At 36.1% G+C, this 1090879-nt stretch overlaps 44 protein-coding genes and 1 long non-coding RNA gene across 68 annotated transcripts; 24 read left to right on the top strand and 21 right to left on the bottom strand.

The window, feature by feature from the left end:
* Positions 1–6087: 6087 nt before the first annotated feature.
* On the top strand, positions 6088–12123 carry MESR4 (misexpression suppressor of ras 4). The gene is made up of 2 exons (XM_073088280.1): positions 6088–6439; positions 6557–12123. The coding sequence occupies exons 1-2, from the start codon at positions 6389–6391 to the stop codon at positions 11843–11845; spliced, it is 5340 nt and encodes a 1779-aa protein (XP_072944381.1). The 5' UTR covers positions 6088–6388; the 3' UTR covers positions 11846–12123.
* Positions 12124–14178: 2055 nt separating this feature from the next.
* On the top strand, positions 14179–37892 carry Trxr1 (Thioredoxin reductase 1). 4 transcript variants are annotated; one of them, XM_073088103.1, is made up of 9 exons: positions 14179–14305; positions 16006–16074; positions 26176–26396; positions 33304–33664; positions 33971–34199; positions 34493–34580; positions 35097–35347; positions 35728–35919; positions 36489–37892. In XM_073088103.1, the coding sequence occupies exons 1-9, from the start codon at positions 14257–14259 to the stop codon at positions 36616–36618; spliced, it is 1590 nt and encodes a 529-aa protein (XP_072944204.1). In that variant the 5' UTR covers positions 14179–14256; the 3' UTR covers positions 36619–37892. The 4 variants fall into 4 exon arrangements, with proteins under 4 accessions (XP_072944204.1, XP_072944207.1, XP_072944205.1 ...); XM_073088106.1 differs by lacking the exons at positions 14179–14305; positions 16006–16074 and adding an exon at positions 24546–24717; XM_073088104.1 differs by lacking the exons at positions 14179–14305; positions 16006–16074 and adding an exon at positions 24924–25058.
* On the bottom strand, positions 22029–24868 carry sni (SDR family oxidoreductase sniffer). Its single transcript, XM_073088108.1, has 5 exons — positions 24735–24868; positions 24046–24097; positions 23761–23951; positions 22907–23056; positions 22029–22544 (listed from the first exon to the last, which is right to left on the bottom strand). The coding sequence occupies exons 1-5, from the start codon at positions 24849–24851 to the stop codon at positions 22320–22322; spliced, it is 735 nt and encodes a 244-aa protein (XP_072944209.1). The 5' UTR covers positions 24852–24868; the 3' UTR covers positions 22029–22319.
* Positions 37893–38019: 127 nt separating the features above from the next.
* Positions 38020–43104, bottom strand: LOC140753477 (matrix metalloproteinase-25). Its single transcript, XM_073088107.1, has 9 exons — positions 42885–43104; positions 42027–42176; positions 41466–41578; positions 40816–40977; positions 40177–40448; positions 39831–40033; positions 39369–39513; positions 38884–39144; positions 38020–38559 (listed from the first exon to the last, which is right to left on the bottom strand). Exons 1-9 carry the CDS (start codon positions 42987–42989, stop codon positions 38408–38410), a joined length of 1563 nt encoding a protein of 520 aa, XP_072944208.1. The 5' UTR covers positions 42990–43104; the 3' UTR covers positions 38020–38407.
* Positions 43105–43502: 398 nt separating this feature from the next.
* On the top strand, positions 43503–51554 carry LOC140753480 (cilia- and flagella-associated protein 251). The gene is made up of 17 exons (XM_073088109.1): positions 43503–43749; positions 44196–44342; positions 44643–44901; positions 45436–45551; positions 45715–46004; positions 46324–46475; positions 46750–46896; positions 47198–47306; positions 47618–47811; positions 48092–48243; positions 48643–48984; positions 49531–49755; positions 49915–50006; positions 50149–50383; positions 50589–50808; positions 50912–51021; positions 51318–51554. The coding sequence occupies exons 1-17, from the start codon at positions 43588–43590 to the stop codon at positions 51444–51446; spliced, it is 3081 nt and encodes a 1026-aa protein (XP_072944210.1). The 5' UTR covers positions 43503–43587; the 3' UTR covers positions 51447–51554.
* A 490-nt stretch (positions 51555–52044) lies between these two features.
* Positions 52045–55351, top strand: LOC140753147 (sulfotransferase 1C4-like). The gene is made up of 7 exons (XM_073087569.1): positions 52045–52171; positions 52592–52726; positions 53102–53201; positions 53283–53605; positions 54052–54146; positions 54244–54424; positions 54908–55351. Exons 1-7 carry the CDS (start codon positions 52087–52089, stop codon positions 55033–55035), a joined length of 1047 nt encoding a protein of 348 aa, XP_072943670.1. The 5' UTR covers positions 52045–52086; the 3' UTR covers positions 55036–55351.
* A 422-nt stretch (positions 55352–55773) lies between these two features.
* Positions 55774–58982, bottom strand: BCL7-like (chromatin remodeling complex subunit BCL7B-like protein). Its single transcript, XM_073087571.1, has 3 exons — positions 58733–58982; positions 58482–58666; positions 55774–57980 (listed from the first exon to the last, which is right to left on the bottom strand). Exons 1-3 carry the CDS (start codon positions 58819–58821, stop codon positions 57853–57855), a joined length of 402 nt encoding a protein of 133 aa, XP_072943672.1. The 5' UTR covers positions 58822–58982; the 3' UTR covers positions 55774–57852.
* Positions 58983–59437: 455 nt separating this feature from the next.
* On the top strand, positions 59438–70481 carry Marf (Mitochondrial assembly regulatory factor). 2 transcript variants are annotated; one of them, XM_073088335.1, is made up of 15 exons: positions 59443–59595; positions 59800–59847; positions 60924–61238; positions 63008–63134; positions 63504–63666; positions 64345–64575; positions 64958–65065; positions 65363–65513; positions 66011–66174; positions 66519–66671; positions 67029–67236; positions 67607–67839; positions 68518–68691; positions 69112–69308; positions 70243–70481. In XM_073088335.1, exons 3-15 carry the CDS (start codon positions 61034–61036, stop codon positions 70442–70444), a joined length of 2316 nt encoding a protein of 771 aa, XP_072944436.1. In that variant the 5' UTR covers positions 59443–59595; positions 59800–59847; positions 60924–61033; the 3' UTR covers positions 70445–70481. The 2 variants fall into 2 exon arrangements, with proteins under 2 accessions (XP_072944435.1, XP_072944436.1); XM_073088334.1 differs by lacking the exon at positions 59800–59847 and having other exon boundaries at positions 59438–59595.
* A 1497-nt stretch (positions 70482–71978) lies between these two features.
* LOC140753600 (uncharacterized) lies at positions 71979–72579 on the top strand. The gene is made up of 2 exons (XR_012103589.1): positions 71979–72074; positions 72418–72579. It is a non-coding gene; the product is annotated as an uncharacterized LOC140753600 (long non-coding RNA).
* Positions 72580–76923: 4344 nt separating this feature from the next.
* On the bottom strand, positions 76924–83013 carry LOC140753601 (germinal-center associated nuclear protein). Its single transcript, XM_073088337.1, has 7 exons — positions 82783–83013; positions 82402–82563; positions 79325–79486; positions 78835–79116; positions 78462–78599; positions 77854–78037; positions 76924–77202 (listed from the first exon to the last, which is right to left on the bottom strand). The coding sequence occupies exons 1-7, from the start codon at positions 82890–82892 to the stop codon at positions 77116–77118; spliced, it is 1125 nt and encodes a 374-aa protein (XP_072944438.1). The 5' UTR covers positions 82893–83013; the 3' UTR covers positions 76924–77115.
* Positions 83014–84080: 1067 nt separating this feature from the next.
* On the bottom strand, positions 84081–93052 carry LOC140753498 (2-oxoglutarate dehydrogenase complex component E1). The gene is made up of 21 exons (XM_073088135.1): positions 92956–93052; positions 92650–92775; positions 92414–92498; positions 91966–92057; positions 91506–91647; positions 91154–91232; positions 90720–90896; positions 90150–90298; positions 89530–89615; positions 89140–89319; positions 88462–88642; positions 87534–87752; positions 87081–87274; positions 86755–86883; positions 86473–86594; positions 86260–86372; positions 85812–85999; positions 85427–85523; positions 84983–85175; positions 84383–84679; positions 84081–84211 (listed from the first exon to the last, which is right to left on the bottom strand). The coding sequence occupies exons 1-21, from the start codon at positions 93019–93021 to the stop codon at positions 84112–84114; spliced, it is 3015 nt and encodes a 1004-aa protein (XP_072944236.1). The 5' UTR covers positions 93022–93052; the 3' UTR covers positions 84081–84111.
* A 375-nt stretch (positions 93053–93427) lies between these two features.
* Positions 93428–103218, bottom strand: LOC140753287 (sugar transporter SWEET1). Its single transcript, XM_073087779.1, has 5 exons — positions 103041–103218; positions 98640–98816; positions 97281–97560; positions 96179–96298; positions 93428–95044 (listed from the first exon to the last, which is right to left on the bottom strand). The coding sequence occupies exons 2-5, from the start codon at positions 98807–98809 to the stop codon at positions 94928–94930; spliced, it is 687 nt and encodes a 228-aa protein (XP_072943880.1). The 5' UTR covers positions 98810–98816; positions 103041–103218; the 3' UTR covers positions 93428–94927.
* A 567-nt stretch (positions 103219–103785) lies between these two features.
* l(3)80Fg (dnaJ homolog subfamily C member 16 l(3)80Fg) lies at positions 103786–115702 on the top strand. 4 transcript variants are annotated; one of them, XM_073088005.1, is made up of 15 exons: positions 103786–104170; positions 104946–105122; positions 105562–105648; positions 106501–106781; positions 107273–107453; positions 108144–108345; positions 109237–109438; positions 110213–110369; positions 110655–110754; positions 111815–111987; positions 112737–112877; positions 113328–113429; positions 113839–114040; positions 114418–114571; positions 114914–115702. In XM_073088005.1, exons 1-15 carry the CDS (start codon positions 103998–104000, stop codon positions 115012–115014), a joined length of 2433 nt encoding a protein of 810 aa, XP_072944106.1. In that variant the 5' UTR covers positions 103786–103997; the 3' UTR covers positions 115015–115702. The 4 variants fall into 4 exon arrangements, with proteins under 4 accessions (XP_072944106.1, XP_072944107.1, XP_072944108.1 ...); XM_073088006.1 differs by having other exon boundaries at positions 105565–105648; XM_073088007.1 differs by having other exon boundaries at positions 104946–105107.
* A 5665-nt stretch (positions 115703–121367) lies between these two features.
* LOC140753057 (MICOS complex subunit MIC10-like) lies at positions 121368–122985 on the bottom strand. The gene is made up of 3 exons (XM_073087428.1): positions 122736–122985; positions 122055–122229; positions 121368–121498 (listed from the first exon to the last, which is right to left on the bottom strand). The coding sequence occupies exons 1-2, from the start codon at positions 122818–122820 to the stop codon at positions 122081–122083; spliced, it is 234 nt and encodes a 77-aa protein (XP_072943529.1). The 5' UTR covers positions 122821–122985; the 3' UTR covers positions 121368–121498; positions 122055–122080.
* Positions 122986–123273: 288 nt separating this feature from the next.
* Coa8 (Cytochrome c oxidase assembly factor 8) lies at positions 123274–124472 on the top strand. The gene is made up of 2 exons (XM_073088203.1): positions 123274–123755; positions 124080–124472. The coding sequence occupies exons 1-2, from the start codon at positions 123474–123476 to the stop codon at positions 124290–124292; spliced, it is 495 nt and encodes a 164-aa protein (XP_072944304.1). The 5' UTR covers positions 123274–123473; the 3' UTR covers positions 124293–124472.
* Positions 124473–124765: 293 nt separating this feature from the next.
* Positions 124766–126838, top strand: LOC140753525 (uncharacterized). The gene is made up of 3 exons (XM_073088199.1): positions 124766–125038; positions 125322–126426; positions 126559–126838. Exons 1-3 carry the CDS (start codon positions 124933–124935, stop codon positions 126749–126751), a joined length of 1404 nt encoding a protein of 467 aa, XP_072944300.1. The 5' UTR covers positions 124766–124932; the 3' UTR covers positions 126752–126838.
* A 74-nt stretch (positions 126839–126912) lies between these two features.
* LOC140753527 (DNA oxidative demethylase ALKBH2) lies at positions 126913–132253 on the top strand. 2 transcript variants are annotated; one of them, XM_073088202.1, is made up of 4 exons: positions 126913–127322; positions 127500–127655; positions 127949–128112; positions 132086–132253. In XM_073088202.1, exons 1-4 carry the CDS (start codon positions 127150–127152, stop codon positions 132232–132234), a joined length of 642 nt encoding a protein of 213 aa, XP_072944303.1. In that variant the 5' UTR covers positions 126913–127149; the 3' UTR covers positions 132235–132253. The 2 variants fall into 2 exon arrangements, with proteins under 2 accessions (XP_072944303.1, XP_072944302.1); XM_073088201.1 differs by having other exon boundaries at positions 126914–127322; positions 127500–127679.
* Positions 128108–131775, bottom strand: Ttc30 (tetratricopeptide repeat domain 30). The gene is made up of 2 exons (XM_073088196.1): positions 131636–131775; positions 128108–130061 (listed from the first exon to the last, which is right to left on the bottom strand). The coding sequence occupies exons 1-2, from the start codon at positions 131687–131689 to the stop codon at positions 128127–128129; spliced, it is 1989 nt and encodes a 662-aa protein (XP_072944297.1). The 5' UTR covers positions 131690–131775; the 3' UTR covers positions 128108–128126.
* A 180-nt stretch (positions 132254–132433) lies between the features above and the next one.
* Rabex-5 (Rabaptin-5-associated exchange factor for Rab5) lies at positions 132434–143444 on the top strand. Of its 2 annotated transcripts, XM_073088195.1 has the most exons (12): positions 132434–132663; positions 133136–133265; positions 135075–135245; positions 135800–136023; positions 136409–136518; positions 136962–137128; positions 137896–138035; positions 139018–139128; positions 139473–139583; positions 140633–140767; positions 141483–141779; positions 142163–143444. In XM_073088195.1, exons 2-12 carry the CDS (start codon positions 133136–133138, stop codon positions 142973–142975), a joined length of 2409 nt encoding a protein of 802 aa, XP_072944296.1. In that variant the 5' UTR covers positions 132434–132663; the 3' UTR covers positions 142976–143444. The 2 variants fall into 2 exon arrangements, with proteins under 2 accessions (XP_072944296.1, XP_072944295.1); XM_073088194.1 differs by lacking the exon at positions 132434–132663 and having other exon boundaries at positions 133067–133265.
* Positions 143345–146600, bottom strand: LOC140753526 (E3 ubiquitin-protein ligase SIAH1A). The gene has a single exon (XM_073088200.1). It carries the CDS (start codon positions 146199–146201, stop codon positions 145356–145358), a length of 846 nt encoding a protein of 281 aa, XP_072944301.1. The 5' UTR covers positions 146202–146600; the 3' UTR covers positions 143345–145355.
* A 3510-nt stretch (positions 146601–150110) lies between these two features.
* LOC140753238 (uncharacterized) lies at positions 150111–181634 on the top strand. 4 transcript variants are annotated; one of them, XM_073087712.1, is made up of 11 exons: positions 150111–150334; positions 167442–167563; positions 170406–171218; positions 171577–171758; positions 172081–172733; positions 175748–175926; positions 176880–177104; positions 177352–177444; positions 177835–178066; positions 178446–178645; positions 179072–181634. In XM_073087712.1, exons 3-11 carry the CDS (start codon positions 170406–170408, stop codon positions 180227–180229), a joined length of 3735 nt encoding a protein of 1244 aa, XP_072943813.1. In that variant the 5' UTR covers positions 150111–150334; positions 167442–167563; the 3' UTR covers positions 180230–181634. The 4 variants fall into 4 exon arrangements, with proteins under 4 accessions (XP_072943813.1, XP_072943816.1, XP_072943814.1 ...); XM_073087713.1 differs by having other exon boundaries at positions 150112–150258; XM_073087715.1 differs by lacking the exon at positions 176880–177104 and having other exon boundaries at positions 175748–175863.
* A 310-nt stretch (positions 181635–181944) lies between these two features.
* Dnaaf3 (dynein axonemal assembly factor 3) lies at positions 181945–184894 on the top strand. Its single transcript, XM_073088192.1, has one exon. It carries the CDS (start codon positions 183457–183459, stop codon positions 184837–184839), a length of 1383 nt encoding a protein of 460 aa, XP_072944293.1. The 5' UTR covers positions 181945–183456; the 3' UTR covers positions 184840–184894.
* Positions 184895–197606: 12712 nt separating this feature from the next.
* Positions 197607–741627, bottom strand: mmd (disintegrin and metalloproteinase domain-containing protein mind-meld). Its single transcript, XM_073088069.1, has 23 exons — positions 741568–741627; positions 666368–666412; positions 594542–594679; positions 441404–441454; positions 410837–410985; positions 396057–396104; positions 355786–355865; positions 299460–299529; positions 272934–273080; positions 222780–222916; positions 217760–217973; positions 216575–216747; positions 212725–212873; positions 212301–212485; positions 209986–210153; positions 209373–209504; positions 208567–208739; positions 208108–208227; positions 207602–207779; positions 205950–206103; positions 200925–201024; positions 198795–198944; positions 197607–197685 (listed from the first exon to the last, which is right to left on the bottom strand). The coding sequence occupies exons 1-23, from the start codon at positions 741596–741598 to the stop codon at positions 197607–197609; spliced, it is 2871 nt and encodes a 956-aa protein (XP_072944170.1). The 5' UTR covers positions 741599–741627.
* On the top strand, positions 705856–706689 carry LOC140753150 (carbonyl reductase [NADPH] 1-like). The gene has a single exon (XM_073087574.1). It carries the CDS (start codon positions 705856–705858, stop codon positions 706687–706689), a length of 834 nt encoding a protein of 277 aa, XP_072943675.1.
* A 36790-nt stretch (positions 741628–778417) lies between the features above and the next one.
* mRpL21 (mitochondrial ribosomal protein L21) lies at positions 778418–779264 on the top strand. The gene is made up of 2 exons (XM_073087590.1): positions 778418–778620; positions 778732–779264. The coding sequence occupies exons 1-2, from the start codon at positions 778563–778565 to the stop codon at positions 779211–779213; spliced, it is 540 nt and encodes a 179-aa protein (XP_072943691.1). The 5' UTR covers positions 778418–778562; the 3' UTR covers positions 779214–779264.
* A 55-nt stretch (positions 779265–779319) lies between these two features.
* Positions 779320–782727, bottom strand: Rtel1 (Regulator of telomere elongation helicase 1). The gene has a single exon (XM_073087589.1). It carries the CDS (start codon positions 782534–782536, stop codon positions 779606–779608), a length of 2931 nt encoding a protein of 976 aa, XP_072943690.1. The 5' UTR covers positions 782537–782727; the 3' UTR covers positions 779320–779605.
* Positions 782728–782968: 241 nt separating this feature from the next.
* Elp2 (elongator complex protein 2) lies at positions 782969–790599 on the top strand. Its single transcript, XM_073088293.1, has 12 exons — positions 782969–783191; positions 783601–783892; positions 784195–784407; positions 784682–784903; positions 786398–786612; positions 787149–787293; positions 787627–787821; positions 788006–788122; positions 788467–788632; positions 789045–789309; positions 789854–790077; positions 790438–790599. The coding sequence occupies exons 1-12, from the start codon at positions 783066–783068 to the stop codon at positions 790568–790570; spliced, it is 2313 nt and encodes a 770-aa protein (XP_072944394.1). The 5' UTR covers positions 782969–783065; the 3' UTR covers positions 790571–790599.
* Positions 790600–791000: 401 nt separating this feature from the next.
* LOC140753584 (myeloid differentiation primary response protein MyD88-A) lies at positions 791001–800843 on the bottom strand. Its single transcript, XM_073088294.1, has 6 exons — positions 800533–800843; positions 798281–798495; positions 797425–797600; positions 793775–793940; positions 793346–793517; positions 791001–792958 (listed from the first exon to the last, which is right to left on the bottom strand). Exons 1-6 carry the CDS (start codon positions 800664–800666, stop codon positions 792532–792534), a joined length of 1290 nt encoding a protein of 429 aa, XP_072944395.1. The 5' UTR covers positions 800667–800843; the 3' UTR covers positions 791001–792531.
* Positions 800844–813495: 12652 nt separating this feature from the next.
* On the bottom strand, positions 813496–814819 carry LOC140753105 (GTP-binding protein 10 homolog). Its single transcript, XM_073087487.1, has one exon. It carries the CDS (start codon positions 814684–814686, stop codon positions 813526–813528), a length of 1161 nt encoding a protein of 386 aa, XP_072943588.1. The 5' UTR covers positions 814687–814819; the 3' UTR covers positions 813496–813525.
* A 226-nt stretch (positions 814820–815045) lies between these two features.
* Positions 815046–819157, top strand: PGAP3 (Per1-like protein PGAP3). The gene is made up of 7 exons (XM_073087488.1): positions 815046–815296; positions 815818–815975; positions 816526–816681; positions 816887–817011; positions 817440–817573; positions 818094–818301; positions 818978–819157. Exons 1-7 carry the CDS (start codon positions 815050–815052, stop codon positions 819042–819044), a joined length of 1095 nt encoding a protein of 364 aa, XP_072943589.1. The 5' UTR covers positions 815046–815049; the 3' UTR covers positions 819045–819157.
* LOC140753103 (uncharacterized) lies at positions 819153–823704 on the bottom strand. Its single transcript, XM_073087481.1, has 4 exons — positions 823530–823704; positions 822942–823030; positions 820293–822478; positions 819153–820190 (listed from the first exon to the last, which is right to left on the bottom strand). The coding sequence occupies exons 1-4, from the start codon at positions 823538–823540 to the stop codon at positions 819564–819566; spliced, it is 2913 nt and encodes a 970-aa protein (XP_072943582.1). The 5' UTR covers positions 823541–823704; the 3' UTR covers positions 819153–819563.
* Positions 823705–826679: 2975 nt separating this feature from the next.
* On the bottom strand, positions 826680–847460 carry Drep2 (DNA fragmentation factor-related protein 2). Of its 4 annotated transcripts, none has more exons than XM_073087482.1 (5): positions 847130–847460; positions 836394–836568; positions 834391–834487; positions 831922–832095; positions 826680–831828 (listed from the first exon to the last, which is right to left on the bottom strand). In XM_073087482.1, exons 2-5 carry the CDS (start codon positions 836412–836414, stop codon positions 830894–830896), a joined length of 1227 nt encoding a protein of 408 aa, XP_072943583.1. In that variant the 5' UTR covers positions 836415–836568; positions 847130–847460; the 3' UTR covers positions 826680–830893. The 4 variants fall into 4 exon arrangements, with proteins under 4 accessions (XP_072943583.1, XP_072943584.1, XP_072943586.1 ...); XM_073087483.1 differs by lacking the exon at positions 847130–847460 and adding an exon at positions 836995–837213; XM_073087485.1 differs by lacking the exon at positions 836394–836568.
* Positions 847461–848001: 541 nt separating this feature from the next.
* LOC140753563 (uncharacterized) lies at positions 848002–854429 on the top strand. Its single transcript, XM_073088260.1, has 4 exons — positions 848002–848193; positions 850927–851028; positions 851168–853410; positions 853488–854429. The coding sequence occupies exons 2-4, from the start codon at positions 850944–850946 to the stop codon at positions 854340–854342; spliced, it is 3183 nt and encodes a 1060-aa protein (XP_072944361.1). The 5' UTR covers positions 848002–848193; positions 850927–850943; the 3' UTR covers positions 854343–854429.
* A 2459-nt stretch (positions 854430–856888) lies between these two features.
* Positions 856889–871677, top strand: Hsepi (D-glucuronyl C5-epimerase). 2 transcript variants are annotated; one of them, XM_073087399.1, is made up of 8 exons: positions 856889–857125; positions 859175–859370; positions 861796–861941; positions 863115–863690; positions 863911–864045; positions 864386–864570; positions 868486–868650; positions 869606–871677. In XM_073087399.1, exons 2-8 carry the CDS (start codon positions 859262–859264, stop codon positions 869970–869972), a joined length of 1683 nt encoding a protein of 560 aa, XP_072943500.1. In that variant the 5' UTR covers positions 856889–857125; positions 859175–859261; the 3' UTR covers positions 869973–871677. The 2 variants fall into 2 exon arrangements, with proteins under 2 accessions (XP_072943500.1, XP_072943501.1); XM_073087400.1 differs by having other exon boundaries at positions 861799–861941.
* A 3650-nt stretch (positions 871678–875327) lies between these two features.
* Positions 875328–885153, bottom strand: BTBD9 (BTB (POZ) domain containing 9). Its single transcript, XM_073087953.1, has 15 exons — positions 884969–885153; positions 883855–883959; positions 883394–883557; positions 883090–883153; positions 882747–882903; positions 882332–882431; positions 882079–882204; positions 881501–881660; positions 880742–880964; positions 880084–880243; positions 879526–879653; positions 878942–879181; positions 878787–878865; positions 878482–878605; positions 875328–878013 (listed from the first exon to the last, which is right to left on the bottom strand). Exons 2-15 carry the CDS (start codon positions 883925–883927, stop codon positions 877889–877891), a joined length of 1923 nt encoding a protein of 640 aa, XP_072944054.1. The 5' UTR covers positions 883928–883959; positions 884969–885153; the 3' UTR covers positions 875328–877888.
* A 3395-nt stretch (positions 885154–888548) lies between these two features.
* Positions 888549–906726, bottom strand: l(3)mbt (lethal (3) malignant brain tumor). The gene is made up of 12 exons (XM_073087952.1): positions 906586–906726; positions 906097–906321; positions 905220–906023; positions 901732–903900; positions 901394–901619; positions 893030–893169; positions 892404–892575; positions 891359–891539; positions 890962–891027; positions 890815–890875; positions 890282–890467; positions 888549–889714 (listed from the first exon to the last, which is right to left on the bottom strand). The coding sequence occupies exons 2-12, from the start codon at positions 906247–906249 to the stop codon at positions 889523–889525; spliced, it is 4350 nt and encodes a 1449-aa protein (XP_072944053.1). The 5' UTR covers positions 906250–906321; positions 906586–906726; the 3' UTR covers positions 888549–889522.
* A 1062-nt stretch (positions 906727–907788) lies between these two features.
* On the top strand, positions 907789–914051 carry Prp19 (pre-mRNA processing factor 19). Its single transcript, XM_073088263.1, has 8 exons — positions 907789–907947; positions 908213–908362; positions 908533–908666; positions 909973–910113; positions 910439–910618; positions 911792–912033; positions 912221–912365; positions 912471–914051. Exons 1-8 carry the CDS (start codon positions 907929–907931, stop codon positions 912954–912956), a joined length of 1497 nt encoding a protein of 498 aa, XP_072944364.1. The 5' UTR covers positions 907789–907928; the 3' UTR covers positions 912957–914051.
* Positions 914052–914237: 186 nt separating this feature from the next.
* Positions 914238–922080, bottom strand: LOC140753567 (E3 ubiquitin-protein ligase RNF185). Of its 2 annotated transcripts, none has more exons than XM_073088266.1 (4): positions 921604–922080; positions 920910–921048; positions 916723–916885; positions 914238–916577 (listed from the first exon to the last, which is right to left on the bottom strand). In XM_073088266.1, the coding sequence occupies exons 1-4, from the start codon at positions 921756–921758 to the stop codon at positions 916480–916482; spliced, it is 555 nt and encodes a 184-aa protein (XP_072944367.1). In that variant the 5' UTR covers positions 921759–922080; the 3' UTR covers positions 914238–916479. The 2 variants fall into 2 exon arrangements, with proteins under 2 accessions (XP_072944367.1, XP_072944366.1); XM_073088265.1 differs by having other exon boundaries at positions 916723–916888.
* A 21702-nt stretch (positions 922081–943782) lies between these two features.
* On the top strand, positions 943783–952852 carry LOC140753276 (uncharacterized). Its single transcript, XM_073087762.1, has 9 exons — positions 943783–944341; positions 946565–946797; positions 947150–947253; positions 947740–947893; positions 948297–948470; positions 948934–949625; positions 949839–950184; positions 950787–951066; positions 951390–952852. The coding sequence occupies exons 1-9, from the start codon at positions 944133–944135 to the stop codon at positions 951421–951423; spliced, it is 2226 nt and encodes a 741-aa protein (XP_072943863.1). The 5' UTR covers positions 943783–944132; the 3' UTR covers positions 951424–952852.
* Positions 952853–953862: 1010 nt separating this feature from the next.
* Positions 953863–1007943, bottom strand: sprt (PDZ domain-containing protein sprite). 2 transcript variants are annotated; one of them, XM_073087763.1, is made up of 11 exons: positions 1007680–1007943; positions 985133–985227; positions 982746–982836; positions 979254–979304; positions 972338–972462; positions 971692–971913; positions 971143–971301; positions 959041–959175; positions 956496–956631; positions 955717–955878; positions 953863–955356 (listed from the first exon to the last, which is right to left on the bottom strand). In XM_073087763.1, exons 2-11 carry the CDS (start codon positions 985198–985200, stop codon positions 954052–954054), a joined length of 2454 nt encoding a protein of 817 aa, XP_072943864.1. In that variant the 5' UTR covers positions 985201–985227; positions 1007680–1007943; the 3' UTR covers positions 953863–954051. The 2 variants fall into 2 exon arrangements, with proteins under 2 accessions (XP_072943864.1, XP_072943865.1); XM_073087764.1 differs by lacking the exons at positions 985133–985227; positions 1007680–1007943 and adding an exon at positions 983107–983141.
* Positions 1007944–1022604: 14661 nt separating this feature from the next.
* Positions 1022605–1026171, bottom strand: LOC140753278 (uncharacterized). Its single transcript, XM_073087765.1, has 6 exons — positions 1025946–1026171; positions 1025414–1025579; positions 1025083–1025145; positions 1024477–1024618; positions 1024122–1024272; positions 1022605–1023993 (listed from the first exon to the last, which is right to left on the bottom strand). The coding sequence occupies exons 1-6, from the start codon at positions 1026069–1026071 to the stop codon at positions 1023034–1023036; spliced, it is 1608 nt and encodes a 535-aa protein (XP_072943866.1). The 5' UTR covers positions 1026072–1026171; the 3' UTR covers positions 1022605–1023033.
* A 277-nt stretch (positions 1026172–1026448) lies between these two features.
* Positions 1026449–1051812, top strand: l(3)80Fj (lethal (3) 80Fj). 3 transcript variants are annotated; one of them, XM_073087345.1, is made up of 37 exons: positions 1026449–1026600; positions 1026676–1026778; positions 1027229–1027427; positions 1027543–1027726; positions 1027810–1027974; positions 1028194–1028446; positions 1028599–1028777; positions 1029025–1029231; positions 1029631–1029792; positions 1030352–1030484; positions 1031090–1031422; positions 1031583–1031776; positions 1032260–1032444; positions 1032660–1032792; positions 1032879–1032959; positions 1033670–1033884; positions 1034596–1034792; positions 1035028–1035183; positions 1035956–1036086; positions 1036462–1036598; positions 1038211–1038442; positions 1038788–1039216; positions 1039383–1039511; positions 1039618–1039741; positions 1040254–1040490; positions 1040743–1040922; positions 1041232–1041521; positions 1041636–1041831; positions 1041941–1042455; positions 1042545–1042682; positions 1042814–1042966; positions 1048958–1049403; positions 1049511–1049841; positions 1049931–1050161; positions 1050273–1050971; positions 1051079–1051336; positions 1051608–1051812. In XM_073087345.1, exons 1-37 carry the CDS (start codon positions 1026586–1026588, stop codon positions 1051728–1051730), a joined length of 8073 nt encoding a protein of 2690 aa, XP_072943446.1. In that variant the 5' UTR covers positions 1026449–1026585; the 3' UTR covers positions 1051731–1051812. The 3 variants fall into 3 exon arrangements, with proteins under 3 accessions (XP_072943446.1, XP_072943447.1, XP_072943448.1); XM_073087346.1 differs by having other exon boundaries at positions 1027232–1027427; XM_073087347.1 differs by lacking the exons at positions 1026449–1026600; positions 1026676–1026778; positions 1027229–1027427; ... (4 more) ...; positions 1029025–1029231; positions 1029631–1029792 and having other exon boundaries at positions 1030363–1030484; positions 1031101–1031422.
* Positions 1051813–1056573: 4761 nt separating this feature from the next.
* On the top strand, positions 1056574–1064297 carry Dronc (Death regulator Nedd2-like caspase). 3 transcript variants are annotated; one of them, XM_073087274.1, is made up of 8 exons: positions 1056574–1056751; positions 1059839–1060043; positions 1060312–1060395; positions 1061107–1061205; positions 1061601–1061776; positions 1061979–1062208; positions 1062313–1062569; positions 1062719–1064297. In XM_073087274.1, exons 2-8 carry the CDS (start codon positions 1059872–1059874, stop codon positions 1062955–1062957), a joined length of 1257 nt encoding a protein of 418 aa, XP_072943375.1. In that variant the 5' UTR covers positions 1056574–1056751; positions 1059839–1059871; the 3' UTR covers positions 1062958–1064297. The 3 variants fall into 3 exon arrangements, with proteins under 3 accessions (XP_072943375.1, XP_072943374.1, XP_072943376.1); XM_073087273.1 differs by lacking the exon at positions 1056574–1056751 and adding an exon at positions 1056920–1059694; XM_073087275.1 differs by lacking the exon at positions 1056574–1056751 and having other exon boundaries at positions 1059983–1060043; positions 1060312–1060399.
* Positions 1064298–1066115: 1818 nt separating this feature from the next.
* LOC140753207 (uncharacterized) lies at positions 1066116–1070917 on the bottom strand. 2 transcript variants are annotated; one of them, XM_073087660.1, is made up of 5 exons: positions 1070680–1070917; positions 1069880–1069976; positions 1068151–1068356; positions 1067845–1067973; positions 1066116–1067755 (listed from the first exon to the last, which is right to left on the bottom strand). In XM_073087660.1, exons 1-5 carry the CDS (start codon positions 1070728–1070730, stop codon positions 1067015–1067017), a joined length of 1224 nt encoding a protein of 407 aa, XP_072943761.1. In that variant the 5' UTR covers positions 1070731–1070917; the 3' UTR covers positions 1066116–1067014. The 2 variants fall into 2 exon arrangements, with proteins under 2 accessions (XP_072943761.1, XP_072943762.1); XM_073087661.1 differs by lacking the exon at positions 1070680–1070917 and adding an exon at positions 1070313–1070673.
* Positions 1070918–1072812: 1895 nt separating this feature from the next.
* On the top strand, positions 1072813–1079618 carry LOC140753091 (uncharacterized). Its single transcript, XM_073087468.1, has 5 exons — positions 1072813–1073299; positions 1074598–1074828; positions 1075199–1075312; positions 1078764–1079088; positions 1079305–1079618. The coding sequence occupies exons 1-5, from the start codon at positions 1073162–1073164 to the stop codon at positions 1079616–1079618; spliced, it is 1122 nt and encodes a 373-aa protein (XP_072943569.1). The 5' UTR covers positions 1072813–1073161.
* Positions 1079619–1090879: the final 11261 nt, after the last annotated feature.

Genomic DNA, 1090879 nt, shown 5'->3' on the forward strand with positions numbered 1-1090879 from the left:
AGCTACAATTTAAAAATACAACCAATCCCAGAACTCACACTAAAGTGCCAGCAGAGCATACTAGAATAACAAAAATCGGATGGATTTTCGACAAATATTTTTTTTTCAATCATGTCCACGTAACCAGATGGCGGGAACTCATCGGTTTTATGTAGACTAGTAACATAGCTACAATTTAAAATTACAACCAATCCCAGAACTCACACTAAAGTGCCAGCAGAGCATACTAGAATAACAAAAATTGGATGGATTTTCGACAAATATATTTTTACAATCATGCCCACGTAACCAGATGGCAAGAACTCATCGGTTTTATGTAGACTAGTGCCATAGTTACAATTTAAAAATACAACCAATCCCAGAACTCACACTAAAGTGCCAGCAGAGCATACTAGAATAGCAAAAATCGGATGGAATTTCGACAAATATTTTTTTTTCAATCATGTCCTGGTAACCAGATGGCGAGAACTCATCGGTTTTATGTAGACTAGTAATATAGCTACAATTTAAAAATACAAACAATCCCCGAACTCACACTAAAGTGCCAGCAGAGCATACTAGAATAACAAAAATTAGATGGATATTCGACAAATATATTTTTACAATCATGTTCACGTAACCAGATGGCAAGAACTCATCGGTTTTATGTAGACTAGTGCCATAGTTACAATTTAAAAATATAACCAATCCCAGAACTCACACTAAAGTGCCAGCAGAGCATACTAGAATAGCAAAAATCGGATGGAATTTCGACAAATATTTTTTTTTCAATCATGTCCTGGTAACGAGATGGCGAGAACTCATCGGTTTTATGTAGACTAGTAATATAGCTACAATTTAAAAATACAAACAATCCCCGAACTCACACTAAAGTGCCAGCAGAGCATACTAGAATAACAAAAATTAGATGGATATTCGACAAATATATTTTAACAATCATATCCACGTAACCAGATAGCGAGAACTCATCGGTTTTACATAGACAAGTAACATAGCTACAATTTAAAAATACAAACAATCCCAGAACTCATACTAAAGTGCCAGCAGAGCATACTAGAATAGCAAAAATCGGATGGATTTTCAACAAATATTTTTTTTCAATCATGTCCACGTAACCAGATGGCGGGAACTCATCGGTTTTATGTAGACTAGTAACATAGCTACAATTTAAAAATACAACCAATCCCAGAACTCACACTAAAGTGCCAGCAGAGCATACTAGAATAGCAAAAATCGGATGGAATTTCGACAAATATTTTTTTTTCAATCATGTCCTGGTAACCAGATGGCGAGAACTCATCGGTTTTATGTAGACTAGTAATATAGCTACAATTTAAAAATACAAACAATCCCCGAACTCACACTAAAGTGCCAGCAGAGCATACTAGAATAACAAAAATTAGATGGATTTTCGACAAATATATTTTTACAATCATGTCCACGTAACCAGATGGCGGGAACTCATCGGTTTTATGTAGACTCGTAACATAGCTACAATTTAAAATTACAACCAATCCCAGAACTCACACTAAAGTGCCAGCAGAGCATACTAGAATAACAAAAAATGGATGGATTTTCGACAAATATATTTTTACAATCATGTCCACGTAACCAGATGGCAAGAACTCATCGGTTTTATGTAAACTAGTACCATAGCTACAATTTAAAAATACAACTAATCCCAGAACTCACACTAAAGTGCCAGCAGAGCATACTAGAATAGCAAAAATCGGATGGAATTTCGACAAATATTTTTTTTTCAATCATGTCCTGGTAACCAGATGGCGAGAACTCATCGGTTTTATGTAGACTAGTAATATAGCTACAATTTAAAAATACAAACAATCCCCGAACTCACACTAAAGTGCCAGCAGAGCATACTAGAATAACAAAAATTAGATGGATTTTCGACAAATATATTTTTACAATCATGTCCACGTAACCAGATGGCAAGAACTCATCGGTTTTATGTAGACTAGTAACATAGCTACAATTTAAAAATACAACCAATCCCGGAACTCACACTAAAGTGCCAGCAGAGCATACTAGAATAGCAAAAATCTGATGGATTTTCGACAAATATTTTTTTGAATCATGTCCACGTAACCAGATGGCGAGAACTCATCGGTTTTATGTAGACTAGTAATATAACTACAATTTAAAAATACAAACAATCCCAGAACTCACACTAAAGTGCCAGCAGAGCATACTAGAATAGCAAAAATCGGATGGATTTTCGACAAATATTTTTTTTTCAATCATGTCCACGTAACCAGATGGCGAGAACTCATCGGTTTTATGTAGACTAGTAACATAGCTACAATTTAAAAATACAACCAATCCCAGAACTCACACTAAAGTGCCAGCAGAGCATACTAGAATAGCAAAAATCGGATGGAATTTCGACAAATATTTTTTTTTCAATCATGTCCTGGTAACCAGATGGCGAGAACTCATCGGTTTTATGTAGACTAGTAATATAGCTACAATTTAAAAATACAAACAATCCCCGAACTCACACTAAAGTGCCAGCAGAGCATACTAGAATAACAAAAATTAGATGGATATTCGACAAATATATTTTAACAATCATATCCACGTAACCAGATGGCGGGAACTCATCGGTTTTATATAGACTAGTAACATAGCTATAATTTAAAAATATAACCAATCCCAGAACTCACACTAACGTGCCAGCAGAGCATACTAGAATAACAAAAATTGGATAGATTTTCGACAAACATATTTTTTCAAACATGTCCACGTAACCAGATGGCAAGAACTCATCGGTTTTATGTAGACTAGTAACAAAGCTACAATTTAAAAATACAAACAATCCCAGAACTCACACTAAAGTGCTAGCAGAGCATACTAGAATAGCAAAAATCTGATGGATTTTCGACAAATATTTTTTTGAATCATGTCCACGTAACTAGATGGCGAGAACTCATCGGTTTTATGTAGACTAGTAATATAGCTACAATTAAAAAATACAAACAATCCCAGAACTCACACTAAAGTGCCAGCAGAGCATACTAAAATAGCAAAAATCGGATGGATTTTCGACAAATATTTTTTTTTCAATCATGTCCACGTAACCAGATGGCGGGAACTCATCGGTTTTATATAGACTAGTAACATAGCTATAATTTAAAAATATAACCAATCCCAGAACTTACACTAAAGTGCTAGCAGAGCATGCTAGAATAACAAAAATCGGATGGATTTTCGACAAATATTATTTTTTCAATCATGTCCACGTAACCGGATGGCTTGAACTCATCGGTTTTATGTAGACTAGTAACATAGTTACAATTTAAAAATACAACCAATCCCAGAACTCACACTAAAGTGCCAGCAGAGCATACTAGAATAACAAAAATTGGATGGATTTTCGACAAATATATTTTTACAATCATGTCCACGTAACCAGATGACGAGAACTCATCGGTTTTATGTAGACTAGTAACAAACCTACAATTTAAAAATATAACCAATCCCAGAACTCTCACTAAAGTGCCAGCAGAGCATACTAGAATAGCAAAAATCGGATGGATTTTCGACAAATATTTTTTTTTCAATCATGTCCACGTAACCAGATGACGAGAACACATCGGTTTTATGTAGACTAGTGGTTGTATTTTTAAATTGTAGCTATGTTACTAGTCTACATAAAACCGATGAGTTCTTGCCATCTGGTTACGTCGACATGTTTGAAAAATATATTTGTCGAAAATCTATCCAATTTTTGTTATTCTAGTATGCTCTGCTGGCACTTTAGTGTGAGTTCTGGGATTGGTTGTAATTTTAAATTGTAGCTATGTTACTAGTCTACATAAAACCGATGAGTTCCCGCCATCTGGTTACGTGGACATGATTGAAAAAAAAATATTTGTCGAAAATCCAACCGATTTTTGCTATTCTAGTATGCTCTGCTGGCACTTTAGTGTGAGTTCTGGGATTAGTTATATTTTTGAATTGTAGCTATGTTACTAGTCTACATAAAACCGATGAGTTCTCGCCATCTGATTACGTGGACTTGATTGAAAAAAAATATTTGTTGAAAATCCATCTGATTTTTGTTATTCTAGCATGCTCTGCTGGCACTTTAGTGCGAGTTCTGGGATTGGTTATATTTTTAAATTGCAGCTATGTTACTAGTCTATATAAAACCGATGAGTTTCCGCTATTTGGTTACGTGGAAATAATTAAAAAAAAATATTTGTCGAACCTCCATCCGATTTTTGTTATTCTAGTATGCTCTGCTGGCACTTTAGTGTGAGTTCTGGGATTGGTTGTATTTTTAAATTGTAGCTATGTTACTAGTCTATATAAAACCGATGAGTTCCCGCCATCTGGTTACGTGGACATGATTGAAAAAAAATATTTGTCGAAAATCCATCTGATTTTTGTATTCTAGTATGCTCTGCTGGCACTTTAGTGAGAGTTCTGGGATTGGTTATATTTTTAAATTGTAGGTTTGTTACTAGTCTACATAAAACCGATGAGTTCTCGTCATCTGGTTACGTGGACATGATTGTAAAAATATATTTGTCGAAAATCCATCCAATTTTTGTTATTCTAGTATGCTCTGCTGGCACTTTAGTGTGAGTTCTGGGATTGGTTGTATTTTTAAATTGTAACTATGTTACTAGTCTACATAAAACCGATGAGTTCCAGCCATCTGGTTACGTGGACATGATTGAAAAAAAATATTTGTCGAAAATCCATCCGATTTTTGCTATTCTAGTATGCTCTGCTGGCACTTTAGTGTGAGTTCTGGGATTGGTTATATTTTTAAATTGTAGGTTTGTTACTAGTTTACATAAAACCGATGAGTTCTCGTCATCTGGTTACGTGGACATGATTGTAAAAATATATTTGTCGAAAATCCATCCGATTTTTGCTATTCTAGTATGCTCTGCTGGCACTTTAGTGCGAGTTCTGGGATTGGTTATATTTTTAAATTGTAGCTATGTTACTAATCTACATAAAACCGATGAGTTCCCGCCATCTGGTTACGTGGTCATGATTTAAAAAAAAAAAATTGTCGAAAATCCATCCGATTTTTGTTATTCTAGTATGCTCTGCTGGCACTTTAGTGAGAGTTCTGGGATTGGTTATATTTTTAAATTGTAGCTATGTTACTAGTCTATATAAAACCGATGAGTTCCCGCTATCTGGTTACGTGGAAATAATTTAAAAAAAATATTTCTCGAAACTCCATCCGATTTTTGTTATTTTAGTATGCTCTGCTGGCACTTTAGTGTGAGTTCTAGGATTGGTTATATTTTTAAATTGTAGCCATAGTACTAGCCTATGTAAAACCGCTGAGATCCTTCCCCCTGGTTACGTGAAAATAATATTAAAAAAAGTTTTGTCGAAAATCTTTCCGATTTGTACTATTCTAGTATGCTGTGCTGGCACTTTAGTGTGAGTTCCTGGATCAGTTATTGTACAAATGTATCATTTTATTACTAGTCTTTGCAAAATCGACGAGTTTCCACTTTTAAATAACCTTTTTCCATATTTTTTTTTTTGGTTAAATTTTTGTTTATTTATTTTATCTATAAATTATTTTTTAAGTTTATTTCGCGAGAACTATCACTGAAAACTATTAGGAACTCCAGATATTAGCTAATTACACTAATCAATAGCTTTTTTTTCAATTTTGTAGAAAATGCTCTGCTGTGTGAAGTTAGCAGAGCATTATTTCATTCTGCTTTATCTCCGTGAAATCGCCAGAACTATTCCTGAAAACTATCAGGAACTATAGAACTCATGTGCATGCGAATAGAACTCTTATTTTTTAGTGCTCTGCTGGCAAATGCTGTGCTAGTTTCACGGACACGTTATTCTAGCCATTGCAGGTGAGAAGGCACATCACTAGTGAATATAACTATTGCGAACTGTTGTTCACTAATCTTAAAATAAACATGAAAGCACATATTAGGAATCATTTATTTAATTATAAAAAGTACATTTGATTTATGAAACACTTTAAAAAGATATTATAATTACAATTGTCTATGGCAATAACCACGTGTTTCAAATTATTGGGGACATCTCTGGTGTTTAAAAAGTTAGCGAAAAAAATAAAGGTTGAGTCTATGGTAAATGAATTAGCTTCTAAACGCGCTACGATTTTCGATAATGTGTTTGGAAATAAACAGCTCGACGAGCTTATTTTGATTTGTTTGTGCATATGTGAATTTTTTTACAGCTGAAAAATGTATATTTACTGTGATAAGTGTGATTCAAAAGTGGTGCAACGCATCTGATATCACCAATCCTCGCAGTGCGAAGTGACGCCATTTTACGGGAATGACCAGCCCGCGGCTGCCTCCTATTAGGCCAGATGTAAGGAGCGCTTTACTCAAACGGATGTATGGAAACGAATCTTTATTGTTGCACTCGTACTGGACGTACGATTTTAGAGGTACAGTCGATATCATGCATTGTTGTTATCGTAATTCGAATCACAGTTTCGATTTCCTCTTGTTTGAACGTCTTTTGTTTCTCAGCAGTCAAACTAAGCACGTGTTTTGCATTCCAGAAAACTATGGAAGATGGTAATGTAGCCAATACGAAGGACGATAAAATCGCATCTGGTTCGTTGGCGAGTTTGTACGGTGACCGGCCCGTGAAGTTAACGGCGAACGGACACGATTTCGCAGGCGAGCCGTCCAGTCCCTCCGAGAGCGCGCGCGAGCGGCGGCCCAGCGCCGACGCGTACGACGACAAGTGCCGCAAGCGCATCAACCCGCTGCGCATACACCTCGGCAAGCGGCCCTTCGTTGACACTTCCATCCCTTACAACAGTGCGTGTAAAAAGAAAAAACCGTTTGTGAACAGACCCAGTGAACCCAGTGTAAACAAAAATACAGCCCCGCGAGCTCCCAAGCTAATCCCTAAACGAGTTGACCGAAACCAATTTCACAATGCTCCTCTACATTTGGACAATGAGCAGGACAAGCCGGTCCCCAGACTTGTTCCTAAAAGCCAATTACCGCAATTTAAAAAAGGTAAAGTTGAAAAGGGAACCCAGTTGAAGGAGTACGCTCAGAGTCTAGGACTTCAGCCTATGGTGAAATTTAAGTGTCGAAAATGTTGTTCCATGTCATTTAAGACCCTGGCAATGCTAAAAGAGCATCAACTCGTGTGTCGAGCACAAGCTAAAGAACCCGCATTAAGTCCGGAGGCAACACCGAGTTCAGAGACTGGCAGTGGACCATCAAGGGTCACACGCAAGGTGTACCTGTGCTCAGCTTGTGGCACCTATTATGAGAATTGGAATCTATTCCTCCACATGAGGGAAGTTCACAACAGGCATATATGTCTCTTCTGCTTAGGAATGTTTTCAAAAGCTGAAAAACTATCATCACATCTTACAAATAAACACAATGTACAGGAGTTCAATTATTCAAGCAAAGAGGAGTTCTGCAAAGTGTACAATGGGACCCTATATCTAATGTGTTGTGCTTGTGACGAGATCTGTAGTGAGCAGGATGACTTTTTCAATCATGATTGTAACAATGTTAAGCCCAAACCGGTTCCAATGCTCGTAAGTAAGAACACGGCTAAACCTAATAATGTGAAAAATATGAAAAGTGCAAGTGATCTAACAACAAATGGACCCACAGTAGGTAAGGATATCATACCTAGAACTGTTAGTGACAAAAAAGATGCATGTGAAGTTAAATCCGACAACCACCAACAAATGCAAAAGACTGCAACAGCAACACCCAACTTTGAACTGAATTGTGATGTAAGTATGATCTCAGAACATTCTAATGCATCAAGCAGTATGCACAGTAATGCATCTAGAATCTTGGATGTGGCTGCAGAACCTGATAATTCAAATCAATCAAGAATAAATCCAAGCCCAGTACATCACACAAATCAAAATGCACCTTGTCTTCCAAATGGGGATGAAAGCATAGATCAGTCAGATGAAAGTGATTCACCGGAACCTGAGAACCTGTCGCCACCCAGAGAGAGCTTACCTATTAAATCTGAGGAACCCCCTAGCCAACCCACAGAGAAAGAGGGTGGAATCAAATTAAAACTTAGCCTAAATAATGCAAATTCACCAGTTATAATAAACTCTACAGTAGATCCAACTGTCGGTCAGCAGTATGCCAATAAACCACCTACACGCACAAGACGACCCCCTAAGAGGTATGAAAAATCACTTCCAGTAGAACCAGTTCCACCAGCAAAACCATCAATAAAAATTACAATATGTGATAAAGCTGACAGCCCATTTGTAAAAACAACTATATTTGAAAACAACAAAGAGATGACATTAAAAACATTAATAAATAATAATCTTGAAAGTGAACCTAAACCTGTTGAAGCCAAACCTGAAAATACAATCAAAACAACTATATATGATAATAAATTAGAGGAGGTGAACACATTAAATAGGGTCCCGAAATTAACTGTAAGAGTTCCGAAAGAATTCTTAGATAAAGATTCCTCTAGTGATTATTCATCAGACAGCGATGGCAGTGATAAGTTGACTGTAGAGGATCATAAGCCTGACACTACTGTTGATGAGATGGATATTAGTAAAGAAGAAGCTATTCCTGAGCAGCTACCACAGCCATCTTTGCCATTTCAAGAGCCAAACAAAGAGGATGAAGAGACCACAAGAGAGTGTGAACTGGAAACCCATCTTCACCCCGAGGAAAAAGTACAAACACCAGAAGATACTATAGACCTTAAGCTAGAATTAAAGACTGAACCACCTGAACAAGACACATCAGCTGAATTAAATGTTGAAGACCCAGCCATACCAGATGATTGTGATATTCCCATAACTGAGCTGACATTAGACAGACCTATTGATAAATATCCATTGAAGGACTTACTAAAAGTGTTTTTGGCTTCGACAGTTTTTAATTGCATTTATTGCAATCATGTCAGGAAGATAGCTGTAAATTGTGAACAGTTGGCTCTTCACATGGTAGAAGAGCATAGATTTTCGGCCACGGTCAATAGCATAACTGCAGAAGAGTTGATGCCGGAAACTATTACAGCTAAAGTGAGAGCAGGAGCGGAGGAGATGTCTTCAATCTATATAAACTTAGAAACTTATGATAGTGTTGATAAGTGTGAAGATGTACAGTATAGTCATATTTTTGAATGTTTTCAGTGTTACTTCAAAACTGCTATTCACAAGGATCTCTATTTACATAATCGTAAAATGCACCAGAAGACAATCCTATTGTGTGTTATGTGTAAAAATAACTTTTATTCGTATAGTGAGTTGCTATGTCATTTGTGCCCTGGAACATATGATTCTGATTATGAAGCTAGGTTTAGATGTTGTTTTTGTAATATAGACACTATATCATCATCATTTAGATTAATGGTCCATCTTAGGAAGATACACCATACCTGTGATGTATGTTTAGAATTTTGCCAAAGTCAGGCACGTTTGTCTAACCATGTATGGAAGCATAAGTTACATCACTTATGTTACCGCTGTGGTATTTCATATAGAAATAAGCTAGATATAACTAACCACCTGTTTTGGAAGCATGGCACTGAGAGCGTGCTATGTAAGAGATGTTTGCAAAAGAAGTGGCCACATGTCTATCATTTCTGCATACCTCCAGCTATATTTAATTGTGACGAATGTAATTTACAATTCACGCGGGCGGTATATTTGAAAGTACACAAAAGGTTTCATACTGAAGAATATCCATATGTATGTACTGAAGAAGGCTGTACAGAAAAATTTGTATCTAAAAAGTTGTTAAATAAACATGTTGAAGAACATCAAAAGAAATTGTCAGTTGACATTAAAGAAGAATCATTAACTGTAACTAATGGAAATTCATCAGAAGAAACAAAAGAGCCTATAGCTGTAATTGATTTAGTTGATGACAAGCCTAAAGAGGAAGCTGGATCTTCTGAAGAAAAAATTGAGGCAGAAACTGAGCCAATATCAAAGAAATCAAAGAAGAAAAAGTTAAAAGACAAAGATGCTCTTCTGCTAGATATAAACTTGCCTACATTGAATCTGTCGGAAAGTGATAGTAGTGATGAATCTGATAGTGGCGCTCCTAATTCAATTAAAGATGAGAAACTACCAGAAAAAGCTTGTGAAGACACTGAAGAAACGAAAATCGTTTTAGATGAGACTAAGGAGTCGAGTGAAACAAAGCCGATCGAAACGACACTTAATAAATTAGAAAACGAAACATTAGAGCCTATGGATGACGAAAAGCCTGATGAACAGCAAGTTTTAGAAATATGGGATAATTTTAAGAAATATCAAGCAAAAGTAGAAAAGCAAAAGGAAAAAACACCACCACTTGTACCAATTAGGAAACATGTTTGTGAGTCGGATCATGATTATTGTCTAGTACCAACTGACTTAAATGGTGACGATGATATGTTTAGCTTAGATAAAAAGAAAAGTAAGAAATCTCCGAAGAAAAGACATGGTGATCTGTCATCTAGTAGCAGTAGTAGCAGTGATAGTGATACGAGTTGTTCGTGTGGGTCAAATTGCAGCTGTTCGTCGAGTAGCGCTTCCTCAACATCCAGCTCATCTGATTCAGATTCTTCAGATGACTCAAACAGCGAAAAGAAAAAGAGTAAACAGAAAAAGTCAATACCTAAGAGAAGAATTAGTAATGGCTCTAATGTTGACGTGATGGGAATGTCTGAAACTCCTGTATTAGTACCTGAAAAGCCCGAGCCACTTATTGCCGAAACCGATTTAGACACAGAAGAAAGCGAGACAGATGAAGAATTTTATGATAAGAATCCTCAACAACTGGTGAATAAATTGCATAACGAGAAGAAAAATCAGTTGATGATGTTGGCGTCAGTGGCGCCTTCTGATGGCGGTTCTGTATCGGAAGAAGTAAGTCGCAGTGCCACACCTATTAAGGCAGAACAAGAACAGGAATTAAAGGAACCAAAGGAGGAAGAGGCTGAAATGAAAGAGAAAACAAGTAGTAGTAAGAAAAAGAGTAAAAAGAAAAAGAAATCTAAAAGCTCCAAGAAACATGGACCTATTAAAATTAACATTCCTAAGGAAGTGATTGCTAAATCAGAAGTGGAAACACCACCGCCGCTAGCACCGAATAAAATCACTATTTCCTTGCAATCTAACACAGTACAAATACCTGAGACACCAAAACCTGTATTACCTACCACTAATACCAGTACCCCTATGACATCAGCGGAAAGCAAAAGAGCGTCAAAGAGAAGGCGGGTACCTAATAAATTTTACGGCTACTCCAGTGACGAGGAAACTCCGTCAAACGTAACAGCGGCACTGAAACCCCAATTGCCTCCAAAGCTAGAATGGCGAAAAGAAGATTTGCCCTCCCCAGTTACGCACAAACCCAAAAAAGAGGTACCTTCGACCGTAATACCGCAAAGATTGTATAATTACACAGAGCCAATTAGGTTGACAACACCTATACCGGATCCGGAACCACCGCGCATATTGATGAACACTGAGTCCATGGAATCTAGTGACTCGGACTCTAGCGGCGAAGGTAATCTAGAAATATATCAATCGAACAGCATGCAGAGCTCCTATCCCGTACCGCCTCCGACGTATCTGAATTCCGGGACGTCGAGTCTGCCATACCCGTTCCAGCGGCCCGCAGTGCGGCAGGCGCGCGAGGGCGAGAGCGTATACTGCTACTGCCGCTGTCCGTACGACGAGGTGTCGGAGATGATAGCGTGCGACGCCGAGGGCTGCACCATTGAGTGGTTCCACTTCGAGTGTGTCGGTATCATGGTACCGCCTAAAGGCAAATGGTACTGCCCCGAGTGTAGAAAAAATCAGAGTTTCTCAGGTTACAGATAAGTCTTATCGAAATGTAGGTGTATATAAACTATTCTGTATTGTTATCTGTATATAACTTATTGATGATTGTAGATAAATTAGCTTTACCTGTATATCTTCGTAGTTAGGTAGTATGTGTAAGTTAGAATACTAGGTCTGAAAAAAAATGTATCATTGTTATAAAAGTACATGTTATGCTTGATACTGGCTGTGCGGCCAACTCTGTAACCTGGCAAATTGTTAATGACATTAACGTATACAGCAAAATGAAAATATAAATCCAATTTTTGATACCACAACTGTCATTTTATTTCTTCCATTCTTACTGTTTTGTATGTGATGCAAATCAATCTTGACTTTTAAAAATAACGAGTATAAACTTTACGTTTGATACTTTACCATATATACAAAACAATTCCACTTCCTACATCTCGGCTGGACTGTTGCTAATGTTGCTATGTTGTCAGATAAGGCCAGAATTAATGAATAAATATAATTTTCAATTTCTATAATTAATTTCAATGAGATAACTATTTAGTGTAAATATAACGGAAAATTTCAGTACACTATATTTTTTTATCATTAATATCAACATATAAAATATAGTTTCCCTTCGTAAATTGTAGTTACGCATTTTGTCGCAAGAGGAAATGATGTATCGATAAAAATGGTACGGGACTCCAAACAGTAGCTGTTTACTCAATTACATTTCAGTTTTGCAAGGGTCATTTAACGGGCGACGCTAGAGACATTATTGGAGAACGTACAATGTATTCTGAACTTTGTGTGGACAACGATAACATTGAATTCCTTAGCAATAGAGAGTTGTTTATGTTTTGTATGCTTTGGGAACGAGGGGCACAGTTGTTATTAAAGGGTTGAGTGGGTACCTACTGCAAATAAATCTTGCGTAGGTAGATTGATTAAAGTTTACTAAGTATATTTATTTACTTTCTACTAAAGCTGGCAACCTTTGTAAATTGGCGTGCCGGTTAAAATTGAAAACAATTATAGTCTGAAATTTTAATTGCAATAAATATGAAATAGCAACCATGTAAATTGATGAACTGGGCACTGAGCACCACCACCAGTTCTTTCGGCTTCTAGCTTGCCTTTCGTTGCGACCAGTAGTTTTCATTCGCTGCAATGAACAGCATAGCGTCTACCACATAAAAGAACTTGGGATTTATGTTAGGTCAAAAGCCAGACCTGGGCTTAACATGAAATTATGCTTAAATTTGATATCAACGAATGAATCATGATAATTTGATAATATTCAAATATTTATTGTTACAGTTGATATTTATCAGACAATAACGGATTCGTTAACCATTTAAGTTAAATTCTCTGTAAAAACTAGGCTTAGTTTGTCTTGAAATTGGCCCTTCTTACCACAATCACAGTAAAAATATAGGTATAGATCCTTATGCTGTGTCACAATCAATACCGGTAATCGATTAAAAAATTATAGACCGGTGAAGTACGGGTAGTTGAGGAATTTGATTTTTTGCAAGTAGTGGAGCCAACTGTATGTGCCGTACCTAATGGACATAATTTTGTCGATAAAATTTAAATCAATTTCGTGTCAATCGGGTGGTTATACCCATGAAGTTATAGGTAAATATGGAGGCCAGACTTAGAACAAAATCTTGAGGCAAATACCTACGTATCTCTATCCCGCTTTCTGTGGGCCGACCTCTCTTTCTAGTGTGGACTATAGTATTGCTATCTTCTTCTTTAAATCTCCTAGAAAATTCTTAGAATTAGTAACCACACTAGCCTAACCAGAAGTTAAACACTGTCAAATAATTTACCTTTAAATAAATACTTGAACTATGATTAGTTCAATTGAAAATCCCAAAATCGTAGGTCACATGCATATCTGGGTTGGCAATTCTACGAATTATAATCCCATTTCTTAAGGATTCGGTAATGTGGCAACATTGGCCCTATGTGCCAAAATAAATAAAGGTTACCCTACTTAGACAGAGAGGGTCTGCCCACAGAGAGCGAGATGGTGATACATAGGTTTTGCTTCAAGTAGGTATTCGAAGTGTGTTCTCCATATTTACCTATAACTTCATGGTTATACCTACTTGCAATAAATGACATTTTATACAGGTTATAGATCAATGCTTGCAATTAGAAGCGACACTGATATGTACCGTTATTTTGGTTAAAACCATGGAACAGAAAAAACAAAACGTTATGTTATGATTCATTTATCTACTTTTATTAAAGCAATGGTTTATCTGTGGTAAAGATATATAATTAAAGAGTTTATAAGCCAATATAGTAAAGGAAAATAAAACGCAACTGACAATTTTATAGATAGTTGTTTAGGTGACAGTACCTCCTACATAGATGGGTCATACTTCAAATAAATATGTTTAATATTCAGTGAATAAGAGTAGATATAATAGGTACTTGACATGGACTTAACATCAATTTGTCTCAATAAAAATGCTTGCAACAAATTTGGTAAAGAATTAATTACTATGTGATATACTAGTCGATTGAGTGTATTATTTTACAAATTTGAAGTAAAAATCTGGTATCCACTTGCCTAGATGGTTATTGGCCACTAGCGGCCAATGCTTATTAGCTCTACTAGTATTCAAGTTCTACCTGAGATTACTCATAATCATAAATGCTTATTAGATACTTAGCCCATAGATGAGTATTACTAATCTATGACTTAGCCTTATAATTTAAATTGGAATGTCACCTGTGTCACACCAGTCAACAAAACACAGAAGTGCTTAAACTTTTAGTAATAGACAGAAATATATAATATCTAGACTATTCAAATTTAAAGTTAAATAAGTTACAAAATAGTAAATAGGTAACTAACTTTAATACTATTTATACTTATTATTACTTTTATTTTATGCTTGTTATTATGACGAGTAACATTAAATTGTGAAATAAGTGTATAAATTCGCCTGTGCTGACAAAAGTAGCTCTAGAAAGAACGCAGATAAAACAGGCCATGTTTAGGTAGTCGCATATTAAGCAGGCGCTTATAAATAATGTAACATAACAAGGTACCGTGCACAATGAAATTATAATATGTATTATTATAGATAAAATCATCATTTTTTTACCGTGCAACGGCTATGCCTATTAAGAGCTTTAATAATGCGCAGAATGAAATTATATAGTACGACGCTCGCTGAAACCAAAACGAAAAGTTGCCTACTTTGCTTTCATGTTTAACCGACTTCCCAAAGGAGGAGAGGTTATCTATCTATTCGTCGCGTATATATTTTTTTATCTAAAAGTTAAAGATTTACGATTAGAGTCACAAAATATATAGAAACAAAATCTCAAATAACATTAATTTATTTGATAAAATATCTCATTTGCTAATTTATCTGGCTTTAGTTAGTGGTCAAAAGAGACTAAGAAGTAAACGCACCTATGAGAAAAAATATACGTTAATAATACCTACGACTATGGAACGGTGCAAATTGTTATACCATTTACACGTCTATTAACCAATAAAGCATTAAGTGTCATCCTATTATATTTTATTATTTGAAGAGTTTCAAGCAGCCGTAGAAAGTAGATATAATTTAAAACGTGTAAAGTTCAGAGTTAAAACCTGATGAAATTTAAAGCAATAGGTAGGTATTTGACGGGACCAGAATAGGGCTACGATACCCCCCTGCTTATCGTAAAAAGCGAGTAAAAGGGGCTTCCGGGGTACGGGCGGCAAGAGTGGGAGCTCGAACCGCCCGGCTAGCGACCCCGCGAAAAACGGCGGTATGTGTGGTCGCATACCGTCATGCCCACCTGACGGTGTGGCGAACGTCACGCTCACCGAGGACTCCGATTACGTTCCTCTGGAGATCCCAGAGTTCTCTACGCAGCGTCGAGGACGTCCACCGGGGGTACCCTGTGCCGCTCCTACGGCATAGGGTACCTTTTGAAGGTTTCCCCCTCGAAAAAAAAGTAGCACTTATTTGATTTGGGCACTATTTAAAGGAGGAATGTCTATTGGATTTTTTTTGTTCTTTTTTAGCGATCTTTTGAGACAAATGATGACGATAGAACATCTCATTTTCGTCGCCTATAGATAAAATCTATCTATAGGCATTTTTTTATTCAAATCAATCAAGGACTTTACATAATACGTAAACCTAAATTAAATAATTATATTATTAATATCATTGCAGGTAACACACGGCAAAAACATTTTGGTTCCATTTTAATTGCGAGGGAATCCGTAATACCGGTTGCAGAAGGTAAGTACCTACACAAATTAAGACAACGAAATAGTAACGTAGAATTATTTCTTGATCATCTTGAAAAAATTCTATTTTACCTAGGCCGTAAAACAAAACATAGAGTTGTGATAACAGGGGACTTTAATATTGATATTTTAAAAGACACAAATATAAAGGAACAATTTATTAGAGTGGTTCAAGCGTTTAATTTTATTATACACATCCAGGAACCAACGAGGGGTTGTGCTTGCCTAGATCAAATATTGAGTAACATTCCCCACGCACAAGGCGAAACTCTAAATCTTAACCTGTCAGACCATAATACTGGACAACTATTAACAGTCCCGATACAAACAAAAAAATACATTCCTTATGCGCAATATATAAAACGTAGAGACTTCAATAAGGATAACATGTTAAAATTCCACGAATGCATTTCTCAACTCTCATGGTCTGAAGTATATGACGAGAGCAACGCAGACCAAGCATTTGATAGGTTCCATGATCTATTTACACTGTTCTACAATCTTTGCTTCCCAATCAAAAAAATTAAACTAAAACCAAAGACCAATAGGTTGTACTGGATAAGTAAAGGTATCAAAGTATCATCGAATACGAAACGGAATCTTAGATATCAGTACTATAAACAGCGTAACTTCGGATGTAAGCGAAAATATCTTAATTATAACAAAATTTTTAAAAGATGTTTACTAACAGCTCAAAAATTATGCAATCAAAAATTTATAGAAAGTTCTAAAAATAAATGCAGGGCATCGTGGAATGTGATTAAAGACAATTCAGTCATGATAAATAATGACAAACTTATTAAAAACATTAGTTATAATAATACTATTTTGAACGAACCACTTGATATTGCAAATCTTTTTAATAATTATTTTATAAACTTGACTCAAAGTAACGTAATTACTAATGTGACATATAACCATAAAATGGACATTAATAACCATTCAATATTTTTATCACCGACAAATGACATAGAAGTTTTGAAAATTATAATGAAACTTAATAGTACAACCTCAGTTGGATATGACAATATAACAACCAAAGTTATTAAAAATGTATCAAAACTAATTTCATCAATATTAAGCCACTTAATAAATTTATCATTTACATCTGGAATATTCCCGACCAAACTCAAAACGTCAGTAATAAAACCTATATATAAGAAAGGAGATAAATCACTATTAAACAACTATAGGCCCATTGCTCTTATACCGGTACTCTCCAAAATATTTGAAAAGGCAATATATGTCCGAATAGCTAATTTTATTGAAAAACATAATATATTGACACCGGATCAAAATGGGTTCCGTAAGAATAAATCCACATCTTTGTCAGCTTTTAACCTTATTAATAGTATCTTACAAAGCGTAGATAAAAGAGTAAGAACAACTGGTGTCTTCTTTGATTTAAGTAAAGCGTTTGATTTTGTTTCGCACGAACTTCTTTTATGGAAATGTGAGAAATACGGTATCCGTGGTTGTCCATTAGACTGGCTTCAAAGCTATTTAGTTGATCGAAAGCAATATGTAGAAATAAGTAGCGTTAATCCTATCACTCTTGAAGAAGAATATTTTAAATCGGACATAAAATATAATAAAGTAGGCGTACCACAAGGTAGTATTTTAGGGCCTCTCCTATTTATCATATATATAAATGACATTACAAAAACTTCAAACTATCAATATTCTTTATTCGCAGATGACATAGCTTTAGTTATTCCTGACAATCTCTCTGATAATTACAATGAGACAATTAATGAAACAATTGATAAAATAGTAGTATGGCTAAATGATAATAATTTGCAAATAAATGTGGCAAAAACTAAATATATCCAATTCGGAAACAGAGGTTCAAATAAACTTAATTTAAATATAAAATACAAAAGTGAAACCATAGCTGAAACAGATTCAATTAAATTCTTAGGGATACATCTAGATCGGTGTTGCACGTGGAAGGAACACATAGATAAACTGTGCTCTAAAATAAGTAGATTTGTGTACCCATTATGGCGTCTTCCAAAAATAAGTAGCTTACCAACAGCTCTTAAGGCATATCATGGTTATGTAGCCTCTAATCTGAGATATGGCATACTGCTGTGGGGAAATTCGGTAGATCATAACAAAGCTTTTATAGCTCAGAAACGCTGTATTCGTGCCTTATGTGGTGTCTCTCCAGAAACAAGCTGTAAGCCTCTTTTTAAAGACCTTAAAATCCTGACCTTAGCAAGTATGTACATTTATGAAGTCTGTATATTTGTAAAAACCCACATGCAACTATTTGATAAAAAGAAGGATAATTGTAATTTTTTAACGCGACATCCCGAAAAACTTTATCTGCCAATTAGTAGAACCGCTATGCGATCAAGGAACGCATACCACATGTGTGTAAAGATTTACAATAGACTCCCTGACGACTTAAAGAGATTACAATTGTTAAAATTCAAAAAACATGTTCATCACTGGCTATCAGAAAAATGTTTTTACTCAATAAAAGAATTTTTGGGATGAGATATCATTATTATTGTTATTAACTGACATAAATAGAATAAGATGATATTATATTTATATTTATTGACTCGTGTACCTAATGTAATCTGAAGCAAATTGACGTAAATATGTAACTTATATTAATACTTGTCGGAATAATGATATTAAATTATTGTAAATCTTAATGTAATTAATTATAACTAATAATAATTTGCACACCGAAAATGGTAAATGTGAGATTCGATATCTATAAAATCATTTCATCTTTTGTAACCACATTTAAGCAAATAAACGATTTGTATTTGTATTTGTATTTGTATTTGAAGATGTATAATGTTTTGGGTGCTTTTCCACTAGAGATCTGCCAGCTAAAGCACAAGCACAAAGTTGTTTTTATATGGATATGAACTAAGGGTTGATGTGACGGATGCGAGCTTAGGAACCGCGAGTAGTGAAGCTACTCGTACGTTAATATGTGCAGAATATGGTAAGTACTAAATTATATTATCGCGCTTTTTATTTCTTCATAGCACAGACTACCCGCTAAGCTTTAGTGGAAACTGTTAAATAATTTCGTAGCTTAAGTACGACTTGGTTCACTGCTTAGGTATCTCGCACGTCTCTGGTGGAAAATCATATTTAAAATTTTCTAAGTAACGTTTTTTATGACAATCAGCAAATTATTGTTTATTATTATTCTATTACTTTATCGGCGTTTCACTCTTGGCAGAATGATTTGTACATTATATTATTGTAACTCGTAACTGTATTGTGTAATGTGTAATGCATCTGGAGTGGGATATAATAATTTCATGTTCTAAATAGTTATAGAACTCGACTCGGATACTATTATTTTTTAATTCAGTGCTACAAATCAAATAGGACCTAGGCTGTGGATCTAGTTCTAAAATGTATGGTACAACCTAGGTGACGAATGCTTTTCTTTTTGATTTTTTTGATGGATAAGATTACAACATTCTGTAGAATTAATTGAACATACTCGTTGAAAATGCTACTACAAGGTAGAAATAGATATGTTCTTGTAATGCTTAAATCAGATCTTAAGAATCTGCTCTTATAAAATTGTGTTTTAAAATAAACTGTTTTTATTGTTGAAATAAAAGTTCTGTTTGGAAACATTCTTTACAATTATGACTTGTAGGCTTTCTTCAGTGGAATGATTGTTTCGAAACAAACTGTTTCAAAGAAATAACGTCCATTACAATGAACATAAAACGTTGGTTCTATTTCGAGTCAGTACGTTTGTACAATTTCGCCGCCGTTCTTCAAACGTTGCTACAGCGAAGGAGAGCAAGTATTGATTTGGCTTCAGGGAGACGGATTGACGAAATAAAAAGCGTGGCACCGTGATAACTTTTATTTTTGTTCGTGCAGCCCTACAATATCAGGGGTGGAACTTTTAACATCAAATAGAAATAACATCGTGTTGATTACAACGATATTTCAATTTCGTGATTTTTAATTATCAAACGAGTAAGCAAGTAAGCGCAGTTAATTCAATGTATTATACAGTCGTGGTCAACTAATTAGGGACATGCAAGATAGTGAAGAACAATAACCGGTTATGTACATACAAATAATAAACCCTATTGATTTCTCAGTAACTATTATTTGCATAATTTGGTCCGATTATTATGCTTTAAATGGCTGTAAATAAAAGAATAAGTAAATAGAAAAAAGTATTTAATATCAAAGGTTGAACATGTATTCAATTTTAAGGTATAATTCTGTAGCTGGACATTTAATTAAGGACAGTAAACTATAATGAAAAATAGAGTTAAACAAAACTAATAATCTGCAGTATTATAATATCTTTAACAGCTCCATTTTATTACGTGTAAAATCAGTACCCAGTAGCAAAACCTTTGTTAGTAATTACCGCTTGACACCGATGTGGCATAGACATTATCAGTTTCTGGCATGTTTCGACAGGAATGTTTGCCCATGCCTCACAAAAAGCTTCATTAAGTTCATCTAAAGTTGTGGTACGATAAGTGGCTACTTTTTTCTTGATTTCGTGCCAAAGGTGCTCGATTGGGTTAAGGTCCGGGCTATTTGCTGGCCAATCTAGCACCGATACTGACTGACTGGTAAGAAACGACTTGACTGAACGGGCGGTATGTTTCGGGTCGTTATCATGCTGAAACGTCCATATAATAAGGAGATGCTCCTCAGCATAGGGAAGCATCGTTTCCTCCAATATTGCCTCGTATTGATGTTGGTCTAAGTTACCCTGAACTATCTTTACAGGTCCCACTCCACGTCCAGAAAATGAACCCCACATTTTAATGTTTCCACCGCCATGTTTCACCTGCTTTTTTGTGAATCTTGGATTCATTTCCGCTTTTACTGGACGCCGTACGTATTGCCTTCCATCTGAAGAAATCAAATTAACCTTGGTCTCGTCAGAGAATAATACATGTTGCCATTGGGCGTAGGTCCAATGTCCATATTTACGTGCAAACGCCAAACGAGCATTTCTATGTTCTTTCTTCAACAACGGTACTTTGCGAGCCACTCTTCCGAACAACCCTGCTTCTACCAGACGTCGTCGAACGGTCCTCGCTGAGACACCAGCTCTTTCGTCTGTCGCAAACACTTCGTGTTTAATTAAAATAGAGCCTAGAAACGGATCTTTCTTAGCTAACCTGGTTATCATTCTATCTTCTTGCGGAGTTGTTTTTCTCGATCTTTTTGTTCTGGGCACATTTAAATCTGTGTTATTGCGTCTGACATGTTGCACTGCATTGTATACCATAGTTTTTGAACAATTTAAATGTTCTGCTATCCTTCGGTATGGCCAACCATGCTCGACAACAAACTTCATGATAATTTTTCGTAGTGTTGGATCGCAACTTTTATTTTTACCCATTTTTCTTCAAAATATTTTTCAAAACTTAAAAAAAATATCGGGATTGTCGCCAAAACTACCACGAAACAATGAGAAGAAGTAAAAAAGTATTGAGATTCAAATTTTGAAAATAGAACGCAATATCTCAGTGTCCCTAATTAAATGGCCAGCCAGCATTATTTGAACAAATAGCACTACGATAATCTATCAGCTATACTGTAAAGAGGTTTAATGTTTAAGAAGTTGTTATTGTTTGTATAATCGGGCACATAAATGACTAATTATACTTACATGTAAGAGATATGGAATATGGTTTAGACTCGTTGGAAAATAAAAATAAATTCACAATTCGGTTTAACCAAAGAGTGTCCCTAATTAGTTGACCACGACTGTATGTACTTGTAGTTGCTGTTTTAAAGGTGATCAATTAGTATTCAACTGTGTAAGACTTTACCTATCTTATGTAGATGTCGCATAATAGCATGATAATAACGGTGTAAAAATTGCGTAGGTAGGTAATTAACTGTTTCATGAACAACACATTTTTTAAATGAAATCAGGAAAATTAAACGATCCAGGATAAACAATAATTTACTTAAAAACTTTGTTTCATTTATTGACATAGAAATAAATGATTTGCTTAATAAAATATATTTTTAAACGGTGGGGGGCTCACTATAGGTTGCATGCGGCGACTCCTATTTGTGTACTAGCTGATGGCTGAGCCATTTCTTCGTAGGTATACAAAATTCACCTTACAAGAATAATCTTATTTATCCCCGCCATATTTCAGTATTTTGTTTACTAAGCTGTTATAGTATCTTAATATCGTCGTTTCGGCACACATGTACTTTTAATTTGGAAAGATTCGTATACATTCCTCACCACGGCAGAACTTTGCCATCGTATTGTAAAAATTTGCCACTGTCTTCTTCACCCAGCTTATCTATGGTGGCAAAAAGTCCAGAAATGCTAGTTTCGACGTCTAGAGGGGCATTTTTGCCACCCATATCTGTTCTTACCCACCCTGGATGAACACAGGCTACGAGAATCTTGTCCTTCTTCAAATCAATACTCATAGATTTTGTAGCTGCGTTCAAGGCTGCCTGAAACAGTTAATGTTGAATTGGTATTATTAAAAATACCTACACTTAAATAAATTGATCGACTGGACTTGAACTGTCGAAGGCCATACCAATCCTTTTAATGAATTATTAAAGAGGCATAAAAGGTTACGTTTTATCGATCGCTAGAGTTGGAAAAGTATTGAACAATTGTAATCCTTAAACCAAGTTACATTAATCGTAACTTATCAAAAACAAGTGATGAATGGTGATTTCTATAGGCATCTCATAATTCCGAGGATTTACAGACTTTATATTAATATATCTATCATGAAAGTGAGACCTTGTCATTGGTACTTTATTCAGCCTACTTAAGGAATGGCGGGATTGATTTGCAAGTTTACCTTTGAACATCGATACGGGTAGAAACCGCCCTGGTCATTAGCTTCTATGGATCCGAGTATAGAACTCATGTTAATTATAAGGGCACGTTGAGCTCCCATAGGCTTGTCACTGTTTGCCTCTGATGCTTGTTTCAATAGAGGATGAAGCGTCTGTCACGAATGTATACTTGGATTATTGTACAGTAATTTTGAACGTAGCTATTGATGGTGGTGGGATCCATCCTGGTTAATCTGAAGTCTTAAAACCGTCACACCTTTCTCTGCCCCGCAACAGAACTGCTGACTAGTGGTTAGAAGGGCAGTGGTTCATTGTATTATTCAGTTTCAAGAGTTATAGTAAACTTATGATTTCAATTTCAATTCTACGATTACATTTGAGTATTCTATCGGTTACTTAACTCACCCAACCCAAAACACAAATACGCATAACACGACTGATATTGGGCAGAAAAAGGTGTGGTGGTGTGTTCTGTAAAGATTGTAATTTTATTAAATCTTTAAAAATACGAAATATACTATTAAGCCATAATCCTATTATTAAGTCATATTTCAGAAGGTAGTAGAACCCTTCGTGGTTCGACTCCGGCGGTACCACCGCCACAAATTGGGGTAGGTACACATTGGGGTAAGCATCTACACGTGACGCCACGTTACAGGAAATCGGAAAATTGTTCGCGCTAACCACATTCGCCATTTCGCCTAGATATTTGGTAAATGTTGTACAGCCAGTTTTTATCGCGCTTCATAAAACGTTGAATCCATTATACTGTCCCCATTTAGGTATTATGGTCTCCCAGTTGTCCTGATCTTGATCGCCTAGCAAAAATGTTCCTAAGCGTAAGATAAGTTTATACCTTTGTCAACATGATAGGTGCTATTGTATTGACTGCCAAATTTTCTAGAAGTTGTTCAGCTTTTACCAAATTGAGTTTAGTAAACTTTGTAGTGACTCCGGCGTTATTAATCAAGAGGTTTAAGCCTTCATTTCCAACCGTCTTACTTATTTGATTCGCTATGTCCTCGTAGTTAGACGTGTCTTTAACATCTGTTTTTATAAACATAAAATATAGTAAGTTAATACTTATTTTAATAAATAAAACTTTAATTAATTTGTATACTATTTTCTTGCGTCTCAATACCTAAATGCAGGATGTGCAGATTTTTATGGTCGTGTGATATTTGCTTAAGCTCCTGAAAATCAAATTTAATAGTATTTTAATAATCTCGCATATTTCAAATAAAAAAACAGACTGGTTATAACTATTATAATATTATTTAAAATTGCACTAAAATATTATTTGTGTATGTAATAAGCATCTGTTATAATATTTTTATTATTACAGGAATTACAGCTATAAGCAAACACAAAATTTTAGTATTCAATAGTTTTATTCGTGCACTTTGCTATTTCATTACAAAATATAAAATAACGAAATTGATTAGCAAAGAAAATATTGTGCAACGTTAACATGCTTTTTGAATATCTAGCAAGTCATAGTACTAATAGTAAGATACGAGAACCGTGTGTTTGTACCCGCAATGATACGTCATGTCACGATGACGTCATGTGTCAAGTCATGCACGGACGGACAGCCAGTCGCCGTCTCTTTCTCGCATCGTATGTTCGAGCCACTTCGAGCAACGAACGTTGCTAAAAGCCTAGTAGTAGGCTTCTTTTAAATTACGCTGCTCTAACCGAAGCAGTCATCAATAGTTTGGTGCTTAGTGGACGTGGACGTTACGAGTGACAGTGTTACAGTGACGAAAATTAAATTAAAGTGCAAAGTATTAAAGTAAAATGGCACCAATAGGTAAGCGCACTAATTACCTCCGAAACATTCCTGCAGGTGGCGAATATCTTGTCAGCCTTGTCGTTTTTAGTGAGATATTTGATCATGCCGAGGCCTAGACCCCGGTTCGCACCAGTAACAAGTACAGATTTCATTTTATAAATTATTAACCTCACTGAACTCCTTGACGTTTGTTAGAAAGTTTTGATTCGTTCGCTTGTCGTGTGATTTTTCCTGTCTCTGTCACTGGATTGACGTCAAAATGACAATGTTCAATAATTTCTTGAGGATTAATATTTTTGCAAGGCCGATAAATCGTATCGGGAATATAGTGGTGGTCGCACGGCGTGCGCTGTCCAGCAGTAAGTCTCGTTTCCACAATCTTAAACTGTAGCCTTGATTCGTCGATTGCCGTCTAACCTTCCCGGTACAGTTAACCTACATTCAAGGTGTAATAATCCTTATTATCTATTGATCGAAGTACTATTTCGCTTTAATTACGACTTCGATTTTACTATTTCGACTTAGTTTTATTGTATTACTTGTTTTCTGTCTTGTAAAACAATTTTTTCCCAATGTCTCCTTGCTGTACTATATATACATTTTCTCAAAATTTAAATCTTGTTTATGATGTCATGTAGTGAAATTTTGTCTGTAAACATATTAAACATACATAAACTAAAGTATTTTTCCTAATTAATTAATCTATAATTGCCTAATCTTTAAGTGATCATTTATCAGTATTCACGTTTTTTATTTGTGATACATACTTTTCTTACAAATCTATAATAATACACTATCTTTAATTTACATTATCTCGTAATAAAACAGCCCATAGTAAAATAAATGTTATCAGAACTATGAAATGATATCAGTGTACCAACTAAGTTTCTTTTGATTGGCCGTCATGGCAGGTTGGATCTGTTGCCGAAAGAGCCAGTCGGTTACTCCCGTAGTGGTAGAGCCAGGTACAGTGATACATTCCCCTGGGCACCCGTGCTGTCGCCTTATATTATTTTGCTTTTACAGTGCACTGTACATCACACAGGAGTTAGTTCAGGTTAAACAGACATTTTGTGCCTTATATAATCTGCTTCATCATAATATTTGTCAGAAAACAATTAGGAGGGCAATCTTTAAAATGTAAAAATACTTTTTTAAATACATATAATTTGTTATGCTGTGATTAATTTTAAAGAATCATAGATTAAATTCTAGTAATTTCGTTGCTAATATTGTATTGAAAAAAAGTATTCAATAACATAATAAATGTTTATTGGTTTTAATTTGGTGCGGTAATATGTTTACTTTCACAAATTACAATAACAAGTAATTTTAATGAACATATTACATTGATGGGTAAAGCTAATATCAATATAGGGTTATAAAAACAGCAAAACACTTGCCTAATACGCACTAACTCTGCACTGTTTGTATAAAGATCTGGATGTTAATGTGGAAACATTATGCACATTTTAGATGGGACATATGACTATGACTTGGCCGTCATCGGTGGTGGGTCAGGAGGTTTGGCCTGTGCAAAAGAAGCAGTGAATCTTGGTGCTAAGGTTGCTGTGTTGGATTTTGTGACACCCTCCCCCCAGGGGACAAAATGGGGTCTCGGTGGGACGTGCGTCAATGTGGGATGTATACCGAAGAAGCTAATGCACCAGGCTGCAATACTTGGAGAGAGCATACATGTAAGTAGCATAAATGTTTTGTAGTGTTATAATAAGCAACATTGCAATTTCATTGAAGCAAACATTTAAGTTCTAAAATCTGTGACTGTTACTATTTTGTATACTACAGCTTATGAAATTAAAAAAAAAATAGCTTTAAAAACAACCCTTATAATTGTTATTTTTTTAGTGAATATTTTTTAAGATTTATTTTTGGTTATAGGTGGTAAGTGTTGAACCATTGGACTCTCCTTCCTCCTCCTATCCTTTGAACCTGTTCCTGACATATCCCCTGAAGTATTAACTCAAATGATGTAAGAATGATGTTTCATATATTATTTTCTTTTATTATTTCATAATCTTAGAGTTTTGAAGTTTGAGGATATTATTTATGTGTTATTAAATTGTCTATAACTTATGTGCTTCCATATACTGTGTCAACTCCAATTATTATTCATTCAAACATTCCTAATTTGGTTAAATATGATTTATATTTTTTAAGTATCTCTGATTGTTTTTAATACTGTTGGTTAAAAACTACCAGTGAAAAATATCACTTATAACTCGTCTGTATAACAGTACAAGGGCCACTTGTGAGTCATACCCCTGAAAGTGGTAGGTCACCTTACATTGGTTTTGTATTGATGTCAATAACAACAGTTATTGAAATCATTTAATAGTATTGTTTATGTTTCATATTGTATTACCACCTTATCAATAATGTGAATCACATTACATTCTGAACTGATGTAAATTAGGATCAGATGTATGGTTCACTGCCCTTTTAAATACCTGTTTAATTCTAGAAATATCTATACACTTTATAGTACATTTAAGTAGGTTAAATGATCATGACTGAATTGTTATTATTTTTAAAACATGATGTATTTTTTTAATCGAATATAATGCAGTCAAGCTGTTTAGAAATAAAAAAAAACCTTAAACCAATCCTATATTTTGGTAATCATCTTTTACCTCTGTTACTAAGATTATACTTATCACAAAGAGAATCGTAATATACATCACTTTATATAGGCCGCATTTTATGACAACAATCTAAATAATTTTATTAACGTAAGGACACTTAGATAGATTAAAAACTTATCATTAAATGTTGGCCATACTCTGTCATTGCTACACAGTCGTTAGAAAACATTAAGTAAGTGTACTAGGTATAAAGGAGTATTTTAAATTCTATTATGTTTTGTATTCAAATACCTGCACCTGATAGCGAATTGATTGCAGCATTGTAGGCGATATGGCTCATCCTATTGTCTTAACAATCTTGTGATAAAAATAAATCGAGAGTAAATAAAGGTACTCTAAAATATTCCTTCAGTCTGTGTTATGTTGTTATTAATGTACAGTTTTTGTTACTTTTGTCTTAGAATCTTGTGAGTAACTAGAAATTATTATAAAAACAAAAAAACAGTTTGCTTATTAATAATGAATGAAAAGGTGAAGAAATTAGAGAAATCCAACGACATCTTTTATGTTAAAATCCGTCAAGCCATTTAGACTGTAGGGCGTGTCAAATAATGGGACGTACATGCACTCGAAAACATTACCCTCCGCAATCTGGTATAATTCTGATATATTGTCTGGAACGTCACTAATTTATACCTTCCTTTACCAATCCTACTCCAACAGTAGTGTAGTGGACTATGTTTCAGATCTCCCCCAGTAGTGAGGATCCGTGTGTATTAGTAGGATAAAGATAAAAAAAGACTCGCTGGGGTAGTAACATTAAACTCCCATGATAGTAACATGACATTAATATTCAATGTTGCTGGAAAACTGTTGTCGGTGAGCCGAGCGCGTCAAGGATATTGAAAATTCGATAAGCTGTACACTGACGTGACATTATGACGTAGCTGTTCGACTCATCGAGGCAATATTGCTTTCAGTGTTATTGTACAAGCCGTTTCAATGGTGGTAAAGTTGAATAAATCTACTATAGAGATATAGACACATAGAACGCTCTTATGAATCGATTCACCCATTCTAAGGGCTGGTCTTAAAATCCAAACTTATAGGTTGAATAGGCGTTCTCCCTGTAGTCCCGGGATAAGAATAGGCCGAGGGTATCCCCTGCCTATCGTAAGAAGCAACTAAACGGGGCTTCCGGGGTTGCGGGCGGTAAGAGTGGGGGTTCAAACCGTCCAGCAAGCGACCCCAGCCCAGCTTTTTGTGTGGTCACATTTCGCTGTAATCACCAGAGGATGTGATAGAAGCGTAAATTGCTCCCCTTAGGGCAACGCCCGATAGAAGGGCATCGCGTTAGTAGGACCCCGTTTGTGTTCCGTTGGAGATCCCGGAGTTCTCCACCACACGCCGAGGACCGCCGGTAAAAGTCCCACATAACTCGGCGTCGCTCCCACGGCATCTGGTACCTCTTGAAGGTTTCCTCCTAGTAAAAAAAAGGTTGAATAGGCGTAATCGCATCGGATCGGATCGCATCGGATGTGCGCGTGGTGCGTGTATTATATTCGTAGTGAAGGAGCCCAACATGCCGAAGAGTTCTGCATTACTTACTCAAAGGTGCGTGAAGTCTACTAATCTGTATTTTTTTGTTTTGATAGGAGCCAAGCGCTCAGCAGTGGGACTGTGATAGATCTATGGAGATAACCATAATATATTATGTTGAGTATAAGGAGTATAAACGGTTACATTGTTTCTACGTTCGGATTGGATTACGCTCTCACGCTTGTCGTACAAGGCTGTAACGGTGGATTAACATAATTTACCAGGCGTAGAGTTTTTGTCGTGACCGCGCATAACTTTGAAAAGGGTCTTCTCAACAGATTAAAGGTATCATCATATTATTGGCGAACGTAACTTTTCAGAGGGGCTGTCATAAAAAGTTAACTTATCTACCGAGTTTTACAGTGCTTTACCTAACTCCGAATACATTTAGGTAGTCCTGATAAGATTCTTCTATACTTTCTTCAAAATGGTGAGATCTAGAGAAGATCCAAGTAACTTGGTCTGAGGTCTGAACTCTACTGCTTACTATCCTTTGCTTAGCCCGGTCGTGATGTAATGAACCTTCTCATTTCTCACTTTGATTGAATTAAATCCAAAATAAGAAAATAATGGATTTAATAAGTACATCACATTTTTTACCCTTTTTTGTCCATTCCTCTTTCCTCATCATAAAATTGTTAAGGGTGTGTAAATTATACACATCCGACAAAAACTTGAACCTTTCTCATGTTGATAGGAGATCCCTTGCCCAGTAGTAAGACAGTAATTACTTGTTGTAACTTTTCCACGTGGTAGTGTGAAGATTACTATTTCCGTTACTACGTTTTATTGCGTGTCAATTAAAATTAAGATTGAAGCTATTATTATTTGCAAGTCATGTTAACATAATATGAAGTACCTTTGTACTATATTTACATTTATGTAAATACTTGGTGTGTGTCGTCATCGGAAACAACATACTATATATGGAAAAAGTGATAATTAATAACTTATATATCCTAGTAATGCTCTATGAGACTATGATGATTTGTCAATTCGTCCTTCCTGTTTACGCACTGATGATAAAAATAGATCATAACGTGGTTACTCAGGGTTTATGCGTGTTGATAGAACCTTCACGACTCCGGAATATGGATCGTTTTGTGTTACAATTTGTCTGAGAACATTTGCAAAGTACTCGTAACTTAGGAAAGTTACGCTTGGAAAATTCTGCCCAAAAAGAATTGTTACGCTTCATTGTTCTTGTCGCTGTTTCTGTCTGGAATTTATATGAAGGTAGAATATCATTTCGAAGTTTTGGTTACACTTGACTTGAGGCAAATCATATGTAAGATGGAACAACTTGCCTACAATAATTTTATACACAATATAACAACAGTCTTGTGCAATAAGCGATCGCATTACACTAATGGCGATCAGAGATCGACACATTAATTTCCACACCATTGAACAGAGGCAGTTCCAAAAGAAAGCCTTATATTTCTGCCTTATGTCTGTAGGTATATTTCCAAAAGTTTGTGTGTAGTGTGCGGAGTTTGCTACTTCAACAGTTTTTGCCCGGTATTAATAATCAATATTTTAATTTTTTTTCTACCAAAGACCGAAATTTCACGACGTCTAAATGCAGCACTCGTCATATGTCCAAGTTTTGTAGGCAATTTTCCTATATTATGCGATACTTTGATTTTGCTTATGAATAACGGGTGTACCTAAACGAATTGCAAACGAAAGTTGCATAACACATTGATCTGTTGGAACGTAAGAGATTTTTGAGATGCTTGTGTACTAAGAAGTTGTACTTCCATTGGTAAGTGAAAGTAGATGACCTTGGTAAGTAGTTCAGATTGTGACATATTTATAGGAGTACGAGTATAATAAAGTTGTTTTTGGATACTTGTAAGTGACAATGTAATACAACTGTACATTAAAATCGGTAACAACAGGACTTTGAAGTGTTTAGATTAGGGGAAAATTGAATGAAATACTTAGCTTCTTTTTTTTAATTTTATGATAAGACAGGCCTGTCCGTGTTCTGACTGTGCTGTACCACTACCACCCTTCTCTTCGTCGATAGTGGTCTAGTACGGTGGTCACTTTATTGTATCCTCCTTTCAAGGCAATAATTATCATGAGCTGCAGTGGTTTTACCTATTTTTATCACACAATAACCCATAAAACGAGCGAAGTAAATATAGGTAGTCTAATATTTCCCTGCCACGGCATAATGCCAATATGCAATACATCAATCATACACGAAGGTTTCAAACGTATGATTCATTTGGGTATGATACGAACTGTAAACTCCAAAGATTTTCATGGAATTAGTTGTAATTGTTCCCTTTTTAGGTATTCCTTATTACATGAATGGATAAAAAATGTGTAAGCGTCCGGAAAACTTGTGTATGTGGAATTCCAATAAATATTAAAATTAAGATATATTTTATGATTGAGGATAAATGACCATTAACCATCGGTATTTCCCATCCTTATCTTTCATGACCCATTGGTGTAGCTGGTACTGATTTTTTTACTTTAGGTTAGGCTTTTAACTAAAATCCGGCTTTTTATTAAAAACGTAGGCATATGATCAGAAGCTGGCTTATACAAACTAGCTTATATATTCGCAATTTTTTCATGCTCCTAAGATAAATGTTATACTTATAGTGACAATATTTCAACAGTATACAAATACTGTTGAAATATTGTTGACACAAAAATAGAGAGGTGCCACTCCGTATATAGTAACAGCGTGACATTAATGGGTGTCGTGCTAACTACTCATGGTGGCCCTAATGGAATTAGATCTATTTCGCGTGTTGTGGCCTCTAAGTGGTCGAAGTACTCCGGATGATTAAGAGTTTATAGTTTAGTATCTATAGAACTCGAAGATGTTACGCAATAGAATGGCATTTTTTTATTTATAGTAAGCATAGTTGCAGTTAATGAACTGATGGACTTTCTCTTTGTGCAAAAATGTCCGAATCAAAAGCGCTCCAAAAGGCTACTAAGTCTAAAGAGAACGCGCTATAAGCCACAATAAAATCGTACGCCTTTGCAGTACAATCATAACATTTTAAAAATCTCTGTGGTATTATTATAGATTATGAAATGTCTAAGAAAGGTCAACGAACCCTCTTGATCTATAGCACTCCAATTAGGCGGTTTAAGGTCAACTAGGTATAATGAAATATCCTTTGGTTATTTTTATAAATTAACTTTATATGCTTATCTTGAATTATAAAAACTAGAACTAGGAGCATCCCGTTCTTAAATATTTTTTTGCGAGCACGGCCCGTGATGGTAAGTGATCACTGCCGCCCACTCGCATCTCTAATCAACTTTAAACGGGATTCGTGTTCTAACCTAGGTCGGATACAGATGCGTTGCTATTCCTTAGAGCGATTTTATTATGCCCCCTTTAATAAGTATCTCCCCTCCACTCCCTACCTCCTAGCCCTCCCGCACCCTTTATATGAGAATACAACTGAAAACTAGGTAGAGTAGAATGAGAACCAGTACAATCACACCGGGAAGGTACCTCCGCCAACTTTTTCAACCGTAAAGTAGTTCTTGCGTTGCTTTGCGTAGTGGAAGGGTGTGGAGTTGTTGACTCCGGCTGCCTATGAGGCGTCCTACGCGATTCATTTCTTATTTCTTTTCTTTCATCTTTTCTATATTCAAAGCGGACTAGCAGTTCTACGCGGACTATACCACCTATTTATTTATCCTAAAGCTGATCAAGTTGCAAAGATGATGTGCATCAGTTAACGTGTTCGCTGTATAATGACTCAGTTGCTATTATAATAGGGCAGTTGATTATCTCCTCGTGTATTATTCCACACGTCACGTTCACACACGCTCGATAGATTGCAATGTTGCTTATTTATTATTATTTATACTCGTGTAACTCAGGTAAAAAAATGTATGCTTTTCCATGTGTCATAGAATTCGATTTTCCATGTGTCGGGGGCGCTACCGAGTAGCGCGAGTACCGAGTACCGAGTAGCGTAAGCTCTAAGGTATTTTACGTAAGAGAAGTGTAGAACGTTCAATATGTTACATTGACAAATTTTGAAAAATCAATCGCTTGAATATGCGTTTTTTAATGATACCATGTAGTCAAACATATAATCAATAATCTAGACGACGCTGATTGATATTGAGTTCAATTAGTTTTTTATCACATCAGATTGTTAGATGTATCAACCACGTAACATTAATGCCTCGATTGGTCTCGTTCTCTAGCTCAAGAACTAGATAAAAACTTTAAATCGATTTTAAAATCCTATTATCAAACACATTCTTTAACTTTGCTGTACGCTGATAATAATACTATTAAATAAATCAATCATAAATTGATAAATACTTATTTTATAGTACGGTTTTACACATATATTATGTAATGCATAATGTAAAAATGTATATCCCATAATTATTCCAGGAAGCAGTCTCATACGGCTGGGAGGTGCCTTCGTTGGACTCAATCAAAATCAACTGGGCGGCGTTAACAGAATCAGTACAAAACCACATCAAATCAGTAAACTGGGTGACGAGAGTGGACCTTAGGGATAAGAAAATTGACTATATTAATGCTCTTGGCGCGTTCAAGGATCCCCACACAATTGTTGGTACACTAAAGAATGGTAGTACGAAGGAGTTGACCGCGAAGAATATTGTGATCGCGGTGGGCGGCCGGCCGCATTACCCCGATATTCCTGGTGCCATCGAATACTGCATCAGCAGTGACGACATCTTTAGCTTAAGCAATCCCCCCGGGAAGACTCTTGTTGTTGGTGCTGGATGTAAGTTCACTTTATTAAAGTAAATTAGCGCAATTTGGTTAGCGGCTGTCAGGAAAATACCTTACATATTCTAAAATTTTAACCTTATTGTAAACTTTATCTTGCGACAGTTGATTTCACATTGTCATATGTACCTATTTTAAAGAGTATCACTATTACAAGCTTTATATTTATTATTCTGTTATTGTTCCATTTCTTGGCACAGGTTTCTCAAAGTGTAGAGTTAAGGTCGCTATTTTGGCCAAGACGATATTGATACACTGATTATTGAGTAAACTAACCGATTTACATTTATATAATTTCCAGATATCGGTTTAGAATGCGCTGGTTTCCTGAACTCCCTGGGCTACCCGGCGACGGTCCTCGTGCGGTCGGTGCCGCTGCGTGGCTTCGACCAGCAGATGGCGCGCATGGTGACCAGCGAGATGGAGGAGAAGGGGGTCAAGTTCCACCACCGCTGCGTGCCGCTCTCCGTCGAGAAACTTGAAAACGGACAGCTGAAAGCGCGCTGGACTAACACTGAGACTGGGGAGCAGTGAGTTTTTCATTTCTGTTCCATACTTTTCTTTTTGTGAAATTGAAATAATAGATACTTCAGGTCGGGAATAAATGCGTTGTTACGCTGAGGACCTGCCCCGAGGACAAAGATAGAAAGAAACAATACAGAAGCGCATTGGAGTTCAATAGAACTCCAATCCGCTTCTGTATTGTTTTATCGTTCGTTTAGTCTAGACGGTACACATAGATCGGCGAACAGAGAACTTTAAAAGTAAAGTTCGAGATTTAAAATGCTTCCATATTATCAACTTTTCTTTGTAATATTTTCAGAGCTGAAGATGTTTTCGACACAGTGCTTATGGCGACGGGCAGGTACGCGCTGACATCGGCACTCAACCTTGGGGCCGCGGGTGTTAAGGTAAATTCGGATGTCATAATTTATTATAGAAACAAAATGAACAGTTGCAATTATAAATGAACTAATGATGTAAAGTTTACTCCTTATAGTTTAGTTTAATAGATTTCAGACTCACATTCATGTCATTACTTATTAATCCTTCATTGTGAAGTAATTTATGACTATGATGATATTTTGGATTAGGTATGATATATTTTTTAACATATACCCTTATATCCTAAACCAGAAAATTCTCAAATGTTATGTCATAAATATTTCTTAACTTTATTTTGGCACACCTTGGGACGGCCTTTTTTTCGTGGGGAAACCCTTCGTGGGTTCCTCTCAGCTGTTGGGGCAGTGGAGAGGATATGCCGGACTCTTACCGACTAAAACTAAAACTCCACGGTGTTCCTCTGAAAGTAATTTATCGGGACCACGAGTACGCTAATAGCACTCGTCCGCGGTTACCTTGGGGAGGCCTACGTCCACCAATGGAACGATAAGGGCTTATGACGATGTAATATTTGTCTCCAGACACTGTCAGAGAGCGGCAAGATAATAGCGGAGACGGAGCAGACCAACGTGCCTCACGTGTACGCGGTGGGCGACGTGCTGGAGGGGCGGCCGGAGCTGACGCCGGTGGCCATCCACGCGGGCCGCCTGCTCGCGCGCCGCATGTTCGCGAACGCCGCGCAGCTCATGGACTACGAGAACGTCGCGACCACAGTGTTCACGCCGCTCGAGTACGGTTGCGTGGGACTCAGCGAGGAGGTAGCCTTGCAGAGGTATGTTGGGGAGCAGTTGAGTTTTAATAAGTAGATTAGTGGACTTGTTATAAAGAGGTGTAAGGAAGAATTGAAAGTGGACGTGCCTGTAGATGAAAAAAAATTGAGGTCGATGTGGATGTTTATTGTATGTAGACATGGATTCTATAATATATACATCGGAAAAGTGGGTAGATAAGAATGAAAAAATGAAAAGATGAGTAAATAGATATAAAACAGCAATTAATGCTTAAAGTTCTACTTTGGAGTGGACTATTTTATGTGCTACGTGCAAATACAAAAAATGGATTTTATTCTTAGCTGCCAACCTAGTTTGTATTTTATAATTGCGTTCATCCTATCGTATCACACGTTTATAAAATGCATCTTTTCGCAACCAGGCACGGCGCGGATGCCGTGGAGGTGTACCACGCGTTCTACAAGCCGACGGAGTTCTTTATCCCGCAGCGGAACATCAAGAACTGCTACCTGAAGGCGGTGGCGCTGCGCGAGGGCCCGCAGCGCGTGCTCGGGCTGCACTTCGTGGGGCCCGTCGCCGGGGAGGTCATCCAGGGCTTCGCCGCTGCTGTCAAGTAAGTGTTGCCATATATTAATTTACGGCTATAGCTACCGACGTAACCATTGTAACACTGTAATACTTATTTTATTTTAAGGGACACCACAAACCAATTGAAGTATTCAAAAATTCGTAATCGGATATTTCTACTCAAATATCTTGTACATACTTTTTTAGCATAATATCATATTTATAATTTATTGTATCTAGTAGATGTATGTGGGTGACGATAACAATTATAGTCCGACAAACTTTTCTGCGCCTGTAGCGGTTTTCAGAAACGTTCCTAAGACATTTTTCAATTTCTCCAAGTAAAGTTTTTTAGTTTTTAAGTAAATTTAATAAAATTACGACCTCAAAAACTAGAACTTATTTATACTAGAAGTTATTTTTCAAAAAAATGTTTTTTTTTAATTCTAATTATTAAATATCTATAAATAAAATCGTTAAAAATTTCCAATTCTTAGGTAGCTTTTCAATATAGCAATGTAGTTATGTTCGCCAGTGGTGTCTTTGCCATAAGCGCAGAAAAGTTTTTGAATCTATATATTATTCTATTCCTAACCTTGACCACTTGCCCCCCAGGTGCGGTATTACGATGGAGCAGCTGATGAACACGGTGGGCATCCACCCCACGGTGGCGGAGGAGTTCACCCGCCTCAACATCACCAAGCGCTCCGGCAAGGACCCCAACCCCGCCTCCTGCTGCAGCTAGGCGCCACCACACCGCTAACGTACGGGCACAACACGGGAGCGATACTTGCACATACGTACATAACTAAATAAATTGTGAAACACATGTCATCAATGTTTGATCACAGTCACTACTAAATGCTACATAACGCTCCCGACTTCCCCATAACTAGCTCGTAATGTTATCTTATTGTAGAGTTATGTTAAACTTTGCCCCACACTCCTAGTTCACTCCGGAGTTTCATCAAGTGGGTTTCCTCTGGTAACTGAGCGGAGTGGCTTTCACACCTAACTTTAATGCTTAAGTTTATTCATAATTCTTTCACCCTAGAATTGTCACAAGTTTTATAGTTTTGTAAAACACCTATTTTCTAAAAGATAACATTGTATGAGCGAGTTTTGGGTACAATACAATTATTCTCTTGCCTTATTTGTTTCTGTGTATAGTACAAAGACACCAGTTGGAATAAATATGAATGTATCAGATTTATATTTAAGAACAAATTTATTAAAGAATTAAAATGATACTTATGAAAATTGTCTCTGTTATATTGATGTTATGAAATAAAGAAGGGCTTTAGCTCAAAACATTCGTACCATATTAGTAAATCATCATTCCGTATTATTAATTTGTCATAAATGAATATTTTACACTAGTAACATTAAAACCGTTTTGTTATATCTTTATAATTTGAAGCTTTTCTGTGTACACTGAGTGGCGACAAAAACACGAATCATATTAAAATTAAACATTAAAATTTTTGACTGCTTCTGTATAGAAAGCCTATATAATTCGAGTTCCTTCGTTGTTCTACCGATTGTGTGGTAAAGACGGCTGAAATAAAATTTATACAAACGATCTGTATCTTGCATAACAAATCGCCCCATTATTTTGTTACAGACCCACCATGTATAATTTCAACTTGTTTATGATGACATAGTCCTGTGTTACCATACCAGTGCCAAGCAAAGGGTTCCATATCATCTAAATTATGAATTACTGCTCTAGTTATTTGTGCTTTTTGTTCATTGTATACTTGTCCGTGTCCAACACGCTCACGAAGCAGGGAATCCTAGTGTGGGATTAGGAATAATCGAATATAGTAATTGTTTATGCTGTTTACAATTAATATTACTAACTACACAATGCCTGGGTCTTGTGGACCCCGGGTTCAAACACAGTATTACTCGTCTAACTACCCCGCCCGTTAACAACAGGTTATTATATTAATTCAATATTCGTCTTTTTTTGTAATTGTTGTGATCTAATTCTTGAATAAAACGATATATTTTTAATTAGCGTTTTTTTTTAACTTAAAAACGTTGAAAATAAATTATAATCTATTGCAGACGTGTATATTTCTCACTACGACGTGTATAGACGACTAGACGTGTATATTTTTCAAGAAGTAAAATAAGCAACTCACTGCAGTATAGCCTTTTAATAAAATATTAATTAAATAACACCTATCTATAGGGGCCCATACAAATATGACATTACAAATCGCTTCTTGGCACCACCTCTATAATACAATTTAAGAGGTCACATAATAATTACATTTAATATAATTGCATTATATATTGGATTGTATAAAGAGTAAATTAATATGGCCGCATACATATTGTAATTTCGTTCGTTCTTGCACAGTGTATGTATTTTCTTTTTTAACCAATTGTAAAACGAAATACTAAGGAGCACCTTTGTACTCTTTTTTTTAATAAGTAATTGCATTGCATCAATATGAACAACCGGCCATTCGGTCCACAACGTCACAGTCATTTATGGATGAGCCCTAAGTACAGAACTAAGGTTAAATCTCTTCATTGGTGGCGTATCGCATCATGTCGTCTGTCTCCTCGCACGGGAACCAGATCTGAGCGGTGGGCAGCGGGTAGTACTCGTGCGCCTGTATCAGGTTGTTGTCGAACCGCCAGAAACGAGGGCCACGGAAGAAAAACGTATCTGGAAATACGATGTATAAGTATGTTATGTACAGTGTACAGAGGCGTAAGGAACATAAAAAGTCTATGATAAGGAAGAATTAATTTAGAAACTTAAAACAGCTTTATTAAGCTCTGCTGTTCTGGTTTGAATGTTGTGGTGAGAAATGTACGCGGTATTCCAAGCCATTCACAATCGGCCCCGTAGGTTTCGTTCGGCATTTCTCGTTATTGTTGCCTGTTTGGACCATTCATTTTAAAAATGAATGAAATATATATATTTAATTAATTTTTTAAACTGCCCAATTTAAATGTCGATAATTGTAGTTATGATTCAATAATTTACCTCCTTGCCATATGATAGCAGCATCGACTGGATAGGGCACTTGTCGCCAAGCAGACATTTCCTTTGGATAGCCGCTGTCCATCGTCCATGTGGCCTCGTCAAAGCGCCAAAACCTCTCGTACTCAATGAGGTAGGTCTTGTTATTATAGTTAGAAACGAAGGCAGTCGTCAGCTCAGACACCTTCGGCGGGATGCGATATTCGGATATCCTGCCGCGCTTGATCAGGCGGAATCGAGAGCTGAATTCCCAGAAACTCCGGCCTAGAGACATTTCATATTTTACCCGTTAATTCATTTGCACTTAAAAAAAAGATTATTTTACGGGAAAAGCTATTTCTGTCAGCTCTGGTTATTTTAAAAGTGAAACAAATATTAAAAAGATAAAAGAAAAAAAACTTGTAAATATTTTATTTGTTATTTACAATAATTTTATAAACATAAAACGAAAAAACTTCTCCACTACTTACTATTATGTAGATACCTACCGTGGAATATGACGATATGTCCATTGCGTTTTTCGTAGATGGTCTTGATGACTTTTATATACGGCGGCAGACCCCTAAACGCTTCATGGAAGCGGCGCGGGTAGCCTTCATCTATCTGTTTTCTTTTGCTAAGCACCCACATCCACTGAAATGATGCAATATAATCGTGGTTATCATTATGTTTCACTTAAGTTGTTTAACTCAACGATCGTCATCGTAAACAATTTGCCTTGCCTTTCTCCACACATTTCCTTCATTCCGGTTCCGTAATGATGAAAAAAAAACATTTAAAATCAAGAAGACGATATTTTAAGGACTAAAAATAAAATATGATTATGATTGCCTTGCAAGTTCTATTTATATGACGTTAATTGCAGTTATCCTTATTTTATAAATCGTAGATATTACTTAGTTATTTGTAAAGAATTTAGTTTTAAGTTACGTAACAGCACATGCACTCACCTCTTCTTCGAACACAAAGATCTTGTTCTGTATGACCTGTATGGTGTCGTAGTTGGTGAAGCAGAGATCGGGGATCTCGTCCTCGTCCAGCTCCTCCTCGCCGCGGTCTGGCTTCGTGAAGCGCGGTACCAGCGACGAGTGTTTTACCACGGTGCTTTCCGTGCTCTCCACTGTTTCAGGCGCTTGCGGCATGTCGTCCTTTACTGAATTCACAAATAAATTGCTTGATTATCTTTTATAGTTAGATTTTAAGAAATTAATCGTAAACTTCGTACTTAGTGTATGGTTTAGATTCTTTAGTTAGCTACCCAGTTTCAAGTCTAGCAGTAGGTACATAAATACTTACAGTATAACTCCTGCATGCCCAATATGTCGTCAATGTGAAGTTTTTCGACAGGCACCTGATAATACGGGTACATGACTGAAGACTTCACGTTGGAATGGGACAGTCCTAGCGCATGTCCGATTTCATGGACCGCCACTGCGAAGAAATCTGTGACGTCCTCATTATCCTCATCAGGGTTGTCGCCCCATAGCTCGTCATCATCGAAGTGCATGCTGCCGTGCGGCGGCGGGAACGCGTGGGCCACCACGCGACCTGGCCCGTCAAAAGGAAACCTGAGTTAGAAAATAATTTACTTAACGCATTGTTTTTAAAATATTGTTTTGATTGCTGACAAGATGAGTCTTCGTAACTGACAAAAGAGATTGAATGTATTAAATTACGGACAAGAACTTTAATTTGGTAATTTCTATACCAATTACAAGGTTAGATATAATCATTTGAACGTTTTTAGATTATAACAGAAGAACATTTTAAATATTTTTTTATTTTGACTGCAGTCCATCCAATTGTGGGTTATCAATACTCGATATTAATATCGGTTGTTTGCACAACTAATTACCTATCTACGTGAAGATATCACAAAAACTACATCGTGAATCGTTGAAATGTTTTAAAAACGACTTTAAAGAATTAGCTTACCCATCCCCATGGTCTCGGCTGGTGAAGGTTACTTCTATATCTGCTTTATGGTCATCGACTGCGTCGAAGCGGAGTCCACCGTGAGGAGCCCACACAGCGAGCCCCGCCGCGATCAGCTCTTCAACGCGAGACTTCTTTAACGTACTTGATCCGTTTAGAACCCTGATGGAAAAAAGTCGATAAATAAATACGCTCAATCCAGTTATGCTTGGATCGGATGTTATGTATCAATAGTCGAACATACATATCTACTAACTTGTAGTAAGTTAGTGGAGCTAGTGTTAGAATAATATAAGTATACTGCATTTTTTCCTTTTACTCGCAATATATTTAAATGGTGCATAGAATCTAATGAGCACTACCACCACTGCTAAACCGCTAAACTCAACACAAGCGTCGTATTTTAACTTAGGTATAACTTAAAAGTCTTTAGTAAAGGAACACATCCGTGAAAACCTTATGTTGGACTCCCGTCTACTCTGAGCGTGATTACAATATATCTACTCTAGCAGTAAACACTTGCCACTGTGTGGAATGTATGCGTAAATGCTATTTTAATTTTACACAAAATAGCAAGTGCTAAGACTAATAGTATCAACCCGTCCCTCAATCGTGATTAATTATTATCGCCTGATGGAATAGGTACAGACCTATAGGAAATGCTTCGTCTTCCCCAGCTTTGTTGAATGACGTATCGTCGTCTTCTGCTCTTTGCTGTTTTGCTCTCTATATCCTTCACACCACAACGCCTTTTCTTGAAGAGCTAGAGTAAGGTAAAAAAACGTTAGAAAGGTGTGGTGATGTAAAATTAGGTACCACTTAAATATGTAAGCGTTTCAATCCTTACTTTTATTAATAAAATGTAAGGATCGTGACAATTTGATTTCCCAGAGGGTAGGTTCAATCAACAATGTATTAAAGCAGTTTCTTATGACGTCAATCCGTTGATTATACATTAAATACTAAGAAGTTAATTCAATTAACCTTACGGATGAGTAAACAAAGGATCATTTTCAACGTGTTAACTTTGGTCAGCGGCTAAAAATAAGTTTTGATTAAAAAATACTTTCTCGTGTGTGTCGTAAAATTAGTTTAAATAGTTATGTCCGTGTGTATTTCAAAAGTGACTCGGATTTATAAACAGTGCTAAATAAAACGTATTTTGTGATCTTTGCCAGTAATCTAAATATATAAGTGCTCTTATGTCGTACCTTTCTCGTTTCTGGGTCCAAGACACCTGTCTGCGGCAGGCCGGCAAACTGCTGCATCTTCTTTACAGATTCCGAAACAGATTGTGAAGTGTATGTCTTCTCGTCAGAAGGACCTTCAAGTAGGTAGCCATATCTCTTCATAAAATTCAGCTGTGGGTTTGTGAATGATATTGCTTTTTGATGATTCGTAAATACAAAACATAGAGGCCTTATGTGACTGTTTTATTTAAGTTATTCACAATTAATAGGTTTTAGGTATCAAAGAAGTTTGAGTTCAAAATTAAAAAAAAATCAATAATCCAAAATACTTTATTACGTTAACAAATTGTGTACCTACATACTTATGAGTTGGTGTTGGAGCATCCTTTTAAGTAAATATAATACCTGTGCCAGGATGCCCCGCTCTTCATTATCTTACATACTACTTATTACAATTTGCATTTACATTACATTACATACTATTACAATTTGAGTAAATCAAAAACGAATAAACGATGTTTAATTTTCGACACTGCGAAATAACTGTACTGGATAAAGAATTATTTTTATCGGGGTGTTTTTGGGGCAATTGTAATATTATCTATTGAAATTATTCATATTCATTTCCATGTACCTACTTTTCGACGTCATTAAACGAAAATATGGGAGAAAAGAAGAAAAACTGCTAGTAGCTAGTCTTCACAATTACATCTTGTATGTGTTAAAATTTGAACAAAACAGAATAATATTTTTTAAGAACTGCGATGTTTTTAAATAATGGGTTAGTGGAGCATAAGGTCGTTAAGATCACTAAAATCATTTTTCAACAAAGATAAGACACGAATTTGTGGCGCATGCAAAATAATAGACGCTACTGACCTCTTCCGGAGTTGGCGGGTTTTCCTCTATGAATATGGTCCTGCATATCACGGAACTCAAACCGACCGCTACGAGGGTACATAACACACACCACCAACTGCTCATGTTCGCAATTCAACTGACAAAGAAAGTAAAACACATGCGGACGTATTTGTACTCGGTAACCTTTGACTTGCCGATAAAGCTTCATTACGTTGTATAAATATACTTGGTAGTCGGTTGTACGGTGAACGCCCCTTGATTGTCTCTCAACGAGGGTTACTCATAAGGCTAATGGGAAGTGCATCAGCATTACTCATGCATTCATCGAATGCAGTATGTTATTATAACATGAAATGAGTTGTTGCTTGGATGTGCACCACATTCAACTCGACTTGATTTCGTTAACGATGCTAAATTTAATTTGCGCAAAAATGCAACTAGTGCATCCCCAGTAGGTACGCTACAATGCGAAGCTATGATCATTTTATTGTAACAATTTAATATCGCCACTGGAAAGACTAAAAGTCTACACGCAAAAGGGCCACTTTATAAAGTCCCAGTTTAATTTTTTTCGGTGTTGAATGGAAGGTTGAATGAATACTTATGTATAATACTGCCTACATTTTTATATTGAAAAAAAATGATCGTATTTGATTAATAGTTTGTCAGTACTTGTTTGACAACAAGAAGAGGAACATTTAATTATAATTACGATTTGAAAATGCAGCCACAGAAATCATTGGAGAAATTTCATTCGCTGCCAAACTTGGCACGCGGTTCATCAAACGTTGAAACGGAATTCCGAAGACTATACAGCCTCTCGCTGTCGCAGATCCAAAGACATTCCGAATTTAGCGACTACAATTACAAACCTGCTCCATTTGTGCGTTACTCTAATTTATTATTAACTCAAAAGATTGAATTTTCCAAAGGTATGTCAGGAAGCCGTGTTAGCAGCCTGTGTAGTACTTGTTCCATAGTAATTGCTCCAGCAAGCTACCGACGGTCCCTTCATGGTTCGACTGTTACGGTTGTCCCATGAGTATGGACACTGCTAAAGGTTAAGTAAGAATAGGTATGGACCTATTCATACTTAATCCTTAGCAGTGTTTTTTTCAGCCATGTTTATTAATGCTGATCTAAATATATTTCATTGCATTTCTTAAGTAAATTAGAACGTAAATAACAACGCATTAGCGGCTTTAAGTTTTAAATAAGTTCCAACTCCGATTGCAGTGAGTTAGATGTCTACGTGCGGCATTTACAATTTACCATATTGCACTGAATGTCCGTTGGCTATATCTATAACTACATACATGATTATTTCAGAACATTCGCTGGATTTATGGGTACAACCCGAAGGTTGGGGTGATCAATCTGAACGCCGAGGGCACCACCACAGCCTTCTACGCGGCCAGCAACTGCGGCGTGTTGTACAACTGGACCGCTAATCACATGAGGATACTGCAAGGCCATGTGAGAACTTCCTTTGTACCCTATCGTTTTGCCGTTGCATATTTACATTTGTAGGTATTGTAGGAGGATTGATTTATTAATAATAACAAACTTATTGTTAATTGTACAATAAAAGAATTTAATTAACTGCATAAAACACACTTAATTAAATAAGGATGTTATGGTAATTGCACAAACAATACTTTTTAACTTAAGATAATAGAAGCGGAATGTAATTAAGATACTTAGTTTAGTTTAATTTAGAACATCAATTCGAGAGAAATATCACACCGGGTCATACCTACCTAACTTCCATTTCAGAGACACATGGTAACATGTATAGCGAAGGATAAAGAAGGCAGGTGGCTCGTTACTGCAGATTCTGGACCGGAGAACATTCTCATCATTTGGGATAGTAGCGATTATTTCCCTGTCAGGACTATTTACACACCTCATGGCAGTGTCAGGCTTTCTAAAGTAGCCCTGAGCGCAGATGCAAAGTATCTGCTTACTTTGGGTTATCAGGACAAGGCCAACCTTCGTTGGTGGATCTGGGCACTTGGCAAAGACGAACCGCATGGTACGGAAGAAATTTTGAAAATCATACTTAAGCATTTGCTACTCTACTTTGTTGACCTTAAATCAGTGGCGAATTTAAAAAAATGTAAGGTCTAGGCTGTACAGTTTTCTGAACAGAGGTGAGGCGGTAGAAAAGGTTCAGGGAGAAGGTAATTTCCTGGACTAGATGGTTTCTGTTTATCGGACTAGGTAGTATATCGGACTATGATACGGTTCCCTTTGTTTTTTTTTTGCTCGTCACGCCGGCTCGTGACACGGTTCCCTTTTTTTTTGCTCGTCACGCCAGTTCATGACACGTTTAAGGCATAAACGAACTACCTTCCTAATTAGCAAAAAAAAAATATTCGGTAAATTTGCCGCCCAAAAATCTGCCGCCCTAGGCTGAAGCCTACTCAGCCTGCTGGTAAATCCGCCACTGCCTTAAATTATAAGGATATTTAATGTGTGGAAATTGATTTAAAACTTTGTTTTTTTATCTTATATAAAATTGTTTAGGACATATTGACATATTGACATATCGATATTTTTTCTACAGCTACAATCGATGTTGAAATTCCACAAGGAGGTGTTATCGACATGGCTTTCAATCCGTACAATTCGAAACAGTTTCTGCTGATGACCAAAAATGATATATGGATTGGTGTATCAGGTGTTAGTATGTTGTACACATTCTAAAGATTCGCGAGAATCTAGACTTATTTTAGTCGTTATCATATTCATGTTCAAATACCGTGGTACTACCGTCACGCATTTATGAAAGTCAGTCGGCATCTACACATGTTTATTTATATTTTGATATAGGTATAACTTACAGAAAATCTTTGTTTTCGAAAGAGGCCTGATTAAAGAGACGGATGATTATGAATTAAAGATTCGAATGCCTCCAAAGAAAATAAGTCCCGATTACGGCAAGCTGACTTGCTTCACGTTCGTGGAAGATACCTCTCAGATACTCGTCGCGACTAATCGAGGCGCCGTTCTGGTTTATAGCTACACAATAGAGTATCAAACGGACGTGGATGCGTCGAATTATGAAAACTTACGTTTCGTCAAGGTGTTGAAAGTTGAACAAAAGAAAATTCAGGTGATCAAAAGTGTGGATGGGTGAGTAACTTTTATGGAGTTTTTTTTTTAGGGCTATAGGAGAAACGTTGTGTTGCCATATAAATAAAAAAATGTTAAGGGTGAACCACCCCTATCACTTAGGGGTGTGAAAAATAGATAGTAGCCGATTCTCAGATCTACTGAACATGCATATAAAATTTGGTGAAAATCGGTAAAGCCGTTTCGGAGGAGTACGGTAACTAACATTTGTGACAATGGAATTTTATATGTAAGATTTTTCCCACTTTCGTCCTTTTAAGATGTACTAATTAAGTAAACCTACTTGACATCATAGTTGAAATCAAATATTTCCTCTCAGGGTGATCGTGACCGGTAACAGCGTTGGCGACATTAGATTTTACGACCCCCAGATGAAACTGTTGTACTGGGTGCATGGTTTTCAGGTGGACAGCATCAAAGACCTCAGCTTTAATATCTTACCGAGGAGCTATAAAATATTCGATCCAAAGTGTAAGTAATGAACCTAAGTACTTATAGTTTTCCGTACTTTCTACTTTACTTATATACTTAAATAAAATTTAGCATATCTGCGTATATTTGCGTTAGTGGAAAGACCTTCTATGACTAGTAAGTAAGTAAGTAAGTATATATGAGTAGTAATGCCCTTGTGGGTTGTATTATTTTTTATATTTATTTCTGCTTATCTTAAATTAATAATGCAATTCACTTGTGGTTCATTCATGTGTTCAAGAACAATAGGGGTAATGCGATAACGTACTTATAGGTAAGAAGATGTGCGTGTGTTGGGAGAAGGTAGTTTCAGATATTGATCCAGAAACTGGAGCAATTCGACAGAAATTATTGAAAATGAAAATACCTAGCGATGCCACAGTGGGTGGAAAGCCGTTCATCGTCAGGGACTTTATAGTTTGTAAGTAGAACACCTTTTCAAAATTAAATTAATACGAACATAGAGTAAATAGAGAATTATAGAGTATTATAGACTAGGTCAAGAAAAATAAATAGTTCTTGGTACAGAGGACTACTATTAATGATTCTGGAGGAGTTTCCCTGTGCTTCAAAACCAGAGAGACACAACTTTGGTGAGGAACATAACCAGTTCATGGTTATGTTCCTCACCAAAGTTGTGTCATATTGTAAGTACAATTAATACGTACTCATTACAGCATCTGATGTTTTTTGAAAGTCTTAATTGGTGTTAATTAATTTAGGTACGGGGCACCAAGGCGTTGGGTTTGCGGACTTCGTGACGGAAAAACTGACTACCATATTAGATAACAAGATATCTTACGCACTGTCAATAACAGTGCATCCAGACAAGTAAAGTAACAATTTTACCCAAACTTAATCGGAATCGCAATAAAGATTGAAGTAGGTATACTTATCTATAATTGAGAGTTTCCGATAGACAGACGTATAGAATTCACCTGTAATCATAAATTAACCTATGATAACATAACATTAAGTATCTTTATCATAATCGGCTCATTTCTATTAAATGTTTAATTGTGTATGGTATTAGCTCCGATCGGCGAGTCGGTAATACAGCGAGATAAAAATGTAAATTATGATTTGTACGCAATTATTAGGTTCATACGAATTAAAAACATTTCATTTATTATTTCTTTTAGACCATATGTGTGTATTGGATTTGCTGACGGTATAATAGAGATGCATAATTTTATCCAACACAAATTATTCAAAAGAATTAACCTGAGGGAACATTTCAAAATAGTAATTCCCCCCAAAGACGACTCGATCAAATGCAACACTGAAATCACCAAGCCACGCCTGGCCGTGACTTGCCTGAGGTATTCACCTTCAGGTTTGGGTTTTCTTTTTACATAAATTGAAAAGATAAGTTTTAGTAATAAATCTTAAATGTTTGCTTTCAATTGGAAGATAAAGTTACTACTTAATTTAAGAGCGATGCCGTAGCGAATATTCACATTGGGTAGTACAGAATTACAGATCTCTTGACTTCAGAACTGCCGTCATCTAGATAAATACCTATTTATTTCAACTTTCGCGTAATAATTATTTCTTAACGCCTTCAAAAAACGGGAATATTACATCACTTATAAAACTAAGCCATTGTTTTATAGGTTTACATTTAGCGTGTGGATTAAATACGGGTGAATTATTATTTTTGGATCCTATAACATTGGATATATTGACTAAGAAACCACACAAGGATATACAATATTCTATTAAGGAGATTAATTACAGTTGCGATTCCTTAACACTTGTTCTTGCAGTAAGTTGCGCAGTTTATATATATTTTTTTAGAAGTCATTATTATTATTATTATATTATAGTATTTAGAAGTCATTTTCGTTAGATGTATTAATTAAATTCGTAAGTAACGCAGCCTTCAGCCTTCTAGAAGAATCCACAGCTGGTTGCCTGTTGTAACTAGAAGAGCTTCAATTATGCTTTAGTTATTTCTATGATTTACGTTTTACTGAAATACATCGGATTAAATTTTTATTGAGTAAATATATTGTACTCAAAATGGACCCACAGTAATATGACGGACTGCTAAAAGTTGCTCGTAATTACTTCGTCGCACTTCGTCAGTCCGTTTGCAAAAAAAGTCCTTTCATCAGTGATTTATTAGTATTGGTAAAAGCAGCGTTAATAAATTGTTTTCTAGGATATTGGTAGAACGGTCGCTGTTTATAAGTACGACTGCGTTAATTTCGAGTGGCAGTTTATCGGCAAACATCGGGCTCACTATAAAAATGTAACAGCCGCTTTCTTCCTACCGAAAAAGAATGATGATGGAGAATACAAATTAGTATCCATTGGAGCCGATCGCATTATGGTAGAGTACGACATTGGGAAAAGCTCAGAAGAATACTTGGAGATCTTCAGCCTGGACAGAATTGAGCAAGCAGCTGTTCCGTTAACTGGAATACCTTGGCCAACTCCCAAGGATCTGGACCCAGAAGAACATCGCACTAATTTACCTTTGATTCTAATTGCCGATAATGAGGTAGATTATTGTTAATCAATATTATTTTATCTTTACTCACCCAGATCATGTTGAATTTATATTTTACAACAAAAAAAAAGCAGTGATAGCCTAGTGGTTAAGAAACGCGGCCTCTCGATCGAGGGGTCCGAGGTTCAAATCCCAGGCACGCACCTCTGATTTTCAAATTTATGTGCGTATTAGAAATTAATTATCGCTTGCTTAAACGGTGAAGGAAAACATCGTGAGGAAACCTGCATACCTGAGAGATATATAAAAAAAAACCTCAAAGGTATGTGAAGTCTACCAATACGCTCGCCAGCGCGGTGGACTATGGCCTAATCCTTCTCATTCTGAGAGGAGACCCGTGCCCAGCAGTGGGACACAGTAATGGGTTGATGATGATGATGATGATGATGTTTTTTTTGCATGCTAAGCCTCAGATAAATAAAATTAAAGGCCTCATAATTGTACCAATATAAAATTGGAAATTATTATTCTCGTAATTCGGAGTTAATTAATTCAGATTTATTAACTTTAAAAAATGATTTCCTTTGTTTATTGCAGCACAAATACAAAATAGTGAACTACTCAACAACAATGTCGCTTTCAACAGTTCTGGGTCCTCGGTATGAGCATCCTGTGAATAAAGTACAGCTGATCACAGTAAACAAGGAAGACAAGCAGCTGCAGTACCTTCTGTTCTCAACTAAGAATGTTATAGGTATTCAAAAGATGCCCCTGGATGGTAATCCCTGGAAACACGTGGGAATGCTTGGACACCCTATAGAAGTAAGTGACGTTGTAACAAAGTGCACTTTGATTCTGATTTTGGATTCTTTTCCCCATTAACCGCTAAGTCTTGAAAATTCTCCTGCTAATAACTCCAAAGTTTTATGAACATTAGAAAATATTGAAAATTCTTTTTTAATAATAGTATTTGAAATCCAGGTAATAAATATGTGTTTTCGCGAAGACAATGGAGTCTTATTCACTATCGGATCAAAAGACAACTGTATGACTCAGTGGGCAGCCAACTATAGGTAATTTTTCTTTTCATTCCACGATACAAAAAGAGAGTATTTAATTCTACTTTTTTCTCATTTCATTCAGACAGTTTCTAACTTCATGGCCAAAAGCATAGAAGCTTGAAAATCGTCCCTTTACCTATTCTTAATATTGCAGAGCGGTTGAAACTACAACGAAATTAGGTGGTGGAGACTTAGATCCATATTACTGCCTCATTGAGGACGGGCGTCCGGGCTGGCTGTTCCACGAGATCCGGGACCTGTTCTACTACATCCAGATCCTTTGCCAGGGAACCTTTTCTCCGGCCATGCGACGCGTTAAAGATTACATTCCGATAGATTCCCTACCCGACTTAATGAGGGCTCTTGGATATTTTCCAACTGAGTATGAGGTAAGTATATGAGTAGGTTATTCATTTCAATTATTCATGGAAATGCTGATTCGTGCAAATTTCTCAATATTGGTGTATTGGTCTGAAGAATGTGACGATCTAACTAGGTACCTAATAAAAGTTAGTCGCTAATGTGTATGTGTATTTTCATGGTGTATTTCAGCGAATCGAAGTCTATTTTTAGTAAACAGTGTCTTATCCTTAGGTGGAGAACTTAATCATAGAAGCCAAGTTCAAGGTGTATCAACGGAAGCCTTCCACCGAGATAGACTTCGAGGAGTTTGTCAAGTTGTATCTCAACCATAGACCAGCTTTCGGCGACAGTTTCAAGAACCTTAAGAATTCTTTTGCAGTCTTTGCCACTGCCCACCGAGACTCTTACGTAATCTATCGCGATGACTTTATTGACATGCTAACTAGTAATGGTGAGATGTTCAGTTTTAGTATTTTAGAGAGAATAAAAAGAAGCTGATATTCGATCGCTGTCTCATAGTGAGGAGTTACTCAGTTATTTATGTTTTGTTTAAGGTGAATGTTTTTCTCAAGAGCTGGCTTGGTATCTTCTGTCTATATTGTACGGGCACAGCTTTGAAGAGAGAGCAGCGATGACAGACAACGATTTTTCTTTTTTGCCAGAGGTAGGTTATATTTGGCAAGTTTAGATCAACCACATTACACATAAGTTACATAGTTTTCTGCGTACCAGCGCTTTAAATCTATATGCTAAATTAAAAACATTATAAGTATATTATTAAATTGTCGAGTACCTACTGTTTCTTCTTATCGTATAAAAGGCGAAGCAATAGTTTTAACAAAAATTTGGATTAAAATTCGAATTTTACGTAGTATTTATACTCCTTCGATATTTCAAGTACCTTCACAGTTATTAAATCTTAAGACTTTCAGAAAATCTTATTTGAAACTTCCTCTTCAGGAAATAACTTTTTCGGAGCTGGTAAGCAATATTATTGGCATCCAAGACGTGGAGAACCTATCGGAGTACTCCGCAATGTCGGCCGTCTTTCAGAGCGTCGCATCAGACTCTGACGAACTCAATGAATGACCTGAAGTTTTCCTTTAATACTTTGTTAATGATATGTTTTAGTATTTTTGTTATCTTTGGCATTACTTACCTTAGATTGTTTTATTAAAAAGGCAATTTTGTATGGCATGTTGATTATTTATTTGACTGTACACCCATTTATCACGGTAATAACGAATTAATATAATTTAAACTTCGATCACTTCTTATTAGTGATCGAAGGATTTAAATAAGTAATGTTTAATTAATACAAGCACCCATTTTTTATGTATCGTTACTTATGTGAAATTATGTATAGTACTATTTTAGTAGTAATGTGTGTCCTACATAGATAAGTAGGTACATTATTTTTTTTTATTTTACTTATATATTAGAGGTTTTATTAATATATCTACCTAACATACCTGAGAAATTTCATGCAGATATTACGATTAAACAACTTTTTTGACATTGTTCGATATTACTTGACTAAAAATATTTATATTTTTAATAATATGGTCTTTCACGCAGCAGTAGTACTTTATAATAATCTGATATAAAATGTTTTTATCTTATCAAATATGTTAGAGCTGCATTAGAATTACTTTGATGAACTTCGTCAGTACGTTAAGATATGAGCAGTTTGTGCAACGTAAATTTTAGTTTAAGAAACTCTGCAGAAATGGATACACACGGCCAAGAATTTCCGTTTGAAATCCTGGATGTGGAGCCAGTACTTGCTAAGGAATTAATGGAACATTATATTGGTGTGTTTCATTGTTTATTTTATTTATTAGTGCATTTAACGGTGTAATTTCCGTAAGATATGGATAGTTAAGTTGTAAGAAGAAAGTAACACATTATTCTTACCACGCTTTTATTAACTTGACCTGTAGTACATGTATGTCCTTATCTGGGTGGGTAACGGAATCTTCGAATTAGATTTTTTTCCCACCTTGTCCGGTCAGATTAACTACAAAATTTTAATTTTGAAAAAATATCAAGAACTGATAACAATGTACGATTTTAATTATTTTGTCGCATTCAACTCATTAGAATCGTCAGGGTATTGCTTGTGCGATTTTAACATTGCATTTTTACGTCATTAACCCAAAAAGAGGTATTTAAGTGACATAGACCTTTATTATTTTAAATTTAGTTCTTAATATAAGTTTTTGGTTACGCAGGTGAAAAAACGGGGTTTGTAAAAGTTGGCCCGAAAGGTTATTTCTTCCAAAGCATGTACAAGCAACAAGCAGCCAGCATCTACAGTATGCCGATCCGACCTGACGATGTTTTTGTCCACTCGTTCCCGCGATCAGGTCATACACCTCTTTCTAAATATATTAATATTAATAATTTAGTAAATTTTCATGTTATATTTTCAAATAATTATTATTCTCTAGATTGTCACCTTACTTGCTTTGCATATAAGGTACCTATCTGTTTACCTCTACATAAACGGTTTAAAGTATTTGACATTTTTACTAGCATAAATGACCAACTAAACCGATTTAGAAGAGATTAATAAAACAAAATTATAATTTACAGTAAGGTAAGTGTAATTTATACCTACCCGAAGCTAGCGATAGAAATAACCGTCTAACAGCCAAGAAAATTTGGAAAAACATCTACAATCTATCTATCAAATCAATCTATCTACATCGTTAAGTCTTAAACGCCGATTTCATTCACAGGTACAACTTTAACACAAGAGCTTGTGTGGTTGATACAGAACAATTTAAACTACGAGAAAGCTAGATCTACTAAATTGTATGCTAGATTCCCAATGCTAGAGTAAGTACCATCTGACTACTAAATTAAAATGTTGGGTATTGATATTTAGTTTTTTTTTAATAGTATTTATTATTTTTCCAGGTTTTCTTTGTCAATGCATCCTGAAACAACAAAGGAACTGATCGAGGAGCACAAAGACAAAGTAGATTGTTTGAATATTTTAAATACCTTTGCAACTCCCAGCGCAGAGAAGATAGCAAAGCTACCGTCCCCACGTTTTATCAAGACTCATATACCCCTCTCCTTACTGCCCCCGAGTTTGCTGGACTCTGCTAAGGTAGTGCATGTAGCTCGGGATCCCAGGGACGTTGCAGTCTCTATATATCATTTATGCAGATTGCTAAGGACTATCGGCGCGGCTAAAGACTTCAAAACTCATTGGAATTACTTCATCAATGATTTAAGTAAGAAAATTAATCATTCATTATTTTAGACTGTCTGTACAGAACAGTATACAACTGTCGTTTGACCTGCTATTCTACCAGATCACCAATTTTTGAAGCACTGAAGCGACCATTTTTGGCGCCCGAAGCAAATGACTGAAAACACGCCTTAAAGCAAAATAAAGGACGTGTGTAAGAATGTAAATCGATGTTACGAGGCTAGTCTTTTGGACCTCCAGCTAGAGGTCATGTTACTTAGTGTAGATCAAAATCGTGTTTGAGCCGACGTTGGTAACGCTGTGATAGAATCCAAAATTATGCCTCTTGCCTTATAGTCGAAATTACTTGGCCTGGGTCGTAACCATAAAAGTGTTTCAAAAAGTCATTACCTTTTGCAATCAACCTATAACCCTTTTTTATACCTAATGGCATTAAAATAAAGTATATTTTCTTATTAAATTGTACAGTTTATTGGGGCCCATATTTTGAGCATGTGAAAGAGGCATGGAATCTGAGAAATCATCCGAATTTGCTGTTCATATTTTATGAAGACTTAACCAATGTGAGTATTTGTAAGCCAGTAAATAATATTATGCTTAACTAGCATACTATACACGCACCCAGTTTTATTAGGTTTATTTTATAATATTATTTTTCAGAACATGCCGGTTGTGTTGCGGCAGATCGCTACATTCTTAGGGAAGTCTTATACAGATGAGCAGATCAATGAGTTAAGCAATCATCTGAGATTCGAGAATTTCAAGAGAAATCCGTCTGTCTCTCAAGAAGTCCCGAATCTTAACTTTCTAAGAAATGGGGAACAATCTTTTTTGAGGAAAGGTAAGGGTATATTTTACGTCATGTCTTATCATTGTCTTCTGGGACACCCTAACTATATGTGGAAACTAACTATATAGCAATTATCGCATAATCGTCAAGTTATACAATGTTCCGCATTTTTAAATAGATAAGATAATAGTCGTAAGCCTTAACGTAGTAACATGTATAAATTTATGTAATAGCATGATAATTTAGATCTCACAGTAAATATTTGAGGTTTAAATACATTTATTCATTTATACAATTATATCATTTTGTACAAAAGGGAAGTAAATTCTTGTAATTGACATTCTAACAAATGGACGTTGGATTCAATTTATTAACTAACCCGACCTGTTAGTCAATTGGATAAAAAAAATCTTGTTATTTACTTACAACTTAAAAAAAATATCCACCGAGCGGAGCCATCTGACCGAATGACTCTTTCCTCGGCTTGTGTGGCATTTTAAACGAGTGAGTTGCAAGAGCTTGGTATTTTTTTAGGTAAAGTTGGCGGTTGGCGAGAAGACTTTGACGATGAGATGCGGCAGCAGGCGGAGCGCTGGATTGCAGACAATCTTCGCGATACCGATCTACGGTTTCCTTCTTACTACAAAAATAATCAAGAATGAAAAAAATCGAGAAATCGGCTTTTGTAGAAAATTAATTTAATTTGATGCGACGTAATTTATAATTTACTTCAGAAGGATATATGGATAATTAAAAGTCGGCCCACATATGCAAGACTCCATTTAAAAATAAACGTGAACTCGAATTTCCACATAAAATCATATGAACCTTGTCAGTCTTTCAAATTTAAAAAGTTTCTGGACTGTCCGACAATTGAGTGGCGATTATGTACCTTATCTAGATCCTAACACGTGATCCCAAAATGATTGTATTTTAATCAGATGAGATTAAAAAAATAATAAACTCATATTTCATTTACCTATCTTTATTGTTATTTATATTGGTTTCGCTACTTATACTATATACTTATAACCTATAAGTATATAGTATATTGTTCACTGATTAAATATTTCACTTTTTCATGAATGGCAATGTTAAAAACTATTAAAACATTTGGGCTGTAAAGCTTGAAAAGAAAGAGATATACATATTATGTGGATGACTTCAGATAGGAATCTAATCTTATCTGGGGTTGATTAGAGATATCCATACGGCAGTAGTTTACCATCAGATGGACTGCATGCTCGTCAGCTATTCTCTTGTATTGTATAGGTATATAGAAAAACAAAATATTAACCTCAAATTAAAATATTATGTAATTTTGAAACAATATAGAAATTAGGGCTTCTGTAGAAATTGGTTCTACTACTTTTCATTTTGGATGCATAATAAAAAGAAACTTATAAATATTCATTTATTATATTATTAATTATATACAAAATTGCTTGTACAATATTGGCTGATGTAACACAGAATTGCCATTTAGTTCATTTCACGAGATTACAACAATACATCTTTGTACAACATGAAAATATTTTTTCTTTTATGTTACTTATGTTTAGACCTAAGATTTCTTAAAAATTGGTAGTTTTTCTACTAAGAACTACTTCAACATTTTAACATTCGTTGGCTTTATTAATGCTTAATGAATATTAAGCAATTATCATAGACCTTCTATGAAACTAAACTTTGGGTAACTTAATGATGGTTATCATTACAATTCTCATCCCTGCCACATTTTACACTATATAATCTCTACATAAAAATAAATTAATAGTGTTTGTCTTGTTTCCATTTTTATAAGCTTTCAATCATTTTTTGCATCAATTAGAACCATTAAAATTATCAACACAAAATAAAATATTTTAATTAAGAACAATATTGTGCTAGTAATTAATTTTCTATGATATCATTAAATCGTTACTCAGGGACAGACTGTTTTAATATGTTTTTTCTAATGATATTGGAGCTTTATTTTTATTTTGATAAAAAGTACAAATATTTTATAACTATATCTATGAGAAACAGATCTCCAATATTTCTCCAATACGCTACCCCTGATAACATGTTTGTAGTTTCATATGCCTAGACAATACGAGATCTGCTTTAGAGCAGATTTAGGGATTTAGAGATGATGGATGTGGTGACGCCGTATGCGTATCTGCTTGAGCGTTGTGGCAAAACGTCTAAAGCGCCTTGTGAATTTCTGCAGATGTTATTGCCAATGTAAGCAACGCCTTTATATGAGTCGGCCCTCGAATCTTTCATCAAATTGGACACTTGACACATAGATAATGTAATGCACACTTCTTTTCAAATGTGAGATTTATAAACTGAACTTTATAGCCATATCGTAAATAATATTATAGAGTTGACACATCCTTGCTTGTGACTAGTTATTATCAAAAACTATATACTTCATTTTCTCATATACGAAAAAGGCCTGCATAAAATATTGCTAACATACTTTTGTACATATAAACCTTTAAATTGGCAATTTTATATTTACAAATCAATAAAACATACTTAAACCAACCTTACATTAAATAGCAGTATAAATTTCGATAAAAACGTTAGTCAATGACAAAAAATGACAAATAATGTTTTTGCAATATTTTCTTCCAACTAAGCATTTTTTAAATTTTAGTTTTTAATAGATATAAAATCATGTTTACAATATTTTTGTCTAATAAAAAAACTCCTATATAAATCTGCTCAGAGTTGCTGGTAAAGTCCCTTCTACGCTCACAGTTAAGTCTTTCTAAATAGTATGTTTATAAATAATGGTTAAAGTATGGTTTGACTTAACAATACTGAGACATAACAGTTAAATTATAAAGAGTATTTGAGCAAGACCGCAATATAATGGCCACAAACACTACATATTGTTTTCATTCATCTCTCAAACACATATATGTACAGCTTAAGCTCGCTAGTTGACCCAATTAAACATTTACTTCTGATGACTTTTTTCATTCAGTCACCCTTATAACAATACTATTTTTCAAAGTGGGCTTATTTTTTATAAAATGGAAGCATCAAAACTTACAATTCACTTGAAGATACATATATTGATATCTGTCAAATAAAATTGGATGGTATTAAAATTAGTATACCTTAAGTATTTACTAGCTGTCTGACTCTTGATGTGGTCACATGCTTCCAAACACTACCTTAATAGTTAGCTTAATTATGTTACTAAGTAAGTCAACAGCACAGCGGGTTTATAAATACAGTAAAGTATATAAACATAAAATAGAGATGACAAGTCATTTGGCTTAAAAGTTAAATATATTACCATATGAATACACACACATAAGTTCAACATTGTCATATAAAATTGCAGCTCACCACATATTCTTTATAATAAAATTAAAAACTCGAAGCACTTTGCAACTTTAGTCCGTAAATCTATATTTAAATAGTTCATTTACGCATTTCCCATTATATCAGTTGGATTCTTCCTCGTGGGTTACACCTCAGTCTGTCTTTAACCGTTTGGCCGGTGTTGTTGTCCCACTACTTTGTGAGTTTGAATCCTCTGAAAAGTTCATGTGTGTGGAGGTGAAGTCAGTGGGACCTTGAGAGTCACTCACTGTAGAGAAACCTGGAAAATTATACACAAATATTTATACATTTTTTGTTATACGAAAAATATAAAAATTAAGACATGTAATAAATTTTCATTACTTATTTAATTATTCTGTGTATTATGTATGGATCTACTATATGAGAATATGTTACAAACTAAAATAAGTTGGCATTACATGGCATGTTATTCTACTACCATAAGTCTATTATTTATAATATAATTAGAAAAAAACATTTTTTATATTCCAAATTTTATAATACTTGTATTAGAAACAGTTAAAAAATATTATATCATTGTTTTATGTGAAAAATGTTAATGACAATTTTATTTATAAAGTGAAGCACCTGATTTGTGTATAATTATTATGGACTATTTTTCGGTAGTCTAAATTTCTTGAAATTATGGTGGAAAATAACTTAATGTCGGATTAAACTTAAAAGTCGGATATAACTGCAAAAGCAACTTCAGTCATACTCATTTAAATATTTCCAAAATGTTATCTGAACTGTTACTTACATGTGTTGGAGTCCTCGGCCATACCGAAGTTCGAATTGGACGAGTCGTGCATTTTCTTCGGAGTCAAAGCGTTTTCCTTATTTTCACGTTTCGCAGCGTGCTTCTTTTTCTGGTCATTTGTGGAAATCGGCACCCATTTATATATTTTCATGGTGGTCTCACCAATTGTCACCCATTTTTTCTCCCTAAAATTTAGTTATATTTCAACACAATTTTATAAAAACAATTTGGCAATGAAATATCCAACTTACCAATGGCGAACTTTCTCAACAGCCTGCATGACTCTTTTGATGTCATCTTTAACACGGTTTCTAGTTTCAGCGCGCACGGAACGAGACATTTTAGTTATTTTCAGAATCACAGTTACCAGGACATATACTGTTAAGTTATTTATTTAATAAAATTAATTCACACTTTCGTTTACTACGCTCGGCGTTCTTTTCAATTTCATTCGTCCGCCATTTATTTACTGGAGTGGACTTGACAGACGGACAGATTTGCTGATTTTGACAGCTACGATCTGTGGTATAAAAACTTATAAAAAGCAATAAAGTAATGAATTTAAAAAAATACGAAATAATAAATTACATGCAATACTTTCTATAATTTGTTATGCAAAATAAAGTAAAAATAGGGTTAGTGTTATTTTACTACGATATTATCTATGCAGCGAAAATGAGGTTTATTACTCAAAAACTTTTACTTTTGGTGATTATTTTTATATTTATACTTTATTAGGAAGAACTGGGAGTGAAACTTTAGTAGTAGTGCGTAAATTAGTGCGTAGTTCGTTTTTTGATAAAAAAAATTGACATTTGCTTTGATTGATATTTCTTTTTGTATTCAACATAGTGGTAGAAACGGAACGTACAAAACGTTTCATAAATTCATACTGTGATGCAATTGGTTAAAAATATTTTAAGCGAAAACTAACCAATTAGAAATTAATGATTGTGCTACCGAATCAAACGAATGGTCAGCTCTCTTCGTAAGTCGTAATCGAAAATCAAATATGAAAAAAGATTCTGAATGAAAAATTTTACAGGTATTTTTGCCGAAATAAAAATATAGTAAAACAATAGAAATATGTTGAAAATGTTATTTTAAAGCACAGGTAAGAATCTACGAAGTATTGTGTTTGTTTTATTATGGTCAATGTGTTCGAGAGATCAAGATATTCCTGAAATTCAGCGTAGATAAAATTTGACTTTATTAGGCGGCTGTCAGTTGTTTTACGTCTTAGTGTATTTTTTATTTACCGATATCTATTTATAAATATTCTAAACTGGAGAAAATTTTTCACGCTGCTCGGCTGCAGGGATGCGCTCTAATGGCTTTAGTGGCTATGATGCAACGAGATGACAAGGTGGTTACTTTACGTGATTACGCTGCTTTCTTCTGTGTTCTGCTTTTTCTTCTCTCACCTCACAGTTTAACCTTTTATGTTTTATTATCTCATCGATCCTGGGTTGAGTCAGTTGTCAAAACATAACCTTAAATGCTTGTATTAGGTTTGAGCACAACTATTTTTGTAACGAATTTGGGCCAGTAGTAGCTTGCTTCCCAGTCTCCAAATCTTGCCCCAGGATCGTTCAAATCATATGATTAGTAATCAAGAATTGTTATTATACATATAACTATTATAATGAGTTAGTTCAAATCAATAGCATTGAAATGTATGGAGTCTACTAATGTTAGCATGAAATTGTATACTTACACCTATTTTCTGCTAGACAACAGACCTTTTATTGAAATATTTCTGTATTTGTAGTTTATATATACATTATCACAGTAGGCTCTACGTTTTTTTGTTGTAAATTAAATAATAAATAAATTTAATGCATATTGCATAATTTACATTGCATGAATGTACAGTACAATAATATAATGTTTATATTAACAACTCTACAATGCAAAACCTGTCTTTATGATATCAGATGTATTTAGTGGTTACCATCAAGATAAATCATTTTTTTTTTAATTCCCAATTGATTAAAATTGATGTATATCATTTAACGTTAATCATGTATACCTCTAATCATGTATCACTAGTGTTCCATAATGATAATTTACCGTTAAGTTATTTCCACAGTTGTCCAAGGATAGCACAAGATCATACACATTAGCAAATTACAATAATTGATTTAATTAAACTAGATAGTAATATCAATAAAGCTTGGTTTATGCACTTCAATTCTGTTGCATTTTTCAATGAATTGGATGAAATAACAGAGCTCTAGAAAACCTTTCAAGTGCAGTAGACCACCTATCATCAACTTCAGGTAGGACTCATGTCCTATCTCGGAGTTGTGGACAGATGTCTGCTCTATTGATCATTTAAAATTAACTAGTTCTAGTTTTTAATGTCATAAAATAACCAAATTCCTTACTGTTCTGTTATATACTCCAATACATTCTCATGCCTGTTAATTTCTGTTGCAGTTGTGCCCTGCATGTTGTGTTTGAACCGTAGAAGTGGTGCGTTAAAATTATATAATTGGCATTGTCCGGCGTAAGGTTGGGCTAACGAAAAGTGCATCTTTCATTCCCGTATGGCTGCGTATGTTAACCGTACAATATCGATGATGGCTGGCGACGGACCCCACAACGTTGCGATGCTGAACAATGGGACGGTCCGGGTGAACATGTCCAATGTGGACTCTCCACTTCAGATATTTGTGAGGGCCAAGAAGAAGATCAATGATATATTTGTGGAGATTGATGATTATGTCAGAGATGCAGTGGTTTTTATGCATGGTGAGTCAATTTTTAGTCTTTTTAGGATTAAGTATGTGTATTCCACAGCTTGTTTATGGAAATGCATTTACAAATCTTTTAAATATTAGGATATTTACCAATACTTTTACTTTTGTTAGGTGTTACGTACATGATCTTGATCATGATTTAACTTTTATAAGTACATCTTCATCATACATTTAAACATGATAAAGATAACAATAAATTTTTCTGCATACTTGTAATTGAAAACATTGAATTTGTACCTTAATATAACAATTACATTTTGATATAAATTATGATTAATTATACCAGCTAGAATAGATCTGAATAGCTTGTATGTTAGTGTATTTATAACAAAAATGTGAAGTCAGTAACTCATAAAAACCAGGCACTATGTTGTAGGGAATCTGGGTCAATGTGCTTGAATAATTTTTATCTACAACTGTTCTATCTAATGCACTTCATCTATGTTTGTTTTATGATTCAGTATTTATCTAGTCTTATCACATATAACTTCTCTATTAACTCCTTTTAAATATATAGACATTACATACACTTATATAGTCCGCGTAAAACTGCTAGTCTGCTCTGAATATTGTAATGAATCACATCTCCATAGCAAATTGCATGACTACACCTGCTCGCAAATAACTTCAGAGCGGACTAGCATTTTGGCATGGACTATAACTAAATAGGATATAATACATACATACATAATCCATCTCTGGCTAAAGTTTTCTTTATACCACACCACATACAAGACTTTGTTATACCAATCTGAAATATGGATTTACAAATTAATTATTTTGAAAAAGAATCATTGGTAGAAAAGTCCATTTTATTTATTTGGATATATTTTACGTCAATTGTTTGCGTATTAATAAGTAAACCAGTGTGATATTATGAACAAATAAGAATGATAAATTCATGACACATTTTCAACAATTACCATAACCATTAACAATTACCATAGTATAGTCCACTCTGGATATAGAAATGAGTCGCATCACCATAGCAAATCGTATGAGTACACCTGCTCGCAACCACTTCAGAGGTGACTAGTAGTTTGGCGCGGATTATACAATCTAGAAAGCATGTGTTACCAATGTCATGTTTCATTGTACCTACATCATAAGGATTTCATTCATTTCATAAACACATTTAGGCACATTGACAGTCACACTGTTGTTTAATTGGATATTGTTGTGGTCCGTATGGGTCAAGGTCCATTCATAAAATGGTTTTGTGTGTCATGATTAGCTATTATGAAACAGTACATTGGTAGCATACATTCATAATAGGTATGTTGTACATTCATGTTTAATGGTAGTTTGAATATTTAATTTATTATAGGCTATTTGTTTGAAGAAGTATGTTAGTATTATAAAATATTAATTTGTTTGCGCCTCGCTTAGATCGTATCATGTGGCGATCGTAAAGGAAAATGACCTTGACCTGTCATTTTCATGTAATAAATATTATGATATTGAATATTATGCCAATTTCTTCTTGTTTTTGTTTCATTTTCATGAAGTGCACCAAGTCTGGATGCAACCCTGTTTAGGGTTCCATACCCAAAGGGTAAAAACGGAACTTTATTACTAAGCTATTATTTTGCTTAGGTACAAGTAGATATGGCATATTGTTGAACTCAAGTGGAAGGTTTTCAAATCCAATTCAATGATAGATCTTTTTGAACCAAATGACTGCTTTCCACTAATAACCATGTCTATATAATAATTCGATAATTTAATTCAATGTGTTGTATTAATTAATGTATTTTTCAGCGGTTTCCGGTGAAAACGGCATTGCGACCGTACAAGATGTGTCAGAAGTGGAAGGGTACGTCAGCAAGGTGGAGGCCATACGAGAAGTGCTCAAGCGAGATCACATGAAAGTGGCTTTCTTTGGCAGGTAAGATTATTAAATATTATTCTATCTACCTGTCTTTAATATAATAATATTGCAATGGTATACATTTCACACAAAACCTAACTATTGGTCTCATTTTGAATCATTGCAACTGTATTACTTATATTTGTATGCATGCATGCATTATATTTTTATGATGCAAAATGATCTGAAGGATTGTACTTATACATTCTTTTTGCATAAATGTTAGTTCCTTATAGAAGCTATATATTAAACCAAAAGATAGACAGGTGGTTGATATTACACTAAAAGTTCTTTGTTTTCTAGTTTTTGTACAATTTTGACCTTTTATGACCATGGTATATAACACTTTCTGTTGAAATAACTTAACTATGATAATTTTAATTTAAGGACGAGCAATGGCAAAAGCACGGTGATAAACGCCATGTTGCACGACAAGATCCTGCCAAGTGGTATTGGTCACACCACCAACTGCTTCCTGCAGGTGGAGGGCTCTGACACCGACGAGGCCTTTTTGAGGACAGAAGGCTCTGAGGAGAAGCTCAACGTGCAGGTTGGTTTTAATTAAAAGGCAATACAATATGTGTGCAGACTTATATAGTTATGTGTACACTTTGTTTATTTTTTTCATGGTGTAAATTAGCAAACAATACAAACTTAGCAAACAATACAAATGTTATTAGTACAAAATTGTTTACAAGCATTTGCTCATAGTTTGAATTTGTATAAGCAATGCAGTGTTATTATTCATAACAAGGTTAAAGTTGTTTGATGTAAGTTTTATTCATATACAAGACCATGCATAGAGACTAAAATTCTTATCTCAAGATTATCATTGAAATTATTTAAATAGCATTGATTTTCAAGACCCTCATCCTAGAACATCAGCATATTGTTCATTCAACACCGTCGCATTTATGCCCTGCATTAAAATTTACATTCTATATAGATTAGAGTATTTTTCATTACTATGTGTGTCCATGCTACTCGTAACAGACACACCTCGAGTGTAAAAAGTGTAATTTTCATTGATAAAGCATCCATGTACTTAATGTGATATTTTAAAATGTGTAACACGTACCTAATATAATGCATGATGTGATTACTCGTAATAGTAAGTAACAGTTGGAATGTATCCTTTGAGCTTATTTAAAATGTATTCATGTAAACACTGTTTCTTATGTGGGTAATCCATTTAATAAATAAATAAATCCACGGTGTTTGTTTCCAGTCGGTGAGCCAGCTGGGTCACGCGTTGTGCGCGTCGCGGCTGCAGGAGTGCTCGCTGGTGCACGTGTACTGGCCGCGCGAGCTGTGCGCGCTGCTGCGCGACGACGTGGTGCTCGTGGACAGCCCCGGCGTCGACGTCACGCCCAACCTCGACGAGTGGATCGACAAGTACTGCCTCGACGCGGACGTGTTCGTGCTAGTCGCGAACGCCGAGTCCACGCTCATGGTTACGGTTGGTTGACGTTTTGTGTAATATACTACTATGTACTAAGGAGCATGTAGCCAAACTAAAGAAACATCTGTGGACCTGTGTTGCGGATAGCGCAGTCAGTTTAATTCGTGTCGTTTGCGGATATAAGACAAATTCTATCTGAGGTTCATCTAAAATGAAAATATTCCTTGCTTCCTCTCCTGAATAGTTGTGCGTCTATAATTCTAGAAATAAATCAGTATATTATGTATTTGGACTATATGCAATCCCTGATTTTTTTTTGAAGAAAGTTGTATATATAAAAATGATTAAATCTAAACTATCTAGTTCTGCGAAATTCGTGCTTAATGTCGTCTATGTAATGTATTTCAATAATAATACAATGTATTTTATATATTTGCAGGAAAAAAACTTCTTTCACAAAGTTTCGACAAAAATATCGCAACCGAATATATTCATACTGAACAACAGATGGGATGCATCCGCCTCAGAAACTGAATACATGGATCAAGTATGTATAGCAAAGATGTTTTTTTTTGCAGAAATGTAATGATAAGGCTTACTGTAGTAAATCCCAAATATAATTGGCCTAATATGTATATAAATATTGTCTTAATGTCAAATAAACATTATATTTATTTTGTCTCTAAATAGTCACTAATAAGTTATTTATATGCAAAGCAGAGTAATTTTAAACTCATGTGACATCTTAGAGCTATTCTCTTTTTCTTCTGTTTTCATTGATACTATTGATTTTTAAATTTTGAATGTAATTTAAACTCATTCGGTCACTTTACCCACTTTGTAGGTCCGGACGCAGCACGCGAACCGCTGCGTGGACTTCCTGTCGCGCGAGCTGCGCGTGTGCACGCCGAAGGAGGCGGAGGAGCGCATCTTCTTCATCTCCGCCAAGGAGGCGCTGCTCACGCGCATGCGCGAAAGGGAGAAACCGGTCTCGTGTGAGTCACTGCTGCTTACTGAATGACTGATTGACTCACTACCTGATTGAATTAGTACTTAACAAATTGACTAATGTATGATTAATTGGTTCAGTGGACGATCAACTTACGCAATGATTGACTGTGATACTTTATTTAATAGTTTTGAAAAATTGATTCTACGATCCGTACTCTAAGTGTAGATGCAGAGCAAGAAATGGAACAGATGGGGTAGATAATCGTAAAAAAAATTCCATGTGGAATCCTTTTCTATACTAAGATCTCGGGAGTTAAACATGGTCCTTCGAGCCGGATATAAACGAGCGAGCTATGACGTACAGTAATCATATTTGCAGTTTAATAGATATGAAAAGATGGTTTGCGGGGTAGTTTACATGTAGCTTTTATCTATCCTCTAATGGGTGTATGGTCCCGCTGGCTTATTGTATAGGAAGTAAAACGTCGTTACACAAGCGTGTTTTATTTGTTAATTTGTTATGTTACATCGTGTGTCGCAGCGCCGACGCTCGCGGACGGGCACCAGGTGCGCTACTTCGAGTTCGTGGACTTCGAGCGCAAGTTCGAGGAGTGCATCAGCCAGTCGGCCGTGCGCACCAAGTTCGCGCAGCACTCGCGCCGCGGCAAGAGCATCGCGCACGACGTCATGGCCGCGCTCGACCAGGTAACGAACCCAGGCGCTTTGGCACTTGCCAGGCTAATGAGCAGAATAGAGCTGAGTTACGTACTTTTTCTTAGGATGATCAAGACTAATGCGGCTACAGAAATTACTAAAATCGGACAATGGGTGTTAATAAGAATTGTTGATCAGTAAAAACAGCCCAAAATAAATAAAATCCACAAAAAATGTAATTACTAATCTATTACTTGTAACTACATACCACTCTAGGGCTGTAGTGTTAAATATGGCGTGCCTTCAATGAGTATACGTTGGTTTTGATTAACGTAATCCTTTGTGTTTGTGTTTGATGCATACAATAGTAAACGTTTCATAATCTACATTCCCAGGTGTACAGCAGCGCATGTGATATAAAATCGGCTAAAGTTGAGAAACAGCGGGTGCTCCACGAGCAGCTGTCCGCTGTGGAGGAGCAACTGACTGCCATCACACGTCAGATGAAGGACAAGATCAACCGAATGGTCGAGAGTGTTGAACACAAAGTAAGATGATGCTAGTCATTATGATCTAGTGAATTTTTGAGATCTGTCAAAAAATTTTGGACTTAAAATGCCACAAAATTGATAAATGTATGAATGATAAATCATTGGTATTTTCTTAAGCAAACTTGAAGCAAAAAAATATAATTATACACTAATTTCTAATCTTGATTATGAACCTATTTTCGAAGTTAATCTTAATATATCTGTTCTCCACATTCATTATCCCCCACGCTAGACTTTTTGTATTATGCCGACCGTCCCAGCACCCGTATGATAAGCATCAAGATTGATTTATTGCTCTCTGGGTCGGTATACTTCAATCAAATTAGTCGTATTAACCTCTCTTTCACCCGCCAGGTGTCGCTGACGCTGAGCCAGGAGATCCGGCGGCTGTCGGCGCTGGTGGACGAGTACGACACGCCGTTCCGCACGGAGCGCGCCGCGCTCGAGCAATACAAGCGGCAACTGCACCGCCACGTCGAGTCCGGCCTCGGATCCCGCCTCAAGAAGCGGCTCTCCGCGGATATAGGACACGAGATGGACGAGGCGCAGAAGGAGATGGCCGGTGAGTGGGGATGATTAACTAAGATATTCGCGAAGCCGAGCAACTTGTCGAATATAAACGAGTATGTAAACGCCACGCATAAATGCAGACCCCTAACCCTTTGATTTGCGCCAAGAAATCTTTACCCTGGATTATGGCGAGGACTGCATTATGCTTTCTATACATTCGTATTCGGGCCTATTCCCACGTGGTCGGCAAGTATCTAAACCACGTTAGAGCAGAATGAGCGGCATAAACACTGACACCTCTAGTGTTAGATTAGTTTTTCGAAAAAACTATGCAGCTGTGTCTATGTCGGGGTGAGCTGAGTTTTCATTTGATACACACATTAAAATAATACTACAAAAATATTTTTAATATTGTTCTCTAGAGCGTATGTACAATATCCTGCCGATGCACAAGCGCGCGGCGGCGGCCAGCTACATCGTGCCGCACCAGCAGCCCTTCGAGGTGTTGTACCGCCTCAACTGCGACAACCTTTGCGCGGACTTCCACGAGGATCTCTCCTTCCGCTTCTCCTACGGGATCACCGCGCTCATACAGCGGTTTCAGGGCCGCAACACCAACAAGATCGCCTTGAATAACCCCCCACAATATACTCAGGTCAGTTGTACTGGTTTGTTCGACTATTTAAAGAAATTAACAGAAATCTACCTACTCCAAAGGTTTTAATAAATATATTAAGAGAGGTGTAGTGGTAATATAAATTATCAGCAATATGATTTGCCTCCTTGCCCCTGCAGAAATCCCTTGCGGTAGTGTCTCCTATGCCTCTCACGCATATGTAATGTCTGATATATAATAAATCAGTGTTCAGTAATAACAGCATATAATTTATTTATTTTCCACTATTAGTTACGATCTAGGAAGTTAACTGTACACTGGTATTAGCAGCCAATGTATGGTCAGCCGAAATCAAAAGTGTATATTAAATGCATAGATTAGTAAAGATTACCCACTCCTAAAAAGAAAATGGAACCAGTTTTGACAATTGAAATTTTCACCGTCTATTATTTTCGTGTTTGAAAAATATTAAAAAAAAATAGTTTTTAGATCATTTACAAATGAAACGATATTTCTCCGCACTTTTTCTTCGATTTCGTGTCTTAACTGCGCATGTCGGCATTGTTCCGCGTAAATTACACCATGACAGCCATTAAATCGCTGACAGAATTGTCAGTCGTTCAAGCCATTTAATAGCTTTCTTCAATTACAGGGCGGTGAGATATCTATACTTATATATGACTTAATGAATAATTGTAAACTCTGTCCAACATTCAGATCCCGCCGGCGATCGGTCCGGCGGCGACGTCGTCGGAGGTGTCGCGCGCGAGCAACGGGCCGGCGGCGGGGCTCGGGCCGCTCAGCGCGGAGGAGTGGGGCATGGTGTCCAAGTTCGCGCTCGGCGCTCTCACCTCGCAGGGCACCATGGGCGGCCTGCTGCTCTCTGGACTGGTGAGAGCTTAGCAAATTTTATGGAGAGAAAACAGGAATGAAAAAATACTATATTGATTAGAGTCTGTGGTAAAACTTAATTGTTATTATCCACTGTGCTATTTCTTAATTATTTTGTTGGTATTGTTGAGAGTTGAAACTATCAGTTTAGCATCATATTACGGCGGAATAATGTACATTTTACCAATGACTTTTTTTAAATATCTATACGTTTTCTTTAGCCCAAATCTTGGTACATTTAAGTTATATTCGCTTCAAAAATATATAGAAATATTAAATACAATCAAAAAAGTATAATAATAAAATTCACTATCCTTCTAGCAATAATAAATTATACAAATATTTATTTAACGGGGCGATGTTATAAATTTCCCTCTCATCATATCAGAAGCTAACTTAATATGCGTCATTGTATTATAGTTACTGAAGACGGTGGGTTGGCGCGTGGTGATCGTGACGGGCGCGCTGTACGGCGCGCTGTACGCGTACGAGCGGCTGACGTGGACGGCCAAGGCGCAGGAGCGCGTGTTCAAGCGCCAGTACGTGCAGCACGCCAGCAAGAAGCTGCGGCTCATCGTCGACCTCACCTCCGCCAACTGCAGCCACCAAGTGCAACAGTGAGTGTGCTTGCTATAACGTCGTCTTAGGTGACATTATAGGTTTGCTAATAGGGGAGGCCTGAAGTGATTTCACCGCGGTAGGCGAGTATGTTTTGGTGGAGAAATGTATGTGTTACTTTCTAACCTGTTTCGGGTGTTTGAAACTGCTCTTATAAAATCTTTGATAAGCTTTGACGTCGAGGTAGCTATACTCTGATTCATAATTAGGTGTCCAAAATGTAAACAAAGGTGTTGACCTATCAAGAAAATACGTTAGAAATGGTAGTTTTTATTTTTGTCGATATTAAAGTAATACAACAATGATAAAATAATAATCTAAATAGATTAAGATTAATTCACATTTTCTAATATTTATATCACCTCAATTTCGTTCCATACAGTAATAATAATAAAAAACAAAGTTTATGGTAGAAAATTAAAATGTGATAATGGTAACACAATCGGAATTCAAGACATTTCTTGTGCTGTCACTTTCAAGATTCTAACTGATATTATTAATTTTCGTGATTGTGATTGAACTCTAATGTGTTCTCGTTTACATAATGCGTTTGTTAAATTGTGCATATTTGTTAAATTTTCGTTTTTTGTTGAGTTTGTTAAAGTTTTTGTTTCTTGTTAATTTTGACAGTGACATTTCTTTGTTTACATTTTGGACACCTAATTATGAATCAGACTATATGTGCATTTTAACTGAGTGATAATGCTAGTGACTATTAAATAGTGTCGCGACAGATAGCGTTACATGACCCTAAATCACAAACAGCAATCTGGAGTTTTTATCCATTCGATCCCTTTGCCAAACATTGTGATTGTTAGATGGAATGTTTTCTTCCCTCCGATTATTTTTTCAATTTATATTTTTAATTAAATTTTTTAATTATATATATTTTTTTTTATCAATAATGTGTTCATGTATATTATTGTTTATCAGGGAATTGTCAACGATGTTCGCGCGGCTGTGCCGGCTGATCGACGAGGCGACGACGGAGATGGACACGGAGCTGTCGGAGGTGCGGGACGCCATCCGCATGCTGGACGACGCGGCCGGCTCCGCCAAGAAGCTGCGCAACAAGGCCGGCTACCTGGCGCACGAGCTGGAGCTCTTCGACGAGGCCTTCCTCAAGCACAACTAGCGCCCGGTGAGTACACCAGCCCACGTGGCCGCTCCGCCAAGAAGCTGCGCAACAAGGCCGGCTACCTGGCGCACGAGCTGGAGCTCTTCGACGAGGCCTTCCTCAAGCACAACTAGCGCCCGGTGAGTACACCAGCCCACGTGGCCGCTCCGCCAAGAAGCTGCGCAACAAGGCCGGCTACCTGGCGCACGAGCTGGAGCTCTTCGACGAGGCCTTCCTCAAGCACAACTAGCGCCCGGTGAGTACACCAGCCCACGTGGCCGCTCCGCCAAGAAGCTGCGCAACAAGGCCGGCTACCTGGCGCACGAGCTGGAGCTCTTCGACGAGGCCTTCCTCAAGCACAACTAGCGCCCGGTGAGTACACCAGCCCACGTGGCCGCTCCGCCAAGAAGCTGCGCAACAAGGCCGGCTACCTGGCGCACGAGCTGGAGCTCTTCGACGAGGCCTTCCTCAAGCACAACTAGCGCCCGGTGAGTACACCAGCCCACGTGGCCGCTCCGCCAAGAAGCTGCGCAACAAGGCCGGCTACCTGGCGCACGAGCTGGAGCTCTTCGACGAGGCCTTCCTCAAGCACAACTAGCGCCCGGTGAGTACACCAGCCCACGTGGCCGCTCCGCCAAGAAGCTGCGCAACAAGGCCGGCTACCTGGCGCACGAGCTGGAGCTCTTCGACGAGGCCTTCCTCAAGCACAACTAGCGCCCGGTGAGTACACCAGCCCACGTGGCCGCTCCGCCAAGAAGCTGCGCAACAAGGCCGGCTACCTGGCGCACGAGCTGGAGCTCTTCGACGAGGCCTTCCTCAAGCACAACTAGCGCCCGGTGAGTACACCAGCCCACGTGGCCGCTCCGCCAAGAAGCTGCGCAACAAGGCCGGCTACCTGGCGCACGAGCTGGAGCTCTTCGACGAGGCCTTCCTCAAGCACAACTAGCGCCCGGTGAGTACACCAGCCCACGTGGCCGCTCCGCCAAGAAGCTGCGCAACAAGGCCGGCTACCTGGCGCACGAGCTGGAGCTCTTCGACGAGGCCTTCCTCAAGCACAACTAGCGCCCGGTGAGTACACCAGCCCACGTGGCCGCTCCGCCAAGAAGCTGCGCAACAAGGCCGGCTACCTGGCGCACGAGCTGGAGCTCTTCGACGAGGCCTTCCTCAAGCACAACTAGCGCCCGGTGAGTACACCAGCCCACGTGGCCGCTCCGCCAAGAAGCTGCGCAACAAGGCCGGCTACCTGGCGCACGAGCTGGAGCTCTTCGACGAGGCCTTCCTCAAGCACAACTAGCGCCCGGTGAGTACACCAGCCCACGTGGCCGCTCCGCCAAGAAGCTGCGCAACAAGGCCGGCTACCTGGCGCACGAGCTGGAGCTCTTCGACGAGGCCTTCCTCAAGCACAACTAGCGCCCGGTGAGTACACCAGCCCACGTGGCCGCTCCGCCAAGAAGCTGCGCAACAAGGCCGGCTACCTGGCGCACGAGCTGGAGCTCTTCGACGAGGCCTTCCTCAAGCACAACTAGCGCCCGGTGAGTACACCAGCCCACGTGGCCGCTCCGCCAAGAAGCTGCGCAACAAGGCCGGCTACCTGGCGCACGAGCTGGAGCTCTTCGACGAGGCCTTCCTCAAGCACAACTAGCGCCCGGTGAGTACACCAGCCCACGTGGCCGCTCCGCCAAGAAGCTGCGCAACTAGGCCGGCTTCTAAGTAATAGCTGAGTTATACTTAATACACGCTTTAGCTATATTTGACGTGATATTACGATTTTAAAATAACATCGTCGTGGTATACATTTTAACATGTTGTAAGTTGCATGGACCGAGGCGACGGCGGTTCGTTTTGGAGAATGTTCACCTTTTTTATGTAATTTCGGATTAAATAAATAAATCATCACATCGTTGTAAATTAAAAGATTATGGTTATTTTATATATTTCACAGTTTTCATATTGTGTTTCACAAATTAATCCTTCATATTCGTTGTCCGCAGCGTGCAGTATCGACGTGTACAATGGCCCCGCGCCGGGCGGCGGGCGGCGGATTGAAGTAGATAAGCTATTTATTCACTTTGTTACTAGATGGGTCACTGAACAGGCGTTTTGAACGATACAATCATATAGGAATATATTGCAGAGATAAGTATAAGCGTTTGGATACTATGCGCAAGATGTTATGCAACTAGCGGGGTATGTGGTTTACTTTAACAGTCTTGGTTTCGATTATGGGCTAGGCCTTACATCTAGATGATGATTCCATTCTCGACTTGGATACTGTAGTGATGTATGTGAAACCTACCTAAATCATAAACCCCTAGGCGTTCAGAACGCTCTGTTTACATCCGACTCGATGTTGTGTTGTTCTTTCTGTTTCTACTTGCGTTAGTGAGCTCAGTTAGACGGGAGGACGGGATTGCTTTGCCATACGGATGCGTTGGCATACGGTACCGTGAACGTTATGTGTATAGGTTTTAGTTGAATGTCACGCCACCTATAATGCCGGCTTCACACGAGACCATAGAGGCATGCCAGTGAAACTAAATTAAGGAAGCTACCATATTTCATTGTTGTTTAGTGCTTGAATCAAGATTGCAATTAAATACATAATGTTTGTATCTAATTGGCTTCCATTTTTAAAATAAGTGCCTAAAAAGTATTACTATTTTTATTATAAGCTGTTTTTTATGATTAATTGAAAGAAAAATGCTACAACGTTTACTAAGTTAATAAATGCTAAAGCATACTGACTTTTTAGAATTTTGTAAATAACTACTGTATACTTGACTCGATAAGTAATGTAACTCAAAATGGTAGTTAGATGTTTCTCGCTCATATATAAAGAGTGAGCAAGAAGTAGATAGAAATGTTGCTATTTTGAATTATATTTTATTTAATCAAATGCTTCACAGACTTTATACCACATTTCATTATTATACTGGCATGAATACTGGCCTCGTGTTAAGCTGGTGTAATGGCAGTTATATGAAGAGGAACATAGTACACTTCAATCGATCGCCGAAGCATCGTCGTTTAGCGACACGAGTCTTAAAGCCGTTGCGGCAAAAGACGCAAGAAGTCCGAATTATGCCAAACGTAATCGAATGTACGCGAGCGCCATGTTTTCAAAGAAAAATTGATATTATAAAAGCGTCATAATGTATGTATGTTACTGACGGTTTTACAGTTGAGGGCTTGGAGTCAGTGCCGCTGGCTATACAAACGGCAGCACGTATTCTATACGTCGCGAGATATAACAGCGCTAGTACATTGCTACTGTATCGATAGTTCGAAATTTAAAAAAAAAATAGCAATATTTTTGTTCGGGTCGAAAATCGAACACTTTTCGCGGGGAAAACGGCACGTTTCCCTCGTCAAAGGTGAAAAGCGAGTCTAACTTTCTCTCAAATGTATAGTCAAATATAATATATTGTACATTTTTGTTGTTATTTTATTATTATTTAAACATGTTTTACGTATACGTTCGCGTTTTTTGTTTTTGTATCGCAATGAAATCACGCATGGACTGTAGTCTATAAACTTGTTGAAACTTGACTTTTTAGTTGTTAATCATTGATTTTATTTTAGTATATGCGTTCCCGTGTTGAAATGTTCACCTTCCTCGCGAACACCGTGGTGCTAATGCACGTGTATACATACATAAGGGGGGCACGTGTATAATACTATTATACTTTGGGGGAGGTCCATATTACATTCTCAACAATTTTTGGAAATTCAATAACTTCATCCTGTTTCAATTGCTTTGTATGAAAGTATTTTATGTTATTTTCTGTCACAAAATAAGACTTTTTAACACATATTTTAATATAAATGTATTTAATTAAATTCTAATTTCTATTTTGTGTAACATTTTTTTATTATAAAATTTTCTACTTGACTCATTTTACCATGTTCGTAATATTAGTTGTGGACCGCCCCTAAAAATACATTTCATGTAAACGTGTATTCAGGTATATATAGAAGTATTTCTTGTAATTTATAATACATTGTTGATATCCTATTAGGGAATAATACGTGGACATGTTACAATATAATAAAATGTTACGTTGATATTGTCTTATATAAATTGTAACTTAATAAATCGTATTAGCAATTATATCCGATATATAACTTTGTTACTTCGGGTCTTTGTGCTCGGACATTTCGCCCACAGTGATGTAATGGAAATGAAATGAATTAAATGTTAGATATAAATTTGAAAGTAAAATATTCTTATAAATCAAACATCGTTAACTATTGACTATGATAATCCGGTCTTTCTTTCTTATTCCTCAGCCCATCGCTATTTTTTAATTACTTTTGACACATGTGGAACTATTAGCATTGTAGACATGTTGTGTGCAATACCTTAATTTCAATAAGTTAGTTACCAACGCGACATTATTAAAGATTTGTATCCGCGGCTTTGGCTATGCGTTCTGTAGGTGACAATTTTTAATCATCAATTAATAATTTCCATAAAATTGTTACAGGCAACATTTCATAAGGTATATGGTCAAAATAGGTTTTTTGATGTCAGATAATTTGCCATCTTGCAAGAGGACATCCATGTATAAAACTTTTTATTGTGATATTTTAGCTTTATTTTAATAAACTTCAGCGATTTGTCTACAATAAAATTATAAATTGATTTATGTCATAATTATATTTAATTTTCATAAAAGTTCAAACATTTATATTTATATATTACAGAACACATAGTCAATGATACTGGATACTGTCGGTATAAACTAAATAAATATTCCTGTTTTTAAGTTTAATTTATTGTAACTGAGTGTGGTTCCGACGTGGGCATCGCCGGGAAATATAAATATTTTAATATTGAGCGTTATGCAAAATTCAGAAAACAAAAAAGAAAAACAACATATACAATGGGGTGGCGATTTGTTGCCACTAAATTCGCCTTCACTGTATGTCCCATGCTTTCTGAGGTTGTAATCTACATGTATCCTAAAGGCTGACAGTGAACGCGCAATTAGTAGCTTTCGGTCACCCTTATTGAATCTACTGGCATTCTACGAATTAATGAATTGATCAAATTATATTGAAAAGTAAGATTAGTTAAGTATTAAGGAGCAAGCAATACAGCGCACGGAAGACAACAATACATTGTTACCATCTTTTATATCTTTCTGAATCCAAAAGATAACATGCGCTGTATTGCTCGCGCGTTGTTGATAAGTAGTTTTGGTACAAACACAAATCTTAAAGATTTTTCAAACCGAAAAATGTGTTTGACAAATGATAATTATTTTTTAAGGAATAGCCGAGTCTAATATTGAGTAGCGTTTAGTAGCTGAACGTTATCTATTGTGTAGCTAAACTTTTTGGTTTTAGTGCGCCGTTTCATAATTATTCATTGGATTCCCTTCCTTGCTCTCGTGTTATCATGTTAGAATGTTTGCCTTTATAAGTGTATAAACGAATTATTTGTAAAAAGTAAAGCAATTATGAAGTAAATATATCTATGTTATATGTGTCTAGATTCTGTAACATCCATTATGGAAACTCGAAAAATTATTCCATGTCTTAATTTATGAAAGAACTTTCTACAATTTTGAATTATATTTTTTTAAACGAATTGTTAATCTAGACACACATAATATGTTTGGGAGGTAGTGAGGTGTATTGTGAGAGAAGATCAAACGTCGTGTGGCGAGCTGGGACTGGATTAAATATACAAGTCGTTAACTATTAAATTGTGTAAATCTACCCATTGTGAACATGTCCATTAGCATACTATTTATTTACATACGTAACGCGACGCAAGAATTAAATAATTTTTTTTTGGTTGATGGTTTGATTTTTATTGGTTGAAAAAATTATAATTATTGATTAGTAAGGCACTTTGCAAACAATTTATCAATATAAAATAGAACTACATAACATCGAGAACGCTATATTTAACCTGTTCATAAAACATTAGGTCATGTAAGACAATTTCCAAAATGTATGCTAATGGAGATGTTGCCAGTGGTATTAAATACATAAAGCATGTACGCAGAATACAATTAATTCGCTAGCCAAAGCTTTAATTCACATTATTCTACTAACATTTTATACTGTACCATTTTCATTATTTATTTTTATCATATTAATGGCGATATTTAGTAAGTCGAAAGAGTTTGTTTTGCTGCGGTATAGGATGTTGTATTGACGGGTCGCGAGCCATACATCCGTTTGATATTTAGATAGTTTTGTTGTCCAATGTAATTAGTCGTCATAATTAGGTGAATTTCTTATGTAAATAAAACAAATAAAGGATTCCTTTATAATATAAAAAAATGTTTTATTTAAACGAATCATGTAAATACTTCATTTGTGAACACTTAATTAAGCGAGATCAATGTTATATGCTAAAATTATAATCTTAATATATTTAGTACATATTTCAGGAACCTCAGGGTCAAAATTAAAACATACTTAAATGATTATTAGAAATAACATTTCGTTCTTTGTCTTATAAGAAATGTGTATATGTGCCTAAAAAAATTACCTAAACTAGTTTAAAAAGAACATTGACATGATCTGTATTCAAGTGATATATAATTTTCTACTGACCCTTATTTACTTTGTAAAGAATACATAACAATTTGTTTTAAATTAATTAAACCTCCTAAAGTTATGCAAATTCGATAAGATGTATTATTTAAATGTTATACATATTACAGTTACTACTTATCCAGATGTGTGTAAGTTAGTATATAGTCTATATTCATCTTTTGTTCCAAATGATCATCTTCTATTTTGCTTGGTGGAAGCTGAAAAGATATAATATTCATTAAATACGTATGGTATGACGATTTGTGAGTCTATAGTGTTTTAGATTCAAATTATTATTTGCTAGAATACGGCTATTATACAGATATTATGTACATACTACAGTCAAGTGTGTCCAGTATGAGGTTTGCAAAATACAACTAAATTATTATAAATTAAAATTAGTTACTAATTAAATAATTATAACTAAATTGAAGATACGTCAGTCGTTATACTGATTACATTGTGGGTTCCTACTTCAATTTTTATTCAAGTGGACATTCAAATGTTGAGATTACATTAGTTTTGGATATGTGTTTATGTACTTGGAAAGTAAGTCTTTTAGTTAATCTTAATTGTCATGAAAACAACCAATTTCCGGTATCTTATTTCGGATATAGGCCATGAGTGAATGAACGAATGAATTTACAAATTAAAAGGAATATCAAAATATACCTTTGTAATGCTTCATGAAATAAATACATTTATTATTAAAAAAAAGATTGCACCAAATGCACAGGTGTATCTATATCTGGGACGTCTTACACTCCGGGCGCACATATATTGCGGCAAAGTCAACATAAGGGCGGTGGGCAGGAAATTCGGGTCTCGAGGCATGCACAGACGTAACATAAATAACAAGTATGTCTCACCAGCGGCGCGTCCTCCCGGAAGGCCGCCCGTTGGCAGCGCACGTGCCCGGCGTCGCCCGCCACGCCGTAGTGCTGCAGCGTGCGGGACACGCGGGCGGCGGGCAGCCGCAGCCACCCGCGCAGCGCGCCGCCCGGCACGCCCGCACGCCCGCCGTACGCCGCGCACACCACGCGCAGAGCCGCCCTGACGACAAAAAAATATTTTTTATTTGTTTATTAATCAAACATAACTAACATTAAAGGCTAACCTACTATGTTAGTGTAGTGAACCAAAATTAGTAATTAAAACATTGATAATTAAATTAAATATGAATTGGTAATAAATTACAAACACCCTTGTGGCTCACGCTGGCACTGCCATTTCTGATATAGTATGAGCTAAGCACTGCTATATTCTGGTTTGAAGGATGTTATAAGGAACAGAAGGAAGTTGTTCTAATTTAATCCTCAGGGATCTTTCTTATTATTCTATAATTCTATTAATTAAATCATGTAGTCGAACTTTGGCCTACCAAATGATTTAGTTAGGTTAGGTGAGGTTATTAACATTGATTGAATTCGTTCTTTAAAGATTTAAAACATTTCAAATAAATAATAATGTGCAATACCTTTGTATCCTTGGCAGAAACAATGCAACAGCACAAAACATTAGAGGGCATAGTTTGTCAATCAACTTGCAAACTTTCACATAGTTCCCATGCAAACTTGCTATAGCCACCCTATATGCCAAACGTACTGCAGGTGCACTAAAAATATATAATTTTTAACATCAGTAAATGTAAATATATAACTTTTTACATCAATAGTATAAATTATTGATAAGTGTGTGTGTATATAAAGGGGTACCCCATTTCAATGTCTCATTGCCAGGCACAGACTTTAAAGTAGATTGGTAAGAGAGATATGTTAAATAACCTATGTGAGGCACAAGTTTCCGAATATATATATATTTTTTTTATCTAAAACATAATGTAATCTTACTTTCTTAAACTCTTTTTTAACCGACAAAGTCGCCACATTGGTGATTCATCATATAAATTAGTTAAAACATAAATTGCCTCCACTAGGCTTCGGTCTAGTCTCTGTTGTTTGTTCTCCAAACTACATATCAACATATTGTCCATGAGAATGTTTATGTCCAGTGGGTCTGCTGTGATCTTCATATCAAGCTCATCATAACTGTAAAGGCATGTCTTGAGGCATTCCAGGAGGAAATTTCTATTGAGGGTTGGTGAGTAATCATTTAATGATTCTTCACATAATCTGGAAAAAGTGAATTTTAAACAAATTTATTTATTTATTTTTAATTGTTGAATATAGTTTGCGAACCCAAATTCCATTGTCAGAGGTTATGCAGAAAAAGAAGTTGACAAATAAGCCTAATTACTGATTTTTAGTATTTACAGTCTAGATTATAAGACTAATTTAACTTTTAACATATTTAACATATTTTTTACAAACGTGTACTTACAAGTACCCAAAATAAGTGTGGAACCTAATCATAGGTTCAAGCAGAATTATCCTTAGGTTTGGTTTCAATTCCTGGATAATCATATCCTGCCTAACTGCTCTGAGGCGGTCTGTTACGAAGTTGTATATAACTAGTATAGGTACATCTGTCCTTTTAGTAACTCTGAAAATACCAATTATTTACACATTACTAGAGCACAAAAAGCATTTTAAATTACTGAAGAATCACAGTCCATGAAATTGTATCAATTTTTTATTTGACATATAATAGCTGTCTTGTAGTGAAAAGATTTTCAAAATGATTTTTAAATTGGATTTATAATTTTATTGTGTTAACTGTTGGTCATTCGATTGGTGAATTCAATGCATAAGTTGTTAGTTTGGGTTTTAAATTAATGACAAAGAAGTAGCAAACATTACAAATGTTCTATCAATTTTATTTATTTATTTATTCTTAAAACACCATTACATCTATCCTTACAGGCTAAACACCCAATACGACAGAGAGGCCTTATTTTAAATACTTAACTAAATTCTTACCTACATTCCTACTTCATTAAACATAATATATGAAGCACAACTATTGCGAATTCACTCAAGTTGCATGAAAATACGTCAAGCTGTTCATGCGCCTGGTTGAGTGTACAGAGTGCTCGAGTGAGAGGTGACTTAGCCAATAGCTCGGTCCTGGCTGTCGGCACGGCCAGCAGCGGCGGGCGCCGGCGTCTACACACATAGTCCTCTGGAGCACAGAGCTCCAGGCGACACAGTACCTCCGGATTATGAGCTACACCGCGCAACAATTTTACTAAATACGCGATTAGTGCGAACTCTCGGCGTACTCTGAGTTGATTGTAACCCACCATTCCTAACACGAACAATGTGGGGTACATTAACGGGTAGTATGGATATACACCGTATAATTTGTTGTATAGATGCCTCGCAAATTTATTTTGAACTCGCTCCAACATTGTTACATATTTTGCTTCATAAGGGGCCCATATGACTGCACTGTGTTCCAGATGACTCCTGATCAGTGAATCATATAACACCTTGATTGCGGTAACGTTAGTCATGCCTCGCGACTGCCTCAAAACAAATCCTAGGTTTCGGTACGCCTTCTTACAAACATTAATAATGTGTTCGCGAAACCTAACTTCACGGGTAATGGTAACGCCAAGATCACGTACCTGTGTTACTCTCTGTAGCGGCTCGGAGCCCATACGATACTCGTAACGCAGGCCGGCGCGTGCGCGAGTAAAGGATATCACCGAGCATTTGGAGATATTAAAATAGAGCTTGTTTTCACGGCTCCACTCTGTTATCCGATTTATGTCGTCTTGTAGTCGTTCACAGTCCCTTCTTTCTTTAACCTCGAGCAGCAATTTAAGGTCGTCCGCAAATAACAAACATGTGCCATGTTGAACGACTTCTGGCAAATCGTTAATCATTATTATAAACTCGAGAGGCCCCAAATTGCTGCCCTGGCTCACCCCTGACCTGGTGTAGTATGGCTCAGATAGGAAACCATTAACATCAACATATTGTTGTCTATCCCTCATATAGTTGGCAAAAAAATTTAAGAGATGCGGCGTACAGCCGAATTTTGCAAGCTTTCTTAATAAAACGTCATTATCGACTGTATCGAAAGCTTTCCTGAAATCCAAGTAAGCTACATCCACTTGCTTACCAGAATCTATGGAAGGGACGACTTGCGCCATAAAGCTGAGAAGATTAGTTGCAGTGCTACGCCCCGGGCTAAATCCATGTTGTGCGTCCGATAGTTGTGCTCGCACTTGTGCCTGCACGCTGCGCTGAATGGCGGACTCAAAAACCTTTGCCGCCGTCGACAGTACAGCCACAGGTCTATAACCGTGAATATCTGATCCAGGTTTGCCCTTAGGAATTGGGACGACTCGGGTGGTTTTCCACTGCACCGGATATTCTCCTAATTTCAGACACACGTTGAATACATAAAGCAATGGTTCCGCTAGTACTCCACTACAATCTTTAAAAAGAAACGCTGGTATGCCATCTGGACCCACTGAATTCTTTGGCTTGAGTTGTTTTAGCGCTCTTTTAATATCCTCAATCCTAAAGCTATCCAAATGCACTCGGGCACTAGTCGCTGCGCCCGCCGCCCCCGCCGCCTGCACATCAAGTCGCGGAGGCTCGATGCTGTACACAGACTTAAAGAACTCCGCAAACTGTTTTGCACATTCGCCATCAGTTAAAGGTTGACCATTGAATACAATAACCTGTTTATTACTAGACCCTCTCTTTGTCCTAATATACTGCCAAAATGACTTTGGGTCTTTAATAAACTGACCTTGTATTCGCATCTTATGCTCTTCGTGGGCAACCTCTATTGCTTTTTTTATATATCTTCTGCACTCAGAAAACTCCACGTAATCCTTTTCAAGCTTGGTAAGTTTATACTTTTTATGAAGCCGAGCTTTCATACTTATTTTTTTTATAATATGAGGGGTATACCACTCCGGGTACTTACGATTATTATTAACATTATGTTTAATTTTCCTTGGTACGCATTTGTCTAATATTTGATAAATTTTAAAATAAAAATAATTTAAAATGTCTTTTAAGTCTTGCATCTCATACATAGGACTCCAATCCGCAAAAGCTAACATCAAGTATAAAGTATGATAATCAGCCTTATAGAAGTTCCAATTTGGCCTACAATTACGTTCACTAGTGATGAGAGCATCACTGCAACAATTTTTATCAACAGTGAACTGGAAAGAAGCGGCGCCTTCAGCCGGGTGGGGTAAATTCAAGCTGATAGCCAGCGGTGGATGGTAAGGATCCACTGGCACGGGAGCCTCATCCTCCAATGTTACTGACACCTCAGTAAAGAAACTCGTACTCAACACTATATCCAGTTGACGACCAAGGCAATTAGGTACATGATTGTTTTGAGTGAATTCAATTAAATTTGAGAATTGAATTGAATTTGAGTGAATTAATATCATATTTGAAGATATGATGACAAGCCTGCACAAAGTAAGGATTATAACACCAAGGACTAAATTGGACTGACTCAAAGAAAATATTTCTTACTCAAACAGCAAGTAGTCCACAGTTTTCTTAAGAATGTAGAATGGCCGTAAGTTATGAGCTACGGCCAGGTTAGTGTCAGCGGCTGGTCTGGCGTAGCGCTTCACTAACTTGTGTTTATCCCCAACAACTTCTAGTACATGGACTAACTTCTCCTTCTTGCGTCTGTTAGAAATAAATGATTGTATAAATTATTTTGTAAATGAACAGTACCTTAGGACTATGCTAAAAAGGATGATTTTATTTAACGAGTCCTTTTCTTTAGATATCAATTTAACAAAAATATGTGCCTAATGAACCAACAATTTAGTCATTTTAACAAATGAAATTTCACTATATAGAAGGTATCTTATAAATAATGTGTACATAATGAGTTTAACGTACAAGATCACTTCTGCCTCAGGACACATCGAGCTGCAGGTGCCTTCTATAACTTTAATATCCTCTTTCGTATTAGTTCTACAGCTGTTTTGAAAATAATCCATATACGACATGCTTCACACAAATCCGTTTTTGAACCGTTTAATATTATAATCTCGCCTGTGTGTATGAATTCACTTTATCATTTACTAAATAAACAAAATATGTAAAATTCAAATTCCCAAAACCAAAATTGTAAAATAGTACATTACAATACGAGGACGAAAAATTTTTTTCTGACAAGTGTGAGTTTGCAGGCCGAGCCGCAGGCGAGGACTGCAATCACACGAGTCAGAAAAACATTTTTCGTCCGCGTGTTGTATAAAATTTTATATTACGGGGTCGGAAATGGGGGTTTTGCGCACGCGAAGCGTGCGTAAAACGTCAATTTACGCACGCCGTGATATAAACAAACATCATTGTCACTGTCATTGTTGTCAAAAATTATTGCCATTTTCCATTGTATAACGTAGAGTTGCCATTTGCTTCATCATACATTTGAATTTAAAAAAAGGTTGTTTTATGCAAAGAGTACCTATAGTAATCTATATAGGAAAGTTTTATGTAATGATTTTATTCTTCAGCAACAAACGAGCATGCAGTCCATCTGATAGTTCAAGTTAAATTTGAAACCCATCACAAATGCGTCGCTACGCCTGAGGATTAAAAAGTCACCTCATATGTAAGGAATATAGCCAGCTTCCAACGATACACAAGATCTACTTTATGCTAGAAATAACTAAAGCGGTACCTTTTCAGTTGAACCATACTGATTGTACTTTTCCAATTGCAAGTTGTTATTTAATTAAATAAACCGATGTCTTTTTTTAATAATATAGGAGTAGCAGATGAGCACGCAGTCCACCTGATGGTAAGAAATCAAGCAATGGTAAGTGAGCAATCAAGCCCAGATTAAATATTCCTATCTGAGATCGACCACAGATGCGTCGCTAACCCTGAGGAGTAAGCTGAAATTCAGCAAAAGTATGTCTCCCCTACCACACCCTTCAAACCAGAACACAGCAGCGCTTGACACTACTGTTAGGCCGAAATAGGTATAGCGGTAGTGCCGCCGAAGTTGAACCACAAAGGGTTCTACCGCCTTTGAAACTCTAAAATATTACTGCTTCCTGAAAGTGTTTTCACCTTTATCAAGAATTATTTTTTGCAGTCTAATAATCTAATAATCCTATAATAATAGAAAATAATCCGTAATTTTATAACTTATTTTGTTATTTTTTTAATCGAAAATAAATAATATAATAATCATAGCTCATATAATTTACAATATTTTTATACATCAATAATTTTGGCTTTAAGTTCTGTGAGTTCTTTAGCGTGCATCCATTTTATGCCCGTTGCAGACGCCGAGCTCGATGGTCTTGAAATACATCTGGAAATAATAAATAAGAATACGTAAACCAAATAATATCTCTTGTGATGAAAACACCTCTTAGAATAAAATAGGAAAACATATTTTCTTTTTATTCAGCATTTTTACTAAAGGCGCAAATTACTTCTACGTTTATTACTACATTTCAAGTGTTTTCTACAAAATACATACTCGATCTTCTTCCCAAAAAGGTTTTCTAGTCTGACTTTGGCGAAGAGCCATGGCCCCTGGTTTTTGTGTTCCTCTTGGCAGAAGGCCACCCTCGCTTTCTGGTATCTGCAGAACTCCTTTAGCACAAGGTCGTAGGGGAAAGGATACAGTTGTTCGATACGACACATAGCGATCTTGTCTTCCAATTTCTTCTCTTTTCGCAATTCGTCGATCGTGATGGCAACTTTGCCGGAACAGAAAATAAGCTTCTTGACTAAATCTGGATTTTTGCTTGCCGGACCACTCTCTCTGATTGCTCTGGAGTATCAGAAATTATTGTATACTGAATACAGATTGAGAAAACTGTGTAATTAGAATTGTGTACCTACTGTTGTACACAAGTTACCTACTACGGAGTAGGTGTTACTGTGACATCGATAGTAGCATTTTTAAAAAAAAATCTGTTTTCAGAAAAGGTACTTTGTAATAATTGCCTTATATACATCTACTGATACGGGTACAACAATATAACTAACTACTTCATACTCATACATTCTTCAACGGTTTGCTGTGGTATGTATTCCACCAAGCGTACAAAAAAGTAAGAGAATAAATATTTACCTCTGGAAGCAAGTTCCAGGCAGAAAGTCCTTAAATGATGACCTATAGAATGGATGCTTCAGACCAACTTTAGGGGTCATCAGAATGAGAGGTTTCCGGAAGGGCAGCGCTATCTGGCGCCGCATCAGGTGGAAGTAGTTCGCAGGCGTTGTCACGTTGCAAACCAACCAGTTGGCTGCTCGTAGCTGCTTCACTGTCGTATAGAAAAATGTGTAAAATTATTATTATAAGCACATCACTGTATTGTAAACTCCTACTACGTTTCGTAAAAAGTCTATTATTTTTTTTGGAATTCATAAAATTAACTATACCTATTTTATAATATTTAATAATTTTGTGATATATTAGTACTATATGATCACTGTGTCTACGTTGTAAATGGGATTCAGTATACGTGGGCACGTTTAAAAATATGTAAAATATTAAAATTTTAGAGATGCTCACATGCCATATCTTTGTCGTCTAGGTCTGGTAAATTGTCCTCATCGTCATCAGCCTGCTGTAGATACCTTTCCACCCGCCCAGACGAATGTTCTGGACCCTAGGAATCGAAATCGGAATAAAATCACATAAGTAGGTACTACTCTAGGCCATCTAAGAAAATATCTCAGCTATTATTAATCATACATGGACTGTTTGCCATTTCAAAATTCAAGTAGGGCAACAAATATACACAATGGAACTTTTTGTGCCTTTTATGTTCATAAGTCAGGCAAAATACGCCACAAATGAAGGCAAAGCAGACTTCAGAAAGCGCATACTTCATAGACAATTCCAACACCCAATGCAATGTGTCTAAAAGCATCAGCATTTTATATGCGGTACTCACAGCTCCATCAATGCCGTGCGGCAACTGCACCACGAGGCCCGACTGGCAGACCCACTTGCTCTCGCCGTTCGCGATGAAGGTGTCGAAAACGGGCTGCGCGGTGTCCGCGAAGTCCCCGTACTGCGCCTCCCACAGCGTCAGCAGGTACGGGCTGGAGTACGAGTAGCCCACTTCAAAGCCCAGGATACCTGGAGGATACATAAGTTTATTCCTTACCAGGTGGTGAAGCACTCGTTATATTGGTCTGACACGGAGAAGAACCGGGATTCGATCGCAGTTCAAGCAGATACCTAAATGATGAAATTAGGCTTCTATTCTGTCTGTATTTCTGTACCTCTGAACTCTGTATACTTTATCATTATCAGTATAATATAAATTGCATAAACTTCTTGTCATGTTTTTAGATTTTTAATACGTTATAATACTTCTAAAATATAAGAATACTAACCAAACTCTGAAAGAGAACTGTTGTGGAGACTGTACTGAGCTTGGTCAGGGTACAAAGTATCCAAAACCCTATAGGTCGCTCCATCGACGCCTTGGTGGTGGTACACGTGGTGCCTGCAAAATTGCTACCTGTGACTATACATACTTATTAAACGAAAGAAATCATAAAATTACCGAATTTGAATAAATGATCCTATAATGAAAATTAAGTTACCGATGAGCCATAGTGCCTCTCTCCACATCTTCTCCAGTTAGCCGAATATGGATCTTATCGCGCAACAGAGATCCATAAGCTAGGGCCTCACCCATTGCCCAGTCAGCAACTCCCTCCTTAACCTGAAACATAATATTCATAGTAAATGTACCTATCCAAAACTGTCGTGAAACTAAATGGACTTTCCTCAACATTAACTTGAAGCTACGGATAAAGAAATCTGTAAAACAAATCCATTTTACTTTTATATATTCGGTTTAAAGACAAAATTGAAAAACAAACCATTTTCTCTCTATTGGCCAATATCCTGTTAATTCCTTTGTGCACCTCGAAAGCCCATGGCTCTGGAGGTTTGCAGAAATGCTTTGAGATCGTGGATATTGTTGTTTCACTTATCCCTGTCTCTTCGATCTACAAATAAGTAAGATATAATAATTCATTTCACAGGAAGGCAATGCATCGAGCATTCACAATAATTATTCTAGCACGTAAATAACGTAAAAAAGAATGATGGGACTTAATGGGATATAATAGATATAATATATGATGCGATTTAATGTTATATTATCTGCAATATCTTCGAAAGAAATATTGTTCTAACAAAATACCTTATTTGGATCCCTGGCTTCAAAGAAGCCGGTCCAGGGCGTATCGATCCAGTCCATGATGCTGAGCTTCGTGATCTTCTTGGCGAGCTCAAAGTGCTTGTTTAACGTGTCCATGTATTCTTTCTCCCAACCCTTAATATCAGCGTCGGTGACTGTACCTTCCGCCTTCAATTTTGCGCCGTAAATTTGATCGACTAAAATAGTTTTTGTTTAATTACATTATTAATCTTGAAATTCAAAATTGAATACTTTTGAGCCTGTATAAAAAGTACCTAGATACTTATACGACATAAAAGTAAGTCTTCTATTATAATCTTCATTTACTACACATATCAAAAATCAACGAATTACATAAAACAGTCCTTACTACCAAGTGTTTACTAAAACTCTATGAGTTAAAAATGTATTTTCAGTTTTTTTTTCCAGTCCTCTGAAAACATCAGCAAGCCATACCAGTCTTCATGCTCCTAATCTTCTTGTACATAAACGGCTGCGTGAACATGGGCTCGTCCTCCTCGCTGTGTCCGAAGCGGCGGTAGCAGCAGAGGTCGAGCACCACGTCCTTCTTGAACCGGCAGCGGTACTCGATGGCGACGCGCGCCACGTGCGCCACCGCCTCCGCGTCGTCCGCGTTCACGTGCAGCACCGGCGCGTCCACGCACTTCGCCACGTCTGTAGTGGATTAACACGCGAATAATGTTTTGGGAGACACCACTTCTTTTTTTGTAGAGGTGACGTTACGTCATCGCAATTTCTTGATAACGTATCGATACAAGATGAAAGATCATTCGTCTCGGAGAACTGAATGCATTAAGGCTACGAAGAAGAACTATGACCTAGAATTCATGGAGCGTTATTGTTTCGCGTTTGCGTGAGGAACCCTAAGAGCTCTCTGTGACTCTTAATTCGACCCATATGTTTCTTTAAGACAAATTTGAAGCGTATATTTACATAATGAAATGACAGACATGCAACTATATACGTTTCAACTATAGAAGACTAAATTGGCATGCATTTAAAATCTTCAAAGATTTCTTTTATAATATAGGAGTAGCAGTCCACCTAATGGTAAGTGGCTACTGCCGCCCAAGGAGATCTGTAATCAACCTCAGATAGGATTAGATATTCTTACGTTAGGTCGGCCACAGATGCGCCGCTACCCCTGAGGACTAAGCTGAAACCGCCTCGGAAAAGTATTTGTCGCTGCCGCCCATTTTTTTTTTAATTATTTTGTACCTAATCCACATTAGGCAAAATATAGACCTAAAGCATAACGTATACCTTCAGTTAATCACAGATTTGTAACGAAGAAGAAGAACAGGGAAAGAACATGAAGAGTACCAACATTTTCTACTTCTAACTATTCAACTGTATTGCATACCGGAACAATACGGCGAGCTCCTGGCGAAGCGCGGGTCAGTAGTGTACCCTATCTGGTTGTTGCACACGATGTGTATGGAGCCGTGCGTGGTGAAGGCGGGCAGGTTGCCGAGGTGCATCGTCTCGTACACCACGCCCTGCCCCGCGAACGCCGCGTCACCGTGCATTATTATGGCCATCACCTAGCATATGACATAATATGTGCAAATCATAATGTAGTGCGATATATTTATATTGCACAACATGGGGAACCAGTGAGAAGTAAATAGAATGCCATTTGGGATTAAAATATCGATTGTAATGAGACATTAAGTTATATTAGATTTCTGTGCTAATTCAATGTTATTTTCTAGACTTTAGATTTCTACATTTATACAAGGCCGGATTTAGGTAAGGGCACACGGAGAATCTCTCCGGGACCCTACAATAGGAAAAAAATATTCAAATTTCAAAGGATCAGCAACTTATTTTTTTTTCCTAACCGTGTTAAATGTGTTTTTCCAAGCACTTTATTTGTAGGCAGTAATTTTTGAATTACTGTATTTTATTTCGAAAATAATAAGGGGCCTCCACCTCTTTGTTGCCCCAGGGCCTCCACACTTCTATATCTGCCTTTGAACACATTACTATTTGTACTTTATTCGTTACACATCATGAACTTCAATCAGTTTTCAATAACCTTATCCCCATTGGCGTCTCCTCTCCAGTGCTGTTCAGCGCGGGCCTTGCCGACCACGACCGGCGACACCACCTCCAAGTGCGAGGGGTTGCAGCTCATCGACACCTTGATGTACTTGTTGGTTTTGCGAATGAACCTATGTATGTACGTGCCCAGGTGGTATTTAATGTCTCCCGAACCCTGTGTAATAATAATAATATTGGACCGTCAAAATCTGATCTTGAATGCGCATAAATACAACTATTTTAAGTAGATACCTACTATTTAAACATGTCTACAAGCATCTACTTTTTCAGCAATTTTGTAAGTGTGTCTACACTAATAAATATGTGAATATAAAGAACTTGCTATGTTGTATTTCCTAATATACAACAAGTGAAATTCATCTACCGGTTCCTTAGGTTCCATAGGCTTAAATTGAGCGAATATATCAGTTAGTTGCTTCCGACACACGTTTACCAGCATGTTCAGACGACCTTCCAAAAAACAGAAATAAATTGATAGGTTTTTTTAAATTTATTTACTCATTATTAACCATGTTAAAAACAGTGTGGTGCAAAAGGCGGACTTAATGCTAAACATCATAGGTTCAGGATATACATTATATACCTTCCCCAAAAAGGTATTGCATTCCTTCGTTGGCTCAGATTTAATCTCTTTGTCATTTCCTATGATAGCCAATGGAAAATGTGCTATTTTAGGCCATTAGTATTAAGCGACTGAATGGTGCTTAAGTACCGTAACCTATAACTATAGTATGTAGTGTGCTTGCGCACGATCCTTATACCACGGTACAAATATCTAGTGCTTATACTGTGGCACGACTGAACAAAGATTATGGCCGACGCTCTGCCATAAAATCTGTTTAATTGTTGGTTGGTGACAAATTGCATGCGGTCGAGGCCATTCCTACAGTAACTGATATTTTGTAGATATTTAGGATGAGTTCCATGACCAACGGTTAGACAATACGGTGGATGATGCAAAGGAAAGTGGCAGGTAAGTCTCACCTCGATGCTGCATGGCCATAACTATAGACTCAACACCAAGCTCGGTGCTGGTGTCGACGATTTCCTCCAGCATCACGATCATTGTCTCCCCGCCTTCTAAACCAAATCGCTTTTCGGCTGGCCATTTGGTTGCGAAATACTTTTCCAAACTAAAATAATTATTGTAATTACATTTTATATATAAAATTCTCGTGACAAATTTTATATACATTCCGATTCCCAGTAGATCTGAGAATCTGCTACTATCTATTTTTCATACCCCTAAGTGATACGGGTTGTTCACCCTTTTTTATTTATATGGCAACAAAACGTTTACCTTTAATAAAGGCAAGACGACTATGCAAGACGAACCAGGTCGACAAATATGATGCACCTACGTATATTATGTCACATCTAGTAATAGTAGCAGACATTTTTAAATTGTTGGAATAAAATATACATGACGAATAGATTAATTCATAAGACTTGAATTCAGAACTGAGTGGAGATAGAAAACGTAAATTTATTAATGGAACCGCAAAGAGAAGATATCTTATGACCTAATTAGAAATTTAATCAGCATCTGCTCACAACACAGCTTTCGTTAGCCGTCGCATGATGAGCCGTTTCTCCTCCGGCGTCTTGTCAAAAGCTCCCGGCGTCTCCATACGTTCCCTGATGAAGTGCAAGCAGTCCAGGTCGTACAAGTGCATGTACTCCGCACCGATAGAACCACAGTAAACCGTCTCTAGACGACGGATGATCTCTCTGGAATTAAATTATCGTGTGTAGATTCTCTTTGTAAATGTAACAACTTCTACCTCCATTTTATCACTATTTTCTAGGTATTATTTAAGGAGTAGAAGAAAATTTTTCTGCATATTAGGAAATTTTCTAAAATCAAGAATATTTAGATATACACATAATTCACTTACGTTTTCATTTTAAATCGTTAGCTAAAATATTTAAGGCTATTTTAAAGGCCATAGTTCCGCAAGTGTATTATTTTTGATGGATGTCAATACCTTAACGTTAATGACTCTTCCTTCCCTCCAATGAAAGTTCTATCGGGCAATTTAAATACCATATCCATGTGTTTTTCACCTGCAGTAAGTAAAAATTAGTCAGTATTGGTTTTTTTTATCTTCCATCATTTCGTAATCATAATTCGAATTTAGATTAGGTAAGGTATTTACATTTTTCAAACGTTCGCTTTTGCATGAAAGTCACCTTCTTTTAATTTACTTACAACATAACCTAGTGCTTATAAATGTAAGATGCTTTTTGGGCCACTAATAATATTTAGAAACTATTGTTTAAAATTACCTACTTCTATTTTCTAAAACTACCCACCATAGTTACGAAATGCATACATACATAGAACAGTTCCTAATTCCCTGGCAACAATACGGCACTCCAGACCTTTGAGGTCAAGTGGTGCTTTCTGCTTATTCAACAACCATCTTGCGGGAATGGTCAGGGTTAAGGGATCAGTCTTTGACAGGAGATGCCCTCGTGCCTAGAATTAAGTCATAGATAGCTACAATGAATCGTCGTCGTGAAACCATTACTGCTGGGCACTGTGAGAGGTATCTCAGGGTAAGTTATTTTTCGAGCGTATGCGTCATTCTTTGACACGCCCTGTAGCCCAAATGGCTTGACCGATTTTTACATATGAGTTGTCGTTTGAATTCTGGGATTACTAGGGTATATTTTTAACCAGTCTAGTTTTTGCTTTTATAATAACTTTCTAGTTTAAGAATTTTCGCAGATGTAGATTTATGGAAGCAGATGTTGTGTTATTAAGTAATTTAAGTAAATATCACTTTGGTCTTACCTGATAACTTCTTATAAGATTCTGGACAGCCAAATGCAGTTTAATTTTTCTTGTTGTCTCTTCTTCATCGGCTTCTTTTTTTGGCTTTTGTTCTAGCACAAGATACGAAATAAATATTGAAGTATGTAATAAAAACATTATAAACCTAGCTTTACAACTCCATGAATAAGTTGTAAAATAAAATAAAATGTTTAAAAAATAATTAATCTGACACGTAGTAGAATCAGTGTGGTCCAATCGGGCGGCATCACCGCCCATCCTATTTAGTACTAGTGTGAACCAGCTCTTTTCGGGGGAAGGGTGTTGATACCGGCTGGCTTATATAATATAAAGCGACCATTTTAGACTATTATTTTACCACACAGGAGTAGCAAATCTCTTCTAAATGACGTTAGTTGCAGATGTCCATAGCCAAAAAAGGTGTTTTTAGATACTCCTGCATACGTACTGACTGTCGTAGGACTGAATTCATCTTCAAATTCTTCGATTTGTAGCACTGGACCATTGATACTCTCGTAGAGGCCATCCCATGACTGAAATCAATTATGTAAAATAAGCATAGGGCTTATCTTGGGAACGGCTAAGACGGCTAAGGTTTATATACCGGCTAAGGTGGTATACTTACGACGATATGTTTCAATTAGCAATCATAATATAATTTGAAAGTCATATAATCATACTTACCGAATCCACCTTGTCTTTAGTCTTCGCCCAGTCCAGGTACTGCGCTTCCAGGAAATTGGCATTGGTGCCGCTGAGGAAGGACTCCGCTTTGGATGACGATTTCCTTATCACCATCTTGTTCAGGCACTATAAATACTCGTAAAGTGAGTAAAATATATACCTACCAGAGTAAAGTTTCCTTAGTTTTTAATGGCAGTAGTTTAATCCTCCAAAATGGTAAGATCTTCAAGGCATTGTATCAAAACTTAAAATTTCTAAGCCCTGCGACTATTGAATTAAATATAACAATAATATAAGATGACTTACCGCAGGATAGTAAAGGCGAGTAATTTGCGCGGTCTTCAATATTTGGAAAGCCTTAAACAGAGCCATGTTAAGGTATTGATATTCTGCCAAATAATATATTAATAATATAAAAGTATTTAAAGATTGAATATAAAAGTAAAAAAATATGTCAATATATTGACAAAAAGTCGTAATAATGATAAATTGACGTTGCTAGCAGATGGGAGACAAGACAGTTTAGTAGAAGTTAGCCAGAATTTTTACAGGTTTATAACATGTTTATAAAAAGAAAATAAAAATTACATAAAAATAAATAAATCGAAAAATAATTTATATATAATTTGCTACAGGTCTAATGGCGCCCCTTAACCACAGTCATAAATAAGAGCTTCGTACTACATACTTTCAAAAAGAGTACCTACCTCTGGTAGTTTAGATAGAAGTTTAATATTTTGAAAAAATATTTACTTACGTTGAAATAAAAGAAGATAACTGTTAATCAATTTCTTTATTGCCAGGTCAGTTAACACCACCAATCGAATAGCATAACAACACAGCAGATAAACCACAGAAAACTAACGGATAACAGGAACACATGGTATGGAATGTTATTAAAATCTTAAGAGAAAACGACCTTGAGTAGTACCTACACAGTTCATATTATGTACAGTTCACAATTTTATTATTTACTACACGTACGATCACGATAGTAATCACAATCTTATCATTTCTTTTCTTGGCTATATCATGCTTATACATCATAAACTGTACAAAAACTTTTTCGCATAAAGAAAAAAACAAAAATATGGACTTAATGACCTTGGATTCATACATTTTGACCAATTAATTGTCGTTACAATAAAATATTATTTTTAAATAATAAATCACTTTTTTGTCGTAATTTGTAGAATTTAAAATGTTCCTGATTTACATATTATATTGTGTGATCAATATAAAAAGTAAAATCTTGTTACATATAAAATAATTAAATTTTCACAAGATAATGATACAACATAATGTTATAATAATTTCTTAACATTGATATCCACAAGCTATTCATATAGGCACAGATCGTTTACATAAAATAATTTGGCATTGAGCGTACAGCTGGTTTTAGAAGAAGAAGAAGCTGGTTGTAGAAACCATGCAACTTGTATATTCGTATGTTATGAAATATGACTCATAGCTGTTCATAAACGCATTTCTAGATTACAAAATGTATGTTTATGTATGTACGTTTTACTTCTTTTGGCGCTTCTTTTAGCGGGAGACAAAGATGTCCAAAGTAATGTTTTTAATATACTTAATTAATTTTTAAGTTCAGTTAAAATTTATTAAAATATTATTTTTTTAAAAACGCCAAAGAAGTACAAAATTCTTTCATACGTACATAAGCACTAATACATTTTTTTCTTTAGCTTAATTACACAAGATTCGAATCACCATGACAATAACCGATTATTACGATAAGAAAGGTATTTTTTAATCATAATAATTGGTAACACGAGGGAAGAGATTTTTACATACAAAAGTTTATCCAGTTAGTAACGTGAGCATTAGTATTTTTATTGCGATTTTGTACTGTCGATTGATGGCAAATATAGCATATGTATTAAAATATAGCAACTTTTATAGTTTATTTCATTAAAACTTTGCGGACATGTCGACAAAAGTGACTCCTGCGAAAATATTATATCACATATATTACACATGATTATATTTATTTATTTATATGATATTAAATACATTCTATCATAAATACATTTCATTTACTTTTAACCTAATAAAAATAGGATTTGTCGGATGAAAAAATAATGGTGATACAAATACCATGATATTTTAATATGATTCTTTACTATTAACATAGACTTATAATATAAAATATCCCGTCTATTTTGAGCTTATTTTACATAATATATTTAATATAGTTCAATAGCTTTACAAACTAGTAAGGCATTCGTGGGTCGCTTATAAAAATTACATTTTTTTATTTTTAGTCAGCCTTCTTGGCGTTCTGCTTAGCCTTTTCCTTTCCTTTGGGTTTTGAGGGATAGATGACGAAAAGAGATAGCTGCACTGCACATAGTAAGAACGCTACCACGTTTTGGATCTGAAAATTTAAATAGAAAACGGTCTTAGTTTTGGCAAAAAAAAATCTTCATTTTTATGACTTTATACAAAAAACTGTAAAAATTATCATAAAAAGTCATAGCAACGATGACTTTCGTGTTAAATCTTATCAGTGACGTTGTTCAGGTGACGTTACGATCCGGTAGTAGATTAAGAAACACTATCTACTACTAAAAGATGTTAGTACCATCTTTATAAATGTATTTATTTTTATAATAAATGTATTTATTTTATAGCACTTATAAAAATAAATACATTTCATTTACTTTTATTACACACAGACATAAGATTTCTATACTACGACTTTTTTACCAGGATTTTCTGTTATGGACACACACACACACGCAAAAAGACAACATGAACACTCAGAAAAACCAGAAATCAACAATCATCATTTACATATCTGCCCGGAAATCGAATCCGGAACCCTCCGGCTACCAGGCCAGCATAGTGACAGTCGCGTTACGTAGATCGTCAAATTATAATTATCGATATATTTATAATCTCCGATAAATTATAAAGGAAACGTGCGCTAAAACCGTACCGACTTTAATACGATAATAATTTAAAATAATTCCGATTGTACAATCAATACGCTTAATAACGTGATTGACCTAGAAATCTAATCATAACTATTTTTGTCTTATTACCGATAATTTAAATGAAATATTATTATTATATTTTATTCTCGATCATAAGCTCATATAGTGTACCTACGTACGAATATAGCATCATTTTATATATAGCTATTAATATGGCTCCGTCTTGATCCGCCTTCGCGTGCAATTCAATCTAAACTTGTTTCCATCACCACTTACAATTCCACCATTGGACATGGGTATGCCAATTTATCTTGAAAAGGGGGTTTTAGATGACACCCCTATGTGTTCTTAATTCGTAAGACACCGGTGTTCGTATTCTTATATTAATTCCTTATTTATTTCTCAAGACATTTACGATAATAGAGGATGTTGTTCTGGCTCATTCATGTTAGCAATAGATACAGATAATCTTATTATAGAGTCATGAGTGCAAAACGCGTTTATCGGCACACAGTACCATTTTAATACACTTTTTTAATATTTATCTAAAAAAAAGTAAATTGAATACTCACAACAAGGAACTTGTTCTTCAGTATGATGCCGTACAACAGCCACATGAAGGTGACGATGGTACCAGAGAAAATCAGCGGGAACGGCATCCCCTCAGTACTCTGGTTCTTGATTATATCTTTCTGTAATAACATAGATATAATTTAAAAGGCTACTTAGAATGCGTCACGATCTGTTCTACAAGTCGTATTGGCGATTTGCTTGCGCATGGTTCGTGGGTATTTTCTCTGACAGCTTGAAAGTTAAAACCTAAAACGAATTTCCATAACTTAGTTCTAGTTGACTGTAATTCAAAAACACTCTACTTCGGAATAATTCATTGTTAATATTGTCTTGGACACAAATGTTATTGCAATCCCCAAGTCATTGGTCTGAATCAAATACATAGATTAATTTGTTTCTGTGTAATAGCACATAGGCTTGCTCAGAGCCGGATTAACCTTAAGGCAGAGTAGGCAACTGCCTTGGGGCCTAGGATCGACAGGGGCCCACTGCAGACTCCGTACTAACACGCAGCCAACCCGCGTTGAGCACGCATAGAGCCTGCGTATGTCTGAACCCGCCCTTAGGACGTCATCCATGCCTATATCGGGAATTGTATTCAGGAATGTGGGTAGAAGGCAAAAAAAAATCATTATTTAGTCAGTCAGAGTAGGTAAAGAAAAGGGGCCCGAAAATTGTATTGCCTACAGGCCCATACAGGGTTAATCCAGCTCTGGGCTTGCTGAATACCTGGCGATAAGCCGTTACTATCAGCAGACAGGCACCTGTAATCAACAACAAATAGAACAGGTGTCCTATCTACACAAATTACAAATGCTTCTTCTGATAACTAACCTAAAATGCCTTATAGTAATGAATAACGATTTTCAGCTATTTTCGAACCGCAAGATTGGGGTGCGATTACCATATGAAAGAATAAGGTCATGTATCGACCCGGTTATGTAAAAAAAAATATTGTAATTTACTTGTTTTAGTTAGACTATACAAAATTAAAGCATTTCCTTTCAGAACAGGCAAAGTAATTAGAATTCACCTCCGAAGATAATAACTCGAAGACAATTAGACTACTTACATAATTATAGAAAGTAAAATTTCACTTACCAGTCCAAACAGTGGTGAGGCAATCAAGTAGAACATGAAGGCGGTGATTATAGTGCCGAACCTATTCTCGACCAGCGCGGGGTCCTCCATCTCCGTGTACGCTATGAGACCGGCCGCGATCGCGCCCCCGATGCCCATCTGCGCCCACACTTGCATCTTCTCCGTCGTGTAGTGGTAGAAGAACAACACGTATAGGATGTTTAGCGCGAGACCGATGAAGTTCACTTGGATCATCTTGTCATCGCCGAGGATGAAGCCGAATTTCAAGTTGAGGATGCTCCTGAGAAGAATGTTTGTTTTTAGATCGAGATTACAGGTGCTAACATATTGTTTGAGTTTAATGAGTAAAGTAGGTTGCTATTAGTCTTTAATAGTCTTGTAAAGTAACGCTAAATAGGATAAAGTGTAGGTAATTAACATAAAAAGAAACAGCTATAAAAACTACATGATATAGGTATTTCAAAACATGAACCTGTTGACAAAATTATGTGTAAGTTCGACGAACTCGATCTAGAACCGACTATAAATTACAAAGTGATATGCAAATATTTCATATTACACTTCGTGAATAACTACGTATTTTTGGCCTCATCTATTTTCCCTTCACAGACAGACAACCTAACACATTCTGAGAACAGACCCAAACCCAGTTATGGGACAGATACTTATGCATAAATCCATCTAGATTGATGACTCTTAATGACACTGCTACTCTAACCCACAATGAATTCATTCAAAAAGACCAAAAGGAAGTATCGTTTCGACCGTGAATGACGTATCATTCTCAGCGGTTAATAGATAGGAGTTATTGGCTTGATTAGATAAACGAGATTGCTGGCGTCAGTGCGAAATTGTAACAACAATTGAAACGGACAGCAGTTTGAGACCTAGATCAATTAGCTCATTATTACAGAGTGAGAATGTTCAAGGTGACTCAAATGTTTCGACAATCGCCGCTTAGTCAGAAACTAAGTTTTCGAACGTGATTTTCTAAGCGTATTCCACCAAAGTATGTGATGTTTTGCTCATTTACGAAAATCTGATGAAGCGTTGATAATTCGCACGGTTTAATTATATTTCAGCTAAAATCATAAAGTTCATCATGAACCTAACACTGATTCCTTTCTAGGAATGGGTCTCGCTCAGAATGAAAACCGTTAAAGCTACAGTCCTCGATGCTCGCCACCTAAATATTTTGTATCACAGTTTTTTATGTGTGACTTTAAAAATCTAGTCTGGATTTCAAATATAGAATTTAAAAATATATTCTCATGATCTTGATGAGTTAAAATGTTTTAGGATTTTTTGATTTTTAGGAATCCATAGTTGTGACACGCCAGCACCACTAAATACACTTACATAATAACACCACCAAGGAAGGGCATCAGTGTGGTGCCTTTAGTGTTTCCCTGCTTATAGATGTCGTAGCATATGAAGCAGCCGGCGAACATCTGCGCGGTGGTCACCACGGCGGCCACCGTGCCCACCAGCTCCTTGTAGGGCTGCAGGACATCTGCGAGCGCGTCCATGTTGATCCTGTGACAAGTCATTGGCATGTTACCATATTATATATAAAGTTCAATGTTCTTTATGTTTGTATCCGCAAAGTTTGAAAAATATTCGATGGGCTGACTTTGAATTATTCTTCGTTCGTTAAACTAGCAGTATTTAAGAGAGTATTTTAGGCATAAGAGGCTATTTTAGGGATAACATACACAATAAATACAAAAAGAAACGAAAAAAAGATGAATCGTACTCAAGAGGCGGTTTTATCGTTAAAGCGATAGATTAATATAAAGTGGTTTGATATCGAGACCAAACTGCGCCTACTGTAATATTTTATAGATGAACTAGCCGATGCGGCAAATGTTGTGTTGCCATATAAATAAAAAAATGTTAAGGATGAACAACCTTAGAGGTACGAAAAATAGATAGTAGCCGATTCTCAGACCTAATGAATATGCATATAAAAATTGGTGAAAGTCGGTAAAGCCGTTTCGGCGTACGGTAACTAACATTGTGACACGAGAATTTTATATATAAGATTCATTAGTAACATCTTTCCAATAATTCGAGCTGTCTATTTGCAACATGTTTACGAGAATAGCTGACTGTTGAAATATAACACCACCCAAAGTTATACATCAGCTAGTCACAGATGAATCGGTATAAAAACAGGGTCGTAACATTAATAAATATTAGGGTATTGGATGAAAAGGGACACTGAATAATTCATATACATAATGTCCTGACCGTTTCAAATTTTAACTAAAGACAATTTGAATTTTAATACCCTTACGTGCCTTCACACGGGTATAAAACCCAAATTTTATTATTCGTTCACGCCATAGGTTCGCGCTCATAAAAGTTACTAAGTAATTTCACCAAGCGCAACGCATATCACATGTATTATGTACTAAATAAACATATTTACTGCCCTATTGTAGTGTACGACTGTACTGAGTAGTGTTAAATAACATTAAACTCGACACCTACATCATGAGGATGAAGTTACGTAATTGTTTCATAAATTATACAAACACGTTTCAAATTGATCAGGAAAATCATTAAGTTTATTTCTTGTTCCATTGTAAACTGCACCGTCATGTACATCGAGGTAACAGTAAATCCACAAGGTTATAAGCACTGTACCTCAAAGATTACCACAGAAATTTGTTTTTGACAGGCTCTATAAACTAAATTAACCATGTTGTCCTTGGTCACATACAAAAATAAAAACAATATGCCCCTTATGATATGTAAGTGGACATAATACTCAACAATCACATCCTCACATTTTATTGAACTAAATGGGTCTCAATTGTTAAGCACGCAGTACACATAACGTCATGCAGGCACACACCCACAAACCGTAGACGTCACGAGAGGCGAGTAATAAGAACCGATATTCATCATTTTAATGGACGGTCAAAAGATTTTTGGTCTCATGAAACATAGCCCCAGTGGCCTAAATTTCTCTCTGAAAGTTCAACAGTGTCCAGCAGAGGGCCAGTAGAGACTAGAGGCCTATAGTAAACGTTCAGATGCTATTTTTGTTTTTAATTCTTCTAAAAAAGGTGAATGCCTATATGACCAAATTCGATAATAGTATGATGTTCTTGCGGTTGCTTTGTTTAATACTGAATTATGAAGCACAGGTTGACCCGTGTCTTGTAGATCGTAAGTTCGTTACCGTGTTACGAAGTTAACTGACGTGATTTAGTTTGGATCAACCTTTAGCTTATCAATTACAAGCGCGATTTTCTGAAACAAAAGCCACTCAAACGCAGAAATAGAGTTTTAATCAGTCGCCGCAAGGTTGTGGGTATTGTTAACCGCGGAAGATAACTTAGCAAAAAGACGTTCTTGCCTATCTCCTGTATTGAACTTTTAGTTAGTATATTTAGGAGAAGGGACTTGTACTATGCCAAGTTGGCACGATAGTTTTTTTTTATTTAGTTATAAAAAGATGGACATAAAAATCACGCGATAAGATTTGTTAGTATTCGATTTTATATCGCGCGATAAATGAGTTAAAAAAACCTGTTTGACGAAAACCAGTAGTGATGTTACATCGTTACATACGGGTCGTAACTACTTGTTTTTCACTTATTTTTAGAAAAAGGGTCTGCGCGGATACCGCGTCATGCGCACACCCACTGGGGTTTGACGTCACGGGTGGCTAATGACAGATAATGAGGAGTAATGACTCAAAGTGGAACCGAAACTATTACGCGTGTATTCCGATCTGCGCACACGCAGCACAAACAACACAATCTCCATTAAGAGCATGTTAATACTAATTTGTCTATTTATTTACCAAATATTTAAGTATTTTTAGGATATCTTTATTGTAATAAAATTAATATTATAGAAGGTGGTAGAACCCTTTGTGGTTCGACTCCGGCGGCACCACCGCCACACCTATTTCAACCTAATAACAGTAGTGTTAAGCGCTGCTGTGTTCCGGTTTGAAGGGTGTGGTAAGGGAGACAGACTTTTCCGAGGCGTTCCAGCTTAGTCCTCAGGGGTAGCGGCGCATCTGTGGCCGACCTCAGGTAGGAATATCTAATCCTATCTGGGGTTGATTACAGATGTCCATGGGCGGCAGTAGCCACTTACCATCAGGTGGACTACATGCTCGTCTGCTACTCTTATATTATAAAAAAAAAAAAAAAAAAAAAAAAAATTACACACAAGCATTTTTATAAAAATGCCTGGTATTTTCTAGCAGACATTTTCAGAATTAAAATTAGCAAATGTCATTCAATGTATCTTTTACTGTGGTGTGAACATTCTATTTTATTATTTATCCTAATGGTCATTTAGGCAGAAACTAAAAATAAGTTGTTATGTAAAACCTGATTGGTTGAGCAGTTTTTACATATTTGTATAAATAAAAAAGTAGTTCTTGAAATCATTTTTTTTGCAACAGTGTTATTGAAAAATGTAGTAAAAAGTTCTTAACAAATATACCTACAATTTATTAGTTTAAAAGATTACATACATACCACTTTACTTACATTACACACATACCATTTTTTGTCTTGCTATGCTTAAATTGATGAATCAAAATGAAATAACGAGGCAGTTAAATCTTTTCCTACTAAACAACCTTTATAACACATTTTTAATAACAATTCACACTTTCAATAACATTATTTACATAACTAAATTACCAATTAGTATCAATAATAGCAATATTATGAAGCAGTAAGTGTTCACAAAAGAATATTTTACCTTCTAAAAACTAGTAATGTTCTGAAGGTTATTATTATAATTACTTTGTGATAACTTTTATCTGTTTAACACATAACTATTAAAATTAATGGTATTCGTGATTCGTGACATGTTAAATAATCAATTGTGTTGAATTTATAACCAGTTTAAGTTTATAAAAACAGAATGTGCTATTCTAACTTACAAAATATATGTGAAGTGTTAATTTATTTTGAATATGAATTATTTTTTTGTTTAAGGTGTTTTATAAACGGTTATTTACGAGTACTATCTATTAATCAAATTATTATATTAATAATAGAATACAATTAAAGTTTACATTGTATGAGTTAGATAATGCATGTTAGACACTAGATAAGAGTTGATTGTCATATTTCAGTAATTAGATACTTGGGTATCTTGCATACTGAATGCTTGAGAACATGACTAGGGCATGTACTTATGATTATTTTAAATAACTCTCTCTGTATATGAGCATGGGCATTTTAAGCCCATTTTGAACTTATGCTACACCACTGTTTTGGAGCCCTTAACAAAGCTACACCCATGCTGTTGGGCACAGGTCTGTTTTCACTACCGTGGGAGACCTAAAGCATAATTCTTCATACAAGTTACAAATATAAGCAATTTGCTATTTTATAACATTTGTGTTTAGAAATAGGGAAGTAGTAAGTCGTTTATTTAAAAAAAAATACTTCACACATTTGGCCAATGAGGACTTTGGATTTATCCTTTTCTCTTGTAAGACAACATTCAGTCCACCAGTGGGGTAATTGCACTATCGGTAATGATTATGCGAAAGTAAATAATCCAGGTGTCCTGATATAATTTTATCTATAAAATAATTTATGGGGGACTTAGGTCACCTTATTTATGTATTGCATCGAAACTGACCTTAAGAAACGTGTTCTAATTGATAATTGTTATTTGTTTTACATTTTATAGACATATCAATAGTACTTAATTAATCTTAAATTCATACATAATAAATCTAATTATTTCATAAGCAGCACTACTTACGATGTCACGAAGTTTACAGTCGAGAAGATAGTGTCTTTATATTTACGACGTTAATATTTAATTAATAAAAAATATATTATCATTGCACAACACACTACAATAGCGATTACGAGTTCGTTTTCAATTCGACTGAACTTCACTGACCGGTGAACTTCTTCCTCGTAATAATTTCCTACTTTTGACGTCAAAGTCAATGATGTAATTTTCTATGACAGTTGGGTAACGTTCAGTAGCTTAATTTGTTGAAACCTACACGATTGACATGTAATCAACTTTTCCTTTTATATATTTTCAAGGTATACGAAAATCTTTAATGACGTTTAATGTAGACAGTTATCAATTATTATTTAATCTTTCAACTTCTTTATGACTTCAACCTCCATATTCAAACTCTTCTAATATTATAAAGAAGATAGATAAGGTTGAGAATTGAATACGAGCGTAGATATTGAATGCAAATTTCGCACGTACGATGACATGTGCAGACAGTGCAGACGCTGTCAAAGTTAACTTGGCAACAGAAGTGACAGTTAACGCTCCTTTCTACTGATTATGTTCAATATTACAAAATAGTATACAATATATTATTTTATTCTAGTTTCTATTCTAATAACAATAAAACATGATAATATATTTGCATTTTTTAGATTTTTGTAACAAACTAAGTTTAAAAATTGGTATAGCTGTAATTTTATTACATCTGTAATTGGTTGTACCAATTCCTCATCTATATTTTATTGAATCTGACATTTAGTAACTTCTAATTTTTCTGATTTTCCCGAATTTACGAATTTTGAGCCATCTCGTTCTATTTTAAGACGGATGAGTGATAAGACAAAGTAAAATCCCCCGTGAATTTGTCGTTAGTAACGTGTTTTGTCATGGAATGCGCGGCGACGGTATGAAAGCTATTTAGTGCGGTGGTTCTGTCGAGGGGTTGAAGACATCGGTAATAATATGCAATGGAAATGCATGGGGTTGAGAGGACGATGGCTGTGTGGATTGCTGGTGCTGCTGTGCTGCGTGGCCGCGGCGCAGAAGATCGGGGACCCATACAAGATCCTTGGGATCCACCGCCGGGCCACCCTGCCTGATATCCGCAAGGCCTACCGACAGCTAGCTAAAGAGTGGTAAGTTTGTTTAAGATAATGGCGTTATCATTAATAAGTGCCCTAGATAGAGCATTTTAATACAACAATTGCATAGAAACAATGTATCCTTGACAATCATTATACTAAGCTGCAGTTATTTAAGAATAGTTTTCGGGATCGATAACATCGCATAAATCAGAGGGATGTGCATTATCATAATGGTTTGTTCTAAGTATTTTAAAGTAACATTATAATTGTATATGTTACTTATAATAGTCATCTAATTAACTAAGTAATTATGGTTGGTATCCATCTGAATATTGGAGCTTAGTAAATTCCATAAGGCACTTTAATAAGTTTTTTAATTATTTTAACTATAAATTCTAGTGTAATAGAACCAAAAATTAAAGAATTTTGTGTTCAGTTTAATTGACCTAATTTACTATGAAAACTAGTAATCCTTGTGATACTTTTAGATTTATTTTTCTATATTTTATTTAATAGTTATTAAATGTAGATATTATAATAATATTATAGAAACTAAGCAAGGCAGGTTATGGATCCATTATGACTTCGAAATATACCTGTGTCAGTAGTATCTGCCTTCAAATGGAAAGTCTATGTAAAATTAGGCCAAGTTACGTGTCTTCTAAATAAATATTTTAAGACTGTTCTGTTACTAAGTACAGAAGTACAGAATTGATTGAATATAATATAATAAAATTTTATGTCATCTGAAGAAACAAGTCAGTGTCTGACCTGACTTCAGAGATATAAATAAAAAACTAATTTGTAAATCATATTTTTTCCACAGGCATCCAGATAAAAATGAAGATCCTACAGCAGAGTCACGTTTTGTGGAGATCAAGCAGGCGTATGAGTTGCTGTCGGACACCGAGCGGCGACAGGCCTATGACCTGTACGGCATCACCAATGAAGATGACCACATGTACAAACCTCGGCATGATTATAGCCAGTACGCACGGTTCAGGTTTGATACTAGTTTTTTTTTTCATATTAGGACTATTAGGACATATCAGGACTAATTAAATGGCCATTCTACCTATGTTGAGTAAGTAAAAAAAGAGTTCTATATATCATAATGCAAAAAAATACAGACTCAAAAAATACAAGAATAAAACTGAATACAGATCTTCTTAACAAAGTCCTTTTTGGAGTCAGGTAAAAATTTTGGAATTTACATTTAAATTGGTAATGCAACACATTGGAATGTGTGAAATGTGCATTACTCAAATGTTCATTCATTCATTCATCATTACTCACTCTCTCAGATATTTCAAGTATCCTGCTAATAAATACAATCATCGAATCATCGGAAAGCGAATCATCTTGGCACAATTGATAAATTCCTTTAGGAATAATGATTTGATTACTGGAATGGTTAACAAACATATATAAATTTGTTTCAGCAGTGACCCGTTTGAGTTCTTCAACTCCCACTTCCGGACTCCAGATCAAGACATAACATCATTCCACAAACTATCAGTTACAGCACGGTAAGTCACATTTTATGACCATAAATATAGCATAGTGAATACAAGTAGTTGAAGCTTGCATAACCAACGTACCAAAGGGTTGCAGTACCAAAGGGTTAATTATCACGACTCTACAAAAAAATTTTCGTTCTTTGTCCTAAAGTTTATACTATTATTTTCCAGTTAGTTATGCACAAAAACGAAAAGAAAATACCTTTTTTCGGTATAAAGTTTGCTTTTGTGACATCATGAATTTTGAACAACGCTATCAAGAGGCCAATACAATGAAAACATGATGGGCGACTATATTTGGGGTTTATTGAGAGAAAGTAGCTATGAACATAAAAGAAAAAGTAAAAGTGTGCACTTTTAAGTTATTTTCCACTTTTCAGTAAGCTAATTTGATAGTAAAACTTAATAAAAATAATAAACATTTTTATTTCAATAGTTTGATTTTCAATCAAAAATTAAAATCCGAGATTTTTAAAAATTTCGTTCAATCAGTCTTCTAAGCACAAAAGCAAAGTTTTTCATGCCATATATTTTTTTTCCGTCTTATTACGACCTAAACTACCGAAATTTAATGCTTTGCAATCAAAGTCAAATTTCATGTTGACCCGTGTTATGGGTGTATATAAAGGAAAAAATGTCCCCCACATTTTTAGTTCTTATAATTCTTGAATTATTGGAATTGTTGATTATGTCTTATATTTTTTGTTTTGAAAAGTGTATTGTGTGTCTTAACAGCAGTGCTATTTTACAAAATATCTATCTTAACAAACCAACAATGCCACATTTCCATCTAAATTCTAGTACCAGTCTTAATTGATATTATATTTGAAAGTGTACGTCACTTATGTTGTATTTGGACAGTCATTTCGAAAACAACATAATGGAGAAGAGCGTGCACACGCCCGCGCTGATCCTGTTCTACACGGACTGGTGCTTCGACTGCGTGCGCTCGGCGCCGGCGTGGCGGCGGCTGGTGGAGGCGCTGCAGCCGCTCGGCGTCACCGTGGCCACCGTGCACGCGGGACACGAGGCGAGCCTCGCGCGCCGCGTCGGCATACACGGCGTGCCGTGCCTCTCCTTCGTGCTCGATAGGCACAACTATCTCTATAAGGAGAGTCTGTCGTCCTTGCCCAAGATACTGGGTAAGTTATTGAACACTTGTTAAAAATGTGTATACAAAAGTCGTAAGATTAATTTTTTTTCTTATGTCCCACCCATTCGGATGTGCAAAATTAGGTTTTCTGTAGTGAAAAATTCAAAACATTACAATCTCTAGTTAAACACATAGTAAATTATTTCAGATGAAATGTTAAGACACTTATAAATAATATATAAATTGTTTCTATAAATATTGAAGTGTGGAAGTGTGGGATAGCGAAAATTCAATAAAAAATAAAATCTCTTTTTTTATGTTTTTAATCATTAACTAATTATGAAACTATTTGATTAACAAACATTTTGATTGGGCTTCATGTTGGTAACATAATTAAATATAAGTAGGAATTGTGGAGAGTAGGGGTCGCAAAATATGTTCGTTTATTAAGGGGGTCGTACCATGAGAAGGATTGAAAAACGCTGATTTAAGGCAATAAATTTATTCACAACAATCATAACTATACCATTACCCCCACAGAGTTCATCCGATGGAAGTTCCCGTACCGTCTGGTGGCGAAGCTGAACGACGACAACGTGGACGCGTTCGTGAACGACTTTGAGGACAACCGCGTGAAGGCGCTCATCTTCGAGGAGCGGCCCAACATCCGCCTGCGGTACCTCGTCGCCGCGTACCACTACAGGGACCGAGTGGCGTTCGCGTGAGTCAAGTGTTTGATCTGTTGTTTTAACAGTCTTTAAAAAGGAGAAGGTTATTGACGACCCGCGGCGAAGCGGTTACCATGCCGGTCTGACGCGTAAAAGGTTCCGGGTTCGATCCCCGGCTAGACGGATGTATTTTTATAACTGTTCTGGGTCTGGATGTTTGTGTCCTGTGGAATCCTAGTGTGGGGCTGTGAGTGTAGAAAGCGTTATTCTATTGTATTCGGCTATATCATTTTTTTCTAATAAAGGATTTTAGTGTTGTTTGATTATGATATAGGGTGGTCAGCATAAACCACAAAAGCTATGCCTAATTGTTTTAAATTAAATTGCATTGGAGATCATTACTCATATGTTTAGTGTATTATCATAGAGTCACTGTTGAGCACAGGATTCATCACAGAGAGAGACCCATTTAGCCCTCAGTATATCATGTTGACCAAGAATTGGTAGGCTTTTAAAAACTTCTTTAACTTTTCCACAACATATATTTTTTAAAATATTAAAGCATTTAATAATGAATGATGTAATTGAATGATGTAATGTATGTAATTTTTTTTCTTTTGGATCTTGGACATCTAACGTGAGACATTGAAATCCATACCAATAGTTGAATATACGAAAAGCAGAAAATAATTTCAATAATATTGATAAAAAAAAATTACAATCTCAACACATTTGCCACACAGATTCGTGGACCTAACAGCGGCGAACACGCAGAACGTGAGCGCGCGGTACAAGGTGCAGCGCAACATGGACACCATGGTGCTGCTGAAGGAGGACAGCGTGGAGCCGGCCGCCACCGTCAGCACCACCGAGATCCCTACGCAGACGCTGCGACAGCTGATCGAGGCTAACCAGATGCTCACACTGCCCAGGCTTTCTTCGCAGGTAAGGGGTTTCTTCCATAAGGATCGATGATTGGATGGTCTTGATTAACTTAATAATGAAGAAAAATATGACATTAGAAATAAAACAAATGGCGCGAAAATATTGTCACATTTTGATCTGGCTGCCTTGTTGTTAAAATGAAAATTATTTGATTCTGTTTTTATGAAAAAATAATTTAAAAGTGTGAAATTGATAACATTAACTACAACAAAATATCAGTTCAAATAACCGCCTTTCCAGTTGATGCACAATTGTGCTCTTATTCGATTGTTGTTAATGTTATTTCAATAAAAACATACCTACTTAATATTACCTTTGATCTTGTCTAGTGGGAAACTTACTCAATCTTTTTTTTAAAGTCTACAAATGTAACCATATTAGTCAACATTTTCATTCAGTAACTATAATATGATCACATACTGTCTTATACACTGGTCGCCAAAATGCGATTTTATCGTGATAAATTGCTTGCACATAGTATGCTTAAGGAAATACTGTCTTTACTTAAATACTATACTTTGCTGTCGTATATTCCACAATTTAAATGTTTAATACAAAGATTAGTAAAGATTAATCACTCCTAACAAGAAAATGTTACCAGTTTTGACAATTAAAATTGTCACTGTCATCTATTTTCGTGTTTAAAAAATGTTTAAAAAATGTAGTTTTAAGATGATTTACGAATGAAACGATATTCACTTTTTCTTCGATTTCGTGTTTTTGCACCACCTTACTGCACATGTCGGCATCGTTCCGCGTAAATTGACCCATGACAGCCATTAAATGGCTGACAGAACTGTCAGTCGTTTAATCCATTTAATGGCTTCCTTCAATTACAAGGCGGTGAGATCTACACTTATCTATGGTTTAATATGGGAACGTGTATTCCAGAGCGTGCTGGACACGGTGTGCCCGGTGGAGTGGCGCGCGGCGCGGCGGCGGCTGTGCTGCGTGCTGGTGGCGCGCGACCTGCGCGGGCGCGGCGTGCGCGAGCTGCGCCGCCTGGCGCGCCGCGCGCCCGAGCGCCTGCGCTACGCGTACGTGTACGCGCACGCCCAGCCGGACTTCGTCAACGCGCTCGCTAATGGCTCCGGTGAGTTTGGTATTGACAATTAAAATCTTATTTAAAAATTTTATCATGTAGCAGTGTTCCTAATTTGAAGTGTATTATTAATCTACTAACATATTTATTATTTTGAAATGATCGGTTACACCGCTCCTACTTATTTAACAATAGATGTGAACTCGGCAATAGCATTGTAATATAAACCTTTGTGGTTTTCTCATACTATTTTATTGTACTTTTTGTAACTTTTGTTAAATGATAAATAAATTTAAAAAAAAAGTGTAGGGGCTGCTGCCAAACGTCTGCAATAGTGCTGCTTCTTTCCCGCATTGAATATTGCGTTTGCCGAAAAAACAATGACAGTACAATGCGTACTAGAAATTAATTATCATCTGCTTAAAATGGTTAAGGAAACCATTGTGAAAAATTAAAATAGTTTTCGAAAAAGTCTAGTCAATTCGACCTTGGCCAGCGCAGTGGAATATGATCTGATCCTTCTCTTTCGGATAGGAGACCCATGCCCAACAGTGGGCCAGCAGTGGTTTGATGATCAATAATAGTTGTTGAAGTATTGAGCCATTTCTATTTACAAAAATATTTTTATAAACAAATATTATTATTATAATTTTTATAAATTTTTTATACACAACCTAAAGTAGCAAACGACCAAGAAGTCCGCTCGATGGTTGCTACCCCCTACATAACCAGCCCCAAATATATTTTTTTCTTACATAAAAACACTGACAGCTATTCTCGTCGCTGCTTACAAATAATACTTAACACATCGTGATATATCCCCAGGTATAGATATATCGGACGTAGAGCACCGCATCGTGGTGATATGGCGTCGCGAGGCGTCCCGCATCCAGTACGAGTGGCTCAACGAGAGCTGGCCCACGTGCGCGCACTGCTCCAGCGCAGACTTGGCGGACGGCGCGCGGGGGGAGGAGGCTGTGCGGTAGGTTCTATACACGATTTGGTAAATGTGTAAAGTCTCAATGCAGCTAGTGCTTTCTGGTATTATATTAGTTAAAGAACTCTTATGAAGCATTATTGTTCAAACCCAATTATATTTTTTTTCCATAAAAATAAATAATTATTAGGTCCTTCCAATAAACCTCAACTATTTATGAAGAATATCTTGTTTAGAATATTTGTCAATTTTTTTTTATAGTGAACTAAAAAAAACCTAATCATAGACTAGATGTTTTTTTTATAATTATGAATATTTTTTTGATTATAGGTATCACGAAAGACTAAACGAGACTAAAAGAGCGCTGGAACAGTTGGTGAAGAGACTGTTGAAGCCAAGTGAAGTTGTGCCATATGAGGCTCATGTTCAGGTAATTCATGTGTGCTTCTTTGTCTTGGTTAAATTTAGGCCAAAAATCGCCTGAATCTTTCGGTAGAGCCGAAGCATATTCTGTTAGTGAAATATCATACAGTTGGCCGTACGAGGATGTTTGACTAGCAAGCATGTCTTATCTATTTAAACTTCAGTACGCTGACGAGCCACGTGTAACGAGTCAGATTTATGTTTTTGTTTTTATATATCCCATTTGAACAAAAAGCCGATGTCGTTCGATAATTATTAATAGTCTATATAAATTTCTAGACTTTAAGGACTGTGTAAATTTTAATAAGTCTAAAAAGGAAAGCTTTTGTTTTGGCTACAACAGTGACGGACGTCGAAATTCGGTTTCGATTAAAACACCACCTTGGGTAGTTTCTAGGGGTGTGCGAATAATTCGAACTTACGAATTATTCGTTCCGAATCGAATATTAATATTCGATTCGAAACTCGAATCGAATAATTCGAAAATTCGAATTATTCGAAAATTCCCGAATAATTCGAAAAATTTCGAATAATCCGAAAATTTTTGAATAATTCGAATTTTTTCAGGGTTTCTTATTTTCAATTTTCGAATAAAAATTTAACAGTCAAAAATCAATATACATTTTATTTAAACCATATAGTTACAAAAATAGAACAATTAATATATGTAGTTTTTTTTTTAAATAATGAAATAATAAAAATTATATTATAGCAAATAAAGTATGTATTATGAAAAATCAAGATTTGAAATTCTGCTACAATTTTTTGTTCAAAAATAATAAATACGATACTGAATTATTCGCACACCCCTACTTTTTTTACGGCACTTCAAAAAATTACCTGAAATTCATGCTTCTAGACTAGAATACCCCCTTAATTCGCGAATTATTCGAAAACTTTCGAATTTTTCGAAGAATTTCGAATAATTCGAAAATTCAAATTATTTTCTCTTGTATTCGAATATTCGATTCGAATTTCGAATCGAATATTGATATTTGATTCGATTCGATTCGAACGATACTCGCACACCCCTAGTAGTTTCCTAGTATTAACGTCTCATCTCGCAGGAGTTGCTGGACGAGGCGGCGGTGGGCGCGTGGCGCGCGCTGGTGTCGGCGGCGGGCGAGTGGGCGGAGCGCGGCGCCGCCTTCCTGCGCACGCGCCGCGCGCTCTCCGCCGCCTCCGTGCTCGCCACCGTCGCCGCCGTGCTCGCGCTCGGCTACTTCATGGCGTACCTCGTGTGAGTAACGTATACTGTGATTATTCTTAAAGAGATGGCGCCACACGATGTTGAATCGCGCTATGAAAGGTTTTTCAATATCTTCCATATATACAAATTACGAACTGTGACTATCGGAGCACGGAAGGTCCAGCGCGGTGCGGCGTTCCTGCGCACGCGGCGAGCGCTATCCGCCGCTTCGTAACGTAACGTACAGTCCGCCTAAAACTGCTAGTCCGCTCTGAATATAGTAATGAATCGCGTCGCCTTAGCAAATTGTATGACTACACCTGCTCGCAACAACTTCAGAGCGGATTTTCATATAAACAAATTATGGACTGTGAAAATTAGAACACATTCGCTTCCCAGACGTGATCACTTAGCTTAGCGGGAGAGATCATTTTGCCCTAGTAGCGTACAAATGACCGTGGCGGTAGTCGCTGGCGACGAGAGGCGTGCGTCGGCGTGAGCAATCGTTTCTGTACTGACTTTCTTACTGGTGCTTTAATTGTTTGGTACTTTTGGGATGCAAAGTTATGATTAAATTGGATATTGATGCATGCTATCTATCTAATAACAGGCGATCACCGATTCCTATGATAGCATCAGATGTTAAATTCAAATAGAATTGTAATTCCGTATAAAATGGATTACCGAGAAATTACTGCTCCTAAAGATTGAATCTAATTCTTAACGAAAATACTCAAACATGATACATATTATTAAGTTGAGCTGCACAATATAATAAATGTGTGTAAAACGTCCAACAGTCGCATGGAGGAGGAGTCAGTGCAGCGTCAGAAGGAGGAGCGGCGGCGTCAGAACGGCAGCACCCGGCGGAACAACAACGACGCGCAGCCGCAGATGAGGCTGCACGAACTGCGCGCCGAGAAGTACAACGGACTTGTACGGTGAGCACTGTGATAATAGAGACTGTAGGAGACCTTTTAATATGGAGGATCGAATCGATCGATCGTTGAACAAAGTCTAGTTGTAAGCGGTAAATAACAGTTCGAAAATGTATCAAAATGGCGCTAGTGTACAAAATGTCCATAGCAGTTGTAAACAGTGTGAAGTTGAATGTTATAATAATTTTGGTGTATGAGTAGTTGGTACAACTGCAGTATACAAAACTTCAACTTTCAAAAACCAACAAAACCATTTAGGAAATGTTCTTTTTTTTCAATTTTCTAACTTGTTAACTTGCTGCACTAACGCCACTCTTATCAACAAATTTTCGACCGACACTTTTAGATAGATCAGTTGATAAGTGGTCCCCCGCCCATGGACCATGGACATAGGTTCTATGATTCTAACCGCAAGTATATATTATTATTATTAATTGGATTTTAAAATTTCAGATTGTTGAAGCCAGGCTGCCGCACGATTGTGTTGCTAGTGGACATGCAAAGCAAGGTGCAGCTACTGTCGAAATTCCACAAAATCGTATGGCCTTATCGCAAGTACGTAAAAAAATAAAAATATATAGAAAATATATAAAAATGCAACATTATGTAAACATTTTTAGTATTTACTATTTTATGAGGTTTACAGATACAATTGTTACATATATATAGTCCGCGCCAGACTGCTCTGAAGTTGTTGCTCATAACTACAAGCGTATATTCCGTAGCAACGTAAGAGTATACTAACACAGCTATATCCTCGTGGGCGAGAGCGGGCAGCGGACAGATGTTAGAGGGGTCTCGCGCTATCTTCGTCCCGCTAATATCATTCTAACCATCTACTAACCATTGAACATTTACAGCCGATTCAACTAACATAGTATACTTAACTGTGCAGGCATCACTGCCTCGCATGGTGCCACACATATGGAAGGTGGATCTTTATATGTACGTGTTGTGTTTACAGAAACAAGACGCTGGTGTTCGCGTACCTGTGCGTGGAGCGCGGCGTGGAGTGGTTCCGGCGCGTGCTGCAGCTGTCGCTGGGCGGCGGCGAGCTGCGCGTCAACGCGCGCAACTGCGTGGGCACCGTGCTCGCGCTCAACCCGCACCGCAACTACTTCTGCATATACCACGCCAAGCACCCGGAGGGCGCCAAGCCGCACAAGGTACCCCCTCCCCGTAATACTATTAAGCTCTGAACTGATGTGGTAGCAGATAAGTGGTTAATTACAATTAAAAGCTCACACAAATCTAAAGGCTGACACACATTAAAGATAGCGGCAGAGCGTGAAGCGGAATATGCGACGTAATTCACTTACGCAAATGGCGTTGTGCATATTCATTCGGTTACTTTGTGAAATAGTGTATCATTATTACTTATTTTAGTATATTGGCAAATTACTCTTTTAATTCTGACGCTGCGCATAGAATTGACATAAGTTGTTTAGTTGAGGGTATTAAAATAAATTGAATTATTATTCTGTGTCTTGATATTAAATATAAATATGTGTTTATTAATAAAATAAATTGATTTGTCTTGCAGCGCATAAACCGCATGACGCGGTCTCTGGGCGGCTCGCTGGGCGGGGCGCTGGGCGGCGCCCTGGCCGACCCCGAGGCGGGCGCCTTCATCGGCTTCCACACCGACCCGGACTCCTCCTCCGACGACAACGCCGACCCGCCTGTGCTGCTGCAGGGTAAGACGATCGCCATATATTGACACGCATAGACTATTGAAATAAGTATAAAAGATAGATATTGATTGACAAATAATAAATAAGCAAGACCAATGACGAACTGCCTTCTAAATTGATTTTTGGAAATCAAAATGTTTAATGAACAGATAATGACTTGTTGCAACTCGATTGTTACATTTACATAACCGTTTTAAAAAAATGTATTTATAACTTTTTAATAACTATAAATGCTAAAACCTAATGTTTATCTGTTTGCAACTTTTCTAGTACTTGACTACAGCGCAAAGATCTTCCCACACAAATAAATAAAATTAATTTAACTAAAATACATATAAATTGCAGAAAATCTCCTTGACGGGTTGGAGAACTGGCTGGACCGCCTGTTCGAGGGCAGCACGCATCGCTACTACGTGAACTACTGGCCCGACATGACCAACAAGTGAGCGCGCACTTGTACGTACACTACGAATATATACCGATAGAATGTCGAGCACGTCTAGATGTAAGGCTCGGTTCATACGCCATTGTACTGCGCAGTTTTGTTGTTCCATTTTAAACATGTTATTGGAGTGGGGGTAGGCTGGGTGCACACAGCGATGTCTTGGTTTTTAATCGTTCTAAATAAAAAAAAACATTACAACTTCAATACAAAACAGGCAGAAATTCAAGGCGTCACTGAAAACCGAATACGTCTTTTTTTCTCACTTCACATGTCACTTGAATTTTCCATTAACGTGATTAGCGGTGTATGTTTCCACAGTACTAACGTCGTGTGAACATTGCGTGTGTAGCAGCGTATGTATGTGCCATTGTATATTCGATAACATTTGTCCTGCTAAAAAAGTGCAGTAAAATGCCGTGTGAACCGAGTGTAAGGTATGACTACACTCATGAGATCAACGTCTAAGTACAGGTAGCTGTCAGCTTTCAGTGTTACATTGTGTTCTATGGATCCACCTACCCACAATCAATCGAAAAAATGGAAGCTTTATGTTCTGTACAATGAATACTACATACATAGATTAGTAAAGATACTTCGCCGCCTTGAAATTGAATGAAGCCACAAATGGCTTATTTTAGTAAGTTCTTTTTTTGAATCCTTGACAAATAAAAACATTTTTAGAGAAAAATTATTTTATTACGAATAAATAACTAATTTACGTAATTTACGTAATAAATAAATAATTATTTCAAATATTTTAGGGAACATTTTAGCACGGAGACGTGGCAAAACTTTTTTACGCAACTATTTCAATTCTCAAAACTGGGCACATTTTCTTGTTAGGCGTGAGTAATCTTTACTAATCTATGACTACATAAGATAGAATTGATACTAGATGTATCGAAAATCTGATTTGAACTATACAACGTGCGACAACGCCCGCGATCGCTTGAGTGTAGTACCCCCTTAAAAACAATCACGACTAGATTTCGAATAAATAAAGCATCTTTATTTGACTTCCTTATAAATTTTGATTTAAGCATTAAGCTCTTTGACCATACGTTAATAAGGACCAAATGAACTCTTTTGTTATTAAATTCGAAATCTACCGGACCAAAATGTGCTCGCAATTGTTTTTTTATTTGACTTTATGACTTTATGCCAATCTACATTGTTGAATTGCAAGATTAGATTATATTGTAATATTAGTTAAACCGATACGTATTTTCAATTTACTGTACTGCCCAGATTTTATTGTAAGATTTTTCCAAGTCCAATTTGGTACCTGATGACTTTTTCTACTAAAATACAAATACTCACGATGTTATTAAGGATTTAATAAAGTTACTAGGTCTTGCCATAGAGTTATTGTTATTTAGTATTAATAATATAACCGTTCTAAGTAAATATGACGATTTAGGGCGCTTTTCCTGTTGCTCGCGTGTAAGTTCGCACGCGCGTCCCACTCACACGTGAATTACGTCGCTGCTATGTACGAGTTACTCGTAATTTATTTGGCCTCCAGTGGCGTAACTATACCATAGGACACCCGTGGCGAATTCATTGCATAGGGCCCTAAGAATTTTTCGCTCATTAATATGTACTTTAGTGGTTGATTGGTCCGCCGCGCCGGGGGCCATGGCATTGTGCCAGTCCTGCCACCCTATAGTTACGCCACTTAAACTCGCTGCAGTGTCTTCAGGATCTGAGCATGGGTGCGGGTGACGCGCGTGTGAAAGGAGACACGCGCGACTTTTAAGAGCGCTCTTACGCGCGTTATTAATAATCGATCCATGTTTAGCCTACCAAAGATCGATATTTGACAATTACTTCATACTTGAAATTATCAATTTTCGATTTTTGGTCACCAAAATTTGGATAGAACGACTACGACGAATAACGAACATTAATGTTATTCTTTGCACGTTTCCTAGGCTTTTAGTAGAATCAGTCTTCAGGTTAATAAATCACTCATATTGTAAGTTTTCTTCCAATAACTGTTGAATTTTGAAAGTTATGATAAAAAATAGTGTAATTTATGGAATTTTGGTAGTTTTCTGTGAGGTTTGGACTTCCGGATATATTATTATGGATTGAATTAAATGTATTATTTTATTAATAATAATAAATACTTCCTATATTTTCTCTGACTGTACTATACAATATACATATTGTGTTAGATTAGAAACCAAATTATTTACTCTAAAAGTTATATATATGAACCGGACAGATGCATGGTTACTTTATAACAATTTTGCATCATTAGTATCAAAGTAACGCAATTACATTCTGTAAGAACATTTTTCATTGGTCGTAAAACTTAATAATCAATTTGTTTATTGAAACTCATTTTAATAAAGTTTATTAAAAAGCCATAAGACAATTTGATTGTTGTTCTTAATCAAACTGTCACTTTCTTTCATTTAAACAAACCGTCATTGAAAATAAATTGATGCAAATTAAGGCCTGGACACACAGAGCGCGTATTCTAGCGCCGAGGTAGTAGTAAATCCTGACGCCGCCGAGTTGTATTGTACTGAGTTACTTGTAAGCGATCACACAGAGCGCGTTCGCGTACGCGGGCGCGTCATTTTTCCCATAAAATGACGCTTGTATGCAAATCTGTAAAAAAATACAACGCCCGGCGACAAGACCGCCGAGCGCGACAAGCGTACGCGTACGCGCTCTATGTGACCGCTCAGTAGTAACCTAGTACAACACACCTCGGCGCTAGAGCGCGGCGTCAGGATTTTGTTCTAGCGCTAACTCCTAGCGCGGCGCTAAAATACGCGTTCTGGTTGGCCGGGCCTTTATGTTAAACTTATGCCTACGCGGTATTAAGAACTTAAAACCCGAATGTTATTATTTTTGTATAGGACTTTTCCGTTCATGGCATATGATTATTGTGTTACATTTGATTACAAAACCATATTTACCTTGAGAGCCTCATTCATTACATCATAATAATATATGTTACTACTATACAGAAGTAGTAATATACATTAAATTTTAATATTTAGCGAGTTTTTCATTATAGACTATTGTTTACGTATACGTTCAAAAAATATTAAGTCCCTCGGGGCGATCAGCTAACTATAAATATTGAATAAGGCTCCTAATTAGTTTTATTGTACAACAAACGAAGCCATCACCATTTCCAACATACAATTGTAAAATGCGAGATATGTATAAAACGGATCTGAATGTGTCTTCAACACTATTTGTCCTACCTGATGTATTCAAGTATTCACGTAGTTCACGTTTCGAGAAGCGATAGACGTTGTAGTTATTTTTCAATTCACAGTATCACTATCTAGTCGTATATCTCAACTAAGGACAGTATTATACACGCCGCACCTCATAGTTGGTAATGACAATATTTATTGTATATGCACGCCACCCGGAAGGGACGTCGGGCGGGTAAGAGTGCACGTTTTACGCACTTCCTTACAACATAGTATGTTGATGGCCCAGCTTCGTCCGACGTTACTTCTGAGTGACTTGTGCTTAAGGTGTCGCGAAAGATATTCGTGTCTATCGGCTCATGTTTTTCCCAGGAGAAATCGTTTTTTTTTAATTTGTTTTTGTGACGTAGTTCGATTGATATTAAAGTTTCCAACAGAAAGTAATTTTATAGAGTCTTTAATAATTTTAAACCTGCCGGAAATCATAATCTTCTCGTGTGTCATCAGCTTATTTTTATTTATACCTTCATGTTTATAAGTTTTTGTAATTTTCGGACATGACGGTAATTAATATCTTTCGCGACCCTCAATGTACACTTTACAAATTTTAAATCTTTTTACCTTCTATAGATAAATGTAATCTCGCTTCTTGCTATAAATACCGCTACTGCACATTAGTATAAGTTAATTATATAATGATAGGAAGTTAACATCAGTGCCTGAGCCGAATATCTTGAAGTTAATAAGTGGCATTTGATTTAAATGGTCTCGTGTGTCGAACATTTGTTAAATTACTATTGTTTCTAAAAATAATACAAGAATAAGACAGGTGTGAAGTGCCTACTTACGATGTCGTTTGATTTGTCGAGTTTCCGTTTGTCGTCAGTAGATGGCGGCACAAATATCCTGAATCACGCTGTTGAAGTTTTCTAAATGTCTTTCTTATAATGTCATTTTGTCATACAATTTTATGATGTATGATGTACCTGACTTGGTAGAATCTTCCTTTGTAAGGAGTAAACAATGACATTACGCATCGCTTACGAAAACAACTTGATGTTTTGTCGCAAGACTGCGCTTTCAATCGTGTACATTCGGATAAGTGCCTTATCGATTCATCGCATTCGATACAGCTACATGCGCGCATATTGTATATCGGTAATGGCTATAATTATGATCATGAATTACATTATGTGAAATGAAATTTAATTTCCTCTACATTTAAGAACAAATTCTACACGGGATTTTCAATTCAAGTGAAAACTCTTGAATTCGATTTAATGGTTTGTGTGTTTAAAAACATTTCAACACAAAAACAAAGTTTCGTATCGATTGTTAGTTTTCATCGTTTGTATTGGAATTATCATAATAATTTTAACCAATCGACTTCCAAAGCTTGCCATTGTTGCCAAATAATCATGACAAATCGTAGTGTAATCGTTTAAAATGTATTCCTAAAGTATTACTCGTGTCTTCATTATACCAATTGTATTAATTGTCATCGACCATTATTAAACCTTGTTCCTTAATAATATTTGGAATGTTAAGGGTTGAATACGTGTAAAAAACGCTGCTCCTATATGTTTATGAATTTTGGGAACAGTTTATAGATGTTTCAATGTTATACTAGTCAATATTGTGTTACCAAATAATAGCTGAATATTTCATTGTTATTAAGTTAGTTGTAATATTATTGTGGTATTTAAGCGATTTGTTTATTGTTAAAATGTTATTTAAGTAAGCATCTCCTATTTTATTATAATCACGAATTTTAAAATTGTAATTATTGTATAATAAATGACTAATTTTTCAGCGCTGTTCCATATAAGATCTATATGTGTGGAGCTTTGCCGAAAAGTAAGTCTTTACTTACAAGTTTAGGTTGTTTCATGCAGTATTGATAGACGGGACTTATGAATCAAGGCCGCTAGAAATAGTAAGAAAACACTTACATGTTGAAATAGCCATACCGGTTAATCAAGCTGTTCAATTAAAACATGGTCAAATATGTATTACATTTATTTAAGAACTTACTGAAAACATGAAAAAATATATCAGTTATTTAGAATCTCTCCTCGTAATAGACATTGAATATATAATTATTATTATTTAATTTCCAGTATTTAATCAATCTTGCCAAACAAGCCACTTCCAATTTTTCCGATACCTTTACTTATTTTATTATTATTATATTGTATTTTTTTTTTATTCTAACAAATGTTTATTTTAATCACTATTGTATCATTTTGCATAAGTTCATATTATGTACATTTTTAATTTAAATCAATCTCTATATCCTGTGAGCAAGGTGATGCTACAAAAATAAATATTAGTTTTTGTGTTGTGCCATTCATATATTTAGGTTTACATGCTAAGACGTCATTAAAATTATTGAAATCATGGTTTGTTCTGCATATTAATTGCATTTTAAAACAATTTTTTGATGTTAAAAGACAAGTGTTGTGTAGATGTGTTAAGAAAGGTTGATAAAGTAACTTTAATCGGAAATTTAATATTCAACATATTCGAAAGTATTTTCGATTTAGTTTCTTATAATATAGCATGCACTGTGCTCTTTTGTCTATGAACTGTGTTGCCATGTGTTAATAGTTGAATTTCCACCGTGTTTGGGTGTCTGTATATGGGTTGTTGACAGAGCTTTCTTTACACTTTACTGTTACTCCTAAATTATTTTTAATGTTAAGAACACTATATCGAAATTCTTTATCTTTATTCCAGTATCAATTTGTACAATAAAATATTGATATTGACTTGTGTTTTATTTAATAGGTACCCAGACTCATTGATACCATTTTAATAATAAATTTCTAGATACATAAATGAAATCATCAGAAATCTTACACTTTTACTTTTACTTTCTTCGAGTATGAAAAGTAAAATAACTGTAATAAACACAAGTTAAATTTGATTTTAAACTGAACTTTTGAAGAATAGAGGACATAAATATTTTTATTTTAGGTACCACAGAATAGGTCTGTGGTAGAGACTATAAATGCACCAATAACATTTTAATTTTTTTATGCATTTCAACTCAGTTCTAAATTTTTCCCAGATAAAATACAATCTTCCAACAGACTGCAAAAAAATAGGTATTAAAATTTATTTTAAATTCTCAAACGATTGCTGGATGAAAATAAAAGACATTACATGTAATAATAATTAAATAATTATTTGTACAACAACACAAAATTACATTATTCTCTAAATAAGTGGTCTACTGGAGTCAACCAAGACATTGTCAGCAACGTGTTTTGCACATGATTTTATTACTTCTTTTACCTGAAAAAATAGATATGAACATATCAAATAAATGTAGTGTGAGGTAAGGCACACATACTTTTTCAAAGCATTCCAGCTTAATCCTCAGGGGTAGCAGTGCATCTATGGCCGACCTCTAGTAGGAATGTAATCTTATCTGATTGATCATAGTGGTCCATTAGGTGCTATTAGCCACTTAACAACAGATGACTGCATGATTATCTGCTACTCTCATATTATGAAAAAAAGATTAAAAATGTTTAATAATTACAAGCACAGAATAATAACAATTGAGTTTACAATCTTTATTGATTCAGATTATAAATTGAATGCTGGATCATTTTAGCCATTGTTAGTGGCTGTTGTAAAGAAGTGGACATGTATAACCAACTCTAGTCAGTGACAACTTTTAAATCAATATACAGTATCATTTACATATATTGTTACTAGAAAATAGTTAAACAACAGCATTTGCTGTTAGAATGGATGTTGTGACCTGTGAAAGTGATGTGCTTAATGTTTATTAATATTAGATGATATACCTAGAAATATTTAAATAAAAGTCAAGTGTGAATACCTCATTTAGACTATAAACAAACATAACTAGGCAGTATTCTTCTTTTTAGGGTTTAGTTCATATTCACAATTAGCATATGCAAGCCCTATGCCAATACCCATGCCAGCTATGACTGGCCATCTCCGCCTCTTCAGGAACAACACAGAGGTCAGGGCACCGAGGAGCACTCCACTACCTGAAATAAATAGACACCATATTGAAGATTATTAAATGACTTTCTGCAGTTTTTCAGTCTTTAGATGTTTTAGTAACTGCTTTTAAGCAATTCTTATCCAATATGATACAAGCTTGGTCTATTAAAAGGTACTGTAAAGAAGAGATTTGAATATAATTTTGCATATAAATCAATAATGATGAATCTTATCAGTTATCAGAATGGAAACATGTATTAACATTGTTTATACAAGGGAACCAAGTTATATAAACCTTACATCAAAATGACTTAATAAACTTAAGTAGATATGAGGAAACTTAAAAATATCACTTCTATTTAATTAATAAAAAAAGCTGAATTATATAGTTTATGACCCAACTGGGTCATACCTATTCTTGGCAGTTTGATTTTACATCTTACCTTGAAATTTCAAATGAACACAACACAAAAAAGAAATATAGAAAATAATACTTATTATGCAAAAAAACATTTAATATTCTATTCGGGTATGAAACATAAAATTATACCTGTTTTTATAATTCCATCAGTAAGACACATGTCCAACTTCGCTGAAAACTCATCTTCTACTTCGTCCTTCTTTCCTTTTGCCATATCGTAGATCTACTTTAGTTTAGAATAAAATGCAATAAATTAAAGCGTAAGGCTTATACACTTGATAAATATATGTAAATAGATACAGCGGTATCAACTCGCTTTTACATAATTCGGCGCTGGAAGAAAATCCACTTTATTCATTCATTGACATGTGACATTGACATAACTAACAGACTACAACTACATTATCTTTGGTCACTATGGATAAATTCAATTATATTAACAGATTGTAAATACAATATAGATAAAAAGGAAATATATCATTTTGAATTTACGCAAATAAAATGCATTTGGGGATACTTTTATCTTTTCTCTTTCTACGTTAAGTGCATATAAATAATATAAATGACATAATAAAAGAAAGAGGAGGGAAGATACATTTCTAGGGGATAGTAATAAATAGTCTGTTGAATCAGCTGATTTTGAAAGTCATATAAACAGTGACAGTGACATATAAACTGTCATGATGTACATAATGTAATATGTCATAGAATAAAACATGTAATAACATTTTTAAGGCGATAAAATACAATGTTGATGAGAGAAAATAATTATGTAGGAAGAGGAATTAGATACCAAGACGTAATAAATAGTGTTTACATTCATTGATCATCAGTACTCAGTGAAAAATAGTGGGAAGTTTCATAACAATGTCTCAACGCATATGTATAGCGAGCAGGCCCAAAGTGTTGTTATTTATACGACAATCGAGCACAATAAAGTCGGACACCAAGTCAGAACAGCCGCCGAACCCGCACAAAATCACAAGTGATATGGTAGGGCCACCAGATCCTGTGTCGAATTTGCGAAAAGTAATATTTAAAAAGCCGAAGGATGAGACCGCCTTGGAGAAGAGGTACAGGGAAATGAGGAGCGAAGTGCAGGATTGGAATCAGAACTTCTGGACGCAGCACAATTCTAGATTCTTTCAGGTACTTTCAGATAGATAGATAGGTAGATTTTTTCAGGTTACTTTGTTACTTTGTTTATGTTACTACTTTGTTGTCTTGGCACATTTTACCAGTAAATTTTTGTCACTGTGTAAATAATATTGATGTAGAAAACCAGTCTGCGGTCCACCTAATGTTGTACCACCATCTCACTCTCAACCTCGGATGAGATAAGACTCCTACCTGAGGTCAGCCACAAATATGAATGTATAGCACTGCTGTTATTAAGCAGAAAAGTTGTGGCAGTCACACACAAAGTCTTTCTTCCATCTTTTTATTTTCTATCATCTTATACTTTAATTACAGGAAAGAGAGGAATACTTAAAGAAGAATTTACCAGAAGGAAAGGCAAATTTAACAGCAGATGAAATGAGTGTCTTCTACAAAGCATTTCTAGACAAGAACTGGAAGTCACACATGAATTATAACATACAGTGGTACAAGAAGAATGCAACATTATTAGGGCTAGCTCTACGAGTGAAGCTTAGGAGGATATTAAAATTAAAAGATGATAAATAAATAATTGTAGTTATTCCTCTTTATTGCATGTAATTAATAAATGACCTATCTATTGTAGTAACATTTTCTGCCACTAGAACTTTTCAAATTTTGATCTTTGAATTAGATAGGAGAATTATTAAAAACAGGCATATAAGATTAGTTGTAGATATTTTTGTTAAATAAAAATGTTATAATCAATTGCTAAAGCTTTTCTTTCAATGTGGTACTTGAAAAAAATATACTACCATTTATTAATCTTCCACTATTTGTCGTTTGTCAACAGTTTCTCCTTACCACAGTTGTCTCAAGATGACCATGATCCAAGTAATTAGTGTGAAATATTGGCATTAAATAAATAAAAATGCAGTATCAGTGTTTGTTACTGCTTGTGATGGAGAGTTTTCCTAAATTTTTATTTTTGGCTGAGATTAATCAAAAAAATAAATCAATGAGATATCATTTGTTAATTTTTTTATAAAGCAAAATCAACTGTCACTGGCCAAAAACAAAAAAATGTACCATATGTCCATGTTTGTGAAAATGTCACATATTGTCAACTTTTCCTATTTTTTATGGTTTCAATATAATGTTGAAAATTTATGGTACAAAATCTAAGTTTCAAATGATAATTATGCAATTAAGGTGCTGAGCATTTACAATGTATTTAGCACTGAGATGGCTCGTAGGTTTGAGTTTAGCCATGTGGGTGGCGGTATGTTGCATTGACTTGTACAATGAAAGTATTAAGGAAAATCAATACAAAGGTTGGTACAATGCCGCATTACATAACATATTATATAATTGCAATAAACATAAAAATACTGAAATAATATTCATAAGCACACAAACATACTCATTGACAATGTTAGTCTATAGTTAAAAATGCTTATGTTGGGTGTTAGATGTTGATTGTTAAGTAATATTTTATGCCCTACTGCTTCCCTCCCATAACTAACTGGTTTACTTTCTAGAACTCTTATTCTATTCAAGGAAAATCTTAACTATTAGTATATTTACTAACCCTTATCAATCATTTTGGTCTTTCAGGTTTCACTGCAGACCTATTTAAATCTGAGAATATCACGAATACAGTTAAAAGAGAGAGTGTAGAATTACAATTGAGAAAATCCATGAACAAAAATGAACATCAAAACACGGCTATGTTCCACTACGCTATGTTCTTTGCTGGTGCTCTTGCGGTATCCGTATTCAACAAGAAAAAAGAAATTATATTATTCACTAGACGAAAGATTATACATATTAATATTTATGCCGCAAATTTTTTAAGGGATATAAAATTTAAAAGAACCGCTTACAATGCCAGTGTTACAATCACTAAATATTTAGCAATACTCTGGGAGTATTGTAGGAATATAATAAAAAACTATTTAATTAAAAGAAAAACTCTGCTTCGTCATCGTAAAATTAATTTAGAATTATTAAAAAAAATTAAGGAATATGCAGAAGAACGAAAGAATTTGGGTCAACTCCTGATTTCCGCTATTCACGAAAACAAAAACATTAGAATGCGTTATCAAATAGAAACGATGGCTAAAGACAGACTTTTGAAATACATTGAAGACACCCAAAAACAAATAAAAGAAGACCGCTCCAAGTATGTCAGTTTTCAGCACTTGTATTTAGCTACACATCAAGATAATGTTTTTCTCAAAGCACGTTTAAAAAAGGTGTCTAAAGAAAAGGAGGAAATAGAAAAAAATCTTATCAGCTTGGTCAACGAAGTTTATCAGTCGAAGAGCAACGAATTGAAAGCGTATTGTAGTCGTTTTATTATAAGAACTAGAGAAAACCTGTTGCATAGTGACGTTACTGCAGAAATACAAAAGTTCTTGAATAGAACTACAGCATCGACGTCTAGTAAAGATAACTTTGACTATTCTAATTTAGAAGCCGACACTAGAATAGCCGAAATTGTGCCAGAGGACGAAACTCTCGTTCCATTGACATCTGAGGGGCCAAAGCTGAAAGGTCTTCCTGGTGAATGTATTTTGACTGTAAAAGATAAAAATGGTATTATAGAAAAGTTATACGAATGCGATTATGAAACTGACTTTGATAAGGGTGACACTATTAGAAGAATAAGAAAATATTCCGTATATCACGATAACGATTGTTTATTGGATTATTCTAAGTAATTATCATTAATTTTATTGTATTATAATATTTATATTACTACTTACATTATTATTATATTTACATACATTATTTTTATTTTATTATAATTGTATGTATTTCGAAATCTAATATTTTCGTATTTTTACAGTTCTAAAACAGCAGTTTACGAAATAAGTTCTGGGACCATCGCATTACAACAACAACAATATATGAAAGTGGAATATCCCATAACAAGTAACAGGTTTCTTACAGGATCGCCTGTATTTCAAAAATTCCTACAGGATAATCAAAACTTTATTCAACTTTCAACATCCCGTACACCAGCTTTGACTTGTGAATAATTTTATACCAATGTTTTATTTTTTGTAAAGAGGTTTAATTTGAGAAAATAAATTTATTTCAGTTTATAAATTTTTCCATTTTTTTACATAAACAATGCAACACTGGTCTAATTTAAATTAATATTTTTGAAGGTTGTCATACTGGTATTGTCACTTTATGAAGTAAACGTCTTTATAATTACGAAGAAAATAATATTATTCTAAAGCTTTATCGATCATACAATAAATAAATTTAAATAAAATAACTGCAGTGAGTGTCCGTTTTGAACTATTATATATTTTAATGAATTGAAACCAATTGAAACTACGAAGTGCTCGTTATTGTTGTTTATTGTGGCGTATAATGTTGCCATGATAGAAGTTAACTATTTACCCAAAAAATATTTTAAAAGTTGATAATGTCGGTTAATCTTAAAAACATAGATTTATCTTTACATACATGGAATCATATACAAAAACAAGGACTTGATCTTGATTATTCTGTACCGATACCAAGAACAGTAGCATCGATTTTATACAAAGAACTAGAAGAGTCAATAAAATATTTTACAGGTGACTTGGCAAAAATAAAGTAAGTGTAAAACTAAAAAAATATGTATTTGAGATATAATTATACCCTACCTACCTTTTAATTGTTAAATAATTTATAAAAAAAACAGTGCGAGCCTAGTGGTTCACGCTCGGCCTTCCGATCGAAGGGTCCGAGGTTCGATACCATACTGGTCTATCAATTAATATATAATTTTAGGGTTTTTGGAAAAGTGTATCTTTTGCCGCGGCAGCAAGTGGCTTATGGAGATCCCGGCATCACATACACGTATTCCGGTATTACCGTACCAGCTCTGCCCTGGCCAGCGCCGGTTTTGGCGTTACGAGATTTCATCTTCAAGTTAAAAGGCATCAAGTATGAATTTGTATTAGTAAACAAGTAAGGATGAATTAATACTTGGTGTTATTTGCTTGATACTCAAATTTTGCTTAATAATTGAAAAACATGTTTTCTAAGCTTATTTAAAAAAATATGAAATTTATGGGCACACTTTCTAATTCATCAGATATAGTTTTTGTCTATTCTACTTAATATTTACATACATCGGTTATTTTGTTTTGAAAGTGTGGGATTTATGGCTATCATAGTACGTACCTACCGATCAATATTAAAGCCAGCGCTTAATCTATACTTATTTTTTTAACCAGATATAGAAACGGCAACGATCATATGGGTGAACATAGGGACAATGAACCTGATTTAGATCCGGATTACCCTATAGCATCTGTCTCATTAGGTCAAGAGAGACCATTTGTTTTGAAACATAAAGACGCAAGAAAACCGGGTCCCAAAAAGAAAAATATACCTCCAGGTAAGTTAATTTTATTATTTCAAATCTTCATACTTATTTATAGTTACAGAGTCATCGATATTACGTAGCTTATAAAACATGTAACGCAATAGCCGAGCTTCGTAAGTAACTGTCTGCTTCGCTTTTATATTTACGTCTTCCTCTTGAAAAGGATTTTCAATGACTGTACTCACGCGTCTGCCGTATGTTTCACAACCTTCAAGAAACTGTAAGCAATCCTTTATAGTATTATCTTTAACGACGATCAAGTGTTTCGCTAGATTCTCCAGAAAAGATAAGAAGCAACGCTTAGCGTAAAACCATGTGTCGGTACCCAGCCGCTTATTAAATGGTTCCAGAGATTTTATCACTCTAGAAATACCAAACTCATAGTTACCCTTGGCGCAATAAAGAGTGCCAATCACTAGGTTAACGATACATAAATGATAAAACTTCTTTTGTGGATCTTCAAAAATTTGTTGTTCTTCTTCCTTTTCTATTTTCCGCATGATATCTTCAGCTTCTTCGTTTTGTGATGTCATTATATAAGACACGCACAGATTAGCTAAAACAACGGCGCTTACATCTAAAATATTATCATACTGTTTCTTAACGATGGGCTCGTAGAAGCTAGCCGCCTCCTTATATTTGTTTTCTTGCATAAATAGCACATGTGCTACGTTGAGACGCCAAACATCTGATTCATTGCAAAATTCCACTGATTTACGGAATATTTTTTCAACTTGGCCATAATTTTCCATGTCCCAATATATTTTTGCTTGAGCCATGACAACTGGTATGTATCTCTCTAATGCCTCCTCGTATTCAACTACAGCTTTTTTTACTTGGTCGTTATCGCCTTGAGAACGACTTTCTTGAACAACTTTTGTCAGTTTTCTTAGTTGCTCCGCGTGTTTTGAAGCTATATCTTCATATTTTTGAAAGGCCTCTTCAGGCGAAGTTTGGCTTGTAATTACGGCATCCAGGAAATCATACAAATACGGCGTAAGATACTTGTAGGTAAATTGAGCATTTTCAGCTAACACGTCTGCAGCTAGATCATAATATTCGAATTTACAATATAGAAGCAACAAGTTTGCAAAAGTTTCGGTGGGAAAAGGATCCTGTTGGAGTAAGAAATGCAACTTCTCGAATCCATCTGTGGGTTTTATATCGATCGAGGTGAGCGCCAAGTTGTGCAATGTTACGGCGTCTAGTTCGTGCTCATGTCTAGGGGGCATGTCTGCTAATGCTTCTCTAGCAGCTTCTATATTTTTGAGCTGATATTCAATTGCAGCCTTAAGGTTAAAAACTTCAGTAAGAGCTGTTTCGTGTAAGGTTAGAGTATTCCCAACTGATTTAACTTCGGACGTCTCTGCTTGCATACCCACTGCAAGCTCTGGATGGTCACGAATGCCTCTTTCTATAACCAAAGTAATGTGTTTAAGGGCTTGAGGATATTCTTTGAGTCGGAAATAGCATAGTGCCACATTGTAGTGCAAATGGGCATTAAAGCCTAAGATATTTAGACTCCTTGAAAATTTTTGTAATGCTTCTTCATATTGGTTTTCTTTATACAACAAACATCCCATATTGATGTCCTTATCGGGGTCTTCTTGAGGATACGAGTCTAATAAACTTTTTGCTGTAATTATGTCTTCTTCTCCGTACTTGATAGCTGATTGTAACTTGACCACTTTTCTTTCTAATTCGGGAGCTGTGACCTGCATAGTTACTTTATAAGCCTCATCGAACATCGAAGCTTCATACAACGCTTGAGCGAAGTAAAGTTTATACTCTGGCACGTCTGGATGCATTGCAGAGAGCTGTTCATAGCAATTAGCTGCCTCTACGAAAGATTGGGTCCTAAAATAACAGTATCCAAGGAGCGAGAGTCCAGCGCGATTTGGATTAAAATTTATGGCATCGTTTAATGCTTTAATCGCATCTTCATATCTCGACTCCTTTATCTGGAAAATTATATTTTAAAATTTAAAATAGATGTCTTTAATGTAAATAACCAATATGTTGTATGTATTAAATATAAAGCTATTATAGAACAATTGGCTATTATATTTGTTTTGTAACGTCTTCTTTCAATACGTACGATATTACAAAAATATTGATTGATGTATAATTAAAATAAAACTCTTTTAAGGCATTAACTTCCTTCAGAGACCTATAAACCAATCAAAATTATCAACCACTAAATCTAACGAAATGGTGTCGACATAACAAAAATATATATAAAAACAATTTGACCACACGGACATGATAATCTGAATAGATTAGTCAATTAAGTGGGACGAAAGGACGTCACTGTCGGCATGTGTTCGTCGAGTGCCGAGTACAACGATATCTCAAGATATTTGTGATAAGTTTACACATGGACATCATTTTCACACGCCATGTGACCTATATTGCCTTAAGTGTACCAACTTAGGAATTTAGTACGTCGTAATACAACAATGTCACTGTTAATTCTCTTCTTAAGGTGTACTATAGGTGTATTTATCTACATATAGCTTAAGAAGAGAACGAACAGTGATATTTTGTATGGGGCATATTAGCCTAACTTTATTTAGTGGCTACCGTATGTCCGAAACTATATCTGACTAAATTTGATTATTTGGGTTCCGGGTTTCTATTTCTACAAATAATGTGAAACTTATTTCTATTCTTTGTTTATAGAGCGTCCAACCTCCTAATGTGTATATCTAATAATTTAATACAATTTTAATATTGTATTAAGTCTGTTGTGTAAATTTCGCAGGTAATACTGCAATCTCACATTATTTATCGCAATAAAAACACTATCTAAGCAACAATGTATTGAAGAGCAAAATTTTGGGCAACAATAATAAATTCTCTATTATAATGCATAATATACTTAAAATAAAAGGAGCCGCAATCTGTTATAATTATTATTGTATTAACGTGTCGTCGTTAATCTTATCGGAGCTTCCAATTTAACGAACGCGCAATTTATTGATAACTTTCGTTTATCGTTATTGCAAATTCTTGTCTTGAAAACATTTCCGCATGGGTTCGGCACGATAGATTAACGACACCGGGTTGGGCCGTTATATCATCTCTTTTATCAGTTTTTTATGCATTATCCTTCACTAATCGATTACGGATTTCATACATTGTAACTTCGCTGATTGATTATATATTGATATGATATTGATGTACATTGGTATTTGATACATTATTAAAAATATATTGTAATTTTATGTGTATGTCTCTAAAACTCTATACATATTACAAAATATAGGTTTTCATAGTATAAGACAGAATATACTTTTACAAAAAGTTGCATTGTCTCTCCGAAACATAATAATAGGTACATGGGGGAAAACCACATTTGTAAATAAATTATAGCTAAAACAGATCCTTCTCTGCAGAAGACTATAATTTTGGAATAGGATATACAGATGTTCATAAATGTTGTGATTTTGTATTAAAGTTATCAGAATAAATTTATTCAATCCTTGCAATAAACTTAATAAAATCTAAATCTATCTTATTTTATGTTTCTTACCATTGTATAAATCGTTTTAGTGTATTGTCCATCCGATATTTGCAAATAATCCATTTTAATTATTTCGTTTGAGTAAAAGTGTTGAAAATTGTACGCAATAATCTGCTAATGTTTGTCGCTATTGTCAGCTATTGTTGTCGTAGCAACGACTGTCTATAGTTTTTACTATTTTATATATCAAAATATGTACTATGATTACGCATATTACGTACCATTATAAATACCATTATGTGATAATATTGTCATATAAGTTTTATAGTCTAACTTCTATCTTTAAATTTATTTCCCCTGGTAACGAAAATAGAGTAATTGTATACATTTGTTATAAATTACCCATTGTGGTGTATACGTAACACGTGTTTCGGATAGATGTTTTATTTATAAATGACAAAATGTGTTATATGTATATTGGTATTATATACGTAATGTGAATTATTCTCTTTGTTTCAGTAATCATAAACTTAGAACATGGTAGTATTTTGCTTATGAACCCACCGACTAACGAAGTATGGTATCACAGTTTGCCTACTCGTAAGAAATTGCCCGGACCCAGGATTAATTTAACTTTTCGAAAAATGTGTGTCAGGAAACAAAATTAAAACATATATAAATACATCATTTGATTGTTTATCTTTCTTTGTGTAATAAATTTTATGAATAAAATCCCTTAACATGTTTTGAAAAAACTGAAAGTAGTGTACTTAGGGCATAATGTATATATTTATGTAATAAGCATATAATTATAATATAATAAATAATGATTTTTGACTATTTTTATTGGCTGTATAGTAAAGAAATCTGGTTATACAATTTTAACGAGTTGTAGACGACTGACGGAAAATGACGTGAGTTGTCAAAATAAATATGTTGTGAACAGACTAGACGACGGAAATCTCTTATTTTTCAGAAAATTTATAATGTAATTACACAAGCATTCCCATTATACATTTTATTGTCTTTAATTTCTCCACGTAGGACAGTGAAAAACACCTGAATAACTGTTGCTGTCGTGAAATAAACGCTGCAAGGTGAGTGTCTTGTAGTTTCTCGTTCTTTGTATGTCTTTTATCGTTATACGATTTCGTGAAGTTATCGATGAAACTCAAGTACGATGATGATAAGCGTTGGATATATAACGGCGCGGGCCGTTCAACGCCCGCCGTTACTATTGCGATGAGTTTGGATTTTCATTACGAACACAATATCGTTATATTGTACGCCTGCGTTGAAGTATGGGCTGAGAATTCACCCGAATCGTACTACGGTAGACTTTTTGAGTGTAGAGTCTTGAAATTGACTTGAGCACGTACCAAATTTGAAACATTTGGAACATAAACTCAGATTAATATAAAAAAAAGTTGAGAGGATTATTTTGTGTTTTCACTGTTTGGGTACTAGTAAAGGAGTTTTCGAATATCAATAAATTATTATTGCTAAGAAGTAACAATGTGGTATGGCCCGAACCTGCAAAGATCTTACAAGTATATGATTGCGTCCAAGATGCCGTCCCTGCGCATCGACCAGAGTGACCTGAAGTGCAAGAATGGCTGTGACTACTTCGGCAACCCACAGTGGCAGGGCTACTGCTCAAAGTGCCACCGGGAACAGCTGCACCGGCAGAGACTAGCTGGTGAGTTAAAAAATATTTTACATGGATTTTATACACAAATCAATCAAAATATAATTACATTCTCTAATGATTCAGTACTATTCAGTACGCTTGGCTGCATATATTTTTTAATATTATTTTAATTTTGTTATTAAATCTGCAATTCAATATTTACAGTGTAGTAAGTAGTTTAATAGTTTTCAAAGGTGTCAGTTAGTTCATAGTGCAATATTTGTAACTTACATATTTTTGAAAATTTAAGCGAAGCCGTCTTGACTAGTTATCTGACTTGAATTAGGCAAAGGAAGTGTTATTTAACTACCAAAGGTATACTGAACATTACAATTCACACTTATACTATTAAGGAAGTGATATGTGGCAGCAGTTTAGAAGCCCTGAGTGTTTTACATTCATCTTGCTCAAAACTACATTGAAGATTTTATTAACTGGAGTAACATTCCAAAGATTGAAACGTGACAATGTCTAGTATGAAGATATTGTAAAATGCTCATTTTTGGTGGCTTAAACAGATTCATTATTAAACAGGCATAATAATTGTTGCAAGACATCCAAATAATCAAAAATTGACATAATTCATGTTCAATAATTCTGCTATTTATTGAAGGTAAGATGGAGAGAACAAATGCTACATCATGCACACAATTAAGTGCTGGTTGCAGCTACTTTTAGACACAAATTAATACAGTCCCTAAATGCTTATCACCCATGGTAAAGTAGCTACTATTCTAGGGTCATTACCAATCTGCTAGTTAATTGTAAATCGGTATAATTGAGGTCCACAAAATCTAGTATACTATGAATCGAGCCCATTAATAACGTTTTACACAACAACATGTACGTATTGTCTGCCCCCTGTTATATCCTGGAACACAGTATCAAGATTAACTGAACTTCACCTTGTACCGCCCTATTTATTATCACATATGCTTGTGATAAAGAATTTGACATAACATGTGATAATAAGCAGTAACTGTTAGACTCCAAGGTTAATACAGTAAAAGTATGATTGATAATGCTAGTTTTGAAATAATAATCATGAATTAAATAGATTGCATAGAAAAACAAGCCAATCCTTTATTTTCAGTGTTTATTTTATTGAAATGAAATCAAGTATATTTATGTCTTTTTATCATAAATAAATTTGGTACTATAATAAAAAGAAATATCTCGAATTTCTTTATATATACCAATCCACACTAGGCTAGTGATAGACTATAGCCTATGTCCATCTCATTGTTGAGGAGACCATGCCCAGCAGTGGGACAGAAATGGGTTATTGATGATGAAAAGTAATTTCGATAGGCTACTATGCTGAGAGTTTGTGCTAATGGTTCATTTTTATTTTGAGATAAGCCCTAACTCATTATTTTACATTTACCTCATTTAAAATATTTTACCCATTACTGTTCAATTACCGATAATAGTTCCATCGTGATATGATTTAAAGTTAATTGGGTTAGTTTAATTATGTATTTTAATAACACAATGTTGTGCAAGTCTATAATAGCGCAGTCTTACTTTGACGTGATCTGAAGACAAGTTAATAGAGAAGTATTGTGTACCTTAAAAAATATTTTTTCCTTGTATTGTAAAGAATTGACATTTTATTGATGTTTTATATCTAAATCTAAATAAATAAACTTGTAACACATTGTAAGAATTGTTAGAATATGTATGTATGTATATCTTATTCTTTGGCAAACCTATGGCTCAAATGGCTTGACTGATTTTAGTGATATGAGGTGAAAGCCAACGCTTTTTTGTTTGTATAATAACTGTTAGCGTAATTGTAAATTCATTAATTAATAGAAAAAGCTGAGAAGGCCTCATCAGGGACATTGCCGAAGCCGGAACAGAAGAAGGCTGGATCGAAGCTGGCCTCCCATTCCTCCTTCTCAAAGTTTGAGGAGAAGAGACTTCGACAGAGTGAAAAGAAGCCTAACTTACTCAAGTTTAATGTATTTAAGAAGATCAATATAGGTAAAGAAAAAAAAACATCTTTCTTATTCATTTACTCATATGTTTATCCATAATTATAATGCATACATAAAATATATATATAAATATTTAAATGCACTTTACTTTTATAAAAAAGGCTATACAAATAACAAATCACGAAACAGATATTGTTTAAAATGGGCATAATGACAGTATTAAAAAATCGAAGAATAAATGATTTACTTAAAAACGTCATGAAATGACGTCATTTTTTTGAAGTGTCACCATATTCCTTGAACTTTTCTATGGGATATTGAAGCGTGACGTTACTCGCGGACGACATGACACCCGTGAGCGTTTTCGCGCTTAATTCAAAATTAGTTTTAAAAATGCTAATATTTCCGTTAATACTGAATTTATTTCCGAAATAATACGATTTTTGGAATCAGTAGACATGTACCTACATTATAGAAGGGGAGTTCAAAATTTGTCATCATGCCCATTGTGTTAAAATACCGAAAATAAGAGACCTTTTCACATACCAGCCATAAATAAACATAATTGACCACACATATATATTTTTTTGTAATCCACAGATGAACAAGAACTGCTGGCAGAGCGCAAACCGCCCCAGTTCAAAGTGCCGGCTCAAGTGTACGAGAAGATGAAGTCGGACTTCCGCGCGCGCTTCCCCAGCCTGCCGCAGCAGGCGGACCGCGACGCCAGGGTCTTCGTGCACGGGTTCATCACTGACGTCATCAGCTACTGCAACTTAGTCAGCGTGGACGAGCTCTCCGAGAGGGTGCAGAGGCAGTATCAGGTGAGATGTTGGTTAGTTTGATATTTTTGGTGATGGACCAGCACTTGCCGTACAGGAGTGATGCGCAGAAGGTACCAGATTCGATTCAGCCTAATCTAAGTAATTAATTTTGCATATTTTTCTTGGTTTAGGTGTTTTTATATTTTAACTCATTTCAGTGGGTCTTTAACTATGAAGTTTAATACAAAACTTTGTTTTACAATTACAGGGGAGAAATTTTAAAATTAATAGCTTGCGGCAAAAACCCTGAAGGGCTAGACCCTTAAGGAGATTAAGACGCTTGTATATATATTTTTTTATATTTCTGTAATAAGTGATTTATGTTTCGTTGTCTCGTATACATATACAGTATGTTTATAATATACACATCCAAATTAATTCGCAGCGATTCATGAGGTACTTGGAAACGGCGGCCCCCTACTCGAGCATCGATGCGGAGACACGGGAGAAGCTGGTCGACTTCGTGGAGAAACACGCCATGTCCTACTTGCATGAGTGAGTTACTGCAATACATGAATGTGTAACTTGTCACAGTAAAGATTGTAATCTAAAATAGTGGCATCTGTATGTCACTTACTTGGTCTCTATATAGAAGAGTGAGAAACATAGTTAAGAAACTGGTATCCTACATAGTAACATTAATTATCAGTATTGAAAACTTATGATTAATACATAACCACTCTTGAAATAATATACACTTAAAACTCTGAGTTATGGTTGACAATTTTTTAACCATAATAATATTTTATGTGTGTATTAATTTTCTGTGTAAACTTTTAGTTTCGTAATGTTTTGTATTTAGTTATATAATATATATACATTTTCTTTATTTTATAATTAAGACCAATTAAAAAACAATAGTTAACACAAGACACAATACTCCTGAAATTAAGGGATATATCTCTACAACTGGCAACACTGACACAATCTTCCCGCAGGCTCCCCTCCGTGGTGTTCTCGCCGTGCGGCACGGACGACGAGCGGTTGGATCGCGCGATGTTCGAGCGCATCCAGCAGCTCAGCTGGGTCGGCGAGCGGCATCTGGAGTGCAAGCTGAACCGCAACAGCGACCGGTGTCGGAAGCTGCTCTATAAGGCTATCAGTGGTAAGGGCAGGAAGATGTTGTAAAAATATGGTCTTTGTGTTCTTGTTTTCGTGTCCAACACAGGAAATGGCACTAGGAGTATAGCATACTTAAGTAATATATATAAGAAAATGAAAGATTTATACATATATGAAGTTTGTTGCTGCAGTGCTGTCATAAGCGCGTCACAGGTAACAAGTGGGTTGTCCCTGTAGTTCCGGGACCAGAATAGGGCTACGGTATCCCCTGCCTGTCGTAAGAGGCGACTAAAAGGGGGCTTCCGGGGTTGCGGACGGCAAGAGTGGGAGCTCGAACCGCCCGGCCAGCAACCCCGGGATGGACGGCGGTATGTGTGGTCGCATACCGTCGTGAACACCAGATGGTGTGGTGAGTTTCAAGCTCACCTGGGCGGAGCCCGACGGGGCAACGCGCCAAGTGGACTCCGGTTGCGTTCCGTTGGAGATCCCGGAGTCCTCTATGCAGCGCCGAGGACGGCCACCGGGGGGGTTTTAGTGCGGTAAGAATCCCACATAACCCCGTGCCGCTCCCACGGCATAGGGTACCTTTTGAAGGTTTCCCCCTCGTCAACAAAAAAAAAAAAAAAAAAAAAATAGGTTAGTGTGGGTGTCACCACCACCCATAAAATACTTGCGTGTTGTGTAATAAAGTCCACTGTTACATGTACTGTTTCAAGTTGTGTTGAAGACAAATGATAAAGTGTCCTTCCCTGATGTATATATCACTGTTGATCATATTACCCTGACATAAATGTAAATGTCACCCCGTAGAGTTGCTGGGCATGGACAGCGCGGTGTCGCCGGGCAGTAAGCTGTATCGCGTGCGGCGCGCGTGCGGCCACGTGCTGGCGCTGTGCGGCGGCGCCGCGCCCGCCTCCGCCGACGACCTGCTGCCCGCGCTCATATTCACGGTGGGTGTCGCGCTCGCGGCGGCACGTGCCGGCGCTGTGCGGCGGCGCCGCGCCCGCCTCCGCCGACGACCTGCTGCCCGCGCTCATATTCACGGTGGGTGTCGCGTTCGCGGCGGCACGTGCCGGCGCTGTGCGGCGGCGCCGCGCCCGCCTCCGCCGACGACCTGCTGCCCGCGCTCATATTCACGGTGGGTGTCGCGCTCGCGGCGGCACGTGCCGGCGCTGTGCGGCGGCGCCGCGCCCGCCTCCGCCGACGACCTGCTGCCCGCGCTCATATTCACGGTGGGTGTCGCGTTCGCGGCGGCACGTGCCGGCGCTGTGCGGCGGCGCCGCGCCCGCCTCCGCCGACGACCTGCTGCCCGCGCTCATATTCACGGTGGGTGTCGCGTTCGCGGCGGCACGTGCCGGCGCTGTGCGGCGGCGCCGCGCCCGCCTCCGCCGACGACCTGCTGCCCGCGCTCATATTCACGGTGGGTGTCGCGCTCGCGGCGGCACGTGCCGGCGCTGTGCGGCGTTGCCGCGCCCGCCTCCGCCGACGACCTGCTGCCCGCGCTCATATTCACGGTGGGTGTCGCGCTCGCGGCGGCACGTGCCGGCGCTGTGCGGCGGCGCCGCGCCCGCCTCCGCCGACGACCTGCTGCCCGCGCTCATATTCACGGTGGGTGTCGCGCTCGTGGCGGCACAACCTGGCGCTGTGCGGCGAGGCCTTGCTGTGACACAATAGCCATGCTTCCCATATACTCCAGTGCAACGGGGGCGGATAACCTAGTCGTTGAAACTTTCAGTCGAGCGGTCCGAAGTACCAATCACAGGCGACATCTAATTTTGCAAGTTTATGTGCGTACTAGAAATTAATTATTATTTATTTTAACGTTAACGGTCGTGAGAAAACCGGAGATTAAAAAAATACTTCTTAAAGGAGCGCACAACTGTGGGGCATTGATGGGCTGATGTTTGAACTAAAACTTATCATTCTGTGCAGGTGCTGAAGGCGAACCCGCCGCGGCTGGTGAGCAACATCAACTTCGTGACACGCTTCTGCAACGCGCCGCGGCTCATGACGGGAGAGGCTGGCTACTACTTCACTAACCTGGTGCGTGTTCAATTTATGTTTGAAATATGCAGTGATAACTTTTAGAGGGTTTCTATTTGTAGAAATTCTATAAATAAAATCGATTTGATAGTTCCACATACAGCCATTCAAAAATTAGAAATTTAGCGATACTGTCTCATAAAAAGCATATTTATGATTGTAGAAAAAATAATAACATATTTTGAAATTACTGACAGTAAATATTTTTCGTATACAAGTAATTTTAGCAGTCATATACAGTATAATTTAAGTAATAAATAATTAATGAATGTAACGTTTGTTTACATTGAACTTTTCTTATGTAAATAATTATATTATACTTGCCTTTACTGTAATATTTTCAGTGTTGCGCGGTGTCTTTCATCGAGAATTTGTCAGCTGAGTCTCTCAGTATGGACAAGAAGGAGTTCGACTGCTATATGGCAATGCCGGCCTCCATCGGCGGCAGCGCTTGGGTAAGGACTTTTATATTGGAGTAGCATAGTATGGAGTTATTTCGATGATTGATGGCCATTACCCTTACGGTAGAAGATGGACATCTATAATTAGCCTTAAATAAGATTTGAGTTTTATCTTGTGTGGACTATACATGAGTTGTTACAGTGAGTTTTGAGGCTTCTTTATGTTTTTATCAAATCTCTCAAATCCGAATTCTTCTATTTATTCATCATTATCAGTTCGTTATTGTTCCATTACTTGGTATGGTTATCCTCTAATAGTGACTTCTTATTAAGCCTTTTATAGCATTGTTTGGTTATGGTCTAAGATCTCGATATAAGACGACCTTCACCGAGCTCCTTAATGGATGAAACGTTTTTTTATATTAAATTAAATATGACAAAAAGTATATTGCAAATGGGTTGCCTAAAAAATTTCAGTCCAGAATAGTTTCTCTTTCTTAAAATTTTAATTTTTATGGTTAATAGAAAAATTACAAACTAATCGAAAGTATGAAGCCATATAATATGTATGGACCATGGATGAGAGCGGATTCTTAGTTTTTAAACATCATTGATGCAAATATTTTAAGGACTTCAATACACACATAATTTTGAAAAATCAGGGGTTTATAATAACGTCTAAATTCCGCGATGTTATTAGTCTATAACATACATTAGTAAAGATTACTCACACCTAGCAAGAAAATGTAACCAGTTTTGATAATTGAAATTGTAACTGTCATTTATTTTCGTGTTTGAAAAATATTAAAAAAATGTAGTTTTTAGATCATTTACGAATGAAACGATATTTCTCCGCACTTGCTTCGATTTCGATTTCGTGTCTTAACTGCGCATGTCGGCATTGTTCCGCGTAAATTACACCATGACAGCCATTAAACGGCTGACAGAATTGTCAGCCGTTTAAGCCTTTTAATGGCTCCCCTCAATTACAAGGCAGTGAGATATCTATACTTATCGATGGTCATTATATTGTGATATGATTATATAATATGAAGCATTTTGTTTCCTTAAAGCAAGGTTTAATATGGTCGTGTGTGTGCCAGGCGGCGGCGCTGTCGCTGTGCGGCGCGGCGCGCGAGGCGGGCGCGCAGCGCGCGGCGGCGGCGGCCATGCAGCGCGACCTGCGCGAGCTGTGCGCGCGCGCCGAACACCTCGCTGACAACGCGCACTCCTTCGAGGTTAGCTTTGATGGATTGAGTTAATTGAGATTATTATAAAAATAATGGATTCGGCCGACGTAAGTGTAGTCACGAAATTGACACTCAAATTGTAGATCGTGCGCCGCGCGTTGCCGACCGTTAATTCCGTACCCCGCGTGAATATGTTAATATATCGATCTACTGTAAATATATTTATGTACATTATTTTGTTTTAGTCATAATAAACATTAGGATTGTTTCATAATTTTAATTTATAGGGTGAATGAGTAAGTTAATGTGTCTTAATTACCGTACATACACAACTTCAAATTATAAATAACCCTCTCACCAAAGAGTACAAATAGCTGCAATGAACATTGTGCATTTTCAACTTATTAACTTATTCACGCGTGGTACGGAATTAATGTAAAGGATTTTTATAAAATAAGGGATTATTAAAAAAAATATTATTAATAATTTAAAAATGGTTTCGTAAGAATCGATTATTGTTTTTTAAAAACCAAGAACTAGAACCCTTCCTGAACCAGGCTTGATCTATAAATCTCTAATTTGTCTCTTCTTAATTTAAAAGATAGATAAACCATTATTTTTGGTTTCAATTTAATTAAATGTTCTGGGTTTAAGCGTTTGGGAGTTAACTTAATATCCATATTGCTAATAGCTTACTTATGTATAATTAAAATGATAATATATCATAAAAATCATTTACTTTTTATTTTTGTTTTGTTTGCAGCAAGAAATCACCAAAAAAGTGGAGGACGTGTTAGCGAAAACGCCATTGACCATCCAGCCACGGCGGGAGCTGCCGCGCCTGGCGCCGCTGCGCAACCCCGCGCCGCTCGTGGACCTCGCCGCCCCGCCCCCGCAGGACGCCCCGCCCACGCAGCAGAGTCACAGGCCCTCGCAACCGAGTGAACCACCCCTGGAGCAGAATGACTCGCTCTTAAAGCAAGGTGACGCACTTATACGGCAGAGTGGTTCCCTACTACAGAAGGATGGTCTGTCTTCCACATCACAAGAAAATCCAGAGGTAAGCACACCTATGTCCATAGAAGTATTAGTGTATTTTTGCGTAAAAATTGTATTAAAAAGTGCAGTTGACGTGATAGGACCATCTGTTGCTGACGGGATCATCGCCACCCATGAATTCCGGAAAGAATTGAAAATAGAATAATATAATTTAGATCTTCCCTAAACTTTACCATTGCATTATTCTACCCCTGAAGGCTTAGTTGTAATGTCTAGTATAATAAGGACTATTACCAAATTCCTCACATTACTCGTATATTAGTTTGAATACATGCTATTATGCACAAATATTTTACGGTAATAAAATTACAATTCAAAAACAAGGAGTTCTAATATATCTTATAACAACAGGGTAATTTAACCCATTAAGTTATTCTTTGACAGGTTCAAATTATCCCTGAAATCAAGCCAGTCGAAGTAGAACCCATCATGGTCACATCCGAACCCAAAGAATCTGAAGAACAAAAGAACGTCTATCATTTCGATACGCCAAAACTGTCTCCGTCGAAGTCACCTCTCCTGGACCAGCCGTGGGTGATGAAGCAGACCAGCTCGTTGGAGCTACTCACACCTTCTCCGCTAGGATTTGCGCCATTCGACAGATCGATAGATGAACTGCTAACTCCTGATGAGTTCGCCACAGACCATCTCGCGCCCGGTTTGAGCAATATTAACTACGATATCGATTTATCAGACTTCAGCGGCGATAATAGTTTTGCAGAGGATGCGCCAAAGTCCGAAGCAAAGGACCCCTTCAGCCCTGACGGGTTGAAAAAGGGAGGATTCGATCCGTTCGCGCCACAGCCGTCCACAGCGGCTTACAGTGAGGTGGAAAAGTACGACGAGTTCAGCTTAGTCGATTCCAAAATGAATGCCAGTTCTGACCCTTTCGAGGTAATACACCGATCAGATGATCCCTTTAGCGCTGTTATGGGGAAGTTCGAAGATTTTACCCTAGTAGATAAGAAAACGAATCTCAATTCTGCTGCATTCCAAGCTGCACAACGGTCAGATGACCCTTTCAGCCCGCAGAACACGGTGCCAAGGGATCCCTTCAGCCCGCAGAACACGGTGCAGAGGGATCCCTTCAGCCCAGTCCACAAGGAATCAACATCAATTTTAGATGATAGCGGTTCACCAACGTCTGGGTGTCTACTACCGTCGCCATTGCAACCACAAACGAGTAAACCGTCTTAATCAGGAGCATTTGTATAGTTTTATCAAACCTTCTAGCCAAATTACTTTACCCGGTGCTATTGATTTGCTAGATTTCTTTATGTTAAATATGCTATATTTCCTTTATCTTTAAACACAATATGGTTTCAATTTTCTATCATTTCCATTAATTGCAACAGTTATTAATGTTTTATGGCAGTTAGTCTTGGCATCTAGCTTAGCCAAATGTCAGGATTTTAATTTAGAATTTGTTGTGGATGTTAAAAAAAAATCCTTAAGGTCCTTTAGATGAAAAGGAAATATCAATGTTAAACATTCGTTGGTCATGTATTAAAATAAAATTTTCTTTATTTATTGTTATCTAATACAGGGGTATTGATTAGGCATATGTTAATTATAATAATTTATTATTTAAGATGTCTGTGTCAAAAATATAATGCACATTTTATTCTAATATGTATCACCAGTAATAAAGGACATACATAATCCATTTGTTCTTTAATTTTACTGAAACTACAATAAATATATTACAAAAATTTATTTAACCAGTACTTTGAAAACTCAACCTAAAGATATAGAAAGGTTTAAATAATAATGCAATGTTTTCAATTCATTTGAAGTATCGAGAATGTTATGGTCAAACATTCAGTTGAGTGACTTACTTCAAACATCATTCCTACAGTTAAGTAACACAAATTGAATATAAATAAGATGAATTTAATTAAATCTAATAAACAATTAGAACAACCAATATCGAAAATACTGTATAGATTGAAAACAATAAAATGGTAATGTCTTGTTTTGTTACTTACAGTGTAATTATATTATACAATCATTATTATTATATCTGTGGCTAGTCCAAGTTAGAATGAGAACTACTAAGCTCCCATTTCACGCAGAGGGGATAATCACTCGAGATTTAACAATCTAAAATAAAGATAAATTGCCAACATCACAAACTTTGGTCTCTTTTATCTTTTCAAAATGTTAAATCAAATAATGATTATCACCACTGACTGATTTGTTTAAAAACTATAAATATAAATTAATTATAAAATGTTCAATGTCGTAATCTGACTTGTGGTTAGTGCATGCCCACAAACCAACATAATACAATAATGTATTTATATTTAGATTGTACATAAAATTTCAATATTTAAAGTTGCCTCGTAATAATCCATAAAAGTTACTTTCTAAAAATGTATTTCGAATCAAATTCAATATGTTCTAATTGTACCAAATCTCCTCCCTAACACAAACAGGATTTTGAGTGGTGATAGACACACGGCCAGCCAATGACATATCACCAGGCTTTCTATATAATACACTTATATAATACTCAAATAATAATTCAGTCCTAAGAATACATACTATGCTACTCTGCTCCAAATATAGCTGATTTATAGTTAATTGTTAGTGTTCATCATCTCTGGAGTAGAAGTAACCTGAGATCTGCCATGTCTTGGCAAAACATTTGTCCAACAGGGGCAATATCAATCACGACAATAGATTTCACAAATGATTTTAGATCGCCTACTCATACAATTACTTCTTATTTTAAGTTGAATGCATTTCATTTACACTATATTGCTGATAAACTAGTCTATGCAAACAAAGAACAACTGATAAATCTGATAACATAGATAAAGCAAAACAGACAACTTTGACAGGCAAATACTAATGTCTATTTAATTAGGATGTTAACTAGTTTTTATTTTAATGTTAGAATCTTTATATTCTTGGGATCCAAACTGTCATAAACTGAGAAGGAATTTATGAAATGTTTTGTTGGTATTCAGTTTAAATACTATATCATTATATCTATGCAAGTGTTAGATATATTAATATGCAGTTAATATTATCCAACCTTGCATAATAGGCTTACCAATTAGGCTGTAGGCATACATCATATCACACATAACTAATTGTACATATCCATATACTGGTCTGGCACATCTCTAATAACTCTCTCCTCATATCAGGAGTCCTCTTGTGACGTAGCAGACTTTTACCGCAGCCAATACAACACTAAATACAAATTGGTAAAGCAACAATACAAATTGCTCAAACTCTTACTTACAAACATAAGTTGAAGCATATATACACATTATTAAAATTTAGTACATATTATTTGTTCATCGTTTGGAATTAAATAATCACTTGACATGAGATATCATCAATTTGTTTCAAATGTTCAATAATTGAGTCCGACACCACTCACTGAAAAATTTTCTTTCCACTACTTAACACTAAAGAATTGAACACACATTTACATATCATAATCATAGTAATGAGAAAACAATATTTTTGGCTTACATTGATGTCGATTGATCAGGTAATTCATATAAAATGTGTCCTAGTCGGATAAACCGCAAATGTCACAAGAATATTCACTTGACTCTCATACAATCGATATGGTGACATTTATCCCGAGGTTACCATTATCTGCAAACAGCTGGGCTAAGGAAGTGTCAAACACCAGGCAGTCTGAATTCATTATAGCAGAAGAGACACCTTCGTGAATAGATCGAGGCATGGCTTCCCATGTTAGTCTCCTACGGTGTCCGTTCAGCTCCAGTCTATATGCAAAGTTTTCTGCTTCCTTTCTTGAACCTATAAGCTGAACAATTGCAAAGAACTGCTGGTGCCCATCAAACTTCTCCTGTTTCTCAAGCACTAACATGAAGTGATGATTAAAGCAAGACTGCATCATCACCCAGTCTACTGCTCCAGGTAGGTTTATGTCGGTCGCCAGGAACACTATGTCTTCGCCTTGCAGAGTGGTGATACTCTTGTGTGACATCATGAGGTGTGGCATCACTTGGTCCAGGCCTCCTTGCCACTTACACGACGCGCCGGGACACGGGCAGGAGTAGGGCCTGAACTCGCACGCTTCTTCGTGCTCCGCTTTCTCGGTGTGCACGAGGGTGACCGTGCAGCCGGTGTTGGAGTGCTTGCACGGGAACATGACGTTGCTGGCGACCTTCTCCATGGCCAGGTTGCGGATGTTGCCGAGCGGGCCGCGGCATGTCGGGCAGCAGTTCAGCTTGGGCCGGCAGCTGGAGCACACGAGGTGCCCGCTCTGGCACTGCAGGATCGGCGGCAGCACATAGTCGAAGCACACGGGGCACTCGAACAGCGAGGCGAGGTCGGCGGACATGGCGGTGGGCACGTTCACGAGCGCGGGCACTCCGGACGCAGAACAACTGGAACCGCTAGCTCCGCGCCTCTGTTTGTTTGTGCTCATGTCACTGTCATGCGCACGTAAAATTCCTCTTTCAGCCACTGACCAGGTCCCTCTGTCTATTATTAACCGAGATGTTACTTAGATCATTTGTAGCCTTCCTCAGCTGATGTTTTCCGTCTCGATGCAGCGTTAAAGTAAGATTCCATCACAGCTCCGAAGGCCAGTGTTTTATTTTCAATGATAAATGCAATTTGTGTCACCGATACAATAAAATTAAACTGTATTTTGTTAAGTGTTATGAACTGTACAAAATAATTTAGAAAAAGGGATGGTGGTTACAGATACGGAAATTAATGCAAATGTTCTAGTTCACGACAATAGGACGAGATTTATTATCTTTGACAAAATTCGTCGTGCCATTCGACGAATGACGGCCAACCTTAGAAAATTAAATGACAGATGGCATGATGGCAAACGATGTCATTGTTATTCTTTTTTTTTAGTTTGGCCCTGGATTCCCTCACTTTGCATACTTTAAATTCTCAGTTTAAAAATATTATTTATTTTTAAAAACACTTCTTAAAATACGATTTATATTACTTAAACTCCTTCGGTAATTTCGTACATAAAGATTGCATTATTATGGGAATTTAAAAGGGACAAATTTTAATTTTAATTTTAGGTTTTTTATCTGGCTATGGTGTCTCATATGACGTCACACCATTCACAAACAACGTTTTGACTTTCCAATATAAAGAAATACATTATTTCTATATGTATCAAGTAGTTTTTTTTATTATTATTATATTGAAGTACCATACGAGCAAGCAGTCTACGTGATGGTAAGTAGCTACTGCCGCTCATGGACATTGCGATCAATCCCAGATTAGATTAAATTCCTGTTCGATGTTAACAACAGATGCCTTTCTACCCTAGGGGATACAGTTGGAACCCATGTTGGAATGCATAGCATAAGATTGGTTTCCTTAGAACCCTTTAAAGACTAGAGCGGGGCTTAACAGTAATACCGCTGGTATTAGGCAGAAATAGGTGTGGCGTTGCCACAAGGGTCCTTCTAAAGAAACTTCTACCACCTTCAAACTTACCCAACAAGGCGGCCGCGTTACGTCAATAAATCAAGGATTATTTCAATAGACCATTTCATTATTTGGCCTCTTGATCGAAAGATCTGAAGTTCAAATCCTAGGCACACAACTCTGATTTTTCAAAGTTGTTAGAAATTAATTATCAATTGTTTAAACGGTGAAGTAAAACATCACGAGGATACCTTCACTTCATGTTCACTTCTAGAGAACTTCCCGAGAAACCAAAATACATTCTACCAATGCATATGCACTTGGCCAGCGCGGTGGACTATGGCCTAATTCTAAGGTCCCGTAGTTCTTCATGTTTTATGAAGACATACAGCACAATTATAGGGCAGATGGCATAGATGTACATAACTATTATTGCGACAAACACTATTTCCGCCCTGGGTGAAGCGTACTCACGCTGCACCACTACTTTTAAACCCACCCTAAAGATCGTTATAGCTACATTTATGGAAGACGAGTAAAATAACATACATATCGCGGGCCCCCACAAGTTAAAGTCCAGTTAGCGAAGTTACCTCCACTATTCTATCAATGGGCACTGATTGGTAACAACCAATCAGTGCCCATGTTTTTGGCTTATTGGCAATTTTTATTGAATGCTGGGTCAACAACTTCGAACATTTTTTATCATCTACATTCTACATCAAAGATAACCGCTTTCTGTTGCTCTCATCGTTATCAACTTATGTCTAGTGCAAAAGATAGTGTTCAACAATCGTATTTCTTGTTATTGTGACATAGAATTGTTGAAAGTGTAGGAATTGACATATTGTAGGCATGAAATAAAACTAGAAAGCAAATACGCAAGTAACTAGCCTTAAACAAGATAGCGCAAATTTATTATTTTGATATACATATTATGAGTTGAAATCTCTAAGAGACAAAGTTAAAAAAGCTGTTAGAAATTGTCTGTCTGTCCGACATGTGAGCTACATCTATCGAAAGACTCTTAGTAGAGTACTATTGGATGTACACAAGCCTTAGAAAGGAGACCTTTTCGTTCCTTAGTAGCTTGCTACATCCACAGGAAAAGAGGAGCAGTGCTTTATTGGCCCACAGCATCGCTCGGTTCGCAAATTCGTTAAATCTTTATTTGTATATAATGTGTGATTGCGTAACCTTATGGTTGATACCTTTACGGCATTTAACGTAAATGGCCCTTTGTCCATAAGCGTAAAAGGCAACAAGTGACATTTTATTCGGTCAGAGGTTATCCACTTTTACCTATTTACTCAAAGACATAAATGTACGTGGTACCACATAAGTACTATGCTACTATTATGGTATTAGTGTTATAGTTGTGGTAACCATTGTTGGCTATAAAACGTAATTTGTTAGGTAATACGATTTACATGGTACATAAAATTTCATATATCGCTGCTTTGCAAGAATAACAGCACAACTCAATATTCATTTTTGTGTTAAAGGTACAATTAAACCAAAATAATTTCCTATTTTAAGGTCTATCTGTACTGTGGTTATATATGCCTATAGCTCTACTCATACCTGTACTTTCCCTAACTTTAACTTCTTTTATTAAAAAGATCTCGAAACAAAAACATTGTTTAATTTTAAACTGGCTCCTCTGGAAAATTACCTTTTTTGAGTTGTGCCAATATTCTTGCAAAGCAGCGATATATTGTGTCGTATAATGCGGAGGATTCCGTTCTCGATTACGGGCCAAAAAGATTATCTGAATGACGAATTATGTAAAGTAATTAGTGCATTTGTCTTACCATGTGGGTATATCTAAAGATTTTATTCAGGTTCATTGAGTTATTGCTGTTTTTAGAAGGATTAGATATACAATTTTCGTATCTTTCGTAATTAGGTATGTAAAAGTAAAGTACGTACGAACACTACCTAAATAGTATTTTGTTTTTTTTTTTTTAATTTGGTAATCTACTCTGGTACATATTTTTACCAATGGTTAGAAACTAAGCATAGCGACACATCTGTGATGTTTTATTTGAATTGTATAAGGTACATATAAATAATTGATATACATTGCCATTCAGTTTACATTCTTAAAATTAATTATTTCACATAAAAAAACTATTAAAATCAGAGTAATGAATATCATCATCATCATCAACCTGTCTCACTACTGGACAATGGTTTCCTCTCAGAATGAGAAGGATTAGGCCATAGTCTACCGCGCTGGCCAAGTAGACTGCTGGCGTTGGTAGACTTCCTTTGAGATTTTTTTTTATAAATCTTTCAGATATGCAGGTTTCCTCCCGATGTTTTCCTTCACCGTTTAGCAAGTGATAATTAATTTCTAATACGCACATAACTTAAACTTAACTTAAAATCAGAGGTGCGTGCCTGGGATTTGAACCTCGGATCTCTCGATTGAGAGGCCGAATTTCTTAACCACTAGGCTATCACTGCCTAGTAATGAATATACTCGTAATTCAACTTAATTTATAGCAGTAAACGATTACCCAAGTATTCCCTATATGTGATAGAGACATAGAATCTTTATTTTACTTACTTTAAGCGAATACTGAATGAACTACTAAACTTTATTACGAGTAAGACAATCCTGGTTATCTAATGAAAGTCTATGAGTGTTTATCATTTTAATTGTACCCCATAATACTTTATGTTAATTTTATACTGCGCTATCTGTGACGTCTTCTACAGTTATTCCAAGCGTTATAACAACGTAAATTCTTATAATTATTTTGTAATCACACCTTTTCGTATACAAGGTATTGTTCGTAAACTCTAAAGACAAACAGTAACACTGGCTGGATATAGTTTGGTCGGTTTATGTTATGAGTATGACGCTGCGTGATTAAAAGAAAGTGACGTTGATTCTTGATTGTAGTTGGTCGTTTCGTATTTCGTTTACGTTTAGTCTCTGGTCTGAAACTAGTGTTGATAGACGCGTGAAGGTTGCGTCGGGCGCGCGGGAAGTTTAGAAATATTCGTATTTATTATTTTCAGTGACAGCGTTGATAAGTGTTTTTCAGTGTTCGCGCAATATTTGCACGGTTTGTGTTTTTTATTGTGTATTCAGCTGATTGGATTTATTAACGGAGATACGAGATATTTTCAACTGGTTTTCAGGTACCTAACAAAATTTTGGTGTTGTTTAATTTAAATTTAGAACTTCTCATAATTTGCTTAGTTTGGTTTGTTTTAATGCCAATTAGAATGGTTCTCTTAATAAGTTCCTTTTTTGAATTTACTGGGAGTTCGCTATGTTATATTGTTTTATTTGTACCGTAATTTATTAATTGAAAAACGTTATTTTAACCGTCTAAGATAATCTGACCGTAGACAATTACCTAGGTAAATATGAAGCAGGTTTTCTCTTAATAATTTGTTCTAATCAAAGATATTTTTTATTGAAAGTTGGTTTCATTAAGATGTTGGGTAGGTTTAAGAGATTCTTTTTGGAAGGATGTTTTTCATTATACGTTATGTAGAGTATAAACACCTAGATAGGTTTTTATTACTAAAATACTATTTATGACAAATTCATTTATTTATTTAATTTGATAGTGGATATAACACTAGCGTTTATTCTTACCGTGAAGACTTGTGACGACACGCACTTGGTCATCGTTGGCTATATTTAAAGTTTAAGACTTGGTTCAAAATTGAGCTAAGTTCAGATGAGTCTATCATCCAAAATTAGTACGAAGACCGCTAGTCTCAGACATCGTAGATACAGTTAGACTGGCGTACATTACAGGTGAGGTTTGCATAAAGCCGCGTACCCATTAGGGAGTGGTAACTGTAACCAAAAATGTTTATGTCGCTCGTGAGCCAGAGAATTATGAGGTTCTGTTAGACCTCGATTGTATCTGCTCTGTTACGCTCGGCTCACCAAGTTAGTACGCCACCGTAGGCCTTTCGCTGGACGTCGCGACCGAAGATTGTTTGATACGTACGCATTAGAGCACGTTTCTGTTTCAGTTCGGTTACAGCAGTATCTCCTTAATGAGTACTCAGCCTAAGTTCAGCCGTAACTTTATGTTTTAAGAATATTTATGCTTACTGCAGGCCCTTTGTTTTATAATTTAATATGAAAGGTTTTGTACGGTTTATCGATATGAGATATTTAGTGTGATGCTTATTACAACCCTACAACGAAACCAGAAATAATGTTTGACAGCCAGAACAACCAAAATAAAAGTACGTCAATGGTTTTTCCGGGTAACGACGGAAAGACTATCTTGCCTATTACCTGCCAGCTTTTTGTTAACAGCATTTTTTAGTTTTTGCCCAGCAACGTTAATGACAAAACTATTTGTAAACAATTCTTGGTTCATTCGTGCGAACTTAGATAGCAGCGCATCCAAACTAAATTCCTATTATATAGAAGTGGATGATTGATTTTGATGGATTTATTACAGAAGTTAGTAACCAAAAAATATGCCATCCGGTGGGTAGGATTGTCGGGTCATAAAGTAACCCTATATGGGTGGATAACCGCATATCGCAAAAACTGTTGTAGCTTATTGAGGGATTTTAACGGGTGGAATTTGTATATTTAAATACGACTTTTAAATACGAATAGAGTTTTTGAGAGCAAAATTAAGTACATCCATTTTAAAATAAGTCAACATTACCTATGTACTATGTATGTATAACCTATATATTGTAACCCAAAAATTTACTAAATAAAGATTATGAATTATGTATAATAGCGGCAATGATAAATAAGTCGTGTTGAAATTTTGTCTCTTAATGAATAGGTTGCTTTTTGTTATTTTTATATAACTGAACTTTTCGAAATAGTAAAAAAATGGATTCATTTTTAGAAATGGCCTGGCAACACTTACATGAGACACTAATGAGAAACAGTTCAGTTTTTCTATCGAGTGTGGAGAATGACAGCGTATCACGAGTCGTCCATTAATCATCGTCCTCGCATGCAATGTTGCAATAACTATGTCATTTACAATCCATATCAATAACATTAAAGTCTGTCTGTGTGATCGAAAACTGACGTTGACTAAGTTCGTGCTGGCACGTGCACCGCAAATAAATAAATAAATTTCGTTTTAATTTTATATTTTTTTGTTAAGCGCTAAAAACAAGTTTCGATGGGAGTCTCATAGAGGAACTTGTAAATAAATAGGATAAATTTATTCGGAAAAAGTATACGGTGATCACATGAAAACTGTAAAATCTTGCAAAAAGAGCAGCACGGGTAATTCGTTCCACATCTTGTACGCTTGAGGCAAAAATGTCTCAACAAGTTATAAATTCAAAGCAAAAGTATGTACAGCTTTGAGTTAGATTCAAAATTTCCCGTGTATACCTGAGAGGAATCTTCGTTATCAAGAGCGACAAAATCGCGTTATCAGATATCAGCAACTGAAAGCGATGATAAGTTTATGTTATTAATGTTGTTATCAATCGGACACAAAGCTGAAAACTGAATTCCGGTTGGTATATATTTTTTGTTAGGTTATACAGCTCGAATATCTCTCAGGTGGACGAGGATTTAAGCTTAATGATCTGCAGATCGGTAGCCCGTTGCGGAGATCTCTCGTAATGAAGATGTGGTGGAAGCCTTCGTGGTTCGATACTGGAGGCAATGCTGCAACTCCTAATACGCTAAACGCAATGTTATCACTCTGTGGTTTGAAGGCTGTAAGGAAGTACGGGAGACATGCTTATCCGAGGTGTTCCAACGTCATCAAGGGTCAGTCGCGGATCTCGGGTGGGACTCCAATGCTATCTGGGGTTGCTTATACTCGTATATGTCCCAGCCGGCATTCCGTAGGTACCTACTATCAGGCGAATACGAGTCGTGTACATAAACTTCATAAAAACACTATTAAAAATAATTCTACACATACCGGAATTGCCCAAAATGTACTCATCAACATATCTCATGATTATACGTTTAACTTTTTGTAATAATCATGTCATATTTTAAATAGTTTGCTATAAAAACATAAAAACATGTTGGAACGACGCAACGTCGTGGTCGTGCTTATAACGAATTAGAAATAAAATGTATTCATTTTGTATAGGACTATTTACAATTTTTTATACTATTGTCGTATCGAAACACGATCTTAATTAAAGATCTAGTAGGAAATTTTGTAGAATTGTCTTTTTCGTATTTTTAAGGCTCTTTTTTTGGCCTGTTATGAAAATCTGTTAGAGAGATTTTTGCGAATAAAATTAAAATAGTCTCCAAAAAGGATTATTATTGTTACCTGTTGTTTTGTCGATGAGCTTCGGACATCTCACAAAAGATTGCATTTAAAGTTTTACAGTTAATATTTTAAAGATAAAAAGTATTTATATAATTATTTTCATGTTTTTTTAATTTCACAACCTGTGTTTAGGTTCAAAGCTGGATCTTCGGACAAAAGATATTTGAATGATGAACTGAGGAAAACAAAAGAGTGGACGCTTTCAACACTAATACTCTACTGTGTTGTTTTTATTTTAATTTTATTAATTTTATTGATTTAAGCGGGTAAATAAATACATACGCTTTCTTTTGCACTAATAAGATACAATACGATTAAGAGCACTATTTGCAACTATTTTTTAAATCTTTATTATATTTCCTACAATAGTCAGCGTAGCTCCAGTGCCATGATGCCACGTGGGTTGCTTTTTCATTAACTATAACAGTTTCCTTATCAAGTTCATTAAATCTACGCTCTAATGGTTGTATAAGTTTATTTTCATATAAAGAAAATATGTTTACAGTTCGTGAAAACACACCTATTTTAATAAAGTTTATAATATCGTTGATTGTGAAGTGCCTATATGGACATGTTATAAGTATGATGTTGTTCTTGTGAATTTTGTAATGAAGTGACTCAGATCAAAAACGGAAGACAAAGCCTAGTGGACCATTGCATTGAAGCACAACTAAACTAAACAATAAAGTGACGGGACAAATGAGTTTCTTCTTTGTTGGAACCTAAGAACGCTATTGGAATTTATCATAGGTACGTGTGCAGAATTCGTGTATACCATAGTATTTGCACAAAGTATCTGTACAATTTGGCATGATTTAATACTTTTTCAAAATTTAAATGTTCATGTAAGTTAATATAACCGTATTACCCGATTGGAGAATACAAGCGATTCGGACAGAACCACTTATATTTTATGTTCATTTTTATGCGGAAACTACGGTAAATTTGGAAAAATGATCCGCTTAAAACATATAACCTTTACATTAACAGTTTCATCTTATATTTTTCTTCTTTCTTGTCACACAATGTCGTGACAACTCGATGATGTAAACAAAAAATAGGATAGAAGATCGAAGATTCTCACCCTTATCACTGCGGAATCCGAGTGGAACTGATTGTCACGACTAGAAAGTGTCGGCCATGAAGCACGCGCTAATGGTCCGGTGACGTGGTCCTTGATTAGTTTGCTCGAAGAACTGGAGAATGATGGTTCAATGATTAGAATGAGTGAGATCGGAACATTAAGGTCCGCCCATTGGCTATTAACACTTGGACAACAACTATTACGCCTTACTTAGCATTTGTATACTCTTTGATTATAGTATCTTTAGAGATTGAGTCGTGGTAATAACATTAAACTATTTTTTCCAATAATCGGTAACTTAATCAATAAATTGGGCGCCTGCGTAGCCTACGCAATTATAGCACACGTAGTAGTAGCCGATGAGTCTGCTTAAATGCCATTTTTTTTTTTAAAATAACTCTCAGCTTTTCTTACGATGTTTACATTTCCTATAACGGTGAAGAACTATTAATGGTAATTAATTTCTAAGTTTAAAAATAAGTGGCTTGCCTGGCTTTTGAACCTTAAACTTCTTAAATAAGAGGCCGAGTTTGTATCACTTCTTACTTGCCACTTACATGCGGTCGGATAAGTCGGTAATTGCCCATATTTACAGGGAAGGTGTTCGAGTGACATATTAATGGGCTGGTGTAGTTATCAGAAGGTATCATTAACTTATTCACCATCGATACAAGGAACTGTGAAGTAATTGTTTCAGAGAATCGTCTTATGGAACTTAATTTACGTATTTAAGGATGTAATGATCGGGAAGAAAGGTTCTCGAATGGTCATAATACTTCGGGAAAATGAACATCTTTGCCGACGGTAGCATGATGGAGTAGATACACGCTTGTCAGTCAGTTATGAGTGGAGCCAAATGCTGTTGAGAAAAATGTAGAGCAAGTAAATTTTCTTTGCGTGTTTTTATTTTGTTAGAGTAAGGGAAAATTATTTTTCAACGGTACATACTTTCATAAAATTAAAAGTGCCGGATCCGGCTATTAAAACACTTAAATTATTAATAACCAGCAATTATGTGATCTATATATGAATCAGTGTGATTTCACTGTAACACCGCCAGTCCGTACCAAAGAGTTCCAAAAAAAGTCTACACACTGCATAGGTAATGAACCCGCAAGTTATTCTGAGATTACGAGTAGGCAATCTATCTGATTTATTTGTGTAAAATGAAGATAAAATATGAGTTTAACTTTCTGTCAAAAAATGAAACTGTGATTAGCATGTCTTGCTTAGTTTTTGCGTTTATAATAAAACGGTGTTACTATTCAGGCATAAATAGTAACATTACGCATCGGAATAAATTATTCATCTCATTATCATATTTTATTATCATCACTCATGAGTATTCACTGTGACAAAACAGTGAGAAAGTCGCAGAAATGAGTGCGTTCGTCATTTCTTTTGATAAAAAAATTAATATAAGATACAATTAAACAATACCTAATTTCCTGTTTTGACAATGTTTCATTGCCCATTCACAAATTATAATAATACTACGAATATCAAAACCGATGGGTTATCGATTAATATTTATGATGAAATGTAAAATCCAGCTACATAATAGGAAGTGATTGTTCAATTAATAAGCGGACAATAGCTTCAGGGAATTCTGTGACGTAGATGTATTGTGATTGAGAAATGAGAAGTTCTATTTAAGTATGTTATATCTAAGTACCTAATATGAATGCGGATTTTGAGATAACTTTAGATAATAAAAAAATATACAGGAATTTCTTAAACAACCTTAGAGTTATTTAAAATGATAAAGAAGGGTTTGTTAGTCCTCAAGTACTTATCATTAACGTCTGCTAAATGATATTCCTTACATTTTAATCTTCATTTACTTTTATATCTTTATCAGCACACTAAATTATAAACTTTAATTTTAGGTTTATTTGTTACTACCGTTGTGTCATTCACCTATGCTCTCCTAATTTTCATGTTAAGAGAATTTGATTAATCCTCAAGGAGTATAAATCAAAATCTATCGATTCTTCTTTCGATTTTAAAATAAATGAATATAGTACAAAATAAGTACAACTATAAAGTACAAAATAATACCTAATATAACAGTAAATAATAGGAAGGTAGCCTAAGTAGAAAAAAATAAGCGATAAATTGATAATGGGATAATTTTCCACTTTTCTTACGTCGGGGTCAGTCATGCGTGTAGGCATCTCAGTGGGGACACATTCGCACATAACTTTCCTTTTAATTGTACATTAAGTGTGTTTCATGGCTACACTCGACTCTACATATGTTTTTCATCGTTTTAAGTTTAAAGGGTGCTTTGATACTATCGCCTTACTCTTTTCTACCTTACAGCAACGCGTCATTTATGCGCTGATGTTTATAATGTGTAATAGCGATGATTTAGTTTTTCCTCCCTACACTTTTATTTAATTCTCGGACTACCAACGCAATCTGTGATTGACTTTCGGTGTGACTTGTCTTAGATTAAAGTGGTTGATAATGTAGGCGTGTACTCGTATGTTCATGGTTGGTTGGTACGTCTATGGGTGGCTATGAAAATATCAGGCGATCTTTAATGTAGTCTCTGTATTACATAAACATGCAGACCACCATGTAACTGATAACTTTAATTTACTACTCATCGTTGTCACATTATGTGAGAATGGCAAGTCAAAAATATGATATTGTGTTCTACGTTTTAATGATTCACTTTCTTATGACACCCGACGACGGCCGAATAGATATGATTAAATTCGTCGAAAACTTTTAAGTGTAGTAATTCTCAAAACTGGGTGTGTCTTTGTGGTCACTGATCTATATAATATAACATAATAAATGTATTTGTATGTCATAATTATAAATGAGTAGCGAGATCAACTTTGCTCTACATTAAAGAAAAGGCTCGTGCCCAGCTGTGGGATTGTTTGAGCCCTAACATATCTGTAATTTTTCGTCGTAAGCATTCCAGTCACGTAGTTTAATTTGGGTTTATAAAACTTTGTTCTAATGAGTTTTCGTAGTAAGCGCAATAAAATGTGTTTATTTGCAGTCTACGTGCAGTGTACATTATGTATCTAGTTCCTATATGTGTGCATGTATAATTGTTTGCTGCAGCTTTTTATTTGTATAGGTGCGTCTTATCTCTTACGTAGACAGTTTGCGAATCTCCAATAACATATGTTTTAGCACGCTACCTCTACTCACACAACTTTGTTTGAAAATAATTTAAAGTATCCATTTATACCGGTGTCATCGATGTCGGAGTCTTTATGAGTATACGTAAAGTATGGTTAATTTTATCGACAAATTACCGATTATTTTTATTTTTTCTGATCGTACTATTTTGTCGCACACATACAGGTGAAGTAAACTCACTTATGTGTTATTTATACGTAACGGCATCATTAAGTCACGCGTTATAAATATAGAATAATAGTTTCCATTTATTGAAAATAAAGATCTCGTGGAAGTTAATAATTCCTATAAAATTTATTTTTGTTATATATACAAGTAAAGTATGTTATATAGGTTGTGTGTAGGTAGATACCTAAATAAATAAGTAACATCAATTAAGACCTCTCGTCTATCCTTTTTATAATATTTTCAAAAGATTAAGGCCTAAGCAACTGTTGAGTGTGTAGGCAGCACTCACTCAACAGTACCAACAGTGGCCCAGGCTTAAGGAGTGATGATGATGATGTATGTTTATGTAGACTTGGTGAGCACAAAAGCGCATTAAATTTTAACCCTTTCAACATTATGAGGTACATCCAACATCATTCACTTCGTGGGAAAATAAAATAGGAAATTTCCCACATCATAACGGAACTTTTAAAAGAAAAGCAGTTTAACACTTTCGGTGGTGCAACGTTTTATCACGTCAAAATCTATGTATGTGATATGGCACAACGTGCACCGACGTCAGAAAAAAAAAGTATTTTTTTGACGCTACGTCCAATAGCGCCAGCGGCTCTTAAGGTTATAGGGTAGTTACGTCATTGCGCCGTATCGCCAAAGTTTCCTAGACCACTACCGCCATACTACAAAATTCTGTTGATCAATTTGTGAAGGACTATCACGCACACGTTGCTACCTACGCACACATGCACAACTTCTAGTTACGTCTCCCCGTGCAACATTCGCCATACTCAGTCGCCTTGTGTGTCACTGGCGGGAGGCCCTATCGCCGTTGACGCTTTGAAACGTGCAATTTCACGAGGAAAGTAAGTTTTTTTATGAATATTTTGTGCATATTAGTTATATAATTGATTTATGTGCAATTCGCCCTATCTGAGATATTAGTTACATATAACTTTCGACTTGAATAAAGCTGATAAGTAATATTTTCGATACCAAAATCAACGTAAACATGTTGATACTCTGACAGCTCTGAAAGTATTTTTGACAGTCGAGTACGTAAAAAAAGGAAGCATACACCGGACCAAGACAACAGTGGAGATAATAGTGCAAACGCGGATACTGTTTCACTAAATTCTGCGGAATTTCCTGTATCACCCTCAGAAGAGATGGACAATAACCCAGGGTCACTCGCGCCGTTGCCTGAGGAGGTGGAGAGCAACCCAGAGTCACCAGTGCCCTTGCCTGGAGACGTCGAGAGTAACCCAGGGTCACCCGCGCCGTTGCCTGGAGACGTCGAGAGTAACCTAGGGTCACCCGCGCCGTTGCCTGGAGACGTCGAGAGTAACCCAGGGTCACCCGCGCCGTTGCCTGGAGACGTCGAGAGTAACCCAGGGTCACCCGCGCCGTTGCCTGGAGACGTCGAGAGTAACCCAGGGTCACCCGCGCCGTTAGGCGTTGACGTCATAATCCATTGTTACTTTGTATTAGTAATTTAAAAAAAACGCGTGTGAGGAACGTTTAATAACGTTGACGTGTACTGACGGTTGTTCCAGATTGTGTGTTTTAGTACATGTGAGCAGTGTTGAACGTTTATAAACGTCGTTTTTATTTGTATGGAGCAGGTATGTGCCATATAATGAACTCTGTTGGGTATGTTTGCAGCACCGAAAGTGTTAAGTAGAGTTTAATCTTCATAAATAGAGTCGTAAAAGATGTTTTTATAAGTAAACAGTTTTAGCGTAAGTTTCAACAGTTATTTACCTTTGGTAGTGACGAGATAATGTAATTTTGTACGCTTAGGGTATTCATCATGAAACATCAGACGCAACGGAGAAGTATTAAAAAAGTCTCCTAATATGAGATATATAAGAACTCATAAGTTCTTAATATATTGTTAAAACATTTTAAAGGTCGGTCGCAAATACGCTGTTCCTCCTAAGAACTAAGTTGCCTAATCTTAACCTAGTCTTCAACCATTAATTCAAATTCAAAATAACACATTCGTCACATTAGTATGCTATAAGTATATGTATCACGAAAATCTAATAGTGACGTTCTAGAAACAGAATATATTGGACATATCCGAAGTCAATCTTAAACTTCGGCATCTCACGGCAATATGGATGCAAGTACGTTCCGTGAGAATGAGCCCAGCCTTGGTGCTCTCGGTCTATTGTTAACACCAAAAAACGTGATTTTAAGGCTACGATAAGAAGAGATGACAATGCTAATTAAAATGTTGTATTATTTGGAGATACAATGTAGCAAAATATTTATTTGGTTACATGAGGCTTTCCACGAAACATGCTAAATTATGATGCCCTTATAAGTCGAGCTTGTTTTTGTCGAATTACTGCTAAATATGACGTTTCTTGTGTGACGATTGTTTTCTTAGTAGGTACTCAATTTTCCTTGTATATTTTATCAATTAATTGTAGGAAATTATTATAAATCATCTTCTTCAATTGTAATTACATCATCAAAGTTTAGGATGGTTCAACAGGCAGGTGTCATCGAACCGTTTATTTTTAAATTGAATCAGTTTTTTCGTTTCGGTAGAAGGGTGTGCTGTAGATGTCGATTTATATATGAGGTGGTCACTTAGACCTACCATCCTCCAAACGCATTATTAATCGCCTTCAGGTAGAACTCAATCCTATATGGAGTTGTCGATAGGCGATAATGGTCACCTACCATCAAGTAGATTGCACGCTATTGCTTAAATCTTTTGATATATGATACTCACGGGCTTCATTACAAAGAGCATGCACAATAAGACGGAAATTTAGATTCCTTAGTCAGTTTACGAGTGGGTAATGTGCGATGCGTCCCGTTAACCATCGTTTTATAGGCACGCTACTATGAAACAGACAAACTAACGATCACGCGATATTTATAGCTCATGTCAATGAATTTGGTGCTTTTGGCATACATTTTATTATGTAACGGGTACTCACGATATGCGTTTTTTATTGCCGATATTTCGACCCAGTTGCATGGATCGTGGTCACGGCGAAACTGAGGTGGAGGGGAGAAACCGTTGACAAGTACTAGTGGTAGATTAATCTATCTACCCTACGTCTAGTTCGTTTTTCTTTTCTAGGTTTCATATCACGACACACAACACTGACAATATCCTTAAAATGTCTCAATTCCGCTTTTGGCATACATTTAAAACTGCTAAGTCATTCTTAACCCATTTCACTGGGCATTGATAATTGATTTACATTTCTATAGAATCATGGATAAGTATTTGAATGTTACTGCAAAAAAGTAAATAACTTAATGCAACGTTTATATACTCGCCGAGTGCTTACGAATAGACGCAGTATGATATAATTTTTTCAGCGCAAATCAAAGGATGTCGCGTCTGTCCTCGTGCGCAGCGTTTACATATTCGTCATTGTTCAGCGAGGTGCTCGGCCGATTATATGCGAGTATTTAAATACGAAGTGAAGGTTGAAGCCAGCGAACGTATTTCTTCTTTTTTGAATGCATTTCTCAATTATGATTAACAGGTGCTCCATATTTCGTAAACTTACCACGGAAATCCGGTTCCGGGGAATTCCAATTTCGATTAGACGGATATGACACTTTCGGGCGTGATTCATGAATAAACTATAGGTATTAGATATTAAAGCCTAACCAAACCCGTTTTAAAGTAACCAAACCAGTTTTAAAAAATAAATATAAAAGTTAAAACTAAAGGCGAGGTACACCCATACTTCCTCTGTAAGAAACTCAATGTTAATTTTAAATACGAAAAAAAATCGTAGTATGCATAAAAATTGTGGTACGGAATCCTCCGAATAAATTCGTGTGTGATTCACGGTATGATATCTCGTTCTGATAGAGCTCACATGCCGCCTTGTTCTCGGTTATCAGTCTCAATACGTGACACCTACTTGTTACTTTTGCTTTGATAAGCGCCCAGCAGCACCGTATCTATTGCAATGTTTCTAGAAGTTTGCCTAACATTAGCAAATTCCACCATCTTGACATTATTTAGTTGAACAAATCTTGACACTTTCCTTAAGTTAATTACAAAGTATACTTTCATACGTAAGTTACTTTATTTGCCTTTCATACATTTTTTCTGACCATAGGGGCTGCTGGAAGAAATTCCAGGTTGGAATAAGTAGTCCTTTGTACTACATTTCTTTTTAATGCTCTATTTCTTTGTTATGTTCTGTGTACACAAATTTGTAAATAAAATAAATAGATAAATAAAAGTACTATACATTCATATCTACGCGAAAAAGAATATCTGAAGTATTGTTACGTATATAAAATAACTCTAATATTTCTTAAAATAATGTGTTAATAGGTAGAACCCTTTGCGGTTTGACTCCGGAGGTACACAGTACCAGTACACTTATTTCTGCCGACTAAGAAATGTTAGGCGCTGCTTCCGTTTTGTATTTTGCTTTGAAGGGTGTGTTAAAGGAGACAAAATTAACCGAAGCATTCCAGCTTAGTCCGCAGGGGAAGCAACGCATCACTAGTCGACCTCAAGTAGGACTCTCATCTTATCTAACGTTGATTACAGATGTTCATGGCCGGCATGATGTTATGAAGGTGGTAGAATCCTTTGTGGTTCGACTCCGGCGGCACCACCGCCACACCTATTTCTACCTAATAACTGCAGTGTTAGGTGCTGCTGTGTTCCGGTTTGAAGGGTGTGGTAAGGGAGAAAGAGTTTTTCGAGGCATTCCAGCTTAGTCCTCAGGGGAAGCGGCGCATCTGTGGCCGACCTCAGGTAGGAATATCTAATCCTATCAGGGGTTTATTACAGATGTCCATGGGCGGCAGTAGCCACTTACCATCAGGTGGACTGCATGCTCGTCTGCTACTCTTATATATATATAAAAAAAAAACTCTAATATTTCTTACAATAATGTGTTAATAGGTAGAACCCTTTGCGGTTTGACTCCGGAGGTACCAGTACACTTATTTCTGTCGACTAAGAAATGTTAGGCGCTGCTTCCGTTTTGTATTTTGCTTTGAAAGGTGTGTTAAAGGAGACAAAATTAGCCGAAGCATTCCAGCTTAGTCCGCAGGGGAAGCAACGCATCACTAGTCGACCTAAAGTAGGACTCTCATCTTATCTAACGTTGATTACAGATGTTCATGGCCGGCATGATGCCACTTACAATCAGGTAGACTGCATGCCCGTTAGCTACTTTCATAGTATAAAAAGCTACTACAATGGTATAAAATGTGTCGTGTTATCTAACATCGAATCGAATCGAGACACAATCGACAAATTTCCGCCATTTGTCCGTAATTCGGGTAATAATCGAAAATTTGACGGAATGAGAATGCGCCATAAAGTTATTTGCGGAGAATGCCACGCTGTGCCCATAAATGTTATTCCGATACACAGTTGTGACCAAGTCATAATCAATATATTATAAGTGAAGATGAAGATCGCTTATTACCACGGAGGAATTAGTTGAAACTTGTTTACTTAAAAGTCCAAATTAGGATACACCAATGGTTAATACTATAATACAGGAAGAAATGTGAAATAGTGACGTCACAGTCGAACAACCACATCTTCTATTTTTTTTTTTTTTTTTTTTTTTTTTTTTTATAATATACGAGTAGCAGACGAGCATGCAGTCCACCTGATGGTAAGTGGCTACTGCCGCCCATGGACATCTGTAATCAATCCCAGACTAGATTAGATATTCTTGTCTGAGGTCGGCCACAGATGCGCCGCTACCCCTGAGGACTAAGCTGGAACGCCTCGGAAAAGTATGTCTCCCTTACCACACCCTTCAAACCGGAACACAGCAGCGCCTAACACTGCTATTATTAGGTAGAAATAGGCGTGGCGGTGGTGCCGCCGAACCACAATGGGTTCTACCACCCTCAAAACTACTGGTAGTTGCCATTATTCGGTTGTAAAGACAACTCCAAATTAGCAACTAGCTACAGTTAAGTATCATGACTACTTCAACATTATTAAGGCTAGGGGGATTGTTACTTAAAAAGTTGTTTAATAGTTTAAAATCTCTACAAACCTTTATAAAATTGTTATAAGCCAAGGCCCCTGTATATTCAATATGATTCCGACCTTTGCCAGTAAAATTTAATTTCATTTCATTCAATAAGTCATCGAAATAAAACTAACTCGTCCAATAACTAATCGTATACTAGCGTCCAGCATGTTACTGTTATGAGTATTGGGAATGAAGCATTCAAACTAACGATAGAAAGCGATTGTATTGGAATTTAGGGTCTTAGAATCAATAGTGTGTGACCGCGTGATGTAATTTACAGTCGCAAGGTCACGAAAAGTAGCAGAATAGCTATAAGATGCGTGCAGTAGTCTATATAGACTTTTATAAGTATCTATCTTTTTAAGTCCATCTTTATATAATTAAAATTTAAGCATTATTTTAGTCAGTACCTATGCTTGGTAAGCATATGAATTATACTTTATTAATTACTTAAAATTTACGTCGAAGGAGTTATTTTAATGGCACTTAATTATTGTATTAAAAAATCGGCGGCATTTCTATTTACTTCATCCACATTTTAACTCATCTTTATTGAAATAAGTAATAAATATTTTATAATAATTTTTATTTTACCTGCAGGTTTCACTTTTCCGTTTTTAGAGCAAAAAATATTAGTACGACATGCATATTTCTAGAAAATTATTTAAAAACTCACTAAAAGTCTTGCATAACGTTTTGTGGGTGATAAAAACCAAAAAAATACAACAGGCAACATCTCAGCGATTAAAAAACTTCATGTAATTATAATGTTGCGGTAACCTTCATAAATAGATTCACACGTATATTTTCAGAATGTGTAACATTGGCGATCAAAAATCTTTTACATTTTGCGGAATACTGTCTTTATTGACTATGCGTTTACGTGAAATCAACTTTTGACACTGTTTCATCAACATTCGTTACTCAGAGTGACTCATTCGAGATAAAACCTTGTATTTACCTCACTGTAGCATCATGTTATACGATGTGTAACAATGCTATCTAAATATTTCCTTAGGAAGTAATGTTTCAACAAAATAGATTTAAAGGGACGAGTAAAAGATTTGTCTTGAAGGTAAATAAATATTATGAACAATAATACTGTATGTAAGGCATTACAACTCCATGGTGATACATAATAACTACAAGCAGTATTACGGCCGAGAAACATTTTCCCAGAAGTTCTACACTGAAAAAGTTCTGGTGGTGATGCCATTATCCTAGATACTAGTACTTTACCGAGCAACTTCGTTTGTCAGTTAAAATAAAACGTGGCACAAAATTTTGCGTCATATTCTGACATCCTTAACTTATTTCATGTGATTAAAACGCTGTCTGGTTTCCTAGCTTTCTTAAAACAATGCAAGATTTCTAAAGGGACATTGGTCAATTTGTGTGATTTATTAGCTTTACACTGGTTTGCTAAGGTACCTTAGATTTATTTGACCGGGTGCCTACGTTTGCCCATGTTTCATTGCAGCATCCTTCAAGGTATGAAGTTCTTATAAGAACATCCTAAAGGTATACCTGGGGTCGCTATGAAATAAGACTTTTCAAAACGATTACTAACGTTAAACAAATAAAGAGTCCTCCAAAATCGTCGTTGCTGGCGACTATTCTGGTTTTATAAATGTTAATTATAGAAAAGGTTCTATTTATACGATAAACTCGGTTGCTTGTTAGTGTAATGATAGGTATATTCTTTGGCAGAAACAATGGCATCGTGTAGGCTGGCATTACTAAACAATTAACATTTATTTGAACGTACAGGAAGTTTTCAATTAAGCCTTTATCTTTATTTTATTCCTTATTTAACAAATACGCATTATTGTCGGTTCGTCAACCTTGTTAAAATGTTCAAGAATAATGTCTTTTATTTACAGAATTGTGGAAAGTGAACATTTCAAACAGAGTTGGTGTACATGCTTTGCCGGTTTTGAAAAAGCAGAAAGCTTTTTTGCGATATATGCGATGCCTATAGAATTTTAATCAATTCCAAACGGTACTCAGGAGTTTCAAGGAGCCTTACATTTCTCTACAGTAAACAATTCCTTCCACAGGTCCGTCCATGACCCATAAGAAATAAAAACAACACGGTCTAAAGTGATTGCTAAGTATTGACTATCGATAGTCTTTTAAAGAAACTGAATAAAGTTAATAAGTCACCGTTCAAGGTGGCGATAAAAGACGAAATTGGCGAAATAAGCTGCCTTCAGACAATCCAACTAATGGAACCATCAGACGGATCATTATTTAGATTAATTGTGCAAAATCACGCCACCATATAAATTACAGAGACCATAGCTGTTTTTTTTGTCATTTGCGGGAATTTTATGCACGTTCACACTTAAAAATAAATATAGTGACATATCTAAGTTTTAGGTCGTGTTTGACTATTCCTGGGTTTAGGTAGGGTTCCTAAATTATTAGATGCTAACAGTCTTCATGTCTACACCGAATTATTATGTTTTTCAACTTTTTGATTTATTGCTTCGCTCTCGTTGATGGGGATTTTATTTTACTTACCATCTTGTTGTTTGTTCACTTTGTTCTACTAATAAAACATTTGTCATTGAATTTGGTAGATCCTTAACTATTACATGGCTGCCGTCAGGCAAGACACAGGTCGTAGATGGTTCGCTAACGAGCTTCTCTTCTCGCTTTGAGATAATGCTCATCGACTCCACAGGCGTCACAGACTCATTGTTAATTAGATACAGATTTCCATGGGCCTAAGTGACACTTTGCTTCTTGTTTGTTACTTTTGTAATAAATTAATAAAATGAACTTAGCACTCGTTCCTTATTCGAAGTTGATAATAAAATATACATCGGTCTATGTTATAACAATGGAAACTGCAGATTTTTGTTATTATTTTGTGAAAGTCTATTAAAAATTGTAATACGTGTCCAAAGAAAAAAAAGGAACATCATAGCCGGCTACATTTTTATGTGACAAGAGTGATAATGTATGTAGCACAAGCAAGTCAGGCAGATTATTTATGTCGTGTACATTACGCAATGCAGCATGGGAAGCGATATCTAAAGTACATTGTATGAGAAACTACTATTATTATATTATACGCATAATTAACATAACTAGTAGTCTAAATTAGATCATAAGAAACAAACGAAATTTCCGAAACAATATTGATATCATAATTGGGGTATGCAATGCGTATGTACTATGAGATTGGATTCTAACTTCATTTTAGTTTAATTGACCTTCCCAATAAGCTGTTTTAGTGATAAGGAACTTAGTGTCTCAATTTGTCACGGGTTTAAATCCTAGGAACGCATCTCAGATTTTTAAAGTAATGTGTGAAGGAAGAAGAGTAGATATATAGTGACGAAAGCTACAAATGCGTGTGAAGTGTACTAAACTGCACTTGGTCGGTGTAGTACTATGCCTAGAGTCTAGGTCCTAAACTCTCCCATTTAGAGGAGACTTGTGTCCAGCGGCAGCACAGTAATGGGATGTCGACGTAACAATCATAAACAACAATGTTTAAATATTATCTTGTTATGTGTCAGCGCCTGTATTATAGCAGCGATTTTATTTTTCAGACACCAAAACTGGAGGTGGCGAAATTGTCAGAATTTCTCGCCGGTGCTGCCCCCAAGCGGATGGAGGTGGGATAAAATGATCGCGAGCGGTCAGCGGACGGCGTGACCAACAGATAGTGAAGGTGAGTTAACAAATCATGTTCGTATTGGATTGACTTCAAAATAAACATTCTTCTAATCGATTATTTCTTCTATTCGATTCTAATCGATGTAATCGATCCAAGAAAATAGTGTCAGTGTCATATTTACACATATCCCAATATAATTTCTATCTGGATATTACATACGACGTATTAATATAAAAACAAAACCCGACTGCTTAAAAAAACCTATTTTACTCTCACAATTTCTATAAATCCAACCCTCATGCTCATCCAGCGGTCTGGACTGCACGGCGTGTCAAAGAATGAGACCTAAGTACATAGGTACATGTACGTACATATGTATGTACATATAAAAAACATTGTCTACCACAGTCAGGTCAAAAACAAAACCAGGAAATAAGTAATTATCGCTTGACAAAATCATTGAGAAAAAGATGCATCAATGGTTCTAGTTGTCAAAGAAATAGGACCTTGAGGTCATTTATATAAGCTTGCTCGCCTAGTGACCTTTATGTGTTGGGCCACTTAACTGTATTTTAATATAAGTCAGATGTTTTTTGTCCAATAAATGTTTAAAATATTAAAGATTTCAACGATGAATGCTTTGCTTAATAATATTTCATTAAAATTTTTCAAAATTGTAATTATTATAACGTGATTAATAATAAATGCGATTAAATATAAAATCCATATTTTCATTATTTTAGAAAGGTCTTAGATTTTCAGATTAGATCTTAGATTTTAAGAGTTTGGTTATATCTATCTCTAGTGTGTATAATAGTTTAAAAATGCAATTAGAAATCAGGAACAATAAATTTATAGTCAAATCGCCATCACGCGAGTATTGTGGCTTCAGACGAATTGCCTAGTTAAGTGTAGTGTCGTCACCGAGAGAGAGTGGTTCTGTCGGAGCGGTGTTCAATTATTGTTTACTTAGTTTTAGTCATTTATTATATTTCGACTATTTTCTAAAAAAGACCGTAAATAAGTTGTTAAGCAATGTGCCCAACGGAGGCTTGGTTAAATGGTGTTAAATTTTGGTAAATAAGTTATTGCGCTAGGTGAGATCATGATTACGATTAATTGTTTTCCTTTAAATCTTCATCTTGTTTGTTTTCTGTTGTTTTGAAATGCTTCGGGTATAGTGGATTGTGTTTGTAGTAGTTGAATAAGCCATTGATTAATAACTACAAACTTATCTATTTCTTTTACAGATTCAATCAGAGAGAATCAATAACTTTTTAAAATTAGAATTTCATAATAATTTTAAACTTTTGCTTTGCTTATTTAATACAACTATTTATATTTTGGTACACAGAATCATAATAATTATTAATGAAAATATTGTGTATACAGGCGAGTATTAATGGAAATTATTGAACTGGAGCTTGTTAAATTTAATTTCCCTAATTGTTATTTTGTAAAGATTTAAGTAAATCGGTGCCTGATATGTTAATAATTATTATTTCATGTAGTTCAGTAAACTCAGAAAATACTAATCATTTGAAGAAAATACTTTAAAAATAATTAACACCGCATGCCAGAGGTATTTAATAAATAAATAAGGGGTAAATTTAATTTATAATTTTGCTTTGAATGTTAATGAACGTGTTTATTGTAGTCTACTTGTGTAACGTCAACTTGTGTACTGTGTACTATCTTTATTTTAGAGCTACAATATCACCCATGATAATATAGAAAGTCCTAGTGTAGAGCTATGTAGAGTATAGCGAAACACCTTCCGAAGCGATTGCAGCTTATAGACGTTCAAACAGAGTTGTATAGGAATTTATTTTGTAAAGACTTTTTAATTGAATTGAACTTAAATTATTCAATGTAACTAGCACTAACGTAACTGTCTCCAGGGCGCATCTGTTGCCATGACTAGGATTGTTACAGACATTGTCTCGAACACAAGCACGTGCAAGTAATGCGGCGTGGGCGAAGCTGTCCCACTAGTAAAGAGGTGTATGAAGGCGGGCAATGAGAGAACCACTTTTATTTCGTGCCCAATACATATCATTATGTGATCTTTGTTCTGATGTTACGAGATACTACTTAATCGGGTTTCAACTTAGTTCAAACTACCTTTGTCAAATATTCATTTAATTGGAAAACATACAGTATATAGATTGTTTACATATATACCTATATGTAAATAATTTGTAGACTGCATAGTGTTAAGATTTTAAGTAAGGTATTACTAAACACTATGCAGTCTTCGCATATTGAAAAAAGCACGATTGTTTGCTCTACTAAACTTGAAAAATATAAAGAGTATAGTGTTATAGATAAAAATAATTAATATTATTTCTGTTTGTTTCATGGCTTGTGTAATAAAATTCGCTAAATATAAAGAATAACACTAAATTGCTGCTATGAGACAGAAATAATATTGACATCAATATTTAACACTGTTTTTAAAAGGTTGGGACACGAAGGTATCACACCCTTTAATTAACATTTTCATTACGTCTATAAAAATCTTGAAGATCATAAACAAAGTTTTCCATATTCCCTACAGAATATCCGGAAACATTGCGATCCAATTTGTCAATCAGTGGATAATTTCTGAATATCGGTTATAAACGTCGAGTGGGTGATTGTTGATATCTCTATTTCAGCAATCGATTAGATAAGCGGGGAACACAAAGTGAAGCCCAAAATGTTATTTGTGGATTCAGTTCAGGGTAGTCTGGACTTTCTTCTTGCCACGTCCGAGTTTGAACTCAAGATTTTCAGAAATTATTCTAAATAGTTTTTAAAGACTTACTTATTATTTATCTTGTACGTCGAAGAATTTTCTAGATTTCTTTGAATCAATATATTATCACTTTTAATATTATATTTTCAATTACAGATGCTTCAGCTCCATCAATTGGTTCACGCAACGGTACTATTACTCTTAGTATGGATCGACACACCAACAGTAGAGGCAATATCCGGTAGCTCGGTTTGCCCCATTGGCTTTAAGGAAATATCCCACGATGGCTCCACAATCTGTTATAGGAAAAAAGGGCCAGAAATCTTTTCAGATTTATACAAAGACTGCGCTCGCAACATTTTTTCATTGCATTTATATAACCAACTCGATATTGACAAATCGAATGCAGTATGGAGTGAATATAAAAATGCCTACCCTGGTGGACCGTTCCTTAATAGAAGATTTATAGATGACTTCGGTTCCGAGATGTCTTCGTCATATAAGGTACAACTCCAGAATCACAGTCTCGAAGTGGAAGAGGATTTGTGCGTGGTGGTAGATCCAGTGCGAAGCTACCTGGCAGTCAGATGTGATGAGAAGCATTACAGGTACTGCTTCGTTCCGCCGAGTACGTTCAAGGGTGATCGTTATGAGTTAACCAAAACACACTGTGAAGACTTGAAAGATTCGTTGGTCTTCTCTAGTCCAGTCCCCACTTGTTTGACAGTTCTATCTGGCACTAGTACGATGCCTGCGTCTACTGGCATCGTACCGGTCAGGGCGAGGTGGAATCAGGCGCAAGACATGTGCGGAAGGAAGGGCGGTTCGTCATTATTGAATAGGGGATGGCGGTATGCCAACCACCCGCGGTTGCATAGCTCTTACGAGAACAAAATATACCCATTGGGTATGATAACGACTTCTGACCATTCTTTGCTGAGATACGATGCGTTGAGCGATCACGCGGAGGTTAGTGTTTTAACGACACCTGTAATATTTTATAATTTTGATATACTTAATCTCTATTTGGCTGTAACGGCTTATCGTATAAAGCAAAGGGGAGTGTAATAAAGCAGACCAACTTACGCAACGCCTATCAATCCAGTCTAAAGGGTGTTAGCTATATTTTTATTTGATTAATTGGATAACATTCAGATCCTGAAGTATAAATGCAGATACATCTATCTTTGAACTAAGTATTATCTATTTTTGAACAACAGATATATACTTAAAATGCGATAGTTGCGTAGTAAAATCGTTCAAAATACGTATTACTTTCAAGGTAAGTATATCGAGCGATGTATTAAAACGTATTTTTCTCACCTAGATACCAAAATCGGAATGGAACTTCAAAGACCCTATAGATGACGCGAAAACGATGAACGCTCTGCTGGGCGCACTAAGCGGCGAACAGTGGGAGCTGGTCAACTCCTCTTACACATTCTTCGATGTCATCTGCGAACGTACGATCAAATCTCAGAACGTTAGCATACTGCTATATGTTGATGTGTAAGTTTTGTTTTTAAAATTACTAAAAAAATAAATATAAAGAAGAAACAAACAGTCCACTTGATGATAAGTGCTTACTGTTATCTATGGACATTGGACATCTGTATCAAGACGAAATATATAGTACTAAACAAGCTGCACGCCAACGAAAAGCTACTTTTAACAGTATTGTAATATGAAAATAATTGGTTTGGACTTTGGATCCAAACTGCCGTAGTAATATTACACATAAATTGTATAACTTAAAATTGATTTTTTAAAATTAATATATATCTTCAAATTTTTCTGTTTATCATTTATGATTTTATCTTTATTTTTCCAGAGAAAATAAATTGGTACTAAATGTGTCCGAAAACATCGATTCAAAAGACCTGTATTGCTTCAGCGACTCGGATTTTGATTTTCCAAATAGAGTTAAGACTCGTAAGGGGCCCAATAACAATTTTATATTAACGCCCAAATCAGAAAATGGCTACTACTGGTGTATTTATAAAGATCCAATCACGTACAAGTCGGTTGAATCCGATAAAATACTTTTTATTCGAGAGAAAGAATCCCTTGCAAACGTGTATGCAGTCAAAATAAGAAGTATTAGGGCCTATGACGATGGAAACTTTGACACGCGGCGTCATAAATGGAGAAAACACCTAAAAGAGTACATATACTACTCAAAAAAATATTTAATATACCATGATAAGATGCCAATCGGAAATAACACTGAAGAGATTTTGAAAAGTTTCAAATCAGCCAAGGGTATTGACGATGCGAAGGACGAGGACGTAGTGAGGGATACACATTTGAAGAGGAAATATTTAGATAATAGGACTGTCCTATTTCACGTTGATTTGTACCCTGGTATGGAGGCAGTTGCGCCGGGAAAATGGGACAGTATTGAGGTTATTTACATGAGACCAGTGTATTATTGTAAGCAATTTCTGACGGATCATTCAGAGATTGTCCCCGAAACCGCAATGGGTGAGTGAACTAATTATATAATTTATTAATAATTACTTTTTTGGTCGTTAAGTGCTTTAATAAAACCTGGTGGTGGCTATATATATTATCAAATCAAATCAAATCAATACTCTTTATTGTACCCAATAAAAGAAGACACATATAAAAAGTAGATAACTAATTTAAAAGACAATACAAAAGGCGGTCTTATCGCTATCGCTTATAAAATAAATAGCATAAACATGTTGGAATAAATAAAATATAGCATAAACTAAGCACAAGTAAAAGAAGGAGACTAAAATAGAATGGAAGAGCTGATTGAAAATAAAACAGCAAAGGAAAATAATAAATAATCATAATATAAAAAATAAAAAAAATAGGTAATTAGGTAATATAAGGTAATCATTTATTTGTATTTTTTTTAAAAAAAACAACGTAAACGTGAGGCATGTGTGGGATAGGTAGGTGTTTTTCTCCAAAAACGAAATTGTCCGAGTTCCAGCCTGAAAATAGGTTATTATAAATCACACCATAATGTTTTGTACTTTTAGTCTAGATCGTAACCGGCCTCATGGCTCTTCTAAGCATTTTACTATTCCTTGTACTTACGAATGGAAGAATCGTTGAAAATATCACCTTGTATGTAACAACAATGCAAGAGAGAGTGCTTGTCCTCGCCTACTTGTTCTCAACACACCGCATTCTACAAATATGACGAGCAAATAGCTTATCATGAGAACAATGAATCGGAATCAGATGTAACGTGCCTTAATGAGTCACCGTCCTAAGCAAGGCTTGAGTAGGTCGACGATGATCTAATTATCATCTCCGAGATCAAGGGTTAAGAGGTGCGAATGTCCTGATAATTACATTGTCATTCATTTGTAGAGGACTATTAAGGAGATGTTTATTTGTGTCGATTTTATTGTTCTTGTGTGGCTATTTTTAGGTATTCCTTGTTGTTTTATTTTCTTTCTCCTAAAGTTTTGATGCATATCATCTTATATTCTGTATCAATGGTTTCAAAATAGTCTTCCGACTTCCAAAATAGCCCAAGATTACTTACTTCTGAAAAACAGTGCTTCTGTTTTTCATAATTCACAAAAAATAGTACCTAACTTATTTGCCCTTCCCTCATATTATTTAGAACTAGCTTTTGCCCGCGGCTTCGCCCGCGTTTAAAAAAAAATAATATAACATACTAACATACATAAAACGTACCTTCAACTTTGCGAAAGATCATCACTTGATCAAATGCATAGGTTACGGTTATTTACGATTCAATCCTTACTAATATCGATTAAAATAATCGATGTTTTGGGTCCAAAAGATCGATTCTCCGATTTATCGATCTTAGATCGCCATCCCTAGTTCCCGTGGGATATCCGGGATAAAAGCTATCCTATTTCCTTTCTCGGGTCTCAGACTATCTTTGTACAAAATTTCATTAAAATCAGTTCAGTGGTTTGGGCGTGAAGAAGAGACAACCAGACAGACAGAGTTACTTTCGGATTTATAATATTAGTAAGGACGAAGTGAAGAGGACAATAGTATTGTAATGTGTTAGTATAAAGCATTTAAATAAATCATTAATAAATTAATAATAATTAATAATTGCAATGAATAAGCAAATTACGTAAGTAATAAGGATTTATAATGTTTAAAGATCAACATGGCCTTAACATGAACAATTAATTCCATCCGCTGTTCGGTCGTGACGATAATTAGGGTTGGGACATTCTTGCCGTATGCCTAATTGCATGATTATAGAGAGCTTATATTTGTTGTGCTGACGCAGAAAATATATTACGTTAGAGTTAAAATTACTAGCGAAAACTACTTCAATCGTAATAGCTTGTTAGATTCCTCGGCTGCGCAATCTTTTGTTTATTCGTACTTGTTTCCCGAAGAATTTCGGATCGGAGCAGGTCCCCGGCTTTAAAGGTTTAATGGTCATGCATTAGAAATTAATTATCAGTTTACGTATACATCTGCCTGATAGTTCGCTTATAATAGTAATTAAAGGTAGTAAATAAAGTAGTAGTGGTGGTATAGAAAGTAAAGGCGTGCACTTCTTGCGTTTCAAGAGAAATGTGTGGATGCCGGCTGACTAACATGTAAGGCGACCACCTACACCTCAGAATTGACAAGAAAGAAGAAGTCTTTAACTCTTCACTTACTAGCATGGTGAAATATGCCTTAAATATTTTTTAAACTGAGATCCGTGTCTAGTAGTAGAACAGTCTTGGGTTCTTGTGCTGCCTGGGATAGTAGTTTGCTCCAGGTATTTCCCTGCCAATCAGCGGATTTCCCCAAGTTGATTAACTTGATATTATTATGTCGTAATATCCGTTACTACGTATTGTGTTTTGAGGTGTAATTATTGTAACCATTGTTATACGAGTGCCTTAGGTTAGTTTATCAATGGCTTAGTTATCTTATTTGCAATGTTACCGCATTATCTATAAGTACATCTGCGTAACGAAACAAAAATATGAGATTCTGTGTTTTCGAAATTATTTTAGTGTGTATTCAGAACATATAACTTTTGCGATGCTTACGCTATGCGAGTGGTTCGAAGGTATCTAATTATGTAATATACGTCATACAAGAAGTCACTGTGGGTTTCTTTTTAAATCCAGTCTGAATGAGTGAACTTTTAAATCACTTCCTATTTCCGTATTTCGTTTTTACCCTAAGGGTGCAGGGGGCCCTGGGTATGGGCCCCTGGCATTAGAGGGTCCCGTAAAATCAATATTTATCTTCGCTTATACGACACACTTAAACGACACATTTAAGTTCAAGATTTTGCCTTACATTATTTCTTAATGTAGTGCGATATATAGCGCGATATAACACGTACAACGTTGTAAATAACAAACAGTTATACTACAAGAGACTGTTAGTATATATTTATATTTCATATAACATTCGTCAGGCGTTTATATTCCAATGCTGTTTAATAAATCGAAAAATATAGCATCCTACCGTTATATAGCATATTTGAAAACAACAATGTTTAATAATTATTATAGGCGGGAGCGTCACTTTGGACTGCGTGACATACAAGTGTATCGGCGACTTCAACGAGGGGGTGCAGTGGTCGATGTGGGCGCGGGAGGGCTGCCTGCGCTCCTCCACGGAGAAATTGGTACTGCGCTTTACCGACGACGTTACTATGCTTATGCCTACGCTGGTACCCACTGGCATTTCTGTAAGTTTGTTTATGCTTTTGTTTATTGACATATTGCATCCTACTCAAATTATAAACTACACACATAAGTACATAACTAACATACTCGTATATACGTACACATCATTTTATGTAAATGCTATCATTCGAAAAAAACTTTCTTTTTTCATATTTAAAAAAATCATCGTCTAATACCTAAAAATTAAACAAAATAATTTGTTATAATATAGCGTTTATAAGTTGTAGTTGTGATATTTTAAAATAACAATATTATTACGGTTGCGTCCAATTATATTTCAAAACTGATATACTCATCTCCCAAGAATTTCAGATTTACTTAGAATACTGGCAATTCTTCTGTTACAGTATTATTACACAGTATCACATACAATTAAAATGTACCATATACAGAGTGGCAGGTAAAACAAGGGACTTATTTCAGTATTCGATTCTCGTCCTGAACACGTAAATAATATGATGTTAATTTTTGACAGGATTATCCAGTAAAATATAAACCCCAATATTTTTTTACCCCAATAATTTATACTACGGACTGCCGTGTGTTTAGATTGTGTATTAGAACACTGACCGCGTTCAAAATTAATCTCGCTAATCAAAATCAAAGTTAATCTGTACTTTTAGTAAGAGTTTTCAATTGAGGACTCGATCAATTAAGGTTGACAACTAAATTTTTGTGAATAATTTAATTTATCGTGTGCCGAAGTAATAAGTAAATTTTGCCACAAATAAATTTTGTGCTTAATAAGATAGATTGTCCTTACGTGGATCTCCCACGACTTTTACGACATTTTATCGCGTTCTTTCTGTAATTTATTATTTTGTATTTTTTCGTTTTTTTATCACCTGTGAGTGCGAATGATCATGAGCTTGAATACTTCCTTCGTTTAACCTACCACAGTGTACACTGTCTTGTGACTAACAGCTTGCGACAACTAACAGTGACCGCTTTATAGACCCGCGCCCCGGAGAACCAGCCCCGTGACGTCAGCGAGAGCTCCGAGGAGGGCGATAGGCGGCCCTCGAAGACCACCACGCCTTGTGACGAAAACGAAACTACCATGGAAACCGTTATAACGGAGTCACTACCCACGGAAGGGACTGTCACTGAAGAGACAGCAAGCACTCCGGAGTTCACTACTGAGTCGACTCCGATGCCAACTGAACCTACGACCATACCAGTAAGTTGGTAAAGTAGGTACGGTCTATCCAGCGAGACAGGACAATATAGCGTTCTCTCTTTCTTACTTTTGTATGCCAACAAAAAGAATATGATGATGATATTTCTTACAAAATTGTATTTGAAAAGTTATCATATGTAGTATATTATAATTTCCATATTTAATTTTGTAAATTAATTGTAAGGATATTATATGAGGTTTTATTTAACCAAAGACTATTTACTGATTTTCTTTATTTCTTCTACAGCCTGAAGATCAACTTCAACAAGTTTTGGATGATTTGGACCGGCTGGTCAACGATACCGTGTCCATGGAGAATATTACTAATGTTTTCGATCAGGTAACGCCAGCTTACTACAGTTTATAATAAACAAAAATATGTCATCACTCACGCACCATAGGCACAAAAATATGTACCAGAACCCCCGGCTTAGGGCTTATATGAATCTTCACAAAGAGAAACAAAATTCTCTCCTTGCATGATAAGCTGACAAGGTACTATTGCGAATAACCATTGTATTATATTCCAGATTCTCCTTGAAAAACAAGGAATGAATTATCAATTACGGAAAAAAATTCCAAAGACAGGACAATATAGCGTCCTCTCTTTCTTACTTTTGTATGTCAACAAAAAGAAAATGATGATGATGATGATGATATTTCTTACAAAATAGTATTATACCGATGGTGGTACTCACAATTAAAATAAAGGCATAAATTGATATTCCAGGTAAACGACATCCTGGAAGAGCGCGAGCTGGAGATCCCCGGTCGGCTACTGCACCTGCTGGACCAGCTGGGCTCCGCGGTGGAGCTGCACGGCGCGCACACGGCGGCGGCGGTGGCCAGCAACGTGGCGCTGCTGGTCGGGGACGCCGCGCCCGACGCGCCCATACAGGGGATACGCATCGCCAACCGGGATAACGACGAGTTCACTAACGACACCTTTGAGATTATGAGAGGTAGGTTTATGATAGCTTAGTGGTTTTGAATGTCTCCCAATGCTGATGTCTGCGTTTCTAATCCCTTCCTTTTCTATTGCTATAAATTAAAAAAAATAATAATCTTGCGCGATTTTTTTTATGGGTACAATGGCACACTTCATACCAATATTCTGGATATGCATCTAGTTAGCAATTTTTCTTCAGGTCTGGTTTTGGATTGATTGCAGATGTCGATGGGCAGTAGCTACTTAACATCAGATGTACTGCATGTTCGTTTGCTATTCCTATATTATAAAATGTGATAGATCACATTACGCCATGTTCTGGTTCTGACGATTCATTTATAAGGCATAGTCATCAAATCATCTACTTTACCTATTATCGTTGTATCACCCAGAGCCCGCGAACTCGACAACCCTGGAGGCGGACAAGAACGAGGCGGTGGTGCAGCTGCCGGCGTCGGTGGCGCACTCGGCGCGCCGCGTCAGCTTCGTGGTGTTCCGCAACGACCGCGCCTTCCGCCGCGACAGCCTCCGCGTCAACAGCCGCGTCTTCAGCGTCAACGTGCAGAACCTCACGCAGTTCGCCGACGGGGAGGTAGAGGACTTTTATTTAGTAGCTAAATTGTTGCCGTATTTTTTTTGTTAAATATCTTCATTATCAAATTCCTCCTTAGTTAAGTATAACATATAGTATATATTCATAATTTTTTTACAATCTCACAAATAAGGAGGTTCTTGAATGAAGTTGGTAATAGTCTCTTATAAATAGTGATTTATAGATTTCATACAAATTTTAAAGTAGATATGGAACACTCTCTGATTTCCTCAATATATTTTTTGTCATGTCAAAGGAAATAGTAATTGACTAAGCTATCATTATATTGTTTGTGATGCTGGATTTCGTGTTGTAAGTCATAGCATATACAATAAGGGGATGAAATTTAGTCGTCCTCAGTCCTTTTCTGTTACATATATGCAGCTAAACATGATACTCTCTACATTAAACTCGAATAATTCCCAGGTAATCGACATCCACATAAGTCCAATGACAACAAACATCGGTAGGAACGAGAGCCGCGCGTGCGCGTTCTGGCAGTTCGACTCGGACGGCGGCGGCGAGTGGTCGCGCGCGGGCTGCCGGCTGCTGCGCGGCCGCGGCGGCGCGCTCGACACCTGCCGCTGCGACCACCTCACGCACTTCGCGGAGATCCTCGTCCCGCGCACCGCGTTCCCCGCGCGCCACGAGGCCGCGCTCGAGCTGCTCTCCGTGCTCGGCTGCTGCCTCTCCGCGCTCGGCCTCGCGCTCGTCGCGCTCACCGCCGCGCTCTTCCGCACCTGGCGCCGCGACTTCAGCAACAAGATCTGGCTCCAGCTCTGCGCGTCCATCGCCGTCATGGTGACCTGCTTCCTGGTCGTCGTGTTCGCGAGGTTCGACCACTACAACGTGGCGTGCATGCTCGTCGGCATCGCGCTGCACTATTCGGTGCTGACTTCGTTCTGCTGGATGCTGGTCGCCGCGGTCGTGTCGTACCGGCGGCTGGTCCTCGTGTTCACGCGAGATGCCTCTCACAAGCTGTTGAGGGCCTCCGCGTTCGCCTACGGGGTCCCCTGCGCCGTCGTCGGCATTCTTCTGGCGGTCGCGCCGCACTCGTATTCGGGACGATTCGAGGAGAAGACTCCCTCAGGATCGTTCTGCTATCCCACCGGCCTGGGGCTCTGGTTGGCCGTGTATGCACCGATTGCGATAATGCTGCTCGCGAACTGGACGCTATTCGGTCTAATAGTCCGCTCCGTGTTCGCTTCGAGAAGCATTCAAAGGCACGGCGACACGAACGAAGCTCTCAGGTGCGCTTCCGTCAGTTGCTTGCTGGTCTTTCTCTTTGGGCTTCCCTGGATCTTCGGGCTGTTCGCGTTCAACATAGGAGCGGCCTACCTGTTCACCATCACGACGACATTCCAGGGTCTAATTCTGTTTCTGTTCTTCATCCTGGGGAACAAGAAGACGAGAGATCTGTGGCTCAACAAACTGAAGATCAAACAGACTCGCAAGGTCCCGGTGACGTCGTCGACGTACACCAACCGCAGCACGGGCGCCCGCGCGCCGCCCGCGCCCGCCGCGCCGGCCGGCAAGCCCGCCGCGCCGCGCTCGCTCTCCAGCGACGACTCCAAGTTCTCTTGACGGTTTCTTGCTACATACACTATTAGCGATAAATAAAACCGAATTTTGTAATGATGTGCCGAGTCGGCCATTTTTGGTATTCGAGTACTTAAGTACTCATATAAAAAAGAATCGAGTCAGTACTCGAGTCCAGAGTATTCACAGTGTCGAGTTAGTTACGAAGCACTCGAGTACTTTGTAACACAGTCCAATAGCACGAATCCAAAAAAAAGGGTGCCTAAACTAAACAAAATTAAACAAGTTGTTACTTGCGCAATTGCTGCTGTATTCACTCGTATGCCTATATAAGGTATATGAGACTGGAGTCAGTGTACGAGTACCGTCAGTATTCAAGTATCACTGGTACTCGAGTACCACTTATTAGTACTCGAGTATGCGAGTTTATGTAAGTACGCGAGTACTGACTCGAGTCGTCCTGACTCGGCACATTTCTAGAATTATGGAGTAATGATTATATTGTCTAAAACCGTTACTTGATTGTAATGAATGAGATGCGCTGAAACTACTTAATTTGAATGAGTACGCGGCGCCCTTGTTGGCTAATTGATTTGAAAATATAATATTTAATGAATGGCGTGCGCGGCTTGGGTAATGCCGACTGCAGCAAATGCACGGTTGCAACAAATGCCTTATAGAAAGAAGCCAAAGAGAGGGTACTTGAATAGTTTCGAATCCTTACACATATAGTATTATTTTCGTTTTTAGTTCCTGTCGTCGGTCTCTAGTCCGTTTTTTCATATTGTTATGTAAATTTATAGTAAAGTAAATCAATAGTAATTGGTTTCGTTTGTATCACTACGGTGTTAAAGACGATCCTCTAATGTTGTGTCGAGCGTTTAATATTGTTGGGTAAATCACAAATATGATTTTAGCATGATTCAATAAATATTAATAAAAGTTCAATTAAAAACATCTGAGAAAGGTACCTCTAACGTTATAAAAATTCTAAGAATGTCTGTTGTGTATAAGGTTATATTTGAATTAGTTGTTATTGCTATATTTGTTACGGAGACTATAAATATTTAACTTTACATGCCGTTTAGAAAATATTGCCTAAGCGTTAGGTTTTAAAAATATTACCAAATGTTTATTAATTTTAAAAGATATTTCTATGTAATAAAGCAAAGCAACGGACGTACTATTATTTAAAAATAGATCGCGCTACAGCTCTACCGAAGTTTAACTATGTAATTGATCGAATATATTATTTATTTATATTAGTATTGTAAATAATTAGGTATAATAAGTTTAATATTATATCACTTGTACAGAACAAAATAATTTATAAAATAATAATTAAATGTTATTTGTACTATACGCAGTAAGAATTGACGCATTTACTACAACTTGATTATTTAAATAGTGTACTTATATTATGAATATAAAACGTATTTATTATACCTAAGTATTTGTCTTTTGTTTTATGGGCTGCTCCTTTTTATACGCTTGAATGTGTCCTATGACTCTCTATTCACAATTCGATAAGCCTTAAGCAAACTCTACATTCATATGGGACTAGTAAAGAGACGATTTCTACACTTACAACTTACCCCACACTAGGTTTTTTTTTATAATATAGGAGTAGCAGACGAGCATGCAGTCCACCTGATGGTAAGTGGCTACTGCCGCCCATGGACATCTGTAATCAACCCCAGATAGGATTAGATATTCCTACCTGAGGTCGGTCACAGATGCGCCGCTACCCTTGAGGACTAAGCTGGAACGCCTCGGAAAAGTCTGTCACCCTTACCACACCCTTCAAAACGGAACACAGCAGCGCCTAACACTGCTGTTTATATGCTATTAGGTAGAAATAGGTGTGGCGGTGGTGCCACCTGAGTCGAACCACAAAGAGTTCTACCACCTTCAAATAGGTTAAATTCAATTAGTTTCTCTGCGTCGTGCCATGGACAGACAAATATACTAACATGTGCGCTGGTGGTGTGGTAAGGCGTTCCATGTTAGTCCTCAGGGGTAGCGGCGCATCGGTGGCTAATCTCAGCTAGGAATATGTAATCCTATCTGGGATCGGTAGTAGCCACTTACATCAAGTGGACTTCGTGCTCGGCTGCGACTTATAATAAAAAAAAACTGTCTGGCGGGGCTCGAACCCGGTACTTTATAAAGCAAGACACATGTCTGTAGATAACTCGTATCAAATCTTTTCGAACGTACATAAGTTGACACTTGCATATGGCAAGATATTAAATTTCCACCATAGTTCTCTTTGAAAGAATTCGCTCGGCGAGAAAATACAGACGTCCCATATTGCCCTTTCGTTTATGTTTTCCACGTGGACCAGCCGTGCCATCGTGTGTGTATTGTGAAGTGCAAAGGTACTACTCAGAAAGGCCAAAGGTCGTGCCTACTACTTTGAGCCCAGTGACAGCGCGTGATTCGAGTCTGCAGCTCGACTTGGAAGGCAGGGTTGGTGGTGTTCTTAACTCATCTGCTAGAACGAGGATTGTATTATCTTACAATTATTTATGTACATCATCCGTTACATCGTTATACAGGCACTGCACTGGTATCTAATGATAACAATCGTGCCGGCGCCACGTATCTTGCGAAGCATGGATGGACGCGTGAATTTAGTCAATAGCGAACACTCAAGTAACTTCCCGATACCTTCAGAAATCTAAATTCATGGTTTAGATGCATGTTTGGTCAGAAATCGAATTCTTATAGTGGTAGACTGCATTGGTGTGTTACATTGAAGGAGTCTGATTTACTTCTTTAGGTCAGTTATAAAGCATTTGTGATTGACCTTGGATGCTTCTGCCAATCTATATGGAATTGATTATAAATATCCCTGGATGGTAGTGACTACATAACATCAGGTGGCCTACGTATGTATTAGCTATTTCCATTCATTAGCGAGATAAAATAACACAAAATATATTTTTATAACGAGGACGGATAGATTTAACCTTCTTATTTAGCATATTAGTTCACATATCGTGCCTATATTTGCATATTATAAAGTGCTTCTTGCTTATTATTGCCACTTGATCAGTTATCTAGAACCAGCGGATTGTAGTTAATTAATCAAACGTGCGCAGGTCGGCTAGGCAGGTAGATAAAAAAGGATATGACAATATGCATAAATAGATGGTTGCTTAGCAACGCCCTAGTGACACGCCTCATCAACCATTTGTTTACGTCGCCATGACATTGAAAATCGTCATTCCTTCGCTGTCACTCGTTACAACAATACGCGTGTAAAAATGTTTTGGGGCATCAGTCCTGCGCTCGACTTGCAAAAGGAGTATCTCAGGCACGGTGATGAAGGTGCATACGAACTAAATTTCTTGGTGATCGGCGGAACTGATGCCAGGCATCTTATTAAAACCTTGGCCCAAGCGTATCGACACAGCAGGCGATACATGAATATCTTCGTGGTTGATGGCTGTACGGAACTTGTGGCTCGACAGATTTTACTCCTCTCTTTAGCACTGGAAAAAACTAACAGATGCGGTCTTTTAGATAAAACGAGACGCCTAATGGAGGTGTACGGGAATCTTCTTCTGCGACCCTCAACGTCAAGATACTTAATTGCAAAGGCCCGGCAGCTGGTCGGTATGGTGACCAACCTGGAGTACATGAGCTGTCTTCTTCCGAGTATTTCTTTAGAACAGATGAAATTCCGTGAACGAGATTACATGGAAAATCTTTTCAACTTCTGGACAACGGGTAACACTAATCAGTTCAACGCGTGCGAACTTTGGGAGCATAGGATTAGGCACAGTCTTGGAGTCAGATATGATAATAGAGCTGGCGTCTACGACTGGGATTATCACATGCGCATGAAGGAAGTAGCAAGCCAGATATGCTTTCAAGAATACAAGCATTTTCGAGAACACGGCGTCGCTTTTACCTGGTTGGAGACTGAAGTCTGTCGTCCCAATGTTTCATTCGCGGCCGGAGTTTATAAGTGCGGAGACAGATATCTACATCGCGGTTATCTTGGAGATATGGTCACGTCACCGTATATAGCGTACGGGTTGAATTGTGAAGACAAAGATATGCTTAAATCCACGCATGGAGTTAATTTTAAACGTGCCACGGATATATCTGAAAGGAATATCATGCGAATGCTTTATGAGTTGGAGAATCGGGAGAAATTTGACGTGAATACTTTGAATCTGGACAGTCAGCAGAATTTGGGAGCGGTGGTGATGAGCGACCTAGATGTAAAAATTTCTGAGAGCGGTCCAGAAGCTCCCTTGCACTTGCGTGAAGATCGTGACACGTACATCTACGTAGATTTTGGTAAGGTTCATTTCTTGTCCCTTTCCGCTTTGGACCATTATCCCCATAAGCCGCAATTCCAGGGATTGTTCCACGGAGTTTTCGTGGGGCATAATATGCTGCCGCGAATAAAACCGAGTGTGTGGTCGATGGCACGCGACGACGCTTTTGTTATAATGGAATCGAGGAAGTATATGGTGGAATTGAAGAGAGATGAGGTCAAGGCCTACGGCGAGCAGATCCAGCAGGCCGCGGCTGCTGCACAATGTGAAAAAACGAAGTCGTTTAATCCTGAAAAAGATGATTTTGCCAAGTTTGTTATAAAAAGACGAAGTGAGAGTACAGATTTATCTACTTAACTCCCTACTTTGTATTACATTTATCGTAATTGCATATTTTCATTTTACTATCATGACTTAAATCAAATCAAATCAAATCAAAATTTTTTATTCAAAATAGGTTCTTTACAGATCACTTTTTGAATGTCAAAGCAACTACCACCACTTCACAAGGTGTTTCGTTATGGAGAAGAAGCGGCGAAAGAAACTCCTTAAGTAACTGCAGACAGACTTTTCCGAGGCGTTCCAGCTTAGTCCTCAGGGGTAGCGGCGCATCTGTGGCCGATCTCAGGTAGGAATATCTAATGCTATCTGGGTTTGATTACAGATGCCCATGGGCGGCAGTAGCCACTTACCATCAGGTGGACTGCATGCTCGTCTGCTACTCTTATATTATAAAAAAAAAAACTGCGGTTATTAAAATATTTCATATTATGTTGAAGGAAAAATGTCAGAGCTCATTTATTCTATGTACTTAAGTATTATAATAAAGAAAACTTTTATGTATTTATAAATTTTAATTATCTTGTGACCTCGTACCGATAGTATTATTACAAATATTATTTTTTTTTCAATAAATTTTACGTAAACCTGTCAATAACGTAAACAATGTTTATTTTGTAAGATCAGCTCAGTTAACAACGACCTCTTACATGAATGATCGGAACCACTGCATTGTTTCTGAGATAATAATGTGCAAAATGATAGAGCTTGGAACAGTGTGTAACGTACTTCGTAAGTTTTCATACAGATGTCGCTATTTTTCAGAGAAAATAAATATTTTGTGAAAGAAGAAATAATACAAAAATACTGTCTATTGAATGAGCTCCACTTTTTATTGTACTTGGAAGTGTTCATGAGATATCTATAATCAACCCTTAATAGTATCAGTATTATGCTCGTTAGTAATAATAAATAAATAATCAAATTATATGTATCGCAGTTCCTAATTTGAATATTTAAGTAAGCAAAAATTGGTTAAGATTGGTTATTTTAATAAGGAGCGTCACCCGCCTCCAATGCTGGTCCCTGAGGAGGAAGTTTCTGCTATACTCTCAACACTAGAGAGCACCACAACTTAACGTTGTTATGGCAGATCTATTTTTCATTGGCTTTAACTAGAAGTTCAATCGTAACTTAAACTATAAGCATAGCATAGCTTTTTAAATAATATCGTTAAAAAACCTAAAAATCGTGCAATCGTAATCGTGAAATAATTATTAGAATCGGTCAAATAGTTTTTCATTATTGTAGGTGTTTAGTATATGAATAATTTGTTCTTTAGGGATAAGCAATAATTATGCAGTGACCTGGAGGTCACACATACATGCATGGAGTAGTTAATACAGTTTATGGACACCTGCAAATCACTACCGAGACTTAGTACTACTTCTGGATAAATAAACTTTGTGGATAAAATGTTGGGTAGGTAATAGGTATATTTTTCTTTCACATGTTCACGGGAAAATAAAACAAAGAAGAAAATTTGTGTCATCTATTTTCTTTCATTAATAATATGTTACATTCATTTAATAAATCATATAGCAAATATATTTACAAGGTCAAAATCAAACGGAAAATGTCAACGTCTCAACGTTTTTTCGTTTAAAATTCGTATTTTATATTACATAATAATATCACTTAATTAACATTTTCTAAGTTAGTAAGGGCGGTAGTGATGTTCCGTGGGCGCGAATCATCGTAACTTGCTCCGAAAGTACAATTTATTTTATACTCATAATTATTATTATTCTGTCTCATAAATAGGATGGCTCCCTAAGTCTTACTGAATGTGTCGATTGAGAATTAAAAGTCTTTCCATCCCTTTTACAGCATCCTATAACTCTCCAAAATGTGTGTAAAAAATGAGTTATTTGAATACATCGGAATAGCGACAATCCTTGTCTTCCTATTATTAATATCGAGTAGCAGGACTCATATACAGAACTCATAGCCAAAATTCGTTAATTACTGTGTTACAGCTGAAATTATATAAATGTTTAATAAAATATTTGGATTGCTATGTCCTGCTTTTATAGGCCATGATATAATTTTAAATAATACGCATTATTATACACATAGATCTAAGCACAAGTTCAAACAGTTCGCTTAGGATAAATTATAATCAATGGCTATCTATCATACTATCACTAAAAGTTTCCTTCATTGTATAGTCGGCAATATTTGAAATCTTTTTTACTAATTTATTATAAGTAAAATCTGGTCTTATAGAATATATGTTTTCGTAGTACATATATTGTTAAATAGGCTTGATTACGCATTCTTACTTGGTTAAAACCATAGAAAAAAGGTAAGGGGTTTATAAGCATGGTAAAATAGTAAATTAATTTATTTTCATTTTCTGTGGGAGACATTACATTAAATACATAATATTACTTAAATTAATACTGTCATAGCACCAATTTTTAGCACTTCTTAATTTGTACCTGATTAAAACAAGTTAGAGTAGGCACATGGTTATTACATTTTGGAGAGTATAGTATGACCATAAATCACGTGAACTGGAATACTTTTATCATACATAACTATATAAAGAACAGGATTCCTCGATGTGTCTTAGCCTACGATTAAATTACGACTTAAACTACATTTATTAGCTACACGTGTTTTTCTAAACATTCACTACTATTTTGCCAGAAAGGAATATCGGTATTATTTTAGTTGAGTTTTATATTATAGTACTGACACTTCAAATTTCAAATACATGTATATATATATGTGTATATATACCTTAAAGTAATGAGACGCGTATATCCAATTTATACAAAATTGAGCTCATTTCATCATTCTTTGCTCTACACACACTCTTTTCGTTCATCAAATTAAAAACCTAACTAAAGTCAAATTGACTCAAAAAACAATCATTACAATCTGTAAACGTCAACGATTTCGGTAAGTATCGAATTCTCACTAATTTCATATTTTTACCGTTACTTACAGTTCTAATATAATACTATGATTACAAGATGGCAGTGTTAAAATTTTTAGTGTCCGAACTCTAAATATTTGGATGGTTGATTTTGGCGACGTCGTGAATGACACAACCTGTCCACATGAGATGATTTAAGTGCTCTGCTTAGATCGTTTTAGGATTAAAATCTTATGATTCGAAAACGCGTTACAAATGGTGCTATTTAAAAAATACGTTGCGAACTGTGCGATACATAAAACACGTTAAAGATCGTGCAATTCGAAAAATACATTGCGGATCGTGCGATTCAATAAACGCGTTAAGGATTGCACGATTCAGAAAACGCGCTATAAATGGTGCGATTCAAAGAACGTGTTAAGAATCGTGCAATTCGAAAAACACGTTGTGAATCGTGCGATTCGAAGAACGCGTTTCGGATCATACAGTCGCCCCGCCCGAAACACATTGTGACTAAACATCACTTGAATCGGCTCATTTTGACAGGGTCTTAGCTAAAAACATGTCGTTTACCCTATAACGTGTTTCTAAACATATATTTTTACCTAAGACGACCAATCAACATTTAATTCATTTATTTAATTGTCCTTTCGTTATGCGTGTAATTAGTTACTTACAGCTAAACAGCTAATTTATTAGGTTAGAATATTATTGGGTATACTAATGTTAATATTGTAAAAGATATCTTACCCTGGTATAGTGGCTAACTGTAACTGACATATACTTATATTAACTGACACGTGGACACTTGTCGCGTGAGTACCTACATCTAAAGGGTCCAACGGTGTCCGTATGAGCAATCACCTCGTATGAGGATGTAAGGACGCCTCAGACACGGTGTGACAATAAATCTTAAATTTAATTAAATCTATTCATATCATGTACACTCCCACTGAGGCACTGGTCATGACAACATTTTCATTCGCTATTTTACTTTACAGACACGTTATGTGAAATAACATTAAAAACAGGACCCATTGGTAATGTTATTCGTAGCATATTATTTAAATAATATTCGCGTGAAGACGTAAAGTGTACCTACCTAATAATGTTCGGATTTATTTGAAAACATTCCCAATTACACAGAGATATCTAGAATGGACTAAGTAATAAATAAATGAACATTGTTTTCTCCGAGTAATAAACAGATCAAATAACAAATTAATCTAAAATAAATCTTTAATGCTTATTATAAACGAACAAGGATTTAAATTTCACACAATTATATCAAACATAATAACGCTTTCTATCTTCACAGCTCATACTAGTATTCCCTGTATGTGTGTCATAACAATGAGCATACAAATAGACAGAACGGAAAATTAAATTAAAAATTAAATACGGGTTTTGAGTGTTAGGTTGGGTCCGTCACGTTAGTTGGTTAGTTACGATGATCCGCGCGAGAGCAGAGCACTACCGTGAGCAATGGCGATATTCGGCGCCGTTCGCAATTGACGTGTTAGGCCTACGCGGACAAACGTGTGTGCGATCGCGGTTCACAACTCACTGCTACGATCTCTCCTACGATCTACGTATAAGGATTGATGTAAAGTCGCATCGTCCGGTTTGAAGACGTATCGTCCTGGAGGATGTCACATCGTTTAAGTCAAGGTCCTATTGTTTGACCCGAGGTCGCATCAACCTAATTGATTTCGAGTCAATGCCAATATCTAACAGTCCTTTTAAATGTTTACTTCAACTATGTAGTAAATGCGTACATACATGTCTCTGTTTCTTAAGTGGTCAGTGCTAATGGTCAAACAGATTTTATGAAAGTCAATCACAGATACATTGCGAGGACTGAGATGAGGATTGGAAAAGTGTGTTATGCTTTATTGTCAAAATGCTGATGTTTGTGACTGACGCGAGAAGATTTTGCTTTCTTATGTCGTGGATATAAAATTTGTTAATCGACTCGAGATAATTCCACGTAGATAATGAGGAGAGATCCTACGGTAAGTCCCAAAACTCTAAGCGAGCGCACACACGGTTTGTTGTACTGAACGCGCGCACGCAACGCCGACTGGGCTTCGGACACTCGCACACACCGATATAGGATAATAATCTTGTGCAATTACACACGCAATATACACGATATACACAAGAAGTTATGTAAGAAAATGAGAGACAAGAGAAAAGTAAATATACAACTGACAAATATCTCTTTATCAAAGTTGATGACCAAGGTTTGTCAAAACGTGTTTGTTTCATTTAAATTGTCTATGAGGGTGGGTCTTTAATATTTAAAACATAAAATAACTTTAGTCACGAAATTATTTTATGTTAATGAAATAAATTTATAATATTTTAATATAATATATTTTCTCTATATTTTGTTTCGTGTATCTTAACCTGTTCTAATCGGGTGATGTGCATTACTTGACAAAATACCGCAAATCTAAAAAAAAATGCCAAAAGACCATTGCTCTAAACTGTGGGAAAAGATGTATGAAAAGATGTATAGAGGTTTGGTCTTATTGAATTTTCTACTCATAGGCTTTAAAAAATGTACGATTTTTTTCTTTTAAACAATTCCCAACTAGAGTTCTTTAAGAATTTATGAATCGGTTTTACGTTAATGGATTTTGAAACATTTTTTTCATTGTCACAATTGGGGATTATTTCGTTTTCTAAACTTTTCATTTCCAATTGTCGTTAATGTGACCTATTATATTAAAGTTCTTAATTTCTCGCAAATTAAATTCCTTCTTGTGTATTTGTATATACAATTGATCGATAGAGTTTCATCGGCTTAGCGCAGTTGGTGCAGATTTGAACAGTGCGATGTCGTTCTAAAATACTACATATAATGATGGCAGTTGTTCATATTGCTAATTCACATAATAATTCATATTAAATTTATAAGTACAATACAATATAACTTAGATACAATTGGTACAGCACAGACACCTTAGTTTTATGCCATTATCATACAAAATGCTTAACTTAAAGTACAATATCTATAAAACTATAACCAAAATAATTACGTTTAACAGTCATTCATATACAGTCAAATAAAATGACGTTTACACCGTTACATATTATAAACAATATATTTACAAATTAGGTACAGTATTGAACTTGAAAGTTTACGATCCACACATTCAGAAACACAAAACAGTTTGGAATATAAAAAATGCACAGATTCAACCTCATAAGAATATTTAGTGTTCCTTTTCACATTAAACTTTGCGTTGCGTTGCGTTACTTTGCATTAAAATGCGATTTATTTATTCTAACTAAATGTTCAACAACGAGACTAGAATACATGGTGCTTCCGTACATTTCCTATACTCCTTGCGACACACACTTAACCAGTAACAAAACAACTCAGCATCGGTAGCCGACATCACACCGCCGTGGAGTGCCCGCCCAGTTACAGAGTAATGCAATAATGTCTACCCTGTACGCGTTAACAATTATTATAACTTAAATATACATCATAACCAGTTACTATGAGATTATTCCCGATCATCGAACACTTGCTTCGACGGGGCCAGCGTTGGCGCAGCCAAGAATACACCGCGGGACATACACAAACGGGGGCTAAACATTACTCAGAGTAATATTAAATATTCTCAACGTGCGTCAACATTTAATACAAGTGTGCTAACCTTTACTTTAAAATGGATAAGATTCTTATTTATTACATTTAGGCTCATATTTCACTAACAAGTCGCGGCGATGCTCACAGAGTATGTAACTTTTGAATATTGATTGTAAAGTGAAACTTGATGAAAGTTTTGCAATGTCGACAAGTTAACAATACTCTAGAATATATCCTCTGGACTTGCTATTTTCATTTAGTAGCTCCGAACTAGCGGATGATATCGTAGCGGCGTGTCAGCGAGATGTGGCTCTTAGAATAGTTAGTTGCACAAAGATATCAATCGAACGTCCAATGTATAGTCCAGCTTTAGCTACGCCACCATTGGCCGGACCAGAGCTAGACGAATTACGTTAACTATTCAATAATTTAACTTTAAGTTATCTACGAGTTATATTCATGGCATTGCCACCTAGCCTAGCGTTAACCCGAATGAAACGATAACGTCCTAAATTGTCACAATAAAATAAACGGGAAACTATAACATTTGGGTGTCGGCCGGGAGGGGGCGAGTTGCAATGTTCACTTAGTCATTATAATAGTATATAGTACGTACTAGCATTACGAATACACTAACATCGAGTAACCGCGAGAGCTCCCCCCCTCCCGAGCGAGCCAGTCAACATACATTCATCGTCATTGGCGTAAATTCGTTTAAGTTTAATACAATTATAATAATATATATATCGTATCATACATATTCTGATAAAACTCGAAATAACTTTTATTCACATTAACGTTATCTATTTAGAATTGTATTTTAATAGCTAGATACAAAAAATTATTAGTGCACGGTGTTACGAGATCGCGGAGTATCGACTAGAATAGCGTCGCATACTGTCGCCGAGAGCTCCTAAATACATAATACCGGGAGGGTTGGTGTCACATAGTTTATTAAAACACTAAATTAATGGGATAAATCGCGAAGTTGGGCGCATATTCGGAGAGGTGATACAGATGACAGCGATAGTTCTCTCCGGGGACGGTAGCGATGCCCGCCTTCTGTCCGGACGCCGCGTCACGCTAGCGCCGGCCGAACTAGACCGTAACGTCATGGAGATGGCTGGAGATGCTTTTTAGTCTATGCATCTGAATTTGAGGGGAAGCGTCAGATCCCAATTACGAGATTGAGCTCACGCATGATTCTGTTGAGTTGACTATACTCACTTAATGTTATTGAGACGATCAAATTTGGGCGTGACGCTGTTGAATCGAAAAAGCTCGAATATGCCACTGCTGAATCAAGGGAACTAACGGGTCAAGCCGATAAGGCAGTTGATGTTATTGATTTGACAATACTCGTACTCCATTTTCTCGAGTTGAACGAGCATGAAACACATTAAGCTGGCTGAAGTAGTGACGTTATTGGTCTGATAGAACTTACGCATGAAGCTATGAAGCTGATCACGCGTGACGTTGTGGAGCGGGCTGAGCGGCGGGCGCTGCGGCCGGCAGCCGCGTGGCCGCGCGCGTGACGTCGTCGTCCGACCGAGCCGCGTCGCGTTAAAGCTTCGCTTACGAATACATTAGCTCAATTTGTTATACGCCTATCTAATTTGCAACTTCTACTCGAGCCTCGCGTCCGGAGGCCGCAGCTCGGCGCGTCGGGACCTCGGCACCGCACAGTACTTAACGCTACGTCATAAAACGATGAGTAACTTACGAGTACGCGGGGGCGCCCCCGCCGCCGCCGGGACCAACCGAGATAAAGAGTAAAGCGCATCGATTCCGAACGAACTACGAACACGAACACAAAGCCGGGCGGCGGCGGGCGCGCCGAGTAACACTAATCGCCTATAATAATCATCAGTCATATCGTAACGTACCTGTGCATAAGTTCAATTATTTACAATCGACGTCTAATTTACGTATTCACATGTGGGTCAGTGCGTGTACTCGGGGAAGGCGGCGGCGAGCGAGGGCCGCTCGCTGGCGGAGGAGGGCGGCGACGGGAAGTACTCGCGCGCGGCCGGCACCGCCTCCTCACTCGCCCACCGGGCTAGCTGTTGTTGAGCTTGAATAAATTCATCACTAGAAAATGATAGAAGAGGAACGAAGAGTCGGGTGAGCGCTCGGCGGCGGGCTCCGAGCCTCCGGACTCATCGTGCGACTCGACACACTTTGGAATTTTACATCACTATTCTCAATTTGCATTTGGAAATAATTTTGCTAATATTTTTGCCAATTGATAGAGTCTTATATTTTTTAAAACAAAATAAATTTTATTCATATCTAATATTATTAGTGTGTTATTATTACATTTATAGTATTTTTGATCAGTTTAAAAATAATTTATTGTGTTCTAAAGATATTGGGTCTTATTTGCTTCGAAAGAGCCCTATAATAAGGCTACGGAGCCCGCCAGTATATTATGTAAAATAGGTTAGGCTGCAAATAAAGGCGTTAGTTTCACATTTAACACAGTTTACATTTAAATACTTCTAATACTCTTATTTTGTAAGAGTACACTATTCTAACAGGCTCTTTATAAAATTTTACACATTGAAATGTGGTCAACATATGTTAACTAAATGCACATTGAAATGTTTTATTTAACTAAGTTTAAGGCTATCGAGTGATTGAATTCTAATCGGGTTAATAGCTCCTTTTTAAGCAATTGTTTAAAGCATCTAGTAGCCTCTTTAGAAGCAAAAGTATAATGAGTCTTAAAATTGCCTTATGTGTGTTTATTTAATTAATATTATATTAAAAAACTGTCGTCGAGTAGAAAATTTAAACTATTTAATTGGATACCTAATTGGCAAACCTAAATGTTTTTCAGTATTGTGTGAACTTAAAACTAATTAAATTTAGATTTCTTACCAAAATATCAGCTGCTTACGTTCAAATCGTTGGGTAGAAGTAATAAATTGAAGTAGGCAATCTACAAAAATTAGATAATGTTAGTCCACTCACCTTTTGTCTTTCATTCCGCGACTCTTATAATGTAGATAACGTTATATAGATTTCTGGACTTAAATGGTTAGATGATTGGGCACACCTTTCTTTTTAAGGTGATACTCGTAATGTATGTAATATAATGTACATTTGATGTAACCTCTAGAAATATATGGCCTCATCACTTGTTGTTGAGATTCATAAGGTAAATACCGACAATTAGAAATATTATATGTACTTTACATACCAAATATACGACGCAAGATAAGACTGATTATCGTTCGTTGATGGGCGTGGCTCACGTTCTCTTACAGGCGACGTGACATACGAGTATTATGTTGTATATGACAGATATGATGTAGTATAGTCTAATATATGACTATGACGATGTTCACCTCAGTCTCGTAGAGCGCGTCGTCATCGGACGGCGCGCGGTGCGCGTGGTGCGCGTGCAGCGGGTGTCTAGTGCGACACGGTGACGTCACGGGGGGGTGCTCACCTCTCGCTGTCGGGCGCGTCGCGCAGGCGCTCGGGGTCGGCGGTCTCGTAGAGCGCGTCGTCGTCGGGCGGCGCGCGGTGCGCGTGGTGCGCGTGCAGCGGGTGTCTAGTGCGACACGGTGACGTCACGGGGGGGTGCTCACCTCTCGCTGTCGGGCGCGTCGCGCAGGCGCTCGGGGTCGGCGGTCTCGTAGAGCGCGTCGTCGTCGGGCGGCGCGCGGTGCGCGTGGTGCGCGTGCAGCGGGTGTCTAGTGCGACACGGTGACGTCACGGGGGGGTGCTCACCTCTCGCTGTCGGGCGCGTCGCGCAGGCGCTCGGGGTCGGCGGTCTCGTAGAGCGCGTCGTCGTCGGGCGGCGCGCGGTGCGCGTGGTGCGCGTGCAGCGGGTGTCTAGTGCGACACGGTGACGTCACGGGGGGGTGCTCACCTCTCGCTGTCGGGCGCGTCGCGCAGGCACTCGGGGTCGGCGGTCTCGTAGAGCGCGTCGTCGTCGGGCGGCGCGCGGTGCGCGTGGTGCGCGTGCAGCGGGTGTCTAGTGCGACACGGTGACGTCACGGGGGGGTGCTCACCTCTCGCTGTCGGGCGCGTCGCGCAGGCGCTCGGGGTCGGCGGTCTCGTAGAGCGCGTCGTCGTCGGGCGGCGCGCGGTGCGCGTGGTGCGCGTGCAGCGGGTGTCTAGTGCGACACGGTGACGTCACGGGGGGGTGCTCACCTCTCGCTGTCGGGCGCGTCGCGCAGGCGCTCGGGGTCGGCGGTCTCGTAGAGCGCGTCGTCGTCGGGCGGCGCGCGGTGCGCGTGGTGCGCGTGCAGCGGGTGTCTAGTGCGACACGGTGACGTCACGGGGGGGTGCTCACCTCTCGCTGTCGGGCGCGTCGCGCAGGCGCTCGGGGTCGGCGGTCTCGTAGAGCGCGTCGTCGTCGGGCGGCGCGCGGTGCGCGTGGTGCGCGTGCAGCGGGGCGGGGAACATCGGCGGGTGGCGCGCGCCGCGGAACCGCCCGTACCCGAACCGCTCCTCCTCGCCCGCGCCCAGCCGCGTGCGGCACCGGCTGCTGTGGGGTACAAATATGCAGTGTTAAAGTTGATACTTTGATGTTTAGTCAAGTATGATGGTTTTATGCAGTGTGAAGGTAATCGTACAGTCAATTTGTCAATGTGATATTACTGAATGAGATAAATTCGAATGATCTCGAATGTCAATATTGTTTGCGCCTGTAATGTTCAATATTTGTATTATTCTAATTTTTGAACGAAATGCTGATGTTTCTTATTCAGTGATCGTAAAGATTCCGAAATTGAAAATTAAGAAATCAAATAAAGCAGCATAAATTAATACTTACGACGACACCTCTCCTGGTTCAATCCTATAGTGTCTTTCGGCCTCCGTTTCCGACATCCGAATGTCCTCAGAGCCGGAGGGACTCATGTGCCTACTGGAGTGATGCTCTAACTGCCTGATCAGATCCTCCAAGTTCCTGATCCGGATGGGTCCGCACTGCGGGCCCTCATCTTCCTCCTCATCACCAGCTCGCTGCCTTCGCAGTTCCGCTTCATGTATCTTCTCGGCGCTAGGCGCCCGTTCTCGCTTGTACTCGTATTCTTGCAGAGCGCGGAGGTCACCAGAGCCAGCCGAAGCTCCAGCACTTGCCCGTTGCGCTGCCGCTGTCTTCAATGCCACGATTATATTCTCATGGTATCCATTCAAATCCTGAAAGGTTTATTAATTTTTTTTAACTCTTATAAAGTCTTCAATTTTTAGGGTAGGTTATTAACTGTCTCAAAGTCAAGTAATACCTTAAATTTATATTCCATATCGGCAACAGCTCCAGATGGCTCCTGTCCATCGGACTGGCTGCCGGCCTCGAGCTGCTCGGACTGAGAGTCATCCCCCCACTTGTCCTTGCCGTCTACCGCACCGTACCCATGTTTCTTCAGGATTCCTTTCTCGGGTAATTTAGCCATCGAGTTCGGGGCTACGTCGATGAATGCTATGTCTTCCTCCCCTGAAGAGTGATGTACATTTTTGATGTTAACATTTGTTTACAATCGAATCCTTGGAACAGATGAAAAGAATAAGAGCATTTGGAATCGCGTAATTTGGAGTTAGACCAGTCAGGATACTTTACAAAGTCCTGATAAGATAAAGCCATAGAGTTAGCACTAGGGGAAGGTTGAGGACGTAATACGGATTGTCATAAGTACAAACCGTTATAATGTTAAAAGCACTACATAGTTTCTACTATCGTGTCCGTACACAATTGCCCAAACCTTTTAACTAGTGAGATGAAACGTTTGGGAAATTGTGACGAAGACAAGTTAATTTTGTTAGGACATTAATTTTTATGTCAAAATTTGTTACATCAAACAATCGAGATAGCCCCTTACTTGTTCACTTTCTTACCTGAATGAGTTGGCTCATCTTCGCTACCCGAGTGTACTCGTTTCATTTGCTTATGGTCTCTGTAATGTAACATATAACCAAAATACAATGACTGATGACAAAATTCATTGTAAGTCACAAGATATTTTTGAGCAAATGTGGATTGCGGTCATGCTGATGGCATTATTTAAGTTTCTAGTTGACTAAGGTTTGGACACTAAATCTGTCTATTTGAGAATAGGTAACAAAGCACTCAATTCATCTATCATAAGCCATAACTGATGATGATTCAACTAGATGAAATCGATTACAAACTGAATATTTCAGTGACTTTTTCTTTACTTATAGTTCGATTTATTTATTTTTTTGGATACTTACAATAAATAATTAGGGATTCAGTCATAATCTTATTTGAAATCAATTGAAATCAGGTTAATTTTGAAATTTCGAATCGGCAACTCACGGATATCTGCTAGTGGTGCCGCCTCCTGACATGTGATTCCCTTGTCTGAAGATCACTCGCTGGGAATCGCCTCGGCTGAGAAATTTGGAAATTCTACTTAATTTTGGGTTCCATTCCGTTCAAATTTTAGATTACTAAAAAGCTTCGTCGTCGATTAATTAAATTAAAGTGGGATTTTGCCAAATATCTCCGTCCCTCCAATCACTTTTATAGCAATTTAAGATTGCCTTTATTTGCTGGTTTATATTGGAACCAATTTTTCAAAATGATATCATGGATACCTTCTATTTCCACAACAATTTATATGTTATTGATGATCAATGGTTTGATATTCTAGTATATCAAACATTCTAATAAGATGCTAATTATTTTGCATATTGTGGTAAAAAGATTCAAAATGTGTACTGCATGAAAAATAAGCGTGTCGTTGAACGCGTGAGATGTGTTAATGTAGTTAGTAACACTATTCACACACCACTCGTGACAGTAGCAAGGTTCGCTTACAAAGTTCTAAGTCAAAGCATTATTGAATTGAATGTAAGCTTAGTGTAGGAAAAGCAAAAATCGTGTGTGCGAAAGACTTGAGAGCGTGAGACGCAGTTCCCGCGCCAAGCTTCGACGTACCTTAAGAGGTTTCTGTTTGAGTACACCAGATCCGTTTAGAAGAGAAAAACAAAAATGTGACTTTCAAGAAGTATAATAAAATCAGGTGGAAATGAGCAAGTAAAGTTGTAAGTGTCAGAGAGGATTAATGTAATCAAACTGATAGTTCCTAGCTATTGTTTATCAGCGAAGATGGCATTAGGGATAATTTATATTGGTCACCTAATTGACATTGATGTTTACGTGTGTTTTTGTTTTTAAATTGGAATTTGAGATATGGTTTTGAATATGTGTCAAATAAAGTGGACGATGAAAATTAAAAGTAGAAATTGGAACAAATAATACTCAGGGTTAATTTTATTTTGTGATTTGGAAAGCAATCAGATTCGAGTGCATACACATACCAAATAAAATCTATAGGATAATAATTAAGTTGATAAAACAAAATTTTCAGAAATAAACAGTTTCGACAAAGTGTTCATAGAAGTGTTCGCTCAGTAGGTATAGGAAATATACTACTTTAAGATATAGAAGTGTTGAATGAAATGTGATTTATCTACATGATATAAGTGGGTACGCACCTGAATGTGTTATTGAAGGAATGCATCTTGCCTCCGTCGAGGGAGATGTCCTCTTGCGAGTTGTTGGAGGCAGTGGAGCCGCCGGCGAAACTCTTGGCGATCGGTTTCTTCACGTACGGCGGGTCGTACTTCGGTAGGGTGCTCTTTTTCCTGATGCAGGCGTGGCGTGGGAACGCACACTCAGATCAATCGATTACGTTTACAACAAAGAGGGCGAGGAATCGAATGCGGAATCGAGAACACCTCCAGTTGACAAAGGGATCATAAATTTTGAATTCGTGTTTTCGTTTCCGATTGTTATGAGAGAGAGAGAGAGAGACTTTAGAACTGAGGAGGGAATGGAAGCTGACATGACTTTGTTTTGTGTGAAAAAGTTTTCACTGATTGGAATTGTTTATTGAAATACTTGAACCTTGTCGAAAGGTACTGTTGTATTTTAAATATAAAGCAAAATAAAAAAAAAAACAATTTAATGCAATGCAGAATGATAATAATGATGACAGAACATTTAATAAGTTACAGAGTTGAAACATCTTTTTGATGTTTGAATTCCATAACATAGAATGGAGAAATAATTATGTAAAAATAATGCATTTATATATAAATAATCTTACTTATTCCCATTTGGTCAGCTTTCACTCCTAACTCCTACATTTAATTTGAATTTACAAATCTTGTTACGTACCGTAATGGTGTTGATTACAATTTTAAATGTGTAGATTAAATTATGGACAAAAAGTATTATTACGATTATTGAATCTACTTTAATCTTTGAATCTATCAACACCATTATGATAGTGTCCAAGATTCCAATTGCAAAGACTGGCGCTTTTGGATATTATCTCAATCAATTCAAGTATTGATTTAATTTTTGATACTTTAATTTACTTTTCGTTTCATTCCTCATGGGAATTGATGTTATGAGGAAACATAATCAAAAGATTGATCTTAGCTTAAGTGATTATGGCCTTTTTTCATTAAAAACATTTAAAATGATTAATGTTTGCTTGTGGTTTTACGAAGGCGCTTTTTTAAGTATGTGTATTTTTTAGTTCATTTTTTTTTTATTTTTATAAGGAAAACAATGGTAGATCAAAAATAAACATTCTTAATGGAAAATGACCATGAATTCTTAAATATAATATTAGGCGTTGCTAACTAGATAGATAGCTGCTTGAAAGAAGAATCCGTGCATCGCACATTCGCTTCTCGTGCAAAGGTTAATATGTACGTATGTATAATTTGGTGGATATGGTTTATGATTGTGAATTCAGAGTTGAGCGTTCTATATCTTCGCATGTTCTTATATATTCCGATGGTAAACTTAGCTTTTCATTTAGTGTATAAGTACATACCTCTTTACATTACAGTTACCGGTCATGTGCCATCCACTCGATGATGTCATGGTAGAAAAAAACTAGCATAAAGTGTCGGTTCGGCGACTGAAATTCGAATTGAATGCATTCTCAGAGTGGGTGGCGCCGACCCTGGGATCGGAAGATATAGACGCGATCGCGCCGCCGGGGGGCTGTCACGGGCGCCCGGCGGCGGTCTCCGAGCAAGAAAGGAAACGAAAACGAGTCACAGTTCACATAAGCCAATGCATACATCCAAGAGCCCAGAATTTTAAGGGTTTGAGTCGAGGTGTCGCTCGAGTACAACGTGGAAAGCCTTGACGGCATGCAGCGAGGCGGCCGGACGGCGCCGCCTCGCGCGCGGCGAGTGGCGCGGCGCGGGCGGCGGGGCGGGGGGCGGCTCGGGGGCCGGGGCCGGGGGCCGGGGGTCGGGAGTCAGGGGGTCGGGGGGACGGTCGCGGTCGGCGCGGGGCGGCGCGGCCCGGCCGCCGGCGCGGACACAGAACCACAGATCAAATGCAGTTGGGGCGCGCCGACGGACGCCGACGCGCCACCCGCCAACTAGCTCTACGACCACAAAGTATACGACAATAAAAAATGTCCAAGGAACAAAACAAAAACCAATTGTTGACTTTAAAAACAGAAACACCAACGCTAACGTCTAAATAAACATACAAGTATACGGTGACGAATATTACTTTACGGTCTACCTTTGGTCTGTTTTCTGCTCACTAACCTTAGGCACAGGGAGAAGTTTTTGTGTACTACGACTGACCTGTAGCAGAGAGCGCTCAGGGCAAATACTATGAATACCCCCCCTACCACAGACATGAGCACCGCCACGAGGAAAACCGTGTTCGATCCGTGGTAGTTCTCTGCGCCCAAAGAGAAAAGGTTGAGTACGCGCGGGCCGGGAGTCGTTGAGGTCGCGTCGCGGGGACGGGACGTCAGCGGCGGGCGGCGCCGGGCGCGGGACATCACGACACAGGCACGAGACAACACCCAGGACTCGTTACCTGAAGCAGTACGCCATCCAGGCGAACCCCACGAACACGGACAGCACGACCGCGAGTAACAATAACACCATGTTGAAAGTGCTCATCTTATTCCCCTCGTGTTCACCTGTAAGAGAGGTCCCGCGCGTTAATGCGCCGGCGCCGCCCGCGGCGGCCACGCTCGTTCCGAGCAATGCCTCTCTAGCTTCAATCGTATCGTACGGTACGCGACGCGCTTCCCCTGGCGAGGTGCCGGGGAGACTTATTCACGCACGAAACGGACGTTGAGAGTGGCGGTAGGTCAATTTAAATTTTGAATTTAGAAGAGCAGTGCTCGGATTAGCCAATTATTTCACAATTTAGGATCAACAGAGAACAGTAGGGGGAATATTAATAGAAGTAAAAGACACCTGAAATCATAAAAGTTAACAGTAGTTAGTAGTCCTTTATTGAAGTACATACCAACAAACAGAAAATGAAACTAAAATAAAAATAAGAAAGGAGATTGCCCATTTTTTGGCCCAAATCGCACAAAATATTCAATTTAAAAAATACCAGTCCAGTCCAGTTGGTGTGGATGGAACTTTATCCTTCGGCGAGTGGTGCGATGGAGGAATGGTGACGTAGGTACCAGGTCAAATAGTTCCTCGGAACACTCACCATTATAAAGCCGGTAGAACACACAGAGGGAACCCATGTCCCTCCACAAACTTCAAGGTTCTAATCGATCGGAGATCACCGGGTCGTTGACGACTCAGACCGCGCGTTTCTGAATGGCGTCAAGTGGGTTAAGTTGGTATTTATTTATTTATTTATTTATTCGGTTTGCCAATGGTTACATCACATACAATAATAACAACACATGTATCTTAAGCCAATTCAAAATGAGTATGTGTATACCTTTTAAGGCAAACACAGCATGCACAATTTATTTATAGAATTAAAGTTTCAATGTTTTAAATGATTCAGTCGGTTTTAAAAGTTATACACTTTTTAAAAGCATTGATTGTGAGATGGTTTATATCCAAAGACCCATCGCACCCATTCAACAGGCGCATACAAAGGCGCGGAATTGCAGAATTTGATCCAAAAACTGTTTTACGAAACGGAACATAAAGAGGTTTTAGGCACTTTCTATAACTTCGGGGTACATTAAAATGAATTTTTTGTAGAAGGTTAGGGCAATCTATGTTGTTTCTTAATAATTTGAACAGAAAAGTTAAATCCAATTTGTTTCGACGATTTTCCAAAGATGTCATATTAAAATACAGGAGTCGCTTATTATAAGATGAATTTTTTTTGCTAAACCGACAGAGTAGGATAAGTGCCACATAAATGTTTTCTGTACCCGTTCCATCCTGAGAATATGTGTTGTATAATGAGGACGCCAAACAATTGAACTGTATTCCAATATACTTCGAACTAGAGAATTGTATATAATTATTTTGGTTTTTGGATTACTAAATATTTTTACGTTGCGAATAACAAATCCGAGCATTTCGCTTTGCGTATGATACTATCTATATGACCATTAAAAGTCAGCTTGTTGTCTAAAGTAATTCCTAGATCTTTAATATCGTTAACCTCATCAAGTTTGATTCCATTAATGCAGTAAAAAGTTGGTATTGTTCGCAATTTAATATGAATACATTTACTAGAGTTAAGGTTCATTCTATTAGCTTTGCACCAGTATTATTGGGGCGCCCCTGCCCTGAGATGCGAGCAGTACTCCATTTAGGGTCTCACTTGTGCCTTATAAAGCAGAAGGGGTTGCCTCGCACTGAAGTACCACTTCGCTCTGTTCAAGACGCCAGCTTCGTTGATGCCAACTTGGCCTTAACGTCCAAATGACCCCAGTACTGCATGTTACCCGATATGTGAACTCCCAGGATCCCCAAACTTTTAACAGTGGTGAGCGGAATTCCTTGGAATCGTGGCGCTATGACAAATGGGGATTTATGACAAATGGGGATTAACGGTAAAGGCATAGTAAATACTTGTGACTTCGTGGGGTTAAACTCAACAAGGTTAAGTCGACCCCATGTCGAGACCTGCTCCAGAGAGTCCTCGACACAAGTCTGATTCTGCTTTCTTCCCGAGAGGTGTTTGCGCGGCCGAGAGGTGTTACGTATACACGTAGCGTCCCTCGTACTATCATCTGCACAGCAATGTATGTTGCCTATTTGTTGCAACATATCATGGATATGCAGAATCAATAGTGTGGGAGCCAGAACTGATCCCTGGGGAACGCCAGCGTGTACAGGTTTCGTGTCAGAGTAGCACCCGTCGACAACGACTTTGATGTGCCGCTCCGACATCTGAATCAGAAATCTGGTTGCCCATGGGCAAAACCTCTCAGGAAGACCGTAAGATGGAAGGTTCATGAGAAGGGCCCTACGCCAGACCCGTTCAAGGTCTTAGCGATATCTAGGCTAAGCGCCAACGCCTCACCATTGCTCTCGATGGCATGCGTCCATCGGTGAGTGAGATACACCAGAAGGTCGCCAGATGAAGGGCCCTTGCAAAAACCATATTGATGATCGCTGATCAGGTGGTGATCCTCAAGATACCTCAGGATCTGTGTGTCTATAACACTTTTCACACATCACCTTTGAGAGCAGGGAGGTTAAAGCTATAGGCCTGTAGTTGGACGGGTTACTGCGATCAACCTTTTTAGAGATCGGCGGAAATGAGTTGATTCTCAGGCCGTATGGGCCAGAGAATCAACTGATTTCCGCAGGGGCGGTAGCGAGAAATTACCCTAATTAAATTCATTTCTCTACATCATCAATTAACACATTTTCGTCGTCCATTTATATAGCTCTCTAAGGTGTGCACTTGGAGCCGTAGTGACTATGAGCAGTGGGCATTCTCCTTTGCAAATAAATAAACTTAAAGAAGAAGAGGTAATGATAGTGGTATGATGGTCCTGGGTCAAATCCTGGGTTGAGTTTTCGAAATTATTTCGAAATTAATCACATACGGTGAACGAAAACGTCTTGAAGAAACCACCATTCCCGAAAGATCTTTATAACGCTATGTGAAATCTACCAATCCGCACTCGTCTACCTTGGTGGACAAGACTGGATCTAGTCTGAGAAGAGACCCTTGCTCAGCAGAGTTCATAAGTTAATGAAGATGATAAAAGAAAAATAAAGACAGAAACGAAAAGAAAAAAAGGGACACCTTAAAGTCATGATTATTTCGCAATTGCTAGTAACAAAATGTCTAGTCTGGTCATAAGTTTTTTATTATCTACGAAGTTTTGTTTAATACATAATGTGTATGTTTTTGACTTGAATCTATTTAAAATAGTTAAAGACGTAACGATGGTAGGAGTTCTTAATATTTCAAAACTCGAACCAGGACCACTAGGGATTCTATCTCACTCATAGATAGCGTACAGAAAAAATTCTAAGTCTATGTATGATCTCACTAGTGATGATCTTATATATAAAATTCTCGTGGCACAGTGTTAGTTACCGTACTCCTCCGAAACAGCTTTACCGATTTTCACCAAATTTTATATGCATATCAGTAGGTCTGAGAATCGGCTACTATCTATTTTTCATACCCCTAAATGAGAAGGGTTGTTCATCATTAACATTTTTTTAATATATATGGCAACAACGTTTGCCGGGTCAACTAGTTATCTATTAAAAAAATGAAACACTGATGCGCAGTCCATTCTTGTCGTGTGCTCGTGTTTCAATATGAATTACTCTTTGACGGGTACGATATGCGGGTTTTTAAATTTTATTTATTGTTTCTATTGTAATAAAGAAGATTGCATTTTCTTGATTTTTTCTTATTATTTGAAAACAAGGATAGCTTTCAAGTCTTGTTTCATTAAATTAAACGTTTTAAATAAAACATTTACTTTCTTAAGATTTATATTATTTTTTTGTAATTGGCTCTAATTGCATTCCATATGCTTCATAGCTCGTGACTATTTTGAAAAGGTGTGTTACCTCCATCGTTACAAATTATAGCTGTATTATATTGTTCAATTTTACTGATAAAAATAATGACCAGTTTAGTTATTTTGCCATCTTAAAACTAAACATATTAATCTAAATATTTCTTATATTGCTAATATTTTGTAAGCTGTCGTTTTAGGATATATGTCTTTATGTCTTTATTAAACTGCGTCCCTCTGCATCAATATTTGGTATGAGTCTCTCCTTATTGTATTTCTTCCTTATCTCCTTATAGTCTGCCACCTACATATTGCTGATCTAAGATGTTTTGGTCGAGGAGACTTCATATTGTATAGAAATCAAATAATTTTCTGAATCCTAATGTTAAATCTTTATTTAACTTAATCGAAATCTTTATTGACCCATTTTCAGCAAACAAAGAGAAACTTTACATTGTTTTTGTCTTTAAAAGTTTCAGGATAAAAATGTATCTTCCTTATCTCTTTTAGAATCCTGCTTAACAAATTCTACACTATACTTTCTACACTCATGGCCTCTGAACTAGGATTCTCTGTGTCGTGGGTGCCATGGTCACACAACATCGAGACCCAGAATCAGATATCCAAATTTATAATTTGAATGAGAAATAAATTTCTTAAACCGTATAATTCAGATGTCTGTCCGACCGGGGATCGAACCCGGAACCCTTTGCGCATCAGCCCAGTATGGTGACAGCTCGTATTGAACCATACAATGTAAGAATTCCGGAGAACTAGACATCCAAGTTCATTATTCAGATGTCTGTCTGGGGACCGACCCCGAAACGCTTTGTCTATTAAACCATACAAACTAAGCACCGCGTGTCCGATACTGGCAGCGACTCACCATACGGCGTTTCCTTCTTGGTCATGTTGTAGGCGGCCTTGGTAGAGTTCTCCGGCACCCAGGGCGTGGGCGACGGCAGCGCGGTGTCCATCAGCGAGCAGTCGGGGCCGGTGAAGCCGCGGTAGCACACGCAGCGGTTCGTGTTCGAGCAGATCTGGTCGGGTATGACAAATAAATTGATTATTGAGTTTCTTGCGCCGCTTCTTCTCCATAGCGAAACACCTTCCGAAGCGGTGGTAGTTTGTTGACTTTCAAAAAGTATTCTATATAAATCAATTTTGAATAAATGAGATTTCAATTTTATTTATAAAAATATACGTGTCGAATAGATAACCTCTTCTTTGGGAAGTCGTTTAAAAAAGTAATAATTTTTTGTGAAGGTTTTTTAATTCTTCCACTTTTTTTTTCCTTTTCAGTATCATGGAGATGTTTTAAGGGTTTATGTAATCTTTCTGTTTTCAATGGTAGAAAACATTTTGTGGCCGATTGGAGGTGATTAATGAAGTGGTATGTATTTGGTTTTGCTACTAAGATGGTATTGCTGGGAGATTTTATCCAAGACGTCTTGGATTGAAGTTATTTTATGTTTGTTTTATGTACAAAAAAAAAACAAAAACTTAATCAGTGCTAGTTTTATTGACATGGAAAAATGTTTATAGTTATTTCATAACTTTATTCCTAAATTAATGGAATAGGTCAAATTCTATTCCAACTCAGTTGGTAAATTTTTTTTTTCAAAAAAGATAAAGGCAAAGACAAACCACTTTCAGTTTTTATCAGTATAATATGAAAATTATCTATTTACAAATCTGAACTCTGTATTTTAGATTCAGTTAATGAAATGAATCGCAAGTTCGGAGCATCACGATCCAATACAATTAACTAACTGAATGGCGGAATAACTTAAATCCCATTGTAAGCTGTTCTAGACTGTTTAATATGCGAGACAAGTTTAAATAATTCAATAACAAAGTAAGGAGGAAACCTTCACCTCTGTAAATGTCTTCTAGTATTTTAGAACAAGAAAATGAAACAGCGTTAAACTTATAATTATGCACATTTAACTGTAATGAAAATATTGATCGAAATGTAATGTGACTAGCTCAAAATGAAATATTTTTGAGCCGACTGAGCCCAAAAATATTTTGAAACATTTGTGATTATTTTAATAAATTAAGAATAAAGTAATTAAATGTCTATGTTCGACCGTTTGATTGAAAACTCACGGTATTGACTGAAGCTATAGTGATGCCACTTGGCTGTAAACAGTAAATTAAATGTCAGCGGGATTTTTGTTTGGTGTCTCAGTTATTTTTTTTATTTTTACCATTATTTTATTAGCTTGACCTGCATGTAAGTAAGGGTATCTTTAACCAATATTTATCAACTTTGAACGGTCCTATTAATTTAAAATTTCGAATACTTATCAAGAACTGATGACAATACACGGTTTTAATAACTTTGTCCCGTTAATCCCATCAGGATCGTAAGGATTAATGATTTACCTTATTTGATTTTACCGTGGTTTTTAGTTTTTAAACTATAATTTTATAATAAGTTTATATTTGTTTTACTTACTTTAAAGCTGGCTGTCTCATCTATGACATGACATAAAACCAGTTCGTCACTATGATAAATAAGTAGCAACTCACCCCCTTAGCGGAGCACTCGTTGTTGTGCTGGTCGGTGGGGCACTTGGTGTGGTCGATGAAGGGGAAGATGGACATGCAGGACTGGTTGACGCACACGAGGTGCTCGCCGCACGGCGTGCCGTCCTGCACCAGCCCCAGCGCGCCGATCTCCGGGTGCTCCGGGAGGCCGGTTGTCGCTCTGCAACAGGTACTCTTGTTAGTACTCGCATTGACAAGTGCTGGGATTTTTGTTTGGAAGATTGGCGCATTGGAAAATTGGATTTAAGTAAGGTATAGATTAAAACCGTATTAATATTAAATCTATCCAATTTTTTCTTACCAAAGATCGATATTTAAAGATTTGGATAGATTGAGTATTAATGACGGGCGTAAAACACCAAGGAAAGGTATTGAAGGTATTAACGAGCTTATCAGGTATACTTATCGAAATCGCCCGTGAACAAAAAATCGATTTACTACAGGGTAGATGTGAAAATAATGATCCGATAGTAGTAAACGATTCTTACTTGCACTCGTATTCGTTCCCCTTGATCGTGATGACGGTCCTGGTGTAGTACTCGTCCATTCCGGGTACTACCGGATTCCTGTTACCGGACTGGCATTGTAGCGAGCCGCATTTCACATTTCTGTAGAGACAATATTAGATACTATTAGTATTAATAATGTTAAGTATTGTAAGCTTCCTATATGAGATACATGAGGTATTTTCTACCACGCTGTTCAAATGCGTATTGGTCCTCCAATAAGCATTTTGAGTCAACCTACTGATGCTGCCCATGGATATGTGTAATAACATTAGATTTGTATCTGAGGCCAAAAACTAAACAGGAAATACTTCGGAAATGTATATCTCCCTTACCGTACTAGCACACAGTAAAGTTTAACATCGTTATTAGGCAGAAATAAGTGGCCATAGAGGATTCTACCTCCTTCGAAAAATCAAATTAAGCTGCATTTCAACTCACTCCATATCACACTTAACGTAGTCCCCGTTGCTGGCCTTCCCGCAGTGCCCGGTGACCGCGCCCTTGGAGTTGAACTGCTCGAAGCACTGCGAGTCCGCGCCCACGGTGCCGGGCCCCCAGATCTTCTCGCACTGGATCGATAGCGTGGGGCACTGGCCAGAGAAGCAGTAGCCCTGGAAATAACATTTAAAAAAAAATGTAATAGGTTTTGCTAGCGACTTCGTACGCATAAATCGTAAGATTGTATAATATAAAATTTGAACCCCTTAGGGTTTATTTATTTAGGGGTTATATATTTCATAATATCTAACCAATAAGCTCAATAAAGTCAAATGCTTAAAGTTTTATAGAACTTGTTTCAAAATTGGTGGATTTTCATACAAACTCTCAACCCATGTACAGGGATCCTCGTAAGTACCACGATAAACTTAAGGGAACATGGATTAGGCGATAATCTCTCAAAAAAAAAACCTTAGTCAAAGTATTACTGCTTGTGAAATATCGAGTGTTTTATTTATTTTTTAATTCAGTTGTCTTTGTACTCCTTTCGTAAACTGTACCTACAAATAAGGTAATGATTTTTTTATTTTTTTCTGTAAAATATTATAACATTACATCGTTTTCTATATTTTAATGTATACTGGTTAAAAGATATTAAAGAATAATGAAAACTTAAGGGCTATTATGAGATTCAAAACTTTCTAATATTTTTTCCCAACTTACATAAAGTGGCTGAAATACAGAAATAGGCAATGAAATCATATACTGAAAGGTAGAAAAAGTCTTAAAAAGGGTAGAAGGTATACCTTGCCGGAGGCGCAGGACTCGCCGTTCTTCCGGTAGGAGTCGACGGGGCAGGAGCCGGACAGGCCGGAGCACGTCTCCTCCAGGTCGCACTCGTTGGCAGACTCGCGGCAGATCACGCCGCGCGGCTTCAGCTGATGACGTCATTGACTTTATTAGTAGGGCGTTCGGAAAAATCACAATATATCACGAAGATGAAGGAATGTACGGTGGGGTATCAAGTGGATTTAATATTTCGTTAAACGCGAGATTTATAAATTAAAAAGCAGCGTGTGGCGTTGAATCGCCATTACCAGGCAAAGATTTCCCAGTCAGTGCCAACCGTTCTGCTCGGTTTGCTAATTGCCAAAGTCCGTAATTTTAGCAACAAATTTTACTAAAAGAGTTATTAAAAATGTAAACAAAAGATATAAGTAGGTACTCAAAATTTAAAATTTCTTAGCGACACAACTTTTTCTTTCGCTTCGTAGCACTTTCAATTCGGACATAGCAAAGCATAGACGCAAAGGCCATTATTTGATATTACTTATTGTATTGCCACCGATTCCAATTTGAACACCTCGGACTCCACAAATTGGGCAACTCATGACTTCTATAGTATTAAAGGTATATCACCTGGCACTTCTCGCAGCACTCCCCCTGCGCGCACTGGGCCTCCTTGGTGAGGCGGCAGGTGAAGGGGTCGCAGCAGGGGTTGAGGTTCTGGCACTCGGAGATGGTGCCGCAGTCGCACTCCTCGCCCTCGTCCAGCCGCCCGTTGCCGCACTGCCGGTGGACCACCAGCTGGAAGACCATGGAATTATAGTATTTATTTATTAACAAAGTTTATAAATTAAATAATGTATGGTTCAATCTCTATTGTTCTTTTTTATAATATAGGAGTAGCAGATGAGCATGCAGTCCATCTGTCATCAGTCCATCGGTAAGTGGCTACTGCCGCCCATGGACATGAGTAATCGACCCTAGATAGGATTAGATATTCCTACCCGAGGTCGGCCACAGATACGCCGCTACCGCTGAGGACTAAGTTGGAACGCCTCGGAAAAATATTTCAGATTTCAGTTCGCTCATGATTTTTGGCGCATTCAGACTTCTTCTTATTTTTATGTTTTTATTGAACATGTCAAATAAAAATATTTTTTGTACTGAAATAAGTGAGCTTTTAAGGTTCAAACATCGTCGTCGAAATCGGCTAAGCTGTTTAACAGAAGAAGCATTACGAAAATACGCACACTGAAATTTTACGTATAAAGATATCGCTCAAGCAAGTTACCCTCAAATTGTAAATTCTCGCATAAAACCCGCCAACTCGAGCGTATCGCTCACAGGAGGCGGGAGCTCGCGTCTCGCTCCTGAGAGCTCTCTAGCCCGCGGTCTCGTACAAATGGCCACCGACTCGTAATAATTGTGTAACGAAGAACATACGAGTTCATAGTATGTACGACGCCGGATAATTATGATGTAATGCTATGTTACGTTTTAATGATTTGTGTGTATTTAAATTGCAGTGATAGCCTATTGGCTTAACACCAGGACTCTTAATGCAAACATCAAGATTTGAAATTCAGGCATATCTGATTTTTCAAATTAATAATTAATACCTCTTGTTTTAAGGCGGAATACATCTTGAGAAAACCAAGCGCCTGAGACACGTTCTTTAAAAACATTTCAGTTTTGGTAAACTATGTTTTTTTTTTAAGCTTTCGCACTTGGCCAGCGTGTTGGACTATCGCCGAAATCCGGCTGCTATACTACTATACAGCAGTAGCAAAATATAAAGGATGGAAGGGTATAATATTTGTCTACGACAAGACTCGTAGATAAAGCCGACGGATGAAAAAAATCAAAAACGAATGTTTGAGGAAATATTTTGGGATTTTTTAATTCAGACCACTTTCACAACCAATCCCCGAAATACTTTCGGAATAACGAAAACGAAAAGAACAAAACACTTGAAAAAGCACTCGCAACAAAAACGCGGGGCGAGTCTTAATCAGTATCAATAGAAACACGGATCGCGGATCGCAAAATAAAGCAGCCCACAGGCGCAATCATCTCCCGATAAATATGTAAACGCGGCAAATCGAAGCGGGAGTGCCGGTGCATTATCATTCCGTACTATGTAAATTTATTCCAATAAACTCGTCCGGACTCGCTCCTGTTATTATATATTCGCAAACGAAGAGATAATTCTGAGCGCGGGCTGCCCGCATTACCATAACTTTTATTAAAGGAGTGGTCCCGTCAAGGAGGACCGGCGACAAACAATGCGACCCGACTGATTAATTTTCGACGTGAAAATCTGTTTTGCATACGAATCAACCGTCAACGGAGTGGCGATGACGCGCGCAAGAACGAATCAAAACTTCCACGAAACCGGACGACATCTGCGGCGGATCGCGAAGGTATCAGTATAACTTTTAGTGCAAAGCCGAAAGCGTGCTAATTATAAATGGAGTTGTACCTCCAACCCCCAACCCTAATAGCTTTTTAAGCGAGTACCGCGGCGGAGAACGGCGACGAAATTTAACAAGTTTAATTGATATAATTGCGAAATGGCACTGCGTCGGTTTAAAAGTTATTAGCCTGTTGAAACAACACGAAAATCCACTGGCCTTTTCATTTACGTTTGTTGGGAACATCGGGTGTATTTTAAATTTTCATTAAAACTTCGCCATTGGTAATTATTATTTCTGTCCGCTGGTAACAATTGTTGATGAGGATCGGATGATTCAATTTACCGCCATTATTCAATATTTATTTTGGCGTTGAAAACCACTACCGCTACTTTAATGACCTCACGCAGACTTTTCATTGATAAATTCGTATGTACTGATTTAAGAGACTCTGTTTCAGAATAGAAAAGTTAGTTTTAATCCTAACATCATAAATTAATCGTCATTAAAAATCTAAGTTGAAATATTCCTCACCTCATTCGGTTTGTTGAGCAAACACAATCCTTCTCCAACTCTAAGTTCGTTGATGTAGTCGTTCTTCGAGCAGTCGGAGAACTTGTAGGGCTGAACATTCTCCAGCCCGACGATGGACTGCGCCATGATGCAGCCGTGCCAGTCCCTGCAGAAGCACTGCTCGCGACCGTCGTCGTGGCCCATCCCTGAGGAATGGTAAGTATGCACGTTAGGAATGTAAATAAAGTTAGCGATGAGAAAGCTGGTTTTAGAATTATTTTGACACTATTTCATTTTGTAGATGACATCTCACTGCATCTAACTTCAGAAAAGCATCGACCTAACCTGGGGACCTAACTTAACATCAGGTGAATGGCATTAATCTGAATGTTCGTAAATAGTGATATATTTAAAATAAAATTAAGATTTATTTTAAAGAACTCACCGATATTATGTCCGATCATGTGCGCCATGGTGCCGGCGAGGAGGTGGGGCTCGTACGTGTTGGTGTCGACGGAGATGCCCACGGACTTGGGCGTGCACATCGTGTCCGGTACGGAGATCCCGGACTCTCCTCCGGGGAATGTTAAGCCGCTGCAAGGATTTATTATATAAAATATACGAGTAATATAGTATTTATTTTGTACCTATGAGCTGTAGGTTAATATTTATAAGTGCTTGTAGGACCTGTTGATGAATCCTTGGAGGTTTCTCATGTTGTATTTTGTACATAGTTTAATTATGCGAAAGCTTGAACATTATAGCACCAGGTTGTCTAGTACTATGTATGTATTATTTTAGTTACCCCTAGTTCAAACAATGTAATATTAAAGCATCCGTAAAACATGAGCTGAATTTTAGGAGTTGCTCATATAGGTAAGGGTAAAAACATAAATGGTACAGTAAAATGTAACGGCAATAAATGCCCCAACATTAGAGCAAATATGTACATACATTTATTTTATTGATATTGCTCTCTAGATAAATATGGTATACTTTTACTGTATTATCATTTTAGGTCGTACAAATATTTTATCTGTAACATAGAATTGTATTGAATACGCGTTCAGCCCCTATTTAACTCTTTAGGGGACACATTTGAAGGAAATCTTTTTAGAAATTTCTTTATACAAAGAAATATAGAGCGTCATGTGTTTTTCTAAATCTATTATAACCTATTTAAAAAACCTTGTTATTCATTAATTTAGATTGTGAATTATATGTTATGTAATGTAATGTTATTTTCACTTAATACTTATGATTAAATTTAAAGCGTCAATTACTCGTAAGAAGTAATAAATGTACTTAAGTAAACACCGAATAATTGAACGGTAAACGTTTAATAAAATTGTAATAAATCTTATTACAAGTCAGCAATGAATAGAAACTTCTTAACAAGCTGAGATCGCCGCCGGCGGTCGCAAATTGTAACAGAGATAGCGAACTACGCAGTAACTTCGCGAAACTCGCTATCGAAGTGTATTCGTCGAGTTCCGAAGAGTACACGTCGAGTTCCGAAGTGTATTCGACGAGTCCCGCGCTACGTAGCGCGACGCCAAGTTTCGTAGCACTACGTAGCACGCCGTAGAGTTTTGACAAATCGCTAACGATTATTTATGATCCGATGCGATATGTTTGTTGTCGAAGTCGAAAACTTTGTATGTCATTATTGTTAAGACCCTTGTGTAACTGTAAAAGATATTTTTCAGCGTTCGGTACATCGTTATGCAAGATAAGCAAAACATTACTATTCACCTACTGGAAGTTGCCGCATATTATTAATTTTATATTGAACATCTACCTGGTTATAAGTATTTATAACTAATTGTGTTCTTTGAGAAATTATAGCGTCGTGGAATTTACCTACATTAATAACTCTAATAAAGAGTGTATTATGTGTTACTATTTGTAAGTTAAATATTTCTAAACTGCATTATTTGGTACTATCCGATTGAAGGTTCCTGTACAATAAAGTCCATGACATATACTTATACCGATACCTATACCAGTAAAAGATTAATGCTGCTTCCGTATGACTTCCCATTGAATTTCTCCAAAAGTGCAGTCGAGTTCGAAACGTCTCGTATATCACTACAATTTAAATTCGCTTTCGCATTTCTCGATCCACACCGCGGATTAATCTCTATCCGGCGGTGCGGTTTCAAAGACACATTAACGTAAATACATAAGCAGATTTGCGAGTTCTGAAACTAGGTTCGGGGCTGAGCTGATATCGCTTTGAATGCATGTGGGTGGTGTGTGAATAGGAATTAATTATCGCTGCGAAATGAGTAGAAGCTCGTGTGGATATTGGACCAAATTGCTGGTGATATGGAATTGACCAACTGATAGAGCTTTGCGTTTGATGGGCGTTAATTTGGAGTATGCGTGTGCTCTACTGTGCATACTTGCACAGTGTATTAGTATCTATGTTCTGTCAATGCTCTTAATAAAGGCGTTATCGTCCACATGTATGGCTTTTCTTATATAATTATCAAAAACTTCGAACAATATTTATACAACAGAATCTTTGAAGAATTTATGGTAAGCAAGAGAGCATGTCCAGTGGTGGGAGAATGAGCCCTTGTTGATAATGATAATCTAATTTAATATATATGATGACTATTCGTTTGCGGCTAATTGTATGCAAAAACATTAAAAATATGTATTGAAATAAAAGTATGAAAATCTCTTTACTCTTGTGCACAAATCCCAGTCGCCCGTATAAATTAAAATACTTATTCGAATAATTTAGGATCATTTGCTTAGCAGACATAAGAGGTCTCTACGGCTTTAAACAGAATTTAATCATTAAATAAAACACAAGCGCCTTCGTGTCTAAATTGTCGTCAAGACAAATTTTCACATTTCGTATTTTAAGGGATAAAGATCGGTAAATACATAAGCAGATTGAGCTGCGGATCCTGAGCTGAGCTGACGCTTTGTGAGTGTAAGCGCGTTGTGAACGGAACTTAATTACGCTGAAGATTTAAATGCTTGTTCAACGGATTTAAGATTTTTGTAGTATAAGTGGCTTGCGTTCAGGTAATTAAATGGAAGAGGAAATTACTTTAGATATTTTTTGCCTTATATATTTCATACTTTATGCTCGTACATTCACTCTCTGAAGTACCTCTCTGTTCCCGTTGGGCTCGAGTGACTAGTCTATTTTCTCGAGCACTCGGACTATTCGCATGTCCAAAATCTTCATTACAGTTTAGCAACATATCAACAAATATCCATTGGCAACGGATTCAATTAAATTAGCGGGTTAAGAATTCTTCAAGTATACATCCCTGTCACATTTTATCATTTAGCTCAAGAAGACTTGAAGCGTGTTGGGCTTGCCCAAATAACCACGTATCGAACTTAAGTTAATTAGGTCTGTTTTACCAGAATAGGTAAAGAATGTTGTTCTGTCAAGTTCTATATATTTTAGTAGGTCTTAACATAATAATAATATGCTATTTCGTTTCATACAAAAGCCATGAAAGATAGAAATAAAATTCAAATTCTTGTTGAAATAAGGCTTTTGAAAAGTAGATATTATATAAATATTACAACGCTCGAATTATACGAACTGTAAAAAAATATTTGAACCAATACTTGACAAAGAAACCGTGACTTGATCGAAATGAACACTAAGTATTTAATATTAGTCAGTTCAGAGAAACATTAACGTAAGTACATGAGCAGATTGCGAGCTTTGCCGACTTTGAGCTGAGCTATCGCTTTGTAAGCATAAGCGCGCTGTGAACAGAACTTAATTACGTTGAAGATTTAATGCTTGTTTAAGGGATTTCCAATTGAAAGGTATTAAAGTTTATTCTCGAAAAATTATACTGAGCTGGCTCTTCCTTTCATTATGGCGTAATAGGCAACTAATGGGTTTATGGATTAAGGATGTAGCAAATGCAGCACAGAATGGAATGGAATTTCATGGGAATTTCATCCGTACTGCTACATTTCTACATGTTCCACATAATTATTTTTAATGTGGTAAAACCCGATATGGTTTACTATATTATATGTTCCGTTGTAAGGTCACCACCAAGGGCACCATCTAAACTGTTATTTATCGTATATATCATGTAGCCCGCCCATTTTTATAGCCTTATTATGCCTTGGTAACAAAGTCAGGTTAATTGCAGGGACGAAGTAGAGAGTCTACATGATCAAGGCTTGATTTAATTCCCAATTTTCGAAGGATACTTAAGAGTTGTTCCGGTGAAATAAAGTTCTCGACAAGAGAGGACGTAAGTAATCAAACAATTTTGTAACATTTTGTACCATACCTGAGCAACTGCGTGGTGTCCTTCTCGATCTTGAACAGTTTCCTGGCGGTGTAGTCGCTGAACTTCTGGATGGCGCGCGTGATGTCCTGTTTCCTGTCGATGTCCGCCTGGTCCGCGCTCTGCCACGACTCGATGTAGACCAACGATACCCTGGTGTTGAGCGTGCGGAAGTACTGTTGGAAAGCGAAATGGTTATTGAAGATTTCTTAGATGTATAACAGGTCGTGAGACGCACATAACTATCTAATTTATCGTCTCCTCACTACTCCTAAAGATTATTAATTTATTATGCAGCTACTAACACCTCCACTCCTAGCACTCTAATAAAATACAATTTACCGAATGTTTTGCCAAATATTAAAACATGTCAATTTTCTAAAATTTCATTCTTTGGAATGCAAGAATTAGATTGATTGTTTTTAATAATGTCGTCGCAGGAAAGGCTAAACGTTTAACATGCAAGGAGGTCACTGCGTGTTAGAAATTTAGCCTTTCCAGTGACGATGTGTCAGTGAATTACTCCATTTATCCAAGAATTAAATATTAACGGAATCAAATTCATAAAACATCAGATAAGTTCAGTAATACCGTTCCCATAAGATAACACTCCAACTGAAGGCACGAAGGTACACATACTCGGAATATTTTAAAACTGTGGAGTATGTACTCGTATGTGGGGCCCGCATAGAGTGTGCGATGCGAGAATTCTTTCCCGTCTCATCGAGAATGCAAATGCAATTTCGTTTTTCGTCGAATCTTCTATTCCTTTTGGGACCGTGATTACAGGTCGAGGGAAAGTTCTAATGCTTCGTACGGTTAAGTACAGAATAAAGAATGGGTATACTTAATTCAAGAACAAATCCCTTAATTCATTTGTGTATAGTATTAGATAATAATACATTTAAGGCCTAATCCAAAATCCAATCCAATCCTAATCCAAATCCTAAAGATCCAAGATTTCCACCAAAGCATTGAAAAGCAAGATATTTTTCGTAAAAAAAGAAATTGCTCTCTTCCTGTCATTTATAATATTGTGTTTGGTTTAAGTACCTTTATTATCTAGGAGCTACCTACCGTTTTTCAAGAGTTCCTGACAATTGAGTGGGCTGAAATTAACCCGTGCACAATTGCAATAATGACGATAAAGCAGAAATAGCAAATCGTTAAGTGGACTTATAAACTTACTAAATCAGCAATATTGGCAACTTGTATCGCATCATGGACGACTTCCGACCGGGTGCTTCCGTTTCTTCTGTCAAACATAGCCTTGTCTATCACCAGGGCGGTCTCAATGTACTTGGTAGTCTCCCGCACATCTCGTCTGCGCCTGTTCAGAGACCGGAGACCAACGTTCTGCCACCACCGCCAGGACTCCTCGTCCGATGATGATATGGTCTCTCTGAAAATAATGATTGGTGCGATTAGTTGGCAACTTGAAGAGTTTCAGGTATTTGAGTTTGACATAAATGAAATATTTGAGTTATTGCATATTTAACCTTGGAATAGATTCCCAGATGAATTTAGATTAGGTAGTTTTTTTTGTTTGTGATTAAGGTAACCTTAACGGAAGTATACTAATTATAACTAATGTCATAGTGTAATTTAATTTCAATTAAATTGTTACGAGTATGAAGACTATAGAGCATGGACACTCTTATGGAGATTATGTTTACAGGAGTGATAATTTCCAGTAAATCGGGGTCAATTATATAATCAAGTGGTTGAATATAAAGCGCGAGTGAAATCAATCGAGCGACCCCGAGTCCCCGGCAGCGCGCGAGCCTGACGAATGTCCCGCAGATAAAGTTGATCAAGGCGGCGCGGGATTAGGCTCAGACAGTTGATAAAGGAACGCCTTAATCGTTTTTAAGCCGGACTCAGATGCAGGATGCTCTAGACGACTTCCCATTTTGAAGTTCCAGTACCCTTACCATGAGTTTTTACGTTTTGACAAATATGACTGTTTTGGTATTTGTTTACGGATTTGCCCATATAATTTCCAATCAGCGCCCCTAGCGGATTATATAAGAACTTGGAAATTGTATGGGCCAATACGTAAACAAATACCAAAACAGTCATATTTGTCAACACCCCAGGTCACATGTAACTCTGGTTTTTCAAATGTGCCGATCTAAATAAATAGCAACTATCACTTGACTTATTCATCAATCCTCATACGATTTCAACAACTTTTGACCCAAATTAATCTGTATGGAACATTATCATGGAATCGTGAGAGCGGAACTTAATAGCTGTAATAGACTAACTTAGAATGTTAATATTAAAATACCTTAACTAGAACAGGTAATAAATTTATAAGCAGCTCACCTACATTTCTTGGAATAATGTTATAATAGTACACGTATTTTGCTTTCCGGAAACATTGCACGAAACAAGTGGTCTATTCCACGAGAAACCGTTTTGTATTTAGCCCCTTTATTAAGTAGTGCCAGAAGTACGCCCTTGTTTCCTAACAGGGCGAATTAATCCTCAGGGATCATTTCCCGGAGTAGAGAGTGCGTGACTCAGAACATTTGTGTAGCGAGCTCTTCCTTACAAAATGCCTTCGGATGTTCCGTTGTTGTGTATTTTTAGAGCGTCTGTTTACAAAAGGTTACGTAAGGAATAGGAACGGACTGTTTCGAATAGATTTCAATTGGTATTCCGTTTTGTGATGTATTAGATAGCAAGCGTTTAAGAAGTAATATATTACGTGTTCTGAAACAATTATACGTGTTTCGTTTTTGACAAAAATATTTATTTATCTTATGTTATGTATCGACTTTATTTGGCAAAGCTTGCTGAATTGTTTACAATGACAATTATTTATTGTAATTTGGTCTATGTTATTTGTGTAAGATTTTCTGCTTTCACTTTCAAAATTATTATAAAATCTTTAATTTGCTAATGTTGTTTGTCCATTATGGTTTTTAAAATCATTTTTGATGAAGAAATGTTATCAAGATTTTTAGTTCTTAATTGTAAAAAAAGAGTTAAAGAGGGAGAGCGAGAGTGATAGTTATAGTTTTTTAATAAATTCTTTGACACAAAATACTGCGTTGGAAAAAATTTGCAAAGCACTTTGTTTTCTAATAGCGGGTATTTATTTTCTAGAAAATAAGATGTGCGTGACTGAAAGCATTAGTGGCGGCAATTTCCTCGGAAAATGGCTTCGGATGCTCTATTTAGTGTTTGTTGTTGGTTATTTGTCAAAGCTTTCCTAGAAAATGGTATTAAAGTTGTCTGTTTTAGTTTCTCGTCTGATATTTTTAGACAAAAAATGTTAATTTATATTTCAGTCTCAAAGCTTGCTTACTTTTTCGTTCTTTTACCATTTGAGTTACAAAGTATAAACAAATTTTCAGAATCTTGTTGCTTGGTTTTTCGATTCCAAATATATATTTTTTTCTGTTTGTTCTAACTCATGTTATGCCAAACGATATTTTTATGTACAGTACAGTACAGTACATTATAAACTACATTCGTGAAAAAGCGATATGAAAGAGTTTTCTGAAACTATCTTTAATAACGTTGTAATACCGCGAGGGATTGAGTCGTTATCTTCTCAAGCTCAATCAATGTCTTAAATTCCCTTACCATTTCCCCATAATCGCATATAATCAGCGATTTGGTCCTTAAAGAGGAGCACTGATTCAGAAGTCCCGCGATCTATCAAAATACCTTCATCTATAACCTCTGAAAGAGGCGTTTAACGCGAAATTTACAACGTATCTGAGGGTCCAATCGCCCAACGATAAGCCTCATTCCTGCTTTGATGCTCCCGGAGGATATTTTAATGATTCCTTTGACGCCTTCCGTTCAGCGAACTCTCGAATAGATATTGAAATGTTAACAGCCAAATGACCTGCGATTTGAGGTCGAAAAAGTTGACTACGGTTAATAAACATGATAAGGTCGCAATTGAAAATTATGTCGAATCATTTAATATCAGAGTACGGGTTTCACAGTTAATTAATTGTTATAGTTATTATATCCGCAATTTTCGACCATAAGCGTACACCATATCATTTGTAGGTAAGAAAATTCGTTTGTGATGCGACTCAGTGGCAGCACTGTCCACCCCTTTTCTGCCTAGTGTTAAGCAATCTTATTTGGGGTTTGTTACATAAAGTCTATAGGCGGCAATAGCTACTTACTAATTTTGCTGAGTTTACCACATCTTTAATATTCCCCTCATCCACTTTCGAATTCAAGACCCCAGCACTTTATAGACTCACTTTTCAGAATTATCTCTATTAACCATACCGTCTTATAAGAATCGGGCGGATAACCTATGATTATTGATACAGGCATACAGCCGCACGGCCATTGTGAGTCAAATCCGCGGGGTGTTGGCTATAAATCATTCAGTTGAGCCCAATTTGTAGATATCCTAGCCAACCGTTTTGGGTCGGGTTCTTTGTATTCTGGCGCGTCTTTTGAAGCGCTTGATCTTTGCGCTAAACTTATTTTGTTTATATCATATTTGTAAAATTGGGTTTCCTTTAGAAAAAGCTTGGATATCTGTTTGTTGTATTGTAAATTGTTACCATTTCTATATCAGCTTTTTGCCAGTGATTACAAATTACTTATCACTTTTTAAAAAATGCAGGGAAACACCGTGAAACATATATCCCTGAGAGTTCTTTGAAGAAAGTATTCGTGGATGTGTGAAGTCTGCTAATCCGCATTTGATCAGCACGGTGGACTATGACCTAAATCCTTCTGTACCTGAGAGGGGACCCGTGCCCGACTGTAGGAAAATAATTGACGACGACACTAGTATAGTTTGAGTTGTTTTTTGGTTTGCAAAGGGATGGCAAGCTTTATCAATTGGTCTACTGGTAAGTGTAATTAGTCGATGTAAGTAGGATCCTCCTCAGTTAGGACTGTTGCTTAAAAGGGTGTCAATCTCTACACAGCAGATACCATTTCACATTAGATAGCGCAAAAAGGTCGAATCTACCCCAAATTAGTTTACCTTAGACATAAAAAATATACTTTCAGATTTTTGGACGACACCTTAAATCAGCCAACTGAATCCGAAGTAACATTATTTAACCCAGAGGTCAAAGCGAGAACTCAAATTGAATATAATTCCCCGCAACACCGCGTTCAAATATTCAGTAAATTATGTATTTGCGAATATTTTTTCTGCGCGGACGGAATTCGTTAGGAAGTTTCCATTGTACGGCGACTTCGGGAGCTCGGGAACTTTCGCCCTGCATTATTCACTTGCGTTGTGATTTATTGTCGAATTATGATTCATTTATGTGGTATTATTTTTACTCTGCCGCTGATTCCCTACTTGAAAAAGTTGACTTTTTGCGTAGCAATGTTCTAATGTTATAGCACAATTGGATTTCATGGATATAGGTCTATCTTTATTCTACTCTGTTCTTGTATCTTACTTCTCATTGTACCTTTGTAATTATTGATTCTGTAGGAGGTACTAGTAAGTATGTTAAGAAAACCACTCTCAGGTTATTTATCAAATCAAATCAAATTTATTGTGGTTTATAAAAATGAATCACGTATTCTGCGTTTGATATCTAAACATTAATATATAAGAAGTATACAAACGTCACGAGATTCGCGACGGCACGGTCCCGTGACGCGACAACGCGTGTCCGTGACACGTGTCCTCGGCACGTGACGTGTTACGACGTAACACGACATGGGACTTGACTGATGCTTTCCTTTTTAGTTGACCTCCTTGTAATAGTCTAGCACTATTTCTTTATTCATTTTATAAGTGTGAAGTGTTATAGACTTTATTTTTGATTAGATTACATAAATTTATGTAATTACCTATCTTCATGTTATAAAATGCACGTTTAGTGGTTGGTCCCAACGGTTATCACTGTCAGAGGCATTACAGGTTTCAAACATTCCACATAGGTTAGATAATAATCTATTCACAAAAAAGCGTTTCAGATTAGATGCATGGCAGAGTACGCTTTGTAGGCGTTCCAAGTTATTAACGAAGAGATTAACAAATTGGAAATGGTTGCAATTACAACCGATTAACACTCCTAAGAAGTTTTACTTGTAAGTCAGAAAATATTTCAAGATACAAGGCCCTCCCTGGAGCCACCGGCAACAATCACTATACACTCTTGAATCTAACACAATTCGATCTATAGCATAAAATAGTTCTGTAGAAGATTTTAATTCCAATCAAAAGGAAGTTGAAGCAACTTACGCCAGCATTCCAGGGTCTCGTAGCCTCTCGATGAAGGACAGGTGCTTCGTGCGGCGCGTCTTCGGCCTGTAGTCCAGCTTGTTGGCGCACCCCTTGTTCGACTTGGTCCGCGCTTCGAAGATCACATGTGGGTGTTTCTGCTGAAACAAATCGATGCACACGTTAATTGCTGTTATGTTGGAGACTGGAGAGGATTCCGGATGAAAGACGGAGGTGTTGTGATGAGCTTATTTTTGTTAGGGTCTGGGTGCTTGTTTACGCCTTGAGTGTGTCCATAATGCAATAATTTTTGCTAGGTTGTTATCCATAAGTACATTTCTTAATATACTAAATCTGTATACAGAAACAAATTTTATCTAAGGTATCCTAATCATAAAACGGCTTATTGTAATAAAATTGAAGGTACTTAAATATATCGAACATTTATAAATGCACAATATTGTTTAAATTAGAATTCGGCATTAAATGAGCCAAAAAATCACAAAGTGAAGAAGTAGACGTAGAAAAAATTGTGGAAAAGCAACAATAGCTTACAATGTGAAGAGTGAATAATTAAATAGAATATTTTTATATCGAAAGTCATAACAATGTCGGCGACGTCTCGGTGTCTAAATTGTCTCTGATTACGTTTATTTTTGTCTGTTCCCGCCCTGACCGTTCAATTCGCGCCATTTTGCGCCGATTTGTTAGCGAAACGAATCACAAAACAAACGAAATGAACGAACGCAAAATCATTAGAAAAGAAACGTAGATAATGACTTCGCAACTCAATACTTGCCTAAAAATAATTTTTACGACAAAAAATTCAATGTGAATTCGGTAAAATTCCGCAATGGCTCTCAAACGGCTTAATTAAAGTCATTGCTTTGTCACATGGAAAGGAAGCCACAGAATAATTAAATGCTAGAGTTCATATAATGTAGATTTGCGTTAACCAAAAGCTATATTATTTTGCACATTACAAGTTTTTTTATATATGAAGTTGTAGTATGTAGTGTAGTATAAACAAGGGCATATTCATCCAGATGGTAAGTGATTCCTTTCGCTCGTTGACATTTGTAATCTACCTTAATTAATATAGAAGTACTTTAAGATTACAGACGGGTTGTTGCCTCTAAGGATTAAGTTGGAATGCCTCATTAGTGTTCTGGTTTTAGGGGTGTGACAAGACAGAGCCATTCCTGTTAATATACGAAACGTTAGAATGCAGTCTCCTAGGATAGGTATACAACTGCTTTCGGTAGGACTCCAACCCTATTTGTTACCATGGTCAGCTGTGTTCAATACTCAATACTTTATTGCAATCATGGTTAGTTTTACAATTGTTCTATAATCATTTACAATTCCAGGAACACATGAACTCGCAATAGGTGTAGCAATGAACGTGAGAGCGGCCGATTTATATAAACAATTAAACATAGTTATTAGATTTACAACAAATAGGTATAGTTTAACTAGTATTTATTTGTTTGTTTATATTATTATTATTTTTTCTTTTTTTTGTGTTCACTTCTCATCAATCATCATTAAAAATTCCGCAAATCTGATTGCAGTCTCACCGCTTCAGAATACTATAAAATATTATAAGGTAGAAAATAATAGGCATGGGTATAAAGGCGTAATTAAACATAGATTAATTCTACCTCCTTCATACTTTCAATTGAAATTGCTGGAGCTGGCGTTGACAGGTTCCACGTGTAAGCCACAAATACCACAAAACCGGAGTATGTAATTATGTTTTATTTGAGCAAAAACCAACCTTGTCGCTTCATTCACGCATAAAATATCTTAATAAAATTAACAATCATATTAATAAAGGAAGTTAATGAATAAAATAATATAATAAACACTACACTGTAATAAAAATACTAAGTCTTTTCAAATTACGAAGGATAAATGAAAGTGGATTAAAATGTTGAAATAGGAGAACGGAATTTATTTTGTATTTATCAATTTCACATAGATAACAAATGAAATTTGTTTTTTAAATGCTAAATTTTATACGTTCCTCTATTTGTATTCGGGTCTGTGGTAAGCCTAATTTTACCATTAAATGTTGGAGGTCTAATGTAAATAATATTTCAGTCCCAATAAAATCACTAATTATGTTTTTAAAATTTGAAATCATTTGTTGTCTTACACTATTGAAATAGATACTCATAAGATAGAAATTAGATTTATGTAGGTAGAATTTAATATTGGCCGATTTCTTAAAAACTGACGCGCAAGATGGCGGCTATCGCGGTGAGAAATGGCGCCAATTTACCGCGAATGCGGCTAAATTGGACATTTCCCGCGCACCCACCGGTGGACATATCGCGCCTTTCCCGTGGATAATGCTACACTTTTTACCTTTACGGGCCAATGTTTTATCCGGTTATGCCTTAAAAGTCATTTTCAGCACCATGAAATGAAAATTATACAAAAGTTATTACTTATTCATTTTTCTTCTTTGATTTTTATAAAATTTATTTTTAAGTAATAAATCTTAGATTATTTTTCATAAAATAAATAAAAAATAATATGGTGTTGTTGGTACCACTTTTGGAAAGGATTTTTGGAAAGGACTTTTGGAAAGGAGAATGCCCATTCTTGGTACTGAGTTTTCTCATGCGTCAAAATGAAAGTAATATTAAAATTATTATTTGATTTTTTTTACATAATTTGTCGATCAGAATAGTTTCTTTGAACAAGGGGGTTCCATTTAAGATAAAATAAGACGAAATGTTGATTTTTGTTCTTAAAAATTAAAATGGCGGTATTTTATACTTGGAATTCATTATTTTAGGTTTTTAGGATTATTTTAGGTTTTTTTACCGACTACCTTTAAAAGTAAATGGAATATGTTAATCGAACTACATTATAGGTACCTACTATCAGTTAAAACCGACCATCAATCTATCGTCGGATATTTTCGATTTTGAGGTTATGTAACATTTCGATAATTAACTTCAGAACCCGGGTGCTGATCTAAAAAATAATTATTGGTGGTAGTATTTGGTTAATTATACATCGTCCACAACAAGTTTCATACTTTTATCGGCATTGTCCTTTGAATTTCGAATAATATACTCATCAGTTTATTGTAATAAGTTTTATGTTTCTTTTTTTATATTTTTTCTCTAGATAATGATTATTGTTATTTAATATATTATAATCTGTTCTATATACTCTATCATTAGATTAGTTAAAGGTAATGTTATGAAATAGGAATGTCGTTATCTGCTACCAATAATTTATTCGTTTACTACGTATTAGGCTTATTAATACGTTGGAATTACTTTAAAAATATAGCTTCCGAATTCCTAAATATTCCTTAATTATTCTTTTCCCATTTTGTCACATAAAACTTAACGTAACGTTACGAAATAATTAGCGTATTTCTGCCACGACCCATTAAGACACTCGCCAGGCGCAATAGAACAAAATGAATTGCGATCATAACGGTGTATATGCGGTTGGCGCTTACACAAATGTCTTGGAAAATGTTCCACAAATCCACCATACGAACCAAACAACGACTTTGTTCCTTAAGAAATAAGACCCGAGGGTGCGCAAGCCCGAGACTGCAATATCGCGAAAACTTTTCATACAAAATATAATGCTGCTGCTTAATAAATTGCTCCTAGGTGTTGCATACAATGTTAGTAACAGTGACATATTGGGGCTTTATTCTTTATTTCTATGGAAATAGAGAGGAAAATTGCTTATTAGTACGCGGGACAAAGGAGTTTTCTCGTCAAAAAGGATGCTTGGTTTGTAGCGACACGTTTTTGATTCATTTATTTTCGTACGTTCACAGTTTTAGTACTAAGATGTTGTTATATTATGAACATAAACTGATGTGATAAAATTAATATTGTTTGGTTTATTGCTTCATTTTTTATCTTTTTTGTAACCTTTCAAGATGTGAGTTGCCAATTATATCAAATATAAAAACGTAAACTTGAGTTTTTAGACAATATCATTTTTTTTTATAATATTCCCTGTAAACAAACTATTTGTATTAAAAAGCGCGTATTCATGACAATTGTGTATTCAATGACACCCTTATCAGACGTAGCAACGTAACATCTGTAACCAATCTCATACAGATATTTGAGGTTGATTACAGAAGTCCAAGAGCGGTAATAACCACATACTAGCTAGTGGATACATTCCAGTAGCTAGTATGTGTTTATTTCTTTGTTACTAGTATGTGCTAGTATGTGTTTATTGTCGTTGATATTTTATATGAAAAAACATAAAATAATTACATTACGCAATATATTGTACATTAAACAACATATTTATATTCAATATCCACGTTATATTTATGTTTGCATATTCAAAAACGCCGGAACTCATTATTCGCGATCCCGTAACGGGTCCCGTGGGCTGATCAAACAATTGTGTTATTGAGGATTTTGCCCCAACTTCGGGGGCAAAAACCCTGAAGCGGGGCCCCAATTAGGTCAACCGTTTGATGAACTTTTGACAAATCGTTTGAAGGACGATCTACTTTGATCGCTTGTTTCTTTGAATTGGATTAACAATACTAGTTTAAAGATTAAACTGTACTTCAAAGAAGAGGATTAAGTTGGAAGCTTCTTGTTTCTATTTTACTTATGTTAATCTGTTGTCTGTTATTTTATTCGCATAAATCGTATCGAGTGGATTTTCACTGAAAAACAATGTATCAGTATAAATATTTTGGTTACGTCAGGGTTTTTTATCTCCACAAAGACGTACCACAATTTGATTTCTGAAATTTGAGTACGTAGAGCTTTTAAGGCTTTCGAGTATCAATTCACTAATCTTGATTACTAAATAGGATGTTAATTCAGAGCTTATTTTGTATGTAGAAACATTGTATGAGTCTCATTACCAGTGACCTTAGTAATACATTGGTAACAAGTAGCTGGTGCTGGTAGCTGGTAACTAGTAGCGCCATCTCTGAACTCTCCATTGAACTGTGAAAACCCCTTACTATTATTTAACAACTATAAAACAGCTCTTTACACTATCGATGTAGCTGAAAACAACTTAGAGCGGACCAAAGTACTTGATAACATACTACACTCACCACATTACGCGGTGCAATTCGAAGCTTCCGTACATACTGTCGATGCTAATAAGCATACCGAGTCGAACACATGCTTTCGGTCGAGCTAAGTGGCCGTCACTAACCAAAGTAACTTTGCTTGTCGGGAATTGTCTCAAATAATACGGAGTTCGAAATGGTTTGAATTGTAACATTGTGGTGTCGCAACTTATCCGAATAAGAAGTAATGGACAAGTCGAGATTATAATGTTTGGAAATCAGGAAAAAATATACCTTGCTCCTGCTTCCTAGAAGAATTATGTCCTGAATGTTGATGTTAGTGTACTCACTGCTGAAACAAGCATTTATGAATCAAACCCATTTAGGATGAAGTCTTATCTGTTGGTTGGTCACAGGTACCCCCTGAAGACTTTCTTGGACCGCTTCCTTAATCGAGTCTCTGTCTTACCACACCTCCTAAACTGCTCGGCATAATACTTATACAGTAATAAGGTAGGAATGGATGGGGCGGTAATTACTCTCTAATGAAGCCTTTAAAAGTTCTTTTAAATCAAGTTCCAGATGTTCGCTAAAGTAATTCAATTTCTACAAATAGGTACGCTATAATTCGAACGACAAAAAAATTCACAACTCTTTTGCCCACAATCACTATAAACTCGAACAGGTGCAAAAAATATCTAAGATAATGGTTTGAAAAAATATTGATAGCACCATTTGCGTTGTCCATAAATAAGGTCCAGGTGCGTTCGAAGTGAATGCAGCCACTTCCATCTAAGTTATATCCTTGTTCGTTGTGAGGTTATTGTTCCATTGCTGGCAATAAAGCGAGTGATCTAGACGGGGTTATATCGAATAGAGTAATGTAATGTTAAAATAAAATATTCCGTGAAGTATTAAATTTGCGGCTAGTTTTCTACATAGTGTAATTCCCGTAGGACAATAAAGTATCTTTTCAATTGGCTTGTCATCGTTTCTGAAATGTTTAGTGTAGTCAACTAAGTGGAAATGAAAAAAAAGCAGATATTAATTAATCGAGTGAAATTTTCATTAAACTAAATTTAACTAAAGAAGATGCATAATTAGATGTAACAATTTGATCAGCTCACACAAAATTCAAAATTTGTGAGATAGACAATGGTAACCCTATTTAAGTATTTATAAAACTGAGTAATTAGATATGAAGTTCTTAAAATATAAACGTGAATTCTTCTTTATCGAAAAGTTAAATAATATGCTTCGTATCATTGAAAACCTTGTGGATGTGAAACCGAATGGTCGTAATACAAAGGTTTACAATCGTAAATATCTATCGCCGCACTATCGAACAGCGCCGTGTCTAAAGTCGTTCCCCCAGAAGATCGTCTTATCTATCTTTCGGGAAACAATCGGATATAAATCGCGGGGCTTTTAGAGTGCAGTCGATTTGCGCGGATCCTGTTTATTTATTAACAAAAGGGATATGGATGGCGGCGTTGGTGTGACAGATCGTTGTTGAGGCGGACTCGGGACATTGTTGTATGTAACGGTTAGTGTTTTGTTTTATCTTTACAAGAAAAACTTTAAGTGTGTTCGTGAGATATGACGTTAAAGACATTATATTGATTATGTGTTACAACCCTTGAGTAACCTCGAGGTTGAAACATCTCATGTCTGTGTAATTTGAAAATAACTGCCATCCCTTACGTTTACTCGTATTTGCACGATTATTGAGTATTAAAAAGGACTTTTATACTTTTAGTGTGTTTGTTATTGTAAATGGTTGATCTTTTTATTAAGGTATATACGTAAAGGAATGCTCAAAAATATTCGGGGATCTGATTCGAGTTAAATTGCGTTACCAACGAAATGCGTTTTTAAAAAGATTTATTTCTAGTTACTTAAACTAATACAGAATTTATGGAACACGAGCGGTATTAAAAATGTGTCCGAACACCAAGAAGGCTCTGACAGAACTGCTTGTCCCACCTATCTTTCTCACCATCCACTCACTGTAACACTACACTTAATGTTTCCTCTTCTGAACATTACGCTAACGTAACTCTCGCAACATCTATTTTCATGAAGCAGTAAGTTTGTATAATATTATTCTTTGAAACAAGAACCTAAAAACATTTTTAAATAATTCATCCAAAGACATTCTGAGGCATCCAGTCACGGAAACCGCTGCCCATATCGTTTCTGTTAATAAATAAACAGGATATACAAACTGTTTGCGCTGGGAAAGATACGCAATTTATATCCAATTGTTCCTCAAAAGACAGATAAGTGCAGAGCGCAGTCCGACCATGAAGAGTTCCTTTGAAAACGGCTCTTCATTCAATTACCGCCCATCCCTAATCCATCCAAATCTAACGGACTCACCTTTAAGTCTAGGCTATTTAGGGCCGAGGGCCGGCAAGGCCGTGGGTCACGAGGTGTCCCGATCGAACGATCGCGATCCGTCATCGTGACAGTGACAAAGGGACGGGACAGCTCGGTACACGCCAGCTGGCAATGTGGGAAATGAATGTGGGAAAATGGGAATTTTATGCCATCTTCGTGACCCGGGGAAATTAAATATTTCTGTGGATATAAATGTGTTTGAAGTTGAGAGCGAGAGTAACTGGGTATTTTTACGAATGACAAGATGGTTAAGTTATATTATATGTGATTATGTAGGTGTATGTTGGTGGTAGGGAGCCATGCATATATTGATGATTTGGGCAGTAACGTAGCGCAGCTGTGTCCTATATAAGGATGGTTAAATTCGTGTCAAAGACACTGGTCATTTGACATAAGATGGATTACGTTACATCCATTGTTCTTAAGGAAGAATCTACAAGGTCGAAAATAGGTTCTTGAGGATTCTAAGGTGCATACATTTAGCAAATTTATCGTAACGTAGAATACGTCAATATTTTTGTTTCTTTATTTTGACATGGATGTTTCATCAAACTAGCTTCGACTGTTCCCAAGATCGGACAAAGGACGACAAAAATATAACTGAGAAGTTTTTAGTTCCGATAAAAAGGTACAATAAGCTTACTAGAACTCTACGAATATAATTCACTTGTATTTTTTTTGCAGGACAGTTCCTGCAATAATAATCCTCCTCTATTATTGATTTTATTGTACAAATGACCTAACCTAACAACTTTTCATATGGAGAATTTGACAAATCACCAGTATCATTCGCGATCAGAGCAGCGCATTTGGCGCTATCGCCAAGATATATCGCTGCGTTTTATCGCTCCACGGAAAGTGATTTTGAATGGCCCCAATCATTCTTATGACGGGTTTCATTGGGAACTTCTGAAAAGCAATAAAGGCGCATAATGTTGGGGAGAGATAAGGAATCTGACAAATTATTTATTTACGATGGTATTCTGTACGCGGAGCTTTTTGGTTTTGAAATTTTTTATTCAGATATTGTCATAATATTTTTGTAATACGTTATCGATTAAAACATGCAAGTGTGTCTGCAATTCCACTCCTTTTATATAAGAATGAATGTATAACCAGTATTATTCCATCGGGAGGTACCATTTCTAGCATGAAGTAGTTCTTGCGTTGCGATAGAAGACTGGTTAACTTGCATGTGAGGCGACTATCGTAATCTTCACGAGTGTTGACTCGCCTGTGATCGGCTTCAGGTAGAACACCGGTATTGAGTAGGTGACTATTCATTATTACATATCAAAAGATAGACATATTAAGTCCTCAGAGATATCAACCCCTAGCCACACTGTAGCCGACCTCAAGTAAAACCTTTACCTGGAGTAAATTACACAGATCCACGGACGGCACGGACGGATACAATAAACAAAATCGTATACCGAATATAATATATTAATTTAAACCGTATAGTGCAACCGAACCACAAATAGTTCCGTACCCAACCACAGTGCATGGAAAATTGAATGGCAAAGTTTGAACAAATTAGTTTGCCCAAAGTTAGGCCAATACTCGTAACGGCACGACTGCAACGGTGCACTGAATAGTTGATGCCACAAATCCAACTCATTGTTTGACGATCCATTGGTGCGTTTAAAAATTCATTGCGCCTCGGTTTGAGGTCGTTTAGCTTTGCTAATCTGTTTTCAAACTATTGCTATAGTGTATGTGTGTGTATAAGAGAGAGATAGAGAGAATTTGTGTCTGACTGTCTTTTTCAATGTATCTGATCGCGGGCGTTTTTGTGCGAGTTTGCGTGAGTCTATGTTTAACGGGTCACTTCATATATGGTTATTGCGTTTTATTTAATTTGTTATAATTGGAAGGATTACTTTTTTAAAGTTGTCTAATTAATTATTGTATTGTTAACACTAATAGCCGTTCACTTTGGGAAATCTTTTTCATTCATATTAACCATAAAAAAATCTTACATTTGTACATAAAATCCGAGTAAAACCAGGGAGATTTACCAGTATTCCTTAATCGCAGCCAGTCCACAAGGTAATCCGTATTTAACTAAACGTAACACAAATTAGCGTCGCCCGCCCACCACGAGTTCCGCGAAACGCCACCAGAGGGCGACTGCATAAATATTCTAGAAATATGGCGCCCTTTAAACCGCTGATAAAGAGGCCGTAAATTAGCAGCAAACGAGCCAAATTATAAATCGCTTACCGCCCCGGCTCTCTTCGCCTGTTTTTATAAAGAAACATCTTCGGCCTAGACGCATTTACTGAGCGCTTCGTGAAAATATTGTGGAAGTTTTTTTTCTTAATAAGCGCGCAGTTTGTGAGTCTAAAGTGCTGGTCGGAGCGGTGCCTTTAGTTTGTCTGTTTACTTACAGTTTACTTCATTTTGATCATCGGGGTGATCACTTTTGTATACTATAGTAGTAGTCACCTGGGAAACCATTCACCTGCGTATAATAAAGTTGACTTAAATAAAATTGTTATTCCCATTAGCTCGAATCATAAGAATAAGAATAAGAATAAGAATAACTTTATTCGTAACAAATTTCACTTACAAAACTTTGTTATACAAAAACTTAATTAAAACTAAGTACAAGTAAATAAAGTGTTGCAACTAGTGCCTACGCTAGGTTAGACCTGTGTTGTAGTCACCAGTACCCCACCCTTCGAATTAATAACATACAAATTAGTATAAGCATACATTATACTATCGGTAAGTTTTTAAGTTATTAAGATTTATAGTATTGTTAGTACTTGAAATAAGTGTGTGTATGTATGTATGTGTGTGTGATTATGTGTGTACGTGTGTGTGTGTGTGTGTGTGTGTGTGTTTGTGGTTTATAATATTATATATAAGGAGCTGATATAATTTTTTCTGTCTCATCATATGTGTAATTGAAGAGCCAATTTGTAGTACACTTTTTACACTTGTTTTTACAAAAGGAGTAAATTCCTAAATGCTTATTTGCTTTATTATATAATCTTGAACCAAGATAACAGCAGAATTTCTGAGCAAATTTTGTTTTATAATGCTTCGAATCACAAACAGCAAACTTTCGTCTTTTATAATTCGATTGATGTTTTGTGTCATATTTGACCACGGTATGCTGTTTAAGTATAGCGTTTAGAATAAATAACTGCCTTACTGTGAGAACCTTAGCATCTTGATAGAGTAAATTTGTCGGGTATAATCTAGGTTTAAACAAAGAAACTTTTAGAATTGTACGTTGGGCTCTTTCGAGTTTCAGTAAATGTGATTTGCTTGCACCTCCCCAAGATGTCATACAATATGTTATGATAGATTGGCAAAGGCTTACATAAACGAGTTTCATAATATTAATATCCGCTACATGGCGCAGTTTTTTAAAAATGTATATAAGTTTTTTAATTCTTTTTGTAGTTTCATTTATGTGATCATCAAATGTTAAATTATTATCAAATGTAACTCCCAGATATTTTATCTTATCTGTTTGTTCTAATGTGGGGCAAGAGCAGGAATCTAAATTACATGAGTCAAATGAGCATCTATGCGCAATAATTTTGTGGTTTAGAGATTGATTGTAAGAATAATTTCGGATAGAAAAAAGTATATATTTTGTTTTATCTATATTAAGGAATAGTGAATTTTGATTTAGCCATTGAGTGACTTTGTTGAAACCTATTTGTGCTTTATTTACAGCTTCATTCCATGAGTCCGCACAAAATGTTAAAGTGGTATCATCGGCATACGTTATAATTTTACAGTTTTCCAATTTCAAGCGGCAAAGGTCATCGATGTAAATGAGGAATAATGTAGGTCCTAATATGCTTCCTTGTGGAACGCCATACACAATTTGAGACTCGTCACTAATTATATTATCTATTTTTACAGATTGCACTCTTTTTAAATAACTTTTAAATAATTGTAGTTGTATTCCCCTGATACCTATGTTATCCAATTTTTTGATTAGCTTAGTAATGCAGACCGTATCAAACGCCTTTGCCAAATCTAAGAAAATTGTAACGCATTTTTGTTTTATGTCAAGTTTATTTACCAAAAAGTCAGTGAATTCATACACCGCATCCGCAGTAGAACGTTTAGAACGAAATCCATACTGTGCATTAGAAAGTAATTTATTTGTTTCCAGATAATTTATAAGCCTGTTATTGATAATTTTTTCTAGAACTTTTGATAATGATGGTAAAATTGCAATTGGGCGATAATTATTGATGCAGTCTCTGTCACCACTTTTATAAATTGGATAAACAAGAGCTTTTTTAAATGCTTCCGGGAATATTCCTGAATTTAAGCATAAATTAAAGATATAAGTAAGTGGGGAACTGATAAGGTGTTTGATATGTTTTAAAACTTTAGAGGATATGCCATCTGATCCCGCACTACAATTGGTTTTGAGATTTGTGATAAGCGTCTCAACTTCTTCACAATCGGTTTCTAACAAAACGAATGATTTGTTTGTATTACATCTGTTAAAATAAGACAACCCTTCCAAGGAACCACGGGTGTTTTGTGAAATTCCTTCGGCCAATGTTTTTCCAACATTAACAAAATGCTTATTTATGCTGTTAACTGATTCCATACACGTAGGCTTTAAATATAGAAGATTCGATGACGACAATTGATCTTTGTTAGTGTTTGTAATATTTTTGATTTCTGCCCATAATTTTTTTGAGTTAGTGCCAGCAGATTTTAGTTTGTCTCTTTCATATTGTCGTTTAAGGTTTTTAAGTATGTTATTGCAGAAATTTCTATAACGTTTGTATGTAATGTTTAATATAGTATTATTCGGATCTTTTTTAACTTTTTTATGCATATTGTCTCTATTTCGAATACAGCGAAGTAGACTTAAAGTAATCCAAGGTTTAATAATATTATTGCGGTTTGATATAGTTTTTAAGTGTGAGTTTTTGGATATAATATTATTCAAAGTTGTAAGGAATAAGTTCGTAGCAATGTTAGGATCAGACGAATTATATATATCGGAAAAATTATTATTGAGGCAGTCTTTTAAAACTCCTTTGAAGTTAACTTTATGTATATGTTTATAATGAAATTGCGATCTGGTTGCTTTAATTTTAAGTTTAAATAATATTGCTTGATGGTCTGTTACAGAAGAATTAAGGATAAGAGTAGATGACTGATAATTTGTTTTAACTATTACATGATCCAGACATGTCTTATATCTAGTAGGTAAATTATGAGCCGGATGTAATCCATAAAAACTTAGAAGTTCTATATAATCTATGGAAGATAAGTCAGTGTTAGCATCTGAGATATCAATGTTTATATCACCAATTATAATTAAATTCTTGTGTGAGGCTAAAGAGGAAAGTACATTGTGTAGTGATACCAAAAAGTTTTCTTTGTTTTTAAAACCACACGGTCTATAAATTGCCAAAATGGCCGTCTCGTTAGATAGTTTTAGTAAAAGGCAATTTGATTCTATCATAGGTACTTCTTCTACGCAGGCTTTTAACCCTTTTTTTATATACACTACAACTCCATCGTTTTGGTTAAAACTTCTGTTTGTCATATAGCCAGAATAGTCAGCTAGTATAGGTAAATTAGTCATACAAGATAACCAGCATTCGGTTAAAACAATTATGTCAAAACTAATATCGATATCCGCCATTAAAATACAAAAGCTATCAAAGTTGCAATTTATGCTGCGAATGTTTTGTGATATAATTTTTAAAGTGTTTTCCCTGGAAAAGAATATATCATGACATTGATTAACATCGCAAGTTAACACTTCCGACACTTGGTATTTTTCAATATCATTAATGAAGTTATTTATGTGCGCGAATTTTTATATAGAAAGGTATAGGAGTGATTAATAGGTATGGTGTGTATGTTATATTTACTACATACAAATACTCTGTTGACACAATAGTTACATATGGTACTATAAACTGTTATATTATTTAGGTTTTTAGTTTTAGTTTTTAGAACACAGCAAGTCAGTTTACAAATACCCGATACACAATGCAAGTAAAAAGATTGACTCACGTATAAAAATGATTTAATTTTTAATTGTATAGTTCTTATTAGTGATCGAAGTATAGGAGTAATAAAATACAAAATATATTTTTTGTTTAGGTACATGTATAATAAGCCTAATTTTAAAATATTATAGGAAGTTACTATACAAGTAGCAATGTTTATGATTGTGATATTGTAAGATATTAATAAAATGTAAAATTATTACCCATGTCATTAATTTTTCCTTGTCCTCCGGTCAGTATCCCTCTATCTGGAAGAAAGCCTTTGTACGTCCACTTCCCAAAGTATCCCATCCTACGCTCCCTAACCATTTCCGGCCTATATCTATTCTCCCGTTCCTTTCTAAAATTCTGGAAGCCTGTGTACATAAGCAAGTCTCTATTCATATATCGAAATATAACCTGCTGAGTATATATCAGTCTGGGTTCCGCTCCGGTCACAGTACCTCCACCGCTTTAGTCAGAGTGTGTGACGACGTCAGAAAAGGGATGGACGATCGTAAACTGACGGTGATGGCGCTTGTTGACTTTTCTAACGCTTTTAACACAGTCGACCACGATATTCTCCTCGCTATTCTTACTCACTTACAGTTCTCGCCCTCTACCCTGAATTGGTTCTCTTCATATCTTCGCGGGCGCCAGCAGTCCATCCGTATGGGTAATGCCTCCTCGGACTGGGCTTATTTAGATGCTGGCGTCCCGCAAGGCGGTATTCTCTCTCCTTTATTATTTTCTCTATTTATTGACTCCATCACTCCTTTTATCAACTGTTCGTATCATCTGTATGCTGATGATTTACAACTGTATGCTCAAGCCGAAGTTGATAACATCCACAGTGCAATAGGTGAAATAAACACTAATTTGAGTGCTCTCCGGAGTTGGTCTATGCGCTATGGGGTATCAGTCAACCCTGCCAAGTGTCAAGCTATCATCGTAGGAAGCTCTAGACTGTTGGCTAGGATTGACCGGAATTCTTTACCAGCGGTCATTTATGACGGTACGCAAATTCCAATATCGGAGTCGGTGAAGAATCTTGGCATATACATTGACAGCTCCTTGGGATGGACTAAACAAGTTACAGAGGTGTCTCGTAAGGTCAATGTTACCTTGCGATCTTTATACCGCCTAAAGCACTTCCTTCCCGTTAAGACCAAACTAATGCTTGTGAACACCCTTATTTTGCCTATCATAGATTATGCAGATGTGTGCTACCCAGATCTGACCGAAGCCCTTCTGAATAAACTAGAACGCCTTCTCAACAATTCTATCAGGTTCATATTTGGCCTTCGCAAATATGACCACATTTCGCAGTTTCGCAGTCAACTCAAGTGGCTTTCTATTCGTCAGAGGCGTAATTCTAGGATTCTCTTTATGCTTTACTCTATCTTGAATGATACGAATACTCCTCCTTATCTTAAGGATCACTTCCAATATAGGTTTTCAACGCATGACAAGACGCTTCGGTCGTCTAATAATTTAAGAGCTGATATTCCACTGCATTCTAGCGGTTTTTATCATTTCTCATTTTCTGTTCAGGCGGTACTGCTTTGGAACGCCTTGCCCGTGCATATCCGGAAAGCCCCCAGTAAAGCTGTGTTCAAAAAGCTTGTCCGTGAACATTATCTGAACTCCTCATCAAACTCTTAATCGACTGTTATTACTATTTGTGTTTATTTATTTAATTATATATATGATGAATGGTATTTATGTATGTATATATATATATCATAATATAATATATATTTATTTAATTATATATCTGCTGTTTTTTTTTATTGTTTGTCGCTTTTTATTTCTTTGTACACACCTGCTGCAAATTCTCTATATCAGCTCAGGGTTGACTGGTAGAGAATGCCATCAGGCATTATGTTTGCCCTTTTGTGCATTTCTTTATAGAGGTGATGCAATAAACTTTTAAATAAATAAATAAATAAATAAAATAAGATGTTTTGTGTGCTATTTATTTTATTGTGTATTTTGTGTAATTGGATTATGTATGGTAAAGTATGTGTGTTATATATTATTGTACGATATATTGATTGCTTAAAATGTAGGATTAGTAACAGTAAACGCAGAAATACACACAGATTATTATAAGATGCATTTAAACAATAAACAAACAGATATAGTCATTTCTTATGTTTGAGGTTTTCTAGATCCATTTCACAGCTTATACGAACAGCGTTTTCTCCTTCCTTCCGTCGTATATAAATCTTGCCGTGTGCTAGCCAACAGAATTGGTAGTTATTGTTTTTAGCAAATTCTCTAGTTAAATAGTGGAGTCTCTTCATCATCGGAGTTAGGCTTTCAGAGATGTAAATATTTTTTGCAGGTCCTGCTATGTGTAAATTTGTTGTTTTGACAAAATTGCCGTTGCTTCTTTTCTTATAGTCTTTAATTGCTCTTAAAATCTTTTCTTTTAAGGAAACAGATGTAAATTCGATAATAATAGGCTTTATTTCCCCTTGTTTATTGCTTATTCTGAAAACGTTTTTTACATCTGAGGACTTCACTTCAACATTCAACATGTTTCCCAAGTATACAATGTAGTTAAAAAGGTCTTCAGCACTTTCTGAGCTTTTAGAAGGTACATTTCTCATTTCCAGGCTAGAAAGTCGAGCTGTTCTTTCAAGGTTTTCGATGCGTTCTTCTAGGGAGCTTATACGGGTATTGTAATTCTTGCGTTCTTTTTCCAAATCATCCAATCTATTTTTTGTTTCTTCATACTGTTTTGATACAAACTCGATAGAAGTTGAAATTTGTGCATTCTGTTCTCTTAATTGTTCTAAAAAAATTTGCATTTTTTTGTCTTGCTGTGAAGTCCATTCATTGAACAACTTTTCCATTTTATATGCAAAGCTTTCAAAGTCATCACCATGCTTACGTTTAAATCTCTGTGTACCGCTTAAGCTTCTTTCGTCTGTTTGTGGACGTCCACTTCCTTCTGTTAGATTCGGAGCAGATCCCGCTTGTTTTAGCGGCGAAGTGTTTGGGGAGCGTTGTAGTGGCATGACTCAGTCCGTTATTTAGCAGGCAGGTTGGCGTAGTATCACCGTAGGCCTATTTGCGTACCGTTGACATGCAGTTGGTTGAGCGCTTTGTCTATGCAAATCGTCGCTAATTGGCCCCTACAATATATGCAACAGGTGCAAGATGCGCATACGCAATCCGCTCCTTTGTAATTCCTCTTATCAGAAAGGAGGCGTGGTTTCAAGTTTTTTATTGGTTTAACATAGCAGCAAACAGCGGGATAGTGTGAAATAAGTGGTCTCACTCACCCGTAGTCTGTTTGGGTAGGTCTCTTTCTACGGTTCACAACACTGTTTCGCGCGCTCTGCTATCCTGGTAGTTGCGAATATTAATTTACCAATATTTTTAAGTAATTTTTTGAAATAATTTATGCGCGGAGTAAACTTAAAACACGTCCGTTCAGTACGGGATCCGAGGGGGAAGGGATATTAAATATACTAAGTCAATTATTAAAGTAGTAAAATATGTAAGGCAACCTAAATGAGAAAAAATAGTTACTATGATGATATTACATATGAATAACAAAGAAAATATTTTTAGTAGCTGCATTTAATTAATATGCAGTTGTATAAGACTGCAGCAATGTAAACTTTTAGGGATGATCTCGAAGCAATAATCTGCTATAGAGTTGTCAATATCATATTCGATTTTATCATCAACATCGATTAGTTAAATCAATAAACTGCTGTCTTAATGTTAATTAACGACTTCAGGTAATACTCCGGTAAATGACATTGACAACCCATGATATGCAGTACCAGTCGGCTGTATGTTATTAGTTTAAGAAGAAAATCCTACGATTTATATAACGAAAATATCAATTCGTTCCACTACGGTCTAAGTAGCAGGCCGAAAATAAACCGCCTCCCGGCATGAGATCTAATAAGATAACGAAGATTAACTGCCCGCGTTTAAATTCGGAAGCGGGGATTGTAGGCCATAGATCACGTTCGGGAATATTCGTGTGGGGTGGGCCGATTGGAAAGTGTCAAAGTAAGGTGTTAACGTGGCAAATAGCGAGCTTGGGCGAATGTTTGAGCCAATAGTTGGAAGAGATGTTTTTGCCAATATTGTCATGAGTTCATATAGTTTTAATCTGGTTAAAATTACTTCGGTCAAAATATTAAGATAGTATTTTTTTTAAGTTTTATTCTTATTGTAACGTTAAGTGAATGTAATATGTTGGTTCTACGTAAGTTCCAATTCATTTTCTTTTAAATATAACCGACTGCAAATAGTAAAATTAATTTTGGTTGAATGGCTACGTTCCTTATTTTACTGCATAGGTTTATAGAGAAAAAAAATATTAAACTATGGAATTAAACTGTGCCTATAGTAAACTGAAAGAAGAATATTTACAATTCCATTTTATATAACAGCATAACAATTTCTGTGGCATGCCAATTAAAATAAATTTTCCATATTAACCAATATTTGACCAATATTGGCCGCGCGTTGGCACCAACTTTAGTTTCCTAGCCAATCCAAAGTTTACCCGACACGTTTGAAAGTTATAAATCACAGTTCAGTGTAAGTTGCGCACTTAACCAAATGACGTTCAGCGACCACCGAACCCTGACCTCAGCTCATAAACGCCAGGATTTGTGGTTGCATTTGGAAAATTCACGTCGGATTCGAATAGATTAAAATTCGCGTTCAATTGTAGTAATCATTTCAGAGAGATTTTTTATTTTTAATTTTATTTAGGTGTTATACTATGTATGCGATTTTATGTGAACTGGCACTGTGGTATACCTGTGGAAGTAGGGGAATTAACTTTGACAGGACCCTTTTGAAGAAAAGGTCTTTATTATTGACAAGACGTCACAAAGACCCTTTTAGCATCAATTTATTTAGAGTTCTTGCTTTATTAACAAAAAATTTGCATACGGGCATATAATTTTATTACGCGAATAATCCGCCAAATACGGATAAAAATATATCCGTCTATACATTCGTATTATGTGAACGTAAATCATTTAATATGAATAATCCCGTAACTCACGCGAAAATTAGTTACAGCTCGGAGATAAGACGTCTATAGGCGGCGAGTGCCAAATGCACCCGGGTAAGTTAATCGCCATAATCGCGTCTATTCGTCTGTACTCGGCGAGTAGCAATGTAATAGTCAAAATCGTCACTCCACTCGTCTATTTTATAATATCGGGTATCTGTGTCACGAATCTGGAGCGTTCATTCATTCATTCAATAAAGCACTCGGTCGCCGGTCGTGCGGCTCGCAAATTAGTTTTGTTTAGACCGACAGCGAGCCACTGAACTCTGAACTAGAGTAGTGGGGAACTGTGGATGGTATTTAACTTGCTTCGTGTTACATGGTTTAACTTGACTGTGGAAGTAGCAAGTACTTAAGGTCCGGGTTCACTTCCTAGTTCACTTGCGTTCGACGCCAAAAGAGGTGTGCTCTAAGTTTAACGTCTGCATCTTTATATTAACCGATGAACAAATTTTGATTTACTTTTTGTGTTTGAAAGGCGACTGGGTCATGAGTTATTTCGGCTACGATTATGATCAATTATGATCAAATCTTTTTTAGTTGGAGTCGCGTTTCCCTAATTTTTTAGCTTAAGCTTATATTATAACAAGAATTCCAATTCATATGCCCAAACATTGTTTGTATTCATCTTAATTAATAAAAGCATGTGAAATCATGTACGAAGCGTACCTACGTACGCTTTAAACCCATTTTTTTCTAAAAAAATACGTAAAATCCTTTTTCTTAGTTCTTCTACTTATTGATGAATACCAGTGCTTGTGACCAGTACCTATACCTGGGATATTCATATAAATAATAGAGATTTTCCTTACCAATAAAAATGAATACCGTTCATTCAATAAACCACTTTGTTGATCGATCGTTCAGCCGTGCATTCACAAATTATTCTAGTTCGAACTGCATTCGATCAAATGCTTTCCTGAACTCTGAACTCTAGTTGGGATAACTCGAAATGATAATAAAACAAATTACCCTTTCAAACTTCGATCAAGAATACCAACTGATCGAAGCTTTCAAAGCATTGGAGGCTTATGTGGATCTTACCAGATGTAGTAAGCAAAGCAACGCCAAGGTGCGGTCGGGAGTTAGATGGGTGGCCTTTAGTGGCTTAACATGCGCGTTATTGTTTCAGAGTGGACTTTAAGCTATTGTTGTACTTTAAGTTGTTGTTGTAGACTGCGATGGTTTAACCCTGTCCAAAGTCTTATGGCGATTAGAAAATATTCAACAAGGGTTAAATACTAACTTATGACTCCTTCAACCAATCTTTAATGTGGTGAAGTACGCACTTGTGTGGGGAGACGTGCTCCCAGCAGTGGACCAATTAGATAAGCCCTATCCACATTTGCTCGGCCAAGTGTTTCGTGTTTAGGATTAAGTTTATTAGTAAATTGTGGGCCGATTAACATACTGAAACGGTTGATTGCCTTAGTTAACAATTGCCCCGGGCTAGTTCGAAACTTTCTTGGCAAACTTAAAACCGGACAAGAATACTAATACACAATTTGGTTACATTCTGACCATCATATAGTATATACGGTATGTATACAAACACGATTCCCTGGAATTTTAAATTGGAATAAATACCAGGAGTGCAATTATGTAAGTGTGGGTGAAGTTTATGAACTCGCATTTGGCTAGCGCCGTGAGATGTGGCCTAAAATCTTGCTATTTTGAAAGGAGATCCATGACCAGTACTGGAACTGTAACAGTCGCTCCTTTAATACTTGAATCCTTTAATACTTAATAGTTATGACGCGGAAACGGTTCAAACGCCTTCGTAGTTCAAACATACAATTTTCACTACTTTTAACGGTTGCGCTAGTAACCTTACAATACATTCAGTATTCGTACAATACATACCATGTTTTTTTACTTGTGGTAAACAGGAAAAACGAGAGAAGATAAAACTAGAACTTAATTCCAAATTCTCTCACTTTTGAAATCTATTCCACAGTACAGTCCATCTGGTTTATTATCTTACTTATCGGAGCATATAGCCCGAGTTGGCTGATTCCGTATGCATGTGGGACGCGCTCGGAGCTGAGTTTTGCTGTTTTTGGTAGTATGTGCATACAGATCGCCGTCGGGGGCCCTTAGGTGCCATGTTTGTATTACCAACTTCGGATTTAGTTTGAATCTGCGGTTATGATTCTTGAAGAGTAAATTTTATATATATGACGTGTGTTTGTTTTGTATAGGCCTATTAAGTAGAACACTTAAAATCTATAATATTTTTTCTTACGGAACTACCAGATCGGAATACAAATACTACGAAGAAGCTTCGTCAAGAAGCAAAGCGAGGTTCTTTCTTTATATTCAACCGTGCGTATGTCAATCGATCATTACCTACTGATCTATTATCAGTAATCAGTTATTATTGATTCATATGACGGGTAGTATATATTTATGATGATAATAACTATTGCTTTATAGCAAGTGCCAACGAAATTAAGAATTTGGAACAGTAATAAAAACAACTATTTTTCCATTATACTCTGCAAACCCTTCAACCTAAAAGTTTTAAAGTTCTAATGCCCCAGTTATTACAGATTTCCCAATCCGGGACCAGTCGCCAGTATGTTTACGTTGCCGCCCGGGCGGGTGATGCAAAGCAAACAGGCTAGTATGAAACGTTTGATTAGTTACATCCAGCGCCCGGGGGGCTATCTGCCACTGTTTATGTTGCCCGGCTCAGTGGAGGTACAATAGCTGATGTGTTGTGATTTGTTCGTACACTTTGTTATAACTTATTTAATGAGGAATTGATGTTATGCGAAGGATATTGTCATGTCGAATGTGAAGGTGGTAGAACGCTGTTATGTTCTGGTTTGAAGGGTGTGGTAAGGGAGACAGACTTTTCCGAGGTGTTCCAGCTTAGTCCTCAGGCGCATAGCGGGTGCGGGTAGCGGCGCATCTGTGGCCGACCTCAGGTAGGAATATCTAATCCTATCTGGGGTTGATTACAAATGTCCATGGGCAGCAGTAGCCGCTTACCATCAGGTGGACTACATGCTCGTTTGCTACTCCTATATTATATAAAAAAATGTCGTAACGTTTTCGTGTGTATATCGGACCCGGCAATTATCAATCCCTAAGGAGTCAAGAATTTCTAATTTCTAATTTTGTTATTTATATGATTTTTGGATATGAATCCCCTAAGTGGATACAAATGATACAATTGGGCCAGGGAGCTGTACTGAGACTGTTACACCTATTTCTTCGACATATTCAATACTTTAAGAGCAATTCATTAACCAGACTTATCGACATGCATTGATGATTGATTATTATTTGCTATGGTTTTATGCATGTTTATTTGATACACTGTTATATTTACTTACATATTGTTTTTTCGAACGTGAAGACGTCGAGTCTATTGCCATCAAAATCAATGAATAAAATAATATATACCTTTATATAAGAAAAATGTATGTAGTATTTTCTTGCTACTAAGTCCTTTCGTTCAGTTCTTCGTGGAACATTACTTTCGAGAATATTGTCATTACAAGCATTGTCACTACTATATCATGTTTTTTTTTGATTTTAAATTATTCTGACAAAAATCCAACATCCTGTATTATTGTCACTTTTCATTTAAAGTTAGAACAATAGTTTTTCTTTCTCACAGTTTTTTCTCATCATCAAAGTCGACCCCAACAGTCCTTTCAGCATTTTTCGGTTTTCGTCGTTCACGTCCAGTTGAAAAGTTGAACTTGTAAAGACAATATAAGTGGTTTTCGATAAACCTAAGCATTATACACAACTTTTGCTCAATTATTTCTATGACACAATTCTGACAACACAATAGCTGGAAATTAGCCTAATCCAGCCATATTTAGTGTGTGACTCGGTAAATTATACGCATACAGCGTGTCCCAATTTGCAACGAATTGTTCCGTTCGAATCGGACCATATGGTAGTTGATTGAGTGGAGTGGTGATTTATTCACACCTTAAACTAAAATTTGGTGAATATTTGACGTAACACATCACAAATTATTTATTACTAGCTGACCCGGCAAACGTTGTGTTGTCATATAAATAAAAAAATGTTTTGGGAACAATCCTTATCGCTTGGGGGTATGAAAAATAGATAGTAGCTGATTCTCAGACCTACTGAATATGGATATAAAATTTGGTGAAAATCGGTAAAGCCGTTTCGGAGGAGTACGGTAACTAATGTTGTGACACGAGAATTTTATATATAAGAATTTACATCAATTTCTAATTACGATAAACTTTAAAATTTAGACGGCAAATTTTGTTAGCTCAAGTAAGCGGAAATGTATGATTTTTATGAACAAAATACTATGTTAAAATATCTATAACGGAAAATCTACTGAAATACGAGTAATATAAAAAAATTAAGTCTCGAAGTATTTTTAACTAAAATATAAAACATGAAGGTAAAATAAAAAAAACTTTCCTTGAAAGCTATTGTAACAAAAGTAATAATTATTCTTATACACCTCGAACCTGAATCAAGTCATGTTTGACGCGTGAAGTCAAAACTAAGATAAATTTAGTGAAACCACTACAATGTTTGTATTTGGATGTGAGCACAGCGATAGTATCGTTAATAAATCACAACGCCTACTGGATAGGACCGTCAGGGCCAAATGTTTGGACTAAATGGGTCATAAGTTACGCAGGACATAACTTACCCTGGACTGCACCTCGATTTATTATCCAGAAGAGGGTGTTCGTGTGGCCAATGTTTGCAATAATATGTAGGGAAAAAGATTCCAGACTTCAAGAGTTAAATAAATTGTTACGTTGGGTTAAATAAATTGGTACTTTTTTCACCATTATTGAAGTTTTAATTTACCCGCATACATTATTGTTTTACAATAGTAAAACTTAATGTTGAAGTATTCTTACCACAAAGGGGAGCCTTGCGCCACACCCACATTTTAATTTTGCAACAACAGTGCTGTTGGTTTCATGCTGGGTGTTCGTATATTCTTTAAGCCAAGTGCCAAGTGCAATGTTATTAAAACCGACATTTTGGCACTAAATATCCTACTTAACGACGATATTAGCCGTTTATGACCGATTAACAGTGATTTCATATTGCTTAATGCGTCTTTCTAGCAACAAGCTCAACAGTTACGTCTATTTCTATTAGACAATACCTACAAACTAAGTTTTCAAAGCCGTAACCTTATAATGCGATCGCGATCGCTAATCCGTCTTAAAGAACCACATCGAGTTGGAGTTCCTGATCTCTTGATCTCCGCACATCGGCGCCAACTAGATCCCGAATGTAACCGTTTAGGGGATTAGACGGGCGGTTGTTTGTCAAAACTTCGCAAGTCCGAGCCGGCCTTAAAATACTAAATCCTCGAGTTTATCTAGCCTGTAATGCCCTCTTTGTTTGTTGGGAACGTGGCTCGTGTGTAGCAGTAACGTGTCTAGGCCATGAAGTTGGTAGGGCTGAGTACGGAGCGGTGGAGATCACGGTTATTCAAGAAACGACAAAACTCGCGAGAAAACGAATTCGCGATTTCTGAATTGTAAAGTCATACATCCCATGAAAATTATTTAAACAATCTTACAACCCAAACAGTTGATTTATGCTTTTCTTGCAGTTGAAACGTGGATACCATATTTGAATTTCGCGTCGTTTACGCCAATGGTATCAAGTTCTGAGAAACGTTCTTCGTCGTATAAAACTTTAAATGCGAGTAGTACTTTGTATGATTCCTTATCCATATTCATTAGAAAATCTTCGTAAAAGTTATGCTGAAATATGCTAACGTATGAATTTAGCGTTACCGGTATAACTGTTGTCAAAATTAAACTTTCGAAGAAAACATAAAATAATGAAAGTAGAAAACTAATAGACACAAAAGTAGAAATTATATAAGAAGATGGAATCCATATAAGAAAAGTTAACCGTAAAATGGTTATTTTTAGCGACTTCCGTGGAGAATATTTCATTGCCGGCTGCATATTTATAGAGATTTACGGGTTAAATATAGTTCACTGGGTGAAAAAGTACTGCGGGCCGGAACATCCACCGTTTATTGGGGCATGCCTTAAGTAAATGTAAATGGCATTGGAGGTGATTCGTGTTTTTAATGGCCATGGGATACTAATTTTGGAATCTGTTGTTTATTCAGCCTTTAAAGGTGAGAATAAGGCTTCAATGAAGTTTAGTATTTTAATTATCATATTCTTTTACGCATTATGCGACCAAATGGTCATGAAGAAGACAGCGGCCAATTCCTATATATTTTAGGCACAACTTAAGTAACATAACTGGTGTACTTTCTTAAGTACACCAGTTATGTTACGTACTTATAGTGAAGTCAATCAGGAGAGGTCTGTGACGTTTATAGTACGGTTGGATACAATTTTCCTTCGCAATTGATAAGAAGGAATGTGCAGCGTAAATATAAGTTTTATTTACAGTTTTGGTCAATTTTAGAAAATTTAGTTTTTAGTTAAGTAATGAACTATGATTTTTTATGAATCTTCAAAAACTCAAAGCGTTTAATACAATCTCGCATTTCATTTCAACATCTTCATCTTATAAGATTTAGAACTTCTTGAGACCCAGCTTGCGTATCTAGTTGAAACGTTGTGACATTAGTACCGTTTTCGATCCCGCGAGAACGATATCGTTTGTTGACTTCGGCTCCAGTTTAATTCACAGGTGGTAGCGTTAATCATTGCTATTAAAATGTTAGTAGAGTTTTCCTGATAACGTGTCACTATAGATTCAATGATTTAAGATATTATAGAGAGAGAAAGTTGAAAAATATAAAGTTTTTTCGTAGTAGATTAATATGTTTCCGGATTTTTTTTCGACCAGCAAAGTTTCAATTAATATTGTAGGTATGTGTTTGAAGTTTGAATTTGTAGAATCTAGTTTTATGATTGACGTGCATGAGGTGTACTATATACCGTTTACAATACCTAGATCCAGAAGGTAAAATAATTTAAAATATTTTTAACGTCCCAACATTAAACTCGGAAATCTATTCTGAATAGGCCGTTGTAACGGTCACAATAATACGTGAGTCAGCAATAAAATCACTTCGGCATCATAGGCAACCGCTTATAACTTGTACCAACAAACCTATCGCTTATCTCGCGCCCTTCGCCCGCGGCACCGCCCCGCCAGCTGACAATTAAACTGTTCACCCCCTCTAAAGAATACAACCCCTATCTGGACATAACTGAAGAAATCATTTGACTCTTTTATGAGTACTAAACCCTTCGTTGTATACATAATGGGGTAATCTGTGAATTGTTTTATATTGTGTTGGTGAAATTAATGTGTTTTGTTGACGAGATTCATATAAAGATACTAGCTGACCCGGCAAGCGTTGTGGTGTCATATAAACAAAAAAATGTTAAGGGTGAACAACCCTTATCACTTAGGGGTATGAAAAATAGATAGTAGCCGATTCTCAGACCTATTGAATATGCGTATTAAATTTGGTGAAAATCGGTAATACCGTTTCGGAGGACTACGGTAACTAACATTGTGACACGAGAATTTTATATGTAAGGTTAAATATAGAATAAGATATATATTTTAATGTCTTTGAAGTCATATAATGGAGTGATAACAATCTATATAAATGAGTAAAATCGAATAGGCTGTACATAAATACGAAATCAACGCTATCTTCTCAGATCTACATAATAAAAACCTGTCTGTCTGTATAAATATTGCTTTACTATTAATTTCGACAAAGTATGTCGAAATTAATAGTAAAGTAATATTTAAAGAAAACGTTGTCATTTTTCATTTAAAATTATTTCTTCCATGTTGTATCGTAATATGTTTCTTTAGGTTTAGTTCTTACATAATTTATCATATTTTGGGATTTTAAAAATATAGACAAAATAGCTACTAGAAAATAGCATGTACCTACAGGAATTCGTCTAATACTTGTCTATAAGTATCTAATTGTTTATTATGAATATTCTATGCAGATTAACCTAATAAGCGCATAATAGTGTTTCGATCTAATTATATGCTTAATCTTTTTGAGCGTCAAATGCATTATTAGTAGGTCAGACTTAATATTTTAGGTATTCAATATTACCAATGAGCTAATGAAGGGATAAGCAGTTGAGGTGACGACGAAGTCCATAATCCGATAAAATTATGAGATCATTTTTATATTATATTCAAAATATATGGAAATCTTTTAAGCGACTACTAGTTAATTCCCGCTTATAATATGTATGTAGATTTTTCATAATTTTAAAATCATATTTCCTTTTTGAATAGTTTTAAAATATGTAAGGAATTTGTAGCTAATCATTTCAATCAAATAATATGACCTGGTCCGATTTATAACATCGTTAAAGTATAAGAAAATATGTTTGGTGTTATTGTAAAAAATATTGATGACAACATGTCTACCCAATATTTGACCTGTGGTCAGAGCAATCCGTGTAACGGGAAAAGCCGCCATGATATGTCAAATTTCAATTAGTACTGATGATGGAGTTTCATATGATTCGGTTAATTTGATACGAGGAAATCTGTTTGACGTGAAAATAATATCTCATTAGCTGCGGGATGCTGCGCAGATTTATCTGGGCTTATTGTGTCGTTTATTTGGTACAATAAAGTTTTGAATTCAGTTATAATGGCAGTAATGTATCAACACTATTAACATTTTTATTTGCGTCGAGCATTTGCCCGCGGCTTTGCTCGCGTTACGCAGTAATATTTTCATCCCCTATTGTATCCCCTTGGGGGTAGAATAGATCAAAATCCTTTCTTAGCGGATGCCTACGTCATAACATCTACCTGCATGCCAAATTTCAGCCCGATCCGTCCAGTGGTTTGTGCTGTGCGTTGATAGATCACTATGTCAGTCAGTCACCTTTGAGTTATATGTATTTAGATTGTTAAAAGGGTTCCACGAACTTTACCATAACGATCTGACAGGCAGTGGGTTCCGGATTCGATTCCTTGACAATAATATGCCTAAATAATAAATTAGATTCCTGTTCTGTGTCTGGATATTTGTGTATGACTGGGATTCTACCTATTAAAATCCCTGGGTGGTTTGGTGGTGGGTGTAACGTGAAAAACTTAATGATCTCCAATGGGCACGTGGTGTCCTGATCGGGCTCAATCCTAAGTTCTCCTTCAAGCGTCTACACAAACTCGCAACGTTTGCAGTGCGAAAACACCCTAAAAGACAGGGGTCAAATGAATAAGCCCTTACCAATCCAATAAAAGAGAAATATCTGGTGGTGCGGTGAATTAATGTCCACTTTGTAAAAAATAACACGATAATAATTTGTTAGGGGCCGGGGAGGCCGTAAGTCACACGTGGACGGTGTAATTTATTGCGTTATTATTGGAGCGGGCGCACGGTTAAGCTGGATTCATAATATAATAGGATTTACTGGACGACTTTCATTTGGGATTCAAGTGATAGTTGCTGATTTTGAAGTGCTTACTTTTTATTTATAAAGATTTAGATTATTATTAAAACTGTAATTGTACTCAGGCTCTTAATCCGGGGATCGAAACTCGAGACCTCTGATTTTTTTTCTAAATATGTATTTCTAACTAGATGGACAATAAGGGGTAGACCATGACGACGATGGATTTTGATAATAGTGGGTAATTATTTGTTTTGGGTAAATTTGAAGAATTTGGATGATAGTGTTTGGTTTTGATTTATTTAACACGCTTTTATTAGCTTCGGTTGTATGTATGTATGTATGTATGTATGTAACTAAATAACGGAATCTTTGAACCCGATTTCTATCTATTTGTACAAACTTTTTACTTGTGATTTATATTTTTCGTTTATGGGGATTCAAATAGGTATTTGTTTTGGATGTATTTTTGTATGTAAGGTACAAAAAACGTGCAATTCTGATTCTGTTTTCTATTCAAATCTTGCGTACGGAGCGATAGGTAGAATGTGATCAAAAATATTTATCTTACGAGTTGCTATTAGTCTCCGCAATTTCGGTCGGGCTTAGGGTCAAGTCATTCATAATATATGAAGGTATCTCGGCAGATTTATAGAAATTTGCTACTGGCTACTGCGTTATACGTTGGTCGGGAATAATTCACCTGATTGATAATATCGTGTCCTCTTAAACCGGTAATGTTTAATACATTTACGGTTTAAATTATGGCCTATAGACTTTGAGTATTACTGTAGATGAGATTAAAGTTTTATCTGAGGTCGGACGCAGATTACGCTACCCCTGAGAATTAAGAACGAAAAACGCTTCGGATAAATATGATTCCCTTATCACAATAAACACTGATGTTATAAACATAGGCGTGGCGGTGTTACTTCCGGAGTCGAACCCCCATTGGATCTACCACCACTTAATCATAACAAAAGTATTAATCGCTGTCAAATTTTAGTTCGAATTATTATCGGCTTTCCTCTTTTCTCCCTAAGTATTGGATAATTCTTATTTCAATTTCTGCTGTGTTTTGGTTTGAAGGGTGTAGTAAGGGAGACATAATTTTCCGAGGCGTTCCAGCTTAGTCCTCAGGAGTAGCGGCGCAACTGTGGCGAACCTCAGGTCATCATCATCATCAACCCATTATTGTGCCACTGCTGGGCACGGGTCTCCTCTCAGAATGAGAAGGATTAGGCCATAGTCCACCGCGATGGCCATGTGCGTATTGGTAGACTTCACGTACCTTTGATTTTTTTTTTAAGAATTCTCAGGTATGCAGGTTTCCTCACGATGTTTTCCTTCACCGTTTAAGTAAGTGATAATTAACTTACTATTAACTAATACGCACATAACTTTGTTAAATCTGAGGTGCGTGCCTGGGATTTGAACCTCGGACCTCTCGATCAAGAGGCTGCGTTTCTTAACCATTAGGCTATCACTGCTTGACCTCAGGTAGGAATATCTAATCCTATCTGGGGTTGATTACACATGTCCATGGGCGGTAGTAGCCCCTTACTAAGGTGGACTGCATGCTCGTCTGCTACTCCTATATTATAAAAAATGTATCGTATATGTACAGGAAAATTGCGGTTCTACGTACAAACACACGTCCTATTGGGGATGTTATTTAGATAGTGTGCTGGATGGCTCTCTGTTTTCCTTCCAGGATTTATTACGTGTGATAGCGGACATACAATCAGGTTATCAGAGGCTGATATATTGCAATGGTTTTTGGTTTCGGTTTAGAGTTCCGCAGCAAAAACTATTTATTATTAATGAAAATAATTCTAAGGTATTTAGATTTCAAAGATTTCCTCTTTTAAATAACACAATAATTTGGAGCAATCTTGATAGCTTTAGGTTTTCATATATGAGTTAAATTATTTGTTTTCATTGATAATAAATAAATTCTTTTGAAAATCAATTAGCTTTTACTTCTTTGCAAGGTATATTTTTGAAGAAAGCGCAAAGAACTTTAAAGACCCCTTATAAATAGTAGATTATAAAAAATATAAAGAATTTAATGTAAATGTGGTAGCCTGCCTAATTCTGTTTTATCATAGGAGTGACAGGGCCTGCTATGTGTTCTTATTTCAAGGGTGTTCTTATTTCAAGGGATGAATGAGAATTTCAATGGAGTCCTAGGGGCCAGAGTAGAGTAGTAGTAGGAGGTAGAACAACACATCAGTTCTCGACTTTTAAACATATCGATTTAGGTTGCGATTGATTACAAACGTGTATAAAAGGCTTCAGTCACTTATCATCACATAGACTACGTACTTGTTTGCAACTTCAATTTAAAAAAGTAAGTCAATTCGAATTCCGAATCGACTCGCTGCGAATTGTATCAAATCCTCGACGTAACTCGTCAAAATTGGTCACTCAAATGCAGGCCGATTGGCGAATTTTCACCGATCCTCCAGTAATTGACTGAGAATACCGTGAACCATTAGACCTGAGCCGGATTGGACCAATTGGACCAATTCCGAATCGTTTATTCGTTGCTCCAAAAAGACAAAGACACGCTCTCGTAGGGAATTTCATATTTTTTCTGCAGATGAAAGTGGAAGCGAATGGATAGTGGGCTTTGAAACACGAAATGTCAGAAATTTACACACATAGGTCATGGTTAATGCATTATATCTCACTGCTGGGTTTTAAAGCTGGTAGAACCCTTTGTGGTTCGACTCCGGCGGCACCACCGCCACACCTATTTCTGCCTAATAACAGAAGTGTTAAGCACTGATGTGTTTCCGTTTGAAGGGTGTGGTAAGGGAGACATACTTTTCCGAGTCATTCCAGCTTAGTCCTCAGGGGTAGCGGCGCATCTGTGGCCGACCTCAGGTAGGAGTATCTAATCCTCTCTGGGGTCGATTAAAGATGTCCACGGGCGGCAGTAGCCACTTACCATCAAGTGGACTGCATGCTCGTCTGCTACTCCTATATTATAAAAAAAAGTCTCTTCCCTGTCTGAGATGTGTTGGGCCGTAGTCCAGCGCGTTGGCGAAGCGCAAATTGGTAGCCTTTATAAACCTATGAGAAGTTTTTGTTAAAACTCTAAGTCCTGTACGTTTTCTTACAATGTTTCCCTCATGATTATGGCAAGCGATAATTTTTAATAGGAGACAATATCAAAGGAACAAACATGTATATAAAAATGGTGGTTTTGCAGTGTAAATAAAATCAATCTTCGTCACAAAGTTACATAAGAAAGAATAAGAAAAATACTCTAAACGTTACACGTCAACTCGTGACAGTTACAGGGAAGGAACGAAGGGGCTTAGAAAAACTAATTACAAGTTAATTTCCTTATAAAACCTTTACTAGAAAACTTCTCGGACCTTCCGGCCTCAAGCCTTTTTACGAGCGAAAGTTGCGCAATAAATCTTCCGTACCACCGACCATCGGAGACTGATTTCCGAACTCATAAATACGGCAAACCCCATAAATAAGGTTAATTTATTATCATCATCAAAACCCATTAGTGTTCCACTGCTGGGCACGGGTCTCCTCACAGAGTGAGAAGGCTTAGGCCATAGTCCACCGCGCTGGCCAAGTGCGTATTGGTAGACTTCACATACCTTTGCATACTTTTTATTTAATTCACAGGTATGCAGGTTTACTAATGATGTTTTCCTTCACCGTTTAAGTAAGTGATAATTAATTTCTAATACGCATATAACTTTTACAAATCAGAGGTGCGTGCCTGGGAATTGAACCACAGACTTTTCGATCAAGAGGCCGAGTATCTTAACCACTAGGCTATTACTGTGTTTTTGTTTTCCGAACTCATAAATACGGCAAAACCCATAAATAAGGTTAATTCGCCATAAATATTTTCCCAGTTGTCCATTACTGGGGCATAATAATGACAAAGTATCATGAAACAGCTGCTTTTTATAAAATATGGACCTCACGCCGTATCAAAGTTTAAACTGCCCTGAGGGTAAATGTTTTTGATATTTTTACAATCTAGCGTAATACTTTTATCGCTGTTGTTAAACTACGTCGTTGGGGTGGCTTTAGATAATAAAAAAATCACAATAAATTTCTTCCTTCTGACATCTGAATTTATGTACAGCTAGAATGACTTTTACGATATAATTATGGACGGTATTTAGTTACTATTTGTCCGAAAATTTGTATACAATTAATCTTTTAATGCTGCCATTTTGATTACAACATTAACAATTGATAATTTTTAATTTACAGATATTAGAATAATCTAAAGCTTTTATTTTTCAATGCGTAAAAGTAATTTTTAAATTTTATTTTTGGAAACAATGTAAAATAATGCTTAAGTTTTCCGTATTCTACTGTATGTTGATTAAATCCGCAAAAAATACTATAATATTTTCGCAAAACAACACATTTCGGATATTACTCGTAGATAGTACGAGTATTTTGCCGCTGAAATAAGCGGAAGTAATCGACAAAAGTGCGTAACGTAGTAAGTCTGCACTTGGCTTAATGAAGTTGAAGTCCCACTTATTTAAGTGATGGAAGCAGCTAACAAACATGCAGTCCCTTCATGGTTAGTAGTTGCTATTGCCTATCGACAAAAGTTCTAACTTCTAATTATAATTGAATTACGAGTATTGAACTCGGCCACTACTATACTTATGTTTACCTACTAGTGAGGAATGTCACTGTCAATTCCTTACCTCGCTCTTTAAAACTAGAATACAGTAGTGTTAAACCCTAATGATATAAGAAATGGTGTGGCAGTAGAGTAAACTAAGTCGAACCACAAAGAGCTTTTACTAAACGTTAGCAAGAAACATGTCATCTTTTATATAATTTTATCCGGACATGAAACTCATGTTAACTGTCTCCATCGAAAATTCTTGCACAATCTTACAGTATTATTCACTTGAATAGTTCGTTTATTTTTTCAATTGAAAACTCATAATTTCATTTAGATGTGACTTGATAGGCTATCGAAATTTCAATATCGTGCGAAAATCGCTACAAATTTAAAGCGAAAACATACGTGTGCGCCACCACTGGGGTAAATACACCAAATGTTTACCATAACGCTAATTCAATCGGAGCGTCGCGACGCTGTTTAATTCGAGAGGGAAATTAGATACGAATCCGAGATGCGGTGGAATGTTTGATTTGATTTAGCAGCGTGTGGGGAATGTACTGGAGCCGAGGACGGTTACCGTTTTTACCTTGTTACGGATAAGCCTAACTGGTAATATGGGCTCTTACCGGCGTAAAGTAAATCAAATTTCATCATGTGTACGTACGTTTGTGTTATTATAACATATTATATTTTATTTGTATAGTTTGCTAGGACTATGTACTTTGGGATGATCGGATCAGCAAATAATTGACAATAACAACAAATAATATTTTGACAAATAACAAGATTTGCGATTAAATATCACAAGATTTGTGATTTCGATAGTCAAAGCATGTAATAGATATGTACTGTCAACAAGTGTGTTGATAGAGTGATATTTATTCAAAGCTTGTAATACAAGTATTTAAAGAGTGAGTACGTTGATCTCAATCTGATTGGATAATATTAACAAATCGTATTTAAAAAAAATAGAAACATCACTGCGACATACTCAATTCGCATATGCCGAGTCCAAAAAGGGAAATTAAAGACGTTATTTTGAATTATTCTACTGTCATCGGTGCCGCCAAGACACATCTAACGACACCTCATTCATTATCAAATTTCATCTAGTCATTGGGCTTGTAACGTAGTAACGTAACCAAAGATTGGACTTACTCGAACATTTGAGTCCATTTAAATCAGAGTTCTTATCATAAAACGGGCATAATGAAAGCTGGAACCCCACAGCATAAAAAGCATCACAAACCCGACTCATTTCCGTACAATGAATAATGCACCCACAATTTGCCAGCCGATTTCACGGTCAAAACTTTCGGGTAGCTCGGCTAGTTTAACCGAAAATTGCCCTCCGAAGTTAGTTGGCACTTGTTAATCCGCAACTTTAAATTCGTGGCGACAAAAACAATCGCTGGGTGGGTGAAGGGCGAAAAATTTTACCGGCTCGTTACCCACGTCGGCGGCCAACTTTTGGGTGTTTCACCCTAAAAACGATAGCCGCTAATCAGGAGTTGTGGAGTTGTGGACGCGGGACGTGACAAGCGCAAGTCGGTCAGAAATTACTGGTTTTTATTTGCCATCTTGGTTTAGTTGCTGCTTTATTTGGTAGTCAATAAAATTGTGTTTGAAGGAACTCTAAAATATGTTCAGATATAGTGCATATGAAATTCTCCATCTTTCTCCTTCCTTATATGTACATGACAACTTTTATTTGGCTATCTAATCGTAACAACCTATGGCTCAACATGTCCTCCGAAACAAAGGAATCCGCAATAAGTTTAACCATCCAATTTTCTACCTTTCTTTCATTCATCTTCTTAGATCAATTACTATTAACCCAAACCTTCTTTGCTCTTCCTTATTAAGATATTTACACCAAACTTCCATATACCAACCTGCCATTCTCAATGACATAGTGGCGCGAGTAAATCTACATAACCATAATAATACCCAGGAGCGGCTGACATCGTAATGTAATCAGTCCTTGAATTATGTGCGTGAACTTCTAGCGATGTAATTCCACAACTTATAATTGCTTCGCTCAGCATAATCGGGGACAGGTGTCGGAACTAGAGATAGTTATGTTGGTGAGGAGCAAAGTTATACGCGTTCGGCTGTTTACTGTATAATATGTTATTAGTTTAAGCTGCTTCTTGCAGATAAGTCGTGTTATCGTAACATCGATTCGAATTAATTTAATGTTAATAACGTTTCTTGAAGTTAATTTACGTATTTTAGTATGAGTGTTTCTTCATTGTAGTGTGGGTGAGTACTGAAGCAATAAAAAGATTGGGTTGTTTACAAAACAGCGCCGTGCACCGTGCTACGCGCCACGTATTGCAGCGTTTGATTGAAAAATTGTTTTGGAAGCAACATGTTTTGTGATGCGCTATATATATGTAAAGGTGGTAGAACCCTTTTTGGTTCGACTCCGGCAGCACCACCGCCACACCTATTTCTGCCTAATAACATCAGTGTTAAGCGCTGCTGTGTTCCGTTTTGAAGGGTGTGGTAAGGGAGACATACTTTTCCGAGGCATTCCAGCCTAGTCCTCAGGGGTAGCAGCACATCTGTGGCCGACCTCAGGTAGGAATATGTAATCCCATCTGGGGTTGATTACAGATGTCCATGGGCGGCAGTAGCCACTTACCATCAGGTGGACTGCATGCTCGTCTGCTACTCCTATATTATAAAAAAAAAAAAAACAATTTTATTTGTCCAGTGTTAACCCTTAGAGTCCTGTTAGGACATCTTGGATAATATGTATCAATGTCTTCTGGTCTGCTACACCTACCAAAATAGTGTTGATAAAAAGAAAAAATAGGGCTATAGTTATTATAAATTAATGGAACTCCTGACTTGATTAACGTTGGTACCACCCAGGCACAGAGGGTATTGGGTTCGATTCTTAGCCAGACGTAAATTAAAAATAAAAGAGTAGTAATCGTCAATTTCGTATTTTTAGTTAGATGTATTGTTTCCGTGACAAAATATTTCGTGAAATGTACCGTCCGAATGGCATTGTCGCATCCGGGCTTTGTTTATTTGGAGGGAAAAATTAATATTCTGTCCGTGGCAAAGAGAAGCTGGCTGGCAGCCAGCGCCGTTGTATCGATGTCCATTAATTGCACTTTTCTATCGGCGCTTCATTCGCTAATTGCTATTGTTTCTTTGAAATTCTCTTACATTTGTTCTAGTGAATAGAATTTTGGTCGCTATAGTGGATTTGGTGCTCTGAAATTATCAGCGTTATATGAATAAGATTGACGATGATGTAATTGATTTTAAATGACTTCCCAAAATAAAGCGGGGTATTGAACTTTTCATTCTTTCTTTTAGGGTAAGGCAGCTGCTTCATTTTTAAATTAATTAGCTAATCGGAACGCGTAACTCATCCGCAACTTAGAAGTCAAAAGAAGGAATATCTCAACATAGAATGGGGTTTATGGTCGAAATATAACTTTCTTACCGCAAAAAAAGGTTGTAGTACTATAGAAGAAGATTTAATGACATATACTTAGTCCAGCTTCAAATCTTTGAAACAAGGACGCAGCACCAAAACTGCTCTATGTAGTGCCTATGGTATTGTTAAACCGTGAATCTTCTAACAGTTATCCGGTGATTATAAAACGAATACGTTAACGTTAACCGTCTAGCGTATCGTTACGGCTGTTAACGGAACCAGGAGTTCCGAATAACGAGACGGCACCGTTGCTGGGGAAATGAAAAGTCAACGGAGCAAATTTGCAAAAATTGCCGCGAAATCGGCGGATCCGCTCCGCTCTCGCCCAGCTCTTTGTAAATTGATACCCACCGTGTACCGTCGGAACAGAATAATGCCACTTTTGTTCCGATGATATTGCGTTTTGTACGTTACGCGATTCTTTATCTGCGTGACGGGTGTTATATTTTAATCTCGTATTGTGTCTGCGATGTTATCTGTTAGTCGTAATTTTGGTTATTGTGCAAACTTTGCAATTGTGTGAAGGGATAAAGACTTGTGCAATTGTAAGCGTGTTATGCTTTACTGGCATGGATGAGTGAATGAGAGAACCTGTAAATATTAGCACCTGACAGAAAAGAGTGTTTTTGGTACGATTTACCTACTTAAACTCAGGTATATATGTTAACCTATTTTAAAGGTTTTTCTTAATTTGGTTTAGGTTTTGTATTCGGGTGAAATTTTGTTATCAATTTTACATTATCTTCGATGAGTAAGAGATAACTGATCTTCAAAGACCTGAAGATTTTGTATTGCAGACAATATAACAAAATTACAAAAATGCTAGCAACACGAGAAATTGGGCTGTCCCCGGGAGAATACTATCTGTCTCCCTCGCGCTTTGTAAATTCATATCTGGTACCGCCGCCTCTTTATCATGCCGCTGTGGAACCGATTTCGCCTTTTATCCGATCGGCATTATTTTCGCGATTTGCCAGTTTCCAAATTGTGTTCTGCACGTTGTGGTTTTCGTAATGATTTGTGTTTTGCTCTCGATTCTAAGAAAGCTAATTTTTCGTTTTAATTTTGTTAACGTGGGCTAATAAAATCAAAATTACTTACAATCTCTAGAGAAGCGTTATGAAATTATATTAATAATTAATTATATAATTTTATAATTTATAATATTATTATGTTCTTTAAGTTACGTGGGCGGTACTTAAGGTCTTAGTACCGGTGGTTATCATTAGATAGCGATAGGGTTCTGCTTTTCACTGTTAAAAAGTGTATTGAATGCAGGAATAGTAGTCTTATTCATAGAAATAACAAAGACTTATTCATTCTCGGTTCTGCGCACTAGTCAACCGTGTATTAAAGTTAACCCCATCATTATACAGAAACTTGGGAATCAATCGATGTAAATAAATACAAACCTGCATCTTTCTCCATCAATCGACGTCGAAGAAGCGCCGAGGAGTCGATTAGAAATCGAGAAACATTTTATGGTAAGAAAACTCCCATGATCAGCAATCAAACATAAAGCGGATTGCGGTAGTGTCTTCACATTATTTAGTAAACAAGACGTGGTTTCCTACATTGAATAAAAAATAAAGTTCCAATACTCTAATCTACGTAAGGTTCATTGCGTTTCTTCTCACGCACTGTACCTACGTTTAGTTTTAACCCGGCAATATAAAGAGTGGAGCATTTCATTTATTCTTAAAGTATCTTTTAAAGATGAGTTAAGAAGAATTCCGTGCCAAGACGACGTATGTGACGGCGTGCATGCGCTTTTATATATAAAAATATGCGCAATAAAATATAGATCCATATGTCGTGGATAATAATATTTGTCAAGCTAGTTACATAACATTGGTAGAAGCTTTTTATTCGTCGACTATTACAGTACCATTCCTGCTTTGTGTAACTTCGATGACATTACAATGATATAATATTATTGAGCTGATTTTATAATCATAACCCGTACATTGGTTATTGCATTGCCTCTTTTGTATGCATGTATGTTGTATGTAGGTATAACTTGTATAGCATGTCAAATAAATGCTTTCTTTCTTTCTTAAACAAAAGATGACGTAGTATTTTGGCTTGTTGGGACCATCTCGATACGTCCCAACAATTTTACCTTATTTAAAATTTCAAATCTCATTTACTCCAGGAGATAAATAAAATAGTGTTTAAAATTGAATAAGACACCACTCCGATCGAATTAAAGCTCATTCAGATTCTACTCACGCACCACTACGCGTAGTTTAACGCGTAACGCGTGACGTAGTAAGGGGTTTTATAGCATCATGTAGTAATACACTTGACTTTTTACTACTACTCCATTTATTGCTTACGAACTTGTAAATACGGCTGTTACGTTTTGAGTACGTTAAATGGTAAGATTCTCTAAAATTTTGTATTTGGTAAGTTAATCAGCTTGAAGGACCAAATATTATTTTTAAGATTGATTGAGATATATATTTTGATGTAAAAATAATACTGCTTCACAGAATTTTGTTTCTTAACATGACATGATTTTTTATTTTTAACAATAATTGTTTTTTACTTACTTAACTATACTAATATACTTTTACTAAATAAAAAATAAAACAGTTTTCATTGCAAAAACATAAATTGGAACGTTCTCACTTAACTCAAATGTAGTAGCGCTTTTGTCATCGATAGGTTAGACTCTCGGCCTATTTGACATTAGTTATTTTTATTAGTCACTTATACGTGGTAGTTACTACTTAACATCACCTTAACTATATGCTCATTTGGTTCTATAAAAATATATTATAGTAAGTAAATAAATTCGCAGGTGATTCACATCGTATGATCGCAGTGAAACTGTGAACTCGTGCGTTGAGTGCAGCCGCGCGGCTTAAGCTGCTGTCCGAAGCGAACTTTGCAAGAGCTTTGTGTGTGCTTAAGCTCGCTATTGATACTGTTTATTTAGTTACAAAGCTTAAACTATGCAGATTAGTGTACCTCGCTGTAAAAGTTACTACGTGTGATATTGTCGTTATTATAGAGTTTTTAATAATATTTTAACAATTTTGAGCTGTGAAGTTTTTGCAAAGAGAAGCAGAGCGGCTTAATTTTGCGCCGTCCGAAGCGAACTCCGTGGGAATTAAAATATGTGTATACATGTTTGTTTAATTTATAATATCAAATGAGTACGCAGTCTATCTGATCATTTGGTCATTGATCTACAATAAACATTAAAAAGATTAAGAGTCGTTCTTGAAGTTGATTTAGAGGCGTCACTGTGCCTTATGAATGAGTTAAAACGCCTTGTTAAAACTTTACAACATTATTCAAATGAGAACATATTCGTACTTGAGATTGCTGTTGTAAGGTATGTCAGTAGTGCCCTTGCGCTAGTCTTGCGGATTGTACTACATAAGTATATCTTTAGATGGTGAATACTACAGATACGACAAAAATATAATATGATAGTCTTTAATGTTTTCAACATTGACGACCCGCGTGGCGGAGCGGCCACCATACCGGTCTGACGCGCAAAAGGTCCCGGGTTCGATCCCCGGCCAAACAGATACCTAAATGATGAATTTAGATTTCTGTTTCTAGGTCTGGGAGTTTGTGTATTTGTGTATTTGTATTTGTTTGTGTAGTGTCCATGGCACCCGCGGCACAGGGAATCCTAGTGTGAGGCTGTGAGTGTAGAAAGTGTAGAAAGCGTTATTTTTCCTACCATCTGTTTTGATTTCAGCATCTTTCCTATCATCTTCAAAAACACGTGTTATTATAAAGTTATTTAAGTTTCATAGCTTCGAATAACAGTAACGTGGAGCAACGAATTCGTGGAGCAATTGCGATCGGAGTGCAGCGGTGCTCAAACCCGCTGCGCTGTCCGGAGTGAACTTCGCGAGAGCTTTGTGTACTTAAGCTCGCTTCAGATATTGTTAGCTTAGACTGCATAGCTTAGACAGTAACTATGTAGAGGAGTGCCTTCTCAGACATTCAATGATGATCTTCCTTGTCAAAAATCACAAAAGATATCTTCTTTAATATCAAAAGGATACATTTGCGACATTTGGATTTTTCTAATTTTTCTTAGGTGATCCTGATATATATATTCTTAATATCGTGCAACAATTGTAAAATTTTACATAAATGAGTTTGATTCAAAGTTCTTCTCATTGCATTTGAATAAGCTTCCACAAAAAATATTTTGCTATTAGTTTATTAATAGAGAAATATTTATTTGTAAAATACCAGTACTAAATTTAGAGCCAGGATGGTATTTAAAAAATACCGAATATACTTGGAATGAAATTAATTAAGAATTATTTCTACACCATATTATTATACACTTATGTATTTGCTAGTTCATTCCTAAACTTCCACTATACTTTTCCATTTCCAGCACTCTTTATTCACCTTAAAACATATCTATTTCTGGAAAACTTCTTACAATTCCTTACAAAAGCAATGCTTACTTCGCACCTTACAGAGTAACTCGTATTCAGCGCCCACTTACTCGTATTGCGACGCTTCGTGGACAAAATATAAGCTGGGGCATTAGAGAAATATCTTAGGAATTTATTCCAAGATAATGCGGGAACTGCTTACGTGGTTCGAGGCATATTGCGGTGTGTTGGCAGTTACAAATTGGTCTGACGAGTGAAATCTTAAGGCACTTTTTGGATGCCGCGTCATTATTATTGTGATTATGACCACTGATTTGCAATTGAGCTGTTGTTCTGGCGGTTCAAGGGTACATACGAGTAACTAAGACTAGATAGTGACTGTGCTCACCTAATCTAAGTTCGGGGCGTGTACTACATAGAAGATTTCCAAAAACTTCAAAATCATGATTCACGATCATCTAGTGTTATGTCTTGGCAGTATGTCTCTGTAGTATCCGGGTTTTCAAACCCAAAACTCAGACGACATAGTAACGCCACGTACACGGGTCGTCAAATCGAATAATACGTATCTAGAAACAATTTGAATACACATCAAATTTACATAACCGTACCCCTTGATTCCGTTAAATATAACAGTAACATAACCGACTATATACATATAGTACACTATACATTAATACAATACCCACATTTAAAACGAAAATAGACCCTCCCGACCGGCGGCATTGTCTCAGCGCCATCAACAATCGGACTCAATATCCTGAGCAGGCACTACCGCAGGAGCCGGGTAACAATGGCCCGGGCAAGATAAATCGACAATTGTCGCCATTGTACGCACCGTAATCTCCCGGGCAAGTTAATTTCATAATTATAACTCGGGCTGGAAATTACAGGTGGGCGAAACAATGCGGAATTCAATTTAATTTTAGTTATATAACGATAATGGATTTATTGTTTATTTTCACCGTGCTATAGTGTGTTAGTTTGTTATTAGTTAAATCATAATAGAAAACTGATATAATGGATGTTTATTTTTAGAATAGTGCTTGTATTTCCAAATATTGCACATCAGTACGAAAATAATAACAGTAGCAGACAATAAATTAAAACATTTTCATCCTCATAAAATCATTAGTATTACTGAGCACTGGTCTCTTCTCCGAGTGCGAATGCTTTAGTCCCTAGGCCAAGTGCGTATTAGATGACTTCACATACATTTGAGAGCTTTTTTCAGATGTGTAGTTTTCAATTATCGAAGCAAGACAATTAAATTCTGAAAAAGTTCACTATTCATGATATCAGTATTATCGTTTATCCAGCGGCAATATAGTAGTTTAGTCAAGATCATCAGCCCTTTAATTACATCTTAACCCAAGATCATACCCACTAATCGGTATCCATAATCTAGAGATCCTTAATCAGATAGCCAGTACATCACGAGTAACCTGCAAACCATTGATTATGTCTTGTGCGGAACATAATATATTGTCTCCTGCTAGTCGGTATCCAATATCGTCATAGTAATTATAGTAATAACAGACGTGTCAAATTAATGTAATACCGACATCGAATATGTATTCTGTGTAATTGCTTGTAGACGCTTAATTAATGATAAGCGGTTTGAATATTATACGCAAGGCGTTGGCATTGTCTTGTTCTCATTTTGGAAAATGTAGATTGGAAATTCCTATTTAAAAGTCAGCGAAAATTATAGTTTAGATTAATTTTAACGGTTAATTTAAGACCGGTAGATTCTTATAGACAAATTTCATATTTATTACGATTTTAATCTTGCGATATGAAATTAAAAATGTTGATACAATTAGGCAGTAATATTGAACTTAATTCATAAAGTTGTCTTCTCTAAGAATAATATTTACCATTCTTTTTAAAAATAACTTTTATAATAAGTTATCATCAAATTAATTAACGAATCTTAAAGCTACGACAATATTGTAGATACTAAAGGGTTTGAAATTATATGGTATGGTGGCCAATTAAATGCCTCTAACGAGGTAAAGTGGGTGTTATTTATCGGAAGGGCTCATGAAATTGGGCCACTAGCGGTCACCCATCCAGTTTCGTGACCGCAAGGCGTTGCTTAACTTCGTAGACCAGATTGTCATAAGCAGCGGCATTCTTATTCATGACAAAGTTATCAAATTCTAATACACGGGGTCAACAAACAAAGCGTCAAGCGATCTCAAGCGAGGGGAAAGAGTATCTATAATTCTATAGTGTGGGAAAACTGCCCTATCCGTGTTTCTACGTAATCCGTGTTTATCGCGGTCGTCCCACATTCAGCTTTCCCGAGATTTCTCATGCGCAATGTTCAAACGTGCTGTCGTGTTGGGAAAGGGAATATTTTCTGCCTATGAATTTGACTTCCATCTATGTTGTGCTCAGTCAAATATAAGATAACGGAACGTTGTTTTCGTGAGTACGTTGATATCACAATTTCATGTAGGTATGATATTTATTTGTAAGATTGGAGTAATAAACAGCACGCTTCTATTACTGTCTTCCATGGACATTTGTAAGAAACTTCTTATAAAACCATAAGGCTTCTATATGTAGTGGATCACAGAGGCGTCGGCTCCTGAGGTCTAAGATGCTCACCTCATACATACGTGTATGTCAAATGTGTCTATTTTCGGTTTGTATTATATTCGGTTTTTGTATTATATCGTGTTATCGTGTTATGCTTCCTGTCAATATAAGACATAGAGTGTGACCGCATAATAATACGACTTATCGAATAATATGAACTTTTTGTCGGCCTAAAAATCATGGTATAAGTAATGTAAGCTTGTCCTATATCAATAAGAAATCTCTCTCAATTTAAAATTACAATACTTCTTATTTTAACAATCCCTTGTGACAGTCAGGGTACATCTGAGGCGAGGGGAAAGTTGTTCCGTCTGCGTCACTCATACTAGACATTTGTCAGCCCGAGATAATCCGTGCTTATTGCGTCGACCGACAGACGGTCACGCATTTTGTTTAAAGTCAAATATATTTTGTGTAGATTGTTGGATTTTTAATGTTTGCTTATAGGCGCGTAAAACGATCAGACTGTATTTTTATTTACGGTTATAAAAAAATAGTTCATTGTTATACCAAGTCAATGAGGATAATACGTATTTGGTGCCATAATATTAATGAAAGTATAAGGCAAGAGGTTGGGCTAAATCGGGTTGTATACGTTTCCTTGTATACAGTCTAATACAATTTTTTTTACAGTTTTATTAAGTAGAGAAAACAAAACTGTCTCTATGAATTTTAAATTCGTACATCAAGTAAGCCTGCAAGCAGCGTCAAATTTAAATTACATTAAAAAAAAACATTGTAACGAATTTTCAGAATAAATCTGCTTGTACGAGATTGGTACTCAGATTAGTTAAAAACACCGACAGATATCAGCAAGGGCAAAGTTGTCCTGTTCGTGTTTGTCATACATAGCGGACATTTGTCGGGGGCGAGATGATCCGTGCTTATCGTGACCGCCGCATATATTCAGTCACGCGCAAACATTCCACGTTTGCGATGTTCGAACGTGCAGAAACACAACGTGCCACCACTACGAGTTTTATTTAAGCACATCAAATCACAATAACGTAAAATAATACTTTCTTCTAACATCTAATACGGATTCGAACGCAAACGGATGCGTTCGAAACGAGTTATTGGTGGAAACTGCAAGTTTTGACTTGTTAACAGAATTTTATGACTTCATGTTTTTCCTGTATTAAACGTTTGCTCGGCGGTTTATGTTTCCACGGCAATAGAGACGTTCGACAAATATATTAATGTCGGAAAAAATGTCAGGAATTTCCCAGCATTACATTAATAGGTTAACCATAGCGCTGTGGCCATCCTTTTCTGGATTTAAACTCTCAGTTGCTTCTTACAACATACCCAAGACAGTGGGTATTCTGTGCCGATCTGACGAAATTGTGAAAAATGACCCAGTAATAAGATCTTGATGGTTTATTGTAAATATTTAGATAAACAGTAACACCTGTTTATTTGACACAGAATTCTAGGAGAACCACAACCGCTATGGCATTCGTTTACCGCTCGGAATCTCATTACGTTACGCACGATTAAAGTAATTAATGCCCGTTGACGATTATAATTCAGTTAGGCGCGTGCGGGCGTCACCAAATTGGTGCGTTTGCCACAATAGCATTCCAGTGTCAAAAATGTTAAGTGTGTTTGTGAAATTGAAGTTGCAAATGAACACGCACTCCGTTTGGCAAATAATCGTTGGTAGCCGTGGATTTGGTTACTCTACACTAAATTAGATTGGAATCTTCCCTGAGATCAATCACAGATGTGAACCTATTGAGACCTAAGTTTTATATGACGAAGAGGTAGGACGCAAACTATTGGCTGCAAATCCTTCTTTTTATACTTACCACGCTTAAATGCGAATGGCTCGTATGACCTTACCTAAGGCTAGCTATATAATGATAAGAATTTATGGTCGACAGTTTGCGAAGTTGTGGATATGAAATTTAGCTACTAGCGCCTGAAGTTTCTCTCCTTATTCTGCGGGGCATGTCTACGTTATTGTAATTATGCCTCTATAAATGTTTGTAAAAAATTGCGTATAATGGTAAACGGTTTCATAAAATTAGCTAAGTATGTAAAGTACATTGACATGACTTACCATCAAATTATTTCTGTGTATTTTTTTATCGCGTTGAAATTTATTTACCGCTCGGAATCTCATCAAGTTACGCACGATTACAGTTAATTACTGCCCGGAGCGGATTGTAATTCCGTTAGGGGCGTGCGTGCGCCGCCATATTGGATTACGGAGACGATGTTGAGTGAGATTCATTGTACGGCAAGAATCAAGGGTGCGTCACGCTTTATTTAGTTGCAGAGTGATTGTCGGGACTCGAACGGAACGAACTGGAACTTACTATTCTCCTATTTTTTATATCATCAACGTCATCATATGGCCAGGGCTTACGCGGATGTCGATAATTGTCGATATCTTCTCGAATTCATAAAACGTAATGTAATAGCACTTTTAAAAAATGACGCTCATAAAATATATTTTTTACATTTGTTTTTATAAAACTGGAGTAGCAAAGTAACAACAAGACCCCCTATTACTTTATGGTATATAGTATGAGGTTTGAACCACCCAAGGACGGTTGAACCCTAAACTAGAAGGCAGAATAGGTAGTCTGCTTTCTAGTTTACTTGATACTTTTAAAGACTGTGTTCCTTAGTCCTCAAAAGTAGTCCTTGGGTAAGTGTCATTCTAGTGTCTCCTTCACATCAAACCAGAATACAGTAGCGCTAACATTACTGGCGAATAAATTTCCATAAACGCTTCATAACACGTTTCAATGAGGCGCTTTATTAAATGTTTCGTAATTTTAATGAGAGCACTAATTAAACAGGATTTTAAAGCTATATCACCAATTTTATGAATATGATGACTATACGTTACTAGGTATATTTTTTGTTTTTGGTTAAGTTTAAATTTATTTTCCGCTTCGAAATTATCTCAACCTACCTATGACCTTATGCAATTCATTACTCCCCTAGAAGATTATATTTTCATAAGTGGTCATCTTATACTTGGATACCGTAGTTAGTTCCCTACGGCGTTAACTGATCAATACAGACACTGGCAATAACTATAACCTTTTTAATGTAATAAGTTATTTAAATGTTATATTTATAACAGTGTCGCTGTATTCACTGTACTGTAATGGAGTTTAATGGAGGGACATTAAGACACTATTTCCTCGCGTTGCAGAAATAATTGCATTTTATCGTACGTTTAACATTAAATTCAAATTACTTTTATTTTGTCGTTTCAAAAGATACGAAACACAGCATTTTGGAAATTGCGTATTATTAACGGCTCGTTAGTACAGTCGGCAGTAGCGTGAATACTATTTCCACAGTATAGGAAGGTTTCGAATTTATTTAGGTCATTATTTTACCGTCGTGTAGCTGTCGCTGTTTCTGTGTATGTTTTTTTTATAATATTGCCGTAGCCGACGAGCATGCAGTCCACCTGATGTTAAGTGGCAACTGCTGCCCATCTACATCTGTAATCAACCCCAGATATTCCTACCTGAGGCCGGCCACAGATGCGCCGCTACCCCTGAAGACTAAGCTGGAACGCCTCGGAAAAGTAGCAAAAAGAACACAGCAGCAACTAATACTGCTGTTATTAGGCAGAAATAGGTGTGGCGGTGGTGCCGCCGAAGTCGAACCACAAAGGGTTCTACAGCCTTCAAATTATATTTATTAAGTATTTTACGAAACCAGTGTTATTTGACGAAAACTTTTTGTATTAAATTGAATAGCCATGTGGTGCAGGGCTAGCGTGCCGGACTGACACGCAAACCTGGTTCTGGGTAAGTTCTGTGTAGTTCCTTAGCTAAGTAGATAATTTAACTAAATAGTAAATTATTAGTTCTGTTCTGGATATAGATTCTGCACTTTTGGCACAGTATTTCAGTATTCTCAAGAAGATTCATTATTTTTAAAAATTACGTCTCATTTATATTTCATGCGAAAAGAAATAGAAAAAAATGTCTTTGGAGGTATTGGATTTGAAGTAAGACTACAACTAATATTTAAAATTCATTTCATTTTCACAAAGGAGTAAGAATATTATGACTATTATTACATTATAGAAACATATGAAGGAGCATTAGACTCCAACTAAACTCAAAACATCATTAGAAACGGTACAGCGGACAAAGCGTGGATGCTTGAAAACAGCCAGTTACGAATTGGCATTAGTTGCAAGAGATAGCGGGGCCGCGAGGCGACTCATTGCGGGCACTCTACATTAATCACTCGTTCAGCGTGACTGGCAGTTTCAGAAGTTACTTCTACTATAAGATCACTTAACGATTTCTACACTCACAGTCCTACACTAGGATTCCCTACATTGTATGTGCCATCGCAACCCATAAATACGAATGCACAAATATCCAGACCCAAGGCGGAAATTCGCGATTAAGATGGCAGTCTGGCCGGGAATCGAACTCGGATTCCACTCCTATTAAGACTTTCAGGTCGTCCCCGATAGTCAGAAACCCCGCGGATACGAGCTTGTTTCGCATCTTGGGGTTGTATCTGAGTGGAGGGAATGGAAGTTATTGACTGCATGCCCGAGCGTGTCAGACCTCAGTTCATGCATATATTAACTATTAATAACTTTAAATTATTTTAAACTCGTATCTGAGGAAAGTAGAATTACACTAATTTTGAACTAAAAATAACCCAATATACTAAAATTTAGAGATAGGATGCGAAACGTACTTGTTCTGAGGGTATCTGAGCGGAGGGATACGAAGTTACTGAGTGCACGCCGGAGCGTGTCAGACCTCAGTTCGTGCATATATTAGATAGCTGTAATTTACAAGTCCCGCCCTGCGGTCTCATTCGCTTTCAATTAATTAATGTGCTAACTACTTGCTTGTCTGTTGTTAACGTACTCGTAATAAACATTGGCGGTGTTTAGCGTAGATATATAGAATTAAGCTGTCTTTATTTTAGACGTGTAGAAGTTTTAGCGAACATTTTCATCGAAGTAAAAAAATGAAATATTTTCTAGGCAGTAGACTTGTTAATCAGAAAAGGTTTAATAAATTATTAAATGTTCTTCTTTATTAATTGTTGCATTTGTTTTTAAAGATTTTCGTATGTTTAACAGATCACTCTTTCTAGCAATATAGGTAACTACAATAATTATTATATAATTTACGGAACATTATAATGCTTTGCAAACTATTTCATATTATGAGAATTTAATTCGCATCCTAGCGACAACATTTAAATCTTCTTACACTAAACATTAGGAACTCACACCTAATTTCCATTTCAACAATACGATCCCACACTATTCCATTTCATACAAGTAGTTTACACACCGCTCCAGATGCCCTCAACAATGCAAATTCGTACGAATTCCCAACTAATATTCTCCTATTTGTACGAAATTCCCAACTAATACTCCATATACCTTATGCTGTACTTGTACGAGATTCTCAGTAGCGTTTAAAAATGTAGCAAATTGGTGCACGTGTACATATTTAATGTTGCTTTCAATATCCCCCTTCCGTCTATTTTAATATTTGCAATTCAGAATAATACCTAGAAACACCACAAATTTTGCAGTTTTAAAGTATTATTTTTATTACAGTAATTCATTTGCCGCACGTCATTTCCAGTGATAATTCCCCGTCAGTATCTCATGACGGATGATATGTCCATCAGTCGGATGTATTCAACGAACGCAAATCAATAAAATAAATACCATTTATTCCAACTCGGATCAAAATAAACTTAATTTGGAACAGATGACCTCTTCAAATTGCTTTAAAATTCAATTAAAATAATACACTTGGATTGCAGTAATAATTTGCACAATGGAAATTTATGGCATGAAATGAGTTGTCATTGTATCTTCATTTAAATAGTAATTTGTTATGTCCTCGTACAATTATGTATGTTTAAATAATAAACGTGTTTGTTTTTTCATTGAAATAAACAGCCAAGTAAAAGGAGTAAAAAAAATGATTGATTAGGGAATAATTAAAATGAATACCTTTTTATTTATTCTTTATTCTTCTATTTGTTTTAATTTCATTCGCAATAAATTCTTTTTCTATTAATTTTATCTGCGTGAATAGAAATATTCCACGCTTATTTCAAATATCGAACGTATTCCGTCGTTACCCAGATTGTTTATTCTCAATAAACAAATTAATTAACATATGCGGCACCCCGTCTAATCGAATCGTGCTGCAAATCGAACGTAAACAAATGTAAACATTATGTTAACGTTGAGTTCAAATTGACAAGGTGTTTTATGTGTAAGTATATTTTTTTATTTCCATTTGCAAACCTTTTTAATAAAGGCGAATAATAATAAAATGATGCATAAAGATAACAAATTTTTTTTTTACCTAAAATCATTATTACTTCATTTTTTTTTATTTTTTTTTATTGTAGCGGTAGGTATTTGCGTGGAGTTGTTATAAAAATAATGTTATAACTCTGAAGGATAGGTAAACATTTCGCTGCTTGTAAAATTTGCTCCATGTTTTTTATTTTTATGAGTAAAGATTTATTATTTGTTTAGAGCGAAAGGTAACAAATCATAATTTGCGAATTTTACGCTTTTGTTTACGAATAGCGAATGATTATAACGTAGAGCAGGCGGCGCGTAAAAAAATGTTCACGGGACTGAGTAAATTAAAGTAGATTGCATGGTTAAAATATGGGTGAGTCGGCTTAGAAGAACGAGCGGCTTTGTGTTATGATTTATGGGACGGCAAGGGGTAAAAATTGCCCTCGGAATTGTAAGGGTTATATAGAAAACAAATAAAGAAGTATTTTTGCCGCAAAACTATATTCTCGAAAATCTCGATTAAATGTTATTAAATATTTATATTGTAGACCTTTTTTACACAAATTTAAATGAGTATAGTATTAATCGTAGTGATAACAATTTTGATTATAATTGGAGTGTAATACTATGTCATTTTGAACAGGTCAAAAGAGAAAAAAACATAATTTCATAACAGAAATTATAAAATAAGAGTAGAGGTAGTATTTATGTCTTTTGGGTAGGTCTTCACAAGTATAACTGATGTGACGTCAGCCGTCAGAGCGCCGCCTGTATTTTTATTTTTGTACTGTTACACTAACTACAAACATACCTAGAGCATCGTAAATTTTAAATAATGAACGTTCTTCTCCTTAAAACCGTTAACTCAACTCCAGTTTAAGATATAAAGGCATGCATCACTGACCGATAGATCGCCGCCGTAGAAGGGATGGATCACGAATGTCTCGTTCCCGATGTGGATGACCCCGGACACGCCGTTGCAAGTGTGGAAGGCGGCAGACGCCCCGGGGTAGTCCTTCACCGTGCCGTGGTAGTAGCAGTGCTCGATTTCCTGCGAAAAAAAATTAGATTATGTTTTAACAATATTACATTAGATTAGATTGCATTGCATCTTAACAGATTTTTCGAATAAATTACCTGTACCGTTTATAGACCATGTGCGGTCAATCTTAATTTATTGCAGCTGACTAAATGACGAATATTCGTACTATATACTCTATTTTTTTTTATTTTCTATTATTCTATTTATTTTAATTTCCAGCAACGCTTTTTGGCAGGCAATAAGGCAGGCCCTCCGAAACTCTGATTAGCGCATGAAATTTAGCAACTAATTCCCGACCGCATCCGATATTGGCTCATACATAGATTATTAACCTAATTCCATAACCCTATTATGATATTAATTAGGTATTATAAAATGAAATTAATTATTTTTAGAATTTCATTTAACCTTGTACATTTCGCTAACATAATTATAAAATTCAATATTTCTTGGCGAATTGAACGAAATTCTTCAATTAATCATCTTAGATTGTGCGACGAGGCTTCTTACAGAATAAGGTTTCGAATTTCTCAGTAACAAGGGCGGCGTTAATAAAAAATGGCGAAATTCAATAATTTTTTTCCCTGCTGAGGAGCAATTTCGTGCTCTGCGAGTTCTTATAATTTGTCATTCACAAGTATCGCCCTTTCAGAGGAGCGATATGACAGTGTGGCCACGAAAACGGCGGTGAGTGTAATCGTGTTTACGATAGTGGGTAAGTAGCGTGCTTGTAAAAATGGTTGTTTCTAATTTACCTGTTTTTAACCGACAGTGACGGATAATGTATTGGTATGTATGGTTCATTAATATGCACGTCTTACAGCGTAAAGGGTTGAAGATGAACTGTTGTTGAATTCGACTAAATTGTGGGAGTATCATAGGGTCGAATGGTAGTTTTATTTTATTAGTAATATTTTTGTCTGACTTAAATTATAGAATTATGTTCAAACAAATTATTGTAACCAAATATATTTATATTATTGTATATGTAGAGCATAGTTATATGTCATTGAAAAACTTAGCTTATTTTCAGTACCACATCGCTTATTCATCATTCATATTATAATACAATAATTTCAATTAACGCGTTATTAACTTTGTGTTTCACTAAACCACCAATCCTATCGATCGACAAAACGAGACAGCATGACAGACGAAGGTCGTACACCTTGACAAGTGGAGCGGGGTGTTTCATTAAAAATCTTTCCATTAGTTGCACTTACGTATCCACCAATACCTGTTCAGAATTAATAACAAATTCCATTACTCATTTCTATACGTAGAAGCGTGTTACCGCTGACTTCTTAGCCCCTTTCTGAAAGCGCCGTCGCAATTAGGTACGTTCTTTTTTGCTCTCTGCGGCGAATGGAACGAATGAAAGACCGGACCGCGGCTGTTCGCAAGAAATCGAAAAGGTTTCATTCATTTGAGCGACGTGGATGGAAAGTCGATTTGGCGGTCTATACATTTATTTCCGGTACTTATGTGAGTTCATTTTAAATCCGTATATTCACTTGTAGGAAATGGAGCTTAGTAAGTCTTTGTATGATTTCAATGTCTCTTTATCATAAATTATCTGATTATAGGTTTATTTCTTAAGAAATTGAATTATTGAAATGTCTTGATTATAATGTTTTTTTGTTTACTCATATTATGAGCAAGATGGTAGTTCTTGCGTTTCAGTGCAGAAGTGTGGACGTCAACTGACATCATAAATGTAGCTACCATTTGAGTCTCCAGGCATGCTACCGCATCTGTATTGGCTAGTACCTCTGTGAGTTAGAAGTCTATTGGCGACTATGACCATTTACCATCAGGAACAGCATACTAGTTTGCTATTTTGATCGTATAAGAACAACCTCTGTTCTTTATAGAGGTAGTTACAGGTCTATGATGACTACCATCAGGTGGACTGCATACTCGTCTGATATTAAAATCTTACAAGGTGAATCTTACAATCTTAAAAGGTGGTAGAACCCTTTGTGGTTCGACTCCGGCGGCACTACAGCCACACCTATTTCTGCCTAATAACAGCAGTGTTAGGCACTGCTGTGTTCAGTTTTGAAGGGTGTCGTAAGGGAGACATACTTTTCCGAGGTGTTCCAGCTTAGTCCTCAGGGGTAGCGGCGCATCTGTGGCCGACCTGAGGTAGGAATATCTAATCCTATCTGGGGTTGATTACAGATGTCCATGGGCGGCAGGAGCCACTTATCATCAGGTGGACTGCATGCTCGTCTATATTATAAAAAAAAACCTGTCAGGTGTCCGCGATCAGCATGCCGCCAGTATAGCGTAATCTCCCACCCCCGAACTCGAAATAGATCCGCACCGAGTGCCCTCATAAGCCCGTAATCCGTCGAGGAGCTTGATTGCCAACAAACACTCGCTAATGAAAAACGTGATGTCCGACCGGCACGCGGTTCGATGTTTGCCGAACGATGACGAAATTGGCCGAGCTTGGGCGAAGTTTGACGAGTGGTGACGAAGTTTGGGTAATGATGTTTTTTTTTTAACTGACTAAGCAAGTGTAGTCTACAATTTATATGAGAACAGATGCTACCAATTACCAAGTCTTACTGCTTTTCTAATCTTCTATCCTTCAGATTCAAAACAGACTCATACAAAATACCTGTCATAAAAATCTGATTACACCTCAGAAACCTTAACCATTCACCTTAATTCTTAGTTAGATTTTGTAGTTTCAAGTGGCAAAAACTATGTGAAATAAATATGTAAAAAATTAAGAAAAAACCTTGTTAAAAGTTTTTTTAATAAATATCCAATAAAATAGATAATTAGGTAGGTATTGGCCTAAAAGTATCCCGATCATCACATTACATGGAATAACACACATTTTGAAAATACAAAGAGAAGACCCACCATGGGGCATAAAAAACTGTATAACGACACAACTGCCGCCACAAGCTCATATGATACAGATTTGCATATTTTTCTAAACACAAACAAATTGGGCCATCGAGGGTTACGTGTCAATCAAAATTCATAAAACCGAACGCAAATATTTATTAATAGGCACAATTCAAATCTGTTCAACCGAAGAGCTTATTTAAATACGCATTCAATTTTGTTTTGTTATTTTTAAGCTTCGATGCGGAAATTGTTTGGTGTCCTACATATCAGGTAGTCATATATGTGTGTGTGTGTGTGTGTGTGTGTGTATGTATATACTCCTCGCCAAACTGCTAGTCCGCTCTGACGTTGTTGCGAGCAGGTGGATATACCTATAAGGTGTACCAAATATTTATGTCCCCTTATGATATGGGTATTAAATGAGGGTTTTTCTGAGTATAAGATATTTTTTTCGCCGGATGTTTCTCAGCCATAAGTGACACGAAATCCTATAAAAATCTTCTTTTTTTTTAAATTATCCAACATTTTTACATTTTTGCATTTCTTACAAAAATATACAATGTGGCAAGTAAGTATGTAGTTTCAAAAAGAATTATACTAAATAACTATACCTATTTCCACCTTATATCTATCTATTATGTTTAAAAGCCAACAAAATAAAATTAAGGCTACTGGGTCCACCTACAGCACTCAATCACGGGAACGGAAAAAACAAGCCCTCGTGGGTCATTCCAAGAACTACGGTCTATTTCCCTTCGAATTTCCTGCTACAAGGGTCCAACGCCGCGCAAGGGTTAAAAACGGCCTGCGTAGCGAATTTGTGATAAGCACAATGACTTTGTAGAATGATTAAATTATATGTAATCATGAATGATTGATTTATTGAGCTCGTGATGTCTACTTCGAGTCAGTCCGAGGTTCAAATCCTAGGCAAGAACCTCTGATTTTATGAGAACGTAAGGTAATTATTAAAAAAAAAAAATTGAAAACTGATGAATGTAAAAATCACGCGATCACAACATAGACTACACACCATAGACATAATTATATCTGAACTACGATGACGTATGGCGGTTTAAAGTGACTTTAAGACGTTTCTGCCTATACCACAAGAAAACTATTGTAAAGACTCATACTGACTATTGACAAGAACCTACTGACAAGAAAACTATTGCGAAGACTCGCACTGACTATTGACAAGAACCTACTGACAAGAAAACTATTGCTAAGACTCACACGGACTATTGACGAGTCGCTCACCGCTCAGTATTGACGGGCACGGGCGGGGATAGAAATAAATTGCCGGGACGCCTTGCGCCCCGGGGGGAGGGGTAAGGTGAGGAAATTCAAATTGGATTGAAGGAAGTTTAGATTGGATTGAATTTTCTTGCCACCTTGTTTAATTTAAGGGCGGATGGGAAAAATTCGACGATCGCGTCTTGTCGTTTGTTCCGGGCGATTGGTTTGCGAGCAGAGAGATCGGTGCAGATAGTCCCACTACTGGGCTTGGATCTGCTTATAATTAATGGCTTTGGTCGTAGTCCAGCACTCTGGCTAAATGGGGATTTAGTCCCCCATGGGGATTTAGTTTATTTAGGCTACACACAGGCTTTAGGACACACGTTTGAGCAATTTTAGCAAGATCAATTGGTATGTAGATGTCACGGTGTTATCCTTTAATATTAATGGTGTCTATTAATCTACAGATGTTAATCTACAGATATCGTTTGTGTTAGAAATGACGCAAAGAAAGTAAAAGTGAAAGACTGCGCAGACACAGGCCGTATCTGTCAAAATATTATACAAAAGATATGATTTGTCAAAATATCTGTCAAAATATTATACGAAGTTATGGCCATAAGCATGTTAAAATTTTTAATACGCATATAACGTCGAAAAAATAGAGCTGCCCGGGATTGGAACTCCGGACCTACAACAAAATTATACAAGGTTATGAGCGTCGTTCCAAATGTGAATGGAGATTGGTACACTAAAAGGAAATTTTTGGTACCAGATAGAAATTTCGAAAGTACACTAGTAAGGTTTTATTATATTACAGGAATTGAAGCAAAAGAAAGACGTTTTAATAACTCGCTTCCATTGTTCATTGGGAGGAAGATTATGTACGCGATGGGATCTTTACATAACTTACTTATGAAAATATTTAAGATCACGGAAATTGAAGCACAAGATAGGATATTTAATAATGTACTTTAAATTTGTAGGAATAAAGATGAAACAGGAGGAATAATAAAAGTCTAAAGATTTTTGTATATCAATAAATGTTTAGGAATATAGTCTGTTAGTATACCTCTGTATATATGTACTTTGCCTGTATGGGCTAAGTATGAATTAAAGTATATAGGATACTTTGATGTTAAATAATATGGGGTGAACATCTCAGTGCTTAGGATGGACTTCATGGTAGAATGTCCTATTTTATATAGAACTGGTTACAGACTTATCATGTAGGTAAGTGATGCTAGTAAGGTATTCGTGTGCTATGTTGTAAAATATTCATTTAATTTTTAGTATTTGTTATCATAGCGGCTGCCGATATACATACTCCGTAAATTTTTAATACGTCTGTCTGGGGCAATTCAAGAGATTGAGAACAGTCGGACAGGCAGCGGCTTAGTACGAGTAATTGGGTTCCTTTTTTATCTTTGACTACGGAATTCTTAAAATTAAGAAATATCCTAGCCATGATCAATATAAGCAATGAGCAAGTTGTTGCGTTTAAAATTACAGCTGGTAAATGACAGGTATATGAACAAATCGCGAACCAGTATACCATGGTACATTCTTCACACGAGTGTGTGTCCGTCACGTGTCTCGGTGGAGTGTGTGTCGCCACAAAAGCCGACAATTAAGTGTCCCTCGAGAAATGGGACAGCGAGCCGACAGGACGCTCGCAGACAATGTCCCACTTTCTCATAACTGGATGTACGGGTTACTCTGGATTTACGATGTTTGGTTTTAGAAAAATATGAAGTTCTGTGGTGATGGTATCCTGTAGTATCAGAATCAGAATAGAGCTACGGTATCTTGTCTGGAAGGGGTCTTCCGGGGTTGCAGGTGGCAAGAGGACTACGAAGATTGTGGCGCAACGGCAGGTGTAGGCATAACGGCAATCTTTAACGCTCGAAGGTGTGGTTCTTGTAATTGCTTACCAGGGCAAGACCAGAACAGGGTACCGCACTCGAAGGAAAAAAGGTGATGAAATGTTGCTCCAAAGAAAACTAAAGACCGCCGTAAATGGCATAATATTAAAAAATAGGAACAAATTGGAAAATACTAAAACAATAATGTAAGCAAGATTCAAAATCCTAAAACATTCAAAAAATCCAAATTTAATTTACGGAAATTGGATGGAAATATGATGTACGCATCCGACCTCCGGCAGGACTCCTTTAATCTGTTGTTGATGACAGACGTTCATGGGCGGCAGTAGCACACATCAGGTAGGCTGTAAGATTCTGCATGCATACATGTTCTACTTCTATTCCAAATAGAGTCAAATATTTTTGCGGCACACGATTAAGCGAGCGGCGAGTGGCGTTATGAAACACTTCATATTTCAAGCGGGCCATACATCATCGGCGGGGTGTGTTTCATTTTTCCTCACAACGTTTTTGAAACACACCCCGTGTTTCATTTTTCTTCGCGACGTTTCATAATTAGCGCCCGTGTTGTCACTCGCCCGGGAGTAGGTACGGTGTGGAGCATATGTGCACGATGTGAGAGAAATAATAATGCGCTGTTGGGAAATTTATATTTAAGACGCTTTTTATGATTTTAGACCTGCAAGAAAACTTCAGTATCGTGGATGTCATGGATATGGACGAACGAACTGGACAAAGAAGCGAAATATAATTATGTAGAAGCATCGAATAAAAATAGTAATAATTATGTATTATCAAATCACAAATTATTAATTTAATTGGTATTTGTTAATTCAGTTATTAGTTTGGTAGGGTAAATCTCCCTTGGCTACAATAAACGAACCGTGCCCAACTGTTATATTTAAATATCATTGCTATTATTAATGTGTATGTTACCTACTATTAGGGGTTTTATATTATTCGGTATACATACACATGTACAAATATGAGCAAAGATATTTCCATTGTTTGTTTTCCGCGCCTTTCAGCGGGGAATTACCTTGGAAAGCTTTCAAAATAAATCTGTTTATGGAACTCTCGAACTCCGAAAGAAAACAGACGCTCGTTAACAAAACATGGCGGGGGAATGCTTTATTGAATGAGCGATGACACGTTACCGCGGTAATTAATTAGACTGGCCACTGCTGCGACTTTGTTCATTTTAGAAAAGGTTCGTCCACTCTGTTTTGTATACGGTACAGGAGAATATGATTATTAAACACCTCATTTTTCAGAGAAATGTACATAAATCTTACTTAACTTCAATTTTGCCTTATGTGTGTTGTTATATTTTTAGGTTTCTTAAAGCGTAGATACATTACCCTCTACTCAAGGTTGCGCGAGTCATGAGGTTATGCACGTTTAATAATTATTTATAATTTAAATATAACAAGTTTAAAAATCCGTTTTAACATTGTAACCACACAAATAATTAAATTGAGCTTAATAATAAAACAACACAAAACACAACGAAAACCGATTGTAAATTCGTTTTTAATTTAAATAAAACAGAAAAGAAAATCTTTTTATTAAACGCATTTCCATATTTATATCCGCCGTCTTAGAATTAATTTGTGAAACGACAAAAACAGCGATGGATGTCACGAAAACATTGAAGTGGAAAAAGCCGTCGTCACGTCAAACTTCCCCTTTATTCGGGACGAGATTGAACGACGATAATATCCGTCAAAAACTCGTGCAAAAATACGTCTTAAAATTCGGCGGGCGCACCTGGACTGTGAAATATTAGATGCGTTGTGGAACATGCTTATCAGTCTGTAATCATTCATTTCTATAGGATTCTTTTATAATACTGAAGTAGCGAACTAACATGCGGTAACTAGCTATTCCCGCCCATGAACATATGTAATTAACTCCACATAATTAGGCCTATCTGTTGGTCACATATGCAATGCTACCCCTGAGGTGTATCTCTCGGTTATAAAAATGGATTGAGTGATCACAGGACTGTGAGCTAGTCAAAACATACCAGTTAAACTTGACCAGTACCCTTACCATGAGTTTTCAAAACACCCACAATTTTACGTTACGTTTACTCAATCCGTTATTCTGTTCCGTTTGCTTAGTAGACTGAGTAAACGTAACAATAAGTCAAGTCATTTTGTCTACCTCACATGTCCGCAAAAAAGAGGGACAAAACATAAAGCGCCATTTGTCAATTTAGACATTTAATATTACGTATATAGTTCTAATACAATCCGCTAGGGGCGCTGATTGGGCAAATATGTAAATACCAAAACAGTCATATTTGTCAAAACGTACAACCTTATGGTAAGGGTACAGTAACGGAGTGTTTCTATCCTACTCGTACTTAACAACGTTTCATGCTTGAGAACCTTTTGCCTAAGGTGTTGGTGCTATCATACTCAAACCATGAAGAATATTACCTTTACTACGCTGATTTATATCTTTACTGTTCTGATTTATTAAGTAAACTAACAGGAAAACTGTATAAATTATTATTCTACTTTATAAAGTACTAGCAGAACCCGCGGCTTCGCCCGCGTAAAAAAATATGATATAACAGACAAATACTCGTAACTGTAATCGTAAATTTGTACCTTTAACAATTTTAACGATAAAATAGCATTAATATTTAATTAATAAAAGCTTTTTTTCTTCACTGTGTAACTAAATTGGTCAAGCTTTCTTCAGAAACATACACTAAAATTCTAATTAGTGGACTGTAATGAAACTTTCTTTAAAATATAAGTTTCATGTAGGATACAATAATTATTATTTACTCTATTCCATAGGAACCGTCCATGTTATATGCGGCCTTACATACAGTGGTTCTTTTCAGGGTAGCTGGCTGGGCGGTTAGAGCTCCCATTCTTGCTGCCCGCAACTCCCGAAGTCCCCCTTTAGTCTCGTACGACAGGCAGGGGATACTGTAGCCCTGTTCTAGCCCAAAAATTTTAATCCAAGGTCTATGTGTCTATCACATAACCATCACTAATCCACGCATAACCACAACCATACCCCACGGCAGGACAAAATGTTGGCACGCAGTGTGTCCAAAGTAGTTGCGATGTACCTAATCAGTATACCAAAATTACGCATTATCATATATGAAATTTGCACCCGTCCACGTTGTCGTGTATTTGTCTGAATAGACGTTATCTGAAATTTTACGTTTCTAACTTCGAACCTAAAAGATTCCCGTATATATACATATAACACTTCTTTTACCTCCTTAGTAGAATTTCAAAAACATTCCTATGTACATATGTATCAATAAATACTTTATCATCAAATTTCTGAAAGCTAATTCAACACCTGCGGTCGGCAAGCCGACACCCACGGGTGGTGTATGGCCCGCGACTTTTCCTTGTGGCCCGCGAGTCTGCGCGTTACTAATAATTTACCAAGTGCAAGTCCAACCCGCACCTTGAGCATTCCGTACAACTAAAATTTTTATTTACACATTTTGTGAAAATTTCAACTGTCTACCTCTAACGGTTTAAAAGTTAGTTGGAAAAATATCGAATAGCAGTTTGTTGTATGGGGACCCCTTTTTGTTTTCAACTTTTTTATTTTTAGTATTTGTTGTTATAGCGGCCACCGTTATGCATCCTCTGTAAGAATTTCAAATGTCTATCTATTACGGTTCCAGAGATAGAGCCCTGTGACACACGGACAGACGGACAGACAGTGAAGTCTTAGTAATAGAGTTCCGTTTTTATCCTTTATGTACGGAACCCTAAAAAACCGTCGATGTGCACTTCAACACGCGTAATCCGAGTACATTCCCATGTTAAAAATATATGTTACGATGGCCCGTGGAATTTCACCCTACACTAAACCTCTCTGCACTCTGTTCTTTTTCCAGACACGCCAAAGGAAGTAACTTCAACAACGGTTTTTAAAGAATCTTCCTTTACTTATAGGTTTATAAAGGTGGTAGAACCCTTTGTGGTTCGACTCCGGCGGCACCACCGCCACACCTATTTCTACCTAATAACAGCAGTGTTAGACGCTGCTGTGTTCCGTTTTTAAGGGTGTGGTAAGGGAGACAGACTTTTCCGAGGCGTTCCAACTTAGTCCTCAGTAGACTTGAGTAGCTCGCGAGTGAGTGATATAAAAGATATATATCTTCACCAAAGAGCTAATCACTCATCAACTCCGACGAATTTGAATTATATCTTTATATCCGCGTCACATGGTTGAGTTCATAGGTCCATACGATTCCGGATATAAGATCTTCTTCAACTCAACAGTTTTATACTCGCTCGCGAGTGAGTTATGAGTCAAATGAGCGACTGACTGAGAGAGTCTGATTCGAGTCAAATGCATTACGTCTTAAACACTAATTAAAATCTTTTTTCTTTGCTAATAATATGAAAATAGGGATATACAAATAGTGTTGGCCGTGAAATTTATATATAATTTCTTGCCAGTTTTGTATTAATTATAGGAATCAAAAATGTTGTCAAAACATTTTGATCTGATTCTCTGATATACTGATATAAAATGTCGCTTATATCTTTACAGAGCTACTGAGCTAAAGTGAGTTACTGAGCTAAAAGAGTGATATATATCACTGAGTTGAAAAGATATATATCTCTCTTTTCACTTCAGTGATATATAATGCGCATCTCTAGTCCTCAGGGGTAGCGGCGCATCTGTGGCTGACCTCAGGTAGGAATATCTAATCCTATCTGGTGTTGATTACAGATGTCCATGGGCGGCAGTAGCCACTTACCATCAGGTGGACTGCATGCTCGTCTTCTACTTCTATAGTATAAAAAAAAATAGTACCCTAATGGTGGTTGATTGTTGAGTTGCTAAAATGCTTACAAACAGATGTGTAAACAGAAAGGCATAATGCATACACCCTTCTATAGCAGTCTTAAGGGTTGATCTAAAAATCTAAAAAAAACCGTGACTCAGATGCTTCATTGATTGTAATGATAATTTTTCATAGTGGTCGCTCCCGAATGAACGGAGTTTGAAATAAAATTCCAACCCCCATTTAACGACCTTAAGGGATGATTTTCCAAAAATAATGGTATAGGTGTTTAATTATTTTCTATCGAAAACCCAAATACCGATTTTTATACAGTTTACTTCAAAACTGGTGGACTTTCATACAAACTTACAACCCCTATTTTACCCTCTTGAGGATAGATTTTCCATAAATGGTGTTAAAAAAGTTCTATTATTTCCAACAGGAAAGCCAAATGCAAGTTTTTATAGTCCTTGCTTCCGAATTAACGGAGTTTGAAATAAAATTCCAACCCCCATTTAACGAACTTAAGGGATGATTTTCCAAAAACAATGAAATAGATGATTAATTATTTTCTATCGAAACCCAGATACCGATTTTTATACAGTTTACATCAAAACTGGGGGACTCTCATACAAACTTACAACCCTTATTTAACCCAAATAAGGGTTCATTTTCTAAACGGTAGAATTATAGTTCCACTGTATCTAACCAGTGAGCCAATGGCTAACTTACATAGTGCTGGCTTTCAAATTGGCAAATTTTAAAATAAGCTGTTAACCCTTATTTTACCAACTTAAGGGTTGATTTTCCAAAAATGGTGAAATAGGTATTTAATTATTTTTAATCGAAAACCTAAATACCGATTTTGATAGCGTTTACATCAAAACTGGGGGAATTCTATACAAACTTACAACCCTTATTTAACCCACATAGGGGTTGATTTTCCAAAAACGGTAGAACTAAAGTTATTTTATATCTAACCAGCAAAGCAATGGCTAACTTTCATAGTGCTGGCTTCCAAAATGGCAAAATTTAAAATAACCTGTCAACCCCTATTTAACCACCTTTAGGGTTGATTTTGGAAAAACCCTTAGATTACATTTTTATTACTTTAAATCAGAAAGCTAAATACCAATGTTCATCTAGTTTGCTTTAGAACTGACGGACTTTCATATTAACTTCCAACCCCCATTTAACCCCCTTAACGGTGGAATATCAAAAAATCCATTCTTAGTGCGCATCTACATTATAAAATGAAGCTATATTTCATAAAATTTTTTGGTCAAGTTTCAGAGTTTTAAAAGCGATAGATTGGAAGATAATTTTTTTTTTTAATTTTCAACGCCCCCGCACTCCCCTCTGTGGGTGGAATATCATAAAATTAGTTTTTAGTAAATTCAAACATGCCATAAAGAATATCCTGACTAAGTTTCATACCTATAAGAGCTGTAGTTTTAAAATGTGAATTTTTTTTAATTAACACCCCCGCAACCCCTCTTGGGGGTGGAATTTTGTAAAATCCGTTCTTAGCTGACCTCTACTCGGTGAAAAGAATATTCCTACCAAATTTCAAGTCTTTAGCTCTAATGGTTCCAGAGATATCGTGATGAGTGACTATATACGTGGAAATCTCTTATATATATATAGATTATTAGCGCAATATTCGAGTGAATCCCAAAAGTATATGGGTGGGGTATATCCATTCAGAATAAACACAAGCACGCCAAAATACCCCTTAGCCGGCGTGTTAGGGCGAGTTCGTTTATCACAGACTTTTATTTCTTTGAGACCTTTTCAGTGGCGTGAAAAAACCTGAAAGCCAAGCGACTGACCAATAGAAAATGTCCTTTAAAGCGCTTGATCCAATTTCCGGAAAAAAGATGTACAGAACAGGCAACTCGCTTGAATAAACCCGAAAACCGACTGGATTTCAAATTAAATACAGAGTACGGAGATTGTATTTAACAGATTTTTATACTTTTGAACGTGGAAACCTTTCAGGTTCGACTCCGAAGACTGCCATACCTATTTCTGTATAATAACGGTAATGTTAGGCGCTGGTGTGTTCCGGTTTAAAAGATGTGGTGATAGTGTCTAGTATTGCTGTTGTTTTGGTCTAAAGGGTGTAGGTAAAATGGAAGAGTATTTGCTTTAATTAGAGACTAGGTGATAAGATTTAACAAGTAATTATTAAAAAAAAAACACCTTATTTATAATTAGCTGAACCGACAAACGTTGTGTTGCCATATTAATAAAAAAATGTTAAGGGTGAAAAACTCTTATCTTATAAACTTAGGGATATGAAAAATAGATAGTAGCCGATTCTCAGACCTACTGAATATGCATATAAAATTTGGTGAGAATCGGTAAAGCCGTTTCGGAGGAGTACGGTAACTAACACTGTGACACGAGAATTTTATACATAAGATGATCAGTAAATGAAAATAATATAGTAACATACTTCAATTTAAACGAATCCAACATGAATCCTCATATGTTAAAATCCGTCAAGCCATTCGGGCTGTTTGGCGTGCCAAATAATTATACATACATACACACAAAACATTACTTTTCACTTGGGGTAAAAAAACATTATTGTAAATTTTTATGACCATCAAAAATAATTAGCCCTGGACCGTTTTGTAATCAACGTGCCTCACAAATCAAATACGTTTTATCCAATAAGAAATCTTGTTGTTCTAAACCCTAAACAAATTACCAGATAGAAATTGAACAATAAATCAAACCTAATCCTTTGCAGATTCCAACTTTCACCATTTATTTTATACTCGTGAAATTGGCCAGTCGCCTTCGAATAGATATCCCGTTTTTGGGTAAATAAGTACTTGTCTTATTGACGGTTAGAAGCGAGTAACTAAAAGTATTTACGACTTATGTCAATGTCATTGGCATTATTCAGAATTCTCAAAAGAGTTTTTTCAGAAAGGGGGCATGCAGTCTGTTCTCAAACAGTAATTCTTCTTGAAGTCACAAATAGACCCCAGCCTACCACTGGAGACCAAGTTGAAAGTAGAAACGCATGATATTCTTTATAACTTTAAAATTAAAATTATTTAAGTTCTAAAACAGAGCATGGACGTATATATTGAAAGGAGGTTGTTTCGTAGGTATTATCATGAAACGCGTGAAAAAATGTGCAAAATATGACTTTCATTTGAAAACGTTCTCTAGGCTACGAAAGTTCCATTACAAAAAATATTTCTTACATATTTATTTTGACTTATAACCCCTTTTGGTTGGTTCGTATTAAAATATCGTATGAAAATAATTGACTATATAATATACACTTTATTATTTCCTGGAGCCTAAGCTTTGTTGATCGTTTCATCGTTACACGCCTTTAATACCACAAGTGACTGAAACAGATCTCGTTTTTGGGGAATTATCGAAAAACAATCGAGGATTCGACCCACCGCTTAATCTTAATCCGACAGACTTGAAAGTTAAATTTTCTCAAAACTCAATAAAAACAATTATTAGGAACACCGTCCGTGAGGTGGAATGACGGATAAATTGGGACTGAAAGTTTTGCAAGTAGTAGATAGGTAGCAGAAAAATTGCAAGCCGAAAAATAACGTAAACAAAATATACATATTAAACTATTACTAACAAATATGTAATTAATGAAGTCAAGTCAAGTCTTTGTCTTTGATTAGTCCGTAAATAAGAATATATATTTTTTATCATTGAAATACATGATTTGTTTTGTGGTGGTTGTATAATGGTGTATAGTATATGTGTGTTAACGTCATTATGAATTACAATCTTTAAACAATACAATAAGAAAAACGCGCAGTTTATTGCAATTGCAACATAAATTACTCGTACATTCCAGATAATATTTTTATTACAACGTCAAGTTTCTTCATTATGAACAATAACGTGTCCTACTTTCCAGAAGACTGATAGAGGTATTACGAGCCTGTCGGTCCCCTGCAATATCATGCCCCGAAATGGTTTAAGTTTTGACGGTTCTCTATCATTCTGATGAACAGGTCAGACGTAGATGACCTCCAGGTTAAGTCTAAATTACATGACAGGGTTATTAGCTGCATGTCAAAATTTGAGCTCGTTTTAAGTGGAAGTGTACGAATATCCTTCCATTAAAATTATATCATCATCTACGTATGATATTTAACAACAAATAATTAATGTTTCCAGGTACGCTTTTTAACACTTTTTTTTCCCGACAGTGGATGGAAATGTGCTTAAAATGTAGCCTTTGCTACTACCGCAACTGAGACGAATCCTACATCTTATACCTATTACCTATGTTAAAATCCAACAAGCTATGTTTATCTGGACTGTAGAACGTGCCAAGAGAAGAAACAAAATACATCAAAACGACCAAAAACATTGCTCTACTCAGTTGGGTACTAAGAAATAAAAATAAAATATATAGTTATGTCCAATATTTATTTGTAAACCAACCAATGGTAAATTAAGCGCTCAATAAAAAAGTTTTACAACTAACAGTGACTTTATTTAGAAATCAATGAATTTGATTTGATTGATTTTCATAAAGGATGAATTTGATGAAATTCATGCATCCAATATAATATTGGAACACAAAGTAAAACAGTGAGTTTTTTTTTGTTGTTTTCTGTTATTTTTTTGTTTATTTTGCAATTATCTGAATGTTTTCTTTCTGTCTTTATTTCCTTCTTTAAATCGTACCAATTCATATTTAAATATTTCCCGTACGTTTTCCATCAAATTTCTCAGGGATAATGCTCAAGATTGGATTTGATCCAATGAAATGGGCTGTATTTAGAGCGCTAGGTTAATCCAAGCGAGATTTGGTTGAAATCTCTGTGATTCGCCTTCTAAGAATATTTCGATGAAATGTGAAATAATTTCTGTCAGATAACTTCAAAACATCACTTTTCCTACTTTTGGACTACTTGGGTGCCATGCGTCTTGTTCGGATTGTAAATCTTATATATATAATTCTCGTGTTACAATGTTAGTTACCGTACTCCTCGGAAACGGCTTTACCGATTTTCACCAAATTTTATATGCATATTCAGTAGGTCTGAGAATCGGCTACTATCTATTTTCATACCTCTAAGTAATAAGGGTTGTTCACCCTTAACATTTTTTTTAATTTATATGGCAACACAAAGTTTGCTGGGTTAGCTAGAACTCCTAAAGATTTCGGACGGAAAATTCCGGAAGTGGTCGAGATTTCGATGGGTGACCGTTAGTGTCAAAATATCGCCACTAACCCGTATCGTAAGTATTTGCGTTAAAAAGTTGCCCGATAGCGCATTTTTGAGGCTAAGTACTTTTGAATTCTATCGATAGAAATCCATGCCTAGTAGTGGGACGTTAAAAGGGCTTTACTTAACATAATATACGAGTACTAGTGTTGCTTGTGATAGCCAGGCAGTAAGACGATCGATTTTTTTCATATTTATCGATATTCTACACCATAGCACGTATTACTGCTAAAAAACTGAACCTCGATACTATAGATACTATAGATTCTTTTCAGAACAGAATATTCGATAGAATCGATATAGATAGTATTGATACTGTATTAGTATTGATAGTATTGCATCAAGTCAATATTATTACCATCTTCTTAACGTTATTACTTTAATCTAAAGACAAAGTTAATCCAATTATAGAATCTAGAATTTGAGTTAATTTTCATGAAACCTATTATATAGTTTAGTTTTAAAATATTTAAAACTAAACTATATAATATTGTTGGAGGGTTGTCGAATAAAAATCAAGAATGGGTATAAAAGGCGGTGCGAGCACGACGGTCGGTCATTATTATTCAAGACTTTGTGCGGAGCGGACCTCTTGTCAATTTTCATTAGGAATCTATTTTTGTTGAATCTTTGATTGTTATTGTTTTAATTACATAATTCATATGAAATATAGTTTAGGTTATTTACCACGTGTATTTTTTTTAATAAAAACCGCTTCTGATAGCTAATATCAGAAGTGGGATAGAACACTGCGCACTTTAAACGTTTGTTTACTCTTGTATGAGTGTCCGTGAAAGACAAAGTTGCGATTAATTATCATTGGTAAGGTATTTTTGTGTTGTTGTGCTTCTTTGTGTTGAGGTGTTTCGAAGCAGGTAGAAAATGGATTGATCTCGATCTCGCGAACGGCGTCATACCTCCGGCAAACGCCGCTCACGCAGCGAGCATTCTGTGACCTACCGTTCAAGCAGTTCCAACAAGGGGTACACCCCTCCGGTAACAGAACGACATCTTACTCGTAGTCCTAGCCGTAGCCGAAGTCGTGAACGTCATGGTAGACGTCACATGCGCCGTGACCGCCGTTATCACAGTCGCAGCAGCCGCGATCGTTGCTGCAGTCGTAACTACAGTCGGAGTCGTAGCCGCGACAATTACCGCTCGCAGCCGGCGGGACGACAATCGTGAGTTTAGTGGTCGCGAATCGTGGCACACTATTATGTCTCGTCTTCATGCTTTAGAGTCACAGGCGCCTGCTCAACATTTACCAGACCAATTAGCCTCTGCTGAGCCATCCCACACGAACGGAACTGAACAGATTGTCGAAGCCATTCAGTCACTGAAATCGGTAAGTACACATAGCTACTATGTGTCCAGTTTTGACCCTAACATACACGATGTGGATTCGTGGTTTGAAGAAGTTGATAGGACCAAGGTTGCAAATCGGTGGGATGAATGCGAGTGTCTTGCTCGCGTCGGTAAGTGTTTGAAAGGTGACGCAAGGTCGTGGTTGGACGAGCGGGTTACCAATGACCGCTCGTGGTCAAACTTTAGAAAGGACTTTAAATATTTGTGCGCTAGGAGGGTGGACCGAGCAAACATTTTGTATGAGGTAATGTCTACAAATTCTAACAGTTTTCGTACTTATGTGGAATATGCGCGCAGGACATTACTTCGATTGTTAAGGGTCTTAGTGATGACTTGGTTACTGACATTGTGTTGCGAGGGGTTATGGATCCTCAGGTTAAACCGGCGGCTATAAACGCAAATTAATCTGGTAGGTTACTTGGCTACTTCTTCGAAACCAGTAAATTAAGATGCACGTGTCATGCGCTGTCCGTTTGCGCAACATAGTAGCAGCAAAATGTCAGTTACCAAGCAATGGACTCAGGTCTCTGGGATTAGTGCAAAATGTCATTTATGTGGTGAGTTAGGACACAAGCAGTTGCAGTGTCCTAAAAAGCCGAAACTTGCCACCGCCGGGTCCGCAACCGAGGCGGTTCCGAAATTGACCACCGCTAAGATCGATCGCTCTATTCCTTGTGCCTATTGTAAAAAACTAGGCCATCACATACGTGATTGCTTAGCAAAGCAGCGTTTGAATTCAGTTCCAGGTGGTGACTGATTGTAATGTCTTAAAATCCACCCAAAATAAAAAAAAAGAGACTTGTTACCGCGTGTGGCAAGATGGTGGATTTACCTACAGGATTTTAATTTCACCATTCTTTACCGAAAGGGCACCATGGTGCCACACGCGGACTACTTAAGTAGAAACCTATGTAATTTTAACAATATAAAACGCCCACGTAATTGGGTTTATATTTCTGAAGCAGGTAAAGAGGAGACTCAAACTAAAATTTGATCATTTGAACAAGGTGAATTGGACGCGTCAAGGTATGAAAAACATAATGACATTGTATTACCGGTATTCACGGATTGGTGAAGAGCCGAGGCTCCTTTGCTACATACCGAATCGTTTGAGCCTCCTCCGTATCTTTCATGGTGAGCATAGCCATATAGGCAGATAAGGTAGTGAACCTAATTTTAAGGTATTTTTGGTTACCTAGTCTTAGGAAGTTTGTTCCTTCTCAGTATTTAACATGTATCGCCCACAAGCATATACCTAAAGCACCTTTACAGCTTATCACATCAATGGACAGGTTTGAAGTCTCCTTTGAAACCTTACATGTAGATGTCCTAGGGTTTCTTCCAGTGTCTAAGGGTTACGGGTTTGTTATGCTTGTGGTGGATGCATTTACAAAATATTGTTTGCTGACATCCTTATGTCGCCAAGATGTTGATGAATTGAAACTACTGTTCTGTACACCTAAGTTAGTTGTGTCAGATAGAGTACGTCTGTTGAAATCGATGGGCTTCACTTCGTGGATGAAGATCCTTGGTGTACAGCTTTATTACATTACTTCTGAAATGGATCAAGCAAACGGGCAGGTGGAACGCTACATCCGTACAGTCCTGAACATGCTTCGCATCGCTGTAAACCATCGAAAGGCTAAGCGGGCCGAAGAATTGTTTCAATTACAACTCATTATAAACTTGATGAAGCAGAAAACTACGCAGACTTGTGCTTTGAACCTCTTGACTGGCCCTGTAATCCGAACTTTGGTGCGAGATGTCGCATTGAATTCAACTACAAGCAACCGGGAAGCGAGACGGAAGATGCTCAGACATAGGACGGCCGAACGGTTGAAAAGCACTGAAAGCCTCCTCGTGTTTTCTAGTATAGTGACATGGTGTTTGTTGTCAAGTTTGCCCAATCTTTGGCTAAACTGTATCCTAGCATGCGTGGACCTTATATAGTAGAAAATGCTCTTTCTAACCACCGATATGAGTTAAAGTGTCTTGGTGGGTTTTATGGAAAGTCCACTTATGCAGCTGCCCAATATATGGTTCCATGGAAAAGTGAATGGACCCCTGAGACGTGTGAAATGTTTTTTGAAGGCGTGTGATCACCCTTTCAGTACCTATGTCGGTACCTTGATTTGTTTCTTTAAAAAGATTTTCGCATGGCGAAGAGTCGTTGGGGGAGTACATACTCCTTTTCCCCCAACGTGAAAGCTTTTCGCGTTGCGAAGAGTCATCGGGGGAGTACATACTCCTTTTCCCCCGATGTGAAAGCTTTTCGCGTGGCGAAGAGTCGTTGGGGGAGTACATACTCCTTTTCCCCCAACGTGAAAGCTTTTCGCGTTGCGAAGAGTCATCGGGGGAGTACATACTCCTTTTCCCCCGATGTGAAAGCTTTTCGCGTGGCGAAGAGTCGTTGGGGGAGTACATACTCCTTTTCCCCCAACGTGAAAGCTTTTCGCGTGGCGAAGAGTCGTTGGGGGAGTACATACTCCTTTTCCCCCAACGTGAAAGCTTTTCGCGTTGCGAAGAGTCGTCGGGGGAGTACATACTCCTTTTCCCCCGATGTGAAAGCTTTCCGTGTAACGGAGAGTCGCTAGGGGGTTTCATGCGCCTTGCCCCCTGGTGTGAAAGCTTTTCGCGTGGCGAAGAGTCGTTGGGGGAGTACATACTCCTTTTCCCCCAACGTGAAAGCTTTCCGTGTTACGGAGAGTCGTTAGAGGGTTTCATGCGCCTTGCCCTCTGGTGTAAAGTTATTTCCTCGGTAGGGCCCATACCGAGGAACCTATGAATGGCTAGGCAGGATTTTGATAATCATGCCTATGTCACATAAGAATTATGCATGTTTCTAGATGTTTAACTTGGGTTTGTTACAAAAACCTTAAGTTAAACGATCTGGTCACTATTTCCTTCTTTTATTGTTTACTTATAAGAAAAATAATGGTAAACGTATTAGTTAGTGTACTCAACTACACAAATTAATATGTGTAGGACTTTGTTCGTAAGTAAAGTTCGCTCTGCGGGTGCATATGAAACATACCCTAGCGAATACTGTGTTTTGCTTTGTATGCTCGGACGCTGTCTTGGAGTCGCTCAGACATGTGGTCCTGGAGCTGTGTACAACTGTACACGCAGAGTGAAGCCACGCACACCTGTGATGAGTCACGGTGTGTGTGTCGTTTGTGTTACAAACATTTTCTGTGTTTTATTGTTATTAGTTTGGGTTGGAACAACCTTTTATGGGTACTGATTCACACATGCAAAGTTATGTCTCATTCGGGGACGGGAACTGCCCCGGGTGATTGGTGCTCGTATCTGTTTGTTTTATATCCGCTGTGTTTAGACATTTCTATATGTCCAATTGTATCGACTTTAAGAATAAAGTTTTCGCCGTGGTCTGCATAGAGGTGGGCATCTTTATGCTTTACTTCCTATGCTTTGTGGTAAGGCTGAGGCGAATTCGGCCGGATTTTGCTTCTCTTACCGCATAAGCGATGTGTTGCTAATGGTCATTGTATCGGTGAGCATTGGGAACACAGCGTGCTCATTTGTTAGAACGTTTTCTAAACGGGTTAACCATTGTAAAAGTGTCGTGCTTGTGTCTTGAATTGCGCAGTTTGCGACATATGCAGTATGTACGACATTCATCTTTTTTTGTCTTCTCGTGCCTATCTTTATTTTATCTATCCCTTTTCAAAATTTCATATTGAATTACTTATTGCTAATGCTTGAGTGCACGCTTGCATCTGTAATAAGGGTTCTGAATTATTGTTTCTAATTACCTTCTCAAAAACAAAGATCTGAGGACATTACACACAAATAAGTATGAAACCTTAAATGTGTCTGCTCAATTACAGAAGGTGAACAATCTAATCCTCTGAATACACGAAACATGCCGCAGTTGGGTGATGAGGCAGTTGAGGACGCCTCGCCAACAGAAACAGCCGTATTACCGAATCAAAGTTCCTCTAATCAGTACTTGGCGCGAAGAAGTAAGATTAGAATAAAAAGGTTGAATTATGTCAGTTTTCTTTAAATCGTTCTTTCATCTACAGAGTTTGACATTGAAGACGACGCTACCTTGTCTAGCCGTGGCAACAGCTCCGTCTGCTACTTCAGTCAGGACAGTCAACGCACCTGTGCCTGTACTGCACGCGTACGAGGCAGTTCCTGGATCTACGAGGCGTCTGCAGGTGCATGAGAAGAGTGTGTCGAGGACGCCACACTGTCAGGAGAGGCCGTGTTGGAGGGTTGTCGAATAAAAATCAAGAATGGGTATAAAAGGCGGTGCGAGCACGACGGTCGGTCATTATTATTCAAGACTTTGTGCGGAGCGGACCTCTTGTCAATTTTCATTAGGAATCTATTTTTGTTGAATCTTTGATTGTTATTGTTTTAATTACATAATTCATATGAAATATAGTTTAGGTTATTTACCACGTGTATTTTTTTTAATAAAAACCGCTTCTGATAGCTAATAATATATTATCCTAAAATAATTCTTCTCAACTTGATAGTATTGATTTTACCGATTTACCAATCGATAGTACAACATCTCTAGAATAAAACTATCGATAGTTCTACATCGACGGTGTGACATCACTAGTACATATTATGCAATGCAGTGTAATCTCAATTTGTCTCTCGTAATGCATCTCTCGAGAGATGCTCATCATCCGAAAACTTTACAAAACTACTAATTACATTTCAGCAGTACACGCTTTTCTAATTTAAAAACTAATTTACTTCTTTTCGAAAACGGATGGGAATATATTCACGCAACAGTACAAAATCTAATTTTGGGTTGCGCTGAGCTACCTAGGGGATTATGGAAATTTCTATTTTGTAATAACTTTTACATTTGGTATAATCCCGTAATGTTGTTCTGATTAATTTCGTTACTTAAATATTAAGTTATTATTAAATCATACGCAATTTCGCTTCTATAATGGATATTAAGGAAAATTACGGAGCTTATTCAACTGTTAGAACTGAAAGTAACATTTAATTGTTAAAATGTTTAACTTTCGTGGTTCCTGAAGGCCTTTACACCTATTTTTGCGGGTACAGCGCTGCTGTGATCTCGTTTTACAGGTGTGGTAAGGGAGAGACACTTATAAGTAGCGTTCTAATTTAGTTGTCGGGATTCGTTAAGATGTCCATCGGCAGCAGTAGCCGTTTACCATCAGTACCCTTACCATGAGTTTTCAAAACATCTCACAATTTTACGTTACGTTTCCTCAATCCATTATTTTGTTCCGTTTACTTCAGTAGAATGAGTTGTCGAAAGCGCACCACTGAGTAAACGTAACAATAAGTAAGTGCTCAAGTGACGATTAACTTTTTGTCTGCCTCACATGTTCGCAAAAAACAGCGACAAAACATAAAGCGCCATTTGGTTAATTTAGTTATTTAATGTTAGGTTACTGACACTATAGTTCTGATACAATCCGCTAGGGGCGCTGATTGGAAATTGTATGGGCAATACGTAACCAAATACCAAAACAGTCATATTTGTCAAAACGTAAAAACTCATGGTAATGGTACAGGGCTGCATGGTCTTTAGCTACTTCTACAATTACATCGATAATAAGAGATTCAGTAATCGGTACTTTATAATTGGAAAATCACTAAATGAATATGTCAAATTGAAAAATAGCGAAAGGATAGATATAATATTTAACGTTTAGTTTGGCTAGTTCCATTCCATCCGAATCAATGAGAGTTGAACTTTGTGAACGGGCGACTTTAATTTAAAACATCACTATAATTTACCGTCGCGCTCGTTTTAACGTTCATTTCCCGAATACATTGAAACAACTCAATTTCGCGTTTCAATTTAAATAAAAAAGAAAAAAAACTCCAAATAAAAACGAATCAAATAACAGGGCGCGTTCCATTCAATCATTCGAGATCCGGACTTAAATTTTAATAAAGGTACGACGGGCCTTTATTTATCGGCGTTTAAGTCCAAAAATAGAGGACGGGGATTTTATTTAGCTACGTTTAAGTCCAAAAGTTTTGTTACGTTCGTTTGTTGTGCACGGGAGCGGAATTTTAAACGGGTAGAACTAGAGCGTAGCGTCTTTTTATAATAAGGAGAAGTAGCATATGGGCATGTAGTTCATCTGATGTCAAGTGACAACTGCCGTCATAGATTAGTAAAGATTACTCATTCCTAACAAGAAAATGTAAACACTTTTGAGAAGTAGTTCCGTAAAAAAGTTTTGTCACGTCTCCATGCTAAAATGTCCCTAAAATATTTGAAATACTTATTTATTTGTTATGTAAATTACACAGTATTAGTTATTTATTCGTAAATCTAAAAAAAATGTCTGACAAGTCAGCCTTTTGTGGCTTCATTCAATTTCAAGGCGGCGAAGTATCTTTACTTATCAAAGACTGCCGTAATGGACATCTTTAATCAGCTCCATCAGGGGCTCTACCTGAACTCGATCACAGATGCATTGCCACACCAAAAATTAAGAAGGTCACATCAGCAGTAATAAGTCACCCGGCATCCACATCATGCCACCGAAACGCAACTACTTCACGCTACAAGTAAGCGTGAATGAATTCACTGGTGACTTCATACTGCTCTATATCACCTTTCAAACGTGTTGTATATACTTACACTAACTCAACATAAACAAACTGTATAACAGTCTAAGTGGTTGTTGTCCATGTACGTCCAAAACCAATCAAAATGTAAATGGGTTTTACCAGGGCATCACAGCCCTATAGCTTCTTTATAGCTGCAGTGTTGCTCTGCTACCTTCTCTAACAGATACTATTAGGATAAAGTAGACAAAATCCCTTTAATAAGTCCTATATTTGAGAAACATATCATAACGATCTTTATTAGACGATCTTAGGAAGTAAGTCAAATTATGAAACACTATAAAAGGAATGAGAGTAGCCGTGTGTATAGCTATATGTAATCAAATACTTACACTGATTAGATAATCACCTGTACCTGTCCAGTGAACCTGTACAGTCATATGACTGTACAGGTTACACAGGTTGGCGTAGAACCATACAATACCAAGCCTATATCTATAAACGAGGCCCAGGCGATGAGCAGGAGGTTTCAGGAAGATGCCCAGAAGAACGATTCAGTGCCCTTCAAAAGAATGAGTTGGAGGAATTTCAGCTCCATCGCGCTAGAGTGAAGGTGCTTGTAGCCTCATTATTCAGCATAGAGTGGAATACCGTAGGGTTTTAGATAGTACCAATCTGGGGAGGGTAGGGCAATGCTGGCGAGGCCGTGATAAAATGTGACAGCGTGCCTTTAGTCTCATTAGCCACCATAGAATGGAATACCGTACGGTTTTAGGCGATAGCAATCCGGAGGAGCACGGGGCTAAATGAGCAATTAGTATTTTATCACAATAAACATATCAACTAAGGTTGTGCAACGACATTGTAAATTCTTTCCAGTCCCCCGCAAAACCAATAAAAATCAGCTTTAGAAGTAACGATACATTTCACACAAGACGAAGATAACTTTAAGCCGTGTTTAGTACTATCATCGCGAACTTTCCCCAATGTCCCACTGAGAGGGATTCGTTCGACAAATCCCCGCATCTCCCCTTTGAAAGTACACTTATCGCTGGATCATCTTTTGCTCGGGACGTGAAAGGTTTCTGTTTACGGGATCTTGTATATCAAATAATATTCGAATTCATATTTCACTAACAAGCGCTGTGTTGTTCGGATCCAGTAGTTTTGGAACTATTAGATTCTGTAAAAGCATTTGAAATATGATGATAAGTTGTTAAGGGTAATAAATGTATTAAGCTATTTGTAGATGGTAAATCCCTTTGTGGTTTGACTCTGGAGGCACCACCGCCAAACCTATTTCTGACTAATAACAGCTGCAGCGTAAAGCGCTGCTGTGTTCCGCCTTAAAGAGTTTGGTAAAATATACTTATCTGTAGAAGGTCATTGTAGAAATAACTAACGCAATTTATTGAAGACTTCTGCAGAAAGCTAGTGATTTAATAGAGAGCTAAATATCCTACAATTTCACAGAAATATCAGTTCCTACGTCAAACCTGAAAGTATTTGAAGTATCCGTAGGAGGTACTACGCGTGGGGAGACGCACGGGGAGGCTACATTGTTATTATTACCATCTAGTACTTTGTTGTGTCTGCGTCAATATTTATAGTTACTTCCAGGAAAGTTCTAGTGTTTCTAGCCAAGATACATAATTCGATTATGAAAACAGTTTAAACTTTAGTTAGTGTTTGAGATCATCTCGCTGAGTCTTAATTGCAGCTGTGGAAACAATTACTAAATTGGAAATGTAAGGCGAAATCAATTATCTATTTATAATGATCCCTGAAGTTGCTGTATGTACTATATAAAAATTAGAAAAACTATTAATAGTAAATGTGCTTTACAATTTCTTGTACGTCAAACTACAATTTTATAATTTGTCATTTAATTTGTGGAGAATAGGCAACGTACGGAATTTCATAACAAATGGAATTTGCAGTAATCATTCTTCTATTGATATATTTAGTAAAAGTGTTGCTTAAATTAATAATACTGGTAGTAGCCATTTCTGGTAGAGTCCATAATCTATCCCAGCCGTATTTGAAAGTATATTTGAAATATTTACATTTCGCATACGAACGGCTCTTAAGTTCAGCTGAAAATCTATTGTTGAGCACTCCTGTCCACTATGCTTTGCTCTATAAGAATCTTTTCCCTTACTGTTGACGCAGTCTATCTTTGGAAATCCCGTGGATTATTTATCAGATGTTTCGATATCTTACTACTTCTAAATCTAGTAAAATATTAGTAATAATCTTTTACTTATTTAGAACGTGTTCCAAATTTTTAAATCCTTCTAGAACCGCTATTTAGATTTCTGTTATTTTCTTACTTTTTATGCTGTCTATCTTTCGAATCTTAGTTAATTATCAGATATTTTAAATTTCTTATTTATTAAGTTGAGGTACATTAATAAGATTACTTTTATCAACTTACCGTTCTCACTTCGCTCTCTGCTCCATTTGCGAGGTATTGGGTTTGTTTCAAGTTAGGCGCTAGCAGTTGCCTGAAACAAAGAAATAATGGGTAAATTACTATTTACACCCTGTTAGCCTTAAACGAATTGTAATTTGTTGTACTAGTAAGATTCGTTGGACCGACGTGATGAACACGAATACCAGTACGCAAACTTACACATGGTATCATAAAGAAGTTGAAATAAATTCTTTGCACTTTAGAACGTTTAAGGGTAAATATTTATTATTTGTTGTTTATATTCGATCCTTTCACTAGATATGGAGCCATGACACATTATAACGACGAAACAAATCATATTCCTAATTTCGTGTGTGCTGTTTTGCTTATTTGGAATTATAAGTTACTTGCCGAACCTTGCCGGAAATTATTACACCGCCTGAAAGGCTTATGAGAAGATTCACCTACTCTTCTGCCTAGTCAATACTAATTGCTAGAAACAACATCCTAATGTACTCTGCAAAGTTGCAGCATCAGATATCACTACAAATGCACGCACAGTATAGAAGTCAAGTACCATCAAATAAACAGCTCCGAATCTAATGTGCGAATACTCCGAAAATTGCTTTACACTTCGCAACTTCGCTGATTACTTTAATTTACCAGCAAACACTTCGGTTATAATTTGTTGCCTCCAAAGCAACTTTCGCTTTCCTCCCTACAATTTTCTGCCGTTTATTGCCTGTTACAATTTGGAGTCGAGTAGGGATGGTGATATGAGATCGATTAATCGAAGGTTCGATCTTTTGGGCCAAAAAAATCTCCAGTATTGGATAGATTCAGTGTATCGTGTTTTCATCCGAGAAAATAAAAAATCGATCTTTTCGAAGTTGGTTGAATGTGTTATAGACATTTTTTTGATATTTATATTTATAGACGTATTTCAGGGCTTTTTTGATCCTTATGACCTTTAGTTTTCGCTGTCTGTCACCCTTTATAGCTGAAAAGATCGAAGATCGATTTATGGAGAATCGATTCTTTGGGCCTCGATTTTTTTGTGAATTCGTTTCGAATCGATTTCGATTCGAATAAATTGGAGAATCGATATTTTTTCGGAAAGAATCGCCATCCCTAGAGCCGAGTTTGTTTCCGAGCGTCGGTTGCGGCTGCGGTAAATGAATATTCATTTTATCGGTTACGTGCCCGCGATAAAGTAATCGACTACTTACTAATTGAAGATTTATTCGCGTAATAAATAGCGCGTTGCTGTCTTCAAAATGGATTTTTTCAATACGATCGCCCGTTTGTTAATAGTTTTATTTATCTTTTTGACTCTGTGGAGAGTAATGTTTTTCTAGCGTATATATGTACGTCCGTCTAAGAAGCGTCTTCTAATGGGAGTGTCGTAGGCATCATTACTTCCCGTTTCAGTTTAATTTCATTATTATCAGTCAGATGTTTTGTTTATATAACGATTACTAGTTAACTATATTTATCGTATGTTTAATTTAAGTTATAATTTGAGCAATAAGCAAAGCCCACTGGTATAAAATTAAGCCTCTCATTCTAAGGCTGTGGGATCCAAATTAAGGCCGGTATTTATTTCTGATTTTCAAAATTTGGTGCTTAATACATCAAGTATCAGTCACTTGAGTGAAGATAGAAATATTTTAAATAGGGTAGATTAAAACGTGATTAGATAGCTACAAGATCCACTGTACTTCTGAAAATTTGACTAGACTTTCTAACTTCGTAGATTAATTTACCAGAAACTTATTGAAATAATATTTGCCTTTCAAACTTTCGTTCCTCGCCGGAAAATTCCATTTACTACCAGTTATTACCAGTTATACACTTGAAGTTGACTTTGTTCGTCCGTTTATTACCAGATATTAGCAGTTATACCCTTGTTGAAGTTGACTTTGTTTGCTCGTTTATTACCAGTTATATACTTGGAATTCACTTGTTTCTCACGATTAAGTCTTGAAGGTGGACAAATATTCAATTCAAATGATTCGAATGTTTTATTACTTAGGGACGATATTATTCTCGACATCGTTGTTTTTGGATAAAAGAATCACAGAAATAAATCTATCAGGAAATAAATCTTACATTTGATTTGTGTTGTGTTCATTTGGTTCTTCCCTCAATGGAAAAATTAGAGTTTATTACGAATTAATTCAAAATAACATATTTTCCACGAATTATGTAGGTATATTTGTAAGTGGATATGTATTTATCGACCCGTTCAATGCATTGTTGAGACAATAGTTCATAATTATGCTAAAATTTAATGATGAATGAGCAGTGGTTATTAACAAATTCTGTATTTTGTATGTTCGAATTGTTCGAATAATTTACAAAATATTTGTATGTACAGTAATCTACACTGTACCACTTCACTTCACTTTGGAAATTTCTTGTCTCGTTTCTTTCGTTTAACAAGACATAAATATACCGCTTTTTATTATTTTTTGTTCGACTTGCGGTTTCACTGCCGTGCCTCTAGATTAGTTATGAAAACATGCTCATTACGTCATTTACCGTTAAAAGTAAAACATCTGTCAGTCTCGGTAGTGGTATATACTAATTAAATTTATAAAGCATTAATTGAAATGATTTCGCATTGCCGTTAATTTCATTACAATTAACCGCAGATACTGTGCATAGTGTTTTGTTTGCCCTAATAAGCAACGTGGGATATCCACAATCACGTGCAGTTGTAACCGCATTAATAGTGCAAATTTGGCTGCGCATGCTTGCACATAATTTATTAGATCGGACTTGCATGTGTAGTTGAAAGTAAGTATTGATTACAATCAGGGCCGGATTTTAGAGGTCTAGAGGCCTTGGGGCAACAGGAGTGGAGGCCCCCTGGCCCCAAATTATTTTCCGAATAAAATGAACAATTTTATCAGTTGATTTTTTCAATAAATATTTTATAATGAAACGCAGGTAGATTATTCTAGTATTCATGTTTGTACAAAGTACTGTAGATAAAGGTAAAACAGCGAAAAAGAATATCAAAGGAAAAAATATATATATTTTTTTACTAGTGTTTACTAGTCGGAATTAAAAAAAAAAATCTGACGTCTCTATTGTGGGGGCCCCTCTTTTGTGGAGGCCCCGGGGCTGCCGCCCCGGTTGCCCTCCCTTAAATCCGGCCCTGGTTACAATGCTTATTACATGAAGCAAGAAGCATAAAGGTGGTAGAAGCGTCTGTGGTTTGAAGTCCAAAATTTTTTTATAGAGTAGCATAAGAGCACACAGTCTTACCCTTACCATGAGTTTTCAAAACTTCCCACAATTTTACGTTACGTTTACTCAATCCATTATTCTGTTCCGTTTGCTTCAGTAGACTGAGTAAACGTAACAATAAGTAAGTGCTCAAGTCTTTTTGTCTGCCTCACATGTTCGCAAAAAAGAGACAAAACATAAAGCGCCATTTTGTCAATATAGACATTTAATGTTACGTTACTGACACTATAGTACTGATACAATCCGCTAGGGGCGCTGATTGGAATCTGTATTGGCAAATACGTAACCAAATACCAAAACAGTCATAATTGTCAAAACGTAAAAACTCATGGTAAGGGTACTGATGGTTAATAGCAGATGGCAGATGTGCCGCTACCTTTGAGGACTAAGCTGGAATGCCTCGGATAAGTATGACTCCCTTACCACACTCTTCCGACCAGAACACAGCTGCGTTTAACACTGCTATTACTAGGCAGAAGTAGGTGTGGTGGTGGTGCCGAAGGAGTCGAACTACAAAGAGTTCTACCACTTACATTGTATATGTACCACGTATATAGTAGGTATAATGTAATAAATAATGTAACAGTGGCAAGTCATTGTATTATATTGTAAATGTAATTATCATAATTGTGCAATGAATTCAATCCATTTCATAGTATTAACTGGTGACGCATCGGTTCCTTATCTTGCAATTAATTATTATATTGCAGTGTAATAATTAAAATGATTATAATAATTCATGTGAACATTATTCAATTTTATTGGTGTGTGATAGAGTATGAAATATTATTCGTATTTATAATATTTGTAGTTTTGTACTTGTGAGTATAGAGGTAGAATGGCGTGGTTCGACTGTGGTGTCACCACCTCTACACTTATTTCTGACGCTGCTATGTTCTGGTCTGAAGGGTAATGAGAGGGACACTTAGGCACACACTCCAACTTAATCTAATGGGTAGCAACGCATCTGTAGCCGACTTCGGGTAGGTCTTTAATCCTGTCTGGGGTTGATATCCACGTGCAGCAGTAGCCTCTTATCATGAGGTTTATAGATTGATTGGCTCCACCCACAATAATCTAATTATTCAATAAAGTACGAGTATGTATCCATTCTAGACTGCAACTAAAATTCTAAAATGTGGATCGATTTCAATTTGAAATACTCTCGCTTCAGCTCATAAATTGGATACACAATTTTCCCCAGACATATCTCACGTATTCCGTACCCCCGGGCGGGTTTAGGAGTCTGCAGATTTCATACGGCTATACCGTACATACCGTACGTATATACTCTTTTGATATTATTTAAAATTCTACTTCCAAGTAAAAAATACCTGATAATAGCTCTCTGGTTCAGGTAAATCAGAACTCTTCTACAGGGTTAAGTAACGTGGGCGTGGCCGGAAATTGGATGGGTGACCGCTAGTGGCCAATTTCGTTTCCATGTTTTGGAAGGCATGTAAAGCAGTTAGTCCCAGTTGTGGGGATATAACCTAAACATCCATCACAACTTGGCCACTGATCCATATTTTCCTCCAACGTTGACTAATGGAGGATAATAATTGAATTAGAAGAAGTTAAGCAACGTCAAGTGCGATCGGTAGTCGGATGGGTGACCACTAGTGTCTGAAATTTAAGTGCGCTTGCATGCTTCAGAGGGCACGTTTAGTTGTCGGTTCTGGTTAATACCTTTGGATAGCAATTGTCAAGGTTTAAAGACCTTATAGAGGGCTTGACAGAATCCGACACGTGTTGACCTAAATGTGCGTTGAAGCTCCAGGCTTTATTTCGGCATAGACTGACCATTGACATCCATACCTTACAGTTGGTAGTTTTTTATAATATAGACATGCCTGCAGTCCGCCTGATGGTAAGTGGCTACTGCCGCTCATGGACATCTGTAGTCAAACCAAGACAGGATTAGATATTCCTATTTGAGGTCGGCCATAGATGCGCCGCTACCACTGAGCACTAAGCTGGAACGCCTCGGAAAAGTATGTCTCCTTTACCACACCCTAACCAAACTAGAACACGACAGCGTTAAATGCTAAGAAAGAAGTAGGTGTGGTGGTGGTGCTGCCGTAGCCGAACCGTAAAGGGTAAGGTAGTATAGTCCGCGTAAAACTGCTAGTCCGCTCTGAACATAGAAATGATTCGCGGCGCCATAGCAAATTGTATGACTACACCTGCTCGCAACAACTTCAGAGCGGACTAGAAGTTTGGCGCGGACTATATCAACTTACATTTCATAACGTTTCGGTATTCAGTCTTCAGATCTTATCTGACACAAATAATTTGAATTATACATAGTAAGTTCTCAACTCTATACTGGCGTTAAACTTTACATCAACGATACATCATCTAAATTCTCGTAATAACGCGGTAAATGTCTTTATTATGCGTGTACTCACGAACAAACAACAAGGGCTTGAGTATTATCATATATAAGCTTGAGCATTTAATGCTGGGCGCTATAAAGTTCTTGGTTTTACACCTAAGCAACCCTACTTCACAGTAATATTGAACTATTCCACTGCTGGGCATGACTCTTTTTATAGGCGGAGAATTTTGAGATTTCAGGTCGTGGTAGAGCTGTCACCATACTGACATACAAAGGGCTCTGTCTTCGATCCCTGGTGAACCAGACATTTGCATGATTAGCACGTAACAAAAACTGAGGTGCGCGTTTGGATTTTAAGAGGTAATATTTGATAAGGAATATCGTAAGTAAATATTATAATATTATCAACCCAGTCCAATAACATAGCCAATTTACAGTTAAGACAATTTTTTTATCAGATCGTTAAATAAAATGTAAGACTTAACAATAAATGTATACAAGACATCACAACCACCAATTATAACCTAATCGTAATTATGACTTTCCTACCAAAAAACTGAGGCCTAATCGTTTAAGTTTTCCAACTTTTCCTTTGTACGCTATCAAGTTTAGTTATAAAGGAATTAAAGAACCTATCGGGCCTGTCAAAAGTTGTGATACCTTAATTAACATATAATTTGATTTTCGCCCGCGCTCTATAGGTTAGGGGTAGGTTATGTACTTAATTACATAGCTACTAGAAGAATTGTCATATAAGTAGCAGTATATGGTAGAAGAAGATTTGTCAGACTTTTAATATGTAATGGATACTCACGATACGCGCCTGTAATTTCTTATTTATATATTTCGACTCAATTACATGGATCACGGCATGATCATGGCAAAACTGCGGTGGCGAGTTGAAACAGTTAACAATTACTAGTGGTAGATCAGATAGATTAGATGCCCTACGTGTAGTTCATTTTTCCTTTTTAAGTTTCATATCACGACATGTCAAAACTTCAGAATTAAAAAAAATAGATTTTTATTGTGGATTCAGTTTTCAATAATATAAAACAACTAACTGACCAGGCAAACGTTGTGGTATGAAAAATAGATAGTAGCCGATTCTCAGACCTACTGAATATGCATATAAAATTTGGTGAAACTCGGTAAAGCCGTTTCGGAGGAGTACGGTAACTAACATTGTGACACGAGAATTTTATATATAAGATTTACAGAATAGGCCCCGTGAACACTCTCGCGTAATCTGCCTATAGTCATCGTTATTTTGTTTAGTTGATAGTTTGTTTGTAAATGGTAAAAGTTTTCGTATATCGTGTAGTTTGTGTAAATGCTGACCTTTTGTGAATAGTTAGAATGCCTAAACGTTCCCCTAGAACAACTTTAAACATATTTGCTCTAGGTCATTAAATATATTTGGTCGTTATCGAAATGAGGACAGAAAACAAACAGCCGTTTCTGAGAAGTAGAGTTAATGATACACAAAATTAAAAGTAAAATAATTTTTAATTACGGACTGAAAGCTTGGATCCAAAATTTGGTAGGTTACGTATTTTATTAGATTCGAAACTTAAACATTTATCTTTATCCTCCGAAATTTTGGAGGTTATAATACATTTTATCTATGCCTTTGAATTATTTCTATTCCTAAAAAGGAGGCAAAGATATTATTGAACATTCAGCCAAGTGTGACTAATGTTTTCATGTTATGTCTGAATATTATCTCTATTCCTATTACAGGCAATAGTTTCAGAACATTCAGCCAAGTTTTACTAAAATCTTGATGTCATGCTTGGCTGGATATTATTACTATGGGAATTTAGAGGACACGCAAAGACAAAAGTAATATTATTTTAAGCGAAGTATTACTGTTTAAGGGTATGAAGGCGTTATAAGAATTGGCAAGTTGATATGTTATCTAAGATATGATATTAATCACATTGTATCATTTATACTGACAATTTCATGAATGATTTGGAAGCTGTTGTGTTGAGACCATAACAATAGGGGCATAGAAAACCTTTTCATGTGTTAACTCACTTGTGTTGTTAACTTGCGTAATATATTAAGACATAAATTGAATTATTATCGACGAAGATTGTAGATGCACCGTCGTTACATCAATTTCGCAATGATAGCAATGTCAAGCGTTGATATCTTCTGGTTTGAAGGGTGTAATAAAGAAGACATACTTATCCGAGGCGTTCCAAGTTAGTCCTCAGATATAGCAATGATATAGCATTACAGTACCTTTACCGTGACTTTTCAAAACATCCCACAACTTTACGTTACGTTTACTCAATCGAATATTCTGTTCCGTTTGCTTCAGTAGACTGAGTAGCCTAACAATAAGTAAGTGCTCAAGTCTTTGTCTGTCTCACATGTTCGCAAAAAATAGAGACAAACATAAAGCGCCATTTTGTTAATTTAGACATTTAATGTTACGTTAGTGACACTATAGTTCTGACACAATCCGCTAGGGGCGCTGATTGGAAATTGTATAGGCAAATACGTAAACAAATACCAAAACAGAAATATTTGCCAAACCGTAAAAACTCATGGTAAGGGTACAGATGTCTATAGACAACAGTCACCACCTACCATCTCGCAGACTGCATTCGTTACTTCTATACTATTAAAAGTAACATTTATTCAAACTGCAGGATTTATTTATAAGATAAACTTTATGTATTCCTCAGCTCTATTTATCGAGGCTTGAGATATAACTGGGTCTGTAAAATCTATCGAACCGTTCGTTAACAGCATTATCGTGAACTGCACTGTAACTAACGAACGTCGACGATTCAACAAAATTCTGCTCACACTAACTAAATACTGGAAAATTTATTACTGTTTTAGTGTTTTAATCTAGTGTACTGAAGTTTTTTAGTGAGTTAGTTCTTTTTTTAAGGCATCTATTTTTGTGTGGCATCACAAAATAGATGGCGTTGGGGCAAATAATACATAGGTATTATTGAAAATTTACGTGTCATTCATCATCATCCCAACGCCATCTATTGTTGTGTCATATAACTAAGTATTGTTGAAAATAATAAAATGAATAAAAATAATGAACATTTGGTGATACGGAAGTATCCATGTGCGAGTTCGATTCGTACTTGGCGAATTACTACAGTGTAGAAGAAGCAAATGAGTGCAATACGTCGGAGAGTGTGTAGTTTATTTGATAGTAGGGCGATTGCCGTGCATAGACATCTGTAACACGTAGAACGGGGGTTCTATTTGAAATTGATCACAGTTGCGTTTCCTTCTGCTGTTCTAAGGACTAAGATGGTCCCCATATGTAAATCACCCGGCATCCACTTGCAAATGCAAGAATTGCTTCACGCTAGAAATAGGTGTGGTAATACCCTTTTGGTCTCACAATACTTATTCGACCATCAAACAAAAAAAAAATATTCCTATGACATGGGGCTATGACATGAGCGCTATGACATGGGGCTTTTCAAAAAAGGTGCAAAAAGAGCTCTCCTTCAAAGCCGGCGATGCGTTGGCGGCTCCTCTGGTGTTGCAAATGTTCATAGGCGACGTTGACTACTTTCCATCAGGAAGCACGTCTGCTTTATCGTTAGGCTCAAATATAAAAAAAAAATCTATCGACTAACTTAAAAAAGTATTACCCGTTATAAATAATATATTCTATAATAAAATATTCTTAAGTTCTGAAAATAGCTCAATTTCTCGATAAAATTCTCACTAACGAAGCATCCATTCACGTTTATCACGCTCATAAGAGCACCCTTATTTCTTACGTACATATAATTGTATAAGTAGGTACATCTTCCGAGATCATTTTCGGGAGTCGGGAATCCATGTTAATTCCGCTGAGGTTGCCCCTTGATATGATAATTAAGTCATTACCAGTTCAAATACGGCGGTTTAATGTATGGAGGCTGTTCAGAATATAAAGTGAGTTGACGATTTTCAAATATTTTTGATATTAAACGACGGTTTTGTAAGCGACATTACTAGTGTTGGATATATGATTTTAAACTAAATTATCGTGGAATGGAATGGAATTGAAATGTCGTCAATAAAAAAATTAGAAAACGGTATATCGCGAGTCTCTGTTACATAGTAAAATAGTGTTGGATAGATGTCGGGCACCCTTTACTGTCCCACTGCTGGGACACTGGGCACGGGTTTCAGTCTCAATCTCAGTCTCAGAGAGGAATCGGTCATGGTCTACTACGCTAGCCAAGTGTGTCACACGTGTTTCAGAACTTTTTGCATTATTGGCCATACAAGCGCCACAATCCTTGAAGACTAAGTTGGAATGCCTCGGAAAAATAAGTCTTTTTTACAACACCCGTCAAACCAGAACACAGCAGCGCTTAACACTGCTGTTATTAGGCAGAAAGTGGTGTGGCGGTGGTGCCGCCGGAGTCTAACCACCAAGGGGGTTACTACCTCTCTTAAAAAAATATTATTTTAATCATACATTGAAAATAATGTTTTAAGGAGGACGTGGTTCGAAACAAAATAATGTTTATGCAATATTGAAATAAAACTTTCCTGAACTATGATGGTTTTTCGAAGATGGCGGTAGGCCCCCAGGACTCTAGCACTTTAAAATAGTTATTTTGATCGTATGAAATCTGTAGTTACGTCCACTTCGTCCATTTCCTAGTTAGTCTCCGTGTCGGCCGTGTCCGTCGTGTACTTACAATGTCCGTTACGGACGGGATTACGGACTGACAGTTAAACCCTACTCTGTATGGCTTTAAGCCCGTCCGAAAAATTGAATTTGATTCCTTTATTTGACAGCTGTTTCGTGATACCGCAATGCAGCGGTCATAATGATATACTATGTAGAAGGCTCGGGGTTCGATTACCGGTTGGGTAGACGTCTTAATTATGAGTTTATACAGGGTGGGCCATTAAGTTATGCGAATTTTTTAACTTGTATACTTGTACTTCTTTTTAAACCTGTGGTGTTTTCTGTGTTCATGTGGGTATTGATACACTGGCATGGTGTGTATGCACATGGCACCCACAAAACACCTAGAGTGGGACTATAAATATCAATACTTTAAATTAAATTATTTCGCCATAATTACTTGACAGAAGGTCTTGGGTACCTAGCATAAAGTTCGCTTATTGTTATTGTTGTTTGTTACCACTTATTTATTGGTCAATAAAGTGTAACAAAAAAAGTCCCAGGTTCCGATCCGACTAGCATGAGAAATAATATTATAACGTACAAAGAGTCATCGTAAGTCTAACGAAATATATACATTTAATTTCAGGTTCTTGCCACTGCCTAAAAATTTATTCACAAAACAATACGTAACACCAACTCGAAAATCCCAATTCAAATTCGACGCCCCGACCGAGACTGAAGAGCTTAATTTTTTCAGCAACAGCGTACGACGATAAGCTAATCTGCGCAATAAAAACAAGCGTAGACTCTACAATAAAACGAGCACGGACTCTACAATGCAAGAGCCGAACCTCTGTAGTGTTTTCATGCAAATTAGCTTGCGAACAGAGTCGCCGGGCGAACTTATGCTTGAATATTCATGCAGACCCAAATCTTTCGGGTTTTATTTGCGTTATTCACTGTCCGTGTGTGTGTGTCGCCATCTTTTCACGTATGCTTATCATCGCGATGTGCGTGACCCGAATTTGTTCTTAAAATATACCTCCTAAAATAGGCACTTCCAAAAATATGGTAATGTTTTAGGAAATGCATATTCCTCCTTTCTCCTTCCTGTTTAAGAAAAGCAGATTTAATTTAACATCGTTATAGCATTTCACTATGTAATTTCTAAGTTAAATTATTAATTGATAAAAAATTATAAATATGCAGTTTAACATTAGTGAATGTAAAAGTAAGTGCTACCATATTTTCTCAGGCAAACCGGCGTACTCGTATTGCTTTATTAATAATTTTAAAGAAAAACATATTTTATTTTCATTAAAATCCAGATTAACGTAGAAATTGCGCGGTTGAATTTCGTTTCGCGTTTTCCGCCAGATAACCGCAGGGCAGTCGCAAAAATAATATTTGCAGAAACGTAAAAAATGCGAATATTATTCACAAACAATTCTTTCTGAATCATGATCTCTTCACTCCTGTACACATGTTACGCGTCACTTGTTACCGTCATGACATGTAACGCTCGCATGCCTCTAAAATAAATAATAAAGCTAAGGTTTTAATTATTTCGTTAAAACAAAACAAAACAACATATTTTGCTTTCCATTTCTAGTTACAACATATTCATGAACTCACTAAATCAAATTTGTTTTACAACTAGAAGTAAGCAAACATACTAAAGAGATTTTACTTAACAGAGTTTATTTTCTACAAAGGTAGATATTATTAGCACGCAGTTATTTCTGAACCCTGATCTTTTCACTCCTGTAAACATGTTACGCGTCGCTTGCCGCAGCGACATGTCACGCTCGCATGCTTCGATAAGCTTCTATTTAGGCTCTGACGCATGGACTCACTATAAAAGCCAGGTAAAGCTTCTGTATTTAATCGTACTTTATCAATATTTGAAGTTTCATATTTGTTAGTGACTGTTTTGTGTGACACAAATGTGGATGTACGCTTTAGTCATGGTTCAGTTTTTATTCACATCCACTATAATTTGAATGTGATTGGTCGCTTTGTGGTGACTCCGGTGGTACCACCACATCTATTTTTGTTAGCAGCAATGGTAAGCGCTGCTGTATTCTGTATTTAAGTATATGGTAAGTGAAGCGTTCCAACTTAGTTCTCAGGGGTAGCATTTGTAACCGGTAAATGTTATTTGAGACTCAACTTATTTGGGATTGATACATATTATTATGTCAATGAGCAGCAGTAGCTGCTTACCATCTGGTGAACTTCATGCTTGCTTGCTACTACTATATTATAAAAAAATATATATCTGGTGGTAAAAATACTGCCTTATAAGTGTCATAAAGTTTTTATAACATTCCCGGAACATTTTCTGGGTCTGGGTGTTTTCTATTTTAAGCTATGAAGTGTTATGTGTTAACTTTAATTGTTTTGTTTTTGTTGTTGTTGTTGTTTAATCGTGTAAAAATACTGTGTTATAAGGGTCACAAAGGTTGTAGAAATCTTGTTGCTTTTGCAGATAATGACCCATTCCCGAAAGATTTCTGGGTCTGGGTGTTTTCAATCGTTACGACGCAATTATAGAGCAGACATTGTTAATATACAAACTGTTATTACTACGACTATTCACTCAACACATATTTGAATAGACAACATTCTAATTCAACGGAATATCTGGTGGTAAAGGGTTAAATTCGGGGTAAATTAAATCAGGTGACGTCAGAGCCGTTATTCAATCGCTCGTGACGACGCAGCGCTTCCGTGCCGATCCGAACGCGTGTGGTACAAGTGACGACATTAAACGACAAAGTTAACTTTAATTGTTATGTGATGTTGTTTAAGTGTGTAATGTTAATACGAATAGAAGAAAACGATGCAGTTCTCCTTACAATAACTTGTATTATATAGTATTAACTAGTATTGTTTTAATTTACATGATTCTATCTAGCCCTTCACATCGTTATTGTATACATATTATGTTCTGCTTACAGTAGGAACAATTCTTTATTATAACTAGACATAAAGCAAAAATAAGTTTAAGGTTGCTGAGAAGTAATATATGAGCGACAGTAAGCTAAAACACGTGCGAGCCGCGCTAACGATCGTCGTCGACTAACGATTGTCGATTGTGATCGACGACAAACACGAACGCCATTTTAAGATCGTGTTTGTCGTCGACCGTCGCCGGCGTTTGTCATCGACAGCTGTCAGCAACCGCGGCCAACAGTCACTTATTATCACCAATGGTTACCGCTTGTTGTTGTCAACCACCGCTGATCACGTTCGCCAGCACGGGCTGTCGTTTATATAACAGAGCGTTATTTCAGCCACATCAAACCGCTATACACATATCCCGCTACCGCTCACACCTTACACCAACCAACTCGATATCGCACCGACTAATGAGGCGTGCATGTATTGCGTGAAGCCGGGATAAGCGCCGTGTATTATGTGTACAGTACATACACAAACTTAGTCAATCGAATTATAGTCGTGGGAACGTTGAGAGTAGGTAGGAATCGAGGATGATACTGAGAGTACATGAGGTGAGATTTATTGAATTGAATGAAATGAAAATATTGTTTGCAGTCGAATGTGGTACATGAAATAGAAATAGCAAACGAGAGGTTATTTCGAATTTGATGTCTCTGATTTTGTTTGATGTTAAGAAAATTCAGTTAGAATCAACAGTTTTTGATGGTTAGTTATTATCGTCGAAAATTATCGTCGTTGTACAAAGGATCAAGTTGGACCAATTAGGACTACAGTCTTCAATGATATCGGTCATAGCTGCGTTGCTACCGCAGTGGAATAGGTAAATGTAAATACACCATGAAAAAGTCTTGTTACTATACAGGGTGTCCCGTAAGTACCACGACAAACTTGGGGAGAACATAGGTGAGGGTCTGACCTCTCTGGGAAAAAAAAATTACCTTGGTAAAAGTGTCACAGTTTTTGCACTATCAATTGTTTTAGATTTTTTGAGAAATTCAGCCCTCTTCATCTTCTTTCGTTAACTGCGTGTACAAATTTGGTGATGCAGTGTTTATTTTTTCTGTTAAATACTATCAAATAGTTGGTCTATCATATTGAAATGTAAATTGGTTAAAAGATGTAAAGGAACCCTGAAAAAAATAGGGATATTTTTAGATTTTAATTTTTTTACTATTTTTCCGTCTACTTTGACTCGTCGCGGTGAAAAAAAATGTACAGGACTATAAGTGTACGTTGCACCAAAAAATATGTCCAGTTAATAGAGATTTCAAAAAGGTACCACACTTACTATTTAAAGTTGAAGAAAAAAAGTTAAGGCCATTTTTGCATGAAAGGGACTGAAACCAACTGAAGCGTAATGATAGAGTTTTTATTTAAATTACGGTTTCTACCGACTCACAACGTGTCAGGCAGTACTAAATTACATTATTACCTAGTTACACACTTAAAAATATCATTCTTCATTTGTAAAAAAACAGTTTAGTAACTAACTGACAAACAGAGTATTACAATTTATTAAGTCAATTTTTACCTACTTTGAACTGTCGTTTCGAAGTGAAACTTCGTACATGTATGTAATTTGAATGACAATACCTTAATTTGATATCTTGGAATAGATCTGATAATGGTGCCAGGATATGGATGGTAGATCTCTTACCAATTTAGCCCAAACTCGAGGGATTTACTAAGAAATGAACCATGCACCTGCTGGCTACATCATCAGATCTGTTCCAAGATGTCAAATTATGGTATTGTCATTCAAATTACATACATGTACGAAGTTTTACTTCGAAACGACAGTTCAAAGTAGGTAAAAATTGACTTAATAAATTGTAATACTTTGTTTGCTAGATAGTTACTAAATTGTTTTTTTACAAATGAAGAATGATATTTTTAAGTGTGTAACTAGGTAATAATGTCATTTAGTACTGCCTGACACGTTGTGCGTCGGTAGAAACCGGAATTTAAATAAAAACTCTATCATTACGTTTTAGTTGGTTTCAGTCCCTTTCATGCAAAAACGGCCTTAACTTTTTTTTTCAACTTTAAATAGTAAGTGTGGTACCTTTTTGAAATCTCTATTAACTGGACATATTTTTTGGTGCAACGTACACTTATAGTCCAGTACATTTTTTTTTCACCTCGACGAGTCAAAGTGGAGGGAAAAATAGTAAAAAAATTAAAATCTAAAAACATCCCTCTTTTTTTCATGGTTTCTTTACATCTTTTAACCAATTTACATTTCAATATGATAGACCAACTATCTGATAGTATTTATCAGAAAAAATTAACACTGCAACACCAAATTTGTACACGCAGTTAACGAAAGAAGATGAAGAGGGCTGAATTTCTCAAAAAATCTAAAACAATTGATAGTGCAAAAACGGTGACACTTTTACCAACGTAATTTTATTTTCCCAGAGAGTTCAGACCCTCACCTATGTTCTCTCCAAGTTTGTCGTGGTACTTACGGGACACCCTGTATATCTAAAACGGAAACAGAATCACATTGTAGTTACAACGCAGGTATAGTTCGCGCCAAACTGCTAGTCCGCTCTGAAGTTGTTGCGAGCCGTTGTAGTCGTACAATTCGCGATGGCGACGCGATTCATTTCTATATTCAGAGCGGACTAGCCGTTTTACGCTAACTATACATACAAGCATGACTATGACACCTCTACAATAAATCAAATCAACTAAACACTCTACCATCTTCAAACATGATTATAAACGTAAACATACACATGAAATGAAATGAAATGAATTGAAATGAAATGAAATTTATTTATTGCAAGAATGTAGTACATAAAGAAAGTTACAGCAATAGAAGTGCGTACATTCTACCATTACAATGGTGTGCAATCATATTGTCAAGTTGTAAAATTTAGAAAAAAAAGCATAAACATAAAAATTAAAAAATATATATATATCGTATTAAATTATTACATGTAATTTTTATTCTGTACATTGAAAATATTCATTGATGTCATAAAAGCAGTGTTGCATAAGCACATATTTATTAAACCTTCGTTAATGATTTAAATAGAAATGATTTTAATATATGTAAATGAAAATCTCTTTGAAAAACAAACTTACATTGAAAGAAAAACAGCTACAAAGTGCACCAAGTTAATATTAAATTCTATCAACGAGTCAATCAGAGAATGTAAATTCTTTTAAGAAACTACCTTCAAGAGCTGTTTGCTCTAACATGCATTAAGTTGTAAGAGAATATTTTATTAGCAGCCATTTTGTTACTTTAGGAATATTTTTCTTGAAGATATTAAATTTTAAGTTGATTTTTTCATGTCAAAGTTTGATAAAGGCTCGATGCTGGTTACACGTGTATCTACATCAGCTAATCATTGTCCCACGGCTGGGCACGAGTTTCTTCTATGAATGCGAGAAACTTAAGCCATAATCCACCATCCAAATGCGAATTGGCACACTTCGCTCGCTATTAAGATTTTTTTTAAATAACTTTTCGGCGATTCCTCACGATCTCACGATTCCTCACCTATTTCCTTACGATTCGACACGTTTTCTTTCACTGTTTTAGCAAGTGGTAATAAACTAGTAGCTTTTGAAAATTCATCGTTATAATTTTTGAACAAAAATCATCGGGGACCAGAAATCACCTTCGAATCCCTCGGGATTGAGAAAGTCGCATCCCACAAATATGGGTATTAAAAATTCCTTACGGGATTGCATTCCCTACTCTACTACTACGTATAGCGCGTACAAATACATAACTCACAGTAGTTATTACCACGATAGCTTCATTTTGCTACTTACAGCAAATTACCTTTTATCAAAGTAGCCGTTAACGTTATGAAAGCGTTATACAGCTCTATAAAACGTAATAACGCCGACTTTTGCGCTCTACACACCGTATAACGTTGAAGTAGCGCCATTATTGTATTCACTGCGAACTCTACTGTACCGCTCTACTACCGTGTGGTTTGCCGTGGCATGATGGATGTACTTGGTAATTGAAATAAAATCTCTTATCATCATCATCAACTTTATTTGCACACTGAAATGAGGGTTCAGGCAATGGTCCACTATGCTTAGTCAGCATGGACGTGGATTAGATCATACCTTTTACAAAATTTTCAGAAATGTATGAAGTATTTAGGTTTACTCGATTTTTTTCTTAATAAATATATACATAAATTAATATGTTTCAATTTTTTTTTGTACAAAGACAAGTTGCCAAAATGCCTAATGCTTTGCTTACAAACCCATTCTATACCCTTAGCATGAGTTTTTACGTTTTTACAAAAATGACAGTTTTTGTATTTGTTAATGAATTTGCCCATACATTTTTAATCAGCGCCCCTAGCAGATTATATCAGAACTGATTGCAACTATATGGGAAATACGTGAACAAAAACAAAAAACTGTCATTCTTGTCAAAACGTAAAAACTTACAGAAAGTTTTATTTTACAAACGCAGGCGCTAAGTAAGGATTACATTACAGAATCATTAAAACTCTATAAAAGTAATAATACTGACTTCTGCGCTCTACACTGTATGTTTAAGTAGCGCTATCATTGCACTTCGAACTCTACCACACTGCTCTACAATGGTTTATCGTTTTATGGCGCTATGTTTAATAAATATTACACACATTATATGGCTACATTCGCATGTTACATATATTAGTATGTACAAAATATAATGAACTTATTATGTTTTAATATTAAATGTATACTAGCTGACCTGGCAAACATTGTGTTGCCATATAAATAAAAAAAATGTTAAAGGTGAACAACCCTTATCACTTAGGGGTATGAAAATTAGATAGTAACCGATTCTCAGACCTACTGAATATGCATATAAAATTTGGTGAAAATCGGTAAAGCCGTTTCGGTGGAATACGGTAACTAACAGTGTGACACGAGAATTATATATATGATAAGTAAGTTGCGTGTAACTAAAGAAGAAGGTTTTACTTATATTCTTTAAGTGTTATAAAACATTTATTATAATTTAGTTGGCAATATATGAAATTGAGATCGCATGATGGATTATTTTACTATCTTTCGTATATTATTTCACACAAAATTATGAAATAACCTTTTCTTTCTCATAAGTATTGAATATACTTGTCTCTTTGCTTATAAAATAAAATTCTGAGTGCTTCCAGTAATTTATGTGTAAGTAAGCGATGTAAAGAGCCATAAGTAATGAAATAGTTGCAAACTCAATAACGATATTGCATCGCTTTTAAATCTTGTCATCGATTTGTCATCTATTTCTTTCTTGCTTCCTGATGTACTATTTGATGATGGGCTTTTTAAGTCTAAACTCATATTTAATTATTTTCTGTAAGAGTAGAAAATGTTTGATACTTTGCTTACAAATTTACATTCTGATTGCTTACAATAAGTTATTACGTTTGTAACTAATGAAATGGTTGCAAACTCAATAAAACGATATTGCATCGTTGACTCTCGCGTTCCACACACCGTGTTAAGTTGAAGTAGCGTCAATATTGTATGCACTGCGAGCTCAGCCAGCTCTGAAGTATGTGATCTAACGTGTTATGATACCGTGGATATTCAAATAACAACAGTTTTTGTATACATAAACAATATATTTTTTGTTTGATATTACAGATTATATTTATAGGCAACTGAAATAAGATAGAAGATAAAATACTCAATAGATTTTTATTCTTTGAATCTACGGTATTGGACAATATTTACACATTGTACTATTTTCATTAATTTCAGTGTGGTAATATAAAAAAGGGAAATCCTATTATGGATTGCCCACCATGGTCCTTCATCTTTTTTAATTTCCTTTGACCTAGAATATGATGATGGGCGTTTTAAATGAACACGCTAATTTTTAGTTCTTCTTTGTAAGTATATTGTAAATTTTTAGTTCTTCTTTGCAAGTAATTTGTAAATTTTTAGTTCTTCTTTGTAAGTAATTTGTAAATTTTTAGTTCTCCTTTGTAAGTAATTTGTAAATGTTTAGTTCTTCTTTGTAGAAACTGTTTGACATTTTGCTTAAATAATAACAATCTGAATGCTTACAGTATACTATAAGTAGTATGTATAATACTACTTATAGCATAAGTAGACATAAGTAATGAAATAGTTGCAAAGTCAATAAAACGATATTGCATCGCTGACTCGTGCTCTACACACCGCATTAAGTTGAAGTAGCGTCAATATTGTATGCACTGCGAGCTCACCCGGCTCTGAAGTATGTACTCTACCGTTATCATAACGTGGATATAAAAAATAGTAGCAAAAACATTCCATTTATATTGTTTTTTATATTTAAGTAATTTCAAACCCATACAAAACGTTTATTTACATTCGTAATAAGTTATTGATTAATTACATAATTAATTAAGTATTAAAAATATTTACCTAAATATAATAAATATGTTTTTTACTGAGCCTTGCGACACTTTTATAAATATTGCCCTCCAAGGGGTCGCGGCCTACACTTTGAGAACCGCTGATATAAAGTAATGAGCAAAATAAAATTAAAGTTGAGTGACCCCAGCCCAGCGGTGCTCACGCTCCGTGGACCACTCTCGTTGCTATGGCAACCGGCTTTGATGTTAAGTGGCGCTAAGAGAGCACTATCGAATTTATGTATTCTGACGAGGACTGTATTTGTATGCTTTAGAGAGTAGTAACAGTATAATACGGTTATATAAACACGTGAATGTAGAACGCAGTAATAAATTTTTGGTTCACCTTTGTCTCAATTCCCCCGATCAGCTTATATAGATTAGAGTCTTACTTGGCCACAGATGCGTTGGTATCCCAGAGGACTAATTGGAATGCTGATAATATTGTCTCCCCTACCAAACTATAAACCAGGACAGTATTCGTAAATTCAAAACATAGTAGAGCTTAACACTGCCATCATTAGGCAGACAGGTGTAGCGGCGGTTGTCCCTGTAGTTCCGGGACTAGAATAGGGCTACGGTATCCCCTGCCTGTCGTAAGAGGCGACTAAAAGGGGGCTTCAGGGATTGCGGGCGCCAAGAGTGGGAGCTCGAACCGTCCAGTATACTACCTCGGGAAGGACGGCGGTATGTGTGATCGCATACCGTCGTAATCACCAGATGTTGTAGGAGGAGCGAATGCTCCCCCAGGGCAGAGCCCGATCCGAGCATCGCGCTTGGAGGACTCCGGTTGTGTTCCGTTGGAGATCCCGGAGTTCTCCAACAAGCGCTGAGGACGGCCACCGGGGGGGTTTTAGTGCGGTAAAAATCTCACATAACCCGGCGTCTCTCCCATGTCGTCGGGTACCTTTTGAAGGTTTCCCCCTCGAAAAGAAAAAAAAAAGAAAAAAAGGTGTAGCGGCGGTGTCTATAGAGTCGAACCACAAAGGATTCTGTCTCCCAGAGTCCTTCTTGGCCACAGATGTGTTGGTACTCTAGAGGACTAATTGAAATGGCTCGGATAAGTTTTTATTTCGCCACTGGTGTTATACATCATTGGATGCATCTTTTTTAATTTTTTAAACTACCGTGTGCTTAGATTACGTTTTTCTAATAGAACTGGTTTGCTGATTTTTCGTTTTGCGGCCCTTTTGCATTTAATGAGCAATTTATGTATGGTCCGGAGATGATACCGCGGACCCCCATACATATACTCGCGGACCCTCAGGGGTCCGCGGACCATAGGTTGGGAAACGCGGCCCTAGAGGACTAATTGAAATGGCTCGGAGAAGTTTGTGTCCCCTACCAAACCTATAAACCAGTGCAGTAAATTCAGCTTAACACTGCCATCATTAGGCAGACAGGTGTATCAGAAAATGCTATGAATAATAATTAATGACACATTATTAACAAATATATGTATTTTTGTCAGAATATAATACTGATATTATAAGGTGTGTGACAGTGTAACAGGGGATGCTTTGCAGTTGAAATACGAATAACTCATTCATTTTTTACTCATTTAATTGAACTCAATTAAATGAGTATATAAGCTTAAATTGTGAAACTAGCTAGGTATACAAAATGTAATTGATTCTTTATTATTAACTTCATTCTCAGAAAATAAAACCCCTAGCTATTTAGGGATTCTCTTTCTCTAATAACTTTAACGTAATTTCGTCTAACTTTCTCAAACTTTCAAAGTCGACGTTACAAATCGAACTTATTAAATAAATGGTTCTGAAAGTGTCCAGACGTCTAACGGCGTGCCACTTCTACCGCTTTTATGACGTTCTTTTGTTAGAACATTGAGTAGCGACGATATTCCTTTGATCGGAAAATGCGGTGCATTTAAATTTAAGATTTCTCCTAATTGGTCCATCTATGATGCTCAGAAAAGTAGAATATCAACAAAAGAAATGCAATTGGGTCGTTTAATTGGGGAATAATTTCGATTAAATTAAATGTACATCTTCAAGTGATAGAAATAGATTTTACAAATCGATACTTTAATTCGCAAATCAGCCAACTCCACTTTTCAAAAAAACATTTTTTTATTTATTTTCATATTGTTCAACGCTATTTATTATCAAAATAAATAAAAAAAAAAAAACATTTTGACAAAAAGTGGAGTTGGCTGATTTGCGAAATAAGGTATCGAATTTTTTTACATTATTGTTAATGTTTGTATAGTTGCTGAAAGCAAAATTGAAATCCTAAAACGTTTATATTAATTTAACATATTAAAAAGCATATGTTTATTTTATTCACAGATTAGTAAAGATACTTCGCCGCCTTGAAATTGAATGAAGCCACAAACGGCTTATTAGTAAGTTCTTTTTTTGAATTCTTGACAAATAAAAACATTTTTAGAGAAAATTTACGAATAAATAACTAATACTGCGTAATTTACATAATAAATAAATAATTATTTCAAATATTTTAGAGACATTATAGCACGGAGACGTGGCAAAACTTTTTCACGCAACTATTTCAATTGTCAAAACTGGTTACATTTTCTTGTTAGGAGTGAGTAATCTTTACTAATCTATGATTTTATTGTAAACACGTAAAAAAATATAGCTACTACATTTTTTTTCATTTTTAAGTTAATACTATTTAAAAACATCAAGAACCATCTAAAACACAATTCATTTTATAATAGATCCAATTTACCGTAAATTGTCGCCATTTCTTTAACAACTTTCTCAAATTGCTATCGAACTGTTGAAATCGAAAAGTTATCAAACGGTTCTCAAAGTCCAGACATCTTTAACAGTTCCTTCCATTTCTTATGACGTTTCTTTGATCTCAACTTTGAGGACCACTTTCCATGTCCTTTGATCTCAAAGTACGGTACATTTTAAAATAGGAACATTTTATAATTGGGTCTAGAAAATGGATTATTTACTTGTCTAGGGTTGAGGTTGGACCTTTTGAACTAATGAAGGTCGTAATCAACGTAATTTTATTATCTTTTGTTAATTGTTTCGTAAACAAATACACTATCCTTTATTTACATTACCTATAATACCCATATAATGACAATATAAAGTTATGTATTGTTAGTCAAAAAGTAATCAAAATTGAATAATTTATAATTAAGATAAACTCGAAGTAGCAAAAAGGATCCCTAATAATTAAGAATATGTTTTGCAATATTTAAATAGGCAACAGAATTAAAATTGTAAAAATCCAAAATATAAATACTTTGAATATAAATCACTATAAAATAATATCCTTTTTAAGTAGTATAAGCTCATTATTCCTGAAATACTATTTTATATAATAAAAGATTCAATTACAACTCCATTATTTATTTTCTCTGACAATTCATTCCATGACATCTTAATTTTCTAAAAACAAAATATCCTTCTTTCTTTTTATTTACTTTCCCGCTACATCACCAGTAGTTAAATAGACTCTTATTAACATAAATTAACTAAAAAGTAAGAGATGAAGAGCTTTGTTAATTTTTTCTCTCTGTTGGTAGGTACCGAGTGTTGAATTCATATATTACTAGCTGACCTGGCAAACGTTGTGTTGCCACATAAATAAAAAAAAATGTTAAGGTTAACGATGCTAACATTGTGACACGAGAATTTTATATATAAGATGAAATTTCATAACGTATGAATTAAAACAATAATACATATGGCATAGAATTCTAATACTCCCCTCTGCAGTCTACCCGCATGCACGTAGGGTGATATATTATTCATCAAAACAGAAGTTGCGAGTAGTGTGGCCACGTTGTTTGCGATAGAAATAGGACTGAATGTTATTTTATTAAAATCTTTGAAAGTACGTTTTGTATGTGAATGTGGAAAGCGTTATTTGTTAGATATTATGTTAGCACTCTAATATTATGTGAATCAATGTACTCCTCATGTTACTATCTCCATATTGCCATACTTTAAACCAGCAGTGCGTAACATGGATGGATAACTGTGGATATGGTACCCGTAGACGCACCACGAAGTGTTCTGGCGTCCTTAATAAAATTGCATTATAACACGAACGTACCTACCGCAATAATGCTAGTCCACTAGTTTTTTTTGGAAATTTAGGTTAAAAAACATTTACAAAACCTGATAATCCTGTAAAAACTTCTCAAGAATGTGAGTTTTCAAATGTGAAATTGTTCACGGCCCATTATGGTCTAAAAATTTCTTATTTTGACATAATCAGTGTGACAATAATGCTTTGATGGGATTATACCATAAAATATGCTTCAATTTTTATTTTTATAGGAAAAACTGAATAAACATAAGACGGGACCTGTCCATTGCATGCCTTGTAGCGTGCATACAACAGTCTTCAGTATCTACGCGGGCGATGTTTGCCGTACACTCGAGGAATGCTGCGAGTAGTTTTAGCTGCACGTTTTATATTAGAAGGCTTTCTTACATATTAAAAAACTCTGACACTCTTTAATATTATGAAGATACTACATCTTTTGTGTTTCAACTGCGGAGGTATCATCGCCACATCTACAGTAGTGTTAAGCACTACTACGAAATATGTCTATCTGAAGCGTTCTATCTTAGCCCCTGTGGCCAAACTCAGATAGGACTTAAATATTATCGGAGATTGATTATAAATATCCATGGACGGAAGTAGTTAACTACCATCACATCAGGTTGTCTGTATGCTCGTTTGCTACTTACACATTATAAAAAATCGAATGTTTGAACAATATAAAAATTTACAGTAATTTGTAGTAGTTTCAGGTTTTGTGCAGACAATAATTAAAAGACGAATGTAACTTTTCTGCTGAAATATATTTTTCGATCTTATTTTTTTAAATATTTTTTTTTTTAGAAAATATTTAGGCAAAATTTATTCCAAATATTCTCAGGACTCGTGAGCAAAAATTAAAATACCATGTATATTGTTGTTCAGTGTTCACGCATAAAACATGCACAGTGCACACAAGTCCATACACGCTGCGAGCGCGCATTTCTCTCATTTCTCTAATCAAAGCGCCCTCTGTGTACGCTGCACTCGAAGTGCGCTGCATATTAGGCGAGTTGCAGCTTGCAGTTGTTTCAGCGGAATGTTGCAATCCCGTAATTACTGCGGTTGACTTAGGGGTTTATTTTTGGATTCAGATATTTAAATCTGTGTCTATTAAATTTATTTATTTATTCCTACCTGTAAATAAAAAAAATACGAGGTTATGATTAGCAAGTTGTTGAAAACAAAAAAAAAGAGTTTAAAAATATCCTGGCTGTTTGTTCCGACTAGTTTTTAAATGGCTGAAATATTTTTTTCCATGAATTCCATTTCGAGATAAAAGCACATTCAGATAATGTTTAAGCTATTTTCATACACGATATATTTAGAAATCACGTGCAAAAATTGAAAATATATGCATATTGTTGTTCAGTGTTCACGCGTAAAAACATGCACAGTGCACACATAGTCCATACACGTTGCGAGCGCGCATTTCTCTCATTTCTCTAATCAAAGCGCCCTCTGTGTGCGCTGCACTCGAAGCGCGCTGCATATTAGGCGAGTTGCAGCTTGCAGTTGTTTCTGCGGGATGTTTATTTTTCAATCCCGTAATTACTGCGGTTGGTATGTTTTGTTGACTTGGCGTTTTTATCTTTGCATTTGGTTACCTACTTAAATCTGCGACGATCATACACCTACATACTTATAAGTAAAATAAAAACGCATAGGACGTTACAATTTGCGAGTGATAAAAGTTATATAAAGGTGTTGAAATGTTTCAAATCTATTTGTCCAAAGTAACTTATAAAATTGATGAACTGTTTTTGACGTTACTAGATATTTTATTGCTAGATAGAGACCTTATTAGATCAAATTTATCAAATATAGTCCTCGAGTTGGAAGACATCATATTAGCATCACTGAGTTACTAAACAATTCTAATCATAAACAAAACTTTTCATTTCTTAGACGTATCGTATACAAATACTCGAAACAGTTATACCGCTGCAATCGAATCACGTGGTGTTCTATTTAAACACGTTCAAATAAACAGAAGCACTTCTTGAGCACGTTCCACCTTGTTCCAACCGCAACCGCACGTCTCATAACAAATCGAGTCGGTTGACGAACATGCCCGGGCGACGTTTGCTCAGTCGCGGTGCAAATTAACTTGTTAGCGCACGCCGCGAAGACACGCAACATGCCCGACTCTAATTATTTTAGTTTCAGCGTAAGAGCTGTTTCAGACGTAATGCGGCTTAAACGCACGTTAAACGCTTTATCTACGAAAATTAATGGCCATACTGAAAACATGATGAACATTATATCGATCTACACGGTTAAAATGACATAAAAATGCAAGTGTTTTTATACGACGTCATACGTTTTTTTGGTTCTCTAAATAACTAATGTAATATTACACTAGTATATCTCTTTTTCCGTCATGAAAATAGACTGATAAATGCACTATGGTACAGGATTGAAATTAATGGCAAATTGTATATAAACGGTCTTGTACATGATTATAAGACAAATTCCTTAGAAATTAGCTGTAATGATCTTGTTAATAGGAGAATTGAGGGGAATGATGCCGCGTTTGCAAGTTTTCCGTGTGACACGCCACAACATCATACTATTTATGGTGACGGAAGTTCGCAATGTTGTGTTTACTACACCGTAACAAGGTTCCGTGTTCAGGTTTCACGTCGTTTATAGTTAAATTTGTAAGTGCAAGTGCTTTTACTTAGCACGGTATAATAAAATATGTTTAAAGTAAGGTTTCATTAGGAGATTCTCTATGTGGATATTACAAATTTTTTTACCTAGTAAAGTAGAAGATGAGGGAGGCAATATTTAATTCTAGTTTTTAAGAAGTAATGCAACAAACTCAGATAGGGATTCAACTCTTATGTTTTGAATTAAAAACAGGAAGGAAAATCATCGCTTAAGTATCTACCTTAAACCTTATGTGATATGTAGGTACCTACACTAAAAGGGAGTTAAATTTCAATTAGCTGCGAAAAATGTGAAGACATTGCGCTGAAACTGCGAGTATTTCGTCCGAAACCCGCGAACGTTCGTCCGATAAATGAGTCTACGTTCGTCCGTAACGACACCTCACATATCCGACGCGAGATTTACGTGCAAATGAAATTCTCGCGGCCATCTTTGGTTTATTAGGGTACGTTTTTATAAGCACATAGTTTGGTCATGTATACATTTAACGGCGATATTTTTCTATGAAATTGAAATGATTTTTAAACACATAGCAACACGCTAGGATTTTTCCTATGTTGAGAGTGTGATGGACACACAAAAACGCATACACATAGACAGACCTAGAACACAATTTAAGATTCATAGTTTACGAGATAGTATCTTATTGGCCCGGGATCGAACCCTAAATTCGCTTCGTGTTAGACGGATATAATTACTGCTGCGCCATGCAGTTCGCAAACTGCAAGTCTTTCGTCCGAAACGTGCGTTCGTCCGACAAATGAGTCTACGTTCGTCCGTTACGACACTTCACATATCCGACGCGAGACTTACGTGCAAATGAAATTCTCGCGGCCATCTTTGTTTTATGGGCGTACGTTTTTTACCGGGACGCGAAGGGCATACTTTATTACTAGTGTTTAATTTTAATACTGCATTTTTGTGGGCACATAGAGTGTCCCGGGTTTAATCTTAGGTCAGGTAGACATTTAATGTGGATTTTAAATATGAAAATAAAGTAACAAGCGTGTAGTCTGTTGTTAATTGGTTTTCAGTATTAATCCCAGATAGGATTGAAGTTCTACTAAAGGTCCGCCACAGTTGTGTTGCTACTCCTGATAGTCCAGATGACTAGAAGAAGGCCACATGTAACTCTTTTCATTACTACACCATTCAAACCATCACCTTCTTTTTTCTTGCGGTGCCTCTCCAACTAGTGAAGGTCGGCTATCAGCTGTTTAAATATCTCACGGTTTTTTGACAGGCGATATAGTTCAGCTGCGCTTGCTATCCCCGTCCACTCTCGAATGTTCCGCAGCCAAGATTTTTTTCTCCTCCCTACTCGCCTTTTCCCTGCGACTTTGCCCATTATAATGAGCTGGAGAAGTTCATAACGTGGATGCCGTAGAATGTGACCCAAGTAAAAGACTTTTCTCTCTTTGATGGTAAGCATAAGTTTACGCTTTTGGCCAATTCGTCTTAGGATCTCGTCATTGGTCATCTTTTGGATCCAGCTAACGGAGAGCATGCGTCTATACGTCCACATCTCGAAGGCTTTTATCCGTTTTTTTAAATCCTCTTTTATAGTCCAAGCGTCACATCCGTAGAGTACAGTAGGCCAGATGTAACAGTGGAGTAAACGAGTACGTAACGCGATGTTAATGTTACGGTTGCACAGGACTTTTTTCATGTCTTTAAAAGAGTTACGAGCTGTTTCAATGCGTGCCTTTGTTTCTGTGTCACTTTTCCATTCCTCGGTTAACCACGTTCCCAAATATTTGTATTTTTGTACTCTTTGAAGAGGGTGACCTGACACGGTGATGTTGCAGTCAAGGTTCTTTTCTTTTGAGATAACCAGTAACTTAGTCTTCTTTGTGTTCATTCTGATGCCCGCCCTTTCCCCACACTCATTAACTCTATCTACCATACGTTGTAGATCAGCCACTGTTGAGGCTATCAACACTGAATCATCGGCGTAACGAAGGTTATTTATGTTTCGACCATTAATGCTTACTCCACACTTAAGATCGTGTAAAGCTTCTGTAATTATAGCCTCCGAATACAGATTGAAGAGTATTGGTGAAAGGACACATCCCTGACGCACTCCCCTTTGGACGAGAATTTCATTAATCTCCTCTCCTTCTACTCTGACAGTAGCACGTTGGTTCCAATACAGATTCTGGATGATTGCAACATCTTTTTCATCGAGTCCGATGTCCTTTAAGCATCATAGCAGCGTTTATCGCTCTTATTATAAGATAGAAATCGGTGTGGTGGTTCTACCATCGTCGAACCACGAAAGCTTCTGCTACCTTTATATTGATTTGTCAATTTACCAGCCTGTAAACTTCAACCTCAATTTAGGCGAAAACTTAAGAAGGCTGACAAATTTGATTCTTGTAGTTGATCGATCAAAGGACCTTGTTCAGGGCTAAGTTTGTGGCCTGTCGAAGGACCTTTAAATAAAACACGATTTTAATGAAGGCTTATCAAGAATATAATTGCGTCATACTAATTTTATTACTTGAAAGGAAAATAATTCGACATTATTATTTAGTAGGTACTTTTGATTATGAAATTCTTCAGGGGTGTAAAATAGTTAAATTATTGTTATTATTGAGTTATTATTATTAATACATCTGCTCCATATGTCTCTATGTGTATGCAAAACTCCTAAGGCAGGTCCGATGCGGATTAACTTAACTTCACACGTCTTTGAGAAAATAACTAAAATCTTAGGAAACCTAGGATTTAATGTATTGATATGATTTTAACGTTTTCCACTATGATTACAATGATTTTTTGCTCTATTGGCTTCGTACAATATACTTGTTTTCAAAATAATTTCCTTCACAAAATTTTTAGCAAATACATCTTCTGTAATTGTAATATCTTTAAATTAATAAGTAGATAATTCAAAATTTGGAATCTTATTTGGAAAATCAACATAAAACCGTAACAATACAGTTTGTTTTAGTGAAGTTTCAAAAAAATAAGATATTAAAAAATATTCAAAAGGGATTTCAGCCTTCAATGTCCCTAACACCGAACAATGGCAGACGCCAGAACTAGGCAGTTCTGATTTTCTCCTCAAAAATATGACTTCATTATGCGAAAATCCTAATTTTAACGGCATAGTAAGGTCCTGATAAGGATAATGACAAATTGGGGCTTTCATTATCCAGCGCCGCTCGGGTTTGAGGTCTGACTTCAATACCATTCATCCTTCTGAAATAATGATCTAAATTGAGTTCACTACAATGAAGTTATAAATTCATTATGTCTAAAGAATTTTTAAGCTTAATATAATTTTCGATAGCTGAGACGAATGGCTTGTACGAATGTTTATAATCCCGAAGTCCTCTACATAGTGCCGTGAAAAGACACTGTGGGGGTTTTAATTCTTAAAAATCCCGGTTATCCCGGTTTTGCTCTTATGGCACTAGGTACCCTTTGAAGGTTTCCTTATGTCACAATAAAAAAGAGTAACATGGCCGTGATAAAAAAACAGGACTAAAGACCCCATGTATTACACATTACATCAATTATGTACGAGTATATTAAAAAAAGCTGAGGAGTCAAAAAGACAAAGGAAATATTGAAATCATATAATGTCCTAATATCTTACGTGCTTCCTACCAATAAATGAAAAGAATAAACATTATTCCTCAAATAATCTTCAGAAAATCAATTACCAAGCAAATAATATTCAGTATTACGAACAGAGACTATATATGTAGTTACAATCACAAATATACCAAATAAAATAACTTACCAACAAAAACCACTACAGTTATTACATCTTAGGAGAACGTACTCGACTTTCGATCTTAAGTACGCGGCTATAAAACTGAAGTACCCGTTTCCCTTAAAATAATGGCCACAAAGACATCATTTATGGCATTTTTCCGCTTACGAAAGCCATTATTGTTAAGCAGAAATAAGAAAAATAACAGTCGGATGTTAACGACTTGTGCTACCGTAGGTAGGTAAGAGACGAGCGAATAAGTATCGTGATCTTTTTTGTTGCTGAGCATTTTCTTATGTATAAAAAATACCCGTGTAAGTTTCGAGTGTAACCTAGCTATCGACCCTCAGCTAGGAACCTAATCTTATCTGATTAGGTTTTCATCTAAGGTTGCTACTTGCTACCTCTGAGGACTAAGTTGGAACGCCTCAGATAGTACTCCCTTATCACACTCTTCACTATGGAGCACAGCGTTTAAACTGTACCCTTACAATGAGCTTTTACGTTTTGACAAATATGACTGTTTTGGTATTTGTTAACGTATTTGCCCATACAAATTCTAATCAGCGCCCCTAGCGGATTGTATTAGAACTATAGTGTCAGTAACGTAACATTAAATGTCTAAATTGACAAAATGGCACTTTATGTTTTGTCTCTCTTTTTTGAGAAAATGTGAGGTAAACTAAAATACTTGAGCACTTACTTATTATTACGTTTACTCAGTCTACTGAAGCAAACGGAACAGAATAATGGATTGAGTAAAGGTAACGTAAAATTGTGGGATGTTTTGAAAACTCATAATAAGGGTACTGCTGTTAATAGGCAAAATAGGTGTAGCGGTAGTGCCAATGGAGTCGAATTAACATTTCTAACACTTTTAGATCTTAACTAGGTGACCGCCAGTGGCATATACAAATGGGCACTTGGTACCTTAAGCCTCTGGTCATAGTTGCAGCTACTTTTTGGGATTCAGAAGGCAAAGCTTTTACCATTTTTACTGCCATACCGGATAGAACAGAGTTAAAGATATTTTTTGATTATTCGTTTGCCATACAACAAGTCCTTTGTAAGGTACCTTTAAGCCGTAAAGCGTGAAAACTGAAAAGCTTTAAATATTTAAGAGGATTTCAGTCTCAATTTTCAATCTCAGGATTTTTTATTTTCTTGATTTGCCACTTCGTTACATACGTTAGTTAAATAATTTGTAACGGCTTAGTTACAATACAGAATTACAAATACTTGTTGATGATAAATAACTGTTAAATGAAGTTTTTCTGATAAGCTTAAACCATACAAACTAGGGTAGATGCTTCAGCTATGAATATAATGGATCTTCAAATATTACTATCAAAAGTGACATCAATGAAAAGACACAGATGTCATTCAGAGAAAGACATGTACTTAAAATAATTCTTAATTCATAATTTTATTTAGTAAATTTTTGGGTTACAATATATAGGATGTACACATAATACAAAAAAAAAACTATAATACTTACTTATATACTTAAAAATTCTTACGAAACCCTGAGAATCATGCTTACATAAGAATACAAAAGAACGTACAAATAGCATTTCATTTTATAAGATAAAAAAAAGCGAAACAGATCACAACCAATTAAAAATAAAACAACGGATTGACCGAAACGAACTGCATCCCGAGCTATATATTTAAGCCGCAGCTCAAGCTTTATACGGTGGCTCATTTAAAATTACGTCGGATGGCGCCCACCGCGGGCCGAACGAATTGCGTCGCGTCAAATTAGATTGGAATCGATTCCGCGGTGTACACTGGCGAGCGGCCCAATGGAACCTCTGTTAAATAAACAAACATCGTTTTTGAGACGTTCGGGAATTATTCACCGAAAAACGGTTATTAGCATTCATTTGTCGAAGGTTACTGTTGAATTCGTAGGATTAAAGGTGTTTTTATTTTAACAATGATTCGTTCTTAGAGATTGTGTATGATAATATTGACGTAGTGTTTAATGGAATGAGCATTATGCATAAATTATAAATCTATAAATGTGATTTCGGTGTGAGTGTTAATGTATGTGCAATCTCAAACTCAATACAGTTGCTCATTTAAAATTACGTCGGATGGCGCCCACCGCGGGCCGAACGAATTGCGTCGCGTCAAATTAGATTGGAATCAATTCCGCGGTGTACACTGGCGAGCGACCCAATTGGGGCCCTGTTAAATAAACAAACATCGTTTTTGAGACGTTCGGGAATTATTTACCGAAAACGGTTATTAGCATTCATTTGTCGAAGGTTGCCGTTGAATTCGTGAGATTAAACGTGTTTTTATATAAACAATGAATTCGTTATTGGTCATTGTGTGTGATAATATTGATGTCGTGTTTAATAAAATTTACACTATATACAAATTATGAATTTATAAATGTGATTTAGGTGTAAGTGTTATCGTATGTAGCAGGCTCAAGCTTTATACGGTGGCTCATTTAAAATTACGTCGGAATGGCGCCACCGCGGGCCGAACGAATTGCGTCGCGTCAAATTAGATTGGAATTGATTCCGCGGTGTACACTGGCGAGCGGCCCAATTGGGACCCTGTTAAATAAACAAACATAGTTTTTGAGACGTTCGGGAATTATTCACCGAAAACGGTTATTAGCATTCATTTGTTGAAGGTTGCTGTTGAATTCGTAGGATTAAAGGTGTTTTTATTTTGGCAATGAATTCGCTCTTCATGATGGTGTATGATAATATTGACGTAGCGTTTAATGAAATGGGCATTATGCATAAATGATGAATCTATAAATGTGATTTTGGTGTGACTGTTAATGTATGTAGTAGGCTCAAGCCTTATACGGTGGCTCATTTAAAATTACGTCGGAATGGCGCCCACCGCGGGCCGAACGAATTGCGTCGCGTCAAATTAGATTGGAATCGATTCCGCGGTGTACACTGGCGAGCGACCCAATTGGGACCCTGTTAAATAAACAAACATCGTTTTTGAGACGTTCGGGAATTATTCACCGAAAACGGTTATTAGCATTCATTTGTTGAAGGTTGATGTTGAATTCGTGGGATTAAAGGTGTTTTTCTTTTATCAATGAATTCGTTCTTAGCGATTGTGTACGATGATTTTGTACAATGCAAAAATGACGTATCTATTTTGATTTCGGTCTGTTATTCAGCATTGTTGAGCTATTTATATGCGTGACAGATCAATCAGTGTTTGAAAATACATCTTAATATATTAGTAAAAAATATGTTAAAAACAAAATTACGGATGCAACGATACATTTAAATAGAAATATGCTACCGTCACGTTTCAGCATATATAAGTAATAATATACACTCATCTTTAGAAACAACTCGAGAATCGAACAACACGTGAGCTCAAACGAGCCCCGTTCATTATTCCACGCAGAGATTCCAGAAGCAATGCATTGTGGGAGCCACTGAAAAAATAATCAACACTGGTGAAAGTTTCGAACTGGACGAGTAATGAGAAGAATTTCTGAGCCGTCTAGCGAGTTCCGAACAAAAAAGTCGAGGGCGAAAGTTTTTCGATCGGTAACACGAAACCTGAAACTTTCGCGCGTAGACTGATGCCAAGTTTGGTCTCCGTTGACCCATTTTTTTCGGGGCGACCCGATGAAAGAAGATTTCTTTGTATCTGTTATGCATTTTCGAAGTTTCGATATTTGGTTAACGCAAGTTGCTCGCGTCAAAATATCCGCGATTCCTCGTTGTTCTATTGAATTTGCCGGTTTGTTGCTCTCGATTTTGTTTGAGTTCGGAGATAATCATGTTTGTGAGGAAATTGTCTGCGTTCTATGTTAACACGTTACGAATAAAAGATGCGAATTGATATTATAAGTATGTAACTTGACCTTCCTAGTTAAAAAATATTTCATTTAAAGTGTATAGGATTGAGCAGGTCATCAAACTACGAAGAACAGAAGGCTTTAGATTCTAAGGCTAGAGATAAAATATCTTCAAGTCCATACAACACATAAAATGGCAAATGGCTTAATCGTGTTAGCGTCGGTACATGTTTGAACAGGTCTCCAATGTTTTAAAGTGTAATAGGTTTATTTAAATAGGCAACGTTAAACATCATCATTGGTGGGAATGGCTTTATTCGAATTACTATCACTTTAGATGGAAACTATTCGTTCAGGTAAAAGACAAACGATTTAAAAGTAAGATCAGACCATTTGCATAATAATTGATTAGTATGGTTATTATAACATGATTTTATAAAATAACAAAGTTTCATCCTGTATTTACTCTGGGAGAGGAATTTCTAAAAAATCTGTTTAAGTGTTCTATAAAGGCCTCATGCAAAAAAAATTATCTTACTAGACCTGCTTGCTTGATCTGTACGCTATCTGTCATGTAGTTTTATTCTTATTAATGCCTTGGATTTTATTTCAGACGTCGCTTTTCATATGAATGCTACAATATTTCACTAAACAGGTAATATTTCTCTTACGCCCACCACGTAGGTAATTTTCCGTAAAATCCCACTTTTTCCTTGTCAAAGCAAGTTTAATATCCGAGGTCGTGTAATTCAGGGCCGATACAGTTATAAATTATTTACCGCATTGTCGTGGCAACCTGCGGCGAAAAAAGACTGAGACGATGACGAATACGCCGCATGAATATTGTGGAGGTAATTTATTTTTTGTGAACATCTTGGAAAAGGAGATCTCGGAATTTAACAGAGGAAAAATGTCGCGTTATTAGATAGTAGACGGGACTCTGAATCGGTAATATATTGCCGACTGGATGCTTTGCACGAATCTGTGCGAGATAAAATTAAAATTATTACCCGAAGTCAAAAAATATGTATAAAATATTTATTAAATATTTTACTCTTTTCGTGTTTTAATATTTCTATCAATGTGTTTGTATTTATATCGCTAGATAGCGACAATTTTATAAAAATAGTTTCTACAGGTAATTTTGAGTATAATTTCAACCAATCGCTGTGGAATGTGGAATCATTACAGAATGTCCAATTGAGAAAATATCTATTTCTACGACATTATCAAACCAAAATATTACTTATTATACAAGGCAAAAAATATAAACTTTTGTTATACAAATCGAGTCTGTTTTAGCATTTAGCACGGAAAGCAAGATTTCAGATTTTAATTATGAAGTTTTATTTGTTAGCTTACTTTGTGTAGTTCTAACTATAGCGTTTATATACTTGTAGTCTCAACCTAAGACAAAACAAACTTTATTGAGATTCAAACGGACCAAAGCTGTATCAAATTCAGGTACACCACTGAAATCTCTGGGGCTTATAACAGATAAGTCCGGACCAGTTCTCAGGTGCGTTACTCGATGGCTTACAGAATCGGTCCAGTCCAACGTAGAATTTGTTATAGCCAGCGGTGTATGGAAGAAGTGATGAGCGATGGAACATAATATTTATCAATTTTGACGTACAACTAGGTTTAGATTAGGACACATAGTTAAAAACTAAATTAATCGTATTTCGGTCTGCTTAGCACTTTCCAATTATGAAGAAGGATTTCAAACAGGTCTGAAGCCACGAATATATCCAGAAATAAATATGTCGAAAAGAAACAAGAAGAAGGTTATAAAATACCATATTATTTAAATTGAAGATAACAATTTATAAACAAGCAAGCTTTAAACAGAATAAATTTTACATGTGGTACTGAGGCCAAAAGGACAAAAGGAAACGGAACTGAAAGTGATGAGATCGATTGCAAACGCGTTGATGCATCTGAAATGTGGAATGCAACGCCTCGAATTAGTATTTTGCTAATCCTTAAAATTATCTTTCACCACCAAAATCATATTATCATACTCTACTTCCTGGATTCTTAAGAGTTTAAATTATCTTCACTCCTTGGACCTCACACCAATAAACAGTTCCGTTAGAACGCATTCAGCATTAGATAGTCGCATTTACCTATCTGCCGTTGGGACGCCACATAAACAACGTGGAACGTTCCACTAAGTCTGGGCTTGCCGCTAAGCTTGCTACGGCCAAGTGTGATAAAATTGTCACAATACTTTTAGAAAACGGAAGTTATCTTATTAGGGCTTAACTGACTGAAGTTGTTGGAAGAATCTAAACAAAACGCAAGTTAATTTTGCTGATATTATTAGGAATACGAAATAATTGTTTGACAAAGTTAATCATAAATTTTAAAAGAAATCATAAATATTTTGGTGTTTTCATTGATTTGTCTTTTTTAATTTCCGCTTTAGCGATGGTCAACTAATTAAGAGCCTTCATTTAACGTTCCTTTAGTTATTCAAATCAGTTTTTAACTTCCCAAAGGAGAGATGTTATCAAGTCATAATCTTTATTGCATGATGCAGTTATCACATACATATAAAGGCGCTACTCATTTTGATACAGTGGTATGAAACCCTGTAAGGGTGTGGCAATTTAAATTAATTATAAGTAAACATACTAAGCTTAGGTGGTTTTATTCCAATTTCACAAAGATTACTTATTTTCTTAAGATCCTTGATATTTTCGTTATTAAATAACGGTTATTTAACAAATGGGTCTTTACGTTCATAAAACATGAGAAATGTCTAAACTATAATATAATTACATTACCTGTTTTACATCCGTGAACAACGTAGGGAACCCTCGGAACAAGCTTAATGCCAGGTGAGGGATATTTTTTTATATTCACAATTTTTTCATTAACTCCACATTCAACATTTCGAGCACTCGCACTCATACTTGTAACATAAATTGTAACTGAGGCTCACCGTGAGAGTATTCCTGTTGAAATTAAATAAAAATCCGCTATGAAAATCTGTTAAGCAGGCCATTTTATTTCACCGAGATTTGATTTACGTGCATTAATTTTTGTGGGTTATTTAAATAGTATACAGCGCCATCTAGTGTGCTCTTTTAAATTTTATGTTCAATAGTTAAAAAAACTAGTTTCTTGTTTCGTGGTCGTCCATGATTTTTATATTGGACGACGGACGTCTTATCAGCGGACTAAGGTAGTTGGGGGCCCGGGGCGGAATTGTTAAATGTGGCCCCAAGTTTAAAAAGTTGTTTGATTTTCCAAAATTACAATCTTTTTTGTAGCTGATGAATACACACTTTGCAGATTGTTCGGTTCTGACGAATTTTTTTTAGTAACTGTGTTTGGGGCCCTCCAGGACCGGGGGCCCGGGGCGGACTGTCCCTTCCGCCCCCCTTATTCCACTAGAGCGTCTTATATTTTTATTAGTTTTGCTTTTTGTGAAGGTTGTATGTAGAACGATTCTTTGTTATTAATGCTATGTATAATACCATCTATCCGCCCGCCGGTTCTATTCTATGAACCATAACAATTGGGTCAAAAAACACAAAATAAATATTAGTACGACTTACCAGTCCTAGTAATACATAAGAAAAAAAGGAATTTCAAATGACCCTCAATACAAGAAACACGTTATTAAAACGTTTACTATTTTAGCTAATTGCGAGTCATGCTAAGAATCCGCCGAAGAATTGAAAACCACTTTTAAAACATTATACAGATTATAAACACTGATTAGATTCTCTCGTACTCATTACGCGTTGAATTCCTTATAATTAATTTCCTTGTCAACGTCAATGTATATGAATTATTTCATAATCAACGCTGTTATTTATTGGACAAAGAAGCCTTAATTGAATATAATAGTGGAACAAATAATGAAACACATTCCATATTGCCACGAGTATTGCAATGACAATTAAAAGTTGGGGGTAACTTTCAACAGGCGATAGAGAGGGAAGATACATCCCCCATGTGTGGGAAAGGGACAAATAATGTTAACGTGGGGTTTCTCCGCTTTGTAGGTCAATTGTAAACAGGAGAGGAAACTTTTAATAAGCCATTACGTGTTTGCGATATGATGAAATTCTGGAGGGTTTCAATAGGTTTTCATGTTTATATTCTTTTATTGTGGTTTGGAAAATAAACACATATATTTGAATGATAATTGCTATGTATATTTTATTATAATTTTGTTTAAGTATGGAGTGGGCATAGCGCATGTATGCCTGATGGTAAGTGGTGTGAAGTTGGTTATTTCAATGACACTTGTCGCCTCGTGTCCTCTTAAAAATGTTCCAACTATACTCGTTGAAAACTCTACAAATGATACAACAATATTTATTTTTTGAAATAGAAGTGGGAAACGTATGCAACCCCTTTGCTGGTAAGTGAGAGGAACCTGCCACCCATGTACATCTGTAATTAATTCATAGCAAGCTCGCGAATGTGTTGCCACACGTAATGATGAACTCCCATGAATACGACGAACTCCCATGAATAAATCAATCTAACAAATGTTTGCCTACCAAAGTCCAAAATTTTTCAGTTATTGACTGTCTAAGTTTGAATCGATTTCGAGCTTTACAAGGCAAAAGTTGGTTAAGACTGTATATTATTAATATCTAGCGTTTTGTCATAACGTCCCCACCACACCTTCAAAGTAAAACAGCAGCGCTTGACACTTACAAGGGAGATATTAATATATCGTATTACAAAAATAAAGTAGCACTCCCACTACAACGGGCCATAACGTTCACCGCGTTTTATTTATCATTTCCCGAGTGTCGCGACTGGGGACCGCCCGGTAAGTAGGCGCGATATTTTGGGGGCATTACTGTAAATTTCCCGAGAAGACGGCACAACCTGCGTATGCCGTTTGGGACGAGATGAGTTATGCGATCCGCTCCGACGTTTTTAAGCTGTGAGGAAAAATACGTGAATTAGACTCGAGTGGCTAGGGTTGGAGGGTTCTCGTACACGCCGGGAATTAAGTTTGTTTCGTATACGCCTACGTACACGCTCGTATATCAAATCTGTTCGCCATCAACCAAATGAAGGTGCTTGCTGGATTTGAGCGTGAGTACGTTTTGTGTAATGTAATGGTTTTAGTGAGAGCACGTTCCGCTTCGCGAATGCTGTTTGTAAATCTACTGGCATGTGTACACTTGAGAGCAACAAAATCAGGATCAGAATCGTTCTTTACGTCGAGTGCTATGTCCTCAAAAATGACTTCAAATTCTTTGATGGAGATATCAAGTTGAAATTGAGATATGAAGTTTAACTTATCATATTATTGGCGTTGGTTACTGCTTTCACGTGATTATTCTTTCCACGTGATCTAGATGACTATCTAGACTGTACCTTATTTACCCCACTGCTGAGCTTGCCTCAATGTTTTTAGAGAATATCTCTACAGTCAAAAACGGCTTGATGAATTTTAAGTACTTATATGACGTGACGTTCGATTCGTTTAAATTATGGAAGTAACATAAATTGTAGTAACATGTTTTGTAATATATCATTTTATTTCATACTAATGGTCGGAGTACGTTTTGATATTCAATGTACGTTTTGATATGCCAGTATCACTTCTTTTTATATTAATATGGTAACCCTGCTTCTACATTAAGAATAACAGCGGCTTGCGGAATCGATGATGCTGGGTACTACTTGTCTTCTTTATTGACACAATAAGCGAGGGATCGCCGCGGGTAGGGCATTAGGGATTTGAATACAAATTATCTGAAAGAAAAAATGATTGAAATGAATAACATTAAAATTTGTATACAGGGTGAATTTTTAAAACGGGCCTTCAGAGCCAAATCCGAAACTATAAGGATTAGCTAAAAATGCTGAAAGGAGTTACGAGGTCGATTTTGATAAAAACTAAAATTGCATCATTACTTTTTTAAAATAACTTTTTCCCTAGCCGGGAATCGAACGAGTTCATTTTGAAAAAAAATGCACCCTCTATATTATTCCACTATCTGATAGTGTTGTTTATAAGGATCAAAATCTGGAAAGTAATGATAAATGACAAACTAAAGGAAAAGCCTCAATTTTAAGAAAATACACTTTTTTTCATATTAATTTGGCAGTTAAGTTCCCGCCATTCATCAATTTAAACATTTTTCTTGGCTCAATATTCCTAATCATTCGAAATGGACGTTTTGTTTCCCAATAATTTATATTTTTATGTCCGACTTAGCTAAGGTTATTTTTAGGACCATTAAAATAGAATTACTTGCTATGGGCGGAGTTCCGTTTAATACAGATGTAAAGTTGACAATTTGCGAGAATTACTTTTTAGAGTCAAATCCGAGTGATTACTAAAAAAGAGATATAGAAAATCATATTTAACGTTGAAATGAAGTTGTAAACAATAAACAATAAGAATATACTATTTAATCAGTTATCTATTTTCATTAAAAAATAAATCCTAAAAACGGCGGTAACTTATTTGCCAAACTATTACTTTCTCATACTAAGCCGTGTGTCATAGTCATAACATCGAATAATTAGTTGATTAACCAATAAATTCTTCAATGGTATGACTTATGTCTGTTTCTAAAGAATTATACATAAATTATTTGTTATGTATAATCCTTAAGGATTAGTATGCCAATGTATGGAAAAATACGTATTTTCTTCAAAATTTTCCTTTTTCTTTAATTTGTCACATAACATTACTTCCCAGAATTTGATCCTTATAAGCGACACTATCAGATAGTGGAATAATATAGAGGTGTAATTTTTTTCAAAATGATCTCGTTCGATTCCCGGCTAAGGAAAAAAATATTTTAAAAAACTAATGATGCAGTTTTAGTTTTTATCAAAATCGGCCTCGTAACTCCTTTCAGCATTTTTCGCTAATCCTTATAATTTCGGATTTGGCCCTGAAGGCCCGTTTTAAAAATTCACCCTGTATAATACTTTTAAGTTTTGGTAAGAAACGGTATACATAAAAAATCGTTGCGATTAAATGAGTATTTGATAGTATTTTGCAACGACACTCAAAAACAGCCTAATTTTTATAGTTGGTCAATTTCATAGTGTATAGATTAAAATATTCATGATTTCAAAAACGATATTGAACAATTAGATCGATAAAAATCACAGATTATCAAAGCGTATATCGTTCATAACATAGTTTATCACAGAGTAACAGTATCATTAAATAAGACTTAATTGTGGTTAGAGACTAGTATTCTCAAAATTAAAAAAAAATCTAATTCAACTCGTAGCGTCGAATCTCATATTTTATTATTCCATATTTTCTAAGATAAATCAACATTAAAATTTTACGCGTTCCCAGAAAATAAAACCCAATATGTGATTAGGCAGAAGTGAACGGGTCCCGGCGAGAGAATAAGAAAGGAACGGGGGTGAAGTATCGAGCCTTGGGGAACACCCTAAATTCAGGGAACGAAAATATTGGAATATAAAGTAAACAAGCTTCCTAGTTGCTTATGAATCAGTTTTTTACACATGGAAATTCTGTACGCTTGAAAATTGGAATCTACGTTCCATGTAAACAGGATTTTTTTGAAGCAATTGTAATAAAACGCTTCAGAATGAGCAAAAAAGATCATTCAGAGCAAGAATAATAATTACTTAAAAGTTCGTATCATCTCGCACATACCAATCTTTATTTTGATTAGATTTTAAATATAATGAAAAAGTATTTAATAACGTCATTTTAACTTACATCGCACATAGTGAAGTGCTTCTTCTAACGAAATCACATAGCGAAGCAGATAAATGTTATGACGTACATAATATACAACGAGTTTGAATGAACTATCTTTATAAGTAAACGTAGTTTCACAGATATGTGCGATTAAAGTAGGGATTATACTATATATCAAACATACTTATCCAAGGCCTTCCACCATAGTTCTTCAAGTTTAGAACTCATCTGTGGCCAATCTCAAATGATTTGGGGTTACGTCCAGATGTCACGACCGGCAGTAACCACTCACCACGTGCATCGTAAGCTAGTTTGTTTCTGTGTTAAAATATATATGAGAAAGAAATGTTAAACCACTACCTCTATACAAAGGTATGAATATGTATTATGTAAGATATAAATATTATATTACTATACATAGTACACGTGGCAGTTTCGATTCCGTTCCACAATTTTCTTTGCGGACTCCGCATTCAATCTGAATTCAGGTCATGTAAATTGAGGTCGGAACAAACATAATAATATACATTTGCATTCAATAAAGTTATAATAAAACCGCTCCCACAAATTGAATAGTAGCGGCCCGCTCTAGTTTGTGGCTACCTGATACAGAATGACGTCATTGTTAAAGTATATTATATGAGAGGATATTACTTCCAGAAACCGTGCTGTGGTTGGAATTATTACCAGTATTGGTAGCTATATTTTTTATTATAATCTAGAAGTAGTAGACGAGCATGCAGTCCACCAGATGGTAAGTGGCTACTGCACTTGGACATATGTAATCAACCCCAGATAGGATTAGATATTCTTACCTGAGGTCAGCCACAGATGCGCCGCTACCCTTGAGGACTAAGCTGGAACGCCTCGGAAAAGTATGTCTCCCTTACCACACCCTTCAAGACGGAACACAGCAGCGCCAGACACTGCTGTTAGATGGCATTAGCCACTTACCATCAGGTACTCCACATGCTCGTCTGCTACTCCCATATTATAAAAAAAAATACATGATAAAACGAGAAGATGTGTGAGGACGCTATAATACTAGAATTGCTCTAGTCAGGATCACCAAGCAACACTTATTAACTTGCTAAAACTTTACTACTAATATCACATTGTTGATCACTTCCAGCCAATTATAGTCCATTCGGACTATATATCAGTATTCGCTTATGCATTCATAAATCCTATTATCGAGGATTATATCTAACTACGAAATTATGATTTATAGAGTCACTTTAGTCTTAGCTATTATAACAATTGACTTGGTATCAAATGGAAACTGATTTTTAAATTAAATTCAAGAAAATAATTCGATGAATACATATTTTCGTAGAGGTTAATCTCACTTGATGGTAAGTGGTTTCTGCTCCCCTTAAACATCAATAACTAACTGTTAATAGGATACAGTTGTGTTGTTACCTAAAGAGTTCGGCTATAATCTTATATATAAAATTCTCGTGTCACATGTTAGTTACCGTACTCCTCCGAAACGGCTTTGCCGATTTTCACCAAATTTTATATGCATATTCAGTAGGTCTGAGAATTGGCTACTATCTATTTTTCATACCCCTAAGTGATAAGGGTTGTTCACCCTTAACATTTTTTTATTTATATGGAAACACAACGTTTGCCGGTTCAGCTAGTGTCTGTATAAAAGTCTATTAAAACTAAAACACAACAGTGCTTGATTGCACGGATTGTTTGATATTCATTGAACGATTATATATCATGATGGCGAAATTTAACGAAAATAAAGCTATCGTATTAGTAAATACATATATCTATACTTTAGCAATCTCACATATATATGTTTGCTACTAACCGGCACCAAAGCCTTATAAAGACTTACAAAGTGTAATAAAATACCATAAAAATGTATAAATATTTTTCAAACTTTTGTCACAATTTAATTTTCATTTGAATTAAAAATGAAATCATCTTGTAGAACGACATTATGATTTTGTAACGGGCTTGACTTAATCCCCTTATGCGAAACGTTTATACATCTAAAGCTTGTAAGCTTCAATTAGTTGAAAGCTCGAATTGAACTTTAGCTCCACGAATGGATTAATTAAATCCGTAGACGAGAATGTAACTTTCAGTTCAATCTAATGGTTTGCTCTCATCATTGTGTACCTTGCGGAGTTGGGAATGTTTTATTAACATTATATTCCTTTCTTGTGTTTTATGAGAAATATAAAATTAGTTATTTTTATAGGACTACGGAGGTAAAAGTTTTTCGAATGTGTGTATGTGTGTATGTGTGTAGGTATGTATTGTTGTTGTCGACCCATTATTGCCTCACTGTTAGGAACGGGTCACCTCTTGGATTCAGAAAGGTTTAGGACATAATCCATCACACTAGTCAAGTGCGAATCGGTAGAGTTCACACAGCCTCAAGAACTTTGAGTGAAGATCAAGTTAGAATTTTTGAAAATGACAAACCTACCTTTAAAGTTTGGTATAGCCGATCAAAACCAAGCAATCCAAACCATTAAGCTAGCCTTATATAAATTTAGTATGACCCTAACATGGTCCATCACAAAATGAAATTAAATTGAATTATTACTTTAATTACCCGCATATTTTGTTATCAGTTTCAGTATACACCGTTATGAACTTAATTACACACTGTTATCCTGTAATTGTACATTATTTATCAATAAGTAGATTTCTGTAACAAAGAGATTAACGAAGTTTGATTTTATGCTAATTGCTTTAATTATTATCATTGATCGGCGGCGTAATGGGGCGTTTGATTCGCAATGGGCTTAATAGTCGATTTAATTACTTAATTGCAGCACATAAAAATAAATTTATTGCCGCTTTTGCACCTGTAAACATGTAAAATAATGTATTATTGTTTTGATGGCAACAATTGAATTTTGAAGATTTAATTGTAACTTAGTAGTAAAGAAGCATGAGATCCTCATTCAAAATTTCAAAGAGTTAGCACGAAAACATAGATTAGTAAAGATACTTCGCCGCCTTGAAATTGAATGAAGCCACAAACGGCTATTTAGTTCTTTTTTTGAATTCTTGACAAATAAAAACATTTTTAGAGAAAATTTACGAATAAATAAGTAATACCGCGTAATTTACAGAATAAATAAATAATTATTTCAAATATTTTAGGGGCATTTTAGCACGGAGACGTGGCAAAACTTTTTTACGCAACTATTTCAATTCTCAAAACTGGGTATATTTTCTTGTTAGGAGTGAGTAATCTTAACTAATCTGACACAAACTGTTCCTCGTTCAAATAGCTCAAAGTAGTATTCCTTCATGAAGGTTCTACTTTTAGGATATAGTATAAAAACATATCCATTTAGGTATTCTAAAAGGAATATTTAGTCCCTTTATTATACTAATTTAAGGCTATAGATTACTAAAGTGATTAAATTAACTAAAACAAAACTTGTAGATAAATAGATAAGATCTTTTCAGAAGTAATAAAGAAAGTAGTGGAACCAAATTTTATAAGGATTAAACTTATCTTATTTAAAGAGATTTATATTTATATTATAGAGTCGTAGTAGCAGTAATTTTCAAATAAATTAATACCGAAAAGTTCAAAATTTCTTAATCTCAATTTTGATTATAACTGTGCATTTTGAATGAAATTTGGACGAGAAATTTCTAGCTATACATAAGCTTAGTTATATAAGCTGAACCCTCAATGACTTACGACACCCAGGGGAAGGGAGCGAGCGACCTTATTGTTTGAAGGGCTGCAGATGAAAATGGAACATCTTGATTGATTGATAGATTTGGCAAGCGCAAACTAATGCGCTATTGAATATCTGATCCAAAATACATACATACAGTCAATAGAACAAGTAGAACAACAAATATAATAGAATCCTATATTCTGATCAAAGCTATCCACGAGAACTTAGTTCGTAAGTTTAAAAGGTGGTAAAACCCTTTGTGTTCTGGTTTGTGGTAAGGGAGACATACTTTTTCGAGGCGTTCCAGCTTAGTACTCAGGGGTAGTAACGCATCTGTGGCCGACCTCAGGTAGGAATCTAATCTTATCTGGGGTTGATTGCAGATGTCCATACTCTTATATTATAAAAAAAATGGGAATTCGACGCCTTATCAATTTATCTTAACCCTTAAATCTAGAACACCTTACCCTTAAGTTATAAGATAGAAATAAGTGGTGGTAGTGCTACCAAAGACAATCACACCACCAATCACGGAGACGTCTACCACATTTCAACTGTTAGTTAGGTTTGTTATTACTTGTTACGTATATTATTTGACAATTATGATATGTTATAATAATCACGTTTTTTTTATTTGGGCGGCGATAACAATTTAAAACAAACACATAATTGAATCGGTGCTATTATGATTATTAAGAATTGTGTGATTGTGACGGAAAGGTGTTTTTCGGAGTAATACTTTGTTGACTGTTATAGTTTAACTCTGTCACAAAATTTTGAGTCCCGAATTCTGTTTGTTACAAGTTAATAATTAAAACAGAAATTGCAACTTAGACATGCCAATAGATAAAACAGATAAAAGACAGTATTTCCAAATTGAGAAACGAGTAAATAAAGTTAAGTTGTTTTAACAGACCCGCCCCTCACTCGCTCCCGATCGAGAAAGCGAAAACAGACTTGTTTCTTCAAAATATACACAAAGACGGATTTAATAAAGTACGAACGACGCCATTGTCAAAATATTTATTCTTTAAGACTGTTCTTATAATGTAAATTGATGTGTTGAAAGTTTTGGTGATTCTGGGATAAGTCTGTGGGAGACGTCGAAAGCCAAATTTAGAATTTTTTACCCGATTGCGGATGGTAATGTTTTCCGAGTTTATGTATGCATGACACATGGCACGCCTTATATCCCAAGCTGCTCGACAGATTTTAACACATGAGGTGTCGTTGGATTCGATTAAATTGTGACAGTAAAATAGGCGCATTTTTAATTATTCGGAATTTAGTTATCATAATGATTTGTGTTGTTATTTAAGCATGTTTTGGCGTGGAACTGTCGGCACTCATACATAGTCCGTTCTGTCCCATACATAACACCGGTCTACAGAATTTTTGAGCATGTGTTATACATACGTTATTTTTATTCCTTTTATACCTTGAAATAAGAAAAAGAACAGAAAATAGTTCTGAATTTACTTTTATGTGTACAAATTGGAAAATTCAAATCAATGAAAATATAGGGTCTTCTAACAAGAACTTCCGAACTTTGAAAGTTGATAACGGTCATCTTACTGAAGCGACATCTGTCAAATTAGTTTTAATTTATTCAGTTTGTTTTGCCAAATTACTATGGACGACTATAGCATTCAACAACACGAACAAATAATAAAATTATTGTATCAAAAAGCTATTCTGTTCGGGCAACGCGTGCTACAATTGTCTGTTACCGCGTGGTCGCCATAATCGTCTTACCGACGGGACTATTCGCAATCTGGTGGATAGATTGAATTATACTGGGTCATTAAATGATTGACTAACATCCGTATATCAACGAAACGGAAGATCTGCCGAAAACACCGCCGCTGTCCGTGAGAGTGTGCACTAGAATCTGAGACAGTCGATTTCCCGTCGCCCATAAGAACTCTGCCTTTTGCAGACCATAACCATAAAAGCCGTGCGAACATTTGAACGATGTTATATTCTACACATAATGGCAGCAATAGGTCCTTCAAACGAATAAAAAAATTCGATAATATATCACACACAATTTGTTTTATATAATTTTAAAGATAGGAAACGCTCAATGAAAGACCCTATACATGAAAAATGGACACAGTTGATTTATTAAAAGATACACAAACATCAATTAATGATACATTCTTATAATAGAAGTTTTAAAATAGAATCCAAGTATTTATTAATGAACACTAAACAGTCGTTGGTAGGATAATATGTTTTCTTTGATTTTTTATCTTTGAGTGGATTCACAATACAAAAATAACAATCTATGCGATGATCACTGAGTATCCTCCAAATTCTTGGCACTGCAAACTTAATTGCTCTTTTTTCACCTCGGTACCAACCTACAATAAAACGTACCGTATTATAACCTAATTAAAGTTATTATAAAATAGTTATTAAAATAAAAAAAATGAATATAAAATCACCGTCCAGAATATTTCTGCAAGTGTTACCTGACACAATATGTGAGGCTCATATTTTATCTTGATTTTTAACAGGTATACAGTATACATATGGAAGTAAGTTGTTATGCTTCGGAAATCTTTAAATTTGTACATAAATCGTACTTTTTCCCTCTTTCTTTCATAAATTCGCCGCAAATATAACAAAATGAGTCGGCGTCTCGTTTACAACTTCTCGAAGTAATTTTGTACAGATTGATACAACGAAAAATAAAAAAATGAATTACGTTATTCCACTGAAATAAGCTATCACTTACTTTCGTACACAAGGAGCGATGCAAAAAAACTACACTCCGCCCCCTTGCCACTCTTTTGACAACGTAAGTGTGCCAAGACCGACTTTATTGGACTCGAAAATAAAAAAATGTTAAATTGCTCTAATTTTTATAAAAGCAAATATTTTCGATTTGTAATTTCATTTTTTTATATATATTTGCTTATATAATCAGAATATATTAAGTAAAACTCATGCATAAAAAAAAAATAAAAAATTGTTGACCTATGTAATAGTCGTAGACGTAGTTGTAGGAAACTTAAATGTTTAATGTTATGCGTTATATGTTTATCGTTTTGAATGTGGTAAAACCCTTTCCCCTTTCCCACTTCTCATGAACTGTTATTAAAATTTGGTAGTGGTATAAAAATATGTTGTTGTATTATTTTTAGCCATTAAATGCGTCCATGTGACCAAAGACATACAAAATACATACTATTCTATCCTGAACAAGTTCAACGCGATATTACTCGAAAATCAAAATAAAATCGTACATTATCTTCATAAAATCTTCAAGATCTACAGGATCTTGAAGATCTACATTTATTTACACTTGTCAAAAAGACTACTAGTGTTCAATAAACCGATTTTTACAACCTTAAACAACTAACCGCCGCTTAAATGTAAATGTGTCCATTAATTCAATTTTCCACTGTTGCGACGATAAAATCGGACATTTCAATCGCGCGACACGCGATACTGTCTCTTTTTATGGTCGAAAATCTACATAATTGCCGCAATTGTTCCACCTTTCTGTGTACTTTTGTCGTTACTTTTAATTGCTTTTAGATATTTTCGTTTTTTTGGTATTTTTATAGCTGTGGGGAATGTTCGAATTTAGTCCAAGTTCAAGATTTTTGCGTTTGTTGCTTTAAACAAAATCTTTGTGTACTTATAATATATTCAATTAAGTTTGAAGGTCCCGTAAAATATGTTGAACACAATTATGATTCATCATTAATAAAAAAGACAACAAATGCATTAGAATAAAGAAAACAATATTAAATACAACTTTATTTATAGCATACTTACAAAATCAGAAAAATTATCGCCTGTATTGCTACCGCAATAATAAGTTTTAAGAAGGGAAATAGGATGAAGCCTGTATTGCATAAATTTAACAAACAAATATATTAATAAAAGAATCACATACTCTCTAACTTAACAATGTATTTAATGAACTAATTAACCATTTCAACGCGTTAACTAGGTAGGGACTTAGGTATATATTGCCATAGGTATCTATTCATAAATATAAAGCACATATTTGATTTCTATTCAAAAAGTTTTACGACCATCAACTAACACTACTAGTTTCGCAGACGTAGCGACTTGAGGCACGGCATTGCCGGGGACTTTACATATACAATATACATAAACTATCTACTCGTAGATATGTTACAGATACGACCGCCTCGAGCGAGCCTTTGCCTATCCTTGCAAAGACAGAGGGTTGAGGCACGCCTCACAGAGATAATGTCCGACAAGCTTAGCCTTTGTCTACATTAACACAAAATTGAGATGTTACTTGAAATGCTTGGGCTTATATACGAGTAAATTGTCTACATGTGGCATCCTTAGAATTTCTATGAAGTTCAAAAATGATTGAACTGATATACTCGTATGTACATAAACACTTAATAAGTGACAAACAGAAAAAAAATAGTTTGAATGAAACAAAAAACACAATTAAAAATGTTCAAAACCACGACGGATAAGATGTACCTAATTGAAAAATTATAAAATAACTTAAAAACCCCCGACTTAAATAAATCACGTGACGAGAGATAATTTACGTAAAAAGCTCTCATATAAGTTTATAGCTCTCAACAAAGTCGCACATATAAACAACAGAGTATTCGATTTCATAGCACTTCCCTATGTACCTATTTAGTTCTCGAAGATGTAGATGTGGCAGTAACATTGGTATTCAACTTCCTATGAACATAATAAGAAACGCAATTAGCACTAATCGTTACCCTCTTTAAGCGTTTTAACTTTTAATGTATTTAAAATAAAATTAACAAGTTTTATCACCATCAAATAACACCACGAGTTTTGCAGACATCATAACGACTTGAGGCACGGCATTGCCGGGGACTTTACATATACAATATACATAAACTATCTACTCGTAGATATGTTACAGATACGACCGCCTCGAGCGAGCCTTTGCCTATCCTTGCAAAGACAGAGGGTTGAGGCACGCCTCACAGAGATAATGTCCGACAAGCTTAGCCTTTGTCTACATTAACACAAAATTGAGATGTTACTTGAAATGTTTGGACTTATATACGAGTAAATTGTCTAAATGTGGCATCCTTAGAAATTCTATGAAGTTCAAAAATGGTCGAACTGACGTATGTACTGATGCGTAACATACAAAATCACTTTGAACACTGACAAACTATCCAAGCGATATTGACTCTTGAGTAATTATCCTAAATTCCGTGTGTAACTAACGTAACGTGTGTGGGATTGATTTGATCTTTAAGTGAAAAGTTATTTAAACTGCGACTAACTAAGAAAATAGATTATTTATTCGTTGCTTACAGATTTTTTGCATATTGGACGCAGAAAAGAGTTACACACTGTCGACAGCAAATCGACCCTTAACTAGATTGTAGTTCTATCTTAGGTTAATCACAGATGCGCTGTTTCTCTTACAGACTAAATTAGAACGTCTCATGTGTTTCTGTAACAAATACTTTACAACAAAAATCATGTGGAAAGATCGATGTAATTACCGCTCTATTAATCAAACACATTTAAATTTCACATTTAAAAAAATTACATAAAACATATTCCTTCACTACAGTGTTATGACGTCACACTTTATGTCGTCATTAAGCAGCACATATGAACGCAAACACGGCGCTCTTTGTGAGCCAATCAAATTGCCGCGCACAAAGTCCATTTCACGTTTTTCAGTTTTGTTCAGAGCCTTCTTTCTGGCGGGAAAATCTGACGTGTCTTTGTACGGTGAAATTAACAGCGGGGTAATCTGCATTTGTGTTTTTCGGACGAGTGCGGGCGTGAAATTGTGTTTTTCGAGCGTGTACGGTTTTTCAGATGTCCGGTTTAAGTTAGTGTTTATTATTTCACAGTTTGAAATAAGGGATATGCTTGAGAATACGTCAACGTAGGTTGTTTTTATGAAATCCAAGTGTTGTAACTTGATGAAAATCGAGTTTAGCTGACGATAAATGGTTAAATGAGCTGGATGTAATAATATCATTAAGTCTAAATAGGACTGGAGTTTTTTTATATATATATTTAAGCCTAACGATAAAGCAGACATGCTACCTGATGGAAAGTAGTCAACGTCGCCATGGAACATTTGCAACACCAGAGGAGTCGCCAATGCATCGCCGGCTTTGAAGAAGAGCTCTTTTTGCACCTTTTTTGAAGAGCCCCATGTCACAGCGCTCTGGGAGTACCTCAGGAGGAAGTTCATTCCATATCTTGTACGTTCGTGGCCAAACGTCCGTGCAAACCGAACCGTGGAGGACCGCCACGAGTCCAGTTGGTGTGGATGGAACTTCATCCTTCGGCGAGTGGTGGTGGTAGCAGATGTCGGTGTCAGATGCATTGCTACCCCTTATATTTAAATGCAGCGCTTTGATTAAATATATTTGTCTACCCCCGTCAAACCAGAATACATCAGCGCTTGACACTCTTGTTAAGGCAGAAATACGTGTATTATAGAAACTATCACTGCCTTTTGTAGTCGAACTACAAATACTCCTACGAGATATTAATGTTACTTCTTCGTTATTTATAGGGTGCTGCTTCACGCTTCCTTCGTTTAGATGAAAGGGTATGTGTACAATTTTTATATATCCGAAATGTAACTTTGAATCCTTGTGAGGTAGTGAAAATAGTGCAGATGAACAAGTATATAAATACCGATGAGTGGTGCCCTTGGCAACCGGTCGACCGATATGCAGCACACACAACCTCGCGTCTTCCGAATAGGTCCTCCCGATATAGATATAATTAATATACCGTCTCGTGACTCAGTACTCCAGAGAGTAATGACAATGACCGTATGTTTTCGTATGTTATGTAAAAAACGTCAACATTTAAAATTTGAATTTACTCTATTTATTATTAGCATTTCAGCCAGTCCAAAATACTGAACAGTACCCTTAGTACTAATCAGTTATGACACAGTCCGCTAGGGGCGCTGATTGGAAATGTATGGGACAATACGTAAACAAATACAAAAACAGTATTTTTTTGTAAAAACGTAAAAACTCATACTAAGGGAAATGTATGGGACAAAACGTAAACAAATACAAAAATAGTATTTTTTTGTAAAAACGTAAAAACTCATACTAAGGGTACTGTATGGGGCGACCATCTTCTAGTAACACCGCTGTTCTGTATGGAGTTAGTCAGGGCTGTCTATAGTTGGCAATTACTACTACCACTCAGGTAGACTGCATGTTTTTTATTCCTTAAATCTTACAAAAAATAACTTATTAATAATGGTTACGTCACTGCAATTAAAATCAAATTCTAATCTATTTATTCAAGAAAATCTTAAACCATTTCAATTTTTAACGAGAAAATTAGATTATAATCTCAGATAGTTTCCGTGCCCCGTCCATAATTATGCAAAGTTTCATCTTTCTTCGAGAAAGATTGCTTGCTTTAAAACGGATATCTTGTTATCATATTAATTGAACTGCTCGCTACATTTTAGCCATTTACATTTTTTAAATTATATTCCTTCAGTATTAAAAATGTAATATTAGGTATTAAATACTCTGTCCCTGTAGTTCCGGGACCAGAAAAGGGTTACGGTATCCCCTGCCTGTCGTAAGAGGCGACTAAAAGGAGGCTTCCGGGGTTGCGAGTGGCAAGAGTGCCCGGCCAGCGATCCCGAGAAAGACAGCGTGGTCGCGTACCGTGGTGTACATCAGACGATATGGCGAGCGTCATGCTCACCTCAACAGCTGTGCTAAGTGGTGTTGAGTTCCGCTTTGAAGTGCTGTAAGAATATACTTATTTCAGGCGTTCCAACTAGTCCTCATTGTAGTAAGACATTTGTGGCCGACTTCAGGTAGGACTCTTATCTTATTTGTGGTCGGTACGGGAGCCTGTGAGCGGCAGTTGCCACTTACCATCAAATGAACTAGCTCATAATTGTAACTTGAATATAATAAAGAAAAAGAAACATTTAGAAATAACCCATGTTTACTTTTCCCACGAAACACTACCTGTAACAGGTTGGTCGTTATTTTTTGTGTACAAATATAAATACACACAGTCAAATATGTGGTATTTAACCTTTATTTCGTATCCTGGGTTTGGGAGCGTTTGATCAAAACATAAAAATATAATTTGCGTTCAGGCCGCCGGGCGATAAGGTATCGTATTTACGAGTTAACTTTCCGATGGTGATCTTTAATGGTATTGTTTTGGGGCTCCATAATAACCGAGATCTCGAATAAATATAACATTTAATGTGGTTTGGTTAGAGAAATGTTTTTATAGAATTGGTATGTTTTTGTTAAATAATTAGCAATGTAAGCAGGTATAATAACAACAGAAAAGATTGATTGACTGAAACCGACCACACGTATGTTGCGGCTCCTAAGGTCCAATTGCTTTTATCCCTGTAGTTCCGGGACTAGAATAGGGCTACGGTATCCCCTGCCTGTCGTAAGAGGCGACAGGCAGGCTTCTGGGGTCGTGGGTGGCAAGAGTGGGAGCTCGAACCGCCCGGCCAACGGCCCCGGGAAGGACGGCGGTATGTGTGGTCGTATACCGTCGTACGCACCAGACTAGGGACGTAGGGCTTAATATTGATGTTATTAAGCAGGTATAGGCATGGCGCGGTACCACCGGATGGTAAGTGGCTACTGCCGCCCATGGATATCTGTAATCAACTCCATATAGGTAGGATTAGATATTCTTACCTGAGGTTGGCTAAAGATGCGCCGCTACCCCTGAGGACTAAGCTGGAACGCCTCGGAAAAGTCTGTTTCCCGTACCACACCCTTCAAAACGGAACACAGCAATGCCTAACACTGCTGTTATTAATCAGAAATAGGTGTGGCGGTGGTGCCGCCGGAGTCGAACCACAACGGGTTCTATCACCTTCAAACCTTATTATTAGGTGAATGTATATTATTAAGTAATTATATACGTACTTTGCGAGGTGTTTCAATTTTACGTAAGACCTAATATAACCTAACCAAGCTGGAAGCATACCTATAGGAAACGTTAAAATCAAATTTTATCACTTTAAATTTAATTCATATAAAGCTCTTTTCGAGCGTCAATAATCTACTATCAGAAAGCACTTTAGAGAAGAAGTGGTGTAAGAAACTCCATACGTGTGCCAGTGTAAATTACTACCCATGGGTGCACATTTGCTATCGACGTGTAATAGAACCTTTGTTTATTTGGAGCTGGTTACAGATGTCAATGGGCGGTAGTGACCACTTAACAACAGGTGTGACATGGCCTTACCCTACGTATATTACCGACATAAAAAGCGGTTGAGTGTGTGGACGCAATAGTCAGTGTTCCGTATTCGGTACATTTATTTTATTGGCAAACATTCAGTTTCTCTTTCATATAATTATATTTTTCAACAACACTTTAAAACAGATATTTACGAACTCTATACTCACTAATATAAAAAAATGAGTAACTGATAAGTATTAAGTTAAGATTAAAACTACTTCGGAACACCTGATACAATTAATTATCTAATTGATAAGATAAGATAACATAGTAAAGTACAAAGGTTTGAAAGGTAGAAAATTAAGTACGGTACTTCTTTGTACCAGGTGCTTCGAGGAGGTATCATTGAATTTTTTACTAATTCTTAACTAAAAAAAAAATGTTTTTTATTTTAATGAAATAATTGGTTTTGGTAATTCTTGTTTTTCGGTGGAATAAATTCACATTGTATACTTTAATATATAGTCTGCGAAGGTACGCGTTTAGCCCGTTCAATGTCTATACGGTTTATTATTGCCATTTCACCGTGGAACCCTAAAAATAACACAAGTAGCGAGTACTGTTGACTAACACGTTACGAGTCGATCCGGAAGTGGGCAGAAACTCGAAAGTAAACAGTTCCCGATGTTCCCAAACTTTTGGGCTACGTGTAAATTGAATACAACAGTCTTACAACGATGTTCCAAAGATAAATGGATTCGAGGTCTCCGCTATACGAAAATCAATCAATATTGATACAGTTTGTATCTATAATGTCGGTAAGAAACTATTCCAGATTAATTTTATAACCTTTTATTTGAAATGCTTTGTAAGTACGTATGTGAGAGTCAAATCTCGCAACAAAATATTAAAATTATTTACCCTAACAGAATGCGTAGAATTTTACAAACGTTTGCATGACAGTGTGTAAGCTTAGTGACGTCATTTTAAACCTTCCATGGCGCCCCAAAATAGCGGATCAATTGCTTTTTAAGTTCCCTCCACCATGATATTAAGGGGATCAAATAAAACGGTTTGCTGAGAAAATTATGTTTTACATTTTATTATAAGTATTTTTTTTCGTTAAATTGAAAGTAGGTATTGTAGAAATATAACAATACTATTAATATATTGTAATTAAAGATATTGTCGTTGTTTCTAAATACGACAAAATTAGTGAGCTACTGTTTTTGGATATTCAATATTATATTAATAGAAGTTTTTAATGAGTTTGTAATGGGCTTTGTACATGAATAATATTAAACTAAAGTAATTATATTGCAAAACTAATTCAGAAACACCATTAACGAAGCGCTTTGACAAACAGTAAAGTCTATTGTTAACTAAACTATCAATTTAACAATAGTTTTGTACTGGGTCACTGCGTAGATTAACTTTAATATTACGTTGAAATATACAGTCAATACAATGCTGTAAATATAACCAAATTATGACGTCCATTGTACATTGTGGCGATTTTCCCAAAAGTGGTCCAGAGATGGCGCTACAAATATTATGTTATTAGAGTTTTCGAAAAATACTTTTTTTTATATACAAAGTTCAAAGTTACAACATTGAGCACGACCGTTCCTATATACGTTAACCTAGGAATTTTTATTCCTTTATAAAAAGTCATGATTCACATAATTTGAAATTACGACAAAATTCTTATTTACATTGCAGTATTTTTATTTACCAAATACTGTTACAAACATGCAAATAGGACTCATAAAATCGAAAAAGCCTATAAGCATCAACGTTAATTAGACAAGGATTAGTACAACTCATTTTTGAAATATTTTAAGGTCCCTCCCATGGATTAGCGGACGATAACGAACCGACTGTACTGTACTTGTACATAACTCAAGAAACTTTAAATTTTCGACAAAATGTACGACAAAAACTACGTCAAAATTGTACTCACGTGTTAAGCTCCAAGTCCAATCTAAACTTGTGGTTGAACGCTTTGATGAGGAGTGACGTGCGGTGAAAGTGTTTGCCGGTCTGTAACAAAGGGAATATTTGTTAATAAATTAGGTACATAATAATTATAATACTTGAAGGTAGATATAACGCTCTGTAGTTCGACTCCGACGGCACCACACCGATTTACAATCTAATAATAGGAATGTTAAGTGCTACTGCGTTCTGGTCAGGATGTGGTAAGGGAGATATGCTTTTCTGTGGTATTCCAGCTAAGTCCTCACTGGTAGTGGTGTTCTATGGCCGACCTCAGGTGGGAATTTAATCTTATCTGCGGTTGATTAACAGATGTCTATGGGCGGCGTACTATGTAATTTTGAAAAATTGTTGGTCTGAATCCTTATATTAATATTTTAATTTTACCGAGCGATATCCACTATTCGGAGAGTTTGCTTAGAGACAGAGAGGGAGAGAAAGAGATAGAATAAAGCATAACAAGCCAACAAAAGTATTCGCGGTTCACCCATTATCGCTTGACCATATTCAATGCAAATCAATTCTATACATGTTTCTCAATACACAAACTTCAGGGCTAATAGCCCTTCATGGAATATTGGTTATTATTGCCCGCCACACCCTTGACCCATTTAGCGAACTTGTTTTCGCTTTTGAGGCCACGGAAGGGGTGGATTTGTAGGGAGGCAAGTCAATTTCAGTGAGGGTGAGGGCATAAATGTGCCGATTAAAGTACACACTGTAAAGTACTGATTGATCTTTACTATTTAAACTTTAAATCTCATTAAAAATGTATAGGAATAACGATAGACTGCTACAATAGAATCGCAGTGAAATAAATTAAAGATACATTTTACGATACCTAAGTTCATCATTTAGGAATCTCTCTGGCCGGGGATCGAACCCGGGGCCCTCTGCGCGTCCGGTATGGTGACCGCTCCGCCACGCTAATCGTTAGCATACTTGGAGCGTGAATATCACAAAATAGAATAATGTAACATTTCCTTCTAATAAGGCTTAATCAAATCTATTTAACTCACTCTTATGTGTCCCTGTTGCTACAGGGTTAACAGCTGCTTCTAAACACAGAATCGTGTGTGCTTAGTCAATGGCGTCAATGTTACTCAACTCCCCATCGCGCCGACATTACTTAATTTTGAAAATGGACAACCGATTTGGTGCTTGGAAAATCGACGCCGTTAATCCCGAGTTCGGAAAGTAATTAAAGTAACATCAAATAATAATATGTTTCAATAATTCCCTTCTCGCAATTCTATCCCAAATATGTCAATAAATGAGACGTTATCAACCACACTTTGGATGAGGGTCCAAACCACTCATCCCGGGGGCCGGAGTAAACGCCACTTAATTGTATTTACCTTTATGTCGTGCCCAGAAATGAATTTATGAATTCAAATAAAAGCGGCCGTGACCGTTCCGGCCCTTGTTTGGACCTCGGTCCTTTGTAAATGGACCTAAGTCTGGTCCGCGTGTGTACAAACAAGTTTCGACGTTAGCTTGACGTTTCATTATTGGGGCTTCAATTTGTTTTCCTTTGATTGTGTTTTAGTGGGTTTGGATTCGTGTGTAAAGGCTGATTGATGGTTAGTTTTGGTATTCGCGCAGCTAATAGAAAATAAACTTAAAAAGTGTTATATATTTCACATACACGTTTCCATAGTAGGATTCCCTGTGGTTGCCATGCACACATACGAAGATGAGTAAGTAAACACCCTAACTTATTTAGATACCTGCCTGGGCGAAGATTGAACTCGGATCCTTATACGAATCGTATTCTCCTAGTAGATGTAATATTATAATATTCATCAATCAATTTCAAAAAGATCACGGTTGGCCATTATAGCCTCTTTTAGAGAAGTGGTTTTGGCGTAGTCACAAGTTTGTGAACGAAACTGTCGTAAAGAAATCTCACATTTCAGCGTTCTTTAAAAAATATCTCCAAGGTGTGTGAAATCTACCAATTCGCATTTCGGCAGCACGGTAGACTATGGTCTAACCTCTCTTACTGAAAGTGACAGTTGACGACGTATAACTTTGTAGGCAGAATTCTGATACAAAACTCGAAAATAAAATGAAAACACTGTCCACGACTACAAAGCGAATATAACTTAATTTGCTCCGTTTTTGATGAATTCAAGTACCCCAGTCAAAATCAAAAGCTGGGAAAATTCCCCGAATTCGCGGACCATTCATTAGAAACGCCACAAAAAGAGGCATATTTCTTTTGTTTATCAAAAATATAAATCAGAATAACCTATTACGGGAACAGTTGAGACTGAGCATAATAAGACCCAACATAATAATGCGTCCTCGACTAATCTAATAAGCTTTTTGGTAAAACAATTATTCGGAGAGACTTTCCTTTCAGAGAGGTCAACAACTCTCCATAATCAAATATGTATAGAGCCTTAAGAGGTAGAGCCCTACGAACCTGTCTCACCACGAAAGATTTACTAGTAAATGTTTTATGAGGTGGTCTTCATAACAGACGTGAATTCATAAAAAATTGACAAATATTTAATCACATTTGAAAGTGTTGCTCAAAAAATATATAACTTAAAAATATGACTATAGAGTATAAAGAATTTCAAAGCTATTGTGTAGCTATTCCAAAGCTATTTATGTCATTCCTAATCCATACTTAATATTATAAATCCGAAAGTAACTCTGTCTGTCTGTCTGTCTGTCTGGTTGTCTCTTCTTCACGCCTAAACTTCTGAATCGATTTTAATAAAATTTTGTACAAAGATAGTTTGAGACCCGAGAAAGGACATAGAATAGTTTTTACCCCGGAAACCCCCCGGGAAGTAGGGATGGCGATCTAAGATCGATTAATCGGAGAATCGATCTTTTGTATAAAAAACGATTATTTTAATCGATATTAGTAAGAATTGAATCGTCAACTATGCATTTGATCAAGTGATGATCGTTAGCAAAGTTAAGTTTGGCAAAGTTGTTGTGAGCCCACGAAAGTTTCAGAGTTGGTACGATCAATTTTCGCCAGATGGCGCCACTGCCATTCCAATGAAGTTACGAATTTTCTCAGTTTTATGTATGTTAGTATGTCATATTATTTTCTTTTAAACGCGGGCGAAGCCGCGGGCAAAAACTGGTATATCATAAGTTCAATACATGCTCTTGTATCTAAGCAAATAAATTAAAGCAATTTCTCTTCGCCCCATTAAAATGACCTTTGTTTTTTCGTGTTGCTAATACTTTCAGTGCTGCTGTTAAATTCTTTTCTTTATTGTGTTGTGACATCATAAATAGTTTTCGTAAATCTCGCTTCTCGATGCTCGTTAGTGGTACAACAGACACTTTAAGAGGCAAAACCTTATTTGACGAAATGAAAACTCAGGTTTCTTATTTCACTCGCGAGAGTTGTCCTCGAAATTGTATATTCGCAATTACGTTAAATTTAACAAACATCAAAGAATATCTTTGAATAGAACTTCGCTCAAGATGTATAAAATGGTTTATAATGAAATATTCTGTGCTGCCTGTAAGTAAGGCATTTCTCTGAATGTTTAACTTGATGCAGATTTTTGTCTTTTGTTAAAATTTTCATATATTTTTGTATTAAACGACTCTTGTTTTGTGGATGGTAATAAAATGAGTCTGGGTCGGTTCTTTCTCTAACTTAATACCTTTATTTATATGAGAAATGATAACAGTATTCACAATAGGAATTGCTTCTACTAGTTTCAGGTTTTTTCTAGCAAATAAGCATAAAGTACAATTGATGATAAGTGGTCACCGCCATCCATGGAAATCTGTAACTAAGTCCATATAAGAACAGGGGATCTACCCAAAGCCAATGACAGATTCGTTGCCACTTCCGAGGACTGAGATAGTCCCTTCATACGTAAGTCAGCTGGCATCCACACCCTTCCACTGAAGCGCAAAAACTGTCACGCTAGAATTAAGTTCATAATGAATATTCGATATTGGATCACAGTTCACTAACCTGTGACTACCTTTCGCTTGACAAATCAAGTTAAATCCCGGCATCAATTAAACATCAATGATGTTCCCAGAAATATAAATTGGACAACTAAATCCGTCTCACAGAACATTCCCAACAACAAAGTGGCGAGCAATATTGCGAATGGTACAAACGCGGCATCGTCGGTACTCGGTAGCTGTCTCCAATTAAATGTTTCACGGTCTCGGAGACACGACAAAGCACCGCCGAGCGTTGACGACGCGGGAATTTCAATTTCAGGTGTTCCTTTTGGAGATGAGGTTGTTATACAAAATCGATCTCTCCAACTGTTTGGAGACATGCTAACTTTAGCCGCAAAATTGCTTGCGTATTGAAATATTGACGTGATTGAAACAGTCAAAGGCATTGAGGAGGTCACGAAAAAAATCACGAAAAACTATTAACGAATATAATAGGTTTTTCCTTAGCGATATCAAAAATTGGATTTTAGGAAAAAGTAGGAGATATTTGGATAAATAATATTACAGATGGACAAGCTAGACCCGTATTTGTATGAAATTGAGTAAATAAGATCGTGAAAATAATATAAAGACCTACAGATGATGAAAATATTGTATTTGCTCAGACCAATTTTGTGAGGAGAATAGAGAGAAGGTTTGTGGACTAATACTTAATTAGGCTAATGTATTTTAGTGCCTTAAATTTTACTGCTTATCGAAAAATTTCTTTTTTGTTTTACCCCGCGCATATACGAGCGTGAATGATGAGAATGAGTTAACAAATATTATATAGAAATTCTGGACAGGCGCTTAATTTAAAACTATCTATAGAAGTAGAAAACTGGGCATCCAATCTAACGGCTCTATTTATCTTCACAGAGCAAAAAACGCATCCACGGAGCCGAGCAAAGCCGGAGCTTCATAATTATGTTGGCACGCCAGCGAAAACCCTGTTTGAATTGTAGCGGAATAAAATGTGCGGCAAAATAATTGTTATGAGAACTGTTATTTTCTTCTGCTTCATTATGTTCGCGCGTTTTTTAAGAGCCGTTTTGAATAACAGTTGAAATAAAACCGTGGCGCAACGTTATTATGCTCGAGGGTACTTGCACATGTAAATTATTCTGTTGGTCTTTTGCGGTGTACATTTTTATGGCTCTTGAACTTTGGTCACCTCGGTGAATGTTAGTTTTAGAACCGCGAATATAATTATGGCATTTAGAACACTGAATTTCTAATATTTGTAACAAACTGCGTTTGAAAAAGGATGACTCGAGTAATACTATTGACAAACAGATAACAGATCTTCAAACCCTGAAACGTCTATTTTCACTGATGTAACGCAATCACAGGCCGCAACGTAACACAGTTAAAAACTTAACGTCGTAAAGTGTTTCGAAGTGTTTGGAGGTCCGAACGTCGATCCGCGTTTCGCGGGTCACCGGCGACGAGGGTCCTTAATTTGATAAGCAGTGACCGGCGCCGGATTAGTATGTTGTCTCCCCTCGCTACAGCTAGGGACGCGGAAAAAGTATCGATAATTTGTAGTATCGATTACTTTTCCTTTGCTGATACTTTTGTTATCAATGCCACTAATGACTAGAGTATCGATACTTTCCATTCGATAACCGTTTGGAGTAACTCATTTGACGAACGACGTCGTCATTCTTTCTACTCGTTCGTTTCCGGCCGCGTAGTACGAGTATATCAGAGACGGTTCAGCGGTCTAGCCGTGAAAACGTAGCAGACAGACAGACAGACAGAGTTACTTTCACATTTATTATATTAGTATTGATTTAAAGAATTGTTTGATTTGGGATTTTAATGTTTTTTCATAATTATTCTTATTATTGTATTACAATTTATATTTATAGTACAATTCGTTTTTACATTAATTAGTACTACTGAAAAAAAATTGACGTCACTAACGAAAACAAAAGTATCGATACTTTGAGCGTCGATACATCTCATGAGTACAGTATCGATATTTTCCCTTCGATACCGTGTCCCTAGCTCCGGCGTGATAAATTCCATTAATGTTGAACATTCGACACTTTTGGCTTGTAAACATCGGCCCTGCATCATGTGGTCTAGGTTTCACGTGTTGAAGTTGGACCTTGATGACGCGTGAGTGGTTCTAGAATTGGAGACTAACGGTAAAGTTTATTTAATGATAAAAAGTAACAAATGGGAAAAATTAGTTTTTTTCCAGGTGGGGATCATCAAATGACCATGCAGATCATCTCAAGTGGACGACAGTTGTGTGTTGATTTATTCTTATTCAAATCAAATTAGATATATGTGTTTTTATTGGTCAGCTAGAAAGAACTCTCTCTTTCTCCATCATTTTCTTTCTATTCTCCTCCCTATTCTCTGTTCTTCAACCAGTTATTGGCAATTTCAAAGAAAGCCTTTCTATATGATTAAATCAATCAATCTCGTAACATACTCATTCTTATAAGCTTACCACGATGGACAATCTAAACTCCTGTAAATATTTCTTAGAAATTCCCATAATTGATGATTCACAAATTGTTTTACCTTGCGCTAAAATTTAATCGTTTCGTCAGTAATAGTGTTATGCTCGCGTTCAGCGCTTAGCGACGTGGACCTACATGTTCATTTTTTGCGGCAATTTCACCAAATGTTCGATAAAATATTACAGCGAAATTTTTATGAAAATAATTTTTGTAATCACATTTCGTACGTTGATGGATTGCTAATCCAATATTCATCGGTTTTAATTTTTTATTAAAAATGTAACTCTTTGGCGAGGGAACATAGGCTTTTGGGTATTGTACAAAGACTGGTGTAATGACTTTTTGAATTAACATAAAGATACGGTACATAATATAAGCAAAGGTTTTATCATGATTTTAAAGAACTAGAAGCAAAATCGAAAAATGTCACAAAATATTAATTACATTGGGATCATATTATCAATAACGTCCAGTTTCAACAATTAATGGAATAAACATTGATGTTTGTCGACTTTATTGAACAAACAGACCAATATAGAAAAGAAGACTCAACTAACCAAAAAAAGGACAGAAAAAACGAAAGGACGAAGGACAGAAAAGAATGTAAACAGCCCGTACAAGCAAACAATAATAAGATTTGTACTTAGTATATAAATATCAAGAGGTCTCTAAAAGAACTGAATGAGTGAGTGAGAGTAATAAGACCTTAAAGTAGCGATCGCCTAGTGGTTAAGAAAATCGAATTCGGAAAACGTCGTGAGGAAACCTGCATACCTGAGAAAACTTTAAAAAAAGGTTATCAAAAGTAAGTGAAGTCTACCAATTTGTACTTGGCCAGCGCGGTGGAGTATGGCCTAACCCTTCTCATTTTGAGAGGAGACCCGTGCCCGACAGTGGGACAGTAATGGGTTCATGATGACGATGATGATGATTAATAAGGTCATATTATTATATACTTAAGTAACATGACAGTAACATTAGTATGTTTTATGGTAACCATCTTGATGTTTTCCTGTTTCCTCCATATAATTGATGCTCAATTGTAAGGAATATGTATTATCTGGCTCGAAGGACCAAAGTAGAGGATCAAAAGCTGTACCAGTATAATAACAATAATATACTTATTATTTGATGAAATATTGGCGCACAGATTATATTTATCTCTTTCTAGGCAAAATCTATGCCCAAAAATAGATCAGCAAAGCAATAAAGCTTATATTAAGAAGATAAAACAATATAAAACTATACAAACAATTTAACTCGAGACACAAAGGCGAAATAGACTGACAACATGGTGCTCACTTTGCAAACTTTATAAATTGTTTCATCCGAGATAATGTCAATATCTTTATCTTTACTTCAAACGGCGATTAGACACCGCTCGTGATCATGGTTTATGGAAACGAGTCTTCATAAAAGTTTCACGAAAGCGAAAGAAGTAAATACAAAGAAAAGTAGTTGCAATATAAGCATGTTATGTCATGTAAACGTGGCAGAACCCTATGTGGTTCGACTCCAGCGGCACCACCGCCACACCTATTTCTGCCTCATAACAGCAGGGTTTAGCGCTACTGTGTGCTGATTTGAAGGATGTGGTACAGAAACATACTTTCCAACTTTGTCCTCAGGGGTAGCAACGTATCTATGGCCAATTTCAGGTAAGATTCTAATCTTATCTGAGGTTGATATCCAGATAGTCAGTACAGATGTACTTGGACGACTAGTGGCTATGCCACTTACCATCAGTTGGATGCCTTTTTTTTTAATATAGAAGTAGATATTATAAAGAAATGTGGCAAAACCAGTACTGTTCAACCATAGAAGAATCCTGGCCACACCTATATCAGATGTGAAGCAGTTCCTCCATATGAGGCGACCTTCTTCGTCCTTGGGAGGGCGAACACATTAGTTAGACTATATCATATGAAGTTGGTTGATGCATCATCATAATATATTTGTTATTTCACGTGAATTGTATGCTTCGTTAATGAAAAATGCAAAGCGCTTATTAGTGACAGGCTTATAAATTTCAAGAATCGTCGCATAATTAGCGGTTAAGTTAAGGCCCAAATTGTTAAGGGGTAAAATGTAGTCTACGTGACTTCCTGTACACTTTTTATCTTTTTTATCTTTGTGTAAATGTCCCACTTTACAACATTAAAGTACTGTTAGAACAGGCCAACAGAAGATAAAAATATTTCTATGACGTTGTAGTCCATAAGGAAAGAAGAATAAAATGTAACTGCCGCCCATGGACGACTGTAATAGACTCCAGATAGGATATTCGTACCGGAGGTCGACCACAGATGCGCCGCTACCCCTGAGGACTAAGCTAGAAAAAGTATGTCTCCCTTACCACACCATTCAAACCAGAACACAGCGGCGCTTAACACTGCTGTAATAAGGCAGAAATAATATAGTAGTAGTACAACATTGGAAAAACATAATAAATATTGAACTTAGTAGTGTTACATTAACATTTAAGTGTGGCTTAGGTGCTTACGGATTTTTTATTTAAGACTGGTAACATCTTCTATCTTCAATAAGCCTTGAATGTAATAAAAAGTGTCAGCCTTATTTTATTACAAAATATGGAACAACATCTAAATTTGATGTAACAAAGATAATAAGGTAATACAAAGGAGGTTAAAACTTAAAAAATAGGGTAAACTTTTACTGACGCTAGAAACTCGTGAAGGTAATGGGATTTTTATTTTACTTAGTTAGGGGCGAGGTTTCACGCTGCAGCGACTTCGGTGGCTTTCACATTGAATAAATATACAAAATAACGGTATTTTCATGGAGTAGAATTAAATTAAAAGAGAAATACTAGGGAAAATACTAGTGGTATCGAGGACTGTGTGTGTATAAAGCTGATTATGAGATATGATTTTCTGATGTTAATGGTCATTGCGTTCCATGATCTTATTATTAACTTATGCCAAATATGAATGAAATTTTGCTTGATGTCGATAGAGAATCATAACTGTATCGAAGTTTCGACCAAAATTTTCGGATATATTTCTCTGCACTTGAGGATGTCTGGATTGTTTGACATTTGATATCATACCCATAGAGCCATACCTCATTCTTAAAGACCACCCAAAAAATTAAAAGAAGTTGTTTTATCGGATATACCTAATGTAAAACTTTTAGGTGGCTTTAAATCTGTAGAGAAAAACTACACCATACGCAATCTCATACATTATTTACATACGCCCAATTTAAACGGCTCTTTAGCAGCGTCCTTCGCAACCGGCGACCCCTATTCACACGCAAATAGACCGCGAGTGACCCTCAAAATCTTTCAAACCGAACTGAACGGTTCGAGAAATACGAAAAAAGAAAATATAGCACATTTTATGGCGAAGCTGACTCAATTTGCATACGAGCATGCACTTCACTTGATGGTAAGTGGCTACTGCCGCTCATAGACATCTGAAATCAACCCTAGATATGATTAGATATTCCTACTTGAGTTCGGTCGGTACAGATGCGCCGCTACCACTGAGGATTAAGCTGGAACGCCTCTGAAAAGTATGTCTCCCTTACCACACTCTCCAAACCAGAACACAGCAGCGCTTAACAATAATGTTTGTTTATTTGACGGTAAGTTTTTCTATACAATAGCTAAAATAGGTTTTTATGCACAGTCAAAATCACGGATTGCAGCATGGATATTGGATCAGAGTCTGCCAATTTTGGTCACGAGCAATTATTTTGAAAAAAAGCAAAAACAATATACGTGAGCTTCCCAGTAAGAAAAAGAAAAAGAAAACATTTATTCATAACAACTGGGGTAAAATACAAAAGAAAGAATAAATAAAAATAATACATCCGATACCATCTTCGTATAATATTGTGTTTTAATTATCCCCACAACAATGGATGGGCGTATCGACGTATGGCCTACTCGGAGCTAATTAAAATCATTGGCCCCGGGTTGCCCCGGCCTCGGGGAACCCAGCCCGGGATAATGCGGTCCGCTCCTGAATTGATCACGGGATCCTGTGGGGTCGACTCTGTAGGCACGAAATCTGCAGTTTCGTACGAAGATTCGGGCATTTTCAACTTAATTACTTGTCCACTGTTTCAGACGAAGTTCATGAAGAATTAACAACAACGCCGTGCATGAGAAATAAGTTATCCAATGCAATAACGGTGTAAAAAAACGTGGGCATATCTATACGAATGAGAGTTATTAAAAAAATCTCAGTGGTGTGAGAACTCTACCAATTTGCACTTGGTCAGCGCGGTAGACTATAGCCTCAACTCTTATCGCTCTACGAGAAGTTAAAATCATAGTGGCTGATGTGTTCTGATTTGGAAGGTGGTGTAAGGGAGACATACTTTTCCGAGGTTAACGCCATATCTGTGGCCGATGTCAAGTAGGAATCTTATTTTATCTGGGGTTGGTTATACATAGATGTTCATGGGCGGAAGCAGCCACTTACCATCAAGTGTACTCCATGCTCGTCATCTATTCCTAAATCATAGAAAAGGCTTATGCTCGACAGTGGAATAGTAATGGGTAGACGACGACTTGATTAGATGCACGTAGACGACGACTTGATGAGATGTAGTTTATGAAGATAAAACAGTAATTCACGATACAATTACTGCATTGGTAACATACAAAATCCCGTCACAGTCTTCGCCACACGCCCGTATTTTAATAACGTTGGCAGAAATAAAGTTTCGCAATAAAATAAAGCAGAGCTGAAATTAATTTCACATCTCAACACTCGCGGCGGCCGCGATCGCCGTCACTTCGCGCCGCGGATTTCAAAAACCGCGGGGAAATATAATAAATGTTGCTGTGCTATGTTTTGTGCACCTTTTTGACGAAGTAACAAATGAGTAGTTTGTGGTAAGTAATCAGGTCTGGTAACATCATCATCATTCAACTTTACTGTCCTACTGATGAGCACTGGTTTCCTACCAGAATGTAAAGATTAGGGTATAGTCTACCGCGCTGGACAAGGCCGAATTGGTAGTTTTTACAAAAACCCTGTGGAAAATAATAAAAGATGTTGTGCTAAGTTTTATACACATTTTTGACGAAGTAATGGACGAATATTTGATGGTTAGTAAGCGGTGCTGCTAACGAACATTTGTGATCATCCAAATGGGATTAGTCTTACCTAAAGTCCGTCACAAATGGGTTAGGTTAGTTAAGTTGGTAAGCTGTGTATAATCGTCTTTCTCTTACCACACTTTTCAAACTTAAACACAGTAATGCTTTTTAGTGCTGTCAGGTAGAAATGGAAATGGCGGTATTATTTCCAGAGTAAAATTACGTAGATTACCCTTGTATGAAATTCAAATAACGAAGGTCTCCTTAAAAAATATTGAATTATGAAATGTATATGTATATGCTACACTAACTATAAGAAATCTTGTAAACTTAATTTGGATACTTTTACTTATCCATAATCAAATTATACTAACTATAAAGTTCTACGAATTTCCATCAAAAAATTCCGTAACGCAAAAATAAAAAATATTCAACGTGAAACAATAATCATACGCCATTTATATCGCTCTCGTTACATTATCATAAACAACAAAAGAATTACGCCACAACGCAGAGATCAAAGAAATAAGAAAAATGTAAGATTATTATTTGATCTCACGTTTTGCTTCATAAATCGTGCAATAAATATCAGAAAGATCCGCAATACAAAGCCGGAATATTCGGGAAGGGCAACATTTGCGGGCGAGTGTGCGCGAGATAAGTAGCCGGTTGCTTTTAGGCGATATTGCCAGTGTAGGGAATCGGCGATGATAATGTGCTCCAACAACAAATTGGGTGGGCGCGTGTTAGAATCCTTTCTGATGCTTCAAATAGATTTTTAGATAATTTCATTATTTATTTTACTAAAACAATATTACTTACAGTGAATAACTAAGCTAGTACGTTTGGCAAAATTTTGGTACGCTTGGGTTAGACAATATTAATATTTGTGAATGAATAAATACTGAAGTTTTCTTCAGTTAGTAATGAGAATAGTTTTGAGGCAGCAGTAAATATTGTACTTATTTTTATTGTAACATTTATGTTTTTATCGTATCAATTAAATATATGTTGAAACTTTATAATTCCAGTTTTGTAACAGTATTCCGTTGCATTCGAATTGACATACACATAAGATAGAGTTTAATAAAATTATTCAAAAAAACAAGTTACAACTTTCACGAAAACTATGTAACACATATTCGACGTAAGAAGTAAACGACGTACATAGCTACAGGATTGTTACATATCTACAGAATAAGATTTCTCAAAGCTAAGTAGGCATTTGCTTTTAGGCGATATTGCTTGAGCGTAAACATTAGGGCGGGGCTTAGTCAGGGCGAGGTTGAGATATACTTTGTAAATAAATTTTGTATCATTACGATGCTTTCATTGGTTAAGAGTAAATGTAATAAACGCTTTGTATACTCACATCGCCACACTAGAATTCCCTGTATAGTAGGTGCCATGGACACACACATAGATGAATACACAAACACCCAGACCCAGAACAGATATCAATCAATTCATCATTCAGATCATCTGATTGGCCGGGGATCGAACCCGGAACCCATTGCGCGTCAGACCGGTATGGTGACTCCGCCGCGCGGGTTGTCAAAATAATAATAGAATTCATTCAATTCGTGGTTCGCCTATCACTAGCTCGATTAGCACCATGTTCACACTTATATCATAATGGCAATATAGATTTGGATTCCGAATAAATGGATTTGAATTTTGTGATAACGTATATAATCGAGACGTTGAGATTGAAATTTCAGTAACTAAACTCATCTAAGGTCAGCAAAGGAAGACCTTTTATCTTTTCCCAATGGCAGGAAATATTTCTCTAGAGGCACTAGACTCTTAGAGAATTATCCGGGTATACTTTGAGGTACAGGAATTCTTGACCGAAGACGACATAGTCACACAATATGAACAAGCATTCTTGTCTTTGAGGTTACAAAATTTCAGCTAGGCTGACAGAAAAAATCTCACATATTTAGGGTTCCATACCCAAAGGATAAAAACATAACCCTATGACTAAGACTTCGCTGGCTTTCCGTCTGTCACAGAGCTCTATCTCTGGAACCGTAATAAATAGACACTTATTTTACATGGTTTACCACATAACGGTGGCTGCTATAACAACCAATACTAAAATAAAATAAAGTTGAATATCAAAGGGGGCCTCCATACAACGAACTGGTATTTTTCGGCATTTTTTGTTCTAATTGTTAAACCGTACTAGAAAGACAGTTGAAATTTATAATCCGTTGACTACTATAACTGCTTTCATAATAAATAAAACATTTGGTGCGAGTACGTGGCACGTGGTACGAAAGCCTCCATGTGCGATTTTCACTCCTACTTGGCGAATTACTTTAGTTTCTTCTGCCCATAAACATTCGCATATTTTTCTAATTCTAATTTTCCTTAAAGCATTTGTATAACAACAAAACTATGGAGAATTATGTGTATTTCTTCAAAGATAAGTGGCTAACCTTTGCTCAAAATAAACGCGGAGTACAGTCAGCGCCGCGCAATAAATCGTCTTGTTTTAGCAAGCGCTTCTGTACACTTGTACACATATTTGTCATACAGATTAGACGTCTGGAAGACTAAAAAAATACATGTAAAGAAAAAGTTAATTTATTTTTTTTATCTATGAACTTTTTCTCTATTGTCTATTTATTTGAGACATTAAATTCTATGTCACATATATTTAAATAGACAAATGTTTTAGTGGAATAAAAAACGTTTAATGTCGTTTTTCTATTTTACAGGTTTGTTTATTTATTTAATCATTTATATCATTTTAATTTTTTATTGTACATAGAATATAGATTAATAGAATAAAATTTCTATTTTACAGAACAACAAATTTCGTTTTCTTTTCCACAAGAAAGATCATTATTATAAAACGACATTAAACGTTTAAACGTTTAAACGTTTAAACGTTTTCCATTTACACCATATCTCCTACATGGAATTCATGGTGTTTTCGATTTTTGTCGAATAAAGTTTTATTATAGTTATGTGATTTCATCGTGTTATCCAGTGCTGTTTGTCTGTCTTTGATCCAATCATTATTAGATTTGTTTTCCTTCAATTCTTCTGGTAGAATTCTACTATCCGTACCATATAAAAGATAACTTGGAGTAAAGCCAGTAACCGTGTGATTAGTATCATTATATTTATTCACGCACTCTCGAGCTATTGTTGTCCACGCCATTTTCTTTCCTTTTTCATTTATTTTGCATCTGATTTTATTCACCAATGTTTGATTCAGTCTTTCATTTAGACCATTCGAGAATGGTGCATTTACTGCCGTAAAAACCACTGGTATTCTTTTTTCATTCAGAAAATTCTTAAATTCTTTCGAATTGATACCCGGGTATTGATCAGTGAGAAGCATACCAATATCTCCTGTTTCCAATGTATCTTTGACCAATTTTATAAAATCTCTTGCATTCTGGGTCTTTGAAGTCAAAATAAACGCATATCTTGTGAAATGATCTACCAACAGGTGTAGATATTTTTTTGTTGACCGTGAACCTCCGAAACCTCCAATTGTATCTATTGAGACAATTTCAAAAGGTTTTGTTGCTGGCCCTAAATGGGACATCAAGCCAAATTTCTTAAGTCCTCTTGATTTATTTTTTAAACAAATCTCACAACTTTTACAAATTATTTTTATATTTTTTGTCAATTTTTTTGCTGTATAGAGTGGACAAATTGTCTTTTGCATTTGTCGAATTCCAATATGGCATAAGTTTTCATGTATATTTCTAACGAGTTTAATGCTAAATTCTTCTGATAGTATTATCTTTTGCTGCCTCCTAAAATTTTTAAAATATATACCCTTATTTTCAATTAACTTGTTTATGTTATTTTGTATTTCCATATTCTTATTCTGATCCTTTAAAATATCTTCCATCTTTATTAAATTGACAATTTTTAATTGTTCATCTTTATTCTCATCGGGTTCTAATACGGGATTCCTGCTTAAACAGTCAGCTTCTAAATTTGTTTTACCTGGAGCATATTTGATTTGAAAATCATATTGAGATAAATAATATGTCAAATCTCCTAACTCTTCATCTGTTCTAGATTTTAGGTTCATATTTTCCAACGGTTTGTGGTCTGAATAAACTGTAAATGTTTTACCTATCAACCAATATTGCCAATATCTCACAGCTTCTTTGATAGCTAAACATTCCAAGTATATTGCTTTCTTTTTCTTTTGAGCTTCATTGAGTTTTTTCGAAAAGTAAGCTACTGGTTTTTCTTTTCCGTCTGTTTGTATTTGTTTTAAAATAGCACCAATACCTTCTAAAGAAGCATCAGTATAAATATTTATGGGTAAATCTTGATCGAATATTTCTAAGACTGGTTGTGAACATAATAGGTTTTTCATCATCTCAAATGCTTTCTGGCATTCAGCAGACCAAACAAACTTTTGATTTTTCCTGAGTAATTTATGTAATGGGTCTAATACTATTGCACTCCTTGGTATATATTCATGGTAAAAATTTATCTTTCCTAGAAATTGTCTTATATTTTTTTGCGTCTTTGGAACAGGAAATTTTTTTATCGAAACTAAATTGTCTTTTATTGGTCTTATACAATTATTTTGTATTATATGGCCCAAATATTTCACTGAATCTGTGGCAAATGTGCATTTTGTAAATTTTAACCTAAAACCTTCTACCTTAATAGCTTCTAACAACTGCGATAGGTGATTAATATGTTCGGGAAAAGTCTTTGAGAATATAAGAATGTCATCTATGTAATTAACACAAAAATCTGTAAGTTTATACTTTCTCAAAATATTTGATAATATCCTCTGAAAAATTGCTGGTGAAGTCTTAAGTCCAAAAGGTAGGCATGTCCATTGGAAATGTCCTTCCTGTGTTACGAATGCAGTCTTATTCCTATCTTCAATTCTTAGAGGAATCGACCAAAAGGCAGAATTAATGTCGAGAGCGGAAAAAAATTTACAATTCCTCGTCTTTAACATTAGATCATCAATTAACGGAAATGGTTGAGCTTGGGGTACTACTATTTTATTCAAGTCTCGGAAATCTATACACAACCTAGATTTCCTGTTATCTTCTTTCTTGAATGCTAAAGTCACAGGTGCAGCAAATGGACTGTAGGATTCTTCTATCAACTTATTGTCTAGTAATTTTGCTATTTGTTCTTCTATTTCCTTTTTATCCTCTACCGTGCATCTATACGGTCTCTTACTGCAATATTTATCCACTAATAAATCTATTCTCGCTTCATATCCATTGACAGTACCAATGTCATACTTACTTTTTGCAAAAACGGACTTATATTTGGAAACCAACATATCTATTTCAGATTTTTGATAAAGATTCAAATGATCAGTTTTTATTTCAAAATTGTCCTCTTTCACATGTTCATTAAAATTTATTTTGAATTCCTGTATAGTGCTGCAGTTCTCTCTATTTATTAAGTCAGTCTCTTGTTTTATATTGGCTATAACCTCTTGTTCAATATTTAGACCACTTTTCTGAGTGATTTTTAAATGTTCGTCTTGGATTAGTTTAAAGTGTATTATTAAATCTAATCCAATCAAAAAGTCGTATTTAAAATGTTCTCTATCCATGATGTATACATCAACCTTTTTTTCTATGTCAAAAATCTTTATTCTTAGAGTTGTCAAACCGTTTGTCTTTTTAACACCATTAATAGTTACTAAATTAGCTTCATTCAAAATATTTCTTTTTCCTTTTATTTTTAATAACTTAGAATTAATCAAAGAAACATTTGAACCTGAATCATAGACTCCATATATTTCTAAATCATTATTTACTAATAGTTTGACCTTTATTAATGGTGTGGTTATTCGTTTTTTTGATCGGTTTCATTCAACTCTGCTTCTATTACTGAATTGTTTACATGTTTGATGAAGTTCTTCTTCATATTAGCGTCTTCTTTTCTTTTAAACCAGCATGTGGCTTCAGGATGATAACGAATCCCTTTATTTAGATCTTCACAAATCTTACATGGACTTTTATTATCATATTTTGTCTCGTCTCTTACATATACATTACTTTTTTTACATGAGAACCTTTTTTTATTAACTATGTATTCATATTTGCTTAATTCATTAAACAAATCCTCTGTCTCTTTTAATATTCCTCTATCAATTCTATTAAGGATAAATTCAGGTAAACCGGCTGCAATGAGATCCAATAAAGTACCTGTGTCAATTGATCTTCGCATGTCCAATAGAAGCTTTTCTTTTCGTATAGCATAATCCAACAAGGACCCATCTTTATATTTGAATAATAATGCATAGGTAACAGGGTTCCATCCCTTGTTGACAAATGAATCACAAAATTTCTCTTATCTTAGAAATATTCGATCAAGATTTACCCATAAATATTTATACTGATGCTTCTTTAGAAGGTATTGGTGCTATTTTAAAACAAATACAAACAGACGGAAAAGAAAAACCAGTAGCTTACTTTTCGAAAAAACTCAATGAAGCTCAAAAGAAAAAGAAAGCAATATACTTGGAATGTTTAGCTATCAAAGAAGCTGTGAGATATTGGCAATATTGGTTGATAGGTAAAACATTTACAGTTTATTCAGACCACAAACCGTTGGAAAATATGAACCTAAAATCTAGAACAGATGAAGAGTTAGGAGATTTGACATATTATTTATCTCAATATGATTTTCAAATCAAATATGCTCCAGGTAAAACAAATTTAGAAGCTGACTGTTTAAGCAGGAATCCCGTATTAGAACCCGATGAGAATAAAGATGAACAATTAAAAATTGTCAATTTAATAAAGATGGAAGATATTTTAAAGGATCAGAATAAGAATATGGAAATACAAAATAACATAAACAAGTTAATTGAAAATAAGGGTATATATTTTAAAAATTTTAGGAGGCAGCAAAAGATAATACTATCAGAAGAATTTAGCATTAAACTCGTTAGAAATATACATGAAAACTTATGCCATATTGGAATTCGACAAATGCAAAAGACAATTTGTCCACTCTATACAGCAAAAAATTTGACAAAAAATATAAAAATAATTTGTAAAAGTTGTGAGATTTGTTTAAAAAATAAATCAAGAGGACTTAAGAAATTTGGCTTGATGTCCCATTTAGGGCCAGCAACAAAACCTTTTGAAATTGTCTCAATAGATACAATTGGAGGTTTCGGAGGTTCACGGTCAACAAAAAAATATCTACACCTGTTGGTAGATCATTTCACAAGATATGCGTTTATTTTGACTTCAAAGACCCAGAATGCAAGAGATTTTATAAAATTGGTCAAAGATACATTGGAAACAGGAGATATTGGTATGCTTCTCACTGATCAATACCCGGGTATCAATTCGAAAGAATTTAAGAATTTTCTGAATGAAAAAAGAATACCAGTGGTTTTTACGGCAGTAAATGCACCATTCTCGAATGGTCTAAATGAAAGACTGAATCAAACATTGGTGAATAAAATCAGATGCAAAATAAATGAAAAAGGAAAGAAAATGGCGTGGACAACAATAGCTCGAGAGTGCGTGAATAAATATAATGATACTAATCACACGGTTACTGGCTTTACTCCAAGTTATCTTTTATATGGTACGGATAGTAGAATTCTACCAGAAGAATTGAAGGAAAACAAATCTAATAATGATTGGATCAAAGACAGACAAACAGCACTGGATAACACGATGAAATCACATAACTATAATAAAACTTTATTCGACAAAAATCGAAAACACCATGAATTCCATGTAGGAGATATGGTGTATGTTGAAAATGGAAATAAATTAAACAGGAAGAAATTAGATGAACTAAAGATTGGACCATATAAAATTACTGAAAAGATTTCAAACTCAATATACAAAATTGAAACAGGTCACAATAAATCTGAATCAAATCTATTCCATATTACAAAACTGATTCCAGTTCCTAGAATGAGAATAGAAGATGAAGAAGAAGAGGAAAACGAAGATGAGTAAAATGAAAGATAAGAAGATGAATTAAGTTAACTTTAATTGTAATTATTATTAGTATTATTATTATTATTTTCTTTCTCCAGGGGGGGAGATGTAAAGAAAAAGTTAATTTATTTTTTTTATCTATGAACTTTTTCTCTATTGTCTATTTATTTGAGACATTAAATTCTATGTCACATATATTTAAATAGACAAATGTTTTAGTGGAATAAAAAACGTTTAATGTCGTTTTTCTATTTTACAGGTTTGTTTATTTATTTAATCATTTATATCATTTTAATTTTTTATTGTACATAGAATATAGATTAATAGAATAAAATTTCTATTTTACAGAACAACAAATTTCGTTTTCTTTTCCACAAGAAAGATCATTATTATATACATTTAATCTTATCTTACACTTGAGTTTGAAAATGTTATATACAGGGTGTAAGTATTAAACACACTTCCGTTTTCATCGCAAAAAAAGAACGTTACGGTCTAGTGATGAAAGTAGTACACGAAGAGTTGTAACAACTCTGTATTATTCAACTATAAAAGTATCATCACCAATATTTCTAGCAAAGTAGTAATGGTTTCGCTGCTGGGCTGTGATATAAGACGCAGTAAGATACAAATGATGAGATGTTATTACCACCAAAAATAAATCACCAATAAAAGTGTGTCTTTTTAGCATTAACTAAAAAGTTTTATCTGTGAACATGAATATAGAATATTATTTTACGTACAATGTTAAATTCATTTTTAGTTAATAATTCAAAGATAAAAGATAAAAAATATGAAAATGCGTTCAACCGAAAACTTATTGCTCAGATATTAAAATGTAGACGTTGTGACACGAAAAGTTGTCAGCTCGTTTTTCTCACAAGACATTTGTCTCTCCTCTTTCGTACGAAGCAAGGTAAATGAAATTGCGGAAGTACGGGTATACTCGTAACACGAGCAGTTTATTATTGTGATGTCAGGTGCTCTGTTTGTCACTGATTCCTATATATTTTTCGTCGTTTATACGTGACGATCTCTGGCGAATGTATAAAATACGGCGCCAAGTATACCTTGCATAAAATATATTTTTGCTGTCGTATCTAGTTCGGTAGTGCCATGCCATAGAAGTAGCAAAAGCAGTTTAACTGTAAGTGACTACTGCCGCTAATGGACATCCGTAATCAACCCCTGATAAGATTAGAATCCTATCTGAGATAGGCCACAGACGCGTTGCTACCCCTTTGGACAAATTTGAAACGCCTCGGAAAAGTATGTTCCTCTTACCACACTGAATACATAAATACACGGCGCCACATGAAGCATTAAATTTTCAAACTTTTTTGAACATCATGTATAAAAATAAAATTTGTTCTTAGTTATGATGACATTAAAAGTTCAGGTAAAGGCCGTCTATTGCGTATAATCAAAATTGATGAAAGATTTCCTTTCGAAAATACAACATACACTACCACAGACCCCAAAACATAATATTGTTAAATTTTACAGCTAAATAAAGATATAACGCGATTATAAGAATATGTAAAACATCTTTATCTCACGAACATATTGAACAAAATTCTTATAAAGTTCCCTTCATCCATCGCACTTATAAAATTTACGATCCAAGATTACATAATGTGATGCGAAAAATATCTTTGCGGCTTTTTGCTAAAATTATGATATTCTCAGATAACTTCTCGTAAAATTACTGTCATATATTAAAACCTTCGGGATAGTATACCAAAATATAATAGCTACTCGTACTTAGCGACATAATGTTTTCTTTAAGCCCATATACATTTTTATTATTTTTTTCCTACTTTTTTATAGCTTATGATAAAGTTAGAAGCACTGCCTAATAGTCAACTATACTTATGTGAGTAGGTGTTAAAGACTCGTGGATTTACATAATTATAGGGCCGTATCCAACAAAACTCAAATTTAAGGCGGTTAAATTTGGGAAAAACGCCGAAGTTTTAGATACAATATAGGCATAAGAAGAAAGGCAGCATATATCCATGACCATCAACAATGACCATCAGAGCACATCGATAACTTTAGAGAAACAACGCTGTTATGGAAACGGATATATTTACTCTTACTATATTTTAATCACAACAATCGACCAACAAAACTACTAACATGAATTGAAAGACATGATATAAGGTTGAATAAACAGTACACGAAATAGCACTCCATATACCGAACTAAGTTCTGCTAGGTGAAGTTGAGGAACGGGATAATTTGTCATAACATCCAGCGAATAAATTACACCCTGTCAGAGTCCCACCAACGCGATGGTTACATTCTAATTCCTCAGCAATACCTCGTCGGAACGCATCGGAATACATCTCGACTGGCGTCTTGTATAGTGAATTCCAGCTGCAATTGCAATTTCGTCGTAAAATATAAATCATGGCGGACGTCCCTCCGAGCACGAAACAATAAACGTCAACGGCAGATTGTTTTTGCGAAGATTCAGAGACATTACTCAGGAACACTAGTTTGGAACAAGAAAAAGTAATATCGTTATCCAAAGTGCCGTAGGGTTCAACAAAAACATTTTTGAAATCATCACTGTTGCTTTCAATTCTGTGTAAATAAAGTGTATCTGTTAATACTTTTAATATTCACAATAGAAATTTGTATTCGATGCATGTTTTACTAACAAGATTGTAATTAGGATTTTTAGCATATCATAAACGGAGTTACTTCCTTTAATATTTTATCCCTGTTTTTATTACTCATCATTTTGCCCGCTGGTTGATTATAAAAAATAAATAAACTTGTATTTTTAAGAAACAATATCTGATACTTATGTGTTCTGTTCTAATATTTGTATTTCTATCTCAAATATACTACTACTATTCCATTTCACTTGTCACGTTGTCTCTTATTCCCCTCTTTGTGTCGTCTCTAAACATCCCCGACTGCCTTTCACGGAAAACAACCACAAAATACCGTTTTTTCGGTAAGAAGTGTACGGGAGTGTTTACGTGTTTTTAGGTAAAACGGTTTCTATGTCCATCTTGGGTAAGATTTGTACCGGTTTTCCTGTTGTAATGCATCTCACGGGAGGCTTTACTTTTATCCTTTTTCGTTTCACTTGGATATCATGCTGATTGTTACGGCAGATTTTAAAAATGAAGAGATATTTTAAAATTGCGGTGAATTTTGGGTCAACGTTGTCGGGAGTAATTCATTTCTTTGTGTAATTGTGCTTAATGTTTTTCCGGTTGTGGAGGATATGAACGTTTTGTGAAATTTGTTGGATTATTCTTTATCATAAAGTGTTTGTAATTTAGAAGATTCTTTTTTATTTTTTGATATTTATATTTGCAAAGATATACATACTCCATCCATATTATCAAATTAAAGATGTGTGTTCATCGTTGATTATTGTACGTTAAGAAAAATGTAAAAGTAAAAAATATATATATTGGAGACAATTTTAAAATTATTTGTCAGTGACGCACAGTTTCGTTTACTTCTCAATAATTTAGAGAATTGTGAACCCTTGCGTGTTATTCCCATAGCGTATCAACCCAACCCCCTGCACCAATGATTGAACTATTACCGCTAATGAAATGTGCGTCCAAGTGAATTATGTGTCCTAATCCCAGAAAACTCTGCACGCCCGATCAGCCATACCCTTCGCCTTCGGGGTCTTCTAACCCTCACCAGCCTTTACACTTTATAAAATCCTTGCTACAACTGCTTAAGGTCCAACATCGTGTGCCTATCAAATATTTTTCGTACCATCGAGTTTTACTTTATCATGTACGGTGAAAGTTGATTTTTCTTTGCTTGGATGTAAAAATAGCGTTGTGAGGTTAAATAGAGCGATCGCATTGAACATTCGATTTATCCCACGCGTTTTGCGAGTCGCGATATCGCGTTTCAGTTCTATTTGATCGCGTGTCCGTTGAGACTAACGTTGGGTATCACATTTTCGAATTAGTCTGATGCTAAGCTCAGTGATACGACAGGCGGTTATTGAATCGTGGAGCGATGGATTATTATTTGTGCAGTGGTGTGGTTTTAGGTGATCCAATATCTTCTGCACTGTTTTGTTCTACTGTATACAACTCTCAGAATGGCGTGTAGCAAGCAATGCTCGAGTGGCATTTAATCTTATTTAAGTCTGTAGCTGCAAAAAATAATAATTTCTTATGATTAAATATAGCAAACCATCCCACTCTTAAACTCCATGGAATATCCTGTGATTTTGCGTTGGAAATCACTCTGGCTGGGTTCGTTACTTAGAGTTCTATTGTCATGAAAATTAATAATGTTAAATTAACAATCTTAGATTCTGAGAAGATGAGGATCTGTTAAAACTGTCAAGGATAAGTAAAGATTTTGGAGTACCTACTGCAACATCCCATAACAACCTTCTCTATTAGCTTCAATTTCTTTACAATGAAACAGGTCATTCCCCTCAGTTTTTCCTAATAGAAAAAACACATTTAACTTCTCATAAATATTAAGTTCAGTTTAACAATTTGCAATTTTTATGGAAAAACTTGCAAAAACTGATTTTATATTCAAAATTTCCAATTCATTATTTGAATAAGAAGTTGCGAGAAATTTCACAAAGTTGGCGGTAGTTCTTGTCAAGTTAGCCGTGTGCACTGAAGGCGATTTGAAGACAAAAAGATTTGCACAAATTTTACAAATAACCTTTATGTCTTTGTAACTTTATTTTAACTTTGATAAAAATGTTCCATTGTTGTAGTCTTTGTTCAACTTAGTTTAATTATATTATGTAAGTTGAGAAACGGCATGATGTCCATTAGAAGTCCCTACAGGTATAAGAAAGGTTTCCTTGCACCTCATGCCCTTCAAAGCTGTCTCAAATGTAACTAACTTCTACAAATTAAACCCTCTACAAATAAGCGACGCTTGTGTGCATGGACAACTACTATTGCAAACGTACACACTGTAATGAGGAAAAAACCGGTTTACACTAGTTTGCGCTGGTTCGGACAGCAAAAAGCTTAGAGCTTGCTCAACACCTATAAGTTTAGTATGATTTTTACCACACAACTTTATATTTACATTTATAAACTTGTCGTTATATGTTTTGTGTTATCAGACGCAAATACGTGTAATGTTAGTATCGATATTACCACAAGGAGTTTTAAATGTTGACCCTATTAGTAAATAAGTGACATCACGTGCCTTTTAACACTCGTTTGTTTTACATATTTTACTCTTTAACAACCAGTTTATCCATATAAAACTTACAGTTCATTTTTCGAAAAGGAAATAGTGAATATTCCGCACACTTCGCCTGCCTTGTACTTTGAAGGAAAGGTGAATTTGCTCAGACGTCAGATGCTCACAAAAGGTGTACTATTGCAAACCAAATGTGCGATGTACTTTGTGATTTTTGAAATACCTTGCGTTTGATTTTATTTTGTCGTTTCAAAAATGGCTGTACTATTTTGAGTGTGTTTTTTTTATATATTTAATAGATAGATTAAGATGGAGTCTATCTACAATAGTATCTATAAAAAAAATAGAGTATTATCTACGAACATCAGTAGCAACCTAGTTGTTTAAAATTCGCCCTTTCGTTTCGCGGGATCAAGTTTCAATCCCAGGCAAACCTTTGAATTTTTGTAAGTCATGTGCGCATTAGTAAATTAATTATTCTTTAAAGTTTTCAAAAGTGTTTGAAGTCTATCAACTTGGCCAGCGCGATGGATAAAGCCAAAACCTACCTAACTTTGAGAGGGAAACCATTACCAGAAGTGGGATGACAATGATTTGATATATATCTATCGTTATGATTGACGTGACTATAGTTAAATAAACCATGCAATCAATCACTAACGTTAATTACAAAAAATGTGAAATTTATTCAACCTTTCAATGCAAGTAATTAAGAATAAAAATCTAAAACAATAGTTATTCTTCGTCAAAACAATCATAGCAAACGGAAACAGCGAGCATAACAAAATGGAAGCTGAAAGAAAACACTTTATTATCAAACAAGTGAAAAATACGAAAGCGTTCAGAGTAGTGTTCAGTAAATCTAAAATACTGAACTACAAAGAATTTTCTACGGCACGATACACTATTTATATTTTTTCTCGAGAATACATGCTCGTTCGGACGGACCAGAAGGTTAATATGGCTTAATAACTGCTTGAAAATGGACTCGAATACCTTAACCAAAGGATCTATTTCGTTTGAAATAATACAAGGTATTGATAACGCAAATATTTTGAATCTTATTCCTTTACGGATAAGGCTGGATACAAACGTGTTCTCGGAGCAGGTGTGTTGAAACACGACGCATTCGAGCATCCTCCACGACGTGTCTATTCGAGTGTGAGAGTCCTTATTGGAAAAATATAGGGAAATCACATCGACCCGTGCTCATTCAACTATCCCATAGGAGAATCGAGTTGTCATAACAAGCGGGAGCAAACGGTGGCTCGGAACTAGTGTTTGTCGTACAATGGCGGACAAACATCGGATGTTGGTACGACAAAAATAAAATACGACAAACTAGGAACGTGAATGCTAAGAACGAAACTGTGATGTTTTGTTTTGAATAAAATAATGCTTGGAGACAATTCTCGATAGAGTAAAACCGGTAAACATAATAAATTCCGTCGCTTTTATTATTCGAGGGTATTTATTTTCTTTGTAAATATTTACATTTTTATTTTAATAAATACCTATGATTCATTTGAAAATTACCAGTACATATTGGTTGAGAGAAAAGAGTGTTACCAGATAGCGGACATATCGCGTTGCTACCTGAGAGTTAAGTATCTCTCATCTAAACAACAAACCAACTTAATAACAACTTTAACAACTCTAAATACTTAACCTTAGCTTTTCCTTCCTGCTTATGACCTATAGATGTACTATAACATTGTAATCTTATTTATGATATCCGAGGCGTTCCAACATAGTTCCAACAAATCCCAACATTAATTATCGGGGTTGATTCCAGATGTCTATTATCTGAAGAATTGGAAGGTGAAATATTTTTTTTCTTAATTTTTCATTCTCTTCTAGGTTTTATATAAAAACTTTATTTATATAAAAACGTACATTTTTGTTTAACAGTGTGTACTACACTAAATATAGAAAGCCAGAATTCGTACGTAAAAAACACATATCAAACATTCGCCAAACATCCAAACCCGCCCACACATTAATCAAACCACCAACAACAGTTCTACTATTTTAAAAACCGTAACATCTGTTTACTGGGAACACAGTGTGTTTGCGGAGGACATGTTAAACACACATTACTCATAACTCGCGTAATATAAAGGGCCATTGGCTCCGAAGGGCCGCAAACAACGCGCTCGGATTGGTTTGTGAACAGCAAACAGTGTGATGTATTAAGGGTTAGGGTGGACTTATTTATAATACTCCGTTATGTATTTATCATGTAAGACAAATATTATATTGGAATTATATTAATAATGCTTAAAAAGTCAAAACCTTGGCGGCTCTCCTTTGAAGACTTAGATAATGATTGTAAAAATAGAACACCCTATAACCTAACATACAGGATATGTTACTTCCACATTACTCTCACAATTTACATGAGTCGAAAAACACGTCATACGTTAAAATCCGTCTAGCTGTTAAAGCTGCAGGGCAAACCAAATAATACGGTCAAACAAACGCTCCCCCTTAGTTACAATAAAAATATAGTTAGTAAATGACAATTTGTAGATATTCCCACAGGCGTATTATAAAAAATCTGCTGCAATTTGTAGAATCAATCCCATTTAAGACTTAAATCTCGCTAAGAGTTAAATGGAAAACCCACTCGACATTCTCGCGAGAATCTCGAAAAGCACGAGAAGCTAGAATGTGGAGCCGATACGATGTACGTGTGACAGTAGTGCCATAGCTATCTGAGCACGAAGAGTTCTTTACCTGCTACACAACAATGCCAACGCACAAATGGGTTCGAACCCCAATCTTCATCGCAGATCAAGACACCACAACGCCATCACGCCATCCAATAATAGTTACCACTAATGAACAAAACGTTTTAGCCTGTTTTAATCCGGCTGAAGTCATAATTAGTGTGTCCAATTAGCGTAATTGAGTCCAGGGGTGATTGCGAGCTTGGGGGTGGCAACCGTTACAGTTGCTACTTGAACTCATTATTAGACGCTATGTTCTGATTGTCTAATTGATTTTTGTTAAAGTTATTTGTGCCATATTTTAATCAAGGCTTTGCCGTAAAACTGTAAACACTGTGAAAGTTAAAAATAAATGTAGAATTAAGAATGTAATTTGTTTTTTAAAACTGTGGACTTAATATAATGTTTTATAGAAAAAGAAGCAACTACTCAATAATTTGTAAAGTTTTCTTCTGAGATTCTTCATAGCAAGTAGAAGAAATAATAAAAGTTGCTTCATTTTGCCCGATGACATCCTTTTCCATCAAACAACTTTTAAGGTGGTAGAACCTTTTGTGGTTCGACTCCGGCGGCACCACCGCCACACTTATTTATGCCTAATAACAGCAGTGTTAGGTGCTACTGTGTTTCGTTTTGAAGGGTGTGGTAAGGGAGACATACTTTTCCGAGGCGTTCCAGCTTAGTCCTCAGAGGTAGCGGCGCATCTGTGACCGACCTCAGGTAGGAATATCTAATCCTATCTGGGGTTGATTACAGATGTTCATGGGCGGCAGTAGCCACTTACCATCAGGTGGACTGCATGCTCGTCTGCTACTCCTATATTATAAAAAAAACTGGAACTTTAAATAATTCGGCGTAAAACACGAAAATTAAACCTACACCGCGAATACTAAAAGGTCAAAGATAAATATAACAGGTGTTGAAACGTAATACGTAGTAGAAGAACAGAGTCGTTATTAAAATCCATCAGCCACGAATTTGTCGAGAACAAATCGACTCATCATTATAACGAGCGACAAACAAGCGCCCTCTATATATCACACGTATTTTTATTACACGTCAGTAAACAAATAATAAATATCGCCAGATTTCGACCTCAGCGCCGTTTCCGGGCTATTCAAAAGGTGCTTTAACAATGCTAAGATTAGGTCCAATATCGCACTAATCGACCCGAATGCCCTTGAAGAGATTCGATGGAGGAAAAATGATTTTACGAGCAAGTGATTAGGCTTAGTTTCCTTCGAGTGGGATGGGGTAAATGTACCGTAGTGGTGCCGTGGGGTTGTCAACATGATTTAGTAACGGTGGGGAGAATGAAAAATGGCGGTTTTCGAACACAAATCATCCGGACGCCTATTGGTCCAATGACGGACCGATAGGTTTGGGATTTAGCGGTTATCTGGGGCGGACAGGGCGACAGAGTTAATTGATAGCATTTGTCATAAATAATGAAGTGGCAACAGGAATCCGGGCACAAAGCTGGGAGGCTGAGTGTCTCAATCAATGTATGGGTCTTTCATGAGCAAATAGAGTAGGATTGACTTAACTTCCTTAATTGACTTATCTTTTTGATTATTTGATATATCGGATTTGTATTTAATGTGTTTGCGCACGTAAAACATAGAAGTATACTGAATATTATGCATTTTAGATTTTCTATTAAGAAAAATGAAATGTTACAATTTTTTTTAACTTTATATTTTTTCTTAAGCTGCAAAGGGATTACCGTTGTACATCATTAACGAGAAGAAAGCATATATTAATCTTTTACATAAAAAATGCCTTAAGCCTTTCCTTTTTTGGGATCGATAACTCTTATCTCTTTAACAGGTAATGCTTTTTACTCGTAGTCTAAGCACCAATTAATCGGATTCAGTCGACTGAAAAAGATGCGAATTAATCCGCTTTTCCGATTAGTCGGCCCATCCCTAGGCTTTATTCCATAAAAGTAGTAAGCGAGCACGGGATTCGACTATTGGTAATTAGTAACTACTGCCCATGGACACGTACCATCAAGTCTAAATAGGATGGTAGTCTTATAAAATAGTGTTTATATGGAAGACTAAATAATTTCCGAATTCAAATGTGGGTAGGTATGTGATTGGTTTTGTAATAACAGATAAATTATACGTCGAATCATATTGCGGCACCGTTTTTCAAGATTCTACGATACAATGTTCCTACGCGTATAATTTACGCTTACCTTTAGTTCTGTTAAAAAAAATATTATTTTCCCAACTCCGTTATACATATACCTTAGTACATATATCTTATGTTTGTGAAAAAATCTAACAAATCAAAATAAATTAGAACAAATCAAAGAAAATCAAAGATATAGAAAGAAACTCCATATTACCACACGACATATTAATAAGAAACACAATAATACAAATTTACAACTTACATACATGAACATCGCAAGTGGACTTAAAGCACTTTCGGCCATATATCCATCAGTACAAAACTTAGTTAACCGTTCCCAATAAGATACCTCCAGTTAACGGTGCGATCGATCGCGTCCCTATCGTACTTAGTGGCGAATTCCATTACATTATTAAACATCTTGAATTCCGAGATTTGCTCCAACCACTATCCGGATAATCGCTAGTACTTAATTACTCGTCTCATTGCCGACAGGTCAACGATATGTGATGTTTTTGCTATTTTTACAACATAATGGATTTTAATGGATAACGGATACTGTTAATAGACAGAAATATGAGAAGATGTTGTGGTGTGGTGCCGCCAGAGTCGAAACACAAAAGGTTCTACTACCTTCAAGTTCAGTTTATTGTATCTCAATTTTAAGAAGTTTTGTTTCTTCTTTTCTCTCTAAATACTTTCGATTTGCTCCATGGCACTCTTACCAATAATTATTATTAATTAAATATTAATGGAAAGTATTAATATGCCCTATTTAATTAAAGTTGCATTTTTATTCAGCTAAGCTAGCTATTCTAGTTAGGCAGTTAGGATGGGGCATGCAGTTTGACAGCTGATATGACGCATGGTGTGGTTTCCAAAATATGGTGCTCGTGCGCCATAACAAATCACTCTCATCTTTTTCAATAACTTATCACTAATTATTTGCAGGAAAACCTAAACGAATACATAACCTCATAAATCCCTAAGACAAAAGTAAAGCCCGAAACCATTTCAACACAAATTTGCAAGATCTTAACAAAGTCGCTAACTTATTTATCGCAACAGTGTACAGGCCACAGTCAAACAAGTCCTGGGGATCAAGATACAATAATAAAGTGAGGAACGTTATTAATTACGGACGAGGTTACAGAAGACTTCAGTGTCCATTAACAAAACAGATTCGCGAGGCGCTAAAGTAAACAATAATATTTGCTCGGAGAAATGGGGATACAAATTTAATATACGAGTACGGAGCTTCTTTGTTTTGCACCGTTTATTCGATAATGGCAACTCTATATTTATTACATTTAGGTATTGGCATTGAATTTTAACGGATATATTTGCGTATTGTTTTCGAAGAGAGATTACTGAGGTAAGGTATCCCACGCTCAAGCTCTGATCTACGATACAATCCACAAGTGGGGGAATTTAGACGTTTCCCTCTCATGGGTTAATTAAATATTTAATCATTTATTGCATTATTTATACATACTTTATGAATATGTAATATTAACCAGGATTATTTCTGCATAATAACAGCAGTATCGTGCCTTGGTATGGGGGTGTGTATGTGTGTTTAAGGGAGATATACTTTTTTGAGGCATTCCAGGTATTCCTCAGAGGTAGCGGCGCATCTGTGGCCAAGCTAAGGTAGGCATCTAATTTTACCTGTTGTTTATTACAGATGTCCAATGGCGGGAGTAGCCACTAACCGTAGGTGGATAGTATGCTCGATGATACTCGTTTATTATTAAAAAAAATTACATTATATACATAATAATTTACAATCGTTTTGTTTTTATGTGACGCCGTACGCACATACACACGTACATGTTATAGGTACACTTTTTATCCCTTATGCCGAATAAAAAGTACAACTTCACAAATATAATTCAAAATTAAATTTACCAAAAGCTTTCATCTCCGAGTCTTTATTTTCACTCCACTGGAAATAAAATGTCGTTGGGATTTTCTTTTGCGCTATTTTTCAAAAGCTCCAATTTTAGGGCTTCTAATTGAACTGTCTTTCAATTTCTGGGAACTATTGAAACGAGAACGCGTTGAAATGCTCTTAGGAGTATCTACTTCTTAGTAATAGGGGACTAGATAACTATTGTTAGATTTATGTACGAATTGATAAAGGATTGGTTGTGATTTCAAGGTGTTAACAATAAAAGTGTAACGTAGTTTATATAATTGTTTATGTATAACGGTTATGTCGCTAGTATTTATGTAGTTGAATATTATATTATGCTCTTGTAATAATACTAACAGATGTTTTGTTTTGTAAAAATATCCGACAATCAACAATCGTCACAATTTTGACAAGTAATGAAATATAAAAAATATTGGTCTTAGATATTAAACTTCCGAATTTGTTTCATCATAATTTCATACCTAATTCTGTTAATTATTGAGTTACTTATATTATCCCCAGTAATGTAGGGAACATTGTTCCATAGCTAGGCCTAGGGGACTCTAATATTTTCTATTTTCTTTTATTTTATATACTATTGTAACAGGCCAGTCACTGCCATTTTAATAATATAGCAGGTAGGCCACTTCCTAAAAATAACTTATCGCCAAACATGTATTTAATGGAAATTAACACCGAAACTTGCGAGCGCTATATAATTAAACTTCCAAAATATAACTCATCAAACCCATGGGGCATATTTCACTAAAATAACCGCTAGTTATGTAATGATATTCCAGTGTAATAATGATACACCAGAACTCCAATTTCCAGTCTCCCTCCAGAAGGCCATACTTAATGTCAATTACTTGAGTTAACCGAGCACAAACTCCGCCCCTTTATGTAGAACCGCTTGTAATGTTTCGGAAAATTACATTTTGCTCATTGTGGACAATGCCTTCATGAATATCTTTAACGTTTGCTGGATTAGGTTCAAGTTTCAATTTGGTTTAATGTTTATTTTTTATAATGCATCTTCAGGCTTAGTTTTTAAATTTTGAATCAAATATTTCAGGTTAAAACGTGGCTTATTTCACATTTATAAGGTAGAACCCTTTGTAGTTCGACACCTATTTCTACCTTATACGACTATCACTAGTGTTCTGGTTCAAAAGGTGTGATAAGGGCGATATACTTATGAGTGGCGAACTAACTTGTTCTTCGAAATACTAAGGCGTCTGCCGACCTCAGATTTCTATTGTTATCTGGGGCTGACAGATATCCAGGAACGGCAGTTGACACTTACCATCGTGTAGGAATTTGAGTTCAATCTATCGCCGGGTAACTATAATTATTTAATTTAGATGTTAAATCTAGGTTGCTAGTCGTGTATGTTCACTTCACTTGCTTCTCATAAAATCTTAGCGTGAGACTATGAATAATGTGAAAAAGAACTTTCATAAGACTTGGCACCATAGTGATCTTAATCATGTTGCCAGTAAAATCTTATGAAGAATTCATGTTTTAGTATAATAGGACTTGGAACTTCATAAAAACGCTATAATTCTAGTAAAGTTAGTAAAACTTCTACCTAAAATGTACTTGCAACTTATCACAATATTCTTTTTTGTGTTTTAAAGAAAAATGGCATACACAAACACATACATTCACACGTGACACACAAAACACACATATACACATGTGGAAACCAAAGGCCGATGAGGGTATTTTTATTGTCTCCAAACGACTGCAAAAGTACTTTTGTTAATAGAAAATATAACTTAAATAAACTTCTACACTAAACTGTATTCACAACGAAAGGATGACGTCATCGTTACCCAACATCGCTCCAATTGTCCAAGTTTTAAACTAAAGTCTTGCGATCCACAAACAATAATCCAGATGCATTAGCGAGTAGTTTGGAAACGCTAAACCACAATGGGCGTCGAAAACAAGCTTAAAAATAAAGCGGAGTTATAAATCCAGCACTATCGGTGTTTTAGGCAAATAATTCACTGGTAACGGTGCATCTATGTAAGAGTTTTCAAGAGCCTTGCCAAGCTTGTTTTGTTAGTGTTTGTCTAACCGATAGCGATGTGACACGCGATGTTTTTATGGCGATAATAAATAAAACAAAATAAAATTCTATACTCATACTAATACATATTTTTTTAGCAGATAGTTTTTATACATTTGGATTTTTTATATTGTTACATAAATATAAAAAATCCGAATTATTCATAATTGTATTAAATATGGAAAGTTGTGAGTGTCGGCGATATTACATTTGCCTTCTACATTGGCAACGCGTCTCTTACGCCATGTTCTACTCGGATTTAATTGAATGGTTAACTGCACGATTGTTTTGCCACTTTTATCTTATAAATATGTTAATGTGACGCCTAATACTAAGTACAATGAATAAAAATATCTTAAAGTTATCTCGAATACTACGTTTTATGTTAATGCTAAACAAAAAAATATTCCTACGCAATAATGCATGTTGCACCCAATGCGTTTATCGCTCGCGGTGCAACATGCGAATAAGAGATCTTAGATAAATTATGTTGTAGAAACTCTAGATTTATCACTTGCTCGGTGCGAATCTCGTGTAAAAACTCGCTACAAGCACATTTTCTTTGCTAGTTACTGCGCAATGTTAATAGTTTTTTTTGTTTTGTCCAGTACAATATCTCTGAATTGAATAGCGTCTTTGTGTTCTTTGGGTGTTTATTTATTTGTTTTACAAGCTTTTATTTAACTTGCCTAGTTAGTTTGTATGTGTGTGATTGTGGAGAATTTAGTGGGTATCAGTGTTGTATCCGTTAATGCACTTATAATGTACAATACTTACGATTAAAGAACAGTAATAAACGTAACGTCGATCCATACGGTTGTTTCATTATTGCTCCACACTACAAGACATTTTGCCTACATGTAGTATGTCTGACTGATCGTTTAAACCAGAACACAGTAGCGCATACCGTTGCTATTATTAGGCGGAAACAGATATGACGGTTGTGCTTCAGGAGTGGAAGCACAACGGATCTTACCACCTCCTAAACATTGATTTTTTTTTATGTACATAATTTTATACAGAATATCTAATACATTTTCCGTATAACAATTATTTAGCTCGTACGTTACACCTAGCGACTAGATGACGGATGGCCTAATCCTTTACAGCGCATTCACGAAGAGCTGGATCCATCAAATTTCCATCTAAGTTAATAATGGAAGGAGTAGGGGACTATTGCCGGATTTCCTACAGCACGGTCACATTGATCAAAGTCTATCATGTCAAGCACGGTCACATATCATCCTATGTGAAGGATGATTCACATTTTACCGTATTACATGAACATTTATTTATAAATAATGTTTGTTTAAATTGCAAATCAGCCCACTCCACTTTTTGTCAAAATGTTTTTTTTTATTTATTTTGATAGTAAATGGCGTTGATAGAAATGAAAATAAATAAAAAAAAACATTTTGACAAAAAGTGGAGTTGGCTGATTTGCGAATTAAGGTATCTACATGTTTCTCCCATACGCATTAAAGAGAACGGGCCAGAGGGATACAAGGGGATTGTGTTACTACGATCGAAGGTTACTACAGATTTAAATCCATAACAAAATAATTGATAAACTGATTTGACACTCATTTACTTTCAACTATGTTTTTACTTATTTGTTTATTTCTTACTCTTTTGTAATGCCCTAATATCCGTTATATAAGAGGGCACAAATTATGTAATTAAACGAGCTTTTGCCCGCGGCTTCGCTCGCGTTACGAAGTAATATTTTCATCCCCTATTTTATTACCTTGGGGGTAGAATTGATCAAAATCCTTTCTTAGCGGATGCCTACGTCATAACATCTACCTGCATGCCAAATTTCAGCCCGATCCGTCCAGTGGTTTGGGCTGTGCGTTGATAGATCACTATGTCAGTCAGTCACCTTCGAGTTATATATATTTAGATATATATTTAGATGTCACAATTTATTCAAGCAAACCCGTAAAAGAACTTCAAAGGTTAACGAAATTTCTTTTCCAAAAATATCTGTAAGGTCTGAATCATCGCAATAGTGTCAGTACAACAAATCCATTCAATGCCTACTCTAATTACAGAAAAGGCGTCGTCAGTTATTATAAGAGGCGGCCTCTGATCGAAATTATTCACCTCATGGTCCGTCTATGATTGAATTTGCCCCCCTTTTTTCTTCGATAAGAGGAAAATAACATAAAGGAGGGAAATAATTACGGAGCTCTCCCGATAACGTGGGGTGAGTTAGTAATTAAGATGGGGGAGGGGGGGAAGTTCCCTCCGAGGTGCGCGTTCCATTCTGTGATGTGGCACTATTTTTTTTTTGCTTTTGATTACATTTCAAAGGTAATATGCGTTTGGTTTATGTTTTAAGGATAAACTTGTCACCTTTTAGTACGACTTCAAATGAAGACGTTTGGCATTTAGACATGATTTTTTTTACTCTCACACTATTTTTTTGGTTGTTTACCCAATAGTTTGGAAAAACATTTCATAAATAATAAATTGGATTGAAAATGTATTCGATTGGCATACACTGGAAAAGCAAAACATTACGTACATTTATTAGGTTTTCTTCAAAGAGCTATAAAAGAATAGTAGGTTTCCCATTCTTCATATTCACTCGCTAGACCAAATCAAGGCGTTTGAAAACTTGAGCAGAAAGAAAATGCATTACGATCTTAAGACAAGAGGGTGTTATGACACTTTAAAGGCTTTTGCACTGATATTGTGATATTCATGACGCATAAAATGTCGTCCATTAAACGCTCGTGTTTTGGCTTCGAGACCACTATTACGGATCATGAATTTTACACTTATAGCCTCACACTAGGAGTTCTTGTGTTGTAAGTGGCCGTGATACACACTAATATAGTATCCAAACAATCAGACTCATCGCCCATGGATATCTGTAATTAACCCTATTAGATTCCTATCGAAGTTCAGCCATAGATACGACCACTAACCTGGAGGACTAAACTGGAACGCCTCGGATAAGTATCTCTAGGCATTTACCTTACCACATCCTTACCTCCAAACCAGAATACAGCAATGCTTAAAACTGCTGTTATTAGGCAGAGAAGGTGTGGCGATGGTGCCGTCTGAGTCGAACCACAGAAGTTTCTACCACCTTGAAAAAAATATATATTCCGTGTTCCCTACATGTTAATGTCTTCCCATGTCGTATTATTTCATGTCTTGTCGATGAACAATAGTGTGTTAGCGATAAAGTTCGAAAATAACAATTTCAATATCATTACTCATCGCTTAAATTAGTTGAGATTTCTTTTAGATATCCAAGGATCACTAGTTAGCTATGCTTGTTGTGGCACGAGCGAACGCCCCGCATACTAATCGAAGGCCGTACTCAATCCGAAAACCGCGAACCAATTATAACGACAACAGCAACCTAATATCAATCGGGTAAGATTAATATTTTTAAAGAAGCTTTCGACTTGGGTACTTAAAGCAATACATGATCATTTGGTTAACTTTATCCAATCTCTCTGGTATTCAATCTCAGGTATGCAGGTGTCATCACAATGGTTTCCTTCACCGTTAAAGCAAGTCATGATGGATTTGTAATAAGTACATAATGCGAAAAATCAGACGTGTATGCCTTGGATTCGAATTTCGGACCCCTCGATCTAGAGTTTCAACCACTAGGTTATCACTATCAACTAGAATAGGGCTACGGTATCCCCTGCCTGTCGTAGGAGGCGACTAAAAGGGGGCTTCCGGGGTTGCGGGCGGCAAGAGTGGGAGCTCGAACCGTCCAGCAAGCGACCCCGGGAGGGACGGCGGTATGTGTGGTCGCATACCGACGTGAACACTACATGGTGTGGGAGGAGCGAAAACAGCTTCCCCAGGGTAGAGCCCGTTGGGCATCGCACTTGGAGGGCTCCGGTTGTGTTCCGTTGGAGATCCCGGAGTTCTCCAACAAGCGTTGAGGACGGCCACCGCGGGGGTTTCAGTGCGGTAAAAATCCCACATAACCCGGCGTCGCTCCCACGTTCGTCGGGTACCTTTTGAAGGTTTCCCCCTCGAGAAAAAAAAAGGTTATCACTGCAAGGTCAACCTATTGAGATAAATTCAAGAAGATTAAACATAATGCGAATACCTTGTTGTTGCGGGAATATCATCATTGCATTGTCATTAACATTCCTTGAGTATTCCAAATTTCAGATTAATCGGTTAAGTGGAAGTAGTTAATCTTTTGCGAGTTTACAAATACATCCCCTCATGGCAAGTAAATAAAAACCTTGCAAAACGTGTTTTAGCAGCAACAGAGTTGATTATCCAATGGGGACGTATCGTTATAACTGAACATTTCGATCAATAGACGCCGCTTCTTTGGGGACGCATTAATGCCTTATGTAACCAATCTCTCATTATGAGACGAGATGTATTCGCTTGCGGAGTGGGCCTAAATCAACGGCTATACGGTTGCGATTCCTTCACTATGTTCCCAAGGTTGCGTTATACATGAGAACCGACGTTACCAGGTGTGATTTATAGGGATGCGAGGCTTCGAATTAAACCCTCGTCATAATTTCAGGTGGAGTGGCGAAGTGAACGTCGCGCCGGATTTTCGTGGTTAATTACATTGGCTTATTGGTTATCGTGTATCATTTGTTTGCTCTTGTCGGCAACAAATTAGATTCGATCGCGACGTGAATTAAAATTTAATACCGTTTTGTTGCTTTGTTTGGGATTGTGTACCGATTGCTGGTGCTTTGATCCAAATAATTTTACTTTTTGAAGGTCATAAAAGGCGTGTATCATTATATTTTGTGATATAAACAAATGCCTTTTTATAATATAGCAGTAGCGAAAGATGCCATCCGCCTGATAGTAAGTGTCTATATCGTGTACATCTGTAACCAACCCTGGATAAGATTACATTCCTGCTTGAGGTTGGCCATAGATGCGCGGCTACCCCTGAAAACTAAGTTAGAAAGCCGGATACGTATGTCTCCCTTAACACACCTTTCAAACTAGAACGCAGTAGCGCTTAACACTGCTATTATTTGATAGAAATAGATCTCGCGGTGATACTTACGAAGCACCTTCATCATTTATAAACATAGCACAGTACACACATATTAGTATACATTAATATGTACATACGAGTACGTACCGTAAGATGTTCAACCTCACGTACTCCCCACAAATCGCTGAGGTCTTTTCCCTAATAAATTGGCAACAGCAGCGACATCTGCCGACTTAATTAGAGGCAAGATTAAAGGCCTCCGTACGTGTGTTAGCATGGCGAAATTGCTATTGAAATTCAGGCGCCGAATTTTTCGGTTCGCTGCTTATACAACGACTTAAGCTTAACCCGAAGCTTCTAAGGCATATTGGAAAGCTTTGTGCTGGTGGAAAAGTAATGTTTTTGGTATTGCTTTGGATTTGTTTGCGGTTTTGTAATTGTGAGGAAGGCTGCGGGTGCTGATAGGCGCTGGTGTCCTAATGAACTTCATAAATTTCTGATTAACCTAGACAGTATAAATGTTAGCTAAAAACCAAAGATGGTGTGTTCATACTAAGCCACTAAATTAAAAAGATTGAAATACTATCGTTGTTAATAAATTGATCAATATATCCTATGTTTTGCTTACGTACAAAAAGTAGGACACTTGACAATTTGACTTTGGTAGGTAAATATTGTATAGATAACGAGCGTACCTGAATACAGCCTGGGATTGATTGGTAGGAGTATCTTGATAGTATTCGTTATGGAAGTTGACCAATGGTTCCTATTAACAATACCATTATAATTACATCAGGTGGACTACATGCTCGTTGACAATTTCAATTTCAGTTAATATTTCTTACTGCGTACTACAAATTATTATATATTATATACTGCATTAGTAAACAGAATATTCACCGCAATCTCTTTTCTTCAATCCGCTCAACATGTAAAATTCTCATCAAAATCCAAAACATTTTAGACATTTCCAACATTTATTTGGCAATTTGTATGCGAGTAATTTAATTTGTATAGAAGGCTTAGCGGTAAGTAGCATGTAGGTCACAATGCGGAGCTCGGGAGTGGGAGTTATATTTCATTTTAAAGCGGGGAAACTAGAATCTCATACAAGAGACGAGACTCTTTGGTCTCCGCCTCTAATTAAGCCGACAGATGTCGCGGAGAGCGCTCCACAACAAGAACACGATTTGTGGGACATTCATAGCTGGTATTATACAGCGTGGGTATATCGATGTCGTTTATATTAGGAAGTAAGGTAGTTTAATGTTTAGAAGCTTTTTAGCGTGGATGCTAGGTGACCTACAAGAGACTATGATTTTAGTTCTCAAGAGAACTAAGACATCTTAAGTTTAAGGTAGACCCCAGGCGGGTTACTACCATCTCTTAAAACAATATTATTTTAATCATACATTGAAATTTCGTACCACGACCTGTTTTAAGGGGGTTGTGGTACGAAACAAAATAATGTTGATGCAATATTGAAACAAAACTTTCCTAAAGTATGATGGTTTTAGGTTAAAAGATGGTGGTAGTTCTCTATGGAGTTGGTTATAGATATCCATCGGCGGCATTGACCGCTTGCCACGGATGTAGACAGCATGCTCGTTTGGTTAAATAAAATTGTTTTTTTTTTGTTTCAGGATCACACGAAGATTAACGGACTCATGTTGCTGAAAATTCTCATTTCACAAACATCACAAGATATCCGCTGGGTATTACGATTTACTCTAAAATGATTGTTATTTACTATAATATAGCAATACGAGTATATTACTTACCCTTGCGCGTGATCTGGTGCCTTGCTGGTAATCCGATCCAAATCGTCCCTGAAACAAAATAAAAATACAATTATTTACATAACTTACTTTATGATTTTACGTTAATATTTGACATAGTTAAATTACCCTTAAAACGCTTAAAATGGGATAGGTTATAACGGTTTTGAAAATATTGACAGGATTTGATTTATATCTACTAAAAAATTTATTTGTAATATATATTTTTTTCATTTTCATTGTAGAAAAGAATTTAAACGTCAGATTTAGCTGCTTGTATGTTGTTACATATCATCAATGGTTTGCTAATTATGTAACAAAAATCATATGTACAACATTAGCCACACTGTTCAACACCCTACCCTCGAAACCCAGGTATCGTATAACTAAGCCCTAATTTTTCACCTCACACTATCAACACGCCCGAAACGTCTGATCACATCAGACCGTTCATGTAAACACAGTACAAGGGGCCACCCTTTGTCACCGTTGTCGGGGAAATTGGATACCTTTCCTCCACTCATTTTCCTTCTGATTAAATTCGGACCCTTACGCGTTTCTTAAACAAGTGCGAGTTGGCAGGGAGTGCAAAGTGAATTATATCAAGGACACATTGTGACGTCATAATAATGGTGGTGAAAGGGTTGAGGTTCGTGTTTCAACAAGATAAAATAACTAATAGTATTGTAATTTTACATGGAACTAAAAGAAATGGCGATTGGTGGTCGAAGTCAATATGTTTTTATAAAGTAGTAATTTATATTTTACCAGATGTTGAATGGTCAGTACAGTTGTATTTGAAGTTGATCGCAAAGCATTGCTACCTAAACACTAAGACATACTCTTAATCTCAGATTATGTTACCTCTAATGAATGAGTCAAAACACCTCTTAGAAGTGTTTTGCTCCGCTACAAACCAGAACACAACAGCTGACCATGGTAAAGCAAAAAACTTATGAAGGTGAAGCTAGTGCAGTCGAAACACGAAATGTTCCAACCTTAATGATCCTCCTGAATGTCTTGAAACCCAAAATTAACTCATCACGTAAGCAAGTTTAACACGTTATATAAGTTTCAAGTGATCTTCCAGCTAAAACAGTTGTCACATCGTAAAGCAGGTGAAGTGAGTTGTTATCATAACTTTAATGTATCATGACGTCACGGTAACCGCACCCTGTTGACTGAGTATGTTTCTGCTAAGAGTTGAGAACTATATAAAAGTTTAACTAAAATACTGACAGATTATGAAATAGTTTTCTGTGAAAACATATACAATGGATTCGTTTTTGTTTAAGATGCTCCATTTATCAGGTTCGAAAAGCGTCCCACACTTTTTCTGATGATGTTGATAAGGACAATGGTACAAAATTATTAAAATCGTGTATTGTCATCGGTTTTTGATAATTCTTCAAAATTTTGAATTAAACTGAACTTTCAAAGTGGATAGAAATCGGGTTCAAAGATTCCGTTACTGTAACGTATATACATACGTACAACCCAAGCTAATAAAAGCGTGTTAAAAATAGGGATTTCCAGCCAAAACAGTTGTCACATCGTAAAGCAGGTGAAGTGAGATGTTATCATAACTTTAATGTATCATGACATCACGGTAACCGCACCCTGTTGACTGAGTATGTTTCTACTAAGGGTTTACGATACGTTGAGAACTATATAAAAGTTTGACTAAAATATTGACGGAATTTGAAATCTTTTTTTTAATGAAATTAAGTAAGCTATTTATTGACAACCGTGATCAATAAAAAATGAAATTATTTTTGTTTAATTTCGGTAACAGACAAAAAGTATTCTTTTATAACATATTTATGTCCAACGGACTGATAAAATATAATATTTTATAGAAAAATATAATGAACGAGTATAACAGTTTTCCACAGCCCGTGTCTGACATGTTTGTAGAAAGATTAATATTATAGTTTAAAAAACTGAACACCACACTAAAATCGTAGAAGGAAAATCTTTGTCGTTAGGAAATTCATCAACATGATGTGGAGAATGGGACTAAACTATTAAACTCTTGTATTGTTATCGGTTGTTTGATGATTATGAATTATTCTGACCGTTTAAAGTGTACAAAATTCGAATTCAAAGATTCAATTACATACCCAGATACATACACACTATGTGTATGTGGCCAAGATAGTAAAAGGTTGTTAAAAACCCTGAAATTTTCTGCTTTAACACACTTTATTCCATACACAGAAGCATCTAATACTACTGTCATTGTTAGATGACAAGTAAAAAAGTGAGTCGTAAAAGGTTGGACTTCTTTTACGACTCACTTTCAATTTATCAATATTAGTGTTAAAGCCCCTCTCAACCCGCTAAACCCAGGCGATGAAACGTCAGTTTAGTAAGACACAGCCACGATACCAAAAGTTAGCGTATTCACTTAGTTTGCGGTACGTAGTTGTTAACTGTTGTGAACAAGCGTGCTTGGTTGCAACCGCAGACGGTTTACGCTCTAGTTATTTCAATTCCGGATTAGGAAACCTGAGGGTGTAGACTTTACATGTTGACTCGTACAAATGTTAGTACCTATTTAATGGCGCTTGCTAGAGGCATTGTTCACATACTAGGATTGTCTGATTATGGTTACTGTGGACATATAAATACAAGATTATAGGAACACAAACATTTAGAAGAAAATTCTTAATTCATCATTCCAACTTAGTTTTTAGGCTTAGAAACGCAACTTCGAAGGGTTTTAAGTAGAATTTTTGTTTTTTTTTTCTAGTGAAATAGAGATCAGTTGTTAGTGATCACTTAACAACGTGATGTTAACTAAATGCCTGGTATAAGAAATACATCTGTAATTGATTCCACAAGTAAAGTGTACTGTGTGTACTGTCCGACACTGATAGCAATATTATTTGGCTCGCTAACGTACTACCATGTCCATTCGGGCCGACGGTCGCGCACAGACTGACTCACAGCTGGCACTCGCCTAATAACTGTAGACGTGCGCGCTCGATACAAATATTCACCTACCCACATACACTACATTAAGTTTAATTATTTTGAAGAATAAAGATATAACATCACTTATCCTTCCTGATGCGCTCAGTCAAATTGGAATCATCCTTCATCGACTTTAGAAACTTTACAAAGTTACTCTGCGGTTACAAGAATCGGCTGGAACACCTTTCAGCGGTTTATTTGACGAAGGGCAACTCAAACCTCCAAGATTGTCGGCATAATCAAGTTTTGGGGATAAAGGTCGGAGGTTATGGACGCACCGTGCAGAAATGATTTGTTTTTATGTTACGTAAATCTTAAGGAGTTTGCATCGATATTCTCTTAGCGAAGCTCTTTAACGCCTTTCAAAGTAGGTGGTGGTGATATGACTTGTATATAATTGATATTATAAAGGTATCTTATGCTGAAATCTGTATAGTCTTGCCGCAGTTGATCTACGAAGTGTTATTTATTTTTGACATAGTATTGTCTTACACAAAATATTATGATCTAACTCTAAGATATTAATTTAGTGGCACAAACGACTGATCATCTGGAGCGATATAAATTCTTAATACGCCAGAAGAACATTACATAATATTATCAATGTCAATAAAATCGACAACAATTTACCAACATTCTTCGAAGGAATCACCTGCTCCCTACAGTTTCATGCAAAGTACACACAAGCGACCAACTATGTCACGTGGGATAATTTTATTTATGCACGTAGCCCGACAAAACTTCGTCAAACATGGCCAACACTGAGTATAACTTTATCAAATCCGTGCACTTTAAAAATACAACTGGCATTTTGTGTAAAACTTAAACTTAAAGCAACATTTCTATGTGTTTGACTTTCATCCGCGTACGTGATTGTTTTATACGGAAGTATTGTTTTTAATATAAAATTTAGTAGATGTATTCGAGAAAGCTATTTCTAGCTACTTTTTGCTTATTCTATTTGAAACTTGCATCAAAAACGCTAACTCCTCCATTGTTGAAGAAAGCTGGACGTTTGTGTCCGTAGGGGCAGTAGATATAAGCAACAAAACAGCACATTCATCAACCGCTGGAAGCGCTCCAAGATCCCGCGAACATTGAAACGAGCGCTAAGTCGGCGCTGAAATGTTTTATGGGTATCGGGATTTGATAGCCAGGACGTGCCTGGTGCGTTCAAAAATACTAAATATTTTGAAAATTGTTTCATTGATACTCTGAAGCTTTTATTGTGGGTTTTCGAAGTTATAAGTACTTATTTTGTTAAGAGAAAGTGATCATGAAACGTTCCTTACTGTTACGGAAAATTTATGCGATTAATTACGGAGTTTCCCTTAGTTTTTTCCCTTAGTTTTAATTTTTTTTACAGTGACCCACTGTAATACCAAAATTTATAATCTTGTAAGATGAAGGAAAATGATATTACTGTGTAATTATAATAACTATATTAAAATTATATAACAAGTAATTAATTAAAAAATCAAAAAACCCGACTGCACTATAAAGCTAAAGTCGAATTTCCAAAAATTGTGAAATAGGCGTTTTATTATTTTTATCCAGAAAGCCAAATACATAGTTTTATAGAAGGTATCTGCTTAAAAATCAAAAGATCTTCAAACAATATTATCCTATTTTATCCTCGTAGAGCTCATTTACGCTAAATAAATACCCTATGAGTAAATTTCGAGCACTCTAAAGTACAGCGATTTTCCTTTGCGTTGATCTTTATCACAGCAACACTACTCATTTAGTCAGAAAGTCATCTCAATATGTTTTATATATGTATATATTATATAATGTATGTGTAATATCTTTTAAGTTCCTTTATTTTGATACCCTACTCGATAGGTTTGGATTTTTTTAAACGTGTTACTATTTCGCAAAAAAATATCCACCATTTACGATCTATAAAAGATCTATCCGGTGGTTATATTATATCGTTGGGGTAGAATTTCATTATTTTTATCGAACAACCCTGATACAACGTTTTATAGTGTTTGCTTCAAAATTGACGGTTGTTCAAATGAACTTTTAACCCTTATTTTACCCTCTACGGGGTTGATTTTTCGGGAGGGGATGGGGAGGTGTGTTCTTGTTCCTACCCAGAAAGCCAAATACTAAATTTTATAGTAGTTGCTTCAAAATTAAAGGATTTCAAAAAAACTGTTTTTCCCTATTTTACCCTCTTAAGGGAAGATTTTCCAAAAGGCCTTTCTTAGTACTTATTCACGCTATATAGAGAACCTATGTGCAAAATTTCAGAACTGTAAAGTCCTTGGTTTAGGCTGTACGTTGATTTCTGAAAAATGAAAAAGTCATTTAATTAGTCAGTCAGTCAGCCATCTTGCTGTTTTATATATATACAAATATATTTTTATAATCTACGTTTAATTTAATTTCATTTAATATCCCACTCGATAGGTTCGGTTCACTTTTTTTTTTAAATTTGTTACTATTTCGCGGCAAAAATTCACCCTTTTGATTTTTTTTTTCTAACACCTATCTAAGGACACTCGGGTCATTGAGACGAATGTAATGACACATTAACTGTCGAAATTCATCCAGCCGTTTGTTAGATCCGATCAAATAAAGAAAGACAAACATACAAGATACGCGCGAAAAACATAACCCTTCCTTGGCAGTCGGGTAAAAAGGCACGTATAAGTATTTAAATAACTAGCAAACTGAAGAAGATTACGCCATCAGTGTTAACAAACTTTTATTATTTAGAAAAAATGTAGAATGTACACGTCTGCTTACAAATATACATTTTTTGCAGTAAGTCATTCTGAATCGAATGAGATATCTCTTATATTTTTAGAATTTTATGCATATTTTTTACGTTTTTTAATTTGTTAACACATGAACACAATATGTATTACTGGTTACATAAGAACTATGAAAGTTATTGAAATTATTTTAGGTACATTTTTAGGAAGTTTTAGTATTTTTCATAAAGTGCACTACAGAATACAAGTTTGACGAAGTGCCACCCAAACACAAACTTTAATTTTAATAACTTTCAAAACTTCTGAAGTTGAACACGAAACAGATTTCCAAGCTAACCCAACCTACCTGGGTTACGAAGTTTCGATGTCCGCCATATTTACCGTCTTAGGGAACAACTTGCATAAATTATCCGACATCAAATAGTTGGCTTGTCATAGTTTCCGAGACGTTGCGGAGACCTTCCCTCCATAAAAGTTTGAAGTTGCTTATATTAGCGTTACGAGATTCTGGCTGATCTAACCGCTTTCTGTGGCTACAAGAGTTTAAAGGAATAAGTATTGAACTCTTATAAAGTATTTTGTTTTGCCTTCATAATTTCTTTATGAATTCAACAACTTACTTTTGATAACTATAGCTTTTTCAAGTTTAAACTAAACCCTTTGTTTGTTTTTGGCTTAAAAGTAGATCATGATTTTTTATAATATCCTTTAATACCTTTTAATAACATTTTCAAAGGGTATTAAAATTAAAATATTTCGGCGTTGGATTTGATTGTTTAAACGTAATTGTTTTCTATGATCTAGGTTGGGAATCGATGAGTAATCGATTAATCTTTTTCCTATATGAAGCAAGATCAATGTACTATTCGGAAAATTCGAATGTATAATTCACGCTCCATATTTCAGTTTAGTTCGACATACGTTGACAAATAAATCCCCAAGTGTAGTCAGTTATATTTGCTAAAAATATCAATTCCTTTTCAAAGCTTCAAAAAATAGAAGCTTTACCCTGTTTGTCCACCGCCACCGTCACCGAGCCGATACTGATAATTAATGACGATACCGAAACAGCGTTCATATATTTACTATAGCAGCTTGTCCACCGCACGCCCGTCACCCGAGCACCGTCATCCCGGCCGATATTTCGAGTAGATCGGCGTGACTGCTAGATTGGCACGGAGATTTTGACGGGCCGATGTGCCGGCAATATAAAACACATTGTAACTTGTCCATACACTGCCGTCACACGCGTGGCAGCTGGAACAAAATAAACCGCCAATATCGGTCGCGGTGGACAAACTACAACGCCACGACATATTAAAATCGGCCCAAAATCTAATCTAATCTCGTTCTGGGTATCGGCTCGGTGACGGTGCGGTGGACAAAGAGCCTTAAGGTGCAGGTCAGTAAACAGAACGAGACGTGGTAATCGAATAGCCAGCGTGTTTGTACGCGGACCAATTACGAAACTTCGGGCTGAGATTGCGAGGGGAATGACGGGGGGGGAGTTAAAACTGAAATTAATTGACCATTACCGTCGTATTGGTACTGAATGGCTCTATGGTTTATATAAAATGATGTTTAATGACGCGTTATCGGGTATCCGATCAGCTTGTAACATAAATATACCCGTTTTACCCGAATGCATGGATAATACTTTTTAAACGTATGTAATAAATGTATGTCTCAATTTTGGCAGACCTTGCAGCACAAACGGTTTGACGTAATTTTACTTATGAGGTGGTTTTGAATTCGTCTAAATTATTGGAGTGATGGAGTGATAAAGGCTATGCTATAAGATTTAGTATGAGAAACCCTAAGGTGCAGTGGGTCTTGTCCCTTTAGTCCCGGAAATAGCATAGGGCTACGGTATCGCCTGCATGTCGTAAGAGGCGACTAAAAGGGGACTTTCGCGGTTGCGGGCGGCAAGAGTGGGAGCTCAAACCGTCCAGCAAGCAACCCCGGGAAGGCCGGCGGTATGTGTGGTCGCATACCGTCGTAACCACCAGATGGTGTGGGAGGAGCCAAAAGTGCTCCCCCCAGAGCAAAGCCCGATCGGGGCATCGCGCTTGGAGGACTCCAGTCGTGTTCCCTCGAAGATCCCGGAGTTCTCCAACAAGCGCTGAGGACGGCCACCGGGGGGTTTCCATAGACCAATTACGAGATTTTGAGGCCCAGATTATTTGTGTATTGGTAAAGTTAGGGTTTATCTGTTCATAGACTGCAAACCTGCTTCAGATAACTGAAGTGTAGTGTTGCTGTGAACCACATTTTCTTAAGAAATCGAAGTAAAATGCTAGTATGCACTTTAACCAATGTTGAGTCACTAACACCCACTAATGTGTCATCACGGACTCCCTCAATCGATGGGTAAATACTTTGGTTCGCAAAAGATAAATATTGGTAAACTATTTTCACCGACAATTTGAAAAATAGGGAATTAAAAATCCGATTATTCAAACATTACGAACCCTCAAAGCACCGTGCGAGATGTATGTAAAAATATATCAAACGGTGGTTTTTACATCAAAAGGAGAAATATTTTTATGCGTCAAGTCGACGAGTTTCTTCGATCTTTGAGCGACGTGTGAAATATATTTTTGAACTCAGATGACGCAGTTGTAACACTTTGAAAATATAACATGCTGATCGGTGAAATAATTTTAATTTGATGGATGAAAGGTGTTTTATTTTTGTGTTTTCCTTTCGTCTTGAACTTTTATTATTTTTTATATTATTAAAATAATTTCGAGATTTAATTGCGTTGGTAACCGTAGGATTTAGAGTTGCTATGTTCTGATTTTAATGGTTTAGCATTTATTAAAGCAAGGTGTTGCAATGTTGTCTTTAGAGGTAGCAACCGTTCTGTGACGATTTTTATGTAAGCATGGGTAGCTCCAATTTTCTTTTGATTATAGATGTCCATAAGCGGCGTCCGCATCAGTTAGATTATATGCTTCCTACTACAATACAATGAAATAATAAGAAATAACCACATGTTGTAGGTACAATTTAAAGTATAAGTAAAAGTAATGAATCCTAATAAAAGATAGAAGTTACAGCCTATTTATCAGTCCAATCAAAATAGCTTAATGAAACTCCGAATAATACTTTAACATACGACAGAATCGCTGTACCCACATCCAACATCTACATAAAACTACAATCTTACACAAAGCTTATTATATCAGCGAGGTTTATTGCTAATAAAATATGCCTTCTAAAGCCATACATAAAATCCGCCAAAATTTCCAAAATGGCGACCCGAGTGTCGACAAAAGATAAAACGCGGACATAAACAAGAATAAAGCCGAAACGGTAATGATGATTCACGCACATACGTAGGTATTTGTTACAAAAATTCTCCCCCTAATGTTCTTAGTATAATGTGCGAAGGGATAATGGAATGCGAAAACTGTGGAGCGGACTTTTGAACAAAATTATTCTGCTATTAAAATGTTACAACTTTACATACTCGTGTTATGAGAATTGCCGCACTTGACGCCTTCGTGGAATAGATATTGGGTGTTTTTTGTTTTGTTTATTTTGTTACATTGTGGTTGGTTCCATAAAAGGCGGACAGCAATTTGGCGTCCATTCAAATTTGTATTGTTGGATTTGCGATAAAATTGATGAGTGTTTTTTTTATCGAGATAGTAAGCAGCAGTTATGTAGCAGGAAGTGCTATCACTACATCTATTTCGATCCGTTTAACAAGTGTTATATGGAACAAGCACAAAATAAAAAGGTACAAGAAGCTGATGACAATAAGGTTGCAACTGAGGAATAAGGTTATCGACTCATTTGTACCGCATCCACCCCTTTCCACTAAAACATATGAAACGTTTCTGTTGTAGGTATCTTCTTAGACCAACCATAAACATTCTAGGACCTTTCAAATTTTCGCACCTATTGCCGACCTCGAGTAGGACTGCTATTTTATTTGGGGGTTAACTACAATAGTCAATGGCAATATGAAGTAGGTACGTACTACACAATCTGATACGCTTTTGAAGTTCTTGAATTAATAAGTGTCACAGTATGGTTTGAAGACGATGATTTGAGAATACATGCCTATTTTCATTTAACATTACATAAACTTAGTTTGGCTTATGTAAAGCAGACGAAAACATAACTTATCACTCGTTGCTAAGCTGAACGTAAACGGCTCAAAAATATTTCCTAATTACTTCGATACCTGGAAAAGGCGTCGATCGATCTTCGCGAGTTTAAACAAGTTGGAGCCGAAGTTAAATTGGCTTCTGACGAATATTTGTGAGCTCAGGCGTTACGAAAGGAATGTTCTCTTTAATACCGCTATCGGTGGCGAGTTTGGGATTTTTATATATCGAAAAAAGTGTATACCACTTTTTTACTACACACGGAGTTTCTCTTGTAGCTTGTTGTTCGTAATGACAGCCCTTGCGATATGACAGAAGATTATTGACGTTTAAAAATAATTTTGTATGAATAAAATATTTTTGATTTCATTTGGACGTGCCAGAGGTATAGCATGTTTGCATTTAAGACACTATTACTGATGTTGATCCTTCTGGGCACAGGTTAGCGAAAACGGAGGAAGTCGTGGAGTGAAATCTTACTACTTAGGAAGTACGGGCTAGTCACCAAGCGGCTGTGAGTTTCTGAACCACCTACAAGCTCTCTAGTATGGTGTAACGATTGCTGTGATTACATTTATGGCTCAACAAATGGATGCAATATAAATAGCCAACAAAACAGCTTAATATGCTTTAAGCACGGAGTATAGTCATTAGCCCCTCATGCAATTTTTGATCGCGCCTGATATTGCTATAACATATATGACTCTACAAGTCGGTACACGTAAGACCCCTAATACCAAACAGTAATAACAATCCGAAAAATTCTTCCACCTACAAAATAGCTATAACACACATACTCGTAGCTTTAGCAATTCTACTCCAAGCTTTGAACGCCTCACCGGTAGGCAAATGCCGTCGCTTCCTTAATCCAAGTTGCGGAAAGCCACGCTCAAAATTGCCAATAACGCCTCACAATCTCTTTATTACAGACTAGTAACGCCCGTGGTTTCGTCCGCATTTTTAAAAAAATAACATGACTGCATAATTATCAATCCATTACTGTCCCACTGCTGGGTGCGGGTCCCCTCTTAGGATGAGAAGGATTCGGCCATTGTCCACTGCGCTGGCGAAGTGCTTATTAGTAGACTTCACATATCTTAAAAAACTTTTTATTTTTCAGATTTCTCAAGTATGCATGTTTCCTCACATTTTTTTCCTTCGCTGTTATGATTAATTTCTAATACGAATATAACTGAAATATGAGAGGTGCACGCCTGGGATTTGACACATTGGATTGAACATGACATACATACATATAACTGAAAATTTGTACCTTTTTGGAAACACAGTGGCGCCTGTCGAATATTGGTCGTACCAACTCAGAAACCTTCGTGGGCTCATGCACAACAACTCTGTTAAAGAGCATAGTTTACGATTCTATAAGGACATACAGACAAACATTCATTTTTATATATTTAGATTTGTAATATCTAATAAGATTTCACGTGTTTACCGAACTTCAAAGGGTTGTTTGCTCGCTCCGTGAACAAGAAATTTGGAAGCAATCAAAACTTCAACTTGAATTCGCTTTTGTCCGTGGATATGTAATAAATTGTGTCGGTTTATGTTATAGAAAACAGAAATAATAATTACTAGTCCAATGTATTAAATTATGTTGTAGGTAGGTAGTACTGATTTCACGCAATGTGTTTTATTAACTCTTTTTAACTGACTTGCCAAAGGAAGAGAGGTTCTCTATTCGTCGCGTATATATTTATATATTTTTTTATGTACGTCTAGCGATTTTTTCGCGAAGCCGCGACCGATTGACATGATTCAAACACCATTGTGTGCGGCTAGTTTCACAGGGGGTCTCATTACAAGGAAATGTGAATTTTCTTGCCAATTTTCCCGGAAAATTGGAAAATCCCGATTTCTTATAAAATAACTCGAGTATTTCTTAACCAATTTCAATTTTCTTTTTTTCATATAAAGGGGTGTTTTAATGCGATACTTTCCTACTTTGACATGGGTATGGTCAGATGATTAGAACTTTGAATTATGGGGTGGAACTCATCATCACTCAACCGTCATATTGGGCATGCTGTTTACGCCTTTATCCAACGAAATATATTGAGCGCCGACTTCAGAAATATGTACTAAACCAACATTTATTTGAATTATTTTTTACTTTGTAGTGGCATAGACGTCGGTTTTATTTTTTTGTGATTTTTTTTAACTTGCCTTGTTAGATCGTTAGTATATGAGTGTCAGATCTTGTAACTGAATGTAATACCAGTTAACTAAAAGCGATTGATCTAAAATTTTGCACAGACATTTAATTTGGATGATAGCGCATAATAACGTTAGTGGCGTGTTTTAAATCCAATATGGCTGACGCCTCAACAAGGCGGGCTGTTTATTTTTAAAGACTTTTTAAGTGAAAGATTTTCTGAAAAATATAGAAAACAAAATGCTGTTATTAAAGAAAATATATAAAATGTATTTCTCAGTAGAGTATGAAACGAAAGGAAAATTGGCTCAACCGATACTTACCCAACATTTTGTTACCAATAATTAATATGAAATTGATATCATATCCCTAAGAAATATCAAATTGTTATTGATCAATAGATACACACAGGTAGTAGAAACGATCAGTTATTAACTTATGGGAAATATGAAACACGAACTTCCGTAGATAAGCCGATTCGTCGAAGCAATCTTCCGAAAACGTTATTAACTTGAGTGATACTTGTTACTGACATGTTTAATATGGGACAAGTTTTACAAAGGATGAGTTTGATGCCCATAATAATAAGGGCATTAGGAAGACAATTTGTACTTTAATAATTATTACGTATTATATTATATTCGATCATTTCGTTTAGCCGTGAGTTTACACCGCGAAGAAACCTACGCTCTTGAGTTACATATAAAAATATTTTTAAAGATGTGTGAGGTTTACCAATTCCCACGTCGACGAACGAATATGACTTAAATACCTTTTTGAGCGAACATCCCAGCCCAGTAGTACAGTAATAGCTTCACTATGCTGCTTAAATTAAGACTCCAAATAAAGGCTTAGCAACATCGGGCGCAGTCGGAGTTAGGATGGGTGACCGCTACCACAGACATTTATATATATGTGAGCCTCACACAGACCAGAGTTCTGTGGGGCCACACTTATTGCTTTACCATACTATGCTAACTCAACATTATAATAAGTCCTCGCCTTGCTAGGCCTTAACAAATGTCTTGTCGCTACCATTGCTGTTACTAATTAATTAAAAATTATTTGACCTAACCTAACTTAACCTAACCTAAATCCGAATGCCGAGACACACTTTACGCGTTAACACCCAACACTCAACACAGATGAGCGATACACAACAAAAAACGTTCCGAGGGGAAAACTTGGCTAATAGAAAAACTCCGGCGTCCTCGAACCGGCGACATTAATCACCAGTACCGTGCGAGAACTTCTGCCCCATTGCCGAAGTGCGGCTTCGCGCCTTCAAAAGTACATGACAAATTTGTACAACGACATTCATTTCAACACCGATGGATCTTTAGTGTCAATGGGGGAAGAAAAACAACGTACTTTGTAATTTGACAAGAAAATGCTAAGTACGTTGCACAGATCGATCGCACACGATCGTAGACAAGGCTGTTCTTGATGGTCTCGACCCTCAGTCATGAGGAATCGACTAAGAAGAAGAAATTTGTAATTTTAATCTATTTAGTTTCTTTGTCTTATTAAGGGTTCTTTAGTTTTTAAATTATGCCTGTGGCCGGAAATCGAACCCCGTACCGTCTGCGCCTTAGCCCTGTATGTTAACCGTACCATCACGCAGTTCTTGAAATTGCAGTTTTTTTTACAACATAAGATAAGCAGACGAGCATGCAGTCCACTTGATGATAAGTAGCTACTGCCTCCCGTGGGCATGTGTAAAACCACAGATAATATTAGATTCCTACCTGAGGTCGGTTACAAACGCGTTGATATCCTTCACAGCTAAGCTGGAATGCCTCAGAAAGTATGTATAGTAGACATGGCACTTTCCATAAAATGTTATATGCTCTCTAGTTTTAACAACTGTATTTTCATAAGGACGCTAAAAACGTGAAATTAACAGTCAAGACGTATAAACGGTAATTTAAAATCATGTAACATAAAATGAGGTTACCAAAAAGTTAAAACTCAGTTAATCACTTAACGACTTAATACGGTTAAATTAAGCTTGTAATGAAGTTTAACCAAAGCATAACTCGTCATTAAGACGTAAACATTTTACGAATTTTGTTACGTTCGTGTTAATGTAACGAGCGGAATGTTAACGATTTTATCGCTCGTTGTTTTGTTATTGATGTTTTTGATAAGAAAACAATGTAAAGATCACGCAAGGAAAGTATTTCATTAAATTCGTTGGGTTAATTACTGGCAAACCGTATTGATCTATAAATATTTCTACTGACTGAATTGCTCTGTCATTATAAAAGTCTCTGCCAATTTACTTTGTAACATTTTGTATATTTGGATGGATTTCTTTTATCCAGATAAGGTTAGATTCCTACTCTAGGTCGGCCACAGATACGTGGACTGGGGACTAAGTAGGAATGCCACGGATAAGTCTCCTTTACAACAAACTAAAACACAACGGCGCTGAACATTGCTCTTAATAGGCAGAAAAGGATGAGGCGGTTGTGTCTCTGGATTCGAACTACAGAGGGGTCTACCGCCCACAACTTATGGTACCTTAATGCATAAAATAATACTTAGTAATTGAAGCAACGTTACCCTCGGATAAGTCAAAGGAGGCTTCAAGTACAACGTCCTTCAAACTGGAACACAGCAGCGTGTTATGAGATAGAAATAGGTGTGGCGATGTAAAACACGGTAGCGCTTAACACTGCTGTTATGTGGCGATGGTGTCTCACGGAGTCGAACTACACAGGGTTATCACACCTACAATTTATCTCGTCACTTAAGAAATAAGAGTATAAGAAGTATTACCTTCTGCATGTTGACCTCCCTCGTAGATATGCCCATCTTCTCGTGGTGGCGCAGCTGCACGGGGTAGATGATCTGGTAGTAGTGGGCGCCGATGTTGCGCACCAAATACTGGTTCTGGGGGTATTCGCGCAGTAGCCGCTCCACTTCTCCTGAGGACAAGGGAGATACTAAAGAATTGTACGCCTGGTCATATTAGGGTAGTGACAGTCTCTAAGATGTACCTAGATCATCCTGTAAGAGTATATCCCGAGATAAATCATGAAATTTTAGTTATAAAAATATACAATATACTATAATAGATTTTAAATACAATTTCACGTTTCTCGCTTTTATAAAAAATGCTATTTGATATTTAAATTTTCACAATGTATCATATAAACAGCTTTTATTTGTCTTATGGTATATATCGAGGTCCATAAACCATATTTTAAAAAGAGTAAGATGACACCTAACAGTGTAAATACTCTATTAATTGTACCGTAAGTAATATCGGTGCTATAGACCCACCAAACAATGATTAAACAAACACCCAAACCAGAATAGATATCTAAATTCATCATTTAGATATCTGTCTGACCGGGGATCGAACATGGTACACTACGAGTCATACTGTTACGGTAACCGCTCCGTTACGCAGCTCGTCTGATATTCAAAAATGTATTAGCGTATTCCTTAACTCTCAATTCAAAACGTTAAAAGTTTATCCACCGCTGTCACCCATTTTAAAGGCCTTAATTAATTGCATTCGCGAACAGCAAACACTGTGAAATTCCAATAATGTTGTCACAGAACAAATTTTATTTGGCCCTTGATCTCGACTGCCGCAAATTATCATAATATATTCAATTTTATACTTGCTTCGAATTTATCCGAGCGTCCCGAACGAAACTCTTTGTTCTCGAATTCGGTCACCGGATTTCAATGGCTCGGCTTAAGACAGTTGCACACTGACGACTTAGACGCCCGATTATGATGCGTTAAGTGTTTGTATTAATTTCTTGTATTTACTAATGACGACATTTAGAAAACAGGTTTGTATAAAAAGATGTAACCAGAATTTCCTGTCTTATAAGAATTTTTATTCCAGTGAAAAAAAAAATGTAATTTCTTATTGTTTCTGTCATTTATTAAAACAACAAAGACATCCGTGATCAATTGCCACAGATTGTAAGAGAAAGAGAGAAATATATTAATGGTAATTTTTAAATAACAGAATTTAATTTGGTAAAAGTTTAAGATGGTAGAGTACATCATACGTAAACAATATTTAGGATTTATTACTTAAGTAATTTATTGATTGTATTATTAACATTTTAATTTTTTGTACCTATATCGAAATCAACTGACAATGCAGTTAGCTCAAGTCGTCGTTGTAAATCCCGCCCGACCATGTCATGTCGGTGAAAACGCTAGTGTGTACCGGGTCTTAGTGTCAAGCCAGTCTAAGCTCAAGTCGCCAGTGTGAACGGGTTTAACTTGGACGCCGAGTTTAAATGTAAATATTTATGCGGTTGCTTGTTAACTACTCAATTTCGAGAATTGAGTCACGAGGGGAGTTCGTTCGAATAGGGTTGAAGTAAAGCTTTGAAAGAGAAAACTCGAATCTTATTGGGGCGTTGTTAATCCATTACTTTTTTTTTTATAATATAGTAGTAGCAGATGAGCATGCAGTCCACCTGATGGTAAGTGGCTACTGCCGCCCATGGACATCTGTAATCAACCCCAGATAGGATTAGATATTCCTACCTGAGGTCGGCCACAGATGCGCCGCTACCCCTGAGTACTAAGCTGGAACGCCTCAGAAAAGTCTGTCTCCCTTACCACACCGTTCAAACCGGAACACAGCAGCGCCTAACACTGCTGTTATTAAGTGGAAATAGGTGTGGCGGTGGTGCCGCCGGAGTCGAACCACAAAGAGTTCTACCACCTTCAAAATTACTGTCCCACTGCTGGACAGTTTCTCTCAGAGTGAGAGAGGTTTCCCCCATAGTCCACCACGATGGCCAAGTGTGATGGTCTTCACATCCTTGACAACTTTTTTAAGAAATTGGGCGTGTTCTAATCTACAAGATTGCTACGCGATGTTACGGTAACACATAACTTATTTCAATGTTTATAAAATACTAGCTGACCCGGCAAACGTTGTGTTGCCATAAAAATAAAAAAATGTTAAGGGTGAACAGCCCTTATCACTTAGGGGTATGAAAAATAGATAGTAGCCGATTCTCAGACCTACTGAATATGCATATAAAATTTGGTGAAAATCGGTAAAGCCGTTTCGGAGGAGTACGGTAACTAACATTGTGACACGAGAATTTCATATATAAGATTTTATGTTTATTTATAGATATACCCATGCATTAATTATATTACCTAACAAGATTGGAAATCGATTTTGTTGGGATGTGATTGTACCTTTTTTTTTCTCTTCTCGAGGGGAAAACCTTAAAAAGGTACCCGGTACCTTGGGAGCGTCACGGGGTTATGTGAGATTTTTACCGCACTAAAAACACCCCGGTGGCCGTCCTCAGCGCTGCGTAGAGGACTCCGGGATCTCCAAAGGAACGCAACCGGAGTCCTCTCAGCGCACTGCCCCGTCGGGCTCCGCCCAAGTGAGATTGAAATGTGATTGTACCTATAAGGCATCTAGCGTCTTGTTTTGTCTTATTGGGGCGTACTAAGTGTACATTATTTAGTTACGTGGGTAGTTACAATTCGCCGAATCGGTTGTTTTCGTCTCGCCCGCCCAAATATTTAGCTAGTTACTTAGAGTGTTCTAAATATAACGTATTATATTTATTATTCAGTAAAGGTCGCTCCTCAGACTGGGATCATAATTATTGAGTGCTCCAATTGCTTTAAGATCGGAGGTATTTTGATTAAACATGTTTTTATAAAATCTTCTTGACGTGTAACGTCATCTTTCATCAACTAGAAGAAGATGGTTTCATAATGATGATGATGATGGGTTTATAGACTAAGTTAATGAAGGGGCTAGTCTAGTGGTTAAAAAACTCGGCATCTTGATCGAGGGGTCCGAGGTTCCCAGGTACGCATCTATGGTTTTTTAAAGTTATGTGCGTATTAGAAATTAATTATCACTTGCGGTGAGCGGTAAACGGTGAAGGAAAACATGTGAGGAAACCTGCATACATGAGAAATCTTAAAAAAATAGTTTTCAAAGGTATGTAAAGTCTACCAATACGCACTTGGCCAGTGCGGTGTACAATGCCCTAATCCTTCTCATCTTGAGAGGAGACAAGTACCCAGCGGTAGGACAGCAATGACGTAAAATGTCCCTTAAAAATCAGAGCATAAAATGTAAGGTTAGTTATCTTTATGACATTCTTTGAATAGAGAAGCGAGTTATGATTCTTACAAAATCTTAGCAATGGTGTCGTAGGGTGGCAAACGCTGAGGACGGCCACCAGGGGGGTTTTGGTGCGGTAAAAATCCCACATAACCCGGCGTCACTCCCATGGCGTCTTGCGTTCTTGACGAGGGGGAACCTTTTGAAGGTTTCCCCCTCGTCAAGAAAAAAAAGGGTGGGAAGAAAGGAGTAAAAGAAAGAAAATAAAGGTTTTTGGATTAATAGCAAACCGCACTTCAATTATAATACAGATAAGACTAGAGTCCTACATGATATCGCCTACAGTTTCTTTGCTGTTCCTCAAGACTAATTTGGAATGCTTCGATATTCACAGTCACCCGTTCGGTACCTACATTGCCGTGATTAAATCTGCTACATAAATTATAAGGTCATCTTATGCTGTATCCACACGTTTGGCACTTTTCGCAAACTCCAGACCTCTACAAACGCACGTCTACATGACGCAAGCAACGCAAGCACCGCCTTTGCGGCAAAATCCCCTTGATATGCTCAGAAACTGACATTCCATTAAACTGAGTAAAAGCGCTTACAAACCTACACAAACCAAGTCAAAAGTTCTATCCACAAGTTTGAGTTTGTGATGGTTTGTTAAGGCAAGCGAGCGGACATTATGTCTTTCGAGAACCAAATCCATCACATTTGAAGGTAGTAGAACACTTTGTGGTTCGATTCCGGCGGCACCATTGCCATACCTATTTCTGCCTCACAAAAGCAGTGTTGAGCGCTGCTGTGTTAAGGTTTTCAGGGTGTGTTAAAGGAGACACACTTTTCCGAGGAGTTCCAGCTTAGTCCTCAGGGATTGCGACGCATCTGTGGCCGACTGCAGGAGGGAATATCTAATCCTGTCTGGGGTTGATTACAGATGTCCATAGGTGGCAGTAGTCTCTTACCAGCAGGTGGAATGCTCGTCTGCTACTCCTATATTATAAAAAAACGGAGATTCACTAATACATACGTGTCAAGTAACACAAATACGTCCACAACCACAACCACGACGTTAATACTTAATTCAACGAGTAATATCGATTCTACTCGAACAATATCCGATGTATCGAGTAAGATTATTAATTTACCATCGGATGACGCCTCCATTAATTAATTATTACTGATTGACGGCTCCGCGCCCGCCTTTCAGCGTACGGTGACGGTTCTACCAAGAATTTCGACGTACAATGTGCTTCGATATTAAATACGATATTTATATAGTATCGTACATCGTCGTCCGAAGTTATGTGCCTTAGACATGTACTAATTTATATTTGAATAGGGCACCATAGACTTGTTTTGTGATTTAAAAGGTTTAGTATGTATGTTTGAAGGTGGTAGAACCCTTTGTGGTTCGACTCCGGCGGCACCACCGCCACACCTATTTCTACCTAATAACAGCATTGTTAGGCGTTTCTGTATTCCGGTTTGAAGGGTGTGGTAAGGGAGACAGACTTTTCCGAGGCGTTCCAGCTTAGTCCTCAGAGGTAGCGGCGCATCTGTGGCCGACCTCAGGTAGGAATATCTAATCCTATTTGGGGTTGATTACAGATGTACATGGGTGGCAGTAGCCACTTACCATCAGGTGGACTGCATGCTCGTCTGCTACTCCACAAAATATTAAAAAAAACCACAGGCGTGTGAAATACTGACTAGCTTTTTCTCGCGGCTCTTTGCGAATAGTAGTGACGTAGACTGAGCTATGCTCAAACATTATTTGCTGACCCGGCAAACGTTGTGTTGCCATATAAATAAAAAAAATGTTAAGGGTGAACAACCCTTATCACTTACGGGTTCTAATAATAGATAGAATATTTGGAACTGCGATGGTAGCGAAGTTTGTCGAATCCAATGTGAAACATTCCAAAATCAACAACTACTTACGAATTAAAAATTAATTAAAAAACCATTCTCAAGTCCCCTTGAACACACACACAACAAATTTCATCAACATCAGTCCAGTCGTTTAGGAGGAGTTCAGTGACATACACACGCACATAAGAAATATATATATAAAAGATTAAGAAAAAAGCCTCTATTTCCGAATACCTAATTAAATCAATTCTAAATCAGATTGTAATAATCTGCTGTTTAAAAATCGAATGTAATTTTTTTTAAAGTCCTCTTAACTAAACGTGCCAAACAATTGTTTAACGAATTGACTTGGCACCGAAACTCAATTTAAGCGGCTTGATTGTGCTTGGTATTCGTAATTCGAATGCATTTAAAAATAAAAGTTGTCCACATTGTTTTTTTTCTTTTGATTGCCAGTATTTAGAAATGCTGTAAAGCTTAATCTTTTTAAAGCTTACTGTACAAGCTTAACATTTGCATGCTTTATTGAATGCAATGTTTTATCTGTGATTTTTATATACCACTGCTAGGCATAAGTCTCTCCCGATAGAGGCTTAGTGCTGAGCTTTATATCTCACTTCGCTGCTCTAATGTTATCGGTGGTTTTAGGGTTCCCTAAGTTATATTGAAAAATCTGAACCCACATTTTCTTCCGCAGATCAATTTAATGTAATGTGTTTTCGTTCTAAAATATGGGATTATTGCCTCCTCAAACATTTTAATTAAGCAAAGTACGCCAAACTTAAAATATATTTTGTTAAAATATCAAATCATAAGAAATAAAAATAACACGGATTTTAAGAGCCTATTTAAGAAGGCATTTATTACATAACATTTTGCTCTAAAATATTTATCTCCACTGGCATAAAATGTGTTTTAAAAAGTATAAATCAAATCCGCCTGAAAAGAGAATGTTATTTTTGAAAAAGGAACATAACTAAAGCGCCAATGAATTGTTTAACGAGTCGAGTTGGCACCAAAACGCAATTTAATCGGCTCGTATGCGCTCAGCTTTCGTAATGCACAGGTTTTATTGTGAGGGCCACAAAGGGAGTATTACTCGTGTGTCCCATAATAGTTACTGTATCAGACTGTGCAAAGTTCCAAGTTCGATTTTAGTCAGGGGCTATACAAATTGTAAATTCAGATTTTGCTTCTTTGTCTGGTATTTGTTTGCTCGTTTACATGCATGCCCCATAGTAACCACACTACAGGAGCTTTTACGTTTTGACAAATATGACTGTTTTGGTATTTGTTTACGTATTTGCCCATACAATTACCAATCAGCGCCCCTAGCGGCTGGTATCAGAACTATAGTGTCAGTAACGTAACAATTAAATGCCTAAATTGACAAAATGGCGCTTTATGTTTTGTCTCTCTTTTTGCGAAAATGTGAGGTAGACAGAAAGACTTGAGCACTTACTTATTGTTACGTTTACTCAATCTACTGAAGCAAACGGAACAGAATATTAGATTGAGTTAACGTAACGTAAAATTGTGGAATGTTTTGAAAACTCATGATGAGGGTACAGAATTCTAGTGTGTTTGCGTGTGTAAAAATATATTTTATTTTAAAATCATGCAGATAGTTAAATTACGTATATTTAATAGTCTGTCTGACTTGAAAAGGAATTCCAGCTTAGTCCTCAGGGGAAGCGGTGCGTCTGTGGCCGACCTCAGGTAGGAATATCTAATCCTATCTGGAGTTGATTACAGATGTCCATAGGCGGCCGTAGCCACGTACCATCAGGTCGACTGCATGTTCGTATGCTGCTACTGCTAATTACTTTGTATAATTTCATCTGGAATTTCTTCTATCTGGAAACAAGAATATCTGTACAATCTTATTTTATACCGATTCTATTACATAACAAACAATTTGTTCTCCGCTTTTGAATCTTTTTAAAAATCAAGAAGTACACAGATTTAAAAACCAATCGAACCTGTGCCGTTCCAATTTAAAAACCAATGTAAGTTGTTTCGTCGAAACATTTCTAATTTGCATTACACAGACGAAACGACGTTCGAAAACGACGTTTGGATTGAGCCGAACTACGATCGTTTTCAAAACGATTGTTTCTGTAACGGGACGAATAGAATATAAATCGAGTATTTACTACAAGAAGAAGAAATGATGTAGAGAATAATAAATTGGTGAATTCAATATTGGTTAAATAATGACTGTAGTTTATATTTTAATAAATTGTATGTTGAATGTAAAATAATTTAAAAATCAACCTCAACCTCAGATAAAATAAGATTCCTTCCTAAGGTCGCCCACAAATGCGCCGCTACCCCTGAGGACTGAGCTGGGATGCCTCGAATATGTATGTCACCCATACCACACCCTTCAAATCAGAACACAGCAGCGCTTAACACGACTGTTATTAGATAGAAATAGAAGCAGTGGTGGTGTGGCCAGAGTCGAACCACAGAGGGTTCTACCACCTTCGAAATTGTATTGCAACACATAATTTTATGTGTTACAATCTCTGTCTCACACGTCCGTTGTCTGTACATACAAAGAGGCTTTTTACGACATGCTTTTGATTGAGTTACCAAATTACCAGTCTTTTACAAAAGTAGAAATAGCTGAAGAAAAATATATGTCGGAGGAAGAGTCGAATATAACGTAGAGTTGTTTAATATAGCTTGACTTACTGTTGCTTAAGTATTTTAGTAATGTCATTGGTACTTGATCAATCGAAGGGAATATTGATTTAAATTATAATTAACACTCATTGTATAGCTTTCGTATTACAATCAGAGCAGAGACTTTTAAGAGATCTCTAGTGGAGTCGAGGTATGTGGCGGCGCGGTGCGGAAACATTGATAAGGACTGATGTGAGTGATCGAGGTGAATCATTATTTTGTTGTACTTTGGAGCATGTAGTCACTACCTTGAACCTGCTGCTCAAGTCCTTTGTTTGTAAAGTAATTATAGTAGTAGTATAGTATAGTTATTTTGTAAATCCGAAGTTATAAATGTAAGAACAATAAATACTGTGATTACTGTATTAGTGCCTGAATCTACCCTATGACAACGCCCACAAAACCCATAGATTCTATCAATCATGTCGAGGAAGCCGTCCTTCTCCGACATATATAATTAAAATCATCATTACATTAGCGAAATTATCAGCGACAAAGTAGGCGTGAAGTACGGCATTCATCTTTGAGAGCGTAAGCTACTCTACGTAGAGTAAATACCCGCTACTTTGCTACAGTTTTCGGGAGAGTTCATCAGCCAAATGTATGTGGTTGGCCCGAAATTGAAAACGTAAGATCGAGCGGGGAGGATTTCTTTTGAAGAACTTCTGTGAATATATTTTCGTTTTTAACATACTTGGTATTAAATGCACGTGGATTTATTATTCATTCGGTATTTTTAAATCTAAATCTCGGCATTACTTTAAAAAAATTCATTAACACAAACTAACGTATTGTAGCCTCAGGGAGGCCGGGGATCATAGAAGATAATCAAGTTCTTTCTTCTTGTGGGTAGCCTATGAGGGAACTAAGGAACCCACGTCAGCAGATAAGCGACATCCTTCTTCTTTAGATGTCATATTCAAATCAAATCAAATTCAAATCAAAATGTTTTATTCAACATAGGTTATTTACAGAGCACTTTTTGAATGTCAATACAACTACCACCACTTCACAAGGTGTTTCGTTATGGAGAAGAAGCGGCGAAAGAAACTCCATAAACTATTCTACTTACTTCTACTATTCTACTGTGGTGATACTGCTAGGTATATCAGTGGTGATCAACTGCAAATAAGGTTGAAGGTACACGCTGTACCTGAGGTTTACCATAGATTTTGATCTGTTTCTAACCCTTAAAACTAATTTGGCATGCCTTATTAATAATGGTCTGTTGTGACAGTTTAAACCACATCGAAGATTTTTTTTTAATTTAACCCAAAAACAAACATTTTTTACAGAGTCCTGTGTTCTTAAGTAGTCGTTTTGTAACCTCAAAAACCGATTTGTAAAACGGAAATGAATGTCAAAATTTATTTGTACATAAATCGTAATTCCTTCAACAACCGTGACGGTTCATAATTAATAGGTGTATTGAATGCATTTCAGTGTCGGAGCCCAGTTCCGATCGGATTATAAAATATAATGGGGCTTGAAATCAGCATGGTGTAGAATAATCGAGCCGCTGTGTATACAGGGCATAGCATTCGGATAATTCAATTAAGCCCTGGTCCAATTCCATTAAAGTTTGAAAGCGTATTCATGGGAAGTAAATCTTTTGTGATGCGGAGATCGTGGCGCGGGATCCCGCGGTTCGTTGCTACGTGACTAATTGAGTTCGTAGGCATGGGTTGTACTTGTACTTATGAAATCAAATACCAGGTTTTTGTAAATACTACCTCTACTTATACTCATGCTACAAACCCTTTGTGGTTAGACTCTGGCGCCACCAACGCCATACCTATTCCTACCTTATAACAACAGTGTTAAGCGCAGCTGTGTTCTGATTTGAAGGGTGTGGTAAAGGAGACATACTTATCCGAGGCGTTCCAGCTTAGTCCTCAAGGGTAGCGGCGCATCTTTGGCCGACCTTAGGTAGGAATATATAATCCTATCTGGGGTTGATTACGGATGTCCATGGGAGGCAGTAGCCATTTACCATCAGATGGACTGCATGCTCGTCTGCTACTCTTATATTATAAAAAAAGAAAAGTACCAGATCTGCTGTATAGTCTCGAATACTTCTTAAGTATTTAATTGATTACAATTACTATATTAGTCCATTGGCGTCGCAAAAGTCAGAGGACGCAGTTTTATTTTTTTAATGTCTTTATAGAAAGGTAGGAGGCATGGGGAAAAGTAGCGACGTGAAGAAGAATTTTTCATACGTTAATAGTATTTTACCTGATAGGTGTGTGTACTTAATACAAATAACTAGTTACGACATCCCTAACGAATACATTTGCTGGAAATTTATTTTTATTATTATTGACTCTTGGTACAGTTGGTTTTATATTAAGAATTATGTTATATTAAGTATTATGTGATATTTGTTGAGACTTATTAGAATGTTTCTAAATTAAGAAAGTAAATTTTAAAACAAGTTAACACAATGCCAAAATTATATTTCGAAAGATTGTTATTTATAAATACCGGTCAAACTTTTTGAAGGCTGTTAATTAAATTGGGCTCAAAGTTTCGTCTTTTTCAATTGTATAACTCTAACGTTTGTAAAAGTTTTATTGCTCAACTTTTGAAAAATAATAATTATTAAGTCATTAAAAACTGTATTAATGTATTTAAAATGATATTTAGTTGTACTTTTAATATAAGGCAAGTAATTATTATAGTTTGTGACGTAATAACTATTGTTTTTATTTATCTTTTACTTATTAACTTTAAATTTAATAAAAGTATTTTAATTAATTTTCTTGTGTTAAATGCTTTGTCTTAAAACTGCCTTTAAGTTTGTTTATTAAAATATAAGAACAAGATTCGAACAAGTCTTCGCCAAATAATAATAATCATCAAACTTATGACGTTGAATAGGACGACATAAGCGAAACTTTTTCTACGTAAATACTTCATTGTTTAAACAATGTTTAAACAGTGTTCGAAACACCATCAGTAAAACATTAGTGTTCCAAAACAATTTACTGGCATTATCCACGAAAAATTTTAACCGCACACGCTATACACAAGAACAATTTTGGTTAACAAAACACTTTTTCACGCAGTACTGGTAATTAAAACACAATGAGTCCCTCTCGTGTGTGTAGATGTGATAAATCATCGACCTATTACATTGTTTTAGGGAAAATGCGGGATAGGGTAGCGAGGGATTTTGTTTCGAAGCCCCTTCAACACCTACGACACGCTTACGTTACGTGACTGTAAAACATCGAAAACTTATTCCATGAAATTATGTTAAGTATGCATGAAACAATTCTGCTTTATGATGTATGTATGTATTACATATTATATGTACAATTTCCATTCCACTATTTATGCATTACATTCACGGACCAATGAATAATATACTGTTATAATTACAACCTTGCATTGCAGATGTATGTGGCGTCCCATAGGGGTTCCCAGAAATATTATCAAAATATTAACTTTAATTTTAATTTGACAAATAATCCAGTATTTTTCCTCATCGTAATTATTATCCTACAACTAGAACCATGTTAAATCCCTTTTAGCTTGAAATTCATGAAGAAACATTGCAGAACGTTTAATTAAAACCGCAATGCTGTACTCAAAAATAAATAAAACAAAGTACAACACTGCTAAAACACGAGCCACCTAACTCAAGTCGAGTTAGCTTAAAAAGTACAAAAGTTATGACTAATATCTTATGCATCTTAATTAAGTAGAACAAATGGCGGCAAGCACCAAAAGTACACACACGTCAGGTGTTCTCGTAGCACAATGTTAGCTACGGTGTAGAGCCCTACCTCTACGTAAGGTGCTACGAGCGCGCTACGCTACATTTCACGTAGTACTAAAGAACGTTAGGGGTCAACTGAGACTGGTTGTTTCTAACGTCCCAAAACTTGCAATGGGTTCCGTAGAACACATTCGGGTTTTGATGAATTGCTTAATTAACGTTACGGGGAAGGTGGATTTGGGGAATAGCGAGGAATATCGCGTGTGGCGAATATATTTGATGAGAAAACTGTCGACGGTGCCTTGTTTGTACTAGTTTACATGGATATTGTCTAATCATAAATTAGCGTGCTGAATATTGATGAGAAATCCGCTGTGAAACAGTCAGGGGTAAAATACTCGTCCCCTGTTCAAACAAGTTCGCAATTTCGCTTTTTCATTGAACGAGTGATCTGTCAGTAACAAGTTATAAACAATGTTAATAAAGTGAAAACAGGTCGTTTAATAAAATATTGCGTTCAAAATTTACAAGAGAAGATGGAATTTAATATACTATCAACGGTAACAAATAAGCAATGATTATTTAAAGAATAAAGAAATACTTTTTTTATAAGTTTCCTAAGAACCTACACTTGGTAATATTTTAATAAACATCAAGACGTATTCTGTAACACACTATTTACATTCATATATGTCACTCTCTACCATAGAGACTAGTATATTCATGGTCGGAATAAGCCATTTTGGTATATTGTGCCATAAATATCTCTGGCATGATGTAGGCGAAAATTTTGCAATTCATGCTATCATAATATTTCAGAATCATACTTAGGATGCGAATATTGGAGGAAGCGCGGCTGGTGTACAAGAGCTGTGCCATGCATCTTCGAGGTGTGGTGTTAGTGCTGGCGGTTTTAAACCAAAGAGATTAAATATATCAGGCCTATAGCCTTATATACAATGTCAAGAATTTCATACAATTGTTCGACCTGTTTTACACGGGCGCTATCTTGAATGACGTTTAAAATATATTTATCTTTTAATTTTAAGTAGTTACAGCATATATTACAGGAATTCCTTATCAATTTTCAATTAGATAGATTTCCTTGGCCTAAGGACAGATGTAGATATTTAGTATCTAGCTGTTACTTTTCCGGTGTAAATTAGAATAAAGCAGAATAATACTTTTAAACCAGGTCATGTATATAAAATTCATTATCAAAATTCGACATACTTTATTAAGATTCTACTAAGCATTTAAATCACAATAAATACGTGATTATCTGATTGACTTAAAATACATGCCATGTATGGTAAATTAATATTTCCTTTTACACCTTCACTTATCTAAATAACTCGCTACCTCTTATACCTGCTTATGTGTACCCGCTACAAATCGCACCATACCCCAACCGCCTGGAGCGTGGCACAGATGACGTGCATTATGCATGGCGCCGCGTTTAGCGATAGTGGGGCACGGGGCGCAGTGTGCATCCTCACAGCACATGGGGCGTTCCGGCTCTTTTACAAGGCGATTACACAACTGTGAGCAATATAGGAAGATTCTCGTCTTGAAGTTTGTTATCAAATTTAATTTGAATATTAATATTTTCGCGTTGTTTCTTAGTACACTGTTTATTCATAACAAGAGGCTTTTTAATGCACACTGAAATACTTAATACTGAAAAAGGTGGTAGCTCTACTGTGGAGATAACACTGACATACATGTTATTTTCTAGCGTGAAGCAATTTTTGCGTTTCGTTTGAAGGGGTGCTGGATGCTGGACGATTTACTTACGAAGGGACCATCATGGCCCTCAGAAATGAGAACCCACGTGATCTACTTCATGTACATCGCTCATTTTATAAGAAACTAGCTGACCCGGCAAACGTTGTGCTGCCATTTAAATAAAAAAAAATGTTAAGGGTGAAAAAGAGATAGTAGCCGATTCTCAGACCTACTGAATATGCATATAAAATTTGGTGAAAATCGGTAAAGCCGTTTCGGAGGAGTACGGTAACTAACATTGTGACATGAGAATTATATATATAAGATTAGTTACAGATGTTACTATGCCGTGAACTGTGTGGTTGTTTGCTATCTTAATCATTCGAACAAAATAAAACTAAAAGTTTTGCTAAACTGTTTGAGACAAAAATATAAAATGGATTTTTCAATAGCACCTAATAAATAGTGGTCATAAATTTATCTAAAAATAACATTATTTACAAGCAAGGCAAACTGAACGGCAATCAATTTATCAGCCCGCCAAATAAACAAGAGGTAGAATTTATGGCGACCTCCGAAAAATATTTGCTATGAAATATTACTGTTTTTGTAAATGCTTGGTTGGCTTGATAGATTTAAAAATTGTTTGTTATAGCAACTATGAATAAATTATCTCATTTATAAAATTCTCGTGCCACAGTGTTAGTTACCATACGCCTCCGAAACGGCTTAACCGATTTTCACCAAATTTTATATGCATATTCAGTAGGTTTGAAAATCGGCTACTATCTATTTTTTATACCCCTAAGTGATAAGAGTTGTTCACCCCTAACTTTTTTGGCAACACAAGGTTTGCCGGGTCAGCTAGTTATTCTATAAGATTTTATCGGTGACGTTGCTTAAGTTCCAAATGTCAAGGGTAGAGAGACGCACCCACAAACAAGTATGACGCACCAATCTGAACCATTGAAAGATCCGGATTCGATCCCAGGCCACACATTTATGTATATTATAAAATTATATTTATGTAAATTATAATTATATATAGTTTTCCATTCTAGGTTTGTGTTTTCGTGTGTGTCAGCGCTCATATGATATAGATAAGACTAACATAGTTCTATTGATTTATAAGGTGATCCATCTTAAGGAGGCTTAAATACTTAAATATATAAAAAATAGTTTTTATACCATTTCTTTGTTTATATATTTATGTGTATTTGCTAGTACGATTTTTAATTTTACAGTTATCAATTATAATATCAAATAAAATTAAATTAGAGGTTATTTTAAATTTGTTTTAAAAACTATAACGTAATTAATCAAAACCAGACGTATTACGGTGTATAAATTTATATCTATTGTCTGTTTATCTGTGTAATCCGAATGTAATAAACTGAACGCGTAAGATAATGTAATTGTCGTAACTCCGACAATCACGGTGATGTATCACCGACAAACCGACAATTATTGTCGGTAATACATCACGTGCCGCGTTATCGTTGCCTTCTTGGAGGTTAGTCGTTTGACATGCTTGTCAATCAAGCATGTGATTTATAATATTTAACCGACATTAGGCTATTTCGGCATTATGAAAAAGAAATAAGTTAGATATTACGAGTAATACGTCCCGTGTGGCGGAGCGGTCACCATACCGATCGGACGCGCAAAGCGTTCCGGGTTCAATCCCCGGTCAGACAGATATCTGAATGATGAATTTAAATATCTGTTCTGGGTCTGGGGGCTTGTGTATTCGTCTTTGTGTGTGTCGTATGTGTCGTCGTGTTGTAGAAAGCGTTTATTATATTGTGCTATTAGATATAGAATCTTATTTTATTTGCTAATATACTTTGAATTATACAAACACAGGTTAGAAAAAATATAAGTAAATAAAGAAAAAAATATAAAAGTGTAAATAATTTCAAACTTATAGTGATGTTTTCTGTGGTTATTTATGTATAAGTATTTATATTTTGTACATAAAAATGTATTATTTTGAATATTAGACAATAACTACGAGTACAATATGGACTCCTACAAATAATTTGAACCTCTGAACACACATAAAAAGGTTAGACAAACACAGTCCCCGCTCGCTCCTTAAAACATACTAAGAGCTATCCTATTAGAAAATAGGCTGACAATGATAAATAAGGTTTATTATTTACTATATAAGCAAGTTTGCGGCTTGCCCCCAGAATGGGACGCGGGCCGGATCCTAAACAGAACGGTCCACATTTGGCCCGCGGGCCAACGATTGCCCATATAAGCAGTCCCTAATTTCAGTTTCATTAGCACCTATTGCATAAAATCTGTTCTAACAATCGAGTAATAATGTTGGGTTGCGTCTGAAAGCTGAAACAATTAGATCAGCAATTTGGAGTCGCTCCAAATATATATGGCTCGTTGACGTCCAGATTTAGCCACTACCCTCCACGGAGCGGCCGATTGCACAAAATCACGCCATCTACTTAAATAGAATGGAAATCTGTAGCAATTAATTGGGAATTGATCGGCTTCAACTGAATTCACTTGCTACAAGGCTGGTGCAGGTTGTTTTCTACTCACTAATGCATTCGAGTTTTATTGACATGCAGTTCTACGGTATGTGGTTCTTGAATAAGGTACCAGAGCTCTGCTACCTTTACAACTGAGATATTTTCAAAAGTGATTCGAAGTGGAAAACAAATGTTTATTGTTCAATATACAGTTTAATCTTAAATACACAGGAAACTATTTTACTTAATAAGATAGAATATCTACGTTTTTATATGACATTTGTTTTGGATTATCATTTTACAAGAAATCATATAACACAACTGCCAATGGTCAGCACAAAAAACAGTTTACCATCAGTCTGAAATATTTCTGATTTTTGGACCCTAAAGGAAATAAGTCCGTACATTTTCGCGACGTTGATAGCGTCGATTTCCTACACCCGACACAACAGCATCTACTAATATTACGGACATTTACAATTTGTTTATTGTTTAGCGATAGAACGTACTATCGCGTGTCCATTGCTCGCTCTCCACGACACTGGCGAATACATTTACGTAGCAACACAGCAATATACCGTGCACAAAACGGCATGCCGTTGATTTCGGCCGCTCCGCAGCTTCATTCAAATGCTAATATCGAAGCGTGAAACGCGATTTGAGTCTGATTCAAATGCATGCCACAGTGGCACTCGACGTTCTAAATATACGATTCTACTGAATGAAGGAAAGCTACTTTAAACACTAATACTTGAGTAAGTACTTGTGACGATTTGTAGCGTAAACCCGTCATATTTATACGACGCATGCTATGTTAAAGATTTGATTACGTATTTGCAAGTGACTTAAGTAGACAGCATTTCGCTTTCGCTTGCTACACTCACAGCCAACACTAGGATTCCCTGTATCATGGGTGCTATGGACACACACTGACATAAATACACAAACTCCCAAACCCAGAAACAGAAACCAAAATTCAACATTTTGGTATCTGTTTGGCAAGGGGGGCAACGCATCTGCGATCGGCTTAGACTTGCTTACAGATGTCTATTGATAATAGTGTTCCCATCAGTTGCAAACGCGTTTGAGACTTAAATCTTATAAAATAAATTCGTCATGGTTACCATCTATGCTACGGTGTCGAAATATTGGCATAAAAAGTAAAAAGCACCCACAATACATTAAAGAAACAATTTATTCTCTGCAATAATACACAACTTAGGCAAGTTACTTCCGTAATGGGGGGTGGTTTTGCAATAAATCTGTAACGTTTGCGAAGGCTTTCAGGGGAACAAAGTGGCCGAGAGGCTTTGTGGTGACGCTAGTGTAGTGCACCACTAGAAGAGCTGCTATTAATGGACCTTTTAACTGTAGCTTTGTGTTATATAGTCCTATACATAATAGTGGTGAAGCGGTTAGCATACCGGACTGGCAAGAGTTTTATTTCAGATATCTGAATAATATTTTTTAAAGCGAAAACTTCTTTAGCGACTTTGTGCACTTTCGGTAATGGGTAAAAATGTTAAACTCACGTCAGGACACGTGGCCTGATCGAAAATTCGTAAGATGGCAAAGCAGAGTGCAAAAGTCAAGATGTCATCTGGTGTCAGCATAGAAAAGATATGTCAATGGGTGTTGGTTTCATTTTTTATTTATAATATTTTATTATTCAGGTTAGATTTCGAAAGTTTTCACTTCTGCGTCCGTTATTTTTTTATTTTGTGTATTTAAACATTTGTAATCGATGTCATTTATGAATAGGTGTAGCAAATCGGCCCCAGATAGTAGAAAAAAATACTTTTTTTCTGTTTACGTAATTTAAACAATCATTTGTCTTTGTGTATGTCGAATGCACGTAAGACACGAAATCTTAGTGTTTGGCTTTGAATGCCTAAAGTGTATTTTTAATGTCGATAATCCATTGCAGTCCCACTGTTAGGCGCGGGTGTCTCCCCATAAAAGAGGGATTTATGATAGGTTAGGTTAGATTTTCGATTTCAGAAAAGTAAAAATTGAGAGACTCACACCCTTCAGACTTTTTTTGTTTATAAAACTCTTCTTGCAGGTTTCCTCAGGATATTTTAGGTCACCGGTAACGAAAGTTATTATTTACTTGGAATACGCACATAACTTTGAAAATCAGAGATTCTTACCTGGGAATCAAACCTAATAATATAACAATACTCTACGGCTGAAGTCAATTATATTCATTCGTAATAATATCAGATATTTTGATATTGACACTTGTAATTATTTCTATTAATTAAAAATACTTGTGAGCATATTTTAATTGGTAACTTTGGAGATTTATATCACCAGCTGACCTGGAAAACGTTGTGTTGCCATATAAAAAAAATGTTAAGGGGGAACAACCCTTATCAGTTAGGGGTATGAAAAATAGATAGTAGCCGATTCTCAGACCTACTGAATAGTAATGTAGTAACTATTCAGTAGGTCTGAGAATCGGCTACTATCTATATGCATATAAAATTTGGTGAAAATCGGTAAAACCGTTTCGGAGGAGTACGGACACTAACATTGTGACACGAGAATTTTATATATAAGACTATAACAATATATTTCAATAAAAAAATAAAAGTTCGACGACAATGCGATAAAACGAACGTATCGTTCCATCGCGTCCAATGATACAAGCGGTTTGAAACCCAGCTTGTTACGTACTTTAGAGTTTACTTTTAAACTTTTTCCGGGATTAACGATTTTATACAACCTTACCGGGTTACTGCTGAGGTTAGCGTGTTGAAGTTTTGTTGTAAATTGTTTTCATAAAGAAAATGTTCCACCTTGAGTAGAAGTACTGAAAAGAAAAATGTTGAAGCTGACGTTTTTGAAGCGAGTTAGTGAAAAATATTAGAAATAAATTTTATAAATGTATGTTTTAAACATGTTTATCTTTTTATCCAATTAATGAGACTTAAGAGTTAATAGATAAAAATTTAATTATATTAATGTTTTTATTATATTATTAATTTTATTTAAATCAGTGTGTACTTTTTGGATCAAATTATTTGTTATAAGGTTGAATTAGCAAACGAGCATGCAGTCCATCTGATGGTAAGTAGTCACAGCCGCCCATACCCAACCAAGTCTACTTAAATCTGATCACAGAAGTGTCGCCAGTCTTCACAAGTACTTCTTCACACTAGAAATAGGTGCGACGTGTGTCGGTGGTACCTTCTCATTGAAAATATTCTTCTAAATGTCGGTGTCGGTACCTTCATTATTTTTAACAACGAAGCCACTCCAAATGTGTATTATAGAGTAGATTCAACATCTTTACCGCTTGCCAGCTGCACGAGAATTGAATTTGTTCAAAGATTTTCCCTTAAATGCGACCTGTACCCTTACCTTTTGACAAATATGACTGTTTTGGTATTTGTTTACGTATTTGCCCATACAATTTCCAATCAGCGCCCCTAGCGGATTGTATCAGAACTATAGTGTCAGTAACGGAACATAAAATGTCTAAATTGATAAATGGTGCTTTTTGTTTTGTCTCTCTTTTTTCGAAAATGTGAGGTAGACAAAAACACTTGATCACTTACTTATTGTTACGTTCACTCAGTCTACTAAGCAAACGGAACAGAATAATGGATTGAGTAAACGTAACGTAAAATTGTGGGATGTTTTGAAAACTCATGGTAAGGGTACTGAGCGTTTCTTATAAAACGACTCGACGTTGAATTCTTCATAAGCAGGTTAAAACTTGGCTTCGTGATAAAACAGGTTAAAAGTTCATATTCTTTGATAAAAGCAGTTAAAAGTTAGCGCTTGTCATATGCACGTTAACAAAGTTGGAGGAGTAAGTGGAATCTTATAGAAATACCGTTATCTTAAGTCTTTTGAAATATCAAAGACCCTTCAGTTTAGAAACTTTGGATAACTTTTATTTTATTTCTTGAAGTCTCGGTCTGAAGGACCAACTTTTGTGCGGGTCTCGCAGTGTTTGTTACTGTACCAATTCACAGTAATAGTCCGTGAGAATGTAATTCAGATTATGATTTTTTGAACTTTATAGCAGGAAGGATGTCTTTTTAATGCAAAGTACCAAAGGACCATGCAATCCATCTGGTAATTATGGCACTGCCGCCCGTAGATGGCTCATATGGAGCAGGGTTTAACCTAAACCAGATCACAGATGCGCAATCATCATGACTAAGACGCTTTATTCAAATGAAAGTCATATTACATTACACATAAACAGTTGCGGTGGCAGCTCCGTGGTCGGTTCTACCACTTTTAAACTTGTTTGAAGAAATCTCACATTCGAAAGTTTTCCATAAAGATCTCTATATACAACTAAAAAAATATTAAAACTATTTCACATCGAAAGCTTCATTACTTTAAAAAAGATTGTCAAAAATACACAAAGAACAGAATGTCTCATTAGTCAAAACTTCAAACACAACACTTCAGAATCCAATTCACTTTATTGTACAACTAAACTAAACTAAAATCGTAACTATAGTAGATTGCTTTTAGGCTCGATTTCGCTTACTTCATTGACTAGTACAATTCTGGGGTTAGAATTAAAATTAGGCTTTACAACCGAAAATGTACGGGTTAGTTTGGCTCGAATGTGCTCGAATGTGCTGTCACACGCACAACGTGTCTATGGCGGTGACAGTACCACCAATCATGGACTTATTACACTAACCCCGGCCTAAATATGTTATTAAGTAACTGGTTGTTACAATTTACAATAGCGACGTGATTTAGGCATTTCATTATGGCGCTTATTGCTAGGATTAGTTCGGTGATTATGTAGATTAAGCTTTCGAACTTAATAAAAACTAAAATGTTATGTTTGATTTTTAGATTTAAGTTTTGCTGTTTAAAGTAAGTATAGATGTTGGCGGACTTATGAGGCGACTTTCGTAGTCATCAGGTGGCAAGGCTGGTCGTTAATCGGTGTTAGGTAGAACAATACTTCTATCTGGAGATGTCCTAGGGCGACGGTACCTTACCTTTAGGTGGATTACATGCTAGTTTACTACTCCAATTATTAAAAATTCTAGGTATAAAAAATTACGCTTTAATTTTCTTATTTAAGCTTTATTTTTAAGACATTACATAATTATTTTAGGTATGGGTAAGAGGCCAACCCGTGCAGAATGTTTACAACTTGCACCTAAAAAAATAAATCGCGTTTAACGACTGTTACCCATGATAAAATCCGGGAGTGACGACTTAACATGCGTCTCCGGTCGGTCTGAAACACGGATGCATGCACGAGATCTGTCCACTAGCGGTCATGCATTTAACTCCCGGGTTCCCGATGTTTGTACTGATATGTACACAGTAGTTGTACATTGTACACTGATTACAAACTACATAGCTTTTGAGCTTAGAGCTCTGAAATTTGCTATGCAACAGTCCTGATAAAAGACAGAAATAAATGTGGGAAAGCAGCTACCCCTGAAGACTAAATAAAAACGCTTTGGAAAAGTATGTATCCACAGTCCACACCATTTAAACCGGAACACGTTTAACACACATATATCAGTGATAGCCCTGGGGTAAAGAAACTCGGCTTCTTGACCGAGGGGTCCGAGGTTCAAAAATAACATATAGCAGTGATAGACTAGTGGTAAAGAAACTCGGCTTCTTGATCGAGGGGTCCGAGGTTTAAATCTCAGGCACGCACTTCTGATTATTCGAAGTTATGTTATTAGAAATTAATTATGACTTGCTTAAAAGATTAAGGAAAACATCGTGAGGAAACCTGCACACCTGAGAGAATTAAAAAAAAAATCTCAAAGGTATGTGAAAGTCTACCAATACGCACTTGGCCAGCGCGGTGCACTGTGGCCTAATCCTTCTCATTCTGAGAGAAGACCCGTGCCCAGCAGTAGGACAACAAAGGGTGATATGATGACGTTTAATATTTTTTTTATGTTGTATAGTCATAGATTAGTAAAGATTTCTCACTCCTAACAAGAAAATGTTACCAGTTTTGAGAATTGAAATAGTTGCGAATGAAGTTTTGCCACGTATCCATGCTAAAATGTCCCTAAAATACTTGAGGTACTTATTCATTTATCACGCAAATTAGGCAATATTAGTTATTTATTCGTAATTTTTCTCTAAAAATGTTTTTTATTTGTCAAGGATTAAAAAAAGAACTGACAAATTAGCCGTTTGCGGCTTCATTCAATTTTAAGGCGGCGAAGTATATTTACTTATCAAAGTATATAGTATTTATATTACAGTTTTTGCACAAAGTAAAGCCATAGCACATACCACGTAACCGCGTGGCCAACCATGAAAAGTTTACGAGCGGGACTGTTCGCCACTTGGTTTCGCTGCGAGAACGAGAATTGTATATCATGTAGAGGAATTATTTTTATGAATGCTTCAACTTTACTGTCGTGGTGTTTTGGTGTAATAGCTGTTTTATGTCGGTTTTAATAGATCGCTGTAGTTTTCTTTCGTTTTATAGTTGGTTTTGGTCTGTTAAATGGGATAACGTTATTTTTCGGTTAGGGATGTGATGAAAAAATATTCCAATAACAAACTGAGGTATGATAGTTTGTTTTAAAAGTTTTTTTTAAAACAAACTATCATACCTCAGTTTGTTACTAGTTACGATATTTTTCTACTTTGAAAAAAATACTCCATCCCAATTTGTTACATTATTTATTTTTTCTGTATCCATTATAAGAATAACGCTCGCAAGTACGCAGCTGCTATTAATAATGAACACCATAATAAACAAAATACTAACAAAGTACAACAGTGTTAACAAAGAAATCCAACTTTAAAAATATCAAATAAATTCAGAAGAATTTAAGTTTGAAACATAAAACATTCACAAAACGAAGAATAACAAAGCGAGTAACATATATGTAGTTACATTCCATTTCAAACATAAGATGTGTGCATCGCATCGTATTTGCATATCAATGCTCACTCTACATATAAATATAATACATATGCATGAAACATGTCCAACATAAATGTGGTACAAACGAACACGGCGCATGTGGAGTCATGTCATATTGAACATCACATGTGGCTCGGATGCCATCTTGCACAATAATTTGCATGTCAATGCATTCGACATGTAGATTTGAATACCGTCCAAACGCCTGGAACGTGACTCGTCTTACAATCGATAATGAATCGGGAGTACGGGGTAAGGAGTCGGATTCTGTTCTATATACTATCTTCCGCTCGGTCACCCATTTGGGTTCATAGTGACGTGACAATAGTAGATTTGAATTAGCGACGACCTTCACCTAAGCGTTTAAGGATAAAACCTTTCATATCACACTTAGCGCGCTAAATATTAAAAATGAAGTTGCCAATCTACTAGATATTCATTTTTATATACAAAGGATCTTGGCCAGACTATCATTAATTAAAAATTAAAAAATGACTCGTACGTGAAAGCTTTGAAAAACAAATTCTTAAAAATAAGCCTTTTTCCTTTAGTTTATAATAAAACATAGTTTCCCGAGTTTGATCTTCATAAGAGATACTATCGTGTAATGTACGTAAGACGATAATTTGGGATCTTAAACCATAGTGATTTTTGCCACCTTTTAGTTGTTTTGGAGCGCACTCCAATTTCGCTTATCCCTCGTGCATGCTTCATACATTTGTATTTTAAGCTAGTCGCCCTGATCATCTATCACTTGAAGTTCATGGCAAAGCAGTTTAAAGTCCTTTTTATAGCCGAGCTATTAAAACTTATTAAAACTCTTGATTTTTAGCGACATTTTATAATAAATTTTGGTTTTATTTCAGTCATAATCAAAACTCGAATAAAGTTACTATTAGTATTTTTTCTCAAACTTAGCTAATATTCCTCCCACTTTTATTATTTCAAGTCTTGATTGAAAGACGTTGCTTGGACCTACTGTTATAAGGCCTATAATTATGTAACGGCTATATACATATGACAGTATTACTCGGGAGAAATGTAGATAATATTTTATAAAGATAATTCTTAGTAAAAATAAATACATGTCTTAATCATAAACATTAATTCGAGATTACAATAAAGTTGACATGAGCACAATCAAGAAAATAATTAGAACAACAATAACATACAGCCCACTCAGTAATAAGGGTCTATTATGTTAGAAGTGAAACAATGGTTAAAAGGACTAGTCGCTAATGAGGTACACTGTGAAAGGTTAAGACAGAATCTCATTTGCTTTTATTCTTAGTATTTTTATAATATAGAAGTAGCAAACGAGAATACAGTCTACCTGATGCTAAGTGGCTCACGCGAGATAAGATAAGAATTCTACCAAAGGTCAGCCATAGATGGGTTGATACCCCGCAAGCACTAAGTTGGAAAGACGGATGATAATTATGAAGGGAATGACAAAGAAAAACATACCTTTTTTTTCTCATTCAGACAATTGTCAAAATGCAAAATATATTTTTTAGAAAATCAAACACATGATTATACTCTTACAAGACTATATATTGATTAGTCTGATTAGTCATAGGTCTAGTCTAGGTTATGTGGTCGATAAACTAGTTATATTACGAATACCATTCATTTATTATTCAACAAACATGAAGTGGTTACTGAAATCGACGTCACGTGAAGCATTAGTTGCACGCTACATGCTACATGCGACATGCTACATATGACATGCTGTCTTGAACAATAATTTACATGTCAATGCATGCGACATGTAAATGTGAACATCGGACAAACGTTTCACGACGTGACTAGTTTTACAATTGAGAATTACTTACAAATTTGACCGTGAAAGTGAAACACTTCATTGATATATAGTAGAGTAGTAAATAGTCCCATTGACAAATAAAACGAAAACTAAATATTTACTAGACATTTTATTACTTATTATTATAAATTATGTATTCAAGCGTCTACTTATACTGGTTTATAAAATTATCTAAAAAGTAAAAGTGATAAGTAAAAAACATTTAGTTAACTGACTTTGATGAAAAGAAATTAAAGTAATAGGTAAAGTAGTAAGTATAAAAAAAATTAAGGGCCCACATTTTTAAAGTAAAACAAGTTATATTAAGAGTAAGTAAGAGTACATAATAGTACATAAATAAACAGATAAGATAAGAATAATACCATAATTACCTACTAACTTTATTAATGCCGTTATTAAAATCTAATAAAATTAACATTGTACCGAAACACATTCCTAAAAGATTTGTTTTTTTATAATAAAGGAGTAGCAGACGAGCATTCAACTCACCAGATGGTAAGTGAGCTACTGCCGCCCATGGACATCTGTAATCAACGCCAACCTGAGGTCGGCCACAGATGCGCCACTACCCCTGAGGACTAAGCTAGAACGTCTCGGAAAAGTATGTCTCCTTCCACAGCCTTTAAACCAGAAGATAGCACCGTCAAACACTGCTGTTATGAGGCAAAAATAGGTGTGGTGGTGGTGCCGCTGGAGTTGAACCACAAAGGATTCTACCCCCTTCATAGATTTAATGAAGAATTTATTTTACTACCTTTTACTTCAGACAATATTTGACGTTATGACTGACGTGATAGCTAGTAACTGTGCAACATGTTTCTGATACAAACGTATTCCTTAGCTAAATGCTTCAAAACTTAGATTAAATCCGGCATCAGTTCAGCGCAATAACTCAAAACTGTCGAGCCATCTGTTGCACAGCTACAGTAAATAGATCTGCGTGTTATAAGCTGTATCCTTTGATAAGTAAACTAGAAAGATACTTCACCGCCTTGAAATTGAATAAAGCCACAAATAAATGATTTTATCATTAATTGTTTGATTTACTGACAAATAAAAATACTTTTAGAGAAAATTTGCTTATAAATAACTAATACTATGTAATTTGCATAATAAATAAATATTTCAAACATTTTAGGGACATTTTAGAATGGACACGTGGCATAACTTTATTTACGCAACAATGTCAATTTTGTATCTATGTATCAAGATGTGTGTGTAGTCAATCTATGTATTTTACTCATCTAAGGCTGTATTTATAACGTAATAGTAACGTTTAACGCTGACACTAACCCTACCACTATACTAACGTACGGCGCTGTCGTAAAATAGCATGTAGTGAGAACGTCGGCGCCACACCGTCACCCAGGGTATGGACGAGTACTGTAGTTCCGGGACTAGAATAGGGCTACGGTATCCCCTGCCTGTCGTAGGAGGCGACTAAAAGGGGGCTTCCGGGGTTGCGGACGGCAAGAGTGGGAGCTCGAACCGTCCAGCAAGTGACCCCGGGAAGGACGGCGGTATGTGTGGTCGCATACCGTCGTAAACATACATGGTGTGGGAGGAGCGAAAACTGCTCCCCCAGGGTAGAGCCCGTTGGGCATCGCGCTTGGAGGGCTCCGGTTGTGTTCCGTTGGAGATCCCGGAGTTCTCCAACAAGCGTTGAGGACGGCCACCGGGGGGGTTTTAGTGCGGTAAAAATCCCACATAACCCGGCGTCGCTCCCACGTCGTCGGGTACCTTTTGAAGGTTTCCCCCTCGAGAAAAAAAAAAAAAAAAAAAAAAAAAAGGGTATGGACGAGTTGGAAACTGTTTTATATACGAGTATTGCTGGATATTTCTTTAGCTAGAAGAGCTGAGTCCAGAGTGAAAAAGTTCCTTTGTGGTTCTCCAACGGCCAATGCACAAACCAAATGCAGTTTCCAGGGCTGCAGTGTTCTTTTTGGAAGGGTATAATAATTAAGAGACATTATAGAAATCAAGCAAGTGATAGCATAGTTAAGAAACTCGGCCTCTCGATCGAGGGGTCCGAGGTTCAAACCCCAGGCACGCACCTCTGATTTTTCAAAGTTATGTGCATATTAGAAATTAATTATCACTTGCTAAACGGTGAAGGAAAACATCGTGAGGAAACCTGCATACCTGAGAGATTTAAAAAAAAATCTCAAAGGTATGTGAAGTCTACCAATACGCACTTGGCCAGCGCGGTGGACTATGGTCTAATCCTTCTCATTATGAGAGGAGACCGTGCTCGACAGTGGGATGAGAGATGATGATGATAGAAATCATAACAACTGAATTCCCGGAATCAGTAAATGAGTATACCTACAGCCCACACTATATTGAATAGTCATTTCCACTGAGGGATCTATGTACGAGTACATGCGATCTCTAATAAGATGAGATATCTTGAATAGATGAGGTACTTTATAGAGCTTACAATATATTATTTGCAATTTACAACATATCAACGACAAACACGGTTACTATAATCTCACATTTAAAAAGTACTAAATCTTGATTGAGACGAAGTATTACGACAAATGTAACACGAGATCCAAAATCTAAGAAATGATTTATTAAAAGGGAGATATTAAAAAATGTCTTCTTCACAGATGTTATTACCATGCGACAGTAATACGATATTCGTATGAAAAAGTTGAGTCAATACGGCAGACGCCCGCGGCCACGCTTTCGGATTATGGAATTCTTGTCGTATAGAATATTACCATTATTTTAGCTGATCCTTTCCTCATTTTCTCTTTGTTTCAATGTTCTATATTGCTCTCGAATGTTACATGAGTAATCTTTGGTGGCAATACTTTAGTACGAATATTAACGGTTTTTTTATATGGATTTATATTAAGTTGACAAACAAAAACTTTTTTTGTTAAACTTTAACTTGTGAGATAAATTATAATTTGTTTTATACATGTACATCTTGTACATCACAATGCATATACTTCACAAGCTACATACACACATGAACAATAAAATGCAAATCATTATTTTTTGTCTTGCCCATTATGATTGTAAGTTTAACATTAACATGGAGTATGCTATAGCATTCCATACCAGACCATTAAATACAAAACATCCTTTAATACACTCGTAGTTCCAAACTGTAAATATTTCGATAATTATTATAAATTCCCGATTCCATACGTGTATTAATTTTCGAAGTACTCATTCAATAACACTCAAAAACTCATCGACACGAAATAATTTATGCTATCATAAACGCATTCATGTACAAAGTTAACAAAACGCCGACATACCAACATAAACATATGCAAATATTTCTAACAAACTCCACAAAGTTCCCACATCAAAGCGGCTTCGCTTTAGATTCGTAAACTAGTTCGAACCGGTCCACGGCGGTTACGATTCCGGTTTTAGCCGGCTCGAGCCAGTTTGTTGCTTTATGAACGAGATACGCAGCTTTGTGAGCCGTGTGTCGAAAGCTTTGAAACTGTGAAAATAACGTGGTTTTCTCGTTTTGGAAGGGACCGACGTCGGTAATGACGAAGTCTACTCAATGCGTCCTTGTGGGTCCTCTTGTGTGGGTCGGCCGTTCATTCACTTCATTCAGACGAGCTTGTTAAGGGACATTATGTGGAATTAATTAGATCTTACCGACATATCGTCATGTATTACGACTTTTATAAATGTATTTACCTGTATACTTACTCTCTCGGTCTCGATACTCATGATAATATATTTAGGGACTTACAAAAAGAAAATATATTTATTAGCTTTATATCAAATAGCAACGGCGTCTTTTTTTATATAATATAAGAGTAGCAGACGAGCATGCAGTCCACCTGATGGTAAGTGGCTACTGCCGCCCATGGACATCTGTAATAAACCCCAGATAGGATTAGATATTCCTACCTGAGGTCGGCCACAGATGCGCCGCTATCCCTTACCACACCCTTCAAACCGCAACACAGCAGCACCTAACACTGCAGTTATTAGGTAGAAATAGGTGCGGCGGTGGTGCCGCCGGAGTCGAACCACAAAGGGTTCTTCCAACCTTCAACAATTTCAACAACAACAACGTCTAATATCAATTTTATATTAATAAAAGTGTCCATTTACTAATGTTTAATTGAATTTCGCTTAATAAAATAAGTATTTCTGATTTTTGACGGGTGTAAACAAATCATAGCAAAAGAAATTAGAACCATTTTAATTTTATATTGAATTTATTTGAAATTCCCACACACTTATATAATCAATAATTACGTTTCAAGGCTTTAGACTTAAATGAACAAACATACCGTTTTTTTATACTGACACAGGCTTCTTAATCATGCACACTTTGATATACGTATAGCATTATAAAAATATGAAAATACAGGTTACAAAATGAATAGCAAAAATTATATCGCAGTATAAAGTTACAGCGGAGTCAATGGTTACGACGGAGCGAACCTGCGGATATGCCGGTAGCTTTATACCGCGTGCTTAAGCCGCGACGGTGAATGCGGTGCTAGAGGACCATAATATGGACGTAAAATAACGTACGACTACAGTTTCAACGCTGCTGCAACGTTATATGTTATAACAGATATTATAACGTTAGAATAACGTCTTTTAGAGCTTTCATTTAAAACAGAAACATAATTGTTAATTTTTAGAAGCGACGTAATCGATAAGACAATTCTAATAGTTACCGTTTAATAGAATTGATTTTTTTATATATTTCATTCATTTATTTATTTTTTATAACCACACATAACAATACAAATTTGACGTTCATTTTTATAATACAATTTCTGTAGAAACTTTTACATCACCGTACGTGTTCTATTATATTTTACACGAAACAAAAATGTCCGCGCGGTGCTTGGTTATTTTCCCAGGGATTTTTAAAAATAAAATTTATTTGCCGCAAAGCCATAACTCTTAAGCACACGGCGTGATATAAAACGACCGTTTCCAGGATATCCTGAGTTGAGCGAACCGCGCCATAACCGGGACTCGTAACATTTTTTATTTTAAGCGCTTTTTCACGTTACGTTGTTACTCGCGACTGAACAGAAAGTTTCAGGCAACTGTCCTCGGGGATGGCGACGCGTCTGTCCACCGAACAGAGCTTAGAAATCTAAAATCGGACTTATTTCCAAGATATAAGACATAGATTGTATTGTCCGGTGACAAATATTAAAACAATAACCTAATATAGAATAAAAGGTTTACAAAAACAATAGTCGGGAAATCTTAAAATTTTGTCAAAGTAAGAAATGATATTTTCTGAAAGATGTAAATTTTCCGATATTATTTTTTGTGGATTGTGAAAGTATTTTACCTATAGCGGAAAAGAGATTAAAAATCCAAGAACAGTAAAGTTCATCGTAGTCCAATTTTTTGAAAGAAAAATATCTGTCTTTGATTCTGAATGTTCGAAATGTTGATAACGTTTAAGATAAACAATATCCTTGCAGGTTCGTATACTCTCTTATAAAAGGCTTACAATAAAGCTTGCCAATCTTTTAGCAGCCAAAGCGGTGGTAATTTTACGTTAGAAATGTAGTGGCTCACCACATACGGTTGCTAAAACATAAAAATGCTCTTTTGGTGCAATAATCATATAAATGAAATGACTGAATGACACTTTACTTTAAAATAATGTTAGAACCATAAAAATAACTTTCAAATAACAAGCTGAAAGACCTCGATCTAAAATTTCTGACATGAGCTACGTTTTAGTTTTAAAACAAAAATGTGTAAAAAAGAGAAATTTAAAAATTGCATATTTAAGACTAACTTTTAATTTAATTCTAAAAGTTGTGACTTCAACTTTTTTGTCGTATGTAGTTTTAAAGTTAAGTAGTGATTCATGTATGAATTTACGCGTAACCAGTTTTAACCAGACCATGATTTTTGAAAATTACTCGCGTTAATCAATTAAAAGTGCAGAAAAAGAAAAACAGAATTATTCTTGATTGTTTTCATTATGTTATGATTTGAATTAATGTGAATCTAATAGCCACTCACCGACAGGACTTTCTTCATTCCAAAACGAGTCGTCCAGTGTATAATCGGCTTCTGTAACAAACAAAACTACAGTTAGTGTTATATCTGGGCATTCGACCGCAAGGGAGATCAAGGAGCTAGTGCGCTTGAGACGTAGCACGTCCGTCACTCACCGCTACTGAAGCAGTAGCACTACCATGAGTTTACAAAAGTATTACTCGCTAGCGACTGCGTAAAATAAATGTATGAAAAATTGTACAGCGCCTCTGGTGGTTACTCGTAGAACTAAAATCCGTAGTGGCGTAACTCGATACGTAAAAAACCTATCGAAATCAAATCGCTAGCGAATGTCATTATGATCTATTGCCATACAAATTCGGTCCCATGAGTCATTAATTTGACAGACGTTGTCAAGAAATCGTAACGATAGTAGTTATGTTATTCACTAGCAAAATTACAATAGTTTTCTATTTACAATTTCTATAGTGGCGTTTCTATGCCAACTCATGGTAATGCTACAGGACTGACTTGAATCGACAGACGGGTTGCAATTTTACTTTTATTACACAAACCGTGGGTAGTACAATGCATCTTATTGTACAAACTATGAGTACACTACAGTTAACATATATATTTATTATTGTAGCACATCTATATATATAAAAAATCTATTGCTGTTCATTAGTCTCGCAAAACTCAAGAACGGCTGGACCGATTTGGCTAATTTTAGTTTAGAATAATTTGTGGAAGTTCAGAGAAGGGTTAAAAGATGAGTAAATATGAATATCTTATATATAAAATTCTCCTCTTACAATGTTGGTTACCGTACTCCTCCGAAACGGCTTTACCGATTTTCACCAAATTTTATATACATATTCAGCAGGTCTGAGAATCGGTTACTATCTATTTTCATAACCCTAAAAGATAAGGGTTGTTCACCCTTAATGTTTTTTTATTTATATGTTAACACAACGTTTTCCGGGTTAGCTAGTATTTCATAAATAGATTCTGAGGCGGTACAAAGTTTGCCGGGTCAGCTAGTACGTAATAAATTACCCTAGTGACGGAGAATAATTAATAAATGTGTTCCAATTTTCACCGTCTTTTTTAATTCTAATGATATCTCTGAGCACTGAGGGACAGACTGAAGAGAAAATGAGAAGATTGTATGAATATATAAAATTAAAAGCAGTAAATAACTGCTTTCTACTCTACTCCCATTCGTAACACGTGAAAACTCAAACACGAAGCACGTAAATTAAATTCTTACTCCACAAAGGCAACCTGTACTGTATCATATTAAATGTGAAATTCATTCACAATTCAGTCTCCATTGCTTCATGTTGGTAGCTCAACATTATTTTCTTCGTAAATAAATAGAAATGGAATGAAAAATATCGCGAATGTAAACAAGTCGAACAATAGAGCCGTTCGAATTCATTAAATACCTTTACAGCCGACGCTAGTTAATCCGTTCTTTGTTCTTATTCTTGGAAATACCTATTTAATACTCGTAGCTAATAATATTTTGTAATTGCCATCTTATCGGAAGAATGGTTGTTTTGAAATGACTAGATTTTTATGAACTGGCCTAAATATTTGCATTAATTAATGCAATTTGGTTAAGTTGCACCAACTACAGCCATTTCACTACTTAAAATTGGAGAACCTCGTCCAGACTTCCAAACCGATATATATCGTATATAGGGTGAATTTTTCAAATAGGTCTTCAGAATCCGAAACTATAAGGATTAGCGAAGAATGCTGAAACGAGTTACGAGGCCGATTTTGATAAAAACTAAAACTGCATCATTAGTTTTTTGAAATATATTTTTTCTTAGCCGGGAATCGAACGAGTTCATTGTATTTTTATTTTCAAAATGAACTCGTTCGATTCCCGGCTAGATAATAAGTTTTAGTTTTTATCAAAATCTACCTCGTAACTCCTTATAGTTTCGGATTTGGCCCTGAAGGCCCGTTTGAAAAATTCACCCTGTATATCATACATATGAACAAAAATTAACACAAGGATTACATTAACATTAGAAAATATTAAAAATTACATTCCTGTGTCACTGTACCATCACATACTCTATCTATATCTCTATCTATTAAATATTCGCTCCACCTATTAAGTTTTCGCATGAAAAGCGTATAATTTTTGGGTTATATGACATCTATAGAGATGTCAAAATAATAGTATTTTGTATGTAAGTAAGTAAGCATTAACAACACCATTGAAACGGGCTACCCTCCCTATAATTACTGTCATTACACGAATACTCATGCTTGTAAATATTAAGTAAAAGCACACTACGGGCAGCGAATGAGGTGTTTATTACCGAGGACGTCAGTTTTTTCCACTTTATCGCACACGAGTAATAAGCGTGTATAAACATCAGTTTAAGGCACTTGCTTCATGGAAGGCGATAAGCGACTTTTTGTAACCTGATTCTATAGCAGTGTTATTTAAAAATCAAAATTCAAATGGAGTTTGTTTGGAATTGATTTGATTGTTTCTGAGTTTTTAATGACCTAGCTACCACCGCTTCGGCAAGTGTTTAACTATGAAGAATAAGTGGCGTTAGACATTCCATATTGGGACATAATTGTAGTTTTTCAATAATCAGCTAAGTGAGAGTTGTCACGGAACGCGAGTTTCCTTCTACCACAAAAGCATAATCTATTTATTTATTCTATTCGGGGTTCTTGAAACTAGGCTTTAGTTTCATATGTTTTGTTAATTTATTTTTATTTATACAATAATCATACCAAACTTGAGTTTTTATGTACTGTCTTACGTGTTTAAACAAAATAACAATTGCAAGCATTCGTTTCTTGTATAGGAAAATCGTTGTAACACCACTCGCAAATAAAATCGCTTACTGATCGCTTATCGCAATTCGTCGCTTATGCAACAAGTGCATAAAGGGAGGGTCTTTAAATAATATGATGTTGAAAATATCGCCGTTAACTTTTACGGTACGACGAGGGGCCCGTTTAGTTTACTGGACAAATATTTAAGTTTAAGTTGTGAGACATGGGCGTCAAAATATGTTGTAAAGAGTTGTTTGTTGTATAAAGTTTAACATGCCCGCGACAATGACGCTATTACTGTCTACCTAACTCTGTAGTTATGCGTATTAGTCATGTGTGTATTTGACTTTTTATTGCATGTTTTGGTAACCTATGGCTGGAAAAAGATTAACTTACTAGATACTTTAAATTGAGCACGGATATTAATAATTTTCAGTCATTCTATCGTAGTAAAATATTTTAAAATATACTACCTACTATCACGAAGAAAGAATTTTCGTAAAAACGACTATTATCCGTATCATAATAATATTACACATTAAGCTAAGAAATTCATATAATTTTGGTCGATCATGAATTGAGCGTGATATGACAACAATTCACTAAATTACGTAGAAAATTTTGTAAACACTCCTAAAGAAATTTAACTTCAATAAGTCACTCACTTTGTTTACCCTCCTTCCGGCCCCGTGTCCCATCAATAAATTAGGTAAACATCATTTGAACGGTATCAAAGGGAAATCTTAATTTATAGTCAAATATTAGATCGCGAAAGGTCGCATATTCAGAAGAAAAACGATAAAAAACATTTTTGTGCAGGAAATACCCAATTAAGGTCAATTTGGAAGAGGGTCACGCGTTTTTGGGTTAAAAGCAACGACGTCACATACCTGGCATGTGTGTAAGTAATGATTATTTGATTTTGATTGTTATACCGTATGTTGTGTGTGTGTTCAAAACAATTTGCGCTCAACGGCTTCGTTTTATGGTACAATGGCGAATAGTATATAATGCATGTTGCTACTGTAAAGTGTTATATTTTTTTATTTGTTATTTGCAATCTAACAATAAATTAACACTACTTATACCTAGCTTTATCTTTATGGCCAAAATTAGATTTTGGTATATATAATTAGGATTGTTTAACTTAAACTCCGTTAATTTTGTGTCATATAGCCATAGAAAACCCCTTAATTTATAACCCTAAAGTCGACATGAACGAAGTCGCGGGCGTAAGCCAGTATTATATACGTTAGGTTTTCTCACATTTATCATTAGCATAGCAAAACATTAACATAGTATTATTTATAATTAATTTATTATTTTTTAACATGTAAAACTTAATAATTCATAAATTACTTAATTATATGAATAATCTTCATAATTAATGAGAATAGAAAGTACTTTGAATCGTGTAAAAAAATAATAATAAGAAAAATCTGGCATGTATATCTGGCATAATATATATTATGGTTGATTCTCGTCTGAACGAGGAGCTTAATTAACAATCTCAGATCGGGTCAGGGAGCCAGGTCGAAGTGCAGCGGCCATTATCCAAGCCAACGGAAGCGATTTGCTATTCGGGCGGCGTTGGCGCCCAACGCGGGACTAGGGCGCGGTGAATGAATATTGATTTCGACAGGTTATATTGTTTTCTAGTATAATGACAAGAAAGGAAATAAATTGCAAAAATAATAAAACGCCGTAAATAATGAATAAATAATTTCGTCAACTGAAAAATGTATATGTTTCCAGCTCTTTATTTTATAGTATTTTCCCTATATAAATTCTCAAATGAGTGATATGAGAGCCACCTGTACAAACTCATTGTTAATCAGGTTAAAATTAGGTAGATCGAACAAAACTGATATACGTAAAATAGTTTTCTTTTGCATATCAAAAGAAGTGCCTCGAAAGAAATTTCCCATTCTCGTAAATTAAGACATCGCCTATTTTTTTGTTAATGAGGGGGAAACCTTCAAAAGGTACTCGGTGCCGTGGGAGCGACACAGGGTTATGTGAGACTCTTACCGCAATAAAACCCCCCTGGTGGCCGTCCTCGGCGCTGCGTAGAGGACTTCGGGAGAGTCCTCTTAGCGCGGTGCCCCGTTGGGCTCCGCCCAGGTGAGCTTGATGCTCGCCACACCGTCTGGTGTGCACGACGGTATGCGACCACACATACCGCCGTCCTTCCCGGGGTTGCTGGCCGGGCGGTTTGAGCTCCCACTCTTGCCACCCGCAACCCCGGAAGCCCCCTTTTAGTCGCCTCGTACGACATGCAGAGGATACCGTAGCCCTATTCTGGTCCCGTAACTACAAGGACAGAATTAAGACATCGCCTAATACTTTACAGGCTATTTACCATGCTAAAACATTTATTTTAATTGTTACTACTACGAAAGTTAATGCCACAAATTTACCTGAACCCCTAATAACTATTTAACCTTTTAAGAAGTTAATATGTAATAGGTAGGCGGCTCTTTTTGGCAAATTCAGCTAAATTGCTTTTCCCCTCACTAATTAAAACTAACTGCTTGGTGCTTACAAGTTAATTCTAACCGAGGAATGAGGGTTGTAATACTCATACTCATTATATATAAACGTGGAGCAAGACAGTCTTCTTATTTATACTCGTATTTAGATGCTAATACATTGACAATATATATATTGTTTCATATATAACATATTTTCTTATTAAGTTTTTTATAATACAATTATCTCGGTAGGTATGTCAAATTCAACATATAATAATATTATCCTTCAATTCCAATAAATAATAACTCATAATAAATAAATATATGTTAATACTCGTATATCAATAATGGAACGAATTAAAAAGATTGGCACAATTTTAATATTATATCACATTAACATTTTAGTAAACAATCAAAGTATACCAACAAGAAAAACCACTTATAACAACTCTATATAAATATTGGCGCTCATTAACCCGAAGGTTGCCGATCATAGCCGAAAGTTTTCTTAAGCTCGATAGTATTTACGGCCTGATACTGTATACCGTTGTATTAAAGTAGTTATAGGGCATACTTGATTACACTATCCAAGATTAATGATTGAACGTAAATTAATGGTTCGTCGGGAAACCGAACAATGTCAAGGGTTATTTCTAATGATTGTTTTGACGTACATTAATATTAACCAAATTCTGTAATAATTATAGAGTGTTATTTTATTCTAGCAATAGAAATGCAGCTGAGTATATACCTAATTTTGCGAGAAGAGAAAAAAGGGTCTCATAAATGTAGATAGATAAGTTTTAAATTTAAAATAATTCCGATAAGTTACAGTAAGTATACATTTAAATATTTTGTTTTTTCGCTTTTTTTGGTTGACATATAATATATTAAAATTATCATAATTTCGCGTTCTAGTAAACGAATTTTTGTTTATTTTCGACCCTAAGCATTTCACAGTAAATGAAACTTTTCAAATTAACATCCGTGATTATCCCGAAATATCCCGGAAGCGGCCGGAACATAATTTATACAAAGTTAATTATAGTTAATGTCCTCGGACGAACGTTGCTCTTGTGTTGTGAACATTGTTTGCAAAATTACCTTTGTAATATTACGTCATAATTCATGTTCATACAAAAATAAGCTGAATTTCATACACATTGAAACGAGAAAAATAGGGTAAGCGTCCTCGATATCGCAATACAAGTTGATATATATTTTTTATTTTGACATTTCATCATCATATCCGGCCCTGGTCTTAAGATAAAGAGTTACCTATTGAGTTAAGTTAGTTCTGAGTTAAGCATGCAGAAGACACACACGCCATCAAAGGTCTTAACCGGTGTAGGATATGTATATCGGTACACCCGAAGCCGCTCCCATGGGCTAATAGGAACTGGAATAGATAACCTGTCATGGTGCAAACCACGGTCGGGCAGGAGGTAGCTAACCTCCAGCTCCTCAGTACAACCACCCACAATTTAATTACAAATAAAAAGTAAATATTAACTTAATTTCATAAAAGGTCATGTCTTTCTGTAAGCGTGTCAAAGTGTAACATTTCACTATAGAACATAAAATTCTCGGAACATAATTTATACAAAGTTAATTATAGTTAATGTCCTCGGACGAACGCCCGCTGCTTTTGTATGCGTCTACATTGTTTTCGACATTGCCTTTGTAATATTTCCCGGAATTCCAACACAGTCATAATTTTTAATATCTGACGTCATGTTAACCAACAAACGAGTTTTGTATTTCATATATCATCACCGCATTTAAAGCTTGCAATGATTAATTAAACGCCTAGAGCGGTTGAATGTTTACAATCAGGTTATAAAGAAAGATACAAACAAATTTTCTGCGCTAACAAGTATATATCTTTATTTATATTAACTATATGTAAGTTACTTGTTATTTAATTTGATTTTTGTGCAACAAGTGTATTTCATAAATATATGTTGAGTATTTTTTACTATTAACAGATAATTTTGAATGTATTTTTGCATGCCTAAGAGTTTTCTATACTGTTCTCATATGAATTTAATCCACACTGCCAGCACTTAGCCAGCTTCATAGATTACAATCAATCATATTCTGTTTAAGGGGACGTTCAGACATTACCGTTATTTCGTAATTTAAGAAGACACTGAAGCAGTTACCACCATTCTGTAATTTTGATCCCAAAAACACTGCAATAATCGCCCGAGACAATACAATACACAGCATTCTTTCATTCCCCTCGAAAAAAGCGAGAGAAATCTACGCGATTAAGCCGCTCCTCGAATACAAATGAGGTTTTGCATTTACGCTGCAATTACCCTATCTAATGTAGGTAATTCGTCTGACGTCACGTCGGTACTACGTGGAGGGGATGCGAAATTTGGAAGGCCATGAGCTGTGGAAAAAATTCTGCGGGAAGTTACTCCGCTGCTTGCCAGATGTCGCTAGTTGTATTGGTCACATGGTATCATACCGTAATCTCTAAATTTAATTATCTAAAGCACATAGACGAAATAACTTTTACTAGACAAAAATAATACTTTTTGTGCGTTCTGGTTTGTAGGGCGCAGTAAGTTAAACCTTGTAGTTGGATATTTATTGCTAGCTATCAGAATTGACAGTTTAAGCTACCTTCTCAAATACCACGCGTATGTTTAGCTATTAGCCGTCACCCGCACAACTTCCGAACGCGCCCGAGGTTGCTTATTTTTGTACATATGTTGTGATCTTCACAAGCTGTAGACAAGGCTTGCCTTGCCAGGCAGTGCCTTGTGTTTACAAGGCTGTTGGTATTGTTGGCGTTTGGGTAGGTAGAATCAATTACCTGGAAGCCAGCTGGCAGTAAGCTGGTGATTGGAGTCTTATCTGAGATCGACTATTGATACGATGCCACCCCCTAAACACAAGAACACAACAATGCTTTTGAAGTGCTATATAAGAAAGAAATAGGATTACATAGTTAAATCAAGTTATCACTAACAACATACTATTTAGAAACGCATATCAGGTATATTTTTAATAAACGTACAGTCAGCTTCAATAGTAGATTAACAGATTAAGATTTTAAAAGTAGGTATACACCCAAGCGTTCATAAATCGGTTATCACCCATAGCGTCATAATTAGAGTAACATCGCAAAGTGTCAAAAGTTAGTTACTCTACTATTGACGCGCTAGTGTTTTTTTTTTTTTTTTATAATATAATGGTATCAGACGAGCAAGCAGTCCACCTGATGGTAAGTGGCTACTGCCACCCATGGACATCTGTAATGAACCCCAGTTAGGACTAGATATTCCTACCTGAGGTCGGCCACAGATGCGCCGCTACCCCTGAGGACTAAGCTGGAATGCCTCGAAAAAGTATTTACTTTACCACACCCTTCAAAACGGAACACAGCAGTGCCTAACACTGCTGTTATTAGGCAGAAATAGGTGTGGCGGTGGTGCCGCCGGAGTCGAATCACAAAGGGTTCTACCTTGACACCTTGACCACGAAGGGTTATACCTACTTTTGACACTGTGCTATGTTACTCAAATTACGACGCTATGGGTGTTAACCGACTTATGAACGCTTGGGTGTATACCTATTTTTGAAATCTTAATGTGTCAACCTACTATTGAAGCTGACTGTACCTCATTTGAAAGCTACGTGCATATGCCGAATTATTATGCGTCAAATGGTATGCGTTATACGAATTTCGTAACCACATTCGCAACGTGCAGTGAATAATATCTGTTCGTACCTCATTTTGTAGTTTTCATTATCCGTGTCCATTTATTTGAAATTGTATTTTGTAGCCTGAAATTCGTGTCTGAATTAAATACAATATTTGAATATTAAATCATTCTCTCTCGGATTAGTAACGTCGATAATTCAAATATACAGAGATAAGTACATAAAGCCAAAGCAATATTTAATGATAAATAATTCATTATTCGTCATACATAATTATGCACGATGTAATTAATGATAAAGTAAAACGTCTTCCCCTAAAAAATATTAGTTTACATTTTTAAGTTTAATTTAAAATATAGTTTCATTGTTATCGTTAGTTTGTGTAATTTCGTAAGTCGTCTATTTTTGACTTACGTCTAAGATTTTTATCTTAAGTCTACTTAATACATTAGAAAGGTATGGTAAGGAAGACATACTTATCCGAGGCGTTTCAAACTCCTCGGGGCAACTTTAGGTCGGCTCTTATGTTATCTGAAGTTGATTACAGATGTCCATGGTAACAGTAGCCACTAACTTATTAGACAAATTGAATGCTCGTTTCCTACTTCAATATGACAAAAAAACTCTATTTTTGAGTTCCAAAAAGTAGTATTTATAGTAAAACAGCAGTATTTATTCACAAAACTATTTTAAGATTAAAGCTACACTTGATCTTACAGATACTCTATTGTAGAGTTGGAAGCGCTGGATATTCGCAAAGTAGCGTTTAAGTTCTGACTCCCATTGTAAGGAATTCTCATTCGGGGTTCGGTTCAAAAATAAGGAAAATACCTCTGCAATAATCCCGGTAATGGTTGTCACGAAATTCGCCATCTTCATTCTTAGTTAGGGCTGTCAACTCTGAATTTATTTCATTGTTTGTCAATCAATATAAAATCATAATGCTTCGGTTTTAAAGTAGGCTAGTTATTTTCTATAAATTTACTATTTTGATTTTTTTTATCATGACATTCAGTTGAAATAACTTTGGTTTTTATTTATGTCTGTATCTATAAACAAGGTATAATATATTATGTTCCAAATTATCCCTCTACTTATTTATTCCGGTAGAAACGCATGTGTAACCGACCGTAGATAAGTCTCATCCTTGAGAATACTTGATGATGATTATCAAACATTTAACACTTAACATAAGCCTGTCTGCAAGGTATTTGGTTAGTAAATTAATATATTTGAAGGTGGTAGAATCCTTTGTGGTTCGACTGCGGCGGCACCACCGCCACACCTATTTCTACCTAATAACAGCAGTGTTAGGCGCTGCTGTGTTCCGGTTTGAAGGGTGTGGTAAGGGAGACAGACTTTTCCGAGGCGTTCCAGCTTAGTCCTCAGGGGTAGCAGCGCATCTGTGGCTGACCTCAGGTAGGAATACCTAATCCTATCTGGGGTTGATTACAGATGTCCGTGGGCGGCAGTAGCCACTTACCATCAGGTGGACTGCATGCTCGTCTGCTACTCCTATAATATAAAAAAAATATATATTTTAAACTATTTCTTAGTGTAATAATATATATATCTAACAAGCTTACGTAAAATATTATCACGCTTTTGTAAGTATATGAATATTTTATTGATTGTTCCATTTTATCAGTCAACCCTAGGACATTGAAAACGTTCCGTTTCACGCATTTGACGCTCGGTTACTTAGTTGTAAAATTATTGTAAGAGAAATGTTCGAAACTCCCGAAAATGGAATGAAAAATGTTGAAACGGGAGCGAGTGAATTCCCAGATTTGTGCCGCAATCTCTTGGCTTTTAATCTGTGAGCGATTGCAAGTGTCTTTTTGTTTAGGTCATGTATCCAAAATCCTTGATATAAAGGATTACTAAATTAATTAGTGGTAAGATAGCCTAGTGGTTAAGTAATTCGGCCTCTCAATCGAGGGGTCTGAGGTTCAAATCCCAGGCACGCACCTCTGATTTTTCAAAGTTATGTGCGTATTAGAAATTAATTATCACTTGCTAAACGGTGAAGGAAAACATCGTGAGAAAACCAGCTTACCTGAGAGATTTATAAAAAAAATCTCAAAGGTATGTAGGTATGTAAAGTCTACCAATACGCACTTGGCCAGCGCGGTGTACTATGGCCTAATCCTTCTCATTATGAGAGGAGACCCGTGCCCAGCAGTGGGACAGTAATGAGTTGTTGAAATGAAATGAAATGAAATGAAATGAAATGAAATGAAATGAAATGAAATGAAATGAAATGAAATGAAATGAAATGAAATGAAATGAAATGAAATGAAATGAAATGATGTTCTTATGGGTTTACAGCGTACATAACTTCTGAGTATTTTAAGGACTTCAAGTAGTTCACATATTGCAGATCAAGTGGTGACTGCTTTTTATGGAACTTTTTAATTGACTTAATTGATTGAACTTATTTATGGTCAACAAAGCTACGACTAACGTTAGTCAAAATTAAAGTTAGTCGTAGCTACATTGTTACCCCTGAGACCTTAATTGAGACCCCGTGTAAGTTTCTCTGTTTTACAACACAATTTTACTCCTTTATTAAAGCTGCCATAAGCTAAATAACTCCATTAAAATATATGAACTCCACTGAGGAATATTTACATTGTATAATATTCATTCCCGGAATTGATACTAACGAGAAACTTATTTAAAAACTAATTGGTTATGGTAAAATTGCAATGAAAACAATTTACAATGCAAATAGCCGACGAGATCTTGAATATTTATTGAGCATAATTGAAAAGAGAATGGAAAATAATAGTGGAGCAACTGAAAAAACTAGTTAGTAGTTTCTTTTATAGTTACCATGATATTATGTAAAGAAGTTTCAACAAAAATATGGTAATAATTGTGCTTTGAGATTGTTATTTGAGATTTTTGTGTTATGAAGACAGTGATTGCGTAGTGGTTGACACTCGCCATCGAAGTTTGAAGTTGGAACCCCAGGCAAACCTCGTCTGATTTAAAAAAATGTATGTTCGTATTAGAAATAAATTATTACTTGTTTTCTATGACGAGAAAAGCGCATGTCGGATACTTAAATAGAAGTTGTAACGGTTATGTGAAGTCTACCAAAGTTAACTTTAACTTAAGAAGCGCGGTGGATTGTAGGTAGCACTGTTATTAACCTCTTGCGTATGTGACGGCGCTTACAACAGAGATCAGACTGTTTTATACTTCCAGAATGCCAATTTATAAATGCCAATATCAATTACAACCAAAAAACGTTCTCAAAAGATGCCCTAACAAATTCAATACTATTTTTTCAAATGATACTACTCAGACATCCAGAGATTTGTGCGTTGAAACCATACTACTTAATATATCGTTGAAACACACAATTAAGTTATTCAGCTTTATAATATTAGCATCGATAGGAAGCTATTTAGGGACCCGCACAAAATTTAATGTATTATATTTTTTGTCACTAAAGATTTTCTCTATTGACCACCATTAATGAAAGAAAAGATTTAAAATGTTTCAAAGGAAGAAGCCACTAAAATACAAATTGTGCTTCGCTGGAAAATTCCGCAAGGTAAGATTTCTTCTTTTGTTATTATCTAAGATCAATAAAATGAAATTTAATTATCATAATAGTAAAAAGGGAAATAAGTATAAGATCTTTAAGTGCTAGCTAAATAAGTTAGCGGGTTCTACGTAGGTGAACAATAATTTTGCCATCAAATTGATTAAACGAGTGATATCGAGTAACCTACTAAAGTTGTATTTTATTACGTATCATATTCAAAAATACTTTTAATGCTTGCCAATTTGCAATTGAGTTAAAAATTAAGGAAATATGAATTCCGTTAGAACGGCAATAACTATCTTCAGTGTCCAATAAATTCTTCGAAAAATCTAATTTTGCCGCGCGAACGCCGCCATTTTGTCGACCGATGTCAACCGTGACTTGACATCGAGCTCTCTGTTCGGAAATCGAATTACGACGTTCAATATTGATACAATTGTACTAACAAAACGAACTCAATATAAGTACAGGAAGGGTAGTAATTTGATTCTCAATCGATACAAATATTTCTATGCCTGATACGATCGCATTTTTTTTTATTGAACTTCATTCGTTAGTGGACACAAATTATACAGCTTAAATTTCAATGGACAAAAGCCGACAATAAAAATAAAAATATATAGACCAAGTAAAAAATAGTACCACATTATTTCTCCTATGGAACAATAAGTATAATTTTAACAATAGTTTGTACAACCTTCATTTCAATCAATTGCTTTTAGAAGAAATCACTTATAACACGCTTTATTATTACGATTTTATCATGAAAGGGCATACATTTATTGTTGCCTCTCGTCGCTAAACGTGATCTTACTTTGCCTACCATTTGCCATCAAAGGCGATGTGGTATTTGTATTCGCACGCTTCGTTCGCATCTACTCATTTTTATAATAGCTTTTATGCCTAAAACGAATTATATCCATTGAATCTGAATATGAAAGAAATATTACATCGTGTTTGAAGGGCACTTCTTATGAACCGTTGGTAAACGAGCTTCAATGATTTCTAATAATAGTACCAGAGTACTTATTCGGAAAATCGATTGAGGTCTTATAAGTTGTGGGGTATAATTTAGGATCCGTGTATTATATGTGAGTGAAATATTTTTGAAATCTTATCTCCACTAGACGTACTAATTTATTACAGGATATTTGTGTTTAATTAGGCTGTAGACAACGTTGGTAAATTTAATAATGATATGTATAATACAAATAAAATTGAACACCCACAATAATCTTAACTAACTGATATTTTGTCATATTTATATTATAACAATACGTAAAACTGAAAATTGAAATATGATATTAAAAGAAAAACGTAAAAAGTTCGTCCAAAGAAAAAACCTACGCAAAAAGTTACACCCAAAATTTCCGAACGCAACACGAAACGTCAGACACAATCGAATAACCGTTGGCCTTAGCAAACGAGCGACATAACGTACCTACTCGTACCTTCAAAAACGAAATTTCGTTACACGGAGTCGCTCCGTGGTTAAAATTATTAATTAAATACGGCACGTGACTTCCACGGCCGACCACAATCTGATGCTTCCCTGAAATGGCTTTTCGGCCGAAACTCGTTTAATGCGCTCGGCCTTTTACTAAAATTTCGTTAGGAACTAGTAGCCAATAGAGTAATTTTGGTTTCAGGGGACGAAGGTGCAATTTTCGTAGTTTATAAAGTAGCTTACATTGTACAGGGTAATGTAATTTTTAAGAGTATTATGTGACTTTTATGACATAGCAAAACATAAGCCGATATTTAGATATTTTAGAAAACATTATTATCAATGTAGTCCATAATCATTATGATATGTTGATATAACTAATTTAGTCGTATATAACCAAATTTCAAGGATGTTCTCCAATTTTAAAGCTTAAAAATACAGTAGCAACAGCACTAGCACTTTAGTATACATTCAACGAGGACGATGTGAACTCGGATAACAAAGAATGAGTTGCAGGAGCTATCCGGAATAAATTAATTAAGAAATTCAATCTTAAATCAAATAGAGATTAAAAAAACAAAGTATCTAAAGAAAACAATAAAGATGCTGATATTAATAAAACTTTCATATTAAAAGCAGTGAAGATACCCTTGTGCAGTAGCGACGATAATAGTAAAAACCCTTTAGTTTCGTACTCAAATAAGGGTATAATTTTCAAAGTGCAGGGAGGAAGCACCCCGCAGCGCTGCATTATGCATCAGTGCCGAGTGGAGCTGCATAGACGCTTTTAGTTGCGGTTTTCTAATTAATGTAAAGTGATTAATTTTATATATCTCCTATTGTATCTTTTGTTTCTTTGGCTATCGTAAGGGGAAAGTCAACTTTGGTTTAATCATGGAAGGTATATATGTACATAAGTAAAAGAACCGACGTACCCTATATTTTTCAGTAAAGGAAGGAACAATGTTTGGAAACGGTTGCTGATGAGCCAAAATGTAACAGATTTTAAATACCAATGAAGAAGATACTAAGAGTGTCCTACTATTAAACACAGTAAAATGATAAAAAATATTATATTTTTAATTAGTCTTATCATTTACCAAAAGTGAAGTTTACAGAACTGTTGAGCATTACTTTCGATAAAATCTTGAGAGAAGCATTTTTTTCAGTTCCTCGGAATACCTAATCATTTTATACCATATTCTAATTTCCATTTTCTCGAACCATAAATTCATGGAAATGCCTCTTAATATATTGCATTTAGTGCCGTTCAAATTCACCACAATAATAGTACAAATGAAAATGGGTGGGTGCGGGTAAATCGACCCAGTGATTTGTTGCGACCCAACTGGCTGAATCGGGTTTTAGAAATGTACACGACCTTTTAACAGAACGCAATTACTGATAACAATGCAACTGGGGGACAATTGCGTAGGTAGGTAATGAGCTTGAGGTTAAATTAGGTTTCAAAATGGCGCTGGACTTAAAATATTTTCTCAAATTCGAATTTTATAAAATGGCAAATTTAAGATAATGGCGAGGGTAAGCCCTCAAGCATGTAAGTTTCATTACTTTGTTCTGCTCTATCGTTAAAAGGTATAATAATTTACTCTTAATATGTTGGCACACATGCAAACCATACGCATAATTCAGGAATTATTCTTTCTTCTTGTTTTAAAATAACTTCTTCATAACGAAAAACCTTGTGAAGTAGTGGTAGTTGTATTGAAATTCAAAAAGTGTTCTTTAAACCTATTTTGGTTTAAAAAAAATATTTGATTTGATTTGACTTGAATGGAGATGCACATTTAATTAAAATCCCGAACTTCAGTGTAAGCGGTCGAAATTCCTACCAATAGGTACCACTGCTCTATATAGATATTATGTTTACATTTGTATATTATTAGAGGGTAAATAGGATAATAGTTTCATAAAACGTTTTGTAAAGTGGGTTTATATAGGTTGGAGTATTTACCCTAATTTGTTACCTGCGTTGCGGCAGGCCGGATTGGGTTCCGAGAATGTATGGGGAATTTTGACAGAATTCTATTACAGATTACAATGTATGTGTATACGTAGACAAGAAGGATGAGTAAGTTTAAGGTTCAAAAGTTTAAGGTATTCCTTTATGAACTATAACTATATTAGGTAGAATTTCTATCAGAATTTATTTTTGCGCTAATGTTTATTAGGGTCTTATAACACCTATGCTGTGCTATAATCCACATGTGATTTACCTTAGATAGGACTCTGATGTATGTGGGAAACAACAGTTCACATAAAAGAATACAAATATCCAGACTCAAAAAAGAAATCTAAATTATAAGATTAAAAGCTTAGTCTAAATACCCTCACAGTTATCGCGATACAATATAGTATGGTCTCTGTATAGCGTAAGTCGTTAATATAAAAAATACTTTGAAGAAAACTCTACGTATATCATTACTTCGCATAACCAAACCCCTTAAAAGTGTTACATAACAAAGCCTATACATTTTCTTATAAATGGGAGTTTGTTTATTCCACATTTAGTGTTTGCGTAACATTCGTATTATTGGTACAAATCATAAACACGAGTCCATTACGAGATCCACAAGGACCGTACGGAATAGGCATGACGCTTCTATCTTTTGTGGATTTATTCTGTTATATTATTTTATTCATATGTAGATTGAATCCGACAGGCGATTGAATATGTAACGTGTTATTCAATACTTGATACCAACGTAACTCATATCCGAGATATTTTTACACAAATTTTGATCCAGTCATATTGTCGTAGAGGTTATCGAATCACCCGGGTTGGTTTTAGTGAAAACATTTTATGAGGAATGATGAGTTACTGTTACATAATCTTGATATAAATATACATTTACTAAAAGTTTTATATCAATATCTTTATCTTTTACGATTTGCTCGTCGCCACTATAATATTTACGATAGAATATTACTTGGTATGGATATTACTTCTTTATCTTACTATTGGTTACGTAGTAAGAAAGAGAAGGAAAAAATAGAGTCAGTTACGGAGGACGTAGTTAGTGAGATAGTAATGGAAACAGAGAGATAGTATTGTTAGACTGTAAGACTTCGACGATACATATAAAAAGTAATCTTGAAAATTGGAAGTACATCTTGTTAATCAATACTTAAATTAATAACTTATACTTATCTGGATGCGTAAATACATCTATTTTTATACATGTATGCAAACTTAATTTATGTATCAAGAACCGTGTTAAACATATCGCCTGTATTCCACAGGTAACAAATCACCGCGTCCGAGCACCGGCCCGTTTCACCCCTACCCACCCTTTTCATTTGTACCGTGTATTGTTTAGGGTGTGATCTTGGTTAAAGCGCTGATAGGAAGAGATGGGTTGTCATAGATTTATGGATGTGCTGACATGCATGAATTACAGATTAAATATACGAGAGCGATTTTGTTGAGCTACGAATACATTAAAGGTTTTAGCATAGTATTTACATGAGAAGCTTTATATGCTACAGCCCTTCTGACCTATTTCTACGCTTGGGCCTCCACAAGTAGGGAAGGCCTTGCGAATCCCAATACATTGCCTAAAGTAAGAAGAACCAGACTCAACATATTTTCTGGCAGAATACAATCTACACAAAATTTCTTAAATATTAAAACATCTACTTAAAACGTTGCGTTACAAACACGTCTATTAAAATGATAACTAAAACGGAATTCTCAAGTAAAACAATTCCAACTGCCCAAGAGTTATAACAATAACCCACAGTTATAACAATAACCCAGAGTTATTGAACAGCGCGAGTATATTTAACGAGTGCTCAAAAAGTCGTCATCAACAGAAAACTTTGCTAATCCCCTCGAGAGTCCAACCCTGAAAACGCTGCCACAATTTCATCCGGGATCTCGGTTAAAACCTGTAATTACATCGCCGACCGGGTCGAGATGTACACCCGGGTCGAGGTACACACCCGGGTCGAGGTGTACACCCGAATAGGGGCATCAGATACGGAGACCCGGATATAAAATGACAAAAGGTATCGGGTGACGTGACGTCACTACTTTTTACGTTTTTTTACTACGTGCCAATATTGACGGAGGGATTTTGTTGCTAACTGTAAATCGTTCGGGTCTTTTCTTTTTCCTTTGAGGTTTATTCTATGTCGTAAAGGTTAGTTCATGCAGTGAAGTGGAGTTAATAGAAAATGCCATGTTAGTATTTTAACGCTGAAACATGGCTGAAAAAATAATGTAAAACATATGTAAAATCCATTATTTAAATTTAAGTTATAAATATGCCTTTATATCTTTGCATATATTGGTATCAAATTATTTCTGAAAAATCTTTTTTTTTGTACAATTGTATTAAAGATAATTAACTTTGTTTACTTAAGTAGGTTTTTAAAGCAAATTCTACTTCAAATGTTGTTTTCTCAAAATAGCCTTATTATTCGATTTCTCGGGCTCAATATTAGACTAATTAATTTTCAATAACAACAAAATAAATGTTCATTTAAGGAACCTTACTTAAGGATTTTTCTCAAAATCTTACCTTCATTAAAAAATATACCTTACTCTAATTAGTAATAAATACTCTCACACACTCGTATAAAAACTCTCAATTACAAATAACCCGGAGGGTAATCAGAACAGTAATGAAAACATCGCCTGATTGAGTTCGGGGCATAAAATTTCCCTATTTTTCTCCCCGGGGGATTAAAAACAGGATTCTGTAATCCAATCCGATGGGAATCTGGAAAATATCTGCCTCAGAACTTTAATTAATTTTATTTTAGAATCCATTTTTATTACGCTTGTTAAATGGATCGAACCGGTATACTATTACTGTAATCTTTGGATCAAACAGATATTTTTGTTGTAAGTAGCAATCAAATTGCGTTTGGACTGATATTCTTAAGGTGATTTCTCTGTATTACTCGTATGTACAATCTTCTACCCGCGACTTTTACGTGCGTTAATTCCCTATTCACTTTACCCCATAATTGCGTGACTTAAAGATAAATTATAATTGTAATAATAACATAAATTTACATAAAATATGCATGTTGTGATAGACAAAGTAGCATAAACATGTATATTAATAAAAAATAATATTATATTGCCATAGTTTAATTATAAACCGTAGCGAATTCAATTAATTTACTTTGTTTTTGTAAATTATAAAAGCAATTCCGTATTTATATATGATGAATCCATCTCTTCACAATAAGATGCTCATCTTTTAAGACTCGTAACAACATTCGTACACAACTCTGAAACCCTTTGGAAGTTTTACGGTTGTTCTTTTGGAGGGCCGATGTAATCCGAATCAGTAATCCGATCTGACCGGGCTGATGGATATCGGCCTCAAAACTTTGACTAATTATTGTGGAAGCCCCGGGGACCGCAATTAAGACCGGTGCCGATCGCCCGGGTGTAATGAAATCCCAAATCTACCTATAGATCCGAAACCTAGATTGTTTTTTTCTCTAGGGTTGCAGATTTGGTGGGTTTTTGATTACTCACGACTTAAGTAATCTCGTTTCTAATAATGATCATAATGAATATATCATTACTTATTTCTTTACAAAGCTTACGCTCTAAGTTTGGTATAATTACGTAAAAATGTATGATACCAAACCCGTATAATTTCTTTGCTATTTATGCTGTCCCTGTATGTATAATAGGAAACTTAGTATTTTTATAAGCAAAGACTATACAGTTCACTTGTGTAGGTGGACACTGCCGTCCGTAGACATCTCTAACAAACTCCATATAGAATGAAATTTCTACCTAAGTTTTGTTCTACCACACTTGTGTTCCGAAACGGAACAAATGCGTCATGCGATAAATAGATACATATAATTGAAGATGAAGATATTAGAAAATCCTAATAATTTTACTTACATATACTTAATGATTCTGATTTAGCAAAATAAAATTAATTTTCCTACTGGGAATACTAAATTACAGCCCTTTTGGTTTTAAGTCTAGTCGTCGTAGTTAATTCACGGAGAAAAGTTTTTTTCTACTTTTCTTTATTTGATAAGAAGTTCGCATTTACCTATTTTATTAAATAAATGCCACCTAAAGGTACTTTTTGGCAAAATAAAGTAAGCGAAATTTTAAAATTAGTGGTATTGAGTAAGTAATTTTGGCGAATTCAACCGTGAAAACTATTAAAATAAAATACTAGCGGCTGTCTGTAATTTTAATATGACGGTTTTTTTTCACCATCACCTATCATATTTTTGGACCTATTATTTAATAATAAAATATTTTATTAAAAGTATATACAGTTACAAATACAAACAAAACAGTTACAAAATACAAAGTTTTAGAGTATTATTTTTGAAGTTTAATATAATCTACCATCACTTTGGAAGGTATGTCGTTATGGAAACGAAACGCTAAAAAAACTCCATAAAATACTTTTAAGGGTAAGTTGACATTGTATGAAACTTTCATACAATGTCAATTTACCCTCATGGAATATGTGGAGCTAGAATTACTTCAGACCACACAATTTTATCGATAATCCATAACACATAAATATTCGTAATTTAACCCCATGGTCGATACATTATTTATAATGTGGCTCTTTCCATGGTACCCTTAGTTCATAACTCATCGCTCCCATCGCCATAACTTCGTATTATGCCCCTTGGCGAAACCGCTGACCTTCGATATCCCGAATACCCCATGGATGTCTAATATAAAGGATGTATTAAGAGCTGCGGTCAGAGATAAATATGGCTACTGAATATATACATATTCAGTATAGTATTATTCCGTATATACATACGGAATAATTAGGCATTTTACACGCAGTGATAGCCTTTTTTTTTTTTTTTTTTTTGTTCACGAGGGGGAAACCTTCAAAAGGTACCCGGCGCCGTGGGAGCGACGCAGGGTTATGTGGGATTTTTACCGCACTAAAACCCCCCCGGTGGCCGTCCTCAGCGCTGCGTAGAGGGCTCCGGGATCTCCAAAGGAACGCAACCGGAGTCCTCTTAGCGCGTTGCCCCGTCGGGCTCTGCCCAGGTGAGCTTGACGCTCGCCACACCATCTGGTGTGTACGACGGTATGCGACCACACATACCGCCGCCCTTCCCGGGGTCGCTTACCGAGCGGTTCGAGCTCCCACACTTACCGCCCGCAACCCCGGAAGCCCCCTTTTAGTCGCCTCTTACGACAGGCAGGGGATACCGTAGCCCTATTCTGGTCCCGAAACTACAGGGACAACGCAGTGATAGCCTAGTGGTTAAGAAACTCGGCCTCTCGATCGAGGGGTCCGAGGTTCGAATCTCAGGCACGCACCTCTGATATTTCAAATCTCGCAAAAATTATGTGCGTATTAGAAAGTAATTATCACTTGCTTAAACGGTGAAGGAAAACATCGTCAGGAAACCTGCATACCTGAGAGATTTATAGAAAAAAATCTCAAAGTATGTGAAGTCTACCAAGTGGACTACGTCCACTTGCATGGTGGACCAGCATGGTGGACTAAGGCCTAATCCTTCTCACTCTGAGAGGAGACCCGTGCCCAGCAATGGGACAGTAATGGGTTGATGATGATGATGATGATAGATCATTTTATATCGTTAATTGGGAGTTCAATACAGTTATAATATCTGGTATTAAAATAGGATTAATGGAAAGTATATGAAGTAAAATGGTGGGGCAGATTCACTTCTAAAGCTTTCCATAAGGAATTTCCATAAAGTATTCCTTTATAGAAATTCCTTATGGAAAGCAACGCATTTGTGATCAATATAAGTTAGACGTATTAAACGCCATATATAAATATGGAGTCCATTATCTTTATCTCTACGGACAGAGTGGCTACTTTAGTGTTGTGGACTGCTAGCTTCTTCAATTACATGAGACATCATTATTTCTAGCAAATTGTATCGTCGTAATATAACGATAACTAGCTTTTACCTGCGTCGTTCGCTAAATTTTTGTATTGTAGTAATATAGCGATAACTAGCATTTCGTTAGTTAGCAGTTCGTGTCGTTCGCGGTCAGAGGTTTTTTTCCCTTGGGAACGGTACTTTTTCGGAGTAAAAGGTAGCATATGTCCTTCTCTGGACCCCCGACAAGGTGTATACAAAATTTCATTACAATCGGATATGTAGTTAAGGCTAAGGGTAAGGTTAAGTAGTGTACAAAACAAAGCAACTCACATTCAGATCTATAGTATTAGTTAGGATAAGGATAAGAATGATGCTATGTATCACGTTTCTGTCGATTGTGTCAATATAAAAATATTTTGCAAATACACCTACTCTCATTCTTCTTCGAACTATTTCACGTAAAATATACTCTCACCCCCACATACAATCCACAATCATATCATTAACTTAATGGCGACTAGTGAATTCGCTTAAACCACCACCCTTGTACCTGTCACGCTGTTACAACCCTTATTTTCATTAGGATAGAGGATAGTTTTGTTTTCACTTCATTTCACTTACGTCCACTGACTATCATGGCTGCCGTATTAAAATAGGATGATTTGGTCTGTCGTAAGCAATTTCTAAATTACATCTCAGGCCTTAAGGAGCCGTCTAATGGAGCGCGTTTGATCGCTCCCATTTTTTAGGTTCTCTTTATTGGAGACCTAGATTGGGGGAACTGCCCCAAGAAATCCGGCGAAGCGTTTTATCGGAGATAGATTGCAATTTGAAATGAAATTGTACATCTACCTAGTTACACATTGGATTGATCGGCGTCGATTCGGGCGGTCTTTATTGGAATTCGGTCTATTAAAGGAGGTGTCGTAAATATGCGATGTGAATAGGCACTTTGAAGAGACACTCATAGTTAACGTTATCTTACTAAAACCTTCATTTAATAGAGCGCTATATGGAACTGCTTTAAAATAAATAAATGTCATTATAAATTAGTTTTAAAAACAATTTTATTTTCGTATTTCTCGGAAATGTTTTTGATATACGTATCATATGGGTGCACAAAAAATACTTAAGCTTTTTGAGGCGCCTCATATTTCCTAGCAAAATGGTCAAATTTCGACGATTCCAGGCATAAATTGGTTGAAATTTATTATTAAAAAGCATTACACATAAATACTACGTTCTGTATTTATAACTGAAAGTAAACTCAGAGCCGAAAAGCATATTCCAAAAAAGTCCCAGATTCGAAGCGAATATTTGTTCCAAAGCAAATAAGAGCTTCGTTCGAGTTTCTGGGTATTTGTTCCGATCTGTTTCATTACGGTGTCTGTTTCCTACTGTTTTAATGTGAAAGGATTTTTTGATCGAATAAAGTTTTTCTGTGTTGTTAGCAATGCACTCAGCGAGATTAAATAAAAGTTTCCCTACATCTAAGATTCTGTAACAAAATATACTTAAATATTTGTAAAAGAAGAAGTCGTCTGCATTCAATCATTTACAACCTGTGTAACATCCTTCAGATAGTAGGCTATACCAGTTGTCCTCGGTCACTTAAAAACAAAAAATTAGACACACAACCGTCGCACAGACTCATACTAATAAACCGAGAAACAAAACTATACACACACATACATAAACAAATTGTCACACGCTCGAAAACAAGCGCACTTAAGCGGTAGACACACAGACGTGAATACTGTGGGTAAATTTTTACAAATTTACAAACGCATACACTAGCATTAACCTTCATACATGTTTCTTCGCTTCATGGAAAAAGTGCACAAATGACAGCGCAAGCAAAATTACCACGCTTCATAACCACACGGGCCTCGCTCATTTCCTTCAAAAAGAGCACGACTTGGTATATATGCCACTAACCTACTATTTCAGCTGTTTTAGAGAATGCATCGGTCAAGGTTAGCCATTTGGCAGTCAGCCAGTACAGCATTTGAGATTGCAAGCCAGAAGATTAAAGATGTTAACTGGCGAATGTAGCTTGCAACACTGGCACGTGACCAGTTTTCAAAAAGCCACTGAAGTAATATTGAGTTGCTGAAAGCGCATAGGCGGTAATAGATTTCTAGAAGTCGGCTTTACGCGATTGAAATAGTTTAAACACTATCGTTTTTTACATGTTTTATGGAATGATAAGCAAGTATTTATAAAAGTTGATCTGTGACAAGACAGACGGGATGCCATATAAAATGTATAGCATCTAAATTTTGCAACATAAGAAAGGCCACAAGCCTCATTAACTGCAAGATACAGCATTTATTTAAAGCTTTCAAATTAATTTCTATGTCTTGTATTAGAATTCATATTTCAGAATGTATATTTTGTGACTTTGCACGCGTCTCTTCTAAATATGGAAGTAATCGAATTTAAAAACCCCAACCAATTTTAAGATCAAGTCATGGGACAATCTTTATTCGAACGCCGTGGGCCAGGCCTTCCCAGCACATGGTACATAATAAAAAAATACAACTAGAAGAACTTGGTAAAATAGTACTAGAAGAAATTAGTAAAATAGTAGCCAAACTTTAAGATATTATGACACTTTAGTAAATAGGTACATTAAACCTAATTAGTCTGGCAGTTACAAAATTGTACTAGTCGTAGAAATTATCATTCAAAATTATTATAATCGTAAAAAGAGCAACATAACCGTTGGATGTTAAGATGAAAATTGGTGATAAAAATGATGTTCTTGCAGAGCTTCTGTAACGTCGAGGGCCTGGCTCCGTCCTCAGACTTAATTAACTTAATTGGACGCACTAATTACGATTTCAAACTGGATTAAAACAGGCTGAACCGTTTTCATTCATTAGTCACATTGAGACTAAGAACGTACAGGTTATTAAAATTAAATCTATAAATTTTGTGGATTTTCCAAATAGAATTTAGAAATAAGAATTGCTATAATGAATTTAGAAATTAGAATTTGAGAAATTAAAAATAATTTTTCATGCTACTTTGACTTTCAAATTCTGCTAAATAACACTGGAATTTTCTGAAACGCTAACAGCCTAGCTATTATTAAACATTTGAGTAAGTATATAATCCTACTAATATTTTATATAAATTTATCAGAAACCAATCTCCTTGATTACCAAATAAGTACTCGCGTGATTGAGATACTCAATCGCGAAACTATAACGGACGCCAAATAAGCAACCTCACCCAAAATCTATTTGGGCGATTTATCTTAAAAGATAAGCAAAAACAATACAAGGTCACGCAACGGTGCGTGCCGCCCGTAATTTGCGAGTTTTGGAGGTTTGCTTTAACCCATAACTTTCTTATTAACGATTGGAGTAACCCTTTATATATTCCACTCACGAGTAATTGAATATAGATCTATTCTCAGAGGTACGGCAGTCGTAGATCGAACTCCAATAGATCCCTCCTCATAGCTGATGGAATTTTGGAGTTACTCTACAACGCTGCTTGAATTCGAGTTAGTGAAAAAAAGGCACTGGCAACTCCTATTAAATGTTTAGAAACAGCTACTATGGATGTTTTACGACTACTATACTCTATTATCAACTGACTGGTAACTTAGCATGCCCTTTGAAGCAAGAAGGAAGACATGGAATTTAGGCTCAAGTTGTCACTAATATCAGTCCTGATCGCAACGTTTAACTTTCTAGATTAGCTACAATCCACTAGCTATTAGCCATTAGCTAGCCGCGGGGCCACCAGGCTATTGTAACATTTTTCCACGATAAAAGTGTTAAGGTCCAATCTAACGGAACCCTACATTAAACACAGGTAATCTAAGCCCAAAGTAATTGAGATACAAAAGCCTACACAATCTCTGGGAGGATAAGCACGAGAAACAAATACCTCGTCACGCGATGGTGCGTGCGCCTCGCAGTTTGTGGACGGGTTCTTCGCACGCAAGTTTTGGACATTCATTGCTCTTGCACAGAACGGATGTTTCTGTTTTGCTTAGTTCTGATTTGTTGTTTTCTTCCGTTGGTTTTTACGGAGGATAATGTACTATCCTTGTATGTAGTCGCCTCATGACCGAATCTTCAGCCTTTCTGAGCTGTTTTGTTTAAGTAAGATGTGTAGTAGGTATCTAAAGTATTTTTAGGAAATCTGACTACGATCTCATACATGTATATGTTTCTCCTCCTCGGAATTAGTGGAGACCTAAAAGATAAATACTGCTCCAATGTGGATTCTCCACAAGTTATCAATTCATAGAACGCAATCATGTACATTACTATAACAATTTTTCGGCAAATTTTAATTCATGTTACAATTTTGCAAAGTACTGTAGTTTTGCACGCCGCAAAAATTCACATAACCGTTAAAATTTTCAGGCATGTAAGTGAACAGAGCTCCCACAATGAAGGTAAAATAAACACGGGTTGGTATGTGTGAATTCTACTTTTTTTGTCAAAGTACGCTTAATTTGGCGAAGCAATTATGGTAGTTTGTTCTTATAAGGGCACTTTATTGTAAATTTAGTTCAAAATATATCTATTCTATTTAGTTTTCTATTTCATTTTTTTTTGAAGATAATCAAATAGATTTATCTTAAACACTGTGTCAAATTAACTGTCATTAATAAATAATATTCAGGTAAAGACATCACGTAAGTCAAAAACTGATACCGTACCATGGACGCTTGCAAAAAATTATTTAAAGAAATTAAAACGGGGTCAAATCTTTTTTTGTTATTCTTTAATCATCTATTACAAGCTCCTCTTTTATTTAAGTCTTCTTTTATTAAGGTCTAAATCCAGCCTTTCAAAAGTGAAGAAATTGTCCAGGATCTCAAAAAACAATTCTTTTGACCACATAAATAAATCAACACCGAGCCGGTGGACTGCATGCTTGTCTGCTACTCCTATATAATAAAAAAAAATTGGTCCTTAGCAGATCAGTAGGTATGTAGTTGGTTGCCAAAATTTCCAAAATATCAGACATTCTGATCTATTTATATTTCTACAATAAATAATTACGTTTATTTCTGGAACAGAAATGTGAACCAAAACATTCTGTGACACCGTTATTTGAACCGCATTGTGGCAGTATAAATAAAAAGAACTGTTTTAAAACTTTTCGGGTTTTAAACAAACACAACCAGTGTCATATGTCCGATTATCCGTTTGTCGTGTCGTTTCACACGCGACAGAATTTGTGTTGTTTTATTGCGTTGTTCGAACCCATGTTTTTGTGTGAAAATGTTTTATATTCTTGGTAAGCTGGCTTTTTCACGTAATGTTTATAATATTTTAAGTTGGCAGAACTTTTTTCATCTTGGTTCTCAGAAGCAATAACGCGTGTGTGATCGGTTATTTATGTTGGATTCCTATTCAATATAGAAGTGATTATAGTTATCCATGGATGACACAAACCGTTTAACATTTTACTTTACTACATTGCTACATCTGTTGTAAATGCAACAGTAGGTTAATGCCTAGATTACAATATTTCTAAGTAAGTTACAAGATTTCTAAGTTGGAAGAGTACAATATTTCTCAAGTCAATACGTGCACAACTCTTCAAATGTTCCGACAGAGTTGTCCCGAAATACAGGTGCTCGAAACAACGCGGACCATCAAAAGACCGACAAATATCTCCAAAGCAAACGCCGTGAAGATCTGGGAGCAAGCGCTGGAAGCAAATGCCGTGAAGCGCTGGAAGCAAATGCCGTGAAGCGTCTCCGAAGCGCGAAACGCCATTATTCCGTAGTAACAAGCGAAGTTAAAGGAAGCGTTGTTTATTTTGTTTGATGCAGCACTTTCGCAGCTCAAACGGATAGGTACTTCTTTCGTCGTTTTCCTGAACAAACATGTTTAGTTGGCGGTGTCTCTTTTAGATTTATTTCTGTGTTTGTTCAGCTGTTTCCTCGTTCTGAAGGGTCTAGAAAGTGCTACGATTGCGACTGAAGTGGTGGACTAAGTACGTGTTAAAATATCCTGTGCCATTGTATTACTAATTCTAATATAATATTTGTACAAAAGATCAAAATTAAAAATTGATGAACTATTCCGGCTATATTCAAAATTTCTATGACAAAATGACTTAGTAACATACTGGACAGCCACGACATCCAGGTAAGACTTTCAACCAGGCGAACATGTCAATGATTTTTCACCGTGGATATTAATGTGGGTAATATCAGCATCTTCTAGTGTAAAGCTGCAAGTTTAGAAAAAGTTACAGAGCTTTGTACGAAGATTGTAACTAAATATGACTTTTTAAACAATGTAATCTGAATTTATTTAAAACCCGACTCCCGATTACATTCCCCATGCGCGTAATGTCTTCGTTTAGTTTTCTTCATCACAAACATGTCAAGTCGCAGCTGCGAAACTGATTTAATATAGCGATTTCATGATTTTTCGATCGGAAACTAACGCTGCATCTATTTCCCGTCGCGCCCGAGGTGATTGAATGCCTCTTTCCCCATTCGTGATGTAATGGAAGATTTTCGAGCGCTACTTGCCACTGCGGCGTGTATGACGTCATGAACTGCGTCACGTGACTTAAACTGGTGACGCAAATTAGCATATTCACCTGATGAGTGTAATGATGAGTGACTTCTATAGCTCATGGACTTATAAGACTGATAGGCATTTGAATCCTATTAAAAGTCAATCACCCACACTCGAGCCATGAACCATAGACTTGACCCTTCCAACTTTAGAAAAATAGTACCCAGAAATATCATAGTAACGTGAGGGAATTTAATTCCATTTTATAGTTCAACTAGCTGACCCGGCAAACTTTGTGTTGCCATATAAATAAAAAAATGTTAAGGGTGAACAACCCTATCACTTAGTATGAAAAATAGATAGTAGCCGATTCTCAGACGTACTGAATATGCATATAAAATTCGGTGACAATTGGTAAAGCCGTTTCGGAGGAGTACGGTAACTAACATTGTGACACGAGAATTTTATATATAAGATTGAATTTAGTAAAGTTTAGTAAAGATAATATATAGATCAAACCTACCAACCAACACTTAAACAAAATGTCATGTTGCAACTTCTCCCATATCGAGAACCAGAATAATACGAAAAGTTACAAAACCCTTTCACATCTTACCAACGCACCTATGAAGCCCAGCGTTGAAACACGTCAATAACGTAAAACATCGAAGGGGAACTTTAAAACAACTTGGCGGAGCTGTCAGCCACGACAGACTTGGAGGGTGCTAGCGACATCCATTTATTCTCATTCTTGCGAGTTAAGTGTACATGGATAGTTAATTTTAGAGTTTCTATATTGTGTCAATCTTATACACCAGTGTTCCGCAAAGTGTCTACCGCGGCACACTGGTGCACCCAATGACATTTTATACATAGGTGATAGATCGATGCGTGCACCGTGGTCATTATCTGGTGCACCCAATGACATTTTATACATAGGTGATAGATCGATGGGTGCACCGTGATCATTATTTGGTGTGCCGCGGAAAAATAACGTTATCTTATAAAATTATTTTAGTAAGTAAGTAAGGGTAAGTAAAATACCTACACAAATTACGTGAGCGCACGAGCGAGGCGTCTTGTTTCGTTCATCTAATTCTTTGATTTTAATAAATGTTGATTAATATTACTTAAAAACATTTTTTAATTTGTGGTGTACCTCCAAAAATTTTAGTTTTCCTGGATGTACCTTGAACACAAAAAGTTTGCGGAACACTGTTATACACTACTACTATTTACCCCCAGTTTCGCTCGAGTCAGAAGTCGATGATAATAATTGTTTTCTATACCCCGGGAACAATACTTACTTTCGAGATAAAAGTCCTATGTCCTTTTCTGGACCCTGATAACGTGTATACTAAATTTCATGACAATCGATTTTGCAGTTAAAACGTGAAAGCAAACAAACTCACTACTTTGGATTAGGATGGTAATTAACGATATATTAAGTGATATTTTTTCGATTTGGTATGCTATTACAACGATCAAAATATACTCGTAGGTTAAACTACCTAAAGTTGATATTGTAAATTTTGATAATGATCCATGTATTGGTAAAATTATAATTATTGTATCGATCTAATACACTATTGCTTTTGCTGTATATTTTTTATCGTAAAAATATACAGCAAAAGCAATAGTAAATTATCTAAAATAGACTTACGGGGATGCGTAAGTCTATTTTAGATAATTATTATAACAGGATTAAACGGGTGAGGAGAGCGAATTCTCTCATTTATTCTGATGTTGTCTTGCATGTACCAATTTAAACTTTGCACCAAAGTTTGGTATGTTTGTAGAATTCTAAAAGCAAAAGGAACACTGACATAATTTAGATACATTAACCAAATTGCCCAAATCAATTAATTGAACGATAACTTCTGAACCTAATATATTATTCAATTTGAATTTACTTAGGGTCAGATTAGAGGCAGCGGGGGTATTCGAACATCAGTTTAATTAGGGTTCATTAGGCTAGAACATAGACAAAGTAACTAACAGAATCCTAATTAATTAATTTGAGGCATACATTTGTACATTTGTGGTTCTCTATTAGCCAAACGTTATATACAGCTAAGCCACTTTGTGATGAAATGTATAATGAAGTATTAAGCATCGAAAAAATTAAAATAATGATTGTGCTACTAACAAAACCTTTCGATACAAAATAATTAAAAAATCTTTACAAACAATTTTGATTTTTTAATTTTTTTATAATTACATTTGGCTGTTTGACGGTTGTTACATATTTCATTTGAATAACTTATTGGCTGACCCACACTTGATCTCTACGTAAATAAATAAAACATGCGCACTGGATATTTTTGTTACTTTAATTTAAACCAGCGTACATTTTTTCTCCAATACGAAATTTTTACAATATTTGACACGAGCCAGCAAAACCAAAAACGTTCCATGACGTCGTACATGGGTGGCGTTAAAACTTTGTTTTGTTTGCTCAGAAATAGGCTTTATTTTTTAGCCGTCCGCCGGGAAGATAGATATCAGTGGCGTGGAACTTGTCGGTTTGTTTGATTGTTTTTGGAAACGGTTTGTGGGTACAAAGATTTATATGTGTTGCAGGAATGTTAGACATTTTGTAAGTATGTGGGCTTCGCATTTGCGTAAAAAAAATAACTGTACTGTTTAAGTAATACGGTGAAATGGGAATCGAAGAAACTAAGAAATGTAATATTGAAATTAAATTCTTTAAGTTTTTTTTTTCATAACGCAAATTTGTATAACAATCGGTTGAACTATGATTGTAAATGTGATAAAACCACCACCGCCACCTAGCCACCGTCGTGGCTTGCCACAACATAAAGTGAATGAAATATAAAACTTCTCAACAACAACAACACTAATATGTTTCAACTTTCACGGTGATCTTTCACAAAATACATATTTCCAGAGATTATAATAAACATTTTTAGATGCTGGCAAATCAAACCAACACTTTACACTGTCACTACTATCGGAAGCTTCCAGTTGAGTTATATATTTTCCAACACCATTTACGTAGCAACGGAAATTGGATTTCAAACACAGCGATTCGATTCCAGCGTGCATGCCGCCCGAACAGGGTCGGCGTGGCGTGACGTGTTGCCGAATTTCAAACCGGTGCTCCGGATGCATGAGGACCCGGCTCGATCCGGTTCAAGCCGGTTCGAACCAGTCGCGCGCGAGTGTACTGGATTTGTGCGGTGCAATGACAAAATAAAATCTGGTTATACAATTTTTAGCTAGTTACGTTTTTGGCCGTTAGTTGATTAGTTTAGGCTTTAAAAATAATTCTGCGATGCATGAAATACCACTAGAATTTGCGAGTAAAGGTCTAAATGTTTAGGTTTATGTTATGGATAAAACAAATATTAAAGCTTGGAAAGGTAAATAATGTTAACGTTAACTTAAAGACCGCACTACTAGAAGTACTAACCACGCATCTGTTACCAACTTATGATACAACGTCAATCCTATATAATATTTTATAGCTGGTACAAAAGAATTGTTTTATAAAGGTGGTTTAAATATGTTTTATTGTATTTTTAAAATATATTTTTTAATTTATTTATTTTTAATTTTTAATATGTATTTTTAAAATATGTTTGTTATACTTTGTTTTGGTTTAAACATCTTTTAGAGGAAGGAAGGAATAAGGAACGATCATTGCAGCAATGAACTTAACTGAGGCACTAATTACGTACATAATTGTTTATCTAGCTTAAGACCAGAACACAGCTAAGCTGACACTGTTATAGGGCTGGAGATGTAAGCATTGTCAAGCAATACGCGACACTCTAGTAATGTTCCTTTTGATTAAGGATTCTGATTGTCTAACATTTCGAGACCTCAAGGTTGGCGGTTAAATTATACCAGACTAACGGCAGTGCTGACGTTGCGTCTTCGTTGATGGAATTGACCAGATCTACCTCTAAGTGTCCTAAGTTACTTACATGAGACTTAGTCTGCCTAAATCCTAAATTTACGATTACATCTTAAGTCAAGGCTATAAATGTGGACATAGTGGGATGCTTTGAGGGAGGGGCCTATGTCCAGTATTGGAATGACTTATTTTATTAAAATATTCTTGGACTCTTTTCATACTAATTTATTGACACTATTCATTCTTAAGTAAGGGTATATGAAGGTGGTAGAACCCTTTGTGGTTCGACTCCGGCGGCACCACCGCCACACCTATTTCTACCTAATAACAGCAGTGTTAGGCGCTGCTGTGTTCCGGTTTGAAGGGTGTGGTAAGGGAGACAGACTTTTCCGAGGCGTTCCAGCTTAGTCCTCAGGGGTAGCAGCGCATCTGTGGCTGACCTTAGGTAGGAATATCTAATCTTATCTGGGGTTGATTACAGATGTCCATGGGCGGCAGTAGCCACTTACCATCAGATGGACTGCAAGCTCGTCTGCTACTCCAATATTATAAAAAAAAAAAAATAATAAAATCTTTTCTGTGTAAGTTTATTAACTTCTTACGTGATTTTACGACGTATAAAAGGTCATTAAGATATTTAATATGAGGGCAAAATACACTGAAGCAAATCGGTGTTGAGCAGATCCAGATACCAAAATATCAAAATCCAATAAGGATGCAGTAAACGCCTTACTGTATGAATTAACAAGACGGCAATTGAAAAAAAATAGTTTTGATACATTATTTTGTGACAACATCAGTAGCATGTTATAAAAGCAAACTAAATTATCACGTTTACTGTGCAAGCCTTTCATGATTACAAAGAAGACCAAAAGGGATATGAATATTCTTCAAGCTTAAATCATATTTCATTATATTATTCCAAAGCGAATTGCTGGAGAAAGGAACGAGACAGTGATTCACTCGTGTCGGATATTACCAAACCGCCCATAAAGCCTCTGATAGGCTTTAACGACTGCTATCCAATGATAACAACCGGGACTGATAGCTTATCGTCCCCTCCGAACCACAGAAGCACCCATGTAATTTAGCCACTGGCCGTCTATCCTTTTTCTGATTGTACGGAGGTACGTTGTCGGCAACTTAAAATTGTTCTACTGCTGGGCACGGGTCTCCTTCAAATGTGAATTGGTAGACTTGTCAAAGAACTTTCAGGTGTGTTGATCTTCTTGCGATGTTTTCCTTCATCATTATAAAAAGTGATAATTAATTTGTAAAAGGCTTAAAGCTTAAAAAAATCAGCATAAATAATTTTTCAACTAATCGGCCATCACTTCTTAAAAACGTATCATAGCTTGATTTTGTGAATTAGTTATGACATACAAGTCTGGTGGCTATTTACATTAACATTCTCGTATCTCATATTACTGTGTAAAATATCAAAAGTAGGAATGCACACGATCAAATCGCGCGAAGCTAAGAATAGATATATATCAATATCAATGAAGGAGTTATTAGAATCCATATCAATGCTTAGAGTAATAAGCAAGTATGAAAAGTATGCAATTTCATCCAAGCAACCCTGGAGATTTCAAAAGCACAATAGACATAGAAGGAGCGCTGCAAAAGAAAGCCTATCAGTGTGATCGGATTGCTTTTATTATTCCTCGGAAGAGCGTTCAATTAAAGATAGAGAGAGATCTAGATAAACTGGAATTCATATAAATGTTCATACGTTGTATATTGTATTATTATTGAATGTTAGACGCGATAAATTCTCAATATCAGAAAAAGGTACAGTAGAAATATTTACTTCATCATTATTACCCTCAGCTAGAAATAGCCTAACCTATTTCTCCTATACCTCCTACTCGATAAATACTACTGTTAGTATAGTATTTATCGAGTAGGATTTAGCAATCAAGGGTAGAAATGTAGGTTTGTAGCCGACATCACGTAGCACATCTTATCTGGGTTTGATTACAAATTCTGAAGGTGGTAGAACCCTTTGTGGTTCGACTCCGGCGGCACCACCGCCACACCTATTTCTACCTAATAACAGCAGTGTTAGGCGCTGCTGTGTTCCGGTTAGAAGGGTGTGGTAAGGGACACAGACGTTTCCGAGTCGTTCCAGCTTAGTCCTCAGGTGTAGCAGCGTATCTGTGGCCGACCTCAGGTAGGAATATCTAATCCTATCTGGGGTTGATTACAGATGTCTATGGGCGGCAGTAGCCACTTACCATCAGGTGGACTGCATGCTCGTCTGCTACTCTTATATTATAAAAAAAAATCCATCGGCGGTAGTGACTTCTTACCATTAGATAGATGAATGAAGACTGATTATGATTACTTATAATTAAAAAAATGTTAAGTATAAATAAGTCAGTTGCTAATTAATTTCAGATTTTGCAGGTGGATATCGTTTTGTTACCTATAAAAACACTAGTAATTAATGGAACTTTGAAACTGGTTTCAACCGGGTAATCCAGTTTTATCCGGATAACTGGATATTTTAAATTCGCATTAAATGACCGGAACTACGGGTCTTGTGGGGCTGCTTAATGAGCGCGAAGGGAGAAACTTTTCTTAATAAAAAAGTGTATTGGGGATTTTTTCCATCTTTCCGAGAGATTTCTTCAGATTTTACTTTTGAAGGTGCGGGATTTGAGATTTTATGTGTTTCGGATGTTGGATTAAAATCACATTGGCCGGTTACTACAATTTTTAAATTTATTTTAAACTATAATAACCTTCATGCTTTTATTTTAATGGTCTTATACTTTAATTTACGATGTATCTCCTTAGGTACTTACAACTTTAGGTAATCCATCTATGGCATCTAATGTATCTAAGCATATGGCATCTAAATCTCTCTTATGCCTTTAATACCTGGAGTAAGTGTATCCCTATCACACCCGTTAAACCTGAATACACGGCAGAATTAGGTATGAGCGGTAGTGCTGCTTGAGTTGAACCAACATAAAATTATCTATCATTTAAGTTTGGATTTCATGAGTATCCGTTACGTAACATAATATAGGTATGCATGCCACAACAACATTATTTAAAAATCGTAACAATAAACCAACGCTATTAATAACGATATCCGGAAGGCTGCCAATATTTAAATATTATAAATATTCACAGCCGCACTTACACAACCAATTTTCCGCATTAAAAAATATGTATGCATCCGCGCAATTATTTTCTGATTGTCGAAACTGAACAGCAATCCCGGTACGGCCCTCTCGTGTCGATCCCGGGAAATAGCGAAAAAATAAACTGTGAAGTAGGTATCGCCGTTTTCTGTTTTATTTGAAAACCGTTATGTAGCTGATATTTGATTTTTATATCGATATACGAAACGTTTTTGTTACTCTTATATTAATATTAGAAGTGCAGTTTGCTAAAGATGCAGAGTTTTGGAAATTGCGCATGTTTGAGTATCCGTGTTGATACACGTCCAAATTTATTCGCTTCATCTCTTTCTCTTCTCAGCAAGTATTGAAAGTTGGAAAGAGACATGGGGAATATAATAATGAAAACGATTTTAGTTTCCCGTTTAGTTTAGTAATATAATAATTGTCTTCGAAAGTTTGTCGATCGGGCTTATCTTCGGGGTTATCTTTGACTTTATGTAATGTATCGATATGGAATTATATAACAAAACGGATTTTAGTAACGGTATATCGGACCATGCCTACTTCGAAGGTAAAAACGATTCATTTCACTGCATCATATCCGGTTCGAATTAATAATACCGGGCATTTTTCCAACAAACAAAAAATATAGGCAGGCCAGCTGTCTGGGTGGTATATAGTATAATCGTCTATTGTAGCCGTTCTATTGTGTGAGATGTCCATTTTGCTTGACCTCCTCCGCCCTGCGCGATTATGGAATACTGCAGGTGAGGAGGGTACTTCGGGGTGTTGTAGGTGTCAAGGTAGCCTGGTTACAATCACTTTGCAACGGGACCAGTCGGCTTCTTCATTACGGTGGGGAAAGGAAATGTGACATAACAAATATGATCCTTGTGACAAGTTGTCGACTTGTCTCCATGGGATATGAAATGTTATAACTTGAGATGGATTCCAGATATTTTGTAGTGCGGTAAGATTATTGTTTTCGTTTTTGTTTTAGTTTTATTGTTGTTTGTGCATGCGACTCCATCGGGGTGACGAGTCTTACACCTCTGAGACATCTGACATTTATTACCTCCCATAATATCTTTTTGTAAAACCATCTTCTTTACACATACTTCAAACCTTAGTATAAGCGAAAGTACTATGGTAAGTAGTGGTAGTAGAAGTTAGTTAGGATTTACATTCAACTACACATACAAAAATTATGTTGTGCTATATGTGAAAATAATCATAACAGTTTTGAAAATGGCAGTCCCTTTGAAAGTGTTTTTTTGTATTTCATATATTATATCTGGAAGTCATACAATGCTTTTAACATTAACGTAATGATTAAACGCCAGGGAAGAGTATTAAAATCAGTTTCAACCCAAAAATGTGTCGAAAAAAGAAATGGGAGGTAATAAAAAGGAAACGGAAAACGCTATGGACGTTAATGTGAAATTGATTTATCGTAATACTTTTATAAATAGAACCCTAAATGTAAATTTGGACGCAAGCCAGTCGCACCACCGCGGAGGCTATTTTGTAGAGCTTCATCAAATCGCACGAAATTGAATTCTATAAATACGATGGAAAATATAATATTTATGCGAAATTTTAAAACCGCCAAGATTTGTTCGCGGTTATCGTACACTTAATAATTTAAGCACTAAAACAGTATAAACTTAAATTATAATAATTCGTAGCTGTTTTGTTAATAAAATTCTATAAGTTTTGCAAACTACATGCATTTCACGAACATAAAGGCCGTAAAATAAAGAACCTTTTTAACCTCCAAAATATTACATAGCAAATATTCTTAAAACATTTCTTTATAAAATAAACTATTTTCTGGTAGCATAGCCGCCCAGAATTTCTTCTCGGAAATACATTTTTAAGTTTAACAAAATGTTATCACATTCGAGAAAGAATTCACACGATTGTCGAGCGAGCGGTTTTAAAATAGCGACCCGTAACTTAAGTGAGCTGTGTAAAACGCTACATGTATCGTCGCCTTGTCCTTGGTTCGTTGCTTTAGTTTTCTAAAAAAAGCTTTTGAAAATTTTATTTTGATCAGTTTCTTATTAATCAGTTTCCTATTTTAATTTCTTTGCTTGAGGACTCTTTCCTCTGGCAATATATTTAAAAATGTAATATTTTTATAAAATAAGTTAATCTTTGTTATTATTAACATTTATTTTTGAATATTAAATTGATCTTTAGCAAATTAAAAACATGATGTGATCCCAGTTGCGTTGTCCCTTTGGAATTAAGTTAGAATGCTTGCTTTAAGTGTCTCTCACACACCCTTCAAACTAGAACGCAGCTGCGCTCGACACTGCTGGTATTAGGAAGAATTACAAGTGACAGTAGCGTCTTCGGAGTCTTAATATGAAAAGTTTCCTTTCATATAGTAAAATTATTTTTACATTTTTTGCTTAACTGCGAAAAATAACCCGCGTGGCGCAAGAGATACCGATCTGGCACACTGATGGTTCCAGATCCGGTCAAACAAATAAGCAATAATTTACATTTATCTTCTGATCTATTTATGATAGTCTCTGTTTCTATGCCTGGCAATTACGACAGAACCCTAGTGATATATAATCGATAATCGTCCAAAAAGTCTCATCATCATCTGAATACTAAGTGCTACTTCGTACGCAAAGTTAAATGCATTCTTGATAGCTTTTAAAGTACTTCTCACTATCTGTAAGTGTTAGCCATTAGTCACACAAAATCTAGACCCTCCGACATCAATTACTATTTACTTCTCGAGGTTAAATGCCCGTTACATTGATTTATTGTTGATGCTGTCTTTTATATATTGTTGTCTAGTTACCAAGTCGTATATTGATAACTAAATCATAGCAATAATTTAAGGGCACTTGACAACTCTTATATGATTTATTACTATATGTATACAAAAGTCGTAGAAATACGTGTAAGAAGAAGTTCGACTGCCGCCCATGGACATCAGTAATGAACCCCAGATAGGATCAGATATTCCTATCTAAGGTCAGCCACAGATGCGGCGCTACCCCTAAGGACTTCGCTGATACGCCTCAGAAAAATATGTCTCCTTCACCACGCCCTTCAAACCAGAACACAGCAGCGCTTAACGCTGTTTTTATAAGATAGATGTTATTGTAAGATAAAAATAGGTGTAGCGTTATTGCCTTTGGAGTCAAACCACAAAGGGTTCTATCACAGTAAACCAAACCTTGAAGTAGCAATCTCCTCCCTTACTCTTAGGATTGGTTGCTCATAAACGACGTTATCCTCTGGCAGACAAGTGGAGTTTGACTTGAAGTTTTATACTTGCTACTTTAAGTTTGTAAAGATATTTGTTTATTCTAATGCAGTATATCCGGTTTTATTATCTCTATTATTCATTTCTAATTATAATAGCGGTTAACACACAACAAACACACAAAGAACATCTTCGTGCCAGCATTATGTATTTCTAAGGGATGCTTAGAAAGCACACGTTGCATTTATAATATTATTGTATCACGTACGAAAACCGCGAGCTTTAAGCTTTTGCAGCGCTGCGGGTAGGCTGACAAAAGCGCTCTTCTCGCTAAAGGAGCTGGCTTCGAGCCAACGCTGCCTCTGTGAATTTTGAATTTCGAATTCGCCCTTCAAGGCACAGTATACACAGGTTATATTATTAAGATCCTCATTTTGATTTCATTATCTATGTGCTTGTGAGACTGGTCATGGAGCTAGAATCTTACTTTATACGCTGTAAAAATAGTATACTTTATGAAAAACTCTCAAAGTATACAAGTTTTCTTATGATATTCTCCTTGCCTTAATGACAAATGATATAATTAATTTTTATTACCCACATGTCTTCGAAAAATCAGTCATATTTTTGCGATTTAAATGCAGCATATTAGTATAGAGTGAGAACACATTTTTTTTTAATTTTTTTTATTTTTCTAACTTTTTCAAATTAAATGGTATTGATTCTAAAGAGCTTTGTAATAAAAGATCATATAACCGTTTTAAAGGACTTTTGGGGCAGGAACGGTGATTTAAATTATCGAAATTTCGTATTATACTTTAAAAAGGTTTGATTTTACTAAATCAGATTCTGTGCTTCAAGTGCTCAACGGCATTGATAAAATACAAGGCCAAAAATGTAATGTACTAACATTTCAGTACAAAAATAGAAAAAATTGCGTCACAAATAGTTACATTTATAAACCAAAAAGTTGGCCATTTACATTCTACCCTTTGCGTGTAAGTGTAGGTATATAAATAGTCGGTTATGACGTACTATAGATAACAGACATTAGGCCTTATCGAAGGGACTTCGCCTCGAAAAGTTCCGGTATTATACGTTTTGTATAAGAAGAAACCTTCGTAGCTCGAATCCCTGTTCTATAATATAGGGATAGCAGACGAGTGAAGTGATGACGTTGGTGAGTGGTTACTGCCACTGATCATATCTGCCCATGGATTTTTGTAATCAACTGTAAATAAAATTAGATTCCTACCTGAGGTCGGCCACTGATGCGCCGCTACCCCTGAGAACTAAGCTGGAACGCCTCGGAAAAGTATGTCTCCCTTACCACTCTACAAACCAGAACATAGTTGCGCTTAACACTTATGTTATTAGGTAGAAATAGGTATGGCGGTGGTGTCGCCTGCATCAAACTGCGTTATAATACCCTCAAATCAGTTACAGTTACCTCAAACTGATTCAATTCCAATCATTTACACTAACTGTTTACTCGTTGAAATAGAAAATCACGAGCATTTTCGTTGCGTTCTTATCTCCGTAAACATTACAATGGTCTTGTTACGTTTGTTTATCTCTGTTAACGTATTAATTACGTATGCGGGCTTCGTTCCCGTTTGTTTTGCTTCAGTGTAGGATTAGCGGATCGCTAATGAGTATAATTAGCGGTGAACGCCGCTCGAAGATTCGTTGTTTTCATTTAATGTTATTTCGTTTCGATTGCGCGTATGATTCGGTTTTGGTTTGCTTTACATTTCTACCTCTTGGCATTGATGATATTATCCTTGTTGCTTCAATCTGGTGCTGAATTGGCGACTCCTCTTGTGTAGCATATGTCTATAGGCGACGGTGACTACTTTCCAAGTAGCCCGTCTGCCACATCGTTTAGGTAGTTCAAAACTTTAAGACGAATTGCATTTCCTAGCGTTTCTTCTATTGTAGATACCAAACTCAAAATCAGTTTGACATTTAAAATCCTCGTTTGAAGATTATCACTAAAAATAAATAAATAAGGTACAACTTCTTACCTTATTTAGTTGTGATTCGAATATGATTACATACTTGGATATTTATTATTTAATACATGAAGGGGTCGAAAATGACTGAACTGCTTCGAAAAAAGTATAGTACAGCCGCGCCGCTTTTTTTTCCTCGACTTGGCAACTCACTGTCGTGCCCCAGAAAAAATCCTAAAATTTGAAAACATGGAGTTATTTTGCCCAAAACTTTAATGCATTATGATCTATTTCGCGGGATTTACATACATTAAATTTACTGAACTCTTTGATCTATATAATAAGACTATAATAATAATATAATATAGATAATAATTTGAAAACACGAGACTTTAACAAAGTAAGTAAGCATTAGGAAAATAAATGTAATAAGCGTTTTAATAATATTAAAAGGTAGTTTAGGATTATAAAAGAACTATCTGTGGAGAGCACATAAACAATATTTATAGAAGAATTATGATGTACGGAGACATAAAGTCTACGAAGTAAGCCAGACATCCGTAGCAGGGCCAATGTAACTATCTCCCATACCGCGCGACCGACCCGGCGAATCAATTTCACATTACACACTCTCCATTGCCGCCTAATGGTTGTTATATTTTCCACAAGTTTGTTTGGGTCACACATGAACATCGTCCTCTTTTATATTTTCCCTTAAGTCCAAAATGAATGCCAACCTTAGACGTAAGGTAGTACAGGTTCCTTTGGGTTGTAGTATGATTCTTTTGGGTTTTGCAAGCAGTGTTTATGTATTCATTAGGTGTGATTCGGTGGCCCGGTGATACATCGAGCCTAAATGGAGGACAAAGGGGTGAAAGGAGCGGCGGTTCACGGCTGATATCACTGACCAATTTTATTTGCGAAAATATTAGTTTATCCGCACCTGTTTATGTCCTAATATTGAGCATGCATTCCTTTCCATTATTGGGGACGTCTTAAACGGGGTAGGCTACCGAGATGCTCTAATGCTGATGGATTGTTACAGATTAGTCGTCAATCCATGTCACACATTATATTCCAGCTTAATCCTCAAGGGTAGCAGCGCGTCTATGGCCGACCTCAAGCAATCTGAGGTTGATTACAGGTGTCCAGTGGCTACTCCACATGCCATCAGATGAGCTGCATGCTCATCAGCAACTCCTATTTTATAAAAAAAACGATAGGTATCGTTTTTTATCTAACAGCTCATAAGGCTTTTCACAAATTTTAGCGCGTGCTATCCAACGATAACTACTAGCATAAGACATAAGCCTTAACATGCATTCCGTAGTACCGAAATGCGCATACCACTAACGGTCATCCATCCAACTCTCGACCGCACGAGATGTTGCTTTGTAAATCGATTTAACCTACACGAGCTGCGGCGCTGTTCAAGGTTAATTTAGCAAGAAAAATCAAGGAATATCATATTTTGTACACGTAAACATTTTTATGATGCCTCAAACTGGAGACAGACTTTAGTATGATATAAGGACAACAAAGTGTGTTAATTTTGTGCTGAGATAAAGAATATTTTATATTTCATGACAAAAATTTAACAGTAAAAAATAGGGCACCGTGATTAATGTAAGAAGCAAATGTTTACGCTGAGAAGCTTAATTTTTCTTTCCTATAGCTACCTATTTTTATGTTGCTTGCAATAAAAAAATGTGGAATTTTAATTGTTAATTGTTTGTCAAACAGATCAATACTTTTAAAAATTATATAAGAGTAGGCAAAAAAACAAAACATTTTATGGTGTTTTGGTATCACTTGTATTTTTAAGGATCCTCATCGCTTAATATCAACTAAAACTATCTTAACGTATCCACTCTATTAATTTATCACGCCACAATAAATGCATAAATCTGGCGAAAACAAACAAGAAAAGACAAAATAAACGTAAAAATGGTCCGAGCGCCCGATATTTCGACAGGACCGCAAACTAATACCATTAAATATTTTTTTTGTGTCCGTAATAAAACGTGCGGTGGACGGAAACCCCGTTTCACTCTCAGAGGACAATAAAACTAAATTTATATCTTCATAAACAGACAGTTAAACTTAATAAGCTACAGCGACACGGCGACGCGGTGGTATGGGAAAAATGAGGAAAAGTCTGCCAAAATTTGTTGAGGGTTCGGTAGAATTTATTAAATATTTCTGTACCATAAATAACTATAGATATCTCACCGCCTTGTAATTGAAGGAAGCCATTAAATGGCTTAAACGGCTGACAGAATAATGCCGACATGCGCGGTTAAGATATGAAATCGACTAAAAAGTGCGAAGAAATATCGTTTCATTCGTAAATGATCTAAAAACTTTTTTTTTAATATTTTTCAAACACGAAAATGACACGACAGTGACAATTGTCAAAAGGTTACATTTTCTTATTAGGAGCAAGTAATCTTTACTAATCTATGTTCTGTACAAAAATAATTTTAACCCCATAATCAAAGTAAAGTAATACCACAGTACATATAGGAGAAATATAATTGGATATTTTATATTTATTAAAATATGACTTCATAATGCGATATTGTGTCGCTTGAAACTTGTTATTATTTTCGTTAAAAATAATTTAATATGCAGTAATTTTAAAATCTATTACAAGAATTGTAAACGAAGAGTATAAGCATATGTGTTCAAAAGTATATTAAAAATCTCGATGAAGCAGAATATTGTGATTATAAGGACTTATAACGGTGACATTTACATTTGTTTATCTTAATCTTTTTAGTTTAATACATCATGTGAAATATTAAAAAAAAAACGAACAAAATTTCTTAAACCGAAAATAATATTTATTATTTAGGGATCCCTAAAATTCCTATAACCACAGTAAAACGGGTCCTTCGACAATGTAAACTAGGGAAAACTTTTACTATCCCGTTCTGAATTTATGAGTATGGAAAGGGATGGACTTTACCTTAACATTTTATAAAGGTGATATACCATATCTACAAAAGTAGTGTGATTGCAATGATACGATCACTACACCAATTTTATGCTTTGTAACCTTATTGTTGTTGTTATATGTATTGTTGTTAAGAGGGATGATTATTATGCATTATGGGGTATCACGAGGACCAACAACTTATCCCACAGATGATCAAGTACGGTCATACGGTCAAATTTTCTTTATGCAAGAAAAAGACAGGAGAAAGAAATTAGTAATAATATGCATTAATTATGTACTCTAATAGTTATATTACACTAAAAGTTTTAGGTAGACAGCCAAATCTAAGTTTAAGAAAATGTTTTCAATACGACGGTATAACGACCCGCTTGGCGAAGCGGTTTTCCATACCGGTCTAACACACAGAGCGTTCCGACTTCGATCCCCGCCAGACAGATATTTTAATGATCAATCTATTCTTCTTCTCTGAGTCTGTATTTGTGTATTTGTGTGCAAGTCCATGTCACCTACGATACAGAAAAAATACTAATGTGGGGCTATAATTGTAGAAACCGTTATACAATTGACCGACCCAAAAACGTACAATTGAATTCATTCTTATATTTTCGTAAACCGCGAGTCGTGAAGTGGTGTGTACTGAGAATATTATTAAAAAAATAACCGTTATCGTATATCCGCCTGATCCGCACTAAAACCCGGTGATCCCTCAATCAGAGCGGATTATATCCGGCTTACAATCAAATCCGTATCCGGATATAACCGTTTGCAACGAAAATAAAAATACTTATCGGATTTATTGCTCGAGTAATAAAAATAACGATAGACTTCGATAGAACAAAGATCGGAACAAAGTAGATAGAAATCAAAGTAAATCAATTATTTGTATTATTATATACTCTTATTTAAAATGTAGATCATTTAAATTATTCTAACAATGTTTATTCTTGTTCACTTTTATATTTATACAATACAAATAACGCAGTTAAAAATCAGTCTTCATAAAATATAGAAAATAATTTGGAGTCTCATTATTATACACCTATAAGTGACTCTATCTGGACTGCTTTTTCCACCTTCCAACACAAAAATTTACATTTACATTACTTAATTTAAATTTACATTTTATAAATACTGTAGCGTGATTATATGTTGTAGTAATTAATATATTTCAATGGAATCCAATGGAAATTCAGTGGTATTAATTTTATTAATTATACAAAGATTACTGTATCGCACAATGAATTCCTATAGAATAGGCACGAGTATATTCACAAAGGATACACAATAAAGTTGCACAGTTAAATTAATTTCTGAATAATTAATTGTTATTGGAAGCAATTATATATAATAAGTATGGAACATTCGTATTTGTTTCTGGGAGCTTCGATTAAAGAACAATACTCGTATGTACAATATGAAACGATAGAATTTGGATTCAGATTGTTGTAGAATATTTCTAAATTATGCGCTGCTGTGTTCCACTTTTGAGGGTGTGGTAAGAGTGAGTACTTATCCGAGGCGTTCCAATTTAGTCCTCAGGTGCTTCCACTGTCACTACCTTATCAAATTTTCCTATCCGCATTGGTTACAAGTTGGTTAAACCACAATGTATTTCAGGTTTTAATTTACTGTGCTAAGAAGCCCATACTCCATAATTTAATATAAAAAGGACCAGTATGAGCCAGAGACTCATGTTCTTCAAAGTTCAGTGGATCGAACGACAATATGCGAGTTTTTATTTTACTCTTTCATCATGCATTATGTAAGATCACACGCGAAATAATAGAAAAATATTTTAGTGGCGTTATATAATCAACCGAGTTGTGTCAACATCGCTCCTATATAGAAACAATAAAAAAAATGTGATTCAAGTAATATAAATCAAAAAACATTATATAAGAAAACCAACGGACCTTAAGAAATTGTATTATAAAATTGGCATTAGATGTAAAACGTTCCACTGCGATGCGACTGTAATATGCGCGGAACTTAAAACTTATCTGATTAACTGACGCATCTCATCCATCCATCTCCGCGTCTTTCCAAACACTCGACACGAGTGGCACTTATTAAAACCCGCATAGAGAGAGCTTGAGGGAAAAAATCAGAAAATGCCAAGATTTTAAAGATAGACAGTTCAGCACACTATGGAGATAGTGTCAGAAAAACTTATAAGATTTTAAAGATAGATTCAGCAGTATGGAGTGGTGATATTAATATCAGTCGAGCATCATTATAACATGAGCGAGTGTAGAACATTGGCTGGACGCCAGAGCGAAGTGGCTAATATATGGAGTTCTGCTTCTAGTGGATTTAGTGCATACACTAACTCTGTGAAGTTCGAGAGGTGAAGCCGCTGGCGAGCTTTGTTGAAAATCTTGGCATTACTGTTAAACTAATCTACTGCTGTAGTGAGAAGTATTTCGTCGTGTACTCTAACAAGTTATGTATGAAATTTCGGACATAGTCCATGCACAGTAGAAGCCAGCAAAATGTTAGATTACTTTACCAATTATTTTATCACATATAGTGAAATAATATTTTCATAGATAAAACGGATCACATTCTGCCAAGATGAAATGTAACGTAATTTTAACCAACATATTTACAAGTAACAACCACTATCATGTTGTTCTCATTCAGAATCATAGAAACATTTACTTTCTAGGTAGAATTCTATCAAGGAAATTGAAGTGCAACAATCAATTAAGTAAAGGAACTTATCCCAAACAACGTGTGATAAGACTTCGCAATTTTCCTCTCACAGGCGTAAAATAACACCCGTGGATACCTCCTCCTAACTATTTCGGCAGTTTCCAAAATCCACATCCTAACTGAGTATTCTGCTAACAGAATTCAAACTGATTGGATACATTCAATTTCCTATTTATGTGTGCTTTCTTGGACCTTTTCTGAGCTCAGTGTGAAAACCACATTCGATTAAGATTTGACCTTATATGTTCCACTACAAGACATTCTCGTTTCCGATATTCTAGCAATAGTACGAATATAGTTACTATCTTGTATGTTTATGTAAAATGCTCTTAGGAATTACAGGTTAAGGAAGTTATTTGTAACAAAATAACTTTAGAGGGGTTTAGTTATAATTACTTGATCTACCACATTTAGCGCATTAAATAAACAAATAATTTTGTTAATGACCATGAAATACGTTTATGCTATAAAAACTATTACTGACTATAAATAAATGTCTGATACACAAGAGTAAGATTAAAACGAAGATATAGGTATTTATATCAAAATTAAATATTGCTCTCATGTAAGAGAATTAGTCTTTTTAGTCTAGTCCATAAACTTGCCCGTTATGATGAGAGATTCGTGCCTGATACTGGAACCTAAAGAGATTTAGCCTAGACACTTTATGAGAAATAAAATCTTAAAACCTAATGAAATTCAAAAATTCAAATTGCGAGGACCACGATTATCCATTTTAGATTCACACGCTCGTGAAATTTCATTTCCCGTGGAAAGCAAATTTCGATTCTAAACCCACATTTGTACCAAGTAGAATCTGCTAACCAAACTGATTGGTAAGGTATTTGCTGTCAGCGCTGGCGCCGCTCCAGAAATGTTTTGGACACATTCAATTCCCTATTTTCGAAGTTCGCTTATGTTCGGTCGTGTTCTTGTATCTCTGATACTTGATTAGACACTGTATTTACACTGTGTGTGTTTACTGTGTTGGTTTGGGAATGGTATTTTTTAATTTTGTAATAGTTATATCAGCACTAATAAAATGTATGGCAAAATAATTTGTGAATATCAAAACTAGTGTTAATTTGAACGCATTATAAGAAATTACAATAATGAGACTTTTCAGATTGTTATCGTCGTTCATTTCATGATATCCATATATTTTATAACTATGTGATATCGCAAAAACGTTGATTAATATGCTAATTTTATTTTAGGTGTTAAACTATAAGATAGCTGAAAAAATTGGAAACAAAAAATGGTGGGGATTAGGAGATGTCAAAATGTACAAAAATGTTCTTATTTGTAAATCTATCTGGATGTAACTGATACAGTACAAATTAACCTGTGTAACAAATTTCAATATTAACAAATTCGTACAAATTATTTGGCCGTACAGCAAATATAACAAATATATCCAAAGTTTCCAAAATTTGTTACAGCCTAGTTAATCCTGATTCCTGATACGTCAGCAGCATAGATCGCACTAGTAACAACAGCACAAGATAGATGGCGCTGTATCCACGCCCGCCAACGGCAGCGTAGGCACGTCCGGGGCGTTTTCTAAACTTGCAAATGGGTAATGTGTAATTTATGGGTGTTTGTGTTGTGTTATGCAACATAGAGAATACTTAATCAAATGTAAATAGAAATTTGAAATTACCATTTAGTCGTCGGGGAGTCTAAAGTGTAATTTCTAAACCACTTGACCTGCGCACACAGTATTCAACGTATTGTGGTTTTGTATGGAACATAGTATGGAATAAAGTCACTCATTATCAATTAGGTACGTTGGTTTAGTGTCACAAAATATAAATTATAAAACAAATGTTGATAAGTTCTAGTTCAATGAGAATTTTCAATCACAACTAAAACACTAAAGAATATAAAATCAAACTGATCATGCCACCTACTTGATAGGATATCTACCTATATCTACAGGGTAATCCAAATGTTTATAAGACAATTATTGTCCGAACGCTGGTGTCACTGAACTAGCACTATGGTTCTCCAATAAACCTTATAAGGAAGACATCTCTCTACGCAATAAAGACATACTAAGATTCAATCTCGTTTAATGATATATCATAAAAGTAGTGTAAAATTACAGTTTTCAGACACACTCCAGCTTTATGACCGTTTCTAAGAACGAGTGTAATAGGTCGACCGTAAAGAGATTGTATCTCACTGGAAATGTAACAATAAGTCGAGAGCGAGATAAATCTTAATGGATATATAAGTCTGCGTATAAGTTAGTGTGCTTTGTTATAAACTTTACGTTTTCAGTTTATGAGGTACAATTCGCGCAGCAGGCTTCAGTATGACTCGTATATTCTTGTTTAAGCCTGTCTAAGTGTACATTCATTACGTTAAGTTCATAAAATGAAGAGTAGAGCCTTAATAGCCACTATGGCGACCAAATACGCTTTAATAGACTAAGGCCGTTTGTCCACCGAACCGATCCCGAGAACGAGATGACGGCGCCGAAGTAGCGGTACATACATTTACTATAGCGCTTGATCACCGCAAGTCCGTCACCCGAGTACCGTCATTCCGGCCGCCGAGATTTCAAGTAGATCGGCGTGACCACTAGATCGGCACCGAGATTTTGACGGGCCTATGTGCCGGCTATATGAAACATGTGTGAACTTATTCATACACTGCCGTGACGTCATATTAAAATCGGCACAAAATAATGTTTCGGACACGTCTTTATAAACCTTTAAGTAGGTGATGATTATGTTCTGAAATATTTTGAAAATCAAACAAATTAGACCCATAACAAAATACTGAACATCCAAAGAGAAAATCACTACAACTTTTCGCCACCAAAATTTATCGACAAACTTATTGTACCAGTTTTTCGCTTGGCAACTTTATCGATACTTTACAGGCATCCCTATTAAGCGGATGTTGCTTTCAGAGTCGCTACTTAGCGAGCTTTTAACTCAAAGTCGAAACAAGCTCTCAACGAGCATAGTTAAAAAGTTCGTTCGTACACACATACGTAGTGTTTTTATGAATTTGTAGTAGAAAACGAGCATGACCATTTGACGCTAAGTGGTCACCGCCAGTGGACATCCGTAAACAACTTCGAATGGAATTCGAGTTCTATTTTAAATCGGAATTGAATGAGTTGTTACAAAATAAATAATTGGCCAAGTGCAAGTCGAATTGCAGATGGAGGGTTCTGGGCCACCAAAATTTTCAACGTTTTTTGTTTTAAATATATGTTATTATATTAGAAGTGAATGCTTTGTGAAAATTTAAACTGTCTATATATTACTGTTCAATAGATAAAGGGAAAAAGGTTGCGGGTTCTTATGGCGATTGCCCTTTATTTTCAACTTTTTTAATTATTTTAAGGATTTTTGTTGTTATAGTGGTCACGCTTATACATACTCTGTAAAAATCTCGATGTGTCTATCTTAATAGAGTCCTGAGACAGATGGCCAGACGGACAGAGAGCATAGTCTTAGTATAGGGTTCCATTTTTACCCTTTGGGGACGAAACCCTAAAAAGACTTGAAATCCCTCAGATGACTCATCATTACCTTACTAAAATCTTCAAACTAGTACATTACAATATTGTCATCAAGGAAAAATATGTGTCGCGATAACATTGATGATATTAACCTTTATGTAGTTTACAGGTGTAGCGAGGACATATTGACATTTATGTTGTTTTGACGTAACTGATATAGAAACGGAGACAGCCCACTTGATGACACATGACCTTTGTGATTTATTAATGTCTACAATAAGTTCAATTAGGAGATTTTTTTCTACTTTGAACTAATCGAACGTTAGTGCTACTCTTAAGACTATGTTTGGATTCCAAGTCAACGAGTAAGGTGGTCACTTACCATCAGATGAACTGCATGCTTGTCTGCTACTCCTATATTATAAAAAAGAAGAATAGGCAATTTGCCTGCATTCTTACCAGAACCAGCATACATGAAAACCTTACAGTCGATTCAATTGACAGTTCTTAGATAACGACATACGTATGTCTATCACTTCTGTATAATATAATTGTTCGCCAGAAAGAGAAGCCGTAGACACTGCAACTGAGATAACTCAGTTGAGCTATGGAGAGCTCTAGATTATCAGAAAATAACACAGATCTATATACGTATTGTATTGATGTCATCAAAAAGTTATAATTTTATCGACATCGATATTTTCATAACTACCCGACAGCACAGGCCTATGCTGCTATTGTGTGGCTTTTTAAGTGAAAATGTACATGTCCTATGAAATACGTTATAATTTTATCGATATTTTTATAACGCGACAGCACAGGCCTAGCTAGTTGCGAGATGTTGCTTTCAGAGGCGCTACTTTGCAAGTTTTTAACTCAAAGCCGAAATGAAATCTTGAATCCAGCGAAACTAAGTACAGCCATGATACCTCCTTTGCCGCATTAAAACAAGAGGAGTGATTCTTTTGAAAAATAATTAATTCTTTTTAATGTCTTGAAGATGAACATTTTTATAATTTTATTTGCAAGAGCTTTTAGTTGGTGGTGGTTGGTATAAATAGAATTAGTTTTGTGTAAAAAATGGAAAAATGAGGACGTGTGTTACACTTGGTCTTATTTTAGTACCTACGTATATAGGATATAGTACAATTGTTACTTATACGGCTCAACAAGCTACATGACGTTGTGTACAAAACACACTTAAGTCGAGCTAATATGGAAAATCAAAAAAAGGCGCTAGAGACAATATTAATTTTCATTCCCTTTAATATCATTATGTATTAAGTCTCTGTATCGATCAACGCAAGTGCTCCAGCAACTAAGTCCAGCGCTAAGCAAAGGCCTCTAGTCAACCAGCTTAGATGGAAAACTTTGTAGAGAAACGCTTCTTCTTAAACTTATATTAAATTGAATTAGCTCTACACTACAATATTGGTAAAGAATATCATTGAATGTTCGAAAATCGTATTTCATAAGCTGCAAAAAAATTCATACCACTAATTACAAAAGACACATTATTTCCCTTCAGTTACGCATTTCACATCAAACACCTGGTTATTTCATCCAATTCACCAAAACACTTAGTGAAAACACATCCAAACGTTTTTGTTTTGTACGTCCGTGTAATTGTTAAAACAAAATGGCAACCGGAAGTACGATCCTGTTGAACGAGCCGCGTATTTTTTTCATTTCCACTCTTTGCTTTGGTAGTTACGGGAGTAATTAAAATAACTGCGAACTCAGTATAATGGCAACACAGACGAAATGTTCTCAGAGGATATCTATTAAAACTATTAAAAACACTTTTTTAAGTTTTTTGTGTGTACGTATCGATTAATTGATATTACCGATTGATATGTCACTTAATTATAAATCACAATATTAGGAATCATAAAAAGTCATCAATAATGATTCCACTGCTGGGCACTGCTGTACCTACTGTCAATGTGAGAAAGTGGTCTTAACTACGACCGCGTCGACATATAGGTTTCGTCACGAACACATCGTGACCTATATGTCGACCTGAAAGGAATAATTAATTCCTAAGAAGCTAATAATTAAAAATAATCACAGCTTAGGATTCGAATATCGGATCGACGATTAAGGGGCCGAGATTCAAGCCTCACAGAATCACTTATCCAAATTTCATTGAATCACAAATATCTACATTTAGCAAGAAATTAAAGTAGCAAGCAAGGATCTTGACGTGTAAATGGTAAGTGGCTGCTGCCACCCATCGATATCTGTAATTAATCCTAGATAGGACTGGAGTCCTACCCGACGTCAGCAATAGAGGCGTTATTATCAATTACGATAAAGTCAAAAGGTCTTTTAAAAGTGTATATCTATTACCACACCGTTCAAAACTGAACACAGCATCCCTTCACACTTTTATAAGGCGCAATAGGTGTATCGGTAGTACCACCACAGCTAAGCCACGAAAGGCTCTATCATCTCTAAACTTCAGTAGCATTCTTAGTAGTTGAATCCTAGCATAAGTTAACATTTTTTAATTTCATCATTTTCTATTTTCAAATAATTTCATCATTTTCTATTTTCAAATATATTTAGGACAAAACATCCTGTAACATTTTAAGGAGTAGATTTTACTTTGAAGACATTTTTGATAACGTTCATAATTTTCTATTCAAAATTATTATATCAAGGATATACCTCTATCGCACTCTACTCTGTGGAACGCTGCGAATTGCGAAACTGGGACGTGTTTGCTGAAGCCATTAACAAATTTGCTATCCAGAACTTTGGAAGAAATTCTGCATTTCACCTGGATTTGAATGTTTTATCTACTTAAGCGAAAGTTTTTAACCTTCCTTTGTGCTATATCTCCGGAATTTTAACTACTGCATAACGTTGGATTTCAGTAAAGTTGTATAACTTGAATGTTATAAGATATTTCATTGCAAGATATGTGAAATGTATGTAAAACTTGTGTAAAGGTAAAAGATTAAAAAAGAGGTGTGTGAATGTGTCAGTGAAAAAGATTTAGAAGATAGATAGAGGATGTTTAGATTAATGAAGAAAATATAAATAGGTACGGTGAATAGTTACAAAGGTATTTTATAAGTATAATGATATCAGATTAATGAAGAACATATAAATACCCCTGAATAGTTACAAGGGTGTATTATAATTATAATGATAACTATTTAAAGTCTTATAATTTCATGGGTACTTTTAACGTGATTTTTTAATACCAATGATTAATTTTAAACACGACTTTATCAATGGTGACGTGGAGAAACTGCCGAAAATCATAAGTTTCGGTAAAAGTATGCCGCTAAAGTACTACTGCAAATACCGTAATTTTATGTCGAAGACCTACATAAAAAATAACATCGTAAAATAGTCGAAAAAAAAAACAAGACATAGACAAGAAAAAGACAAGTATTTTTTCGATCAATTATAATACTTTATGTGTAATGTTCAAGTAGTTGTGTTGTAGTGCTACCTACACGGTAGAATCATACTGTTTCCACTATCTTTCAAAAGGCAAAAGTTCTCGAATAAAACACTATCACGAATAACCCCTTCACAAACTGACAAAGGACCTACGTACCTGCGAGATATTTAAATATTTCAAAATATTAATATTTTAAACATCTTAATGCAGTAATGACGTAATGCAGTATCATCCTTTCAAAAGCTGACTATACACCGCATGATCACCCGCTATTTCTCTTCAAAAAGACCGCATAATCTTGACTTCATAACTTATTACCGCTTTGCGGGCTAATTCTCAAAAGCCGAGGTCAAACTTCACCGCTTCAGCCGGCTCGCTAGAAGTATGCAAGTTTAATGCACTCAATTTCATAGAATGCGGAAAATTTTAATTTTTCAACCTGCTCCTGTATTGTTCGGTTTCGGTTCTGTTTAGGTTTTCATCGGAATTTTATTGTACGATAAATTGTACAATAGTTAAGAAATTCTATAACACAAAAGAGAATTTATGAGGAAATAAGGAATATCTTTATCATATCGAACGAAATTGAGTCAAATTTGACTTTCAGGATTTGATCGTCACATACCTTTTTATTGTTAACTACTACTTCCACTAAAACCGGTGACCGTCCGCGACACACTCAAGGACTCCGGGATCTCTAACGCTGTTTGACCACCAACCACGATACCGAGCCGATACATACATTTGCTATAACAGCTTGTCCACCGAACGTCCGTCACCCGAGCACCGTCATCCCATAGTAAATGTATGTGTACGCTACTTCGGCGCCGTGATTAATTATCGGTATCGGTATCGGCTCGGTGACGGTGCAGTGGACAAACAGCGTAAAGGCATCCAACCGGAGTCCTCTAAGCGTCTTGCCCTGTCGGCTCTACCGCTAGGCGCCGCTTACCGAGCGGTTCGAGCTCCCATACTATCCACCCGCGACCTCAAAAACCCCCTTTTAGTCGCCTCTTACGACAGACAGGGAATACCGTAGTCCACCTACATACGTACATACGAACAACTACATACGAACCAACAAAGCAAGTTTAACAAAAGCTTGAAAAAATGTCACAGACAATCCAATCAATCCCATTATCATCAGAATCTCACCTCGCTTCAACAGATACAAGGACAAATAACTAACATATTTACGTAGAGACGTGTTAACCGTGGCGTGGACACTAATGGCGCTTTGTCCAGCTAATGGACTCCTCGGCTCTAATTGTGTGGAAATGAACAAGATAGCTTATTTGGGGATTGAATTAGTGCTCAGGCAGCTGACGTGATAATTATAGTAGTAAATAAATAAATAAAATAATATTGTAAGTTTGAAGGTGATATAATCCTCTGGATCGACTCCGGCGGCACCACCACCACGCCTATTTCTGCCTAATAACAGCAGCGTTAAACAGTGCTGTGTTCTGATTTGAAGGGTGTGGGAAGAGAGACATCCTTTTCAGAGGCATTCCAGCTTAGTCTTCAATAGCGGCGCATCTGTGGCCGACCTGATGTAGGAAACTAATCTTATCTTCACTACGTGTTCAATAATTTATAATGTTAAAATTTATTCATTTTCTTAACAAATTATATAATTTTTAGTTTTTAATCTTTTTTTTTAATTAACGTAAAAATTGAGAACTTTTTACTTGACAAAATTTTTACTGGACAAATTGAAAAATCATGTACCTGACATCGAAATAACTGTTTCCAAAAACCGGTACTCGTACAGAAAAGTTTATCAGACTATATATTTTATTTTGGGGTTTTATTCAAATTTAAAGCAGTGGCCTAAGTTGTGGTTCACATAGCAAATATTCTGGAGCAAATAGTTAATTTCCATAAAAAAACTGAATTATAATTTAATGTTATTCCAATTATTAATATAAAATAATAATACATAAAGTATTTGAATGAACCACAAACTTTATTTGTATGGAATAATCTAACTTTTGGAGATAAAGGAAACTTAGTTCAGTATCAATTTTGTTTTATTCAAACCCAAATTCAAATGTTTCTCTCAACCATTGCAAACTTAATAATATAAACTAAACATTGAATAGACTAAATGTAAAGCGAATTCAGATAGCTTCAGTAGCAAGAGTTTCTAAGGCTGCGTCATAAAACGATAGCGTCACCTAACGACTAAAGTAAGGCTGGGTTCACACTAAACTATTTTAGCAAGGTAATACTCATTGCGAAATTAAGACAATAATGTCCCACTGCTGAGCACAGGTCTTCTCTCAGGGTGGGAAAGGTTTCCATAGACCACCATTTGGCGGTAACTTACAAACTTACAAAAACGAACTTAAAGGGAAATGTGGTAAAATTATTTAAAAAATATTGATCTACGTTTTACAGAAATTTTTGACTTCTAAATTGGAATTTAAAAACTGTAATACAAAATAGTTTTCAGTATCTTTTTTTGACATATCTGAATCGTAGGACTTAAAGGAACTTTTTGTACTATCGCAATATAAAATATGAACAAAAAATGATGACAGTGTGAACACAGCCTAACGCGTCCCACGACGGAACGTCCCATAAAACAGTGCAAACGATTGTAGAAAATAATCGAATAGGTAGTCTTAATGCATTTAAATGTAGCCAATGGGGGTAAACGCGATCCCCGATGTAAACTACCCCCGCTTTGTAAAGACTTCATAAACGTTTCAGCATTTGAAATGACTCGAGAGCATATAATAGTATGGTTTTAATAATATAATTAAATTTAATGACCCCTGCAGCGTAAGGATGACGTACCGTCTAATATGCAAAGTGTATTTTCGAATGCGGTCAGGTAGATTTTTTAACAGCAGACGAGCATGCAGTTTACCTGTGGTAAGTGGCTACTACCTCCCATGGATCCTATCCCCTCATCCCTAGATCCGATTAGATTCCTATCTGAGGTCGGCGACAAATGTTGTTAGGCTGAAATAGGTGTAGTATTTCCGTCGGAGTTGAACCACAGAGAGTTCTACCACCTTCAAAATGTTTAAATGATGAATTAGGTATTGTCTTCTGGATATGAATGTTTTTTGCTCTTCTGTGTGTGTTCATATGACCTTTGATACATAGACTTGAGGAATCCTTGTGCGAGGTGATAGGTGTAAAAAGATGCTATTATTTTTGTTGTCGATGAGAATATTTGCGTAATTTATCGTTCTGTGCATACATGACTTCACTGACACAGGGAACTGTACCCTTACCCTTCATCATCATCAACCCATTACTGTCCCACTGCTGGGCACGGGTCTCCTCTCAGAATGAGAAGGATTTGGCCATAGTCCACCGCGCTGGCCAAGTGCGTATTGGTAGACTTCACATACCTTTTGAGATTTTTTTTTTTTTTTTTTTTTTATAAATCTCTCAGGTATGCAGGTTTCCTCACGATGTTTTCCTTCACCGTTTAAGCAAGTGATAATTAATTTCTAATACGCACATAAATTTGAAATCAGAGGTGCGTGCCTGGGATTTGAACCTCGGACCCTTCGATCAAGAGGCCGCGTTTCTTAACCACTAGGCTATCACTGCTTGCCCCCTTACCCTTACCTTCGCAAAAAAGAGAGACAAAACATAAAGCGCCATTTTGTTAATTTAGACATTTAATGTTACGTTACTGACACTATAGTTCTGATACAATCCGCTAGGGGCGCTGATTGGAATTTGTATGGGCAAATACGTAAACAAATACCAAAATTGTCATATTTGTCAAAACGTAAAACTCATGGTAAGGGTACTGCAGTGTGAGTCTACATGTATGAAGTGTTAAGAATTTATTTATTCCACGCGCGGCATCGCTTGCGTGCATATCCGTACGAGGTTTTTCATTATTAACTCGGGTATCCAACATTTTTTTCGGAAAAAAGTAGGCTATGTCACCTTTCGATAAAAACTTTGCCTAAAATTCTCGTCAAAATTGTTTTAATCTTTCTCAAAATAAGCCGATGTTTATGTACAAAACGTTTGGAAGTTAGTAATTTAGACGCTTAAAATGAATAATTTCGTAACGACTTTACAAATAATACTACTAATGTAATAACTATTTATCATATACTTAATTACTTTTAGAACACTTTGCCATTAAAATAATTTAATTCAAGAGAAAATTAAAACCCGTTTTTTCAGTAATATTTAAAAGACACGAAATTAAGGTGGATATTTTTCATTTAAAATTAAATTAACTTTAGCGAATTACTTTCAAATAATGCTAATTAAATAACATAGTCATTACATTAGTAACATTTAATCTTCTGTTCTTCGATCTTCTGTTCTTCAATCTTCTGTTATTCGCTCTTCCTCTTCCTTCTTCATTACGTCGTCATGCAAGTGATTTCGTTTTAGAATCCAAACGCTTTGCCCAACAAGTTGGCAACGGTAAAGCGTAGGAATTCTAAAACAAAAAAACTGCATTTATATCCTCCGTTGATCTACATTCTCTTCTTACTTCTTTATTTTTCTTCTTTCTTCTTTAAAATTATTTATAAATTAATGAAAATTATTTACTTATGCTTAAGCCTATTATATTCATCATCGTAGTCAACATTTAATATTGTAAAGCAACATAAAATAAAATTAATATCACTTACATGAAATTAATTAGTGTATCATATTTTCCGCCGAAAGAATTTCTTACCTGAAAAGAAATAAAATAATTATTATTTGAAAATTAATACAACAAAAAATCATTTTTATGCAATAACAATACTTAAAAAAGAATGTTCGTAATTTTTAAATTTACAATCCAGATGATTGGTATTGAAATAATTACAAAGTACGTCAGTAATTATACAGATGAGAACTGGTTCAAACTATGTCTGCCCGTGCTACGGATTATAATTATCAGGTCTTCCATAATTCAAATTTAATTTCATTTGATATCATTTTCCATTTATTTTAATGCCCTAACTTTATCATTAAACTAAATTTAATTTTCTTCAATTTATCCCTTAATTTAAAATAAACCGTTACGAATTCCACGAAACGGATTTTCACGTAACACAGATAAACGAGATAAAAAGGAACGCCGCGGAATCCGCCAATTATGAGCTAGACAGTCAAATGAAATTATAATTTTATACGGACTGTGCTTATTGCGGCTGAGGATTAGTGTCGAGCCGCTTTGTCGACTCGGCGGAACTCGATATCGCGGTCCGTTCCGAAATTGGGTTAAGGCTAAATTATTATTTTGCTTTGAATCTTCCTAAGTTTTTATTTTTACCCGTTCATACCGAAATTGAAGTAATGTTCAATGGAATATTTTTAATCAAGGCCCGTTATTTAGTAACGACAAGATTTGATAAATAAGAAGATTTGATAAATTGCTTGATAGCTTTAGTAGCCTAACACAAAGATTTAAGTATGAGTAGCATCGACAAGAAAGTCACCTTCCCCAGTGCGTTTCTTTTACCATATAAAATAACTAGTCTTAATCCTTGTCCTTGTACATATAATAAATACTACTATGTGTGTTACTGCTGCTTACAAAATATATGTGTGCCAAGTTTTAGGCAAATCTGATAGTACTTTTTCCCGTGAAAGAGTAACAAACATTCATTCATACATCCTCACAAATTTACGCGTCTATAATATTACTAATTATATCGGATCACGTGCTCAATTTTAAAATTAAATAACTATAGTAGATTTTTCTATCTTTATTAGAAGACCATTGCCTCCACTCATGTCACATTTTTTATCAAGGTAGCCCATCATAGTGTCATAGTCTTACCTTAACAATAAAATCGATATGTCATTTAAAATTTTCCCATCACTATCCATAGTATCCATCCGTTACCATTACCTCGATAGCCATAAAGCGTGTGTCCACAGGCATACTACAGCAATGTTATTTGTTTAATTACGCCATTTGATAGGGTAACAGATAATTTTAACGATTTGGTTTATTTTATCTTTGTGGCTCACGCTTTCGAATTATTGTTTTGGGTATATAATTGGGGATTTTAAGAACTTTGTAGGAGATTATAAAACAAATTAATGCTTATTTTATATTTTCGTAGACATTAATGGACCAAAGTCGAAATTGTTGCCGCAGATTGGAATAATTCGAGTATATCTTAGTATTTCGTCAGTACAAAAGTATATCGGTAGGTATTGAACAATTGTAAAAATTATAGTAGGAAATATTCTTTCGTAATATTTAAAAAAAAAAAATTAATATAGGACATGTTACTTCATTCTATATGGATATTTATATTTTCAATTCAACATTTTGGCTTTTTGTCAACCTCGCATGTACGTTACACACCAAAACATGAATTTTCCAATTTTCATCCAATCACAACGATATTTACTAATACTTACCCTCAAAAGACATATCCACCATTAGCTAAATACGATCTCTGTCAACCATTCACTCATCCGTTCGTTAGCAATAAGTCGAGATATGGAATGAGAACCGTTTACAGCGCTATACTGTCGTCCACAGCGTTACAGGACACTACAGAGCAATTTGAGCGAGATTGAATCCCTACACGCTCGAGGGCGGCATTGCAATATGTATTATCTATGTAACTTAACCCCGGGGCTATGTTGTAACGCTTATCGTTGTTATGTAGATATTAGCTATTTGGCCAATGGCGATAATGTTAAGCGATGCTTAGCGATAAATAAGAGAGGAAGGGAAATGGTAAATTTGTACACATACTCGTACTCTGATAGAAGTTTCAGTCGCGGTCAGAAAAAATATTTATTCGTACCATCATACATTCCACAAGATATATATAATATCTAGGCTATTATCCACTCATTCCACAAGATATATATAATATCTTGTGGAATGAGTGGATAATAGCCTACTCGTATCTCACGTTCGTTATATTTGTTAGATTTTTTGATACAACATACTCAAACGAAAAAAACTAAACTTTGACAATATGGATGGACAAAATGACAATATGGTTAATCATAACAAACATGTTTGTCAAAAGATGAATCAGATAAGTATCCAAGTTTGAATTCCATGAAGTCTACACCAACAACTTTGACTCAATTAAAGATGAGATATTGAAGCGAGGAAAGGTTTCTGTCCTCATTAGCGTCAATGCAGGATTTCGATTGACACTTTGCTGACGTTCAGCATCGGCTGGCAAATTAATGAAGTTTCAAGCCCGTTGAATATTTCGAACGGCTGCAATTAAGGCACTATGGGACATGGAAAATAAAGTCTTCGAAACTCAGTAGGTACTCAGTGATACTTTTACTCTGAAGTAATGAACTACTTAGCGGTGTACTATGTAATATTTCTAATAATCAAAGAATTTCTTAAATACGTCAACACTTGTGACGATTTCTGAATAGTTTACATGCCATCAAAAACATTTATATAAATTAATAAAAAATAATAAAAATATATGATCATCAGTTTAAGTAGTTATTTTAAATTATTATCATTATCGACCGATTACTGTCCCATTGATCACATGAAAATCTCGAAAAGAGATTTGAACCATAAAGTAACTCATTAGTCCAAATCATATTGGTGCTTAGTTTATTCACGCGTTAAGCATCTCAAGAGTTTTTTTCAATTCCTAATACACATAAATGAGGGATATCCCAAAGCCCAGTAATACACTCACACGTAGAAAACGGAGGGCTGTATTTCATGTTAAAGGCGTGTCACTCTTCCTGAATTAAGTAAATTTTATCTTCCAATATCATAAGCTTCATTCTCTATAATAATCACATCCGAATTCCATTGTGACATCCCTACCGTACAACCTGATAAAGTTTTGTAGCAATAGTTTGATTAATAGAAGCCGTTTCTTACTTAGTTGGTAGCTAAGCCAAAGGTGTGGTGGGAAGCGGAAATGCCTTTAAAGACTTACGGTACAGTATAAAGTTCAACACTTCCGTCAAGAGGTTTAAGATAAGGTAAGTGGAGAAATTTAAAGCGATCGAGACAACTTTGTGTTTATATTAAGTGAGAACGCTACTGTGATACATTTTCTTCCTAGGTATTTAAGTAGTTTGTGAAAAGGTTTAGAGATTGTTATATAAGAAATTATAACAGTAGATGAACCTATTACTTCAGCTACGAGAGATTTGGTGGTGAGACTTGTTAATGTAAAAGCAGCAAATTCAATCAAATTGATTACTTTCACGTAATGGCAGATAAAATTATCTTGTAGATCGTTAATAAAGATGAACAGATTTATCATTATCTTTCCTTAGAAATTATTATTAAAATGAAACTGATTTGAGTAAATTGATAAGTGATACGACTCAAATAATATGCTATTCTAAATCTAAATGAATACGAAAATATTTAACATTTTCGAGAAGATAAAAACAAAACCTATCCTGTGCAGGAACCGATCTAGACAAGTATTAGTAAAAATCGATAGAGAGCTTTAAGGTACGAGGAGGACCTAGTTGGCGGCGCGCAAACCGAGCCGCACGCTCGAGCGCGCGGGGATTCAATCTCGCTTAAATTGTTCCGTCCGTGGAGCGACGGGATACGGCCTTCCATTACTAATGTCTTTGAGAAATATTAGAGGGATTATAAAAAGGAAAGGAGATATTGCGATCGAACATCCCCGAAACACATTGGGAATAAAAATGAAATGGTATGAAGTGTGCGCGGATGTGATGTGACTTTTGTTTCTCTTTTTATGACGCAGATAATGAAATGAAATGGATTAATTGGAATAATTAGTAGAAAATAGGATTTGATGGGAAAAATATAAGAATCTGGCATATGTAAGAATGACATTAGCAGCTGTTTTTTATAAAACTTATAAAAACATAAATATTTTTATTCATAATGATAGGTTATGTAAATTTATTTTATAGATTTTTCTGCAGATCCAGTAAAGTCTAACACGTAAGCTGTAGATAAAATATAAGCTATAAATTAGTAATTACTGTCTAAGTTAGAACATCATAATATGAAGGTAATAAGATTAAGCAGAAAATAAGGTAAAATAATTTTGAAATTTTAACTATACAGTTCTAAAAGACAAGCAAGATGAGACCGTGCAAACCGAGCCGCACGCTCGAGCGCGCGGGGATTCAATCTCGCTTAAATTGTTCCGTCCGTGGAGCAACGGGATACGGCCTTCCATTACTAATGTCTTTGAGAAATATTAGAGGGATTATAAAAAGGAAAGGAGATATAGTGATCGAACATCCCCGGAACACATTGGGAATAAAAATGAAATGGTAGGAAGGATAGAGACGATTTGAAATTATGGCTACAAAATCTAATAACAAAGTGGTTTAATACAACTTGAAGTTTGAAAAATTATTAAGAAACAAAATATTTGGATAATGAAACGATGTTTGTGTAAGTAGAGAGTTGGTAGATTAAATATTAAGAATAAGATAGGAAACAATGAGCTACTTAGCCGGTATTTTTTATATAATTGTAAAATGATTTTATACAAAGTATTTCCTACAAAGTTCAGTAAATACTAAAAAGTAAGTTATATCTAAAACATAAGCTATATAAGGCAAAATAAATTTAAAATGTTAACTATACAGTTCTAAAAGACAAGCAAGTTGGGAACGTGCAAACTGAGCTTCCTCGCTCGAGCGCACGAGGATTCAATCTCGCTTAAATTGTTCCGTCCGCAGCGGTGTCGGAGACAGCGCACCGTTTCTTCGCTAAGATATGTTATAGTTAGTTATGTTCGTGGATGAGGATAAGATACCTCCCATATCTTTTAGATTGTCCATAGTTTTTGCCTTATGTACTGGTGATATACACATATCTTGTGGAATGAGTGGATAATAGCCTACTCGTATCTCACGTTCGTTATATTTGTTAGATTTTTTGATACAACATACTCAAACGAAAAAAACTAAACTTTTATATTATCCTAAGTATTCCGATTAATTCTTGTGATTACTAGTTATAGCTAGTTACTCAATTCGACGAATGTTTTTACTGTTCTTACAATTTAGGCTCAACCAACGCGTTTTTTTACGGTTTAACCTTTCTTATTCTAAGAGGAAACTTTCCGTGCCCTGCATTGACACTGTAATTATTTGATAATGATGATAACTGTTAATAAGGTAAACGGGGCTTCCAGTACATAAGGCAAAAACTATGGACAATCTAAAAGATATGGGAGGTATCTTATCCTCATCCACGAACATAACTAACTATAACATATCTTAGCGAAGAAACGGTGCGCTGTCTCCGACACCGCTGCGGACGGAACAATTTAAGCGAGATTGAATCCTCGTGCGCTCGAGCGAGGAAGCTCAGTTTGCACGTTCCCAACTTGCTTGTCTTTTAGAACTGTATAGTTAACATTTTAAATTTATTTTGCCTTATATAGCTTATGTTTTAGATATAACTTACTTTTTAGTATTTACTGAACTTTGTAGGAAATACTTTGTATAAAATCATTTTACAATTATATAAAAAATACCGGCTAAGTAGCTCATTGTTTCCTATCTTATTCTTAATATTTAATCTACCAACTCTCTACTTACACAAACATCGTTTCATTATCCAAATATTTTGTTTCTTAATAATTTTTCAAACTTCAAGTTGTATTAAACCACTTTGTTATTAGATTTTGTAGCCATAATTTCAAATCGTCTCTATCCTTCCTACCATTTCATTTTTATTCCCAATGTGTTCCGGGGATGTTCGATCACTATATCTCCTTTCCTTTTTATAATCCCTCTAATATTTCTCAAAGACATTAGTAATGGAAGGCCGTATCCCGTTGCTCCACGGACGGAACAATTTAAGCGAGATTGAATCCCCGCGCGCTCGAGCGTGCGGCTCGGTTTGCACGGTCTCATCTTGCTTGTCTTTTAGAACTGTATAGTTAAAATTTCAAAATTATTTTACCTTATTTTCTGCTTAATCTTATTACCTTCATATTATGATGTTCTAACTTAGACAGTAATTACTAATTTATAGCTTATATTTTATCTACAGCTTACGTGTTAGACTTTACTGGATCTGCAGAAAAATCTATAAAATAAATTTACATAACCTATCATTATGAATAAAAATATTTATGTTTTTATAAGTTTTATAAAAAACAGCTGCTAATGTCATTCTTACATATGCCAGATTCTTATATTTTTCCCATCAAATCCTATTTTCTACTAATTATTCCAATTAATCCATTTCATTTCATTATCTGCGTCATAAAAAGAGAAACAAAAGTCACATCACATCCGCGCACACTTCATACCATTTCATTTTTATTCCCAATGTGTTTCGGGGATGTTCGATCGCAATATCTCCTTTCCTTTTTATAATCCCTCTAATATTTCTCAAAGACATTAGTAATGGAAGGCCGTATCCCGTCGCTCCACGGACGGAACAATTTAAGCGAGATTGAATCCCCGCGCGCTCGAGCGTGCGGCTCGGTTTGCGCGCCGCCAACTAGGTCCTCCTCGTACCTTAAAGCTCTCTATCGATTTTTACTAATACTTGTCTAGATCGGTTCCTGCACAGGATAGGTTTTGTTTTTATCTTCTCGAAAATGTTAAATATTTTCGTATTCATTTAGATTTAGAATAGCATATTATTTGAGTCGTATCACTTATCAATTTACTCAAATCAGTTTCATTTTAATAATAATTTCTAAGGAAAGATAATGATAAATCTGTTCATCTTTATTAACGATCTACAAGATAATTTTATCTGCCATTACGTGAAAGTAATCAATTTGATTGAATTTGCTGCTTTTACATTAACAAGTCTCACCACCAAATCTCTCGTAGCTGAAGTAATAGGTTCATCTACTGTTATAATTTCTTATATAACAATCTCTAAACCTTTTCACAAACTACTTAAATACCTAGGAAGAAAATGTATCACAGTAGCGTTCTCACTTAATATAAACACAAAGTTGTCTCGATCGCTTTAAATTTCTCCACTTACCTTATCTTAAACCTCTTGACGGAAGTGTTGAACTTTATACTGTACCGTAAGTCTTTAAAGGCATTTCCGCTTCCCACCACACCTTTGGCTTAGCTACCAACTAAGTAAGAAACGGCTTCTATTAATCAAACTATTGCTACAAAACTTTATCAGGTTGTACGGTAGGGATGTCACAATGGAATTCGGATGTGATTATTATAGAGAATGAAGCTTATGATATTGGAAGATAAAATTTACTTAATTCAGGAAGAGTGACACGCCTTTAACATGAAATACAGCCCTCCGTTTTCTACGTGTGAGTGTATTACTGGGCTTTGGGATATCCCTCATTTATGTGTATTAGGAATTGAAAAAAACTCTTGAGATGCTTAACGCGTGAATAAACTAAGCACCAATATGATTTGGACTAATGAGTTACTTTATGGTTCAAATCTCTTTTCGAGATTTTCATGTGATCAATGGGACAGTAATCGGTCGATAATGATAATAATTTAAAATAACTACTTAAACTGATGATCATATATTTTTATTATTTTTTATTAATTTATATAAATGTTTTTGATGGCATGTAAACTATTCAGAAATCGTCACAAGTGTTGACGTATTTAAGAAATTCTTTGATTATTAGAAATATTACATAGTACACCGCTAAGTAGTTCATTACTTCAGAGTAAAAGTATCACTGAGTACCTACTGAGTTTCGAAGACTTTATTTTCCATGTCCCATAGTGCCTTAATTGCAGCCGTTCGAAATATTCAACGGGCTTGAAACTTCATTAATTTGCCAGCCGATGCTGAACGTCAGCAAAGTGTCAATCGAAATCCTGCATTGACGCTAATGAGGACAGAAACCTTTCCTCGCTTCAATATCTCATCTTTAATTGAGTCAAAGTTGTTGGTGTAGACTTCATGGAATTCAAACTTGGATACTTATCTGATTCATCTTTTGACAAACATGTTTGTTATGATTAACCATATTGTCATATTGGAAGGTACGGGTCGCTTTTCAGAATGAGAAGGGGTCACGGTATATTCAATACCAATTGATATTTGACAGCATAATTTAATAGTGTATCGATGTACAATGTTCATAGTTTGCTTAACAATGTATTTCTATATTGATGAAAATACAGAAATTAATATGTAGGAAAATCACAAATGTGTTGATGCTCCTTAAGATTATGTTGATCACCTCATATTTGCATTTTTTACTATCAGCTGTTTGAAAATACAATAACCAGAAATAAGTGCACCAGTGGCCTTGAAATTTTACCAAATCTCTCTCTCTCCCTCTCCATCTCTCCATCTCTTTCCATCGCCACCAATACAATGTACTGACAAATATTGCAGACAGTAGACCCTTCGAAAGGTTGGCCACCTTTCGAAGGGTCTACTTAAAGTTAATAAAATCCGAACAGGCAGCCCTATTGCGATGTTCCCTGGCATTCGGGTCACGTAGCGACCCACCTTGCGGTTACGTATATGAAGACTCAATTTGGGCTTATTATCTTACTTCATAACACTCGCGAGGTTTCCTCGGACGTGCTCGCTACAGACTTCGGGCGGAAAGCAATTCGTGTAAAGGTTTTTTATTATTTATTAAGAGTCTCGGCTTGAGTGCGATGACCTTTGTAAGTATTATAATATTGTATGTGCCCAGATGCTACGGACTTTAAAAGTACTACGTTTAATTTAAAATATAATATGTTATTTATGTGTATATAGTAAAATATAGGCGATGCAATACTATTTATAAATCCCATGGTAACTAGGTATCTACTGGAAAGAGAAGAACTTAGGCGTAGTCCAGAGCCAGTACAGTTCAACCTGGGATATCTCCACAATTTCCATTTCTAGTGTGAAGCAGTTCTTCAGTTAAAGGGAATGAATGCCGGCTATCTTACATATGTGGCGACCATCTTTTCTTGAAGAGTGACAACAGATATATAATAAACTTCAGATATAACCCCTCTTCAGTGTGCGGTGGTGATAAGTTACCATCAGGTCCATGCTCCATTGCTTCATACATTTGAAGCATTCAAACTTTTTCCAAATATTTTTCTATGAAATAGCCGTGTGAACAAGAAATATGTATAGTTATCTGCCAATATTTTTATAAATCTTTCTTTTTATTTATGCCACACTCGTTTAACAATACCAGAATAAGATTAAATCCTACAATAAAGACTTAAACGGGATCGAATCGAAACCATACAAATTATAGGTACAAAGAAAAAGCTTTTCAAATGCGAAAGTTTTATAAAGTTCTTTTGAACTCGTTCCCAGAACCCTCCTGTCGAACGCAGCGCCATCTTAAACCGCAAAGATTATTCAAACGAACGCACGCTCAACTTAATCGAAGTTGCCCCACCGCAAGCAATTAAGCGATAAGCGATGTTTTGGACAAAGTAGAGATATCGATTTATTTATCAGCAAGTTTTTTAAATGCTGTGGTTGTAAAAAAAAATTTCTAAAGTGTTTTGTTTCTGTTTTGATTTCGAATCTTAATATCGATCAAGGCAAAGTGAGTAACAAAGTTGCCAAATGTAGAAAAACGATTAGGGCTAACAACAAGGGGGCGATTAGGGCTTTGAAGGTGGTAGAACCCTTTGTGGCGCGACTCCGGCGGCACCACCGCCACACCTATTCCTGCCTAATAACAGCAGTGTTAGGCGCTGCTGTATTCCGTTTTGAAGGGTGTGGTAAGGGAGACATACGTTTCCGAGGCGTTCCAGCTTAGTCCACAGGGGTAGGAGCGCATCTGTGGCCGACCTCAGGCAGGAATATCTAATCCTATCTGGGGTTGATTACAGGTGTCCATGGGCAGCAGTAGCCACTTACCATCAGGTGGACTGCATGCTCGTCTGCTAGACCTATATTATAAAAAAAAACACACACACACACAAAAGCGTTAGCGTTGTTATTGCGGTGCCGGTTTTGGCGATGCGGCACCATAATGCAAAAGCATATAGGCACATAAAAATGCGTGTTTAACCTTATGTGAGCCATACACGCTACGGTCCACCGTAATGTATACCTGCTACAAAACTTTATCAGGTTGGTGGTAGACCGTATTGTGTATTACAGGCATTAGGATACCTACGCTACCTAACGGAGAATCTTCTTATTTACGAAGTTAGACTTATGTTCTGATTCTGAGTCTTTAAGTATTCTAAGTAAATCCTTGACCCTCACGACCCAGAATCTAAGAGAAAATTCAAATCAAAAACTCACTCGGGAAAAAGGAAAATTAACAAAACTCGCAGAGACGCTAACCGACTACTTCAAATTTACTTAACATGAATAAATTATGTCTCATAATCCTTATTACATTTAATTTTTGTACTGTTTGCCTTTCGTCTGGCTGCCTATTTAATCTCGAGCCTTTCTGAGAGATGTCGTCTATTTTTTTTCCTAACAACAGCAGTATAAGCGCTGCTGTGCTCTGTCTTGGGTTAGGTAGGTGAGATTCATATCAGTCATCTACGAAGTACTCAAGGTTAGCAATGCATTAATGACCAACCTTGATAATGACTTTAATCCTATCTTTTATTTATAATATTGCAGTAGCAAACAAGCATGCAGTCCACATGATGGTAAATGGTTACTGGTGCCCATGAACATCACCACTACCCCTGAGATCTACTAAGAATGCCGCAAAAAGTATGTTTCTCTTATCACACCCTTCAAATCACAACACATCAACGTTTAATACTGCTGTCATTTGGCAAATATAGGTGTGGCGGTAGTGCCGCCGGGATCGAACCACTGAGATTTCTACTACTTTTATTCTGGGTTCAATTCCACATATTCATGGACAGTAGCAGCTCTGATGATCAGATTGACTCCATGCTCCTTTATTATTTATATATTAAAAATATAAAAACCCTCGTTACTCGTTTGTGGTGACCACGTCCCTAAATCCAACGACTATTGAAACGAACGTTTAACCTTAACTCGGGGATTATTCAGTTAATTATAAATTCCAACCTGTCCACTACTTCAGGAACACATTTCGCGCTGACAATGGACGACCTGGCGTGGAGAATTACCCAGAAAATTGGGGAAAACCTCCATTTAAAAAAACTTTTACGCCCGCTGTAAAACGGCGTAACTCCACTACGGTTCCGAATGAAATTGGATTTAGTTATACGGTGATAAAGTGCAATTTGGGTCGGTAGTTTAATGTGACGTGGGTGCATTATCTCGGGGTGAGTTGGGAGTCTCCTCACGTCCCCGCCGGTCGGATCACGTCTTCGAAACGTTTATTATTCAATAGCCAAATGTAATAGAGTTGTTCCCGTCACAATATACATTATCAACTGTAGTGATGGATCAGGAAATTGGTGGTGAGTCATGTGATTTTAATTTTAAATTTGCTGGAATTTTTTGATTTAATTTGCGATATGGGTCGCTGTGTTTCAATTTGACAGGCATCGTAAGGCAAAGATTGTAATACACGTTCCAACATTTATGTCCTATTTTGAATGAGTTTCAAAAGTGGAGCCTATATGATTCGATGATTAAGGTACCATCACAATACCTCTTTCTAACGTGAACCAGTGCATGTGGTAGATACTTTCGTCTGACTTACATAAGAATGTATGACAGGCGAAAACAATTATAATAAAGTACCATATAAGACAGTCAAATCAAGATCCGTCATCCACATTCTCGTAAATGTACATGATAATTCGTTACTTAATAATCAGACTCAATCAACAGGATGGGATTATGGAGAATCCCGGTTATAATCATGGTGTACGTGGAGCCCTTGGGGGAATAATCTGACGGAATCGAGCAATGCTCTCTCGCCATAAATATTGCTCTGTAAGGAAAAAATAATGGTATATTTTTGAAGGGGATATAAGCGTAAGGTTAATGCGCACTGTGGTTCTTATTTTTAAAACATGAATATTAGGGAGACCATTACTTTTTACTTGAACTTTAAATTAATGTAGCCATTACAAACACTTAATGCAGCTAAAACATTTAATACATTCTATTGAAGCCAATCTTTAGACATTGAATAAAATTAATTATATATACTGATGAATAATTAAAAAGTCTCTATGTGAAAATAATCCTTTTTCTTTAATCGCTTCAATCTTGAAAGATTTCGAAAAATATATTGTGAGAAAATTTTGTCCCAAATCAGACTTAAATTAATCCTCAAAAATAAAACTTTGATTAAAAAAAAAAAAAATTATTGCAGAAGAAGCTTCGAATAAACGAAATATAGTCACTATGATCCTAAACGAAGTAAACCGAAGTAAACCGAAGTAAACTACACCAGTCCTTAACCCGAGCCTTAACCGGAGTATTAGTTTAACCCGGGGATGTATGGCCGTGGTCTGGCGCCCAACCGGTGTTATTAGTTGGGGGTGACGGCTACCGTCTTATAATACCGGACGCCTTAGCTAAGTGACTTGTTAAAGCTGGATGTATTGCTTGGACGAAGCGCTTTTATTAACTTTAGAGGAGGAAGAGAGAAGGTTTAAAGATGTTTTGTCAATGGCATAAAATTAAATATTTATTTATCACCAGAAGACAAAATGTCAAATAGTAAGATCATAGATATATAACTTTTTTTCTTTTTTCGTTTTTCTTAATAATCATTATAATATTACGCAGGCTTTAATTTCTTTTTTTAAATTTTTCAACCCTTTCACAGCGATTGTGGTCACGTTGACATTTTAGTGGTGGGGATAAGCCATTAACCATTGGTAAGCACTAGTCATAGAATAATCTAGAGTGGTAGATTCCATATTATGCCACGCACACTACCTGAATATTACGCAAATAAAAAGGAAAAAAAAATAAAAAGAATTTTAAAAATGGCAGTGCGGAGTAACCGGAACACAAATTCCACCAAATGATCGCGTTACGCTACTCCGGACGCTAATGGTGCGAGACAAACAGATTCTATGTATCTGGAAGTATGAGTTATCTTCTGCGTAGCTAATGCACGTGACAAATTCTAAAAACGTACGAAAAAATACTTAAGGGGCATACCATTGTGGCGAGTTATCGCAACTCGTCAACAGATGGCGCTATACGTTTTCTGAATCACGCTATCGAGGTTACTAACCACACAACAACACACACAAGCTCGCAACTGAGACTGTCGGAGCACGGCCGCTCTCCAAGCATGATCTGCGGGAGAGATCTCCGGCGTTACTTTCCCAAACCATCAATATTTAAGGGTTATCGGTAACTCAACGGCGAACTTGAAATGCAGCTAAAATATTTTTTGTTGGTCAAACAAGCAGCTGTTGAGATCCAGAATAATTTCTTAATTATATATAAAACACGCAAAGGGACTTTGCGTAACGTAATGCACTTTGCGTGTTAGACTTTTAGACTTTCTATTTCTGGTCATAATTACAATCCGGTCAGAAAGTTAGGAAACACGTAAAGACAAATGCATACGGCAATACATACAAACTTTGAATGATTTTTTACATTGAATTACATAATTCAGACATATGCTTGACTGTATTAGAGCGGTATGGATTGATATCCACTATGATTAGTATGTTGGTTGTTATGAACTTTTCAAAAGTAGACAATCCAGCCACCATTCCATACGAAAGTGTAGTGTTTTTACGAGTATTGCATTACAAAATATTTTCTTCTTTCATTCTTTCTTTCCATCAATTACAACTCCAACATCAATATAACAATGCTGCAAATCGACTAGGTTCGATGAGAACAGTCTACCAATATCATTCTAATACCATAACCCGGTCTGAGTTGCCACTTACATCTAGTACCTACAAGGATCACGTGCTAACGAGCCCCTTTCACCCTCGCCAGTTAGCGCCGATACTGTTGAAGGCTCAATCAATGCAAGCCTCCTTTGATAGTAACGACCACTATGGAACGTGCTATGATCCCATGAAATGTGAACCTGTTTTATGGGAAGAACGTAGCGGTATCTAAAATGATAATAGGGCAATGGGGGTTTGTTGTATGGAAGTAAGAAACATTTTTTATGAATAAACTTCGTGAATTTTATCCCCTTACCGGAATAACACACTAAGCAGTCACTATGCCGGTCACACACAGTGGGTTTCAGGTTCGATCTTCGGTCAACTCTCAATTTTTGAACGATTAATTTAGATACCTGGTGGCCTATCACCATATTTTATAAACCATCATAGTTCAGGAAAGATTTATTTCAACATTTTTTTTTTCTAAAACAACATTATAAAAACAATCTTACTTTAACAAGGTCGTGGTACGAAATATCAATATATATATATCTATAATAATATTGTTATAAGAGATGGTAGTAACCCCCTGTTCTGGGTCTAGGTGTTTGTCTATTTTTCTATGTATGGGTCCGTAGCACCTACGGCATAAGGAATCCTATTAGTGTAGAGAGCGTATACCATCATATCGACATTATTTTTTTTTTATTATCTAAAAATGGTAGTGTTTGTTACCTTTGGTTATACTAAATTAAATCATAACAATCGTAACAAAAAGTTTAAAAAATCATCATACATATTATCAATTAGTCATATTTTTATTTAATAAGAAATAGGTTCATTCTCAGAAATAATTTAATAATTTTATTCTTAGAAACAACTTTGCTTAGAATAAAAAATATATTCAATAGGAAATAGGACGATCTGGTACAAACAAGCTGTTTTCATACTTGCGTGGGTATGCAAATTTCGTCAGATTTAGACAAAATTTCAACTAAAGCGAGAACATTTGCATATCACTCGGCCCTCCTTGGCACAGTGTCGTGGTTTTCATTTGTTGCGAAAATAAAAACACCCTCATGGAGGAAAAATATGCAAAATCTGTTTTTGTTACTGCTTCGCGAGTCCCGTTGTTTATTTTAAGGCGACAACTTTGCCGCCGCCTATTTTTACTTCTTGTTACAAATAACGTAAGTTAAAGTAAAATTTTAATTAAAATAACAACCCTGAAAGTGGAAGAGATAATTAAATTGTTACATACAGCCTGCCTGACATTAAATGGGCATAAGATAGTAGTACTATCTTCACAGATGTGCTGCTACCTCTAAAAACTAAATTGAAACGCTCTATTAAATCCGCCAATGATGCTATTGCAAGGCAAAAAGGAATAGATGTGACAGTGGTGCCATCTTAGCCGATCCATTACATAATATAGAATATGTCACTTCCACAATCTAGATAATCTATCAAGCCGTTTGGGTTGTATAGCAGGTATGTACCAAAGAATTGGACAATCAGTTTTCTAAAGAAATTGATTTTCGATTGTGTGCATGTATATATATGCACACAAACGAAAAATAACCCTCCGTAGATGGATAAAAAGGATATAAACTAGTACCTACATCTATTCATTATCCAAACGTATAACTAAGCTAAATCTTCACATTTAAATATGATATCAAATACCTTTTACAGCCGCACCACACGTTTTCAATTAGATACCGTTACACGAACCCCAGCTTAAATGTAAGTTTGCCCAACATAATTCAGCCCGAATAACGTACTAATGTTTCAGTGATAGTAAAACTAACAAATGTTTAATTTGAACTAAATGTAAGTTATGGGTTTGAGCTTATTGAATTTTTAAATATTTGGTGTTCGTTTTACTTTTTTTCCCATCATATTATGTTTTCTATTGATTATTTATATTAGCTGTGTAAAAGCTTGCATAAATATTTATGTGCTATATAATGTTTGGAGATAAGTATATGAAAATAATCTTAGACTTTTGGAAATTATGCGTTTATAGATACTCACTTTAAATAAAAGTATTGTATTTTCTAATTTGTTTTTTATACTGAGTGCAAGTTGCAATTTATCCAAATAAAACAGTATTCTCTATTCTCTTTTAAAATTCAACTCAAATATAAAATTGACAAGCTTTTACTTTCTGATGAGAACACAAATAATACTTGTAAAATAAAACATAGCATGATAAATATTATTCTAGTAGTATACATATTATGGTATCATCACAATTACAACTTAATCCGTAATGCAACAAAAAGCTTGAAACATAAGCAGCTGATAAAAATTGGATGCGACCGACTTCCACCCATATACCACTCGAGGGAAATCACTAAGTGGAGTCTAGATAAAAACCTTTACAATCCCTTATCTCATGGAAATAAGGTTCAGAATAAAAAATGAAATCTAGAGCGAGTCTAACTAAGCCTTATCACCGAGCGAGAAGGTTGGGAACAGTACAAACATTTCAGAGAAGAAAGATTTCTCAGGTGTGATTTAATACCACATATTGATGGAACGAAGTTAGTACAAATCTGTATTCTTCCCACTCGGGCTTGATTAGATAAGCCGCCATGACATGTTGGTCCCAAGAAAGTAAAATTTAGAATTAGAATTATAGGTGTCTTGATAAGTATAAAGAAAATTTGGTTTTTATTACATACTAGCTGACCCGGCAAACTTTGTACCGCCTCTAAATATATTTATCATATAAAATATAGCCTATGTTACTCGTGGATAATGTAGCTTTCGAATGTTGAAAGAAGTGAAAGATTTTTAAAATCGGTCCAGTAGTTTTTGAGCCTATTCATTACAACCAAACAAACAAATAAAGTTTTCCTCTTTATAATATTAGTGTAGATAAGCCCAAGAAAGCACAGTTAAGAATTATAGTTTTCTTAGGAAGTAAGAATAAAAAAAATTAAATTGTTAGTACATGTAAGTATGTTAGAGCAGTCGATGATGGTAAATAACTGAGGATTCTGTCAATTTAGCAAAAAATAAAAAAGATAGAGAAGATAAAATCTGCATAATTAGAAGGGTTGCAAAATTACTTCATGAGGAAACGAGAAGTAGTAACTAACTTCAAGCCATTTATGCTTACAATCAATAATTTCATTGTTACTAAAGCAGCATTTATCATCTCCTTTGCCATCCCACTTATCATTCTCATTCCAATTTCATTAGTGCAACAAAATTGTATAATCCAACTGAATATTTTGCTGCAAGTGTCGATATTTTCTCAACCATCAGAAAGCTTGAGAAGTTTTTGCGACGATATCTTAGTGAACATCGTCTGGCATTGTTGATGGGAACTTCACGACTTATAGTTTCTCTGGCTAGACACATCGGATCGCTATCGAGTAAGTTGAGTCAATCAAACTCGATTTCGATCCTTTCGAGAGACCAATCAACTTCGTTTTAAAGCGGCCCAGTTGCACAAGACAGCGGATGGACATTTGGAATAGAGTCAATGTATATGAAATAGAATTCCAAAACATATGTAATTTATCCAAAATGGAATATTTATTTTTGGAAAATAATAGACACACAAACTATCAGGTTGTTAGATATTTTGCAAACACCATCTTCGTTAATAAGTAGATTAAAGATTAAGATAAAAGGTAAATAAGAATACTTATATAAAGTAATGTACTAAATCTCATGCCTTTAATTGTACCGAAACTAAAGTTTTGATAGGGGCGAAACACACTGAAACCGTTCCTTTAGTGTACAGTACCGGTATTGCTAGCACAGTCCGCACTTTTTAATTATACTGATTCAATCAGTAAATTTAATCTAAGTATATTTAAAAAATTCCCTTATAATCCTCGGTACATAACAGCGTAACTATCGAGTCAATCCAAATGTGGTCGGAATGACGCGAGAAACCAATCAAGTTCGCCTCAATGCGGTCCGATTCAGCCGGACAGCTTCTGAACGGGCTGGCGTGCTGCCAGGGTCCATGAAATGGAATCTGATTTAGAAATCCTTTTCACATTCTTAGATTACTCGATAGAAAGAAAATAATGTTTAAAATTACAAATATTTTTAAGGCATAAAATAATAAACATAATGAAGCTACGAACATTTTTAAACGTCTTAATATAAAATTCTAAGAGAATTCTTATTAGATAACGGTTAATTCAGAAATAAATATAAATAAATTGTTCTTTGTAGTAACAAAGTACGATATTTATTTTAGATGATTATTTTGTGTACGTCCAAGAGTCAATCAGAGCGCGGTTGGTTCGGTGCGAGAAACCAATCAGTACCTATGTTCTGAAGCGATCTGGTTTGACCGGATAGCTACCGGACTGGCTGGCATAACGCCAGCGTCCAGTGAAATAGAATCTGATTTTAAATTCTGTTAGCATTCTAAATAGACCAAATAGCAAAATCAGACAGAACGTAAAATGAAGATAGTATTTAAATTTTACAATAGCAAGAATAAACGTATTAAAATAACTTTTTAATGATGTCTCATTATGATTAGATTAATAAAAACCGTCGTCAAAATTATTAAGGTATTAGTGATTTTAAATTGTTCATTAAATAACCTGAAAATTATGAATTAATTTAACAAATTAAACTATCCTTTTATAAACAGCTTATCATTTCTAGATACATATTTTAAAATGTATTATCAATAAAACTTTCAAACGATATGAAACTTATCGTATTAATATACAATTCATTCGGAAGAAATAGGGACAGAAATATAATGGCTGTATAAATCGCATTAGATAGCTATCTGATAACCTCTTTCGAAACCAAAATCCAAATGAATTCAGGCAACTTTACTTTACGACTAAATTACTTTGACACCCAAGAATAGATTTAGGCTAATCCAAGTACCATTAGGTTTCTAGTAAAAGAGAAGTGAATATTCTAATAAACCGTTCTAGACTAAGAAAGTTATCTCATAGTACTTCGAAAGTTATCTACCAGTTACAGTAGCATTACCATGAGTTGGCATAGAAACGCCACTATAGAAATTGTAAATAGAAAACTATTGTCATTTTGCTAGTGAATAACATAACTACTATCGTTACGGTATTTCTTGACAACGTCTGTCAAATTAATGACTCATGGGACCGAATTTGTATGGCAATAGATCATAATGACATTCGCTAGCTATTTGATTTCGATAGGTTTTTTACGAGTTACGCCACTACGGATTTTAGTTCTACGAGTAACCACCAGAGGCGCTGTACAATTTTTCATACATTTATTTTACGCAGTCGCTAGCGAGTAATACTTTTGTAAACTCATGGTAGTGCTACAGGACAATTCCCTGTATAGTTAACGTCTTTGATTTCGGACCATGGGCCATTTTATGTACCATAATAACCACTTAACAGCGGTGAACGTTTGCTATTTCTATACACAAAACCACGGGACAAAAAAGAGCCACGGGACATTCAAATCTTTTCAAGCGCAACAGATTTCGAACCGTCCCGAACCAACTTCAAGCTCACACACAATTGATCCTATACCTTTCAGATAGTGTAAATAAATATATCAGACTGTTCTTCAAACAGCCTTTCAAAGGTCCTTCGAAGGCATTTTTTGCAAAAGGGGGTAAGCCAACATGGAGATTGTTACCTTCAGGCTATGTTCGCGTTCCTTTGAACCTTCCCTTGGGATGTACTGAAGCAAATTCAGGATTATGTCCTGTGGGACAGGTATCACTTTCGCGTGGCTGGTCCGGATCGGCTATATGACGATCTTTAAGGTTTGTTTCGCGTGATAAAAGATCTAGTGCAATGCCGTTGTCCTATTTACCAACTTTATCTATTTCTTGGCAAGAATATTAGATATTGTTCGCGGGTTGTAAAACGTATTTCAGCATGGCAAAATCTATATCGATATGGGTGAATTATTTGGGGTGTAAACATCTGTTACATAAATTATTTACTGTATATTCCTTACATAGAAAAGATGATGAATATTTAGTGTAACTTAGAAGCCATAATAGCGTCTTATTCTTTTCTTGTGTAGGTCATAGATAAGTATAGATATCTCACTGCCTTGTAATTGAAGGAAGCCATTAAATGACTTAAACGTCAACGTTTAAGTCAAAAGATTAAATTAGCTGACAGTCACAATTGCCAAAAGATTAAATTTTCTTGTTAGGAGCGAGTAATCTTTACTAATCTATGGTGTAGGTATATGATAGGCAATAAAGTAAACAAATTAAGCGCTAAATATTTAAAGAAACCTTGTACATTTATAATAAATATGGCACTATTAGCAAATGAGATAAATAAAATTTTAATCCTCTTACTGTGTTTAAGGTCGAATTTTTTATCCATTTACACTTGTCGTGAATATAGCGACTTTAACAAATAAATCAAACATTCATTTATACCATAACCTAAGTAAGGCTTACAAAATAATACTTCCAATTCCTAATGCCGTATACTTATAATCCGTTAAACATAAACACTAAGTATTATGCAATTCACTTTGTGGGAAATTAATTAAAAGTCGGAGGAATTTCATAAATTTATAATTAGAAAGTGTTTACCGGTCTGCGTCAGGCCCTATGTTCCTAATGAGTTTAGAATTCATTATTAAGCCGCGTCCACACCGCTGGGTTACTTGCGAATGATAATATAAACACATTGTTTGAATGTGACACATAATTCGAAGTCAAACTAAAGTGTAGATAGATAATGTAATACAGGTAAATATAATAATACTTGTAATAAAATGGATCAATTTTTTAAGACAAGAACAGTGGTAGAACTATGTAGAATCATTTGTGGTTTAAATCCGGCAGCACTATTGCCACAGCTATTACTGCTTTATAATATACTAGCAGCAAACGAACATGTAGTCCTCCTCATGGATAGTGGCTACTGCCGCCCATGGACATTTGTATTTAACCCAAATACCAATAAGATTGGATTCTTATCTGAGGTTGACAACTCATGCGTTGCTACCTCTGATGATTAAGTTGGCAAGCCTCGGATAAGTTTTAGCACACCCTTTAAAACTTATTTTCCTGATGTATTCTACATCAGGAAAATAAGTGTGACGGTGTTACCACAGGAGTCGAACCACAGAGGGTTCTACCACCTTCAAATTGTGTTGTGATTTAAGATGTAATAATCCAGAGACACAAGATGCTCTGCCTTAGAACTTCTCCAATCCCATTACAAGTTGATAACAAATGCCCATTACACGGCAGTAACCACTTACTGTAAAACGGACTGCATCCATTTCACAATACCAGCAATCCTTGTAAGACCACTTTATCTGCTTAATTCCTATCTGGTAATAACGAGACTTACAAATTGAGTATCATCCGAGCTCTGAATGGCGCACATTAGCACAATGGCTAACGACTAGTAGCTACTATGTAACTAGCGTAAAGGTGGCGCCATATTTAGACTGTCTGTCGGTAAAATGAATTAAATTTTTAAAGGTGATAAAACCCTTTGTGGTTCGACTCCGGCGGCGCCACCGCGACGCCTATGTATGCCTAATAACGGTGTTAAGCGCTGCTGTGTTCTGGCTTGAAGGGAGATATATTTTTTCGTAGCGTTCCAGCGTAGTCCTCAGGGGTAGCGGCGCATCTGTGACCGCTGGTAGAAATATCTAATCTTATATGGGGTTGATTACGCGTGGATTGCATTCTCGTCTGCTACTCTATGTTATAAAAAAAAACCCCCGATAAAATAAAACTTAAACTAAGTAACAATATTTAAAATATGTTCATAAAAAAGCATTTTCTTGTAAAATATCCGAAGTGCAATTACTTTCATATATAACTATATAGTTTAAAGATTTCATAATAAATATATGCATTGAGTAATAAACTTGTCATTGTTATAGTAACTCGATCGGAATAACAATAAATATCCTCATATGAATTGTAAATTTATATTTTTACAACCATTTTATATAGGAAACGGCCAGTCAGATGTGTAAATAGTAGATTTATATTTGATCAGTCAGTTATTTGTATAGTTGAGTATATACATTGCGCTGAATAAAACGCAAGCTCTGTGTGACGATATTAGTGTTAGAGCCTTATTAATCATCATTATGATCATCAACCCGTTACTGTCCCACAGCTGGGTACGGGTTTCCTCCCAGAATGAAAAGGATTAAGCCATAGTCCACCGCGCTGGCCAAGTGCGAATTGGTAAACCTCTCATACCTTTAAAAACTTTTTTTAATTTCTCAAGTATGTTGGTTTCGGCACGATGTTCTCCTATCGACGTAATAACGTTTAATAAAACGACATAATAAAACTACGTCTGTACTCTAAGTGTGAGTTTTTACGTTTTTACAAAAATGACTGTTTTTGTATTTGTTTATATCTCATACTAAGGGTACTGTGTACCAAGTGTGCCTCCAGCCTAAGCCGACACGTGCGCGCTATCCTCAAGTGTGCTAATGATATGCTCTTATGATTACAGTAATTTGTGCTACATAATTACACACAAGCAATTAAGCCAGTCGTCGGATTGCGGCTTATATGCCAAAAATTGTTTTCGACTTACCTCGCTAATTTTGCTAGAGCTTTAAGTAGCTGTAAAATATGAGTACCTAAATTTATCTTGTTGCAAGTTTAGGAGTGGTCACTTTTCTTAAATAAACTTTTAAGGGAGATAACATATAAACGAGGGGGTGCTAATACACGAGAAGCAATTTATGTTGTCAACTGTCGCCGATGTGTGCAGACGCCAAGCCTCGACAGTCTTGGTGTAAGGTCCAAATAAGAAGCGATCTAACAATGATACTATGGATGGACCTACTTTATATCAAACTTAGAATGTTAAAGAATATATTCGCGAGTGGGTTAGTTAGGAACATCCTGGCTGGCTATGAGCCATAATGGAAAGACATTACTTAGTTCGACCACATTTAATGAGTGAGGTACTCGTTTACTTTCCTTCTCGTGTATATGCATCTTTTAGGTCCAGGTTGTTATTTACTTTCCTTTTTATGTGTACAGCATCATCAACCAAACAATCCTAGTATGTTATGAATATATAAAGCGTTCTTTATTTTACATCAAAACAAATTCTATGTTCACTCTAACAACACTACAGGCAATTTGTTCATCGATTTTCGGCTCCCAAAAGCACTTTAACTCGGATGAGAGCCCAAAAGGGAACTTCCAACTTTCGGGTTATTGAAATAAACGTGCAGAACAAAACAACACCAGAATCAAATTTGCTAAATAATTAAGAATTGTAATGAGTTCAGAATTAATTTTAAGTTTGGGTTCAGTTAGAGTGTTCATAATTCGAGCTTTCGAGCTTTGGTGCTTTTGTTTTGAGTCACCATGAGGGGAATACAATTGTGGAACGAGATGGTTTGATTAAACCGGATGGACAGATTTCAATTTTATTTATAGCTGCTAATGTATTAATACAGATTATAATGGCACTAGAGAATTATTATAAAAACAAAAAAATGTCTGAGGTGTCACATATGGGACATCCGATTGGAACGAAGTTTCTTTCGTTTTGAAATAAGTATTATAGGGGGTATAATTAAATAAATTAACAATATTTAGGAGTTGAATGATAAATGAAATAAGTGGAGGAATGCTAATAAAATTGTAATCAATATTTTTAACACGACAAAACAATATACAAATACACAGCAGACGCGCGCATCGCCCGGCTTGTCACTGTCAAGAGAGAGAGAGAAAACGAATAAGTCGAATCCTATACTCGGCCTGCCCCTTCTCCGATTGCTGAGCACTATAGCAAAAGTGTCGTGAGAATTTTTCGTGATGCTCGCCTAGCCCCCTTACCCAACGTACCGCGCGATAAGGAACTTCGTTCCAAAAACTATTATTAAAAATATAGCCCATGTTACTCCCAATATTTAGACGCATTCAAAAACATCACATCGGTCAAGACATTTAGGTTGCAGGGTATGCCAAAAAATAAGACAAACACAAATGGAAATAGACGGCAATCGAACTAAGGACCCATCAGGCCATGGCGCCATGCGGGTCGCCATTTGCATAATGCATACAGCAAAATGATATGAAATTTCTAACCGATGCACACATCTACGTATCGAGAGTTCAGAATTCCATTTCCGCCCTGCCTACCCTCGCTAGGGTTGCCACCTGAATTGTCAAAATCATATTGGATAATGGTGTAAACCCTATTGTGCTTTGAATAGTTCACTTTAGCCGTAATGTCATTTCATTGAATTCTGCAGTCAATGTCTGCAACCCTATTATACCATGGGTCATGGCTTGCGTAACCGAAAATTCTCATAGCGGTTTCTTGCAAATTTTGTATTTTTAATGGTGAGTATAACTTTGATTTTAAAAAAAAACATGATTTGGTAGAATGTATTTATCTGTTTAATGATAGTAGGACTATTGTATGATATCTAAATCATTGCAGCACGATAGCGATAGCAGGATTATATTTATTTATTTAAAAAAAATCACCTCTAAGAAGAATTAATGTACAAAAGGGAAAAAATAATGCCTGATAATATGATATTTTAGATTGCAAAATTGTTATAATTTACAAAACCATGTTCGGTTTCGACCAGGTTCACAAGCACCAGGAATACGGATCAAAAATACTTTTAGCTTAAAAAGTCAAAGATAAAATACCTTTCCGAATACAATTTAAAAATTCCATTGAATTTTATTTTATTTTACTGCTTCGAGACTTTCTATTCTATTTTAATGAGTGTTCGAGAAAATCCAGGATTATTCCGCCCGCCCTTGGACTGCAGTGGAAGGGCGGGCGTGATAAAGTTGTCATTTCCGTTCTAGCACCTCGCCGGAAGAATGATAAATAACCAGCTTTACAATATTGTGGTTTAAAGGATTTACATTTTAATAAATCCTCATTATTTTAAATTCCTAACGTTGTTTAGTTTGTTACTGAAAATTCTGATACTAAAATTAATTCTTTTCCTATATATATTTACATTTAAATATGAAATAAATAATTAAAAAAATGTATTCAAATATGTCACTGGTGTTGTTGTGTTTAAGAAAATACATAATATTCACAACCATTATTTTATCAATGAAATAATTATAATTATGGTATGCATATTTCTCTCGCTCACATATTTATCTAAATAAGACAAATATTTGCATAAATAAATTAAATAAAAGAAAAAATACCAATCAATATCAATTTTCTCTATCTATTCTCTTCGTAATATATTTTTATTACAAAATTACAACATGAACAAACTTAAACCTAAACCAGGACATGAACACTGGACAGTGCTTGCCAAATTCAACTTACAACTTAATTAATTTATAATCATGTTTAAAATATTTAAAATCGCTTATTACAACAGTATTTAAATTCCATCAAGTCGCATCGCTTGGTAACTTTTTGTTCGCAATTTAATGAGAGTTCGGGGAAGCCAGGATTATCTGCCCTCCGGACCAGACCAGATGCTGTGTAGGGCCGGCGTAATCGTTTCCCTTTTACACCTAAACGTGTCAAATTATTTATCAACTAATTTTTGCCCACGGCTCCGCCCGTGTTTAATATAAGACATACTAATATACATAAAACTGAAAATTCGTACCTTCATTGGAATGGCACCATCTGGAAAAAAATTGGTCGTACCAACTCTGAAACCTTCGTGGGCTCATGGACAACAACTTTGCTAAAGATCATCACTTGATCAAATGCATAGTTTACGATTCAATCCTTACTAATATCGATTAAAATAATAGATTTTTTTAGTCCAAAAGATCGATTCTCCGACTAATAGATCTTAGATCGCCATCTCTAGTTCCCGTGGGATTTCCGGGATAAAAACTATCCTATGTCCTTTCTCGGGTCTCAGACTATCTTTGTACATAATTTCATTAAAATCGGTTCAGTGGTTTAGGCGTGAAGAAGAGACAACCAGACAGACAGACAGAGTTACTTTAGGATTTATAATAATAGTAAGATTAGTAAGATAAGATAATTAATCCATTATTATTATTTATAGTAAGATAATTTAAAGATAATTTATTCTTATTATTTATTGAGCATTGAGCATATCGTCTCGGTTTTTATAATATATAATTTCGCCTCTCACGTTAGGAAGGTTCGATTCTCAGGTACTTTTAATTTTCAGAGTAATCTGCATAAAAAATCAGAAAGGAAGGAAGTTAAATAATTCATCACTTAATTAAAGGGTGAACGGTGAAACCTACATACCTAACAATAAAAGACTTTGCCTCCGTGATGGTCGTTTTAATACTGATATTATCATGTACTAATTACGGGTTTAAATTTCCATGCTGAAAACGCATAATAAATAAGACGCACGCTAAATAATCCGAACAAAGGATTTCTTCATTTAAATCACAAGTATTCCTAAAAAATTGAAAATCACTGAAACATCATTACAATTAAAACTGTTATGCCTATTTGTTAACGAAAAGCCATTAATAAAGCCACAAGCACCCATAACTACATTTTTACGCCACGTCGTTTCATAGCGGTTGTAAAGATTACGATGACATTTGAAGCCACGTGGTTTTATTGGCCGTTACCCCGGATGCCGTGAGTGGCAGAATCATCCGTTCCGTAACGGGCCGTGACGTGGCGTTCCGCTGGGTAGTTTTAAATTCGGCGGGTAGGGTGCAAATGTAAGTTTACGTGGTTCAAAGATTGGATGTATGATTATGGGGTAAGATCGTTTAAGGATAAATGTGTGTGGTTAGTTTCATTACAAAATGTTTTTCGAAGTTGCGGCCTTAGTTCATGTTTCTCGCTCACACATTATAGAAAGAGGGGAATTAATAGAATTATGCCTATTAGTTACCACAAAGCCATTTATAAAGCCTATAACTACATTTTTACTCCGCGTCGTTTCATAGCGGTTGTGAAGATTACGATGACATTTGAAGCCACGTGGTTTTATTGGCCGTTACCCCGGATGCCGTGAGTGGCACAATCATCCGTTCCGCAATGGGCCGTGAGGTGCGTTCCGCTGGGTAGTTTTAAATTCGGCGGGTAGGTTGCAAATATAAGTACGTGGTCCTGAGGTTAGGAGTATGATTATGCGGCAAGACCGGTTAAGAGTAGTATGAACTTATTTCAATAAATAATGTTTCTCGTAGTGACGGCTTTTATTCATGTTTCCCGCGCACACATTATAGAAAGTGGGAGATAAATAGATATACGTTTTGGATAAAATATAATTTCACTCTTCTTTAGTTTAGATTGATGTCTGGTAGATATTTACTTCATGACCACTAAAACAGCCAACAATTTTTGAAATGCGTATTCTTTTAAATTTCTGAGACGTTTGAGTTTTTAATTTTAATATTTTTTTTTTTTGTATAGAGAAAATATACACAAATAACTTTGTATCATATAATTTTACGTATACAGACATGAGAATGAGTATACAAATTTAGAGCTCACCTTTATGATATTCGAATCGAGATCCCCTGAGCTTATACATGCATTCTTTTAGAAAATGCACGAATTCTTGTGATTCTGGTCTGCATACCTAAGAGATTTACAAAAAAAATCTCAACGGTATGTGAAGTCCACCAATACGCTTTTGGCCAGCGCGGTGGACTATGGCTTAATCCTTCTCTTTCTGAGAGGAGACCCATGCCCGGCAGTGAAACGATAATGGGTTGATGATGATGATGAAGTAAGTGTGGCTGTGGTACCTCTCCGGTGAAACCACCACGATCAGGAGGTTGAAAGGTCAAAACTCATTAAAGTATAAAAAACCCACACAAACGAAATCACGCAAACGAACTAGTATGTCAGTAAAATATCACCGCTCCGTATGTGAGAGGCGAACGTTGCTGACGTCACAGACCGCGTTTGAATTTGAGTTGCGGTTTCAGAAGCACATTCTGCATTTATACCAGTATTAGCTTTTCGTTGGTCACCTTTGAAACTACGAAATGGTATTAAATTAAAATAGAAAATTGTTGGTAAAGCTCTGGTTAAACATAAACCTCTTTAGTATGAGTGAGCGAATTTAATATATGGTATTTTAGATAACCGACCAAGGATTAAGTTGGATTGGAACGCTCGAAATCAGACTAAGTATATCGACAAAGTTTTTTTTTTATAATATAGGAGTAGCAGACAAGCATACAGTCCACCTCATGGTAAGTGACTACTGCCAACCATGGATATTTGTGGTCAACCCCAGATAGGATTAGATATTCCAACCTGAGGTCGGCCACAGATACGCCGCTACCCCTGAGGACTAAGCTGGAACGCCTCGGAGAAGTATGACTCCCTTACCATACCCTTCAAAGCGGAACACGGGCAGAAGGCATGAGTTGTGGCGGTGGTGCCGCTGGAGTCGGACCACAACCACACCACCTTCAAATTAGCAGATCACTTATGAAAATTTGTTTATGAAGTAACAAACCAGCATTTAGTTAAGTTGATAAATGGCCACTACAGTTTTTTAAGAGGAAAGAAGAAATAAGAGTTCAATTTAAGTGCTTGCAGATCTTTATTACCTCTAAAAAGTAAGTTAGATTAAGTACAATTAACTATCCCTTGGCACACTCTTCAAAAAATTATATCCGAACCTACAACTACTATTATTCAGCAGAAAATGGTGTCTCTGGTGCCATTGAAGATGAAACATAACGACTACCTTTAAGTAAGGTAATATAATTACCTGACAGATTTTATCAAGATCTTATTAATAGTCTCTTCAAAAGATCGCATCACATAATTGCGTTTAGTTATTTTCTCTTCGGCCTCTACCTTCTCATTCCTCGGGTTCCCAGAAATAATGAAAATATTTGCGTTAAATTAATTGAAATTAAACACATTGGAGTACCTACTGTGTTCTAATTGAAATAATTTGATATACGGTCTAATTTTGTAGATTTAATAACATCTAAAAAGAAGCGAATCTCGTTAATTACTGAGATGGTGTTAAATCAGAGCGGGGGAGTACTTTGTTCTTGGACGAAGTAATTATAACAGTGTTCTGGGAATAGAGAAAAAGGAGGTCTAATCTGAGTCAGGGGTTTGTGGGAGTAGCTGTGTGGGCTTCGGATATTATGTTAGTCGATAGTCGACGTGCGGCTCAGCTCGCTATATTAAATTTCAAATTTGATTTGTTACAATGTTATCATCATCCTCTATTTTTTTCTATTGTTTTTTTGTATGATTGTTTGTTGTTTTTTATTTTTTTGTTTTTCGCGCCAAATACAAGCATAACTGGTTATCTCTGTGATGCTTTCAGGCTAAACCAGTATATTAAGTTTAGAATTTAATAAGTAATTAGAAGATGTTTACTTTTAGAAGAAATACCCTTCTAAGGCTACTGTTAAAAAAGGAAGGATGTGTCTATGTACCTTAGAAGTTGAAATATAGCTTGTGAAAAAGTGTAAAATGGAGCTTTTTATGAGAAGGTAGATATGAAAATTTAACTCTCATATTACAGTGAAAGAAATTGCGGGTACAAGTAACAACGAATAATTAGGTAACGTCTGACACTGATGGCGTACATCATCATTAACCCATCACTGGCCCACTGCTGGGCACGGGTCTCCTCTCATAATGAGAAGGATTAGGCCATATTCCACCGCGCTACCCAAGTGCGTATTGGTAGACTTCACATACAATATGTATGTATGTAAGGCGTACCACTGCCAATTAGGTAACCTAAACTTTAATCACCCCAGCTTTGTAGCGTACAAACGCAACATTACCTTTTTACAAACACTTTAATATCACATCCACGAGCAGTCCACCTAAAACAATATAACCCAAGCACAAGAGCACAAGAAAAGTCGGCCTTGTAAGTAATAAAAACAAAGGGTGAAACCTTCACCAAAACAGATTCAGCTCTCATTAAGGAACAACAATGGAGCCGAGGCCTCGGTCACGTCGAGATGACGGCCGGGGTCGTAATGAATCACCCTGTCTTCCCCTGAAACGCTCCGCTGAATATTATTTCTGAGACTCGTCAAAATATGGACGTAAGATTGCACGGCGTTATTCCCTTATTTCTGACTTTGTTTCCCACGTCGCCATTTCTGATTGTTTCTGTCCGTTTCTGATAATAATAACGCTTGATTGTATTGGCGTAATGCGAATAACACGTCTCGACTTTTGTGCGGATTGGATTTGGTCGGATTGACACTTGTACTGGTTACAGAAATTAATGTGACTCTTTTGGGAACAGATATGTCTTCTACTCGTATAGGTAAAAAGTGGAATATAAGAAGGAAAGAAGGTAACGCTAGTGAAGAGAGAGGTAAGTTGATACCCTGGCTGTCAAATGTTTTAAACCCTATGATGACCAGGGATAGACAGCTTCATATAAGGATATTAACACACGAGCGACAGTGTGCTTATAAATAAGACGTTCATCTCAACGACGATCATGGTCGGACGTCGTTCTCTATCGACAGGTGGCAGCCATTACTTGCATTCTAACGTTTCGCTAAGATTTTGTATCATGGATAGCATACAAGATATACATACACATACAATGTATACACAAATGCCCAACATCTTTGGCAAGAAACAGTAAACTAAGCACAGAAACCTACATTCATCATTGAAACCGCCTAGCATCAAACCCGGATATCATGTCAGACTTTCCAATCACAACTACACGCTTTAACATAAGCACGACCAACCAATCCATTTAATAAATCCGTAATACATTGAAGGAAATCCGGAAAGAATCGCAGATATCGTATCAGTACAAGCGTCAAATTGAATTGACCTTTCGTCGAAACGAATTTCGGCAGTATCGTTTGTAATGCATGCATGCAACGTCGATAGACTAGAAACGTGGAATAAAAGGTTCAGGGAATTCTCAATACTTGATTATATGGAGAATATTTGTGTTAAAAGTCAGAGCTGATTAGTACGAGCGGCGTCGAATTAAATTGGCCTTTCGTCGAATCGTTTGTCGGTCGTATCGCTTCTAATGGTTGTTATATGTAACGTGGAATAAAAGGTTCACAGAAATCTGAATATGTGATTATATGGAGAATAATAGTGTGAAATGTCAGAACTAATCAGTACAAGCGTCAAATTGAATTGACCTTCCGTCGAAACGAATTTCGGCAGCATCGTTTGTAATGCATGCATGCAACGTCGATAGACTACAAACGTGGAATAAAAGGTTCACGGAATTCTCCATGTGATGATACGGAGAATATTTGTGTGAAAAGTCAGAGCTGATAAGTACGAGCGGCGTTGAATTGAATTGACCTTTCGTTGAAACGAATTTCGGTCATATCGTTTCTAATGCATGCTGTATGCACCGTTGATAGACTTGAAACGTGGAATAAAAGGTTCACGGAATTCTCAATACGCGATTATATGGAGAATATCTGTGTGAAATATAGGAACTGATGTTTTGTTTATTCTTACTTTGGGATGTAATCTTTTTACACGACTGCTAAAGGTACTTACAAACTTTCATATAAACAGGAAACATACGAACTATAGTAAGCTAGAAGTAAGTATAGTAAGGGACAGTACTAAAGGAGACTTTTCCGAGGCATTCCATCTTAGTCCTCAGGGGTGGCAGCGCATCTGTGGCCGATGTTAGGCAGAAATCGAATCTTACCCGGAGTTGATTGCAGATGTCCATGGGCGACAGTAGCCACTAATCATCAGGTGGACTGCATGGTCATCTGCTTCCCTTATATCATAAAACGTCGTTAGCAATCGCCAATGAAGCCGACGTCAGTCACCGGCTGTCGTATACGATTGTCGGTGACAGTCTGTGACCCTCGAGGTGAGGTGAAGATTAAGTTAAAAGGGAAAGGTGTAGGTAAATAAAACTATGTCCGTTATTTTCAAGCATTACCAAGATTTAACGGCTGTTGTCCAATGACAACAAATAAAACTAACTTATTTAACTAAACCTAACATTCCTTCGAAGCATGAACATTCCAATACTACTACATAAGTGTATTCAATTATTTCCAGTTACTATTCTATACTATACTATACTACTATACTACTACTAGTTAGTTAGTATACTAGTTAGTTATCTGGGGTTGATTACAGATGTCCATGGGCGGCAGTAGCCACCTACCATCAGGTGGACTGCATGCTCGTCTGCTACTCCTAAATTATATAAAAATTTACTGGAACTTGGTGACGCACTCCATGCTTCTTGATTCAACCCCTCAGTGTAAACATTTTAACCGCCGTACAATTTCTCTTGAGGCATTTTTGATACATATCGAAAGCGTGTCAATCACCCATCGCTTCAATTTGGATTCGTACATCCGCTAATGACTCGAAAAAAGCCCTTAAAAGGCTCGATCGACCCCAATTTCCGTAATGATCTTATTATTAACGTACACAGTTATTTTCTTTAGATTTACTTCAGTTGCGCTCACAGCGGAGCAGTGACGTGAAATATACTTTAATCCGTAATTACACAGAGAGACCTACAAGTACGTGATACAAGTCGGTACTGTCACTGTTTGTACATAGCATATACTTAACATGTTTGCAGTCATTATAATCATATGAAAACATTAGGAACTTTGTATCGTACGACTTCGAATGTTATAATAGTGCTCTGGGAACTACCCCTATATTTTACTACCGCTGCGTTATAAGAATAGTGTAAAGTTATCGTGTGTTGATTTGAAGAATAGAAAATAGTGACACTAACACGAAATGTACTAACTTTGTCCTCATTGTAGATAAATCATTCGAATTTTACATCCCAATACCAATATTTAAATACCAATACTATGTTCACTAAACAAACGCCGCGTTCAAACTAAATCTCCAAAAGTATTCCAAAACACATTATGGTAGCGACACACTCCCGTCAGACCGCACCGACTCCCCGCACAACGGTTACACGCCGCACGTTATGTTCGTACAACTTGCGGCTAGACAGCGTTACAACTGCGCAAGACAACCGCCGAACGATATTTATAGTGTTGCTAAACCGGAGTATGTGGCTACATAAATATTTTGATTTCCATCAAAAATATTTCTCTAAAAGTAACATCAAAAATCTTGACGTACATTTGACGGATGGTTACGATTATATGTTACATGCTGCAGCCCACCCGAAGTCTGCCATTTTATCACTTTTGATTTACAATTCTAATTTTCTCGATAATTGGTCTAAGAACAATCAAAGCAACGTTAAACAATATTTTATTGCTATTTCGGATGAATGATCCAATTAAATTTTGATACAATCTGTATCTTTTGGGTTATATCAGATGTCACTTAGAGCATAAATAATATAAATTAACATTGCATAAAAATTAATATAGCATAGGGACAGTGTATCAGGTTTAGTTAAGTATAAAAAGGGAATAGAAAAATTCGCATTCACAAAATATAGTTGCCACATTTAAGGCTAAAAATTTTGACTGCAGGCAAATCGCGTCCCGTATGGGATTTGCGTCCGTCTGTCGACAGCTTTATATGAATTTGAAATTTCGTACAGTTTTAGAACTTTTCTTTTTGGTTTTATTTTAACCATAGCCACTTCAACTTTTTCTAAAAACAAACTAAACGTTAGCGATCGACGTCAGAATCGGGCAACTGGAAACGTCGAAAGATTTTTTTAAAAGTTGGTAATAGTGGATTATATATATATTTTTTACAAGCCTGTAGCAACACTAACAAATTGATCGTTTTGAGTACATTCTGAAAGATTTTAAGAGAGACTCCAATCACATCCAAGGTTTATTAAAAACGTATATGGGTCGCAATGGTTTGTATTGCAGAGATGGATAGCATTCTTGTTTGCTGCTTCTATTTCATAAAAACGGAATCATTTTACTTCATAAAGTCAGAAAATATACATTTTGCACGTTAGTGACTAAGTTAGCCACGTTACGTTAATTAATATCACATCGCCCTCCGTAAAACCAACTCCACCAAACTAGGCAATCAACAATTCAGCTGCACTTAAAATCTTCACGAAGTTACCGGAGTAGCCGTTTTATGCTTCGACCAACTTCGGCCATAATGCTTCGACTAACTTCGCCCGTAACGCTACCTTCAGCTTTATACAGCCTTTGTTTAAGGCTTTAGCCGCTTAAAAACTAACGGATAACCCGAACGAAGCACGATTTTTGGAGGAAAAGTAAAACTTTTAGTGCTGTTTGTGTACACATCGGATATTAGCTAATTTAGTTCCTGACGTTATACAGAAGCTGAACTTACTACTTGGCTTAAAGCCGATGTTTTTGGACTAAGATAGTAAGGCCACTGAAACGCAATCTCGGTAGAATTATTTCTAGCGAGATTTCGTTTCGGTGGCCTTACATCTTCTATAGGTGAAAGTGGTACATACTTCCCGGTCGAACCATTCTCGTAACGCCATTTCTTAAAGTCGTACTAGTACGCCTTATAGAAACATTACACATTATACTAAAACTAGTTTACGAGAAATTCTAAATATTTTAACAACAAAGAGATCTGTGAGTATTCCAAATATACATTTGAAATCTGTAGTATTCCGCAAAATACGTTTTTTCTAATAAGTCACAAGCCTAAAAAAAATAATAAATTTGAAAGAACCGACAGTGAAAAGGCAGCCTTATACCCACAGATCGATAAAGATTCAATTATTCCGATGATTTTTTTCTTCATTACAATATCCGCCGATAATTGACCGCACGCACTTCATAATTGAAATAATGGCCGATACTCACGCCGAATTTTTGCCAAATTCGCTACCACTACGTATCTAGCAACCATTAAAAATTCACGTCGCCCGAAAAATCCCAATAAAGCGATTCCTATTAGTATAAAAGCTTGTCAAAATTCAATTACCCGCCCAATAACGTTGTCAAATATCAGTACAGGGTGACATGATAGACGGACCAGCCCGACATTCAGAAAGGAGCATCTTAAATTTTTCGTCCGAATATTTTTCGTCCAAATTTTTTTAGGACGAACGAAAGTTTTTCTATTTCGCCGCCCAGCGTGATCGTATCGATGCCAATCATTCGCGGAATCCGACAGGTTTAATTACGGCTTATCAGGTTTATCGTGGATGAGATAATTTGTGAGTTAAAAGTTTTAGCGTGCTGTTTATTTGTAACGAAGAAAGAAAATGGAATGGTATTTTTATATGAGATTGAAGAAGCACCTGAACTTGAAGCTTGGACTCCACCAGATGGTAAGTGGTTATTACTGCCCGTGGATATTTGTGACAAATTCTGGAGCAGTCATAAAGAGTTTTGGAGTCGAAAGTTATATTTTTTTTATAATATAAGAGTAGCATGCAGTCCACCTGATGATAAGTGGCTACTGCCGCCCATGGACATCTGTAATCAACCCAAGATAGGATTAGATATTTCTACCTGTGGTCAGCCACAGATGCGCCGCTACCCCTGAGGACTAAGCTGGAACGCCTCGGAAAAGTCTGCCTCCTTTACCACACCCTTCAAACCGGAACACAGCAGCGCCTAACACCGCTGTTATTAGGTAGATATAGGTGTGGCGGTGCCGCCGGAGTCGAACCACAAAGGGTCTACCACTTTCAAAATCTACATTGCTTCTTTGTAAGATCATATTTTACAAGCTTTTTGTGATAACACCCAAATTGGCACAGACGCACATTTCGAAAATTGACATTATTTTTTAATGATGGCAATAGTTCATAAAAACGCAAAATATTACACATACTATGAGTCAATTCAAATCCATTTATATATAGCTAATAAATAAACATTGCTATTAAGCGAAACAAAATCACTTCAGCCAACATAAAATCCGGTATAATTTGCGAGATTAGAAGGGTTAAGTGCATCTTAATGAGGATAATCAATAGGCACTTCTTTAACAGGAAAAATTCATGAGAGATAATAAAAAATTCAGAAGCCATCCCCTTCCGAAGGGAGCGCACTAATGGTAAATGGATTTTCAAGAATATTCTTTTAGATTTTATTGAAATCGTAAACGCACAAATCCTGCAATCTGACAAGCTTACGATCCAGTCGGTACCAAATTGTTACATGAATATGAATCCTTAATTAGGTAAAAATGACTTTTAAGTAGTATCAAACATTATAAGACTAGTTATGTGCTTGGACTTATTATGACGTTTGGCTGTGCAGTGCATGTTATTGGCTGCCTTAGACAACTTCGCATATAGTTCACCCATTATTACCCCAAAGATGAGCGAGCATGGGTCATCTCTCAGGAAGAATGGTCATAGTCCGTTATACTAGCCAAGTGCATATGGGTGGATTTCTTACAAGTTTGAGAAGTTTTTTAAAAGAACTCTTGGGCGTATAGGTATCCTCACAATTTTTCCTTAGCAACTAACAATTAATATCTAATACACACATACTTTCCAAACATCAGAAGTGTGTGCCTGGTATTTGTACCAGGGATCCCCATGGAACCTGTACCCTTACCATGAGTTTTCAAAACATCCAATCTTCGTTTGCTTCAGTAGACTGAGTAAAACGTAACAATAAGTAAGTGACGATGAACTTTTTGTCTACCACACATGTTTGCAAAAAAGAGAAACAAAAAATAAAGTGCCATTTAGTCAATTTAGACATTAAATGTTACGTTACAGACACTATAGTTCTGATACAATCCGCTAAGGGCGCTGATAGGAAATTGTATGGGCAAATACGTAAACAAATACCAAATCAGTCATATTTGTCAAAACGTTAAAACCCATGGTAAGCGTACTGAAACGCCGATTCAAAACACTAGACTATCACAGAATTCCGTACATCCGTTGATATATTAGATACTTATGATACCCCCATTTGGCAGCATTCCGTGGAAATACCGGAGATTATGTGGAATGTCGGCCGGTAATTTTTGAGGCTTTCACGCGTAGGGCCCAATTACACTCATAATCATTATAGGCCCGTCTGCCTGTTACAGAAGATTAGGGTAACAACGTGGGCAGGTACCCTTTTTATCTTGATAAGGTACGATAATTATTATTAAGTTGCTAACGTAACAGTACTCGTTTTTAAGAGTACTTGTTTGAGAGGATTGGCTAATATTGTGTTTATTATACAAATAAACCTTCGTATAGTACAAATATTAGGATACTTGCTAAAGAGAAATTAATTATTAGTTGCTATGTTTACTTAGACTTCGTACTTATCGTTAATTTTACTTTTTTATTTGCAAAAGTTTATTTCTATGAAAGAATTACTTAAAGATCATTCCTTGTATCTCTCAAGAAAGTGTCTTTGTTTGCGTTAGTGTTGTCAAAATCGGTTTAGCTTTAGAGAGACATTAATTTGCACAGATGTAACGAGAGTAAAAAGTATAATCACGCTTAAATGACAAAAAGCGAATTTATAAAGCAAGAACTCAAAAGTCGAACTGAGGTTAAGCAATTCACGTCTTTGACAGGTCAGACTTAACAACGTCCTAAATGACCTTATCCCCAAATCGTATATTCATCCCGTCTGTCATTATAACCATCGCCACAGTTCTCAGTCCACGCAATTATAATCAAAGACCCAAGATTTCATAGACAAAGTGAATAATTTTGACCGGCGATTATCTCGAGTGGTGCACGAGAGGCTGGCCCAAGGACTTGGGCTCTCAAGGGTACCGTTTAATTAAGGGAGCCCTCAAAGCCCTACACGGATTTAATTGGAGAAAATTTGCTGCTGCCTCAAATGCGTCGAGGTGTTATAGTTCTGATTGTCAAAAGTTGGATCTTATCCGGCTCGGAGGACCACTCTGCTTCGCCGCCCGGTTAGTAATTGTGTTCGTAATTAAGAGCTGGCAATTTTACAGGTTTTGCGTTGTGGCTTTTCGGTAATTGGTTTTTAGTTGTTGAACTCGAGGATGAATTTATCAGTACTCACCATACAATAGAAATTACTTAAAATTCCATCTTTATAAAAATGCTGAACCTGCAAGGTACTAAAGTTTTAATAATATCTTTATCGCTTTTTTGCGTTATACTTGCAAATGTGTTAAGCGCCTTGCACAAATTATTAAACATTATATTTACGTTATCTAACAGGAAACAGGTCCTTGATAAACTGCCACTAAACCGAAAGAAAAATTGTAACACAAAGATATTTAACTTTCATACCTAAATATACAAACAATGATTTATTTCACCATCTTCTATACAGAAATATACATACTAAGAATGATATAAGCATAAAGCAGACTTATAATCTAATAATGCTGCTATCAGACGAACTGAGGTCCACGAACTTTCTGACATTCAAATGTAGCAAATGTCACATTTGCGCTAAATCTCATATCTTCAAAACGCAGTTGATATTCCACCGTTCTCTCGAATTTCGTGTATTTGCTCAAACATATTTGGTAAATTTCCAACAAGTGGCATCAGTTTATGGTCGCTGATATTCTGAGCAATATGAGGTCATGAAATGAAAAGATTTGAGTGAAACAATATTTCGTGAGCGGATCCGTGCGCGTGTCAGTCATTTTGTTTCGAAAGCAGTGTCGAATTCGATTTCAGGACAGGTATCTTAAGGATAAATTTCGACTTCTGGTCTAGAATCTCTAAGTATTTGTATACTTGTGTTTCCATATCGTATCTATAGATCTATTGTATAAAACTCTATTCTTAATCTTAATCCAAAACATACTGACTAAAACAACAGAAAAAAGGAATTCTACTTTAGAATAAATTACTTGCTGAGCTCATGTCTACCAGAACCCTTGCGTCTTCCTGAATTCAAAATAGCTACCTTTACTCTAAAAGTAGTATAAACCTTGTGATAAAATTTACTACTTTACATTTGACAAATGTATGGCGTATTATTACGTTTACACCATTAAGTCAAAACACGATTTTTTTTTTTATAATATAGGAGTAGCAGACGAACATACAGTCCACTTGATGGTAAGTGGCTACTGCCGCCTATGGACACCTGTAATCAACCCCAGATAGGATTAGATATTCCTACCTGAGGTCGGCCACAGATGCGCCGCTACCCCTGAGGACTAAGCTGGAACGCCTTGGAAAAGTCTGTCTCCCTTACTACACCCTCAAACCGGAACGCAGCAGCGCCTATTACACTGATGTTATTAGGTAGAAATAGATGTGGCAGAGTCGCCAGAGTCGAATCACAAAGGGTTGTACCACCTTCAAATTACACATACATTTCTACAACAATATCAACATTTCATAAACGCAATAGTCTTAAGTAACTAGACGGCTGTTTCATATATTTTTGAGAACAAAACAGCATTTGAATTTAGAACGGCATGTCTTGTCAAGTTTAGTTATATCGGGCCCGCAATGAGATCGTATTTAGGTGCATGCAATGTTTGTACGTGCTTTTAACTCGAATACTACTGTGTTCCATTTTGTTCTCTATTTATAAAGTTTTTTTTTTTTCAATTTAATTTATGCAATATCACTTGAACTATCAAGATAAATTTAACGACATTGATTATGTTATGATTTTAAAATCATACAGACAACATACATAAAATCAACATATCTTTCTGTCCTAGGCAAACAAATATAAACTTGTAAAAATACATGCATAAAATGGTTTTGTTCCAAAATACCACACAAAAAATAAACAAAATTCGTATAAACAAAATAAATTTTGATGAACCCACCACGGTAAAATAAAAACAATACAAACAAACAGAACGACGTCAAAAAGTAACGTTCGGTGTCTTGTACAAATAAAACTGGTATAAAATAAGTAACCACAGCACAAAACATCGTACATTTCGCAATAATAATCCTTATTTTTGGGCGCAATGGAGTATCGACTCACAGTCGACGGCGACTCTTTTCCGAAGTTTAGTTTCTTGATTACAAAAACGTGTCACGTAATTTTTACGCAGACAAATAATATTACTTATTATTAATTTGAGTAATAATTCCTTATAGTTATATATTTTGTTTTATTTCGTGACACCAAATTACAAAATACAAGGGCCGTTTAATTACAAAGGTTTCTTTGAAATCATTCCTCCCCTTCTGCCCTATTGACGCTAAGTTGGCAATTATACGCTAATTTGAAATACTGGCTGTTTATTGCTAAAGAAAGTCGGGCGTGAATGGACAAAAACTCTTTTGACTTGCCTAATTTATGAAGCCAAATTTGCAAAAGGAAAAGTATTTTCAGCAGGAGCGTTTAACCCCCGGCGATAAAAGATTTTTTTGATATATTTGTAAATTATTTTTCGATAAACGTACATGTGGGATGATCACCATATTAAACGGACATTATTTTAAAAATTAAAGCGAATCACACATTGTTGTTATTCCCATGGTCATAGTTTTCCTATAAATTTTTAGCACGCATCGCGTATATATTATGTTTATTTAAATAAAGCAGAAATAGATGTTTATCTTAAACACTGCTGTGTTTTAATTTGAATGGTGCAGAGACACACAAGGCGTTCCTACTTAGTCTTCAGGAAAGGAATAGGATTAAATCAAACTCAAATTGTGTGTTTATGGTTCATTACAGGTACTCACAGGACCAGTGACCACTTACGCTCAAATAGCATGCACGCTGATTTTAATAAAAAACCTGGCGGCAATGCAAAAATCGCTCACCTTTCGCCTATCGCCAGAGATGAGACACAACAAAATAAAACGCAGGGCGGATTTATTATGTTGCGCAACTTGGTATCGGCTAAAAGCGATATAAATTTATATTTCAGGGCTTAAAGACCATCTGAGGTTTAGTGCTCTGAAATATTGCGGAGATTCGTAAGTTGTATAATCTGTACAACAGCTTACTTGTATTTGGGATACGAAGTATTTTGATAGCGTCATCGTTTTTGCCTCTTGGCTTTTTTATGACAAAATTTATATTTGTCGGCCCGTTTAGTATTGTACAATATAAAGGATCTCTGTTCTGTTATTTGAATGATTTTTAGCTAATCAATAGCAGTCTGCCTGATTTATAACTGATCTCTACTAGGTTTTCTTATTCGTTTTCTTTGTAGCACTTAGGATTGTATGGGACCTCTACTACAGGTACTAACGTACTTAAAAGAGGGTACCCAACAATAGTGTAAAACAATGTATTTCTTTCTTTCTTCTTTTGATGCAATAAATCATTTTTTTTCTGCTGAAGCGGATCATAGATACATTGCTATCTCTTATTATTAAGATGGCCTCATACGTTAGTAATTTGAATCATATGTTAATGATTTGTCTATGTTTTCATATCAATTTAATTTATCATTCATCAGTCAATTTAATTTTTATGCTTATGTCGTATATGGGCTACTGTGCTGTCGAGCATAAATGCTTTTGGTGTCTGTAACACACTACCCCACAACAAGATTCCCTTGGATATCTTCATGGCTCGGGATCGAACCAAGAAACCTCTAGGTACGTATCCAACCGGTTTACTGATCCACCACGCGACTTTTGAACAAAGATGAGTATTAGAAAACGACTAGCAACCAAACAATACAGTTGTTAACCCCAATCCCAGACATATAATAAAACCCGACCCAACCGTACACGTAATGAAAATGGTTCCTACTTTGAAGGGGGTCTTAAAACATAATAAGTCCCGTCCCGATTTTTTGCGAAGACATCTTTATTGCAAGAAATATTCGGGGGCACTCGTTATAATGAAACCCGGCTGCGTATTTATAAAACGTCCACTAAGCTCTGGATGTTTGAACCCGCATCACTTATATTGTGCTGAGCGGGGCGATCTCGCCTTGCCGAGATATGGGGCAAACTGGCTTTTATTTGGATCTACGATGTCTATGTTCATTTGTATATGTCATAGATTTATATTGTTGTGCACTTTATCGTAAGCCGAATATTTTATTCGACTTTCATATTTGTTTCTACCAAAGTGTGAAAAATATTTAACTTCAAATAAAAAAAATAAAATGTGTTCATCTTGGGGTTAACTCAAATAAAAAATATTTTTCTATCTGTTCGTCCGTCTTTTTGTCTAACTATCAGTAGGTATTCTTCAAATCCGTTGAAGTGACTTCGTCAAGGTGTAACATACTTCATAGTAAGAGACGTAATCCTTCTAATTGTCAATTGTTTAACATTCCCAACCCAGACTGTAACAAACATTAAAGCAAGCCGCCCCGGTCTACGCGACACAACATTTCACACAATATTCTCAGTTCGTTCACTCCTAACTACGTTACGTCAACAGCGTCAGTTGTCAGTAGACGTCTGACGTCACTCCATCACTCGACGTTACCTGACAAGGGACCCGTTATTTTATATTGCTTTTATGTTTGTATATAAAATTTCGGTGTGTGTGTGTGCGAGCATTGCCTCAATGGTACGAAAGAATTTGATTAATTGGTTTCGTACTAATAGAACCAATTAAATGGCTTCTAAGGCTTAAAATCTAAGCTATTGTTGAAGTCAATAGTTGGCGCTGTTCTCTAAATCATTTTTTTTAAATTACCTTCAATAAATACAATATATTATTTTTCTTCAGTTTGGTACATTTGAAACACTCTCAGCAGCTTCCAATATTCATGGGTTCGCCAACTTTTATTTTTATGCTTGAAAGAGTGTCACGCAATAAATACTAACTTAGTTTGAAAAAAGAATATATTGAAATAAGTTAAGTAAATATTATATATAAAATTCTCGTGTCACAATGTTAGTTACCGTACTCCTCCGAAACGGCTTACCGAACTTACCGGTTTACCGAATTTCATCAAATTTTATATGCATATTAGACGTAGGTCTGAGAATCGGCTACTATCTATTTTCTTACCCCTAAGTAATAAGGGTTGTTCAACCTTAATATGTTTTTATTTATATGGCAACACAACGTTTGCCGGGTAAGCTAGTAATTACATAAGTCACATGTACCCTAATACAAAAAGGAACATCCTGCGATGTTCCTTTTTGGTAAAACAATACTAGAATATTTTATCTTCAAAAAATATTCTATAATTTTCTTATATACAGCAATAGTTGTTTAGATTTATCTACTTATTCTGTTTTTATATTTACACGTACGTGACGTCAAACCTGCCAGGCGCCGTAACGTGCCTGCGTTAGCTGTCACTCTGTCGTTAACGTCAGTCTGTCCGCGTTACTTCGCTAAAAGGTAAGAGTCAGCTGTCAAGAGACTCACTGTTACCTTTGTTTTCTGTTTGAATTTACTTAGGGTGTTTTATTTACCTTAATCGATAACTTATTTCAAGATTAAGATAAAGTTATATTACAGGATCATAGAGTTTGTCATTGAGACTTATTCAATAAATAATCATTCTAAATAAGTAGAATTTCAATAAACTAATACAAATAAATAATTATTACAAGAGACCGTAGTCTCGAAATGCAATAAACTCGTAGCGTCACAAGCGTTCTCGTAAGCAATAGAGTCGTAGCGTAATCGCAGCGTTGTTTCGTAGCACCGTAGCACCGGCGTACGTAGCGTCCTATTTCGAATGAACGCAAAAAGAACAAGCTACGCAAAAAGTGCTGGCATGTAGTACGCTCAGATTGACGCGGGTCTGAGACGTCAGTGAACATTATGTACGATACTTGTTTGAAGAGATTTACCAGCACTTTTTGCGACCTGAAGAAATTCGACGTGAATTGCTCTAAGTGAATTTATTCGGGGACAACCGAACGAATAGTCTAGGTTGGATATGTCTCGTGAATTCGTAATGACTCGATTCAATACAGTATGCGTGAATGAATGATATGATTTGAAGATGGTGGACCCCTTTGTGGTTTGACTCAGGCTCCATCGCCAAACCCGTTTCTGCACCAGCGGCAGTATTAAGCGCTGATGTTTTCTGGTTTGAAGGATGTGGAAGAAAGACGTACTAATCCGATGTGTTTCAACTTATTTTTGAAATTTAGTATCGCATCTGTGACTGACCTCATGTTGAAATTTAAACTTTTCTGAGGACGCACGACAATAACTAGACGTGGAATGCACGCTTATTTGCTAATTTGATATTATAGAAAAATATATAAATACTAGCTGACTGGCAAAGGTTGTCTTGCCATATAAATAAAAAAATGTTAAGGGTGAACATCCCTTATTACTTAAGGGTATGAAAAATAGATAGTAGCCGATTCTCAGACCTACTGAATATGCATATAAAATTTGGTGAAAATCAGTAAAGCCGATTCGGAGGAGTACGGTAACTAACGTTGTGACACGAGAATATATAAGATTGTAATACTACGAGTACAAACGATACTCAAAGTTTTATAACGCGCCTTAGCACACCATGCGTACTTCCATGCACGTTTCGCTACCCAACAGAATAACAGACGTTAAAACAAATACGCACTAATTCGCATTATCGCTGAACTTAAGGGTGGGTCGTACGTCTTCATTACCCCCATTAGGGGCAGCGTAAAGTAGGGGCGAGTAATTCTCCCTGTTATTGCCTGCTCAATGCTTAATGAAGACTGTTTTAACATATGTATAGTGAGCGTAAAATTTGTTGCTTTCTCGCTTTTTATGGACAGATAAAGTAGGATAGGTATTGAATGTGCCGTTAAGTGCAGATCTATGTATAATTAGTTAAATAAGTAGGTGAAGGAGTAGCGAAAGACTCTTGTACAAGATAAAAAGGTAAGACACAAAAGCAGAGATACTGTATAAACAGTAAGCAATTAGTACGAAGATATTTTATTATCAGTCCGATATTTATGTATAGTTTGATTATTTTAGGTTCTTTGTTATTTGATAAGCAAATTAATGTATATTGCTAAGACTTTATTAATTAAGGGAAAATGAGAATAATTATTATTAAAAAAAGACAAAACCACTGAGTTTCTTACTGGATCTTCTCAGTAGAGGTCGCGTTCCGATCCAGTAGTAGTTTAAGAAAATATTGTAACTGACAATTTGTAAGTGCCGCCATTGCCCTATACAAAATAAATATATTTCATTTCATATTAAATACATTATAACCTTTGCATGATGTATACATCGTTTTAAAAGTTCGATTTATTAAAGGCTTCATTATGATTATAATTCGGGACTTGATTTTATTTGTATCTTTTTGTGTGTTCAATACCCATAATACAAAAAGTTATAAGTGTGAAAGAATATGAAAATAAAAATGCTTTTACATTTTATTACCACGACATAAAAATAAAGAGCTATAAATGTATTTTAAAGGCAAAATGTAGAAAGGATTTTGTTCAAAATTCAAAAATGTGTTCAACATTTACCATTTTCGGAAGTGAATCTCAATACACCCCGAGGAATTCCGCGGAGTCTTGCTTCGCGAAATATTTGCAGCGACTTTAAAATATTTTAAGGGTAGATAAAATAAATGTATGAAATTATATTGGATTACAAGAGGGATTATAATAAAGTGAATACAGTGAACAATAAAGGTTCTCGGTATATACTGAAGGTTACTTATTTTATTGGGTTTGCTTCATAAAAAGGTGCATCAGAAAAAAGCACTAAGTGCAAGTTCAAGTTGCAAATAAAGGGTTCCATACCAGTTAGACCTTTGTATGTATATTTAAGATTAAGGTAAAACAGATAAAACACCGAAAAAATATTATTTTTGTATAAGGACCGTTTAATTTTTAACTTTATTTTACTTTTAGTATTTGTTGTTATAGCGGCTTTCAGAAAGGCGACGGTTTCGACTTTCAGAAAGGCGACGGTTAGTAATACTGTTCCGTTGGCATCCTTTGAGTACGGAACCCTAAAAATACAGATTGAGAAAGACAACAATTCCTATCACAATGTAAAATTAGCTTAGTAAAAACTAAAATTGAATTGAATAACAAAATAAATAAATGTCGCCAGCGGCAACTAAATTTTTACTGACGTGTGCAATCCACTTACGAATGCGAATGCAGTGTAAGTGAATAAGTGAATTGAATCGAGAACGTTCGGCGTACACCGTTGCAGTGCAGCTACTGAGAGCTGTTGGCCTAATTTGTTCTGCGATTGTCATGCGGGCGGTACCGAAACGAAAAGTGATGGTTGCCTCCACGGTTGCCTCAGACTAAAAAAGACAAGGTTTCCCGGTAGAATCCGTTGAGGTGCAATGGGCACTTGTGTCACTTTGAATATATCTTTGATCGTATGAGGACCCTCAAACTTTTACTTTTAGTGTATTTTATTACAGCGGTTGTAGCAATACGCATGATGTAAAAACTGTAGTCTACTTCTCTCTTCTTAAGAGATAGAGCTCTGTGATAGACTTACAGATAGGGGACTGTTAGTAATAGTGTTTAGGCACCCTTTGAGTACGGATCCCTAAAAAATAGTTTGAAGAAGACTACAATTCCGTGCACAATGCAAAAGTAGCTTTAAAATATTTTTTTTGAATAAAATTGAATTCAATATCAAAATAAATAAATGTCGCCATTTATTTATTACACGCTTTTTATTAGCTTCACCTGTATGTTTGTATGTTTGTTTGTATGTTTGTAACCGACTTCTTTGGGCGCGATTTTGACCCACTTTAAACGGCCAGATTTCCTTCAAACTTTGTAGATTTATTTCACAATTATACTATTTACTGTTCCTTAATTGATTCCTAGATTCATTTAGATTTTCTACTTTTTAGTTAATTTTATCATAAAAGCGTGTTTTTTAGTTTTTTGAACTATATTTATTTTGAGTAAATTTGTATTGACGCCTGCGATCCACTTATATGCGAATGCACTGAAAGTGAATGAATAAGTGAATTGAATCGAGAACGTTCGGCGAACATCGTTGCAGTGCAGCTACTGAGAGCAGTTGGCCTAATTTGTTCTATAGTTGCGATGCGGGCGGCACCGAAACAAAAAGTGATGGTGCCTCAGACCAAAAAAGAGAAAGCTTCGCAGTAGAATGCATTGAGGTAAAACTAGTAATTGTGTGACTTTGAACGTCATGTTGGCTTTTTCGTGATTTCGTAAGTCTGGTGCTATGTTCGCACATTTAGCGTTCGCCGCAAATTCCAAAAAAAAAAATCTACACAAGTCTAACACTCTATCCACACTCTTAAATTTGTGACGGTTTGTCAAGCGTATGGACGCAGCATGAACGTTTTACGTAGTATCGATTTTTTTTTTTTTATATAATATAGGAGTAGCAGATGAGCATGCAGTTCACCTGATGGTAAGTGGCTCCTGCCGCCCATGGACATCTGTAATCAACCCCAGATAGGATAGATATTCCTACCTGAGGTCGGCCACAGATGCGCCGCTACCCCTGAGGACTAAGCTGGAACGCCTCGGAAAAGTCTGTCTCCCTTACCACACCCTTCAAAACGGAACACAGCAGCGCGTAACACTGCTGTTATTAGGCAGAAATAGGTGTGGCGGTGGTGCCGCCGGAGTCGAACCACAAAGGGTTCTACCACCTTCAAATCAGTATCGAATTACCACTCATTAACTATAATTACCCCATAAGCCGTTAAGATTTGTAAAATAAACACATTATCTACGCCACAGTTATTTCTTACATAGTGCCTACGTAGAGCAACGTAACAATTCAGTCGAGATTCTTAGCACTGAACGCAATACATACAAATCTTATATGTACAATTCTCGTGTCACAATGTTAGTTACCGTACTCCTCCGAAACGGCTTTACCAATTATAATTGGTGATAATTATCATCAAATTTTGAATGCATATTCAGTAGGTCTGAGAATCGACGACTATCTATTTTTCATACCCCTAAGTAATAAGGGTTGTTTACCCTTAACATTTTTTATTTATATGGCAACACAACGTTTGCCCGGTCACCTAGTAAGTCTATATTTTTTTATTTTTTGTTATCTGTGCCCATAATTTAAAATATGTTTCACCCGAAAAAAATAATCACTTAGATATCTGTCTATTTAAGAATTTCTAGAAATAAATGTTAATACAGACCCAGCGGTACATCAGAGATTCAATGTTCAGCACTAAGATACGATGGTTCTTGGCAAAGGAAATATACTTTTTGAAGTGCCTCTTATGTAACTCAGCATCCATATAATAAGTCATTTGCTACAACTTCGAGCAGTAGGCTGGTAAATGTGAAAACTTGGTGTTATTTCATGGTACTAGCGAATTTTGTTAGTGGTGAAAAATCTTTTGCCTTTATAAGAATGAATGTTACGCTACGTTATTATCACAAGCAATCCTAATGCCTCTGTTCTAAGTAGCGTAGCGAAAAGGTGGTAGAAGCCTTTGTGGTTCGACCGGCGGCACCAACGCCACACCTATTTCTGCCTAATAACAGCAGTGTTAGGCGCTGCGTTCTGTTTTGAAGGGTGTGGTAAGAGAGATATACTTTTCCGAGGCGTTCCAGCTTAGTCCTTAGCGGTAGCGGCGCGTCTGTGGCCGACCTCAGGTAGAAATATCAGGGCGGCAGTAGCCACCTACCATCAGGCGGACTTCATGCTAGTCTGCCACTCCTATATCATAAAAAAAAAGATAAAATCTAAATTTTAAGCATACAGCGTAGGTTACTGATCTGATCTGATCTGATACGGAATTGGTCACAAATGTTCATGGGCCGCCGTGACCCACCATGGACTGCAAGCTCGGTTTATGACTCCAAACTTATAAAATGAATTTGCTCATAATTTTCTATTCTGTTTTAAAACATTGTCAATTGAATAAAAGCTCCGGGGATACTCCATGAGGATTTATTAGATTAGTTGTAATACGCTTACAACAATGGACGTTGCCCCGCCGAGCGATATTTCAATTTTACGTGCAACTGAATATTTTTGTTGTTACATTTTCACGTTTTATGTTATTCGCTGAAGTATTTACAACAAATTCAATTAAATGAAATCTCTGACAAAAGGTTTTTGTGATTTTTAAATGACGCTATGCTTTTACGGTTTTTGCTTCGTTGGCTTAAACAGGTTTAAGTCGGCATAGCTTTGTTTACTCATTTTATAAAATAATATAGTGGTGATTGAGTATAGATAGTTATATAAAAATATTTATATTCGCGATATATTAAAAACTGCTATAATTATTGAACTTAATATAAAACGTATTATTCAATCTCCCTCTTTCACGCTCCGCCTGTTTTTGATAAAACTCGTTATGTTTCCGAACTTGGCACTCAAACTTCCTTTTACGAATTAAGGCCATACACAAATCCTTTTAACTTCTTCAAAACTTTCGTCTGAAGTGAGCTGACAGTACATTAAGTACAAACCTGAAACAGTCAGGTTTCTTAAGCAACTGTTATTCTTATTACAAACAGTCGATTGCTAACATAACGAAATGTTATACAAATTAATTGTGTGTGTGTTTCTATAATGGTTTAATAGACCGAGCCTTGACAGACTGACAAAGAAACATACAGCGAAGGCATAGCGATAAAGTTCCTTTTTTACATTATGGGTACGGAATCCGAAAAACTATCATTCAAATTTACGTAACAAACAGAGAACGTAATCTCTTTATTTTATGAGGTCTGTTAAAAATAAAAAAATATTTAGTTTTTGCCATTTGACCACGGAACCCTAAATCTAACGTTAATTAGCGCTCTGGTAAGTGCAAAAGGTACGGTTTGCCCATTTATCACATTTAGCATTAAAATGTCCAAACTTAATTATTTCATACTCACCATTTGTCTTCTATACCACTGTTATTTCAACTTTATGGCCCTTACAGAAAATTAAATGTACAGGAACAAAGGTGGTCGTAATTCTAAAAGCATCCCCCACAAGCCAACCATAGAATAAGATTTACATAATTACGACATAATGCTAAATACAAGAACGTAATTTTCGTAATAGTATCCTATAATGGGCACTGAAGTATGATTCCCAAAAGCAGTTCTTCCGCTAAATAGCTGTCATAAGGCAACTTTTGAGTAAATAAAAAAATTAGACAAAAATTTCTAGTTAATTAATTGTACAAAACGAAATACCTACTATAAGAATACATAAAATTAATTCTAAGACGTCTTCTGAACATCACAAATTGAAATATATACATATTTTTCAAAGAACTAGTGAAATAATTGTATATTAGCCTTGTTAATAAAATATTCGTGGTTCGATGGTTGTGGTGGGAACATCAACCACCGTCGTGGTGGGAACCGCTTACGCAGCCGCTAAATTACAAATACAATCATATATTTAAAAAAAATAGTCAAGCAATAATTTACGCAAATCTTTTACAATAATAAATCTTTGGAATAAAATATAAATTTAAAAACCGCTACTCCAGTACCAACCCGGCCCCGTTTTATTTCAATACAAAATTCCTTTAAAATATCTAACCTAAAAACGCTCAAACTATTCCCCCGCAAGAGCGGCGTAAACTCCAGCAGATCGGTCCCCGCGGCCCACGCTTGTGTTTGGACGGCTTCCAATTTGTGCAAAACAATTTAGATACCTTTCTCCTTCGTTTTTACTTCGGTGGATATTTTTTACCCCCGGCCGGCGATCGTCTTTTGTTTTGCGGCGGTTCCCACGTCCCCCTGTCATTAGTGACCCCCGACTCTGGTGCACCAACTTGCCTGATCATAAGGCATGATCAGACACGATAGACAATGTTCAAGGAATTTAGCAGTACGTGGGCTCACAATAAAACTTATACAATGTGATTATAATGTAAGTACCACTGAAATTGTGTTCTTGTTACTATAAAAACATCAGCTAATAAATGCAGCGAGAGTTCCCGAAACTTTAAGGATTATTACAGAATAAAAATTATGAAAAACTTACCAACGATCCATTAAAATATGTAATATTCAAAATACGTACCTGAAATAAGACAATTAAACATTAGGAAAGTAATTAAAATAAGTTGATCTGGCCCTAGAAATGGAACACGCGCTCTAAGGGCTTTTCATTTTAAATATACATTTTTTTTCTCTTATTACTTTTTACAAATGTATTACTGTATTTAACTTATATCGATACAGGTTAATAAATAATATAAATAAACATTTATCACCGAATCCCGTTTGAGGGTGAGCTATAATTCTCCCCGAATGTAATCCCTGTGGCACATTCCGCCATAATTCCTTGAAACGAGATGTTTACGATAAATATCTTCTTGTCCATTTCTATTTCGATACAGAGTAAAGAAATAATCGGAAGGCGTTTGTTGAGATCAACGCATACTCAGGTATAAGAAATATTTTTAAGGCCATTTTTTATTTAATATAGACGTAACAAATAGTATACATTCCACCTGATGGTAAGTAGCTTCTGTTGCCTGTGTAATCTGTAATCTAAATAAGATTAGTGTCCTACCTGAGGTCGGCCACAGATGCGATACCCCTGAAGACTAAGTTGGAATGCCTGCCTGAGTTACCTTTTTTATTATATAACGGGTACTCCCGATATGCGTTTTTTATTGCCGATATTTCGACCCAGTTACAATAAGATAATTTTAGTCTAAAATCATATATACCTTTCTTACCCTTCAAACCAAACACAGGCACGCATAATACTGGCATTATAAGGCAGAAATATGTGCGCTTACCCTTACCTGAGATTTTTACAAGATTAATTTCAATTGTAACGAGATACCTGCCGTGAATTATAATGGAATGTTATTTCGCAATTGAAATGTAGGTCAAGGAGGTATAATATTCTTTGTAGCATCATTTTCTTCGACTACAGTACAAGGTAAGTATAAATATTTGTAATAAATAAATTAAATAAAGCTTTCTACAGCTAACGCCAAGAATGGCTTATGTATAATTTGTATTATATCTAAGTCATGTTATATGTAACATATATAGCAGTGTTTAAGACTAATCATATGCTCTGAAATAATAAAGCTTTTGTCAAACTTGGGTCCGCGTGTACTCGAATAAATGAAGAGACATTTTACAGAATATTTACGAACAAAAAGACAAACTAAATAAAATATCACAAATGGATTTCATCATTTCCCGTCAACATCTATAACCAAAAGTCAATTTATAACAATTCAATATTCCGATGAGACATTTTCGACAGATTTCATCCGGTGATGAATTATTAATATTACGATTATCCACGGGATTGTCCCATTTCGACAGATCATCGGTTGTCACGTTAATTGCACGAAATCTGATCATTCCGGTGTACCAATCCGCCGCGGACAGTGACGGGATGATTACTAACGGATTACTTAAGAAAATGATTTTGTGAGTGACGAGAGAATACTCGTATTAGACTCGCAAGAGATCACATTTTTATTATCTTAAGCTCAGCGATATACATTTCAAATACAAGAAAAAATGTTTTTGGAAGTAAGCTTGTAGAATTGTAAACTGTACCTTGTAATCTTAAGTATGTGAAACAGGGGTAAAAGAAGTAATGTAGAGAAAAAAAAAAGAAAAAATGGGTTCTGTTTTATTTGGCGTTGGCTACAGTGGAACAGAGGTACTTGAAATCGATTGCAGGTCATCGCCACTCCTAAGGACTAAAAGAGTTTCATCATATGTAAGTTAGCCGGTACCCAAATCGTTTCTCTCAAACGCTAGAACTGTTTCACACTAGAAATATATCTCGTGGTACCGCCCAGTTGAACTATATTTAACCACCTTTCGTTTACTTCAACACAAATAGCGTAGTTGTAGTGTCACTGTAAGAACGGATGGTTTATTTACAATCTTCATTATGATCATCAACAATCCATTACTCTCACTGGCATACAATTTCTCAATGACCAACATGCCATATCTCTCCACACTATTCAATTGTAAGTACTTCACGTCTTTGAGTCTCCATAATCATTTCCATATTCAAACATTATATAATCCATTTCAAAGGGCACTCAGAACGTCGATTTTGATGGAATCTTGTTTCATGATTAAGCATAGTCGGCATGACCAGAACCGTTTGTCTAATACGTTTGAGATGAATGGTTTTCATGTCTAATGCTGTGCTGGAATATTAGATTCGAAATTCGAAAATGCTTTTAGTCTTAGTCGAGTAAATAGGTCTAAGATGCAGACGGTTCCAGCTTTGATTCTCAGTTGAACAAAAATCTTAATAATATTTAGATTTGAGTTGGTGGAATAATGTGTTTAGATTTGAGTTGGTGGAAATATATTTGTGTGTGAGCAATGGTACACATAAAATACCTTTGGAAATTCTACGGTAAAGCCAGCATCCTATGTATAGTTCTATAACTGTGTTGTAAGCTGTCGTGCTTGGAGTGAACGGTGTGGTGTAAGACAGAGATACCTAAAGCATTCCAATTTAGTCCACAAGCAACCACGTATCTTTGATTGACTTGACGCAAAATTTATAACTATTTGGAATCACCGACCTCTTAAAATTACGTTTCATTATATGTAAATGCCAATGTTGCTGTTTATTGTTTATAGACACACGCAAAATCAAAATTTAATAATTAAAATTTACCTCAATTAGTACACAAGCTAAAATAATTAATAACATTGGTATCTTGCAAAACATGAAATGGATATCAAAATTTATTAAACACGTTGTTCAAATTAAAATCGATTGCAATTAGTATGATCTAATTAGCCTAACGCAACAAATGTTGGATTTGAAATTAGAAAATTTGCAATGTGATTAGATTTGTGATGGTATTGCAAATTTTGATTTCCAATTTGTTGCGGAATTATAATTGTGTCTTATTTAGATTGGGGATGTTTTTGTCTTTAAATATAATATTAATATGCAGCGGTTTAGAACGGGTTGTGTTTATTATACGGTGATGGCGAAGGGTTACAATTTTTGACCGCTATCATTTACTCATTTATTTGCCATGAATATTACAGTCATTACAGGTATACGGTTTTAAAGGTGGTAGAACCCTTTGTGGTTCGACTCCGGCGGCACCACTGCTACACCTATTTCTGCCTAATAACAGCAGTGTTAGGTGCTGCTGTGTTCCGTTTTGAAGGATGTGGTAAGGGAGACATACTTTTCCGAGGTGTTCCAGCTTAGTCCTCAGGGGTAGCGGCGCATCTGTGGCCGACCTCAGATAGGAATATCTAATCCTATCTGGGGTTAATTACAGATGTGGATGGACGGCAGTAGCCACTTACCATCAGGTGGACTGCATGCTCGTCTGCTACTCCTATATTATTAAAAAAAATGTATCCATATGATAGGTACGTTTATCTGTTTCTTTAGAACTTCTGTACTAATCAATATAATTTGAGAAATGACAAATCATCTTATTCGGTGCTGATTAACTAGGTGACGTCAAATTAAATTGAATATGGGACTATCTAGAGAAAAACAAACAAAATAAGGAAATATAAATATAATCGTGCTGTGCAGAGGTTAGCCATAAGCTTCCGTATCGAAAATTAACACCAAACTTGTTAATTCGTTAAACAGTACAAACGTCTCAATTCATAAACTAATACAATACAATTTCTTGTTAAAATATTAAAACTATGCACCATATTTATTTAAAATAAATTCCATTGATATAATCTGTGGACGTTTGCCGCATTGTGTGCAGATAAGCCAGCTCGTATCGGCGACCGCATTCAGCGCTGAGTGCGGGCGGATGGCGCGCCAATCGTAAGATGTTTTCAAACTGAATTGAATTATAATCTTCTGATATTGCTTACGCATGTATAGAATTTACACTATAAATTGATCGAATTTGAAAATGTGTCCATTTAGAAGTCGTATTTATGATTAGTACAAATACACAGTTTTTATATTTGTTGTATTGGTATATGTACCGCCTAATTTTGGAAACAGGTGGACGAATGTTTTAACGAGAATTCACGTAGAAATTATTTTTGTATTTAAATAAAAAATTATATATTTATGACAAAAATACAGGACATTTATATATTATACAGAATTTTGTATGTTCTTTATATTATAAAACAAATGCAAAATACATAATTTTACATGATACCATTTACAATTTCTTGTTAAAATATTGTAACTGTGCACAATATTTAGAATAAAATCCATTGATATAATCTGTGGACGTTTGCCGCATTGTGTGCAGATAAGCCAGCTCGTATCGACGACCGCATTCAGCGCTGAGTGCGGGCGGATGGCGCGCCAATTGTAAGATGTTTTCAAACTGAATTGAATTATAATCTTCTGATATTGCTTACGCATGTATAGAATTTACACTATAAAATGATTGAATTTAAAAATGTATCGATTTACAAGTCTTATTTATGATTAGTACAAATAAACAGTTTTTTATATTTGTTGTATTGGTATATGTACCGCCTAATTTTGGAAACAGGTGGACGAATGTTTTAACGAGAATTCACGTAGAAATTATTTTTTGTATTTAAATAAAAAATATATATTTATGATAAAAATACAGCACATTTCTATATTATACAGAATGTTGTAAGTATGTTTTTTTATATTATAAAACAAATGCAAAATACATATTTTTTATATGATACCATTTACAATCTCTTGTTAAAATATTGTAACTGTGCACAATATTTAGAATAAAATCCATTGATATAATCTGTGGCCGTCTGCCGCATTGTGTGCAGATAAGCCAGCTCGTATCGACGACCGCATTCAGCGCTGAGTGCGGTGGGATGGCGCGCCAATTGTAAGATGCTTTCAAACTCAATTCAATGATAATCGTGTTATGTGGAATTGCTTACGAAAATCATATAAAATATTATCGTTATATTTATTTTGAATTAAAAAAAATATTTTTGTATTACAATATATTTCAGGTACGCTACGATACGTATAAAAAAGCTTATTAACAAAAACTACAGCAAGATTACTAAAAGTAGTATATAATAACCTATTTTTTTCACGCTATATTACTACAGAATATAAGATGTACGGATTACCTTTCCGATATTATCTGTTCATCAGTGCAAACGTCAGATTTTAAAGATAATTCCTTTGCACCCAAGAAATATCCCTTGTCATAACATTTTAATAGCGGTACATTGTAAGTGCGCTAAAAACAAACACTATTTATTACTACTATTTAACCGGTTTCTATTTAAACATCTCTTATAGCCTAGACCGCTTAAACCAATACTGCATGTCAAACCAGCTAGATTCAAGCAGGACTACATAGTCGGACATGCGGTAAGCAACATTGTACTGACGTTGATTTAGTAATGTATGCAATAGAGTTATTGCGGCGCGACTGTGTAGATACTTATCTACGTATGGATGTATGTTGTCCTGGTACAACGTTCGATTAAGCGGCCAGTTAGATTGCAGTAAAATTGTGAAACTACTTAACGTCGTTATGTATCTAAAAAACACTTTCTACACTCACAGCCCCACACTAGGATTCCCTGTATCATGGCTGCCATGGACACACACATGCACAAATACACAAACACCTAGATCCAGAAACAGACTAATTTCATCATTAGATGTCTGTCTGGCCGGTGATCGAACCCTCTGCGCATCAGACCGGAATAGTGACCGCTCCGTGGGTCGTCGAAAATTTCTATCTTGAGTTATGCGTATCAATCGAGAAAAAATAACACTAGCGTACATTGGCCCGTCTAAATATCCGATGAAAATTATGCGTAAGTCAGTGTTGTTTCATATCGAGTTAAGAGGGGATGAGCACGAGAATTAAAAATAACTAAATGAGACGTTTTTTGCTCTCCTGAAAGGTTGGTAACTTTGAGACACGTGTAGCATTACCATGAGTTGGCATAGAAACGCCACTATAGAAATGGTAAATAGAAAACTATTGTCATTTTGCTAGTGAATAACATTACTACTATCGTTACGGTATTTCTTGACAACGTCTGTCAAATTAATGACTCATGGGACCGAATTTGTATGGCAATAGATCATAATGACATTCACTAGCGATTTGATTTCGATAGGTTTTTTACGTATCGAGTTTCGTCACTACGGATTTTAGTTCTACGAGTAACCACCAGAGGCGCTGTACAATTTTTCATACATTTATTTTACGCAGTCGCTAGCGAGTAATACTTTTGTAAACTCATGGTAGTCCTAGTGGTTTTATAACTTACGCGACGTTATTATTTTTACTGTTACTTATTGCGTTCTGTAGCATTACCATGAGTTGACATAGAAACGCCACTATAGAAATGGTAAATAGAAAACTATTGTCATTTTGCTAGTGAATAACATAACTACTATCGTTACGGTATTTCTTGACAACGTCTCTGAAATAATAAAGCTTTTGTCAAACTTGGGTCCGCGTGGTACTCGAACAAATGAAGGGACATTTTACAGAATATTTACGAACAAAAAGACAAACTAAATAAAATATCACAAATGGATTTCATCATTTCCCGTCAACATCTATAACCAAAAGTCAATTTATAACAATTCAATATTCCGATGAGACATTTTCGACAGATTTCATCCGGTGATGAATTATTAATATTACGATTATCCACGGGATTGTCCCATTTCGACAGATCATCGGTTGTCACGTTAATTTCACGAAATCTGATCATTCCGGTGTACCAATCCGCCGCGGGCAGTGACGGGATGATTACTAACGGATTACTTAAGAAAATGATTTTGTGAGTGACGAGAGAATACTCGTATTAGACTCGCAAGAGATCACATTTTTATTTTCTTAAGCTCAGCGATATACATTTCAAATACAAGAAAAAATGTTTTTGGAAGTAAGCTTGTAGAATTGTAAACTGTACCTTGTAATCTTAAGTATGTAATACAGGGGTAAAAGAAGTAATGTAGAGAAAAAAAAAAGAAAAAATGGGTTCTGTTTTATTTGGCGTTGGCTACAGTGGAACAGAGGTACTTGAAATCGATTGCAGGTCATCGCCACTCCTAAGGACTAAAAGAGTTTCATCATATGTAAGTTAGCCGGTACCCAAATCCTTTCTCTCAACCGCTAGAACTGTTTCACACTAGAAATATATCTGGTGGTACCGCCTAGTTGAACTATATTTAACCACCTTTCGTTTACTTCAACACAAATAGCATAGTTGTAGTGTCACTGTAAGAACGGATGGTTTATTTACAATCTTCAATATGATCATCAACAATCCATTATTCTCACTGGCATACAATTTCTCAATGACCAACATGCCATATCTCTCCACACTATTCAATTGTAAGTACTTCATGTCTTTGAGTCTCCATAATCATTTCCATATTCAAAAAGCGAAAAAATTTTTTCGATCGTAAAGCACTCTCTGATGCTTCGCATCATGAGTCGTGCAACATTATATAATCCATTTCACTCAGAACGTCGATTTTGATGGAATCTGGTTTCATGATTAAGCATAGTCGGCATGACCAGAACCGTTTGTCTAATACGTTTGAGATGAATGGTTTTCATGTCTAATGCTGTGCTGGAATATTAGATTCGAAATTCGAAAATGCTTTTAGTCTTAGTCGAGTAAATAGGTCTAAGATGCAGACGGTTCTAGCTTTGATTCTCAGTTGAACAAAAATCTTAATAATATTTAGATTTGAGTTGGTGGAATTTTATTTGTGTTTGAGCAATGGTACACATAAAATACCTTTGGAAATTCTACGGTAAAGCCAACATCCTATGTATAGTTCTATAACTGTGTTGTAAGCTGTCGTGCTTGGAGTTAAGGGTGTGGTGTTAGACAGAGATACTTAAAGCATTCCAATTTAGTCCACAAGCAACCACGTATCTTTGATTGACTTGACGCAAAATTTATATCTATTTGGAATCACTGACCTCTTAAAATTAGGTTTCATTACATGTAAATGCCACTGTTGCTGTTTATTGTTTATAGACAAACGCAAAATCAAAATTTAATAATTAAAATTTACCTCAATTAGTACACAAGCTAAAATAATTAATAACATTGGTATCTTGCAAAACATGAAATGGATACCAGAATTTATTAAACACGTTGTTCAAATTAAAATCGATTGCAATTAGTGTGATCTAATTAGCCTAACGCAACAAATGTTGGATTTGAAATTAGAAAATTTGCAATGTGATTAGATTTGTGATGGTATTGCAAATTTTGATTTCCAATTTGTTGCGGAATTATAATTGTGTGGTCCTATTTAGATTGGGGATGTTTTTGTCGTTAAATATAATATTAATATGCAGCGGTTTACAACGGGTTGTGTTTATTATACCGCGATGGCGTAGGGTTACAATTTTTGACCGCTATCATTTAATCATTTATTTGCCATGAATATTACAGTCATTACAGGTATACGGTTTTAAAGGTGGTAGAACCCTTTGTGGTTCGACTCCGGCGGCACCACTGCTACACCTATTTCTGCCTAATAACAGCAGTGTTAGGCGCTGCTGTGTTCCGTTTTGAAGGATGTGGTAAGGGAGACATACTTTTCCGAGGCCTTCCAGCTTAGTCCTCAGGGGTAGCGGCGCATCTGTGGCCGACCTCAGGTAGGAATATCTATTCCTATCAGGGGTTGATTACAGATGTGGATGGACGGCAGTAGCCACTTACCATCAGGTGGACTGTAGGCTCGTCTGCTACTCCTATATTATTAAAAAAAATGTATCCATATAATAGGTACGTTTATCTGTTTCTTTAGAACTTCTGTACTAATCAATATAATTTGAGAAATGACAAATCATCTTATTCGGTGCTGACTAACTAGGTGACGTCAAATTAAATTGAATATGGGACTATCTAGAGAAACACAACAAAATAAGGAAATATAAATATAATCGTGCTGTGCAGAGATTAGCCATAAGCTTCCGTATCGAAAATTAACACCAAACTTGTTAATTCGTTAAACAGTACAAACGTCTCAATTCATAAACTAATACAATACAATTTTTTGTTAAAATATTAAAACTGTGCACCATATTTATTTAAAATAAATTCCATTGATATAATCTGTGGACGTTTGCCGCATTGTGTGCAGATAAGCCAGCTCGTATCGGCGACCGCATTCAGCGCTGAGTGCGGGCGGATGGCGCGCCAATTGTAAGATGTTTTCAAACTGAATTGAATTATAATCTTCTGATATTGCTTACGCAAGTATAGAATTTACACTATAAAATGATTGAATTTAAAAATGTATCGATTTACAAGACTTATTTATGATTAGTACAAATAAACAGTTTTTATATTTGGTGTTTTTGTATATATACCGCCTAATTTTGGAAACCGCGTGACCAATGTTTTAACGATAATTCACCTAGAAATTATTTTTGTATTTAAATAAAAAAATATATTTATGACAAAAATACAGGACATTTATATATTATACAGAATGTTGTAAGTATGTTTTTTTATATTATAAGAGAAATGCAAAATACATAATTTTTAAATGATACCATTTACAATTTCTTGTTAAAATATTGTAACTGTGCACAATATTTAGAATAAAATCCATTGATATAATCTGTGGCCGTCTGCCGCATTGTGTGCAGATAAGCCAGCTCGTATCGGCGACCGCATTCAGCGCTGAGTGCGGTGGGATGGCGCGCCAATTGTAAGATGCTTTCAAACTCAATTCAATGATAATCTTGTTATGTGGCATTGCTTACGAAAATCATATGAAATATTATCGTTATATTTATTTTGAATTAAAAAAAAAAAAAAACAAAGTTAATGCCTTATTTAAGCTTAGGTACATCAAATTAGTTCAAATAACCTTTTATATGCGGTGTATATTTGCCGCTGTAGGCGACGCACTATTTGCTTATGTATTTTAATATTTTAGTTAGCGCAGAAGGTTTTAATGTATATTTCTTTTTAATACGTTCTTATGTATATTGTTTTTCTAAGTCACTACTTCCTTCAAACGTTGTCATTAAATTTTCATCGGTACTTCTGGCTTTTTCTATTAATGTTCCTCAAATTCCACTAAACCCTACGTTTCTTCATGCCTATCACCTATAGCCGCCTAATTTTGAAAACTACTGAACCACTGATTTGGCGAGAATTTTACGCAAAGATACTACTAATTATTACTTTACATGTACTGAAAAAGTATTTTTGTATTACAATATATTTCAGGCACGCTACGATACGTATTAAAAAGCTTATTAACAAAAACTACAGCAAGTTTACTAAAAGTAGTATATAATAACCTTAATGTTTCACGCTACATTACTACAGAATATAAGATTTGAAATTTTTAAGAGAATTGCTTTGCACCCTAGAAATATCCCTTGTCATAACATTTTAATAGCGGTACATTGTAAGTGCGCTAAAAACAATCACTATTTATTACTACTATTTAACCGGTTTCTATTTAAACGTCTCTTTTATAGCCTAGACCGCTTAAACCAATACTGCATGTCAAACCAGCTAGATTCAAGCAGGACTACATAGTCGGACATGCGGTAAGCAACATTGTACTGACGTTGATTTAGTAATGTATGCAATAGAGTTATTGCGTCGCGACTGTGTAGATAAGGTACGTATGTATCTATGTAGTCCTGGTACACCGTTCGATGAAGTTCACCGGTCAGTTAGATAGCGCGAAAATTGTGAAATTACTTAAAGTCATTATGTAACTAATAAACGCTTTCTACACTCACAGCCCCACAGTAGGACTCCCTGTATCATGGCTGCCATGGACACATACATACACAAATACACAAACACCCAGATCCAGAAACAGGCTAAATTCATCATTATATGTCTGTCTGGCCGGGGATCGAACCCGGGACCCTCTGCGCATCAGACCGGTATAGTGACCGCTCCGTGGGTAGTTACAATTTTCTATTTTGAGTTATGCATATCAATCGGCTCGGCCAAATATCCGATGAAAATTATGCGTAAGTCAGTATTGTTTCATATCGAGTTAAGAGGGGATGAGCATGAGAATTAAAAATAACTAAATGAGCCTTTTTTTGCTCTCCTAAAAGTTGGAAATTTTGAGACACGAGGTTTTATAACTTACGCGTACGTTATTATTTTTACTGTTACTTATTGCGTTCTGATTTCTTCTCTACCAATAACTTTAAACGAACTATTGTTTTATCTACCAATTTTTTAAAATTGATATCTCGAAAACGACTAACGACGTGTTTGAAATTTTACGACAAGTAGCAAACTAGTACATAACTGAGCAGACTTCAGATAGTAATTGGGTACCGTAATAAAAATTGGAGTCTTACATGAGGTCGACTACAATTGCAATTTAGAAAAAGTTTGTTTCGTACTTGTGTATCTCTCATATAACCCTTCAATCAAAAATCTTAAGAAGACATGGCGGTGTTGACCGCGAAGTCGAGCCATGACGTTTCTACCACCTTTATGGTTCGACTCCAGCGGCACCACTGCCTCTCCTTTTTCTGCCTAATAACAGCAGTGTTAAGCGCTGCTGTGATCTGGTTTGAAGGGAGTGGTTGGGGATAATACTTTTCCGAGGCGTGTAAGCTTAGTCCTTAAGGGTAGTGGCACATCTGTGGCCGACCTCAGGTAGGAATGTCTAATACTATCGGGGGTTGATCACAGATGTCCACGGGCAGCAGTAGACACTTACCATCCGATGGACTGATAGCTTGTCTGCTACTCCTAATATATACTAAAAAAAATGTTAAATCCTCTTGTAAATTCTCAAACACAACCAAAATTCACACAGAAATCTAATCTAACGAGAGCACCTGTTACTCAAACGTGTCTCTGACTAAGCATTAATTACAGGCTTCTTCGTATAATTTCACACACGGCAAACTATCGCCATTATAATTGAAACGAAGCGGTGATTACCGGTAATCTGACTAATCGCGCTCATTGCCAGCATCACCCGGGTAATATCGGTCCGGATAATAACCGGATAATATCGCCAATGAGGTATTACGGGATGTAATAATTGAGCTGTAATATTTAAAGACCCTAACAGTTTCCGACGTAATTAATGGTAATTTTATCGCGTTTTCCAAACTTACTTTGTGATTTCATTTAAATAGTAAATTTAATAAGTGATTGTTAATAATATGGCTATTACTCAGTTTATTTTTTAGTAAAGCATCTAACTAAAAATAACCAGAATAACATTAACTTTTGTTGTCCGACAAATACTATTTCCCTTTGATAAACATACACAGGGTAATCTAATTATGGCAAAACGATAATTTCCAGCAATTCCACTAATCGAGCCGTTCACCGCACTGGCCCGGATATTACCGCCTATACCGGATAGTAACCGGATAATAACCAATAAGGTAACGGTATAATAATTGTTGAGCTGTAATTATTGCGTAGCTCTCGTAACGCTCATTTTCAAAGCAATCATTGCATTCATGTGGAAATGTTTCAATTAATGGGTTAATTAGTATATTATCTTATGATATAAGATATTAAACCGTAGTTACTACCGTGAGGTCGGCCACAAATGTGTTGCTACCCTGAGGACTAAGTTGGAACACTTCCGATACCTCCATTACCACGTTTTTGTCTTTTTTATAATGATACCTAAACGATGAGGCAGACGGGCTCTCTGATGGAAAGCAGTCACCGTCGCCTATCACCGTCATGGGACATTTGCACCACCAGAGGAGTCGAGAGCTCTTTTTACACCTTTTTTGAAGAGCCCCATGTCATAGCGCTCCGGGAATACGTCAGAAGGAAGTTCATTCCGAACCGAACCGAACGGTGGAACCATGTCTAATGACAGCAGCATTTAAATTGCTGTCGTTAGGCAGAATCAATGTGGCGTTGGTGCTTTCTGTGTGATCCGAAGTTTCGACGATCGTTCGAAGTTTCGAAGATCCGACGTTTATAGTACACGTACTTTGTATCCAAATAAACATAAAAATTAATAATTGACATCTACTTTAAGACAGAAAAGTTTTTAGCGCCGTGAAGCGTATTATGTGCACCGGTATTGATGTGAATAAGCACGCGTGCGTTACCAAATTCCGGCATTCATAATTATTCGTTAAAAGTTAAACATAAAATTGTACTAATTACTAATAATTGTCTTTTATTTTTAATGAAAAATATAAATATATACATTAAGACTAACGTTCTAAATTGAAGACAGTAATTTAATTATAATATTATTGATAACATGACATTATGAGAGAAAACAATGCATACATTGCGATGAAAGACTTAAACCAGTATTGATTGTTACTTATTGTGTTAGGTATTATTATGAAATATGCATATCAATATAAAAACAATAATTTTTTACGTGAGTATATGCATCGCATAAAAACTAGGGACTAAGTAATTAGTTCCTGTTCTTTGTGGAATATCATATTAAACTCTTTGTTCGGTTCACTCACATTGAAACAAAGGATTATTTGGAGTTCGGAAATGCGAGAGTATGGGGATTCCGTGAATTCAATTGTGTGAGTTTGTTTTACTTTCCGAGTGATTCGGGGATGTTTGTAAGTTTGTTATTGGAATACATGATTAAATTTGTTGGAGCAAGTTTTTGCTTATGACATTTAATTTATGGTATATATATACTACGTAGTGTTATAAGATCAGGCAGAGTACCAAACGAATGGACATGCAGTTCACCTGATGGTAATGAATCGTCTCTCATGAATGATGCTAAGTGAGCAATACGATTGATAGTTCGACGATCGCCAGCGATGGTCGCACTCTATCGCGGTAGGCCGCTGGCGCGAGCTGTAGCTCGTGCTACCTGCCTAAATATTTATAATTGATAAAGCATTAAAACTGATCTTGGTCCGACTTAGGTAGCACCATCATAATTCCTATTTCTGCCTTATACTAACGATATGCTATTATATTTTCGATAAACCAAGCATACACTTTCGTTAGAAATTACAGATTAGTCTTTAGGGGTAACAATGAATTTGTGGCCGATCTCGATATGTACGACTGTAATCCATTTGCTTTTGATTACAGACATCTACCGTTGCATAATTACTATCAACTACAGGTTCATTCACAACTTCATTTTTATTGAGCTTAAAGCCCTATTTTGAAACTGGTCACAAAAGTATGTCTCTATTAAATATTATAAGTATCAGCAAGGAATAATTGGACTTAATTATATATTCTCAACATTTTGATTCTTCCAGCAAGACATTGAAAAACAATTGCAAGCGTTCAAAAGGCGTCAAAAATCACAAAAGATCCTGCACGGCATGCGCCGTACCTGCACGAGGGCCTCTCATCGACCATCGACAGCCCTTAAGAGATAACCCTTTTTCATTAAGGGTCCTACACGCCACAAGGGCACTAGAGGTGCGCACTCTTCATACCGTATGTTCTTTACGGACTATTACACTTCGCTGTGTGTCAGGCGGTTTTCTTTTGTTGTTGGTGGAACATGTTATAGCTAAGAACTGATCGACCTAAATTAAGATTTTTAGAATTGGGCGTAAATGTTAGTCATAAATAAACCTGGTTTATTAGGGCAAAGGTAGAGGATTTTAGAGAAACTTATATAAGACTTTTTTCGTCAAAAATATCTAGAGTTCCAAAATCCATAATTGACGAATCAAGTTACAGGTCTACTCTGTTTTGTCCCTGTAGTTCCGGGACTAGAATAGGGCTACGGTATCCCCTGCCTGTCGTAAGATGCGACTAAAAGGGGGCTTCCGGGGTTGCCGGCGGCAAGAGTGGGAGCTCGAACCGTCCGGAGAACAACCCCGGGAAGAACGGCGGCATGTGTGGTCGCATGCCGTTGTAAACACCAGGTGTGTGGGAGGAGCGTAAAGTGCTCCCCCAGGGCAGAGCCGGACCGGGGCAATGCGCTCGGAGGACTCCGGTTGTGTTCCATTGGAGATCCTGGAGTTCTCCACCAAGCGCTGAGGACGGCCACGCGGGGGGTTTTAGTGCGGTAAAAATCCCACATAACCCGGCGTGGCTCCCACGTCGTCGGATACTTTTTAAAGGTTTCCCCCTCGAAAACAAAAAAAAATAAAGGTCTACTCTGTTTACTTTGTGTTGTTTTTTTTAAATAATAATAATAATGTAGTACCTATGTAATGATTATAACGATTTTTCGTGAAAATAAATATGTAAGCTGTGTTCGTTCACCTTTAATTGCAAGAACACGATTGAACAATAAATTATATGTTTGACATTAAGGACCGATGATGTATCTTGTGCTAGTGAACCTTAAAATAAATAAATAACTCTTCTTTGTATATCTCCGTCACACCCACAGCACATGCACAGATATTGCCGTTCCGTATTATTATGTTGCAACCGTACATAATAAAAAAAATCAGTGGATCATGTACGAGTGTACAAATGAGCTCAAAAGTCTCAAAAATGAAGCAAGTATATCTCTTACAACATTTTATTATTTAACACTTTTCGATTGTAAATATGTAGTTTATCGATTGACATAATTTATCATAAAATATTTTTTTTTAAATAAAGTATTTTATTGGTATACCAAGAACGATAGAATAGAATGCTTTAAAGCTCGACGTATTTAAAGATTTATTGAAACAGTAATCATTTTCACAAATTTGTACATTCGTAAACAACTGCAATAGTAAGAACTGTGTCGCAGCCGATTACGCCCCCTCTGAACACGAAGGAAGTTTGTTCCAAAAGCTATACAATACGGATAATTATAATCTAGGTAAATATTCTATAACATGTATTACATTTCAATAATTAATGTATACTTTACTAATACTGTTAGGATAGTTACAATATTAACTTGTCTGTGTGTGTGTGTGTGTTTGTGTGTGTAAGAGAGTGTGTGTGTGTGTGTGAGAGAGCGGATTAATATTAATGATTTTATTTATTTTTTTATAAACAATAGATGCAAGACATTCATAATGACGTCTTGCGAGTGCTCTCCGACATTTTTTAAATGCCCATATCGGACGCGGGCCTGAACGACGAATGTTAGAGCTGGAACCCACAAAAGGTAAGCACCGATAGATGCTCATTCACATAGTAAACAAACGATATATAGTATATTACAATACGACTAGTATAATTACAATATTCTATACGGCATATAATTACACCTTGCTACTAATCAAAAGGCGACACACATAAGCAAAACATAACATAGCATCCGTCATTTGACCCAATAACTGACTTTCTCGCTTCACTTGAGTCTGTCGGTATGACCATGCGGGCGTGTGATAGCAATTAACATAGTAAACATAATGCAAACTACATCATATAACCAAATTACGTAAACTCCACTGGTAATAGTTACTACAGAGACAGGTGTGGAGGTATTCTTCCTGTTAAAATCGTTGTGGTAATGATGGTGGTTCTCGACCGCATACTTTTTTTTTATATGATAGAGGAGTAGCAGACGAGCATGCAGTCCACCTGATGGTAAGTGGCTACTGCCACCCATGGACATCTGTATCAACCCCAGATAGAATTAGATATTCCTACCTGAGGTCGGCCACAGATGCGCCGCTACCCCTGAGGACTAAGCTGGAACGCCTCGGAAAAGTATATCTCCCTTACCACACCCTTCAAAACGGAACACAGCAGCGCTTAACACTGCTGTTATTAGGCAGAAATAGGTGGGGCGGTGGTGCCACCGGAGTCGAACCACAAAGGGTTCTACCACCTTCAACATACTAATGGTATTTACGTCTATTATGTATGTTTACTTATTTACAATTTGTTATCCCCTATTTAATTCTAATAACTAAGGAACTCCCATGCAAAATTTCATTCTTCTCATACGTTAAAGATAGAACTGTTTATGATTCTGAGGCATGACTGCCATTTTTTGGTCTAATAACGGCAGTGTTAAGCGCTGCAGTGTTCTGGTTTAAAGGGTGCGGTAAGGGAGGCATACGTATTTGTTGCGTTTATCGAACTTAATCCTCGGAGGTAGCAAAGCATCTGTCAATCTCCAGTAGAAGTCAAATCTTATTCTCACTTAATCTTCACCCAGGTGAGCTTGACATTCGCCACATCGTCTGGTGTGCACGACGGTATGCAACCACACATACCGCCGTCCTTCCCGTGGTCGCTGGCCGGGCGTCTTGAGCTCCCACTCTTGCCGTCCGCAACCCTGGAAGCCCCTTTTAGTCGCCTCTTACGACAGTCAGAAGATACCGTAGCCCTATTCTGGTCCCGGAACTACAGGGACAACAGCATATCAGATCTACAGCAAATTTTAAAGCCACAATATGTAGATAATAAACGCACATGTTTATTGTACTAAAATTGAAAATTATCTAAATTAAATGTTAGGTTAATTACAACCTCAAAATGAACCAAATCTATTATAAAATGATAATATAATTACTAACATAGTGTCATTTCTACATTACCCATTACTGTTTATTTTATGTCAACTAATTAGGCCCACAAATATAACATTATGAATACATTGTTATTAATACGGAATTATTTTAACGGTCATTTTGAAATATTAATTATTTTGGAAACGAAATGAACAGCGTTGGATCGGTGGCCGCTGATGGATAAATTTCATTTGCACATTTTTTTTTATAATATGGGAGGAGCAGATGAGCATGTAGCACCTGATGGTAAGTGGCTACTGCAGTCCATGGACATCTGTAATCACTCCCAGATAGGATTAGATATTACTATCTGGGGTCGGCCGTAGATGCGCCGCCACCCCTGACGACTAAGCAGGAATGCCTCGGAAAAGTAAGTCTCCCTTACCGCACCCTTCAAACCCGCACACTTACTTACTGTTAAGAGGCAGAAGTAGGTGTGGCGGTGGTGCCGCCGGAGTCGAACCACAAAGAGTTCTACTACTTCAAATCATCGATACAATATAGCACGTAAAGTAATGTGCATGAGTGACCCAATCAGAGTGATACATTTGTCTTTATCGCACACATTCAGATTTAGTACGTGATCAGTTTTCGGTGATCCGATTAAATTGAAAAGCGACTGAATGGTAAATAATAACCGTTTGATTAGATCAACAGTGGTTCCGTTGATTGAAACTGAATCCAAATCGTGAATCGATGTTGCGATCGCGTGTCAATCAACGTAATCCAGTAAATTCACAAATATCTCATTCACTTTTTGTATAAATAAAAGTAGTAGGTGTTCAGATGAAGGTGGTAGAACTCTTTGTGGTTCGACTCCGGCGGCACCACCGCCACACCTATTTCTACCTAATAACAGCAGTGTTAGACGGCGGATACTGTGTTCCGGTTTGAAGGGTGTGGTAAGGGAGACAGACTTTTCCGAGGCGTTCCAGCTTAGTCCTCAGGGGTAGCGGCGCATCTGTGGCCGACCTCAGGTAGGAATATCTAATCCTATCTGGGGTTCATTACAGATGTCGATAGGCGGCAGGAGCCACTTACCATCAGGTGGACTACATGCTCGTTTGCTACTCCTATATTATACAAAAAAATAAGATAAACGACTTCAGCTTACATACTTTCACTACAAGTCCTATTCAAGCGATTAAAACTAAAGTTCGTGTTGTTAAAAAGCACATTGAAAAAACATTCATCACTTATCCGCTAACTTTAAAAGCATCAACAGAATCGTTATAAAACACTCAAAACTTAGCAATTTATCTTTACAACCACCCCAACTTTTAGTTACAAGGCAAAGTATGGGGAGGGTAAACAAAAAAATGGCGATTCACGTTTCTAATTCACCGCTTCCGCCGACCAAAAACGTTTTCCCATCGGAAAGTCATTTATGTTTTAATTAAGAGGGTACCCTAAGAATAGGGTCTTGTCGGGGATTATGGGGAACAGAATTGCTTCTGGCCGCCGGTACCTCCGTTTTCCGTTTACAATTCTGATAGAATGAATGGTGGCTGAACCCTGTTGGAAGTTAAGCTTGATTTCTACGTTTACCGCTTATGCGATCTTACTTCTTTATGAAGATTAGTATGATAATCGCATTTATTATATTTCAGGTGGAATTAACCTTGAAAGTATTTCTCGTGATAAAATAATTACGGACCCATTATAACACTGGTTCCCTCTCAAAATGATAAAGCTTTTGGGAATAGTCCACCACGCTAGCCAAGTGCGAATTAGCGTAATTTGTTTGGTAAGACTACCTCGCGATATTTTTTGTTAAATATTTATCTTGTAAATCAAGAGACACCTTAATTCACATCCTGAACTTCCAGTATAAAATGCTGAAATTCAAACCATATCTATATTTACCACTCATGTTTCTGTCAGGAATCGAACCTGGAACTAAAACACCTTTTTTCATAATATAGCCTCGGAAAAGTCTGTCTCTCTTACCACACCCTTCAAAACGGAACACAGCAGCGCCTAACACTGCTGTTATTAAGTAGAAATAGGTATGGCGCTGGTGCCGCCGAAGTCGAACCACAAAGGGTTCTACCACCTTCAATCTACCTACTGACTTCACTCAATTTCCGTTGCCCTGTATAAATAAATTGCTTAATAATTTGATAAAAAGATCACATTCAATTGTACGCCCGGAAACAAATACAACGCCCCTTAGCAAGTTTCGCCGGTTGTAATGCAAATCGAGCCCTTTCATTTGCTCGACAGGATGGCTGCGAAGTTTTCATCCTTGTTTTAATCAACTGATTAACGGACTCGAATGCTTTAATGTAAATTGAAAAATTTGTAAGATATTAATTGTTGCCCGCTTTCGCCGTAATGAAAATATTGTGGAAACTTACACTTTTAAATTTCGTCATTATGATCTAACAGTTATCCCACAAGTTTGTACGCTTATTTTTTAACAAATAACAACGTTTTCTACATATATGTAGTTATGATCACCTACAAACATAGATCCAGGACACAAATATAACTTCATCAGATGTTATGTATTAACAAATTACTTATGGGATCTTAAGTATTTAAAATATTTCTGGAACAGTGATCACAGTGACGGACTCTGGATTCGATCTCCAACCAGTTACACATCTCAAATATGAATCAAATTTCCCGAGTATTTTGTGCGTCTGTGTACCTATTTTTGTAAGCATCTGTATTTATGTCCATCTCACCCACGATACAGGAAACGCAACTTTATTACGCTAAAAAAAGAGTCATATTCAATAGCAAATGACCAACATTTAATGCTATTTAGCATTAAGGCCGCCTTTTGCACCACATTGTTTTTAACATGGCCAATAAAGAGTAAATAAAAAAAACGAAACCATGCAGAGTAAATTCCACAAAAAACCAAACATCACATTATTCCCAATTCCATTACAAACTCATCATTTGATCGCACGCTTTGCAAATGATACGTATATTACACCACACGAATTCCCTTTTATACAAAAGAAAATTTATATTTCTATTATGTACATCAAGTTCCTTTTGAGACACTGAACGAATGATACCCAACGTTCATTTATAACTGGTCCGGGCGAATTTATGATAAAGGTCTAGACAACAAATTTACTTAGATAAACATAAACAGACTACCGAAAGCACTTCGAAATGTCTTACAAACGTTTCATTATTTGTACTCTTGAAGGAGACATGAATTAGTACGAGATAGGTTTTTTCATGAACTTAAGAACTGTGTAAATAGTCAAATTAATGGTAGGTAGTCATTGCCGTGGAGATGATGAGACAATAAATTAATTGAGGAAGGGAAAAAGTTCACGAAAAATAATAAAAAATGGAGAAAATTGTCATCCAGACATTTTTTTAATAATTGATCAAGAATTTCAAAGCGCTTTGGACCAAAATACATAACAAAACAAATCGTTATACTTACCCGTCTGATGTAATTTTATTTCGAACCGAAAGATAGATCATGGAAGATACAGAGCCTTTATAGCCGTGACGTCTTCAAACCTATCTAAAGACACATTTCCATGAAAACTTTCAACTATTAGTACAGCAATAACCATCTAAGAACCGCTAATGTAAGTGTAATGTCGGCTAACATTCTTACTTGAGATATTAAGTCCTCTGGAACCTGACAAACACTGGACAGATGAATGCCAGCCTCACAAACCAAGATTAAAATTCACAAACTAGAATATCGTTTTTAATATCTATTAGTCCATCGCTATTCACTCTCAGCTGGACTGGGCTTACAGAAACAAAGAAAGTTATTAATGTTTGTAGCCATTGTCTTGAGCGTGAAACACCGCCAGCGTAACTTGGCACTTCCATCCTAAGCGGATGTAAGACGAACGTAAAGAGACGGGGCTCCATCTCGCTGGTCAGCAACATCTACTAAAATACGGTTTCTATTGTCCGTCTTGAGAGGATATTCTTCTTGTTTCAGTTTGTTTTCACCAGAATCTCGACGCATCGCTTTTGTCAGCTAAATTGTGTTGATCGACGCCAGGTTTATTACAGCGGTGGCTAAACAGAATTGAGGATTGCAGATTGCTTCTTGATGAACATTGCATAAACATAAACTTTTATCCATCCTTCTTTTGAACAATTCAGCATTTACAATAAAGCAATAAAGGATATTTCAGTTTATTCTCGGTTCAATAGTTTTAATGATTAAAATGATCATGTATAGATCATGTAGAATAGCTTTAGATGATAGTTTAAGGGATCAATCAGGTAACATAAGTATTATGCTGCGAAAATTATATGCAAAATATAACACATACAATATCAAAGAGTCAGAATAAATTTCTCAATCCAATAATCTTTCCAATTTTATTTTATGACAAAATATGGTATTTAAGAAAACTCAAGCTCGAGATATCTGAATCGCTCCATTACCTTCAAATTATTCTAATCTCCAGCCATCAGAAGCCAAACAAACTGAATTAAACGACGTCTGAGACAGATAATCGACAGTAGATAGGGGCGAGAGTGGCGTGAGTTTTGACAAACGACCCGACCAGCTGTTACGACGGTGTTAAAAAATAAGACGTAATAGCACTAGTTGCTCCCAGCAGTTTATTTCCACAACATCATTGTTAAGGCGATAGCCGTAAAGGATACACGATTCGGGCTAACGAGCTTGCGTGCGGAGGTCGTCGTTACCGAACTAGGATGGCAACGATAAAGCTCGGAAAGGGATAGGTTGGGTCCACAGGACGTTTTATTGATTGTTAATTGCTACGGATTTGGGACTGTCCACGGCTCGCCCGCTGACGGATCCTCTAGATTATGTGCGAATGGCAACCGGCCTTAATTCGGTTTGGGTAAATACCTCGCTGGGGTGGCGAAAAGTAAATAAAACCTAACAGCGATTTAGGTTTACGGCCACTGAAGTGTGTTAAGGGAATTTCGGGCCCAGATCATTTTACTTGGAGCGAAATGGTGCTAATGTTTATGTAGTAATTCGATATTAGTCTTTGAAAGCGTTAAAGTTTCAATTACTGCATCACATCTGACGACCGCCTAATGAGATCTCGGTCCTTAATAATAAGAAGACACGAAACTAAAATTGAGTGCTAAACGGCGTAAGTTTAAAATGCCTCTTGAACACATTACCCCAAATTTCCTACAAGTGTTGGACCCCCGAAAACAATTCGAAAACTTAACACAAACAACTTACAAAGCGAGCAACCCACATCACGATACGAAACGCTCACGGTTCATTACATCGAAACAAAACGTGCATTTGTGTGATTAAAAAACGAACAACAAGAAGAAATTAATTAACAATAGCTCGCACACTACAAAGGGGCAGCACACACGCAAATTAACTCGTCGCCACCGAAGTAGCTGAAACATTTTTTCGATGTGGATCAAAGCAAAATAAACACGTACGCAACACAAAGACACGTCACCCGCCGTATCTCAAACATGACGTCAAAGAGGCGCGGCATAAAGGGACTTTCCTAAAAAAACGGCGCGAGTTGTATCGACAAGGCCTCGTGTTACACATTTTTTCGATAAAACAGTGTTACTCGTAATATTTCTGTTCCGATTCGAAGGTTGTACCCCGTCGATACGTAAGGCGATTTACCGTTGAAATTTTCATCTGATATTTAGGCGTGGGGCTCTATTATTTATTTTTAGAGGGTTACATATATTTCTGAATAGGTACTGCAGAATATTTGGTTTGTAAACAAATTTGAATTGCTTATTACGCCTAGTTTAGATAAAAGTGTAATAATCTATCCGCAATCAATTATCTCTATCTGTCTATTAGCTATATAAGAAGAGTTTTATTAACCTTCTAATTTTCGAATGAATATACCAGTTAGTAAAATGTTCAGTCTATATTATTATGGGTATTATGTGTTATAAAGCACAGAGAATATAAATTATTTTTACTAGACTAATAGAGACTACTTTATGACGGATATATTCTTGAAATTTTGACCTGGCAGTATTAAATGAGCCCTTATCACCAGTTTATCAACTCGACATAGGATCGGGATACTATTTAAGTTTGACCGCAGAGCCGTTAGTACGCTTGGCAGATATAGGTATAGCACTGACTGTCCCTGTAGTTCCGGGACTAGAATAGGGCTACGGTATCCCCTGCCTGTCTTAAGAGGCGACTAAAAGGGGGCTTCCGGGGTTGTGGGCGGCAAGAGTGGGAGCTCGAACCGTCCAGTAAGCGACCCCCGGAAGGACGGCGGTATGGGTGGTCGCATACCGTCGTGAACACCAGATGGTTTGGGAGGAGCAAAAACTGCTCTACCAGGGCAGAGCCCGATCGGGGCATCGCGCTTGGAGGACTCCGGTTGTGTTCCGTCGGAGATCCCGGAGTTGTCCAACAAGCGATGAGGACGGCCACGGTCGTCGGGTACCTTTTGAAGGTTTCCCCCTCTATAAAAAAAAAGGTACAGCACTCACGCCTCCACAATAAAAAAAAAACAATTACCAATATTTTGCCACTTAAAAACAATAGTGAGCATATTTAAACCGAAATAAACACACACCTCTAACATATATGTATAGAGCATTCGCCGATCCATTGATCATATTTGCCTAAGGATCTTCCCTCAGAACACGACAATATAGCCACAGCCTAAAGTCCATGAAGGTCCACTTTCCTTAGCCTTTATGGTCTACAAAAATGTTTTCTTTCCGCGTTAGTTGTTAACAAGTAACGCCCTAAGACGACCTTCGTAATGATTGGTGTAAAATTTATAGGCCATGACTTCGAAAAGCGTAATGCGTACTGTCGTAAGCTTTGTAGTGCCTTGTTTATGGCCCCGAGCTTTTGATAAAGGAAGTTTCTAGCGAAAGCTCTCTATTTGCAGATTTATCACCGGCTCTTGGACTACAATCTTTATTGAATAAGCAGATTCGATATGATACTACTTACTTTCAAAGCGATATTAAATTTAGTGGTCATGATGAAATAGAGTGTCTGACAATTTGTAATTTTTGCAAAAAAAAAAACCATAAAAATAAATCGTATTTTTAAACATTTTTCTAACACGAACCACGGAAGAATTATTGAGAACATTATAATATTAGTAGTAGAATTTACGTGTGAGTGATCAGAGCATACAAACACACAAACAGAACTACGTGGCCATAAAACTGTCTTGTAAAACACAATGAAAAATACACCTACATAATAATGTATATATAACAAATGATAATTTCTAGATACAATATCAAAATCGTCGACACTATATTTAGAAGACATAGTACTTCAAATAAATATATTCCGCGTACAAAAAACTATCCCTTCATCATATATTTAAATAAAATATTATTTTCTAGTCACATCCACAAGTCTAACGCCGTTTCAAGCATCGACATAGCCAGCCTCAATCTATAACAACCTGAAATAGGTCGCGAGTGCGTTGCATCCGCTGAAATGAGGAGCTGAAATACAGCCTCCGCTTGCAAGTACTGAAACATTGCGCTGAATATACGCGTATTTCAGCTGAATAACGTACTGTGCGAACAATTTAGGTGAAAAGAGTTGCCAAGTTGAAATTGTTGCGTAGAAATGGCTGAAAGAAAATTTATTTTGATTCAACGTGAGAATGTGGTAAGGGCAAATGGTGGAATTATCCATACTAAGGGCTTGCTGGCTTTCAGAAGTCCACTACTGGACATCCGTCCCCTTAGGAAGGTTTTGCAAAAACCACGTCTGATTGTACATTAGTGTGTCTGCAATAGATGTATTGCCTCACAGAAAGATGTCAAAGGCTAATTTCTGGATTTAGTCTCACCACCATCTATGGCATCTACAGAAAAAACAATGGGGTGCTGATGTCGAATGACCCATATATGAGGCGGCCATCTTAGTCCTAAACAATGCATTGCCAGCATTTAAGCAGAGTAACGTTTGAGCCACGGGTACCTCTGAATATGAACCTCAGCTTAGGTCAGTCACGGTAACTTCGCCTCTTAATAGAGGAAACACGACAGGTACCAAAGAAAAAGTACTACAAAGTTCAAACTTTTGACGACCTTAAACGTATCACGTAGTAACTATTTATTAATCTGTGGTATCACGTAATCTATGCCCATTAATTTCACTTATATACATTATACATATTTCCTTTCCATATAGTATTTTTCCCGAAAAAGATCACGTTACCAAATATTTAATCCTACAATTAACATGTTCCTCCCACGCACCTCCTACTTGCCACTCTTTCACTGCCAGTGATTATTGTGATAAAAATATATTCATAAAAACATTTTCGAATACACAAAAAAGAACTTGTTATTTCCGAGGAAGATCATTCTCAGTCTATTTTTGTACGGTAACAAACACATTTTTTCCATAACATGGGCAACAATTGTTTGTACGTAAATAGCTTCGCAAATGAATAAAAAATACGTGAGTATAATTCTCTGTTCTAAATAGAAGCTTTTTATGGAATACAAATCATGACATAACCCACCTGACGGAATATATTTAACTTTATAAATAAATCCTACCTGGAGTGATGACAAATACCTTGCTCCCCTTGAGAACTAAGCTAGATCACTTCCTATTAGTATGCCTAACAACGAGGTAAGCGGCAATTGAAGTTGGGCTAAAAATAAAGGTATAGCTAGGGAATATCTATTACCCAGGCAGTGATAGCCTAGTGGTTAAGAAACTCGGCCTCTCGATCGAGGGGTCCGAGGTTCAAATCCCAGGCACAGGCACCTGTAATTTTTCAAAGTTATGTGCGAGTGCGTATTAGAAATTAATTATCACTTGCTAAACGGTAAAGGAAAACATCATGAGGAAACCTGCATACCTGAGAGATATATAAAAAAAAATGTGAGCCGTCACGGGACGCCTGGCAGATGTGAAACATCGACATTATTTTGTAAAAGTAATATGCAGAAAAGAACATATTGTGATAGGAACTAAATATGTCATAATGATAAAATAAAATATTACGATTTTTTTCCAGATAACGATGACTATTTATTGAATTCGATTGCGCATGGCGACGCTTCGCCACACCGTACACACTACTGCATATAGACTGTATATATATACCATCGTATAGCGTCGCCACGGCATGCGTCGCCACGCCAGAAATCGGTTTTACGTGCGGCTATAGATGTTTCACATCAAAAAAAATCTCAAATGTATGTGAAGTCTTCCAATACGCACTTGGCCAGCGCGGTGGACTATGGCCTAATCCTTCTCATTATGTGACACACGACACGTGCCCAGCAGTGGGACATTAATGGGTGTGATGATGATCTATCTTTGGCTTATTCATTTATCACACATTTCAAATTCCATTTGCTTTTTTATTTTTCAACAGATAAAATATAGAGGTTATATCATATGAGTAAAGTAACGTTTATTTTTTGGTACGTGTTTTAGAAAAAATACTATCAAGCCATCGAATATGAAATATTTTTTTGCTGTAACATAATAGAATAGTTCTATTTATAAGCGATTTTATTTCGAACCCTACTTTTCTACTTAATAATTTATCATCTATCAAGCTAACGTTTAGTAGAGATAAACGATAGGGAAAATGTCGATAAAAATAACATCGTGGTTTTTGTATCGTTTTAGTAATGTTGAGTGACAGAATCGAGAGGGGCCTTAAAAGGATAAACGGTATTAATAAAAATATGTCAATCAATTTGTATCATACTTTGATGCATTTTATTGTGTCGACAGTCCTGGTAATAAAATATTCTAAGTTATTTAAGCAATATAAATAATAACAAGAAATTCTTAATTAAATATGTGTAAAAAAATCCTAAAAGGATTTTTTAATAATGTAATTTTAAAATGGTAAGGTTTGTTCCTTAAACCTATATGTCTGACTAAAAAACTCGATTTATACTACTGGATGCTTCACTGGATCAGAACACAAAAGTGTAAACACTTTGCTTTATGTCATATATTTAACTAAGAAATTCGTTTTGCCGACAATCAAGCACTAGCTTCTAACTAGTATTTATCAATAACAATACTACTTAAAAATAGTTAAAGTAATTTGGCCTATGCTAGTCCAGTCTAGTGCTAGTCATGCTAGACCGTCGGTGAGGACGGACGTGATGGTGCGTCAGCGAGCCAAATGGGGTTTAAGTGATACTACACTATAACACTACACTATACTTTGACACAACCACAACCACAACCAATTTACTTCCCTCTTCAAACCTATTTACATCTCCCCCAAATAAAAGAGAACCTGAAAACAATTTAAAATTAAACATGCTTCAAAACTAGAACAAGCAGAGATTGAAAAGTTCGCGTGAAATTTCCAGGAAATGTCATTAAAAACTTGCGGAAAACGATCGCAGACAATTGTAAATTTTTACATGCAAATTGTCGATTCCGTTCCAACGAGTTACGTTGGACGAATTATAATGAATGAAATAGGTTTAAATTGTTTGATCTGTTGTCTTTGCTTTGTTCATACATAGATTTAGCCTAAAGTTGGTTATTTGTGAAATGGCAACATTTTTGGTTTGTGTCAAAATTATCTGTGTTATCTTTAACCAGTGTTAATCTGCAATATTGTCTGTGCTCTATAATGTTATATTATTTATTTTTGTCTTAGAATATATAACACATAGTTTACATCGATGTCAGGCATTTAAAAATATCTCGAAATAGGAAATATTTTTGCAAAACAGAAAATAATGTGCCTACTGCAAAGACGTAAGAAAACTTTAGTTTTGTTTAAAAATGTGGTACTTAATTTAAACAGTATATTTCTACACAGATCTATCCGTAATGAAGCAGAAAAGTGATACTCCAAATTCTTGGCCAACTTGGAGATAACTTCATGCCCAGCAAGGTTTAAATACTGTTGCAATCATGCATTTACATAAGTATTTATATTTTACTAGCTGACCCGGCAAACTTTGTACCGCCTCAAAATCTATTTATCAAATATATTTCATATAAAATATAGCTTATGTTACTCGTGGATAATGTAGCTTTCGAATGGTGAATCTTTAAAATCTTTAAAAGAATTTTTAAAATCGGTCCAGTATTTTTTGAGCCTATTCATTACAATCAAACAAACAAAGTTTTCCTCTTTATAATGTTAGTATAGATAGATAATACATAGTAGTATTTATGGTTTGCAATGAAGATGCCTCAGTTTCTCTTCTCCAAAAGTAAACATTCTAATCCATTCCATTCATTCAGCTGATCCCTAAATTCTGTACCCTTAAGAACGGGACCCTTAATCTTGTTCGCCACAAACAAGCGTACCTTAATTGAATTTTAATAAGAATATCTCAGGGGAATTCGCAACTTTGGCCCTTAAGCCAACACTCATTATTAATTGAGCATTATTGGAATATCTGAGTCCGGGGCATGCGAAGTGCAATACTTAGTTGAGGAGTTTCCAATCTTTTTATATAAAACGGATATCAAACGAAGTCTTGCAGTCCAGCTGGTGGTTTGTGATCCGTACCCCTATGGACATCTGTCATGAATGCCGTACCGAACAGATTCTATTTTGAAGCTTAACACGGATGCTTTGCCACTCATGAGAACAAAAGTGATCGTTTCATATGTTAATCAGTCAGCATCACTTTAGCATCAGTATTTCTGCCTACTAGTAGTTGTCATCTATCTTATGCAGGCTAAAGTTGATTTAGCCTGCATAAGATAGATGATATATTAGTAACGGGTGACAGCGTCTAATTATCAGTCATCATCAACAACCCATTATTGTCCTGTTGCTGGGTACGGGTCTCCTCTCATAATGAGAAGGATTAGCCCATAGTCCACCGCGCTGGCTAAGTGCGTATTGGTAGACTTCACATACCTTTGCGATTTTTTTTATGAATCTCTCAGGTATGCAGGTTTCCTCACGATGTTTTCCTTCACCATTTAGCAAGTGATAATTAATTTCTAATACGCACATAACTGTGAAAAATCAGAGGTGTGTGTGAACCTCGGACCCCTCGATCGAGAGGCCGAGTTTCTTAACCACTAGGCTATCACTGCTATTCAATTATCAGTACTTAACAATAATTATAACAGTAAACAACAAAAATACCAGTGCATCAGCAAATAATACTTCACCGAGCTCTCTAAAATACGCTTCATAATCTAGCTTGGAGTTCATAGAAAACAAGCTTCGCACCTAATATTTTTTATAAATAACCCGAAGGCGAAGTCTGCCGACAACAAAAGCAAGGAGAAAATGCGAACGCTGAAATTAAAATCACGACCACCTCGAAGGAATAAAACAGCGGTGTCAATTTAGCGTAATTACCACGGTAACGACTAATGGAGAAAGGGTTTATTAACTCTAGTGCTGGTGTTGTTACACCGCCAACGATTAATGTATAAGCGAGTAAATATAAATTGTATTTAGAAGGTCTCCGTTTAACGAATAAGCGATCAAACATATGTACTTGTAAGTTATTGACTGGAGGCTAAAGGAAAGATGATAGAACCAGTATGATTAAAGGGGGGCGGTACTGCTACATCTGTTTCTAGTGTTCTAGGATGCAGAGTGACTTACATGAAGCCTATGTTATGAATCAACCATCTTAGCCTTAGGTAGTGGCAACACGGATGCACCGTGATTGGTTTAAATTCGAACAAATGTAGGTGTTCGACTTCATGATACTTCAGTTTAAAAAAAATGCTCCAGGCCTTTTATAGGCAGAGACCTGAGCTCAATAGAGAGATATTGCAGAATTTCGAAGTTGAAACATTACGTATCACATACATTTTAGTATTTGAATTAACTGTAGTATTATGTAGAGCACTGCTTGACTCGCAGGTTGACTGAAATTTCAGTTTGGCATTGGCATTGACAAAAGTGCTACGTAATTTTAAGATATTATGAATTAAATTCATTTTTTCAATTCTAACATAATATAGCTTATAACTTTAAGAAGCTTTTGACCGTGTATCGCTTATCTTGCATCGTTCGTAGTGAGACACGTAAGCGAAACCTGGACGATGCTTTATCTAGGTAAGGCAAGGCGAGACAAAACAAAAATGTTAGAAATCTGCCTTTGTGCAATTTGCATCTTTTATAGAAGAAATTAAAATTTTGCTTCGTTCAATGTACCTGGGTAATATTATACAATTGCAAAATAATGTGATTTCTTTTCTAATTGTATTTTGTTAAATAGTCTCCCTCTCCGCACTTAGCCAGGCTAAACCCTTATCACTCTGAAAGGAGACCAATGCCCAGCAGTGGGACAGGAATGCCTTCACGACCGACATTTATTAAAGTACCCTGTGATACAAATAAATATATTTTTTAATTATCGAAATTTAAAATTATAACCAAAAATGTTTTTAATTGCGAAAAATGCTTTACTATCAAGAACAATACCGTTTTTATTCATTTTAAATAAGACGTGAATCTATTTTCAAGCCTTTTTAATACAAACCAGAAGGGTTTGTAATCAAAATATAAATCAGGAACACATTGGCACAGTTCTGAATTAAGTAAGTTATTTTATTAAAGTAAAACAAATAGGACCCCAATAAATAGATACACCCTTTAAACCCTTCTTAGTAACCCTTATTAATATTCTTAATATTCGCATGCTGGTAACAGGGTTGAACATTTAATCTAATATGTTAAGTAAAGAAATGATTTTGCGACAAAGAATCATGCAAATTGTAGGGCCATTCAAATGTTAATTTGGCGACCAGCGTGGTAAGCGGTCACTATACCGGTCTGACGCGCAAAGGGTTCGATTCCCGGCCAGACAGACATCTGAATGATGAATTTGGTGTACTATTTGGCAACTAATGGCCTAACATATTTTTTTTTAATTCTGATTTGAATTTAGTGTCTACTGTGATGCTATTAATAATGGTATGTATGGTAAGATTCCCTGGATCATGTTATGAACACAAAGACGAGGTCACAAACATGTTTGCCTCACCACGTACTCTCTGTACGTATCCAACCAGAACCCAACCCACCACCCATCATTAAACGTATTATTAACATAAAATATACCCAGCAGTACAGCATCCATCTTCACACAAACAAAAATGCCTTGAAGCTTTAATACGTCCGCATTGTCCATGTATTCTTGGTAGCAGAATAAATTATCACATCGCTTGCTCGCCCCAAACCGATCCATTAATCAAGCGCTCCCCACACCGCGCAATGTACAACGACCATTAACTTTTTTCAGCAGATGGCTCTGCTGTCCTGCTGTCGCTTGTTTAGTATATCTTGTGGAATTGTGCTTTTATTAATCAGCAAAGAACATTGTTTTACGAGTCAATATTTTGGGGTGTTTTTTTATAAGATCGAAGCAGCGAACAGCATGGACTCCATTTGATGGTCCAAATGGTAACCGCCGTCTCTGAATATCTTTAACAAACTTCATATAAAGCGGGGACTCTATCTCAAGCCGATCATATATGTGTTGCCACTCCGATATAAGTTTTCAGCAGAATCAATAGTAATAGTACCTCGAAGGGCACTTTTAGAGCTTCATCCTGGTTGTTATCTGCTGGACTGATTAAACTTTGTCGAATCATAAACTTTGGCACTAGCCCTAATCATTAACCAACACTTACAAAATGGTTACAGCTCCAATAACAAATTAAAAGCCAAAATCAAAAAGCTTAATCTATCCTATCCTTAATGCATTGTTTTCCACAACAACCTACCCTCACACGTCAACATAAAACACATATATACATAAACACACACACATACACAACGGTGCACACACACGTAAACTAGGTCGCGTCATAAGAGATCGACTCCACTCCGTAACACGTCCGTCCATTCATCTCGACGAACTTTGATAAATGCGCGCGTACACTTAACGCCACCTGCCGACAATAAGGTAACGGCCGTTGTACATTGCTCGATGCGGGTAGCGCTTGATTAATGGATCGGTTGGCGAGCGAGCGAGCGATGTGATAATTTATTCAGCGATAGCAAGGATACTGGTAAACTTGCGAGTATGTGAATGTTAACTGCATCGTTGTACAGGTTATTTATTGTTGAACTTCCTTGATGTATGAAGTACATGAAATGGAGTTTACTGAAGATTTTGCAAGTAAGGGCCCGTTTAATTTTCTGGTCAATATTTTTTTATAATAATGAAGTAGTATAACAAGTATGCCGTCCACCTGACAGTAAGACCAATGGCTTTCACAAATTTTAAACCAACTTAATCTAAAAATTAGGTTCTTACAGAAACCAATCAGTAGCAATTGAGGCAAGATGGTTATCTCAGAATAGGATTAGAACTACTCGTACTTTACGCTACAAATAAATGTAGCGATGGTACTCAGAAATTCTGTACTTACTATTTCAAGTTGATTTCAGATTTCTAAGCGCAATATTGATTTTACAACAATTGGGATCATCTGCTGTCTCATCATCATCATTTTCTCTTCTGAGAAGAAACCAGAGAGAATTAACCCTATACTTGACATTGTGCACTTAAATGCACATTAGAATCAGATTTTTTTTTTCGGATAATGCGACATCGAATCTTACTAATAATAACTGAAAGCGAATTAGCAAACGTTTCTTTATGTCAGAAAATGAAATCAATATCTGTCTCGTTCACACATTGTAAATGGTAAACAAAATAGCGAGCCGTCATTCAGCGCCTGCGCAACGCTCTCTAAGAATCTTATTTTATCTGAATGAAATTAAGTTATATGTACGAAATTTATATAATCTTACTTTCTGCAAGCTTTATGCAATGTTTTGGTGATATTTTTTTGAGATATAATGTTTTGAATATATAGTAATTCATGACTTTTATTATGTGTGCATTAAAATGCACACTGCCAACGACATACAATATTACTGTTTGTCAATATTGTGTCTTTAAATTCACACTGCCAACTTTGCTACTATATACTAAGGTTCTGCACACAAGGTAGGGGGTTGGGTGAACAAAGTTCAGATAGAGTTTTTTTTTTATAATTCATGACTGAAATTAATATTTCCCCGTTTCCACTAAATTCCCAGTCCATAGCTTGCAATATTTTTATCAGATAACTGGAGGCCGAACAATTCTAGATTTGGTGTCTAAATTGCGTAATTAAATCGGATGTAGAATCCATCAAATCCCTAGAAAGATGAATTCCAGATGTCTAGGTCTCATAAAGACGTCCCTGAACTCAAGTCCTGTCCAATCAATAGCGTCTTCTGTCAAAAATGTAAACATCTCCAATAATGACGATTCCAGAACATCTGCAATATCAATCCCAGATAAGACCAAATTCCCACTTGAGGTCGGCTATAGATGCGCCACTAGCCCTGAAGACTAAGCTGGAATGCCTCAGAAAAGTATATCTTCTTACCACATCCTTCAAACAAGTGGAATAAAGTCCAATCATATGCTTAAATTTAATACAACATTCTAACGGAAACATGGATGCAGGTCTAAACAGACAAGTCGCTTTATAGCGTACAAATGTGATAGGCCATTGTTAGTATTGTCCTCACAGATCCTGGACATCTTCGTTTGTAATTCCTGGTTGCTGTTTCGTCATGGGAACAGCGGTAAACAAAAATTATTGCCACTCAAAAAGTTTCGAGTCGCTTTATGTGGGAACTGTGTTTTTTTGGGAGGAGGTCTTCTAATCTCTCAACTCAATTAAAATATCTCAAAACTTGTTGACATGTCATAACTTCCGAGACTTTTATCTTTAGTATTTTCAAAATGTATGAAAATTTTTATATTTTTTTATTATTTCTTAGTTTAGTGAGTACTTGGCGGTGTGCATTTAAAGACACATATTTTTTTTCTCGTGAACTTGGCAGTGTGCACTTAAAGACACATACTATATTCTGAAAACTGAAATTCAGAGATTTTTTATTTTATTTTTGCTAATATCCTTATAACCCAATTAACGCAGGGAAGTAGCAAAAGTATAATTTTTTTAGGATAAAATTCTCTGCCAAGTATAGGGTTAAGGTATAACTAGGGCGCCCTCCATACTGACCAAAGGTGGATTGGAAGGCTTCAAATACCTTTCATGATCACCTCTCATTAATGAGAATAAATACATTCTTACAATAAATGAAATTTCTGATTATCCAATAATACCGAAGAATCAGTGATCTAACCGTAAAAATATATTTTGAGAAATAGTACCTGCATTGGAAAGACTAAATTGGATCGATCTAAAATAATGTCTCCTCAACTACATTCTTCAAACCAGAACATAACATCAAAAGTACGAAGACAGAACAAGATGAAGATGGAGTGCCACAACAATCCGACCATTTTTATAGTAAATAACAAAGAAATAATGCTAAGCAATGATCCCAAAAAGGTTTACATATACCCAAATTGATTCGACATCCATCATGTCGCAACCAGCGATCTATCTGTTCCCGAAACAGCAAACATTAAAAGGTACATCATGAATAATAAATAAACAAACAAAATAGGATACACTTTTATATTCATGAGACCTTCACCGTTTCCTTTTATCAAATAATGGACTCGAACCAATTTACTTTTGCCGGTAAACAGAGCTTTATATTAATTGGTTTGAGTATTTTAAGATGTATATTTGCAGTTTAAGGTAAACAATATGAAATATACTTCTAATGTATACATTTGGTATTCAGGCATTTCAGGTCGTGGTATGAACTAAATAAAATTAAATTTTAAGAGTGAAACAAAAAGTTTTTTTTATAATATAGGAGTAGCAGACGAGCTTGCAGTCCACCTGATTACTGCCGCCCATGGACATCTGTAATCAACCCCAGATGGGATTAGATATTCCTACCTGAGGTCAGCCACAGATGCGTCGCTACCTCTCAGGACTAAGCTGGAACGCCTCAGAAAAGTATGTCTCCCTTACCACACCCTTTAAACCGGAACACAGCAGCACCTAACACTGCTGTTATTAGGCAGAAATAGGTGTGGCTGTGGTGCCACCTGAGTCGAACCACATACACATAGGTGTTACCAGTTACTTATAATTCTTGATAGCAGACAGACGGGCGGGATCAGTCAAATAGATCTAATATACAATAAAAGTAATTCTTAAAAAAAAGTATATTATTATAACAGACACTAAACTTATTAAATCGCAAGAAATAATTTCAAAGAAAAATTATAATTATCTATACCAGTTCATCCTTTGTCTTGTAGACTGGTAATCAATCACCACTATTAGACACTAAATGCGATAATACTAATTATTTACGAGTACCTACTTGTAATACCAGTATGAGATTTTTTTTCAAAATTGTCACCAGCTTTAATGTTCTCATTGCAAAATCCCAAAATACTCTGGTATTGATTCTTCGTAAGCAAACAAGCGTAGACTGGCAGCCGTCCAGTTCCTCGAACCAAACTCGTGGATCGCTTATCGAGAACTTAGAATTCTTTAGGACTTGTCGACTAATTTATTATGTATTCCTTATACTTGTATCGGGAATTAAAAGTAAAGAAGCCAGAATATAATTCCCTAAACGATCCCGTCTAAGTCAATTCCATTCTGTCTGGCAAACTGGTAAACAGTAGAGGAGAAACAGCTAGATACGGGCTTATTGAAAGCCTGCCCTACTTAAGAGAGGTAAACACTGAATGTCACCACTGCAGACCAGAGATCAGGTAATATTATTTAACGACCCGCGTGGCGGAGCATTCCGGATTGACGCGCAAAGGGTCCCGGGTTCGATCCCCGGTCAGAAAGATATCTAAATGATTTAGATTTCTGGGTCTGGGTGTTTGTGTATTTGTCTATGTGTGTGTCCATGAATTCTAGTGTGGGGCTGTGAGTGTAGAAAGCTTTTTTTAATATTAAAAACTATTAAAAATTTAATTCAACCAAATATAAAAAAAAACATCCTTTATGAAATTTATTAATTTTAAAAATGGTCCATAAGTGTCTGACACATTTTTTGAACATTGAATGATCTTAAAAAAAATGAATAAGGGTGTATTTTTGTCGCTGTTATCACTGATAAAACCACGCAAAATACAGAGAAAGAACTACGTCAAACGTATATTTTCTTTTCAAAAACCAAATTGAAGGAACATGAAAAAAGACAGGGCTAATTGAATTAAGCTTGGCGCCAAAGCTTAACAACAGAGCCTATTGCAGCACAAAGGTATACTTTTTAACTAATTTGCATAGAATTACGCGAAATTTTACTCATTACCATATCATTACAGATACCGATTTTATTCAGCATGTCTATCGTGATAAGGAAGTCGGCGAATCTCTAAAGAAAGATTTTTGGAAAAGATAAATTATAGTGGAAAGCAGGCAATTAAAATGAATTGGCTAAGGGTTTATCGGGCCGTAAACAATGCCGCATTCCAAAGGCGGAAGGAACATTAATTTATTTTTGGAGTTTACTCCTTAAGAAACGATTTGAGTTATAAGGCCCGGTACGGAAATTTTATGAGGAGTAAAATCAAGTGTAACACGAAAAGTTGAGGCGTTACGTAGAAAGAGACAAACATATATATCCACACTTTACGCGCAACACCAGTGGAGTCACTGAATAGAAATGTCATAATTTTATTTATCTACATTTTCGTATTCATTCCAAAATCAACATAATTATTTCATATTGCACCTACACTATGCGTGTAAAATTACTTAACAAATGAGCTCTATGAAAATAAGTTATAATCACATTACACTGATTTATTCTCTTTTTTATGTATAGATAACATGATTGCTGGTTATTTATAACTAAAGTTACTTTTAATACGTTTTTTATTTTTATAATTTTGGAATGCTCAGTCTTGCTTTGGATTATTACGTCATCTGATTTTGCAATGTCTTTTGTAAATGTGATAAATTAGTGGATGAAGATGTATTATTGTAAATATTGATAATTATGGAAGAATATATTGTATTTTTAGAATGATTGTATTTTTATTGGAATTCCTTCCTCCTTAAATGATTTATCGTGAAATAGGTTTGTGTTATTGATTGTTTAACAATGTGTCTCCCAAATGTTTGGTGTGCTGACACTAAATTACATTTTATTGGACCAAGTTACGGAAAATAGCTATTTGGCACACTCCCTAAAGTGAGAATGCTTGCGAAAATATCAATGCGAGTGAAATTATTCAATTTAGTTACAAGTGTTATAAAATATGATGCAAGTTGCCTTCTTAGCAGTTTTCTGTTATTTAATTAACGTCCAACTATTTGCTAGGCAAATTACATAAGAACACTACACTTAGATTTATAGTGTAGTATTTTTTTTGAAAGTAGTTCCTTTTGGCCCAAAAGTGCAAAACGAACTACTTCGAATCGTTTTTGATCGTAAAGTTGTCTTAATTATAACTGTAGTATAAAGCCTTGCTGGATTCTAGTCTGAAGGGTGTGGTAAAGCAGATTTACTTATACAAATTGTTCCAAGATGTACTCAAGAATAGTCCACCTGATGATAAGTGGCTACTGCCGCCCATGGACATCTGTACTCAACCTCAGATAGGATTAAATATTCCTAGCTGAGGTCGGCCACAGATGAGCCTCTACCCCTGAGGACTACACTGGAACGCCTCGGAAAAGTATGTCTCCCTTTTTGAAGGGTGTGGCCCTTCAAAAAGGAACACAGCAGCGCCAGACACTGCTGTTAATAGGTAGAAATAGGTGTGACGGTGGTGCCGCCGGAGTCGAATTACAAAGGGTTCTACCACCTCCAAAAAGGTGTTAAATATTGACCTCTAATAAGATTTTACTACTTTACAATCGATGATAGATATTAACACCTATATGAGCAGAATGCATACTCGTTTCCTAATGCAATTCCAAAAAACACAACAGTATTACATTCACTCATTCCAAACGAATACAACAGAGAAACTATCTAAAACGGCACTCCAGGAATCCAGCACAGCAATTGGTGTTTCATTTCATTCGCTATATCCCGCGTCAAATATTTGGGAGTTATATCAATTAGCAGACTAGCTGGATCAAACGGGGTTCAATTAGCGAATGGCTGTAGTGTCGGCTCCATCTAGTCTGTCATTCAAGCATTTTTGGGGTTCCGTACCCAAAGGGTAAAAACGGAACCCTTTTACTAAGACTCCGTTGTCCGTCCGTCTGTCACAGGGATCTATCTCCTGAACCGTAATAAATAGAAACTTGAATTTTTTTACAGAGTATGTATGTATAAGGACAACAAATAAAAAAAAGTTGTAATTAAATTCGGGTCGCCATACAATAAATCACTATTTTTCGCCGTTTTTCGCTTTATGTATCAAAGCACAATAGGTAGCCAGTTCAAATTTTCACATTGTATTTACTTCAGTGGCTGCTGTAACAACAAATACTAAAAATAAAAAAATATAAAAAATTTGGTGGTACGGAACCCTCCGTGTGCGAGTTCGACTCGCACTTGGCCAATTATTCTATTCCCATCGCGTTCATCAAAACAAATATTTCAGTTATGATTTTTGAGAGCCATCCATCAGTAGGAATAGCTGTTATAAATTGTAGTATCGGTAACGGTTAACAGTTTATCGATGTTAACGGTTAACTTTTTTATGAAATTGAAGTAGCGATTCAGCTGATAGTTAATGGTTAGTAACCAGTGCTCATTGATGTCTGTAATCAACGCTATATGGAATTCAACATCATTTCTATTCGATAGGCTACAGATTGCGCTGAGCTTAATGACTTAGAGACATTTGAAGGGTGCCCTTTAAACTAGAACACAGCAGCCCTTATCAATATTATAATATAGTCACGACAAGGCCTGCGCTAATCATGTGTAATTAAACGCTTTCTACACTCACAGCTCCACACTAGGATTTCCTATATCGTGGGTACTATAGACACACACAGAGACAAACAGACAAAAACAGAACACACCCGGAAACAGAAATCTAAATTTATCACTTAGATATCTGTCTGGCCGGGGATCGAACCCGGGACCCTCTGCGCGTGAGACCGGTATGGTGACCCCTCCGCCACGCAATCAAATTCTCCTACTTTTGGATTTCTCTTTACAACATTCCCCAAATATCTATGAAGGGTAATTAAATGTCATATCATTGCTTGCCAACTTTTATATTTCCTCTCATTTGTGGAGGATTACTCCGTTTTTAGCCAACTTATCATACATCTAAGGTCTATTTTTGGCCAAATATTATCCTACTTCAATTTCAATTAAGCTTTTGACGTTTAAAGTAAAGGGTCCACGCTCGGAACCCTTCCACTCACAGACTTTTTGTGTGTCAAGTTTTTGTTTGGAACAGAATATAATTACGATTGTGATATTTGTGAATTTATGCAAATCTATAATTAGGCCAAAGATAGAGTACCTATAACTGTTTTACATTAAATTAAAAATAATTTGACGCGTCATAACTACCACTATTTCGGATTACCTATGAGGTTCCGGGTCCGGGTTCTAACCTCGGCCTGGTGATAGGACTAATATAAACCAACCGGGAATAGACTACCACGTTTATTGCCTGTTAAGCTGTTCTTACATTTGGATGGATGTGGATACCAACTGACTTACATTTGACATTACCATCTTAGTCATCATATTGTTGGCCTTGGGTAGACAATTGTTCTACTTGAAGTCGATACTCTATGGGCATCCGTAACTACTGATAATCAAATAAAGTAAATCCTCGTTTAATACATAAATCTTTAAAAAGTATATAGAGCAGAATCTAATCAAATCTTTTGAAATATTAAACCAAAGCGTAATCCAAAAGACAGACGTTATCGGATTCCTAATCCGAATAATCCGAATAATCAGTGAACTAGATAATCGTTTGTAACTTCCCAGACTTAAGACCAATTACTGGCCTAAATCATTCGAAATATCGGTGTTAAGGCGATTGCTTGAACAATTTCATTATAACTTCTATACTATATTGGGCCACGTAGCTGTCCCTTATTTCCACCGCAGGTTCGAAGCGGCTTAAGTCTGACAGACACTCCATTCATTTGTCATGGTGTCCGCAACGCGAGTGGGACAGCGTCCGGTGCAGAAGCAATGCTACCAATATGCGATACGTTTCAGAAGCGAAGAAAAAAGTGTAGTACTAATAGGGCTTGTTAATATTGTAGAGAATATAGCTATATAAATCTTAGAGCACCTTTTTTCATAAATTGAAGTAGAAAACGAGCATGCAGTCTACCTGATGAAAAGTGGTTACTGCTAAATGGATATCTATAAATAATCTTAAAAGAGGATAAGTGTCCTATTTTCATCAATTATTTAGTCAACCAAAGACATTTTGCAACTGTGAGGACTTAACCCAAAAGTCTCGGTCTCTGTGCCTTACACAACCGTATAACTAGAACTCATTACTGCTTAACACTATTGACATAAGGTGGAATAAGTCCTTGTGGTGCCGTCACAGTCAAACTATACATTAGTAACATATAACTTTCTTCGCCTCTCCACAGGCATCTCGCAGTGATCGAAAGTCCTTACCCCGAACAGCGCTGAAGCGCTGTAATTTAGCGCACTGCACTATAGACACCGCCCATTAGTTTGATTGAAACAGCTGAACGCCGCGATAGTTTTAAGCGATAGAGTGCTGAATATTTTATTTCACAAATACGCTCAATTAAACTGATGTTTACGGTTTTTTAATTCGAAACACAAATTTGACAACGCGAAACGTAACATTTTGTCGCATTCGCGATTCGAATGTAAAACACGTTGTACAGTTAAATAGAAAAGTCCCGACACAATTAAACTTTTTCTCCCCTGGGTACGAGGACTTGTCCTACCGTTAACGAGAAACGAGTGAATCGCTGACAATGTTAACAAAGCGATCTATAAAATTGGCGTGTTCTTTTAATTAAAGCCTTATAAAGTAAATGTTTTATTTGTTGCTGAATGACTGTAATTTATTTATAAGGAAAGTAGTGCCAGCTTTAGAGTAAGACTTAAAAGTTTAGTATAATTATGTTTAATCTTTAATGATTTATTGGTCAAATTTGGTTTGTTTTTCGGCATTTAGATACCTTATAAATATTTTATAGCTTACCTGCCATAGTGAGACATATCGGACACGAACTACATTTTCGCATTCCGCTCCTCCGTATGATAGAGATGATAGTACATCACTTGTTACAAACCTGACATACTTCCCGAGTTGTCTCGACATTCATTACTCTTTTTGTGCATATTCGTAATCCGTTTTGAAACTCGCTTTTATGCATTCTATTTATGACTGGCAATTTGGGTTTTAAAGCTGACCAGCTATCTCGTCCATTACCCGTTTGAATAACTTTTAAAAAATAGAAGGATAGGATTAGATGTTACTTTTCACATTTTTAGGGTTTTAGGCTATTCCATACCCGCAAATGTTATAAAGATCCCTAAAACGTAATTTGAGAAGGCTAAGACGAATCCTTAATAAAATATCCTAGCGTCGTATTCACGAAGCAATATAGTAATATCGCAGCACTAAAATATCTTCAGACATATGCACAGAAACTGAACAGGATAACGAAAGATTAAAACTAAAACTGACCGAAGACAAAAAAGATTTTTTGAAGATAACCCAAAGAACCGTGCAATTACGGGTCCCTTGAAAGAAATCGTCCGTCCTTGGACCTCGCGGTATCATCAATAACAAATTATTACCGCGCGACTAGTTCTACAGCATCATCTCCCATTGTTCCTTTATCAGACGTTCTAGTTTTTCCCAGCTTAGTCTAATTGGACCGCGTCACTGCGGTGATCGACGAGCTCTATTAGAGCGACGTGACTGGCTCGCTCCAGCGCAGTATTCGGTACGCGTCTCACCATCACCTAGTAACGGCTAAGCGCGGATATCTTACGAAATATATATAGCAAATAGTAGTACACACTAGAGTAAATGATAAGTGCCGTAGATATATCTTAACCGTAATTAGACTTCTTATTAGTTATTAAGTGGATTAGCTGGCAATAAATGTGTTGATATCATTAAAAAACAAGTTTAGACCATTATTTAGTAATTTTCACTGAAATCTATTTCCTGACAGTTATAACCTAAACTCGTTATAAACAAGAATAAAAACGTACAGTAGTGCTACAGCCTAGACCCCATCTGATAAGATTAACCAAACGCAAACCGCAATCCTTTTATTGCCCCACTGCTGGGCACGTGCATAGGCGCGTTATAGAACTGGGCATATTATATCACTCTTTTCCAATGTAAATTGACGCAGAGAACACAATACATTAAAACAATCCATCACTGTCATAGTAACAAAAGGTCCACCTCGGACATAAAACAAAATTAATTATTCCAGAATATCGTTTATCTGCTGTCGGTGAGACAGTCAATCGGTTGCCATGACTGAGTCACTACTGCACAGCATTCGGCTAATCCTCACAATGACGGCGGTAGATCGCAGATAACATAATGGATTATTGTTCGCGTTACGCTACTGACAGTTGGCTCGAAATGTTTAGTTGGAAAAAACGGACAGTCTTTTGAAGAATTATTATAATTAGGACGCCTTACATGATATTCATGTAAAGTCCTATATACGCTACTTGCTGGCTATGTATTGAATAAATAATAAATCGAAGGCAGTGATAGTCTACTGGTTAAGAAACTCGGCCTCGGATCGAGGGTCCAGGGTTCAAACCCCAGGCACGCACCACTGATTTTTCAAAATTATATGCGTATTAGAAATTAATTATCACTTGCTAAACGATGAAGGAAAACATCGTGAGGAAACCTGCATACCTGAGTTTTAAAAAAAAATCTCATAGGCATGTGAAGTCTACCACTACGCACTTGGCCAGCGCGGTGGACTATGGCCTAATCCTTCTTATTATGAGAGGAGACCCGTGCTCAGCCGTGGGACAGTAATGGGTTGATGATGATGATGATTGAATAAATACATCAATGGTGATGCTGGCTTCCCATGGTCTATGATATTACGGACGGACGTGGACCAATCCACACCGATGCACTGTGGGAAGAGTATCTTCAGTGGTAACATGGATTCATCCATGGGGGAGCCTCGGATCCGCCGCAGAATCTCGGGCAACCTTAAATGCGCGTTGCGATCTCTCAATTTATATACTCTTTACTTGGCATTCATTATTAATATCATAACATCATTATTAATACCATAAATCAATATAAACCACTCCTGGAGTCTACTCCTAACGAAACCAAACCCCAATCCTAAAAATTAAATTGGCATAATGCAAAAAGCTTAATAGTTGTATTTACTTCTTAAAATCCACAGAAAGGAAATCGCGGATATAACTACTTTTATACAAATAAGTAGTTGCCCGCTAACTCACTAAAGTGAATGAATTTAAAACAGCCGTAAATTAACAAAAACTTTTTCTTTTCTGTATCTTTTTCCTTCTTATTCTACCAACTTTCGGCTACTATTTAGATCCCTATTGAATTAATGCTGAATTTTTTGACTGCATTGTAACTAAGTTGCTCATTATCCTTGTTTATAATATAAAATAAATTTTCTGATTAACAAAATATTTTTCCGTTTTTTTTTTCTACAAACTTCATTCAATCTGTTATTATTATTCAATCTATCCTACGTTTTTCGATCGAAATTTGACAATTTGTAGTAGGCGGAAATTGTCAAGATCGACATTTCACAACTTTTACCTACTATGAATTATCAAATTCCAAGCCCTACTATGAAAAAACGTAATCGATAATTAATTATATCTAATCGATATCAGTAACTTAAAGCAGTTCTGAGAAATTCTATATTTTTCTTATAATTCAAATTGTCAATTTTCAAAAAAAAGTAACCTTACGCAATTTACCACAGAACAAAGAAATCACCAGAATAGACCAAAGTATCAGACTGTAATTGATTGGCACGACGTGTATTGACGGAACGGCCCATAAAAGGAGGCTCAGATGATAGAGCCGAGAGTTTCACTGGGATTCGCTTTGTGACGGCGGATGAGTGATGCCTCCTATCGGGATACGTGTAGCGTGATTTTAGAAGGCTCTCATATTGTTAGGCGTTTGTTCGCGCGCTGTTTCACATACGGAAATTATGTAATAATATTATACGGAGAATATTAATATCTAGAGTAGTATCGCCACTCAGATGTATATAAGCAATAATAATCTAGGGGGCTAAAGCTAAAATATAACCAATATCTTTATATGGAGTTACTTATCACTGTTGTATAGTTGAACCAGATGAGGCGTTCGTGTCACTGCACTTCAACTACAACGGGTTCACTAACGTTAAAGTACACATTAGGTTTGCAATAAACAAAAGCACGATCTAGTAGTGCATTCACGAGATATTACCGGTTAAAACACATGTCATAGATTGTCTAACAATATACCTAGACGTTGTCAGAGATTCAGATATTTATGTAATACCTAATTTTTATTTAAAAATTATCATTTAATTTGAAATAACATGTGCTAATTTTCTCTTTTGCAGTAAATTATCGTTACACAACCCCCGCGTCTACACGCCTACGCTCCGCCGCCACTCGCCTCCGCGCTCGCTCCCGCCTGTGACATTGACACGTGTACATACCTCCAGACGCGGCGAGCAGGCCGTGCGCACGGAGCAGCGCCAGCAGCAGCAGCGGCAACAGAGGCCGGCGCCGCATGCCGCGCGACCCCGCGCCCGCGCCCGCGCACCGCCGCCGCTCGCCTCCGCGCTCGCCCTCACCTGTCACAAAGACAAGAATTTATAACACGGAACATGCGAATACTTATAATGTTTTTCTTTAAGTTAATTTTATTGAAATGATAAAATTTCACCAGTAATGCCCTCATGGCTCTTGATAAAATTTGGTTTTGTGTCACCACAAATAAAACTTAAACAAACACTCAGGTCTTTCAACAGATCAGAGAGTTAACTTACGTGTGCTTTATTTATGAGACAATCAATTATGTATACCTTTATTTCCGACTCAATTTACTGTTTAGAGAGGGATGGTTAGAAAGATGTAAACACTGATTAGTCAAACAAATAAATGTCCCTAAATAAAAATATTAATCAAACGCTTTTAAATAACATGATAAAATAAACGTACATAGACCATAGGGAATTCTACGAAATAATTTCTGATAATTACAGTTTCAGTTTATGTTACGTTCGAGTATTCATTTCATTCGAGCATTCGACACGAGATCGACGAGCAGCAATTATGCAGGAATTTCCTCCCAACTATACATTTGACTCACAAACCTCGATTGCGGGTTAACAAAGCGCGTGAAGAGTGTGGAGGTGTCACGAATAAAGGTCGCAGCGCTGTGCGGTGCTTCATTTCAATTGCAAAGTGCGCTGTGACATGACACCGTTCCACCTGACTGTACCGCGTAACGAGCTGATGCGAGTGATTTATTTGCTGTTAGGTTATGCGCTTCAAGGATATGTTATATAAGAAAATCGAAACTATTCTACGGCAACGATGTAAACGTTATTATAAAATTTATTCATCCCTAAATAAAGTTTCGTATTTCGCCAACTCAAATCGTCGCAACGTTAGCGATTGTAATGGAATTGTAAAGAAAAATATAAATTAAACAAAGTTGGTGTGAAATTAAATTTCATTCTTCAAAATCAACAACAATATTCCTAAGAAACCGAGCAGCACAACTCGGTCCTTGAAAACACGAGTCTCATTAAAGAGATCGCAAATTAAAAATCGGCTCAAGAGTGGGCGAGGCGACGGCACAGTAATGAGTTTAAAATTTGTTATTCTCTCGAGACAGCCTTGAGTTGACGAAACCAACCGATCTCATTTGCCTACCAATTTGAAACATAATAATTGAAAACAATGACAAGCAACTGTCAAGAAGCGAGCGATGAAGTAATAAATTTGACGAACCTCGCCCCAAAGTGGATGATATTAAAGACGACAGAATAGGTAGAGTATTGCTAGAAATTAACAATGAACGGGCTAATTGAATTGTTTACGCTCCGCTGGAAGCGGCACGCTCAGTTTCATCGGATGGGCACTTTAGATTTTTTCTTTTCGAAACAGACACCCGTATCGAGTTTTATCGGCGTGGAAAGAAAGACAGATACAGAAAAAAAGCGAGAATAGATTCCTAATCTGTATACCTATCGTTGCCCGTCGCCATTCGGATGGAAAAAGCCGTTGTCGTTACTGAAACGTACCCCCGCAGAATCTGACAGAGATAAAAATCCATTCGATATTATTCAAGGAACAAACAAAAAAGACGCTTCGCAATATTTGTTTTTATTGAAGTTCCGTCGTACTGTCCGAAAATACATTTTGTTCCGCGAGTTTTGTCAATAAATGGATAGATTTATTGAATTAAGAGCTGTAAAATTTTATTCAACTATACAATTTTTAGACAAAGCGAGTACGTGCGTTATTTCAAAACTCGTCTCTATTGTGAATATTAGAATACACTACGAACTATAATACTATTAAAGGGAACATAATACGTTAATATTCCTGCGATGACACTATAATATCGTATACATCTATAGCCACTGTATAAATGCTTGACAGCCATAAACACACACACTTTTGAACCCACACAACAAAACACACAGAAAAGGACTGAATAATACAATTCATGACTAACTCGCTGGGGTACCTAAGGATCAACTTCTCATCATAGACACAACTAAATCACGAAAGTCGTATAGTTATTTAGTTAAAAACTAACTTTGAACTTTGACTTTACGTAGCAAATAGAAATTGCATTAGCTCGTTACGTGGTACAGTCAGGTGAAACTGTGTTATGTCACAGATAGCGCACTTTGCAATTGAAATGAAATCGCACTGCACGGCGTTGGGATCTTATTATTTTATAACTTGCCTATTTAGTTTTAAAATTCAAAAAGGCCTGTGATGTTTATTTTTCAAACGATACTAAATATAAAAAGAATCATTAAAATAATTGCACAGTTGTAACATGTTGCTGTTTGATTGGAAACAAATTGAATTGTGGTTCGTATTTAATTACAGCTGCATAATTAAAACTGGTAACCGGCCGTAAGCCACACAATCAATGAAACATTGACGAATAACGATTTAAAATAATAAATACATAATAATAAAATTGATACATTACGACTTTGAGAACGTTTTTACTCATATTACGTATCGAATGCTAAAGATTACGTAAATAATGTTAAGTAATAACGTCATGAGTAATTGAAATTAGGACCCAAAATCAATCAGATTAAACATAATAATAATCTTATAAGTAAACACGAACAGACCTTGTCCCGCAACAAAAAATCTTAAAGACAATGCCATCTATCGAATCCAAAACGTATTTTTCAAGCTTGAACATACCGAATAATCGAATAATGTTATTGAAATCGGTTAAGAGATTTCGAAGATTACTAAGTACGAACATACTGATATAAGATTTATATAAAAATAAGATGTAACAGAAGTTGAATGTCCTTTCCCAAAATTGACAGCATGAGTCAGGAAGAGCAACGCATAGATGTATCCAGTAATTCCCGGGAGCACGGAAGTTTGTTTTGGAAGCCGAGACAAATCTAATCAGTGGAAAAGTTGTAAGTGTGACAAACAAAGCGAAAAGAATTCCGACAAGGGGAGAAATGGTGAAAATAATTTAGCATCTCCAAAATTTGGACTGCTCTTCGGAGATATTTTGTTATTTATCTAGTTGTGTAGTCCTCTACATCATAGTATTATTATATAACGAACTATCAGATTCACTGTGTATGTATCAACCTTGTTGGTTATAATATTATGATTTATTCTTAACTGTATTAATATTTTTTGGCTATTGTTAAAATTTTAATATCACCTTACTCCTAAAGGTGCCACAAACCCTTAAAATGAAATTAAAGTTGCACTATGTGTCACTGGTATTTACTATTCATATTTTAATTACTACCCACTGCATCTATAATTTAATTTCGTAATTTTTATTTAGGTATTTTTATATTGCTACTATAATTAGATCACCCTGTCTCTAGCTTAATTGATTATCTTCTGTCTAGATCGCTAATAAACACAGTTGTTAGCGCACGCACACAGGCGCACGCGCACACACCGACCGGGTCCACCAACGCGACAGGAGGGCGCCCGCCGCCCGCCACTGGCCGACGAACCGTCCACGCGATCACTATATATACTTTAATAGTTGCGATTTAACTAAATATTTCCATTGTTAGCCTGAATATACAATTTGCAAGTAACCTGGTGTTTGCTGTCGAAGATTCCCTACCATAAATGGTCCTTCACCCGGAGTACATTACGAAAGAAATCAGCAAAATATTGGGAAGTTTACTCGACGGCATCTATTAAGAAGACTGAGGCCGTTATATCAAGGAATTCGAACAAGCAACCTGGTAAAGGCGATAACATTGTAAGTTCGTTCCAAATCTTTCCCTCTTTCTTAGTGTTTGTGTACCTTTCCTTTAAATCCTATCTTAATATTACATTTTAAAAGTGGTAAAATTCAATTGTGCCAAATCATCGGTGTTCGATCTCGGCTATTAGTTGCTACTTTTTATAAGAATACTATTATAATTACTTGCAGATTCCTCTCTTCTTATTTCCAAATAATATTGGTTGTACGTTTGGTATTTAATTCAAAATTGAAGCCATTTTAGTACGTGAGAAGTACCTACCCTACATTAGTATTTAATATTAATCTTTGAATAGAATCATTTGTAACGGAGTATTTAATTATTCAATATTCATTTAATATTAGCATTATAATATACGTTTAATGTTAGCAATATGTTGTAAATATCAATCACTGGATCAATTTCTGTTGGAGCTATTGCGTGTAATTGAGTCCATTAACTTCGTGGCTGTATATTGTGCAATTATTTCATTTTTAACATATTTTTGTTGTATCGCATTCCAGCTTGGGGCCGGCCGTGCAGCCACCAGCTATCGTACTGGTTCTTTCTTGCTTCTTGCCTGTTCTGCACTGCATACCTACTTAGCGCATTTAAGTATTTTTCTGTTCGCTTACTATTCACTACACTTTGTCTTGTTATAAAAATGACTACATTACCTGAGTTACGAAGAAAGCGTGGCTCATACAAATCAAAGCTTAAACAATTCACGACATATTTGGACACCATTATTGTTCACGAAAATCCAAACAAAACACAAATTAGTGAACTTACGTTAAGATTATCAACAATCGAAGCATGGTATAGTGATTATGATGCTTTACAGCTTGAAATAGAAAGTTTTATGGATATTTCAGACACTGACTGCGAAAAGGAGTATCAATATCGCGAGAAGTTCGAGATTGAATACTTCGCGTCGGTTGGCAGGGCACGAGAATATGTGAGTCGCTTTACCTCTGCGCAGTCTGGGGAGCCGGCGTCGTCTGCTTCCTCCGCTTGTGGTACTGCTTGCACATCAGGTGGGCTAAGCTTGAAGTTACCTACAATACATTTACCTACCTTTTCTGGCCGGTATGAAACTTGGTTAGAGTTCCATGACACTTTTGTTTCGCTTATCCATTCGAACGACAGCATACCTAAGATAAATAAATTTCATTACTTGCGTTCATCCCTTAAAGACAGTGCCGCTAATGTTATTAATTCATTAGACTTTTCTAGTAGAAATTACGAAGTTGCTTGGAAGCTTTTGTGTGAACGTTATCACAACGACAAACTTCTCATTAGTAGTCATATTCAAACAATATTTGATATAGAATCTATCACTAAAGAATCATCTTTCGCATTACGAAATTTAATTGACGCTATTAACAAAAATATAAGATCGCTTCAGACACTAAATGTTAACACAGAAAATTGGGATATATTGATAATACACATGGTTTCAAATAAATTAGACAACACAACAAACAGGAAATGGAAAGAATATCTTAATAATTGTGATAAATTACCAGAATTAGACGTTTTTATTAACTTTCTGAAAAATCGAGCGCAGCTTCTAGAAACGTTGAATCAGACAAACATTAAACGTAGACACAGCGAACCTGCCGCACGATCCCGCACATTCATTGTAAATTCTGATACACAACACTCATCTCCATCATATAAATGTCATTTTTGTAAACAAGATCATGCTATTTATCAATGCCCTAACTTTAAATCTTTGTCGGTTCAAGCAAAAATTCACAAGGTTAAACAAATGAAATTGTGCCTCAATTGTTTACGTAAGGGACATGATGTCCAAAGGTGCAAACTGGGTCCGTGTAGAATTTGCTCCAAGTGGCATAACACGTTAATTCACACTGATGAGCAACATACAACTTCCCAACAGCCCCAAGTCAGGGCTACAACTAGCGAAGATGGCCAGAGCGCCATGATTGTAGCACAGGACGACACTAACTCTGACACACAATCCTTACATGAGCACTCAGTGCACAATGACGTCGCTTTATCGTCCACTCATAACAGTTATGTTCTACTATCTACAGTGCTCATTCAAGTTGCCGACATTAATGGCAAACAACACACCGTGCGTGCTTTATTGGATAATGGCAGTACATCAAATTTTATAACTGAAAGATTAAGTAAAACATTAAGCCTCACCTTGCAACCTGCAATGACCACAGTTGAAGGGATAAGTCGCGAGTCAATAAACATTACTAAACGATGTAACGTCACTATATCCTCGCGCACAGAAGCATATACTACTAGCATTAATTGTTTCGTTATATCACACATTACTCAAACATTACCTACAACATATTTTGACTTTAAATCACTAAATATACCCAATCATTTGGTTTTAGCAGATCCGACATTCAATATACCGTCAGAAGTAGATATACTGCTTAACGCGGACCTATTTTGGACTACATTAAAAAATGAACGTATACCTTTAGGTAAAAATATGCCTGTTCTTAACAATTCTAAATTTGGCTGGTTAATATCAGGTTCAATATACACACAAAAAAAGAATAACAAAAGTATCCACGATAATACAGTTCAGTGCAACTTTTTAAATGAAATCGAACTTAAAAATCAACTTGACAGATTTTTTGAATTGGAATCGGTCCCGGCAGTTCGTAATATTACACAACAAGAATCAAAATGCGAACAACATTTTTTAAAAACTACCATGCGACAAAATGATGGCCGCTTTGTAGTGCAAATCCCATTAAAACAGTCATCCGAATCATTAGGTGACTCTTATCAAGAAGCATTTCATCGATTTTTATCATTAGAACGAAAATTTAAACGTTTTCCATTATTAAAGCAAGAATATGCAAAATTTATACAAGAATATATTAACCTTAATCACATGTCTTTATGCAATAATACATCTATTGAAGGCCCTGCATATGTACTTCCTCATCATGGCGTTTTAAAAAATAACAGTTTAACCACAAAGCTGCGGGTGGTGTTCGATGCGTCTGCGAAAACCACCTCCGGTATTTCATTTAATGACATTCAATACATTGGACCAACTGTACAGGATGACCTAATTAGCATTCTCATTCGTTTTCGCCAGCATAGATATGTCGTTACGTCAGATTGTGAAAAAATGTATCGTTGCGTACTCGTTGCCGAACATCAAAGATGTTTACAACAGATACTCTGGCGCTTTGATCCAGGTCAAGAACTTAAATTGTACAAGCTTAACACGGTGACATATGGTACAGCCTCCGCTCCTTATCTTGCTACGCGATGTCTTGTACAGTTGGGACAAGAATGTACAGATCCTGTAGTGCGAGAGGTCATATTGAGGGACTTTTATGTTGACGACTTTATAAGTGGACATGAATCAAAATGTACGTTATTGGAAAATAATCCAAGGTGTCATAAACCAACTTAAAGGTGGTAAATTTCATTTGAGAAAATGGCGCTCAAATTGCCCAGATATTTTGCAAAATATCCAGATTGATGATAATAATGACATTTTGCTTAAATTAATTAATGACGATAACGCTACAACATTAGGCCTCAGATGGTCTTGCCAAAGAGATTCATTACAATTTTCTCTAAACACTGATCCTTTAAAATACAATAATATAAAGTCAAGCAAGCGGACAGTTCTGTCCACTATTGGACAAGTGTTTGATCCATTGGGGTTTGTAAATCCGTGTATTTTACAGGGTAAAATTATTTTACAGAAGCTTTGGGCTTTAAAGGTCTCATGGGATAAGCCTCTGCCTCCTGAAATAGACAGGGATTGGAAACATTTTTTAAAATCTTTAACTTATTTAAATACTATATCAGTTCCACGTCACATGGTTTGCAACTCACCAATTTATATAGAGCTTCACGCCTTTAGTGACGCATCAGAACATGCATATAGTGCATGTATATATTTGCGCTCTATTTCTATCGATAATAGTACAACCGTTAATTTAGTCATGGCAAAAAGCAAGGTCGCGCCGTTACAAAAAATTACAATTCCCCGACTAGAGCTCTCAGGCGCCTTGTTAGGTGTCAGATTGGCAATGAAGGTTAAAACATCTTTAAGACTTCATATCAACCGAACTGTATTCTGGTGCGATTCCACTATAGTTTTAGGATGGATAAGAGCCCCTAAGTCATCATTAAAGGCCTTTGTTCTCAACAGAATTAATGAGATATCAGAACATACCGACCCGGAAGCATGGCGGTATGTGCCTTCAAATTTAAATCCCGCTGACATTGGATCGCGGGGTTGCAACGCTATCAAATTGCAAGAATCTTCCTTATGGTTCTGTGGACCAGAGTTTTTATTGCATTCAGAAACTCAATGGCCCAATGAACCGAAGCAAATTTCAACTACTTTACCCGAAACGAAAATTGAATGTAAATTTGTTAATAATACACAAAAAATAAAGTTCACACATAAGTTCTCAAATTTTAACAAATTACAACATGTTACAGCCTACATGCTGCGGTTCATACACAATTGTCAACAACCTAACAATAAACGTTCCGCCCATTTAAAGGTATCGGAGTTGACTTCTGCAACTTTAATGTTATGTAGAATTGTGCAACTAGATGTATTTTTAAAAGAGTATAATATTTTACGCCAAAATAAACAGTTACCGATAAAAACACAAATACAAAATTTGAATCCATTTATGTCTAATGAGAATGTCATACGTGTCGGTGGCAGACTCTCCAATTCCAATTATGACTACGACACTAAGCATCCAATTCTACTTCATGCCTCACATCATGTTACAAAACTTTTATTCATTCATTACCATAGATTATTTTTACATGCTGGCCCTCAGTTGGTACTGTCACTACTTAGAAATAAATTTTGGGTAGTAGGAGGTCGTAATTTGGCACGTAAAGTGACTCATGATTGTCATAAGTGTTGTAGGTTTAAGGGACGAAGTATTCAGCCGATAATGGCCAACCTTCCTAAGGAACGACTTCATGGCGATTTTCCATTTTGCAATACAGCTGTAGACTACGCTGGTCCAATATTAATTGCCGACAGAAAAGGTAGAGGGTGTAGACTAATAAAGTCATATATTTGTGTGTTTGTCTGTCTAGCTGTGCGAGCAGTACACATAGAGCTGGTTACTGATTTGACCACGGAGGCTTTTATCGCTGCATTAAATCGGTTTGTGGCACGCAGAGGTAAACCGGCTAACATTTACTCTGATAATGGTACCAACTTTATTGGGGCTTATAACGAGCTTTCAAAATTTTTAACGACAAAGTGTAGTGATGTCAGTGCATATGCGGCAGAACAGGCAATCACTTTCAAATTTTCACCTGCATACAGTCCACACTTTAACGGTTTAGCTGAAAGTTCAGTTAAATCAATCAAACATCATCTCAAACGAGTCTTAACATTAGCTCATTTGACTTACGAGGAAATGAACACCGTTCTTATTCAAATTGAAGGAATACTTAATTCCAGGCCTTTGACTCCTTTGTCTTCAGACCCAAACGACCTTATCCCTTTAACCCCATCTCACTTCCTTATTGGGCGAACTATTACAATGCTGCCTAATTCTAAGGTCGACTTAGATAAGCCAGGCCAAATATGTGTACTACCTCGCTACCAACGGGTTCAAGCTCTAGCAACACATTTTTGGAACAGATATAAAGCTGAATACATTTCAGAACTTCAGAGGAGGATGAAATGGCAGCGTCCAGGAGAAGAGCTGCATGTCGGAGACCTTGTTGTAGTGAAGGACGATCGTCTTCCACCAAACCGCTGGCTGCTTGGACGAGTCAGCAAACTGCATCCCGGCTGCGACGGCGTCGCTCGCGTCGCCGACGTCACGACATCCACCGGCATACTGAGACGAGCCTACAATCGCCTATGTGTCCTGCCATCATCCTTATCATCGACAACTTCCTTGGAACATTCCGTTCCAACCCGGGGAGCCTGTTAGCGCACGCACACAGGCGCACGCGCACACACCGACCGGGTCCACCAACGCGACAGGAGGGCGCCCGCCGCCCGCCACTGGCCGACGAACCGTCCACGCGATCACTATATATACTTTAATAGTTGCGATTTAACTAAATATTTCCATTGTTAGCCTGAATATACAATTTGCAAGTAACCTGGTGTTTGCTGTCGAAGATTCCCTACCACAGTTGCAACTTTAAACTCATCTCAAATATATAACATTTTTAAATATAGGTACGAAACTACAACACCGTCTAAAACAATATAAAAGGGACACTTTAGGGACACTCACCTTTTCCAAGGATTCAGCAAAAAAATACTTCGCATTTAGTCCGAGGTAACTTTTGGTATTCGAGTAACTTAGCACAATAGAACTCATTTTTTTGTTTCAATGGACAATATCTAGATATAACGGAATCCAGGAGAACTATACGGGGAAAGTATTGTTCCATCGCAGACGATAAGCGAGTAACTAATGAGAAAGATACATAATGAGAGGGAGTTTAGTTAATAGAATGAGCGCATTGAAAGAAATAGTTAAAAGGGTTAAACAACAAACAAGGTATGTTACAGATTGTCTTTTAAGTAGTAAGGCATTTTTGATCAGATATAGATCGTGTGTAAAAAAAGCAGTGATAGCCTAGTGCAAAAAGGCGGTCATAGCCTAGTGGTTAAAAAACTCAGTCTCTCGATCGAGGGGTCCGAGGTTCAAATCCCAGACCTCAGAATTTTTCAAAAATTATGTGCGTATTAGAAATTAATTATCACTTGCTTAAACGGTGAAGGAAAACATCATGAGGAAACCTGTATACCTAAGAGATTTATAAAAAAATCTCAAAGGTATGTGAAGTACCAATACGCACTTGGCCAGCGCGGTGGACTATGGCCTAATCCTTCTCATTCTGAAAGGAGACCCGTGCCCAGCAGTGGGACAATAATGGGTTGATGATGATAGATCGTGTCATATTAGGGTCATATTGGCTATCAAATTTTGTAAAATAGATTTGAACATTTTTTTATGATAATCAAAGTAAAATTTATTCAAGTAAAGTAATTTGCTGGAAAATTAAGTAACTAAAGGCAATGGTAAATGAATAAATAGCGGAAGTCTTAGTGATGATACTCAAAAAAAAAATCGTGCATGCATAATAGAAATCGTGTGTGCATAGAAATGGTATATTTTTATAATTTGAAGTCTTATGTATTACGTTCAAAATTGTAACGTGCCGTTTTGTTTATACTCTTTTTATTTTTTATTTCTTTTTTTTCATATATTATAATTATATTATTATAAATTATATAAATAAATTATATTCTCTAAAATATTTTCTTTCTTTTTTTCTATCGTTTGTAATGTTACAATTATGTACTTTATTATATTTAGTTTCTTTCTCCTAATCGAGACCACTCACAAAATTTCCTTTGAAGTCGTTCGAGTTAATTGTATTGCTCTGAAAATAGAAGGACTATCTATAAATACTGTAACTAAAATGAGAATTTCGCAAACTCTAGTACTAACAACACTTTTAATTGAGGTTCAAATTAAACTTTTCCCCAGATACTTAAACTGTTCTGTACAATTATTAGAAATATTGAAATAGCAGATTGGAATAAATATAAGTTTTAATGGATTAGTATAAACAAACTTTTGAAAGATAATTGATCCAGTACCCTTACCATGAGTTTTGACGTTTTGACAAATATGACTGTTTTGGTATTTGTTTACGTGTTTGCACATACAAATTCCAATCAGCGCCCCTAGTGGATTATATCAGAACTATAGTGTCAGTAACGTAACATTGAATGTCTAAATTGGAGCGCATAATCCCGTGGCTTGTAGATTTTAATCGATCTACTAAGTTAAGCAACATCAGGCGCGGTCGAAATTTGGATGAGTGACCGCTAGTAGCAAAATTTAAAGCGTGCACGTTTGCATTGGAGGATACGTACGTGCTACGACTGTAAACTGGCTTACATAAAATATTATAATATTAGTCTACCTGATGCTGTGTGGTCTCGAGAAATCGTTTGTATGTTTCTAATCGTTTCTAGCTTGTAGTTCTGACGTTATCTGTCGGACATGATAAGGGGTAGATTAGCCTACACAAAGGGTACGAGGTACGAAGGTTCCTTTGTCACCTAATGAACAGGTTCTGAGACGTCCTTTAGGGTAAGGTTTAGTTTGAAATAATGATGTAGAAAGTCTTTCAGTGAAATCTAGTGTAAAACTTATGAAAAATGTTTAAGAAGTGAGTAATTTAATAAAAGTTGAATATATACGTTGGCATTATTACTTGCGACCCGCGTGAGACAAAGGTTGTTATAGATATAGGTCCAACAAGTGGAAGGTTCCGGGTTTGATCTTCGGACAAGCATACATAAATAATGAATTTTTATTTTTATGTTGGCTTTAGTACCTACATGTTCACAAGAGATCACGCGTTATTAACTTATAAAAATCATCAGAAACTGAGATCCGTTCTAGGTACACTATTGTGTATGGAGCTAGTTACAGATATCCATGGGCGGTGAACACTTACCATCAGGTGGACTGTATACTCGCAACTATAAATTTTTATTTTTTTATATTTGAACCTGACGATAAAGCAGACGTGCTACCTGATGGGAAGTAGTTAACGTCGCCTATAGACATTTGCAACACCAGAGGAGTTGCCAATGCATCGCCTGCTTTAAAGGAGAACTCTTTTTGCACCTTTTTTTGAAGATATAATATAAAAAGCATTGTCACCTATATGCCAAATGCGAATTTCCGTGGTTTTGAAGTGACTTAAAAAACGACACACTATCACGCCTTTTACAAAAAGTCGCAAATGCCGTTTGGTGCCGCGCGATAAAACGGCTCGCAAAATGTCGATCTCGCTTTGTGAGACCCTAAAGTTGCCGATACGGACCCAGGCTTGATCGATTGATACTTCCTTTGAGAGTTCAAGTCTGCTTTGTGCGTTTCTATTTTCTTTTTGTACTTTTTCAAAATTCCTGTTCTGAAACGATTTGATTATGGTTAATAGTTACTGTCAGTGTTACTAGTTATTTTGGAAAATACACCTGAATAGTAAAAACTTTATGTTTATCGTAGACGGAAACGGTCCTTTCACCATACACATGTTTCGACTCTAACGGCACCAGTGTCACGACAATTTCTGCCATATACCTAACAGCAGTGTTTGAGGTTTGATAAAGCAGAAAAATATCTCTAAAAATGGATTAATGAATGCAACGAATTCGAACATTACCCTCAACAGAAAAACACTAGAAATGGTAGACTTGTAAATATCAAATAACTTTCAAACCAATGAAAATAATGGGAAATCCTTTAAATTAGAACCCGAAATTCCGTTTCCTTCCAACCGTCAAAGCAGGAAAACAACTTTTGTTCCGCTGGAATATAACTCCTTGCTAATTCTACTAACGTTATATATTAATGCTACTAAAAGAGCCTTTACATAACGTAAGCACCTCCTTCAGCGCTACGACCCGGGGCTCTTTCAGAAAGGTGAAAGTGGAGCTCTGATTCAAAGCCGGCGATGCATTGGCGACTCACCTGGTGTTGCAAATGGCCATAGGCGACAGTGACTGCTTTCCACCAGTTAGCCCGTCTGCTTTATCGTTAGGTATAAATATAAAAAAGTAAAACATTGCTTTTAATATTTCAACTGCACCAGTGAGTTTAATAAATAGAATTATTTAAGCCAGCTTACGTGTGAATTCAATTAGCTTGAAATGTTTTCCAAAAACAGATTCCTCTGATGACACCGCTCCATTTTATTAAAGGCTTCAAATATCCAAAATAAATCCACTTCATAGAAGAGGAGAATTAAATTTCCCGGTAAATTGCGTAAACAAATTAAATATTGAGGTCTCGTATATATTTTGACCAGTTCTCCGTAAAGCCTAACAAAACGCCATAAAAATGTAGGTTTATTTGTAGGCTATTGTGGATATTCATATTTAATTTATCAATTTTTTCCAACCAAATTTTATCTGTTTATTATTTCTGTATGATAGAAATTGTAAAATTTGCTACAGCATTAATGCCTTGCAAACGAGTTCGTACACATAAGCTAGTATGTTTTTAAAGGTTATAATACTAAACCGCGCGCAAAAATGCATAACATAATAATTATCTAATTAATATATAGGCTCATCTAATTTATTTTTGATTAATTTATAATAAATTTTCCCATTGTCCCTATAGTTTCGGAGTTAGAATAGGACTACGGTAGCCCCTGCCAGTCGTAAAAGGCGACTAAAAGGGGGCTTCTGGAGTGGCGGATGGCAAGAGTGGGAGCTCGGAGTCCGACGAGGCTGCGCGCTAAGAGGACTCGAGTTGCGATCCTTTGGCAATCCCGGAGCCACGGCCACCGGGAGATATTTAGTGCGATAAAAATCCCACATAACCCTGCATCGCTCCCACGGCACCGGGTACCTTTTGATGGCATCCCCCTCTTAAACAAAAAAAAATAATTTCCCCACATTCTATTTCTCTTGTGTGGGACACGCATACTAAACTAGTGTTGCTTTGAAAGATTAACTAAGATCTATTAAACTAGCACTAGAGACAAATAGTGTAAGTTAAATTTATACAGTACATTGCACTCGACTCCCTTCGAAACATAAACAGTGCGATAGGAATTGCAAATGCGTTTGTAATTTAACGCCGAGCGAATTTAATTTAACGGATCTCTTTGTTTCCAATGCAAGATCCTTGGAATAGTGGTTGGTTGACAATTCGGATGGTAAGACTTTTAAAAGTGGTAGAACTTTTCTTGGTTCGACTGCTGTGGCACCACCGCCTCGTTTCTGCCAAATGACAGCAGTGTTAAGAGCTGCTGTGTTCTGGTTTGAACTGTGTGATAAGGGAGACATATTTACCTGAAGCATTCCATCTTAATTCTCAGGCGTAGTAACGCATCTGAGTACGACCTCAGGTAGGAATCCAATCATATCTAAGGTTGAAGGTATCTTATCTAGGGTTGATTACAGATGTCTATGGGCAGCAATAGCCACTTACCAGGAGGTGGACTGCATACTAGTTTGTTAGTATAATATTATTGGAAATAAAACGTAAGAAGGCTATAAAAAAGTTCCGATTCATTACTGAAACTTCCACAATTATACCACCGATCTCTTAAAGTGGGAAGAAACGATAAAAAGCTGAGATAATCATGGTTATTAGCAAAGTTACGCCTTTGTTACATCGTAATTGTAAGCATCGGAAGTTTTTTCTCAATTCGACGCCATTTTCAAAAGTTCCTTGCACGCAATTTTCAATAAGACTTCCCTTTTGATCTTTTTTAATCGATATAACCTCGTTTTTTTGTAATTTCCGTACCCTTAGTATGAGTTTTTACGTTTTTACAAAAATGACTGTTTTTGTATTTCTTGTTGACTGTTGTTGTTCACGTAAATACGTGAGCAAATATATATATATGGGAAATCCCATACATTTTCAATCAGTCCTGATACAGGCTGCTAGGGGCGCTGATTGCAAATGCATGGGAAAATACGTAAACAAATACAAAAACAGACATTTTTGTTCTTAAAAACTCATACTAAGGGTACGGGTAAGATTTTAATTTTTGTTTTAAATATGAAAGTAGCAAACGGTAAAGTAAACTAAAAGTATAAACTTTTAGGAATTTATAGTGTGAAGTAATTCTACTTTAGGAGAAAAGTGTGATGTCAGCTAACTTTGATTTGAAGTAATTACCTTAGTCATCAGGAGAACCAACGCATCTGTATTGGTTTTAGGATGATTCTGTTCTATATGTGACCAACTCCGGTCATAGAACTCCATGGGCGGTTGGCCACTAACCATGAAATGAATGAATGAAAAATAAATAGTAGCAGATTCTCAGACCTACAGAATATGCATATAAAATTTTGTGAAAATCGGTAAAGCCGTTTCGGAGAAGTACGGTAACTAACATTGTAACACGAGAATTTTATATATAAAATAAATACATATGCTATTTATGTGTGTCCATAGTACCTGCGACACAGGGGATCAACTAAAGTTGTGTGTGTAAAAAGCATCACTTTTCATTTCCTCGCGAATGAAATATTTTAATATAAAATCTTGAATACTTCTTATAAACCTCGTATAAGGCTTTTAGTACTTGTGGTATTTACGTATAGTTTTATACAAATTAGACGCTTACATAAAACGGCTGCAACGAGTCGGTCTATACAAAGAGCGCTACATTATTCACGAGATGACTCTGTAGAGATGTAGAGATGTACCCTGAGACGGTCGGATACGAATACAAAAATCACGTAACTTAAAATGTTAACTTTAAACTTTAAAAGACATGAAACATCAACTGCGAAATTATTCTAGAAATGTTGTCATGTACATACTAATTTTTTGTAAAGTTAAATACGAATACATTAATAGAAATGCTTATTATTATTATCAACAATCTATATTATATTATGATTATTATAATCTATCGCATTATATAGAGATATAGTAAGTAAAGGAAAGTCTTCCACGAGGCACTGCAATCAAGCCCTCAGGCCTAGCAACAATTCGGTGGCTGAAATCTGGTTGAGCTCCAATTCTATTTGGCTTTGAATAGTGGTATCACAGAAATTCATAGGTGGTGATCACTATTTTGTGGTTTATCTTCTATCAGGTAGATGGAAGATATGCTTGTTTTTTTAGGTTGCAGTAGCAAACAAGCTTACAGTCCGTCTGATAGGCGCTCACTGAAACCAATGGATATCTGTGACCAACACTATATATATCTGTACCCTTACCATGAGTTTTTACGTTTTGACAAATATGACTGTTTTGGTATTTGTTTACGTATTGGCCCATACTATTTCCATGTTATGATATAATCCGCTAGGGGCGCTGATTGGAATTTGTATGGGCAAACACGTAAACAAATACCAAACCAGTCATATTTGTCAAAACGTAAAAACTCATGGTAAGGATACTGGTTCTAACCTTACGTCGATTACAAATGCGCTAACACTCCTGATAAATAGGTTGGTCATCTCATATTTACGTAAGTAAGCTGGTATTATTATGCCTATTTAACAAAAAAACATTTAGAGTTATCTTTACTCATTTTCTATCATATTTCTATAATACTTTCTATTTTTTTTTTACTTTTATAGAACACTGACGTAGTTAAAAAACAACAATATTTTTTGAATACGAATACGTAAATACAAAAGGTGGCATCCCTAGCATAGGCAGAGGGCCCATTAGCAGATTGAGCGCGGTTCCGTCTATCACCGCGGTACTGATTTAAAGTGCTCGTATGCTCTCTGGGCACAGCGTGGTATTAATTGTATATTTTAATATCAACCAATATCAATATCGATATTTGTATTTTATAGAAGTGGTAAGTGCAGTCGAGATATTTTGTGACATTATAATGCCTGAATAAGGTAGAGGTAAAGGAGACATACTTTTCAGAGGCGTTCCAGCTTAGTCCTTAGGGGTTGCGGCGCATCTGTGGTCGACCTCAGGTCCTATCTGGGGTTGATTACAGATGGCCATGGGCGGCAGTAGCCACTTACCATCAGGTGGACTGCATGCTCGTCTGCTACTCCTATATTATAAAAAAAAGATATTATCGTTTTACAATTTTTTTGACAAAGTTACCGCCATTACAAAAGGTTTTTTTTTAAGTAGGAAACAGACATACAACCTCCACGATAGTAAGGAACTAAAACAATTGATAGATCTGTTTTCAACCCCAATGAGTCTAGCTTAACTGACGTCAGGCTCAGGTGTGATGCTTCCTTGATATGATGCCTTGAGTACTAAGTTAGACTGGTTTACATTCACTTACAAAAGTGAATGTAGTTTATTACAATTTACGAACTAGAATACAGCAGCGTTGGAAATTCTGGTCGAAAAGCATACGGCGGTGCCTCGGGAGTTGAAATAGAAATGGTTCTATTACCATATTATTGTAATTATGGACCAAATCTTTCTCAAACAAGAATAATATCAAAGATTGCTACACCACCTTGTATTTCTTATGATTCATGTTTAAAAATATTTTAAATTCCTGTTGATACAACTGCGCCTTCAATATTATTTATAAAATATCGTTTCTTTTTTCAATTAATAATACCAGCATCAAGTTTGAAGAGAAAGAATAACGTACGTGACGTCACAGATCTCTATGACCCAGTTCTACCGTTTGTCTATGTCACGGGTCACGGCCATCAGCGCGCGGCCGCAGTTTTAAAAATAGAATTAGGTGCGCTTCGTATTGCAGTCTGTTACCGCGGTGTTTGTTATTAAAAAATAATTAAAAATTAAACGAATTTAGGTAGGTAATTTTGCTACCGTCTCTATACCGACTTTAGAACCCCCAGGTCTTTTTAGAGACGATGGCAAGAGACCTGATGGAATCACTCTAGTTCCATGGAGTCTCGGACGACCCCTGATATGGGACGCAACGTGCGTTGATACCTTAGCCCCCTCTCACCTAGCTAATACTTCAGTGAAAGCGGGGGCTGCAGCCGACCATGCCCAGACTCTCAAGCGTCGTAAATATAGTAATTTATTAGACAATTACTTGTTTGCGGCGCTTGCTTTAGAGACAATGGGTCCATGGTCATCTGACATGAAAAAATTCATGTCAGATATGTCGACTAGACTTGTCACTGCTTCCGGTGACCAAAAAGCTGGCGGCTATTTTGCACAAAGATTAAGTCTTGCCGTGCAGCAAGGAAACGCCGCCAGCGTTTTGGGAACCATGCCTCACACGGCAATTTTAGATGGCTTATTTTATTTATAATTTTCTTGTATATATTTTGTAAATAAGTCCATTTTTAGTTTATATTTAACATTTAATGTATTTTAGTATTTAGGTAGGTATTCATAAAAATACTTAAATAAAATTCCGCGTTAATCAAACATATTTCCATTAAAATTAGGAGCAGTGCTCAAAGAAAACGATAAATATTCAATCGAATCAGAGACATCTTATGTTAGATTATAAAATTTTATAATTAAACAGAATAAAACATCTTGTGATTCTGTTGCGAGGTGAATCCCGGAAAACACAAAGTTTTTTCAGGAATTCGTTCTTATAATTAACTTATCATTTAATTACTACAGGAAACATCTGTATTTCTCAAACAAAAACATAATATGTTTTTGTGTGTCAGTGTGTGTTTAAATTGGAACTGTATTATATGTAGTTCCAAATTTATAGTTCTACCTTTCGCCTGCGACTTCGTAAGCGTAAATCATAGTATAATATAAAAAAAAATGTAAATTTCGATTTTTTTTCTAAGTATGATGGAACTTAGAAATACATTTAACCAAAAACTCACAACCTAACAGATATCTTTATAAACGGACAACTGTTCTCCTTAGGGGTGAAATTACGAAAAAGCTTTTCGGAGTGCTCGTTCACCTATACGTAAGAGAATATAGAAATGTACAAAACAAGTTTTTAAGGCCTAGACTCTTTTACTTTATTACCATATACTTTATTTTTGTTAACGAGGGGAAAACCTTCAAAAGGTACCCGACGACGTGGGAGCAACGCCAGGTTATGTGGGATGGTAACCGCACTAAAACCCCCCCGGTGGCCGTCCTCAACGTTGTTAGAGAACTCCTGGATCTCCGACGGAACACACCCGAAGTCCTCCAAGCGCGATGCCTCGATCGGACTCTGTCCTGGAGGAGTAGTTTTCGCTCCTGCCACAACATCTGTTCACAACGGTATGCGACCACACATACCGCCGTTGGAACCCAGAAGCCCCCTTTTAGTCGCCTCTTACGACAGGCAGGGGATACCGTATCCCTATTCTAGTCCTGGGACTACAGGGACTATTTCGATATACCAACGGCTATCTTACAATATTTTTTAAAATTTCTAAAAAATATTATTTACCTGTAAACATACAGTTGATTCACAAAACACCCCTCGTCACAGAGCGCTGAATTAAAAAAACGTTTGTCTTTTGAAGTGGCTCATTAAGACAGTGTTCCGTACAGCGGAGGGTTCCGTAATTACGAATTAAAATTTAATAATCGCTTCAAAGCGGACGCGGGTCCCTAATTGCTATTATGGACCTACGTTTTATAAATAGAGACGCTATTTTAAGTTTGGATCGGGCACCGTATCGGGGGATAAGGGTGAATCAACCCTCAGAATGGAAATTTTGGTGACCCAAAAAAAATCCCATAGGTAAATTTATCTCCGAAACAGCGAAATGATGTTTGGATTCTCGCATTTGTTCTAAATTAATAGTTTAAACTGAAAATAATTGACTCTTAGAAATTTCAAGTTTAGGGCAATTTTAAATCTCATTTTTCCGAGTTTTTAAAGCATGAAATTTGGGATACCTTAGTTACTGTTCAATAATAATGATTCCTGATCGAAAAATGGGGATAAGGCTGCCCAAATTAGCTAAATAAGTATATTTTGCGTATTAAAATTAATTAGATTAAATAGTATCTAGATAGTCATGGTACAAGAGTTATAAAAAAGCCAGCTTTAATTTTTTCAACTTCATATCATCATAACTCTAAATCTCACAAAACCCCACCATTAAGTAAGTACACTGAGTTTATTACGCTAAGCACTGCGAATTCCTGAGTAATTCGGCCTTCTGCGCCATAACCCGCTAATAAGTCAAAGCATAGTTCACATTACGAAATTTAGTCAGATAGCACAGGATAATACACCCGCATAACATTGGCTAAATTAGGCAAAGAGCAATCGAGATCAAACAACAGAGCTCACGGGCCAAATTATCCGAATGCCGACTACAATTATGTCGCTTGTCATTAGACGCACCAAATATTATGTTAGGCTAATGTCAGACTGGAGATATGAGCTTTGGTGAAACTTATAATAAGCAACGGGACTAAATACATATTACATATACAATGTTGACTCCGATTGTAATATCTGATCGAGTCACTACTTACTATACTTAAGTAGTATTTTTAGTTAATAATGTTTTCTGAAACATATAATTAGGGAACAGTTGTACTAAATTTGATGGGACTTAATAATACACTTACAAGCGTTTTTTAAGATTTCTTCGTAAATTAAAAAAAAAACTTGCACTGTCCTCAAATGGTACACACGCGCCTCCAAAACCCAAAAAAATGTTTAAAAATTGAGTTATAACATAAGACCATGGCACATCTTAGGCCTCATCAACGCTTACCGTCAACGCGTGCCTATCAAGTAATAAAAAAATGCAGATGATGTATCACCTAACTTATGTTTACCGCTTAACTCCAACTACAAAAGAGAAACTAATGTCCCCTTTCAAACTCTTGTCAAATGCTTTTCATAATGTGAGTGCCATATTTATAATGAGAGTAAAGCCGTGGGATAAAGGCGCGTCATTTGCGAAATTAAAGCAATCTTTGCCGGCGACGTCTTTAATAGGCTTACGCCTTGCGCCTTAGATGTGGGGCCACGAATACAGCGGTTAGAAAACGAAATTTAACTAATTAGGTTAAAAGGTAAGAAAAATCTGACGATAGTAACTATTCCTCTCGGAATAAAGAGGGTTTAGGTCTATTCTCCTAGTCAAGTGCGAATTTATAAAGAATGCACACTTTTGTCAGGCTTATAAATTTCTTGACAATGTTTTCTTTCACCAGAATATCAAGTTAATCTCTTACAATACACATATAACTTTGTAAAATCGCGCTTGTATTAGTCTTACATCATTATCATGTTATAAAGAGTACAAACCGCGTATTTTATGGCCTCGAACTAATTCAGTCGTAAAGGAGTATATTTAAAATGGATTATTGAGGTAAATAAGGACCTAGTAAATCTTTCGCGATTATTTCGTGCGCCATTCCACAGTAATTACCTCAATTCAGATTTAATTTTATTCGTTTCTTGCTTTTTTTCAGTTTAATTTATTGTTGACTGGATACTTAGATATATGTGCATACTAACTTCACTTATAATAGCCGTTTTACCATAAATTGATCACTGATGCGTTTCCTCTCCTGAGAAATAAGATCGTCTCATATTTAAATCAACCATCATAGACACCAGAAATATTTTAAACTTCAATGCTAACAAGCGACGCGCGAAATGGTAGCGCCATAAAAAGAATTACACTACCTAAATTTTAGAAACATGAAATTTAGGTTATTTTCTTAATTTAGGTACTTTCTCCACAATGATAATTGTCAGCAAGTCAATAAATCATTTTCAAGAAATATAAAGACTACTCATTAATAAACATTAAGTATCTAGAACTCTAACTTGAATACAGTACCCTTACCATATGTTTTTACGTTTTGACAAGTTAGACTGTTTTGGTATTTGTTTACGTATTGGCCCATACTATTTACAAGTTCTGACATAATCCGCTAGGGGCGCTAATTGGAAATTATATGGGCAAATACGTAAACAAATACCAAAACAGTCATATTTATCAAAACGTAAAAACTCATAGTAGGGGTACAGAAGCACTGACATACCGTTCCAACACACACATACATTTTTATAGAACAACATAAATTTTCGTATCTTATCCGTTCTATTTTTTCGCGTTAAACAAACAAGGAACGCAGCTGCGACTCCTTTGTTGTCTCAGCTTTAGTTTGAAAAACTCTTCCTGCTACAAATATACTATCTTGGCTTTTATTTTTATCTATCCTCCAGTTTTCAGTTAACATCGTGTAACTAAAATGACAAAATATTTTTAAGTAAAGTTTCTGAAGTTAAATATTTATCGTGCATGAAGTATTTTTAAATTTTAATGGTATTATTGTGAATCTGATTTTTATATATAGGAATAGCAGACGAGCGTTTAGTCCATCTGATGGTAAAAGGCCACTGCCGTCCATGGACATTTGTTGATGACAAATCCCTGATAGGATTAGATATTCGTATCTGAGATCGGCCACAGATGCGCCGTTAGCCCTCAGGACTAAGCTGGAACGCCTCGAAAAAGTGTATCTCCCTTACCACAACCTGCAAACCAGATCACAGAATCGTTATACACTGTTGTTATGAGGTAGGAATAGGTGTGGCGATGATGCCACCAGAGTCGAGCCACAATGGGTTCTACAGCCTGGGATGAAATAATTAACTGTTAAACTGAATGATTTTTATGAAGAAGATGTTACAAGTAAATTTCAATTATAGTAAATATTGTTAGTCGGATATGGGATGAGATTGAAATCACAAATTGTAAGTATTGTTAGTTAGAAACTTTGACTACTTTCAGTTATTATCTTAATTAGAATGAAAGACCTTTTCTTCTTAATAGTACTCAAAAAAATCGCGTAAAGATAAAAAAGATAGTGATGTTAAAACTTTTAACCATTGAACTGCGACACCTTCACATCTATTTGTAGCTTAAAAAGGTAGTGATAAAAATTGCTGTTTCATTTTGATGGGTGTCGCAGTCATAATAGGTACACGAGACATTAAAATTATATTAGTTATTATATTTTAAAATTACTAAAAACTAATAATTTTCATATACTTCATAAGAAAAAAGTAAAAATAACTCGAAGTAATTAACTTTCCTATTTATTAAACCTTTTCGAATCAAATAATTCAATGTAAAATGCCTTTATACTTGCTAGTTGAAGGGGTTTATAAAGTTTCTTAATAAATTAACGCGGCCATTATTCTCTGAACTCTCCATTTGACATTTGCGAACTCTACGACCTTTGTGCAACGCGCCATAAAATACGAAACACGTGTACGTACTCTACAAAACAACTCTACATCGCGTTACTTCGCATTTTTCTACTTTATTTTTCATTCGTAATTCAGCACTTGTTTCCGGAATATAGATTTCGTTTCGACTCGCTTATTTCAATGAAAGTTAAAACATATCCAGATACTCTATAATTTTTCGTTCGTAGAGTTCAGCGTTCATTAAATGTATTGTATTGTTATACTGGAATCACTATTGTAGTTTTTCAAATGATTGTTACTGTTATATTAATACAAACACGTGAACTACGCGAATAAACAATTCTAAAATGAGTTCTAGAGTTCAAAATTTTAATAACGATATTAGATTTTCAGTATAATGGATACCATTATTCTAATTTTCGTAAACTTTGTTATTTATTTATAAGTCTTATAATTATAATAAACATATTTTTTTTAAATAAATGAATTACTAAATATATCCCATTCTGCAAGAATTTTATGAGGATTGTGTATGGCTGAATTTCACGCGCATTTCTGTAATTCAGAAGACACACGAATTCAACGGTCTTTGTTGTTATCGTGGGATAGCCATTAAAGCTTATCGAAGGCTTTATGGATGGCTTGATAGCATCCGACACGAGGTGGCCGACACGACAGACAAAATTGTGGGACTCTTCCCACAATATCCATCCGTCCAGTTCCATAAGTTTTAAACCATGCTGTATATACCCTTTGGGGGGGAGGTGGTACATACTGCATGGTTTAGAAAATATATATAATATCATACATATTTGTAGCGGATTGTTGCGAAGTAGTTTTAATCTTAAGTTAATGACATGGATTTCCGTAAAGCAACGCCAGATACAATTAACTATCTGATGTGATAGTTGTTTTGTTTATTTGTTTGTCACACTTTCAGGCCTTAACTACATATCGGATAGTCATGAAAATTTGTACACACATTCAAGGGTTCAAGGGACCCGAAAAAATCTTTTGTCAAGGGATACGTAGACACCTTTACCGCGAGTGAATCCGCGGGTAAAAGCTAGTACGGAATAAAATGAAACCCAACATCCCAAGAGCCAAACATATATACCAATACACATTGTTTAATTCGAACAACAGATAAGTGCTTAATTAAAATACATAAATAACTGCTTACGACAAATGGGACCGATACAGTATCAAAGGATGTGACTTCACTCTGATGTACGCTGTAATGAACTAAGTGTAGACACTCTACAATATACACATATTGTAGAGTTGTGGAACGTCGTATCACACGATCGTAGAGTATGTTGTACTCGAAGTTTTATGTAGCGTCATATCAGACGTTGGTATAACATTAGTAAACTTTGCGTGTATGATAGTGTGATGGAATTTTCGATTGCTGTAGTAAAGAAAGGATTCAAGTTCAAGGATTGTATCGTAAAGTGATCTATCAAAGGTAGTTTCGTAATTTGGTAGTAAGATAAATTTCAAATTTCATCTATCATTGCTTTTTGATTATCATTTTTTATTTTAAGGTTTGAAATACTATTATAAAATATGCTATTAATTTCTTTATTTTTCCAAATTCTTGTAAATTACCATTTTACAGCAATAGTTTGCGAACAAAAAATCTTCGCAATTTATTTTCAGTCTACAAAAATTAACCTTCAGTGTTTCTCACCTCAAAACCTCACAAAGATACATGCACAGCTAGTTCGTCGCAAACGTTACAAACCAAACAAGTTTATGTACAGCACAAACATCAAACAGACGGTAGAGCAGCAGCTCTATGGACAAATGTTCCGCGTGACGGCTTCTACCGAAACGGCCCCTCGCACCAAAGGTCCGAACTCCGGCAGCTTAGCTCCGGATTAATCCGGCACTAACAATTCCCGGTAAACAAACCGGATCGAATGTTACGTTACTATCTTAGTAAATTGTATTACTTTTGTATTTCTTCGTTATGTCTTAACCAATTGGGATATATTATGTAGCATGATGTGCCGTGTGCCGTGTGCGTGTGCCGATGTGGGTCCAATTTTATGGTAATTGGAATATTTTTACCGTTTTCTTGAAAAATCGGAGACAAATAATTAGTTTTCAAGCGCTGAATTCAGAACTATGTAAATAAGCAACTTTTAAAGTTTTTTAACTTTATAGTGATTTTGAAATGGGTTGTATGTCTTGGATTTGTTTTGTTCAGTAAAAATCCTAACGTTACAAACCAAACAAGTTTGTGTCCGACGCACAAACATCAAACAAACGAGGGTAGCAGCAGCTCTATGAACAAATGTTCCGCGTGACGGCTTTAACCGAAAACGGCCCCTCGCACCAAAGGTCCGAACTCCGGCAGCTTAGCCCCGGATTAGTCCGGCACTAACAATTCCCGGTAAACTATTCGAATCGAATGTTACGTTAAAATCTTAATAAATTGTACTACTTTTTTATTTTTTCGTTATGTCTTAACGATTGGAATATTTCATACGGCATATGCGTCTAGTATCACAAAGGGAACCATAAAATGGTCCCTAGTAACTGGATCTGGAAATGGTAACCGGGATATTGTTACCATTTTCCTGGAAAAGCGGAATAAAATATTAGTTTCCAAGCGCTGAATTCAGACAACTTTTAAATATTTTTTTACTTTAGAGTGATTTTGAAGGGGATTGTATTTTTGGATATTTTTTTCAGTACAAGTACTGCATCCTTAAACATAAATGCTAACGTTACATAGCAAATAAGTTAATATACAGCATAAACACCAAACAGCAGCTCTATGGACAAATGTTCCGCGTGACGGCTTCTACCGAAAACGGCCGCTCGCACCAAAGGTCCGAATTCCAGCAGCTTAGCTCCGGATTAGTCCACTACTAACAATTCCCGGTAAACAAGGACTTTGATCGAATACCTTAAATATTTTATGTGACGTTAAATATACGTGGCATATTGGACCCAAGAGATAGTTTCTTTAATCTTCATTACATATGCGAGATTTCCATGCGATAAATATTAAGTAATACAACCAACTGCGCACGATGCTCGCCTACTTGAATCATAATTGAACCCTCATACGCATACACACATGTATAAAAGAAAGAGACAAGGAAAGTCGCGCCTTTGTTTTTTCCAAGTTTTGTACCTTTTACAAATAAATATTATCATTTGTTGACGACGATGGAATGCAGCGTGAAGTAACCTGCATACCTAAGTTCTGTAAAAAAGTTTTCAAAAGTATGTGAAACCTAGCTATCCGTATTCGGCTTGCATAGCGGCTATTTTCAGAGACGACCCCCACTCATAACTAATAGTGGGATAGTATGGGGTTGACAATGACTCGCTTCAAAGGTCCAAATTCTAACAACTTAACATATTGGTCCAATACTAATAATTCCCGGTAAACAAGGCCTCTGGCTGAATATCAGGATTATTTCACGTATTATTGACAAAGTTTCGAATTTGGCATCGCTAATATGAAGTTATGAGAACGCTTGATTGGATACAGGGAATACAGATACAATTGCGACTGGTTATTTTGAGTAATCGCAACAATAGTGCTAATGTTGTACGTGACATGTCCAAGGGTTCCTTTCCAGTAGAAATGCGCGAGGTAGCTTAGCTATGAATGTGTTTAAAATACACCAATAGGTTTGCTTGATTTTCATTCAATGACATTTTTTTACAACAAAATCGTGAAATTGTATTGACGGATTTTCCGTGCATTATTTACCTTGACGTCATAGGGGCCCCAGAAGACTAACTACTTTTAGCATCAAATGTCTACGTTGATAATCAAATGTATTTAAATTACGGAGTATGCAATAATCAAATATACAGAAGTCGACCACCGACAAGTGTAAGTATTCCTATAACACACACAAAAAAAATAAAAAAGTATGTTACTGTGATCTGCAGGCCATGCCATATGTTAATCGTAAATAAAATATACATCTTGTGTAAGACACAAGAAAAAAACGCAAGACATTACAATTATGCTGCCATATAATTCTACACAGCACAAACAATAAACACATTTTCTGACGCCATTCCATAAAATAAATTCCCAAAACTCCTCAGTAATGTAACAGTATTATTATCCCCAGATAGAGCCGTTGAATTACGCCAATAATCAATCAAGGGCCCAACAATTAAATCTAAAGGGTATATATCTATCTTGGAGCTTTTTACCTGACCTTAACCCTCCGGTGACGAGGGTGCTACCCCGAGGACTCGTCCCAACGTTACGTATCTCTATTTACGCGTGTATCGTATTCGGTATCTTCAACTTATTTTATTGGTAGGATCCGCTAAAATGGAATATAAATATCTTTTTTGATCGTTGTTATATTTTGGGTGAGGTGGAGAGGAAAATTTTGACGGGATATACGGAGACAGCTTAGTTCTAAATCGGATACAATATGTTCAGGATTCAATACACACAATTTATTCTAAAGTTATGACGTGAAACTTATAAGTTTAACGCTTATAAGTATTTGTTGTTTTAACAATAGTTGAAAAATCGGAATGGAAACAATTGAAACAAAAACTACTTTTCCTTCGCTTTACTATTCTGTTTTTTTTCTCATTATTCATCAATGTAAGGATTGGATTGAAACGTTTCGGATAAGTATGTCTGCCTTATTCTTTAAACCAGACCACAGCATCAATGTATTTTGGTCCGGAACATTAAGAGACAAGATTAACTTCCACAATAAATTATTTACTTAAAAGAAAACTCATTGAACACACATTTTACACCCACAAACGTTGATAAATACCACAGAATCCGTCACCAAGAAACCTATTAAAGGGAGCAGTAAATATATTTGCACATAACTCTACCAACTGAAGCGTAACCTTTTACTCTAAAACCTCCAATACTTCAGCGTTCAGCGCTCAGCTCCACGCCCGTTTTATAGAATACAAACAAATTCCATTAAGCCGTAAACAATTAAGCTTGGAACTCGTGGGAAAGTCATTAGCGAGCCGAATAACAAACTTAAAGAATTGCGCTGAGGTTACCAAGCTGTAGGATGCTTGTAGGTCTGTCCTACATTTATATTGATTCTAAATATAAATCTATAAATAAATTATATCAATAAATCCAGTAATAATGTTGTAACTATCACCTATTATTACCTTAAACCCATTTTTAATTGTAAATGTATGCAATGTCATATTTCATTGACATTTGGCAATGTCTACCTATTTCTATATTTCTATTAGGAATTGTGCAATTTCGAATTTAAGGGCAGAAATTGAATAGATTGGTTATAGATTATGAAAATTCTACTATCCCTAACAACACTATTTTTTAATTAGTGTACACCGTTACTGTTGTACAAAGTTAAGCAACGTCTGCCACAGTTAAGAGTTAGATGAGCACCCGCTAGTAGGTGAATTTCCTGCGTGTTTCCGTACACCATAGACAAGTAAAACTGTTGAATCCGGTTGTTACTACTGAATAATAATCATTACACATTTTCGGAAACACTAAGCGTTATTTAGGAATAGCTCGCGCATCTTTCTCCGCGATTCGTCGTCATAGTAAGGTGGAGCATACTCCAGTCCTCTCCCAGTTTTGAGCACAAACCCAGCAATGGGTTTGACAACCATAGACATTTACAACACAACACGGATATAAATTTGAAAATAATTTGATACCAAACAACTCGGAACGTTTTAATAAAACCTTCGCTTTTGAAACGGTAACAATACTCGAATTAAAAATTAGATTCGTTTGAACACAATACAGGTTTGGTGCGATATTTAATTAACTCGGTCCATTCTTTTGTGCGATATTACAGTCGTTATTGTGAATGAAGGAGAAGGAAAAAGGTTTTTAAATACTCGTATATTTATATAATTTTATGACTATTTTATTTGGTTATGATTTTTAAACTAAATATGGGAAAAATGTAACTGTAATGAAATGAAATGAAATGAAATATATTTATTTTGTATAGGCCAACGACGGCACTTACAAATTGTCAGGTACAATATTTTTCTGAAACTACTACCGGATCGGAACGCGACCTCTACTGAGAAGATCCGGTAAGAAACTCAGCGGGTTTGTCTTTTTTTTTAATAATAATTATTATCTTTTTTTAATGCCATCATTTTTACATATAATTAATAAAGCATTAGCTCCAGTATCTTGCTTTACATTTATCTAAAAAAGAAGTTTGTTCAGCAAGTACTGTACTGTGTAGTACATTAAACATAAAGTTTAAACATCGCTAAGTTCTTGGAGGTTGTGGCAAATTTTACAATATTATTTCTTATAAGTAATATTACTTAAATAGAGTCGGCTATATGGTTTATGGTTACAAGTTGTATAAACTAACGTATAAAAGGTACATGTAAAAGCTTAATAAAAAACTTATAAGCCTTGTCTCATCTAACTATAATATTTTCTCAATAACTTCTGTAAACAATTATTACTTTACTTAAAAACTCTTAAGTAAAACAGCAAAAATATCCACACATTTAAAACAAAAACCTATACTCTACATCATCCATTTTCCCAACAAGAAACTTAAACAAAAATGTAGAGACAATTTCGTTACGCGCGTGAAAAAGCTCTCTATAACGAAGACAACAAAAACACAATAATAAAACTAACCAAACTCACGGCGCCTACAAACGAACCAAGTTGGGAGCAGGTCGCTAATTTAATAACAAATTTCGCCGCCAAGCAGCCTGAAAATTTATTGAATGGGAACTTAGGTCACTCCGAATCTGACCGTAACGAGTTTTGTTGTTTGTCAAACTGTGTGCGAACTTTCTAATTTTTCCACTCCGTTCACCGTTATGTTGCTTTTTAAGTAATGTAGCGATGTTTTCTCGCTACATTACTTAAAAAGCTGCTTATAACAAATTGAGCTATGTTCTGCTTTTTCTTTATTATATTGTATTATAAATGGTTACTGCCGCCCATAAACATCTGTAATAAACCATAAGACAATAACTCTTCCTGAGACAGGCCAACGATGCGTCGCTACCACTGGAACTAGTTGGAACATCTCGGAAAAGTGATACTAACGCCAAAAACTATTTTTTTCAGGCAGAAATGTAGTAAGTGTGGCAGTAGTGCCTCCAGTTTAATCCAGAGAAAAAAATAGCCATTAGCCTACCTATCAAATTTCCCGACCGTTCTTGACATTGCTTGACATTGCACGATGCACGATTTTTTTTATTTTCTAAAAATATATGTCGGAGCAAATACGGCAGTTCTCCTATTATAAAATGAAATGATTAAACACCTGAGGTAAAACTATCTGCATCTTCAATAGGAAAACAAGTGCACGTGCGCCGGTCCTATAAAAAGGGCCGTACTGGCGACATCGGGACATTACTGCTCGAGCTATGGAACAGTGCGGACCTCCTTAGAACGTCGTTATGCTGCCCGAAGAATAAACGAAGCTCAACAATTCTGGTGTGGTTTGCTTTCGAAGGTTTCATCGCGTAATTCATCAACATCATAACAATAATTATGACGTCAGCGGTGCTGACGTCACACCCTTTTAACCTCTCTTACTTCGTTATATACATTGTATTCACTTTTTTTTTATTAAATTTACCGTCTATTAAAAGATCGCAGACCTTAATAATATCATAGATTCAGTGTATATAAACGATGATCATACATCACATGAAATATATTATTTTGACTGCTTCATTAAGCTGCCATCTTACTAGTTTCTCAAATGTCATTATTAATATAGTTTCGCTTATTTTCTAATTACATTGGCCTTTGATATCAAATACACGCTAAGAGGGACCATTTTCGACTTAATTATATCGGAGGTGCCTATATTAAATTTAGTTCTGCCAGGTCGAGTCCCAGACGACCTCTAGTGTTCGATAACGTAAACTATAGTCAGAACAAGTAATACTGATTTCGGAGAAAATCGTTCAAGACTGTGGGGGCGGGGGCGCCCTACAAACACGGATTGAGAAGACTGGGCCTGACGCTGCGAGCGTTTGGGGTGAGGTACAAGCGATTGCGTTTTTTAAATATGTGGCAATATTGTGCAATATAATTTGAAGTCGCAACTTTGTTAAGATTAGACTCTATATTCTATTTTGCGAATATCACTGCGAATGTTAAGTATAATATAGTAGCATTTTTTTATTCTGGTACAATAGATGTGAGAGGCAAGATAAATAAATTGAATGGCTAACTAAAATACTTATTACTAAGTAAGTTAAAAGATAAATCACGATAAGCAATAAAAGTAAACAATTTTGTAATCTTTAATAATCACTGAAATAAAACCTGATAATGAGTCATTTACGTGCTTCAAAAGGAAAAAATAACACAAACGTTTTACAAAATGCCACAAAACATTTCTAATAGATACCTAATAAGTTAAGACGTTTCCACCAGTTATGTAAAGTTATTGCGTACCTATAGATCAAATTATCTGGCAGCTTTCTTCTAGGATAAATAAGGCACCGTTCACACCATTACATCAGGTCAGGGTTACAACTCGCTGACCTCTTAACACTTGGCGCTATCTGCGCGTACTTAAGACCCGCGCGTGATTATGTCGGGTCACGTGTCGGGTAGTCACAGCAATACGCCGCTGCGATTGGTGGGATTTTTATGCTAAACATCTCTATCAGTAAATGCTACCTAAATATATAAAATGTCGAAGTACTCGCGAAAGCGGATGGGATATTTGCGAATATGACAGAGCTACGAATGTTGTAGGTATATAATTTTATGCGTTGTATTCTCCGAAAGTATTTTAGGTATATAGGAAGAAACTAGACACTAGTCAAAGGTTCTTTGAAGTAACAAACAAACAAAAGTAGTTTTGACTGAACAGGCCAGTCCAAAGTAGTTTTATCGGACAAACATTAGTTAATAGTACTTTTGACTACAAATTTGCGGTTAATAGTAGTTTTGTCCAACGCCCTTAATCAATACTAGTTTTAACCGTTGGCCCATTAATAAAAACCACTTTTATACCATAACATAATATACTATATGAAAAGCTACTGGATTGTTTAGGTTAGGTTGGAACGTAAAATTCACCTGCTTTTTTATCATAAATTTAAATCATCAAACCTATTTGTAAGTGTCATATCGATACTTGCAATATGTTAGAGAACACTCAATATCATTACGGTCATAATATCATATCATAGTTCCATATTCGATACATTAGTTGCTATAATAGCACCATTCAACACGGCAATGTTCAGTATATAATCATGGTGTGACATTAACAAGCTGTATTATTGTTTCACGAGCAATAATTGTCACATTGAAGCCTAATGACATGTTTCACAACATCACAATGCGTTCACTGACCACAAGGAAGATCGATGTTATAGGGCGATCAGTACCCTTAGTATGAGCTTTTACGTTGTTACAAAAATGACTGTTTTTGGATTTGTTTACTTATTTGCCCATGCATTTCCAATCAGCGCCCTTAGCGGTTTTGTAAAAACGTAAAAACTCATACTAAAGGCACAGAACTATGTAACGTACGAGTTAGTTTTTCTGCACAACCTCAAAGTTGGCTCGTAGAAAATTCTATTTAGCAATAATTTGTGGTACCACTATTTTTAATATGGTCAATAAACAGTGACACATTTAGGTACCGTAGTGTTTCGGGACCGGAATAGGGCTACGGTATCCCCTGCCTGTCGTAAGAGGTGACTAAAAGGGGGCTTCCGGGGTTGCGGGCGGCAAGCGTGTGAGCTCGAACCGCCCGTAAGCGACCCCGGGAAGGGTGGCGGTATGTGTGGTCGCATATCGTCGTACGCACCAGACGGTGTAGTGAGCGTCAAGCTCACCTGGGCGGAGCTCGACGGGCAACGCGCTAAGAGGACTCCGGTTGCGTTCCTTTGGAGATCAGAACCCTCTACGCAGCGCCGAGGACGGCCACCGGGCGGGTTTTAGTGCGGTAAGAATCCCACATAACCCTGCGTCGCTCCCACGGCACGGGGTACTTTTTGAAGGTTTCCCCCTCGTAAACAAAAATAGCCTAAATCGTTCGCATTCTTTGGAAAGACACATGTTCAAGAGTGGTCCAATAGAGATGGTAGATACTCATTGCCTATGGATATCTGTTACCAACTACAAATGGCCTTTGGAGTCACCGAGAACCAAGTTGTAATATTTCTGATAAGTAAGTCTTCCTTCAAAACTAAACACAGCAGCACTTAACATTCCATTTATTACGCAAAAATGGGTCTAGTCTTCAAAATTTATTTTACAACCATTTTTCTATTATTATATTTAAGCAACGTCGCAAAAAAAAAGAAAGACTAGATAAAACAAATGAACATCTTAGGCGGTGTTAACAGTTAATTCACCCCATCGAAGGGGTGTAATTAATTCACGGGGCTCGTCGTGAATGCGAGCGTCGAACAACAGTGTCGCGTTCTTAAAATTGTAGAGCAAACGCAATCAACTGCCGTGACTCCTTGTGGCGTCCAAAATATAAGAAAAAGCGGGGATGCGTAGCTAAAATAAAACTTTGTATCAGTGCAATATTTATTCAGGGATGTCAATACTTTTAAATTGAATCGAGAATGAGCGTAGGTATGTAGGTAAAATAATATTTTGTATTAATGTATCTTTGCGAGGATTTTGGTAATTTGAAAATTAAGTAAATTAACCTCAAAGCATATAAAAGTCAGCGGTCGGTATAGTCAGTTGCCTATGGCTCATCCTTTTCCCGTCAATACTTAAATTGGAGTCTCACCTTAAGTAGATAAGCAACATATTTTATACAGTTCTAAGAGCAAAAGTGGAACCCTTATATAAGAATGTCTACCTTACAGCTATTTAAAACAGAATACAGATAGACAATAAAAATAAATATACAGTATAATTTTGTTTAGATCAAAATTAACTTCTTAAAATGGCATACATATTATCTAATCGCAAATATGTGCAAGAAATTTCAAATTATGCCCACTTGCTTCGTTCCGCTGCCGTCCGCCCTTTGAGCCTCATCCAGGCTTGATTGCGTCTGTCCTGGCCCCATCAGATGCAGTAACGTAAACAAGTTCTTCCCTATTGTATCAAAGAGGTTGCCCGTTTGCAAAGAAATACTACAGATTGTATTTTGAGTTTGCATTTCATTCTACATCGTCGCTTTACAATATGGATATCTATATTCGAATGCAGACAGTGTCCTGCTAAAGACGAGATTAAAATATCCGTTGAGCGACAACAAAGTCTATGGAGACTCTCTCAAATATTAAAAATAAAGAAGTGAATAGTCTTTTGTTAAGCCCAGTGGCTTCGATGCGCTTCGGTTCGCTTCGCTGGCTGGCATCGGGTATCAGGGAAGCAATTTGGTACAATGTTAAGTGCATAACGCTAGAAGTGAATTATTATTAAGCAAGACCGTGATAATAGTGTTTTTTATTACTAACGCGCCTCGTTTTTAATCTTTTCTGTTCTGCTACAATGGAATTTATTTAAACTTATGCTTTATGCAGCTATTTTCCATAATATTTGGTATGTTGTAAACGGTAACGGCAAGCAGTGTGGTCAGGTATCTATCTAACTGTTAGTAGCTTCTTTCGGTACGAAGCCCTAAAAATAAAAACATTTAATTTTAAAACAAAAAATATTATTTATACACAGACTACACGTTTTGCATGTTCCTTTTACATGCGAAATATATGGACTACGAACACATAGTTACCAGAATACTGCGATATTACACCTAGATACATTTATCATGGATTTCGCAAACCACTTATATAAAATACTATGTAGACTATAACACGTAAAGAATTCCTTTTCTTTCGAATATCGGATATTTAGGACAACGGAAACACGCAATACGTCACTGTTTCAATTCTGCTTAATATCCTCCTAAATGCTTACAGTAACCACTTTTTACTGAGCTTTCTCCTTAAATATCAAATATATAAATATCTATTTAGTATAAGTAATTGAGGTGATAATATCGAAAAATTTATCATAATTAAATTAAAACGCCTTATTATATTTATCCATTGAAACATAAATAAATATTAATAAACACTAAAAATAGCATTGTACCTTTCTATCATATATTGAATTTAAGAAGGGCACGCAAAATAACTTAAAATCTGTTATTAAAACAGGTTAAAAATGCTATTAGAAAGACTCAGTGTCAAAAAATAAGGCTTCCTACACTCATAACCTCACACTGTTGTTCCTTTTGTTGTGACTACCAAGGCGCTCACATGCCCAGACTCAGTATACAGGACTGAATTCATATTTCTGTGTGATTGGCCGGGGATCGAATCTGGACTTCTCTACGTATTATATAATAACGGGTGCACAACATTTGACGTCGTTATATCTCACCCATATTATTGCTACTTCATCATTATCAACCCATTACTGTCCCAATGCTGCTGTTTATTCGTACTCATTACCAACATACAAGCAAAACCTGAAAGTTACAAAAATTCAATGAAAACAGAATATCGCTATCCGTTAGCGTATCGGAACCCGATGCCGACATCTGATCGGATAATGTGCATATCCTCTAATAGGTCTACGTATTTTGGCCGGATGGTGTAACACTTGGACAGTGTCCAAAGTGTCCAAGGGCCCAAGCGACATAACACTCCTTAATGTACGAATAACAAAACATTGTTCATGATGTGGAAGTACTTACATGTTATATATCGGTATTTCCAACAGTGTGTTGTTCTGTATAACAAACATTTTATTAAAGAACATCTTAGAAAATGTTTATACTTTATTAATTTAGTACAATAATACGAATTAGGGCTCGAACACAAAACTGCGATGCGACGCGATGCGAATTCGCAACGCAGAAAATTGCGATGCGAATTGCTGCGATGCGATATCGTGCGGCGTAGCGTCTCTCAGGGTGACCAACAACAACAACCACTGTGCGATGCGAATCAATTCGCAAGTTCTTGCGATGCGTCGAGGGAGCTCGCAGATTTTTGCGATGCGACGTCGCATCGCAGTTTTGTGTACGAACCCTTAAGGTTTATGTTTTGGGGCTGGGTGTGATATTTGTAGTACATTTAACCTCAGAATAAAATTTGACAACCATATGGTTATTAGCTTAAATCAGTAAACAACAGTCTTGACTAACGTCAAGTGACTAACGTCAATCAAGTGTCTCAACTCTTAAGTCACGTAGCTCTTGTCAGCTTACCCTAAAAACAAATTTAACTTACGTCAACCTTGACTAACGTCTTAATATCCATATCAGTCATGAGTCATGACTAACGTCTACCTTGACTAACATCAATCCTGACTAACATCAAAATATACACCAGCAATTGTCACCAGAACTCTCCGTAATGACAAGGCACAGCCAAAGTTGCACGGGCAGGCGAAAATAAATTTATTCGCGCTACGTGTAAGCCGGCGAATAAATTAAATTAATCTGACACGCGCTTTACCGTACATTTATTACTAGCGTAACTCGGCCGAAGGCTTTGTTGTAACGTCATTTTTTACCAATTTATCGGGTAGTTGCTCGCGAAAATTTTGTTCACACTCCACACCAATTTGGTTTCGCCCGGAACGCCGGAAAGATATTCCGACGGACATTTTTCGATGACAGTTACGTGGTCTCTTCACGTCAGTTTAAGTTCGAATTATTTTTTTGTGTGTCGTGAATTTTACTCATGTTACAAGCCGTGTACGCCATATTTAAACCGTAATATCCTAGAGAGAACATTGAATAAGCTTTGAATTTGAATTGAATTTTGAAGGTGGTAGAACCCTTTGTGGTTCGACTCCGGCGGCACCACCGCCACACCTATTTCTGCCTAATAACAGCAGTGTTAAGCGCTGCTGTGTTCCGTTTTGAAGGGTGTGGTAAGGGTGACATACTTTTCCGAGGCGTTCCAGCTTGGTCCTCAGGGGTAGCGGCGCATCTATGGCCGACCTCAGGTAGGAATATCTAATTCTATGTGGGGTTGATTACAGATGTCTATGGGCGGCAGTAGCCACTTACCATCAAGTGGACTGCATGCTCGTTTGCTACTCCTCTATCATAAAAAAAACCCAAAAGCTTACTAGCGCTTCCGCTGCAACCACTACTGGAAAGGGTCGCTCACAACTGGGCAGGACTAGTGGCCAGTTGATAGCACCAACAGGTAATAGTGCCAATAACGAATTTTAAAATACTTGAAACGCTACTTCAATGGTGAATGGTGAAGGAACGTTTGGTTTATTGGCCGACCCTTATCAGACGTTTTAAAGCCCCCTCAGACAATTTTTTAAAACTGCTCCCCAATGATAACATCTAATCTCTTATATTATGTCTAGTCGCCTAACTTACAGAATTTTTAACTAACGCAATAAAGCCGTAAAAACAGCAAACAGAATATGATGTAAAACATGAGAAAGAAAATACCACGTAATATACGTTATAACCATTACAACTGTAACTAATTGACTGAAGAACATTTAAAAATTAACAGCATTTAAAAATTAAACCCCAATTTCATTGTTATATTACGGACTTAACTACGAATAAATCACCATTATTCGCTCGTAAGCTTTAAATCTGCCTAAAATCGAATTAACCTTACCGGAACGTGCCAAATGCGCAGTCGCTAACTTCAACATTAATAACCTTTAAACTGGAATAAACATACTAATGGCGTTACCGAAATTCGGCACTATGTACTGTTCTACTGGTCATAAAATAGAATTAAGACATAGTTGGAATTACGTTTTCATATAGTATTTGATATAATTATTTATTATTAGCAGAAATAAATTCGTGGTATAAATCAAGGATTTTATGCTGAGCACGGAATTGGAACCCGAGCGAAAATTCTCAATAAATTTTTCAAAGTTCTATGTTGACAATTTATACTTAGCTAACGTGATAGATAAGGCCTAAACCCTTCTCGTGTTAAGAGATCAAGCTTAACAATGGGAGAGTGAGCAGTTTATAACTATACAAGAGTGTACACAGAATTAATACGAGAAACTACATAAAATTTGCTATTATGTAGAAGTTAATTTTAGTATCTACTGTTCTTAAATAAGTACTCCATACTATGGTTATTAAGGATGCTGAAATCGTATTGTTCATATTTGAATAGCTTCAGGTGAGATGTCGGTTTTATTTGGAGATGTTTAATATAGTCGATTAAATGAACCGTAAACATTTGGACTGGATGTGTGTTGGTCACGTTTGAGTAAACCATAATAAATCGCTTTATAATATGCTAGGGAGGCTTATTTGTCGGATATCCGCTAATCCATAAATACACAAAATAACACAAGTACGTAAATATTTTCCAGAAAGACCTGGAGTACGAGTAAAATCCCGAGATGGAAGAGTATACCCACACATATTCAATATTTGCAAAGCATTAGTAGATTAAAATTCTGTGTGGAACTGAAATAATTCATTACAACAAATTGCGTCGTTTTTAGGACCTGTTCTACTATCGGCGAATAAGAAGAGATTAACAGAAAGAGATTAAGAGATTAAGAAATTACATAATCTTCTTAAAAAAATAACATTTTAGCACTTATCATCATCATCAGCAACCCATTACTATCCCACTGCGTATATCAGTAGCACTTATGTCATAGTTAAATGGCACAGATCGAAACTAGTGGGCAACAGTTGCGGTTCAGTATTACCATACTCAGTCAGCATTATAATGGTTGCGTATGGTTCGATTTGTTCCATACAAATTAAAAATATAAACTAATATATAAACGTTGTTCATGCCTATAATTGGCACTTATTATTATGAGTACTACTATAGTGTACTTCTAAGTACTATATAATGTATTGTGTGTGTTGCTGTTGGCATGTAAATAAATAAATAAATAAACAGAAGAAATTAAATATGAACTGGTAAAAAATAATTGATAAATATCACTATCATCATCATTATCATCGACCCATTACTGTTCCACTGCTGAACACAAGTCTCTTCTCAGGATGACTAGGATTCTGAATGAGGAAGATTCTTAAAGATAAAAATAAGTTATTGTCCGGTGCTATCTATTAAAATTTCATTTTATGTAACTGTAGAATAAAATATTGTAAAAATCCCCATATGGTGATAATTTCAAAAAGTGCAATGACCAATGAAAGATAGTGACGTAAGTTACCCTTTATTTTTTAAATACTTGATTACTTGTATTTTTAACCGACCTCAAAGTATGTTTTTTCTTTTATCAACAAGCCAATCCTTTTTGCGTACAGTTTATATAAAGCAGTTTTTACTTGACTGTATAAAGGCAAGCAAGTTAATAAGAAACTTTAGTTAGAAATAGTTTTTGTCAATGATGTCCAATTATTCTACCAACCTTATTCTTTTAATAAAACTCTCCAAAAGTTGTTTCCAAAAGCGCTTGTTCTGAGACAAAATATCGCTAAGATTCGCTTATTACATCACAGTAGAACCCAGAACTCGTACCTCTATCCTCTATAGTAGATTCGGGGTGTTTACTCGTGTTTTCACTTCGAATCACTTTTGCTACGAGTTTCCTGGCAATGTATGTAAATAAGACACGGTGAAGTTTGCGGGTTTGCAGCGCAAAGTGAGTAGTAAGCGAGGAAGACGAGATACACTGCGAAGTACGAAAGTGTTTAGTGTTTACTTGTTGAACTAAAGTTGCAATGTAATTAATTTTCTTTTAGTAGTCATAAAACGCGTGTAGTCCCACGGCTTAATTCTCAACTGATGTAAAATTAAGCCATTAAGAAATTAATTATCACTTGCTTAAACGGTGAAGGAAAACATCGTGAGGAAACCTGCATACCTGAGAGATCTTAAAAAAAAGTTTTTAAAGGTATATGAAGTCTTCAAATTCTCACTTGACCAGCGCGGTGGACTATGGCCTAATCCTTCTTATTCTGAGAGGAGACCCGTGCCCAGCAGTGGGGCAGTAATGCGTTGATGATGATGAGGGTAAAATAAAACAACCTCGATTACGGTCGATTACTTTGGAAGCTTCGTAAGCCGTAGGCCCTGGTTTTCATCTCTGAACTTCAATCATTAAAGGTTTTCTGAGGCCTTGAATACCTTTCAAGTATCCCCACTTGTTAGCTAAGACACGTGCCCAACAGTGGGACATAAAAGAGCTTGCGACCAATATTACCTACAATAATACCTTATTTTTTTGAGCAGCGTAGATGATGCAATAAAACCGTTCAAATAAACAAGTAATATTAGTTATTCGTACAAATCATTGTTTAAAAGTTAAAATTATATACTAACAACAATAACAATATCGCCTAGCTTTCAATATCCCGTAAAACAACAATATTTTAATACCACTTTAACCTTTCCGATCAGCTTTATTAATTACTAAACTACGTTATTACTTAGCTACTTTAATTTCGAATCAAAAGCAAAACATTAATGTTTTCTATTTCAACATTTTCGAAAGGAAAGCGCCGTCGTATTATAATGAAAAGCAAACATGGCGCTCTAGTGAAGTCACTTAACTTTTCAGACTGCGAAAACAATCCGCGCTTTACAAAAGTTCAGGTGTGCTGAAAAAATGGGACCTTCGTACGTATGTCTTGTTTTTTTAATAAATGAGACATTACTGTCCCACTGCTGAGTACGTGTCTTGTCTCACTGTCCCACTCCCGAGCACGTGTCACGTCTTATTATCCCACTGAGGAGTATGTCTCTGGTGTAAAATGAAAAATTGGGACCTTCGTACGTATATGTCTTGTTTTTTAATAAATGAGACATTACCGTCCCACTGCTGAGTACATGTCTTATCTCACTGTCCCACTCCCTAGCACGTGTCACGGCTTACTATCGCACTGACTAGTATGTGTCTGATATTACTGTCCCACTGCTGAGTACGCGTCTTCTCTCACCGTCCCACTCCCGAGCACGTGTCACGTCTTACTGTCGCAATGATGAGTACGTATCTTACTGTTCCACTAATACGTATCGCGTTTTACCATCCCACTGATGAATACGTGCTTCACCTTTCTATCCCACTACTGAGTAGGTGTCTTATTGTCCCTCCGCTGAGTAAGTCTCCCTTAAAATTAAGAAATCTTTGATCACTGACCATGCCGGTCAGTAGTAGTTGGTTAAAAAATATTTTACGACTTTATGAAACATGCATGTTAGTTATCACGCGATTTTATCTTTCATAGTTAAAGCAAGTGATTAAACGTTTTGATTTGAGTATTGCGATACCACAGATACACTTTTATCTTACATAGCCATATTAAATGGTCTGTTCTTCTGGTATTTTGTTTGTGGAAAAGACACCAACACAAAGAGTACTAATTTATGCATTAAAAGAAAATTTATTTGTGACCAATCTCTCGTAAGACTCCAAAACTATATATACCCACTAAATACTAAGTACCATAGCAGAAATTAATATTACCATTAAATAAAATTCTCTTTTGACTTTTCAGTAAAATATTTTTACGTTCAAATATAAACCCTTGAAGCCAGTATTGACTTTACAGCCAATCGATTCGGTTGCATGCACTCAACAAGTGCAATATGTGTGTATGTACGACCTTTGGAACATGCTATCTCTTTCACACAAGTGTCATGTATATACTTCTGTCCTTGTTATACTATTTGAAGGTAAAATGTAGAGCAAATACTGAAGTAATGTTATGTTAGCAATTATATTGATAAAATTATAAACATGACTGAAAAAATGTAACATATTTTCTAATGTTTAAATTTTCTTCGTTTTTATTATGATTATGATAGTTACAGGGTTGTTAAACCACTCTTTAAATAATTCGATACTTGGACTACTCCTGAACTATCGCCATTTATTGTAATAATACCTATTTACCTAAAGTCTGCCGTTGTATTATTTTGAAGAATTACCAAGAATTCCGTTGTAGAACAAATATTTATAATCGGCATTCCAGAAATAATATGATTAAACGACCTGCCGTTATGCCACGTAGGAAGTTCAGAGTTCAATGCCCGGTCAATCAAATATCTAATTAAGTACAGATTAAAATTTCTGTTCTAGATCAGACAATATTTTAATTTCATGTCATATAAACGTAAAAAGCGTTATTACAAGATAGTATAAACAATAATAGATATTCGAATTTCTATTTATATCTGGTTGACATTTTTTTGCTCAATTATTAATCATAATATTATAGAAAATTAAATCGAATAAACTAAACATATAAAGTTTAAATAAAATTTGAACAAAATTATACTTATACAAGAAAAATCGTCATCCAAAAGTCTTTCTAGTTCGCTTGACAAAGTATTTATGTACAAGTTAGCGCGAATATTCGATTTGCTGGCGAATGTAAGTGCATTACGAAAGAGATGTCGCAGTCGACTGCGGAAATACACCGAACATATGTGATGTAATGCAATTTATTTGTAACTGGGCACAAAATAAAAATTGTACTAGTGCGGTGACACAGATAACGACATCATGCTCAAGACTTGAATCTTCTGAATGTTGAGTTGAACAGAATTAAAAATGAATAAACAACAATAAAGTTAGAATTAAACGTTTAATTATACGTTTAAACGTTTCTTCTCCAAAACGAAACACCTTGTGAAGTGGTGGTAGTTTGACATTCAAAAAGTGCTCTGTAAAGAACCTATTTTGAATAAAAAAAAATGATTTGATTTGATTTGAATACAATTTACTTTCAGAATTTAATTTTTGAAGATTAAATTATGCTTTCTACATTCAATAGCAGATACATTTCAGGTCAGCCATAACAGTGAAAATCTAAACGCCTCAATAGTCTTAAAATTATCAAAAGCATTAAAAACCTATTGAAATAAAATGGAGTAACAAAAGCAGAGCCCACACTCCCAATAGATTGGCCTCAAAAGAATTAACCTCAATGCCATTAAAATGCCATTTTATTATAACTACAACAGATTGTCCCCAGAGTCTTACTATCATCCACGGATAAGCATTAAAATACGAAACGTCCCTTAAACCCAGTTAACCTTCAAGAAATCTAAAATTATTTTTCAATGTGCAAGTGTCCCAAAATTCAAGGACACTACTCCCACGGGACACTTCTGTCTTCTTAAACCGTCAATGTTGATTTTGTTACGAAAAGTATGATGTACACTATATTTAAAGTTACAGTTATTCTATATTTAAATTCAGAATGTCACAAGATGGCGTCAGTGCTAGATTCAAGGGTACTCGCGTCCCACGGGCCACTCGTGTCGGCTCTGCCTGTCATTTTAATTATTTTCTAAATTCTAACAAATTATATTTACTCGTATTTTTTAGCTTTGTAGTAACGCTGCTACACTCATAGATTATCTGTGTGTGTTTTTATAGAAGTAGCTAACAAGCATATGCTACATATGTAATCAAATCCAGATTAAATTAGATTCCAACCTGAGGTAAGCCTTAGATACGTTTCTATCCTAGAGAACTAAGTAAAAAAGCCTCTGATGACGTTACCACTTAAAACCAGAACAAAACACTGTTTATCCAGAACAGAGAAAAACCCTAAAATATCTTCTTTAAAATTGAACCACAAAATTCAAATAGCAGATTTGTGTTTATAGTCTTAGCAACTTTAGTCAAGGTTACCTTGATAACATAAAGTATTTTTAGAATTAAAATCACAAACGTAGCTAGTTTTCAAGGTCTTATTATCCCGGGGGACGCTCATCTGTCTTCTTCAGACGTCACGGCTGATTCTGTCCTGGAACGTGGAATGTAGATTTTATGTTACCCCACTTATTTTAAATTTAGTTTGCAAAACATTGTCATCCATTCCTCTGTCTCTCCTTTGCCCCCTCTATATCGTGGGTATACGTAAATGTGTACACACAAAGACAGTTCACAAAACGCCCACATGTAGACCAAAAATATATTTTTTTCATCACTTAAATTCTTGCCTAGCCGATAATCAAACCCGGTTCCACTTGCGTAGCAGACTAAAATAATAACTAAGCTACCGGAGACACGTTAACTATATCATACAAATTTCAATTATAATACGAATTAGGTACGTATCATTCGAAAACGTGCTGGAATAAGGGTGTCTTTCAATAAAATGAAGTAATTTGTAGTAAATCATACGATGTAGGGAAACCCAATTCAGATATTGGATCATACGTTCATATTATTCTGTGCCATTAACTTTTAATGAAGGTAAAGGCCCTTCATATTTTGTGAACATTTATTTGTAAAATAATTTTATTTCGTTTTTAAAGCAGTTATAAGACTCTATGCAAAGGTCCATACGATGGTGATCCCTAATGGTAAGTGATAAACGTCGTCCACTTTTTGTAAAGTTTTATTTAACATTCCTTAGATACAATTGGCTTAAGATATAATTTATTAATCCTCAAACTGTTTTTCAGACGCAGAAAGGTACTAATTACATACAGGTATCACTTTCATTGGAAGCGAAAGTTGACAATACACCACGCATTAGTAAGTACTGCATGTATCCACAACTTAAGAAAAGAAAAGAAAAACAATAAATTATTTCTTTACATAAAGTACAAACAAATACGAGAACGTCGCTTATATTATTCCCATGTTCATAACAAAACCATACACAAACCTTTACCTGAAAGCTAATATTTTTTTCACTTTCCAATTTTATTCACATCCGCACCGCACACTGTTCATTATTTACTCGGTTTAATATTCACACGCTTAAGCCCAACGCATACAGCGCACCGAGATATCATGGCACAAAACAATCACGACAAACGGCGTACGTTCGGAGGTAATTTACGGCCCTTGAGCCCTTAGCGCGGCCCTTTTATTACGCCAGAGGTCGCCTGATACCGCAGCGAAGTCATTACCAATAAATGTCACGTGTCCTCTAGGCCTGAGCAACGGCCGCTCTGAGCTACGGCCGTCCTGAGCTACGGCCGTCCTGAGCTACGACCGCCCTGAGAGCTAGATGGATCTTGGTTGATGTAATTATTTTCGAGGCTTAATGGGGTTAGGGAACACCTTTTGTTCCTGTGGGTTTTGCCATTTGAGAACTTAAGGCTTATATTGGATATTAGGTATGGATGGTCCTCGTAAATATTACTATTAATGGCTAGGTAATTGTACCTACTTCTAAGTAAGGTGGCTAAGTGAGGATGGTAGAACCCTTCGCAGGTTGACTGAAGAGGCACCAGCGCCACATCTATGAGCCTTATGACAGTGTTAAGCACTATTATGTTCATGTTTAAAGGGTAAATAATAATGTAAACACTTAAACGAGTCGCTCTTACTTAGTCATCAAATAGTCTAAATTGTTATCGCAACGCATGTGCAAAAAACATGAGGTAGGAATTAGATCCTTTTTAGAGTAAGTTGCAGAATCTTTAGTTGACGGTGATCACGAACGATCATTATCCTTAGTATGAGTTTTTACGTATTTGTTAACGTATGTGCCCATACATTTCCAATCAACGCTCCTAGCGCGTAAAAACTCATACTAAGGGTACAGGTGAATTGCATATTGCATTTCTATTTTATTATAAAAATACGTGAACAGCACTAACTACAATCACATAGATTAGTATTTGTTACTAGCATGCCATAAAAAACGATTAGAACGAAACTGCAAACATAAAACCGTCACCGGGCCTGTTATTATCGATTTACGCCGTGTTTTTCAATGTACAAACATTAGTACGACGCAATAGATTTATATAACACATAAAAACGGATTGCACAGTTGACGCATTTCGAATATCCGCAAAACATCGGCAAAAACAAACGAACAAGCAATTTTGATATCAGAATACTGCATGGTATTTTTGCGCTATAAATTAATATTCAATTGCAAAACAAGATTGTGCGGGACTTGTCTGTCCGCGTAAGGGAAAAGATAAACGAGTTTTTTCTGTATGTTGATTTCGAATGAGTGATAGGAAAAGGTAAGAATTCATAAAATTAGTCGCCAAAAGTATGCACAGGAACAATAGACATCTCCGATGTCTGTGTATTTACATATATGATAGACATTTTTGAAACAAAAGCGACGGATAGAAACAGTAAAATAGTAAATATTTATTAAATAATATTTAATTGTTATTAAACTTTAAAATTTTACTTCATCGTGCAATTCTGTTTTTCGCTGTCTGATGGTTCGAGTCTTTATTTAGATAGAAAATAAGTTTAAAGTAAGGATATAGAATGGACTTATGAAGAACATTCAAAAATATTAATTTTCTTACAAATTTATCTGATGCCGCTAAATTGAGTTATAAGGAATTACTAATAGCACTGATTTTTCCCCATTATTAAGAAGACTTCGCTAGTAATTTACATATACATACAAAAATATAGAGAGCAGTGTAAACTAATTTATTAGGTAATATATCGCTTTTCGCTCACCGCTCGCAGTGAGCCAACTCAATACACGTGAAAGTGATTCGTGCGACGTTCATATGAGAAAATCTCATAATGTACGACAACCAATAAAATCACTCATAAATTTCAATTTACGATCACACGACCTAATATATTGCAATCTATTGCAGGTATTATTATTTTTGTGTAATGGAGATAACAAACGAGCGTAGCCCACCTGATGTTCTAAGCTTCTAAGAACTCCACTCGATCCTCCTACGGTACTCCTACATTACCCGTAATAGAACAGAAGTACTACTTGTGTTGATTACGAAACTTTCTAATTCAGGCGGCAGCTGGAACCTCGTTTTGATAATGTTTCAAATCATAACACATATCTTACACAAAAGTTTTAGTTACAATGACAAACCCACGCGTGGAAAGTGGAGACGGAGCTACTTCAGATTATATAGTAGGGGAGCTCATGAGACTCTTCGAAAATTAAAAAATCTTGCTATCTGACATACTTAAGTGCGTCAGATTATTATACAGGTCATTCCAGCTTGATTGAATAGTTTTATCTATCAAATACTCGCTTGTCTTACAGTACGCTTTTTACGTAGCGTTTGTCTAAACCAACTTCACTGGATAATTTTAGGATGGGTTGCTCTTAAAGCACGTTTAAAGTTTGCGTTTAAGTTAACTATAACAATAACTTTGACGATAGCGACGGAATGGAACAATTCTGTGTTGCATCAACTAATTCTTCAGTAACTTCATATGTCACCACATTTTTACGATATAGATACGAAAGTTAAGAAAAACAATAATAACAATTATATTAAAGTTAACCGAACGAAATCGGCCAATTAACGTTAAGCGTTATTTATGACGTAACTAAAATGGTGCAATAGTGAATTATTTGTAACTAGTTCTGATGCTTGGTTTGGCTTCAAATAGCGATAAAGTTACATGGTGCAACCCATCCTTAATTGTGCAAAGATACGACTAGCTTAATTGGTTTTAATATCATAAATGACGTAATAATATTACAAAAAAAAACTCTAAACGAAACGATAATATCGTTAAATGTTTGTAACATAAATACAAAAGCCTTCGCTACAAAAATCTAATTGCTCTACATTACAGTTTGCTTTCTATACTAATACAGTGTGTAGAGCTAAGAAACACATACACTCTCTATTAGACACGGTTTCAGGCAACACTGACTCGTATTTACACGAGAGCGTTACATTTGCGTACCTGATTTAATAGGTAGCGTAATATTGATAGAAGTTAGGCGTTTATCTAAGTCTTGTATGACTTGTCTGATTTGCAAGTACTTTGAAAGAATTTATATTGAATAGCGGCGAAAGATGTATAGGAACCCTTTTTATTGCAAAGAGTTAACGGTTAAATTATTTTTTAAAATGTAATTTTTTAACGACCTTTATGCATTGAAGGCCTCCTCTGTGTTTCGACTTCGGAGGCATTACACAAACATTAAGCAGCTTTATTAAGCACTGCTGTGTTATAGTTAGAAGGATGTGGTAAAGAAGGCATACTTATTGTTAGGCGTTTCTAAACTTAAGCCTGAGGGGTAGCAACAGCGTACTTATCAAGAGAAAGTACAAAATTATAAGTGAAGTATTGTTGTTTGCAAACATAATCTAAAATAGTTAGGCAATTACATTTACATCTGTAAAATTTAAAAGCCTAGTATTTTGAAGGCTGAACAATTGCACCCTGGAAACACCAGACTTGGTCACGTCTAGTACTCGACAAACCACAACGTACGTCTTTGCTCCAGCGAAACGCTTATGGAATGTAAAATATATCATAACTTAACGGATGACATTAAGAAGCAATCGTATAATGTTTTTTAAATTTAAATTAAGGACATATTTATTGTTGAACAATTTTTATAATATAAATGAGTTTCTATGCCATTGATTCTATTGACATTTTTCTTTATTTTTATAATTGTATATTTTTTATGATAACTAATTTTTATTTTATTTCCTTCAATTTGCATGCTACCGTATTGTTGCAGAATAAGAGGACCTAAATTTTGTAACACTTGATTATGTGCATAGTCTATGCAAATAAATTATTATATTCTATTCTATTCTAAGGCTTAATTAAGTAGCTACTCCCTGATTCTATTTTAAGTATCACATTGAGTTTATAATCTCGGTAAAATTAAAATTCCCGTTTTCAAATAGTATTGATTGAATATTCAAAGCACGTCGCTATTAATTAATAATTAACTCACTGTTCATTAAAGTACCTCAATATTTTTATGCTCAATAAACTTGTGCTCCCTAATTAATTTTGTTTATACCTAATTATTCACCTTCATAATATAATTTACTTTTATAAAACCGAAACCTTTGAAAATCATCATTACCAGGTCGCGGAGAGTAAAGTTCGTCTAGCGTATCTATGAAAGTCTATTTTTTTAGTACACCATACAGCATTTGGGCTTGACTGACTTTACACATAAAATGCCGTTGGATTCGTCAAAATTGTGGAAAACAGGCTATAATTTTTAACAGTCGGAATTTAATTATCTAGTTCATAATTCATCTATGAATCATCATTCATTTAAATAATTCGCTCACTCGAATGCAAGTTGTATTCTCTTACCCCTAAGCTTTGACGTATATTATAAATTATAATAAGGCAATATCATATTCCCAACACATATTATTCCCAAATTCAAACGACACCATTTAACTCATCAAGTTTCATAACGCACGAAACAATCGCCCATAACCCGGCAACTAATATCCGCACCGATTAGTGCTACGATGCTACGGTGCTACGGCGCTACGGCATAACAAATCTACGATTATCGCTGTGATGCTACGCCTATATTGTTTTGCTAAACATAGTAACGTCCCCTTTTATGTAACGACTTAACTGCTCGAACAGTTACTTAAGGAAATGTGCTACATACATAATTTAGGTATTTTATCTTAATGGATTGGTAAGATTGCTTACCCAAATATTATTTCTGTGTTAAAATGCGACTTGCCCTCTAGTAGAACTAGAACAGGCCTGGTCCAGCGCACCTCTAGTATTTTTACCTCTATGAAGTCATGTGATACTAACCAAATAAGTTTTACCTCATGATATAAAGCTCTTGGGATTAGATCCGTTATAAAAAATCAGTAATACGTAAAGCTAAGCCTACAGTCTACATGCATTATCATAACTAATAAACGTGCGGTCGTATTTCCAGTATTCATTAATAAATCTATCCAACTCTTGCCTACCAGAGATTTAATTTTGTAAATTCCTAGTAAGTAAACATGGGATTGTTAAATTTTATAATTAGCGAGTTCACAGATTGGACATATGTGTGACGTATATGGGACTTACATACTTTTCTATTGTACCTTCGCACTTGGCCAGAGCGATGAATTTTGCAAGCGCAGAGTTAAACTTCTCTCGCTCTGAGTGGAGACTCGTACCAGGCAATGGTACAATAATGGATTATATTTATTGCTTCCTTAATTTTATCTGTGACTTTAATTAATTTTTATACGCAATATCTGTGTTTTTTGTTTATAGAAAGGTAAGTGACGGTGATACAGGCTTGGTAAAGATAAAATAATTAAAAAATTTAAACTTTTTCAAATAACAATCAATTAATATATCTAACAACAATATATTCCCGTTCTAATGTCAATTTTTCCCATAGTTCTAAGCGCCCATAATTATGTAACAGACTCTACGGCGTAGCACTAATTGCTACGCAACTCGTAGCCCCGCTACGCTTACGGTAAAGACCTTAGGTTAATTGCTAAGGCTTTTCTGCTGGCTGTAGAGGCGTCTTTAATGGAGACTTGCTTGCGACGCAATCACTGCCGTAACGTGGTTGAATATTTTGATGTTTGCTTTATTATCTAAGAAAATATTATTTTCCCATTTTTATGTTTCATTACGTTTTTATTTCCATAGAGGTTCTAAATTTAGTCTTTTATCGTAACCTTTTAAATTTTTGGGGTAAAATAAAAATAAAAATGTATGAAAAATCTTTCAAGCTTATGTCTCAGGAAATTTTCAAAATCTTAATTTAAAATTTAAGTTTTTAGAAATTATGCCGGCGCTGAAGCGCATAACACGGGTAAAATTCTGATAACAATCTACTTCTTTACTAAAATAACAGCAAGATTGAATTTGTATACGTATAAAATTTATCAATATCTGTAGAAAATTTTAAATTATAAGTTTTATATTTTATATGTAATTAAAGTGTTCAAAACTAATGAATAGACTAGTAACTTAATAGGAAACTTATTAATAGATTTTTGTTTTCATTATAATTAAAAAATATGATAATTAAATTATTTTTTAAAATATAAATCGCATTACTTACCGATGGTCACTATAAAACATTAAAAGCCACATTACACATAGTCACGAGCGATTAGCGACCTCGACAACTTTGGACCACGTGTACAAGTTATCTCACTTTCACTTCCTTAGATCCATCCATCACATGGAGCCGAATTTATTTCTAAGGGCGATGCAGTCATTTCGCGCGTACCACATACGAGTCGCGTGTCATAAGCCACGTGGCATGCCGACGCGTCCGCTCCCGAGCACGGTCGGCCGCCGACTGCCGCGGGACGGTAGAGATGCCGCGTCCACCCCCCACTCTCCGCTCGCAAATTTCTACCCTGTTACGTAATTATAGCTGTTTGGTAGCTTTCTCGACAGTACGTCTTGGAAACTAGAGCTATAGAAAGAACAAATTGTATGTTTTAAATAAAAAAACGGCCTATATTTTTTACACTTGTTTTGTCAGAATACGATTCCACTCTGATTCAAATCTTAAATAAAGCCTTGTAGATATTTTTTTCACCTAAACAAAACAGACTTAAAAAAATCCTTGCAAGTGCTACAAAATAATTTACAAATCTCTCCACAGTACATGCAACAAGCTATTTATAGATTTGCTCGACCCCGATATTCCCAATCCACATAATTGTCCCTGGAATTAAGGGAAAAATGTTTCACGTGAGCGTTCTGAGCGCATGCGCCCCGGAGCCCCGCCCTGCCCCGGGCCGGCTTGGCCCTATTTGATATTTTAAACTTTCACGGACAAATCGAGCAAAGCTCAAAGCAATAAGTTCGATAAATGTCAAGCACGCGTCGTTTAATTTATCTCGTCATCTCAGATAAAATGAGATAAAAGCGAAAATGCTGTTTAAATTTATAAATTAAAGGCATTTGTATATTTACAGATGGGCTCATCCACCTTCGTATTTTAAACTCTTATTTCTGTTTTATGATAACAATTTATAACCACATTTATTCAAAACTATTTCAATACGAATAGGTTGTATTACGTTATCATTTAATACTAAAAAGTTATCCGTAGGAATAACAATAATATATGTTTCCTCTTTACAGTTGCAATTTTTTGAGACCCACAGCTGGGGCACTATTCTCGTTCAAGAACTAAAGGAAACCTGTTCCATATAACTATCCTGCTGTTTTATCTACAAATCGTTAGAGCAGTTTCCATATTTTTGGTTAAAATATCAAACAATAGTAAGTTACAAAACTTTATTTGTCATATTTTTGTCTGTTCAGTTATATTTTTAGTTTTGAAACGTTCAACATCACGACATTTTAATAAAACAAAATGTTGAATTTTCCGCTCGCTGTTTTCAGAACCTGAGCTTAATGTAGCCTTAAGCCAAAATCCCGTCTGCATTTAAACATCTGCTAGAGAATATAAAAGAAAATCATTAAAAAATAACAAAAATTGCTAGAAAACGACTTTTCTGAATAGTAACGAACGGGTGGATAGATTTTCTTTTAACGCAGTGACCCTAGAATAATGAATGTTACGCAAACATCAGTATTTTAGGTCTTATTTTCGGCTTTAGTAAGTTCTGAGACCTACTTAATCCGAGTTTATTTATGAGGCATCTGAAAAAATTTTTTTAAAGAAATCCTACTTTCCATAATGTATTTTCTTTCTTCTTACATTACTAACACATTTGTTCTTTCGATCTTATTATTGTGATTTGTGGTGTTATTTCGTGGAATTTTGAATTCAAATTACAAATATAAACATTTAATGAAGAAATTACGGGGTACAGGGTTCGATTCCCTGGACACGCACCTGGAATTTTGGGGCTATGTAACAATGAAATAAAAATAAATTCTGTAATATAAAAATAAAACAAATCGAGCATAAATCGACAATCGAGAATAAATTTTTATTATAATTATTAATCATTTACTTCATTTACTTTTGCTCCACCACTAAATAAAAATACCACACTGATATAAACATAGAAATCAAAAATGTTTATCTAATCGCTAAATCACATTCAAGTGTTTCCCGTCAGCCTAAGATGAGTTTGGCTCCAAAAATCTCACGTCGACAGATACTCAACGCTGATAGAGCTCGTGTTGATGACAGATGTAGAGCGCAGCCTCCCGACTCATCTGTCAATATATTATGTTGTCTGTAGATTTCCCACGGCACGACGATAAACTTATCTCTATCGGAACATAGATGTTTCTGTGACTGACAATAAAATATTTTTAAAAAATGAAATTTAATTGTATTAAGGGATTAGGTAAAAAAAACAAGGCACGAATTAGTTAAAAGAGACTATCGAACATGACCTATGAGTGTCTTGTGTGACGTCAGTCGGTTGAAACATTAATATTGGTATTTATATCATTTAAAAGGAGATTTATGGCCGTTATTAATAATCAACCTATCCACTGTTTTACCTATCATAGATTTAATTTGAGAACTTCTTTCTACTAGTATGTATTTCAATGTTTGATAGGAAAACATTTCATATATTGAATAGATAACTGTAACCAATTGCATTTAGAATAGGATCTACCCGAAAACTATTACAGATGCGTCACCATCGTCACCCTCATAAGGATTAAGATGGTTGCCTCATACGTACTCATAAGTTTGAAGGTGGTAGAACCCTTTGTGATTTGACTCCGGCGGCACCACTGCCACATCTAATTCTGTCAGTCTCAGCGGTATTAAGTGCGGCTGTGTTCTGGTTTCAAGAGTATAGTAAGTAAATACTGTTCCCAGATGTTCTAGCTTATTCCCTAGGGGTAGCGGCGTATCCGTGGCCGACCTCCGATAGGAATATCTAATCCTATCTGGGGTTGATTATAAATGACCATAGGCAGCGGTAGCCATTTACTATCACGTGGACTGCATGCTCGTCTGCCACTACGATATTATAAAAACTTCCGCACACTTTTACAGAAATGTAAGTACTGATTCACGATAGGTATAGTTTGTAAACAAGTACACATACTACACAATAATTAGCAATTATATTCAATAATACACTTGCCTTGCCTTCGACTGTTTCATTCATATTCACACTCATTCTGCCACACATATGTTCGCACTCTCACACACACACACATACACACACATACGCATATGCATACACGTATCACTCGCGCGCACACAGTGTCTTACAGGCTCCACAGAATACCAGCGTTTCAGATGACTAAGCTTATCTGAAACATTAAAGCTGAGACCTTTTCGGTTAAAAATAATTATAATAATTTTTTTTGTATGCAATTTTCTATTTGTGTTCATTGTATATTTTTTTGCCGAATAAACTATTTTCTTTCTTTCTTTCTTTCAATACAGACTGTAAGCCACCTCAAAATATAATTGAGGTTTATATGACAAATTTTGTTATGAGAGTCACGTCTCCTCGTAATTCTTCCTCCAAGTTTAATTAAAACACGCTGATGATAAAAATAATAGGTTTTGAAATGAGGAAAATTTTAAACAGAACAATTGTAATTCCCGGCGCTATAAAACATAAGAGTATTATTTCATTCCATTTCATTTAATTTCTTGCTTATTTAACTAATTCTCTAGAGTGAAATTTGAATAAAGTAGCATAATCACGAGTACTACACTCGTGATTAAAAATTATTGTATTTGAAGCAGGTAGATGGGGTATAACATAATTGACTGTATTTAAATACATTTGGTTAAAATTTGCTTTTTTTGTTTGTTCAATTATTGTTCGTACGCGAGTAAGCGCCACACCTAACTTCTAATGTTAATCAGTGATTTCGGTGGAAGGATGTGAATATCGGATACCCTAGATATGAAACGATCATCTTAATTAAATTTTGTTATCTAAAATTAATGACTTGCTTAAACTGCAAATGAAAACATCGTGAGGGAACCTGCGTATCTAAGTATCTTAAAAGAAATATTTCAAAGTTATGTGAAGTCTACCAATTCGCTCTAATCTTTCTCACTCTGAGACCCGTGCCCAGCAGTGGGACAGCAATGGGTTGATGATGATTAATAAGTGCAGATATATAACACTTATTAAATTCTTGAAATTATTGATCTCAAATAGAATTCGGACCCATTTGGTTTCGAGTACAACTATCTATAAGCACTTTACCGAACATTAGACGACAAACTTGTTTACTGACATTATATAAAAATACAGCCCATAACGAGGGTAAGGCTATGAAAAAACAATTCTTGTCCATTTCGTTATAAAAGGAAGCATCGATCACTTCGACAAATATTTGACTACCGGATTGTTTAAAATGTCGCTCAAGAGAAATTTACTCGGGAAATTGCGCCTACAAATAGTCTCTGATCTGATTACGGGCTCCTGATAATATTACAGGAAATTAAATTCTTTTCGAATTGTTCCAATTCCAAGGTCTGTACGGCTACGGTACTGCTATACCATCTTGTCTATTGAAAAAGTGTTTTGATTGTCTTTGGTTATATTGCCCTTTGATTATAATTTAATCGCAACTATGTTGCTTTGTAATTATAATGCTATAATTAATTTAATTTTAACATCAGGTATATTCAGCAAAATTTCGTTTTATTTTTATTCTATTGGTTAGGTAGGCCCCTTGTTATGTGAAGTGATCGTCCATATTACATTCTTCTCAAAAATGTTGTAAATAGCCTACTTTCTCCAACTGCCTTTAAAAATGTTAATGACAAAATATGATTCACAATAATCATATTATTATTTAGAAAATTACCCAGAAAAAAATATATTATCCACATTATTAATTATTAAAATGTCCTAAAAATATATTACAAGTACAAAAAATTGTTTTTTTTTCTAATTTACCTAAGTAACATTAGCAACCGAACCGGAATTTAATACTCGCTGCCATTAAAATCCAAAAGCCACTCAGCAACAATAGATGGAGTCAAGAGAACACAATTAATCAATCCAACGATGCAAAATCGTGTATAACATCCCCCACATACCCCGCACGCACCCTAAATATATTGTTTTACTACAAAAGGTGAAGCGATAAGCGATGAACGATGTTTCGCTACGCAATACACAAATATGCTATAAACTTTCTAAAACGTTGATGAAATTTTATTTTACTAACCAGAAGGTAATAAAAAAATGCAATTTTACAAATCGGTTCATAGGTGACGGGGTAGTCGAGTAACACTATTTTGTATGTACATATACAGTTGAATTAAGAACTTTCTCATTTGTTTAAAGTCAGTCAAAAAGACTCAACTTAACGTAGCAGCGTATAAACGACACCTCTAGTAGGCAAAAATCGTCAAATGTCGTTGTTTGTAGGCAACAAATTGTATAGGTTGTTCATTATTTATAACAGGTATACATATACCTTAACCTGCTCACTCGGAAAAATACACTTGTCCATCGGAAGACAATAATTAGTTTATGGGTAAACAATTATACTTATAGCGATACACGGTTATGATGTGACGCATACTTTACAGGAAAACACGGCTATAGATTCAAATTGACGCTAATACTGCAATTGTTTTAATCATTACACGCCCTTTGATGGCCAAATCGACTCGTTATGTTTGATCCGATTTTTCATTAACAATTTACAAACAGGTGGGCAGAAGTGCTGTTAAGCAGAATATAATAAGGTTAATTCTGTGCCAATTATGAGGGTTATTTTGTTTTGTATTTCCATTCGCCAGAGGGTTTTTATTTCTTAATCCTGTAACGATGAAATCCTTTGCTAATTATTAGATTTGAATAATACCACTCTCATTTATTAAAATAGGAAACGACATATTAGCCTACCTGACGGTATGTAATCACGACCACTAGGGTTGCCACCTTTCTTTTACAGATAAAGTATATTGGTTATTACAGATAAGAAAAAAGTACATAGTATCAAAATACAGTACACTTTATTTTTCTCTATTAACATGTATAAAAACATATTTTATTGCTTTTTGCAGTTTGTATCAAATTAGTTTTTCTACTAAACAATAAATCATGCGAAATAAAGTATTTTCGTGTTCTTTATTGTTCTCATTAAGTATAGAGTACAAATAACGTACAATACTTTATAATAAAGTACGGGCAACCCTGTCGACCACCCATGGTCATGTGTAACCAACTCCATGCAAAATAGCGGTTCTACCTAGAGCCGATTGCAAATCTGTTGCCACTCCTGAAGCCTATGAGCTTGGGAACCTATACTTAACAGTACTTATCCAATGGGCATGTATCTGATAGATTTAAGTAACAAATCCTGGTATTTTCTCTCTATTTTTGATAACGTGTAAGAGTTTACAACTCAGCCTATGTACTACGTAGTTATCGTGAACTTATTATCATAATCTGTCCTACTGTTGCACGGATCTCCTCTCAGATTAAGAAGGATAGGGCCATAGTTTATCCAACGCGATGCTAGCCAATTGTATTACTAGACTATTCTTAAACTCTACATACCTTTGAGAACTTTTCTTACGATCTCGTATGACATTTCCTTACATTGGTCTCCTCCGCCGTTGTAAAGTAAAAATAAATTCTAATATGGTCCTAACTTTGGTAAATTAGAGGTGGCGTGTCTGGGATTAAAACCTCAGTCTCCTCAGTTGTTGACACGTTATTGGAAAGTAAACACTGTTTAAAATGAAGATATAATTTACGTACACTGAAGTTGGAAAGGCTTGACGTATTTAAATAATAACAACAAAACATCGATAGCCAACAATAACAACGATGATTGGTTGCTACGGAACAGCCTACGACTGCGGAAATAGAACTTTCACGAGCTTTACTCCACCACTACGAGCTTTCCTTTGATACCCGACTAACAATAGCTAACAACTGAACTAGAATCGTTGTGCTGACCGTACGTAAAGTACCCATATTTGTTTACTTTTTACGATTGTTATGTGAGTCTCTTAGTGGTTTCACTGCGATGGTATTGGCGCCTATATCGGTCCTGTAGCTCACATGAAAGTGTTCAAGTCTCACTAGTGTGTTAAGAGACATACACGTTTATAAAGTTGTTGTCAAACCGTCATTGTCCTACTAGGCTCTCTCCCACGTGTCTCATCGGAGATCGATAGTGCTTAGACTATGACCCATGGCTTGCCAAATGCGGATTAGTAGACTTCACAAAACGTTAGGAACTTATTTTTTTTAAATAACTCTTAGGTGAGAAGTTAAACACGATGTTTCCTTCAACATTCACAGACTCAAATGACTATGAAATATTTTACCCCAAAGACTAAACTTTTATATAGTTTCCTATTTTTGCCTAATATATTAGGCACTGCTGTGTTCCGTTTTGAAGGGTGTGGTAAGGGAGACATACTTTTCTGAGGCGTTCCAGCTTAGTCGACCTCAGGTAGGAATATCTAATTCTATCTGGGGTTGATTACAGATGTCCATGGGCGGCAGGAGCCACTTACCATCAGGTACTGAATGCTCGTCTGGTACTCCTATATTATAAAATAAAGTTTCGTAACGATACTGCTTATGTTATACGAAGCTTATCGTTATAAATTGCCAAAATAATATTTCACGTAATATTGTCAACGAGTTATATTTTGTGATAAGTTTCAGGTGAGATTATTGTAATTATTTCCACGTAACTTTCTTAACAAGTTATATTTTCTACTCTTCAGATGAGCTGTAGTGCGTTCACTTATTCGTGTGATGGGGACCGGTGAGTTGAGAGTGCGGAAACAGAACTTTTGAGAACTTCTCCAAAACTTATATGAGAACCGTTTTAGTAGTTGTTGAAATATATATTGCTTAAGTAACAACATTAAAAATCAAGAAATAAAAAATTAAGAACATTTGATTTAACATAGTATGTTTGTTCATACGTATGTCAAGGTCAAATTTTGCAATGACATTTACAAATAGTGAATCTCACCAGATTGAGTTTAAATTTTTCATTCACGTTAGTTTTGAATGTAAATGCCTAATTTATTTATTATTATCAATACTTCTTACGTCACATGTATCTTCAGAAATTCCAATAAATTTTTCCACGTAAAATTATTAATAAGTTATATTTTGTGATGCGCTTCAGATGAGCTGTAGTGCGTTAACTCATTCGTGTGATGGAGACTGGCGAGTTGCGAGTGCGGAAACAGAACTTTTGAGAACTTACTCCTCGCGTACTCCAAAACTTATATAAGAAACGTTTTAGTGTTTGTGGAAATATATATTGCTTTAAGCAGGAATGTTAATTATGTCAGCAATAAAAATACCCACTTTTATTTAACATGCCTTGTTAGTTGATGTAATGGTCAAATCTTGAACGAGAATTTTAAATCTATTAATGACAACAGATTGAGCTAAAACTTTTCATTCACATTTGGTTTAGATGACAATACATAATTACGTTAGTGAGGAATATGGCGGATGCTCCAAGATGGCGGACTAATTATTTTGTTATATAACCAACTAATATCAATATTCCTGTACCTGTATCTTGTATGTTCTATCATATGTAAATTATAAAAAAATCTATGTAATATTGTTAACAAGTTATATTGTGTGATAAGCTTCAGATGGGCTGTAGTGTGTTCACTTATTCTACCTAATAACAGCAGTGATAGGCGCTGCTGTGTTCCGTTTTCTAGGGTGTGGTAAGGGAGACAGACTTCTCCGAGGCTTATATGGGGTGTATCTGTGGCCGCCCTCAGATAGGAATCCAATCCTATCTGGGGCTGATTATGGTCCATGGGTTACAGAAGTCACTTATCATCAGGTTGGCAGCGTACTCGTTGGCTACTCCTATAATATAAAAAAAGTAATTCTTGGAGTTTAATGGAAGACTGGTATGCCAGTACGGTGGTAGATACGCCCTAAAAATCCCTATAAACAAGCATTTAGTTCGCCCACAACGTCTCTGACTAGGTTTAAGGACTAATGATAACAACCGGTTTAATATGCCGTCCGAAGCACGAAAGTATACAATTTTATCGGTCTTCCGTCCGACATCCGATCGTGCCTGATGTTGCTTAACTTTGTAGATCTATAAGTTTTACATAAGACTTGCGATTAAAGGTTTAAATCCAGGAAAAAGCGAGCAAGCTAGCAATGGATTTGTGTCTGGTGCAGTTACTCGAGTTTCACTATTCGATTTCCGCCGTCGAGCTGGTCAATAGCACTTGTAGAATAGGTAGAAATAAGTGGTATTGATCTTTATAGGACAAGCTGGACTAGCTGGAACGCCTCAGAAAAGTATGTCTCCCTTACTACACCCTTCAAACCAGAACACAACAGTGCTTAACACTATTAGCAAAAACAGGTGTGCTGGAGTTGAACCACAACGAGTTCTACCACCTTAAACTTTGTAGATCAATTACGGAAAACCCAAACCACGATGTAAGATGCTTTATATCAATATCAATAGTGTAAAGCCAACATTTACAAAACTAAATCAATTCCGCTCCACGTACAAACATATGCAGTCTGAAAGAGCTATCGGCGCTACAACCCGATTATAACATAAGATCTTATCCATGCCACCCCGCATTATGTAACGCTGATGTTTTATAGCGCGGGGTCGTCAACGCGTTGTTTCCAGTCCATTGCTCGCCAAGTCAACTGGCTGATGTGTGTAGTGACAGCAAAAGCGTCACTAGAACCGTTGTACTGCGAAATGGACGCAACAACGTTAATCCACGCTCAATCTGTTGTCCATAGAGTTAGAGCTCACTTTCCCTTGGAGGAGGGAAATGCATAAAGATCCGATGCATGATAGCGTTCACACTAATAAGGGTGTTGGTGCTGCCTTTTTACCCCTATTTGTTGATCTTTCAGTGCTACGGTTCGATAATTTGCAAGTGTTGTTCTGTGAGTTATGATTTATGGAAAGGCGAATAAATTCGAAAGTATGTATAACTTGAAAAGTTGTTATTCAGAATTTAAAAGGTTTAAGCTAGAATGTAAGTTACATTAGTAGGAACAACCTTACTTTCCACTTTGTTATATCAAAAGATGTATGTTTGAAAAATCATTTCTGGCACTTACTAAACACTTCATAAGTATCATTATTGTCATAGATTAGTAAAGATACTTCGCCGCCTTGAAATCGAATGAAGCCACAAGCGGCTTATTTTAGTAAGTTCTTTTTTTTAATTCTTGACAAATAAAAACATTTTTAGATAAAATTTACGAATAAATAACTAATACTGCGTAATTTGCGTAATAAATAAATAATTATTTCAAATATTTTAGGGACATTTTAGCACGGAGATGTGGCAAAACTTTTGTACGCAACTATTTATTTCTCAAAACTGGGTTCATTTTCTTGTTAGGACTGAGTAATCTTTACTAATCTATGATTATTGTAAAAATAATAATATGGAAATACAAAAAATATATATTTATTATTAATATCATAGAAAATAAAGTCCTAATTTTAAGGTATCGCCCGTAAAAAAATATAAAAAAAACACGTGAAGAAAACTGAAATCCGTATTTTTATACATTTACATTTATCATATCAAAATGACTCCATTTAACTCCCGTAATTTTTACAGCGAAACTTCTTTCAAAGCTTCATGTGGACCAAAGAAAATGGTATACGAAAATTACTTTTATATCTCAGCCATTAATTATTTTCTTGCCTGCAAAGTTTAAGAGAAAATAAACAATTTGGTGCATTGTGGTGCAGTATTTAACAATGGCATCAAAAAAGAGATGCACACGGTGCATATTTTTATGTTACACACATAGAAAACTTACCTCAAGGAGGTAATTATCGAGACTTTATTTACACATACAAATATAAAAAGATACTGAAAATGTTTACATAATTAAGTAATTCTACAGAGTACAAACTAAGCTTACATACTAAATAGTATTTGTATATATTTGTTAAATATAAAATCATAAATGGTCCGTTCAATCATATCCACTAAATAGTATTTGTAGTTAGTAGAGTTATTTAATTTATTTTAAAACCGCTGCCGGATTATGCATACATTTTAGTATTAACGGATATATAAGATAAGCGTATTTGATGCTGATATTTCGACCTAGTTACACAGATCGTCTATCGGTGAATAGTTCCGCTTATCGTGAGTCTAAAACAAACATTTGTTATTTATGCCAACAAATTAAACATTACTTTATTAAATTTGTAAAAGCTTTGATACGGTGATTTTCACTATAAAATGTAATTATAATATTCAAATCATTGATTGCGTTTGTTTTATTTTGAGGATGTGAGCTTTTATGAAAACTGAAATAATAAATATATATTTCATATTGTAGAACAATTTATTGTAATCAACAAAACAGGATAAAAAGACAAATGATTAAAATAAACGTAACCTAAAATTTTAAATTTAAATATAAATAATAATAAACATCAACTTATAAAATAAAAACGTCATCCAAAACTCTTTCTTGCGGCATAGTGCCCAGAACGCTGGCAGCGTTTCCTCGCTGTACAGCGAGGCTAATTTTTTGTGCAAAATAGGTGCCAGCCCTCTGGTCACTCGATGCAAGGATGAGTCTGTGGGACATGTCTTTCACATTTTTTTTTCATATTAGCCGACGATGTAAATTATATATGTAGTCGTCTATTAGAACATACATATACGACTGAAATCTTAAAAAAATGGTAGAAGTGCAAAGCCTTCGATTTAAAAGAAGTTCAATTTCTGTCGTTTTAATCAAACATGCTGTCGATTGACTTTTTATTACTTACACAGAGATATTAAGGTCGAAAATGGCTCGAATTGTATGGTATTGGTATGGTCGAATGGTACGGTCGTGCCGCTTTTTTTTGCTCGACTTGGGGGGGCACTGCCGTGCCTCCAGATATGATAATTTCGCCCTAATGATAGGCCCCTGCTAGTTGTATACGTGTTACCCATGATAAATGTATGTCAACAACTTTTGTTTTCTAGTTTCATTTCTTGTATACAATACATATACAGTTTGTTTTATAAATTTGCAAGATTATTAATAATAGCAAACTGAAAATATTACACTCAATTAATAAACGTAAAATTAAAAAAAAATTTAACCTGAAAATCTGGATAATAATAGTGTAACTGTTTTATCGGGATTTACCTTAATTAATATATTCGTATTTTTACGTAATTCTATGTTTTGTTACCAAATCGTAACGTAATCTTTAAGCATAAGCGTTTGATTTAATTTCCCTAAATCAGCATTTCAAAATCTACACAAACACTAACGCAGCCTTACTCTACACAGATGTTAGCTCAGCAAAAGTAGAGTTTCTCCGCAGAAACACTGAAGGCAGGCCGGGGGGTGTAATTGTTCTCTTTATTGCCTATTTGCCCTTTGCCGGGTCATCGTCCATGGGAACTTTGTATTGAGACAATTGTATCGCGACTCTACATTTTATGTACTGTTCACTGTTTCTTCTCAAAAGATGGCGTTACTTGTGTTTGTGGACAAACGCTTTCCGTTAGTGGCCTCAGAAGATAAAATATTATTATTTTAAAGGTAGTAGAATCCTTTGTTTGCCTCCGGCGGCACCACCGCCATACCTATTTCTAACTAATAACAGGAGTTATGGTTTGAAGGCCAAGGGAATGTGGTAAGGGAGATATACTTTTCCGAAGCGTTCCAGTTTAGTCCTTTGGGATAACGGCGCAACTGTGGCCGAGCTCTAGTAGCAATCTAATCTTATCTTTGTTTAATTACAGATGTCTATGGACGGCAGTGGCCATTTACCATCAGGCGAACTGCATGCTCTTCTACTCCTGTATTTAAAAAAAAAACTATGTATATATAGGTGGTAGGTATTGTAGAAGGGTGGTAGAATTTGTATTTGGAAAATATCATCACGAAACCTACATGACTACGACTTAAGCCGTTCTTACTATGAGAGACGTGCCCAGCAGTGGGACAGTTATAAATAGACGACGGTTGACATTATACAATTTTCATTGTATAAAGAGATCCTCAAAGAACCTTATCATTTTCATGTTACCTCCAACGGATATATCTTTAATATGTCTTTCAATGTTTAACCTCCAGCGTTTTATGGAGGCTTTTATGGCTCTAATACATGGGTTTTAATTTGAAATTTTTAAAGCTATCCCATATACCGAGATACCGTCTCCTGGGACGTAATGGAAAATTATCGACTTCAAAATGAAAACTGCGAGCCTTAGTGCCCGGCTTTGTTCGGAGAGATACAAATTTTATGGTAGTTTAGGAATTTACAATCAAATTTCTAAGAGTAAAAGTTGGGTAATTTTTTTGTTTTTCTATTGTATCTATTATTTTTTCGCGATCATATCCCAACTAGTGTAAAAAGAAAATAGTGTAATTTACTAACCCAAAGTTTTCCTCGTAGGGCTATATAAAATGAATAAGTATTTCCAATTCCATATATACGATAATCTGAGCATATATAAACTATACATATAGAGTTACACTAGTGTTTACAGGGTCATGAAAACCATGGGCAATGGGATACACAAAAATGTGTACAAAGAATACCCACCCCCAGACCAAGGCGAAAAATTTTACTTTGCCTAGCTAAGAATCGAACACCAAACCTTTAACATGTCGGACCGGTATAAACTTCGCGGGTTTAAGCCTCGTTTCGCGGTTCGTCATTATAAAACGAAACAAAATGACATGAAAGACAAGCAACGCGTCTCTCCAATAGCACATTTAATAATGCTACATTTATTTATTTATTGTCAAATAGAACGGTTTCGCAGAACCAATTATACTAATTGACACACACTAATTAGATGATATTAAAAAACAATTTGATGTCGACATAAAGAATAAATACAAATCAAATAACAATAATACATAGACTTAAGCCGCAGTTATAATATCTCGAATAACGGCCCGAGCTACATCTTTCTCGCGTAATACACAAACTTCTACACCCAGACCAAAAAATCTAACTTTTACCTATTTGGGAATCGAACCCAGAACCTTACATGTCAGACTGGCATAAACTTCGCGGGTAGTCATTATGAAATGAAACAAAACGACATAAAAGACAAAAGCAAACGCTTCTCCACAATAGCACATTTAATAATGCTACATAAACTTAAGCCGCAGATATAATATCTCGTATAACGGCCCGAGCTACATCTTTCTCAGATAATACACAAACATCTATTTCTACCTAATAACAGCAGTGTTAGGCGCTGCTGTGTTCGGTTTTGAAGGGTGTGGTGAGGGAGACAGACTTCCGAGGCGTTCCAGCTTAGTCCTCAGGGGTAGCGGCGCATCTGTGGCCAACCTCAGGTAGGAATCTAAACTTATCTGGGGTTGATTACGTATGTCCACGGGCGGCAGTAGCCACTTACCATCAGGTGGACTGCATGCTCGTCTGCTACTCCTATATTAAAAAAAAATCTAGACCCAGACTAAAAATCTAAACTTTACCTATCTGGGAATCGAACCCGAAACCCTTTACATGTCAGACCGATATAAGCTACGTTTCATGGGTCGTCATTACAAAACGAAACAAAAGCAATAAAAGACAAAAGCAAGCGCTTCTCTCCATGCTTCTCTCCAATAGCACATTTAATAATGCTACATAAACTTAAGCCGCAGATATAATATCTCGTATAACGGCCCGAGCCACATCTTTCTCGGATAATACACAAGCATCTATTTCTACCTAATAACAGCAGTGTTAGGCGCTGCTGTGTTCCGTTTTGAAGGGTGTGGTAAGGAAGACATACTTCCGAGGCGTTCCAGCTTAGTCCTCAGGGGTAGCGGCGCATCTGTGGCCAACCTCAGGTAGGAATTTAAACTTATCTGGGGTTGATTACGTATGTCCACGGGCGGCAGTAGCCACTTACCATCAGGTGGACTGCATGCTCGTCTGCTACTCCTATATTAAAAAAATCTAGACCCAGACCAAAAATCTAAACTTTACCTATCTGGGAATCGAACTCGGAACCCTTTACATGTCAGACCGATATAAGCTACGTTTCATGGGTCGTCATTACAAAACGAGACAAAACAATAAAAGACAAAAGCAAGCGCTTCTCTCCATGTTTCTCCCCAATAGCACGTTTAATAATGCTACATAAACTTAAGCTGCAGATATAATATCTCGTATAACGGCCCGAGCTACATCTTTCTCGGGTAATCCCAGTTGAAAGCTCCGTGGAATTCCAGCTTTAGAATTCCAAGCGCTCACTTCCGCACGTACACATGCGACTCCATGCCAGCTGTAATATATAGATGCATGCAATCGTCATCTTGTGTCATATATCTCTAATGTTATTGAAGTATTTCTAGAATTTGGGAGTAGCAAACGAGGACGCAGTCCACCTCATGGTGACTTCTGCCACCCATAGACATCCGTAATCAACCCCAGAAAAGAATATTATCCTACCTGAGGTCGACCACAGATACGTTGCTACTTCTGTAGCATTACCATGAGTTGGCATAGAAACGCCACTATAGAAATTGTAAATAGAAAACTATTGTCATTTTGCTAGTGAATAACATAACTACTATCGTTACGGTATTTCTTGACAACGTCTGTCAAATTAATGACTCATGGGACCGAATTTGTATGGCAATAGATCATAATGACATTCGCTAGCGATTTGATTTCGATAGGTTTTTTACGTATCGAGTTACGTCACTACGGATTTTAGTTCTACGAGTAACCACCAGAGGCGCTGTACAATTTTTCATACATTTATTTTACGCAGTCGCTAGCGAGTAATACTTTTGTAAACTCATGGTAGTCCTACAGAGGACTAAGATCGAACGCTTCGTAATCTACCTTACAACCGGAATACAGCAGCCCTAAACACTACTGTTATAAGACACATTTGGTTAGTAAACCGCTTAACATTATCCTTTCAAACCAGAACACATACAAACTAGGGAAAGTTCCACCTTTACAAAATATAGGTATTGAAACGGCACCAATTATTGTAGTTTGCAGCTGGCGAATTAAAAACAAAAACAATTTCCTTTCAACTTTATTTTCAGAATAAACCGCACGAAACAGAATCAGGTGCACACAACAATGTTTCACTTACACAAAATTCCGGCGAACAATTTTATTTTTAGGTTAAATGCTATTCCCATAACTACCAGTTACTATAGGGAATGTAGTTCCAATTACTTCCTTTATACCTACTATTGAAAACTGAAGTTCCCAATAGGTCGAAATGTGGTAAAATCAGTGTAGTCCAAGTAGAAAGGTATCACCGCCACCTTTTTTATAATATAGGAGTAGCAGACGAGCATGCAGTCCACCTGATGGTAAGTGGCTACTGCCACCCATGGACATTCATAATCAACCCCAGATAGGATTAGATATTCCTACCTAAGGTCGGCCACAGATGCGCCGCTACCCCTGAGGACTAAGCTGGAACGCCTCGGAAAAGTCTGTCTCCTTTACCACACCCTTCAAAACGGAACGCCTAATACTGATGTTATTAGGTAGAAACAGGTGTGGCGGTGGTGCCGCCGGAGTCGAACCACAAAGGGTTCTACCACCTTCAGCTCGTTTGCAAATTCAATCTTAAAAAGTTTACTCTCAGGATGCATAAAACTACGTTTAGAAAATCAAATTAGGTCGAGCGAGTCCGGGGGATTCAACTAGCGATACCCCTGGAGAACTGCCGCAAGGTTTACGAGGACGTTGCAGTAATAAAATTAACTGTGTTTCTGTATGTTCGTCCATTACTACAAGGTTAAAGGATACTAATGTTGGGGACGAATTAGTTGGTACCTAGAGTCGTTTAATTTGATCAGCTCATTAAACTCAGTACCCTTTTTTGTTTTAATGTAGGTCCCGTTGACCTGATCAGCGACGAATATAATACTGGTCTGCCACGCATAGAGGACCAAGTTCGATACCCGACCTAAACATTTAGACATATGTTTTCGATTTTTGTACTAGTTTGAGATTATTGTCTTTGTGGCACCCACGAAACGGAGACATATAGTTTGATGTTAAATTATTCATTGAATTTATTTCATATTTATTAAATGTAAAGAAAGAAATAAAATATATAGAATGGTTTTATAAAAATTATCATCAAACGTCTTGACACATGAAGAAAATAAGTCTGACGCTTTAAGATTAAATAGATTTAAAAAAAATGAAATATTGGAGCTTTAACCGCGTGTAAGTAATAAAGTAGTAAACAAATATAGAATACACCAGATATTAAGTGATCACTACCGCCCATGGATTCTACAAAGTCTGTAAAAAATAATATAATCCTGCACATTTCTTACAATCTCAGTCGTAAACTTGATCAAAATGATAAAACGACACAAAAGCCTTTCTCATAATTGTATCACTTCCATTTTGCAGACATAACAGGGTGTCATGGCACAACGCTTTGCAAAATTTCATACCAGTTTAAGTCACAATACACTTTAAAATTTAATTTCAGATTCAAAGTACTTTGCTCACGCCCTGAAACTGTCAGATTGTAACAGCAAAGAGAAGTAAAAAGACGTAATATTGCATCTCTGAATATACATTTTGCACACTACCAGGCCTTACATTGAAATATTAAAGAGTATATTTGATTCGGCATCTTTAGACTGGTGTATTAAAAATCTTTTAACCAAAAATACAATACCATAAAGTAAAAGATAATTTATATAATGTTGGTTAAATATAGGTATAGTTCTGAAGTCAGTGTTTGAAAATTACTAATATCTCGATATTGTTACACAGTACATAATTCAGTAAATTGCGACTTAAACTGTGTCCAATATGAGTGATGACGTCAGATCTAGTACATGATTAAATACTTAATTAAATTTAAAAAAAAAATAGGGCTACGGTATCCTCTGCCTGTCGTAAGAGGCGACTAAAAGGGGGCTTCCGGGGTTGCGGACGACAAGAGTGGGAGCTCAAACCGCACGGCCAGCGACCCCGGGAAGGACGGCGGTATGTGTGGTCGCATACCGTCGTGCACACCAGACGGTGTGGTGAGCATCAAGCTCACCTGGGCGGAGCCCGACGGGGCACAGCGCTAAGAGGACTCCGGTTCCGTTCCGACGGCCACCGGAGGGGTTTTAGTGCGGTAAGAGTATCACATAACCCCGTGTCGCTCCCACGCCACCGGGTACCTTTTGAAGGTTTCCCCCTCGTTACAAAAAAAAAAAAGGTATTTAACTTATAACTTAATGTTTGTTTTTTAAGTTGAGGAGCTTGATTTAAAATATGAACGTTAATATCAAATTAAACGTTTCCCGCTTCTCTTTCAGTACAAAGGTGTTACATTTTTCTTAAAAAATATTTGCAAAAATATTTAGAAAACCAAAGGAACGCACCTCATCAACACGGACGGGCAGGCCACGCCAAAATAGACGGTAAAATTACTGTTGTTTTTGCAAATATCTCACACAAATTTAACAATGTTTATAGAAGCTTATCTCCAATTGCCTTTAATTTTCTCTTCGAATTTGTAAACAAATTATTGAAAAGTATTATTAAAGCCTCTTAGTGTCTGTTTATTTTCGGGGTTTCGACATTTTACCTAATATAAGTCAAGCGCGAATGTGTATCTAAGTATTTTACTAGGATTAAATGATATGATTAAACACCATAATGAAATACCATTAAAATGCCAATAAAAAACGAAGATAAGACAAAACCATTGAAGCCAGACTTCCTTAGTTAAGGTCGGGTTCAAATTCAGTAGTAGTGTAAAAAAATAAACACTTAATTATTACTATTCTTTACCTACTCTTACCGGAGCGACGCAGTAGAGAATCACAAGTGGAGATCAGGCGTACACAAGATCGTAACGCATAAATAACTTGCTTTAGGTACGCAAAGCCGCAAGTAACATATAAACATCCCCAACATACCCACCGACCCTAAAGCACCCCTAACCGTCACTGCAATCAGCAATCATTTCAGAATTTCGAAAAGGCGTCGACGCGTTCGGCTGTCACATCGCAAACATTCAAACCTTCATTAGGTGTTTGCATAGCTCATAAAAATTCCTTCTTTAACGTGTTATTTCAAGGAAAACTTACTTTTGATAAACGCTGATTTCTACTGATTTGTGTATTTGATTTAAATATCTACGGTAATATCATAAGTCTCAAAGTAAAACTGTCGGTTTGTTACGCTATCACGGATACACCACATATATTTTGATGATTACACGCAGTAAAAATGCAGAGAAAGAACATGAGTTTACTTTCAATTTTATTTGGCTATATAGGTCTAAATAAATTAACGAAGTCATGAGAATTAGTTTAGTTTTCGTACCTAGTAGTAGAGATAGCAACTATTCTTAGAAGGAGATGTATAATTAAAAAAATGTATGTTGATTCCTGATTTTTGAGCATGTTATCTATTCCAACTTTGAATGATATTTCACTATTAAGAAGCTGTGTATGTGTATATGTGTTTTAAGATTGCATACTTTTTTTATAATAAAGGATTAGCACACGAGCATGCAGTCCATCTGACGGTAAGTGGCCTCTGCTGTCCATGGACATCTGTAATCAACCCCAGATAGGATTAGATATTCCTACATGAGGTCGGCGACAGATGCGCCGGTACCCCTGAGGACTAAGCTGTAACGCCTCGGAAAAGTCGGTCTCCCGTACCACACCCTTCATACCGAAACACAGCAGCGCCTAACACTGCTGTTATTAGGTAGAAATAGGTGTGGCGGTGGTGCCGCCGGAGTCGAACCACAAAGGGTTCTACCACCTTCAATTGTATTTATATTTTAGAAAAAAAAATAGTATACATTCCTACTTTTTGAACATCAACTATCTATCTCCGCTTTGAATGGTGTTTCACTATTAAGAAGCGGCGTATTAAATTCTAAGAATGCATACTTAATGTGTTTAAAAATGTATTTTAATGAATATTCGTAATACTTGTAATAGTTTTAAAGTTATTGCTTAAAATTAATATGTAATACAACGTAAACTCCCAACTATTTCGATTAAACAGCCCCTAAATTATCTAGTGATAAATATTTGAGAACTTAGTTATGCGAGTTCAGTTATCTCTGGGTCTATCTACAGCGGATCCCCGGAGACAAATAGCCGCAAGTAGTCGATGATGGATGCCGATGAATAGATTATACGGCGGATAATTGATGTAGCACTGCGCTTCTTCAACTTGGATCGAACTTAGGGCCTTTTCGTCGTTATTAGCATTGAGAAATTTTACGTGGTACTGCCACAGAAACCCAACAAATATACTTATAACCGTAGACTACCATATTATGCCATAGAAATATACGAATAAAGACTCAAATACGCATATTTGGGGCCTAATTTAAATTCTAAAATATCTGCTAAGCCAGGGGCCACCACTGCCAAACAGACCATCTAAGAAAATCTTAAAAGTAATATTTTATGTAAGAGTATTGATGCTTTTGCGATAAAGAAGCAATGTTTATAAATCTCCTTTACAACCTATATTTCAGAGCTGAATACAGTATAGCTACGGTATGATATTTTAAGACAAAAATCATCTTATTTTTTTTTAAGTCATCTTCACCAAAAAAAATTACTGATGTTATGAGATACTTTTTTCAGAACACAATTTTCTAATAAGAAAATAACTAATAAAAATAAATACTTAATATACTTCAAATAACTCTTCTTCAAAACCTAAAATGAGATATAACTTTCAACCGCCTATCAACATAATCTCCCATCATTTATCGTATAATCATTCATATGTTAATGCAAATTCGTTGCAGATAATTAGAAACATGACACCAACTTATGACAATGGCAATATTATTATATTAGTTACGCATAATTCTAACTGTGACAACTACAGTATCCAGGCACTCAAATGACAATTAGGTGTAATTAATTAGGACAGGTTTGGGTCATCAATCAAGTACTCACGTGTTTCGGATAGCATTGCGTGTGGATGGAGCGCAAGACATGAATCTGAAACAAGATATTAGGGTAAGTATGGATTTGTCAAAGAAAATAATAAGTTTAGAGTTTCGAGCTCTTGGTGTCTCGACTTCGGCACCACCACCGCCAGCCCTATTTCTGTCTATTAAAAGTAGTGTTAAACGCTGTTGTGTTCTGGTTTGAAGGTTGTAATAAAGGAGACATAGTGCTTCCGAGGCTTTCCAGCTTTGTCCTCAGGGTAGCGCCGCATCTGTGGTTGATTACAGATGTCCATGGGCGGCAATAGCCATTTGCATACCCGTCTGCTAATCCTATATTATAAAAAAAGAATCTTTAATAAATATGTAATGTTATGTTCATATTATACATGTAATAAGTTTATTAGTATGTTTTCACTAATGTATGTACACTAACAAATAAAGATTAGCGTATATGTGTGTTAACAAAAAAATAATACTCTAAATGTCTTAGAAATTCACCTTAAAGACTAAGCCGTTACTGTTACCTACGGTACATCCTTTTGAGTTAAAAGAATTTATTTAGCGTTCAAGGGTAAGGTCTTAACTAAAATAACTGGGTAAGCGCGACTCGTGGCCGCGCACGGATGGGTCCGTAACACAGTATAAGTAATTTATATAAAATGCTTTCTTCATTAAATTTATTACAGTCTGAAACCTTAATTTATTCTGTTTATTAATTTAGACTCGTTCGATTCGCATTGACAAAGACTCTGTTCCTAGACGATATCTAGGGTCGATATCTATGATTGAAGTAGTCATAGGAACTCTGTAATTAAATGACTCTACCTAATGTCCAGGATCTTCTAACCTGGACATCGCCCACTCAAGTGTATGCGCCGATCTTCGTATGACATGTGGCACTTAAGAGGTGAAGAGAGGGGTTTAATTCATATAGATACAGCCGTCCATCAGTTAATATTTAACGTCAGAGGAAGATTAAACAGGGCGACGAGGGATGGGTGGAGGGAGGCACTTAATTTCTTAAAACAGATTATTATAATTATAAATATTTGTTTAATATAAATTGTTCTTTGTAAATTATTCTTTTCATTTAAGTGCAAAAGCTTTCCGTTAAAAACTTTTTTTAATACTAATTTTATATTTTAGGACCGTTGTAAAAATTATTTCTCCATGGAAACCACACGTTTCACTTTTCGCTTTTACTCGTATTTATTTGTAAAAGTATCCGACATAATAAACCAATTACCAGATATTATTTCTGACCAACAACTCTTTAAGGCTGAAACAGTCAAAAAACCGAAGTCATAAAGACGAACGGGGTAAGCAATAAGGTTCCTATATCTGCCGAACCCTAAAAACGAATGTCTAGAATGCCCTTTGTTGCCCGTAAGATTCCTACACAGTTCGAGCGTACTAGGAATGTCGGGGGCACGGAATGTTGTTTACACCTTTTCCTAGACATAAAATATTTAGTTTATAGATAAAGATGTCACGGAAATTTGTAGGAGTATTTTAAGTAAACATTTCATTAAAAGGGATCTCAGTAGAATAGTTGCTATTTTTATTACATTACAGATTATTACAGAGTTTTAAGCCAATCACAAATTAAAGTCATTTACTAAAACGGTGAAGGAAACATCATGAGGAGACTCTCAGGCATGTAGAGTTCTTAAAGAAAAGAAGTTCTCAAAGGTGTGTGAAGTCTACCAATTTTTCTCTTCGCGAGGCCTTAGCTTCTCTCACTTGGAGAGGAGACCCATGACCAGCAGAATGACAGTAAATTAACAAAACCAGAACAGAACCTAAGACTAAGATCGTCGTGTAATTGATACTCGTCTGCAGCTCTTTTATGCCCCCTTGCCGAATATGAATTCCTCCCTACATCCGCGACAGGCTAGACCGGAACTCCGTCATGCTGGCCAGTATACTGGCCACACAACTTTCAGATCTTTTTAATTGAACTCTCATGACCGTAAGTTTTTTTTTAATAATATAGGAGTAGCAGACGAGCATACAGTCCACCTAATGATAAGTGGCTACTGCCGCCCATGGACATCTATAATCAACCCCAGATAGGATTAGATATTCCTACCTGAGGTCGGCCACAGATGCGGCACTACCCCTGAGGACTAAGCTGGAACGCCTCGGAAAAGTCTGTCTCCCTTACCACACCCTTCAAACCGGAACACAGCAGCGCCTAACACTGCTGTTATTAGGCAGAAATAGGTGTGGCGGTGGTACCGCCGGAGTCGCGCCACAAAGGGTTCTACCACCTTCAAAGTTTCTTTATGATGTTTCCTTTCATTGTTAAAGTATACGATCATTAATCTCTTATATACATTAGTAGATAATAGTGAGATAGGAGACCAATGCTTAGCTGTGGGTCATTTGGCTAACAATAATGATCTCGAGCTCTACAACTAGGTCATACTAACATTATCTCGTCTTAAAGGAATGAATGTCCAGAATGCTTCCAGCGCCTGTAAAATTCCTGCATAGCGACCGAACGTCCGCGGAATGCAAGTATTCGCTACAGAATCTTGTTTACACCTCGCCCCTGTCGCATGGCGTAGCATTGTAAGCTATATTTTCATTCAGAGTGCCGATAAGTCAGATATTACGGGACAAATAGGCATACAGACCAATTAAGTTGTCCCTGTTATCCTAAAACCATCGAAAATAAACCCTCATTAGGATTGGTTCCTTATAGTTAAGACAACCACAACCTTGTTTTCATTCAGAACTAAATTGGAACGTCTAAGGTTTCTTGAGTATTGGTAAGTGAAATATTAGGACCTTTGCCTATCAAATAGGTCCATGCCTGCGGCCGTGCGGATCTGGTCCGCATACATACTACATGCGTCCTATTGTTAAATACTCTTCGTGTCATGGGTCGCAAAAGTACTGCAGCGGATTAATATCGGAGTGCGGACCAAGAACCACGTGACAGGATAAAGGCCCTTCAATACGTAACAAACGGGCGAGTAATTCACAACTTTCTTCATTTGACTCTAAGTAAACCTAATTAGGAGTCTTGAGATCAATTACATTGGTAAGTTGGTAAGACCGAGTTATAAGTTCAATAGTGAAAAACGACAGGCAATGATTTTTTTTTTAATTATAATATTATTATATTATATATATATATATATATATATATATATATATATATATATATATTGTATAATTTTATTTCTTAAGAAAATTTTGTCAATAAGTTCATAATTAAGTTTTCATACCATACCATACCATATTCAGTGTTTCCATACGTGTATTTTTAGATTTCATTGTTTATTATGTGTTATAATTTGTTGTTTTGCTTAAGTTCTTGTAATAAATAATCTATCTATCAATGATTATCTTCCCTTCATAATCAAGCCAGGTCAGAGATATTCGGAATAATCCATTAATAATTATTATCGTATTCATATGAACAAAATATTTACTCCGTAATATAAATTTCTGAGAATCCAAAACATAATATTCTAGTTCATTTACTAAATCAAATCAATTTTTTTTATTCAAAATAGGTTCGTCACAGAGCACTTTTTGAATAAGAAATAACATACATAACTTTAATCCAGTGGTATGTTTCCGAGAGTCGAAAACATATGTACACATTTCACTGGCTTCCAGATTTAACAGCATTGATAGCCTAGTGGTTAAGAAACTCGGTTACTTAATCGAAAGGTCCGAGGTTCAAATTCCAGGCACGCACCCCTGATTTTTCGAAGTTACGTGCATATTCGAAGTTATATGCATATCACTTGCTTAAACTGTGAATGACAAGATCGTAAGGAAACCTGCATAACTGAGATATCTTGAAAAAATATGTATATGAAGTCTACTAATTCGCACTTGGCCAGCGCGGTGGACTACGGCCTCATTCTTCTCATTTTGAGACCCGTGCCCAGCTTGAAACAATAATGGGTTGATGATGATGATAATGATTACTGGCTTAATATAATATACAACTTGCATTAAATAATTCTATAATAATGTACAAACGAGTGTCAAAGCAAATACTAACTAACAGGTACTTAGTTGGCAATGTAAGAGCGTGTTACACATATTGCTGCAATGTACGAAATAACCTCTCCAATGAAATTAACATTTCACTGGCCATAATATAACTAATTTGAATATTCCGTGTATTGCAACCGAACTGTCTGATCGCCACCAGCGATGAACGATATGCGATCAAATCGTGGCAATACTCTGAAGGCTAGGTGTAGGTTGACGCATACCTCTGTCGCACATAACCCTGTGTCGCTCCCACGGCATCGGATACCTTTTGAAGTTTCTGCCGGTATGACACGCAAACAGTCCCGGGTTCGATCCCCTGCCAGACAGATTTCTAAATCCTTACTAATATTATAAATCCGAAAGTAACTCTGTCTGTCTGTCTGTTTGTCTCTTCTTCACGCCTAAACCATTGAACCGATTTTAATGAAATTTTGTACAAAGATAGTCTAAAACCCGAGAAAGGACATAGGATAGTTTTTATCCCGGATATCCCACGGGAACTAGGAATGGCGATCTAAGATCGATTAATCGGAGAATCGATCTTTTGGACCAAAAAGTCGATTATTTTAATCGATATTATTACGGATTGAATCGTAAACTATGCATTTGATCAAGTGATGATCTATAGCAAAATTGTTGTCAATGAGCCCACGAAGGTTTCAGAGTTGGTACGACAAATTTTAGCCAGATGGCCTAACTGTGGTTCCAATGAAGGTATGAATTTTCAGTTTTATGTATGTTGGTATGTCACATTATTTTCTTTTAAACGTGGGCGAAGCCGCGTGCAAAAGCTAGTGATGAATTATATTTCTGTTTCAGAGTTTGTGTATCTGTCTCTGTGTGTGTCCAATTTTCCATAGCACCCACGATACAGGGAATCCTAGTGTGGGGCTACAAAGTTGTCAGCCGCATCTTTATCAATATACACCGAAGGAACACACATTTATTATAAAAGAGAATACTCGTAAGCTATAGAGATCGCCGCTCGCTCGCTATACAACAACTTCCAATGTTCACCGAGTTTCAACAATAGATTATTGATAGCACTACTACAATAGAATCGAAACAATTCATCACAGTATAATATTGGAGTTTATAATAACGATGTGATATTAATATGTATTATAATTATACCTGGACTCCATTAAATTTAATATTGTTACGGACTCATTTTGAATGTAATTAGAAGAGATAAAATCTTGTACCCGACTGCTGTTTTTCAAGCATATTACATATGTGTCATTTTTGGTACACCACACAGCCCATATGAGGCTCCATAGACCTGACTGACGGCTTTACCATATTAGTCTATGGTCAATGTCAATGGTCCATTCCTCTAAATTGTGACTGACATAGGCTTTATTTTAAGCAGCTGGTTTATTGTTGTATACTAATTCGGTAGTTCTGAATTGTCATGTATTATTTAGCATCCAGCAAATAACTATTTCAAAAATAATTATGGGATTTAGACAGAAACAGTCGTCATCAGCGATAACTTTTAAGCATCACTTACGTTTACAACTATTACGAGTACAAAAATGCTAACAGTGCAATTACTTTATCTACTCGTATAATGCATTTTACTTTTTTATGAACCTACTGATTGTTGGTTAGATGATTTTTTTATAATTAAGGAGTAGCAGACTAGCATGCAGTCTCCCTGATGATAAATGCTACTGCTGCCCATGGACATCTGTTATCAACTCCAGATAGGATTAGATATTCCTACCAGAGATCGACCACAGATAAGCCGCTTCCTCTGAAGACTAAGCTGGAAAGCCTCGTAAAAGTCTGTCTCCCTTACCAGTTGCTGCTATTAGGCAGAAATAGTTATGGCGGTGGTCCCGCTGGATTCGAACCACAAAGGGTTCTACCACCATCAAGAAAAGAAAAAACAAAATTTAAATGTTTTTAACAAATTAAACTAACTTTAATTATATCTATGTCATCCAGCGTAAATAAAATTCATCTTAAACCTCTTATGTCTTTAGAAACTTAAAACACAAATTAATTTTCTAGATACAAAATGTCATCCAAATCGTCAGAACCATTCTAAGAAATCAGCCGATTAAAATAGAACAACTTAAGTTACCTGGAACCGTTAATTAAAGTTGAAAACGGAGTTGTGCGAACCGGTGTTTCAATTACAGGGAATTCCTTTTTATTTTCGATACTAACAAACTTACTTTGGCAGTACTTAACATGAACTTGAGATATCTTGTTGCAATAAAACTCTAGCGAACTGAAGCATACCTATTTCTGTGTCTTAAAAACAGACACATATATTCGTGATCTACTATTTTACAAATTTTTATAATGTAAAATATAAGTAGCAACGTGCATATAACCAACTTATGGTATTTCCAACCAACTTCATGTAGGAGAAGGGTTTTGTCTGAAGCCAATCACGTATACAATACAATACGTTACCAATCCTGAGGACCGACATGGTGGCCTTAGTGAAGCTTCCCATGGACATCTGTCATCTATCCTAGATAAATTGAGAGTCCTACTCGAGGTCGGCCACAGATGTAATGCCACCCCTGGTGACTGACTTGAAACGCCTCGGATAAGTATGCCTGCCTTATCGCACCCTTCAAACCCGACCACAGAAACGCTGAACACTGTTATTAGTTACAAAAATGTGTGGACGTGGTGCATCCGGAGTTGGGCCACAAAGGGTACTACCAGCTTCAATCCACCTTCATTAAATACAATTGCATATAACAGACAATTACTTAAAATGTAACCTAGACACACACATACATACGCGTACATACTCGTACATACACAAAATTCTGAAGCGTGAAGCACTGCGGAACAAAACACACTTTGAGTAGTCGTGTGTATTCTAAAGGTGCTTTTACAGTGATGGCTTAAAGTGTAAGAAATACTCGACTGGTTTATTAATTTAAAAAAAAAACTTTCAATATTAATTTTAAGTTTATTTCAATTATACTTGTAGTGTAACGTACTCGTAGTTAGTTAGTTTACAAAGTAAGTTGTTTGCTAGTAGAATTGAAAGGCTTAAAAATAATACTCGCAAGCCATAGCAAATTTATTTGAGAATGCTAAAAAAATCTTTTATATCGTGATTATACGTATTCTTCTCAAAAAAAAACCTTTCATTTTGTCCGCCATATTTGATTAAGAAAGACGTCGCTAGTTTTATTATGTATCTTCATCCAAAATTAATTTTAAACAAAAGATTTAATTCAGTTGCAATATGCGACCTTTGTACATTCCTACGAACTAACAAAGACATAACTTTATGATTTTGAATGGGTATCGACTTCAATTTTGAAAAATGTATTTAAATTAAAAACTTCCACCTTTGTATGGTCTGAAATTAGTTTGTATGGGTTTAGAAAGAGACATTTCCATTTTACGTTTTTAAGCGTAAAAGCGACAACGGAACGTCATATTTAAATTTAAAATGTAGATTTTAGGTGCAAATATTATTTCCGTGGAATTCAAAAGTAGCATCAGAACCCGCTTTTGTATGAACGTAGCCTTACCGCGCCGCGCCATTCACTTGACCCATATACGGAGGCAGGGAAAAACTTGCAGATTATCGAATGTGGCAGTTGGGTGCGGCTTAATAATGCGCGCCCGTGATTTGGGAACTTTTCAATACTACCGCGGTTTACTTTTTCACAGCTCATTAAATTGACCGTAATAGGAAATACCCTGAATACCTGATTTACTATACAAGCAATGGCTTGAAGCTGTCCACTGTTGGACATAAAGCTGTCCTTGAATTTACGTCTATAAGGGCCCCAGCAAATACAGTAGTTTTAACATCAGCGATTAAAGATTTAGTTTCTTTTCGCTCAATAAAATTAAATAAATAATTTATTACTTATTAAATATATAACTTACAATTTTGTATGTTAAATTAGTTACAATGTTTTTTAAATATATTTACTACTACCGGATTGGACTTACGCTAGATGCAGCGATCAAACGCTACACCCCGCACACATTTTAGCGCTGGTCGCAGCTACTCTAGGCCAACTCAATAACATGTATGCAGTCAAAAAAACGCGCGGTTTCAACATCTAAATCGAACGCAGCAAGTCGCCAAAATGTGATGTAGCAAAAAACCAAAACGCGAATTTCAAATGCTAAAAGAAACTTGTTAGGGCCATAAAAATTGTTGTTATTGCCATCTGGGACAGGATGTGGAAAGTTGCATGACACGGAGGAGGAAAAATGAAAACAGCGGCGCTTAATTTGACTACATGCAAATTTGAATCTACTTATGTTTATTTTATAATCTGTCTACATTTTGTAGTTATAAATTAAAGATATTACTTAAAATAAAAATAATACTTTTTTTCTTTTACACACTCCGATTTCTTACTTTAACCTCTCTGATTTGTTAAGATTCTAGAGGTCATAGGTGACCCAACAGATACACACAGTAGGTGTACATCTAAATTCGCCATTAAAAAATGTCTGCTTGACCGGGTAGCGAACCCAAACCTACTCAAACCCTAACAACATGTATAAACATGCAATCGTCTATTTATAAAAAATGCAACCATTCTTATTAAGAAGTAAATAAACATAACTCAAGTCGATAATTACTATATGCCCGCGAATCTTCCAAGCACTCCGACGCACCCCTTGCAAGATTGCGCCCCAAACCATGTATCAAATATTTGACAAATGCGACATTTATGCTGTCATGTTCATTATTACGTTATTGGCCGGGAGGATGAGGTTCCCAATGGTTCAAAGTGACTCCTTTTTAATTTTCCGCCCGGGCGAGCCCTGGCTGCCTTCAAAGGACATATTAAATGCCTTTACTTTCATCTTCATCATCTGTTGATGTCTCTTTCCTTTGTCGGATGCGAATGGTAAGGCAAGGAATAAAATGTAGCTATATTTGCTTAGCGGTAACTACGTTTGAAATTTAGGAACTATTGTGAATGAATTACTTTTTAAATGTGGTATCGTTAAAAGCATAGTTAAAACGGAAAGGTAGGTTCAAAATAGCAACTGATCTTACACTTCGCCTGACGGTAAGCAGTCATTGTCACCCTTGGACTGATTGCAGATGTCCAAGGGCGGCAGTGACCGCTTCCAAGATATGCTTAAAGTCTTAACTGAAGTTGACCACAGATGCGGTGCTACCTCGAAAGACGTTGGAATGCCTCTTATGAGCTGTCCTTTAAATCAGAACACAGCAGTGCTTAACACTGTTATTATTAGGCAGAAATAGGTTGTGGTGGTGGTGCGGATTCAAATCTGGGGTTCTACCACCTTTAGATCTCTTCCAAATATCATAATATATCAATATAAAGATATCCAGAGGATAATATACATAGGATTCACAAACAAATACGGGAAGGAGGAGGGGAGGGTGATAAAACAGCTTTTATTTGCAAATCGCTACCTCACAGTCGACACAGCGGTTTTCGAGCTGATCTGAAATTCATATATTATTCCATACTCTTGGCACCCCATCGAGTTCTATCGCCACCAATTTCTTTTCAGGAATTGGGGATTGTATATACGTATAAGTGAATTGAAGCTGAGGTCGCTGTACTCTGTCTTTACTTTGAAAATGTTTTTGGAAAAAAATGTCTAACTTTTAATTGATATTAACATCACACCTGTATTGCAAATTTGTAAATGGGAGGTGTATAATTGTGAAAAATATAAAATGGTTTTTAGAAAGGGTCTATTAATATAACCAAATCCTTTAGGGCTAATAAAAGAGATTTCATAAAAAAATTAAGTGTATATTGATCTCAAAATTAAATATATAATTACGATAAATCTTTGTCAATTAATCGTAATCTTAATCGATAGTCGTTAAATCTGAAACTTAATATTTCTTAAGTATCGCTAATTGATATAAACATACCAAATGACACTGATGCTTTGTATAAAAATTATTGTCTTTACTCTTAAAAAAACAATTAAAAATAGAATATACCCTACGAATATAAATCAAAAACTGTCTACGAAGATTATAATTAGAAGCGGTTATAAATAGATTTATTTGGGTTACTTTAAAGTGGTTCCTTCGATCCCATGGGATCTAGTTATGGCAGTGACTTGCTCGTCAGGTAATGTGTATGTGATAGCGTGCACCTGTCCCGGGGGTGGTCGTTAGCCGCCATTGATTCATGGGAAATTTAACACTAACAACGGTACACATGTTTTGGAAATGAGTCGAATAAATTGAGGAAATACAGTAACGCTAAGTGAATATATGCGTATGATTACCCAATAGCAGAGGGTGATATTTTTTCGAGCATATGTATGATTGTATGCATGTATCTCAGCCTTAGGGCCAAACGATACAATGTGGCCCTATCAAACTATAAATACAAGGTGGTAGAACCCTTTGTGGTTCGACTCCAGCGGCACCACCGCCGCACCTATTTCTACCTAATAACAGCAGTGTTAGGCGCTGCTGTGTTCCGTTTTGAAGGGTGTGGTAAGGTAGACATACTTTTCCGAAGCGTTCCAGCTTAGTCCTCAGGGGTAGCGACGCATCTGTGGCTGACCTCAGGTAGGAATATCTAATCCTATCTGGGGTTGTTTATAGATGTCCATGGGCGGCAGTAGCCACTTACCATCAGGTGGACTGCATGCTCGTATGCAACTCCTATATTATAAAAAAAAGTATTTTGAGTCGATATAGACGGTGATACAGTTGCAATTTGGTTGCAGTTACATATTGGTTGAATTAAAATGTCCCACTGAAGTGTTAATTAACGTCATGTTTTTTTTCTATACAAAAATAAGTTTTACAAAGTAAATACTCATAATAAAGCTAACTTATTATCACAATCGTCCAAAACTTACATCTTGCGTATTTAATAATACTTTTATCATCTAAGATACCTTTTTACCTATTTGAAAAATAATGTAATGTAATGTATGTAATGTAATGTATTCAAAAATACTGGCAACATAACAACAAGAAAGGTTACCGAAGTTGGCATAACGTTTAAATATTTATAAACGAAAACGTTCAGCTCCAGTTACGGAAAGTAGCTGTTTTATACTGAACGATTAAATAGAGCCAGAATTGAGTTGGAAAGCTGAAAATACTTTGTAATTGTTACACAAACATCATAAATATATGTGTCATGAATGGCCAAAACCTTAGCATCTAAAGAAAAAAGATTAGGTATGACAGATGACAGTTGGAGTAGGAAAAGCGAAGGAACTTTTGTTTAACTAAATATTTATTACGGAAAAAAAGACGTAAAAAATATTGATTATCTGGACTGTGATTGTTAGGATTATCCCACTTCTGATTTGAAATAATAAACAGTTTTTTTAACCAACTTATAACTTTTATTACTCCCGCTCAAAATAGGACTCAAACGTCAAGAGCGTTATTATTCTTTTTTTATGTTAACTCATATAATCGTATCAGCCAGTCACTATATAAATGAGAACTTATTATTATAAAAAATAGCACATGTAAATAACACAAAATAATTAATTAAAATAATACTATAATAAAATAATTTGTTAAATAGATTTCTAACACATAAGACGACAGTGTGTGATCAAAGTCTTCTTGAAGGTAGTCTTGTATCAATATAGTCCATATACGGTACGGAGTAACGATGTTACAATTCCACGTAAGTAAGTACACACTAGTGATTAGAGGTATTATAACTATATGCCCGTTATTAAACTGTTCTTGCAGAAGTCTCCGACCAGAATGCCGCTCTCTGTTAACTCGAGCGCCGCCATGATATCATCCCCACTTGACATCCCCACCTCATCTATGTTTGAACTGTAGTGTCAAATGAGTAAGTTATTATTTTAAAGTACTATTATAAAAATTCGATATCGTATTAACGACGATAACAATTCAAGAACAGTAAAAATAGTTACGTTATAAAATTAAAATTAATCTTTACACAGCCGGCCTGTTCACTTTCACATTCTCCCCATCGGGACCAACTTGGACTATCAAACTTTTTCACGGTTATTTCGAAGCAATGTTTCTTTCTTTGACAACATCTGAGGCAAGACACATCTCACAAAGGTCAGGCTCCCGGGATCGATTTGTCCCGTGTACCGTGAAAATTGTAATTTTGCTGACTTCATAAACAAATTCGACAAACCATAAACCCTGGGAAGGCTTCCAATTACGACCTTTTGGTGCGTTGGGAGCGGAAGCCATTATTTGACGTAACATGTCAATCGAAGCGTTTCTATTGGTTTTAGACGCGAGTTAACTTTTTTGGCGGTAAATTTGTATTTATTTACCAACATAGTTATGTTATCCACCCATTACTGTCCCATTGGGCACGGATCTCCTCTCACATTAGGCCATAATCCACCGCGCTTGCCAAGTATGTATTGGTAGACTTCAAATAACTTTGAGATTTTTTTAAAGATGTCTCAGGTATATTTAAAATATACCTTCGTCAAAATGTTTTATTTTAAAGTTAAAGCAAGTGGTAATTAATTTCCAATACGCACATAAGTTTGAGAAAGGAACATCGTTAAGTAGATAAATAAAGATTTTTTCTTAAATTAAAAAAAACGTCTTTTTGTAACATAGTAGAACCCTCCGTAAAAAAGAGGTAGTATTCTAAGGCCACTCTGCCACTTCGTCGATGGACATCTCTAACAAACTCCATAATATAGACTGGAGCATAATATCGCCATCTGAAGCTAATCATAGAAGCATTGCTATTTCTGAAGACTATAATGGCCGTCATATATATTAGTAAACCGGCACCCACATCGTCCCACCGAAACGCGAGCATTAAATCTGTCACAAGCAAAGCCGCGGATCGCAACTAGTGTTAACTAATGATATCACTGGAACACGTTCCGAAAACTATTTCGGAAAGTTCCCTCATACGTCTGGCCGCATTTGTTTAATATGAAAGCACTAGTTTTAATGAAAGTGGCGCAGTGGTCGACAACTGAACTTTCCGTATTCCGTGCCACGCGCCACACAGGTGGCGTGGGGGCATGCATTTAAATCGAATATTACAACGGATATCCGGTTACAACCGGTCCGGATGCAGGTGCACGTGTTAGCACGTGATCACGTGTATTGAATTTAATTTTAAGCCTGAATTTTAGGTAACAGATTCAAATTAGAATATGTCTGTTTATGTAAAACTTATCTCTTGTCAGGTACTTGATATTTTTATAAAGAGATTCAAAATTATCGGATCCGATAGGTTCCGGTGAAGAAGGCAAATAAAAACTGTATTTTATCTGTTACCATGAATATAAAACCCTTTATTTAACTCATTACAAGTCAACTTTCCATATAATGATGATGAGAGATGAATTAAATGAATTTTGTCAAAAAGTACAGAAATCAGGATAAAAATAAGGATATAATGAAAAAGTTAAAAAATAAATAATTTACCTATAAATGTATTCTAGTTTATAATGGAATGTGTTAGATTCCTTTTCTTTCGTGTCTATTAGCAATCTATACTTGATGCACGTAAGGCCACACAGGTGGTGCGGAGACATGCATTTAAATCGAATATTACAAAGCAGATACCCGGTTATAACCGGGCGTGTTATAACCGGGCGTTATAACCGGATGGGTTATAACCGGGTGGGTTTTAACCGGCTAGATTGCACCGATGCTCGATTCTGCACCTGGAGTAAAATAGAGGATGCATTAAATTGTTTTATGTTATTTGTGGCATATTTAAATATTATTTGGTATAATTAAATCTGTATGTCCTTGCATTGTATTTGAATGGAATGTTGAACTATAAAATTTGTTAAACTCTTAAAGGGTGACTCCAATCATTGTCTGTTAAATAACCCTTTTTTTAAGATTATCATGATCACAGGCATGGCCAATTGAATTAAAACTTAAAAAAAAACTTACACGGTGTTTTTTTTTTTAAAATACTTAATCTGAAAATATAATAATTTCAATAGCAGGTGACTGCTTAGTTAATTTTATAGGTAGGTTCTGTAACTATTGAATATTTTAAGTCCAAAACCACGAATACGACATTCTAGAAAAGAAAAACCAAAACGCACCCTCATCTCTTTTTATCTTAGAACTGTTGAGTAACTGCAGTCTTATCGTCTCTGGCATATGTATGTAAGTCGGCCGATATGGAGCAAGTAAAAGGTCATTCTTCAAACCCTTTGCAAGGGGTCTTTGCCCTTGCAAGAATAATAGATTCGTGTATGAAACATACGAACACTACATAGGTAGGCAGATTGAAACTAACACGCTATAAATTATATTGGTAATCATGGAAATGTTACTAAATGATGAAAATTATGTTGGAATTAACTTTTATTTCAGCATTTTATTTTTCAAATTAGAAGGAACTAATGTTTAAAATAATAAAAATGTATCAATACAGGCATACTAACTTGTATGGTGCATAGTAACCTAATTAAGCAGCACATTTTTTGACTTGAGAGAAAAACGGATAACCTATTACTAACTGTATGTGTAACTGTATGTATATTTCACCTAGTATAGTCCACCGCGCTGGCCAAGTGCTTATTGGTAAACTTCACGACGTTTTCCTTCACCGTTTAGCAAGTGATAATTAATTTCTAACAAAACTATTACGACCCTTAAAATTCAAGATTTCTAACTCCAAGCATAGCATTACTTATAGCATAATATATCCACAGCATCCAACCGAATGTTTCGCATATAATGAATTGATTCCCCAAATTGCCTCTCAGAAAACGGGCCCCTCGACATTATAAAAGGTTCTTTATAAACTACATGTCCTTGCCGGTTAAAATTGACCCATTTTTATCCGGAATTGAGGGTCTCGAGACTAGTTTCCGGTTGCGTGTTCCGGTTTTGTCCGGTATCAAGATGTACATTATGTTATTCATAGTAAACAATATTTTGTATAGTTTTTATGACAGTATTAATGATTGTATCAAATGTTTATAAAAATAGTCTAGAAAAATTCTACAAATAAAAACAAGAATTGCAAAAGATCAATATTTTAGGAACATAGATCCTAAAATATTAATGAGACATCTACCTAAATTCAACGAAATAAGTGTTGCTATCCTGAGGACTAAACTAAAACGCCACCGAAAAAATATCTTTTTTAGAATACCCCTCTAATAAAACACTGCTGCAGCGCTTAACACTGCTGTTAGGCAATAGTAATGACGATGGTGTCTCCAAAGTCATGCCATAAAGAGTTTAACTATCTTCTTTAGAATTTCTTAAATATCTTTAATGCCCTCAAGTCCGCGTAATCATTTACAATAACGTAAACGCATATGCAATTTCAATTCCATAAAAAAATTAAATTACTGCTGGAATCTGCAATCATGAATCAATCCGCTTTATTAACACATGCAAACGACGTATGAAAAAGTAATGTACCTCGATATGAAGCGCATGAATTACACACATACATATATGCCGATATTACATATGATCACATTATATCACGACTCTGTGGGAATGACAAACGCGCAAAAACTTGTGTACGTGCGTACGGGGTCTCATTTCGGTTATTTACGGGCACATCGTGTGAATAAGCGTTTAGACGTAAATTACTAGCTTTTGCACTCGGTTTCGGTCGCTATTGATATATTCAAGCTGCACAACGTTATGAAAAAAAACCTATTTAAATTAAATTAACTTATGACTGATACAGATCAGCGATATAAGCTAGTGATAGCTTAGTGGTTAAGAAACTCGGCATCTTGATCGAGGGGTCCGAGGTTCGAATCCCAGGCACGCCTGATTTTTCGAAGTTATGTGCGTATTAGAACTTAATTATCACTAGATTAAAAGGCGAAGGAAAACATCGCGAGGAAACATAGCATAGCTGAGAAATGTTAGAGATGTTAAAGAAAGGAAAAGTTTTCAAATGTATCTGTAGTCTGCCAATTCGCACTTGGTCTGCGCGGTGGATTATGGCCTATATCTTCACATTTTGAGAGGAGGCCCGTGCCCAGCAGTGTGACAGTAATGGGTTGATGACTTGAGGATAACGATGATGACATATGCGAGGTTATTCATCTACGGTAGTCAAATACATGCAAAGCCAAGCACGATAATTATGGATTGTAGATATTCACTGACCGTAAATTGAACTCCTAACCAACTAAACCAAACATTCCCAACTTAAACACTCCCTTTAGGCCAAAACATCTGAGATCCACATAACGACGTAACAATAATGATTATATATTATAGTCTTTCGTGGCCCAAAAATAAATACAGAATTCTTTAGATCTATGTATTAAGAATACCATAAACATATGAGTACACAAAATAATACTAATAATAATAATACTCGAAAATCCAAGAACAGACCCCCAAATCCATCATTAAGAATGTCATCGGGAATCGAACCCAAGACTACAAAATAAATAAAGAAATACAGCCAAATATATCTGTCACTTAGTTTGAAATAAATGCATCTTGGTATGTCCTCACCAAACAGCTAGTCCGCTGCGAAGTTGTTGCGAGCAGTTGTAGGCATACAATTTGCAATGGCGACGCGATTCATTTCTATATTCAGAGCGGACTAGCAGTTCTACGTGGACTATAACTATCAAACAAACTTAACCAAGAAACCGATATCTCAGCTTAAGACCCACTTCAAACTCTCATGTTTTCTCAGGAAAATTTCTACTAATTCTCTCGAGCTTGGCTCTTAAGGCATCACTGAGAGCTATTAAGATCTTAAGCTGATTATTTTTATGGTTACAGACGTTTTAAATTCTGTTTCCGAGCAGAGAACAATGTACTTAGTGGTACCAGTAATAAGTTATGGAAAGATGCACTGAATAAAAGCATTTTTCTATTAGTATATAGAGTCAAGACGAAAACTCATTAAGTTTTTATCTGTACGAATTTTTTGTGTGTCTGTCTGAAGGTTGCTATTACTGAACTTTGTAGGTAATTATCATAGGTTATCTGTATCATAAAAACAAGGCTAGGCGAGTTCAACAATTGGATGGGTTACAACTTCTTAAAAATCCGCCCTACGTATTTAAAATGGGTGTTCAATAAATAATGAAAATTCAGTTATTATTAGGTCATAGTAAACTAGTTATACGTACTACAGAGTGGTCTATTTTGGTCCACAGCAAGACAAAAAAAAAACATTATGACGAACATTTTAAGAGCCATTGCACTACAGTATCAGGTATTGTCTTCTACGTAGACGGAACCGCGGGCAAATGCTAGTTACATATAAGTTTACTACATTAATGTACACAAATTCACCCTGTTAATAAAAATACAAATGACCATATCCACGCCATCCCTGCATTAACACAAGCTTTTAGGTAATAATGCTTGTAGAAATATAGTAGGTATATAATTCAAGACGTATTTAACGCTAAGTACCGTAATATAATCCTGGGCATTAGTTACGACCATTAGCATAACCTACTTGTGTATATTGTTACTGAATTACAAGTTAAGCAACATTGTATGCAGTCGAGGATAGGATGGGTATCCGCCAGTGGAATAAATCGTCGATCTTGGTTGTTATTTAACAATAACAAACGTTGACTTTGTCGGAGGCTTGTCGGACGATTTGAAAACATTCAATATGGTTTACGTGGTAAGGCATGGGAGAAATACACATTGAAGCCACTCCATACCACACGTTGCATTAACCTACACTCAACACGACAAAAAGTAGACAAAACAAAAATCCCGACTACTTAAATATGCCTTTTTTTTTCTTCTTTTCGAGGGGGAAACCTTCAAAAGGTACCCGACGACGTGGGAGCGACGTCGGGTTATGTGGGATTTTTACCGCACTAAAACCCCCCCGGTGGCCGTCCTCGGCGCTTGTTGGAGAACTCCGGGATCTCCAACGGAACACAACCGGAGTCCTCCAAGCGCGATGCCCGAATCGGGCTCTGCCCTAGGGGAACGTTCACTCCTCCCGCAACATCTGGTGATTACGACGGTATGCGACCACACATACCGCCGTCCTTCACGGGGTAGCATACTAGACGGTTCGAGCTCCCACTCTTGCCGCCCGCAACCCCGGAAGCCCCCTTTTAGTCGCCTCTTACGACAGGCAGGGGATACCGTAGCCCTATTCTAGTCCCGGAACTACAGGGACAACTTAAATATGCCTACGTGCCTATGTCCGATATAATCCGATGACTCCTCATATTTAAAAAAATGTCAAGTTGTTTGAATTGCAGGGTATACCAGGAATGAGAAATGCATACATAGAAACGTACGACAGACATTACCCTCCTCAGTCGGAAAGAAAAGATTACAGCCAATCAATAGATAACACGAATCCTCTATAATAATCAACAGCCCATAGAAGTTGCGTTCGTTCGTGCAAAGTTTCTGAAAATTCATGTATTGATTTCGGGAAAGTTACGGCCGCTTCAGTATTATTATAGTGTTCCCAAGTCCATAATCGGATTAAGTTTGGACCCAGCTAAAATCCACATCATCGCCGGGCTGCGATAATAATTAATATATGTACGAGTATGTATCACAAATTTGTAATATATTTTAGAAAGGCGGATTTAGGACCTTAAAAAATAGTTTCTTTTAACAATATTGGATGTTGTTTACGTTTGAAATAAGGTTATTGAAATTGTTGTTAAATGTGGGTTTTTTATATGATTTTGTAAAAGCTTCGATAGTGTGATGCATAATACGTACTAGTAACGCCATCTCTTAACGAGTTACGGTAAATAATTAATAATTATCAAGTTTGCATATATTATCCCGCCATTTTAATATTTAAATATTTCTGGGGCCTAATATTTGAAATCATTCGAAAGAGGAAGTTTTGTTTGCCCTGATTTAATTGTTTTTATCTTGTGCAAAATAGTTTACATAATTTTTGCATCATTAAAATTTAACATTGTTAATTTAGTTAGTTATATGACTTTTTGAGTTGAAACCATAGATTAGTAAGTAAGTAAACATTACTCACTCCTAACAAGAAAATGTAACCAGTTTTGACAATTGAAATTGTCACAGTCATCTAATTTTCGTGTTTGAAAAATATTAAAAAAAATAGTATTTAGATCATTTACGAATGAAACTATATTTCTCCGCACTTTTTCTTTGATTTTGTATTTTTGCACCACTTAACTGCGCATGTCGGAATTGTTCCGTGTAAGTTCACCATGACAGCCATTAAATGGCTGACAGAATTGTCTATACTTATGGTTGAAACAGAGTGATTCCTATATAATCATTTTAAGCGTTTGAAAAAGTTGCAAACAGTAAAGTAAAGTAAAATTTAAAATACAAAACTTTAATTACAAACCAAAATACTTACTGCGTACCAAGCCGCTTCTAGTCACTCTGCATCCGTGTAATTTATCGTCGCTTGCGCTTCGTATACCTTGCATTTATTAAACTACCCACATTGTAAATGTTTAGTAATGTGAATATAACATTTAAGATATTTTAAGATAACCTATTTGTACGCACGCCGAATATTGTATTTAATTTTAAGTTTAGATAAGTTCTCATTATAAGTGAATGTAAATTCTTTTGAGAATAAAGATTTCTAAACCGAAACAGCAAAGGAGAATACATTATTAAGTCACTAGTTTTTTTTTTTTTTAATAACTTTAAAAAATGTTGGAAGCTTAGTCAGCAACCTATTAATATTTTTCGAACAAGCCATTTTCAGAGTAATATAATATTCCTATTGCGAAAAAAGCCTCTTACAACTACAGGTTATTTTTCCAATAAGTCATATGCCTTAGACTTATTTCAAAGACATTGAAGGATTATTATTATTTTAATGTCGAAATTTCCAAAGCTCAAAGGAAACTAGAGCACGCTCCACCACCACTTTTAAATGTACATTATGTATATATTATTATATGTAAATGTACGTAATTACGTATGTATAGGCTTCTCACATGCCGAAAAATATCAGGTAATAGAAATGAGTAAAATATTGATCTTATAAATGAAAACATGGCAAGTTGAAAAATATATGTCCCCACAAAAATGTTATTAAAACTCGTAAACACTGCTTCGCTTCACAAGACTTATATAAAACTACAAAAGACCATGATGATAATAGTCGTCATTTTCAGATCAAACAAAACTTTCATAACCGAAGCATTAGACATATCATTGCGCGTCCTCGAGAAAAGGAGCGTCGGCATAAAAATTTTATCGTCCCAAGTGTTGTCACGGAGAGAGCCAGTTAACAATACGGTTTCATATGTCTGGGGTCCTGGTACGGTGGACAACGGAGGACGCGCGCACACATTATGAACACACAGTGTCATGTGAACCCCGTGTTGCTGACTGTACAAGCGCCATTTGGAACAAACTGCCGAGACGTGGCGCTACGGTTGAAGCTGAAAAAACGTATATCTGTCATTCCACTTACATTCAGGCGCATGACAGTTTTTTCATGAACGACATTAAAGTGTTGTTATTGTGTAACCGGTTAACGAAACTGCTACGGCTTTATTTATATGCGTATTAGTATTAGTATAGAGTTTCTTTAGCCGCTTCTTCTCCATAACGAAACACCTTGTGAAGTGGTGGTAGTTGTGTTGACATTCAAAAAGTGCTCTGTAAAGAACCTATTTTGAATAAAAAAATTGATTTGATTTGATTTATTATTACAGAAAGGAAAATAGGGAGAAAATCATAAAGTCCATACTCATTTACTAATGTAATGTTAAAATAAACACAATAAAACCTGGTTAATTACATCTTTCTAGCATTAAACATTATTTTCAATACGCTTTTGATAGAAATCACTCAGTAATTAATTAAATTATTAATTTTGAACAAATTTACGCGCAAAGCAGTCGCTGTTAAGATTAACATTTTAATGATCTCAAAATAACGTAAATTATCTAAATAAATAAACCATTCCACAGGATTAAAACGTCCTCTATTGAATTAAAATTAATTTTAAAAGATGGCGGGAACTTAGTTGCCAACCTAACAAACGCGTCTAATATTCCTTCAACATATTAACTCTTTTACCCCGCAATAAAAGAGTACTCATACGTATTACTCATATCGCAATATACGTCGTATTAAGGGGAAGGTTATACGCCCTTCAAAGCTAAAAGCTCCCGGGGGAGGCACCACTCCATCGCCTTAATAACCAATCGATAGTTTAATTACTACGGGGACCGTTGCAACCCGAGCACGGTTGAACGCAACTCCTTTGAACGCTTATGTAATAGAAGTGGCAAAGGAACATGCACCTGATATTAAATGGTCATTGCAACCCATGGACATCTGTAATCTGTTGATGATGGTAGAACCCTTTGTGGTTCGGCTCCGAAGGCACCACCGCTACACCGTTTCGCCTCATAACGGCAGTATTCAGCTCTGTTACTTTCTGCTTTGAAACAAACTTAACCATTCCACCTTAGATAATATTAAATTCCTAAGATAGCCTGGCCCCTGATGACTAAGTAAGAAACTCTTCGGATGAGTGTGTCTCCCTTGAAAGCGCTTAACACTACTGTTATTTGGCAGAAATAGTTGCGGCGGTGGTACCATCGGAGTCGAACCACAAAGGGTTCTACGACCTCCACTTGACGACATTTCACAGCACAAACGATTGAATGATTTTTACAAGATTCGACTCCATTCTATTCCAATTACCATACGCTACTAGCGTTTTCATTATCACTTTTACGTTAAGGCATTCCAATGAAACTTGCTCTAATGTGTGCTCAAACTATTTGCCCGTGCCGCCGCAGCGACTGTCAACAATCTAAATTAAACCGGGGCTCCGGTTCTTAGGGTTATTGCTTTCAAATGCAGTCCCACTCCGCGTTACAGCGCGGGTGTAATGAGATAGATAATTGCATTCGCTACGATAATTTACTGATGTTCGCTTACAATGTACGTCATTTAGCTTATGTATGAGTATGTGTATGTGTGTGTGTGTGTGTGTGTGTGTGTAGGAAATGTGCGAGAGATAGTCTAATGAGACGTGTGTGAGAATGAGAAGGAATAGAAATGATTCAGAAGATATTTACGATTTATCATTTGCATTGAATTGTAGTGATTAATAACAATTAATTTTATCTTAAAAATACTTATTTCAACCACAATAGAAGAGTCAAAACAAGTAATAATATGTCGATGAGACGAATGATAGAGAAATTTAACAGGAACCACGGAATGTAAAGGTCAAAATTCATAATATCGGGTTAGTGTGGTAACAAATATTTAATGTTCACTTGTTATACGAGGCATTCCAACTTAGACTTCAGTTTTAGCACGCATCCTGTACGTACCAGTACAAACTTCTTATAAAAAATGTACAGATTATGCAAAAATATTTAAAGTTTTTAAATAATTAAGTTTTCAAATATTTATGAATAATTAAACACTATCACAATACAAATAAATTAGATGACTGACGCGCAGAGGGTCCCGGGTTCGTTTCCCGGACAGGCAGATATCTAAATGATGAATTTAGGTGTCTGTTTCTGGGTCTGGCTGTTTGTGTATTTGTCTCTGTGTTTGTCCATAGCATCTACGACACAGGGAAGTTTAAGTGGAGCTGTGAGTGTAGAAAGCGGAGCGTAGAAATAAATTAGTTTGTCACTTCAATGCTTACACTATGTTCAGAAACTACATTCATATATCGCTTCGAATTCCATTTGCGAAAACGAAAATAAATTTAACTTACACCAAAAGTCTTGCAAGCGTTAATTAACAGGAACATAGTATTACCCGAGTCTAGGACATCTGTTTTACCTAGAACCAAAGTTAATTGCACCCTCCCTCCTACCACCCTTGCGTAGAAATACCTTGTCGTAGAGTTGTGAGGTAAGCGATAAGATTCTTTATAATATAGGAGAAGCAGACGAGCATGCAGTCCACATGATGGTTAGCTACTGATGCCCATGGAGATCTGAAATCCACCCCAGATTGGATAAGTTTTCTACCTGAGAGCGGCCACAGATACGCTGCTACCTCTGAAGACTAAGCTGGAACGCCTTTGAAAAGTATATCTCCCGTACCACATCCTTCAAAATCATTGATAAACGAATTGAAGCTAGAAACTGAAGCTAGAATTGAAGTCTAGAACTCTAGAATACTAGCAAGATCGAATCAGTGTAATCGATACAAATAAAGGTGAACATCAACACATTATTAGCTGTTATGTCGTTACGAAACTTGTAACTTTCATCTTACATCAAACTAAAGTTTCATGTTTTTGATAGTTTTAAAGACTGTACGAAGACAATAATATAAACGAGTGAACATAGCATATGCATAAGAGGGTGCATACCGGTTATGCGCGGTGCATATTGTTTACGTTAGACTTGTGCGATATGTATCTCTTGTAATCTCTACTGTATATCTTGAATATTATAATACATATGATGTCGCTATTTATATAGGCGTTAGTTGACGTATTAAGACTGTAATAGTGATAATTTGTTACCTATCCGGTTATAGTTGGCACATTAAATCGAATCGAAATTAATCCACACATCCAATTTTAATCATATGGTTGTACCACTTCGCCAATTTTATTACACCGTTGTCCCTAAAAACCCACAGCTGGATACGGATTTCCTTTCAGGATATACAAGTTTTTAGTCTACTGTAGTAGCTTTGAGGTTAGCCCGACTTCATAATCCTTTGAGAACATAATGGAAAACTCTCAGGTGCATTGGTTTCCTCGGGATATTTGCCTATCGTAGTTCCTAATACGATTAACATCAAAGAACATAATAGACATGAAATTCGCAAAAACAAAATACTATTAGAACGTTACTGCTAAAGGAAAATATCTGACATAATCACAATGTCTACCTTATTTTGAATCAGATGTTTTGGGTGACATTCGTATGTTGCCGGAATATCCCGGAGAGAGATAATTAGAAGTACTCGCACAAAGCTACCACTGAAAACCGGAATATACATAGACCAGTATAACTATACCCTCGTTTACGAACTACCCTCTACGGTACACGGACCGTGTGAAAATGGTTTTAATATAACTAGGACCATTTTAGTTGACCTCCCGTAGCTCAGAGTTCGAAGGGACGTGTAGGTCAGAGTAAATCAGAGTCTAACTGACAGATTGTTTATTGATGCTGTAATTATGTTGCTCCTGTTGAAATAATAATGAGCATAATAAAGTCAGTCAGTCATGGCTCTTCGTGGTTTAGAGGACATGTTACGCCGTGGATCTCCGTTTTAATTGAGCAGTGTATTATTGAACACTTTATAAGGTACGAAAACTTTCCACGAAGGTTAGAGACGATACTCTAGGCTTCGGAATGTAAATTAATTGTAAACAAAGACGCATACCAACTGGACAAGGACTACAACACGGTGACAGACAGTTTTTATTATATTTCTATTTTCTATATTGCACGACTCATGATGCGAAGCTTTACGATCGAAAAATTTTTTTCGCTTCATTTTGGCGGCTATTTTTATTATTATAGCCTTGATTGTTCACGGAATCAAGATATTTTGTATACTATTGTCGAGATAATTTAATGGAGATTAATTCCATACTTTTTAAAAATTGATTTACTGCAATAGAATTGGAAAAAAACACCAAAATAGGTCAAAAAATTTTCCTGTCCGTCATGTGTGAAACCTGAAAACACTGTAACTTGTGAAAAAATCCATCATTTGAGTTAAATTTTATAAAAAAAAATTCTAATCGACGATTGTAGGTCACTGAATGCGAATGATTAATTAATTCAGTGTCGTTTAATTGCAATTAATAAAAAACGAAAACTACAAGACTTTATATCTATAGATATTATGTACATTTATTCCACCAGGGGCGCTTGTGCAGTACCTTCTTCCTACTACAGCGGTTTTTTCGGCAATTAATTTTGAACGACTTAAGTTTTTTTTTTATATTTCATAATTAAATGAGCATTATGAGTCGTGCACTTTTGGATTTTCCAAACTTTTTAGATTATTTTTATTTTCTAATATTATAAAAATCGGAAACAATCATGCACTGTGCTTGACATAATCCAAAGATGCATTCTGCCTCTGAGGCCTAAGATGAGCCTTAGCCCTTCAAACCAGAGTACCACAGTTCTTAACGCAGTTATCTTTATGAGACGAAAATTGACCGTGTGACCTCAGGAGTGGAACCAAAATACTCGTACCTAAAATTACCACCTTTATAACAAACACAGGCAGCTCACCATCAAAACAGCGCGCTCATTTGTCACTTCAATAGTATATTTAACCCTTTGCCCATTGCATTAAACAGCGAACAGCGATTTGCAAGCGAAATTGTGTCAAAGGCGATTCAGATGTCCGGCAACTAGTTAACTGTCCCGAACTATTTGGTCGCTAACTAAATACATTTAAAATTCATCGCAGCAAAGCTTGGCGAACGAAACAGTGGCATTCGCTTTAAATAGGGAATGAGTTGACAAAGAGGTCAGTTCTGATTTAGTTAGTAATGGGTTTGTCATTAAAGAGGATCTCAATTGTTTGGGTGTTTTATGAACTGTAGGAAATTCCAAGCAGTTTTAATTAGCCTTTACTGCACATAGACGTGTTATTGACCCCAAATGGAACCATAGTTGTACATGAGGTTAGTCACAGATGCATTATTTAATTGTAAGAGTATACCATAAAGCGCTCTACTTATGCAATTTTTTTTTTTTGTTGACGTGGGGGATACCTTCAAAAAGTACCCGACACCGTGGGAGCAACGACGGGTTGTGTGGGACTATTACCACACTAAAACCCCCCGGTGACCTCGGTGCTGCGTAGAGGACTCCTGGATCTCCATAGGAACGCAACTGGAGTCCTCTTAGCGCGTTGCCCCGTCGGGCTCCGCCCAGGTGAGCTTGACGCTCACTACACCGTCTGGTGTGCACGACGGTATGCGACCACACATACCACCGTCCTTCCCGGGGTCGCTTACCGAGCGGTTCGAGCTCACACGCTTGCCACCCGCAACCCCGAAGTTCGCCGCTCCTTGTGGAGCGTACGACGGTGTGCGGTCACACATACCATCGTTCTTCCCGGGAGCGGTTAGAGCTCCCACTCTTGGGGCGATTTTTACCTACTATCATTTTTTTTAAATAATACGTTATTTATTTACATGTTGAATTCTTGTATAGCTCGTGGACAAATAGACAAATCACATTATCTAAATCAATAAAGAAAATACACATTCAATAAAGCAAGGTCTACATATCCCTATATTGTCATAGTACGACTTTCCGGTCAAGACAAGAGTTATTTAATGTGACAGTCGTTAGATAAAACGATAATTGGTACAAAAAGTCCGACTGGCTTTGTTTGACCTCCGCCGACCTCTTTGTGATGCTGAATGTCAACGATTTTGGGAGTAAATGGATCTGTGCGGTAATACTTTGAATCGTTGTAACTATTTCGTGTTTAAGGTACTTTCAGATGGTGAGCGTTGAACGCGCGTTAACATTTTCGCGTTTGATTCGATTTCAACTCGAATAAAAACTGTTTTTACCCTTATGTAAGAATTACAGATTTCCGATAAATACGTAATGATATCATTGCAAGGTCAAATTTATAAACAGTAATAACAAGTAGATAAAATTGTATGAATATTTTTAATAGTCATATAGTCGGAGATTAAATTCAACTACCAAGATATTAAAATTACCAGTTGTAGAGTAAATTTAGGTTTTGGTAACGCAGACAAATTGAACTCATCGTTTACATTCTTGCATGGACGGAATTGCATCCAGAACTGTGTTTATGTGTGCACAGAGGAACGATATAGAGGTTTTCAAGAGTTCGAACCAACTCAACCGAACTTCAAAATGTCAATACTATAATCAGTATGATATGTAGTATGATGACGACCCGCGTGGCGGAGCGGCCACCATACCGGACTGACGTGCAAAGGGTCCTGGGTTCGATCCCCGGCCAGACAGATATGTAAATGATGAATTTAGATTTCTGTTTCTGGGTCTGGGTGTTTGTGTATTTATCTATGTTTGTGTCCATTGCACTCACGACACAGGGAATTCTAGTGTGGGGCTGTGAGTGTAGAAAGCGGTTAAAGCGTTTATTGTATGGTACAAGGAAATGTCAAGGTACCGTTGCACGTCTGGACTCTCCTTAACCAAATATACTTTTATTTCATATTGGAAATCAGAGTAATGAGCGCCTGAGTTCACAAAGGAGCTTGTTAGTCGATGTCAGTTCTAGGAATATCGACTAATTAGTACAATTTCCCGAAAATCTGTAGCAATGATAGTGGTTAGAAACAGGGTCGACAATCCAAAACATATTTTAGATTTTCGATTATTGATACCATAAACATAGATAAGTATAGATATCTCACCGCCTTGTAATTGAAGGAAGCAATTCAATGCAAGGAAGGAGGAAGCAAAAATGGCTGGCAAAAATTGGTTACATTGTTTGTCAGAAGTGAGTAATTTTACTAAAATCTATGACCATCCTATATCTTATTAAGAAGTATAGCCGCATCTCAGCTTGAAAATTCGGCATAAAATTCTCAATGTGGAGATAGTTCTACGAACCATCTCCTCTTGAAGTAATCATTTTATCATCATGATCATGAACTTATGTAACTAACTCTGTATAAGGGCATGGCTTCTATCAAAAGTCAATCGAAGACGCAGCCGCATTTTATGTCAGACTGCCGACAGCCACACCCTTATAATAAAAAATCTTATGTTCATCAGTAGCGCGATCGATATACTACTAATAGTGGCGCATTAATATTGAAGCCATTGTTGAAGTCATTAAAACACTACCCTGGATTTAAACCTCATAATGACATTCTCGAGGTCCAAGGACGCAAAAGTATAGTCCACGCCAAATTGCTAGTCCGCTCTGACGTTGTTGCGCACAACTATAAGCATTTATATTCCATGACACCGTTAGGGCTTACTAACGCAGCTGTGTACCCGTGGGCGAGAGCGGGCAGCGGGCGGGTGCCTGGAGGGGCCCGCGCTGTGTTCGTCCTGCTAATATCTTCAATTTGCTATTCGACGCGACTCATTTCTATGTTCAGAGCTGAGTAGCAGTTTGGCGCTGACTATAACAGTTATTAACTGAATCAAAACACAAAGTAGTCATTACACGAACTACATTAATCAAACGGAACTTGCGAACATAGTACCCAGATTATTGTTCCTTAAGGGATCGCTCATCCTTAAACGTGCATTAATTTTAACGAGTTCGGCCTTCAGCAGTAACTTCTGGAACTACCACCTGGGAACTGCCAATGAATACCAACTCAGGGGTTTTGTAAATCTATATTAATTCTGAGTGGTATTAATTACTCGTATAAGCAATCACGTTAGTTTGAACAGCAGAAAAACATATTTCTGAAGTCGGCGCTCAATATATTTCGTTGGATAACGATGTAAACAACGTGTCTAATATGAGCGCCGACTTCAGAAATATGTACTAAACCAACATTTATTTCAATTATTTTTTACTTTGTAGTGACATAGTAGTCGGTTTTTTTTTTGTTAAAAAAAATTTCCACCCTTTTTAGTGATGACATAATAACATTTATATTAATACAATACAAAATTATATAAACGTGATCATGAATTAAGGTAAGGTCTGAAGTTACATTAATTGGAACCGCCCGCTCGCAGGGCGCTGCCGCGCCCTGCTTGCTTAGTTTTATATTGTCTTATATGTTCCAACCTAACCTAACTAAATAGTCAATGATGAACTGGCATTGCAATTTCATTAGAACCTACACCAAATATCTTCAAACACAACTCAATTATTCCCATCGGTTGAGGAGTTACATATTTTGTCTCCGAGCCACATTATCAGACCCTTAAATAGTCAATGATGAACTGGCTTGGCAATTTCATTAGAACCTACACCAAATATCTTCAAACAAAACTCAATTATTCCCATCGGTTGAGGGATTACATATTTTGTCTCCAGAACTCAATCAGATCCTTATCATATTTACATGGGACCAACTTGTAGCAATTGTCCACACACGAAATTAAAGGCATTAAAATAGGTTCACGGCGGCGAAGTTATTGCTATTATATTTACATGGGTGGAGGAGTTTCCCTTATTTTCTCCAGAACCCATCGATGGATCCTAACCATATTTAAATGGGATCAACTTTCAGCTCGTCTCTACACAGTAAAAAAAGAATTATTAAGATCGATCAACTAACGGCGGAGTAATTCGTGTACATACATAAAAAAGAAAAAATATACCGGCCGAATTGATAACCACCTCCTTTTTGAAGTCGGTTAAAAACATATGAGGTACGAAACAATGTCTTTCTCAAGAAAAATCCATACTATTATATGAGATGTATCTCACAGAATCCGAAAACAAACTCGAAGTGAAGCTGAGAGTGAAAGTTCTGTAATAAACAGATTTAGAGCCAATTTATTCGCAAATCCGCCGAAACACGACGAACTAAGTAATACAAACATAACTCAAGCGACACGACCGTATCGAAACGTTACAAGTTCGTCTAGTAAATGTGATGTGGTTCACGGATTTGTGTACTTAACTAATATAATATGTTAATTAATACTTACCAGGTGCATTCAACCATTAATGTTTTTCACATCTACCTGCATGCCAAATTTCAGCCCGATCCGTCCAGTGGTTTGGGCTGTGCGTTGATAGATCACTATATCAGTGAGTCACCTTTGAGTTATATATATTTAGATAATACTAGTATTATTCAACACAATAAACTATCTGGCTCGAATTACCAAAAATTGTCTAGAACTTCAGTTTAAAATAAACAAATTTATTAATTTACGTATCATAAAACCAGCTTTCGACTTGGCACACAAAACTTGTTAAACGCCGAATTATATTGCAGTGTTCTAAATGAATGCAACCTAATTGCATCGGATTGTAAGTGGGAGCTATCAGAACTAAGTTGCCAACAGAATAATAAATCTGAGACGAGTCGGGGCAACTTGCTCGGACCTTAAAGACAAACTCCAGCCAATAGCATTGAAAGCTCCCGGAAACTTGGAAGTACGTTCTGACAAATTGTAAAGGATTAAACTTGTATTAAGCTCTATTTGTAGAAAGCTTCGTGAAGGGGAGGAAAAGAAGCTACAATCAGATGCATTTGCCAATGACTTTCTTAGTTCGGAGTATTTATTTACCTTTGGCTGACCCAAAATTTTCACCGTGGTAAATCAAAAATTAAAAGGTATTAATAAATTGAACTGTTAATGTATCGAGTATTAATATTGTTGTAGATACATTAATTTTCAGGCGACGACGAAAGCATTGCAAAAGCATGAATGTAAAGAGCTGAAGCTTCAGCTCACAGATATAAGAAGAGGCAGCAGGAGGCTAATTTAAGCTGAATAAGAAAATGCATCCGAGATTAATTTCAAACAAAACCTTCAAATAAATGTTTAAAATTCATAACCAATAGTATCTAACACAAATTTGGTCAAAACCAAATATTTGGCTTTTAAGCGGGGAAAGCCAAAATTAATACCACTAGACTATCACAGCTCACAAGAGCAACTTAATTAGTCAGTTTGCAATAAAGACGTAGTGCAGTAGCGTTGTTACTCAGTTTCAACTAACAAGCTTCGGTTATTTTCGTAATAGAATCAAAAATCTGAGCTCGGGTCACGGAGAAACTTGCTCGGGCCTTAAAGACAAACTCGGGCAAATAGCATTGAAAGTTCCGGCAACTTAAAGTACGTTTTGAAGTAGTATTTGTAGAGCATGGTGGTCGAGAACACAACTAAGCTACATTGTGTAAAATAAATTGAGTATGCGAATGGCTTTTTCGAACACTTTTACTTACATTTAATTTAAAGATTTTATAATAATAGGTTCTTAGAAATTCACTAGTCGCTGATTGGTAAACTTAATAATTTTGGAACAAAAAATTTAATGTTTAAATTTTCCAAAAAAAACAAGGCATGCGTGCACTCATACATCCACGCTTTCGTTCTATAGTAGGCACGGTAACATGAATCTAAAACATGCTATCGTTACGTTGAGTCACAGGCCTTATTGGCGGTTTGAGGACAAATAAAATAACTTTTCTACTAAGCGGTATTACTAGAATAAATAAATAAATAAATAAATAAATAGAAAGGTATTAAGAAAGCCGAATTAATAGAAAATCTCGGCTAATTCACATTATACTCACTGTTATATATTCACTGTTGGTGCTCCAAGGTATTGGTGTTCCAAGGCACTCCCATTTATGTCCATAAATGGGACAAATCTCTGATAGACCCATAGGAAGCAGTAAAATGCAAAAACGTTGCCACTATTATTTACTGCAAATTTTAACTTCTTTATAGTCCATAAAAATCCTGCTAAAACAATAAGGGTATTAATATTAGATTTTTTTACCAACTTCATTGTCCAAGCGAAGGTCTCAGCAGAATCAAGTAGAATAATAAATTTGTAACGAGTCACGAAACAAGTCGCGGGACCTTAAGACAAACTCGGGCCGATAGCATTGAAAGTTGCCACAAACTTGGAAGTCCGCTTCGAAGCACAATGTGACAAATTGTAGCGGATTAAACTTCCACTGAGGCGTAATCGTGTTAGGAAAAACAATTACATTCAATGTATTCTTTGAAATATTGGTGTTTCTGTCAGCGATGAAGTGAATTTTCACATGATATTAAAAATTAAATACCATGTCGTTGCAGTAAGGGTTAATACACATTTGCGTCGAATATACACACTACGTCGAATCATGTTACGTGTTATAAAACGTTCCCGAACCGATGTCGTGTCATAGAAATCTATGGAGTGTGTTCGTAAAAATACACTACACGATGTCGCAACGTATTATGATGCAATGCTTTGTATTATATGTATATAAACCAAAAAGTAAATCAAAATTCAAAAAAATTTAATGGCCTATTCTGAGAAATACAAAAAACCTATTTTTGCGCGATTTTTACAGAAAAATTGATAGTAACTTTGCCTTCTCTAAATATAAAGTAGAGTTAACGCAAAATATAATATCCATATTAAATATAAATAAAACATTAACCAATAAAACCAAGGACTGACTACGTATTAATAAAATTGAGGTCCGCAGTGAAATAAATATGCATAGCTGCTTAATAACTAGCCTGGACCATTACTATTTAATCCCGACCTCTTCTGCATCTTCCCAACGACCCTGACAACGTTACCTTTAATGATTCGATAAATTTTAATTAGGTAATAGGATACCAGGCGCCATCTTCCAAATTTTCATTCGGGACCTTTGTATTGACATTTTGGAAGTGCCAGGGTATTGTGTCTTGGGTGTAAACTGTATTGTGTTCGCAAATTAATTAAGTAGGTTTAATTACCTAAGTATACTCGTAGAAATAAAAGTGATAATATGATATATTTTCCGAATTTATATTGACAATTTGATAGCATTTTTTTAAGTAAATAATTACTTCAATTACGCCCAAAAAAGCTCTGCTTCAAGCATATTGCATTACGATAAGAATTTTTTTGGCTTACTTCCCACAAAATTATACTTTGAGTATAGTTCCGGTCAATATATCAAAGTATTTTTAATTGAACTAAACATAAATAAAAGATAAGCCAAATTTGTCTTCTTTTTATGTTTTTCTGTCTCAAAATGTTTCATGAATGAAATCAAAGAATACTATACTAGTAAAAATTACACCTCTCCTAATGGAAGACAAGTACATTAAGGTATCTAATCTAGCTACATATATTTATTTACTTGTAAGAGTGTGTGTTCATGGCACCCAAAATACACCAAGGAATTATACTGTTTCTTTTTTCCACATCCCACAGCTATTCTTTTAACATCAAAGGGGATGAAAAAATAGCCTATTTCCGAGCGCAAGGGTAATCGATGGAGGTTGTCTGGGGGCATGCGATTAATAAGTAGCACCTCGTATACAAAACACAAACAGGGGTAGAGATATTTACATAAATCAATACGGACATCGGGGTGAGATGGTTACGTGTAAAACTGTTAGGTCGTAAAAATATGTGGCTGTTATCCAAACTGTTCGAAGTAGTCATTTAACCTGCTGATATTTTTTTATTTAGAAATAGCGCATGAGCATGCAGTTCACCTGATGACAAGTGCTGACTGCTGCCCATAAACACTTGTAATCAACCGCAGCCAAGGTTAGAGTCCTAACTAGGTCAGCTATAGATGCTTTGCTACTCTTGTAGAATACAAACCACGGCATGGAGCATGGCAGCGCTGAATGCTATAGATATTTAGCAGAATTCGGACTGGCGGTCTCCGGAGTCAAACCACAAAAACTTCACCCAACTTTTAATTTGTTATCAATTCGATATAAAAAATGAAGTTTTACTTAAATTCGATACATATATTTCTACCCCTCAGGACAATTTGGAATACCTCATATGTCAGTATTACCTCAACCATTACAAGTGGTAGAAGTTCCCGTGAGTCGACTGTGGAAGCACTACTCCTAGCCTGACAAATTGACACTTATCGTAAGCCTTATATCATTTTCGTATAACAATTCTAATTTTACACACTCGTCTTAACCGCAACGCACGTAGAGAAGTTTAACTTCGAAAAGACGCTGTGCCTACTAACGCACTTTAGACATTCGTATGAGGGCGTGCCCGAATTTAAATTCTATCCTCATCTCTTTCCCAGATTTAACTTTAATAAAAGTCATGTTTTCAAAAACGAGAAACTCGTCGGCATAAGTAACATATGTCGCGCCAAAAAGGAAATTGGAGACACCATTTTGATTTTATAAAATTGTAATATACGTGCCCTGCTACTGTTGCCCATGGCCATAATCAAGCCCAGATAGGATTAGATATTCCCTACCTGAGGTCGGCCACAGATGCGCCGCTGCCCCTGAGGACTAAGCTGAAACGCCTTGGAAAAGTATTTCTCACGTACCACACCCTTCAAAACGGAACACAGCAGCGTCTAACACTGCTGTTATTAGGCAGAAATAGGTGTGGCGGTGGTGCCGCCGGAGTCGAACCACAAAGGGTTCTAACACCTTCAAATGTATGTTAGAGTCCGTCTCGCCATTAAGTCTGTAAAACATGTCAATGTAAGACATACAATCGAAGACCATTACCCGCTGCAGTCGGGTAAAAATATCATATTTGTCTCAAAAACCGTCATAAGAGATCAAATAAGCACATGTTACAATAAGACTACAAAATAATGTATCCGCGTGACATTTATCGTGTTACAAACTGACTCCTCGTAAACAACACATTACAACGAGTTTATGAGGCTTGTCACGAAACTACAACTATCTTCCAATTATGTCACGCACATTGTATCTTTGCAATATATTTATTGCCACTTTAACGAACACGTCATTCGATTAATCATTTTTTATTTGTTGAGTCGAGTGAAATCATGCAACGACAAATTCAATTTTGATCGATTTCCTCAAGGATTAAGTGAAGTGCGATTTTGAACGCGACTACTGCAGGAGGGTAGTTTTTTATTGTACGTACATATGCTTATTTCTTCCATACGTTCTGTAGCCTAAAAGCTTGACTAATGTTACCATTTTCATGTTTTTTTTATATAAAAGAAGTAAGAATAACAATATAACATGCAGTCCTGAGGTCGGCGACAAATGCATTGCTACCCCTGATAACTAAGTTGGAACGCCTTAGATAAGTATATTTTTCACTATCATTTACATTGACCTATTCATAACTAAATTTATCAAAAACATTTCCTTGCCACCAAATAAAAAACAAAACAAATTATATGAATAAAAGAAAACAAAATTCACTCAATACCATTATTTGTATACTTTCCCTTCCCTGCGAGACGAAATATTGTAAATAAAAAGATGGGTATAAAACCTGTCAATGTATTTAAGTGAAACGAAAGGGATATTTATACAAAATAAAGAGAAAGAGGATTGACGAGACGTGGAGAGCGAGTTGAACATTTATATCGAGTGCTTTAGAAACAATAAACATTTACGGCCAGTCTGTAGAGACACCACGCCGCAGAGTATGCCGGGGTAAAATGAATTGTGGGAAAAGTATTTGTATAAAGAATTGTTAGGTGATACAGTACTTTAAACAGACTTTTAATAAACCGTTTATCGAATCGAATTTTTATATGAATATTGTGAGAACAAATATTTGAATATGGAACTCATGGGTACAGTCCTTTTTAATCGATTTATAATAAACTGATTATCGAATAGATTTTTAGTTACGTAAAAACTAAATTCCAAGTTCGATTATTTTAATAATTTACTCGTCTTTAGAATTTTTTCAATGTTTACAATTAGGGTCATTAAAATATATATATTTTGCTTTCACTTACTCATTTGTTTCAATAAGATAGACCGTCGTGATTGCACTACGGCCAACCAAATTTAAACATCGAATTTAACGAAAATAATCCTAAAGTAGTCCCGAAAGTAAATATTTAGTAGTTTCAATTGGAAATATTCGACTTTGTGGTTCGACTCCGGCGGCATCACCGCGACACCTATTTCTGCTTCATAACAGCAGTGTTAAGCGCTGCCATACATACTTTTCCGAGGCATTCCAGCTTAGTCCTCAGGGGTAGCAGCGCATCTGTGGCCGACCTCAGGTAGGTATATCTAATCCTATCTGGGGTTGATTACAGATGTCCATGGGCGGCAGTAGCCACTTACCATCAGGTGGACTGCATGCTCGTCTGCTACTCCTATGTTATAAAAAAAAAGAATACAAGTACCTACCGTCTTTCATTACGTATCGCCGACACCCGTTGCATGTCACCGTTGCGCCCATCGTGGGGCATTGTCGTCCAATCATGTTACAAAACAATTTAACGAAAAACTTTGACTAAAATGCAATCTGAATCACCGTCACCCTACTAGCGTCGTGATTTTCACGAGGGACTGTAAAATTGACGACATCCGATGGAATTTACTTCACCGAGCTGTTTACGATTCTACAATTCGTGAAGATATCTATAATAGTTTTCAGCAATAAAATATTACGGCGCCCACGTGAAAAGCATTTAACGTTTATTGGGGTACTTATTCACAGCTATTGAGCTTAAGTTATGAGGTATTAATGTACAAGAAAATAGTTTTCAACGTACCCTAAAATTATTACGTAATGTTTTACCCTAAAGTAAAAGTGAACCTGATTCAAAATTATACTAAAAAATCATATTATATAATGAACTAGCTGACCTGGCAAACTTTGTACCGCCTTAAAATCTATTTATCAAATATATTTCATATAAAATCTATCCTATGTTACTCGTGGATAATGTAGCTTTCGAATGGTGAAAGAATTTTTAAAATCGGTCCAGTAGTTTTTGATCCTATTCATTACAATCAAAGAAACAAACAAAGTTTTCATCTTTATAATATTAGTATAGATAATTGAACAACTTTTTTAAGTGTACCGTCAAACAAAATACTGAACAATCATGGTTTTTTCTTAGGAAACGGCACACGTTCTGCCTCTATTCAGTCTGATTCATCAATCCAGTGCAAGCGATGATGTGGCCTAGGGTATACCATGCTGACCTGCAAGTAGCGTATTGACTCCCAACTTGATACGGAAACCACTGAATCCGGCACTGGAAGGCATACAAACATATTTTACATATGTAAGTTCTTTATCTTCATTTCAAAACAAGTTAACCTTGAAAACACGTTTAGAATTTCATCGACAATTCCACTTAGAGCCAAGTGACAAGTTACAATCGGTATTCATCAGGCTACGTTCGCACCGTATAATTCCAACGGAAGTGTGACCCCGGAAGCTGGAGGCGCTTCCTGCGATACGCAACAAAGAAGCCTTTTTAGGTTGCGAGGAAGCTTCAGCGTCAAGTATTATTAATTTATAACAAATGATCTTATTATAGAGATCGGCGTCCGGTCGGGGAAAGTGTTACAAAAATAACTTTGGTCAATAAATAAATTCGAAAATTTGGTTATGTTTTTGAATAATTGAAGTTCATGGTTGTGTTTTCTTTGTAAGCATATTAAAATGTCACATAGTTATTTTGGAGGCTTAATATTTAAATAGCTGTTATTTTATAAATTGTATATATTCCTGTCACATAACATTCGTGTTGCCATGTACTGATTTAATGGACATAGTATTGAAATAGAATACATACATGTTCGCTGAGTCTACGAACATACAAAATGGCAAAAGTAAGAGTTACTTGCAAGATATAATAACTCCTTAGAAGAACCAACATATCTGTTAACATCCTTTATAACATTAAATATCATATTAGGTTACTGTAACGTTACTAACATTAGACAATGTCTAAGAGTTGGGAAAAAAGATCTTAAAAGTGTAAGAAGTCCACCAATTTGCACTTGGTCGGAGTGATGGACTACAGCATGTACCCTTACCAGGAGTTTTTACGTTTCGACAAATATGACTGTTTTGGTATTTGTTTACGTATGTGCCAATACGATTTCCTAGTTGTGACACAATCCGCTAGGGGCACTGATTGGAATTTGTATGGGCAAATACGTAAACAAATACCAAAATAGTCATATTTGTCGAAACGTAAAAACTCCTGGTAAGGGTACTGAACTGGGGCGGTTCTTTTTACTCTGAAAAAAGACCTGTGCCCAACGGTGGGACTAAATTGGGGTGTTGATGATAATTGTAACGCTGACAGTGTTAAAACAGTATAAAAGATAAGATTCTAATGACTACTGGGGTTGATGACGATGATAGTAATGACAGTACTACAACTTGTATAATAAATACAATCCTTACATCCCTAGCAAATTCTTTCCCTAACAAAATGATATATGTAAAATAAAATTGAAAATAACACGAAGTCCACCAGACGCCCAGACGACAAATTTGTAAGTGGCAATAAATATTTATCGGCCCCTTTGAGGCGGCTACTCACACATTTACATCGGGGAATGAACCCGGGGACGCGGTTAGAAATAAGAACAAATATTGTAGAAAAGAACTGGCTCTGTTTTACAGGTTTTACGGTGATTTCTGTTTCTTTCCAAATACCTGTTAATATTCCTTTTTTTCTTTTCGAGGGGGAAACCTCCGTAAGGTACCGTGCCGTGGGAGCGACACAGAGTTATGTGCGATTCTTACCGCACTAAAACCCTCCCGGTGGCCGTCCTCGGCGCTGCGTAAAGGACTGGAGATCCCGATCTCCAGAGGAACGCAATCGGAGTCCTCTTAGCGCGTTGCCCCGTCGGGCTCCGCCCAGGTGAGCTTGCCGCTCGCCACACCGTCTGTTGTACACGACAGTATGCCACCACACATCCCGCTATCCTTCCCGGGGTCGCTGGCCAGGCGGTTTGACCTCCCGCCAAACTTGCCACCCGGAAGCCCCTTTTACCCGCCTCATACGACAGGCAGGGGATACCGTAGCCTTATTCTGGTCCCGGAACTATAGGGACAACCTGTTAATATTCCTACTGATTTAGTACCAATTTATAAAGATCTATGCTAGAATTTTAATATTCAAACCATTCATTCATAATGTGCCTAGCATACTTGAGTTCAGAGTGATTAGTTTTTACCACTGTCAGCAAGGTATTCTATCTTTTCATGAAACACCGGTTAAAACCGGTTTATCCGGACATATCCGAACCGTTAAGTATAAAGAAAACAAGATCATTTTTTTACTTCGTTTTATTATTAGTTTAGAATTTAAAAAGTCACAACTCGGAAATGTGTTTTTATAAACAGCTGTATACGTTATAATATTATTATAATGCATTACGTTTGTAAAACGTCATTATCTATTTTGATGGTGGTTGAACTTTTTGTGGTTCTACTTCGTAGGCACCACCACCACACCTTTATCCTAATAACAGCAGTCTATAATGTAAATAGTCCTCAAGGGTAGCAAGGAATCTGTTACCATTCTCAAGTACTTATCTTCTCTGGATATCCATGTACGGCAGCAGTGCTTAACCATTACGTGGCATGCATATTCGTTGCCCGCTTGTATATTATAATACCCTACGAGGACATTAAAGCGGTTGTTAAGATTATTTGCCCTGATTGTTTGTCCATTCAGTGGAACGTCCGTAAAATGATTACGCTCGCTAATGATACACATGATAAGAAGATAAGGATTAATTTGGCTACTACATTAATTTATCGTACACGTATTTTTTACAATACAGTAAAAGTGATAATATTTGTTTTTCGACAATTATCTTACATCGTATTAGTCATATTAAACTGTTGTTATACATATTATTATAAGTTAATATATTTGTGAAATTATGGGAACCCTTTTGTGGGCACTTACGAATTATATGCATCAAATTCTATTGACCTGTATTTTTCGCTTTCTATCGGAAAATTCACAATAAATGAATAACATTTCCTTATCATTTTCCATCACTTTTATCATCCAGCATCATTTTGAAGATTCCGCAGCACTCGACAAATTTCCACATTATCTCGCACAACATTTTATCTTGTTTTACACCTACAGCCGCTGTCATTCCACTGATAACGGGCCGCGGGATGCGATGGCCTCCGATAACGACGATAAACTCGTATTCCACGCTAGTAATAATCTAGACACCATGAGCAACGTAGCTGTCGTCGTAGGCGCCGCTAGCAACCTAGGTTATCAAGTATTGAAGCAACTGGTCAAAGTGTATAAAGGAAAAATATACTTCACAACAGAAGATGAAACCACCGGCTACAATATATACGAAACATTCGCGAAACATGCCGCCGATCTTGAGTATTTTAGAATGGACATCACATACACGAAGAGCATAATAAACTTCAGACATCACATGCAAGATCTGGATGAGAGAATAGACTTAATAATAAATAACACAGACTACCTGCCAGTGGAAAAGAATCTGACTTACGCCGAGAAAGTTAGAAGAACTCTGAGCGTCAACTTCTACGGATACATCAATTTTGGGAAGTTAATATACCCGCTGTTGAATGAAAATGCTAAAGTGATAAATGTGTCGGGCCCAGCGGGACTTTTAACCACGATCGAAAATGAAGCCATACGGAACAGGATAAGTGATCCAACTTTAACGGAGGACGATTTAGTTGCAGTATTACAGGATTATGAGGAAGCGGCTAGAAAAGGAGTGGAGAAGACCGAAGGGTGGGGTCTGAACGTACACGCGGTGAGCAAAGTCGCTTTGAATGCCGTGACATTTCTGCAACACAGAGAATGGTCAGATAAAGGCGTGGTGATAAATTGCGTGAACCCGGGAAATATATCGAGCCGGGAGGGAAAGAAGTCGTCAAAAGTGTTCGAGAATGGCGCGAACGCAATATTGTATCTGGCTTTTGAGGCCCCTTTGTCGTTAAAAGGAAATTTCGTGTGGAGCAACTACAATGTTATCTCGTGGAATTCGGATCCTTACGTTGAAGTGACTACTGTGTAATTTGACATTTATTTATTTTGTGATTGTCCTTCCTTTGATGTGGAATGAAATGTGTACCGAAACGGATTGTTCCTGATACCTATTGATTGAACAAATAACGTTTAAGGAAAACAATGGAAAAAATGGACGCTTCTTCGTATATTTCGTAAGGTAGATGTAGTTATTTATTCTAACTAGTCACATATTTGAATTAGGTAACTAGTAAATTCTATTGCTGTTTCACCAAAGAACATAATCGCCGTGTAAATAGTTCATATTTATGTTGAACAAATATTAAAAATTATTTTCTACACACAAAACAGAGTATAGTGCGCTCAGTTTTATTATGTATATGTTAATGTATACTTCTTATTTGAACAATGAAAGAGATTTGTTTATATATTTTATAATGCACCTAAAGACTACATAATTATTCAAAAAATCTGTACACTTAGTATGAGCTTTTACGTTTTTACAAAAATGCCTGTTTTTGTATTTGTTTACGTATTTCCCATACATTTCCAATCAGTTCTGGTACAGTGCGCTAGGGGCGTTTAGGGGCTAACAGTCATTTTTGTAAAAACGTAAAAACTCACACTAAGGGTACTGAACATATTAGTACGTATGTCTAATTTAAATGTATCCTTAAAGCTAAATATTATATACGTGATGATTAAAGAGTATTATAAAATATAACTTAGTTTTGTTTACACCTACCTACTTTTAAACAAATTTACGAAACAAATATATTTTACTTTATGACAGCAAAATACAAGAAAAAACGCGACCACACAAATATTCTTATAAGTAAGACATAGAACCAGACAAAATTGCAAGTGTACTAAAATAAGATGGAAAAATCTATGTTTGCGTCCATGCAATCCATTATACGCCAGTTGCGAGACAATCCTTAAAAATCTGACAGCAGTTTCGCTACTAAGTTTTAAGACATAATTCAAATGAGCTCATCCTTGTTCTACAACCAAAATAATCAGGCATGACGTCACACCGGTCATGCTAACAATGCCACGAGCCGTACTCTCCATAGGAACGCACTTTTCACGCGCGGGAATTTCTCTCGAATAGCGGGAATTCCTTTAATATTTTGTTTCGCCCAGCATGCCATGCTCTGGGAATTTCAAGCGGTTTTAAAGTTTTATTTTACGAACGAACGAACACTCTATTATTTGGTACTGGTTTTGCTTTTACTTACGTGTAGCCACAGCTGCAACATAAGTAAAATCAATGCGATCAACCAATCTGAAGCTTTATAGTCTAAAATTAACATCGATAGAGTAAAATAGTTTTTGTAAATTATTTAATGATCCTGCTTTTAAAAAATATTGATAAGTAGTGTGCGGTACACACAGGCCTCGCATTTCTACCTAAGGACATAATAGACTGTATTATGTATAGATTTTTAAGAGGTATGACACAATGCTCTTTCCAGTAGATGAGAAGATAAATAGCAACAAACTTGCATTGCAAGCCTACCAGCAGACTCGAATCGTATCAGGGGTGATGCGCACGGCGCTGCCAAAAGGCTAAAAGAATAACGCACGGCCTGGTCTTCCTGAGAAGTCATCTCTTTACACTTTATAATGCTTCCTAATAATAAGGAAGTGGGAGCGAGACGGTAGGTACATAACGTCTGCATGATTACATCAAGACGACAACATGTGGCATGATAGGACATTAAAAGACAACTTTGGTCGAATTTTTACATCTACACACCTGCAAGTTGACATTGATTGAACAGGTAGTATTATTTTACTTACCGGCTACAAAAGTTCCATTTTTATCTATGGATTTTGAAAGTTTATTTTTTTTTTGCCATATTTTGACAGAGTCTTGCCTGCGCGGTCATGTTATGTTCATAAACATAATCATTATATTACAACGATAACTTTTTTGACCACCGATCGTGTCTACCACGTATATGTCTGTAAATATAAATGCACCATTACGTGATTTCATTTTATGACATAGTAAACATGTGTTATATGGTAGCTCGAGACAATTGTCTGTGATCGATCTCAGTTAATTCTGTCCTATAACTAAAGTCCAAGGGCGATACTGAGAATTATTGAGAGTATATCTTTGCTTCATCTATCAAACAAAAAATATAACTAGAGAATTATTATACAAACAAATAAATGGACTTCTTAAGCAAATCCCCTGTGTCATTCCCACAATTTCGACGAATCCAACGGTAAATCAAATGTTAAAATCTGTCAAGCCGTTGGGGCTACAGAGCATGCCAATGAATGAGCTATATACAAACAAACATATATACATACATACATATATACATACAAACGTACACTTAATAAACTTTAACATCCGCATTCGAGTTAAAAAATGGTGACGCTTAAACACCATAACACAATCAAAATACGTAAAAATTCTTCAGTAGGTTATCACTAAGGAATTATAAATAACACGATCGCTATCTGATAATTATTATCGAATCATTGCTGTAACGTACGGTATTATAATTATCGGGAAAGGAATGTGTTATTAATATGTGTTGTGGTGAAATATTTTATCGAGCAAGCGTAATTCTTAATGATTTATGGCGCAGACTAAAGAACTCTCAGACGTGCAGGATTCCTCACGAATGTGTCCTTCACCGTTTAGGCAATTATTCATATATTTTTTTTTATAATATAGCAGTGGCAGACGAGCATGCAGTCCACCTGATGGTAAGTGGCTACTGGCGCCCATGGACATCCGTAATCAACCCCAGATAGGATTAGATATTCTTACCTGAGGTCTGCCACATGTGCCGCTACCCCTGAGGACTAAGCTGGAACGCCTCTGAAAAGTATGTCTCCCTTACCACACCCTTCAAACCGGAACACAGCAGCGCCTAACACTGCTGTTATTAGGTAGAAATAAGTGTGGCGGTGGTGCCGCCGGAGACAAACCACAAAGGGTTCTACAACCTTTAAGCCACTAAGCTATCACTGCTATTATTGTTTGGTGGTTACTTGCACTCACGGTTTTCGTTATTAACTCCATATAGGAGTAGATGCCAATATCTTTCAGGGTGAGCTACTCATAATGACTAAATTAGAATAATCTATATACCTATTCAAATAGTACATTATAAGCTATCTATACCAAACATATCATATAGTGTTATCATTGCAGCATCACTTGTACGTATTTACATTTGCATTTATATATGTGCGCATGTCTCCCTAATAGAACATAATATGATTTAAAATTATAATTATTAAATTAATTTTATTGGATTTATTTGCCAATCTTCTAAATATATATAACTCAAAGGTGACTGACTGGCATAGTGATCTATCAACGCACAGCCCAAACCACTGGACGGATCGGGCTGAAATTTGGCATACAGGTAGATGTTATGACGTAGGCATCCGCTAAGAAATAATTTTGATCAATACTACTCAATTAAGGGGATAACATAGGGGATGAAAATATTACTTCGTAACGCGAGCGAAGCCGCGGGCAAAAGCTCCTTTGTTATATGATCACTAATTCGGATTTAAAAACTTAAAATCTTTAAAAACACCGGCCGCCCATTTACGGAAAGTAGGAAATACATTACCGTGTTCCGTTACACACACTTTAAACCGACAATAACAAACTAATTCGCGAAACAAAAGGGTACCGCGCGCCAGTAATTACGCGTCAAGTGCACTCCGGGTACTGCGAATATATAAAGGTTTAAATTTAATGAAATAATTATTATTGCTAATTGTATTCCTTTGCTGTAATTTTTTGTAATCGACTATAGATCTGTTTGTAGTTCGACTTCATTGTCACGACCGCTACGACTCTGTCTGCCTAATACCAAAGATGTCAATGTGCTTTGATCTAATTTGAAAGATTAAGTTCAGTAGTAAAGTAGTTATCAGTGCATTTATGTTCGACTGTAAGGTGGACTTCAATCAAATCCAATAAATAAACGATTTACCTATTATCTACAAATTGTCTCTATTTTACCTTTTAAATCTAATCGCAGTATTTAAAATCATTGTACATTTATACTATAAAGTGAAAACAGATGTGGTGGTGTTATTACGACAGTCGAACTGCTGTCGTCGTCGTCTGCTGCAGTCGAAACGCTGAACCACATTTACAAATTAGTGACAAAAAACAAAAACTTTAAAAGTACCAAAGTATCCGAGGATCCAACTCGTTGCTGTCCATTACACAGCTGATTGACTGAACAATAAGTCGCTCTGCAGCGAAACTTCGATTAATTAACTTCTTAACTGACTGAAAGGAAGTTTAACGGCACACGGCTAGTATCTCTCTATGATCATTAAACAAAGTAGTGTTTAACATTATTATTGGATTGTTAATAATACCTGCTACAAATGACTCACCTTCCGGAGTATTATGACTTTGAGTTCCTTAAAATTGTGCAAAAGAGCTCTTCCACAAAGGCGACTCCTGTGGTGTTGCAAATATACATATGACCACTTTCCGTCAAATAGCCCGTCTGCTGTTTTATAAAAAAAAAGCGGTGAAAAAGCTGAACCATATTTACAAATTACGGACAAAAAATCCTTTAAAAGTACCAAAGTATCCATGGATCCGACTCGTCGCTGTCCGTTACACAGCTGATTGACTGAACAAGAAGTCGCTCTGCAGCGAAACTTCGATTAATTAACTTCTTAACTGGCTGAAAGCAAGTTTAACGGCACACGGCTATGATCATTAAACTATTCCACAAAGACAACTTCTCTGGTTTTGCAAATGTACATGTGACCACTTTCCATCAAGTAGCCCGTCTGCTGTTTTAGAAATCAACGTAGCGGTAGTTTCACTACAGGCGAACTATAATAACGGAATCACATTTACAAATTACCGACAAAAAAGAAAAACTTTAAAAGTACCAAAGTATCCGTGGATCCGACTCGTCGCTGTCCATTACACAGCTGATTGACTGAACAAGAAGTCGCTCTGCAGTGAAACTTCGATTAATTAACTTCTTAACTGGCTGAAAGCAAGTTTAACGGCACACGGCTAGTTACTGCCGGTGTCCAGATTTTAAACGGAAAAAGTTGTAATTACAATTATTTTGTTGTAGACACTTTATTTTCAATTGCAATTATTGTGGCTATTATTCGCTTGTTAGCTGGATTTATTACTGGATACCCCCCCGGTGGCCATCCTCGGCGCTGCGTAAAGGACTCCGGGATCTCCAGAGGAACGCAACCGGAGAAACGTAATATAATCCTTGGCGGTTCAACTCCGTAAGCGCCGTCGCCACTCCTCTTACTGTCTCACATACATTTTAAGTTTAATTGGTTTATAGGAGTTATTGACAAATAACAACAGGCGTCAGTGACCTGCATTCTAATTCACTAATGCAATTTTGTTAAAAGTATGTACCATTTTACTGTCTCACATACATTTTAAGTTTTATTGGTTTATAGGAGTTATTGACAAATAACAACAGGCGTCAGTGACCTGCATTCTAATTCACTAATGCAATTTTGTTAAAAGTATGTACCATTATGTTACCATACCATTATGTTTTTGTAACATTATAAAAAATAGGACAAAATCCAGCTTAAAATTCAAAGTCGAATCTTTAGCCGTAAATATACCAATTCTATTCCAAGTTTCCTTTGTAGGTAAGCGACTTTGTGAACTAAAACGGAAATGTTACTTGGAAATCTTGTGTCCTATTGCGCATTTCTGTGCATTAAATAACAGAACAGCTGATGCAGAAAATTTTGTAAGTTTGAAATTATGTCCACCAAAATATAAGCCAAAGTTGCGACCAGAGTGTATCCGTACGTCGTCTTTTAATTTGAAAGCGAAAACCTTTGATATTGAAAAAATAACTACAGTATAACTAAATTGTACAAAATTCTTTATTTCGATCGATGAAAATTTGCATCAAAAATGGTTATTAGGTATTTCACACTATTCGCTCAATTTTAATCACAAAACATTAAATATCTTTTTTTCTAATAGTTAAGGGAAATAATCTATGTGTAGCCTGTACAAATACCTTGGAGTTCCTTATTGCCACATCTTTTACATATGTAGGACCTCAAGTTTTAATACACGCTCATTAACAAGTGATAATTAATTTGTAAAACGCACATAACTAACAAACGTAACGTGGGATTTGAAATTCGGACAAGTGATAATTAATTTGTAAAACGCACATAACTTTTAAAAATCAGAGGAGCGTACGTGGGATTTGAAATTCGGACATCTCGTTCAAGAGGCTGAATTTCTTAACCACTAGGCAATCACTGCTTTAATACAGTAATACATCATATAAATACATGAATCCTCACAAGTTTTATTGAAACCAGTTTTATCTTATTATCCATGACAAAGGCTTCTTACCACACAATTTCTCCTATCTTTACAATATGCACTTAAATTGAAGCCTTGCTATAAGGTTACCTTTGCCGTCGAGCAAGGAAATACTTCACATAGCTAGTCAAAGAAATAGCTTGTTAAAAGTTCTAACTTAGAGCATTGCATTTGTTAACCTATTTTAGGAACTTGTTACATTTTATTTTCCTGAAAAATACGTTAGCGCAGAATTATATTTTAAGGTGAAGGTAAAACACCTCGTCGTTTGATATCGAAAGCCAAACCACTGGACGGATCGGGCTGAAATTTGGCATGCAGGTAGATGTTATGACGTAGGCATCCGCTAAGAAAGGATTTTGATCAATTCTACCCCCAAGGGGATAAATAGGGGATGAAAATACTACTTCGTAACGCGAGCGAAGCCGCGGGCAAAAGCTCGTATTTTTATAAAACCCTAACAGCAGTGCTACGTTCTGGTTTGAAGGCTATGGTAAGAGACATTTACGTCCTACCATAATCCCCAGGAGCTAGTGACGTATCTGTGGCCGATATGTGGTGTCTCTAATCCTATTTGGAGTTGACTAAAGATGTCAATAGGCGACAGTTGCCACTTTCACATCAGAGGAAATACCGACTCGTTTGTACTTCTATAGTATACAATGTTTAATACGGTCCTTCAAGCCGAACATTGACACACAAAAGCTCAATATTGTCCTTCCAGCCGGATATTTCTTTATATAGGTATATTGTTCAAAGAGATAAATTTTAAACACAGATAAATAGTCTGAAGATAGCAGAGCCTGCTGCACATTAATCCAAGAGTCAAGAAAAAGGCAACCAATTAGCTTTACAAATCGACGTGGAAGTGAAAAATGTTGCCAATCACCCACATCGGAGGTCTGCTCCTGATTCCTCTAAGACACTGTATTTTTTAATCATATCCCTTTGTTTTGTATAAAGGGTTACGGTAATCCTATTCTAAAAATAGGATTTTAAAAGTGATAGCTTCAATTTCAAAGTTAATTGTAAACTATTTCTATTACTTGATTTTTTCTGTAGAAAAAAAAATAAGGCAAGTCGAAACATGTGTACTTGCCACTACATTATCATTTCAATAAATGAATTTTATTCCGCCCTTTATTGCCTTTAATTTAGCTATACGAAAGGCTACCATGTTTAGTTTAAAGGATGTCCTAAGACAAAGATAGTTAAGCGAAGCATTCCAACTTAGTTGGGACCGCGGAAGAGTACTAATAGCGTACCCGCGGTAGTAAAAAAAGGGGTAAAATGATTATCAGGACTTTAGAAATTAAAATCAATATTGAAGTTGATTATAGATCCTCATTTGCGATAGTGACTTACTACATGTAGACGGCATGTTATTCGCTACGTCATTTAAAAAAGATCACGAGAAAGATATAGAAACAAAAAGTAACATTTAAATTCAAAACATACAAAACAAAACAAATTAGCTGCAGCCCAATTCATTCTAGACTGCTATTGTCTGCCGTAGAGACTTGCTTGTTAGGCAGACGAAATTTAACTGAGAAGTCGAAAAGTCTAGAAAGTTTGCAGTCGAAGTCGCGAAGACACGACGTAGCAGCGTGAATAACAAAGACAAAATATAGAAGTCGAAACTTGTTAAATTAACCGAAGCAGATTGCAACTGACCGAAAACAAACATGCTATAGTTGAAATAATAATATACATATTCGCTATTGATATTGAAATAAGAAAATAATACCTTTTATTCATTATCATCATCAACCCATTATCGTCCCACTGCTGGGCGCTGGGAAATAAAGTTTAATTATTAATAAAAATAAAGATTATTTATATTTTAACAAAATAAATACGTGCAGACATTGATAAGTGTCATCGACCGCCATGCAGAACGCGTGACGTCATCTCCTCGTAACCATGTTGTTGTTGATATCGTAATTCAATATTGTTTTGTGAGTTTGTGAGATCTTGACAAGGTCCTTACGATGGGAGAAGGATTTATTTAAGCATATAACAATGATTTGCCCGAAAATGTACTAACTTAATGAATATACATCGTAATCCAAATGAAACTGGCTGGAGAAAGCTGGAGATATTAATAAAAGGTAAACAAAAGAGTGAAAAAATTAAAACAATAAGTAGAAAGAGGGCATATTACCCAAGAGAAGCCAATAATTGAAGTTCAAGCTCTTTAATAAATTAAAACTGATCTATGGAAAGAATAGAAAATATTCAGCGCAGTGTAGAGAAAAACTTTAACTGCGCTTGTAAATGAAGACAGAAGCGAACAAAATGAAACATATTAATTATATGAAATGCTCTAAGCTTTGTGACATGGTTGGATTGGTGATGCGGTATAAGTATTTATGTTTGAATTGAGTCACTAGTACAGACAAAACTGTTACAAATATTTCTGATTTCCGATCTAGTAGTAGTATTTTTCTTAAGTACCTACAAACAACACAAAAAAAAGATTTAACTGTATTATAGCAACTTGCATTATAAATAATATAAAGAAACTAAAATAAAAGCATAAACACATTGGAAACATTAAAAATAATATGCATACAAAATGGCGCGAAATTGTAACACCATCTATGGGGATGGGTCTCACATACCTTTTTTAACTTCGTGCACGTGTAGCTCCCACTGTGACCGTGGCACGACTAATGTGTTACCTGCGACGCATATAACAACTCAATGACTCCAGCTACTGAGAAGAGCAGCAACTCCGCACGCTGAGTAACTGAACTATAGGCTAAATAAAATGTGACAGGTCTCGCAGACTCAACCCCCATGACGCTGGGTTAAAAAAATATGGTAACTGACAATTTGTAAGTGCCTCCGTAGGCCTATGCAAAATAAATAAAAATATTTTATTTCATACATGCTTCATGTTTTTAAACAATAATGCAAATACCACTTTCCGCTTCCCTATTATTAAAAGTTTATAATGGTATATGCTCAGGTGAAATAAAGACGTAATTGCGTTTTCTGAAATAACAAAATTCTTTTATTCATCACTTTTATACACAAGTTTTACTACAATTAACATATTTTAAACAGAATAGCTTACCTGAAATAACAAAAACAACATTTAAAGCCTTTACTTCTAGTTTAAATAATATTATACTTCTTTTTTACATTAAGCAGGAGAATATTTTCCACGTATTTCTTTTATCTTCTAAAATTGATCGTCGGTGTCACTCACGTCACACTCACAGCTAATAGTTCCATAGATTATATGATAACTGCATAAATAATAGAAACGGAATGTCACTAGCGTAGATAGTGATATCCTTACAAGTTTATAGTGTTTCATTGGAGTTTGTCATCCCAATAAGACAGGACTTCTGCGTGAAGATATTAACAGGTATATTACTTCTCTTAAAGAGTAACTAAGAACGCCTCACATATACGTATCTTTATTTTACAACACTCATAAACCAGAATATGTCTAAAATTGGCAGTGTTGTTCTGAAACAAATAATCCCTGGTGGAGCCACAATGCTACAGGGGCTGTAAACATTCCACCATTTGTTGACGATGTTTAACGATGCGAAGTTTTTTGGGAAACACTGTATTTTAGGATAAACATATACAGCTTAATAGATGTACTGATAATTTGCGCTTTATATATTTTCACAATGCCATCTGGTTCTATATTCGAAACATAGTTCGAAATTCGACAATTTTTCCTAAGCAAAATGGTCAAAGTTTAAACTCCGGTAAAATTGGTTAAAATTAATAATTACTAATGAGACTTAATGAAAACATAACTGAAATTGTGGATCGAAGCAACTTCGCCGTGAAACAAGACACCGAAGCGTGGGGATAATAACGAAGCATCGAAGTTGAAACTCGTTAATAAATTAACGTTCGTGGATTGCATACCGAATTCAAACAGAGAACTAACTCGGCCGAGTTCGCAGACGTTAAAAATCAGAACAAAACGTTGCAAAACTTCATTTTAGGAGATTTGATTGATTGAGTTTTTAATAATTGTTTCAAGAGAAACAATTATTAAAAACTGGATATTTACTTACTGGATATTTTATTAAAAAGTGGATATTTGAACGCTGAACATTATTAAAGGAAAAAATAGAATTGTGTATTATTAACTTGAAATTTTTTTAGTGCCACCCAACAATACTCGTTGACAATAAGATTAAGAGGCCTACCTCATAACGACAACAAATTACTAGCCCTGTGGTTAAGTGAAGGGCCTCAACGCCTTTTGTGTGACTAACTTTTTTTTATAATATAGTAGTAGCAGGCGAGCATGCAGTCCACCTGATGGTAAGTGGCTACTGCCGCCCATGGATATCTGTAATCAACCCCAGATAGGATTAGATATTCCTACCTGAAGTCGACCACAGATGCGCCGCCACCCCTGAGGACTAAGCTGGAAAGCCTCGAAAAAGTATGTCTCCCTTACCACACCCTTCAAAACGGAACACAGCAGCGCCTAACAATGCTGTTATTAGGCAGAAATAAGTGTGGCGGTGGTGCCGCCGGAGTCGAACCACAAAGGGTTCTACCACCTTCAATATCTTATCACACACTTCGAACTAGAACTTGGCAACGCCTACGACTGTGATTGCAAAATAGAAATAAGTACGACGAATGTGTTCCACAATCCTATCAACGCCACTTTACCACATTAAATACTTAACTATTTTTCTTTTTGTAACAAATTCTCAGGTTATTTTAAACTGAGGATATGGCGTTATAAATAGGTCGTAGTCCCATATTACTCTCAGGTTTTGAACACCTACCTATTCACAATACCTGCAACTAAATACATAACAGATAATTAGCTATGTACAATAGAACAGGAATAAACAGTATGCCAATTATCTCCACAAAGATAATTGTTTCGCAAACATCACAATTAGAGTTTCTACGAGACGTCGCACTGTCAACATTATGTCAAGTAATGTACCATAACAGCACATACTGCATGTGCAATGTGCATTACGGTACAATAAGTACACTGGTACAATTGACGCTTGGGTTTGGTCCTAAGTGATATGACATGGAGCTTTCTTTTTCGTATAAAATAAGAGTAGCATACGAGCATGCAGTCCACCTGATGGTAAGTGGTTACTGCCGCTCATGGACATATGCAATCAACCCCAGATAAGATGAGATTTCTACCTGAGGTCGACCACAGATTCGTCGCTACCCCTGAGCTAGATGCCCAGAAAAAGTATGTCTTCCTTACCACATCTTTCAAACCAGAACAAAGCACCGCATTCTAAGATTTTGTTGTGGGTGCCATGAAACACTATGAGAAATGTTAATTAAGCGTCTGCCCAGAAAGGGATCGTAACTGAGACCTTCTATATGTCAAATGGGTAACCACTCCACCAGGCTTGTCGCCAACTTATCTCTTATAATATAATCAAAAGCAGGGCAAGTCTAAAGGTTCGATAGTAGCATATTAAAGAAATATTATTAAGTTTTAGCTCTAACGATGAAGGAAAAATATCATCAGGAAAACCTCCTGCAGAATTCATTTAAGAAGTTCTCAAAGGTATGTATAATACAGTACAATACTCCTTCTGTTGTATAAGGCTCAAGTGAGACCTCACATGGAGTACTGCTCCCATCTCTGGGCAGGGGCGCCCCAATACCAACTTAACCCACTTGACTCCGTGCAAAAACGCGCGATCCGAATCGTCAACGACCCCAGGACCTCCGATCGGTTAGAACCTTTAAGCTTGCGGAGGGACATAGGTTCCCTCTGTGTGTTCTACCGGCTTTACAATGGTGAGTGCTCCGAGGAACTATTTGACCTGATGCCTACGTCACCATTCCTCCATCGCACCACTCGCCGAAGGATGAAGTTCCATCCACACCAACTGGACCCGTGGCGGTCCTCCACAGTTCGGTTTGCACGGACATTCTTGCCACGAACGTGCAAGATGTGGAATGAACTTCCCCCTGAGGTATTCCCAGAGCGCTATGACATGGGGCTCTTCAAAAAAGGTGCAAAAAGAGCTCTCCTTCAAAGCCGGCGATGCATTGGCGACTCCTCTGGTGTTGCAAATGTTCATAGGCGACGTTGACTACTTTCCATCAGGTAGCACGTCTGCTTTATCGTTAGGCTCAAACATATAAAAAAAAAAAAAGTCCAATCCAAATCACTAAGTTACAGAGCATGACAAAGCAATGACAACATAATTAAACGAATTATGCATCCATTTTAACACATATATAAAAACAACTAAAGATATAACAGTATTGTAAATCCTAAAACTAGCATAGCTGTGGTGTTAGAATATCACTTTATTAGACTATCAAGCTACATGCAACTGCATGCATGTTCCAGTAATTTGTCATACGTATAAACATGTGGGCAGCGTGCAAAACTGACGCTTCAATGCAACAATTCGGTCTGCAAATACAATGTAACGCGGAATTCTGAAATTAAGCCATCGTTCTAACTAACATTGTTAACACTGCGCAGGTCGATTTATTGCGAACTATAAATAGAATAGCGAATGTGAGACACTGTATTAAAACAGTGTGTTAAATGTGTAATGAACACTTTAGTTGATATTGGGTTAAGTTTCAAGATGGTCGGTCACTTGGTGGTCTGACTGAGAAGATACACTTAGTTCTGTCTGTTAATAAAAGTTACTGTGTGATGCACGTGCTAGTGCTTAAAATTTTATGTTGTTTACTAGTTAAAGATGGTTAAGTCTTTCATAATTTTATTGTGCAGGAGACACTTATTTTCTCTAATAACAATAGTGGTTTGAAGAGTGCAAGGGATACGACATTCCACCTTAGTGGTCAGGCGTAACAACGCATCTGCAACCTCTCATGTAGAACACCAGTTCTATTTGGAATCGATTGTTAAGCAATCACCACTCAGCGGCAAGGCAGGCGTCCAGTATGAACATTTCAAAGATCAACCACCTCTACTATCACTTATAAAAACAATTATCTTTGCATCTGTTTCAAAGAGTCCTATACCATAAAACTACACCACTTGATGAGTAAGTTTAATCCAAATGTAACGTTCTAAAACGTGAAAATGAAGCTATCACTAACACGGATTACAACAGACAATTCAGAGAGCTAAAACACAGCGCATTCTGTCAACAATTTGTCATGTGAAGCGATGAGCGTGTATGCAATATTGTACCTAACTTTTATGACACAGAAGTTACAGTGAAATGTGATATTTGTGATAGATGTAGAAAACCAGCATGTAGTCCACCTGATGTTGAATAGTTACTGCAGACCATGTTCACCAGAATTGCCTTACTGTAACCCATAGCCACCAACTTTCGGTAACTTGTGCGTAAAGTAAGTCAAAGGTGATAATTATAAGGTCTCAACTTTTACGGATAAATGGGAAGACGACTTAATTGGAAAACCTCATTGAAATATAAACTTACATGTAAATGGAGGTGGAAGACTCTTGAACTATATGAAAAGTAAGAGGCAGAGCTTTAACTCTGTATGGTACGATATTAAGATTTTCATATAAATTACGTCAAAAAGATTTTGATACTGGTCATGTAAAGAGCACGTGTTTACTACATTGACTGATTGTATGTGTGTGTTGTACTGTCTCTTTCTCTTTCTATATCCTTGTGTCTATGACCTTTTGTTTTTTTTGTCGGTAACAATAACTATAAAAAGTTCGACTAGAAAAAATTAAAAGATACCATCTATTATAGCGAGAATCAGCCAGGGATCATGACAAACTAAGAACTCCGGGGGATTTATCCAAGTTGAAATAGAAAAACTTGCGTCATTAGTGCGACCATCCGTTTCTACAACTTGCTCTTCCCACGCCAATGTTTATGTTTATCAGTGAAAGAAAAAATAAGTCTTTATATTATTTTTTATCTGTAAGTACTCCCACAGATATCACGAAGAAGATAGCGCGCGCGGAATTATTTTTGTCCTCTTGGCTTGGGCGTAACTAAATGTATTTAAGAACAATTGAATTACTATTTTTCCCAAGTTCTATTATTTTCATGTTATCAATTTTGTGTCTTCAGCATGAAGTTACGTTAGGTGCCCTAGAAAATTATGGCTTTTCATACGGATTTCCGTACTTTAAATAAAGCATTAAACCGTCAGCCCTAGCTATCAATTAGAATTAGATAACACTCGTTAAACCTTATCGAAAACATTAAAGATCAGCCAGTAAGCAAGTGAGTAAGCCCTAACTGTGAAGAAAGGTCCATGGTCATCACAACACAAGAAGTATTTTTGGTATGACAACCTTAAAAGTCTTCAGAAGAAAGAAGTACATAAAACTTTCGTTATTATTACATGGTTCTACTTTCGAACTCAAAAGTACTGGTACAAAGTACATTTATTTCAAGTGCCTCAGTGGTCACATGCTCTTTTCACATTCACTCGAATATTGCAGGCATCTTAGCGACTCTATTTATTCCTACACATGCCCTAATACTATTTTATTTCTGTTCTCTTTACCGTTGTATTTCTTTTGAATATTTTATATACTCTCTTAGTGCTAGCTTTTACCTGCAAATAACATATGCTCACACGTGCATTATTGGTGTCTTGCATTATTTCGTGCTCCTGTTCAAGTCTTGGTCTTATTCTATAAATTAATATATATGCAGTACGTTGCAGCCCACCTAAAGGTAAGTGGTAAGTGGTAAGTCATCAGTACCCTTACCATGAACTTCAAAACATCCCACAATGTTACGTTACGTTTACTCAATCCATTATTCTGTTCCATTTGCTTCAGTAGACTGAGTAAACGTAACAATAAGTAAGTTCTCATGTCTTTTTGTCTCCCTCACATGTTCCCAAAAAAGAGACAAAACATAAAGCGCCATTTTGTCAATTTAGACATTTAATGTTACGTTACTGACACCATACTTCTGATACAATCAGCTAGGGGCGCTGATTGGAAATTGTATGGGCAAATACGTAAACAAATACCAAAACAGTCATATATGTCAAAACGTAAATACTCATGGTAAGGGTACAGCTCGATATAGAGTTAAAGATCGGTTATATTTGGTACCAGCCACACATGCGCTGCCGCCCCGAAGGAATAGGTTGGAATGCCTCATATAAAATTATATACCTTACCATAACCTCCAAATCCCCAGAACAATGTAACGTTATATACTGCTGTATAAATCAGAAATAGGTTGGAAATATCACTAGAGTACTTTGTAGTAGAAATATGTATAGGGTTTTTTGACCCATTATAAATGTTCAATACAAACTGAAATATTTAAGCCTATAACGTGTATACATATTTTGAATATATTTCTGTAAGATATAACGTTCTTCTAATATTTCTGAAAGATTTACTTTATATATGGGTAAATAAAGTTATTTACCCACCAAAGCGTGTATTGTTACACAAATTCCAAATCGACACATCGTTATTATTTATAAAACGATCTTCAAATATTGTCGATACACTTCGCGTTTGAAAACCTTTCAGTCTTACATTATTGAGTACTCCAGCATGTTCTGTGGCAAGCGAGTTTTATTCGACAGTGTTGCGGGAACTACTGTGTTAGGGATGGCGATCTGAGATCGATTAATCGAAGAATCGAGCTTTTGTAATAAAAATCGATTATTTTAATCGATCTCCAGTCCTGGATCGATTCAGTGAATCGATCTTTCATCCTAAAAAAATAAACTGTATTTTTTCGAAGTTAGTTGAACATTAACAAATGTGTTATAGCATTTTTCAATAGCGTATTTCAGTTTGGTCCTTACGACCCATTTATCGCTAGCTTCGCCCAAATAGATCGAAGATCGGTTTTCTGAGAATCGCCTTTTAGGCCTTTATGTTTTGGGAATCGATTTATCACTCTTCAATTCGAATCGGTTCAGGAATTGATCTTTTTCGGAAAGAATCGCCATCCCTAGACTGTGTTTTATTCAAGGTGACTAGGTGCTGGTCGGAACGTGCTGACACGGTGTAGATCGTAGTCTCTCTTTATTTATTTGACAGAAACAGCGGTGAAAAAGAAGCGGACAGTGTAAAATTTTACAGAAGTAAGTGTATACGATTAATACATGTATTTACACGACAGACATGTTTTTGAGCATATGTATATGTGTAATGTGTATGTCTTATTCTTTGACACGCCTAAACGGGTTTACAGATTTTATCATATGGGATGTCACTGGATTCGTCTAAATTGTGTAAATGACAGACTATATTCTTAACCAGTCGAGTTTAAGAATCTATATATCTAAAATAAATATATGAAAACATAAACTTATTACTAAGTTCTGTAGTGATAGTCTAATGGTTTAAAACTTGGCCTCTGTATCAGGAGATCAGCGAATTGATTGACCTCTGATTTTTAGAAGTTATGTGTGTTAGAAATTAATGATAAAGAATAAAAAGTATTTAAAGAATTTCAAAAATATCTGAAATTTTCCAGTCTGCAGTTGGCCATCGCGATGGACTCTGGCTTAAACCACTCTTAGATTAGAAGACGCCTTCTCTCAGATTGGCGGAGAATGCCTCTCAGTAGGACGTTTGACGATAAAGAGATATGTTATAAAGTACATTAGTGATCTATTTATGTCCAGAGCTACGATATAGCGAGTGTTATCGAGTGTCACGGGCAGGTTGTGTAACGCCACTGGACTTGCGCCAGTCGGGGTTAAAATGTGTCCGCATTTCAAACAAGAATTCCCTTTTTTATAAAATGAAAGAAGCAAACACGCAGTCGGATGATTTGACGTGTTAAATGCCTACCTACTAACTACTTATGTATTAGAAACAAGAGTTCTGCGTAAACACATAGGGAGGACTAGGTAATATTACCTAAAAAAAAGGGAAAACAAATAAACATAATACTTATAAAGTATATAATAAACATAAAGCTTAAAAATAATTAACTGAAAAGTGAAATAGTAATCTAACTCCCACAATTTAGACAAATCTAACGACATCTCATGTATTAAAGTGAAGTGCATAACACTATGTAGGCTGCAGGGCATGCCGAAATCAAGAAATATTTTATTTTGAAGGTCGTAGAACCCTTTGTGGTTCGACACCGGCGGCACCACCGCCATACCGATTTCTACCTAATAACAGCAGTGTTAGGCGCTGCTGTGTTCCGTTTTGAAGGGTGTGGTAAGGAAGACAGACTTTTCCGAGGCGTTCCAGCTTAGTCCTCAGGGGTAGCGGCGCATCTGTGGCCGACCTCAGGTAGGAATATATAATCCTATCTGGGGTTGATTACAGATGTCCATGGGCAGCAGTAGCCACTTACCATCAGGCGGACTGCATGCTCGTCGGCTACTCCTGAATTTAAAAAAAATATATATACGCTCGAAAAACATTGCCCACCGTATTCGGATAAAAATACGAGTACGTTGTCTTTATTTGTTATTCATTATTATTAACTCTATCTTTGTATTTTAAACTGTTTTACATAACCTCCTTTTAACGATTTAGTCTCTTTTCAAAATGAAATATATATCGGTTTAGGTTTATTCACCGTTTGTATACGTATAATACATGTTTAGACAACAAATTTAATTCATTAATAAATTACCACTGTCATCGCACTAATCCTAACAGGAAATTATTAAAACGTTATTACAACTCGACATTGCGGAATCCCGAGCTCGATTACAAATTCCGCCGCATTTTTACTGAGGCTTCAACGTATTTCACGTAAAAGCCTACATCGGGATAAAACTTAATACGAAGGCAATGACTCTCAACTTTACAGCGATACCCACCATCCATTAAAACTTCAGCCCCTCTCGGTGCGCGGTTGCGAGAAAAATGAAGAACAGTGGAACTTGCTAGCTTCGGACTGGATTTTTAGGGTCCCGTATGCAAAGGGCGAAAACGGAATCCTATTACTAAGCCTCCGCGCCCTCTCCGTCTAACGTCTGCCACAGGGCTCTTTATCTTGAACCGTAATAGATACTTATTTTTTTTGCAGGATATGGATAGCCGCTATAGCAACACTTAATAAAAATAACAATGCTTGAAAAACATTTTTATCCACCTAGATAGTTCATTAGATAAGTTATTTCTCGTATCTAATGAACTGTCATAGATGGATAGTTCAAATTTTCACAAAACATTTCTATGGCTGCTATGCCAACACATTCAAAAATTATGAAAATAATGAAAATTTGGCGGTACGGAAACCTCCGTTGGCGAGTTCGACTCGCACTTCGCCAGTTATTTCAACTAGGCCTTACGTGGATTCGCCTATATACAATACATTATGAACTACTTTAGAGACCGCATTATGCTAGGATCCAACTTGTAATTCTAAAATGAAATAAAAGATTTTGAGCTTGCTTCATTTTTAATTGCTATTATGTTTATATTTAGAAATGTAAGTATCAAATGGGCGTGATCTTTGGACTCAACTTTCAAGGGAAAACCAGTAATAGGTTTGTGGTAAATGGTATATTCTCTTAGCAATTTAAAAGCGCATTCCAAAGTTATATAAACTTAGCACACCTTTGAGAATATTGTGAAGAACTCATAATTATTTGCAATGGGTTTTCCTTTCCTTTTATAATGTGCCTATAACTTTTACAAGAATCAAAAACATTACTAAGCCGTGAATTCTATTTTTAAACTCCACAGTAGACATACATTACTCGTATTATATCACTTTGCATATACTTAAAATATTGAATTTAAACATTATACTTCATTTTCATCAAGAACAGTTTAAAAATTTAAAGACGACCTTATATAAATTTCATGAAAAAGGAGACAGTGATTTTCAACTTCATTGAGATATCATCCATTAAAACTTCATCTCTCTGGCCGGGCGGCTGCATGAAAAATGAAGAAGCCATGAAACATGCTAGGTGGCTCCGAGCATTTTTTACTTTTTTCAACCAACCCGGACGTGGATTCACCTGCATATACTCGTATCAAGCTCAGTGTAGGGATTGCGATCTTAGATCGATCTCTTGGGGCAAAAAAATGATCTCCAGTAATTAATCGAATCAGTGAATCGATCTTTCATCCTATAAAATCGAAAGTCCATCTTTCCGAAGTCGGTTGAATGTTTTATAGACATTTTTTGGTGACGCAGACGTATATCCGCTATTTTTGGTCTTTCCTAGCGGAAAAGACCGAAGATCGATTTTTGGAGAATGGATTTATTGCACTTCGATTTAAATCGATCTTTTCCGAAAAGAATCGCCATCCCTAGCTCAGTACCCTGTACTACGTTGATATTCTCACTAAAATGAAGTAGCCGAGCCAAACTTCCCACATTCCCAATTTTTAAACTTGCTCCAACTCGTACCGTATTCCCTAGTTTTCAGGATTGAGTAAACGTTAAAACTACTTCAGTTTAAGTAAATGCAACTCATGATTCCCGTGCTTAATATTTGACGAACTTAAGGTTTCTTAGTTTAAATGTTATTTGATGCAGTATTTATATCATTAATATTCATTCTACTTATATTTTTGTAACAATTATATCTATACACAGAGAACTGATGTACCGTGTCATTATGATTTAAAATTTAAAATATATCGATTTAATTTTTCCTATCCCGACAATAGATGGCGCTGTACACACATCAGTACGACCACCCCTACGTATATATAAGAAGATACAACATATATTATCCACGTTCGTACAAATCATTCATCATACCGTCCACAATGGCCACATGTTCTATCAGTCCGCTGCATGTCCCTAATCCCGGCCATTGTCACGTGATGCGCGGCTTACGGGACATTGTTAGCTGACATTAACTGTCCGAATTCATAAGCATTGTTGTACGCTTGTGTATCGTATAATGTCGTGTGGTACCCTCGAATACCACTACCACCCCTTACTTAGATATCTTAAACTAAATTTATCTTTTGTTATTCGCTTTTATTAAATTGGGCAGCAGAAAATTTTGTGAAAAACATACTGCGATTACTAATCCAAAAACCAATAACTAGTGGATACCTTGCCGATGAATGAATAGATGACGAAAGTGTAATAGTTATTTTTCCCATAATTCTAAATCCCGTCATGTACAAACCAACCTTCAAATTATCAATTGAGACCAACTGCTGTCTGTTAGGTGTGTTTATTCAAATTCGTAGAAAATATTTAATAGGAATACCATAGACGTCTTTATTAGTAGTATATCGATGCATAGATTAGTAAAGATTACTCACTCCTAACAAGAAAATTTAACCGTTTTGACAATTGGAATTGTCACTATCATCTATTTTCGTGTTTAAAAATATTAAAAAATGTAGTTTTTAGATCATTTACGAATGAAACGATATTTCTCCGCACTTTTTCTTCGATTTAGTGTTTTTGCACCACTTAACTGCGCATGTTGGCATTGTTCCGCGTTAATTACACCATGACAGCCATGAAATTGCTGACAGAATTGTCGGCTGTTTAAGCCATTTAATGGCTTCCTTCAATTATAAGGCGGTGAGATATCTATACTTGTCTATGAGGAATACATTGAATAGTATGTACAACCCAAGCTGTATGTAGCATGTAAATCCAAGATAAATTATTTAAAAAACTATTCAGACAGTAACCCTTAGATAAGGAGCACTAGTACTTATTACTAGGACTATTTGCATTAGTATGCACACTTATAAAACAGGACTTAAGTTTTAATATTCTCAAGTTATACGCCGTTTTAACAAAACAAGTTTAAGTACGGAAACTTTACATCCTATAGTTTGTATGCGTTATACTTACGAGCGTCTGCGAATCGTAGTCAACTAATTCTGGCAGGGAACTGATTGTACTCGTAACTTCTCAAAATGCAAGCTAGCTTACGTTACTCGTTTACGTGAAACAGTGCGTTTAACAAGATTGACAAGCACTGCTTAAACTTTAAACATTTATACATTACTTTGTTAGCTCTTAAAAGTACTTCCCTATTTTAATCTTTGTAAAGGTGCAAATATGTTGTATCATTTTTTAGAACGGATTAGACAGAAGATATTAAAAAAACAAAATACCTCGAGAGAACTAGTTTTAATACGGTTGGACAAAAAAACTAAGTACACATACATGTGTGTGATAAGTTTTAAGTGTGGAACAAATGGTATTCTGAGGATATTATTTTAAACCCAACCGTCAAAATAAGTAATAATAAAAACTATTCATAATGTAACCCTTGGATAAGAATTAACTATTTTCATAAGTATGCACACTTATAAAACAGGACTTAAGTTTTAATATTCTGAAGTTGTACGCCGTTTTAACAAAACAAGTTTAAGTACGGAAACTTTACGTTCTACAGTTTGTATGCGTTATACTTACGAGTGTCTGCGAATTGTACTCAACTAATTCTGGCAGGGAACTGATTGTACTCGTAACTTCTCAAAATGCAAGCTAGTTTACGTTACTCGTTTACGTGAAACATCGCTTGTAAGGCAAGATTGACAAGCACTGCTTGAACTTTAAACATTTATACATTACTTTGTTAGCTCTTAAAAGTACTTCCCTATTTTAATCTTTGTAAAGGTGATTTGCACCTTTACAAAGATTAAAATAGGGTCCAAAAGGGGGTGTAAAATCCATTCTAAAAAATGTTGTATCATTTTTTAGAATGGATTAAACAGAAGATATTTAAGACAAAATACCTCGAGAGAACTAGTTTTAATACAGTTTGACAAAAAAAACTAAGTACACATACATGTGTGTGATTAGTTTTAAGTGTGGAATAAATCGTATTCTGAGGATATTATTTTAAACCCAACCGTCAAAATAAGTCATTAAAAAAACTATTCATAATGTAACCGTTGGATAAGAATTTAATATTTGCATAAGTATGCACACTTGCAAAACAGGACTTAAGTTTTAATATTCTGAAGTTGTACGCCGTTTTAACAAAACAAGTTTAAGTACAGAAACTTTACATCCTACAGTTTGTATGCGTTATACTTACGAGCGTCTGCGAATTGTATTCAACTAATTCTGGCAGGGAACTGATTGTACTCGTAACTTCTCAAAATGCAAGCTAGTTTACGTTACTCGTTTACGTGAAAGAGTGCTTGTAAGGCAAGATTGACAAGCACTGCTTAAACTTTAACACATTGACATTTATACATTACTTTGTTTGCTTTTAACAGTACTTATTCACTATTTTAATTTTGTTAAGATGCAAATGTGCTATATCATTTTTAGATTAGACAGAATTATTAATTTTAGAATTATATTTATCGGATCAGACAGAAAATGTTTAAGACAAAATAACTTGATAGAACTTTTCAGTGGAGGTTTCAGTGGGGTTAGAGAAAAAAAACCTAAATAAATGATTTAGATTATTTTCTACAATCATGGCTTCACATTAAGATGTTCTCTATGTCGTGGACGCCATGAATATATGGAGCCAGAAGTGAATTATTAATCATTTGAATCCGGCCAGGGATAGAATCCGGAACACACGGTGACTGCTCCGCCATGCCAATTGTTTATAAATATTTGTAATCTTAATCGAAATGGAACTAAAAATTATTAAAACTTTTATAAAAGATCTGTTTGACTGATGTGATACCAGAAACTTAGGTAACTATTTACTTACTTTACCTGTACATTAGTGAGCAGCGTAATATAATCCGGAATAAAATGAACGTGAACTTTTTATTTCCGCACCAGAACTCCTTGCCTGCATATTAAATTTAAAACTTGTAAAAATATTCGAGTAACATGAGTACCGGGATTCCGTAGCACTTGAATGTCGGAATACTGAAATATTTTCTGAATTCAATATTCATACAAAGGTACAAGTATATGCATAATATTTTGCCTGGAATTCCCTAAGGGATAGGTAGTGGATGTTCCAACGGAACTTCGTCTTGGAATGTATCTATAGTTATATTCATTAAACACCTTTTCATTTTCTATACCATAGATATCAAGTATTTCAACGGAAGAGGTACCAACGCAATTCTTGAATTTAGGTGGAAAGGTGTAAATACCGGCTCACATACATGTATGGAGACCATCATATGCGTTGCAACTCCTGAGGACCATCTCAGGTAAGCACATTGCTACTTTAATATTATAAAACAAAAAAAAAAGCTTTTCCAATTTGAGGTAACGCCTCCTAAAAAGACTAAAAATACAGTATGAGAGAACAGAAATTGAGAATGCTAAAAATAGTAAAAAACTTTGGGAAGTTATAAAGAACATCGGACATCTGCAACCAAAGAAGTCTATAAGTCAAGAACTATTAAAACTATCTGATACTCCCCAAGAATCGGTGAATATAATCAATAGGTATTTTGCTAACGTCGGCAAAAATATAGTTCATAAGATCCTGTCTCTCAATTACTCACAATCACAACATCAACAACCTATTACTAATTTTAATTTACGTTCTTTTGGCCTCAGTGGACCCGACATTAATGAGATAATTTCCATAGTAAACTCTTTAAAAACTAGCACTACATCAGGAATAGATAACATAGCATCGAAACTTGTCAAAGAAAATATCGTATCTCTTGCTGGTCCACTAAATCATATTTGTACCCTATCTATTAATACAGGACGATTTCCTTTAGCTTTTAAAAAATCTATTATATTGCCAATTCATAAATCGGGTCCTCAAAACATTATAAGCAATTTTAGACCCATATCAATACTGCCTACATTCTCTAAAATTCTCGAACGTATACTTAATACAAGACTTATGAATTACCTAGAAAATGCTAAACTTATTTCTGACAACCAATTCGGGTTTAGAAAAAACAAATCCACTTCGGATGCAGTAAGAGAATTGACAGATTACATTGCTAAGGGTTTGGATTCTGGCAAGAAATGTATAGCAATACTGTTAGATCTTGAAAAAGCATTTGATACAATTTCAAACTCACTGCTTTTCATTAAGTTAGAGGCGCTAGGTATTCGTGATCAACAATTAGATCTTTTCAAGGACTATCTAAAAAATCGCACTCAATGTGTTAGAGTGGGTAGTGTGATGAGTGATCCAGAAACAGTTACATATGGAATTCCCCAGGGAAGTATTCTGGGACCTACTCTCTTTCTGGTATACATTAATGAGCTGTGTAATTTAAAATTTGTAAATGGCAAAATTCTTACGTATGCCGACGATACGGCGCTCGTATTTCAGGGGGACGACTGGGAACAAGTTTACTCTTGTGCTCAAAAAGGTTTTAATGTAGTAACAAATTGGTTAAAAAATAATCTACTTAGTCTTAACGCAACCAAAACTAAAGTTCTAACCTTCTCGATATTACCAAATCAGCAACCAACCCTACCCCAATGCACCATAAAAGCACACGGTAGTAATAACAATTTATTATGTTCAAGTAACAACTGTGAATGTTACACATTAGAAAGAGTTGAAACGGTTAGATACCTAGGAGTTATATTGGATTCGTCATTAAACTTTAAAGAACATATTAAAGCAGTAACAAGCAGATGTCGTAAACTTACTGCTTTATTTAGAATTATTAGACATGTAATTGATAAACAGACCTTTAGGACAATATATTTTGCACTATGTCAATCTATAATCACTTACTGTATCGATACTTGGGGTGGAGCTGCAAAAACGAATTTATTGCCACTAGAACGAGCGCAACGTACTATACTTAAAGTAAGCAACTTCTTACCATTCAGGTATCCTACAACATCATTATACGAAGAATGCGGCGTACTATCTGTAAGAAAACTTTTTATACTTAAATTAATTCTAAATGAGCATAAGTTCGTTCCTATTAATTCTCTTGACGTGCCTAAGCTAACTAAGCGGAGGGAAGACAGAGTATTCGAAATTAATAAAGTCAAAACAACATTTGCTAAGAGGTTTCCTCATTTTCTAGGTAGTCTTATATATAACAAACTTTCCAAAATCAGTAAAATCAATAACTTAAATCTATTTGGCCTTAAGAAAGAAATCACCAAAATTCTTTATAACTTTACTTATGATGACACAGAAAATCTTCTCTCAGTTTTAAAATGACACGTATAATTTGTTTACTTACCTTACATCCTTACTTCATCACACTGCGTAAGCACATCTCACACACAATAAACACACAAACGCACGCACACACACACACGCGCGCGCGCGCGCAGACACACACACACACACACACGTCACGCGCGCACACACACACACACACACACACACACGCACGCACGCACACACACACACACGCACACACACGCACACACACGCACACACACAGGTAAGCACACATACATTCACACATAAAAATACTAATTCACTAATATTATACAACAAAAGAACCTTACACTATATATTGCCATTATGTTTAAGATTACTTGCACTGTTTCTGTAACTTTGTACATAGAGTTCCTTAGTCTATTATAGTATCCTAAACTCACACCGGGAGAGATCGGTTGCCTATATTACAGGTTTACGCCCAGTTTAGGCAACTGAAGATAAATGTTATGTCCAATCTTACTATAATGTTACCCTGCACCTAATAACATTGTGTACTAAATTGTGTTATTTTTATGAAATAAAGATTTTATTATTATTATTATTATTATTAAGAAAACGTCTTGGAGTGTTCATGACACGCACCTCATGGGATAATCATATAATAGAGTTATAGAGTATCTTTAAAAACTTTCTGTATATTCTGATTAAATCAATAACAACAAATTTTACAATTTACTATTGAACTACTCCACTATAGTACTGCTAATACAACTAGCGACATCTACATCCGTTATACACAAAAATATCAAAACCATTGATATAATAACTATATATTAATGATCAAAACCATAACGACGATACCAGCAAAATTAAATTTAAACCAACGTAGCGCCTACGTTAAAACTATATAATGAACCAGCAACATAAAGACAATATCGTTTTAAACTTTTAACAGCTGTTGCCAAACTCGCAACACGTTTAACGACGTTGCATTCACATATTCACGTCACCACGTCGAAAGGCGACTACGTGCAGTAATTTGAAGTTTGGACGAGTTTCGACGAGTTACGACGAGTTGCGACGGGTCCCGACGAGTTTTGGAGTCAGTTAAACGCGTCCGCACGAAACATCCCGATGCAGGTCGAGATTCGAGAACATGTTTTTGCAAACATCTAATAATGTAAATATTACAAAACAATCTTCTTTTTAAATTGATTAAGTACAAATTTTAGTATAGAATTGATCAAAAATACCACATTTTAAAGCTCAGATCTTCAAGCAAAAGTAGAGAAATCGATATTTCAGAGTTGTTTGATTACTCCAGATTACTCGTCTTTTTTATACTAATTTTGAAGGTGGTAGAACCCTTTGTGGTTCGACTCCGGCGGCACCACCGCCACACCTAGTTCTACCTAATAACTGCAGTGTTAGGTGCTGCTGTGTTCCGGTTTGAAGGGTGTGGTAAGGGAGAAAGACTTTTCCGAGGCATTCCAGCTTAGTCCTCAGGGGTAGCGGCGCATCTGTGGACGACCTCAGGTAGGAATATCTAATCCTATCTGGGGTTTATTACAGATGTCCATGGGCGGCAGTAGCCACTTACCATCAGGTGGACTGCATGCTCGTCTGCTACTCTTATATTATAAAAAAAAAAAAAATATGACGTGATTTTTTTTGTTTTGTTTATTAAATTCAGTCTTACATGTTCTTTTAGCTAAAATGATTTCATTTATGTGTGCACTTAAGAAGAAGAATAATAAGAATACGGTCAAGATCTTTGTTACGCTGCCAGGTTTGATACTTATACTTTTCTTAAGTTTATTAATCTCCAACCTTCTGACTCTTGAGGATAAATAATAACGATCCTTAGACAGAGATTGAGAACCACTGATCCACTTATAACGATAATGACAACACACGCCCTGCATCGTTACGTCATTACCTCACTGTTCAAGAAAGCATGACAAATTTGTTTACTACGATGGGATCCGTACAGATCCGTGAAGGCGTGTCCTCGTGGTACATTAATCACTCGTACAGCGAGACAAAGGTTCGAGTCTATATTGTTAGGAGCGTAGAACACGTGACGAATAGAAATGGCTTCCGGGTTTCTGAGAATGTTTTGGTTATATTCGTACACGGAGAAAATACAGATAGGTGGATAAAGGAGAGGTAGGAGCAGCGAATAAGGTCCCTGTAGTTCCGGGACCAGAATAGGGCTACGGTATCTCCTGCCTGTCGTAAGAGGCGACTAAAAGGGGCTACCGGGGTTGCGGGTCGTAACAGTGGGAGCTCGAGTGGATCCCGGAGTCCTCTACGCAGCGCAGAGGACGGCCACCGAGGGGGTTTTAGTGCGGTAAGAATCACGGCACATGGTACCTTTTGAAGGTTTCCCCCTCGTAACCAAAAAAAAAAAAAAAAAGGAGCAGCGAATAACAGAATGATAAACGAAGTGGTATATTTTTCTATGTTTCGAGTATAGTGAAGCATTCATAGAAATTGATTGCATATGTGTAAGTACTATTGTTAAGACAAGCGTTTGCGTAAAAGAAGCGAACTGTATTCCAGAAAGGATCCGTAGCCGCAATGATATAATTATTCCGTAAAAAACTACAGTTATGTCTGAGGTCATCAATGGGATAATACAAATAGATATTTGTAATATATTACCACTTCTATTTTTTATCTAGTCTGTGATGACAACAAGGATCTTGGAAGATAGCGACATAGTATAAGTAATGAAGCAGTATGTAGTTGCAGTGCTGCCTATCATCGACGATTTTAGTTCGCAGTGAAATTTAACTGTGTCACTGCCTTTCAATAGATTGTGCCTTATAGAGCGCGTATTTGTCAATAGAAATGGATTGCTTTAGTTATATCTTGAAGTAGTAAACGAGCATGAAGTCTTTTTTTACTGATTAACCTAACGATTAAACAAACATGCTACCTGATGGAAAGTAGTCAACGCCGCCTATGGACATTTGTAACACCACAGGAGACGCCAATGCATCGCCAGCTTTGAAGGAGAGCTCTTTTTGCACCTTTTTTGAAGATCCCCACGTCATAGCGCTCCGGGTATACCTCAGGAGGAAGCTCGTTCCACATCTTACACGTTCGTGGCAAGAACGACCGTGAATGGTGACGGAATGGTGGCGTAGGCACCAGGTCAAACAGTTCCTCCGCAAACTCAAAGGTTCTAACCGATCGGAGATCATCGGGTTGTTGACGATTCGGACCGCGCGTTTTTTGCACGGAGTCAAGTGGGTTAAGTCTTAATGGCAAGCAGCCACTGAAGCCCATACACATCTGTAATAAACCCCACCTCGACTTATCCTACTTGAAGACGGTACGTGTCTCAATATTACCACACACTTCAAACTAGACCGCAGTAGCGGTTAACACTACATTTATTAAACTGAAATAGGGGTGATGGTGGCTGGAATCAAGTCGCAAAGGACTCTACCATCCACCAAGATTATTTCATATAAAAAAATATTTCCAAAATGGTTAACAGGATACTTTACTTAAAAGCTCAAAGGCTAGTTACTATTACTTTTACAGGGTATGCCTTGAAGTACTATATAAAGGAATAGTTCTGCTTCAAAAGCTGTGCATTACACGGCTCATGCGAAAATTGGTGATAATATCGAAATGACATTTAAACTGAAAATCTGAACATTTCAGATTTAATCACGATTTCCATGAATAATGCCATTATATTTGTTATTTGATTCAATTGACCTATAAATATTTATTATCCGCTGGCTGGCTGTCAAGCCGCAGAAATCTTTATTCCAATTAGTAGCATAAAATTCCAAAAACAATTCAATTGACACGTTTTATTTGGGTCGTCTTATAGACTATTGTGCAACGGTTTAAATATCAGCATTGTTTAACAAAAAACTGCAGTTTTGTGTTTTGTTGTGGAGAGACGATTTCCAGGTCTATTTGTGCCCTATAGCAGCAATGCAGTGTTAGGTGCAATGAAAAATGTTACAGTACCCTAATAATAGCTCGACCATTATCATATTCCATAATATCCTTTGCAATTATGTATCTTTTAACCACTTCTGAAAAGGCAAGTTATTTATGAAGTAACGATATAAAATACCTACAAACATTCACAACCGGGCACGAACACGTCCCCACATCGGTCTAACTTTAGGAAGTTTCCAGGAACGTGGCGCAACGGAATCACAGTGGTCATACGTAACGAGCGGGCGTGGCGACTTGTTCACCGGAATGAGGTGCTAAACACCGCCCCGGGCCGGTTTGCACCGGATAAAACCGGATAACATTTGAAATGGGACGTAAACTGTCTCGTTAGCGCTCCGAGTTGCTAATGCAGGTGTGTCCCGGCTGAAATATTTGGAAGTTAATAAAATTTTAAGCTGTCTTCTTTAAATTTTAGTTATATTATGTTTTTATTGCGTACACAGTTTTATATTATCATCTCTTAGCTCTGCGTATTGTTAATATGTAGCTTACCTGGTGTTTTCTAAGTAAACCATTTCATTATTTGAAAAAGTATATATTTATTTATGCTGCCCTTACCAAACTCTTCAGATCAGATACGATCGAACTATAAATACTTATGTTAATAAATTTTTAGCTCCCTCCCCCTCTAGGAATAATCCGCATAAAAAAATGGTATAAAAAGTCATCCAAGATAAATTTGGCGCATTTAAAATCTGCCACTCTTTGCTCCTACTGGTAAATCTAAATACGGTTCACGATATTTTAATATTATAATTCCACATTTTATAAAAGGCAAAGATAAGAACAAAACGTGCAATGTATACTAACCATTACCTAATACTTGTTCGAGAAAACTTGAAAACGAGTATAAGGTACCAAAAACATTTATCTATCTTATTACAGAGATTCAAAAATTTTAGATATCTCATCCATTACTCCAAGTAATGCTTTATCTCATCCTATATTAAGAATAACACTAAAACACTAGGCGAAGTTAGATCACAAATATCTTGTGAACTAGTTAGTATGATCAATCGGGTGGCTGGCGTGAGGAGTGGGGGGCAAGGGAAAGGGCTGTGCCAAAATATTAAATAATATATTTCATAATTATTATATTTGTTATTTTACTTATACAGTACTTGCGAACACGGAACTTTCGATTCACAAGTAAATCTAATCTATTCTAAAATGTTAGGTAAAACGTAGTCGTAAGTAATATTTTAGTTATTTTTCTGAGTTTTCATTCACACTAAAGCGGCTACATTAAAAATGAAAAGCCATGAGTAAAATGTTTTGCTCATGAGTAAAAGCTTTTATATAAACATGCATACACATGCATGTAACACATGTTATTAAAGTACGCAATATATTTTGGGACAATTTTCAAAATTACCATACTTCAATAAAATCAAAATCTCCGTAAAGAGAAGCAATAATTAACCTTACAGCATAGTACCATAAAATGTAAGTGCAGAAAAACGTAAGAAATCTTAACTCAATTATGTACTCATACTAGGCTGAAATACAAAAGAAGAAGACTGAGTGCTCCTGAATCATGAATGGAATAGAATAATTAATCCCCAACACTTAGTTTTAAATATAGGATGCTTTAATTCTCAACTCTTAAGATTTTTGCCTAAATACCAAGTTTCAGAAGTGATTATTTTTTCATTTTTTGAAGTTTACTTACTCTATTTCAAATGAATCCTGTGTAATACGTGTATTACGAAAGTTGAATAGAAATAACGCATAGGGTTACTTTTTCAAGACTAACGAAACATTATTTTTCCTCCTATTACGTTTTAAATCAATATTATAATACTTATTTTAAAACTGTGACTTCAAGCGACTAAGGTAAAGTCACCTAATGCCGAGGGGTTCTGAAATTGGCACCATATTCCGTGGTATTTACAAAAACGGCTTTTATAAACTATTTACCAACTCATTTTTAATAAAAGGTATGTTATTCAATAGATAATTTATCACTCTATTGTCATATGGCTATCGTAATAGTATTATGTGTATGTTTTTTTAAATAATCGCATAGTTTTGCATTTAAGCCTCCATCAAACGTGTGCTTCATACATTTTGGGCCTTTTGCACGTGAATGTCACGATTTCTCAAATAGTGATTTTTTCAATAAATTTGCATGTGTGTGATAGTGTTTCGATGAAAACATTATATTGATTATATATAGAATCGATAACATTTAAATATTGTGCTTATTTCTTAACAGATAAGAGTAAAAATAAGTTTAAAAATACAGCGGCATTAGGTGCCAAATATTTCGGGCTGTCCCTTAAACCGAGGTATACCACGGAATAGCAATTTCATAGACTTGTTTTTAATTTCAATTTTTGTAGTTGTTTTTATGAATAAGCACGTCTTGCTTCGAATTTGACAAATTTAATACTCAATTAATATCAAAATCATTTTCCGTGGTACTGCATTATACTGCATTACCTAATTATATAATGTCAAAGATGACCTATCTATGTACTTTCCTAATTTCTTCTATGGGACAACTAAGGAGAGAAAATGAAGTTCATCCAGATATGAATGTAATATTGAACAAGTATTGTATATTATTATGTACATATTTTAATAAAGCATCTTTCTGCCTATAAATTGTGTAAAAGTCTGTTATTATTTAATAATCGGAATTTGGAAACGTGATTTTTAGTTATGAAACGCTATTCCGATGTATATAAGTCGGAATAAGGTTATATGGGCACATTAATCCGCGGCATAACCATAAAATACTATACAGGGTGTTTAAAGTTTTCATCGGTTTTTAAGAAAATTTCTATTGTTTGTATCAGTAATTCATTTAATCGTAATTAATGAAGAATTAAGATTGTTATACGATTTTAATGGATATTTAAATAAGAACTAAAACATTTTACGACGTTTTCATTTGATTAAATTATTCAAAATGAAATAATTCTATAAACCTCAGGACGGTATTCCATCCAATTATTATTATTTATGATGTACGATAATAAACCTTAGTCAAGTACACAAAGAAGAATGTCCAAAATTGTATTGCAGATACACGAACTGACTGCAGTTTAAAAAAAAATACATGATATACATTAGTAAAATTAACCAATTAAGGAAAGATACTATAAAAAAGTTTTATTTCGGCAGCTTCCCTTTAATCATAGCTAAGAACACTTTTGATAAAGCTACTCTTTAACTAATAAAAAAAAATTCAATCGAAATTGAAACTAAATTCAATAAATAACATTTATTTTTATACACCATGTAGCAGTCGTTCTATCTCTTTCACTCCCTTATTTTGTATACTCGGAATTAGGAACCAAATACATCGGAATAAGGATTTTTACATCGGAATTAGGGTTTTCTGACTTGGTTAATATTTATTTTAAATACACATTTAAATCAATATTTAATCGTAAAATGTCGAGTCTATTTCAAGAGTACAGATACTAAAGCTTCTGATAAAATTATCTAATTCATTATTAAGCCGTAGCAAATGCTTAATATCTGACGCTCTTTCTAGTTTTGGTGAAAATACCGCGGAAATAGGTGACTTTACCTTACTTAACCTTACTTATTTTGAAACTATGAGCATTGCCTTCTTAACTTAATTTTACTTGTGTCACTATATTAGGATTTTTTGTTAATTTTTAACAATTTTAAACCACGTATAAAATCACATAACATGAACCAAAACAAAAAAATACAAAAATATTTTCGTTTCAGTGGCAACCCTACGAACAAGGCATAAAACTTGGAAAATCGCCGGCATCCCATCCCTGTACTGTCAATAATTGATAATGGATGACGTCATTATGTCAGGCGTGATTGATTGGCTGCTCCTCCGCCCAGCCTGAATTAAAAAAACCCCGAGGTATCCGATTAGACGTTTAATGGAATGCGTCGAAATGATTACTACACCGGTTGATAAGGACTGCTTGATGATTGAAGAATCCCTTAAAGATATTAAAAAATCGGTGAAATGAAGTGCTATAAAGCGTAGGGTGGCATCACTTTCTCTTTCCGATGGATATTGTAGAACAAACCATTGGATGGAAATAAAAGTATGTGGTAAGGCAGGCACAAATTCTTCAAAAGGTCTCCGTATACAGCAGATAGTACTCATCATCCGTGAAATTCTTACTCGTTTAATTTTTAATTACGTTAATTTAACAAGTGTCTTTATTTATGTGTACAGCTAAATTCCCCCGTTTAGACAAACGAAACGAACTACGGCCTAAAAGAAGCATTAGAACTGATAGATGAAATATAACTAAATATACTTCAATATTCCTACGAAAATAAAAATAATAATGCTTCTAAAAGTATAAGACTGAAAGCTGAAAAATTACTGTTCAAAATACAATATTAAAACCACGCATCCTTGCCTCTAGCTTCTAAGACAAGAATAAAATCTTGAACTACATTTTAACGCGGACACAATGGGATTTAATTTTTTTCATTCTTTCTTTCATTCATTTTATTACAAACGCGGCTCAGTGTCCCGAGTCTAATCAATCAAGCTGACGGTGGCTTTTAAAAACGTCTTCTAGAGGGAAATCAAACTTCGCGTACAATTTTACATTGAATTATTTAAGGATGGATCTCTTCAAGGACCTTTCCTGACACCATTACTGCCTCTAATCCTAATCATATTTTTTTAAGTTAGCAAGTTCATTACTTAGTCACGTCAAAGGAAAAGAAAAAAGGATTTATCTCGGAAAACGACTCTAACGTTTCACATTATATTTTGCATTTAAATAATTACTTTTTATAATTTTACTTTTTCAGGCAAATACACTCTTGTACTTCTATAGCACATTTTTGGACTGTAAAGTAACGAAATACCACTTAGAAGCAGAATTAATTATACCAATTTAGACTTCAGGGACAACAAATTTTTAACGTTGTTTTTTATATCCCATACCACATGGTTAGAACATAAGTAATTCTTAAATATTTATGTAAACTTGTAAATATTTTATTGAAATTCGCTCGACTACTTTCAGTTTTCAGTAAACTTGAATTTTAAATCGCTTCATATTGCAGAAACGGTAATTATTACCTTGTTTCTTTTAAACCACAATTTTAGAACTTAAACTTTATAACATTCAATTTGTTCTCCTATGTTCAACTAGCGCATCAATAAAATCCCTAAATATTTGCGTACGGAACTTCCGTCCGGCTCCGATGTCGGGCATTAGAGAATAACGGGCCCTACACACGCAGCGAGCACCAAGTAGCCGATCTATCAACGTCGGGCTTTGTATCGGCTCTATTTACTGTGAATTTGAAAACGCAACAGTAAAACATTGAAAGTCAATTATTTCTCTTAGAAAATAAAAGAACAGATTCACTCGGTTCAAAATGTATTACTCGTAAGTATGATACAATAAAACTATTCTAAAGTGACAAACCTTGATACCTTGTTGGGTAGAATTATTAAATACCTTATTGAGTTTTCAAAATAAGTTAAGCTAACAATAATAAGTCATAGTTAATAAACCTAACTCAATATTGTAGGAAATTTTGGAAAATAGTCGATACAAATGTAGGGCATAATTTTAGAACTTTACATTTTCATTCTATGCCTTCTTGCCTAAAAGTGGCTAGCACAAGATGTCCCCATATATTTAGAGCTAAATCAGCCTTATATTAAGAATTTGTTTATTTCTGTAAATTGTAGCTACTTACCGGCTTTCTTCCCGCGCAAGCTAGACTCCATCAGACAGCTGCATTATTGAAAACTAAATCTGAAACAAAACAATACAATCGTTACCTTTTGATCTCGGGATCTATTCCTATTAAAACAAAATATATCAGAATACATTTTGTAAGCATGTTTCAATACTTTGTGTAATTATGATAAATTATATATAAAGAACGTAATAAAAGTTTACATATTTTATTGTTTACGGGCTTTGTAAGGTTTACAAACGTTTCCCAATAATCAATGTAAAAGCCAAAAATTACATTATATGAACAAAAAAAATATTAACATAATTGAGACTATATTAGCCGCTTCATATTTTAGGTGGTTAAAATATTTCTTCAACCGCGAATATTTTTCCAACGTATGATACAAAATCAATTGTCATTAAAGTGCCCATCTATAAGCTAATATTACGATTCCTCAGCCATTCCAAATTGTCTAATTATTATTTATTATTGAAGTCTCCGGCGACTTCTACACTAAATATAATTGAAAACTCATTCTAGTTAGGTTTTCATAGCGACAGCAATGTTTACGATGTTCTTAATAAAACTAACATCTAAAGGTAATAAAAATTTATTTCATTGCTCTGTACTGTACGTAAAAATTCAGTTTTACGACTTGTTCACTTCGTGTTGTTCAATTTTATGTATCGGATGTCCGAACCTAATGACTGCAATGTCCGGGGAGGATACGACGTTATGGTCACTATAGCGATCCGGCTCGAAGGACCAGCACGTGTATCAATAAATAAAATGTAGTATTAAACATTTAGAATTATTTACTGCGTCTACATATTAAATTTGATGTTAATTGACATTTAAATTAATATAATACAGAAATCAAGTATTAAAATTGTGCGATATGAGTATTATGATTTAATTACAAATGAAAAATGGCTTATTTAAAATAAACTGTTACCTTCTAATGAAAAAGGGAAAGGAGAGGAGAGGAGGACCTGTAGATCACGAAGTTATTTTCTCTGTCCTAAGCTTTTCACTCCTTCCCGTAAGAAAGGAAAAAGAAGAATTTTATAATGTTTCCATTAGTCACCATTGGAAATAGTTAAAGATGGACTGTAAAGGCACCACCACAGCATCTAAGATCGAACTTAGTCAAGGATAGCAATAGGAAAACCTAAAAACCTAGGAAATAGAACACCAATACTATTAAGGAACAGTAGCGATCACTTACCATCGAATGGACTTTGCTAGTTTGTCACTTCAATTTCCTAAAAAGCTACGCTACAGTCAAACTGCAATAAACAAGGAACATACTGCCATATCGAGTCATCATAATTTTGCGTGCAGCTTCCTGCAACTGCGACCTGCACTTTATGATCGAACTGCAAATACGACAATAAACTACTCTAACAGCACGTTGGCAGTTCGACTTCGCGGATGTTTTTGTTATTTATCGAAACTATAAATCAATACGCTGAAAATATTGCAATCTACCTATAATATTATTGGGCATCATAGTAATAAATTTATGACGGTGAAACTAACGAAATATTTTTGACACAAAAGTGAAAAGAATGAAAGAAGAGAGATTCCCAACCTAATCTAACCTAATCTCAATTACACTGTCATTCATAACTAACCTTCGAAACAATACGTACCTAAAAGTAGATTTGTTATTAAATATTCGAAGATACTTGCAGACTATTGTAAAACGTAAATTTATAATAACAATTCTGAGAATATAAAATGTTTAAACGTCCGTTACTCCATCTGTTTGCGACAGTCAATTTTCTTACAACTTGCAATTTCAATTTCAAGATATTTTTTCAAGATTGATAAGATTATAAGATTGACATTCCAACATTCCACAGAATGATGCTGTCAACATACCGATAAACAGAAAGATCTGTGTTCGATTCCAGGCCAACGTAGACTTCCCGAATAACGTAAAATATTTTTTCTCTGGATCTAAACTAATAAAACGGACTAAGGAACTTATCTTTATGTGTCCATAGCAATTACGACACGAATTTAGTGTGGGGCTATAAGTCTACAAATCGTCAGGCGTCGACGATCGGTGAGTACGGTCCTTTACTCCATAATGGAACATCAATAAACAATATTGTATCTCACGCACGCAATATAAGCGTCACAGCGGTTATTAAATAAAAAGCATTGTTTAAGCAATGCACGCTATAGGCCATTCGTGATAGGCGCACGTGCAATTTATGTGAATAAATTGTGTCTATGGTGCATGCGTCATTGAACAAGTGGGCCGATAAAAATATTCTAACTGTAGTCAATTCTGAAACGCGAATAATACTAATAATTTTATCTATCTATCTAGTACATATATAATATATAAAAATGAATGTTTGTCTGTATGTCTTTTATAGAATCGTAAACTATGCATTTGATCATGTGATGAGCTATAGCAAAGTTGTTTTGCATGAATTCACGAAGGTTTCTGAGTTGGTACAACCAATTTTCGAGAGATGGCGGCACTGTCATTACAATTAAAGTACACATTTTCAGTTATATGTATGTAGAAATAATCTATTAAAATGCGGGCAAAGCTGCGGGTACTATTATTAATTATATAAAGTAATATTTATGAAATTCTTGAACTACCAAATTTAAATCATTTTCAGAAGTGTTCTCTTTAGTTCCACCGTTTATTTGCTGTTTTGTATTTTTTTACGTAAATAATATAAGAAAGTACATGAATGCAGTCCAACTGAAGGTAAATGAACTTCTACTAAATTAATTAATGACGACAAAAATGTATTTATTTGTACATAATTACTCCCTGTTCATAAATTAATAAATACTAATAATAATAAGATGCAACTTAGCTATAAATGGGTAATCTTTTCTACACCATTTTTCTCAATAATAGAAAGGTAGTTCGCAAACAATCGGCCAGGCCTCGAATCCGCGGCAGTGGGTATATTGTTTTCAGCTGAAAGCGACTTGATTGATCGGCATTCATCACAAAATAACACATAAAAAAGGAAAATAAGATTTTACTTATAAATATCCGATATCTTGGCACTGGGAACTAAATCTGTGCTGATAATTGAGTTTATTTATAAAAGCTTCCTGTGCTATTTCCGCCCTTAAACATAGTATAAATGGGTATGTTTTATTTTCAGGTTTTAGTAACCTTACTCTTGCCGTACTCCCATTTTATGCCGTTAAATCTGTATTCTCAAGGGTAACAATGCTTCTGCGACCAATCTCACACAGGCATACTCTATTTAGAGTTGACTAAAGATGTATCTAATGCTGATTACGATTAGACGCTTTGCATGCTTGTATGCTTCATCAATTTCTTATCGCTCGACACTTTCTACACTCGTACCACTAGGATTTTTGCTAATCGTGAATGCCAACCCAAAAAGACGAATACGGGACCAACTAATTGCAACACAAATAGAAAAGTAAATTCATAATTTAGATATTTGACTGACCGGTGATCGAACCCGGAACCTTCTGCGTTACATACTGACATGGTGACTGCCCTACCACGCAGATATCATATCATATCATGTCATGTCATATCATAATAAAGAAAGTTCAAACCTTAGATTTTGTAAGATCTGAACCGTATCTATCATGCTTTAGTGCAGATTGACAGATTGAAACCCATCAATCCATATTAAATCGACCAATCCGTCTTTTTATGTTTGTTACTTGGTTTCGTATTCCAGATGTTCAACTAAGTGACTTTTCCAAAAAAAATGGACAATTTGCTAACCACAGACTATTTAGCTTCGTAATGAGAATTTTGTATAGAAGGTCACATTCCTAAAAAAACTACACATAAGTTATAATGCACGATGTATTGTATAAAAATCTCCGAAGCTTTTCAGTGACTTGTATTTTCGGAGCTTTGCAGCGACTATATAGTTTTCAATTTGCGCTGATTGATTACATCCGTCACGCAGCGGCGCAAATTTGCGTCGACTTCAATGAAGATAAACTGATATTAGCAGTTTATAATACATATATATAGTTAATAGAGTATTTTTGCCTCATGCTTAGTAGGTACCACTTTTGCTGAACGTTCAGGGAATATTTAAGCGGTTTTTAAATTATGACACATTTAAATAGGCCTGAACTTTCAATAAAAAAAAAGCGTGATTACTTATCTGAAGAGTATTTGTAATAATTAGTGTATTACTGTGAGAATAAAAAACATAATAAATAATTTTCGGAGACATTCTGATGTTCTTTATCGAAACCGTCTCTCAGACAAATAAATTCGCTTTACTAAAAGAATCATTTCTACGTCGGCCAGGACATGAGATACTGTACAAACAATTCGGAGCGTCGCAGCTATATTGTTTTCAGTTTGCGCTGATTGATCACTTCCGTCACGCAGCGACGCAAACTCGGCCCGAATTCAACGGATACGACATCAGTTGTGTTGCTTCTTGCTATTTTCCAAAGCATAAAGTTATCATCGAAATTTAATGGCATAATTTTATTATTTGCTAATTCTATCATTCTTATAGTCCTCAAGGATAATTATTTGTCGGTATTATATTTCAGTTAATTTCGGTTATTATCTGGGGAGCTGTATTCCATTACCATCATATGGGCTGCTAGAAACTTAGCTATTTGTATTTTATGATAAATTAAAATCAATTTAACACAAGTTATTTTATCAAAACTAATTTGACTTTTTTTGACGGACCGAATATTATTTGTAAGAATAGTTTTGTCCCTAAATACCTATTACGAAATACAATAAATTTCCCTAATTATTATGACACGAATAAAATCCCACTGTAAAGCCGCAGAGTAAAACCATAGATAGCCTTTTGTGCCCGTCATTATTACTGAATCTACTTAAATGTTCCCTACCTAGCCTTATTGTTATAGTATGCAGAAACTGTCAAAGGTCGATGTTTGGTCTTTTAATAACGTGCGCTATGGATGGATCAACTTAAAGACCTGATGACAGTTTTAAACAACGCTTTTGTTTTCTTCAGTCACGTCGAAACTGTGACGTAACAGGTACATCCGCGACAGTGGCGCCTCCACGTCCTGTTTGTCTACCTACCGCCAAAACTTTTATTGATCTCGCGCACAGCGAATAAATCACCCGGCTGTCATAAATAGTAAGGAAGTGGAATTAAAGTTACAAGGACAGAAATTTTAGTTATTAACGCCAAGGTCAATATTAGTTTTATGGTCTGGAGTCCAGGGTTGCTATTGTAACTAAGTTGAGACGTTAAACGTCGCTCCTCTAAATATAATTATTTTTATATGTAATTAATTAATCTAGCAAACATACCTGCAATTTTCCTGATTGTTGGGAAATCTCATCGAAGTTTTTTTTTTACTACACACATCAAAATAAAGTACGGATGCACTTCACAACCATTTAGGTAAAATTACGTGTGGTGGTGGTGAGAGTGAAAAATTTTAACACTAATTTCATTAAAATTATAATATGCAATAGATATTATGCTGGATAAACCATGTAAGATTTAAATTTTATTAATCAATATTAAACAATTACTAAGCTAAGCACGAGTTAAGTCTTAAGTATCAATCTCAACAAAAACAAACTTTAGTTAATAAAAAACAAAGCTCGTACATCACGCCCCGCGGTTAATAAAGCGCACGAAATGAAGTCAAGTTTAAAACTGGATCCTCTGAAGTTTGTTCCGACTACTGGCCGCTACATTAAGAATGTAGACCAGTAGAAATGGTCTACATTTCTAGTGGTTAGGTGAACTAGTGGGGCAATAAATGTAATAAACAACTTTTAACTAACTAACTTAAAACTAACTAACTAACTTTAAACTTTTTTATGAAATTTAGCAAACCATGCAGTATCAGATAATCAGTATAAATGTAGGATACGCACACGTATGGAGTTTCTTGCGCCGCTTCTTCTCCATAGCGAAATACCTTCCGAAGCGGTGGTAGTTTGTTGACTTTCAAAAAGTATTCTATATGAATCAATTTTGAATAAATGAGATTTGAATTTGATAAAAACTATTTCACGACATCCGTTATCAACATGTGCTACCTTAAACTATTTAAAGTATAAATCATCATACATATTAGTTCGTATTATAGTTTATTGCATGGATTTCCGCAAAGTAACGTCGCCGCAAATAAGTGATCATAAGTGCCACCATTAGATAACGTTGAAGTCCTACCTGAGCTCAGCTAAATATACAATGATACCCTTTAAATAACTTCCACTTACCACATACTTATAGAGGCAGATTTCCACTAAGCTTATTTAAGCTTAGTGAAAATCTGCTGACGGTTCATTGTTAAGATTAACCAAATGGTTAATCTTAACAATGAACCGTCGTAGAGTCAACTTACTCTTATGATGCTCCGATTTGGAGCGAAACACGTGTTGATGGTGGTATGTATGGTGGTGTATATTTTTATTTTTTGCATCTGCACGCACCAGGGGGAGGGTGGTACGTACTGCATGGTTTAAAATATATACCATCATACATATTTGTAGCGGATTGTTACGATAAGTTTTAATCTTAACTTAATTCGTGAATGATTTTAAAATGGAAAACAATTTTCATAAGCAACTGCAATGTGAGCTTAGACTTCGATGACATTTTTTGTATAATATGGATAATAACATGCTAAATATTTCAGGTACACGACACAAAGTTCACGCCAAAATCCAAGAAAATACACCGCAATAGTGTTTGGTAATAACCGCGTGGAACTAATCAAGTGGGCAGGCTCTGAATACGAATCGGCGCGACATCTGGCGGAATAAATGTGGAAATGGCTCGTTGCGGTAATGTCCAATATTACCGGGAGCACCGGTAGACTGAGGTGTGCTTAGGGCTCTTGCGGGCCTGATATCATTATACGAATATTTTAATATGTCATAATGAAGGAAATTGTTTGTAAAATGGTGTTGATAAAAAATGATGGAACTCTTCTTACAAGTAGTACGGAACAACAGTCTACAATTTTGCTTGGGCTTGGGTTTTGGCTTGAATATGAAGTTTTAGCTGAATGATTTAGCACATTTCAACTGAAACCTACCAGCAAGCGTAAGCAAACTCGGATTCATTGATCTTTCGTCGCCAGTTATTAATAATCAATCTATCCAATGTTTGCCCTGCCAAAAAACAACTTCTTTCTACTAGACATTGTCAGATTTAGATCTTTTGGGAGGCAAAGATTTATTAATTTTGTTGATTATTACAAACAGGTGCGTGCGTATATAAGAATATGCGTCGTTTACATGACTCGCTTAAATTCGTTAGACTTCGCTTACTAAAATTTTAATGTAACATCTACTCTTAGGTTGATTTAGTCTGCTAAGATTAAGCAAAAATAATTAACCCAAGTCAGCCACGATTAAGAACTTTAGGCCGTGTCAGTTATAAATCAGCAGATACCGACATTGGCGCGTCCCATCGCAGTACAAAGGTAGATTAACATGATAAAACTTCGCGCAAATCCCCCATTCAGGCTCTTTTAATATTTTTATTCGAGCAGTAACTTCCCGAGTTCTTAGGCGAGATAATAAATTTACTTTTTATCTTTTACATATTAATGGCCGGGAGTTACCTTTTTCATTTCTACGACGTTTGCATAGAACAGAGGGGCTTACTTCGAACGGGTGGAATCGACGTCAAACAATATCTATTAATTTCGGGCAATCACCGATGCATCTACATTTAGAAGCGTCTTTTGAAAAAGAAGATTTATTATTGTCACTAAATGGTAAAATCAGTGAAATATTTTGAAATTAGATCTAGATTTGAAGGACCGAGTTATGAATCTACAGGAGTTATGATTTTTTTTAAATTTCAATACGTCCATCGCGTATTTTAATTATCACCTGCTTTAACGATGAAAGCAAACATCACGAAGGAATCTACACGCCTGAGAAGGCTTAAAAAAGTTTACACTCGTGATCAACGTATGGCCTAATCTGATGTACTCGAGACCCGGCCCAGCACTGAGATCGAATTGGTGGCAACCCATTAGGAGGACAAAGTTTCTATGCTTCACATATTAGATAAGTAACCTCATAGCTCCTTCACCTACCTTTTATCAAGCCGATTTGATTTGATTAAGTTTTGTTATCCGGTATAAAAATAAAGTCTGATGATCATTCATACCATCTTAACAACGTCTACTAAAAGGTTATTATTCTACATATACTTTATATAAGAAGCATCCATCTGGTTCACATACGATCGATCCTTTCTCTCAATTCCCTGACGTAATGCTGCATGCATACAATGTTGTCAACCTATTGTCTAAGATGTTTACCCTGAAAAAGCGTTTTAGTTTCGAGTTCGAAATATGCTTCTTGGTTTTTTTTATTTTCGCTACTACTGGGAAAGGTTTCCCACCAATAGTGGGGAAAGGCTTGCGACATACTCTACAACGTTCAATGGATAACGGTCGAGGACTATTAAAAGCCCTCTCAAGGTAGAGAAACGAGAAAATTTATAAATTAATCTTCAATTATATTGGAAACGGAGGCATTAGAAATTTGTCTCCACTTGGTAACAGGCGGAATAAATCGTAGTTGATAGTTCTTAAGTGTGAATTCAATTTAGCTTGTGTGCACACCAGCATGATAAAGGAGAAAGATTTAGGAATTTTGAAAGGAAACTATAGAAGGAAATCAGCATGATAGAAAATAACCTACACTTTTATAGTGGGAGGTTATGACCATTAGACATGTCAAGGAGTAGGACCTTGGGTTTAACGAATCTTTATTTTCTCATAAGACATACATGGTCACTTAAAATGAGAAAACTTAAACTATTAACATAATAAAGCTGTGTCCGGGAGTCGTGAGTATTATATAGTGTAATAGTATTTTATGTGTGTGTGTGTGAGTGAGTATGTGTGTGTGCATGCGTGTCTATTAAATTGTTAGTGCATAATATATATAATGTAATCTAATGTTACGTGCATTCATAGGACAGTGTGTGTCAGTGCACTCAAGTCTCGATTTTCGTTTATCGGTGGCGTTGAAACAAATACCTTATCCTATTTATTTTTTGTGCTACCTGCGGTGCTGCTACCAATACAAATTGAACTGAAGCTTCGATTTATCAAGTGACTCTGGTTGCCCTTTTTATTTTGCTTATTTGGATGAATGGATTTTTATTCTACTTAATAAATAAACAATTTTACAGCAAGCCATAAATCAATTGGTGATTCTTTCGTAAATCTGATAATTAATATATGAAAATATATTAATTATCAGATTTACGAAGTTTACGAAGTTATAGTTTAATAATTTAAACATAATATTATAAAAGTCACTACATTAACAAACAAGAATTCTTACTACGATTAAGCCCTGAATAGAAAAATAAATTTTCGTTAAATAAATATAAACATAATCAACTCTGATAAACTTAAAAGTAGTAAAATATATATTTAATTAGTGCCAACAAAATTTCACGTCTCCACAGTTTTCCTGTTCCGCATTCACGTTATCCTATGTCCACGTCGACGGAATAAGTTTAATCAGAATTAGCGCCGCGCAAAGCCTGTGCAAGCTTTAATCGACACTCGCTAATTTATTAGACTTTGGGTAACTACATGGTATGAAACACATGGATTTAAAATAATTATTTTATTACATTAAGTAACTTATTACTAGCCACAAACCATCATGATGACGTGCCACTTGGTAGATTCTTGCATCTTTCTTTGTAATATTTTTATGAGGATTAATGTACTGTATGTATGTGTGAACTTTAACTATGACTTCCTTAAAGCATCAAACAAATACAAAAATAAGTGAAATTATGGGCATGATTAATACGCCTTAAGAAAAAAAAAAAGAATAAAAAGAATTAATAGTAATCGCATCTGACCAACCACGTCCTCAGGCCAAATAAGATTATGATCATCTTAATCACAACAACTTTTGAGAGTTTAAAGATTTATTCATCATCATATACTTATATACATAATTAAATAAACAAGGATTAAATAGAATTAAAGCCTACGTAGTTGATCCGGTCTGTTATTAAACTGACGCTTATTTAGAATGTTGGGTTTCTTGGAGACCTTCATCATTAGACAGACATTATGCATTATAACAGAGAAAGAGATCTTCGACAGTTGTACCTTTTCATAAATCTACATACAGCACTATATATTCATTGTCATATCATTAACTTCGTCAAATTTACCTAGGTAAAGTAGTTTACCACTTTAAGTTAAGATTAAAACTACTTCGCAACAATCCGCTACAAATATGTATGATGGTATATATTTTAAACCATGCAGTATGTACCACCCTCCCTCCGTCAAAGGATGCATGCAGATGCAAAAATTAAAAAAAAATTAAAAAAAAATATAAATAAAAAAAAGTATAAAATATAAAAAAATATATACCATCATACATATTTGTAGCGGGTTGTTGCGAAGTAGTTTTAATCTTAACTTAATAGCATGGATTTCCGCAAAGTAACGCCTGATACAATTAACTATCTAGTTTACCAATTTACCAATACATAACTAGAGGATAGGCTCCAACCTGAAAACGATAAATCTTGTTAGAGCTGAATAAATACACCGCTTCAAGTGACTGTTACAGAACAAATACTCGGGCTTAGCTCGGGCTTTGAACTGATAACGAATTTAGACACCAGATCACTTTCAACGATTCAAAAACGTACGTGTTCGTAGGTAATATAGGTAACTTTAAAATTCTATGACAAAATAAATATATTTTATATCACGGCGTGCGTAAATGGACGTTTTACGCACGCTTCGCGTGCGCAAAACCCCCATTTCCGACCCCGTAATATAAAATTTTATACAACACGCGGACGAAAAATGTTTTTCTGACTCGTGTGATTGCAGTCCTCGCCTGCGGCTCGGCCTGCAAACTCACACTTGTCAGAAAAAAATTTTTCGTCCTCGTATTGTAATGTACTAATTATATCACGGCGTGCGTAAATTGACGTTTTACGCACGCTTCGCGTGCGCAAAACCCCCATTTCCGGCCCCGTAATATAAAATTTTATACAACACGCGGACGAAAAATGTTTTTCTGACTCGTGTGATTGCAGTCCTCGCCTGCGGCTCGGCCTGCAAACTCACACTTGTCAGAAAAAAATTTTTCGTCCTCGTATTGTAATGTACTATTTCTTTAATATCGAAATTACAAATGAGCATGCAATCCACTTAGTGGTGAGTGGCTTCTATCACACTTCGATCTGAGACTATTCATAGGGCATAGTGTAAGGTGAGAAAAAAAATCAAGCAAGACAACCCTACTACTATTTTTGTAACCAACCTAAACAACCCCATTTTGTGGACAATTTTATCAGTTTGCAAACCTAATGGTAAGTAAATGGGGTATCACACTGAGACGATTTCCCGCGACTCATCAAGAGATGGCGCTAATAAGTCACGCTGTAATAAGAAGTCCCACAACGCGTCAAATATATTGTGCTAATGAAGCACACTATGGCGACTTTGCACAATTCATTAAGAGATGGCGCTGTTAAATCACACTATCGAAGTTTTCTCAACATCTTATACAACAAGCTTCGAATTGAGAATATCATGAGAGTGGAATGAAGTTTATCATTGCGGGATCATCGATGGGAGATCTCTCCTTGCCAAAACACCTTTATCCAAACATAGCCAAGCATGGATGCATATATCACGTAACATCACATGCATATAACACGCATATGATACTAGTCCGCAATGGCCACTTTCAATATCCCAACAGAACTGTTGCGAATGTAAATAAACAAACATCAATATTAACGGTTGACTTCATCTGCGACAGAACCAAAGTTAATTTATTTGCCGGCCGTATTGACGTTACAAGATGGCCGCGTATTAGCAAATACATTTAAAGCAATGTTTACCAAATACGAACCGTTTGATCCAATGTCGATTGCAATGTCGGGGAAGCGCAATCGCCGTCGGCCATTCAATGCAGCTATTTTCCGAGGGGTTTATATAAAGTAGAACTCGGATATGTCCAGCTGATGTTTGTATAATAACCTTTAGCGGGGAATCAAGGCCTTTTAGGGTTCGGTACATAAAGTGTATCGGGATTCTATTATGTCTTCGATATCAAACTACCATAGCGATCTATCAAGTAATAGATCTGTAATAGAGACATATGAAATTTTACAGTATTTTACTATAATTATTGTAAGTACCAATACTTAAAATAAAAATAAAGGGAGTCTCCGAGGAGCAGTAATACAGCACGGAAATTAAAAGACGAAATCAGTTTATCATTTTTACTGTTCTTTTATCTTATAGAAAATTATAACTAGGATAACTTTATCCCTGATCTAAAGTCGTACATTTGTTAAGTATTTTTTATATTATAGTACTTACAGACAACAGCCTAATAACTGCAGCGATAAGCACTGTTGTTATTAGGCAGAAATAAGTTTGCTGGTTCCCCGATCTAGAGACGTATACATTTGTTGGACATTACTGACACCATTCCCCGGTGTGTCACAATAATCGTAGAATCACAGTAACACAGTGTCATACAGTGTCACAATAAAATTACAGAAAGCCGGTATTAAACTACAAGTCAAAGTGTATCATTTCTTATCGAAGTAAATAAACCTGTTTCACACTACAGCCAGGCCCGTGACACACTAAACACTACAACGTTGGCACTGCCCCGACTGTGTCTGACAAGCGCGGAGCGGAGGTCACACGTCAGTTACTACAAAAATAGGTCGAGAGAAAGCGGAAATTCAATGTTAACCAATTTAAGAATATGGCATCGTGTGTGTAAAATGTTGGCATATTTTTAAAACTGCTGTAAAAACTGTTAGTTTGGTTGTTTGAAACGACTGAAATGGTTCTATGTAGAGAGTCTCTATTGTGCTGAGAAGAAGATATAATTCACAGGATAGAAATACAGTCCTAATTTTAAGTGATTAGTCCTTTGTCCAATTTTATGGCAGTCGTGGACAGTACCTTTACCATGAGTTTTCAAAACATCCCACAATTTTACGTTACGTTTACGGAATCCATTATTTTGTTCCGTTTGCTTCAGTAGACTGAGTAAACGTAAATAAGTGCTCAATTATTTTTGTCTGCCTCACATGTTCGAATCAAAGAGAGACAATACATAAAGCACCATTTTGTCAGTTTAGACATTTAATGTTACGTTACTCACACTATAGTTCTGATACAATCCGCTAGGGGCGCTGATTGGAATTTGTATGGGCAAATACGCAAACAAATACCAAAACAGTCATATTTGTCAAAACGTAAAAAGTCATGGTAAGGGTACAGAAGTAGTAAAAGAGTAAATAAAGCTCATACATGTGTTACTTCCGGTCTTACAAAAACTCGTGATTAGTTCGACCTTGATTTTAGTTACTGCTATAAAACTTGTAGCGAATAACCAATGATAAGGGTGAAAAGTGTTATTCATGAGTTATTACTAATTGGTAGTAAGCCGATCTGACTTGTATGTCAAGTGTCAAAAGTATTCAAATGTCAATGAATCCAAGATGGTGTTAGTAACCGAAATGATTTTTTATAATGAAAATCTTAGTAGTTAATTATATGATTATTTGATTAACCTCTATAAATAAATAGCATACTATTAAAATTTGATCAGGATTGTACCTATTTGGTTGGTCCAGTTTATACGTTATATTTTCCTCTACCATTTCATTTGTCAGTATATTTTAAAGTTTCATATAATAACACCTACTCCGCAAGTTCTCAACACCACGCCAAATCAAGGCAGCAAATTGCATTCGAAAACATATCTCGAGCGTTTTCAGAGAATCTACACGGAATACATCAAGACAATATCCACATGCGGAACAAAAATCGTTCCGCGGATACGCAAATTGAATCAATTTTTCGCGCGAAATTGTATCCTCTGTGAGGGGAAATTTCGCGTTAAGCTGGCCGAAGGCGGTCGACAAATGGACGCGATCCATCCTCGGTGCACCTCCGAGGTGGAAATTCATACGATGGTGTTATAATGAGACAGTGCAAGGATTTTAAATCGCTTGCCTGCGGTAGAAACAGCCGATAAAGACTTCCCTGAAATTCAAAAACGAATTTGCAGTCCAGTTCATTTTTTTAACCTAAAACCTAGCGATAAGCTACCTGATGAAATAGTAATCGTCGCCTATAGACATTTGCAACAAAATACAAGTCACCAATGCATCACTGACTTTGGAGGTTTACTCTTTTTGCATCTGTTTTAAACAACCCAATGTCATGAGTTTGGCAGCGAAAGATCTACCGTTGGGCTAAGTGATCATGCCCGAGGAGCGACCATGCTCCAACAGTCTCGGCTTAGAGCTCTATACGAGCTATAAGCAAGATTTTAAGAAAACTTCGACAGTGTGATTTAGATATCTGTAGCGCTTTCTCTCTCTCGGCGAATAGTGGGAAGCTGCCACAGAGCCAAATTGCTTATTATCAGAGTAACTAAAGCACATTAGTTTTATAGGTAAGCACGCATGTGCTCATTTTAACAAAATTCTCATGAGTTTTGTTAAAATTTGTATAAGAAGTTAAAAACCTGTACTGTGATATGCAACATGAAGTGTTTATACGCTTGTTTATATGCGTGCATATTGCATATGCAACATGAATTTTTGACAAGCGAATTTACGCGACGCCTACGGGTGCATCCGTAAACACCATAAAAGAGCAAAGCAAGAACACAGTTAAACTTGAACCATAAATAGTTTGCCGTAAACAGTAGCCCGCGGAAATTCTACTGAAATTCTCTATTTTTAGTCGAATAAGCGTATTTCAAGATATATTTTATATGCAACTTCTTTACGTAAATATATACCTACATTATAGAGAATTATTGCAAGTTGGGATCAGGATAGCCATTGTTTCTCTCACAGAATAAGTCCTGGCTATCTCCTACAGAGACGCCGTCCCGGGGGAGACTTCGACGCAGTCTTCCATTTCACTCATATTATTCTGTCGCAAACATATTTTCTATTTTTATTCATATTTTAGTAAGTGGATTTATAATACTGAATTACAGGAGTTTTCAAAGGTATAAAAAGTGTGATAATGATGAAATATGGGAGTTACATATGAATGTATATCAATATATAATTACTTGGTTTTGTATCATACGTAAGTCAGCATCCACATCTTTCCACCGAAACGTTAAACTACTTTACACTAGAAAGAATTTGGCGGTAATACCTCCGGTCGGGCTATACTGGTTTTACCACCTTTTAAATAGATCGTCACAATACAGTATAAAATACATAATACTAAAAATAAAATATACGTCTTTATCCATCGACAGCATAGCGTAAAATCGCAACGACTATCCTAAGTGTGCGGCCGCATTGTTCCTCGCGCGGACGGGTTATCTCCCGGAGTCCCGGGGGAGCCGCGTCCCCGAGTGTTTCACTCGGATTCTTTTGTCGAGGAAACTCTTTGACAGTACCCGGGAATACTACTCCGGCATGATATTTTTGCATATATAATGAGCTTAAGCCTCGCCCCCTCGTAGGTTTTAGACGTTTTGCGCCAGATTACTCACGTTGAGCGATTATGTTTATTTTTTAAATATGCAGCGCACACGTGTTTGGCTTGCGAAACTAATTTCGTCGTATAAGGAAAATGTATTTTCCTTTTTTGCGCCACTGAATTCTGTAGTCAAAATGAAGCTTATATAAATTTTATTGCAACATTTCTTGTTATTTCTTATACTCTTTTCACAATATCTGTTTTTGTGACAGAATTACCTAAATCTTTACTCTACCACCAGTATATATATGGTTGTATCCTAGTTAGAAGGGTAATCATTAGATATAGATTACATAAAGTAATCCGTCCACCATTGGGTCACCCACAGTGGAAGCATTGCATAAGGAAACAAATCAAATATTTCGTGGTTTATGCATAACTGAAAGTATCATTTAATATCAGATTTATGAAAATATAAATGATTTTCCTTACACTTATGCGAAACCTCAATAAACCCAAGCGGGTGTTATCAAGGCATTTCCACCACAGCCAACACGATCCAACTGAACCGTAACGAATGAAGAGATACGATCGAAAATATGAAGTTAAGACGCGACAATCTGAACAACAGGCTTTCCACCGCTCTCGTCCTTAACGATAACTGCGCCAGTAAAATTGACGACATATCGCTTGTTTCACAAACAAGAGAGAACCTTAACGTGACATCGGTAGGTACCTTTTCGTGAGAGGTACACCAAGGAACCAAGTTTAAGCACCGCAGAGGGATCAGCGCGAAACAACACAATCACAAACTTGAGTTCGCTTTAAAAACAAGGAGCTTTTCCGAAATGGGAAAGGACAGATCGATTGAATAAGATATGAGAGATGGCAGATAAGCATTCGGATGGCGGCGCCGGGATTAACACTCGACTCGCGGCAAACCAGATTTTTGGTATTCCGTACAAAAGTACAGTATTGAAACCCTTATAAAATCACGCTAGTGAGCCCAGTTTAGCTGGTAATCGTATTTATTCTACGATTCTTAAAACTAGAAGATTAAGAAAGGAAAAGTCCAACTCCTTAAAAAGTATACATACATATTTTTTGTTAAAAAGAAGGGCTGGCTGGATAGTTCGCAGCAAACTCATTGGATACTTATTATTAATTCAAAAACTTAAATTTATTAGCTAAAGCAAAAAAGAACTCTATTAATATGAGCCCAACACGGTCATGGCCGGTTATATAAAGTGCGTAAAAACTCCTAAAAATCTCTCGGCCCTCCTTTTTTACTTCAAGTCATAAAAATGATTAAGATATTTTATTTATTATTCCACTGTGATTTGAAATCTTTTAAGGACTTTTTCAAACCTCAGCGCCTTTAGTGTTATAATTTCATAATTTGACTGAAATTAGGTAAAGAAATTTACTATTATGTTAATATTATATTACCAAAATAAAATATATAATACTATATAAAACAGAAGGTTATTAACTCATCCAATACCGTAACCGTACAGTTAATCGTAAAGTACTCTTACAAAAAACGTGTATCAGAGCAAATTATGTTAAATAGACGACCACCTACCACCAGTAACCTAAAATAAATACTATACTACAAACCCGTTAATCAACCTTTGTATTAATTAAAATAAACTAATTGTAGGTACATTTATAAACCGTTACCTAAGATTGGAAACAAACAAAGATAAATTAGAAACAGAAGTTCCAATTGTCTGTAGTCACAAACTCGGAAAGAACGACCGTTTTCCGCGTCACAGCGTACAAGTTTGCGCAATTAATCACAATATAAACAATATCAGAGAGGGAACGGGGATTGCTATAAAATAATAATTAATATACCATCGCCGGCCCATTAGTTAGCAACAGTTCGAAATCGAATAAATCAGGAGTGCGTCGTATTGTACGTAATTGGTGCTTTGAGTAATTTGAAAATAGACCTATTCTTTGGAAGCAATGGGTACAATTATTGCTGAACGAAAACTGTTCACATTGTCCTAATTTAATTCGCTGATGAGACGCCATTGCCAATTTGCTGATTAGTCTTTAGTTTAGCTAATAAGTTTAGTCGCTTTCACATTTAAAGCTGGAAAATAGTAAAAAATGTCCGTGAAAGACAGAGACATTTTATGCACTATATTTCAACTTGTAATTAATAAAATTTTCAGTTTTGTGTACATAGAATACCAAATCATAAGTATCCATGATTCCTAGTACATACTCCTTAAACTATAAGAAAAATCATAACAGCCCACAGCAGAGTAGAGATCTTCGAACTCATAAAGTAAGTATATTTAAAATGTGCTAATAAATACTCATCCCATAAACATTTTCAGCTAAACTTATTAGCAGCTTTCAGATTCCGGAGATTCCGTCCGCACCAGAAAACACGGTAATTAGCACTGTAATATTTTTATTTTATTCTATAAAATCAGAGTAAGACCTTTAAGTAACATAGAGACCTTAAGTAAATTACATTTAAGGGCTTAAAATATACTAATTAGGTTCATTCAACTATCCAAGAGTAAAAATAAAGCGAAACAACAAAACACACGCTAAATGCACACTGCAGCTTGAAATCTCGAAAACAAAACACTCTAGACCTTTTTCTTTAAACTCCAACCTGATAAGAACCTCTCATAAGCGCCAGTGTAATTAGACATCCACGCCCCACTACCCTTTCATTTTTTCCGTTTAAAATACTGAAAGTAGGGGGCAGGAAAGGTCTAGATACTGTGGTCCACTTGTTTCGCCCACCATTTTATCGTGACCCATCGAATTGTGTGAGTTCGGTGTACAGCGCGACCGTTCTCTAAGGGATTCGAGAGGGGTGGGGTTCAATTGGTTCTGGATGGAGTTGCTTTATGGGGAGCTTGGAGCTGCTCGTACGAAGTTATAACGCACTGGCTGAGATAATGGATCGAGAGTAAGGCTGTAATCATATTTATTCGCTCCCGCGGAAGGTTTTATGAGGGAGGTGTGCCGCGCATCGCGAGTGCCTATACACTTGTCCACATTCATATCACAATGTAGGTAAGAATATTTTATGTAGGAGATTTCTACAAGAAGTATGGCTGTTGAAGGGAAATAACTTCAACTGCGTCCAAGTAAATACCAGGTTATTATTTGTAAATTTGTGTTCGTAAGGTGTATTTTTAATTTTAAAGAAGTGTTTAAGATTAGAAGCTCATTCCTATTGTTTATAAAGGCTATAAATAATATATATAGGTAGATATAGCTATAAATAGCTATAAATGATAGCCATATGTCATATATGCCATGCCATATTACAAATTGATATCTTTTACCCGACAGCGAAAGATATTAATGGAGCATATGTACAAAAATGTATGTATGTCTAATTTTTTGCTTACAGACCAAACGGCTATAAGTATAAAGTTTGACGTGGACTATCCAGGTGGACTTACGTAGTAACTATTTATTAATATGTGATATTACTGCGATTTTCTGTTAACTACATATAATAAAAATAAAAAAAAAAACCTTTTTTTTTGTTTTAATTATAATTTCTAGTTGTCTTATCTTATCAATGTAATCATCTAACAGCGTTAAAAATATAGTCAACGGTTACGCAAACTCAAAGTTCGTTAGCTATTTCCGGCAAGAGAGTAACAGTTAAAACAGCTCGTACAGTTCAAGTTTAAATTTACAATTTTCGGTAATTATTCTCCATTAGATAAATACGGGCGGAAAAGGCGGTCCGCTTAAAACTCGGTCTCCGTGAGTCATTGCACCATTTAATTTGACAACTTTATAAACTAGCTATTACTCAGAACATTAAAATCAACAAAAATGTTGTACCCCACAAAACGCTGGGTACAAACCTAGTCTATAACCTCAGACCTGGAGGCTACTTCACCACACTGCTCCAATGCACTCCTTGGAGAATGGTACAGGTTAGTGACCAGACATTGTTCAATTATTTTAGACTGTTATCCAATGATAACATCTCTAATCCATGGTAACGTGCCTTTCGAAGCACAGAAACTCGTATAAAATTTAGCTACTAACGGTCACCATCCATTTCTCACCCAAGCCCAACGTTGCTTAACTTTGTAGGCCAATTACGATTTAGAATAATAAATGTAACATTGTACTGTAAATACTTATGTTACATATGTTACATTATGTTACATAATTATTCCCCGGAATACCTATAACTACTCGTAAAATATATCAGTAAACAATGGATTCGAATTAAATTACGTAGATACGTAGTATATTTATTTCCTTTAATCAGTTTACTGAAGCGATACTGGGTTGAATTACTATGAAAATTATATTAAAACACAACAACTATATAGAATTTATATCATCATCATCATTAACCCATTATTGTCCCACTGCTGGGCACGGGTCTCCTCTCAGAGTGAGAAGGATTAGGCCATAGTCCACCGCGCTGGCCAAGTGCGTATTGGTAGACTTCACATACCTTTGAGATTTTTTTTGACAAACCTCTCAGGTATACTACAGGTTGCCTCACGATGTTTTCCTTCACCGTTTAAGCAAGTGATAATTAATTCCTAACACGCACATAATTTTGAAAAGTCAGAGGTGCGTGCCTGGGTTTTGAACCTCGGACCCGAGAGTTTCTTAACCACTAGGCTATCCTGCTTTTAACAATTATCAATTTAAGAAAAACCAAAAACTCAAAATTTCATTTTCTCAGCGTCTGACCGAATCAACCAAACGCAAACTTAATTTCTTACAAAACTTCACACTCTGTATCGACTAACTAATCTACGTTCTAATCGCATTTACTCTGTGGTGGCTGTCAACCGCGTGACGTCAGAGCTGATTCTATCGACCAAATTGGGATTCCTAGAATCCACTGTGACCTAATTTTAACTTAATGCAATGACCTATGCATAATTACTACAGCTTAAAAACATATGAGTATAAAACTATATGGATGTTGTAAGTCGTGTTTGTGTCCCACTGTAGGGTCCACGACCCATGTCTCAACCCACAATTGGAGGAGGCCTGAAGCATACCACGTTGATCCACGGCATATTTATGGAGAAGGAGGACAAAAGTGGCCAATCTATATGAGATGTTTTCAAATTTTATGATTTTAGACTAAAATTATCGCGGAATTGAGACATTTTATTGTGTAACGGGTACTCACGATATGCGTTTCTTATTGCCGATATTTCCACCGCCACCTCAGTTTTGCCGTGACCACGATCCATGCAACTGGGCCGAAATATCGGCAATAAAAAACGCATATCGTGAGTACCCGTTACATAATAAAATGTTTTCAAAATATTCCATAAGGTTTCCGACAAGGCAACAAATAATACACGATCGAAATCAGAGTGTCTGTAAATAAATAATGTTATTCTAAAGATTGTGCTGTTACAAAATTTCAACAAATCATTAAAATTAGTATGTTCATATTAATATGTTCCCAAATTAATATGTTCATATTGATTTTATTGTTTAAATTTAAATTATGTTGTTGGGTGCATGTAAGGTAAATATGTATAATAGATATAGATGCCTATTGTTTTTTTTTATATAGGAATAGCAGACAAGCATGCAGTCCACCTGATGGTAAGTGGCTACTGCCGCCCGTGGACATCTGTAATCAAACCCCGATAAGAATAGACATTCCTACCTGAGGTCGGCTACAGATGCGCCGCTACCCGTGAGTACTAAGCTGGAACGCCTCAGAAAAGTATGTCTCCCTTCAAACCAGAACACAGCAGCGTTTAACACTGCTGTTATGAGGCAGAAATAGGTGCGACGGTGGTGCCGCCAGAATCGAACCACAGAAGGTTCTACCATCGTCTACTTATACAAATAGTCAACTAAATGGGAACTAAGCTTGTTTTTAGAATATAGAAATAGCAAGCGTATATGCAGTCCACCTTACAGTAACTGCCGTCTATAGATATCTGTATGCAACTCCATATAACTCTTAATTAAGCCCGTGTAACATTATCAAACAGTTAATTATGTCAAACGCGTTAACTTATAACATACCAGTTATTAACTTAACATGAAAATGGTTCGCTATTTCCTTCTATCTAAATAACTTACGTTGCAAGATAAACTTGTTTTAGTAAGTTATGGCTCTGTGCGTACTTACTCTATACTGACTTGTTTCACCGTGAATAGATAAACGATGAACTATTAACGATCACGATACATACATAGACTATAGAATTTAAAAACCTAAAGAACTTACGTTGCAAGATAAATCCGTTTAAGTAAATTATGGCTCTGTGCGTACTTACTCTATACTGACTTGTTTCACCGTGAATGGACAAACGATGAACTATTAACGATCACGATACATACATAGACTATAGAATTTAAAAACCTAAATAACTTATGTTGCAAAATATACTAGTTTGAGTAAGTTATGGCTCTGTGCGTACTTACTCTACACTGACTTGTTTCACCGTGAATTGATAAACGATGAAGTATTAACGATTATGATATTTATGATTTTATATCATACAGATGAATAATAAGCTGATGCAGACCAGATGAAATAATAAGAAGAACGAAAACTACAAAAAATGCAATGCATATTAGTTGACATTAACATAGAGCCCAGTTCTAATTTTGTTATAGTATACAAATATTAAATGTATCTTATTAAAACCTAGGAAACAACCTTGTTAAAAAGTAAATATGTTTTACTTACTGTAAATATTATCGTGTACGTCAGAGATGTATAACATTATTATTTAATTAAACCTGTTGTCTCACTCAAAAAATCCAGTATAACTTATTTTAATTAAGCACTCTTATATTTTATTTGTACTTTGTACCTACAATAAAACTTTCTTCGACACACATTAAACTAAGTTACCTAACACTATAACTACTCGCAACTCGCGCTCACTACAACCACGCCCGCAGTGACGCGCGGCCCCGTGACGTCACAGCCGCGCCCCCACCAGTGACTGTGACCTGTTTTCGTCATCCGCAGTTTGATTTCTACGCAGATGTGACGAATTGGACTGTGCTCGGTGGGTCAGATCCACTCCGCATTTTAACTCGATAATTGGACACGGAATGTTTAAACAATGTTCGAATAATTGGGCACCAAATATGTGCAAACGTTGCCTTACTATATTAGATTTACGTAATATAATGACGTTAATATTGTATGAGGTATCGTAATCCAGCTATCTGCACGTTCACCATCCTAGGGCCGAAATGCTCTTAATTTTGAGATGAGATACATTGCCAGCAGGTAATTAAAATATTGATGATGATGGCCTTGTAGCACCGATTCCGAGCTACTCGTAGCTCGGACGCTTTAAGTTTGGGTTCGTAACCAAAATGACTTTAATGAGTACTTAATTGGATTTAGTTTAACGATACATTGGTCACTGTTCTATTTAAAAAAATATTTCGGGTTTAATCCATAGCCCGACAAATATCTAAGCAATAAACTTAACGTCGGTCGTTTTATAGGTCGCTTTGTATTTATTTATTGCTCTACTCACACGAGCTAAAATCCTAGTGTGTGTATATAAATGTAGTGGTATTTATTTATTTACTCTTTTTCTTTCAATTACTGTACAAAAAGGGCGAATAAGATAAACGGGATCGTCTTTGTTATATAAAACACAAGTTTATTTCGAAACCTTTGTGTTCTCAGCCACTTCTTTGAAAGCACTGAAGAAATTCGATTGTGTTTCAATTGACAATTTTATCTGTTACTTTCGTCTAGCTCTATTTGCGCGTACTTATAAAACCAGCTATAGTCTGACCGGCGTTAGTTGGATGCTTGTTTCTTATCTTTTATCTTTTAAAGTATCAATATACTAGAAAAGATAAAAGATATGTCCAAATGCTGGCTCTCAGAAAGCGAAGGTTTAGGTCTAAGTCCATCGCGCTGTTGTAATCTTGTTCCTATCTTTTACAATATTCGTGACATTATTAGTGACATACTAGCTTTGGAAAATGATAAAATCGTGTGGAAAATGATAAAATAAAGCTTTCCTTAGAGATAAGCATTCTATTCCTTAATTTAATTATCATCAATATACAGACACCACTTCACATTACAAAATTATCATACTAAAGCTCAGATCAATTATATGGAAATACATTTCGATGACATAAGTGTGTACGCAGGCGGCATCGCGGGCGATTGCACTTTTTGGCAAATTCGCCTTTAAAAACGGAAATATTACAATTTCAGTATTTTTCTTCTTAACAGGGACTATTTGCCAACAAAGCAGGTTTTATCAGTATATTTTTATTTCATCAAAAGAAAAAGCAAGTAATATCTAATACGCAATTTTTTTTTAGAAAATCAGAGGTTTTTCAAAATTCGATATATTCATAGCCTTAATTCTTACGACTATTCTATCCCTGCTCATATTCTAAACTATACTAAAGAATAACTAGAGCACAAATAAATAATACACTCTATTCGCATCAATCTCCGTACGTACGAGCCATTGTAACATTCATCTTTGCTGGAACATCTGCATGCATAAATCTGAGACATTTGAACGAGCGCGGAGGAAAGCGCCCCAAATATCTCTTACTCCTAGCTTCTACTTAATAATACTCTAGCACTGACTGACTGACAAAGCACAGCGTAAACCGGTGTGTCTAGAAATAAAATTTTGCACAGAAATTTCTTATATAATAGAAATGAGCGCTGAGAAAGGATTTTTGAGATAGCATCCCCTAAGGGGCTAAATATAAAGATGAAAGCTTTCAGTTATTGCACTAACTCTTTGCCTTCGTTTTCGTTGGATATTTTGTAACATTTCATAATATCGATTTTATAGTATGGTACGTGCAATTAATTTTATTTATTAGTTAAATCTACTTATTTAATCAGAAAGATCGATTTCGTAGCATTTTTCTTTTGTTATTGTCAACATCCGACATATTAAAGATATATCGGTTTATTTTAAATCTGCTAACGTTTTAAATAGAATATCTTAAACCAAAGTCTCAATTACTTGTCAAAATAACAGCAGTTATTCGATGTCTGTCTCAATCCCTGACAAATGTGTTTACACACGGAAATATAAACGAAAATGTATAAACTACACAATAACGTGGTTTACGTCCATTAATGGGGCACGCTACGGCACTTTCGCTAATTGTTATCGTCTATTAATTGCTATACGGTAACCAAATATGACCAAGTTTTTGGATAATTTTAGTTGTAAGCTAGTTACAGAGGAAACCGTAATAAATGAACGTGTACAGTAAAAACAACTTACAAATTTTTATCTCCTTTTTAGACTCCTTAAGGGCCGAATTTAAAAATCTTTCCTAGCAATAACCTCTCATCAAGCATTATACAAGAAACTTCTGTGCAAAATTTTAAGCTTTCTAGCCTAACTGGGTACTAAACCTATACTTATAATACTAACAACTTTCTAGACTCACTGGTTTAAGCTGCATATTGCCTAGAAATTAATTTTGGTTTTAACGAGGAAAAAAAATTCCAAATGTATATATTTTTTTAACTTTGAAAATCCTAATTCACATAGAATATTTATTTTTGAGTATTTCACCAATATAAACATGAAAAAAATGTCATCCGAACATAAAAATCGATTTGAACGCAACACCAAATCGTCACACAAATTATCTTCACGTCTTCCAACCGTCTTAACGTACGAAACGTAACTCAACAACAACGTGGTTTATACCCACTATTAGGGCACGCTCCGGCACTTTCACTAATTGTTATCGTTTATTAATAGCCAGACTATATGGAAAACGGAACACTTTCGATGCCCACGGGTTTGGGTACAACGGAAATACGGCGAAGTTCACGAATAATTTTAGTTGCAACATGAAACGCTGAGTGTATTCAGTCAAAAATACTTTATCTTAACATTAATTGCAATATACTACAAAACCTTGCCTGTAATTGCATCAAAATTTACTTACATGTACTTTTTTTGGAATTTTAAAAGTACTCAGTACTTAATTTAAAATGACATAATAAAATCCCAGATTTTATTCTGATTTTTTATTCTAACTTAAGAATAACCAAGAATCGAACTTGATACTTTTGGCTAGTATGACGCGTTAAATAAGTGTATGTACATTTACTTATTTGGTATCCTTATAGTAGGTTAGTAAGGAAAAAACAGTAGTTACAGAAGTTACACGTTGTTCTCACAGTGAAGGAAAAGCGCAGGCATTATTTTTTGTGATAAAAAATAGAAATGTAAGATACAAAATGTATGGGTATACGTTAAGGCTATCCCCATCCGCGTTTTACCAATGGGCTAGACTATGGCCCGAAGTTCTAAGACCTCCTCCTATTTAGGTTCTAGAAAAGTCCTTCCTAGAACCTAAATAGATTTTTATCGTCATCAAATTTTAAAGATTTTTGATGTGAACATCTATAGCCGCACGTAAAACCGATTTCTGGCGTGGCGACGCATGCCGTGGCGACGGGTCGCTATACGATGGTATATATATACTATACAGTCTATATGCAGTAGTATGTGCGGTGTGGCGACGCGTCGCCATACGCAATCGAATTCAATAAATAGTCCTCGTTATGTGGAAAAAAATCGTAATATTTTATTTTATCATTATGACATATTTAGTTCCTATCACAATATGTTCTTTTCTGCATATTACTTTTACAAAATAATGTCGATGTTTCACATCTGCCAGGCGTCCCGTGACGGCTCACATTTTATTCTATTTCGACTTATTGCCGTCCATAGGAGACTAAGCCGATTTGACCGTTCATATTTTTGTGAAGGCATGTGATGAGAAATATATAATTTTACTAAGTCGACTATCTAGATTACAAATCTACTGATTTAACGAATCTGCCATTACCTCATATAACTATTATGTGCCTATGCATGTGCAAGTGCATACTGCAACCTTTTAGCACGGGTGTGACTGAAAAGGTTGCAGCCCAAACCCTTCTTAATTTGAGAAGAGATCCAGTAGTGGCAGTGCTCGCCTAGTGGTAGCAATTCGCCCATAAGAAGTTAAATTATCATGTTTCAAATATTGACGAACTTCGTCCTTCATCTAAAATAAATCTACTTGAAAAGATTGACAAACAAAAGTAAAAAGAAACACTGAACTATTTTGTCGTTTCCTACAAATATACAGTTTCTAAACTTTAAATGCACGAAGAAACTTTTGATTGCAATCGTTTATTAATAGATACTGACCGATATTGGGAACACTTTCACTCTTAGTGTCAAGGTGGTGCTAAATCGGGAATGCAAAGTGAAACCACCGCTTCTACTCTCGTATTTTAAACCTTGACAACCGAGGGAATTATATTTAGAAAAGTAAACAGTTTATTTTGGGGTTTGAATAAACAATGTTTGTTTTAGGAGCGCAATATATTTTGATAGGAGTAAATAATGTTTTTTAGGGGTTGTTGAGAATAGTGCGTGGGATAGAAACGTTCTCCTAAGCCGTGGATGTCGTGGGCGACTAAGGGTTTAAATCCAGAATATTACAATGTATATTTGTTTAGATTTTAGATCTTAATCTATATTTTAAACGAAAGTTGTGTTTCACCTGCATTAGGGGCAGCTACATCTATTTTTGCCTTATAATAGCGTAGCGCAGCGGCGTTAAGCTCTAGTTTGATGAAGACGGAACGGTAGAAATAGTAATATAAGATTTTTCAAGTTATCCCTTAAGAACGCATCTGTAATAGAATTTATGTTAGATTTAGTTTTGGTTATAAGATGCGTCACTTTTATGCAGTTAATATAGTAAACGAGATTGCGGTTCACCTGGCAGCATGTGGTCATTGCCCTATCCCGTAACCTACAACGCATATTCGTTGCACTTAAGACTAGGATTTTTCTACTCAAAAAGCTTTAACGATCAGACTCTTATTTCTTTTCCATTTAAAGAGAGTTTAAAAAACAAAACCAACAATTCAAAGCATAGAAAATACTTCAGCAATAGTTCGCGATTAAAATACAAAACAGTACTTTAGCGAAGACAATTGATTCGGCTGAGGGCAAAGTGTAATAAGTGCGGAACGAGGGTAACCCAAATTTGCGAAAACGCAGATAGCCGGTGGAAGCACGTTACCGAGGGAGTGCTTAGCGAACTTTTATTTTACGACTTAGCCACTTTTGCACGACGGCCCCGGCGTGTTTTTTGCGGCGGTTTTAATAATTCCAACGGATTTTGTCGCGGTCGCATCTGAGGAGATATTAGGCACTTTTTATAAATATGCCGGTTTAAACTTGCTTAACGTTCTTAGGAAATGTGAAAATTTAAGCTTATATATAGGTAGGTGCCGCAGACGATACAAGACTGCACCTACTGTACGTGGTATAAGACAGAAGTTCCTACAATAAAGGTTTTCAAGCAGCACAACTACTAATAACTACTACCCTTTTTATAACCCACTGCTGGGCCCGAATCTTTCCCCTAACTGCGGTACACCCAAGAAAACTCTACTATGCTGCTTTACGATGGATTAGTGGAGGGTAAAGTAATCAAACAATGACGTAAGTATTTCAATTAATTAGTATATTTTATATGTTTACCTTTATTGTAGCAAAGTTTTCGTAGTTGACCTGATAAGTAATTACTCCATGCAATCGATATTTATTACCAACGATAGGGCACAGGCCGATCCGGTAGTTGAAGGTCTTATTATATTATTTTTAACACCTTTTGAACGTAAAAATAATAGTACTTTTGCTTTGTTAATCCAGGGTTCCAAGTTCACATCCCAAGCACCTGATTTTCAGTAATTATGTGTGTATTTGAAATTTATTATTAAGTAATCGTTACGGGGAAAGATCTGTAACGAAAATCTCATGTAACGAAAATCTCATGTAAAGTCTACAAATTGGCAGTATACGGTTGATTATGAAGCAACTAATTTGTATATAAGTATAAGCTTGTGATGCTACGCGATCTTGATTACACACGGAAATTCAATACCAATAGCAAAATATATTATAGAATATTATGTTTATTAAAGTAAAAAGTATGACATGTAAAATGTCCAGTACCTTTGATACAGTACCCTTACCAAGAGTTTTTACGTTTCAACAAATATGACTGTTTTGGTATTTGTTTGCCCATACAAATTCCAATCAGCGCCCCTAGCGGATTGTGTCAGAACTAGGAAATCGTATTGGCCCATACGTAAACAAATACCAAAACAGTCATATTTGTCGAAACATAAAAACTCCTGATAAGGGTACAGTATTGCAATGAGGCCTCTGAGTGGCGCGTTCGTTTATCAAGCATACTCATCGTATGAAGTGCGATCGCGTATCGGTCACTCTTGTAATGAGATTTTTTTTTATAATATAGTAGTAGGTGCAGACGAGCATGCTGTCCACCTGATGGTAAGTGGCTACTGTCGCCCATGGACATCTGTAATCAACCCCACATAGGATTAGATTAGATAGGATTAGACCTGAGGGCGGCTACAATTGCGCCGCTCCCCTGAGGACTAAGCTAGAACGCCTCGGAAAAGTCTGTCTCCCTTACCACACCCTTCAAAACAGAACACAGCAGCGCCTAAAACTGCTGTTATTAGGTGGAAATAGGTGTGGCGGTGATGCCGCCGGAGTCGAACCACAAAGGGTTCAACCACATTCAATCATTTATATGCTTATGTAACGAAGATATCATAATAGAAGAGAGAAAAAAGGTTTTTACGTTTATCTTGCATTCAAAGGAACAATACAACCATGTTAAAGTATTTTATGTAGAAATAGGCATGTTCCAAATATCATTCTCATATAACTAGTTTTATTTTATTGAGTATATTATCTCTTCTTGAGAAACTACACTGTTGATGATTACCTGTGTTTAAGCTGCATTTAGTATATATGACTTAATGGCTACCAAAATTGAATACATAAATGAATCTACTGTGCTGGTAATAAACCCTTAGAGATTTAAGATACAGTATTAATAAATAGTTATTAACGTTTTTAAAACGTATAACTTGATAACGTAACCTTAAAGTCTATGAAAGGTCGACAAACTTTTACTACCACTAAAATAGTCCCTATTGTAAAAATACAAAGTTTACTTAAATGAAAAATTGAAAAATGTTTATTCAACTTTTATAGTAAAACTATATTGGAACTAGAAAAAGAAAACTTTGCCATCTTAAGAGCCTTTGTTTCACAATTTAATACCTGGTCTTTAACGGCAGCAATGCAGAACATTGTCTTGCATTGTAATTAGTGAAACAATAACCTGATGTTCTTATACTTTTATATTATTACAGAAAGAAATTAATTACTAACTCTTCGCACACTGCTTCGCCTGCGTTGGTGTTTCATAAATTAATGGTAACTTATTTTTTCTATGTAATAGAAGCAGAAAATTGGCATCAACCCGTCTGTTATTAAAACGTTAAGAGGAACTCCATAACAAAGATAAAACGCCCCATTTTTTTCATTTCCCTTTTATTTTTATTATTTTAATAACAATTTACTCCAAAATCGTAATATTAAGTGTTAATCACAAAATAAATCTTACATTTCTATTATTTGTCTACATGTCTTGTATTGTATAGTATAAGGATAGATTTAAATTTCTGTAACTTAAGAAGTTTTCTGTGTATACTATTCAATTGAATTAATGTTGTAATGTGTAATGGACTTTATTTATAATATTTTATCTATGGAATATTCCATAGATAAAATATTATAAATAAAGTCCATCGTAATAACGGGACAAAAAGTATAATTAGTCAGGCTACAAACATATATTTAAAGAAACCCTTTCTTTGCACTTCTTAATTGAAAAAGTAACATAAGTGCATAATAAAAAACAAACTATATATTTGTATGTACTATTTTTACTCATTACTACGTTGCTCTTTTCACGGTTACATAGATGCTACGACATACGGCTACACTAGTGCTACGCCCTTTGGCTACACCCAACGGCTACACAGGTACGTTGTAGATAAGTACTTAAAGTTATAGAACTCTATTCGGCTACGATGGTAACATTCCTACACTTACAATTATTTCGACAGTAATAGTTACCGCGTGTGTATATTGAATTATATCACAACATCAAATTACGCTACGCCTCTACCAGTAACCTCTACGTAGCGGCTGCTGATCAATAATTGGAAGGTCTACATTGACGATAGTCAAAGCAATTAGAACTGACCACGTGCGCTATGTGTTTGATACGAGCTGTGTACTTTGGTAAACCATCTTCAATGCTATGCTAAGATCTCTAAAGGATGAAGATGGATTGGCTACGAAAATTTAATCACGATAGTGGACTGTAATAACAGCGCCCGACTTTGGGTACTGATGTATGATTAAGATGTCTACGTGGTTGATGTGACGACAGGCGAAGCAATTAGTTCGAGCCACATCGCTAAGCTATGCCTCTGACGGCGTAGCAAGCTACGGCATCTGCTACGAGGCTAAGATTATTGCGGTATGCCCTAGCAGGCCTACGAACGCTTGACACTGTTTTGATTAGAGCTATGATCATATCAATTTGTACAATTTCTGCTTGGTGTATTTATCAATACAGGTTAATATATTGTGCTACGAGGTGTCTACGACTACGACAATTCGATCTTTCAATTTCAAATTAGTGTATAGTTCAAAATTAAATAAAGCTTAAAATAACTCTTAGTAGCACTTTAAGAAAAATAAATTCGATTAGTGGGATTATTATTTATTTTACAACAAGGCCTTTGAGCAACCCCACTCATTTGTCCGAATGAAATAAACTTCAAACTATCGAACCGATTTCCTTTAAACTTTACAAAGCACTATTCCGCTGAAGTTCCACGAACAAAACAGGAAAACTATTAACAACTGGCCAAGGAGCAACTAATTGCCTCTTAGTTTTAATCTGCTGCCCGAATCTCGAATGTAAACAACGCACACCAATAAACAAATTAGCGGTACATTATAAGATTTTCATTGCATCGTTAACTGGCATAGTTAAACGGTGTGTCGCCGAGGTTTGCCGAGCTGGCCCGAGGTTACCCGACTCCCCCGGGACGGCGGTGGTTTACGGGCGATTTTATAGCTGCGAAGGTAGGGGATATATTTTACACGCCGATCTTGATTCAGCCGGCGATTTGCATCTCGCGATTCGAAACATGTCAATACGTTAAGCCGGGATCCTTCCGGGCTTGCAATAAGAAAATATACTGGATGTAAATGTAAACGTAAATATTATTTTATGTTTTACCGAAGTGTTTTCTTATGGAATAATAAAGGAAGCCTCTTTATATGATTGACTCTTTATGTATGGTATAAAGTTTACTAGGAAATATTTAGTGGAATGGACTCTAAGTGTTTGAATTCTTGCCTTCTATGCTTAAGATTATAAGACGAACCAGACAGCCAAAATCATATACGGATAAAAAAAAATTAAGATGAAACACTGCCTAAGTAAATTTCTGTACCTTTCTGATTATACATTAGTATCGCTTCATTTGATGACATTGCCATCAAATTGCGGTGTCTTTCATTTGAAAATAGTCGTTTGCTTAGGTAGTTTATTGTAACTAATTATAAGTGTTCCTTAACTCACAGACACTCATGTACTTGCTTGTATAAAAATATACGCCACAACTCAACTAGAACACAGTGCTATGTGCACTTAACGAACTTTTTATTGAACGGCCATGACTCGTTTTATGCGATTCAGTCACAGCGAACAACCCAGTTAAGTTTAAAGTGATCACTTGGTTTTGTGGAAATAACAAGATGTTCGAAATAATTTATGATAAGTATCTTCTTTAAATGTTGCAATTGTACGACAGCACACCATAATATTATAACATTGTATCTAATAGCAAATAAACTTAAGATGTGTGTAAATACTTAATGTTGTACCCCTCGTGGATTGACTCCAGAGGCTGTACCGCCATACCTATTTCGGTTTTATAATAGCAGTTTTAAAAGCTGCTATTTTCTTATTTAAGATGTGTATTGAAGAAGAAACACTTATATCAGGAATTTCAATTTAATTCTCAGTGTTTGTGACGTCATTTCCTTCAATCTTATCTGGGATTGATTACAAATATCTATAACAGATCTATACCAACGATAGGGATTTTCTCAAATGGACTTCTTGTTCTTTTACTGCTCCAATTAAAAAAATAACAGCAGTTTATACTTTAAAATATTCATAGAGTTTGACGTTGAAGGAGCGGCTGCCAATGACATTTTATAAGGTAGTGGCTTCGTAATAGCCACAACAGCTGGGAAAGACTCATTAGATAACTTGCTTGACATAATGGTTACAGCGAAGTCAGACGTTGGAGGAAATATTAGTAAAATTTCTTGGAGCGTAAAACTTTTAATGTATTGAGGAAAATTGTTAACCTTTTAAGTATTTCGTAGTACAACATTGCTTTTTTACAATTTTATAACAAAATACTCGTATGTATTGACATACAAATATTACCTGCCTTTCAACTTACGGAGGAGTGAGGAATCAACCCGTTTTTATTTACTAAATTAGTTGTAAAAATTTTCTTCAATAGCGGCAATATAACTGGCTTTAAAAATATCATTAAATAATAACTGGGAATTGCTAGGCACCGGATCACTTTCGGAATGAAAAGGGTTTCCTATCTATTCACATTCGTATACCTCGGTTATTGGTTCATATTACCTACATGCGTTTTAGAAATTAATGCTGGCTTTAACATTGGGAAGGAAAACATCGTGAAGCAACCTTCAATACCATAGATTCACTACTAGTATTTCGTCTTAGTAGTATATTTATGTTCAATACTGAAACTTCATCTCAATAGTTCTGAATGTTGATTGCTAAATCGATCCTCGCCTGGTGATTTATGGCCTAGCCCTTGGTATTGATATGAGATAATTATGTATTGTATACACATTGCAATGGTAAAACTTAGATTGATTTTTACTAAAGGGAAAATTATTAGCTTTGCTTTATCTCAGCATTAGAAGTTCAATAATACTGACTATACAATGATACTGACTTAACCTTGTATAAATTAAAACCTAAAAATAAAGATTAATATTGTGTAATTATGCTTCCCGTCTTTTAATTAAATGTTCAAGTAGCGTCAGATTAACAATAATTATGTTTTTTTACAAATATAGATTTATTATAATTGGAAAGCTCGTACATAAATCATAGATAATAATAGACGAAAGTGACTGCTGACATTCGTATGTCTATATATTTTAACACCAAAAACATAATGTAACCGGCCTAATATTATTACAGAAGAAAACTTAGAAGAGAAACTTAGATAAATATTAAAATTAAAGCAGCTTTCGAATTCAAGTGCAACCATAAATCAACATTGCATAAAACGTTCGCACACAGCGCTAAAACTTTATCCCATTTCCTATCTCATCAAATGGAGCGCACCTAGGTATGTATGCGGAGCCTAGATTGTAGCGAGCTTAGATGAAGTTTCAATGGACCACTCTACACATCTATCGCCCTAACTGACTATACATCTATTAATTACTTCGCTCATACCTTTCCCTCGCAATATTCAGCAAATGTATGAAATGTGTCTCATTTTCCTAAGATAATTGAAATGTTAGTAAAAGCTCCCGACATGGAAATGTAGGGTAAGCTTTAACGTCATCTGTCACGACGTGCGTTCAGCCAAATGAGTACGTATTCAGTGATAAAATCTTTCATACGACAAAATGTGAAGTAAGTTTTAAATTTCGCTACGAGTCATTATAAAACGTGAACAATATTGAAAATAAATAGCGCCGTATAATCTGGCAACCACGCCGATGGAGTTTCGAAAGTGTTTGTAAATTTTTCATAGCGTTCGAAAACTGGAACACTCGTATACGAATTGAAAATTGAAACGTGACAATCGTCAGCAAAATTTTTTTCATCTGACGGCCCAATTTATTTTTCTCTCTACGTTTACCTGCATCCGTCATACGCAATCGGCGGAGCTCCAGTAGGAAACCCGTGCCCGCGTGTGGGCTAGTTTTCCGAAAGTACCTAAAACACATGGGCCGCGATACTGACCGAAAGCTCAAGGCGCCGTGCCGTCGGCGAGGGGTGAGGCGTCCACACAACAACACAACACTCACACAGCAGCGCGTCGAGGCCGCTTGCGCGTGCACGCGTCGCGCAACATGGCCGTGCCCGTGCCCGCGGCAGCTATCGACCGTGCGCCGGCCCGCGCCGCCCAGCGACTGACGCGCGAACGATGCGCGCGCACTGAACGCCCGCCGCCCGCGAACCACCCCCGACCCTCCCGCAATCGCTCCGGGCCCGGCTCCGAGCAAACAGCCTAGCTCCGGTAACTTTCGGAAAATTCAAAAAAGCCACCCGAACTCGTCAATCCATGACTAAAATTAATTGACGGACTCGGCGGAAATCTTATCGAGTTTACCGGCTCGGTGCATCAAATTTGGGCGGAAAATTTACAGGAATATAGATAACGAAAAGTTGGCTGAAGTCACTTTAAAACTGTAGTTTACTAAGTTCCTGCTAGCTAAACATTATTATTTCTTAACCCTTAACGAAATATGACCTATAAATGTATATTTCACAGTCAACGTCAGTTTAAGCTCAAAGTTTCAATTTCCTGGTCCCATGCTGAGGCTCTGTCGTGTTTATTTTCGGCCGCGGGCAAGGCGAGGTGCGAGCCGCGTGCCCGCCCGTTGGCATGGCAACGCACCCCAGACGCCGCCGAAAAGTGCCGAAATCCCACGGAAACACCCGAACGCTTAGCCTCAAACATACCTGGATATTTAAAAAAGCCTTGTTAGATTACTTAGAATCTGCACCTAATGCGGAACATAATTATTCATATGTGCAAACATCATTAATGCGAATAGAAGTTTTAACTATTATTAGACTTTCCAAAATTGTTACTTTAAAACTGACCTCGCATATATTACTGCAATTTATTTAAGTAGGTATGTACATGTAACTGCAGTATAATTCAATTACTTTGACTCTAAGCACCAACGATACTTTTTGTCAGTTACATAATTGCACATAATAAAATGGAACTTAGACTTTAACACGTTTGAATTAGCAAAAGCCTTTTACTTTAAAAAGATCGGCATTAACTCCGTTCATATTTTTGCCTTATAAGCGTGGTTGATAACACTACTAAGACCTTGTTTAAAAAGAGCTACAAGTCTTCTTCAGGTATGACTCCAGTTTAAGTCGTAAGAAGCCTCGAATTGTTCTGTAGGACTATGAGCGGCGGTTGCCATTTTTTATCAAACCCAGATAAGACTAAATTTCCTATCTGAGGTTATATTTTATAAATGCATTGTCACTCCAGAGGACTAAGTCGGGACGCCTCGCATAAGTATTTACCTTTCAAAGCTGAACACAGCAGCACTTAACACTGCGTTATTAGCCAGAAATAGGTGTGGCGATGGTGCCGCCCGAGTGGAAACACAAAAGGTTCTACCAGGTTATGTGCCTGCTCGAGTCGAATACTATAGCGTAACCATCTCACTCTTCCTTAAGAACGGGAGCTATGATAGCCCTTCTTACTAAGGAAGACTATATTCAGTAATAAACTCCCAATAGCTAATGCATCCATGGACGGATAACTTGAAAAAGATCGTTTCCGTTTGTAGCTTTTATTTAATCCATAAATATGATAAATATTGTTTGAGCTCACACAGTGCGCGGTATTGTTTTTGTTTCATCACGAGATAGCGCTGTTTGATAATATTTATAAAAAACATACATATTTAGTGTGTAGTGGGTAGCTGTAGAAATTCTGTGGAATATCTCCTAAAAATATTTTTTTAATTTTATTTTTTGACATTCTAGACTAAAATTAACATCGAATTAAAACATTTTAAAATGGAACGGGTACTTACGACTTATGGTTTTCATTTCTTTACTACCAGCATTTCGACCCAAACACTTGAATCGTGGATACAGCGAAACTGCGATAATGGGGAGAATTGTTGACAAGCACCCATGGTAGATTAATCTATCTATCCTACATCTAATTCGCTTTCTTTTAGTACCATAACACAACACACCCTCACACAACACTTAACTGTAACTGTATGTTTACGAATCGCACCATTTGCGAAAAAACTTTTTAGTTTCCATTTTGACACTATCATGCGAAGAGAGTAAACTTTTGTTGTATGAATATCCACATTTTAAAGTTCCTTGAAAGTTCACATAATACGAATAAGGAACCCTGAAAATGAAATCTTATTTTTTTTACTATTTAGGTCGCTACAGAGATATTATACCTTTGTATTTCTAAGTATGAATTCTTGCAATTTAACCTAGGTAATTTAACGTATTAATGTAACTATAGAAATAATATAAAAGGCGAAGGTAAACTGAGTTGAGTATTTTTATTTAATCAAAATGAAATATATTCATTTCTAAACGCATTTCGTTTTCTATTATGTCAATGTCAAAAATGAATATGTCAAAATCTCAACACTGGAAAAGTAATATGTTAGGTTATGTTGCGGACGGCAACATAAATAGTTAAAAAACACAGTATTACTAGTAAACCTTATCAACCCATGTTATTTTACGTGATTTAAAAGTAAGCTTTCATTATGTCCATACTCCGAAGCAGTTTGCAAAGGCTAAAAAATGTTTTCACTAATGGAAATGGTAAGTTTTACATCTGATCCATAACAATAATTTAACGAACAATAATTTACTGAGTATAGTTACTTTCATAATATATACCTATGATACTAATGCAGTAACATGGATTTCCAGGTGGGATTTTGTCAAGATTCGTCACAAATCTCGCGCCCACCCAAAATACGAATACTTCAGTAGAAAAAACGACAAAAGATGTAATAGCAACCTGCAATAAACTCGTCGAACAGAGGGCATCACGTAACTTTGCTATCGTGCATATACTGGGCAAACAGTGGCGTGTAACCGACGGAGATTTGCTAGTAGTGGAAGGATACTGGCCTCCTAATATTGGCGATAAAATACGTTTAGATAAAGTACTGCTAGCTGCTACAAAGGACTTCTCGCTAATTGGGAGGCCTCTCGTCCAACCAGGCTTAGTGAATGTCACTGCTACAGTCATCTCCAAGGGTCTTTCACACACACGGACACACTTCAAGAAGAAAAGAAGGAAGCAGTTCATGAGAATCAACTTCCAAAGAGCCCAACAAACTATGCTTAGAATAAATTCTGTAGAAATTGCAAACAAAATCAATGAACCTTCTAAAAATGTATTTTAGTTATGAAGATTAATATTTTAAGTAGAATTAAAACAAATGATAAGATTATAATTTATTTTATTTGTTAATTTACATTGTTAAATATCCTTCATTACAAGTAACAGTACAAAACACAGAATTTTAAATATTTTAATAAATACTTAGAAATAAAATACAGGTTGTTGACTATGGAGGTACAATCACCAGTCTATTTTAACATATTTTATTACTTCACATACAGTTAGCATACAGAAGTTTGAACTGTAATTACTGAGGCAGCATTAATTCTAAAATTTTGGTACTATTCACAACACTACACCATAATTAATAGTGTGTTATTTATGCCATTTTATAAAAGCTAATAATTTATTCAGTTAATTAAATTTAGCTATTGTTTAAATATATAATTATTGTCAACTATTAAAATTAACTTTATCACAGTATTCTTGGAAAAGACCTTTATGCTCTTCCTTCAAAAACCTTTTCATGCCTTTGAATAAATAAAACAATTTTCTATTTTCAAGTAAACTTGTTAATGTTTCAAGAAATGGTGCATATTGACCATCTTTTTTGTAAGCAGATATTGACATTTGAAATTTTTTATATTGCTCAATCTCTAAGAATGTTTTAATTTCTTTAACAAAGTCTATCAATGATGCAGGAGGAACTCTCTCTACTACATTATGAGAAGATTCACCATTACTGTTTAAGTTCTCTTCAAATCCGAATGCTTTGATCTTCAGTTTCTTCTTTTTGGATACAGCAGTAGTACTTGCATCTTCTAAATTTCTTTTATGGATTGTTACTAAAGAGTGAGATGGTTTTTGCATTGAATCATTGCTAGAATCGAGAGCACTAAATAAATCTTTTGTCTCTTTTGGCTTGAACTCATTTACATAAGCCGATGCTTTAGCATTTTTATAAAAGTCCATAGAAAAGTCAGCATACACTTCATTTGAATTAGGGTACTGACTGACAGATTTGCGATTTGCACTTTTACTTATAACTCTAGAATTGACAACAGGGAAGGATACACCTGTATGACTGGTATGGGCATTCTCTGTTGCAGACATAGATTCATGGGGAAGTAGTGGTTTTAGTTTCGGAGCTGGCAATGAAGTTTCTGCAGTTTTGAAAAATCTGCATATCTCACTAACAGTTTCCCCAAATTTATTTGAAACCCTAATATGATCTCTTAGCCATGCAGATAACTGTCCCTTTAGTTTTGGGCTATTAAATCTACTGTCACACAGCAAAATTGCTCCATAATCATTCTTGTGCCTGATAACTCTGCCAATAGCTTGATTTACAGCCCTAGTTGCTTCTAAAGAATACCACTCATCTCCGGACAAAAACTCCTTTGCATTTACTCTTAATTCTTCCAAATATTTCTTCTTTAATATTATCCTAGGATCCTTTAAAGGTGGAAATGGTAAACCAGTTATAATAACGGCTCTGCCATTCATGTCAGCAAAATCTAAGCCTTCCGATACCTTGCCCCTACACACTGCCATGAAACAAGCTCCTTTTGTAGAAGGGTCATTTATCTTGCTGTAGTAATCATTGATGATTGCATTAAATGTATCTTTCCGCTGTGGCTCGACAAATATTGGCTTTATATTATTAATGCTTGACCAGATCCCTTCCACTTGCCACATTTCTTGGCATTTATTCATGATAGGATATGATGGAAAGAACACTAGAAGACCATCAGGGATTACACGGCAGAAGCTGAGAATAGTTCTACCTAATGAGCAAATGTATTTTGGATTATCTCTATTCTGATAGTTTGAGTTAAGCTGAACACCATCTGGACCTTGGCTTATTATTTTCACACATATCTGACTACCTTTTACTATATGGGGATTTTCTAACTGCACACCAATAGGAATACCCAATTCCGATATTAGTGGCTTCAAAGGAGCTAGTGTTCCACTTGTTAGTACTATACTCCTAACATTTTGGTCTAAGAGCTGCTTCATACCAAAACCTGGACTAAAACACCAGTAGCTTAAAACTCTTTCAGCAGATTTCTGATTGGTAGGCTTCAAAGCACCCCAGCCATCAGTCTTCTTATTGTTATTCTTCTTATCTTCTATCTGAATATGAACTTTGTAGCAGAGTTTCACTCTTTCCTTATATGCATGTGTTGTTCCACTGAAAACAACATTTAACAAATCCACAATCTTTTGCAACCCAATTCCCTTCTTCTGGAAAGGGGATGCACTAGCTGTAGACAAATACTGTATAAGATTCTCTATTAAACCTATAACGGACATTTGATTGTGATCTCTTATCTCTGCCTTTGAAAGAATATCAAATATAAAACCACCAGGGTATGTGGATCCTTCACGACCAACTTCAATTTCATCAACAGCTTTCTCGAATGCAAGCATCATTTCTTTCAGTACACAAAGATCATCACATGTAAAATCTTTGGGTTGATTGTTGTCCATCGATTCTATTTGATCCTCTGTGTTTTCGCCGAATGACCTCATTATATGAGTTATTTCATCTATACAAAGAGCAATGTCTGTGGTCCTTATTTGTAATGAAGCAGACTCTTCACACATCTTCTCCACATTATGTGCCTCATCTAAAATAATAATATTATTTAGCAACTCCACACCATTAGCTCTCCTAGATTTTGGGTCTAATAAATAGTTATACGGCATAAATATTATATCGGCATCCTGCTTCAGTTCCTTAGACAAGTAGTAGGGGCAACATTTTAGTTTCTTGCCTACGGACACAAGATCTTCAATATCCAGTATATCATCTCCTTTTATAGACCTGTCCTCCTTTTTAGTCTCAACATTAGTATAAAAGAAACATGTGCGAGATTTAACTTTGAGTTGACACATATGCACCTTGTTCATATTGTTGGTCTCCTTGGAAACCTCAGGGTGTATACACATTTGGTCCCTGGAGCCCAGGACAGTCGCTTTGACATGTCTGTAACTTGAACGCTTCAACTCCTGCATGGCTTGTGTTAACTGAGAATGCGTTCGCGAAGAATAAATAATTTTCGGCATACCCCATGTCGTATTATCCTTCTTCCCTGCGCCAGACTTCAGGTTTTCCTTTAAAGTGCCACTAAATCCACTGTGTTCAGAGAAGTTACCGAGTTGCGCGTTCATTTGTAACTGTGCCTTCTTTACCATAAGCCATGCTAATGACGAACAGAGTAAGCTGAGGGTCTTTCCTGTACCTGTTGGAGACTCAAGAACAGCATTGGTGTTGTTTTGAAGACTTTCGATCACCTTTTCCATGTAAGCCTTTTGAACATCGTAGGGTTCAAACGGAAAGCTTACAGGTATTCCTGATATCATTACGTCCGGCATGGTTATAGGTATTTAAGCGTTGTGATTCACTTAAGCTCGAAATAGTTTAGTTTAAAATAATTAAAATACAAATAACTTTCATCTTTAGGTATTCATTTTATAAATTTATATACATATTGCTTTTACAATACGTACGAGTCGCATGACATTTTTAAATTTTTTGACAATGTGTCAATGAAATCCCGCCAAAATCACGATACAAAACCAATGTTGCTATGATAAACATACAGCAATATAATCTAAATATTTTGAAACTATTAAAAATGTTGTGACTGAGTTTGGAAAATAAAGTTATTTAAATGGTTTATTATAACTAATGAGCAGAAGAGTAAAATATTTACTAATATTGTTCATTTAAGATAACCGTCGATCATCAAGTTACGTCAAAAGCGTACCTAACCTACTGAAAAAAATGTCATTTCGTCGTGATGTCATTTTATGACATGAACATGACGTATAATGCCAAAAAATGTGAGTTTAAAAATATAACCTCAACATAAACAAACAAGTGGATGTTGTTTTATAAAAAATGAGTGTTTCTATGGAACAAGTATACACATCGGTGGCGTGCAATCGAATTCCGGAAATAGTAGACTGGAATAAAGATGGTTTCATATGTTTTGGCGCCTCAAACGCTGTAGTTGTGTATGATACGGTAAGGACCGCAAATTTTCATTCAATATCCTTTTATTGCAATCTGGCACTGTTTTTAAAGATATTCATGAAAACATGCAACAATGACAACGTTAAGTTAAAACTTAAGTTAACTTATAAAGGACTTAATATATCAATCATAATTTTAGAACATTTACGCCAATGTTTTTATTAAACCTTTTGAAACCCCTGGGCATTCAAATTTGTGATAAGGCGGAGAATCACGAAACGTTCCAACTTTATCTTTAGACGAAAACAACTATTCTGACTGCTGGTAGCATCCAATCTTATTCATACTTGATCTAGATCTATAGGCCAAAGTGACTCGTTGCCAACATATATTATAGATTGTTTACGCATTCGCATTTTCTCCTTTATTTTATCAAATATATCACATCTGATTTTTTCAGAATGCAAAAGGCAAAGACCCTCTTACAGTACTCAGCCATCACCGTGGTAAAGTTAATTCTGTCAAATGGTTGACCAACAAGGATGGAAGTTCTTCAGAATTCATATCCTGTTCAGCGGATAAGACTGCTGCAATTTGGTCTTTGGAGGATGGGAAGTGGAAAGTCACTAGTTTATTAACAGGCCATGGTGATGGAGTAACATGTATACATGGTGTTTACACTGGTGATAATAACTTGGTTGTATATACAGGATGCATAGATTCAAATATTAGGGTATGGGAAAGAAATAAAGGTAAGCGTTATTTCATTGAATTTTATATATTTAAGTATATAAATTGAGTGATTTTTTTGTATTAAATAATTTGTATAAGGCTACTTACTACATTGATTTCAAACCTGTTGTAATAGATGTAATGGTATTATTTGAATGAATAAAATAATAATTAAAAAAAAATGTGTTAACACACAAGGATAATAAAATCTCAGATTTAATACACAAACTTAAACTGTCTGTTTATCTTGGACTAATGCAAAACCTTCTTAGATTGGTAAAAGACTACTGGATCATGCAAGATGTCATTTGATTTGTTTCAGGAACCACAACTCTCAAACAGGTAATAAATCTACACTCAGGACTATGTCTCACATTACATGCACATCTACTCCCAACAGTCAACAAGCCTGTATTATTCTGTGCACTGGATGACCATAAGATACATGTTTTTGTGGGTGATGAGGAGTATCACAGAGTTCACATGCTGGTGGGGCATGAAGACTGGGTCCGAGGCATGGATGTAATGGATGTAGGTATGTGGATCATATAAAATAAAAATTAAACACAAACACTCAAAATTCTTAAAGAGTGACTTCATCGTGACAGTATTAAATAATGAAAGAATAAATTATATATTCATAGTAAGTAGAATTAAATGCAATAATGAGCATATCAAATTAATATTTTATATGATGTTGGTCATAGATCCATGAGGAGCAGTGAACACATACTGTTTGGGTAGACTGCTTGTTTGTTACTCACATCTTATATAAAAAGGTCACAATCAATCTAGCATTCCCTTTCCAGATAACCGCACAATAATGCTAGCATCAGCATCCCAAGACACGTATATCCGCCTCTGGCGAATCCAGCAGTATCAAGTACAACATCAAACCAATGGCATCAAAGTGGAGGAGAAGTTGTTCCAAGCGTATGGTACGGTATGGTCGGTGAAACTTGATGCTGTACTGGCTGGCCATGAAGGCTGGGTGTATGGAGTGCAGTGGTATCCGAGTAGTTTTAATGAAGGTAAGTGGTATTGTAGTGCAAGCGAAATAAAAATCTCAAATGTAATGGTATATGCTAACAATAACTTCGAGTTCTACCTTAAGAATAAGTTTGTCAACTCCTCAATATAATGTTGGTACAAGCATTGCTTTCTAAATGGAAAAATTAAAATAATTTAGTTTTGTGCCTTTTTGTGATAAAATAGTCAAGAATTGCAAAACATATTTATCTATACAGGGTGAATTTTTAAAACGGGCCTTCAGGGCCAAATCCGAAACTATAAGGATTAGCGAAAAATGCTGAAAGGAGTTACGAGGCTGATTTTGATAAAAACTAAAACTGCATCATTACTTTTTTAAATAACTTTTTCCCTAGCCGGGAATCGAACGAGTTCATTTTGAAAAAAAAATACATCCTCTATATTATTCCACTATCTGATAGTGTTGCTTATAAGGATTAAAATCTGGGAAGTAATGATAAATGACAAACTAAAGGAAAAGCCTTAATTTCAAGAAAATACATATTTTTTTATATTAATTTGGCAGTTAAGTTCCCGCCATTCATCAATTTAAACATTTCGCGTATTAACAATTTTTTGGCTCAATGTTTCAAATCATTCGAAATGGACGTTTTGTTCTTCAAGAATTTATATTTTTATGTCCGACTTAGTTAAGGTTACTTTTAGGACCATTATAATAGATTTAACTTGCTATGGGCGGAGTTTCGTTTAATACAGATGTAAAATTGACAATTTGCGAGAATGTCTTTTTCGAGTCAAATCCGAGTGATAACTAAACAAAGAGATATAGAAAATTATATTTACTGTTGAAACGTAGTTATAAACAACAAACAATAACAATTTACTATTTAATCACTTATCTATTTTTAATAAAAAATAAATCCTAAAAACGGCGGTAATTTACTTGCCAAACTATTACTTTCTCATACTAAGCCGTATGTCACGGTTATAACATCGAATAATTAGTTGATTAACCAACAAATTCTTCAATGGTATGACTTACGTATGTTTCTAAAGAATTACACATAAATCATTTGTTATGTATAATCCTTAAGAATTAGTATGGCAATGTATGGAAAAATATGTATTTTCTTCAAAATTTTCCTTTTCCTTTAATTTGTCACATAACATTACTTCCCAGAATTTGATCCTTATAATCGACACTATCAATAATAATATAGAGGGTGTATTTTTTTTAAAAATGAACTCGTTCGATTCCCGGCTAGGGAAAAAGATATTTTAAAAAACTAACGATGCAGTTTTAGTTTTTATCAAAATCGGCCTCGTAACTCCTTTCAGCATTTTTCGCTAATCCTTATAGTTTCGGATTTGGCCCTGAAGGCCCGTTTTAAAAATTCACCCTGTATATAACAAAATAATATGTTTTGCAATTCCATTGACATCAATCAAAACATCATGCATTTATGAAGTTCATTTTACATTGTGTTACATTGTTTTTCTTCTATATTTCAAAGCAAGTAAATTATATATTTCAGTATCCAAACCAATCTACCGCCTTTTATCATCATCATTGGATAAGACCCTTATCGTATGGGAACCCGAAAGCGAAGGGGGCGCGTGGGTGGAGAGCGTCCGAGTCGGGGAGGTGGGTGGTAACGGCCTGGGCTTCTACGGTAGTCGGTTCGGTCCAAACAACAGATTCATGGGCCATGGGTACAATGGGTCTTTCCACATTTGGACCTTAAACAAAGTAAGTTATTATCATTGTAAAAAGTGTAGTGAAATAGTTTTATAGCTAATATAATAGAATACAATAACAATGTGTAACCTTTATGTGCTAAAATAAAGAAGTGCAGTATCAGAGGATGCTTTCTTCAATTTATGATTATTTAGCTTTTTAAGTTAACGTAGAATTATTCATTAGTCTTGCATATATGCCTAATATTGTAATGAATATAAAGTACCTTGTTTAAGTTGGTGGTAGACCCCTTTGTGGTTCGACTCCGGCGGCACCACGGCCACACCTATTTCTACCTAATAACAGCAGTGTTAGGCGCTGCTGTGTTCCGGTTTGAAGGGTGTGGTAAGGGAGATAGACTTTTCCGAGGCGTTCCAGCTTAGTCCTTAGCGGCAGCGGTGCGTCTGTGGCCGATCTCAGGTAGGAATATCTAATCCTATCTGGGGTTGATTACAGATGTAGACGGCAGTAGCCACTTACGATGGTAACGGTTACGGTGGACTGCATGCTCGTCTGCTACTCCTATATTATTATTAAAAAAAAAACAGGAATCAAGGCAATGGCAGCCGACAGTGGTGAGCGGAGGGCACTTCGGCGCGGTGGAGGACGTGCGCTGGGAGCCGCGCGGCCGCTACCTGGCCAGCGCCGCGCTCGACCAGACCACGCGGGTGCACGCGCCCTGGCTCACTAACGGTATAGTTGATTAACGGTATAAAGCTTATTATTAGGATGATGTAATAAATATGTTACTATGAATAGTATTACGATACTCATGCTAAGAGATGAGGTCAAAAAAAGAAATTAAAAAAATATTTGAGTCTGTGTTTACGTATAAAAATCAATTTTTAATTATGAATTATTTTATTTACGAGATTGTAGTAATGTACCCGTTTAAGCATTGAAAACCCATCAGGCTGATTCTGAGATGAATGAAACCGCAGCAGATAACAATAACTACCTGTAACTACCACTCATACTATTACAACTACTACTAATAATACACTACTGCAACTACCACCTTCACAGGTGCGGAGCAGTGGCACGAGGTCGCCCGACCCCAAGTGCACGGGTACGACATGGCGTCGCTGGCGATGGTGTCGCCGACAACATTCGCGTCCGCCGCGGAAGAAAAGGTCATCCGGGTGTTCCGAGCGCCTCACAACTTTGTGCAAAACTTTCAGAATATCACCGGGTGTGCGCTCGCCGATGGTGATGTTGGGGGTGAGTGGTTATTTTGTTTTCTTGTTTTTATGTTTAAATAATCGTTATTCGAAAAAAAAAATTAATTACATTACTCCAATCCACTCTCAACAATCCAATTACATCTCGACCACTGATTATATTGTCTGATAGTCTTCTAATGAAAATAATTAATTATTTCTTACACAACAATATCTGTTAATAGGTCCCGAAGGAGCATCAGTGCCTTCTCTAGGTCTCTCAAACAAGGCTGTGTTCAGTGGACAGGATGGAGCTAATGACGAGGAAAATGATGGATACTTTGTGCCAGTTGAACTACATGGTGAGTTTTAGATTTTCTTTAAAGCTTCCTTATAAGCCAAAAATTTTGAAGGTAGTAGAACCCTTTGCGGTTCGACTCCGGTGGCACCACCGCTACACCTATTTCTGTCTCATAACAGCAATGTTAAACGCTGATTTGAAGGTAACTGTTCTGAAGTGTTCCAGCTTAGTACTGATTACGGATGTCCATGGGCGACAGGAGCCACTTACCATCAGGTGGACTGCATGCTCGTCTGCTACTCCTATATAACAGTTTTTTTCACCATGAAATTACACCTTTTGCTTCTGTTATTAAGAATAAATATGCTAACTTTTAGTATGACGTAAATTCGTGATAACTTCCAGAGCCGCCGACGGAAGAGACGCTGATGCAGAACACGCTGTGGCCGGAGCTGCAGAAGCTGTACGGGCACGGCTACGAGGTGTTCGCGCTGGCCGCCAGCGCCGACGCCGCGCTGCTCGCCTCCGCCTGCAAGGCCACCACCGCGGAACATGCCGCTGTGCTCATATGGTATATTAGACGTTTTTAACAGAAAGGCCTTACTTTTGACCATTCAAAAAAACATAAGTATCTTTGTTTAATTTGCAATATTAATCAATAATTGTTACACTGCAAGGTATGGTATCTTCTTAAAATGAGAAGAATTCTAGTCTTATTAGGATTGGTGAATATGCCTATGAAATTTTTATAAACAATCTATTTAGTTGTCCTATTTCTCTTAAGATGTTGTTTTTTTAAACACAAGTAATAATAATATTCGTAAATATAGCGATGCGTTTATAGGTTCGAACCCTGAACCGTCGAAACTGAGTGGCAAAAGTTAATATCACTGGTTAAAAATAATATATTTATATTTTACCATACCATAGAAAAATATTCAAAGCAGTTTTCTAGAATTATTCAAGACTTTATGAATTAACAGGGAAACAACAAATTGGCAACAAATACAAAAGCTGGTATCCCACCAGCTGACGGTAACACAGCTAGCCTTCTCGCCGGACAGTCAACAGCTGCTCTCCGTGTCGCGGGACCGACGGTGGACACTATTCCAACGGCAACCGGGTACCAATACGTTCGAGATAGCAGCGAGTACGGACAAGAAGAACGGCGTGCACGCCCGAATCATATGGTGCTGCGCGTGGGCGCACGATGGCGCTGTGTTCGCCACCGGCTCCAGGGATGGGAAGGTTGGGAATGGGTTTTCAAAGGGTCATGTAGACTGAGTATGATTGAAATTTTAACGTGCTCATTAGTCACCACCACGAGAAAATGACAAAATCGAAAATAATTGTAGTCATATTTTATTAACAACTGGCTGTGCCCCGCGGTTTCACCCGCGTTATAAAGAAACAGGGGCACAGCTAGTTCTAAAATATAAGTAGCCTAAGTTACTCCTTATTACATCAGCTACCTGCCAATAAAAGTCCCGTCAAAATCGGTCCAGCCATTTCAGAGATTAGCCAGAACCAACAGACAGACAGACAAAAATTGTTATTTTGGTGTATGTACCGTATGTATATTCATATGCATGTAGTAAAAAGCGGTTATTTCAATTTTATTTACATGTATAGATATCTTCTATTTTTTTTCATACAATATATTTCTAAAAAATGTTAAATTAATCTCGGCTAATTTATAATATAAAATAGGTTTATTCCTCATGTATGTCTTTTCTATAGTCGTTCAGATTTTTATGAGCTAACCTAATATTTCAATATTTATTTTTTTAAGGTTTGCGTATGGTCTAAAACGGAATGGACTAGCGATACCTCACTAAAAGACTACAGTATTGTAGGAAAGCCTTTGGAACTAGCCAACACATCGGTCACGGCGTTGGATTTCGCGCCCTGCGCTACGCCCGACGGCAGGCTTCTCGCTACCGGGTTCGAATCCGGCCGGATTAGAATATATACTTTCGGTGAAGACTGGAAACTACTGCATGAATTAGATAATAGGTAAATGCTTAAACTTTTACTATGTATGTTTGTAATTTATTTATCTTATTGTGTAATACTGTCTATATTTCCTGGAATTTATTATTCTGTCCCCTCAAAAAATCGCCTAAATCGACTACGAATTAGTAGACTTAACTCTGTATTTATTCACCGTTAAAGCAAGTTATCATTAATTTCTAATACATTCATCATTTAATAACGTTTTGTAACGTGGATTGTATATCCTCAAACTGCAGTAGGCGTTCGCGCCGCTTACCGTCAATCAATACTTCAGCAAGCTCCACCATGCTCCGACCGGAGTCTTTAGTAGATATTACGCGTTGTTTAAAATTATAATAATAATATGTTTTTGTTTTCCAGTGCTGCACACCACTTGACAGTGAAGAGGTTGACTTTCAAACCAAAAGTAGCAGAAGAGGAAGATAACACAATGTTGCTAGCTAGCTGTGGAAGTGATAACTTTGTCAGGGTCCACAGACTTATAATATTATAAGAGATGTATTATAATTTCATTTTCTTTTATGATTTCATTTATCGTATCGTGGACGTTCCTGATATTCAAGTAAATGGTTGAAGAATAGCTAGCGTCAGTCGTTAATTTTATACTCGCTTACAATTTTGAAATGTCAGAGCAGATTTACTTGTCAGGGACCTCTTTAAGATAACCATCTGTACCAACCATAAACCTCCTTTACTTATTTGAAGAAAATAAATTTATTTTATAAGATTAAGAAATTTAATAACCAATATACGAATGTAAGAGTGGAATAACAACAGTACGAATGTCTGACATTAATATGGAGACCTCTTATAAAAACGTTTATAATTTCTTATCTTGAAAGATAAACATAATTAATTTATAATACCTACATCATCCATGTTTGGTTTGGTTTATCGATTGAGTACAGTAATAACACAATTGAGTAGTTTTAAATATATATTTTTTTCATAACAATGTGTAATTTACAAAAATACATCTGTTGTATAAAATACCATTGTAGCATAAAACTTCAAAAATAAATCAATACATTTGTACAGCAATGGAAGACTATCATCATAAATATAGAATTTGGAAGCACCAAATGGAAAATTCTTGTCTTATAATTACGAGACTAACGACCCATTAACATGGATGTGACTATACAAAAAGTTCCAGGTTTGATTCTGAATAAATGCAAAATCAAATAATATATTCAGATTCCAATAGGTTTAAGCGTTAGTCTTTGTTCCTGTGGCAACTATAAAATAGGAATGTAATTTTGTAAAAAATGCGAAGTTTACTTTTTTTAATATATCACACACTACCTTTCTTGGGGATTGTAAAAGCTAGGCCCCGATAGTGCCTTACATTGTTATTTAATAATAAACGACCTACCATTTTAGTTTCCTGGCCTGTATCGCAAAGGGCTCCCAAACAGCAATACAGGTATGTATAAAATAATTTCAGTAAAATTACGTAGCTTGTTATACTTTCAAAGAAACCATTGTTCATTTTCTTTAAATTCACTCTTTAGCCTCATTAACATTAACTTAAAGTTATTTTACTTCTTACCAAATCTATTGCCGCACATTTTCGACTAACGAGGCGTGTCCATAACGAGTCTGTAACTATTTATAGTTTGGTTGTTTTTCGTGCATTAGGTATAATATATATACAGAAAGTAACGCACCCAACTTTGGTTACGGTAAATACATTATACTTCTAAGCTTATAGTCCCTGAATTTTTTTAATCTATAATCTCACTATCTTAAAAACATAGACATTTCATAAAATAATCGATTACATAATTATTATCATTGCTTGATCAAAATATTGTTATACATTTTTTTCGTCACTGAACAATAATCAACTGTATAGAAAAATTAGAAAATCCAAGAATTTTGATACAGCATTGTACATCATTTTGCAGTTACTTGACTGCTCATAAATATTTATATAACGTCCCATAAATTACATTTTTGTGTTGTTCGATAATGCTATTTACACTCATAGTCCCATACTACAATGATTCTTATGTGCTAGATACCATGGACACAAACAAAAACGACTCAACAAACATCAAGCACTACTTGTTAGACTAAATCACTGACTAACCGCTAACAACAGAAAACTAATAAAATCCTATCTTCTTATTAATTATATAAAATTAAACATAAGCAGTAAACTGCATATAAAGCATATTAACAAAGGCTTTTAGAGATCAATTCTTGAAACAGCTATACATAAACAAATCGAAATATTGCTCAAGTACATTTTTGTGTGGTCCTAGCACTTACAACACAGGGTATCTCGGGAACTTATGAGTGCAGAAAACGTTTATGTAGTCTACATTTTTATGTCTCGTAAAAATGTTAGACATATCAAAAGAGTTTATGCAAACAACTACATTAAATGACTTGTCTTGATGCATCTTTCTCTTGAAGGTTTCCAGTTTGGTGCCATGAGACACCATTTTAATTCGCAACTTCTAAAGCCTTTTTCTTTCTGTTCATTTTTCGGGGAAGCAAGCCGAAGAACTTCATCACCCTGTTAGTTTTCTTGCCCTTACCTTCCTTGCTGATGTCTGTGGTCGATTTGGGTTCCTTGACTTCGTTGTCTGATGCAGAATCACTCACATCGCTGTGGAGGGAACTCGGCAGGCTGATGGTGGAGTTAGAGATCTCAATTTTCGGAATATCTGGCAACGCCAAGGGTACTTTTTCGTTTTCAGGTATAAAACTGGATGAATCCTGGATGAATCTTGATGAGTCCGGTGGGGTCTCCACTTTGACTAGTGCATATGACGTACTCGGTTTAGACTGACTGTAGCCATTGGTGATGGCTGGCATTGACTGAATATTGAAGAAGGAACTCTCGCTGTGCATTGAGCCATTTGTGAATCTGTAAAAAAATATGTTTTTTTAGTGAAGCTGCAAAGTGACTTTCAATTAGACTGATGTACCATAATCTGTAATTTAGCTTATACCGGAATAGAAACCCACTTAAGATCGATTTGTTAAATTATTCTTGAAAACCAATAGCAACATAACATGTCATCAAATTATCGACATGAATATTTGCCTTGCTGGGAATTAACACATTAGTATGTGTTAAAAGGCTTATTAATTGTTTATTCTATTTTGGTTATTTATTTTGCAAGAAACATTTTCAGGTACACATTACTGGAAGCCACCTCATAATTTGGAGATTAAATGAAATACCAGCATTTGGATGTCTATACAAACAAAACACTTATGTACCAAACTCCATAAATATCAGAACCATTACCTGTTGTGAGTGACCGGTGTCACAGAGTTCACCAGCTTCCTCCAGAAGAACTTGTCAGTGAAACTCTTGCCATCCAGTGGCTGAGGATACATCAGGTGCTGGTAGTAAGTCAGATTGGCGGGAACGGTGCACGGACGATACATTATAGGGATTAAATTGCGATTCCGCATCTCTGCGAAAAATGAAGATACATTATTGTTGGATTTCAATTCATTTTTATATCATACTATTTAAAAGGAATGCCCAGTTTCTGTAATACATATTATATAAATAAAAAAATAACTCAATCTCATATTTGGGATATATAAAAAAATATTAAGACCGTGAACACTTGAAGTCAGTCTTACGTTTCCAACAGTAAACAAGTTACATAACCTATGTTCAATGTCTGGGGTATATACTAGTGCAATAAACCATAGTTCAACTGACCTATGCCGTGAGCCTGCGCGAATTGCGTGGAGTAGAGCGTGGCGCTGCTCTGGAAGAAGTCCGGCGAGTACACGAGAATGATGCGGCGGCAGCGCTCCGAGATCATGCGCACCACCGGCTGGATGCGCGTCGAGAAGCCAGGCAACAGGTCGTCCTCTGTGCACACCTGCAAACATACATAGATAGGCGTCATTAGGATCAGGGAATAACAGACGCATTAGGAAAGAAAAAAACTCGTTTTATTCGGTAATTGTAACACACATTCAGAGATATGTATAGATATCTCACCGCCTTGTAATTAAAGGAAATATCGTTTCATTCGTAAAAGACCTAAAAACTATTTTTTGGAGTTTATTGGAGTTTACTCCTTAAGAAACGATTTGAGTTATAAGGCCCGGTACGGAAATTTTATGAGGAGTAAAATCAAGTGTAACACGAAAAGTTGAGGCGTAACGGTAACCAAAATATGAATCAAGAGTGCTTTTATTAATTTAAAATACAGTAAGTTCAAATCCCATATGAAAGTAATTATTACAATAAAAATAATTAGCAATATATAAAACATTAAAACGTCATTAACTAATTTGTTTACATTTTTGCATAAATTAAGTTATAGGTTTGATCATTTATAAACACTGTGAAAAATATGAACAATGGCGCCATAATATGATTAACAATCTTTTATGAACGTTTTTAAAGAAGAGTAACATATAAAATCAGTAAGCAATTGAATAAGATATAATATTAGCAAAATAAGTTTTTAACATAAAGAGGCTTTTGTAAGTTACTGATATATTAATTTAACTTATAAAAATGGATGCATTATTGATCAGCACCATCTATCAACGATAAACGGGCAAAATCTGCCCACGGTCACTGAAGTTGCGGAAATATTTAATGACTACTATATAAACTTGACAAAATTTAATTTTTCCTACAATGATAATAATAATATATATTCAAGTAATCTTACTGTAGTAAAAAGTATTTTCCTTAGACCTTGTGATAGTACAGAAATATGTAAAATTACTAAATCTTTAAAGAACACATGGTCAGTAGGGTATGATGGCATCTGCACAAAAGTATTAAAAAGTTGTATTGAGGAAATTGCGCCCATTCTATCTGCACTTATAAATATGTCCTTCGAAACGGGATGCTTCCCTTCACGTTTGAAGTTGTCAATAGGGGTGTGCGAATATCGCTCGAATAGAATCGAATCGAATATCAATATTCGATTCGAAATTCGAATCGAATAATTCGAATTTTCGAATTATTCGCACACCCCTAGTTGTCAACAATACTACCATTGTATAAAAAAGGCGACAGGAACTTGGTAAAAAATTACAGACCTATAACGTTAATATCTGTTTTTTCAAAGATCTACGAAAAAGCTATGCAAGGACGACTTGTTGACTTCCTCAATAAACATAATATTATTGCAGAAGAACAATTTGGTTTCCAAAAAAATAAGTGCACAGTAGCAGCTGTATTTGATCTCATCACTAATATCACGCACAATGTTAGCAAAAAACTCAAAAATACAGCTTTGTTTTTTGATATGTCGCGCGCCTTTGACTTTGTATCACATAGAATTCTATTGCACAAATTAAAACACTGCGGTATTAGAGGAATAGCTCACGACTGGATTAGGTGCTACTTATCAGAACGTCATCAATGTGTCGATATCTCTTCTCTAGATAGAAATGCAATCTTAACATCATATAAGTCTCGATATCAACAAAACGGATGTGGAGTCCCGCAGGGTAGCGTTCTGGGACCTTTACTGTTCCTTCTATATATAAATGACTTACCTAAAGCTATTGCACACAAGTGCGTCTTGTTTGCTGATGATATATGTGTAAGTGTTGTCAGTAAAGATGAAAAACGTCACAACGAAGATATCAATGGTGTTGTAAGTTTAATAATAGAATGGTTAAAACAAAACAACCTTACTGTTAATTTCACGAAGACAAAAGTCGTACAGTTTGTTAACCAGGGAGCAAAACCTATAAATTTAAATATAAAATACAAAGACGAAACAGTAGATTCCGTAAGCTCAACAAAATTTCTAGGCATTGAAATAGACCAAAATTGTAACTGGAAGCATCATATTGAAAATGTTTGCTTTAAAATCAACAGATTTGTCTACGTAATTCGACGACTTAGCAAAACATCTGACGCCAAAATCTCGCTCATGGCTTACCATGGTTATGTTGCGTCCCATTTAAGGTATGGTCTAATTATATGGGGTAATTCGACACATGTTAATAGCGCGTTTTTGGCACAAAAAAAATGTGTCCGAGCCATCGTTGATGCACCACCTTGGGAATCATGCCGTCCATTATTTAAAAAATTCCGTATCTTGCCGCTAGCCAGCATGTATATCTATGAAGTAGCTAATTTCGTAAAAAGACATAATGATAAATTTATATTAAGTAACAGGTGTCGCGGGCCCAATAAACTTTTACAAATACAAAGTGTAATGAAGACTGGTCTCTTCAAAAGAAATTGTTATTATATGTGTGTTCGTATTTTTAATAACTTACCAGATTCTCTAAAGGACATGCCACTTACCAAATTCAAAACAATGTTATTTGAATTTTTAATCCTACATTGTTTTTACTCTGTTGAAGAGTTTTTTTCACTTCGATAATTTAATAATAATTATGTAATATTTTTCATTTCATTTAAGTATTGTAATGTTATGACGCCATATAATTGATGTAAGCATTGAGCAGCAATTATCATATTGTGTAATTTTAATTGATGTATTTTAATTTATGTTTAGTTTATTTGACATTACTTTTATATTGTTGCATGCCGATATTGGCCAAATGTGCAGAACTTTGTCAAAATATACCATCTAATGTACCATATTTGATGCAATGAATGAATAAATAAATAAATAAATAAATCAAAACAGTATTATTTAATATTTATTACAGAATTATTGCTAATGAATTATGTTCAAAATAAGTTATATAAAATTAGCAATACGTTTTAAATGAATTCTAGAATTATAAAACATTCAGAAACAATCCAAATTACATATAATAACATGTTTATTGAGTCTCATATAAATTTCATCCGTAAATTGCAACAAGGATATTTTATAGATGGCAAAGAAATTATAATTATTAAGTTTTAAGTTATAAAACGTTTAACATTGTTTTAAATATAAATAATTATATTATATTAAAATTTACTTTAATATAAACAATTATATTAAGTTACCATTATAATATTTGGAACCAAAATACATAGATTGATAAACTTGCAAACTTACAATTTATAAAACTTGCCACTAGATGGCGCTATTTTATATTATTTTGTAACATACTTTATGTAATACGCATTATTGAAGTAATATAAATAATCCGAATAATTACAGATATATGTTTGTTTCTCTTATCATTTTAGCAGATGCGTTCATTTACCTACCCTTTTTTCTATTCGATATATATCATAATTATCATTCGTAAGGAGTAAACTCCAATCGTGCGTCGTAGCTGACACACACACACTTTTTTTTTAATATGTTTCTAACACGAAAATAGATTTTCTTGTTAGGAGTGAGTATAATCTTTACAAATCTATGCTCATAGCTTACAATAATATACTGTATATTCATATCATTCTATGATTCATACCTTCAGGCCTTCTCGGCCGAGTATCTCGATCATCAAATCGACGAAGCCTCGGTCCTGGGGCGCGTACAGCACGTACGCGTGATAGTACTGCGGCCGGTTGAACCTCACGTCGTCGAACGTGAGCTGGTTGTCCTCCGGCGAATCCGCCACCGCCATCTGCTGGCATGATGGGGATTCTGGAATAGAAACCACGAAGTATTTATAAGTTGCGACAGACTAGTGGACTTCGGAACTTCCACAATGGGAGGCCGGGATTCAAATCTTCTAAATTTATAAATGGCTAGCATAGTGGGCTTCGTCCTAAACCATTATCACTCTGCAAGAAGCAAGAATTCTAGCGGAGAGCTGTGAGTGCCAAGCTTAATGATCATAACTTTAAAAAAAAACGAAAATTACAGGTTTAAGGTCAAGAACGTAATATGGTACACCACATAAATATTAATGAAATTGAAGATTTACCATATAAAAATGTATTTATAAAAAAGGTGGTAGAACCCTTTGTGGTTCGACTCCGGCAGCACCACCGCCACACCTATTTCTACCTAATAACAGCAGTGTTATACGCTGCTGTGTTCCAGTTTGAAGGGTGTGGTAAGGGAGACAGACTTTTCCGAGGCGTTCCAGCTTAGTCCTCAGGGGTAGCGGCGCATCTGTGGCCGACCGCAGGTAGGAATATCTAATCCTATCTGGGGTTGATTACAGATGTCCATGGGCGGCAGTGGCCACTTACCATCAGGTGGACTGTATGCTCGTCTGCTACTCCTATATTATAAAAAAAAAAAAAAAAATTATAAAAAAGAATTACTAATCTCGTGTCATACCTAACTTATTAAGTAGATAACACAGTTTAACTTACCTAAAAGTTTGTTAGTTCTAATAAGATCAAGAAGGTCATCATGAACATCGAATCTGTCTAGCTGCTGTAAATAGAAGAGAAGTTGTCCAATGGTGGCCTCACTATCATTGTTTATCCATATCTCTATCACCTTTCCAACTTTGTCTGAGTATTCCTTTATACTTGCTTCTATCTGTGATGATATGTTGACTAAAGATGCCAGGCCTCGCCAATCTCTGAAATTTTGAAATAAATTGACCAAATTAAAAGGAGGCATTGCCTACACATAATCACCTTTATCCAAGTATAGATATATAAATTTGCATTCATTGTCACAAGGGAGGGGGAATTTAGGGAGCATGGACCCCCTTAGGATTGACGAGGATTATAGCAATGCATAAAAGGTGCTTCAATTTCAGCCCTCTATCAGATTATTATTTGAAAGTGATTTAACAATGTATGTTGTATTCTATTTTATTATCTCTGATAATCAAAATTATGGATGATTGATTGACCAATAATTATTTTTAGTATAATTTATTGATGATATAACACATAAAATTTATATGAGTTGTATAAATGGAAATTTGACTAATATAGCCCCAACAATAATATATGTAATATGTATCTACCTAAAACTTCCACATAAATAAAATTGTACTTGGGAATTAGTATCTTCTGGGATTTCTATTAAGGAAAATATTCATCAATTCAATGCAATGTTCAATCACTGCAATATACTACTACAATATGTTGCATTTGTCATATATTTAGTTGTTACAATTTATTTCCCAGTCTCCTTCCTGTTTCAGTGAAGTTGAGCTGGGTAGAAGAGCTTATATGATGACCTGAGTAAGTAATCTATGTCTGGCATACTTGATTTGCTTCTTGTTTTATTATATTTACACAAAGATCAATACAGGTCATAAATCCAAAAAAAAAAAAATTAAGAAAAGTCACAATTTGACTTTCAAATATTTTATTCACTAATGCGTGGTAGTTAAAAATAATCCCACAATGCAACTCACTCTACATTTTTTTATCAAATAACATTCAAAGTAGCGGTTTCTCCATAGGCATCACTGGGTATTCCCTTTCAACATGTCTAAATAAACATGGGTTATTTCGAATTTTGAACTTACACTTGTTAGAGGAAAAGGTATGATTCACTAATGCTCAGTTTTTATTACATTTTGAACCCAACATTTGACTTGGAAATTTGAAGAATTATGATAATTGAGCGGGAAATACATAGTAGGATATATTGTTTGTGTTATGGTTGAAAACCTTGAGTATAGATTGTTTAAAACATCTTTAGTTTCAACTTATATACTTACATCTATACTAAAATTTCAGTAAGTATATTTCAGTACTGATGTTTTTTTTTATTGTTGTAAACTTGCAATGGTTAAACATTGTTGTGTTGTGTTGAAGTGGTGTTGAAAAATATTAAATATAGATTTAGACATGATAAATTCTAACTAAAAATAATTCTAATAAAAACTAGTATCTATAGTGTGCATAAGATTAATTTCTAACATTATAAGTGAGTCAGGGGAAATACAGCGAGAATACAACAACAAAGTTATAAATACATTAACATTATCAAATATCTGTTGCAGACAAATTTTCTATATCAGTGGGTTTTTCATATTTTTATAGTGTATAATATTTAGTTTGGCATATATTTAAGGGTGGTAGTCTCGGTATGGTTTGATCAATGAAGTACAATCAGCTCTCTTCAAGAGTGATGCAGTTCTTGAGTTTTATGAAACTGTTATGTATGGGAATTGACTTACATATTAGCTCATTTAAGTCTTCAGCAGTAGTAAAAATTCCTGTGATTAGTTTTAGTAAGAACCCCTATTTCATATTATGGAGTGTGTTATGGATGTCCTTGATGGTAATGAACATTACACAGTGGACGTAGTAAACATTACACAGTGGACTGTATACTGTTTTACTACTTTAATCTCATAAAAATCAGTAAACAGAAGAATGTAAATATGTGATGTAAATAATAAAAATATACATATTCGTGTAAAAATAAACATGAAAAATCATAATTCATTTAGATATCTCTGATGTGGCGCGTATCGTAATCGTTACACTGTGTGGGGCATACCAGTATAGTGACCAATACATAAAGACCCAAGGGATCAGTTTCATGTATATATTTTTTTTACAAACTAAAATCTTTCCAATGTAAACCTCATCCCTAGTGTTCCTGTAACCCTAGCGTTATATTAATTATACGAAACGGAGATACTCACCTGTACCTAGAAATCCGATCTGGACAAACTGTTTTAATAACTTTTTTCGGGTTTAGCAGAGAAGATAACAATTGCATAGATTCATCTGAAAGCCGCGATAAAGGCACTAAATTTAGGTCTATATCTCCATCCATTTTGTTGATGTCAGGTCATTAGTTATAACTACACTTTGTTTCACTCACATTAGTCTTATAATATTATAAAGATTTTGCTACAATGAAACTAAACAAATTCTCTCGGTATTTCTAAAAACAATGTTTCTGACACAAGACAAGTTTTTCCTTATTTTTTTTTTAGACAATTGCTTTGTTTTTAATTTTAGTAAATAATTATGACTTCAATAAAACGATTGACTTCCGAGCTTTTGGCCAATATTAGGTATAGTAACATTTTCCAAAGTTATCATTGTTAAGCTTTTAATAATTAGCTATTTTATGGTCGTTACGCCTTAGAATATTTATACAATGTAATCTTATAAGAAACACAAATATTTTTCTAAATTGTCTAAATTGTAAATTAGACGGGGTTGATTCAAAGAGTATAGTACCGTGTCCGTGAAACTAGCACAGCATTTGCCAGCAGAGCACTAAAAAATAAGAGTTCTATTCGCATGCACATGAGTTCTATAGTTCCTGATAGTTTTCAGGAATAGTTCTGGCGATTTCACGGAGATAAAGCAGAATGAAATAATGCTCTGCTAACTTCACACAGCAGAGCATTTTCTACAAAATTGAAAAAAAAGCTATTGATTAGTGTAATTAGCTAATATCTGGAGTTCCTAATAGTTTTCAGTAATAGTTCTCGCGAAATAAACTTAAAAAATAATTTATAGATAAAATAAATAAACAAAAATTTAACCAAAAAAAAAAATATGGAAAAAGGTTATTTAAAAGTGGAAACTCGTCGATTTTGCAAAGACTAGTAATAAAATGATACATTTGTACAATAACTGACCCAGGAACTCACACTAAAGTGCCAGCACAGCATACTAGAATAGTACAAATCGGAAAGATTTTCGACAAAACTTTTTTTAATATTATTTTCACGTAACCAGGGGGAAGGATCTCAGCGGTTTTACATAGGATAGTACTATGGCTACAATTTAAAAATATAACCAATCCTAGAACTCACACTAAAGTGCCAGCAGAGCATACTAAAATAACAAAAATCGGATGGAGTTTCGAGAAATATTTTTTTTTAATTATTTCCACGTAACCAGATAGCGGGAACTCATCGGTTTTATATAGACTAGTAACATAGCTACAATTTAAAAATATAACCAATCCCAGAACTCTCACTAAAGTGCCAGCAGAGCATACTAGAATAACAAAAATCGGATGGATTTTTGACAAATATTTTTTTTTTAAATCATGACCACGTAACCAGATGGCGGGAACTCATCGGTTTTATGTAGATTAGTAACATAGCTACAATTTAAAAATATAACCAATCCCAGAACTCGCACTAAAGTGCCAGCAGAGCATACTAGAATAACAAAAATCGGATGGATTTTCGACAAATATTTTTTTTTTAAATCATGACCACGTAACCAGATGGCGTGAACTCATCGGTTTTATGTAGATTAGTAACATAGCTACAATTTAAAAATATAACCAATCCCAGAACTCGCACTAAAGTGCCAGCAGAGCATACTAGAATAGCAAAAATCGGATGGATTTTCGACAAATATTTTTTTTTCAATCATGTCCACGTAACCAGATGGCTGGAACTCATCGGTTTTATGTAGACTAGTAACATAGTTACAATTTAAAAATACAACCAATCCCAGAACTCACACTAAAGTGCCAGCAGAGCATACTAGAATAACAAAAATTGGATGGATTTTCGACAAATATATTTTTACAATCATGTCCACGTAACCAGATGACGAGAACTCATCGGTTTTATGTAGACTAGTAACAAACCTACAATTTAAAAATATAACCAATCCCAGAACTCACACTAAAGTGCCAGCAGAGCATACTAGAATAGCAAAAATCGGATGGATTTTCGACAAATATTTTTTTTCAATCATGTCCACGTAACCAGATGGCGGGAACTCATCGGTTTTATGTAAACTAGTAACATAGCTACAATTTAAAAATACAACCAATCCCAGAACTCACACTAAAGTGCCAGCAGAGCATACTAGAATAGCAAAAATCGGATGGATTTTCGACAAATATATTTTTACAATCATGTCCACGTAACCAGATGACGAGAACTCATCGGTTTTATGTAGACTAGTAACAAACCTACAATTTAAAAATATAACCAATCCCAGAACTCACACTAAAGTGCCAGCAGAGCATACTAGAATAGCAAAAATCGGATGGATTTTCGACAAATATTTTTTTTCAATCATGTCCACGTAACCAGATGGCGGGAACTCATCGGTTTTATGTAGACTAGTAACATAGCTACAATTTAAAAATACAACCAATCCCAGAACTCACACTAAAGTGCCAGCAGAGCATACTAGAATAACAAAAATCGGATGGAATTTCGACAAATATTTTTTTAAAATTATTTCCACGTAACCAGATAGCGGGAACTCATCGGTCTTATATAGACTAGTAACATAACTACAATTCAAAAATATAACTAATCCCAGAACTCACATTAAAGTGCCAGCAGAGCATACTAGAATAGCAAAAATCGGATGGATTTTCGACAAATATTTTTTTTTCAATCATGTCCACGTAACCAGATGGCGGGAACTCATCGGTTTTATGTAGACTAGTAACATAGCTACAATATAAAATTACAACCAATCCCAGAACTCACACTAAAGTGCCAGCAGAGCATACTAGAATAACAAAAATCGGATGGATTTTCGACAAATATATTTTTACAATCATGTCCACGTAACCAGATGGCAAGAACTCATCGGTTTTATGTAGACTAGTACCATAGCTACAATTTAAAAATACAACCAATCCCAGAACTCACACTAAAGTGCCAGCAGAGCATACTAGAATAACAAAAATCGGATGGAGTTTCGACAAATATTTTTTTCAATCATGTTCACGTAACCAGATGAAGGAACTCATCGGTTTTATATATAATAGTGACATAGCTACAATTTAAAATTACAACCAATCCCAGAACTCACACTAAAGTGCCAGCAGAGCACACTAGAATAGCAAAAAGCTGATGGATTTTCGACAAATATTTTTTTTTCAATCATGTCCACGTAACCATATGGCGAGAACTCATCGGTTTTATGTAGACTAGTAAAATAGCTACAATTTAAAAATACAAACAATCTCAGAACTCACACTAAAGTGCCAGCAGAGCATACTAGAATAGCAAAAATCGGATGGATTTTCGACAAATATTTTTTTTTCAATCATGTCCACGTAACCAGATGGCGGGAACTTATCGGTTTTATATAGACTAGTAACATAGCTATAATTTAAAAATACAACCAATCCCAGAACTCACACTAAAGTGCCAGCAGAGCATACTAGAATAGCAAAAATCGGATGGATTTTCGACAAATATTTTTTTCAATCATGTTCACGTAACCAGATGAAGGAACTCATCGGTTTTATATACAATAGTGACATAGCTACAATTTAAAATTACAACCAATCCCAGAACTCACACTAAAGTGCCAGCAGAGCATACTAGAATAGCAAAAATCGGATGGATTTTCGACAAATATTTTTTTCAATCATGTTCACGTAACCAGATGAAGGAACTCATCGGTTTTATATACAATAGTGACATAGCTACAATTTAAAATTACAACCAATCCCAGAACTCACACTAAAGTGCCAGCAGAGCATACTAGAATAGCAAAAATCTGATGGATTTTCGACAAATATTTTTTTTTCAATCATGTCCACGTAACCATATTGCGAGAACTCATCGGTTTTATGTAGACTAGTAAAATAGCTACAATTTAAAAATACAAACAATCCCAGAACTCACACTAAAGTGCCAGCAGAGCATACTAGAATAGCAAAAATCGGATGGATTTTCGACAAATATTTTTTTTTCAATCATGTCCACGTAACCAGATGGCGGGAACTTATCGGTTTTATATAGACTAGTAACATAGCTATAATTTAAAAATATAACCAATCCCAGAACTCACACTAAAGTGCCAGCAGAGCATACTAGAATAACAAAAATTGGATAGATTTTCGACAAATATATTTTTTCAAACATGTCCACGTAACCAGATGGCAAGAACTCATCGGTTTTATGTAGACTAGTAACATAGCTACAATTTAAAAATACAACCAATCCCAGAACTCACACTAAAGTGCCAGCAGAGCATACTAGAATAGCAAAAATCTGATGGATTTTCGACAAATATTTTTTTTTCAATCATGTCCACGTAACCATATTGCGAGAACTCATCGGTTTTATGTAGACTAGTAAAATAGCTACAATTTAAAAATACAAACAATCCCAGAACTCACACTAAAGTGCCAGCAGAGCATACTAGAATAGCAAAAATCGGATGGATTTTCGACAAATATTTTTTTATCAATCATGTCCACGTAACCAGATGGCGGGAACTTATCGGTTTTATATAGACTAGTAACATAGCTATAATTTAAAAATATAACCAATCCCAGAACTCACACTAAAGTGCCAGCAGAGCATACTAGAATAACAAAAATTGGATAGATTTTCGACAAATATATTTTTTCAAACATGTCCACGTAACCAGATGGCAAGAACTCATCGGTTTTATGTAGACTAGTAACATAGCTACAATTTAAAAATACAACCAATCCCAGAACTCACACTAAAGTGCCAGCAGAGCATACTAGAATAGCAAAAATCTGATGGATTTTCGACAAATATTTTTTTGAATCATGTCCACGTAACCAGATGGCGAGAACTCATCGGTTTTATGTAGACTAGTAATATAGCTACAATTTAAAAATACAACCAATCCCAGAACTCACACTAAAGTGCCAGCAGAGCATACTAGAATAGCAAAAATCTGATGGATTTTCGACAAATATTTTTTGAATCATGTCCACGTAACTAGATGGCGAGAACTCATCGGTTTTATGTAGACTAGTAATATAGCTACAATTTAAAAATACAACCAATCCCAGAACTCACACTAAAGTGCCAGCAGAGCATACTAGAATAGCAAAAATCTGATGGATTTTCGACAAATATTTTTTTGAATCATGTCCACGTAACTAGATGGCGAGAACTCATCGGTTTTATGTAGACTAGTAATATAGCTACAATTTAAAAATACAACCAATCCCAGAACTCACACTAAAGTGCCAGCAGAGCATACTAGAATAACAAAAATTGGATAGATTTTCGACAAATATATTTTTTCAAACATGTCCACGTAACCAGATGGCAAGAACTCATCGGTTTTATGTAGACTAGTAACATAGCTACAATTTAAAAATACAACCAATCCCAGAACTCACACTAAAGTGCCAGCAGAGCATACTAGAATAGCAAAAATCTGATGGATTTTCGACAAATATTTTTTTGAATCATGTCCACGTAACTAGATGGCGAGAACTCATCGGTTTTATGTAGACTAGTAATATAGCTACAATTTAAAAATACAAACAATCCCAGAACTCACACTAAAGTGCCAGCAGAGCATACTAAAATAGCAAAAATCGGATGGATTTTCGACAAATATTTTTTTCAATCATGTTCACGTAACCAGATGAAGGAACTCATCGGTTTTATATACAATAGTGACATAGCTACAATTTAAAATTACAACCAATCCCAGAACTCATACTAAAGTGCCAGCAGAGCATACTAGAATAGCAAAAATCTGATGGATTTTCGACAAATATTTTTTTTTCAATCATGTCCACGTAACCATATTGCGAGAACTCATCGGTTTTATGTAGACTAGTAAAATAGCTACAATTTAAAAATACAAACAATCCCAGAACTCACACTAAAAAGCCAGCAGAGCATACTAGAATAGCAAAAATCGGATGGATTTTCGACAAATATTTTTTTTTCAATCATGTCCACGTAACCATATGGCGAGAACTCATCGGTTTTATGTAGACTAGTAACATAGCTACAATTTAAAAATACAACCAATCCCAGAACTCATACTAAAGTGCCAGCAGAGCATACTAGAATAGCAAAAATCGGATGGATTTTCAACAAATATTTTTTTTCAATCATGTCCACGTAACCAGATGGCGAGAACTCATCGGTTTTATATAGACTAGTAACATAGCTACAATTTAAAAATACAACCAATCCCAGAACTCACACTAAAGTGCCAGCAGAGCATACTAGAATAGCAAAAATCTGATGGATTTTCGACAAATATTTTTTTGAATCATGTCCACGTAACTAGATGGCGAGAACTCATCGGTTTTATGTAGACTAGTAACATAGCTACAATTTAAAAATAGAACCAATCCCAGAACTCACACTAAAGTGCCAGCAGAGCATACTAGAATAACAAAAATTGGATAGATTTTCGACAAATATATTTTTTCAAACATGTCCACGTAACCAGATGGCAAGAACTCATCGGTTTTATGTAGACTAGTAACATAGTTACAATTTAAAAATACAACCAATCCCAGAACTCACACTAAAGTGCCAGCAGAGCATACTAGAATAGCAAAAATCTGATGGATTTTCGACAAATATTTTTTTGAATCATGTCCACGTAACTAGATGGCGAGAACTCATCGGTTTTATGTAGACTAGTAATATAGCTACAATTTAAAAATACAAACAATCCCAGAACTCACACTAAAGTGCCAGCAGAGCATACTAAAATAGCAAAAATCGGATGGATTTTCGACAAATATTTTTTTCAATCATGTTCACGTAACCAGATGAAGGAACTCATCGGTTTTATATACAATAGTGACATAGCTACAATTTAAAATTACAACCAATCCCAGAACTCATACTAAAGTGCCAGCAGAGCATACTAGAATAGCAAAAATCTGATGGATTTTCGACAAATATTTTTTTTTCAATCATGTCCACGTAACCATATTGCGAGAACTCATCGGTTTTATGTAGACTAGTAAAATAGCTACAATTTAAAAATACAAACAATCCCAGAACTCACACTAAAAAGCCAGCAGAGCATACTAGAATAGCAAAAATCGGATGGATTTTCGACAAATATTTTTTTTTCAATCATGTCCACGTAACCATATGGCGAGAACTCATCGGTTTTATGTAGACTAGTAACATAGCTACAATTTAAAAATACAAACAATCCCAGAACTCATACTAAAGTGCCAGCAGAGCATACTAGAATAGCAAAAATCGGATGGATTTTCAACAAATATTTTTTTTCAATCATGTCCACGTAACCAGATGGCGAGAACTCATCGGTTTTATATAGACTAGTAACATAGCTACAATTTAAAAATACAACCAATCCCAGAACTCACACTAAAGTGCCAGCAGAGCATACTAGAATAGCAAAAATCTGATGGATTTTCGACAAATATTTTTTTGAATCATGTCCACGTAACTAGATGGCGAGAACTCATCGGTTTTATGTAGACTAGTAACATAGCTACAATTTAAAAATAGAACCAATCCCAGAACTCACACTAAAGTGCCAGCAGAGCATACTAGAATAACAAAAATTGGATAGATTTTCGACAAATATATTTTTTCAAACATGTCCACGTAACCAGATGGCAAGAACTCATCGGTTTTATGTAGACTAGTAACATAGTTACAATTTAAAAATACAACCAATCCCAGAACTCACACTAAAGTGCCAGCAGAGCATACTAGAATAGCAAAAATCGGATGGATTTTCGACAAATATTTTTTTCAATCATGTTCACGTAACCAGATGAAGGAACTCATCGGTTTTATATACAATAGTGACATAGCTACAATTTAAAATTACAACCAATCCCAGAACTCACACTAAAGTGCCAGCAGAGCATACTAGAATAGCAAAAATCGGATGGATTTTCGACAAATATTTTTTTTTCAATCATGTCCACGTAACCATATGGCGAGAACTCATCGGTTTTATATAGACTAGTAACATAGCTACAATTTAAAAATACAAACAATCCCAGAACTCATACTAAAGTGCCAGCAGAGCATACTAGAATAGCAAAAATCGGATGGATTTTCAACAAATATTTTTTTTCAATCATGTCCACGTAACCAGATGGCGAGAACTCATCGGTTTTATGTAGACTAGTAACATAGCTACAATTTAAAAATACAACCAATCCCAGAACTCACACTAAAGTGCCAGCAGAGCATACTAGAATAACAAAAATTGGATAGATTTTCGACAAACATATTTTTTCAAACATGTCCACGTAACCAGATGGCAAGAACTCATCGGTTTTATGTAGACTAGTAACATAGCTACAATTTAAAAATACAACCACTAGTCTACATAAAACCGATGAGTTCTCGTCATCTGGTTACGTGGACATGATTGAAAAAAAAATATTTGTCGAAAATCCATCCGATTTTTGCTATTCTAGTATGCTCTGCTGGCACTTTAGTGTGAGTTCTGGGATTGGTTGTAATTTTAAATTGTAGCTATGTTACTAGTCTACATAAAACCGATGAGTCCCGCCATCTGGTTACGTGGACATGATTGAAAAAAAAATATTTGTCGAAATTCCATCCGATTTTTGCTATTCTAGTATGCTCTGCTGGCACTTTAGTGTGAGTTCTGGGATTAGTTATATTTTTAAATATTAGCTATGATACTAGTCTACATAAAACCGATGAGTTCCCGCTATCTGGTCACGTGGACATGATTGTAAAAATATATTTGTCGAAAATCCATCCGATTTTTGTTATTCTAGTATGCTCTGCTGGCACTTTAGTGTGAGTTCTGGGATTGGTTGTATTTTTAAATTGTAGCTATGTTACTAGTCTACATAAAACCGATTAGTTCCCGTCATCTGGTTACGTGGACATGATTGTAAAAATATATTTGTCGAAAATCCATCCAATTTTTGTTATTCTAGTATGCTCTGCTGGCACTTTAGTGTGAGTTCTGGGATTGGTTGTAATTTTAAATTGTAGCTATGTTACTATTGTATATAAAACCGATGAGTTCCTTCATCTGGTTACGTGAACATGATTGAAAAAAATATTTGTCGAAAATCCATCCGATTTTTGCTATTCTAGTATGCTCTGCTGGCACTTTAGTGTGAGTTCTGGGATTGGTTGTATTTTTAAATTGTAGGTTTGTTACTAGCCTACATAAAACCGATGAGTTCTCGTCATCTGGTTACGTGGACATGATTGTAAAAATATATTTGTCGAAAATCCATCCAATTTTTGTTATTCTAGTATGCTCTGCTGGCACTTTAGTATGAGTTCTGGGATTGGTTGTATTTTTAAATTGTAACTATGTTACTAGTCTACATAAAACCGATGAGTTCCAGCCATCTGGTTACGTGGACATGATTGAAAAAAAAATATTTGTCGAAAATCCATCCGATTTTTGTTATTCTAGCATGCTCTGCTGGCACTTTAGTGTGAGTTCTGGGATTGGTTATATTTTTAAATTGTAGCTATGTTACTTGTCTACATAAAACCGATGAGTTCTCGCTATCTGGTTACGTGGACATGATTGTAAAAATATATTTGTCGAAAATCCATCTAATTTTTATTATTCTAGTATGCTCTGCTGGCACTTTAGTGTGAGTTCGGGGATTGTTTGTATTTTTAAATTGTAGCTATATTACTAGTCTACATAAAACCGATGAGTTCTCGCCATCTGGTTACCAGGACATGATTGAAAAAAAAATATTTGTCGAAATTCCATCCGATTTTTGCTATTCTAGTATGCTCTGCTGGCACTTTAGTGTGAGTTCTGGGATTGTTTGTTTTTTTTTAAATTGTAGCTATTTTACTAGTCTACATAAAACCGATGAGTTCTCGCAATATGGTTACGTGGACATGATTGAAAAAAAAATATTTGTCGAAAATCCATCAGCTTTTTGCTATTCTAGTGTGCTCTGCTGGCACTTTAGTGTGAGTTCTGGGATTGGTTGTAATTTTAAATTGTAGCTATGTCACTATTGTATATAAAACCGATGAGTTCCTTCATCTGGTTACGTGAACATGATTGAAAAAAATATTTGTCGAAACTCCATCCGATTTTTGTTATTCTAGTATGCTCTGCTGGCACTTTAGTGTGAGTTCTGGGATTGGTTGTATTTTTAAATTGTAGCTATGGTACTAGTCTACATAAAACCGATGAGTTCTTGCCATCTGGTTACGTGGACATGATTGTAAAAATATATTTGTCGAAAATCCATCCGATTTTTGTTATTCTAGTATGCTCTGCTGGCACTTTAGTGTGAGTTCTGGGATTGGTTGTATTTTTAAATTATAGCTATGTTACTAGTCTACATAAAACCGATGAGTTCCCGCCATCTGGTTACGTGGACATGATTGAAAAAAAATATTTGTCGAAAATCCATCCGATTTTTGCTATTCTAGTATGCTCTGCTGGCACTTTAGTGTGAGTTCTGGGATTGGTTATATTTTTAAATTGTAGGTTTGTTACTAGTCTACATAAAACCGATGAGTTCTCGTCATCTGGTTACGTGGACATGATTGTAAAAATATATTTGTCGAAAATCCATCCAATTTTTGTTATTCTAGTATGCTCTGCTGGCACTTTAGTGTGAGTTCTGGGATTGGTTGTATTTTTAAATTGTAACTATGTTACTAGTCTACATAAAACCGATGAGTTCTTGCCATCTGGTTACGTGGACATGATTGAAAAAAAAATATTTGTCGAAAATCCATCCGATTTTTGCTATTCTAGTATGCTCTGCTGGCACTTTAGTGCGAGTTCTGGGATTGGTTATATTTTTAAATTGTAGCTATGTTACGAACCTACATAAAACCGATGAGTTCCCGCCATCTGGTTACGTGGTCATGATTAAAAAAAAAAATATTTGTCGAAAATCCATCCGATTTTTGTTATTCTAGTATGCTCTGCTGGCACTTTAGTGAGAGTTCTGGGATTGGTTATATTTTTAAATTGTAGCTATGTTACTAGTCTATATAAAACCGATGAGTTCCCGCTATCTGGTTACGTGAAAATAATTAAAAAAAAATATTTCTCGAAACTCCATCCGATTTTTGTTATTCTAGTATGCTCTGCTGGCACTTTAGTGTGAGTTCTAGGATTGGTTATATTTTTAAATTGTAGCCATATTACTAGCCTATGTAAAACCGCTGAGTTCCTTCCCCCTGGTTACGTGAAAATAATATGAAAAAAAGTTTTGTCGAAAATCTTTCCGATTTGTACTATTCTAGTATGCTGTAGTGTGCTGGCACTTTAGTGTGAGTTCCTGGGTCAGTTATTGTACAAATGTATCATTTTATTACTAGGCTTTGCAAAATCGACGAGTTTCCACTTTTAAATAACCTTTTTGCATATTTTTTTTTTTTTGGTTAAATTTTTGTCTATTTATTTTATCTATAAATTATTTTTTAAGTTTATTTCGCGAGAACTATCACTGAAAACTATTAGGAACTCTAGATATTAAGCTAATTACACTAATCAATAGCTTTTTTTTCAATTTTGTAGAAAATGCTCTGCTCTGTGAAGTTAGCAGAGCATTATTTTATTCTGCTTTATCTCCGTGAAATCGCCAGAACTATTCCTGAAAACTATCAGGAACTATAGAACTCATGTGCATGCGAATAGAACTCTCATTTTTTAGTGCTCTGCTGGAATATGCTATGCTAAGTTCACCAACATTATAGTACCTTGGTCGGTTCGCACCAGGGGACACAATTAGATTTTTTTTTATAAAATATGTGTAGAAAATATTTTAGAGGAAGGATTTTGACACTTAGTTTCCACCTCAGGGAAGCATGTTTAGGGGTAATCAAATATTAAATAGGACACCCTAGTTTTTCGCCGATAAATATCAAATAGCTTACAAATATATTTCTATGGTTCTATTCGATACATTTTCCAGACTACTTTTTATCCTCCAAGGTCCTCTTAACCCTTTTTTTTGTTGACTATTTTTTTAGAAAGGGCGGCGAATTCGAATTTTATTATTCAAAGACGTCTTATTACTATTATTTCTGCACTTTTGATTGCAATACTGAATTTACATTATTTGGACCTACCCGTTCGCTAGTGCGGTCGGCGTGATGGTAGTACTTGCATGGTTTGGTTAGGTTAGGTTGGAATACAAACGAAAATAAAAAAGAAGCTGAAGATTGGCTCTTTAATAAATTCGAACATTTACCAACTCATGTTGATAAATCTTAAGACAATCCACGAAATCTTAACATAGTATATAAAAATAAAAGTTTTTGAAAATTAAGATCAGTTTAATCTTTTTTTCACTAAGTTTGGTTTAACTTTAAAACTTTTAGTGCATGTGATACTTACGTAACTTATATTCAACAGTGATAGTTTAGTGTTAAGAGTATAGTAGTCCAGTCTAGTGGTTAAAACTCGGTCTATCGATCAAGGGGTCTAAGGTTCAAATCCCAGGCTGCCTCAGATTTTTAAAATTTATGTGCAAATTAGACATTAATGATCACTTGCTTTAATGGTGAAGGAAAACATTATGAGGAAAGGAAATTTGCATACCTAAAAGATTTATAAAATAAAAAATCTCAAAGGTATAAGTCTACCAATACACAATTGGCTGACACAGTGGACTATGGCCAAATCATTCCTGCTGTGTGGCCTGAGCTTATTAGAAAGTCACTCCTCATCAATCCCATGTGAATGCAACTTGCAACAACTGTGAGTGCATAAGTGCAAACATGTAAACAATTTCCTTTAGTAAGTCTACTTATTTTAATTAAAATAACACCATATACTAAGAGGAGACCGATGCCCAGCAGTGGGATAGTAATGGGTTGCGATGACAAAACTTATATTAAAATAACAAAATATACATTTAGTTATATGATATACAATGCTACACACAGATAGTGAGGGCCAAATAATAAAATATAAAAAAATTGATATACTACATAATATTTATTTCTATTTTAAGTTATTATAGGACCTCTCTCTTGTACCATAGCTCTATTCCTCCTCAATAACTGACTTGTATGCACAATATCTGGGTTATTCTCATCAGCAAACTCATCCAGCCTCTTTCTTAACAGATGCTTTAGCTCCTTCACGCTGCTGCCATTCAGTGCTGATATTCCAATGATATCCTGAAATCTTATAAGTTGTTCAGGTCGTACTTCTTCTGGTAAATGACCAATAATATTTTCTATATTATCCAGTGACATCTTTACATCCTTAAAGATTTGATCTGCACCTTCTAAATCCATCTTATTGATTGCCAGTATTGCAGGTTTCTCCAAAAGTTCCTTGTCATATAGTTCCAATTCCTTATTTAGCAACAGGACTGTTTCCAAACATGTCCTCGATGGACGCTGAGGGCTTAGCTGAAAACCATTCACATCAGCTATAAACAATAAAAGTTTTGTCCTTTCAACATGTTTCAAAAACTTATGTCCGAGACCAACATTAATATGAGCACCCTCTATTAATCCAGGAAGGTCAGCAATGGAAATTTGTCTCAAATCCTCAAACTGCATTATTCCTTTATTAGGCTTTATAGTTGTAAAGGGAAAGCTAGCTATCCGAGGCTTTGCTTTTGATATAGCCTTCAACAGAGAACTCTTGCCAGCGTTTGGAAACCCTACCAGTCCTATATCTGCTATTAATTTCAAATCTAGTCTAACATGATGAATTTGGCCAAAATGTCCCAAGAAATTGTTTTGAGGGTTGCCACCAGGGCCACCTCTTGCTAGAATAACCGTTTGGCCTTCTTCATCTATGTTTCCTAAGATGGTCCCATCCTCTTTATATACAGTTATGCCGAGCGGAACCTCCAGTTTTATATCTGCGCCGGGATTACCAACTATCTTAGTTTTTCGACTATCTTCTCCGTGCCCACCGGTTATGGTCTTCGCTCGTACCCTGCTCATAATGCTCTTGAGGCTAGCGTCTTCCTTGCCGATGCAGTAAACGCACCCTCCCTGACCTCCGAGCCCTCCATATTTGGGTAGCCCGGTGCCTCCTGTACCACCTTTTACGTGAAGTCGGACAGAATCTATGAATTTGCTTTTTAGATAATTCCTAGGGCGTTTTATTTCCTTGATGACATATAAAGTCCTTGTTAAAAATACCATCGTGAATTAATATTTTTATAATAATATTACCATGTCTGATATTATTTAATCTTAAACACAAATATTTGTTTAATAAATTAAATATAGGTTATTTTATTTACTTAAATTAAATGTCAAATAGGGTTATCAAAGTTGACAATTTGACATTGTTTATTGGGCATAGATAAAGGTTTTTTTTATGTTATGCACAGATAAAATTTGAATATTCAGCTGGTCTGACTAACAATAAAAGGAAACAAAAATACTACGTAATGTTTATTTTAGGTTTGAATAATAATATCGCCTTAGTTTAACCATTCGTTCTAGCATCGAAATCTTAGAAAATCTATATTTGTATCACATAAATTAAATTTTATTTCGTCAATGTCAAATTGTCAAATTCAATCGTTATCGACCGGACCGATAACAGACAGCCATTATCAGTACTTGCGGCCGGCTCGCATTGCTTGTAATCAATTTAGCCGCAAAGAAAATGCACTAATAATGTTTTTCCCACTACTATTTGTTGTATTTTTTCAAATTACCCCTTTAGTTCTGTGCAGCGAAGGCGATCGGTCTCCATATTACCAGAATTGTGTTAAAAACTGCCTCACTGCGAACTGTACTAAAGGTAACTAATAATTATTGTTTAAAATCAATACTGTAATTTATTAATGAAATATTTTAATTTTAAAGACACAAGTTTATTCAAAAAATATCAAAATAAAATTATCCAAAGTTATTTGAAATGCAGTACATAAATAGTTTCATCTATTATTGTAATTGTATTGTATTAATTTGTAAATTGCAAGGATAATTATATTATATATATATTATTTGATGTTTATTTGTTAATATATAGCAACTAGATTAATGAAGTTAATTATAATAATGTAATTCTTGTAATGAATAAAACAACAATATTTTTTTGCTTGAAATAGTGCTATGGCCGGCATCTGATTCCTGATTCAATAATATTACTTTTCATTGTCACCAAAATTATACCTACAAATATTATAAATTTAAACCGATTCAATGGAAAAAACAAAATCATTACAAAAAATGAAAAATTAATAATAATTTACATGACTAATATTATATAAATTAAACTTAATAAACAATATAATTGATACCAAATTTTCTTTGTTACAGCGGGTATAACATTCCTCCCGAAGGCTGTAAAGCTCCAGGACAAATGGAGCCGTATGATGATGTGGAACTGCTACGACGAGTGCAGCTACCACTGCATGTGGAAGACAGTGGAGGGCTTCCATGAACGTGGCTTTGATACACCCAAATTTCATGGAAAAGTAAGCTTGTTTTATATCTCAATCTTATATATAAAATTCTCATGTCACAATGTTAGTTACCATACTCCTCCGAAATGGCTTTCCTGTTTTACACCAAATTTTATATGCATATTCAGTAGGTCTGAGAATTGGCTATTATCTATTTTTCATACCCCTAAGGGATAAGGGTCGTTCACCCTTAACATTTTTTTATTTATATGCCAACACAACGTTTGCCGGGTCAGGTAGTAAGATATAAATAAAACTTGTTGGTTTTTATAAAATAGGACTAGTAAATGAACAAACAATGATAGTTGGCACATGTAATTAAGCTCGGATAGAATTATAGTCCTAGCTAAAGTTGTCTTCACAAATGCATTGCTACTCTAAAGGACTGAGTTGGAATACCTAATGTAAGTGCTATTCCCTTAGCACATCCTTTAGCCATAAATGAATTTATACACACACATTTTACAATTTTTTGGCACTTTACAAAAAAAAATTGCATTTCACAAAAAAATTAGCATTTTACAAAATTTTTAGCAAACTTAGAAAATTGTCTCTTTTTCAGTGGCCATTCAAAAGAATCATGGGAATCCAAGAGCCAGCGTCGGTGTTTGCGTCGATGCTGAATCTTCTGTCCACCCTCTTCATGCACACACTTATAATCAAACAGTTCCCTATATCCGACACACCTCTGGTCCTATTTTGGCATGTGTTTGTTGCGGTAATTACCTTTACTTTTACTAACCTTTAAATATGTAACAATTGGATGTCAGTTCTAGATCTAATTCATGAGAAACTTATGAAGAAAACATGCAACCGAAATATTGCTATATGACTTGATATGGCTAATAAAATATTGTAATTTATTACAAAAAAAAGCTTAATACATCTTTCAATGTTTATTAATATTTGATATTTTTTCTCAGATTTGTATGAATGCCTGGACATGGTCAATTGTTTTCCATATCAGGGACAATGCCTACACTGAGTTTATGGACTATGCTTGTGCCCTGTCTATGGTCATGGCACTATTTGTGGCTGCCGTTGTTCGGTAATTATTTATATAACATTTATGGAAAAAGTGTAAAAAAATAATAGTCCTATACAGTAATACAATGTATATTTAATTAATTATTCAGTTCATAAATAAAAACAATCAATCTAATAAGGGAAGATTATGGAATTAGAAAGTTTTTATTGAAGTTTGGACCCACTTAATATTTTTGTAGGTTTTTTCATAATATAATCCATTACATATTGTATTTAGTATATAAGATAACATATAAGTATAATAACTTTAGTAAATAAGATAACATATAAGTTAGATTCTTAAAAAAGGTAGTTTTAGCAAGAGGAGTAACAGTTTGTATGACAAATGAGCACACACTGCTCACTGAAAAATGAACTTCTACTATCAATTACATAGGACATTTTCTGTAGGTGTTATACACATCTTATATAATTGAATTATATTTTCAGTATTTTCCACAAGAGGAGGAAATTCGTGCTGTCTGTGCTGATAGTCTCGATCTGGTACTACATGGAGCATGCGCAGTACCTGTACTCTGGGCAGGTTGATTATGACTACAACATGAAGGTTAATGTGATGTTTGGTAAGTTCCCTTGCTTTTTTTTTATTACACCATTAAATAACACAATAGATTGATTTATCTATCTATCTCCAGCCCATGTTAGTCCTCTGCTGGACATAGGATGCTTGACATTGATCAATATTTTATAGGAAGCAGGATATTTTAATTTTAAGTAAATATCTCTTAATTATGAAGAATTTGCATGTCTTCTGTGTCTCCATATCTGCACAATCACTAGTCTTAAATGGGATGGGTCATTATAGTTTTTATCTTCTTTTGTAAATTGTAATGACCATTAACATCAGGAGGTCTGCATGCCTAATTTTTATTATAATATGTAATAATAAAAAACTGGTATTTCTTATTTCTTATGCAACATTTAATACTGCGGAGTGCAGACGAATATGTTTATTATTAAGAGTAATAATCGATCTTAACCAATTCTAGCTTACTACTGTTTAAATTTTTTAAATTTTGCTAGGAAAAAAATTGCCATTAATGTTGATATAATGAAATATTTTGTGAAATTTTGTTTGTGCAGGCGTGCTGGGGTCGGTGCTGTGGCTGGCGTGGGCGGCGGCGCAGTGGGCGGCGGGCCGGCGCTACGTGTGGCGGCTGGCGGCCTTTACCGCGCTGTCGGGCGCGTCGCTCGCGCTGGAGCTGCTGGACTTCCCGCCGCGCTACGGCCACTGGGACGCGCACGCGCTCTGGCACCTCAGCACCGCGCCGCTGCCGTTCATCTTCTACAGGTACAACGAGTTGGACAAGGGCCTTTGAATAATTAATACCCCGTGTTTTGTGTGCTACGACTATTGGGACGCGCACGCTCTCTGGCACCTCAGCACCGCGCCGCTGCCGTTCATCTTCTACACCGTTGACGAGTTAGACAAGGGCCTTTGTAAAAGTAATACCCCCTGCCCGGATTCCCCTTAGCATAAGCGAGAAAAACTATTTCTTTAAGCTGGAGGACTTAGCGAAAACCAGAGACTATTCTTCTTGATCCATCCCCCACTCCTCCCTTAACAAAAACAAAATAGGAGGATCTTTTTTTCGCCGACATAGTTTCGAACTACGCCATTACCTTTGACCCATAACGAAGCTGTAAGTACGCACATAGATTAGTGGCCTCTACTCTTTAGATCTAGTTTATTTGCAGCCTCAGGTGTTGCTGCTTTTTTGTATAGCACTTCATGTGTTAGAGTTGGTTAAAATCCTTAGAGAAAACTATTTCCCATCAATTTGAGATTGTTTATTAGGTAAACGTATAAATTCAAGCAATAATTAATAACCGAATTGATTTTTTTGACTGGTGTTTAAAATTTCATGTAAACTGTAATAAAAATATTAACCCCAAACTTAGTAAGTAGAGTTTCCTCTATTAGGGCTTAATACAATAAAGTTTTAACGTATGAATTTATATTCCAGATTCGTAATCGATGATCTCACCTACTTGTACGCGCCGACCGAGACGGAAGACGCAAAGACTAAATAATTATTTATTCATAATATTTAAGCACTATTTAAATCTATTTCTATTTGGACCTACTATTACTATTGATGTTAGTATTACTTATAAAGGAACCATAATAAACACATGGTGTAGTATTTATAGTGTTTTATTTTTCCCAATGTTCTTCTACACTGACATACATTACACATATAAATAAACTTGAGAGTACAATGAGTTACTTTTCCACAAAAATGTTTTTGCCATTTTGATTACTATAATTATGTAATTTTATTAAGGCATTTATTAAAATCTGAAATAAACACTAATCTTTTTAAAAAAATAGTTCATCAACTTTTCCCATACAACATATTCCATATAAGCCGATAATTCATTCTTATCATCTTGTGCACAGAACACCTATACTTCGGTTTGATCTTGTGAGTGAATTCGTAAACATAGTACTCAGTACAAACAAACGATATTACTCAATACAAACAGAAACTAACGAGTACTTATGAAACTGATCCATAATCCCATACTTAGGTACATATTTTATGACATTTAATTTTCAAGTACAAATTTCTTCCATTGTGTACCGCAATTCGCCATTCCCAATTTACGTTTCTTTAACCAACTGATCTTTGATTTAGCATTCGCTAATTTCTTGCCTACGAGATTAACGGGGGATGTTTGTTGTTCGACCCTGCGACTTCCAGCTTGGGTAGGATTGTAATATGTCTGAGTGTAGTGCGGTTGGCCGTGGTCGACCAAGGCACTCCTAGCTTCGTAGTTTTGCCAATACACTGGGTTCTGTTGAACTGAAAACGGTCTTTCCGATGAATAACGTCTCCCTCTGTTCTCTTTAAATATCAGATTTTCATCCCATTGCCTTCTGTATTCCTGTTCCATGTATGGTGATCTCCTGTTGCGTTTCGGTCCTTGTGCTGGCTTGTAAGTTGTATAGCTCCTTGGTTTATACCGGTGTCTTTTATTAGGACGTCTTGTTTTATTAATTTGTTCGCTATAAATTGTTTGATATTCATCTGAATCGCTGTCAGATTTTTCATCCTCTTCTTCTTGTTCCATGTATTTCTTTGTACTGTCTTTCGTTTTGTTTTGTTTTTTCTTATTAAATAATTTTACTGATCCCAGCATTCTTTGAAGTAAACCTTTCTTCTCAGCTTTAATCTAAAAATCACACATTTGATTAGATCTAGAATGAGTTTTAAGATTAAGTAAATATCTATAAAATAAATTAGCGAACACTAATTAAACCATAATAAATCATACCTTAACATCTGCTGCTTCAAACGTCTCGGCATCATCGTCTGTGCTTAAATCTTCAGAATCATGTTCACTGATAGTAGATGCTACTACTTTCAGGTTATTACGAGGTTCGTCGATTTCGACTATATCAGTATCTACTGATTGGCTCTCGTAATCTACATGCGTACGGAGTTCCTTTACATCAGATCCTGTACCAACGGAACTAGTGTTGTACTTACTCCTGAAACTGGTTGCACTAGGCGGATTCATCAAAGCTTCAATTTGTATATCTCTTTTCTGTATACCAGAGACAGCTACGATTGTGCTCCTAAGCGGTTTAAGATCAGATTTATTTGTAGATTCATTCGTTACAGACTTTAGATCATCATATTCACTGTTTGAAGTTTCTTTTGGAAAATCCATTGTAAGTGCAATAGATTTGTATATTTCTTTAATTAAATGATCTGTTTCCTTACTGCGAGTCTCCTGAGTATCTAGTTCAGTATTAGTGGCTATAGACGCTGCCAGTTTTTGAACTGTTCTGCTGTGATTATCAGGCTTTCTATAGAAACATCCACACATTTGTCGCCCCGGAGAGTGTATGAGAAGTGGAAAATTTTGGGTGCATTTTAGTCGTTGATATGGATCATTTGTACAGCAGAAATGAGATGGAATCTGACGGGAACAAGATGGCACGTACGGATTAACATTACACGAATTGTTATACGTAAAACTGTGCATTAAAGAAGAGCAAGCTTGTATGTTACTTTGAGATGGCCCATTTTGTATGATAGCATCTTTTTTGGATTTCTTCTCTATTACATTATTTACTTGCGGATTGGTTTTAACTTCTTGTAAAACGGATTTTAGGATACTCTTTATTTGATTCAAAGTCTCTTCGGTTTTGTTTTCTGTCGAGTTTATATCAATCTGTATACTTCTAGTAATAGCAAGATTGTTCGTACCGACATCTATAGCTAAGCAGGCCGCATTTTGACGAAACGTTGGTCGTATCGGTTCTATTTTCTCAATTTTCTGTATTGGCTTTGGATAGATTTCACTGCAATCTACGGTACAACTTTTGGAAGTGTCTGTGTGTTCTGTTATTTTATCTATTTTATTTGTTTTAACTAACTTTGGCGACTTTCTTCGCACATTATCTTTTGTTTCCTGTGAGCGATACGTCGGCCTTTTTTGGTGTTTGGATTTAGAAGGCAATCTTGTATAATGATTTTCTATTAGGTCATTATGCACATGGAATTTGTTATTTTCAGGCCAACATCGTGTATCAACGGGGCGTTTAAGTTCCTTCCTTGGTGATTTCTCTTCTTTTGCTAATTTAATATTTTTTTCTTTTACAGGAACAACGTCATATTGATTTGAATCATAGTACCCGTTTTTATTAAACTGATTACGTACGTGCGTTGTTAATGGATCAATGATAAAATTTTGGTTCTTTCCTATATATTTATCAACGTTTTGAAATTGACCGTAGCAACATGAGCACACATCAGATTCGTATGGACAATAGCCGCTGTTATGATAATCCCTACATATAGGAGAAGTAAATTGACTTGTGTCTGAAAATTCATCGACTACACGTTCTGGATCAAAATGTCTTTCAAAAACATTTTCTAAGTAGGATTGGCTTAAAACGTGATCAATATCTGGCTTGGGATGATTTTCAAATGCGCTGTCCGTGCACATGCCATAGCTACTAAATGGACTGTTTTCAGCGTAAGCGTAATATACCATTTGAGTATTGGGTTTTACTTTATCCTTCACAGACTTCTTTTTTTTATTCCTTTTAAAGAAGTTTTTGGGTCCGCCACCGTTTGGCTGCACCGACCAATTTGCAGTTGGCTCAAAAGATTGGCCTTGTTGTAAACCAGATGCTGACATAGAGGGAAAGAGGAACGAAACTGCTGATTTCCTTCGCTTTGAAGATCCATCGCCGCAATGTGATCCCATTATGCCCACATTGGCTTCTCCAAGCACCTTCACATCACTACATTTGCAAGATAGAACTGTGTTTGTGTTTCGTAACCGTGAGTCGATCAGCGCCGTGTGTACTGGTGTGTTCTTTGGTGGTTTGGAGTTCTTGGCCTCATGTAATTGACGTTCCAAGTTAATGATCTTGTTTTGCAAATCAGTTACGTCTATTGGTATACACGATATTATTTTAACTTCAGTCTGCGACGGTGAGTTTCCTGAAATTATGTTATATAGTGTTAAAAAATAAGCACATCTGTGTCATATATTTTTGAATATAGGTGTTATCGTAAAATTATTAGCTGCCAATAGGGGTCACAATAACCTGGTGGAGAATCTTAGAAATATTTATAAGATTCGATATAGTGATACAACATTTTTGTAGTGTAAGGCTGTTGCTTTTATTGAAAGCGATTTGAATTGCAATATCAATTATACGTGTGATTCTACTAATAAGAAAGGATATTTCGATCGACCATTTTACTTGTTTTAAAATGATATTTTAAAACAAATTAAAAAAGTCAACAAGTTTCCCAATTATTTTTAAAACGAGTACGTAAATATGTACGTTACACTAATATCATAACCAGACTTACTTAGTACAAAAAATCCTTATACAAAATACAGCAATTAACTAATTAGGTACATGAAAGTATAAGCTACAATACAATACATTTTTACCCAAGTTAAATGCGACTCGCCGGAGAAAAGTCTCGACCCCTTTAAAACGTTTGTACGGTTTGGAGCTTTTGTCCGTATTGTCGGCGGGACTGTAAAGGAATTACTTCCTCTAGGATTAATATGTTCCTGTAGAGAATTTTATCACAATATACTATACCGTAGCTTGGAATATTACGATTTTGGAATATTATGTCATTATTATTAATTTACTGTGAATGTTTTACAATAGATATGGAAAGTTGGTAGAACCCTTTGTGGTTCGACTCCGGTCAATTTCTGCATAACAACAGCAGTGCTGTGTTCTGGTTTGAAGAATGTGGTAAGGGAGACCTACTTTTCCGAGGCGTTCCAGCTTAGTCATTAGCGGTAGCGGCGCGTCTGTGGCCGACCTCAGGTAAGAATATCTAATCCTATCAGGAGTTGATTACAGATATACATGGGCGGCAGTAACCACTTAACATCAGGTGGACTACACGCTCGTGTGCTACTCTTATATTATAAAAAAAGATATATCTTTTGGCGTCTACATTATAGCATATTTAGTGAAATAACATAATCCTTAATCAATATTAAAAAAATCTGTCTTACCTCGGGTTCATTTTAAAAATATTATGTAGATACAGTTGCAACGAATTGATTATATTTTTACTTTGTAGTTAACGAATAATTTCATGATTACAGCCCGAATAACAATTAAAATGTTACCAATTTAATAAGTTGAGCTGAAAGCCCATTTCTTTGACTTTTGATAGAATCATTGAAGTTCGGTGTCACTTCTGGTTTTAAAAGTGTTATTCTTTAAAAAGTTTTTACTGTCTTTACATCATTATAACGTAAACATATACCTATTATGAGTATTTACAACAGGTTAAGCTACTTTACATTTATATTTATAAAGGGAAGTTTAAGTTGTAACTACATCATTACCATAGTAGAACATGGAACACTTCGAAAAATTGCCCTGCTGTTATGAACAGCAATAGGTGAAGCCTTCGCAGTAAATCACGGTGGTAATGTGTATATGTATGTAACATTGCTGAAGATTCTCTACGAATTCATTGAAAATATTTCAAATAGATTGTTTCAGTTATAGACATAGAAAATATAGGTAGGTACCTAATTATAGCTAATTACGTTTTCATTAATAAAACACATAGAAAATCGTTTCCAATATTTTTATTTTTAAATTAGTGGCAGTGAAGTTTTACGGGTACTTTATTTAATAACAAAACGATTCTGGTACTGCCTCAGTCGTATAGCGGTGTCGCATATTCGGACTTAACATTAAAATAATCATGTATATTTAAGACATTACTTACATATAAATTGGTACAAGAAAAAATAATTATCAACTCTTGAAGTCTCTACATTTTACAATACTTGTTTAAGATTGGTCATCTTCAATGTATATTTGGTGTTAAAACCTTAGTCTCTTATCTCCTCACCACTAATTCCATTTATATTAAAATTCAATTGTAGCTTTTCAAGTGTATGCAGTTTTTATCGTAACGTTTCTGGTTTCTGCATTGTAACGCATTAAATATGCATAATGTAATCAGCATTGAACGTGCTATCTACTGTGCTTGGGGCTTCACGTATGTTACGTGTAAAAGCCCCTTCACATTAAGGCGGACCCACACATTACTGTTCGGTTCCTATTAATGTTAATATATTTGCATGAGTATCCAAAGCACACCATTCTAATTATTCGGTTGTAATACGTACATATTAACCCAATATTGGGTTTAATTTACACTATCAAGAATTTAGAAAACCCATGCATTATAAATCTGTCGGGCCGTCCTAACGTGAGAGTGCCTTAGTTAAATATGAATTTTAACTTCAGAAACAGGTGGTTCTAAAATTCGGTAGTTTGTTTCTTTTCAAAGATTTAGAGACTTCAAGTTAACATATTTAGAAAAAACAATTTGTAAATGTTTTGGCACCTTAATTTGACACTCAGGTTACTAAATACATTTTTAAAATTAGTCTGAACACGACTTTACAATAACGGCTAAATAAATTAATGAAACATTCATACACACTTTGTAACAAAAGATCATCATTTTCACTTTTAAAAACATGGTTTTAATGAAGGATTTTGTTTATAGATAGTATGAGCGACCTTTCTTTGTTTCGTAGGAAATGGTTATGTATAACCTAAAATATAAATATCGAACACTATTTTAAGTTCGGTATGACTCATCTAAGTGCGTTAACTGTATCGATTATATTATAATTTTCTTACTAACATTCAATATTTTACGTATCTTCATGGCTGTGTAGTTTACAACACTTGACGTTTACAAATAAATACATCGTTCTCGCTATTCAAAAGAATTTTGCTATAAAATTTCAATCTGGTAGTATTCGACCTACTTATACCGTAGATTATTATCTAAAATGCGTCTAATCGGTCAAGATGCTTGATAGAACTAAGATTCATTAGGGCGTTTTGTTTATCTTCCAACCTTATAATGTTCAATGTTCTGGTGCTAGAGCCCTTTCAACAATACCAAGGCAACTGTATTTATATTCAGGTATCGGGATGGATAAATTAAGCCGCCAATCTACCAGTTTCACTTGACAAAAACATGACTGCTGACTAACCATTGCTGCTAGATGTCAGATAGTACCAGCACTTTATGTTTTTGAATTGCAGGAGTAAAAAAAGACTTATAGAGCCTTCCCTCGATTTACCAACAATATAATGGTTCTAACAGATTTTGTTAGGAGTATCCGTAGCGTCATCAACACATTCTTACAGTGATTTTTTCAAATAAGTATGGACAAGATGATCATATCTTCAGGCAGCCTTCTTGAAGGTAATCGTATTTACTTGGGACTAACAGTCTATAAGTCCACTTCAAGTTTTGAGGTTCTGTTATGATCATCGAACTCTACTAGGCAGCTTTAGAGAAACTACAAAGTGATTTCCAATCCAGTACGAAGAATGGCTGAAGTTTAAACAGCAATGAATTGGCGTTGATGACTATGGAACGGAGGTAGAGACTTACTGAACACATAATTACTTGTGAAAAATCATTGTATATTGATGGAATGGGAGTTTAATTTGGAGTGATGCATATCCAATAAGACTATCTTCAAATGGCCAATGGATGGACACATTCAACGCTTAAATAGTGCACTTAATTATTTGATTACAGTCGTTCTCAAGCATCTCGCCCGGTACTGAGTTACCTATTTAGACATGAACAACGGTAATACTAGTGAGTGTACAGGTAAACAAAGCTTACAAATAAATATCAGTCCTGAATCTACTGGTGCACCTTGAGACAACTAGTGCATTCGGTGGCACGGACTAGCTTCATACACGACGTATGTCAAGTTCTTTATAAGTTTATTCGTGGACAGCAAAGACCATTATAAGTCCAAGGCTTTTTACTCTAAATAAAAGGCATCCCATTGTAATAAACGATTGAAAATTAAAATGATCGGGATAAACGAATATCGAAACCTTGAAAAAATTAGAAAAAATAAAGTCACACGTACGAAGCACGTACGGCGTAGAAGTCGTAACTACTATATCTATAGCACTTTCTGATTAATTACAAAACACCTCATTTTCCTATTTATTAATGTACCAAATATAATAAAATAGTTCACCATGTGTTAAGGAATGTCTGAAAGTATAGCCTTAAGTCAAATAGAAATAATCGGACGTCGAAGATGTTTTTCCATCCATGTGAACTATCGGACCTTCATATGTGACGCTTTCAAACCAGGATAACCAAAATAGAAAAAAAAATTGTTGCCAATGCTCTTTTATTTATATTGTTATTTTATAAGACGGAGTTGCAAAATATCTTGCAGTCCATCTTATGGTAAGTGATTACGCCGTCCCATTTGTGATGAACTCTATTTTGAATTATCTGAAGCCGATCAAAAATGCGTTGTCAGTCTTCCAAACTCAAAAAACTGCTTCAGGTTAAAATGAGTGCAGCGGAAGTAGCTACCCAGTCAAGCTATACTGACTCTACCACTTTCAAATTCTAACTAATTAAAAATTCTAAAGAACAAGAAAACTTCGTGTATGAAGCTAGTCCCATCTAATCACTGTTAACTGTCCAGTGCAACAATAATGTACACACGCCGACACAAGTTGTGTAAGACATTTGGGTCGTCGTCACAGCCATAATATTATTAAATATCCATGTAAAACAGTACTGTGCACTCCTTTCTTTGTATCCGGAATCATATATTTCCCATCAATTTCCATTTAGATTTGTTAAAAAACTGAATTTAAATTTTAACAATCAGCGCTTACTTTTGCGTACTCATCGGATTGTCTTGTTTTATGTTTGTTTAAGTAACCGACTTTACAAGAAATATTCACATAATTAATCTCAAATATGTATTGAAAGGGACACTATAACAAATCATTAAACAGCTATTACATATAGGTACACTTCAGAAATTAATGTTGTGAGTTCTACATACTATGTCATTATTTTATTTATGCTGATATTTCCTGAACAATATACGTAAAAAACGACCTTTATTCAATTCTTTATCTGTATTTAATCCATCGTTAACCATTACTATTTTAATCTTAATATAAATATATATATAAAATCCGTCCGAGTAGTCAACGGTGTGTCGGAGTGTGTACATTGCAATTGAGAAATTAAGTAATACTGACTATTAATTTAATAAATTCAGTTTACATCAAAACACGTAAATTCGTATTTTATTTAATAGCTTCAGGATCCTTATAATTTCAATGATAAAGTTATGTAGTTAATTACGTTTTATTCGTATTGTATCATAGTGTTTACGTAGATTTAGCCTATTATTACATTTACATAGTCTAGGAGCTTGCATGTGAAATAAAAGAGAAAGACAACACGTTGTATACACACCCCACGATTAATTATTCATTATTTTTCGTTGGTATAATAATACTCACTTTAAAAATCCTAAACATTTTCGTCTTAATTTCTCAATCGCATCTCCTATAAAGCTAGTAATAACCGCACGCGGTCGCATTTTTACGATTTACCTCATTAATTCTATACACATAAAAATATTAAATCAGAACGTTTTTAACTAGAATTATAATAATAATGTGCGTAACGTACCGTAACACCATAGACTCACCATTAGCTGTACAAACGAATTGCGACTCAATATACTAGAGAAAATGGAACAACATGGAGACCACTAGCATATCACGAAGTTCGTAGAGATGCAGATTACAGTCGTAAATAATTAAAATACGGTTTATTACCGAAGACAAGTTAATAGCTGAAGACTGCATCTCTATGAGACATCTCACTACTACTTTCCATAAAAAAAAACAATATATACGCAATAATATTAATAAATAACGTCACAAACTGTCAAATAGTACCCAAAAATATACCATAGTAATGTACGTATTCGATCATTACCCGAGATTTTATATAAATCAACTTCACATGTACATAAATAATCTAGTCACCACAACCAAAAATATCTCAAAAATATTTTATACAATTCATAACATAAGGAAGAACAAAGGAATTAACAAAATAATCCTTCTATTATTATTTTCACTCTTAGCGTTGTCCATTCGCGTTCTCATCATAAAAAGTGGCCGTACCTTTCAAATTAATTAATTACAAGTAAGATTACAATCATAAAAAAACCGAAGTTTAATTTTGAGTTTAAATTTATAATTTACATCGTTTTCACAATAGAGAATAAGGACAATATTTCATTCACCTCCGGGTCTATAAAATGACACTTAATATAGTATCTGAAGGAATCCCTTCGTAAAACTCAGCCACATGTTTTAAGATATTCGTTTCCTTAAATTCATAGCGAGAGTAATTTTAGAAATTAATTAATTTTAAGACAAGTCACAATATCAAACCAAATGAATTGCGATTACAATGTATCAAAACATCAAAATTGGAAATAAAGACGGTTCATGAAAATTGAATTTAAAGAAACATTTCCATCACGACTTTTTCTTAAGTCCACATACTTCATAATAACAAGTGGTACTTTAAACAAATAAGAAGTACTAGATAATTGTCAAAAGTATGAGTGAGACACTTCAAATATGTAACCGAACACATTGAAGAAGTAATGAGGCTAATAGGTCTTGCTTGTTAAGTAACTACTCAATAAATACCGAAACATAACCCATGTAGAGACGGAGAAAGAGAAATGTAAAAAAATATATCGAGCTATAGATTTTCATGAACCGCACCGAACATATTAATAGAAAACTATAAAAAATAGCAGAAGAAACACAGAGGCATCGCACACCACATTGTATACAACACGCCTGTCGATGCTGAAATAAACTCTGAACGGTGCCCCGTCCCTCAAAAGTATAGGTATTCCTCACATATCCAGTAATAATTTAATAATAATAATCATTAATATTACATCTTAAATAACTATAATACAATTTATGAGACCCCTCGGGGTTTAAAACTCATTAAATTTCTTCATATTATACAATTAGTTCGTGAATCACTCACGTATCGGTACTATACAAAAATTAAAAACATTATGCTACGATACCATAGAGCTATTTAGTACAAGAATCGACTTACAACTACCAGATACCCATTGGCACGATGACGAGATGCGATGACGGGATAATCGTATTTTAGTTACAACCTCTTTCATAACATTCAATTTATTAATTAATATAATTTATTATATCTATTCATATACTGTTATGTGCTCTCTCTGAATCATTGCCTCAGCTGATTTAAAACCTCGATCTACCTGACGAGCCACGAGTGTTGCATTTAATCGTCTGATTTAATATTACTTGTAGCAAGTCAGTCCATCAACTTTGTACCCAATCATACGCAATCCCAATACAATCACAACAACGGACGTCCGCCGCTCGTGTCGCACAAATCGCGAATACATAACTCATGAGCAAATTACCTGCCTTAGCCAGTAGATTACGTACTATACCGATACCACGTGTATAATAAACTAATGTCACTATATTTATTGTTTATTTATTCATTTTTTGTCTACGTTAATTGTGGCGTTATTTTTTAGACCTTGCCGAGACGATAGAGAATGCTTCGCTTGGAAAATGCTCTTGAAATTTTAAAACACTTAGGCCAACAAATGTCATATAACTATCTCGTGATTATAATGAGTCAAAACAAATACTTGATTGTGAAATTTAGTGAATTTAAAACAGTAACCAAATTGCATGAAACCACTGTAATCGAAAGTTACGGGCTTTAGAAGCGTGACACCACGTACCGCTAACACGTGTATATTTGATTGTTTATCTAAGAACATTGACGATGTACTCGATGATATATATATGTTTGTGCTGTTGTTGTGTCCGGTGACCTTGGATATTAATATTATGTATACTTAATACACAATACGCTACAATAAATATCTGAGCGACTCTCAGTCGAATCGCGCTAAGTTAATCAGAACCATTTATCGGATTCGACAACCGACTTTGCGCTTACGTAATCATCTTAATAATCGATAGGAAGTCAGTTTTTCTTACAATAATTCCGCTATTATTAACTAGGGATCGACGGCGTCTCGCCCCGCATGGCCGACGCGGGTTGCGCGAGTCGGGGCCGCCTCAAAATTTCATATAAGTCTCTAATCAACCATCACGACATTCGATCACTTCGAGCTCCGTGCTAAATACTAGTATAGGTAGATGCGAATGCACTTCCTAAACACATCGCTCTGCTTCCGAATGCTTTCCTCGTATCGGCTATCCTTATGAAACCTTCCATCGTCGAGACCAATTTTGATATTCACACTCCTATTGGTATGACTCAGGGTGCTGCGACCCCTTGAATCCTATAACAATATATTAGTTAGGCCCGGTGCGGGCAGTGCGGCGGACGCAGCGGCGGTCAGCGCGCGGCGACGCGACAGAGCGCGAAGCGCAGCGCGGCGGCCGCGGGCACGGCGGCGCCGCACAGGCCCGATCAGAGTCTGTCTTCTTCCTCTTCCTCTTCGCCTTCGTCTCCGGCCTCCTCATTTTCCTCCCGGTAGCCTGGGTGTTCACTAATCGCGTAATAATTTCCATTGTATATGACTCCTAGTTCTCGTAGCGCATCTCCTCGAATGGTCGCTTTTATCGTCCAGTTGTAGCAGTCGTCGGATTCAGACTCGCGGTCGAGTCGTTCCACGTCTAATATTTTCGAGCTCAGTCGTTCGAGAATGATTCCGATATCTTTTATCGTTAAGTGTCGCTTTTGGTCTACGCTTAGTTGATCGATGAGTAAGAGAAATTTTTCGGATGTAACCGCTTCGTCCTCGACGAGGGTATTTTCTGTTTCGCTTTCGGAGGAGTCGCGCTCACCGCGTCGGGCGGATTCAGCATCGAGAAAGCGTACGTGACCCTTGGGTCGACCCTGAGGTGAAGCACGCGGCTGCGCGTCCTGAATCGGTGAAGTCGCTACACTCTTGTGAACCGCTATACGGCGACCTTCCTCGTGAAGTGCACAGCAATGAAAATCGCATTCGTCCGGTGGCGGGCGCTGCAGCGGCGCGTGCGACGGAGGCACGGGAGTGGCCGCCGCCCTACACTCGGCGGTGTGCACGTGGTGGTCTAGCGAGGAGGAGGCGCGAGCGAGGCGCGCCCGCGCCGGGCCGGGTTCGTCGTGATTCACGACTGTAATGTGCGGCGGGGGCGGCTGCGGTCGCTCCAATGACGTCTGGATGACGAGTGAGGGTCGCCGGTCGGGTTTAGCCTGTCGAGAGGGCGATCGCGCCGCTGGCGACGCCTGCGGCCGTTGATCCCAGTGCAGCACCACCGTGACTCGCCCTTTGTTGTCCATGATTTTCCATGAGGGAGTTTCATCGTGTAGCTCGAGCGCGTGGATTGTCTCGCACACTATTTTCGGGATTGCTGATATTGCTGGAATAAAATACGTACATAGCGTTAATTTAGTGCTTCTCAGGTGTAGAAAAATATGTTATATCTGATGCCATTAAAGAGATGTGTACTGACCGGCCTTGATGACGTCCACGCCGGTAGGGTACCATCGCTCGCCTTGCCGCAGCAGCAGCAGCACAGTATTAGGTGGCAAGGTGCGCCAGTACTCGCCGTCCTCCACCTGCGTGCCGTCGCTCTCGAGCACTAGCCGCACCGGCTCGCTCGCGGCTACCGATAGCTTCTCTTTACCTATCAAAATATTATCTTTTGTAAACAGATCATTCACAATTATGTCAAAATGAAAATAAAGTATAAATGTCCTAATACACGCCTACAATAATAATTATTAGCAAATTTCTAGGTAAAATTATACTAAGTCTTATCAGAATGAATAATGCAGCACATACTTTCAGTAGTAACTACCTGTTTTAGTGTGATTGAATATACATAGACATCCATATACAGTATTGTGTTGACTTACAAAAGTTACAATTTAGTTGAAATATGTAGAGTTATTAGGCAAGTAGCGATTATTTTTTTAATGTATATTTAAATGCACAAACTTAATTGTATTTAACACTTTCACACGCAATGAACCTTAAAAAAATTGATTAAATACTCCCGATATTTTATAAAATTATATTCAAGATTACAATGATTTATCGTTTTGAATACTAATTATTTATTTACTATTCGAATAACGATTTCATAACAGGTAAAATAGTAATGATATCCTATTTAAGTATAACCTCACTTCAATGCATTTATTAAACGTCCTTGTATAGAAATACTCTGATAAATTGACTTTTAAAATCAGCTGCGACGTACCTATTCAGAAGTCTGCCATCCGAAATAAAATTCCTTCATTTCAACCGCCAGAGTTTTAAACTAAAAAGAAAACTTAAGGCCGCGTCCGGTAATGGCGACACGAAACCACTTCAACGTTATAAAGGCTTCTATTTCAATACGAGTGCTTATAAGGCGGGGCTAGACTAAACTAGGGCTGGTTGCTGCAGGACGAAAACAGGTCAGGCGAGAGGCTGGGCGGAAAATTTTATTGACCTGGTGCTAAACGGTTTATAGGGTGTCTACCGGGAAGAAGGCGAGCGTGGTGCCTCTAATTAGGCATGAAAGGTTCCGCCGCCTTTATATCTAATTACTCAGCTTCGCGCGAACAATTGGTACTGTTTAATGAAATTGGAACTTCATAATTTTATTTCGCAACATTGCACTCCAAGTTGCAGCCTGTAATGGAAGTGATGTATGACTTTAAATGTAGGTTAGTATAGTGAGTATTGCTGACCGATTACTGGGCCAAGGCTGTTTGCTGCGAGTACGTTTGGAGTACGGCCCGTTAACCTGTTAAGAATAATTTTCTTGCGACTTATTTCTTGATATGAGATTTAGATTATTTACACCAATAAAATTTTAGTAATACGAGATATTACTATGTACAAACGCAATATAATAGAAATAATTTAATTATGAAGCTAAATTAATACTAATTTTTTGTATATTGAAGTTAAAATTTATTATACAAATACTAAACTACATACAGAAAGATATATTAATTTAAAAGCTTAGGAGCTACGGTTTAAATGTACTTATAGAACTTCTGAGAGTATGTTTAATATAAACCGTCTGTTACATATTACAACTTAAATTAAAAAAACCTACAATTTGCTTTTCAATCACCGAAAGTATGAAAATATTTAACATTGCTACGTCGCTACGCCGTAGCCCGTAGCCCGTACTTGCTACGCCAAGAACACGGCAAGTGCGCTGGCTCAAGACCTCTTACTCTCGAGGGGACAGTTTTAAATCTGACTTCATATTTATGTACATAGAGTTTAGGTGTATACCTTTAGATCATGACACATTTTGTGATCGATCTGTTTTGAGGTTAAAACGTAAATTTAACTTTCAAAAATGTGAAATAAATATTACAATTAACATACAATAATATTGAATTTCGATTACAGTTTGGTGATTTAAAATATTTGAGAAAATTTATTTTGATAACAGCGTGCCTGCTTTAAATAAAATATAAAAAATATAAATGAATCGGCCGTTTTTATTTCTATATAAGCTTTTGAAATATATATATTGCATAAATTATTAGAGAATTTATAATGGCAGATAATAAATATAACAAGCGCATTTACGAGAATACCATAAAAAATCATAAAAATATATTTTAAAAATATTTTAAAAATACATTTAAAAATATAGGTACATACGTCTCATCTCTCATACTCTCATATTACATGTTTAATTGAAGTACTTTTAATTCTATATATCTTGAAATAAATTTCATAAGTCGAAATCTAGACATGAAACATTTTCGTTCCATTACAAGTAAGTAAATTAAGAGACAAAATCACTTTATAATAAAATAACTTCAATATACATCTTAAAGTGTATATGTGTGTGTAATTTACGTATGTAAACAGATAAATTAATACGCATAATATATTTTAAAACATCACATTACATTTTATATGTTATAAGTACGGTATAATGTGTGGTGTAAGATGTACTCACCTCTGTGTATTAACTCTTCGAAGCTAGTGACGACCAGCCCCTTCCTTACGTTCCGCGAGCTGTCCCATATCTTGAAAGGCCTCTTTCCTCTAACCTCCTGCAAACAAAGTTTGAATTTTACATCCTCTACACAAGAAGCTCTAAATTCAAAAAGCACTTCGCAATATACACTGCCACATGTTGCGTTTTCATCTAAAAAGGCAATAACTAACGTTTAATATTAGTTGTGTTATACAATATGATAAAACTCTGAATTTTCCATGCATATTTATGGCAAAAGGAAATCTAATGACTGATCATTTAATGAGATTGAAGTATCTAATGAAGTGGTGATGATGTTTGTTTTACGTAATCAATTAAACTCGATTGACTGTACTTAATGTAACACTTACGGAAAAATTTACTACAGTCATCGTTATTAACAATTCACTGAGGTGTTCCTAAACTCTAAAATCGATCATATTCACTTTTAATACTTTCTTGATCATGAAGATTTTCTGAAAATAATTTTAATATAAAACCTTTACTTTATATAAATTGTATTATTAATTGATATTACACTTTAAACATGTTTTCATTCTGTAAGTTGTAGAATACCTACCTAAATAGAATACGATACTGTATCACTAGCGTTTGCCAAACGTTTTAAGAATGATATACTCGTACGTAATGAATACTATATTAAAAGGGAGAACAAGTTCGTGACATTATCATTTTCCTCTCACGAGTAAACAATTCATCACCATTCATTTTCAAATACTGACAACAATAAATACAAGACATGAATAAAATTGTAATCATTTGATATAAATTAGGTCCACGGTGACCGGGCGCTACGGCGTAGCGGAGCTACGATGTAGTGCGTAGCCGGCATCCGTAGTGCCTGTACTGGCTGCAGCGGTGCAACGCCCGCGCGACCTGCGCCCCCGCCCCCCTCTAGCCCCTCTGCAGCCCCCTCACTGACACGCCCCTCGCCTCGCACGCACTGTGCGTTGACCTACTAGCCTGCACGATCTTTAATTTAAACTGGAGTTCGTCCTATTGCTGGTCAAGGATTTTAACCACGAGAAGGTTGCCTGTCAGCACGTAAGGTAGGTCGGGAGATAAGTAATCATTGGAAAAAATATCGAATATTTTTTTTTATTTTTAAGCTGAATACAATTAATGTAAATCTTATTTATTTTTTATTTACACATTTATAAGTTAATCCAATTCAATACATTGTAAAAAATATTTTAGAGGCATTGAAATTTGAAATGTTTTCGTTTTAATTAATACTGAATAGTATTATTTATTTAATACATTATATTAAGAAGTACTAGTTCGCGTAAAACTTGTTAAAAATTCAGTATCTATTTCAGGAAGATGATGAAGCAGATAAAATATGTCCACACGGAAGGCACCTTGGTGGCCTATTTTACATTGATCTGGAGAAAGAGAGGCTTGCCGATGCTGCTCTATTCGAGTTCACTTTTTGATAGAGTTACGTACACGTAGAGGATTTTATATCGCAATGCAAGCTACTTGTAAGGTTTTGTTTTATTAGTTTCTTATATTATTTCGCTATATATTGTACCGATATTACAATAATATTGTCATGTAAATATATCTTGTTATAAAGGTTTACAAAATTTCTTTCCAGCAAAAGCAACATAATATTATTATAAATAAGAACATTTATTGATAATTAAAAGCACTAACATCTACTAAGTGTATGTTACATAAAGTTCGTTATATATTCAGCCCCTATAGAACAGCTGATTTCAATAAAACATTCGCAATATTAAGTATATTGTTTTTATTAAATTGAGCGTGTCCTTCAATAAATGTTGCAAGTGTTATTCAAATACTAGAATGTTTTATTATATTATTTGATCAGATGAAACATAAAATAAAGTTGCAGTTGATTCTACAGGAAGTGAAGCGAAAGATGAGTGGGGATCATGCCGCTGTGGCGTTATGGCGTTATGGTTTGTTGTCTACGCGGGGTATTAAAGCGTTACCTCCTGTATTTCGACAATCATCTTTGCGACGCACTCACTTCACTGTTACTGTATCAAGTCCACATTTCTATTGCACATTAGGTTCAGATATATACATGTAACTTTCCTGGTACATATACAGGTCATGCACAGACACACGGACGAAACGTCTTTTACATGTTTGTAGATCAAAGATCTGCAACGTTAACATTAGATACGTATAGCTAAATAAAAAAATATATATACTAGTCATGATAACGTTGGCTGAATAATTATTTATGTTTTAATCATGTAGTTTATATGATTCGTTCACGTAAATATATTTTAGCCTCAATAAAGTTTTTATTTGCACTAGAAACTGTAAATATGCTAATATCGAATACCTTTATAAATTATCAATTAATAGTTGTATTAAACTCTGTTTATTATAAGAATCAAAATTTCGGTACATTGAAATATCCTCTTCGTTATTACAAACTCTCATAAAATAGAAGGAAGATTTCAAAAAATGTATAAAAGGCGACCTATCTCATAATACAGTTGCTAGCACAATACAACGACACTATTGTTTAAACACACAATCGTGAAACAGATGCACAATTTAACACAGCGTACAACCGACCTCGCTGTGTGTACACTGGCCTTGCGATGTGTCGCTCACACCTTACTGAGACTTTACGGGGATACGGTACGGATATACCATTGTTTAGGTGCCGATATCTGCTAATGAGGTTAAGAAAAATGCCAGAATTAACACGTTTTTCAATTAGAGGTTAGGTTGTGAGGCGGGCGGCGCGCACCGCAGCTTGCGCCGCGGCCGCGCTGTCGGCTCGCGACTCGTGACTCGTGACCGGGTCGCGGCCCCTCCCCGCGCCGCGCCGCCCCGCGCCCCCGCCCCGCCGGGCCTCAGTCCCGCACTGCAGCGCCCGTCCGTGCCCGATGCCGTAACATCTTCGAAATTAGCAACGCCGATGATGCACTTTTGGGGCGTCTAGATATGAAAAGAGTGTTTAGCTATTTTCCGACTCGTACGCCGCACTGCTTGCCAACTGAAACGAACGTACGAAACCTAGTTATTAGGCGCACGTCGATAAAGATTAGTCTATACAATTCTGTAATAGCGTTTTAACAAAGTTCGGTTTTTGGCAATAATGTTCTCTGTTATTATACGATTTACTGCTATTATACCCAACCTAGTACCTAGTCCCAGTATTTTCAAATAATGTTACATTATTTGTTTTAATATAATATATTAAAAAATAAATATAATTTAAACAGTATTTTAACATAAATTTATTTAAGTTTATTTAAGTTACTGGAGCAGAGCAAAATGACTTTCCATTCATAAAAACTCCATACTTTTTAATATGTTAATTTGCTAGGTACAAATGCACATAAATTTACAAGCATATTACACATTTTGCTTATCAAGTTTATTTAAAATTCGACATTCGACGTTAAAATGCATTGGCGCTACGCCGTAGACCATCTACGTTTCGTAGAGCCCGTTAGTTTTTACACTTTCATTATTCTTTGGCAAGTAAGGATCGAGGTGAGATAATATTTTTTATTTGAACTTATCATATTATTTACCTACTAGCTGATTTATTATTTACCTACTGTTGCCATATAAATAAAAAAATGTTAAGGGTGAACAACCCTTATCACTTAGGGGTATGAAAAATAGATAGTCGTCGATTCTCAGACCTACTGAATATGCATATAAAATTTGGTGAAAATCGGTTAAGCAGTTTCGGAGTAGTACGGTAAATAACATTGTGACACGAGAATTTTATATATAAGAAAATGTATACTGTATAATTATTTTCTAACAGTAACGATTCTTACTTTATTTTTAATTATATTTTAGTTGGAAGTAAATTTTTCGTTCTCTTAGAAACCACAATCGATTAAAGATTTAATGTAATAATTATTTCTTCAAAGTATTATAAGTGTTCGTATTGTCATTAATCATAAGTTAAAGTATATACATAGATCTTTTTTAGCTCTCTGTACAAATTGGACAGAAATTAGCATTCAAAAACACGGAAGAAGCACTCCCAACAGACAAAAGTGAAGACAGTAAAGTCCAACAATAAGAGGGGAACATAAAATTCGTCTGACCTTCGGGCCACTCTGAACAAGGGTTGCAGATAGAGCTCGAGCGACATAGCTCAAGCGTGCCGAATTAAGGCACATTTTACAAAAAAAACTTATATTTCTGAATGTCAATCAACTATGTAAGATAGATTTTTTATAATACTGAAGTAGTAAAAAAACTTGCAGTCCAAGCACTTCAAAGAGGGACAGAGCATCTCTTAACACTGTTATAAGGCACGCTGTTACAAGGCAGAAATAGAGGTGTAAATAGAGGTGTGGTAGAGTTCTAAACCACAAAGGGTTCCACCACCTTCGAATGTTAACAAATGGCTTCTGAAGTACAGACATCTTCCACTTACATTTAGATAAAGTTTGTCTAATATAGATCTAATTGTAAGTATTGATTTTTAGACAATTGGTGAAAACAAAAAACCAATTTCCCATCAGCGGCACTGATTCAAGATCCTGTAGCAATGTTAACTTGACATATTATTTTTAATACGCCGACGCCAGATCTAATTACCGTTAACCGACAAGACGCCCACAGACGCCCACGTGCTTCAATTATTTTTATGTACAGAACAGGTAGCGGTGGCCGCTAACACCCTAATCCACTTGACCGCCTATTTAAGTCAAAGTGAAGGTTGTTACAGGTGCTTGTCTGATTATAAGTGATACAATCGATAAATTTCTTGGAAACGAATTACGAGTATATAAGTCTTTCATGTGCCGCGGAAATAGAGAAAAGTGCAAGGAAAATATTTTGAATGGATGAAATGTTATTCAGTATTCCCGGAGGCTAATAAAATCAGTTTTTTAAGAAAAAATGTGCTCTACATCAAAGCTGCTCATTCATAAGCCGTCTATAATATCTATTTACCATTTTGCAGGTCGTTCTGCCCGTCTTACTTTTTATATTAATATTTTTATTAAGCTTCGGATGAATAGTAATAATCAAAGAAATATCCGTTATCTTTATCTTTCGTTAATTAACTCAACACAAAAATTCTTTCAATGTTTTATTACTACGTTTATCTAACAAGTACAATTAAGTACATATTTAAATTAAACACCGCGTGAACGTCTTACACTCCTACTTTTTCATTACGAAAAACGTACATTTTTTTCTCTAAATAAAAATTGCAAGGACTAAGGCGTTGGCTAACAGCATCAAAGTCATGAAGCACCCTCCTCTCCTGTCAAACGCTCTCAAAGAATTCGGCGAGAGCGGCTGAAACGCCATTCCTGTCCACATTCCGCTACTTCACTCGTAATTAGACGAACCTGCTCCAATTATGCTGAATGAAACAAGTGGGAGGGAGATGGCATAGCACTGTAAATGTACTATCATGATCGTAATGTGAACCGGTGCTACGAGGGAAAACGCATAAGAATCTATATTACGAGTACTAGCGATCGTTACAGAAATGGATCACATTCGAGCTTTATCTTCGGAATGTTTATGAACTTCATCCATTTTCTACACTAATATTATAAAGAGGAAAACTTTGTTTGTTTGTTTGGTTGTAATGAATAGGCTCAAAAACTACTGGACCGATTTTAAATATTCTTTCACCATTCGAAAGCTACATTATCCACGAGTCACATAGGCTATATTTTATATGAAATATATTTGATAAATAGTTTTTGAGGCGGTACAAAGTTTGCCGGGTCAGTTAGTAATACGAGAGATCTAAATATGACTATTATCATTTTTACATTTGACCACTGACGTTATATTTAATTCCTTAAGAAAATATTCTCTATTAAAAGTGACAAAAGACAAAAAACGATCATTTAATAAATGTATTTAAATTAAATTAACTTTTTAGGTACAAGTTTGATTTTATGATAATGTTTATATTTATTATTTCCTAACATATTGGCAAATTTTGAGTAATTCAAACATGAAAGTGCCAATGTTTCTACCTGAATGGTATCACCGCTACACCTATTTCTAAAGTGAAGTATTTCTACGTTTCAATGGAAAGGTGTGCATGTCGGCTGACTTACATTTGAGGCAATCATTTTAATTCTCTGGAGTAGCAACGAATCATCAATCATCATCAACAACCCATTACTGTCCCACTGCTGGGCAAGGGTCTCCTCTCATAATAAGAGGGATTAGGCTATAGTCCACCGCGCTGGCCAAGTGCGTATTGGTAGACTTCACATACCTTTGAGATTTTTTTTTTATAAATCTCTCAGGTATGCAGGTTTCCTCCCGATGTTTTCCTTCGCCGTTTAGCAAGTTATAATGAATTCCTAATAGGCACATAACTTTGAAAAATCAGAGGTTCACCCTTCCATCGAGAGGCCGAGTTTCTTTAACCACTAGGTTATCACTGCTTCTATATGGAGTTGGTTACAGTAAAGATGTTCATAGATGACAGGCAAGGCTCGTTTGCTAATCCAATTTTACAAAAATGCACAATATTTAACATGTGTCTACTTAACTATCTCATAACCACCACAGCTCGACAAATGGTTGAGAGTTTTGACGTAAAAATTACTATGTTTTTACAAGAGTTCCCTTTAATTATTGAAGTTCCCCCGATGCGAAATATCAACGAGGCATGCCGAGGGTAGGGATGCACAGTTTATTTATTTTACCTACTTGTCTCACGTTACCCGATTTACTGTAAAGCGATATAGAATGTTTAAAAAAAGCCTAAGACCTAAAAAGTACGGTGTTGATGCAAAATAGATCGTTAGTGAATTAATTTTTGTTAACCATTAAGAAAAAACAGATATATTCGGGGTCTTGATTATTGATTGGGGGGATTGATTGATATTGGGGTTTTCCAAAAATGAAAATTATAAGCATGTGGGTTCTTTGCTAACGGATAGCTTATCAGTCCAAGCTCCTCAATATTGCAGCCACATTAACGAATTATTGTTCAATTTCAATTAATGAATCAATCTTCAGCTCTTCATAATATACTTAATTGTTTATTGACGCATTACGTTTTCATACTCATCTCATTGCTAGTTGCTATTTGCCAGTGATTTCTCTATTTTTTATGAATATGAGATAGGTAACGTGCACATAATCTATGCTCCCCCAAATTAGACGGAAGGCCTTCCCGGGGTCAGTCACCTATGCGTTTCTAAGATAATGTTATGGAACTAAAAACGGTAGTCATATTAAAATTCCAGAGAGATCCTATTTTCATTTACGTACAAACAAGCGCCATTATACACCAAAACAACATCAACTTTATTATTATAATGAAAATGACGTAATGGTTATTTGGTGTTGAAGTTACATCTGCAAATAAATATCTTTCTGTCTTTTTCCTTTGAAATAAGCATCTAAGCATAAGCCGTCACCGCCTTGCTGATCCCACAAAAATCCTTCCAAAGGACTTTACGACCATCTTTACGAGCGGATTAATCATTAAACGAACAAATTAATAGGGACCCGAATTCCTTCGGATCGATACGATACCATACTGTGAACACAATCTTTCCGGAATAATGAAGTAAATTTTCCCAAAAAATATAAGAAATCTTAAGAAATGCGATTATGCGCTTCTGGTATTCTAAATGTAATATTTTCCTTGTGAGGTTTAAAATTAGAATTCCAAGGAACTGTCTTGGGCCGATAAAAATAAAGATGCCTACACTGGACAATATGGACATCAAGTTAAATTTCCCACGGCTCTTCGGATCAGTCTACCTGCTCGAGAAGACTAAACTAAAATAACAGTTAAATGACAAAGAGCTCCCTACAAAACAGCACAAATGAGTATAACGCATATATTATTCAAAAAAATTGCATCTATTTTACAGGTATGCAGATTGTAGACGGTATTATTTCTATGTTTGTACTCCGAGTACCACAATCTAAAACTGTCCATTAAAACTATCCGTTCTGTAGCTAGATTAATATCGAATAAGGTTCATATTCAAAGTTATGATTCAAGCGCCCGTAGTCAGCAATTTTCCAATTACAGAAGTAGAAACTTTTGAGTTTTAGAATGTTTTATGGATTGGAACTGCAACGTCGGGTTTACGACGTCTAGCTGGCGGAGGTGGCAGACAATATCGTAAATGCGGGCAACCGAACACTTTTATATAGATAGAGCTAAAATCTGAGATGATGCAGATAGGACCAAGCCATAAAAATGACGGAACAGTTTTTTCTAATTTAGACTGAAACTGCTACTTGCTACCCATGGTCATTTTTATATCTTAATTTATTACGTTGCAATTTTTTTTTTTTGTTTCCGTGACCCTAAAAATCAACATTAAAAGGTGTGATGAACGTGACAATTTCAATAGATACTTGTGAAATCTACTTAAAAATGGATACTGGATCCATCTCGATTCCGCTCGGAAAGGATGTCGGCACAAAACACGGTGAAAATTTTAATTTCCCTTATCACCGCTTCTTTTAAACAGTTCCATATCTTTTTATCTGCTGTTTTCCCAGTCGCTGGTGAGGATCTGACAACAACCCGGTTTCTTTGCGTAAGGCAGTGACAGAGACAGGCTCAAAATGTAGGTCAAGGGATGTTTTAGGCACTGTCCGAATTGCACTAGAACTCTTTGCGATTCATTACATTTATGTTCAGTGGAAATCTTTAGAGATAATGTACTTTACTCGTTAGCACTACTACTTCTTGGCCAGCGTGGTGAACCAGCCTAATCTTCCTCATGGAGAGGAGCCCAGTAGTGGGCATTAATTGGTTGACGGCGATACAATAGTCTTACCGAACCCAAGTACCCCTCCATCGGTACCTAGTATGCACCTATCAAAGCAAGACCGAACTGAGTCTCGTTTTCATTCTGTGAGTGGCGTTCGAGTGTGACGGTTGTCTTAGAGACAGTTATTTAAGTGTTATATTTAATGATTAGCGCAGGTTGATTGTAATTGCTCCAAATTAATTAGTTGTGTTTTATAAATATAAGTCGGGTAGATTGTTGCTAAATTATTTTTTTTTAATAAAATCCTCTTTTGATCCATAAGAATAGTTAATATTACAGGGTGGTTATGACCTGCCGGGGCTTATGTAAATTATGACCAATCTACAATCGGTCGGGATTTAGATAGTGACTGTTATAGCTTTTGCACCGTTAGAGCTTTATGAAACCGTAAGTAGAGTAACTATAACCTACTACGTAGACATAGCTATAGCTTTCTGCTGATAAGAAATATGTGTTGGCAAATAAATAAATGGTCGTCAAGAATGATTGTCGGCGAAGAATAAAAGGTCGTTCTATTTGAATACCTTTCACCTACGCTACCTTATCTCACGCTTGTGCCACGTGGACTCTTTCAGCCTAGTCCGACCCTGGCCACTAACTCATACCTGTCCCCGACTTAATCCACAAAGGAGTAGTGTGGTTCAGTATGCTCTAAGCATCCACTTAGCCATTTTTTTTTACTTAAAGCGAAAATCGCCGGTAAGTTTTGTAAAAACAATATTATTCATCTGGTCTTTGTAAGTGAATTAGTCCTCTCAGACCTAAAATATGTGCATGTTTATATTGTGATATGTATACCCTTGTTTCTTTAATTATGAGTCAAAGACAGCTAGGTTTTTAGACCTGACCTTAGCAGTTAACCTTGGAGCGAGTGTGTTTCATTCCAAGGTTGACTGGCAGAGTAGTGTTTTTCTAAAAATGGAACAACAATGACGACGGAAAATAGAGATAAGAAAAAAATCTTGACGCCGCTTGTAAAGTTTGTTACTGCAGTTGTATTGTTTATATATTTTTTGGTGTTGCAGTAAATACAACTATAGAATTTAGAGAACCGAAAAGTAAACGCCTCACATGCTCGATTTGGATATTTTTTAAATTACTTATCTGATTAAAAAATAAAATAATATGTGTTTATAATTACACCAAAAGTGAATGTTTTAAAATTAGAAAATGAATCCTATATTTGTTCAATTGCTTATCCATTGCTCGACATCTTTTTATAATTAGATATACTTAGTATCGAATATAAATTATCGATACTGCACTCATTAGTAGTAGTACAAAACCATATACTTTAAGTATATGAAACTTTTGCTTACTTTGGGGCTTCCCTCAAAACTTTCGCGAGCATCTTTTTTGTCCGTCCAATTAAAATCAAGCCTAAAAATAAGTAAGGTATTAAAAGGAGTTGCTCGATACTATAAAATATCAATAAAGTATTAATATTTTTCACCGTGTCCCTACGCAAAATTAGGAGATGCCTAGATCATACATTACCATGTTTAACATTATCGTATTATTCAAAACTATGGAACAATTGTGCCTATATAAGTATTAATATTTAAAATTATTAAACAGTAGTTTTTTCGACATGTTTATAAACGTCGATGTCCAGTAGTGACATCTGTTGGTGTTCGAATGTTTCAGTGTTGTAACACAAAATATTTCGGTGCAGCTGAACAACAATGATGCCATTATAAGTAATAATGTAGCATATCTTGCCAAATGATAACTTTTTTAAGAATTTGTAAGGCAACATATAAGGAAGTTTCAAAAAATATATATAACTGACCGCCTTCTTAAATACTCCTACTTTTTACCATACATCTTTAAAAAGTCATTAATAATAAAAAAGAAATTTTACATACCTTTCATCAAAATGTTTGCATGCATAAAAATAAAGTAATTAAATGCTTAAGTAGCCTCATTACTATTGATTGAAGTCTTTTAAGCATTGCTATTAGGTACGAGAGGAATTTATTTAATAATAATTCTATTATTGCTATAATCTTATTATAATTATACAAACGTAAAATTGACAACGTGTTGTTGTGTATAGTTATAGTTAAAAGTATTGGTAAAAAATACCCATTTTAGTGACTTCACGGACTGTAACATAATTTTAATGAAAAATATTCGTAAATTTTTAGAGTATTTACTATCAGATTAATGTGTCAATTAAAGTAAGCAAATCGCCCTAAATAAAAAAGCAACAACCTAACCTAAACAAACCTAAACTTATCTGACACCTAAAATACCTGTAGACAACCTTTGTTACGAGTACGATCGTAAACGTAAACAGGCCCTACTATATCAATTTTAATCTTTATCTTTAAGAAAAGGATATTTTTAAAATGTGCACTCTAGGCGATGCATTGGCAATTTCTACGCCAGTGTTGCCAGTGTCTATGGTATAAGGTGACTACCAAAGTTAGACGCCCTTCTACGTTAGCGTTGTTATTAAAAATAATATAAAAATCTTACACTTTTTCCGCCTATTGTGCAATTTGTTAACGCATGCATAGGCTTGCGGACGGCGATGTTTTACGAAAAAAGAAACGTTTTTCTTCCCTTCTCGTTCGTGACTATACAACGAATTCAAAAAAATATTGCATTTATTCATATACCTATTGACAATCAGATCACCTGAAAAATCTAAACAACTCTCAAATAACTTTTGATTTTATTATGAATCTTTATGGAAAAGGATTAATTAACTACTTAACCCCAAAATTAGGAGTAAAAAATATAAGATTGCGTTTTTTCGACACGAAAACCGTATTTAAAAAATGCATGCCATTTTTATCGTTCTTTGAAGATGTCGCACAGGGCGAGGCAGGGTATCCGCCCTGCAGTCTTTCTTGAAACCACAGAGCGGTATAAATTCAGAAAACTAACATTTATGTCATAAAGCCTGGGCTATGAAATTGTTAATAAAGAAAAATGCACATAAGCAAATGTAAGAGGAGTACGAATGTAATATATAACATACATAATGGGTTCAAATTCATTCATGGGGTAATTCACTGCATATTGAGACAAGAAGATAATTAATTCAAAGATAACGTACATACACGTAGATAACACATATTTTTTAACTAGCAAATTATCATAAATAGTCACTGGAATGCTGTGTGAACTAGGTGTGAGCAGAAGCTACGCCGGCTACGGGCCGCTACGGCGCCCGAGGAGAGAACGCATGTGCCGATATGCCGTAGCACTAGACATCACTGCTATTCCATACCACTATCCTATCCTAAGCTTAATAATTTTAGCTGTTTTCAATTCTCAATACCCCTAAGATTATTTTCATGATGTTGTAATCAAAGAAAAAGACACAATGCACAAATGACATTCATTGTTTCGTTGCATACACATAACAAATTTATGGAATCAAGTAATAAAAAAATAAGATTTCGTTAGTGAAAATATCTATCATCGAACTTCATGGCACATAACGATCTAACACTCGAATAGAATAAAATCAAAAGTTAGCCACGAATGTAGAACCTAATCGATACTTAGAGACGGCTATGTAAAGGACTTCACATAAGGACACTATATATTCTGGCACAAATTTTAATAATGCAGGTTGCATGTGCAGCGGTTACGGCAGAACGAACGAGACGCGCGCATACGACTAGCGGTGCGCGCGAGCGAGACGCCGGCTGCGGCAACCGCGCGCCTGCCGCCTCCGAGACACGGGCAGGTCCCGCATCCATCACCGGTTCGTGCGAACCCACTGGTACTAAGGCTACCGCTACACGGAGATGGGCGAGGGTCGCGGAGGCTCCGCGGCCGGCGGCTCCACGCGACGGGAGCGCGGGTGGGTCGGTGCGGGCGAGCACAGGCCAGGGGCGGCGATAATAACCATATCTCCGGGCGTGTCAGTGATCACCGATTATGTAAGAGGGCGGCGGGGGCGCCGGTCGGGACGCGGTTACCTCTCTGGCCATCGCGGCATGACCGCCGGAGGCCGCGGGCGCGCGCTCACGCCGCCATCTTCGAGGGGCACAGCCCGGGACTCGCGTCGCGACTCGCGGAGCACTTGAGCGCTGCGCCGCGTGGGCGGCGATCGATGGCCGTAGCACGCTTGCGCGGCCGAATCCGCCCGAGCGCGCCCGACCGCCCCCGAGCCGCCCGGTGCATCCGCCCTGACCCACTTCCCGCGCACACTGACCTCCTTCTCCCGACTTCCAATGGAGCGAGTTGCGATCGCTCGGATGCGACGCGTATACCCGGCGGCGCTGTCATTCGTTTTTACCTCGTGGGGTTTTGAACCCAATGTCCCCTGCGTACGGACGATTATGACACGAATGTCTTCGGTGGACGCTGGAGATAGCTATGTAGCCGATGCTGCGCACCTACATCTATTGCACTGTTAAGGTAGCACGATAAGTTCGTATTTATATACCGGGAAGGCAAACAATGAATAACGAACTGTGAAATAAAAGCAAATTCGACTGTTATCTGTGGAGCTTATTTTATTTGTGCCTGCAGAACTCTAGTGTATAATTTGTTTACAGCGACCTAAAGGCTGAAAAACAGTTTAACAGCAATTTTGTAACAAGCGGACTGAACATTTTAATTGTGACGAGTCTGAATTAAATTTAAATGCATATTTTAATGCTTATCAATTTTCGTTGTATTAATTATTTTTAATATTAAAATATTAATCAAAAATAGCATTGTATTTATTACGATTACCACCCATTAAAATAAATATACAAATATAGTTGTATAAAATTCTTCTTTAATATAAGTACGTAATAAAAGTAAAAAAAAAAAACAGTAAAATTAAAAAAAGACATTTCTGACAATATATTACTATCACTATAATTATAATAAATGAAATTTATAAGTCAAATTTGTATAAAATAAATTGATCATAAAATAAGACTTATTTTAAGTACAAATAAATTAGGTATTTTCTTTTTTGTGATTGTAATATGGAAATTATCGTACAAAATGAAAATCTTCGGATCAAAAATACACTGCAATAAAATCGGTTAGTAAAGTGTAACCTAGAATCGCATTCAGTTCTATTATACAACTATTTTGAGCTTTAGATCGATGGGAGGCAACTGTTACATAAGCTGGAGTCTGGGGTAATTGAAAACTGTTCAGGTCGTACTTGACAAGGAAGGTATTTAAAGATTTGCTTTTCCTGCATTTTTATGTCGATCTGTAATTTAGACGCCGTTTATTTTCTCTGAGTTATAGAGTTTGTGTTATCGACATACAATCACCATTTTTATGTCATAGAGCAGTAAAGAATGCATGTCATAGAGCAGTAAAGAATGCATGCAATGCATGTCATTTGATGCTAACTTCACCAAGGGCATTTAGAATCAACCGGTATCAATAAATAGGACAGGAATACACCCTTAGGTGTATTCTAGATGCTTTATTACCCTTTCTTACTCTGCGCATCAATAAATGGTTCATCCTCAGAAAACTACAAAAAAATACAATTTTGAAAATGTGGTAGAACCAGTACGGGTCGATCTTACCACATTTCTAGTGTGAATTCTGCGTTTCAGTGGAAGATTGTGAATGCCGATTACTTTACATATGAAGGACTAGCCCTCAGGAGGAGTAATGCATCTGTGATCAGTTTCACCTAGAACCCCTATATGGAATTGGTTATAGATATAACATATTAAAAAAAAAGATTATACTTAAATATCTTCCAAAAAATCGCCACATCTATTTTTGCCTTATAACAGCAGCGTTAAGCGCTGCTGTGTTCTGGTTTGAAGGGTATGGTAAGGGAGACATACATTTCCGAGACGTTCCAGCTTAGTCCTCAGGGGTAGCGGCGCATGTGTGGCCGATCTCAGGTAGAAATATTACAGTTTATTACAGATGTCCATGAGCGGATGTAGCCACTTATCATTAAATGGACTACATGCTCCTCTGCTATTCCTATATTATAAAAAAGCGTGTTAAAAAAGTTATCAAAAAAATCAACGAAGGGTTATGCATCATCCATGCCAATAAAACCAAACGATCCGCTTTAGAAATATTGAATATTGGCGCATAAAATCTGCTCTCTTGGACGTAAGCGGCCAATGTCAAGTGGCTGGCAAGTATAAACCACTTCGCTTCAAGATGTTGTTTGATGCTTCTTCTAATACAAACTTACACGTATCTCCTCTTATATACCGCTGACGTTAATAGCTTTAACACGTTAGCTGCGGAACGCGGCTTAAAACACCTCGTCCATGTCTGGTCGTTATAGCGGTAAGAAAAAACTTTAACTTCTCTGTGGTGCGAGAGGCATAACTTCCGTCTGGTTCAGTGTAGGAGAGTGATAACTATATGTTTGTGATGTGCTACTGATTCCTAGTTCTATGGTACACCAACCTAATGTCGGGTTTGTTAGACCTCGTACCGCACTGAACAAATAATAATGCTAACACAGTGCGGAACGAGGTTGGGAACGCCTCGTTTCCCCACGCACCTCGTACCGCACCCCACGCTAGCTTCACGTGGTTAGTGTTGTGCAACGCAGTCGAGGCTGCGTAGCGACGAAGTAGGACCGCTGTCTTTATGTTGAAAATTATCATGTCGAAACGTTGCCGAAAAAAGTTGATCATGGAGGAAGATGAAGAAAAACCGGTTGAAAAATCTGAGCCAGAATCAGAATACAGGAAGATATTTCAAAAACAGGTAAGTCACAAATATACTCTGTCTAGGTGAAAGTCCAGTAGTGAGACTTGGCAGGCTAGGCGTATATCCGTATAGTAAGAAATTACATTATAGATAATTACGTTTCCTGTTATGGTTCAAACAAAAGTTAAGTAGCTACATTATTGATATAGGAAACGTAGGCAAAATCGTTACCGAGTATTCCGATTACTCTTTACCCTAATCTACTCGCTCCTACTTTTCAGAATCCACTGCAAAGAAAGCACATCATCTCGATAAGGGTCCAAAGAAGAAGAGATGTGTCGGATGCTACGAAAAACTCCGCACATTCTTGACATGTCGTGAGGCAGACAAAAAAACCAAAAAAAAAATCTCACGGAATGCACTGTTTGCAAAAAACCTTATTGTCTGAAATGTTTCAATGAAAAACATCCATAACTTTTCCCCTTTTTGTATTCATTCTGTCCATAACGTTGATAAATAAAAACAATAAAATAAAATCGATATTTATTTTCCCATCACTAAATTATATGGAAACCTGCCATTTTTCAGTGCGGTCCGAGGTGCATTAGACCCACATTTTATTTTACCCTTAGAATCTAAAGTAACGAATTTAACCAAGGGCGGCGGCAGTTTTAGGTTAATCAACTCATTGTTAATAATAATCAAGACAAAAGCCGTCGATTTTGTCTTATTTGGCGCCAAAAAAAGGATTTTAGTCTCCTTCGGGCGGTGGGATTTAACACGCCTCGTGCCGCCACAATGTCGGATATAGGACGAGGTTTAAAACAACTCGTAACGCAGTAATGGAAAGTACAGAAAAATCTGTGCCGCAGGGAACGTGTTAACCGAGGCTAAATAACCCAGATTGACTGCGAATTTTTTTATTATCACTTAAAGACATATAAATGAATCAATTTAATATATGCAAAATTTTTATAGTGTGAGTAGATGAGTATCCAGGTGCCTATTCATCTATGCACATCATTATTATTATTGCCTTTGCGCATCAAGCGAAAAATATTAAAATTGTATTTAATATGTTTTACATTATATTTAAAAGGTTTGTTTATGTAATTTTTTCAAGGATTTTGAGGCTGGGTGATGCGCCGGACCCCGCGTCGTCGTATATCGCCTCGGACCAAACTACGTTGCCGCGCTATCAAGAACTTTCTGCGACGAGCTTTAGGTCAAAATATTTACCATTAGTAATACAAATAGAACAAAATATGCAAATCCTTATGCAAATCCATTAATAAATATCAAGACAAAACCTAATTTATTCAATCAATCAGACAATTATAAGTAATTTTTAACCATTTTTTTAGGTTCCGCATCCCAGCCGGATCTACAAATTAATTCTACCTTATCTGCGAGCGTAACGGATTTAAAACATAAAATTGTTGGAATTGAACAGCAGCTAAACAAAGTTAGCAAACACTGCCAGGATTTGGCTTGTCTTGAATATAATTTAAAAGCAAATACGATAAGCTCTGTAACAACTGAAGCACCTAATAATGTAGAGCCAACTACTACAGAGGCTACTAAAAGTATCAAACAAGTTGAAACAAAGGTATTGTATAATCCGTCACAAGAACGCTACGATTCACCAACTTACAGAGAATCGACATCCAAAGTTATTCATTGTAATAAAGGCGATGAAAATAAAGTAACGTCTCTAATGTCGGATCAAAATTACTTGTATAATTATAAAGAAAAAAGTAGAAGTAAACATGATCGATTAGATCCAATTCAAGAAAGTGAGCAAAATTTGCGTACTCGTAAGAATTACTCTGCTTTAGACAAATTCCCAACTACTTGTCCTATGAATAGTTTGAACTTGGTTAATAAGCCAGAAATTAATAGCCGTGAACAACAATATACAATATACCGTCAAAAAAAACGAAATAGAAAGGGACACGTAGAAATAAGTAATAGGTTAACGAAAGAAAACCATTTACCACTAATAGAACAAAGATGTGGTGACCAAAGAAAACACCACACAAATAAATACGAGAGCACTGAACTGGATCAAGATTTTATAGCGGATATTATCAGACGGCAATATCGGCCTGTCAAATTATTAGGCAGGAGGGAATCAGACTTCAGTCAGTTTTCGGCACCAGTTTGCCGAGACCAAGAATTATCCGTCCACGATTCATTATTGGAAGGAAGCGACTTATGCTCCTGTTGTCACAGGGAACATAGACATCACAGACATTCTAGGTATATGTGTAGTAATGATCTCAGCGACATAAGAAGCATCTGTGACACGCGACTCTATAGTTCTAGAAAACATAAACATCATACGAATCGCCGAAAACATTTAGAAGATTATAATGACTCAGCAATGTATGATATCGTTCCAGTGAAAGAGAAAACTAGTCCAAAGTCTAGAAGAAAATTTGTGGATGATAACATATCAATGTATGATAAGTATAAGGAAGTTCCACCATCACCCCGAACACTCAGACCTCGACTGAACCTACAAGCTCAATTTCACACAGATGAGGATGATGAATTGCCATTGACAAATAAACAATTGAGACAAAGAATTAAATGTAAACCACAAATGAAAGACGATGACAATAGTAATATGTCATCAGAAGTCTTCATTCATAATAGAAATAAAAGAAGAGTACAAAAATCACAAATTGCTAATACTCCAAAACCTTACAGTCAAGGTGTCGGTACATTAAGCTCTTTACAGTACCCGATTTATGTTCATGAACCAGCTACTTTAAATAATGACACAACGTTGAATACACAAACCACAGACATGTCTGGAGACAAAACAGACAAGACCCTCAGTGAGATTAAAGATATTCTACAAAGCTTCCTATTGGAAATAAAAAAAGAGTCATCGCAAAGTGATAAGTTGAATAATCAACCTGATTCCCAAAAAGTAGCAGATCCACAAGTAAAAACAAAAAATGTGACTGCAAGCAGTGGTGAATCTTTTAATAATAACAATAGTTTCGCACAGTGTAGTTCATTTCCACCATTTATGCAACCATTCACCAACCCTTGCTGCTATCCTATTCTTCCACTATGTCCAATGAACTGCATGCGAAACGGATTTGTAGTACCAAGTCCGAGTTTCACTTGTGCTACGTGCGCTAATAATTCAAAAGAACAAACATGTGGAACTAATGATTTTAAAAATAAAACAAACTGCCCAGAAACTACAAACAGTGAGACGCAGAAATTGATAAAGGAAATTCATAAATTTATATCGCAAAATCCAAACACGATAAATAAAAACAGATCCCATGATATCAATAGCAAAGTAACAAACAACCATTACTCAGAGAAAAATACCCTAACATCTAGAAGTGTTGGTGATAGTACCAAAGCATCTAAACATGATGCAAAAGTAGGGACACCGAAAATGAAATACTACTCAAAGAGTTGTGAGGCTATCGGATCTCGAGAAGCTGCGAATACACAGTATGTCGCTAATGGTAGTTACTCTGATACTATTCTTGAAAAAGGAAGTGGCGAGGAAACAACGACTGCGCAGTCTTCTTCTGAAACTGAGTCCAGCAGCGAATCGACAAGTATAGATAAGGTAAATTTTGAATTCCTCCACACTAAAATTAGTATTTAATTTAACTCGTGTTTTAATTAAGTGCGTTTTTATTACAGAAAAAAGGAGGTAAATTTTCAAAAATGCTAAGATCTATAGGGCTACTAAAAGGAAAGAAAAACGACGTTATCAAAGAGATAGACGAAAGTGATAGTAGTTTGGAAGTTAATAAAACAAAATGGCGACCACCTTTCCAACAAAATATTATGAATTATAATATGCATCGCCAAGAATATGTCCATCCTCCACCTATGCCAACATATCCCCACCATGTAGCACATAACCATCAATCCGAATACTGTAATCATCCTGTCTATCACGATCCCAGAAATTGTTTTTCTGCCACACCTAGACAAAATAAAATGAAAGATTCAACAGGAAGAAATTCTCATGAGCATGATGTCCGAATGCATTACAAGTCTCCGCATCACATGCAAATGCCACCTTATGCTAACTATTATGATAGTCACTACGGCAATGTATCTCCGCAAGTGCCCTTATGCTTAAAAGAAATAGAAGTAAAGAGTATCGGAACACAAAGTGTAAGAAAGATGTCTTTTCTTCAAAAGTTTACTAACAAAATACCGGCACCCTCATCGCCAATGAAAGAGCTATCACAGAAGCAAAGTTTGACGCAAACTGATAAGGACAGGCCTGGGAAAAAAATGTTTGACTGGAAGAAGTTGCAAGCAAAGGCAATGCAAAGTAATTCAGATCCAATAAATTTTTCTTATAAAACACAAAAACGATTAGCAGAAGGAGACAATAAAATGAGAAAAGCAATGCTTAAGAAATTGTTTTACAAAAGAAACCCGTTTTCGCCCCGAAATCTTTTAATTAGAACTCTGCTTGGAAAGGATAGGTCTAGTTTTGGCGAACCACCAAAAATGTATAAGCCCAGCATGTTTCTGTGAATAAGAAATATGTATGAATGTTTGTTTTAATTCTTTACAAGTGATATGTGTTCTGTAACATGTTATGAATAAAAGTTTATGTATTAATTTAGCCTTTATCTTTTTAGAAATTACATACTACTATTAGAATTATACACTTACATTGGATTTTGTTATTCATGAAACTTAGTAATCATTCTATTATGTATACATTGTATACATAATAAAATGATTACTAAGTTCATACATTGTATACATAATAGAATGGCTAATGAACTAATTAATGTTATGTTTAGGTATGTACTATTGGTCTGTGGTGCAATTAAATATTTTTTCATTTTTTAAATAGAATACAAAATCGCTTTCTGAAACGAAAATTTATAATAATAAAGGATTTATCCACTGTAAAAGTTATAGTTGTTGACCTTAATTATGACGCCGGCGTTACAGGTATCATAATTATGGATAAAAATAAAATAATTTCCATGTCTATGCATATTATTAGCATTGAGCATATCATCCATCCATTTAGCATTGAGCTCCTAAACTATACGCCTGCCACCGCCGCATGCAGTCAGTTTCAACCGCACACAACTTCACATGCAGTTTAACTTATGACTTCACTTGTGTGAATCGCACATCGACTACAAACATGCAGCTTGTCTTAGGAATCTCTAACTGCATATGGACTACGCGCAGTTCACGACGGTATGCGTCGATTTCATAATATGAAATCGACGTAAACTTAAATACTTAATTGCAACTGAATGCATGTAGTTCTGAATGCGACTTTGTGCAGTCCAAACCAGCAATGTTATGAACTGCAAACATGTAGTGTGTAAGGGAGCCTAAAGTGATAATTACAAATTATTTTACTTACCTACAAACTATAGCAATTAAACTCAATTTCACCGAAAAAGTTTATTGGTTTCGTTTAGAACTGTAATTTTAAATCAGAATTACAAAAGATTCGAATGTGGAGATATTTTTAAAAGATTTTAAGCATGTGCACACGATTGCATGCGCACTAACGCCCTCTTCTCTGCCATCACCATTTTGTCGAGAACATCTTGCATTTCTGGCCAGGGCTCGTATCTTTGATGGATGATCACAATTTTGTGGATTGATGGGTTTCTCAGGTCCATAGTACGAGATATATTTCTACGATTGTGGGTAGTAAATACGACATCTACCTGTTAACCAAATCAGTTTTATAAGTTAGATATAATTAAGATAGATTTCATCTCATTCATTATTTCCTAAATGTATTGTAGCCGATAGATTAGTAAAGATACTTCGCCGCCTTGAAATTGAATGAAGCCACAAATGGCTTATTATCGTAAGTTCTTTTTTTGAATTCTTGACAAATAAAACATTTTTAGAGAAAATTTACGAGTAAATAACTAATACTGCGTAATTTACATGAATTTACATAATAAATAAATAATTATTTCTAATATTTTAGGGATACCTTAGAACGGAGACGTGGCAAAACTTTTTTACGCAAGTATTTCAATTCTCAAAACTGGGTATCTAGTTAGGAGTGAGTAATCTTTACTAATCTATGATTGTAGCCATAAGCTGAAAATAAGTTCTTACCTTATTTTTGCATGCCCATGCGATTGCACAACACATGAGACTAAGGCTTGTGCACGTCGTAAGAAACAAAGGTATAATTTCCCAATAAACCCTCATAGCATACATGAGGTGTAATCTTTTTGGTATAGGAACATCGTATTGAGTAGGTGGTAACATATCACCCATTTTTCTACATAATAACCTGGGACTAACGTAAACTCTTCGTTTTAATAAAATATTCTTGGGCAACTGTATTATTGGTCTTAGAAATGTTGAAATCATTGTTCTGCAGGTAAAGTTCAAAATTTCTATTGTATATTACATTAAAAATGCATCATAAAAATAAGTTTTTGTAAAAAATTATGACAAATAAGGCAAACACATTGACAATAGTAAAAAATTAAATATTCCGATTTTAAAAAATGAATCAAAATAATTTTATCTTAGGGCCCTTCCACATGAGATCGGTTCGATAGTTTTATGGTTGGCTGACTGATAGAGATTGACGAAAATAGCGAAAACGGCTATGCTCTATTGTCTATGATAATATGTTTAGCTTTATCAGTTTTTCAATTTTCCCACGTAAACATTTTTATTTTTATCATTAAATAAAAAATACTACCATTAAAACTAAACCTCGTGTTATTTGTGAATATATATATATTATTATAAAAGCGACAATACTATGTAAAATATGGATGAAAATACTCATTACAATTTTCCACTTCTTACGGAGTTTTGAGAAAAGAGTATAGTAACCCTGGTTTTGACAACCTAGCAACATAATAGCCAGTAGCTCTCATGCCACGCGCAAAGAAAAGATTGTCGAACTCGCAAAACATTGTTCTATGGTGAGACTACAATAAATAATATTATATTATATACTTTATCATTATAAAGTTTAAAAAAAAATTACAATGACTCTTGGCAACACCTACCTACTGCTTCGAATGTCAGAATGTGTTATGTTGTCAGTTGTCACTGTCAACGTCAATCAAAGCAAACAAACTGAAACGGTACCACATACACGGATAGGAGTGCGTTGACCGAGTATCAACTTTTTACTGTAAATATTTGTTATAAAATATTAGTGAAAGTTTTAATAAACAACTAGTGTCCATGTCGTATCGTGTGTTTAATTTACAATGTGATTGTGGTCTTTTAGTGATATGCCAACCAATTAGTTACGTGATATTGTCAAAACTAACGGAGCTGCTATGAGTGGAGTATGTATTACTTTTATTTTTTCCTTGTGTATATTTTGTCGTTTTCTGTGTGGATGCGGATAAACTATAGAATCGGAAATTTTGGGCTATAGTCACACCAATTGTGGACTAGAAGTATTTGAAATAAGATAAATATTTATGACGCCCACGCAATTGAGAAAGAACCAGTTTGAAGTAACGATTTTGACCTTATTAGGGCCTGATTTTGTTTGTCTTGTAGCAATCAGCAGAACAATGCACTTTTAAAAATCCTTCATATTTTGTTTCTTTTTCGTTAATAATTATTTTTTTAATAAACAAATTTTACACGGATAGACTAAAAGTTACATTATTCTAGACATACATAGACTCTGTTCAAAGGAACACCAACAACCTTGTGAAAGCACTGGTTATACCTGTCTGATAATATTATACCGATATATATACATATATATGGGCAATGGACATTCTGTTCATCCCAAGTTGTTAATTGCTATCGTTTCTGTGCTGGTGCTTGCAACACTTTTATGTCCCACTGTTAAGCACGGATCCCTCCCCACAATAGGTAGGAAAGTATGCTTAGAGCATACTGTACCACTCTCCTTAATATGGAATGGGTATAAGCATTATGATTAAAATATTACCTATTTTCTTATTATTCTGAGTTGGTGATGACTAAGTTAACATGTCTCATGCTTGTACTACATTAGGGGTAACCATAGTCAGATTTTCTTCAGTGTACTCTAAGTGCCATAAAACAAATCATTGCATTTGGTTTACCACAACAGCTTTATTATAAATCTACAGTTGAATATACATGGCCAGTATCTACCTTAAGGCCTATAGTGGAACATATAAATGTATGATGGAACAGAACAATTGATATAAATAAACATCAATATCAACAGTAATGGGTTGATGATGATGATGATGATGAAACATCAATATAACATAAAGGAAAACTTGTTAGAATACATAAAATACCTCGACACTAATCTATGGATAAGCTGCATACTGTGGTTACGTCATCATTGTCCACAATTATGTCATCGGTAAAATAGCGTACGAGTTGTAAGGAAAAACACTATCTGTATGCCTTACCTAGAATGCCAAATGAACTTTTTGTTATCGTCTTAAAGTAATTTAAATTCAATTTATTTTTAAATTATCATAAAATTCAGTAAAAAAAGTTGTCATTTAGATTCAATTAAATTTGCAGCTTACGTTAATATGAATTATTAGTATTTCCAAAAAAATAGTTTTACAGGGTTTTTGGGTTTCTAGGGGAAGCTTGTGACAAGCAATAGTCTTAAATGGGTTGAATAAAAGTAATATTGCTACAAGGCTGATGGTATCATATTTACTTCTATAACATCTCATTTAGATCAAATGAGATAATGTTACAGCATGGTACTCGTATGACAAGTTAGTATTTTTTGAAAGCAACATTCTTCCATTTGTATATGTTTTCCTCAATTCCTGGAAAAAATCAAGAAGGTTCTGGTGATCAAACACAAAACATAAACCCTTCCTCACACTAGTGATAAACAAATGTCAGTTTCTCTTATGATTCATCTCATTTGATCTACCATAATAGGCAAACATAAACACACAATTCAGAGACCAACTGTTTCAAAAACTTTGTAGCAGGTGTTTTAACGTTGTCCTTGTAGTTTCGGGACCAGAATAGGGCTATGGTATCCCCTGCCTGTCGTAAGAGGTGACTAAAAGGGGGCTTTCGGGGTTGCGGGCGGCAAGTGTGGGAGCTCGAACCGCTCGACCAGCGGCCCCGGGAAGGACGGCGGTATGTGTGGTCGCATGCCGTCGTACGCACCAGACAGTGTGGTGAGCGTTAAGCTCACCTGGGCGGAGCCCGACGGAGCAACGCGTTAAGAGGACTCCGGTTACGTTCCTTTGGAGATCTCGGAGCCCTCTACGCAGCGCCGAGGATCATCGGGGAGGTTTTAGTGCTGTAAGAATCCCACATAACCCTGCGTCGTTCCCACGGCACCGGGTACCTTTTGAAGGTTTCTCCCTCGTAAAAAACGTATATTAACGTGTTCCTATCAGGTGATGGCGTGGCGCGCGTCGAGAGTGACCGTGACGCGGCGGAGCAAGGTGTGGCTATGAGTGCAGGCGCGCTGATGTGCGGGCGCCATGATGCTGGTGCGGCTGAACATGCGCGTGGCGCTCGCCGCGCTCTGCGCCGCCGTCATGCTGCTCATGCTGTACTGGAGCCGCTGCGGCGACCTCGCCAAGAGGCCCGGTAAGTGGCAGTTGAAACACGGCTTAGAGAGCCATCGCAACACATTTTCTGATTGATGAAAACTGACAGGAAATGATCGCTTTAACCATGTAATGTAATTAGGAAACCAATGTACACGCCAAATTAAAATTTAAAGCTGATAGAATATTTCGTGATTCAATTCCCGGTCATCATCGCCCCTCTATTTCTGCATTCCACTTTAGCGTGGTAGTCTTTTATAACTAAATAGACTGCAAGCTCGTTTGCTCTATCATGAAAAAACGAGTTAAAGATTTTTCGACATCAAAATTAACTTGAAATCGTTCAATACGCGACATCGATCAACAATCTATCGGCTATTGATAAGACAAACCACATTTTCCAGGAAAATTGTTGATCCATCTATATTTATACATTATCGAGAAAACTGGTCGATTGCTTACACTCGTATCTAGTATACATCATAAGATTTTGAATTTTTATTTTATTGTTCAATAGATCAAGTTATCAAATCAAATCAAAATCAAATCAAATCAAATCTTTATTTGTAAATATAGGTCTTACAGGTGTTCACATGGTTATATACAGTCGCTATATTTGACCCTTTTGGGTATACAAATGTCATAATTAATAAATCCTATTAGAAATATTAAAAAAATTGTCATTATCATTATTTACATGCATAATTATTACTATTATTAAATCATTAAATTATTAATTACAATATTCATTTTAATTTATTAAATTATTATTAAATACAATAAAAGTCATATATCAGCGTCAGTAAGAAATTCATGAATTGTGTAATAACATTTATCGGTTAACATTTTTTTTAATTCCGTCTTGAATTCTGTCATATTTTTTAGGTTACGAAGCACTTCCGGGACTTTATTATAGATTTTAGGTGCCATACTAAATACACTATTGTTCAGTAAGGCTGTTTTGCATGCGATAGCTGATAGCTTTGTTTTATGTCGATTACTTTTTAAATAGTTGGAAAATATGTCAGGATTACTTTTAACAAATATAATTATTTCATAGATATATAGTGCAGGTAATGTCAATATTTTATAATATTTAAACTTTGGCTTACAACTCTCTGTGCTAGGTATTTTTGCAATGGCGCGTATGCACTTTTTTTGGGCTTTGAATATTTCTTCGCGCTTTGAACTATTACCCCAAAACATTATTCCATAACGTAGGGTCGAACATACAAAACTGTGATATACGGTTATGAGAGCATTTTGGTTCACGACCTTGGATAACATATTTAAGGCATAAGAAAATTTATTGAGTTTTTTACATATGTATTCCGAATGTGTATTCCACCGTAAATCGTTATCAATATGGATGCCCAAGAATTTTGTAGATTTTGTTTCTTTCACGACTTCCCCATTGTAATTAATATTAAGTGACTGGAGTAAACACTTCCGTTGTTGAAAATTTATATATGTCGTCTTTTTGAGGTTAATTTTTAAATTATTTATTTTCAGCCATTCTATAATTACCTTAAGATTATAATTAATGTCAGTTTCATGATTGTTAATATCTGTGCAAGTGAGCACGACTGTACTGTCGTCTGCGAATAGGGTCATGGGAAACTGTATACAGTTAGGGAAGTCATTTATGTAAATTAAAAATAATAAAGGACCTAGTACACTACCTTGTGGGACGCCAAATTTTGATTTACGCGGGTGGGACGAATAGACACATTCTGTTTTAGTTCTGGGACAAATACGTTCAATTTGTGTTATAAAACAGAACTTGAAGGTTTGATGGAGTTCAGTCGGGCGGACCGTACCGTCAGTTATTTCTATCGAGTACAATTTTGTATTCATTATGTTCCAAACAGTGAAATGATTGCATTCTGTTTTTAGTATTAATCTATGGTTTATAGTTACTTTCACGCTAAAGTATATTAGACCTACCATGTCTCGGATAGTGAAATATCAAGGTTGTTCCGATATGTACTATCCATCGAAATCTTGGCATCCAACTACCACCTTCCATTTCACATGCCAAGATTTTGACAAGATTTATATCTCATCACTGAGAATGTAGGAACAGCAATGCACCTAATGAATAATAACTGTTGTTGCTTATATTTTGTATTGTTTGGGCTGGTGACTAAACCTGATATTTGTCATAACTATCAAATAATAGCTTCCTTTTTTCCTTCCCTTTTCCGTTAAAAATTGGCGAAGAAAACCTTGTCGTACCTATGAAACATTCAGAAATTCCTTGACGTTATTCGATGACTCGAACAACGGCATCATTTAACTTCTGCGTCGTCTTTCAATAATTCCAATCGACAAGCAATAATTGAATATTTCAACACCTAGTTCACTGTTCCAAGCTTAAAACCATACATTACAAATACCACGACTATGTTTCGGCTTAATAACCATGGTAGATAATTAAGAATACATCAAAAACAACTTTCCAGTAGGTTCGGCGCTATCGAACGCGATATCGGAGCGGGCGCCGAGCGAAGACATCGAGTGCTCGATCAACGGCGAGTACTCGGTGGCGTGTCGCCGGGACGCGGCCGAGGTGTACGTGCCCTTCTCCTTCATACGCAAGTACTTTGAGGTGAGTTGCTGCGACATTATCACTAGAGCCGGACTTTAGGAGGGCAGGCGAGGCTACTGCCCCGACGCCTCTACAAGAGAGGCCCCCAGAATAGAGAAAAAAATCTCGACAAATTTCGACGGGTTTACTTTTAGATTTTTTTCCCAAACAGTGCTTTTTCGTCGTAGTCAACCCATTAATGGTGAGGACGGGACAAGTCCTGTTCATTCTTCGTGAAAAATTACCGTAACATACATTAGAACATGATCAACATCGGCATTTGCATACTGCATGACAAGCGCACAGAGTAGACCACCGAGATTTCGAACCTATGACACCATTTCTACTTCTATGTTTGAGCCGCCCTTTCAACTTATCTATCTCATTTTCGATCCATAACAAGGATCCATGATAATAATTGTCATTTCTAAATTCTCGTGGTAATGGTTCCTTGTTGTTTTCTCGTTTAAAGTTGTTTATAACACATAGATCAGAGGTAACTATAAAGAGCGTATTGTAGTTTTGGACATTTTAAGTATACATTAAGTATACATTTTGAGATATAAAAGGTTTAAAAAACCTTTACCATGTACATGATAAACTACAAATACCTATACGTACATATAACATACATATAACGTAAGTGACATGATGAAATTGCACTGAATGAGTCCCCACGGGCCGGATGGAACCAATACAGTATATTTAGCTTGAATTAAATTAATCAATTTAGTGTAATGGCCTAAAGGTCGCAGAGCCGCCTAGACCTTACGGTATGTACTATGTAGCTATAGCCTATAACAGTACCTATACGGCCCTACTTAATATTATGGCCGGCGCGTGGCCTTTTAATCGTAATTTGAATAAGTCATGCGATGGTTTACAATAAACACTTATAGCAGTAGCAGTAGTTTAGGTACTAACTTTATAATTAAAGTTCCTTCTTAACATGCCTATACCACGTGAACATTTCATGAACTCATGCTCAACATAAGTTTCTTAATTTATCCAAGTAATGACAGACACTTAAACAAACTCTTTTCTACAATTATTCAATCACAGATAACTCTATATATAGTCGTCTTATTGTTACTTAATACTTTTACTGCTTATAGAGAATTCCCTATATTCAATGTAAAATTTGCAAGCATTTTGTAATTTACGTATTGTTCTCAAACGAGACTTCCCTCGCAGATCTACGGCAAAATAACATCCACCGACGGCGTAGAGAAGTTCGAATGGTCGCACAGCTACAGCAAAGTCTACCATCCGAAGAAAAAGTACGATCCGCGCGGCACCTTCACCACATTCGAGAACTACAACGTGGAAGTGCGCGATCGCGTCAAGTGTATAAGTGGGATCGAGGGCGTGCCTGTGTCAACACAGTGGGAGCCTCGCGGGTTCTTTTATCCCACTCAAATAGCGCAGTTCGGGTTGGCTCACTACAGCAAGAACATAACGGAACCGGAGCCCCGCGTGAGGATACTAGACGACGGACAGAAGTACATGGGGAACTGGACAGTGAGCAAGGACGCGACGATGACGAGGGAATACGATGCGGAGATGAAAGCCAATGTAATCAGGTTCTCGACGTCGGATCAAGCGTCGAGCCAGGTGGCGCTGAAGGTGAACATCAGCCAGGACTTCGTGCTGAGTTTGGACGTGCTCTTCAAACCGAACTCGTCGCTGACGGTCGTGCTGCAACATAAAGATAAAAAGGAAACTGTGTATTTGCACTACGTGACGAGCACGCAACTTATTTACGCTCAGGTAGACATTGCTTTTAGCTTTTAGTTTGTAGTTATATCGTAAATCGAGGGATTTTATGATTGAAACATCATACAAGTAATAGAGCCCACTTTAAAGCGATAGAAGTTTGACACTGTTCATATATTGCTGTTCAAGTATCATGTGATAAAATTTTATTGCTCAGTAATACATTAAAACAAGAAATAAATTGCAATGTTAATTTATTTTCTTTTTTACGTAGGATGACCACATATATTACGGAATAGGGGTGGAACAGAAATGGAGGAGACTCACACGGGACCTCATCATAGATATGCAGAAGGGTTGGGCGCTGCTCGACCAGCCCAAACGCAAGTCGCCTAGAAATAAGTTCAGGGTGAGTCATTAAAAATTTTGTCATGTTTTGTTGTTGGTTTTAATGTATTTTTTTTTTGTTAAATCAACAATTTTGACTTGCAAATAGGTTAATAATGCAATGAAAAAGTTATTTCTTACGGAATATTTTCCATGTCGCTATTTTATATAATAAAATTAAGGTGGTCAAGTAGTTTAGCAGGTTTTGTATTTCATTTTCGTCTAGAAGGAAAAAAAATGAAATATTGTCTTACCTGAAGATAGGAGGGAGATTAAATTCAAAATCACCCATACCTACTTAATGAGAGGCTCCCTAGCACTACATCTAACATATTTTTGTAACTAAGTATACCCATGTGCAGATATCGTCCCTGTCGCTGTCGGGTGCGGGTGCGGCGTGCGGCGTGCGCGTGTCGTCGAGCGAGCACATGGCGCACTTCTTCGCGGCGGCGCGCTGGCTGGTGCGGCGGCAGCGCGCGCGCGGCGGCTGGCCCGTGCCCGCGCGCCGCCGCGTCGCGCCGCAGGTGCCCGACCTCGCGCCCGGCTGGTGAGTGCACCGCGCGCACAGGGCACGTGCCACAGCGTGCTGGCTGGTGCGGCGGCAGCGCGCGCGCGATTGTTTAATCCTCTAATATCTAAATCCGAATGCAAAATCAGCCATTTAGCATGTTTTAGGTATTAAATAGTATTAGATGATCGCTTACATCTGAGATATCATCTAATTTCTAATTCTTGATTCCCCTTAACTTGCTTACCTTATCTTACCCAATCTTGTCTCTAGCGCACTAACGGGTGGGGGAAGGGGCGGTCCGCCCCGGGCCCCCGATCCTGGGTGCACCCAAACACAATTAATGAAAAAAGGTCGTCAGAACCAAACCATGTGTAAAATTTGTAGAAATCAGCAAAAAAAAAGGTCACTGGTATATACGCATTTTTCTGCGAAATTAATCTATGACATATAAGTTGTAATTTCATAAAATCAAATCAACTTTTTACACTAGGGGTCTCCATTCAACTTTCCGCTCCGGGGCTCCGACGACCTTAGTCCGCTACTGTATCTTGTATAAATTTCGGGTATAATCTTGATCCGGAACAAACAGAGCGCGTAAATATCAATCGTATTGCAATAAATGTTTGCGCTGCGTCGCGCCGAGGTCGAACATGTCATTTACGGTCAATAAGACACCCGGCCACCGCTTATCTTTTCACATACATGTGGTTAAACTTAGGGCTGGTCAGTTGTTAGGAAAATAAAGAAGGTATTTATATAATGGAAAAAATGGTACATATTTTAAATAGAATAAAAATTGAAAAACGAATCGTGCTTATCGAAATGAACAAACTTAAACATGGTGAGGATATCTTTAAATTTAAGGTGTTGCGGGATAGTATCCAAGTAGTCCAGGTGTAGGCACGTGTAATATAGGAAATTTATAAAAAAGTTTATAGAAGCAGTGAAGGAACGGTAACGTCATAGCCATGTACGTGAAACTACTCGGATTGGTAAAAAAGAATGCTTTACATAAGCTGAATGTATAGCTTTGACCATTTTTGGGTTGAACTGCTGTGTACTAGTCTCCAGATACATAAATATGTGTAGTTGTGTATGACTTGTGTTACAGCTGAAAAATATCAAATATTTTTTCTGTTTTTTCGCCTGTTGGTCTAATCATCATAACAAATAAAAAATAATATTTCTTTTATAATTAGAATCTTTTAACTGACAGCCCTGACGTTCCATCGAATATTATAATAGCGTTCAATTAGATAATGTGCGATACATTTGCTTTATGGATGGAACTCACTTTGCTCCCAGCTTTCGTCATCGTTTGATTTATTTCACATGGTTAAGGTCACATACCTATTTGTATGATGATTCTTGTGTGTGTATGCGTATTTAAAACGTGTGTGTATGTATGGTATTTTTTAAATATGTTTGTTAAAGGTGGTACAAGACACAAAAAAGTACACTTTGCCTCTTAACAGCATTATAAAGTGTTTTAGTTTAAAGGGAGTAGTAGTGTAGATACGGACACTTCACAAAGCATTCCAACTTAGTCCTCAAATGTGGCACCAAGCACTTGGCCTGATAACAGATGTGTGTATGCTGGGACTGATAACAGATGTCCACGGGTGGCAGTGGCCAACAGGGGTATCAAAAATTAGACCATTTACTCGTTAGCTTCTTTTATCTTTTTTTATTTGTTAACTTTTCCTTTAACAAAAATAAAAAAGGAAAGTTTCGATTTTTTTAATAGCTCCAATAGCATTCGGGATCTCAAAAAATGGGATGTTTCTAAACTTTCACAAACTTAGAGTTGAAGACGTTTAAAGAATAATTTAAACAATCATTTCGAGTTTATAAATACATACAGCGAGACAAAAATCTCAATGAATGTAACCATACGCAGATGGCTCGCTTAATAAATTAGTATCGCGTCGTCCGCATCGCACGGGCTGGTGGCCGAACGCTCGCGGACAGCGTTACACATATTTATGTCTTGATTTTATTGCGCGCGCGCATGTCCGCCGATTTAATTATGCTCGTTAACTGGGCCATTATATCATTACACGAACATTAGCTTTATACTAATACTAATACATTATACTTTTGGTTGGCTACGTGATAGTTATTAGCCAGAAATAAAATATGGCTTCAATGAAAATGAAACGGGATCCGAAGTATTAATAGACACTGAATGGTATACATCGCTTTTATTGCTTTTGAGATTAAGATTGTGAGGTTTATATCATGTCTTGTAACATTAATGCACGCCTGATAGCGACGTGCATTGAGTTATTTCTGTATATTCCAATTAAATTATAGTTTAAAATTATTTTAAACGTGCAACCGCCGGCCCGCGGACCGCCTCTATTCAGAACCCGGACCACCAAACATTTTGCGAGCGTTATGGTCATTTTTATATATTTTTGTTGGCATTAGTCCTGGACAACACAATTTAAGTGATCTTAACTTATTTTCTTGCTCCCGACTTCGTTAACATTTTTAAAAGTCCGCAACTGTCTCAAGGTTCCTTATAAACCATACCTGTTTAAAATGCTGAAGATGCCTTATAACACTAAATTACATCAGTAAATCAGAAAGCTTTCTTTGCATATAGTCAGTAAGTATATTATACTTACTGAGTATAAGAACTGTCAACTCCTTTTTCAGAAGTAGGTTGTAATACTAATGTGTATATTTGAAAACTGTTTTTCATTTTTAATTCTTCAAACAGTTTATATTACGTTTCTATGGATATGCTTACATGTTTATGTTTATATGATCAAAGTGTATGTGCATACGTTAGTATGTGAGTACAGTTATGCGCATAATTCTTAGAATCGCAGCTACAAATATGTGTTACGACATGGCGTCTAGAATATTTTACGCAGACTAAACCTTCTTAAATAATCACTAATTTTGTTATTTAGGCCATTTAAACAAGAAAATCATGCACTTCACTATTCTATTTTTGGATTTTAAATTGCAAATACAGATTAGAAAACGTTTACAAAACGAGTTTTTTTAAATAAACGTTTGTTAGTCAAGTGGATTGATTGTGTTATACTTAAAAATTGGATTGTGTTATACTTAAAAATGCACCAATAGATGAACATTTTGTAAGCTTTAGATAATAACTATTTCATGATAACGTTAGTGTTAGGAGTCCTCAGAATTTTGCGTGCAATGCATATTAATATGTGATAGGAAATTTTACAAAATCAACACCATTGTTAAATAAATGTTTTCAATTTTGCAAAAAATATTACTAACAAACTAATTTATATAGGTATGCAAAGTGATTATAGCTACGATTTTGGTACGGTCCAATCGGGTGCGATATCAGATGTAATCATCCTATATGATTATCTACATGTTCAGTTCATGTTTTGCGCATGTACACATTAATGCACATTTTTTTAATAGGCCCAAGCAGTATAACTCCTTAAGTGGGTACATTACTTTTACATGCGTATTGTTTATGTACAATAGGCATGATGACAGCATTGGAAGATCAAATAATAAATGATTTAAGTAAAAACAATATATTGGAAGGATTCTCAAAAATGACCCAGTTGTAATAAAAAAAAATAGATTTATGATATTTTCAATCAAATGAAAGTATAAATATTGCAGTCGGCCATCTTGCTTGAAACACTAATCGGGGCGCAAATGACGTAATTTTTGGATTCATCACTGACTTGCTTGTACTTTTGTATGGGATGTTCTAGTGTGACGTCACCAAAGGACACCGTGACACCCGTAAGCTTTTTCGCGCTTAATTCAAAATATGTATAAAAATATGCTATTATTTTCGTTAATACTGATTTTATTGCAAAAATAATACGATTTTTGGAATCAGTAGATAAGTACGTACATTATGGAGGGTGTTTTCAAAATTTGCCATAATGCCCATCGTATTGGATGCCCTGACGTGACGTGCGAACGTCCCCGCAGGCACTCGGCGATGAGCCAGGGGCACGGCGTGTCGCTGCTGGCGCGCGCGTACCAGCGCAGCGGCGACGCGGCCTACCTGCGCGCCGCGCGCCGCGCCCTCGCGCTGCTCGCCGTGCCGCCCGCGCAGGGCGGCGTGCGCGCCACGTGGATGGACCGATACGTCTGGTGAGCACTATACAAACTTTTTTTTTGTAATATAGAAGCTTTGATAAGTAAACACTTCGCCGCCTTCAAATTGAATGAAGCCACAACAGGCTGAGTTGTCAATTATTTCTTTGAATTCTTGACAAATAAAAAATATTTATAGAAAAATTTACGAATAAATAACTAATACTGCGTAATTTACATACTATATAAATAAGTATTTCAAATATTTTGGGGACATTTTAGCGCGGAGACGTGGGAAGACTTTTTTACGCAACTATTTCAATTTTCAAAACTGGTTATGTTTTCTTATTAGGAGTGAGTAATCTTTACTAATCTATATATAGGAGTAGCAGACGAGCATGCAGTCCACCTGATGGTAAGTGGCTACTGCCGCCCATGGACATCTGTATTCAATACCAGATAGGATTAAATACTCCTACCTAAAGTCGGCCACAGATACTGAGAAATAAGCTGGAACGCCTCTGAAAAGTATGTCTCCCTTACCACATCCATCAAACTAGAACACAGCAGCGCTTAACACTGCTGTTATTAGAAATAGATGTAGCGGTGATGCTACCGAAATCGAATCACAAAGGGTTCTACCACCTTCACTTATTTATTCGGTAACTTGTTTTCAGCTTATCACAAATGTAGAAGATATTATTAACTAGTTTTTCTTTTTATAATGTAGAAGTAGAAAACGAGCTGATACTGTGTGTCAACTGCCGTCCATGAACTTCTATAAATAAATCCTGGATAAAATTAACCACAAATACGTGGTTACCCCAGAATACAAAGTTAAAACTCCTCCAAAAAGTATAAGCATACTATATTTTACCACATTCATGAAACTGAAACACAACAGGTCTTAACACTATTGGCATTGGACAGAAACAGATATAGTAGTGATGCCTCCAAAGTCTCACCACAAAAGGTACCTTACTTAAAAAATATTTTTTGTACGGTATTCCAGGTACGAAGAATATCCAACGAAGCCGCCGCTGTTCGTGCTCAACGGCTTCATCTACGCGCTGCTCGGGCTGTACGACTTGCACGTGATCGAGGGGGAGAACGCCTCGTCGCCCGCCAAGAAGATGTTCGACGACGGCATGACCTCGCTGAAGACGCTACTGCCGCTGTTCGACACCGGCAGCGGCAGCTTCTACGACCTGCGGCACTTCACGCTCGGCGTCAGCCCCAACATCGCGCGCTGGGACTACCACGCCACGCACGTCAACCAGCTGTACCTGCTGGCCGGGTTGGACCCCGACCCCGTCCTCATCAACACGGCCAAGCGGTGGGAGGGTTACATGCAAGGGAAACGGGCGGCGCATAATTGAGAGTTAGTGAATGTTTCCGTGCAGGTTTATATGTTAGGCCTTGTCTCCGTTGATTTGGGACATGTCCGAAACGTATGTTATATGCGAGAAAAACGCATCATGTAACTTAAATTGCATGTGCACAAAAGATGCATAACATGATCTGAAGGGCCGTTTAGAGGCATAGTGGAATCGCAATGGACTAATGTATATTATTCGAAAGTTATTGGTTCATCACGGAACTGCGTCTACGGTTATTGATGGTATCATAATAAAAGTAAGTATTCTTATTAATTCTCCTTGTCCATCTAATTTAGCTGGATTACATTTGACATGTTTTCGAAGGCCCGGTCTGAATAATTTTCTACCACTTAGGTAGATATTTAATGGAACTCGGTGAAACGATTGGAATAGATAACAAATTTAAGGACAGTCTCGAATTGTTTTTATTTTATGTGTCCGTCACTTTTAAGTCTATTATTTTTTTCTATTATTTTAAAGAATAGGTGTAAAGTAAATAATACAGATTTGTAAAATACTTTATGCCTCTTATTTAACTAAGTAATAACCAAGACTGTCGCGTTTGCAAATTTATTTCATTTTTAATTAAAAATGACTTGCTGTAATTGTACATACTTGTGCCTCATATACTTTTTGCATGTTGCAGCAGAAAAAATAAGAATACTCAAAATTTAATAAACAAAAATGTTTTGTTTCACAAGACTTAAATAAGAATATAATACCGATATTTATTGTCCAAAGTCGTTTAATCGCAGTCAAACGGTAGTATGAAATACTTTAGATACAACTGACAATGACGACGTTAATAATAATTAAGAATTTTATTTAATACGCTATAATTACAACGAATTTTATTTTTAATAAGCACAAACTGTTTTTTTTTTAAATTGCTTTATGTAACTATTTATATGTATATTAATATATCGTACAAAAATGCTTGCCACTCTTACAAAGGGAACAATTACTATAACTATTGTTAATTATTTTTTCATTAATTTATCAATTAATTTTAAAGTATTTTTTAAAATAATGTTTTAATGATTTTTAGTACTTTTTAGTATTATTGTATAAATGTGTTTAGTTACTATTATTTAAAGACAATTGAGTTCAACTCCAGGGTTGCAAAATAAAATGCTGTATGAAGATAAAAAATAAAAAAAATCTATTGAAAATCTTTAAATCTTAAGATTCATCTTTCGATGTTTATATAATATGAAATTCATTCTGTTTCCTATTTTTTCATAACATATATGATAAGCTTTAATAAAATAATAACTTATATGAAATTTACATAAACGGTTAGTTGCGCAACGGGAAGGAGGCGGGGTACTTTTTTACGTACTTAATATTGCAACACTATTGCAAGAGATAATTCTATTAACGACTTTGTAATACAATCGGCACCTTGCTGGATACCTACAATAATTTTATTGTTATTATTGTGTGTCGTGGACTTGCATTAGTGGAGACAATTAATTCTTGCATACATTTTATGTATGGTCGTGCATGAATGTCCTCTAATACTACATATTTCTTAATAGAATTATCTGTTATTTATTTACTCGCACCGATATTAGTATTATTAAAGTAATTCAATATATCACCATATCACTGTACATAAAAATGATACGCTGTAGAATATATATCGCAGTAGGTATGTAGTATTATTTAATAGCAAATGAAATATTATATAGTTATATATCAATACATTTGTTTGTTATATTCAATGTAGTAAGTAGAAGTCGGTTCTTACAATTAATTTTAATATAACAGAAGGAATATTACACGTTAAAATATAGTTATAATTATGAATTGTAAATAACATAAATAATGTTCTTTGTAAACTCGTTGGAATTGAATTTTTTATCGAACTCATAGATTTTTCAATATTCGAACTGCACAAGCCAATCTGTGTAATACTTGTAAATATGTACGTGACAATATTTTGTTGATTATTACTCACCATGTGTTAAGTAAATGTGAAGGGCTTCCTCAGGCGGACTGCACCCTTGCAGTCGATATTCATAAACAGCTTGCAGTTGTGTGCTGTTGTAACTCGCTGCACGCGGCGGTGGTCGCGCGGATACTTCAGCAGTTCAGTGCAAAAGATTTCATGAAAATAAAAGTTATTTATACGCGGCTGCGTGACTACGTACAGTCCAAATTCAAAAGCACACAGTTTAAAATATTAACTGCTGACATAAAGTCCGTCTGAGGCCACCCTTAGGATCATTATCTGAACTTAAAGTTATATTTGAAAAAATGACATCGTAATTGTTTTTCGGAAATGTACTTTATGTACGAGTTATTATATAGCACTTAACATTTAACATAGGAATTGTGTAGGTATAAATAATAACAAAAACATGTCACATTTTCTAAATGAAATATTTTTACAAGAATTTAAATCTACAAAAAAATTGTTCTTACTATTTTCTTTGATTCGAACTTCCAAGTTTTGTTTGCGAGCACAAATATAATGTATAGATATATTCGCCCAATCGGCTTCCCTTTAACTAAGATATTAATATATCTTGTATTTTATTACTCCGAGAGATACCTCGTCCGATTATGTTATTTATAGTTTCTGCCCGCGGCTTCACCCGCGTTAAAAAGAAAATAATATGACATACTAACATACATAAAACTGAAAAATCGTACCTTCATTGCAATAAAAGTGGCGCTATCTGGCGAAATTTGGTCGTACCAACTCTGAAACCTTCGTGGGCTCATGGACAACAAATTAGCTAAAGATCGTCACTTGATCAAATGCATAGTTTACGATTCAATCCTTACTAATAAATAATCGACTTTTTAGTCCAAAAGAACGTTTCTCTGATTAATCGATCTTAGATCGCCATCCCTAGTTCCCGTGGGATTTCCGGAATAAAAACTATCCTATGTCCTTTCTCGGGTGTCAGACTATCTTTGTACAAAATTTCATTAAAATCGGTTCAGTGGTTTAGGCGTGAAGTAGAGACAGACAGACAGACAGAGTTAATTTCGGAATTATAATATTAGTAAGGATAAGGATTATGTCATGCCACTTAATAAACTATTTATCAGTACACGAAAACTGATTTAATAATATCTAAATATAATAATTGTTATGTAATCTACATTATACTGAAGTTCTTAAAACAGCATGTCACGGCAAGGTTGTTATTTTATAAATTTATTATAATTTTCATTTTTATAGTTATAAAATTATATCGTGCAGTCCATTGTATGTAAACTAATATTTATTCATTTGTACCTAACATTAGTAAGGTTCGGTTGTGATCCGAAGCACAAATTTTAAAATTAGACCAGCAGAATAGGGAATATGAAATCTTACATTTTAGGACATAGATTTCAAGGGGCTTTATGAAAGTTAATATGACTGACTGTATAGAAAGAAATGCTTACACGACAACATATGTTTTATCCATTTTATAAAGTTGGGATAAGATTACCTAAAAAAAGTTTATTCCATCTTCAGTGCTATATTTGTTCATTTTCATAACAAGATTATAGCGATGAATATATTGTCTACTCCACTTAATAAAATGAGTTACAAATTTTATATTCTATGACTTTAAATTCATAGTCAGTAGAGGTTTTTTTTGAAAAGTGATAATAGTTGAATTTTCTGTTAATTTGTCTACGCTTAGAATTGACTGAAAATTGTAACAAAGCAGGCGAACTGTAGCTGTAATAGAAAAGTAAATTAAAATTATTCAATTGGTAGAGCCAATTGAATAATTTTAATTTACTTTTCTATAACCATGATGATGCGTTTGACCAATTATGAAAAATAATTACGTTGAATATAACGTGTGTATAACATATAAGGGCCAATTCATACTAGCGTCATAATATGTCGAAATTGGTGATTCATTATATTTAATACAATTTAATTATTCTCAAATATGACATTTTACTGTTTCGCAAATATAAATTTATAATTTCATTTAATTTTTATGAACATTTAGGGATGGTTCGAAAAGCATTAGAACCTTAATAAGATTAAACGGAAATTTGGTTATATTTAAGTGGTGGTATATGGAAAACAACAATTTCTATTTGAACCGCCACTAAATGTATAAAAAATACATGTAAAAATAGTTATAATAATTTATGACGTTATTTATTTGCTAAAACAATCATTAGCTTAGATGATTGTAGCGTAAAATGTCGTTTGATGGTTCGTGGTAAATTCAGATTTTTGTCATATAAGACATATCTACGCATATCCGATTACAAAAACTTACTTTAAGACCCGTTAACATTAAATGTTATTGGTTCGTGAGGTTTGACAGTGGTCGTATAACGTAACAATTACGCAAAAAACTAAAAAATATTGATTAGTTTCACTATTTGTTTAACATACATTGCACGATTTCTATCGGCCGCTGTTCAATTCCACTAAGAAATGATAAAATTCTATCAGAATCTATGACATAGTAAGTATTTGAATGCCATGCAATCTCAAACGACGTAGAACATTCCAATATAAAAGAGCTTATAAGTAGTTACTGTAAGTAGTCGGTTAGTTGTTTCTTGTTTTTGTTAATCTCCCGTCTGTCGTGAGAGCGGTTGTTGTAATGTCACGTAACGATGATGTAGGGACGCGCAATGACACTTTTTATAACTATTTTTCTTTTTCTATTTTCCTAATATTGTACAATCATTACTACAGTATTTCTTAACTATTATATTACTTATGAATATTTAAGATAAAAAATATTAATGCAATAACGCTCAGATTTTTAACGTATGAACACTCATATGCACTTTTCTTATAAATTATATAATAAATCCTATCTTTTACCGTATTTACTGATTATTTTATGAATAAAGATGTGAGCCATGTGTCATTGTGTACCAAACGTAGGGTAACAGATGTACAGCGTATCTGAATGTCTGTAGTGTGTAGAGACTAGTGGAATGCACTTGTGAATGACAATAAAGCGACTCAAATAAAAGTAATATGTTTTATTTAACTTTCCCACTTAAAAATATCAGGTAAACAAAGAAAATTAAACCATGGTATAATAGAGTATTTGACTATGCCTATTGGTCACCTTTTATTAGCTTAAAAGTAAATATTTTTATAAGCAATTAAGCCTACAAATTATCTTAAAGTATTTGTGATCCTTTTATGTATTTAAGTATGTGTATCTTTGTCTATAATATCTGAAATAAATGATTATTATTATTTAATAAATCAATGATAAAATTTCCATATTGATATTTTGATTTCAATATTTATATAACAATAAGGTGTATTAGTATTGCTTACGTTCGCTGTTAGTGGGGAGGGGGGGGGGGCGGGGGGGGGGGGTTACATTTACCAACATCATAAGAAACTCATACTCGTGCATCTAATTCCTTTTATTAAAACATTAAAAGCTTTATAATATTTGCCTTACATGTAAACAATACAAATAATCAAAAATTAAAATGATCCTCGGACGTACACAGGGCTCCCTGTCGCCCGAGACGCAGGTTCTAAACTATCACAGTTCTTGTTTTCCACATCCTTACGCGTATTTAGTACAGTTGAGATTACAAAACAAAATACACATATTTGCCAGGTAACCTTGAGCATTTCATGCTGTAGCCATGTTATTATTTGTTAAACAATTTTCAATGTTCAATAATCCATGATACTTGAATTTATTTTTACTCGAACATTGGAGTCAAATTGATTCTTCTGTATATTTGACTTTGTTGTGTGTAGCCACATAAGTTAGACATTTGGGCATAGTTAGATTTGTTAGAACTTCATGGAGACGTTTATCATGCAACATACCTTTCACTCGTGAAACTTAAGTTTCTAAATGACAATTTCATGTTGAACAACATGGAAATTTTAAACTTTAAATGACAGCTGCTATCGTGTCTTGTCATATTCGCCTAAACATATAGTTTATTCGAGACCCATTTAATATATTGGAAAATAATAATTAACTGTTGTTGCTTGAAAATGCGTTATGGTTGCATTTGCACGTCCCAACTACCTCATTTTAGTCTTCGTTCATACCTACTTTATAACACATAAAAAACCATATCTCCGCCGCACATCACAACCAACATAAAACTTAACTTAGCAACGAAGCTTTTAAATAAAGGAAATATAGTAAAATGCTAATAACTTATATTATAATAATCTAAAGATATATCTCAGGAAACTACAGAGAATATGTAAAATCTACTGATTCATTCATGTGTTCTTAAACACGGATATAATGAAGGTTTTAACAAACAACATAAACACTACATTTTGGCTTACATATAATTAAATTACATACAATGAGCAAAGACATTTGCATTAAGAGCAAGCTGAAATTAAAATTCCCACCATCATCAATAAGCACTTATTATCTATCGCCTTATAAAAGTAATGATATAATATTGTTTAAAGAAAAATTTCGGATTCACTTACATGTTCTTAAAATTAAATAAGTTTTTATAGATTAAAAACATTTTCAACAGATAACAGACTAGAAAACACTACTTATAGATAAGAACTAAACAGCAGACAAATTGTCTAACAATATTCTTGTACCAATTTTACGATGTCAAATATATCGTATTATCGTCTCTTTAATTCAAAAATGACTGCAAAAAAACGTTACGTTCGTGACTTTGCGAATACGTAAAACATTAAATAAATAATGAAATGATAAAAGTATGAAATATAGTAATTAATGTTAGACAATTTGACCAAGAAGCAGAAAATTCTTAAGGATCTACTGGAATACGTTGAGAATATATCCACAACGCGTGAATAACTCACATTCAAAGTTATTATTTTAATACATTCTTGTTTTCGATGCCTTCAGGTAAACATACATTATTTTTATTACTGGAACTAATGTTACTGTTATTTCTTAAAAAAATCTACAAAATTGTTAAATTACATAGATTATGATATGATGAAAAGTATATACATATTTGTTAATCGTAAAGTACTGATGAATTGTATGTGTTTGAATAGTACTCAAGTATGGCAAAGGCCTGATTTTTTAATGACAATTATGTATTCCAACAACAAATTGAATTATCAGCAAGCAAGTTCATTCATGTTAAATAATGTAATTAAATTTGTTGCTCGAAATGGATCAAAGCTACAATTACCAACACTATACTCTTATTTATGGTCTAGTTTTATCCATCGGGGCTCACGGTGCTCCGTCCCTCTTAGCGTCATCCCAGTCACGATTTGAAAAACTCACAGGCAATAATCTCACAAGAACTGTTCCTTCAAAGAAAAAACTTCAGCAATAGAAGATTCAGCATCTGAGAATTTACGATTGTTCACGTTTCCTGCATCTATTCCAATGCAGCCCTATAAAAATAAGATCCTAGTTCCAGCGGGGTTTAAACCGAATGGTGAGCAGCCGTCGTCTCCACGTCCTCCGCCTTGCGACGTCCTGGCGGCGGCCCGGCGCGGCGTGTGGCGCGGCCGGCTGGGCGGGCGGCGGCGCCCCGGGCTGGGCGGGCGGCGGCGCTGCGGCCTGGGCGGGCGGCGGTGCCCCGGGCTGGGCGTACGCCGCGTCGCCCGCAGCGTACGGCTCCACAGGCTGAACATATCGCAGGTCGAATCGGATAATCGGTCGAACTGGCAGATCGTACGCATCATCGAGCTCGTCGTCGTACGGTTCGTCGTACGATTCGTCGATCGAATGGTACGGCTCGTCGAGCGGGTCGTACATTTCGTCCGGCGGAGGGAACTGCTCCAGGGGCGGGGCGTACGCTGCGTCGAGTGGAATGTATGGTTCGTCGGGTGGATCATACGGATCGTATGGCATTGGAGCGGCCGGAATGTAGGGCGCGGCGGGTGGCGCGATGGGTGCGGCGGGCGGCGAAGCGGGCGGCGCGGCGGGCGGGGCGGGCGGCGTTGCGGGGCGGCGCGCGGGGCGGTGCCGTCAGTCGTCGTAGCGCTCGGCGGCCTCGGTGGCGGTCTCGGCGGGCGGCAGCGCGCGGCGCGGCGGCTCCGCGTCGGCGGGCGGCGACGGCGTGCGCGCGCGCGACTCCGGGTTACTCGGACCCGCTAGAAATTATATATAAATCGTTCTTCGAAAGAGATCCTACAGAATAAGCTTATCAGTAAATAGTGAACACGATATAAGAAATGTCATAATTCAAATATCCTATGATTTTACCCATTTTTTTTCTCTTTACAGATCACATCAAACATTTCAGGTGGCAGATCCTTTTGTGGTTCGACTCCAGAGGTACCACCGCCACAACTATTTCAGCATGTCAACAGCAGTAAACATTGTTGTCTTGATATGATGGAGGATGGATGATAAAGGAGACATACTTATCTGAGTTGCTCCAGCTCAGAATTCAGAGGTAACAACGCGTCTGTGGTGGACCGCAGATTGAACTGTAATCTCATCTGGGATTGTATATACATGTCCATAGGCGGCAATACCATGTACTATAAAGTGAACTGCAAGCTCTTTGCTATTCCTACATTATAGAAAAACATGGTATAAGTGCCAACAATACTAACGTTCGCCGGCAAGCGGCGCGGAGGCGGAGCGCGCGGGCTCGGCGGCGGGCGACGGCCGCAGCTTCTTGGCGGCGGGGTCCTCCTCCACCTGCGCCGGACACTCCAGATGCACCAAGTGGAAAACCTGACACGATACAAATTACTCTTTAATTCAGGATTTTGTTCTTGCGCAAACGCCTAGCGCGGCGCTAAAATACGCGTTCTATTTGGCCGGGCCTTTAATGTTATACCATACTTTTATTACAATAGTTCCGATATAATTATATTTTGTAGAGCTTATACTATTGATGACTTAATTTATTTACCTCATTAACAGAATTATTGGTACCGACGATTCGGATGATGGAAACCGGGCGCGGTGAGAAATATATCACTTGCCAGGATCTGAAAATAAGATATAAATAGTCTCAATTTCTAAAGACAAACTTTCTGATTTGGTAACACCAGAAACAGGGTTCACCTGCATGCGTCACGGGTGCGGTCGGCGACCATGTCCCAGTGCCAGTAGTTGAGCGAGACCTCCACATAGTAGGAGTAGTGGCGGTAGTCGCAGTCCCACAGCAGCATGCGCAACGAGGACAGCATGTAGGGCTGCGCCAGCTGCACCACGATGGCGCCGGAGCCGAGCTGGTGGCACGTGTAGCCCTGTTCCCAGTCGTAGTGCTCCGTGTCGCCGTTCAGCAAGGCGTTGCGGGACCGGCTGACACATAAATACCATCTGGTTATCACTAGTGGTAGAGACCGCGCCAAACTGCTAGTCCGCTCCAAGTATAGAAACGGGTTGCCTCGTAATAGCAAATTGTAGATATTAGCGGGACGAAGACAGCGCGCGTTCTCCCCGGGACTCGTCCGCTGCCAGCTCTCGCCCACGGGTACAGCTGCGTTATTGCGTTCTTACATTATGCTAACTAAACCTGCGCGTAACAAGTTCAGAGCGGACTAGAAGTTTGGCGCGGACTTTAACTAAGCACGAATTCTGCTCCTTAAATATAAAATGTCACAGTACACTATATGACATCAAGGGGCGCGAGTGGCACGGCTCACCTGATGCCCTCGATGACGACGGCGGAGAGGTCGACGGTGGCCACGTTGTGCACGGGCTTGATGAGCCCCTCGCACAGCGGCGGCACGCGCGCCGTGTGCAGCGCCTCCAGCGCCACCGCGTGGAACACCTGAGAAGGTACCTTTATACTTATAGTACGGTAAAACTCGTGAGCTACTGCGGCGACTGTTGCGGTATACGTGGATGTGTGCGAGAACGTATTTATTTAACTAGCATTGTTTATATCTTGGTGAATAATATAAATTTATTATTTGCTTTCAAATAGTCTTCATTTTATTTAGTGATTATATTGTCCTGTCAACAAATGGTTCTTGCATGATGAAATAATGCAAGACGGAATTGCATTGAAATATTAAGATATCATATTTCAATCAATTAATCGCTTTTGCGTTCGTAAAACAAAATCAAACCAATCCATCACTCAAATACATTTAAGATGACGTCACAATTCGATAGCAATGTGTTCCGTTGAATGATATTGAAATATTAAATTCTTCAATAGTCAATCAAGTTTTGTACATTTATTGAAACCCACATACCTTGTTGACAGTGTTGCTAGTGCCCACGATCTTGATGTACTGGACGACGCGCGACTCGAAGTAGAGGTTCTGCCAGGAGCGGCAGAACAGGTTGCTGTGGTCGATCACGCGCACCCAATCCTTTTGGTCCACTGACACTTCGATGAAGTACGCGTACGACCTGCAAACGCATGATGTTGTTAAGGGTTACAATCTATTTGTTTATATTGCTCCTTTCTCCATGAGTCAAGTACAAATGTACCATGGATTATAATGCGATTTTGGACTATTTATGGATCACTGGATGAATATTGGGTATATCTTCGTAGGTACATATTGATTGGTATTTTGTAACTTAGTGGAACATGAATACAATTATTCAATTACTAGCTTTTACCGGACGCTTCGATAGCGTTCAGAGGTCGCTGACAGTAATTGTTTTTTTCTATGCCTCAGTACTTTATACGGGACTACTTTATACAGTACTTTATACGGGATAAAAGGTACCTCAGATGTGGGTGCAAAATTTTGTAACAATCAGTTTAGTAGTCCGTGTGAAAGCATAGCAAACAAACAATCTCTCTTTCGCATTTATAACATTAAAGAGAGGATTGCATTCATCAAATGTTGTCCTAAAACTCACGTCACATCTGTGGACCTGTTGTTGTATGTAAATCACCTGTTGTCGCGGTCCCAGAGCAGCAGGCGCAGGTGGTTGATGATGGTGGTGGTGGCGAGGCGCACCACGATGCCGGGGTTGTCGGGCGCGTCGGAGATGGTGTGGCGCGTGTAGCCGCGCTCCATGTCGTAGTTCTCCGTGTCGCCGTCCAGCAGCGCCGAGCGCATGTCGCCCGCCACCACGCGCGCGCCGCGCTTCGGTGTCGCCACGTTCTCCTCCGGCACTGGTGGGTAGTTTAACATTTGATACGTTAATGTACGCCGGCCATTTACCATAATATACGGATTCATTGGAGAATCATGAGTTGATCACACAGATTTTTAATCAACTTCATAGTTTGCTGTTGCGTGTAGTGCGTGGCTAATTAATGCACTTGTTATACAAGACATTCTATTTTTTTTTTAAAAACGCTAAAAAATGCCACTGATCAAAAGCCCTGGAATGCCTAACATTTTAAAAAGAAAATATCAATACCTATTTACTTTAATTATAAGAAAATAAGTTAATTTTATAATAACAAACTCTTTACAATACAATAGTGGTGACACCTGTAAATAGAGGATTCAATGGTCCGCGCAAAACTGCTAGTCCGCTCTAAATATAGCAATGAATCGCGTCACCATAGCAAATTGTATGACTGCACCTGCTCACAACAACTTCAAAGCAGACTAGCAGTTTGGCGCGGATTATACTACAATTTATGTAACATATGATAAATGCTATAAAATTAAACATTTTTTAAAAATACAATTGACTCACACAGCAGCCCACGATGTCGCAGATCCGTGCTCTTGGTCTTGGTCTTCTCTTGGATGGCGTCGAGCAGCATGTCGGGCGTGACGAGCGCGAAGGGCCGCACCACCGTCAGCAACTCCTCCAGGCTCATCAGCGTCAGCCGCACACACTTCAAGATCTTCTCCTGACAACACACACCAACATGTGTAGGCGAGTAATTCGCGAATGCTTGTTATTACATTTCATTGCATATATGACACAAGTAACTTCACCTGCCATCATACACATTTGTGTGATATATCTGATAGTGGCGTGATATGCAAAATATTATATTTGCTACATTTTCCTATACTCATCCATGAACAGGAAATCGATGGATAATGGATATAAAACAAGAATTATACAGCAAAAAATATTTAAGAATGCACTAAAATTAAAATATTGAGAATTACAAACATCATCACAATACACTATGCTATCAAGCAAGGAAGTTAAAATATGTTATATTCACAATTTAGTAGAAGGCCACAATACTATTGTTCTTATGAGAACTGTTATGTTGGTACATGACGTCAGTTAATAGTACAGACAAGCAGACATACCTGCATGACGCCACCATCTGCCTTCACCCATTGCTGGTTAGCATTGAACCAGTTGCACACCGCCTTGAAGATCTCCACCTCGGGCGCGAAGAACGAGTCTCTCTCCAATAGCCCTTGAAGTGCCTCCTAATACACAATTATAGGGAAATTAATATTATACAGGAAAATGTCTAAGTAGATTGAAAGGAAAATATATAAGTAGACTTGCCATAAAAATTACAGTACCATAAAAAGTGCCATAAAAAGTACTTACAACAGACAACTGCAAGAAGGAATCATGTTGGAGCACCTCCGTAGCATTCCTGTCCAGGAAATTGTAGCAGTAATCCAACAGTGCATTCAGCCCATACAATCTGCAACAAGTTGTTTATATAAATGTGATCTTTACAAAAGAAAAGAAAAAGCTTTTTTTTACTCATTCTTTAAAAAATAATCACTCAGGACACTTTATGATAAAAACAGTCATTATCATCAACCCAATAAATGTGCGACGAATGGGCAGATCTTCTATCAGAATGAAGAATCTGATAGTTAATTTCTGATATCCACATAGTTAAAATAATCAGAGATACATCCTATGGGATTGTAACCTGAACTACTAATAGAAGGGGCTAATACAAGAGCTAGGCTAATACAAAGGTAAGGTTTAAAGCAAAATACACCCTTACCTAGCAGCATCTAGCACCGCACAGACATTCCTCAATGCAAGCACCTGACGCAGGTAGTCTGAAATGGCAGACTCCAACTCCTGGAAGTTGAACTGGTGGGCCAGCCCCAGCATGTCCAGCACTGTATCTTCACGGAGTAGCGAAAGACCCATGTGACCTAAATACATTTTTGTTAAACCTTTATTTTATATTAAGTTTCTTATTAAGACATACAGCAAACTCATACTTTTTACAATACAATGGAAAAATCAGCTGTTCACTTTGTATTTATTTGTTTCCACAAGATTTAAGCACCAAGCATATTAATTAATTGCTATTAATTTTAATGGGACACCAATCTTACCAGAGTAAACATATCGCAGGAGAGCTTTGAAGGCTTGCAGAGGTGCTTGTAGTTCCACTTCAGACTTGAATAAGAAGCAAAACATTATCAATCATTGTTGTACATAATTAAACTAAATTTAATTTAATAGGATTTACTAGTAAAATATGCTGAAAAAGAAATATTGTCAATAACATATATCTCTTACAAGCTCTAATTTAAAAAGCTACAGTTTACACAGTAAAATGTGTTATTATTACGTATGCAATTTTATTCTACCATAAATATTAATATCATTTTAGATGACCAAATTTCAAATGTGTACCTGATTAGCCTCTCTCATGCCGCCATACAGTAACGCTCGGAAGTAGTCGCTGCTGGCGGCCAGGATGACCTTGTGGGCCGGGATGCGCTGCCCCTCCACCACCAGGGTCACATCTGAATACTCTGAGGACAGGCATAGCGACCCTATGTGCTCAGAGAGGTGACCTAGTAATGTTAAATAAATTTATTAAATAACTTAACATGTAAATTACTTAAATACTAGTCTAATAGAGTGTTGTCATATAAATTAACTAAATGGTTTAATGCAATGTAAATGTAGTCTTCTTTTCATCGCATTTACTTGGGAAAGTGATATAAAATCAATTTTAGGACTATCAAAAATTCGACAACAATTTATATTTAACATTTACATCTTTAAGAGATAACATAAAAAAGCTTTAAACAATAGATAGTATTACAGGGTCAACATAGTAAATAATCATATAATTTTCTATCCCTTACTGATGTGCTCAATGTCTCCTACTCTGGTGCTGGGGCTGCTGTTCACCGACATGTATGTGTGCTGGCTGCTCATATTGTACTCTGAACATCACACTGAAAAATCCGCTAGAAAACACAACATATTATGTACTTCCAAAACTTTAAGGATGCATACAAGCATAAAGAAAGGAGTTATAGACAGCTATGTTAATCAAGACCCCTAGAAGTATGTGCAAATGTGTGTTACATATGTAGTCTGGCTTGAATTCCAAGGTATTCTTTTACAAAAAAATGATGACAGGGGCAGAACCCCAAAATCAGACAAAGTTAATGTAGCACTAGTTTGCAAAATGAATTTGCCAGATTACAGCATCTACTGTAAACAGTTTACTGATTTCATATGTTCATTGAAAAATATTGGTGCACTCACCTAGATGCACATGACTCATATAAAGTTCACAAAAAGGTGCAACTCAAGTGTAAATCCCTCTTAAGGTAAATACATTCTAATACATACACATACATTCTAATTTTCAATTATAAAAACCTGTTCAACAAAGCACCGAAAATAATATATTATAAATATATGTAGGAGCCTACAGTAATGATAAATATAATAATATATAAAGAAATACAGAAACACTTGTCCCATTTAAACCACATATTTTCGTCAGTCGTGCACGCATCCGTAAGTAACTGCGTGCAAGTACTTCGCAATATCCCTCGGCGCCGCAAATCGAGCGCAACTTTCGGAATTCAAAACAAGTAATGCAAACAAATTGTACAAATCAGTACTAATGTTTCTCGTACTTTTGCTTTTACATTAATTCTACTTAAAATAAAACCAAACGTGCGCAACATAAACGCGATACATTATAATAACAATAAGAAATGTTTATTTTGAAGAATACAAACATCCATTATTAAAATGGTAGCATGGCAGCAGGCTGCGCAATCAAACCTTATTTTTATCACACATTCCAAGTATCATCCGATACACATTTAATTTAATCCAAACAATAAAAATCAAGAATGTTTCTTTACAACGATTACTAAATCGTAATAGACATTTGCCGACCCATGCCACTTTTTATTATCCTTCGTGTACAACAAACATACAATGGCTACAAATTACCTTGGTTCAATTATCGGTTCCTGATTATATCAAAACCATCACATAACAGCAGTTTATGTCCGCACATCGAATACAACAATATTTCATGAATTAATTACGATAAAAACCATATTTTCCTCAAATTGTGTAAGTAAAGAAATCTCTCACTGACTTTTCTTTGACATTTACTAGTATTTGACAGATATACCGATATACATTTGACATTATATTTTATTCATAAGGTTATATCATGGATATTTTTATATTCATCCTTCAACAACGTAATTTATTTTCGCATAAAGTATTATTAATGTAACTTATTTTTTCATTTCCATGAGATGAGCAAAGTATAATATGTGGCTGTAGCATTTTTTTTTATAATATTCCAGTAGCTAACGAGCAGTGCAATCCACCTGGTGGTAAGTGGCTACTGCCGCTCATGAACAACTGTAATCTAATCCAAAGATAAAAGCCCAAAAATTGCCTAGATAAAATTAAGATTCCTATCCAAGGTCGGACACAGATGTGTCGCTATCCCTGAGGACGAAGCTGGACTGCCTCGAAAACGTACTTCTCCCTTTCCACACCCTGCAAACAACAGCACAGCAGTATTTAACACTGCTGTTACAGTCGTACATAGTTAATATATTATAGTGGCAGGCTCGGCTGGCCGCAAGCCTTGTTACACGCCTCATAGCTTGGTATGAGGTGCTGCCTATATCAGAGAGGAGTCAGGAGGGGGGTGGTTTTGTGAGAATAACTCCATAATGGAGGGAATGCGGAGAAATAATCAAGAGCCAATGAAGAAGCATTCTTAAATCGTCGGTATTGCTATTTCTTTATACATAAAATTGTCTTCCTATGTTCAGAGGTCGGTACAGAAAGTAACGTGTTACCAAGCATACGCCATCTCGGCCACCATTCGTCTGGACCACCTAGTTACCAATCTAATGTCAATAAGTTAAATAAGGGAATATCATAATGGATTCAGATTGTATGAGAACAATTTCCTTTATTTAATAAAGTAGCAGTCACCATACATCTGAAGTTTGATATACACTGCCGCAGTGTTTTATATGTTACTATTCCTCGTAAATATCATCAACCAACTGTAAATAAATAATAATATGATTCTTCTCTTGCGTATTGAATGGGAAGTTGAAACATCCTATACTAGTCAATCTGCCTTACCAATGGTAAGTTACCATAATCTAATACGGCCAAGATATTATGTGTATAAATAAGAGAACACAATAGGCATAACACTTGTCGTTATACAACGTCGTTCAGAGACTTTTTCAAAAGCTTCTACTAAACTTCTGTTACAAAATAGTATTCTCTATTGTTGTGGTTGACCTATACTATATGGGGGCCTTTATTGTAGACTATATGAAGCACTCTTTGACTTCGCAAGACGATCATGGCTGTGTGCAGTGGGACATTAGTCCTTTCACGGAACGAATTTTTTTTCTTGTTCCGTGGGTCCTGTAGTAAACACTTAAGTTTATTATTTTATTATTGAGTACATACGCGAAACACTTGATTTTATTTTTGAGACAATATAATATAGAGAAAAAATATATATGACTTCCTTCCGAACTTTTTATTAAATTATACAGAACAACAGTTTAGAATAATAGTCTGTGCCAATGAAAATGGCACCTTTCTTAAAATGATAATGTGTGTAAAAACTTACACTAATACACTATGTAACTTTGTACAAGGGCACTGCAAAAATAGTGTAGTAACCTATACAAACAAGTTTATTTACAACTTTAACAAAATAGTAACAATTTCGTGCTGATATTATAGGAAGCAGAGTTCACTGAACTCATACTGACATTTCAATATCACGAGTGATAAAGATCCCCTAATTTTTCTAAAAACTTTGCTCTAAAACAATTATTGTAGACTCCAAAACATTAATAAGATATCCGACTAGGATATGTATAATTTAACAATGTATGCAGGAGTACAAAAGACAGACTTATAAAATGTTCGAAATGTTATGAAAGTAATGTTTTATGAGCAATGTGATTAGTAGAAATAGGCTAAAGTAAAAGGATCCCGAACAATTTGATAAAGTAGAGCAAAATCTTTCTAAAATGCACTATAGTATTATTTTGAATATCATAACCCTAATAGGTTTGGTTAAAATTGCATACTGAAAATATTCATGGAATATTAAAATGATATTAAAAATAACAAATCAAGGTTTTGTAAATTAGAAATAAATTATTTCTTTTGAAATACTATAATACTGTAATCTATTTTGCTTTACGAACTATTAAATTAGAGCGCACCAAAATTACTAATGGAAATAATTGATAATTCAAAAAATATAATGGCAATTCCAGCACTTACCTACTTATGAAATGTAAAAAAATATTTAAAATATTATTACGTATTTAATGACAAGTTCAATTTTTTTTAAATAATTTACACTATACATATAATAACAATAAATCCCATTTTTACATCACATAAGTGTAAACTAAATAAATAGCTCATAAGGTCTTATAAAGCAAAACAAATATTCAAATGATATTAAATTTCGTTATTCTAGTCGAAATTATGGTTGAAAATATAATTTATTTACTTAAAAATATTTATTGCAAAACTGAACTCATTCCTCTCTTCTAATATATACAGAAAAACTGAAAGTGATCAAAAACAAAATATTACCTATGTGTATTTCGCTTATATATTATTTCATAAATTACCGATTAACGACGATAATTCATGACATTTCCTTTATAATAAAAGTTTTTTTTTCAACCAAAACACTACAGAAATTTAAGTTATATGTAGGACCAGGCATAATAACATAATCATTCTTGCTTCATATGAATTTTAACAAAGTACACATTCCACATGGTAAAAAAATGATTCTACCAACTTTAAACTGAAACCACATAAAACTTTCATGCCCAAAGGGGTTCAAAATACTATATCGAGACAACAGACTGGACATAGGTGTTAAATTATGTTATATACAATAGATAAACATTTATATATTACAAGACTGTATTAAAAACTAAAAATAATTTGTCAGTTATTTATCAAATAAAGTGTACATAATTTTGTGAAATGATGATAAAAAGAAAAAAAAAATACTTCATTTCACTGTTATTGCTCGCTCGATAGAGCCTTATTATAATACAAGAGACAGAATGTATGGAATAATAAAATTAATTACATATAGGACATGTCCTACATGTCTTGACAAATCTACCTTGTGTTAAATGTTTGTATTGTATACAAACTACAACAAATTAGGCACAAGATTAAAAATAAAATAATATTATTATGCCTGTCATATACGGTGTAAGCCTTATTATCATAATTTTCATTTGAATGATATTGATAAGTTAGTCACTTGTGTAAAAAAAATTGAAATATTTTTGTTAAATAACATATTGATTCTTGTTGATTTTGTTACTCCTGACACTTTTTTGTTATTTAATGTTGGATTGGGAATTGTGTACTAATTGTATAAGCATTGTTTTAAACACTTAGATTTGTAGGATCACTCTAATTTAATAGTAACATGAATATAAGGATTGAGCAAAATCGGTTTTTTATCAATACAAGAAGTAAATCAAGAAATACTATGATTTAATATGACTCTCATAAATAGTATAATCATCTTGCACATTCCTATTATTACTAAATTGCACATGTACTATAATTATTTACAAATAAATCTAAACAGTGACGGCGAAATTATCTCTGAACTAGATCGTGGGTTTATTTAAAATTGTTACAATATTATCTTTGGTTCCATTTCGTGATTAAAAAAAAACTTTATTGTAAACAAAATTGGTAATACATCTAAGATGGATAAACTAATTGCTAATTTTTGATAGTCCATTTCAATAAGCAAAGCAATTTTGATATCTGAAGATTGTATATGATCACAACCTTGAACCTGAATCACATTACACTATTTGTGCTTAATTAATATAATATTGCTAAAGCAAATAAATAGGTAACATACAGCTTAATTTAGGAAATATTGTCACCAAATTGACCCTACACTTTTCATATACACATTTAAAAATAATCTTTGTTACTTCAAGTCCATAATTTATTCAGCAATAAGTCCATTTATATAAAAAAAGGCATCCAATTTTCATTTAAAAAACTAATGTTATTTTCACTGAAGTCCATTGTCTCATTGCTTAGTTTTCATGTATCTGTAAGGTAATCTTGTACCGCATATAAATAGCAAACAAGTCAACAAGCACTTTAAAGTTTCTTTAATATTTTCATATGTATATATACTCTGCACAGTGATGACTGATTATTCAAGAAAGTCCAACAAAATTAAGGCGTGGATTCTATATTCTTCTAGATTCACCTTTACTGTTACGCCAAGAAATATTCGACATTATAAATGTCCTTACGGAAAGACAAAACATCCAAATCACAAGTCAGTTAAATTCACTATACACTGTACACAAAATCACTAACGCGGTATCACTAACACTCGTGTGATGTGTCCTGGTAACGGGCGGTTTACATGAGGAGAGCGATCGCACGGCAGCGCAGGGCGTGCGACAGCGGCCGAGATCACGAGAGCGCCTCGCGCAGCTGCTGCACGGCCGCATACACCTTGATGGCGGGCCCCAGCCGCAGCCGCAGGCAGTCCACCAGCTCCTCGCACGACGCCATCACCAGCTCCGCGCCCGACAGCCGCGCCGCCGCCGCCGCCGCGCCCACCGCCGCGCCCGCCACCCGCGACAGCAGCGCCGATACGTCTCGCTGCAAGTTAACAATACATCATTGATATATGTACTACAAAATAACATTAATAAGCAGAGTTACGGTTATTAATTATAGTTATTTAGTATGGAAGTGAGTAAAAATACCCACGAACGCCGAGAAACCACGGCGGTTAAACGCAAGTTAAATAAAAATAGCTGAAAACGCCAAAACGCATACGAACACGCATTGCGGTTGCCAGTGAAGCAGTCCAGTGCTGTGTACTTCAAATGAGGCAGGCGTGCCAGAGACGGCGCTATTCACCCTAAATCACATTTTAAAAAGACAAATATTTCTAGTTTTTTCGTACAGCTTATTTATATTTACAAAATATCTATTATCCCGGGAGGCTAGAAGTAACGCGATGCAACTGACATAATATGTTATGATCATAGATAAATATAGATATCTCACCGCCTTGTTATTGAAGGAGGCCATTAAATGGCTTAAACGGCTGTAAATTACATCATGACAACCATTTAATGGCTGTCGTGGTGTAATTTACATTGGTTACATTTTCTTGTTAGGAGTGAGTAATCTTTACTACTGTATGGTTATGACGTTCACCTGCGTCCATACGCTGGGGTCGGTGGGCAGCGCGAGGTCGGCGACGTGCCTGGCGAGCAGCGCGCGCGGCGCCTGCGGCGTGTGCGCGGTCATGCGCCGCAGCGCCGCGCCGCCGCCCGCGCCGCCGCGCCACCGCTTGCCGCCGCTCGACGACATCGAGTCGTCGTCGGAAGCTTGCGATAGAGTCTGGAACAACGTTATATCATGACATTACACTTGTTATACATGAATTTTCACTTGTTTCCTATTTATTGCTTTTGTAAGTATACAGGGTGAATTTTCAAACGGGCCTTCAGGGTCAAATTCGAAACTATAAGGATAAGCCAAAAATGCTGAAAGGCGTTACGAGGCCGATTTAAGAAAACCCAACCTGCGTCATTATATTTTTTAAATATCTTTTTCACTAACCGGGAATCGTACGAGTTTATTTTGAAAAAAAATTCTCTATATTATTCCACTTTCTGATAGTGTTGCTATAAGAATCAAATTATGGGAATAAGCTTATAAGAAAAGATCTTCAAAACAATACTTACAGTTTCATTCTTTGCAACTTCTTCAATTCGTTTGTGTTTTGGTGGTCTGCCTCTTGGTAGTCTGCAAATAAAGTAGAAAAATGACGGATAAAAATTAATCGATACATAGTGCAATTATTATTATTTAAAATTGATAAAAATGCGTACTTCTCTTTGGGTGTATCGCTTGTAGGTGTACTCGTTTGTATTGATTTTTGCGGTTTATTGTGTAATCTGTAAATAAAACGCGGTAAATAAAACGAACTTGCATGTTTATAACTTTTAAGTAAGAAAACCTAAAAATGAATACTTTGTTTATAATGAATTTATTCCCATAATTTTTTAACCCATCCCATGGCTATATTTAATTGATCGTCAAAAAAGAAGTTACTAAACTTAAAAAAAATGAAGCGAAAAAAATGTTTCGATCGTAAAGCACTCTCTGATGCTTCGCATCATGAGTCGTGCAATTACATTATTATTTGTTAGCTACGTAATTTATTACCTATAACTTCGACTTATGAAAGACTTAGTTGAATATGTATTAATGTATATTATTTCGTACCTTTTCAAGTTGGCGAGATTGGCGAGGTTGGCGAGTCGGTCGGGCGGGTCGGGCGCGAGGCGCGCGCGGTACGGGCAGGCGGAGGCGGCGGCGTGCTGCTTGTGCGCGCCGCCGCGCACCGAGCCCAGCCCGCGGCACCCGCCCACGCCGCACGGCCCGCTGATGCGCAGCTCCTCCGCCGCTGCACCACACAATACAATCAATTGACGACCCATTATTGGTGGCGGAGCGGTTACTATACCGGTCCGACGCGCAGAGGGTTTCGATCCCCGGCTAGACAGCAATCCAAATGATGTATTTAGGTTTGTTTCTGGGTCTGGGTGTTTGTGTATTTGTCTCTATATGTGTCCATGGCACCCACGATACAGGGAATCCTAGTGTGGGGCTATGAGTGTAGAAAGCGTTTTATGTTTAAAAAAACTTTTAAGAAAAGTTTGAATTGTATTTTTTACCTACTCAAAAATACACTTAACTCAAACTTGCGTGCATTCAAAAAAATACAATGATATGGGTTATATTTTTACCTAGAAAACTCTTATAAGATTCCGATATAGAAAAATGAATTTCTAGAGTAGAGAGAGCCGAATAACACGTAGTATCTATGAAACACTATTGAAACTATTTGCTTAAAATAATCATTGTAGTATGCGGATTAAAACACGATACTTGTTATTACAGAATAAATAAATGAAAATGATATTTTCCAATAAGCATTATCAACAGATTAACTATTCAATAATCAGTGGCACTTCATCATAAGCATTTCCGTGTTTCGAAAGGGCACGTCAATCAATAAGTATTATCAAATATCGAGTTGCACGCTAATCGCTAGATGCTCTAGACTTAGTTTGAAAGAATTGCCAAGTTTTATTTTAGCTTATAAAAATATCTCCTATCGGTTATTAAAAATGAATAATAATTAATAAAATTTCGTCATTTCATCCCTGATTCGTGAGTCTTAAATCATAAGTAATCTTCCCGACAACATAGCAATAATTAACACAAATTGAATATGATTGGTGATGAATTAACGAATGAAACTGACTCAAGGGTGGCTCCAGCGGGTGTCCGGTCTTGAGGCACCATCCGACGGGGTGGATGTCGGGCGAGTCGTCGTCCATCCAGCTGGCGAGCTCCTCCGGCCAGCCGTCGAACGACACGCGCACCTGGTGCCCCTTCACTGCGCTGATCGTCGCCACACGGATCAGGAAAGGCACCTGGGAATCACGAACCAAGTTTGATTATTTCGCTTACATGCCATTATTTGTACACTATATTACTTCTGTACTTAAAGGATTATGCATACAATAACAGACAGGGTACGAGATAAAGGAGTGATACAATTCAGAGATAAAGTATAGATATGGAATGGTCTATTGTCTCTCTTTGGTTCTTAAATAGCACCTTGCAGTTCAAATGATGTTTAGTAGTCATTAAAATAGGAAATGAAAAATAATGAACATACGAAGTATGCCTAAATAGGAAAAGATATCTGATTTGAAATTGATCACCTGATGTTGCTACAGCAGATTTTTTTAAACTGGGGACTAAGTGAAAATGCCTTACCACATCAACGAAATCAAAACGTAACAAGACGAATGTTGCTACGGTGAGTTTGCCACGAGTAATCCATCATAAAAAAATAATAGTATAATACAAACAACGCCTTACCCTAGGGTCCACGACCTCGAGCTTCATCCCGGGCTTGAAGCCCTGCGGCGGCCGCGTCTTGAAGGCGCGCGGGGGCGCCGCCGTCGACATCGTCTCTGACAGATAGTTCTCCCATGAAAACGTTTCTGCGTCTTTGTAAACTGAAAAAGACAAACTCTTGTAACATACCACTCTAGAACAAACTTTTTTATTTTTTTTTATAATATAAGAGTAGCAGACTAGCATGCAGTCCACCTGATGGTAAGTGGCTACTGCCGCCCATGGACATCTGTAATCAACCCCAGATAGGATTAGATATTCCTACCTGAGGTCGGCCACAGATGCGCCGCTACCCCTGAAGACTAAGCTGGAACGCCTCGGAAAAGTCTTTCTCCCTTACCACACCCTTCAAACCGGAACACAGCAGCGCCTAACACTGCTGTTATTAGGGAGAAACAGGTGTGGCGATGGTGCCGCCGGAGTCGAACCACAAGGGGTTCTACCACCTTCAAACTTAATACTAATGCTTGCCCTCTGGCATTCATAGATTCAGAACACATTTAATATTTATCATGTTATACAACCTAGTGCTGACTAGATCCGTAACGGAACCAGCGGGACGAGGCGACATATCAATGAAAATATTTATATCCAAACGACGAAATTAGAATTGTAACCGATATGATAATGTACCTATATTATATTCACTCGATGGAGTTGAAGTAATATCCACCGCGCAAGGCTTTATTGCGGTCGATTCATTACTATGCATGTATTCGTATATTTTATCATTACCAAACAGTTGCTTAGTATTGAGTAAATATCTGATGAAAATATAAGTCATATTGTATTAATGTTATGTTTTATACAGATAAAAGCGGTAAAGTATAAGCAGGTGTGTGCGCGGCGAGAAAGCAAATTATGTGTATATAAATTAAGTTGCTCAAGACCAATTTCTATCCCACAATTCCTATTGCTTTCCTGTGTGACTAAAAATAAAGTTTAGATATTGCCTGTACTTAGGCTTCTTGTTTTATTTAATGCCGGTGTTACCACGCTGCCCAAAAAGCATTGTTTTAATAATTATATAAAATTTCTCACGAAACGTATATAAAACGACTTATACTTATATATTTTATTCAACCTTGGGAGACGAATTCATAAAAAGAGATATTATATCTTATTTTCTATAAATACAATTTTAGGTACTTGTGAGTCATCTTTTCGTCCCAAGACCGGGCAATTATTTCAATTTCAAATGAATAATTATCAAATGTAATAATTTCCTCATTTTAATATTTAATGACAATATACAATCATAAAATATATATATATTAGCACACAATCGTACAGGACAACGCATCCATTGTAACGAATTCGGAGACAAAAATAACTTTACAAGTTTTCAAATTGATTTTTCTATTAATATATTTAATTCGATTTTTTCATTTTGTTTATAAGTGAAAACTGTAACAGTATAATTACACACTTAAAAATAAAAAGTGGCATATAAGTATTCAGATCGTAATTAATATTTTAATCAAATAGAATTCCGTATATATGTTAAATAATATCCTATTTCTTGTTGTGTAACCGGCAAGCCACGACCTAAATTAACACCCTAATCTACACTTTCAGACGGCCTTACAGCGAAATTAATAATCGAAAGCATCTATGTAAAATAAACATACAAATAATGTAGCTATCAATATTCCTGAGAATAAATTATTTGAATTTGAATAACAATTTTGTACGTACCCAAATATTGACATGCGAACTCAACTTATTACTTGTATCTTTACGATATCACTCTCAAGAGACGAAAATAGTATTACGGAAGTCATAATCGTAAAAATATTGACCGAAACAATGCTACAAAAACTTTATTCAACCAATGTTAAAGGAAGTATAGTTTAGAAGAGATGGTTAAAATTATTTTATAATAGCAGAGCGATAAACACAGCACTTGTAGGAGCGCGCGCGAGCCGCCAGCGACTGATACGGTAAGTCATTTACACGTAAACAATGTACTCCGATTATATTGTATATTAAACGTAAGCGACTCGTTTGTTTAACGATTTATGTAATTTTATTAATGGCCACGTTTACCATGGTTTATCTTTAGGAGAGAATTTCTAAGAAAACATATAACATAAACTAAGAAATCTTGCGAAGGAAATATACAGAGAAGACATTTTTTTTAGTATGAGTAACGTATTAATTCGGTTACTTTGAAAGCATAAACATAAATCATAATTTTTTTAGAGGTTTTTACTATTATTATTTTTATAACAGAAAGCTTACATTAAAATGTGTTAATTTTAATACTCATATGCCAGAAATTATAAAAATATATAAATAGTACGTAAAGTGCGATCTGTAATAAATCTTTGATTCTCAAAGTGTTGTTCAAGATCAAGGCTCCATAGCGCATTGTTTTATTTTACAAGAAATTCACTAGCTTTACGCACTTTCACTTACAGAGTACACTACAAGCATTCGGTGTAAAAAATGAAGTACAATATTATAAAACTCTACATTTATGTCAAATGCCTCTTAAAATCGATTAATCCGTTTCTAAAATTATCCATTAAATACATTGAACAGCGATTTTATGTGTGTTATTGTGCAAATAAGCATGTACGCTTTGAAACCATATCATGGACATATAGATTGTACAGATGACGATAAGAGGAATAGCCCGTTATCATATCTTACTCCACCGCAAGTCATACATCGTATCGGTTCTTATTTGAAAAGGTTGACCACTACTGGTATTAAAAGTTAAAGTGTCTAAAATATCTAGAAACTTTCAAACGACAGCCAACAAGTCACGAACGGAAACTGTTTTGTAATATTATAGAGATGTTGTTCATTTGAATCACGTTTCATTATGATAATTAAGGTACATTACGTTAGTGTTGTGTGGTGCTGTTTGTAATTAATATATTTATAGGTATTTTCAAATAATTTTACCCAGTGGTTGCACGTGATAGAGGATAAACTAGTGCACTTCATAAATCATTTATGATTAATACCTTTTTAATTAACTTAATGTCTCACGGCGCACGTGCAAGTAGTGGGATTACCGTAGGTACCTATCCTTAGGACATTTTGTAAACTGATCTGATCTTATATTCTTTTTTATTTAACAATAGACAACAAGCAGTTCTCCATATTAATAATATTGTCTACACAAAAACTTGCTCATAAATTATTATTTAATCTAGCTGCGGAGATCTATCCATTACTATTTACGGGAATAAAAAGAACGAAATACGATACGTAAATTCACGTGTCATTTCCTCAAGTATTTATTTCCTTTATAAATTCCAATATACGTAGGTATCCATTTAGGGACAAAATACTTCAACCAGTTTTTCTTTAGACCGTAACGGACATGCTCGCGCCCCTTACGCCCTTAGACTGACTCTCTTATTCACATTTGCTTTGGGATATAGCATACTAATTAATTTAAAACTTATTTATTAAAGTTGGCAATACGCGAGAAGTCTGGATTGCAAGAAGCGTACCAATAACTCTGCGAGTGACCACGTAGGGTCAGTTGATATCAATAAGAGTAGGTATATTGAAATCCCGTTTGGTACATTTCAGTTATAAAATAATGAAACAACCTAAATAATTCACCGTAGGTCGCTTTGGAAAGGCGACCTTGCATGTTGTTATCACTGGGGCAACCTAACTTTTCCTAAATTGCCATGACCGCGTCCAAAAATATAAAAAGGGGCACGGTATGCTAAGAGACAGGAAGTTAAGACACGATATAGGTGATAGGCATGTAGAAAAGTAGGGTTTAGTGGAATTTTGAGGAACATTAATAGAAAAAGCCAGAAGAACCGATGAAAATTTAATGACAACGTTTGAAGGAAGCAATGACATAGAAAAAAACAATATACATAAGAACGTATTAAAAGAAAAATACATTAAAACCTTCTGCGCTAAAATAATAATATAAATAAGCAAATAGTGCGTCGCCTACAATATCTGCCTCCTTAGTGCTAGCTAAATAGCACTACAGTCCCGTGGTGATAGTAAGGCGACGCGTGTCACCGGCCTACGCAGTACGCCTGTGCGTGTACGCACATCTACTATTCGAACGCGTCCATCCCTAGCTGGATGGGTCGCACTCACTACTCCGTGACGCCAGTGACCTCTCTCTTGATTAGAATCGGTAAAGATAACGTAATCACCTACCTCAAGGGATCTAGCTTCTTGTGTCCATTTTTGACGTGGCAGTAAAGTTGGTAAATATTCTTTCAACCAGCGAACCCAGAACATGTCCGCTAGTCTCTGTGCAACTAGCCATCTTTTTCGTAGACATAAGTCAGAGTCGTCATACTTACCAAACTGAGGGCTAGTAGAAGATGTTCCAATCAAAAAATGATTAGGCGTAAGCGCCTCAGGATAGTAAGGGTCACTCGACACGTGTGTGATGGGTCGACTGTTAACCAAGGCCTCCACCTCAGCTAACAGCGTAGACAAAGTCTCTGGGTGAGGTGCGCGTTCCTTTAAAATAACCTTCGGTGAAGACTTAACTGTCCGAATCATCCGCTCCCAGCTGCCTCCCATCTCAGGAGCACCTGGCGGAATGAAGCGCCAATCCACGCCGCGTACGGCTCCAGCCTCCCGAACTGACACCGTGTCAATCTCGGCTATGCTACGTCTCAGCTCTGTATCGGCGCCTCTAAGGTTGGTTCCGTTATCTGAAATAATTACCTGAGACATGCCACGCCATGCTGCCACACGTCGGAGAGACAATTCGGTACCAAAACTATCGCTTTGGCACTTATTTATCAGTAGGTCCTCTGCCTCCTTCATTAGAGAAATGTCTAAGGTGTACTCTTTTCGCTGACATTTTCTAATAAAAAGTAATACCCTAGCCGTTGCTCGTATTAATGTAATATAATTACATTCGATTACTGTATGAATTATTTGTTTAAAAAAATCTTTAATATCCCCCGTTTCAACAATTTTATGTTCCCGAAAACGTAACATAATTCCTGATAAAGAATTATTTAAATCAGGGCTGGTAAGAAGGAAATCATTTAAACAAACACCTTTTACCTTTCCCGCACAGTCAAATACTAACCTTAGTTTCTCGGGTTTATTGGGATTCAGAACCCCAAAATGAGCCAGATACCAAATGTGACTAGCCGAAAGTCGTGACTCATCTAGTTCTCGAGCGTAGCCGTGGTCGAAGAGCTTCCGCACTTCCTTCTGGTATCTCTCGCCATAACTACTATCTGCCTGAATTTTTTTCATAATACCTGTAAGCCTGGAACGGGTATAATCATAGGTGTCAGGCACGCAGAATTCATCCTTGACGAAGGGTAAACCTACCTCCCATTGCTTACCTATATGACGTGCAGTTTCATCTAGTATACGTACCGCTCTCAAATATGCCGTATTCTCACGTCGTAAGTTCGATACTCCAATGGAATCTAACTCAAAGGATTTTTTAATTAAATCGTTAAGTTCATTAATAACTGTTGAATGTTCGTGCACCTCGGAATGAGCGAGATGAAATGTGTGTGCGTTCACGGAAGAGTGAGTGAGACCAAGGCAACCATGAATACACCACCCCAAACGGCATCTCGTAGCATAAGGTTCCTGTTTGTTACCGTGACGAATTTGTAACGGCGCGATTAGAAAATAATTATCTTCCCCTATTAGCAGGCGAGGCACTATGCATTCTTTACAAACAATATCTTTTATAGGTAACAAATGACCACATTTAATATCATTAATAGGTGACAAGTTATGTTTAGGTAAATTTAATTTTTCAACCTGCCTCAAAGTTACATCATAACATTGATTCTCATAAAAGCCACTAATATTAGTACATATTTTCGGAGCGTCCGATTCAAATACTTCAACACCAAAGGCATCGATAAATTTAATAGAACTACTCTGTGATGACGTAAGACCTAACTCCTGCACTAACCCCTTATCTATCATAGAAATAGAAGCGCCATCATCTAATAAAGCATAAGTACTTACAATACCTTTAGGCCCACGTAAATTTACCTTAACTATTTTAAGTAATACTGTACTTTGCGTAGCGGGGACGAGGGAGTGAGTCACTGTTTCGCCCAATGTTAACGATGGTCCACATTGACCATGTTGTGATGGTGACGGCTCTTCCTCCCGCTCCGCAGCTGATGTTGTTTGCGTGGCGCTAGGCTTATTGTAGTGCAACAAGTGATGATGAGGGAGTCCACAATTATTTATATTGCACACGGCAGCGGTGCAACTACTACTTTCGTGTCTATCTAGTAAACAACAATAGCATAGATTATTAGTCTTGACATATCTCCATCTATCTCTCCTCATAGCCCTTTTAAACGCTCGACAGTCTGGTAACAAATGAATAGATTTTTTACACACGATTTTAAGTATTCGTAGCTAATTTCATTTTAATGGAATTCTGGAATTCTGAATTTAATGAAATTCTGTGGAATTGTATATAATGCTTTAAAGAAACAATATATTTTTTTAAATATAATATTTTTATTCCCGTCCTTAAAAACAACAGAGGGAGATATCTTGGAATTCCCGATACAATATATCGTTGTAACATGCAGGAAGAGGCTCGAAAGGTGTAACATGCAGAATACTCTGGATTCCTCATGGCGAGTCCAATCAGATATTTAATTGACCCTTGCGTGACAGTCGCGCTCCTAACGTGTCGGTGTGAGCGTGAAATCTGTATGCCGATTATATGGTGTATATTTTCGGGTGTAAGCATTTTCGGGCTTGACCTCTCAACGCACGTTAAATATTTTGGTTTTGTTTATTATTACTCAGCTTATTAAAACTCAATAATCAATTAATCCCCTCAGAAAATTTCCTGTTTATTATTTTTTTAATTGAATACAAAAGAAATGTAACACATATATCGATATACCTAATATTCATAGAGAAAATAATGTGATCATAACGAGCCAACGTTAACAGGAAAAGATAAGAATGGAACATGGAATATTTTAAGCGCATATCCTTAACCATAAGATATTTTTAAGAGTTCGTCTGTTTATAAATAGTTTGTGGCATTTTAACGGTCGACGACTTGAGAGAGTTGTGATTACCATTAATTGGTTACAAACACCTTTTCCACTATTAAAATAAGACAAATTAATTCTGTAAGGCACTTTTACCCTAAAGCTCAAAAATATTCATCGCCATTTTGAGGTATTGGCTCATTGATTTATTTTAACGTTCCCTTCCCCCAAAAGGGAATATGAAATCCATGCGTATGCGTTCCGTGCATCCATTGCCCACAAATCGAGGCCACAAAGACATTGATAACAAAACAAGTTTCTGTTTGCGCGTACAAAAATAAATTTTGTACTGAACACGCGTCAACGCACAAGGTTAGTGCTTGACCGGGTTACGTGTTACATACGCTGTCACAGACCAAAGAGGATTCAGACATAGCATCATACGTGTCTAATGTTTGTGTATAGCTCGCAACATACATTGTCTTAGCTAGGAGTTAGTCTCACGTATAAGTTAAAATACACCACGCACCTATAAATTATAGAAATTATGGTGGTTTTTTAATTACGTCAGCGAAAACAAATAACGTCAAACTTTGTTGATTAGCAGAATTTTATTTTTAGAAAAATCTTGGGACCTTGGAGGGCCAACTTAAAATCTTGTCAGGGCCGCTCATTATTAACTCAGTAATTATTCCCAAACACAACAGATCCCAAAATCATTTTTTTATTACTTCCACTTAACAAAATTATTATCAAAAGTATCATACAGACAAAGTATCATACTGACAAAGGTGAAAAATTACAGAGGGCAATTCTAAATGTATATTGCTCTATGGCCCTTACACATGCATGGTAGGCGAAACAACGCGGATATTAACTATCATTTTGAGTTTTAATTTAAGCTGAACACACAACTTTATAATATACGCAAATACTCGCTAATATAATTAGTATTGACATGTGTGAAGGAGAAAGTAAAGTAATCCACAGTTATCTCTGTTATTATGAAACTGATCGGCGCCGGTACAATGTTTTATTTTTTGGCACATTGTATTTTCCTTCATTATAAAAATCTTATAATAGCTGAATGTTTCCTTTAAAAATTCATTAGGTCAAGTTATTCTTAGGTCTGTAGTATTTAACACAAAGACAGCGTAGCTTCGAATGGCTGTCTGAAATTTGTCAATGATAAAAGTTGTTTGTCCACCACCTGAAACGTGCCAACCCAGGCGTGCATACAATTTTGCCGTCCAAAAAGGACGTTCAATATTCCATACATGACATTTTGCCGCCGTCTACAACGTCCCCTAAGAAGAGCCGCATTCATATGCGCCTTAAATAAAAACTGTCAAACATTACTTACAGTTTGGAGGCGTGAGCGCAACGTTGTTCTCCTCAGCCCAGCCCACTGGGTGGATGTAGGGCGAGGTGGGATCCACCCAGTAGTCGTACATGTCGTCCCAGCTGTCGAAGTTGATGAGCAGCCGGTTGTCCAGCATGTCCGCGATCGTCGCCACGCACACCATGTCGTTCTGCCGGTCCTCCGCTTCCAGCTTCATGCCGATACGAAACCCGTTTGGCTTCAGCATCTGTTACAAAAATTAGTATTAGTGTACATTAGAAGGGTCAGAATCAAAATTATTTATCAATGAATTGTGGTACTGATTACATATCTTTTTTTCAAAAATAAAGCATACTTACTGTTGTTGTAACGTGAGGGAAAAGATGTCTCGGAGCGGCAACGGCACGCATTTGCTTCAAATATAACGGCCATGAGAATGTGGCAGGATTTATGTTTCCTGGAGGCTTCAGAGGGCGGCTGTTCTTTTCGCACCAGCCCGGCGGAAAGATGTCTATAGAGTCCGCGTTCACCCAGTAGTCGTACATGTCGGGGAACTCGTCGAAGTGCAAACGCATCCGGTAGCCTTGCACCTCAGCTACGGAGACCACGCAAAACAAAGCAGGATGTTGCGGGTCTATCGCCTCTAGACGCATGCCCACCTTAAATCCATTCCTATTGAATGGGAATGGATCCTTAAACAACTTCACTGGAGCTGCCTTTGCCTTACATATGTCTAAGTATCGCATCCATGAGAAGCCATTCTTGCCACACATCCAAGGATATTTCTCATTTTCCACCAAATCTTCGGACATTTTCAACAATGCCGCTTCCGGTATCTCCGGGGGCGCAGAGTCATAATGTTTTAGAGAAACTTTCTCATCTTTGATATCGGAAATTAGATCTGATTCAGATAGTTGTTTCTTTATGAGCAATTTCTTCATTTTATTTCTTTTCTTTGTCATTTCGGCCATCTCTTTATTCTTCTTCTTTTGATTCATCTTCTGAACATCACTTTGACATGTGAGACTACAAAAGTTTGGAGTTATAAACTCTGCTGCCATTCCATGGCACCCACAACCATCACATCTATACAAATCCTCGGGAGAAGTGGGCTTTTTGTCTCTGTTGTTTGTCTCCATGCGTTTCTTTAATGGCGTGTGATACTTAACATTTGAAGACTGTGTTATTTCATGATCTGAAATATTTAGAAGATCAATTAACCCAAATTCATTTGTCTGGAATTGCAGATCACTGCCTTGAAGTTGAGCTACTCCATCATTCCATATTAAACCAGGGGTGTCTTCTTCTGAAGTCGATTCTTTACGTTCTTTGCATATTTCATTTTTATCATAATCCTCCATACTTTGATAATATATAACTTCATTATTAGGTTCCGAGTTAGACTCTAGTTTTGATTCCCTATATTCATCCTGATCAGAGTCTACCAAATTAACTTTAGCCTCTAAATCTTTATCTAGCTTTTCATCACAAAACAAAGATGGGACGCGATGGTCGTCATTCACGTCAGCCTCAATCTGATCTCCTGCCTTTCCTATACTCTGTGGAGGTAAAGTCAATTTTATTCCTTTATTTGATAAGTTCTCATTGCATAGCGATATGCGCCTTTTGATATTAGCATTATTAGTCTTCCTTTCACTATTATCGGAATAGGAACGTCGCAAGATTGCGGGCGCAGCAATGGTAACGGGCCCTAAATCATTTCTATCAATTATATTTTTATTCAACAAACTTTTGCTTTTTTCTGGTATAGCTAAAGTGAAGGACTTCTCGCGAGTCTGACCACCTTCATCGTCAGCTATCGAGACAGTATATATATCATCGTTCATAGAAGCATTAGTCTCAGGTATTGAGAGAGTGTACTCTCCTTGTTCTCCTGTAGGCTCTGCTCTTGATCCTGAAATAGATATAGCAAATGTTTTTTCACCCTTTGGACTTTGTGGTATACAATTATCTTTTCCGTTAACACTGATCCCTGTGCCCATAATTTTAGCCAGTGGCTGTAAAGGTGGCATATCAGAGGCCTCCATAGCAGTATCTCTCATGACTGTAATGTTTCCTTGTGGATCATTCTGTATCTGGCCGTTAGCTATTTGAAGATTAATTATTGGTCCCTTTGATGCCATTGTAGCTGGTAATGTCACTGGTAAAATGAATTTAGTATTCTGTATTTTTGGCATATTCATTGGTGTCAGGAACAGCTTCTGATTATTTGAATTAACATTTGCTTGATTGCTTGATATGAGAATAGACTGATTTTCTGATATGCTCTTTGTATTTTGCTTCTTGACTGATCCTAAATATGCAATCGCTTGCTTCCCTGGATTTCCAGGTGCAATGCTCACTGGTACAATCATTTTATCATTTGATTTTGGTTTTTGAATAACAATTGGTTGTGTAGTGTTAGCCGATGCAAGTATTGACGACTTATTTTGTCCGGTTACTTTTGGAGCAATATTTGGTTTATTACTGACATTTGATATTAAGTGAATATTTGCATTATTTGTAACCTGAAAAACAAATTAACTTTAATAAGGTTAATCTACACTTGAAAAAATAAAAAATGTAAGATTGTGCAATGCTATTATCATATGAAATCTGTTTTATAAATGTATGAAAAATAAATTATAAAATGAAATATGATTAGAGTACACAAAGAATAGAGTTGAAATATAACCTAATCTTTTAAAACAATCACTGAATGTGTACTAATATATACCAACATTGTTATATGCAAAAATAAGTGTATAGCATGCTGACTATCCACAATAACTTTTGAATTATTTAATTGTGTTTCGTTATGTCAAAAAGCTACAATTGATTATTATTAAATATTTTAAAAAGGCATCTTTAGTCTGTATATAATAAAGAAATTTGTAAGATTGTTCTACTTAACATTATTGTTATTGTATAACGTTTGTGTACCTTTATTATATTAAATAAAGTTATTTTAAAAACAAACTAAATGTGTTGTAGAGAATATATAACATGTTTTTATGTAATATAGTATCATAACAATGCCTGATAATAATGAATAAATATGTGGACAATTGTATAATTATAAGGGCATGCAACCTAATTATTGCCAGTTAGTAAATCATTGTGAACTGAACAAATAAATATTATATTATATACTTCAACAAATCTTTGTTGCTATTGTATGTGTGCCAAATTGCTGCATAATTAATTATATCCAGTTTCGAACAATGCACAATACAAATAAAGTATATTTTTGGAGTAAAAGTTATATAATGAATTTATATGTTTCTTTTTCTACGCATAATATGTATAATACAATATGTAGTTTTTACTTAATTTATATTTGTTACTTTGTGTTACACAATTTGAACAAGTACAAGATTAATTTATCCAACCTTATTATTTACTTTATCTTGAATGAAAAATAGATACATCTGTGTACATACAATAGTATTATTTTTTTCTGTCTTTTTATATTATTCTTGCTAATCTAGCCTACACTCCACTCAATAAATTTTCCAAAATCGGTACATTTCCATTTTTAATGTTTGTTCGGTAAATTTCAATACAGTTTAATTTTAGTTTCATTAAACTAATATTATTTTATTAATTACAATCATGATTTTATTGCAGGTGCTGTATTCATTTTTAGAAAAACATTTACACACAACTTAAGCAATATTTATTATTGTTTCATAGTTATATTATAATGTTATTTTGGTCTGATGATCCCAATAAGTAATCAAATTGATTATTTGATGATTTAACAGATATGGGGCATTAAAGATTTGCCTTAATATCAAGTAATAAAATTACAGATTTTAAATAGTTAAGCAAAAGATATACTCACAGGTCTCCTTACAATAATTTGTGGTGGATTACCACTTGTACTGGCTTGACTGATCACATCTGTACTAGTCACTGGCTTTAAGCCAGTCGGTGTCTGTATATAGACAACATGTGGCATAGGCCTGGGCGCTCCTCTTAGCTGGACACCAGTATTTGTGTTGTTTGGTAGACTCAATTGTATTGGATTGTTGGAAGAGTTCGGGATTTGGACCACTGCAGAATTTGACCCTACTTGCATTTGAGAAACTGCATTTGCATTGGTCATTTTCATCTGGACCCCTGTAGAATCATGTAGTTGCAGCTGTGCAGAGTTAGACATACCCAGGTCAGTGCTGCCATCCATGTTTGTGGGCCTAGGATTTGAACCCATGTGTACTTGAATTATTGAACTGTGTAGAGGCTGAGTTGCAGTATTCAATAGTGGCATAGATGGCAAAGTTGGTGTAATCAAGTGAGTGTTCTGATTGCAAGAGGGAATCTGAAGAGGAACATTAATAGTTTCACCCGCAGGCAACTGAACAGGAACACTTGTGGTCCCTGAAACTTGTATTGGTAGACTGACAGGTGCTATTTGCAAGGGCACACTACTCGTAGCTCCAGACAACTGTACAGGGACATTAATGTTAGATGTGGAGCCAGGTATTTGTACCGGCACATGAACAGTGGACAGCTGGAGAGGATAAGGCGCGTTGTTAGCGTGAAGTTTAACTGGTGCAATGGAGTGAGTGACTAAGCTATGTGTTATGGGCATAGAGCTCTGCGGCGCCTGAACCGAGGACACGATCATGCTGCTCGATATTGGCGCCTGAAACATCGTAAACAATGTCATTGAGGGCGAACCGAGTTGCACTTATTTCACAGCGTAATATTTAACTCACGCGCAATGTATTCAATAGCACATTATGTTGCGAGCTATTCTGTGATAAATTTCCAACAGCGGACGCGTTTGCAGCTTTTAATAATCGCTTTTTCAATATTTCCGTTTTCGGATCATCAAAGTTTTGAAGTGGATTATACTGCTGTCTCTCCATTTCTCGGACCCGAGACCGATGTCGAAATCATTACAGATGTTTTATTATCTCCCGCAATTCATTATTCATGACCTGCAACGCATGTAAAAATAAAATATTGTGAAGTAAAATTGGCTCGCCCGATCACTCTACTTCAAAAATATGCGTACTGATAAAGTATATTAGTTTAAATAAAATAATATAAAAATATCCGTTATTAAATTCTTGTACTGAATGCAGTACATTTTTTTCTTTCGCGAGTATCGCGCTCTATCAATTGTGCTGCTACTTTTGCAGAACCACAACCTTTTAAAAAGAAAAGTTGACGAAACACTAAAATTGTAATATATTACTTACATTTGCTTATTTTACATATAAGAACAACTTCACAGGTATTATTCCAGTAAACGTAAGATAGTTTTCGTATTGAAAACCATTAAAGAAAAATAAATTAAATTCAGCAAAGCGACGAATTTTACCTGCCTACACAACTGGTAATAATTCTGACAACATAGCCAAAATGTTCTATGTATCGTTAGGTTGGTACTTTCGAAATTTCCAACCAATCAACGGTGAGCATTCCTGTGACGAAGCTTTCGCGCCCGATTATTCAGCTAAAAAAATTATCAGCATAAATTGTATAGCTCTTTTCCTTTCCTACACAATGATCGCACTTGTATATAAGTTTGTACGCATATTTTTATGTTTACTTCTATAAGTTCTTTATGCGAATAGAATTAGTTAAAAAAATACTTTAAATTGAAATAAACAACTGGTTATTAAATTTTCCGCTTAGATTAACGATTATTTAATTAAGTTGTACATGGCTTCTTGCAAAATAAAATTGAATCATAATTTGAATGTGGAAGTTACGTAATTGAAACATGTTAAAAGTTTTAAACACAACAATCTGCATTAATGTGAGACTAAATATATAAAATCTTTATTCTAATTTTGTAGATAAAAAGGTCGTAGATAGAATTTAAAAGCGTAATTTTATTGTGTGTAACAGTCACACATAGATAAAGTACCTGTTTCACACATAGGTACATAATACATATAGTTACATTATCATTTTATTCCCGCTACGGATTTCCGTTGTAAATAAGTATTGGATACGTGTACCAAGATAAACTACTTATTTTGAGTACAATAAATTTATAATTTGTTTTTATACTTTGGCTTAAAAAGAACTTTGCATTGTTTTATGAAATATAATTAAGACAGTAAGTTAATTGTAAGTTACTATATTTCAAATCAAAAATCAAAAATGGTTTTATAATAAGCCGTCATGACACAGATAATCTATAGACTTAGGTTACTATTTACTTCACTGTATACCTTCATGGCCGACAGCATTATCATCGGTTCAAGAAAAACAGCATTTTAAATTAAATTTTCATAACTCTAAAACCCAATATATATGATCCAGATTTTTTTAAATTCGCAGTTTAGGACCAATTAAAAAAAGAGTATTAACTGGCCTATCCTCCGTTAGGAGTATAGGTGTTCTGTGCAGTTCTGTGGGCTATCCATGGCATGGCAGCACTACTATAGACAATACTATAGACGATAGGTACCTAATACTTTATTACCTGTCAATTTCTGAAAGTTTTGTCTCGGAGGGAATTGTGTGTGTTTTAAGAAATAAGTGTTTTAGTTATTTCCTATGTAATTAAGCGAGTATCAGTGGATTCAATATGGCTCTTTATTGTGCAAGTTTGTATCGGATTGTAATTATATTGTTTGCAAACGTATAAATGATATAGCTTTGCTGCACGAATCCAGCCACCGGGCGAACTCCCTAACATATTTAGTTTTGTGTTTGTGCCAAATTATTTTACTTTGCAATCAGTTGTCTCATTTTTATGAATAAAATACTTGTTACGATGTCCAAATACAATATTAGGTGTATGTGATTTGTAGATATAAAACGCTTTGAAAGAGATTTCAACATAACCTCAATATTATGATTGTTTTTCAGTATCAAATGAGGTACCAGAAGTACCAGTGGTATCCCCCACGTCGGGCGCAGTGTTCGAGAAGCGTATAATAGAGAAATATATAATAGAGAATGGCGTTGATCCTATTAGCGGGAAAGAGCTGCGTGTCGAGGATCTTATTGAAATCAAAAGTGAGTTATGCCTATATTTATAAAAGATTTGTGAATATCTTAAAAGATTATGAATTATACTGAAGGTTTTTATAAGTGTAAATGTATGTTCTTATTAAATATCCATAATTTCTTTGTAAAATACTTTAGTCATCAATCTCGTATTTAAACTAACATGATTCCCTATACAGCCCCACCGATAGTGAAGCCTAAGCCTCCAAGCGCCACTTCCATCCCCGCCACACTGAAGAGTATGCAAGATGAGTGGGATGCCCTCATGCTGCACACCTTCACACAACGCCAGCAGCTCCAAACAGCTAGACAGGCAAGTTGTTTATCGTAATCAAAACGAATTCTAAAGAAAATATTAACTTGAAAAGTAAAATAACCAAATTAGTAAGTATATATTTTTGTAACACATAAATTTGAAAATATCTACATCCACTCCTGATAAAGCAATCATGAATTATTTACAATTATTGTATTGTAAAACAATTAAACCTTGTTTTTTTTTTTAATAATATATGAGTGGCAAATGAGCATGCAGTCCACCTGATGGTAAGTGGATATTGCCGCTCAAGTACCTCTGTAATCAACCCAAGATAAGTTTCCGACCTGCAGTCGGCCCCAGATGCGCCAAGCTCGAAACTGGAATGCCTCAAAAAAGTATGCGCCCTTTACCACACCCTTCAAACCAGAATGCAGCAGTGATAAACACTGCTATTATAAGTTAAAAGCAGGTGTGTTGGTGGTGGCGAAATAGTTACAATTTAAATATAAACCTTTAATGGTATTTAAATTTTCTCCGAGTATGTGTATGGGAGTCCGCTGTGTCATCTCTGGACCATACATAAATCGCTCATTAAATCCAAAAGGTCCACTTTACTGCTTTTTTCAACCACATACCTATGTGATAAGGCATTCTCTACTCTTGTTTATACAAAAAACAAATACAGAAACAGATAACAAATAGAATCTGATTTGAGATTACAGCTTAGTAGCAACATCAACCCGAATATCCAAGATTTAGTTGCAAAAAAGCAACACCAACCTTCACATTAATTTTTTTCATATTTTTCATAATAAACTATGTATTCTATATTTCATTTATGTAATCCGTTTTTTTGCTGTTTATTTTATTAAGGGGGTCCATGAAAACTGTGCTTGATTTCCTAAGGGTCCATGGACTGAAAAAGGCTGTGAAACGCTGGTCTATATTATAGTCCAAATATAAACAGTACATCTATATTGCAATTGGATTTTTATCATGAATATTAAAGTTTTACTTCCTGATAAAAATCTGACTGATAACCTGAAAAATTGTCTGTTTTGATAATAAATGTGCCTGCACCTCCCTGATATTCGTATATTAATATCTATGTGGTTATATATCAATTGGAATAACAAATAAATTATGATATTGAATAATGAGAAAAAATAAAATGAAGAGACTTACTTACCTGAGCATTCTGCCTTTTGTAATGTAGTATGAAGTTTACCAAATCCTACTATGAATCTGGTAAAAATAAGGTATGTAGCAGAGTATAAGGTGCGGAGGGCCTAAGCAGTAGACCAGTAAAGGTTTAATAATAATTTAAAAGTAGAATCTATGAAGAGTGATGTTATAACAGGAGCTGAGCCACGCGCTGTACCAGCACGACGCGGCGTGCCGGGTGATCGCGCGCCTCACTAAGGAGGTGACGGCGGCGCGCGAGGCGCTCGCCACGCTCAAGCCACAGGCAGGCATCGCTGCGCCGCAACCACAGAATGCGGTAAGTGATATAGATTAACCACTGTCGTTGATAGAGTTGTAAGTTTGTAAAATGTTGAAAATGCATTATCAGTTGTGAATTATATTATAGTATTTTAATAAATGAAGGCGAATTTAATGCCTTCTAGTATTTTCTCACAGCCAACTCTGGATACTGGAACTCTTATAGGAACATACTCATATTTAAAACCATCTTCTGATTCTAATTGTCAATGATTCAGAAAATGTTGATCAAGAAATGTTTCTAGTAATTTCTTATTTTGAACTTCAAAAACCTTATCAAATGTGACGTATTTGGTAAACGAACGTATATGGTTTCCTTGTAGCTGGAGGGTCCGATGGCGGGCGGCGCGGCGGCGGTGGGCATGTCGGCGGAGGTGGTGGCGCGGCTGCAGGAGCGCGCCACGGCGCTCACGCAGGAGCGCAAGCGGCGCGGCCGCACCGTGCCCGAGGGGCTGCTGCCCTCCGACCAGCTGCGCGCCTTCCTCACGCTCGCCTCGCATCCGGTAACACACACTACACATTTTTTTTATTTATTTATTCATGATGACCAACCTAATGTACACCAAATAAAAGCAACAATAATAAATACAGAGAAAAGAGGTAAGTGTCATTACAATTATAGGTGAAGACAGCATGCAAATACAAATAGCGAGTAACGTAGCTGTAGAAGCAGTATTATCATAATTACATTAAAAATCGAATATCACGAACCTAAACTATAATTAATTATTTATATCAACACTATGTATCATCAGAACAATATGTAAAGAGAAAAAAAAAACATCGTTAAGAAAAATAAATCCTTACTAATATTATAAATCCGAAAGTAACTCTGTCTGTCTGTCTGTCTGGTTGTCTTTTCTTCACGCCTAAACCACTGAACCGATTTTAATGAAATTTTGTACAAAGATAGTCTGAGACCCGAGAAAGGACATAGGATAGTTTTTATCCCGGAAATACCACAGGAACTAGGGATGGCGATCTAAGATCGATTAATCGGAGAATCGATATTTTGGACCAAAAAAATCGATTATTTTAATCGATATTAGTAAGGATTGAAAGCAAAGTTGTTGTCCATGAGCCCACGAAGGTTTCAGAGTTGGTACGACCAATTTTCGCCAGATGGCGCCACTGGTATTCCGATGAAGGTACGAATTTTCAGTTTTATGTTTGTTAGTATGTCATATTATTCTCTTTTAAACGCGCGCGAAGCCGCGGGCAAAAACTAGTTAAAATATAAATTATTAAAACTTCGTCAAGACAAGAAAATCAATTATTAAATTACGCGCATGCACACCCATATGCAAACATACGACATGTGCGCATACACTTCGCACGCTCGCACATTGATCACACATAAGCGTGCACATGCGCTCTCTCACACAGCGCTTATATATAAATACATGTTATAAACTATAGTATCTTAATTTTTACTCTGTAAAATAAAAAAATGGAAGCTTTAAAAAAACTTAACACAAACTGAATTCATCAAATTAAAACGATACACTAATTAATTTGCAAATTTGATTGAATGATAATTACAACATTGTAAGTATTTTAAGGGCAATTTAATATGATTAATATTTTGTACTTATCACCTCTACAAAACACTAATTGACACATTTTATTTTTTAAAGAAATTAACGGTATCACTTAATTTTATGATCCACCAACAGGGTCTCCACTCGGCCAGTGTGCCGGGTATCCTGGCTCTCGACATCAACCCATCGGACCACAGCAGGTTGCTGACCGGCGGCAACGACCGCAACGCCACCGTGTTCAACAAGGACACGGAGCAGGTGGTGGCCATTCTGAAGGGTCACACCAAAAAGGTCACCCGCGTCATCTACCACCCGGACGAGGACACCGTCATCACTGCCTCGCCAGATCATACCATTCGCGTTTGGAATGTACCTACGTAAGTTAATTTAAAAAAGTTTTTAAGGGTACAAAATTGTAATGTCTCATATTAAATAATAAGATTTGCATAATACGTTTGACTATAACAGATAGGTACCACACCTATAGTTGTCACTATAGTAGAATAATGTAGTTCCACTCCTTCTCAAAGGTAACTTAAATTATAAATATTGTGCATGTTGCAGATCTCAGACCACGGTAATCCTGCGCTCGCACGACGGGCCGGTGACAGGGCTGTCGCTGCACCCCACCGGCGACTATGTGCTGTCCACCTCCACGGACCAGCACTGGGCCTTCTCAGACATACGTACTGGTGCCTTGTTAACTAAGGTATGTGCAACCTTGATTAAGATTGCTTAAAATATTCTACATTTTTTACACTAATATATCCTTATAAACTTTAAACAAAGTTCTTAAAAAAGTATTTACGTGTAGGTGAGCGACTCATCCGGCATCAGCCTAACGACGGCGCAGTTCCATCCGGACGGTCTGATCTTCGGCACCGGAACGGAGAACTCTCAAGTCAAGATCTGGGACTTAAAGGAGCAAAGCAACGTGGCCAACTTCCCCGGCCACGTGGGTCCGGTCACGTCCATCTCGTTCTCGGAGAACGGGTACTACCTGGCGACCGCCGCGGAGGACGCGTGCGTTAAACTGTGGGACTTGCGGAAGCTGAAGAACTTCAAGACGATTCAGCTGGAGGAGGGCTACGCGATCAAGGAGCTGTGCTTCGACCAGAGCGGCACGTACCTGGCCATCGCGGGCACGGACGTGCGCGTGTACCTGTGCCGGCAGTGGCAGGAGCTGAAGGTGTTCAACGACCACACGGCCGCCGCCACCGGCGTGCGCTTCGGCAAGAACGCGCAGTACCTCGCCTCCACGAGCATGGATCGCACGCTCAAGCTGTACGGCATAGAGTAGCCGCATTCCCAAACCTGCGTGCTCGTCACTATATTATTGATACGCGTAATTTACTAAGAAGGCTGGGACAAATGTTAAGCTTACCGCCGCGATAATCGTTATAGTCATTAATGATATACTAATCGGGACAATAGTTTAGGTCATCAAGCGGTAATCAACTGTTCGTCAACTATTTGTAAACTTCGAGCGTTGCGGTCGGAAAGTCCTAAGGTAGGTTATTTTTTTTAATATCTGTTTGTATTTAAGTAATACGTTTGAAATAATAAACAGGATAAACAAAATGATATTAAATATTTTTTTCCATGAATTTGCGTACTAATTAGGGTCACTATGTAAAAGTATCTATAATAAAATGCAATTTCGTATAGTATTTTACTTTTTATATATTACTAGGCCCTTATATATTTCGTTAAACTGATGAATCGTTTAATGAAATTAAAGTATGTTTTCTAGTTTACATTAAATTAATTTGAGCTATAATTTAACAAAGACCAATGTAAATTGTAAGAAGAAGAAATAAAAATATATAAATTAGAGGGCTTACCTGTAACATCTGGTCCAAATTTGACTCGTTTCCATTCCACATATAAGGACCCTTTACTTAAACTTAATTTTAATAACTATCTCCACAGTAAATAAATGGAAAATGCTAACACTTATTACTATTAATTACTGATATAATATTATATTATTATAATTGAAAAAGCTGAGAAATAAATAACTATTATCCCTTAAATTGAAAAATAGAAATACACACAATAATAAACATGACGTCGTCATGGTTAGGTGTCTATAAATTGACCAAGTTTTGAATTAAGCATATTATTGTTTTATAATAAGTGACATATTTACTTATATATGTAAGAGTGTTGCGTTACAAGTATGCTGAAACCAATCATCTATCTAATTAGACGGCGCGTCGAGCCATTTTTTGGTTTTCGCATATTATTATGATCTGTACCATACACGTAAACATGAAGACCGGAAAACAAGGTTTTATTATAGATTTCTATTGCCTTTATAGACTTGAACAGTATCCATAAATTTTCAATTTGTCAGAACAATCTAAAGTACAAGAATAAAATATCTGAAAAATTTGTTTGTTTCATTGTTACTTATTTCGCCCTAAGAACACAATTCATCCCAAATAAAAATTACCCGTAGCAATAAATTCTAATAAATTCATAAGCACGCATGACTAGAACTTCTGTAAATCTAGAAAAAAAATAAATACTTGAAAACTTTTACAGTGAATGTAAGGAATCACATAAACAACACTGGTTCGCGTTATGCATTTTTATTTCAATAATTTACATAGAACATCGATAAATCAGTATATACACGTATTTATTTTTACCGGAATACTAACATAAAATCTACCAAAAAAGTAGTATTTTCACAAAATTAAAAAGTATGCATAATTCTATACTACACTGTTAAATATAGTCTACTGCCAATGTTTTAAAGTTTTGAAAGCATATTATTGTTTTATGAAAAGTTTAAAAAGATTTCAAACTATTTTATTAGCATTATTAGTAGCATAAAGCTCGTAAATATAGGTCTTCAGCCTTTTCACACGACCCAGTTGTTGGGGATTATTAATATTGATATGTTAATTATTAATAATGGGATCGATTGCAGAAGGAATTAGAATAAGTTGGCAATTTTTAATGAGTGCTTCTTAGAGCAAGTTAAACTGCAACTACTAGATGTATGTTAATTGTTTTATTCGTATCAGTATCGTTAAGTTTCCAATAGATAGAAAACCTGGACACCTCTACAATGGAGACGTGTGAAAAACCTAGGGTACTACATACTTACATAATATTCAATCAGACAGAAATAGAATGGAAACATAGAATCACATACATATCACAAGTAATATTATAACAAATTCATATACACAACATTATTAGTGAATGTCTTAACACTAAAACAACGTAAATCATAAATTCCAAATAACTACATATTTTTGCGTAACCTTTTAAATGTAGAAAAATGCTCTTTAATTTTTTGATAAAACGCAAAGCCTCTGAAAGTGAATTGAATTAGTGTGTTCAACGAAAATATACCAGGGTAACGGGAGTTTGCTTTAATAATTCCCGTTAAATATAAAATAGGTTACCTATTTTAATTATTATTAATATTTTAAAAACAAATGATATAAAATAGGTTACCTAATTTATATCATTTGTTTTTGTCACATTAAAATGCATTTTTTGTGGCTACTTTATTAAGGTTTTATAAAATTTATATATGTACTTAATTTTACAGTATATACCGCATTGGGTTATTATTTATGATTCCTGGCGCAAACGCTAAACTATATATTAATAAATTTAATTAGCTTTACATAGATTTGAATGAAGTTAAATGGATGTGATCACACAAGGATGGGTAACTACCATATGTACCTAGACTTTTCGAAGGTTTCCTACACACGATAAGTTGTAGACGAAAGATATAGTACTAAAAACTGCAAGGCCTCTTTGCCTGTTACATACTTGTATATATTATTTTCTACATACAGCTAGAACAGAGTTTATAGCATGAATAGTAGGTAAGTTAAAAAGGCCATTTAAAACACTTATTCCCTAGTTAAAGTATAGCTGATGAGATATAATATTTTCCCAAAATGTAATTCTGCATACAAGGATACAATCCAAATAAAATGCATAGAATTTTGCTATAAATACAATACTTAATCTAAACCCCTCATATCTAAAACTCATTAATTTGAGTAAGACTCATGGAAGAGAACTTACTAAAGTGAGTAATAACACTTTATAAAATATCTTAAATAGTTTTAAACCTGTACAAAGAATTATTGGAAAGATATATGTGAAGTTTCCAAACTATCCACTTAAACAATGGTATTTTTTTATTTCCAATACTCATGGAGATCTGTAATTAAATTTTCGCCTTCGTCCTAGTCATAGCAATGGTCATTTAATTTTAAGGTTAGTTTTCGAGACTCGCTTCTAGCCCAAATTTATGGTTGGTGAGACCATTTATATAGAAATATAAAATTATACTTAAATATACGGTACATCGCATGGTATTTAATTTTGCCGCTGCACCACATCTCAGAATACAGGTAAGTGGCATGCTTTAATGTCTGATGAAACAGGTGTCTCTATATCGTTATCGTTGACCTAGGTTACTTCAATCAATGGCTTCAACTTACATAATGGCTTCTTGTTTAATTTATAAGTATCATCCAAAGTGTTTCGACCCTTATTTGGAAAATTATATAACTATCAAGAAAGGCAGTGAAAATGAGTTTGTTTACCAATTTTTTTTCAAAAAACGTTTGCTTTGTCTTTTGTATAAATATCCATATCATGTAGCGAACCTTTACACCATTGTTAGCTACATCCAGCATTGCCTAGATTTCCATGTCCTATAACATAACTATCAATTGGTTACACGTGAGAGGAGGTTAGATGGCCAGGTCCCGGTGCAGCGGGCGGCACAGCAGCGTCTGCAGCGCGGCCGCGCAAGTCTCGACGCTCTCTGAGGGTCATGCGAAGATCAGCCACAGCACGAACAGGATGGCCACCCACAGGAAGATCTTGGATAGGAACTGCTCCTCGTCGTACTGCGCCGTACCACGCGGGGCTAGAATGGAACGACAGTAACGTGAACACTGAGTACACTTATGTATGCACGTAATCAATTATACTTTTTTGCTGTATTTAATAAAAAAAATACACGTTAAGAACATTTTAACATCGTAACTCTTTTAGCCTTTAACATTACTTACCAGCACTAGGTCTCGGGTCGCCGAAGTTGAATGTGGAGGTGAAGACGCCGAACGGGAAGGCGCCGATACCGAAAGACATATGGAAGCCCTCGCCGAAGCCGAAGCCCGGGAACCCGCCCGTGTTCTCCGGCTCCGTGCGTTGTCCCGCCGGCCGTGGAGGAACCTGCTTATTAAGGAAATTATATCAGTTACCACGGTTTTCCATGAGTTGCGAAAATATACATGAACATAAGATTTGTGTATTTCCATTGATAGCGCGTGGCGCGATTCACAATAAACGTTTGAAATGACTTTTTAACCGACTTAAAAAATTAGTTTTTAAGTCAACTGCATTTTCTTTAGGCTCTCTTGCTGCTGTCTTTTATTTCTTGCGGCGGTGATACAGCCAGTGTCCAAGGTAAGTAGTAGTAAGTAGGCTTTAATACCGCACTGAACAGTCGTAGGTACGTACGGTCAACGAACGCCCTCTAACACATGATGTACGTCAGGAACAAATTGTAAAATGTCATTCACCGACTTCAAAAACGGAGACTCTGTATTCGACCGCTTCATAGGTATGTATGTTTGTAAACTTGTATCCGCGATTTTTTAGAAACTACTGATGCAATTTTGATGAAGTTTTGGTTATTTGGAGGCATTTCTTACAGTGAAGGTTTTATTTTAAAATACATTAAGGATTTTTGCTGATGGAATTATACGGAACAACAAATAACATGTTGCCAGTGGCGGATTTACCAGCAGGCTGAGTAGGCTTCAGCCTAGGGCGGCATATTTTTGGGGCGGCAAATTTGGGGACCGAATTTTCTTTGCTAGTTCGATCATGCCTTAAACGTGTCATGAACTGGCGTGAGGAGCAAAAAAAAAACGGGAACCATATCGTGAACCCGCGCGGCGAGCAAATAAAAGGGAAACATGTTCTGGGCCGACGTGGCGAGCAAAAAAAAACTAAGACATGACAATTGTAGAAGCAGGGGCGGCAAAAACTGTACAGCCTAGACCTTAATTTTTTTAAATCCGCAACTGCATGTCGCGTATAGTGTATCGAAACTAAATCGTGGACCATAGTGGAAAACCCCACTATTAGTATTTCATTGACCCGATAGTAATCGTGTTCGAGTGATCAACAACATTGGAAGATTTTGCTGATTGCACCGATTCCTTCTACTTATGTTACTAATCTTAAGAACAAAGTTGGCAGCTAAATACTATTAATATGCGTCCATCAATTTCATTTACATGTGAGAAAAACGACGACGCAATAAACGGCTTATCTCATCGCTACATGGTACAATAATATACGATACATTGCCAAGTCATTTAACTTGAAAAACATATAAATTACCTTTAATCTTGTTAAACTCTCAATTATAAATTTATCAAAAAACGTCTCGCGACAGTTGTCGGAGCAACGTTGCCGCTCTCTGTGCTACTGACTACCTTTCTCTTCAACCGCGCTCTCGGCATTTCATTATGTTCAAAAGGAATCTTTCGTAGTTAATATTGTAGTTTTTCAATACATTAATATGTTTATATGTAAAAGTATTTAAACTGCAGGTTTTGTAGAAGGCACTTAGAAAAAGCATAAAACGGCGTCCAAACATAATATTATAGCAATACTATTTTTTTTTATTAATCGATGTTTCATCATTGTAAGATATGAAATGCTTTTATACATTTTTTATAAATTTAATGTTATTTAGGCTTCCATTTAATCAATTTTGTGTGACAAACTCGTATGCGGGTAATTAAACCAATTAACCTTATGAAAAAGGTTAACCCCTGCCTGATTATTTATTGTGACTTAACGAAATACTAAATAGTTCCATTTTAAGTAGACAGCAACAGAACAGCTTTGTATTTTTGGATCGTGTTTACATGTTACAAAAATACTATTGAATAAGGATAGAGAAAGGGAGCATGCTTAATCTAAGTATTGCTTGTGTAAAGCGTAATAGCTTTCATCCGAGTTTAAAAAAGTCCTTCATGATACATGTATATGTATAATGTACATACCGAAATTTTATATCTTCAACAATTTTTACAAAATAGCGAGCACGATAATATGTTTTGCACAGAGTCCTTATATAAATTATGAAAATAACCTCTATTACTCCACATTACATCAACTATCTGCCAGTGAAAATTCCGTGATAATCGGTGCAGTTGTTTCGGACATTATAAAGACCAAACAGACAGACAAACAAAATTCAATAAGTATTTTATTCTTGTGATATTTCCATATGTTACTTCCTATTAGTTATTTTTACATTAAAAACAAACTTTAATTTTATTTATTTGTAAGTAAAGATATACTTAAATATAGCTAGACTTTTGTAGAATAAAAAGAGCAATATGCAACTTGAAAATAATATGTATAACAACTTCTAAAATCAGGCAACATTTACGTTTTACCAGATTAACCCTGTTTTAAATACTGTTTAAACTACCATCAGGCGCGTTTTTTAGATAAATAATATTTAATAAGATTATATGCAAGTTTTAACAAAGTATCAATGTTGTTTCTGAACATACAACAACTATGTGGTGTGCTTATGTCTTGTACTCAAGTAAATCCACGATTAAGAAAACTCTAATTCTATAATCTAATTTATAAGGATAATAGGATTTATACAAATACAAAAATACATGTGGTTAAATGTCACAATGAGAGAATATTTACAACATATATTTCATTAAAAGTCACCAGTGAAAATATCAGTGATTTCTATACTATTTTTACGTAAATATAACTAAATGATGTAATGATATTTTAAATACATAAAGTTCTAATTGTTTTCCAAAGAAGTAAATAAAATATACATAAAAATAACCTTTACAACTTTAACACAAGCTCAGAGAGGATACAATGTTATGTGAAGTTGATTTGATATTTCCATTTGACTACTTGAGCCATTGAGGGGATTTGATATGAATCATAATTTGCATTGTTTCAATACGGCATTTCTTTTGAATCAGCTACAGTCGTTTTCAACTGAACTTCCACTTTGGAGTGGCATCGAATGTTTATGAAATTTGGAGTATCACTTATTTAACAAGGAAACAAAAAATATCATCAAAAATATTAACAAATTAATGAAATAATAATAAATAAGTACTAACACGATTTATTTTAAAAATCCATATTATGCTATGTAAAGATTAGATCAATTGATGTTTTTGTACCATAGTTTTGAAGCCAGGTATATTGAGTTATCAACATAATCCATATCTAACATTATTATTTTAAATCTTCCTTTAGCTATAGTTACATTTAGAAGTTAGAATTGGACACAAACACATTTTATAATACCATCTCTAGTCATGTCCAGCACACTCTGACAGACTTCAGGAATGCATTCTCTAGCCACAAGACTATGATTTCAAATATAGATAACAAAAGTCCTGAGATTATACTCCATACTCCTGAAATTATACTGAAATCATCTTGTAGTGTTAAAGCAGGTTCTTGGGTATTGGGAGGCATATTACTTGTAGCATAGCTTTATTATAACTGTTTAATATGGAACTTAACCTAACTTATAAGTATGTGTCTTACGCACACTACAATCTATTACAGATCATATCCATCATCGGAAACATTTCTACATCAAAGAAAAAATTCCACCACTTACATAGTTGCATGACTTGAGTATTTGAGACTGCAACATTTTAATGTATTGTGAATTACACCATTGTTTAAATAGGAATAAATTTACTCATTATTCATTTATGACAAAGATTTTCATACAATTCAAGGCAACATTTTCAATACAGAAAAAGTACAAACATTTTATAGCTTCTTTGTCTAATTGCTAATTAAATATATCCATTCATTTATAACTACAATATGGTTAAATCGAGTTGAATTACAAATTGGCTTGCATTCAACTAATTGATGGAACATGCTGTATCATTTTAGTAATACTTCTTCAAAATACAATTCTTCTAATTTTCACATAAAGGTAAGACATAGTTTAAAGTTGAGATTAAAATATGCTAATAAATTTAATCGTAATGAGACAATGATTTCTAAATTTTCATATTAAACATATATATATAATATAAATCAATATATATCTACTCAATCCAGCTGTAATTCAATTTTTGAGGCAAAACCAAACCTAATGATAATACTATTTGAATAAAAATAATAAAACCAACAATATTAATAATGGTAAAATACATACCTTATTTCTAGGGTCCTCTTGTTTAGTGTTTCCCCTCCCATACAGAGGTATGACTTTATCCCGGCTAATGGCAGCCTTGCACACCGGGCACACCTGGCGACTGGGCCGCGTCTCCAGCCACTGGTGCAGGCATGGCCAGCTGACAAATAGTAATAGGAATCAATTGATTTATTTTATCTCGTAACATACATGTAGTATTGTATTATGAAGTCAACTATTACAGCTAGATCTCTCTTAACTTAAAAGATTTTAACTAGACTTTTTAAGTTAGATCACCTATAAAATCAGCTTAAAAAAAGAGTATTCCATGTGACAAATTATTATTTGAGTCAGCAATGCAGAATGTTCACCATATTCACCTGATGCACTGATGGTTCCAGGTTTGATATCTGGTAAGACATTGAAATAATAAATATTTTTTGATCTGGATCTGGGTATCTTGAGTACTCATGTTTATTTAGGTAGTATTTAATCATTTTGTACAATTACCATTCAATCTTACAATTTAATTGAAAAATACTATTTCATAAGAAATAGAAGACAGTACACACTAATTCATTAGGCAATTTTAAAATGTTATATCAATAGCTTTTTTCCTTAAGGTGTGCTTGGTAATTATGCCTACTTTAAAATCCTACATGAGCTGCTTATTGATATTGTCTTTCGGTTCCAAAAACACGAAGCTGCTGCTTACCAGAAAAGATGGCCGCACATACTGACGACGGCATCTCGTGCAGTGTCCAGACAAATGTTGCACTCCAGCATTCGCTCGTCGCGTTTGTCGTCCTCACCGCCGGCGTCGCCCCCTGGGGCCGACGCGCTGGCCTGGGCCTCGCTCGTCTCCACCATCGCGCTCACCACAACAGCCTTCACCTAATATTACGTCACGAAAATCTATTTCGCGCACACTTATCGCAATCACAAACACCGAGCGATAATACTAACTCTTCTATCAAACAATGATTAAATTACATCAAGGAAAGTGTCCGTTCAACCGAAGTTATTTACAAATTATATTTTATTTGTGTTTTGTTTTCAGTTGCTATTTATAATCCACATCTAAAACAATTTTGCTTTTCGTTTGCGCCCCAAAAATTAAACGCTAAAACCTAAATTCAATGGTCGCCCTATCCTACTCTTTTTGATAACTGTCAAAATTAATCATAGACTAAAGAATAATGTCGACTCATCATGGAAGCCACGTATTGAGTGACCTTAATTATTATCCGTATTACTTACCTTTTTAATGTTTGGAAATTATTTTGTTAAAATCTAATTGTAATTTTATAATAATTGAGTCGAATGCGACTTCATAAAATGAACATTCAGGTATAAGAGTGCATGCGCACTAATGATTTTACGTGTCCGTGAAACTAGCACAGCATTTGCCAGCAGAGCACTAAAAAATAAGAGTTCTATTCGCATGCACATGAGTTCTATAGTTCCTGATAGTTTTCAGGAATAGTTCTGGCGATTTCACGGAGATAAAGCAGAATGAAATAATGCTCTGCTAACTTCACACAGCAGAGCATTTTCTACAAAATTGAAAAAAAAGCTATTGATTAGTGTAATTAGCTAATATCTGGAGTTCCTAATAGTTTTCAGTAATAGTTCTCGCGAAATAAACTTAAAAAATAATTTATAGATAAAATAAATAAACAAAAATTTAACCAAAAAAAAAAATATGGAAAAAGGTTATTTAAAAGTGGAAACTCGTCGATTTTGCAAAGACTAGTAATAAAATGATACATTTGTACATTAACTGACCCAGGAACTCACACTAAAGTGCCAGCACAGCATACTAGAATAGTACAAATCGGAAAGATTTTCGACAAAACTTTTTTTAATATTATTTTCACGTAACCAGGGGGAAGGATCTCAGCGGTTTTACATAGGCTAGTACTATGGCTACAATTTAAAAATATAACCAATCCTAGAACTCACACTAAAGTGCCAGCAGAGCATACTAGAATAGCAAAAATCGGATGGATTTTCGACAAATATTTTTTTCAATCATGTCCACGTAACCAGATGGCGGGAACTCATCGGTTTTTTGTAGACTAGTAACATAGCTACAATTTAAAAATATAACCAATCCCAGAACTCTCACTAAAGTGCCAGCAGAGCATACTAGAATAACAAAAATCGGATGGATTTTCGACAAATATTTTTTTTTTAAATCATGACCACGTAACCAGATGGCAGGAACTCATCGGTTTTATGTAGATTAGTAACATAGCTACAATTTAAAAATATAACCAATCCCAGAACTCGCACTAAAGTGCCAGCAGAGCATACTAGAATAACAAAAATCGGATGGATTTTCGACAATTTTTTTTTTTTAAATCATGACCACGTAACCAGATGGCGTGAACTCATCGGTTTTATGTAGATTAGTAACATAGCTACAATTTAAAAATATAACCAATCCCAGAACTCGCACTAAAGTGCCAGCAGAGCATACTAGAATAGCAAAAATCGGATGGATTTTCGACAAATATTTTTTTTCAATCATGTCCACGTAACCAGATGGCTGGAACTCATCGGTTTTATGTAGACTAGTAACATAGTTACAATTTAAAAATACAACCAATCCCAGAACTCACACTAAAGTGCCAGCAGAGCATACTAGAATAACAAAAATTGGATGGATTTTCGACAAATATATTTTTACAATCATGTCCACGTAACCAGATGACGAGAACTCATCGGTTTTATGTAGACTAGTAACAAACCTACAATTTGAAAATATAACCAATCCCAGAACTCACACTAAAGTGCCAGCAGAGCATACTAGAATAGCAAAAATCGGATGGATTTTCGACAAATATTTTTTTTCAATCATGTCCACGTAACCAGATGGCGGGAACTCATCGGTTTTTTGTAGACTAGTAACATAGCTACAATTTAAAAATACAACCAATCCCAGAACTCACACTAAAGTGCCAGCAGAGCATACTAGAATAGCAAAAATCGGATGGATTTTCGACAAATATATTTTTACAATCATGTCCACGTAACCAGATGACGAGAACTCATCGGTTTTATGTAGACTAGTAACAAACCTACAATTTAAAAATATAACCAATCCCAGAACTCACACTAAAGTGCCAGCAGAGCATACTAGAATAGCAAAAATCGGATGGATTTTCGACAAATATTTTATTTCAATCATGTCCACGTAACCAGATGGCGGGAACTCATCGGTTTTATGTAGACTAGTAACATAGCTACAATTTAAAAATACAACCAATCCCAGAACTCACACTAAAGTGCCAGCAGAGCATACTAGAATAACAAAAATCGGATGGAGTTTCGACAAATATTTTTTTTTAATTATTTCCACGTAACCAGATAGCGGGAACTCATCGGTCTTATATAGACTAGTAACATAACTACAATTCAAAAATATAACTAATCCCAGAACTCACATTAAAGTGCCAGCAGAGCATACTAGAATAGCAAAAATCGGATGGATTTTCGACAAATATTTTTTTTTCAATCATGTCCACGTAACCATATGGCGAGAACTCATCGGTTTTATGTAGACTAGTAACATAGCTACAATTTAAAAATACAAACAATCCCAGAACTCATACTAAAGTGCCAGCAGAGCATACTAGAATAGCAAAAATCGGATGGATTTTCAACAAATATTTTTTTTTCAATCATGTCCACGTAACCAGATGGCAAGAACTCATCGGTTTTATGTAGACTAGTAACATAGCTACAATTTAAAAATACAACCAATCCCAGAACTCACACTAAAGTGCCAGCAGAGCATACTAGAATAACAAAAATCGGATGGATTTTCGACAAATATTTTTTTCAATCATGTTCACGCAACCAGATGAAGGAACTCATCGGTTTTATATACAATAGTGACATAGCTACAATTTAAAATTACAACCAATCCCAGAACTCACACTAAAGTGCCAGCAGAGCATACTAGAATAGCAAAAATCTGATGGATTTTCGACAAATATTTTTTTTTCAATCATGTCCACGTAACCATATTGCGAGAACTCATCGGTTTTAAGTAGACTAGTAAAATAGCTACAATTTAAAATTACAAACAATCCCACAACTCACACTAAAGTGCCAGCAGAGCATACTAGAATAGCAAAAATCGGATGGATTTTCGACAAATATTTTTTTTTCAATCATGTCCACGTAACCAGATGGCGGGAACTTATCGGTTTTATATAGACTAGTAACATAGCTATAATTTAAAAATACAACCAATCCCAGAACTCACACTAAAGTGCCAGCAGAGCATACTAGAATAGCAAAAATCGGATGGATTTTCGACAAATATTTTTTTCAATCATGTTCACGTAACCAGATGAAGGAACTCATCGGTTTTATATACAATAGTGACATAGCTACAATTTAAAATTACAACCAATCCCAGAACTCACACTAAAGTGCCAGCAGAGCATACTAGAATAGCAAAAATTGGATGGATTTTCGACAAATATATTTTTACAATCATGTCCACGTAACCACATGACGGGAACTAATCGGTTTTATGTAGACTAGTAACATAGCTACAATTTAAAAATACAACCAATCCCAGAACTCACACTAAAGTGCCAGCAGAGCATACTAGAATAACAAAAATTGGATAGATTTTCGACAAACATATTTTTTCAAACATGTCCACGTAACCAGATAACGGGAACTCATCGGTTTTATGTAGACTAGTAACATAGCTACAATTTAAAAATACAACCAATCCCAGAACTCACACTTAAGTGCCAGCAGAGCATACTAGAATAGCAAAAATCTGATGGATTTTCGACAAATATTTTTTTGAATCATGTGCACGTAACAAGATGGCGAGAACTCATCGGTTTTATGTAGACTAGTAATATAGCTACAATTTAAAAATACAAACAATCCCAGAACTCACACTAAAGTGCCAGCAGAGCATACTAAAATAGCAAAAATCGGATGGATTTTCGACAAATATTTTTTTTTCAATCATGTCCACGTAACCAGATGGCGGGAACTCATCGGTTTTATATAGACTAGTAAAGTAGCTATAATTTAAAAATATAACCAATCCCAGAACTCACACTAAAGTGCCAGCAGAGCATGCTAGAATAACAAAAATCGGATGGATTTTCGACAAATATTTTTTTTTCAATCATGTCCACGTAACCAGATGGCTGGAACTCATCGGTTTTATGTAGACTAGTAACATAGCTATAATTTAAAAATACAACCAATCCCAGAACTCACACTAAAGTGCCAGCAGAGCATACTAGAATAGCAAAAATCGGATGGACTTTCGACAAATATTTTTTTTCAATCATGTCCACGTAACCATATGGCGAGAACTCATCGGTTTTATGTAGACTAGTAACATAGCTACAATTTAAAAATACAAACAATCCCAGAACTCATACTAAAGTGCCAGCAGAGCATACTAGAATAACAAAAATCGGATGGATTTTCGACAAATATTTTTTTTTCAATCATGTCCACGTAACCATATGGCGAGAACTCATCGGTTTTATGTATACTAGTAACATAGCTACAATTTAAAAATACAAACAATCCCAGAACTCATACTAAAGTGCCAGCAGAGCATACTAGAATAGCAAAAATCAAATGGATTTTCAACAAATATTTTTTTTCAATTATGTCCACGTAACCAGATGGCGAGAACTCATCGGTTTTATGTAGACTAGTAACATAGCTACAATTTAAAAATACAACCAATCCCAGAACTCACACTAAAGTGCCAGCAGAGCATACTAGAATAGCAAAAATCGGATGGATTTTCGACAAATATTTTTTTCAATCATGTTCACGTAACCAGATGAAGGAACTCATCGGTTTTATATACAATAGTGACATAGCTACAATTTAAAATTACAACCAATCCCAGAACTCACACTAAAGTGCCAGCAGAGCATACTAGAATAGCAAAAATCTGATGGATTTTCGACAAATATTTTTTTTTCAATCATGTCCACGTAACCATATTGCGAGAACTCATCGGTTTTAAGTAGACTAGTAAAATAGCTACAATTTAAAATTACAAACAATCCCAGAACTCACACTAAAGTGCCAGCAGAGCATACTAGAATAGCAAAAATCGGATGGATTTTCGACAAATATTTTTTTTTCAATCATGTCCACGTAACCAGATGGCGGGAACTTATCGGTTTTATATAGACTAGTAACATAGCTATAATTTAAAAATACAACCAATCCCAGAACTCACACTAAAGTGCAAGCAGAGCATACTAGAATAGCAAAAATCTGATGGATTTTCGACAAATATTTTTTTTTCAATCATGTCCACGTAACCATATTGCGAGAACTCATCGGTTTTAAGTAGACTAGTAAAATAGCTACAATTTAAAATTACAAACAATCCCAGAACTCACACTAAAGTGCCAGCAGAGCATACTAGAATAGCAAAAATCGGATGGATTTTCGACAAATATTTTTTTTTCAATCATGTCCACGTAACCAGATGGCGGGAACTTATCGGTTTTATATAGACTAGTAACATAGCTATAATTTAAAAATACAACCAATCCCAGAACTCACACTAAAGTGCCAGCAGAGCATACTAGAATAGCAAAAATCGGATGGATTTTCGACAAATATTTTTTTCAATCATGTCCACGTAACCAGATGGCGGGAACTTATCGGTTTTATATAGACTAGTAACATAGCTATAATTTAAAAATACAACCAATCCCAGAACTCACACTAAAGTGCCAGCAGAGCATACTAGAATAGCAAAAATCGGATGGATTTTCGACAAATATTTTTTTCAATCATGTTCACGTAACCAGATGGCGAGAACTCATCGGTTTTATGTAGACTAGTAACATAGCTACAATTTAAAATTACAACCAATCCCAGAACTCACACTAAAGTGCCAGCAGAGCATACTAGAATAGCAAAAATTGGATGGATTTTCGACAAATATATTTTTACAATCATGTCCACGTAACCAGATGACGGGAACTAATCGGTTTTATGTAGACTAGTAACATAGCTACAATTTAAAAATACAACCAATCCCAGAACTCACACTAAAGTGCCAGCAGAGCATACTAGAATAACAAAAATTGGATAGATTTTCGACAAATATATTTTTTCAAACATGTCCACGTAACCAGATAGCGAGAACTCATCGGTTTTATGTAGACAAGTAACATAGCTACAATTTAAAAATATAACCAATCCCAAAACTCACACTAAAGTGCCAGCAGAGCATACTAGAATAGCAAAAATCGGATGGATTTTCGACAAATATTTTTTTTTCAATCATGTCCACGTAACCATATGGCGAGAACTCATCGGTTTTATGTAGACTAGTAACATAGCTACAATTTAAAAATACAACCAATCCCAGAACTCACACTAAAGTGCCAGCAGAGCATACTAGAATAACAAAAATTGGATAGATTTTCGACAAACATATTTTTTCAAACATGTCCACGTAACCAGATGGCAAGAACTCAACGGTTTTATGTAGACTAGTAACATAGCTACAATTTAAAAATACAACCAATCCCAGAACTCACACTTAAGTGCCAGCAGAGCATACTAGAATAGCAAAAATCGGATGGATTTTCGACAAATATTTTTTTGAATCATGTCCACGTAACCAGATGGCGAGAACTCATCGGTTTTATGTAGACTAGTAATATAGCTACAATTTAAAAATACAAACAATCCCAGAACTCACACTAAAGTGCCAGCAGAGCATGCTAGAATAACAAAAATCGGATGGATTTTCGACAAATATTTTTTTTTCAATCATGTCCACGTAACCAGATGGCGGGAACTCATTGGTTTTATATAGACTAGTAACAAAGCTATAATTTAAAAATATAACCAATCCCAGAACTCACACTAAAGTGCCAGCAGAGCATGCTAGAATAACAAAAATCGGATGGATTTTCGACAAATATTTTTTTTTCAATCATGTCCACGTAACCAGATGGCTGGAACTCATCGGTTTTATGTAGACTAGTAACATAGCTATAATTTAAAAATACAACCAATCCCAGAACTCACACTAAAGTGCCAGCAGAGCATACTAGAATAGCAAAAATCGGATGGACTTTCGACAAATATTTTTTTTCAATCATGTCCACGTAACCATATGGCGAGAACTCATCGGTTTTATGTAGACTAGTAACATAGCTACAATTTAAAAATACAAACAATCCCAGAACTCATACTAAAGTGCCAGCAGAGCATACTAGAATAACAAAAATCGGATGGATTTTCGACAAATATTTTTTTTTCAATCATGTCCACGTAACCAGATGGCTGGAACTCATCGGTTTTATGTAGACTAGTAACATAGTTACAATTTAAATATACAACCAATCCCAGAACTCACACTAAAGTGCCAGCAGAGCATACTAGAATAACAAAAATTGGATGGATTTTCGACAAATATATTTTTACAATCATGTCCACGTAACCAGATGACGAGAACTCATCGGTTTTATGTAGGCTAGTAACAAACCTACAATTTAAAAATACAACCAATCCCAGAACTCACACTAAAGTGCCAGCAGAGCATACTAGAATAGCAAAAATCGGATGGATTTTCGACAAATATTTTTTTCAATCATGTTCACGTAACCAGATGAAGGAACTCATCGGTTTTATATACAATAGTAACATAGCTACAATTTAAAATTACAACCAATCCCAGAACTCACACTAAAGTGCCAGCAGAGCATACTAGAATAACAAAAATTGGATGGATTTTCGACAAATATTTTTTTGAATCATGTCCACGTAACCAGATGGCGAGAACTAATCGGTTTTATGTAGACTAGTAACATAGCTACAATTTAAAAATACAACCAATCCCAGAACTCACACTAAAGTGCCAGCAGAGCATACTAGAATAACAAAAATTGGATGGATTTTCGACAAATATATTTTTACAATCATGTCCACGTGACCAGATAGCGGGAACTCATCGGTTTTATGTAGACTAGTATCATAGCTAATATTTAAAAATATAACTAATCCCAGAACTCACACTAAAGTGCCAGCAGAGCATACTAGAATAGCAAAAATCGGATGGAATTTCGACAAATATTTTTTTTTCAATCATGTCCACGTAACCATATGGCGAGAACTCATCGGTTTTATGTAGACTAGTAACATAGCTACAATTTAAAAATACAAACAATCCCAGAACTCATACTAAAGTGCCAGCAGAGCATACTAGAATAACAAAAATCGGATGGATTTTCAACAAATATTTTTTTTTCAATCATGTCCACGTAACCAGATGGCGAGAACTCATCGGTTTTATGTAGACTAGTAACATAGCTACAATTTAAAAATACAAACAATCCCAGAACTCACACTAAAGTGCCAGCAGAGCATACTAGAATAACAAAAATTGGATAGATTTTCGACTAACATATTTTTTCAAACATGTCCACGTAACCAGATGGCAAGAACTCATCGGTTTTATGTAGACTAGTACCAAAGCTACAATTTAAAAATACAACCAATCCCAGAACTCACACTAAAGTGCCAGCAGAGCATACTAGAATAGCAAAAATCGGATGGAATTTCGACAAATATTTTTTTTTCAATCATGTCCTGGTAACCAGATGGCGAGAACTCATCGGTTTTATGTAGACTAGTAATATAGCTACAATTTAAAAATACAAACAATCCCCGAACTCACACTAAAGTGCCAGCAGAGCATACTAGAATATCAAAAATTAGATGGATTTTCGACAAATATATTTTTACAATCATGTCCACGTAACCAGATAGCGAGAACTCATCGGTTTTATGTAGACAAGTAACATAGCTACAATTTAAAAATATAACCAATCCCAAAACTCACACTAAAGTGCCAGCAGAGCATACTAGAATAGCAAAAATCGGATGGATTTTCGACAAATATTTTTTTTTCAATCATGTCCACGTAACCATATGGCGAGAACTCATCGGTTTTATGTAGACTAGTAACATAGCTACAATTTAAAAATACAACCAATCCCAGCACTCACACTAAAGTGCCAGCAGAGCATACTAAAATAGCAAAAATCTGATGGATTTTCGACAAATATTTTTTTGAATCATGTCCACGTAACCAGATGGCGAGAACTCATCGGTTTTATGTAGACTAGTAATATAGCTACAATTTAAAAATACAAACAATCCCAGAACTCACACTAAAGTGCCAGCAGAGCATACTAAAATAGCAAAAATCTGATGGATTTTCGACAAATATTTTTTTGAATCATGTCCACGTAACCAGATGGCGAGAACTCATCGGTTTTATGTAGACTAGTAATATAGCTACAATTTAAAAATACAAACAATCCCAGAACTCACACTAAAGTGCCAGCAGAGCATACTAGAATAGCAAAAATCTGATGGATTTTCGACAAATATTTTTTTGAATCATGTGCACGTAACAAGATGGCGAGAACTCATTGGTTTTATGTAGACTAGTAATATAGCTACAATTTAAAAATACAAACAATCCCAGAACTCACACTAAAGTGCCAGCAGAGCATACTAAAATAGCAAAAATCGGATGGATTTTCGACAAATATTTTTTTTTCAATCATGTCCACGTAACCAGATGGCGGGAACTCATCGGTTTTATATAGACTAGTAAAGTAGCTATAATTTAAAAATATAACCAATCCCAGAACTCACACTAAAGTGCCAGCAGAGCATGCTAGAATAACAAAAATCGGATGGATTTTCGACAAATATTTTTTTTTCAATCATGTCCACGTAACCAGATGGCTGGAACTCATCGGTTTTATGTAGACTAGTAACATAGCTATAATTTAAAAATACAACCAATCCCAGAACTCACACTAAAGTGCCAGCAGAGCATACTAGAATAGCAAAAATCGGATGGACTTTCGACAAATATTTTTTTTCAATCATGTCCACGTAACCATATGGCGAGAACTCATCGGTTTTATGTAGACTAGTAACATAGCTACAATTTAAAAATACAAACAATCCCAGAACTCATACTAAAGTGCCAGCAGAGCATACTAGAATAACAAAAATCGGATGGATTTTCGACAAATATTTTTTTTTCAATCATGTCCACGTAACCATATGGCGAGAACTCATCGGTTTTATGTATACTAGTAACATAGCTACAATTTAAAAATACAAACAATCCCAGAACTCATACTAAAGTGCCAGCAGAGCATACTAGAATAGCAAAAATCAAATGGATTTTCAACAAATATTTTTTTTCAATTATGTCCACGTAACCAGATGGCGAGAACTCATCGGTTTTATGTAGACTAGTAACATAGCTACAATTTAAAAATACAACCAATCCCAGAACTCACACTAAAGTGCCAGCAGAGCATACTAGAATAGCAAAAATCGGATGGATTTTCGACAAATATTTTTTTCAATCATGTTCACGTAACCAGATGAAGGAACTCATCGGTTTTATATACAATAGTGACATAGCTACAATTTAAAATTACAACCAATCCCAGAACTCACACTAAAGTGCCAGCAGAGCATACTAGAATAGCAAAAATCTGATGGATTTTCGACAAATATTTTTTTTTCAATCATGTCCACGTAACCATATTGCGAGAACTCATCGGTTTTAAGTAGACTAGTAAAATAGCTACAATTTAAAATTACAAACAATCCCAGAACTCACACTAAAGTGCCAGCAGAGCATACTAGAATAGCAAAAATCGGATGGATTTTCGACAAATATTTTTTTTTCAATCATGTCCACGTAACCAGATGGCGGGAACTTATCGGTTTTATATAGACTAGTAACATAGCTATAATTTAAAAATACAACCAATCCCAGAACTCACACTAAAGTGCAAGCAGAGCATACTAGAATAGCAAAAATCTGATGGATTTTCGACAAATATTTTTTTTTCAATCATGTCCACGTAACCATATTGCGAGAACTCATCGGTTTTAAGTAGACTAGTAAAATAGCTACAATTTAAAATTACAAACAATCCCAGAACTCACACTAAAGTGCCAGCAGAGCATACTAGAATAGCAAAAATCGGATGGATTTTCGACAAATATTTTTTTTTCAATCATGTCCACGTAACCAGATGGCGGGAACTTATCGGTTTTATATAGACTAGTAACATAGCTATAATTTAAAAATACAACCAATCCCAGAACTCACACTAAAGTGCCAGCAGAGCATACTAGAATAGCAAAAATCGGATGGATTTTCGACAAATATTTTTTTTTCAATCATGTCCACGTAACCAGATGGCGGGAACTTATCGGTTTTATATAGACTAGTAACATAGCTATAATTTAAAAATACAACCAATCCCAGAACTCACACTAAAGTGCCAGCAGAGCATACTAGAATAGCAAAAATCGGATGGATTTTCGACAAATATTTTTTTCAATCATGTCCACGTAACCAGATGGCGGGAACTTATCGGTTTTATATAGACTAGTAACATAGCTATAATTTAAAAATACAACCAATCCCAGAACTCACACTAAAGTGCCAGCAGAGCATACTAGAATAGCAAAAATCGGATGGATTTTCGACAAATATTTTTTTCAATCATGTTCACGTAACCAGATGGCGACAACTCATCGGTTTTGTGTAGACTAGTAACATAGCTACAATTTAAAATTACAACCAATCCCAGAACTCACACTAAAGTGCCAGCAGAGCATACTAGAATAGCAAAAATTGGATGGATTTTTGACAAATATATTTTTACAATCATGTCCACGTAACCAGATGACGGGAACTAATCGGTTTTATGTAGACTAGTAACATAGCTACAATTTAAAAATACAACCAATCCCAGAACTCACACTAAAGTGCCAGCAGAGCATACTAGAATAACAAAAATTGGATAGATTTTCGACAAATATATTTTTTCAAACATGTCCACGTAACCAGATAGCGAGAACTCATCGGTTTTATGTAGACAAGTAACATAGCTACAATTTAAAAATATAACCAATCCCAAAACTCACACTAAAGTGCCAGCAGAGCATACTAGAATAGCAAAAATCGGATGGATTTTCGACAAATATTTTTTTTTCAATCATGTCCACGTAACCATATGGCGAGAACTCATCGGTTTTATGTAGACTAGTAACATAGCTACAATTTAAAAATACAACCAATCCCAGAACTCACACTAAAGTGCCAGCAGAGCATACTAGAATAACAAAAATTGGATAGATTTTCGACAAACATATTGTTTCAAACATGTCCACGTAACCAGATGGCAAGAACTCAACGGTTTTATGTAGACTAGTAACATAGCTACAATTTAAAAATACAACCAATCCCAGAACTCACACTTAAGTGCCAGCAGAGCATACTAGAATAGCAAAAATCTGATGGATTTTCGACAAATATTTTTTTGAATCATTTCCACGTAACCAGATGGCGAGAACTCATCGGTTTTATGTAGACTAGTAATATAGCTACAATTTAAAAATACAAACAATCCCAGAACTCACACTAAAGTGCCAGCAGAGCATACTAAAATAGCAAAAATCGGATGGATTTTCGACAAATATTTTTTTTTCAATCATGTCCACGTAACCAGATGGCGGGAACTCATTGGTTTTATATAGACTAGTAACAAAGCTATAATTTAAAAATATAACCAATCCCAGAACTCACACTAAAGTGCCAGCAGAGCATGCTAGAATAACAAAAATCGGATGGATTTTCGACAAATATTTTTTTTTCAATCATGTCCACGTAACCAGATGGCTGGAACTCATCGGTTTTATGTAGACTAGTAACATAGCTATAATTTAAAAATACAACCAATCCCAGAACTCACACTAAAGTGCCAGCAGAGCATACTAGAATAGCAAAAATCGGATGGACTTTCGACAAATATTTTTTTTCAATCATGTCCACGTAACCATATGGCGAGAACTCATCGGTTTTATGTAGACTAGTAACATAGCTACAATTAAAAAATACAAACAATCCCAGAACTCATACTAAAGTGCCAGCAGAGCATACTAGAATAACAAAAATCGGATGGATTTTCGACAAATATTTTTTTTTCAATCATGTCCACGTAACCAGATGGCTGGAACTCATCGGTTTTATGTAGACTAGTAACATAGTTACAATTTAAATATACAACCAATCCCAGAACTCACACTAAAGTGCCAGCAGAGCATACTAGAATAACAAAAATTGGATGGATTTTCGACAAATATATTTTTACAATCATGTCCACGTAACCAGATGACGAGAACTCATCGGTTTTATGTAGGCTAGTAACAAACCTACAATTTAAAAATACAACCAATCCCAGAACTCACACTAAAGTGCCAGCAGAGCATACTAGAATAGCAAAAATCGGATGGATTTTCGACAAATATTTTTTTCAATCATGTTCACGTAACCAGATGAAGGAACTCATCGGTTTTATATACAATAGTAACATAGCTACAATTTAAAATTACAACCAATCCCAGAACTCACACTAAAGTGCCAGCAGAGCATACTAGAATAACAAAAATTGGATGGATTTTCGACAAATATATTTTTACAATCATGTCCACGTAACCAGATGACGGGAACTAATCGGTTTTATGTAGACTAGTAACATAGCTACAATTTAAAAATACAACCAATCCCAGAACTCACACTAAAGTGCCAGCAGAGCATACTAGAATAACAAAAATTGGATGGATTTTCGACAAATATATTTTTACAATCATGTCCACGTGACCAGATAGCGGGAACTCATCGGTTTTATGTAGACTAGTATCATAGCTAATATTTAAAAATATAACTAATCCCAGAACTCACACTAAAGTGCCAGCAGAGCATACTAGAATAGCAAAAATCGGATGGAATTTCGACAAATATTTTTTTTTCAATCATGTCCACGTAACCATATGGCGAGAACTCATCGGTTTTATGTAGACTAGTAACATAGCTACAATTTAAAAATACAAACAATCCCAGAACTCATACTAAAGTGCCAGCAGAGCATACTAGAATAACAAAAATCGGATGGATTTTCAACAAATATTTTTTTTTCAATCATGTCCACGTAACCAGATGGCGAGAACTCATCGGTTTTATGTAGACTAGTAACATAGCTACAATTTAAAAATACAACCAATCCCAGAACTCACACTAAAGTGCCAGCAGAGCATACTAGAATAACAAAAATTGGATAGATTTTCGACAAACATATTTTTTCAAACATGTCCACGTAACCAGATGGCAAGAACTCATCGGTTTTATGTAGACTAGTACCAAAGCTACAATTTAAAAATACAACCAATCCCAGAACTCACACTAAAGTGCCAGCAGAGCATACTAGAATAGCAAAAATCGGATGGAATTTCGACAAATATTTTTTTTTCAATCATGTCCTGGTAACCAGATGGCGAGAACTCATCGGTTTTATGTAGACTAGTAATATAGCTACAATTTAAAAATACAAACAATCCCCGAACTCACACTAAAGTGCCAGCAGAGCATACTAGAATAACAAAAATTAGATGGATTTTCGACAAATATATTTTTACAATCATGTCCACGTAACCAGATAGCGAGAACTCATCGGTTTTATGTAGACAAGTAACATAGCTACAATTTAAAAATATAACCAATCCCAAAACTCACACTAAAGTGCCAGCAGAGCATACTAGAATAGCAAAAATCGGATGGATTTTCGACAAATATTTTTTTTTCAATCATGTCCACGTAACCATATGGCGAGAACTCATCGGTTTTATGTAGACTAGTAACATAGCTACAATTTAAAAATACAACCAATCCCAGAACTCACACTAAAGTGCCAGCAGAGCATACTAAAATAGCAAAAATCTGATGGATTTTCGACAAATATTTTTTTGAATCATGTCCACGTAACCAGATGGCGAGAACTCATCGGTTTTATGTAGACTAGTAATATAGCTACAATTTAAAAATACAAACAATCCCAGAACTCACACTAAAGTGCCAGCAGAGCATACTAGAATAACAAAAATTGGATGGATTTTCGACAAATATATTTTTACAATCATGTCCACGTAACCAGATGACGAGAACTCATCGGTTTTATGTAGGCTAGTAACAAACCTACAATTTAAAAATACAACCAATCCCAGAACTCACACTAAAGTGCCAGCAGAGCATACTAGAATAGCAAAAATCGGATGGATTTTCGACAAATATTTTTTTCAATCATGTTCACTTAACCAGATGAAGGAACTCATCGGTTTTATATACAATAGTAACATAGCTACAATTTAAAATTACAACCAATCCCAGAACTCACACTAAAGTGCCAGCAGAGCATACTAGAATAACAAAAATTGGATGGATTTTCGACAAATATATTTTTACAATCATGTCCACGTAACCAGATGACGGGAACTAATCGGTTTTATGTAGACTAGTAACATAGCTACAATTTAAAAATACAACCAATCCCAGAACTCACACTAAAGTGCCAGCAGAGCATACTAGAATAACAAAAATTGGATGGATTTTCGACAAATATATTTTTACAATCATGTCCACGTGACCAGATAGCGGGAACTCATCGGTTTTATGTAGACTAGTATCATAGCTAATATTTAAAAATATAACTAATCCCAGAACTCACACTAAAGTGCCAGCAGAGCATACTAGAATAGCAAAAATCGGATGGAATTTCGACAAATATTTTTTTTTCAATCATGTCCACGTAACCAGATGGCGGGACTCATCGGTTTTATGTAGACTAGTAACATAGCTACAATTTAAAATTACAACCAATCCCAGAACTCACACTAAAGTGCCAGCAGAGCATACTAGAATAGCAAAAATCGGATGGATTTTCGACAAATATTTTTTTTTCAATCATGTCCACGTAACCAGATGACGAGAAATCATCGGTTTTATGTAGACTAGTGGTTGTATTTTTAAATTGTAGCTATGTTACTAGTCTACATAAAACCGATGAGTTCTTGCCATCTGGTTACGTGGACATGTTTGAAAAAATATGTTTGTCGAAAATCTATCCAATTTTTGTTATTCTAGTATGCTCTGCTGGCACTTTAGTGTGAGTTCTGGGATTGGTTGTATTTTTAAATTGTAGCTATGTTACTAGTCTACATAAAACCGATGAGTTCTCGCCATCTGGTTACGTGGACATAATTGAAAAAAAATATTTGATGAAAATCCATCCGATTTTTGCTATTCTAGTATGCTCTGCTGGCACTTTAGTATGAGTTCTGGGATTGTTTGTATTTTTAAATTGTAGCTATGTTACTAGTCTACATAAAACCGATGAGTTCTCGCCATATGGTTACGTGGACATGATTGAAAAAAAAATATTTGTCGAAAATCCATCCGATTTTTGTTATTCTAGTATGCTCTGCTGGCACTTTAGTATGAGTTCTGGGATTGTTTGTATTTTTAAATTGTAGCTATGTTACTAGTCTACATAAAACCGATGAGTTCTCGCCATATGGTTACGTGGACATGATTGAAAAAAAATATTTGTCGAAAGTCCATCCGATTTTTGCTATTCTAGTATGCTCTGCTGGCACTTTAGTGTGAGTTCTGGGATTGGTTGTATTTTTAAATTATAGCTATGTTACTAGTCTACATAAAACCGATGAGTTCCAGCCATCTGGTTACGTGGACATGATTGAAAAAAAAATATTTGTCGAAAATCCATCCGATTTTTGTTATTCTAGCATGCTCTGCTGGCACTTTAGTGTGAGTTCTGGGATTGGTTATATTTTTAAATTATAGCTAAGTTACTAGTCTATATAAAACCGATGAGTTCCCGCCATCTGGTTACGTGGACATGATTGAAAAAAAAATATTTGTCGAAAATCCATCCGATTTTTGCTATTTTAGTATGCTCTGCTGGCACTTTAGTGTGAGTTCTGGGATTGTTTGTATTTTTAAATTGTAGCTATATTACTAGTCTACATAAAACCGATGAGTTCTCGCCATCTTGTTACGTGCACATGATTCAAAAAAATATTTGTCGAAAATCCATCAGATTTTTGCTATTCTAGTATGCTCTGCTGGCACTTAAGTGTGAGTTCTGGGATTGGTTATATTTTTAAATTGTAGCTATATTACTAGTCTACATAAAACCGATGAGTTCTCGCCATCTGGTTACGTGGACATGATTCAAAAAAATATTTGTCGAAAATCCATCAGATTTTTGCTATTCTAGTATGCTCTGCTGGCACTTAAGTGTGAGTTCTGGGATTGGTTGTATTTTTAAATTGTAGCTATGTTACTAGTCTACATAAAACCGATGAGTTCCCGTTATCTGGTTACGTGGACATGTTTGAAAAAATATGTTTGTCGAAAATCTATCCAATTTTTGTTATTCTAGTATGCTCTGCTGGCACTTTAGTGTGAGTTCTGGGATTGGTTGTATTTTTAAATTGTAGCTATGTTACTAGTCTACATAAAACCGATTAGTTCCCGTCATCTGGTTACGTGGACATGATTGTAAAAATATATTTGTCGAAAATCCATCCAATTTTTGCTATTCTAGTATGCTCTGCTGGCACTTTAGTGTGAGTTCTGGGATTGGTTGTATTTTTAAATTGTAGTTATGTTACTAGTCTACATAAAACCGATGAGTTCTCGCCATATGGTTACGTGGACATGATTGAAAAAAAAATATTTGTCGAAAATCCATCCGATTTATGCTATTCTAGTATGCTCTGCTGGCACTTTAGTGTGAGTTCTGGGATTAGTTATATTTTTAAATATTAGCTATGATACTATTCTACATAAAACCGATGAGTTCCCGCTATCTGGTCACGTGGACATGATTGTAAAAATATATTTGTCGAAAATCCATCCAATTTTTGTTATTCTAGTATGCTCTGCTGGCACTTTAGTGTGAGTTCTGGGATTGGTTGTATTTTTAAATTGTAGCTATGTTACTAGTCTACATAAAACCGATTAGTTCCCGTCATCTGGTTACGTGGACATGATTGTAAAAATATATTTGTCGAAAATCCATCCAATTTTTGTTATTCTAGTATGCTCTGCTGGCACTTTAGTGTGAGTTCTGGGATTGGTTGTAATTTTAAATTGTAGCTATGTTACTATTGTATATAAAACCGATGAGTTCCTTCATCTGGTTACGTGAACATGATTGAAAAAAATATTTGTCGAAAATCCATCCGATTTTTGCTATTCTAGTATGCTCTGCTGGCACTTTAGTGTGAGTTCTGGGATTGGTTGTATTTTTAAATTGTAGCTATGTTACTAGTCTACATAAAACCGATGAGTTCTCGCCATCTGGTTACGTGGACATAATTGAAAAAAAATATTTGTTGAAAATCCATTTGATTTTTGCTATTCTAGTATGCTCTGCTGGCACTTTAGTATGAGTTCTGGGATTGTTTGTATTTTTAAATTGTAGCTATGTTACTAGTCTACATAAAACCGATGAGTTCTCGCCATATGGTTACGTGGACATGATTGAAAAAAAAATATTTGTCGAAAATCCATCCGATTTTTGTTATTCTAGTATGCTCTGCTGGCACTTTAGTATGAGTTCTGGGATTGTTTGTATTTTTAAATTGTAGCTATGTTACTAGTCTACATAAAACCGATGAGTTCTCGCCATATGGTTACGTGGACATGATTGAAAAAAAATATTTGTCGAAAGTCCATCCGATTTTTGCTATTCTAGTATGCTCTGCTGGCACTTTAGTGTGAGTTCTGGGATTGGTTGTATTTTTAAATTATAGCTATGTTACTAGTCTACATAAAACCGATGAGTTCCAGCCATCTGGTTACGTGGACATGATAAAAAAAAAATATTTGTCGAAAATCCATCCGATTTTTGTTATTCTAGCATGCTCTGCTGGCACTTTAGTGTGAGTTCTGGGATTGGTTGTATTTTTAAATTGTAGCTATGTTACTAGTCTACATAAAACCGATGAGTTCTCGCCATATGGTTACGTGGACATGATTGAAAAAAAAATATTTGTCGAAAATCCATCCGATTTTTGCTATTCTAGTATGCTCTGCTGGCACTTTAGTGTGAGTTTTGGGATTGGTTATATTTTTAAATTGTAGCTATGTTACTTGTCTACATAAAACCGATGAGTTCTCGCTATCTGGTTACGTGGACATGTTTGAAAAAATATATTTGTCGAAAATCCATCCGATTTTTGTTATTCTAGCATGCTCTGCTGGCACTTTAGTGTGAGTTATGGGATTGGTTATATTTTTAAATTATAGCTATGTTACTAGTCTATATAAAACCGATGAGTTCCCGCCATCTGGTTATGTCTACATGATTGAAAAAAAATATTTGTCGAAAATCCATCCGATTTTTGCTATTTTAATATGCTCTGCTGGCACTTTAGTGTGAGTTCTGGGATTGTTTGTATTTTGAAATTGTAGCTATATTACTAGTCTACATAAAACCGATGAGTTCTCGCCATCTAGTTACGTGGACATGATTCAAAAAAATATTTGTCGAAAATCCATCAGATTTTTGCTATTCTAGTATGCTCTGCTGGCACTTTAGTGTGAGTTCTGGGATTGGTTGTATTTTTAAATTGTAGTTATGTTACTAGTCTACATAAAACCGATGAGTTCTCGCCATATGGTTACGTGGACATGATTGAAAAAAAAATATTTGTCGAAAATCCATCCGATTTATGCTATTCTAGTATGCTCTGCTGGCACTTTAGTGTGAGTTCTGGGATTAGTTATATTTTTAAATATTAGCTATGATACTATTCTACATAAAACCGATGAGTTCCCGCTATCTGGTCACGTGGACATGATTGTAAAAATATATTTGTCGAAAATCCATCCAATTTTTGTTATTCTAGTATGCTCTGCTGGCACTTTAGTGTGAGTTCTGGGATTGGTTGTATTTTTAAATTGTAGCTATGTTACTAGTCTACATAAAACCGATTAGTTCCCGTCATCTGGTTACGTGGACATGATTGTAAAAATATATTTGTCGAAAATCCATCCAATTTTTGTTATTCTAGTATGCTCTGCTGGCACTTTAGTGTGAGTTCTGGGATTGGTTGTAATTTTAAATTGTAGCTATGTTACTATTGTATATAAAACCGATGAGTTCCTTCATCTGGTTACGTGAACATGATTGAAAAAAATATTTGTCGAAAATCCATCCGATTTTTGCTATTCTAGTATGCTCTGCTGGCACTTTAGTGTGAGTTCTGGGATTGGTTATATTTTTAAATTGTAGGTTTGTTACTAGTCTACATAAAACCGATGAGTTCTCGTCATCTGGTTACGTGGACATGATTGTAAAAATATATTTGTCGAAAATCCATCCAATTTTTGTTATTCTAGTATGCTCTGCTGACACTTTAGTGTGAGTTCTGGGATTGGTTGTATTTTTAAATTGTAACTATGTTACTAGTCTACATAAAACCGATGAGTTCTTGCCATCTGGTTACGTGGACATGATTGAAAAAAAAATATTTGTCGAAAATCCATCCGATTTTTGCTATTCTAGTATGCTCTGCTGGCACTTTAGTGCGAGTTCTGGGATTGGTTATATTTTTAAATTGTAGCTATGTTACTAATCTACATAAAACCGATGAGTTCCCGCCATCTGGTTACGTGGTCATGATTTTAAAAAAAAATATTTGTCGAAAATCCATCCGATTTTTGTTATTCTAGTATGCTCTGCTGGCACTTTAGTGAGAGTTCTGGGATTGGTTATATTTTTAAATTGTAGCTATGTTACTAGTCTATATAAAACCGATGAGTTCCCGCTATCTGGTTACGTGGAAATAATTAAAAAAAAATATTTCTCGAAACTCCATCCGATTTTTGTTATTCTAGTATGCTCTGCTGGCACTTTAGTGTGAGTTCTAGGATTGGTTATATTTTTAAATTGTAGCCATATTACTAGCCTATGTAAAACCGCTGAGTTCCTTCCCCCTGGTTACGTGAAAATAATATGAAAAAAAGTTTTGTCGAAAATCTTTCCGATTTGTACTATTCTAGTATGCTGTAGTGTGCTGGCACTTTAGTGTGAGTTCCTGGGTCAGTTATTGTACAAATGTATCATTTTATTACTAGGCTTTGCAAAATCGACGAGTTTCCACTTTCAATAACCTTTTTGCATATTTTTTTTTTGGTTAAATTTTTGTCTATTTATTTTATCTATAAATTATTTTTTAAGTTTATTTCGCGAGAACTATCACTGAAAACTATTAGGAACTCTAGATATTAAGCTAATTACACTAATCAATAGCTTTTTTTTCAATTTTGTAGAAAATGCTCTGCTCTGTGAAGTTAGCAGAGCATTATTTTATTCTGCTTTATCTCCGTGAAATCGCCAGAACTATTCCTGAAAACTATCAGGAACTATAGAACTCATGTGCATGCGAATAGAACTCTCATTTTTTAGTGCTCTGCTGGAATATGCTATGCTAAGTTCACCAACATTGATTTTACGAGAAAAATTCTAAATTATTTTATTTTCTACATGTAAAAAGAAAATGAGACCACTTTTCGGCTTTCATGAAAAGGACGCTTAGTTTTACATCTATAAAATAAAACGAAATATATAAAATATCAAAATAGTGTTTCGGAAATGTTCTCTTACGTATGTATTGAGTGATTTCCATAAACGAATCTTTCTCTTGCTATTATCGATATACTACTAATAAAGACGTTATTAGTAGTATATCTATGCTTTCTATGGTTTCTTTATAGAAAGATATAGAATTTAGCGTGAGTGCACTAAAAGAAAATACGTACTATCTAAGTCTCGAGTCTGTAATAATGTATGCAAGTAGTATTGTCTTTGGTATTGTCTGTGTATTACAGTTTATAATTAAAAAGAACTATGTGGAACCTGTGCTTAATGTCATGTTTTGTTTTATCTATGCTCGCGACCATCATCGTTTCGAGACCATTTTAATGTAATGCAAAAGAAAGAAGCTAAGGAACAAATATTTAAATGATTAACATGTACTGTGTTATATTTGGATGTTTATAATATTTAAAAATAATATTATATGTGAATTAGTGTACCAAACTTTCATAACTTTGTGAACTAAAATAATTATTAATTAAAACGAGTAAACGTTAGTATCGCTAAATAACTAGTGAATGTAGGCGGTCGAAAAAATATGTTAGAATACAACTGTGACGTCACAAACGGAATCAGCTGTGGGGTTTAGCATTTTTAATAGAATAGTTAAATATTAAAAATGGGTGGCGCGGTGAGTTCCGGACGGGACAACAATGAGTTGATAGACAATTTGATGGGTGGGAATTATATCCGATCCAGAAGTGTGGAACGAGTGTTTCGAGCATTGGACCGCGCTGATTACATGACTCCGGAGTCCCGGGACCAGGCGTACAAGGACCTCGCCTGGCGAAATGGTCCCCTACACATGTCGTCGCCATGCATTTACAGGTAAATTTTATTTGACAAGTAATATGCGCACCAATGTTCATCGATTAAAACACAAATAAACAAGTGTGTAGTGGAATTGTTGATACAAATAGTGTGCCTTGAATGATATCCTCAATTACCTTAGCCATTTTGCGTTAAAAAATATATAAAACTAGCATAGCTGTCAGAAGTGTATTTTTGATGTAAATATATAACTTTCTGAACATATTATATTACTACTTTAGGTTTTAAGTACATATTAAGGCCTTAATTCAGTATTGGAAGCTTGTATTCTTCTCTACATTTGTTACAGGTTTTGATTTTTGTTAAAAACATTATGTATTATTTTTTAAATTTGATTAACTAAAATGTTCAGAATAAACAACACCTTCATATAGTTCTGTTTATGAAAGTCTTATCAAATTTGAGGACACCACACACATATTCTTGCTTGGCATACAACAATACAATCTTGTGTATATTTGAATATTATTGGTTTATCAAATCAAACACTGTATTGTTAAATTTTCTGGTGGCAAGTGTGGTAAGGTGGTCAGGGTGGCTGGGTGAAAATTTTTGTCTCAGGGTGGTAGTCAGAGTGTTAATATGTACCACAGGCATATTATTATCCTTATTAGCAAGCATATTTTGTAAAATTTTAGAGTGCCTCATAAAGCCACACCTATTTCAGGCAGGCACATCTATGCAGGCAGTAGCCTCTTAGCATCAGGTGGATGGCATGCTATTCCTATATTATAAAAAAAAAAGCTCCCAATACTTTTTAACACTTTGTATGTATCAATATACAATATTATTCCACCAGATAGGATAGTATGAGTTCAATTATGTTACAAGAGAGGTAGTAATTATAATATAATATGAAATAAATAATTAGACATATAGATCTTTGGGGGCCCCCAACAAGTTAAACAAAGAGATGAAAAGTCCCTGTTTTATAGTAGATTCTATATTTATAACATACTATATTACAGACACTTGAAAGATTATTACATACATTTTAAGATACATACTTTTAAGAATACATGCACATGTATATTTAAGTAACTTATTTTTAAAACAGCACAGCATTATTATATAACAAGGTATGAGGTAGATAATAACATTATCTTGTTTGTATATACATAACTTGAAAAGACAGAGTACAGAGTGTTGTTATATCATTAATGCGATGTTTTGATAATTTCAGATGTTTGCTTTTATCTTTATAATAATATGGCGTGTGATTGACGTAGAATTAATATAACTGTGCCAGTCATGAACTTTTTCATCACAGATAGCTAAGAGTAGCCAATGAGAAATAATGTTTACATCATTAAGATTTTGCTCATAATTTGACCTCTTTGTATCTCATAAACCTTTAAGCTCCCTTAATTGACGATTATACATAGTTTAAAAATTAAAGACCACGGTAAAATTGCACAAGGTATAGGTGTATATGGTGCTGGTTGTTATGCCAGATAAATATGTATGGTACTATTTGCACATTGAGGCCTCTGCACTTTACTTACTATCATTACTATTATTACATTTTTAACTGAAATAAGAGATGGAAAGTTATTGTTTGGTGACATACAATCACTAACAATGCACAGTTGTTCACTGTGATAACATCTATTGCAGGTGATAAGGATATGTTACATATTCCAGAAATAGGATCAGTGTATTGAGTGTCACGTTGCCACAATTGCTCACCTTGAACCTATTGAGTTAATGGAAAATAATTTCTTGTTATTGTTACTTAATATCCTATCACATGTAGTACTTGGTACTGTGTAAAATGCAATTTACATTTTTTTTACCTTGTATTTATAGTTCTCACTAAGATTACCTGATATGCACATTTCACATAAGTTTGATTGACAAAACTTTTATAGGTAACTAGCTGACCCGGCAAACGTTGTGTTGCCATATAAATAAAAAAATGTTAAGGGTGAACAACCCTTATCACTTAGGGGTATGAAAAATAGATAGTAGCCGATTCTCAGACCTCCTGAATATGCATATAAAATTTGGTGAAAATCGGTAAAGCCGTTTCGGAAGAGTATGGTAAACTAACATTGTGACACGAGAATTTTATATATAAGATGTTTCTTATTTTGACAATAGACCATCGCCACACCTATTTCTGCCTTATCACAGCAGTGTTGAGACAATACTGGGTTGATGATGAGGGTCTGGGATCACATTGCAATTTGATGTAAATTTATTTGATGTATTTTTAAGTGAGGTGATGGAAGGACTGGAGCTGCGGCCGGGCTTGTCCTTCCTGAACGTGGGCTCCGGTACCGGCTACCTCAGCACGCTCGCCGGCCTCATCCTGGGCTGCAACGGTATCTCCCACGGCATCGAGTATCACTCGTCGGTGGTGGAGTACGCCAACAAGAAATTGAGCTTGTTCATTGCCAATTCTCCCACTTTGGACGAATTCGACTTTTGTGAGCCGCGGTTCTTTGTTGGTAGGTAAAAATAATTGAATTAGTAATAATGGAGGTAGGGTCTATAATAGCAATTAATTCACAAACACATCTGAAGGAAAATTGATTTCAAAATATAGACCATGATGTTAAAAAAAATTAAGTGGGCTTTCATGGGTAAATTTATTTGAGGCCATCAATGGACAACACTAACAACTCGAAATCAGACTGATATACCTAAAGTTGTACAAAAATGTCAGTACCATCTTTAAATGATCTTGCTCTTAATACCTAACATTTATACCAAATAAAAATATATAATTAAAATATCCTCATCTCTAAGGGTGAAGCTGATTAACAAATGACTTTAATACATTTGTTTTGTTTGTTAAAGGCAACGGGCTTTCCTTGATGCCGACGCAGCAAGCCTACGACCGCGTGTATTGCGGCGCCGGCTGTCCCGATGAGTACGAGAACTACTTCAAGCAACTCATCAAGGTAAATTTATGTATGCCCTATGCTAACATAGATAATCATTTAATTAGTTAATAATAAATTGGCTCATTTCAACTGGCCGTGACAGTGAAATCCGAATCTATAGGAAATTTCCAAAAATGCTGAGGGCAGCCGCCGGGATTTTTTTTTATAAAAATTAAAACTGTATCATTACACTTAAAAATATCAACATAACTGAAAATCCAATGTTGAATCAAATTTATTAAAAAATATAACGGTACAATACTGTAGTCTCGCCTGTAAGGATGAAATTTCCAGAAGTTACTCTTATATCTATAGAACTATTTATTGTATGTGGTTTCAGAGTGTGAAACTGTCTAAACTTTAATCTGCAATTTTAGCTTCAATTACTTTATGAATTCTGCAGATTTTATAAAATCCAATGTGACTATTAAAGTAATATCAAATTAATGTTTTTAATAATGATTTAGCTAGTGGAAAAGTGTGTAATGTGCATAATATATGCAGGTGGGCGGCGTGCTGGTGATGCCGCTGAAGGACACGCTGCTGCAGGTGCGGCGGCTGGCGCGCGACCAGTGGGTGTCGCGCAGCCTGCTCACCGTGTCCTTCGCCACGCTGCGGGTGCCGCACAAGGACGACGCGCAGAACTACGTGCGACTCGGTAACAAAATTTAACAATATTTTTATTTATTTATTGAGTCTCTAACATATTGTACGCTAATGTTGCAGCTGCTACTGCCCATTGACTTCTATTAATCATTCGCTAATAGGCTCGTAGTCCTATCTGTGGTTGACGACATCTTTTTCAGCTACGTTGGAGTAGCAACGGAATCTGCGCATTCCTAAGTGCTTCTTCCTCTTACCACAAATCGGAATAAGGTATTTCTATTGTAAGGCAGAAATATGTATGTATAGGCGGCGAGATCCCTATAGTTGAATCACGAAGGTTTCCATCTCATTCAAAGATATTAAGTCCTACTTTTGGATATATGTAATACCTTTTTTTGCCTCTTACAAAAAATGTCAAGGAGTGTTAAAACAGAAACATGGTGTCGTTTCCTTAGAGGAGCATACGCCGCCGCGGCTGCAGGTGCTGGCGCGCGGCAGCGTGCGCGCGGCCATGCGGCGCGGCGTCATGCGGCGCCACCCCGAGCTGCGCGCGCCCGCCGCGCGCCGCCAGCCGCCCGCCGCCTGCCCGCGCCGCATCTGCATCCCCATCGAGCCCGGCGGCGCCGTCGGTATGCACGCCCTGCGCGCACACACACACACAGACAACACACGCGCGCCCATCCCACACACACACGCACACCCCACACGCATACCCCACACGCACCCAACACGCCCCCCTCCCACCCCCCACACACACCCCACACACACGCACCCCACACACACACGCACACCCCACACGCACCCCGGACCACACACGCACCCCACACGCACACACATACGCACAAACATGCACGTGCCCGCACTGATCGATGATAGAAGTGCATAAATTAAACTGTGCTTAGAAGCGAGAAGTTAACACGTCCATATGTGATTTACAGTATTGATAGTTTATAAAAGCAAATAAGTGACCAGGGTCCATTGAATTAAATGTTCATATCATAATATTTAATTACATAGTTAATTTCGTGTAATGTAACAAGTAATGAATAGCCTTATCCAAAAAGCAATATTCCTGAGTAAGTCTATTTTCAGATGGCCTGAATATTGTTCACGACTTGGATAACGAGAGCGGCGCGAATGAAATGAACGCACTCTTGAGTCTCGTCATTCGAATGGACCAGAACCGGCTGGCGGGAGCCATTCGCTTTGACCGCGTGGACTCTTCCTCTGATTCCTCTTCCAACTCCGATGATTCCTCCGACGACAACGAGCCCCGCCCCGACGCTCCCGGCGATAGCGAAAGGGCTCAACCGCGCGCTACGTTACCAAAGAAGGAACCGTCAGATGCGGACCGATCTGATGAAAGTTACAGCTCTCTGAGCAGTAAGTCCGATGCGAGCAAGTCGGCCAGCACCAGCTCCTATAACACCAGAAGCTCCAGCTCCAAGGAAACGAAATCGCGCAAATCTGATAGCAACAATTCCAATCCCAGCAAGAGCACCAGGGAGAAGAATGGACGCAAGTCAGATCGTAAGAGCTCCGGCGGCGGCGGAAGTACCAAGGAAAAGAAAGGACGCAGAGGTCCCGATGACGATAAGTCCAATAAACCTGAAAGGCTCAGGAGGGTAGGATCCTCCGGCGGCCTGCTGGCTTTCGAGTTTCAGGCGACGGAGAGGCCGGTACAGCCGTCCACCAGCTCCGGGGCTGGCAGGAGCTCCGACACTTCCACGGCCACTTCCGAAAGTGGTCGTGCTAATAAGAAAAAAAGCATAAAATTCCGACCGGTAAGTAAAAAAAAATCTCAAGTAATCTTTAATGTTTCTTGTTTACTTGTCATACGTGCCATGCGCACCGGGTCGCGAGGAGACTGCAGCGAGTTATTCCACACGGGCCGGCGGTTTGCCACGTGACAGGACGAATGGCGTAAGTCGTTTTATCAATGCTATTATATCATGATCTATCGAACTTTTAACATCCTGACTTAATTTTTATCACAGGATATGTGCGACTGTAACACTGGGGATGAGGACGTAATCCCAGCAGAAGTGGAGTTGTGCTTCCGAGGTGGAAAGGTGGGGTTGTTGCCGAGCACGTCCCAGGGGGACATGGACTGGGAGGAGAGCAAGACTGAGACCGAGGACGTGAAGGAGTCCAGCGACGAGGACGAACAAACCGAATCGACGTCCAACAGCAAGGCAAAGCGACAGAAGCTGGACAGCGGCATAGGGGAGAACACTCCGAGCGGCTCGTCGCCCGACAAGTCTAAGACTGGTGAAACGGATACGGACGAGAGACCTTCCGACAGTGTTACTGATGAAGCGGAACTCGCTGCCTCCCGTAGTGGTAAGTTCATTATTTAAATTTGTTGTTCTGGTGTAACTGGTAATGAAATAATTAAATGAAATATATTTATTTCATATAGGATTTTGGTAGGGCTAATATAATAAAAAAATATAATGTTGGAGTCACTTTGTACTGATTGTTAGTAATTTTTACGTGCGCTTTATTGTATGAGCCATCTTATTTTATTATAAGTCTATATTTTATGCACGGACCTGCAAGTAACATCATCTTAGGTTATTTATTTAGTTTTAATGTGCTGAAAAGATTCTACATATTGTTAGCTTAATTGGTCATTTGGCGGAATAATATAAAAATGATTGATGTTTAGGCACCAGAACGATACAGATTAGATAGGTTTTAAAAACCTTATATGTAATGATACAAAAATGGATTAATATTCCCTACGTTAGGTTAATGACATTTTTATTAGGCGGATAGCCCATGTAGCAGTTTAGGCTGATACATGTAACTATAAAACCCGCTCCACATTCTCGCGAGAACGCGAGAAAACCCAATTCGTATCAGTTCCACATTCACGTGTCTCGTGCTTTTCTCGCGTTCTCGCGAGAATGTGGAGCGGCCTTAACGTATGTTCTGTGCAGCGGGTCGTCGGCGCGTGCACAAGCGGTCGCGCGGCGCGGCGAGCGGCGCGGCGAGCACCTCGACGGCGGGCGGCAGGGCGGGCGGCGCGGCGGCGGGCGACGGGGCGGGCGGCGCGGCGGGCGGCGCCAGCGCGTCGTCGTCGTCGGCGGAGGAGGGCGGCGGGCGGCGGCGCGCGGCGCGGCGCGTGCGCGGCCGCGGCTACGACGCGCGCCGCGTGCGCCTCTCCATCCTCATGAAGCGCGCCATCAAGGAGCTGCCGCTGCCCTACGCGCTCAAGAAGTCAGTGCACATTGCATCGTCACATCATTGCACATCATTTAGACAAACAGCTATGGAATGCTACTTGAATAATATCCATTGCACTATTTTGCATGCTGGAAGGTCATGAAATCTCATAAGTCTATCAATACGTCTGTCATCCACGTACCTCTCCCAGATAGAATTGAATTACTTCTATAAAAACTTATTCCATATATTTAATCATATTTATTACACTTAACACAGTATGTCGCAATGCAGCTTTTGGTCAAATTCTTTAGTAATTATTATCATAAACTGTTTTTTATAACGACTTTAAATAAACATATATTTATTTCCCACAGGTACGTGAACTACGGCCGCTGCTTCGAATTCTAGGGTCACCCGTAGGTGGCTTCATAATTATAGAATTGCATATACACTTGTCTTATTTATATTACACTGTTCTACATATATAGTCTTAAAATACTATAATTAGAACATCTAACAATTCATTTTGTAGCTGTGAAGCCGCAAATAGAAAGTATTAAATAAAATAATAATAATCAAATTATAAAATTGTGTTCATTCGACAGTGTAATGCAAGCAATTGTAGTCTTATGATCCAAAATTTTGTGCCACAGCATTATAGGCTAGATATGTATTTTCTCTTTTTATTAACGAATATCACTACTGTTTATGTATCCTGAAACGTTAGCTTAGTAGAGCACATATTATTGCTTGATAAAATACCAGAGTCGAAATGCTAACATATTTGCCAAGCGAAGTAGTGTACGCTATGTACTATGCGGAGAACACGATAACCTTTTAGGTAAAGTCATATAAAAGAGATGTCGGGTGAGGCAATCTTAAGCATTTATTGATAATTCTCTTCTTGCTCTACGTGTGAACACGAGAATGGCAAGTTGGGGAGTGCTGTAATGCCCATATTAGAAAAGGCTTTGCGTGGTTTCCGTTTAGTAGTTGTTTCCAATTATCTTTCACTATTATATCCTACAATAATAATACTATTATACTTCTGTAATATTATGATATGATAAACATTTCTATACATGGGAATGTAATCTAGTGGTAAGAATTTAAATTTTAAAAAGTCATGAAAGTAAAGTAGGCCGTTGACAATTTTGTAATGTTTGTAGGAAATAGCATATGCAATGTATTTAAGTGTTATGTAGACTACGGTCACTAAGTGAGAATGGTGCAATATGGTATGTGAATGTGTTGAGGCTATACTTCTATAATCCCTTTTCAAAGTAACCAATTATACTCACAAGATAAATATTAATAATATTATGTAGTTTTGCATTTTTCACTAAATCTCTGTTATTTTTCCACTATTGTATGGTTTTGATGGTTAATGATTTTTTGTATATTTGTATGGGATCTGATTTCTTTAAAGTACATCTTTTGCGTCATAATATAAAAAAATATAAATGCGAGACGAGACGCATGTTACAGATCGAAGTCTCAATATTTATGTAAGTGGATTTATAGCCATTAGGTAATAGGGTATTGTGATTTCTTGAATTTTTAGCTAACATTTTTTTATATAATGATTTTGCTATGTGGAGAGAACAATCAAATTTCGGTCATTAATGACATTTATATTTTCTGTTGATTTCATATTTCCAAATACTATAATATATACAGCTTCTAAAACTTACGAGAATGTGTGAATGAGAATGACTATCGTGGCCATAGTAATAGTTGCATTGTATTGAATAACTTTCACTCTACTAGTATAGAAGCGACAGAAAGAAAATATGTTTAGTCCATAATTTTATGTGCAGCGTCGATATAATATTAATTGTATAGATTCATAATGAAGAGCCTTATAAAGGACTTACGTATACTCGAACTACAGTATCGAACACACAGCATACACTGAAATAATTATACATAGCTAACTTTGTCAAGAAACTGGTATTTCGAGGGATCTATATAATTAAGATGTACGTCTGTACGTTCATTTCACGATAAAACCAACGAAGCGAAATATATCGTGGGATGGGTTAAGACATAAAAATGTATGTTATGTTAATTTATGTTGCGATATTCATTTTTTATGTTTTAATCAGTATTCTTATATGGTTTACAGCTACGGTTGAACCGCATCTGATTAGTGAATGACTACAGGAAATATGTGATTGCATATCTGCTCTAATTTTAACTTGTCTCTGTCGCCCATGACATTGGCAAGTACTCCCAGATAGAAATCTACTAGAAATCGACCACATATGCAGAACAACCCGAGTTGAGACTATGTTGGAAGTCCTTGCATAACATTCTTAGAATACTCCACACCAGAAAAGAAGCAAATTATAGCATAGAAGCAAATTACTGTTGTAATAAAGTTGTAAAATGAAATGAAAATGCAGTGATTTACTATCTTTAAATATGTTATGAAATATTATCTAGTCTCTTAGCGCATGCGGTTCAACAGTAGTTTTATATATTGCAAGATTGTTATGTTATGTTGTAATTTTATGTGGATTTGTTAACGTGTTGGTCGGGTTGTGCCTGTGCTGCCAAATTTAATAAATTAATCCATGAAATGTAATGTTGTCATGGCTTATAACGTCGACCAACACGAGCTGAGACTGATCAGACTTAAGACAGCGTTCGACCACCTCGAATGCCGTCTCGAAGTCACTTGGAAAGTTTTATTGATGTAAATATGCTGTCGTTTGTTTTTGTTGCAAGTAAATATAAATGTATTAATTATTATGTAATTTTCGTTTCATTGATTGTTAGCGATTATTACTTCTACTAAGCAAGTTTAACTTTACTAGTACAAATTAAAAAATGAAATAACCCTTTCCCAAAGAAACATACTCTTTATTCCTTAAATAAATACACTTTACAAACAGGTGAGTATTTAGCGGTGGGTGCTTATTGGGTTATTGTTGTGTTTATATACAAAATAGAATCCTTGGTATACAATGTAATATTGACTACTATTATCGTAATACAATTTGCAACCTATGTAGCCTCGAGAATTACGTGCTAGCACCACTTGCCGACGGACTGGACCATTCCGTTGACCCGCATCGGCATGGCGGTAGCTTCCGGGTAGAGGTCATCGGCGGCTGGCGTGTCGCAAGCGCTCAGACCGTTCATGATCTTCCGGGTGGGGCGCGGGGTGCCGCGGCCCGCGTCTCGGACCCTCTCCCTGTTCCATTTGTCTCCTGCGTGGGTTCGCTTCACTGGTCTCTTACTTGGTGACTCTTGCCTCAGTTCTCCATTTTTGGCTTCAGATGGCGGTCTACTCTGCGTTTCAGATTCGCTACCGTTCATTAATGAATGCGCACTTCGCGCTTTATGGAGCGACAGTCGCAAAGGTTTCCGAGGCGGTGTAGGCCTCGACTTGTCGTCTCGCCTGTCTTCGTTCTTCTTATAATGGCTCAGTCTAGAACAGTTTTCCGACCCGTAGTCTAGTCTTGGTGAACTACTGTATACGTCTCCGTTTGGAAAGTCTGATTCGGATTCAAATTCTGAGGATTTGGCGCTCCTGGAATGTAATTTAGACGATCGTCTACTAGATTTATGTGCGTTTTCTAATACCTTGCCGTCTATTCGATGGTACATGTAGTGTTTTTCTGATTCTAATTGAACGTCTTCGGAACTTTCGTTCTTTTTAAGTTTTCGTAAGCGTTGTGATCGTTTTAGCTGCTCAATTATTGATAATGTTTTTCTTTCGGCCCAGTTTGTCTTCTTAATGCTCTCCTCTATTCTATCAGCGGCCTTCTTTATCTCGTAATGCCTTGGGTCATATTGGCCGACGTGCGAATGTGAATCTCTCACATCGAGGTCACTATCTGATCTAAATTGATCGTCCATTTTGGATCTGCTCAGTCTTTCAGTTTTCATTCGTTGCTTTTCCAAGTGTCTTTGGTTTCTCTCGATCATACGGATAGCGGCGTCGGTCTCCGCACTGTAGTCTACTCTATCGTGTATACAGTGATGCGAAACAGAGTGACGTATTCGTCCAGCTCGGTGTTCCAGGCTGTGGGAGCTCTGTGATCTGTTGTTTGGTGCGGGTGACGTACGAGGTGATGTAGCTAATCTGGAGGACGCTCCCGATGCGTTAGATCTAGGCCTCATAACTGGCAGATTAGATTCAGCGCCGTCCAAGCCGGGTAGCTTCGCAACAATGGCCGTGATGTCCGGCCCCTTCTGAAATACTTGCACCTCTGACTTCGGACTGGGTTTGCCGTTTGATTTAGTTTCGGTTGAAATATTGATATTGGTCACGTTCTTTTTAGTCTTATTTACTGTTATGCAGCCGTCGTTGCTGCTCACTGGATGAAGCTGAAAGTTAAAATATTTTTTTAAAGTTCATAAGATATAAATTGATACTATACTCTAGTACCTACTGGACTAACATCCAATGTGACGCTGATTATCAAAGACTGAGTATAATCGTAATTGCTATATTTAAGAGTCTACAACATTGAAGGTCTGAATTAAATACATGATATAAGTTGAGCTTGAAAGGTGTTATATACGGTTATAATCCGAAATGGGTTATTTTGCCGCACTCTACAAAGGCCGGCTCCAGCACGCTAGTAGCTACGTCTCTGCTTACATGCCTTATGGAATCACCTCATGGAATCACAAGCACTTGAGCACTACTCAATACTACCATCAGAAGGTATCAATAAGTGTCACCTGCGTGTGTCGGGCCAGCAGCTCGGCGACCTGCTCCTCCAGGTAGGAGATGCGGTGCGTGAGGCGCGTGTTGTCGGCGCGCAGCCCCTCCTTGGCGCGCTCGGCCGCGTCCGCCGCGCCGCGCAGCGCGCTCAGCTCCGCGCGCAGAGACGCCGCGTCATTCTAGTTATACGAGTTGTTTTTATAATATAGGAGTACCAGACGAACATGCAGTCCACCTGATGGTAAGTGGCTAGTGCCGCCCATGGACATCTATAATCAAACCCAGATAGGATTAGATATTCCTATCTGAAGTCGGCCACAGATGCGCCGCCGAGGACTAAGCTGGAACGCCTAAGAAAAGTATGTCTCCCTCACCACACCCTTCAAACCAGAACACATCAGCGTTTAACATTGCTGTTATGAGGTAGAAATAGGTGTCGCGGTGGTGCCGCCGGAGTCGAACCACAAAGGGTTCTATCACCTTCAAGCCTTTGGTTACAGCTATAGCGTACTTTTACATTTCTGATTCTAGAGACCACGATATATCATTTATACTTTCTGATAATAACACTTAATAACGTAATATTTTAACCTCGATACACTTTAATTTTTAAATACTTAATTCTCTTCATAATTGAGATAAATACAACTCAAATTTGTTCTCAAATTTTCAAGTAATAGGTGGCATACCAGACTAATATCGTATAGCACAAATGGTAGAAGTCCAACATCCTACGTAATACCATATTTATGCAATAAAGAATTATGATTATGAAATCTCGTATTTGATTAATGACCTTTGTGATCGCAGTAGTTTGTGTTTGTGACTGCCCTCGCAAGAGCACGAGCTTCGCCGGGGACGCGGCGGACACGGCGCGCCTCAGCTCCTCCTGGTTGCAGCAAAGCACCGCTGTGCCGTTTGCTTCTACTATTCTGTAATTTTAAAATTATATTTACAATTAGACTACATTGGAAAATAACCCTAATTTTTCTTAATATATATAGGAATAGGGGAAAATATGTTGTCTTAAAAATCAGTTATTGCTAAATTTTAGGAAATAATAGGCGAATTATGATAAAATATTAACTATATTAGGAGTTAGCTTGTTCTCAAGAGTAAGAACATTTTATTTATATTATGACTACTTTACTTGTGTTAATTACAGATACCAATGGATTATGGTTACATTAGCCTCTAACTTCCTTTATAGGTTACTATACTCTTTGCTCTTAACTACACGTAAAATATGTGGCAGATTACTAATTTAGAAACAAGGTACATATAAAACAAAAATATCATAGCAGGTAGTTCAGCCCAGGTGCATACTGCTAGCTCAACAATTATCTTGTTAAGTGTCTTGTGCAGTCTAACGACACAATAAAAGAAGCTGGATGCCCTGTAGATAACGCCTCCGCCTCAACGTCGATGAGAAATAAGCAAGTAATTGCTGAGGAAACGCACTCCTACATTTGTTGTTGAATAAACGACCTATTGATACGGAGAGACGCTAAAATGTTGCAACGAAACCTTTAAAATATAAATAAATATAACTAAAAGCAGATATACATTAAGATACGTAACAGTATTTAGGTACACTTATTTTCTGTTACAGAAGGCACGTATAGTCCTCGCCAAACTCCTAGTCCGCTCTGAAGTTGTCACGAGCATCATTCGTATAATTTTCATTTATATAAATAAAAATACCAATTATAAAATAACCCGCATCTTTATTTGTATATCACAGATTTATAATTTTCGAAGAATTATTTTTGACTAAAGTTAAATAAAAAATCATAATATAACAGTTGCAGTGCGCAGTTTTATTGGCGCATTGAAATGAGACTTCGACAAATAGCCGTCCGCGGGCGTCCCCGCTGCGAAATAATTTCTACCATTTGCATTATTTACTCCAATATCAAACTAACGACCGACTAAGAGCTGACGTTGTAAAAAGTAAAACCTATATTGAAAAGAAGTCGGTTAAAAAAAAACAGAAACGAGTTGGTATTATCTGGCAGATCTGAAACTTGTAGTAAAGTAAAATTTGAAAAATGCGCGCCTCATACGGTAGTCATTCATGCCGTAGGTACTTATACATATATCAAATTGAAGTGTTTGTCTGGGATTTCAAAATAACGGCATTTTTCTAAGCCCGTGTGCATGATACCTATAATATACACCTATCTGTCAGTGCTAATCTTATAACGACTGTTTTGATGGGACTTTATAGAGTAGGTAGATAGACGTTATAAAGAGTAAGTAATTTAAACAATTTATTATCGTGATAAAGTGTAAGATTACTCCAGTCTGGGCTACAAGCTGATGGAAGTAGAATCCAGTTTAATAAAACTTACTATCATAAGCGTCGCTGATCTTTCAACGAGGACCTTATACTCCGCTTGTTTATTTTATATTGCTGGGAACCATTGCTACTTTTGTCTTAAAGGGATTTAATTATATAAATGCAATATACCCACCCCATCGATTAGTGAGCATAAATCTTTGTTAGGATTTACTAATAATACACAAGTATTTTTTCAATTTGTGTACGTCTTTGAATGTAATATAGATAATAAGATAAGATAATATTCATCAATTTACTATATTTTATTAATCTTATATCATGTCCTATCTGACTCTACAATCATTAATTATTCAAGATGTAACATGCACGTCCTTATATCGTAATCTCCGTAACCCTACAAAAACCCATAGGCCCATAGATGTTTCCATCGAGGCACGCACGCAGATATCATCTGCGATTGCGGCTGATGTCGGGTCGAAGCCCTTGCTCTACGTTCACGGTTCACACGCCCGACTTCAAGAGGCTTTCGATTAGATTGTAACACTAGCACCTAACTATTTACTGGCTCATTGTGGAGCATGTTAACGGAAGGGTTTCTGTCAGCGATTTCACACCACTTGACTGTAGTATCTCATTCGTATCTTACGTTATCTATTACCTTTGTACATCAAGATTACTGCAACAAAGTTATACTCGTATATCACCACTGCCTTACGTTGTGTTACGTCTACTTTGTAGAAAGTAGTAGGTTTAGGTCTATTAAGATGTTTTATATTAATAGAACCTAAACCTACTACTTAACATTACACTCTTAACATGACAAGAGATCCAGATCATGGACATTCAAACTAAAAATAATAGGTATCCTGTCAGCTACAGAAATATTGCTCGAACAATGTCTTGTAATACTTATTTAGAAATTTGCTCCACAGCTTTATTAGCAGCAGCAATGATCAATGGTCATTTATGCAGTCTATCTTCCGGGTTCTATCCAACATTAAATACACACGAAAAGCATGGACAGTGTTATGTATACCTGTCGCCAGGTTTCATGGCGGGGTTGTCCGCCCAGTCGATGACCGCGCCGACGCCCCGCGCCGCGGCGCCCCACGCGCCGTCCCGCGCCTCCGCCGCCACCAGCGACGGGCACCCGCCACATTCACGTACGATGCTGGAATATTGAACACACGTCAAATTTTCAAATTTTTTAACCCTCGGAGGGATTGATTTTTTTGTAAAGGACATAACTTTCAAATTAATTCCAATCAATTTGAATCGGTAACCAAACAATTAGAATGATCTCTCCTGGAACTTTCAACTATAGAAGTGGTCATTATAATTTTCAATTTATAACCAGACAGGACCTTAAAAATGATCGTCGGAGGCTGCATGGTGTCTGATATCATCGTACGAGCCGGTGTTGGTAGTGTTTATGGCATAGTAGTTATTGGTGTGGGGCAGTCACGGCCGAGGGCAGGCGGGCCAGTGCACTGACCGTGCGGATTCCACGCTAGACGGATATTTTGGGATTACTCTAGGTAATTTCGTTTATTGTTAATTTAAAAAATATATGAAATTGTTTATTACCAAATAGGAACGTTTGATAGTCATTGTTCCGAGATAATTTATAATAATCTTAGACGTGTCTTACCATGCATCGTTAATCGTTACTATATATTCAAATCAACTCAACGATTCGTTATTGTTCTTTTCATGTTAATTGTACTACATATTTTGGACCATAGTGATATTTCAGGTAAGTAAAATAAACATTTGTTGACACTTAGGACTAAGTTGGCAATGACTCTGCCTTCTGAAAGAGAAAGATGTAACTATGATTGCGTTTGTTATAGCATTTTTACCACTTTCCCACTTTACCACAAGATCCTCCCACTTTAGCAGCGTCCTGTTTGTGTGGTCACCCTAATGGCTCCGCGCGCTGGTCTCGCCATAACACCTACGCCCTGTGTCCGGAATGCCCTTTTGTTCTCTTGGCGAATTTGCATCCGTCGCGATGGTTCTCGCTATTTTACATTTATTTATTTTTCCCGTTTAGCTAGGTAAGTATCTATTTAAAAGATTTATTGATCTATTGTTCCGATGCATTTAAATGCAAATCAGAAAGGGACATGGTGAAAATGCAAACGAATGCCTAAAAAGGTGTGATTACCTTGAATATAATTTTAGAAACCGCTGGTAGAAGCAGTAACCATATCGGACTGCAAATTTTAATTAGCTAACCTAGTGATATTTTAATGACAAACGAAAGTCAAAAATTTCCATTATACGTAGGTCCTACATAGCTTCTGGCCCTTATAATCAGCGAGCTATTGATGCGACTCTTGCTACAACTTCTTTTAAAGCACTGTGGGTAGTAGGTAATAATTTTAAAGGAGAGCTCTAGTGAAGTATAGAGCAGTAGTGAAACATAAGAAAAATATGGATTCAGAGTTGCTCGACCTGCCTGTACGTACAAAAAATTGAGAATTTAGTTTCCCACGCTGGCATAGAGCGTGAGTGCAGCGAAGCGATCGAAAACAGAATTACGCGGCCAGCGCCATACACGGCCAGTCTTGTGAGTCTGCTTGACCTATTGAACCCGTAGTATATAATACTCTAGAACGAATACCTATATACTGTTCCTAGATATCTGCGTGGCGTGCAGCGTTTGATTGGCAGCAACAAGCTCGAAAGAGCAGTGTTCGGATACAACACGTGAAGATCTAAACGCACATTCAACTTTATAATTCCTTCAAGAGCGAAAGTTCTTATTTTTCAAAATATACTTATTTTCTGTAAATTATTAATTCATTCACTTTGTAAATTCCGTTTCTAAAATAAGTCGCAACTATATGTCTGTTAATTTAAATTCTTATATAAAGATATCTATGTTGCTTAAAATCAATTAATAAATAGAGGTTTGTTGCGGATAGAGCCAGTATACTAGTCATAACATAATCTACTTCGAATTATACTTTAGGTAGGTACTTAGCTAATAGTATGTGGTAATAACAGTGTCAGGAGAGTAAGTAAAATAAATTTAACAATGTACGCCCATATCTACAAATAACTACAGAATTCAAAATTGTTTTCAGGTAGGTAAAACCTTTTTTTTCTTTTCGAGGGGGAAAAGTTCAAAAGGTACCCGACGACGTGGGAGCGACGTCGGGTTATGTGGGATTTTTACCGCACTAAAACCCCCCCGGTGGCCGTCCTCGGCGCTTGTTGGAGAACTCCGGGATCTCCAACGGAACACAACCGGAGTCCTCCAAGCGCGATGCCCGAATCGGGCTCTGCCCTAGGGGAGCGTTCGCTCCTCCCACAACATCTGGTGATTACGACGGTATGCGACCATACATACCGCCGTCCTTCCCGGGGCAGCATACTGGACGGTTCGAGCTCCCACTCTTGCCGCCCGCAACCCCGAAAGCCCCCTTTTAGTCGCCTCTTACGACAAGCAGGGGATACCGTAGCCCTATTCTAGTCCCGGAACGACAGGGACAAAGGTAGGTAAGACCTAGTACCTAGTTATCTTACTTAATGCGAAAATAATAACAAACACAAACGGCTATTTTTTATCTATATTGAATTCTTAATCTTTTCTTTTCAAACAGCACGGTTAAATCATAACTCAATAAGTTTTACTTTCAACATTATCCATGTAAGCCGTTTACGGCGCGCAGGCTCTGCGTTAATATTCAGCAGAGTTTACAGCCTTCGATGGTAGATATTGATTTAATCGCGCCAAATATGGTTCTCAATCGGTGCGCGAGTGCACAATATAACACAACCCAACGAGTTTGTAAAATACCTAGAAATCACGTACAAGGTATTTTAAACCTTATTTCTAATTGTAAAATAATAGAATGCCTGTCGCTTTACACTTTCCATTAAAAAAAACTATCTGAAGATATTTTATGCGCCATCTTATCTAATTCGAAGGTGTAAGTATGTAGACTCCATGTGAATTACAAATTACTTTTATACAGCTGTGTACGTAAGATTGCTTCTTGTACGTTTTTTATAGCGCGATAGTTATAGGATAGTTAAGCTCTTCACTTATATCGTAAACTTACTAGGTTTATTGCCGAGCTTTTAGTCAAGGAATAAACTTGAGCACGTCCATTACAAAATGTTAGCGAGTAGGTATATACTCACAGACCTATATCTAAATATATCCCGCATGTGTACGTAAAGAGACGAGACGCAAAAAAAGATCTGTTCACAGACAGTATTACATCCTATTGTGGATTTATCCCACAAGCATGGTTTAGATTCTACCAGTTCAATTAATGTAATTATATCGTATTTAAATGATGACGACGCCATGATGACAACCAAACTAGTAAACAAGCTCAAAATGACCGCCGCGCATCGGGCTCTACGCACACAGAGACAATTTAGATACACGTAGAGCACACATACAAACATTATCGCCCGACGGCTCACGGGCGTCCGATGGTGTCGCCAGCATATCGCTGTCGGCTCCGATATCCGATATCGGAACGGACAATGTGAAAGGCAGGTACATGTTTCATACATTTTACTTACCCCGATATCGTATCGGCGTCCGATACCGATATCGGATCGGATAATGTGAAAACGCTCTTAGCGTGGTTAAAACTCGGGTTAAAGGAGGTGGATTCAACTCACTTCGATGAAATGTCATTTAGTCGGAAAGTAACATTTGTTGTCATCGGATGTCAATTGACAGCAATAAACATGCCGAATTGCGCTATAATAAATTGTGTAAATTCTGCAAGTAAAAGTTGCCGCGATAAAGAAAATATTTCCTTTCATACGTAAGTAACGTTTTTCTTAAATTATGTATTATTTATTTTATAATTTATTATTTAAAATTTGTTGTGGTTTCACAATGACAATTAGTTACTGAGTGTGTTTTATCAAATTTTTAATCCATTGCAAATTTTGGTTACAAAGTTGTAAAGCTTCTGTATTAAAACACGCCATGAAAAGTAAAACGATCGATATTTCATCTTGTTGCTTAAAGATGATTGTCATTGGTTATTTCAAAATGAGTACCTGGGGTTGTACATGCCAGTTTCTTGTTCTCGATTATTTAATCGATTTTCGAAATGGATGAATAATAATGTTGTCTTAATAAATATTTTGTAACATATTTTTTTTATTCTAATCATGTTAATGTTTTTTGTTCTTTTTTTAATATTTACCATTAAATTTACAGGTTTCCATTGCGATTGCGAGTGCGCCTACGCACCATCGCCATAATCAAATAACGATATGTTTACAACTTTCTATGAGAACTATGTATATAAAACAGTGTAAGCTACCTTAATGTAGCAAGTGTTTTTATTTATCATTTTATGTATTTGTTCTTATGTTAAAAAATGAAGCAATATAAGTTTTTCTAGGTCTATTGTCCATTTATAATACGGCATATACACGGGGTCTACTGAAGTCGAAGGACTTCAGTTGGCCCCATGCTGAGACTATTTTAACACCAGAATTTATTAAACGTTTAAGCAATATTTATTTTGTATTAAATCTTTTTTCCGTAGACATCTTGTTTTATTTTGTTGACTAAATTTATGGACAAAACATTCGCAGAGCACTAGTAAAATAAATCTAGACGATCGATTTCTCGAAAATCTATCTTCGATTTTTCGATTTCAAAATCGATTTTTATAGCAGAACCGAATCGACTTTTGAAACGATTTTCTCTCTGACGGAGAATTAACAATGCACATCTCTAAATCTTTCTTGACAAGTGTCAGTCGATCGGATAAAAGTGGCACGCTTGGTTTTCATCACAGACCTATATCTAAATAGATCCCGCATGTGTACGTATTAGCGTGGCTAAAACTCGGGTTAAAGGAGGTGGATTCAACTCACTTCGATGAAATGTCATTTAGTCCGAAAGTAACATTTGTTGTCATCGGATGTCAATTGACAGCAATAAACATGCCGAATTGCGCTATAATAAATTGTGTAAATTCTACAAGTAAAAGTAGCCGCGATAAAGAAAATATTTCCTTTCATACGTAAGTAACGTTTTTCTTAAAATATGTATTATTTATTTTATAATTAATTATTTAAAATTTGTTGTGGTTTCACAATGACAATCAGTTACTGAGTGTGTTTTATCAAATTTTTAATCCATTGCAAATTTTGGTTACAAAGTTGTAAAGCTTCTGTATTAAAACACGCAATGAAAAGTAAAACGATCGATATTTCATCTTGTTGCTTAAAGATGATTGTCATTGGTTATTTCAAAATGAGTATCTGGGGTTGTACATGCCAGTTTCTTGTTTTCGATTATTTAATCGATTTTCGAAATGGATGAATAATAATGTTGTCTTAATAAATATTTTGTAACATTTTTTTTATTCTAATCATGTTAATGTTTTTTGTTCTTTTTTAATATTTACCATTAAATTTACAGGTTTCCATTGCGATTGCGAGTGCGCCTACGCACCATCGCCATAATCAAATAACGATATGTTTACAACTTTCTATGAGAACTATGTATATAAAACAGTGTAAGCTACCTAATTGTAGCAAGTGTTTTTATTTATCATTTTATGTATTTGTTCTTATGTTAAAAAATGAAGCAATATAAGTTTTTCTAGGTCTATTATCCATTTATAATACGGCATATACACGGGGTCTAGTGAAGTCGAAGTTGGCCCCATGCTGAGACTATTTTAACACCAGAATTTAATAAATGTTTAAGCAATATTTATTTTGTATTAAATCTTTTTTTCGTAGACATCTTGTTTTATTTTGGTGACTAAATTTATGGACGACACGGTAGATTTTGATAATGATGATTCGGCGACTTTTTTACCAAAACATTCGCAGAGCACTAATAAAATAAATCTAGACGATCGATTTCTCGAAAATCTATTTTCGATTTCAAAATCGATTTTTATAGCAGAACCGAATCGACTTTTGAAACGATTTTCTCTCTGACGGAGAATTAACAATGCACATCTCTAAATCTTTCTTGACAAGTGTCAGTCGATCGGATAAAAGTGGCACGCTTGGTTTTCATACAAATGAAGGTACATGTGTCATCTATTTAGATATAGGTCTGTGGTTTTCATACAAATGAAGGTACATGTGTCATCTATTTAGATATAGGTCTGTGGTTTTCATACAAATGAAGGTACATGTGTCATCTATTTAGATATAGGTCTGTGTATATACTATATTGAAAGCGCATAATAAAATTGGATCTTTGAAAAAAAAGTCGAATGAAGCGTAGATCTGCTTATTTTATTATGTGCCCAATACCCAATACACCAATACCCAATAAACAATATTGAAATACAAATTTCAAAAATATATACATAAATTTCAAAACTACATATATAAACGTATAATGCACTCTAATATCTACTCTATTCACTCTTTGTAATAACACATACCTTTATTCAGAAGCAAAACGTGTATAAGAGGAAAAATTACTTAGGAATAAAATTTTATTCAAATGACTGTTGAGTATTCCGCAGTCAATGTCTCCCAGCTCTCCACATTGTCTGAATGGGAGGATTATTCAGATTCAGAATGCAATTATTTGCATTTTTATATTCCTTTGGTGGCTTTCCGTGTTTTTGATAAAGAGAAGAGTTAAGGGCTTTTAAAACATGTTTAATGTTTTAATTAAATTACGGCGCTTCGCAACGTTAAGGGATTGGTTTTATCGAAAACGAGTACCGATTAGCGAGGTCGAGTGCCTCACATGTGTCGTGTTTTAATTAGCTTTGCACAGCTACTACTTTTACGTAGAATCTTTGACGGTTTTGGTACACACAGTGATAAAATTTATAACTTACTTCAAGTAAACTTTTGAGCTTTAAAGGCATTGGAAGGGACTTTTAAAAATTTAATAAGATGTATTTTCTACAAATTGATTTCACCCTAGTAGTCCTTGATATGAAAATCAGGTGAAAATTTAACAAGAACCCGTTTAATACAGAGCCGAATTAGTCTTCAAATTTCGTAGACATTTTAAATAGGTACTTAGTAGGTAAATAAGACAAATTGATGTCTCGAAAGTTAATAGTTTAAATTATCTTTAAACTTAGCGTATTCCGTCGCAGTAAGACAATGCAATAAGGTCTTTAGTGTATCGAGTCGGGCATCTCAAAGGGCCGGTGCGGAGAATCCTTTCATTTACCGGTCGTCGAATTTATGTGCCATATCAAAATAAGAGGCTCAAGCTTGTAGCTTGTATGAACTTTATGTAATTGATGCGTTTGCTTACTTCTTACAGTTTTTGTGCACCTGCTCTGTATTTTTAACCTCACTTCAATAAGTAACATGTCAACAAATTGTCTGATAAGACTGTAGATAGTAAAATAACATTTCAATGTTTTTAGTGTCCGAAATAATTGTAAAAGTATAATAAGTAAATAAATGAGAAATTGAACGAGATGGATATTTATGGATGGATATTTTAGTCAGACTGCAGAGGCAAAACGGCCACACCTACTTTTTCCTTATTACAGCAACATTAATTTCTGCAGTCTGCTGATATTGCCGAGATATTCAGATGGACCATTAGGACTAAATCCTTGTTTGTTACATAATCTGTGTAGTTTGAGGCCGAGGTTACTATACTAACCTAGGCATAGATTTTTGCATCAAACCGTACAGCGGTTTTGAAATTATCAACCGCAAGATATTTTAATGGAAAGCGTCTTTTGTACGATTGAGTCCGGGCAAGTCATATCGCCCACAATTCTTTTGTGCATCACTTTCTATACGATTTTACGTACTTGTTACATTGAATTTACTCACCAGTCTACAGTTCACACACATTTTTAAATTGTAAGTTTATAATTAATACTTAATTGTATATATTTACTGCTTTAATGAGATGTTCTATCAACGTAAGAATTTAAAAGTATTTAAGTAGGTACCTAAATTGTGCTTAATAATTGAGTAATTGGTAATGGGCAACTGTGAATAATTCGATGTGCGTGTTTTACAAATACACATAAATACTTATTCGTGTATTAGCAAATTATCATGATTACGTGAACAGATTTTCAATGAAAATAGGTAGGTGTGTACGTTGCATTATCTGTTTTCCGATAGGTTTATTTTTTGTTTTTGTACTACTTAAGTCTCCCTTGTAACATCATTGAAACCAAACATACATTGCTGTTATATCTATGGTAAATATAACCAAACCTGACGTTTCTGCCCGCAGTTGAATTACGAAGACTTTCTTACAAAGAGCTCAAGATCATAATTTAACTTCCATAATTTAAAACGTAGTAGGTAGTTGTTGAGTTAATAAAGCTATTTACATTATAAATTAACTTATTATATGCAGTTACGAGTACCCCAGATACATTTCAATTTGCGTTCAGATTCCATTTGCGGATAAGAGAAAGTAATTAATGTGACTCGGAAAAACTGTATTAAAATGAATGACTGATCTGATTAATATTAATGAATTCAATAAAAATAACTGGAAGGAACGTAATACACTGATACGTACCTACATACAACTATATTTTAAAAGTACCTAAGTAATACACAGATAAGTGCATACAACTAAGTATATTGTTTAATTAAATGAATGCTCAAGTATCGATGCAATCATCATTATTACAAATGGGAGTGGGCAGTGAGATCGAGGTTTCATTTTTATTCCTATGCAAGGTTCCTTACACGGCACCGCTTATATAGGCTTATATACTTAACCTGGTTCAGAAAAAGTTGATATATTTAGTGTAAGAAACGTGTTTATTGATCATAATTACAAATGTTATAAATAAGACTTAGGTGCCTAAATTAATAAAAATACCTTATTACTCTCAGCATGATAACATTGTATATTCTTAATTAACAAGAACTTACATAAATTAAATATATTGAAATACTAGCTGACCCGGCCAACGTTGTGTTGCCATATATATAAAAAAAATGTTAAGGGTGAACAACTCTTATCACTAGCGGTATGGAAAATAGATAGCAGCCGATTCTCAGACCTACTGAATATGCACTTATAATTTGATGAAAATCGGTAAAGCCGATTCGGAGGAGTACGGTAACTAACATTGTGACACGAGAATTGTATATATAAGATTAACTTAATATTGTTACACTTCTCTACAAACGGTTTAAAACCATGTGCGATGAGGTTTTAAACAAAGAGTGTTTACAAATACAATCAACAGACGTCGCTGTACGAAATCTTGAAACACGGTGACGATGTTACTACAGCGTAACTATAAGAGACAAGGTAACTTTATTATTTTAGGCTTCTTGTCTTACTGCATGATATTTTTGGCGAGACACTATCGAGCGTCTTTTTAACGTTTTATAAAATACATTTGTATTGTACTAGCAACGAAACCCGGCGGTGCTAGGTATGTAAGATTAATGGAAAAGAAACGATTAAATGTTAATAGATTTTTCTTTATTAAAAATTAATGGATTTTTCAAAAATCTATTTTAACACTAAAAAGACCGGCGCAGTCAATTTGACAGTTTTATGAAATTAATCGTACATAACTTTTTACTAGTGTTTTCAATCTTTCTGATATTTCATGACTTTTTCTAAAGTATGTTAGTGCTATATAATTACTTATACGATTCGTCATCAACGACTTGCTACCTGCCGTGTGCGCTGGGATTCACGGGACCATCTTTACGGTTATGTCTCGTGTGTGACTCTCAGTAAAATGATACAGTTAGATTACAGCACGTCATTTAATCCGCCGACTGCGGTTCACGGGACGATTAAGCAATTACGATTTATGGGAGACACTTTTCACCGGCGCGGAACGCGAGTCGTGCCGCGGGCGTTCCCAGTAACGTTATATGATAGGCGTCGTGGAATGCAGTAAGCAAGCCCCTTCCGACATGCTAATGTGCTGCAGAGACTGATTGAATACTTTGTAATATCTAAATACTGTGTAATCACTGAAGGTTATCAATTTTATTACACTACATATCATACACATCTACTTCGAGTTGTACAGGTAAGCGGGTTATTTATAATATGTACATATTAATATTTTATATTATGCTGGACAACCGTTATTAAAACTGTTATATTGTTTTCTGGATACAAAATTAAGGAAGAGGTATGTAAATAACCGTGTTTAAGGGATAACCGCTTTTATTTTTAACTTTTTTATTATTAGCTTATTAATATTGATATTAACAAAGTTATATTAGAATAGAGTAGACATTGGATCACACGAGTTGTGAACAAAAACTTATAACTCCCATATAGTAGAAAAAATATTATATGGTAATTGAATGACTAAGTGTTTCCCATCCACTGTCCGTCATTATCAGCAGTTTGTTATAAACGAAGATAATACATCACCGGCATCACCGCCGATAAGTTCGCACGAACGCGTGAACGGGCGAACAATGATGTTGCCGCGGCAACGTCGCGCGCCGCTCGCACGCCGCGGTAACTGCTTCGCGTCGGCACGCTGCTCTATATTTTACACATTTAACCTTAAATACAACTCGAAACTGAAATATATCCTGCGGGTCGGTTCCTTCAGGTGGTGGTGTTACTGTTACTTGATATTGTAGAAATATTCGCTATAGAGCTACATATTTTTAAGGTTTAAGAAGGTACATATTTTTTTTTTATAAAAAGACGCGAAGTTCATTTTTATATAAAAATATTTTATTTTAATGCTCTTAAAGATATATTTATAAAATTCTTTTTAAACGTCTTTGACCTACCACTTCTTCGCAATGTGTGATAGAATTGAATTAATTGAAATGAGAATACTTAGAACGGCTTAGTTTGGTTCGTACAACAAAGAAATTGCTAACTTTCATTATTCGCACAAGATGAACGTGTTATATTTGGTTCTACGGCAACTCTCTAATAATAACGTGTCTATATCTAAATTGCCACATACAGGATCGCACTTTCTCCTATCGACAGACTCCGGACTAACCTGCATTTTGGCACCGACAGATTTTCCCAAAGATTGTGGAGCGTAACATTAACATGGAAAGTATGTCGATCCGCCCCCAGAACAATGGCGATGTCGTAACAATTGTAACAATTACTAGCGATTTGTACGAGATCCTATCGCTGCATCCACGGCTTTCCGCTTAAATAAGCCATTAGAATAAAACTTAGCGTCTCGGCACACTTTACACGGCCCTGATTGCACGAATCTCGCAAAGTCGCTAAGGAAGCATGCATGTAACAGACGGTATAATTACGCTAAATCGTTTCTTAAGATAACGACATGCGAATCCAGAAAACGCGGTTAAGCTGCCGGTTAAGTAACTTATCTGTGGCGTTTAATTGTTTAGAGCAAGAAGTTTATGGCGAGAATAAAACACAGCGAGGGCTCATTGCATTGAATGAGTGCCCGATTAAGATCTGTATCTAACGATATTGTCTTCATTTTCTTCTTACCGTAGAGATCAATAAAAATAAATAAAAAGTCGTCTTTATTCATTGCCTTACGTTGCACTTCCGATGTAGGCTGTGTGGAGCTTACTAAGCTAAACCAGGACTGATCGTGCAATATAAGATATGGATGTTAGAATGTAGAGTTTCCTCAGATTGCTTAAATATGTCATATGTAATATGATTACTTGTGAATAATAAGAGTATTAAAATGTACGAGCTTATATCTACTTTTAACTTTAATATTTTCAGAATGTAATGAAATAATGCATCTAAAGAAAATAACCTAAGAGTATGCAGGGAACAATAAGCACGTATTAAAATGGACAGGATAATAATAATATTTATTTACCGAAACTACGATTACTAACACTCACAGCCATGTGCGGCAACTGCATTTATCCTTATCATCATCAACCCATTACGACTGCTGGGCAAAGGTCTCTTCTCATAATGAGAAGAATTAGGCCATAGTCCACCGCGCTGGCCAAGTGCGTATTGGTAGACTTCACATACCTTCGAGATTTTTTTATAAATATCTCAGGTATGCAGGTTTCCTCACGATGTTTTCCTTCACCGTTTAGCAAGTGATAATTTTTTTTCTGCATTTATGTCTACACCAAAGTCTATGTAAAGCGTATGTATTGAATGTGCTGTGGATTGAATTATAATAATAATTTATTAAATGCATAGTTGTGTATTTACGTACATACTAGGGGTAAAATCTGTAGTAATTACCTGTATAGTGTGGCGCGGTGCGCGCGGCCGGCGGCGGCGTCGGCCTGCTCCATGAGGTGAGCCAGCGCGCGCGCCTGCTCGCCCAGCGTCAGCAGCTCCAGCTCCTCGCGCCCCACCTGGTACTGCAGCTCCGCCTGCTCGATGCGAGTGTCGATGTTCCTGCATACGTTCAACATCATCATGCTAGGTAAATTGTGCTGTAAACAGGTAACCCTATCCTTATGATTCTCCAGGCAATGGAGCTAGAACATAGTGAAATGGTCGATTGTTTTGAGATTATAGATAAACCCATATAACTTTGTTGTCGAAGCAATTATTATAATTTACTCGTGCTTTATTCTTGCTACGTGCTTTACTGATACATTAAATAAATCTTTTGCACACCACTATAAGATTTATAGACATTACATAAATATTGTAAACTCTTAATTAATATTGCAATGATTACTTTAAGTACTTGTCGGTTATTGAGGCCGTTACTTTATTAATTTCCCTATACATAAATACAACAAAACGTGTCCAGCACATTATACATAACGTAACACTTACTCAGTAACATGTGTCTTCTCCAGCCGGCGGCGTAGCTCCTGTATGTTGGCGCGGCGCGTGTCGAGGTCAGCGCGCACGGCGGCCGCGCGCTCATCCAGCGCACGCCGCTCCTCCGCTGACAGCGCCGCACCCTCCTCGGCCGCGCCACCCCGCGCCGCCGGGGACGCCGCGCTCGCCGCCAGCCGCGCCGCGCTCAGCGACGCGCTCAGCTGCTTCTTCAGGCTGTGTCATACGTTCAACTATTAAAAACTTGTTTATCACATTATGATTAGATGCCGTTGCAAATTCGAATCTGCTACCTGAATTTGGTAATTAAGATATTTGAGACACAGCTAAGATAAGTTTGAAGAACGGGAGTGGAACGGAAATAACTATGAAGTACTTGAAGTGAAGTATTTGAAAAAAAATTGACCATTACCAAAGGCAACAAATCTTACTTTTTATGCAATGGATGTACCTAACAAATGAACACAAAATCCTCCTGAGATTACATTACCTCTAGCGTCCGTAGACATATTTAATCAATCCGAAATTCTTCATTATCTTCTAAACCTACTACAAATTGTTTATAAATTTAGTTCATAGTTGTCAAGTCGGAGAAGCTAGCTAAATCCTTAAGTTACTTGTATATACAATGTTTATATACTTCTGTATAAGCGTGTCCTTGTCGGCGAGCGCGCCGCGCAGCGCGTCCAGCTCGCGTGTGACGTCACGGGTGCTGCCCGCGCTACGCCGCCGGGACCCCGCCAGCGACACCTCGATACTTGCCATCTAGAATTGCCAAGAATTTATCAAATATTGCAGACTTTGTCAGTAAAATAGTAGGTTAAAAGAGAGGCACTAAAATATATTTCAATCTTATATTTGAACTACGAAAAGTTTTAAGTTCTTAAACAGAAAAAAAAATAAGTCAAGTTTGTAAAAATAATTTCGGTATTTTATCTTAATCCACGCAACATTGTCACGAGCGCGGGCGATGCAAAAAGTGTAAAACTTATCGAAGTTGGCGCAGTCGAGGCGAATTTATTACTTTACTTCGGACATTTCTCAACGTTACATCGCGAGGCGTTATCTCCGCACAGCTATGACAAATCGCTCCATTCGAACTGGAAAAATTGCTCAGCTGATAGTAATGATCTACGACACACGAGCCCGGCGTGTAATTATCGTGGTTTTATTTGGAGGTATTTATAAAATGTTGTCGTTGCTGTTATTTTAGCTTCGCTTAAGCTATAAGATATAGATAAGTAGGGTCAGGTTTATGGAGTGCGCTTAATCAGTAATATGTACCTACTTAATATCGACTTCATAAATACTGGGATTATTTAAACAAGTCTTTTTATATTAAGTATGAGTTACCTAAAACTGCTGCAGAATAATTATGTTTAAGGTAAAATACATTCAGTTAAACCGAATTATTTTTATATTACAGATTTCGAAAAGAGTCTTATGTGGATTGTGGGTGTGGATGATATGCTGTAATTGTAATTGGAATCATATTTAATAATAAAAGTATATTGTAGGTATATAATATAAGTAAAGTATGTTGTTAATGTTATCAATTATCGTCGATTCTCCTTTGAGTACACTTAAAATGCTTCATGTGTTAGTTCTGTCTAAGCTCTCAAAATTATACAATTTCATTAATTTAACTATGCACTACTACTGCAAAGTAAAGGCAGTAGTCACTGCGTAGTATTTGAACAGTTAAACCCTGCGAGAAAAGTCGACATATGTGGGTAACTTTAGGCTTTAGATAATCTTTTCTCGATGAATGATAATGTACGTGTACAACATCATTGGATTGTGGCCTTTCAGACAAATTACTTCAAATTGCAACGTCTGAACATATGATCGAATGGAATTAATTAAAAATTTCAATCATTCCGTTACACTTAATTCATTAATCATTTAAGAAGCAAGATGAACGCCGCAGGTTCAAGCGATAATTATGTCATCAATCAATGCTATCGAGCAGGAATCGAACCCAGGATGCATCAATCTAAATCGTAGTCAGGGTGAAGTTATGGGAGAATTAGTGGCGCTTATGAAAGGAAATCGTTGCTCGTTAGCGGCGACTTCCTGCGAGTTGAGGTACGCTTCGTTCCACACCATGGCCCCAAGAACTATTCTACTGGTTTTTAGGCAATCTTAAAGGTATTGACCAAAAGATTTTTTTTATTTATTTACTCAGGTCTATCATCAGGTCATTTCTTTGGTTACTAACACTTATTAACATTAAGTGTGCTAATTATGGATAAAGGAAGGTACCGGAGGAACATTACCTTTTGACCACCTTTGATCCACAATCGATCCGTGATGCGTTCTAAATGGCAAATACGTTGGACTTTACGTATTCATAACTAAAATATTCCAATTTGTAATGTAAGAACAATGCTAACAGTTACACGCCAATGATATGGCTAGTATCCACCTTTGAATGCAGTTAGAAGTCGTCAACGAATTGGGAATTGTTAGTACATACAAATAAGTCGTACGATTGTCGTTCTATAAATTTCAGTGTAACCTAGATAAAATCGTTAGTAGAATAGAGCCTCGTGGCACTAAAATACTACATTTGGCTTGCTTATCGCGCCGTTATATCCAATGTTCGAGTATGGTTCGCTACCTCAAGACAGAATAATGGAAGCTCCGAGCAACTCTACCTTAAAATTATGGATGTAATGATCTTAGGAACAAGCTGTTATCTACAATCGTACATTTAATTTTAAGCTGTTTTTAATATAGAAATAGTTGATACTTTTAGGCTTTTTATATGCTATATGGGGGTAGCAGACTGAGGGCCAAGCTGGAACGCCTCGGAAAGGTATGTCTCCCTTTCCACACCCTTCAAATCTTGACACTACTGTTAATAGGCAGAACGAGGTGTGGCGGCGGTGCTGCCGGAGTCGAACCACAAAGGGATCTACCACCTTTCATACAATACTTCATACAAATTCGAATATTGCAGTAGTGAATATGTCTAAGATCTATGTGATAGTACTTAATAGTAGTTTAGTGGATATATAAGACTGCATGTATAGGTTATTTTAGAACTAGATAGCTCTATCATTGTTTTATGTTATAAAAGGCTATGTTACTATCATAAAGGACAACAAGTCCTTTATGATAGTTAGACTACCAGTGTAATTATTTATACGTTTCAGTATGTTTTTAGCCCGGCCATGAATATTCACAATAAATTTATATGAATACTTAAAACTTACCAAAATTTTACCCGAATGACAAGGAACGGTTATTATTACATAATATTTGTAGCCTAATATAATACATGTTTTAAAATCATCTTGTATGGTTACATATATCGTATACCTATTATGTTATATTTTAAATTCCTTCATAACTTTAGTATGCTTTGCAGTGTATCCATAAAATCTTGTGCGCAAATCTCAGATGCCAAGAAGTCAAGCCAGATGTTATCGGTGGCAGTTTAGTGGTCGTATAGTTTCTGAGAAAAACATTTAAAACGATGGCATCAGTTTCTAAATATATAACTGTAAGCAGTTAAGGTAATATTAGTGATATAATCATAAACATTTTTAACATACTACTGCCCCACTACTGGGCATGGATCCCTTCTAAAATAAGAAGGCTTTACGCTATACGCAGCTACGTTGATTAGATAAGAATTGGTTGACTTCAGAAATATTTAAGATTTTTTTGTCTTCTCACCATGTTTTTTTTTCATATGCATAATTTTCACAGATGTGTACCTGGAATTTGAACCACGGACCCAATATGAAACACAAAAATAATATTAATATGCCACTACTGCTATTTACTACGAAAACAAAATCAAGAACATGCGAGATAAAAAACTTAGGCACACAGTATGCACACCCTCTTATGTAAGTAATCATATCTTCATTTAATATATTATGTGTCTTGCATGATTATAATATTATTATGCCCCTCTCTTGATAAAAACTGTCATTGTACTCAATTGATCTAAATAGATCTGTCTAGTAGGCAACCCGCTACCAGAGTAGGTACATAAGTTTTATTTAAATTCTCAAGGAAAACCTTTTGAACTTCCTCTTTGACTAGAATATTTTTCTGAGTGTACTATACAAAATTGTTAAGATTTCGAGTTGGGTTATATCTATTCTGCTAATCTGGATCTCATTAACCTTTTTGTGGTAAATTAACCTTGAGATATAGTTCAAAATTTATATCTTAGCCATTTAAAGCTTATTTTCCATAGAGAAGTGTATTTCAAATTATCTAATTAATTCAATTTTCACGCATGAGTGATTCCTTGAACCACAGACTATGAACTAACTAGAAATGTTTTTGGAATTTTTATAATGACAATCAGTGTCAGACTCACGTATAAGGTTAAAGATCTATGTAGAATTCGAATGGAGACACAATTGCCTCTACCAAGTTTGTGTTTTAATTTGTAGCATAATATTATACATATATAAGTGGCCAGCACGTAGATATTTCAATAACAACTCTTGGTTGGGATTATAATAATAATTGTGTGTGTATACTGTATACTGACTGTAATAAAACATAAATATTTCTTAATAATATTTTTGGACAGTAATGTTTTTGACCAACCAGAAACAATAAAGTAGGTATATAGGTACTTATTGAATTAAAAATAGTACAGCATTATTTTTTATTAGGGCTAATTGATGTCGACCTTCGTAACATTATCTACACACTTAAGTATAACCTTCTGTACGTACACTTCTATTCGATATTGTTTCTATGGGGTCAACAGTAAAGCGGAGATATCGCAAATCGCTTGGTATAAGTTTAATTCCCAGCTATTGTGTTTTATTGCGGTTGTTTATTTGTTTTCTCACAAATTACCTTCAAGTTGTTTTCATGGGTGTGATGCGTGCGATAATTTGTAAATACAGCGCTGGGAACTGCCTTCAACACGACTTACTGCGGTGGATTCGCTTCCGTATCTACGACTTTGTATGTCAACCTACTACCGAATTGAGGAGCTACAACCCATTATTTTGGAGGTAATTATGTAAAAGTATATAAACACTTTCCTAGCGATTGAACCTAGCGAATTTATTTGAATTTAATTGAAACTTCTGGAAGTTTCATGCGTGTATTAAGTGTGTAAAGGATTTTTTCTAGTCTATATTTATCTACCTAGATCTATCTTTAAATACATACCCACATATATAACAGCCACTGAATTTATTTATATAGATATTTTATCTGTATTTATTTTTGATTATGTCTATAGTTCCGAATGTACGGGAATACCGTATATAAATGAAGTAGTTATGTAGTTACATATAACTTAAGAAGGGAAATACGCCAGGTAACTAATATAATTTGCTGTTAACAAAATATACGTCTAAATATTCGTTCCGCCGCATTGAAACTTTTCAAACCTTTTCCGCGGATATCTGATAGTAGTCTTTATTGGAATTGTTTCCACATAAAGTTCTCGCGTTTCTTTTACTTTTTGCGCAGACAAGGTTCTCTCGGCCGTATAAATTGCTGCTACGTGCCCCAAGTATTTGCGAACCATTTTCTAATTATCAATTGCTTTGTAATAATAAGCTTCAAATAGGGTTGCGCATTACTCAACTACTACGAGATTTTTTTTAACTTTGCAGATTAATAACAACATAAAGCCTGTATTACTTATTGATTATTTTAGATTAAATTTTTGTTAAAGTAAAGTAAGTCCTGGTTTGTACCTTGCACCTATGTACCTAGAAATATTTTAAAATTACTATAACAATAATAATATACGGATATAGGTATTGAAATATTATATTTAAATACATTATTAGATTGTCGTGATCTAAGACTTTATTAAATGCGTTCTAGAATTCGATAACGACAATGTTTAATAAAATTTGAACAAATAAAATATACTGTCAGCGAAATCTTTCGACAGCCCTTTGTTAGGAAAACGCCACCAGCTATTAGATTCCTGCACGTAGTACCGAGTTCAGTTTATCTACAAATGTGGGGACTGCACTGCAAACGTACCGGGTAATTGATCGCCAATTTCAAAACAGGACTTATTGGAATAGGCACATACTCGATTGTATGCCCTAAGTGGAGCCTATTTAAGCCTATTAAGCCTAATATCATCCTATGTAAATGAATCAATTGACTTTTGCTGTACTCTACAATTAACGTCATGATGGTTTCAGCTTCGTGATTCTGTAATTGCGTCGTCGTGGTTTTTTTGTATAAATGTTAGAACTTCTATGATTAATAAATACCCAACAACAATTTAATTCCTTTTCGATTGTTATTTTTTGTTGATTAAGTATATTGCAAATATAAAACTAGTGACTCTACATCTTTTAGAAAAATTAAGGAACAATCGGGTTGTGAGTAATCCTTGTGTTTATTATCATAATTTATAGCAAGTACCACAGACTATATATTTTTCAAAATACAATTATAGCGCTACTCGGTGGTCGTATTAAATAAATGCAAATTGTGGTTGCAGCTCGCTTTGAGCAATAATACTGGGCATTAAATTAGTGATAAGCAGTCCCTGAGCATTTTAGATTATGAACTGGTACAATAAGGAAAATCAATTTTCAATTTAAATTGTTCATGGCAATAACTTTATATGTCCACGTTTATTCTTGACAATCGCATAAAATATATTTTTTTAATCAAGTTAGTAATTTGCTTCATTGTGTTTCATCACGTTCATATTTACCTACGATTTCGTCTCTAAATATTATTTTAATTTTAGTAATAACAATACGGTTAGAAGACTGGAGATGAAGGCGACTTTTAGCATCTTTACTAGTAAGGAAATAAGTAAGTACGAGTACTTACGTATAAACCAAATACTTATTAATAATTATTGTTATTTATTTTAATCAAATCAAATATATTTGATAAACCTAATAGTCCAATTGTGAACGAGTTTTGATGAACGATTTGGATAAAGATTACAATTTTAATAATTGAAACATACCATTTTTGGTGTGGTTGTGTATTCACTTACGTGTATATAAATTTTGAGTTAGAAATAGTTACCAATTTAAAGTCTGAAATACATCTGCAGCCAAGCTGACGCCGCGAGCAGTCATTAGGGAACAGATCAGAACACTTGCAAAGCGCTCCAGGCTTTGCTCTACTAATAGGGAGTCATTCCAGAAATGAGAATGATGCTAAACTATCCTGTATACCCCCAGTATAAAGGATAATCGTAGAACGTATGTAGTTTAATTACATAATAGGCCAAAATGAATACATTATAGGATCTAGTTATTTAAATAGTCATAGATATATTATACTTTCAAGGGCAGTGTGATGGAGAATGCTAATAGTCTTATTTCGTGACATTAAACGTTTTCCCAAAACAAAGTTGTCAGTACTCTTAATGAACATAATCAGTCATACAACGTAATATACGTACGATATATAAAGGACTTTTTTCTAAAAGTTAAAATGAAATACAAAACAATAACAATGACTTATTTTCAACTCTCAACAGTTCCTCTCAAACAAAAGGCTCATACATACGTCCCTCATATAGGTCACCCCGAATAACATTAGATGACAAGGAGCTGGCCACTGACCTTGGCTTCCAAACTCTCGAGGTTGACGACCCCACCTGCCTCCAAGGTTTGCTGCAACAATATACACACAGTTAAAAACGTTAATTGAATTACGATAAAAAACGCTTCGAGCAATGGCTACCTAATACAACTGGTGAAGGCACAAGCCATGTTTGGGTAATGTAAAACGTAGAGTATGAAATAGAGGTTCCTTTGAGGATATTTGCATGTTACCGGACATGCAACTAATTTTAAGTGACTGCAGCTTTATTGTAGGTACTCACTTACTCAGAAATATAGAGCAGCAGTAATATAGAGCAGACTTAACATAATATTAAAGTTTGTCATGGTATCAGTAATATACGAAACATCGCTAAATGCGAATCAAACACACACGGAAGGTAACCGCACAACATATAATGATATATCGAACACAACATATATTTTAAACTGAAAACGCCGAAATACAGCGGGTAGTCCGGTGTTTTCAGTTTTCATTAAATAATTAGTATTTAAGTATATTTACGGTTATTATTTTCTGCTCTATGAAACGTTACAAACGAATAAAATCAAGACCAAAAAGAATGAATTACTCGAGATACTTACAAAACTGCACGATATAACAACATATCAAATACTGAAAGTACCTATACAACATGAACGAACTAATATGAAAGAGTTCAAAAAATTATAACGATAATAATGTAGAAAGTCGCACTAAATCATTCGTAGTTAAGTTAATTAATGTAATTCTGTCAATCACATGAAGAACATTCTATTATATTCGCCTAATCAGCTTTTTGTTGCACCAGTCATCTTCACGTAGCTACTAGCCTACGTGCGTGCACACGCTACACCACAGAGTAATATTTATTTTAGAGTCCTCTATAGCTAGCTAGCACCAACACCTTGGTTTGAATAATTTTAAACCGCTTTAGAAAATCGAATAAATAAATTCGAATTTGAAAAGATTCATTAATTTTTCATTGAAGTCTGAATGACAACCTATTGCTATATTAACGTCACCACATAATACAAATAGCTTCAAACTCACAAGCTTCGACAAATACCTATTATTATTTGTCGTCGCACTACAATTCACCAGAACTACGAAATATTATATTAAAAGAATGAAATTTACTAACTCCACTTCAATTCAAAATATGACTGTTTACCCTATACAATGCGTAATGATGGTGTTCTGACGTATGCCTACTGTTCGTACCCGAGAAGGCTCTATACTTTACAATAACTCTGAGCATCGTACACCCCGCACGTCATTTCGCGAAGCCTCGTCCGGCTTTCCGTCAATTTCACGTTACGATTGTTCGCTAATGATCACATTAAACCGATAATTATAAATTATGAAGCCACTGAACATGCGAAATGCTATTGCTGATTGATTGATTGATTAGCAGCGTTTTTGTAAGCATGTTAGTTTCCTTTTAGTACACGCACTTACATACTTTAAAACATCAACAAAGAAAGAAAGAATGTCAGTTATTTGCTTTAATGAAAAATCCCAAAAGCTTAAATCTAAAATAAGAAATAATACAGAAAAATAGGAATAATCATCGTTTGCTGAACTTATATCATTTAAACTTTTTATCAAGAATCGCAATTTTTTGTAGTTTCTGATTTCTGATATTATAAAAATTATTTTTTTATAATATCAGAAATCAGAAACTACTAGTAGTAGTAGATTTTTATATTAAATTTGAAAATAAAATACTTCCTCCAGAATTAAAGTGATCACATTGCTTCTTCAATTAATTCAAAGATTGGCTAATAAGAAAAAGATGTCCACTTTAAGTAGAAACAGACTAAAGCGCAACCAGGAACGCGTTGTGCGAATAAAGAGTTGTTTTGTTAGAATTTGAAGCGTTTCCGAGAAGCGGAGCAGGAAGCGTTTAATGGGGCTTTATTAACATTCCCGGCTTCGGGGCTCTCTCGCCGGCCGCCGGCTATCTCCGCCCGCTTCGGGGAACTTCAGTGCACATGTGTAGGATTACGAATGTAATTGTGCTGGTGTAACACTAGTACCTTAACAACAATATGCTAAGACTTAATATACTGATGCTTGTTGGTGAATAGTAAAAAGATCTTATTAACTTGAATGTTCAATTAAACATGATTAATAATAATCGTTCAGTATTCAGTTTCCATTTTGAACGCACGTCGATCAAGAAGGCCAATGCAAACGTTAATTTAAAATGCGCTTTGATATTTTAAATTAGAAATAATAATTATTATCATCATCATATCGTGAAATGCCTGTAAAACTTTTCATTATTATCTAAACGTCATTAATGTCGCTAACCTTTTTCAGTCTAAGAGGAAACCCTTGTACGAGAAACAGTAATGGGTTGACGATAGGAGTAGAGATAATTATGCTCTTGGAACGTAAACTCGCAAGTTCATTACAATGCTAGATCTTAATACCTTAAAACCATAATCCAGTTCAGGTAATATTAAATATTCATTCGATAAAATAGCTTAAGACATGATATGGAACAAGATTGTTAACAGATACAGGAATAAGTCGTTTGCATTGCTTTGTCTAGTATTGTTGTGCGCGTAAACACGGGGGCGCATTCTACAACCATTATTACGCACACTTGACACTATTAGCAAGTATGGTGCTATTATATTATGTATTCAGCTATTAGTTACAATGGCGTGTGGGCGACAACCTGCGCTGCGCAGGCGCCGCCTTTGTGCGCCTGACACCCATTTATGTAAATACGATGACATCGTGTTTAGGCTTTATGTTTAGGCTGAATATAAACTAGTTAAATAAAGTCTACTAGTGATGACTATATAGATTTTATATAGTACAGTGATTGTTTAGTTTGTTGCTTTTTGTAATAAGTTATTTTTAATGAATTTGACGTATCATTGTGGTGACAATATGCCAGGTAAGTATTGCTAAAAAAATATTTTTAATAAGAAATAATAGACAGATGATATAATTTCCTCATTACAAAATTACCTACACTAGAAATAATATTCAACTTCATAATATAACCTTAAACACCATAATTTATATTTATCAGGTATTAATTTAAGCTGCGCTACAGCTTTATAGACAAGATAAGCTGTATATCATTTACATGCAGATTTCAGTGCGTCTTATAAGAAAGATGATATTTCATACGATTAACTACTTAAAGAGGTTTATAACTGATCAATTTATTCTTTGACGTGCGCTTCCGGCGACATCATACTTTTACGAGAATTTCTTCATTACACCACAAATGTAGCTACCGTATTTGGATGTGATAAGCTGGATTAACTTTTTAAAGGTTTCAGATATATTTATTAACATAATAGTTTCTTTTATTTTAGGTGAAGTTGGTTTCTGATTTCCATGGACGGTAGTGATTATATCAGACATATATTGTATATTGTATCAGACAGGATGCAGGGACACTCATTCATGGTTCTAATAAATAAAAATAGTCACGTCAATTGCACGGCTATTCGCTCTTCCAAATAAAGACAGTGTCTTACCAGGGACGTGGAGCGCTGCGTCTTGTTGAGGTCGTGCTGGCTGCGGCTGCGCTCCTCGCCCGCGTCAGAGAACTGGCCCGACTTGCGCGAGCTGCAACAAACACTTGTGTTAATGACATGATCGTGATCTATTACATACATATTATTTTATTTAGGATGTGAAAACTTCATCCATCAGGTTGTGAGGTTAGATCTACCTTTGTCTGCTGGTCTACATTTAAATAAAGTTGATTTAAAAATTAATTGATTTATTTCAATGACTTCGTGGCGTAACTGATGTGACCCTCACTTTATATATATTTGGGTTAATAAACTTTTTGGAGAATAATGTGTTAAGCTACATTTTTTAAGCTACACTTACAGTAAGAACGAAAGCCGCATTTGGAGCTTTTAACGTAACAGGAAATGCACGAACCGGAAGTGCGAAGCTTCACGGCAGAAATAGCTGAAACGGCAATACGCCTACAAAAACAGAGCGCCATTAACATAATTGTTATCTATCTACGACTGAACTTGACATACTAGTTAACAAAACCAACCACAAAAGTAATTTTCCAACTAGTCTGGCGAACGGCCTTCGTGACGTAGGTAAGAGCGTAATTCGATAGCGACAGTGCTACAATTGAGCAGTAACCCAGTTGGAGCCTTGAGACACTGCCTCGGATGTTGCCACAACAAAGACGTGTCTCGTTACGACAACCGCTCTGTTTACCAATAACACGGATCTGCAGAGCAGCGCGAAGGTGACCGCTTTTCACTTGAGTGGAACTCTTTCAAGAAGCTTCGGATTTTTTGGTTTTCTACGTAAGTGTAGAAATGGCAAGAAAGGCGCCAAAACGTCTTATTCACTTGACAACTTCTTGAATTAAAAAATATGAAAGTTAATTTACTCGATGTTCATTCAATCACAGTAAAAATTAACCTAACCTAACTAACCAAACCTAACCTAATTAATTATTAAATTGTTTAAATTTGTTACACCACGTTATTACTTTATGCTAATATGATAACAAACAAGCACTAATACAGTGTAAACATTTTCGAAATTATGTCACTTTATTTCTACTACGAGTACATATTATGCAATAAAGGGGACTTGCGAACTTTTAATCCTCCGATAAGCAGGTACCTCATTTAAATATCAGTTCCACAGAAGGTCACCACGATTATTTTCCTCCGCGTGCCTAATTTTAATGAGCTTCACATATTGTTTGTACACGACTAACACGTAAACAATCAAACAACCGAATGCTTGGAAAATTGTGAAAGCAGCGGAACTAACGGATTAGTTTACTTTTTTATACCTTTTATGCCCAATTATTGCAAATAATATACCGTTTTATTGACGTACGACCTACCTACGTAATAAAAATTTCACGCTGATTTTTTCAGTTACGTTATGGAAAAATCATTTTCAAAGTTATATGCTAGAACCTATGCGGAAAATACCTGTCATTGATTATAGGTACACTCCTATCTTGTATGATTATTATTTGGTAGCAGCAGACCCGATTCAAACCTGAGTGTTAACTGTAACTTATTAAGAATGTAAATTTTCCCTTAATATGCCTTAAAATAAAAACATTTTAGATAAACTAGTAAACAACAGTCCCTAAAGCTGGAAGGGACGGATAGCCGAACTTAATCTGAAACTACTTAATTTTAGTGAATTTGGTTAAAACAAGCATAATATAGCATTATAATCTTTAATGCATACGTGTATTATATAGTTATTATACTGCAAAGTTTTAAGAAATTTGGTTAACACACATTAAGACCCATAAACACAACTATTACCTTAAACATGAACACAACATAACTCTCAGGAGTCAGGACAGTACGCAAGTGACACTGGTCGTCAATTGAATAAAATATTGATTGGCAGAATATTTGAAATAGCGAGCCTGGCGCCACTGGCTGGCCCAGTCCAACCCACGCTCGCGTCTGTGTCTCACAGTTCCAATATTCCGCATTCCGAGTTACCAACTTGCCACCCATCGCGTGACGGCGCCGCCTTTGTGGGTCCAGCCATTACCGGCACTTAGTGACTTGATTAAACAAATCAGTTGCTGTATACATAAACATGACCGTCGATTCGGTTGTCGTTGAATAGTTTAAAACGTACTTATTTTATTAATTTCTTGTCATAGTCCGTCGTTCGCTCCCAGATGTATGTAAGCTTATGTCATTGGTATTATTTCTTTTTGAGTTACTTTGGTCATAACGCTGGCTTTATTCACATATATAAGTTACCATCTGCCAAATATCTTCTTCGAAGCACTAAGTCTACTAGCGTAGCTACTCACCAAGTTTTTTTCTTATGTTACAGAATGATTTGGCATTACATTTTAGGATACTTAACCATGAGTAACCTTTGTTTGTATTACCTGGTGAGCTTGCGGTGTCCGCGGCGGCCTCCGCTGATCATGGACAGGGTGCTCATCACCGCCGACATGGCGTTTCGCCCTCGGGCTCATCACACCTGAAACAAAAGTTAAATATTTTTAAGACTTTCAAAAGTTAGCAATTATACTCCAATTAGTAATATTAGTCAGTAACAACGACAAATTTTCAGTTTCAGAGAATTTTCACTCTTCTGTGATATAAATATTTAGAAACTATTGATTATTCATTTTTTAACTATGTACTGTGGCGACCTCCCGCTACTCGACAAGAGATGGCCAAGAGACGCAGTACCAGTACCTAACTCTTTCTTAACCATAATAATTTATATAAAACGCTAATATCAGAAGTTCGTAATGAAAAATTTAACGTTTCCTTTTTTGTAATAAAATCTCTAGCAGCGTGATTGAATATGCTTTAAACGCGCGTGACATCGATTACCGGTCGGATGGGCAACCCGCGGCCGCTCCGCAAAAACATCGCTCGCCTGTGTCACGCTTTCAACAACATGTTGTAAATATGTGTTCCTAAACGCTTACACATTGAACGACAATGTATTACTAGCAATTATAGTATACGTTTATTTCTGTTAGGTTTTTTCTTCCGGAGAAGGACGTTTTTTTAAAAACCTACTTTAGATTCTGTAGAAGATTACTGGTAAATCATACATAGGGACGTCAAGTGTGTATATTCTTAATTTAGTAAATTGTTCCTAAATAAACTAAAGATGATAGGAACTAGATACAAATCCTCATTGCTGCTATAGTCTTAAAGGTATACCTACAAAGGTACACCTATTGCCTTATAATAGCAATATAAAGCGTACGCAAAGTAAGTTAGAGACATTTATGGGTAGCATGGTACCAACGCACCTGAGGCGTACGCTGTATATCTATCTGGGTTTGATTAAAGACGATGGGCTTACCAACAAGATGATATCATGCTCTTTTGTTACTTCTAAAATGTATAAAAAAATCAGCCGAAAGCAACGAACAACACAACGAGACCGAAACTGTAAGCAAGAATATCTTTGTTGTCACTTCTTATTTGCATGTCCATTAAAATGCATACCACTTTTTGTGGCAGCTAATTTAATCAAAACATTAAGTGGCATTGGAAGTAAAACGAGACGGCCATCCGACACCGATCCATGAATTAATGTTTCACTACATATTAAATTCACTGTTGCGAAAACTTTATTGCAATAATTTGATTTTATTGCGAATTTATACTTATTATTAATTTGCATTGTGATTTTAGATTTCTAATGCCCAGAATAAATATCAAACGTGTTAGAGTTTATGGCTCTTCTTAAAATAGTGGGCGGAGAGCGCATGAATGAACATAACTTCTGATTTTGATTATGTCAATAGTTTGAGTATATAATAATAGTAAGTAATGATTTTACTTCTAATAGTGACGACGACGTATGTAGGTATATATGTAAGTACATATATTTCCGGAAAAAATGTTAATTCTGCCCATCCTGTTATTTTGTTAAGCTTAGAACCTGTCCTGAGAGAATGGCTCACCGTTATTAGGGGTCGGGCCGGCGTCGATGGAGGTACGAACTACAATGATATACAAGCATAATCAGATGCTCCAACGAAACGACCATTGATCCAATGACTATCTCAATTATCCCACAGATTGATGTTATTGACAAAATTGTTTTATATCTAGACTAAATATATTAGGTATACTTAATACAAATTATTTTTCCATAAGTACGAGTATTATAATAAGTTAACTTTTGAATAGTATGATAAAGTATAAAGCATATTTTTCAAATGGTGCGAATCAGTAAAAAATATTAGTCAGCGAAGCGTAAACAAAACGCTATAAAATTAACATAATCCTCTGTTATCGTAACAGGTTCTTGGGCCGGGTTGTAGGTCAACAAACCAATTAAGTTATTATGAAACATATACGTATATTCGAATAATGTCTGTATCGGCGGCCAAGCTAACGGACCACGCTGGTAAAAGTGGTTTAAGCTTTTAGTACATTTAAATCATTAAGAAGATATATAGCCCAGTATATGCAAAGTTGGTGCCATTTTAAAGTGAAATGTAATTCTGTTCTTATTTTTACAGTATTTAACGCAAATCACTGCCATATTTTTGTCACCAGTGTAACATTGTACCACCAGTGTAGCAGTCCTACATTTGGTGTGAAATTGTGTTTGTATTCTTTCTGGCTTAAAATTTGCCAAGTATGTACGTGTTAAGATTAACATTACCTTTACGTGACTCACTTGTTAAAAATTAGAACAAATATATAAATAAGAATACCTTCGTAAGTAGTTACGTACACAGCCTTGCAATATAAACAACGTTTATTGTAACACTAAAACGAATATAGAAAAATAACATTGTAAGTACTATAATTGTGAATTTAATAATTTACACACGCACAAGCTTAAACATTTCAACTAGAAAAAACGAATGATTTTCAAACAGCTACAATATATGCTTTATTTAATCATAGCTAATCAAATCTTTCAAATAAGCAATTTCATAATCTGTCTCCGTTCACAAACTATGATGGCACAAACGACATATACATACGCCCGTTAAATTTACTACATACCATTTTGAGCTGAGGATTAAAAATAACGTTGTCTGTGTCGCAGTAGCTACTATATAGCAAATAGTTCTGTACCTTGTACCCTGTACCAACAGTGTGGTTCAATCATATTAAACTGTTTTAGTGAAATACGCTCACACGGCGGTGGGTGCGAATGTTTACACGATTTACGGTCGCCCGATAAAACAATTAGTTACACAATATTCGATTCTGGTAATTACATAAATACTGTAATTGCTTGCGAAACCTTGGCTCCACCGTGAATGCCATTCTATGAGTCAACGATTGTTTTTAGTAAAAACACTTACTTACAGACTTTTTAAATTAAGTAACATTTTCTACGGAGTTACATTGAATATTTGCTATACTTACCTAGTAATTGAGAGTTATTTTGTTTGACTAAAGATTTGTTGGAAAAAGAAAGAGGTAAAAATAATAATTAAGAGGTGAATACTTACATTGTTATACCTACTTAGGATTTTATGATTATTTGTTACAATATACCATATAAAGAATCGGGCCCATTTTTGTTCTTTAACAAAATAAAAGTAACAACACATTATAAAACTAAAATACTTCTTTGAAAATTTACCATGCCTAGTGTACTTGGTACCGTATTATATTAATTGAATTAAACTGTACGGTTGTGCCATAAGGTACGCAGCGTACTATATAATATGGCGTAGGAACCGTAATACAAGAATCCGTCAGACAATATGATTGACAGTAATAACTCCGACAATACCATGCAGTCTGCAACAGACATGATGGAGTAATGAATGACTATTAAAGCCGCTGTGGTAATTGTGATGTCGAGCGCGCGTGGCCTCTGCTCGCTGTCATAACCGACTATTACAACTACGGACCTTTCTTACCATTCAGTTTCTAGACCAGACAATTGTTTGGAAATGTAGAATAAGTTTGTACTTGAATCAAATAACCAATTTTATGTATCGAGCTATTAATTGATCTGAGAATATTTCATCGAAATCAGTTTAAGCACTTGCTCTACCACAAAAAAAATGTCATTGAGTTTTTGGTATCATTGAAATACCTAATAAGTTTATTATGTCGTAAGAAAAACATGCTATTATTGTTCTAAAATCATATATGTTATATAGATTAAGTAGGTACATAAAGTTTATTTAGGTAGGATAAAGGTTAGATAAAGGAGTTGTTTTAATACAGATACTTAATTAAAAGACTTTGTATATTGGAATGCAAACGTTAAATAAGTAAACTGAATTGGTAACTTACATAATGTCTCACTGTATACCTATGTTCTTAATCTCGGGATGGCCTGCTACTTTTGGTTTATAGTAATACGTATTGAATCTGTAATTTGTTTCCTCGAATATTCATACGTATTTATATGAATCTTTATCCGTTCATTTTTACCTCATGGATGATCGAGTGTATAATGTATACAGGACGATAAACGCGAACGCCTGACTTGACAGATCACCGTATGATGACTAGGTGATTAGACGCACCCTACGATTTCTTCCAAGCGAGCCGCTAATCCAGTCGGCCCTGAGCCCCACGCACGCCTGACGCCACTATACATTAATCATTACTCGTACTAACAGTGTGCAGATTGCACAAATCCACCGCCAAACCTGTGTGAATCACTTGTGTTGCACTTCCCATGCTTAGTCATTCTAATTTTAGGTACATTAATCTCATTTGAATATTACCATAGGTCACCGGGACTACAAAATATGCTTAATAATTTATGATTTATTAGTACGGTTAAGTTAGTCTATAAAATGTTATGTGTCGTAAGGAATATTCAGAATGGTTAAAGTAATAAGTATTCCGATATTTTAGTAACTATGGCACTACTTAAATATGAATGCAGTTTCGTGGAAAGCTATGAGAAAAGTCACATAGTTTTGTTAAACGAATCGCCCGCTAGTTAATACTTTTTACTACTACATATTATAATGATCCGCTATACTTTATTAATTTACTTTTAATAGCAGACTGACTTGCGATTTTACCATCCAGAGAAGCGATTACATTCACGCTATAAAGTCCTTGTCATGAGGTGACGAGCGCGCGTCATGCGCCGATGATCCGCCAAGAGATGGATGGCCTGCCGCCTGCGCGCCGTAATTGTACCGATACGTCCGCTCTACATTGTAAGCTGGACTATAGTAGCTACATTGTCAAAGTATTATAGCCAAGCTTAAGGTCGATGAAGTGTAGCAAAAACAGTCAACTCAAATCAAAACTTAAACTATCAAATAGGCAACTTAATGGTATAAGGAACGACAGAGAATCGGAACATCAGAGAACACTATTTTTTCGGTATTTATCAAGAACAGCATGTCACAAGACTCTGTGCTTATTTTCAAAGCTATCTCTCATGTACCTTAATAAGACATAAATTATTATATATTTCCTGCGAATCTCTACATCTTATCAAATCGCCATGCGAGCATGACTTCCGCTGTGCTATAGCGCCTCGCTCACAACTGTAGCTTTTTTCACTGGATCACTATCTTAATAGTTGGCAGATGACACCAAGAAAGCTCGTATCTTATCCGCCCAGATATCATAATGGCGCGTGTAACAAAACTGTATAACATAATTACGGTCCACCTTGCGACTAACGGACGCAACTGTTCTACAATACCTGCAATGTATGATGCTTATTCACTTTTTTCCCAACTCATTGTTGTTTCTTTGTATTGTTATGTCATAATGCGTTTTGTGTGCAAATGTTGTGTTTTATGATGTATCGTGTGGGGTTTTATTGAAATGTCAATTGAACTGCAGATTATTGTTTGACTAAATTAAGTGTAAAAAATATATAATTCAGAAAGAATTTTGTAAAATAAATAGCTTATGCCATGTTATCACATAGAAGCGTATCAGTGTACCAACGCACTTGAATGTTGTATGTGTGTCACTATGTTTGTCGATTTTATATATAAATAATAAAATTAGATTCAATCGCGAAGTACCTGTAGGATTTTTAGCTAAACTTTCGTCTATATTTATTGGCTAAATTTCTAGTCCATGTCTACAAAATGACGAAAAGTAATAAAACCTCCTTTGTATGTTTTGGTATCATTAAACTCGTAATTAAGCTTACAACATTGCACTTAATTTGAAATTACATCATTTTTGTCATTTTTTTTATTTGTTTTATTTATTTGTAGAAAGATAATCTCTCAAATTTCAAAATCACATTAATGTGGTTGACCTGTTTTTCGGATTCCGAAATTTTTGTTTAGAAGCCACGCAACGGTCATCAGAATTGTTGTCGCCGAACAGGTTAGCTCAACAATGCGTTACTTCACACGTTACGTACCCAGAGAAGAAAGAATCCATAAATTTTGCCGCCAAACCGCGTTTTCCGGTCAAATCACACCACGAAACGTGAACACGAAGGTTAAAACAAACTATGGCAGAATAAACATAAAAACACACACTTCAACCAGGTCAGTCGCCAGAAATGGTTATTGTCATCCGGGATTAAACAACATAATTATTATTGTATGTTCTTTAATATACTTAAGCTTTGAAGTTTACAAATACGAACACAATAATAATATGCGAATAATGTGAGTTGTTCCGAACATTTTTCATGTAGTGGCAACATTTGCGCCATGGCATGCTTACGTTTAGGAAATAATCTTTGTGAAACGTAAATAAAGAAGCTATATTTGGCACAGTTATGCAGATTAAAATTTTGTAACTACTTCTGCTGGAAATATTTGCTGATTCGATTAAAAATTCTCGTAACAATTTAGCCAAATTTAGTACGTGCTAAGTCAAAGATCAACATTATTTACAAAACCAGCGTAACGAGCGTGCTAATATTTATTTAAAAGGAGAAATGTTGTAGCAAACTCAGCTCTTACAGAATGGCACCTGTAGAAATCGGAGTCAGGTGGAGCCATAACAATATGAAGGAGTTGACTTTGGCGTTGGGCGATAACAATTGAAGAGTATGTGAAACTCACTCTCTTTTTCCGAATTTGTGCCATTGTTGTCCAGCAGTAATCCTTTAAAAATGGCAAATGGCAGTTTAATAAAGGCTAATGTCGTAATCTCGTAAGCGAAACCATCTAGCCGGCTTGCGTCACACTCGTAAATCAAATCCCATGTCGGGCGCGCAATGTTTTGCGGCAAATAAATGCATTATTAATATCGTTCGAACGTCTCCCGGTGATTTATTGGTTTGTGGATCCGATGCCAATTAATTCCGAGTGTAATCGATTGTGATAACCGGGAATGTGGACGTTGACAGACCTCTTTGTTTCGTGCGGTACAATCAGGCATTACGTTTTCCTTTCGAAATAAGTACCTACTTGTTTTTATTGTTAGCCATATGAATAACTTTCGCATTAGATTTCAAAGATAATAGACATTTTGTAGTGAATAGAGTTATTCAACTTCTAATGTATTGAAAATTATAGAGTAAATTATATCGAATAATGTTAATATAATAGAAAAAATGTATTTTACCCAAGAATAAAACGGTCAAGGGTAAAGGGCAAAAAGGTAAAGGGTTATTTATCTAAGTACATCCACGACTATATCAAGATTTAAAAATTTAAGTTGCTAACAAAACGTATTATTTGTATTTCGCAATATAACGAAATATAACTTGAATACATTAATCCTTGTGGAGGTCAATTTTGTTCACAGTTACTCCACCGTCTTCGACAGCGACATTTGTATAAAAATGACAGTACCGTTGATAACGTTCCACATTCATTCGCAGAGTCATTTTTCTCTTTGGGAAGCGACGGTTTGTCATGACGACACATTCGCAGGATCTCTGTGTCGCTATCAGCCCGATGCTATCATCGCATGAATGATGTATCGACAGGAAACACCGCGCTCGTCGATTCCGATGATATGTATTATCGCATGATGCGGGGAAGTCGTTATACGAAATTCCCACATAATAGTATCCGCTCAGTTCTATTTTCTCAATACTCGTCTACTTTTCATAATAAGTATTGACGTAACAAACAAGCACAGGCTGACCTCCGTCGATCATAGTCGCATCCTGGTTCCTGAATACAAAATCATAATGATCTCTCCAAATTCTCTGAAAATTTTACCAATTTCAAATCGTGTTACAATTAAGTCAAGTTATGAGTAAATATCTTGTACTGCAATTCACAATATTTAGTCAGTACTGCTTAATGTTACTTGTTAGTTTAGAAGGTACTGTGGGTGAACACTTTTATACAAATTCTGTACTATATTCTCACTAGTTTTTGTAAGCAGAGCCATAAATTATAGTTAAATGACAGAGGGTTTAAAGTCAAGTATAAGTGTTCACATTAAAGTGTCAATGGATTTCATTACGATTTCTTATATCATTGGTTTAGACACGAAGTTCCATTTAAGTTCGCGCAGTTTCTAAATGCCCAACAGTAGAGCTTACAAGCGTCAGTATCAATTATCGTCCATCAAAAATAAATAATTGTACGGCACCTCTATACTTCGTCACACATTAAAATATTTCTTAACAGATTTTTATTTTGAAGTTTTTCAGGCGAAACGCATAATTTGGTTAATTTGGGGCGGGAGCGCTGGTACGTATGTAAGATTTTGTACTTTTTGCTTTTCGTTTCGGCTACCGCACCGATGCACGTTTTTTCTGAACCAAGTTTAAGAGAAAAGTAATAATAGTAATAGCCCATTAAATTATACGGACATTGCAAATTTTTTGCTGGTGTCGACTGCCCTAATTGTGCTTAAGTAATAAAAATGTAAAAAACTTGATATAAAAGCAAGGCCTAGTTGGCTAGGTACTTAGATAATTTTGTTAAAAAAGTATATAAACGCAAAATATTGGTAAAAAAAATAAAAAAAAAAAATCTTCAGTTCGTTTTAAAATAGTGATTATAAATTCAGTCAATCTTTACCATCCAGTCCTTTTTCTTTATAAAAGGCAGCTTTTAACAGATACGTATCTTTACTCATATGACGATTCCAAATGATTAAAAATGCTCAGCCTTCCTCTAGACATATTTAATGTAGAATTTATATACAATATTCGTGTATTAATATTACAATTTTAGTTAACGAATTAATTTCAGTTCGTTAGCTGTACACGAAAACTATTGATTCAAACTTGATTCGCCTTAATAAACAATACGCAAGTATTTATAATTATATAACCAACAGTCTATGCGTTTCACTATACATATAATGGCGGTTATCGGGTCGTGTGGGATGAACACAATATTGCAATAAGGAAATCCCTTGCACGCGTGGAACTCCGAGATAAGGCGATATGAACATGATACTTCGGCAGGATGTCTGTTTCATTTCTTACTATCGCACAGTTTTCATTATGAAGTACAATAATAATTTATTTTACTGTATAAATTAATTAATTGACATATTATTTATGTCATAGCTTTTCGTTATTTGGAATTAACAAACTTTAGAAGCATTGAACTCGTTGAGAACAATTGTTAAACCGAACATAAAATCTTAGAGATGGATCACAGATTTTTTCTACAGGGACCTACGCAGTGCCTATTGTTAAGATAGTTTAATTAATTCGGAGTACAAATAGAGTGGCAAAGGTAGTTCGACGTTGCGATATCAATTCACTAACAACACACAATAGCCAATAACTATTGATGTTTTAATTGACAATAATAGAGATATTGACTGACTCTGACAAGAAAACTCTACCCGTCCATAAACTATGTGGTTATGTCTTATAGAATTGACCATGTGGATAATATAAATGGTATTTTAAAGAATATAAAGAGAATATGCAAATATTGTATTCATTATATTCCATTTTTCCTATTGTAATAAAAGCGCAGCGTACAATACCCCCAAGGTGAGCCAGAGGCGAGTTTATTCGCAATAAAATATATTCAAGAGCCCGTTATCATTTCATCTGCCTAACAAACCACAACTTCTAATTGCGGTGTCCGTTTAAGCTATGAATTATGCATTGGCTGTGGAACTAATTAAATCCAAGCGGGAATAATTCGAGGCTGAAGTGCGCCGTGATTGTCACGCTAGCTTTGTCCTCAGATTTGCTTGTGATGCTGTGAAAAACGCCCGATCTTATGGTCTATCTTAAAATAAGATGCAGTATTGAATATTAAGTTAAATCTAAGCTGTAAAATATTATAAAACACACCGTAAGCGTCGGAGCACCTCGTAGCAACAGGAACTACTCTGTAATTTATGTCGAGAATTATATGTTATATTTTTATGTCATAATATTTCCTTTATATTTGCTTACACTTGAATCTTAGCTTTCAGATGACTACAGCCGAAACAATCACGCGTAGGGTTCGTTCGTTTTACGTTTCACAAACCTTGTCGAAGTTCACGAAAAGGCTAAAAAGTTTTAAGGGCTTAGTTGGGCGCTCGGACCGGTTCCGGAGCCCGCTATCATTTCGTGACTCCGCAACGAAACGCCGTCAGCCGTTCTGGATTTAATGGGCCTCATTGTTGTTGGATACGTTTTTGGTCGCAGACCTCGTCTGCGCCCGTCCGAAGGTTTTTGTGTGGCACAATCATTCGGGTGTCCTTGTTATGATAAATATAAACTTTCTAGCACAATGGTAAACGTAGTTCTAATTCTTAAACTTATAAAACTTTTTGATGCTGGTTGTTAAGTCGTAGTCCTAAAAAGCTAATTTTCAATTTATTCATGTACTAATATGTATTATCTGGTACATTAACCTCCTGCATAATGCCACCACTGCAAAAATTGCGCAATATATATTTCTTCAAATTTACTTTTTATACTAAACAATCACAATTGATGACAAACTTTGTCATGTACGACGGAAATGCAGCTCTGAAATGATTTCCGTCACTAAATAAGTAGTCTATGTGCATGTATGTACATAGAAGAGCCATTAGTAGCCTAATAATAGGTACCTACGGCTTGCGTAATGAGGCGGTGATGTCGCCTTGCAGTTCGGTGCCGTGACAGTTACCAATCATTTCATTTTATTTGCTTCCGTATTGCTACTTTCGAACGTACATATTTGGCCATTATGAATTTTTAATTTTAATAGTGGCTTGTAATTTATTTAAATCGACTTTCTGGTTTGCAAGAAAGTGTCTTTTAGTAAAAGTGATCGTTCAAATATTGAATAAACATTTTATAATTAGGTAGTCGGGTTAGTTTATTCTTGTTACTAACAATATTTTAAATTTTCTTTACGTTACTAGAAATTGTAACATACGTTTCAGAATTGTTACAAAGTAGTAGAATGTCAAATAGTCAAAAGTTATTAAGTCATTCAACTTGAAAAGCTCTTTCAATTGATATAAGTTACGTAGGTATTATTTTACTAACCACATTAGAAACTAAGAAAACATTTACTTCAAGGCAAGGTACCCGATGGAAGTCCACAAGCAATAAAATGGAGCTAGAATTTAGATAACTGTTCATAACTCCACAAAATCAACACGGGCTTTCTTACGGTCCGCGCGGTGTATTCGTACAATGTCGGTTTGTTGTAATGGCAGGTAATGAGACGGCGGGAAACGAAGGAACTCTATAGTTACATCTATGGACTTCGTTGTTATTCCTGTGGTAACATATTATATACTATGGTTTTCTTTGTTACATGAAGTACTTATAAATTCTTACTGAACGACTCTACGACTGTCTAACACATTAAACATACTGCAAATTTGTAAATTTTGCCAACTTCACTGTATAAGTACAACAATCAGAAAATATCCTTTCAATCACCCTACAGGTGTGTGAAGGTATACATATGAGGACTTTGACACTAATGTTAAAGCCGTACAATCAATGAGGGCCGACGGTTCACTGAGGGAAATTGCGTGTAATGAGCAACTGGAAACTGACGCTATACGAGTTGGTAATGAAACTGGAGTAGTTACATTATTATGTTTGGAGCAACGAAGAAATTACTGAAAAGTTAACTTACATATTACTTACGTATTCAGTCGTTTTCAATACCAAATTATTTTAAGTAACACGTTGTTGTAAAATGCAAACTTATTCATTTTATTATAAGTGCCAACCATTTTTAAGATAGAGTGGCACAGTGATCTTCTCACCGTTCTCACATACATTGATCGACCAGAGTGAGTATTAAAACGAGTGTAGAAAGTGTTATTTAATTAATTTTCAGTTCGTAAACGTACTAGTGAGTATTAAAATAAACGTATATACTATATAGCCAATAGATTGCAATGCGGGACGACTCCAAGTACATAATTACGATAATAAACATTACCCACTATTAGCTAAAAGAAAATGCCTTTTTCTAACATCCGCAGCATTAACGACGAAACTAACATAAAAGGAGTTTCGCCGGAAAATTTCACGACCGATTTAGAAGTAACTCAGACCTTTTATAGCTTAATGCAGGCACAAAAACCTAATGTACCTACCCACTAAGATAATAAAAATAGTAAGTAAACTTAAGCATTATCGATTAAGACGTATTGGCGTAGATTTATTAATTTTAATGGTCTTGAATGGCTTATATTATTGCATTGATTTATAAATATTAGGATAATTTGCTCGACGGGTACTTTTATAGATACCTAAGTACCGATTTGACATAGCAGCTGGTATTTTATTTTTTCATATGCAATTATTGGAATGCAGCACACTTGGCGTGAAATAGTGGCTGCAATTAAAGTATCTACTGCCTGCCTCAATACCCTTAATAACATAAAAGTCCTTATTGTTTTCTTTAACTAGGCTCATTGCCATTTGTCGAACTCTATAAGCGCACCAAGACATATTTCTGATTCGAGGTATTTATAAAGCCGTCAATCTGTGTTCATAAATTGTTACGAGACATATTTAACGTGAGAAATAAAGCAGCGCCGTAGTAATTAAGTCGTTACGTTTTTGTCCTCCACTACGTAAGGGAATAGTAGGCACTTGCAATTGGTAAAACTGCAGATTATTGGTGTATTATCTATATAGCTACAATCCTTTTTATATTCGATTGCTGGCCTCAGGTATCACACCAAATCTGGAGATTTATTTAATTACGTATATTTAGGGTTACAAATAATTTCTATTCTATAAGTACCAGTTTCTAATCAGTTCTACAAATCCCGATGATGCATCATGAAAACTTGCACTTTTTATCATAAAATCCTTCATTATTCTACATTCGCTTAATATCTTATACGGATAGACCGCACACAGATTAAGCAAACTTCTTGCTTCTTGTTAGTACTTAGTTCATCGATAACCGTTTAACTGTACCGCAGCCCATTAGTCAATGCAAATCAACCGTCAGTTCACTAGGACTGATAAGGCACTTGTTGATTCAGGTCCTCGGCGTGGGCAGCGGTGCGTGGCCGCGGTGCAGGTGCGAGGGCCGGAGCCCGACCGTGAAATGACACCATTGTGGCCGCTCCCACGACTCGCAGGGAAAGTCACGAAGGGTGGCCCTTCTTATCATTGCTCAACTTGAGGCGTTCCGACGCATTCCGAGCAAAGGCCCTAAAGTGCATTTGTGAGCTTTGGAAATCAGAATTTACTTGATAATTAACATAAAATCGCGTTAATTAAACACTGTTAGCGCTTTTTGAATCCCATCTTCAAACATGTACCTTTGGCGTTTAAATTAATATTACATATGAATATTTTGTGTAGGAACAACAATCAGCGATAAACTATATAGAATCAGTGGTATAGATTAGCTTTATCTACAATTTTTTGGACGTATCAATAATTTATATTAATACGCAGCGCCATTTTTTAATGGACATAGCCGACATACACAAACGCGATTTAAACAGTATTTTCTTTTTACTACACCACCTATTACTGTTATGATTCAACGTGACAGACTGTGGACTAGCGAGTACTTACAAAATGTACACAATTGTAGGTGTAATCATTCCCGTATTACCGGTAATGGCGGCTCCGCAATCCATCCGGCGCGTTCGTTTCGGTGGCGAAAGACAATCAACGGATTTTACCGCACTGAATAGGTTTTTACTAAGCTCAAAAGTGATATAACTTAAGTATAACTTAAGCAATCAAATAGAAAAAAATAGAGTATAATAAGGTATGGCTTCAATACTGAGTAGTAAAAGTGAAGATAGTAATTAGACAATTTTGTAGAAAAACGCGAGACAAACACAATTATTGCGAGCACCGTCTGTAAAACATGCGTCTCGATCTCTTAAGGTTATTGTCTCTGCAACTTTCAGATAGCAGACGTTAAGCCATTCCTCTTAGTTCTTGAGCCGCAAAAAGTATGCAATAAAGACTCGCACACATTCAAGTGGCAGTCATTGCAACATAAAATCTTATATAAACTCTCAGACGTATAGATTTCCTCATAATGTTTTATATTACCCTTAAAGCGAGTTATAATGGACGCTAATAATAATATAAAACAGAGGTACCTAACCTATGAGTTTTTTTCCATTTTGTTGACAGCGGTTAAGCATTCAAAAGGTATCTAGTGTATTCTGGTCGCGGAACTACAGGGACATCGTAGCCAGTGCCCATAGCAGTAGTAGAATGCTTTAAATGGGTAGGTAATTGTGAAGTTAGTGTTAGAATGACCCCGTGGGACAAATTACAGCACTACATCAGTTATCAAAAGAAAAATAAATAAGTAGTATGTGTTTTATATTCGACGTATAAAAATGATCTAATTAAAAGTATTAACAAGTTGAAAGGTGCGTAGGCCGCGTCTGCTGGAAGAGTGAGATGTGGGTGAGCCTCAACGCGCGCTAATGAGCGTGGCGGCACGCGTCCGTCACAACTGCCACATAAATAATCACAAGTGACTTTCATTCACGACTATCTACCATTTACTTTAGTAGAAAATAGTAAAAACAAATTCATAGATAACTTGTTTTATTTCTTTTATTGATATTAACGTAGAACATTATGCTTCTATATATTTTTTCATCTTTGTCAGTGGTTGGCATTGTATATATAAGTAGAAATAATGAAACTGATATTGATCGACGAGTTTCTTGAATTTTGTTCTTTAGAAGAGTTTTTCGTATTCATGGCAATAGTAAGTTACGATGGATTCCAGTAAATTTTGGATATACAGTAAAATTAAAACCTAATCTCATGTTAGTTTGATCGATCTTGTAGTGATGTCGTAGGCAGGTTCGAGTTAAAGGCGTATTTCTTAGTTGATAGCTTTATTATAACTAACTTAATGTGACTCTACCTCTAACATGAGAGATGATCGAGATCATCTTGAGCCAGTCTGGCAACAAACGGTATTATATAACTTTGGACTAAAACACAATTAGTCTAGTGAAAAAGACAATAGTTTAGTAAAGTAAAGTTCATGTAAAGTTATGTTCCAAAATGTATATCTGCATCCTTAAGGTAATTTGTACAGCATCAAAGATTATACCCATTTGCAATAACACACCATAATCTGCAGCAAAATGACCGGTTTAAATATCGGGCTTATCTGTACCCTTTACTGCGAAGCTTGTCATAAACTTTCATTAAGTAGAGGTCATCAGCTCACATGCGGCCGGCGCAGGCTTTAACGCAGTAAAATAGAGCTTTGCAGCGTTTGATGCCTTTAAATATAGTTTGCATACGGATATAGTGGCGTCGTCCTGAACTACCTACTATAAAGTTAGATCCACATAAAACACGCACTTTAGTTCACACACAAATTAGTTCTTTCCTTTACTTTCCAAGTTATTATATTTTAATGATAGTCATTAAACCTTGCCTTTTAGGAAAATATGGACGTTATTAAATGAGTAAGGCGCAGGAGTATCAATAAGTTCAAGCCCTAGAAGCCTACGCTTAAGTAATTAGTTGTGTAGCTCTACTCCAGACGAAACAGTATCGTTAGCGGCGCTCGGGAGAATCTTCAAGGCATTCCGACAGACACAGGCGACACCGGGCGTGGGAAACAATACGGTATACTTACGTTGTTAACATTTAAAACAACTAATACTATCAATCTTTACTTTGCAGTTGAAGTTGTCGCGGCCAAAATAAAAATAAAACTTATGTCTGCGCTTTATATTAATTCAATACTATTTTTTTTAATGGTTCGTCAAATAAATATGCAATTGTTACGAAATAGGCACATGGGAAGCTCTAGAGATTTGTTGCGTTTAAATTGCCTACAACAAAGTATCGGGTTACGACCGGTTTTAACACTTCAGCGAATTAGAATACGTTGTTTAGAACACAGCGATTCGATGTAAACCCTTTTTTGGCATTTTCTAAAGGTTAGTCCCCTCTGTTGGTGCGAGTTAGACAAATGACTCTCTCCGTCATTGTCGGGGTCGGTGGGCGATGCTGGCGAACCGGTTACCAACAGAAATTCGGGCAATATTTCCTTGGCTTTCTTTTGATTTTTTTTATAACTTCACAGTAGCGTTTACGAGAAGGGTATAATTATATTAAAAACGAAGGATAAGAATAATGATCGTTTTACCGGTTTCTTTCTTTTGTTCCCCGAAATTTCAAATTTGTGAGTATAAAAGCAGATTTGTTGAGCTTTTACTATCTCCTAAAAACATTAAATAAACGTACGTCATTTCCATAATTACTATTCCATATCACTAAAGTTAGTAACATTGTATAAACATTAATTTGAGTTCTCAATATTTTACAATTTATTATATAATAATATACATTATTGTTGTAATCACAAAAGTGTATACATATTTGGAGTCACCAAATGTAGTGGGCATAATTGTATTAAACTGTTATGTATAATTAACTTTCGTAATCTCCTACGTAATTGTGCATATACCTACATTATACATAGTTAAAATACATATGGTGGTAAATACACAAATCACTCTAACGTAAATATTTCCAAACAATACTGCAGTCAGAACCCGTTATAATTTGAACGGCGGCAAAACATTTAATTCATTCGACAACAACAAAAATCACAAGATATTACAAAAGCTCTCAAACTGACTGCATGAACAAAAACCGTGGAACCCCTGTTTTATGTCAGAAATAATTATTAAATCGTATTCGTAGAGTTTTATTAATGTAGTGCCGTTATATAGCTCTACATCGCATTATTGAGATAAGAGACGGCTCAAACGCCTATTGTCAAAGTCCATCAAACGTTGAGACCCCACGGTCGTGCCAGGACCCCTCGTGGAAACGCAACGTCATAAAACTGAACGAGAGATTATTTTAGCGGGTGGCCCAAAGAGCGAAGTGGAGCGATCTCAGTGGTCGACCGTCTATATAAGCAAGTGGTTATCATTGATTACGGCTGAAATATATAATTATTATGAGAACGAAATATTTTAAACATTCAGAGAACGTGGTTAAAAATGTTAATTCAAGTGAATTCGGAAAGGTCTCGAACTATACTCTTTTTAATCGTAAAACATTGTTATTTTCTATACTCACTTGATTTTACTTGTTTATAGATGTGATTTTGGACAGTGTTTAACAAATATTCATTCGTAATTCGTATGCGTAGAGACTGTCAATATCTAATATTCGCTAACGTTCATCACTTGTGCCGATACCGATATAGATGTTCCGTGACAATACGATTGTTACAGTTTATTTATATCAAGTTGTAAACGTCAATTGTATGTTATTGTCATACTGGAGGTGCGCCACATTTTACGAGTGTGCATCGATAGCGGTTATAGTTATTGCATCTCGTAACGGCGGGGTTTCTACTACATTTTTAACCGACTTCCCAAAGGCTTTTCCTTTGGTTATCTATTCGTCGCCTATATTTTTTACTTTAGTTTATTGTATTAATGTATTAGCGCGCAATGATAAAACAAGTTGTTAGATTTGTTTTTTGGCTCACTGTCATTGTAATAAAGTCTGCTTGTGTTTTATTTAGATAGTTTTGTTTATCTATATTGTTTTCCCATTTAACTAAACGTAGTTTTTTTTCTATTTAATATGAATTTTAAAGAGTCGAGGTTGATATCAGCTTATTGCTAGCAAAAACCTAGGTATCAAAGCTCGTTATAATGTTTACAATAATGTATGTGGATGTAATACTTTACGACATTTACGTCATGTAAGTGTAGAAAATAGTTAGCCCAAGACAAAAAAAAATGAAAATGTCAATGACTCGTCCAAACCAACGTACAATTTCACAGTGGAAACCAATTCTATTGTGAGTTAGCAATTATTGAATAGTCTGCGAAAATTGTTCTGTAAAACACGCAAATATAATTTTCTCACCAATTCAAACCGAGCATTATTAATCTTTGACACGAAAATCTGTTAACATAATACAAGTTTACACGTTTTCGTTTCCAGCAGTGTTAATGGGCCGTCGTCACGTGATTTCATTGTACTGTCTGCATTGATTGATTCGCTTTATTATGAGTAGCACAGTCATGTTTAATTTTTATCTCATCTGTTATATTACAAATATTTTTATGTAGTATACGAGTGATTCAATTGTTAACAATTTAATAGATACAAAATGAATTCACTTGTCACTGAAAACTTAAATAAGGAACATCTATGTACGATAACATTTGGAATGAATAATTCCAGCTCTTGACAGAGGACTGTAGGTACTGATAGACTCGTTTATTTGTTCGCGGGTCTGTTGGTTGATGTTAAGATGGCGTAGCGCACGTGCTCCATCAGAGGCAATTTACTCGATTGTCGAGTACATTGTTCTGCGCCCGCGCACGCGGCCCCGCCAGCCGCCAGCCCCGCGCCAATGTCCGTATTGTTCCAAAGCCATTGTTATAGACCTGGCGCAATCAGGCTCATGAAATAAGCCTTAATATTTTTTCTTTCAAATTACACGAACCGTTCGATATTTTAATCATTGAATTCCTTATACTGTGTAATTCTCAGGAAAATTCAAATTCTTAGAATAACTCCTAGTATTTATTACTCAACTAAGCTTCATCGTCGTTGGGTGTTACAAAACCTACCATTTAGATAGCCATTAATATCATATTATAAATAATAATACATATAATTAATAAAAAATATTTTTTTATTATAAATAGCACGTGATAAGAAAATATTACTTTCACAATAAAACGAACATTTTTATTTTTATACTACTATACTATGGGTAGCTATCTTATTTATTTTTACATCAGTTGAAAGTAAATCTACAAAAGGAATAAATAAAAACGTTTATGCCAGCGGTATGTCAAAATGAACCATAATCTAATAATTCCCGGGTAGATTATAACGCCCTTAATGCATTATCCGAAAACCAAAAAAAGGGACGAATAGGAATAATTAATGCGTCTATCCTTTTGATATAATCAACGGTTTTTGGTTGCATCCGTTAGGGTTTTATTTTTTTTGTGAAAGAACCCTGTAACCGGCTCTCAATCATTTTTTATTTGGAGATTTTGAATTTTGTATTTAGAGCTTTTGTGGATTAATGAAACATAAATAATAATTTTGTTTATTTTTCCCGTATTATTTATTTAGTATTATTTATAGGGAAGCAAAAATGTGACTCATGAGTTTTATTATATTTAATATTAAACTAGTTTTGTATCTACAGTAGCTAATGTCATAAAGACATACCTAACTACCGGCATAATAAAAACATAATAATTTGATATCAAAAACACCGCAGTAGCGTCGGCGGATTCATGCATAATAAACCGCAGAACAAAAGACTTCAACGCGCTTCCGCCAGCGCCACCTGGGCCAATGTTATATTGTTGGCCAGACAGATGTGTTTTACTAAGAAGTGCGAATATTCCGCCTATTATTAAGATTTAAAATTAAAATGGGGTCAATATATGTAATTGTATCACTTCTTAAACTTTTATTTAATTAGTAGAATAAAATCTTCATAATTTATTTAAATGTGGCTAAGCAATGTGTAAAAAAATAAAATTTAAAAAGGCATGGTCTATGGTTTTAGCGTAAGATCCGGTAGCATCAATGTTTAATATATTTTTTGCTGTCTTTTGATTCGGAGCTATAACCCACAGCTGGTAGGCGCCAGATGTCGTGATAGCGTAACGAAATTGGGTAACAAAATAAAGCAACGAAAACTTACTTATTGTACCATTACTTTTTATTATTTCATTTTATGTTTACGAATAGAAAAGGTGTTCTATCTTTCACGCGAATTATATATTGAAATATACCTTAAAATTCACACGGATCATGCGACTATTATATATGCATACCTATAAGGAAGTAGCTGTTCTAAATATTTCAGAAATTTGAAAAGAAACAAAAAACCAAATATTTTTCAGAGATAAGATCGAACAATGGCTTCAATACACGGTCTGTATAACTCTCAGCACCACAAAACACATTCGACGGCACGCGACGCGCACGCACGCAACCGTCGCACTCCACATGAGTGTGTATTGCATCTAACGCAATTATCAAGAAAGCTACATAAGTCCATACTCGAACCGTAACCAATTTAAGTTAGGTTCCAAGCCTTAAAAATCGTATATTCGTAGAACAGGAGTCAGGATTGTAAGACTTCTCTATTCAGTTTTTCTATTGGTAAGACCATCTACCAATAGATAGATTAGTGTCAACTAAGGAAAGATTAGTGTCCTAGTTGAGTTGAGACACACATGCACTGCTACCGCTGAGGGCTAGAGAATGCCTTGTAAAGTGTTTCCCCCTTACGACACCCTTCAGACAAGAAACAGCAACACTTAATGTTGTTCATACTTCATAATTCTTATTAAGCAAAAATAGTGTGCCATTACATTCTAAATAAATCTAAAACCTTCGACCTTAAAACTTAAAGCATTTGAAAGTGATATTTAATTAAAACGGGATATCAGTTTACAGCTTAGAGCAGTATCGCATTTCACTCCGAAGTGGCAATATATCTCGCGCACCCACTTCGTAAACTGCAGGCTGCGGCTATCGACGCCCGGCCCTCGTTTATCGCACATGCACATATGACACGAACTTAATCAGAGAAACGTTGCATATGTTACAAACCATTTAAATTATGTTTTAATTAAAATTATGTTTCGACTAATTCGCACTGAAACAACATGATGGGATATATTCCTAGACTCTCCATTTATAGAAATTGTGACAGAGAAATATCTGGGATGGAAGTGCCTATAGAATTTTGTGTTTGTGTACACATATATATATAAATTCAATACTAAATAAACTCATTAAGAGAGATAAGATAATTTTATAAATTTGTACGAGGTATGTGTTTTTAAATATAAATACATTTAAATAACTTAGACGAAATACATGCACGGCAGTTAATAAAATGTTAAATAGATTTACAAGGTCTACAACCACTTAAGCCGAGCCAGCCGGAAGGAACCGCCATATATGTACAAAATTACTCCTCCGCGAATACGTGAAACTAAAGTTTGTTCGACCCAAATGCGCTTAAAATTCAATGCTGGCACTAAAAAGGAAATAGAGTCGACTTTTTCTGAGCAATCGCAAGAACTCTGGATACTCACAGAAACCTGGTCGAAAGGATCAGAGAACGGAAATAGTGTGGTCGCTGATTTACGCAGTTAGAATGCGCAGGCGCTAATGCTACGTATGCGTTATTAAAGGTAAGGCTTTCGTAATTCAACTCTACGGCGGTTTTTAGCCGACCCGTGGGACGGGAGCGGCGGTAAAGTGTATAAACCCTCGCCTTCTGAGGTTCGTATATACATAAATATGTGATAATTAATGTTATTTTCGCATTTGGCAATTAAAGTTGTGATGTACCTAATATCATGTAATGTATGTATGTAATATTTTTAGCAAAAATATTATTGAAGTAGATGGGATGAACGCGGAATCACAATTAATAATATGCAGGAATATATCTACGAGGATGTTGGTGGCGAAATAATCGAGTGGACCCTCGCTCGGCCGCATCCACTTTCCCCTTGCCACATTTAAATTCATCCTCCCGCTTATCTACAATCAAGTCCAATGTATTAAATCATACAGTAAAATCAGATATTTGTATTCAAATACACGATGGAAATGGGAGTGTGCCCTATATCTACCTGTAACAAATAGAGATCATATATTGTTGATTCCTTGTGTTAATAGACCCCTCTTTTAATTTATTGTGGGCGACGTGAAGAAAATTAACTTTTTAAAGAATCTTAATTTAAATATTACAATATTATAGATCTTGTTACGTTTGCTCATAGATTAGTACGTTTGCTTCTCAAAACGTATTATTTATATTTTAAAAAACGTAACGTATTCACTTTCCATGATTCGCTACAGAAGCTTTTTATATTTTAAGATGATATTTCAGTAACGTTTGTAACGTAACGATTTTAATTAATTTTCATACAAACGATTTAATTGAATAAATGGAACCATAAACAATGTTTTCCATTTATTACAGAAATAATTTAGGTATACTCGTAATTATAACGAGCGTTGCTATAAACTTTCTAAATAAACGTTAGCGTCCGCTTGCCTGAGATAATTAGTTTACTCTCATTAGTTATGCCCGCGGTGTTTTATTTTATAAACACTTACGTTTTCCTTTCATATACACATTTAAAGTAATTTAAAAACTGAACAAGCATGGATTATTTTTTATTACATACCTGTAAACTGAACATGGCTGGGGTTGAAAAACGTCGATGCATAATAAACTAAAATGTAGTTTCAAACAATAGAATTAAGTAAACAAAGTCAACATTAAAATGACTAAAATATACAATTAGGTAATTGTTTCTTTTAATAAAATTGCATATAAAATAGAGCAATAATTATAAATTATTACTTATATTTAGTACGGACAATCAACTGCTTTAGATAAAAAGGGATTTTATTTTGAAAATTTAACAAATTAGTATTATATCAGTAATATTACTTCTTGCGATAGTTATTCTGATACATATTTAATTGATTTAAGTCAAAGTTCCCATTTTTTTATTAAATGTATAAAACAATGGTGTTATCAATTTTCTACAGTTGTAAAACATTCATTGACAGGTACAGTTATTAATAACTCAATACTTATATTATTTTTTCTTACGTAGAAATAAAACTTACGTTGAACAACCAAAAAATATATCCTGCCGCTCCTTTCTTAATTATCACCACACAACTAACACATCTTAACACGAACCACAATTGTTGCACAATTTTGAGATCTGATGAAGAAATGAAACAAACATAAACAAAACAAAGTTCGTTAGGGTTCGCGGAGCTTGTACGGAATCGGGGAACTAGAGTTCGTTGGGGAGCTCGTCGCGGCGACCGGCAAGCGACCGGGTGGCAGAGGGGGCGCGCGAGCACTGCCGACCAGTACCACTCACAGAGTCTACTCTGCTGAATCGAATACGCCGGCAAAGCGCGTTTTTCACCCCGCCCTGACTTCGTTATGATCGCGGTTTGAAACAGGAGCCGTTAGGGAAAATTTAAGACTGTTTTTTAATTCATATTAATTAATTAGTTAATGCCTGTTTTGGAAATTTGGTAGATTACCTATAACATTAATTAATTAACTTACTCGTAAGTTCCCTTTTTCGTACCTTATTTAGTTTTATTGATATTCAGGTGTTATATTAGGTATATGATCTAAATATTTGACTATTTGATTATTCTCCGTCGACTTTATAATAAAATAAGTTGACAGTGCAGTCCCTGGTCTATGTATAAAATTTGACCCCGCAAGGGTCGCGGCGATCGTGCGCGTGCGCTGCTTGTTTATCTCGCACCGCATTGTTTGGCCGCGAAAACAATACATTGTAAAATTAATGGATGAAATAATACGTATGAAAACATGTTTATAATAATAAACAACACGGAGTTATTTGAACCAACGTTTGTATGTGTCAACAATTCATCTACGCATGTGTTTGTACGCTTAAATAAGTATTTTTCTAGTTTGTAGTTGATAGATATGTTTGCATATATTAACGTAGGCCGCAGTCTGTCTCGGTATAATGGCACCAGTAAAGCTGATCAGCAGCTTGGTGACATTTATTGCATAGTTTTACGGCCAATTACTCGCTACTGATCGGATCTTCTTAGAAATGCGATTTCTTCTCTCGACGTAGGTACCAGCGTAAATCGAACAACTGTATAAGAAAAGTTAACTTAACAAGTTTTTTGAAGTTAAACAGAAATAAAATTATATTGAATAGGTAAATAACACCGATCATCTACCTATTGGGTACCTAATCAATATAATTTATCCCATCCCATTCTTTTCATACACTAATTCTTAGGACGATACTTATAACGTAAGCTTATTGAGATTAATGTTCTTGTTAGAGAATGGCTTTTCTTGAAGTGTATTAAATAAAACTAAAGATAAAATAATTTTAATTTTAAGAATATCAAAACTCTAAAAATTCTTTATTTTGCATTTGTCCGCAGTCATTTGGAATACGCGTGTCAAGTCTGGAATCCTCAATATAACATATATATCGATAGATTAGAGCGCATACAAAATCGTTTTTTACGTTTCTTACAATTTAAAACTAATAAACATATATCTAATTATTATCTACGCTGTAAAAAGTTTCATATCCTTCCGCTATCTGTTAGAAGAAATATAGCTGACTTATCATTTCTCTTCAAAATTGCCAGAGGTGCTATAGATAGTCCTGAACTGTTAGGCAAAATACAACTGAAAGTACGTTCATTTAACAAGCGTGACCCGACTCTGTTATCAATACCGTTAGTCAAAAGTAAGTACTGGAAAAACTCCTTCATGGTAAGATCTTGTAGATCCTTTAACAACATATCAAATAATATAGATATAGACTTATACCATACCTCCGATTCTGAACTCAAGCGTAAATTGACAAAAGATTTCTTCACTTCCTAACTGTAAAATTTTCTTAAAATTTATATTTATTTATATCTTCGTTATTGCTTTGCTAAAATCTATCTCTCATGCTCTAACTTAACTTGACCATCCATGTATCTACCGATCCTTTACCTATTTACTATGTTTGTATTATCTATTTGCGGAAACTTTTAAATGGCTGTCATTTACTTACTCTTTTGTATATGTAATACTCCTAGCTGTAAGTTTTCCTTCAATAAATAAAATAAAAATAAAAATAAAAATAATAAGAAAGGCGACTTACGTCAATGACCTGATATAAATAAGTGAGAGGGCCTACATAAAAATGGGCTAAATCCATCACCGGGAGCAGGGCCGTGAAATTACTCGTAGCATCACGAGTGACGAGAGTGACGGGCGAGATGAGTCACTCGACGGTTCGGAACCGCGGGACGAGACCCGCCGCCCGACGAGCTGTGTTGTACCAACGTAAACGTTGTTTTTGCAAACGTGAATGCTTTGCTACTTTCGATTTATGCCACTGTGTCGGAATGTATAATAGGTAAAACTGCATCTGACTTTTTATTGTTTACTGATACAGAAAACAGTTGCAGATATAAGCTTACTTAATTTAAAAACATAGAATTCATCAGCCAGCGACATTACATTGCGGTTCTGTCACTATAAGCTGTATTTTACACACTATAATTTGTATGTACATTTTGTGTGTAGGCAGTTTCACCTAAAGGTATGTGGCTGAACACGCGAAGTACCTACTTATATGTAAAATAGGTTTCAATGCCCAATTTCTAGTCAGTATGGTAAATGAAAGTAGAATTTGTACCTACAAAATCAAAACCAAAATTTTATAGCAAATAGCTATACAGGAGAAGGTGTCTTCGAAATTCGTGAACTAGGGCAAGAAACGTGCGTAAGTGCGTTCATTCCGTTCTATTAACATTGCAAATAAACCGGCGAATGTTAATCGATGTCAATATTATGAAAGCTGCCTTAAACATAACAGGCTTTAGAAATCGTTATGTCTGTTACGTTACGCGGTCTGACAGACAGCCGGACGCTAAACAATGATTTACCGACTCGCAGCGTGTTTACTGGAAACATTGATAAGCAATACAACAACTAACTATTCGCCCCTGACTTTACATACGTGTGAAGTTAGAAATTAATTTGCTTGTGCTTTGTCTTACCATTAGGTAGGTGGATTATTAACATATATAGACAGAATTTTCTATATTTTTAACCGACTTCAAAAAGGAGGAGGTTATCAATTCGGCCGGTATCTTTTTTTTTTTTTTTTTTTTTTTTTTTATGTATGTACAGCAATTACTCCGCCGTTAGTGGACCGATTTTAATAATTCTTTTTTTATTGTGTAGAGACGAGCTGCGAATTGGTCCCATTTAAATATGGTTAGGATCCATCGATTGGTTCTGGAGAAAAAGAGGGGAACTCCTCCACCCAAATATAACAGCCATAACTTCGCCATTTATGAACCTATTTTAATGCCTTTCATTTCGTGTGTGGACAATTGCTACAAGTTGGTCCCATTTAAATATGATGAGGATCAGAGTGGGTTCTGGAGACAAAATATGTAACTCCTCAACCGATGGGTATAATTGAGTTTTGTTTGAAGATATTTGGTGTAGGTTCTAATGAAATTGAAAAACCAGTTTATCTTTGACTATTTAAGGGTCTGATAATGTGGCTCGGAGTCAAAATATGTAACTCCTCAACCGATGGGAATAATTGAGTTGTGTTTGAAGATATTTGGTGTACGTTCTAATAAAATTACAAAGCCAGTTCATCATTGACTATTTAAGGGTCTGATAATGTGGCTCGGAGTCAAAATATGTAACTCCTCAACCTATGGGAATAATTGAGTTGTGTTTGAAGATATTTGGTGTAGGTTCTAATGAAATTACAAAGCCAGTTCATCATTGACTATTTAAGGGTCTGCTAATGTGGCTCGGAGTCAAAATATGTAACTCCTCAACCGATGGGAATAATTGAGTTGTGTTTGAAGATATTTGCTGTAGGTTCTAATGAAATTGCGAAGCCAGTTTATCATTGACTATTTGAGGATCTGATAATATGGCTCGGAGACAAAATATGTAACTCCTCAACCGATGGGAATAATTGAGTTGTGTTTGAAGATATTTGCTGTAGGTTCTAATGAAATTGCAAAGCCAGTTCATCATTTACTATTTAGTTAGGTTAGGTTGGAACATATAAGTCAATATAAAACTAAGCGAGCAGGGCGCGGCAGCGCCCTGCGAGCGGGCGGTTCCAATCAATGTAAATTCAGACCTTACTTTCATTCATGATCACGTTTATACAATTTTATATTGTATTAATGTAAAAGTTAGTATGTCATCACTAAAAAGGGTGAAAAAAAATTTTTAACAAAAAATACAACCGACTTCTATGTCACTACAAAGTAAAAAATAATTCAAATAAATGTTGGTTTAGTACATATTTCTGAAGTCGGCGCTCAAGATATTTCGTTGGATAACGATGTAAACAGCGTGTCTAATATGTGTGCGTGTCTAAGTCGGCGCTCAATATATTTAGTTGGATAACGATGTAAACAGCGTGTCTAATATGAGCGCCGACTTCAGAAATATGTACTAAACCAACATTTATTTGAATTATTTTTTACTTTGTAGTGACATAGAAGTCGGTTGTATTTGTTATCGTCGTTAATAAGAAGCTTGGATATTAACGATATCACATTTTTATAACGTTACATTAAAGTAATAAGTGACTCATTTGATACTACAGTTTAAAAACAGATGCGGGTAGGTGAAGTGGGGACGACACCTTGGCGGCGCTCGAATTAACAGAGAGCGACATTCTGGTCGGAGACTTCAGCAAGAGCAGTCGAATAACGGAGATACTTGTGTAGTTATAATACTTCTAATCACTAGTGTGAACTTACTTACGTATAATTGTTATATCGTTACTCTGTACCGTTTATGTGACTATATTATTACATGACTTCAAGACCTACAAGATGAGTTTGATTTCATCAGAAGTGTACAAGAACCAGCTCACAATCATGGACGGCGATTCGTAAGTACGAACATACTTGACACAGGAATAAAAACCGTGAGTTAAAACATTATTATGTCATATGTGAATTCATCTTGGTAGAATAAGTAAAAATGGGGGTAGATAAATGTCGTTGATGTAAGGGAAAACTCATTTGAATTAAGAAAATGGATAGATTGAGACTAGTAATTCAATGAAATGTTAATACCCTCTGAAAATGATATACTTAAATTTTGTGAACAAACTTTACTCTTATCAAATTACTTGTTAACATTGTAAACTGAGGTGTTTACTTCAAAATAAGTGCATTTTCTGTGAAGAAGTGTCTAAAAGTAATTTTGCAAGGCAGTTCTTGTGGTAAATCTGTCCGTTTGGTTAAATTCTGTGGTGTAAAAAGTAAATCCTAATTGTTCTAAAGTTACACCTACTTTGAAATATATAGAAATACACGTACTTATGAAAATATTTTAAGGATCTTTAATCTTAAATGTCAGGCTTTATAGATATGGGAACCTAATGGTTGTTAATATAGGCTAATGTACGCCAGAAATTGCATACAGGTTAGATTTGAATTTATTTTTGATAACTTTTAATGTTTCAAACGGGGTTTACGTATATGCGTTTGTTTTTATTGTATGGAAGGGACTATGCGGTAGCAACAAACGCAGTTACAGAGTACAGTATACCTACTTGATATAAGTGACACGTTTATTAAGTTGCAAAATTTTGATTATTCATAATTGTACAGAAATGTATAATATCTACGTGGTACATATTTAACTGCCTGCAAAAAAGTATCACGACCACGGTATTGAGTGGCTGAGTGTACCCAGGAGGGAAATGGTAAATGAGTTTAAGGTTTATTGTTTTTTTTTTTGGATATTAATTGACTATATTTAAAAATAAACTTGCATTCACATCTACATTGTTCACATTTTCATTTTATAAATCAATGAAAGTTTCCTTTTGATTTCATATACTTGATACGTAATTGTTATGAAAGAAGCATACGTACGTTGCCAAATTTAGATTTCCATCAATTCTAGGCGAATTCACGCAGTACTGTGTACTACTGTGTTTTGACTCCCATAAAGTATAAATGCACATTAGTTAATGATCTATAAGAAAACTGAGAAACTTATGCGCAGCGGTCTTTGGAATATTATATATAAAAATATCTCTCTTATCTCCCATTCTACTTCAGACTGACTCACTTATACATAATATTAAATGTCTGTTTTAAATTTAGTATGCAACGTTTCGTTTTGTATTAATATTTCTTTACATCTCGTAATTTTAAATCTTTAAATTTCAATTTGAATTTGACACATTACACGTCCTTTTGGTTTGAAAATTGGGCACTATCAAATACTGGTAAATGAAGTTTGTACCTTAAACGTTGAGACGCTTAGACTATCGATATTATTAATTATGTGAGCCATTTACGAAATGATAAACGGGATCCACTTTGTATGGGATTGAGAATAAATTATTTTAAGTAAAATAATAATAATAATAATAATAAATTGATGCTTTTATAACTTGAGCTTAGTTCTATTTACAAGTTACAGCAATTAAGTTATTATACGTATTAAGTGAGAAACGGTCACTGAAGCCTACATAAATTTAGATAGTCTCTTGTATACCATATTTAAAATGAGTCTTGCCTGCGACTTTGTTCATGTGGAGTCAGAATATAATTTGAATTGCATTTTTAAAACAAGTCTTGCCTGCGACTTTGTTCATGTGGATTCAAAATATAATTTGAATTGCATTTTTAAAACGAGTCTTGCCTGCGACTTTGTTCATGTGGATTCAAAATATAATTTGAATTATACAATGCCCTCTGTCAAGATCACGGAGTACGTTAGTAATTTGGAATTGTCCATTACCTGGTCATGTAATGTTTTTTTAAAAAAAAATGTATACTTTTGACATCGACTTCGTAGTTTTGGTTTTAATGCATTTTCAAATATACAAACCGACAGACAATTTTTCTTTTTCAAATATATTCGATGTAAACACGTGAAGATTTCATTCTTATTATATGTATATCATAGCCAAATGAATAATAATGTAATCAAATAAAAGCATAGGTACATTTCGATGGGATTTTCTTATACAATAATTTACTTTTCATATAAATTTCATACGGTTCACAATTGCGTCATGTCTAGGTTTTCTCTATAGAAACATCGAGCATCTCCTTGAGAGTGTTGGTTGTAAATGATACATATTATATTAATATAATCTATATAGATATTACGCACTAATATAATTTTTATTACAAACTATATAAAAGTCAGGTGAAGCCGAGGCGTTTGAAATATATATAATAAATATGAATTGTTCGGTAATAAGGTGTATCATAAGATAGTTTGACTAACTGTTTGTTTGGCTGGCTGGTATAAAATCATGATCAACTTTAATAGACCTTTTTCAGGTCATAGAAATTTTAGGTTGTGATTGATAAGGAGCCACATGTTATGTAAAACAGTTATAGTTTTAAATCTGACGATCGTGATGAGACAAAATTAGAATCGGACAAGATTATTAAAATCATGTCATGTCATAGGTATTTCAAAATTTTTAAATAAATCTGACCGTTCAAAGTAGGTAAAAATCGAATTCAAATATTCCGTTACATACATACAGGTCAAGTTAATAAAAGCGTGGCAAAAATAAAAGCGTGTTTAAAAAAAATCTTTTATCAGTTGTAGACACAAATAAGTATAGTTAAATAATGGCCGGTTTCTGAAGTCATTTTTCTTGGTAGGTAGTTTACGAGTGTGTATTCAATAACACTATCCGTTTGATAACTACCTACGGAAAAAAAAATCCGCTTCCGAGGAACTCAATGTAAGACAAGGTCTGTTTAAACTCCGTTTAGATTAACGGACCATTTTAATGTGTTTATTCTTTCCATAACATTATTTGATTTTTTTTTAAAAACGACGTTTACGTAAAGTCTAGCAAATCTTCCTTAGTATAATGCATAACTTTTACAGTAAAATAGCCCAAACTATAACTTCCTTATGGGAATCTTAATTTAAAACTTTTGGTGAAATAAAAAAAAAAAAAAAGTTAAGTAGTTAAGCCATACACAATTGACAAGTATGTCGCTGACGTGAACGCATGGGTCCTTTGCTTTGTTAATTAAATTTTGAAATTCATGTAATAGTATGTATTATTATAACTGAATATAAATTCAATTTAATGTAATGAAATTTCTTTCTGACTTTCAAAAGTGGGTTATGTGGCCCTACTTTGAAAGAAATAATTTGAATTTGTGATAAATAACGTAAAAAAATTGGGTTCATACAACTTATACGTGTTATATTGTGTGAAATTCATGGTTAGTTTACCATTATTTAGTCTTTAACTTTGATATCATTCATTTCAAATATTCACGATATATTATTATTTTGATACTGCTTCATCAGTTGATAAAAGACGTACATTGGAAAGGCAACTATTTGTATAAAATAACATTGTAATAATTAAAAGAAGTACTAAGTAGTAATAAAATAATTTTATAATAGTATTTTGAGTCGCACAGATTCATTTAGTGGCCAACTATAGATCTATCTATCTATCAGTATAACAGTTATTGAACAGGTTGTTGAGCATTCCGAAATGGACTAATAAGATAAACGTCGTTATTCTGATGCGTAACTTTATCGAATCAATAGTTGTTGGAGATTTAACTATTGGACTTAGAATCCAGACATAAGTAAAGTGGGCAGCTAGATGTTGTCATTACTGTAGGTGTAGGAAACTTTTTTTAGTTTGATTTTTATTTATCTGTAGTTAAGATGGATTAGTGCAGATGCCTCGAGCAGTGTAATGTTCGCGGGTGTCTCTTGGTGATGCATATGGTTGGGTGTATGTATGTATGTATGTTGGGTGGATGTATTACATTGAGTGAATATTGCATTTTTAGAGTAAATTTGAGTTGAGCACTGGCCGAATGTTATCGTAAACAAGGTATAAAAACTGCGGTGATACATGACTAGAGTGATCCTATATGAACATCACCTAGTTTAAACCGTGTGTTTTATTATTTAACAATGGTCTAATGCATTCGCTTCAATACCTGTCGCGCATATGACATTTATGTAAAGAGTCCTTATGAACTATGCCTGCAACAGAAATCCGTGGTGAACACTGTTGGGGCAGATTTATAACCTAGGTAATACACAACTAGTGTGATTCTATATGAACATCACCTAGTTTAAGCCTTGGTTCGGATCAACAGTTCGGGCTTTTTACATGCGAGTCGGTATTGCAAGAAAATGCGTAGAGTTTAAGCCATGTTTTTGATAAACAGTTCGGGCCTCTTACGTGCGAGTCGGTATTACAAGAAAATGTGTAACTCTTCTGGACTTAGGCATTAAACAACTGGTTTTCTTTTGCAGCTCTTGCATCAGACCATACACGATCGAGGACGAACGTGTGAGCAGGACGGCCGAATGTTATCGTCGTTAATAAGAAGCTTGGATATTAACGATATCACATTTTTATAACGTTACATTAAAGTAATAAGTGACTCATTTGATACTACAGTTTAAAAACAGATGCGGGTAGGTGAAGTGGGGACGACACCTTGGCGGCGCTCGAATTAACAGAGAGCGACATTCTGGTCGGAGACTTCAGCAAGAGCAGTCGAATAACGGAGATACTTGTGTAGTTATAATACTTCTAATCACTAGTGTGAACTTACTTACGTATAATTGTTATATCGTTACTCTGTACCGTTTATGTGACTATATTATTACATGACTTCAAGACCTACAAGATGAGTTTGATTTCATATTTTTTGTTAAAAATTTTTTGTAAAAGTAACCTGACGTTACGTTTTATACAACACGAGGGTATTTCGAAAATTGTTTTAAGAAAACTAAGTTCGTACAAGTATTATTTTAATAGAGTAATTTGAATAATTAACAAACCATTTCCACGTTATTTTTTAAGTTGTACGGCAAATGCACAAGTGTGCGCAAGCGCAGGCGGGTTGGCGTCGTCACACTCTCTTTGCGCACGCAGCACGCACTGCTCCACACTCCGTACGTATCCAGTTTGCCTACATATCGCATAAAACGTTCCGCGTACTAATGTTAGCGTGACCTTATTTGAAATACAAAAAAAAAACATTTATATTCAAGAAAATACAAGTTTACATTATAATATGTAGATTTGTAGGAAATACGAGGAAAACTTTTAAATGATACGTTTACCCTAACTAGTAGGTATACGTAGGTATAAGTTACTACTACTACATATTACGAACCTACCTACTTAATAATTGGATGACGAAAATTATCGTTCACAATTTGTTTTACAATATTATTTTATATGACGTTGCAAATTAATTATTACTTACATAGTGATATAAAAGATGTTCCGTTATAGGCACAGAATTTATCACAAGTAAATACCTGCGTAGGTGTCAAACTTGTAGAAAATTTACGCATGCAAATTAAAACGTAGAGATAGATGGCCAATAAACGCTAGAATTACTAGTAAATGTCCATAAGTGGAATGGCAAGCAAGCTGTCGATAGAAGATACTTAATACTTAAATGATAATGATAATAGCTTTGGTCTGCAGACTTGTTTCGTTGGTCGCCCCTATTATTATAAGATAAAATGTGTACAAATCTATTCTTGAAGTCTATTACTTTGTAGGTCTACGACAAAGACCAAGGGCTTCAATTATTATGTTATATTTATATCTGTATTTACGTACCTTTGATAGATTGTTCCTGCGGTATGTGTGGTCGCATACCGCCGTAAACATCAGATGGTGCGGGAGGAGAGAAAACAGCTCCCCCAGAGCAGAGCCCGATCGGGGCATCGCGCTTGGAGGACATCGGTTGTGTTCCGCCGGAGATCCCGGAGTTTTCCAACAAGCGTTGAGGACGGCCACCGGGGAGTTTTAGTGCGGCAAAAATTCCACATAACCCGGCGTCGCTCCCACGTTGTCGGGTACCTTTTGAAGGTTCCTTACTCGTAAAGAAAAAAAAAGCTATCTATGATAGGTATGGTGAAAAATCATATTATTGAAGATAGTAGACGCGTTCTTGTTTCATGTAACGTTTCAGCACTGCAACATTATTGCATGGACACTCTACGCTACGTGACGCTACCCAAACTATTAAAAAATCCTATACTTATATAATTATGTCGAAGTGATAAAATATCACTATTTTCTTTTCATGCAACTTTTATTTCATATCATAGCCTTACTGTTCGTTTGCTACAGTGCACAACATATAAATATACCTACCCTGTTATTACGAAGGCTAATTAAGTAACTAATAACTTTTTCGCAACAGTATTAATATGGATCCTTATGACTACGGTCGTGCTTGTTGCTGTTAAGTAATAAAAACTGTTTATTACTTCGTTAAGAAAGTTTTACGTGTAACATACTGCTTTAATGTAGGTAATACAAGTAACGAACGAACATGCAATCTGCTAGATGTGCCTAAGTGGTCATAGCAGCCCACGGACATCATAAAAGTAATTCCAAACTACATAATCACTAGTTATAGGAGTGCCTCATTTAATTATAAATTCCGAAATCATACAAGAATTCGGCAGACTGCTGTGATCGACTGCCATAGCAGTTCCTCCACCATTTGCAAAATAAAGACAAAAAGGGATCTTTGTCTAATTAAAGTTTAAAATCCACATTTGCTTCTCTGTAATCTAGAAATGGCTAGATTAATTTTGGTGTAATTGTGGTGGTAACTTAGAAATAGCTAATTTATTTTTGGTGAATACTTCTTTGCAGAGATGTGCGCATGTCTCATTCGTGTTTTAAACAATATTACACAAACAATGCAACTACCGTTTCAGTGCATAATTCTAAATTTAAGGCTGCACAACGGTTACCAGATATATTATGTGTAATGTTAATGCAGGCTCGTATGGTATTGAGAGGCGTCTTCGTTGTTTGATGTCTTTATTGTTACTCTCTTAATACTAAGCTTAACCTAACTTATATACTATGAGTCCTACACACACTACTTTTGTTTAAGAAATTGATTTAATGTTGTAAAGTGTAGTGTGTGTAGGACTCATAGTATATAAGTTAGGTTAAGCTTAGTATTAAGAGAGTAACAATAAAGACATCAAACAACGAAGACGCCTCTCAATACCATACGAGCCTGCATTAACATTACATGGCGACCCTGCCTGGCCGGTGCGCGTGTGGCGCTGCCACGTTGCACGCGCACCGGGATGCGTTCGAAACGAAGAAGAAAAATTTTAAATGAAGCTTGAAGATGAAAGAAGTTTTCTGATATAGAAGAAGGGAAAAAAGTTAAGAAAAATTGAAGATCACAATGAAAAGAAAAAAACCAAAATGAAGAAAGAAGTTCTTTTTTGTGGAAGAAAATTATATCAAACAATGAGAAAAATAACTAAGATGAACAAAGAAGTTCCGTCATGAAGTCATGGAAGAAGACAAAAAATAGATTAACTGAACATCGTGATCGTGAAAAACATAAAATAAAGAGAAAAATGTCTTCGAGGTCCTCGATCATCTTAAAAGGAAGACCAAACATCAAGAAGACTACCAAAAGAAGATCTACTCTTCATCATCAATGGACACCGGTCAGAGTAATTTTACTGCCGACGAAGACCAGCCCTTGTGAGAATCCTTGGCGTAAAAGATCGGCTCAAGAGAACTGGACACGACAACACTGGTTACAGACATATACAGCAGGTACCTCTAACAAAACAGCATAAATGTAAATTAAAAGAAAGTAAATTGTGTAGTAATATATAAATTAAATATGAGTATATGAACCAAATTTTCTGTTTGTGTATGTGTTAAATATTAGTCAAAGTTTAATTAATTGTTGCAAAATTATTGTTTTTTATCATATAAATAATTTATTGTACCTTCAGTTAGACTATTAATTATTTCAATTTAGATACTGTGTTATTATTTACATAGTTAAATATTTGTTTTGTATTGTGAATGTTTTACATACCACATTTCATACATTTTGGATAAATAATTAAGTTAATGATGTAAAGTAATAAGTAAACCCAAATAGTAACAGTAGTTTCAGACAATCCGCGTTCTAATTACGCTTACTTGCAAATAGTTTGTTACGAGTCTTATTACCCATCCTTTATGGGAATGGAATGTGTTAGTTTCGGATTGCAAGAGTGACGCAACGCCGATGCAGTTTTGTTTTACATGCACACTTGTTATACATGCACATATGTTCCTTTGTTTATTTTAATAATCAGGTTGTTATGAATTTAGCTTTCTTCTGTTAATTTGAATTTATGTTATTAATGTTTTTATGAGTTATGTCTATAAAAGTTAAAGGTACATGTTTAGAAAACTATGACTGTATGTAAATGATTATTGTCTTTGAAAGTATATTGATTGATACGGAATAATTATGACAAGAATGTAAGTACGAGAAATTAGGTAGGATTCCATTCGTAAGTTAGTATTTTTGGTAACGATCGGGATTGATCCCCCGAGGATTAAGAGAGTATTAACATGCGTTTGAAATATTGCGTGTTGTATAAGTTTTATTTAAGTTGGTTTTATGAGAGGAATAGTAGCAGAATTCTGTGAGTGAAAGAAAGAATATATTGTGTTGAGAAATCTTGATCATACTGTACGCGAGCCGTCTGTGTGAAAGAAATCCAGAGGTAGAGATTTATAAAAGAATAATGAAATGATTTGAAAGAGTTTAATACTTTAGGAAGAGTGAACTTAACCCTCTTTATGCCATGTTCTTGATCATGTAGTTACGCGAGTCGTATACGTGAAAGAAATGGTGGTTGGAACACTGAAATGAGAAATAGTAATGAGGGAATGTAATAATGTAATAATTAAGGGAAAGGAACTCTAGTTCGTACTATAGGAGTAAAGGAAAATGTGAAATGAAATGAATACGATGTTAAAATGTAATAAAGATGTAAGAAAATTGTATTGAAAAATATAAACGTAGGAAAGGAGAAAGACTTTGTGATAATTATGAAAATGAATTATATAACTGGAAATGATATAAGTAGCTACATATTAACTCGGATTTGACTATTGGCGCCTAAACAGAAATGTATACTTGATATAACTAAAACGCATAAAACGTCAGCGCAACGTAATTGTGTAATAATGAATATGACATATTTTTTTCGGATTTGATTTTTATAACTAAGTTAGTAACCTAAGATCTACATTTAAGGTATATAATAATATTATATTATAATAATTTAGTTCGTAAAAATACTATTATCTGTTATCTTTTTATTAGTTTATATTATTTAACTTTGAAATGTTTATGTTAGTAGTCTTAACGCATATTACACCATCCTTACTGTTTTTTTTCTAAATTTTGTAATGTAAAAAAAAAATTAAATCGTGTTTTTCATTTTTTTTTCAATAACCCGTGGAGGTGTAGTGTGTGTAGGACTCATAGTATATAAGTTAGGTTAAGCTTAGTATTAAGAGAGTAACAATAAAGACATCAAACAACGAAGACGCCTCTCAATACCATACGAGCCTGCATTAACATTACATATGTATTTTATAGTTTTCCGTCACGGCTATAAATACCTTCGCAGTTTGGAAATTCTGTACAAAGTATCATTACGATACGTCCCGTTATATTTATTTAAATTAAATATCTACCTACAGTGGTTTTTTTTTTCATATATAAGATAGATAAGTTTCGAGGAATTAGCTACTAGTATATAAAAAAATTAGCGATGTGTTGCTAATTGTTGTTTTACAGCAAACAATTAATAACTGTATGCATATTGCAAAATGCATATGCTTATTTATATAGTTGGGAGTCAAAATAACTCCACTGGGAAAATAATAATGAATAGGCAATTTGAAACTAAACGAGTAAGGAGCAAGTTATCATTATCCTCCACTTATATCATTTAACTGATTGAATTAGGAAGTCGGTAATATACGAAACAAGAGATCACTTAAGTAAGACTGCGATGGATAACAGGACGTGCATATATACATACATAATATCTAATTAGTAGTATTTTCTTTTCTTTCTTAATTTATTATTTATATTTTGATATTAATTTCAGGTCGTATTAAAAAGTCAGTATGACAAATTAAATAATCACATTTATTTATTAAATAATAAACTCCACTTACATACAACTCCACAGACTAGTGACACTTGAATAAAATAAATTTGTGTGTAATATTGTATATATTAGCCGAAATAATATAATCACTTGTCTAATAATTGAACAGCATGATCACTGTGTCTATTTTATGTTTTTATATCTGTCAGTGCCATCTTCCTAGCTTCTTCTGCTACGGTCATACTCAGAATATTTTTTGGGTCTATCTTTATGCGATTTTAAATAGCTTATCTCATGTCTGTCATATTTATAATATGTACCTGTTTTATGATAATCATCTGAAACATCCGCCCCGTCATCTTGATCATCTTTACCAGAATCCAAACTTTCTTTTACCTGTGTACCTGTGTATCTTTGTCTTGCTTTGTCTCGGTTTCTTAGCGTTCTTATCGTCTATGCGTATTATCTTTCTCATATTTTGAATCTTTGCTTTTATTTCTACCACTACGTCTATACTTTTCTTTGTGCCTTTGACAATGCCTATTATATTTTCGCTTTATGTCTTCTTCACTGCAACTGCTCACATCACTTTCTTCCTCTCTTACATTTTCCTCTACCTTTGAATAATGTGTTTTATAGCTATGATGTTTCCTTTTAGATTTATGCGATTTGCACCTCTCTGTGTACTCCAACTCATTATCATCACTACTGTAGGAATCATCATTATGAGAATATTTTTCTGATTCTTTTTTTTCTGTTTTCTTCTGTTTATGTTCATCGTAATATTTTTTATTTATTTTCCCATCACCATTTTTACAACTATTTTCGTGTCGTTCATGTTTCTGTCTTTCTCTTTGTATGTTTGAGTAATGTCTTTTAGATCTGTAGTGCTTATCTTTTGACAGTTTGCAATCATGCTGTTTATCTGCAGACCCTGATGAACCATCGTTACTTAAGTCACCTTTTTCTTTCTTTATATCCTTTGGTGCAATAAGACTATCTGTTTTATTGTGACTTTCTCTTCTGTGATCACTATGTTTGTCACGATGTTTTTTTCGTCTTTCATAGTCATCGTAATGTTCATCTCTATTCGCCCTCGAATGTTTTGTGTGTCTATCGTCCCTTTTATCTGATGTACTATAATCATATCTTTTGCTATTTGATGCATGAGGCATATTATCTCTGTGTTCATAGGCTTTGCTGGTCGTTGCTCTGTCTCGCTCCTGTGTTTTCGATAATGTTCCTGAATTATATGTATCATAAGTATCATTATGCCTTCTTTTTCTGCTTTCGTAGTGATAAGAAACTTTACCATAATATGCATTTTCAGTTACCTCTTTGATATTGTCTTTTTCTTTCTTGATTCGATCCGTTACACTATCTTGTGCTTGGGTGTATAATTCCATCTGTACATAGAAAATATTACATATCAATATTATCAAAGTTTAATTTTAAGGTATAATACACATTTTGAATTTTGAGTGCAATGTACTGGTAACTCTCAAACATTATGGCAAAAAATGCAAAAACTGACTTGCGTGATGATTACGTCTCGTAAAACGTCGGAATAGTTGCGAGTCTTGGCGGCCACGCGGTACTTGGTGCGTCGCCGCTTCATATCGCGGAGCTCTGCAAGGATCTCCAGCTTCGATTTGGGCTTTGATTCCTTGCTCTCATCTTTTGCACTGGAATCAACAGATCAATCAGAATTAGAAAGTATTTCCTTAAATCCAAAACATCATTACTGGAGTTTAAAACAAATTGCTAAAGTAAATCAACATTTGCAATTATGCAATGAACATCTCTCAGCTATTCTGACAATCACAGTAACATGTAGACTTAACACGATAGATACAATTACTAACAATCTAAGTTCAAGTAATATTTACCTCAGTATTTCCAAGTCTGAGAGGTCATGGCTGGAGGGTACTTGTGCTACCACCGCATCATGTAAGGTGCGGCGCTCGTCCGCAGTATACGTCGACTGAAGACGCTCTAGTGTGAGAGGCTGATGGCCACTGCAGCCAGGTCCTTTGAGTTTGTTAAGGAAACTTTTCAATTAGACACATTACATGTTTGAACTGTACTGGAAAAAGTACTACATACCATTTCTCAAAATGCAAAATCTGTATATAAGTCCTTATAACTATTATATTAAAGACCATAATCAAATATTGTGTATATTTGATAATAACAATAACATTATTTTAATAAATATAGCCAGCATAGACTGTTTTATGTCATTATTTTGATTATAAACTAAACAGCTACCGGATGTTGCAATTAGTGTTATGCTGTTTAAGAAACAAATAAGTAATACTTATCACAGAAATATAAAAACCTAATTTGCAAGAAATATGCAGTTATATAAAGGATACAATAAATATGATATAATCTGTGACAGCCAAATAAACCAATGTCAACTGCAAACAATAAAAATAAATGTTTTATTTCAATAATTTTAATTCCAGGACATTTTAAATTACGTAACCCACCTGACTTAAACAAAGCCTGATTTCTTGAGGCATTGTTTATTATTTCAGTAATATTTTCTGCACCTGGAATATTTAAAAGTGTTATATTTAGCATATATTTTGAGAATCTCTGAATTCTGCTATTGCAAACTGAATCTGAGGTGTTGTTCATTATAATAACAAGTTTATCTCAACTTATCCCACACAAAAGTGTGTGACTTTTGATATTATAATTTTCTTAGTCACTACAAAGCTAACGATTAAAAAGTAAATTTCCATACTGTACATCAGCTTTGAGATAGTTATAAATAAAATTACTATATAAATATCTACCAAATATAGGTGTTCTTACTTAATTTTACAAGTGTGCTTGCACCAGGATCAACAGGGCTAGGCAGCAGGCGATCTTCATCCATGTAGCCCTGACTTTTTAAAAAGCATCCCCTTTCATGTTCCATTAGTTTGTCAGGGGGTACTCTGTGATGTGCATTGTACTGACAAGCCACCATTGTTCTTTGCTACAAATATCCAAAACCCTGTTAGTTCATTATCTATTAAACTTGTAGTGATTACATATTAAATATTCATATAAAGAAAAAAGGTAATTCACATTATAGGGCTAAGGAACACAGCAGCACTTGACACTGGTGTTATTAGGCAGAAATAGGTGGTGCATCAGGAGTCGAATCACAAGGGATTTACCACCTTCAAATTGTGATCAATAGAAAGACGTAGAGGGTAAAAAATGAAGATTCGTAAGGAAATAACAACTATTATTTATAACTATGTCCATAGGTATGTATGTGGTAGTATTTGTAATGCAAAATCTATATAAATTAATTTTAGAATAGTTAAAGAAAAAAAAGAAAAGTAATAAAAATAACCTCCGACAAATGCTTTCGGTCCCACTGCAGACTCTGTAATATCATTGTCACTTCTGTATCCACTTCATTTAGGTACGTTTCTAGGTGCGTTAATTGATTTTCCCTTGAGACGTCATTTGGTTCCATATTTGTAATTAAATTCTCCGTAGCTAAAAATATAATTTCATTTCATGTTTACAAAAATTATAGTTTTGAGTTTTGATAATTGAAATCGACAACTTGTCAAAGTATGATTTTTTTTTTTTTTAATGGTGTTTTACGGCTTTGGCTTTTTGCCTTTCAGCCTAAATAATATCAAAGTATGACAACAAATCAATGACTATGACATTATTTTTTTAGAAGTGCAGCTCAAAGAGTATAGTGGTGGAGCTAATAAAAATTCTACATTACTATTATATGGTGTCCCCTTTTTTAAACAAGTCACTTTTTGAAATAATGTATTTGTCATAAAAAAATGTTTTGTTTGATTTATTTGTTTTGTTATCTAAGTGTGTAATTAATTTCTCATTAATATTAATAATTATGGAATCATGGCAATAACTTTGACACTTTGTTTGACGTCGTCTTCCTTCTTTTTACATCTGTGATTCTCAGCGAGACGTGTGCTCAGGATAAAATACTTTCTGAATGTTTGTGAAAAATGGCAGATTCTGAGGTAAAATTATATTATACACTATATATTATCTTATTGAAAGAAAGACAGAAGTGTAATTTGTAATTTTGTAACCAGGGACTGCAAAAATTGAAGGATATACCATTTAAAATACAGACCGCAAATTTGCAAGAGCGACGTGAAGTTCTCGAAGAAATTCAGGATGTTTTGTCCACACCCGGTAAGTCAAAGTGTTACTTACTATCTTGCCATCTTTCCCATCAAAGTTACACGTCAGTGTTATCAAATATTCATATTTATAACCTAGTACGTAAGGGAGGTAAACAGCTATATTGATCCGTCGCCCAGATATTTGATAGTCCTTCCCTAGACCTGGCGGTATTCTAGCTAATAGCCTATAGGGCAATGCAATACCAAAAATACAATATTTAATTTTTCGCAATATTAGTATATTTCTTATTTTACATAAATGCCTTAACTAAATATTGTTTAGTTTTCTAGAAATACCTATACTAAATATAAATCTTGTAGAAAAGAAATAACAATTATATTTTATTTTAAAATAAAAATATTTTTTCTATTAATATTATATACAGAAAGATAGTGTATGTAATGATGTGTATTAAAATAATTTTAAAAGATCTCTATAACCAACTGTAAGTATATATAGCAGGTATCACTGAGGCCCATATCCGGTATGTGTGTCGCGTTCTGATGCTGACATTGAACCGCTACCGTGACTCTGCCTCTCAATCCTATGTGCGCAATCTACTAGCATACCTGGCCTCCAAGCATCGGGAATACACGCTGAAGTCTTTGCTACCTCTCTTGCTCGAGGTATCGGAACAACTGAGAAATACAACTACATCGTAAGTTGATATTTTAAATATAGCATTTATAATCAAAAAAGTAAACTCAACTCTATCATTTGAAAAAGTATGGACATGATTTAAGTAAACTATTTTGATTAATGCTAATTTACAGAAAGAGTATTTGCCAGAGTGGACTTTATGCACTAGGCTGGTCTACAGTAGTAGTGAAAGAAGGTCTCAAGGAGAGTAAAGAAGATGGAGTGGACTATGACACTCTCGTGGTGGCCCAGGGCAAGCTGCTCGCTGTCGTTACTGCCTATGGCAATAAGAAGAGGAATTATAATGCCTACTCCTTGGTATGGTGGAATTTTGGTTTTATTCTTTACATAATGTTTAAAATAAAAAACCCCTATTGTATACAAAAGTGATTATTTTTCAGCTCCATTCATCCTGGTGTGCCATAGGCAAGGAAAAGTTGAAAAAATGGCTGAAAGTGCTGTTGGATCTACCAGCTGACTCAGGACCGCATGTGTGTGTGACCTTCTCTGCGCTCTGTCGTCACGCTAAGCAAATTGGTGATGAGGAACTGGTTAAAAAACATAAGGTAAACACCATAAGGTGATATTACGTATGTTCTTGAATTTGTCGAAAATAAATTCCTACTACTGTCCACTTAATGTTAAGTTAGTTCAAGCTTAGAAATGTGTACAATTTCTACAATTACACCAATGTATTCTGTTTATACAGCATGATCATGTTAGTATAGTTTTTAATTAAATTACAGGTCTGCTTTAGTTAATTTACGACTTTATATTATTTACAGGCCAAGATGTTGGAAAGCTTAATAAAGACCATGATCACAGTAAAGACCCGTCCAAATGCAAATTACATCCAAGGCTGTGCGGACCTTCTGCACACACTCGACAAGTCAGACATACAAGACACACTGCTTCCTTCCCTTCACAAAGCTATGCTGAGGAGCCCCGAGACCATTATACAGGCTGTCGGAGAAGTAATAGCTAATCTCGGTGTTTGTGTAGATGGTGTTGCTGTGGACATAGGAAAGAGTTTCATTGGTAAGTTATATACATTGGTTAGAGTTAAGTAACTTACATTATGTTTGTAAATTATTGTGTATAAATATTATTATGATAGTACATTGTTTGGGAAAATAATATGTGAAATAATTTTAATTAAATATTTTTATTTTTGCAATGGTTATTTTTAGTGAACTTACACTCCCGCGACGAATGGGTGCGAATGGAGGCGGTGCGGGCCCTGGCCAGCCTGGCGCAGCGAGTCGAAGATCCCGCCACGGCTCGCGCGCTTCTCAACCACGCCTTCGCCGAGTACAACGGCGCCAGCGGCAAGCTCACCTCTAGTGAAGATAAGATAGCTGTTTTAAATGTAAGTTATTTCATTTTACTAACTTTTACTTTACTAATTTTTACTTTTGCACTATGTTGCTAGAATAGCTTTATAAAAGTTTTACAAAATTGTTATAATTTCCTAAACCTGCATTGGTTTTTCTCCGTTTTGGGCAAGATTTAAGATGTCTAAAAATATACAGAATTATTATTATTTTTTTTTCTATGCGTATTTCCAAATAATACGTATAGGAAGGCGTCACTAACACTCCGTTAATCGTGTTCAGGGCGTGAGCGTGCTGCGGCAGCTGGCGGTGGCGGAGGCGGCGCGCGGTGCGCTGCTGCAGGAGGCGCTGGCGCAGCTGGCGCGCGCGCTGGACAGCGAGTCGCACGAGCGCACCGTCTGCGTGGCGCTGGACGCCGCGCGGCGCTGGGCGCGCCCGCCGCCCGGCCGCGCCGCCGACCTGCCCGACCTGCTGCTGCAGATGTTCAAGGTAATGTTGCAAGTATTGCTGCATTGTATTGTCGCTCACCATATATTTATTATTATATTATATGCCTTCAAGATTCCATGTTTCATTTTCGGTCAGGTAAGTATTTAAAAGGAGAATTAAATATTTTTCAAGATTAACTTAAAATACTTGTCTTATTGTTTATTTACATGAATTACTTATACAGTACTTATGTAACAAGAATTTAATTTTAAATTGTTTAGTTTTTTGTTATATTTCCTTATATTTATGACTAGACAATTTAGCTAGTTAAAGTTACATTAAAATCAATTTCATAGATTCCAGGAGAAAAAATGTGGTCGAATATTTCCTATTTAGTTTGTCCACTGAAGAAGCTTTTAATTAACGTAGTTGTTTACAAAATTGGACTGGCCATTATAGAAAAACTTGTCGGCGAAGAACACGACTCAGGGCGTTCGCATCGCGTACGTGTCGCTGATCGCGCGCGCGCTGCGCCACTCCGCGGCCGCGGCGGCGCAGGCCGACGCGCTGCGCCCCGTGCTCACCGCCGCCGTCGATAAGGCCGTCCAGCAACCGTTGCAGGTCAGTGTTAATTGATTAACCCTCTTTTAAAACATTTATTTTCAGATGGCAATCATCATCAACCTATTATCGTCTCAGTGCTGGGCACGGGTCTCCTTTCAGTATGAGAAGGATTAGGCCATAGTCCACCGCGCTGGCCAAGTGCGTATTGGTAGACTTCACATACCTTTGATTTTTTTTTTCTTTTTTATAAATCTCTCAGGTATGCAGGTTTCCTCACGATGTTCTCCTTCACCGTTTAAGCAAGTGATAATTAATTTCTAATACATACATAATTTTTGAAAAATCAGATGTGTGTGCCTGGGATTGGACCTCGGACCCCTCGATCGAGAGGCCGAGTTTCTTAACCACTAGGCTATCACTGCTTGGCTAGGCTAGGCTATCATATGGCAAATATTACTTTATATCGGAGGATTGGACGTCGCGATCTATGTCGCAAAATGTCCTCAATAGAAATATTTGGCTTCAACTCTTTTTATGTCCCGCTGTTCGTCCTCTACCCACAGCGCACGAAGGCTGCGATGGCGTGTGGGTATATGATTGCATGTTTTGTGTGCAGCCGCTGGTGGTGAGCGAGGGCGTGTGCGCGCTGCTGGCGCTGGTGCAGCTGGGCGCGGGGGCGGGGAGCGCGGCGCTGGCGGCGGCGCGCGTGCTGCTGCACGACCGTCTGCTGGCCGCCGCCGCCGATGACGGTGAGTTATCCTACCTATAAGTATGTCAAATGTGGATGAAAATGAAATTTATTAACGCCATGTCAAATGGTATTTATTGTAGCTGTGCAATAAGATTTTTTGCAAAAAAAAACAATTCGTCTTTAAACAAAAACAGTTTTTTAGTTGAACAGGACCAAATTAAGTTCCTAAAAATAATGCAACTACGATATAATTAATACTTATGTTACACATGATAATATTTATTTTTAATGAAACATGCAACACCACTTGATTTTGCTTCTGTTAAAAGTTATAGAAGGACAGCTTCATATCCATTACATCTATAAATACTTGATTAAAAAAATACGAATATACACTCGTTTTAACTTTGGTCTGGTAACAAATGGATCTAGAGTTAAATAATAAATTCGCAAATGTAAATATGCCAAAAATCATTCATTCAGATGCAGATGAAAAAATATTACATTGCTTAGAACTCATGATCTACTGACATACATTTGTTGCTGGGTTAATATTTTTTTAGTGACGTAATTGACGGCGCTAATAATTGTAATTTGTTTTTTTTATTCTTTTTACAAAGCTTTAGTATATCAGGTAGCACTATAACATTTACTCCTTTATAGTCCTAATACAGGTGGTGTTCCTATGCAGAAATTTGTTGGAAAACTACTCCAGTGTTGCCAGCGAACGGGCCTCGCCCGCTTACCACGCGTTTGTACTGACTTTGCTGTCGACCGTCAACACGGTGCGCTTGACCGCCGTGGAGGAAGTCAAGGCGCTGCTCGGCAACCCCGAAAGAGCCCAGGTGGCACGGAACTTAGTGCTAACCTTGAATGAAGTGCTCGAAGAGGGCAAGATATTCGTCACAAAGGAGAAATCCCCACCGGAGGACAAAGGCAGCGAGGTCACGGGGAAGATGATACTTGATTGTGTTCAAGCACTGTGTTCATTTAGAGGTCAGATTCACATTTTAATTATGTTACAAAAACAAAGATAACAAAATTATCCTAACAACGAATGAGTAATTGTAATAATAAGAAAGTACAAATTTACTATACAATTTAATTAAATTGCTACATATAAAACTAAATGATGTGTCTTTTTCATGTTTTACAGATTATCAACAATCAGACTCTGAAAGCCTAGCAATAGATGCCCTACCGTGTTCTCATCACCCGCTCGTGTACGCGATGAACAAGCACGCGTGGGAGCGGCTCGTGCGCCACCTGCGCCTAGACCCCAGCGACCTCGTCGCCGCATATGTCAATAACCTCAAAAATACTTACATAGAAGCTTACGAGCCTACAGAGGTATTTATACTGAATTTTATTTTTAGTGTTATCTAGTAAAATTAAAACAGCTAATTTATTGAGACCATTCTGTTCCATGTTCTCATATTACTTGATGGTTTGGGATTTATCCATATAGTTTACGTTTTAATGAAATTATGGCAGAAAGTTTCGACACAGTAAACGTTTCTGCGTGGCCTTCCACCAAGAACGTTCATGAACTGCATATTTGATGCATATATAATTAGTGACATAGTGTAACGATACAAATTTTCTTGCTATTACGAACGTTTTAATATAAAATGCGTCTACCCGCATCATAACAATTATTTGAAACTTTGCTGTACGCATATCCGTTGAGTCACTGAGGGCTCAATGAAAACCAGATAATTTGTCGTTGTTATGTGTGTGTACAATGCATTACGTAAAAAAGTTATTTCTTTAACTGAAATAGTAGCAACGTATACGTTTTAATAGTGAATGTGTGCGGCGTACCGTGCGCAGGTGATGTCGAACGTGGTGTCGTCGCTGTGCCGCTGGAGCGCGGCGGCGGACGGCGTGGCGGGCGCGGCGCTGGCGCGCGTGCTGCGCGCGCTGCAGGACCCCGCGCTGCTGCGCGTCACGCGCGACGAGTACTTCGCCTTCCTCACGCCGCCCGGACACCTCTACGACAAGAGCGTCATCCCCGGGTGACCACTATTTTTTAGAACCCCATTTTATACGTATGACTTTATGGGCATGGCACAAAAATATTAATCCTGTTCATTTTGTCCGTTGCTTTGAAGTGGACGGCAGTATGAATTTGGAATATTAAATCTTTTGAAACAATTTTTAAATACTTTGTAGGATACAGTTGTGTACGGAGTGTAACGGTTAATTTAATTAACTTATTTTATTATTTTAGGAATGAGGAAAGAGAAAAGGAGATGAATCTAAAGCGTGAAAGTAAAGCCTACAGCTACAAGGAGCAACTTGAAGAGTTGCAGCTGCGGCGGGAACTCGAGGAGAAGCAGAGGAAAGAGGGCAAAGTTACAGAGGTAATTATTGCTTTGATTTTTACTAATATTTAATATGTATATTTGTTTTTTATGGATCGCGTATTAATGGAAACATGCTCTTTCAGGTGCCGTTGACAGCAAAACAAAAGGAAGCAGTAAAGGCTCAACTAGCAAAAGAGAGTGCCATTCGTGAAAGACTGACAGAGGTACATATGGAAGTAGAAATCGTTATTTAATTCATTTATTTTGAACGACGAAGGTTCAAGTCGGACCTCGATAAATACTCGCGTGATGATTATGTAACATGTCGTCATAGATTAAAGTATGAGTATGAGTAAAGAACCTCCTCCCCACTCCTAACAAGAAAATGTAACCAGTTATGACAATTGAAATTGTCACTATCATCTATTTTCGTGTTTGAAAATATTTAAAAAATGTAATTCTTAGTTCATTTTAATAAGAATAATAATAATATAGAAGTAGCAGACGATCATGTAGTCCACCTGATGGTATATGGCTCCTGCGGCCCATGGATATCTGTAATCAAGCCCAGATAAGATTAGATATTCCTATCTGAGGCTGGCCACGGATGCGCCGCTACCCCTGAGGACTAAGCTAGAACGCCTCGGAAAAGTATGTCTGCGGTGGTGCCGCCGGAGTCGAACCACAAAGGGTTCTACCATCTTCAACTCATTTACGAATGAAACAATATTTCTCCGCACTATTTCTTCGATTTCGTGTTTTTGTACCACTAAACTGTACACGTCGACACCATGACAACCGTTTATTGGCTGTCACGGCGTAATTTACACGGAACATTTGTAAGCCGTTTAAGACACTCAATGGCTGCCTTCAATTATAAGGCGGTGAGATAACTATACTTATGCATACATAATGTCGTGCTCGGTGCGTGCAGCTGAACGCGTCTGTGAGCGGCGCGACGGAGCTGCTGGGCGCGGTGGGCGCGGGCGCGGCGGGCGGCGCGGCGCGGCGGCTGCTGGGCGCGCTGCTGGCGGGCGCGCGCTCGCCGCTGGCCGCGCCGCACGCCGTGCGCGCCTACCTGCGCCTGCGCGCCGCGCTGCTGCCGCGCCGCCGCCTGCTCGCCGACAACGTCGCGCGCACCACGCTCCGGTAACCGTACATATACGATCTCGAACGTACACGATGCATGATTACACGCATTACCGAAACTGATATGTGTGTGTGTGTGCGTTATAGTGTTGTTACCTTCATAATTTTATCCTTTAACATCCAATATTAAGTTGATGAGCCTAGGATGGCAATGTAGCTTTTGTAAATTATTAAACAAGTTAATAAAATACTATATTTTTATAGATGATTATTTATTAATTTTATAAAACAAGTATTTTGAAATATGCCCAAAGACACACTTAAATTAATTTATCCTTGTAACAGTACACTAGACAATAGAACAAGACACCATTGTAACAAAAAGTCAGCAATATATTAATAGTAGTCCTACTTTTGGTAAAATATTTAAACGTCTCGTAGTCGGGGGACCTTAGGGCCGCCTATTCAGAGAAAAATTGACATGCCATGACTTTTCACAGCATCTCGTTCTCTCTAATAGATTGTCTATATGGGTTGACATAGTCTTTCTCATGCTTTGTTAGTCTTTAGCGTAGCAAAAAAAAATCTAAATCTATGGCGGTAATACTACATTACACTCTTACATCCTCCTGTGATTACTCAGTCGGACTAAAATACATTTTTTTTGTAATATATTATAAAAAATCGTACTACAAATAAAATTATGTGTTACGAGATTAACATTAATTTTTCTAGATATAATTCATTCATACATTAATTTGTCATGTTCAGGTTAGTAAAGCCGCAATGTGATCTAGAGCCGGTCTTGGAAGAGGAGCCGCTGGAACGTGCAACGGTATATGCCATTCAAGCGACATACTGGGCCACCGTGGAGGCCCGACCTCACACTCCGCCCGATCCGCCCTCGCCACCGCCCAAGTTCCTCACCGCACCGGGCTTCTGCTACGTCTTTCCCTTGCTAAAATATGGTTGGTTAATTTTAATAAAACTGCTAACACTTTATGTTACATTTTATCAAAACAGACATATCAAGGGTTCATTCAGGATATCAAGAATTACGCCTAGCGCGGCACTAAAGTACGCGTTTTGTTTGGCCAAGCTTCACGATGAACACGTTGTTAACAGTAACAAGAAAATAACAGTATTTTGACAGTTAATCATCTAAGAAAGAAACCTTTCACGTTCCCTATGAATGGTGGGCAGGTCTGTCGGCGAGCGCGACCCGCGGCGACGAGGACACGATGGTGATGGGGCTGCAGGTGATCGCGCACCACGCGGCGCTGCGCGGCGACCACGACGCGCTGCAGCCCGCGCTCTTCCCCATCGACCACATGTTCCGTCTGCTCATCGACCTCAGGGGTGAGCTAAACTTTGTCTATATGAAAGTTTTGATTATTTGACTTTTTGTATGGTATGTTCTAATAAGAAGTTAGGTATACTATGTTGGAATAATTGTTTATCGTCAATTGAAAAACAGCGTGTAATAAACTTCAAATAATTGCTGTTCATTACGGGAACATAAGAAAAAGGAGTATTGCGGTAAACTATTCCAAACTTATAATTCCAAAATATTGGTACACAATATAATAAAAAAACAATATTGACAACGTAATGGAGACATAGGTGATCAAAATGCGAGTGCGCAGCGGTAGTGGGGCGGACGGCGGCACAGACCCCTCCCTCCTATGCATCCCCGCGGTGTGTTGGCGCGGTGTCAGTAGTAGCAACAATTGCTACATAACGGTCATATTTGTCATTTATAAATAGTGGAAGTATACAGTTGTGGACTTAACTACAAATACATGTATTTGTATTGTATTGATGTAGTTATTAATTTGATTGCTGCAATCTGGTAGTTATAACTACTGATTATTTGAATTTTATGGACTTATATTTTGCAATGAAATAAAACGTGGAATAAGAGTACAGCTTGTACAGCCGCCCGAGTTATAATCCGAAGGTGTGGGTTTGATTCCCACCTATGGTTTGTTTGGTGGTAGGACTTAGTGCTGCACTCTCGTTCTAACAGGCGCTTAAATAACTACCTGTGGTTATTATATTACTGATTACTGTACGTAATCGTAGTTAGTAATCAGTAGTTAGATTACATTTTGCCCAAACCTGGTTTCAGGAAGCGCCACGGGTGTGGTGGCGTCAGCGTGCACGGCGGCGCTGCTGGAGACCGCGCGCTGCGCCGCGCAGGACGCCGTCGACGAGGAGGACGTCAACTGCCTGCTGGCCGGCCTGCAGAGCCCGCAGGAGGTACCGCACTGTCTTCTGTGTCCTTCACTTATCGTTTACTCTTTTTCTGTGAAGGTGGTAGAACCCTTTGTGGTTCGACTCCGGCGGCACCACCGCCACACCTATTTCTGCCTAATAACAGCAATGTTAGGCGCTGCTGTGTTCCATTTTGAAGAGTGTGGTAACTGAGACATAATTTTCCGAGGCGTTCCAGCTTAATCTTCAAAATTAGCGGCGAATCTGTGGGCGACTTCAAGTAGGAATATCTAATTCTATCTGGGGTTGATTACTGATGTCCATGGGCGGCAACATCCACTTACCATCAGGTGAACTGCTCGTCTGCTACTCCTATATTATGAAAAAAAGGTAGTACTTCAAATGTAATAACTTGTGCAGGTGGTACGCGACTCCGCTTTGCGTGCGCTACTGTGCGTGGTGGACTGCCTGCCGCCACTGCTGGACGACCCCAGCTACGGATTGATACTCACGCTGCGACTCTATATCGCCACTTTCGATATATCCGAAGATAACAAGTGAGATCTAACATAATATAAATTTATTCTATAAGAAGATATTAATTTGCCCATTGTACAGTTTAGGGATAATATATAAATGTTGAGGTTATATAGCAATTGAATAATTTCTTTGAGTCACTATTCTATGTTAAAACCATTTATTCAAATTTTGTTTAACATATGTTTCATGTACATTTTAAATGTTAGATGGTTTATATCTAAAGGACTCTAACGGCCAGTCTCAATAATCTACTAACAGTTAAACTCGGTTAGCTACCAGAGTTTTTCTGTGACATTCAAACTATCTGTTACTGTCGTCTCAATAAAATTTTTTCGCAACGCCAACTATAGTTAAAGTCAGATAGATTCCTTATCTTCGGTAAGCAAATGTGTCCCTCCGATGCGTTCTGTTTTTGCATTTCAACAAAACTGATCCATGTTTAATATTGTCAAATAAATTATTAATTTCACTTTAGTAGTGTTAGCTTAAGTAATATTATGCCTTTTTTAAATCTTCATTCCTAATTATACATAAAAAGGTAGATTTCCTACATTACGATATAATTGTAATGAAATACTTACGAAGTTACGAACCTGCAGTAACAAAACGCACTTTGACGTTTGACAGCTGATGCCGCCTATTTAATATAAAATATAATATGATTGGGATATTTAACAATAAAAACAAGAAAATAATCGAATATTCTTTATTTACTTTATATAAAAAATACATGTTTTGCAATATTTTTGTACTATATCCAGATACATGTTATTAAAGCGTTTTCCGTCATCCTTGATTACGGAATACTTACAACTTATTACATAGTATAACAATATTTTATTATATGTACACTAATAATTGCAAGTCAAGCTATTGTCCCACTGCTGGACATGGATGTCCTTTCAAAGTAAGCGAGATTTAGGTCAAATTCATTGGACAAAACTCAAATATCACTGCGCTGGCTAAATGCGAATTGGTAGACTTCCCACGCGTTTGAGAACATTTTTTAAAGAATGTTTGTGTGTTTCATCACGTTATTGTCCTTCGTCGTAATAGTAAACGAAAACTAATTACTAATAAGCACTTTTTGAACACAACTTTGTAAAATCATAGGTCGACCTTCGACTTAGGTCGTGCGTTCTACAGCTTCTGTTTTTGCACCATAATCAAATATACCGGCCTCATACTTCTTATTATCACTTTAATCACAAAAATACACCATTATTCTAAGAAAAAGTATTATTTATAATGCTTTATCTGGCGATTACCGCCCGATTTTGAGAGATAGCAAAATATTAACAGATGGTATCTCAAACTAACTAAAGTAAGCTGTCAGAATGTTATTGAAACGCTTTATGTCATTTTTGTATGGCTCAACCTAACTATGGTAAGCACAAAGCCCTCCCAAAGATAGATAAATAGTAAAAGTTAAATTTTCTAACTATCTTGAGTTATTGAAACGCAAACAACTGTCATCAGCTACTTTTGGTAGCTAATTTAACTTTTAGTTAAAGGTTAGTAGATTATTGAGACCGGCCGTAAAACATGTTTTTCGAATAGCATAGTACTATATGCATGTTGACATATCGTGCTTAGAAGCGGTCGTAAAGGATGAGTCGTGTAATCCAGGCAGCTGGCGGAGGAGCTGTGGGCGCGGCTGCCGCGCGCGGAGCAGTGGCTGCAGGCGGCGGAGGCGCAGCTGGCGCGCCTGCTGGTGGAGGAGGTGCAGCACCCCGCCGAGCCCGTGCAGCGCGCCGCCGCCGCCGCGCTCGCCGCGCTCGTCGGCCGCGCCGGCGACCCCGCCTGCGCCGTGCACAGGGTCATGCAGCAGCTGCACGACGTCTACATCGAGAAGCTGCCGGTTAGAACTACCATCCGGATCCTCGATTTGCCTCTCGTTTCCTTGTAAAGACAATATTTATGTAATTACTGGCTGACCTGGCTGTGTTGCCATATAAATAAAAAAATGTTAAAGGTGAACAACCCTTATCACTTAGGGGTATGAAAAATAGATAGTAGCCGATTCTCAGACCTTCTGAGTATGCATATATGATTTGGTGAAAATCGGTAAAGCCGTTTCGGAGGAGGACGGTAACTAACATTGTGACACGAGAATTTTGTAATTAATACATTTAATTATAATTATTATAATAAATATATTTTAAGAATAAAAGTTAACGACGATCGATGTTATTGCGTCCGTCAGATAATCCCGGCGAAGCAGGACCAGTTCGGGCACGAGACGGAGGCGGCGGTGGACGAGTGGGGCGCGCGGCGCGGCGCGGCGCTGGGGCTGCGCGCGCTGGCGCCGCGCCTCACGCCGGCCGAGGTGCCCGCCGCCATGGCCTTCTTCGTGCAGCGCGCGCTGGCCGACCGCCGCGACGTCGTGCGCACCGACATGCTCGCCGCCGCCATGGCCATCGTCGACATGCACGGCAAGGAGACGCTCGGCAGCCAGCTGCCCGTGTTCGAGGAGTTCCTCGACAAGGCGCCCAAGTCGGGCGGCTTCGACGCGGTGCGCCAGTGCGTGGTGCTGCTGGTGGGCTCGCTGGCGCGCCACCTCGAGCCGCACGACGCGCGCATCCGCCCCATCACGCTGCGGCTGCTCACCGCGCTCTCCACGCCCAGTCAGGAGGTTCGATTTTAACATTCATGTATCCCTTCTCATCTTATGTTGTTATGAATCTAATAAAATCACATACCAACAGCATAAAATGTCAACGAGAACGAATACATTTCAATTTCTATTCCTTTTATGATTCAAAGTAAAGAGTTTTATAAGCTATTTCTTTTATCACAAGGTACAAGAGGCCGTTAGCAACTGTTTGCCACACTTGGTGACGTCACCAGCCCTTGAAGACGAAATTCCGAATCTTATGAACAAACTCATGAAGCAACTCCTCACTGCCGAAAAATACGGCGACAGGAAGGCAAGTATTTTTTTTGCATTGCATTCCACTTTATGATAATTAATGATTATTTAATCTTTTCACGACCTAATGCACTATGATTTAAAACTACAATTATTGGTTGTAGGGTGCCGCATACGGAATCGCGGGTATCATTAAAGGTCTTGGCATTCTATCTCTTAAGCAACTAGACGTGATGGGAAAACTTACTGAAGCTATCCAGGAAAAGAAGAATTACAAATATCGCGAAGGTAACGTTCTTCATTTATAGTGCTATGGTTAACATGAAATGAAAAATAAACTAAAATATAAAGACCTGACGAATTCTGTTATATCCTAGTCCAAATTATGTCAATAAGTTTCATTAGGATGCAACTGTGTTAGTAAATAATCCTTACTAATATTATAAATCCAAAAGTAACAAAGATAGTAAGACCCGAGAAAGGACATAGGATAGTTTTTATCCCGGAAATCCCACGGGAACTAGGGATAGCGTTCTAAGAACGATTAATCAGACAATCGACCTCTTGGGCCCAAAACATCGATTATTTTAATCGATATTAGTAAGCATTCAACCGTAAACTATGCATTTGATCAAGTGATGATCTTTAGCTAAGTTGAAGGTACGAATTTTCAGTTTTATGTATGTTAGTATGTTATATTATTTTCTTTTAAACGCGGGCGAAGCCGCGGGCAAAAACTAGTAATTAATATTCCAGCATATAGGTAGTACTCTACATTAAGCAATGCATGAATATTATAGGTGCGCTGTTCGGTTTCGAAATGCTGTGCTACAAGCTGGGGCGGCTGTTCGAGCCGTACATCGTGCACGTGCTGCCGCACCTGCTGCTGTGCTTCGGCGACTCGTCGCAGTACGTGCGCGCCGCAGCCGACGACACCGCCAAGCTCATCATGAGCAAGCTGAGCGCGCACGGCGTCAAACTCGTGCTGCCCTCGCTGCTGCAGGCGCTGCAGGACGACAACTGGAGGACTAAAGCCGGTAACATTATTATGTTTTATTGCAACTTGTCTTATCTTCCTCGCCTAGTGCTGTAATCGACGCACTGGTGTGCCTCCCGTCGGTTTTCGAACTCCTATCACGGCCAAGCGAAGCTTGAAATATGATTATATTTTCGTCGCGTGCTTATGATACGTATAAATACAACTACAATTTACTATCATTAATTAATACTTCCATTAATTGCAGAAAATAGTTTAAGTCGATCAGCTATGTAATCGTGTTTGGTGGCAGGGTCGATCGAGTTGCTGGGCGCGATGGCGTACTGCGCGCCGAAGCAGCTGTCGTCGTGCCTGCCGTCCATCGTGCCGAAGCTGATCGAGGTGCTGGGCGACTCGCACATGCGCGTGCAGGAGGCGGGCGCGGAGGCGCTCGGCGTCATCGGCTCCGTCATCCGCAACCCCGAGATACAGGGTATGCTCATACACTATTTGTAACTTTATTAGGTACACGCCAGACTTTTCACATAGTAAAGAATTGTAAAAGTACAGGAGCTGCCTCCGCTACTATGAGTGATAACGGCCAGGTATTATAATTATTAATAAAATAATTAGTTTCTACTTATTTTAATCATGAACCAATAAATACTTCACAAGTTTTGGACCAGTGCCCAAAACAAATTATTGAAATGCTTCAATATAAGAAGGTAAATTACTGGCGTGCTTAAAATAAGAATTTTAAAAGAATTGGCAAAAAGTTTGGCATGAGAAATTTTGTTTGCAGCTATCGTTCCCGTCCTCCTGCAAGCGCTTCAGGACCCGTCCAACAAGACGTCGGTGTGCCTGCAGAAGCTGCTGAACACGAAGTTCGTGCACTTCATCGACGCGCCGTCGCTGGCGCTCATCATGCCCGTCGTGCAGCGCGCCTTCCTCGACCGCAGCACCGAGACGCGCAAGATGGCCGCGCAGATCATCGGCAACATGTACTCGCTCACCGACCAGAAGGACCTCATGCCCTACCTCTCCAGCATCATCCCCGGCCTCAAGAGCTCGTTGCTCGATCCTGTGCCAGAGGTGACATTGACTGCGTGTTCGAATATAATCATCCCTAAATTTAACTTTTAAATCCCTTAATTTACTCGGTGTTGTCTTATTTTTATAATAACTACGATACATTTTAAAATGCAGGTGCGATCGAAGTCAGCGCGTGCGCTGGGTGCCATGGTGCGCGGCATGGGTGAGAGCAGTTTCGAGGAGCTGTTGCCGTGGCTCATGCACACTCTCACTTCAGAGTCTTCATCCGTGGACCGCTCGGGTGCAGCGCAAGGTCTCTCCGAGGTGGTAGCCGGTCTCGGCGTGCAAAAGCTGCACAAGATCATGCCTGGTGAGCCAATGTCTTATGAAATCCCCATATCAACGTTATATGTAATCACCAACTCAAAGAAATTGTGCGTCAACAAGTTTTAGTTATACAACTTTTTCACTTACCCCAGATATAATAGCGACAGCAGAACGCACGGACATCGCGCCGCACGTGAAGGACGGCTACATCATGATGTTTATATACATGCCGGGCGCCTTCACCACGGAGTTCACGCCCTACATTGGCCAGATCATCAACCCCATTCTGAAAGCGCTCGCTGACGAGAACGAGTACGTGCGGGAAACGGCGCTGAAGGCCGGCCAGAGGATCGTGAACTTATACGCCGAATCTGCAATCACGCTTCTTTTACCCGAACTCGAGAAGGGTTTGTTCGACGACAATTGGCGTATCAGATACAGCTCTGTGCAGTTGCTAGGCGATCTGCTGTACCGCGTGTCCGGCGTGACGGGCAAGATGAGCACTGAGACCGCCTCGGAGGACGACAACTTCGGCACCGAGCACTCGCACAAGGCCATCATGGCGGCGCTGGGCAACGAGCGCCGCAACCGCGTGCTGGCCGGCCTCTACATGGGCCGCAGCGACGTGGCGCTCATGGTGCGCCAGGCCGCATTGCACGTCTGGAAGGTACTATTGCTATCGTATATGCTGTATTGCTTTCAATCAATTTTAAAAGCTTTTAATATTTAGTTATAACTGTAATATTTTATGTACAGGTGGTAGTGACGAACACACCGAAGACTCTACGCGAGATTTTACCCACGCTTTTTGGACTGCTGCTGGGTTGCCTCGCCTCAGACAGTTTTGACAAGCGTCAGGTGGCCGCCAGGACCCTTGGTGACCTCGTCAGAAAGGTGAGTGTGGTGTTCTGCGCAATTAATACGTCGACGATAGTGATTATTATAGTGTTAAACTGTTTTCATGTTAGTACAATATCAACAAAAGACAGGATTCCTATTTTCAGCATTGCATTGCATGTTTTCAGTTGGGCGAGCGCGTGCTGCCGGAAATCGTACCGATCCTGGAGCGTGGGCTGCGCTCCGAGCATTCGGAGCAGCGCCAGGGCGTGTGCATCGGACTCGGGGAGATCCTCGCCTCCACCTCACGCGACGCCGTACTCACATTCGCCGACGGACTGGTAATTACACATTTGCACTAACCAAACTATATAAATGTATACTGAACGTATTATCTAAATCCATTCAGAAAGAATTTATAAAATAAGCCACTTTATCAAATCACATGGTTAGATACTGATGGGCTTTATTGTCTTCGGAATTAGGTTCACATTTGTTTTTGGAGTATAACGAAAAACTGCGTGTGCACTGTTCGAGGTTTTTATTGCGACTAACTATGAAATAACAAATCGTGTAATATATGCATTCAAATCACAACATGCCGCCCACCAAAGGACGACTGTACTTTACAAAACAGATTTCACATCATATGCTAAAGTTTTAGTTACTTTAAAAATTATTCATCATAATTAATAGGAAAATCACATAGTTTGCCTACTGAGCGTTTCACAATTTCACCATGACATTTAACACTGTAAACACGCGTACAACCGTCTTGTCCAGGATGCTTTGCAGTTATTCTGCCTAATGACCATTTTCCAGGTGGAAGTTGCTCATCTTTTAGTAGAACAACATCTCCTATGTTATATTCTGCCCTGCGTTGTAGCCATTTAGATCTTGTCTGCAATCTTGTTAAATATTCGGTTTGCCATCTATGCCAAAAATCTTTTACTAATTTTTGCGTCAATTGCCAACGGTCCAATCGATTTATATTAACGTTTTTAAATTCAGGTGTAGGTATATTAACTGGCGCTTCCCCGATTAAGAAATGACCAGGTGTAAGTGGTTCCAAAGCATCAGGGTCACTAGTATCAACTGGTGTCAAAGGTCTTGAGTTTAAACAGGCTTCTATATCACAAAGTGTGGTCGACATCTCTTCGAAAGTTAAGTTGCAGGTAAGTATTCGACGTAAATGATGTTTTGTTGATTTCACGGCTGCCTCCCATAGACCACCGAAGTTAGGACTATACGGCGGAATAAAGTGCCATTGAGTCCCTTCTGATGAAAGGAGTTCCTGTAGATGACCTGGAAGTTGTAGTTTTGCTTCTGCAAATGCATCTGCTAAGTCTTTGTTTGCACGGACAAAATTCCGACCTTGGTCACTCCATATATGAGTGCATTTGCCCCTGCGTGCCACGAATCGTCGAAATGCTCCAATAAATGAGGCTGACGTGAGGTCTCCAACTAACTCCAAGTGAATAGCCTTAATGGACATACAAATGAATATGGCAATATATGCTTTATTCTGTGTAGCTCCACGTCCTCTCGACATTAGAATTTTCAAAGGACCAGCAAAATCGACTCCACAGTGCTGAAATGGACGTGCAGGTGTTGTACGAGCCCTTGGTAAGTCTCCCATCAGTTGGTTTTTAATTAGAGCTTTTTGTCTAGCGCATATTGTGCATCTATGAATATATGCTTGAACAGTGTTCTTTGCTCGTATGATCCAATATTTAGATCGCAGATAAGTCAGGACGAGCTGTGTACCACCGTGCAGTGTCTTCTTGTGTGCGTCGGCGATTATCAAGCGAGTAAGTTCATTTTTATTTCCAAGTATTATCGGATGTTTACTATTTTCAGGCAGGTTTGAGTTGCGTAATCTACCGCCCACCCTGAGGATATCATTTTCATCAAGGTAAGGGTTCAACGTTTTTAAGTTACTAGTTTTTGAGATATTTTTGTTTATTTTTAGGTCATGTATTTCATCTTCATGCTCTCTCTGTGCTATCTTGATACATTTGTTCAAAGCTTCGTTTAATTCTGTTGTGCTTATTGGGTGATCTTCAGTGTTAATAGGATTTATCTTGATACGTAGAAACCTGATGCAGTAGGCTATGACTGTTAGAAGTTCGTTTAAATTGTTATAATCTTCAAATCTAATTATATTTTCTTCCTTTAATTTTACATTTACTTGTGTGTTCCTCATTTCTAAGTTAGTTTTAGTAATCCCATGTGGCATTTTATAATCTATTTTTTCATTCTTTAACCATCTTGGCCCTTTCCACCAAATTTCACAGGTTTTTAATTCAGATGTAAGTATTCCACGTGAAGCGATGTCCGCTGGATTGTTTTCAGACATGACATGATACCATTGCTCTTTGTTCACGTTATCCAAAATTTCAACGACTCTATTGGCGACAAATTGCTTCCATCGCATCGGGTCTCCGGAAAGCCATGATAACACTATGGTGGAATCGGTCCATGCGAATAAATTTGTGGGACTAATTCTCATCGCCTGTGCTACGTGTTTTAATAATTTTGAAAGTAAAACGGCACCACACAGTTCCAGTCGGGGTAGTGAGACTGTTTTTACTGGAGCGACACGTGTACGTGCAGCAAGAAGTGCAGTTGTTACATCACTGTCATTGTTTATTATTCTGCAATACGCAACGGCTGCATAAGCCCTTTCTGAGGCGTCACAAAATCCATGTAATTCTATTGTATTTTTATTTGTAGTAGTAGTATTTATCCATCTGTTAACTGATATGTATTTTACGTTTTCATAGTCTTGTCTAATTTCTATCCATTCTTCTTTTAGGTGTGTAGGAAGTTCATCATCCCAGTCTATTTTTTCTAACCATAACTTCTGTATTAAAATCTTCACTTTTATTATGCAAGGTGCAATCCATCCTAAAGGATCAAATAATTTTTGTACGTCGGATAAAATAGTACGTTTAGTAATTTTTTCAGATATTTGAGGTAAGTTTAAATTGTAGTTGAATTGATCGTTTTCTAAATTCCAAAGAATGCCTAATGCTTTTATAGTTCCATATATATTTAAATTTAATTCTACTCGTGTTGATATATTTTCCGGTTCAATTGTTTTCATAAATTCTATGCTATTTGATGACCACTTTTGTAATTCAAAGCCGCCTCGCTTAAGTATTTCTTTCAATTGCTTGCTTATTTCTATGGCTTCTTGTACATTATCAAATCCTGTAAGCAGGTCGTCAACATAAAAATCTTCTTTAAGAATTTTAGATGCAAGTGGATAATCAACTCCTTCATCTTCTGCCAATTGCATTAATGTTTTTACAGCGAGGTAAGGTGCTGGTGCGGTTCCGAAGGTAACGGTAAGTAGACGATATTCCTTTATATCTTCAGATGAATCTCCTCTCCACAAGATGCGTTGGAAATCAGTGTGCTTTTTCGCTACTAATACCATTCTGTACATTTTTTTTAGGTCCGACACGAAGCAAATGGCGTGCATTCTCCATCGCATAATTATACTTCGAAGATCTTCTTGAAGGGTTGGTCCAACTAGCAATTCATCATTTAATGATATTCCATTTTTATCTTTACAGGATGCATCAAATACTACGCGGGTTGGAGTGCTTTCATTATTGGCTCGAATTACTGCATGATGACTTAAATAAACTGCTCTATTTTCATATTCGTTTTCAGGAATTTCTTCAGCGTGATTTAAATTTATGTATTCTTCTATAACTTTAGTATAGTCTTCTTTTAGTTTAGGTATTTTTTTAAATCTTCTCTCTAATTGCAAAAATCTTTGTAAGGCTATTTCTTTGCTGTTACCGTCTGGTGAATGCTGCTTTTCTGTTTTAAATGGTAAGTTCACAACATATCTTCCGTCTTCGTTTCGCTTGTGCGTCTTTTCATATATGTCTTCACAAATCCTTTCTTCTTGAGTAAATTTTCTTTCTTTGTCGCTGTCTAATTCCCACATCATTTTTAACATATTGTTCAAATCAATCTGATGGTGCATAACTATTAAATTTTGTGTGTTCGGATTTTTGTCTTCAATTTCACCAAATAAAATCCATCCCAATGCTGTATTTTGTGCACATGGAGTGTCTGGAGGCCCCTTTATGATGCCTGGTTGTAGTATAGCTGAGAATTCTTTTACTCCCAGTAGCAGATCAATGGGTGCTGATTTGTAATACGCAGTGTCGGCTAGTTGTAAATTTTGTAAATGTGGCCAGTCGACAATGTTGATAGATTTAGTAGGTAATTTAGTTGTCACTCGTTTTGTTATTACATATGCATCTGTAGATAAACTAAATTCCTTGTCGTATGTTGAAAGTAATTGAAGTCGGACGACGCTATTGATTTGAGTTTGTGTAGAACCGACTCCTGTAATGGTACCTCGAACTTGTTTCTTTTTCAATCTAAGTAATTGAGTTGCACGTTCACTGATGAAAGATGCCTGGGAGCCTTGATCTATCAGCGCTCGCAAGTATATGGTGTGTCCTTGTTCACTTCGTACCTTCACCATTGCAGTGGCTAATAGAGCATACGTCCGCTTTGCTTGAGTATGAGACGCCATCATTGTATTGACTTGGAACTCACATTCTTCTACATTTGTATTGTTAGGATTCGGTGGCTGTATTTGTACGACATTGTTATGGACCACTGGCTCCTCCGTCTTGGCTTGGTGTAGAAGACTATGATGACGCTTGTGACAAATGCGACAGGACATTGGCAATCGACATAATTTAACCGAATGGCCCATCAGCAGACAGTTATAGCACATGTTTTTGTCTTTAACATAATTGTTTCTTTCGATTATTGACATCTTGTTGAATTGTTTACAATGGCACAATGTATGATTTTCGTTACATAACACGCATGTTTTTACTGAAGGAGATGAAATATGGAATGTTCGTTCTCGTGGTTGCTTCGCTCTAGTCTTCTCAGATGTTGCTGCACTGGTTATCGGAGTAACTAACTCGAGCGTTCTAAATTTTGACTCTAAAAAACTCTTTAAGTCATTCCACAAAGGTAATTCGTCCGAGTTATTCTTATTGTATGCAAAGTTCTCCCATTCCTTGTGTGAGTCTTGGTCCAATTTCTGAATGACCAGAAATATAATAATAGGATCCCAAGACTCGGTGTTGACTTGTAAATTCTTTAATGTACTAATGCACTCGGTTGTAGTGTCCAGTAACATTTTTATCTGAACGGCGGACTGAACAGGTATCTTTTTTTGTGAAAATAATCTTTTCAGAAGAGAATTTACAATAACTCGCTTATTACCGAAGCGTTGTTTCAACGTATCCCACGCTTGTGCATAGTTGGAATCTGTTATTTGAACATGTCTGAGAAGTCCTTCGGCTTCGCCCGCTATACTTGTTTTCAAATAATGAAGTTTTTGTACATCAGAGAGTGACGTATTGTTGTGTACTAAGCTGATGAATAAATCTTGAAAGGTGGGCCACTCATCGTAAGATCCCCTGAAGATAGGTAGTTGGATTCTAGGAAGCCTAACTTGTTGTGATACACATCCCACCGAGTCATTACTGCTGTTTTGCGATGAAGTATGTGGCGACTCCATTTGTATTATTGCATCTTGTATGTCAGCCTTAATACACAGGTACAAATCTTCCAATAGGCTGAACTCGTCGTTTACAAAATAAGAAATTTCACTGCGCTGCATTTGAGGCGTAATTTTAACGAGGGCTTGATGCGTAGAAATAAATGTCTTCCAATAGTCTTCAATGCATTCCATACGAGCACGTAAGTATCCTTTCGTTAATCTACTCTTCGGGCATTTTTTCAAGTTAATTTGTGTCTTCTTCAGTAAATTTGCCGTATCTTCTAATAAACTAAGTAGTTCCATTGTATTAGTAGCCATAATTCCAGATAGTTCGTTGCAATGATGTAGTTAATAATACGATGTAAAAATTTTCCACTCCAGATTGAACAAAAAATAATCGTAAACAACTTGCAGAAATAGGTAACTTCGATAACTCGTTTAAAATGATCTTTAAATCTTCATAATACGATGCAAAATATTTAACTTGGCGTAAACAATTTTTTCATTAGGCTCGAGACCCTTTCTTATCTCTTCTATTGTCTTGCGTTTTTTGCTCGTCGCTGGGAATGCGGCTCGATCACGACCACTATGATGGGCTTTATTGTCTTCGGAATTAGGTTCACATTTGTTTTTGGAGTATAACGAAAAACTGCGTGTGCACTGTTCGAGGTTTTTATTGCGACTAACTATGAAATAACAAATCGTGTAATATATGCATTCAAATCACAACAGATACCTTTTTAGTAATCATTTATGCTTTATTATTCCTGAACAGATCCCCACGGTACGCACGGCCCTATGTGACGAATTGCCGATCGTCCGGACTGCGGCGGCGCGCACGTTCGACAGCCTGCACGCGACCATCGGCAACAAGGCGCTGGACGACATCCTGCCCGCCATGCTGGAGCAGCTGAACAGCCCCGACCCGGCGGTGGCGGACGCGACGCTGGACGGGCTGAAGCAGATCATGTCGATCAAGTCGCGCGCGGTGCTGCCGTACCTGGTGCCGGTGCTGACGTCGGGCGCGGGCGGCGTGGACACGCGCGCGCTGTCGGCGCTGGCGGCGGCGGCGGGCGGCGCGCTGGCCCGCCACCTGCCGCGCGTGCTGCCCGCGCTGCTGGCCGCGCTCGTGGCGGCGCGCGGCACGCCGCACGAGGCGCGCGAGCTCGACCACTGCCGCGACGCGCTACTGCCCGTCGTCGACGAGGCCGGCGTGCGCTGGTCCGTGCTCTACCCGTTACATATTCACTTTGTTCATTTTAAAGGACGAAAGTAACATACGTTCATGGAGTGACTATTGCAGGATAACAAAGAAATTTTTCTTACAGCATTATTGACACTCTACTGGAAATCGTTCGCACGCCCGAAAGCGAGACCGAGAGCGAGCGGCGTCGCGCGGCTGCGGCGCTGCTGTGTGCGTTCGTGACGCACACGCGCGCGGACCTGAGCGCGCACGTGGGCGTGCTGCTGCGCGGGCTGCTGCTGCTGTTCGCGGAGCGCGCGCGCGACGTGCTGCAGATGGCGTGGGAGGCGCTGGCGGCGCTGACGCGCACGCTGGACGCCGAGCGGCTGGTCGCGCACGTGCCCGACGTGCGCCAGGCCGTGCGGTACGCCGCCGCTGACGTGGAAGGCGACTTGCCTGGATTCTGCCTGCCAAAGGTACATTAAACCTTATTTTGTTACTTTGCATCGATCTGTTGTAATTGCTTTTATTCATAATATCAACATGTTCAAACTTTTACCTACAGGGTTTAACCCCCCTCCTGCCGCTGTTTCGCGAGTCTATCATCAACGGGATGCCGGAAGACAAGGAGAACGCGACGCTGATGTTGGGCGAGCTTGTGAAGCTGACGCCGGCAACGTCGCTGCAACCTGCCATCATCCACGTGACCGGCCCTCTCATCCGTATCCTCGGCGACCGCTTCAACTCTAGCCTGAAAGCCGCTGTCCTCGATACTCTCGCTGCACTCATTGCCAAGGTGCGAACGCGAAGACTAATATTCATGTTACTTTTAGTGTACATTTCAAGTATTCTCTACTATTCATAATTTAAATATTATGAATTAATTATGTGTATGTTATATGTTTAGGTTGGCGTACAACTGAAACAGTTCCTGCCGCAACTTCAAACGACATTCGTGAAATCTCTTCAAGATCCAAACAGACCGGTCCGAATCAAGGCGGGCAGCGCGCTCGCGCAGCTGGTGCTCATCCACACGCGCACCGACCCCATCTTCAGCGACGTGCACAACGCCGTGAAGACCGTGGACGACCCCGTGATCAAGGAGACCATGCTGCAGGCGCTGCGCAACATCATCACCGCGGGCGGGCGGCGCATGTCGGAGCAGCTCGCGCTGAACGTGCTGGGCACGCTGACCAGCCCCGGCATGCTGGCGCACCCGGAGGACCCGCCGCGCGCGCTGGTGGGCGGCTGCCTGGGCGCGCTGCTGCACTGCCTGCCGCCCGCGCACCGCGACGCCGCCGTGCTGCACCACGTGCTGGCGGCCGGCCACCCCGCGCACCCCGCGCACGCGCCGCACGCCGCGCCCGACGACTGGCTGCTCACGCACGGCCGCTCCTGCGCGCTCTTCGTCGCGCTCAAGGAGACGCCCGAAGTGGTCTACACGGAACAGTTCCAGGAGAAGGTCGACAAGACGCTGCTCGCCTACCTCGCCAGCGACAAGATCCCCATCGCGTGCAACGGCATCCGCGGGATGGGCTACTTGATGCGGTATCTGCTACAAAAAGACCGACCGATTCCACCCAACATTTTATCACAGTTTGTCAGGGTAAGCATTATTTGATCGCATCGATTGTGGTTCCTTTTGCTATATGGTACTTTATTATTATCAGATAAACAAGGGAACAAAAAAAAATGTTTTTTTAATGGACGCAGAGTATGAACCACTCGAGCAACGACGTAAAGCAGCTGATGGCACGCGCGAGTGGCGCCCTGGGTCGCGAAAGTGGCTCGTCGGGCGGAGCGGAGGGCGGCGAGGGCGGCGCGGGCGAGCGGCTGCCGGGCGAGCTGCTGCGCGCGCTGCTGCCCGCGCTCGTCAACGGCACCAAGGAGAAGAACACGTACGTGCGCGCCGGCGCCGAGAGCGCCCTGCGCGCCGTGCTGCGCCTGCCGCACGACCCCGACTTCCACCAGGTGACACTCCCACATATATTAACTGCCATATCACCTCTACACGCTGCTGTGTTACTTTCAAGGTGTTACTGTAAAATAGGAGCACTCACAATACTTACTAGTGAAGAATAAACATTTAATAGCTAATAATAAAAATGCAAAAGCTTACGTGGACTCGCTTCGAATGTACTGTTCTCAACTTAAAAAATAGTGTCTACGGTAATAAAAGAAAATTATATAATAAATTATAGTACTTAGTTGTATAATAAAAATGACATGTTTTGTTGTTCAGCAATGCATGTCCCTGTTGGAGGAGGGCGCGCGCGAGGCGCTGGGCGACGTGGTGGCGCGCGTGCTGCGGCGCGCGCAGGCCGAGGGCCGCGACGAGGACCTCGACTGCACGCTGCTCACATAACGCACGACCAACTACACACACTACTATAATAATGATAACTATACATACTATATTATATTATTATATACTACTAGTTACACTCGTCTTGTACTTTTATTTAATGGCCCATTCCCGATAATATTAAAATTTATTACATAATGCGACCAGAAGCTAACAGAAGACGCCTGTACCACGACCACTTGTTTTAAAACTTTAAAAAAGAAATTATTTTTGGAATACATATAATAAACATCTTTCAATCTCTAAAACTCATAGGACAATATCGAACCTGTCATTTTTTAATCTTTACTTCGCCGAAAGTGGCGCGTTTGGAAAAAATTATGAGAGTGGATTTTTACAAGACTGACATCTATAACCGAACTTGAATTTCACTTATTTAATATGCTCATGTGCATTGCGCTATTTATTCAGACAAAGATAAACACCAAAGTACGAATATTTTAATCCAGTTTCTATTGGCTTACTATTAACGAAAAGTAGGTACTATTATAGTAATACAATCACAGTAATTTGCAAAATAATATAATATATTTTTTTGAAAGGTTTACAAGTTGCCAGTGATGACCTACGGCGCCGAAACGTGGTCCTTTACTGTAGGCCTAGTTCGAAAGCTCAGAGTCGCTCAGCGTGCTATGGAGAGGGCTATGCTTGGTATTTCGCTACGAGACATGATTCGCAATGATGAAATCCGTAGACGAACTAAGCTTACCGACATAGCTCTCAAAATTAGCAGGCTGGAGTGGCAATGGGCCGGCCACATCGCTCGGAGGACCGATAACCGGTGGGGAAGGAAGGTCCTCGAGTGGCGACCACGCGTAGGTAAAAGGAGTGCAGGCCGCCCCCCGACCAGGTGGACCGACGACCTAAAGGAGACCGCGGGAAACCGCTGGCTTCAAAGGGCACGGGACCGGTTGGAGTGGCGCCAATTAGGGGAGGCCTATGTCCAGCAGTGGACCTCAAAAGGCTGATGGATGGATGGATGGATGGTATAACTTGCGACATACAAGAAAGAATATGTAGAAGATGTGAAGGTGGTAGAACCTTCTGGGATTCGACTCCGGCGGCACCACCGCCACACCTATTTCTACCTCATAACAGCAGTTTTAAATGCTGCTGTGTTCTGGTTTGATGGGTGTGGTAAGGGAGACACTTTTCCGAGGCGTTCCAGCTTAGTCCTCAGCAGTACCGGCGCATCTGTGGCCGAAGTCAGGTAGGTATATCTAATCCTATCTGGGGTTGATTATAGATGTCCATGGGCGGCAGTAGCCACTTACCATCAGGTGAACTGCATGCTCGTCTACTGCTTCTATATTTAAAAAAAAATAATACAAGTAGCAGTAGTAGTAGAAGTAGCGGGAAGTCGCTACAAGCTTATTAATTTTGAATGGAAATACAATCTTATAAAAATAAGTTAGCTGTTTTTGATAATCTGGTTGTTTTAGGAAAACCTTTTACCACTATAAAAATGTGCAAAAATATTTAAAGTAACTGTAGCTAGTGATAACATTATCAACTTTTGACTTTGCTACAAGTATCATGTCACACAAGCGGTAAGCCACATTCAAGGTCAGCATATGTCGAGTGCATTTACCTCAGATTTATTTATCATATCTAAATTTACTAGATTGTAGCATACATGCGCGGCGTCACTCTCTTACAGTTTTTTTCTTATTGTAAAAAGTTTATTGATGAGCTTTCGACACATGGAGTTCGTCATTTGTGCGGTAACACATGGTTTAAAAGACATACTATCACTAGATAAAAGTCACATGTATATCTGTACATCTGTCTTCTACTTTAGCTTACGAAAGGTACAATGGTTGAAATAAGTAGTAGAAAATGTTTGTCAAGTTCAAAATTTTATTTAATTATTATTGGTTATAATTTAACAAGTTCTCTTAATATGTAGCCTTAAAACAACACTACCTTGAAATGTCACCTAGTACTTCTACAGTACAGACTTAGTTTTGATTATAAACCTATGTAATAATGCATTAGCAAGAATAACAAACATTTCTATACATAAAATTAACAGACTGGCACATGATTTTTGGAATAAGTACATATTGGAACTTAGGTTATAATTGCAAGTTAATTGATTTACTTTTTTACCAACACTGTTATAATCATCTTATATTTGTATATGACACAAACAGAAATGGTATTTATAAACATAAATTACAAGTCCTCCTTCTTTGATTTCTTTGTGAATCCTTTCTCCTGTATAAGCTGATTGCACTCCTCGCGATTTAAGTTTGAAAGAGGGAAGCGCCCTAACTCTTGATCGGTTTCACTGAGAAAAACTAGTTCAGGTGGAGCTCCACTGATAAACTTGACTTCAACATTTTCATAGAATGGAGCATCCTCCATTACAAACTTCTTCACTTCTGGCAGTCTATTCAGTGAGCATCCCCTGCATGTCTAAAACAAACAATGAGGCTTAGAAGATAATCTTATATATTAAATTCTCGAGTCACAAACCAAAACGGCTTTACCAATTTTCACCAAATTTTATATGCATATTAAGTATTAAGTTTGAGAATCGGCTACTATCTATTTTTCGTACCCCTAAGAGATGAGGGTTGTTCACCCTTAAATTTTTTTTTATTTATATGGCAACGCAACATTTGCCAGGTCAGCTATATACAGGGTGAATTTTTCAAACGGGCCTTCAGGGCCAAATCCGAAACTATAAGGGTTAGCGAAAAATGCTGAAAGGAGTTACGAGGCCAATTTTGATAAAAACTAAAACTGCATCATTACTTTTTTAAAATAACGTTTTCCCTAGCCGGGAATCGAACGAGTTCATTTTGAAAAAAAAATACACCCTTTATTTTATTACACTATCTGATAGTGTTGCTTAAAAGGATCAAAATCTGGGAAGTAATGATAAATGACAAACTAAAGGATAAGCCTCAATTTGAACAAAATACATATTTTTTCATATTAATTTGGCAGTTAAGTTTCCGCCATTCATCAATTGAAACATTTCTCATATTAACATTTTTTTTGGCTCAATGTTTCAAATTGTTCGAAAGCGGACGTTTTGTTCTCCAAGAATTTATATTTTTATGTCCGACTTAGTTAAGGTTATTTTTAGAACCATTATAATAGATTTAACTTGCTATGGGCGGAGTTTCGTTTAATACAGATGTAAAGTTGACAATTTGCGAGAATGACTTTTCGAGTCAAATTCGAGTGATTACTTAACAAAGAGATATTGAAAATCATATTTAACGTTGAAACGAAGTTGTAAACAACAAACAACAAGGATTTACTAATTAATCAGTTACCTGTTTTTATTAAAAAATAAATCCTAAAAACGGCGGTAACTTATTTGCCAAACTATTACTTTCTCATACTAAGCCATATGTCATGGTCATAACATCGAATAATTACTTGATCTTTCAACAAATTCCTCAATGGTATGACTTATGTATGTTTCTAAAGAATTATACATAAATAATTTGTTATGTATAGTCCATAAGGATTAGTATGCCAATGTATGGAAAAATATATATTTTCTTCATAATTTTTCTTTTCCTTTAATTTGTCACATAACATTACTTCCCAGATTTTGATCCTTATAAGCAACACTATCAAATAGTGAAATAATATAGAGGTGTATTTTTTTTCAAAATGAACTCGTTCGATTCCCGGCTAGGGAAAAATTTATTTAAAAAAAGTAATGATGCAGTTTTCGTTTTGATCAAAATCGGCCTCGTAACTCCATTCAGCATTTTTTGCTAATCCTTATAGTTTTGGGTTTGGCCACCCTGTATAAGTACTTACTGATAAAAATGTAACTACAGTTTTATTCAAGCTTAGGGCCTCTTTTTTCGGTGAATAAAGGGTTTAAAATTTATAAATCATCTACCGTTGTTCCAAACTACATAAATATACTATGTTCCACAGAAATTCACAATTTGTTTCTGCAAAATGGTGGCCCAACAAATCGATTTTAATCCAAAATGAATGTTATGATACAAAATACGTACATTCTATTTTGTTCTTTGAGAAACTTTCAGATACAATTCGGGTTTCGCCCCCTTGATATCTTACCTCAATTCTTGCAGATGCAATATCAGACTTTTCATAAGCTATAGTGATTCCAATTAATACAAAAGTTAATAACAAAAATATAAGTTTTCCAAACATAATGCCGTTTTATATTTTCAATTATTTAAAGTTTCACTAAGACAAAAAAGTATTTCGATCTTCGTTCTACTAACTGTCAAGTGTCAATGTCAAAGACTCAAAGTGTCTATTGGTCAACTGTGCTGTGCCAAGCCATTGAAGCCATGAATCCTTATTAAAGATTAATGAATGAATGAAATGAATGTACATAGTATATAACCTATATCTATACTCTTTGGTATGAAAAGTAGACACTCATAGAAGAACAATTGTGGCAGAGTGATTTTTAATCTGTGGTGCGGAGAGGCGCGGTGCGGTGCGGCGCCAATTTTTGGCGTGCTTTTGAATTTGACGTTTTGTTGTTTTCATATATTCTCTTTCAGTGTAAAACAAAAGGAAGTAATAAAGAACTTTGTCTGGATTAATAATTGTTTATATTATGCAATACTACATAGAAGGTAGACTAAACTAAAATCTAACCCAACTTTATTTTATTAATTATTGTGAAATAGCATCTCATGTGTGGGAATGAAACAAAACATCGCTGTTTGTTTCGATCTATTCTGAAGGCGTCACTAAAATTGAAACGATAAACGTCAAATGGTCCTCTTTGGTCCTCTTATAATACGTACAAATTTAAAAGTACTAACCAAACGTCAAATGTAATTTGACTTTGACTCGTCATCATAATTTTGAAGTTTTATGGTTTGTTGATACGATCGTGTAAAAATTGCGAGAAATTTAGAAATTTCCCTTTGAAAACGTGCTTAGAACATATAATTGCGAGGTGAAGAGTGTCAGCATAAAATATCTTGTGTTGTTGAAGGGTGTAAAGCTCATATTTCGCGGAAAGAAAACGAGAATGAATCTTTAACATTTCACCTGTAAGTTTAGACATATATTTTATGTTCTAGTATCATATTGGGAATATAAAAATGATAATATGTAAGTGTTCAGTTTTGTCTATGGTTCTACGGATTAATTATCTGTCGTTGGTATTAATTTTAATCTGTAGGATTAAAAGCATAGAGATTTTTAGTTTGAAATAGTTCATTGTAGTACCGTTGTCATCGTGTCGTTCGCGGTGGTGTATGGCACCATCGGGATTTTAACTTATTCGAGAAGCTTCGGAGTCGTCGGTCGCGCTCGCGCATATATGTCGTTTTAGTTATACTCCGAAGTAGAAGCCACTATTCGTATTCGTAGCGTTTCTTTTAAATTCGCGTTAACTTCATTGTTCGCGGTGCAACGTGCTGTAAGATCGACGCCACGTGAGAAGAGGAAGAAGGTAGAGGTAACTGGTAGATCATTCCGAGGTAAGACTAGCTAGCTCGAGCTTAGGGTGAGTTGAAGGTGCCTTATACCTAGTACAAGAGGCTGCGCCCATCTGCAGCAGGTGAGTGCGTGACCCTATAGCACTTTGCATCTTATTATCGTATATACAGTCCACTTAACCTTCTTCGGGACACGATCATCTTGTCCATCGAAGAGAGGAACATTCGGTTCCTTATTTGTTCTAACGGCTGCGGAAATCTTAATATTTTCGGTCTCGGAGCCGGATCTAACATTTTTGGTCTTCGAGCCGAATTCCCAACATTTTTGGTCCTTCGAGCCGGATTCCCAACATTTTGGTCCTTCGAGCCGGATCTTAATTATTCCATCGTCCTAAACACCATTTTGCTTTTTTCCGTCGACCGAACATAACGAACATTGAAATTAATTTTATCGTGTCGTATTTCACTAAAGGAACGAACATTTACGTAAAGTGGCTTCTAAATTTGTCGTTTCGTGTCGTATTTCGTATTAAATTTGCTATTTCGTATTGCATTTCTATAAAATTTTGTAATTTTCGTTTTGTCGATTAACATTTTATGTTGAGGGTGGGTGTGATTCTATACAACTCATCACTTTGTTAGTTGTACTTAGGTCCCGCCATCTTTGCGCTATTTTTATTAATAGTCGTTGGTTGTCAGTATTGCATTGCGCCATATTTATTTGTCGTTGGTCGTATTGTCAATGCTGTCAAATTGTATTAGACTTTGACGAATAATTGTGTTGAAGTCAGCTGTCAGTGACATTGCAATTATTTGCTATTGTTGTCGATTTCGTTAAGTTAGTTATGGTTGTCGGCGGTCGATAAGGGTTTTTAAAAAATAAAATGTCTAACCTAACTGGTCTCACTACTACACGAGCGAGTAGGAGAACCAGAGACGACCGTTCGCTTCAGCGATTGAGGCAAGAACTCCTGTAGAAGTCGTTACACGGAGCGTTCTTCACAATGGGTGGCCCATGGCGAATCTTCCAAGAACCGATGAGGTGGTCCGATGTTCTTGTGCAATACTCCCTGAGCGTGGGAACGATACCGGGCCGACAGGGGTGTAAGGCCACGGTTACAAGTTTATAAACTTATATCAATTAATGACAATGTCTACTGGGAGCAACGAAAGTGGCGCAAGTGATGGGGAAGTTAATAGGATTGCCCGGGATTACAGTATGATGCGATTAGAGTATATAGCGGGATCGGATTTGACAGGCTGCGTTGAGGAGGACCTTAGGGAACTTTCAAATGAATTCCATAAAGCGTATTCCATTCCATATTCCATAAATTCAATAAATAACCTTAAAGCAGTTCACATAAGAATATAAGTATAGTTTAAAAAGCTTGATAATCACTTAAAGACCACCTTTCTTCTATCGGAAATCGGTTAAGAAATGTTTTAACTGTCCGAAATGATTAAATGTAAATATAAATAATATTTTACTTACGTTGTTTATTTGTGATTTCCATAGGTTATTTCACGGAAGTTTTGTATTCATTTTTATTTATTGCATTGTATATCTTCTTTAAGCAGATTCACGCTATCAGCTTTAATATACTGTGGATTCATTTCGGTTCACAACATAAATTCAACCAACTCTAACAGCAAACGATATCATTTTTATTTGTCTTGTTTATTATGCGTGTGGTGACGTCACCTGACATTTAAGGCAGCACTGTCGCCGTTTTGGGATTTAAAATCCACAGATAAAAAATCGAAAATTTCTTTTAAAAAATTAAAATACTTAGAACGTATTAAAAATTAAACTAAATACTGCATAATTTATGTTTACTTATAAGCTATCATATTAGATATATTTCATATTTTATTGTTATAACTGTCAAGTACCCAATTCATTCTCGTTTCCTTTCCGCGTTCTATGGGCTTTATACCCTTCAACAAGACAAGACATTTTATATTGACACTCTTCACCTCGCAATTATATGTTCTCAGTACGTTAACAAAGGGAAATTTCTAAATCACGATTTTTATTCTAGTCTAACTTCCATGCTTATTATTGTTTCCGAGATAGTAACCTAGGAATGAAGGAATAACTGTGAAAGATTAGTTTACTCTTTGATCATTGATGACAGTTATGACACTTTTGACATTTGTTTCTATTGTAATTGTATTCTCAATGCTGTGTTGTGATTAATCAGACTTAAATTAAAACACGATACTAAAACTGTGGGAATGTAAAGTGAAATGTGGAAGTGAACAATAAATTAAAGTTTTATTTCATAAAATCTCTATCCTTTGGATTTTGCTCAAGTAAAACAAGGCATTCTATTAGTATTGTTTTAAGTTTTGTATGTATTATATCTAACAATTCCTTTAACTATTGTGTAGTGTCAGTGATACTATACTCTAAGCAAGATGCAAAACGAACACAAGAATTCTATCCAAAAGAATTTCAGCTCCCTGGTGGAGCAAACTGATCTCGACCTGATGGTGTCCTTGTTCTACGAGAAGGGCGTGTTCTCCGAGGAAATGATCGAGCCCTACAAGGTTACTCTTATTGTTGCTGCATTCTTCTAATGCTTAAACCATATGTTACAATATTCGTAAAAGGTTAACAGTAAAATCCCACAAAATCTTGTTTTCCCACAAAATTTCTAAATAACCTTTAATTTGTAATGCTATGATTTATAGGACACAAGCAAAGATGCTCGGGAAAGAAAACGCATGCTGTATAGGGACTTAACGCGACGTGGACCGCAAGCCTTTGAACACTTACTGGAATCGCTTACAGAAGTTGGAAAGTGGGACCTTGTGCGGGAACTAGACCCCAACAGTGCCCTACACTACTCACGCTCCCCAAGGAACCCTCCAAGAAATCCATCGTCTTCTAATAAAGGCAAACATCATATACAAGACAAACAATATCAAGGGTTAACTGGTGGAGAATGTCACTAAGCATTAAGTTCGCCCTTTGTAACCACTAGGATGACAATAAAGTTTAATCAAATAAATAAATATCATATAGTACTGAATAAATATGCTGCATGCTTCATCACATACTAATTTATTTAAGTTTTTTGACACATAAAAAAGTTACTTAATTAATTTTATGTTAAAGATAATCATATAGCTTTTTTTTTAATTCTTGCATGTTTCTTTTTCAGGTTCTTCCAGATCTCATGAAAATAATTATGTTAGTATTAGTGAAGAAAAGAAAAGAACTAAGACTGAAAAGGAAATAAATGAAAGTAGGTACATATGATAATATTTTTTTAAGATTGACAACCATCCAGGTATGAAGATATTAGTATTTTCATTTGAAACTGTGTATGTGATGTTATTTAAATGAAATATTTAAAAAAACAGCAAGTGATAGCCTTAAGCTGTTTGTCCAACGCAACCGTCACCGAGCCGATACCGATAATTTATGACAGCGTCAAAGTAGCTTACATACATTTACTATAGCAGCTTGTCCACCGCACGCCTGTCACCCGAGCTCAGTCATCGATATTTCGAGCATCAATATTTCGAGAAGATCGGCACCGAGATTTTGACGGCCCGATGTGCCGGCAATATAAAACACGTTGGAACTTGACCGTACACTGCAATCACTCGCGTGGCAGCTGGATCAAAATAAACCGCCGATATGGGTCGCGGTGGACAAACTACCGCTGTCACGACATATTAAAATCGGACCCAAAATAATCTCGTTCTCGATATCAGCTCAGTGCGGTGGACAAACAGCCTTAGGGGTTACAGCAGGTATTACTACAAAAGGTAGGCAGTAAAATAAGATGTCATATTAAAATTGCTATTACTATAAATAGTAATAAAATCATATATGTATACTTAGTTCAATCATGTGTCACTTTATTTCTTTATTTTAAAATTTAAAAAATCATTAATGAGTTTTGTTAGAGCCCCAGTAGACAGTTCATCTATTTAATATATGTTCACAGGTGCCATATCAGCCCCTTCCAGGCTGCCTGTGGTCCCCAGTGAGATCCCACACTTCCATATTGTAAAGTCAACAAAATTTCATGAAGATGATGGAGATGGTAAATAAATACTTTATTATTCATTTCAAAAGTTTTTTAGAATAAGATGAATGCATGCTGTGATCATATTGCCCATAATGATTCATTATTTTAAGGTCTATACCTATATAGGAGACTATATAGGACATTCAATATAGGAGGTAGGTAATACAATCCTTAAAATTCACATTACAGCTGACAGGGATGTGTTGAAATCAACCAACAAATTTATTTTAATTCCATTCTTCTATTCCTCAACCTATTCTTTATGTAGTATGTAGTTAGAGTAAAACAGTGTCGTCCCAATCATTGCCATCATTCCTAGTGTCAGCATAATAGCAAAATATTACAAAAACTGTACACTGAAATTCAGCTTTCCATGAGTGGTCATTAAAATGCGGTGTGACATATAACAGAGTTCAAGCTGTACCGCACTCGCAGCCGGCCGCGCGGCGTGCTGCTCATGTTCAGCTACACGGAGTTCCTGGACGAGACCTTCCGCCGCGGCGCCGACGTCGACTGCCGCCACCTCAAGTACCTATTCGACGAGTTCGGATTCAAGGTGCTCGGCTACAACAACCTCACGCAGCAGGTCAGATAGGAGTTTATGTAGTTTAAAGGTGTTATTTCTGGTATTGTAACTTAATATTTAAATATTGTATGATATGTTATCAGTCTGTATACGAAATCGTTTTATAATGAGTGTATGGTTTTTATTGAATAACATAATGCTTGAAAATATCACAAATACAAAATATCATATTGTTTATGCTACATGTATTTAATATGAGCAGGCAACGCTGGACACGCTGAAGTCGCTGCGGCAGGTGGAGGACGTGCACGCGGCGGAGTGCGTGTTCGTGGTGGTGTCGTCGCACGGCCACGAGCGCGCCGGCCTGTCCGACGTCGACGTCTGCTGCTACGACGGCCGCGTCAGCGTCTACGACTTCATCGACTTCTTCAACAACACCAACTTCCCCGAGCTGCAGGGCAAACCGAAGGTCTTCATCTTCCAGATATGCCGGTCGGTGACATTCAAAATTTTATTTATTGATTGTAATATAGTAAGCACCGAACTCTTTTGCTCAGTAATAACTGTTACTTAATAGTTGTTTAATTTGTTAAAAGGGGGCTCAAGGAAAACTACTCGTCGCGTGCAAAGCATCGAGAACGGGATGGCGCAGGAGACCAGGCTGACGCGGACGAGCTCGAGGGTGTGGAGGATCAGGCCGGCGTAGAAGAACATCTGAGCGCGGGGGAGAAAGGCGATGCTAGGGAACGGGAAGAAATTGAGCGAGACGGTGCGCCGCGGGGCGCCGACCGCCCCGTCGTCGACCCGGGCCGCGACGTCTCCGACATTCTCATCGCCTACTCCACAGTACCCGGTAAGTACTACAACGTACAGTAAGTAGTACAACCCTTAATGAACTAGGTTTTTTACGACATATCCTATGTACGTATTTATTGTGCTATTAACTCAAATATATGAAACCACAGTAAAGTAAAAAGTAAAATTGTATGTGTAAACGTGCAGGTTTCGTGTCGTACCGCGACCCGGAGAAGGGCTCGTGGTACATCCAGGCGCTGTGCGAGGTGTTCGCGGCGCGCGCGCACGAGCGGCACGTGCACGACCTGCTGACGCTCGTGGACCAGCGCCTCGCGACCACCTTCCCCGGCCAGACCTCCTCCTACGAGAACTGGGGTTTCAACCGCCGCCTCTACCTGCACCCCGGCCTCTACGACGACGAGCCCGCGGCCGCACCCCGCACGTGACCTCACGCCTCGCTGCAGCACCGAGCGACCGAGAATTATAGTGCTTTAAAATATACTAATAATAAAATGAAAAAAAAAACTTTTTAAAAACAAGCTTTTCTTGTAAATAAAAAAAAAACTGATAAACTAATTTAAACCCGATGTATTTAATATTGGCGTTATTATACCAGACACATTTTTTATAAATAAAAGCGTGTTACATTTGTTATAAAATATTGTTATAAAGTATTTATAAAAAATTATATCGTCTTCCTTTAAATGTTTCTTTTATTGTGATACACTCAAGATATATAGCTTAATTCATTGATGGAGGTAACAAATTAAAAAAGCATTATAACACCTGAAATGTTTTTTGTTTGTCAATCACGATGTAATACGCTTTTATTTCTAAAAGTATGTGTCTGACGCAAAACGCAAATATTTTATACATCGAGTTAAAATAATTTTTGACTTTTTAGTTCTTTATATTTATAAGTAATAAAATCTCGTTTTTAAAAAGTGTTTTCTTCTTTTTTCATTTTATTTTTAACTTTTTAGAATTGTGTGTTTTCGGTTATGCAGCCCGTGGTTACCATCTAGCACCAAAGTACTCGTTAAGACGATCAATACGAGCACCAATTCGATGGGGTTGAGTCATTTAATTACCGAGTTCTTACAGCCATCTTCGAGCTGCACCATCAGACTCTGGTTACCATCTAGCACCAAATAACTTATTAAAACGAACTTAATTACTGAGTTCCATTGACTGAGGCTATTTTTCAGCTCCATGATCAGACCCTGATTCTAACAGCAAAGTGTTATTTGAAATAAAATCTATCTCCCTTTCATTTGATGTGTCGTATTCTACAAATTCAGCCCTTTCATTTGATACTTTCAAATGAAAGGGCTGAACTTTCATATCATATTGGGTGGGTTGTCTTGAAATAGGTACGCCGCCATTTTGTTATGGCGGCCATATTGGCTTGACAACAAAACTATAAATATGATTGCATTGTCAAAATTACATGCCAGATTTCAGCTCAATCGGATACTGAGAAGTGGGTGACATTTAGCTTGTAAGATTTTATTACAAACACCGGTACAGGTAAAACTAATTAAAAGCTTGTAAAATTAATAGTAAGGCAATAAGTGTCAATCAATACGTGATATTTTACTATACGCCAAACATCACGAAATCATTTATTATAAGTCAATACGTAATCTTTTCTTGAGATAATAAAAAAAATCTATGAACAGAACCATGTGATATTAGTAATTAATGCTTACTTACTCGCACCTATCTAGGTGTGTAAGGCTCGTGCCAAACAATACAAACATTTGAACACAGTGAAGCACGTCATTTGAGTCCTATAACTTCATGCTACACATGCGCAAAGTCCATGACATGAGTGACAGGTTAAAAAAATTAAACAAATAAGTGTTCAAATGTGTCGGCAAAGTCTTTATTCAAATTTTTGTTTATGTTTGGCACGGGCCTTATGATAATAATAAAAGCGTGTTAATAAATTTAAATAGAAAACACTATCACCATAACAAGAAGCACATCTATCATTGTCTATGACGGAATTGGCATGGTTAATTATTATTGGTACAATTTATAATAAAATGGACGAAGAGGTTTGAAACTCAATTTTTAACAATAAATTTGTATTCACAAATATTAATCTGTAAGCCCCATGTGGTCTGAATACGAAGTAGATGACGATAGATTGAAGCTGGATCTTAGATTAAGAAATTGGTTTAATTATTCTACAAGAATTTTAATGTATGTACATTGACACGTACTAATAGTATATAAATTGGATAATGTAGTTTTATAATTAAGTCGAACTGACTTGTCCCTGTAGTTCCTGGACAAGAATAGGGCTACGGTATCCCCTGCCTGTCGTAAGAGGCGACTAAAAGGGGGCTTCTGGAGTCGCGGGTGGCAACAGTGGGAGCTGCCACCGGCCCCGGGAAGGATGGCGGTATGTGTGGTCATACCGTCGTAAGCACCAGACGGTGTGGCAAGCGTCAAGCTCACCTGGGCGGTGTCCGCCGGGGCACCGCGCTGAGAGGACTCCAGTTAGGTTCTTTTGGAGATACCGGAGTCCTCTACGAAGCGCCGAGGACGGCCACCCACATAACCCCGAGTCGCTCCCACGGCATCGGGTACCTTTTGAAGGTTTCCCCCCTCGTGAACAAAAAAAAAAGGCCGAACTCACTGGCCACATTGCGTCGCGTCATCTATTATTGCGTCAGATATTGTTTGAGAAAAGATGTATTTCTTGATTGGAAGTGGTGAAACTATACAGGGTGACCCCAGTGGCGGATTTACCAGCAGGCTGAGTAGGCTTCAGCCTAGGGCGGCAGATTTTTGGGGCGACAAATTTGGGGACCGAATGTTTTTTTTGCTAATTAGGAAGCTAGTTCGTTCATGCCTTAAACGGGTCATGAACTGGCGTGACGAGCAAAAAAAAAACGGGAACCGTGTCATAAGCCGGCGCGACCAGCAAAAAAACAACGGGAAACATGTTCTGAGCCTAGTCCGATAAACTACCTGACATGACAATTGTAGAAGCAGGGGCGGAAAAAACTGTTCAGCCTAGACCTTAATTTTTTTTAAATCCGCCACTGGGTGACCCTTATAAGCAACACTATTAGATAGTGGAATAATATAGATGTATCTTTTTTTTTCAAAAAGAAACCTTTCGATTCTTGGCTAGGGAAAAAGATATTTAAAAAAAGTAATGATGCTGTTTTAGTTTTTATTAAACTCGGCTTCGTAACTCCTTTCAGCATTTTTCGCTAATCCTTATAGTTTCGGAATTAGCCCTGAAGGCCCGTTTGAAAAATTCACCCTGTAAATTTGAGTCATCTCATTCCATTCCAGTCCTGTATATCCTCATCAATCGCGTCGCACATCAAAACGCGCAATATATTTACTGTTAACATAGATAAAACTGTTAAGTAGTTTTTATACATGTCTCTGTCTAAATATTGTCTATAATAATACTAATATTTTTATATGTTTTTCATGATACTGATGAGTAATTTGCATTTATGTAAAGTTACATATATATTTTTAATAACTTATTGTTGTATTAAACTTTTTAAGGCTTACAAAATATAAAATGAAACTAACAGAATGTTGTTTTTTTTTTCAATAAAACTCACCATTTGCTATGCAACTTTTATTATGATAAAATTTATTTTAAGAACACGTACAAAAATATACATAGATTTTAGCGGGCAGTTAAAAAACGAGTTATTTTCCAAATTGTCTATAATAATTTAATTAGCAGAATAAGAAGAAAATAATTCTATAACATATCCATGAATAATATGAACCAAAATATATGTGTGCTTAAATGTGTGACAAAAGTACTAAATCTTAGAAATAAACCATTTCTAAACTGCCCAGATTCTGATGGTTTAATATAATTTTCAGAAAATGTATTATTTCATTCGCTTTTCGGGAAGTATACATGTATCATGCACAGGAAATGTCTTAAATGCAAGTGGGAAGTTAAACACTTCAAACATTTGGATTCATAAAATGAGCCACTTATCCTAGACGGAGCGTATACAAACAATGTAAGAAATAGTAATTTGTACATTGAGCTTTTTAAGTATACAGCAGTATAAACAACCAATAGGAAGAGCTTACCATATGCAGAGTCCATTGTTCATGCCGCATTGACAAGGGCTGCACATACACATTAAAATTATGTGATATGTACATATTTCAAAATATGAAAATTTGCATTTGTTAAATAAATTTTTAAGAAGATTCCTTCACTCACCAAAATAGTCATCGACATGTATGTGTGTATTTGTACTAAACATGGGTACCAATGTGTGAATGCATACTATTGTATATTTAATATTTTTGTTACTAAAGTGTAAAAATATTAATGTTACTAAAATAAATTAGTATGTTAATTTTACGTTGATATAGATTTAATCAAAATTAAATACTACAAGTGTTTGTAGGTGATAAATAAAGAAACTATTTTGCAGTATTAATTAACCAACATAGTTTTACTATGTACAGCAGCATTTTAAGTCTTCTTTTCTATCGATCGGAAACAGACGTGACCATTACGCTTAGTTTGCTCAAATTCAGCCACTGCCGGATGCACTGTTGCCTCTCATTAAACTGCACGTAACCGTCGCACTTCTCTAGGTGATCCGGTGAATGCAGCCCGAGCTCATTCCTTACGAAGTCAGAGTACTCGTTGATCTTCTCCAACCATCTCTGCATGGGACCAATGAGGGAGCTCTGGTACAACCAGTTCAAAACGGAAGTTCTGGACCACCACGACTCGAACGACTTCCAATCGTAAACGATAACACCATCGTACCATTTCTTCTCGGCCTCGCTCCCGTCCCGGTATCTCGTCCACGTCTCGCAGCACTTCAGCTCGCCGAAGGTGACGTCGTCGACGAGCAGGGTCAGCGTGGCGTCTATCGTGTCGTTCGAATCGCCGGCTCGCATCGGCGACAGGTACCCATCGGGTATAACGTTGGAATCGGCATCGACGGGGGCGCGGGCGGCGGCGGGCGCGAGCGGCGCGGCGGCGGGCGGCGCGAGCAGCGCGGCGGCGAGCAGCGCGGCGAGCGCGGCGGCGGCGGCGGCCAGCGCGGCCGCGGCGGACAGCGCGCCGCCCAGCGCCGCGGCCGAGCGCGCGCCGCACGCCGCCAGGTCCGCGTACGTGAAGAAGCCGTGCAGCTGCGCCTGCTTCAGTGCCACCTCGCGCTCCAGCCACTCCAAGCCCGCCTCGAAAGATTTGTCGCTCACGTATACGTTCCAATCCTAAAAGGGATCGATTTAATATTTCGTTAATAGTTGCACTTCCGCATTCTGAACTTCATCTAAGAAACCGAAAGAAAAGACGAACTTACGATTGCGTTGAGAAACTCGATTTCGAGCTTCTTGAGCTGGTCCACCTCGAGGCCACCCGACGCCGCCCACTCGGAGCAGATCACCTCGTCGTCTTCGCCGTCGTCTTGCAAGAACTTATTGCTAACCATCTGCAATAATAATTTATTCATTTGAAATTAATTTTCATTTTTATTTATATCTTACCGACCATAATAATTTTATATATTTAAAATTATTATCAATATATGATACGTTTTTGAAACGTATATTGTTAAAATAAATATTGACTCATTCCAAAAAATAACCACAAAGTAAATTAACGTTACCAGGGAGACAAGGAATAGATCGGAGGGCGCGGCGGCGGCGAGGTAGTCGGGGTTGCAGCGCTTGAGGCGCTCGAGGTAGAGGATGGCGAGCACGAGCGCGCACGGCGACACGCAGGCCGAGCGCGCGATGCGCGCCGCCGCGTCCGCGTGCAGCCGCCGCAGCGAGCGCCCGCGCTGCGCCACCGACCACAGCGAACACGATATCTCTGCAAAATACATTTTTTCCCGCATCACACCACATGCCCACACACAAATTATAACCTCCTTCTAAATAAATATATCAACAAACATCATCATTACATGTTAATCTCATATAAGTTGTGTTACATAAAAATATTACATAATATATTCTTTACAAGAGTTGAAAACAGTTTCAATATAAGGTTTCCTCAAATGCAAGTAGGAAATTAGGAAGTGTTTACTTGTGTTCCTAACACTTCTCTAATTTTAATTAACAGAAATTCCTATGGAACACACAAATTACCTGAAAGTCTGAAGTATAATTTATGCCATCAATGCTTATGCTATGCTATGATAATAATGTGTTTAATGTATAACACGTTCATTGTCATATTAATGGGTTTATTGTAAAGCTCAGAAAATGACTTCTTATTAGTGATGCATCAGATATCCGACACCTATCTGGTATCCAGCCTATCCGGCGACCTAAACTCTATCAGGCCGGACCAGATCTATTCTTCATCTATTCCTCACCATAGAATCAAACGAGTTTATTTTGAAAAAAAAAAAAAAAACAAAACAGTCTGTATTATTCCACCATCGAATAGTGTCGTTTATAAGGATCAAGTTCTGGTAAGTAGCTATAAATGACAAACTAAATAAAAAGGCAATTTTTTTAAGAAAAATATATATTTCATAAGAGTATTACGCTGGCAGCTAAGTTCCCGCCATTTATAAATTTAAGCATTTCACATATTATAACAAATGTCTACGGCTTAATATTTCAAATCATTCAACAGGTCAAGGTTGTTTTGCTCCCCTAGAATTTATATTTTTATCTTCGAGTTAATTTAGGTTATTATTCATATTGTTAAAATGTGACGTCAACTTACTTATACTCTGCGTGGTATTTCGTTAAATACTGATGCGAAATTCACAATTTGCCTAAATCATTTCTCTGAGTCCAAACTGAGTAATTTCTACCAAAAAGATATTGAAAATTAGAAAAAAGTTTTATACAACATGAAATAAAGAAACAAAAATACTTTATTAAAGTAATTAGTTGGATTTTTGATTAAAAACATATAAAAAATGGCGTGACCGTAGTTGTCAATCTATTTCTCACATTAAGCCTTAACTAAAGGACGTATAGAAAGATTAGTTAAGAGTTAGTATGAAAATGTACATAAAAAAGTCTTCTTCAAAATAAGCCTTTTCTTTAGTTTGTTATCCATTATTATTTCTCCGAATTTAATTCTTACAAGAAGTGACACTATTCAATGTTGGAATGATACAGCCTGTTTTTGTTTCCAAGAAGAACACGTTCGATTTCCGGATAGCTAAATAGATTTTTTTTAATTCTATTGTGGCACTTTTAACTTTTATCAAAATCTGCCTCATACTCCTTTCAGAAATTTTCACTAATCTTTATAGTTCTGGATTTGGTCAAACTACTATCCATTGCAACACTACTTCTTATGTTGGGTTCACTATCGCCTATATAAGAATAATTATAATCGAATATAAAGTAGATAAATCAATAATTCACCAGTAACAGGTAGACTTAAACAGGGCAGGGAGGGCAGCTGGCCATAGTACAAACTCTTGGATATCCGCTTCAAAAATTCCTTGTGGTCACCCATAGTCTGTGTACATTAAACAACATCATATACTGTATGAAAAATGACAAAGATTCAAAGATACAAAGCATTAAAAGTTATTGACTTTGAGGCTGTTTAGGCTTTTTGTACATTGAGGATGTACAAACATTGGTGTATTTGCGACATTTAGTGATTGGCTCTGACAGTGCTGGGCTAATGGCATCAACATATATTATAGCACCTGTTTCGTTTCGGAGGTTATTTGAAACAATAAAAGATATCCATAATTTGTTAATTCAATATTCATTGTATATTTAACAATAGTTGAGGAAAATATTTCAATTTATAAAGCAAGTCTAAGTATATGAATAAAACACATACCTATCCAGGCAACAGGTATCAACAGAATTCAATTCACTACAATTTCAATACAGCTGTCTTTTATTACATACTCATTAATTTCTATACTGCAATGTTATATCAGTTGTATGACTCACAATATAAACTTAAACTTAGGTTATAAGTAAAACATGTTACGTCGTTACAAATCGGTTATCGCCGCTCCGCGAACAGCCCTCGGCTTTGCTAAGTAGTATGATTCAAGAGGATACAATTTTTATGTAACTAGCCCTAATGTATAACAAATGGATGGAACATAACAACTTCATAATTTTGATGATTCACAATGCAATAGGCATTTCTATATTTAGTTGTGGTTTTAAGCCACGATGTTTGACCTCCTTTTTACCTTGATCTTGGTCCTCGAGCCCTCCTTTTTTCTTTTCGACACATTTGACATCGTCGTTTTTCTTCTTTTTTAGATATATCTAATCCGGACTTTCAATGTAAATGTTGTGAAAACAATTTGGTGAAATCCGGAATCTTTAATGCCGTAATGAATAAAAACTAAACAAACAGAGAAATCGTCGGATTCGTCGACAAATTTGCAATTCGCATGTGACACTTAACTTGACATTGACAGTGACAACATTGGCATTTGACTTATTGTTATTGTCAATGGTTAGGCACCTTGTTTTTTCTGTTCCATGCACATATGTATTCTGTATCATCTGTATTCTTTCCGTTCCAGATCAACCTCAGAACAACAACTAGTATATTGTTCTGAGAGATCAACCGTGGGACAGAAACTGTACTTAGACGCCGAGGCTAAGGGATCTGAGGTACAGGGGCTCGAGGCTCCTACCCATATCCCCTGGGTAGAGTCGCACCGTCCCGATGTCCTGGACATAGTATTCCACAAGAACCTCCTGTGTCCAGTCCACGTGAAAGTGTTGTATGACCCAGATACACAACACCTGGCCATCCTGGTCACTGTTGGCGTGGGAGCGGCGTGTGTAGAGCCCCTCAGATCTCGCAGTAAGACGGACTGGGAGAAATTTAAGAACCTGTTACCAAAAATTAAATTTGGCAGCCCACTCCTCACCCGAGGAGATCGAAGTCGCCACCGAGGTATTACAAAACTCTATACAGAATGCCCTGGCGGCCTCGACCACCCAGATCTCTGTAGAGGTGGGTCGCCACTCAACACCTCTCCCAGCCCGTCTGAGTGAGGCCCTCGCCAAAAAAACGCAGACTGCGTGAGCTCTGGGCGCGCACCTGATGCCCCTGGGTCAAGCGTGACCTCAATGTGTTGTCCGAGCGGCTGTCTGTTGAGATGGCGGAGCTGCGAGGTGCCACCTGGGAGATGAGGATCGACCAAGTGAGTGAGACGCAGACGCCACTTCACCATTTGAACAGACAGCTGACTCGAGCTAAGGTCCCCGTCACCCCCTCCTAGATGGCGAGGGGCGGCGGGTTCATGCAGCTGCGGGGGTGCCGCAGGGAAGCTGCCTCTCGCCGTGGCTCTACTCGTTATACACCAACAACGTTCCCACCCTTCACGGTCATCTGGAGGAGTGGGAACGGGACGTTAGGCTCGCGTTGTTCGCAGACGACAGTGCGTACTTCGCGTCATCCCGCCGAGCTGAACTAGCTGCCACCAGGATGCAGCGCCTACTCGACCTACTACCTATGTGCCTGGATAAGTGGCGCATGACTGTCAATGTCGATAAGACAGTCGCAATACTTTTCAGCCGCAAGCGTATCATGCCGTCGCCGCTGCGTCTCCGGGGTACGGAGGTAGCTTGGCAGACCGATGTTAAATACCTAGGATGTAGCATCGATCGCTTGTTGCGTATGACCCCGCAAGTGGAGCACTCGATCCACCAGGCCCGAGTGGCCCGAGCGATGCTCCGACCGGTGCTTACATCCAGGTTACCGTTACGAACGAAACTAGGTATCCACAAGACCTACATTCGTTCCCGACTCACCTACACGGCGCCAGCATGGTACGTGTTGGTCTCTAGGTCGAAGCGGCAGCGTCTCCAGGCGCAAAAGAACCTGGCCTTGCGTGCGATCGCGGGGGCTGGTCGCTACGTCAGGAACGACGTGTTGAAGCGCGACCTTAAAATGCAGTTCTTGGAGGAGTTTGTGGTCTGCCGCGCTCGCTCGATGTACGAGCGGGCTGAGGCCAGACCACACTCCCACCTAAACGGTTTGGGCCCCTTCACGATCGACCACCTGAGGGGCGGCCGCTTCCGCGGGAGCTCCCAGGGTTGGTTTATCCTTCCGGTTTCTTTATTTTTACACAGTTTATGGCAGATTTTGAATTTATTATATTTTATTCATGTATATGAATATGTATATATCTACAACTTTTATTTCACTAACCTATTTTATATAAAAAAAACGTACAAAGACAATAAAATGGTTTCTTGTATGTAAAAGTGATATACCTCTGCTTATATAAACAACTAAATCAAGATTTTTTTAAAACTCGAAAAGTCACAAATTTATTGTCATTGTCATTTGTCATTTTATTGTGTCAACCGACTCGAGCGAGCGTGTAATGCTCAACGGATGTGCAATTCTTTGTCGGAATAAGATATAAATTTAATTTTAAACTTTAAAAAGGATAACATTGCGTTATTTACATTAAGAAATCAAGTTGTGCATGAAGCAAGTAAACTGATATGCAAAGTTTATGTAACGTTTCTGCCATCGTGTGTGGGCTTTTGTCGAAAATATTGATTTGTTTTATTTCATAAAGTGTCGTGAATGAAGACCATTTTCGAAATTATGTAGGTGGCTCGGCGAGTACCGACACCGGTGTAGATATTGACAAAGTGATATTTGTAGTTGAAGGCAGGCTGTGATAATGCATAAGCAAGATGAAAACTAAAAGTTTTCTGTTGTTCTCTACGTCCGTGTTCGCAATAAGCATATTTCTGATAGTATTTCATTCGCAGCCGCCGCAATCCATCCAAAATATAGTGACTCAAACACATCAACATATAAAAGACTTTCAGGTACTTTACTTTCAGTAATTATTGTGATATACTTATGAGTGTTTTTCATCTCGCTTTCAGAGCTTTGTGTTTATCAATAGTTTATAATTATTTCGAATTACGTTTTATTTATAAACAAGGGTATAATCGAAAGCACAATATAGATTGGTGCTTGATTTAATTTATTTTACTATAATTCTGCAGCATTATCTGTAACCAACATGTATTGTTTAATTTGCACATGACCTTGCAGGAGTGGCTTTGTGTAGATTAGTTGAATCTGTCAGGTTTTTACATGATTAATTAGTATGGGATCGACCATTATGAGACTATTGTATTCTTCTGAAGAACAATATAGATTCACATAGCTTATTGCTGCTCCTTAAATTATGGTCCAGAATAAATGTATATTAACATTATAAATATATCTATTATAGTAACATTGCTGCATTATTTAAAATTTAGTCATTGAATGAGTAAACAAGTTATGACTCTTTAAAAAATATCTTTTAGTAAAGTAAATTTGCAACTCAGTAGCTGAAATATAGTGGAACTGGTCAGATGAACAATAATGAACATTTGAAAGACTATTATAAGCAGCAAACTATGTGCATTATTATCACTGCAACTTTAAGTATAACCATCTTTAAGTAGAATAAGCCTCTCTATAATCAGTGCTAATTTTAGTGACCTTTGACATGGTCTTAGTGTTAAAATAGGTTTGACTCTAAAACATTTTTCAAACTTTCCGAGTGACTTCTGAAGTACAAGAATGGATACATTTTTGTCAATTTGGATCTATAATTATGGGATTTTATCCCAATGCTATCTATTCAAGGTTTGATTAAAGAAGGTTCAAGCACTTAGATCTTTAATAAAATGATACTTTCTCTTATTTCTTTTAATGTAATAAGTAAAAACAAGATTCCTGTCTATTGTATAACAACAGTAAATAAGGACTGAAGTAGCGACTTTTGCATTTTAACAATGTGATGGTATTTGCTTGTTGTACATAGAAGAACAACTGGCTGGTCAAAGAGACATCACCACTAACTGTTAATGTTTTTGAAAATGTTTGATAATAATAATAATAACTTTAGTAGTAGAATTTTGAGGTTGGAGGTGGAGTTATGTATTATCAAACTTGTATGAGCCTATTAACTTTAAGTAAACTATTGACAGTTGGCAATAAATGTCTATCAATTGCGATGGCACATATTGTAGGAGAGAAGGTCACTCTCATTTCCTACATATTATAAGGTGTAAGTTTTAATCGTATGTGACATTAAATCACAACGTAGTAGGCGTCTCTGTCCCAGGAGCAGCTACGCGATGTTGAGGAGCGGCACCTGGTGCAGGAGGAGCGCTACCTGCGGCTGGTGGGGCTGGCGGGCGGCGGCGCGGCGCGCAACGCCAGCGCGCCCGCGCTCGTGACGCACGCGCGCGGCGACGACCACGCGCTCGCCGTCAGCTTCGTGCGCGCCGCCGCCCGCCTGCCCTACTCTGTGCTCGTCTACAACCTGGGACTCAAGCCCTACTCCTTAGCTGTGGTGAGACACTCGATGAACAACGACGGCATGTATTACGATTACAGAACTATATCCATGAATACCATAATATTAACGAAGCACGACATAGGTATTTTCCTTACGAAAAATCTTTAATAGTGGCCCAATAAAATCCAGGTATGAGAATTTATTTATAAGTATAGTTTATTTGTTGTTTCTCATTCGAACACTCTGTCCAAGGCATGGCAGAATGTCCAAGGCATTGAATGATTTAAATCAGACCGTCTGTCTGTATTAAGGTTGTAAGAAAACTTAATTTATAAAAATAAAAAGGAAAAAGTGCAAAATTGTTTTATAATCAATATTCCTCTTAATCAGTCTGTAATACGCAATGTCCGTTAATATTTGGCAGGTAGCAAACTACTGCAACTCGTCTAAATGTACCATTGTGGACTTTGACTTGGACGCGTTTCCCTCGCACGTCAGCGATGAGAGCATATACGCTTTCCGACCACTCATCATACAGGTAAAATTTTATATGTCACACTATCATTCCATAACGTGAGGACCAATAGTAGCGAAATTATCTTCGCGTCGAATTTACATAGCCATTTTTAATCCGCGGCATTCCCTTAACTATAATATTTGGCCTACTTCAGCAAGAATCGGAGATTCTCACAAAACAGTCAACTGATCTGTTAAATGACTGCAATCATTCTTTTGTCCCTTTGCTCGATTCTCTCCATCTGTCCTTTCAACTGAGAAAGGCCAGAGCTAACTCCACCACACTACTGCAATATGGATTTACTGTTACTTAATGCTTTTCACATTCCGCATATTTTTCAAAATGGTCAATCCTATACCTTTACGTTTGTTGGTTTTCCTCAAAGCTAAATTCTATTACGGAATTATTACGTACAGGTTGCGCAAATATGCATTCCATTATATAGTGTGTAAAAGATCAAAAAAAGCTCAGATAGGGACAGGGATATTTTTAATTCATCATCGATGAGTCACGTTACCGAAAATTGCTCGTCGACCTCCCATCATTATCAAACGCCAGTCCAATTAACCTTCCAGGCCGCGCGACATAAATTAGCACTTCACCTAATTTCACCACCATGTAGACCTAATTAGTATTAAAAATGTCAAATGTGCTTGTTAATGATAATGATAAAGCGGTTCACATATATTGCTCCTGTTAGTTAATTAATTGTACTCATCTATGATATTAAATGTCATGTTTAGATGTAATATTATATGTTTAGTTTCTATTGTCACCATGCTGTCATACACACATACACATTATTACAGTATTAAATCAGTGTTTGATTAGCCTGCGGGCCTACACCACCATACAATAAATGCAGTTTAATATTCATTGATTTTCACCGATAATTCTTCTATCACGGAAAATACTAATAATAAATTTGAAGATTTCATGTCTGCTAGAAGTGCTTTAGACTTTTGATGATTGGTCAGTCAGTTAGTGAGTGAATGAAAAAATTAGAAAGTTTGACTAGTTATCATTCTGAAACTACTGGTTAAAATTTAATGACAATATGCCATCTTTATGCAATTCTTGTTTAGTTAGTTCAGGTTTCTAGCTTTACCTTCAACGAAATTAAAGGGTCTGAATTGGAAAATGGTCTGAATTGCTTCGAGAAAAGAATGGTACGGCCGTGCCGCCTTCTTTTTATTCGACTTGCGGAGGCACGACCGTGCCTCCAGATACTAATATGCTATGCATTTAATGGGCATACAACTATAACACCTAATTTACGTTCATATTTCTCTCAATCTTAATTACGCAGTTGGTAGAAATTTATATTTTCAAAACACCATAAATACAAGATTGCCCATATTGACACAACTGTTCAATCGCGAGGCTGATAGGAGATAAGATAGTAGTGTGTGTATGTAATACGTAGGAATGGTCATGATTTCAACACATCCTACTTGTATTGGCTCCGGTTAATATTGTACTATGTGAGGTGTGAGGTAAATTCTGATACATTATCCCAGTGTTGCACATGTTTAACTCGTAGAGCACTAGGGTTAGCTAGCTTGCCCACTGATTCTTGTAGTTGATAGAATTATCCAGTTGTTTGTTGCTCATTAATAATACGTGATATGTAACGGGACACTCATGAATTCATGATGAGCAACATATTGTCTATTTACAGGCATTACATAGGTATATATTACAGTCAATACACAAAAATAAAATTTGAATCTGACACCTCGTATCAGCCGATATAAATAAATCACTTGATTATAAGCACGTTGGAGATAATAATATGATTTATGTCACATTATTCTATCATCTGTAGGTATATAGTAGTATATAGGTATCTCATAATTGGCAAATGATAAGATACGCCGCGGAATCTCTGTATCTATTGTTTTGGCTCCTCAATTTATTTGACATATGATAAAATTCAGTTTCCAAACACTGCACGTTAAAAATGTAGTAGAAGAGTTAGAAGACGACAGATAATACTTAATATGTATTTACTATAGTGATCGGCGTCGACTGGTGGCATGTCAGTCTCGTGAAGTTAACATACATAAATAATAGACAAATAGATTCTAGGGAACCTAAATTGGGGTTGACCCAGTTTCAGATAATTACACTCGGAACCTTTTAGTTTATCGATTTTCTTTGCAAAGTCAAAGTTAGTAGTCAAGACTTTAAAGTTTTATATTTACATAATGTTGAATATCCGATTAACAAAAACTTGTATAAGATAAAGTCAATTGGGTCCATAGATTAGTAAAGATTACTCACTCCTAACAATAAAAAGTAACCTGTTTTGACAATTGAAATTCGTGTTTGAAAAATATTAAAAAATGTAGTTTTTAGATCATTTAGGAATGAAACAATATTTCTCCGCACTTTTTTTTCGATTTCGTGTTTTTGCACCACTTTACTGCGCATGTCAGCATTGTTCCGCGTAAATTACCGGGTCCAATACGTATGAATTCAGATCTTACCTGTATTTATGATCACGTTTATACAATTTTATATAATACTAACAGCGAAAACCAGCGTTGCTCGGGTTAACATACATCGCATGTTTAATGGTATAAAGATATATTTTGGAAGTTTTACAGATCGTTTCAGAAATTTCTAGAAGTTCTAGATCATTTCGGATCGATTCAGACAGTTGTAGGCACGTGGGAAGTTTCTAGACCAATCCGGATTTTTTTTTAAAAGTTCTAGACCAGGGGTCGGCAACCTTTTCAGTCGGAAGAGCTTACTTACTAGTGAGTTACTTAAGTGCCAAAAATCGAGGTACGTAAATTAAATACGTATCACATATTACGTGTGAGTGTGGATATGATCAGTAACGCGCGTCAGTGGTGCTCTCGGCTGGGTAGCACTATTGTTGTCATAGATGGGCAGGAAAACATCGGCTCGCACTCGCACTTACACAAACATATTTACATTTTATGTCAATCTTGTTGTTCATGTTTTATATAACGGGGAAAAATTGCGAAGTCTAGTCATCGAGGAAAACATTTGATTTTTATGATTTTATCGTTACGTAAAAGATTGAATTTATATTATTATTTTTATATAATAAGTAAAAATAACTGTATGAAGCATATAATCATATATGTATGCATACAATAACAACATTTTAAATCAAGTAATACAATTAATTACCATAGTATATTAGTGTACAAAAATATGTCTCAATTAATATATTAAAATAATGTGCGTCATCTGTGATTTGAGATGGAACCAATTATAAGTATTGTTTCATCCTTAATCTTCTTCTAAAAGTTATGTACCGCCATCTGAATGAAAAACAAAAAGAATCAATATGGTGTAGCCATTGGTAAACTTTAGTTATATACAAATTTTACATGTAACACTCAGTTCAAGAATAAATGATGCATGACTAAAGCTGCATTCTATTGGAAATGGTTGCGGATCAAATTATTAATATTTAATGAATAAATCGTAGCATGCATTGAGCCGCGTCGGCGGGGTGATCTTCTGCGAGCCGACGCAGCGCTGGGCGGGCACGGCGGCCGAGCTGGCGGCGCTGTGGGCGCGCGCGGCGGCGGCCGGCCGCGGCGTGGGCGTGCTGGCCTGGCCGCGCCACGCCGCCGTCACCTCGCTCACGCACCCGCGCATGTTCCACTACTTCCACGCGAACATCGACGACTTCCTGTTCGTGCAGATGCTGGACGTGTCGCGGCTGCTCGTGGCCGCGCGCCCCGGCCTCGCCGACGTCATGCGCCCCTGGATACAGTGCGCGCTCACGCTCGACTGCATCATGCCCATCGGTGAGTCCGCGTCTCATGTTTTTTTGCACGCTGGGAAACTTTCGTATCACCTAAGCGTTCTAACATAATTTTGCATATCCTGCATCGACGTCAAATATTACATTACAAGAGCTACACGGGCTCAGCCGAAACGGAAACGTGGGGTACGTTTCCGTTCCGTTAAACATTTAAGCGTCTCGAGTAAACTTAAAAAAATGTTTGTCGGTCCGCGTTCAGGCGCGCAGTCGGGCGGGTGCCGCTTCGACAAGAAGCCCCAGTACCGGTACTCGGGGTGCCACGGGCAGGACGCGTCGGCGCTGAGCATCGTGCTGGGGCTGCGCGCCGGCTTCGAGGAGGGCGCGTACACGGCGGCGGCGGGCCGCTGGCGCCGCGAGCCGCCCACGGCCGCGCGCGCGCTGCTGGCCGCGCTGCTGCGCAACGCCACGGCGCCGCCGCCCGCCGCGCCCGAGCGCTCCACGCGCGCGCCCGACGCCGCCGCCGCCAGCGCCGCGCCCGCCGCCGCCGCCGCCGCCGACGCGAGCCGCCGATGAGTGCGCGCCCGAGCTTACGGTACGAACTCCCAGGACGAGCAGACACCTGAGCGTTGTGAAATCCTAAAACATTCATCGACCGAGACTGACTCGATTCTAAAAAGCTTTGAATCTGCAGGCAATTTGCCTCCGGCGATCCTCTGATAGCCGAAGGGTTTCGTTTCGATTTACGATTCAAGCTACGATTTATTATTGATTAATATAAATAAGATCGTGACGTACGAAAATGTAACATAATGAAAAAATACATTTGCCATTCTATGTCCAACAATTGATCTGATTTTTTTTATATATAATTCATTGTCAACACTTAACTCGTCACAAAAAGTTGTAACGAATGTAACGAAAAACATAATACAAACGATGTTAAACGATTTTTCGATGATGTAGAGTCTACAGAAGAATGACACATTGTATCCTAACAACAAATGGGAGTCGCAGCTGCACTCGAATGTGTCCAAAACAAAAGATCAACATACGTGTTTATTTTGTTGGTGAATTTACTAATACGTGTATATGTCCATTTGTTGTTAGTTCAATTATGTCAACTTGTACATAAATATAAAATTAATAGTAGCTTTTAGTCTAATAATACCCAATTGGGGTAATATAATAATAACATGCACCGCTATTTATAAGTAACTAACAATTAATTGCACATGTTATGGTATTGAGCGGTCGTACATGGCGATAGCCTAACCCGGTAGCAGCGCTTGCGTTGACGCGAGTCGTACTGTCTGTGAACATCACGAAGTCTATAACGGAAGTTATTCAATATGTCAATGATAATTCAATTATAACATTAATTATAATTAATTTTTCAATTTACTATAACGATCGTTTGACTCATGGTACTAATATTCCAGAAAGCTTTTTTTTATGTCAAAACGAATACAATATTAAATGTCATCGAATTGTTGTTTTTTTTTTTAATTGAACTTAGGAATTATTTGAAATAAAAACTGTATTTTAATACAATGGCAGCTATATACCTATAATTTTATTATTGTGTACTATCTGACAGTAATTAGAATTTGTGCGTGGCTAGTGCCACCTTAGTTTAATAAATGCAGCTGTGTATCATGCACAATAGAATCATTCTGCGTCACAACACACGGTTATCATATGTGTGAAGAAACGTACAGCATTTTTTGACAATTCATATTTCTTTATTTATTCCTTAGGAACTTCTTCTGACGGTTTATGGCATCGTAGACTGCGAACAACTTCTTGAGATTCGACATTTTCCGTTCAGGTGCGCAGTCCAACCCGCATCCGATGCGTCTGTGCTCAGAAAGTAGCTCACTTGTACTTTGTGCAGAGGCACCGAGCAGTAGTCTATGGCATTTCGCCACGAAGATAGATCTTCCTTTACTGATAGAGGAATGTCCCTTTTTTCTATTGCCTGGAAATAATTGAAGCCTCTTAGGAACCTGAGTGTGGTGACAATGCAGGCGCTCTTTGGGTGTGGTCAAATTTCCAAATTGAGAAGCCCCAATGACCTTCGTGTCTCTCTATCAATGTGCTACAGCCTAGATATTCCAAGTTAAAATTAAATTTTGATAATTGACTCTCTGAATTGAACTCTAATGTCTCCGAGACCTATAAATTCAATTTTGTCTAGTCTTGATATGCCAGGACCTAATCGTTCACATAAACTAAAAGTCTGATGCCCTTCAACCTCAAGGTCTCTGAAACACAATGGATCTTTAAACATAAATTTATGATTGAATGCTTCTTCACCGAATGGTGTGTTTTGAAAACACATCATTATAATTATCAATTATGACACTAATGTATGGTATAATTGAAAAGGTCTAAAGCCAGGTACAAAGTATTTATTATCGGATTTATTATTTTATTATCATATCGAAGTGAGCTATGCTACGTATAACAAACTCAGTATTTTAGGTTTATGATTATAATTATTGTAATATTATTTGGTTTGTATTTATTTATTGCCTAAGATTTTAAAATAAATATCGTTTTATATTATTATGATTGTAAAACATTAGTAAATTTCCGTTTAGACTGTAGCGAATGGGGACTCGTATGTTGAGTGTAGGTAATAATAATGTTAGTGTTTTATTTTAGTTAGAATTACTGCCATGTACAAAGTATAGTTACATAACGCATATGCGACTACGTCGCTACGATACTCACTAGTTTATTTAAGTTTTGGTAGAAGTTCGTTATGTTTAAAGATATTTATGTAGTAATTATTATTTTTGTATTAAATGGCACAAATTCTGATATTTTTGTGTAACATGTAGTGAATTGTAAATAAATAAGTTGGTTCGTAATTATATTTCATCATAATTTTCATGTCTGGTTATATTGAACAATTTGATCCTTATCAGAGAAACTTTGCTTATCAGCAACAATCAGATGATTCAGCATGATCATGACCTATGCCTGTGATAGTGGAACAATTCAATTACCAAGTCTCATTATTTTATGTGAAAATAATTTTATGCTAAAAAGTTGAGGTAAGCTCGCATGTACCAAATGTGGCTGTATGTAAACGAGTTAAGATTAAGACAGAATGCTGGTTGTGACCTACTTTATGTGACAGATCTTTCGATTAATTTATGTTTGATATTGTATTTATTTAAATAATCGAGGGTATTCTAGTAATTCTTATTTTCCGTAATTATTTATGAATAAAGCTAATATTGACGGAGGTGCATCGCTAAGCTTGATTCAGCTATTCCGTGATATTCGATCATTTTAAAACATACATTTTCTATAGTTTTAGTATAGTCAAATAGTTGCTTGACCGTATGTAAGTCATCGTGAGCAATTACTGAACACTTTGTGATTTCCCAATCATTTTGTTTAAAATTCCACAGCTACAGGACCGCGCGCTCCCATTTGCCTTTCTCCGTCCTTTTTCTGCCTTCTATGTTACAGAATAATCTTAGAACAACCTGTATCTTTTAAAATTTCCGAAGCAATAATTTTATGACCAAGCGTCGTTGCTCATACTTTTTGTATAATTACATGAGATATACCATTCGTAAACCACTATCTTTTATACATTGAGATGCCCTTGATTAATTTAATGATTTTGTAATAATGATTGTCAATTTAATATAAACATTGCATAATTTTTTATCTTTGTTACTCTGCTTCTTTTTTATTACGCATAATGTTACACAATAATAAAATAAAAACGTAGGCCTTTAAAATTTAGAATTAATTAAATATAATGGTAGTTGTACTTATTGTAAGAAGCGATTCAAATAAGAATAAGCTGGTAAATTAATACAATGTAAATGGATTATTATATTTCGAATAAACTTTTCCCAAAATTTATATATTTCCAAAAGTCGATATAACCATTTTTGTACTTAATGTGAGACTTAAGTGTGGAAAATAAACGGAATCCGTTACTTATTTGAATCGTTCTTGCGCCTATTCGTAAATTGTAAAGTCAAACCGCTGTAACAAAACCATTATTGTAAAACATTACATCTATGTCACATCCATAGCATAGCATATCTTTGTGAGTAGTAGACCCTTTTTATTTATGTTACGTACGTGCAGATAAAAATTATGCTATAATCTTGCTTTATAGCTTCGTAAAAAAGAGTACTCGTTTTTGCAAACATTTCATGAGTTTGGCCAACAATTTACATAATGCATACTACACTCGCGTGCAAGCGAATCGACTCTCTCCAAGTACGCACTCGATACAATGAATCGGTTCTTGGTCTCCGAATAAAGCCGCCAGTCTCTTGAAAGCGTCTGTAAACTTTTGATACAGCAGATTGCGACAAACGAAGCTACTGCACGCTGGCTAAGGTCCTGTTGCAACAACTTGAGCTTTCTCTTCCGGTTTTGTATCCATGATGTTCTCTAAATAATGAGCGCAGGTAGTGGGGATGTGTACAGGTCAAAAAGCGTCTCATAAGCGACTGATTACTTTATAACAACACAATGCCCTTTTATACATAATTACAGTCCGCGAATAGTGGATATCACAGCGAGCACAATTCCTGATACCTCAATTCGGTATCAATTTTAAAAAAAGTATTGTACTGAGTTTTATGGTAATGAATGAATTCGAAAGCTAGGTTTTTAACCGACTTCATTAAGTTTTAAGAAAAAGTAATTTTCTCACAAAAATACATCTGCGTTTTCAAATGCAGCGGCTCTGAACGCGCGCTTGGAGAGTGAGTCGATTCGCATGCACGCGAGTGTAGTTTGTCACTAAATATATAGGGCAGAGTATTTGCGCGAGGCGTCTAAAATATTCTGACACTTTCGAATATTTATCTTTTTATAGCAGTATTTATATGTCCTATTTATATTTATAACGCTACTTATAATAAGCATTTTCTCACTACAATACGAGTATTTTGAATAAAAAATGTAATTCCTACCGCAAGGCAATGCTGCTTTGTGCGGTTCTAAGGGCTTATTCCACTTTTCCCCGTTGGATGATCCCCATTGATGGGGATTAGTGAACTTTTTGTTCACTATTCCCCGTTGACCCAAAATTTTTATTTAATGGGGATAAGTGAACTAAAAAGTTCAATAATCCCCATTAGGTAGGTACGTTAAAAAAATAAAATATATGAATCATGTTACATTTATTAATTAAAAATATAACTTTCTTATACCTAATAAAATCACAGATTGTACAATTATTAATTTAAAATAAAAAATATAACTTTCTTATACCTAGTAAAATCACAGATTGTACAATTATTAATTTAAAATAAAAAATATAACTTTCTTATACCTAATAAAGTCACAGATTGTTACAATCATTAATTTCAAATTGTAGCATGAAAATATTTCTTTCTTATACCTTGTAAAATCAAAGATTACAATCACTTAAGTTTTTCTAATTAGGTACGTCTAATAAGATACACAATACTGTAAAAGATGCTCATTTTCTAGAGGCGCGCGCGCAAGGCGGTGGCGGAGCGGGGTGCGAGTTAGCTCGTATGTGATTGGTCGACCCATCTTTTGTTTTTGTTTCGTAGTCGTTAAGGGTTAGTAGTGTGTAGTGTAGTTCAAGCGTGCAGTTCTTATCAGTTCGCAGTTATTAGTTTAATATAGGAATAAATAAAGGAAATGGCTGGTAGTTCAACTGACGTTTGTTTAGAGTACGTTAAAAAAGGTAAAGCTACCATACTTCTCCGGGCCGGACATCAATACAGTAAAAAATGCAAATATAAAAATGGTGGAGTTTTGTGGGAGTGTACCACAAGAAAACAAAGTAAATGTGCCGGATCCATCACTGTCATGGTAAGTTACTTATTATATTTTGTGATTAATAATGACAATAATAACTCAGGTTTTGTGTGTTATCAATATCACGTTTATCAATATCAAAATTTAAAAATCAACGTTAAAGTTTAAACACTGTTTCTGTCATGGCGGCACGTGTGACGTCATTCTTTTGTCAAACAAGTCTATTACACCTAGTGTAAAAGAGTGTAGCTGAAGTGAATTGTATATATTTAATTATTATTACATATTTTAGTTAAGCATAAAGTGAAATATGTTTTGTTGAACTATTCTGATAGGATAACAACAATTTGTTATAAGTTTTAAAGGTTGTTAAATAGCCTATTTAATTTTGTATTCTATGTAAGTGCAATATTGTTTACTTAAAAAATAATGTAAAGTAATTAATTATTATTACTTAATTTTACAGGACAATCAAGTTGTAGCTGAGAAACGACACAATGTTTGTGAACCTGATTTTGCGCGGAATGAAGTTACCTTGAGGTTATTCAAACTAAAAACTACACTTGCGGATCCAGAAGCACCTGCTATTCCCACTGCTTACAACGCGGCTGTGAGCTCACTAAAAGATACCGGAATTGACAAAATAAAAGAATTCCCTGCCCTGAAGTCTATCAAAACAACATTATATAAACACAGAAATGCAGCATTTGAAGTAAGTAAAATTGAGTTCAAAAATGTTGAAGAAGTTAAAGTACCTCCAGCTCATCAGGAATTTATTTTAGCAGACTACAATGACAGTGGTATCCGTGTAATAGCTTTTTGCTCTGAATTTGCCCGACATCAAATGAAAAATTTGAAGATGTTCTTGGGTGATGGAACGTTTTGGATCTGTCCATCTCCCTTTTACCAACTCTACACCATTCATGGGGATTTGGGCAGTACAGAAAAACACATAAACATTGTGCCACTTGTTTATGCCCTCATGAGCCATAACAATCAACAAACATATGAAATTTTATTTAGTATGCTAAAATCTGCATTACCTGATTGGAATCCAGAAATATTTAAATGTGACTATGAAGTGGCTCCGATGAACGCAATGCGAAATGTTTTTGTAAATATATCTATTAGCGGCTGTTATTTCCATTTCACCCAGGCAATATGGAAGAAAGGAAAACAACTCAAACTAACAAAAGATAAATTAACCAGAAGACAAGTTGCACTTAGCACTGCTTTGGCTTTGTTACCATCAGATAAAATCATTGCGGGTTGGTTTTATGTTGCCTCTCAAAGCCCTGATGATGATAATAGCAAGGAGTTTAGAAATTACATGCTCAGACAATGGCTACAAGATGATTTTATTAAAACGTGGTGTGTATTTGGACAGACTCATCGCACTACGAATTTAGTCGAAGCATGGAATAATAAAATAAAAAAGCGTGTGAAAATAAAGAAACCCAACATTATGAAGCTCCTCACAGCGTTGGCTGAAGATGCATCGTATTACGAAGTTCTTGCATTGGGGGTTTCTGAAAATAAAGGTATAGCGGAAAAAACAAAAAAAAGCATCAATCGCGATAATTATATACAGGAGGTCCAAATGGAACTCATTAATAATGAAATTACGATTGGGCACTGTTTAGAAAAACTTAAGTGAGTGTAATCTTTGATTTTACAAGGTATAAGAAAGAAATATTTTCATGCTACAATTTTAAATTAATGATTGTAACAATCTGTGACTTTATTAGGTATAAGAAAGTTATATTTTTTATTTTAAATTAATAATTGTACAATCTGTGATTTTACTAGGTATAAGAAAGTTATATTTTTTATTTTAAATTAATAATTGTACAATCTGTGATTTTACTAGGTATAAGAAAGTTAAATTTTTTATTTTAAATTAATAATTGTACAATCTGTGATTTTACAAGGTATAAGAAAGAAATATTTTCATGCTACAATTTGAAATTAATGATTGTAACAATCTGTGACTTTATTAGGTATAAGAAAGTTATATTTTTTATTTTAAATTAATAATTGTACAATCTGTGATTTTACTAGGTATAAGAAAGTTATATTTTTTATTTTAAATTAATAATTGTACAATCTGTGATTTTATTAGGTATAAGAAAGTTATATTTTTAATTAATAAATGTAACATGATTCATATATTTTATTTTTTTAACGTACCTACCTAATGGGGATTATTGAACTTTTTAGTTCACTTATCCCCATTAAATAAAAATTTTGGGTCAACGGGGAATAGTGAACAAAAAGTTCACTAATCCCCATCAATGGGGATCATCCAACGGGGAAAAGTGGAATAAGCGGTTCTAAGTTAATTTACATGTGATTTGAAGTTAATGGTAAGGTACTTTTCTTTACGTGTATATTTCGATTTGATATTATTTATATAATTCAAATTAAGGTATTATAATATCTTCAGTGTTGCCTTCTGGTAGGTATTTGAAACTAACTTGCTGCCATATGAGTACAGTACTTGGCCGTTAATATTACACATAGAGCTAAGTAGAAGTCTGATTTATAGGGCGTAGCTTCTGACATATTATCTATCTATAGATTTGCATTGTATTTTCTTAGTATTTGAGTGCAACTATGTCCACGACTATGGCAATCTATGTGTAAAAATGTTTTGAGAACTTTCAGAAGATATAAAGACTTAGTGTTTTGTGCAGAGGAAATGGCGCTTTACAATTCCAAAGGTTGCCGACCACGGTAATATTTACGGTCTGGCACTTTACATTTGAAATGAAAAAGTTTTGCACGAAAATTAAAAGATTAACTAATTATAGTGATATAAAGAAACATTATACACCTGTGTAAATACATTTATAACTGTTCGTACAAGGGAGTACTTTGCAGCACTGTAGTAAAATGTTAGTTACATAGGCATTCTATATTAATAATATTACAATTTAATTGAATTTGTAGACGCCATTGAAGTTAGAAAATTGATTGTTTTGCTTGTTTTATACAAAAGTTTTTGCGGCAGGATATTTGGCGACATTGGGCTTCTTGATTCAGTTCTATTCATTTCGGTTTTAGCTCCATGAAAGGCAGTTTTCTTGTCAATATAGTTGGCCTTTTTTTTCTTGATTACATAAATAATAATTATATTTCATGGCCAAATCATTCGCGAAACGGTTATGATAACTGTAATATAAAGTTTCGTACTTGGTAAGCTTGTTTTAAAGCGATGCTTCTTTTGTGCATATCTTATTGAAAGTGAGAATTATTTATTAAAAGTCGATTACGATGAAAAGATAGTCTTTTCTTGTTATACCCAAATCCAAAAATTAGAATATATAATCACTTAGTTATGTGATAAAGGACAATATCGTGGGGAAAACCTGCACGCCTGTGAGTTGTAAAGAAATCTGACAGTTGAGTGAAGTGTACCAATTCGCACTTAGCACGGTGGGCTACAGCCAAAACCCCTCATTCTCAGCGGAGAGCCGCTATACCGCGGGACAATACTGGTCCACGACGACGACCCTAATCTTCTTACTAATGCATTTCATAAAAGGTGAAAATTATTAATATTATAAATATTTTTACTTGTATTCATTCATCATCATGATCAATTTATTACTGTCCCACTGCTGGGCACGGGTCTCCTCTCCGAATGAGAAGGATTAGGCCATAGTCTACTCGCCAAGTGCGTATTGGTAGACTTCACATACCTTTGAAAGCTTTTCTGTAAGATTTCTCAGGTATGCAGGTTTGTCAAGATGTTGTCCTTCACCGTTTAAGCAAGTGATATATTTTTTTTATTGTTAGGGCTGCGGCATTCTGGCAGGAGGTAGGAAACAGGGGCATCAGTGCATTGCGTGCTTATTTAACAATGTCCTAAAAAATAAAAAGGAACTTTATTTCAATTTCAATAGTTTCGCGGGAGATCTAGAGCGTCTCATTTTAGCGATCTAGATCTTTCATACTTTATTAGTTTTTTTTGTCCTGAAAACACTTGCGCATGCAACAAATTTGCTTGAGAAAAACAATAATATAGTCTTTGTCAATAACATTTATTCTAAAATGAAATCACATATAATAAAATATTAAATTATGAACACACAAAACACAGAATTTGAGACGTTAACTCTAGTATAAAATATGTTACAACTATTATAATGAATGAATTCCCAATATTATGGAAATTTGAAATATTCATAGATCAAATAGGTTATAATGATTAAATATTTATTGCGTTTGTCTACAATATAATATTGTGTAAGTCTACAAGAAAATAACAGCATATACAAGGAACCGACGAGTTTCAATAATTTGGTATGGCAACATTACTTACGCACCAAACATAAACTCCTATAGCACTGTTATGTTATCAAAGATTTTTACTATAACATTATATACAAAATAAAATATTTTTGCTTTGACTAGCTGGAAATAATTCTTAAAAAATTGTTAAGTCTTACGTGGTGTTACAAACGTATAGAAAGGTACATAACTTTTATAATTGCTTTGTAAATTCAATTTTGGAGCAGTTACCATACATGAAGATTTCTGTAAACCAAGTTAGAACCACATTTACTGTTCGCTGTCGAAATATCTATTAAAAAGTCCTACACACTAATAGCTGGAAGTAAAAATAAGGCCTCCGGTGAGAACAACCACAAGCAGCAAAATGTAAAATGCGTTCAAAATACATACTTTTCTTCATAGTTTAGTGCTGTATTGTATATCATGTTTAAATTGTATACATCAATAATTCGTAGTAACTGCACACATGCCATACTTTTGACAACTTTGGAGACAATAAAGCCTACTTAGCTACTTACGTAATTATTTCAAATTCACTACTACAGGTTTAAATAAGGATTATTTATTTCGAGTTTTATATATATGTTTTATATATGAGTTTTATATAATGGACAGGGCGATTGATGATAAATTTTGTCAATAAAACGGATAACTATCAAAGTTAGGAAATATATATTCTTATAATCGTACATAATACCTCGAACAATCGGTGTTAGAACAGCGTGGTAAGTGTATGTAATAGGCTCCCTAGTGATCTGTGCCAAGCAATGTCATAATATCTAAGTAATTTTTATTTTCCACTTACAAGCTCAAATACAAGGTTTCCTTATTTGGGGTCTTTTACCACTAGACTAAATAGCGTACCCAATACTCCACCGAATATGCTTTTGTTGCATTGTTTGATTTATTCTAATTCGAGAATTATTATTATATTCACTGGAGTAGATGAAATTTTAATGCCCTGTTGTTAAGTTGATCTAAAACCCTCGTCGTCATCAACCCATTACTGTCCCACTACAGGGCACGGGTCTCCTCTCAGAATAAGAAGGATTAGGTCATAGTCCACCGCGATGGCCAAGTGCGTATTGGTAGACTTCACATTTCGTAGGATTTCTCACGATGCTTTCACCTTCACCGTTTTAAGCAAGTGATAATTAATTTTTAATACGCACATAACTTTGAAAAATTAGAGCCTAGGATTTGAACCTCGGACCCCTCGTTCGATAGGCCGAATGATCTAAAACCCTGTTGTCTGAGAATTACATTAAAAGCAGATTTACTTACACTTACCTACATGATTATAACTCATAACGTCGGAAAAAAACAATATAGTTATTACTTACAATAGATTCATTCAATATTACGATGATGATATTCACATTCATAATAACACCAACAATAACAAATAAAGTTATTTGTGTGTATATTACAACATATTTGTATAATTTATACATGTATGAGAATTGCAATTAAATGAGTTATAGTCTAATTTGATAATATTACTTAATATAACTAGTATTCGATAAAAATATTGATATATGTATTTTGATCTTATCAATCAAATCTTAGTAATATACTGAAAGGGAACATTGTTTACTGGCACATACTGATTTGAATATTTTTTCTTTGAAAATGAAGTTAAAAATTAATATTCTATAGTGATGTTTTCAAAAAGTATTATAATACTAAAGTTTGGCAAAATTCCTGGTGTCACGTAAAAAATATAATCGAGGTCAATAACAATATACATACAT

The sequence above is a fragment of the Epargyreus clarus genome, unplaced genomic scaffold (assembly GCF_041222505.1).
Source record: "Epargyreus clarus isolate Ecla_fem2 unplaced genomic scaffold, WU_Ecla_fem_2.2 ptg000026l, whole genome shotgun sequence".
Lineage (NCBI taxonomy): Eukaryota > Metazoa > Arthropoda > Insecta > Lepidoptera > Hesperiidae > Epargyreus > Epargyreus clarus.

Bases quoted from the DNA above. Each gene is read 5' to 3' on its own strand.
- LOC140753276 (XM_073087762.1), top strand. From the start codon at position 944,133: ATGGGTGGCGCGGTGAGTTCCGGACGGGACAACAATGAGTTGATAGAC. The intron at 946,798-947,149 runs GTAGGTAAAAAT...TGTTTGTTAAAG, and splicing joins TGAGCCGCGGTTCTTTGTTG to GCAACGGGCTTTCCTTGATG. The intron at 948,471-948,933 runs GTATGCACGCCC...GTCTATTTTCAG, and splicing joins CGAGCCCGGCGGCGCCGTCG to ATGGCCTGAATATTGTTCAC.
- LOC140753498 (XM_073088135.1), bottom strand. From the start codon at position 93,021: ATGGCTCTGTTTAAGGCTTTCCAAATATTGAAGACCGCGCAAATTACT. The intron at 91,233-91,505 runs GTATGTATGCAT...TACTTACTGCAG, and splicing joins GGAATTAGGAACTGTTCTAT to GTGAAAAACACATGGATATG. The intron at 86,373-86,472 runs GTAACTTAATTT...GCAATTTTGCAG, and splicing joins AGAGGCACTATGGCTCATCG to GCACCACGTGTACCACCACC.
- PGAP3 (XM_073087488.1), top strand. From the start codon at position 815,050: ATGTCAAATTGTCAAATTCAATCGTTATCGACCGGACCGATAACAGAC. The intron at 816,682-816,886 runs GTAATTACCTTT...ATTTTTTCTCAG, and splicing joins TTTGGCATGTGTTTGTTGCG to ATTTGTATGAATGCCTGGAC. The intron at 818,302-818,977 runs GTACAACGAGTT...TTTATATTCCAG, and splicing joins CTGCCGTTCATCTTCTACAG to ATTCGTAATCGATGATCTCA.
- Prp19 (XM_073088263.1), top strand. The intron at 910,619-911,791 runs GTAACACACACT...ATCCACCAACAG, and splicing joins TCACGCTCGCCTCGCATCCG to GGTCTCCACTCGGCCAGTGT. The intron at 912,034-912,220 runs GTAAGTTAATTT...TGCATGTTGCAG, and splicing joins CGCGTTTGGAATGTACCTAC to ATCTCAGACCACGGTAATCC.
- Dnaaf3 (XM_073088192.1), top strand. From the start codon at position 183,457: ATGTTTTGGGGCATCAGTCCTGCGCTCGACTTGCAAAAGGAGTATCTC.
- LOC140753480 (XM_073088109.1), top strand. From the start codon at position 43,588: ATGCAGCCACAGAAATCATTGGAGAAATTTCATTCGCTGCCAAACTTG. The intron at 43,750-44,195 runs GTGCGTTACTCT...TGATTATTTCAG, and splicing joins ATTACAAACCTGCTCCATTT to AACATTCGCTGGATTTATGG. The intron at 45,552-45,714 runs GTTAGTATGTTG...TATAACTTACAG, and splicing joins TATGGATTGGTGTATCAGGT to AAAATCTTTGTTTTCGAAAG.
- Rabex-5 (XM_073088194.1), top strand. From the start codon at position 133,082: ATGTGGTATGGCCCGAACCTGCAAAGATCTTACAAGTATATGATTGCG. The intron at 135,246-135,799 runs GTAAAGAAAAAA...TGTAATCCACAG, and splicing joins ATTTAAGAAGATCAATATAG to ATGAACAAGAACTGCTGGCA. The intron at 140,768-141,482 runs GTTAGCTTTGAT...TTTTGTTTGCAG, and splicing joins ACAACGCGCACTCCTTCGAG to CAAGAAATCACCAAAAAAGT.
- LOC140753091 (XM_073087468.1), top strand. From the start codon at position 1,073,162: ATGAAAACTAAAAGTTTTCTGTTGTTCTCTACGTCCGTGTTCGCAATA. The intron at 1,073,300-1,074,597 runs GTACTTTACTTT...TCTCTGTCCCAG, and splicing joins AACATATAAAAGACTTTCAG to GAGCAGCTACGCGATGTTGA. The intron at 1,079,089-1,079,304 runs GTGAGTCCGCGT...GTCCGCGTTCAG, and splicing joins CGACTGCATCATGCCCATCG to GCGCGCAGTCGGGCGGGTGC.
- sprt (XM_073087763.1), bottom strand. From the start codon at position 985,200: ATGTCGGCGGTGATGAGCACCCTGTCCATGATCAGCGGAGGCCGCCGC. The intron at 979,305-982,745 runs GTAAGACACTGT...ATATTGTTGCAG, and splicing joins CGCAGCGCTCCACGTCCCTG to CAAACCTTGGAGGCAGGTGG. The intron at 971,302-971,691 runs GTAAGTGTTACG...GAACGTATGCAG, and splicing joins GAGAAGACACATGTTACTGA to GAACATCGACACTCGCATCG.
- mRpL21 (XM_073087590.1), top strand. From the start codon at position 778,563: ATGTCCATACTCCGAAGCAGTTTGCAAAGGCTAAAAAATGTTTTCACT. The intron at 778,621-778,731 runs GTAAGTTTTACA...ATGGATTTCCAG, and splicing joins TGTTTTCACTAATGGAAATG to GTGGGATTTTGTCAAGATTC.
- MESR4 (XM_073088280.1), top strand. From the start codon at position 6,389: ATGGAAACGAATCTTTATTGTTGCACTCGTACTGGACGTACGATTTTA. The intron at 6,440-6,556 runs GTACAGTCGATA...TTTGCATTCCAG, and splicing joins CTGGACGTACGATTTTAGAG to AAAACTATGGAAGATGGTAA.
- LOC140753103 (XM_073087481.1), bottom strand. The intron at 822,479-822,941 runs GTAAAAATGTAT...ACATAATTTCAG, and splicing joins GCGAGTCGCATTTAACTTGG to GAAACTCACCGTCGCAGACT. The intron at 820,191-820,292 runs GTATGATTTATT...TGTGATTTTTAG, and splicing joins TTGAAGCAGCAGATGTTAAG to ATTAAAGCTGAGAAGAAAGG.
- LOC140753526 (XM_073088200.1), bottom strand. From the start codon at position 146,201: ATGAGCACAAACAAACAGAGGCGCGGAGCTAGCGGTTCCAGTTGTTCT.
- LOC140753207 (XM_073087660.1), bottom strand. From the start codon at position 1,070,730: ATGTCAAATGTGTCGAAAAGAAAAAAGGAGGGCTCGAGGACCAAGATC. The intron at 1,069,977-1,070,679 runs GTAAAAAGGAGG...TAATGTACACAG, and splicing joins GCTCGAGGACCAAGATCAAG to ACTATGGGTGACCACAAGGA. The intron at 1,068,357-1,069,879 runs GTGAATTATTGA...TGTATTTTGCAG, and splicing joins TTTAAGTCTACCTGTTACTG to AGATATCGTGTTCGCTGTGG.
- LOC140753105 (XM_073087487.1), bottom strand. From the start codon at position 814,686: ATGGTATTTTTAACAAGGACTTTATATGTCATCAAGGAAATAAAACGC.
- Marf (XM_073088334.1), top strand. From the start codon at position 61,034: ATGGCTGCGTATGTTAACCGTACAATATCGATGATGGCTGGCGACGGA. The intron at 66,175-66,518 runs GTAACGAACCCA...CTACATTCCCAG, and splicing joins TCATGGCCGCGCTCGACCAG to GTGTACAGCAGCGCATGTGA. The intron at 69,309-70,242 runs GTGAGTGTGCTT...ATTGTTTATCAG, and splicing joins TGCAGCCACCAAGTGCAACA to GGAATTGTCAACGATGTTCG.
- LOC140753278 (XM_073087765.1), bottom strand. From the start codon at position 1,026,071: ATGGAACCAAATGACGTCTCAAGGGAAAATCAATTAACGCACCTAGAA. The intron at 1,024,273-1,024,476 runs GTAAATATTACT...TGTTGATTCCAG, and splicing joins TCAGACTTGGAAATACTGAG to TGCAAAAGATGAGAGCAAGG. The intron at 1,023,994-1,024,121 runs GTCAGTTTTTGC...TTCTATGTACAG, and splicing joins GAGACGTAATCATCACGCAA to ATGGAATTATACACCCAAGC.
- LOC140753238 (XM_073087712.1), top strand. From the start codon at position 170,406: ATGCTTCAGCTCCATCAATTGGTTCACGCAACGGTACTATTACTCTTA. The intron at 171,219-171,576 runs GTTAGTGTTTTA...TTTCTCACCTAG, and splicing joins CGTTGAGCGATCACGCGGAG to ATACCAAAATCGGAATGGAA. The intron at 178,067-178,445 runs GTAGGTTTATGA...TGTATCACCCAG, and splicing joins CACCTTTGAGATTATGAGAG to AGCCCGCGAACTCGACAACC.
- LOC140753567 (XM_073088265.1), bottom strand. From the start codon at position 921,758: ATGGTGGAGACGAGCGAGGCCCAGGCCAGCGCGTCGGCCCCAGGGGGC. The intron at 921,049-921,603 runs GTAAGCAGCAGC...ACTATTTGTCAG, and splicing joins ATGTGCGGCCATCTTTTCTG to CTGGCCATGCCTGCACCAGT. The intron at 916,578-916,722 runs GTAAGTAATGTT...GTTCCATTCTAG, and splicing joins CGACCCGAGACCTAGTGCTG to CCCCGCGTGGTACGGCGCAG.
- LOC140753057 (XM_073087428.1), bottom strand. From the start codon at position 122,820: ATGGCAAAAGGAAAGAAGGACGAAGTAGAAGATGAGTTTTCAGCGAAG. The intron at 122,230-122,735 runs GTATAATTTTAT...TATTTATTTCAG, and splicing joins TGATGGAATTATAAAAACAG to GTAGTGGAGTGCTCCTCGGT.
- LOC140753147 (XM_073087569.1), top strand. From the start codon at position 52,087: ATGGATACACACGGCCAAGAATTTCCGTTTGAAATCCTGGATGTGGAG. The intron at 53,202-53,282 runs GTAAGTACCATC...TTATTTTTCCAG, and splicing joins GCTAGATTCCCAATGCTAGA to GTTTTCTTTGTCAATGCATC. The intron at 54,147-54,243 runs GTGAGTATTTGT...ATTATTTTTCAG, and splicing joins TTTATGAAGACTTAACCAAT to AACATGCCGGTTGTGTTGCG.
- BCL7-like (XM_073087571.1), bottom strand. From the start codon at position 58,821: ATGTCTCGTTCCGTGCGCGCTGAAACTAGAAACCGTGTTAAAGATGAC. The intron at 58,667-58,732 runs GTAAGTTGGATA...ACTAAATTTTAG, and splicing joins GTTGAGAAAGTTCGCCATTG to GGAGAAAAAATGGGTGACAA. The intron at 57,981-58,481 runs GTAAGTAACAGT...ATAATTTTCCAG, and splicing joins GGCCGAGGACTCCAACACAT to GTTTCTCTACAGTGAGTGAC.
- BTBD9 (XM_073087953.1), bottom strand. From the start codon at position 883,927: ATGAGCAGCCAGCACACATACATGTCGGTGAACAGCAGCCCCAGCACC. The intron at 880,965-881,500 runs GTGAGTCAATTG...ACTACCCACCAG, and splicing joins GCGACATCGTGGGCTGCTGT to TGCCGGAGGAGAACGTGGCG. The intron at 879,654-880,083 runs GTATGTGGGTTT...GTACCTTCTCAG, and splicing joins CTAGCAACACTGTCAACAAG to GTGTTCCACGCGGTGGCGCT.
- LOC140753477 (XM_073088107.1), bottom strand. From the start codon at position 42,989: ATGAGCAGTTGGTGGTGTGTGTTATGTACCCTCGTAGCGGTCGGTTTG. The intron at 40,978-41,465 runs GTCTGTACCTAT...TTTTTCCATCAG, and splicing joins AGACGAAGCATTTCCTATAG to GGTTCTAAACGGATCAAGTA. The intron at 39,514-39,830 runs GTGAGTGCATGT...GCATCATTTCAG, and splicing joins TCTTTGTGTTCGAAGAAGAG to TGGATGTGGGTGCTTAGCAA.
- mmd (XM_073088069.1), bottom strand. From the start codon at position 741,598: ATGGAGTCTAGCTTGCGCGGGAAGAAAGCCG. The intron at 210,154-212,300 runs GTGAGGAATATT...ATGGTCTTCCAG, and splicing joins TGCTCAACAAACCGAATGAG to CTGGTGGTCCACCGGCAGTG. The intron at 197,686-198,794 runs GTGCGTACCCAC...CAAATTTCTCAG, and splicing joins TCCTTCAATAACACATTCAG to CCGAGGCGATTCCCAGCGAG.
- LOC140753287 (XM_073087779.1), bottom strand. From the start codon at position 98,809: ATGGACGCGCTCGCAGATGTCCTGCAGCCCTACAAGGAGCTGGTGGGC. The intron at 97,561-98,639 runs GTAAGTGTATTT...CATTCTTCTCAG, and splicing joins TTCCTTGGTGGTGTTATTAT to GAGCATCCTCAACTTGAAAT. The intron at 95,045-96,178 runs GTGAGTATTCAA...TTAAATTTTCAG, and splicing joins TGAAGAACAAGTTCCTTGTT to ATCCAAAACGTGGTAGCGTT.
- LOC140753584 (XM_073088294.1), bottom strand. From the start codon at position 800,666: ATGGATGGAGATATAGACCTAAATTTAGTGCCTTTATCGCGGCTTTCA. The intron at 793,518-793,774 runs GTCAGTTGAACT...CATTTTTCGCAG, and splicing joins CGCGCAGGCTCACGGCATAG to AGATGCGGAATCGCAATTTA. The intron at 792,959-793,345 runs GTAATGGTTCTG...ATTTTTTTACAG, and splicing joins ACACCGGTCACTCACAACAG to ATTCACAAATGGCTCAATGC.
- LOC140753150 (XM_073087574.1), top strand. From the start codon at position 705,856: ATGAGCAACGTAGCTGTCGTCGTAGGCGCCGCTAGCAACCTAGGTTAT.
- Hsepi (XM_073087399.1), top strand. From the start codon at position 859,262: ATGATGCTGGTGCGGCTGAACATGCGCGTGGCGCTCGCCGCGCTCTGC. The intron at 859,371-861,795 runs GTAAGTGGCAGT...ACAACTTTCCAG, and splicing joins CGACCTCGCCAAGAGGCCCG to TAGGTTCGGCGCTATCGAAC. The intron at 868,651-869,605 runs GTGAGCACTATA...ACGGTATTCCAG, and splicing joins TGGATGGACCGATACGTCTG to GTACGAAGAATATCCAACGA.
- Trxr1 (XM_073088103.1), top strand. From the start codon at position 14,257: ATGGACTTAACATCAATTTGTCTCAATAAAAATGCTTGCAACAAATTT. The intron at 14,306-16,005 runs GTAAAGAATTAA...ATATCATTGCAG, and splicing joins AAATGCTTGCAACAAATTTG to GTAACACACGGCAAAAACAT. The intron at 16,075-26,175 runs GTAAGTACCTAC...TGCACATTTTAG, and splicing joins CGTAATACCGGTTGCAGAAG to ATGGGACATATGACTATGAC.
- LOC140753563 (XM_073088260.1), top strand. From the start codon at position 850,944: ATGCGCCGGACCCCGCGTCGTCGTATATCGCCTCGGACCAAACTACGT. The intron at 851,029-851,167 runs GTCAAAATATTT...CCATTTTTTTAG, and splicing joins CTTTCTGCGACGAGCTTTAG to GTTCCGCATCCCAGCCGGAT. The intron at 853,411-853,487 runs GTAAATTTTGAA...TTTTTATTACAG, and splicing joins AATCGACAAGTATAGATAAG to AAAAAAGGAGGTAAATTTTC.
- LOC140753527 (XM_073088201.1), top strand. From the start codon at position 127,150: ATGTCGGTTAATCTTAAAAACATAGATTTATCTTTACATACATGGAAT. The intron at 127,323-127,499 runs GTAAGTGTAAAA...ATATAATTTTAG, and splicing joins GGTGACTTGGCAAAAATAAA to GGTTTTTGGAAAAGTGTATC. The intron at 128,113-132,085 runs GTAAGTTAATTT...TCTTTGTTTCAG, and splicing joins AAAGAAAAATATACCTCCAG to TAATCATAAACTTAGAACAT.
- Drep2 (XM_073087482.1), bottom strand. From the start codon at position 836,414: ATGATTGTCGAAATACAGGAG. The intron at 834,488-836,393 runs GTAACGCTTTAA...CTTTGTTTGCAG, and splicing joins TGATTGTCGAAATACAGGAG to GAGGTTAGAGGAAAGAGGCC. The intron at 831,829-831,921 runs GTCAGTACACAT...ATTTTATTCCAG, and splicing joins CGTGGACGTCATCAAGGCCG to CAATATCAGCAATCCCGAAA.
- LOC140753601 (XM_073088337.1), bottom strand. From the start codon at position 82,892: ATGTCGTATATGGATTATTTTCAAAACAGCTGTAGAACTAATACGAAA. The intron at 79,117-79,324 runs GTAAGTACACGT...CACTTTTTCCAG, and splicing joins CACACTTATTTTGGGTACTT to ATTATGTGAAGAATCATTAA. The intron at 77,203-77,853 runs GTGAGACATACT...ATATCTTTTCAG, and splicing joins TCCGGGAGGACGCGCCGCTG to CTTCCACCAAGCAAAATAGA.
- Ttc30 (XM_073088196.1), bottom strand. From the start codon at position 131,689: ATGGATTATTTGCAAATATCGGATGGACAATACACTAAAACGATTTAT. The intron at 130,062-131,635 runs GTAAGAAACATA...ATAATTTTCCAG, and splicing joins CTAAAACGATTTATACAATG to ATAAAGGAGTCGAGATATGA.
- Rtel1 (XM_073087589.1), bottom strand. From the start codon at position 782,536: ATGCCGGACGTAATGATATCAGGAATACCTGTAAGCTTTCCGTTTGAA.
- Coa8 (XM_073088203.1), top strand. From the start codon at position 123,474: ATGTCTCAACGCATATGTATAGCGAGCAGGCCCAAAGTGTTGTTATTT. The intron at 123,756-124,079 runs GTACTTTCAGAT...CTTTAATTACAG, and splicing joins ACAATTCTAGATTCTTTCAG to GAAAGAGAGGAATACTTAAA.
- Dronc (XM_073087273.1), top strand. From the start codon at position 1,059,563: ATGCAAAACGAACACAAGAATTCTATCCAAAAGAATTTCAGCTCCCTG. The intron at 1,061,206-1,061,600 runs GTAAATAAATAC...GACATATAACAG, and splicing joins TCATGAAGATGATGGAGATG to AGTTCAAGCTGTACCGCACT. The intron at 1,061,777-1,061,978 runs GTCAGATAGGAG...TAATATGAGCAG, and splicing joins ACAACAACCTCACGCAGCAG to GCAACGCTGGACACGCTGAA.
- LOC140753525 (XM_073088199.1), top strand. From the start codon at position 124,933: ATGTATTTAGCACTGAGATGGCTCGTAGGTTTGAGTTTAGCCATGTGG. The intron at 125,039-125,321 runs GTTGGTACAATG...TTGGTCTTTCAG, and splicing joins TAAGGAAAATCAATACAAAG to GTTTCACTGCAGACCTATTT. The intron at 126,427-126,558 runs GTAATTATCATT...GTATTTTTACAG, and splicing joins TGTTTATTGGATTATTCTAA to TTCTAAAACAGCAGTTTACG.
- Elp2 (XM_073088293.1), top strand. From the start codon at position 783,066: ATGAGTGTTTCTATGGAACAAGTATACACATCGGTGGCGTGCAATCGA. The intron at 783,893-784,194 runs GTAAGCGTTATT...GATTTGTTTCAG, and splicing joins GGTATGGGAAAGAAATAAAG to GAACCACAACTCTCAAACAG. The intron at 790,078-790,437 runs GTAAATGCTTAA...TTTGTTTTCCAG, and splicing joins CTGCATGAATTAGATAATAG to TGCTGCACACCACTTGACAG.
- sni (XM_073088108.1), bottom strand. From the start codon at position 24,851: ATGAAATCTGTACTTGTTACTGGTGCGAACCGGGGTCTAGGCCTCGGC. The intron at 23,952-24,045 runs GTATTGAGACGC...TTATAAAAACAG, and splicing joins TCTGCACATCCTGCATTTAG to ATGTTAAAGACACGTCTAAC. The intron at 22,545-22,906 runs GTAAACTTGCAA...TAACTGTTTCAG, and splicing joins ACCCGTATCGATGTTCAAAG to GCAGCCTTGAACGCAGCTAC.